The sequence below is a fragment of the Geotrypetes seraphini genome, chromosome 2 (genome assembly GCF_902459505.1).
Source record: "Geotrypetes seraphini chromosome 2, aGeoSer1.1, whole genome shotgun sequence".
NCBI classification, from domain to species: domain Eukaryota; kingdom Metazoa; phylum Chordata; class Amphibia; order Gymnophiona; family Dermophiidae; genus Geotrypetes; species Geotrypetes seraphini.
Genome location: NC_047085.1, coordinates 357,064,644 through 358,214,834, shown reverse-complemented (window position 1 = coordinate 358,214,834; position 1,150,191 = coordinate 357,064,644). Strand labels below are relative to the sequence as shown.

The window sequence follows — 1,150,191 nt, the reverse complement described above, 5'->3', positions numbered from 1 at the left end:
ACTGCGCTAGCAGTTTCTAGCACGGAGAGCTGCACTGAATGGCCCGTGCTGCTCCCGACGCTCATTGAGTTCCTATGAGCGTCGGGAGCAGCACGGGTCATTCAGCGCGGCTCCCTGCGCTAGAAACTGCTAGCACAGTTTCGTAGAAGAGGGAGGGGGGTAAATGCTCCAGTGCTCATAGAATTTTTAAAAGTGTCGGAGCATTTAGGGCTCTTTTTATCAAGGTGCGCTACAGGGGTTAGCGCGTCGGGCATTTCATCACACGCTAACCCCCTGCGGCAAGCCAAAATACTAACGCCTCATCAATGGAGGCGTTAGCGGCTAGCGCGGCAGGCGGTTTAACACGCGGTATTCTGCACATTAAACCCCTACCACGCCTTGATAAAAGGACCCCTTAGTGTCCCGGGCTATGGTAGAAACTTCTACCAAGGCTTAGTAAAAGAGAGGGGGGTCATTTCTGTCATCTGACCTAACTTAGTTATCAGATTTTATCCTAAAAAAGAGGGTATGTGGCCCCACCCTGTCCTGCCCCCAGCTCACCCCATTTCACCCACAGCCCTGCTTGTTCCACCTCCCCCAACCTTAGCCCCACACAATTCCCATCTCTTCAGGGTCGTGTCTGGAGGGCATCTTCACATGCGCGGATGCAATGCAAGCTCAATGGTTTTCAAAATCCGGACAAAGTGCCGGGTTTTGAAAACCCATCTGAACGCCTGGACAGTCATCTAAAAAGAGGACATGTTCAGGTAAATCTGGAAGCTGGATAACCCTAATCTAACCATAACTCCATCCACTGAGTTTGAGGATGGCTAAATATATCCATTTGTTGTTTGTAGTCAGTAATTAAATTTCTATCAAAATGCATACCTAAAGTCTATCACTGGAAGCTCATGTTAATTTACTGAAAAAAAAAAAGTCTTTTGGGTTGTTCTGGAAGTTGAGGAGAATTAGAAAGTATTTTGATCATGATTATTTTTGATTGTTAGTTCAATCTATGTTTTTGTCTTTAATAAATTATTGTAACATCATTTATTTAAATTGCCCAAATCAGTGTTACATAAATTGCAAACTGCAATTCAGCAGATTTTTGAGTTTAAAATAAAGGAGATATAATTATGCCCTATTTGACAAAGCTTCATTGGCTTCCAGTAGAAGCCGGAATACAGTTTACATTTTTTTTTTTGTATGCTGTGTAAAATATACCAAGGAAAAGCATCATCCCTTGTATGTGTTTTTGCCATGCTATTCTGAGGTAGGATTGCATAACTTATGACAAAATTCTCCATTACGATTTCCAGAGGTGAGGGGAATAAAGTATATTAGATTGTTCACTTCCATAATTGCATATCAAGTTGCTAAATTGTGGAAAAATTTTTTCTAGGTCATGTAACTTCAGTGAGCAATTATAAAAGTTTTAAAAGGGCTTTGAAAACGCATTTGTTTAGTGAATGTACATTAAAGAAGTATACTTCCCCCTCCATATTCGCAAATTCCATATCTACGGATTCGGCTATTTGCGATTTTTGACCAGAAAATTTTTTTTTCCATTTTTCAGGCTATTTTTAGCCCTGTAAGCCCCCCCTTAAGCTCACAGGAAATGGCTCGAGAGACTACGGGAGCTCAAGGCAGCCATTTCCTGTGAGCGATCTGCACGGAGCAGGAGCGTGATAAGATTGCTCCTGCCTGAAAACCCACTAGACCACCAAGTAAGGCTTAAGGCGGGGCTTACAGGGCTAAAAATAGCCGGGGGAAGCGGGGGATAAGGGCAGAATCGGCCCGAATATTATTCACGGTTTTTCCATATTCGCGGGCCAGTTCTGCCCCTAACCCCTGCAAATACGGAGGGGAAAGTGTAATTATTGATACTGTCTCCACTTCTTATTTGTAAACCGCAATGAACATTGTTAAGGTACTTGTGGTATATAAATAAATGTTGTATTGTATGGTATTACACTGCAGGGTGAAAATCCCACCTCTCTGGGATATAGAAGCAGGGGCTTCCATGCATTCCAATTTCTCTTTCCATAGTATACATTTGTTAAGAGAGAACAAACAGTACATTGTTTCCCTCACCCCCTTTTTACTTGACACGTGAGAAGACAGCAATAATACTTCAAGAAGGCATAAGAATATAAGAATAGCCATACTGGGGCTGACCGATGGTCCATACTGGCCCAGTATCCTGCTTCCAACAGTGACCAATCTGGGTCACAAGTATTTGGCAGATTCCCAAATAGCAGCAAGATTCCAATCTCAGGGAGAGCACAGTTCCTAACATCAACTTCAGCTTCATAGGATTGGTCCCTAAATTTGCATTATCCTACCAAATGCACGACACACGACACACTTTGGGCTCCTTTTACAAAGATGCTCTAGCGTTTTTAGAACACGCACCGGATTAGTGCGTGCTATAGCGCGTGTTAGCCGAAAAATTACCCCCTGCTCAAGAGGAGGCGGCTAGCATGCGCGGCAATTTAGCGCGCACTATTCCGCACGTTAAGGCCCTAACACGCCTTCGTAAAAGGAGCCCTTTGTAACTGCAAAGTATGAATTCAGGAAGAGAAAGCAGATGGAGCATGTTCAGACCATGATGTTAGCACAAAACTGAGTACAGAAAGCCAAAAAATGATCCATTCTGTCTCATTTGCTTACTCGCGGAAAAATTTATTTGTACCAACCTCATAACAATTTTACACATGTTCAGATTTATTTCTTATTGCTCCCAAGACCTTTGACAGTGGCTATGCAGCTGGTTGGCATACACAGTCTGCATGTGCTACCATGTAAAAAATCTTCCTTTTCCTTATCTACATTATCTTTACTCTTTATCATAAAATGACCGCTGTCATGCCTTTCACTATACAGCACTGGCAATATCTTGGTGACATACACTTTTCTTTTTCACTTGCCATTCAATAGCTGACATGCTCAATTTGATTGTACATTAGCTGCCAAAAACTCATTTCCGAAAGTGTACATTGGTAGGATTGGTTTCTAGCATTTACAAGTGGGTGTTACGGTAATTCATTTTGGTTGCACAATTGACACTTGACTAGTTTTTATTTGAATTCTGAAAAGTATAGTAGATGTGGAGGTGCATTTTCAATATGACATCTAAATAAGAGTTTGAACATTTTGGCCCAGATTCTGTATAGGACGCCCAGCCTCAGAAGACAACGGGCGTCCTATACAGAATCGTGCCTAAGCCCGCCTAAAATGAACCCAATTCTCTAACCGATGTTCATTTTACAGATGCCGGTTAGAGAATTAGGTTGCCACTGAGCTTATCACAGCAAGGGATCTCCCTACCGTGATGTTTAGTGGCAACCCATCCCCACTCCCTGCAAAGACTACCGGTAGGAGGGATGCCCAATCCCTCCGGCTGGAACTCCCCCCCTCCCCGTAGATCGCCAGCAGGAAGAATGCCCAATCCCTCCTGCTGGAACACCCCCCCTCCCCCGAATGATTGCGGCAGGAGGGATGCCCAATCCCTCCTGCCTGGCAATCCCCCCCCCCAATAGATCGGGCCAGGGCTACTCCATGGACTCTCCCTCCACCCCCACCCGGACCCACAAACACACTAAAACTCCTCCTAACTCCCCCCCAAGACCCCTCTCTAACCTTTTTTGGTGGCCAGATGGATAGGTCCTCAACAAATCAAACTGCATCAAGCAAAAAGTAAACAGTGCTGGAGATTCACTGAATCCCCTGAAAGCCTTCACTGCATGAAATGTGGATGTCTAGTAAATGCTGTTTCACAGGATGGAAGTCTGTTTCAGTCTTGATCAATGGACTCCTCATCCACAACCCACTATGGAGATGCCCCTGGCAGTGCTGGCATGAGCACTGTACAAAGATGGTGCAAGAATGAACATAAGCAGTGCCTCTGCTGTGTCAGACCAGAGGTCCATCGCTCCCAGCAGTCCACTCACGTGGCGGCCCATCAGGTCCAGGACCTGTATAGTAATCCTCTATCTATACCCTTCTATCCCCTTTTCCTTCAGGAAATTGTCCAATCCCTTTTTGAACCCCAATACCGTACTCTGTGTTATCACACCTTCTGGAAGTGCATTCCAGGTGTCCACCACCCTTTGGGTGAAGAAGAACTTCCTAGCATTGGTTCTGAATCTGTCCCCTCTTAATTTTTCTGAATGTCCTCTCATCCTTTTAGTTTCGAAAGTTTGAAGAATCTGTCCCTCTCCACTTTCTCTATGCCCTTCATGATCTTGTAAGTCTCTATCATGTCCCCTCTAAGCCTCCGCTTTTCCAGGGAAAAGAGCCCCAGTTTCTCTAATCTTTCAGCATATAAAAGGTTTTCCATACCTTTTATCAATCTCGTTGCTCTTTTCTGAACCCTCTCGAGTAATGCCATATCCTTCTTAAGGTACGGCGACCAAAATTGTACGCAGTACTCCAGATGTGGGCGCACCATCGCCCGATACAATGGCAGGATAACTTCTTTCGTTCTGGTTGTAATACCTTTCTTGATCATACCTAGCATTCTATTTGCCTTCTTAGAGGCTGCTGCGCACTGTGCCGACGGCTTCATTGTCTTGTCCACTATTACTCCCAAGTCCTTTTCTAGGGTACTTTCACACATTACCAGCCTTCCCATCGTATAGCTGTACTTCGGGTTCCTGTTTCCTACATGCAAGACTTTATATTTCTCTACATTAAACTTCATCTTCCATCTTGTCACCCACTCTTCTAGTTTGTTCAGGTCAAGTTTCAAGTTTAATCTTTATTTGATGAATCGCTTATAACAATATCTAAGCAATGTACAGTATAAAAACCATCAGAATGTGGTAGTACATTTAGTTTACAAAAGTCAATTAAAAGACAGACAATATTGGACAAACAGGAAGGGGTGGGAAGGAAGGGGAAAAGTTACAATTTTGTTATATGTTAGAAATTGACATCAAAAGGAAAGCACATTGGGTAGTAATGGGTTAAGATAATATAAGAAGAATGTGAAAACCTAAAATGTTATGTTTTATGAATCGAAAGCGTCTTGAAATAGATATGTTTTTAAAATTTTCTTAAATGTGACGAGGTCTGTTTCGTTTTTAATATAATTAGGAAGGGAGTTCCACAATGTAGGGGCTTTCACAGAGAACATATCATTTCGTCTTGTGCCTATGATTCTTAGCGAAGGGATTGAGAGCAATTGTAATGAAGAGGATCTTAAAGAATGAGAGGATTTGTATGGGACAATCATTTTTGCAATATATTGGGGTTCGTTGAAGCTCAATGTTTTGTAAACCAAAAATAAAATTTTAAAGGTAATTCGATGAGTTATGGGAAGCCAATGTGATTTGATTAATAAAGGGGTAACATGGTCAAATTTCTTTGCATTGTGAATTAATTTGACTGATGTATTTTGGATGATTTGGAGACGTCTATTTTCTTTTTGAGTTATGTTGATTAGGAGAGAATTACAATAGTCCAATTTAGAGATGATAAGAGAGTGAACTAAAATATTGAGTGATTTAGCATCTAAAAAAGTAGAAATTGAACGTAAGAGCCGTAATCTGTAAAAGCATGATTTAACTATTTCGCTGATATGGTCATGAAATGATAGATCTACATCTATTATTACACCGAGGATTTTCAGCTTAGATACCGATTCTATAGGAGTGTTATCAAGTGTGAATGGTATGTTTTGAAATATATCTCCCTTCCAAGTGAAAAGCATAGTTTTTGTTTTTTGGGTGTTCAAGGCCAGTTTGTTATTGTTTAACCAGTTTTTCATTTTTTCTAATTTATCATTGATAATTTTTATTTCTTCTGCGTTTTCTGGGTTGAAAGGGTGCATGAGCTGAATGTCATCAGCGTATGAAAAGGTTGTAAATCCTAGTGACTGTGACATGGTGATAAGCGGGGATAGAAAAATGTTAAATAGAAGAGGAGATAATATTGATCCTTGTGGAACTCCAGAAGATGAAGAGAAGTTTTGAGAATAGGAATCATTGAATTTGACTCGCGAGATACGATCCGACAGAAAAGATGTTAACCATTGTAAGACTTGACCTTCTATCCCTAATGATTGCAGACGATTGAGAAGAATTTCATGATCTATGGTATCGAAAGCTGCGGATAGGTCTAGAGAAAAGAGTGCTACAGATTTATGATAGTCAAGAAAGTAGTGAATATTTGTAACGAGACCGATCATAGAATATTCAGTGCTATGATGTTTTCGAAAGCCTGTTTGGTTGGGATGTAACGCGTTAGAGGATTCGATGAATTCTGAAAGCTGTTCAAAAACTAGTTTTTCAGTCAGTTTCATTAGGAATGGTAAGTTTGAAATGGGGCGGTAATTGGATGAGTCATCTTGACTGGATTTGAAGTTTTTTAATATTGGTGTGACAATAGAGGTTTTCCAAATGGTAGGGACAGTAGCAGAAGAGAAACTTTTTTGTATGATCGATAGAATAAAAGGACCAAAATAAGAGAAATATTTCTTTAGATAGAACGGCGGAATAAGTTCTGTAGAAGAACCTTTTAAGTTGATAGTTTTAAGATGTCTTTCGATGTCGTTTATGGTTGGAATTCTGAAGTTTGTACATTTGGCTGTTGGAATAAAGTTGTTTGTGGTTGAGATTTCAAAAGCCGATGAGATAGATGTGTTAATTGAGAATTTTTGTCTTATTTTGGCTATCTTTTGGCAGAAAAAATCTGCTAGATCTTGTGATTTTAATAATGATTTTTGCTTAGATGTATTTTTATTTTTTTCCGGATTTACCGATTTTAGAATATTAAAGAGGACGGCAGTATTTTTGGCCTTTTGGATTTTGTTATTATAGTAAGATTTTTTTGCCTGAGTAATTTCCTTTTTATAGTAGAGAGAAGTATCCTTAAATTTTTGGAGATTGGTGGGGGTTTTGGAAGAGCGCCATTTTCTTTCTGCAGCTCGGAGTTGAGTTTTTATTAGAGATAGTTTTTTAGAATACCACGGATTTTTTAGTTTTCTGGTGATTATTGTTTTAGTGATTAATGGTATTTTAGTATTTAATATGGATTCTAGGTTTGAGTTCCAATATTGAAGTTGATCGTCGATAGTTTCAAATGATGGAACAATGATAGAAGGGCTGAATTTAGACGAAATATCAGAACTTTCTAGTTGACAAAAATCCCTGTATGAGAATGTTTTAGTTTTGGAAGAATGGTTTGATATCAGTTGCTGGGAGAAATGAAGATTTAATGAGATCAGACAATGATCAGACCAAGGAACTGAGAGAATATTCGGGGTAGAGTGGGATATCGATTGAGAGGAAGGAATTAGAATCATATCTAGTATATGTTTGGCTTGGTGAGTAGGTTCATGTATCAATATTTGCAGGTCTAGATCGTTGAAAAGCTTGATAGTATCTAAGGTTTGTGGGTTATTGTGATTATCAAAATGGATATTAAAATCACCCAGTATGATTGGACAATTGGCGGTTGAGCAAAATTCGAAGAGTAAGTTATGAAATAATGATAATTTTGAGTAGTCTATTGGAGGGGGGATATATAGTAGAAGAAAATCAGTTTTATTTGTAGAATTTATTTTGAAATGGAGGTATTCAATAGTGGAATTAATAACAGATTGATCCTGAGGTTTAATTAGATCTTTAAGAAAGATAATGGCTAGTCCACCGCCTTTACGTTTATGGCGGTGGTTCCATATGAAATCATAATTAGGGGGACAGCAAAAAGAAAGATAGGCTTCCTCTCCGTCAGATAACCATGTTTCAGTAATACAAAGAATCTGTAAGTTTTGTTGGAGAATGGCATCTTTAATGAGGTGATATTTGGATTTGAGTGATCTTGTGTTGATTAAGCCTAATTTTAAATTTAAGGATTTGGTATGGTTGAATGTTTGAGGAGATAGGATAGTTTTTAGCGTTAAATCAGTTGAAAGAGGAAGGAGGGTAGGAATAGGTAGCAGTGTACATGGGATTGATCTGGGGGGTTTATAAAAAGTAGGTCTATTATTTAATTGAACTTGAATTTGTTGATGATCCATATTTATGAGTTCTTTTGTTTGAATGAGAAGCTTTAAAACATGAAAAGAGAGGAAAAGAAATATCAGAGCTGTGTGAATCATACGTGTAACATTAAGAGTTGGCCGTATTGAAGAGATACTAGAACGATGGCTTTTGAAGGCGCCCTCGGGAGGCGACCGAAGGAGCGAACAAAGGAGCAGGCCCTGATTGGGGGGAGGAGTCCGGCGGGCCGCCGCTTTGCGGCGGCAGAGGTGAGCAGTGCAAACAAACTACAAAGAACAAATTAAAACAATGAATAAAAGCTTAAAAGAGGTAAAACAGATAAAGCAAATACAATTAAAATAGTTTTTCGTGCAGCCAGGAGGTGAAGTGGGTAGCAGTGAACAAAATCAGGCGTGCGCCGCAAAGGGTCTTGTTAAATAGCACATGCGCTGACCTGATTGGGGGGAGGAGTCCGGCGGCAGAGGTGAGCAGAGCAAACAAACTACAAAGAACAAATTAAAACAATGAATAAAAGCTTAAAAGAGGTAAAACAGATAAAGCAAATACAATTAAAATAGTTTTTCGTGCAGCCAGGAGCTGAAGTGGGTAGCAGTGAACAAAATCCCCTTGTAAGTCCTCACAATCCTCTCTTGTACCAACTTCACTAAATTGTTTGGTGTCGTCTGTGAATTTTATTACTTTTAGATCGTTTATAAATACATTGAACAACAGCAGTCCGAGTACCGACCCCTGCGGAACACCACTCGTGACCTTCCTCCAGTCCGAGTACTGGCCCTATACTCCTACCTTTTGCTTTCTACCCACTAGCCAATTTTTGATCCATCTATGTACGTCTCCTTCTACCCCATGGCTCTTCAGTTTCCGTAGTAGGCGTTCATGGGGTACCTTGTCAAAGGCTTTTTTGGAAATCTAATTATACGATATCTATGGGGGTCCCCTTTGTCCATTTGTTTGTTAATTCCTTCGAAAAAGTGCAATAAGTTCGTTAGGCACGATCTTCTCTTGCAGAATTCATGTTGGCTTGTTTTCATCAGTTTATTCTTTTCTAGATGCTCATCGATGCTTTCTTTTATCAGCGCTTCTGCCATCTTCCCCGGAACCAAAGTCAAGCTTACTGGTCTGTAGTTCCCCGGTCACCTCTCGATCCTTTTTTAAAGATGGGCGTAACATTAGCTATCTTCCAATCCTCCAGGATCACGCCTGTTTTTAGGGATAGATTACAAATCCACTACTTCCTCCTTTAATTCTTTTAATATCCTAGGGTGGATTCCGTCCGGGCCCAGAGATTTGTCAGTTTTTAATCTATCTATCTGCTCATATACATCTTCAAGACTTATCTCTATGGATGTTAATTTTTCTGCTTGATTTCCTTTGAAGATTTTTTCAGGTTCCAGCACATTGGATGTGTCCTCTTTTGTAAATACTGACGAAAAGAACATGTTTAATCTATCCGCCACTTCTTTTTCCTCCTTCACTACTCATTTCCTATCTCTGTCATCCAACAGTCCCACCTCCTCCCTTGCCGGCTGCTTCCCTTTAACATATCTGAAGAACGGTTTGAAATTTCATGCTTCCCTGGCTAGCCTCTTTTCATAGTTTCTTTTTGCTCTTTTAACCACGCGGTGACATTCCTTTTGATGCTTCCTGTGTTCTTTCCAATTTTCCCTGTTTTTGTCCTCTTTCCATTGCCGGAATGAATTTTTCTTATCTCCTATCGTTTTCTTCACTTCTTTAGTTATCCACGCCGGGTCTTTTGTTCAGCTCTTTTTGCATCCTTTTCTAAATCTGGGGATATACAGATTTTGCGCCTCGCTCACCATGTCCTTGAATAAAGACCAGGCTTGCTCTACAGTCTGCAATTTCTTTGAGCTGTTCCTAAGTTTCTTCCTCACCATTTTTCTCATCGCTTCGTAGTTTCCTTTCTTGAAGTTAAAAGTTCTCGCTGTGGTTCTCTTTCCCTTCGATATTCCTACTTCAACTTTGAACTTGATCATATTGTGATCGCTATTTCCCAACGGTCCCATTACTTCCACTTCCTTTCCAGATCCTCTTAGCCCATTAAGGATTAGATCCAGAGTGGCGTTCCCTCTCGTCGGTTCTCTGACAAGCTGCTCCATGAAGCTGTATAGCCTCCAGAAATCCGGTCTCCATAGCGCATTGTGAGTTTCTAAGACTCCAGTCTATCCCGGGATAGTTTAAGTCTCCCATAACAATCGTGTTATTGTTTTTGCATTCTCGCTTCAACTCGGCTTTCATGTCTTCATCGTTTGCTTCGGTTTGCCCAGGTGGACGATAGTACAGGCCCATCTTTATCTCAGTCCCTTTCCTTCCTGGAATTTTAACCCATAGTGATTCCAATTTGTTGGTCGTCGCTGCTGTGTCCACTGTGGTCGAGTGTATGTTTTCCTTTATGTATAGGGCTATTCCTCCTCCTTTCGGGGTTGACCTGTCTTCACGATAGAGTTTGTACCCCTGCAGTGCTATGTCCTGTTTGTTTTCTTCATTCCACTATGTTTCAGAGACCCCAATGATATCTAGGTTCTCTTTTTTGGCCATGACTTCTAATTCTCCCATTTTATTCCTTAGGCTCCTTGCATTAGTATACATGCAATTTAAGTCCTGGTATTTTTCTGTCTTCCTTTTCTTTTCCTGCGCTACGATCATCTTGTCATCCTCTTGTTCTGTCAGCTCTTGTTTTTTGCCCATTGTGTCTTCCCAGCATATTTCCCACTCAGTTCCCTCAGTTTCAGTTTCAGAGGGAGCACTACTATAGGATGTTTTGTGACCTCTCCTTTGCAAGAAAGAGCTACAAGCGTAACTGAAGCTGGAATGGAAGCAAAGGATCCTGTGGATACAAAGTCATTGAGTGAGGCTTTGATTGGGCCAGTAATTTTATCTTTGGCTTCTCATGAAGACTCTTCTGGAAATCCAGGTCTGTTTGTTACTGGCGTTTCATAAGAATTCTCTCTGGTACAGCCTCAGACATTTGCACTAGAGGAAACACGGAGGGAAATTTTGGATTTGGGCCAGGCTTTAGGTCCTCAAATTAAAGCCATATCTGCAAGAGCTCAGGAACACAAGTCTAAGATTAAAAGTGTAGGAGGGTCCTTTCCCCCTGTTTCTATAATTTATTATCTCCCTGTGTGCTGCCAGTGGTCACATAAGCTTCAGAACCGCTAGGCTGGCATGGGGTTATTCTCCCCAATGAACCTCTCCAGTACAATTCAATCAGGAAACACAGAATGTTGTCAGAATGGTCCAAGGCAAAGGTTTAAACAATTCCTTTTATTTTAACACCCCCCCCTTAAATCTTCAAAATAGGACCTGAGCAAGTCAGTGGGTGACCAGTGTGAATTAAAGTCCAAAACCACTTTTAAATCCTCAGTACAGTGGCAAAAAGAAAACAATATTCTTCAGTTTACAAAACAGGAAAGATTTGCACAGTTTCCTCTTAGGGACAGATTCTCAAAAACTTTAACGCGGTCGCTAAACTGGTTGCAGACGGTTTAGCCTGCATGCAGCAGCAGATTATCAAAACAGGCTCTTGAATATTGAAAATTAATTAAATTTTATTTTATAGTGTTATTTTAGTGAATTATTTTGCCTTTTTTTGTTTTTCCAACTTCCTTTTGTATTTTCCCTGTATGTTCTTTCTTTACTATAAAAAATGTATTTCATCCCCTCTTACCTTTTGTTTATATTATAATTAATTCAGTGTATGTAATGTTTTTGTTTCCTAATGAATGTATATTTTACTGTACATCGCTTAGAAATCCGATTAAGCGATTAAACAAGCCAACTAATAAACTTGAAACTTGAAACACGCACCCTGGTGGATTCTTAAAAATCGCCGAGTCATTCTCCAAGAGCGGCATTGGCGACAAAAATCAGTGACTGGTCTGGGGATGCCGGTACAGTGATAGCACTGTTAAAAGTGCATCTTGTGATGTATGTTTTCACTGTGGCTAATGAAAAAAATAAAAAGTTACAGGAAGAATCATAAATTGTCTATTTTTTTTGTGAGAGTAGTAAAAGCACGCTTCTTGAGTGCGTGTATAATAGCCCCCCTTGGCAGTGGGAGAGATGCCCAATCTCTCTCATCACCAAGAAACACTCACCGGCAGCGGAAGTGATGCCCAATATCTCCTGCTGCCAACCAACAACCTCCCTCCGGTAGCGAGAGAGATGCCCAATCTCTCTCACTGCCAACTGACATACTCCTCTGGCAGCAGGAGAGATGCCCAATCTCTCGCCACCAACTGACACATCCAGCATCAGGAGAAATGCCCAATCTCTGCCACCGCTAACTGATACACCTCCCAACCCCCCTTGGTAGCGGGAGAGATGCCCACACTCTCCTGCCACCACTCAACCCCCCCCCCCCATGGCTCCGACGATCCCCACCCTCTCCCCCTTACCTTACTTTCAGATAACTGGCTGGACTGATGCCTACTCCCTCCGGCCAGCTGGCCCGCCTCTTCAAAATGGCATGCCTTCCCCTCCCTGGTGCATGCTGGGATGCACCAGGGAGGTGCCTGAGGCTCTGATTGTCCCAGGTTGTTTAAGGCCTCTCTTATGGGTGGGGTGTTATGCATCTAGGCCAATCAGAGCCTTAGGCCCCTCCCCAGATGCATGCATCCTGGTGTTCTCTCCTAAGTCCTCCCCCCTGAAAGCATTAGGCTTACATTTAAGTTCCCTTTCAAGGATGTAACGGAGCATTGCCCAAAAAGGCTTACCTTTTCTCTCATCAGTCTCAACTGTGAATCTTGCTTTGCTGTTCACCTCTATGGGCTCAGCTGTTGCTCCTTTTATCTTCCCCTGGGAAACTGCAGTCCAAGGGCTGGTTCGGCAGCTAGCCTCTTTTCTGTTCCTTTGAGAACCTTTATTTTTGCCCATCTGATTCCCTCTGTGTGGGTCTGAGATGTCATGATATCTGGGCAAAGAATACAGGTCCATTGTGGGGTTGTGCCAGGGGTTACGGCCCTGTGCTACTCTGCCCTTGACACCTGACAATAAGAGATCTGGAGAATCTTATCAGAATGCAACACAAGTTATGGACACTTTCGATGTGACTGCAATTTAGAAAATTTATAAGCTGAGTTGGTTGTTCCTGCAACTTTGTTAGTGATTATGGTTTTAAACTCTGATAAAGATTGGCTGTTACATTTACTTTTCAAATATCATACCATTTCCTTTTTGAATTGTGCTGTGTGGATTTTTCCCAATATAACTAGGGAGATTCAGGAAAGATGGAAGCAATTTTTTTTTCTTGAGACAAAGAGTGTGTCAGCAGGGTGCTTTATCTTTCCTCAAATATCCATGCAAATGTCTTGTTAAAAGTTATTTGGTTAAAATAAATAAATAAATAAAAGGTTTTCTGTGGTCCTGTCCAGTTTATCAACCTTCATTAATAGCAAGAAGGCCTTTTGATCCACAAATGGATCCTATTTAACTGCTGTTTCTCTGAATTTTTGAAGCTTTGAGTACAGCTTGTCTTTTCTTTTTTTTTTTTCCAAATAGTTATGCTTTCCTCTCAATTTCTGGACCTTGATTCCTTAATGATGGTGTGCCTTTGAATTCCTTTTTAAATATATATATATATATTAGTCTTTAAGCCTGTTACATTAACGGGTGCTAGAATAGATGTCTGTGTCTGTCTTTTTTTCGCTTTCTGTCTGTCTGTCTTTCTGTCTCTTTCTTTCCTCGGCTGTCCACCACCACCCCTTGCCTGCTCCCCCCTGTCCAGCAACAGCCCTTCTCCCTTTGTTTTACATCTCCCCTGTCCAGTAGCATCCCTCCACGGCTCCCCATATCCAGCAGTAGCCCTTCTCCCTTCCTTTTACCTCCCCTGTGTTCAGCAGCACCCCTTCACTGCTCCCCCTGTCCAACAGCACCCCTTACCTGCTCCCCCTGTCTAGCATGCGGCTTCCTAGTCGTTTGCGTCTGCCCTCCTCTTCTTTAAAGCAGCCTGCTGAGGATCCCGGCCGGCTGTAGCGAACCTCACAGGCCGCTCTGCACCTCAGTAGCACGTTCCCTCTGACGCGATCACGTACGTTAGAGGGAACATGCTACAGAGGTGCAGAGCGGCCTGCGAGGTTCGCTACAGCCGGCCGCGAACCTCAGCAGGCTGCTTTGAAGAGGAGCAGTGGCATCGGCAGTGGTTGGTGAGTGAGGGCAGGAGGTAAGAGTCGCCAGCGTGTTCCCTGCCTTCATGTTCGAAAATGGAATTCGGCACGGAGAGACACAGCAAGGCGGCAGCGATCACAAAACCCTAAGTGCGCATGCGCGCTTAGGGTTTTATTATAGAGGATATACAGTATATATATTTCCCCTTTGTAATGTCTTGATTTTGTTAAGGATACACTTCTGTATCACTTGATTATAAATTGTAAAACATATAAAGATAAAATAAAAACAAAACGCTACCACAAAATCATGGTAAATTCTTGGGAGTCCATGGGCAGTATAGCATGAGACATTATATTGGCTGTAAATGCTGTCTTATTTTGGTTCCATTGTACACACCTAAAGTTGTATGTTGTTTATTGGTTTCTTAAACTCAATAATTTAAGATGGTGAACCGTGGCGTAGAAAGGGGGGAGTGCGGTCCTCCCTAGGCGCAGTTTTCCTAAGGGCATGGTGGCATTGCTCCTCCTCTGTCCCCCTCCCCCGCTCACCTACCTGCTCGCTTCCTGCTCACTCCCCGCTTCTCTCCTTGCCTTCCCCCATACCCTTTTGGTGCTCTCTCATGTCACTTCCGGGACCTGCACCTAGAAAGTGACATCAAAGGGGATATGGGAAAAGGGTAGGCGGTGTGTGTATGGGGGAGGGGCACCACCGCTCCGGGCACCCCTCACCTTTACTACGCCACTGATGGTGAAGTAAAAACAATGCTTAGAATCAACTCCTGGTTTTTAATTCTCAAACATTCAAAAATGTATTTTCAAGAAAACAGAATGAATTATCCTCAATGGCCATAAGGTGGAGGTATCACTACATATAGTACTACCGTTTAAGAGGTTTCCATTGAGAACTTGTTTATAGATTTTCATTCATTCCTTTTAGTATTATTTCACATTCGTCTTTCTTGTGATAGAAAAACAGAATCACATATTGTCGACTAGAGAAAGCCTCAAGCTTGGGTGAAATGTTTAAGATTAGTACGAGGGGCTGCTGAAAAGTTATCAGCCCAACCAACAAAGCTGGGGCAGTTTCCATTGAGGAGCATACACTTAAAATCTCTTCTGTCAAACTGCGCTAGCAAGTTTTAGCAATGAGAGCCACGCTGAATGGCCCGCGCTGCTCCTGACGCTCTTAGGAACTCTATGAGCATCGGGAGCAGCGTGGGCCATTCAGCGCAGTTTGATAGAAGAGGCCCTTAGTCCAGCAATTTTCCACTTTTTTGTTTCCGTATTTTAGCGACGGAATGAAAAAAGTGGAAAATCACTTGACCATGTATATAGTCCTTGATGGAGACTGTCCCAACTTTGTCGGTTGGGCTGAGAGCTTTACAGTGGCTCCCTCGTATAAAGGGAAATTTAGGAAAATTATATTCTGCATCCCAAATCCATGCTAATAGGTTGCAGTGGTGCTTTTTATAGCTTTATAAAGCTGTGAAATGTTTTAAAGCTGCAAGATTTCACTCACAGTAAGTTTAATCTATTTGTTTAAAATATTTCGTAGTGTGCATAATCCACTATTCTAGCAGAGAACAAATGAACATACTTTACAAATTACGTTAAAATATGCCACAGACATACTCTCATAAAGATTGTTTCACCCTTATTTTGTGGACTTTAATAATGGAAAGTAGAATATTGCAATTTTATTCATAATTATGCTACATTTTGTAATTTTTCTTTCTGTTTTTCCCTTTTCTTGATATTTGATATTTAGATGTATGTTAATTTAAAACTCCAAAAACTGAGGCGTGGAGGAAAAATTAAATAGTGCTGCAACTAACACCCTACTTGCTATATACACCAGTGTGTTGTTTCTGCCAGATGCCCGCTTAGACGAAAGAAAAAGCCTCAGGTTATAGTTGAGCCACTATATACTGTATGTGGCTCTGTACCTGCTAGACATCCTTGGCATAAAAAACGTTCGCCTAATGAATGAGTCCAAACAACAGGGCGAACATAACCACCAAACAGAAATAACTTAAACATGGGTGTCCCCTCCCCCTCCTCCCCATTCCCACCAATGCGGAATGAGTGGAGAAGATGAAACCACAGAACTGTCAATTTAAGAACCAAAGAGGTCAAACAACTCTGAAGAACTGGTGTGATATCTACGAAACATTAGCGTTGGTGGGAATGAGAGGGAATGGTGCATTATCTATGTTCTGTTAGGGGTCCTTTTACTAAGGTGTGCTAGCTGTTTTAGCATGTGCCAATTATAGTCTATGGATGCGTTAGCGTTTAGCGTACGCTAATATTTAGCGCACCTTAGTAAAAGAACCCCCTAGTCTTCTGCGACTGGCCTCTTGATTGTTGCAGATGTCTGGGTCTTGCCGCGTCTGAGTAAGAGAAACCGATGTTTCAGCCATCGTGCTGTGGCTGTCTTCACAGTTAGTGTGGCAGGCATGCAAACTGCCAAATCTGTAATTGCTCCCAGAATAACAAAACCACACTAGACTTTGGTGCGATTTTTAATTGCCTTTATAATAATAATAATAATAATAACGGTTTATATACCGCAGGTCCGTGAAATTCTATGCGGTTTACAATGATTATCAAAAAATGTTACAAATTGAGTAGAATTGACATAGTTAATATCTATTGTTTAGCAGTTCTAGAGATCTGGTATTGAGAGAGAGATTGTGCAAATCAATTTCCTTTGTACTTTAGGAACAGATTTGTTTTCAGTTGTCTCCTAAATTCCCTATATGTATTGGCAAGCGTAAGTAGTTGTTTCAGATCGTTGCCCCATAATGCTGCTTGATAAGAGAGAAGATGTTGGTGATGAATTTTGAATTTACATCCTCTAACCGGGGGGGGAACAAAATTCAAGTTTGAGCTTCTTTTATGTCTATTGGTTGAAAAGGAGAATAGGTCGATTATGTATTTAGGGGCTAGACCGAATAGAACCTTGAAGCAAAAGCAGCCGAACTTAAACCTCACACGCGCCTCCATTGGCAACCAATGCAGGAGTCGGTAGGAGGGACTTATGTGATCCAACTTCTTCAACCCGAAGATCAGCCTGACTGCTGCATTCTGCACCAGTTGCAATCGCCGCATATTCTTCTGGGAAATTGCCAATAGGCGATGTTGCAGTAATCCAGTTGGCTCAGTATGAGGGATTGTACCAGGATTGTAAATGATGGTGCATCAAAATATGCTCTAATGGACCGAAGCTTCCAGAGAGTAAAAAAAACCTTTTTTGACCAAAGAGTCTACCCTGACTATTCCTATAACCTACCTAGAGGTAGGTTATAGGAATAGTCAGGGACCACTTTACAGGTCATAGGCCTGATGGGCCGCTGCGGGAACGGACCGCTGGACGCGATGGACCTCTGGTCTGACCCAGTGGAGGCAACTTCTTATGTTCTTATGGTTTTTCATGGTTAGCCCTGGTCCAGCGTTACGCTTCAGAGTGTGTTGAATGGGGTAACTAAGATTGTTGATGCATAGTGGAGTTTTACTATCTAATGGGTGTGGCGAAGCTATGAAGAATTAATTTTTTTCTGAATTGAGCTTCAGTCTAAATTCAGTCATCCATTGTTCCATTGAGTTTAGTGCTTCTGTTGCCGTGGGAGTAACTTCTGAGAGAGAGGTGGCGAATGGGATGATAATCATAAAGTCGTCTGCATAACTGAATAATTTTATTCCTAGTTGGGACAGTTGTGCATCTAATGTTGACATGTAAACATTGAAAAGTAATGGGGATAGTGGTGACCCCTGTGGGACGCCAGATAGGTTACTCCAGGTGTCTGAGAGATTGCAATCAAAATGAACTTGATAGGTGAGGCATATAAGGAAGCCTCGGAACCAGTTTAACACCTCTCCTCTGATACCAATTGCATCTAAGCATTGTAGCAATTTCCCATGGTCTACTAAGTCAAAGGCGGAACTCATATCAAATTGCATAATCAGGGCATTGAGGCCTCTACTAAACAAGGAGCGTAAGTTATCTAATATGGCTGCAATTACTGTCTCAGTGCTAAATAAAGGTCTGAAACCAGATTGGGTTTCATGTAGGAGAGAGAACTGGTCAAGATATTCTATCAATTGGGTGTGCACTAATCCTTCCATGATTTTTAGAAAAAATGGAATGGAAGCTATTAGTCTGTAGTTGGTTACTAATGCTAGTGATTCTTTACGATTTTTTGGAATTGGGGTTATTATAATGTGACCATTATTAATAGGGAATTTTCCATTTTTTAAATTTTCGGACAAATAATTCAACAATGTTAATTTAAAGTCTACTGGGGCTGTTTTCATAATTTCTGGGGGACAGGAGTCCAAAACGCAGTATGATTTTGTGTACTTCTTGTATAATTTGATGTAATTATTCCATTCTAAATTTTGAAAGGAGCTCCAGATCATATCCACTGGTATTTCATTTCCTTGTCTGTTAACTATTTGATATTCATGTATGTCGTTTGCTGAGCAGTTATTCCTTAAGTTTTTAATTTTTGAGTCAAAGTGTTGTGCTAGATCGTTTGCTGAAGGTAACTTAATGTTATGCAAGGGTTGAGTGTGGCGTGTGATATCAAATCAATTTGTAACCAAGTTGAACAATTCTTTTGTATTGGTTCCTGTCGAGCTAGTATTAGATGGGTCAATTTTGGATGAGTAGAATGCTTTGCGTTTATCTTTTATCAATTGTTTGTAACTTTTTATGTTGGATCTCCAGATATTCCGGTCTAACAGTTTTCCCGATTTTTTTTCCAGATCCTTTCAAGGCATCTTACTACTTGTTTCATTTTTAAAAGTTCAGCATCGAACCATTTATTATGTTTATTTGAGCAGCATTTACTATTACGTTTAGGGGCAATATTGTCTAGGATGGCTGTGCTCGTTTTCATCCAGTGATCCCAGAAATCAACCCCCTCTTCTATCTCTGCTCGTAGTTCATATTGAGATCAATATTCTATTCCTTGAGAGATGTTCTTTTTTTATCTTTGGTTGTGTTTTAGAATTTAGATGAGTCCAGGATAGGGTAAAATAGTAAGTGAAATGATCAGACCAGATATCACGACGCCAGGTGCCCTCCGGTAGAGAGATGGAAGGATCCAGAGTCTCCTTTGTGGACATAGCTACTACATCTAAATGATGGCCTTTTTCATGTGTTTGTGTGGTTAGAGGGAGGTTATAATTAAGCAAAGATAGGAAGTTATAGTGCTAAATCTTCACATTCCAGCTTAGGGCTGGGGTAAAGATGCAATGCGGGACCAAAGGATCATCTGAGCTGAAATGCATTTCTTAACTTTCTGACCCCACAAACATATTACTGGTGGCAGAAATAAGCTCAAGCCCTTCCCCTACACACAGTCTACATCCATTTTATGGTCAGGAGGCAGAAATGATACTTGCTGCTATCTATGTTGCCCCTCTGGCCGATTTATCACAATGTTGATACCAGTCATCTCTTTTACTACGGAAATGAAAGATCAGATCACCTTTATCCTAAATCAGATTGAACAATGGACTATTGAATTTAAGTTGAAATTAAATACTGAAAAAACTAGATTTTTTTCTTGCTAGTTCTAATGATAAAATCATGGATAAAACTCTTTGCTTAAGAGGACAAGACTATCCAATAGTTCCCTCTCTTAAAGTTTTGGGAATTACATTAGAACTTCATTTAACTTTGGTAGAACACACTGATATACTTGCTAAGAAATGTTTTTTCGCTTTATGGAAATTGCGTACCATTAAAAAATATTTTGACCCTATTTCTTTCAAACTATTTGTTCAGGCATTAATCTTGTCTATTCTCGATTACTGCAATATAATTTATGTGGGAGCCTATAAAACAATCCTAGGAAGACTAAGGGCTCCTTTTACGAAGCCGCATTAGCGGCTTTATCGCACACACCTTTTTAGCTAACACTAACCCCTGCGCTAGCCGAAAAACTACCGCCTGCTCAAGAAGAGGCGGTAGCGGCTAGCGCAGCCGGCAAATTAGCACACGCTATTACGTGCGTTAACACAGCTTCGTAAAAGGAGCCCTAAGGCTAATTCAAAATACAGCTGTCCATTTAATCTTCAGCTTAAAAAAACAGGAACACAGCCCTTACTACCGTCAACTGCACTGGTTACCAATAGACGCTAGAATACTTTTCAAATTTGCTGGAATTTGTTATAAATTGCTATCTGGATTATCTTCATCTTACCTTTTTTCTCATTTTGAATTGTATAGTCCGACAGTCTATTCGGCACTCTGGTTTATTTGCTTTTCCTAATCCCAAAAATTGCTGTTATAAAAAGTTTTTTGATAGAACCTTGGCCTATCAAGCAGGTAAAGTTCAAGTTTGATTAGATGATATGATTCAACAGACTGCATCTTATGACTCTTTCAGGAAATTAGTTAAGTCTTATTTGTTTAAAAAATTTGTTACTTGATCGATGATTATATCGTAGTATTCTTAATATAGTTTTATAAAATGGTATATTGTACTGTGGCTTCTTATGTGTTTTGTTTCATCACTGAATTGTTCAGTCTTCTTCCTTTGTGAACCTCCTAGAACTCTTTGGGTGTTGGCGGTATAGAAAAATAAAGTTGTTATTATTACTATCTTGCAAAATGGGGATACCTGATTCCTAGCAGTGTGTTGGGATTCAGAATGCCAAGCAAAGGAAGGAGAAAAAAAGTCCTCCCCCATCCTATCCCGGAGATTTCTGGTCCAGGACGCTTCTAGCCCAGGTACTCCAGGTCAGGGAAGCCTGGGTCAAGGCATCAGTGGCTTGGCACCTGGCACAGGAAGACATTTCTGTATTTACCTGTTCCACCTTAATCATGACTTTAGGAATATCTCTTTTCTGTCATCTAAGCTGAGGCATGCTAACCTGAAGAGCATTTCTTTATAGAGTTGTTTCATCCTCTTTATCATTTTGCTTGCTCTCTTCCATAGCTTTTCTAGTTTTCCTACTACTTACAGTATTTAACATGAATGGAGAGTCATTATAACATTCATACCATACTCCTTCCCGAATCATTCCCTAGAATTGTATTTCCTTTTTTTTTTTTTTTTTTTTGGCACTGCAATCCATCGAGGTGACTCCGAATTTGGAGCCCAGTATCATTACAATTACAATTTTATTTATAGAATGCAGTACCTTGCAGTTCATTGTGATTTACAATAATCAGATAAGTGACAATATCAGTGAATTACACACAAAAATGATATAAACCTATTCCAATAAAAATTTAGATAGGATTATATTTCCCTAAATGCACCATTTTGCACTTGCTCAGTCTCCAAATCCTTGAAAGACCCTCAAGTAAATGCCTCACAGTCTTTAATATTTGCAAAATTAATTATATCAGTCATTGCTTCCTTTTTTAGGTCGTTGGTATGTAAATATATTTTAAACCATGTACAGATTCCTGAGGCATGCCTCTCTCTTTGCCTTTATCCATTAAGAAACATACCATTTAGTCTTAATTCCTGTTTCCTAATTTGTAACCAGTTGATTCAACAGTAGGGCAGACTCTCACCTGATGACTTTTTAATTTTCTCGGGAGTCTTTCCTGGGAGATTATGTCAAATGCCTTCTGAAAATCTAAACTTAAATATAAAGAGTGAGTGAAAAGCTCACGAGGTGGGGTGTCAGATATGACCAGTCCAAGCAATAGTGCTTTCAAAGGTCTAGCAGTTCTTCATTCATCCCCCTCTGTCTTCTTATATATAGTAATTTTTTAATTTTTTTAATTTTTTATATATTCATGTTTATATTCAAAAGGCTTATCTTATAAGAACTTATCTTCAATTCATTATAGGCATTGATAGAACATGTCTTATGTTCCGACATTCACTTAGTACTCCCCTCTGCCGACGCGTTTCGCGGAGCTTTGTCAAGGCAGGGGCACTTGTCAAGAGGGGCTTCAGAAGCCGCTCTTCAAGACATTTAGGATATTTTCAATTATGCAGTGCCCCTGCCTTGACAAAGCTCCGCGAAACGCGTCGGCAGAGGGGAGTACTAAGTGAATGTCGGAACATAAGACATGTTCTATCAATGCCTATAATGAATTGAAGATAAGTTCTTATAAGATAAGCCTTTTGAATATAAACATGAATATATAAAAAATTAAAAAATTACTATATATAAGAAGACAGAGGGGGATGAATGAAGAACTGCTAGACCTTTGAAAGCACTATTGCTTGGACTGGTCATATCTGACACCCCACCTCGTGAGCTTTTCACTCACTCTTTATATTTAAGTTTAGATTTTCACTTTTTGCTTATTCACGAAACGTATTTAAAGGATGGTTCTGAAAATCTAGACATACACCATCCACATACATATGATCAAAACATTCAAGGTACTGAAGGGGATAGACTTAGTAGATAATGACAGGTTGTTCACCCTCTCCAAGGTAGGGAAAACGAGAGGGAACTCTCTAAATATGAAAGGGGATAGATTCCGTACAAATGTAAGGAAGTTCTTCTTCACCCAGAGAGTGGTAGAAAATTGGAACGCTCTTCCGGAGACTGTCATAGGGGAAAACACCCTCCAGGGATTCAAGACAAAGACAAGTTCCTGCTGAAGCAGAACGTACGCAGGTAGAGCTAGTCTCAGTTAGGGTGCTAGTCTTTGACCAGAGGGCCGCCACGCGAGCGGACTGCTGGGCATGATGGACTACTGGTCTGACCCAGCAGCGGCAATTCTTATGTTCTTATATTAACACCTATTCATATATTTCACAAAAGATATAGGACCCCTGTTACAAAACCATGGTAGAAATGTCTACTGCGAGCCAGCAAGGTAAATACTCCAACGCTCATAGGAATTCTATGAGCTTCAGAGCATTTATCTCGCCGACCCATGGTAGAAACCTTTTCCGCAACTTTGTGAAAGCCAGCGATAGACTTCTGATCCAAAAATACATCCTTATCATGGTGGATAGCAATGTTTATTAACACATTCAACAAATCTATTAAAGTACTTTGCTGCTTGGAAAGAATGTCTAATGAAGAATATATGAACAGAGTCCTTTAAATATGCTTAATTCTATATTTCACGGAACACTTGAGAATCACAAGAAACATCTGAAGACAGTCTAAGCACAGAGGTTTAAGGCAGCAAATTTTGACTCCCATTCTAATTCATGAGGAAATTAATCCCTATTCAACAGGCTTTAAGTGTTCCAAAAATAGAAGCTCTTTGCCTGTGTGGTAATTATTCCCATAACTATTTGCAGCTCAGTGCCCTCCTCCTTCCACTTAGTGGCACAGCTGTGGTTTGAGTAAGAATATCGTGCCTAGAATTCTGCTTTCTCCCTGTTAACCCACTGTGTCTTATTCCAAAATAATAGATACAAAGCTTCTGCAAAATGCCAGGAATATGGCAGTAATGTGTCATCGCCCCCTCTCAGTCTTTCATTTTATTATTTATTTATTTCTAACTTTCTATACCGCCTTTAACTGACAGGGCAGGACACGGCAGTGCACAGTCTAATAAACCAAAAAATAGAAATGGAAAGGAACTACAAATAATTGATAGGAAAGTATTTCAGTCATAACCGCTTACCAAGATGCAGCGAATGCAACATACAGTATAGGATCCAGTGGCTGATAGCCCCAACGCCCCACCAAATTGGTCCTAGTAAGACTGGTTAAAAAGTCCATTTTTAATGTTTTTGACTCAAAATCTTTCAAGGCTCTTCCGAATTGTCAAGGGTAATGAAGTCAAGGAGAATGGATAGGTCTGCAAACTGCTGCTCTTTTTTTATTTGAATGTGCAGGGCTATACATGCTGGGGCCCAGTGCAAAAAACATAGGAGGGGGCCCCACAGCCCACCGACAGATTGCATCTCCATCTCCCAGTTCTGTGAATGTGCCTTGTGTGTGCTGTTACTACTGACTGTCCCTCTCCCTTTTCCAGCCTTTGCTCCCTCCACTCCCCCAGCTGCTCAGTGCATCAAGCTCAGTTTTGTTATGTGAAGGGTACACTCCTCTTCTACAAAACAAAAAAAATTGACCCGGAGAATCCACATAGAAAAAAGTCCAAGAGAAACCAAAGAAACACTGTGGAGAGACGATGTTCTTGAAATGGACTTTATTCAATATGCATAAATGTATAGCAATCCACATAAACAGCTTAAGGACCTAGTCCGCTGGGAGCACTGGACTCAACACGGTTCGTATTTTGACAAACATGTCTTCTGCAGGGGCCCTGCTAGTCCTAGGGTGGAGGATAGGTGGAAAGGCAATTGCACAGAAGTTCCACATGAAACGTGCTTCAATATCACTTCTCTTCTACACCATCATATGGATGCCTGGTCCCTTTGCCTGGTGTTTGCAGGTTGAGAGGGAGAGGCATAGTTTGATACAGGAGTCTGAAATCCCAGCTTTGTTTTTTTTTTTTAGAGGGCTCGATATACATCCCGTGATTTGGGGCTTTGGAGTGACAAATATCTCCAGATATCTGCTAGAGTATCTTTGTTCCCATAAATATGGATAGCTCATGTAATAGTGGCTATTCTTTTGCATTAGTTAATGCTCGATCAGTTAAGAAGAAAACTACAATTATTTTTTTATTTAATTTTAGATTATAAGTTGGATTTCATTTGTACAACTGAGTCATGACTTTGCTAATTTGATATTGCTGTAGCTAACCAACTTAATTCACCAGGTCCCAGTAGGACAAGGGGAGGACAAGCTTCAAGATCCTACATTCAGTTGATGCTTTTATTTGGAGAGAGTGTTTCATTCTTACAACACTTCTTTTTTCAATCATTAACACCAAATTCTATAAATGACATCCCGATTGTAGGCAGCAAACTGCTGCCTAACCAGCCAATTGGGACGCATGTTTAAAAAAGAAATCCAGAGGCAGGCCGCCTATACTGTAGACACCTCTAGGAGCCTAGGGAGGCATGTAGGCCCACCTAAGCTCATCTAAGGCTAGGCATGGGTGTGCCTTCACCTGGACGTAACCTTAGGCAGGCCTAGGCGGCCCTACATGCCTCCCTAGGCCCGTGGTAGGTGCCTACAATGGGCTGGGGGGGGGGGGTGACTTTACGGGGTGGAGAGATGTTGGCGATGTTCAGGGGGGTTGTTCCGGCAGGAGGGACTGGGCATCCCTCCTGTTGGTGATGTTCAGGAGGGGTTCCGGCAGGAAGGACTGGGCATCCCTCCTGCCGGTAGTCTTCGTGGGTGGGGAGGGAGGGAACAGGTCTCCACTAAGGGCTAAGCTCAGCAGCCACCTGATTCTCTAACCAGCGCCTGTGACATGGACGCCAGTTAGAGAATCATGGTATTAGGCAGGCTTAGGCATCTGTCCGTGAGGACAGACGCAATTCTATATAGGACACCCATGTGTGAATCTCAAAAGCCGCTTATGCGGCTTCTGAGACTGGGCGTCCTATACAGAACCCCACCCTTAGAGTCTCCTTTGATCTCAGATCCTGATGAAGCCTAGATAGTAAGGCCTAGATTGTGTTGAGCTGAATGAGCTGGATAATTACAAGTGAACTGAAACATTTATTTTACCACCAGTGGATTTTAGAAACAAGACAGCCAGCATTCAATGACAACATTTTACAGCAAACAAGATAATTGCATTTAAAAAGATATACAGAAGAAGATTGTAGTTTGAAACACAGTGAGAACTGAACATTTTATAGGACATTTATCTTAGTCATTACAATTAGGAAGGGGACTCTAATTCTTTAGAAAAGTATTTATAAATAATTGCATTATATTACATTAGTGACTTCTATTCTGCCAATAACTTGCAGTTCTAGGCAGATTACAAAAGAGGAGAACTGGATATTTCTGGGAGAATTACAGGATAGGGTACTAATTACATGATTGAATCTTAGCTGGGAAATATACAAGATTGGGAATAGTTAAGGTGAGGTATTAGTTTGTCTTGATAAATGTTCTGAATAGCAGGGTTTTAAAGTTAAAAAAAATAATGTTAAGATGATATTTGAGTTATTTATAGAGTATGAAGCAATGATTATGTATAAAGATTTGTTAAATAAATGAAAATATTTTCTACACAGCTTTTTTTAGTAAGATTTAGTAATATATAGAGAGCTGATTTGAATTGATTTTCCCAATAGTTTGTTGTATTGATTCTACAATACTTGAGGATCTTCCTTGCTCCAGCTATCAGGAAATTTCTCCTTCTTAGCTCCACTCTCATAGAATAATAATAATTTATTTCTTATATACCGCTATACCGTGAAGTTCGAAGCGGTTTACAATAAAGATACATTTGACAGTACATGGGATAGAAACGGTTTACAATAAAGATTCATTTTGTCAGTACATGGGATACAAGTTACAGTAAAGATATATTTTGTCAGTGCATGGGATACAAGTGGGTTACAGTAAAGATATATTTTGTCAGTACATGGGATGCAAGTGGGTTACAATACAAGTGGTTTACTATCAAGGTGCATTTTGTCAGTGTAAGGGATAAAGGTGGGTTACCATAAAGATACATTTAGTCAGTACATGGGTTACAATAAAGATATGTTTTGTCAGTACATGAGATTCAAGGTGGAAAGTATAATTCGTTTCGGGCCTTGGAATTAGGGGGTGAGGTGGAAAGGTCATGGCGAGGAAGAGTTGGGTATGGGAATTTAGAATTTGTTAAACAGTCGAGTTTTCAGGGATTTTCTAAAGTCTGCTTATGTAGTGGCCTCAAGTATGGGCTTTCCAAGCCATGTGTTCAGCCTAGCTGCCTGGAATGATAACATTCTATCTAGAAACTTTTTGTATTGGTAAAATTTCAAGGAGGGGTAATTAAATAGGTTTGTTCTGCGAGTGCTCTTGTTGGACTCGTTGGGGGAGAACTGGGAGATTAGGTAAGCTGGAAGAATCCCAAAGACAGCTTTGTAGCAAAAACAAGCAAACTTGAAGAGGACTCTGGATTCTGCGGGTAACCAGTGGAGTTTCTGATAATAAGGAGAAATGTGTTCCCATTTTTTTAAACCATGGATTAGTCGGATCGCGGTGTTCTGAATTAATCTCAGCTTGTTGAGGTTCTTTTTATAAGCTCCTAGGTATATGATGTTACAGTAATCTAGGGTGCTTAAGATGGATGATTGTACTAGTAAAAGGAAAGACTTTTCATCGAATAATTTTTTAATAGTGCGAACTTTCCAGAGGACCGAAATACATTTTTTAAACAGTAGGTTTGTGTGGTTTTCCAGGGTTAGGTGTTTATCAAGTGTTACCCCCAGAATCTACTAACCTGCAAACATATTTCAACCACTTTCTGTCTATCCTCTTGCATTCATGACTTCATTCCTCTGGTCTGTATGATACCATAGACCAGGGGTAGGGAACTCCGGTCCTCAAGAGCCGTATTCCAGTCGGGTTTTCAGGATTTCCCCAATGAATATGCATTGAAAGCAGTGCATGCAAATAGATCTCATGCATATTCATTGGGGAAATCCTGAAAAACCGACTGGAATACGCTCTCGAGGACCGGCGTTCCCTACCCCTGCCATAGACCATCTCCTTATGGCCTCACAAGGCTCCTTCATTCCAAGGTATAACTCTGAACAGGAATCTTTCCCAACTCCTGTTTCACTTGGTTATGGTTTCCTGAGCCTCTAGGAATAATACATTTAAGCCCAGTAAGTCTGGTTCCTCCAGACTCCAGCCCTTGATTTCTGAATCCTGGGATTTCTGTCCTGATACCCCAGCCTTGGATGAAGAAATTCTATTCCACTCACAGCTCATGAGACTTTGTCCCTCTGGGTCTCTCTACTACAGCTGGTGGACTATTCCTTCTCTTTTTTTTCCCTCCAAAAACTAGATTGGTACTTCAGGGAACATCTCTTACAGAGCCTGAGACTCCAGACTTTTGTGTTCTCAACTTGCTTCTAAGTGGCTGAAAAGGTACTGGCAAATCTTCTTTTTGTTGACCAGCACTGTTGGCAGACAGGGCCCAATTCCACAAGGCCTAGGGCTCAGGACCAGCCTACCAGACATAGGAAGATAGAAAACTGTTGAAAACTCCCAAATCAGGGCTCTTATCCTCTGGCATCATTATGTTTCTATTTCTCCACTCATGGCTCTTTTCCAGTGCAGAGGGATTTTGCAGACTTCTATGGCTGGTGAAATTGCTCACATGAATTTGATTTATTAGGCTAGCATTCTAAAAAGCAAAGTAGGCATCTACCGTATTTTCACATAGATAACGCGCACCTGTGTAAAACGCGCACACGGGTATAGCACGCGAAAAACACAAATTTATGTACAGAAATTTTTATATACCGCGCACACCCGTATACCGCGCATGCTGCCCGACTCCTTTCGCCCGCCCCAACTCTCCTCTGGCCACCCCGACTCTCCTTTCGCCCGCCCCGACTCTCCTCTTCCCCTTGAAGTCCTGTCCCCACCCTGAAAGCCTGATGCCCACCCCGACATCCGATTCACCCCCCCCCCCGCAGGACCGCTCGCACCCCCACCCCGAAGGACCGATCGCACGCACTCCCACCCGCACCCGCACCCCCACCCTGAAGGACCGCTCGCACCCCCACAGCCTCCCGACCCCCCCATCATGTAGAAGCTCCTACCGGTGTCCTGCTGCTTCCTCTTGGCGGTCCCGACTCCCCGACACGATCGGGGCAAGAAGGAGCTCCCTCTTGCCCCAGCCAACCGCGGCACCCCCAACACGATCGGGGCAAGAGGGAGCTCAAGCCCTCTTGCCCCAGCCAACCGCGGCACCCCCAACACGATCGGGGCAAGAGGGAGCTCAAGCCCTCTTGCCCCAGCCAACCGCGGCACCCCCGACACGATTGGGGCAAAAGGGAGCCCAAGCCCTCTTGCCCCGCCGACTCCCCAACTCCCCGACAATATCGGGCCAGGAGGGAGCCCAAGTCCTCCTGGCCCTGTCGACCCCCCCCTGCTAGTTGTTCGGGCCAGGAGGGAGCCCAAACCCTCCTGGCCACGGCGACCCCCTATCCCCACCCCGCACTATATTACGGGCAGGAGGGATCCCAGGCCCTCCTGCCCTCGACGCAAACCCCCCTCCCCCCAATGACCGCCCCCCCCAAGAACCTCCGACCACCCCCCCAGCCGACCCGCGACCCCCCTGGCCGACCCCCACGACACCCTCACCCCCCTTCCCCGTACCTTTGTGTAGTTGGCCGGACAGACGGGAGCCAAACCCGCCTGTCCGGCAGGCAGCCAACGAGGAATGAGGCCGGATTGGCCCATCCGTCCCAAAGCTCCGCCTACTGGTGGGGCCTAAGGCGCCTGGGCCAATCAGAATAGGCCCGGGAGCCTTAGGTCCCTCCTGGGGGTGGGGCCTTGGGCACATGGTCGGGTTGGGCCCATGTGCCTCAGGCCCCGCCCCCAGGTGGGACCTAAGGCTCCCGGGCCTATTCTGATTGGCCCAGGCGCCTTAGGCCCCACCAGTAGGCGGAGCTTTGGGACGGATGGGCCAATCCGGCCTCATTCCGTCATTGGCTGCCTGCCGGACAGGCGAGTTTGACTCCCGTCTGTCCGGCCAACTACACAAAGGTATGGGGAAGGGGGGTGGGGGTGTCGTGGGGGTCGGCCAGGGGGGTTGCGGGTTGGCTGGGGGGGCGGTCGGAGGTTCTTGGGGGGGGCGGTCGTTGGAGGGAGGGGGGTTTGCGTCGAGGGCAGGAGGGCCTGGGATCCCTCCTGCCCGTAATGTAGTGCGGGGTGGTGGTAGGGGGGCGCCGTGGCCAGGAGGGTTTGGGCTCCCTCCTGGCCCGAACAACTAGCGGGGGGGGGGTCGCCAGGGCCAGGAGGACTTGGGCTCCCTCCTGGCCCGATATTGTCGGGGAGTTGGGGAGTCGGCGGGGCAAGAGGGCTTGGGCTCCCTTTTGCCCCGATCGTGTCGGGGAGTTGGGGGGGCAAGAGGGCTTGAGCTCCCTCTTGCCCCGATCGTGTCGGGGGTGCCGCGGTTGGCTGGGGCAAGAGGGCTTGAGCTCCCTCTTGCCCCGATCGTGTCGGGTGTCGGGACCGCTAAGAGGAAGCAGCAGGACACCGGTAGGAGCTTCTACATGATGGGGGGGGGTCGGGAGGCTGTGGGGGTGCGAGCGGTCCTTCAGGGTGGGGGTGCGGGTGCGGGTGGGAGTGCGTGCGAGCGGTCCTTCGGGGTGGGGGGTGCGTGCGAGCGGTCCTGCGGGGGGGGGGGGTGAATCGGACGTCGGGGGGGAACTATGTAAAAAAAATTTTGTACAACGCGCTCACACGTATAACGTGCAAGGGTATATGCGGTACGTAAAAACCACGTATAACGTGCGCGTTATATGCGAGAAAATACGGTACTTTTCTTTATAGAAGAGGCCCTAAATAGGTATATTCTTGGTAGGGCTGGTGCAAGAGTATTAAGTGCCCTAGGCAAAACTTTGTTTTGAGTCCCTCCCCCCTTTCCCCCCCCCAATTACATTTAAAATTCATCGGCATCTCCCTGAGATTTTGATAACTCAATGCCACCTTTTCCAGAACAATCCTGTAAAAATGCCTAACTGGACATCACCCCAATTAGCTGACTCACCATTCAATAAATAAATCTTTCCCCACTTTAAACTCCACACTCAACCAAATACTGTTGAATGGACTGGTACTTTATCAATGGACATTCAGAATCCACCTTTTCATAACAGAATTGGTGGTGTTATGTGGTACTCTTCATCATTCCATTTTTTTATATAAAACTTTTTATTATAAATTAAAATAACTTATCTTTTTATCTTTTATCATCGGTTCCCCTTCCCGACGTGTTTCGCATTTCTTTTTCAAGGTCGGGGGAACTGCAAGACAAAATACACCCACATTCAAACTGCCATACTGTATTACAATATCCTTATATATTATATTATATATTAAGAGCAGCTTCACTCACCAAAGGTTAAGAGTAAACTTTTTCCATTTCACTACTGCCGCTTGCTATCAAAAGATGGCTGCAGCGTTCTTCCTGAGTGTTAAATACCACCCCTCCCATGACGTCAATCTCCCTAGCAACCATTCTTACAACCTCACGTCCCAGCTGATTTAAAAAACCCCTTACGAGTCCACTTGGGCCATCCAATCTGAAACTTCATTCAGACCGGTGGGAGCCATAGTATTTAGCTGAAACATCCATCGGAGCTCCCTTAAGTTTAGCGTGCGCTCGATGTTTCCTCCCTCTCACCCTCCTATAATCCTATCCAGGACTCTCCACCTTAAATCTGAGAGACCATGCTTACATAGCCTCCAATGCCTAACCAAAGGGGAGACTTCACTACTTGTGTTCACCCGTGATGTATGCTCCGTTAGGCGCACCTTAATGGCCCTAGTAGTTCTACCCACATATAGTTTAGGGCAGGGACACTGGACAAGATATATAACATGATCAGAGTTGCAATCTGTATTGTGTTTAGCCATATATTTCATGCCCATAATAGGATGGATCCAACTCTCTCCAGCCATCACAAAGGGGCACCATTGGCACTGCCCACAAGGGGTATGGCTCCCCTGAACTATATTTGTGACTTCCCTCTGAATATGATGTCCCACACTTTCACCTAGATTTTTCCCCCGTCGGTAGGAACAAATAGGGATTTCACTTAAATTTGGGATAGCCAATTGGGCAACATGCCAATGATTCCACACAATACGTGCAATCTCTTGGGCTTGGGTCGAGAAGTTTTGCACAAACGCTACAGTTTCAGTATCACTCGTTGCCTCCTTTGGCCTGGGTTTTAATAGTAATTCTCTTTGGGCATATTTCGCCCTCTTATATGCTTTTTGGATAACCTCCAGAGGGTAACCCCGCTCTTGGAACCGCTTTTTCATAAGTTTTGCTTGAATTCTATATTCATCCAAGGAGTAACATATTCTTTGCAGTCGTAAGAACTGACTCACCGGAAGATTTTGTTTTAACCCCTTCGGGTGAAAGCTATGAAATCTAAGGAGGCTATTTCGATCAGTTTCCTTTCGGTAGATAGATGTTATTAGTTTCCCCCTTGATTTCATAATTTTCAAGTCCAGAAAAGCTATTTCAGACTGATGGACTGTCATCGTGAATTTTATATTCGTGTTCAATTGGTTCAACCACTCCACAAAAGATAGTAATTCCTCCATGGTATCAGACCAAACACAAAAGATGTCATCTAAAAACTTCTTCCAGATTTTTATATTCTTATAATGGACGCTCCTATATATATGTTCTTCTTCCAGCATAGCCATATATAGGGTAGCCAGCGATCAATCGTATTTGTCGGCCTGCTGCTCTAAATAGCTCACCATGTGGTTTTCTGTGCGGTCCTATATTCTTCACTTCTGGCATGCAAATGAGGTCAATAATATTAAAACCAGGCATCCGATCAATACCCTAACCTTGCATGCCAGGAAAATCCGACAGGTCAGTCAAGCCAATCAGGCTCCTTCTTCTCAGAGGGAGGAGCCTAAGGCCCTAATTGGCTCAGATGGCCTCTTATTTTGTTTTTTTTCCATAGAATAGAAAAGTTTCTGGTGAGTTTAAAGATGTTCTACTCACAAAGCTGGGTTATACTTTCTCTTAGGGATTCCACAACTGGCATTATGTTTGTTTCAGGTTTCTGGGTATCACTGCGTCTGGTCAGGTAGAAACTGAAGTTTCAGCCATCATGATGTGGCTTTCTTCAAGCTATACTGTGAGATCTGCAGTTTTTCTAAAACGTCAGTTTAGTAGCTATCCTCTGGACTGACTCAATCATGAATAACTACATAAGTCTTTGCTCCAACCTGACTCTGTTGCTGCACCACTCCAGTGGAACCATGCAACACTTGTGAAACAGTAAGGAATAGGGTGGCTACAATTGTAGCTATAAAAATTGCTCCAGATGAAACCTGTCCCTTGGATTCTGTATAGGCTGCCCACATTTGACTATAAGAATTGCCATACTGGGACAGACTGAAGGTCCATCGAGCATAATATCCTTTTCCAACAGTGGCAAATCCAGGTCACAAGTTCTTGGCAAGATCCCAAAGAGTAAAACAGATTTTATGCTGCTTATCCTATGGATTTCCCCCAAGTCCATCTTAATAATGGTTTATGGACTTTTGGGGAAATTATCCAAACCTTTTTTAAACCTTACTAAACTAACTGCTTTCACCACCTTCACTAGCAACAAATTCCAGACTTTAATTACATTTTGAGTGAAGAAATATTTTCTTCATTTTGTTTTAAATCTACTACTTAGTAGCTTCATCACATACTCCCTGATCCTAGTATTTTTGGAAAGAGGATACAATCGATTCATATGTACCCATTCCACTCCGCTCAGTATTTTATAGACCTCTATAATATCTCCTCTAAGCCATCTCTTCTTCAGGCTGGAAGATCCCTAGCTGCTTTAGCGTTTCCTCTGTACCTTTACTAATTCTGCTATATCTTTTTTGAGACGCGGTGACCAGAACTGCACACAAAATCCGAGGTGCGGCTACACCATGAAGCGATACAAGCGTATTATAACATTCTTTGAATAAAAATTTTAAAAAATTAATACGATAAAAGAATTAATTGAATTCCATCTTGAACTGTTTATACTTTGCCAAATGTCTTTTGAAAATCCAAATACACATGCTCATTCACCCCATCAAAGAAATACAGTAGATCGGTGAGGCAAGATTTATTTAAGCAGTACATTTGCATCCAGGCTACAGCCCTTTTCCAGCCAAAGGACTGGTTATATCTAAGGCAGAGGGGAATTTCATTTACTGTTCCAGCAAAGCTAAATGCAGGTATCAGATCATGTACATCTGATTATTAAGAGTTATCATCAAGCTGGCTGTGTGCGTTTTCTATCAAGATACTACAATATAGAACTGTAACATCTGTAACTAAAAGAACAGCCTTATTTTATAACTTATTTTAAAAAGTATTTATGTACTGGAGAAGAGAACTGGTGTAAATTTGCTTCATTATTTATTTATTGAACTTCTATTCCGCCTAAAGTTGCGTTTGGGTTCAAGATTTTAAAAAAAAAACTGGTATGGACTACTTTATGTCCTCTCAGGACAATCTTGATCCTGGCCTTGGTCTCAACAAATAACATCCTTTGTGTCCCCTTCATCCTACCGTCCAGGGCAGTGACCAGGATGTTGCCTTAGCCCACTTTATAAAAAGGTTTTGGGTTTTTTTGTTTTGATTTTTTTACCATCATAAAGGGAGCTAGACATTATGAAGAACAGAGTCTGTCCCAAATGCAGAAAGTGATTAATGATTTTGAGATGAAATATTGCATAGATGTAACCATGGTTACCTTGCTTTTTCATTGTCAAGAATATGTCAGAGCTATCACTTTGCTAGGCATGCTTCTAGCATGTTATGACAGTACTTTCAGTGAATTTCACCAGAAACGCTTCATTTGGGAAACTGATGTGTATTTAGTTTAATGAATTGGCAGCTTGGAAAAAATGTGCTTCCCTAAAAATAACATTTTAACCCAAATTAGCATATTTTCAATCAAGGCTGCTGCTTATTCCAGTGGATGAAGATGAGCATTAACTGTCAGTGGTCTACTGTGGAAAAAATACAATATACAAATCAGAAGCCACCATAGTTACTACAACGACTGAACTGAATCATAGGCAAAAAAAAAAAGGCTCTTAGGGAATGAAAAAGAACTTGAATGATTACACTGGAACAAATGTCCTAGAATACGAAAGTTCAATAACAGAAGACTGTGTTAAACTTAAGGGACCACCAAAGAAAAAAAGAGCTAAGAACAGTAAGATAAGTAAGAAATTAATGGTCAAAATCCTCCCATTTTAATGCAGGAAACAGCAAGATTTCATTTGGAAGAGAGGAGAAGAAGCTGAGTGATAGCAACAGAAGATGAGGTAACGGCAACGTTCAAGGAATATTTATATTGTATTGTATTATGTTTATTTATTATTAACCTTATACAAAGCGAAGTACAATTAATAAACATAATAAATATCATTGCAAACATAAAACCATACAAAAATAAAATCGAAAAGAAACACATAAAAACATAAAACAATTAACAGCAATCCTCCTCACAGCCTCAAATGCCAGTCACCCATTTTTCAACCGTATTTCATTTTGCAAAATAGATGGCGTTTCAGCAGTCTTTTAAAAGTCTTCAGATTCCCCTGTTGCTGTATATATTGTGGAAGCCTGTTCCATTCCTCTGGATCAACGCAGGAGAACACTCCTGCCCTTGATGTTTGCAATCTTAACTCATTTCTAGTTAGGATCTTCAAATCCCAGTTGTCAGAGGAATGCAACTTAGGAAGCGCAATATGATATGTAATATACATGTGCATGAGTCGAGTCTCTTTTATTTGAAAGGAAACTCTGCAATGAGAGGGCATAGGATGAAGTTAAGAGGTGATAGGCTCTGGAGTAATCTGAGAAAATACTTTTTTATGGAAAGGATGGTAGATATGTGGAACAGTCTCCCGGAAGAGGTAGTGGAAACAGAGACTGTGTCTAAATTCAGGAAGGCATGGGAAAGATACGTGGGATCTCTCATGGTTACTGTGGATGGGCAGACTAGAGGGCCATTTCTATGTTTCTATGACAGACAATCAATTAGGTATTTCAGCAATCAGGTTCTAAATGATATTGCACCACTGAAAGTTTTAGTATATAACCTAAAACTAATCACCCAGCAGTATATAAATATATAATGAAAAACAAACCTAAATACTGCAAATAACTAGCAGTGCACGTTAGTGTTAATAGCCCAGAGGATTGAAAGGGCTATGGCCTCAGAATCGGAGCCTACGCACTGCCATAACAGTCACAAACTGGGAATAGTCTGCGTAGTATAATCGCTCCTGCTCCAATCATCGGCCCACACATCTGCAATTTTTTTAAAGAATTTTCAAAAGCATTTAAATGAAGCTACCACCTCTATGGGGTTATATGGAAATAAGTGCAAGCCAGGATGTAAAAAAGACCAAAAAAGCAACTTAGCTTTATAGCTGATTTGTCTTTACAGAGAAGAACAGTCACTAGTGTTCATATGCCGACGCGGCCAGCGTTTCGCGGAACTTTACTGATTTAAGTCGTCCGCTGCGTCAGGGCCACCAGGACATTCAAAGAATCAAGGCTTCACTTTAAGCTGCAGCCTGCATTGCTCAAAACCACTCCATGAGTTCTGGCCCCATTTCAGCCTTCCACTCACTGGGTTCCTGCTGCATTGGCTCCCCTTGGAAGTTCAGGTCAGAAACCAGCATAATTTCCTCTGGTAGCTCTTCTGAAAGTTTGCAAGAAAAGATATCGTGTAACAGCCTGTTGGTACGATGCCGACCTACTGGCACTAAAAAAGAAGTACATAAACTGGAAAGAATATGGTGTAAACCAGGAAAAGATCAGGATAGATTCACCTGGCGACTAAAAGTTAAAGTTAAACAAATGATTAGTCCATTCCTTCCTTACTTGGAATGATTGAGAAATTTGGAAAATTTTCAGGTTACAAGATAAATTGGAGTAAATCAGAAATTCTTCCACTTAATGTCCATTGTACAAAAGGTTTGTTTGTTTCATTTCCCTTTCTTTGGAAGGAGGATGGAATAAAGTATTTAGGCATTTGGATTAAAAATACGATGGAAGAAACAATGAAAATAAATGAAAAATCATTAATACAGAAAGTTACGGAATTGTTTGAGCAATGGAATCTTTTACATATTTCGTGGTGGGGGAGAGTCCAAACTATTAAGATGATGATTTTGCCTGTGGTTTGTTATCAGATGGGTATGTTGCCGGTTTATTTTCAGGGGTCCTTTTATAAAAAATTAAATAGCATTCTTATAAAATTTATTTGGCTGGGTAAAACTCCTAGAGTGGCCTTGGTATCTTTACAAAGGACAATTTCAAAGGGAGGTGTAAATTTTCCCAATTTTTATAGGTATCATCAAGCCTATATTTTGCGCCATAGTATGTATTGGGTCCTCCCAGAGCTCATGAAAAAACTCCCAGATTGGCTGTGGCTAGAATGGCAACTCATGTCTCCATTACGCCTTTGTCATGTGCTCAGTATCAAATTGCCTAGTTATAGTAAAGATAACAGAATATTAGCTGATACATGGGAAAACATTGCATTATGTAAGTAATTTTACAACTATTCCAATTCACAAATCTACAAATCAATTTATATGGCTGAACTCTAAGATTCAAATTGGCGAAGAAAGGCTCGCCTGGAAGCATTGGATGATTGCAGAAATACGTTTATTAGATGATATCTTTTTTTTTTAAATCATTTTTATTAGTGAGTCAACAAGAGAAACAAGCAGAACACAGGATAAAAATAAGCAAACAATGGCAGTCAGAGGAAGAAAACAACAAGCATCTCCAAGAAAACAAAATACAACATAACACTGCAGGACTGTCCAAAAACAAAGACATCCAGTCTCTCATATCGGCTCCACAATTTGTAAAATGCTTGAATTTTCACAGTTGCAACATAAATATGGCCTTAATAAATCAGAAAGTTTTAGATGGTTGCAACTGAAACAGGCCATTCAGGCGGGGTTCCCTGACTGGAAAAACCTTAATAATCAATATAATATGGAGTTCTTATGCTTTCAGGCGGACTTCTTGGGTCACCAAGCCGCCCAGTGGTATAAATGGTTGACTGGATTTATTAAAAAGAAACCAAACACTGGTCTGAGAGACATTTGGAGCATTGAGATTAAGCATCAAATTACTGCATCTCAATGGCCACGAATTTGGACTTGGAGGATGAAATGTACAGTGTCGGCATCTATGAGACAAACTTGGTTTTTTCTGTTACATACAGCATTATGGATCCCTGTTCGGTTACAAAAATTGGATAGCTCTAAGTCTAATAAATGTTGGCACTGTCATCTCGAAGCAGGGACTTTAGATCATTTATTATTCTATTGTCCATTTATTATGAATTTTTGGAAGTCAATTTGGGACCAAATTAATTGATTATTAGACAACCCAGTGGCATTATCATATGATACTATGCAGTTTGGTATGGCAATGAGAGCAAAAAGTCAGATTTCTGCAAACAATAATAAATTATTACTTATAATAACTGGGATTGCCATTCAACAAATTACATATAATTGGAAAAATTGGAGTAGATTAAATTATAATTTCTGGTGAAATTCCTTGTCATGTTTATAAAATGGAGAGATTTATTGCAATACAGCGGGGATGTTTCAGGAAATTTCAAGATGTGTGGGAGCCATTAACAAAGTATTGTACTGATTAGATGACATTTTTTCCCTTAAATTTACAAGTTCAATTGTAAGGGGGGAGGGGGGTAATTTTATTGTTACATATTGTATAAAGTATTGATTATATGCTAGGAAAGGGTGGGAAGGTTGGGAGATAAGAACATATCATTTGTTTCATTTATGATTATTAAGTGATATATTTTATTGTTAATTTGTTTGGATATATTGTAATACTTATTGTAAGTTTGAAAATGAATAATTATAAAAAAAACAACCCAAATGATTAGAGAAAAGTGCTGTAAACATTATTCCCAATCAATTAACTCTCCTTCGCTGAATACCAAAGAACTCTTCAGAATTGTCAACTCATTATTTGATATTGAGCTACACAAACGTTCTCTGACAGATCTCCCACCCTCTGCTTCTAGCCTAGCCGACCACTTCGCTTCAAAAATTTGTAATCTGGAAACGTCCCTCACAGCAACAAGCTTAGACCTATCAATTTATGACATACTTAGAGAAGTTCAACATTCTACACGACTCTCAATCAGGATTTCGCACAAATTACAGCACGGAAACAGTCCTAGCCTCACTGACAGATTACCTCCTCCATCTATTCTCCCTGGGAAAAAGCGCACTGGTACTTCAATTCGACTTGAGCAGTGCCTTTGACCTTGTCGACCATGACATTCTGCTCAGATGCCTCGATTCTATTGGCATCCCTGGACAGGTCCTAACCAGGTTTACAGGCTTTTTAAAAAACCACACTTACCAGGTCCACAGCGAAGGAACCTTTTCCCATTCCTGGTGTAACCCCTGTGGAGTCCCATAGGGCTCCCCTCTCTCCCCTTCTCTCTTCAATGTCTACATGGCACCAATGGGACATATGTTATCTGATTTAAAACTGAAATCGTACATATATGCAGATGACATTACAATCATCATTCCTATAACCTCACTAACACAAGAGACAGAACAATTCACCTCATCTATCCTTACCAGGGTAGAACAATGGACTACACAATTCAAACTAAAACTGAACCAAGAAAAAACCAAGCTTTTCCTGGCAAATCCCAACCACAAACTAGCAAACACCTCCTTGAAATTAAACGGGTTAACTTACCCAATCAACTCTACCATCAAATCCTTAGAGTCATCCTAGACTGATGCCTGTCTTTTGAAGACCATACTAACGCTCAAGTTAAAAAAATGCTTTGGCACCCTCTGGAAACTTCGTACCATCAAACACTATTTCGACTTCCTCCCTTTTTGATTGCTGGTTCAATCCCTAATCTTAAGGACCTTAGATTATTGCAATATCATATACTTGGGTTCCTTTAAGAAAACCATCAAACGACTGAGAATCATTCAGAATACAGCCGTCTGTCTCATCTATGGTCTCAAAAAATCTGATCATGTAAGCCCGTATTACAGAAAACTACACTGGCTGCCGATGGAGGCAAGGGTCATCTTCAAGTTCGCCTGCCTCTGCTTCAAAATCATAACCGGTTTATCCCCTATCTACCTCTCGCATCATTTTGAATTCCAGGCATTACTTGCACACGTAATGCCTATCTGTTCACCTTCCCCTCCCCGAAGGGCTGTATCTATAAGAAATTCCTTAACAGATCACTGCCATTTCAAGCAGGCAAATGGAATAAATGTCTAACCACCCTCATTTCCAACTCACCCTCCTACCAATCCTTCAGGAAATCAATAAAAACCTATCTCTTTGACAAATTCCTCTAACTCCTTCCTACCTTATAACATCTCTGAAACACTTCCGGATTTACCTATCTACTCCCGACTTACCAATGTAATTTGAAATTTTCTCTGTAACATCGCTGTCTGTGTACAGTCTCTTCCTCTGTAAACCGCACTGAACAGCTTGTGGTAATGCGGTATACAAAAATAAAGTTATTATTATTATTATTTGGAGGCCAACCCATGCAGACTTTGATAAACTGCCAACAACAACTTATACCTGAATTGAAAATTCATCTTAAGCCAATATAGCTTGATGTAATAGTCAGATACATGTTCACCTTTTGTTAATCTAAACAATGTCCTTATGATGGAATTTTGAACCACCTGCAACGCATGAAGAACAGTAGAAGGCACTCCAAGTAGAAAGTAGAAATTGTAACTCCAATGTTACAATAATCAAGGCTAGACATCACAACTGTCTGAAGGACATGTTTGTAATCTCCCCAAGAAAGGTAAGCACACAGATTGCACAGTACCCTCAACTTAAAGTATGTCTTCTTCACTACCACAGACACATGTTGTCTGAACAATATCACTGTGGCATGATAACATCCATCAACAGAAAAATATCAAACTGAAATGTAGTACAGAAGAGCATCAGGAAGCAAGTCAATATAAATTCCAAGATGAGTGTGAATTAGCTATAAGACTTCTGTGACATGTTATGTTTAATCAGAAATATAAATTACTCTTTCTTTTTCATGAAAGGTCTTCATCTTGGTGAAATTTTGAATGACAATATAGAAACTTAGGGGCTTTTTTTTTTTTTTTTTTTTACTGGACTGCAGTAAATGCTAGTGTACATTTAGGTCCAGATTCTGAAAAATATCGCCGAAAGTTAGGTCACAAAATCTACTGCAAGCAAAAAAGTTTGTGTGTCTCAATTGCTGTTGCCAAAAGTTAGGTGTCAGCAAGCACCTAACTTAAGAGTTTTAATTGGTTTTATGCAGCGTGATAATTGATCATGCCATTAAAAACCAATTAAAAACTCATTTAAAAAATAGACGCTGCTAAGCAGCCTCTGGAACCAGTGCCTGGGTCCATTGCACCTAGTGGCACCGAAGCCTGGAAGTGAGCATGTTTGGGGGCAATTCCAAACTTCAGCGTCCCTAGGTGCCTCTTGCCGCAATTTTGCAATGACCCTAGTCACCAGAAATGTAGGTCTGTAAAACTCTGGGCTACATTTTCAGTGCCTAAGGTCCTTACTAGCTGTGATTCTGTAAGTGGTACCTGTCCATGGTTGTCAAGTGGTAGGCGCCCATCTTCTAGGTGCCTGTCACTGCCCCTTATTGCATATTAAAAAGGCTTACTGAGGAACATGCACTGGCGTACCTTGGTAAAATGGCCAATTCGAGTATGCACATTGCACGTTAAAAAAATATTTTTAATTTTCTGGGAAGGGGATGTGATAGAGAGGGAGAGGGGGCATGACAGAGCTAATCAGTTAGCACATGAGGCATTGCCATGTGCTAATTGATTAACAAAGGGTTAGCACAGGGGCCCTTACTGCCTACAAAATAGGCGGTTGTAGGGGCAGTAAGTTTTTTTTTTTAATGTCCATGCATTAATGACAAAATTACCGTGTGGCCATTAATTAGGAAAATCAACCTATTTCTGGCTGCAGCAAAAGTGGCCTTGGTGAGTGGCAAAGGCCTGTAGTAAGGGCGCACTAAGGCCTCTTTTGCGGTGGCTTTATTAAAAGGCCACAAACATTAGGGCTTGTCAAACTTAGGGGTAGATTTTTAATTTTTCAAACTTTACAACTAGTGAACAAAATATGCAGTTTTGCATGCTGAATCTAAAGTTGTCTTCTTCTTTTTTATTAAATCTTTATTAATTTTCATATCAGATACAAAGTGCAAACAATATACAATCAAATAATACATTAAACAGCACTTATAGCCAAACAAATATTAATACATAATGTATTCCCCCCCCCCACCTCCCTCCCTCTCTCTCTGGATGTGTGTAGAATTTGACTAGGAATTAAAGGTTTATTTGTTTAATCAGTTTTAACAAATGCCTCTAAAGGACCCCATGTTTCTTTTAACTTTTTATTATGTCCCAATTGTTCAGCATTCATTCTTTCATTTATATAATATTGACAAAGAGTTTCCCACCAAAAAATAAAGTTCAATCTGTCTCAGTTCTTCCAATTTCTCGTTATTAACTGCATGGCCACCCCGTTATAATAATAAGAAGTCTGGGGTGTTTTTTTTGTTTGTTTGTTTTTTGTTTTTGTTTTGTTTTTTTGCATCAATTGGACTCGTGGGTTTCAATAAAGTCCCACATAAAACAATGTCATAAGACAGTGGAATAGAAGCCTCCAATATCCTTTTAATTTTACCCCAAATTGATTTCCAAAAGTTGAGTATCAACGAACAATAGGATAACAAGTGATCCAGTATCCCTACATCAAGATGACAGTGCCAGCATCTATTAGACTTTGAACTATCCAACTTTTGTAAATGAACTGGGGTCCAAAAAATTCTATATAACAAAAAAAAACAAACAAGTTTGTCTCATAGATACTGACACTGTACATCTCATTCTCCAAGTCCAAACCCGTGGCCATTGCGCAGCAGAAATATGCTGCTTTGTTTCAATGCTCCAAATGTCTTTTAGGCTTGTTTTAGAATTTTTAGTCAAATATTCAGATACTAGTGTTTTAGCCCGTTACATTAGCGGGTGCTAGAATATATGTCTGTGTGTCTTTATTTCTGTCTCTCTCCCTCCTGCTGTCTGTCTCTCTCCCTTGCCCCCTTTGTCTGTCTGTCTTTCTGTGTCTCTCCCTGCCCCTGTGGCTTTCTTTTTTCCTTCTATCTATCTATCTGTCTCTCTCCCTGCCTCCTATGCAGCACCATTTCTCTCCCACCACTTCCCTGTGTGTGTGCATGTGCCCAGGCTGTAAGTAATGGACAGGCTGATCGGGTTAAGTTGCATAGTTTTTTGAATCAGTAGGGATTGGTCATTCATAGTAACATAGTAACATAGTAACATAGTAGATGACGGCAGATAAAGACCCGAATGGTCCATCCAGTCTGCCCAACCTGATTCAATTTAAAATTTTTTTTTTTTTTTTTTTTTCTTCTTAGCTATTTCTGGGCGAGAATCCAAAGCTTTACCCGGTACTGTGCTTGGGTTCCAACTGCTGAAATCTCTGTTAAGACTTACTCCAGCCCATCTACACCCTCCCAGCCATTGAAGCCCTCCCCTGCCCATCCTCCTCCAAACGGCCATACACAGACACAGACCGTACAAGTCTGCCCAGTAACTGGCCTAGTTCAATCTTTAATATTATTTTCTGATTCTAAATCTTCTGTGTTCATCCCACGCTTCTTTGAACTCAGTCACAGTTTTACTCTCCACCACCTCTCTCGGGAGCGCATTCCAGGCATCCACCACCCTCTCCGTAAAGTAGAATTTCTTAACATTGCCCCTGAATCTACCACCCCTCAACCTCAAATTATGTCCTCTGGTTTTACCATTTTCCTTTCTCTGGAAAAGATTTTGTTCTACGTTAATACCCTTTAAGTATTTGAACGTCTGAATCATATCTCCCCTGTCTCTCCTTTCCTCTAGGGTATACATATTCAGGGCTTCCAGTCTCTCCTCATATGTCTTCTGGTGCAAGCCTCCTATCATTTTCGTCGCCCTCCTCTGGACCGCCTCAAGTCTTCTTACGTCTTTCGCCAGATACGGTCTCCAAAACTGAACACAATACTCCAAGTGGGGCCTCACCAATGACCTGTACAGGGGCATCAACACCTTCTTTCTTCTACTGACTACGCCTCTCTTTATACAGCCCAGAATCCTTCTGGCAGCAGCCACTGCCTTGTCACACTGTTTTTTCGCCTTTAGATCTTCGGACACTATCACCCCAAGGTCCCTCTCCCCGTCCGTGCATATCAGCTTCTCTCCTCCCAGCATATACGGTTCCTTCCTATTATTAATCCCCAAATGCATTACTCTGCATTTCTTTGCATTGAATTTTAGTTGCCAGGCATTAGACCATTCCTCTAACTTTTGCAGATCCTTTTTCATATTTTCCACTCCCTCTTCGGTGTCTACTCTGTTACAAATCTTGGTATCATCTGCAAAAAGGCACACTTTTCCTTCTAACCCTTCAGCAATGTCACTTACATACATATTGAACAGGATTGGCCCCAGCACCGAACCCTGAGGGACTCCACTAGTCACCTTTCCTTCCTTCGAGCGACTTCCATTAACCACCACCCTCTGGCGTCTGTCCGACAGCCAGTTTCTGACCCAGTTCACCACTTTGGGTCCTAACTTCAGCCCTTCAAGTTTGGTCAACAGCCTCCTATGAGGAACTGTATCAAAGGCTTTGCTGAAATCCAAATAAATTACATCTAGCATATGTCCTCGATCCAGCTCTCTGGTCACCCAATCAAAAAATTCAATCAGGTTCGTTTGGCACGATTTACCTTTTGTAAAGCCATGTTGCCTCGGATCCTGTAACCCATTAGATTCAAGGAAATACACTATCCTTTCTTTCAGCAACACTTCCATTATTTTTCCAACAACTGAAGTGAGGCTCACCGGCCTGTAGTTTCCTGCTTCATCCCTGTGACCACTTTTATGAATAGGGACCACATCCGCTCTCCTCCAATCCCCAGGAATCACTCCCGTCTCCAGAGATTTGTTGAACAAGTCTTTAATAGGACTCGCCAGAACCTCTCTGAGTTCCCTTAGTATCCTGGGATGGATCCCGTCTGGTCCCATCGCTTTGTCCACCTTCAGTTTTTCAAGTTGCTCATAAACACCCTCCTCCGTGAACGGCGCAGAATCTACTCCATTTTCTCGTGTAACTTTGCCGGACAATCTCGGTCCTTCTCCAGGATTTTCTTCTGTGAACACAGAACAGAAGTATTTGTTTAGCACATTTGCTTTCTCCTCATCACTCTCCACATATTTGTTCCCAGCATCTTTTAGCCTAGCAATTCCATTTTTTATCTTCCTCCTTTCACTAATATATCTGAAAAAATTTTTATCTCCCTTTTTTACATTTTTAGCCATTTGTTCTTCCGCCTGTGCCTTCGCCAAGCGTATCTCTCTCTTGGCTTCTTTCAGTTTCACCCTGTAGTCTTTTCTGCTCTCCTCTTCTTGGGTTTTTTTATATTTCATGAACGCCAACTCTTTCGCCTTTATTTTCTCAGCCACTAGGTTGGAGAACCATATCGGCTTCCTTTTTCTTTTGTTTTTATTGATTTTCTTCACATAAAGGTCCGTAGCCATTTTTATCACTCCTTTCAGCTTAGACCACTGTCTTTCCACTTCTCTTATGTCCTCCCATCCTAACAGCTCTTTCTTCAGGTACTTTCCCATTGCATTAAAGTCCGTACGTTTGAAATCTAGGACTTTAAGTATCGTGCGGCCGCTCTCCACTTTAGCCGTTATATCAAACCAAACCGTTTGATGATCGCTACTACCCAGGTGAGCACCCACTCGAACATTAGAGATACTCTCTCCATTTGTGAGGACCAGATCCAATATCGCTTTTTCCCTTGTGGGTTCCGTCACCATTTGTCTGAGCAGAGCCTCTTGAAAGGCATCCACAATCTCCCTACTTCTTTCCGATTCCGCAGACGGAACATTCCAGTCCGCATCCAGCAGGTTGAAATCTCCCAACAGCAGAACCTCCTCTTTCCTTCCAAACTTTTGGATATCCACAATCAGATCCTTATCAATTTGCTGCGATTGAGTCGGAGGTCTGTAGACTACACCCACGTAGATAGAAGTTCCATCTTCTCTTTTCAGAGCAATCCATATCGCTTCTTCCTCTCCCCAGGTCCCTTGCATTTCGGTCGCTTGGATATTGATCTTTACATAGAGAGCTACTCCTCCACCTTTATGACCATCTCTGTCCTTCCTAAAAAGATTATATCCCGGTATGTTTGCATCCCATCCATGTGATTCACTGAACCATGTCTCTGTGATAGCAACAATATCTAGATCTGCCTCTAATATCAGGGCTTGCAGATCATGAACTTTGTTGCTTAGACTGCGAGCATTTGTGGTCATCGCTTTCCAGCTATTTTTCAGCAATAATCTCCTTTTTCGTATGGATTTTTGTGTCGTTTCACTTTCCGTTGCAATACTAAGAAATGAGTTGCTGATATTGCTTATGTTGCAGCCTTTACTACTATCACATCTTTTCTTTTGCCGGGGGTGGTCTCTATAATTGTCCTTCGTACATACACCACCCCCACCTTCTAGTTTAAATGCCTGGAAAAATATTGTCTAAATTTCTCTGCAAGGTTTCTTTTTCCTGCTGTAGTAATATGTAGCCCATCAGTGCAATATAGCTTCTTGTCCTTCCATGTATTTCCCCATCCTCCTATGTACCTGAAGCCTTCTTGATGACACCAGGCTCTGAGCCATCTATTAAAGTCCTCTGTGTTTTTCATTCTTTGCTCTCCTTTTCCATATGCAGGCAGTATTTCAGAAAAAGCTAAAGTCTTTACAAAAGGTTTCACGCCCTCACCAAGCTCCCGAAAAGCTTTCTGTGCTGCAAGTGTGGAGTTGTTGGCCAGGTCATTTGTTCCCAGATGGATAACAACATCAGTGTTAAAATCCTTAGTTTCTTCCTTAATTATAGTCAGTATTTGCCTGGAACTCCTGGTAGCTGAGGATCCTGGAAGACATTTCACTATTTTGGACTCCTCGCCCTGTGTTCCAAGGTTAATGCCTCTGATGATGGAATCCCCCAACAGTAATAGTTTTCTGTTTTTGGCTTTTTTATTTGTACTTAGGGTGCTCTTGTTCTCTTGAGTTTCCTTCATTGGTTCCAGTCCCACCTCCCTTCTGTTTTCCTGAGTATCGCAGTGCACTAGTGGAGCGAAGGAATTCTGTAGAGGTAATATTAGTGAAGGTGGATGTTTCTGTGTTACATGTCGCAGTCTTCCTGAGCCTACTGTGACCCATTTATTCCTGGGCTGTTTTATTCTTTGAGGTAGAGGTGGTAAGTTGGTATGATTTTGTGGAGTGATGGAAGCTGCTTTAATTGTATTCAATTCCTGTTTAAGTTTGCAGAGCTCCTCCTTAATACTGGCAAGTTGAAGACAGATGGGGCAAGCCTTAAGCCTCCAAATAGTATGTCTTGGAATTAAAGCACCACAGTGATTGCATAGAATAAAGGTCATCTTGATTGGTTGTGAAGTCCTGATTATATGGGTCTCTATATATGAATAGTGGTCCCTGGGGTTGGTGGGACTATAAGTAAGACTACTAGTAAGGCAGAAATATAGGCTCTATACCACCTAAAACACAGTATTTTAAACAAAACTGCAGGAAGAAGAAATAAGATTTAACAGAGGAAAGAGAAGGATTTTTTTGTGCTTTTTTATATTTTTTTTTAGTAAGAAACAGGGAGGAGAAGAGAAATTAAGCAGATATAATGCTGAAAACCAGTGAAAAGAGCAGAATATGAAATGGTGAGTAACTTAGCTTTTAGAAGTTCACAGGGCAGCCTTGTTTCAGCAATGTCCCAAAGATAATGCAATTAACCTTAGAAGTAAAACAGAACCCCTCCCTTCTCCACCTAATCAGCAGAAAACAATGGCTGAATACTGGTAAGACAGAAATATAGGCTCTATACCACCTAAAACACAGTATTTTAAACAAAAATGCAGGTTCTATCAGTGCTACCCTAAAACACAGGATTTATAACAGATTTTCCCTACTTTAGTCACCCCACAGGCACCAGAAATATAGGCTCTATACCACCTAAAACTCAGTATTTTAAACAAAACTGCAGGTTCTATCAGTGCTACCCTAAAACACAGGATTTATAACAGATTTTCCCTACTTTAGTCACCCTGAGCCACAGGCACCAGAAATATAGGCTCTATACCACCTAAAACACAGTATTTTAAACAAAACTGCAGGTTCTATCAGTGCTACCCTAAAACACAGGATTTATAACAGGATTTTCCCTACTTTAGTCACCCTGAGCCACAGGCACCAGAAATATCAGCTCTATACCACCTAAAACACAGTATTTTAAACAAAACTGCAGGAAGAGGAAATAAGATTTAACAGAGGAAAGAGAAGGATTTTTTTGTGCTTTTTTATATTTTTTTTTAGTAAGAAACAGGGAGGAGAAGAGAAATTAAGCAGATATAATGCTGAAAACCAGTGAAAAGAGCAGAATATGAAATGGTGAGTAACTTAGCTTTTAGAAGTTCACAGGGCAGCCTTGTTTCAGCAATGTCCCAAAGATAATGCAGTAGCATGTGTTACATCCAGATCTTAAGGACTTCACTTATCATTCTTCTAAACAGTTGTTTGGCATTTTTGGGGCAGGTGTTGGAGGTTTGTATTCAAGCTGACACATGGTGGGATTGTGTCTCCCTTTTTTTTAGTTTTATCCTGTGATTCTCGGGTTTGAGGTCTTAGAAGTTGGCACTTAATTATTTTTACTGTAGCTCTTGTCCGCCGTGGCCTGCTGCCGCCGCGCCGACATCCGCCGACGACAGCCACCGCGGCTGACATCTGCCACCAACAGCCGCCGACATCCGCCTAGGGGGGGGATTCTGGCACATGCGCACTCCTACCTGCAGTGCCCTACAGCGCACGGAAAACGGTACACGCAGATGGAAGTGCGCATGCGTGAGTAGCCTTTTATTATATTAGATTAGTTTGTACCACTTGGCGGCCTGGTGCCCTTGCAAATCTATCTGGAAACAAAGGCCCGGCAAGCTATACTGATTTTTTAAGTTACGCCAATCAGGACACCCTTTCTGAATGGTCTGTTTCAACTGCAACCATTTATAACCTTGAGATTTTGAAATGCCAAATGATTGTTGCAATTGTAATAAATTTACCATTCTCCCATTTGAAATTACTTCTTCTAGAGTATGTATGCCTGCCTGCAACCAATGCTTCCAGAGAATTGTAGACTCGCCGATTTGTATCTTGGAATTTAACCATAAAGACTGACACGTAGATTGTTGTATTGGAGCCATCTACCCATTGGATCAGCCTGAAAGTTATCAAATTTAGCAGAGATCTTCTTATTAATCAGGATTGCCATATCTGTTTTTTTTCCCTATTGCAGGAGCAAAATAACAATGTTTTACCCAACCACCTTCCAATTTGGCTGCCTCCACTGCTGATAAATGGGTTTCTTGTATAAAATAAATATCTGCCCACAGAGTAATTAGATTTGGCCCGTGGACTACAATGTATTTTGGCCCGCGCAGTACAATGTATTTTTTGCTTGTTTCCTACTATGATTACTGTAGGAACAGCCGTGCGGTGCTGGCGGCTCAGACAATCACAAGGCACCATTTCTCTCGTGCGTTCCATATCACGGGATGGCACGTGAGCATCTCGTCTTGCCTCAGCAACGTTCACACACCAACCATGTACCATCAACCTTATTGCTCTGCTAAAAAAGCACTCCACCATAGGCTGGGCTAATTCGCACTCATCCTCAAGGGTTAAAAGGTGATAGAAGCGGTAGAATGGGAACGGATTAAACTCTGATCATCAGTTTAGCACAGGCAGTTACTACTGCACAAAATAAATGTGCCCATTAAGGTGCTCAAGCATGAGGATAGTGTTTGTGCTGTGAAATATCCAACTCCTGTAGACTTGATTTAGCACGCGCTAATTTGATTCTGAACGACTAACAGGATCAAAAGAAAATAAAAAGGCTAGTAAGCTTTAGGTTGCTAATTTAATTTGGGAAGAGCACTCAGAAGCACCTCTGGACCATCATCACCCAGGGCCGAAGCTTGGCAATGAAATGGTTAATATTGGGAATCAGATGAACAAGATCTGGGTCAACCTCGAATAATATGAAAATATCATTGGCGTACATTGATAAAGTTTCTCGAATATTAAAATCATAGTATTTCAATGTACTCATATAGATGTCTAGGTTTTAGATTTTGGTCCCTTATGTGATTGAGTTTGACACCCTTGATCAAGGACATCAACTCTCCACAGAGTCTTTGGCTTTTATTTATTATGTATTAACAGTTTTATACCTAACTATTTAAGACCCTTTATTTTCCACTGAAAAGAGAAGGATGTAAACATAGTTTTAGCTGGGCTCATCATTGTCAATAATCATCAAGCCTCTGGCTTGAGAGCTGGTTTTGATTTCTGAGCTACAGATCTGTTTTATTCTCTGTGATTCTGCAGAATGGTCCTACAATATCCTTTTGCTTCTCATTGTGTTAAGAATTAGGCCTCATTTCCTGTGTCACAGTGAGACTAACTGAATTTCAGTACAAGTGGTAATGTACCCTAGTTCTATCAAAACAATGCATGGAATGGTTTGATTTGTTGGACTGTAAAAATACTTGGTGATTTCAGAGTTTCTAGCTTGAGAACCTGAGGTAATGCTACACATTTAGAAATGTACAAACCTTCCACTCTAGGTTTTTGTTTTTTTTTTCTATCTTTTGTAAGGAATGGCACAGAGTTCGCAAGCAAGATGGGAGGCTTTCTATTCTGATTTAGCATTTCATTTGCTAGAATGAAAATAGTTATGACTGCCACTGTGTATTCTGTGCAGGAGACCACATTGCCTCATTTTCAGCTATCGTATTTCAATAACCACTTTACGGTGTAAAACAAAACAAATCTAATGTGAAGCCCTAGTACTTCTATTTCAGAAATGGAAATAAATATATAAAAGCTGCGATTGCATTTTTCTGGGCACACCCTCTCATGTTTTCTCCTACCTGGCATAAGATGCCCTTCTCTTGTTTGTTTATCCCTTTGAATAATGCAAATTCAGAGCCTTTTCATTGTGATGGGGGCAGGTTAAAATGAACAGATTCCCCAGATCATTTTCAGATTACACATTAAGCTGATTTCAGGAATCTTTGTAAGTTGTTAAACATTTTGGTAGATCACCTTAAAAATGGCCTAAACGTGAGCTTTCCAGACTACATATCTCCTTTCTTCAATTATATCTCTAGGGCAGGCATGGTTACTGGTTTTGCAACCTAATCGTTAGAGTAGTGAGAACCAGGGAAACTTGGTTCAAATACCAGTGCAGCTCCTTGTGATTTGGGGCAAGTCACTTAACCCTCCATTGCTACCGGTACCCTCTACCTATCCAAATCAATCTTCAACCCTGCAGCCAGTGGCAGTCCTATTGAAAGGCTGTCTGGGGTCTGCACCAGGCCTTCCCTTTGACCTGGTCTGCACCTTACGTTAGATAGATTGTGAGCCCACCGGGACAGAGAGGGAAAATGCTTGAGTACCTGATTGTAAAAAAAAACCACGCTTAGATAACCTTGATAGGCGGTATATAAAATCCTAATAAACTTGAAACTTAAACTTGAAACCTTCAGAAGTAACTTCCTGTTTTGAGAAGTGGGTGGGCAAAAGATTGATTTGGAAAGGTAAAGGGTGCTGGAACAGGGAAGGGAAGGTCAGGATCAGCAGTCAGGTTCATAGAAACAGAGAAACATGATAGCAGATAAAGGCCAAATGGCCAAACTAGTCTTCCCATCCACAGTAACCATTATCTCTTTCTCTCACTGAGAGATCCCATGTGCCTATCCCAGGCCCTCTTGAATTCAGACACAGTCTCTGTCTCCACCACCTGTTTCGAGAGACTGTTCCACGAATCTACCACCCTTTCTGTAAAAAAAGTATTTCCTTAGATTATTCCGGAGCCTATCACATCTTAACTTCATCCTATACCCTCTCATTGCAGAGTTTCCTTTCAAATGAAAGAGACTCGACTCATGCGCATTTACATTATGTAGGTATTTAAAATGTCTTTATCATATCTCCTCTCTCCCACCTTTCCTCAAAAGTATACAGATTGAGATCTTTAAGTCTGTCCCCATATGCCTTATGATGAAGACCACATACCATTTTAGTAGCCTTCCTCTGGACCGACTCCATCCTTTTTATATCTTTTTGTCAGTTCGGGTCTGGGAGGAAGAAAGATCGGATTGTATGAGAGAAAGGGAGCAGAAAAAGGCAGGCAGGGAGCAGAAAAATGCAAGCAGGCAGGCAGACAGAAAGGCTGCGTTCAATTATTAATTGCAATTAAATTTGTGTAATCATGATTAATAATTAACACATTAAGCATGACATTAATTATAATTAACATGCAGCACCAATTTTTAGCCATCGCCTCACACTCTTTTTGCCAGTGCTGCTGAGAATAATGGAGCTCTTCATCAACCTTGGCTACCATTTGAACCTAGTCCTATTGCAATTTGACAGGTATATCAAGCATCTCTTGCTTCTGGGATACCTTCTACTTAACTATTTGGTTTCCACATTGCTCTCTGGTCTCTTTTAGAGTGTCTTCTAGTTGGTACAGTTCTATTTCCATCTACAGTTCTATTTCCATATGCTTTTGCTCTGTGAGAAGCTCCATCCTAACAGGAACTAACAGCTTTTCACAGACCTCATTTTGATGAAGAGAATCAGCTTGCTTAATCTCCAAAGCCTGCACTGAAGCAGCCAATTCCTTCCTCCAGCTTGGCCCACTTCTTCCTAAACTCCAGAAGATGGTATTTCTTTCTCTTTATGGGATATCTCCTGCTGCCCTACCAAGGATTACATTAACCCCATATTGAGATCCAGAACTTTATTTATTTATTCAATTTTCTATACCATTCTCCCAGGGGAACTCAGAACAGTTTACATGAATTTATTGCCATGGGGAGATTAAGTGACTTGCCCAGGGATTTGAAACTGACTTCCCATGTTCTCAGCCCTGCTGCTCTAACCATTACAATTGGCTGTCATATACAAGGCGGACCAATCCAGCATTGGTGAGTAGGGGGGGATTACTCCTAGCATTTTTCCCTGTCTGTCCTGGTGAGCTCACAATGTGTCTAAAGTACCTGGGGCAATGGGGGAGGGGGAAGAGACTTGCCCCGGTCTTCATTCACAAGCTTCTTATTCCATATGAATCTTTAAGAGTCCTAAGATCTTCCTCTCAACATCTTCTTCGTACACCGTCTTGAAAATCATTTGAAAACATTTTACAGGTATGGGGGTGGGATTAGCGGTGGGGGGGTCATGGGGTCATCGGGGGGTCGCAGGTTGGTGGGGGGGTCGATCAGGAGTTCGGGGGGGCAGTCATTGGGGAGGGTTGTGTCGAGGGCAGGAGGACCTGGGATCCCTCCTGCCCGTATTGTAGTGGGGGTGGGGGTAGGGGGTCTGCCTGGGAAGGAGGGATTGGGCTCCCTCCTGCCCGATCGTGTAGGGGAGTGGGGGGCAAGAGGCCAGGAGGGCTTGGGCTCCCTCCTGGCCTGATCATAATCGGGGGGTGCTGCAGGTGCCCGGGGCAAGAGGGCTTGGGCTCCCTCTTGCCCCGAATGTAATCGGGGGGGGGGGTCGGTGCCGCGGGGCAAGAAGGCTTGGGCTCCCTCTTGCCCCGATGTCGGGGAGGTCGGGGATGCCGCGGGGCAAGAGGGCTTGGACTCCCTCTTGCCCCAATGTCGTCGGGGAGATCGGGGATGCCGCGGGGCAAGAGGGCTTGGACTCCCTCTTGCCCCGATGTCGTCGGGGGGGGGGGGGGGGATTCTGTAATCGGTGTTGTTTATGACAGACACCGGTTACAGAATCCAGCTTTTAGGCGAAGGACTGGCTCCTCCCTCGCCTAAAAGCCCTTGTGTTGGACGTTTGGAGCTTAGGCGTTTTTTTGGTTCATTATGGAGTATAAGTATAGACGTCGTGGGGGTATAAATGTAGACGTAGTGGTGGTCTGGGCGTTTAAACAGCTGAATGTAGAGGCAGGCAATTATTTTAAAAAAACCTTCTTCTGGACTTTTTTTTGATTATGGACATTTTCCCTGCTTCTACTTTCAACGTTTAAGGCCTTAGGCCAAAAAGGGACTTAGACGGGTTTTTTTTTATTATGCCCCTCCACGACTCCAGCTCTGCCTCCAGTTGTCATTACTGGCATGAATTTTTTTTAGAAAATGTCTCTATCAGCTTTAGAACATCCTCCAACACATATATAAGTGACAGTAAAATGCCTGTCTTTGGCCAGGATTTAATAAAAAGCAATTGAGGGAGGTGATTGTATTTAGCCCTCTAGTATTTTAAATAACCTTTATAAATGTAAAAATTTACCCTTACGAGTTTGGCTCCTTAATTAGCTGCTCTTGCACCTTGTAATTTTCTGAGATACAGTTCTTACACACGTAGGTACCAGCACACATATATAGCAAACATTGAATATTTACAGTAGGAGAAATAGGAAGGAACTACAACATAGGGTTAGAGGTAGAAGTGTGAAGAAAATTTATTTGGCTCGGTAGAAAACTAGATCACCTACCCACCTCCATCCCACTACCCTCTGGCTCCTCTCTGCAGCTTGAGTTCTCGAGCAAGGTCTTGGGCATCATCATTGATTCCACATTGTCCTTCAATGACCACCTCCAATCCTTGGTAAAAAAAAATGCTTTTTCAGCCTTCATATGCTGAGGAAAGTTAGATCCTGCTTCCATCAAAAACATTTTACCCTTCTTGTCCAATCCATCATCCTCTCCAGATTGGACTATTCCAACTCTATCTACTTAAGCCTAAGAAAAACCTCTACAGACTCCAACGGATTCAGAATGCCGCGGCCAAGCTCATCTTCGCTAAAAGTAAATTTGACCATGTCTCCCCGCTCCTGGCCAAACTCCACTGGCTTCCGATAATCGCCAAGGTCCACTATACATGCGCCTGTTTAACTTTCAAAATCCTATATGGTATCCTCCCTCCCTTTATCCCTCTTTCTTGGAATTCCTCAAACCCTAATACCACCAGATCCTCCCACAAATTAAAACTATCCTTCCCTCGCTAAAAGGCATTTCCCACACAGGAAAGCTAGGGACCTCCCTCCACTTCAAAATCACTGAGCTCTGGAACAACCTTACCTCCCCTCTTCGGAACTTGAGCTCTCTCCAAGTTTTCCGCAAACATCTGAAACCTGGCTTTTCTCAAAAAATCTCCCTCCAACTTAGGAATCAAGGAAACTCTTATATCTTGGCATCCCAAGTCCTCTAAATTTTCTTCACACTTCTACCTCTAACCCTATGTTGTAGTTCCTTCCTATTTCTCCTACTGTAAACCGCGTCGAGCTGTACGAACGTGGAGATGATGCGGTATACAAACCTAAGGATTAGATTAGATTAGATTTGAGGTAATGAGTGACATGCTCATTTTGTGAAAGTGCATTTCCATAAAATGTTATGCTTATTACATATTTAGGGAAATATGCTTATATTTCTTGTGAACTATACTTTTACACAAGGTTCCATTTATTGGGGAGAGGGGCTGGATGGGCATGGGCTAATTTACTTTAGGCTCAGGCCCATCCAGCACTGGCATACATTATCTGTATAGCTTGAGGAGATCCTCAAGCCCTACAAGCTGAAAAGGTCCTTCACTGCCACCTCTGGACAATCTGAGCATTGTGACAGTCAGTAGCCACACTCCTAGCCGCCAATGCTAGCACCCCCTGTGAATGCTCAGTTCTCATTCATGCTCAGTTGATGTGCGAGAACTGAGCGTGTGCAAGGAGGTCAGCATTGGCAGCTGGGAGTACGTGACGTCCACTCACCTCCAAGGTACTTGGATAGCTTAGGAATCCCAGCAAAGGAGGTCTTCAGCTGGAGAGGTAGGGGATTCCTACTAGGCAAGGTATTAATTTTTAATATTTTCTGAGGGGTGAGGAGTGGGGATGGAGAGGAAATGTGTGGACCCAGCCATTCTACTTTGGTCCCATCTAGAAATTGCCTTCTGTTATGCCACTGCCAAATTCAGTGGGCTTTGTGAAAGCTGTAAATGGTTTGTCTTGGGCCTCTCATTTCTTATCTAAATGCCATAAGTCAAATAGGGCTTCCTACCTACCAAAATTTAATTATAAAATATTGTCTTATTTATTTTTGAATTGGTTTAGTGTTCTGACCACAGCTAGTTCTTTAAACTTCCTCATTCACACCTCTTGGATGGGAGGCAACCTGACATAAAATTACCCTCCACATGCAGGCCAAGTGGAAATATTTCTGCTTAAGTTGAACAAACTGCATTTCTTTTTAAAGAAACTATTTCATTTTGATTCTATTCTGCCTTTAGGAATAGCCATTCTATTAATAAATCAAAGTGTGCTGCCTGAAAAAAAAAAGGTGAAAGTGATGTATCGTGCAATGGTGCGTCCACATCTGGAGTACTGTGTCCAGTACTGGTTGCCGTACCTCAAGAAGGACATGGCAGTACTTGAGGGGGGTCCAGAGAAGAGCGACTAAACTGATAAAAGGTATGGAAAACTTTTCATAAGCTGACAGGTTGAAAATGCTGGGGCTGTTCTCCCTGGAAAAGCGGAGACTTAGAGGAGACATGATAGAAACCTTCAACATCCTGAGGGGCATAGAGAAGGTAGACAGGGACAGATTCTTCAGACTGTGGGGAACCACAAGTACAAGGGGTCACTCGGAGAAACTGAGAGGGGACAGGTTTAGAACAAATGCTAGGAAGTTCTTTTTTACCCAGAGGGTGGTTGACACATGGAACGCGCTTCCGGAGGTTGTGATAGGCCAGAGCACATTACAGGGGTTCAAGGAAGGTTTAGATAGGTTCCTAAAGGATAAGGGGATTGAGGGGTACAGATAGAAGTAGAGGTAGGTTAGAGAAATGGTCAGGAACCACTTCACAGGTCATAAACCTGATGGGCCGCCGCAGGAGCGGACCGCTGGGTGCGATGGACCTCTGGTCTGACCCAGTGGAGGCAACTTCTTATGTTCTTATGTTTATGACAATGTCGTGACAGTATTAATTATTTCCATGTTGGTATGCAATGAAACACAGGTATGGGGAATTGATATGCTGGGTAAATTATAGCATTTGCTATAAGGCTTCTCTTTTCAACTGAGATTTTAATTTATTCTGTACTTCAGCCTCTTGCTTCTTGATTAAGATGTGAATTCATCTCTTCTATCATCTCAGCCCAACACATATGAGACGAATCACTATTATAATTAGGAATCATCTTACTTGGGAATGTGTAATTTAAGTGGCCATCTAAGACATAAAAACATTTTGCACTGCTCTTTTAAGTTGATCTAAAATTAAAGTATTAAGGGGCAATGCTACAGCTGGTAGTTGGGTTATAGGCAGGGGGATCCCCCTTCTGTTAACAGCAGCTGGGTATCCAGGACCCCTTAAAGCATTGGTCTCAAACTCAAGGCCCGGGGACAACATGCGGACCGCCAGGTACTATTTTGAGGCCCTCAGTATGTTTATCATAATCACAAAAGTAAAATAAAACAGTTTCTTGTTCATATGTCTCGTTAGCTATAAATTACAATATTATTATTAAGACAGCTAAAAGCAAAGATTTATAAACTATAAAGAGTTTTACCTCATGCAAAATTGTCATTTCTTTAATAAGACATTAACTATTTTTTTCTGAGGCCCTCCAAGTCCCTACAAATCCAAAATGTGGCCCTGCAAAGGGTTTGAGTTTGAGACCACTGCCTTAAATAATACTGGCATAAACTGATATCAGCATGCATAAAATGTAAACACTTTCAGTTACACCAGCCAAAGAGCTTCAGAATCATGCTGCTAGGTTGAATTTTAGAAGGCATACTTTTTTTTTTTAATTCATCTTTATTCATTTTTAAAGCTCCCAATAAGTGTAACATATAATACAATCATTTATACTTAATTAACACTTAATATGTCATCAAATTCTAAACTACATCAAATAATCCCTCCCCCTTGTATCCTATAGTTAATCATAAGTAAAAGAAATCATAAAATATTCTCATCCCCCCACCCCACTCTGGACATATATGAACCAAAGGAAAAAAAATAAATGTTTATTCTATACAATGCTTTCAATCTTTGCAATAATTTATTTAAAATTTTGATCATATTTTGCCCTTCTTGGTTACCACTCAGTGCAGCAAGAATAGATTTGAAATGAAATTGTCTTGGTTTTAAAGTTTTGTATGTACAGGATAGCTCCTGAATACCTGTGTCACCTGATTTTCTTAATTCGAGCTATTAGAACCCTCAGCCTATAGAATCACTTAGATTTAAATTTTCAGTCGTTTAAAAGAATTCACTACAAAATAAATATTTGAACAATCTTTTTTATCATCAAGCCATCAAAATATGAAATTCATTGCCTTATTAAAGAAAAAAGACACAATGAAATAAAGGGGGGGGGGCAGGAAAATATCCTCCTTCTGACAAAGGACTTGAAGACCTGCCTAAACAATCTTGAATTTAGGGTGAAAAGTAATGGATTTCAAATCCGGGGTGGGGGGAGGGGATTGTCCCAAAACGACAGGGTATACCAGCAAAATGCCCAGAGTCATAATGTGCTGCAGTGGGAATTGAACCCAGTTCCCCTAGTTCTTAGGGTACTGCGCTAACCATTCACTCAACTCCACTCCTAGAAGAAACCCTGCAAAATTTGTGGGTGAAATGTACCCACGCACATTTATAGCAGACTGGGAACAGGTATAGGACTATGCATTAGAGAGCTGCACGGGAACGGGGACGACGGGAATCCCGCGGGACCCGCGGGCATCCCGCGGGTTCCCCCTTTGGGTCACGGGGATCCCGTGGGGACGCCCCTAGGGTCGCGGGGATCCCGTGGGGACGCCTCCGAGGGTCGCGGGGTTCCTGCGGGGCTGGATGTACTCAGTCGCGCGGCTCTTCTCCCTACCTTCTCTGCTTGCAGCACAGAGCCGAACGGAAGTCTTCCCGACGTCAGCGCTGACGTCGGAGGGGAGGGAGGGCTTAAACAAAGCTGGATGTACTCAGTCGCGCGGCTCTTCTCCCTACCTTCTCTGCTTGCAGCACAGAGCCGAACGGAAGTCTTCCTGACGTCAGCGCTGACGTCGGAGGGGAGGGAGGGCTTAAACAAAGCCCTCCCACCCTCCGACGTCAGCGCTGACGTCGGGAAGACTTCCGTTTGGCTCTGTGCTGCAGGCAGTGCAGGTAAGGAGGAGAGTAGCCTCGCGGTTCGAGTGGCTACCAAGGGAGGGGGCGGTCCGCCCCGCCACACCCCGCCCCGGTTGCAGCACAGCCGGCCAGGTCCCCTTACTTTTGTGGCACTTCCCCGACCGACCGACCGACAACAGCCCCGGTCCGACAATCCTCCCTGCCCTGTAGCCGCGAATCTAAATTATCTTCTTACAGCAGCTGTAATAAGGTAATTTAGATTCGCAGTTAAGGGCAGGGAGGTTTGTCGGACCGGGGCTGTTGTCAGTCGGTCGGGGAAGTGCCACAAAAGTAAGGGGACCTGGCCGGCTGTACTGCACCCGGGGCGGTAGAGAAGGAGTGGGGAGAAGGACGCTGAAAGGCCATGGGGAAGACGGGAGGAGGGGGGGGAAGGACTCTGAAAGCACTTGAAGACAGAGGAGGGAGAAGGACGCTGAAAGCACATGGGGAATACAAAGGGGTGGAGAAGGACGCTGAAAGGCCATGGGAAGGGCGGGGGGGGGTGAAGGAATCTGAAAGCACTTGTGGAAGACAGAGGGGGGAGAAGGATCCTGAAAGCACATGGGGAAGACAAAGGGGTGGAGAAGGACGCTGAAAGGACATGGGGAAGACAAAGGGGTGGAGAAGGACGCTGAAAGGCCATGGGAAGGGCGGGGGGGGGGGAAGGACTCTGAAAGCACTTGTGGAAGACAGAGGGGGGAGAAGGATGCTGAAAGCACATGGGGAAGACAAAGGGGTGGAGAAGGACGCTGAAAGGACATGGGGAAGACGGGGGGTGGGTGGAGAAGGACGCTGAAAGGCCATGGGGAAGACAGAGAGGGAGAAGGACGCTGAAAGGACATGGGGAAGCAGAGGGGGGAGAAGGACACTGAAAGCACATGTGGAAGACAGAGGGGGGAGAAGGACGCTGACAGGACATGGGGAAGATGGGGGGGAGAAGGACGCTGAAAGGAAATGGGGAAGAGAGAGTAGGGAGAAGACACTGGCAGGGAAGAAGACAGATGCCAGACTATGGGGGAGCGGAGAGAAGAAGATGGGTGCCAGACCAATTTGGAAGGGGGAAGAAAGGGAGAGGCACAGTAACAGAGCAAATGGAAGATGCAGAAGGAAGAGAGACAGTGGATGGAAGGAATTGAATGAGAACATGAGGAAAGCAGAAACCAGGCAACAAAGGTAGGAAAAGAATTATATTTCTTTTTTTTTATTTTGCTTCAGGATAAAGTAGTATATTAGTTGTGTTGATAAAAATTTATAAACATTAGAGGCTCTGGTAGAAACCCATTTGCAAAGTATGTATTCTTCTCAATTAATATTTTCAAATTAATAAAGTCTTTTTGCTTATTTGTAAATGGGTTTCTACCAGAGCCTTTAATTCAGTAGCATAATTAAATAAAATAACTATTTCTGAAGTTTATATGGACGGGCGGGGACGGAGGGGATTCCTCGCGGGGACGGGTGGGGACGGAGGGGATTCCTCGCGGGGACGGGTGGGGATGGAGGGATTCCTCACGGGGACGGGTGGGGACGGAGGGATTCCTCACGGGGACGGGTGGGGACGGGTGGGACTTTGGCGGGGACGGGTGGGGACGGGTGGGATTTCTGTCCCCGCGCAACTCTCTACTATGCATGTACAATTATAAATATCTTATCAAATACAAACATCAATTATGACTGCACAAAATCTACTCAAGGGGTATCACTCAAAGGATTCAACCTATTATATATGCATAAACATACCACTTTTTAGGGACAGTGCATCCACTATCATCACCTTTTATAGTGTCTTATAAGAGATAGACTCAGGAAAAGGCCTCAGAATCAGAGCCTACGCACAGTCCTGATCACAGACTGAGACTATCAGCGTAGTTTTTTTAGCTCCTTAGCTCCAGTCATTGGCCAGAAAAACCTGAGAATATATTTTAATATTTTTAAATAATTTTTAATAAATACTTTTAAATATTTTAAGTGACTAAATCTTCTTCTAGTAGATGCAACTACTAGAAGAAGATTTAGTCACTTAAAATATTTAAAAGTATTTATTAAAAATTATTTAAAAGTATTTAAAAATATTTATAAAAATTATTTAAAAATATTAAAATATATTCTCAGGTTTTTCTGGCCAATGACTGGAGCTAAGGAGCTAAAAAAACTACGCTGATAGTCTCAGTCTGTGATCAGGACTGTGCGTAGGCTCCGATTCTGATGCCTTTTCCTGAGTCTATCTCTTATAAGACACTATAAAAGGTGATGATAGTGGATGCACTATCCCTAAAAAGTGGTATGTTTATGCATATATAATATGCACAAAATCTACCCCAGAACACACACAAAACATGTGATTTTACCATCATGCATATTTGTACATGTGGATTAATTTTATAACAGGCATTTCGCACACATGTATTGGCATTAACACACAAAAATGACTTTGCAAAATTGTCCCCGAGCCATTCTTTAGAATTCCAATTAGAGTTAGCAGATTTTTGTCCAGAGAAACCCAGACACATGAACCAACCCCATTCAGCCTCTAGCCCTGCCCTGTTCTACTTCTAGCCCCACCCCCGCAAAACCTCATCTTTGTTTTTCAACCTCCAGCCAATGTCTAGAGGGTCTCCGAGCATGCATGGATGCATGTGACATTATCCACGCATGCTCAGAGGCTCTCCAGACACAGCCAGGAGATCAGAGCTTTCCAAAACCCAGACAAACTGCCAGATTTTGGAAAGCCCTTCCGGGCGCCCAGACAGTCCTCTAAAAAGAGGACATATCCAGGTTTTCCCAGACGTCTGGTAACCCTAACTTCAATGCCTTCCATCCTAGTATCAGTTTATTGTGGAACAGAGCTGGATCCTCTCAGCAAGGTACAGAATAAATTCTCTCACAACCCTTCACAGTGTCTTTTTGTCTTTAGTCCTCTACTTGTATTTCCCTTGGGGTTTATTTATATAACAATGAAAATGCACCTGTTTTCTTTTATATATATATGTGTATATATATATATATCTTTATTAGATTTTCAAACCACAATTGTGCAACAAGTAATTCATATACATAAAATATCACAAGACAAGCACAATAAACTTTCAGACATTAACATACAATTAAATTTTCCCCCACCCTCCCAGGAGGGTGGGTTGGGGGGATGGGGAAAGGGAGTTGAATGCATCTATTTTCAAAAAGTATTTAACACAGGCCATTCAACTGTTTTGCTCTTGTTAAGAGGTCATGATAATATGCTCCCTCTATTTTTCCCTCTCTTATTTATTCAAGGGATTTTTTTTTTTAATATACTGTATGTGTATAGTAGGGTTACCATATGGCTCCAGGAAAAGGAGGACAGATTGAGACATCCGTATTTTACTTCCACTGTGGAATTAAAACTCGGATGTCTCAATCCATCCTCCTTTTTCTGTAGTGTATAGGGTGAACAATCTTTCACATATATCCTCTCCTAGTTATGTTGTGTTGTGCTGTGATGTTTTATGTGTTATGTGTTATATTCTGTTAAATCCTCTTTAGAGTTCAAAGTGGATTGCATTTTAAGAAGCAAATCATAACTGGGAGGAAACATCATAACTATCAGCCTTCAATCTGTTCCTAAATATTCTATAAAGAGTTAAGTTTTTAGCTCTTTCCGAGAGGTGCCTAATTTGAGAAAAATCTCACAGCAACTGGTAGATGATTCCATTCAGCTGCACTGGGGCAGAGAGGAGGAGGGGGGCCACGCCCTCAGCAAAATGGCACCTGGGGCAGCCCGCTCCCCATTGAGGGTTGGGAGGGGGGTGAAAAGGCCCATCCAAGTTAAATGTGGACCCATCCAAAATAACTGGGTCTAGCTATGCCACTGGTGTGCAGAGCACATCTATGTAGGTACCAAGTAAAATACTGTAATGAATGTGCATTCTGCAACAATTTAGGTGCAAGCATTTACTCCCTCCCTATAACTAAATATATACCTAATACAAGCACATTTCTGACCTATTACCCTGACATTTTAGGAAGGCAAGTAGGCATCTACTTTTCTGTATAGAATAGATAGATATGTTCTTGGTGTCTGAAATCAGGCACCCCTTCATAGGACCACCCTCCTCATTTGATTATCACTCGGTTATGATTCATACTTACTTTGCCTGGTGGGGATGAAGGCAGACTGAGTTGACAATGCTGGGATTCTGAGCCCTTTAACTGTGGGTTTGCACAGATGTTGGAAGCAGGCACATTAGACAGCTGCGCCAGTCCTCTGACCTTTAAATAACTGCACTGTCAACACGCACTGACCTCATTACAGCAAGCAAATTGACTATAGCAAACAAGTTTTCCTTTTTGGCCCCCCTCTGTGCTGGAATGTCGCCATGGCTCTGGAATTAGCATGCCTCTTGTAATAAGAACAAATGCCAATGGAGTAGCATTCTGCAAAACCAGGACGCTAAACATGGCAACACCCCAGCTAAATCATCTCAGCATGGTTTTGGGTGCACTTGAGATCCAGCTGACTGATTTGTAAAGGGATAGCCAAAATCTACAAAAATAATGACAGATAGTGGAGCAGGACAATAGATAATGTGGCATCTGCAATATTTTATTTTAATGTTGTGGAACAAGAAGTCTTTAGCCAGTGGTAAAAATTAGCTGAGCAGTAGACTAGAGATTTATTTATTTCATTTTCTATACCGTTCTCCCAGGAGAGCTCAAAATAGTTAACATAAGTTTATTCAGGTACTCAAGCATTTTTCTCTGTCTATCCCGGCAGGCTCACAATGTACCTGGGGAGTAGTGTGGATTTGAACCCACAACCTCAGGGTGCTGAGACAGTAGCTTTAACCACTGCACCACACTCTCCCCATGATTTGGGATGGAGTTGTTTGGGGATTTGTTAATTGTGCTCTGAATTTCATTTTATTTGGGTTTTAATGTATTCTGCAATGATGCACCTCGGGAACAGCAAAATGTCAAATTAGTAATTTAAGCTAAACCAAAACCAGTGTTATTTTATGTACAGAGCTGATAAGTACCTTATTAATAGGGCTCTCCCACAACACATATCACAAGTAAACGGCACCTCATAAAACAAACTCACACATTTTAAAGTTGCTAAAAATGTTTGCTAGAGTCATGCCAGCAAGATCTTATTTACACTCAATTAAACAAGTCTATTTTAAGGACTGTGAATCTGTTTCTAGATGCAAACAGTATTTTTGCCACTTAATTAGTTTCAAAGCCACAGTGACATCTAAATCTGATTTTAAAACATCAAGAGTTGGATTAAAGTTTTGGGTAAAAGTAGGGCAAAAAGTGCACAAACCTCAAGCCAGTTTGCTTCCATAACTTTCCTGCAATTTCAAAAGGGGAAATAATATTTACAATACAAACACTAAAATATAAAAACTTCTATATACCATCAATACTAAAAACTCTAAATGGTTTACAACTTTTAAAGAAAAAGTAGACCAGTTCTCTGCTGAACACAATTCATATAACTTGTAAAAGTTGCATTCCTTTGGTTAAACCTAATTTGCATATTTTTGACAGGTGACTGTGCCCACTTCCAGTCATGGCAGTCAATCAGAAGTGACAAAACAACAAAAGAACCAGAGGTCCAACGTGTTGGGTCCCCCGTCTGGTAAAAGGTTTTTAGTTAAGATTTATTTGTCAAAATAAAATTTGCCTGCACCGTGTACAAGTCTGCAGTTTTGGTTTGTTTGCTCTAGTCAATCAGAAGTGAGCATCTGCATAATCTCCACCCACTCTCCACCCAAGTCCCACCCCTCCATAACCCCTTTGATAATATCACCAATTATGATGTCGTGGCCTACCCAAACCCCACCTCTATTGTTTAACTCCATCCCTAATCCCACCATTTTGTTGATGTTACCGAAAGTGATTTCATAATTCTGCCCTCTTTTCAAGATGATGGCTTGCAGTGTAGATCCCTATGTCATATCCTGTTTCACAGTACTCGCTGCCATCTTGGATGAATCACGTGACAAGAAGTGACATGGATTACCTGACACTGCCCGCTGTAGTCCTGGAGAAGCATGCACGTTTTGCTTTTCCCCGTCCTTAAATCACTTTTTTTGGGGGGTGTCCGTTCACCCCTCCCAGCTTGTTTATAGTCCTCTGGTTTTTGGTTTTTTTTTTTACAACACGTAAAATATTGATACACTGCCAATCTAGGAGATGGAGGAAGATTTTATAAAAAGGGCTCTATCACAGAAAAAACTGTTCTCTGTATCAACACTAACCACACCATCTAAGCAGAAGGAACACACGTTAGTCTTGTCTAATTAGTATCTTGGTTAAGTAAGTCAGAAAGCCATGCAGTAAAGTGGAAAAAATCTTACACACAATCCATTAAGTTATTATCAAACTGGGAAATCTGCGCCCTAGGACCATAATAAGCCAACAGTATAGCCATATTTTACAGTAACTGCAATGCTCTTAGGCAATGAAATGTGATTGAATTAAAGAAAACTATCTTAGAGTTTGGATATTCATAAGGAACAAAACTTAAGTGGACATATCCAAAAAACTGGTCCTGATATACAGATGGACCAGACCCAACACGGTCCGTGTTTTGAAGAAACACTCCTTCCTCAGGGGTCCCTACTGATGGCACGTGATATGTCAGAAAACTAAACTGGAACAAACGAACACAAAGAAGGAACAGGTTTGCGATCTCCTGTCTAAATCGCTGCAATGTGAGCCACAAAGTGCGGAGTTAAAAACACATCTTTGGGGGTGGGGATGGAGGGGTGGGAGAGGATCAATGACCATTGGGAGATTATAAGGGGAGGGTCATTCCTTGCATCTTCCATTGGTTTTCTGGTCAGTTAGAGCAGTGTTTCTGAACTCGGTCCTGGAGTACCCCCTTGGCAGTCAGGTTTTCAGGATATCCACAATGAATTTGCATAAACTGGATTTACATGCACTGCCTCCTTTATATGCAAATTTCTTTCTGTCTTAACTGTGATTGAAACAGTTTAGCCAAAAATGATTTAGGTCTCCTCTGAGCATCCGAGCATTTACCTCACCGGACCACACTAAAATCCTCTAGGGCAATTTAGTAAAACCCAGTGTTAATTTTTGGCCTGGACATTTTTTGTTTGTTTAAAACTTTTTCCATTATATCTGAAAAGCATCCAGATTTTGGGTCCACTATGATCCCGCCCTAATCCCATCCAAAACATGCCCCCTTGAGATTTTGGCAAACTGCAGAGAAAAACATCTCAAATATGAGTTTCAAAAACTATGATTTGGACTTTTTTTGAGAAAAAAATGTCCATCTGGTACTTTAAAAGATACAAAAAAGGAGGCAAAAAATGTCAATAAGGACTCTATGAGTGGGTCTGTCAGCCAATCACTCCCAACAAACCAAACCACACAGGTGCCAAATATCAATTGATGAATAGGGGCGCTCTCAGTGTGAGGTTGTTAGCGACGGGAGAACAAACTCCAGCGCTTCCACTTACAAAGACGGAGGTGAATTACCCCGCCTGCACACCATCATCGAGCGTCCCTAGTGTGCAAAATCAACTGTGCAGAAATACTAACAATAAATAAGTCACAACTTAGTGAACTAGTGAGAGAGTGAATCAAACTGAAAACCCACTCATAGAGTCCTCCCCAGCCTAATCCCCAAGATACAAAATGAAACCACAGCCAACTTAGCTTTTAAAGCGAGCCAAATGAAGTCAATGAGCATTGCTGGAAACCAAGATAGTCATAGGATCACCGGTTTCGGGTGAAACCCTTCATCAGGATCTTAAGGCTGGAGCAGAACCGGCTGGGAGGGAAGCAGGAGAGCCCGCAGAGGCAACTAACTGGGCTTAAAAGCAGATCCAAAATGACATCAGCCACTTTCAACCAATCAAACACAACTAAGGAGAAAACAAGGAGGAGTCATCACTAGCTCAAACTATAGTGTTCCACTCCACACTTTCATTCAGACCCCCCGGAATGACCGTGTTGAGCTTAAAAATCCAATGTTGTTCTCTCAATTGGAGTTGTGTCATTCTGTCTCCTCTATAGGTATCAGGAATTTGTTCCAGCACCATCCAAGTTAAGTGTTGGAATTCATGGCCCAATTGTAAACAATGGGAAACCATAGGAGCCGACTCGACAGCCTGGTGGAATCTACTCTTGTGTTCCGTCAACCTGGTTTTGATCATTCTACATGTGCAACCTATGTAGGATAACCCACAGGGGCAGTTGATGACATACACAACCCACCGTGATTCACAAGTGGTGTGACTCCTTAACTGAAATTCCCTGTGGGTATGAAGATCATGCCAACTAGATGCAGTGATAGTATTTGCACACATAGAACAACGTCCACAAGGGAGATGAGAGCCAGGACTGTTGTTGATGACCCGAGTAGACAACAAATTCTTTAGATTCCTAGGGCACGAGAATGCAATGAGAGGGGGTTCCTGAAAGATGGAGTGGAAACTCAAAACCTGCCAGTGTTGTCTAATAAAGGCAGCCATTTGTTGAGCCCGAGGGGAATATGTAACCACACATACTTGACGTTCAGGATCAGAACGCTGAACATGATGAAGCAATAGTTCAGGATTAGCATGCCGGGCGCGTAAATAAGCTCGTCTGATAGTCCACTCCGGGTATCCTCTTTCCAAAAAGCGTTGGGATAAATCCCTGGCTTGAATTTTGAATTCAGCCAGGGAAGAACAAATCCGGCGAATTCTCAAAAATTGACCGACCGGAATAGCCTGTTTAAGTCTCGAAGGATGACAACTAGTGAAATGTAAATAGGTATTCCGGTCGGTCGCTTTTCTAAACACTGACGTTGTCAGTTTCCCCGCGCTCTTAGTCACCACAGTATCTAAATAAGTCACTGAAAGAGCACTTATAGTAGCAGTGAACTTCAGATGAATGTCCACTGAGTTGAGCCAGTCCAGAAACACATGAAAACGAGCCAAGGAATCCGTCCATATTAAAAACACATCATCGATGAAGTGAAACCACACCGAGATGGCAGACATCCAAGAGGACTGATAAAGGAAACACTCCTCAAAATTAGACACATACAGATTGGCAACACTGGGGGCCATGGCAGTACCCATCGCCACCCCGTGCGTCTGTAAATAAAAATCTCCTTGAGCTTCAAAAAAATTCCGTTGCAGAACAAAAGTGGATAAAGTCTGCAAAAAAGAAGCAGGGATTCTGTTGTCAATGGGCAAAGCGGACAAATTCTTCTCCACTATCTTAAGATGTGGTTGTAACCCCCCACATTTTACTGAAAACTTCACTTTTTCCCTGTTTTTAGGGAAAAAGTTAAGTTTACAGTAAAATGTGGAGGGTTACAACCCCCCCAAACCCCCCACAACGCCGGCGCGATCTCTTTTAAGTAAACTGGGGGGGCTCCCCAACAAAACCCCCCGTCGGACCCCCTAAAAACTGTAATTTTCTTCGGCGCGCGCCTCTGTCTTGCGCTCAGTTGTCAGTGCGCACCTTTGTCTTTCGCGGGGTTGTCTATGAACCTAATTCAGTCCCTCCATGGTTCATAATAAGGAACGCCAGCAAATATGTTTCAATTTTACTGCAAATATTACAGAAGAGGGTGATTTATTTTTTTCCAGCTATTTACAATGTAATCATAATAGATTAGTCCAGGCAAATGGGCTCGTGATCAGGAACAACAAAAGGTTTTAAACAATAAATGCTGTTTTCTATGATCAGAGAAGGGAGATGTGACTCACCTTGATTGTCATTTGGATCAGAGGCAGGCAATCACAATAGATCAAAGGCTATTCAATGTTTCATGCAGCATTTCGTAAAAATGTCAGTTGCTGGAGCTAAGTCCGTTTTCAACAGTAAACCTTTGTTAATTCATATAAGAAACAGAAGATGAAGAATTGGGTTAGGTATAAGATTGGGACTTCTTTTTTTTTAAAAAAAAAATCTTTATTCATTTTTAAAACTTATAATAAGTGTGACAGCAATAATAACATTTTAACTTAAATACAACACTTAATATTCTTCAATAATCCACCTTAAAACGTATCTTCCCCCCTCCCATTCCATAACAATTGTTAACTCACATAAAAGCATACAATAAATTCCCTTCTTGTAATTATACAAAAAACAAAATTTACTCTTCCCCCCTCCCCCAACCTTGGACATAAACAACTAAAGGGAAAAAAGGTTTTTACTCATTACAATAATTTGTTAAAGGCTCCCAAACATCCGGAAATTTTTTTAAATATCCCTGCTGCGTAGCTATTATCCTTTCCTTTTTATATATATGACACAGAGAATTCCACCAGAAACTATGGGGTCCTTTTATCAAGCTGCGGTAGGAGTTTACGCGCATAATACCGTGCGTTAAACTGCCTACTGCGCTAGCTGCTAATGCCTTCATTGAGTAGGCGTTAGTTTTGTAGCCGGCCGCCAGGGTTAGCGCATGATGAAATGTCCGGCGCGCTAACCCCGCTAGCACGGCTTGATAAAAGGACCCCTATAGTTTAGTCTATTCCAATTCTTCATAATTTGTTGTATGGCAACCCCTGTCATAATAAGTAAAAGCTATAAGATTAGGACTTCTGATTTTAGATTTTATCCAATGAACCCTGATAAAACACTCCTGATGCAATAATAATAATAATAATAGCAGCCCCAAGTGTGGCGGCATTGTAAAAAAAAGTATCCTGAGAACCCTTGAAAAAGCCATGGTAGCGGCGAAACGGGTCCCCGTTGGACTTGTCAATACCCTGCACACTTTGAAGATAAGTGCTGATTTGCTGTGAATAAAAAGAAAAAGTAAAAGAATAATGAATTTATGATACAGTAAAAATTGGTTACACAAAAAAGGAGGTGGAGGTAATTTGGTCAGTGATGGTAATCTTAAAACCTGAATAACTTGGCATTGGATGGAAATATCCTGGGATTGAATTATCCCTATCCAAGTGGGTTACTGAGACCATTTTACTCCATGATCGCTTTTGAATACCCTTTAATGGGATTTAGGGCTACTTTTACTAAGCTGCGTTAGTGTTTTTAGCGCACGCAGCATTTTAGCGTGCGTTAAACCTGCGCTATATGGCTAGAACTAACACCAGCTCAATGCATGCAGCAATATAGCGCGTGCTATTCCGCGCATTAAAGCCCTAACGCGGCTTAGTAAATGGAGCCCTTAGTTGGTACTGAGGTTATTCCTAAAGAATCCCACTTTTCATCTTCTGTATTTTATCCAATGAACTCTGATAAAACACTCCTGATGCAATAATAATAAAAAAAAATTTTTTTAAGTATTTATTGGATAAGCATTGGAAAAACACCATTTCCCCTAGTACTCTTTCACCCCTTGTATGGCTTGTTTTGTGTCCTGCAATCTTTTTTTTTTTTTTTTTTTTTTTTACCTTTTCTGCACTATAATTCCTAAGAGATACGAGTATTGATTCTACTGGAAAAGATACCCAGCAATAGTTCTTATGGCAAATACCCTGTTGTTTTGCATTTTGAGCTACTTTTCGAGTCCTATATGCGTATACAAGTTCTGTTTTGAAAGTTTGTATTACCAGCACTGGAGTGACACCCAGTGGACCTTAACACACCCCTGAGACAGGCCTCCACCTGGATGCTGAAATACGGACTGTGTCGGGTCATTTACTGGATGCTTTCACAATAAGGTCATCACCTTTATAGGGCTTTTTAGTTATGTGTTTCTACATGTAATTTGTTTTACATTTATAGCAATAAACATTATTTGTCTCAAGATTGACGTGTTCTATCCCATTCCCCACTTGTTCTCTTTCTGTTGGATTTTACTTGGGGTTTCTGTTCCCTTTCTTTTATTCCACATGAATATACTGCTAAACACCAATTTTTTTTGTAATAGCAAAGAAACCCTAAATAACTGGAAAATGAACATCTACATTTACTATTTCTAAACATCTAATAACTGAAGCCCTGGCAATAATAATAGGGGAGGGGAATTATTCAGAACCACAAGTCATTTTTATTGTATCATATCTCAGAGGGCCACACAATTGTCTCCATTGTATTCAAATAAACCTTATGCATATTCATTGTGGAAATCCTAAAAACATGACTAAGCTGTAGCCCTTAGGAATCAGATTTGGGGACTAAACTAAATGAAAACTTAGTTTTATAAACCGGATCATCAACCAATTTAGAGCTCAACTCGGTTAACATTAAGGAAAGGAAATATACAAAAGAACTAGAACAGGAGAGGTAGAAGTAGTTAATTTCCAAAGTGCTTGGCAAACAGAATTGTCTTCAAAGTCTTCCTGAATGATAACGAGAGCAGCAAGTTATTCCAGAGCTCTGTCAATTTGAAGGAGAAAGAATGACTCAATGGCTTATTAAATTTATTTTTGTCCCTTAAAGAGGGAAAGGAGCGTTTTTAATTTCTGAGAACTTCTGGCCAGGTGAGATCTACACACATTCCAGTCCAAAGGAACAAGAGTAGTAAAGAGGCCAAATAAAATCTTAAATGCAATACAGATGCATTTAAATTGAATTCTCAAGTGAACTGGAGCCAGTGTTGTTCTCTGAGCAATGGGGGCACATGGTCAAACTTATTCTTGCCAAAAATGAATCTGGCAGCGGTATTCTGTACCTCTTCTATACTGAATCACTCCCTTCCTGAGCCTAGAAAACATGGAGAAGGAAAGAACAATATGCTTCATGTTTGAGGGTAAGAGGTATCACCATCTGGAAAAGTGTATTTGATAAAGTCTAACCAGTAATAATTTGAATACAGAGGTAAAGTAAATAATCATGAGAAAATCAGAAAACTGGAGATGCATGTATATGTTTATATGCATACACTGCTTCCCTTCCCCCATACCTCTGTAACATTCCTGGTGCAAGTAGGAACCCCCAACTTGCTGTTGCGCCAGCATCGGCTCTTCATCTGATGTAACTTCCTAGACGAAGGCCCAGGAAGTGACATCAGATGAAGAGCCAATGCCGGCGTGACATCTGGTTTGGGGTTGCTGCTCTCGCCAGGACCATTACAGAGGTATGGGGGCAGGGAAGTGGCTCCAAAGGGGGGAGGAGGGGGGACGGGTGTCTGCGCCCTCACCAAGATGGCACCTGAGGCAGACCGCCCCTCCCCCTTACTACACCACTGGTTGTTAAATACATCTCTCGTTTATTTGTCATGCAGTTAATGCATGATAGCAACCTTTTCTTTCTATTAGACCTCTCAGTTAACTCAAAAGTTTTACAATTGTTGTGCATTAATTTTGGCAATTACCATGTGGTAACTACAAAATCATAACTCACCTTCATTAAATAGGCCCATCTATAAAGCATGCAAGTCTCAAGGCACTCACAAAAGGGTGATAGTTTAATTTTTACAAAATAACTCTAATCATAGTATGAGCACTTGTTGCATGCCATTTGTTTTCTTTTTTCTCTCATAATTGTGAGGTATATTTTTAATACCTGAATAAGTTAATGGTCTCCACATTGCTATTAATTGTAGAGGAACAACTGAATCTTGATCTTTTATTTATAAACCTAACATCTAACAATGGTTGGCTTTACTGAGGACAACATGGTCAAACACAGTGTTATTCATACACCAGTACGAAAAGAAGCCAGGTGAAAAACAGCATAGAGAAAAGCTGGAGGTAAATAAACAGTCATCAGCTCTTTATTAAGAACAGGTAGTGAGGCATGAGGCAATTTGACTAGACTGCAAAGGCCAGAGGAAGTGCCTTTTTATCAGATATAAACTTAAATATTATCAATATGACCCTAGAAGCTACCACAAACCTTGGTCTAGCTGTGCCAATAAGGCTTATTGTAATCAAAAGATTTAATAAATGCTAAATGTAGTCAGAGATATGCTAACTGGCTGCTAACACTGGTGCTTCTTCCACTAAATGTATGAGGGGATGCTGAAAAGTTCTCAGCCCAACCAAAAAGACAATGACGTGGATATGGTTCAATCAATGATCTGAAACAATGTCAAAATACAGAATTTTGTTTCTGCAAATTAGTGCTTAATGAAATAAGATAACGCTCTTTTCAGCTACAGCAGAACATGGAAACATAGAAACATGATGGCAGATAAAATAAAAGTAGCCAGATAAAGTAGCAACATAAAACTCAGAATTTAGGAAGTTGATTGGTTGGGCTGAGAACCTTTCGGTACCCCCCTAGTATAACCTAAGTGGCTAGTGGGATATTGCAGTGTTTTCCAGCTTCTTCAACTCCTAAGTCCAACAAATTTCAACTGAGAACTTTCAAGCTCTGATCAGCTCTGGCAAATGAACATTCAAAAAAAAAAAAATGGGCATGTTCTAATCACGAAATTGACATTTCGTCTCTTTCCATGTCCATTTTCGAATTCCCTTTTCTGTGTCCCTCTCATTCCCCATGTTCCTCATCTCCCCTCTCTGTGTGTCTCTCCCCTCAGCTAAGTAGCATCTTCTCTACCCCCCCACCCCCACCCCACAGCATTTGTCTTTCCCCCCAACTCCCAAGCAGCATCTCTTCTGTTTTTTTCCCTCGTATGATCAAAGGGGCAGGATCAGCAAGATCCATCAGCAGCATGTACAGAGGTATGGTTCCGCACCTGCTTTCAGTTATCTTGCTGCTACAGAGTTTAGGAGAGCACAAAAAAACTGGAGTCAAACCACACGAATGAAAAGCCCAAGTAAAAAAAGTGGAGATAGGTCTATCAATCGCCAACTCAGGGTGGGTTGAAAACAAACTTGGTAAAAGTACATGAAATTCTCAAGAGCCTTTATTAGTTCATAATAACAGGACATTGATTTTTCTGTCTTGCTCTGAATGCCATGCATTATGCAGGAATGTTTTTATTTATTTGGGTTTTGTTGGTTTTTTTTTTTAATCTCTGTAGGAATACCCAACAGAAAACACACACACACAGTTTTAGAGTCGAGAAGGAGGCGCTCCAAATGAATGGTCTCTCCCCCTTTTTATTGAGAATCATAGCTCCATTAATTACTTAGTTAATGAACTACATGGTTATCATTTCATAATGCATTTACAGTGAGGATTAGACCAAGGCAATTCATTGTTTACATATTTCATGTGCTTCTCAAAGTTACTATCTCACGTGACATCTGAATATATATAATGGTTAATAATAAAGTGATTCCCAATGTGTACATTTCTGATATGTCTCAAATCTTACTATAGCATGTGACAGTCCAAAGGTTATAATGCATGCTTCTTAAGCTTTCTTGATTAGCCTTATAGCCTTAAGTCAAGGGCTGCTCAGGCAAAGTCTGATTGTTGCCCATATAAGGGATGCTTAAACAAGATAAGGAATAAGGGTAAATGTGTGTCAGGTTAATATGTGACAGGAAGGGAGGGAAATGCCTCAGCATTCTGTCACAAGGTGCAAACCTTGTCCTTGCTTAGAATGTATACGTGGCAGGAGGGAGAGGGAATGAGAAACAGGGCCTCAGATCCAAACACAGGCCTAGATCCGCACACAGAGCCTGTATCATCTTGTATCATCTTTAAAAATACTCAGTGTTATTATTGACAATAAACTTTCCTATCATGATCACATAAATAATACTGTTAAATCATGTTTCTTTAGACTTTGTTTAATTCGATCAATCTCTAAGTTTCTAGAGCCAAAATCTTTAAACATTCTACTCCATTCATTAATCATTACCAAACTACTGCAACTCCCTATTCTTAAATATTACACAAAAAGAAAAGAGACGCTTACAAATTATCGAAAATACTGCCGTTAAACTCATCTACAAAGGTAAAAAATATGATCATGTTATTCCTTTCCTGATTAATTACACTGGCTTCCCATTAATCATCGCATTACTTATAAAATCTTACTATTAACATTCAAAACTCTCGATACCAATGAACCTCAATTCATTAGTAAAGTACTTATTCCATATAGTGCCTCACGTTCTCTTCGGTCAACTAACCAAAAACTTTTAGTAATTCCTTCCTTGAAAATTATTGGAATCCGTCGACAAGATATGTTTTCAGTAATAGCGCCACAACTCTGGAATTCTTTACCTCTACAATTAAGAGATGAAAGTAATTTAAGCCAATTTAAAAAGAACTTAAAAAGCTTCTTATTTAAGGATGCTTTTAACCTGTAAACAGCATTTCTAGACCTTCTTCCTTCTGCATTTTTCCTTAACCTTCTTCCCCTCAACGTTTGTCTTTTTTTTACCTAGTGTATCAGTCCGTAAGTTTGCCAGTTGTATTCATTGTTTAAACATTTTTTTATAAAATGTATCTACTGTTTAAACTATTTCTGTTTTTTTTTGTTTATTTTTAATACTATGTTAAACTATATTTTGCTTTTACATATTGTAACTCGCTTAGAAAAAATTCTAATTAAGCGATTAATCAAATATAAATAAAACTTGAAACTTGTCAATGTGCCGACCTGGCCTGCTTCAGTTCAGAACTGCCTGTGTGCTGACCTTGCCTGTGTTCTGATGCCCTGGATCAGAACTTATCAGATCTCCATCCCTACAAATCTCACCTTTCAATACTTTAGTTCTTGGCCTCAATTTCTTCATTTTACTCCTTTCATCAGTTTGTACGTGTTGGCTGTGTACTCTTTTTTGGTACATATTACATTTATATTTTTACCTCACAGATATTTATTTTCTTTATTTACATTACCTGCCCATAATTTTACACAAGCTTTGATAGTTGGAGCCATACCTACAGTATGTTGTTGATTTATATATATTAAATTATTTCCTCATGGCTTGTTGAGAAGCATGGCAATGTAGGCATGTGTACATTTCCAAGAAATGACTCTAATATAAACAGATTTTGCTTTTGGCAATTACATTTTATGTTCTTTTCTGTCTGCATTTTGTCTACTCTTTTACCCTTTTTTTTTTTTTTACAAGGCACTGTTTAGACTCATTACATTTTTCCATTTCTTTACCATTAGTTATATTTGCATATTCACATTCTTTTGGGTTGTGTATATTATTTTCCATCTTTTTGCTATTTATATTCATATAACACACAGTTTTTCATCATGGAACATCAGGTTTCATTAGCGCAGAGTTCTTTTTTTGATTCATTGTGGCTCACGGCTCACAGCTCTCTTACATCTTCTTCCGTAAAGACCGAAGCAAAGAATTCATTCAGTCTTTCGACTGTGGCCTTATCCTCCCTGCGCACCCCCTTTTGTTCCTTGATCATCCAACGGTCCCACGGATTCCCTCACATGTTTTCTGCTTCTGCTGTACCTAAAAAAAAGTTATGACTATGAGTTTTTGCCTCCTTGGCAAGTTTCTCTTCATATTCCTTCTTAGCTTTCTTTATCAATGCTTTGCATCTAACTTACCAGTGCTTATGTCTCTTCTTATTTTCTTCATTTGGATCCTTATTCCATTCTTTAAAGAATGGTTTTGGTTTTTTTTTTTACTCTAGTAGCTTTTTTCACATCATCTTTTAACCATGCTGGTTCTCAGCTACCTGATTCTCAGCCCACTACACTAACCATTGAGCCACTCCTCCACTGTACAGCGCTGACTATCCAGGGATTGTGCGCTGAATGGGATTTATGTAAGCAGGAGCCTTTCCTGCTCACTTAAAATCCCAATGAATATCAGCCCCTTTTGCCTAATTCATGTAATGATCTATTATAGGATCCAAAAAAAGCTTTAGCAACTTTTCAATTCTCTTGACTCTCATTTGAAGCTAGAAAACCATTCTAAAACAACAATAACAATGCTTTAATCACTGAAATGATAAAAAATAAAAAATAAATTAGTGCTATAGACTTGACAGAGTAAATGGAGCTGAGGTGGAAGTCTGGTACCTGGCAGACAAGCTTATTAATGGTAAAGGTTCCTTTATCATTTCTGTGGAAGCCAAACCTCTGTCAGTGCTTATGTCCGCTGGGATTCATTAGGACTCTGAAAGCCAGCGAGAAAGCTCTAATTAGTGACACCTAGAGACCAGTTCTGTAGCAGAATATGCAACGTAAAATAATTTTAAACATTTTTGCTTTCACAGTGTGTGCTGGTAGACATGCATGACACCAGGTTTCAGATGGACTGCTTATTACCCTTACTTCATTCAGAAAAAAAAAGCATTAATGCATACGTTGGTTTTTTTAAAGCACAGATTAAAAAATAGAAACATCTGCTAGTATTAATTCTGCTTCTGTAGCTCTTCCGTCTGCTTCTGTTCTAAAGTCTTACATATGATACAAGATAATAGTATTCAATAAACAACAACAGTCAATTCTCCACTCATATGAAGAGGTCTATGCTCCTTCTATCGTACTCCACTCTTATAAATTTATTATTTAATCATACTTGAAACATGGTATTCATACAGGAAAAGGCCTCAGAGGTAGGGAGTACTATGCTTCAGGTTTCTTTAGTGATTATTACCAGCATAAGTGTCTTTCAGACACATACTCCGTGCTGCAGTCATTGGCCAAAAACCTGCTTGGTGCAATACCACTGTGCCCGAAATTGGCCCTGAAGCAGCGGACAAACTAACAGTCTGCGAAACGCCGGCCGCGTCAGCTCCGGCTCTAGTCCCGTAGGTGCTGTATGCCCCGGTTCTGGTCCCGACAGCACGAGACGGCACAGAACTAATGAAGCGCAGGAACAAAATAGAATAACTTAAAGACTAAAGCTAAGTAACATTCTGTTAGTCTTTTCAAATACTGAAGTAGTCTGCACTCAAACAAGCACTATAATACACATTAGCTATATATGAATAAGATTTTATAGATATAAAGCATACCACGAGAAAAAAATTGCCCAAGCAGGTTTTTGGCCAATGACTGCAGCACGGAATACATGTCTGAAAGACACCTACGCTGGTAATAATCACTAAAGAAACCTGAAGCATAGTACTCCCTACCTCTGAGGCCTTTTCCTGTATGAATACCTTGTTTCAAGTATGATTAAATAATAAATTTATAAGAGTGGAGTACGATAGAAGGAGTATAGACTTCTTCATATGAGTGGAGAATTGACTGTTGTTGTTTATTGAATATTTACACCACTCAGCTAGATTCTCTTATAGTTTGGACAAGATGATAGTACTCATACGGATAATCTTCCGGTTTCTTGCTCTGTTTTTTCAGGTTCTCAACTGCTGACATGGTGCCCCCGCTGGGAGACCCCCCCATCTCACCCCTTCCGGGTTCGTGTGCCTCTCCTTCCAATGCCCCGGACACAGAGGGCTAATGGTATCCGGAGGCAACAACGATATTTCATACCTCTCTGCAGGGTCCACTGCTCCGGATATTGCCAAAGGGACAACCGCGAAGAAGTGGTCAACAGTCTGCTGCATGGGGGTTAAAGAGAGGGCCGGCAGAGGTAAGAACCTAACCACCCACTTTCTCTTTGTATGCGGCATATCGTACAAGGAAAAAGGTAATTTTTGCAGCAATCATTCCAATACTCTTCGGAGCTGCCTCACACCGCCGCCATCTTGGCCACTCTCACTATTTTCAATATAAGATGTCTAAAAGAAAAATGTGCACAAACAATTCATTGGGATGTAGGAAGGATATGTGTGTGTGTGTGTGTGTATGTGTGTGTGTGCTGTTTTGATCAGATACATTTTAATATTATATATATATATATAAATAAATAAAATCTGATCAAATCAGCATATATATATATATATATATATATATATATATATATATATATATACATACACACAGTATTCATAGTTCCATAAAATATCTCAATATTATATAAAACTGTTCAAAAATACCGTGGCATAATCAGTGATATTCCTGTAATCTTCATATAGTTCATTACACCCCACACATTCACTCATAATGTTTTTCATTATCTAAAAATCACAATGCATGTATAAATAGGAATAAGTAAAAGTGCTTCACTCCACTTATTAACTAAAAAGCACACATTCTGACTTCCTAACTTGTCCAAGTTTTGGCAATGTATTTGTACATCAGAAAGTTTCATGCCAGATACAAGTGCCACCCTTTCCCAGAAATGATCGCCTCTGTCCACTACCATGCAAATGATAGATCAGTCTCATTTTACTACCCCACCCCAGCACAACAGGGAGAAATAACTCATTCAGGAGACAATGTACTAACACAATGGATTTAAGGAGCTTGCAAAAATGGGACAGATATTTAAAAGGATTTATCCAGAGCATATATTCAGTATCACTTAACTAGCTAGTACCAATGAATATGTCTGCTGTAGCAATATCTGGCTAGTGCCACGGTAGTCTGTGGGTGGCATTGAGGTGAAGCTGGGACTCACCTGGTTAGTAGCAATTTTTGGTCTGCCTTCTGAGTATGTGTCCAGATAAGTTGGGACAGTTAAAAATCTCTGACCAGTAATCCAGAAATCACTCAGAGTATCATCTGGGAGCCAGATAACTTCTGGCAGCTGCCTATTGCCAGGAAATTCAGTGCCGATGTCCAGTTCATGCTCAGCATTGAATATTGTCACAGGGCTGCCCATGTTCCTAGTCAGGAAGCCTGGCCGAAAGAGGAAGGTAAAGTTAAAAACATTAAAAGTATTCCTAAACCTGCTAATTTAACTTCCAAAGCAGCCCCTAGGAATATTCAAAAGTCAAGCCTTCCCATAGTTAAACCTCCTCAAGCTATGCCTAAGGCATCCAGAACTGGTTTAGCTTTTCCCAAACCAGTTGTAAGAAAGCAACCAGAGAAACTTCATGTCCCAGCAGCCACGGGGCTAGTGAAGGGGGAAAGCAGGGCTGGAATACAAGCCACACCCAATCAGGCTGATACTGGTTCAGACCAGATTAGAAGGCTTCAGAGGGCAGGCTACTCTAACACACCTGCAGTAAGGGCTAATCAGCACACTGCAGTGAAAGAAAAGGGAGTAACTTTCACACAGAAACAGTTCCAGCTCCAGCACCAGCAACCCAAAGCAGTGGCATACCTAGCCTATGTGACACCCGGGGACCATCATTTTTTGACACCCCCCCCTCCCATCTATATGAAAAATATGATTTTTAGTAACAATCCACATATCGCACAAGAGTGTACCTAGGAAAAGGCAGCATCTTAAACACTGCAGTGAGCACTAGAACACCAACACATACATTGTAAAACTAAACAAACCAGATCCTGCACAGTCAATTGATCCTGTACAGTCGATGCTATCAGAAAGCCATGTCCCTTTCATACACACAGACAGATACACCCTCGCCCAATATGGAATAATCGCAAACTAAAAATAGAAATATGTAGACAAAAGTTAAACTGAACTGCCAAGAAACCAGACTCTGCATACAATGCAACACCACAACACCACAAAAACAGTAATACATGTCCTCTAATACTGTGCAAAATATAAAGACAGTAGATGTAAATTTGAAAAAACTGATATATAACAATCACCACTTTACAAATTAACAAATAAATATAAAACAAATAATGAGAAATAAGAAAATACCATTTTATTGGACTAATCCCTGCAAGCTCGGTCCCCATCCCTGCATACCACCTGATTCCATCCACACAAGACTTGAATTGTTTTATATTGAACTTATTATATTAAAGCAGTGGTTCCCAAACCCTGTCCTGGGGACCCCCAGCCAGTCGGGTTTTCAAGATTTCCCTAATGAATATGCATGAGAGAGATTTGCATACCTGTCACTTCCATTATATGCAAATCTCTCTCATGCATATTCATTAGGGATATCTTGAAAATCCGACTGGCTGGGGGTCCCCCAGGACAGGGTTTGGGAACCACTGTATTAAAGTATAAAAAGAAACAATATTCTGTACAATTGTCAATTTATAAATCAGCGTCTTCTCCCCACTCTCTCTTCTCCATTTCCCTTCAGTGTCCTCAGCCCACACTCTTTCCACTTTCCTTCAGCGCACGCACATAAAAACAAGCAAGTAATTTTATATCATTTTCATTCTATTCAAGTCTAAATAATGCCAATCACATAACAAAACATGATTTTACATAAATAAATCCCTGCACAGTCAAGCCTGCAAGGATTACTAGATGTCTTTCAGCAGCTCCCCTCCCTCCCTCCCTCCCTCCCCCTTACCTTCGTGGCCAAGTCAAAATGATCTACCAAAAATAAAATTTTAAAAACACAAAGCACACTGTACGCAGAGAAAATGTTAATTATCATTTATATTCCGCGGGTTTTCAAAGAGGTCAAGGCAGATGACTTTATGCAATGTCACCTCAGTAACAACTATACAAAAATAGACAAATATACCCCCTCCCTTTTTACTAAACCGCGATAGCGGTTTTTAGCGCAGGGAGCTGTGCTGAATGCCCCACGCTGCTCTTGACCCTCATAGGCTCCCTGCGCTAAAAACCACTATTGCGGTTTAGTAAAAGGGGGCCATAGTGCAAAATATAGACAGCATATATAAATTCTCAAAACGGACACATTTTGATACTAAATTGAAAATAAAATCATTTTTCCTACCTTCGTTTGGTAATTTCATCAGTTTCTGGTTGTACTTTATTCTTCTGACTGTGCATCCAATATTTCTTCCCTTCTTTCAGCCTCCTGTATGCTTACTCTCCTCCAGACCTCATTCCCTCCCAAAACTTTTTCTTTATTTCACCCTGCCCCCTTCTTTCTTTCTCTCTCCATGCCCCCTTTCTTTCTGTATGTCTGTCTTTCTCTCTCTCTCTCTTCGTGCCCCATTTCTTTCTTTCTTTCACCCTGCCCCCTTCTTTCTTTCTCTCTCCATGCCCCCTTTCTTTCTCTATGTCTGTCTGTCTCTCTGTGCCCCATTTCTTTCTTTCTTTCACCCTGTCCCCTTCTTTCTTTCACTCTCCATGCCCCATTTCTTTCTATATGTCTGTCTTTCTCTCTCTCTCCCTGTCCCATTTCTTTCTTTCTTTCACCCTGTTCCCTTCTTTCTTTCTCTTTCCATGCCCCCTTTCTTTCTCTATGTCTGTCTCTCTCTCTATGCCCCATTTCTTTCTTTCTTTCTTTCACCCTGCCCCCTTCTTTCTTTCTCTCTCTTTCCATGCCCCCTTTCTTTCTCTCTGTCTGTCTTTCTCTCTCTCTCTCCGTGCCCCATTTTTTTCTTTTTCTTTGTTTCACCCTGCCCCCTTTCTTTCTGGCTCTCTGGCCCCCCTTTCTTTCTTTCTCCCTCCCCTCCCACATGCCACCACCATTGGAGAAAATGCTGCCACCGCTGCTGGGAAAAAGGCTGCCACTACCGCCATCAGGAACAGGCCGGCGCCGAGTTCGCCCTGCTTCTCTTCCTCGTGGGACCAACCAACTCTCGCCGCCCAACGTCAATTCTAATGTCAGAGAGGACGTTCCAGGCCAGCCAGGCAGCGATTGGCTGGCCCAGAATGTCCTCTCCGATGTCAGAATTGATGTCGGGCAGCGAGAGTTGGTCGGCCCCGCAGGGAAGAAAAGAAGGGAGAACTCGGCCGGCTTGTTCCCAATGGCGGCAGTGGAAGCCTTTCCCCGGCAGCAGCCTATTCCCCGGTGGGTGGCTAGCTGTGCACCCCTTTGGGGCGTGCACCTGGGGCGGACCGCCCCTCCTTGGTATGCCACTGACCCAAAGCCATACAGCAGAAGGAAGGCAGCAAGTCTCACCATGATAGCAACCTAAGGTAGAAGTTTGTGAGGAAGGGGATAATACTAATGATGCTGTTACTGCTTTTGAGACGGATTTTGAAATGGCTGCTAATGAAAGTTCCTGTGACATGGAAATAGAAGGAACTGATTTGCCTAGCCCAGAAGTCATGGAAATAATGTAAATTCCCGAGCATTAAAATGAAAAATCTGCCATATATCCTTTAAGCCACATGTGTGTATAAGATTATCCAGGCCTAATGATTTTAATTGTCTACTCGGTTGCTTATCCACTATTGGGTCTGACCCAGTAAGGCTATTCTTATGTTTCTATGTTCTTATTTTTAGAAAGTATTCTTCATAGAATACTAGCTTAACTCTGTATACAGATTCTATATGTATATAGATACTGATTCAATATGTATATATATATGGTGCCCAGATTTGTATATGCAATTTGCTGATTGTCCTGCCCTCTTCGAGTCATCCGACTATGGCGGTATAGAAGAATAAATTTATTATTATTATTATTATATGCAATTTAAGCATTGTTCCCTCAAAGCTGAGTAGAAGTCCTCCAACTGCAGGAGTCCACCCCCACCCCCCAATAGGGGATGGTGCTTCAATATTGTGTTTTGAATCACTAGAGACTGGTAGGTTCTCTGAAGTCATGCAGAGTTTGCCTGTCCCTCATGATTGAAAATGTGATAATGAAACAGCCCCCCCCCCCCCCCCGACACACACTGTGGCAGAATTATAGGAGGACTCTTGCTCAGCTTAGAGGGAACAGTGGTAATAAACCCTTAACTGTTAATATGTGTTAACAACCAATTATTGAAATTAATTGGCACTTATTGAAACTTTCGCATAATAAGAGGACATGTCTGGTAATCCTAGTGTGTCTGCAGTGGTCTGAAAAGTTGCATGTTATAGAGTACGGCCTCAGGACATCTAACTTGGGTGCTAGTATTTTCACCAAGTTTCAGCAAGTTTCAGCAAGTGTAAGTCTGGCACCTAAAGTTAGGTGTGGGAATCAGCACATTCTTTACAAAATCATACTAAGGGACAATTTTTTTTCAGTGCCAATTTTGAGTGACATTTATAGAATTCCCTCCAAAATGCACATAGCATTGAAGTGCAAACAGTTTTTCCAACCATAGATCTGGTATAAATGCTCGCACCTAGATTCTGGAAATAGGCATGTAACTTATGTTACGCATAGTCTATATCTGTGTTTCGCAACACGCAGTACGCATACCCCTAGGGGTACCCGAGTCGCTTGTGGAGGGTACAAGGTGCGGGTTTCCCCCTCCCTTCCTCCAGCAGCATGCCCTCCTCCACCAAAGAGCCTTCTCATCCTCATACTTGGGAAGGTCCTATCGGCTCCACCCACTTTGACATGTTTGCGTCAGAGGGGCGGTACCAACAGGGACTCGCAAGCGGATAGAGTCAAAGGCTCTTCATCAGTTAAGATAGCACAAGTGTCGGGCCTTGTATAGACTCTGGACTCCCTGACAAGCAGCAGGAGGGTGGCAGAAGACAGAGGGCTCTTCATCGCTGGAGTTAGCTTGGTGTTGCCATCCATTGTTTTGCCAGCCTTGTGAGCAGGTGCATTGTCTTTCAAAAAGAGAACTCTTTTCCACAGTTTCCCTCTCCCTTTTTTTCTTTCAAAGCATTAACTGTTTGGCACCTTGGAAGATAGTCATTCTTTAAAACATCTTCCTGATCCCAAAGCACTGTGGCCCTGACCTTTCCTGCTAGCATTTGGGTCTTGAATTTCCTTGAACTTGGAGAACCTGAGTGCCATCATTGCAAGGACTGTTTTAATTTATTTATTTTTTGTCTTAGGATCATAGTGGTGTAACCATGTTTCATCAACAGTAACTAGTTGTTCCAAAAAGTTGGCACCAGCTCACTGAAAATGCTGAAAAAAACAACTTAGAAACATCCATTCAATGTTGTTTCTTGTCAGAATTCAAACATTTGGGCACTCGCTTGGCAGACTGCTTCTGCATACTATACCCAGCTGCTCGTGGATTATACACTCAACATGTTCCCTGGATATCTGTAGTGTCTCAACAACTATTTTAGCCGATATTTGCCAATCTGCCAAAATCAAGATATGGTTAACAGTTCAGGAATTGACACCATTTGAGGCCTCCCAGACCTTGCTGCCTCTTCGGTCTCAATCTCCACACTGAAAGTTTGGACACCACTTCTTGACTGTGGAATATGATGGACATTTGTCATTCAATGTTTGCATCATACATCCATGGATTTACTTTGGATTTTTCTTCTGCAGGAATAGGAACTTCATGACGGCTTGGAGTGCCACATTTGAAAATTCAACACTTTTCATTGTCATGGTTCAATCAATGATCTGAAACCATGACAAAACAAAGCATTACAATTCTGCAAATTGGAAATTTGCAAAATAAAATAAAACTTTTTACTCAGAATTTAGGAAGTTGGAACTTTTTAGCCCCTCCCCTCATAGATGGACCATTGGTCTGACCCCTTAGTGCTCTTATGTTCTTATTTTTCTGATACACTAATTGCCAAACTAACACCTTTGTTTTTAAGGGCTTTTTTCTTTTTGGGTTCTTGCAGGCATTTCTAGTGCACCAAACCTATAAAAAGTAAAAGCTTTAAAACCTAATGCCTATTTTTTTTTAGTGTGTCTTAGTTAAGATATACTAGTATAGTATGCTCAGACAGGGGGTGTATGCAGTTTGTAAATTCAGATTATAATGTATTCTTTATAAGTGTGAAAATATTGTATGTATTCCCTCAGTAGCCATTCTATCATTTGATTCTATCCTTTCTTCAAGAGTTCTGCACAGATAACTAATCCTGGAGATTTTGCATTCCTATGTCCCTTAATAGCTTTGATTATCTCATCCACCATGAATGGCATGGTATCTATCTGCTGTTCTGTTGATATTTCAGCAATTGACAGGTCTAATGTTTCAAGCTTTTGGCATACCGAATAACAATTTACATACCGCATATGACCTACATACATACATAAAAAATTGACGATACAACATAATTGTTAAAACAATTCCTAGGTATCATAAAATAACATCAAAAGGCATAAATCAGATCCTTTCCTTGACTATGCACACAGCTGCCCATCTTGATCACATTCGCACTCTATTACATAAAAGCATCGACAAACAAATGGGTTTTCAGTGGTTTCTTAAAACTCAATCTGGGTACAGAAAACCGCAAGATTCCAGTCAAGCTATTCCAAAGCTTGACATCCCTCCCTCCGCTACCGACATCATAGCATCCTGGATCTTGGAATGAATAATAGACTGACTTTTTTTTATTGGAGTTTAATTGCATGCTTTTTTCATATCTCAAACTTCTTTGCGGGTGGTAGATTACAAACCACTCTTTCAAGTTTCAAGAATAAGTTAATCTCTTTACACATCTTTGAGATCTCAGAGTTCCTCTCAAGGAGCATCACTACCCTCATCAAAAGATATTACATGATGTGATACCTGCCAGCGAGCCTTCTCAGGAGTAGCCCCCACGCACTAAAACACTTAGGCCCTGATTCTATAAAGTCCACTTAAGTTGAGCAGTTGGCTTAATCAGTGCCTATATTGGCACTCAACACCTCACAATGAGCTTTAATTGCAGTTAATTGAAAGCTAGGCACCTAACTCGAAAAACTCTATTCTATAAAATGTAGGCAACTAGCCCAAAGCGCCTACAATAACAATAATAATAACTTTATTTTTCTATACTGCCAACACCTAAAGAGCTCTAGGCGGCTCACAAAGTAAGAGGACTGAACAATTCAGTGATGAAACAGAACACATAAGAAGCACAGTACAATATATACCGTTTTATAAAATTATAGTATGAATACTATGATATAATCATCTATCAGGTAACAGGTGTGGTTAGAGGTGGACGGACTATAAGCGTGTTTTTGAGTTAGGCGCCTCTTTGTGATTCAGGTGCTGTTAGGCTCTGTTATCGATGCCTAACTTTAGGCATAGAAAACCCTGACATAAATTGGGGGACACCTATATGTTAGGATGCTGACGTTAAGTGTGATTCTATAACGGGTGCCTAAGTTTTATAGAATTGGTGCCTGCATCAGCGCCTAACTTTATGTGGACTTTATAGAATCAGGGCGCTAGTGTCTACTTTTATGTGATGTGAACATAGGCATTCCTAGGGGGTGCAGTTTGGGTGGAGTTATGAATTATACATCTACAGATACAGAAGGTCATTTATGAAATATATTTTTTTTAATGTGTAAAGGTTATTTTACATGCTTAAAATGACTTTTATAAAGCTACCATAGTTATTATATGGGGGTGTCTATCAAGCAAGACACATTGCAATAGCATCTTGGTTGGGATGGGACAGGGCTATAGGCAAGGATAAAAACTGCCAAGTTTGGGGACACTAGTCAAAACTTTTGCGTGCACCAAGATATGACACTCAGCCAGACAACATGACATTCAAAGGAAAGCGAGTAATTGCATGGACAATGCTAGTTCTCAAAGTTCCACCTTCACTTGCCTGCAACAGAGTCCAGGAATGCCTCCGAGAGCCTGTAATGTGGTCTGCAATAGGGAAACGTAGCATTTTAAATTTCCATGAGGTTTGACAATGGTTGTGACATCTGTGTGCACAGGGAATCCATCTGTTTCCAGGTTGGCCTGAACATAAAAAGAAAATAGAAATGGGTTAAAGCCATATGGACTTGTGTAGAAACCTAATTTGCAATGCTGATCGCATGGGACAGGTGATGAAACACCAGTTAATATCGTTTGGCAGGCTTGGACATCATTTGAGCACATCCACAAAGCAGTAAGAATGGGTAGGGATACGCTACCTTGTAAATATTTGTTCTATAACAATCAAGATGTAGATCTGAAAAGGAAGTGGAGGAAACTGCAGCTTGATGCATAAGCTTAGGTCACTGAAAGGCCACATCAGGCGCAGTGGTGGTGCAGTGGTTAAAGCTACAGCCTCAGCACCATGAGGTTGTGGGTTCAAACCCACGCTGCTTTTAATATATCCAATTGTGATTCTTTTTAATTGAATAGTATCCAATAAGGTAGCCCTCTTAGTAATCAAATCTTATGAAGATCCTAGAAATTTAGAAACACCCAGTCTCTTAGAAGAATGAATCAAATCCATAGCTCCTTCTATAGTCAACATCTTTGAGTGTCCAGGTAAATAACGTATAATAACTACAGCTACAGATTCTGGCTGGAGAAGCTGCAAAATGTCCTTTAAATACATCCAAAACAACTCAAGGTTAGCAAGGTAATGAAGCATAAGATGAAAATGTAAAATTATCAAATTCTAAGCCTTAGAAGTACTTTCATTGCTTTCACCTGCATATATAATAACAATCTATCTTTTGTAAGGGATGTAAATACAGTCAGCAAAAGGGAACCTGGGTTTCAGTCTTTGTCATATGTTTTTCTACAGTCACAAAATGCTTCTCCTGCTCTGAATTTTTGCAGAGACTTTCTCACATAACTGGTGCCTTTTAACACTTTCTCCATTCTCAAAACTGCAGCCCAAACATCTTTTAAAGGCAGCGCTGGAACCATAGAGGATGATAACTCAAGCAAAATTTTAACAGAGGCAGTCAAAGGTATTAAATTATTAGCAAAAAGTATGAAGGATTCTGTAAGATATTGCTTCCCCGGAGTTCAAATTACTTTCATTCACAGAGGAAAAAACACCTCTCCCTTATCATAATGGGTTGGGGGGGAGGGAGACAGGGTTTCTTCACCCAATGATAAGGAAGCTTTAGAAGGAGAAAACAAACTTACAGAACTTGAAGCAATGATCCCACTCGCTAAGTGCACTTGTTGATCCATGGGGCCTTCTCTGGTATCTCATCTCCCCATCTGTATGAGTAAGGCCATATAGAGTCTCCTGCTCCAAGCTCCTCAGGTGGCTCTAAAGGGGCCCCAAAGGAACCAGACCTTCCCCTTTAGCTGCATACTTTCAGGTACCTGCCCGTGGTATGTTCTATGGTAGACAACACACTACAAAAAATCGAATATAAAAGTCCACAAACATAAAATCAAAGATTAAGAACAAAAGTGGAATTCAAAAATTCTTAAATAATGCTTCTTCTCTTTGTTAATACACCCAGAAAACACAATAGTGTATGATATTCTCTGCTGACAATGTCAGAATTGCATAAGTCTTCACCACAAAACCATGTCTGGAGTGTCTCAATAAGAAGGAAGAGGACTTCAGATTAATTACTTCTTGTTACAAGCCAGCCGAATGGCTGTTCGGTTGGATTAGAGAGTACTGTAATCATTGATCTTCAACCCTTGTAAATTCTTAAATAGACTTGTGCTAATATGCTCTTAAAAGTACATATAAATTAACTGCTGGAATAATGTATGGTTAGGAAATCATAAATTCAAAGCGCTGAACCCCATGGTAGGTTCTATGGTAGAGCCAGAGTTTATAAAAGGAATATGTTATCAAAATGATGTCACTGACTTGGCTCATGCCCACTGAGGTGACTGCAGCCTGAATCTGAAGAACAACGTTAAGAACACCAAAATGGTAGGCCTTCCCCTTCCCGATGCATCCTGGGATACACTAGGAGGGACCTAAGGCACTGAATGGCTCTGGCAACTAAGGACCCTCTCTCTGGCTGTTTTTCAGTGTTAAGGTATGGGGGTTTGGGGGACCCTGACGGCTTGCCAGCCAGAAGAAATGGGCATCCCTCCGGCCGTTCTTCAACGTTAAGGGGGGCGGGGTTGTCATGGGACTCCAGCAGCCTGCCGTTAGGAGGAAGTAGACATCCCTCCTGCTGTCCTTTTTTCTTAAGCTATGGGGAGTGCAGGGCTTGTTGGGGGTGATGGAATCCAGTGGCAGGAGGGAATGAGCATCCCTCCTGCCAGCCCTGGGGAGGCGGTCATCGAATGGCCCTGGGGGAGGGATCAATGGGAGGGAGGGAGTAATCGGAGTTATTTTTTTCTTATTTGTGGACTTTTTTGTGGTGGGGTCTGAGCTTTCAAGCCTTATTTTCCTGTCAGTGCCTGAGCCAATGCAAATGTGGTGCAATGAGGTAGAGAGTCGCCAGCAGTTTAGAGAATCGCCAGCAGTGCTTGATGTATTGTTAATGACCTCATTGTACTACCATAAGGGGGTGTTCCCAAGGTTGGCATCATGGTCCAGGAACTTCACTCTGCTCTGCTGGTGTCAGGCCTTCCTCTCTGCCAGGTCCTGCTAAGGCCCAATGCCAACAGATCAGCGAGTTAAGGCTGCTGGCAATGAGAGAACACTCTACTTCTTGTAGCTCATCGGGGCCTTCCCTCTGCCGTGTCACTGATGACTCGGCAGAGAGAAGCCCTGGAGGAGCAGGCTGCAAAAAAAATCTCATGGGGGGGGTCAAATGGGTCCAGAAGTGCTACACAGGGGTATGGGAGCAGGGCTGCATTAGGGCCCTGTGGCTCTAGGGAGGGGCCCTGTGGGTCGGCTTGCCTTTCCCTTTCTTTCTGCATCGGCCCAATGTTGCCCTGACTTCTCCGTCCAGCTGACAAACTGATCAAACAGCTCCCCATAACTCCTCCGTGCTTTCTTTCTGCTGCTGTCTGAGTCCAAGAGGAAATAAGAAGTTGCGACATCATTGGGGGTGGAGCGCAACAGAAGGAACACTTGGAGGAGGCCGCAGGCAGCACTTTGGTCAGTTTGTCAGCAGGATGGGGAAGACAGGGTGACGTCAGACCGGCACCGAGAGAAGGGGAAAGGCAAGGCAAGCCGGCCGAGGCAGCCCTCTGGACCAGCTAGCTTTTATTTTGTTTTGTAGAATGGCGGAGAGGTTTAAAGAAGTTCCAGACTGGGGGGTGACATGAAGGGGATGAATTTGTGGGGCCCAGAAACAGGAGATTTAGAAAGATGATGGGCAAAGGTCTGGAGGTAGACAAGAGGAGAGAAGTTGGACGCGGGGCGGTGTGGATGGAGAGAGAAAGAACCACTTGAAGGGAGGACAGTTGGGAAGAGAAAGGGAGAGATGGTGGACCTGAGGGAAGGAGGGAAAGATGGGATGGGAGGGTAGAGTAGCTGGGAAGAGAAAGGGGAAGATAGTGAACCAGGTAGGGAGGGAGAGAGATGGGAGGGCAGTTGGGAAGAGAAAGCTGAGCCTTGGGATGGAAGGGAGAAATGTTAGGTCTGGGGAAGGAAGGGAGAGAGAAATGTTAGTTCCAGGGGTGGAAAGGAAAATAGATGCAGCATCTCTTTTATTTCTTCCATCTTATTCAGCATCAAGAGGGTAGGGAAGAAGAACAGAAAAGAGAGGGAGAAATGTTGAACCATGTGAAGGGGGGAGAGAGAGAGAGATGAATAAGGGTAGGAAGGAAGAGAGGTGGGATAAAAAAAATGCTAGGGGATGAGGAGAAAGGGACAGAGAGATATGGTCTGACAAGAGTGGAGAGAGGGAGGGGGATTCTGGAAATGGAGCCATGTGGAAGAGGTCAAAAGGAGGATGTCAAGAAGATGAATGAGACAACAGTGAGAGAGAAGTGAGAACAGTGATATAAATGTAATGGGGAGTAGATGGAAGGAACAGGAGGCTGGGAAAGGAGTTAGACAGGATGGGAGAGCTAAAGCATGAGAAATGGAGATGGAAAGTTGGTAGGTAGCTGAAAAGTAAAAAGAAGGGTGAAATCTGAGTGGATGGAGAGGCAGAATAGAAAAAAAGATGGGAAGAGCTAAAAAGGAAAGATCAATATATCAAAATATCAAAGACAGGTGTAGAGAGGGAATGAAATAAGACAGGAGAGAGGAGAAAAGGCATATGGACAGCAACCACGAGAAAGAGAATTATCAGAAGACACAGGAAAGTAGAAGTGACAAAATGGGGCCAACATGATGGAAAAAAAAAATGTCCATACAACAAAGGTAGTAAAAGTGTTTTATTTTAAAAGTATTAACCGGAATATATAAGCTTTGGGATATGTTTATCACAGATCTTTGTTTTGTGTTCAGTGGTTTAGCAGGCAGATGATGAGGGAGAGGGGCAGTGGCCCTGCAACCAAAATGGAAGAGCATCAAATTTTCTCCCTGCCCTTCCCCATGCCCTTTGCCCAAATGCAGAATATAAATAAGTAATCAGATGGAGTATCCCCAAACCCTGGTAGCTGAAGACCTCTTCCTTCAGTCCATTAGCCAGAACTCTCCAAGTTCTGCAGCTGGTGGCAGCTTGAGGAGACCCTGCTAGCTGAAGAGCTTTGAGATTTCTGACTGCCAGACCAGAGGAGGTGGTCTTCAATTGGTAGTGCTTTGGCATCTCCACTAACAAGTGAAGTGGCTAATTTTAGGAGATTCTGGGCCCAGGACCCCTGTGTGTTCAGTACAAAAATTACATATCTGATTTTCTTTTTCTTGCTGAGTTTAATTTCTTGGGGTTCCCAGTTTTATAAGGTCTGTGTTTTGTGTGTGAAGAAATTAATATAAAGTTGTTTTTATGTGTGGTAGTAATGGCAGGAGAGATTAGAGGGAGGAGGCAAGGAGGAGAGAGGATCAAGAGTAGGGTTACCATATAGCTCCAGAAAAAGGACAGATTGAGGCATCTGGGTTTTACTCCATTGGTTTCAATAGAAGTAAAACCCAGATGTCTCAATCCGTCCTCCTTTTTCTGGACCCATATGGTAACCCTAAAAGAGTCTTCTCCTTAAATTCTGCCCTGGGCCCCAGCATGTCTAAAACCGGCCTTGGATGGGAGAGAGAGAAATGAAAAACTGCTACACAGGGGAATAGGAGGGAGGGATGGAAAGCTGCTGTACAGAGGGGAGAGGAATGAAGAATTGTTGCACATGGGCTGGAGAAGAGGAAGGGAGATGCAACAAAGAGGGAGAAAGGTGTAAGAGGGAGAAATCATACATATGGTGGGGGGAGGGAGACACGCATGGAGAAGAGAGAAGGAGAAATGTTGGACATGGGGAGGACAGCAGGGAGAGATGGTGCATGGGGAGAGGGAAAGTTTGCTATGCGCTAAGCAGCCTGATTTCAGCTTCATCTGCAACTTCTCCACCAAAGGTTTTCCTCTTTTTTTAATGCATGTTTCACTGCTGATGACAGCCAGCCACCCGCCCCGCCCATGCACAGAGGAGTTTTTCCAAAACCCCCTCCCCCCCCAAAAAAAAAGAAAAAAAACAAAAACCCTATGCATGAGCTGCTCGGGCTAGCTCCCATTCTTTTTGCCTGGAGTGACAGCTACTGAGCTCTTTCTTTCTCTCTCTCTCTCCTTCAAGGATTCTTCATTCCCCCTTTCCTTGATCCTTCCAGCAGGACGCGGGGAGACGCTCTCTCAGCACCCCCCCCCTCCCTCCGGGAATATGCAAGAAGAGAGGCAGCGAATGCACAGCGGTACAACCTGGCCACAGCGAAGCGCCAGGAAAGGAAGACGAATTCAATAAAATAAAGGCGAGGGAGCTGTAACTTGAACTCTAACATCTCGAAGCGCTTTAAGAGCGAGGGGGGGGGGGGGGGGAAGAATGATTCCTCCGAACAGCGCGACTGAAGGCGACGCGGAAAGGGAGAAAGAAAACAACCTGGGGAGCCTGAGCCAACCTGCCTCGCCGGCGTCTCTCGCGAGCCAGCAGTCAAAGGTATTTCATTTGCTCAGAAACGTGGGGGGTTCTTTTCTCCTGATCGCTAAAGTTTTGCGCCGGGGCAGAGCTCTTGCATTGGGGGAGGCAAAAAGGCGACTGACGAGACTGTTCTCCGGTTCCGTTAATATAATGTCATCAACTGCACCTCGTGTTCCTGGCATTTGGCGTTCAGCACTGACACACCCACCCCTTTTTTTTAAGTTTACTTCAGTGGAGAAAGCGGAAGTCCGTCAGTGGCGTAGTGGTTAGAGCAACAGCCTCAGCACCCTGAGGTTGTGGGTTCGAATCCCATGCTGCTCCATGTTGTGACCCCCTGGGCAAGTCGCTCCTGAATCCTCCATTGCCCCAGGCATGCTAGAGAAAATATTTGAGGATTGGACAACCGCATAGATAGCTTTTTGACAGCAGGTATTTAAATGCCTAAAATAAATGTATGTATAAGGGGGAAGAGCCACGGCATCATTGTAAAAGTGTCTGATCCACCTTGAGAAATTAATGCGCGATAACCAAAGGGAGCCTGTCCTCTCCCTAAGAGATGCCAGGTCCGCGCATCTATACCTATATGGATAAGTATCATGATCATTTGGGACGGCTGGGACCTTCTCTCTATATTCATGGAGAGTTAATTTTTTTTTTTTTAATATTGTATGGAAAGGAGCATTTAAAGAGATCTTTAAACAGCAGATTATATTAAGACACACAACCCCTTAACGAGAGAGATGCATAATTTAAGAAACTGCATTTCATTCCCTTGATAGCAATCAGCTACAAAACTTCCTTTCCAGAAGGCTAGCTTTAAAATAACTATCCTTCATAATATTTCGGACAGGTGGGCCCTCATGTTCAGCTAGCTGATGTTATTGCTATTGAATGTTTGGTTCTATAGATCATTGGTTTGCCCTGCTACCTGGTATCCTCTAGTGGTCATCAGCAAGGTAATGGTCGGGCTGACCCCTGCTTAGGCAAATATTCATGGGGCACATGATCAGAATTCTGATCCAAAAGCTTCCTGCTTCTTTCATAATAGGATTTTTTTGGTCTAGAATTCAGCTGGCTTACATCCTCTGCCTTTGATGTGGTGTGATGTAGAAATGATTATGACATCACAACTCAGCTTTCTTCATCTTTGCTGGGGACAAAGTGTGAGGTCAAAATGGATTTCAAGTGACAAGGATCTTCCTCGTTTTGATTTTGCTAAAAGATACCTGGAAAAAATATTTTCAGAGTCTGCATTACAAAGCATATGTTGAGTTACCCTTAATTATTTTTAGAGAATGAGAGAGCTTTATATTTTCAGATTAAATTAACTGATAATTCTAATACCCATGCGTTGTTGCCCAAGAGAGTTCTGCAGTATACACTTCTCCCTCCATATTCGCGGTTTCAGCATTTGCGGTTTCATTTATTCAGTTTTTAGCTTGCTGGCTCCTCCCCCCAAATTACATCAGCTTGCATAGAGAAATCGCTGATTCCAAGTTTTTATAGAGAAAATCACTGATTCCCAGCACTTTCTTCACCGTGTTTTGCCTCTCCTTCAGGAATAGACCAGGTCTCCCACCATGTTATTCACGGTTTTACTATATTCACAATGATTTTTAATAGAAAACAGCGAATAGCATGTGAAAAAGTTATTCACGTTTTTTCTGTATTTGCGGTTCTGTTAATCCCCTATCACAGTGAATACGGAAGGAGAAGTGTAAATATTATTTTATGTAAATTTCTGGACTGCATTCTTTATCTTGCATCCTGTGCATTTCAAAAGTGGGTGATGTCCTTATCGCCAAATATTTCTTTCCACTTTCTTTATAATATTTCCTATCCCTATCCATCGCTCTTCTTTATTCTTCTGCACACACCATTCTCACCACATACACAGAGGGATAAATTCAGGAGTAATCTGTATGGAATGACCTCCTGGTGGAAGTTCCAAAAAAAGAAAGATGTCCCCCCAAATCTCATAAACTAAAATGTCCAAGTTCCGATTCTCGAAACTGACTTCTTAAACCTCATGCTAGGCTTTTTGTCTGCAGTGCATCCAGAGTTCAAGGGGACAGATTGGAGGTGTGTTTCGGGTGGGATTTGATAGTACTTAGCGCTTGGACACAGGGCAGGATTAATTCGTTGAGGGCCCCTAGGCACACAAATAAACTGGGCCCCTGCCCCGCCCCACCCCACCATGCGCCCACGCGGAAACAGGAAGCTACATCAGAGGGAAGCTTTGGGCAAGCAGCACCGCTTGCACAATTACAGTTCCCGTTGCCTTTCTTACCCACATTGCTTGCTTGTTTTACTTTCCGTCGATGGGGGGGGGGTGTGTGTTGCTGATCTGGGGGGGAGGGGCGCATTGGCGATCAATGCTGGAGGGGCCCATCACCGTTTGGAAAAAAACAATGTTGATGCCCTCCTTCATCGGGCCCCCTGACCATTTTGGGCCCTAGGCATGTGCCTACTTGACCTATTGGTTAATTCTGCCCTGCTTGGACATCTTGTGGCAATAAACATTTTCCAAGACATCCAGAATACCATTTGGACATTCTGAGTAGAGAATGACACAGGGACAAATTTTTCCCCGTCCCCGCGTGAACTCGTTTTCTCTTTTCCTGCCCCACCCCTGCAAGCTCTGTCCTCGTTTGCACAAGCCTCAAACACTTTAAAATCAAAGGTGTTTGAGGCATGTGCAGTTAAAGCAGAGCTGACAGGAATGGGACAGGGACAGCAACAAAAATCGCGGGGATGGGATGAGGAAATTGAGTTCCTGCGGGGATGGGGAAAAATTTGTCCCCGTGTCACTCTAATTCTGAGCTAGACCTGTTTTAAAAGCATCTTAAGTGCCACAAAGGTACCCAAATTGACTAGATAACCACTGTAGGTATTAAATCATGACCTCCCCCCACAGTGGTCAATGACTTCCTCTCATCCTCAATGATGTGAAAGAAATTGTACATACCTATCTCTATAACAGCAGCATCTGGTATAGGGAATCGTAGTACAGAAGCAAGCAGGTGTCTGGCGTAACCTGGTGGGTGGTGTAGTGAACCATAAAGAGGGTGACTCAGGCCCATATCCCCCCCCCCCTACATTTATGGTGGAAAATGTGAGCCTACCAAAATCCTACTATACTGCCATATAGGTGACACCTGCAGTCATAAGAGTTATGGTGTGGTAGACTAGCGGATGTGGTAGGTTTGGGGGGGGGGTGTGTTGGAGGGCCCATTATAAGGAAGTTCTGGTGAGATGTACACCTGACACCCTTTATGTGAAGTTCATAGCAGTGCCCCCTAATGCACACACTGCTCTGCTCGCATCCCTGTGTGACCAGTGTAGTCTAAATGGTAGCCCAGTATGTCCAAATGGCTTGTTTTTGAATATGGACGTTTTTCTTTTTGAAAATAGCTAAAAAGGTTGGACATCCTAAGGGCCAAGATGTCTATTTAGGCAATATTCTAAAAAAGAAAAAAGATAGATAGATGTCTAGTGGTTTCGAAAATGGATGTTTTTGCCTCAAAATTTTTGGATACATTTCTCAAGATGTCCAAATCGGACTTAGACACAGTGACATAGTAAAGGAGGGGTGAGGGGGCTGGTCTGCCCCAGGCGCCTGCACCCCTCTTCCTCCCGCCTCTTCCCATTCCTCCCCTCCACATGTGCGCTCCCTTCCCTTTCCCCATATGTCTAGTTGAAGTTGTTTGTTGCGGTCAACAGCACGCTTTTTGTGACCCTGTTGGCTCTCCCACTGATGTCACTTCCGGGTGCCGCGCATAGGAAGTGACATCAGCGGGAGAGCCGACGGGGTCGCGAGGAGCATGTTGTTGACCATTGCGATCAACAACTTCAGCTAGAGCAGGGATCTCAAAGTCCCTCCTTGAGTGCCGCAATCCAGTCGGGTTTTCAGGATTTCCCCAATGAATATGCATTGAAAGCAGTGCATGCACATAGATCTCATGCATATTCATTGGGGAAAACCCGACTGGAATGTGGCCCTCAAGGAGGGACTTTGAGACCCCTGAACTAGAGGAATGGGGGTGCGTGCGGCAGGTGGGATTGGGGAAGGATTGGGGGGTGGATGAAGATGAGGGTGGGGAGGGGCACCACTGCTTAGACACACTATTGAAAATGGCCCTCCATGTCTAACTTCAAGAAAGTGTGATCTGTAAGAAAGAGGAAGGGATAGTAGATGAAGAGAAAACTGTACATTTTCTCCCCTCCTCAAAACCAGCTACCTGTTCCTCTGATCTGATTCCCACCCACCTACTCAGCGCTTTCTCTCCCTCTGACATCCCTCCTATCTGTCACATCCTCAACCTATCACTCTCAACTGCAACTGTTCCCGATGTCTTCAAACATGCCCTAGTTACAACTCTCCTCAAAAAACCCACGCTAGACCCTACATGCCCTTCCAACTATCGCCCTATCTCCCTCCTTCCTTCTTATTTAGGCTACTAGAACGTACTGCTCATCGCCATTGCATGGACTTCCTTTCATCCCAAGCTATTCTTAACCCACTTCAATTGGGCTTTTGCCCACTCCATTCCACGGAAACTGCCCTTGCTAAAGACTCTAATGACCTGTTTCTGGCTAGATCCAATGGCTTCTTCTCCATTCTCATCCTCCTCAATCTATCTGCTGCCTCAGCCCTAATATGCTGTCCTCACTGGGAATCCAGGGTTCTGTTCTCTCCTGGTTTTCATCCTATCTCTCCCGTCGCACTATCAGTGTATGCAATGGGGGATCCTCCTCCACTGCTATCCCACTGTCGATCAGTGTACCTCAAGGCTCTGTCTAGGGACTTCTCCTTTTCTCCATTTATGCCCATTTGGTGCATTTAGTAGGTTGGTAAATAGGCCCCTCAGCAATTACCGGTAATTTCTTGCAAATTATGCTCAAAGTACAGTTTTTGTCTAACAAACTAGCCCCCTCTTTTACGAACGCATGGTGCGAGTTTTAGCGCCGGCAGCGGTGGTAACTGCTCCGACACTCTTAGGAATTCCTATGAGTGGCAGAGCAGTTATCGCTAAAACCCATGCTATGCGTTCGTAAAAGAGGGGGTAGGAGCCTATTTGCAAATATGTGGTAACTCACACTTTTTAAAGAGAGATTCCATTCTATCCAAAGGGGCCTAGTCACAAAATGATACATGTGTTACCCTCATTAATCTCACCATGGATCATCATATCTTAGGCCTAGATTCACTAAACTTACCATTCGTGTACCGATGGTTTTGCGATCGTTTCCGACCTGATTGTTCCCCGTCCTGATTCACTAAACAGCTGTGCGATCAATCTCCGATATGATCCGATCTGCACATGCAAATGAGGGGAAATTGCCTGCATAAGTAGGAAGGCAGTGATTCACTAAACCAGGGGTGTCAAAGTCCCTCCTCGAGGGCCGCAATCCAGTCGGGTTTTCAGGATTTCCCCAATGAATATGCCTGAGATCTATTAGCATACAATGAAAGCAGTGCATGCAAGTAGATCTCATGCATATTCATTGGGGAAATCCTGAAAACCCGACTGCATTGAGGCCCTCGAGGAGGGACTTTGACACTCGTGCACTAAACAGAAAAAGGAACACCGATTGGGCTTGCCAATCCAAAAAGAAGCGACTGCTGAGGACCAGTCGCACTGGTCCTTGCCGACTGTCGTGCTCTCTGCTGCCCTGAAATCCCAGTATCAAAAATGAAACCATCAAAATAAAACATCTCCCTTATGCAAAAAGTGCCCTGCTCTCTGCCACCCTGCCTCTCTGCGAGCCCGTGATTTTAAAGTGGGGCTGCATTACGGTGTGTTCTGTTCCAGTCTGTCTGCAAAGCATGTTCTGTTCCATTGAAATGATTCTTGTGGGGCCAGCAAGTGCAGCTACCCCTCCTCCTTTCGTTTTGACCTCAAGCTTGTGCGGAGAGCAGGCGCGGATCACATCTACAGGCAGAGAGGATGGTCTGCGCACGCGTCTGGATCGCTCTGCAGCGATCCGTGGGGGGTCGCTGTGGGGCGTGCGTCCAATCACTTCATTTGCATGAGGACTCTGTAGTGAACCGATCGCCCTGTAAGACTTGGCCATGGATCGCCCACGGATCGCCCAGATCGGTGAGTTTAGTGAATCTAGGCCTTTAGTGTACTGAGCCTTCTGTTAGACTATTACTTTGTAGCTCCAAAGGGTTAAAAAAGGGAGTATATCTGTTTGTGTGCCCTGAGGGGTGCGGGAAGAAAACTCCTTGAAGATCCTAGTCTCACTTTCAGCAGTCCGCTTATTACTGGAATGACTTGTTTCTTTATAGTTGTTAAAAAATGCTAATTTATTGAGTTAAAACATTTAGGTTATATGTTACTTCAGAAACACAAATCAGAAGGAAATGGCATCGAGGAGTGACTTAGAAATGCTACCTTAGCACCCTGAGGTTGCAGGTTCAATCCCAGCACTGTTCCTTATGACATTGGGCAAGTCGCCTCACCCTCCATTACAAGGACAGATAGGGAAAATTAGATTGAGAACCAAATTAGATTACGAACTCTTGTGAGCTGCTCAAATGATTGTGTTGATGGATGATATATCAAATGAGGAATAAACTGGAAATCCCAAATGAAAAGAAGCAAAATAGACCTGGTGTAGTATGATGTGTTCCTGTTCTATTTATCTCTTGGGTGATCTGATAGGTTCTCTCCCCCTTTCTTTCTCACTGGGGATCTGCAAAAATATTCAACCCCATCACTCTGAATCCAAGGGAACGCATTTTTTGGTACTTTTTCCCACAGATTAAGGCAAAACATCCTGACCTTAGAATCTGATAGGGATGTGCTTTGTTAAAAAACAAAATAAAGGAAATGTCAATGTCATCTCATTCAGTGGCATAGTAAGGTGGGGTGGGGGGTGGTCCACCCCGGGTGATGTCTTGCTCGAGACACTGACACCCCTCCTCTCTGCCCCTTCCTTCCCCTGCCATGCTCGTGCCCCATCCCTTTTTAACTGGCTGCCCATGTTGGCTTCGACTCATCTTCTGACATCACTTCCGGGACCTGCACCTAGGAAGTGACGTCACAGAGAGCGCCAAAGCCAACACAGGCAGCCAGTTGGTGGCTGCTCATGCCAAACTTAAAAAGGTATGAGGAGGGGTGCACGTGCGTGGCTGGAGGGGGTGCCACCGCCCCGTTCGCTGTGCCACTGATCTCATATAACTGGCAAATGAAAACAAGCAGAAACCGTGACGTTTCCATCTCTTTTCTTTCAGAGCGCAAGCTCCCTTACGATAGAAAAGATTCACTATATTTAATGTGTACTAAGGGCTGGATTTTACGAATGGATTTCAAAAGTGGGCACTGGAAAAGTTTGACGCTGAGCCCTTTATGGAATTTTTGCTTAGTGCCAATTCTCATGCCATATTCTTTGGGCACCAGGCTTATACCTGCTAAAACATGGTGCAAATGCTGGCACCCAACTGGGCGTGCTGACCTTCAGTTCTATAACAAGGTCCGCAATATTTTGAAATGCCCCGACACGCCCATCCCCCCCTCCCATAGCCACACCCCCTTTTGAGTTGCACGCTTTAGGAGCTGGGTGCCATAGAATAGTGTGTAGTCAGATGTGCCTGCAAACTTTAATGGGTGCCAATTAATTTGCATGCACAAATTAGGAGCATGCCCAAATTTGGGAACACAAATCTAGGTGTCATATATAGAATCCAAGGGTAAGTGATTCTAACTGCCTGGTTGTGTTTCAGTCTGACATAAGGATCAATCACAGAAGCACACTTGCTGTAATCACTGCACTGGGTGATCTTCATTGCCACTTAGATAAGGGAGATTCAGCCCTGTTGATCTTCCTCATGGAGCAGTCACATCTCTTCCATTTTTTAATCAAGGTGGCCATCTTGACGGAAGAATCGAAGAGAGGTGACTGCTACAATTATTCCATTGCAAATTGAAATTGAAGGGGTAATTCCCTTGAAACAGCCAGCTGGGTGAAACATGAATTCATGTTATGTTCCTGCTTTTTACCACCGCTTCCTTTGGAAAGTGAATCTCTGCACAAGACAAATTGGATTCTTTTTGAATAATGAATGATTTCATATTTAAAAGGAAAAAAAGGATCAGTGAAGAGTATTACAATATAACCTAATGGTCTGAGAGAAAGATTTGAAAGGCAATATGTCTCTGACGATACTATGATGTGTTTGTTATAAGATCATTTTTGGTTTAGTTCCTTCTTACTTATATGCTCATCTTTTATTTTCTTTCCCAAAACAATCTTTGCGAAATCTTACTTATTTTACTTTTCCGTCAGTAAAGGAATACAAGTATAAAAGATATGTAACCAATCGACTTTCCTACCAAGTGGCCAAATGGGAGTTTATAATTTGACTGTTAATTTCACTATCCTTCTCTTTACACACATTTTAGAAGATTAATGAAAACTGATTGATTTAGTAAATTCAGAAAATGTTTATTGTATGGTTTTGATTGTAAATTTAACAGCTAGGGCTCCTTTTACTAAGGTGCTCTAGCGTTTTTAGCGCACGCAGCAGATTAGTGCGTGCGCTATTCCACGCGTTAATGCCCTAACGCAGCTTACTAAAAGGAGCCCTTAATGTGCTGGGATTTTCTTTTGTGAACCACATAGGACCAAGAGGTATCTGTGATTCCTAAATAAAGAGAGAGGAAACAGAGAGGTACATCTGTGGTCTGCATAGAATGACCTCAGGTGCTACTTACATATTTAGAATATGCTGAAGGGCTATCTTATTAGATTAAAATTCAGCATGAGTATGCTAGAGAGAAGTCATACTGAAGTGCTTTCATACACTAGGTATGCTCTGAGGCTTTTCCTCCTTCAGTTTATTTCAGAATTCAATTTTAATGCGCTTGCATTTTTTTTTTTAATTCTACATAGTATCTTTAATCCTCTTATTCTTTTATTTTGGAATGTTTACCAATTCTCCTTTGCAAAAGGTATCCAACAATTTAAACTCTCCCTTCCTTCTAAAAAAGGGATTAAAGGAATCAAGATCTTCAATCAATCTCTTGCCCCACGATCTCCCCCCCCCCCACACGATTTGACCAGGAGGGAGCCCAAGCCCTCCTTGCCCGTGACACCCTCTAACCCCCACCCTCCACTAAAACCCGACTAGATTCGGCCCTCAAGGAGGGACTTTGGGGACCCCTGCGCTAAAGGGACAGTATGTTAGCTGTACCCTGGCATTGGGAGTGAAATTTTGACAGCGCTGGAGTTCTATGCAGTTTCATACGTTGGGATTGATAACAGCTGTACTTGTTAGTATATTCTGATGTGATTTTGCCATAGAATATTTTACAATTATTTATCATATTTTTCGGTCCATGAGATGCACTTTTTCCACCCCTAAAAAGGGGGTGGAAAAGTGGGTGCATCTTATGGAGTGAAGATGACCCCCCTCTCTCCCGGTACCCTTTAATAGCACGGCCCGCCCACCGGCCCTTCCTTTTAAAACACCCCCCTCCCGCAGTACCTTTTTAAACGCCCCCTGAAGCCTAGTGGTCCAGCGGTATAGGGGCCGGCAGGAGCACGCTTTTCTGCGCTGCTGCCTGGGCCCGCCTTGCTTTCTGAAGGGCCACAACCTTTCTTCCAGGAACTTGTCCCAAACTTTTAAAACCAGCTACATTAACCACTCTTTACCACATCCTCTGGCAACACATTCCAGAGCTTAACTATTCTCTGAGCTCGACCTCTCACCAACTGGGAGATAATCAAACATCTGACACTCAGTGCAAAAGACTGGAGAGTGGTGCCTAATGCCTAAGTGTGCGTGCTTTGGGGCAGAGACAGACATAGGCTCTGCTAGGCATGATTCGCTAAAGAACTTGGGCGCCTGCAGTGCATTACTGGTGCCTAAGGGCTCCTTTTACAAAGGTGCGTTAGGGCCTTAACGTGCGATAAAATGCCACGGGCGCTAGCCGCTACCGCCTCCTCCTGAGCAGGCGGTAGTTTTTCGGGTAGCGCGCGCTATAAGATAATCTGGTGCATGGGCTAAAAACGCTAGCGCAACTTTGTAAAAGGAGCCCTAAGTTTTTTGTTAGGTGCAATTCTGCAAATGACACCTCCACATAATTCACCCAGATATGCTAATGATCACATGGTATTGAGTTCATCCATAATTACCCAAAAGTGCTCAGAACCGTGTGGTAGAGCCCCTAAATGCAGCCCCTTTGGTCAATCACAGCACTCAATCAGTAATATATATTGGAATTGTTATAATATTATGCAGTTAAGTAAAGTACAAACTCTTTTTTAACTTGAACTTTTGCTGCACGGCACAAGCGCACCCGCTAGCAGTTTTACCACAGTCACTGTTCGCTATTGTTTCAATCTCGTAGTTTTGCTATTTTGTTTTAAGTTCTGTTGTTTTACTTCTGTTACATTTTCTTTTAGATCTTTAGCCTCAACTTGATCCGCTGCAGCAAAGCAGCTGTGCGCTAGACCACAGTTCTTCAACCGCCGGTCCGCAAATAAAATCTTGCCGGTCCGCGAAGGATTCGGTCCCCGCCGCAACGAAAGGCCGGCGTCAGCTGACTTGCAACTTTCTGTTGCAGTCGCTGTGCCGGGACTCCTGCCTTTGCCGGGACTCCTGCCTTGTCTCCGCACCTCCAGACCAGCAGCGGCAGCTCTGTATGCTTTTAATTTCAGCACAGAGCGGCCCCTAATCAATAGTTTAGCACGGTTTCATAAGGCAGCCTCGGGGCCTTTGCTAGGCCGGCCCACATCGCATCATCGAAGCGGGCCGGCTATCAAAGGCCCCGAGGCTGCCTCATGAAACCGCGCTAAACTATTGATTAGGGGCAGCTCTGTGCCGAAGTTAGAAGTACACAGAGCTGCTGCTGTTGGTCTGGACTCTTGGGCCGCTGAAGGAGGGCAAAGAGCAGCTGTCCTGGAGGTTTCTCTTCCTCTCGCCTTTGCAGGTCCCTTTTTTTTTTCCTTCAAACGGCAACGGGCCCCAGCATCGACATCAATCAAGTAAGTTCCACTGTTCCTTGCAAGCGGTTCTGCTCGGCCAAAGCTTCCCCTCTGACATGAGCCACCCTCAGGGGAAAGAAAGTGACCCACAAAGGTGAGGGGAAGGGGGGCAGATGATGGAAGTTGTGGGGGAGAGAGAGAGAGAGAGAAGGAGCAGATGATGGAATGGAGGAGATGAGAGAGAGAGAAGGGGACAGATGATGGAAGGGAGAGAGAGAGCAGAAGGCAGATGGATGTCAGTTGAGAGGGGAGAGCAGATGCTGAATGGAAGTGGGGAAAGAACACATACTGGATGGAAGGAGGAGATAAATAAAGGGGGAAGAAAATAGTAAGATAATGGAGAGGTGAGGGAAAGGGGTGACAAGCTGTGTGTAGACACAGTGAAAAGAGGGAAACTGGACTAAATAGTAAGAAAGAATTTAATTTAGATGGAGGCAGAAAATAGAGAAGGAAGACCAGAGAAGAAAAGGGAAGAGAGAGCAGAGAATGATATCCGATCTGAGTGGAGGAAATGAGAAGAGAGATATGCTAAAAACCACAGGGGGGAGGGAAGGATAGAGATGCCAGACCATGAGGGGAACAGAAGGAAGATGATGGATGCCAGACCAAATTGGGGGGGGGGGGGGGCAGGAGGAGAGATGGCAGGGAAAGACAGACAGTGAATGGAAGGGGCAGATGCTGGACTGAAGAGACAGAGAAGGTTATCAAGCTGCTGTACCGGGCCATGGTACGCCCTCACCTGGAGTACTGCGTCCAGCACTGGTACATGAAGAAGGACACGGTACTACTCAAAAGGGTCCAGAGAAGAGCAACTAAAATGGTTAAGGGGCTGGAGGAGTTGCCGTACAGCAAAAGATTAGAGAAACTGGGCCTCTTCTCCCTTGAGCAGAGGAGATTGAGAGGGGACATGATAGAAACATTCAAGGTACTGAAGGGAATAGACTTAGTAGCTAAGGACAGATTGTTCACCCTCTGCAAGGCAGGGAGAACGAGAGGGCACTCTCTAAAGTTGAAAGGGGATAGATTCCGTACAAACGTAAGGAAGTTCTGTGGTAGAAAGCTGGAACGCTCTTCCAGAGGCTGTTATAGGGGAAAACACCCTCCAAGGATTCAAGACAAAGTTAGACAAGTTCCTGCTGAACAAGAACGTGCGCTGGGATGGCTAGTCTCCGTTAGGGTGCTGGTCTTAGACCAGAGGGCTGCCGCGTGAGCGGACTGCTGGTCATGATGGACCTCTGGTCTGACCCAGCAGTGGCAATTCTTATGTTCTTATGTTCTTAGGGCAGACACTGGCTGGAAGTGAGTGAAAAGGCAATGAAAGCAGAAACCAGAGACGACAAAAGGTAGAAAAAAATAATTTTATTTCTATCTTGTGATTCAAATATATCAGATTTGAAATATGCATCTTGCTAGACATAATTGGGGAGTGCAAAGCCCAGGCAGTGCTTCTTTAGCTTCCATCTGGCTTAGGGCTCTCTCTGACCAGGGGGCAGTTGCCCTAGTTCCACTCCCCTAACACCATTCCTGTCATGTGTGACTGTGGTATTCTGTTACTTGATATTTGTGTAGCATTCTGTAATAATTTGGCTTATTCAGTTTTCTTGATAGTAGAGGGGATATACGTGAAGGGGAGGGGAGACAGGGGTTTTGTTGATCTTTGCCCTGTATTATTTGTATTTATAAAATGACAATTGTATAGAATATTGTTTCTTTTTATACTTTAATAAAATATGTTCAATATAAAATTATAACTATTTGAGGCTTGTGCGGATGGGATCAGATGGTTTGTGGGACCGAGCTCGCGGGGACGGGGCGGCGATGGTTTTTTAAAAAAAAATTTCAGTCTTAGTAGTTTGCCGGTCCATGAAATAATTATTTTATTTCCGCCGGTCCATAGGTGTAAAAAGGTTGAAGAACACTGCGCTAGACTACACCTCATCTCAGGCCCCGATACATGACTTATTTAAACCAGCCTCTTGTGATGCACACTGAAGGAGCGCGCTTAAGGAGCAGGTTATGCTCCATAGTATGCTCCTTCATGCGTACCCTTTGTGCACACAAAAGCCAATAATATTGCTTCCTTGAATGAGCCGGACTTTAATCTCTGTTTTAATATCCATTATACGAGCTCTCTTTACAACTTTTCTTTCAGATAACAGTTCCACAATGATTCCCCCCCCCCCCCCTCAGGCATAGAACCCTGTTCTCTGGGGAAACAAACCAACCAACAACACCAGGTGCGTCCTTCCTTCTGGCTCCCACTAGCATCATAATATTCAACTGATATCAACCTGAAAATCTAATCGTTTCGTTGCTCCTATTTGCTTAAATATCGGATTTATCAATTCTAGATCCATAAAAAGTAAACACCACATCATCAAAGATACCATCATCTAACACTCGGACATTCTCTGTATTACCAAAACTTGGATGTCCGAGGGGGATAAGGCCTATCTCAACTACGCATCCTGCCATCAGACAGGAAAGGAAAGGGGGGAGGTTTGCAGTGATTTATAAACATGCTACCATTAAAGACTTCAGTATTTCACCACCAAGATCAATGATCGAGTACCTCCAATTTACAAAAAATACTAAACCGCAACTTGAATTTCTATTTCTTTAAGCCCCTCCCCAATTAACCGAGATGTACTTACACTTCTTTAGTCGACATTATTTGATTTTTGCACATCTACGAAAAGTTCATTGATACTTGGTGATTTTAATGTTCACTTTGAACAAGATAATTTAATCTCATTGGATCTACTAAATTTCGTTTTAGATCTAAACTTTGCCCAGATGATACCTAAACCTACTCATATCACTGGTCATACCTTAGATATGATCTTCACTTCAAATTCTCTAAGTGCAAATTTTTCAGTACCAAAAATTTCATCTCGTTCCTTGGTCCGATCATAGCTTAATTTCTATAAAATACCATCAAAAACCATCCATAGACTACGGTTCACCTACAACAATATCATTCCGAGATTATAGCAAACTAGATATCTCTTCCATCACTTCATCTATTAAGTTAAAAACCGAAGATCTTGATAACTTTTCTCCAGAAGACCAATTAATTAAATGGGAAAATATATGTTAAAATCTCATGGAAGAACTAGTGCCTACCGTGTCCAGAATGATTTCAGTTAAAAGGCAAAAAAATCCATGGCATACAGTAGAATTATCATTAATTAAAAACCAATTGTGTTCCATGGAATGAAAATGGTGTCAGATAAAAATGCCTGAAAATTTATCCAAATATCTGGAACAGGCAAATTACTATAGGATTAAAATAAAAGCAGCAAAGAAGGATTATTACAAAAACCAGATTACAAAAGCTAAAAACTTCTCAATGCTTTTTTCAATATTAAAATCTCTAACGACATTTAAACCTCAAAAAACCCTGGATTCAAATATTTTGCTCACTGCCCAGGATTTGGCTAACTATTTCAAGGAGAAAATAATCAATATTCGAGGACAATTTCATTCAACTATAAATACAGACACTGATACCATATACCACGATACTATCTTGCCACTTTCAAAATGTGTACGGTTAACTATACCGAAAATAAGAGAATTGACCGAATGATCTCCAGAGACAAATCCAAGAAGAAACAAAAACAAAGGAAGATCTTGCTTGACAAACTTACTGCATTTCTTCGAGGGAGTAACAGGCAGATAGACAAGGGTGACCCGGTCGACATTGTATATCTGGATTTTCAGAAGGCGTTTAACAAGGTCCTGCATAAACGAATACTTCGAAAAATTGCGAGCCATGGAATCGAGGGTTGGCGGATAGAAAACAGAGAGTGGGGGTAAGTGGACAATACTCGGACTGGAAAAGTGCTTGGACCTGTGCTCTTCAACATATTTATAAATGACCTGGAAATTGGTTACGACGAGCGAGGTGATTAAATTTGCAGACAATACAAAGTTATTCACAGTAGTGAAGACACAGAAGGATTGTGAAGACCTGCAATGTGACATAAACACGCTTGAGAAATGGGCTGCTTCATGGCAAATGAGGTTTAATGTGGATAAGTGTAAGGTGATGCATGTCGGTAACAAAAATTTTACACACGAATACAGGATGTTCGGTGCAGTACTTGGAGAGACCCCCCATGAAAGAGACTTGGGAGTACTAGTAGACAAGTCAATGAAGCCATCCGCTCAATGCGCGGTGGCGGCGGAAAGGGTGAACAGAATGCTAGGAATGATTAAGAAGGGGGATCACAAACAGATCGGAGAAGGTTATCATGCCGCTGTACCGGGCCATGGTACGCCTCCACTTGGAATACTGCATCCAGCACTAGTCACCGTACATGAAGAAGGACATAGTACTACTCGAAAGGGTCCAGAGAAGAGTGACTAAAATGGTTAAGGGGCTGGAGGAGTTGTCGTACAGTGAGAGATTAGAGAAACTGGGCCTCTTCTCCCTTGAAAAGAGGAGACTGAGAGGGGACATGATAGAAACATTCAAGATAATGAAGGGAATAGACTTAGTAGATAAAGACAGGTTGCTCACCCTCTCCAAGGCAGAGAGAACGAGAGGGCACTCTCTAAAGTTAAAAGGAGATAGTAAGGAAGTTCTTCTTCACCCAGAGAGTGGTAGAAATCTGAAGCATTCTTCCGGAGGCTGTTATAGGGAAAAACACCCTTCAGGGATTCAAGACAAAGTTAGACAAGTTCCTGCTGAACCAGGACATACGCAGGTAAGGCTAGACTCAGGGCACTGGTCTTTGACCTAAGGGCCACCGTGGGTAGAGTGGGTGGGGGTTCTTGGAGCAGTCACAGGGCTGAGGTCCACATGCTCATGGCCATCGGATCTGCCGGTCCCCTGATACTAGAACGGGAAATTTATGTCAGTGGGGGCAAGGAGAGCCAACGGCCATGCATATGAGATCTGCAGCCCTGTGATGACTCCATGCACTCCTCCTCACTGCCTGCACTCAGGGCGGATTGCCACACCATATTGTTCTTAATGCGCTAGAGTTAATCACACTGAGCAGGTGAGGAAGGCATATTCAATGACACCCATGCAGTGCCACTAAGTATCACTTCTAACTGCCAGGGCATTTCTCAATTAGTGTGGGACAGTCCAGGGTGGAGTTGAGCAGAGCTAGATGTTATGTGGGCACTGGTAATATTCAATAGCCATGCCTGTATAGCTCGGGTAATATTCAGTAACCATGCCTGTATAACTCACGAGGCAAGTAGGACTGCTTAACAGTCCTAACTTTGCTTGATTAGTTATGTGTGTAGAGCAATCAGTATTGGCTGTACCCACATAACTTCCAAGAACTGCCAAAGACTGAAATATTCAGTGCTGGTGCCCAGATCTTGCTGAATATTGACCTGAACATGGCCAAAGTCAAGGCTGCCATGCTCAGTATATCAGATGTTCCCATGTTTATGGACCCAAAGTCCAAGACAGCGAGAATGTGCAAATCAAGAGTATCAAGTGGTTCTTTGGAATTCATGTAACAGCTTGGAAACTGTCCACTTCTGCTAGTGAAGAATGTTGAGGTCTTCTGCCAAATTAGGACAGCTCTAGGACCTGATGGAGATTTTCCTGATCTGAATACAATTTCTACTGTGTGGGTAAGGCAGGGTGTTGCAGGTGTAAACTGTAGAGTAGAGAGCTGCACGGGAACGGGGACGACGGGAATCCCGCGGGACCCACAGGGATCCCGCGGGTTCCCCCTTCGGGTCACGGGGATCCCATGGGGATGCCTCCTAGGATTGCAGGGATCCCGTAGGGACGCCCCCTAGGGTCGTGGGGTTCCTGCGGGGTTGGATGTACTCGCGAAGCTCATCTTCTCCCTACCTGCCCTGCTGCAGCACACAGCCGATCGGATGTCTTCCACGATGTCAGCGCTGACGTCAGAGGGAGGGCTTAAGCAAAGCCCTCCCTTCCTCCGATGTCAGCGCCGACATCGGGAAGACTTCCGGTCGGCTGTGTGCTGTGGCAGGGCAGGTAGGGAAAGGCAGTGGCATACCAAGGGGGAGAAGGACGCTGAAAGGACATGGGGAAGACAGAGGGGGGGAGAAGGACACTGAAAGCACAAATACACCAGAAGCAAGAAAACCAGCGTCCAGCGATATCCAAAAACAAAAGGTAAAGGGCAAGAGGGTCAGATTAATGGTGCTAGTGAGTTGCTCCTCACCTAGCGTCTGACCTCAACGTCATCTTGGATCATCTTTTTAATTTTTGATGGAGTAAAAAAATCGATCCACTTGTACCCATTCTACACCACTCAGAATTTTGTAGACCTCAATCATATCTCCCCTCAGCCATTTCTTTTCCAAGACCTATAAACTCTTTAATCTTTCCTCATACGAGAAGCATTCTATCGTTTTTATCATATGCATTAGTGTATGTGTTAACAACTGTGCTAACAAATTTATAACATGGCCATTATGGGACCCTTTTACTAAAGTTTAGCATGTGCTAATGGAATTATTGTGTGCTAAATGCTAATAATCCCATTTTGTACCTATGGGCTTCTTAGCATTTAGCGCTAATTCCATTAGTACTAGGGTGATCAGGTTACCCATTCCAGAAAAGAGACCTTTTGGCCAGTCCTGGATTTCTGCCAACCTCATCCTGGTACATTATGGGACCTGCACCACTGATTTCAATGGCTAGAATCATGGACTACAAATGCTACACTGCTTTGGGATGTAATTTTAAAATCATGACTAGCCAAAAAGTCTCCCTTCTGGAATGGGCAACCTGGTCACCCTAATTAGCACACTCTAAGCTTTAGTAAAAGGTCCCATAAGGTTAATGCCCATTAGTACATAGCACCCTGTATTTGGAATTGTTAAGCCAGTCCAGTGAATAAGTATCTGTCACAGCAGTAAGAGGAACATTTTCCTTCCTTAATTATGCATTTAAATGTCATTTGGAATAGCCTCATTATCTGTACACTAATTTATTAATGAGAATCAGCTTGGAGTCAACTAACCTGAATGTAAAACAACTCTCTCCCACATTATTAGAATTTAGACTTCAGTCAGATGTAACATCATGGGAGAAATATCATACCCTGACACTGTTCAGACCTATAAAGTGCTTCTGAGAAACCTGTCCTTTGTATTTTTGATATTGCTGGGCAATGATAAGTGGAACAATGTACAATATAAGCACTGGTCTATTTCAGTAGGCAAAAGGGAGCAAGCCTGACACAGGTTGCTACAGTAAGCAATTTGGCATATGGTTTTTGTTTCATTCTGGTTTATAACCTGCAAGAGAAACAGACTACGACTAATGTTCTTTTTTCAGGAAAATGCTTTTTTTTTTATCTCCCAAATGTAGCACTAACCTTATGTTTGTGGTCTGCCAGATGGCAGATTGAAGTTTTTTTCAGCAGATCTGTCAACTTACAAATATGCATCTGGGAATTTCTAATAGGTTCATGGAAATCATTGCACTTCATTCTTCAGCCCATAGAGCAGATGGAAATATAATTGGACGTAAGAAGGGATAGCCAGAACCCATGCTTTGAAAGCATGCCAGAAAAGAATGCCCTATAACCAAACATAGCAAGAGAGCTGTTAACACACTGTACAACTCTATATCCAAAAGAGTTACGTATGTGTGCAAACCTCTAGCAATGGTAAACCTCACTGCTAAGTGCATGCCTCGCCACATGTTCAAATGGCTTTAATTAAGAGCTCACCTAAAAATACATTCCTAATGCACCAGGTGGTGAAATACAGCACTCGCTACCCATCCATTTGATGCCCTTTAATATCTGGCAACTATGCTTAACGTTATAGATTAATCTATTTGAAATTCTTTTATACTGCCTGCAAGCTTCTAAAGAAGAAATTGAAATGGTGTACAAAAGCATAAAAATAAATCTTGTAAAAAAAACACAAAGCTTCAACCCTCCTCCCCTTATAAACCTCCACCACCAAGAGCAGATAAGTAAAATGATTCCCTGAATAACATTGGAATTAAGGAATTCATGCCTTTCCTTTTTTTTTTTTTCTGTTATCTGCTAATGATCTTTATGATGGATTCCTGAAGGATAGGGGGATTGAGGGATACAGATAAGGGTAGATAAGAGCATGGAAAGAGTATAGATAAAAACAAGGGGGCGTTAGGGCTAAATCACGATAACATGACAGGTCATGGACCTGATGAGCCGCCGCGGGTGCGGACTGCTGGGCGCGATGGACCTCTGGTCTGACCCAGCGGAGGCAAATTCTTATGTTCTTATGAAATTCTAACTCACTAATTCTGGGTTTTACTAAATGGCGCTAAAGGTTTTTTTAGCGCGGGCCGATGAGGTAAATGCTCCAATGCTCATAGGAATTCTATGAGTGTTGGAGCATTTACCTTGCCGGCCTGCACTAAAAATCCTCTAGCTCCGTTTAGTAAAAGAGGCCCTAAATGAAAAAAAAAAAGAGAAATCTTTCATGGACAAAAGCGGTACTGTCTGAATTAAAGATTCTAACGTAGCTGTTCAGAATTATAGAAGCCCTTGTATGGATAGATTAAAAGAAAGAAAACAGAGAGCAGGGTTAAATGCACGATTCTCTCAATGAAGGAGAGTGAATGCCTACATTACTGTGTGGTAACTGCAAAGCCTCTGCATTAATTGTTGGAGGTATGTCTAGACGCTCTGCTGTAACTACCATAACTGGTACTAATCTTACTCTAGACAGCACCGAATCCTTTTTCTTTGCAGTCTCATAGCCTTAAGAAGGATATGGCGATACTCGAGAGGGTTCAGAAGAGAGCGATACGTTTGATAAAAGGTATGGAAAACCTTTCATATGCTGAAAGATTAGAGAAACCGGGGCTCTTTTCCCTGGAAAAGCAGAGACTTAGAGGGGACATGATAGAGACTTACAAGATCATGAAGGGCATAGAGAAAGTGGAGAGGGACAGATTCTTGCATGTAATTGGATGGTAGGCACCTAAACCAAGGCATGGTTAGGGGAAGAATCATGGGCGTGTTTTTCATGTAGGCGCCAGTTTTGGACTTAGACATACTCACATAGGCCAAGAAAACCCTGGTATAAATAGAGTGTGCCTATGGTTAGGATATCTATTGACAGCTAAGTCCACTTTAGGCATCTTTAAGTGGGATTCTATAAAGTGTGTCCAGCTTTTATAGAATTGTGCTTAAGCGCCACATTCCAGGCCAGATTCTCTAATATTGCTGGTAAAATCCGTGGGGTTTCAGTACTACCGGCAAATTGTCCAATTTCAAAATGGTGATCGATGTTAAAACAGTTTTGCAGGCAAATGAGTTTCATGGAGATCTGCCATAATTCCATCTGATCAGTTGTTAGAAAAGTGATTTGACACTTGTGCAGAGCCGGCAGGAGAAGCTCCGAAGCAACTTCCTGCTACTCAGCCATTTGACACCCAAAATAACCCGATAGCTGTTTGAGGCAGGAAGACTATTTTTCTTTTTTTTTATGGGCACAGATGTTGTGCACAATATCTGTCCCTTTAAAAAAAAAAAAGAAGAGTCATGCCAGCACCCACAGACGTCGGCCCCCGACCAAAAACCAAAAATCAGCAGGCCACCTGGACCCTCCCAAACACCCACCCTCTCCCTTCGGTAAATATCAGCTGGAGGGATGCCCATTCCCTCCTGCCTTGGCAGCCACCTGGACTCCCCCCTTGCTCTGCCCCCCCCCCTATGAAAATTGGCACAGTTTTAAGCTTTGGCCATGGTGGTAACAGCTCTGATGCTCATAGAATTCCTATGAGTATTGGAGCTGTTACCGCTGCGGCTAGTGCTAAAAACCGCAGTACGGTTTTGTAAAAGAGGGGGTTAATGTGGTGTCTTTTATACTGCTATATTTCCCAAAGGATTCAAAGCGGTTTACAAATCAATTAAATTGACTTAAGTAAGGGCCAAAAATCTAATCAGGTACTTTGAATTTCCCTGTATGTCCCAACGGGCTGACAATCTAACTATCGTATCTATAAAAGAAATAATTGCTTATAAACAGAAGGAAGAGGGAAAAGATAATACTATAAATTCAGTACTATAGGTGCGTAAAAGGCACAACAGAAGGGAAAACTTCAATGTCAAAGAACCACAAAGAAAAATCCTAAAAATAAAAGCAGGGAAAAAATAGCAAAATTAAACAAGCCCAACAAAAATAAAACAAAATTAAAAATAATCCCCCGTCATTCCCACCACCCTCAGTCAGCTTCTAATTCCATGTCCTCAATCGAGCCAGGCCGGCCTGGGCTGGTACCACAAAAGCAACTCCTCCACTTCAATGTCCCTGCTCCTGAAAGGCTGGAACCAAACACTGCAGCTCTGCCAACCCACTCTGAGATGGCAGAATGAAGAGAGGTGGGCCATCCTTCCGTGGGACTGCAGAAGAAGTCGTGGGCTGGGAGCTGGATGCAAGCAGAGGCTCTAGGCTGAAAGCTGGTGTGTAAGAGGCATTCTCCATGCCATTAGGGCAGCGCCGCTGCAGCACCAGCCATAAATGCTGGTTCATTTTAGATGGTTTGTTAGATGATCCCTTTGTAGATTACACATCTGAGTCCCTCCATGCTGATAGAATCCTCAGGAAGAGCAGCAGTTAGGAGAGATGAAAGAAAACACAGTTCCCTCAGACAAGAAGTCACTTTTAGAAAAAACGTAGACACCTGAAATAAAATAATGTACCTAGAAGGTTAAAGGGATCTTGGATTTGCTATACTGTCTTTTTGTACAACCAAAGCAGTTTGTATTTATTATATACTTGTACTTTCACTGTCCCTAGTGGGTTCACAGTCTAAGATTTTATACCTGGGGCAATGGAGGATTCATGTCTTGCTCAGGATCACAAGAAGCCACAGTGGAAATCAAACCCAGTTCCCCAGGTTCTTAGCTCACTGCTACTTCTAGAAGTCTCATCCTCCGCGTAATCACAAGAATTACATCTATTGTAAATCAAAAGACATATATATTGGAAGTGGACATTAAAAGACTTAACAAAACAAGCTAACATGCTGAAATGGAATAGTAGATTAACAAGGCAAAGAATTGTGGCCTTTAAACAGAAATAAATGATGGAGATTATGAGCAGGATGATGCAGATAAATGTATCCAGAATGTGAGCTAAATGAAGAGGAATGATCATATTGGTCACCATAGTGATGTTTATTTATCAACAAGCTTCGATGAACTTCTGATGTCATCACACTGCCACCAGCTTGGAACAGTGGGCATCAATGTCACAAAGTAGGATCCAAAAGATTCTGGTTCTCAAGGCAGTAAAACAATGTGAGATGGCGGAGACTGTTTCACAAAGGATGCTAGACAGCGGCATAACCAGCAGAAGAAAGGAGGTGTTGATGTTCCTGTACAAGTCATTGGCGAGGCCCCACATGGAGTACTTTGTTCAGTTTGGGAAGCTGTATCTCTTCAAGGACATAAAAAGATGAGGCGGTTCAGAGGAAGGTAACAAAACTGGTACAGGGTTTGTGCCATGAGACATATGAGAAGAGGCTGGAGGACTTAAATATGTATACATATTTAAAGGAGAGAGAGAGGTGATAAGATACTGACATCCAGAGATAGTACAACTAGAGGACATGAATGGAAGTTGCCATTTAAGAGTAACTTCAGAAAATACTTTTTCACAGAGAGGGTAGTGGATGTTGGGATACCCTCCTGAGAGAGATGGTAGAGTCAAAAATGCTTGGGATAGACACAGGGGATGCCAAAACAGAAAGAGGATAAAACACAACATGGCTGTTGAGGTGTTATCTTGGGCAAGAGTAGTGGAAACTGGTAGACTTCTATGGTCTGTATATCAGAAATGGCAAAAGACTGAAAGAAGATTAGCCAAATCCAGCAAGAGGTAACTGAGGCCAATGCTTGACATACTTCTATGGCCTGTGTCCCACAAGTGGCAAAAGATAAATGTAGCTCCTGCATTGTAGATCATTTTATTTTCACATACTGTGAGTAGGGGTGCTTGGCAGCTCAGGGAGGAGGGGGAGATCTTGACTGTTAAGTTGAATATTGTCAGCAATACTTGGAGTCTTGGTTATTATAACGCATCATGTTTGACTGCCGATTGGTTGGCATGGGTGTCTGGAGCTCATGCAGAATGGTAGGCGGGGAGCAGTTCTGGTTGGGCAGGCTAGATGGGCTGTGTGGGTCTTCTGCTTTTATTTACTGTGTAAATACACTGGTACTGTATTCTGTAAAAGAAAGTAGAACATAAGAACATAAGCAATGCCTCCGCTGGGTCAGACCTGAGGTCCATTGTGCCCAGCAGTCCGCTCACGCGGCAGCCCAACAGGTCCAGGACCTATGCAGTAATCCTCTATCTATACTCCTCTATCCCCTTTTCCAGCAGGAAATTGTCCAATCCTTTCTTAAACCCCAGTACCGTACTCTGCCCTATTACGTCCTCTGGAAGCGTATTCCAGGTGTACACCACATGTTGGGTAAAGAAGAACTTCCTAGCATTTGTTTTGAATCTGTCCCCTTTCAACTTTTCCGAATGCCCTCTTGTTCTTTTATTATTTGAAAGTTTGAAGAATCTGTCCCTCTCTACTCTCTCTATGCTCTTCATGATCTTGTAAGTCTCTATCATATCCCCTCTAAGTCTCCTCTTCTTCAGGGAAAAGAGACGTTTCTCCAATCTCTCAGCATATGAAAGGTTTTCCATCTCTTTTACCAGATGTGTCGCTCTCCTCTGAACCCTCTCGAGTAACGCCGTATCCTTCTTAAGGTACGGCGACCAATATTGGACACTGTACTCCAGATGCGGACGCACCATTGCCCGATACAACGGCAGGATAACTTCCTTTATAGAATAGGTATGCAGTTATAAAATTACTCCTTGATTAGTTCATTATTGATATTGTGTGTAATAACTGAGAAAAAATAGAAATAAGAAAATATTATCCCTCTGATAATGCTTGTAGAATCTTATTCTTCTGCTAATACTTGAATATGGGGCTCATAATTGAAACAAAGGTACATCTAAAAATCCGCCCAAGTCGGTACTTGGACGATCTAAAAGACAGGTCGTCCAAGTGCCGATAATAGAAACGAGTTTGTAGATGTATCCAGAGATCTTTTAGGCCTCTGAATCCTGCTGGGTGCCCAGAACTGAAAGGGGCATTTTTGGAGGAGTGGTTAGGGTGGGATGTGGGCAGGTCTAGCTTGCTGCAAAATGTCCAATGACTCTTTAAGAAGTGGTCTTTTCAAAACTGTATTGAACATGACAAATGTAAGATTAATGAGAAGAAACCCAAAAAGGGCAAAGGGGAAACCCCTACGCAGAAACCAAAAACAAAAAGTAGGGGTTTTCCAACCAACAGAAAAGAAGTATTAACTCTTTGACATGGTGCCGTGTTTTGACAGAAATCTGCCTGCCTCAGAAGTCAAAATGTCTTATACAATGTGGTAATTCAGCTCTAAATAAAACCAAAATTCTTGATAAGACTCCAACAAAGAAATCCAGCTTATCAGCTTCAGACATCTGTCAGTCCTTTATGTTATAACTTTGAGTTTTATCAAGAAACTTGGTTTGAGTAGATCTGAATTGCCACATTGTGTAAGACATTTTGACTCCTGACTGTGAAACACGGCACCGTTTAAAATGTAAGATTAGATATCGGGCTTAGCTAGATTCAAGAAGGAGTACTACTGGAATGACTAGGCTGAATTGAGAGAGGAGGGGATAAAAAAAAATGTAAGGAAGAAATGTTCAGATAGTTGTGAATGATGGCTCAGAAATAGAAACCCAAAGGAACAAAAAAAAAAAAAATGTACTGAGCCAAAAGCATATCATAGTTATGCATGAAAAATTGTTTACAGTTGTTTATCCATAAAGGTGTGAGGCACAGATGGAGCAAAAAAGTTGTTTATGACAATTCAAGGATAGATTTTAAAAGTAGTGACAGGAACAACTATATTCAACTCATAAAACTTGTGAAATGGCTCAAGTTGTTCATATGCACTTGGATGAATCAGACTTAGGACATAAGTCTGTGGGCAGAACTGAGGGAATCAATGAATTGCATCTATTCCTTTAGGTGTGCCATGACAAATATGTTTGGCTCAAATACTTAAGTTTACTACAGTCAAATTTCAGCATAACCAAAATATCTCCCACAAATTTGCCCCTTGCAGTGTAATATGAATGTGAGTAATCATCCTTAATTGTTCCATGATGTACTGGCTGTTAAACCATGTTCCACACACGTGGAGGGGCATAATAATAATTTTTTAAAAAACATCTAAGTCCCCTTTTGGCCTAAGGCCCTTAAACGCTGAAAGTAGCTGCAAGGAAAATGTCCATTCTCAAAAAAACACCTGTCCAAAATGAGGGTTTTATTGAGAATGGCCTACCTCTACATTCAGCTGTTTAAATGCCCAGACAACCACTACATCTAAACTTACAACACATTATGAACCAAAAAATAGCCTAAGTCCCAAACATCCAAAACAAGACCTTTTAGGTGAAGGAGGGGCCAGTCCTTCACCTATAAGCTGAATTCTGTAACCGGCGTCTGTCAAAAACAACACCGGTTACAGAATCCCCCACCCCCGCAACGATTGCAACAGGAGAGATGGCTCATCTCCCCTGCCGCGATTGCCCCTCCACCCTGAACTGCCGTGACCCGCGGCAGGAGAGATGCCCAATCTCTCCTACTGTGATCCACCCTTAACCCTCTAACCAATGCCGGCAGGAGGCAGCCAATCCCTCCTGCCGAGGCGCGAGCCCCGTGACCTCCCCACCCCCTTAAAATACGGGCAGGAGGGATCCCAACCCTTTCTGCCCTTGGTAATCCCCCCTTAAAATATGAGCAGGAGGGAGCCCCCCCTTAAAATATGGCCAGGAGGGAGCCCAACCCCTCCTGCCCATGGCAAGCCCCCCCATCCCCCCCTTAAAATACGGACAGGAGGGAGCCCAACCCCTCCTGCCCATGACACCCCCCCTTAAAATATGGGCAGGAGGGATCCCAGGCCCTCCTTCCCATGATGCCCCCCCAATGACTGCCCCTCTGAACCCACAATCACCCCCCTGACCACCCCCCTACCCCAACACCCTTCTTGACTTACAAGAAGTTGGCCAGACGGACGGGTCCCAAGCTCGGCCACCCGGCAGGCCCGCCATACTCTGAATGGCGGGCCTGATTGGGCCAGGTGCCTAAGGCCCCGCCCACAGGAGGGGCCTTAGGTGCCTGGGCCAACCGGAATTGACCCAGTTGCCTTAGGCAGGAGAGATTGGGCATCTCTCCTGCTGCGGGTCGCAGCAGTTCGGGGGTGGGGGATCGCGATCACAGCAGGGGTGGGCAGGTTGTCGGGACCACTGAGCTGATTTCGGTAGCCACGATCAGCTCAGCGACCCCTTTTCAGAACTTATACTTGTTTTGACTTGGTTTAAGTCAAAACGTATAAGTTCCGACTGGGTAACCTGCTCAAGTTTTTGGTTATACTTGCTGTATAACTCAGTCTAGGTCAGCCCACCTCCCGCCATTTTCCCTCCTCTAAAAACGTCTCTTTTCGCTCTAGGTGTTTAGAGGTAGGGGAAAGGCCTAAGATGGTTTTAGATACGTCTAAAACCAGCTTTGATTATCGGTACTTGGACGATCTGGCTTTTTGATCATCCAAGTACCGATTTAGGCCCCTTTTTGGACATTTTTTTAAAATTATGAGCCCCATAGGTGCCAGCTCTGTGCATTCCTGTGCACCCACAATATTTTTGGGACCTCACATGACCATGGTCACATTACTACTAGCATAGTGGCATACCAAGGGGGGGGGGGGGAAGCAGTCTGCCCTGGGTGCAGATCATCGAAGGTGCTCCAGTCCAGTCTCTCCATGCTGCAGCCTGTAAGCTTTGGGCCACCGGCAGTGCTAATGAACTGAACATGCTGCCTTGAGTGGCCCCAGACTCACCTTTATCCATATGTTAATTCACCCCTTCAAAGAAATGTAGTAGATTGGTGAGGCAAGAATTCCCTTGACTAAATCCTTGGCTTTGTTTCAATAATCCATGCTTACTTAAGTGTTCTGTCATTTTATTCTTTATAATAATCTCTATCCCAGCACCAATGTCAGACTCACCAGTCTATAATTTCCCAAGTCACCTCTGGAACCCTTATTAAAAATCAGCGTTACGTTAGCCACCCTCCAGTCTTCCGGTCCCATGCTGGATTTTAAAGATAAATTACTAATTACTAACAATAGCTCTGCAAGTTCATTTTTCAGTTCTATTAGCACCCTGGGATGTATACCATCAGGTCCAGGTGATTTGCTATTGTTCAGTTTGTCAAATTGTCCCTTTATCTCTTCCAGTGATACAAATATATGTTTCAGTTTCTCTGGCTCATCAGCATTAAATACCATTTCTGGCACTGGTATCTCCTTAGTGAAGACCAAAGAAAAGAATTCATTTAATCTCTCCGCTATGGCCTTGTGTTTCCTGAGCGCCCCTTCATCTAATGGTCCAACTGATTCTTTTCCTGGTGTCAGGTCAAAAGCGCGCCGGGACAAAGGTGCGCCCAGACAATTGAGTGCAGTGCGCACCGCCGCGCCACTCTAAATTACTGTTTTTAGCGCTCCGACGGGGGGACATGGGGGGGGAACCCCCCCACTTTACTTAATAGACATTGCGCCGCGTTGTGGTGGGTGTGGGGGGTTGTAACCCCCCACATTTTACTGAAAACTTCACTTTTTCTCTGTTTTTAGGGAAAAAGTTATGTTTACAGTAAAATGCGGAGGGTTACAACCCCCCAAACCCCCCATAACGCCGGCACGATGTCTATTAAGTAAACTGGGGGGGTTCCCCAACAAAAACCCCCGTCGGAGCCCCTTAAAACTGTAATTTAGAGTGGCATGGCGGCACGCGCTGCACTCAATTGTCGGCACGCACTTTTGTCTTTTGCGCCGTTGTCTATGAATCCTTTTCCTGACTTCTTGCCTTTAATATACCAAAAAAGTTATTACTATAGTTTTTGCTTCCAGTGCAATTTTCTTTTCAAGGTCTTTCTTTGCCTTTCTTATCAGTGCCTTGCATTTGACTTGCCATTTCTTGTGTTGTTTACTATTATTTTCAGTCGCATCCTTCCACTTTCTGAAAGATTTTCTTTTAGCTCTAATAGCTTCCTTCACCTTACTTATTAACTGCACTGGTTGCTGTTTGGTCCTTTTTTTAAAACATGGAATATATCTGGTCTAGGCTTCCAGGATGGTCTTTCAGAATAACATCCATGCTTGAGGAAATTTTAGACTTTTGCAGCTGCTCCTCTTTCTTTATCACCATTCTCCTCATGTTATCATAGCCTCCTTTATGAACATTTAATGCTATCATATTGGATTTCCTATGTGTTCTTACTCCAGAGATTATATCAAATCTGATCATGTTATGATCACTGTTATCAAGCGGCACCAGCATCATTACCTCCTTCACCAATTCATGTGCTCCACTAAGAACTAGGTCTAGAATTGCTTCACCTCTTGTCGCTTCCTGAACCAACTGCTCCATAAAGCAGTCCTTGATTTCATCAAGGAATTTTATCTCCCTGGCATATCTTGATGTTACATTTACCCAGTCAATATTGGGGTAATTGAAATCAAAATTTATATGAGAAAGTACAATAAATCACTGAATAATTAACCACACATGCTCTATATATTCACTGGAACCCCTCTCCCAAGCCCATTATTATTGTGTTACCCAGTTTGTTAGCCTCCCTAATTTCTGGTAACATTTCAGCATCTCTGTGTTCATCCTAGTCAGGCGGACGGTAGTACACTCCTATCACTATCCTTTTCCCCTTTACACATGGAATTCCTATTCATAGGGATTCCAAGGTGTGTTTTGGCTCCTGTAGAATTTTCAGTCCATTGAATTATGTTTAGCCCTCCTTAACATATAATGCCATGCCTCCACCAATTTGATGCACCCTATCACTGTGATATAATTTGTATCCTGGTGACATAGTGTCCCACTGGTTATCTTCACCATCTCTCAGATCTACCATCTCTCAGATCTACTTTTTCATAATAATAATAGTTTATATGCCGCAGAACCGTGATGTTCTATGCGGTTTACAATGATTAAAAGATGCTACAAAATGAGTAGAATTGACAAAGCTAAAAGCTAGTGATTAACAGCTCTTGAGATCAGTTATTGTGGAATAAGATTGTACAGGTCAGTTGCCTAAATACTTCAGGAACAGATATGTTTTTAGGTGTTTCCTAAATTCCCCATAAGTAGTAGGTATGTACTGCAATATATTCTGTCGCTTCCATCTTGTTTCATAGTCTTCTGGCATTTACATGCAAACATTGAAAACAATGTTTGTCATTCCTATTTACAATTTGCTCAGCAGTTGGTAGTAGCTGTCTTTTATCAACCCCCTGATAAGTCCTTCTCTCCCTTTCTCACTAACGATGGCTCCTGGATTTCCTTCTTTCTTGAACCAACCCCCCTCCCCTTTTCCCTCATTCTTGGAGACTTTAATATTCATGTTGATGTTCCCTCTGACTCTTATGCCTCTAGGTTTCTTGCTTTATCCTCCTTATTGTCTTCAGCTATGCTCCACTATTCCTAGGCATCAGTATGGCCACTTCCCTGATCACGTCTTCTTCTCCAATTGCTCAGATTTAAAACATTTTAAGTTCTTTCTTATCTCTGACCATCATCTACAATGGCCAGAATAGGAAAGGAAGTAGTGGTTGTTGGGGGGAGAATCTCTGGGTGGTACTGATTGAAACACATAATGACAAGATTCCAGATCTGGTTCCAACTCAACTGGAGGACCAAGTAAACATAAAGAAAGTTTCAAGTCAGAAAATAGGTAGGTACTTTCAACATTGCTTTGCCAAGTACTGTGCATTAAAGTGACATTTTGCAGTTCTGGTCATGTTTCATTATTACCTTTAGGCAAAGTCACTGTAAATATATCAAACTGAGAAAACAAAAATACAGCATTCCAGTCCGGGCCAATAGCCAAAAACTGACCATCTTTGCTCTGTCCTTGTCTTACAGCTGCAAAAACTGAAGAGATCCCTTTCATTTAAGACCAAAAGCATGCGGAGTAAAAGTGTTGACAACTTCTTTCAGAGGACCAACAGTGAGGTGAAACTGCAAGTAGATTTGCTGCCAGAGGTGAGCACCAACACTGCCCCGCCCACCAGCTCAGAGAGTCAAAGTTCCACCCCAACCAAAGCTGAGCAGCAACCTGATACCAAGACTCACATTTTCCAGGAATACATCTTCAAAAAGCCCATGTTTTGTGACATATGCAACCACATGATTGTTGGTAAGATACAGATCATTTCTTTTCATTGGCATCTAATATTTTGAAATATATTTGTTTTGGGATTTGAATTGATGAATTAATATAATAATAATAATAACTTTATTCTTCTATACCGCCACAATTGTGCGACTTCTAGGCGGTTTACAACTGAAGAGAGCTGGACAATCAGCGAGTTACAATATGCAGATAATTAATGAAATTACAGTATACAGAATCATGGAAAAGCAGCAGTTACAATATACAGTTTGTTTAGAAATTCAGAGGGGTCCTTTTAGATAAAGTGGCGAAATACATAGTACAGTTTGTTTAGAATTTTTTCAGGGGGACATATTAGGAAAAAGAAAAGGAAATAGTGACTGGATAGGAGTAGCTTCTGGCTGATTAAATAGCACTGGCTGGTCCAAATGCTGAAATTCAGTGGCATAACTGCCCAGTTAAATTATTTTGAATATTAGCCCCATAAAATATAATATATCTAATCTAATCTTCTATTTGTGAGTCGCACAAACCTGTACAAGCTCTAAGCAACTGATAAAGAAAACAGGAAGGAAAGGGGGAGGGAAGCATGGGAGGGACAGGGGAAAGGTAGGGGACGATGGAATGAGAGGGCAGATAACATTAGTTGTCAAAATCTAGCCCTAAAACAAATTGTTGGTGAGGTCCCCATTTGGGGTATTGTGTTCGGTTTGGGAGGCCATATCTTGCTAAGAACATAAAAAGACTTGAAACGGTTCAAAGAAAAGAAACAAAAATGATATAAGAACGTAAGAATTGCCATACTGGGACAGAGCAAAGGTTCATCAAGCCCAGTATCTGGTTTCCAACAATGGCCAACCCAGGTGTCTGCTTTAAAGTTTTTATATGCTCTCATTGTCATTATTTGCTATTCCTTTCTAACATTTTGTACGCTTGCCATTGCATGATGACATTATTATAGTTGTTTTTAGAGTTTGATTATGGTTTCATCATTATCATTGTCATTCTTTCTTAGTATGTTGTAAGGTTTGCCACTGTATCCATGGGCATTGAATAATCCCTATTGACTCATACCTGGTATTGTATTTGTATTTTTTTTTTTTCATTTTATTTAATCATTATGCTTCAATATTTCATTACGATTTCAATTTATTACTTTCATTATGCATGTTTTAGGACTACTGATGCAGGCATAATTGTCAAAATACAATCCATTTCGAGTTCCATGTATGTGTGCTGTATATAATGCATTGGTTGCTATTAAAGTATGGCGTGTTTGAAGACCAGGCTCACTCTGCTTCTTTATTGATCCCTTGGATTTGTGCAGAGCGGACTGTCTCTTTTTCTTAGTTCATTTCTGGTGTAAACCATGCCTAGGTGCTCATAGGTGCCTCTATAGATGTGATTACGATGCCTTTTTTTGTAGGCGCCTATGGGCAGCTACATTTTCTAAAAATGTCTTTTTAATTGGTTTAAAATGATGTGGTCAATTACCACACCAATTAAAACAATTAAGTTAGATAGCAGTAGGGCACTTACCACCGCCTAACTTATGGCGCTATTTATCGAATATGGCCCAAAGGGTTCTTAAATGGAAAGACAATGAAATCAAAACAACTTAGCTGTGCGGAAACGGCAAATCCAGTAACTGGGAAGTAAGACTAGTGTCGGGCAGGCTTCTATAGTCTGTGTCCTGATTATGGATAGATAAGATTTGGTTGGATTGGAGGGGGCAACTCCAACTCCAGTAACTGAAATCTAAGCCAGTGCTGGGCAGACCTCTAAGGTCTGTGTGCTGAAAACAGCAAGAACAACTCAAAGACTAATGCCTGGATTCTGTATAATGTGGCCAAAGCTGCATTGCAGATTTGCATGTGCAATTTAATTGCTTAATTAGCTAATCAAGGCCAATAATCTGCAAGTAATAATAGAATCTAATTAGCACTAATTAGAAATTATATGCTGAATTTTTTAATCATATTCTGTAATGTGATATGCATAAATTCTAGTGTGTGAATCTCAAAAGGGGGTGTGACCAGAGAAAGAGCATGGATGAGTCTTGAGTGTTCCTAATAGAATCACACTCAGGGCTGTCCTTTTTGGCACTGATTTTGCAGGCGTCATAGGGAGACTCCCATGGAAGGTGGCCTAAGATATCTGGCCAATCAGAGTGTGTTTTTTAAAAAAAAAAAAATAAACAAATCAATAACACAAACAAAACATATGTATGTGTGAATTTAAACCAAGCATATAAAAAACAAAGAGAAAAGCAACACTTATCTTAGATGGTAAAATTGGTTCTGGCAGGAGGCACTGGGCATCCCTCCTGCCGGCGCTGGTTCATTGGGTTATTGATTTGTTTATTTTTTAAAAAAGCATATTTTTGTCAAACACATATTTGCATATGCGATCTCACAGATATTATACACACAATCAGGGAGGTAGGTGAGGTGGGACAGGCGTAGGTGATTATAGGAGGGCCTATGATCTGTTCACCTTTGTTTATGATACACCTGTCCTAAACCCAAAGTAAGTTGTTTGTTTAGAAAATAGAAAAGTTTTATATACTCATTAACAACTTATAATGGAAATAGATTTTCTTTAAGATAGGAACACCAAAGTTAGCCTAAGTTAGGCATTCAAGAAAGTTTCTTAGTGGTTTATTGAAACATCCATAATATACCCTTTGCGGCTGGGGAGTTTCCAGCTAAGGCCGCTGAGCTGATCACAGCAGAGATATTCTCTTGCTGCAATCAGCTCAGCAGCAACACGAATTTCAAACTGGCACCTGTGACATGGACGTCGGTTAGAGACTTGGGTGGTTAGGCAGGGTTAGGTGTCTGTCCATTAGGACAAACACAATTCTATATAGGACGTCCATGTGATTCTCAAAAGCTGCTTAGGCGGCTGCTGAGAAAAGGGTGTTCGATATAGAATCTGGCCCTTAGGGCCTTATGATATCTAAGCACACCTCCAGCCAGCCTGTAAGAAATAGGTATGGGGGAGGGGTCCAGGTAGGCTTGGAGGTGTCGGAGTAGGGGCATGTTTTCAGGGAGGTTCCAGCTGGAGGGACTGGGCATCCCTCCTGCCGGTGATGTTTGGGGGGTGGCAGCAGGAGGAATTGGGCACTCCTCTTGATGTGGATATTCAGGGGGGGCTTTGGGGTTTCCGGCAGGAGGGACTAGGCATCCCTCCTGCCAGCAGACTTCACGGTTGGAGAGGTTTCATGCCATGGTCGCTGAGCTGGTCATGGCAGGGAGATTCCCTTGCCATGTTCAGCTCAGCGGCAACATGATTCTCTAACGGCTCCTGTGACATGGTTCTGGCAGGAGGCACTGGGCATCCCTCCTGCCTGTGATCTTCGGGGGGTGGTAGCAGGAGGAATTGTGCATTCTTCCTGCCATGTACATTCAGGTTGGGGCTTTGGGGGTTCTGGCAGGAGGAACTCAGCATCCCTCCTGCTGGGGGGGGATGCCTCAGGGGTGGCGGCAGGAGGAAAGGGGCACTCCTCCTGACGCATCTGTGTTGGGAGGGTTTGCCGTTGTGGCAGAAGGAATTGGGCACTCCTCCTGCCATGGACATTTGGAGGGGCTTCAGGGGTTCTAGCAGGAGGGAGTGGGCCTCTCTCCTGCCATCCAACTTCACAGGGGTGACAGGTTCCTTGCCCTGGCTGCTAAACTGATTGCGGCAGGAAGATTCTCTTGCTGCGATCAGCTTAGCGGCTGCATCTATTTGAAATGTAGACAGCATTTTGCTGGCCTTCATTTCAGGCACCTGTCATGGCCCTAGGTAGACAACTAGGACCACCTAAGCTCACCTAAGGCCAATTCAGGGTGAAACCACGCCCACGCCTAGCCTTGGGTGAGCTTAGGCAGCCCTAAGCATCTCTCTAGGCTTGCTAAAATGCCTACAATGTAGGCCTTCTGCTTCGGGGTTTGTTTGTTTTTTTAACTTGCATCCCGATTGGCTAGACAGCTGTAGGATGCCTACCACTGCTTACAATCAGGACGTCGTTTATAGAATTTGCCCGTACTTGTTGGATGGACTGGATGAACCATGCAGGTTCTACTATGTTAGCTCTGACTGCCACAGCACCCTGATAGCTTCTGATCAATGCCAAAAACCTGGATGTTCAGTGCTGTTACCTAGATAGGGGCCAGCACTGAACATCCAGGAAAAGAAATCCATTATAAAACAAGAATGAATGACTTCATTCATATTAGGTACAAACATCACTTAAACAAGTGTGATTCAGCTGGCAGAGACCAGCTTTTAATAAAACACGGTCTGCCGGTGGCTGAATATTCACTGCTATGTTTTTAATACTGTGGAAGTTATAAATGTACACCGCTTAGATGTGTAATGATAGGTGGTATCCAAGTGCAATAAATGAAATGAAATGCAACAAATAATCTGTTGGAAGCAAGCAAAGAAAGAAAATGCACCTAGCTCAGGTGGTTTCCATTTATACTGCCTCATTTAATACAGTGATAATATGCTCTTAGCCTATAAGTGTAAGGTTTGCCAAATGCCTATATAAAATATCCAGGTTTTGATTGACAGTCTTCTAAAATGTGCTCTGTAAGTGATGCACTCACAGCGAGAGATATGCATTTGCGCTGTAGTGGAGAGACAGAGAGATTAAGAAAATGTCAGTGGGGTATAGCTGCCACTTTTGCTCTCATTAAGTTCCGGGGAAATGCATCACCATGGGGATTACTCACAGAATTTTGTGATGGTTCTACCTGATGTGTCTGCAATGGGATGTAATAATTTGTGTTCTATTTTTGCCAGTTTATCTGTCTGCCTGCTGCAGACTCAGGGTAGGCTGTCTGCTTTTCAAATGTCGTTACCTTCTATGAATGAATGCACTTTACATCTGTGGCCCATACAGCATTCTTGCAGAGACTTAGGTAATAAGATGTTGCCTGTTATCGCACTGGGAGCGGTATCAGGCAGAAGGGAAACAGCTGGGTTTGTTAATGGTATAGGAAGAGAAGGGCAGTGTAGCAAATATATCTGGAATGGCTTTTCAAAAAAGATTTAGATACTAGTCAAGTAGTCTAAGTGGTAAACTTACTTGTTAAAGGGAATTTTACAGTTCTAAGGGCTAGATTCACTAAGCCCACCGATCGTGTTTGCGATCGTGTACTGACCCGATTTTCCTCCGACCCGATTCACTAACCTCTGTGACGATCATCCTCCGATCCAATCCAATCTGCGCATGCAAATGAGGGGAAACGGCATGCAAAGTAGGAAGGCAGCGATTCACTAACCAAAATATGGAACACCGACTGGGCTGGCCGATCAATAAAAAAGCGACTGCTGGGGATCAGTCGCTCACATCCTTTCTGACTACCGCCCTACAAAAGTTTCTTTAATACTGACCAATAGCGCTGTTTCCTGTGCATCAAAAATCTCAAAGCACAAGCAACAAATATGCTTTTGTCTTTCAAGCTGCAGCTATAGCGTCTTCCTTTTATATCTGTGATCAATATTTTCTTGCCCCTGTAGCACACTTCCTGACTGCCGCCCTGCTCTCTGCCCCGACTCTCCTCTTGCAGCCCCCGCTCTCTGGCCTGACTCTCCTGCTCACCCTTCCCCGCAGTGTGAGCCCATGGTTTTAACCCACGGGTTTAAAGCGGGTTAAAACCACGGGCTCGCGAAGTAGTAAAAAAAAGTTTCCAGATCTGTAAGCATGTGCAGACCATCTACAGCAGGGGTCTCAAAGTCCCTCGAGGGCCGCAATCCAGTCGGGTTTTCAGGATTTCCCCAATGAATATGCATGAGATCTATGTGCATGCCCCGCTTTCAATGCATATTCATTGGGGAAATCCTGAAAACCTGACTGGATTGCGGCCCTCAAGGAGGGACTTTGAGATCCCTGATCTACAGGCATAGAAGATGGTCTGTGCATGCGTTAGGATGGGGGGGAGGGTGTGCCTCCAATCAGATGAGATCTGTGGGCTTAGTGAATCTAGCCTAAAACAGTAATATATGTTACCTCTGTTGTTCAAATGGGCTGTTTCCCCAAAACTTTTTGCACTTTTGAGAAACAAATAGTGGGCGAAAATATTTCTAAAAGTGACCAATTGTTTAAAAAAACAACAAAAAAACAATTGAAAAAGCATTGCTCTTGGAATTCTTTCAAACTCCTCTCCATGTCTGTATTAGGAACTTAGCCACAGATTATCCTGGAAGGGCAAAGATCTATCCACTTTCGCCCCAGGCCCACTTAGCAGTAGGTGGCCTGACTAGTTCTCATAGGGGGAAACCTGTGGCCAGCAGAACACAAAAACTGGCTACTGTGCGTGCCAATTTTCTGCTGATCACCAAACTCAGGGGCAATCTCTCTCAATTTCCTCCCTCCTCCTCTGCTGCTGTGGCTTGCACCAGGCTGCCCAAAGACATGAAGCAGTGATGTCAAGATCGGAAGGCAGCACAGGAACTCCCAGCCACATGTGCACTGATGGATCTGCAGCATCCTGCCCCCTAGGACACAGGCTTCCTGTTTCTGTGAAGGTGAGATGTTGCAGAAACACAGGTGAGGAACATAAAAACATAAGAATAGCCTTACTGGGTCAGAACAATGGTCCATCAAGCCCAGTAGGATGGGATATAAGGAAAGGAGCTGCTGTGAGAAACAGAGAGATTTGAAGGAGAGATGGAGTAGGGACAGGAAATACGGGCCCAGAAGAAAGATGCTAGAACACTGGAGAATAAGGACAATAGCGCATAAACAGAACAAGAAAACATACCCCTCCTTTTTTTTTTTACAAAACTGCACAAGAGGTTTTTAGCGCCGTCTGGCACGCTAAATGCTCTGTGCTGCTCTGACGGTCATAGAGTTCCTATGAACGTAGGAGCAGCGGAGATCATTCAGTATGCCAGCCAGTGCTAAAAACCTCTTGCGCAGTTTTGTAAAAGGGAGGAATAATCACATACCTTATATTTTTCATTTAAGCTGAGGTGCCCCCGGCCTGGGGCACCTCAGCCAATCAGGGCATTAGGCCCCTCCCCGCGCATCAGATGATGCATAGGGGCATGGCCTAAGGCTGCACTCGTCGGTGGAGGAGGCGTGGAGCAGGAGGGACTGCTCCCAACAATATTAAGGTACGGGGAGGGAGTGGGCCTTGCCCGGTCATCCTGCCGGCCTCAGAGGAAGCCTGGAGCAGGAGGGAATGAGCACCCCTCCTGCTCCCAATGATTCTTAAAGGTAGGTGGGAGGGGGGAGGGGGTTGGCCCGGCCCGGCCTGGCCTGCCTAGGTAGAGCTATAGGCAGGCAGGCAGGGAGGAAGGGAGGTGGGCTGGGCTGAGGTTTCACATGGCAGGAGGGAGTTAGCATCCCTCCTGACTTTTGTGGGGCATCGGCGGGGCCGCGTTTGGGAGGTAGCATTTTGTAAGGGTTTGGGGAGGGAGGAAGCAGTTCCGGAGGGGGATTTATTTTTTTTTTTTAACCGAGCAGATATTTTGCTGCTTCTCCTGTCACTCCTGTCAGGGTCTGCGCATGAGTAGGGATTGCACATTTTCAATCCCTGCTCGCAAACGGGGGCATCCCTCTGATCGCCCCCATTTGAATATGACTGATTTGTGAATCAGTCAGACCTGCCTGAATCAATTTGGGCAGGTTAGTAAATCTAGCCCTTAGTACACATGATCTGGATCATCTTTCACAGCCTAGAACTCATTCAGTGCCAAATGCAGTATGACATGCTAAGGAGGAAATATTGTCAGCACATATTCCAAACAACGTGCTCTTTACCTTAGCAGACATTTGCAAACAGGAGTTGTGTTAAAAAAAACAAAAAAAAGCTGTGTTCCACAGAACAATATCACTTTGGGCCAGATTCTGTATACTGCAACCAAAGTTGCCCACGCAAATCTGTGCATTTTGCCAATATGCGTGCACAACTTAAATAGTTTAACAAGCCAATCAGCACCGATAATTGCCAATTAACAAGCAATTATTGGCACTGATTGACACTAATTAGAATTTATGTGCATAACTTTCTAAGTGTATTCTAAAGTGGTGTGTGTAAATTCTAGTGTGCAGATCTCCAAAGGGGGCGTCGCCAGGGGGAGGAGCATGGGCGGTTGTAGGCATTCCTAAAATCTAGGTGCAATGTTATAGGATATGCCCAATCCACGCACATATTGTGTGGATGGCCACTATGGATAATTCTATAAAGCATGCCTAACTCCAAAGGCAATTTATGGAAATAACTTTTCGGAACCAATATTTTTTTGGGTGACATATATGTAGAATTTAAAACCCTTTCTAAGTTTTGCAATCACTCCTCCTGATATTCAAAGCTATTTAACAAGCCAGAAATGATGGTTGACCAGTTATATAACATTTTGGTGCCTAACAGTGAATATTCAGTGTGAGATAATCGGCTCTTTCTACTGAATATTCGCAGCCAGCGCCAAAATGTTAACTGGCTATATCGCACAATAATTGGCAATACTCAGCACTATTTTTGCCCTCTATTAACCAGCCAGTACTGAATATTCGCTTAACCGCAGGGAGATTATGCAGATACTAGAGCGATGACTTTCTGTACTGCTGGTGTTAAAATATGGAATGCTCTGGTGGCCAATTTCAACTGTGTGAAAACCGGCTTCAAGTTAAGAAACAGTTAAAAACTCAGTTGTTTGTTACTGCATTTTTGTGATTTATTATTAATTGGCATTTGAAGAAAAAAAAAATCTGCTTAACCATGTTTGCTTTTGTATTTTTGTGATTTATCAGTTGACATTTGCAGAGAAGAAATTGTTTAATTAGGTAGATTTTATGACATGGTTTGTTTTTATCTTACGTATGTTTAATTGATGTAAACCATTTAAGTTTTTTTGTAAACGGTATAAAAAAGTTTTAAATAAATAAAGTTAGTGCTTGTCCACAAAAAACCCAGGTATTTAATGCCAGTCACTAAAAAAGGCCTAATATTCAATATCTGGAGGCCATTCTGACTAAGGCACTTTTCCGGGAGGCCTTCCACTGACTGAATATCGACTCTGCTGAGCTTTAAGCCAAAGTTTCTGTGTGATTTTTCTGTACTCCCAAGCTAGTCTGGTTTTCAAGAAAACTGCTACTATATATAAAGCGCTACCAGATGCTTGTACGCTGTACAACAAACACACAACAGTTCCTGCTCGAGAGAGCTTACAATATAATTAAGACAAGACACAGGTGAGGAAATATAAAGGACTACAATGAATATTCATGATGAATTTGCATGTGCTGCCTAATTCTAGAAATTTGCATGCCCACATTTGCGACTAGCCTGCAAATTTGCATGTTCAAGTTATACGATCTGTTGCACACATAATTTAATAATGAGCTGATAATTGATGTAAATGTGCAATAACGGGCTACAATTGGCCTTAACTGGACTACTTGCTACCAATTAGTAGTTACATGACTAACTGCTTTTAGTTGCTATTCTATAAGTTCTATGCTCAAATTCCAAAGTATGTGGACCTGGGAGGGACATAGACAGATCAGGGGCATGTCAGGCAGTTTTGCATGCAGATATAGGATACTAACATTTACGTGTGAGCACTTACACCATCCATTGAGCTATGAGTAGCTTACACCTAAAGTTTAGCATGAAAATGCATACCTATGCTGGCATTCTAGGCCTTTGAGGGTTAGGGGCCTCTTTGCTTACCCTTCTATTAGAGGGATACAGAGATTGCAATTAATGGAAAGTTTGTTGACTTATCAGTCGGCTAAGTTGGTAATGGAGATTACTCAGCTGTTGCATTGTGCAAATGATTATTGGGATTTGGAGGGCAGAATTAAGATGTATTTATTTCAAAAATATGTGTGTAATCAGTAAATAACGATGCTGGGGGGGGGGGGGGTTGCAAATTGTTATATTTCCTGGAAATGTCCAGTTTCATTTGTGTAGTCCGTCTTGAACTGTGAGTTTCTGGCAGCCTATTAATCAATAAATATAGGGGTCCTTTTATCAAGCCGCGCTAGAGGGGTTAGCGTGTCGGACATTTCAACACGCGCTAACCCCCGCGGGCGGCTAAAAAACTAACGCCTGCTCAATGCAGGCATTAGCGGCAAGCGCGGCAGGCGGTTTATCAGGCGGTATTACGCGCGTTAAACCCCCTACCGCAGCTTGATAAAAGGACCCTGTAGTGTTTTCCCTAAAGGCAGTTGCATGCATAACTGCGGTTTATAAGAATTGCACTTTGCACGCACCATTCCAGCACTTAAATTTTGGTGCCCTTTTGAGATGTACCCCTAAATATATCTCATGCATATTCATTAAGGTTATTTGTGGAGCAGGTTAAGAACCACTGCTGTAAGCAAATTCTGGCTTCACCTCTCTGCCCATAGACGTATCTCATGATGCGCTTCTTTGTGACTTCAGAGTGTTATTCATAGGAGTGGGCTTGTCGAGAATTGAGCTGTGGGTGTGCGATTTTAATTTTATTTTGTTCTCATCTTATAAGATAAATGTTAGTTTGAATGATTTGTTTGACGTTCTTGTGATGGACAACTATTCTATAATCCTTTGCATAACTTATTGCCCACTACGGATGCTTCAAACAGACTATTTTATTACATTTTATAACTTCTTTACTTATTGATGCATCATGATTGTACGTTTTAGGGGATTTTAATTTACATTTTGAGCCCCTTGATATTTGGGATCATGCACTATTTGATGCCCTAGATCACGGGTAAACAATTCCGGTCCTCGAGAGTTGGAGCCATGTCAGGTTTTCAGGATATCCACAATAAATATGCATGAGATAGATTTGCATCTCAATGAGGCAGTGCATGCAAATCCATCTCATGCATATTCATTGTGGATATCCTGAAAACCTGACCTGGCTCTGGCTCTCGAGGAACGGAATTGCCTACCCCTGCCCTAGATGCACTGGATTTTAAGCAAGTCCTTTCAACATCTTTACATGTGGCAGTTAATATATTGGACTTTGTTTTTGCTCCTGAGCCAGTAATGAATTTTGATTTCTCTCTTACAATAGAGCCAGTGCCTTGGACAGACCATTTCTTTAGTGGCTATAATATACAAATCTATGATTTGGGGTCTCCAGAGTCCCTCCTCGAGGGCCGAATCCAGTCAGGTTTTCGGGATTTCCCCAATGAATATGCATGAGATCTATGTGCATGTACTGCTTTTAATGCATATTCATTGGGGAAATCCTGAAAACCCGACTGGGATTCGGCCCTCGAGGAGGGACTTTGGAGACCTCTGATTAGACAAAACTCTCTGTTGCGAGCTGTGAAGTAGATGTGCCCAGTTGTTAATGTGGGTTAGTTAGTTAGTTAGTTGGGAAATGGGGCCTTTAATAAAGGATATTTCCCATGGGGATAGTATTGTGACTGTATCTTTCTGGAATAACTCACTGCATTCTGTGATTGAAGCAATTGCTCTAATTACGGTAAACAGCCACAATATATAGAAATGGCTCCAAACTCACTGTTTTTGGCCAGAAGCTAGCACGTCTTAAAAAAAGAAATATGTGAACATTTCATAATGCCTCATTTTTTTCTTTAGGACATATATTTACATGATTTACTTGATTATGAATCTCAGCTACTTTCAAAATGTTCAGTGGCATTACAATGTGCTCAAATTTCCCAGAAATTACAACTGAACTGATTTGGGAGGGGGGAATTCATCAATGTGTGCTACTGTTAAAACAGATTAGTTTACCACAAGTGGTGTTATTTTAGCACAAGGTCTCACTGGATAAAATGGGAATCTGTGCCAAAATAGCACACCTTGAGTAAAATAACCCATTTTAACACTAGCACACATTGATGAAGTCCCCTCCCCCCTACATTTCTTATGGAGTACTCAAATAAGAAAGACAGGAAGTTGTAAGTGCCTGGAATAATGAATGCTCTACTTTCTGACAAATATTTCAGTGTCAACAGAGAAATACTTCAAAGATCTGTAAAAAGAAATACACTTGCAAAGGACAATCACACAAACAGTGACTGTGTAAAACTACTTTTCTTATACTAAATAAAGCTAAAAAGTTAATTTTGAAAAAAGTGCAGATTCTGAGTTAACCAATAAACTAGCTAAATACTGAGAAAACTTAGTTGATGATGTTTCCGCTTGGATTAAAGAACAACAACAAAAAAATCATGATGTACAATTGCAACTGTAAATCCCACACATAATCTCTGTGTTAACCTGGGATTAAGGTTCACAAAATTGTGGTTCCAGTAGTTTTTAAAAGCCCTAGGATTCAGGAAATATGAGGGGCCGCTGAAAAGTTCTCAGCCAAATCAACAAAGTTTGGGCGGTCTCCATCTAGGGCTATATACTTAGTCCAGTGATTTTTCCACTTTTTTCGTTCCATTGGAAAAAGACACGAAACAAAAAAAGTTGGAAAATTGGTGGACTAAGTGTATATCTCTCGTTGGAAACTGCCCCAACTTTGCTTCTTGGGCTGAGAACTTTTCAGCAGCCCCTCATAACAGTCAGTTATGATGAGCTGTTTTCTGACTAAAATGTCTAAGAAATTAACCATGTTGCTTCTTTTACTCAGCTTCCTGTCTCTCTATCAGGGAAGAAATAAAGAAGCATCTGGTACAATTCTGCAGATAACAAACACCGGGTTCAAAGTACATGGACACCTTTAATCCGTATGCTTGGCGCATGCTAATTTTCAAATAAACATAGAAACATGATGGCAGATAAAGGCCAAATGGCCCATCCACAGTAACCATTATCTCTTCCTCTCACTAAGAGATCCCATGTGCCTATCCCACGCTTTCTTGAAATCACAGTCTCAGTCTCCACCACCTCTTCCGGAACAATATTCCATGCATCTACCACGCTTTCTGTTAAAAAGTATTTTCTTAGATTACGCCGGAGCCTATCACCTCTTAACTTCATCCTATGCCGTCTCATTCCAGAGCGTCCTTTCAAATGAAAGAGACTCAACTTATGCGCATTTACATCATGTAGGTATTTAAACATCTCTATGATATCTCCCCTCTCCTGCCTTTCCTCCAAAGTATACAGATTGAGTTCTTTAGGTCTGTCCCCATACGCCTTATGACAAAGACCATACACCATTTTAGTAGCCTTCTAGACCAACTTCATCCAGTTGGCCCAGGCGCCTCAGGCCCCACCTGTGGGTGGGATTTGAGGCGCCTGGGCCAATCAGGCCCTAAGGCCCACCATTCGACGGATGGTGGGCCGGACAGATGGACAGGCTTGGGACCCGTTCGTCCGGCCAACTCTTTTGAAGTACGGGGGGTGTTGAGTGTGGGGGGTGGTGTCAAGGGGTCGGCGGTGGTGTCACGGGTGTGGCGAATGGGAGGCCAATCAGGGGTTCGGGGGCGGCAATCATGGGGATGATGCATCGAGGGCAGGAGGGCTTGGGATCCCTCCTGCCCGTATCTTAGTGGGAGTGGGGGGTAGGGGGTTTTGCTGGGGCAGGAGAGCTTGGGCTCCCTCCTTCCCCGATCGTTGTTGGGTGGGGTGGTTTGCTGGGGTAGGAGGGCTTGGGCTCCCTCCTGCCCAATCATGTCGGGAGGGAGGGGTGGGTCGCGGCAGGAGAGATGGCTCATCCCTCCTGCCGCAATAACAATCCCAAGTGGTATCGCTATTGCGGCAGGGGAGATGAGCCATCTCTCCTGCCGTGATCGTTGCTGGGAGGGGGGTAGCTTCTATAACCGGTGTTGTTTCTCACAGACACCAGTTACAGAATCCAGCTTTTAGGCGAAGGACTGGCTCCTCCTTTGCCTAAAAGGCCTGGCTTTGGGCGTTTGGGACTTAGGCTTTTTCTTTGTTTATTATATGTCTTAAGTGTAGAAGAACTCTACTTTATTGAAACAGATGAGAAAGAATTACATTCACAATCCGCTTCTATACTCATTTGTGATTCTTTCTGGATTTAGTGCCTCGTTAACATTTTGTTAATATCTCCATACACGTTTCCTGCCTGCCTTATGTGGCTCTGACATTTAAAAGTACTTGAAGGTTAATGACTTAAATTCTACATTGATAAGGTTTAAGAGAAAGGCTACAAAGACTGGTAAAGGTCAGAGGGGCTCCCAGGTAAAATCCCAGTGCAGCTCTAAAAATTATATTTATTTACTGTCAGATGATTTCAGATTCCCCTGTCTGAAGCAGCTTTGGATTACCGTATATTTATGAGTTCAACATCTTTGTCTTCTTGCAGTTCTAGAGAGATGCTAGAGAAGTTATATCATATTTCAGTACATTATATTACAGTATATTTCAAAGTCAATGGTGAATAAAAATGGTGAATTTTAATACTCATGACATGGCCTACTTTTCTTTTCAAAGAATTCCTTTACATGTAGCAAATTTAAATTATGATAGCAAAGGAACAAACCAACTAAGCAAGACATTTCTCACACCAAATTAAATTTTTTAAACTTTTTGGTGCCCTTTTACTAAGATGTGCTAACAGATTTAGGGCCCCTTATACTAAGGGCCTCTTTTACTAAACCTCGCTAGCGATTTTAGTGCCGGGAGCTGCGCTGAATGACCCGCGCTGCTCCCAACACTCATAAGAACTCTATGAGCGTCGGAAGCAGCGCGGGCCATTTAGCACGGCTCCCCGTGCTAAAACCGCTAGCGCGGTTTACTAGAAGAGGGGGTGAGTCGTCGTTGTGATTCTCACATGGCAAATGTGATGCAGCCCACTCAGTGGGTGAGAGATACCCGGGGTGGCGCCTGCCCCCCACTCCTTCCCTGCCCCCTCTACTGTGTCCGTCTGCATGCCCCTTCCCCATATCTCTTTAACTTTCTCGGCATGAGCAGCAACTCCAACTTGCTGCCCGCGTTGGCATCGGCTCTCCCTCTGACATCACTTCCTAGGCACAGAACTCAGAAGTGACGTCAGAGGAAGAGCCAAAGCTGGCACAAGCATCAGGTTGGAGTTGCTGTTTGCGCCAGCAAAAAGCTAGAGCTATGGTGTGGGGGAAGGCACGTGCACGGTGGTGGGAGGAGTGGGACGAAGCAGGGGGTATTAAGCAAGGGCAGTAGTGCACTGATACTTCAATTCGGTCTTAGTAGTGCCTTTGATCTTGTAGACCACACTAATCTATTAACTTGCTTGGATGCTCTGGGTATTCTGTTTATTTATGGTTCAGAGGATTTTTGGAAACCAGACTTTATCAAGTAAGGTTTAGAACTCGGCTTTCTTCTACCTGGAAAAACCCATGTGGTGTCCCTCAAGGATCTCCACTGTCACCTACATGGTTTAATGTCTACCTTTCATCGCTAGGCTCATGTCTGAGTAACCTAGATATAGGACTGTTTAATTACACTGATGACATTACAATTGTCATACCCTACAACTCAGTCTTGTCCCAGGCCATCATCAAAATTGAGACCGTAATGAAACAGATGAAAATTCCTGGATGCAGCAATTCAAACTCAATTCTGATAAAACAAAGTTTTTCGTGGCGTCCCCTAGTAAAATTGTTCCTGAACCTTCCATTAGTATAAATTTGACATCATATATAATCCATCCAACGATTAAAATATTAGGAGTCGTTTTAGATCAGCATCTTACCATGAAAACTCAGATAGATGCAATAGTACGTAAAAGCTATTTTACCTTGTGGAGACTATGAACTATCAGATCTTACTTTGAATTTGCAGCCTTCAGATTACTGGTTCAGTCATTACTACTGAGTATTCTTGACTATTGTAACATTGCCTATTTGACAATCACTAAGAAAGAACTAGCGAGACTTGTATTAATACAGAACACAACGGTTAGACTGATCTATGGTTTGAAGAAATATGACCATGTCACAATGTTCAATACATTAACATATAATATATCAATATCAAATCTTTTAAGCAACTATTAATCAGGTAGGCAGGTAGGAGGGTGCAATGATGGAAAGATAAAATATCATTGTTATACAACACTGCTGTGTTTGAATGATATCACAAACTGAGCATTCATTTAATAATAATATATGGTTTATTATTTTTTGAATTTTTAACTTGGTTAATAATTGATTGAATTTTTTATTTTAAACACAGAAATTTAACATACTTCGCTATTAGCTAAACACATATACTTTGGTGTAGTCATCTACCAATGGTGTTCCAAACACTCAAGCATTCAATGTCTTCATGAGATAGGATGCTGTTCAACTCCTTGCGGCGAGCCTCACGCTGCATTGGGTCTGTGATGATGCCAGTGGCAAAGTCAGTTATCAATTTAACACTTAACGCTTGGCTGTGTCAGTAACCACCTTCGCTGCCACCAGAACCTCTCTAAGCTTCCTCAATATCCTGATATAGATTCTGTCCGATCCCATGGCTTTGTCCACCTTCAATTTTTCAAGTTGTTCATAAACACTTTCTTCTGTGAGCAGCGCAGCATCCACTCACATGTAACTTTGCCAGTCAATCGTGGTCCTTCTCCAGGATTTTCTTCCATGAACACAGAAGTATTTGTTTAGCACATTTGCTTTTTCCTCATCACTCACCACATAGCGGTTCATAGCTTCTTTCAGTCTCGCAATTCCATTTTTTGTCTTTCTCCTTTTACTATTATACCTGCAAAAATTTTTGTCTCCCTCTCTTGTATTTCTAACCAGTTTCTCTTCTGCTTGCACTTTCACCAGATGAATCTCTCTTGGCTTCTTTTAGTTTCATCCGGTATTCCTTTCTGTATTCTACTTCATGCGTTTATTTATATTTCACAAATGCCAATTGCCCCTAAAATATACTCCTCAGTGAAGGTGAGAGATTTTAATATGGAAGGAAATGAAGTAAATAAATGTGAAGAAAAAGTAAGGAGAAAATTAAAGAAATAATAGACTAAGGCCCAAATTCTGTAACTAGTGCCTAAAGTTAGGCACCTATTTCGGAGGCGCCCAACTAGATAGGCACCTATCTAAATTGAATAACAAGCTCAATTAAGCTTTTTAATCAGCACTGACTGAAACATAGGTGCCTATCAAGAAAGCGTGATTCTGTAACAAGGCGCTTCTAAAAAAATAGGCGCTCTCCATGTTAGGCGTGGGCATGACTACGTGTTAGACGCCTTTTAGCAGAATCACTGCTCTTAAGCGAACTTAAGCACTCGCATGGACGCCTAACTTTTAGTTGTGCTTAGAGCTGGTCTATTTAATCGGCACCTCAAAAATAGGTGCCACTCAGTGCAATTCACTAAATAGTACCCAATTTTACTTATTGCGCTGAAAGGTGCCTATATCGGTGCCGAACGTTTGGCGCTTTTTATAGAATTTGCCCTTTAGTGCTAAACAGATAATTAGCTAGCTGCAGCTGCAGTCTTCCACACACAGAGTGATGGAAGAAGCAATTGTATTCAATATATTTGTTAAAAATGGTGGAAGTGGGTAAATAAATATTAATAAATAAGAATGCTCCATAGGACGCTGGTAAGAGCAAGAAAGCAAGCGACACCACGTATTTGGGGAAGTGAAAAGTTGATAAAGCCCTGAAGAAACGGTTGTATACCGTGAAACGTTGGCGAATATATTGTATCACTTATACCTTCACAACATAAAAAGGCAGCTAGTGATCTCAGTCCTACACGATAGAGGGGTCCTTTTATCAAGCTGCGGTAGGGGTTTAATGCGCATAATACCGGGCGTTAAACTGCCTGCCGCGCTAGCCGCTAACGCCTGCATTGAGCAGGTGTTAGTTTTTTAGCCGGCCACGGGGGTTAGCGCGTGATGAAATGTCCGACGCGCTAACCCCGCTAGCGCGGCTTGATAAAAGGAGCCCAGAGTAGTGGTAAAAGCACATCCTCTCCGGAAGTTTTTTGCTGATGATGTGGGTGGAGGAGGTTTGAGCATTTATGCTCTGCCATGACAATACCTGAGGCTTTTTCTTCCGTCGAGATAGTGCTCTTAGACTAAGTGGAGCATTCGTATTTATTAATATTCAATATATTTGTGCATTTACCTAAGGAAAACAGAAACAGGTACTCAGGCATAATTTGATGCTTATACTCTGAAGGTTCTAGCAGGGAGCTCACGCCTCTGTTACCATTTACCCCCTCTTTTACAAAGAGGCTTAGCCGTTTTAGCGCACGCAAAATATTAGCACACGCTAACGCGTCCATAGACTTATAATGGGTGCATTAGCGTTTAGCACGCACGTATATTTAGCGCATGCTAAAATGCGTAGTGCTCCATAGTAAAAGGAACTCTTAATTTGGGATTACTTGAATAAATAAAACCTCATTATTTTGAACTTCAGCCTGAGAAAGAGCACCTTCAGATATGTAAAATTAAGAGCCCTGGAAGTTTGCTGCTTTTTATTTCTCTGTGGGTGAGAAAATCCCAAAGGGGAACAAACTATAAATTTTGTTTTCTGACTGTTCCTATTTGGAGTTTCTTGAACTTCTGCAAGGCAAATGTATTTTTGTTCATTTACCCTATGGGGAAATCATCTCATTTCAATAACTGCTTCTCTGTTTCTGGGCAAGTGTTGAGACAAAACAGCAAACATTGATTTCTCCACTAATTGAAATATGGAACTTAACACCTTCTTTTGCCTCTGCTTTGCCTAAATACAGCAGACGCGTGCTTGATAATTCTAAATACCTCAGAACATTAAACATTTTGTCTGAAAAGGAAGGTGATGGACTTGCCTCTTCCTAAAGCTGATGTTATTTAACTCATGTTGATTGAAACTTATTAAACCTGACTTATGTAAAACTGTGGTAAATCTTTTAAAAAGGTGCGCTATGCTTTTTAGCACACGGTGAATATCATGCACTAAACACGTGCTAAACGCTAACACGTGCATGTTATCCTATGGACGCATTAGCGGTTAGCGCATGCGTTGATTCAGCTTGCGTTAAACACACTCTAAAATGCTTAGCGCACCTTTGTAAAAGGAGCCCTGAGTTACGTCAAATGAAATATAAAATAGCAGATGTCGTAGCCACAAGATAGTTGGGTTTTGTTTTGTGGGAGGTTGTGAGTGACCTTAAAGGAGAGATGAGATGATTTGCAAAATAGCACAGATCTAGCATTAGAATCACTAAACTGCTTCAGTCTGAAAAGAATGAAAATACTGTATTCACTCTAGTCAAATTTATTTATTATTAATATTACTTTCAAAGAAAACTAGTTGTGCCAGTTTACAAACTAAAAGTTAGATTCTATACTGTATATGGCACCCAAAAAAATTGGTGCTGAAAAAAGTGCTATTCGTTAAGCAGTGCTTAAAGTTCAGTATTTTATGTGAGGGGCGTGGTACGGACAGAGAGTAGGAATAAATGGAATTTGGCAGTTAGTGGTCCCACATTAACTCTGTATTAGGCGATTAACACACAGTATATTCAGCATAGAGAATGACACGGGGACAAATTTTTTCCCCACCCCCGTGGGAACTCATTTTCCTGTCCCTACCCCCATTCCTGCACGCTCTGTCCTCATCTGCACAAGCCTCAAACACTTTAAAATCATAGGTGTTCGAGGCTTGTGGAGTTAAGGCAGAGCTTATGGGAATGGGTCAGTGACAGCGACAAAACTCACGGGGAGGGGACAGGGAAATTGAGTACCTGCAGGGACGGGGACATATTTGTCCCCGTGTCATTCTCTAATTCAGCACTTTAACTGCCAAACTCCATTTATTTCTACTCTCTGTCCAAACCACATCCCTGACATAAAAAGCACTTAGGCCACGATTCTATAAACGATGTCTAAAACATAGGCACTGAAAAATGCGGCACTTAGCGCATGTCAGTCGTAAGTTTGTGCTGCTTATAGAATCATGCTTAGCAGTGCCTAAAGTGAACTTAGGTACCAGTAGGTGTCCTAACCTTAGTTGTACCCTATTTATGTCAGGGTTTTCTTGGCCTATATACCAAAAACAGACACCTACATAGAAAACACACCATTGATCCGCCCATAACTATGCCTACTTTCTGGTAGGCTCCTTGGACTAGGTGTCTACCTGAAAGTGGTAGGCACCTACTATCCAATTAATATCAATTTAAGCCAATTATGAGGTGCTAATTACTTATTGCCAGCAGCAAAGAAGACATGTTGTATCTACTGAGAAAAGTCAAAGACGAACATAAACAAGGTAAAGATCACAAATATGGAAAATTCTGAAGATTTTGAGCTTGAAGGTGATTGAAATCCTTTACAACTTCTATTCTATTGCCTGGGCCCTTTTGTAAACAAAGAAGCAACTAGCAAGGAAGAAATCCTCCGCAGAATAGCATCTGGTCACTCTTCAATAAAGGCTCTTGACAAAGTGTTCAAAGGCAAGGAAATAGCACCCCAAATGAAGGTCAGACTTGTCCAAGCACTCATTTTCTCAGTGGTCCATTATGGATGCGAAAGCTGGACACTACGGAAACAAGACATAAAGAAGATTGATTCATTTGAGCTTTGGTGCTGGAGAAGGATTTTGTGCATGCTGTGGACCACCAGAAGAATTAACAAATCAATTCTGGAAGAGATCAAACTGGCTATGTCACTCGAATCCCACTGATGAAGTTACAACTGTCTTATTTTGGTCATACCATCAGAAGAGAAAGATCATTGGAGAAGGACATCATGTTTGAGAAGATCGAAGGAAGCAGGCGAAGAGGGTGACCCGCAATCAGATGGCTGGACACATTGAAAATAACCATGGGGATGGCACTGGAGGACCTTACCACACTAGCACAAAAACTGATTTCTTTTTAAATCTGTAATTCATCAAGTTGCTAGGACTCGAACATGAGTCGATGGCACCTAACTTAATTGCTTATCAGCACTGATTAATAATTTTAAATAATTAAGTTAGGCACCTTGATTAGCTAGGCTCACTGATATAGACACCTAACTTTAGGCATCTTTTTAGAATTTGGGCCTTAATGTCTTGTTTACCATGCATTAAATGTGAAAATACCACCACAAAGTCCCTTAATGTGGCTCGGCGCTAGCAGTTCATGTGGCATAAACTGTGAATTAAACCCCCCACCCCCCCACAATTCTATAAAGTTGTTCACAAGCAAGCTAAAGAATGATGTCATTTGTGGTGTGCAGATTAATTTAATAATAATAATAATAATTTATTCTTATATACCGCCAAAGCCATGAAGTTCGAGGTGGTTTACAACAAGAAGCGCTGGACAATCATCGAAGAGGTCACAATTCAGTCATCAATACAATCTTACATAATGAAAGAAGTGGAAAGCTATATAATTCTTAAGGTTACTGGTTGGAATAGCAGAGCTATAAAAATTCTTAGTTTACAAATCGATTGAACAAACTCGTTTTGACCAATTTTCTGAATAATGAGCAATAAGAGGCCATAAATGGCCTTAATTGGGGCCTATTGGCACCCATAAGCAGTTACATGCACAACTGCTGATAGTCACTATTCTAGACGTTACATGCACAAAATCAAACTTCTGAGGAGGCGTGGATATGGGCAGGTTAGGGGCATACCCAGGATAAGTGCTCACAAGTTATAGAATACTATCCCTTATGAGCAGGACTTTTAATTTGTAGATAAAAAGGAAATGGAACTGTGGAGCTGGGAGAGGCTTGGGTAGGCCAGGAGCAATAAAAGAGGGCCTGGATTAGGACTAGTTATTGTTCCTTGCTCTGTTCCAGACTCACCACTGCCCTTCCACTTCTCTGCAGGCTGCTTGGAAGGGAGGGAGATAGATCAGAATGCCCTTGCTGCGCTGGAGTCTGAAAATAAGTGATAGAATGACCTTCCAGACCACTCCCCCTCCAAATTAAGCTCTGCATATGTGCATAACTGATATCAATTAGGTGTGAGCTCTTATGCCAGCCAGTGCTGGCGTAAGTGCTCATGCCTAAAGTTATGCTTGCAAATGGACACTTATACTAGCATTCTATATTAACAATTATGTGTGTAATCACTGTTGTAGTATTTATGCTTAGCACATTCTATTGAAACATCAAACCTTTTGTGCCCTTTCTTGAATGTACCCCTAAGTATTTAAATCACTTTAGTCAAAGGACCCATAGAGCAGTGATTCCCAACCCTGTCCCGGAGGACCACCAGGCCAGTTGGGCTTTCAGGATAGCCCTAATGAATATGCATGGAGCAGATATTCATGCCTGGCACCTCCATTATTTGCAGATCTCTCTCATGCATATTCATTAGGTCTATCCTGAAAACCCGATTGGCCTGGTGGTTCTCCAGGACAGGGTTGGGAACCACTGCCCTAGAGCATTTATTAGCAAAAAGGAAGTGCAGTGAACTGGACGAGATACGTGGAAACAAAAGTGGGAGAAAGGAGAGGGGATTATCTGACCACTACTTAATGACGTTTTATTGTAATTATCCAGTGTCCTGGAAAGCTTGGTTGAAATCTATACTTAGGATGTTGTACAGATTGAGGCAGGGTCATAACCGTAAATCTGTTCTGCTCTACGCTCTACTTCCCAGACAAGACAGAAGTTTTCTCACCATGTTTTCAGCTATCCCCCCCCCCCCCCTTTTTGAAACTGGTTCCATATGTCAGTCAGCATGTGGATGGTACACTGGCTTGCTAAGCAATAACAATGCACAACACTCTCACAGAACAATATACTACAACACTTTATTTTAAATTACTGCCATAGGCTTAACCAATTAAGTCATGATTGACACAAAGGAAAGTCTCCCAGCATGCACAGTGAGAGCCCATAGATGCGGCATGGGCTGCTTGCATTTTCCATTTGCTTCAAATGAAAGCACTTTCCTACTGTCTGGTGACACCAGGGGGAGAAGAGATAGTAATTTTATAAACTCACTGTTTGCAAATTTCTGTAGATAGGAGATTATCTTCTAGCAGTAGAAGGTATTATTGTTTCATGACATCCTGAGAAAGAACAGTTTTTTTTTTTGTAGAGAAAATGATTTAAGAAATTATCTGTCAAGTCCATTCTATCAAGTTCAATGACAAAGAGACAAATACCAGTAGGAGGCTTTTGCTGTGAATAGTGTATACAAGTGTTTCATGTCATTTTAGCAAGATATACTGTTTGTAGAAGGTTAGTTATTGCAGCTTTTCACCGTAGTTTTACTTATTCTTGTTAATTTTTGTACACTGGAATCTGTTATCAAGTTTCAAGTTTTAATTAAAATTTGATTGAGTCGCTTATCTAATATCTAAGCGAGATACAAATTGATATATAATAAAGAAAACAAAAACATAACTAAAATAAAAACAACGCTAATAACAAGATATTTTAAAGAGTTTAAATAAAACATCAAATAAATGGCGTACTAATGGTTGACATTTTAACAGACAAACATGAGACAAAAGGGAAGCTGGGTTGGAACTACAAGTTATATAGGAAAGAAAGATGAATAAGGAACAAACAAAAGTAATATGGGACTTTAAAACTAATTAAGCAGAAGAGTTATTTTCTAATGTATTTTAGTTACTTTTTTTGTAAATTTGGTGATTGTCTTGATCATACACTTTACAAGAAATTATTCTTGATAATTAGTTCAATAATTTAAATAAATAATTTTAAAAAAGTAACAAACAAAAGGAAGGGGAACATTGCTACTTGGTTTGGGTTGTTTTTGTTTGAGGAAATTGAGAAATGAAAAGATAGAAAAAAATCAAATGTTGTAGGCTTCTTTAAATAGGTGGCTCTTGAGTAGGCCTTTGAAATGGACAAGGTTATTCTCCTCCCATATGGGCTGGAAAGGTATTCCAAAGTTGTGGAGTCACTACTGAAAAAATATCACACCTTTTTGTTCCTATTATTCGGAGGGAGGAGACTGTAAGCAATTTACGATCAGATGCTCTGAGAATCCGGGATGGCTCATATGGAACAAGATACTTATCGATGAATTGAAGTGATTTGGAATGTACGTTTTAAACGTTATTAATGAAATTTTATAAGAAATTCTTAGACTGATTGGTAACCAATGGGCATTCCGAAGTAATGGGGTTGCATGGTCATATTTCCAGCGTTTTGAATTATTTGAAGGCGTCTTAGTTCCTTCTGAGTTATTCCTATCAATAGGCTGTTGCAATAGTCCAGTTTTGCAATGATTAATGAGTGTACTAATATGTTCAAAGATTTAGGTTCTAGGAATTTAAAGATTGACCGAATCATCCTGAGCTTAAAAAAACATGATTTAATTACAGAACTTATGTGATTGTGAAATGTCAATTTTTTTTAAAATCAAAGATAACTCCTAAAATTTTTATAGATATAACACAATCAAGGGGAAAATTATCCAGAAGACTTGGAGCATTTAGTGAAATTCCTTCTCTCCAGGGGAGAGTTTTTGAGTTGTTTGAGTTTTTGACGTGTTTAAAGCTAACATATTGTCCTACAACCAGAGTCTGATTTGGTTAAGTTTGTTGTTAATCTCCATAATTTCAAGAGTTTTTTCTGGATTTAGTGGATGTAATAATTGAATATCATCAGCGTAAGCAAATGCTGAAAATCTAATGGATTGACATAAGGTAAGCAGAGGAGACAGAAAAATGTTAAACAGTAAAGGAGAGAGAATAGAGTCTTGTGGTACCCCACTTTGACTAGCAAAAGGATCTGATGAAGTATTATTGAAAACAACTTTAGATTGACAATCTATATAATAAAATGCTAGCCCGCGCATGCGCACTCGCGACAAGCGTGTTCCCTGATCCCTTTTCTGTCGGGATGTGGCCGCACGAGTGCGCATGCGCGCGTATTACCTCACAACAGCCTCCCTACTCTCCACCTAGCGCTGCTTTCAAAGGACCCGGTGAAGGTCGGAGAAGGCGGCGAGCTCTGACACCAACAGCAGCACCACTGCGATCGGCAAAGCACAGCACAGCCGGCGACTCCCCCCTCCCGCCCTCACTCACTGCCTAAACCACCACCTCCTCCTTCTCGCCGGCTCACCCGCTTTTAAATGAAGAGAACGCTGGCTTTGCTGTCTTCTGTCCACTGCGGGCCGCCCTCTCTGACTACTTCCTCTTTCCGCTAGGGTTGGCCGCATTGGATAGAAGACGCCGAAGCCAGCGGCTGTAACCGCCGATATTCGTTCCTCCAGCGGAGGGGGGGGTGTCTGGGAGGAGAGGGATCGCGGCCACTCAGCGCCCCCACCGAGGAGCCCAGCAACTTTCCGCTGCCCGGGACCCAACTCATTTGCGGCCCCCTCCTTCCCTTACCGCGGGCCCAACTGGCGATTTAAGCAGCGTGTCCAGCAGTCTTCACACGCTGCTTCGGGCCCTTCTACTGCCCTTATTTGCTCTGGACGTGCCAGAATAAATCAGGGCAGTAGAAGCACCTGAAGCAGCATGTGAAGACTGCTGCCCTTGCTGCTTGAATTGCCATGTGTAGTCGGGCCTGCGGGAAGGGAAGGGGGGGGCAAAGGACTCGGGCCCGCGTTTGTAGTCGCGACTGTGGGAAGGGAAAGGGGGTAGAGGAAACGCTAATGCAGGCACAGGGAACTGGTGTGGGGGGAGGGAATACTGCTTTGGACAGACAAACAGAGGGAGGAAGGGAGACAGAAAGAAAAGAAGAAAGACACAGGGGCAGGTGCACAGAGAACTGGTGTGGGGGGAGGGAAATGGAGGGGGAGGGAATGCTGCTTCGGACAGACAGACAGAGGGAGGAAGGGAGAAAGAAAAGAAGACACAGGGGCAGGTGCACAGGGAACTGGTGTGGGGGAAGGGAAATGGAGGGTGAGGGAATGCTGCTTCGGACAGACAGACAGAGGGAGGAAGGGAGACAGAAAGAAAAGAAGAAAGACACAGGGGCAGGGAGATATACAGAAAAACAAACAGACAAAGGGGGCCAGGGACAGAGACAGACAGAAAGAAAGACAGCGGGAGTCGTGTCAGGAGGAGTGCGGGATGCGGCAGAAGGAACTTTTCCAATGAGTGCAACTGGGCGACTGTCGGGAACCTCTGATCAGGGGCAGAGCAAGGTAAGTGTATCATAGGGATAAGAAGGAGGAGGGTGGGAGAAAAAGGAAGGGACGCCTACTGCTGGACAGGGGGAGAAAGAAAGAGGTGCTGATGGACAGGGGGGAGGTAAAACAAAGGGAGAAGGGCTGCTGCAGCATAAGGAGAGCAGTGAAGGGGTGGTGGTGGACACAGGGGAGGTAAAAGGAAGGGAGAATGGACAGGGGGAGCAGGCAAGGGGTGGTGATGGACAGCCAAGGAAAAAGAAAGACAGAAAGAAAGAAAGCGGCTAAGGAGAGAGAGAGAAAGAAATAAAGAGAGACACACACACATATATTCTAGCACCCGTTAATGTAACGGGCTATAAGACTAGTTTGTTATAAAGTCTTATATGGTCAGGCACCTGAATACCTTGTTCAAAGCAAATCGCCTATTATGTATTACCTCTCTATTTGGCTTTCCTCTGGTTCGAGGTTGTACTCATATAAAGTTCCAACAATGCTAGCTTGCTTACCAGGTGGTGAGCTGGGATAAGGAACTAAGTTCCTTATTCATAAGGTCTTGTTATTACATTCATTTCAGAAAATTACTAAAAATGATATTATTCACAAGATTTCTAGAAAATTAAAAAGGGTTAATGTCTAATCTGTAGATTGCTGGGATTGTCCAGTATTTTTACTTTTTGTGAACCGCTTTGATCCGAGAAGTTTTGCGGTCTAGAAATGTAATATAGGGCTCCTTTTACAAAGGTGCGTTAGGGCCTTAATGCACGGAATAGCGCACGCTAAAATGCCACACGCGCAAGCCGCTATCGCCTCTTCTTGAGCAGGCGGTAGTTTTTTGGTTAGCGCACGCTAATCTGGTGCGTGCGCTAAAAACGCTAGCACACCTTTGTAAAAGGAGCCCATAATATAATGTAATATCACGCTACGAAAGAACCTTTCTAAAATCTCTGTGTAATTGAATACAAATTAGAAACAACGGCAACATGGTTTTCAGGTGACCTATCAAATATTCATCACAAGAGAAACCATTTGTCTTTTAACATAAAACTATAGTTGTTGTGCTTGATATGAAAACTAAAAAGACTAATAAATTATTTTCTTTGAAATTTCAAAAAATACCCAGCGGGGGTGAAAAAATAAAATGCATCATGTTACCTTTCATTTTAAAAGTGATGTTTTCCGCTGCAACTGCTTATTATAGTTGATATAGCAGAAGAAGGAGTGACAGCATTAATTATGGCCAGCAGGGTCCCATTCTCAGTCTGTGCTGTTTTCAACATTGTTGTTTTGTCTGAAAACAAGAACTGACAGGGGAAGTATTCTGACAGCACTTCAGCACAGCAGGCATCTAAAAGTCTTAGAAAGACAAAATACGTGTCATTTTTCAAAATAGGTGTGAATCTATAGGGAATTGTGAATCTTCACAATCCAAAAATTATCATGGAGGGCAGAGCGTGAAATAAATATTCAAGCCTGGGACAGATTAGGTTATGTTCAAAACACCGTTCTAGCTAAAAATGTCCCTGATTATATTGGCCACTCAGCCTTCTGAGCCTAAGTCAAATCGCCACCAGCTTTGTAAACGGCTCGCAACAGGGGATTTGGGCCATGCAACTCTCTTTCTGTTTGGCAGGGGTGGAGGCAAGGAAGGAGCAAAGCAGAGCAGCAAGCAGTGAAAAAGGTAACCTGTCAAAGGAAAAAAAAAAAAAAGCGAAAGATAAAGTAAGCTGGGTGAAAGATGCAGTAGGAAGCATTCCTCACACATGCATTATCACAGTGGTCTTGATACTCCCCAACTGCTTTGGTATTTTGAGGGTGAATAGTAGGATATAATTTGTTCTCTGACAATAGCTTAGCAAATGCTTAAAAATATATTTGGAGCAAACAACTACTACTACTACTACTTATATAGCGCTGACATGATAGAAACCTTCAAGATCATGAAGGGCATAGAAAAAATAGACAGGGACAGATTATTCAAATTAAGGGGACAAATAAGTACAAGGGGGCACTCAGAGAAATTGAAAGGGGAGAGGTTTAGAACAAACGCCAGGAAGTTCCTTTTCACACAGAGGGTGGTGGATACATGGAACGCGCTACCAGAGGATGTGATAAACAGGAGCACGCTACAGGGGTTCAAAGAAGCTTTGGATAGGTACTTGGAAGACAAAGGGATTGAGGGGTACAGATAAGAGTAGAGGTAGATTATAGGGATGGGATTAGAGGTAAGTTACAAAATAAATCAGGGACCACTGTTCAGGCACTAGGCCTGATGGGCCGCCGTGGGAGCGGACCGCTGAGCAGGATGGACCTCTGACTCAGCGGGGGCAATTTCTTATGTTCTTATGAACGGCGTATGCAGCATTGTACATTTTGACATTTATAGATGGTCCCTGCTTGGAAGAGCTTACAAACTAATTTGGACAAATAGACATGACATATAGGGTTGGGGATGCAGAATCCAAGGTGAGAAGAGTTAGGAGTCAAAATCAGTCTCAAAGAGGTGACCTTTTAACTGGGCCTTGAACACTGCCAGAGACGGAGCCCGCCATAGGGATTCGGGCAGTTTGTTCCAAGCATACAGCGCAGCAAGGCAGAAGGGTCAGAGTCTGGAGTTGGCAGTTGAAGAGAGAGGCACAGATAGGAAGGACTTACCAGCTGAGCGGAGCTCACAGGGTGGATCATAGGGGGAGATAAGTGAAGAGAGATAGTGAGGGGCAGCTGAGTGAGTGCATTTGTAGGTCAGTGAGAAGAGTTTGAATTGTATTCGGAAACAGTATCAGCAGCAGGACAAAAGGGGCAATAGTGCCTTTTTAGAGGCCATTCATCAAAACATTTCACATGGGTAAATGTGCACCCCACCCCCTCTAAAACTGAGTTCTGGTTATTGTTCCCTTCAATGTGGGTGTATGTGTGTAAATTGCTCAAAGTGCACCTGTAAAGTCCCAGTTAGGAAAAAAACATGTGAGAACAAAGATGTCTGTGTGTTCAGCTATATGTGTTATATGTGGAGCCTGGAGACATCATTTTACAAAGCAGTAGTGAACATGGGGAAAAAAAAGACTTGGAGTAGCAACATCAATGTGTAAATATTTTGAGATGGCAGAAAAATACATGTAACGCCAATTTTTAAAAAGGGTTCCTGGGGTGATCTGGGAAATTACAGATGGTAAGTCTGACTTCAGTGCTGGGCAAGATAGTGAAAATTACAGAATATATAGACCAGTGTATCGCAAACTGTGTTCCTCCTGAGATTTCAGGTGTGCCGCGACACACTGGCGAGGAGGAGAGTCGTCCACGCCAGCTGACTGCTTACAGGATGTGCATCTCACGGTGAGAGGCATGTCCTGTAGCAAGTCAGCCGGCGCAGATGACTCTCCTCCTGGCCGGCGTCTTTTCTCTCCACGCAAGTCCTGGATCACTCCGCCGAAACGGGTCATGGACAGATGGGCCTCCACACATGCACAGACGTCGACACAATGATGTCATACCTGCGTGTGATGTCTGTACACTTCCGGATGCCTTCCGGCCGGGGCACTAGATTTAATGTGCCACTGGCAGGAAAGTTTGTGAGACAAACCTGGTTTAATGGGACACAGTCAGCATGGCTTCAACCAAGGGAAATCTTACTTCAACAATTTACTTCATTTCTTTGAAGGTGTGAATAAATAATGTGGTTAAAGGTGAACCTGTTGATGTAATTTATATAGATTTTCAGAAAGCTTTCAACAAAGTTCCTCATGAGAGACTCCTCAGAAAATTAAAAAGTAATGGGATAGGAAGTAATGTTCTGTTAGGGACTAGAATTGGGTTATTGGATAAAAAACGGAAAGTTTTCTTCATAGAAGTGGGTGAATAATGGAGTGCCGCAGGGATCTGTACTGGGATCAGTGCTATTTAACATAAAAGATCTAGAAATTGGAATGACAATTTGAGGTGATTAAATTTGTAGATGATAAAAAAGAATATTCAAAGTTGTTAAAATGCATGTGAACTGTGAAAAATTGCAGGAAGACCTTAGTAAAGTAGAAGACTGGGCATCCAAATGGCAGATGAAATTTAATGTGGACAAATGCAAAGTGATGCACTTTGGGAAGAATACTCCAAATCATAGTTACCCATTAAGCAAGAACAAGATCTAGGTGTCATTGTAGTCAATACATTAAAATCTTCTATCCAGTATACTACTATTTATCTCTTATATAATGCTGAAAGGCGAATGCAGTGCTGTACATTTTGACATTTATAGACGGTTCCTGCTCAGAAGAGCTTACAATCTAACTTGGACAGACAAGACATGACATAGAGGGTAGGGGATGCAGGACCCAAAGTAAGAGGAGTTAGGAGTTGAAAGCATTCTCAAAGAGGTGGGCAGTGTACAGCGATGACAGTGTACAGTGATGGCCAAAAAAGCTAGGAACTACTAGGAACTATTAGGAAAGACATGGTAAATAAGACCAAGTATATTATAATGCCTCTGAATCACTCTATGGTGTGACCTTATCTTGAGTATTGTGTTCAGTTCTGGTTGCCGTATCTAGTTTCAAGTTTATTATGGTTTGATATACCGCTTTAATATACAAAAAGTTATTGCAGAATTAGAAAAGGTTCAAAGAGGAGCAACCAAAATAACAAAGGAGATGGAACACCTCTCGTATGAAGAAAGGCTAAAGAGGTAGGGCTGTTCAGCATGGACAATCATTGGCTAAGGGAAGATATGATTGAGGCCTACAAAATTCTGTGTGGTGTAGAATGGGCAAAAGTGAATTGATTTTTCAATCTCAAAAATTACAAAGACTAGTGGGCATTTAATGAAACAACATGGAAATATCTTTAAAACAAATAGAAGGAAATATTTTTTTCACTCAATGAATAGTTAAGCTCTAGGACTCATTACCAGAGGATATGGAAACAGGGGTTAGCATTGCTGGATTTAAAAAAATGTTTGGACAAATTTCTGGAGAAAAAGTCCACAGTCTGCTATTGAGACAGAGATGGTGGAAGTCACCACTTGCCCTGAGATTGGTAGCATGGTATGTTGCTACTATTTGGGTTTCTGCCATATACATGTGATCTAGATTGGCCACTGACAGAAATAGGATTCTGGGCTAGATGGACCATTGGTCTAACCCAGTAGAGTTATTTTTATGTTCTTATATACATGTGTATAGTACCCATATTCAGTAGGGTGGCAGCATATGCAAACCATCAGAAGATCAATATACATGTGGATAACCAGGATAATGCTGTTTTGCATGTGACAGAATAGCTGGGGGCCATGGTAGCATCCATGTGCAAGTGGCAGTATTTTATGTTGGATTCCTCCCACCCCTCCATTATAATAGCACTGTGCCTATCGCTTGCCCATGCCTTTCCTTCACTCCTGCTCCTGCCCCACAAATCTAAGATGATATATTTCTGGCCTCACATTGCATAGCAATATTAGGAATATTCAATGTCTCTGGGAGTGCTCTGAATGAAGGACTAGGAGGAAACATATGCCTTTTTTGCAGATGACACAAAGATTTGCAAGGGTGGACACTATGGGGATATCCCCCCCCCCCCCTCCCGTGTTATTTTCATTGTAAAATGAAGAATATATGTGTTTATTTTTGTCCTGGCCAAGCCATGGCCATACCTCATCCCCTTGAAATCTCTATGCATCTGAATGTGTAAACAGCTGCTTTACAAAATCAACATTTACACGTGTATATGGTACCCGCATGTATATGCCGCTATTTACACATGGAGATGGTTCTAAAATAACCCTCATAGGTACATACATGTCTTTATAACATAGACTTAGAATAGACTGCCTGAATGACCTCCTACATCTCAGCAATTGGTTTTAAAATTAGTTTCCACTTACATAGTAATTCCTGCATTACATTACATTACATTAATGACTTCTATTCCGCCTGTACCTTGCAGTTCTAAGCGGATTACATCAAAAGATAACTGGACATTTCCAGGATGAGGGATACAATTAAAGATATTGGGCCTAATACATCAAGAAGATAGCTAGACGTTTCCAGGAAGATGAATACAATTAAGAGCGTTAGGTCTGAAACAATTTTGAAGGGAGGATACTGGGAGGGGGAGAGAGGGGAAAAGAAAAAGGGGTTAGTACATTTGGATGAATTTCTTAAATAGCATGGTTTTGATTTCTTTTCGGAAAGCTTTGATGTCAGTTGATGCTGTCAGTAAGTTGGTGATTGAGGGGTCCAATTTAGCTGCATGTTTTGCTAGTAGGTTGTCGTATATCTTTTTGCGCTTTGTTCCTTTAAAAGGGGGGTGGGAGAAAGGGGATTGGGAGAGGCATTCTATAAATGGCACCCAAGGTTCAGCACTGGGAAGATCTGCACTAAACTAGTATTTATTTATTTCTAACATTTCTAAACCGCCTATACCGAAGCGGTTAACAATTAAAACATTCACAGTAGTTCAAAGGACAGTACATTTACAAAATGCATTCAGTTACCTTCAATCACATAATAATTTAACCCACTTAGAATAATATTAAAAACTCGATGAGTTTACGTTATCCATCCCCACCAATTAAAGTGCAACAGTCACATTCCAGAGTTCTTATTAAATTATGCCTATCAACACAATTTCTGCAAAAGGCACTCTACATGGAACACCTTTTATAGAATACTGGTTAAGCGTGGTTCTCGTGCCTGTGAGCGCGGCACTTGCGCCTGCTGTAAATGCTGGCGTGCAGCTAATGGGAGCTGAGCACATCAGTGACCCCTATTCTAGAACTTTGCACCTAATTTCTGAGAATGCTCCTGACCCGCCCATACCCCTCTCAGGGCCACGCCCCCATATGGGTTGCATTCCATGTGAGTAAAACGTAGGTGCACTTTGTACAGAATAAGGTGCAGAGCAGATATGTGTGTAAACCCAATTATTGATTTTAATGGCTCATTGACTACTTTGTGCGTGGATCTGGGATCCGCACCCAAATGTTGATGACCTATATAGAATCCAGCGATAAATGTATGGTGTGGAATGGAGAGTTGAATGGGCTGGGACAGGACAGCACCTTGCAGTTAATGCACTGCACGTTTGCTGTTAACACCCAGCTAGCATGGAGCAGTTAATGCCACCTCAGTGGGTGGTATTAAGAACATCTGGGTCATTTGCAATACAGTTAGCATACCTTAAGTGAATTGTCTCTGCATTATTTATTGTACAGTGCTGTGTACATCTAGCGGCACTGTAGAAATGATAAGTAGAAGTAGTAACTATATGGGAAGATGCTGGGCACACCCCGAAGAGTTAAAGTTACAGCACATTAACATTTACAGCAAAATTGTAGTGTAGCTTGGTTAAAAAAACAAACAAAAAAAAAAAGGCCCCCTTAATCTTTAATGACAGTGCTTAAAACAGCAGTGTGCCCACCCTCAGTGTTTTAACTCTTGGTTCCGGTTTCCCATCCTGAATGTGTGCTGGTAGGTATTGTATCTTTTTCTTTGCAACAGCACTAATTTATCCTTTAATCCCTGTACTAGAAGGAAGGAAAACTAGTAATTTGTCTTAAAAGTAAAAAAGGTGGCTGCACCGGGAGTGATTGAACTGTTTCATGGTGAAGATGAGTGACTCATAAGTGAATCACTGGCAGCTATTGAAGAAATGTTTTTCTTGGTGAAGAACGTAATAGTCATCAAGCATTCTTATCAACTTAACTGCTACGTGGCTTGTCATGAAATTTTATTTGCCCACCATTAGTAATATGGGAAATACTCAGGAGCACATTTTATGGTCAAAATATACTACGATATTATCCAATTGACATGCAAAGAGACATTTTGTTTAAAAGTAATTTTATCATCAGCTTACATTGTGCCTTTCTGTAACATAAGAAGAAAATAAATGTCTTTCAGCATTCAGATCCAAAATATAACAAGATACCTTAAAATAAAATCAAAAGTCCCAATATTCAAAATGATTTAAGTTGGTAGGAGAAGCTCCCGCCTGCTTAAATCAGGAGGGGATTTGCAGTAGCACTTAACTGGGCATGCTGCTCAATATCTTCCCTGACTGCCATGGCACTTCCCAGTTAGTGCTGGAGCAGTCTGCGGGCAGAGTCTGAATAGAGCCAGGAGTTATGTGAATGTGTAGAGTTACCTGGTAGGTGGGCTAGTGAACCATAGACAGGAGGACCTAGGTTCATAAGGCACTCTAAGTACATCTATAATATTAAGTATGAGCTAATCAAAATCAACCCAAATCCTGCTATACTGCTATATAGGTATCACCTGCAGCCATAAGGGCTATTGGGGTGGTACACAGGTGGGTATAGTAGGTTTTGGGGGGGATCACCTTCAATTATAAGAAGTTATGGTGAGATATACATCTGACACCCTTTATGTCAAGTTCACAGCAATGCCCTCTAAGGTGCCCCACTGCTCTGTTCGGATGTGTATGCTGCCCATCCGTTATAATGCTGGCCCTTCCCACATCCAAATGGGCTTGATTTGGCTGTTTTGAAGACGTTTTTGTATTTGAAAATGACCAAAAAAATTGGACGTCCTAAAGACCAAGACGTCCAAGTAGGTCATTTTCAAAAAAAATTTTGGACCTCTTGCAGTTTCGAAAATGGCTGTTTCCCCACCACGATAGGTGGATGTGTTGTGAGATATGTCCAAATTTGGACTTAGATGCACTATTGAAAATGCCCCTCCACGTGAATGGCTTAGCAGATGAAATGCCCATACTGTATGCCCCCAAATCTTTTGCATTTATAAATCAATTGGCCATTTCTTAATTCATAGGTATACATATCTACAAGTGTTTTGCATAACTGAAGCTATGCTCTGAGAATATTGGTATCCTCGCCTCTTTTTCTTGCAAATGAGTTGACCAAATAATTTATTTAGTCAGCATGGCAGTTGAAAGGAGAAAGTTTAAAGTTACTCCTGAAGATTTCTAGACAATTTCTTTGAATGTCAGTCCTAAGATATATAATGCCATAATCAGTCCTAATAGTTTATAAATGGTGTTAAGAAAATGCTGCTTTTGACACTGTAGACCACCACCTTGATACTCTTGTCCTCACTTGGATTGCAAGGCCCTGTTCTTTTTTAGTTCTCTTCTTATCTCTCACATCGCACCTTTAGTGTATTGTGCAGTGCTCTAAAACTATCCCTAAACCTACCCTACGAAGCAGGCAGGTTAGGGAAACTGCCCTGCAGAATTTATCCCCAGTGAAAGATAACCCAAAAGTGACCCGATTATACATGCCTGGTTCTAATGTTGGGAGTGCTAAAAGCAAAGAACTTCAAGGACCAGCATGCACCAGGCAGGTAATAGCAAAACTCAAAACCCTGCAATCAGCTCTGCTGGGGGCAGGGTTAATGAGCAGGGAAGCAATCCAGGCTCATTAGCAAAGCACCAGAGAACCACATGTGTTGTGAGGGGCAATCAGCCCATGCTAGGAAAAATGGTGTGTTCTCTAGGCCAAGGGAGGCAGAGGGAGCCACAAGCTTACAGGATACCTGAATCCTTGGAGAGAAGCTGACCTGTGCTATTCAGGATTCAGAAGTCAGTATTTCCCACAGAAAGCAAGGAGTAAACCTCAGGAATGAAACTTCTAATCATTCTTCTGAAGGTAATAAGGAATTTGATACAGAAATGTCAGAAGAAATGCTTACAAATGATGTTGAAATGGAACCTGAGGAGTCATGCTTGTTTGAGAGCATGATTACAGAGTAAAGTTTGGGGAAAGTAAAAATGCTGTTTCTGATAAGGTAGTGTTGCCTTACAAACCTAAGACTGCCAGAAGAGTAAAGAATTACTGCTTCTGATGTAATTAAGAATAACAGAAGAGATAAGAATCACTGTTCTTTCTGAATTTGCATAATCACAGGAGAACTGTGGGGAACCTGTTCAAGAAGTGCAAAGCAGGTTGCAGGTTCCAGGACTTAAAACTGAAAAGTTATTTTTGTGTTTTCATGAACTTTAATAGTCAATAAAGCATGGTGGGCTAACAGGCTGTTTAGCCACCAATGAGAGTTTTTGTTTGTATGTTTTGGAATTGCACTACAATATAAAACCAGAAAATAAAGTCATATTAAAATTCACACTAAACACCTGGACCTTTTCATTTTGATGCAGATACCCCTCTACCCCTCCATGTCTCATTCAACCATTAGGCTGAGGCTTGGATGACCCAGATCAGGGCTCGGGCTACTCCAGTCCAGGTCTTACCCGATCACATTATGCAGTGGGGGATCCTCTTCCACTGCTATCCCATCAGTCAGGGTACCCCAAGGCTCTGTCCTGGGACCTCTTCTTTTCTCCATTGATGCTCATTCCCTTTGTGCTCTGATCTCCCATGGTTTTCAATATCACCTCTGTGCTGACAATTCTCATATCTAATAGTGGTTGGGCATGATCACTGGAGGCGACATCTAACTTGGCTGACTTTTCCAACAGCCTTGATCTCTGCAAACAATCTGAAAATAACAGCAGAAATCTATCATCAAAGAGTCATTTTTCTTCATCTTCTCCATGCAGATCTTAATAGCCTCATTTGGGAAAAAAAATATGTTCACGTTATCTGCTCTTCCTCTCTTACACAGGATTAGTGTAAATCTCTTCCTTGTTCGTGCAACTATTTCTTATACAGGAATGAGGATACTGGCAGTTCTCCTTAATTGCAATAGATGGGATAATAAACAAGGTAGTTTTGGATGACCAATGACAAATAGTGACCCTCTCTGAGTCACTGTATAAACAGCCCCATCATTCAGCTACAAAAGATTCATTGAATTCTGATGCTTTCACTAGCATTATTCTTCTTGTATTACTTAAGCATGCTAACTATAATTCTTTCACTAACATAGTAGATGACGGCAGATAAAGACCCGAATGGTCCATCCAGTCTGCCCAATCTGGGGGGAATGATTTTGATATACCACCTTTCTATGGTTACAATTAAAGCAGCTTGCATGTTGGCAGCATAGCTTTGTATATGCCTGCTTTAGTGAGAAAAAACATGAAAGACTAAACCTCATAAGCATAGACTATAAGAACTCCTCCTGCTTCCACTGGTTCATGTATCTTCTCGGTATTCTCTTCACTGGTTATGTTTAGGATTTGGGAAACAGCTGCTATTGAGGGATTAGAAGAGGGTGTCCCTGTGTCTTGTGTTCCCTCCTCCCCCCCTCCCCGATGCCAAACTGTGACAGTGCTGGGAAAACACACATTTATTTTTCCAAAATGGCAAGTGTACATTATTAGTCTACAGCATAAGTGTGTATGCAGGCAGAGGTACTGAATATCAACCCGTTGACATTTTCATCATTTTATTTCCAAAATAGATGTTTATGCCTCTCCCCCTCAGTGTATAAATGTTCTTTTCTCCTTTATTTTACCACAGTCTAAACCTGGACAACTCAGTTCCGATTTCTATATTGTTTCTAAAATGGGGCTGCCTACATTGCATGTGTTCTGTTGATCGTGGAACTACAAATATATCAGTTTAGGCGGTTTCATTAATCTGTGAGATTATTCATATTTCAAATTCTATAAAATTATGGCACAAAAACTGTATGCATCATTACCGATAAAACTGCATGCATGCACATGTGTTTCTCAATATTCTCTTCACTGGTTATGTTGCAGGGTCCTCCATTGCACAGCTTCCAGTAAATGCTTCTCCAAAGGACAAAATCTTGGAGCCATGTCACCGTGATACATGCGTGCTTGATGAGTCTTCTCTTAACGCCAAAGGTAGGACAATGTGGCCCTTCTTTTACAAGCCCTGTTTGTATATGATAAACATTAAAATTAAGCCAAAATCAATATCAAAATAACAAAAGAATATACTTCCAGTGAGTGTGAAAAATCCCGATGTGGGGTGTCAGATATGACCAATAAAAGCAAGACGCTTCAACGGTCTGTCAATTCTTCATTCGTCCCCAATAGTTATGACATCGTGATATCTTTATATATTTTTATAAAAGTTTTTCTTTATGCTTTTTATGCTCTTTATATGTTTTTCAGTGCATCTATCTTAGAAATAAGTTAATTATTAAGAACTTATCTTCGTTCCATTGTGGGTGATAATTATGATTATCTTATGAGGGGAGCATTGATTTGAACGCTGGAACATAAGATAATCATAATTATCACCCACAATGGAACGAAGATAAGTTCTTAATAATTAACTTATTTCTAAGATAGATGCACTGAAAAACGTATAAAGAGCATAAAAAGCATAAAGAAAAACTTTTATAAAAAATATATAAAGATATCACGATGTCATAACTATTGGGGACGAATGAAGAATTGACAGACCGTTGAAGCGTCTTGCTTTTATTGGTCATATCTGACACCCCACATCGGGATTTTTCACACTCACTGGAAGTATATTCTTTTGTTATTTTGATATTGTATATGATAAAAAAGCATAAACTGGCACTTAAACATCTGTCTTGCATACACATTTAAGTCTGTATTTTAGAAAGCCAGGACTGGCATAGGCGTCGGAACTGGGCCCAAAAAATTGCCACTTCATCATCCCTGGTGGTCCAGAGGTGCAGCAGGCAGGAGCGAGCTTTCCGGCTCCTGTCCCACTGCTAACCCGGCCGGGTGGGGTTGGTTTCTTCAGCTGCTGAGCAGCAATGAGCGGGAGCGTGCTTTGACGCTCCCGCTCGGTGCTCAGCGGCTTCTTTGACTGGCTCCAAAGGTAGGGGAAATTACTTTATCCCAGGACAAGCAGGCAGCATATTCTTAACACATGGGTGACGTCACCGACGGAGCCCTCGGTACGGACCTTTTAACTAGAAGTTTCTAGTTGGCCGCACCGCGCGTGCGCGAGTGCCTTCCCGCCCGACGGAGGAGTGCGTGGTCCCCAGTTTCTTCGTTTCCGCGGAGCGAAGAAGACGCGTGTATTTTTTCAACGGCCGTTGAAATCACTTTTTGCCTTCCCGCTCGCGCTTTTGTTATATTTTTTTCTTCCTCTACCTCCGGGTTTCCTTTTTCTTTCAATTACAAAAAAAAAAAAAAAAAAAAAACTTTGATTTTTATTGTTTCTTTCGTTTTTGCCCCGGCGGGGCCTGTTGCCATTATACAGGCCTCGGACTTCGATTTTGCGGAGGCTATCTTCCCCTTCATGCCCCCGCAGGTCGGTTTTAAGAAGTGCCAGCGGTGTGCACGCCCGATCTCCGTTTCTGACCCACACAATTGGTGTTTGCAGTGCCTGGGTCCGGAGCATCGGGCAGATTCTTGCACCCGCTGTGCCACTTTACAAAAACGTACTCTTAAAAACCGAAGAATCCAGCAAACCCTGCTCTTCGGCTCCGAGTCGGCGATGGATTCATCACCCTCAGCGGCGGTACCGCAGAAATCGGCACCGTCCAGCTCGACACCGACCGATCCCGCATCGGCGCCACTGGCGCCAGGTAAGCCGGCTAAGAAGCCTTCCTCTTCCCTCGAGCGCCCTCCAGCTACGGTGACGACACCGTCCATACCGGCATCGCACCGGTCCCGTAAACGCTCCGCCCCGATAACGGTGAGTGCCTCGTCATCGGCCTCCTCATCGCCGGGGCGTGGAGCGGCATCCAAGGAACCGAAGAAAAAGAAAGCGGTTCCGATGCCACCCCTGGATGACCGTATCTCGGCCATCCTACAAACTCAGCTTCAGGAGCAGTTGAAGAAACAGCTTGAACAACTGCTACCCTCTATCCTGGCACCGCTCCTTCCGGTACCAGACCGGCCCGAGCCCCGCACCGAGCCCCCGGTGTCCACTCCTTCGGTACCGGTAAACACCTCGATGCCGATCCTTTCGGCACAACAACTTCCTGATGATCCTGTGGTTCATTCTCGAACCACAGTGGATCCTGCTCGGCACCAGGCGGTACGGCACTCTTCTCGGGACCGAGAACGACGCCGATCGTCCTCCCCTGGTGCCGTTTCGGTGCGCTCTGGTAAATCTTTGTCCAAAACTCACCACACCGCACCCTCCACCCCGGTGTCCCGACACGCACCAGAGGTCAGGGATCCGGATTTATGGGAGGAGACTCCTCTCGGTACCGAGGAGGATCCCTCCTCATCTGATGAGGAACCATCGGCGCCTGATGCCTCCTCTAAACCTGAGCAGTCTTCTTTTTCTAAATTTCTGAGGGAAATGTCTGCTGCTCTGTCACTTCCCCTTGAATCTGACTCCAAAAAGTCTCAAGCCTTTTTAGAAGCCTTAGACTTTGAGCAACCTCCTAAAGAGTTCCTCAAACTTCCCGTACATGACATCTTACGGGAGACATTCTACAAAAATTTGGAAAATCCCCTCACGGTACCGGGAGCTCCCCGTAAACTGGACAACCTTTACCGTGTCATCCCTATTCCAGGATTCGACAAATCTCAATTGCCCCATGAGTCCCTTCTGGTGGAATCCACCTTAAAAAAGACTCAGGGCTCCAGTGTCTATGCCTCTACCCCTCCTGGCAGAGAAGGTAAGACCATGGACAAGTTTGGCAAGAGGCTTTACCAAAATGCCATGCTTGCCAACAGGGCAAACAACTATTCCTTCCATTTTTCCTTTTATCTCAAACACTTGGTCCAACAGCTGTCTGCCCTCCAGAAGTACCTTCCTGAGCGCAAGGTCCCGCTATTCCAGCAGCACATATCTGGCCTTCTCCAAATGCGCAAGTATATGGTCCGCTCGATCTACGACTCCTTCGAGCTCACCTCTCGGGCCTCTGCTATGGCTGTAGCCATGCGTCGCTTGGCCTGGCTCAGAGTCTCCGACCTGGACATCAACCACCAGGACCGCCTGGCCAACGCCCCCTGTCTCGGGGATGAGCTTTTTGGAGAGTCACTGGATTCCACCACCCAGAAACTCTCCGCCCATGAGACTAGGTGGGACACCCTAATCAAGCCGAAAAAGAAGGCTCCGCCTGCTCGACCCTATCGGCCTCAATCATCCTACCAGCGGAGGTTCTCAGCCAGGCCACTCAATCCGCCTCCCCAACAATCTCGGCGACCCCGTCAACAGCAGCACCATGCCCAGGCTCGGTCTCAGGCCACCCAACCCTCCAAGCCTCCTCAGCCTGCTAAACAATCTCAGCCCTTTTGACTCTTCTCTCCAGGGCATAGCCAGTCATCCACCCTCGCTGCCTCTTCCACAGCCTATCGGGGGTCGTCTCACCATTTTCTCAAGCCGTTGGGAAGTCATCACGTCGGACCAGTGGGTCCTCAACATCATCCGCCACGGCTACTCTCTCAACTTCCAGACTCTGCCCCCGGACAACCTTCCCGTAGAGTCTGCTTCAAACTCATCCCAAACCCCCCTCCTCCTGAGGGAGGTTCAATCCCTCCTCCTTCTCAATGCCATCGAAGAAGTACCTCCAGATCAAAGGGGGCAGGGATTCTACTCCCGCTACTTCCTGGTACCCAAAAAGACGGGAGACCTCCGTCCCATTCTCGATCTCAGGGACCTCAACAAGTGTCTGGTCAAGGAGAAGTTCAGAATGCTCTCCCTTGCCACGCTCTATCCTCTTCTTTCTCAACACGACTGGCTATGTTCCCTGGACCTCAAAGAGGCCTACACTCACATCTCCATCAATCAACATTCTCGCCGCTACCTGCGATTCCAGGTACTGCACCACCACTATCAGTACAAGGTGCTACCGTTCGGCCTCGCCTCCTCACCCAGGGTCTTCACCAAGTGCCTTATAGTGGTAGCAGCCTTCCTCAGGTCTCACAACCTCCAGGTGTTCCCCTATTTGGACGATTGGTTGGTGAAAGCACCTACGTCTCCACTTGTGCTACAGGCTACTCATCACACCATCTCTCTCCTCCACCTCCTGGGGTTCGAGATCAACTACCCCAAGTCGCATCTGCTTCCCACCCAGCGACTTCAATTCATTGGAGCAGTTCTGGACACCACGCTAATGAGGGCTTTTCTCCCCTCCGATCGCAAGCAGACCCTGCTCCATCTCTGCCGTCAGGTACTCATGCATCCCTCCATTCCTGCTCGACAGATGATGGTCCTCCTGGGTCACATGGCCTCGACAGTGCATGTCCTTCCTCTGGCTCGTCTCCACCTTCGTACACCTCAGTGGACGCTCGCCAACCAGTGGTCACAGACTACGGATCTTCTTTCTCATCCCATCTCTGTGACATCATCTCTTCAGCAATCTCTCCAATGGTGGTTGAACTCCTCAAATCTTTCCAGGGGTCTACTTTTCCATCTGCCCCCCCACTCTATGATCATCACCACAGATGCGTCCCCCTACGCGTGGGGAGCTCACCTGGGAGATCTACGCACCCAGGGACTTTGGACCCCACAGGAGCGTCGTCATCACATCAATTTCCTGGAACTCAGAGCCATATTCTACGCCCTCAAGGCTTTCCAGCATCTTCTCTGTCCTCAAGTCCTCCTCCTGTGCACAGACAATCAAGTCGCCATGTTCTACATAAACAAGCAGGGCGGCACCGGATCTCGCCCCCTTTGTCTGGAGGCTCTGCGCATCTGGACCTGGGCCACGGACCGCAATCTCTTTCTCAGGGCGGTCTATATCCAGGGCGAACAGAACTCTCTGGCCGACAATCTCAGCCGCATCCTTCAACCTCACGAGTGGACGTTGGACCCTCCGACTCTACTCTCCATCTTTGCTCGATGGGGCACTCCGCAGGTGGACCTCTTTGCAGCACCTCACAACCATCAGCTGCCCCAATTCTGTTCCAGACTCTTCTCTCCTCACCGTCTGGCCCCGGATGCATTCCTGCTCGACTGGAGGGATCGGTTCCTCTATGCCTTCCCTCCACTTCCTTTGATGTTGCGGACCTTGTCCAAACTCCGCAAGGACAATGCCACCATGATCCTCATCGCCCCTCGGTGGCCTCGTCAACACTGGTTCTCCCTTCTGCTTCAACTCAGCTCCAGGGAGCCCATTCCTCTTCCTGTGTTTCCTACTCTACTTACACAGCAGAATCAGTCTCTACTACATCCCAACCTGTCTTCCCTCCACCTGACAGCTTGGTTTCTCTCGGGCTGACCTCTCCGGAGAATCTATCTCAACCGGTCCGCCTCATTTTGGACGCCTCCAGGAAACCGGCCACTCTTCAATGTTACCATCAGAAGTGGACCAGATTCTCCTCGTGGTGTCTCCGGCATCATCAAGAACCCACCTCTTTGGCGGTGGAAACTGTCTTGGACTATTTGCTCTCGCTGTCCAACGCTGGCCTCAAAACCACTTCCATCAGAGTCCACCTCAGTGCCATCACTGCGTTTCACGAGCCTATTCTCGGGAAACCCCTCACGGCTCATCCTCTGGTTTCAAGATTTATGAGAGGGCTCTTCAACATCAAACCGCCTCTCAAGCCTCCTCCCGTCGTCTGGGACCTGAATGTGGTTCTCTCTGCCCTTATGAAACCTCCGTTTGAGCCTCTTGCCACAACTTCATTCAGGCTTCTTACCTGGAAGGTGCTTTTCCTAATTGCCATCACCTCTGCCAGGAGGGTTAGCGAACTGCATGCACTGGTTGCCGACCCACCGTTCACTGTTTTTCACCATGACAAGGTTGTTCTGCGTACCCACCCTAAATTCCTTCCCAAGGTGGTCTCAGCTTTTCACCTCAACCAGTCCATTGTGCTTCCCGTCTTCTTCCCTAAGCCTCACTCGCATCCTGGAGAACAGGCGTTGCACACGCTGGATTGTAAGCGTGCCCTTGCTTACTACCTTGATCGTACCAGAGCTCACCGAACATCCCCTCAGCTCTTTTTGTCTTTCGATCCCAACCGTTTGGGCCGTCCTGTCTCCAAACGGACACTTTCAAATTGGCTTGCTGCCTGTATTGCCTTCTGTTATGCTCGGGCCGGTCTCTCACTGGAAGGATCTGTCACGGCCCACAGAGTCCGAGCTATGGCTGCTTCTGTGGCTTTCCTCCGTTCCACGCCCATCGAGGAAATCTGCAAGGCGGCCACTTGGTCCTCAGTTCACACGTTCACTACTCACTACTGTCTGGATGCATTCTCCAGACGGGATGGACACTTCGGCCAATCTGTGTTACAAAATTTATTTTCCTAATGGCCAACCATCCCTCCTCCCTCTTTGTTAGCTTGGAGGTCACCCATGTGTTAAGAATATGCTGCCTGCTTGTCCTGGGATAAAGCACAGTTACTTACCGTAACAGGTGTTATCCAGGGACAGCAGGCAGATATTCTTAAGTCCCACCCACCTCCCCGGGTTGGCTTCTTAGCTGGCTTATCCTAACTGGGGACCACGCACTCCTCCGTCGGGCGGGAAGGCACTCGCGCACGCGCGGTGCGGCCAACTAGAAACTTCTAGTTAAAAGGTCCGTACCGAGGGCTCCGTCGGTGACGTCACCCATGTGTTAAGAATATCTGCCTGCTGTCCCTGGATAACACCTGTTACGGTAAGTAACTGTGCTTTATTTTCAATTTAGTGATTGAATTGTGTCAGTTTTGAAAAATGACATCTGCTGTCTATATTTTGCACTGTTAGGAAGAAATGCATTTGTTTCTATTTCTCTGGGGGTTGTATTGCATTCAGAGTCTTGAATCTTAGGGTTTGGTTTGTATATATTAGTACTTTAGTTTCTGGTCCTGTATTTTCATGGGGTTATCTGTGTTCTTCATGTGTGACCAAGGCCAGGTGTTCTGGTAGAAATGAATATTGAGAAACATACGGTGTGTTTTGCGTAGTTTAATTTTCTGGTTAACCATTATGTATTAATAAAATTATATTGTGTGTACATATGGAAAATGAATGGAAAAAATGGTATTACAATTAGTACTATTATAGGGGCGGGGTCTGGGGTGGAGCTCCGCTGCCTATGAGCCAGGGTACATAAGTCTCAAAGCCAAGTGAGTACAAATGGCAAGAGGTGTGGTCTTGGGGTGTTTCAGGCAGGACAAAGGTATGGCAAGTTGATAGACATTTAGCCCTATTTCAGAAGGGGACTTCATGGAGCAGCATATGGGTTTAATGCCCCTTAATGCGAGCGAGGGAATTAGCTTACGTTAAACTCTGAAAACTCATAGATATAATATGAGCTTTAGAATTTAGTATGCGGTAATTCCCCTAACATAGATTAAAGGTATGGTAAGCCCTAATTCTGCTGGAGGAATTCCCTCCAAATGCCTATGTCTTAAAAGTAGGGTTCTCAAAACAAAAGAAAGGCAGGCCGATGTCACAGTATAACACAAGGGATTTTATTGAAAGTAGGGTTACCAGATGTCCGGATTTTTCCGGATATGTCCTCCTTTCCGAGGACATCTCCCGGACTCTGGATGGCTTTTCAAAACCCGGCAGTTTGTCTGGGTTTTGAAAAGCTTCCTATCAAAATTGCATCAGAAAGGGGCATCCATGCATGGATGCCATCTGAGGGGAAGAGATGGGAGACAGAATGGGGTGTGACACAGGCAAAAGGGGGCAGGCCTAGGGGCATGGCCATGGGTCTGGATTTTCCTTCGGGGAAAATCTGGTAATCCTACTAAAAGATCAACATCGGGAGTTACACCTGCTACCAAGCACATTTAGGAGGGATTAGAGGAGGATGCCCCTTTAATCTCCTGGTGTCTTTTGTTCCCGCCCCCTCCAAATGCCAAACTCGCACAGGAAGCCATTCTCATTGACAGTGCTGGGATAGTACTTTGAAGCTTGTTTTCAAAACTTAGCTCTTTTCTGAGGCCTTCCCCTCCTCCCCTTCCTAATGTAAAACATCTTTTCCTTTATTTTTTAAAATATATACAAGTATATAGAATACCTGTTCTGTTAACCACATAGTTGCCATTGTGGTTCCTGTTGCGGTATATCAAATGCTGTGGGAGGGGTATGTCCAGTAGGAAAAAGGAGGTATTGATGCCTCTGTATCAGACTCTGGTGAGACCTCATTTAGAATATTGTGTACAATTCTGCAGGCCGCACCTTCAAAAAGATATAAAAAGGATGGAGTCGGTCCAGAGGACGGCTACGAAAATGGTGTGTGGTTTTCGTGATAAAGTGTATGGGGACAGACTTAAAGATCTCAATCTGTATACTCTGGAGGAAAGGTGGGAAAGGGGAGATATGATAGAGACGTTTAAATACCTATGTAATGTAAATGCGCATGAGTCGAGTCTTTCATTTGAAAGGAAACTCTGCAATGAGAGGGCATAGGATGAAGTTAAGAGATGATAGGCTCTGGAGAAATCTAATGAAATACTTTTTTACAGAAAGGGTGGTAGATGCGTGGAACAGTCTCCTGGAAGAGGTGGTGGAGAAAGACTGTGTCTGAATTCAAAAGGGCCTAGGATAGGCACGAGGGATCTCTCGGAGAGAGAAAGGGATAATGGTTACTGCGGATGGGCAGACTAGATGGGCCATTTGGCCTTTATCTGCCGTCATGTTTCTAGATAAATAAATAAAATATGTTTATTTTTCTAAAATGGTTTCTGCCAGGTACTTGTGACCTAGATTGGCCACTGTGGAAATAGGTTACTGGGCTAGATGTACCATTGGTCTGACCAGTATGGTTATTCTTATGTTCTATAAAAATACATGTGTACATGAATGTGTACATGTTGGCACAAACATGTTTATGTGCTGGTTTTTAAACCCATTGAAATTTTCTACATTTTTTTCTAAAATGGATGTTTTTGCCTCCCGCAATCGGGCCTGGATTCTATAAACGGCATCCCGATTGTAGGCAGCGGTAGGTGTCCTACCGCTGTCTAACCAGCCAATCAGGATACACGTTTTTTTTTTTAAACCTCTCGTGGCAGGCCGCCTACATTGGTGGCGCCTCCGGGAGGTGTGCAAGCCCACCTAAGCTCACTTAAGGCTAGGTGAGGGTGTGATTTGGCCCAGAAATAGCCTTAGACGGACCTAGGTGGCACCGCGGGACATGCAAACAATGTAGGCCAGTAAAATGCTAGTCTACATTGTAAGTACCGTATTTTCACGTAGATAACGCGCACCCATGTAAAACGTGCACACGGGTATAGCGCGTGAAAAACACAAATTTATGTACAGAAATTTTTATATACCGCGCACACCCGTATACCGCGCATGCTGCCCGACCCTCCTTTCGCCCGCCCCGACTCTCCTCTGGCCACCCCGACTCTTCTTTCGCCCGCCCCGACTCTCCTCTCCCCCTTGAAGTCCTGTCCCCACCCTGAAAGCCTGATGCCCCCCCCCGACGTCCGATTCACCCCCCCCCCCCGCAGGACCGCTCGCACCCCCACCCCGAAGGACCACTCGCACGCACACGCACCCCGAAGGACTGCTCGCACCCCCACAGCCTCCCAACCCCCCCCATCATGTACAAGCTCCTACCGGTGTCCTGCTGCTTCCTCTTGGCGGTCCCGACTCCCCGACATGATCGGGGCAAGAGGGAGCTCAAGCCCTCTTGCCCCAGCCAACTGCGGCACCCCCGACACGATAGGGGCAAGAGGGAGCTCAAGCCCTCTTTCCCCCCCGACTCCTCGACACGATCGGGGCAAAAGGGAGCCCAAGCCCTCTTGCCCCGCCGACTCCCCGACAATATCGGGCCAGGAGGGAGCCCAAGTCCTCCTGGCCCTGGCGACCCCCCCACCCCCCGCTAGTTGTTCGGGCCAGGAGGGAGCCCAAACCCTCCTGGCCACGGCGACCCCCTACACCCACCCCGCACTACATTACGGGCAGGAGGGATCCCAGGCCCTCCTGCCCTCGACACAAACCCCCCTCCCCCCAACGACCGCCCCCCCCCCCAAGAACATTACATTACATTACATTACATTACATTAGGGATTTCTATTCCGCCATTACCTTGCGGTTCAAGGCGGATTACAAAAGGTTAAATTAAAAACAGAGTTACAATGATTAGCTAGTGAGGTAGGTTGTAGATCTTATAGACATTTAGCGGGTTGTTGAGGGTGAGGTGGTTTGTAGTAGAGTTGATAGGTGGTCAAAGTGGAGGTTCTTTTGTTATTATTAGTGAGTAATGGTTAGATTGATCGTCAGTTTTGGTGTTACTAAGAGGTCGTGATGTTATTGCTGTTTCAGGAATTTCTTGAAAAGTGTGGTCTTTATTTCCTTTCTGAATGTCCTATAGTCTCCGACCGCCCCCCCAGCCGACCCGCGACCCCCATGGCTGACCCCCACGACACCCCCACCCCCTTCCCCGTACCTTTCTGTAGTTGGCCGGACAGACGGGAGCCAAACCCGCCTGTCCGGCAGGCAGCCAACGACGGAATGAGGCCGGATTGGCCCATCCGTCCCAAAGCTCCGCCTACTGGTGGGGCCTAAGGCGCCTGGGCCAATCAGAATAGGCCCGGGAGCCTTAGGTCCCACCTGGGGGCGGGGCCTGAGGCACATGGACCCAACCCGACCATGTGCCCAAGGCCCCGCCCCCATGAGGGACCTAAGGCTCCCGGGCCTATTCTGATTGGCCCAGGCGCCTTAGGCCCCACCAGTAGGTGGAGCTTTGGGACGGATGGGCCAATCCGGCCTCATTCCGTCGTTGGCTGCCTGCCGGACAGGCGGGTTTGGCTCCCGTCTGTCCGGCCAACTACAGAAAGGTACGGGGAAGGGGGGTGGGGTGTCGTGGGGGTCGGCCAGGGGGGTCGCGGGTCAGCTGGGGGGCGGTCAGAGGTTCTTGGGGGGGGCAGTCATTGGGGGTAGGGGGGTTTGCGTCGAGGGCAGGAGGGCCTGGGATCCCTCCTGCCCGTAATGTAGTGCGGGGTGGGGGTAGGGGGTCGCCGTGGCCAGGAGGGTTTGGGCTCCCTCCTGGCCCGAACAACTAGCGGGGGGTGGGGGGTCGCCAGGGCCAGGAGGACTTGGGCTCCCTCCTGGCCCGATATTGTCGGGGAGTCGGCGGGGCAAGAGGGCTTGGGCTCCCTTTTGCCCCGATCATGTCGGGGAGTCGGGGGGGAAAGAGGGCTTGAGCTCCCTCTTGCCCCTATCGTGTCGGGGGTGCCGCAGTTGGCTGGGGCAAGAGGGCTTGAGCTCCCTCTTGCCCCGATCGTGTCGGGGAGTCGGGGGGGCAAGAGGAAGCAGCAGGACACCGGTAGGAGCTTCTACATGATGGAGGGGGCGGTCGGGAGGCTGTGGGGATGCGAGCGGTCCTTCAGGGTGGGGGTGCGGGTGCGGGTGGGAGTGCGTACGAGCGGTCCTTCGGGGTGGGGATGCGGGTGCAGGTGCGTGCGAGCGGTCCTTCGGGGTGGGGGTGCGAGCGGTCCTGCGGGGGGGGTGAATCGGACGTCGGGGGGGAACTATGTAAAAAAAATTTTGTACAACGCGCTCACAGGTATAACGCGCAAAGGTATGCGCGGTATGTAAAAACCACGTATAACGTGCACGTTATATGCGAGAAAATACGGTAGATGCGGCTGCTGAGCTTATCGTGGCAAGGGACCTCCCTGCTGTGATGCAAATGCGGCTGTCTGTCCCCCCCCCTAAACAAACGCAGCAGGAGGGATGCACCTGCAAATTAATTAGCTAACAAGACATTCATTTGTAGTAAATTGAGGTTGTTAGGTGCCATCGATTCATATTCAAGTCCTAGTGACTTGATGATGATATCAAGTTTTGTGGCAGAATGCAGAAGTAGAATGCCGGGCCTTTCTTCTGCGCAGGATAAATTTGATGCTGTTGCCGTTGCCTCATCAAATACGATCCTCTGCCTCCAACACTGTCCATCTGCCAGCATAGGTTAACAATCAATTATTGCAGTTAATTGTTAATAATTGGAGTTTTCTCACTCAGTTTTCTGCGTTGTTATTCGACAACAATGAGCTCTCAAATCCATAGCGCACAACTCAGAAATAGAGAGTTGCACGGGGACAGAAATCCCACCCGTCCCCGCCAAAGTCTCACCCGTCCCCACCCGTCCCCATGAGGAATCCCACCCGTCCCCACCTGTCCCCGCGAGGAATCTCCTCCATCCCCGCCCGTCCCCATGAGGAATCCCCTCCATCTCCGCCCTTCCCTATAAACTTCAGAAATAGTTATTTCATTTAATTATGCTACTGAATTAAAGGCTCTGGTAGAAACCCATTTACAAATAAGCAAAAAGACTTTATTAATTTGGAAATATTAATTGGGAAGAATACATACTTTGTAAACGGGTTTCTACCAGAGCCTCTTTTGTTTATAAATTTTTATCAACACAACTAATATACTACTTTATCCTGAAGCAAAAAAAAAAGAAAAAAAAAGAAATATAATTATTTTCCTACCTTTGTTGCCTGGTTTCTGCTTTCCTCATGTTTTCATTCAGTTCCTTCCATCCACTGTCTCTCTTCCTTCTGCGTCTTCCATTTGCTCTGTTACTGTGCCTCTCCCTTTCTCCCCCCTTCCAAATTGGTCTGGCACCCATCTTCTTCCCTCCGCTCCCCCCATAGTCTGGCATCTCTGTCTTCTTCCCTGCCAGCATCTTCTCCCCACTCTCTCTTCCCCATTTCCTTTCAGCATCCTTCTCCCCCCCACATCTTCCCCATGTCCTGTCAGCGTCCTTCTCCCCCCTCTGTCTTCCCCATGTCCTTTCAGTGTCCTTCTCCCTCCTCTGTCTTCCCCATGTCCTTTCAGTGTCCTCCCCCCTCTGTCTTCCCCATGTCCTTTCAGCGTCCTTCTCCCTCTCTGTCTTCCCCATGGCCTTTCAGCGTCCTTCTCCACCCCCCCGTCTTCCCCATGCCTTTCAGCGTCCTTCTCCACCCCCCCGTCTTCCCCATGTCCTTTCAGCGTCCTTCTCCACCCCTTTGTCTTCCCCATGTGCTTTCAGCGTCCTTCTCCCCCTTCTGTCTTCCACAAATGCTTTCAGTGTCCTTCCCCCACCCGTCTTCCCCATGGCCTTTCAGCGTCCTTCTGCACCCCTTTGTCTTCCCCAGTGCTTTCAGCGTCCTTCTCCCCCTCCTTCTCTCCCGCCCCGGGTGCAGCACAGCCGGCCAGGTCCCCTTACTTTTGTGGTACTTCCCCGACCGACCGACCGACAACAGCCCCGGTCTGACAAACCTCCCTGCCCTTAACCGCGAATCTAAATTTCCTTCTTACAGCTGCTGTAAGAAGGTAATTTAGATTCGCGGTTAAGGGCAGGGAGGTTTGTCGGACCAGGGCTGTTGTCGGTTGGTCAGGGAAGCGCCACAAAAGTAAGGGGACCTGGCCGGCTGTGCTGCACCCGGGGCAGGGCGGACCGCCCCCCTCCCTTGGTAACCACTCGAGCCGCGAGGCTACTCCTCCTTACCTATCCTGCCTGCAGCACAGAGCCGAACGGAAGTCTTCCCGACGTCAGCACTGACATCGGAGGGAGGGAGGGCTTTGTTTAAGCCCTCCCTCCCCTCCGATGTCAGCGCTGACTTCGGGAAGACTTCCGTTCGGCTCTGTGCTGCAAGCAGAGCAGGTAGGGAGAAAATCCGCGCGACTTAGTACATCCAGCCCCGCAGGAACACCGCTACCCTCGGAGGCATCCCCACGGGATTCCCGCAACCCTAGGGGGTGTCCCCACGGGATCCCCGTGACCCGAAGGGGGGTCCCGCGCGATTCCCGTCATCCCTGTTCCCGTGCAGCTCTCTACTCAGAAAGGGGCATGGCCAGGGGCAAGACAGGAGCATTCCAAAAGATTGTGCGTGTGTCCTAGGGCTGATACTGAGACCGTGGGAAGGAGGCCAGTTATCTCCAGCGGTTGGTGCTGACTGCCAATATTCAGTGCAAAGCCGTTTCTGGTGACTAGCATTGAATATCCGGCCTATCTTTGGCCATAGTATAGTGCCATTCCTGTTCTCAAATTCCAAGAGTTGGGTGCCGACACTTACACCAGCTTTCAGCTGACGTAAATACTGGCCACAGGAATTGGCTTTAAGTGCTATTTTATAAATGACGCTCAACTGGAAGTGCTGTTCGTAAATTGCTGATTTTTCAGCTCCAATTATAAAATTTGCCCCTTTAATGTGTGGATTAGCACATTCTGTGTATCGTAAACTATGTGCCGCGGCGAGATTCCCAGTGTGCTGCAAGACACCAGCGAGTAGAGGCACTGGCTGACTGCCTAGAGGAAATGCATCTCTCGGTGAGAGGCATGTTCTGTAGTCAGTCAGCCGGCGCTTCTCCTCCTCATTGGCACCTCTCCATGCCTTTCCTCTTCCAACCCCCCCCCCCCCCAATTGGCAGCTCATGACCCATCTGGAGAGCCTCCTCATATGCGTGGATGTTGATGTAATGATATCACACGTGCACGTGACATCATCATGTCCACGTAAGCGCATGTCTGGATGCCCTCCAGCTGCGGCCCCGAGTTTACTGTACCGCAGCTCCGGAAAGTTTGCGAGACACTGTTCTAACCACTAAACCACTCTGCTGATAGTTGGTGCAGTGGCAATTAACTTGCTCTAAACCACACATTAAGGCCCTGATTCTATAAATGGTACCTAACTGATAGGCGCTGAGGAGTGCACGTGTCAATCATGCGCTAGGCTCCGGTAGATGTTAAAACCTTACGCACACTCCAGTTATGTCAGGGTCTTCCTGGCCTAAATGAGAGCACCTAAGTCAAACCATGCCCAAGAGCCACCGAAAATCTGCCCCCTAATCACGCCTACTTTCTGGTTAGCACCTTGGAATAGACACCTACCTCAAAAGAGTAGATGCCTACCAAGTTAAGCACCTGCTGTCTAATTAATTGCAATGTAATTGTTTTTAATAGTAATTTTCAATTAACGGTGCCAATTAAGGCTTAAGTAATTAAGTTGGGCACCTAGATCGGCTATGCGTGCCGATCTAGGCACCTAACTTTAGGCATCTTTTATAGAATCGGGGCCTAAGGGAGTGTGTGGCACAGTGATTAAAGCTACAGCCTCAACACCCTGGGGTTGTGGGTTCAAACCCACACTGCTCCTTGTGACCCTGTGCAAGTCACTTAATCCCCCCCCCATTGCCCCAGGTACATTAGATAGAGTGTGAGTCCCCCTGGGACAGACAAGGAAAAATGCTTGAGTACCTGAATAAATTCATGTAAACTGTTCTGGTCTCCCTTGGGAAAACGGTCTAGAAAAATAAATAAATTAATGCATCTTAGTAAGAGAACATAAGAAATGCCTTCTCCGGATCAGACCTAGGTCCATCTAGTCCGGCGATCCGCACACGTGGAGGCCCATTTAGGTACTCCTTTATGGAGACCCGGTTTTCCCATATCCCTCAATATGATTAGCAAGAAGGTATGCATCCAACTTGCGTTTGAAACCCAGAACAGTAGTCTCCATCACAACCTCTTCCGGGAGAGCATTCCAAGTGCCCACCACTCGTTGTACAAAACAGAACTTTCCGATGTTAGTCCTGAACCTGCTGCCGCTCAGTTTCAGGCTATGACCTCTTGTCCATGTCACATCTGAAAATGTTAGTAATGCTGGTTACTGATCTATTTTATCGAATCCTTTTAATATTTTAAAAGTCTCTATCATATCTCCTCGCAGTCTTCTCTTCTCAAGGGTGAACAGTCCCTGTTTCTTGAGGCGTTCTCTGTAGCTCAAATTCTCCATACCTTTGACTAGTTTCGTGGCTCGCCTCTGCACCCTCTCCAGCAGAGCTATATCCTTCTTAAGGTATGGAGACCAGTGTTGGACACAGTATTCTAAGTGTGGTCTAACCATAGCTCTATAAAGTGGCATTATAACTTCTTCCGATCTATTCGTGATCCCCTTCTTAATCATACCCAACATCCTGTTTGCCTTTTTCGCCGTCACCGCACTTTGAGCCGAAGGTTTAAGGGTTCTATAAATCACTACCCCCAGATCCTTTTCTTGTTCGCATTTGGTTAAAGTTCGCATTTGGTTAGAGACTCCCTAAATCGTTTTAAATAGCTTTTCATGTATTTTTACCTGATATTAAGACACCCAATCTCCTTTTAATACTCTTGGCTTTATATTCAGTTTAATGATTTGCTCATAAAAAAAACTTACGAATGTTTGTTTGTTTTTTAATCGCCATTTGAGGTTTTTCAAGCTTTTTGCAACACTGTATCTAGTCTTCAGTGTTCAAAGTCATAAAAATACTGTGTTGAATATATTCTTAGCTTGAACTATAGAGGGTAATGTGCACTAGTGAGGATTGCTAGTGGTAATTGGATTCAAATTCATCTTTTGTTGTCTTTGTATTTTTGTGAGTTAATTATTCATGTGGTTGCTAATTTATTTATTCCGCTAGCTTCTTTGTACCTCACAGTGTTTAGATGAACAGAGTAAGAAGGAAAATTATTTCATGAAGAATGCTTCTAATGTTTGGGTCACGAAACTGGCTGGCTGGATATGGGCAGAATTTTTAGGAAAAAAAAAACTAACCAAGTGGTTCTTGCCTCTTTCTGATGTATTTAAAATGTGCTCCTTTATCTATATATAGATTAACTGTAGGAAACAGTATCAGTGTCAAATTGTAATCCATGTTTGATGGCAGTCATTCTCATGATCTGGAATAAAACAACATATAGAAAATTTAGGGGCCCTTTTACTAAAGTGTGTTAAGCTTTTAGGCCCAAAATCAGTAAAAAAAAAATTGCAGTTGAAGTGTTTTTAAACTAAATTTCAAGGTGCCTACCGGCACCTAAAAATCAGCATCAGAACTGAGTTTCCATAGGTGTTTTAGGCTGCCTAACGCCACTGTAGGTGTGGCTAACACCGGAAGTGGCATTAGGCGGCCTAAAGCACCTACGTAGGTGTGATTCACATCATAGGTAGGCACCGGAAATGTAAGCCAGGAAAACCTTGGCTTACGTTTCCTGCGCTTACCTTTTTCCGATGGCTCAGTCTGTACCCAGCGCTGTCACGTGATTGACACTCAATAGGCGGCTGCTTTTAAGGCCGCTGCTGACCGTGGCGCCAGTTACAGAATCCAGGCCTTAATGAACAGTTAGCACATGCTAACAGGGTACCGCAAAAACATCTTAATAAGGCATTTTGCAGAATTTTGCCCGTTTTATCATGCTAACCTGCCTGTTTCTAATTGTGTAAAAATATTTGTGGGAGGGGCATGTCGTGGGCAGAGAGTGGGTGTTCTGATGAGTTCACACTAACTAGATAACACAGTCAATGCAAGAGTACTTAGGACCCATTTCTATATGTCGCCTAAGAAATTGGCGCCAACTAGTGCAGCGCCAAGTATGATTAGACGCACTGTATGGAATCACGCTTAGTGTTGCCTAAGCGGCATTAGGTATCATTCACGTGCACTAACTGCTAGGCACACCCTATTTATGCCAGGGTTTTCTTGCCCTAAATGCACATCTTATTCCATGGACTTTACAGTTCTGTTGCAGCAGAGATGCAACCATCTACCTCAGTATATTTCAAAAGAAATACCATACCATATTATATTATATAGGTTCTTATATCCTACAAATTTCAGCAAGGATTTATTACAGTTTACAATAAGATTCTGAGGCATACATTATAGTTATAGTGGGAGTCCTAGATTATGAATGAAAGGTGGGTCTTTAGCAATTTCCTGAGAGGGCTGTCGTTAACATATTAGTAAGCTATTCCAAACTTTGTGGCCTTGGAATGCAAATGTAGACTTGAATAGCTTCGGCGAATTTGTGGTGAAGGAAAGGGCAGTTAAAACCGTTGAGCTTGATATCTTTAGAAAATATCTGAAGACTTTTCTTTTTCAAACAATTGTTACTTTTTTAGTACAAATATTTTATTGAATTTAGAAGAAAAGTAAAAAAAACAGAAAATACACAAATGATAACCAAGAAGTGATAAGTAATTCTGTTTGAAGAAACTATTACAACCTCTTATTGTGTTAACCGAATCGAGCCTCTGTTGTCTGGAGGATGATCCGGTCTATAAACCGAAAGATTGGATTGGACCGTAATGTCAGAAACTAGTCCATTTGAGTTCTGTCCATAAAAGCAATTTTAAACTGTGTGATACACCCACACAGTTTCACAAATAAATAAAAAAATATTTATCATCCCTCTGAAAATTAGCAATGATTTCAATTTTTAAAAAAATTTGGAAAAAATAGCCAAAGATGGGCTGTTTTCATTTCCATTTCTCTTCAATGTGTCCTGGCAACATTAAGCTATTGCTTTGCCAGCTCAGATGTACTGTACTAGTAAACAATTTCTAAGCACAAGTCATTGTTAGCAATTATCAAAACTGTATCAAATTAGTGAGTTTTAAAGGATCAGGCTGCTTGGGGAAACCACAGTGGAGCCATTATTCAGCTGTGGTGGCTGCCATGTGAAAAATAATACATATATTTAGTGCCATTATATGTGGAATCAACTGTGCTCAGTTGCCAATTCAATGTAGAACTGATTACAAAATTTTGATGGTTGTTCACCAAGCAATCTATGGGGTAACACCGTGGTATTTAAGGCAGGTATTGAAACATTATATACCTTCTAGAACGTTAAGATCAGAATCTGCCATGAGGCTATCAATAGAGGCGCTTGGTGAAACTCATTACAAAAAGACACAAGCAACAGCCATTTTTCTGTGGTGGGTCCTTTGACATGGAATGCTTTACCAGGATATTTGAGGCTATGTAAAGATGAGATGCCTTTTTTAAAAAATAAATCTTTATTAATTTTCCATACCAAAAACAGTGCATTGAAATATATATACAATTGACTTCAAGACAGCAAAAGCCCCGAGGCTGCCTTCGTGAATCGCTGCGCTGGGAAGTAAAGGAGTGCTGCAGATAGGGGAGAAAGCCACTGTTGGAGGCTCCCCAAGATCTCTCCGGCCCAGTGCAGACTTCAGCTGTTGATCTTGCTGGCTCTGCGCGGACCGGCAGGAAATTGACTTTGGCACGTCACTGATGAGGGAAGGAGGGAGAGATAGGAGGGTCGGATCGGGTTGGGGGTCGCCCGGGATGATGATGAGGCTGCTGCTGCTGCTGCCAGCGAATCCAGCAAGGGTGAGGCCCCAAAGCACAGCACTGGCAGGCCCCCCCTGACTATTTCGGGCCCTAGGGCTTTTGCTGAGTCGCGGCTGCCTCTGATGATACAACTTCCTCTTTCCTCAGAGGCGGCGCAACCCAACAAAGGACCCGAGACTGCCTTCCTGAATCTCTGCGCTGGGAAGTAAGGAGAGCTGCTGGGAGGGGAGAAAGCCACTACTGGAGTCTGGGAAGCTGCTGGGCAAGGGGAAACAGGGACAGCTGCTACTGGAGAGGGAGAAGGAAAGATGCTGCTGGGAGGGAAGGAGGGAAAGGAATCTGGGAAGCTGCTGGGCAAGGGAAAAAAAGGGACAGTTGCTACTGGACCTGGAGGGAAGCTTGTGGGCAAGGGAAAAAAAAGGAACAGCTGCTACTGGAGAGGGAGAAGGAGAGATGCTGCTGGGAGGGGAGGAAGGAAAGAGAGTTACTGCTGGACAGGAGGAGGAGGGAAGGGAGAATGAAAAAAGGAAGGAAACAGCTGGCAGAAAGATTAGAGGAGGGGAAGGGGAGACACAGGCATGAGAAAGTAGAGAGATTGATGATAGGAAGGGGTCAGCAGAAAAATAAGCAGAGAGGGACAATGATGATAGATCTGGTGTAGGAGAGATAAAAATGAAGAGAGCAGTGAAGCTGGAATGAATCATGTAAAAAGGAGAGAGGGGGCACAAGCTGGATGGAAAGGGGAGAGAGGCATAGAAAGAAGACAGATACCATATGGAAGGGGGAGAGGACAGACAGTGGATGGAAGGGGCAGATGCTGGATTGAAGAGACAGAGAGGGCAGGCGCTGGAAGGAAGAGAGAGAAAAGAAGATTGAAAGCAGAAACCAGAGACGACAAAAGGTAGAAAAAAATAATTTTTATTTCTATTTTGTGATTAGAATATATCAGATTTGAAATATATATCCTGCTAGAGCTGGTGTTAGACATAACTGGGGACTGCAAAACCCAGGCAGTGCTTCTTTAGCTCCCAGCTGGCTTAGTGCGCTCTCTGACCAGGGGGCAGTTGCCCTAGTTGCACTCCCCTAAAACTATTCCTGTCATGTGTGACTGCAGTATTCTGTTAGCGTGATATTTCTGTGTAGCATTCTGTAATAATTTGGCTTGTTCAGTTTTCTTGATAGTAGAGAGGATATATGTGAAGGGGAGGGGAGACAGGGGTTTTGTTGATCCTTGCTCTGAATTATTTGTATTTATAAAATGACAATTGTACAGAATATTGTTTCTTTTTATACTTTAATAAAATACATTCAATATAAAATCATAACTGAGGCTTGTGTGGATGAGATAATCCATTGTTGTGTGACAAGGTTTGCATTAGCAAAGTCCTGTTTTGGGTTTTGCTTTGCTGTTTAATTTGCGAGGAATCATTATTTATATCTTTCTTTTTTTTAAAAAAAAAAATCTTTATTTATTGGATTATTCATTACAATACCTTAGTAACAAACATTCATGAATGTGGACTAGGATATGGTTGATCAGTTTCCTTATATATTTTGTTGTTCCTTGTTGGGAATTTACATTTGCATTTTTTGTGTTCATTCATTCATTCATGAATGTTTGTTACTAAGGTATTGTAATGAATAATCCAATAAATAAAGATTTAAAAAAAGAAAAGCTTATCTAAAATATATCTAAAAGAGTTGCAAGCAGCGTTGAAGTCCCTAAGAGTTGGATCTGCTCCAGGTGGTGATGGTTTCACAGCAGAGTTTTATAAATCATTTCAAAATACCCTATTACCGTATCTGTTAAATTTTATATCAGGTTCAACTAATAAATGGTTACATCATAGGTACTATGGCAGAATCTGTTACTATAGTTTTGCCGAAGCCAAATAAAGATCCCACATTGGTTTCAAATTACAGGCCTATTTTTTTAATTAATGTGGATGGCAAACTTCTAGCTAAAACATTGGCTTTACGCTTGGCCAAGGCTCTTCCTTTTATTATTGGTATGCACCAAACAGGATTTGTTGCTCAGAGACATTCCTCTAATAACACCAGATTGGCTTTTTTTTTTTTTCAATTTTCTATACCGTTCTCCCAGGGGAGCTCAGAATGGTTTACATGCATTTATTCAGGTACTCACACATTTTCCCCTGTCTGTCCCGGTGGGCTCACAATCTATCTAATGTACCTGGGGGCAATGGGGGATTAAGTGACTTGCCCAGTCACAAGGAGCAGCATGGGTTTGAACCCACAACCTCAGGGTGCTGAGGCTGTAGCTTTAACCACTGTGCCATGAATGATCCAGCCTTTTCTGTATCCTTTGATCGGATAGAATGGGCCTTCATGTATCAAGCAATGGAATGGTTTGGTATAGGTTCAGGATTTATACAAATGATCCAAACATTGTATAGCTCTCCTGCTGCTAGATTATATATTAATAATAACTTATCAGAGCGTTTTAGTCTGCAGAGGGGGGTTAGACAAGGCTGTCCTTTGTCTCCTTTGCTTTTTGATATTGTATTAGAACCCTTGTTATTAGCTATTCAGCAAGCGAAGGAGATACAGGGTATTCCTTATTCAGATCGGGAAGATAGGGCTCCTTTTATCAAGGTGCGCTACGGGGGTTAGCGCATCAGATATTTCATCACGCACTAACCCCCGCAGCACACCAAAAAACTAACGCCTCGTTAATGGAGGCGTTGGCAACTAGCGTGGCAGGTGGCTGAATGCGCGGTATTCCACGCGTTAACTGCCTACCACAGCTTGATAAAAGGAGCCCATAAAATTTCTGCTTATTCAGATGATATATTGCTTCATTTGAGAAATCCTGAAACAACCATTCCAAGCTTACTAGAATTGATAGAAAAATTTGAAAAATTCTCAGGGTACAAGATAAATTGGAGTAAATCAGAAGTTCTTCCACTTAATGTCCATTGTACAAAAGGTTTATTTGAAACATTCCCCTTTCTATGGAAAGAGGACGGAATAAAATATTTAGGCATTTGGATAAAAAACACATTGGAAGAAACAATGAAAGTGAATGAAAAATTTGTATTACAGAAGGTAACAGAAATGTGTGAGCAATGGAATCCTTTACATCTTTCTTGGTGGGGGAGAATTCAAATTATTAAAATGATGATTGTGCCTGTGGTTTGTTATCAAATGAGTATGTTACCAGTTTTTTTTTCAGGGGTCTTTTTATAAAAAGTTAAATAATATTCTCACAAAATGTATTTGGCTGAGCAAAAAGGGTAGAATTGCTTTAGTATCTCTACAAAAACTGATTACAGAGGGAGGGCTAAATTTTCCCAACTTTTATAGGTATCATCAATCCTATATTATGCGCCAGGGTATGTATTGGATCCTCCCAGAGCCTGTTGATAATATCCCAGATTGGTTATGGTTGGAATGGCGCCTTATGTTTCCTCTGCGATTATGCCATGTACTTAGTATCAAAATGCCTAGATTATATAAAGAAAATAGATTATGTATACACATGGAAAACAATAAGATATGTGAGTAATTTGTCACCTATTCCAATTCACAAATCAACAAATCACACTATGTGGCTGAACTCCAAGATTCAAATTGGCGGATTTAAGGTCATCTGGAAGCATTGGATGATTGCAGGAATACGTGTATTAGAAGATGTTATTTCTAATGGTAAACTGCTTGAGTTTTCACAGTTGCAACATAAATATGGCCTTGATAAATCACAAAATTTTAGATGGATGCAACTGAAGCAGGCCATTCAGGTGGGGTTCCCTGAATGGAAAAATCTTAATAATCAATATAGTTTAGAGTTCTTATACTTTCAGGTGGATTTCCTGGGACACCAGGCCACTCAGTGGTACAAATTAATATCTGGATTTATGAATAAAAACCAAAGACTGGTCTCCGGGGCATTTGGAGCATTGAGATTAAGCATCAAATTACTGCGTCTCAATGGCCACGAATTTGGTCTTGGAGGATGAGATGTACGATGTCTGCATCTATGAGATAAACATGGTTTTTCCTGTTACAGAGAGCATTCTGGACCCCTGTTCGTTTAAAAAAATTAGATTGCTGTAAGTCGGATAGATGTTAGCATTGTCATCTTGAAGCAGGGACTTTAGATCATTTATTGTTCTATTGTCCATTTATTATGGCTTTCTGGAAATCAATTTGGGGCCAAATTAATAGCTTGTTAGAAAATTATGTGGCATTATCGTATGATACAGTATTATTTAGCATGTCTATGAGGGCTAAGAGCCAAATATCTTCCAAAAATAATAAACTCTTACTTATTTTAACAGGAGTCACCATACAACAAATAACATGCAATTGGAAAAATTGGAGTAGATTAAACTATAGTTTTTGGTGGAATTCAGTGTGTTATATATTTATAAAATGGAAAGAACATTAGCTCTTCAGAAAGGAAATTTTAATAAAGTTCAAGATGTGGGGGGGCCATTAACAAATTATTACAATGAATAAATATCATTTCCCTGATTAGTACAAATGAAATAATGGGGAGGGGGGTAATTTTTTGAATTTTCACTAGGTGCTTTGAATGAAAGGAAAGTCTTTATTATATGATATATGTGTTATGATATATTGAAGAGTTGGGAGGGAATGGGATAAAATATATTAAGTATGATTAATTATAGAATTTCAAGTGATATATTTAAGTTAAAATGATGTTACTTTTTGTTACACTTGATGTAAGTTATAAAAATGAATAAAGAAATTAAAAATGTAAAAAAATGTAAAAGTGCCTTAAGACAATGTAATTTACATAAACTGCAATCTGCTTGGCTTATAAGTGGAATAGAAATGTTAAACATAAATATTTGCAGTCATGACAACCACAAAAAAAAAATAAAGTTGCAGCTCGGACAGGCCTCTAGACGCATGCGCAGACCATCTACAGATGGTTTGCACATGCATCAGGATCGCACACCAGCGATCCATGCCAGCAGACAGGGGCATTCCTCCGATCGCTCCCATCTGCATATCTAACTTTGCAGAATCCATCGGACCTGTCCGGATCGGGTACAGGTTGGTCCCGATTGGGCAGGTTTGTGAATCTAGCCCATACTCCATATGCTGTTATACTCAAAGATTCATTCACTTTGTTTCACAGGTGTTAAGTGTATTTGTTTTGTCACATTACTGTTTGATCTGTCTATTGAAGCTAATACATGAGAAATGAGTTGCCCACATTGTCTGTTCTTGATGTGCAAGGTAATTTCTTGATAAGACTACCACACTTTTTGAAAAATATAAGAACTGCCACTGCTGGGTCAGACCAGTGGTCCATTGTGCCCAGCAGTCCGCTCATGCGGTGGCCCTCTGGTCAAAGACCAGTGCCCTAACTGAGACTAGCCCTACCTGAGTACGTTCCGGCTCAGAATCCCAATACACCATTATTTTATTTTACGAGGGGCACTGAAAAGTTCTGAGGTTAACAATGAAGAGAATTATGTGGAGTCGTGAAACATACAAGTTATTCCACACTTTTCTTGACACTTCATTTCAATGAGGCAAATGCATCAAGTAAATGGGCCCAAGTATAGAGAAACAGGGAAAGCAAGCCATTGTGACATCACCGATGAGGTTGGCTCTTACGCATTGGTGGAATGAGATATTATGACATCACAATGCAAGGGACCGCTGAAAAGTTCTCAGCCCAACCAGGAAGAGATTGATGTGGAGCCATGAAATTTACAAGTTATTTCATGCTTTTCTTGATGCTTTTTGTTTTATTTTATATCATTGAAACAAAAAGTGTTAAGAAAAGTGTGGAATAACTTGTAAATTTCATTTAGAGAGATTAATGCATATTACTGAACATTTGTCAGGAGCTATAGTTGAAGTCAACTATTCTTTGCTAACATCATCCAGCCCCTTCAAAATCATCTCTCAGATAGCATACACAAACAGAATCAGCATTGCTTTTCTTCCAGACATCAACATTAAACACAAGTGATGAATTAGAAGTAATAATCTCAACTGGGCAGTGCCACCAACTATTGGTTCTGACTGCCACTGCACTCCCCAGATTGTGCTGAGGTAGTTCATGGGTGGAATCATGGAGGAGCTGACCCTGTGCCAATGATGCATAGCTGGGACCAAAAAATGGACAGTCCTTTCTTTGTCCACTTACCTATGCATGAGCCAGCTCAGAATATAGACTGGCATCCAACTTCTGATCCTGGATATTCAATTCCAGTGAAAGAGTCAAATTTATCTTTCACTACTGGTATCGTTTTCACTAGAAAATGAGGTGCTACTCGGAATGGTCAGTGGTAAAGGGAAGCAAGGGAGATCATCAAGAATGGTTGGATGCCATTAAGAATGGCATGGGAATGAACATTAAGCAATTGAAAAAAGCCGTGAAAAACAGGGAAGCATGGCAAGACTGGCCTACAGATTATCCAAGGGTCAACACAACTAAATGGATAGTAACATAACATCCAAACAAGAAAGGATGTCCAAAAAACTGTATACACCTAAACTACATCCAGATATCTACCCAGCATTCATACATCAAAAAATGGAGAAAAGACCTCAGTGTCTAAGGGTGCAAAAAAAATCACTGCCCATATAGACAAGCCTCTCTCAAAATACCAACTTTGAGATGGGCAGACACATCCTTGGTCAAAAACTGCAAGATAAGATAAGTGGAAAAATATTATTAAATATCATTAACTTCTATAGTCTATCACAATCACATCACACTTATCTTTGAAAACGTAGTGTTCATAGTAATCTTCTTAGTAGTACTGGGATGTAGAAGCAGGAAAAAACCCACACAGTGGAGCATGAGCCAAAGGCAAAACTCCTTACTGCTTGCAGTATATCTTCACAATCTCCAACAGGGCTCCCTGTTTCGCAACCAAGCTTCATCAGGGAATTGCGCGTAAGAAAATCCACTGCTTACTCCTGGGATAAAGAGCAAGGAATCTATTTACTCTTTTGGGATCCTGCCAGGTACTTGTGCCTCAATTGGTCACTGTTGGAAACAGGTAGTGGTACCTCTGGTCACAACCATAATTTGTTCCAAATCTCTGGTCGCGACCTGATTTGGTCATGACCCAAACCTAATTTCCCCATTGAATTGTATGTAAATACGATTAGTCTGTTCAAGACCCTACGAACTATATGTAAACATTGGTTTTTTAAAATATTTTTAAGCACAAAAATAATTATACCTAGAACGCACAGTGTAATAGTAAACTAAATGTAATAACCTTGAATAACACTGAGAAAACCTTGAACAGAGAAAACTAACATTGCATGAGTCCGTACTAGACCTCTACCAACAAACCGTTCGCTGTAAACATTTTTTTTAAATGAGTTGTTAGCATACAAAAAAAAAAAAAATCAAAGTTTGGGAAAATCCTTAATTATACAAAAACTTACCATAGACAACCAAGAAAACTAACCTTGCATGAGTCAACTTCTGGCGAGAAGGAAGTACATATACGTAAACAACAGAAAATGGGAAACATTGGCGCATACGAGATGGAAGGGGAAAATGGCCGGGGCTATGTTTGTTTGGCACCCAATTGTGTGATTGTGACCAGGTGCAAGATTTTGGCAAATTTTGTGGTCAGGAACCGATTTGTTCATGTACGAAAGCATTCGTGACCAGAGGTTCTACTGTACTGGGCTTGATAGACCTTCAGTCCATGTGCTTATGTATGCTCTGGAATTTATTGCCAGAGAACTTGGTAAAAGCAGTTAGCCTAGCAGAGTTTTAAAAAAGCTTTGGACAATCTTTGAGTTTATCTTCTTCTGGTCCCCTAACCAGTGTCAAGCACTATATCAAAATAATGGACAAGTCCTAAATAACCACAGCAAACACAACAAGGACTTAATACGTTGTCAATAGAGAAGATTATAAGGAATCTCTTAGGCTCTCAGATGCCTGCGTTAGCATTAGCATAGTGTTATAAGCTAACTTTTGCAGGAAGTGTGGTATCTTTCATCGAGCTCTAGAGTTCTTAATTCAAAAATATTTTTTAAAAGTTTTTAAATGCAAGTTAAAACATATAAAAGCAAAAAACCGGCACTTAGCTTTAAGCGTGTGTTTTCATTGCCGGTGCTATGTTATTGAACCAGACCCATGGGCCCCGTTTCACCCAACTTGGGGCTTCCTCAGGGGTCAAAACGGTATTGAGCTGTTAAAGGCCAAACATTCAATTTGAAAAAATGTGCTTATGTATGCTCTGGAATTTATTGCCAGAGAACTTGGTAAAAGCAGTTAGCCTAGCAAAGTTTAAAAAAGCTTTGGACAATCTTTGAGTTTATCTTCTTCTGGTCCCCTAACTAGTTCCAGCGTCTTTGCATAAGCATGAGTCTTTGTTTTCCCACACCCTTGCCTCCAGTATCTGCCTCCTGTCTCTTTCTTCCTTTTCCTCAGCATCCATTGCCCTTCCTTTTCCCCATGGGAGCATAATCTATAATAATAAAACCATAGCCGCGCATGCGCACTGAAACGCCATGCCTCCGCATGCCCAGTAGAAGAGAAGGAGCCTGTGGCGGTTTCCCCCTTCACTCTCCCTCAGCGACTCTGCAAGCCCGGAGCCAGTGCGGTTTTCCCATCGCCCTCCCTCGGCAATGCTACCCCCTCCCACCCTCTCCCTGTCTTCCAAAAAAAAAAAACCCCAGGCAACACCAAAAGAAAAAATAAAAACAATCGCTGGCACTTAGGGGGAAAAGGGCACTTCCGGTTGCAGCAGGGAAGGGCGGGGCTTCTCCCTCCTCCCCCCCAAGCAACAACAAAAACTCTCGATGCCTGCGGCTGTGACTCCGCCCCTAAAGTAAACTCCCCTGGAACAAGATTGGATGCCTGAAAAAGGGGGAGGGGGAGATCACTCCCAACTGTCCGAGGATCTAAGCAAAGGGCCAAGAAAGAGTTTAGAAAAAATAAAACAAAACCAGAAAGGAATATAAGAGAAGGGAAGGGGAGACATGCCTCCACATGCACAGTAGAAGAACCACCGAACAGGGAAGCATCTCAGCGCAGAGGACCCGCCGAGCAGTGAAGCATCTTAGTGCAGTGGCAGCAGTCGTGACCTGCCAACCCCCCATTTCTTACCCAAAGCAGCAGTGGCAGCGCTGTAAACAGGCTGTTCGTGGCAAGCCCTGGCAGGGCCTTTCCTCTGCCACATCACTTCGGATGCAGTAGAGGAATGGCCCTGTTGGGGCTGGCCGCGAACACCCTGTTTACACTGCTGCCATTGCTGCTTTGGGTAAGGAATAGGGGTGTGGTGGATCAGGACTGCTGCTGCTACTACTAATATTTGGGTAGGGGGAGGAAACAGATGCCTGATTGGGAGAGAGAGAGGCTTTCAGTGGGTGAGAGAAGCAGGCATTTGGAGGGCAGGTAGGAGAAAGAGAGTACACGGATGGGGTGGGCCACCACCACCTCGGCGAGCGAGGGCTAAAGGAGCCCTCCCCCACCCCAGAGAAAGTGAAAGTGTGGAGGAGTGCGGAAGTGCGTGCTGGGGCTCGGTTTGGCTTGCCATGGCCCAACAGTTTGCGAGCTTCCTACGGAACAACATCAGGCGGTGATCCAGCACCAAGGGTGAGCAAACGGGGTTCGGAGGAGAGGCGGGACACATTTGCCCATTGTGTAGCTGGGCAGGTGTGTGTTGGCAGCTAGCCACAGCTGGATTGAGGAAAGGGCAAGGGATCCCTTTACTGGCACAGCTGGAAGGCGGCTTCAGTGAGGGTCTGGGCAGGGAGAGAGACAGAAAGAAAGATAGACAGAAAGAAAAAAGATAGGGCAGGGAGAGAGAAAAAAGATAGACGGGGCAGGAAGAGAGAGAGAGAGAAAGAAAGTCAGACAGACAGACCTCTATTCTAGCACCTGTTAATGTAATGGGCTTAAACACTAGTAATAACATAAGAGTTGCCATACTGGGACAGACCAAAAGTCCATTAAGCCCAATATCCTGTTTTCAACTGTGGCCAACCCAGGTTAAAAGTACCTGGGCAAGATCCCAGAGAATAAAATATTTATGCTGCTTGTGTTTCATTTAGAATTCTTAACTGAAAAGAGAATGAATTCTACAATACTGGACCCTTTCAAGAAAAGGGTTGTTTATGAGTGGAAACAAGCCTGGTCCCAGCTGGGATTTCCAGCAGTTGAGGCTGGGCAGGTTTCAGATCATCCTGCAATATGTTTACTAGTAATAGAACTTTGCTATCCTATGTCACCATGCTTTTGGTATTGGAATTGGTACTGGAGATTGATGGAACTTCATTTTGTAAATCATCAGGGGTAATTTAAAATCTACATGCTGAGTTACCAGCAATGAGTGGATGGATTTAAGTAGCAGTTTAATACGATCAGATGGTTTTGAATGAGTAATGAGAAGTGCTGCTGCGTTTTGCATTAATTGAAGTGTCTGAATTAGTTTTCTTTTTTTTTAGTAGTAGTAATTTTCAGCAATCTAATATAAGATACTGAAAGAAATTCTTCACCCCTTAAATAGGGCGCAAGACATTGAATCTTCCATTGTAGAAAAAAAAAAGCCAATACTTTACTGTTGCCATTGTCTCCTGACATGGATAGTTTGAAAATTCCTTCCTAAATGATCTGGAAATGGGAACAGTAAGCAAGGTGACTATATCTGTAGATTACACCGAATTATTCAAATATATGTTTGTTCTCAAAGATCCAGGAAATAACTGGTTTTAGCATGTCCAGATCAAATATATTGTATACTAGACATATATAGGGGTCCTTTTATTAAAACTGCAGCAAAAGTGGCCTTAGTGTGCCTCTTAAGTACATCTTTCCAACATGCTAAGACCACTTGTGCCATGGTCAGAAAATGGCTGACATTTCTATTTTTCCAATTAATGACCATGCGCTGATCTCACCATTGGAACGCATCCATTAAACAAAAGTTACCACGGGATCCCTTACCAAGACCTATTGTATAGGCAGTGAGGGCTGGATTCTGTGATCGGCATCCAAGTTGGTGGCTACCTTAAAAGCAGCCGCCGATCGCTTGTCATTCATTTGGGAGCGCTAGTTATAGAATCACGCCTATTGAGTCAAGATTGGCGGCTGAAATGTAGGTCCAGAAAATCCTGACATACATTTCATCCACTTAACTTTGCCACTAGACCACAGCAGCTGATTACGGCAGAGGAATTCCCACTCTCCCCCATCAGCTGAGCGGACTCCCCAAAGCCATGATTCTGTAACCAGCACCCAAGTCAAATTGCCTGTCAATCATTCAAGGGTGATGGTTACAGAATTGCAGCTTTGGGAAATCCCTGCCGCTCAACTGATTGGGGGGGGGGGAATTCCTCTGCCGCAATTGACTGAGCAGCAGTGGCAGGGAACCCATGAACCCCACCACAAGTTGGCTGGCAGGAGAGATGCCCACTCTCTCCTGCCAGCACCCCCCCCCCCCCGCTAACATCCTCAGCAGGAAGGATGCCCAATCTCTCCTGCTGGCATCCCCGCTAACATCTCTGGCAGGAGGGATGACCAATCCCTCCTGCCGCCCCTTCCCCCTCAAACACAGAACAAATCTTTCACACCTATTTTTTTGTGCATATAAAGCTATACATGCAATGGAGTACACACAGTTTTAAACATGCATTGCCGCTAAATGTCTATGTGGCATTTGAAAATTGATCTCTGAGCATGTGAAATGCATGTGCTAACCTATGAATCAACATGTGTACAATAAAATTGTTTGCATTTTTAAAAAAAGTTCTCAATGAGTGTTAAAAAGAATTAATTAAAATGAATGCCTGGAACAAAATTTTTAAAAAACACAAAACATAAAAATCAGAAAACAATCTAAAAATGAACCAAAAGTTATTTGCCTATTTATGTCTCCATTAGGAATATAATGCAAGTAAAATGCCTCATCCAAACAAACACTAGGATTACCAATTAAAAGACACCTTTAATCACAATAGCAGCTGATTGTGCCTTCATATTCTAAGCTTGGCCTGTTACTTGGATAAACATTGCAGTTAATTAGAATAAGATGCATTTAATATCTTCTGGTTTTTCACCATGTTGTAATAAAAATATAATTTAGACCACAAGAAGCCATTATGTTGGCAGGAGAGTTATGAGGCTAATATATCCCTTTTCATGCTCTGACCCAGGTCATGAATTCATTATCTGCCCTTCTACAAATGATTTGTCTTTCTCTCTGCAGGTAGCAACTATGTCTTGATTTGCTGGAGTCACTGGAGTTATCATTGGGCAAATTCATTCAGATATCCATGCTTTTCTTTTTGGTTTGGTAGACAAGGAGTCAACAAGGGCAAGATACTTGCATTTACTATCAACTGACGACATGCCCAAGTGCATTTCATCAATTGATCTGCATTGTGACCTGATTATGTCTCACTGTGTTACTTGATTTTAATTATACGTAGCCGCTCAGTGTACTAGAAAGCTGCTATTTCTGTAGTCTTTTTGCACAGGGAAAATCAATAATAACGACATCTGTTCTAAAGTGACAAAACTGTTGCCAAGTTTTTAAGGATAGATTTCTGCCTTTCCAGTTTCTTATTAAGTAATGCTTGCCTTGTTGATTTGGATCTTCGATATCAACCCTTTTGTAAAGTACAGGAAAAATTAAAACGCTGGCATTTCAGAAGATTTTAATTGGTAAATAAAAGGGCAAAGCAAATTTTGTCATTTTAATTAAATGTTTGGTACCAGGTAATATGAGGCAGCTAATGTTTAGCAGTTGGGTTTAATCAGTCTGTGATTAACATGCTGTACCACCAAGTGGTAAATGATACTATTTCTATTAAATGTTAAGAAATTGATGGAAATTACTCATTAGGCCCCACAGTACCAACCTACATAATTAAACATGAAGTAAAGTTACTAGGTTGGCAACTATTACTTTTTAGAACAAATAAAAGAGCAAAGTGAGTCAGCTTGATGACTGAACAAAAGTGCTATGTGTTAGGTAGTGGGAGGTCTGGGTTAACTTCTCTGAGCTTTCCCCACTCGCTGGGAGGCATAGAGGTTGGAGTGCTTAAGCGAAAGAAGTTGCACGTGTTTATTAAGCTTGAGTAATCTGAGTTTATATGTGACTTTGCCTTTCATCAATTATTTCTTGGATATCCATTTGTAATATGAACTTTATTTTTTCACGGTGCAGTATATGGGGAGGGTTCATGAGAGCAGAAAAGTTCATAAGTCATGCTTTAAGAATATGCTTCAGCCTCACACCCCACCATCATTTTCTTCCATGACCTCATTGAAAGTCAAATAAAGAATGGAGCTGAAACAGATCTACTAAGTCTGAATGATGGCAATGAGGCCTTTGAATGAGAAGTAGAATCTATATATATATAAAATCGGAGGTATGTATGTATGTGCCGCGATCATGCAAAAACGGCTTGACCGATTTGAACGAAACTTGGTATGCAGATCCCTCACTACCTGGGATGATATGTTCTGGGGGTCTCGCAGCCCTCCTGCACACGTGGGCGGAGCTACAAACAGAAAATCAGATTTCTCCCATTCATGTCAATGGAAAAAATGTAAAAAGCTGCCATTCTCACAGTAATTCAAAAACGGCTTGACCGATTTGAACGAAACTTGGTATGCAGATCCCTCACTACCTGGGGTGATATGTTCTGGGGGTCTCGCGGCCCACCTGCACACATGGGCGGAGCTACAAACAGAAAATCTGATTTCACCCATTCATGTCAATGGAAAAAATGTAAAAAGCTGCCATTCTCACAGTAATTCAAAAACGGCTTGACCGATTTGAACGAAACTTGGTATGCAGATCCCTCACTACCTGGGGTGATATGTTCTGGGGGTCTCGCGGCCCACCTGCACACGTGGGCGGAGCTACAAACAGAAAATCAGATTTCACCCATTCATGTCAATGGAAAAAATGTAAAAAGTTGCCATTCTCACTGTAATTCAAAAACGGCTTTACCGATTTGGACGAAACTTGGTATGCAGATCCCTCACTACCTGGGGTGATATGTTCTGGGGGTCTCGCGGCCCACCTGCACACGTGGGCGGAGCTACAAACAGAACATCAGATTTCACCCATTCATGTCAATGGAAAATATGTAAAAAGCTGCCATTCTCACAGTAATTCAAAAACGGCTTGACCGATTTGCACGAAACTTGGTATGCAGATCCCTCACTACCTGGGGTGATATGTTCTGGGGGTCTCGCGGCCCACAACTCTATGTTGCTTGCTCAAGGGTGGGTTCACCCAAGAATTTATATGTTCTTGCTCCAGGAGGTGAAACTAAAATTGTTGTTTATAATCACGTTTTGCGTTAGTTGTATTGTATTCAGTTTGTCAAATATTTCACATTATAATTTGAATATTGTACTTTTTATTAAGCTGTAAAAAAATTATTTCATTCACCACTATAAAGTATCTTTATTTGAATCCATTTACAGTGTTATTGCTATAATTAAATACCCGTGCAACGCCGGGGCATCAGCTAGTTAAAAAAAAAAAAAGAGTAAAACTAGAATTATCATGGTGCTCCAGAAAAAGGAAGACAGAGTGAGACATCCGGGTTTTACTTCCGTGGCCCACACCCCCTAAACTTTAAAAACAAAAAATCAGCAGGAGGGAAGCCAACTCCCTTTTGCTTTGGCCACCTGGACCCCCCCCCCCCCTTTTGAAATTTATTTATTTATTTATTCATTCAGTTTTTTTAACCCGTCCTCCCAAAGGAGCTCAGAACGGGTTACAAAGTACATCTATAATAATCGAGACAGGACAGAGATGACATAATTTACATAAATTACAATATAGACACTAAGGCCCTGATTCTGTATAGGACGCCCAGGAGAGGTGTCCTATACAGAATCGGTCCTACACTAAACCCCGATTCTGTAACCGGTGTCCATGGTACAGACGCCGGTTAGAGAATCGGGTTAAATTAGACGCGGCCGCTATACTTATGGCAGCAAGGGATCTCCCTGCTGCAATATGTATAGCGGCCACAGTCGCGGACGCCTGTCCCATCGCCGACAGGAGGATGCCCAATCCTCCTGCCGGAACCCCCCTGGAACCTCCCTCCCCCCCCAAACTGGTAATCGCCGGCAGGAGGATGCCATATCCTCCTGCCGGAAAGCCCGACGACCCCCCCCAAAACTAACCTCCCTCCCCCAACTAACCTTTACATGTTGGTCGGCTGGACGGGTCTTGCTGCCGTCCAGCCCGCCTCGTGGAAATGAGACGGGCCTGCCCCTTCCCAGCCCATCCCCGCTAAATCTAAGGCCTGATTGGCCCAGGCTCTAGAAGCCTGGACCAATCAGGCCTTAGGCATAGCGTGTCCGCCCATCCCCACTAATCCTAAGGCCTGATTGGCCCAGGTGCCATTTAGGGCCTTAGGCAAAAAGGGGACTTAGACCTTTTTTTATTATGCCCCTCTATGTGTTTTTGAGTATATTCCATGTTCATTCTTGGTAGCTGCAGTTGTAGGGTTAGAAGCAAATAGCTTGCCGGGCCTATGCTTCCAGATAGATTTGCTAGGGCAACAGGCCGCCAAGTGGTATAAATTAATATCTGATTATATGAATAAGAAACCAAAAACAAGCCTAAGGGACATTTGGAGCATTGAGCCAAAGCAACAGATTTCTGCTACTCAGTGGCCACGGATTTGGTCTTGGAGGATGAGATGTATAACGTCAGCATCTATGAGACAAACCTGTTTTTTTCTGTTATATAAGATTTTTTGAACCCCTGTTCGTTTGCAAAAATTAGATAGTTCAAAGTCTAATAGATGCTGGCATTGTAATCTTGATACAGGGACACTGGATTAATATGGGTTGCAATTAATAGGATACTGGAAACTTCCATTCCAATGTCATATGATATTGTTCTATTTGGAACTATATTACAATCCAAACCTCCAATTTCTGTAGCTAAGAATAGACTACTGGTACTTCTTGTTATGACTGGGATTGCTATACAGATGATCACAAAAAATTGGAAAAATTACGATAGACTGAATCATACCTTTTGGTGGGTATCCCTATGCTTATTCTATCGATATGGACGTATGAATTTGGAACTAATTGGTCTTTGTAAAAACTTTAATGAGATCTGGGGCCCGTTAGCCAATTTTGTAACCACCAATTAATAGTATAAGCCAATTTTATAGAGTTTTATACACATCCGGGATGGGTGGGAGGGTGGGGAGGGAGGAGGGGAAAAGATATTTCTATTACTATTTGTTAGTTATAAGTGCTGTATCAATTGTAATTTTTGGATGCACTTTGTGTATGTTTTAAAATGAATAAAGATTAAAAATAAAAAAGGCATGCAGCTTACAGTCTCCCAGCAGATCTAGAGTTTGGGGATTACGCTGGATTTCACTTTTACTATGAAAGCCCAAGTTAAGGCTGTTGTGCAATCATCTTTCTTTCACTTACGGCTGCTAAGCAAACTGAAGCCCATGCTGCACCATGAGGCTTTTAGAACTGTCATCTAAAGTATGATTTTGTTAAGACTCAATTACTGTAACTCTATTTGAGAATCTCATAATTACATCTGAAGGCCCTGAAGCACACCAACAGGGCCGCCATCAGAAATTTCTGGGCCCCTTACTGAGCAATCCTATTGGGCCCCCCACACACCCCTTCCCCCCCCGATCCCCCCTTCTTCCATGGGCCAAATACACACATACTTTTCTCTGTCGCCGCACTCTTTGACCAAAAGATTTGTAAGCCTGCAACCACGTCAAGGTAGACTCTTTCAGCAGGGCCCTAACCTAACTTAAACTAAACTAATCTATACCTATCTATTCTAAACTAACATATGTCTAATACTGAACTAATAACAAACTAACAAACATCTGCATAATAAATAACTAATAAATAACAGTGCTAGTAGCTATAATTCACTTTTGAATGTAAAACATCTGCATAATAAATAACTAATAAATAACAGTGCTAGTAGCTATAATTCACTTTTGAATGTAAAATTTCAGTTAAGGATTGCTTTTGACCTTTGTAGGCCAGAAGTAGATCACAATTGCACAATATTTTTTATAACAAGTATTAAATGTGTTTTTATAAATACTGTAAGCTTAATAAATATATCAGAAAAAACTACACATCTGAGTGCATATCTGAACATACACATCTGTATGATCCCATCCTCCTCAGCTTGCCTATAGCTGCATCATGCATGTTAAAAATGTACGATATGTTGATATGTGCACCTTCCTTCCTTCCCATCCATTCTCCTCAGCCTGTCCTTACACATCCAGAGCTGCATGTTAATGATGATGTATATGTTATGATGATAAATAAGTGCATATGAGCACGTCATTAACATGCAGCTATGGATGAATATAAAAAAGAAACAATATTCTGTACAATTGTCAATTTATAAATCAGCGTCTTCTCCCCACTCTCTCGTCCCCATTTCCCTTCAGCGTCCTCAGCCCACTCTCTCTCCACTTTCCTTCAGCGCACACAAATAAAAACATGCAAGTAATTTATATCATTTTCATTCTATTCATTCATAGAAATTAAAGTCTAAATAATGCCAGTCACATAACAAAACATGATTTTACAAAAATAATTCCCTGCACAGTCAAGCCTGCAAGGATTACTAGATGTCTTTCAGCAGCTCCCCTCCCTCCCTCCCCCTTACCTTTGTGGCCAAGTCAAAATGATCTACCAACAATAAAATTTTAAAAACACAAAGCACGCTGTACGCAGAGAAAATGTTAATTATCATTTATATTCCACGGGTTTTCAAAGAGGTCAAGGCAGATGACTTTATGCAATGTCACCTCAGTAACAACTATACAAAAATAGACAAATATTCCCCCTCCCTTTTTACTAAAACGCGATAGCGGTTTTTAGCGCAGGGAGCTGCACTGAATGCCCCACTCTGCTCTCAACGCTCATAGGCTCCCTACGCTAAAAAACGCTACTGCGGTTTAGTAAAAGGGGGCCATAGTGCAAAATATAGACAGCATATATAAATTCTCAAAGCAGACACATTTTGATCACTAAATTGAAAATAAAATCATTTTTCCTACCTTTGGTAATTTCATCAGTCTCTGGTTGCACTTTATTCTTCTGACTGTGCATCCAATATTTCTTCCCTTCTTTCAGCCTCCTGTATGCTTCCTCTTCTCAAGACCTCATTCCCTCCCCAAACTTTTTATTTGTTTCACCCTGCCCCTTCTTTCTTTTTCTCTCTCTCCATACCCCCTTTCTTTCTGTATGTCTGTTTTTCTCTCTCTCTCACCCTGCCCCCTTCTTTCTTTCTCTCCCCACACCCTCTTTCGTTCTGTATGTCTGTCTTTCTCTCTCTCCGTGCCCCATTTTTCTTTGTTTCACCCTGCCTCCTTTCTTTCTTTCTCCCTGCCCTCCCCTATGCCACCACCATTGGGAAAATGCTGCCACCGCCACTGGGGAATAGGCTGCCACTGCCGCCATCGGGAACAGGTCGGCGCTGAGTTCGCCCTGCTTCTCTTCCCCGCGGGGCCGACCAACTCTCGCCACCTGACGTCAATTCTAACATCAGAGAGGACGTTCTAGGCCAGCCAGGCAGCGATTGGTTGGCCCAGAACGTCTTCTCTGACGTCAGAATTGACGCGAGTGGCGAGAGTTGGTCTGCCCCACAGGGAAAAACAGGGAGAACTTGGCGCCATCCTGTTCCCGATGGCGGTGTGTAACCGGGACTGTGGTCTGAGCAAGACTCCACAGCGCCACACAGTGGCTACACAAACGAGAACACCAGCGTGTGACCCGGACTGGAGTCACCCTGTAGGCATGGACTGACACCAAGAGTAAAACAACAAAATAAACCACAATTTGCTCAGAAAAAAAGAAGTAAATCAAAACTCAGGATTTATTTTCTTTTAGGTAGTAAAGTCAGGATTATTAGTAGCACTACCAGCAATAGGTGAGTAGAAGGTCTTCAGTTCAAATTCAAAACGGCAGAATAATGAACAGACAAAACATAAATTCAAACACCAAAAAAATATATATATATTTTCCTTTTCTTCACCTCACTGGGCTTTATGCTTTCTTTAGCATTCAATTAAACCTGCTCCTAAGCAGGGCAATCAGTTCCTTACAAACACTGAAAACTCAATAGGGCAAAAGGCACTGGGTACCCTATTGTTAATGCTTCAAAAAGGAAGCCTCTGGCAGCCAAGCATTGCACTGCCAGGAAAAGGAGAGTGCCTCAGGTTTGCTTTATTTTTTTCAGCCTATAATAGCTTCAAATTTCCCTCCCAGATTATAGCAAACCTCTCCCTCAGTTCAGGCACCCTCAGCTTCTTAACAAAAAAAAAACAAAAATGCAGAACAGTAAAGAAAACTAACAAGTCCTTAAAGGTTCAGCTTTGTTCCAAACAGTCTCTCCAATAAAGAAAGCTGAAAAAAAATGCACTCAGTTTCTTCACTGCTCCTTTCAGTTAACAGGTACAGCTGGTGGACAAACCAACTTCCATGGCTTCCTCAGCCAAGCTCATTTCCTCTGGCAAGAGGTCAGTCTCCATTGGGAGTTCCAGCTCAGGCACGGTTTCTTCAAGAATATCTCCAGCTTCTTGTACCTCCATGGGTGAGACTGGTTCGCTCTTGCCTGGCCCAAGGAGACTCTCAGGGAGGAAAGGTCCCAACCTTCTCCCTAACCTGCTTCCTTGCTCGTACACAGCTGCTGGTTTTATACTGATTGGGCTACGCCCTAGCCTGGCTGATTCAGCAGTCCTCAAGGCAGCTCTAGAGCTCCTCCTGTGGTGCCCTGGATATTGCTGGTCTAGGGAACTATCAGGAATTTCCGGCTCCCTCTGGTGGTCAGCCTGAGAATCAGCCAGATCCTCACTAGGACAGCTTTTACCTACTCTCTTCCGGGTTTTGCTGGGAGTCTTAGTAGAAACACTAACTGGAACCAGGTCAGGCACGAAGTCTATCTGGTTACAGGTGGTAGCACTCAAGTGGCTAAAGAGCCGCAATTTGCCGGCCTAGGGAGAACACTGGAGGGTGGCCAGCTGTGCACCCCCTTGGGACGTAAATTCGGGGTGGGGCGAACCACCCTCCCTCTCACCTTGGTATGCCACTATCTGTACCTCACTCCCTCCCTATGACCAAAAATTCTCCTTTCTTCTATTCCCCGTATACACAACCATCTCTTTTTTCTTCCCTTCCTCTCTCCCAAGTCCATGCCTTCTGTGTCCAAAAACCCATTCCCTCCCCCACCTCAGCATCTCTTTCCCTCCCTTCCTCTCTCCCAAGTCCATGCCTTCTGTGTCCAAAAACCCATTCTCTCCCCCACCTCAGCATTTCTTTCCCTCCCTTCCTCTCTCCCAAGTCCATGCCTTCTGTGTCCAAAAACCCATTCTCTCCCCCACCTCAGCATTTCTTTCCCTCCCTTCCTCTCTCCCAAGTCCATGTCTTCTGTGTCCAAGAACCCATTCCCTCCCCCACCTCAGCATCTTTCCCTCCCTTCCTCTCTCCCAAGTTCATGCCTTGTGTCCAAAACGCACTCCCTCTCCCCTTTTGTGTTCCGCGTTTGCCTCCCAGCCCATCTTTACAACTTTCTCAGCAAAACGGAGCTCGAGCCGAGAGGCTTGTCTTCTGTTTCCTGCCGCGCACAAATAGCCGACCGGAAGTATTCTCCGACGTCAGCGCTTACGTCGGAGGGCAGGCTTTGCTTAAGCCCTCCCTCCGACGTCAGCGCTGACATCGGGGAACACTTCCAATCGGCTAAATGTGAGCGGCAGGCAGGTAGGAACACAAGACGAGCCTCGCGGCTCGAGATGTATTTAACTCCGCGGGTTCACCGTCCAGCTCTCTCCTGTGCAGTGGGGCGGACCGCCCCCTCCCTAGACTGTGGCCTAGGACCCTGGGGGAGACCGGGCCCCCTGTCAGCTCCGGGCCCCTGAATGCAGGACTGGTAGTACTGCCCTGATGGCGGCCCTGCACACCAAGGCATCATCGTATTACACCCCATCTTAGAGCTCTGCATTGGTTGCCTGTACAATTTTTGGGGTAAGTTCCGAGGGAATGCATCCCTTGACTACGCCATCATTAATCAAAGTACACTTTATTGAAACAAAATGCTGGCTCTTCTCTGTCACTTGTCCTTATGAATAGAATAAACTTCCAGATGATCACAGACTTTTATCCGACACTGCTGAATTCAAGAAACAGAATAAGATACTCTCTTTGCACAAGCATTTGGAGATTGATGTTAAATTTTATTTCTAAAGGTCAGACTGCAAAAAACTCTGTCTCCTGCTGGGTCTCAGTAACAGGGCCAGCAAGAGGCTGTAGGCCCCTCTACTCTTTGAAGCTACAGATATACAATATTTTTTTTAAAAATGGAGAAAGCAGACAGAGAACAGAACTAACAGAATAGGGCAGAGGGGGATGGACAAGGAACTGGTACCACCAGCTATATCCCAAGCAGACACCCAGCATGTCTGATCCCCACGCTCAACTGAATTAGAGAACTAAAACAGGAGAACGCCCAGGCCAACTGCCATCATGCAATGTCCAAAATCAGAAGCAAAAAAACTGCCATTTTCAAAAGCTGAACTGCTAGACATCCAAAAAATATGTTTTTTAAAAACCATCTACTTAGACGTCCAGAATACCAAAACATCCAGGCCTCCAAAATGTCCAAAGTTATACTCCATTTTTCATGTCCAAAGTTATACTTCCTAAGGAAGTCCCTGATTGGCTAAACAAATGGCCAGTCAGGGATTTCCTTAGGTTCAACCCTAAGGAAGTCCCTGATTGGCTCAGGTGCCTAAGGCCCCTCCCAAGGGAGTAGCCAGAGGTGCCTGAGCCAATCAGGGCCTTAGGCCCCTCCCCATGTATCACATGATGCACCAGGGCGGGGCCTAAGGCCGGCATTGCATCGTGGCCGGGCAAGGAGCAGAAGGCCTTTGCATTTCCTCCTACTCCCGAAGATCGCTTGAGGCCTACGGAGCAGGAGGGACTGAGCACCCCTCTTTCTCCCAAAGTTTAAAGATATGGGGAGGGGGGTAGGCATGGGTTGATTGCGGTGGGGGGAGTCCGACAGGAGGGAGTTGGCATTCCTCCTGCCATATTCGCACGGATGGGGAGGGGGGCAGCATTGGGTAAGTTTGGAGGAGTTCCCGACGGCAGGAGGAAGTTGGCAATCCTCCTGCCATATTCGCGTGGGCGGGGAAGGCAGCCTTGTGTGTAGCGGCTGGTGGCAGGAGGGAGTGGGCATCCCTCCTGCCATTTTTATGGGGTTGGGAGCACTGTCGGGGGGGAGATTTATTTTTTTTTTCATTATTTTATTGGCAAGATATTTTGAGTGTATAGTATATACAAAATATCTCTGCCATTACAACAAAAAAAAAAACCTCGACAGAAGCCCTGACAGCAGTGACAGGAGGCTGCTTCTCCTATCACTACTGTCAGGGCTGCCCCAACTCAATTGCTCACTGAGCGACTGAGTCGGAGAGTTTGCATGCAAAAAAGATAGTGAATCAATCGCTGTTTCAAAATCGGCCAGGAATTGGCCAACAGCGACTGAATCGCTATCTTTAGTGAATCTAGCTCTGAGGTTGATTCTGTAAACGGGCATCCCAGTTGTAGACAATGGTAGGCATCCTACCACTGTCTGGCAGCAAATCAGGACGCACGTTAAAAAAAGAAACCTCCCCGAGACAGCGCCTACACTGTAGGCATATGTCATGGGTCTAGAGAGATGTGTAAGGACATTTAAGCTCACCCAAGGCTATGCGTGGGTGTAGGTTTGCCCGGAAGTGGCCTTGGGTGAGTTTAAGCATCCCTACACCACGATAGATGCCTGAAATGTAGGCCTCCAAAATGCTGGCCTACATTTCATCCTAAAAATATATGCTGCTGCTGGCTCAGCTGATCAGTGGGAAAATACCCCTGCTGCGATCAGATGAGTTAGCTGCAACAGAGGACCTCCCCGACACTCACATCTGTGCGGCAGGAGGAATGCCTACTCCCTCCTGCCTAACACCCCAGACACTCCCCTCCTGCTGCATGGATGTGTGTGTGTGTGTGGTGGGGGGGGGTTGCGAGGGTTAGGGGTGTTAGGCAGGAGGCATCTCTCCTGCCACGTGAATGGAAAAGGGTGTCTGGGGGGGGGGGGGGGTTCTGCTGCTGCCGGCTCAGCTGATCACAGCAGTGGGGAGTCCTGCCAGCTCAGCTGATCAGGGATTCCCTTGCCACGATCAACTGATGGCAAGGGATCCCTCACCAAAGATAGGTGGCTGAACCGCCTTTCTTTGGGATTAAGCAGGCGCAATTCTTTAACTGGCCCCTGTGACACAGGTGCCGGTTAGAGAATCGGGGGAGTAGAGCGTCTGTTCTTTAAGACAGATGTGATTCTCAGCCACTTCTTAGGTGGCCACCGAGACCGGCAGCATATACAGAATCAGCCCCAACTTTGGGTCAGCAAAACATCCAAATGCCAACTTAGGCAGTTTTTTTGAACATTTTGCAATTTTGATTATGCCCTAAAAATTTGCAATAGTGACATTTGTGCCTAGCAGGAGACTTACATATTTCAGTTGCATGTTTAATCATTCTTTAATTTCACAAGTACTATGTACAAGTACAAGGACTTCGATAGGAAGGCAGGACTTAAATGGGAAACCAAGGTGGCAAGGGAGCCCCTTCTGATGATGTTTGGGCCGCCGCGGGAGCGGATTGCTGGGCAGGATGGACCTGTGGTCTGACCCGGCAGAGGCACTGCTTATGTTCTTATGTTCTTATGTATTGATGATCTAATTTTGGCTGTTGTGTTTGGCTGTTGTGTTGTGTTTGGCTGTTGGATGTTGTGTTTCTACTTTAATATTATTTAGTTATCTGTGCTTAATATGCGATGTTTACAATTAATGCAAAATGCAGCAGTCAGACTAATCCTCGGGCTAAAGAAATTTGATCACGTGACATCTTACTACCGACAGCTGCACTGGTTACCGATGGAGGCACGCGTAAAGTTTAAGTTCGCCTGCTTCTGCTTTAAAGTACTATACGGACTAGCCCCTAAATACATAACTGACCTTTTCTCCTTCTCAGCCAACAGACACAGGAGAAGCTCACATTCGAACTTCGTTTCCCCCCTAGTTAAAGGATGTAAACTGAAAAAACAGCAAGAACACCTTCTCTCACATCAGGCAGCATTATGGGGTAAAGATCTAGAACAATTGCTTTCGCCCACTACTTATGAAGAATTCAGGAAGCGCCTAAAAACACATCTATTCCTGAAGTATTTAGACAGCTGACCGGTACATCTCTTTCTCCTCAATAACGGTTCCCTTGATCTATCAACCACTTGCTTTCACCTCTTTTAAGTTCAATCAATTTGTACCTTCTTTTATTATTTTGTAAACCACATAGAACTTCACGGTACTGCGGTATATAAACTGTTATTATTATTATTATTATTATTAATATGTGACCCAATTCATCACAGGTGGAATATAAATAAAATAAACCTTAAAATCTGCAAGGCTGACCTTAACATTTGGAAGGACAGAGATTATTAGAAGAAATCAAGATTTGTCACCGTCATCCAAAGCTTACATATCAAGCAAGCCCAATAATGAAATAAAAATAATAAGAAAAAAAGGCCAAATCTGAAAATGTATTGACAGCGTGTTTCATGTGAATCACCTACAGTCTTACTTACGGGTTAAAATTGGTTTTATAATACATCAATGGGAACATAATCTTAATCAAAGTATCCTGCTGAATACTCACATTGTGTCTGTGACGGAGGACTCCATCATTATCTGAAGATGTCTTGAAAAAACTAGTCCTTAATTCTTTTTGAGAACTGTCATCAATAACTTCTTTCAACCAGCCACTGAATACGAAGACCCAGATCATACTTTCATTCAGGCATTCTATAGATGGAGGTTTCTGAAAAAAAGATTTTGTCCAATGTCTAATACAATGGAGGTGACTTCATGAAAGCCTGAATCAAAGGAGGCCAAAGAGCCAAAAATAAAAATGACCTTAAGCCTCCTTTAGAAAGTATGCGCCTGGTATTCAGTGGATTTATGCTCTTAATTTTGAGAGTTATGCTCATGAATTGGCAACTTGGAAAGTTTCCTAGTATACAGCTTTATATTCACAAATTTCACAAAACTTCAAAATTTAGGCACATGAAATGTGTTTGGCAACAGGGGCTGATTTAGTGGGGGGAGAATAAAATTACAGGTCATTATTCAACTGAAGGAGGTGAGAGTGGTTTTTTTTGTTTGTTTTGGGGGTTTGGGGTTTTTTTTTTTTTGGGGGGGGGTTTAATGCTCACCGTTGCTGGCCAAATTAGGTCCACATTGTTCAATGAGAAACGAACAAACCACAGTGGAGATATTCAGGAATGTTGGTGTGCAGTTTATTCAGCAATACAGTAATTGAAATCTGTACAATGGCTCGACACGCACGTGTTTCGGCCAATAAGACCTGCCTCAGGGAGGATGCCATGTAGGATCTTAAAAACTAGGCAGGTGCATTTAAAATGAATCCTGGAAATTACTGGAAGCCAGTGAAGTTTGGACAGAAGTGGGGAAACATGATCAAATTTGCTTTTTGCAAAGATCAGCTTGACCGCAATGTTCTGAATTCGCTGAAGTCTTTGGAGACTTTATTTGGTTAGACTTAAATAGATGGAATTACAGTAGTCTAGTTTGGAGAGGATGATAGATTGTACAAGGATGGCAAACCTCCTAAACAGGAGCTGCTAAGTGCCTCCGCATTAACTACTGGCAGGTATTATGTGCTAATGGGAACATTAATATGGGATCTAAATAAGAAAATGCTGGTTACGCCTCCCTAGGTGCTGCATTAAATGTGCTGCTACTGTGCAGTAAAATCTCATGTTTTGCTACTGTAATTGCAAATTTTACCCCAGCTTAGTAAAAGAGCCCCTTAGACTCTATATTTTTATTTAAAAAAATCTGCAACAAAAGAGCCTTTTTTGAAAACTTCTGCAGAAAACATGGGTCCCATAAGCAAGAGACAAGGGATGAACCCGTGAGATCACTCACAGTACTAATTGAGTTTGAGTACAAAGAGACTCATTTAATTTCACTGATTCGCCGATAGCAAATACCTTAAGCCAGGAGTTAATTTTTTAAAACAGGAAACTTGAAGGCTAAGCAAAGAGTTTGTATGAAATAAGTGCCATGGGGTAATAAAAGCCCATTATCTACTATTCAGCATGATGCATCCTTGTTTGATGACTTTGAATGAGGTCGCTTGCCAGCTGCCTAGAAGGTATTGATTTTGTTTAATTGAATTTTCCATTTTTGCTCAGCAGGGACTAATGCCAAACATGGACTGCGCTGTAAAGCTTGTAAGATGAGCATCCACCACAGATGTGCCGAAAGCACAGGACAACAGCACTGCATGGGCAAGCTGGTAAGTAGGGAGTGCACATCAAAGTTAGGAACGCTGCAGTATTTTGGTATTTGTCTCCCACATCAAAGCCTTTCTTTGTGAATTCTGTTTGCAAATATTTTTGCATGATGTTTTGGGTTCGGGTTCACATTAGAGAATGACATGGGACAAATTTTCCGCCTTCCCCGCGGGAACTCATTTTCCCGTCCCGGTGAGTTCTTTTCCTGTCCCTGCCTCATTCCTGCAAGCTCCGTCCTCATCTGCACAAGCCTCAAACACTTTAAAATCATAAGTGTATGAGTCTTGTGCAGTTAAGGCAGAGCTTACAGAAATGGGGCAGGGACAGGGACAAAACTCATGGGGACGGAGAAATTGAGTTCCTATGGGGCACTGTCTAAAGTTAAAAGGGGATAGACTCTGTACAAACGTAAGGAAGTTCTTCTTCACCCATAGAGTGATAGAAATCTAGAACGCTCTTCCAGAGGCTGTTATAGGGGAAAGCACCCTACAGGGATTCCTGCTGTCCATGGAGAACCTACGTTACAGGTAAGTAACTACACTTTCCTGCTGGAACAGAACATACACAGGTAAGGCTAGACTCTAGTAGGGCACTGGTCTTTTACCTAAGGGCTGCCGTGTGAGCGGACCGCTGGGCACGATGGACCACTGGTCTGACCCAGCAGCGGCAAATCTTCTGTTCTTATGTGTCATTCTCTAGTTCACATTATTCAAAGGCCACATTACATTTAACTGCAAGGGGGTGACTTTCTCCTAACTTAAATTATTTCTGTTCTCCCACCATGCGACCTCCCTGGAGGATTCTAGATCTCAGTGTTGGGCAGGCGACCAGGGGTCTGTGACAGCCCTAGAACATGGAGAGGACACGTTACTGTGCAGGCTATTTAAGCCGACAGATTTAACTGAGGTTATTAATTGGGCTAGATCCTTGAAACAGTCACTTTAGGAAAACGCTAATGACATACCTCTTCCCTTTGTAATGCTTTTTGAATACTTCCTCCCCAACCCATCAATGTTACCTCAAACCTGAGCTATCCATGCTAGATTTGCTTATCTCTATCCTAGAGTCACCAACGAAAAACCCTCTTGCTGTGAGCCGCATAGATTCCATGTAGAAAATTGCAGCATACAAGAAGTTGTATTGTAAGCCGCACTGAATCCTTCTGGAAATGTGCGGGATATGAGAAATTGTAAAGTTTGGTAGTTCTGGTGCATTTTTGCATCATGTCCTTTTAAGGACTCTGACCTTTTTGAAGGTCATGTCTTTCCTGTTGCTGTAGTTCAGTATTCCATTGTATAATATATTCATCCTTCTGGTCTCGTGTCTCTCCTATCTAGGGTTACCATATGTCCGGATTTACCCAGATATTTCCTCTTTCTAGAGGACTGTCCGGATGTCCAAGCAGTTTTTCAAAAAGCTGGCAGTTTGTCCGGGTTTAGGAGCTCAGGGCCGCATCTGGATGGCATCCACACATGCGTGTGTGATGTCATCACATCAAGTCCGTGCATGCTCAGAGGTGCACCAGATGTGCCCCAAGCACAGGGAAGGAGAGAAGAGGTTTGTGTGGGATCAGGGCTGGGGCATGGCTGGGGGGGGGGGGGGGGCCGAGGCTATGTGCCCTCTTTATTGCAGGAAGAAATATGGTAACCCTACTCCTATCACCTGTGAGAAACATATAGTAATACAGTTAAACAAAATGCTTTTAGGAATTAAGATAAAGGTTCTGTTCTTGGAGTGGAGGAGTAGCCTAACAGTTAGTGTCACTTCATGCTCCATTGCCCCAGGTACAAAATAAGTGTGTGTGTATGCCTTTGAGTTAACCACTGACCCATGGCTAGGTTTGCCAGATTTCCTCTTTGCAAAAAAGAGGACGCCTGGCCCCACCCTGTTCCTCCCCCAGCCCTGCCCCCACATGAACCTCCCTGAACTGCATGCGTGGATGTCAACGCAATGACTTCACATGATGACGGCCGCGCATGCGCACAGGCTTCCAGACACGGCCTCCGAGCTCAGAAAACCCGGACAAACTGCTGGGTTTTGGCTGCTTGCACAGTGAGGAATCCTCCCTGTGATGTTTCAAGGCAGAGTACAGGAGTGGTATGCCATTGCTTTCTTCAGTGCGGTGTGTAGCTCCACTATGTTGCTGCCGCCCAACATAGAGCCCTGCAGACTATACAGCACCTGATATTCCCCAGTGGTCCCCCCATCCAGGTACTAGCCAGGCCTAGGGTTACCAGATTTTCCATCGGGTAAAAGAGGATCCATGACCTCGCCCTGTTCCGCCTTTCAGTCTATTAGTAGACCACACTCGTTTGTGCTCAGTATTTTGTTGAGTTTTTGGCAAAGGTCTCAGTTTGTAGCTCAAAGCAGACCCCTGAAGAAGATTGTTTTACAACCGAAACACGGCCCGTGTCGGTTCTATGCCACAATTGATATACTTTGTTTTTTTGTATTATTGAACAATTCATTTTGTCAATTTCTGCATCTTATTCAAATTAAAGTTTTTGCCAAGATCATCAGTTCCACATTTTTTTGTGTTCTGTTCTGGTTTTGGCTTTGTGGAACTTATTTGGTGGACATTTTTTTTGTTTCTTCCCAGCAGCTACAGTTTAACATAAAACTTACAATTTTGCTAACAGCATAACAATAGTAAAATGACCAAATATATGCATAAATGCAATCCACAAGGTAAAACTGAAAATAAGCAAATTGAAACCTAATAATGGGACTACCATGAAACAGTATAAAAAAGCACACTCATTTAACAGCACTGAAATTCAAATAACACATCAGCATACCTATGAATCACCTAATAAGCAAACATTAAAACATTCAGATAACATTACCCCCCTCCTATACAAAGCCGCGCTAGCGTTTTTAGCGCTGGCCACGGCAGTAGCACCTCAAATGCTCATAGGAATTCTATGAGCGTCAGAGCCATTACTGCGGCGGCCGGCGCTAAAAACGCTAGCACAGCTTTGTAAAGGAGGGGGACAGATATGATGCTAATGCTTTTCAACCATGTAGATGAGGGGCCAGGCGCAGATCTAGAAATGGGAACAAGAAGGGTGGCACAGAGTGAGCTAGGATAAATAAATGAGCTGCTAAACTCAAAGCAAGTTCTTTGTACAGTTAAACAAGATATAAGGAACTGATTTACGAGGGGTGCCGAAACGTTCTCAGCCCAATCAAGGCAGGAAGGACGTGGACCCATGAAACTTCCAAGTTATCCCACATATTCGCCCCTAACTTCAACACACTGTTTGCTGTCAGGCCGGTTCAGAGACTTTTCTATCTTTTAAATTTGTTTTATTTTATTTTAAATTTTTTTTATCTTCTTTCATTATTTCTTTTTCTTTGATTTTTGATCTTGGAAATGTATTATATGTTGTTATCACATATTTTTAGTTTATCTAAACTAAACCTCACGTTTATATACCGCATCATCTCCACGGATGTGGAGCTCGGCATGGTTTACAAGAACTTAAAATATAGGAAGAGAAGGTTTACATGAACTTATATATAGAAGAGAAGAGTAAGGGGGGGATAGAATTACATTTTAGTGAAAAGCCAGGTTTTCAGTTGCTTGCGGAATAATTGGAGGGAGCCTGGTTCTGCAGCAGGGTAATAAGGTCGTTCCAAAGACCTGTGATTTTGAAGAGAAGAGATTTTCCCAGTTTGCCTGCATAGCGAATACCGTGTAGAGAGGGGAAGGATAATTTATACCTTTGGGTGGGTCTGGTAGAGTCAGGACTCGAGGAGTTATAAGATAGTGGGATTAAGGGTACTTTAGCTTTATTGTGTGCCTTCAGGACAGATAGGGAAAATGCTTTGAGTACCTGATTGTAAAACTGCTTAGATATCCTTGATAGGCAGTATATAAACACCTAATAAACTTGAAACTTGAAGTTGGTTGGACTGAGAACTTTTCAGCACCCCCTCATAAGTCACAATGTATGTAGCAAGTTAGTTCAGGTGCAGAATGAGTGTACCCTGGGTACTAAAGGCTTGGGAGAAGTGCCAGGTTTCCACCTGACAAGGGCATGCGTATCACATAATATTCTGTAAGTTATATGCACAAATGGGAGCCCTGCCTATGACCTACTCATGCTCTGTCCTTGTGAAAGACCATTTGACTTTGATTGTGCTCTTATAGAATAGCACTTGTGTATCCTAATAGCACCTAATAAATTTAACTGTACACTTACCCGTGAAAGTGCTAGCCTTATGTAAATTTGAGTGCACAAGGCACGTATAAATGTGGGCACCCAGTTAAAGAAGCACCCCCTTACTGTCACATAAGAATTGCCGCTGCTGGGTCAGACCAGTGGCTCACGCGGCGGCCCTTAGGTCAAAGACCAGTGCTCTAAATGACTCCAGCCTCACCTACGTACGTTCCAGTTTAGCAGGAACTTGTCCAACTTTGTCTTGAATCCTTGGAAGGACAGGGCTGGTATTAAACATTCTGAAGTTCAGGCCAGAAGTTTGAAGGAGGGACCTCAAAGAATGCCAGCAAGTTGTGCCTTCTTCAATTTTGAGAACCCCTGTAGCATGGGGGCCCAGGGCAATTTCCCTGTTTTCATTCTCACCCAATAGCCTTGGATAGGAGCCATCCTATATAATAAAACGCTAGCCGCGCATGCGCACTCATACCTGCGTGATCCATGATCCGTAAGCCCGTGGCTAACGCTCCCTCTCTCACAGACCGCAAGGTGATGTGCGGTTTTGCCAGCTCTGGCTCCCTTATTTTAAAGTTCACAGCGGCGGCAGTGGCTCCTCTCCCAGCTCCCTTACACTTAGAGCGCCTCCTGCCCCCCCCCCCCCCTCCACACTCCGGGACGAACCGAGAAATGGAACCGGGCCGGCTTCCGCGACAGACCAGTGGAGTCCGAGTCATTTGCCGCCCCCCCCCTTCCCTTCCCTTCCTGCGGACCCGACTACGAACCTGGCGATTCAAGCAGCGTGTGCAGCAGTCTTCACACGCTGCTTCGGGCCCTTCTACAGCCCTGATTTGCTCTGCCGCGTCTCTGGCATTAGGCTCCTTAAAGTACCTACGGAGATGTTAAAACAGCATTTAAATGGTATTTTTCACTGAGCTTGGGCACCTAAAAAAAGCGCTGTTTAAAGAATCTGGTCCCAAGTTCTGTGGGTGATTTTCAGGGGCAATAACCAACGCAACAGAGGGAAGAGTGCAGCGCAGCGGTTAAAGCTACAGCCTCAGCACCCTGAGGTTGTGGGTTCAAAACCCACCCTGCTCCTTGTGACCCTGGGCAAGTCACTCAATCCCCTCATTGTTCCAGGTACATTAGATAGATTATGAACCTGTCAGGATAAACAGGGAAAAAGCTTGAGTGCCTGAATAAATTCAGGTAAACTGTTCTGAGCTCACAGTATAGAAAATTGAATAAATAAACAAAAATATTGCTTCTACAACAGATAAGGTAAAGATATTTTCAGGAGAGCTGAGGAGAACAGAGAATAGTTGCTAATAAACTTCTTAAGTAAATTTATCAACACACAACCCCAAATGGCTGGATCTTGATGTGATAATGATACCCTGTATTTATCAAGTAAGCACTGTAAGATATGACAGTTTGTTATTACTGTATGGCAATTCAACCTACATGACTTCAGAAGTTTACTAGGCTGAAATGCTAACCTGGGGAGCTCTAAGTAGTAACGAGAGCTGCTTAACTGTTGTTTTGCTTTCCAAAGCAGAAGAATACAATAATTGCCAGCATGTTTTTTGTAACATGATCATTACCAGCTAGATTAGCAGGGGCGCATTTTTCACAGCGTGTGTTAACATGCGAGGTCCTCATGAAAATGCACTGTTGCTTTGCACAGATGCCTTAATTTTTTTGTTTAGACAACTCATTGCACATTGGAGCTTCTTTGTTGTATTTTTTATATTTTTGTTTGAGCTGCTACATTGGATACAACGAAGTAAAATAAAGACTTTCTTCGGAGATATTCAGTGACCACCTTAGAAGCATTAAAGATAATGCTGGCAAATGTGGCATGATAATGTAAGCACCAGCTTAATAGCAGTTGAAAGGGAGAAATAAGGATGTGCTACTAGGTTAAGGGGCCACTTTTAAGTCGTGCTGTTGCGTATTGCTGCATTGTATGGCACAATTTTTAACCTTAAAGTTTCTTTCTCTATAGCCCAAAGGGTTTCGGCGTTACTACAGCTCTCCTCTGCTCATTCACGAACAGTTCAGTTGCATCAAAGAAGTGATGCCTATTGGTAAGTCTGGAATTAGAACTGAATGTTCCATTGATTCCTATCTTCATTTAGTACATACACGAGATAAGAGACAATCATTGCAGTAATCTGAAACATAGGCACCGGCGTGCTGTGGATGCTTCGGCATCCCCAATATTTTTATGATATATGTCATTAAATTTGGAACTGAAACCTCAGAAGGTAGGAAGGGAATGTTTTTGTATTCCAGTAATTGTTCCCACCTCTCCTTGTAGGCGCAATGGTTAAAGCTACAGCCTCAGCACCCTGAGGTTGTGGGTTCAAACCCATGCTGCTCCTTGTGACACTGGGCAAGTCACTTAATCCCCCCATTGCCCCAAGTACATTAGGCGTTGGCTTGTGCAAATCTTGGGAGGGAATCCAATGGTTACCAATCTCTTGCCTTTGCAAGGTAATCCAGCCTTTCTTCCGGGACGGGATTCTAGAGAGTATAGACTATGGGGAGCGAGAGGAGTTTTTAGTTTAGAACATGTTTTGGGGGCTGAAGGGGAATTGCTGACCCATGCAGAATTATTAGCTAAGCTAGGGGTGACCTGGGGTGCGCAGTTTGCATGTTTTCAAGTGGAACATTATGTGAAATCCCTTGACAGAGCACAATTGAGTAGGCATTTGGGGGTTAGATTGCGAGAGATGTTTACTAGGGATGAGGGGGTGTCTCTTTCAGTGTCTAATACTCATTCTAGCTTACAAAGATTACAACCAGAAAAAGACTACCAGTATATTCGGGATAAATGGGAGAAAGAATTACAGCTTAATTTGGAACAATGGAATGTGGCACGTACTTTAAGGGCGAACCTAGGGTGACATCATGTGCATAGTTAAGAGAAACGTATTATAGGGTAATTTTACGTGCCTATTTTACTCGTGTACAGTTGTTTTATAGTGGAGGTCTTTCAACTCCACTGTGTCATAAATGTGGGATAGGAAGTCATACTTTGGGACATGTATTTTAGTTTTGTCCCTTTATTCAGCACTTTTGGAAGCGAATAATATCTTATATATCAGAAATAATTGGAAGATCCTTGCGATGTTCTCTGACTCATTTTATTTTGGATTTACCTGAGGCTTTTGGACACTTATCCAAGGGGCATAAAGCGCTGTGTAGGAAGATGAGTTTATTGGCAAAAAAATGTATTCTTCAATATTGGACGATCCCTGATCCGCCAAGGTTTTGGCATTGGAGAAACCAGTTACTTCAGTTGGCCATCTGGGAAGTTAGAGATGCTGGAAGGGCTAGGAAGCGAAAAATGTTGTTTTTGCAGATCTGGGATCCATTGCAAACATTACATCCTAAAGGTCGAAGTGCGGTTTTAAGTTGGGTATCCTAATTGGGTTTTTATTTATTTAATAGGATTGGTGTTTTGATGAGATGGGGTAGAGAGTACCATTGGGTGGTGAGGGGAAGGGGGGGTTTGGGGAGGGGATATAGAAAGTATTTATATGTGTTTGTTATATTATTGTATTTGATGCATCATTATTGTAAACATTCGTGTCTTCAACTGTATTTGATGTTGTTTGCATCAATAAAAATTGTTTAAACCTAGATAGATTGTGAGCTCACCGGGACAGACAGGAAAAAATGCTTGAGTACCTGAATAAATGCATGTAAACCGTTCTGAGCTCCCCTGGGAGAACGGTATAGAAAATTGAATAAATAAATAAAATTAATTAATTAATTAATTAATTAAATATTGGCTAAAATATCTGACCAATGAACTACAAGAGGAACAGACAGCTATTTTATAACCTATTGGTTGGCTGTGTCTGAGTGATGGGTGCCAGGAGGAGGAGAGAATGCTGTTGTAACCAAGGTTGGAGGCATTGCCTGCTTTCAGCTGCCAATGGGAAGGCAGGAGCAACAGATAGATACTGACATCACTGTATTGGCATGCCAAATTTACCTGTGTTGCCACAATAATATGTTTAGCCACTAGCGTAGCAAGGGGCGCGGGGTGCTGACACCTCTCCTCTTCCCCCAGCCTTCCCCATACATCTTCAAATCTTTGCCAGTTGTGAGCAGCATCTCTTGCTTTCTGCATGCACTGGCCTCATCCTTCCCTCTGACATCATTTCCTGTTTGTGAGGACCAGGAAGTAACATCAAAGGGAAGTATGAAGCCAGCGTGAGCAGCATGTGAGAGATACTGCTCACAGCTGGCAAAGATTTGAAAAGATATGGTGGAATGGCCAAGGGGAAGGGTGTATCGCAGGGTATGTACATAGCACGGGGAAGAGTATATTAGGGGGTGCATGGCGTGGTGATGCTGGGGTGGAGCACAAGGGTGTACGGTGTGGCTTGCTGGATGCCTCCGCCCCGGGTACAGACTTCCTTTACTATGCCACTGTGTTTAGCAACTAAAATATAAAAGACAGAGAAACACTAAGAGAGGAATAGAGGAGCTAGGAAGGGGTGAAGGAGTTTGAAAAGGGTCATTGACTGGGAGAAAGAATGCAGCTGTGAAAGGCTGGAGGTAGCAAAAAGCAGCTGCAGGGAAGGGAAGCTTGGTGATGGGGATATGTGCTAGGAGTGCAGCTGTGGAGAAAGTGAATTGAAAGTGTTTATTGACTAGGAGAGAGAATTCTGCTATCAATGGTTGGGAATAAAAACCAGGAGATGAAAGGGTGAAAGGGCCAGGTAATGGGGGATATGTATGGGAAATGGAGCTGTAAGGAGAGGAATAGAGAGGTCTAGGAAGGGATGAAGGTGATTGAAAGGAATTACTGGCAAGGAGAGAGAATTCTGCTGTGAAGGGCTGAAAGAGGCAGAAAGGATCTGTATGGGAGAAGCTGGGTGGTGAGAATGCTGCTGAAAAAAAAAATGCTGTAGAAGAAATATAAAGGGAACTGTATGAGGAAGAAGGATCGGGTGATCAGGGTAGCCACTGATAGTGGAACTGTAGAATAGAGAGGGCTAGGAAGGGGTCAAGGCACCCTTAGGCTACACATTTCCTCTCAGGTCTCCCCTCCCTCTCTTCTTAATGAGTCCTACCTTTGCTGGTGGGAATGCCCATGCTCCACCAGCTGAAGAGGTCCACGGTCCAAGCTCCATGCCGCCTGCCCACTCATTCCCTCCTTCTTTTCCCTTCCATCCAGTGTCTGCTCCCCTTCTTTTCCTCCTTCCATCCAGCCACTTCCTTCCTTCTCTTCCCCTCTGCCCTTCTTCTTCCATCCAGCCTCTGTCCTCCTTCTCTCCCCACTTCCATTTGAGGTCTCTCCTCTTTTTCTCCCCCCTTCCATCCAGCCACGGCCTTCCTTCTCTTCCCTCTTCCATCTAGCCTCTGCCTTCTCTTGCCCTTCCATATAACCTCTGCCCTCCTTTTCCCCCTTCTAGCCAGCCTCTGTTCTCCTTCCCTCCCCCACCCCTTCCATCCAGGATCTGCTCTCTTTCTCTTCCTCCCATCCAGCCACTGCCCTCTTTCTCTTCACTGTTCCATCTACCCATTCACTGTCCTCCTTCTCTACCCTCTTTCATCCAGCTTGTGCCTTCCTTTTTCCCCCTTCAATCCAGTTTCTGTGCTCTTCTCCCTTCTTCCATCCAGCATATTCCTTCTCCCTGTCTCCCCTTGCCCCCCCCTTTACCCCCTCCCCCCCACACACACACACTTCTGCCACTTCTCTAAACCAGTAGCAGTGGGAAAGCAGTCATTGTGAGGCAGGACTCTTCATTCACATGGCTGTTGGCTGTGCCCTGGAACAGGAAGTGACGTCTGAGGGGGGCAGGGCCATCAATTACGCATATGGAGAATCTAGCCCCACAGTAGCTACAGTTCGTTTTGCTGCTGCTGCTGGGAGAAAAGGTAGGGAAAATATGTTGTGGCACCCCTGTGAGTTTGTTGCAGTGCCCCAAGGCCTAGGCACACAGTTTGGGAACTGTTAGGTTATTGGTTGGGAGAGAAAATATTGCTGGAAATGTCTGACAGCTCCAAAGGGAAAAAGGTCCAAAAGAGGTGTCAAAAATTTCCACAGCAAGAAAAAACATGGAATGAAGAGTGAATCACAGGTCTAGTAAAAGTAGTTCTTTATTTCAAACAATCTTAAAAATACTCGATATGGGCCACATTTTGCCCCAAACAGGACTGCATCAAGGGCAAAGCTCTAAAACACATATATCAAAACATAATATTAGTATTAATTTAAAGGGATCCAAAAGATAACATAAATGTCACAATACCAAAACATCAAAAATGACTATATAAAAGAAAAACATTAAAATACCATTCAAAGAACCTTACATACCAGTTCGTAGAGTGTCACAATCACACACTCTGACACAGCAGTTTGTCTCCTATGCTTATTTTTTGAGTAAATTTAGTTGCTAAGAGGTTAATATAAAAGAATCCATATGCTCACATAACAGCATACAATATGTAGTTATGGTTTGCTGGAGCAGTTCTTAGTGTGAGTACGTCTGATAGCACTCAAGAAATAATTAATAGTAGTAGTAGAGTTGGTTGCAGACAGTAATGAATTAGTGAGTAAGCCCGTATCTAATTAGCAATGAGGCACTCTCTGCCAGTTTAACCCTTTAATTGGCAGTCGGTGAAACGGCTGCTTTTCGTAACTTGATGCTGAACGAGAGCAACAGTGCCAAGTTACAGGCATTTGGAGACGCAGATCTCCCATTACAGGTGTAGGCCATTCCTGTCCTCGAGAGCCACAGTTAGGCCAGGTTTACAGGATATCCACAATGAATAGATACGAGATGGATTTGCCTCCTTGAGATGCAAATCTATCTCATTCATATTTATTGTGGATATCCTGAAAATCTGACCTGCCTGTGGCCCTCGAGGACCGGAATGGCCTACCCCTGTCCCATAAGAGCCATAGAAACACTTGCTGCTTCTGAGCAACAATGGCAAATAAAGGGTTAAATTGGTTGGAAGACCAGCTGCACATTAAACTACAGTTATTTTAAGAAGTTGACGACAGATGAAAGCTTAGTTTAGTTTAGTTTAAGAATAGATTTGGTTAAGAACTCATATGAAGATACATAATATGCCATTTTGATTTGCTGGAGATAGTTCACTCTCCCCCTCCTTTACAGAGCCACACTAGTGTTTTTTTTTAGTGCCGGCTGCTGCGGTATCAGCTTGGATGCTCATAGGAATCCTATGAGCGTCGGAGCTGTTACTGCGGCGCCTAGTGCTAAAAAACGCTAATGCGGCTTTGTAAAGGAGGGGATATGTGTGATGTAAGCAGCCAGTGTCATTGGATTAAGTGAGCAAGTCAGCATTTAATTGGCAATGAGACATTATTGGGTTTTTTTTGCTTTGTTGTTTTTTAAGAATGCATTTTTGAAGAATGTCTCTAAAGTGTATTCTTAGCAGCCATTGCAATCAATTAGTGATTAAGTCTATAATTAATCACCCTTTGGATATACAGTATAATTTTTTTTTATTAAATGTAGGTTTGTAATTGATTTTTTAAAGCTGTGCTGAGCATTAGCGTGCTTTGTCAGAGTGTGTGATTGTGACACTCTACGAACTGGTGTGTAAGGTTCTTTGAATGGTATTTTAATGTTTTTCTTTTATATAATCATTTTTTATGTTATGGTATTGAGACATTTTTGTTATCTTTTAGAGAGTGTGGCGCAGTGGTTAAAGCTACAGCCTCAGCACCCTGGGGTTCTGGGTTCAAACCCACGCTGCTCCTTGTGACCCTGGGCAAGTCACTTAATCCCCCCCCATTGTCCCAGGTACATTAGATAGACTGTGGGCCCACCGGGACAGACAGGGAAAAATGCTTGAGTACCTGAATAAATGCATGTGAACCGTTCTGAGCTCCCTTGGGAGAACAGTATAGAAAATTGAATAAATAAATAATGCTAATATTATGTTTTGATATATGTGTTTTAGAATTTTGCCCCGATTCAGTCTTGTATTGGGCAAAACATAGCCCATGTCAGATATTTTTAAGATTGTCTGAAATAAAGAACTACTTCTTCGACACCTGGGATCCGCTCGTCATTCCAAACTCCAAAGGGAAAAAAAGCTGAGTGATGGGGCAACAACTGGGTGTGTAGCTGTATGACTGGAGAAGAAATAGCCATGAGTCCTTCCAATGTGTATACTATCCGCTGTGCTCTGTATGTAAATATGGCCTTGCCAGTTGTGTCCATGACCCTGCTGTACTTTGTCGTCCTTTTTACAGACATGGTAATGTGTGCAAAATTAAGCACTTGCAATCATTTTGAAAAGTTGGCTCCTATGAGTGTCAGGAGCAGCACGGGCCATTCAGCGCGGCTCTCTGCGCTAAAAAAAGGCTAGCGCAGTGCAGGGCCGCCATCAGAAATTTCTGGGCCCCTTACTGAGCAATCCTATTGGGCCCCCCACGCACCTCTTCCCCCCCCCCCCGACCCCCTCTTCTTCCATGGGCCGAATACACACATACTTTTCTCTGTCGCCGCACTCTTTGACCAAAAGATTTGTAAGCCTGCAACCACATCAAGGTAGACTCTTTCAGCAGGGCCCTAACCTAACCTAAACTAATCTATACCTATCTATTCTAAACTAACATATGTCTAATACTGAACTAATAACAAACTAACAAACATCTGCATAATAAATAACTAATAAATAATAGTGCTAGTAGCTTTAATTCACTTTTGAATGTAAAATCTCAGTTAAGGATTTCTTTTGACCTTTGTAGGCCAGAAGTAGATCACAATTGCACAATATTTTTTGTAACAAGTATTAAATGTGTTTTTATAAATACTGTAAGCTTAATAAATATATCAGAAAAAACTACACATCTGAGCGCATATCTGAACATACACATCTGTATGATCCCGTCCTCAGCTTGCCTATAGCTGCATCATGCATGTTAAAAATGTACGATATGTTGATATGTGCACCTTCCTTCCTTCCCATCCATCCTCCTCAGCCTGTCCTTACAAATCCACAGCTGCATGTTAATGATGATGTATATGTTATGATGATAAATAAGTGCATATGAGCACATCATTAACATGCAGCTATGGATGAATATATAATGATGTTATGAATGTGCACCTCTTCCTTCTCATCCTCCTCAGCATGTCACATACAGCATGTTACATTACACAGACTTTGTGTAATGTAACATGCTGTATGTGACATGCTAAGGAGGATGGGAAGGAAGAGGTGCACACTCATAACATCATTATATATTCATGAATCAATCTGATAATCATCACCACCAGGCTGTGTGTGTTATGGGATGGAGGAAGAAAGGTGCATGGGATGGAGGAAGAAAGGTGCATGTTTAAATTGCGCGGGGACAGAAATCCCACCCATCCCTGCCAAAGTCCCACCCGTCCCCGTGAGGACTCCCACCCATCCCCTCCCGTCCCCGTGAGGAATCTCTCCGTCCCCACGAGGAATCCCCTCCGTCCCTGCCCGTCCCGCGAGGAATCCCCTCCGTCCCCGCCCGTCCCTATAAACTACTGAAATAGTTATTTCATTTAATTATGCTACTGAATTAAAGGCTCTGGTAGAAACCCATTTAAAAATAAGCAAAAAGACTTTATTAATTTGGAAATATTAATTGGGAAGAATACATACTTTGTAAACGGGTTTCTACCAGAGCCTCTAATGTTTATAAATTTTTATCAACACAACTAATATACTACTTTATCCTGAAGCAAAAAAAAAAAGAATTTTTTTCCTACCTTTGTTGCCTGGTTTCTGCTTTCTTCATGTTCTCATTTAATTCCTTCCATCCACTGTCTCTCTTCTTTCTGCGTCTTCTATTTGCTCTGTTACTGTGCCTCTCCCTTTCTCCCCCTCCCAAATTGGTCTGGCACCCATCTTCTTCCCTCCGCTCCCCCCATAGTCTGGCATCTCTGTCTTCTTCCCTGCCAGTGTCTTCTCCCCACTCTCTCTTCCCCCTTTCCTTTCAGCATCCTTCTCCCCCCCCCCCATTCTTCCCCATGTCCTGTCAGCATCCTTCTCCCCCCTCTGTCTTCCACATTTGCTTTCAGTGTCCTTCTCCCCCCTGTCTTCCCCATGTCCTTTCAGCGTCCTTCTCCCCCTCTGTCTTCCCCATGTCCTTTCAGCGTCCTTCTCCCCCCTCTGTCTTCCCCATGTGCTTTCAGCGTCCTTCTCCCCCCCTCTGTCTTCCCCATGTGCTTTCAGCGTCCTTCTCCCCCCCTCTGTCTTCCCCATGTGCTTTCAGCGTCCTTCTCCCCCCCTGTCTTCCCCATGCCCTTTCAGCGTCCTTATCCCCCCACTTCCCATGTCCTTTCAGTGTCCTTCTCTACCCCTTTGTCTTCCCCATGTCCTTTCAGGGTCCTTCTCCCCCTCTGTCTTCCCCATGTGCTTTCAGCGTCCTTCTCCCCCCTCTGTCTTCCCCATGTGCTTTCAGCGTCCTTCTCCACCCCTATTGTCTTCCCCATATCCTTTCAGGGTCCTTCTCCCCCCTCTGTCTTCCCCATGTGCTTTCAGCATCCTTCTCCCCCCCCTGTCTTCTCCATGCCCTTTCAGCGTCCTTATCCCCCCATCTTCCCATGTCCTTTCAGCGTCCTTCTCCACCCCTTTGTCTTCCCCATGTCCTTTCAGGGTCCTTCTCCCCCCTCTGTCTTCCCCATGTGCTTTCAGCGTCCTTCTCCACCCCCCCCTCCCGTCTTCCCCATGTCCTTTCAGCGGCCTTCTCCACCCCTTTGTCTTCCCCAGTGCTTTTAGCGGCCTTCTCCCCCCTCAGTTTTACCCATTTCCCTTAAGCGTCTTTTCTTCTCCACTCCACCTTTCCTTGCTTTCTCCCTCCCTGCCCCTTACCTTTGTGGCGCTTCCCCACCCGACCGACAACAGAACAGGCCCGGTCGGACAAACCTCCCTGCCCTGTAGCCGCAAATCTAAATTACCTTCTTACAGCAGCTGGAGTATTGAAGCTGCTGTAAAAAGGTAATTTAGATTCGCTGCTACAGGGCAGGGAGGTTTGTCGGCCGGGCCTGTTGTCAGTCGGTCGGGGGAAGCGCCACAAGGCTAAGGGGACCTGACCGGCTGTGCACATCCCCCCCATGGCTGCACCCGGGGCGGACCGCCCCCCCCCCCCCCCCTTCGGTACAAGACTGCCTTTTCCCTACCTGCCCTGCCACAAGCAGCCGACCGGAAGTCTTCCCGATGTCAGCGCTGACGTCGGAGGAAGGGAGGGCTTTGCTTAAGCCCTCCCTCCGACGTCAGCGCTGACATTGGGAAGACTTCCGTTCGGCTGTGTGCTGCGGCAGGGCAGGTAAGGAGAAGGAGAGGAGACTATGCTTGCGATCCTGGGGGAGCCCGGGCCCCCTGTCAGCTCTGGGCCCCTGAATGCAGGATTGGTAGTACTGCCCTGATGGCAGCCCTGGCACAGTGTAATAGAAGAGGGGGACAGTTTGAAAGGGGGCGAGGAGGGGAAATGCATAGCACCAATTAAATTAGATTGCAGCAACCAGATAGGTACCATAGATAAAGAAAAGGAAATTGTACTGAATTTTAAAAAAAATTACAGCTATCAATTAAAAGGTTGATTCTTCCCTCCACCCTCTAAGACTACTTCTGGTGGCTAATGGTGGATCAGAGAAAGAGGGAAAGGAAACGTTACTCAGATCTTACACTCATGTTTCTCTTTTTGTACTTGTTGCAGCCTGTGGTAATAAAGTTGACCCCATCTATGAAACCCTTCGCTTTGGAACTTCCTTAGCACAGAAGAACAAGAAGGGAAGTTCAGGAAGTGGATCTGATTCTCCCAACAAGAACTCTGTAATAGTTTTATATTTCTATGTCTTTCCTCTTTTTCTGTTTGAATTGTGTTTTTGTACTCTCTTTTTATTTAACTCTGTGTTGTAGGACTTTTATCAGCAGATTAGATTATAGGAAAGAGACACAAAAAGTTGAATATCATCCACAAGTGTATGCCTCTAACATCCAGTAAAGTTGACGAACAATATGATATTAGTCCGCCCGTGCAAAAAGCCTTAATTAATTAGACTTTTTATTACAGGAATTGACTTAACATCATTAAATCCAATCTTGCAATTTAATACCAAAGAAAACAATTCATGACCATCATGTTGTTACTCTCAATGCTTCTCTTCCAGTCCCCAGATCTTGAGTACCTGATTGTAAAACTGCTTAGATATTAACTTTGATAGGCAGTACAGTTCCCCCTCCGAATCTGCGGTTTCAGTACCTGCGGATTCAGTTATTCTAGTTTTTTGTTCTTTTTTTAAACAAAATTCTGCATTGGACCTTCCCCAGACCTTACCTGGTGGTCTAGCAGTGACGTGGGGCAGGATCGATCGTCCTATGCTCCTGCCCCGTGCAGAGCCGTCATCAAAATGGTTGCCGTGAGTTTCCATTGTAGAGATTATGACGGGAACTCATGGCAGCCATTTTGATGACGGCTTTGCACAGGGCAGGAGTGTAGGACAATCGATCCTGCCCCGCATCATCACTAGACCACCAGGTAAGGTCTGGGGAAGATCCGGGACACAGGAGGGAGGCGGGGGTGGGTCAGAGCCAGCCCCTAAATATTATCCACAATTTTTCAATATTTGCGGGCAAGCTCTGCCCCTAACCCCCGCGAATATTGAAGTTCTGCTATATATAGATACCTAAATAAAATAATTAATTAATTAATTACTAGGGACAAAGAGAAAGGGAAGGAAGTTGAGAGAGACTGAGTACAGGAAGGAAAGGAGACAGCTGGAGACAGGAAGAAGGGAGAAAGGGAGGTAGAATAGAAAGATCTGGGAACTGGAAGAGGGAAGGAATGCTAAGTAAAAGAGATTTTGGGGTTCCTAATAAGGATGGAGCTGTTGAAAGGGTACAGATTTTCAGGATAAAAGAGATGGGACTAAATTGAGAGGAAGTGATACTTGTAAAAGAGGCAAGGAGAATCAGTGAATTTCACCAGGTATCGGCTAGCATATCCTGGACCAAATGAGGGTGTTTTCCAAAAGCCATTTACCCAAGTAAATGGACTGCTTTAAATCTGCTCAGCGTGTGTTTTGGGTAAAGTATGGGTTTTAAAGTTATTGGATTTTGTGTAGCTGTTAGAATCTGTACATTGCTTTGAATGCAGTTGCCCTTTACCACTTCCCTTAAAACTCTGTCCTAGGCAGCCACCTAGTAATGACGAAGTCAGCCTTGACCACACTGGTCTCCAAGGCATGCCACTTCTCCCCAAATTTTTTTTTTTAATTTCTTTATTGATTTTTAAACTTTCAACAAGTAATTCATTATACAATCATATACAATGTAATAATACTTATTAATCATGCATTCAATGAAATCAGACTATAACTTCACCCTCCCATCCTTCCAATATAATCATATAATTTTATAAATATAAAATCATCACCCTCCCCCCCTTATACTTCAATAAACAAAAAGAGAGAAATAAATTATTAAATAATCAATTATAATCATTCCTTACAATAATTTGATAATGGCTCCCAGATCTCCATAAACTTTTTATAATTTCCCCTTTGGATAGCTAATATTTTCTCCATTTTAAAAATATGGCACAATGAATTCCACCAAAAACTATAACTTAATCTATCATAATTTTTCCAATTTCTCGTAATTTGCTGAATAGCAACCCCTGTCATTATGAGTAAAAACGTGGAGGGGCATAATCAAAAAAAGCGTCTAAGTCCCCTTTTGGCCTAAGTCCCTAAACGTTCAACCCAGAAGTAGGGAAAGTGTCCATAACCAAAACAAACGTTCATGTTTTGATTATGGCCTTCCTCTGCCTAAACGCCCAATCTAAATGCCCAATCTCCACTACGTCTACAAGTACCCCCACAGCACGTCTATACTTTTTAGCCATAATGAAACAAAAACACGCCTATGCCACAAACGTCCAACAGAAGGGCTTTTAGGCGAAGGAGGAGCCAGTCCTTTGCCTAAAAGCTGGATTCTGTAACCGGTGTCTGTCAAAAACAACACCGGTTACAGAATCCCCCCCCCCCCAAAACGATCCAGGCAGGAGGGTACCCAAGCCCTCCTGCCATGTCAAACCACGACCCCCCCTCCCGACAACATCGGGGCAAGAGTGAGCTCAAGCCCTCTTGCCCCGCCGACTCCCCGACTCCCCAACACAATCGGGGCAAGAGGGAGCTCAAGTCCTCTTGCCCCCCCCCCCCCGACTCCCCGACATGATCGGGGCAAGAGGGAGCTCAAGCCCTCTTGTCCCAGCCAACCGCGGCACCCCCGACACGATCGGGGCAAGAGGGAGCCCAAGCCCTCTTGCCCCGCCGACTCCCCAACTCCCCGACAATATCGGGCCAGGAAGGAGCCCAAACCCTCCTGGCCCTGGCGACCCCCCCCCCCCCCCCCCCCGGCTAGTTGTTCGGGCCAGGAGGGAGCCCAAACCATCCTGCCCCAGCCGATCCTGCCCCCCCCCCCCTCCGACAACATCGGGCCAGGAGGGATCCCAAACCCTCCTGGCCACGGCGAACCCCTACCCCCACCCCGCACTACATTACGGGCAGGAGGGATCCCAGGCCCTCTTGCCCTCAACGCAAACCCCCCCTCCCCACAACAACCGCCCCCCCAAGAACCTCCGACCGCCCCCCCCAACCGACCCGCGACCCCCCTGGCCGACCCCCATGACACCCCCACCCCCCTTCCCTGTACCTTTGTTTAGTTGGCCGGACAGACGGGAGCCAAACCCGCCTGTCCGGCAGGCAGCCAAAGACAGAATGAGGCCGGATTGGCCCATCCATCCCAAAGCCCCACCTACTGATGGGGCCTAAGGCGCCTGGGCCCATCAGAGTAGGCCCGGGAGGGGCCTTGGGCACATGGTCGGGTTGGGCCCATGTGCCCAAACTGACAAAATGACCACTTGAGGGATGAAGGCATCACCTCTTCGCCCCCACCTCTCCCCCCCAACACACATACACACATACTCCCCCAGTAGTCACTGACCCTCTCCCAACCCATAAAGATGTGAATGAAACATTATATCCCTGTCTGTATGATAGCTTCAGATTAGAGAATGGCACGGGGACAAATTTTTCCCCGTCCCCGCAGGAACACATTTTCCTGTCCCGGTGAGTTCTTTTCCTGTCCCTACCCCCATCCCTGCAAGCTCTGTTCTCATCTGTACAAGCCTCAGACACTTTAAAATCATAAGTGTTCAAGACGGTTCATAGACAAAAGTGCGTGCCGACAAAGGCGCGCCGAAACAACTGAGCGCAAGGCAGAAGCCGCACCAAAGAAAAACAGTGTTTTAAGGGGCTCCGACGGGGGGTGTTCATTGAGAACCCCCCACTTTACTGAATACAGATTGCGCCGGCGTTGTGGGGGGGTTGGGGGTTGTAACCCCCCTCATTATACGGGAAACTTCAGTTTTTCCCTATTTTTTAGGGAAAGGGGGATGGGAGAAGGACTAGAAGGAAGGGAATGAAAGGGATGACTCAATCACTGTACTTATTCAAATATAGGTGCCCGCTTCCCAATCATGCTTTGCAGTTCAAATACATGAACTAAAACTTAACAGAAGTGCCGGCATCAGTCGCTAGAACATCCTGCCAACGTCCTTCTGGTTAAGCATCATGGGCTGGGCTCCGGCAGAGAAATTCTTAGGCTGGCAGGGCTTGAGCAGCCCCACCAGCCATGTAGTGGCTGCCACGATGTTGGAAGGGGCTTGAGCCTGAAGTAGAGGAAGGGAGCCCCAAGCCCTAGGGTACCTATTCTATAATGGCATCTGGGCAAAATACCTATAGTAGCATGCTTAAATGTAGGTGCAGCCAGTTATGCCAGATCTATGGGAGGCATTTCCACACACTCATTTTCTCAATGGTCAGTTATGGATGTGAAAGCTGGACACAAAGAAGATTGGCTCACTTGAGCTTTAATGCTGGAGAAGGAGTTTAGGTGTGCCATGGACCGCCAGAAGAGTTAACAAATCAATTCTGGAAGAGATCAACCTGGCTATGTCTCTGAAAGCCCAAATGATGAAGTTACAACTGTCTTATTTTGTTCACACTGTCAGAAGCGAGAGAACATTGGAGAAGGACCTCATGTTTGGGAAAATTGAAGGAACCAGGCAAAGAGAGTGACCTGCAATCAGATGGCTAGACACATTGAAAACAACCATGAGGATGACACTCAAGGACCATACTGGACTAGAACAACTGATCTCTTTTTAGATCTGTAATTCATCAATTCGCTAGGACTCAAACATGAGTCGATGGCACCTAACTATGGGAGGCATAACTGACCGAGTCTAAATGCAGAAGGCTCCACCCACACCCTGCCCATGTGTTCTCCCCATTGCATTTGTACATCATGGGGATAGGCATATGTAGAAAATCTGTGTAACAGTAAATCTTTTCATGGAATTACCATGGATTCAGAAGAAAAACTTCAAACTGCTGCACAGGAATGGTAAAAGATATTTTTCTTGTGGTAAATTCACTAGGTGGATTACCATCTAACCCCATTCCCCTGACATGGCTATTGTTTCCAAATAATATCAAACTACCACTTTCTTTATATCAGATAGACAAACTAGAAGGTGAGGACAGGCATGTATACCCAAACCTAATCTGCAATTGGCCACAACATCTGAAATATCACTTCCTATTTCTCTATGATATCCACAGCCAGCTTCCTCCCACTAATCCCTGTTCTCTTCCTCATCTACTAACCAATGCAAAGTGGCAGTGGAAGTTATCAGGGCAAGATTCAGAGCTCAGGATATGTTGTCTTGCTCTTTGCTTTTCTGTAACATTAGTACGGTGATTTGATTTTGACATTTCTGCTTCTGCTGGTTATTAGCTGCTCTTTAATGGTGACTTTGAGACATTGAGGAAGTGGGGGCAAAGAATAAATTGTCCCAAGATGATGAGAAGGAGATGATGGAGACCTCTGATGGTGGATTCAGCTCAAAGTCCTGGGAATAGTCTTGGACCATAGTTTGGCCCTTTGTGATTGTATGTGAAGGAAGGATGGAAGATTTCAAGAGTGTTTTCTGACCTGAAACTATTTGAAATACAATAAAGCATTTCACTCTCTAGAGCAGGGGTCCCCAAAGTCCCTCCTTGAGGGCCAAATCCAGTCGGGTTTTCAGAAGTTCCCCTATAAATATGCATGAGATCTATATGCATGCACTGCTTTCAATGCATATTCATTGGGGAAATCCTGAAAATCCGACTGGATTCGGCCCTCAAGGAGGGACTTTGGGGACCCCTGCTCTAGAGCAGTGTTCTTCAATGCAAAGCCCGGAGGCCAATGGCAGCCCCATGTCTTTCTGTTTTGGTTTGGGTTGGTTTTTTTTTTTTTGGGGGGGGGAGGTTCTGCTATTGTACCTCTATACCTAGGCTCAGGACAAAAAGAGGAAAGCAGATGAGGGAGGGAGAGAAGCCTGCTTGAAGAGGGGAGACATGATCGAGACGTTCAAATATGTCACGGGACGTATCGAGGTGGAAGAGGATCTCTTTTTCCTTAAAGGACCCAAGGCAACAAGAGGGCATCCGTTGAAAATCAGGGGTAGGAAATTTCATGGCTACACCAGAAAATATTTCTTCACCGAAAGGGTGGTTGACCGCTGGAATAATCTTCCACAGCAGGTCATTGAGGCCAGCAGTGTGCCAGATTTTAAGAAAAGATGGGATTGGCATGTGGGATCTCTTCATGGAGGTAGTTAGGGGATGGGCCATTAGTGTGGGCAGACTAGATGGGCCATGGCTCTTTTCTGCATTTCTGTGAAGTTTTCTACGTTTCTGTTTCTGTGTTTCTATGAAGGACAAGACTTTTCTCAATAGATGAGAATGCATTTGGAAATGCTCACAGGTAGTGGGTGTTTTTTTGACATATAGTGGCCAGCAGTGGCATGGCCCTGCGTGGGAAGTTATTGGTGGCTTTCCTTCAGCTCATTAGAATCCAAAATGGCCCCAGTTTAAAAATGAATGAAGAGCACTGCTCTAAAAGCAAAGAAGCCACATTAGTAGTGTCAAAGATTTGAGCCGAGGAAGGTCTAGTGGAGAATAACACTGATTTTGTGCAGCTGTTCAAGGCATCTGGAGTTACACTCAAAGCTGGAGACGAGCAGAATGAATTAGGTATGTAGCTCTGTATTATGATTATACACTCAAAATAAACAGGAATGCAAGTATAAATATCAGTATTACAATTTTTGAAAAGTTAAATTTATGTATTGAGATAAATTGTTTTCTTTTCACGTGAGTAAGAAAAAGACACTATTATGTAAAAACTGAAAATGATGAACACAAGCCCCATTTGTAATATGTAGGTTCTCCTTGGTTTCATTCGGTATGATTGCATTGATCTGATGATCCCTGAAAAATATGGCTGGGAGTTTCAAGTTTCAAGTTTATTAAATTTTAATATACCGACCATCAAACTAATATCTGGCCGGTTTACACAATTTATAAAAATAATTAAAAAATACAAGTAAATTAAATAAATATTAGATAATTTAGAATGTGTAGTAAAACATTAATGACTTTAACAAAACAAACTTGAGTATGAGGATAAAAGGGGATGGGTGGGTAAAGTTACACTTTAGAAAGAAAAGGAGAAAGAGGGGTAGGGGTTGAAACATATAGGATGGGGAAAAATGTAAAATGTAGAGAAATATATATAGCTTTGATAATAGTGAAGTAATTAAGTAGAAGAAAAAGCATCACGAAATAAGAATGTCTTTAAGTTTTTCTTAAATTTTTCAAGATTTTGTTCTTCTCGGAGAAGTTGTGGAAGAAAATTCCACAATGTCGGAGCAGTTACCGCGAAGTTTATTTTACGTGTGTAGTAAAATTCTTTTATAGACGGAATCGATAAGAGATTTTGATTTGTAGATCTCAGGATTCGAGAAGAGTGATGAGGAATGAGAAGTTTATGAAGAAATAATGGTAGGTGTGAGGATTTTATTTTGAAAGTAAGTAAAATGATTTTATAGGTAATACGATATGATACAGGAAGCCAGTGGGCATCTTTTAAGGCTGGAGAATAAGAGAGGATATAAAACTGTTGCACAGTTGAATGTCATATTCTGGGATTTTGGATTTAACTTACATCTGTTTCAGTGCGTAGTAGCATAAGACTAATTATAACATAACATAACTTTATTCTTCTATACCGCCATAACCGACTGATTTCTAGGTGGTTTATAGCAAAGAAGACTGGACAATCAGTAAAATACAAGATAGTGGGAAGGTACAAAATAATTCTTATAAATACAAATATTCTTTAAGAAAATACTGTATAAACTTTTAGTTAGAATAACAGTTCATAATGACTAGGTATGTGCCTGTCCCCAAGGACTTACAGGGACTGGAACTTGGTAGTGCAGTTTTATTTATTCATTGGGATTTATTAACCGACTTTTTCATGAAGAGATTCACCCAAAGCAGTTGTATTATTTTCTAATTTGAAACATGATTTAAAAAGAGCCCAGAGAACTAGAAATAAAGGCTAACGAGCTGAAAAGTCCCAGGATTCCTTGAGGCTTCTTTTTATGCCCATGATTCAATGCCTACCCACTATACAGTATATTGGAGATTTTTAAATCCTGGTTTGCGTGCTGTCAGTGGTCCTATAAGGCCCTACATAAGTTGTAAGCAGCCCGGACTCACAGCTCTCACCTCCTCCTCCTACCAACCCATCTCTCTCAGCCACAGTCAGAGTTTACATAAAGACATGTGCCTTTATATCCATGTTTTACCATGTGCTTAGGACAACAAAAAAGAAGCAAAACCTCCAAAGCAATTAATATTAATCTAAATTTTTATAAATGTGGCAAAGGTAATTAGGAAAACTTATTTATTATACAGTCATGTAAACTCTGGTTTTTTTAAAAAAAAGGTTTAGACAGGTTCCTGGAGGAAAAGTCCATAGTCTACTGTTGAGACAGACATGAGGGAAGCCACTCCTTGCCCTGGACCAGTGGCATGGAATGCTGCTACTATTGGTTTTTTGCCAGGTACTTGTGACTTGGATTGGCCTCCATGAAGACGGGCTACTGGGCTCGATGGACCATTGGTCTGACCCAGTAAGGCTATTCTTATGTTCTTATAACAGAAATTTAAGTGTGGGTACCATTTATGATGTTTAGTTTTGTTTTTAGTGGATTTCAAGTTTAAGGTCTGCCCAGATGTCAGTCAAATACAAGCTGCAGGAAACCATGGTTTTATGTGATTTTTTTAAGCCTTTTATATATCATAAGAGATTAAAGGGAAGTGCAGAGCTGGCTTTGCTATTGAAAATCAAACTGGTGAGTGATCTCCCCTCTATGCTTTTATATCTGGCACAATCAGTAAGCTCATGGTGCATCTGTGGTTTTGATGTTGCGGCATTCTGTTTTTCTTAGCTCATACAATGATTTTTTTTAAGTTAAAAGCTCATTTTTTTAAAGTTTAATGAGACAGACTCCCTTCCCTGCTGTGCTACAGAAAAATGCTGTTTTTCATAGGCTGCAGGTGTCCAAAGGTAATTTTTTTCTTTAATACTATATCAATGAGTAATTTATATACATTCATGTTCTGTTCATATTGTCATATTTTTAAATTGGTTTTCTTAATGTAATATGTTAATGATTCCTATTATAGTTTCAATTTCCCATTCAAGACTTTAAATTGCTGAGGTATTTCTAATAATTGAACAATGGGTGAAAAACCTCAGAAAAAACTAGATTATTTTTTGCAACGACACACCAGAATTGCTCTGAGACCTCTTTGATTGTGAATGATATAACTTATCCTATTCACTCTACCATTAAAATATTGGGAGTGATTCTGGACCAGAATCTAACCATGAAAAATCAGGTGGATGCTTTGGTACGGAAGGGCTTCCATATCCTATGGAAATTGCGCACTATCCTATATAATAAAATGCTAGTCACGCATGCGCACTCCTACCTGCGTGTTCCGTGATCCGTAGGTCCGTGGCAGGCAGGAGAGCGGATGCGCGGTTAGGGCCCACACTCGAGCGCTGTGGCTGACTCAGGATCGTGGGAGGATGCGCCGCGCAAAGTGCTGCACAGGTACTGGAGGGGGAGGGACATACCGCTTCTGCACATACCAGCACAAACCTCCCTCCAGTGTTGGCAGCCGCAGCACGTTAAACAGGCTGCTTCGCAGCTTTCTCCTGCAGTTGAGTCCCTCTGCCGCGTCACTGATTACGTCATCAATGACGCGACAGAGGGACTCAACGGCAGAAGAAAGCCGCGCAGCAGCCTATTTAACGTGTTATTAAAGTCATCTCGCTGGGAGGGTCGCAGAGTCAGCGGGGGTTGGGCTGGGAGGGGAGAGAAGCGTCTGTTAAAGGAAAGATTTATAAACTATGAAGAGTTTTACCTCATGGAAAGTTGTCATTTCTTTAATAAGACATTAACTATTTTTTCCTGCGGCCCTCCAAATACTACAAATCCAAAATGTGGCCCCACTAAGAGTTCGAGTTTGAGACCACTGCTCTATAGGCTGCCAGAGGATGTGAGGAATGAAGCTGTGTTACATTGCTGTCTGTTTCTCTCTATGAACAGAGTTTAAGTGTATGCAAGAGAGATATGGGGGAGGGGCAGGGAATAGCTATGGAAGGTGCATATGTGGAGGTGACTGTGAAAAGAACTGAGGGTGCATAGACAAGAAGGTGTATGTGATGTGATGTCTGGAGCAGTGGCATATTTAAGAAGTAGTAAAAACTTGGGGGACAGTATTTAGGGCACACTTTTCCCAGCACCTCTGCTTCTCCCTATGTCCAGCAATACCTCTTCTCCCTATCCAGCAGTACTTCTCCTTTCCTTAGCGGCAGCTCACTGCATGCTTTTAACTTCCCCACACAGCTGCCGCTACGATTAGTTTAGCCGCGGTTCCATCACGCAGCCTCGGGGCCTTTGCTAGGCCGGACTGCCTCTGATGATGCAACTTCCTTTTTCGTCGGAGGCAGTCCTGCCTAGCAAAGGCCCTGAGGCTGCCTGATGGACCCGCAGCTAAACTAACGCTAGCGGCAGCTGCGTGGGGAAGTTAAAAGCATGCAGTGAGCTGCCGCTACGAGAGGAGGGGACTGCTGAGCCAGCGATTCCATCAGGCAGCCTCGGGGCCTTTGCTAGACCAGCTCACCTCTGATGCTGCAACTTCCTCTTTTGCCGGAGGCGGGATGGCCTAGCAAACGTCACTTTAGCAGCAAATATTTACTGTACCTTGAATGAATAAAATCATATTACTCCTTTCACTTATCAATTCTAAATATTAAGGGATCCTTCCACAATGCTACGCTACTGATTAGCAGTGCACTGAATGCGAAGAGGCCCATGGAAATAAAATGGGCTTCCTCACGTTCATCATATTGCTCATCAACAGTGCAGCATTATAAAAGGAACCCTAAGGATCATTAGAATTATACCAAATTTACATTAAAAATCGTAAAATAAAATCATTGTACAGAAAAGTGAAAATGTGAATATGGGGCTCCTTTTACGAAACCGCATTAGGCTTTTATATCGCCAGCCACGGCGGTATTAGTCCAACGTTCATAGGAATTCTATGAGCTTCGGAACTAATACTGCCACAGCTGGTGATAAAAATGTCTAATGCGGCTTCGTGAAAGGTTGTGGGGGGAGGGGTAATTTATTTTATTTATTTAAAACATTTCTAGCCCATTATGTCCAAAATTTCAAATTTATTTATTTATTTATTTAGATTTATATCCCGTTCTCCCAGTAGCTCAGAACGGTCTACAAGTAAACATACACAGTAGAAGTAATTAGGCAAATAAGATGTACAATAGGTTTAGATGCTTGGACATACAAGATTGTGCAGTATTTATCAGGGTACAAACAATTTTTCAGAGTACAGACAATTTATCAGAGTACAGACTAAGAGAGGACTATACTGAAATTTAGGAGAAGTTAAATAGGGGAGAGAAGAGAGAGGTGGGGTTTAAGGGGGGGTGTAGACTGAGGGAGACCTTTAGTTGAAGAGGAGGGTCTTTACCATTTTACGAAATGTCAATAAAGAGTTCTGTTGCCTGAGTTGGGGGGGGAGTTTATTCCAGAGATGTGGGATGAAGTGGCTGTAGGATCGTTTGCGGGCAGTTTCTGAGAGGAGGGACCTTCCAGGGGGAATGCATAGGCGTATTTCCGATTTTGAGCGGAGGGTGCGAGTGGGGGTGTAGATGGGAAGCTTAGCTTTTATGTAGGAGTGGGTGGTGGCATAAATTCTCTTGTGGGCTACTGCTAGGGCCTTGAAAGCACAGCGCTGGCTAATTGGGAGCCAGTGTTCAGCGCGGAGTGCTGGGGAGACGGGATCATGGTAGTTGAGGTTGTGTAGGAGGCGGATAGCTGCATTTTGGACACGTTGGAGGCGTTTGAGATTATTTTTGGTTAGTCCATTAAATAGGGAGTTACAGTAATCCATTCTGGAGAGGACATATGCGTAGAGGAGTTGGGCGAGGTCAGGTGTGGAGATGTAGGGTTTGATCCTTTTCAGTTGGCGGAGGTAGTAGAAGGAGGTGGAGATTACTTGGGATATGTGGGCAGATAGGGATAGGTGTCCATCTAAGGTTACTCCTAGGCTGCGTACCTGATCTGTTGCCGTTAGTAGAGTGGAGTCCCATGCTAGGGTAGGACGTGTGAATTTGGTGCTTTTTTTCCTGATCCATAAGAGTTCTGTTTTAGTGGCGTTTAGTTGAAGTTTGTTGTTTGACATCCAAGTTTTCATATCAGAGAGGCAATGTTGGAGGTTAGTAATTTGGGACGATCGGTTCTCGCCTAGTGGGAGGAGCAGCTGGATGTCATCTGCATAAGAGTGGATTTTAATGCTATATTTCTGCGCTATATCAATGACAGGCCTGATGTAGAGGTTGAATAGGAGGGGGATAGAAGGGCGCCTTGAGGAACACCATATTTGATAGGCTTGGGGCGAGATTTGTGTGTTCCTAGTAGGACAGTCTGGGTCCTTTGATGGAGGAAGGAGGTGATCCATTGGAGGGCTGTGTCCTTGATTCCGAGGTCATAGAGTCTGGATGTGAGGAGGTGGTGGTCGACTGTGTCAAAGGCAGCGCTGAGGTCAAGTAGGACTAGTAGGGCATCACTGCCTTTGTCGAGTATTGCCCAGCTGTCATCAATGATGTCAAGGAGTACTGACTCTGTGCTGTGGCCTTTTCGGAAGCCGGACTGGGCAGGGGATAGAGCAGCTTGTTCTTCAATGAAGGGGTGAAGTCGGTGGAGCACAATTCGTTCAAGGAGTTTGGAGACAAATGGGAGGTTGGAGACTGGGCGATAGTTGCCGGGTTCGTTAGGATCAAGGGTGGGTTTTTTGAGAGTGGGCTTGATAATAGCTGACTTCCAGCTGAGGGGCACAGTCCCAGTGGTTAGGGAGGTGTTAATGATGGGGAGGATGGATTCTGCCATGGCGTCTTCTGTGGACAGCAGGAGGCTGGATGGGCAGGGATCGAGGATGGTGTTGGAGGGTTTGAGTTCTCTCAGGGTTTCGAGAACCTCGACATGAGTGGCCATATGAAATTGGGAGAGAGTGGCGGAGGGTGGGGTATTTGGAATCGGTTGGGGCTGAATAGGAGTGCGTTTGGTGTTGGTGTCAAGATTATCTCGGATGCAAGTAACAACCAACTTAAGAACATAAGAGTTGCCATTCTGGGACAGATCAAAGGTCCATCATGGCCAGTATCCTGTGTCCAAGAGTGGCCAATCCAAATCACAAGTAGCTGGCAAGATCCCAATCTACGATATATTTTAAAAGAATGTATGACGGGCGATTTTTTTTAGCTGGGCACCTGCATTGATACACCTCATGTGTGTGTAAATGTAGAGAAGTCTAGCACTTACACACATATGTGCACACTTGTGTGTAAAAGTGCCTGCGAGGCTCCTACATGTAATTTAGAGAGGGATGTGATATGGGAAGAGCATGGGTGGGCCATGGGCGGGACTTTCACGCATGCAACTTACAGAATACTGTAAATTACAATCGCCCCTGCTGCATTTGGTTGACTCAAGTTATTCCAGGTCTATGGCTGGTGTAACTGTGGGTGCATATCAATACCAGGTTTGTATTGTATTATATTGTGTGTTTATTTTTTTGTCTTATACAAAGCAAAGTACAAATTAACAAACATAATAAATGCCATTACAAACATAAAACCATACAGAAGTACAGTCTAAAAAACATAAAAGCATGAAACGGTTAGCAGTGATTAGGCATCAATATTCAATGCACATCTTTACGTAGCCACAAACATAGACCCTCATTCTTCACCCATATTTCATTTTGCAGAACAGGTGCGTTTCAGCAATCTTTTAAATGTTTTCAAATTCCCCTGTTGCCGTATATATTGCGGAAGCCGGTTCCATTGCCCCCATAAGGTTAGGTTTCCTAAAGCGTACTATTTCATTTAGCACATGCTAACACCGTTAATATGTGCTATTAGTAAACAGGTCTTATTGCATAAAATGGAACCTTTTCTTGAGAGTGTCACTACTGCTTAGGATTTCACAAATTTTGCAGACGTATTTGCTTTTCATACAATTGGATTTATTCACTTGGTGGCTCATCCATATCTAAATAGTACTGCCATCAAATACATTGGATCCCCGAGGAAGGCTATTCTTAGCTGAAACACAGACCGTGTCGGGTCCGCATGATTTATACAATTTTTGGGGATAGCAGCTTCATTGGATTGGTTTTATTACACATCAGAATGTTTGTTTTGTACATGTGAGCTTTGAAAGCACAGTTATTTCAAAGTATTTCCGAGATAAGCTAAAAAACCAAAATAGCAATTACTTCAGCTTATACAGTAATATTCTAATAGATAATAAATAGATTAAAGAATCTTGGAACTTCAGAGGTGACACTCATAGGACCAGGTTAGGTTGTGAGAGAACTTCCACCATTTCTCTCCACTAGTTGTGTTTGTGTTGTTGTTTTTCTCTTATTTTTTGTATTTTGTTTTGCTGGATAGATCTTCTACAAGTTGTGATAAGTATAGGGGGAGTGTGCCTTGAAACAGTCTACCCGGCGAAACATGATCAAATCGGCGGCATCGTCTTCCCTCCCCGACGCAACTAAAAGCTAAGTCGCTGATATATAAAGATTTTCTGGATTTGAAGTCCTAAGGGGCTCATAATCGAAAGAGAAAAACATCCAAAAACCGGCCTAAGTCGGCACTTGGACGAACATTTCTCAAAAACGTCCAAACACCGATAATAAAACCGGGTTTTGGACATATTTAAAAACGACCTAGGCCTTCATAGTGCCGCTCAACGTCCAAAGCTAAATGGGGCATTTCAAGAGGTGTGTCGAGGGCGAGAGTTGGGCAGAACGTGGGCCGGCTTAGACTTAGTCGTACAGCATGTATAACCGAAAGTTATACAGCCCAGGATCGACGGAACTTGGACGTTGTGACTTAGACCATTTAAAACATGGTCTAAGTCACAAAAACCCACCTAAACTCACCAGATAAGCACTGAAAACACATAACACAGACCCCCACACACTACCCCAGTGATCACCAACCTCCCCACCCCCATAAAAATTTTATTCACAACTTTAAATTTCAGTCTCCAGACCATCATCACCTGGCCGCCTGGCATAGGAAAGCCTAGTCATCCAGCCCAGATGCAGCTTAAGTCGTCTTGAGGGTGGGTTAGGGACCAATAGAGAGGAGACTTATGATACTTAAACATGTGCACTCCCCTATACATCCCTAAAACCCTTTTTTACTGGCATATAAGTGGCTCCTGCAGCCATAAGGGCTATTGGGGTGGTAGATAAGTGGGTCTAGGGGATTCTGGAGGTGGTTTGGGGGGCTCACCGTTACCTATAAGGGAGCTGTATTGAGGAGAAGCCATGGCACCCTTTTTGTGAAGTTCACAGCAGTGCCCTGTAAGGTACCCCACTATTTAGTTGGCATGTCTGGGTGTGCAGTCCATCACTTTGCAGACGCCTCCCACGTCCAACAGGGCTTGTTCTAGGCGTTTTGGACTTGGACGGAAATGTGGATGATTTTGCGGCTTGGACGATCAGATCGGCAGGACGTATAATTAGACGATTTTCGAAAGTAAAAAAAAGTTGGATGTATCTTTTGAAAATGAGTCTTAGGCTCTTTTTATCTTTGGACGACTTGCGAGATGGACATAAACGGACTTAGATGCCCCTTTTGATTATGCCCCTCTAAGTATTTATATACTACTGTGGAAACTGCAATATCTTTTGAAAATACTATATATTTTTTATGCACTTTAAAAAACAAAATGCAAAAAATAAGAGACAAACAACAAAACAAACGGAACTAGTGGAGAGAAATGGTGGAAGTTCTCTCACAACCTAATCTGGTCCTATGAGTGTCACCTCTGAAGTTCCAAGATTCTTTAATCTATTTATTATCTACTAGAATATTATTGTATAAACTGAAGTAATTGCTGTTTCATATATGTGTACATTTGGATTATACATGTTTGTACAAAGCAGCTGATTGTTTTTATTATTGATTTATATTTTTATATATTTTATAATAAACTTTGTCATCAAGAACATCGGTTCTACAGTTCCATTTTTTTGCTTTGAAGCAGCAGCACCTTTGAGTATTCCTAGCCCTTACATGTGGAAAGGAAAACATCCTGCACCAAAAAATAAGTTTGCCAAAAAATAATAATGAATCTATCATCCTGGTTCCGGATCCAGCGCAAGGAAATTATTGTGCCTGACACAAAATATTTCAAGAGAAGAAAGCTTTGATTGGATCAGACATTACTACTACTGTTCCCAGCATCGGTGAGTCTGATCAGTGTAATTAAATGTGGCACACCAATTTATACCTGCTTTTCCTGGGAACCAGACTGGCAGTGACTATCTGTTCTGACTTATCAGTTCACAATATCCTGTATAATCTGTCAAGCATTTAACAAGGGTATACTGTGTATATCTGAATGGAGGGGCATCAACCCCACCATACTGCTGTACTGTTCTATACAACACTGTGGGCATTTTCACTATTCAGCCCCCGAAGGGGAACATCACCTAATCTATAAATATAGGACTATTCCCTGTTGTCACCATATCTCTTTTTCCAAATAACTTCAATGACCATAAATCATTATAAAGGATATAGGATGATTAGATTTGTTCAGGAAAGGAGATAAATCAATTCCCACAGTCACACACTTTAAAGTGCTCTAATGCTCTAAAATCTGTATTTTCAATTTTCTATTTGTTTTCCCCATGTAGCCAAGATTGCATGGGTACTTATGAATATAAATGACAAATGTCAAATCAACGCTTTTGACTGAATAACTCCTTCCTGTCTCAAGGACTGTAAATGAATGGCATTACAGGGTGTGCAAAGCATTTTAAACAGTTCTTTCCTTATGCTACTAAACCAGTCCAGACCTACTGATTCTGTCCCCTTAGCAGCAGATAGAGGCAAAGAACTTGAAGATTCTGATAACATCGTTACTATAAGGATAAGTAGAGCCAGGAACCTTCCAATAGTTCTCTGCCTCAGGCATAGGGTGCAGATAGACTAAGGTTCTAGGCTAGTTCAGGTTTAGATGGGGGACTCCCTCCCAGGGACTTGCCACAGCCAGACTCTTGATCGATGTGGAGGAGAATCTTTGTCTCTTACGTCAATTTACAGTTTTGACCTATGCCGTGCTATATTTTACTTCCGTCCCATAAGTAGTGGTTTGATAGTTTAACTGTTGTTTTGCTCCATTCATTTTAATGTTTATGTTTATTAAAATTTGATATTCCGCTAAATCTCTCACAAGTTCCCAGCAGATCACATAAAATACAAATTACACAATAAAATATAAAAAGAACTCCATCATATATAGAAAAGACCTAAACGCACACTCATTCGAGATACAGTCATACTTACTCACACACAAAAATAAAAAAAATACTACGGGTCAGTTACCTATTCACACTTCAGATTCATGAATATGTTCATCTGGGATAGAATTGATATCAAAAGCTTCTTGAAAGAAATACATTTTCAATAATTTTTTAACGTCTTATGTTTTAATTCTGTACGAATCTCTTGTGGAAGTTGATTCCACTGACTAGGGGCTAAATAGAAGAAGGCTTTATTATGTGTCGATTCCCATTTTGTTCTAGATACGGATGGAATAACTAATCTATTGTCTTGTAAAGATCTTAGTGACCTTCTTGGTGTATAAGGATCAATGATTGCAAATAACAGGTTCTGAAGTATCTAATGTCTTGTGTGTTAATAGCAATACCTTGAATCTAATTCTATAAATGACCGGTAACCAATGGTATTTTAAGAAAAGGGGAGTAACTCTATCAAATTTACTTTTATGCCCCAACAACTTAAGTGCTGCATTCTATAATGTTTGCAAAGATCATAAATGGAATTTGGGTAATCCAGCACAAACAATATTACAGTAATCTAGTCTTGATACAAAGAACGCATGAATTAAAGTATGAAAATCTTCATTCTCGAATAGCCCCCTGATGCTTCTGTGACCTTGCAGCATACCAACATAGTAACATAGTAACATAGTAGATGACGGCAGATAAAGACCCGAATGGTCCATCCAGACTGCCCAACCTGATTCAATTTAAATTTTTTAAATTGTACAAATAAATAAAACTCAAACACATAAATACAGTAGTAAGTTGTTCAATTCTGGTCACTGACCGGCATTACATTTCAAACCCGGGTTGCAAAATTTTTAAGAGGAAGAAAAAAGCCGCATTCTCACATAGCATCATACAACAAACTATTAATTCATACTGCTTTCAGTATTATCATCGGCATTAAAAAGAACTCCCTCACACCAAACCCGAGCTTAGAAATGAAGACTTCCGGTCAGGTGCACAAAACCAGGACTTATCTCAGAAACGGAACTTTTTCCACAACACTCAGTCCATCACTTGGTCACCATCTCATAGCTCCCAACAAAAGACCTGTTTCAGCAACTTCTTTGGCTGCTTCACAAATCTTCTGTGCACTCCACCACAATTGAACAACATATTACTGTGTTTGTTTTGAGTCTATTCAGTTGCTATCCTGCAATAATTGTGTTTGACAAATAAATAAATATAGTTGAAGGATGTCCAAGTCTAATCATGCCCAAAACCTGCCCATAACACGCCTCCCGACATGCCTCCTGGATCTTTGGATGCACAGGTGCTAAAACGCCTTGCAAGACATCCAGAAAGATGGTTTTGAAGATCATCACTTGGAAATCCCGGTGATTAGGACATCCAATTGCCGAATTGCCGACTTATGATGGCTTTTGGAGGTCTTTACGAGCCTCATAGGGATCCTTTTACGAAGCCGCGTTAGCGGCTTTATCGCACGTGACTTTTTATCACACTAGCCGAAAAACTACTGCCTGCTCAAAAGGAGGCGGTAGCGGCTAGCACGGCCAGCAGTTTAGCGCACTCTATTACGTGCGTTAAACCACTAACGCGGCTTCATAAAAGGAGCCCTTAGTGTTATAGAGGTTTAAAATACCCTCAGATTCTATAAAGGTCACCCAAATTTGGGCATGGATCCCAGATTGGCACCCCAAATCATTAGTTAGTAGGATTATTAGAGTTAACAAGCACTTAATTGGCACTACTTATAATTTTAATTATAATTAGGGTGCCAATCTAGCTGCACGCTATTATGTAACACTGGGTGCCTAAATTGGATCGTGTGTAACTCAATAGGAGATGTGGCCCTGGGAGGGGCATGGGTAGGTGAGGGACAGTCACAAAAAAAGCGTGCAGTGTCACAGAATAGCAGGGATCCACTCCCTTCTTGCATGCCAGGGTTTAGACAGGTTTTAGCTGGCGTAAGTCCTTGCACCCAAGGTTGAGAGCAGAATCTGGAACTCAACGCTATTCTATAAAGAGCATTCATCCCCGGGTGTCCTTAATAAAATAGTGTTGAGCACTGAATTTTTATCAGCACCTAATTTTCAGCGACATTTATAAAATTTTCTTCTTGCAGTGTTTATTTAGTGTGATAACAACGTGCTTCTTTTGCATCTGCAAGAGAAGCAATAACAAGAGGAAGAAAAGATGAGGACCTATTGTCATACACTAGTAAAGTTTTAAAGGCCTATAGTCATACATATTACCTTAGAGAATGACACAGAGACATATTTTCCCCGTCCCCGCCGGAACTCATTTTCCTGTCCCGGCGAGTTCTTTTCCTGTCCCTGTCCCATTTCTGAAAACTCTGTCCTCATCTGCACAAGCCTCAAACACTTTAAAATCATGTGTCCGAGGTATATGCAGTAAAGGCAGAGCTTCCATGAATGGGGCAGGGACGGGGACTGTGATAAAACTCAAGGGGACAGAACGGGGAAATTGAGTTTCTGCGGGGATGGGGACAAATTTGCCCCCGTGCCATTCTCTATATTATCTTCAACACCATCTCCTTTGCCTACAAAGAGGGCTGATGGTGTAATTAACATTTTGTGTGCCGCCTTCTATACATATATAGGTCAGTATTCAGCGAAACGTATGTGGGAGGGAGTAGCTCCCTAGCTGGGTCATTGCTGCTCACCAGGACCCTACTCAGATTCTTACGGCTGTTGCTGAAAATCTTTTCCAACTGCCCTGACACTATGTGTGTGTGTGGTAGGGGGGGGGGGGGGGAGTAATTCTGAAAAGGTGGCACCAACACTGAGGTACCAAGAATTCGTACATGAGTACACATAAGCAGGTAAATGCTAATAGACCAGCGATGAACTATTCTATGAAACGGCACCTTAATGCAATGGGGTGTAATTTCCAGATGGACGAACACATGGGCAGAGTCTGGGTGGAGCTTGGCCGGGGGCCCCAGGCACATGCGTACTGTAATTTACACGGGCTTTTTTTTTTTTTAAACAGTCTTGGCATGATCATTTGCACAAGCCCTATGGCTAGTGTAAGTGTTTCTGCCTAAATTATAGGTGAATATTTTAACTATAAAGTGCCGGCCACTACAAGGTGATGAATACGGACCACAGTGGCTGAATATTGACCCATTCATTTATGGATTATTCATAATTTGAAACTATATCTATCCAGTGATAACAGCATTCATGGAGTAGTATAAACACATAAATTGTCTGTTATAAAATGACCCTCATGTACACATATAGACTATGACAAATGCATAAATACATAATTATATGAAATCCGTGAGTTGTTGACCTTTTGGGAGATGAACATGGGCAGAGATTTGGCCATGGACATTATATACATGCTTTTATGGCTGCATTGTAGCCACAATGTCATCAGATTTTTGTGCTGATGTTTTATAAACATACATGGCCTCCCAGTTGAGGTGAATTGTTATAAAATAACCCTCCACATGGGCTTCCAAAAGAAACAGATGCTCAGATTTTAATTTGCTAATCTCCTTCCAATAGTAAGTCATAGACTAATATCCTTAATGTGTATGGACTTTTGCTGGATCGAGTTGGTTAATGTTATTCTTTATTGCCGTAATATTTTATTTTGTTTAATTAAACTTTATTTTAGTGCACTAACAGATGTTTATTATGGGGAAAAAAGACCTCAAGCACCCGGAAATGACACGGACATAGTTTTAAAATTAGAGCAGGAGCTCGAACTTCTTTTCCGCCGTCCACTGTGACCTTGTTCACTGCTAGCGAACACTGTATGAAGCTCTACAGTTTGGCAATATAGGACAGCCTGCTTCCTGAAGAAGCTCTTGTGAAAATAAGAAGAGTGAAACATGGATGCTCCATCAAGCACCTATCAAACTAGGCATTAAAAATCCCAAGCAAAGTGTAAGTTTATTTGGTTAAGGGCTCCTATAGAGAATATACTTCAATAAATGAACACAAAGGCATTTAGATAAACAAAAAACAGAAAAAAAATTAGAGAAAAAAGCATATAAAACAGTAAAATATTAAAAAAGGGGGTTTTGGACTAGTGATAGCCCGCATACAGTTGACCTTCCAAGAGAAGTTCTAAGGTCAGGCAGCTGCGGGCTCATGAGATCAACTCAATCCAGCAAAAGTCCATACACATTAAGGATACAAATTTTAATTCATTCAGAAAACGTTGTAGTGCTTTTACTACTAGGACTAGAAATGTGGAAAGTCTTTACTGGTGTCTGACAACATGTAGGGCCTATTTTGAAATGATTTTGCTAGTTTTTAAGGTACTAAACAACTCAGATCCACAATATTGAGTGTTGTACAGTAACTAAGTAAACGTGACTAGTTACTGTACTTAAGTAAATGTTTTGTTACTTTTACTTAAAAAAATTATGGGATAACATTTGTTACTTTTACTGAAGCAATATTTTCACCAATTCTTACTACTTTTACTCAGTTGCATCTGATGCTTGCAGAAAAGGCGGAAGCAAAACGTAAATGACAATCCCACAGTAAACCAAATGAAACAGCATAACGCAAAATAGGATCTTGCTTTTAGAAGCTTTGTCACTCAAATGGTGTAAAATCTCATCTTAAATTTTTCTGTTCAGTGAATATACTGCCTCTTTTACAAAGCCGCACAGCAACAGCCCTGAAGCCCTTTAAATCTCTATGGGCTTCGGGGCCATTAGCGCAGCACAGCCGCTAGCGCAGCATTGTAAAAGAAGCCGATAGTCTATGACAGTGTTCTTCAACCACCGGTCCGCAGAAATTTTCTGCCGGTGCACATCCATTGGGCCCAAGACAGCATTCTTCAGCCGCCAGTCCACGATGCGATCAACGCGGCGTCTTCGAGCCGGCTCCCTGAGTGTTGCAGTGCACAAAGCCGTGGGAAGAGGCTCCTCACCACGTCCTACGCCTGAACCAGAAGCCTTCTCTCTGACGTTGCAACGTCAGAGAGAAGGCTTCCAGATCAGGCTCGGGACTCACGCTACCCACAGCTTTGTGCAAAGCAGCTCTCTGGGAGCCGGCCCGAAGATGCCGCGTTGATCGCACCATGGACCGGCCCAAAGATAACATTGAACAACAGGGGACAGGCCAGAAGGCAAGGCACATGGAGAGAGATAGACAACAACAGTAGGGGAAATGCTTTTATTATTTTTATTTAGTGATTGATTTGTCTATTCAGGAAGAAATGTTTATGTTTCTTTTCCTCTGGGGTTGTACTGCTTGCAGAGTTTTGCATCTTAGGGTTTGTTTGTAAATATTAGTACTTTTAGTTTTTGGTCCATAGAAAGATAGAAAGATGACGGCAGATAAGGGCTATAGCCCATCAAGTCTGCCCACACTATTTACCCATCCTCTTAAGTCTACTGACCCCCTAAAGTATAATTGTAATTATACTGTCACTCTACTGACCCGCTCATTCAAGTCCTAGTGACCCTATCCCTTGGCATGACCTCGTAGGGATCCCACATAGGTATCCCATTTGTTCTTGAAATCTGGGATGCTGCGTGCCTCGACCACCTGCACTGGAAGCTTGTTCCAATGCTCAATCACTCTCTCCGTGAAGAAGTACTTCCTGGCGTCTCCACAAAACTTCCCTCCCCTGAGCTTGAGCGGATGTCCTCTTGTGGTCGAGGGTCCCTTGAGAAGAAAGATATCATCTTCCACCTCGACCCGTCCCGTGATGTACTTAAATGTCTCAATCATGTCTCCCCTCTCCCTACGCTCTTCGAGAGTGTAGAGCTGCAATTTGCTCAGTCTTTCTTCGTACGGGAGACCCTTTAGCCCCGAGACCATCCTGGTGGCCATCCGCTGAACCGATTCAATTCTGAGCACATCCTTACAGTAATGTGGCCTTCAGAATTGCACACAGTATTCCAGATGAGGTCTCACCATGGCTCTGTACAATGGCATCATGACTTCAGGTTTCCTGTTGACGAAGCTTCTCTTGATACAACCTATCATCTGCCGTGCTTTAGATGAAGCCTTCTCCACTTGAGTGGCTGCTTTCATGTCAGCACTGATGATTACTCCTAAGTCTCGTTCTGCCGTAGTCCTGGTTAAAGTTTCTCCATTCAGGGTGTAAGTTCTGCAAGGATTTCCGTTACCGAGATGCATGACCTTACATTTCTTGGCGTTGAAGCCCAGCTGCCAGATCAAGGACCAACTTTCTAAAGTATGCAGGTCTTGCTCCATAGCATCCTGTAGATTATAGCCGTTTACTATATTGCATAGTTTGGCGTCATCAGCGAATAAGGTTACCTTGCCTTTAAGCCCTTGAGTCAGATCCCCAATGAATATGTTGAAGAGGAGTGGGCCCAGGACCGAACCCTGTGGCACTCCGCTAGTCACCTCCGACATTTTAGAGAGGGTACCGTTAACCACCACCCTCTGAAGTCTGCCACTAAGCCAATCTTTAACCCATGCAGTTAGAGTCTCTCCTAATCCCATCAATTTCATCTTGTTCAGCAGCCTGCGGTGTGGGACGCTGTCAAACGCTTTGCTGAAGTCCAGGTACACGATGTCCAAGGACTCTCCTGAGTCCAGTCTTCTTGTTACCCAGTCAAAGAAGCTGATTAGATTGGACTGGCATGACCTACCCTTGGTGAATCCATGTTAGCTGGGATCCCGGAGATTTCCCTCGTTCAGGATCGTATCTAATTTATACTTAATTAGTGTTTCCATGAGTTTACACACTATTGAGGTGAGGCTTACCGGTCTATAGTTCGCAGCCTCAGCCTTGCAACCTTTTTATGTAGAGGAACGACGTTGGCTGTTTTCCAGTCCAACGGAACTTTCACCGTACTTAGTGAGAGATTGAAGATCACTGCCAACGGTTCCGCCAGAACATCTCTCAATTCTCTAAGCACTCTTGGGTGTAAATTGTCCGGTCCCATGGCCTTGTTTACCTTTAGCCTTGCCAGTTCGTTGTAGACGTCCCCAGGTGTGAACTCTAAATTCTGAAACGGGTCATCCACGTCTTGTTTTATTATCAACTGTGGTCCGTGTCCCGGTGCTTCACAGGTGAAGACTGAGCAGAAATATTCATTTAGTAGTTCTGCTTTTTCTGAATCCGCCACCGCGTAGTTTCCGTCCGGTTGTCTAAGGCGTACTATACCGTCTGTGTTCCTTTTCCTATCACTGATATACCTAAAGAAGGATTTGTCCCCTTTTTTAATGTTTTTTCCCAGAGTTTCTTCCACTCGAAGTTTGGCCTCCCTAACTGCTGTTTTGACCGCTGCAGATCTTATATTCTACTTTAGTTTCTCTTCTCTGCGTACGTTTGTAGGAAAGAAATGCTTTTTTCTTCTCCTTAATGAGGTGTGAGATCTCTTCAGTGAACCATTGGGGTTTGTTGTTTCTTTGCCGTTTATCTACTGATTTTATGTAGCGATTAGTTGCTTCGTGTATGGATGATTTCAGGTACGACCACATAGTTTTCACATTGCCGGTCTCTGCTTGGTCCTGCAGCGTCTGATGAACGAAATCTCCCATGCGTGCGAAGTCGGTGCCCCGGAATTTGAGCACCTTTGTTTTTGTAATTGGTTTTAGGGGATCCTTTCCCAAGGTTGAACCATACCATGTTATGGTCGCTGGAGGCTAGCGTATCTCCTACCGAGACCTCTGAGACGCTTTCCCCGTTGGTGAGTACCAGGTCTAGGATCGCCTGGGCCCTAGTGGGCTCCGTTACCATCTGTCTGAGATGTACTCCTTTTATGGAGGTCAAAAGCCTCCTGCTGCTGCTGGTTGTTGCTAAATGTGTTCCAGTCTGCATCAGGCCTGTTGAAGTCCCCTAGCAGTACAGTGTCGCCCCGTAGAGTTATATTCTCTATGTCTTCAATTAATTCTGCGTCCATGTCTTCCGGTTGTCTTGGAGGTCTGTATACCACACCAAGATACAGGCATTTTTTGCCACCTCTTGCCAGGTTTACCCAGAGGGACTCCCCGGTATACTTGACATCAGTGATCGTGGTGGTTTTGATGTCCTCTTTAATGTATAGTGCTACCCCTCCACCTAACCTGCCCTCTCTGTCCTGACGAAGTAGATTGTACCCCGGTATAGCCATATCCCACCCATGTGCGTCCGTGAACCAAGTCTCGGATATTGCCACCACGTCCAGGTTGGCATCCCTTATTTCAGTTTCCAGTTCTAGAATTTTATTGCCTAAACTGTGTGCATTAACATACATGGCCCTCCACACTTTGTGTTTGTGTTTGCTGAGTTCCTGTAAGGCTATTCCTGACTGAGTCTGTGTGGCTCCTAGAGAACTGTTTGCAAATTGGGTCCTTACCTCGGAAACAGAGTGTCGACTTGTCCCATCAGGATAGTTCCTTTCCACACCAGTATATGAGTAGGTCCCCTCCCCCAACTTACCTAGTTTAAAGCCCTGCGAAGCAGGCGGGCTAGTCGGTGTCCGAAGATGTTCTTACCTCTGCTGGTCAAATGGAGTCCGTCTGGTCCCTGTAGTCCCTGCAGCGCCTCTCTATGATCCAGGAATCCGAAGTTCATATCTCGACACCATCCTTGTAGCCATTCGTTCGTTCTCAGGATGCATTCATCTCTGGCTCTTCCCTTGCCTCTAACTGGGAGGATTGATGAGAAGACTACCTGCGCACTTGTCTGCTTCAGCCTCTCACCCAAGGCTCCGAAGTCTCTGGTGATGGTCTCTGGGGTGTTCCTGGCAGTGTCATTCGTACCTATATGGATAAGAAGCATAGGAAAATGGTCATGAGGTATAAGTAGTTTCCCCAGGCTGGTGGTGACGTCCCGTATTTTGGCTCCAGGCAGACAGCAAACCTCTCTTGAGTGTGCATCCGGTCTGCAGATTGGTCCCTCGGTGCCCCTCAGCATGGAGTCCCCAATGACTGTAACTCTGCGCTTCTTCCATTGTGGAGGGGGAAGTCGGTCAGCAGATGGGGTTGCGTGTTGAGCCTGCTCCTGTTCTTCGAGTTCTTCGTGCTGGGTCTGCTCCTGTACCTTGTCGGCAGCTTCTTCCTGAAGAATCTGGAATCTATTCTTCAGGACGAGTTGAGGGGTTGATGTAGGGTTGGCCTGTTGGGAAGAAAAAGAAGAGGATGAAGAGATTGAAAAAGGGGGGGGGGGATCTCCTATGTTTACCTGTGGAAGAGGTCACCAACTGCCAGGTGTCATTGCCACCAGCCATTTCCTGTATCCCAAATGTTGGCTTCAAAGCTGATGATTTGGGTGTCTCGAGAATGGACTTGTCGTGGGTCTGCTCTGTAATTTGGGACAACTCCTGAACGACTCCGTCGATATAGGCTTCATCCTCTCGGATGCTTCTTAGGCGAACCACCTCCTCCCTGAGGCTCCACAGTTCCTGCATGAGGGCTCCATCCAGCTGAGCAGCCTCCTCTGTCTGCGTGGAGACTGTAGTGTAGTGTCGGGGGGTGGATTCAGTCTGCACGGAGACCTCTGTCCACCGTCCTGAGTCCTCCTCCCTTCGTACGCCGTCCGTGATCTCCTCCAGGGTCCCCATGGTGGCTGGAATGCTGGATTTGATTGTAGCCTTGGCGCTTCTAGTCCTCCCTGTCATTTCCAAGTTGTGAATTAGGTCTGCCTGTCAGTAAATTAGAAAAAGAAAAGAGAGTTAGAAAAAATCCTACTGAGAGCTAGTGCGAGATTATGAAAGATTTGGGTGTCTGAGAGAATAAGAAGTTAAGAGCTAGGGTATCTGAAAGGGTTAGCTGAGTGTGAGTTAGCTCGGCGTGCAGCTAGCTGAAAGAATAGAGAGAGAAGAGAAGAATGGGAACAGAAGAAAAAGTTGTTTTTTTGGGTTTTTTTTTAGTTAGAAGTTTAGGATTCGCTGCTGGGCTGCCTGGGCTCCTTCCAAGGCTCCTTCGCAAAGGCGCTCTCGCTAAGGCGAGCGCCTTTGCCGCTCGCCTTCGCTGCGCGCCGAACGGCCGCGCGCCGTTGGCACCCCCCCTCTTAAGGGGGAGTCCGGGCGCTGATCTTGTTGGTGTCGCGGCTGGTGACGCGGGTGGGCGGAGCTAACTCTCGCCGCTACCTGCTCCTCACCGCCGCTCTTTTCCTCTCCCGGCTCCCTGCCTTGAAGCCGCTGCTTCCTCCTTCTGCCACGCGGCTGCTGTATTTGAATGGGATTATCTGTTGTCTGGTAAGAATGAATGTTGAGAAGCATACAGTGTGCTTTGTGTATTTTAATTTTGTGGTTAACCATTATGTGTTGTTAATACGATTATATTGTATGTGTGTATATATGAAAAATGAATGGAAAAAATGGTGTTACAATTAGTATTATTATGGGGCGGGGTCTGGGATGGAGATTGAGTGGAGATGGGCACAACTTAGCCCAGTGATCTTCAACTGCCGGTCCGCGGACTGGTGCCGGTCGACAAAATATTTTATTTCCGACGGTCCATAGGTGTCAAAAGGTTGAAGAACACTGGTCTATGAGAACAGTAGAGCGCCCTCTGTGTGTTGAATTGGTTACTGGTCTCCAGCCAAACAGAACAGTGATGAGTTGGGTCACTTTGAAGTTGATTGCAATTCTTGGTGAACAGATATGTCTTTATCACAACAGACTGCCGATTAACCCATAGAAAACTTTGCATTGGGGTGACTACACTGGATGGAGACTTTAGAGAGGAAGTTTGCTTTCCTGGCCTTAAGACTTAAGACATTTGACTTGGAAGTGTGTGGTGCAGTGATTAGAGCAGGGGTGTCCAATGTTGGTCCTCGAGGGCCGCAATCCAGTCGGGTTTTCAGGATTTCCCCAATGAATATGCATTGAAAGCAGTGCATGCAAATAGATCTCATGCATATTCATTGGGGAAATCCTGAAAACCCGACTGGATTGCGGCCCTCGAGGACCGACATTGGACACCCCTGGATTAGAGCTACATCCCCAGCACCCTGGGGTTGTGCGTTCAAATCCCACACTGCTCCTTGTGACTCTGGGCAAGTCACTTAATTCAATCAAAGAATATATAGGATGCAGAGAGATCAGTCAATAATCTCAAAAATACCTCTCTGTCACACTTTAAATGACTTCAAAAATGGAAACAGCGAGAAGTATTATTTTGTTAGACTTATCTCAAACAATCTTAGTCTGTAAAGAATAATCTATGCAGAGGAGGAGCCTCAGATCCCTGTGCGTTGTCGGTAAGTTATCTCAACAACTGTACTGGACAGGGAAATAACCTCATCGGCCCCTATCCCCCTCCTGCCTAGCAATTCACCAATGCTGTTTAACTAAATGTTCAAAGAAGTAACATGTAGAACTTAACTTAGGCAGGGAACATTTTCATGATGAAATTCCTGCTGGTCCGCTCCTGCCAACGTGAATCTAGCTGCGTCATGGCGGTGGACTCCTGTACAAAGAGAACAGAACATAGAAGCGTCAGGGTAAGAATAACAAGAGGATACCTGTCTCTGTATCCAAACTTACTCGGCGAGTCTGTTCACGCTCAGATCGGCAAAGATGGCCGCTGCTGAAAACTGCTCTTATTTATTGACGTCTGACGCCTGACATCCTCTCCCACTGTGTGGGGCTACCCCCAGCCGATATACTAATGTCAATCATTTCTTCGGTACAAGGGGGATAGGGGCCGATGAGGTTATTTCTCTATCCAGTGCAGTTGTTGAGATATCTTACCGACAACACACGGGGATCTGAGGCCCCTCCTCTGCATAGAGTATTCTTTACGGACTAAGATTGTCTGAGATAAGTCTAACGAAAGAATACTTCTCGCTGTTTCCATTTTTGAAGCCATTTAAAGTGTGACAAGTCACTTAATTCCCCAGTGTCCCAGGTATATTAGATAGAGTGTGAGCCTGCCAGGACAGATAGGGAATAATGCTTGAGTACCTGAATAATTTGTAATCTGCGTAGAATTGTAAGATATGCGGAATATAAATAATTAAATTTTTAAAAAAATTGTTAGAACAACAATAGACAATTCCATCTTTGTGAAAGCCTTCTTGTAATTAGATAGTATGACAATAATGATAAAGACGGAAATAAAGATGCAAGTAATGAATTAGACAGCACTATTTCTAATGCTGATGATAACGACAATAATGATGATGGCAAACTGCTCTTTGCTATGTGGAAGTCAAGTGTTTCAGAGATTCACTTAATCAATACCTGCAGACCCTGTTAGAACATATAAAGAAACTTTTCATTAGACTTCTAGTGCAGTTGTTGAACACTTTTTTAGCTGTGTTGGGACTAATGAGTCACAAGTGCACTCAAACGAGTGACATTCATTTTCAAACTTAAATTTTACGAAAAGCATGAAGTGTATTGAATTGTTGAGCAATAAAATTGTTGGGATAACAATGTTAACAATAGTTGCATTCATTGTAATTGTAATACTTTTTACTGAAAAATGTATTATATTAGGCAATAACATTTGTAAGAGATCAGTTGGTGCTGTAGGTACCAAAGAAAATCCATTCCATCCGAGACTCTTCTTTCTACACCTTCTCCAATACAATTACACTAAGGGCTCCTTTTATCAAGCCGCGCTATCAGCTTAATGTGCGTAATACCGTGCGCTAAACCACCAGCTGCGCTAGCCGCTAACGCCTCCCTTGAGCAGGTGTTAGTTTTGAGGCCAGCGCGGGGGTTAACGCGTGATGAAATGTCAAGTGTGTTAACCCCTCTAGTGCGGCTTGATAAAAGGAGCCCTAAGATGGAATTCTATATGGGGGCATATACTTTATGCAATAAAGCACGTGACCATTTTGAGGTATATTACATTACATTACATTACATTAGTGACTTCTATTCCGCCTGTACCTTGCAGTTCTAGGCGGATTACAAAAGAGCTAACTGGACATTTCCAGGAAAGTTACATTTTTGGGTTACAAATGAGATGAGATAGCTGGATATTTCCAGGAGATATTGCAAATTAGATAACAAGTAAAACAACTGGACATTTCTAAGCAATATTACAAATAAGATAACAAATAAGATAGCTAGTCATTTATGTGCAAATATGACTAGTGGAAAAGTAAATGCCCTATCATGTATATTACCAGTGGGCATGCATGGAGGTGGAGTATATAAGTATGCACGATGTTCAGCTACAAAATGGGGGGGATCAGTGCTAGGGGTGAGCAACCTTGAAAGAGACCTGGGGGTGATGGTGGACTCAACATTGAAAACATCGGCACAGTGTGCGACAGCCTCAAAGAAAGCAAACAAAATGTTGGGTATCATTAAAAAGGGTATCGCAACCAGGACGAAGGAAGTCATCATGCCGCTGTATCGTGCAATGGTGCGCCCACATCTGGAGTACTGTGTCCAGTAATGGTCGCCGCACCTCAAGAAGGACATGGCAGTACTTGAGGGGGTCCAGAGAAGAGCGACTAAACTGATAAAAGGTATGGAAAACTTTTCATACGCTGACAGATTGAAAATGCTGGGATGGTTCTCCCTGGAAAAGCGGAGACTTAGAGGAGACATGATAGAAACCTTCAAAATCCTAAAGGGCATAGAGAGGGTAGACAGGGATAGATTCTTCAGACTGTGGGGAACCACAAGTACTAGGGGTCACTCGGAGAAATTGAAAGGGGACAGGTTTAGAACAAATGTTAGGAAGTTCTTTTTTACCCAGAGGGTGGTGGACACATGGAACGCGCTTCCGGAGGTTATGATAGGCCAGAGCACATTACAGGGGTTCAAGGAAGGTTTGGATAAGTTCCTGGAGGATAAGGGGATTGAGGGATACAGATAGAACTAGAGGTAGGTTATAGAAGTGGTCAGAAACCACTTCACAGGTCACAGACCTGATGGGCCGCCGTGGGAGCGGACCGCTGGGCGCGATGGACCTCTGGTCTGACCCAGTGGAGGCAACTTCTTATGTTCTTATGTGTACTTGGACAGATACTAGAAGTGATATAAAGGTCTGCCCCTGTGACTTATGCTAACATTTTATAAAGACAGGTTGCCACCTACTTCTTTTTTAAAACTAGGCCCAACACAGGTACCTTAATTAAGTACTCCTTAGAAATTTACCCTCCAAAAACCTATTTTATACAGGTGACATAGTTGACCTATGTGCCTTTTTAAAATGGGTTCCTAGATCTGGCCTCAATAGTGCACAAAATGCCACTGAACATACTTACACCAGCCCTGAAAAAGGTGTCTTGTATGTATATCACCACTATGTCCCCAGGGATGCCTTTCACAGATTGCATAAAAGTAGGTACACACTTTCTATGTGCATACTTTTACCCACATATGTAGTCATACAATCTTATAAAAGCTTTTTCCTGCGTGTAATATGGGCCTTACATATGGAAGACGTTTTCCTCAGCACATGCTGAGAAAATTCTCTTGCTAGAGGCTTATGACTAAAGATGGTCTTTCTTTTAGGAAGTCACTTAAAGCCTGGCTGCTCACTATTCTGCCGGTGTCAGGCCACGCTTTTAATATCCACTGCTGGCGTTAAAGCTGGATATTCAGTACTGAGTCATATCCAGCCACCGCCACTGAATATCTGGTTTTATCTTTGGCTGCTAAAACTTACCTGGTTAAGGCAATATTCAGCACCTGACTCTAAAGTTAAACTGGTCAAAGATGGGACTGCTAGTTATGAGACTCAATTTAGCCAGTGACCTTCTGTAGTCAGGTGCTGGATATCGGCACCTAACCGCATATGTCCCCCAAGTTAGGTAGTTTCGTAGTAGACACTAATAGAGAATGACACGGTGACAAAATTCATCACTTCCCGTCCCCGCGGATAACCGCGGGAAACCATCTTCATGTCATTCTTTAAGGAGAGAGGAAAGAATCAGAGTATAATTGGGCACAACCACTGACCCTCAAGCTTTGCTTTAAAGAATGCTGGTGTAGAAGGACTGAGGTTGAAACAGACACTACAGAATGACAGTCTCTGGTATCCAGAGCAGATATTGTGATGTCATAATGCCTCATTCCACCAGTGCCTAAGAGCCAATCACATCAGTGAGGTCACAATGGCTTCATTATCCTTGGCTCACATAAGAATCAGAGTATGAATGGCCACAACCACTGACCCGCAAGCTTTGCTTTGAAGAATGCTGGTGTAGAAGGACTGAGGTTGAAATAGACACTAGAAAATGACATGGGATTATTTCCCGTGGTTATCCACGGGGATGGGGACGGTGATGAATTTTGTCACCGTGTCATTCTCTAGACGCTAACTGCAAATATTCGATGGATATAATTGGTTAAGTTCCACTCAATATTTGTGGTTAGCTGCAAACAAGCTATTTAACCAGACAGTAGCTATTTCAGGCCAGTTAAAGAGCTTTGAATAACAACTGGTGAATATTTAGCTCTGTCTTTAAATAATTTTAGGTGCTTGGGATTTAATTTGATAATCGATGTTTATGCCAGCGAGCAGCTTAAATGTAGTTGTATATATCATGCTTTGTCTTGTATATTCTCATGTGATTGTTTTATAATATTTTAGGTTATATGTGTATTATTGTATGATTTTAGTAAATGTTTTATATACCACTTTGACTGTTTTGGACAGGTAGCTTTAAGTGGGAGTAGTACATAAATGATAAACCTCAGTTCAATAGCTTAATACAACTACATTGGATAACCTGTTATCACAAACCCCTCTCTCTGCACAGACACTGGATCTGGCTGAAGTTCCTGAAGAAAGCGACAGACCAAATACATCGGAAATGAACAGGCAACCCAGTGATAGTGGTAAGTTTAAAATAGAAAAGCAAAACAAACAGAGAACCAACAAGACCTGCGGTACAGGTGCACAACAAGAAAACACAACAAAACTGCAGGAAAATGTACAGGGTGCAGGAATTTTTATTCAGCAAAAATCTTAAACCAAACACAGAAAAATGCATAAAATCGTATCCAAAGTTCTGGTCCTAATATTCGTGTGGACCGGACCCGACATGGTCCGTGTTTCAAAGATACACTCCTTCCTCAGGGGTCCCAAATGTTGGTACATCGAATATGAGAAAACCTGACAGGATGAGATAAACAAAATCTATATAAATCTAGAATAAACAGGCGTGAAGGTATCCTGCGTAAAGCGCTGCACTACAAAGCTATAACATATCGAAACTAAAAAAAAAAAAAATTAAGGGGCATATTTACTAAGGTGGCAGTTCTATAAATTGGTGCCAAGATTTAGGTGCCCCAATGCCATGCATGTAGATCCATTTCTATAACAACATCTTGGTACCAAGAATCCATTATAGGATACTAGCGTAAGTCAGCATTGGCATGCCCAAGTTAGATGCCAACAGTTATGTCAAGTCAATGGCATCTAATTGTGTCCTGAAGTACTCATAACTTATAGTATGCTATGCTACACATGTATCTCAGTCCATTCAATTGGCACCTCAGATTCTTAGGGCTTCTTTTACTAAGCCGCGTTAGGGCATTAACGCGTGGAATAGCGTGCGCTAAATTGCCCCGCACGCTAGACGCTAATGCCAGCATTGAGCTGGTGCTAGTTCTAGCCGCATAGCGTGGGTTTGGCACATGCTAAAATGCCGCGTGCGCTAAAAACGCTAACACAGCTTAGTAAAAGGAGCCCTTAGTAGCACTATGTAATATATATGAGCATATCCACACTGTGCAACCATCTTTTTAATTAATTAACTTTTTAATCAAACGAAGATTTATTAAAATTGATTCTTTCTCTCATCCGAGTTATAAATGAGGCTGGATCTTCAAAAGTACATCAAACTGTTCTTTTTCTCCGTGTTTGAAAGTTTGCACTAACTTCATAACTGCAGCTCCAGTGAGGGAAAGCCCCTGAATCTTCCACAGCTCAATCCTAGTAGGTTGAGCACCTGTTACTGTATGGGGCCCCGTCTTGCAGGGTAAAGGGTAAGACCCTCCTGGGGCACCTAGGATTCTGACCACTACTATGGGAGTAGCCATGGACATGGGCATGTTAGGGTCATTCTGAAAAGTTGCATGCACTGTTACAGAATAATGGGTCAGTGCGCCAAACATGGGTGTCAGCATTTACACCAGGTTTCAGCAGGTCTAAAGTAAAAGGAGAGTAGAGGTAATTTTTTTTTTAACACAGCACTGTGTCTCTGGTTCAGATATACAGCTGTCTCCCCCTAGCACTTCTATTAATGGTGTTATGCACACTGAATATATTCTAGGGAATTATGTGACAAAAAAAAAATTCAAAATAATGCATACCAAAATAACACAGGTAAAGGGATAAAGGGTCATGGATTACACAGGATGTAGCTTAAATTAGCTATAGAAAAGTTAATCATCTACTCCTGCTCCTTATTCCAACCAGTCTAGACTACTAGGCAGCAATCTAAAATCATCTGAAGCATGACCTCTGTCTTTCCCAACACTCCTCCCCCCCTCTTTTTTCCTCTGTTCTCAGTGCTGTGGTCACTTCTGTACGTGCTGGCCATCACTTAGCCCTTCCACCTTGCTGGGCAGTAGCAGTACTATAACTGTGTTTCCATGCAACAGCTTATAGCAGTGGTCTCAAACACGTGGCCCGGGGGCCACATGCGGCCCACCAGGTACTAGTTTGAGGCCCTCAGTATGTTTATCACAATCACAAAAGTAAAATAAAACAGTTTCTTGATCATATGTCTCTTTAGCTATAAATTACAATATTATTATTGGAGGCTTGGCCAAAAGGAAAAATTTATAAACTATGAAGAGTTTTACCTCATGCAAAATTGTCATTTCTTTAATAAGACATTAACTATTTTTTCTGCGGCCCTCCAAGTATCTACAAATCCAAAATGTGGCCCTGCAGAGGGTTTGAGTTTGAGACCACTTGCTTATAGCAACTTCTGCTTTCTGTGTGCTTGTTTCACTCTCCTATCTTGATGTTCAGCCCATGCCTGTCTGTAGAAATGTTGCAGTGCACTTGCTCAGAAATTGCCACATAATTCAGATATGGAAATCAAAAAGAATCACTCCAAGAGATACAGTAACAAATTTTATACTCATGAAACATCAACATTTTGAAGTCAAAAATATGCTCAGAGACACGGAGGCAAAAAGAAGGAGCCGAGGCCTCAAGAATATCGTCTCCCCACCCAATCATCGCATATTGTGAAGTCAAGTGAAAAACAAAAGGTATTGCTGCAGTCTAGCATAAAAGATTTTTTTTTTTTTGCTTATACTTTAAACAGTGGAGGAGGCTCGTGCGTTGGAATTTCACTTAAATTTTTGAGACGCCACCACCTTTAAGAGTTTACTGAGTGCTCCATTTGGTTCCCTGACGCAGAATCGACACGGACCCCGTCGGAACCTTCGATCAAGCTAAGTGTTATGCTTGAAACAGTTTAAGTCTAAGCAAAAAAATCTTGGATGCTAGACTGCAGCAATGACTTTTGTTTTTCACTTGACTTCACAATATGCGATGATTGGGTGGTGAGGCGATATTCTTGGGGCCTCGGCTCCTTGTTTTTGCCTCTGTTTCTGAGCATATTTTTTACTTCAAAGTGTTGATGTTTCATGAGTGTAAAATTTGTTACTACACCTCTTGGAGTGATTCTTTTTTTTTTTTTTCAAAATTCTTTATTCATTTTCAAAATTACATTAAGTGTTAAATATATTCATTCACATTGACAATAAATATATCACTTACAAACAATCACTGGTACATTACATAAATTCTTATCTCTTCCCCTTTCCCATCCCTCCCACCCATATATTCCATTATCATATAAAACATGTAATAATAAAATTCCCCCCTCCCTACACCTTAAATTGATAAATATAAGGGAAACAATTTCAATTAATCTTTACAATATTTTGTTAATGGTTTCCACACATCCTGAAATTTCTTAAAATATCCCCATTGTAATACAATAAATCTTTCCATTTTATAGATATGGCATAAAGAGTTCCACCAAAACTAAAAAAAAGTTATAATTTAAACTCCTCCAATCCTTCCAATTATATGTAATTTGCTGAATGGCAACACCAGTCATTATAAGTAATAATTTATTGTTATTCGCAGAAATCTGACTTTTTGCTCTCATTTCCATACCAAATATCACAGTATCATAGGATAATGCCACTGGGTGATTCTTTTTGATTTTCACATGCTCTCCTTTAATCACTCTTTTTAGTGGAGTACCAACTTTTTTTTTTGTTTTTCCCTATATATAATTGGACTTAGTATGCACATAATTCAGATAAACAGCATCTGAACTTTAAGTTTCACAGTACATGAGAGAAAGTCTGTTAAAGTTGAAGCTAAACAACATCCATTTCAGTGCTTGGCCTGTTTTTCTCTGTCCTTTGACCCTATGCCAGGGCCTGATGATGTGGGGGGTCTCACAGGGGTCTTCCTCAATTCCTATGAGCGTCAGAGATGTTACCGCCACAGCCGGTGTTAAATACCACACTACAGTTTTGTAAAAAAAAAAAAAAAAAAAAGGGGGGGGGAGGGTAAGTTTATAGCGGACAAAAAGAAATCAAATATTCAAGGCCAGTCACAGGAAATGGACCGATATTGAATATCCAGGCTCAGCACCAAATGTGGGGACTCAGTCTGGCTAACTTCCACAGTCGGAATATTGGCCCCAGTAAGGCTTTGCATCATAAGCATGAAAATTTGGAGAATGTTATTCATAGGAGAATGTTATGTTTTATTAATTTTCCAAAAATTCTATCAGCAGCTGTTTCGTTTACTTTAAAAAGATAATTTTGTTGGGGAAGAAAGTAATTCTCTCGGTTTGGATCAGTGATACTTTGCCCTCCTTTTGGGCTTGGAGAAACCGACTGTATGCTCTGCTTCTGATGGAACGGAGGGCGGCCTGTCGCAGTCCTCGATGAAAGAGGAAGTTTCTCCAAATTTGGGATCCCTATATTCAGTTTTTGTCCCCAAGAGTCCGGAGTGACATTTTGAACTCCTTTTAACCTCACTCCAAGCAGGTGCATTGGTGAGCGATGGGTGCGGGGGGTCCTGGGCACGTGAGGGGCCAATTTCTTTCTTTCTTTTATTTTCCAACTTATTCCCATTTTTTTAATTTTTATTTTTCTTCTTCTTTTTTTCTTCTCTTCTTGTTCTTCTCTTCTGGTCTGTGGTTTCGGGGGACTGTGGAGATTGCAGTTTCTTTCCTTGGCAGTGGGCTATCTCAGTCCAAATCTACTGCATTGTAGATTCTGCTTTGAGTCTAGTTCTGGAGGGGGGGGGGGAGAAGGGTTGGAGTGTTGGATCTGTATCGTTTATATCATGGTTGTAGTTAGTTGTATTCTATGGTTGATTGTATTTGTATGCTGGATTTTATTTATTTATTTTTTTTAATTGATTATGCATAAAAGATATATTTTGGGAAATATTGAAAATTCCAGAGCAATCTTGTCCTCCATTAGCTAGAGTGTATTGAATCCTACCGTATGCAAAGAGAGAAGGAGGAGCTTTGGAATTTGAGATTTCTTCTAATTCTTTAAATGTTACTCAGCTTTTAGAAAAAGATGATGCAGATGCTATACTTGCTACTCTAATAGCTAATTTTATATTGGAACTAGACAGAGATTGGGTGTTAAAGCTTTTCTTTTGAAATAGAGGAACTCTTTTTAAAACTGTAAAGTTCAAGTCTTTCACATCCTACACAGAAAAGAAGACAATTCCTTTTTTAAAACCTTATGTCCTACAGCTGGGAGCTTTGTTTTGGCTAAATTACCCTTGCACTGTAAATGTGTTATTAAATGCCAAGCTATAAAATACATCTTTTTTTATCCAGATCAGTTGTTTATTTTTTTAAACTCCAAGAGTAGAGAGTGTCCACCATTATCATCTGAACCAGCAAGAACTACTACTCCATAGGAATAATATACCGCCTATTTACTTCCATTTAGGCTATTTTGTTTTATATAAAAACACAGAAATATGGCGACAGGCCCTTTCTAACTCTGATGGCACACGGGTAAGGACAGGGCCGGTCGGTAGATGGGGAGGAGACGATCGTGAAGGGAAGGAGCAGCGCTGGTGGCCTCGGAGGGAGCAATACTGTTGGTTCCCGCGGTCGGGTCGGGTTGGGTGGGGGCTCGCAAATCGAGTCAATGCTCGGTTTGCAAGTCAAAAGGTTTGACTGTATTTTACCACAAGTCTAGCACAGGGTCCCATTTTAAACAATGAGATACTGTGGTAAAATAACCCAATGTAACAGTAGCCCATGTTGATAACTTCCTTCAAAATAGAGGTGTGGCCTAATGGTTATGAAAAATATGACCCATAAATTATCAAAATACTATCATATACCTTCATATGTATACACATATTCTGAGAATATACTATTCTATAGAATGGCATCTAAAAGTGATGGAGCGTAATTTCAAGATGGATATATAGTACATATGGGAGGAGTCTGGGTGATATGTGGTCAGGGCACACAGTTATGCACACAGCTTAAAACAATTTTTAAATAATGTAAGTATGAACATTTATACGAGCTCTATGGTTGTGTCTAAATTATGTGCATATACGTATGCTTCCTGTTAGCCTATAGTTCTATAAAGGAAAGTAGGTGTCTATTTTCCTATATAGAACAGACTGCATTGGGCACCTCAAGCATATATGTGCGTGTGTGTATATAAGTCACAATTTTTGCCTACGCCATATTCTGCAAATACATACCAATCTTGCATAGCACGTATCTGTAAAGGGGTGTACCCATGAGAAGAGCCTGGATGCATACTTATGCATGTGCTATATAAAATGCCATAAAGTATTTGCATGTTTTCACGGCTGAGGCACCTGTAGTTACCCCAGTTCTAGGGCTGTGTCAGTGCCCATGCCTAAACTGTAGGTGCTTTTATACATGGTTAGTCTAGTATTCTATGCTATTCTAGAATATTCTTTCCTTACATTCCTTTATAGAATAGGCTCCTGCCAGCCATTTTCTGAGTGCCTAAGTGTAAGGATCCTGTTGTAAGAAATGCCTTTAAAATGACATATAGTAAAGTCACAAATAACTCATTGATCTATTCTCTCTTTTCTTAGTATTTAGCAATTTGGAAAATGGCTCAGAAAACTTCAGAGAAGAGCAAGAACCGAAGAACATAAATTCTCCAACAAAGGCAAGAATTTACGCAAGCCAGTACTTAATTTTATAGTACAATACAAAACAATTTTTACAGTACACACTCCCACTTAGCATATGCATAACGTGACCATTTATTTTTTTCCTCGGAACGGGACAGGACCCCCCCCTACCTCCCCCCTCCCCCCCGGTAACTTTTTTAATCCCAGCACCTCTTTTTACTGGAAAAGAATTTATAATATACAACTGTAAGCCATTTCAGCAAGATATGTACTTTTTTTTTTACTATAGTCCTTATTAAAATCCCACCTTCCTCAACCTACCCCCCTCTCCCCATCAAGAGTCAGCCAAAATCTAGCAAAACTACCCATTCAGCCATTCAGTGAGCGGCGCAGGACCAGGCAGGCACGCACCCTGCCACTGCCAGGAGCCATCCACCAGGATTTTAAAAAGATGGCGGGGTTAACAGGTGCCGGGATTTAAAAAAGGTACTGGGGGGGTGTCTAGGGTCCTGGGGGGGGAGGTTCTGTCCCATTCCGAGGAAAAAAAATGGTCACATTATGTATATTGTCACAACCCACGAGCTCCTGATCACTGCAGCGAGCTGTGTTCCATGTGACCTTAGCGGCTCCCAGCGCATTCTCCACTATCAGGGAATCCTCCAGGCCTTCTAGGCAATCGCCTAGGGTGAAAACCACAGGATCAATGTCCACAGTGAGATCAGGCAAAGGGAAAAAGAAAATCACACACCCACGAGATTGTCAGGAAAAATAAAGATGTATTTTATTTTTATACTTCCAATTAATTCGCCCTGGTATTGATAGCAAATTGCAGCATTTTCAATACAGTTTACATCACACCTCAAACATAGAGCTCCGGATCAACCTGGCCACCCTGGCTTCACAAACCCAAGCCTGGCTCTAATTCAAAATATTCAATCAAACAAGGCTGGACTCTAGCCTTTACATCTCAGTCCTCTTCACTAGCCTTCCGTGTTTAGGACAGTCCAAACAATACTCCCTCACTAGGAGAGAGCAGGAGAGAGGGGCAAACAACCCTCCTTTTCTCAGTTTGTGTCCATTGTCTCAAAACCCTCATTAGACAGAGTTGGCACACCAATGTCCATCGGTTCATAGCTTTGCAGGTCTCTTTCAGCTATGGTCTCAAACATTTCTGACATGTCCACCATGTCCCAATCGTGGCTCAGTTCCTCAGGATTCAGTTCAGGAGATGTGAGCTTCCTCTCGAGCTCACCCTGAAGCCTCCTCGGCTCCCCCCTTTTGTGACTCAGCTGCCCTGCTTTAACAAACTCGCCCCTCCCTGCTCTGAAGAGGGGAAAGGGAGAAAACTCTTCCTGCAGCTGTGTCTGCTTATGTGACCACTTCCTGTTCTGACCCGGGCCTTTTGGGAGTTGAAGTTTCTTAACTCCAGGGTTCCTTTGAGCCCTAACTGCAGGCTTTGGAGCGTAACCTGACTCCGGACTGAACTTCCCCTGGAAGTCACTATTTGGCTCCTCAAGGTAAGTCCCAGGAAGTCAGTTCTTACATAATCCTCTGGGCCGACCTGGTCAGCTCTTCTACATAGGGATTTACTAATCTTCTTATCAGACCTTGTGCCAAAGCTAGGAGGAGAGCTAGATTTGTCACAATATGCTAAATGGGAGTGTGTGGTGCAGTGGTTAGAGCTACAGTCTCAGCACCTTGAGGTTATGTGTGCAAATCCCATGCTGCTCCTTGTGACCTTGGCCAAGTCACATAATTCCCCATTGTCCCAAGTACATTAGACAGAGTGTGAGCCCACTGAGACAGAGAGGGAAAAATGCTTGAGTACCTGAATGTAAACCACGTAAACCTTAAGGTATATAAATACTACAAATAAATAAATAAGTTGGTAAATTTAGGACAGCTTAAAAGCAGTCTTACATTCACCTTCTTAGCTTATTTGGGCCCTTGCCGAATATCAAAACACGACCCACATATACTTTTTTTTTTACAAGTTGTGAGCCCCCTCCAAGCCCCTGATGAAGTGTTGTACCACGAGCTGTCACAAGAGGTCATGACAGCCATTTTAGACCAGCAGGGGCAGGAGTGAGAAGGTTCTACTCCTGTCCCAACAACCATCACTGGACCACTAGGCATCAAGGTAGGCCATAGGGGCCTACCTGACCTACTGAAGGGGAGGAGGGAGGATGAGAGAAAGATGCCTTGAGAGCTCAAGGTGTGGAGAGGTGGTGGGGGGAATCATATTTTTAAAAACAGTTTATGCAGGTTCAGACCCAGTATTCAACTAGGGCCTGCATAACTGTCTTACGTTGGCCCACCTGAATATCAGTCAGGCCACCCAGAATTATCTCGCTGTATTCAGTGCCAGCTCCCAAATTTGGCCTGGCACTGAATATCGCGGGATAATATAGCCAGCGCCGATTAACGTTTAAAAAAATTCTGACATCCACCGGCTGAGTGTCGTAGGGATGATATCCCAGTTTAGCAGTAGAATATGCATCTGGATGAGAGGGTTATAATGATGAAAACTACTGTTTAAGTATCAAATCTTTGGTATTAAATATGAGTCAAAATTAAAAATAAAAAAATGATAGGGCTTAGCCAGCCTGCTGGCAGAGTGGCAATACTGTGAACTGCCATGCAGTACCTCCCCAGTTTAATTCCCAAATCATGCCACACCATAATATAGTTGGGCTAAGGTTGGGGATGGTGAAGATGCAGGTGCACAGCCGCTAGGAAGGGGAAGAAATGGTTATTGTTAAAGGAAGCACCTTGGGCTCAATTCTAAAAATGGCGCCCTAAGTTGAGCTGCCTAACTTAATTGGTTTAATTTGTGCATTAATTGGCTGCGCTGATTAAAAACCAATTTGCCATTAGAAAAAAAAGAGGTGCCTCCAAAAGGCGCGCCATTATCACGCCTACGGAAGCTACTTATGATGACTAACACCACTGTAGGCGTGGTTAACGCTGGAAGTGGTGTTTAGCATCGTAAGATGCCTGTGTGGACACGATTCTCATGAAAGGTAGGCACCGGAAACCCTGGCCTCCATTTCTGGCGCCTACCTTTTATGTAGCTGAGATTCTGTAAATGGTGCCATTGCTGCGTGTCGAGGCTCGTGTGAAATTCAAGTTTGGATGAATTTGTTTTAAGGTGTTATCGGGACAAATACCCAACTATCTTGTAGATTCATTCACTTTTGCAAATTCTTTGTGCTCCCAATACACACGTGCTTTATTCGTTTTTCCATCTGTCAAAGGTTGCCAATATAAATAATATCATCAACATCTTTTTTTCTTATCAAGCAGCATTATGGGATAAGGATTTTAAATCTATAATATTGACCTCTAATTCTTATCAACATTTTAGGAAACAATTGACCAGGACCAGTATTTAGACATTGACTTTAAAAATTAGATTTCACATCCACATATGCTTGGAGAAATTCATTAAATCATCATCTAAATTTCATTCAATTTAATCAAATCCAACAAATTCATCAAGGTGTATCCAGCTGTTGATGTGTTCTAGACTCTTGAAACCTAAAAAAAAAAAACCAACAACCCTTTTCAATGAAAAACAAAACAGGAGCAGTGTGAAAACAACTGAAACTCCGATACTGATAAAGGTCAAACCAAAACAGTTCAAAAACTTTGAACCTTGTGTTTAGGTCCTGAGTACATACTTGCAGTATTTCTCGTGAAATTTCAAGAGGATTTAGAGAAAGTAATTATATTTAGACCTGATTAATGAAATATCACTTTCCAAGCTCCTGAGATGAGTTGTTTTTCACCATAAGGCTGCTTCAGGGAAAATCATTTTGAGTCCTCTCCTGCCTGCCCAATTTGATAAAATATGATATTCAAACCACTCTCAGTTTCACAAAATATATAATAAAAAAGCTAACTCAGTCAGAGAAACTATAAGTATATTCTATTATCTATAACAAGCACAGTACTGGGTAGAACTTTGGATTCTTGCCCAGAAATAACTAAGAAAAAAAATTTAAAAAAATTTAAATTGAATCAGGTTGGGCAGACTGGATGGACCATTCGGGTCTTTACCTGCTGTCATCTACTATGTTATGTTATTTCACGCAGGGGGTCCCTGATTGCCAGCTTCCTTCCCTTCCACTCCCTCACTGCCCTCTCGCCTGCAGTATTAGAGCCCCGTGGCCTGGGTTTAGTTTGCTTGCGAACGAGAGGGCAGTGAGAGAGTAGAAGAAAACTGGCAGTCAGGGGCCCCCTGCGCTAATCAGGTGGAGGGGCATAATAAAAAAAAAACATCTAAGTCCCCTTTTGGCCTAAGGCCTTAAACGTTGAAAGTAGAAGCAGGGAAAATGTCCATTATCAAAAAAAAATGTCCAAAAGGAGGGTTTTTTTTGATAATGGCCTGCCTCTACATTCAGCTGTTTAAACGTCCAGACCACCACTATGTCTAAACTTACACCATATAATCAACCAAAAAAAAGCCTAAGCCCCAAACTTCCAAAACAAGAGCTTTTAGGCGAAGGAGTAGCCAGTCTTTCGCCTAACCGGTGTCTGTCAAAAACAACACCGGTTACAGAATCGACCCCCCTCCCATACAACAATCCGGGCAGGAGGGAGCCCAAGCCCTCCTGCCCCATCGAACCGCAACACCCCCCCCCCCCCCGCCAACATCGGGGCAAGAGGGAGTCCAAGCCCTCTTGCCCCGCGATCCCCCCCCCACCGAGTCCAATGGGGCCAGGAGGGAGTCTAATCCCTCCTGGCCCGGCGATCTCCAACCCCCCTCCCCCCCACGATCCAGCCAGGAGGGATCCCAAGCCCTCCTGGCCCGGCGATACCCTCTAACCTCCTACACCTAGGCATACAACACCTAGGCGTTCATCTCTCCTGCCGCAGGTCGCAGCAGTTCGGGTTGAGGGGTGATCGCATCACGGTAGGGGAGTTGAGGCATCTCTCCTGCCGCGATGGTTGCGGTGGAGGGGTGGGTAGGTTGCCGCACCGCTGAACTGATCATGCCAGCCGCTATCAGCTGAGCGGCCCCTTTTTCAGCACTTATACCTGTTTTGACTTGGTCTAAGTCAAAACGTATAAGTGCCGACTAGGCAACCTGTCAAAATCTTTGGTTATACGCAGTGGCGTACCTAGGGGAGGGCGGGGGGGGCGGGCCGCCCGGGTACCAGCCCTGAGGGGGTGTTCCCGGCCTTGCCGCTCAGTCCCCCCCCACGCCCGAAGGACCGCTCGCCCCACTGACCTTCCAGCACACCTATGAAGCAGCCCGCAGCAGGATCGCGACGTCAGCAATCCCTCAGCTGCTTGGGTGCTGCTTCCTGCGCCGCGGTCCCGTCCCTCCTCTGACGTCAGAGGAGGGGGCGGGACCGCGGCGCAGGAAGAAGCTCCTAAGCAGCGCAAAGATAGCTGACGTCGCGATCATGCTGCGGCTGCTTCATAGGTAGTGCGGGGAGGCCAGGGGGGCGAATGGTCCTTCGGGGTGGGTCGGGGCATCAGGCCTTCAGGGTGGGGCGGGCGGGCGGGCAGGCAGACTTTCAAGGGGGAGGGTGGTGACAGGCAGGCAGGCAGGCCTTCAAGGGGGGGTGCAGGTCTTCGGGGGGGTGCAGACCTTCAAGGGGGTGCAGGCCTTCAAGGGGGGACAGGCAGGCAGGCCTTCAAGGGGGGGACAGGCCTACAAGGGGGTGGGACAGGCCTTCAAGGGGGTGCAGGCCTTTGGGGGGGGTGCCAACCTTCAAGGGGGGGTGCAGGCCTTCAAGGGGGGGGGACAGGCCTTCAAGGGGGGACAAGCAGGCAGGCCTTCAAGGGGGGGACAGGCCTACAAGGGGGTGGGACAGGCCTTCAAGGGGGTGCAGGCCTTTGGAGGGGTGCCAACCTTCAAGGGGGGGTGCAGGCCTTCAAGGGGGGGGACAGGCCTTCAAGGGGGGCCAAGCAGGCAGGCCTTCAAGGGGGGGACAGGCCTACAAGGGGGTGGGACAGGCCTTCAAGGGGGTGCAGGCCTTTGGGGGGGGTGCCAACCTTCAAGGGGGGGTGCAGGCCTTCAAGGGGGGGGGACAGGCCTTCAAGGGGGGACAAGCAGGCAGGCCTTCAAGGTGGGGACAGGCCTACAAGGGGGTGGGACAGGCCTTCAAGGGGGTGCAGGCCTTTGGGGGGGGGCCAACCTTCAAGGGGGGGGGCAGGCCTTCAAGGGGGGACAAGCAGGCAGGCCTTCAAGGGGGGGTCAGGCCTTCAAGGGGGGGACAGGCCTACAAGGGGGTGGGACAGGCAGACCTTTAAGGGGGGACAGGCCTACAAGGGGGTGGGACAGGCTGACCTTTAAGGGGGGATAGGCCTTCAAGGGGGGACAAGCAGGCAGGCCTTCAAGGGGGGGTCAGGCCTTCAAGGGGGGGAACAGGCCTTCGGGGGTGCAGGCCTTCGGGGTGGGTGCAGGCATTCGGGGTGGGTGCAGGCCTTCGGGATGGGTGCAGGCCTTCAGGGGGGGACAGACCTTTGGGTGGGGGGTACAATCCTTCGGGGCGGGTGCAGGCCTTCAGGGGTGGGGTTTAGGCCTTCAGAGGGGGACAGACCTTCGGGTGGGAGGTAAAGTCCTTCGGGGGGGTGCAGGTCTTCAGGGGTGGGGTGTAGCCCTTCGGAGGGGGGACAGACCTTCGGGGGAGGGGGGGTCCTGGTGTAAAAGTACACAGAGGGAGAGAGGGAAGGGGGGGTTCAAAGATACGTGCATATGCCAGACTTTGGGGGTTAGAAATAATGGGTCTAAAAACAGAGGAGTGGGAGAGAGATGGTGCATAATGGGATTTAGGGAGGGAAGGAACAGAAAGGGAGAGAACTTGGAAACAGGGGATGGTGTGGAGGGGGGATAGAGATACTGGATAGGAGGATAGTTGGGAACAGAAAGGGAGAGATGGTGGATCCTGGGGTGGTGGGGAGTTGAGAAAAGGTGAATCTGTGGATGGAGACAAAAAAAAGGAAAGATGCCAGATCTCCGGGAGAGGGAAGGGAAACGGAAGGGGAGAACAGAGATGGCAGACGGATGGTTAGCACGGAGAAAGGAGACCCTGGCAAGCAAGACAACAAGAGCCTGGGACCAACAAGATTTGAATATTGATCAGAGAACAAAAGGTAGAAAAAATAATTTTATTTTCTGTTTTGTGATTACAATATGTTAGATTTGAAAAGTGTACATGAGACAGCTTGAAATGGGAACTTTTCTATTTTTGTGAATGGCAAGGCTGAGTTCAGTTAAAATATATGCTTTATAAGAAAATATAATAATGTGTTTTATAAAGTTTATAAGCATTGCTGGCATACTCGGTGAGGTGTTCCTAGTGTTGGTGGTGGTGGTAGCATGTCAGTGTGTTGAGAGGAAGAGGTAGTCTGGGAAATTCTGCTGAGCAAACTCTGGGCCCATTTCCACCCCCAGTTAGTCCACTCCACTCAACTGGTTCACACACTGAGTGGGTCTTTGGGTGTTATTTCTGGGTAGTTGTTTTAGAATCTCTTCCAGTGGTTTGTCAGTATCTCCTTCTGGTCCAAGGAAGGAAACTTTGTCAACCTTAGCATTGACCTTCAGAATATGTTTGTAACAGCGCTGCTTGTGTGGCATTAGGCTATGTAGTGATCGAAAGAAAAAAACAGACCTTTGCACATTTTTGCACTATATGGTGGGTGTATGAGGAGATTCATTTCCTGCACAGTTAAGTCCATGTGAAGTTACCTTGTGCTGTATTTGACATCTAGCAAGGTCTCTGTTTGGAAGGAAAGATCTAAGCTTAAAAATGAAGTGGCCAGAAGTTATGTTAAAAGTAGATAGCGTAGCTGGTTTTAAGAAAGGTTTGGACAAATTCCTGGAGGAAAAGTCCATTGTCTGTTATTAAGACATGGGGGAAGCGTCTGCTTGCCCTGGATTGGTGCACTCAGCAGCAACAAATACTAGTTTTGGCTGGCTCTTTCCCCGCATTTCTCCTCTCTTCCCCACGATTTAATATCCAGTTCAGGCAGTAAGTAAATGCATCGGCAGGGGGGGTCTGGTAAGTCTTGGGGGCTGGGGATGGAAGGTGAGAATCAGTTCTGTAGGCTATCAGAAATTTGCTTAATTATCTACTCACACAGAAAAGCAGTAAAGTCAATAGGTTCTCTGAGTGGGAACAACCTGTTTGATCTTGCACTCTTGTGATTGACCAATTGTTTATCACTGTTTAATTTATCACATTGATTAATTTGAGCACACCTGAGGTGTCCTATGATGGTGTGCACTGCAGGCAGAGGAGCCTTATTGTGTAAAGCACTGGAGAATTCTCTCCTCTCGCTTACCTCTCACGCTGAGGACACCCTGCTTCAGTATAATCATTTATATGATTTATCTTATAAACATTATTACGTGGTCTTTTCCTCAAGTGCTGAGACATCAGGTTGTTCCCACTTGGAGAACCTATTGACTTTTACTGCTTTTCTGTGTGGCTTTAACATTTTTGCTATTCAGTATACCTAAACTATTATTCAGTAGAAAAAATTTGGTTTGTTCAATCAAATCCTGTGTGGACATTGGACTTCTATGAGTGAATGTTCTGCTTGATTGAACAAACTAAATTTTTTCTACTGAATAATAGTCTAGGTACAATGAAAGTAAATAGCAAAAATGTTTGAGTAGATAATTAAGGAAATCTTTTTCATATTGCTTGCTTATGGACTGGGAAAAAAGACTGTTCAAGCAAATGTCTCCAGAACTGCTTTAATGGAAAAATGTGATTTTTTTTTTTTTTAAGTACTTTGTGAAATTTATTGTTGTGAAATTTATTGTTATACTTTGTTTAAACTTAAAAAGCGGTGTCATTAACAGTGAATCTAATCGAAAAATCGATTCAACAGGGTGAATCGAATCGAATGAAATATTTTTCTCTGAATCGGGCAGCACTATTGGCTACCATGAGAATGGGCTACTGGGCATGATGGACCATTGGTGTGACCCAGTTAGGCTATTCTTATGTTACTAGTATTTAAGCCCGTTACATTAACGGGTGCTAGAAAGCAGCCCCCTTTCCCTCTCCCCCTCCAGTTCCTCCCTGTCTCTCCGTAGCCCCCCTTCTGTCTTCCCCCCCTAAGCAAAATGATCTTCCCCCTCGAAGCAGCTCCCTTTCCCTCTACCCTGCCAATTCCTCCCTGACAGTGTCTCCGTGGTCCCCCTTCTGTCTCCCCTCCCAAGCAAAGCTGTCTGCCTCCCAGCACACCCCTCCCCCCCAAAGCAGACCCCTTTCCCTCTCCCCCTCCAATTCCTCCCTGACTGTCTCTCCGTGGCCCCCCATTTTTTTCCCCCCCAAGCAAAGCTATCTACCTCCCAGCACACCCCTCCCCCAAAACAGACCCCTTTCCCTCTGGCCCTCCAGTTCCTCCCTGACTGTGTCTCCGTGGCCCCCCCTTCTGTCTCCCCCCAAAGCAAAGCTGTCTGCCTCCAAGCACAGCCCTTCCCCAAAGCAGGCCCCTTTCCCTCTCCAGCTCCAGTTCCTCCCTGTCTCTCCGTGGCCCCCTTCTGTCTCCCCCCCAAGCAAAGCTGTGTGCCTCCAAGCACACCCTTACCCCAAAGCAGGCCCCTTTCCCTCTTCCTTCTTCCCAGTTCCTCCTTGTCTCTTCGTGGCCCACGCGATTTTCTCTTCTCGCGGTCTGGCCAGCTCCCCTAGTCCCTTGCCACCGCCGCCACCCCCTTCCTTTCCCGCGGTCGACAAACCTCTTGCCTCCAGCAGCCGCTGCAGCACTGTAAACACGTTGTTTCGCGGCCTCTACTGCCCCGATTTGCTCTTCTATGTCCCTGATGACGTCATCAGAGAAACGGAAGAGCAAATGAAGGCAGTAGAGTCCGCCAAGCAGCGTGTTTAAAGTGCTGCGTCGGCTGCTGGAGGCAAGAGTTTTGTCGACCGCGGGTAGGGAAGGGAAGGGGGTGGCGGCGGCGGCAAAGGACTAAGGTAGCCGGCCAGACCGCGAGAAGGGTAGGCTTAGAGGAACCCGGGACCGTGGCAGAAGTTGCTCAGTGTGAGGCTTCCTTCGCTCTTCCGGGTCTGCATTCCGACTCCTCAACGCGCCAGCCTGAGCCGGCATAGGCGGTTGAGGGTGGAAGGTTGTGGTCGGAGTTGCTAGGCTGCAGCGGATGTGTGAGTTGCGAGTGTGGGGCCTGCAGCGGCGCGAGGTGGAGACGGAGAGCAGGCTGTGGTGACGTTGTAGGCGCGCATGCGCACTCGTATTTTCGGGACATCTCAGGGAACACGTTTTTTTTAGTGCGCATGCGCGCTTAGCATTTTATTATTATAGATGTTCTCATCTGTAGGGGCCTTTGTTTTCACTTCTTATTTTAATGTATTTTTTTCCTGGGAACTTATCAGTGTTTTTTTATAATGGGAACAAAAATGGAAGAGAATTAATGTGTGTGGAATGGGGGGGTAACTAATTTCTTCAGCTAAATAATTCAATCCACTTCAAACAGACATAGGAGAACTCACGCACCATTCACACACCCTCCAACCAAAAACGTCAAAAGAAAAAAACTGTTCGACAACCTCCTAGCCATTCGAGCTGCAACACTTGACCCCCAACTCTACAACCTATTGACCTCGACCACAAACTACAAAACCTTAAAAAAAGAAATAAAAACCCTTCTATTCAAAAAACACATAAAACCAAACTAACATAATCAGAACTGTCCCAAGCATCACCTGCAACTACTCCATATGTACTTCTGATGTCATGACAATTCAGACATAATTTATGTTATGTTATGTTTGGAATAATGGTTACATAAATGAGGTTCAATAAAAGAAAATTTTCACTGCCTGTTTCTATTCTGACCATTTATTCCATTTCATGGTTATTGCAAAAAAAAAAAAAAAAAAAAATTTTACATGGGGGGGGGGTGTCAAAAAATGATGGGCCCCGGGTGCCACATACCCTAGGTACGCCACTGGTTATACGTGTTGTACGCCTAGGTGTAGGTCGGCCCACCTCCTCTCCTCTAAAAATGCCTCTTTTCCCTCTGTGCGTTTAGAGCCAGGGGAAAGGCCTAAGCTGGTTTTAGATACGTCTAAAACTTGCTTTGATTATGGGTACTTGGACGATCAGGCTTTTTGATCGTCCAAGTACCCATTTAGGCCACTTTTTAGATGTTTTTTTTCTTATTATGAGCCCCATAGCATGCAGTAATGTAGACATGCTGATCAGTGCAGACACACCCACTCTCCACCACCAGACACACCCCTCAACAACAAATTAGCACACAGGTAGCACATGCCAATTTGGAATTTACAGCAGGACACCGGAGCTCATCCCATGGTAAGCTATTTTAAGCTGCAGTAAATGCCTGCTGGTGCTTACAGCGGCTTTGTAAAAGGACCCCTAAGTATACTGTATTCAATAACGTTTGATTTATGTTTTTAATGATTTTGATTGCTTAAGTACTGAATTGCTAACCGGTTTTCAGTAAACTATCCTGAGCTAAAGGTCGAGAGCCCATAAAAGTCCTCTGTTTATTATTATTATATTATTATTATCTCAGCTGCATTCCATAAGCCTGAATTCACTGAGGCAAAACCCAGTTCTATAACCTAAGCCAGGTATCAGAAAACGGATTCAGTATGATTTTTTTCCCCCTAAAAATGGTCAGTCTTTGAAATCTGAGGCATTTTTCCTTTTTTGATTCAAGTTTCCAAGTTTTATTAAAAATTTGATACAATCGCTTATCTGGACTTCTAAGCAAGTTACAAGTAAAAACAAAGGGAGTAAACATACAGTCAAAATATTACAAAATTTAAAAATAGTCATAGATAAAAACAAATGGACTAACATGACATAAAAGGAATAAGGGTAGAAATACAATTTGAGAGAGGAAAGAAGAACAATCAAAGGGAAAAACCAAAATTAGATATTTCTTTTAGACTGGTAGACAAATGAATTGCTGCAATAAATTATTTCAAGACCTCCAATACCTGGTCTACTTTCTGCTATTTTACACATACTAAATAGCAGCATTGTAAAGATAAGGTCTCCTCTGAGAAATATAAGCAGATGCAGCACACCAGACTGGAAGGATGACAGACTGGAAGGTTCATTTACAAGCTAAGGGAAAACACTTTCTGGAGTGTGCTAATGAAAATCAGTCTGGCCACCAGGTTAGGTCAATGTATTCAGCAAGCTATGTTATCCTATTGCTGTTTTTGGAAATTAATTAAGACCACTTTGTGCGATAAGTTTATTACTTAGTGAGTTTTATTACTGAAATTATATTTTACAAATATTTGTATTTTTTTACTGTATTATTGTATTTCTCTGATTGTCCAGCTCTTCTTAGTGTAAACTGCCTAGAACTTTTTGTTATGGCGGTATAAAAGAATAAAGTTATTATTATTCTGTACCCCCCTGTACTTAACAGATGCAAAGCAAACAAGGGAAAAGAACAGGAAAAAGCACATGAGAATTTCAAAATGAAATCTCAGTGTGTTCCTTTGGGGGACCCTTTCTGACCTGAGCCCTAATGGTGTCTCTTTCCCTGACAGTTTGCAAAGGATTCAGGCAAATACCCATTTACTCATGGAAATCCCTTTGAAAATCACCCCTTTAATTGAATGGAACATTGACTTTAGATAAATAGCAAATGATGAGTGGCTGACTTTTTTTTTTTTTTTTAACTTTGTTTTGATTGTTTTCCAAAGTGAACTTGCTTATTAATTTAAAAAAAAACCAAAAACCCCATAAAGAAAAGAAACATATACATGATTATTGCACTTCTCACACTGACACATATCAGGTACATGCAGTCAGTAAATTATTCATGTTATATTTCTCATTATAATTAGTAACGGACACACTGCTCAGGCTACAGGAATTGAGCAGACATCTAGCAAAGGTTGCCCTTTCAGTTTTAATCAACCAGCAATGTTTTAACAGACCAAGTAACTACGAGTAGTTTGTCAACCACACCACGACTGACACCAGCTGCATCTTCTGGAATAGGACTCGTACATCCAATTCTGCTCTAGCTGAGATCATTTTCATGCACCTTTTCTGATTTCAAGTGCAATTCTTAAGTTAATCACCCTTATTTTCTAACTCCTGCTACTCATTTATTTATTTTTAAAATTTCTATACCGTTTTTATCCAAAACGGTTTACAGGGAGTTACATACATAAAAAGCTAATAATCCATACAAAATAAGAAAATAAAACAGACATATTCAGTCTAACATAAAATCATTTGCTCAAAAAAAAAAAATGCTTCAACAAATAGTTGGGTCTTCAACATTTTCCTAAAGGAATTCCTCTCTCCACATTGTCTAATCTGGCCAACAAGGCCATTCCATAACTTGACTCCTGCACACGTAAAAGTCATAGCATTTGTATCTACATGTTTCGAGTTGGCCTTTGCTGCACCACCACCTATCCCTGTGCTTTCTATTAAAGTGTTTTAATGTGTACTGTGTTGACATAATAAGTAGTATACTATGCCATTATATATGCCGCTTGACCATTTTTAGTGTCGTAATTGTCTGTTGCCTATGTCTGGCTTTTTCTTGCTGTACACCTTGGGCAAATTTCTTCAATAAGTGGATAAATAATTCTTAACAATAAATAGAGATGAGAAGCAAAATAAAAAAAAATATTTATGTTATGTTTGCAACTAGCTAACACTAATATTTAGGGCTCCTTTTACTAAGCTGCGCTAGCGTTTTTAGCACGCGCTAACCCCCGCGCTACACGAAAAATACTAATGCCAGCTCTATAGAGGCGTTAGCGTGTAGCACACATGTAGAGCGTGTTAAGCGTGCGCTAAAACTGCTAGCACAGCTTAGCAAAAGGAGCCCTTAGTCTTCATTTATTTATTGAAATTTTCAATACAGACAAGTCATACAAAAATTGAAACATACTTATCGGTATCTCATAATACTGAGCTAACATTAATATTTAAACAGTTTTAAGTAGAGAGTATGAACCTTTCAGCAGATCCCCTCTTGAATGGCTAACTGCTGAGGATGTCTACGAGGGGCCACTGAAAAGTTCTCAGCCCAACCAAGAAAAGAATTGTGTGGAGCCATGAAACTTATTAGCTATTCCACAATTTTCTTGACACTTTATTTAAATGAAGCAAATGTATCTAGTAAATGGGTACAAGTATAGGGAAACAAGGAAGCCAAGCCATTGTGACATCACTGATGAAGTTGGCTCTTATGCATTGGTAGAATGAAACATTATGACATCACAATACAAGGGGCCACTGAAAAGTTCTCAGCCCAACCAAAAAGAGAATGATATGGAGCCATGAAACTTACAAGTTATTCCACACTTTTCTTGACACTTTTCATTTCAATGATATGAAATGAAAAAATGTCAAGAAAAGTGTGGAATAACTTAACATAGTAACATAGTAGATGACAGCAGAATAATCTATCCAGTCTGCCCAACCTGATTCAATAAAAAAAAAAAAAAAAAAATTCTGCTTCTTCTTCTTAGCTACTTCTGGGCAAGAATCCAAAGCTCTGCCCAGTACTGTGCTTAGGTTTCATGGCTCCACATCATTCTCTTCTTGGTTGAGCTGAGAACTTTTCAGCGACCCCTCATATAAAGGTGTGATCCATCTGACCTCAGACAGTTCTGAGTTATCAGACAGGCCAAGGGCTATAAAAGAGCTATTCCCTCTACATATGATATAACATCATACTGTATATACTCGTAATGCTATCTGTAAAACAAGAAAACAAGTGGAATAAAGTGGAGAGCATAGTGAATTAGAGATTAAAATGGCTTTGATTAACCTGAACTACAGATTAATTCAATTAAGAATCTCGTAAAAGGATACTCGTATGTCTTTTATTACAGGTCCCTCCTTGTACAGATTCCCTGGACACATATGTTGCCTTGTATAAATTCGTACCACAAGAGAGTGAAGACTTGGAGATGAGGTAATTGTGTAACTATTAAAGAGTTATTTAAATGATCTTGTAAAATCATACAAAATTTATTTCATGTAGTATAAATGGATTAAAGGGTACTGTTAGCTCAGTAGTTACCGTATTTTTTGGACCATAAGACCCACTTTTTCCATCTCCCAAAAGAGAGTGCGTCTTATGGACCGAATACTTTGTGCGCGCCCCCCCGGTACCTTTTATAGTGGCGGTGGTCCAACACAGTCTCTTGGATGGCTGCCTTTGTCTTAGAAGAGCGACGCACAATGCAGGAGTGCAACCTTTGCGCTTCCTGCCTGGTTGCGCCGCTCTGTGATTGGCTGGAACCAGGCAGGAAGCACAAAGGTCACGCTCCTGCATTGTGCGTCACTCTTCTAAGACAAAGGCAGCCGTCCAGGAGACCACATTGGACCACCACTAAAAAAGGTATTGGGGGCTTTGGGCGGCTTCAGGCGGTGGGCGGCTTCTGGCAGCTTCGAGCTTTGGGCAGCTGTGGGAAGCTTCGGGCTGCAGACTTCCAAGCACCAGATGCACCAGACCACCAGACGCACCTACGAATAAAGGAGGAAGAGCCAAGAAGAAAAAAAATTCTGAACCAAATTTTTTTTTCTTGGTTTTTTTCTCCTCTACAGGTGGGTGTGTCTTATGGTCCGAAAAATACGGTATATATCCTAATAACTGCAGTAACTTGAAATGCACAAAATAATAAAATGCTAATATTGCAGAACAGAAATCTGCATTAACTGCCAAATTCTATATATTGGACCAAAAATTTGTCACCACACAAAATTGTGCTTAGCATGATTCTATAAAAGGCTCCCACTATATATAGAATCATACTTAGCAGCTATATGTGGGATAACATTTAGGTGATCCCATTTAGGCCAAGGAAAACTAGGCCTAAATGCCTGTGCCTAAGTTGTACACAGATCAGGTGTATTCTATAACAGTGTACCTAACTTTTAGGGATGCCTATGATCCGCCCATGCTCCTCCCCTGGCCACGCCTCCTTTTGAGATTTACACATTGGACATGACATGCACCATTTTATAGAATGTGTTTAAAAGGTGGTGCCCATAAATTCTAATTAGTGCCAATTAGCATTAGTTATTAGGTGTTAATTGCCATTGCATGTGCAAATCAGATGTGTGCACTGATATGCATGTGCAACTTATGGCACCATATACAGAATACGAGGGCAAGGGGGTAATTCTATAAGGAGCTACCTAGCTTTAGATTGCAAGAGAGTGCATAAATATCAGTATTCCAGTCATTTACATGCATATATGAACACATACATGTGTGAATGAGCAGTTTCCAGTTAAATGGCATTCTGTCAGTACGAGTCTAGATGTGATGGCCCATGCTTTGTGGGTGAACTTGCACATAGGAAGGGTGCATACTTACAATTCTAGATCAGTGGTTCTTAAACCTGTTCTTCCACTCAGTTGGGTTTACAAAATATCCCTAATGAAAATGCATGAGGCAGATTTGCATGTCTGTCACCTCTATTACATGCAAATCTGCCTCATACATATTCATTAGGGATATCTTGAAAACTGAACTGGCTGGGCCCCCCCCCCCCTCTTCCAGGACAGGTTTAAGAACCACAGCTCTAGATTATAAAATCTAATAATCTACACAGTCTTTGTTAATCTAGATACAAGTACCAGTACCGGTTCTTTAGCTGGTGTAAGCATTTGCATCTTAAATATAGGTACATTTTCAGCCACTTACAATGGAGACCTCTCTGAGGAAAGGGAGGTTACAGTGGTGTGCCTCAAGTTTTGGTTCTTGGGCATGTTCTTTTTGACATTTTTGTAAGCAATATTGCGGAAGGGCTGACTGGCAAGATTTGCCTGTTTGCAGATAATACCAAGCTCTGCAACAGAGTAGATGCTAGTGCTGCCCGATTCAGGGAAAAAAATTTTGATTTGATTCATCCTATTGAATCGATTTTTCGATTCGATTCAACTCGATTTTCCTGCCCAATTGAGTGGTTTTTTTCCAAATATCCTAGTGGGTTTATTTTATAGCCTCTTTACCCCTTTGCCCTCTCCAACCCACACTGGTCCTATGATATAAACAAAATACACAAACAAAGAGTACTTTTTCTCTCTCTGTTAAATCCTAGCTCACATTCACGGTCTAACACCAGCTCTGGAAGGATACACATTTCAAATCTGACATATTTTAATCACAAAACAGAAAATAAAATTATTTTTCCTACCTTATGTTGTCTGGTCATTTTTCAAATCATGTTGGTCTCATGTTGGTCTGGTTGTCTTCTGATCAGTCTTTCCTTCTTCTTTCTCCATGCTAACCATCCATCTTCCATCTCTGTCCTCCCCTTTTGTTTCCCTTTCCTCCCCCAGGTCTGGCATCTTTCCTTTTGTTCATCTCCATCCCCCCACAGCTACAGCAATGGACTCCACCATCCACAGATCCACCATCTCTCCTTTTCTCAACTACCCTTTCATCCAGCATCTCTCTTCTGTGTTCCTGTCCCTATTCTCTTCCCCAGTACTGACCCCCTTGTGTCCCTGTTCCTATGCTCCCTCCATGCCCAGCATCTTATCTCTCCCCATATCCAGCTTCTTCTTCCTCTCTTCTTTACCTCCTGTATCCCCCTCCCCAGGTACAGGCTTTCTCCTACTATCTCTCCTGCCATCCTGCACCCTGCCCACCTACATTGGAGCAGTATCTGTCCCTCTTGTACCCTTCCCCTTGTGGTCTTGCATTTCTCTCTCCCTCTCTTCATTAGTCCAGCACCTCTCCTCTGCTTTCCTCCCCCTCTTTTTGGTTTGGTTTCTCTCTTTCCTTCAACCCAGATCTGGCATCTCCCTTCCCCTCTCTTACTCCTTCCTCCTCCTCCCTCTGCATAGGCCTGCCTCCTGCTGTGAAGGCACTCTTCCTCCTCCTCCCTCTGCACAGGCCTGCCTCCTACCGTGAAGGCACTCTTCCTCCTCCTCCCTCTGCACAGGCCTGCCTCCCCGACGCGAAGGCCTGCTCTCCTGCCGCCAAGGTCTGCTCCCCTCCCCACTGGAAAAGGCCTGCTCCCCCGCTGCAAAGGCCTGCTCCCCCCAGCTTCCCCGCATTTACATTAAGCTAATACGGCAGCATGCAGGATCGCTGGTGCTATAGCGATCCCTGCAGCTGCCGTCATCTTCAGCGGCACATTTCCTCTGCCGCGATCCTGACCCTGACATCATACGAGGGACAGGACCGTTGCAGAAAGAACATTCCGCTGAGGACGACGGGCAGCTGCAGGGATCGCTATAGCACCAGCGATCCTGCAGGTTACCATATTTGCTTAAGCTGATAAGAGAAAGGAAGCTGGGGAAACATTCAGGTCTTTCTGACTGACCCTCCCCCCTCAAGCAGGAGCGGCAGCGGACGGCCAACAAGAGGCAGCGCTGTTGCTCCTTCTTTAGGAAGGCACGAGGGAAAGGGTTGGCCATCGAATCGGGAGGCCGATTTTTCGTAAAATTGAATTGATTCAAATCAGTGAATTGATTCGAATCGTGAATCAGGCAGCACTACTCCATAGTATCATTACCTTCAGATATTTCATTACAAATTGAGTTTACATCCAAAATCCTAGGTTTTATCCTGGACTCTACACTTTCTTTTTCATCTCAAGTTAGCAATGTGACAAAAAAAATGCTTCTTTAGTCTCAGATTACTTAGATGGGTTCGCCATTTATTTTTTCCACAGCATTTTGCTGTGTTGGTTCAGGGGATTATTTTATCACAGTTAAATTATGCTAATTTCCTATGTCTGTTTGAACAAATGCAATCTGAAAAGCTTGCAACTTATTCAGAATACTGTGGCAATATTGATATTTGGTAAGCACAAATATGATCATGTGGCCCCTTTACTTAGGGCACTTCATTGGCTACTAGTGTTTTGGAGAATTCAATTCAAATGTATTTGTGTGATTTTTAAAATTTTGTATGAGATTTTCTCCCTCTTAATTCCTGTCCTTTTCAATTCTTGTTTGCCATCTCATTCAAGAAATACTCAGAAATATAAACTTGGCTTTCCATCAGTTAAGAGTATTAAAACTAAATCCAATTTTTGCAAATCTTTTAGTTTTCTATCTGCAAAAATGTGGAATGAGCTTCCTTCAGACATCAGGTTACTTCCTCAAGTAACAATTTTTTGGAAAATGTAAAAAAATTATCTATTTCAAAAATCTCTGGTTGATTCTTCTGAGATAATTTGGAGTAGAATTATCTCATTCCCTAGCTGAACTTAGGAAATTTTGTTAACCAAGTCAAGACCTTTTTGTAAGGGTTGAATCGATATATAAAACCAAGGATTGGATTGGAAAATAAACAAAAAAGAAAGACTTTTCCTCTCTCTGTTAGGTCCTAGCTCACGCTCGCTGTCTACCAGCTCTGTCAGGATACATATTTCAAATCTGACATATTGTAATCACAAAACAGAAAATAAAATTATTTTTCCTAAAATAAAATTATTTTTATTGTCTGGTCATTATTCAAATCATGGTAGTCCCAGGCTCTGGTTTCTGTTTGTCTTCTGTTAACTCACTTGCCAGGGTCTCCTGGCGAGAGCTTGCCCAGGACCAGCCGGTATACTGGCTGTAGTAGCCAAAAATCACCACCATACAAAACAGACAGTATAAAGGAAAAATAGTTTTTATTCAACCCTTTTACTGGGCTTAAGTCAGAACGGCCAGGCTGGCAATTATAAAACACAAAGAAAATCCAAGCCACAACTTTCATGAAAAATAAAGAAAAAATACTTTTCAAACAGGAATAGTCTGCTAGGACAGTTCTTTTCAAAGACTAGCAATGTAATATATTCAAGTAGAGAGAAGGCACACATTAAACTTCACCAGTGAGTTGTAATTGCTTGCAATTGCTTGCGCTGCAGGTGATCTCTGAAGTTTAATCAGGCCTTGTGATGGCTTTATGCTGGTAAGTACTTCAAAAAAGGAAGTTGTCCCTTTTCTCCTTGTTGAAGTGGTGAGTGTGGTCTGGCTTACACAAATGAGAGAAAGTTTACACAATAGCATTCAAGAAAAACAATCTGGCTTTCTCTGTATCCTTGGATACAGAGAAGGCCTTTGATCAGGTGGAATGGACCTTTATGTATCAAGCAATGGATTGGTTTGGGATTGGTTCCGCATTCATTCAAATGATTCAAACCTTGTATAGCTCCCCCTTTGCTAGATTACATATTAATAATAATTTGTCAGAGCTTTTTTGTTTAGAGAGGGGAGTTAGACAAGGGTGCCCATTATCTCCTTTGTTGTTCGATATTGTACTGGAACCCTTGTTATTGGCTATTCAACAATCAAAGGAGGTTCAGGGTATTCCTTATACAGATCGGTAATATAAAGTCTCTGCATATGCAGATGATATTTTGCTTCATTTGAGGAATCCTGAAACTACCATTCCACATTTACTGGATTTGATTGATAAATTTGGAAAATTTTCAGGTTATAAAATAAATTGGAGTAAATCTGAGATTCTTCCGTTAAATGTCCATTGTCAAAAAGGATTATTTGATTTGTTCCCTTATCTATGGAAAGAGGGTATTAAATATTTAGGCATTTGGATCCATAAAATGCTAGAAGAGACGATGAAAGTAAATGAAAAATCTTTGTTGCTAAAGGTCACAGAAATGTGTGAGCAATGGAACCCATTACATCTTTCTTGGTGGAGGAGAGTTCAAACTGTTAAAATAATGATATTGCCTGTGATTTTCTATTGAATGGGTATGTTACCAGTTTATTTTCCAGGGTTCTTTTATAAGAAATTAAATGGTATACTGACTAAATTTATTTGGCTGGGTAAAATTGCTAGAATTGCTTTAGTATCACTACAAAAGCCAATTGCGGAGGGTGAGGTAAATTTCCCAAATTTGTATAGGTACCATCAAGCCTATATTATGCATCAAGGTATGTATTGGATCCTTCCGGAGCTCATGGACACTCTTATGGATTGGTTATGGTTGGAATGGCAAATCACGTCACCTTTGAGACTGTGTCATGTTCTAAGTATCAAGTTACCTAGGTTGTATAAGGACAGTAGAATTTTAGCAGACATTAAAATATGGCAGACATTAAAATATGTGAATAATTTAACACCTATTCCAATCCATAAATCAACCTCTCAATCCCTTTGGCTGAACTCCAAGATCCAAGTTGGAGGATTTAAGGTCATCTGGAAACATTGGATGAAGGCAGGTATACGTATTTTGGGTGATGTTGTATCGGATGGCAAGCTGCTTGACTTTTCACGATTGCAACACAAATTTGGTCTTCATAAGTCACAAAATTATAGATGGTTGCAGTTGGAGCAGGCCATTCAGGAGGGGTTCCCTGAATGGAAAATTCTTGAAAGTCAGTATAGCTTGCCAGTTTTATGTTTCCAGGCGGATTTCCTGGGTCACCAGACTGCTCAGTGGTATAAATTGGATTTTTAAATAAGAAACCAAAGAATAGTCTTTGCGATATATGGAGCATTGAGATAAAACATCAAATTACTGCATCTCAGTGGCCATGAATTTGGGCTTGGAGAATGAGATGTACAGCGTCAGCATCTATTAGACAAACTTAGTTTTTCTTATTACATAGAGGATTTTGGACCCCAGTTCGTTTACAGAAATTAGATAGCTCTAAGTTGAATAGATGCTGGCACTGTCATCTTGAAGCTGGGACATTGGATCATTTACTATTCTATTGTCCATTGATACTTAGCTTTTGGAAATCCATTTGGGGCCAAGTAAATAACTTATTGGGAAAATCCGGTGGCATTATCATATGACACGGTGATATTCGGTACATCAATGAGGGCTAAGAGCCAATATCTTATAGTAATAATAAATTGTTGCTTATAATGACAGGGGATGCCATACAACAAATTATGAAACATTGGAAAAATTGGGATCGATTAAATTAAAATTTTTGGTGGAATTCATTATGCCATACAGTGGGGGCATTTCCAGAAATTTAAGGATGTTTGGGAGCCATTAACAACTTATTGTGCAGAATGAATAATATTTTCCCATTCATCACACATGTCCAGGGTAGGGAGGGTGGGTGGAGATATTTGCTATTTTCTTATGTTCAAGAACAATTGTTGTGTATAAAGGGGGGAGGGATATAGAATGTGAAGTATACTTTGATGGAAATATTAAGTGATGGTAAAGTATAAAGTTATTGTATTGTATTTTACACTTATTGAAAGTTTTAAAATGAATAAAGATATATATTGTGACCAGGCCAGGCCCCAGGTGAGTGGGAAACCCTGGCGCGGACCACAGGTAAGATTTTCAATGCACCTTTTATATGGCTGGTGTAAGGAAAACCCGGACAATGGATTTCTTACAAACAAAACTTCACCGAGTTTATTAAGACAAAAGAAAAAAGTTCCAAAACAGACAATTGTTTTTCATAGGCACCAATTATGCAGTTCCTTCCACTTAAGTCCAGTGCACTCTGTCTGTGCTCAAGTTCAGGGACTAGACAGTCCTTATCAGCAAAAAAACATAAACCAAAATCAAACAAGCTTTTCAGCCTCTCAGATGTCCCAATTCTCCCTCCTTAGGGCAGCTGGCTTCTACTACTCAGTTCTGGCCAGCACTGGCTGAGCACTGCAGGTGCCAGCCCTTCTTCCAAGTACTTTTCAGACAAAGAGGAAAAAAAACATTTTCTCTGCCACTGCTTTTCCTCTCTAGCACTTTGTCCCCTCCAAAGACTTTCACAGCCCTGCTTTGCAGGCTATGTGGCGCAAGCCTCCCTTTTCACCAAGGTCTTCAGACCCTCCCAATTGTTACCACAGTCCTAGAGCAGCTTATAATTTCTAAATCAGGTTTCCATACATTCTTCTGGCACACTTCATTCTGCCTCAGCCTTACTGCACCACCCCCATCCTGTGTCACTGGGGCTATAGTCATTTTCTGTCTCCATGAATTCCCCTTCTTCACTCTCCACCTCCCATCCCCCTCTCTGGGTGTTTGGGAAAGTTTCCTGGCCAGGTTCCTCTCTCTCTGAGAGAACCTCTAGCCCTACCCCCTTAGGCTCCCCTGGGAAATCACAGTACCTAGCTGGCTGCTGGATTCCTCTCTCTGCTTGTTGGCCTGGGGCAATCCTATGTTCCTGGTAGTTTGCACAGAGCGTTGGGCTGCTTCCAGGGTGCTCCGTTCTGCTTCTCCAATTAGAGTCAGCTGAGGCTCCCTGATCTCCCTGCAGTCTTCCTACTTGAGGCTTAGGTGACTGCAGAACTGGGTGGCTAACTCCACCCCCTTCTGGGTTGATCTCACGTTTCTCCCTAGCTCTGGGAAAAGAGTAATAGGGGATAGACTGTGGTTTCTGTGCCCTCCCTACCTGAATTTCTGGCTGTGACATCACCTGCCTTTTCTCCCTTCTTTCTTGCTGTACTAAACTAGTGCTTTTAGCAGGGTGTACAGGCTTTATTTTAGGGATTGCAGGTTTGAGGGCTGTACTTTTGACTGGACTAGCAGTCTTTTTAACCGTGACAGGAGCTTCCCTGTCACAATATATAAGCATTCAAGAAAACCAAAATAAATGCCAATCTTCTTGGTCTTATTTTATGTCTCTTGAAACTTCTCCATAGATATACATTCCCTAATAGCCCACACCTGGCTGAGGTTACTGCCAATCCAAGCAGTAGGGGGGGAAAAAACCTTTCACAAAAAGAACCTCACAGCCAAAAGAAATGTGTTGAAAGGAAAACTTCACACACTGATAGGGGAAAAGAAGAAAAACAAAACTTCCCCCCCAAAAAACCCAGCTTCTTACTTCCTCCTGTAGAAACTTCTGCTTCCCAGCCCAGCTTAAACAAATAGGCAAAGGGGAAAAAACCCCAATCCATCTCTGCCCTCCTCTTCCGTTTCCCTTCCTTCCCTCAGAGGTCTGGCATCTTTCCTTTTTTCGTCTCCATTCCTGCAGTCCAGCATTTCTCTAATGACCATTCCCCCCCTCCCCCCCCCCATTCCTCTCCTCCATGGGATCCAATAAGGCAGTAAACTTGTGCTCTTCGGACCACCAGCAGCGTGAGTGAAGCTTTCCCTCTGCTACTGCTTTGCGCCTAAGCGGGACCAGGAAGCAGTAGCAGAGGGAAAGCTTCCAGCCTAAATTTATGCATTTAACACTTAATTTATTCAAATTATTTTCAGTAGTTGCTTATTAAAAAGCCAATTATCATCACTAATTAGTTTGTTATTCAATTACATTGCATGTGAAACATCTGGCGTTTTTTAAAAATAGAATTAGGGGGGTAAAGACCTACATACAGTATATCTGAGGGTATAGACCAGGGGTAGGCAATTCCGGTCCTCGAGAGCCGGAGCCAGGTCAGGTTTTCAGGATATCCACAATGAATATGTATGAGATGGATTGCATGTACTGCCTCCTTGAGATGCAAATCTATCTCATGCATATTTATTGTGGATATCCTGAAAACCTGATGTGGCTCCAGCTCTTGAGGACCGGAATTGCCTACCCCTGGTATAGACCCATAAGTATTTCACAGTTCAGCACCTAGATAGCTCCATAATTATAAGCAATTCAAGGATATTGCTGAGTCTGCATTTAATTATTCCAAGTTTCTTTCTGAAGCATTTACCAAACACTGAGTAATTGTATGTTTCTTTTGTAAATGCAGCTTCAATAAACTCCATGAGAGCTGCAGCACTGCCAGTGTAGCACAGTCCATGAAATCTGTCATCTATCATCATTCGCTTTGATTTAACCACAGCCCAGGTGCTAACACTGTGATCCAGATGAGATACTGTGTCATTGTTGGACTCCCTTTTCCAACACATCTCTGTTTAAAAACCTATTTGGCAGTTGCCAGATGGGTCCTTTCCTAAATGTGCATGTGTTAAGTGAAATGTCATCTTGTGTAAAGTGATAAGTCTCACTGCTGAGTAAAATATTATTTAGTGCTATTATTTGCTTCATAAAAAAAACAAGCAATTGCAGAAGCTTATTCACATAAGGCAGGGGCGTTCTTGCGGGAAGTTTAAAATCGATCACATAAAATGTATTTCTGGGGGAAAAAAAATTACAGGAGGCAGAAATGAGACTAAATTTCAATTTCATTTCCACAGAATTCAGGTTTTTAAAGTAGCAAACCAGAAGTATGATTAGGATAAAAGGTTATGGATTTGATGTACCACTTTTCAGTGGAAACAAAAACTGTGGATACAGATGTTCTGGAGATAATTTATTAAACACTGACATATAAAACCATGAAAATTCAATTAAAAAGTACAATGAAAAAAAAATACAGTGATAAAAATCCAACTGGACCCCGGTATTTTTTATCATTGTACTTTTTAAATTGAATTTTCATGGTTTTATATGTCAGTGTTTAATAAATTATCTCCAGAACATCTGTATCCACAGTTTTTGTTTTTGTTTTCATTGGTGGATTGTTTTCACTGTGGATCATTGGGTCTCCCCATTTTTCTTTGTTGTTCTCCACTTTTCAGTGGTACAACCAAAATGGTTAACATATTTCATGCAAGTAATTTCTCTGTCCCTAATAGGCTCACAATCTAAGGCCCTCTTATACTAAGCCATGATAGAAGTTTCTACCACGGCCCAGGGCGCTAAATGCTCTGACACTGCTCCGATGCTCAAAGGAATTCTATGAGCGTCAGACCATTTAGCACTGTGGGCCCCAGTAGAAATCTCTATTGTGGCTTAGTAAAGGGGAGGGGTTAAGTTTTATACCTGGGTTAAATAACTTGGCCTGAGTCACAAAGAGCTTGATTGCTGCCAATAATTGAAAAGTGCTATTATAAAGTAATTAAAAAATAATTAGTTGGTGGGCGCCTAACTGAGTAGGCACCTACCATTTCTTATAAGCTGAGGGGGGACAAGTCCAGGACAAATATGTTCTGCTTCACGCAGTGAGTGGTAGACACCTGGAATGCCCTCCCAGAGAAGGTTATTGCGGAATCCACCGTCCTAGGATTTAAAAGCAAACTAGATGCACATCTCCTTACGAGAGGCATAGAAGGATATGGATGACTAAAATTACGCCAGGTGTACACCTGGCTGGGCCTCCACATGTGCGGATCGCCAGACTTGATGGACTTGATGGATCCAGAGATGGCAGTTCTTATGTTCTTATGTAGGCATCTACCCCAAGGGGCTTTCCAGAAAGTAGGCATGTCTGGGGACAGATTCTAGGTGGATTTGGGGCTTGCTTTGACTTAGGCACCGGCACCGATAGGTGCCTAACTTGAGCATACTCATTTAATCTAAAAAGAAATTTTAAACCCTGGCCTAAATGGGAGTGCGCCTAGTTTCAACACCTACTGGCATCTAAGACTGCTTAGATACTACTAGGCACAATTCTATGAATGGGGCCTAGTGGATGATTGATAATTGTGCTCAACAGCGCCTACAAGTTAGGCACCATTTATAGAATCAGGCCTAAGTCCCTTGGAATATAGGCCTAATAATAGGAGTGCATTGAATACTTTAATCTTGCAGAAGTTAATGTCATAACACCAGTGTTGTGATCAGTGATGTATTATTTATATTGATTGCAGACCAGGTGATAAAATCACTATTCTTGATGATTCAAATGAAGACTGGTGGAAGGTATGTACTTATTGTCTTCAATGTAAAAGTACTAACACTTTTATTTATAAATAGTGTTGACAGTTGCCATTTAAATGTGTTGTTTGTCCTTATTTTGATTGTTTATATAGTAAATTATAAGATGATAAAAATGAGAACAGCTGATAAATCCTGCTTTAATAAAGATGCAGCATTTCTCTGCTTTCTATTGCTGGGAAAGTGCTGTCAAGAGTAATACTTGATGAAGCAACATATGAGAGGCCGCTTGTTAGCTTGGACACCGAAAAAGCCTTTGGCAAAGTCAACTGGAATTATCTTTTTAATCTGCTGAAGCACTTAAGTTTCTTGGGCTGGTTTTGGTAGGCCCTTCAAGCTTTGAATGCCCGACCGCTAGCAGTGGTGATAGTTAATGGCTATATCACTTCCTCATTTTTTATTCACCATGGTACCTGTCAAGGTTGCCCCATGTCCTCTTTGCTCTTTTTATTGTATCTGGAACATCTCCTGTGCACGCTTTTGAAAGACCCCGAAGTGGCAGGTGTACCTCTGCGAGGACAGGTAGTGAAAGTTCTGGCTTTTGCAGATGATATTCTTTTGGTCCTCTCTCAAGTAGCTACTTCAATTGCAGCATTGTTGGGTGTCTTGGATGAGTTTTCCTTTTAGTCTAGTTTTCAACTTAATAGAACAAAATCTGAGGTTCTTCCTCTGGACTCTGTTGTTCCTGGCCAGTGGGTGGGGAAGTTTCTCTTTCTGTGGGCCATTGATGCTATCAAGTACTTAGTGGTGTAGATTCCATCTGACCTATCCCAACTCTGCTCGTTGGATATTGATGCATGGATGCATGAGTTGGAAAGTAAATTGTCTATCTGGCAATGTTACCCACTAATGCTTATGGGCAGAATAGCACTTTATTTATTTGTTTTATTTTATTATTTATATACCACTTATATCCTAAGTGGTTTACATTCAGATGCTTTATCATATTTCCCTATCTGTCCCAGTGGGCTCAAACTCTATCTAGTGTATCTGGGGCAATTAGGGGATTAAGTGACTTGACCAGGGTCATAAGAAGCAGCAAGGGATTTGAACCCACAGCCTCAGGGTGCTGAAGCTGTAGTTCTAATTCCTGCACCACACACTCCCAGTTTGGCTATATATGTTTCAAATGTTGCCCTTGTTACTTTTAGTGAAATCCCATAGGTGGCTAGTTCGAGCCATTAATAAATTTTTGTGGAATGGGAAAAGACTTAGGGGTCCTTTTACAAAGGCGCGGTAGCGGTTTAACGCGCGAATACCGTGCTTTAAACTGCCTGCCGCGCTAGTACCTAACACCTCCATTGATGAGGTGTTAGGATTTTAGGCTGCCGCGGGGGTTAGCGCGTGATGAAATGTCCGACGCGCTAACCCCCGTTGCGCGCCTTGATAAAAGGAGTCCTTAGCGTGCCTAGATGCCGCTAAGCATGATTCTATAAACGGAGCCTAGCGGTTGAATGACAATTGCACCAACTGGGGCCTACAAGTTAGGCCTGGTTAGGCGCCATTTATAGAATCAGACCCAAGTGCTATCTATAAAGAGCACTCAACTTGGAGCATTCCTCATTGATTTTTTACGGGACCCAAATATGCACACCATTTACTGAATCTGGCATTTATGTGCAATTGCCCAAATTCTATATATGGTGGCTAAAAATTTGGCGCTGATCAGAACGGTGCTTAATACAGTTCTATAAAAGGCACGCCAAATATAGGATCTCACTTAGCAGCCATATATGCCACTAACATTTTAGGTGCACCTACTTAAACCAATGCAAAACAAGACCTAAATACCTTACATAGGTCGGGCGTATTCTATAATAGTGCACATAACTTTTAGGAATGCCCACAATCCATCCTTGCTCCTCCTCTGGCCCACAATCCACCCCTTTTGAGATTCACTTAGTCGAATTGACATCCACCACTTTATAGAATGCGCTTAAAAAGTTGTGCACATAAAGTTGTGTGCTTAAAAAGTTGTGCTTAAATTTTAATTAGTGCCAATTAGGGTCAATTTTATTATTAGGTGTTTTACATTACCATGGAATGAAGTTGAATACTTATGTAATTTAGATTCAATGTACTCTTCACTTTTCAGTTCTTTATATTATAATCTTACAAATGATTTCTTTTATTGTAGGGAAAAATTGAAGATAGAATTGGATTTTTCCCATCCAGCTTTGTGCAGAGAGTGCAACAAGATGAAAGAATTTTTAAGTGCATCAGAGCGTTTATTGGATGTAAGGAACAGGGACAAATAACTCTGAAAGTGAACCAGGTAAGCAGAATATAAATATAGGTATAGTAAGATGAGGAGGTCCCTTTTCGATATGGAGTCCAAATATAAGATTGGACATTAGGTGGAAGATGCACAAAAACCGGTATCAAGCATGCCCATTTTCAAAACTGCAAAACATCTATTTTGTTTTTTCCCAAAAACGGCCATTTTCAGATGTGCATCTATCTCTTTGAATCAATTTTCAAAAAAACATGTCCAAAAGAAAACCACACAGAATAAGCCATTGGGATGTAGAAAGGGCCAGCATTCATAGTAGACTGGCCACACAGACATCCCAGCAGAGCAATCTATGGCATTCAACCAGATGGATTTATTAAATCAATATGATTCATGTTTCGGCCACTAGGTCTACATCAGGAGTCTGGTATTTTGCTGAAAAAAGTTGTCTTAACTAGAAACACCAACACCTTATTTTTTAAAAAAAAACACCAATGGAACTCTGTTAACAACCACTCCAAAGGAAAGTTGATCAACAGAAAATGCAACTACTGAATTTTGAAAAAGTTACATATCTCACCAAAACCCCCTTATAATGTATGGTGAGCCCTCCAATACCCACCAAAAACCTATAGTACTGAACTATATACCACCCCAATAGATCTTATGCCTGCAGGTGTCACCTACATGTTCATATAGTTGGGTTTGGGTGGATTTTGGAAAGCTCACACATTCTATCATAAGTGTAGTAGTTGGAGTGGGATATGGGCCCGAGTCCCCATCTCTGTGGTTGACTACACTGCCCACTAGGCTACAGCAGGTTCCTGCTGCTGCTGTACAAGGACTGGCCATAAAATGTGAAGCTATCATACAGGCAAATATGTACTGTTTTATTCTCATCTTTGGGGGTGGGAGGAGATCAGTGACACGAGGAGAGTATGAGATTCAGGTTTACAAGCCTCCGGTGGTCATCTGGTCAGTTAGGGTACCTTTTTGACACATATTCGTTATTAAAACGGGTCTAGTCCCAAATGTCTAAACTGTGCACTGGACGTATTCTTAAATGTTCTGCATCCTCTGTCAGAAAGACACAATGACGCCAGGCCAAGGGATGCCCCTCTGCGGATAGAGGGCTGGCTCTCAGCGTTTCTTCCTGCCTGGATGCGCATCACGTCAGACCAGTAGGTCTTGGACATTTTTTGGTTGGACTACAAGTTGGAATTTGTACAGCTTCTGTCAGATTGGTTCGTGGATTCTCCTTCAGGACGCCCGGACAAGGCGCAGCGCTTACTGGATATTCAAGCTATAAATCCAGTACTACCCAACCTCTCGGGCTCAGGCAGATACTCTGTATACTTTATCTTGCTCAGAAGATTTGAGGCCTATTCTGGATCTTTAGCATGTGAATGCGGCTCTCAAGATTCCCCACTTCTGAATGGAGATCATGCGTTCGGTAATTGCAGTTGTAGCTCCAGGGGAGTTTCTTGCCTCGCTGGACCTCAGAGGCGTACTTGCACATTCCTATTTTTTTCCAGCCCACTGCAAATTTCTGTGGTTTCATGTTCTGGAACAGCATTAACAGTTCTCGATCCTGCCCTTTGGGCTGGCAACAGTGCCTCAGACCTTCACCAAAGTGATGTGGCAGTGGTGGCTTATCTGCGAAAGATGGGCCTACAGGTTCACTCTTACTTAGATGAATGGCTGAACAGAGCTCCCTCGTTGGCCGAGGGACGACATACAGTGGAGCAGGTGCTCCAGGTGCTGGAAGACCTGGGCTGGATTGTCAACTTCAGGAAGAGCCATCTGATGCCCACACAATTGCTGGAATACCTAGGAGTCCTCTTCAATATGGCTGCAGATTGTGTCTATTTGCCAGAAGCTTGCAGAAGCTGTGTGCCCAGCTGTGTGCCCAGATTTCTTCTCCTCTGGAGCAGCTGGCTCCTTCAGTATGCGATTATCATCAGGTTCTAGGATCCATGGTTGCTACACTGGATGTAGTTCCTTGGGCAAGGGTGCACATGCGTCCTCTTTAGCATTCCTTACCATCTCACTGGCTCCACACCAAGATGCCTTGCAGACTTGCCTGCCGTGAACTCAAGGCTCAAGCAAGCATGGACTGGTGGCTTCGCCCGCAATTGCTCTGCAGGGGCATACCACTCTACATTGCCTCCTGGATCATGATGATGACAGATGCCAGCCTTTGGGGTTGGGGAGCCCATTGCAATCATTGTCCTGTTCAGGGGTGTTGGACACCCTCTCAGAGAAAATGGGCCATCAACTAGTTGGAGCTCAGGCCATTCATCTGGCTCTGATGAGATTATAGAAGACTCTGGAGGGCCAAGCAGTCACTAATGAGTCACTAATGAGGTCACTAATGAGTTTTGCCTCTTTGACCATCTGTTTTTGCTGGCGCATTCTGTTAAGGGAGGCGCTCCAGCTTCTAAGGCCACGATTTCCAGATGGATCCTTGGGGCCATTTCATCAGCCTACATTCTTTCTGGGAAACAGTCCCGTTTCCATCAAGGTGCATTCTACTAGGAGTTTGAATTTTTCATGGGCCAAAGCTAGATTTGTCTCTCCTGAGGAGATCTGCAGGGCAGGAACTTGTTCTTCTCTTCACACATTTGTCAAGTTCTACAGAGTGGATGTAGCTGCAAGACAGAGCTCGGCTTTCGGGTCCTTGGTTCTAAGGGCCGGTGCAGCAAGTCAACCCTAGATTTTGGGGGGACTGCTTTTGTATGTCCCAGCTGTCTAGAATGTCTCACATATTGCACTGGAAAAGGAGATTATGTACTTACTCTCATAAGCTCTTTTCAAGTAGATAGGTGAGACATTCTAGACTCCCCGCCCTGTCCTTCCTACACCTGCTTTCAGTTTTCAGTCTGTTTATGTTTCTCCAAGCTGATTCTTGGATGCCTGTTAGCTCTTGAGGACTGGGAAGAATTTGTATATATGTTCCATTTATTGGGTAGCAGTGGCGTACCTAGCATATGTGACACCCGGAGCCCATCATTTTTTGGCACCCCCCCCTCCCATCTGTACAAAAAACATGATTTTTAGTAACAAGCCACATGTCACACATGAGTACCTAGGAAAAGGCAGCATCTTACATACTGCAGTGAGCAGTACAACATCAATACACCCATTGTAAAACTAAACAAGCCAGACTAGTACAGATCAATCCTACACCTTCAATCCTAACAGAAAACCATGTCTTTCGAACACACTGAATACAGAAAACACCTTCGCCAAATATGGAATATGTCATCACAAACTAACCCCTCCCCCTTTTTACAAAACTGTAGTGTGAATTTTAGCCACGGTGGTAAAAGCTCCAACACTCATAGAATTCTGAGCATCAGAGCTGCTACCACCATGGCTGGCGCTAAAAAACGCTCCACAGTTTTGTAAAAGGGGGGATAAAATAGAAATACATAGACAAAGGTTAAATTGAACCAGTAAGAAGCTGGACTCTGCATACAATGCAACACCACAGAAACAGTGAGACAGGTCTCCTAAAGCAATAAATAAATAGAAATTTTTTGTTCTACCTTTGTCTTCTCTGGTTTCTGCTTTCCTCATCTTCTTGTTACTCTCTTCCTTCCATCCACTGTCCCTCTTCTCTCTGCATCTTCCATTTGCTCTGTTACTGTGCCTCGCCCTTTCTCCCTCCTTCCAAGTTGGTCTGGCATCCATCTTCTTCCCTCCGCTCCTCCCATAGTCTGGCATCTCTGTCTTCTTCCCTGCCAGCGTCTTCTTCTAACTCTCTCTTCCCCATTTCCCTTCAGCGTCTTCTCCCCACTCTCTCTTCCTCATTTTCCTGCAGCATCTTCTCCCCACTCTTTGTTCCTCATTTCCCTTAAGCATCTTCTCCCCACTCTCTGTTCCCCATTTCCATTCAGCATCTTCTTCCCACTCTGTCTTCCCCATTTTCTTTCAGCATACTTCTCCCCCCTCTGTCTTCCCCCATGTGCTTTCAGCGTCCTTCTCCCCCTTCTGTTTTACCCTGTTTTCCTCTCCACCCCACCTTTTCTTCCTTTCTCCCTCCCTGTCCCTTACCTTCGTGGCACTTTCTCCCCCCCCCCGGCCCGGACAATAGGCCCGGTCTGACAAACCTCCCTGCCCTGTGGCCGGCGATGTCTAAACTGCCTTCTTACAGCAGCCGGAGCGTTGTAGTTGCATATGGCTGCTGTAAAGGTTGTCTCTGATGCAACTTCCGGTTGCATCAGAGATGACCTTTACGGCAGAAACACACAACTTCAATGCTCTAGCTCAGGGGTGCCCACACTTTTTGGGCTTGCGAGCTACATTTAAAATGACCAAGTCAAAATGATCTATCAGCAATAAAATTTAAAAAAAAAACACAAAGCACACTGTACACTGAGAAAATGTTAATTATCATTCCTATTCTGGGGTTTTTTCAAAGAGGTCAAGGCAGATGTCACCTCAGTAACAACCATACAAAAATAGACAAATACCCCCCTCCCTTTTTACTAAAGCACAATAGCAGTTTTTAGCGCAGGGAGCTGCGCTGAATGCCCAGGGCTGCTCTTGATGCTCATAGGCTCCCTGCGCTAAAAACCACTATTGTAGTTTAGTAAAAGGGGGGCCATAGTGCAAAATAAAGAGAGCAGATATAAATTCAGACACATTTTGATCACTAAATTTAAAATAAAATCATTTTTTCTACCTTGTTGTCTGGTGATTTCATGAGTCTCTGGTTGCACTTTCTTCTGACTGTGCATCCAATCTTTTTTCCCCCCTTTCCTTCCTCCCTCCCGTGGTCTGGCATCTCTATCAGCCCCTTCCCTTGGATGTCTGGCATCTTTTCTCCCCATCCCCGCGTTCCAGCATCTCTCTTACCCTCCCCATGCTATTTCTCCCCCCCCCCCCCATGGGCAGGATCCAGTGCTTGCTCATTGTTCTTCCCAGCAGCACTGCTGCAACTCTTCGGGCCACCGGCAGCATGAATGAAGTAAACATGCTGCCTTCAGTGACCCAGTTCTGGCCTCCTTTTTTTTTTCAGTGACACCTTCTAAAGCCGCCGCCACCCCAAGCTCGTCTTCCCTGCTTCGGGCCAACCAGCCTTCCTCTCCCCGACGTCAGTTCTGCCTTTGGAGAGGAAATTCCGCCCAGCTAGGCAGCTATTGGCTGGCCCAAACTTCCTCTCCGATGGAAGAATTGATGTCGGGGAGAGGCAGGCTGATCAGCCCGGTACAGTTTTCCGGACCTGGCCGGCTGTTCACCCCCCCTAAGGCTGTACCTGGGGCGGACCCCCACCCTGCCCCCCCCCCCTTAGTACGCCACTGTTGGGTAGTCTTTTCTGAGCTCCTTTGAAGCCTGTGTTGGTGGTTAATAGTACTATTTCGTTACTTTTGAGCAGAACAATTTGTTTCGCCTGTTGCTACAGGTGCCACTACATCATGTATATTAGGTGCTTCTCGGTGTTTGGGTATTAACTGTAGAGGGTGCTAAACTCCACAGTGAAGTACACCAGAGGCAAAGTGAAAAATCCAGAGTGGATTCCTTCTGCAGCATGCGGGTATGGGGAAATAACCCAACTGTCTAGAATCTCTCACCTATCTACTGGAAAAGAGCTTACCAGATTAAGTACATAATCTCTTTTTAAGAGGCAAATATCTTGCATTATTCCCCTAATGCACATTAGATACCTTACTTAAATGTTGACTCAAGAACCGATATTTTAATCATTGAAACATGATTAATGAATGTTAAGATATTCATTTTGTTCCTGCTTTGTCCTCAAGGATATGAAATAGAACATTTTCCAAGATTAGATAAAAGGGGAGGGGGCAGCTGTAATTTATAGGCAGCCATTTGTCATAAAACACACTAAAAGCCCACAAGCAACTGGAAGTGATTATTACTCAAAATAGGTTCAGTCCATTACTTATCAAAGCTTCTTATGTATTAGACTCCAGAAGGTTCTGTCTGCAAGTTGGAACAGCTATTATTGCTAATTGCAGGCTTTCCCTGGATTTTTTTGTATTTTTATAGTCCTGGGTGATTGTAACCTCCATTTTGACAAACTCCTCTAAATTTCAACATATTTTATCATTGCACATTCTGGATCTTTTATCCATTGAGAACTTGGATGTTACAATATCTGATGCTTTGGATCTAACTCATGCATTAAAATAGAGGCAGCAACAGCCTGATTTTCCCATGAATTGAAAACCTAGAATGTTACAGACTCTTGAGCCAAAGAGGACAGAATCCTCCATGGAATTTTAAGGTCCATAAAATATGGACTTTTTTTTTTTTTTTTTTTACTGCATCTATAGTGATGCTTAACATGAATTTCAAAGAAATATTTGTGATTAACTGATATCTGAACTTTATGTGGTAAAGTTTTGCTCTTACCATTCCATAAATCAGTAGCATACCAAGGGCGAGGCGGTCCGCCATGGGTACACGCTCTAAGGCACAGGTGTCAAAGTCGGTCCTCGAGGGCCGGAATCCAGTCGGGTTTTCAGGATTTCCCCAATGAATATGCATGAGATCTATGTGCATGCACTGCTTTCAATGCATATTCATTGGGGAAATCCTGAAAACCCGACTGGATTACGGCCCTCGAGGAGGGACTTTGACACCCCTGCTCTAAGGGGATGCACAGCCAGCACACTAAGTACGGAACCTCCCGCTGCACTCTGCCGCTTTCCTGAACCAGCAGCAGTGACAGTAAACTTTAAAATCATTCATCGCAGGACCTTCCTGTATCTTCCTGCGGCTGCCGGTTCATCCCCTCAAACATCACTGTCTTGTTCTAGAACAGAGCAGCAGCCGCGAGAAGATGCAGGAAGGTCCTGTAATGACTGAATTTAAGTTTACAGTTACTGTTGCTGAGGTGCACAGCTGGCACACCAGATCCCGAACCTCCCGCCCTACTCTGCTGCTGCTGCATTCCTGAACCAGCAGTAAACTTTAAATTCAGTAATTACGGGACCTTCCTGCACCTCCCCGTAGCTGCTGGTCCACCTCCTCCATCACTTCCTTGTTCTGGAGCAGAACCGGCAGCTGAAAGAAGGTGCAGGAATGTACCGCAATGACTGAATTTAACTTTACAGCCGCTGCTGCTGGTTCAGGAAAGCAGCAGTGGCAGAGTAGGGCGGGAGGTTCTGTACTTAGTGTGCTGGCTGTGCATCCCCTTAGAGGTGCACCCGGGGCAGACCGCCTCGCCCTTGGTACGCTACTGATTTATGGAATGGTAAGAGCAAAACTTTACCACATACAGCAGCGGTGGGAAGGTGTGAGGGCAAAATACTGGATGGCATTGGGGTGGAGGGAGGGAGAAGGGAGCAGGAGACTGGTATGGAAGAGTGGTGGAGAGAGAGAAAGGGGGAAGATGCTGATGGAAGTGGGGTGGATGGAGAGAGAGAGAGAAAGGGCAGACATTGGATGTTAGTGGAGAGGGGGAGCTTATGCCGGATGAAAGTGGGGAGGACAGTATACCGTAACAGCAGTATACTTTACTGACCTAAAAAAAGAGGTTTTGGCCTCTGAAAGCTAATTGAAAAATGTATTAGGTCAATAAAATGGTTTTATCTTATTTTCCATTTTTGTTGTATTCCCACCCCCACCCCACCCCACTCCAAGAGGGAAGGCTTCCGGGTCAGCAGGCCGTGTGCATGAGCTGCCAATTATGGCTTTGTGAAGACCAGGGGACCACGTACAGAAACTTTGACCTGAGAACTGTGGCTGGGAGAAGGCAGCCAGCCAGAGGTGGTAAACAACCATGGGAGGCACAAATTTGAGACGAGGAGAGGAGGGTCGTGTTTGGACAGGAAGGGAGGAAAAAGCGGTGGGTTGGCACAGGAAGGAAGAGGCAGTACCCCGGTTCGTAAGTACGAGTTTGACGTAAGTCGAGCGTTCTTAAACCAGGGACTGCCTGTATTGTGTTTTCATTTGAGAAAGGCAGCAGATTCCCTGGATTCTTGAAGAGCTTGCATGTCCCTCACTATTGAAAATGTGATAGTGAAATAGCACCACCCACTGGCAGGACTGTAGGAGGAGGACTACCACTCAGCTTAGAGCAGTGGTCTCAAACTCAAACCCTTCGCAGGGCCACATTTTGGATTTGTAGGTACTTGGAGGGCTTCAGAAAAATAGTTAATATCGTATTAAAGAAATGAGAATTTTGCATGAGGTGAAACTCTTTATAGTTTACAAATCTTTCCTTTTGACTAAGTCTTAATAATATTGTAATTTATAGCTAAAGAGACATATGATCAAGAAATTGTTTTATTTTACTTTTGTGATTATGATAAACATACCGAGGGTCTCAATATAGTACCTGGCAGACCGCATGTGGCCCCCAGGTCACGAGTTTGAGACCACTGACTTAGAGGGAACAGTGGTCCCAGGACTTAATATCCAGGCCTAATTAGCCAAAGATAGTTGGAATTTAAAGAAATGCTAATTGCCTCCAGCTGAATGTCGATCAACAGACGGTTAAATTCAATTGCCCTCTCAGTCATTTATATAAAGACTTGGCGAAAACAGGCAGGTTGCTTTTCTTATTTATGTCTCAGAGAAGGTGCAAAAGTTAAGGATTTAAAAAAAAAAAAAAAAAAAATAATGTGTGTGTTCTTGTGCAAACTTAGGAATATATAATTTATTGAGAGGCCACCAAAACACATACAGAACCTTTCCTCTAGAAGCCTGTGCATATTCAGTTTCCTAATCTTCCCTTGTCCTGGGGATAAGCCCTGGCTAGTTGTGGAAACATATCCTCAGTTCTGTTTTCATATTTTTGCAAACCTTTCTAGAATACATTAGAGCATTTCTGCTTCTTCATGTGGTTGCTATGGCTACAGTTTTTTCCATGCATCCAACCAAGTTAATAAGGTTTTATACCCCTCATTCCATCCAACCTTGTCTTCTTTCTCGCTCTTTTTTTTAAAATTTCATATCTCTCATACAAACTCTTCCATTCTGTTTTCATTCTTTAATCCTTTCTTAAAATGTCCAAGGCAAATATTAAACTTCTCATTAACACCCCCTTTTATAAAACCGCGCAAGAGGTTTTTAGCGCCATACATTCAAGGTGGAAATTATGAATTGCAAAATTGTATGATACTTTTTGCAGGAGCAATTGGTAACCAACTCTGAGCTGGTGTAAGTATGATGAGTGCCCAAGGCAAACCTTCAGCATTATACTCCCCATTCACTTTCAGGCCCCAAGTCTGCAACTCCCTTTGCCACCAAGAATTTGATAAACTCAACAATCATGACCGTCACAGAAACTTCCTCAAAATGATTAAATGGTTCTTTGCATTTGTGTGGCTGCAGCTACTCTTTGCTACTTCCAAGAAGCTATTGCCCCAGGCAACCACCTATTTTTGACTAATTGTTTGGCCTGCCGACTGGGATCTGATACTTGTCTCTAACTGGGGAACTTCTCCTTGCTCCTGGAACACAGGTTTTATTTCTTCCCTTTGGCTATGTTTCCTCTATGATTTCTGTGCTCTTGTTCAAGAGAAGAGATAGGCAGAGCGATAGGGAGGTGAACCTCTGACTCTTTTCGGAAAGATAAAATTAGAAAACAGATCAACAGGGAAATATATCCTAATGTTCAGATCTGAATAGAGAAATGATGGTTAGACAATTACATATTTTCATGAATAAGGGCAACTATACTGATGTATTTTACTAAGATAAACTAATTGCCAAATTAGTACACTCTCCCCCCCTTTTATAAACCCATGGTAGAGGTTGCCTCAAAACAAATGTTCCGACACCTATTAAATCTCTATGGATATTGGAGCAATTACCACAGCAACAGCTGCTACTGTGGCTTTGTAAAATGAGCCCTTAGTTTTTAAGGCTTTTTTTCTTTTTGGGTGTTTTGCACTAATAATGCCTTAAAGAACCTAGGGCTAGATTCACAAAGCAAACTGATCGTGTACCGATCGGTTTGTGACCCCTTAGCAATCCCGGCCCGATTCACTTACCTGTCTTCCGACCATCCTCTGAACCGCGCATTCAAATGAGGGCAACGGCATGCAAAGTAGGCAGGGACGCGATTCACTAAACAAAACCCTGCAACACCGACTGGGCTGGCCGATCAAAAAAAAGCGACTTCTAAGGACCAGTCGCTGAAGCCATTTGCGACTGCCCTGCCTTCTGCAGCCCTGCTCTCTGCCCTGTCAGCCCCGATCTCCTGCTGCCCCAAATGCCTCCTGCAGCCCCGAACACGCCTGCCTTCCAGCCCCGAACCCGAACACCCTGCCTGCCTGCCCCAACTCTCCCACCCTTCCCCGCACTGCATCGCTCCTGCCGGTAGTCTTTGTGGGGGGTGGGGACAGGTTGCCGCTAAACTTATTGCGGCAGGGAGATCCCTTGCTGCGATAAGCTCAGTAGCAACCTGATTCTCTAACTGCTAGCTGTGACCAGTTTCCTGCTACAATTTGGAATTCTTTGGCAAGAGTTCTGACGCCTGATAGATATCATGATTGTTTCCTAAGATTAGAAGCAAAAATCAGTTTAATCCCTTGACATAGCTTTTTTTAAAAACTTAATTTCTTGCAGGGATTTGATGTAAATAGCGTATTTTATTATCTAATATCAAGAACAACACAAAGGAATCCAACGAAAACTGCAGTATCACCAGCCAAAGCAAAAACAAAAAACAAACTATGTACCAGATGCAGGCAATGTTTATTATATTAAATATTTTATACAGTTGAAAATACCACCTTATAACAAACCAAGGGACCTGACATGGTCCGTGTTTCAGAAAACACTCCTTCCTCAGAGGTCCATGGTTGCTAAGATATAAAGTAAACCGCAATAATAGGTATAAAACAGCCGTCTGTATGGTATGTTTCTCCACTTAGAGTGTGCGATGCAAAACTAGTAAAAGAAAAGCAATATCTAATATCAAAACATTAGGTATACAGTTGTTTGGAATCGTTATATATTTGATATGATTTACCAAACTCTTGTTCCTGGGCTTTCATTTGGAAGAAATCTTGGGTACCACTAGATTTGGGGGGAGTCCAAAAGTGATTGCGATGTTGAAGTTTCAAGCTGTTCGAAGCACACAGATCTGACTGGAATAACAACAATGTAACTACAAATTCTACATTAAGGGATCCTTTTACTAAGGGGCGCTAACTGATTTAGCGCGCACTAAATGCTAACGCGCCCATTATATTCATAAAAGAGGGGGGGGGAGGTTTTCTGATACCAAACATATACCACGACAAAGCCAAGTTGCAAACTACTGATTCTTCTAAATACTGTTGTTGTTCTTTGCCACCTTAGACAGCATGGTCACACTTGGTACTTCTCTAATTCTTCTTATCTTGTGGTCAAGGTCAGTTATCAATCTTGTGGTCTTGGAACTTCTGTCATTCTTTTTATCTTGTGGTCAAGGTCAGTCATCAAATTTGCATGCATACGGTTGGCATCACAGTCACCTTCATGTCATTTTTACTTCTCATTTATCTTTGTTATTTCATTTCATTATATCTTATCCCCTTTAGGACCCCTGAGAAAGGCGGTCTCGCTGAAACACGGACCGTGTAGGGTCCATCAGGACAATCATACGTGTATTACTAGTTCAGACTTTTATTTGTAATTATATTGTGAAGAGCAAATAAAAATCATCTTTCAGAATATCCACAGTCTGTTGTTTTTATCCCTAAATATTGAACACCATTTTGAAATACAATTAGAGTTTACCATGATAAATTATGCCAACGTTTTGGCACCCAAATTGTGCAGAGTTTAAATGGCTCTGTTTTGAAAATGAAAGCTCAAACCACTAACAATGCCAACCTTTGTTTTGGCCTCAAATTAATTGGAATGGATTAGGTGTTCAAGAGGTAAAGAATGAAATTAGCAAATGAACTGCAGACAGACTATTCTTTCATTGTGCTTATTCATGCAATATCAATGCTTTTCAATAAAGCTGGTAGCAGCTCCAGAATACTGAAAATAATATGACAGAATTTCCCAGTTCCATGGTTTGCAGGAGTATTTTGAAATTGCATCTCAAACAAGAGACACTGAAATTATCCTCAGTGATGAAACATGAGTCCCATTACTTTTTTTTTCCATTTTAAATTGATATTGCCAAAACTAGAAAAACTAGAAAAAAAAAAGGATAACTTTCTTTTTGTCCTTATAGCAGTGTACTTACTGTATTTTCACGCATATAACGCGCGCGTTATACACAATTTTACAAACCGTGCATAACCATGCGCGTTATACGTGTGAGCGCGTTTTACAATTTTTTTTTACATTCTGATCCAGCATTCCCCCTGCGAACCGGCATCCTCCCCCCCCCCGCTCGCGTCATCCCCCCTCCCCGCGACCCTACATCCCCCCCAGCACTGCAAATACAACTCTTACCCGATTGGGCACCGGCACCAGCACCAATGCACAGCATGTGCCAGTGCCAGTGCCCGAAGATCCTCCCTCGTTGGTTTGGGCTGGGCTGGGCTGTGCTGGGCCGGGCGGTGCGAGAGAGATCATCCTTCTTCCTCTGCCGGGCTGGACTAGGCTTTGAGCATGCGCAAATGCTCAAAGCCTAGTCCAGCCCGGCAGAGGAAGAAGGAGGATCTCTCTCGCACCGCCCGGCCCAGCCCAGCCCAGCCCAGCCCAAACCAACGAGGGAGGATCTTCGGGCACTGGCACATGCTGTGCATTGGTGCTGGTGCCGGTGCCCAATCGGATAAGAGTTGTATTTGCGGTGCTGGGGGGGATGTAGGATCGTGGGGGAGGGGGGTGATGCGAGCGGGGGGGGGGAGAGGATGCCGGTTCGCAGGGGGGATGCCGGGTCAGATTATCTTGGATCAGAGGGGGGGGGGGGTGACGCGAGCGGGGGGGGGGGAGGATGCCGGTTCAGAGTAGGCGGGAGGAGGTTTTAGCATGCGCTATATTAACATTTTATTACATAAATTTGTGTTCCCCGCGCGCTATACCCGTGTGCACGTTTTACACGGGTGCGCGTTATCTACGTGAAAATACGGTATATATCTAAAGTTCTAAGATGACTTTACCACCTTAGAACTTTAGATATATAAGTACACTGCTATATTTTTTTTTTATTTGTGGTATAGGGGGATGGGATTTTATGAATAATCTATATGAATAATTCGATACTATATTCATGTGGTATATTTTTGTTGTTGTTGTTGTTGAAAATGGAAGTGGGAGGGGGTGGGGGTTAAATCTTTTTGTTGTAATATTGAAGATTTTCAAGTGATCTTGTATTTTAAATGCTTGATATTTACTGTACACTTGTAAATTATAAATGAATAAAGAATTTAAAAAAATAAAATAAAGTTCTAAGATGACTCAGTTTTGTATGAAAAGAATCTTAGGGCTCCTTTTACAAAGCCGCGCTAAAGCCTTAATGTGCGGAATGGCACGCGCTAAATTGCCCCGCGCTAGCCACTACCGCCTCCATTTGAGCAGGTGGTAGATTTTCGGATAGCACGCGTTATACCGTGCGCTAATCCGGTGCATGCGTTAAAAGCGCTAGCACACGTTTGTAAAAGGAGCCCTTAAAGTTAGAACTGCCATCAATGTGAAATATTTTGCAATATCTATAAAGACAACTACAGTATATGAGTATCTAAATGAACGTTGACATAGTCTGGTCATTTTAACCTGGCAAGTGCCCACTGTGGAAACGCCTTTTATGTCTGGTCACCAGTTTCCTGAATACTAACTTTCAAAGCAAAAAAAAATAAGTAAATTAAAATGACCCTGATATTCAGTCCCCAAGAAAACCCTAAGATTTGCCAAAATATTTATAATAATCCAAAAAACAAATGGCGAATGAATTTCAGTCCTACTCAGTGGCACTTGTCCGACCTGGATAAGTGCTTACTGTGGCCTTACCTGCAATCATCCATAGCATTATTCGCATATCGCTGCTTAAAATCACCTCTGACCGTCTCAGCACTATCTGAGTAACGCTGGGGCAGTTTAGAGATGGAGCCATAGCAGCTGGTATCTGGCATTTATTTACCCATTTTCCAGCTTTGGTCTTTTTTTTCTGGACAACCCTACTATGCAGTGTTTCTGGCTAGGGACCAAGCAGGAGTGCTTAGGGGAAAAGACATCCAGGTAGGAGAAACAGGAGCAGGGATGCCTCACTTCTGGCAGGACATTCATCCCTTTGTACTTCCCTTCATGAGCAACATATATTGATTCGCCCTTTGTCCTGTGTGTCTGTCATAACTTAGATTGTAAGCTCTTTTGTACAGGGACCATCTCTTGTGTGTTTAATGTACAGCGCTGTAGGCATCTAGTAGCGCTATAGAAATAATAAATAGTGGTACAGTGGACTCCACCTAAGTGCACGTTGGTTAAGCGCATGCTTTGGTTATCCGCAGCCTACCACCACGGTCCTGGTTTTGTTTTGTTTTTACATTAAAATCAATGTTTAAATACTACTCTGTAAGTATGTAATAGCAAAATACCTGCCTAGATAGTTATACAATACGATATAATACAATTTTTATTTATATACCACCAATACCTCCATGAAGTTCACTGCATTCTACATAAATAATTATTAAGATACAAATTATTAAATAGTATTACAATATTTAGGTATTATTAATAACATATTCTTGAAATAGATAGCTCTAAAGGTCTTTTTTTTGAAAATCTTAAAAATTAGATTGCTGGTTAATATTAATCAGTAAAGTTTCCTGCTTATTAAGCCCATGTGGAGTTAAAAGATCTATTGTATCTAATATTCTTAATGACTCGATACTGAAAAGTAGTGCTGCCCGATTCAGGAAAAAAAAAATTTGATTCGATTCAATTTAGCCTATTGAATCGATTATTCGATTCGATTTTCCTGCCCAATTGGGTGTTTTTTTTCCAAACATCCTGGTGGGTTTATTTTATAGCCTCTTCACCCCCTTTGCCTTCTCTTAACCACACTGGCACTTTGGTGTAAACAGAATAAACAAACAAAAAAGACTTTTCCTCTCTCTGTTAAATCCTAGCTCACGTTTGCGGTCTAACACCAGCTCTGGCAGGATACACATTTCAAATCTGACATATTGTAATCACAAAACAGAAAATATAATTATTTTTTCTACCTTTTGTTATCTAGTCATTATTCAAATCTTGTTGGTCCCCGGCTCTGGATGTCTTCTGATAACTTGCTTGCCAGGGTCTCCTCCTTTCTTCTTTCTCTGTGCTATCCATCCATCTTCTATCTCTATCCTCCTCTTCCGTTTCCCTTCCCTCCCCCAGAGGTCTGGCATCTTTCCTTTTTTTTTCATCTCCATTCACAGATCCACCTTTCATCCAGCATTTCTCCCTCCTTCCTCACCACTCCAGGGTCCACCATATCTCCCTTTCTTTTCCCAACTACCCTCCTATCCAGTATCTCTATCCCTCCCTTCACACCATCCCTTGTGTCCAACTTCTCTCCCTTTCTGTTCCTTCCCTCCCTAAATCCCATTCTCTACCATCTCTCTCCCTCTCCACTGTTTTTAGCCCCATTATTTATTCCCCCCTGAAGTCCAACATATGCATATCTCTTTGAACCCTCCTTCCCTCCCTCCCTCCATGTACTTCTACACCAGCTCCCCCCTCCCCTGAAGGTCTGTCCCCCCTGAAGGACTGCACCCCCCTGAAAGCCTGTACTACCACACCTGAAGGCCTGCAGCACCCCACCCCTGAAGGCTTCTCCCCCCCGAAGGACTGTGCCCCCTGAAGGCCTGTACCACCACCCCCGAAGGCCTACACCCCATCCCGAAGGCCTGTCCCCCCTGGACCTCCCGCGCATCCCTTTACCTAATTCCAGCAGGGAGCAGCCTGCAGAAAGGATTGCGGGTACTTTAGCGATCCTTGCAGGTTGCCATAGGCCTCAGGAGTTGTCATCCCTCTGCCGCGGTCCCGCCCCTCCTCTGACATCAGAGGCAGGATCGCGGCAGAGGGACGACAGCTCCTGAGGCCTATGGCAACCTGCAAAGATCGCTAAAGTACCCACGATTCTTTCTGCAGGCTGCTCCCTGCTTGAATTAGGTAAAGGGATGCGCAGGGGGTAGGGGGGGAAGCCGGACCCTGTAGCACTTCCTGACTGACCCTCCCCCCTATCCCTCTAAAGCAGGAGCGGCAGCGGCCGGCAAGAAGCAGCGTTGCCAATCCTGCTTTAGAGTCGAAGGGGGAGGGTCAGTCACAAATCGGGAGGCCGTTTTTGTTTTTGAATCGATTTGAACCGATTCACCTGAAATGAATCGGTGAATCGTGAATCGGACAGCACTACTGAAAAGTGTCATTATTTCTCAATTTCAAAGATGGATTACTGGAAAAATTAAAAGTTGAGGCATATAGGGGTTGTTTTACTAAGGCACGCTAGCCGTTTTAGCACGTGCTAAATATTAGTGTGCGTTAAATACTAACACATCCATTATAGTCTATGGATGCATTAGTGTTTAGCACGTGCTAATATTTAGTGCACGCTAAAACGGCTAGTGCAGCTTAATAAAAGGACCCCTTAATCTGGAGTTTCTCCAAAACTTATTTTAAATAGTATACAATAGAATTTATAAAGTATTCACCCTTCTATAGGTAGCCAGTGCAGGTCACATAGTTAAGGTGTAATCTTATCACTTTTCTTCAATCTGAAGATTAATCTAATGGCTGTATTCTGTAGAGTTTGGAGGGCTTTTTTATTATAAATTTCGGGCAATCTAAGAAGGTGACATTGTAATAGTTCAACTGAGACAAAACTAAAGATTGTACTAATAGTCGGAATTGATAATTATCTAAATACTTTCTAATCCTGAGTTTCCAGAAAAGACCAAAGACTGAGGTAATAGTGAAAATAATGAAAAATTGTAATCAAAATGAACTCCTAATATTCTTATTACATTAGTCAGTGGAAAATCAATCTTATTTATGGTTAAAACAAATATATTAGTGTGCTATCTATTATCTTTCAGTTCTTTTTTCTCTCTTTCTTTTACTCTATTTGGCCTCTAGGGACTCCCTCTTTTTTCCCTTTATCTTGCCTTCGGACTTTCCCTTTCCTCCTACCCTCCCCCTCCCTTTTTTCTTTCTTTTTTTTTTACACCCCTCACCCTCTGACATATGATCTTTCCCTTTGCATTTATTGGATGTAAAGAACTATTAGAGAAACTTTTGATTGTCTCCCTGTATGTCCATAATATATAATGCGGATATCTTTTATCTTTTGGATTATTGTCAAGACATATTGTTCTTTTTGATTTGTATATTTTTTCTGTTTTGATAAAAATTCAATAAAATTTCATGAAAAAAAACAACTTTAGTATCAGAATTCATATTAGGATGGTCAGTTGTTCAGTTTTAATTTAATATGATCTAACGAGCATGAAAAAGGAATAAGAACAGTAATATCATCTGTATACATGTATATAAATGACATAAATTTAGCTTTTCCAAAATAAAACCTAAAGAATGCATAAAGATATTAAGCAGGGTAGGTGAAAGAGGAGAACATTGGGGGACACCGTAAGGAAGAGACCATTCATTGGATATAATTTCAGACATTTTTACTTTATAAGTTCTATTTAAGAAGTTTTTAAACCACCTTAAAGTATTTCCAGATAAGCCAATATCATCTAATAATCTTAGTAATATCTAAGTACTGGTGCTGAATATGGGTGGTACATGGATAACTTGCAGACAGTATTGGCCAATGCTGAATACCTGGGTATGGATATAAAAGCCAGGGTCGGCATTTAAATCCAGCTCTGACAGAGGTGCTTAAATATCAGGAGTTATGATTTTAGATTGAGATACATTTGAAAATCCCAAATAACCAGCTCATGGAAATTCTGATGAGGTGCATAACTGTTACTGCTTTCTATTTTATTAAAGGAAATGCAATTTCTCCACTGAGACATGTAATGCCAGTAATCCAAGTCTACACAATTTATTGACCCATTGTGCAGATTCTTCTGACCAAATATGGTAGTTTTATGCCTGTATGAAAGGTCATTTCATATACAGAATAATTTATCTTTTTATTATTTCCCCCCCCCCCCTCTTTTTTTGTTTAGATATGTGCAACATCTGAAGAGGAGCATGAAGGTTTTATCAAAGTATACAGCGGAAAGAAGAAAGGTTTTGTTCCTTTAGACGCTTTAGAAAACATTTGACTTCCACGCTGCTGGTACTGATGTAAGGAGTGGTGGCAATACCAGTAAGCCTCATCTTACACTGCGCTGCCTAGATGAGCTGTCTTGCACCAGGGAATGACAAGACAGCAGTTTAGAAAGAAAAAACACTTTCTGACTGCTAGAACATTGGGTTTATTAAATGAGAAAATTGCTAACCGCTACAGGAGGAGTGGGGGGAAATTGCCCTATGTGACAAAGGTGAAAGGCCAAACCTGACGACATGTTCTGGATCATCTGTATTCCAGTATATCGTGGGAAGAAGCTGGAATTTAAACACGTGTTACAAAGGAGTAAACTCTCATCCGACCTCGTGTTAGTAGACAGCTTCTGAGACGTGCTCTTATTTGAGGTGTAATGCAAGGAAAAATATTCAACTTCCTATGTGTCCCAGTCTGATGCTTGTATTAAATGTGATTTATGATCTAGCTGTTTGTCAACAGTATTGGCAGATTGACTTAAGGATTATCTGATATTTTAGGGTCTTTAAAATATGTAGTTTAATACATCATGAAGAACTGATACATGCAAATAGTTCATTCTAGATTTTAACATTTTCACTTTGGGGTCTATACCAGGTTTGGGTTGGGGTAAAGGATGAGCAGTATGGTACCTACTGAAGAAGTAGGCTCATGATTGTTTTAGCTTTGTCATCTAGCTCATGTACTTTTTCCAATTCTGGCCATTTTGGGACAAGATTTTCTGTCAAAGTGGAAAGAATCTTCCTGATATGTTGACCCAATAGCAGCTTCAAGCTCAGTATTGGAAGTAAGATCATAAGAATTGCCGCTGCCGGGTCAGACCAGTGGTCCATTGTGCCCCAACAGTCCGCTCATGCGGCGGCCCCTAGGTCAAAGACCAGTGCTCTAAATGAGTCCAGCCTTACCTGTATACATTCCAGTTTAGCAGGAACTTGTCCAACTTTGTCTTGAATCCTTGGGTTGTTCTATACGTTATCAATGGTTGCAGTGGGTCTATAAGATGTGTTTGGCTAATTGAACTGCTCATTCCACTTGGCTATTGGCTTAGGGAAAGTGACAGCTTATCACAAAATATCAATGTTATATCTTGGCACAAATGCATTGTTATTGAGTTAAAGTCCATTATCAGTCACAAGATCTCCAAAAGTACCAAAATGACTACAATGACCTTCATTCCATCACTATTTGCTTACTTGTGGTTATTCATCCCGTTACGGGGGACTACCAGCCAGCTGGGTTTCAGGATATCCACAATGAATTTGCATGCCTATTACCCCCATGATGAGCAAATCTTCTCATGCATATTCATCATGAATGTCTGAAAACCTAGGTGGTACTCTAGGATAGGTGTAAGAACCACTGAAATAGAGGACCTCCAAGAACCTTGAAAAATAGTTTATAATGACAGAGTATGTATGTCCCTCTTTCACTGAACTCTGCTGCAATACGTACCATGATCTGTCATGAGAGTGCTGTTGCTAGTAATGGTTATTTCTTTGTGATCTTATAAAATATACCAAGCTCACCTTTAGTTTTTATGTCAAAGCTGCTCCCTGGCTACCATATTGCAGGCCTTGCTCTCTCCTTGGTTCTAGTAAGTCCTAGGTGGCCTTCATTTATTCAACTTAGAATTGCATCCTCATGGAATGTCAAACAACAATGCGCTGGCTAACTAGTCCCACATCAGGTAAAGGTTTCTAATGTTTATGACCTCATCTGTGTACATCGGTGATTCCCAAACCTGTCTGGTGGAAACCCTAGCCAGTTAGGTTTTCAGAATATCCATAATGAATACTGATTTAAAAACAAAACAAAACACAAGTCCACTGCTCATTCAAAATAATATCTTGAAAAAAAATATCTTTTTTTAAAAATATGATATGCTCAGACCCACAACCAAAATATCACAGGGTAGGCAAGGTGTACAAGTACGGGATCATCATAACCACATCAATGTACTTATCTTTAAAGTATGACTTCACAGCATACCTTGCCACCTGGACATTAACACCTTTTTTAAACTTGCAACACACAAACTCAAGAACTCCCCCTGACTCGATTTTTGCTATTTTTGGCTTCTTCAGGAGGGGACGCCCACTACAATACACAAACACACCAATGTTAAAATCAAATATTAAATAACCCTTTAAAACCCCTATCAAACTCCATACTGCTTAATAATCAATTCTATCTAACACAATATATTTAAATACTACTGATCTAGTTATTAACCTTAAGAGAATAATCCAAATCCACTCTAAATGCTACATTGCAGGTGGCTAATTGGGCCAAATTCCCAGATCTGTTTAAACCTGCCAGCATAATCCAGCCCCGCCCTATGAGGCTTTTGCTGGCAGCAAAAGCCATCGCCTTCCTGCTGTCAGTCAGCTTGAAACATCCAAATCCCGATTTTACAAAGGTAGAATAAGAATGTACAGCACTGCAGTATGTCCAAATAGTAAGGGAGGTGTGTTTTGGACAGGCCTAGAGACTAACAGTGATTGCCAAAGGAGAAGAAACGTCCATGTCAAAAAGAATGATGGCCTTATTTAGACCTGTTTCAGAAATGTCCAGGTTACAGAAAGGTACTCTGATTGAGCAGCTGTCCACTGAAGGGATTACGGCATGACAACTAGAGGTCTGCCCAGGAACGGGGATTATGGGAATCCCACATGTCCCACGGGAACCCTGCTGGAATCCCCCCTAGGTCCTCAGGACTCCCACAGGGATCCCCCTAGGTCCACAGGACTCCCGCGGGGATTCCCCCTAGGTCCATGAGACTTCCGTGGGGATGGATGCTGGTTCTCCAGGGTTCCCACGGAAATGCCAGCCTACTTTTGTTCCAATGTTCCCTCTGAGCTTCTTTGATCCCTCAGTGCATCAGTTGCTGATTGCCACTCACATGGGAGAGCTCTGTACATCCACCAATTGGGAGACAGAGCTGGAGCTTGATGGCCAATCATGAGCACTTCTTTGTAGAAGTGCTCCCAGATTGTTGGATGTGCAGAGCTCTCCCAGTACTGAGCCTTGGTGTGAGACCTCCCCTCAAGAATCTCATTGGCTCAAGCCTGCCTCCACTCAAGCCTGGCACCAAGCCTGTGGCAGACTAACTGTGCAGCTCCAGAGCCAGACTACACTGCATTAAATTGCATCAGCCCAGCAGGTACCAACATTAAAAAGAGCAGAGGGGGAGAGAATTGCTGCACCAGGCATCTTCTTTCTGTTCAAATTCTTCTTTAAATCTACTTCTTTGGGATGGCATTTTGTTGATATGCCAACCCCACCCAACTGGGGAGAAGGGGTATTGGTTTTATGCCTGTTCTGGCAGATGTCTGACTTTGTTTTGAATTTTCTGTAAAACTCAATTAAAACTAAAATCAAAACTGTCAGAAGTAATTGTTGCTTTTTATGGGGACATTTTATTTTATGGGGGATGGAGGGGATTCTGGTGGGAACGGGCAGGGATGGGCAGAATTCTGGCGCGGATGGGTGTGATTTCTGTCCCTGCGCAACTCTCTGACAACTCTTTAATCCCCCAGTGTTTGCTGTCTTCTTCCCTCTCCTCTGAAAGTGAAACCAGAAGGGGATAGCAGGCTCTAGGACCATTTTGGGTATTATAACCATTCTTAATAGAAAAGAAAGCATGTAGCATTACAGTTAGTGTAGTGGATTGTGAATCAAGTTACCCAAGTTCAAATCCCATATCAGCTTTTTTTTTTGTGAGCCTTCCAGAAATAGAACAATACCTTCTATACCTACATATATATAAGACATCTGCAAACCTAGAGAGCTCATAATTACAAAAACAAAGAAGTAACGTGGAATTTAAACCTGGGTCCCTTGGTTTACAGTCCATTGCATTAATTACTAGGTTGACTTTCTGCTCTGCATGAAGGTCTGTGTGGCCATTTTCTAAAAATGCTGCCATATAGACATCATGCCCTTAATTTTCCTCATTCAAAATTTGGATGTTTCAGTTTGTAAAATGGATGTTCAAGGCTCGATATTCCCAGTGCATGGATGTCTATCTGTATCCTGTTCAAAAATACATGCGAGATGGACATCCATTTGGGATGTTCTGACTTGAATGTCATTTCAAATTTGCCCCTCCACATCTTCTAATGTAGGACATACCATTACCTATCTCCTATTCTTCTTTGAGTTTTTTTTTCAAATTTGCCCAAAATCAATTTTGACTGCTCTTCAGAATTGGAACCATTGGAGTGCACTTTGCTATACTGTAGATTCTAGAATTTCTCTGTAATTCCTTTGATCCATTGTTTCTGTTCCTCCTGTACCTTTATGAGTGAGACTGAGACTCTGTGTACTTTACTGACTGCAAAGGGTACCATTCTGTCTTTTAGGGAAATTTTTATTGTACCTCCCCCCCACACCACCCCATATAGTTAACATTTTTTCTATTGAACTCCATCTTTATAGCACATATTTTGCTAGCAGGCATACATTATGCCACCAAACACTAGAAGATAAACTCGCAGAGTTTCTCCAGTTGGTTAGAATTGTCTGGTTTTTTTGAAGTATATTATTTATTATCAAAATTTCTCTTATGTTCTTATTTGAGGATTAGGTGCTGTCATACATCTTGGCTAATTTATTGTTTTAAGTGTTTTCATTTTATATTGCGGTTATTAGCGCAGGGAGCCATGCTGAATGCTCCACACAGTTCCCGACACCCAGAACTGAAGTCAGGCTTACCAGTCTGTAATTTCCCAAATAACCTTGAAATCCTTTTAAAAATTCATCATTACATTGGCCAACCTCCAATCTTCAGGTACTACAGATAATTTTAACAACAGGCTACAGATCACTAACACCAGATCAGCTTTTTCATGTTTGAGTTATTTCAGAACCTTGGGATGTATGCCATCTGGACCAGGTGATTTATAAGTTTTTAACTTGTCAATTTGACTCGGTACATCTTCCATGTTCACCATGATTTCTTTGTGTTCCTCCACATCATCACTCTTGAAAAATATTTCTTGTTCAGGTAGATCTCTTACGTCTCCTTCCATAAAGACCGAAGCAATGATTTCAATAAGTCTCTGCTATGGCCTTATCTTCCTTCAGTGCCCATTTTGCTCATTCATGATCTAATTCCTCACAGGCTTTCTGCTTCTGGTGTACCTGATTAGAAAATGATGATTCTCTTTGCAGATCTGATAATTATAAGTAAGAATGAACTAAACCAATTTGGATTTGTTGAAATTTATAAATAAAATGGGATAGATTTATCAAGTAACACTCTAGATGTGCAGGGCTCCTGATATTTGTATGCATAATCCCTCTCTGAGATATTTTCATCACAGATGTGAATTGTCATCACAAACTACAGGACTGAAGAATCAAATCCCTAAAATAGTAACCTTATTAGGATCCATTTCTTAGAATTTTTTTTATTAAAAATTGTTTTTGTTTCTATGTATACTTCTAGAATATTACACTAATTTATATATTAACACCAAGGATGTAGTTACTATTGAGCAAGCCTGGCAACATGTCCAAAACTGCTCAATGGTAGGGGACACTTGAAGTTGCACACTCCCTCCCAACCTCCATCCCCATGCCTGGGTCCTGTCAGTCCTCCAGAGACTGCAACAACATCACCAGCAGAGGCCATACTGAAAGTTGCTTCTATCTGGCCAGCAAAGCCTTTCCTCTGTGTGTCCTCCATCAATTGTGCAATTTCCAGTGGATGGGAAGCTCAGAGAAAAGGCCCGCCAGCTAGATAGAGCCTACTTTCACTGTGGCCTCTTTTGGCGATATACTATAGTGTCTGAAGGACCAACAAGGGTAGGGGAGCTAGACAGATGCCGAAACTGGGTTTGGGAGGATGGAGAGAGAGACAGACCTGGAGCAAACAGCAGGGGAAAAGAGGGGGAGAGATACTAGATCATGGGCAAGGAAAGAAAGCAAAGGGAATAAAGAGAGAGACCTGGGCCAAAGGGGAGGAGGCAGATGCTGGATGAGGAGATCAGAGAGAAGAGAGAGATTGAGACACTGGACATACGGGGGGGGGGGGGGGGAGATGGAGATGCCAGACTAAGGAGGGTAAGAGGGTCAGGACTGGGAGTATACAAGGAAGGGAAGAGAGAGGAGAGAATCTGGACATGTGATGGGACAGGGATACAGAAAAAATGTTGGCAGTGTATGAAGTATAAGGACAGCGTTGCAGAGGGGAATGCTGGACAGATTAAAATAGGTACACATAGGAGAGATGCTGAACATGGGGGGAGGAGATATAGAGGGGAGATACTGGACAGGATGGCGAGGGACACATAAGAAATATGGATGGTGTACATAGAGAAATGTCAAAAGGACAGGCGACCCTGGAGAGTTGAGAAAAGCAGAAGAGAGACACTAGGACCAAAGCAATGTTCAGACAAAGGTAGGAAAAAAGTATATTTTTCTAATTGTAATGTTAGCTTGGGAAAAGTGCTTCCCTCCCCACCCCTATCCCCATAAGTTTTTTCAAGTTTCAAGTTTTTATTAAAATTTGATATACCACCAAATCAGCTTACAAGGCAGTTTACAAAGATAAAATAGGGTAACGTTTATTAATATAAAAATCCCCCCAAAACCCAAAAGACGGGTAACAATAGACCAAAATAAATCATGATAGGATGAGGGAAGAACTACAATATTTTATAAGAAAAGAAGGTAAAAGGGTAAAACAAAAGGAGAGAGGAAACAGAACAGCTGAGAGTGAAGCAAGAATAAAATGCATCTAAAAAGAATGAGATACCCTTAAAAGGACGATCACAGTTCAAAGGCATCTTTGAACAGAAAGGTTTTCAAATTACTCATAAAGGAGTTTAGAGACATTTCCTATCTTAGGAAATTGGGTGCAGAATGTTACAGAAAAGATACCCTGGGAACTATGGTGGATAGGCGAGTTATAAATAATTTTAAATAAATATTTCCACCTAGCTACTCACTGATTAACACATTTCAGTTTAAGGAGGCCCTTTTTGGAAGATTTTCCAAGTAATGTAATCTAATCTTTGGTTCATATACCAGGTCATCTCCCAATAGAGCTCGACTCGGTTCACATACAATTAAGACTGGAGTACATAGCAGAAAACATAGAAGAAGGAAGAACTAATGAAAAACTAAAGTACATAAGAAAAGCATAAGAAAAATAACTATAATATTATCATTTCGTTGAGGCTGTAGTTAAACCATTTAAAAACTGCGAGAACAACAAAGTTTTCAGGAATTTACAAAATAATTGCAGCTGGCCTAAAAGCCTAATGGAATCAGGAAGTTCATTCCAGATCTCTACAAACTTGAAACAAAAGATTGACTGAGCTTCCCAGCAGATTTAATGCCCTTAAAGGACTGGTGCCGTTGCCTTCCATGAGAAACTCACAATGCTTTCCATCAAGTTTTATGTGATCAATAAAGGTAGGAGATCTTCCATGATTTATAGAAACATTGGAGAAAAGAAACTGACTGGATCTGTTCCGAGTCAGGCCAACTTCAGGACAATTGCACAGGTGGTCTTGCTCTCTTACTTAAAGAACTGCAATTCCTTGTACTGTGGTATCACCAACAAAGAATGTGGGAGATTGCAACTACTCCAAAATTTGGCAGCCAGGCTAATCTACCAGTGGAGCAAATTTGAGAGAGGTAGCCTGCTTGTAAGATACTTACACTGGCTGCCCATAAGGAAAAGGATTCAATGCAAAAATGGTGTATCTGGGGATTTATTTATTTATGGGGATAATTCCAAAGACCTAGTCTCAGACATCATTGTTATAAACTCTTTTCTCAACTTGAGATTGTCCTTCCTTTCACCTCTGAACTTATTCCGAAAAAATTCACTGTCACATTCCAAGGGCCCAAAGTTTGGAATGGTCTACTTCAGCACCTGTGTCAACTGGACGTCTATTACAACTTTAGGAAATGCTAAAGACCCATTTCTTCTCTTCAAACCAATAATTCAAAAGCATAGACATTTTTACCATTAATCTATATCTCACAGTTCACGATCACTGATTAGAAATCTTACTATAAACTGATTTGAATCCTAGTGGAAACTTGCAGTATAGAAGAAAATGTACGGCATGGAATATTATGTTATGGTTTACAAAATACAGTCACTGAAAAGTGAATGGCAAATTGTTATCTGGCCAGGGAAAAGATGGCAAAGGATGTGTATTGCTCTGTACTTACTTACTGTATGTATGCTGTTTATATTAAGCACAATTTGATTCTTTGTTTACTCCATGTTTATTTAAATGTACTGAACGTCATAAAAATCTCATAGGTAGATTGAATAACTACTGCTTACAATGGCCTTTCATCCCTGTCATTTTCATTTATTTTGATACCAAGCAATAAAAATCTTAAAGAAAATTTTAATGCTGGCTTGCTTGCCATGTTAATGAATATTTTGGCTTATCCAAATGAAAATTTGTATTGTGTCTTTTCCAGCAACAATAAGAATGTAAAAACAGTTGTTTACATAGGTTGTCTTAGTCTTTATTCCTAGTCCTCAAGGGCTGTCAACAGGTACGTTTTCAGGATACCCCTCATAAATAAGAAATGAGAGAGATTTGCATACAATAGACGTAAGCATGGAAATTCATGAAAGATAGCCCATAAACCTGACCCTTAGTAGCCTTCTAGGACTGAGAGTGAAGATCAAGGCTTTATTGCAAGTCTAAACAGAAAGGAAGTGCAGTAGGCCCTTAGGAGATAATGGAGACAAAATTCATAACCAGGAACCTGACCTGGCCAGTGTTTCAGCAAAAAATTGCCTGCCTCAGGGATTTAAAAACATAAAAATTACCATTTACTTATCAAATTAACCCCCACCCCTCTTTTTATGAAGCCACGTTAGGCTTTTTTTTATCGCCAGCCACAGCAGTATTAGCTCTGATGTTTATAGGAATTCTATAGGATATAACTTTGCTGGAGAGGGTGCAGAGGCGAGCCACGAAACTAGTCAAAGGTTTGGAAAATTTGAGCTACAAAGAACGCCTCAGAAATTGGGACTGTTCACCCTCGAAAAGAGAAGACTGCGAGGGGATTTGATAGAGACTTTTAAAATATTAAAAGGATTTGACAAAATAGACCAGGAAGCAGCATTACTAACGTTTTCAGATGTGACACGGACAAGAGGTCATAGCCTGAAACTGAGTGGCAGCAGGTTCAGAACAAATGTCAGGAAGTTCTGTTTCACACAGCGAGTGGTGGGCGCTTGGAATGCTCTCCCGGAGGAGGTTGTAGCGGAGACTACCGTATTTTCACGCATATTGTAACCCCACTGTAGTCCAGACCAGGGCTTTACAGCACTCCTAGTGGTTACACCAAAATAGAATACCAGCATGTGACCCGAAATGGAGTCACCCTGCAGGACTGAACTGTTCTTAGACAGGAACCAAAAAAAAATCAAACCACCACAATTAAAGTTCATAGGTAAATAATCCAATTTTACTCATTCCTTCCTGAAGGTAAGTAGTTCATCATAACAGATGCAAAATATGTCAGGATTTCAAAACAGCATCAAAACAAGAATGCCAAAAGAAGCAAGAAAATAACCAGCACAAAATAAAGTTCAATTCTTGCTCTCAGTACTAATTTTAGTCCCAGCTGCACCTGAGGTTTCAGCTCTCCTCAGAGCTAGCACTGCCTGCTCCCAGGCAGGTAGTTTCACCAACAAAAATTAAAGTTCAGGGCACTTGTTCTCCAAGCTACAGTGCTCAAAGTGAAAGCCTCCGGCAGCCTAAACTATCACTGCCGGGTAAAGGAGAGTGTCACAGATTTTGCAATACAAAAGCACAACTAGCTGCTTTCAAAATTCCCTCCCTGGGTGTTAGCAAAACCTCTCCCCACAAATAACACTCTTAGCTTTGCAAAAACATAAAAAAACAAAAAAACAAAGCCAGCAAACAGTTACTTGAAAACCAAAAACTCACTGTTTGCAGCTTGAGGCCCAGTCCACCTGCATGGCCTCAGGAAAGCCAGGAGCACACTCTGTATGACTTTCTTCACACTCCATGGGTTGTTCCTCCTCTGGAATCAGCAGCTCCTCAGCTTGCCCAGCTTCTAACAGCTCCATGGGAATAGGTTTGTTGCTCCTGCTTGGCCCAGGGGACTCCCTAAGGAAAAAAGGTTTAAACCTTCTCCCTAGCTGTCCTGCCTGTCTGCTCTCAACTGCTGGTTTAAATACTCTAGGGCGACGCCTTACTCTGTCTGAGTCAGCAGTGTTCCAGGGGCCTCTTGGGCTCCCCCGGTGGTGACTTGGGTATAGATCACCTAACTCCTCCTCAGGCAATTCTGGCTCCCTCTGGTGGTCAAAGGAGATATTGTCAGACTCAGGAACCGGAGGGACCTTGGAATTTCCCTTCCTGGTTTTCCTTTTTACTTTTCCACCTGCCCTAACTGGGACCTTGGCAGGCCTCGTGTCTGACTGGTCACAATATAATGCGCGCGTTATACACGATTTTTACAAACCGTGCATAACCTTGCGCGTTATACGCGTGAGCGCGTTTTACAAGTTTTTTTTTACATAGTTCCCCCCCAATGTCCGATTCATCCCCCCCCCCCGCAGGACCGCTCGCACCCCCACCCCGAAGGACCGCTTGCACGCACACGTACCCGCACCCACACCCACACCCCGAAGGACTGCTCGCACGCACTCCCACCTGCACCCTCACCCCGAAGGACCACTCGCACCCCCACAGCCTCCCGACCCCCCCCCATCATGTAGAAGCTCCTACCGTTGTCCTGCTGCTTCCTCTTGGTGGTCCCGGCCCTTCTGTGAGCCCTGCATCTGCGCTGCTTCCTCTTCCGGCGGTCCCACCCTTTCTCTGATGTCATAGAAAGGGCAGGACCGCCAGAAGAGGAAGCAGCGCAGACACAGGGCTCACAGAAGAGCCGGCACCACCAAGAGGAAGCAGCAGGACAATGGTAGGAGCTTCTACATGATGGGGGAGGTCGGGAGGCTGTGGGGGTGCGAGCGGTCCTTCGGGGTGGGGGTGCGGGTGCAGGTGGGAGTGCGTGCGAGCGATCCTTCGGGGTGGGGGTGTGGGTGCGAGTGCGTGCGAGCGGTCCTTCGGGGTGGGGGTGCGAGCGGTCCTGCGGGGGGGATGAATCAGACGTCGGGGTGGGGATCAGGCTTTCAGGGTGAGGACAGGACTTCAAGGGGGAGAGGAGAGTCGGGGCGGGCGAAAGTAGAGTCGGGGTGGCCAGAGGAGAGTCGGGGTGGGCGAAAGGAGAGTCGGGCGGCGACGGGAGAGTCGGGGGGCATGCGCGGTATACGGGTGTGCGTGGTATATAAAAATGTATTTACATAAATTACAGTTTCCCGCACGCTATACCCATGTGCGCGTTTTACATGGGTGCGCAGTATATGAGTGAAAATACGGTACTGTTCTGGGTTTCAAGCACAAGTTGGATGCACACCTTCTTGCAAATCATATTGAGGGATACGGGAAATCCGGGTCTCCAAAAAGGAGTACCTAAATGGGCCTCCGTGTGTGTGGATCGCCGGACTAGATGGACCTAGGTCTGATCTGGTGAAGGCGTTTCTTATGTTCTTATGTTCTATGAGCATCGGAGCTAATACCACCACAGCTGGCTATAAAAAAGCCTAACGCGGCTTCATAAAAGGGGGCCCACGTAGTCATACATAATCAAAATATTGTGAATAAGGAAAAAATAAATTTAAAAGTATATACATATAAAACATATTAATGAACATATAAAGTTCAGAATTACCATTCTGTTATTACATTTTGAAATGTTTACTTCACTGTAAAATTGAAGCAAAAGATAACTTTAATCGTAAATTCTAATGTATGATATTTTTTGTATTCTTTAAATTAATTTACAGTTATAATTGGACACAGAATAATCTAATTTTCATCATCTCTGGCTGTTTATGAGGTCTCTGCTTAATGCTACTTTATGCTGTATAAGAATAGCCCTATTGGGTCAGACTAATGACCATCTACTCTAGTATACCATCTTCACGGTAGCCAAACCAGGTCACAAGTACCTGGCAAAAACCCAAATAGTAGCAACATTACATGCTACAGATCCCAAGGCAAGCAGTGGCTTCCCCCATGTCTGTCTCAATAGCTTTTCCTCCAGGAATTTGTCCAAACCTTTTTTTTTAACTAGCTACATTAACAGCTATTACCACATCTTCTAGCAATGCATTCCAGAGCTTAACTATTCTGAGTGAAAATCTATTTCCTCCTATTGGTTTTAAAAGTATCTCTCTGTAACTTCATTGAATGTCCCCTATTCTTTGTAATTTCTGATGGAGTGACAAATTGATCCACTTGTACCCGCTCTACTCCACTCAAGATTTTGTAGGCTTCAATCATATCTCCCCTCAGCCTTCTCTTTTCCAAGCTGAAAAGCCCTAACCTTTTAGTCCGTCCTCATACGAGAGGCGTTCCATCCCCCTTTATCATCTTGGACGCTCTTCTTTGAACCTTTTCTAGTGCCGCTATATCTTTCTTGAGATAAAATACTCCAGATGAGGTTGCACCATGGAGCAGTACAGAGGCATTATAATATCTTTAGTCTTGTTAACCATCCCTTTTTAAATAATTCCTAGAATCTTGTTAGCTTTATTGGCTGCTGCCACACATTGGGCAGAAAGTTTCATTGTATTGTCTACAATGACACCCAGATCCCTTTCTTGGGCGCTAACCCCCAAGGTGGATCCTAGCATCTGGTAACTGTGATTTGGGTTATTCTCCTCAATATTCATCACTTTGCATTTGTCCACATTAAATTTCATCTGCCACTTGGATGCCCAGCCTTCCAATTTCCTAAGATCTGCCTGCAATGTTTCACACCATTCAGGATTTTGTAGGCTTCAATCATATCTCCCCTCAGCCATCTCTTTTCCAACCTAAAGAGCCCTAACCTTTTTAGTCTTTCCTCATATGAGAAGAGTTCTATCCCCTTTATCATCTTGGTCACACTGCATATATGGTTTAGGCCAGTGGTCACCCATTTTTAAGTCAGAGCCACTTTAGATCCAAATGGCTGAAGGAGAGCCAACTAATATCTTCCTATGCAAGGCCTCAACACTGTTGATCAGTATTTGTCGATGATGTCCACTCTGCCAGCCTGCCTTCAAACTTTTTATTATGTGTATATTCAAGGAGGTGGGCATTTCCAAAAACATTTCTTCATCTATTGAGAAATGTCTTTTCCTTCAAATATACAACTCTTCCTCCCATCCATTTCCCCCTTTCTGTCATGCATTTAGATAAAGAGGCAGGGAGTAGCAGAAAAACAAAAGCCACCCCAGAGGTCTCCAGAGGAAGCTGCCATTAGCCCCCAGCCCTTGCATTGAAGAATATTGGTTTAGGTAGTTTGTCAATTACTGCTGACATGCCTATAACTATTCTAATTTACAATAATCTATAGAAGAACATCTATGCTGTGCCAGAAATCCACTCTACTAACACATGGTCTGCAATATGCTTAAAATGTGTCCAATTCTCCAACCTTTAATTTTTGACAGCTGAGCAACAGGATGGAGGTCAAGTGCTCTGAGCCTTCATACTGCAAGTCTGCGCTGGGAGAGTTTCACAGCTGCAGCATACAAACAGAATGTTTTTTTATATCTCTAGAATATTTTACCTAAAATAGATCCTTTCAAGAATACTGTCATTGTTGCTGGAGGATGTTCTTTCTTTCTTTCTTTCTTTTTTGCAGAAATGCAAGAGAACTTTTTTACTCAGTCTTCTGAGACAAATTTTCTAAATCAGATAAAGATCTTTGAAAATACTTGCAGGTATGCTATATAGTTCAGTGCTCCTCAGCTCAGTCCCTAAAAACTGCAAGGCAAAAACCCCTGGTCGTGACGATAGGTGCAGGAAATACAGCTTTGTGATCCATAGAGGATAACTATGCCAGATATGCAGAATTGAAGTGCTGGAAAAATAAATTAAGGTAACTAGCTATCTACAGTGAAAGTGCATGAGAGAAATCTGCAAACATGGAGAGCAATGCCTGGAAATCCACAACAGAGACCCAATTTTAAAATGCCCACCACTCGTCTTGTCCCACCCCTTTCCCCTCCCTTTGGCTCCACCACTTCCTTCTGGTCTGTCCTGACCCATGAGGCCCCTCCTTTTGTGGCAGGCGTCACAAGTTGCTCCGGCCAGCTTCTTTCTCATTGTAGATTTCCTGAAAACCAGGCAGGCTAGGTGGCCCCCACAGACCAAGTTGAAGACTACTGTGGCAAATACAATAATATATATTTCTATTTAAGAAATATATACATATCAAAATAACAAGCCCAGCTGTATATGTATATATTTGGTCGCTATCTCCTTTTGTTCTTTCTTTCTTGTTTATGCTTTCCTATCCTCCATTGCTGTTTCACCGTCTCCTCCTCTTCCACCTTTGGTTTTCTCTTTCCTCCTCTGCCTGACCTTCTTTCCTCTATTGTGGCTTGAAAATAGCAACAATTTCATTGTCTCTGTTACTATGCTCTACTGTACTAATTATATCTATTATAAATAAATCTATCTGATGTTGAACAATAGCCCTAGTAGTTAAAACAGGAGCCTATAAGCCTATCTGCATCTCTATTGCTCATCTCTGGATTGTGTCTTTTGTATTGGAGTAAGGAGTTCCTTGCCCCATCAAATGCATGTTTTCAGCTCTCCATATTGCTCCATTGTTTTCAATAGGGCTGACTTTAAGAAGGTTAACAAGGACTCTCACACAGGGCCCCCATGCTTCTAAAGACCCCAAGCTTTTTTTAAGTTCAAAAATGTTTTATTAAATTTTACATAACCACAAGAAGTCAGCTTTGCAGCTGGTGGCTGACCAAGTGTTAAGGCTTCTTTACCCTATCCATCTCCTTTTCTTTATCCTTCTCTTTTCCTCCCCCTTCCTCTTGGTAATCATTCTCCTTAGTACTAACGCTCTATTCTCCTCTCACTGCACCATCTTCATGGTGGCCAATCCAGATCACAAGCACCTGGCAAAAACCCAAATAGTAGCAACATTCCATGCTACCGATCCCAAGGCAAGCAGTGGTTTCACCCATGCAGCTTTATCTCCTCACACTGGGCAGGGAAGGGGGAAGCCAGTTAGTCTGCATAGTGCCCCATAATTACTTAGGCCCAGCCCTGATTTGCCAGACTTTCAACCACCACCTTTTCATCAAGGGGTGTTGTTTTCTTTCCATGGACTGCAATGACCATTCTGGTGACTAGGAGAAGGAAGTGTAATCTTTTATGTCTAAGATAACCCTGTCTGACTTTATGATGTATCCTTAAGGTGACCATATATCCCATTTTCAACGGGACCATCCCATTATTGGACTGATTGGCCCGCTGTCCCAACCCACCGCTTCGGGATGCCAAAATGTCCTGTTTTCAGGGACAGCGTCCCGAAGCTGTGCGCGGGGACAACAGACCGGTGATTGCTTCCCTTCCCTGCCACACTAAACCCTCCCTCCCGCCCTCTAGCGCCGATTCAGCACCCCCCAGTCTGCCGCAGGCGCTGCTTCTTGATGCCCAGAGCCTTCTTCCTGACATCAGTTCTGATGTTGGAGAGGAAGTTCTGGGCGATTGGCTAACCCGGAACTTCCTCCCTGACGTCAGAATTGACATCGGGAAGAAGGTTTCTGGGCGGCAAGAAGCTGCGACGGACCCGGGGGGGGGGGGGGGTTGAATTGGCGCGTCAGAGAGGAAGGCAGGCTTTAGCACAGCAGGGAGGGAGGGAGGTAGGGAGGCTTTGGCTTTGGCACGGCAGACAGGAGGAGGGGTGGGGTGGAACAAAGGCTGAAAGGCAGTGAGGGAGACATAGGAAGGAGGCACTGAGGGCATTTAGTACATGGGAAGGAGGCACTAGAGGAACTAAGGACATGGGAAGGAGCACTAAGAACACAGGAGGGGCACTAAGTACAAAGGAAGGAGGCACTGAGGACACTACGGACATGGGAAGGGGCACCAAGGACATAGGAAGGAGGCACTGGGGGCATTTAGTACATGGGAAGGAGGCACTAGAGGCACTAAGGACATGGGAAGGGGCACTAAGGACATAGGAAAGAGGCACTTGGGGCAATAAGGACATGGGAAGGAGCACTAAGGACATAGAAAGGAGGCACTGGGGGCACTAAGGACACAGGAGGGGCATTAAGGACAAAGGAAGGAGGCTCTTGGAACGCAGAAGACACAGTGCCTGGTGTGGCTCCCAGTCCGCGGTACCTTTTTGTCCAAATTTCTTTATAGAAATCTAACTAAGCTGCCTATCAAACTGGAGTCAATCCAACAGCCAGGAACTTTTAAACTCAAGGTAGCTTTTATTACTGTCCCATACTTTAAACAACATAAAACGAAATCATAGAACTTGATTTATCAAGGGATTTCATTCACACCAATGAGGTAATTAGTAGGAAAAACCCAGACATGTCCTCTTTTAATTTTTTAGAAAAGCGCTACGGCCCCTGCGCCTGCTCTTCACTGTGGCCCGCCCTCTCTGACAACTTCCTGTTTCCGCTAGGGCTGGCTACAGTGGAGAGCAGACGCCGGGGCTGCAGCGCTTTTCTATGAAATTAAAGATAGACAAGAGGTGGCCGGGAGGAGTGAATGCTGGTGAAAGAGCACAGCAGAGACTGCCGACCAGCAGGTACGCAAGGTGCCGCTCCCAGCCTTGCAAAAATTTTTGAGGCCATGGCTCCTGTGCCCCCCCTCTTCCGAAACCTATGGTCCCGAGTTCTAGTTTCTGTTTGTCTTCTGTTAACTTGATCACCAGGGCTTCCTAACCATTTGATGTTTTCTTCTTTCTCCGTGCTCACCATTCATCTTCCATCTCTGTACCTTCCCTTCCACTGCCATATCCAACATTTCTTTGTCTTTCCAACTGTCTACCATCTCTCTCTCTTCCCCCTTCCTTGTGTCCTGGTCAAACCTCTCTATTCTTCTGCATGCAGCATCTCTCCCTTCTTTCCCTTCATTAGTACAACATTTCTTTCTCTCTCCTCATGTACCATCTCTCCCCGTCCTCCATCCTATGTTCCACAATTCCCTCTTTCTCTTCTCTATTCATGTCTCCCCTCCACCATATGTAGGATTACCCCCCCCTACACACACACACACACCCCTTCTACCTCTTTGTTGCATCTCTCCCTTCATTTCCACCCCAAGTCCCAACAATTCTTCCTTTCTCCTCTTCCCCCCCGTACAGCAGCTTTCCACACCTCCCTCCCATCCCCTTGTGCAGCAGCTTTCCATCCCTCCTTCCTATCCTTCGATGCAACAGCTTTCCATCTCCCTGTGCAGCACTTCCCGATCGATTGACTGTAAATCTATATTTGTAGTTTGAATCCCACTGCCATAATGGGACTTCAGCAGTGGAATTCAAACTTGCAATAACACGGACTTCCCTTTCCTCTAGGGCATCAGAATCTCCCAGAAGCCATGTGATCCAAAGCTCAGGGAGTGCATGGAGGTTGTTGTCTGCGTGACCTGCATGTGTGGTAGAGCAGGAGGAGCTGCAAAACAGAGCCCTGTGGCCTACAGGGGAGGCCTCCTAAGGCAGCAGCAGTGGTGGCGGAGGCCAGCGAGCAGAAACAGGTGGTGAACAGGCTTCTCATGGCCTATCTGCCAGCACTTCCTTCTGCCATGTCATCAGTGATGACATCAGTGATGCAGCAGAGGGAAGGCCCTGGTGAGGCAGGCCAGGAGCAGCCTGCCGGCCTCCACCATCACTTCTGCTTTAGGAGACCCGGATGTGTCAGGAGACTCAGGACTCAGTAAATCAGCGATTCCGATTTTTTTTATTTTTTATTTTTTTAATGAAACGATTTGAAATGATTCACTGAAGTGAATTGGTAAATCAATTTGAATCGGTGAATCGGACAGCATTTATTACCACCAGCTGGGGAACTCTTGTTCACTGTCCATCCTCAAGGCGGCTTCAGAACAGGGCTGAAAAGCCTATCTCCTATTCAATATTGCTGGTTAGCCGGTTAAGTGCTATTTAACTGGCCAGGAGTTGTTCCTGGCTGGTTGCATGGTTTTAAATATTGGACAGTTAGTGTTTTATTTATTTATTGGTGACTTTTGCACTTCAGCTCAATATGTTATGGATGTTGAAAATGTTCTTTTAACCTTTTCCTATCGTGTGTCCCGGATGACGGGACATTCCAAAAATGACATAGACAGTGGATAAACAGTCTGTATGGACTAATAAAGAGCCAGGAACACAAAATATTTGAATTTACAGACTTATGACTTATTTACACTATGTTTACAATAGCTGTAAATGATAACGGTGAATAATACAAAATTTTGCTAAACTAATTATGATTGGAACCAGCGTAACATAAAATTTATTACGATAGGAAAAGGTTAAGTGAGTTTCTTTGGACTAGAAAATATATGTATTTCCTGATGTTTTTATGATGCATACTTATAGGATAGTAGTCATTCACACATGATTGATACCATTAATAATTGGCAGTTCTGTGAGGAACAGTGCACCTAAATTGCTTAGTATCTTTCAGGGGAGGGCATACACATGGGCTTCTCATGTATGTGTCTGTGTTTTGTGTGTGAAGAAGTCATTTACCTGCGGTATTACAGGTCACGCTCTTACCTGGTTTATATCTTACTTTCATGAACGCAGTTCTAAAGTTCACGTAAAAAACGAAACTTCCTCAACCATATCACAAACTTTTGGAGTACCTCAAGGTTCTGTTCTATCTCCGTTATTATTTAATATCTTCCTATCTCCTCTTCTTACTTTAGCCCAATCAATAGGATTTACAATTTTCGCCTATGCAGACGATATACAACTTCTCCATCCAATCAATACTACTAACATCTCAGACGTAAAAGAAATAAACAATAAATTGGATATTATAAGCGACTGGCTCTTCTTAAATAAACTTTCACTCAATATCAATAAATCCTGTGGACTCCTTCTTCCTATCAAAACATCCGAATCACTATTAGGAACAATTTCTATTAAATCTCAACCACTACAAATGGAAACTAAAATTAAACTACTCGGCGTTATCTTCGATAGAGAGCTTACCTTCCACGATCACATAAGTTCAGTCGTAAAAATTTGTTTCTTTAAACTACGCATTATTCGTTCACTCAGCTCTATTCTGGATACCGACTCAATCAATATTCTGATTCACTCCTTAGTTATCTCCCATTTAGACTACTGCAACTCTCTCTTTAATGGACTACCCCAAAAAGAACTACGACGATTACAACTTATACAAAACACGGCAATAAAACTTATCCACAAAAAAGGCAAATTCGAGCACGTCACTCCTCTTCTCAAAGAGGCTCATTGGCTCCCTATCACCCACCGCATCATCTACAAAACTATCCTACTCTCCTTTAAAATCAAACTCTCTCACCTGCCTTCATTTCTCGATAAACTTTTAATACCACAATGTTCCCCCCGCACTCTAAGATCAACGGACCAAAAACTTCTTTTCATTCCATCCCTAAAAGAATCCTATTATACTCGGAAAACTAACTTTGCAATAACTGCACCCACATTATGGAACTCTCTTCCACAATATCTCCGTGACGAACAACAATTACCCAAATTTAAGACTAGCCTTAAAACTTTCTTATTTCAAGATGCCTTCGATAGGTCCTAATATTAATTTTTTTTTTTTCTTCTTGAACAAATATTTACCTCAACAATGCGTCCCTGCCCTTCTCGTCCTATCCCTACCCCTCTTCCTCATTTCATCTAAATTATGTAACTTTTCCCTCCCTCCCCTTCTTATCCTCACTTTCTAGTTTGTCAGTCTATGTCATTTATGTTCACTTCATACATTTCTATGCACTTACTATCATTTTCTTTCTATTTTTAAAATTTATTGTTAACCGGTCAGACATTTGTTTTATGATCGGGATATTAAAAACTAATAAACTTGGAAACTTGGTTTTATTTGTGGTAGTAATGACAAGTAGGGAGACTGGAGGAGGAGCAAGGAAAAGAGGGGATCTATGGAGGTTTGGAGGGAGCATAGCTAAAACTGGCCCTGAAAGCAGGTACAATTTTGAGTGGTTTGCAGTGATTAATCCAACAAACCTTGTGGACATAAGCTACATTTGGAGTTTTCTGACATATATCCAGTTTGATTATTTACCTCTAACTATTCAGCAGAATCACAGTGGATCATCCTGTATCAGAGGATGACATAGGAAACAGCTTATTCCTGATTTGCATAAAGCAGTACAAAAATAATGAATCCTATTCCTGGGGCTGAATTAATGGCTATGGGGTGAGGAGAGGGAACACAGACTGACATTTTCCTAATCAACCATGTGAGAGCAACAGCTATGCCGTATATCACTTCGGTCACAATGGCACCTGTGTGAAAAAGTCTAGGTGAAGGCAACATAATACACTCTGACAAGGCTCAATGAAACATGAAGAATAAAGACTGACAGTTCATTCTTCAGCACAGCACATAAGGAGCAGCGTTTTCTCAATCTACAATTACACGAGAAATCACAAATAGGCTAGCTACATTTTTTTTTTTTTTAAATCTTGTGGGTGTGCTTGCATTTGCTGTATTTCTCTGTGTGTATATATATCTATATACATATACACACTTTTTCTGTTATTTGTTCTATTATCTCAGCCTTTCTACTAGATTCTGTCACTCTGTAATGAAAATGCTGTTTCTAATCCATTATTTTAAAAGCCTATGGGCTCCTTTTAATAAACAGCACTAGAGGTTTTTAGAGGTAAATGCTCTGGCACTCATATCATTTTTATAAGTGTTGGAGCATTTACTTTGTCAGCTCACGCTAAAAACCTCTAGTGCCATATGTTAGGAATTTAGACTGATTTTCTTATTTTAAGAACATATGAATAGCCTTACTGGATCAGACCAATGATCCATCTAGCCCAGTATCCCGTCTTCACGGAGGCTAATCTAAGTCACAAGTACCTGGAAAACCCCCCCAAATAATAGCAGCATTCCATGCCACTGATCCAGGGCAAGCAGCGGCTTGCCCTGTCTCAACAGCAGTTTATGAACTTTTCCAAACCTTTTTTAAAACCAGCTACATTAACCACTCTTACCACATCCTCTGGCAATGCATTCCAGAGCTTGACTATTCTCTGAGTGAAAAATGATTTCCTCCGATTGGTTAAAAGTATTACTCTGTAACTTCATCAAGTGACCCCCTAGTCTTTGTCATTTTTGACAAAGTGAAAAATCAATCCACTTGTACCCGTTCTACACCACTCAGGATTTTGTAGACTTCAATCATATCTCCCCTCAGCTGTCTCTCTTTCAAGCTGAAGAGCCCTAACCTTTTTAGTCTTTCCTCATATGAGAGGAGATCCATCTCCTTTATCATCTTGGTTGTTCTTCTTTGAACCTTTTCTAGTGCCGCTGTATCTTTTTTGAGAAAAGGAGACCAGAACTGAATGCAATACTCAATGTGAGGTTGCACCATTGAGTGATACAGAGGCATTATAACATTCTTAGTCTTGTTTATCATCCCTTTTCTAATAATTCCTAGCATCTTGTTTGCTTTCTTGGCTGCCGCCACACATTGGGCAGAAAGTTTCAGCGTATTGTCCACGATGACACCCAGATCTTTTTCTTGAGCGCTGACCCCCAAAGGTGGACCCTAGCATCTGGTAACTATGGTTTGGATTATTCTTCCCAATGTGCATCACTTTGCATTTGTCCACATTAAATTTCATCTATGATTTGGACGCTCGGTCTTCCTGCAGTTTTTCACAGTCTGCATGCGTTTTAACAACTTTGAACAGTTTAGTGTCATCTGCAAATTTAATCACCTCACTCATAGTTCCAATTTCCTGTTAATTTATAAATAAGTTAAATAGCACCGGTCCCAGTACAAATCCCTGCGAAACACCACTATTTACCCTTCTCCATTGAGAAAAATGACCATTTAACTATACCCTTTGTTTTCTGTCCAATAATTCTTAATCTATAATTGAACATTGAATCCTATCCCATGATTCTTTAATTTGCTCAAGAGCCTCGCATGAGGAACTTTATCAAAAGCTTTCTGGAAATCTAGATACACTATATCAACTGGCTTGCTTTATCCACATGTTTATTCACAACTTCAAAGAAGTCAAGCAAATTGGGGAGGCAAGACTTTCCTCAGCTGAATCAATGCTGATTCAGTCTCATTAAATCATGCTTGTCTATATGTTCCAATTTTATTTTTTATAATTGTTTCCACTATTGCGCCTGGCACTGAGGTCAGGCTTACCAGTATGTAATTCCACTGATCTCCCCTGGAACCCATTTTATAAATCTGTGTAACATTGGCCACCCTCCAATCTTCAAGTACTACAAATGATTTTAGTGACAGGTTACAGATCTCTAACAACAGATCAGCAATTTCATGTTTGAGTTCTTTCAGTACTCTGGGATGTATGTCATCCAGTCCAAGTGATTTATCACTCTTTAACTTATCAATTCGGCTTAGTGCATCTTCAAGGTTCACCGAGATTTGTTTCAATTCCTCTACCTTATCACCCTTTGAAAACCATTTCTGGTTCTGAAAGATGACGCCCGACTCCTTCCTGTTTTTTGAACGAGTCGGGCGCATGTCTCGGTCTGAGGTCCATTTTGAGAGAAGCAGGCCTCCCGCTATGCAGCTGAGAGCGTGGAGATAACCTTGTTTAAACGGATCCCCTGAAGTAGCCTGCTTTCAGGCGAAATAGAAGATCTTTTCTATCGGGACGAAGATTCTACCTTCAGATGAGTGTTTAACTCTCTTATATATGCTATCATGCAGGTTTTATAGCCACGCTATTAAATCCTGTTTTGAATTTGTCTACAGCTGAAGCTAATTGCCATAAATATAGTTAGTTTGGGACTGTTTCACCTGATTATAGAAAATTTATGGACGTTGAAATTCAAATCCTTTGAGAACTTTTGAATATTATTCCTCTAAAGAGATGTTGAAGTGTGAAAGTAATCTATAATTGTACGGAGTTTTTTTATAAACCCGTGATGAGGTGGGGAGCTTAGGGTACTTGTGTAGTCCCGGCGACCCACAATTGAGGTTTATTTTTCTCCGTTTATTTATGATTTTGTCAACTGTCCTGTACTTGTTATTATTTTTTTGGTGTGAATGAATCCCTACTATAACTATTTACAACGTTTATATTTACAATTTTTTCTTCTCTGAAAGATATCTTACATCTTCTTCCATAAAGACCATAGTAAAGAATTCATTCAGTCTCTCCACCTTATCCTCCCTGGGCATACCTTTTACTCTTTGATCATCCAACGGTCCCACAGATTCCCTCACAGGTTACTGAGTTTTTGCGTCTTTGGCAAATTGTTCTTCATATTCTTGTTTATCTTTCTTTATCAATGCTTTGCATCTAACTTGCCAGTGCTTATGTCTCTTCTTATTTTCTTCGTTGGGATAATTTTTCCATTCTTAAGGATGTTTGGTTTACACTTCTGACCTTTGCTACAGACCCTTTTAGCTTCTTTTTAACCATTTTTTCTCATTTTATTGTAGTCACCCTTGTGAAAATAAAATGTCACTACAATAGATTTCTTTAGCAACGTCACTCCAGTTATCAGCTCAAATTTGATCATGTTAAGATCATCGTTTCCCAGAGGACCCAACACAGTTACCTCCCGTACTATGTCCTGTACTCCATTAAGGACCAAATCTAAAAAAGCTCCCTCTCTTGTCGGTTCCTGGACCAGGTGCTCCAAAAAGCAGTCATTTATGATGTCTAGGAATTTTACCTCCCTAGTACTCCGCGATGTAACATTTATCCAGTCATTGTTAGCATAGCCTCGTTATAAATTCCTCTCTCTGGGTGTCAGAGCACCATGATTGTTACCTTCCACTACTGGATCTGCAGGTCTTAGCAGATTGTTAGAAATATTGAATCACCCCCTGATGCAGCAGTAATGTGAAACCGTGATTTTCCCTGTCAGGGACTTCTGGTTTCTTGTGTTTTGGGATGAAGGGAAGAGAGTATTTGATGACTGAGAGCTCAGCCGGAAAACAGATAAGTCCCCGGTTTAAGTTATTTCTTCTTTTTTCACAGTGGTGTATATTTTTGTGCTATAATAGAAGTGGTTTCTCCCATGTTTCAAGTCACAGGTATTGTATTGTATTGAGATTTACATATGTATGAATTTTTTTCTTTAAATACCAATAAAAATTATTGAAATCAAAATCAATCTATCCCAGCTTTTTCAATTTCTTAAAATAAGCTGTATCACAACCCCTTCATTACTAATAGAAGCTTGTTATTTCTCATTGATAATTGGCTCTTAGCTCTCATAAGTGTACCAAATAAAATCGTATCATAAGATAAAGCCACTGGATTCTCTAAAGGTCCCAAATAGACCTCCAAAACTGCAGTATCAAGGGACAATAGTAAAGTAAATGATCCAAAGTCCTAGCTTCAAGATGACAATGCCAGCATCTATTAGACTTGGAACTATCTAATTTATGTAAATGAACAGGGATCCAGAAAGCTCTATGTAATAAGAAAAATCAAGTTTGTCTCATATATGCTGACACCGTACATTTCATCCTCCAAGTCCAAATTCGTGGCCATTGAGACGCAGTAATCTAATGCTTAATCTCAATGCTCCAAATGGCATAAAGACCAGTTTTTGGTTTCTTATTCAAAAATCCAGATATTAATTTATACCACTGAGCGGCCTGGTGCCCCAGAAAGTCCACTTGAAAACATAAGACCGGCAAACTATGCTGATTATTAAGATTTTTCCATTCAGGGAACCCCTCCTGAATGGCCTGCTTCAACTGCAAAAGAGGTTAATCAAAAGAGCAAAAAGTCATCAAAATAAATGACCTGCATAACTACATCAACATGAAGGAAAAAGATCTCAGAGTTGCCACTCCTGCGGATTATAGTGTTATAGCCCACATATGGAATTGTGGCGTGGTTGTCTTTCATTGATCTAAAAAACCTTCATGATGAGTATGTGACTTAATTCGTCAAAATTTAAATATATCACTTTACTACTCTTTATAATTTAAAGTGTATATCCTATATTTTAATAGTTTAAATAATTTTTTAAAATAATTTTTTGAATTTTTCTTTTCTTTTTAATATATAGAAACTGTGCAAATTTACAAAAATATAAAATGACAACTGCCTAACAGTAACTTGGAATGTGCAAACAAGCAATGATTTTACTGTGCAAATAAGCAACAATTAAACTGTGCAAATATACAAGGCACAGAAAATAGCAGCAAAACTGGTGCAAATAGGCAAATTATAGCAAAGACATATCAAAAAAGCCAAAAAGGCACTTATCTTGTGATGTTGTATTACAAGATAGAGAGCTTAGTTCCCATAACTAATATCCAACGGGAACACCTAAAAGACAAACGCTTTAACCCTTTGAGAGCTTATGGGACTATAAAGGAGTGGAGGTTTTTTTAACCATATGAAGCCTAACTGAGGTTTTTCTCCACTCCTTTATTTTTGTCTTCTTTTTGACATTTATAGCTCATTTTACTATGCTGCCCTAGCGTTTCAGTGAGCGCCAACCTCGTGCTACACAAAAAAAAACTAACGCCCGCTCTATGGAGGTGTTAGCATGTAGCACAAGGGAAAATATAGCACGCGCTAAGCACGCGCCAAAACCACTAGTGAAGATTAATAAAAGGAGCCTTTAGTCTTGTTACATGCTTTTGTTTTTTGTGCTGTGCTGTGAGTGTGTATGTGACTGATAGGAGCCCTTCAATTCATTATAGAGTTTGGAGCAGACTTTTTTCCTCTGGTAGTTGAAATCACCCATTATTATACTGTTGCTCGATTTGCCAGCTTTCCTAATCTCTGAAAACATTTCATCATCTGCTCATTCTGTCTCATTGGACGGTAGTATAACCCTACCTTTATATTCCTTTCCTTCACACATGGAATTTCTATCCATATGGATTCCACAGTGCTACCTCTGTCATTCAGAATGTTTATTTTGGTTGATTCAATTCCCTCTTTAACATATAGTGTGCCTCCCCCCTCCAATTTGATCTACTGTACCACTGCAATATAATTTGTACCCAGGTAACACAGTGTCCCATTGATTGTCCTCCTTCCACCAGGTCTCTGAGATGCCTACTATATCTATCTCATCATTCAGTGCTATATACTCTAACTCTCCTACTTTATTTTTTAGATTTCTAGTATTTGTATACACACACTTCAAATTGTGGTTTTTTCTTTGTATCTACAGGCTGCTGAGAAGATGATAGGGATAACTTGACATCTTTACTCTGCTTCCCTCTTAAGCACTCTTGGCTTTCTTTCACCATTTTTGAAACCTCTCTATTGGAGCTCCCTAAATGGCCGAAACAGAAATGAAAGAAATGAGAGGATGACTAGAAAAGAATTCAGAAAATATAAAAAACAACAAAATTACATGGAAATACTTCTAAAACAAATAGGAGGAATTTTTATTTTTATTTTACGGAAAGAGTAATAAAATTCTGGAACTCATTGCTAGAGGAGGGGGTAGCAATTAGCATAGCTAGGTTTAAGAAAGATTTGGATAAGTTCCTGGAGGAAAAGTCCATAGACTGCTAATGACACAGACAAGAGGGAAGTCACTGTTTGCCCTAGGATTAGTAGCATGGAAGGGCATAATCAAAAGAAATGTCTAAGTCTGTTTTGGACCTAAGTCGCTAATCGTCCAAAGTCAGCAATGTCTAAAGTCCATTCCGAAAAATACGTCCAAAATATTTCTTTTTTTTCAAAAATCGTCTACATCCAGCTGTTTAGTTGGCCAGACTGCTAAGTCGTCTATCTTTATACCCTATTCTCATCCAAAAATTTTTCCAAGTCAAAAACACCTAGAACAAGACCTTTTGGATGAGGGAGGGGCCAGCAAAGTAATGGAGTGGACACTCCTCCTAAAACGCCCCTTTTAGCTCTGGGCGTACAGCAGCACAGAAAAGGCCTAAGTCATTTTAAGATACGTCTAAAACCCAGTTTGATTATCAGCACTTGGACAACTTGTCTTACTGATAGTCTAAGTACCGATTTGGGCCGGTATTTCCGTTTTGATTATGAGCCCCATAGAATTTAGCTGCGATTGGCCATTTTTGGAAACAGGAAACTGGGCTAGATGGATTATTGGTCTGATCCGGTATAGCTATTCTTATGTTCAGCTGTTGTAGAAATACCACAACAGAAAATATTTATTAAAACATATACTGTAAATGTGTTTGTATAGTTATACATATTTTAGTCTTCTGAGAGCTGAGTTACATGGAGTGACTAGATGAGCCATTTGGCCTTTATCTGCCGTCATGTTTCTATGTTTCTATTTTCACACTAGCATTGAACTACCGGTACATGCATTCTGAAAGTTGTTCCCTACTTGATAGGTAGTATCTTTCAAAGTATACATTATTCTCATTTAGAAATTTGAAAACTGTACCTAATCAGAATAATGTGGCAGCATTCTGACAACCGTTTATTGCAGATGACATTTTTATAGAAAGATTACAATATTCTACTTTTGCTAGTAGTTCAATAAATTGGTTCTACGAATGCACTTAACAAACAGGTGTATAATAAGATTTGTTTTTCCTGGATGATTCATGCTAGTTACAAAAAAAAAAAAAAAAGATACATATGCTGATTTTATTTCCATGATAGCTAATTGCCTTTGACAAAAGAAATACAAGGGTGGTTTGAAAAGTTTGTAAAAAAAGCAAGTTAAACATTATAGTCTCCATCGAGGGCTATACACTTAGTCCAGTGAGTTTCTAGTTTTTTCATAAGCTATTTTTCCTATGATACGAAAAATCTGGAAACTCGCTGGACTAAGGGCTCCTTTACCAAGCTGCAATAGCTTTTTTAGCGTGTACTTAGCGTGCACTAAATTGCCACACGCACTAGACGCTAATGCCAGCATTGAGCTGGTATTAGTTCTAGTCGTGTAGCGCGGGTTTAGCACACGCTAAAATTCTGCGCATGCTAAAAATACTATCGCAGCTTAGTAAAAGGAGCCTTAAGTGTATAGCCCTTAAGAAGAAGATAAGCACTGTAAAAACGCTAGAGCAAGCATGGACCCTTTTTAAGGACATAGTCACCGAGGCACAAAATCAATATTTACCACGTATCAACAAGGGATCCAAGAGGAAAAAGAACAAGGAACAGGTGTGGTTCACTCTAGCGGTGAAGGAAGTGATCAGAGACAAGAAGACTTTGTTTAAGGAATGAAAAAGGTCAAAAACAGACAAAAACTGGAAAAAGCACAAACAACATCAAAGCAGGTGCCATAAGGTGGTAAGAGGGTCCAAAAGAGACTACGAGGAAAAAATAGCCAAGGAGGCAAAACACCTCAAGCCGTTCTTTCGATATATTAAGGGGAAACGACCCGCGAAGGAAGTGGTGGGGCCGTTGGATGACCATGGAATAAAGGGAGTGCTAAAGAAGGACAAAGCCATTGCCGACAAACTGAACACATTTTTTGCATCTTTATTTACTGAAGAGGATATACGCAACATACTGGAAGCCGAAAGGCTATACGCAGGAAATGCAGACGGGAAACTGACAGGGTTGACAGTCAGTCTAGAAGAGGTATGCACTAAGCAGTCATATTGATAGGCTTAAAAATGATAAATCCCTGGGACTGGATGGCATCCATCCGAAGGTAATCAAGGAACTGAAAAGGGTAATAGCTGAACTGCTTCAATAAACAGCCAATTTGTCGATCAAATCAGGAAGGATTCCAGAAGACTGAAAAATGGCGAATGTTACGCCAATCTTCAAGAAAGGTTTGAGGGGAGATCCGGGAAACTATAGACTGGTGAGTCTGATCTCGGTACCAGGAAAGATGGTAGAGGTGCTGCTAAAGGACCGCATCATTGATCACCTTGACAGACACAATCTGATAAGGACCAGCCAGCCCGGCTTCAGAAAAGGAAGATTTTGCTTGACAAACTTACTGCACTTCTTCGAGGGCGTAAATAGGCAGATAGACAACGGTGACCCGGTCAACATTGTATATCTGGATTTTCAGAAGGCGTTCGACAAGGTCCAGCATGAACAACTATTCTACAGTCTAAAACACTAATCATAAAATGTTCTGTTCAGAGGATTTTTCACACTTCCCATGACCTTTAGCAGCCCAGCTCTCTAGTCTGGGTTGCTTGAGTAAAAAATAAGAATTTCCCAACTTGTGTACCCAACACCATTAATGTTCCAAATCTGTGCATTGGACAGAAATGAGGCCTCCAACATGAACTATACCCAGTTTGTAAAATACAGTTACTGTGGGAATAGAAATTGAATGCAAGGGGCTTAATTTTCAGACCACAGGAGGCAGCCCAGCTACCTTCTGTTTTCGGCGACAAACCTGGAAATTCAATGCTGGGGCTGTATCCGGCAACTAGCATTGAATTTCTGGTCTATTTTTCTCTACACTTAACATAGCTGGCCAAGCCAATATTCATCAGATGACTAGCTAAGTCATAGCCGCTAAAGATAGACCTGCTATTTGGGCAGGTCTATCTATGAGGGGGTGCTGAAAAGTTCTCAGCCCAAACAACCTAAATTCTAAGTGTTATTTTGCCACTGTAGCTGAAAAGAATGTTATATCATTAAGTGCTGATTTGCAGAAACAAAATTCTATGTTTTGACATTGTTTCAGATCATTGATTGAACCATATCCATGTCATTCTCTTCTTAGCTGGGCTGAGAATTTTTCAGCACTCCTTCGTAGTCAGTAAACTTAGCAGATCAGACTGGCTGTGTCATTCAACAGAGCCAACTATCCCCCATTGAATATCCCGGTCAGCAGTTAGCCTAGGGGTGGGCAACAAGGGCTGGAATCCAGTTGGGTTTTCAGGATTTCCTCAATGAATATGAATGAGATCTATTTGCATGCACTGCCTCCATTGTATGCAAATGAATTTCATGCATATTCAATAGGGAAATCCTAAATACCCGACTGGAATGTGGCTCTCGTTGCCTACCCCTGGCCTAGTCACTGGCTATCTCACACTGAATATTAGCGGTTAGCTGGCTTAGCACTATTTAGCTAGCCGGGAGCCATTCCTGGCCAGCTAAATAGTGAAGGGGTAAGGGGGTCGTGGGTTTGATATACTACCTTTTTGTGGGTACAATCAAAGCAGTTTACATATACTTCTTCTGTTCCTAGTGGGCTCACAATCTACGTTATGTACCTGGGACATAAGAGGGTTAAGTGACATGCCCAGGGTCACAAGGAGCCGCAGTGGGAATCGAACCCAGTTCCTCAGGTTCTCAGCCTACTGTACTAACTCCTCCATTCAATATTGGGCAGAAGAGGTCTAAACTTAATCTAGGTCCAAGTATTGGCTCTGAAATAGGCTATAGGGGAATATGAATTTATAATGTACGATCCTTGCATCACAAATTCCTCATTTTCAACTACTTACAAGAGCATAATTGGTATAAATGTAAGCCTAGCCCTGCTCCTCAATGGTCTGGTAAAGTTAAAAAGGCATTTGAAATGTTCTTTTTATATTTAAGTTGTCACATGAGTCTTATTTCCAAACATTATGACATACTAAATGGAAGCTTAAATATCAATGTAAACATGTTATAAATGGCTTTCCAGGCAACAGTCAATCATGTTTATTACATTAATTCAGCCTTTTATTTCCTAAACTCCCTTCTTCCTGTGCCAGATTTATTCTTTCTATTTAATTCTATTCAGTCTTGAAAGACAATGGAGAAAAATACCCTGTTTTGTTTTTATGTTGATTAGCATGCTGTTCTGAGTCCTTGCCATTATTAAAAGCTAATTAATTTCTCATTGACTGCACTTAGTTTGCACTTCTTAAACCATTATATATAGCATCCATATTTAACCTATTAGTTTTCAGCCTGTGCTCTAAATAATTTAAGCGAAGTTTGAGTCAAGGTATCATACTGCCTTTCTGACTTTCTCATCTGCCAAAATCTCACCTTTTTTTTTTTTACACACCATCTATATTTGTGAGAAAAAGTCTCTTGGTGTTAGAAAGGTCCACATTTGATCAGCTTATTTCTATTTCAAGAATATTAAGAAATATTTTATGGGACTTTTTATAAGGGGGCAGCAGAACGTCACCTATTTAAACATATTGTACTTAAAAGATTAAAGACAGTTTATAGTACAAGGGGGTGCTGAAAAGTTCTCATCTCTATTGAGAAGAGAATGACTTGGATATAGTCGATTACACAAGGCAACAACAAAAAAGTTTTCGGAACCATCTGACAAGACAGCACATTTTTCTAAATTAGTTTTTCACGCTGATTTCAGATCTGTTATTAGTTGGGGTTTTTTTAGTCACGTAAACTTTATGACTAATATTAGTTTATAGTGTTTTAGCATATAGGGTTTTAAGAATTGTAGCATCAACTTAAAGAAATGTTGCAGTATCCTCAGTCCAAAGTCAAATAAGCACACAGCATAGCATAATTAACATAAAAAAATAAGCAATACCTCCGCTGGGTCAGACTTGAGGTCCATTGTGCCCAGCAGTCCGCTCACGCGGCGGCCCAACAGGTCCAGGACCTGTGCAGTAATCCTCTATCTATACCCCTCTATCTCCTTTTCCAGCAGGAAATTGTCCAATCCATTCTTGAACCCCAGTACCGTTCTCTGCCCTATTATGTCCTCTGGAAGTGCATTCCAGGTGTCCACCACACGTTGGGTAAAGAAGAACTTCCTAGCATTCATTTTGAATCTGTCCCCTTTTAACTTTTCCGAATGCCCTCTTGTTCTTTTATTTTTTGAAAGTTTGAAGAATCTGTCCCTCTCTACTCTCTCTATGCCCTTCATGAACTTGTAAGTCTCTATCATATCCCCTCTAAGTCTCCTCTTCTCCAGGGAAAAGAGACCCAGTTTCTCCAATCTCTCAGCGTATGAAAGGTTTTCCATCCCTTTTATCAGACGTGTCGCTCTCCTCTGAACCCTCTCGAGTAACACCATATCCTTCTTAAGGTAAAGCAACCAATATTGGGTGCAGTACTCCAGATGCAGATGCACCATCACCCGATAAAATGGCAGGATAACTTCTGGTTGTAATACCCTTCTTGATTATACCTAGCTTTCTATTCACTCTTAGCGGCCACTGCGCACTGTGCTGTCGGCTTCATTGTCATGTCCACCATTACCCCCAAGTCTCTTTCTTGGGTACTCTCATTCAATAACATCCCTCCCATCGTATAGTTGTACCTCGGGTTTCTGCTTCCCACATGTAATACTTTACATTTCTCAACGTTGAACTTCATCTGCCATCTCATCGCCCATTCCCCTAGTTAGTTCAAGTCCCTTTGCAATTCTTTGCAGTCCTCTTTAGTCTGAGCTCCACTAAATAGTTTGGTGTCGTCCACAAATTTTATTATCTCACACTTCGTCCCTGTTTCTAGATCATTTATGAATATATTAAATAGCAGCGGCCCGAGCACCGAGCCCTGCGGAACACCACTCGTGACCCTCCTCCAGTCCGAGTAGTGGCCCTTCACTCCTACCCTCTGTTTCCTACCCGCCAACCAGTTTCTGATCCATCTATGTACGTCTCCTTCCACCTGTAGGGGTGTTTCCGTATTTACACCTGAAGATTAGGCCTCTCTGACCTCATCAAAGCCTGAACAATTCTGCAAGAAATCTTTCTGAACCATTCTGCAAGAAATCTTTCCAGCATGAATTGCAAGAAGAAAAAAGACACATCTTTACTGTTTCTGCCTGATGCATTATGGATATGTACCACAATGTTATTCTACTCAAGGACATCCATCTGTGCCTTCATAATGGGACTGTGTGATTCTGGGGGAAGTTCTCCTGTTCTTATCTGTCTAACGGCCCTGGGTCTACCAGCCTATATGATACTTTACACAGAAAGGCTATTCATCTAAGTTCTGTTTCTGGATTGGTCCGAGAAAGTCATCTGATGAGATCCAAGTGAGAAGGTGCTAATTAATTAATTAGTCTGTGTTGGGATGCGAGGAAGCTCACATCTTCCCACAGGTGTTTTGCATGCAACCTTTTCTTTTAATAATTAGACCTGTGAAGTTACCTCGGGTGACTCTCTGCCTCAGAGAGAGAGATTCGGACTTTAAACAGCTCTGAATTCAGCACTAAAAGGAAGCTTGTCTGCTGATGAATTATAGCCTTACCCAGGACTGACTAACATATGTGCCTGTTACAAGGAATTTCTTGCATCACCTGAAGCCAACAAGAAAGTTTTCCATTTTACCTAATTTGTGCCGGAGGCCTGATCAAGGGTGAGCATACGGAATTTACTGTCTTATCAGCTTGGGGTTAGATAAGGATCCAATTGTGATATGGGACAAGGTTTGTAAAGTTACCTTGGTGATACGGTAATCATTTGCTAATCAGGGATTATTATTATTATAAGGAATTGTGTAGTGTGTTTGTAACAATTAGTTTTACTTAGTTGCTAACAAGTGTATTGTGATAATTATGTACTGAGTTTCATTTGTGTAATCAGATATTTTGTGAACAATATTTAGATATTGCAGCTGGCTTGTGAATTATATTTTTCTATTTTCATAATAAAAATATTTCTCATTAGCCTGGGTTTTGTGTCGTATAAATAGACCAAGAAATTTGGACCTGGATCAGAGTTTATGGTTTTCCCTAGACAACATTATCAGAGACGTAATTGTTTATATAACTGATTAGTATCTACCATAAATCTTCCTACACACCCCATGGTTCTTCAGTTTCCGGAGTAGATGTTCATGAGGCACCTTGTCAAAGGCTTTTTGGAAATCTAGGTATATGATGTCTATGGGGTCTCCTCTGTCCATCCGTTTGTTAATTCCTTCGAAAAAGTACAATAAGTTAGTTAGGCACGATCTCTCCTTGCAGAAACCATGTTGGCTGGTTATCAGAAGTTTGTTTCTTTCAAAATGTTCATCGATGTTTTCTTTTATCAGTGCTTCCGCCATTTTCCCCAGAACCAAGGTCAGACTCACCGGTCTGTAGTTTCCCAGGTCACTTAGCAACCAATATTTCTTCAAAAATGTTTAGAGTATGATTTATTTTTGTGGATTGTGTCTGGATTCTCATGGTACAACAGTAGTTGGCCATCATACTCTCATTCCAGAAACCTTGGTAGTAATGCTCCATTAACTGAATGTACTGGTGAAACTATTCTCCTCACTCGTCACTCACCATAAGATGTGAGTGCAAAAAGTGTATTTAATGACATATGACAGCCAAGTTTCTGATACAAGGAGATTCTGAACTCCTTCCTTGTATGAAGGAGACTTATGGTTGCCCAGAAAGTTTTCCACTAACCATTTGAATGCCTCCCAAATTTCAAACTCAGCTGCTGAGAGTGATTGCTTAAAATATTCATCCTGCATAACGGACTTGATCTGTGGGCCTATAAATATCCCTTCCTTCAATTTTGTAGTGCTGATTTTTGTAAATTTCTTAATAAGATATTGAAAACCTGGCGAGTTTGCTTTACCCATTGCCTTTATCAGGTTCTTCATCAACCCCAGCTTGATATGAAGAGGTGGAAGAAATATTTTATGAGGATCCACCAATGGCATAAATTTCACAGTGCTTGTCCCTGGGTTATAGGCATCCCTCAGCTGCCAGACACACTTGATATAATGTTCAGCTATAGATCTGCTATCTTACAAGCACAGGAAACAGCAGTATTTAGTAAATCCCCCTTGCATTCCCATTAGCATGCCAATGACCTTCAGATCACCACAGATGTTCCACTGGTATGTTTTATAACTGATTGCTTCTAGTAAATTCTTCATATTCTCATGGGTAATTGGTATACTTGGTTTGGAATTTCTATTGTGCAGTAACACTGCCTTCAAGCTTCTCTGTGAAGAATCAATGAAGAGACACCATGCACTTGTGACAAACTGTTGAAGAGCCCGTTGATGTCATGACAAAAGCACAATGAGCCATTTACAGTGAAAAATGTTATGATTCCTTTTTCTTTAATGATTATATTAGCATCTTTTGCAAGCAAGTGCTTTTGCTTAAGCCTTGAAGCAAGAAGTTCTGCCTTTTCTTTTGAAAGATTTAGATCACAAATAAGATCATTGAGCTCAGCATGTGTAAAAGTCTCTGGTTCTGAATCTTCATCATTCAAATAATCAGGATCAGATAACTCTGGATTGTGACCAGCTGCTGCATCATCATCACATTCCTCATCATGTTCCACAGAAGCAAGTCAATCTTTTGGAGGTAGAGGGACAGGTAGTGAGTCATCATGAGGAACAGGCCTAATAGCATGCCTAAAATCTAATTAGTGGCAATAAGTGCTTGTTTGAGGCCAATTATCAGCAATGATTAGCTTCCTCTCCCACTCCATGCCAGCCTGTCATCTCTCTACCCCCCCACCCCATTCTTCCAATACACTCAGATTACCAGCATAAGAACATAAGATTTGCCGCTGCTGGATCAGACCAGTGGTCCATCGTGCTCAGCAGTCCGCTCTCGCGGTGGCCCTTAGGTCAAAGACCAGTGCCCCATATGAAGTCTAGCCTTACCTGCATATGTTCTGTTCCAATAGGAATTTATCCAACCTTTTCTTGAATCCCTGAAGGGTGCTTTCCCCTATAGCAGCCTCTGGAAGAGCATTCCAGATTTCTACTACTCTCTGGGTGAAGAACTTCCTTACTTTTGTACAGAATCTATTCCCTTCTAACTTTAGCAAGTGCCCTCTTGTTCTCTTCACCTTGGAGAGGGTGAACAATCTCTCTTTCTCTGCTAAATCAATTCCCTTCAATATCTTGAATGTTTCTATCATGTCCCCTCTCAGTCTTCTCTTTTCATGGGAGAAGAGGCCCAGTTTCTCTAGCCTCTCATTGTACGGCAGAGGTAGCACTGAAAACTAACTATATCCAGACCTGCCTCATCAGGGCCTTCCCTCTGTGGCATCCTATCTGCAGGAAGTTACATCAGAAGGGCTAGTTTCCAGTACTTCCTGGCCGGTGACCCACCTCCATTAGAAGGACTGGGGGGAAGAGGGGGGCCAAGAGAAATGACTGACCAACAGTGGGGAGTCAGAGAGATGAAAGATCTATGGGGTGGGGGACACAGAGAGGGTTGTTAGAACTGCAGAAGTTAGTTTCAACTGGAAGCAACCCCTAACACTGGCAGCCCTGGGTTCACTCAATGGTAAGTATGCCCATGCATGAACATTTACAACCAGTCTATGGCTTGCATAAATGTTAGCATCTAAGGGTCAGAATCCCGTCAGGATGCTGAAAGTTAGGCGATGGTAGGCTTAATTGTTTCAATTGGTGCTACATGACTCGGTAATTGACATTGACATTTAAAACCAATTAAATGTGATTACAAAAAAATGTGCCAATACGTGGCCTCTGAGACTAGCACTTCAGTGTCACTATGCGCCACTGGTCACAATACTGATAGGACCCTAGGCACTGGAAATGTAGGTTTGTGAAACCCTGGCTTACATTTCCAGTGCCTAGAGTCCTGTCAAGCTGCAATTATGAAAACTGTGCCTGTGGCGGGAGACACCACTTCCAGAATCAGCCCCTAAATGCCTAATTTAAGCACATACCAAAGTATTCTCTAAGTTACGCACTTAGGGCCAAATTCTATATATGGTGCCAAAGAAATCGGCACCAATCAGAAAGGAGCTCAGCACAATTCTGTGAAAGGCTCCCCCCCCATGTATATAATCACACTTAGCAGTCATACGTGTGAACATTTAGGTGAACCTATTTACTGTAGGCCAAAGAACACCAGGCCTAAGAACCTGTGCCTAAATTATGCATAGATCAGATATGTTCTATAACAATGAACCTAAATTTTAGGCATGCCAACAATCCACCCATGCTCCTCACCTGGCCACATCCCCTTTAGAAATTCACACACTAGAAGTTATGCACACCACGTTATAGAATACGCCTACAAAGTTCCGCACATAACTTCTATTTAGTGCCAGTTAGCATCAATTATTAGGTGTTAATTGCCAATTATCAGTGCCAGTTGGCTTGTTAAACAACTAAGCTGCACATGAAAATCAGTTGTGCACACAGATTTGCATGCATAGCTAAAGACGACATAAATAGAATTTGGGCCTAAACCATTTTAGTGCGTAATTATAGAATAGCAGTTAGACGTGCTACTGCCATTTATGTGCATAAGGAGGGAATCTATCAATGAAGGCTACTGTGTTAGTCCATTCTAATCTCATTAACACACATTAAACACTAAAGATAACCATAGGAATATAATGGGTGTCTTTAGTGTTTAGCGCACATATGCTAATATGATTAGAACGCACTGATGCGGTTAGCTCCCGTTGATAAATTCCCCACTAAGTAATCTAATCAAATCAGAATTTCTGTATCGCAGTTATCCGGTACAGGTTCAAGGCGATTTACAGGTTAAGAGGTCCATAAGGAAGTTAGGGAATAAGGGCTAGATTCACAAAGCAAACCGATCGTGTACCAATCGGTTTGTGACCCCTTAGCGACCCCAGCCCGATTCACTTACCTCTCTGCCGACCATCCTCCAATCCGCGCATGCAAATGAGGGCAACGGCATGCAAAGTAGGCCAGGACCCGATTCACAAACCAAAACCCTGCAACACTGAGTGGACTAGCCGATCACTCCCAAGCGACTGCTGAGGATCTGTCACTCAAGCCCTTTCCTGCTGCCCTGCCTTCTGCCGCCCTGCTCTCTGCCCTGTCACCCCCGACTCTCCCACTGCCCCGAATGCCTGCCTGCTCTGAACACAAACACGTCTGCCTGCCCTGACTCTCCCACCATTCCCTGCAATGCAAGCCTGTGGTTTTAACCCGCTGGCTTGAAGCGGGTTAAAACCACAGGTTCCAATGCCTGTAAACTCCTGGTTTTGTTTATTTTCACAGTGCTTATCAGTCAGTTTTGCAAACGCAAAGCTTACAGCTGACACAAAAGAATGTTTCAATAAATTAACCTCACCAGCGCTCTTTTTGTCCCCCCCCCCCTCTTGCGAGACAATTCCTCGTGGCTTCTTGTTACCACCCACTGCAGGCTCTCTCTCCTGTAGCTGAGGTGTTTCTTTACAAACTTACATCCATTTGTTTTATTAATTATTACACAATGACTGAAATAGTCAAAATTAGGGGAGACTAAAGAGAGCTTTTCTCTTGCTGCTGAAAGATTTGTCAAAGAAGCCCTGCAACAAAGCACTGGTCTCCAGAAATTCTGTCAAGATATGGAAGTAGTTAAAGAAAAAAAAATCTCTGCTGGGCCCAGAGGTCCAGCGCATGCGCAGACCATCTACAGATGGTCTGCGTATGCACTAAGATCCGGGCAGGCAGATGAGGGCATTCCTCCGATCGCCCCCATCTGCATATTGGCTTTTTGAGAATTCAACGGACCTTCTCGGATTGAGCCCTAAGTGGTTACATCACATCAATGAGTGTCAAGATACTAAGTTGCAGGTAGATGGGGTGATGGGGGTGGGGGGAATGTTATATTAGCACAGAGGTTAGGGATGATGAATATTCTTTTGTATTTCACTCCTCTAAATGAGGGGATGATCAGTTGGTGGGTGTTTCTGGATGATGTGAAGGAGGAGTCGGAAAACAAGTGAATTATTTGTTCTTTTAGGCTTCCATGGCTGGCATCATGGCTGGCATGAAGAAAGAAATATCAGTTCTACCTATCCAGATGTGGCAAGACTCGGACAACAGCAATGATCGAGTTAATTATTTGTTCAGGAGAGCTGGAGTTGAGGACGTGGCAGGTGGTGCAGGATAGCTTGAACAAAATCCGACCATTTACGGGTAGCCAGTGAAGTTTGCTATAATAAGCAGAAACGGGGTCATATTTCTTTAAGCCGAAGATCAATCTGATTGCAGCATATTAGAAGAGGTTATGCCTGCACAGAGGGAATTGAAATAGTCGAGTTGGATTAGGACAAGCATTTAGACTAATACAGCAAAGTGGTGGTTGCAGAAGTATAATTACCCATGTGAATGGCAGTATTCTATAAATTTAAGCAGGAAAAGATGCTTAAATTTAACCAATCTGTTACAGAATAAGGGGGTTAATTTATAAACATGCACTACATTACAACTTCAATTCCACTCTGCCCAATGTACATCCCTGGAAATACCTCTGCATGCACTTTCTAATCACGTATATCCTGATGTAATTTTATAAGAGCCATTTTTCCACAGATAAAATAGGTTTTAAATGCACAAAATGCTTCAGGACGAGCAAAAGATCATTTTCGAATGTAATACTTTTTGTCTCAATGAAGCTTTTGGTCTCAATGAAGAAATTGACCTATCGGTGAGGTCTGTTTAATGTGTGAGGGGGGATACAGTGATTCAATCTGTTTTTGATGTCTTGATCCATTTTTACCTGTAATGTATAGTATATTTGGTCTCTGTACTGAATTGTTTTATAAGAATATCTTTATTATGAATGCATTATTTATTGATTGATGATTTCCTGTGTTAAATGTATATGATGCATTTGATATTTCTTTCCCACAAATTTCTTAAAGCATTCATTCAGCAGTTTTGGTACTCTGAATTTCTGATCTATATTTAGAAACTCACATTTTAAATGAAAACAGACTTTTTTTTAAAATGCCACATCAATTAAAAGACAAATGATGCTTTATTAAAAGTGAATGAGTGTCAGTTCTTGAACTAAAGCATGCTAATTTCCAAATCTTGCTTCTATTCCTCTACATTGACAGCATGCCATGTCGTCTGTGCTTCTCTTCCATTTAGCTGAAACAGGTGCTGAAGCCAGAAATAAATAGCTTGCTTTTCAACATCTTAGGAAGTTACCCAAGACAAAAATAAACTCCAATTACAGCTCGGTGTTACTTAAGGAGGTTTGTTAACTATTACATTGCTATAGAGTCACAGAAAATTATGAGAACGGTTTTCAAATCCATTTGCTCAGTAGCAATTTGCCTGGGTAAAATGGCTCTTCTCCCCCTGGCTAAAAATGTGTGCTGGCCTCCATAATGGGGAAGAGGAATTTCATAACAGGGCACTTACAAGCGGTGTACAAAAGGCCTGCATCATATGGTGAAATTTCAGAATTTACTCATTTTGAGACTTAGGGCTCCTTTTACAAAGCCGTGTTAGCAGCTTTATCGCACGGGACTTTTCATCACGCGCTAGCCCCCGCTCTAGCCGAAAAACTACCACCTGCTCAAGAGGAGGCGGTAGCGGCTAGCACAGCCGGCAGTTTAGCGCACGCTATAATGCGTGTTAAACCGCTAACACGGCTTCATAAAAGGAGCCCTTAGTTAACGTAATTTAAGCTACTAACTGAACATAATTTTGTCTGAAAAGTATAATTCCATGAAATTTCTGGCAATTCCTTGATAACTTGACTATTCAGTTACATCAGATTGATCAGAATGATTTTGATAACAGGCATAAGAGTTGTGTGAAAATTGAATCACAATTCACCAATCAGCAGTATAGCATTTGCAGCAAATCAGAAGTGATATTTTTGCAGCCAATCAGCATTAAGCTATACATCCCCACAAGGACAATCAGAAATCGCAACCTCTTTGCCTATCCGAAGATCACTGATTGCAAATACAGGACCTTTCTGGACAGAACTTTTAAGTTTCAAGCTGGTAGACAGCAAACCTGGCTAGGCAATTTAATTGATAGAGCCAGGTCGACCTACGGCACTTTTCGGAAAGAAATTAAGACCACTCTGTTCAATAGATTTATTTCCTAAGACAACTCCCCCCCCCCTTTTTTTTTTTTTAAACTATTACTCAACATGTTGATACTGCGTATTCTCACTAATTGTATTCTGTATTCACTGACTGTTCAGTGACTTCTTCACCATTTGTATTCTGAAATTCGCTGGCTATCCTGCCCCCTTCACTGTAACATATTAATATTATATTGTAACATATTAATATTATATTTCTTACTAATTTGTACTCTGTAATCACTGACTGCTCAGTGACATCTTCCCTATTTGTACGCTGTAATTCGCTGATTGCACAGCTCTCTTCACTGTGAACCGCCTAGAAGTCGCAAAATTATGGCGGTATAGAAAAAATAAAGTTATTATTATTAGTTACTAGCTGATGCCCCGGCATTGCACGGGTATTTACTTATAGCAATAACACTGTAAATGGATTCAAATAAAGATACTTTATAGTGGTGAATGAAATTATTTTTTTACAGCTTTATAAAAAGTACAATATTCAAATTATAATGTGAAATATTTGACAAAATGAATACAATACAACTAACGCAAAACGTGATTATAAACAACAATTTTAGTTTCACCTCCTGGAGCAAGAACATATAAATTGTTGGGTGAACCCACCCTTGAGCAAGCAACATAGAGTTGTGGGCCGAGAGACCCCCAGAACATATCATCCCAGGTAGTTGGAATTACAGTGAGAATGGCAGCTTTTTACATTTTTTCCATTGACATGAATGGGTGAAATCTGATTTTCTGTTTGTAGCTCCGCACACGTGTGCAGGTTGGCCGCTAGACCCCCATAACATATCACCCCAGGTAGTGAGGGATCAGCATACCAAGTTTTGTTCAAATCGGGCAAGCCGGTTTTGCGTTGGCAGCTTTTTACATTTTTTCCATTGACATGAATGGGTGAAATCTGATTTTCTGTTTGTAGCTCCGCCCACTTGTGCAGGTGGGCCGCGAGACCCCCAGAACATATCATCCCAGGTAGTGAGGGATTTGCATACCAAGTTTCGTTCAAATCGGTCAAGCCGTTTTTGCGTGATCGTGGCACATACATACATACACACATACATACCTCCGATTTTATATATAGAGAAGATTACATGGCAGGAAGTATAAGTTTCTGTGATTCCTGCAAACTGATTCACCAGTGATATCAATAGCATTATGAAGTGGTCGGAGCTGCAGCCTCAGCACCCTGGGGTTGTGGGTTCAAACCCCGCGCTGCTCCTTGTGACCCTGGGCAGGTCACTCAGTCCTCCATAGCCTCAGGTACGTTAGATAGATTGTGAGCCCACCGGGACAGATAGGGAAAATGCTTGAGCACCTGATTGTAAAAACCGCTTAGATAGGTGGTATATAAAATCCTAATAAACTTAAAACTTGAACTTGAAGTCCAAATTTCAGTTCTTGTTAGAGGAAAACCGGGTTCGAATAGTGGTTCTTGGTGAAGAAGGGTAATCCAGCAAGCAGATTGGACAGAGAGTGGGATGCAATCAAAGTACAGTGATCAGGGTGCTTCAGAAGAAGAAGACAGGAGGAACACAGGATAGACAGCATTCAGGACAGGATAGACAGCATTCAGGTCGACCAAGACGAGTGTTGAGATGCACATCTCTTGGAAATAGGACGTTGTCATCACCTCAGTTGCTGAGAGAGTGGAAGGACAAGTGCTCAGCCATGGTTAGTACAAGCACAATGAGGCGTAGGTGCCTGGAATTTGGTTTGAGAGGGTGTAAAGCTAGGAAAAAATCCCACTACTGACTGTGCAGCAAAGAAAGCGAAGAATGGCATGGGCTGCAGTGCTCCCTCTAAGCGGGCGGGTGTTGTGAGCAAACTTTTTTCGCTGTGAGCTAAAAATATTGGGCGCCAGCAAGTTATGAGCCAACTCGCCCGATTCTCCTCTCGCCGCCCTGCCATCTGCCGTACGCCGTGCGCTGTGACGAGAAACTTGTGCGCTGCGATGTAATATTTTGTGCGCCAGCGCACGCCAGCGCAGCTTAGCGGGAACACTGATGGGCTGTACAATATGGCAAGTAGACATAGGAAATGTGGGGGAAGGTGTTATTTAGTGATGAAAGTACTTTCTGCATCTTGGGTGATCAGTGCAGAACATATGTATACACATATGTCAGTTAAGCATCCTACAAAGGTCATGGTATGGGGATGTATGGCGGGAAGTGGTATTGGTTGGCTTCACATTGTGAAGGGCATGGTGAATGCAGTGAAGTACATTAAAATCATGCAGAAGCGCATGTTGCCTTCAGCCGAGAACTTGTTTCCTGGTAATTACTTCTTTCAAGATGATAAAATGCACCAAGTCATCGAGCAAAAACTGTACTCAAATGGATGAGAAAGAAGGGAATGAAGGCAATTGATTGGCCTGCTCAGTCACCAGATCTCAATCCAATTGAGAACACACGCTGTCATTGGAAATATCATAAAAATAGCCAACAATGAAGCAAGAGCTGATTGTGTCATTGATTGAAGCTTGGAATAAGATTATCACCCACGAGCATCTGGTAAAGCTAGTCCACTCTATGCCCGAAAGGTGTTGGCTTATCCGCAAGAGGAAAGGCTGGCCAATCAAATATTGAAAGTCATAGACAGGACAAAACAGCCCTATTCAGGCTAACTATAGAAATAAAAGTAAAACTAATAATATAACAGAATCTGTTACTACAATTTAATATCATACAGCCATACAAGCATAATGCATTAAAACTGCAAATGTTCAACAACATTTCTCTGGACTGAAAATTTATTTAAAGGCACATCTTTATCAAATATACATGTACACTGACCATATGATAGTAGAATGGAAACTTAAATAAGATAATACATAACAAATGGTTACACAGCTTAAAATGCATCAACCAAATTAAGTGATGCAGGACTTTTACACACCACTGTACATAATAAGGGGCTCATAATCGAAATGGAAATACATCTAAAAATCCACCCAAGTTGGCACTTGGATGACATAAAAGATAAGGTTGTCCAGGTGCCGATAATCAAAATGGTTTTTTAGACATATCCAGGGACATTTTAGGCCTCTGAATGCTTCTGTGTGCCCAGAGCTGAAAGGGGCGTTTTTGGAGGAATAGTGAGGGTGGGATTTGGGTGGGACGTGGGCCGACCTAGACTTAGTCATACTGCAGGGATAATCGAAAGTTTTATGAAGCTGCCTAGACAGAACTTATAGGTTGTGACTTAGGAGATCTAAAACCAGGTCTAAGTGCCCAGAAGGTATCCAAAGTGAACAGATACCACTGCAGACACAAAATACAGACCCACACACACTCCCTCCGTGATCACTGATCCCCTCTTACCGCCATAAAAATCGGAATAAAAATGTACATACCTGTCTACGGAACATCAGCACCTGCTATAGGAAAGCCTAGTAGAACTGCCCAGAGATGGCTTAAGTAGTCTGGGGAGTGGGCTAGTGAACCATAGAGAGGAGGGCACAAGTCTACAAGCCACTCTAACCACTACATTCATGGTGGAAAATGTGTGCGAGTCCACCAAAAAAATACCCAAACCCTATTGTATTGCCATATAGATGCCGCCTGCAGCCATAAGGGCTATTGGGGAGCTCAACATTACTTATATAGGAGTTCTGGTGAGATGTTTATGTGGCACCCTTTTTGAGAAGTTCACAACAGTGCCCTGTAAGGTGCTCCACTGCTCTGTTGCCATGTCTGGTGGCCAGTCCATCACATTGCTGGCCCCTACCACGTCCAAAAGGTCTTGCTCTGGATGTGTGGGACTTTGACAAATATTTAGACGAGAATGTGGTATAAAGATAGACGTACTAGCGGTCTGAACGAACAAATGCTTGGACACACAGATGGAAGATCTTCGAAAAAAAGTAAACTTTAGATGTATTTTTCGAGAATGGACATTTGTGCCCTGCTAACTTTGGGCGACTAGCACCCTATGTCCAAATCGGGCTTAGACGTATGTTTTGATTATGCCCCTCCACATGTCCAAAATCGTACATGTTTTGTAAAGGCTTGAACAGTGGATAACAATAGGATCAAATATATTATCAAGCATAATTGTCAACAAACAGAAAAATTATTTTAATAAAAACTCAATGCGCCACTACAACTGGCAGAAAATCAAAACCTAATTTCGTTTCATTTTTAGATAGCCTTCATATAAAGGAGAGTACAGCAGGCAAGAAGTCTTATAACATGACTGTCACAAAGTATATTCATTGGTCCCAAAAGTGGCAAAACAACCAAACAAACCTCGGAGCTCCTTTTACAAAGTTGCACTAGCAATTCCAGTGCGGCAAATGTGATTAAACCTATAATTAAAGCTATAGGAATTGATTGGGCTTCGTCACACTTGCTATTATATTATTAGTTTTACTTTTATTTCTATAGTTAGTCTGAACAGGGCTGTTTTATCCTGTCTATTGCTTTCAATATTTGATTGGCCAGCCTTTCCTCTTGCAGCTTTGTAAAAGAAGCCCTCAGTCTTAATCTTCTCTCTTCTTAAACAATTTATTTTAAAAAAAATTCACAGTTAAGCAAAAACGTCTGAATTCAAAATGAATCAGCTTCTCATCCTTTGTAACAAATGCAACACAAATCCGTTTTGAGTAATAATTCTGCATCTGGACATTGAGGGGTTTTTGTCAGTTTTGGTTATTCTACAAAGACAACATAGACACCTTTGTGCCCCTATAAAATAAGCTTTACAATGACCACCGGTAGTATACAAATGCTCTCACAGAAATATTTATCTGCACCATTTTACAAAAAAAACAAAAAATAAAACAAACATGTGTACAAGGGGGTGCTGAAAAGTTCTCAGCCCAACCAAGAAGAGAATGTCACGGATATGGTTCAATCAATGATCTGAAACAATGTCAAAACTCTTCATCTACAGTAGCAAAATAACACTCAGAATTTAGGAAGTTGGTTGGTTAGACTGAGAACTTTTCAGCACCTCCTTGTACACTGCAGGTCTACCCAGCTCTGCCAAAACTACCGTATTACCCCAAAAATAAAGCATTGTTTTATATTAATTTGGGGTTCAAAAAACACATTAGGGTTTATTTTCGGGGATATCTTTTTTTTTTTTCATATACAACAATCTTAACTTTTTCAGATATTTTTGCCTGTCTTCCTCTTTCTGCGATCTTTTGTATTAGTCCAATAAAATGGTATTAGGTTCTAGACCACACATGTCAAGCACAAGGCCCACGGGCCGTATCCGGCTCATCTGGCTGGTTTATGTGGCCCGCGGTGACTGTGCCGCATCCAAGCACCTGACCACACTGCCCCAGTCCCAATGACGCTCCAAGCACCTGAACACGCTGCCTCAGAACCCATTTGCAGGCAGAAGGACCCAGTCCTAAGCTAGGGGTGCTCCACTCAAGTGCCTGACATGATTAATACACGAGGATGGCGTGTGATATGGTGTCTCAAGATGAGGAAGGATCTATACTTCTACTAAGACTAAGTATCTTAATTAAAAATTCAGCCCGCAACTTAGCCTGTGTTTTAGATTTCGGCCCCTTATGTGATTGAGTTTGACACCCCTGTTTTAGACTTTTAAAAAACTAACTTTGTTCAGATGGAGGTTTACGTCAAGGAATTGTTGTCTGGGTGGGAATGTCTGGAAGGAGCAAATGTAAGGTCGACAAACCTTTTTGTTAGGCAAGTAAGTAAAAGTAAGAGAAAAAGAAGGCCCGCTTTGGTTCTCATAAGTAGTAGTTAAGAAGGAATAAGAGGTTAGTTTTCAAAAACTACAAAAGATAACAGAAAGAGGAAGACAGGCAAAAATATCTGGAAAAGTTAAGAAAGGCTGGTCGTGTAGTCAGGAAAGCAAAGATGCAAATGGAAGAAAAAAAATAGCTGACATAGTAAAACAGGGATACAAGACATTTTTTAGAAATACTGTATTAGTGATAGGAAGAAGTGCAAAAGTGGCATTGTGAAACTCGAAGATGAAAGGGAGGAATATGTAGAAGCTGATAAAGAAAAGGCTGAATTGCTTAACAAATATTTCTGTTCTGTGTTCACGGCTGAAGTGGCGGAAGCGGGACTGCAGAAGACAAACGTGAATAGGGATGGAAGAGTAATAGACCCTGATTGATTTTCAGAGGGTTGTGTTCATGAGGAGCTAGCTAAAATAAAGGTAGACAAAGCGATGGGGTCGGATGGTGTACATCCGAGGGTGCTGAAGGAACTTAGGGAAGTTCTGCTAGCTCCACTGACTGACCTTGTCAACAAGTCTCTAGTCAGGAGTGGTACCGGAGGACTGGAGAAGGGCGGATGTGGTCCCTCTCCACAAAAGTGGAAGTAAAAAAGAAGTAGGGAATTATAGGCTGGTAAGTAAATTAATGGAAACACTTTTAAAACAGAGAATGGTCAAGTTTCTGGAATCCTGTGGATTACAGAACCGGAGGCAACATGGATTCACTAGAGGTAGGTCTTGTCAGACAAATCTGATAAATTTCATTGACTGGGTGACCAGAGAATTAGATGTGCACCAGATGTGAACTCTTAAAGCCTTATCCCTTTATTCTACTTACATGTACTCGATGTCCCTACATTGTGACTTTTACTCTGTCTCCCTCCCTCCCTACAAATATTCATGTATTCAAAGACTTCATTGTTATTTTTTGCTGACTGTCCAGCTCTTCTTTTAGCAAACCGCCTCAAACTACTAAGGCTTTGGCGGTATATAAAAATAAAATTATTATTATTATTTAGATTTTAGCAAAGTCTTTGACAGTGTTCCACACAGACGTCTAATAAATAAACTGAGTGCCCTTGGGAAGGGTCCCAAAGTGATGGGCTAGGTCAGGAACTGGTTGGAGTGGAAGGCAACAGAGGGTAGTGATCAATGGAGATCAATCTGAGGAAAGGGTTGTTACCAGTGGTGTGCCTTAAGGTTCTGTTCTTGGGCCTGTTCTTTTTAACATTTTTATAAATGATATTGCTGAAGGGTTGTCGGGTAAGATTTGCCTCTTTGCGGATACCAAAATCTGCAATAGAGTAGAAATGCCAGATGGTGTGAATAACATGAAGAATGACCTGGCGAAGCTTGAAGAATGGTCTGAAATTTGGCAGCTAAAATTTAATGCTAAGAAATGCAAGGTCATGCATTTGGGCTGCAAAAACCAGAGGGAACGGTACAGTTTAGGGGGTGAAGAACTTATGTGCACGACAGAAGAGCAGGACTTGGGTGTGATTGTATGTGATGATCTTAAGGTGGCCAAACAGGTTGAAAAGGTGACGGTGAAAGCTAGAAGGATGCTAGGTTGCATAGGAAGAGGTATGGCTAGTAGGAAAAAGGAGGTATTGATGCCTCTATATAAGACTCTAGTGAGACCTGATTTAGAATATTGTGTACAATTCTGGGGGCCACAACTTCAAAAAGATATATAAAGGATAGAGTCAGTCCAGAGGAAGGCTACTAAAATGGTGTGTGGTCTTCGTGATAAGGCGTATGAGGACAGACTTAAAGAACTCAATCTGTATACTTTGGAGGAAAGGCGGGAGAGGGGAGATATGATAGAGACGTTTAAATACCTATGTAATATAAATGTGCATGAGTCGAGTCTCTTTCATTTGAAAGGAAACTGAGAGGGCATAGGATGAAGTTAAGGGTGATGTGTCAAAACCGTGGAAGACAACAGCGCTCCGACAATCCCGTGCCGACATTTGAGCTTAGGACAAATGCACGCCGCCGCTTCCACTGCTTTGAGGCCTTCCCTTTTGCACTCTAAGGGGTGTGTGGGGGGGGAACCCCCCACTACATTTAGAAGTCCTCGCGCTCCCGTTGGGGGGGAAACCCCCCCCCCACTACAATGAAAACTCCCAAAGTGAAAAGAACAGGAGTTTTCAGTGTAGTGGGAGGGGTTGCCCTTCCCCCAATGGGAGCGCACAGTTATAAGTGTAGTCGCGGGGTTCCCCCTCACACCCCCCCCACACAGTGTAAAATGGAAGGCTTCAAAGCGGCGGAAATGGTGATGCACATTTCTCCTGCACTCAAATGTTGGTGCGGGATTGTCAGCACACTGTTGTCCTCTGCACTTTTGATGGTGTACCGAAGTTAAGAGGTGATAGGCTCCAGAGTAATCTGAGGAAATACTTTTTTACAGAAAGGATGGTAGATGTGTGTGACAGTCTCCCGGAAGAGGTGGTGGGAACAGAGACTGTGTTTGAATTCAAGAGGGCCTGGGATAGATATGTGGGATCTCTCAGAGAGAGAAGGAGATAATGGTTTCTGCGGATGGACAATCTAGATGGGCCATTTGGTCTTTATCTGCCATCATGTTTCTATGTTTCTATGTGATGAGGGCAAATTCATTAGAAAAGGAGGTGCTACTTGGATTGGTCAGTGGTAAAAGGAAGCAGGGAAGACCAAAGGCCCGTTGGCTGGATACCATCAAGAATGACACAGGAATGAACGTCAAGCAATTAAAGGAAGCCTTGGAAAACAGGGAAGCATGGTGAGGACTGGCCTACAGAGTATCCAAGGGTTGGACACGACTGAATGATAGTAGTAGTAGTAGTAGTATGTCACAACGCTTATATTTTTCTTTCTTGGTTGACAGTTCTGTAAAGTGCCACCTAATGTTAAGCAATAACTCATAAATTGTTTATGGTCTGGATCTTAACTCAATCTTTGCAATATTATATTGTTTTTCAAGACGCCTCAGCCCCACCACTCCACCGCAGAAAGTTATATTCAAATCGCGGGAAGCTTCTGGTGGAACTTCATCATTGGCTGTCTTTGATTTGCCACAAAAATATTTTTTTAAAAAACTTTTTAATTTTTCATTTACTCTTAATTATTATTATATATAGATAATAAATATCTCAATTGCATTGGATTAGAAAGTGAAATCCTCCACGGATAATACTTATCTCAGCCAACCAAGGGAGCCAGACCCGACATGTTTCGCACGTATATCGTGCTTTTTCAAGGGTCTCCCAAGGTGCGCCGCCGTCATCCGACTCCAAAAATTTAAAGAGCAAAAGATCATTTGCATCTTTGCTTTCCTGACTACACGACCAGCCTCTCTTAACTTTTCCAGATATTTTTGCCTGTCTTCCTCTTTCTGTTATCTTTTGTAGTTTTTGAAAACTAACCTCTTATTCCTTCTCGACTACTACTTTTGAGAACCAAAGTGGGCCTTCTTTTTCAAGGGTCTCCCAAGGTGCGCCGCCGTCATCCGACTCCAAAAATTTAAAGAGCAAATGATCATTTGCATCTTTGCTTTCCTGACTACACGACCAGCCTCTCTTAACTTTTCCAGATATTTTTGCCTGTCTTCCTCTTTCTGTTATCTTTTGTAGTTTTTGAAAACTAACCTCTTATTCCTTCTCGACTACTACTTTTGAGAACCAAAGTGGGCCTTCTTTTTCAAGGGTCTCCCAAGGTGCGCCGCCGTCATCCGACTCCAAAAATTTAAAGAGCAAATGATCATTTGCTCTTTAAATTTTTGGAGTCGGATGACGGCGGCGCACCTTGGGAGACCCTTGAAAAAGCACGATATACGTGCGAAACATGTCGGGTCTGGCTCCCTTGGTTGGCTGAGATAAGTATTATCCGTGGAGGATTTCACTTTCTAATCCAATGCAATTGAGATATTTATTATCTATATATAATAATAATTAAGAGTAAATGAAAAATTAAAAAGTTTTTAAAAAAAATATTTTTGTGGCAAATCAAAGACAGCCAATGATGAAGTTCCACCAGAAGCTTCCCGCGATTTGAATATAACTTTCTGCGGTGGAGTGGTGGGGCTGAGGCGTCTTGAAAAACAATATAATATTGCAAAGATTGAGTTAAGATCCAGACCATAAACAATTTATGAGTTATTGTTCATTGGTGTTGGCTGGATGAATTTATTTGTTAAGGCCAAATATAATAGAGACCTAATGTTAAGCAGCACAAAGGGGCGCACTTACAGACCTAGCACCAGTGGATGTAGGTATACATTCCCCGTGGCTTGCTATTGAGGTGAGAGATGCCCCCTTTTGGAGCTAGAATTCTATGTGTTGCCCTTTCTTGATTGTTGCTTTCTGTGTTTCAGGATGAGTCATCTTGAGCATCCATTTTTCTCTTTCAGCCTCTTTGGGATATGTTGTTCTCCTAAGGCAGCAGCAGGGAGGAACCATCAATCCCACCCACCCATTCTACCATCCATGCCTACTGCTCCCTCTCCCCTCCCCCAACACACACACACTTTTCTTTGTTCTACACTACTTTTTGCTTTATCTCTAATTGCTGCTATTCTAGCCTCTCCATATGGCAGTATATTTAGTTCTGAATAAACTGCAAACTTTAAAAATGTTAGATAAAATTTATGTTTGAAGTATTCAATCGTGCACTTGCTACTAAATTCTAATTGTTCACCTATTAACACCTTTGTTGAATGTATTTTTAGGGGGAAAAATTTTTCTTAAAATGAAAGTATATATTAGACTCTTCACCTCAAAAAAGATCAAAGCTGCATTTATATCTGCAAATTTGTTTCTAATTTAATACATGGTTGCATAATTCTTATTCTTGATGGCTTAAAGATTCAGATCAATTCAATTAGTCATCCATTAACAACTTTATTTTTAGAGCATCTGGATTCATTTGCCTTAATTTGAAATGTTAATTCACTGACACATACAAAAGGCCATGGGTCTTGTTACAATTACTTCAGTGTTATTTTAGCTAATTTTACACCCACACAACCATTGTTTTTCTTCTCTTAATATGACTTACCTGTTTCACATTTCTCTTCCATGTTCTTTACAGCTGTTAAATATTTTCTGTTTCGTTATCTTGGCCTTTCTAGATTATTGCAATCTTTCAATTAGTTGCCAGTGAAGATTGGATCAATTAAAAAATAACATACATACAAACTTCCTTTCATTTAGGTCCTCAATCCAGTCCTCAAGACATACCTAGTCAGTCAGGTTTTCGGGATAGTCGCAATCCAAAATGAAAGTGCATGACAGAGATTTCCTTACCAAGGAGGCAGCATAGGAGTCAGCTTTGTGGGCGCTCGAGTACCCCCAATATTGAACAAATTCAACAACTGTGTCCAGGGAGAGGTCATTTCTATTGGATTTAGCACCCCCAATAATTTTGAAAAGTTGGTTCCTATGGGAGGCAGTGCATGCAAATTTTTTTCATGAGTATTTCTTATGGGTACAGTATTTTAAATTCAAATTATACACTTAATTGGCTATATAGTTACTCAACAATATAGTTACTCAACAAAACTTGTGCATCCTTTCTAGTTCCCGGTAACACAGACCTCGTTATACTGCATATCTTGCATTGGCTCCTGGTTTCCGCATTACACCAAGGTTTCTGTGTCCTTTGTATGTGGGTATAAGTGTCTTGTCTCTTCCTTAAGAGTATACAGGTGCCTAAGGGAACTATCCTGACCTTTTTCTTGGCCAGATACTTGTTCAGGACGCTCAGGTCTAAGACGGGTCACAATCTGTTCCTTCTAAGTGGACCGCATGAGCAATTGCTCATACATTCTAGGAGTGTCACTTGCAGATTTTACATGGTCATTCACAAAACTACTTGCAAATCTGTTTTTTTAGAACTTCTTGTTCATATGAAAAAATAATTTGTATACATGTGACCAAATCCTTAGAGGGAGCATTGGTCAAAATCCCTCAATTATTTGTGATGAGGAAGTTCTTGCAATAACAACCCTTCTCTTTTTTCCTTGCTGAAATGTGTTCAGTAACATTGCCCTGTATGAAGGAAGAAAGTTCCTTGTTAGTAATTCCTCCTTAACTTTGAGGCTTTGGGTGGGCAACTTGGTGACATGCCTTCTAACTGTAGACTGTACCTACCTGGACAATTTTTAGAATCCACCAGTCTAAGGTTGTAAGGCATCACTTTACTTGGAAAAAATTCAGCCTCCCTCCTTCCAGAAGGTCATCCAGGACAGCCACCGAGGTTGAGATTATGTTGGGGCCAGTCAAAACTCATCTCTGGTTTTGACATTTGATATTGGATGAAAGCAAGGTATCTGACCTGCTTTGGAGGGGCGTGAGAGGGTGGATACCTACAACTGTGAGAGTAGTAGGATTTCTGTTACCCTCTGCTAAAATACCACCTGGAAGAGAAGGCTGAGCCAGGCATGGGCTCTGAAATGGTTTTAAGCATGTCTGAGAATAGCAGCCTTTTGCATGTTTTCTTATGAAGAGATGCTCTCCACAGCAACATTATACATCCACCAGCTTCTCCTGCACTAGTGACTTGAGGTCTGACATCTGGAGCCATGCAAGTCTGTGGACACCATTGCACCATATTGAAAATCCACACGTGCATGAACAGTTGGTAAGAATATAAAAGGTTCTGTAACTTTCCTAATCCAAACTCTATGCATAGAGTCAATCTCTTATTAACTTGCTGTATAGAGAAGGGAATCTCACACATCTTCATCCGTACTTGTATCCAGATTCTATGAACAGGCAATGTCACAGCTTCTTGGGGGGGGATGGGGGGGGGCAGGGAGATAATCAAATAGGGAGAATATCTAAAGTTTCTGCCCTAGGCTCATCTTCTGTCTCCAAAGGAAATAGTACAGACCTAGCTAACTCCCTAACAAAATCAATAAATAAGAATTCCTTCGGGAAGATTTACATCTCTCATGTGATGGGAAGGAATGTGAAGGTAGACCAGTGCGCCCCCCCCCCCCCCCAGTCCCTTGGAGATATCCAGGAGCACTTAGTCTAAAGTACTCTACCTTGACTGACTGACATCTTGGTTGGGTCTGGGCCTGTGGCATCAAGGCACTGAGGATCTTCTTTACATCTTCTTGACACTGAAGATTGACACTGGTGTGGTCAGCACTGAATACAGTGCTCTTTCAGGCCTCAGTATTGCAGGCAGTCATTGGGCTTTGAAAACCAGTTGCACTGCTTTGAGCGTCAGCATCAATGCTCTCGAAGCCATTGTTTTATGCCTGGCAAAGGAGGTTCCCCCATACCATCATTGAATTTCATGAGCTATTCTTCAAAAGCTACCATCAAGAAAGACCGGGGCAATGCAATTGGGAGTAATCATGTCCCCTTGAGACACTTGAAGTATTTTAGTAGGTATGTCTCAGCTACTTTGGAGGCTGTCACACTCCCTCCAATGTCGAAGAGGATAAGTGGTGCTTTAAGGATACCAAATGTTGAAGTGGTGTTTTAAGGATACCAATGATCTTGAAGCCTCATACTCTCAGCATCATGCTTCAAAGGGGACCAATGTTGATGCACTTTGGTTACTACCTGAAGTCCTGCATCCTTATTCCTCAGCACCAATAAGGATGAGGCTGAATCATTTCTCTTTCTCAGAAGGAGAACTCGATGGCTTCTATCAACACTCGGTTTTGAAGACGATCAAAGCACTCTTTATGCTGGTGTATCCCCAGTGTCCAAAACAGCTACTGATGCCAATGGACTGGATTTATTTGTGCCAAAAAGCAATTTGTGCTGTTTCTTTCGACCTTGGCTTCTTCTTTTTGACATCTATAAATCACAAGACACAAGAAGATGAAGCATGATCAGGTCTCAGTTATTACAGGCACCAGTTACAGGTATCCACAATGGATATAATCCTGATTTTTGAAACCACTGCAAGCTGCTTCAAAATCAAATGGCAAAATTACCTGACTGGGTGCCCAAGGCCTAAATATGACCTAACAGGCCTGCAGAAAATATAGGAAACTTAAAAATGATGAAAAACCTTTTGAGGAAAAATAAAATGGGTTTGCAGGCAGTCCCTACTTGACAAATAACTGGACTTACACACTGTTTAGAAGAAAAAACCCTGCAATATCAGAAACCAAATTTTGACATGAGCAGAAAGGAACATGGGGCATGCAATTGTCTTGCTCTGCAGAAAACATAGAAATATGATGGCAAATAAAGGCTAAATGTCCCATCCAGTCTGCCCATCCGCAGTAACCACATGACAGCAGCAGGTGGGAAAACACATGCACATACACAGTTGAATGTTCTAAAAAGTTGTAAATAAGCTAGAGAACACTCCTGCTTGGGCACTGTCAGATGATGTCACCCACATGTATGGCCACTATAGTCTCTTTGCCTTGGAGAATCACCTGCAGGTTTCTGCGCCTGATTTTTGGCCCACCACACCTACTCCTCCTGACTTCCACTATTGGAATTTACCATAGCTCCAATTATATTTTATGGGAGGAATCTTGTTATAATTGTATTCCTTTCATTCCATGAGTGTTAGGCAGACTTTCTTTTAGTTCTTTCATATTCCATTCACATGGAACATGAAAAGTGTAATCGATACAAGATTAACTTTGTGAAACAATTCCTCAATGCTGTTGAAGAGATTATGGCAGTCATCTGTAAGAGCACTTTTCCAGATTCAAGGCTAGGAGTACAACTACTTTCACCTGCCACTTCCTATCATTCTTACTTCAGAATTGCATATTCTCTCTGGGCATGTAATACCTGGGCCTCTTCTGCTTGTATACTCATCAATCATGCTCACACAGTATTAAACAAAAGACTAATACATATAAACAGTTTTTTCTCTAAGAGTACTAAGTCTTTTGTTGATGTTGTAGGTGCTGTTGTAAAGAGCTAGCTTGTGATCATTTTAACACTGCATGAAAACATCAATGAAATTAGGTGTTGTTTCTCATCCAAAACATAAAAAACTAATATCATTTTAGTTGATTATAGGCTGAAACCGGGGGAATACCCAAAGGAGGCCGGGGTGGGGTGGGGGAGCAATGCATTCCCTCCCTCATCTTTTCTCCCCGCCGCATTAAAATTACTACCCTTGTTAACGGGAATGCCAAAGCCCTGCCAGTCAAAGCAGGAAGAAGGAAACCTCTAAACTAGCCATGCTACCGGTCCAGGACAAACAGATGCTTCCCCCATGGTCTTAATAACAGACTATGGACTTTTCCTCCAGGAATTTGTCCAAACCTTTCTTAAAACCAGCTACGCTATCTGCTTTTACCATAACTTCTGGCCATTTCATTTTTAAGCTTAGATCTTTCTTTCCAAACAGAGACCTTGCTAGATGTCAAATACAGCACAAGGTAACTTCACATGTTAGCTGTGCAGGAAATGTGAATCTCCTCATACACCCACCATATAGTGCAAAAATGTGCAAAGGTCTGTTTTTTTCTTTCGATCACTACATAGCCTAATGCCACACAAGCAGCGCTGTTACAAACATATTCTGTAGGTCAATGCTAAGGATAACAAAGTTTCCTTCCTTGGACCACAAGGAGATACTGACAAACCACTGGAAGAGATCCCAAAACAACTACCCAGGCACAACACCCAAAGTCCCACTCAATGTGTGAACCAGTTGAGTGGAGTGGACTAACTGGGGGGTGGAAATGGGCCCAGAGTTTGCTCAGCAGAATTTCCCAGACTACCTCTTCCTCTCAACACATTGACACACTGCCACCACCACCACCACTAGGAACACCTCACCGGGTAGGCCAGCAATGCTTATAAACTTTATAAAACACATTATTATATTTTCTTATAAAGCACATATTTTAACTGAACTCTCCAACATTCTCAGCCTTGCCATTCACAAAAACAGAAGGAAGAAAAGTTCCCATTTCCTGCTGTCTCATGTCTCTAGCCTATACAATATTTTTCTTCTGCAGACCCTTCAAAAGTCTGAACAAATCCTCGTTTCACTTGCATTATAAAGTACTGAGGATGCTATCTCTCCCCATTCCCAGGTCCTAAAGTCTAAGATAGTAGCGCAAACTAGTGCTGTCCGATTCAGGAAAAAAAAATTTCGATTTGATTCAGCCCAATTGGGTGTTTCTTTTTCAAATATCCTGGTGGGTTTATTTTATTGCTTTTTCACCCCCTTTGGCTTCTCCTAACCACACTGGTGCTATGGTGTAAACAAAATAAAGAAACAAAAAGGACTTTTCCTCTCTCTGTTAAATCCTAGCTCACGTTTGCGGTCTAACACCAGCTCTGGCAGGATACACTTTTCAAATCTGACATATTGTAATCACAAAACAGAAAATAAAATTATTTTTTCTACCTTTTGTTGTCTGGTCAATATTCAAATCTTGTTGGTCCCAGGCTCTGGTTGTCTTGCTTGCCAGGGTCTCCTTCTTTCTTCTTTCTCCGTGCTAACCATCCATCTGCCATTTCTGTCCTCCACTTCCGTTTCCCTTTCCTCCCCCAGAGGTCTGGCATCTTTCCTTTTTTTTTCGTCTCCATCCACAGATTCACCTTTTCTCAACTACCCTTTCATCCAGTATCTCTCTCTCCTTCCCCACCACCCCAGGGTCCACCATCTCTCCCTTTCTCTTCCCAACTATCCTCCTATCCAGTATCTCTATCCCCCTCCACACCACGCCTTGTGTCCAACTTCTCTCCATTTCTGTTCCTTCCCTCTCTTAATCCCATTATCCACCATCTTTCTCCCACTACTCTGTTTTTAGACCCATTATTTCTTCCCTCCAAAGTCCGGCATATGCACGTATCTTTGAACCCTCCCTTCCCTCCCTCTCTCCGTGTACTTCTACACCAGGACCCTCTCCCCTGGAGGTCTGTCCCCCCCGAAGGACTGCACCTTTCCCCCCGAAGGTCTGTCTCCCCTGAAGGCCTGCACCCGCCCTGAAAGCCTACATCCCATTCCTGAAGGCCTGTCCCCCCCGAAAGACTGCACCTACCCCTCGAAGGCTTGTCCCCCCTGAAGACCTGCACCCGTCCTGAAGGCCTACACCCCACCACTGAAGGCCTGCACCCTCCTGAAGGACTGCACTTCCCCCCCGAAGGTCTGTCCCCCCTGAAGGCCTGCACCCACACTGAAAGCCTGAACATCACCCCTGAAGGCCTGCACCCCCCGAAGGACTGTACCTCCCCCCAAAGGTCTGTCCCCCCTGAAGGCCTGCAGATAAATGATAAATGGTAAATGAATAAATGGTAAATGGTAAATAAATGGTAAATGAATTTAAAAACCACACATATAGACCCCCTTTTATCACGTTGCATTAAGGTTTTTATTGCCTGCTGCTATGGTAAAAGCTCCAATGCTCATAGAATTCCTATAAGTGTCAGAGCTTTTACCGCAGTTGCCGGTGATTTAAAAAAAAAAAAAAACCCTAACACAGCTTGATAAAAGGGGGCCATAGTGAATGAATGGATAAATCGTCGTCAAATTGAAAACTTATATACATGCATGTACTTAAAAATATATATTAAAAGTAAATAGAGTGATGAATATGATATGGATATAAATATGTAAGAAAAATATATCTGATGTGTGTGTATAAAAAACCACAAATGATGGACAATGGGGTTGAATAAATAAACATTGTAAAACAATGTGAAATTGATTCTATAATAGTGATATGTTGAGATATGAACAATTACACCTCCAGTGATATATGAGCTATCCTTAAAGTTATGAAAAAATTAATATGATAAGCTGAACTGTTTAGAATTTTAATAACAGTAGCAATCACAATCTTATACCGTATGAAATTTTATTGCAATGTGAGATCTTATGAAGGGTGGTATAATAGAACAGTTATAAAGTCTTCTCGGGTAGGATGGGGGTGGGGGATTCTTGTATTGCTATAAAACTTGTTCTCTTTTTTTGAGCCATGTTCTGTTGGCTGTCCCCTCTGAAGGCCTGCACCCACCCTAAAAGCCTGCACACCACCCCTGAAGGCCTGCACTCCCGAAGGACTGTACCTCCCCCCAAAGGTCTGTCCCCCTGAAGGCCTACACCCCATCCCTGAAGGCCTGCACCCCCACCTGAAGGCCTGTCCCCCCCCGAAGGTCTGTGCCCCCTGAAGGCCTGCACCCGCCCTGAAGGCCTACACCCCCCCCTGAAAGTCTGCATCTGAAGGACTGTTCCCCCCCCCGGGAAGGCCTGTGTGTTCCCCTCTGGCCTCCCGCACCTCCCTTTAACTGATTGCAGCAGAAAGCAACCTGCAGAAAGGATCGCGGGTACTTTAGCGATCCTTGAAGGTTGCCATAGGCCTCCGGAGTTGTCATCCCTGTGCCGCAGTCCCACCCCTCCTCTGATGTCAGAGGCAGGATCATGGCAGAGGGACAACAACTCCGGAGGCCTATGGCAACCTGCAAGGATCGCTAAAGTACCCGTGATCCTTTCTGCAGGTTGCTTTCTGCTGCAATCAGGTAAAGGGAGGTACGAAAGCCTTGGGGGTCGGGCCATGAGAAGGGAAGTTCCTGGGCCATGATTCCAAGGCCGGGAGCACCCCCCTCATGGCTTGCACCCGGGGTGGACCTCCCCCCCCCCCCGCTCCCCCTTGGTACGCCACTGACTGGATCTAACAAGCTACATTCCTTGCAAAAGAGGGAGTGCAAAACCAGACCCCCTGAGAAGACTTTATGTTTAAATTATTTTTATTGAGCCAAAGGCAAATTACAAAAACAAAGCAGACAGCCAACAGAACATGGCTCAAAAAAGAGAACAAGTTTTACAGCAATACAAGAATCCCCCACCCCCCATCCTACCCGAGAAGACTTTATAACTGTTCTATTATACCACCCTTCATAAGATCTCACATTGCAATAAAATTTCATACGGTATAAGATTGTGATTGCTACTGTTATTAAAATTCTAAACAGTTCAGCTTATCATATTAATTTTTTCATAACTTTAAGGATAGCTCATATATCACTGGAGGTGTAATTGTTCATATCTCAACATATCACTATTATAGAATCAATTTCACATTGTTTTACAATGTTTATTTATTCAACCCCATTGTCCATCATTTGTGGTTTTTTATACACACACATCAGATATATTTTTCTTACATATTTATATCCATATCATATTCATCACTCTATTTACTTTTAATATATATTTTTAAGTATATGCACGTATATAAGTTTTCAATTTGACGACGATTTATCCATTCATTCACTATGGCCCCCTTTTATCAAGCTGTGTTAGGGTTTGTTTGTTTTTTTAAAATCACCGGCAACTGCGGTAAAAGCTCTGACACTTATAGGAATTCTATGAGCATTGGAGCTTTTACCATAGCAGCAGGCAATAAAAACCTTAATGCAACGTGATAAAAGGGGGTCTATATGTGTGGTTTTTAAATTCATTTACCAAGCACTTCCAAAGATATGCATGCTGTATATGGTCGCTATTCTATTCATGTGTTTCTTATGATTATCCTTTTCATGCCCTGGATCGGTGGCATGGAATGCTACTACTATTTGGGTTTTTGCCAGGTACTTGTGACTTGGATTAGCCTCCAAGAAGATGGGATACTAGGCTAGATGGACCATTGGTCTGACCCAGTAAGGTTGTTCTTAGGTTCTTATTTTACTTATTGATGTATTATACATATTATGCTCTGAATATTATGTACAGATATTTAATAGGGCTTTTTCAATTGATAGCAAGGTGTTTTCAAGTTAGATCTGTTTTTTGATTATCCACCCCCCCCCCCCCCACACACACTTTTACAAAATTTCAGTGTAGTTTTTAGCGCAGGCCACGGCAGTAACAGCACAGACACTCATACAAATCCTATGAGTGTCGGAGTAGAGAATGACACGGTGACGGTTTACCCGCGGCCACCGCATTTAAGCCGCGGGTCACCGCCGAAAACGGGGAAGAAAACTAGCAGTCGCTGCGGTGACGGGGACAAGGCCATTCACCGACCGCGGAAACGGTGAACAGGTTTGTCCCCACGGGCCAATGTACCCCCTTCTAGGAACCGCTATTTACCGCCCGACGCCCGATTCACCCCCCCAGCAGGACCGCTCGCACCCCCACCCCGAACGACCGCTCGCACGCGCTCCCACCCGCACCCGCGATCGGAGCAAGAGGGAGCCCAAGCCCTCTTGCCCGGCCGACTCCCCGACGTCCGATACATCCCCCCCCCCCGGCAGGACCACTCGCACCCCCACCCCGAAGGACCGCCGACTTCCCGACAATATCGGGCCAGAAGGGAGCCCAAACCCTCCTGGCCACGGCGACCCCCTAACCCCACCCCGCACTACATTACGGGCAGGAGGGATCCCAGGCCCTCCTGCCCTCGACGCAAACCCCCCCCCCCCCCCAACGACCGCCCCCCCCAAGAACCTCCGACCGCCCCCCCCAGCCGACCCGCGACCCCCCTGGCGACCCCCACGACCCCCCCACCCCCCTTCCCCGTACCTTTGGTAGTTGGCCGGACAGACGGGAGCCAAACCCGCCTGTCCGGCAGGCAGCCAACGAAGGAATGAGGCCGGATTGGCCCATCCATCCTAAAGCTCCGCCTACTGGTGGGGCCTAAGGCGCGTGGGCCAATCAGAATAGGCCCTGGAGCCTTAGGTCCCACCTGGGGGCGCGGCCTGAGGCACATGGGCCCAACCCGACCATGTGCCTCAGGCCGCGCCCCCAGGTGGGACCTAAGGCTCCAGGGCCTATTCTGATTGGCCCACGCGCCTTAGGCCCCACCAGTAGGCGGAGCTTTAGGATGGATGGGCCAATCTGGCCTCATTCCTTCGTTGGCTGCCTGCCGGACAGGCGGGTTTGGCTCCCGTCTGTCCGGCCAACTACCAAAGGTACGGGGAAGGGGGGTGGGGGGGTCGTGGGGGTCGCCAGGGGGGTCGCGGGTCGGCTGGGGGGGGCGGTCGTTGGGGGGAGGGGGGTTTGCGTCGAGGGCAGGAGGGCTGCAGTGCAAACATAAGCCTTTCATTAAGACAATCCTGGTTCGCTTTTCCAAGTTAAAACAATTAGAAAAATATTTCTGGAGTGCTGTAATAAATTAAAATTAATAGTGCTCAGAACCCCCAAGGTAACTTCAGGCATCATTTTGAAGCTGGGGGGGGCGGTCGTTGGGGGGAGGGGGGTTTGCGTCGAGGGCAGGAGGGCCTGGGATCCCTCCTGCCCGTAATGTAGTGCGGTCCTTCGGGGGGAGGGATGTATTGGACGTCGGGGGGGGGGGGGCATCAGGCTTTCAGGATGGGGACAGACCTTCAAGGGGGGACAGTGCAGGGAAGTCAGGGAATTTATATTAATTAATTTTTTCTCTGCGTGTTTTGTTTTTGTATAGTTATTAACTAATATTTAACTAAGTTTTAAAGAATGTTTCCTTTATACGTAAATAAAGAAAAGTGAATGGGATTGCAGTGGCGGTGACGGGGCGGTGAATGGGGTGGCAGTGGCGGTGACGGGGCGGTGAAGAGGATGGTGAGACGGGGACGGGGCGGTGACGGGGATGGTGAGACGGGGACGGGGCGGTGACGGGGATGGTGAGACGGGGACGGGGCGGTGACGGGGACCAATTTTTTCACCGTGTCATTCTCTATGTCGGAGCTGTTATCATCACGGCTGGCACAAAAAAAACCAAGCTACATTTTTGTAAACAGGGGGATATATACTGTATGTTCTACATTTCCCCTTTTCTACATTCTTTCTTTCCTTTTCATTATTTATTATTTTCTATTACTATTTTTCCACATCTTCTTTTCTATTCTTATAATTTTAATATTTTTATTTTATTCCTCATCTTTACTGCACATTTTTTAATATATTTAGTATTTTATTTTTTCATCCTTAATGCATTTTTTCTGTATTTAGCAGCAACACTAGTTCTTCATTTTTGTTTTTTAGTTTGATCTTACGACGTCATTCCACACACACACTCACTATCATTATTTACCTTACTCGGAATTTCATGCACTCACATCCTTATATGATCCCACTACTAGGAGTCTCATGCTCCCATGTCTTTCTACATTCCCACGTCATATTACATAGTCCTTTTCGTTTATCCTACTTATCACGCACCCATGTCTCTCTATGTTTCCACATCATTGCATGTACTCCCACCAAGTTTTCAAATTTTCATGGAATTGGGATTGTACCTTTTCTAACAGCTAACTTAGGCACCTGGATAATTTTTGGTGAAAATACAGTAAGTTGTTCATCCAAATACTGTTTTTCAATGTTTTGTGCACTACATAGCATTAGTCATTAATTTCACAGTCTTTGACACAGGCACTGTTGTCATATTTGGTGAAAAAACAGACAGCTAGTATTTTACTCAATTCAGTTTCATTACATCATATTGTAAATAATGGCACTTTTTAGAGTTTCACACAAAAACTTCCAAAAGTTGAGCTACATCTCACAGTCACACAAAATACTATAGTAGGTCACACAGTGGGCCTGCTTACTCGTGGTTAATTAGAAATCACTAGTTAAAGTGGAGCAAAAAGCCTCAAAAGCATTCACTGCAGCAGTTTACATACAGTAAAATATAGCTACCAAATTCTTATCATAGGCAAAAAAAACTCCACATTTGACTTTAAACATTTCAGATAAACCACAGAGATAAGACAGATCCCGGCCATGTGTGCATGACAGTCACTTATCTGAGCTCATTTGAAGATATTCTCTGGTTTCTTAAATGTGGAGTTTTTTTTGCCTATGATAATTTGGCAACTATATTTTACTGTACGTAAACTGCTGCAGTGAATACTTTTGAGGTTTTTTTCTGCACTTTAACTATGTGACTTTTTACAGTTTATCATGTTGTCATTGGCATTTCTCAGTCTGACGATTTTGTGTTCCTATCTATTTACTTGGTTTGTAAGTAATGTGTACAGCAGTCCTTTGTACTGTTATGCTATCACTCGTGTTCTCCACAAACAGTACTTCATAACATATTCATTTATAATTTTTACTTATTCATTGGTCTTCAGTATTAGCCAATTGGTTTGAGTGGCCAAATATTATGTGGCACTAGCCTCCTCATCAGACCGTTATGTTTTATATAAAGTGCATTAGTGCTTCTATACTTCAGTGCTTGAATAAATAAGTAAATAATTAATCTTTCAACTTATCTTTTTTCTGCATTTTCTGAGTTTTCCCTTTGTCAGTAGTTATCGGGAAGGGACCTGTCATTCCGACATGTTTCGCCCGAAGGCTGTATCAAGAAAAAGTCCCCTGAAGGGGACTGAAGGGGGGACTTTTTCTTGATACAGCCTTCAGGCAAAACATGTCGGAATGACAGGTCCCTTCCCGATAACTACTGACAAAGGGAAAACTCAGAAAATACAGAAAAAAAGATAAGTTGAAAGATTAATTATTTACTTATTTATTCAAGCACTGAAGTATAGAAGCACTAATGCACTGAAGCACTTTATATAAAACATAGCGGTCTGATGAGGAGGCTAGTGCCACATAGTATTTGGCCAATCAAACCAATTGGCTAATACTGAAGACCAATGAATAAGTAAAAATTATAAATGAACATGTTATGAAGTACTGTTTACTTGGTTTGTGGCACGAATTTAAGAATTTCTGTTAGCTCAATTTTGTTGTTCATCCTTTTCCATGTAATACACAACATTTATGTTCGAGTCCAATTTTTACCTGGTATTTCTTGAGAACAACATCAAGGTTCGAACCTTCAATCTTTTTTTCACGTGTATACCATTTTCAATATGCATCATTTACCGCATGATTTCACACCACTCACTGTCCATTATGAACACTTGCATCCCACATATGCTCACAATTTCTTTTTATGGCTCTCACACATTTTAGATCACTTTTTTTACACTATGGATTATTTATCCCACCCAATATCTTTTTATGGCTTTCATACTTATTTTGGGTCGTCTCATCTCTTTCACAGCTCATCATAATTATTTAAGGTGGTCTCATCCAGTCTTAGTGTATCATTTCCTCACTTTCTCTCCCTTTTAGAAAACCGCAGTGTGGTTTTTAGCGCCAGCTACTGCGGTAACAGCTCCAACACTCATAGAATTCCTATGAGCGTCAGAGCTCTTATCGCCGTGATTGGCGCTAAAAACCACACTACGGTTTTGTAAAAGGGGGTTTCTTCTATCTTCTAACATCAAACTCATTTCGCCACTTTTATTTTTAAAGAACCCCCGATGAAGGCACAGTTCTGCCAAACCACAGCCCTTGTTGGGTCCAAACCACATTTTCACCTGATCGCAGATGCCATTTCAGAAATTTTCATATTGCAGAGCAGACAACTTGTTTTCACCGCAAGCAGACTGGTTTTATGAACCATATGATTTATCACATTGTCGAACTGATGACTTGTTTTAACCACAAGCTGTAACACTTTGGGCTCCTTTTACAAAGGTGCGTTAGAGCCTTAACACGCGGAATAGCGCACGCTAAAATGCCGTGCGTGCTAGCCGCTACCGCCTCCTCTTGAGCAGGTGGTAGTTTTTCGGGTACCGCGCACTAATCCGGTGTGTGCACTAAAAACGCTAGGGCACCTTTGTAAAAGGAGCCCTTTGTTTTAATTTTTTTACATATTTTTATATTCATATTATTCTAATAAACATATCCTGTGTTATCCAGAAACCATTGTTCCACTTCTTTTTCTCTTTTTTGGTTTCCCCATATAATAAGAAAGGAACATCAACATCAAAAAATTCAATCGTACATCAGAGACTACAACTGAGAGAAAATTCCTGGACAGTAAAAACAGGTCACTGAGCCCCACCACTATTGAGTTTTCGGTTTTTAAACTTTTGGCACAGTCTTTGTTATTGAGTTTTTTGGATTACTATAATATTGTATATTTAACAATTCCCAAGAAAGATATGGCTAGACTTATACTGATCCAGAACACAGCGGTTAGAATGATCTATGGTCTCAAAAAGTATGATCATGTATCTCTTTTTTTGTGTGAGTTGCACTGGCTGCCAATGGAGGTGTGCATTCTGTTTAAGTTAGGCTGCTTTTGTTATCAGGTTATATATGGAACTGCTCCAGCTTACATGGCTAATAGATTTTCTATAGCATCACATAAATATAGTAGGAAATCTCAAGCCTTGTTCATTTCTCCATCAGTACAAAGCTGTAAAAGTAAGAGATTTCTTGATCATACCTTGGCATTCCATGCAGCCTCACATGATAAAGAATTTCAACTATTATTGCTTGGAACCCATTCATATAAATACTTTAGAACTCAATTGAAAACATATCTATTTTCTAAATATTTGATCAATTAATTTTCCTTCAGTCATCCTTAACTTGTTCTTATTTTTAATCTTTTGTAAACCGCGTAGAACTTATGGTTACGCGGTTAAGAAGTACAATGTTATGTATCGCCAAATGCTCTTCTAAACAGATGTCTTGAGTGCAGTATGGGACTTGAGATAAGAAAGTTCTAGGTCAAGGGTGTCAAAGTCCCTCCTTGAAGGCCGCAATCCAGTCGGGTTTTCAGGATTTCCCCAATGAATATGCATGAGGTCTATTCGTATAAAATGAAAGCAGTGCATGCAAATAGATCTCATGCATATTCATTGGGGAAATCCTGAAAACCCGACTGGATTGCGGCCCTCAAGGAGGGACTTTGACACCCCTGTTCTAGGTGAACCTATGGAAGGAGAGCATTCCACAAAGATGGGGCAATAAAGAAAAATGCACTGTACCTTATGGATTCTACGGTAGCATATCTAGGAGAGGGAATATGCAGTCCAGGGCTGTAGCAAGCTATGTGTAGGCAGTGTGGCTGCACAGGGCATAAGGGAGGCAGGGGCTCCAAAATGGAGTCCTGTTCACTGCTTTCCTGTGACTCAGAAGATAAGACAGAAGTTCAAGGGGGCGTGTTGTACGAGGGTGCATTTCCATCTCAGGACAGTCCTGATGCAGACTTTGATTATTTAAGAATCAAGGTAGTCTAACCAGTAAAAATTTTGAGTACTGGTATATTTTTTTATTTATTTTAAAAATTTCTATACCATTTAAAATTAAGCAGTTTACAAGAATTATACAGTAGTACCTTGGTTTACGAGCATAATTCGTACCAGAAGCATGCTTGTAAACCAAAATACTCGTACATCAAAGCAAGTTTCCCCATAGGAAATAATGGAAACTTGCTTTGATACATTTCCACCCTGAGGCCAGCGGCGCTACTCTATCCCCCCCATGAGAACTGGAATTGCTCCCCCCGAAGGCTCCCCCGCGATCTGGCACCCTCTCCCCCGTGATCCGGCACACCCCCCGCCGCGACCTGAAGTCCCCCAGACCCACCCGAACCCGCTTCTTACTTTCAGCTCGGCCTCGGCACCGGCATGTCCTGTGCGTTGGTGCCGGTGCCCGAAGATCAGCCTCCTCTTCTGTGCTGGGTCTTGAGCATCTGCTCTCTCCGAGATTCTCAGAGAGAATGTGAACTCGCTGGCCTTGAGCATGCGCAGATGCCACTTGTAGCCACCTTTTTTGTTTTTTTAACTTAAAACTTTAGTTTTTAGCCCTGCGAGCCTGTGGTTAAAACCACAGGCTCGCAGGGCTAAAAACTAAAGTTTTAAGTTAAAAAAAACAAAAAAGGTTGCGTCTCAGACGGGCATGCGCAGACCATCTACAGATGGTCTGCGCATGTGCAGGGATCGCTATAGAGCTATCCATGCAGGCAGATGGGGGCGTTCCTCCAATCACCCTCATCTGCATATTTTTCGTTCCTGCATTCATCGGACCTGCCCAGATCGGACTCGGATCATATCTGATCGGGCAGGTTAGTGAATCCAGGCCTAAGTGCTATTCTATAAAGATCTGCAGGCAAATCTTATGGCACAGAACTCAAACGAGGGAATGGGTGTGTCGGGGGTGTTCATTAAGGACGTGCACAGGATTATAGCATTCAGGTGATCTGTGCTTAACTTACGTGCTAAGATTTATACCAGGTTTCAGTTGGTAGATATCCTTGCATCTAAAGTTGGGCATGGATTCTGGTGTTATGCCATTTTCTTTTTTTTTTTAATCTTTATTGATTTTCCAAACTATCAACAGTGCATTAACAATTAGATGTACATATAATAAATCCAGATAAAACACTTTCAACTTTCAAAAACCATGAGCAATCACTTTTACCCCTCCCCCTCCCACCCAAATGACTAAATATAGATTCCATCAATAACCTTCCTCATGTTAACATCTGTAAAAGTCAAAGAAACCCCCATCCCTCCCACCCACCCCATGGATGTATAAGTTATAATCAGTCAATTATTATTGATAAAGTAGTCAACGGACTCCATGTTAATTGAAATAACTTAATATTTCCCATTTTCTAAATGATATCCAACTCAGATAGCTGTTTATAAAGTAGTACTCAGGACACTTTTTAAAAAAAATTTAAATCTAGTCCTTTATGTCCGAGAAGATACATATCTCACTAATAAGGGACAGGACATAGTTTGGGTGGCCCTGCGGTACAAATGCAATGTATGCATTTTAATAAAATATATCCATTCACACATTGCCGATATAACGTCTTAGCTTGCATAAATTTATGTGAAAGCATGTGTACTATTGAGTCTATGTTGCCTTTATAGAACATGCATAGTAGAGATGCATTTTCCAAATTTGACACAGGTGTCTTGTTATAAACTTAGCCTTAAAGAGCATGGCAATAGAAAATGTGCAATATACATTCATTCACTAGTTGTAGCTATCTTAAAGCTAGTCTTTTCTTAAAGGGGGAGGTGGAGTGATAAAGGGAGCAAACCACCAAATCTGCCATAACTTAAAGGCTCACTCTCAATTGCTAAAATATGGATGTCCATGTTAAACCAAATCCAAAATAAATGCCAAGCTTCTTGCATAAATTTTAAGAATACTTGAAACTTCAGCCATGGGAAGTGTTTTCCAGTCTAGCATAATCATAGTCCCTATCAATAAAATCGCTGGTCATAGCAATGTACGGTAACCTGTTAATTAAACTGGAAGCCCAAAGGATTTGAAGGAAACTGCAAATAGGAGCAAGCAATAGCTGAACACATTAACAAAACTCTTTCATCTTAAATTCTCATTGAATTTATATGTACTCGTATTTTAAATTCATAGTTCCAATAAAAACACTTTGCTGCCACCTAGAGGATTTATATATATATATATATTATACAAACCACATTGTCAAAGCAAAATGAACAAATTAGGGATAATCCTGGAAACCATGAGCAATTTGGAAAAGGTACAAGAGCACTTTTGTAATACAGTAACATTATTATTATTAGGATTAGGATTCATTAACTGCCTTTAAGATATTCAATTATAAAAAGTGTATACAGTACTAGATAAGAATCTTAACCTTGCAGACTCATGAGAGGATAAATGAAAAAGCCTCAGCCCCACCACTCCACCGCTGTAATATCTTGTTACTGCGGGAAGAAATTACGTGGTGCAATCATCACTGGCTATTTCATTCATTTATAAGTGCTTTTTGTTTAAATAGTGTGTATAAATAAATAATTTATTAGGTAATAGTAAGAAATACTGAGGTTCAGTGTACTTATCTTACGCCAGCTAAACCCTGGGAACATGACCCGACATGTTTCGCACCATCTGCACTGTATCAAGGGTCCCCCGGGTTGCCTTTGTCATCCGACTCCGACTATGTTTGTAAAAGAGCAAGATTTTCTTACTATTACCTAATAAATTATTTATTTAAACACACTATTTAAACAAAAAGCACTTATAAATGAATGAAATAGCCAGTGATGATTGCACCACGTAATTTCTTCCCGCAGTAACAAGATATTACAGCAGTGGAGTGGTGGGGCTGAGGCTTTTTCATTTATCCACTCATGAGTCTGCAAGGTTAAGATTCTTATCCAGTATACACTTTTTATAATAGTTCTGGACTTATACTGGAATAAGGACTACTGAAACTAGTTCCATAGTTCTAGTGAGCTTTAAGATATTCAAGGCAGTGTACAGTATAAAGTTTGCCATAAAACTTACAATTTTGTTAATGCATTATTTTAATTGCCGACAATAGTTTTAATGGCAATTAACAGTGCTAAACCCCCCATCCACCCACAAAAAAATTAAAGACAGTATGTACAAACAAAAGAAAGTGAATGACAGCTGATAAATATATATGGTAATGTAGATCTCTCCGTTTCTCTGATTCTGCTCTGCTTATCTCATCAATGTCAAAGTGAAGGGGAAAAAGTTTTGATGTCTGCTCATCAGGCTTCTGCTCTCCAGGTTAAGTAATCTTCCTTTGTACTCAATCAGCGACTTCAGCTGCTCAAGACAAGAAAACAAGCTCAAGCTTTGGGAGAGAACTATCACTCAGTCTGGCTGAAATTGCCTCTTCCCCTGCACCAAAGTGAGACGCTGACGGCGAGCCATCTGCTATGGTGAAGCAATTGCAAAGAGCTAAGAGCGGGATGCCAATGAAAATTAGCCACTAGGATTTCCAGCAATTAGGGCAGCCATTCCCAACCCAGTCCTTGTGGCACACTTAGTCCCATTGGGTTTTCAGGATTTCCTCAATGAATATGCATGAGATTTGAAGAAAACTGTATGACAACCTACTGGCCATCAGAGCAGCAAAACTGGACAGACAAATCACCAATCTGCTGTCTTCGACCACAGATTACAAAACCTTCAAAAGAGAAACAAAAACCCTACTCTTCAAAAAATACATAAAACCTATATAACACATCCAGATCCGTCCCAAGCTTCACCTACAATGCTATCTACTCCTTAGCAAACCTAAAATGTTCAAACTAACCCTTTGTATTTCCTAATACCACAACAATTCTAATGTAATCCGCCTTGAACCACAAGGTAATGGCGGAATAGAAATCACGAATGTAATTGAGGCAGTGCATGCAAATCTAATTCATATATATCCATTGTGATCCCCAAAACAGGGGGGAGGGGGTCATAGATTGAATATCTTTGAAGGTTGAGACTACCTCTAGGATTCTAGGGTTGCTTCTTGATTCCAGGAAACCTCAGATCAACATCATATTGCAAAAGTTTCTTTATAAACTTAGGCATTAATATCAGTCCATTTTTATTTTCTTCAAGCCCATGTCAGGCTGATGATGTAATGATGATTTTGTCTTCTTTAAATTATTGTAACTCCTTATTTTCAGAAATTTCTCTTAAATTGCAAAAGAGGTTATAGAAAACAGCTACAAAACTGATATTGAGTACAATGAAATTTGATCATGCTACACCTCTGTTAATAAAGCTTCTTGGCATCCTGTGATAGCACATGCTGAGTTCAAGATTTGTTCTTTGATATATAAATCTGTATTTGGCCAGGCTCCAGAGGTTTTTTTGCTTCTTGGGAGTCATCATTAGAAATTTATCAGACAAATGAGGTAGGCACGTCCAATTAATATAGAATCTGAGTCAAAGCCTTGAGCAGAGCTCATGGATGCTCTTGACTACAAAGAGTGGCCTAAAGACTGTATAAAGGTACCTCTGCCTTATTGAAAAACTGGGAAGCTCTATTTTCTGTCCCACTAGATCCATACTCTCTACAGAATCCAATTGTGCCCAGGCTTTGACAAACCAGACCTTGATTGTGGAATTTGCCTTAAAGGGAGCTAATACAGTAGTTCTAAAACTTATACAAGTGCTCCACCAGGCAAAGAAGGCAGATCACTAGATAAATTTGGGTGCAAATGTTCCCTGGAGTCCTGCAGAACTTGCCTGTCCCTCACAATTGAAAATGTGACAATAAAACAACACCCTCTGTTGGTGAGACTGTGGGTGGAGGACTCCTGCTCAGCTTAGAGGGAACACTCACTGCAAAGTATTCTACATCTCCATGCTAACAAATATTAAATTACAATTTCTACATGACATTTTATATGAAATCACTCATTCAAAAAATGTTATCTTTTCATCGATATATACCATCAGAATATCTGAATGATTACCAATATATAACCAGTGATCTCCTAGAGACTAGAAAGTACAGGACTTGGGGATATTGGTAGACAAGACAATGAAACCGTCGGCACAGTGCGCAGCGGCCTCTAAGAAGGCGAACAGAATGCTAGGTATTATCAAGAAGGGTATTACAACCAGAACGAAGGAAGTTATCCTGCCGTTGTATCGGGCGATGGTGCGCCCGCATCTGGAGTACTACATCCAATATTGGTCGCCATACCTTAAGAAGGATATGGTGATACACAAGAGGGTTCATAAAAGAGCGACGAGATTGATAAAAGGTATGGAAAATCTTTTATATGCTGAAAGATTAGAGAAACTGGGGCTCTTTTCCCTGGAAAAGCAGAGGCTTAGAGGAGACATGAAAGAGACTTACAAGATCATGAAGGGCACAGAGAAAGTGGAGAGGGACAGATTCTTCAAACTTTCAAAGACTACCAGAACGAGAGAGCATTCAGATAAATTGAGAGGAGACAGATTCAGAACCAATGCTAGGAAGTTCTTCTTCACCCAGAGGGTGGTGGACACCTGGAATGCGCTTCCAGAGGGTGTGGTAGGACAGAGTACGGTATTGGTGGATTAGATGTTTTCCTGAAGGAAAAGGGGATTGAAGGGTATAGATAGAAGATTAATATGCAGGTCCTGGACCTGATGGGCCGCCACGTGAGCGGACTGCTGGGCATGATGGACTTCTGGTCTGACCCAGCAGAGGCACTGCTTATGTTCTTATGATGTGATCCACCTTTAATGCTTTTGACATAGTCTTTCATAACTCAGCAATCTCTATTGCCAAACACAGACAAGCTTGGCTGCGAATTTCAGACCTAGATGTCAACGTACAAGATCGATTCTCCAACATACCCTGTATAGATAATCCTTTTGGAGACTGTAAAGAGAGATGTGGGAAAAGAAGTATAAAAACAATATCATAGGTTCCAAGCCTACTCTAATTTTTCACAGAAACATCTGCTACAACTATTTTTTTTTACTCTATGGTAGAAGAACCAGGCACAGATCTGATACCTCTTGGCTACTGAAGCTGAGCTAATTGAGGATGGGAATGTGTTACTTGCTCTAAAAGGACTGAGCATTGAACCAAGACTGTGAGAAAGAAACACATGCCTTTCTCTTGTTTGCTCTTTGAAGCTTGGTCTTGACTCTATTTTTATTTATAATTAGCTGCTGATAATAAATATGACGACCTTCGACTTTACCTCTCTTTCATTTCTCACTATAAACCAGTATCATTAACTGGCAGGATACTTGGCCTCATTCTGCATGTTTCTCAACATTTGGTTTCACATCAAGTAGGTTCACGAGTAGGGTAAAACTAGACATCTGGAGCATAATAGGCCAGAAATCTTTAGTGCTCAAACTCTAATAAGCCACTACTGTATTAGCTTGTGAGGAGCCCAGTTTAACTCCCTAAAATGTTCCAGCATCTTATTTCTGTTTGTGTTTCTTCCCAATAAAGACACATCACATGTGGGAGGCTGAGACTACCTTCAGTAAGAAAGACAGAACTGTGTGTAAGGAGAACCCTGCTTCCGTGAACCTAAGGAACCCTAACTCAGAAATCCATCTTGCCGACCTAATTGCCACCAGGAACAGTCTTGACTGTAAGATCTAAGAAGGAAGCTCATACGAAGCAGTATCAAGATCTTGCAAAACGATGTTAAGATTCCAGGAAGGGAAAGAGGAACGCACTGGAGGGCACAACTGCAGAGCCCCTTTAATGAACCGGGGGACATCTGGGTGACAGGCCAAGGATCCTCGTTTCCCTCGAGCTTGGAAATAGGAAAGACCTGCTACCTGCACTTTCAGAGAACTACCAAGATCCCCTTCTTTTTTTTTTAATTCTTTATTTATAATTTGTAAATCAGTACAAGTAAAACACTTGCATTAGTAAATCGAAAAGGTAACAACAAATAAGTAAAATATAATGAAACAAAATCACTTTTATATTCTCCTTAGACCCCAATTAAAGACATTAGGGGGAGCAGCTCACATGTGGGACCTCATTATTATAGAGGAAAAAGAAAAAAATTATAATTAAACAGGCATTTATGGCTTCACTCCTTCTATTTAATTCTTAAATCCATTAAACCCTAGAGATCTTCTTCAAGTCCAGGAAGCTCCTGAGATGTTCTAGGACAAAGAATGTATATTTTATTCTTCAATATTTAATGAGGCACTTGCATGGATAAACCAATTGAAAAGTGTCACCTAAATCTTTTGTCTCTTGCCTCATTACAAGAAAAAGTCTTCTCCTTTCTTTGGTTTCTTTGTTAACGTCAGGAAAAAATCCATACTCTCTGCCCCATGAAAGGGGTCTATGCCTTAAGAAAGATGAGTTTCAAAACTGCATTATAATCTTGTTGGAATACAAATGAGATAAGCAGGGTGGCTCTCTCTGTAATTATTGTGATTGATGTTTCCAAAATTTCTGATATGTTTTCCAAATCAATTGCTTGATTTTGAGGATCCTGTATGTTCTGGATTGTTGATAGTATTTCGCTCCCTTGGCGTTTATTTAAGCCAGGTAAATAGTAGATTTTATTCAATAGAGGAATAACTTCAGGAGCAGAACCCAGTATTTGAGTCATGTATTTCCTAAATAATTCTACTGAAAAATATTCCGATGTTTTAGGAAAATTCAGAATCTTCAGGTTTACTCTTCTGTTAAAGTTTTTTAACTGCTCTATCTTCTTATGAACCATTAATTTGTCTTTAATCAAAGTCTCTGTAACAGTTTTTAGAGCAGTTATATCTTCAGTAACTTTGGTAAACTTCAAATCATTATCAGTTTTCATATCAGATACTGTTTTTGTAAGAGAGTCAACTTTGCTTACCAAAGAAGTTGTTTCTTCGGCTGTTTTTTGAATCGTCCCATTCATTCCTTGGAGAACTTTCCAGACATCTGCTAGAGTCACCTCCGAGGGAGTCAAACTAATTCTTTCAACCCCTTGATGTAAGTTTCTCTCCGCGGCTCTTCCTCTAGTCTTGCTCCCCTCTATAGAGAGGTCTCCCGCAAACCGTTCTGGTATTAGGACCCTTCTGAAGCAGAGACGATTCTGCCGCGGGACATGGAGGTGTTATTGGGTCTGACGACGAGAGGGAGACTTCCGGCTCAGACACAGGAGCCTTGTCTCAAGTCGCCTGTGTAAACGAGCCTCATGTGCTAGATCAGTGGTTCCCAACCCTGTCCTGGAGGAACACCAGGCCAATTGGGTTTTCAGGCTAGCCCTAATGAATATGCATGAAGCAAATTTGCATGCCTATCACTTCCATCATATGCAAATCTCTCTCATGCATATTCATTAGGGCTAGCCTGAAAACCCGATTGGCCTGGTGTTCCTCCAGGACAGGGTTGGGAATCACTGTGCTAGATAATGAAGGAGCTCTTGGAGCAAAGTTGAGTGTAGTCTGTCTCATCGGCGTGAAAAAGTCTGCCAGCGAGGGTCCCGTTCGGACAGTGCCTTTGCGCTTTGTGCGAGGCATTTTTCACAGGGGTAAGTTCAGAGCTGCTCGGCGTTATTCCAACCCTGCCACCATCTTGGCCACTCTCCCCTTCTGAAGTCCCTCCTGCAAAAAGTCTAGGACTACTGAAATCAGAGCTTGTCAGGGCTCTACATCCTTCGACTGCCACCGTGGATGGCTTCTTCACTTTAAGCAATGTGGTAACAACCATGTCCAAATAACCTTTGCTTCTCGGTCGATTGTTCAAGAGCTATGCCATAAGTCCAAAGTGTTCCGGATTCTTGATAGGGACCGGTCCCTGTGTGAGAAGATCCACTTGGACCGGAAGTCTGAAGTCCCTTCTGCTAGAGTAGAACCCCTTAATGGTGATATGTTCCAGTAGGTTTCCCCTACAATTCACACCAACACAGAGGTTAAACATTTAAATTTATTTGTTGCAACTTAATAAAAAAACAATAGCAATTGAGGGTGAAAGAAAACTAAACAGGTATGTCAAAATTTTTTTATCGGATGTTGTTTAAACAAGGCAATTAAATATAATGAATATCAAAGTTAATTTTCCATTTGTGTGTGATCAAATTTACATTGATTACACCATTTTAGTTAGTAATAATATTCAAATCTTAAACAAACATGTCATGCCTTTCAGCTTAATACCAACTTTGTTCCAGGATTTCTAGAACCACAGGTAAGTATTTGACTAGGTGACTCTTAAAACCAGATAGTGTTTCTCAGTCTCAAAGTTCAATAAAATACAAAAAATGTATATATATATGCACATAAAAATAAAGGGCTCCTTTTACTAAGCTGCGAAAGCATTTTTAGCGCGCGCTAAACCCATGCTACATGGCTAGAACTAACGCCAGCTCAATGCTGGTGTTAGCGTCTAACGCACGTGGCAATTCTGTGTGCGCTAAAACCGCTATCGCAGCTTAGTAAAAGGAGCCCAAAGTATTAAAAAAAAAAAAAAAACCTGTTTTCACCAGTATTACCGCTTTCTTGGATTGGGTACTGCTAAGTTGTTGTCCAGCAGCTCCTCTGAAGGTCTGGATGTTTGCTATTAACCTATCTATAAACAAATGAAAGGAAGCAAAATCCTAACCTATAAAGGTACCTCTGGATGAATGCAGGATAAAGTCAGTGTCTTCTTAGGCTAATAGCATGTATTTCTAAATAAATGTGCAAAAGAACATATAACTGTTTGTAGTACTTTCGGTATACAAAAATAAAGTTATTATTATTAATTATTTTATCATTATGCTTACCCTCCCAATGAAAACCACAAAAATGTTTCTGATCTGAAATTGGCCCACAGTTTGAATACAATATCTGAGCAACTTCAGCTTTATCTGTATGTCCAAGTATTTTTGATTCAGAAATAATGAAACTCCTCAATAATTATCTCACAATCTCACAGCCTTTTCACACAGAGTTGTAGTTCCTTCCTATTTCTCCTACTGTAAACCACGTCGAGCTCTACGAACGTGGAGATGATGCGGTATTCAAACCTAAGGATTAGATTAGATTAGATTAGTATATCAGGAATGCTGACTGGAAACAGCTGTATACTACAGAACTTCTTAGAATTCTAAGACAAGAGATCACTCTTCAGGTTTTACACTTTCAGTTCTCAAAAGAACATTTAGCTTTCAAAAATAGTTTCAGATTTTCCAAGCTTCACACAACTGTGTATATTGGTTAAGGTCTCAGCAGATTAGTAATCAGAAAAGGCTGCAGGGATTCATTCCAGTAATGCAGCAGAAAAACAGCTGAATACTAAAATGCAAAACATTTGCTTTAAACACCAATAATATTAGGCAATCTGAGTTGAATCAGTGGTCTTACAAAGTGAAAGGATTAAAATTCTATATCTTCCAGTACAGGCTATTCTCATTATTCGCACATTCCCAATGCATAATTTTGCATATCCACGGTTGCATTAATTGCTACTAATATTCCCCATTTGCACCACTGTGTTCATTTATTTACAGACTGGCTCTTTAAAAAACAGCTTTCTTTGCTTTCACTTCACAGTCGGGCGTTTGCATCCAGATATAGCCCCCAAGCGTCCAAAGAGTGAATTACAGGTTCTCCAAGTTCTGTCCCATGCAGGAACCTAACCCTATTTCCCAATAGGATCCATTGTTTGCTTTCAATGGTTTTGAGGCACGTGTACTACAGGACCCTAACCTCTATTTTCCCCTAGACTTGAGTTTCATTATTTGTGATTTCACAGTTCGTGAACATTTTTGGGAACAATACTACCGTGAATAATGAGAACGAACGGTACTTAATACTTCTTTTTAGCAACAGGAGTCACAAAAATTCAGTTTAAATTCTGAAATACACTTTTAAAAATTCTTATCAATTTTCCTTTGAAATATAACTCCAAACAATTTAGAAATTTTAATAAATCATGAGAACCAGCAAGTATCAGATAAGTTCTTGACCTATAACTCACAGAAACTCATAGTCACTCTTTCCACATACAAACTCCAGAACTGATATACAAATTTTCACTCGGCAGCCACACATCATTTCTTCACCAACTCCTTGTGCTGCCTTAAGCTCTGCTCTCATAACAACAGTCTTGGGGCTTTTAATGAGACAGCTGCTATTAAGTGCAGCTTCTTTCTCAGATGATAAGAGGGCCAAAAGAGACTACGAGTAAAAAATAGCAAAGGAGGCAAAAAAACTTCAAGCTGTTCTTTCGATATATCAAGGGGAAATGACCCGCGAAGGAAGCGGTGGGGCCGTTGGATGACCATGGAATAAAGGGAGTATTAAAGGAGGACAAGGCCATCGCCAACAAACTGAACACATTTTTGGCGTCTGTATTTACCGAAAAGGATATATACAACATACCAGAAGCCAACAGGCTATACGCAGGAAGCAAAGACGGGAAACTAACAGGGTTGACGGTCAGTCTAGAAGAGGTATACAGGCAGATTGATAAGCTTAAAAACGATAAATCCCCAGGACTGGACGGCATCCATCCAAGGGTAATCAAGGAACTGAAAGGGGTTATAGCTGAACTGCTCCAACTAATAGCCAATCTGTCGATCAAATAAGGAAGGATTCCAGAAGACCGAAAAGTGGCAAATGTTATGCCGATCTTCAAGAAAGGTTTGAGGGGAGATCCGGGAAACTACAGACCGGTGAGTCTGACCTCGGTACCGGGAAAGATGGTAGAGGCGCTGATAAAGGACCGCATCATTGATCACCTTGACGGATACAATCTGATGAGGTGTTATGCCTATGACCAGGGGGTAACTGGAACTCAGCATACTACGTGACATGTCTCCTCAAGTCTGCTTATTTGCTAGCATCCTGACCAATCTGAACTTTGTTACCAAGAACATACTGAGGGTGCTGTTTCCTGTCTGCCCTCGATCTGGCTAAAACCATAAGCCAGGAGCACCCATCTGCTAAACTGCTGTCCTCAACCTTGTTTACCCTGAGCCAACTTACTTCAGCATCTTGGTGTGTGTACTGTGATAAGAGCTACCTGTATGTAACAACTTAAACATCAGGAATAAAGGTCAAACAGCGGTTAACCTCCCAGCTGGAAGATAAGAGGGACACGTGTTGTTTTTTGCAGAGACAGAGACAGGGCAAAGGTAGTGTGGGGAAAAGGTATATAAGAAACACTGGGACAGTACCAAAATGAATCTTGCTGTAGCCATGGGAGGGCCGTGGACTGCACCTTTCCCTTGATCGTCTCAGATTCCCGATCAGTATTGGAGAGGGGCGTGGCAGACACAGATAAGTATTCTATTTGGTGTATATAGATATTCTTTGCTTATATCTTGTATATTATCTGATGTCTATCTGCATTATTTGGTATTACCTGATGTTTATGCAATAAAGAATCATATTACTCTGAAGCTTTGTTGGGAGTGACTTCTACATACCCTTGTTAGATAAATATGTGGCAGTACATGAGGACTAGCCAGCATGGCTTCAGCAAAGGAAGATCTTGCTTGACAAACTTACTGCACTTCTTCGAGGGAGTAAACAAGCAGATAGACAAGGGTGACCCAGTCGACATTGTATATGTGGATTTTCAGAAAGCCATGGAACCGAGGGTGAAATACTCACGTGGATTAAAAACTGATCGGCAGATAGGAAACAGAGAGTGGGGGTAAATGGACAATACCTGGACTGGAAAAACGTCACGAGTGGAGTGCTGCAGGGTTCGGTGCTTGGACCCATGCTCTTCAACATATTTATAAACGACCTGGAAATTGGTACAACGAGCAAGGTAATTAAATTTGCAGACGATACAAAGTTATTTAGAGTAGTGAAGATGCAGAAGGATTGTGAAGACCTGCAACGTGACATAAACACGCTCGAGAAATGGGCCATGATATGGCAAATGAGGTTTAACGTGTATAAGTATAAGGTGATGCATGTCAGTAACAAAAATCTTATACATGAATACAGGATGTATGGTGCAGTACTCGGAGAGACCCCCCAGAAAAGAGACTTAGGAGTACTGGTCGACAAGTCAATGAAGCCATCCATGCAATGCGCGGCAGAGGCAAAAAGGGCAAACAGAATGCTAGGAATGATTAAGAAGGGGATCACAAACAGATCGGCTAAGGTTATCATGCCACTGTACCGGGCCATGGTAAGCCCCCACCTGGAATACTGCGTCCAGCACTGGTCGCCGTACATGAAGAAGGGCATAGTACTACTCGAAAGGGTCCAGAGAAGAGCGACTAAAATGGTTAAAGGGCTGGAGGAGTTGCCGTACAGTGATAGATTAGGGAAACTGGGCCTCTTCTCCCTTGAAAAGAGGAGACAGAGGGGACATGATCGAAACATTCAAGATAATGAAGGGAATAGACTTAGTAGATAAGTTGTGTTAAGGCCACACTTCCTACCCATGCACTAAAAAGGCACTTTCACCAGGCATTAGCGTAGAAACTCATGATCTCAATGCACCTTCATTACAATGTTACTAAATGCACCTTCATTACACTAAGTCTGTCTAGAGAAGGATTGCTTTTGGACACTTTTTATTATTGGTGCAACATGGTAGAATGAGTTTCCTTTAGAGTTTTGGCATTGCTGTCCATTAGGAAACAACTTAAAAACTCTCTCTTTCAAAGGGTCTATTATTAAGATGTAATGCAAATATACTGCTTATTTGTATGAGGTGAAGCTGGTTGACTGATTTAAACCTGCCTGGCTCCCACCATACCACAATCAAATTCTGAAACACACAGAAAGACTTAGGTGGAGATGCCAGAATAAGACTTGAAATCAGATGGTAAAAACTTTTCCAGCCCAATTCATATCAAAAGTAGCCCGACACAAAAAGCAAACAACATGGTACATAGCTTATCACCATAGTGATAATAAATCAACTTCCTTATTGTTCTGTATCCTGTTTACATCATATTAACAACTTTTGGCAGGTAATAGGCATGTGTCAAAGTGGCCCAGGAGCTGCATGCAGTAGGGTTTCAAGCTGTCATCTCCAAGCAGTGTATGATGTTGGAAAGCTGCTCAGGAACAGTCTGCTGGTAGTGGGGCTTTTAAAAAAAATAAAAATAAATAAATATATATATATCTATATATCTAACAGAAAGAGAGAGCTTTGACCAGTGTTAGGATTGTGTTAGAAAGCAGTGTGATAACAAAATTGTAAGTTGTATAATCAAGCTGTACACTGCCTTGGGAGAATCTCTTTCATAAGATGGTCTTTTTTTACTAAGGCGTAATAACAGATTTACCGTAACCTGTGCTAAATGCTGTACAGCCCATGGTTTACCTTTAGGCTGCATGACACACACGAATTCGTTGGTGCACCATAGTAAAAGGACCTCCAAAAGCAATTAATACATTCCCAATAAATAAATGTCACCGTTATAAGAAGTGAAATAGACCCCACCCCACCCCCCAATAATTACTGTCTGAAATTCACACTGGCACCCTTTGATCAGCTAAACATTTAACATCACCTTGTCACATTAAAACAAAATGCATTTGAATGTACTGTACTCTCGGACAGAAACATGGTGTACTTTCATTACTCGACATAAAATGGGCAATCAAAAAGGTCTTGTTATTATTTCAGACCAACCCAAAAGCTGTCGCCGTTTTTCATCCGCATCTGCACCCACACCCAAGCCCAGATATTTGTGTCTTTAAAAATGAACCCCTGTGTTACAAAACAACACTTCCATCGCGGCGATCACAGGGCATTACCCTCTCCCGACGCCTTCCTCCTAACTGAGGAGAGAAGGCAGAACACCCTGAAAAACTGTGAGAGTGAGACTCGTTTAGATCCCAACAAGAAAAGCTATTGAAGCTCTAGAATGAGGCTTGGAAGGCAACTAGAGAAGCTATTGGTGACCTTGAATGAGGCTTGAAACACAAAGAGAAAAGCTATTGGAGACCTTGAATGAGGCTTGAAAAATAACGCGAGAAGCTATTTGAGCTCCAGAATGAGGCTTGAAATGCATAGCGGGGACAGTTGTGATTGTGAGAAACACAGCCACTCAAATTGTGTTGCTTTCTTTCCATGTTCCCCCGCCCCTTCTGGTAGTCATGGAAACCAAATGCTGGAGTAAGGCGGGAGAAAGGATATGGTTTACTGTCAGCGGCAGTGAGGTTATAAGAGCCCAACTCGGTAAGAAAACTGCTCGCTTGCTAACACCTTACATCTTCATGGTACTCTCCCATCAGGGCCAAAGTATAGCTATCGGAGTGGTGCTGCAACTACTTGTCAGCTTTTTGATTAGCGGGGAGGGAGAGTAGCTGAAAAGTTGATTAGGCCAGAGGTCTGGGTGGCTTATCCCACGACACTTATGGTAGCATTGGATGCTATCAAAACTAGTCGTAAAAAATGAACACAGAAATTGGTAATATTTCTATTTCGTAGCTCGCTTAGGAGACTAGAGGTGCTAGGTGGTGGATAGTGTACCTCTTTAAAGTGGGGTAGGCTCCACTTCAACCCAAATGTTTGGTATTTTCAAAGGTTTTTTTAGAGTAAGGTAAAATTATGTCCTTACCTGATAATTTTCTTTCCTTTAATCACAGCAGATGAATCCAGAGCCTCACCCTGGTGCGGGGTTTGTCGCTCTCAGGAGTGGTTGGGCTTGCCTTTAGACGGAAGTTGCAGTCTCTATTTTGATATATCAATGATTTGAGTAGCGTATGTAACAGAAGAAGTTCTATAGTGGTCCTATGTCTCATAGGTTTAATGCGGTTGATTTGTTTTATGTGATTTACTTGATTTATTTCTTTTTTTAATATGATTTATTTCTTTTTGGTTTTTTTTAAAATTCTGTATTCATTTTTTAAACTTACAACAAATGTACAAATAATAAAACACTTTTTATTTCAACTGCTATGGGAAGATCTATATTGATTGGCCAGGAGGATGTGCATCCAAGATATACCCGAGGTCAATTCAGTGCGCTCTATTTCCCCCTGCTGGTTGGTGGACGCAATCCCACTAGTTGCTGGATTCATCTGCTGTTGATGACAAGAAATATTATTTGATGGCCTAATCTAAATCTGCTATAAGAATCTTGAGAGTGGAGTGAAGGGAGAAAAATTAAGGGGCCCTTTACTAAAAGATGTTAAAATGTTGGTTAATCCGTTTTAACATGAGACTTTCTCAATGTGTTAAGACCAGAATTTCCTTGGAAGTATTTAGGGCTTGTTAAAAAATTGTTTTTGCAGGACCTGTGCTAATTTTACCATTAGAGTGCAGGAGAATTTACTACCTCCTATTCAGGAGGCTCCAAGGGCTTAATTCTGTATAAGATGCCGCTTAAGATAGAATAGATGCCTGAGCAGCAGCTGAGAATCAGACACCAGCGTCCTGTACAGAATCGCGTCTGCTTAATGGATAGACACCTAACCCCACCATACCTGCCCAATTGTGTATCCGGCATCCATGTCACAGGCACTGGTTAGAGAATCGCGTTGCCACTTAGCTGATTGCAGCAAGGGAATCCCCCTGCTGTGATCAGCTCAGTGGCTGCAGCAAGAAAACCTGTCCCCGCAAACAATCCTGGCAGGAGGGATGCCCAAGCCCTCCTGCCACCACCTCCAAAACAATCCCAGGCAGGAGGGATGCACAATCCCTCCTGCTGCCACCCCTGAAACAGTCCCCAGCAGGAGGGATGCCCATTCCCTCCTGATGGCACTCCCCTCCATCCACCCAAACCCCGACACTCCACCCCCCACCCCCATACCTATTTTAGCAAAATCGGTCTGATGCACCGGGAAGGGGAAGGCCGTCATTCTGAAGAGGTGGGCCTGCCAACTAGAGGGATTAGGCATTCCTCCAACTGGCCTTGCTGAAAAAGGCATAGGGAGGGGTTGGGGTTTGCACGGGGTGGAGGGGCTTGGGGGTCATGTGTTCAAGGAGGTGCCGGCAGGAGAGTGGGCATACCTCCTGTCGGGGATGTTGGGTGGGGGGGAGGAGGTGCTGGCAGTAGGGATTGGACATCCCTCCTGCTGGGGGTTGTTTTGGGGGTTCTGGAAGGAGGGAGTGGGCATACTTTCTGCTGGGGGACTTTGAGGAGGGGCTTGAGGGTGGAGGGAGTGAGCATCCTTCCTGCTGCGGACAGTGTCAGGGGGAGGGTTGTTCGGGGGTGGTGGCAGGAGGGAGTGGGCATCTCTCCTGCTGGCCAACTTGCAGTGGGGTTCGGTGGTTCTCTGCAATGGCTGTTCAGCTGATCGCTGTAGGGAGATTTCCTTTCTGTGATCAGTTTAGCAGCAGTGTCTATTTGAAATGTAGGTCAGCATTTCAAAGGCCTACATTTCAGGTGCCTATCGTGGCCTTAGGAAGATGCTTAAGGTTGCCCAAGGCCACTTCTGGGTGAAACCACGCCCACATCCAGCCTTGGGCGAGTTTAATCGCCTCTAGGTGCCTCCCTGCACCCGAGACAGACACATACAGGGTAGGTGGCCTCCCTCAGGTTTTTTGGTTTTGGTTTTTTTTTTTTTTTTAGAATTCCTGCATTCTGAATAGCTGGTTAGACAGTGGTAGGACTCCTGTTTATAGAATTTTCCCTGAAGTGTGCCCCTATTCAGGTAGTACCTGTGTAAATTCTCTTATGGAGGCAATTTTATATGTGGCTACTAAGCTTGCTAATCTGGTAGTTTTATGTGATTTTAATTTGATTAGTATTGCAGGCAATTGCAATCATTTGTATTTTTTTAGAATTCATGAGCAATTTAGGATTTAAACCAGTGTAATGCAAACTGTGTGCCGCAGCAGATTCCAGGTGTGCCCCAAGATGCTGGCAAAGAGGAGAGGCGCTGGCTGCTGCTTACAGGATGTGCCTCTCGCTGCAAGAGGCATGTTCTGTAGGCAGTCAGCTGGTGCTGACAACTCTCTTCCTCACCATCGTTTCTCTTCCTTTCCCTGCACCTCCCCTCCTCTAGGATCCCCACTGGCAAAGTGACAGGTTCAGGGTCACGGCCAGCGGGCCTCTGCGCATGCGCAGAAATCATTGTGTTGACGTCCGCACACTTCCGGATGCCTTCTGGCCAGGGTACCGGGTTTAGTTTGCCACTGTGCTGAAAACCAGTGCGGGACACTGGTTTAAATAATTGGTAATGAGAAAAGTAATATTTTAGACCTGGTGTTTGTCTCTCAGGCTTAGATTCTCTAAAGTCACTGTGCATTTAATGATGGCGCTAAACTATCGTTAAATGCAAGTATTTTACCTTCCAATTCTCAAAACTGCTCACTGTGGTCTTTTTTGTGCTGTTTAGCAGCCTTTAATTGTACTATGCAAATGTAGTACAATGAGGTCATTAATATTAAAATGAGCTCTCCTTACAATTCTCAAAAAGGAACGCCCCTCCATTTACAAGGAATCGAGGCCGATATTTACTGGTGTAGCTTTACTTTCCTGTGAATGCCTGAGTACTGATTAGCTCAGGCACTGACAGGAAAATAAAGCAGCTCAGACCCGAAAACAAATTGCCCCAATTCCCTCCCCTTCAGCAGAACCCAAAAACAAGGCTAGTGGTCTAGTGGCCCCCTGCCGATGCCTACTCCCAATGCGGAATATCATCAGGAGGGATGCCCACTCCCTCCTGCTGGCGAGTCCCTTCCCCCACAAAGATTCCCTTTGCTGGCGAGTCCCTTCCTGTATCAAAGATTGGCAGGAGGGATGCCTACTCCCTCCTGCCAAAAAGGTCTCCCAAGTCCCTTTCCTGGGAGGTCTCTCCAAGTACCGCCCCAGATATCCTGTATTTGTGCATGAGATTTTTGTTACCGATATGCATCACTTTACACTTGTCCATGTTGAACCTCATCTGCCATGGTGATGTCCATTCCTCAAGCCTGATTTTGTCACGTTGCAGATCTTTGCAGTCCCCCCTGCGTCTTCACTACTCTGAATAAATTTGTATCGTCCGCAAATTTAATCACCTCGCTTGTTATACCTATGTCCAGATCGTTTATAAAGATGTTGAAGAGCACGGGTCCAAGTACCGAGCCCTGCGGCACTCTACTGGTGACGCTTCTCCAGTCCGAGTATTGTCCATTTACCCCCACTCTCTGTTTCCTATACTCCAGCCAGTTTTTAATCCACATGAGTATTTCACCCTCGATTACAAAGTAGTCGTTCATGCGGAAACTTATCAAATGACTTCTGAAAGTCCAGATATATAATGTCGACTGGGTCGCCTTGTCTATCTGCCTGTTCACTCCCTCAAAGAAGTGCAGCAAGTTTGTCAGACAAGATCTGCCTTTGCTGAAACAGTGCTGGCTGGTCCTCATCAGACTGTGTCTTTCAATGATGCGGTCCTTTATCAGCGCCTCTACTATTTTTCCCGGTACAGAGGTCATTCACTGGTCTGTAGTTTCCCAGGTCTCCCCACAAACCTTTTTTGAAGATCAGCGTAACATTCGCCACTTTCCAGTCCTCTGGAATCTTTCCCGTTTTGATCGACAGATTGGCTATTAGTTGAAGCAGTTCAGCTATGGTCCCTTTCAGTTCCTTGATGACCCTCAGATGGATGCCATCCGGTCTCGGGGATTTATCGCTCTTGAGCCTATCAATCTGCCTGCATACCTCTTCTAAACTGACTGTTAACCCTGTCAGTTTCCTGTTTTTACTTCTAGCATGTAGTCTAAAGGGTTCTGGTATGCTGTTACATCCTCTTTGGTAAATACAGACGAAAATAACATGTTCAGTCTGTCGGCGATTGCCTTGTCCTCCTTTAGCGCGCCCTTTATTCCTTGGTCATCCAACGGTCCCACCGCTTCCTTTGTGGGTCGTTTCCCTTTAATATATCGAAAGAACGGCTTGAAGTTTTTCTTCTCCTTGGCTATTTTTTCCTCATAGTCTCTTTTGGCCTCTTTTACCACCTTGTGGCACCTGCGTTGATGTTGTTTGTGCTTATTCCAGTTTTCGTCCGTTTTTTATCTTTTCCATTCCTTAAACAAGGTTTTTTTTGTCTCTGATCACTTCCTTAACCTCTACAGTGAGCCAAGCCGGTTCTTTATTCTTTTTTCTTTTTGATCCCTTGTTGATACGTGGTGTATATATAGATTTTGTGCCTCGGTGACCGTATCCTTAAAAAGAGACCAAGCTTGCTCTAGCGTCTTTACAGTGTTTATCCTCTTCTTAATCTTCTTCCCCACCATGCGTCTCATCCCTTCATAATTCCCTTTTCGGAAGTTTAGCGCCATGGCCGTCGTTCTGGACCAATGTTTCGCCCCTGTTTCCAGGTTGAAGCGGATCATATTGTGATCATTGTTTCCCAGCGTCCCTTCTACATCTTGTGCCGGTCCTCGCAGCCCATTTAGAATTAAGTCCAGAATTGCATTTCCTCTCGTGTTTTCCTTGACAAGTTGTTCCAGGAAGCAATTGCCTACAGTTTCCAGGAACTTGGTCTCTCTAGCACAGCTGGCGGTGCCGAGGTTCCATTCTATCCCCAGATAGTTGAAGTCGCCCATGATAACTGCATTGCCTCCCTTGCAATTGCATTTAATCTCATCTGTCATTTCTCCATCAATTTCTTCGGACTGCCCTAGGGGTCGGTAGTAGATGCCTATCCTCGTTTCTGGTCCATTTGTTCCTGGAATTTTGACCCATAGAGACTCTAACTTATCCGTCTGTTTTGCATGTTCTCTCCAGTAGATTCAATTCCCTCTTTGACGTATATGGCAATGCCTCCTCCTTTTTGTGTCACTCTGTCTCTGCGGTATAGTTTGTATCCCAGTAGCACCGTGTCCCATTTTCATCAGTCCACCATGTTTCCGTGATGCCGATGATGTCAACGTTATCCTTTTGTGCCACAGCTTCTAATTCACCCATCTTATTTCTAAGGCTCCTTGCATTCATGTTCATACTCTTGAGTTTGCAGCCTGTTCCCTTCTTATGTGTCCTTTCCTTTTATGTCCCTTTCGGTCTATCTTGTCTGTGATCTGGTGAGTCTTCCCCTCCATCTTCCTGCACGGTATCCTTTGGGTATACTGGTTCCCGAATCATCGATTCTGTCTCTCGGTCAACTGTCAGCTTTCCCCTTCTTCCTAGATTAAAAGCTTCTCATCTTCTCTCTTGATATTGCTTGCAAGTAGCCTCGTTCCGTCTCTGCCGAGGTGGAGTCCGTCCTTCATGTATCGCTTGCTCTTCCCCCAGAACGTCGTCCAGTTGCGCACGAAGTGGAATCCTTCTTCTTCACACCAGCGCCACATCCATGCATTGACTGCTTGCAGCTCCATCTGTCTCTTTTCATCTGCCCTGGATACCGGCAGGATCTCCAAGAATGCTATCCTCTGCGTTCTGGTCTTCATCTTCCTTCCTAGCATCCGGAACTGGTCCTTCAGTACTTCTCTGTTGTAGTTCCTGTTGCTCACGTTGTTCGTCCCCACATGGATCACCACTGCGGTATCTTTTTCCATGCTGTCGACGATCCTGTCTTTGTTGGCTAAACAATTGAGAAATTTGTCTTGGTGGAATGACTGATCTTTTTGAAGGAAAATAAAATTTTGCACCCTAACTAGTAGGGATATCGAAAAAATCATAATACTGATGACCTCTTTTACAAAGCCGCGCTAGAGGCTGCTGTGCGGCAACAGCCCCAAAGCCCTTTAAATCTCTATGGGCTTCGGGACCGTTAGCGCAGCACGGCTTTGTGAAAGAGGCCGTAAGTCTTTTATTGCTAGAAATCACAGATAACGTCTTGAGTAAGGGTCTTGATTCTCTCTGGGTTCAACTGGATTTAACAGCAGCATTTGATTCCCTTTCTCATTGCAAGTTAGTGCAAAGGTTGCATGACATAGGGTTAATAAGATCACAAGTCCTTAAATGGTTTTTTCCTAGTTTTCAAATCAATCATATTTAGTCAGACTCTATTGGAAGCGTAATTATTTGTCTTCTAGAAATTCCCTAAAATCAGGAGTCCCACAGGGATTGTTGTTGTCCCCAGTTCTTTTTAATCTTTATTTGGAATGTTTGGCGAGACTCCTAGTCTTGGGAAATTGATTTCACTTTGCAGATGGCATTCAGCTAGTTGTGTTTTTGTGACAATTATGAAGCAGTAATATCTGATTTCAGTGTTAAACTGAGTTATCTGTTTGGTTGTCTAATCACAATCTTCTAAATACACAAAAATCTTCTGCAATGTTGATTTCTAAAAGTTTTGCCTTTTTAAAATGGCCAGCAGATGTCTCTTTCTTCACATTTAACCACTTTAGGAGTTTGGTGTGAAAGTAATCTGTTTTAAACCACAGATAGGGAATATGGTAAAATAATGTTATTTTCATTTGCATATGTTGCATCATGTAAAACCTTTGCTGTCTAAAGATAATTTGACAAAACTGATACATAGAAACATAGAAACATAGAAACATAGAAAGGTGACGGCAGAAAAGGGCCATAGCCCACCAAGTCTGCCCACTCTACTGACCCGCCCTATCAAGTCTGAGTGTCTTACTAGGCCTCTGTAGGGATCCCACGTAGATGTCCCATTTATTCTTAAAGTCAAGCACGCTATTGGCCTTGGCCACCTGCTCTGGAAGTTTATTCCAGTGCCCTACCACTCTTTCCGTGAAGAAATACTTCCTAATGTCACCCCTCCTCTGAGTTTGAGCGGATGTCCTCTTGTGGCTGAGGGTCCCCTGAGTAGAAAGATGTCATCTTCTACCTCGACACGACCCGTGATGTATTTAAACGTTTCAATCATGTCTCCCCTCTCCCTGCGTTCCTCCAGAGTGTAGAGCTGCAGTTTGTTCAGTCTCTCCTCATACGAGAGACCCTTGAGCCCCGAAATATTCCTAGTGGCCATCCGCTGAACCGACTCGACTCTAAGCACATCTTTGCGGTAATGTGGCCTCCAGAATTGCACACAGTACTCCAGGTGAGGTCTTACCATGGTTTTGTACAGTGGCAATATGACCTCAGGTTTCCTGCTAACGAAGCTTCTATTGATACATCCAATCATTTGTCTTGCCTTGGATGATGCTTTTTCCACCTGATTTGCAACCTTCATGTCTGCACTGATGATCACTCCCAAGTCTCGCTCAACTATCGTCCTGGTCAACGTTTCTCCATTTAAGGTGTAGGTTTTGCATGGATTCCTGCTACCGAGGTGCATGACCTTACATTTCTTGGCGTTGAAGCCCAGCTGCCATGTTGAGGACCAGTTCTCCAATGTAAGCAGGTCCTGCGTCATACAATCCTGCAAATCATTTTCCCTTACTATATTGCATATTTTGGCGTCATCAGCGAATAATGTTACTTTACCCTGAAGCCCTCGTGTCAAGTCCCCTATGAATATGTTAAAAAGGAGTGGACCCAGGACTGAGCCCTGTGGGACTCCGCTGGTCACTTCCGATGTTTCAGAGAAGGTGCCATTGACCATCACCATTTGAAGTCTACCACTCAGCCAATCTTGGACCCAAGTAGTTAGCGTCTCACCTATCCCCATTGATTTCATCTTGCTTAAAAGCCTGCGGTGTGGTACACTGTCAAAAGCTTTACTAAAATCCAAGTATACTATGTCCAGAGACTCCCCGGAGTCCAGCTTCGTTGTTACCCAATCAAAGAAGCCGATGAGATTAGATTGACATGACCTACCCCTAGTGAATCCATGTTGATTGGGATCCCTCATATTCCCATCCTCCAAGATCATGTCTAACTTGCGTTTAAGTAGTGTTTCCATGAGTTTACACACTATCGATGTGAGACTCACCGGTCTGTAATTCGCAGCCTCTGCTCTGCAACCCTTTTTGTGCAGAGGAACGACGTTAGCTGTTTTCCAGTCTAGTGGGACTCTCCCCGTCCTTAGGGAAAGATTGAAGAGTATGGCTAATGGCTCTGCCAGGACTCCGCACAGCTCTCTGAGCACTCTCGGGTGCACTTTGTCTGGTCCCATGGCTTTGTTCACCTTGAGCCTTGCCAGTTCTCTGTAAACGTCAGCCGGTGTGAACTCAAAGTTCTGAAATGGGTCTTCCATGCTTGAATTTGATACCAGCTGAGGTCCGTGTCCAGGTGCCTCGCAGGTAAAGACTGAGCAGAAGTATTCATTCAGTAGTTTGGCTTTGTCAGAGTCTGCTTCTGCGTAATTCCCATCCGGGGTTCTAAGGCGTACTATTCCGCTGGTGTTCTTTTTCCTATCATTAATATACCTGAAGAAGGATTTGTCCCCTTTTTTAATGTTCTTTGCTAGGTTTTCTTCCACTCGTAGTTTGGCCTCCCTAACTGCTGTTTTGACCTCTGCAGACCTGGCCCTGTATTGACTGTTAGCTTCTCCTTTCCCCGTACGTTTGTAAGAAAGAAATGCTCTTTTTTTCTCCTTGATGAGATACGAGATTTCATCCGTGAACCATTGAGGTTTCTTGTTTCTTTGTTTTTTATTTACCGATTTTATGTAACGGACAGTTGCCTCCTGTAGGGTCAGTTTCAGGATTGACCACATAGCTTCCACATTATCAGTTTCCTCCTGAACCTGTAGCGTTTGCTGGACGAAATCTCCCATGCGTGCGAAGTCCACGCCCCGGAATTTGAGTATCCTCGTTTTTGTTTGTGATTTAGGGAAGCCCTTCCTAAGGTTGAACCATACCATGTTATGGTCACTGGAGGCTAGCGTTTCTCCCACCGAGACCTCCGAGACGCTTTCTCCGTTTGTAAGTACTAGATCTAGGATGGCCTGGGCCCTAGTGGGCTCATGTATCATTTGTTTAAGCCGTACTCCCTTCATGGATGATAATATCCTCCTACTCCCACAAGTTGTTGCTGAGAGTGTATTCCAGTCTACATCAGGCATGTTGAAGTCCCCTAACAGAACGGCGTCCCCCCTTAAAGTGATATTCTCAATGTCTTCAATTAATTCTGCGTCCTTGTCCTCCGATTGTCTTGGAGGTCTGTATACCACCCCAAGGTATAAACATTTTTCTCTGCCTCTGGCCAGGTTTACCCAGATGGATTCCCCGGTGTACTTGACATCGGTGATCCTGGTTGTTTTGATGTTTTCTTTGATGTAAAGTGCAACCCCCCCTCCTAACTTACCCTCTCTGTCTTTGCGAAGCAGGTTGTACCCTGGAATAGTTATATCCCACCCATGAGAGTCTGTGAACCATGTTTCGGATATTGCCACCACGTCCAGGTCTGCATCTACTATTTCTGTTTCCAGTTCTAGAAATTTATTCCCTAAACTGTGTGCGTTAACATACATAGCTCTCCACTGTTTGTGTTTGCTAAACCCATGTAGAGAGCTACCCCTCTGTATCAAAGAGTCTCCTAGCGAATCTTTAGCAGTGAGCGTACTTATCTCGTACCTAGAAGCGGAGTTTTGGATCATCACATCAGGGTTGATACTTACTGCTCCTGTATATAAGTGGGTACCCTCCCCCAACTTACCTAGTTTAAAGCCCTTCTAAGTAGGCGGGCTAGACGATGTCCGAAGACATTCTTACCTCTGCTGGTCAGGTGTAGTCCGTCTGGTCCCTGGAGTCCCTGCAGCGTCTCTCCATGGTTCAGGAATCCGAAGTTCATTTCCCGGCACCACCGTTGTAGCCACTCATTCGTCTTCAGGATACGTTCGTCCCTCTCTCTTCCCTTGCCCCTAACAGGAAGAATTGAAGAGAATACTACCTGTGCATCTGTCCGCTTCAGCCTCTTCCCCAGATCTCTGAAGTCTCTAGCTATGTCCTCCGCGCTGTTCTTGGCTGTGTCATTCGTTCCAACGTGGATGAGCAGCATGGGGAAGTGGTCCTGGGGCCTAAGAAGTCTGTCAAGGCAGGCGGTCACATCACGTATTCTGGCTCCAGGCAGACAGCAGATCTCCCTTGACTGTATATCTGGCCTGCATACTGGTCCCTTGGTGCCTCTCAGCATGGAGTCCCCAATGGTTATTACTCTCCGCTTCTTTTGGGGGGGTCGATCTGCTGTCCCTGGGGATGATGACACGTGTTGAACCTGGTCCTGCTTCACATCGGCAGTCTCTTCTTGCAGTACGTGAAATCTGTTCTCCAGATTAAGTTGTGGAGTCGATGTGGAGTTGCCCTGGTGAGAGAAAGAATAGGAAGGTGAAGAGTTTGTAGATGGGGGGGGCCTCCTACGTTTACCTGTGGAGGAAGTCACTAACTTCCAGGAGTCAGTGTCTCCAGCCATCTCCTGGATTCCAACTGTTGGTTCCAGCGTCGACAGCCCTGGTGTCTCAACAAGGGATCTGCCACAGGTGTGTTCGGTTATAAGGGACAGTTCCTGCACTATTCCATCGATGTAAGCCTCATCCTCTCTGATGCCTCTCAGGCGTTTCACCTCCTCCCTGAGGCTCTTTAGTTCCTGTATGATACTTGTCTTGCTGGCCGACCTCTTCTGTCTGAGTAGAGGTCGTAATGTACTGCAGTGGGATGGTCTCGGTCTGCACTGAGACTTCCTTAGTGCAGGGAGTGCCGATCTTGCTTGTAGGCTTCACGCTTCTTGTTCGTCCTGCCATACTTGGAAATATATGTGGTCTGCCTGTTAACGAGAAGATGAGAGATGAGAGATGAGGGAGAGTATATGAGAGGGAATAAAAGAGAAAGAGAGATAGTATGAGAGTATGTTGGTTAGTGTGTCTGAAGGGTAGTGAATGAAAAAGGTGTCAGAAGGGATAGTATGAGAGGGTGTCTGAAGAGTAGCGTTTGAAAAGTTAGTGGGTCAGAGAAATCTAAGCAGCAGGATGTGTGAATGTAAGATTGAGCTTAAGCTAGGATGAGCTTAAGCTAGATGTCCTGCAGTGTCTTGTTTCTCTAGATTTGGTTCCTCTTGAGGCTCCTCGCAAAGGCGCTCTCGCTAAGGCGAGCGCCTTTGCCGCTCGCCTTCGCCGCGCGCCGAACGGCTGCGCGCCGTTGGCTTGCCTCCTTTAATGGAGGAGCCCGGTCGCTGTTTGCTTACGTCGTGGGGTGGGCGGAGCTACTCACGCCGCGACCCCAGCAAGTCCCCTCGTGCTCTGTGCTGCAAGCACCTCTCTCTGCCTCCTGCCTCCTAGTCCTCCTTCTCCTCTGTTCTGTTCGGAACCTTCTCCCTGCCTGCCTCGGTCCGATCAGGTGCAGCGCCCGTTGGCTTGCCTCCTTTAATGCCTCCTTTAATGCCTTCATAACAAGTTGCTTAGACTATTACAACAGTTTGTTTCTTGGATCTAGTCAAATTAATTTACATCATTTGCAGTTAGTTCAGAACACTGCTGCTAGATTGCTTATGGGTGTTAACAAAACTGAACATATTATTCCAGTTTTGTACAATCTGCATTGGCTACCTGTTGTTAAACGTATGGAATTCAAATTGCTCTGTTTGATATTTTAAGCTTGGAATTTGAATCATCCAGTATATGTGCAGAATAAGCTTTTTAAATTATTCATCAACAAGGCTTTTGCGCTCTTCTCTCTCTCTCTCTCTGTCCCTCCATAAGTCAACATTTCTCCCTCATCTCTTCTTAAGTATTTATGCTTAAATTCATTAGGACCCCTGAGGAAGGTGTGTCATCCGAAACACGGACCGTGTCGGGTCCCTTGGTTGGCTATAAGGTTGTATATGTTACTGCATTTACTAATAAACAACGCCTGCATCTTGTACATTGTCTGCAGTCTGTTTGTTGTTTTCTCCCTCTCTCATCCCCCAGATCATGTGCAGCATTTTTCACCACTGTTTCACCACATGCCCATTTCTCTTTCTATCACCCCTCTCCAGCACCATGCCCACATCTCTCCCTCCATCACTATGTCCAATATTCCTCCCCCTTGCATCCCCTTCAATCTGTCCCTCTATTAAAGGGCTTTGGGGCCATTGCCGCACGGCTTTGAAAAAAAGGGAGGATGTCTTATGGACCTGTGCCAGTTAAGCTTTTCAGCAGACTGTTTGCATTGATATGTGGGTTCAGTATTGCTATTCTATCCAATTTTGGAACAGTTGTATAAGGACCTTTCTTGGTCTTCAGATCTTGCTTCAGCTTTAACAGTTCGTGTTTCAGACTATTTGTTGTATCATGGAATTGCCTTTATTTGGCTAATCGAAGGCCTAATTTTAACTTTTTGTCCATATTAGTAACTTAAAATGAACGGAGGAAGGCTGTCAAAGTTTTTGCACTTGTGTTTGTCATTTTATTACTTTCAATCTGTTAAAACCAGCCACCGACTATAAATGATTTTAAATACATTTTATTTAAGTTTGCATAAAAAATTGCAATAAGATGCTTTATTTAGCTTTGCCTCCTAGAGATTGTGTTAGTTCATTAGGGATTCATTGACAATCGGGTCTTAACTTTATATACAACTGTATTTATTTGTTAAAGTACATTTTTCCAATCTTGTTTTAAATGCTTAATGTTTTTCCTCCCCTTTTTATGAAGTGTTGCTGATGAAGACACCTGGACAGTTCATCTCGTGTTCAAACTTAAATTAACTTTGAAGATGGAAAACTTTATTTTGTATGAAGAAATTGGAAGAGGAAGCAAGTCTGTTGTTTATAAAGGCAGAAGAAAAGGCACTATTAATTTTGTTGCAATTCTTTGCATTGATAAAAGCAAAAAGCCAGAAATTACTAACTGGGTAAGAACACATGCTTAAACTAAAAACTTGTACTTAGGGCTGGCTTGACATTTTTTTTCATCATATAATTGCCCTTAGCTTTCAAAAGAAAATGCACAACCCAGAGAATGGTTTTTATATGGCCCTTGTTTGCTGTTTCTTCCACTAATTTGTAATCAAAACTTCTTTAGTGGCATTCTAGACCGGCACAGACTAATGGTTTACGCATCTCTGCCAGCAGGTGGAGACTGAGAATAGATAACTTCTGAGATAAAGTATAAGTGAGCTGTGCAGTACCCCTAAAGCCAGTCTCTTCTCAGTCTCCAGCAGGCGGACGTAGCAAGTCTGTTCTTGGTCCGTCCCCTGATTTAGGACTAGATTCTCTAAGCTCCGACACCATGGTATGTGTGCGGAAAACCAACGTTAAAGGAGGGGGAGAAGCTGGGCTCAGAAGCAAATTCGCTAATTCAGCTCCTGCCTATCTGCCTTTCAAAAAACATGTCATGCCTTTCAACTTAATACCAACTTTATTCCAGGATATCCAGAACCACAGGTAAGTATTTGACTAGGTGACTCTTTTAAAACCAGAGTATTTCTCAGTCCCAAAGTTCAATAAAATACAAAAAATGTATATATGTATGCACACAAAAATAAAGTATATATAAAAAAAACCTAACATGTTTCACCAGTATTGCTACTTTTTTGCACTGGGTACCACTGAATTGTTGTCCTAAAACCTGTCTGGAGCCAGCAGCTCCTTTGAAGATCTGGATGTTTGCTACTATCCTATCTGTAAACAAATGAAAGGAAGCAAAACTCTAACCTCCCTGGATAAATGCAGGCTAAAGTCAGTGGCGTCTTAAGCTAAGGCCATGTATTTCTAGATGTGCAAAAGAACAGAAAATTCTTTAATCCCTAAGCTGACTCTCCCTTGAAAACAACAACAAAAAATGTTTTTGATATTAAATCAACTCACAGAGTTTCAACACACACATTCATACAATATATGAGCAACCTCAAGTTTATCTGTATATCCAAGTATCTTTGATTCAGAAATAATGAAACTCCTTGGTAATTATATCACAGACTGCAGGAATGCACTCTGGCAGAAAAACAGCTTTATTAAGTCACCTTGATTGTACCTGATGTTGACCTTGCCCTGCTACTAAGCTGTTTGTACATGTACCCTCACTGCTTATGTACGGTCTTTTAGTTAATACTTATTAACCATATCCATCTTCATAGTGTATCATGGTATACAAATAAAATTTTATTTTATGTTACTAAATTAAATACAAAACATTTGCCTTAAACACTAATATTAGGCAATCTGGGCCGGATTCTGTATAGGACGCCTGGTCTCAGAAGCCTCCTAGGTGGCTTTTGAGAATCGCATACGGGCTTCCTATATAGAATCGCATCTGTCCTCACGGACAGGCGCTTAAGCCTGTCTAACAACACAATTCTCTAACCGGCGTCTGTCACATGTATGCCGGTTAGAGAATCATGTTGCTGCCAAGCTGATCACGGCAAGGGAATCTTCCTGCCGTGATCATTTTAGCAGCAGGGAACTTGTTCTCCCCCCTCCCTCCGCGAAGACTACCGGCAGTCCCCCACCTCCAAATGCCTATGGCAGGAGGGATGCCCATTCCTCCTGATGGAAACCCCCCACCCTGACACATCCCCCGGCAGGAGAGATCCCCAGTCCCTCCTGCCGGAACCCCCCTCCAAGACATCAAACCCCCCCACCTTTCTGACACATACCCCAGCAGGAGGGATGCCCAGTCCCTCCTGATGGATACCCCCCACTCCAAGCTCACCCGGACCCACCCAAGTACCTTATTGAGTTGGCCAGCCAGAAGGATGCTTACTCCCTTCGGCCACTGGGCCAACCGGAATCTTAGGCCTCTTGCAGTGTATTCTGGGATGCACTGGGAGTGGCCTAACATTCCTATTGGTCATATCCCTTAGGCCACCCCCCATGAGAGTGGGCATACCTCCTATCTGGGGGATATGTTAGAGAGGTGGGGTGTTTCGATGTCTCAGAGGGTTGGGGGGGGGGTTCTGGTAGGAGGGACTGGGCATCCCTCCTGCCAGGGGATGTGTTGGGGGGGGTTGATGTCCCAGGGGGTTTGGGGGGTCTGGCAGGAGGGACTGGGCATCCCTTTTGCAAGTAGTCTTTGCGGGGGGAGAGGAGGGGGGTGCACGGGTTCTTTGCCCGGCTGCTAGTCTGATTGCCCCACAACTCAGCTGTATTCTGCTTTACAGTTTTCTCAGTACACATCTCAGCCCAACAGCCAATAAGCAAGTATAATTTGCATCATTTCTTATGAAATCAAACATTTACAGGAAATATTATTTCAAAAATATCCACTCTTTCCACACACACACATACTCCAGAGCAGTTATACAAAATTTCACTTAGCAGCGACATACCATTTCCTTACCAATTCCATGTGTTGCCTTAAACTCTGTTCTCTAGTGCACACATCCCCTGAGCACCCCTCAGAAATTCCTCACCAATTTCTCTGTAAGTGCTTTATTTATTTTTTCTTTCTGGTTCACAAGGATTTCAGCAAGTGTGATGCATGCCAACTGTGGTTTCTGAATTATAAGTGCTTATTTTCTGCTTTCCTGTCATCTAATTTGTAGTTTCTCTCTTCTAATTTGTTGTACACTTTGATTGTTCTATTGAAAGGCGGTATATAAACCTTTTATTAAACATTTTGAAGCCCTAAACACGATTTGTAGTGCAGAGATTGTAGCTGCTAATAAAACATGGTGCAAAATCCATGAGTATAAAGTACCCACAACATCCAAGTCCCAACACTGGTGTGTTTTGTTAGACACAAGGATACACACTACCTGCAGGCTTGCATATTTTCCCTTGGGTTTAAAATGCATTCTTACAGGGGAAATGTTTTAAGTTTACTATTGTAATTAAATTACTTTAAAGAATTGTCCTCCCCCAATTTATGCTGTCTGTTCTGTGTATGATGCACAAGCAAGGTATATGAGGTAAAACATACAGTACCTTTGGCCCTCCCATGACTGATTCACTAGTTCAAGTGAGAGTAATTGTGGTCTTGGCAGCAGTTGATTACAGCTGCCTGAAAAGTTGAGGAATGCTCTGTGCTTTTATGAACAGAAGGAATGATTAACTCTCTACAGAGTACTTCCAAACATACGTTGATTGTTTAACTCTACAAGGAACTCTCTTTGATAGTGCAAGTTTTAAGAAGAGCACTAGCAGTAAACCCCGGTTTAAAATATGCTGCATATTTTTGGCTCGCTGCTTCTTAGAATCTTTTGTAATATTTCCTGTTGGTAGAATTTATTAGGGGTACTTGTCAAGGTCTCGCCTTTGATGTTGTAGTTATTTATGGGTTGAACACATGGGGCGTGCTAAGCACTGACCACAGATCTTTGGCCAGTGGTATTGGAAGCAGGCAGGAGTGTGGTATCATACTCCTCTCTTTACTTAAAGCTGTGAGGTGGAAGAATTAGTGCATCAAGCAGAAGAGGGGAGTAGAGAGTACAGTGGTGCCTCGCATAACGAACGCCTCGCACAGCGAACGCTGCGCACAACGAACTTCTTGTCTTGATCCGTACAACGGACTTCGTTTCACACAACGAAGTCGCCCGAGCTGCATCCGCGCCTACTGCTGATGCGTTGGGGGGGGGCGGAGCTACTCTCGCCGCTTCCCCGATGCTAAAAAAAAAGAAAAGAAAAGTGGACGGTTTGCTCGTTAGGGAGCTTCGTTGCGTTTTAGACATAAAAGGCAGCCCTTCCACTCCCCGAGCAGGAAGTGAAGGGAGGAGCCCGGAGCTCGCGCCGCTCAGCTGATCCCACGCTCGCGCTCCGCTCTAGCCGGTGCAGCCCAGGGCCATTGGAAGAGAAGCAGCAGCCGCTGGCCGTCATGGAAGTGCAACTGGCTCCCTTCCGGGCCTGGGCCGACTTCTTCCCGGGCTCCGATCGCTTCGCCAAGCCCGATTTCAAGGACATCAACAAATGGAACAACCGAGTGGTCAGCAACCTGCTCTACTACCAGACCAACTACCTGGCGGTGGCGGCGCTGACGGTCCTGGTGGTGGGGTGAGTCTGATGGGCCCCGCCCTTTCGGACCCTCTCGAGCCACCGTTTGCTTTCTTCCCGGAAGGGTTTGGGGCTAACTTCAGCTTCTGTGTCTGGAGGTTTTCCAGTTCTAGCCCTATTTTACAGGGATGCTTAAATTAAGAACTAGGACTTCCAATAATGATTTAAAAAAATGGACGTTTAACTGCAGTATTGGGTCCCTTCCTTTTACTTTGCTGAACAGCAGAAGGTGGTAGATGCTGGATTTGGCAAGGCCTTAACGCATGGCACTGCCTGCTCACTCCATTAGGAAACATACAGTGAAGATGTGCAAGATTCGATAGACTCTACTTAGTCTGTCTTTAAATTTAAAAAATGTGTGTTTTTAGATGTATCTAAATGAAAATAATAACAAAAAATTTATCTTTTTTATGTCATCTTACGAATTATTTTGTTTTACATGTATTGTTATGGGAAAACGCGTTTCACATAACGAACTTTTCGCATAACAAACTTGCTCCTGGAACGAATTAAGTTCGTTGTGTGAGGCACCACTGTATTTGAGAAATTTTGTGGTGGTGGTGGGTTGAAGTAAGAAAGTGCATGGGAAAGGGTTTTAGGGGATAACTGAAGGATGTATATGTAAGAGAGGAAGTGATATTGATTTTTATGTAGGCGCCCACATTTGGAAGTGGTAGGGTTACCAGACGTCTAGGAAAAAACGAACATGTTCTCTTTTTAGAAGACTGTCTGGGTGCCTGGGTGAACTTTCCAAAATCCAGCAGTTGTCCTGGTTTTGGAAAGCTCTGGTCTCTCTGAGCATGTGCAGATGATGTTGCATGTGTCCATGCATGCTCGGAGGTCATGGCCCAGAGGTCAGGAATAATGAGATGAGGCTTTTGGTGGTGGGGCTTGGGGCGGGCTGAAGGTGGAACAGGGTGGAGTGGGGCCAGGTGTCCAGGATTTCACCGAGAAAAATATGGTAACCCTAGGAAGTGGCTCCTAGGTTTGGACCATATTTGTTCAGGTCTGATGATAGGGCCAAATTAAATAGTAATTTTTATGGCATGGAATTACATATCAGTGATGTGTACACAGAACAAAAGGGGTTAATTGAGGCACACCCCAGACATGAAGTTGTCCAAACAGAAAAAATGGCACATGGACTTTGAACGTCTTTTATATTTAAAAGTAACATTTTTTTTTAGTTAGAATTTTAAATGCTGTTACTGAAATGAAAAATAAAAGAATCTGAAATAACTTGTGCACTATATTGTTGCAGGTTCGCCTTACCCATGATATTAGACATAAGAATGTGGTCACCTTTCATGAATGGTATGAAACAAGTAATCATCTATGGCTTGTAGTGGAGCTATGCACAGGTAAAAGAAGAGAAATGAACTGTTTTATTGTACCTCATCTAGGCAATAGGCAGGTTAGAAATGTTAAAAAATAAACATTTGTAGTGACTGCCATTTGTTAAAATTTTATAAGATAAAGCAATGTGTTGAAAATTTATATATGTTGTACACTGGCTTGGTTAAATATAAGACCCTAGGAACATAAGTGTTGCCATACTGGGACAGACTGAATGTCCATCAAGCCCAGTATCCTGTTTCCAACAGTGGACATTGTAGCGTGGCCGGCCCTCAAGACTAGCGGTAACCGGCACACGCTTACAAAATTCCTTCAGCGTGCTTCCCCAAGAGGGAGGAAGACCCTGTTGTGGATATACTAATCCTGTGTTCAAAAACAATATGGCTTCACACAGGTAGGTAATAAAGCAAAGCAATCAAATTTATTCATTCCTCAGTGAGGGCAAAAACAAAAAATGCATAATAATAAAAGTCCCAGTAATAATAATCATAGAAACAAAACAATGTTACTCATACCAGCCTGGTCTGGTTATATTCTTGAAACTCATGTCCTATGTCCCAGGAAAGTCTTAGTTCATAATGGGAGTAATGGCATAGCATTCAATTCAGTCTCTCAAAAAATCTTCAGTGCAAACCAACCAAAACAAAGCATAACACGCTGCAATATTATAGTACTTCCCTTCCGAGTGCAGTGGCAGAAGGTTGGTGGATTTGCCAAAACGGCTCCTTGTAGAAAAGAGAAAAATAACCAGCAATCCCTCCACTAAGATGTTGGGCAAATCCTGCCCCAGCTTTCAGGATATTCCCACTCTATGAGAGATATTGCTTAAGTTGTTTCAATGCAGCCTAGTCATGGCTTGCTAAAGCCATCTTGAGAAAAATACTTCCAAACAAACAAAACACTTTGTAGCACACCTTCCTTGACTAGCATGCTCAGGACAAGTCCTTATTGTTCCAGAGAAAATGGCAATATTCAAAAATAAACCCAGAAAGAAAAAATCACCTCCAAGCCAGCTATGCCAAACACACGTTCAAAATTAACTCACATCCATTTCCTCAGTCAGTCCCACCTTTGGTAAAGCATCCACTCCATTGCTTCATGTTCTGGGTTTACCAGGGTTGTTCCTTCTGGCTCTGTGTCCAGCATTTCCACATCCCTTGGCTCTGGAGGAATTGGAGGCTCCTTCCACCTGAGACCGTCTCCTGTTTCTCCCCTTCTCTTGGACAGCCAGCTCTCCAAATGCTCCAAGACTGCTGTGTCCCACCCAGTCTTACTCAGGGGCCGGGCTTCCTTCAACTGAGGCTGCCTTCTGCCCTGTTTAGCCAGCCTCTTACAAAATGGAGGATTTAAAGGGGCCCTGCCAGTTTTCACCAGGCTATGTTCTAAAGCAGGTCTGAACACAGCCTGTGCTTCCTGGTCCTGTTTCTGCCTAACGGGGACAAAGTGGTTAGCCCGGACTAGTTTCAGGGGATGTTTTTTACGATTCTTCCCTGGCACAAGGCCAGCATTGGGCTCAGGTTTGTGACAACATCCAGGTCACAAGTATCTAGCAAAATCGTAAAACATGTTATGAAGCTTATCCTGGAAATAAGCAGTGAATATTCCCAAGTTCATCTTAATAATGACATATGGACTTTTGTTTTAGGAAATTATTAGAATCTTTTTTTAAACCCTGCTAAGCTAACTGCTTTTCTAGTGCATTAGATGTATCATTCTGGACTGTAGGATATGCTTGCTATGCCTGCGAGCTGTGCAGAAGGAATCCATTCCAGGCTTTCAACTCCTCCACATTCAGAAGGCTCTTCTGCCCCCTTCAGTTTTTCCTTCTGAATGCGAGCTGGAAGGCGTCTTTCTGATCTGCTCATCATATTTTATTTTATTTTTTTGTGGTTTTTATGGCTTTTGGTGCACCAGAGCTCCCCGGTGCAGGGGAAAGCTCTGCCTTTGAGGAGAAGAAGTAGACTTGGGTCTTCAGTCAGCAGGTTGCTTCCTTGGGGATCTGATCTCTTTGGGAAGGACTGATATAAATCTAAATGAATAAATAAATAAATATTTGGCAAGCCTGCAGAAAACTGTGGAGCTCGGGGTCCATATCCCTGGTAGTTTAGCTTGCCTACTAAATTGCAGGGGCTTGAGCGCAGGTTTTGAGACATCCACAGGGGGCTCTTTAGGATATCGGCTGTGAGTCTGCCTCCCCTGTTTGCATGCATGGTTCTGTGGGGATTGAGGATCAGTCCGACTTTGATCAAACTGACAGCCCGAGTTCTACCCTTTGGCCTGGCCTTGTCTCCCAGAGTGTTCACCAAGTACCTGGTAGTGGTAGCGGCAGCTCTATGGAATTATGGTCTTCAGGTATTTCCCTACCTCGACGACTGGCTCATCAAAGATTCCACATCTCAAGGGGTTATTATAGCGACCCAACAGACTACCTGGTTCCTAAAAAAGTTTGGGATTCGAAATCAACTTTCCCAAATCTCAACTTCAGCCCTCTCAGAATCTACAATTCATTGGAGCTGTTCTGGATACTGTCCAACTCAGAGCATTCCTTCCACAGCAACGTCTGGAAGCTCTTCTTCAACTCTGTCACACAATGTCTTCCCGCTCTTTCATCTCAGCGAGACACATGATGGTACTTCTGGGTCACATGGCCTCCACAGTACACGTGACTCCTTTTGCCAGACTTCACCTCAGAATTCCTCAGTGGACCCTGGCAACTCAATGGATGTAGGTTTGCGATCCTCTTTCTCGACACATCACAGTCACTCCTTCTTTGAAGAAGTCTCTCCGTTGGTGGATGCTCTCTTCCAATCTTTCCAGAGGCTTACTTTTTCAAACGCCCCCTCATCAGAAGGTCCTCACGACAGACTCTTCCACCTACGCTTAGGGCGCTCATCTTGATGGTCTCCGTACTCAAGGCCTCTGGACCAGTACGGATTGTCAGTGTCATATCAATCAGTTGGAACTCAGAGCGATCCTCAAAGGTCTCCATGCTTTTCAATATCTCTTTCACGACACAGTAGTCCTCATTCGCACGGACAACCAAGTCGCCATGTATTATGTCAACAAACAGGGCGGGACAGGGTCTGCCTGCCTTTGTCAGGAAGCTCTGGAAGTTTGGGACTGGGCAATCCATCACAACACCTTCCTCAAAGCTGTCTACATTCAAGGGGCACAAAATTGCTTGGCGGACAACTTGAGTCGTCTCCTGCAACCTCACGAATGGACTCTCCATTCCTCGCCTCTTCATCACATTTTCTCACACTGGGGAACGCCTCAGATAGACCTCATTGCAGCTCCCCACAACTACAAACTGCCTCAGTTCTGCTCCAGGATATACTCTCCTCACCGCCTCGAGGCAGATGCTTTTCTTCTGGAATGGACGAATCTTTTCCTCTACGCATTTCCTCTATTCCCTCTCATTCTCAAGACTGTGGTCAAGCTGAAGAACGATCATGCCACCATGATTCTAATCGCTCCTCGGTGGCTGAGACAACCATGGTACTCCTTCTACTTCAACTCAGCAGCAGGGAGCCTTATCTTATACCAGTTTTTCCTTCTCTGCTTACACAGAGTCAGGGATCTCTACTTCATCCTAACCTGCAGTCTCTACACCTGACAGCCTGATACCTCTCAACATAACTCCTCTTCAGTTTTCTCAATCTGTAAGAGACATTTTAGAAGCTTCTAGAAAGCTTACAACTAGACAATGCTATCACCAAAAATGGACTAGATTTTCTACATGGTGTTTTTCTCATCATAAGGAGCCTCAGCATTCCTCCTTATCTTCTGTTTTGGACTATCTTTTGCACTTATCCAATTCTGGGCTTAAATCTACATCCATATGAGTCCATCTCAGTGCAATTGCGGCTTTTCATCAGCCTATTGAAGGGAAACCCCTCTCTGCTCATCCAGTGGTTTCCAGATTCATGAAAGGACTTTTCAATGTCCAACCTCCTCTCAAACCGCTTCCCGTGGTTTGGGACCTCAATGTTGTCCTTGCTCAACTCATGAAGCCTCCATTTGAACCAATTGATAAGGCTCATCTAAAGTATCTCACTTGGAAAGTTGTGTTTCTTGTTGTCCTCACTTCTGCTCGATGAGTCAGTGAGCTGCAAGCTTTAATTACCGACCCACCATTCACTGTGTTCCATCATGACAAGGTGGTTCTTCGTACTCATCCGAAATTCCTACCTAAAGTGGTCTCAGAATTTCATCTCAACCAATCCATCGTACTTCCAGTGTTTTTTCCAAAGCCTCATTCTCACCCTGGAGAATCAGCTCTTCATACTCTGGACTGTAAACGTGCTTTGGCCTTCTATTTGGAGCGCACCAAACCACACAGAACTGCTCCTCAACTTTTTGTCTCCTTCGATCCAAATAAGTTGGGACATCCTATTTCTAAGCATACCATCTCCAACAGGATGGCGGCTTGTATCTCATTCTGCTATGCCCAGGCTGGATTACTGCCCATAAAGTCAGAGCAATGGCAGCTTCAGTTGCTTTCCTCAGATCTACACCTATTGAGGAAATTTGTAAGGCTGCTACATGGTCCTCGGTTCATACCTTCACTTCTCACTATTGTCTGGATACTTTCTCCAGACGGGATGGACAGTTTGGCCAAACAGTATTACAAAATTTATTCTCCTAAATTGCCAACACTCCCACCATCCCATTCTGGTTAGCTTGGAGGTCACCCATATGTGAGAATACCTTCCTGCTTGTCCTGGGATAAGGCACAGTTACTTACCATAACAGGTGTTATCCAGGGACAGCAGGCAGCTATTCTCACAACCCACCCACCTCCCCTGGTTGGCTTCTCTGCTAGCTATCTGAACTGAGGAGAAGTGCCCTGTGCTGGGCGGGAAGGCACTCTCGCATACGCGGTGTGGGCAACTCAAAACTTCTAGTTTCTTCAAGCAAGTCTGCTTGTGAGGCATCCGCATCGGGGCTCTGTCGGATGACGTCACATATATGTGAGAATAGCTGCCTGTTGTCCCTAACGGTAAGTAACTGTGCTTTACTGCTCATCCTTTGGTCTCCAGATTCAAGAAAGGACTTTTTAATGTTAAACCACCTCTCAAACCTCCTCCTATAGTCTGGGACCTTACTGTAGTTCTTTCCAGTTTAATGAAGCCTCCATTTGAACCAATGGCCATGGCTCATCTCAAGTTTCTTAATGGAAAGTTGTCCTCAGGTCATACATTCACCTCGCATTATTGTCTGGAGTCTTTCTCCAGATGGAATGGACACTTTGGCCTGTCAGTATTACAAAATTTATTTTCTTAAAGGCCAACTCTCCTACCATCCCATTCTAGTTAGCTTGGCGGTCACCCATGTGTTAGAATATGCTGCCTGCTTGTCCTGGGATAACCTCACAAACGTTAAATTTAGACCAAACTCAAAATAACAAAATAACTTGACAGCACAACTAGGAAGTCATAACCATGCAGTGCCCCCAGCCTTGATAAAGATCAGCGAAACGCGTTGGCAGAGGGGAGCGTTGATTTGAACGCTGGAACATAAGATAATCACAACTATCATCCATAATGGAACGAAGATAAGTTCTTTATAATTAACTTATTTCTAAGACAAATGCACTGAAAAACATAAAAAAAATTTTAAAAAAGCATAAAGAGATTTAAAGCATAAAGAAAAACTTTTTAAAAAATATATAAAGATATCACGATGTCATAACGATTGGGGACGTATGAAGAGTTGACAGACCGTTGAAGCGATTTGCTTTTATTGGTCATATCTGACACCCCACATCGGGATTTTCACACTCACTGGAAGTATGTCCTGGGATAAAGCACAGTTACTTACTGTAACAGGTGTTATCCAGGGACAGCAGGCAGATATTCTCACAACCCACCCACCTCCCTGGTTGGCTTATCTTAACTGAGGGACCACGCGCCTATATCAAGCAGGAAGGCACTCGCGCATGCGCGGTGTGGGATGATCGCGAACTTTCTAAAACTTAAAGTTGCGATTCATGTTTCAAGTGTCCATACCGGGGTTCCGTTGGTGATGTCACCCATATGTGAGAATATCTGCCTGCTGTCCCTGGATAACACCTGTTACAGTAAGTAACTGTGCTTTTTAGTCATGGATCATTGGAATGCTTCTAAGGGCTCTTTAGCTACATTTAAGCAATGGCGAAGCTGTATCCTATGGCACAGGAGTGACAGCAGATGTTCACTTAACCTAGGGTGGATTCCTTGGTGGCTCAGGTGACTAAGCACTCATCCATGCAAAGTGAGGAAGGTGTAGTAGTGAAGGATATACAAGATCTCAGAGTGGATGTGGATCTAAGAAGGCAATTCGAACTTTTGGCCTAGGGATCAAAGCAGCTAAAGCAGCCTCTTTTATGGCACGCTCTTGTCATACTAAGATGCATATGCTCACCCTGGTACATAATACATCCCAGCTTCTGCTAGCATGGGTGTATTATATGGCCAATGTGCTCTACGACATCAGAGTAGTGAGCAAAGTTTCGGCTTTTTCAATTTCAGCCTGCAGAATGTTCTGGATCAGGCAATGGGTGGGAGTTTCCACCTCCAAGGCTACTCTCAAAGGGCAGATTTTGTTCAGAAAAGGTCTGGATGATCTGATAGCCAGCATGGCAGATCACTGGCCAAAGTCTCTGCCCGACGATCTAATTTTCGTGGGAGTGGTTACTGTCCCAAAAGACATTGGACTGCATAGTAGGGCACTGGGGGCATTCAGTGATGGATCTCATGGCATTGGCAGATAAGAAGAAAGCAGATCAATTTTTTTTTTTTAGCAGAAGATTCAAAATAGGGATGCAAGAGCCTAGATGTGGCCAGCGCAGGATCTGATGTACATATTCCCCCCCATGGCCTGTGATAGACCAAGTCATTCATCAGATAGTGAGCATCAAGGACTGGTAATCTTGGTGACTCTGGATTGGCCACATCAGCCATGGTACGGGACTTGATATGCCTTCAAAAGGACAAATGTCTTAGGCTACAGGTGCACATGGATTTCCTGACTCAGGGTCCAGTTCCCCTAGAAAATCCAGAATTCTTTTGATTTACGGTGTGGCTTTTGAGCGCGAAGCCCTAGTGTGGAAGGGCTTTTCGGAGGTTGTTATCGGTATTCTCATCAGGGCAAAGAATTCATCAACCATCGAAGGATATGCTACGGCCTGGTAATTGTTTCAATAGTGGTGTGCTAGTGCTAGCTTTTCTGCGGGCTGGTCTGGAAAAGGGGCTGGCAGTGGGATCCCTTAAAGTACAGGTGGTAGGTCTCTCATGTTTTAGGGCCCTTATGGTAAGGGAATCCTTGGCTTTGCATCCAGATATTGGCGGATTCCTAATGGGAGCACTCAGATTGAGACCCCCAATAAGGCAGTTTTTTGTAGCCATCATCTCTTCAAGATGGGTCTCAGAATACAGGCACTGTCTAATCCGTTTCTCAGAATTACGGAAGGGGGCTTCACACTTTGAATCATACCTTTTGTTTTTATCCAAGGTGGTTTTGGCATTTCATATCAACCAAGAGGACAGGTTACCAGTTATGCAGAAATGTTTTCATAAGCTTAGGCTCATCCGTTCTATCTCTTCTTTTCTTGATCTCCCCTCTATCAATATCCTGATTCACTCTCTTGTAATTTCAACCATAAACTACTACAATGCCCTTTATCAAGGTATAACCCAAAAAGAAATTCGCCGTTTAAAAACTATTGCAAAACACTGCTGTCAAATTAATCTATCATGCAAAAAATTTGACCATGTCACTCCTCTTCTCCGCAAAGCACATTGGCTACTCATCACTCATCGCCTCACCTATAAAATACTCCTCCTCACCTTTAAAACAAAAAACTCTAACCAACCAGCATTGAGGGGTACAGATAGGAGTAGAGATAGGTTATAGGGATAGGATTAGAGGTAAGTTATAAAGTTAGTCAGGGACCACTGTTCAGGCAATAAGCCTGATGGGCTGCCGCGGGAGCGGACTGCTGGGCAAGATGGACCTCTGGTCTGCCTCAGCAGAGGCAACTTCTTATGTTCTTATGTTCTTATAAATAAACTTTTGATCTCATACTCATCACCCAGGGCCCTCCAATCTAACAATCAAAACCTACTTTCCATACCGTCAATACGCAAATCCATTTTTTCAGTCTCTGTGGAATGCCCTCCCATTAGATCTTCGATTAGAGAACTCTCTTGAAAAATTTTAAGCCAAACTTAAAACTTTTCTATTTAAAAATGCCTTTACTTTCTAGTTCCAGCTTCCGCTTCTCAAACCTTTAATTATTTTGAAGCCTTGAAACATCTAACGCTTCTTCTGAAGCAATCCCCATCTTAATGTTTTACCACTCCCCATTTACCTTCCTTTTTTACTAATTTTACTTCGATGCATTTTAAACATTCCCTCCCCAACTTCCTTTTTGTTCCATGTACGTCAATGTGAATTCGTCTAGTATTTTTAATGTTTGATAAAATATTGCTTTTATTTACCTATTTTAATTGTTTTCTACAATCTTTTTATATTTTTTGAAATTTCAAATAATGTTTACAAAGAAACATAACAAATCATTTTACATAATTATATCATTACAAAATCAGAAATTCCATCTAGCCCCCATTAAAAGAAAAGGTGCACTATTTAAAAACAGAAATCTATTTCAAAGGAAAATTAATGGAAGAAAGCATCTTCCACAATCTTTTTATATTGTACACCATTTAGACACTTGTTTTTGAATGATGGTATATCGAAAATAAAGAAACTTGAAACTTTCAGTTTACAGGTTCCCAGAAGAGGAACGAAGTGTTGAAATTACTGGATGTAAGCAAAGCTCTTCCTCAATACCTAGAAGTGATGAATGACTTTCATCTTTCTAATCATCTTTTTATTTTGACAAATGCTGCGAGGCAGGCATGCTTCTAAGGTGACCATTTCTAAATGGATCCATATGGCTATATCGTCCATGTACATTGGCTGTGGGAAACAACCTCCAATAGCTTTGAGAGCGCACTCTACTAAAGGTGTAGCATCTTCATGGGCAGTTTCTGCTGAAGAAATTTTGTAGAGCAGCTAAGTGGTCCACTCTCCACACATTTACAATTTTATAGGGTGGATGTAGCAGCAAGGGGGATGTCTATTTTGGATCCTCAGTAATAAATGCAGGCTCATAAGTCCTGACCTAGACCCCGAAGACTGCTTTGGTATGTCACCTATTGTCAGGACTCGTATGCTTTATGTAACAGAAGGAAAGATTAGGTTCTTACTTCGATAATATTCTTTCTGTTAACAGCATATGAGTTCTGACACCCCACCCTATCTGGGATTTGCCTGTGTATTTTCTGGATCAGTGTCCACAGCTAAAGATTTTCTATTGTCAGTCAGATATAAAAAAAAATATAAAAGGAAGAGAGATGCTTCAGTGGGAAAGACATTCCAAGCTCTATAATGTTAATGCATGTTTTTGATGGATGGTTTTGATTCGTTCACCATAAGTTATTTAAGGTGTTGTTTAAGCTTGTTTTAATACCAAAAGAAAATCACACCCCAACCAAGCCATTGGGATGTAGGAGGGGGTCAGCATTTGTTTGTTTGTTTATTTCTCACTTGCCCTTATCCAGGAGGATTAACACATTAACATACAAAATAAGACATTTATTTTTATCATACAAAAAACACTTCAAGGACTTCAAGCATTTTTAGTAGACTGGCCACACAGACATCCCAGCAGAGCAGTAGGGTACTCCAGGGGGCACTGCAATGAACTTCACATAAAAAGGCACAGGCATACATCTCACCATAACCTTCAAAACCCACCCAAAACCTACTGGACCTAACTGTATACAGTACCAATAATCCTTATGCCTGCAGGTGTCACCTATATGTAGGTACAGTGGGATTAGGGTGGGGTTTGGAAGGGTCACATATTCCACAATGTGTAGTAGTTAGAGTAGAGTGTAGGTCTGATTCCCTATCTCTATGATTCACTACACAGCTCACTAAGCTACTCTAGGAACCTGCTTGCTGCTTTAGTAGAATTGGCCATAACATAGCAGGTTTGTACTGTTTCATTCACATCTTTGGGAGGATGGGAGGGGTCTGTGACCACTGGGGCAGTGTGGGAATATCATGTTTACATCTGCCCAGTGGTCTGGCTAGTTTGGGCACATTTTTGGCACTTATTCGTTGTTAAAACCAAGTCTATACCCAAATGTCCAAATTGTACCTTGGATGTATTCTAAAATGTTTTGATTATTGCGGAAAAACATCCAGATCATAAGCCCATCCTAGTCCTTGCCAAACCACACCTCTAACATGCCTACTTGAGATTTAGATGCAATGCAGTTGAACAGCATAAAAATCCCTCTAGAAAATGGGTTTCGAAAATAGCAAAATTGGAAGGGTTTGAAGAGAAAAACGCTTATCTGCGTCTTTATGCTACTTTTTGGATGTTTTTCTTTTTTTTAAAAATGAGCCCCACAATGATTCTGTTTATATTGATTGCAGGTGGTTCCCTAGAGATGGTTATTTCTCAGGATGAGCAATTACCTGAAGAAGTGGTGAGAGAATTTGGTATTGATTTGGCTACTGGATTATATCATATTCATGAGCTTGGAATTATTTTCTGTGAACTCACTCCTGCAAAGGTATTGAACAAATTTTTATTATATTTAATTCATCAGGGCAATGAGTTAAATTTTCTGCAAAAATATTTTAAACTGCTGATACATTACCTAAATAAACAGATCATCTTTAAAATCATAAATCTTTGAACAGACTATTGCTAAGTTATTTCTTTGAACATTTCAAATTTGTAAATAGGAAACATTTACTTAATGTACAATTCTTTGACTTTCTATCAGTGAAGGGATGTGTTTGTAAATGATGAGTGCGCCCAAGGCAGGAGCAAACGCCTTATTTGAGGTATGAGAATCTAAGAACCTGCCTTATTTGAGTTATGGGAATCTGCATGCTTGTGAGCGCTCTGTGGATGATGTCAATCACAGCTTTTCAGCTCTGCCTCCTTTTCCCTGGTCTCTGCTGCCCTCTTCAGTTTTTCCTTTTGCAGGCAAGCATAAAGGTATTGTGCTGATTGTGCTGATTGTGCTGATCTGCTCTCTTTATTTCTTTATTATTTTGTGGTGTATTTCAATTTTTGGCAGTTATTTGTGGTTTTTACGCATCTCAAGGAACTGCTACTATGCCTGCTTGGAGAGGAGCAGAATTTAGTCTGCAGCTGACAGGTGAATCCTTTGGTAACCTGTACAGCCAGCCTAATAAAGATTTGTGGAGCTCAGGATTCTGGGCCCTCAGCATTTGCTCATTTCCATGTCTTGGTCAGGAACTTGAGCACAGACTGTTAAGCATCAATAGCATCCTTTGGGGCATTCAAGGTGCCGGCTGCAGTTTCGCCTCCCCCCCACCCAATTTTCTGTGTCTATCACGGCCTGGGGGGAGGGTAAGAGGATCAGTCTGACTATGGTCTGACTGGCAGCCCAAAGATCTCAGTATGGCAGCTGACTAGAAGCTTGAGACAGAATCTCTCCAGATCCAGCTACTCTCTTATGGAGCTGATGCAGGCTGCAGCACCATTTCCCCAGCACAATAGTTCTTGTACACAAGAATGGCCTAGGCGCCCATTGTATGCGGATCTCGTATGACTACAAAAGGAGTCAAGTCTCAGACTCCAAGTGCATCCAGATTACTCTTGCAGGGGCCAATTGCATTAGAAGATCTGGGACGCTTCGGTCTTACGGCATGGCTCTTGCGCATGCAGCACTAGTCTAAAAAAGATACTTAGAAATAGTCATTGCTACTCTCCTTAGAGCCTAAATGTCAATGACTGTTTCAGCATATGCTAAGTCATAGGAGTTGATTCAGCATTGGTACAGCAAAGAAAAGATCTCTGTACTGGCATTCCTGTAGGAGGGCCTTCACAAGGGAATGGCAATATCGTCCCTTAGAGTTCAAGTGGCAGGAGTCTCCTGTTTCCGGGGCTGAGAGAAGAGAACTTCACTAGTGGCCCACCCAGTCGTAGGTTCCTGAAGGATGCCCTGAGACTACGGCCTCCGATTTGAGAACCGTTTCCATCCTGGAACCTTAATATAGTCTTACAGGGAATCAGCAGAGCCCTGTATGAGCCCTTACATGAAGCTTCCCTCATGGATCTGATGATTGAAGCAGTCTTCTTGGTGGCAATTACTTCTGCCAGGAGAGTATCAGAATTACAGGAATGTCATAAAGAGAGCCATTTCTCTGGCTTATGGAAGCAGGAATGACTTTTTGTATGGCTTCCTCCTTTCTGCTGAAGGTTGTTTCAGTGTTTCATGTTAACCAAGAAGTTAGACTGCCAGCATTTCACCCCACAGGGTCCAAGAAAAAAGACAAGGCCTTAAAGGTTTTGGACATCAGAAGAGTACTGTTGTGTTACCTGGAGGTGCCCAATGAGTTTCATATTTATTTGTGCTAACCAATCAGGCAAGACAAGCCAGACCTGCTTCCAAAACTACCATCTCCAAATGGATTCATAGAGCTATCTCCTCTGCATACATCGGTTGTGGCAAATAGCTGCCTATTTCATTGAAGACACATTCAACAAGAAGAGTGGCCTCTTGTGCAGAAGCTAGGGCGATTCTTCCTCAAGAGATTTGTAGGTCACTGACCAGGTCTTCCCTTCATACTTTTCACCAAGTTCTACAGGGTGGATATAACAGCACAGGAGGATGCCAGTTTTGGGTCTTCAGTACTAAATGCAGGCCCATCTCTCCCACCTTTGGGACTGCTTAGGTACATCCCTTTGGTTCAGTATACCATCACCTTTGCACTGAAAAAAGTGATTAGGTTCTTACCTTGATAATATCTTTTCCAGTAGATAAGGATGGTATGCTGAAGCCCCCACCCCCAAAAAGCAATTATCTGATGTGCCTGCTTTCTGCCTTAAGATTAATGGTTATCTGCACAGCTAAGTTTTTCTTTGTCTGTCAGACTATGGGATTATGAAGAGTCTGAATATAATTATAAGGGAGGAATGCTTGAGCTCCATAAATGTTCAGGCTGTTATGTTCTTGTTTAACTTGTACTTTTCTTATGTTCATCATTTCTTTCAGAGACATGTTAATGTTTTCACTACGTTATTATTCGTTCAGTGATTGTTTTAAAATTAATCTTAGCAGATCAGATATTTAGTTTCAGGGAGCTCACTGTACCCCTCCTTCTCCTGTCTTCTTCCTTAAGGCTGTCGCCGGCTTTGGTACAAACTGAAGTGGGCAGCAGAGACCGAGGAGAAGAAAGAGGAGGAGCTGAAATGCTGTGATTGACATATGCAGAATGCTCACAAGCAGGCATGGACAACCCTGTGGTTCAGTATTCCATCCCTATCTACTGGAAAAGATATTATCAAGGTAAGAACCTAATCTGTTTTTTACTTTAATTAAGTTAATAGACACACACATATATTGGGAATAGTGAAATAACAAATCTAGGGCTGCTTTTACTAAGGTGAGCTAATAGATTTAGTGCACATGCTAAATGCTAAGAAGCCCATAGGAATAAAATGGGCTTTTTAGCATTTAGTGTATGCTAATTAAATCACACTGAGTATAATGAGAAATTGACTTTAACTTACAAAGCAAAAGTAACATAATAATTGTTGAAGCCAGAGATATATCCTTATTACATTGACTGTCTGAAATAGCGTGGAACATTTTAATGGTGATATTCTGGAACTGACATCAAACAGTGTTTATAAAGATGAACAGTTTAGCTCCTGCCTTATACACATTGAGAGCAGAGCTGCTAATGATCTTTATTTCTTTTTCATATCAGCATATACCAGAAATGAAAGTAAAGCCTTTTTATGTGAGCAGGATAATAGATGGAGAATTATGCATAATGACACTTTGAATCCACTCGAACAAGGACTGTGCTAGAAATGTGGGCAAGCTGATTCTGTTTGAGATTTTTTTTGTAACCCATTTTGCTCTCCCTACTACAGATTCTGCTGGATGGACCTGGGACCCTGAAGTTCAGCAATTTTAGTTTGGCAAAAGCAGAAGGAGAAAATTTGGAGGAATTCTTTGCTTTGGTTGGATCAGAAGAGGGTACAAATGAAGGTGGAGAAAGCACACCATGCAGAAACGTAATAAACAGAGTGAAAGGTATTATATTTGTAGCTGGCCAAACATACCAAAGGTAATTGGATCAGTTTGTAGGTGTGTGCCTCTGCACTGTAGTAAGCTTGCGGCTATAATAATAGAGATAAAATCAGAAGCTATAGCAATGTCTTCTTGAGACTTTATAATTCTATTCTATTCTGTTCTTATTTATTTATATTCCACACTATTCTCACAATAGATTCTAAGCAGATTAAAAAATATACAAAATTATTCATTTAACAATCATTAAAAATAAAAATGTTTTAACAATTTTCTAAGGATTTATCCCCCTCCTTTATAAAGCTGCGCTAGCATTTTTAGCACCGGTTGCTGCAGTAACAGCTCCCACGCTCATAGGAATTCTATGAGTGTCAGAGCTGTTACCGCAGCAACTGGCTCTAGAAACGCTAGCACAGCTTTGTAAAGGAGGGCCTTAATAAGAAGAAACTTTTCTTAGTTCAGTTGGAAGATCATTCCAAAGCTTTATTCCTCTAAACTCAAAAGATTTGTTCAAAGATTTCAAAAGACCATATGAACTTAAAGAATAGCCAAGCCTCAATGACTGTTTATACTGGGAGGCAGCTCTATTTCATGGAAAAGTTATATACTTCATTAAACCTTCTGGTTCCATTCCCTGCAACAATTTTATATATAAATATAACCAATTTAAAGTTGACTCTTTTCTCAATCTTTAACCAATGTAATTGATTCCAAAGAGGAGTAACCCCGTCATATTTATTTGCTCTAAAAATCAATCGCACAGCCGTATTTTGAAGCAATTGCAGCCTATTTTTAAAAATTCAATATGTAACACCACAATATAAAGAATTACAGTAATCTAACTGAGGCAGCACAATAGCTCTTACTACCGTTTGAAAACTCTCTAAAGATAAAAAATGAACAAATTGCTCGTAATTGGCGCAAACAAAAAATGACTCTCTTTACCAATCCATTTATTTGATTCTCAAATGTGAAACCACAATCCAAAATAATTCCCTAGATTTTTCTTCTATTGTAAGAATTTCTCCAGTACTCGGTACTATTTTCTGATCAATAAATCTACTTGGATTACCAAAACAAACTAATTTAGTTTTTTGTTTATTCAGCTATAAAAAATTATTAACTGCCCAATTGTCCACTAATATAAATTACCTTTTGAATAAATCTCAAAGCCTCCTCCAGATTATCCAATGCTGGACCTAAGATAAAAATATTATCAACATATAAAATAAAAATGCCTAAATTTGTCAACCATTCACCCAAAGAACTCATATACAAATTAAAAAGCAAAGAAGACACTGGTAACCCTTGAGTAACATCACAATTTGCATTCCCATACTCTGAATTTACATCAATTCCTTTAAGATATCTTCTTGTCCTTAAAAAACCTGAAAACCAATTCAACACCTTTCCACCCAATCCAATCTACACAGCATAACATTATGATCTATTGAATCAAATGCTGCAGATATATGAAAATGAAGCAATAATGTTCATTTTCCAAAACTCATAATCTTTCTTTTTTTTTCTTAATAAATGTTTATTAACGTTTTTCTTAACAAAGAGAAAAGAAGAAAAAGAAAAAGTTGTACACAGTCTCCATACAAAACCATACAGATCAGAAATTACAAAGCCTTATAATCTCTACCTAATACCCAAAATATCCTCTCTAATTCGTAGTCAGAAAGTTACATCAAATCCCTTAGATCAATCCCCCAAACTTATGCTATCATAACAGCACAATCTTCCCTCCCTCCCACACAAGACAATAAACCCCTGAGAGTAAGCACCCAGTGTGTCCTTCAGAGTGACCCTCTTTCCTCCACACCAACTGTGGTATGCAGATCTGGTTTGTCTGCTCGTGGTAGATCCTCTCCTGCCCCTCTCACCCGATCTTCTGACTCAGGGTCACATTCCAATGTTCGATCCTGGTCCATTTTGTCTTGGCTCTTGAAAGGGAACGCTTAAGTAAGAGGTTATTCAGAGAAGGTGATCTCCACCCTCTTGGGTTCTTGGAGACTTTCCACCTCTCGGGCTTATGTGCGTGTTTAGCATCTTTTTGAGGAGTGGTGTTTCGCACATGGCGTGGTTTCCTTCATGCTTCTTTGCCTCATGTCTTGGAGTTTCTGCAGGATGGCCTGGAGCACGGCCTTGCCTGGTCCTCTTTAGGGTGCAGATTGCAGCACTTTCTTCTTTTTGCGGTCTGTTGCATGGTTGGCGTTTGGACTTTTCTCCGGATATGATTCATTTCTTGAGGTCGGCAAAATTGCTCCGCCCTCCGGTTCATCCATCTGTACCGGCTTGGGATCTCGCTTTGGTTCTTTCTGTGCTTGTTCGTCTGCCTTTTGAGTCTCTCGGTTCTTGCACGTTGAAGGACTTTACTCTTAAGGCGGTCTTCCTGTAGCCATTACTTCCGCAAGATGTGTTTATGAACTGAAGGCCTTCTCTTGTAGGCTGCCATTCCTGGAGTTTTTAAAGGAGCAGGTTGTGTTGCAGCCGGTTCCCTCCTTTCTTCTAAAGGTGGTTTCGCCTTTTCTTGTCAACCAGTCTATGATCCTTTTGGTCTTGGGTAATCAGGAGAGCTCTTTGGAGCAGAGACAATTGTGCAAATTGGATATCTTTAGGGTCCTTCATTCTTATGTTCAGCGGATCCAGAAATTCCGTCAGTCGGATCATCTTTTTGTTCTTCTCGTGGGTCCTTGTAAGAGGGACGGTGCTTCCAAGGCTACCATTTTGTGTTGGATCAAGGGAGGCTATCACTTTGGTGTATCTACTTCAAAAGAAACCTGTTCTAGATTTTCTCAAAGCTCATTCTACTTTGAGTCAGGCGGGCTGAGAGTTCACTTGTGCCTCCAGTGGATATTTGTAAAGCTGTGGTTTGGACTTCTCTCTTTTCCTTTGTTCGCCACTACCGTGTGGACTTTCAGGCACATCGGGATGCGGTGTTCGGTGAGCGTGTTCTTGTGGCGGCACTTCAGGGTCCCATCCATGATGGATACTGCTTTGGTATATCCCATCCATTCTGTGCTGGTCTGGAGGGATGATAAAGCAGGAGAAATTAGGTTTTTACCTGCTAATTTTCTTTCTTTTAGTCTCTCCAGACCGGCATAGACCTCACCCTGTCTTTTTGTTCGGTGTTTTCTCGCGAAAAGTTACGTTTTTTTCTGCGAGTTTTTGTTGTCTTGATTGTTGGGGAGTATATTAAGAGCAGCGGCACTTGGTTCAGCTGGTTTAGCTGGCGAACTGAGGGGGGGGGTTGCTGGAAGGTTCTTGTTCTAATCAGTATCCAACAGTGTGCTCCAGTTTGATTTGGACATTTTCCGAGTGTGGAGTATTAATCATTTTGTTATTTTTCAGCCTAGTGAGTTTCAGCTTGGCTGTTCGTCAGACTGAATGTAGATGGGACTGCACAGCCCACTTGTACTGTAGCCAAAATTCAATATCTCTGTCTCCACCTGCTGGCAGAGGAGCATAAACCCATCCATTCTGTGCGAGTCTGGAGGGCTGGAGGGACTAAAAGAAAGAAAATTAACAGGTAAGAACCTAATTTCTCCTTGCTGAATATTTACTAACATTTAAAATGCTGATGCCTATTATTGTATGGTTCCCTAGTAGCATTGTACTTTCTGTTATGCCCCTTCCGGAATCAATACTGAAGGTGTTTCACCTCAACCCACGAACCAGGTCTTGCAAAAATCCACTATTCCTCCTACTTGGCTAAGGACTACAGAGCCCCCTGTAGTTTTTATTTTCTGCAAGAAAACCATGCAGAAGTCTTTCTGATCTGCTAATAGCCTCTTTCACTTCACCTTTTAGCCATGCCAGCTCTTGTTTCCAGCTTTGTTAATGCATGGAATATATCTGGTCTGGGCTTTCATAATGGTATTTTTAAATTACAGTTCTTGTCTTTCCCACTGATCCTTTTAGCTTCTTTTGATCATTTTATCATAGTCACTCTTTCGAAAAATAAGTGTCTCTATAGTAGATTTCTTTAGTGACGTTGCTCTAGATATCAGCTCAAACTTGATCACATTATGGTAACTGTTTTCCAGCAGATCCAACACAGTTACCTCCTGTGCTTTGCCCTGCATTCCACTAAGGACCAAATATAAAATAGCTCCCCTCTTGTCAGTTCCTGGACCAGTTGCTCTAAGAAGCAGTAATTTATGACGACTAGGAATTCTATCTCCCGAGCACTCCCTGATGTAACACTGTGAGTAGTTTTCTAAGAAATGCAAATTTTTGGAGATACAAAACTACATGCATTGGTTTTTCCCCTGCAACAATCTGTGTAAAAGTACTCATTTTACTCAGAAAATAGTCCTCTGTGGTAGTGCTTTGGAATAAAGAGGATATGATGATATAAATATTCTTTTATTCTGTATATAAAAAGTGTGTGCACATATCTATATAAATAGAGAATTAGAAATGTGGTTATTTTTATAGTAGCATACTATATCTTTAAATGTATGTTTTATTGCAGGAACTCCACTATACACAGCTCCAGAAGTCATCCAGGGAGCAGACTTCTCTGTAGCCAGTGATCTGTGGTCACTGGGCTGTGTGCTGTATGAAATGTATTCAGGTTGTATTTTCTTACATTTTTTATTCATGTAGTTATGCTAAAGTTAAGTGAAAGTCTGCTTAGATTATTTTCAGTTCTTTATGAAGACATGAGGCTGTAGCTGATGCATCAGACCAATGGGTCTACTTACTAAAGTGCATTAGCTATTAACACAATGATTAATACACATGAATATTTAATATCACCTTGGCAGTTAATATAAAGTACAATCCCACTCTATTCCTGGACAAGTAGGTTATGCGCCTCTCGTCATCAGACTGCTTGTAGGAAGGTTCATTTACATACTTTTCTGTCCCTTCTGCTTACCTCAAGCACTGCCCTCAAGAATCCAGTTGCTTTCCTACAAGCCAGACTGTAGGAGTTTGTCTTTTCTGCTCATGTTTCTCTTTTTCTTAACTTGATGTTCTTTGTGCCGTATCGAATCCTTGTACTGCAGATGTCCCTTGTGGGGATAGCTCTGGCTGCAGGAGATCACAGACTCAGTCGGTTCAGTCTGCTTCCAGGGGAATGGCTGCTGGACAGCCTGCTTTAATGGATTGGTGCCCTTGAGACCATAGCTCACCCCAGGTTCGTCCGCTAGTGGGTTTGAGCGCAGGCTGTGTGTCTCCATGGAGGTTAATCCGGGATCAGGGCCAGCTGTGTCCTCCCCCAACCCCTTCCCCCCCCCCAGAGTCCGTGAAGGAGGTTTCTGGTTGAATGTGGAGTAGTGTTGATCCGGAGACACAATCAGAAGACCAGCAGTCCCACACAGCACTGCATTGCACAGTGAGTATAGGGCTGACAGCCTATGAGATCGATTTTGGGGGAGTCTTGAAAAGTAGGTTTTCTATGGAAATATGGTTAGGCAAAAATTCCTCCCACCTCCCAAATCCTAAAATTGAGGGCATCAAGAAATCAGATCATGTAAGCCCGTATTACAAAAAACTACACTGGCTGCCTGTGGAAGCAAGAGTCATCTTTAAGTTTGCTTGCCTTTGCTTCAAAACCATGACAGGTTCATACCCAAACTATCTGTCTCACCAATTCGAATTCCCAGGCACAACTAATACACGCAGCGCATACTTGTTCGTTTTTCCATCCCTAAAGGGCTGTACCTACAAGAGATACCTCGATAGAACATTAGCATTCCAAGCAGGCAAATGGAACAAATGTTTAACTAACTTCATCTCAAACTCACTTTTGTTCCAAATGTTTATGAAGTTAATCAAAACTTATCTCTTTGACAAATTTCTCTGACCCCACTTCAACCTTGATGTACTTCCAATATACTTCCAGATAAACTTGATTAAACTTAACATGCCAATGTTATTTCAAAAGTTCTCTGTAATGTCGCTGTCTGTATTGTGACCTGGCCAAGCTGGGCTCAGCAAATGGCCTTACCCATTGCACACAAAACCTCAGCCGAGCGGTTACATGAGGTTCTATTGGTAGTTTGGTAATGAAATAATAAAAAACAGGTCCAATGACAGAGGTGCAATTTCCTGGTATACTTTATTGATCAAAAATCAAAACAAACTTTCAAATAGGCTTCTTCAGGTTTGTATCACCTGGTATATCATTGCAGCATTCAAAATACAAACAATTGTCAGTTCCAAACCCAATATCTCAAAAGAGAAAAAAAACTTGTCCCAACTGTAAAGTTTTCTTCAAACAAAAATTTCAGCCTTCTCTTAATCTAGTACACAGTCCAAATTTTAACCCAGCTCTTTAACAGGAAAAGATTAGCTTGTTTCCATTCCTTCTATACTGGGCAACTCTGTTTCTTCTATCTCCATATTATAAGCAAGGTCCTCATCAGCCATCTCATAGTCTTGCCCAAACACAGATTCACTGTTCTCTGTGGCTTCTATCTCACCAACCTCTGCCTGTGCTGGTAGCCAGGAGGTGACTGTAGCTTCCTGATTCTCTGGGCTTGCAACCTGCTGACTGGCTCTGGCTTGCTGGGTCGGGAGCAGGTGTGTACTCTGAGGCTGGCTCTCCAACTGCTTCTGGAGCTGACTCCCCTCCTTTGAGAAAACTACTCCCTTTTCTTTCCTTGCAGGAAGCTGATTAATCCTCCCTGCAGGTGTGTTAGTGTAACTTCCTCTCAGAGAGCTTACCTGGCTTAAACTAGTTTAAGCCTGATTGGGAGTGGCTTGTATTCATTCCAGCTCTGCTCTTTCCTTTCCCTGGCTCTGCCTGCTGGGTGATGTAGTCTTTCCATGTGTTTTCCCCTAACTGGCTTAGGTAAAGCTAAACCAGATCTGCCTGCTTTAGGTAGGGCTTTAGGAGGTTTCATTGCTGGAAGGCTTGGCTTGTAGGTATTCCTAGGGGCTGCTTTGGGACTCTCCTTAGCAGGCTTAGGAATACTTTTATGGGGTCATTTCCCTTTTCTGGCAAGGCTTCCTCACTAGGAACAGGGGCAGCTCTGTGACAGTATACAGTCTTTTCCCCTGTAAACCACTTTGAACTGTTTGTGGTATGGCGGTATATAAAAATAAAGTTATTATTATTATTTCCCAGGCCGTTTTATTCATAAAATCGCTCCTGCAGTGGCCATCTTCAATTTTCCTAATTTGGACTTAAAGGGGTTATTTGCATTTGCAAGCTTCTTTTTGGCCATAAAACCTATCAGATGGACTCCCCAGGCTGGATTCATCGGATTCATGTTTCATTTGTGGCAGGTGACTGACCAACGAGCAGCTGCATTCCCTGTGCCACATGGCACTTTCAGGGAGGTGTAATGACTTCAGAATTCATCTTCTTTGGGGGATTCTGCAACCATGTCTAGCTGGGGCTGTCCAAAAGAAGTGGAAAAGGGCCTAGGGGAGAGTGCCAGCATGTCCCCAGAGAAACACAGCCATACATCACCGGAAAGAACTAGAAAAGACATTAGATCATTTAACTGTAGGGTCGACCATTTCTTGTTAAAAGAGTTGGATTTTTTGGCAATATAAAGCTCATATTTGTAGAGCAAACAAATCTGGTTCCACAATCTGGCATAGGTAACTTGTAAGAGGTCCCCTCAATATCCACAAATGGTTTTTAATGCAGCAGTGAGTAAAGAATCAGACAATACAGCATCAAAATCATTTACAGCAGAATTGAGACAGGCACTTTTCAGGACAAGGTTTGCATAAGAAAAATGTTCCAAAACTGAACTGGAAACTCCAAAACAAACTCAGCAAGTACTTCATTTTATACTAAACACAATTGGTGGCCATTAGAGGGGGCTGGGCCTCCCACTTTGAGCTTAGTCCCCCTCAAAATGAACATCTCCCTTGCTGTAGCTGGTGGAACATTTTGTTCTTCCATCATCTTGATCCCAGTTTCTGCTTTTATGTATCTTCTACTAATTCTCTTTCCAGGCCTTGGGAACCCCGGTTCCATCCCTGCAGGAGTCCCGTGAGCCTGGGGGGATCCCCGCGGGATTCCCGTAAACCTGGGGGGATTCCCGCAGGAATCCCGTAGACCTGGGGGGGATCCCCGTTCCTGTGCAGACCTCTAATCTTGACCTGGGTGAGGCCCAGGATCTTGGGGAAAATTCTATTGTGCAACATCTTTTTAAGCCCTCAGACACTGTTGGTGTTATTTCTGATTCTCTCCAGGAGTTGAAGCTGGGAGCTAGCCAGCCTGCGGCAGTGGCCTTCACCCTCATGAGTAGTTGTAAGCCACGGTCCATCTTCTCTCTGGATCGCCTGGACATGGCAGAAATGCTTATGAATCGCTAGGAGGCACCGGAAAGGCCTCAGTGAGTGGCAAGAACCATGTCTAAACACTACCCCATGGCTGAAGAATTTACCCAGCGCTTTGTTTTCTCCACAGGTGAATTCCTTGATGGCACAGGTCACTGATCGTATTTCTCTTCCTAGCAAAGGTGGAGTTGTGTTGATGGGTACTCAAGCTTCATCCTTAAATGGATTTGCGACTCAACAGCCCCTGGTCTGAAGGTGGCCCTTGCAGCTCCCTTTGTGATCAGAGCTTTTCACTCCAAGTTGCGCTACGATCCTGACACTATGATACTTCTGAATCTCCCATTCTTGCTTTTGGGTGTGGACTATGTGGCTGTTGCCTCATATAACCTGTTTATATTGGTCAGCAAGCTCTCGTCACAGGTCTAGTGTGCAGGACTGGAGACCACAGTCCTTGCCTGTCTACAAACCCCAGCCTTTTTTGGGAACCGGGACGGTCTAGCTTTCGTTCCTCCAGGTGCTACCGTCCATACTCGAGGCAGTCCATACTCGAGGCAGCACTCCTTTCAGGCCATGGGATAGTGATTTGGTGGGACGCATCATTCTCAGTCTTCTGGGCCCCGGTCCACTCTGAGAAACAATTATGGTGGCCAGACCTCCGAGGATTGGAGGACAGCTCTGGGGCTTACTGCCTGCACAGAGGTCCATCACTTCAGATTGCTGGGTGCTGGACATTCTGCTGGATGGTTCCAGACTTGAATTCTTCCAGCCTCTCATGGTTTTCTTTATGGATTCTCCTGTGGGTTGATCAGGCAAAAAGTGCAGGGTCAGAACCAAGGTACAGAAGTTGTTCGATGTGTTGGCTCTAGAGCCCATTCCAGAGGAAGACTCGGGCTCCGGCAGATACTCGATAGACTTCCCTGTTCCAAAGAGAGGCTTGGAGGACTGGAGACAAATCCTGGTTCTCGAAGTGGTTAATGCAGCCCTCAAATTTCCACGCTTCAGAAGGGAAATAGTGAGTTCAGTAGTCGCTTCTGTGGCACTCTTGGGGAGGCTCATCTTCTTATTCCTATCTTTTAGAAGCATAGGAAATATCTGCAGCCCCACATTCTGCAGCAGCATTTCCAGTTTGCGGTCTTGCCCTTCGAGTTGGCGATGGCCCCTCTGATTGTCACCAGGTTGATGGTGGTTGCTGCGACTCGCCTGAGACTGCTAGGGACCCAGTGGTTTCTTTCCCTGGCCGACTTATCAGGGCTCCGTCTGAGTCCAAGGGGCAACAGGCGGTTCTCATACTGGTCCAATAGCTTTGAAGTCTGGTTGGTCACCTTTTAGAAGAGTCAGCTCAATGTCTTGTAGGACCTGAAGTTTCTGAGACTCCATTTTGCCACAGCTGTTCCCTAACTTTTGCTTCCCGTTTCTTGCCAGGAGAAGCTTTATCAGCTGGTTCGTGTCTTCCTGGACATCCCTATCCTCATGGCCTGGCAGTATCTGCAGGTCCTGGGCTCCATTGTTATGACCATAATCATGGTTCCCTGGGCGAGGACCCATCTTTGCTCATTCCTGGCTGCTCTCATCTCCCATTGGCGCCCTCGGAAAGTTCTAATCCATGTTTGTCTCCCTTTGACAGTTTGGCATGGTGGTTAAATCCTCTGTTTTTGTCCAGGGGGCTTCCTCTTCGGATCACCACTTGGGTGATTCTGTCAATGAGTGCCTGTCCGTACAACTGGGGTGCTCTTTGCAAGGACTACCCAGTTTGGGGATGGTGATCCCCTTCTCATATGGAGTGTTCAGTCAATCACCTGGAACTTCTAGCGATGTGGCTGGCTCTCCAGCACTTTGAAAGCTTGATGAAGAGAAGGGTGGTTTGGGTATTCTCAGACATTGCCATGACGGTTGCTTGTGTCATTCACCTGCAAGGTACCAGATTTGTGTCCCTGGGCCAAGAGGCCCATCTGCTTTTTCTCTGGGCTGTGTGTCTTCTAGTCCTGTCAGCGGCGCAAGTATCTGGAGTGGATAGTGTGCAGGTTGATTTTCTCAGCTGCCAATTTCTGGACCCCGGAGAATGGTTCCTGTCCCAATAAACCTTCCAGAGCTTAGGGGCCAGAGGGAGTTTACCGACTTTCTAAATGATAGCTATGGCATCCTACAATACGGCAGACCAGCTCTTCAGCCGTTGTGGCAAACCAGGAAGCGCAGGGCTGGACACTTTGGTTTAGCCTTAGTCACATGAGGGTTTCCTCTATGTCTTTCTCCCTGGCCTATGGTAGGCCATCTGTCTCAGAGGATCGTATCACCTCGGGGTCGGGTGCTTCTGGTGGCACCAGATTGGCTGCGTCACCTGTGATATTTCGACCTCATTCATCTTCGGCTGGGCCAGGGATTCAGACGTCTCTGCACTCTTGTCTGCTCTTCTGCGGCCTATGGTGCTGTGGGATCCAGACCTCTTTGGCCTTATGGCCTGACTGTTAAACATGCAGAACTAGTTTGTCGTGGCTATTCGTCGAGAGTTATTGCTAATATCCTTTGCAGCAAGAAGAAGTCCATAGTGGCTGTGTATGGTAAGGCCTGCCTTTGTTTTTGGTCCTGGCGCATCCAGAATAATGAGACACGACCTCTCCAATTTCACTCAATTGTGCCTTTCTCCATGAAGATCGTGTGAAGGGGGTTGGCTGTCGATTCCTTAAGAGTACAGGTTGCTGGTCTCCTAAAGGGCCTATGCCCCTGTGGGGCACCTTAGATTCTCATCCAGATGTTGTTTGATTCTTGAAGGGCACACTATGGCTTTGCCCTCCTTTTTGTCACCTGCCTTAGCATCTTATTTTTTCTTTAGGGTACTTGCTGGTCCTCCTTGCGAACTGTTGGACCAGACATCTTTGATGGATCTCACAGTCAAGTCTTTCTTTCTAGGACCCATTATTTCGGATCTCAGAGTCTATGAACTTCAGGTGCTGTCCTGTCATGATCCTTTTCCTCACATCGCACACTCCAGTGTTCTCCTGTAGGTGGTCTCTAGTTTCTACATCAACTAGGAGGATTGCTTGTCTGCTTTTATGCCTTTGTGCTCTTCCAAGTGAGATGTCGTTTTGCAGTTCCTGGAAGCGCACTGATTTTTTTCCAAAGTACCTAGAGGTTCCCAATAGGTTTCATCTGTCTGATCTTCTGTTCTTACTGGTTGGCCAGGTCTATGTGAGCAGGATGGTGTTTCAGACCTCCATTTCTAGATGGATCCATATGGTTATTTCCTCGGCTTATGGGTCGGCCAGGAAGCAGCCTCCCCTTTCGGTGGAAGCCCTTTCCACTCGAGGCGTCACCTCTCACCTCTCCGTGGGCAGAATCCTCAGCGGTATCCCCAGATGAGATTTGTAGGGCTGCCACGTGGTCCTCTTTTGCATACCTTTACAAAGTTTTACAGAATTGATGTGATGGCCCAACAGGATTCTGTTTTTGGGTTCTTCTGTTTTGGCTACAGGCTAATCTGTCCCACCCTGACTTTACGGGACTGCTTTGTTAGTTCCACTTGTCCAGAAATAGAACAGGATTGTACAAGAATAAAAGATTAGATTCTTATCTTTGCTAATCTTCTTTCTTGTAAATCCACGCTATGTTCCTGGAACCTGCCATGGAAGTTGCTGATTCGCCGATTGTCTGCCTTAATGAGTACTGGTGAGATGGACTTCTGGTTTCCTGATCAGCCTTTCTAAGTGTACCATCTCAATATGTTTCACACTTTGCCTTGGAGGTCCCTAGTTGTAGCACCCTCTTTAGTTAGTGCAGGCTGTGTCTCCTTTTAGCACAGTTTATTTCAGGTTTATACTGTTTAATAATTACTGTTTCAATTGTTTATGATTGTTATGATTTTTCATGTTATGAGCAAATTTGACTGATTTGTCGGGGAGTTTCCCTATACCCCTCCTTCTTTAGCACTCTCCAGACCAGTAGAGGTTAATCTTTACAAATGGGTATATATCCAATCATGACCAGCAGGTGGAGACTGAAAACAAAACTTTGGGACAGTATATACTATCCTCCCTTCTCTATTTCCCTCAGTCTTCTTTCAGTCTCCAGCAGGTGTTGATGTGATCTGTACCCATCTCCCTTGGTAGGGCTGTTGGAATTTGTTTAGGGAGTTTATTGTCCCTGTTTTTGGCCGGACGGAGCTTGGGCGGACCCTGTTTGGGGGTTCGTCCGACCTCGGGGGTGTCAAACCCGGCGGGTCTCGAGCGGGGTCCCTCCCCCCACTTCCTCCACCTCCCCACATTTTTTTAGAGGAGCCTCAGCAGTAAGCCTTGCCCCCTAAATCAAGCAAGGCATATTGCTTCGAGAGCCTGTGGAGTCTGTTCTGTAAAAAAAAAAAAAAAATCCTGAGGTAGTGCTGGTCTGGAGGGTTGTTTCCCTTTAAGAAAACTGTATTTTACTGTATTTTTTCAACTAACCGGCACTTTTTTACAGCTAGGTCGCGTATGGAGCAATGAGCACTTCTAAAGGGAAAAAGTGCTCATTGTGCTCCAGACGCGAGGCCGGCCTGTGCAAGCGGTGTTCAGGCTGGTGCGGTGGAGGAGCTCCGTCGGCAGCGGCTGCAGGCGCCCAGAGCTCCCCGCCGATGGTGCCTCGCGAGTCGGCAGGGAGCAGTGGAGAAGCCCGGTCTTCTCCAACCGCCCACGGAGGGATTCCCCTAGCCGCCGACGGTCGGGTTTTTGAGGATTCCCTCTCAGCTGATTTTTTGACAGCTGATGCCGGCTTGCCTGCTTTAGCGGCTGAGACTGTTCAGGTCTCTCAGCCGCTACTTCCAGAAAGCATTTGACAAAGTTCCACACAAAAGACTTCTTAGGAAACTACAAAGCCATGGCATAGAGGGAGATATACAAAGATGGATAGGCAAATGGCTGGAAAACAGGAAGCAGAGAGTGGGCATAAATGGGAAGTTCTCCGACTGGGAGAAAGTGACTAGTGGTGTACCCCAAGGCTCGGTACTTGGGCCGATCCTTTTTAATATTTATATCAATGACCTGGAAAACGGAACATCCAGTGAGATCATCAAGTTTGCAGACGACACAAAACTCTGCCGGGCAATCAGATCGCAGGAGGACAGTGAGGAACTCCAGAGCGACTTGTGTCGGTTAGAAAAATGGGCGGAGAAATGGCAGATGAAGTTCAACGTGGAGAAATGCAAGGTAATGCATTTAGGCAGTAAAAATAAGGAATACGAGTACAGAATGTCAGGTGCAACTCTGGGAAAAAGTGAACAAGAAAGGGATCTGGGTGTACTGATAGATAGGACCCTGAAGCCATCGGCACAATGCGCGGCAGCGGCAAATAAGGCAAATAGAATGTTGGGCATGATAAAGAAAGGAATCTCGAGTAGATCGGAGAAAGTTATAATGCCGCTTTATAGGGCAATGGTCAGACCCCACTTGGAATACTGCGTCCAACATTGGTCTCCCTACTTAAAGAAGGATATAAAACTGCTGGAGAGGGTGCAGAGACGAGCAACTAAACTAGTGAAGGGTATGGAGAAACTGGAATATGAGGATCGACTTAAAACACTGGGATTGTTCTCCCTTGAGAAAAGGAGACTGCGTGGGGATATGATCGAAACCTTCAAAATACTGAAAGGAATCGACAAAATAGAGCAGAAAAAAACTATTTACATTGTCCAATTTGACACGGACAAGAGGACATGAAATGAAGCTAAGGGGAGGCAAGTTCAGGACTAATATCAGGAAGTTCTGCTTCACACAGAGAGTGGTTGACATCTGGAATACTCTCCCAGGGGAGATTATTGCGGAATCGACAGTCCTAGGCTTCAAAAGCAAACTAGATGCATATCTCCTTGAGAGAGGCATATAAAGATATGGTTGGCTATAAAATAAGCCAGGTGTATACCTAGCAGGGCCTCCGCGTGTGCGGATCGCCGGACTTGATGGACCGAAGGTCTGATCCGGAGATGGCGCTTCTTATGTTCTTATGTTCTTATGTTCTTACAGGCTATGGAGGGAGCTTTTTTGGCGGGAAAGTCGCCATCTTCTCTGTCTGGCCCCTCCATTTTGTCTTCCACCTCAGGTGACCTTCCCCCTGTTTTGTCTATGCAGGGGCAGGTTTCTGCTGGGTCCCCTGCTGTGGCAGGGAGTCCCTTGGGACCCTCGGGGGGTTTTTCTCCTGATTTATTTTTTTCCTTATGCAGAGCCTATTTTCAGGCGGCTGGGGGTCCCGGTTGCGCCCAGGGGGTTTCGGGGGGTGGGGTTTCCTCCGCGCTCCCTGCGGCTTTGCCTCTCTCGTCTGGTGTGGCGTCCCCTCCGCCGCCTCCCTTGTCCAAGCATCCGCGGGTTTCGTGGGACGAGGATTTGTGGTCGGAGGAACGTGTCGGTCTGGAGGAGGACCTGGACCCTTCTGAGGAATTCCAGGACCCTCTGGAGGGGACGGAAGCTGGCGGCGGGTTGTCGGGTTTACCGTTCGTCGGTGAAGAGGCGTCCGTGGTGCGCCTTTTTCAGAGAGATGAGCTGCCTGGCCTTATTCAACAGGTTTCTTCGGTTTTGCGTTTTGAGGACGCGCCGCCGGAGACTCCGCGTGTGGGGGACCCTCTGTTACGGGGGATCCGTTCCGTTTCCCGCTCTTTTCCTATGCATCAGGATATTCGGGATATTATTCTGGAGCAGTGGAAAACGCCGGAGACGCCGTTTCGGCTGGCGCGCAGCATGGCTCGCCTGTATCCCATTCCAGAAGGGGATCGGGCTACGTTAGCTTCGCCAGTTGTTGATGCGGTGGTCTCGGCAATTTCCAAGCGGCATACCGTGCCTGTTGAGGGCGGTTCTGCCTTGCGGGACTCCGAGGAGCGCAAGTTGGAGAACATACTTAAGCAAAATTTTCAGGTCTCTGCCTTTGGGGTCCAGGCGGCTATTTGTGGGGGACTGGTCGCTCGCGCCGTGTTTCGGTGGGCGGAGCGTGTCTTGGATCGGGAGTCTGATGACTGGTCTCTGGTGGATCAGGAGGTAGCGAAGATTGAGATGGCTGCCTCATTCCTCTCAGATGCTCTATATGACTTGGTGCGGATCTCGGCTAAGTCTATGGCTTTTGGCGTGGCCGCAAGGCGTGTGTTGTGGCTGCGCGCTTGAGCGGCGGATGCTGCGTCCAAAGCTAAGCTTACTAAATTTCCCTTTCGGGGGTCGTTTTTATTTGGAGAGGACTTGGATAAGTTGATTCAGACTCTGTCGGACTCGAAAGTTCCCCGTCTACTGGAGGACCGTGCCCGCCCTGCGTCTCGGGGTGGTGCGGCCCGGGGGCGTTTGCGGGAATTTCGCAAGTATCGCCCTGGGCGTGGGGCTGCTTCTTTCCAGTCTCCGGGGTTTTCCCGGGGTCGGTTCTTCCAGCGCATGCAGCCCTTTCGGGGGGCCCGTCGGGGGGCAGGGAATCCCTCCGCCGGTTCCCCCGCTTCCCGTCCTGCACAATGACGCCTTGCCGGCGCCCCCTTTGGTTCCGGTGGGGGCCCGGCTGCGCGACTTTTTCCCCAAATGGGCCGAGATCACGTCCGATCAGTGGGTCCTGGAGGTGGTGCCGGACGGTTATGCCCTGGAGTTCGCCCGCTCTCTGCCGGACTTTTTCCTCGCTTCTCCATGTCAGACTCCTGGGAAGACGCAGGCTTTTCGCCAGACCCTTCAGCGCTTGCTAGATCTCAGGGCAGTTGTTCCAGTGCCCCCTTCGGAGTGGGGCACGGGCAGGTACTCCATTTACTTTGTGGTGCCCAAGAAGGAGGGGACCTTTCGGCCCATCCTCGATTTGAAAGGGGTCAACAGGCTCTCAAGATTCCCTCTTTCCGTATGGAAACTCTGCGGTCGGTCATTCTGGCGGTTCAGCCGGGGGAGTTTCTCACTTCTCTCGATCTGACGGAGGCCTACTTACATGTTCCCATTCGGGCCTCTCATCAGCGTTTCCTGCGCTTTGCGATCTTGGGTCGGCACTATCAGTTCTGTGCGCTTCCCTTTGGGCTGGCCACGGCTCCCCGGACGTTCACCAAGGTGATGGTGGTCGTCGCGGCAGCCTTGCGGTCGGAGGGCATCCTGGTACACCCCTACCTGGACGACTGGTTAATTCGGGCAAAGTCGTTGCAGGAAAGCTCCCGGGTTACGGCTCGGGTGGTGGAGTTTCTCCGGTCGCTGGGCTGGGTGGTCAACCTTTCCAAGAGCCGGTTGGTCCCGGCTCAGCGTCTGGAGTACCTTGGGGTGCTGTTCGACACCTTCTTGGGGAAGGTCTTCCTCCCAGAGGCCCGGGTGAGCAAATTGCAATCTCAGATTCGCCTGCTTTTGGCGTCCCGGTGTCCTCGGGCGCGAGATTTCCTCCAGGTCTTGGGGTCGATGGCGGCGTCCCTGGACGTGGTGAGGTGGGCGCGGGCCCACATGCGTCCTCTCCAGTATGCTCTGCTCCGGAGGTGGTCTCCCCAGAGGCACGGGATGGATGTTCCGGTTCCCCTGCGAGGCTTGGCGCGCTGCAGTCTGCGTTGGTGGCTCCAGACCCCTCACCTAGTTCAGGGGGTGGGTCTGGATCTTCCGCAGTGGACGGTGCTCCTTACGGATGCGAGTCTCCTGGGTTGGGGGGCTCAGTGTCTGGGTCACTCAGCTCAGGGTACCTGGTCCGCGGAGGAGGTCTCCTGGTCGATCAACGTGTTGGAGACCAGAGCGGTCCGGCTGGCGCTGTTGGCTTTCCACTCCCTTTTGTTGGGCAAGTCGGTCAGAGTCCTGTCGGACAATGCCACGGCGGTGGCTTATGTCAATCGTCAGGGGGGCACCAAGAGCACTCAGGTGGCGCAGGAGGCAGCTCGGCTCATGGTTTGGGCGGAGTCACATCTTCTGGACCTCTCGGCCTCTCACATTGCCGGGGTAGAAAATGTTCAGGCGGACTTCCTCAGTCGTCACTTCTTAGATCCAGGAGAGTGGTGTCTCGGCGCCGTGGCGTTTAGTTGATAGTGCAGGCTTGGGGGCAGCCCCTGATGGATCTGATGGCCACAAGTGGCAACGCCAAAGTGCCCCGCTTCTTCAGTCATCGCAGGAACGGTCTGGCCGAGGGTCTGGATGCTCTGGTCCAACCGTGGCCAACGGAGGGGCTGTTGTATGTGTTCCCTCCTTGGCCATTAGTGGGCAGAGTACTGCTTCGCATTGTTCGCCATCCGGGGCTGGTGGTTTTGGTGGCTCCGGATTGGCCTCGTCGTCCGTGGTATGCGGATCTGGTGAGGCATCTGGTGGCGGATCCTCTTCCTCTGCCTCTCGTGTGCGATCTTCTGACGCAGGGTCCCATTCCCATGTTCGACCCGTCTCCCTTTTGTCTTACGGCTTGGCTCTTGAAAGGGGCCGCCTTAGTAAGAAGGGATATTCAGATAAGGTGATCTCTACACTTTTGGGGTCCCGGAGGCTTTCTACCTCTCGGGCTTATGTGCGGGTTTGGCGTCTTTTTGAGGAATGGTGCCGGGCGCGGGGAGTGGTCTCTTTTCGCGCTTCCCTGCCTAACATTCTAGAGTTCTTGCAGGATGGCCTGGATAGAGGCCTGGCTTGGTCTTCTCTCCGGGTTCAACTGGCGGCACTGTCGGCTTTTCGGGGGCTGGTGACAGGTCAGCGTTTGTCGGCCATTCCTAATGTAATTCGCTTTCTTCGGGCGGCCAAGTTGCTCAGGCCTCCCATTCGGCCCTCGATTCCCTCTTGGGATCTCAATCTGGTTCTCTCGGTTTTGGTGCGCCCGCCTTTCGAGCCGTTGGATGGCTGTTCTTTGAAGGATCTTACGCTGAAGTCGGTCTTTTTGGTGGCCATTACTTCCGCTAGGTGGGTTTCTGAGCTACAGGCTTTCTCTTGTAGGGCTCCCTTCTTGGAATTTTCGAGGGAGCGGGTTGTTTTGCGGCCTGTTCCTTCTTTTCTGCCGAAAGTAGTTTCTCCTTTTCATGTCAATCATTCGGTGGTCCTCCCGGTCTTGGGTAGTCGGGAGGGCTCTTCTGAGCAACGGCAGCTGCGCAAGTTGGATGTCGGTCGGGTCCTCCGCGCTTATGTGCAGCGGACCCGGGAATTTCGGAGCTCCGATCATCTCTTTGTTCTTCTGGCGGGTCCTTGTCGGGGGGCTGGCGCTTCTAAGGCTACTATTGCGCGCTGGATCAAGGAGACGATTGCTTCCGCTTATCTTCTGAGTCAGAAACCGGTTCCGGAGTTTCTCAAGGCTCATTCCACTCGGGGTCAGGCGGCTTCTTGGGCTGAGTCGTCGCTTGTGCCTCCGGTGGATATTTGTAAGGCTGCGGTTTGGTCCTCCTTGCATTCATTTGTTAGACATTATCGGGTAGATGTTCAGGCGCGTCGGGACGTGGTGTTCGGTGAGCATGTTCTGGTATCGGCCCTTCGGGGGTCCCGCCCGTGAGAGGGACTGCTTTGGTACATCCCATTTGTAAAGATTAACCTCTACTGGTCTGGAGAGTGCTAAAGAAGGAGAAATTAGGTTCTTACCTGCTAATTTACTTTCTTTTAGCTTCTCCAGACCAGTAGAGGTCCCCACCCTGTCTGTTGTTGTTGTTGTTGGGGCTGTTTCGCGGGCAGTTTTTGTTTTTTTGCTGCGGGTTCTAGTATTTTTCTAGGGCCGGGGAGAATTAAAGAACAGCGGCTGTGGTTTGGCTGGCTTAGCTGGCGAGCTGTGGGGACATTTTCCTTTGGGTATTTCTCCTCTGCATTTTCCAACAGCATTTGGGTATGTTATTTGTTACTCCTGTTCGGAGTATTGTTTTCTTTCTGTTTTCCAGTTCTTGGTTCTGCTTGGCTATTCGGCAGACTGAGGGAAATAGAGAAGGGAGGATAGTATATACTGTCCCAAAGTTTTGTTTTCAGTCTCCACCTGCTGGTCATGATTGGATATATACCCATTTGTAAAGATTAACCTCTACTGGTCTGGAGAAGCTAAAAGAAAGTAAATTAGCAGGTAAGAACCTAATTTCTCCCTATTGTCTATGTACTTTACAAGTGTCTGTTTGCTTTTATATGAATTGGCTTCCCGAGTGCAGCCATTGAGGTAAGAGGGAGGCTCAGAAAAGTATGTAAATGAAGCTTCCTACAAGCAGTCTGGCGATGAGAAGTGCATAACCCACTTTGTCCAAGAATAGTGTGGATTTGCAATAAAGAAGATTAGCAAAGGTAAGAACCTAATCTTTCGTTCTGCGATAACAGCTAATGCAGATTGGGGCAAAGGAGGTGTCACAGGGGTAGGCAACATGCAGTAATTTGTTTGCACCATTTTTAGTTACTTTTTATCACAGAAGATCTGTGGAGCTCTGTGTATTACCAGTTTTAACATTATGTAATGTTATGGCCTGCTAGGAATAGTACTGATGTGCATGCGGCCCTCTGTATATAAAGGTTTCCCACTTCTGGACTATCATATATTAAATGTGAAAGCACTGAAAATAGATAAGCCCTTATTGTAATAAATAAGACCCATGTCTTGGCTGGTACATTTTCATTTCTGTTGTGCAAAAGGCAAATGAAGTACAAACTGTTCAAATAAATCCTTTCATAGAAACATCATAAAATTAAATAGCCCTTCAAATGAATACATCATAGCATAGTTATATCAGCAATCGATGGAATCAAATGAAAAGAACTATTCTTTAGTGAGCGTACTTCTAGCCATCATTCAAAATTGCATTTCAGCAGTAAGCGTGCTTCAGCATGGCAATGTAGTTACCCTTTTCCTCAGAGAATTCCTGAAAAGTGGAGGAGTAGCCTAATGATTAGTATAATGGACTGAGAATATAGGGAATTGGGTCTGATTCCCACTGGGATCCTTCTGACCCTGGCCAAATCACTTAACCTTCTGTTGCCCCAGGTAGAAAATCAGATTGTTAGCTCACTTGGGACAGAGTATCTGCATAACAAAGGTAAACCTCTTTGGTTATATTACAGGGGGTGAAGGTTATATCAAATCCATGACCTGGTTTAGATGTATTCTCTTGTTAGGGGAATAAAGGTAATTGAATTTTTTAAAAAAGTCTGCTTGTAGCCTTCCAAAAAAAAACTAAATACAAGGGCCCCCCCAAAAGAAAAAATACTTGGAGTACACTTTAGTGAGTGAGGAGGATGGTAGAAATGCTGGAGCCCCAGGCCAAGGAACCCTAGGCTGAAGTTGACCTGAGTTGTCAGAGAGGCCTGCACATGTCAACCATGTAGATAGCCATGCATGCTAGTAGGAACTCCTCTGCCTACAAGAGCCAACAGCTAATCACAGAGATTCGTGAGAAAATTAAATATCCATGGGATAAGATACAATGTTTTGTTGTGAATTAGGAACTGGTTAATGGATAGAAAACAGAGGGTAGGGTTAAGTGGCCATTTTTCTCAGTGAAGAAGGTTGAATAGTGGAGTTCCATAGGTATCACTTCTATTTAAAATATTTATAAATGATCTGGAAATCAGAACAAGTGAGATGATTAAATTTTCAGCTGACACAAAACTCTTAAGGCCCCTCCCACTTAATATTGGGCATCTTCTAATTGTCCCTTTAAACTGGAGGAAGAGCTACATGGCACCACTGAACTCAAGCCCCAGCAGGGAGAAGAGGAAGGAGCCAGTTCAACATTCCTCCTCTCCCCACCGGAGCAGCTGACCATGCAGCTCAATGAAGCCCCTCCCACCCAACATCGAGCCTCTTCTAATCGACCCTTTAAAACTGGAGGAAGGATTGCAGGGCACCACTGAACTGAAGCCCCAGCAGGGAGAGGAGGTAGGAGTTGGCTCAACATTCCTTCTCGCCTCACTGGAACAGCTGACCACACGGCTGAACGATGCCCCTCCCACCCAATATCAGCTATAGACACATATACCTAAAGCTATAAACCTTGACCTGACCCAAGTAGAAAACTTCATGCCGGTAGCAGGGATTCCATGGCCTGCCAAACTACTTGAATTCTGTGTAAGTATGCAACTAGTTAAATTCATAGACAAAACAGATGGATTCCACAAATCACAACATGGTTTTAGATCAAGGTACAGCACTGAATCCCTGTTATTTGAACTAACATCTAAAATAAGATATCAACTCTACAATTTGACATCTCTGCAAATGTTCTATATGATATTTCAGAGTATTGAGCAAAGTTTCTACTTATATTATATCTGCCCATAGAATGCTGTAGATCAGCCAGTGGGCGGGGGACTCATCCTCAAGGCATATGTGTCAAATACAAGGCCTGCGGGCTGAATCTGGCCCGCCTGGCCATTTTATGCGGCCTGCATTAACTGTGTGCCAGCTTGAGAGCAATGTGGCGTTTTCCTCATTGCTGCCCCCAGGTGTTTTACCTTCTGGCTGGCTCCCTTTTCCTCACTGCTGCAATCATTTCCATGCACAAAGCTGCGGGCGGCGGCTCCTATATACATTCCGCACCTGAACTGGAAGCTTTCTTTCTGACGTCGCAATGTCAGAGGGAACGTTTTTGGATTAGGCGCGAGTCGTGCGAGGAGCTCCCGCCACCCACGGCTTTGTGCACAGAAATGACTCATCTAAAATACCTCACTTGTCTTTTGTCCCTGTATAAATGCTTTCTGGAAAATAATTTGGCCCCAAATTAATAATTTATTAGAAAATCATGTTGGACTCTCATACGATACAATATTATTTGGAACAGCAATGAGAACTCAAAGTCTGATTTCTGCAAACAATAATAAACTTTTATTGATATTGACAGGGGTCGCCATACAGCAAATTACTCAAAACTGGAAAGATTACACTAAATTAAATTACACTTTTTGGTGGAACTCAATTTGTCATATCTACAAAATGGAAAAAGTGATGGCGTTACAACAGGGGTATATTCATAAGTTTAATAAAATTTGGGGACCATTGGCTAATTTCTGTAATGATCAGATATCATAGCACATGGATAGAACATATAGGGGGGTTGGGGAGGGTAAACTATTATAAGGGTATTCTGAATTAAAATTCTGATAAAAGGGGTTTCTTTACTTTACAATATAAGAGTAATTGTTTGAAATTTCAAGTGTTTTTTTAAAAAATTGTATGTAATACATATATTTCACTTGATGTAAGAAATTAAAAAGAATAAAGAAATTAAAAAAAAAAAATACCTCACTTGGAAAGTGGTTTTTCTCATCTCCCTTACCTCTACTCAAAGGGTAAGTGAATTTCAAGCACTGGTGGTGGATCCACCATTCCCGGTGTTTCATCATGACAAAGTTGTGCTTCGCATCCATCCGAAGTTCCTTAAAAAGTAGTCACTGAATTTCATCTCAATCAATCTATCGTACTTCCAGTGTTCTTTCCTAAGCCTGGTTCTCATCTTGGAGAAACTGCTCTTCATAATCTGGACTGCAAACGAGCCTTGGGAAAAAGCACAGTTACTGTAACAGTTGTTATCCAGGGACAGCAGGCAGATATTCTCACAACCCACCCACCTCCCCTGGTTGGCTTCTTAGCTTGCTTATGGAACTGAGGAGCCGCGAGCCTACGTCGGGTGGGAGGGAACTCATGCATGCGTGGTGCAGGCAGTTTGCAAACTTTCTTAAGTTCTTAAAGTGGCAATGCACTTTTAAAGCTGTCTGTACTGGGTGATGACATCACCCACATGTGAGAATATCTGTCTGCTATTATCCCTGGATAACACCTGTTACGATATGTAACTGTGCTTTTCCAGCAGTGGCCAATCCAAGTCACAATTATCTTGGAAGATACCAAAAAACTAAAACAGATTTTATGCTGTTTATCCTAGAAAAAAGAAGTGGATTTTCCTAAGTTTTTGTAGACTGGCTCACTAGGATCACCCAAATTAGAGAATGACACGGTGGCGGTTTACCTGCGGCCACCGCATTTTAGCCGCGGGTCACCCGCCGAAAACGGGGACGGTGAATGGTCTTGTCCCCGCAGTGAGGCATGAAGGATCGCGCGGTCCCCGCAGCTCACACCCGCCTGCCCAATCGATTCTAGTGTTTAGCCAGCTCTCTCCCTTCTCCTCACCTTAGTTTGTAGATTTTCTTTTTCGGCGACCCGCACGCTATCAGAGAGCCGCGCACGCGCGGCTGCTCAGTGTTCAATCTTCTGCTCTGACGCAACCGGAAACAGGAAGTTGCAGCAGAGCAGAAGATTGAACACTGAGCAGCCGCGCGTGCGCGGCTCTCTGATAGCGTGCGGGTCGCCGAAAAAGAAAATCTACAAACTAAGGTGAGGAGAAGGGAGAGAGCTGGCTAAACACTAGAATCGATTGGGCAGGCGGGTGTGAGCTGCGGGGACCGTGCGATCGCTAGTGTTCCCGGCTCAAATTGGAAGGAGGGAGTGAAAGGGAAAGAGATTCTGGGCCAAGGGGATGAAGTCGGAAAGAAAAACCCACAGCAGGAAAGAAAGGGAAGGACTGGCAGGTGAGCCAGATGCTAGAAGCAGGGGGGGGGGGGGAAGAAAGGGGGAAAAAAGCTAGATGGGGTTGAAAAGAAGAGACACACTGGTATGGAAGAGGAAGATAGGGGAAATCTGGACACAGGAAGGTAACAGAAAGAGGGGAAATTATGTGCATGGGGCATAGGGACAGAGACATAAAGGGGACATGCCATGGGGATGGTATATGGACACAGGGGGGGCAATGACAGATACATAGGGGAGATATTAGAAATGGAGAAAATAGGAGCACAGAAGCGAGATGGTTTGTGGGGATGGGACAGGGACCGAGCTTGCAGGCTCCAGTGGCTTGCACAAATTACATTGTAACGTGCCATGAAAATAAGAGGAAGGAAGGTAGATAGGCCACGCGAGAGGAGCTGAAGGGTAGTAGAAAGGAACAGATGGTAAAGGAGGGAGGGAAGGGTGGTGGTGGAAAGGAATAGAACAGACATTGAAGGAGGGTGGAGAGGAACAGACCCCTAAGGGAAATGTGGAAGACAGAGTGGGAAGAAGACAGATGCCAGACTATGCGGGAGCGGAGGGAAGAAGATGGGTGCTAGACCAATTGGGGGGGGGGGTTAAGGGAGAGGCACAGTAACAGCAAATGGAAGATGCAGAGAGAAGACACACAGTGGATGGAAGGAATTCAATGAGAAGATGTGGAAAGCAGAAACCAGACAACAAAGGTAGAAAAAAAAAATTATATTTATTTATTTATTTTTTGCTTTAGGATAAAATAGTATATTAGTTGTGTTGATAAAAATTTATAAACAAAGCCCTGCCAGCTGAACATCTCTTTCTCTAGTTCAGCAGCAGGAACTTTGATTTATAAGAAAGGAATAAGCTAAATATTACAGTACTAAGGCTTATATGGATGCAGCGGGGACGGTGACGGGGCGGTGAATGGGATGGCAGTGGCAGTGACGGGGCGGTGAAGGGAACGGCGGTGACGGGGCGGTGCAGAGGATGGTGGGCCAGTGACGGGGCGGTGACGGGGACAGATTTTTTCCCCGTGTCATTCTCTAACCCAAATTTCTAATCTCGGTTTATATTCAAGTCAACCTTTTTTACAAGGTCACCTCGATTTATATTCGGATCGGTTTATATTCAAGTATATAAGATAATATATCTTAATATGAATTAATGTTCATTAACATGTGAACACATGATAGTAAATGAGAGTTTTAGATAATAAGCCTTCTGAGGATAGGGAAATGCCCACTGTACCTAAATGCCACTTGCTTTGAGCTACCACTGAAGAAATAATAGCTTAAGGGCCCCTTTTACAAAGCTATAGTAGCAATTCCTGCGTGGCACAGCCCATTCAATTCCTATGGGCTGTATTGCATTGCTGCACTGGAATTTGCTACCATAGCTTTATAAAAGGGGTCCTATATGAATCAATACTATATATTTAATAAATCATGTTGTTGTTTTTTTAAATAGGAAAAGCACCATTCTTTTCTGAAAGTTTTTCTGAACTAATTGAACGGATTTTAAATGAAGATCCTCTACCACCTAGATCTAAAGGTAATCCAGTAGCAATAGTTAATTTTGGTTAGATTATATTTTCTATTATTTGTCTCTTTTTGGAAAAGGATGCAATTCCAGGCTCAAGATTCAGAGTTCTTTAATGTACATAATTTTCTGTCACTAAAGGTGCTCTGAATGATAATTAAACTGCTGACAAAATTCAGACTTCTCTTTTAGATAGGAAGTTGACTAGCTTTTCCAGAATAGAGCTGTTATCCTTACTAAATATTGTTGCTAAATTTTAGGACATTTCATTTGTTTGTCTATCAAAAGAATAAGAACATAATAATAATTAGACTCAGACCAGTGCTCCATATAGCCCAGTATCCTATTTCCACAGTGGTCAATCCAAGTCACAAGTACTTGGCCAAAATCATAATATTAGCAACATTCCATGCTATCGATCCCAGGCAAGCATTGACTTTCCCCATGGACTTTTTCTCCAGGAACTTGTCCAAACCTTTTTTAAACCTTAAACCTGGCTATGCTAACTGCTGTTACTACATCCTCTGGCAACAGGTTCCAAAGCTTGAGTGAAAAAATATATCCTATTTGTTATAAAAGTATTTCCCTATAACTTTGAGTGTCTTCTAGTCTTTGTAATTTTTGAAAGAATAAAAATTGAATCACATTTACCCATTCTACACCACTCGGGATTTTGTAGACCTCAGAAATTAGGAGGCTTCAGATAATAAAAAACACAGCAGTAAAATTAATCTTCAAGGCAAAAAAGTACAACCATGTACAACTAACAGTCACCACAGGCCTCATCTAGGGCAGTCTAATTGGAGCATCCGTTCAGGGTAGCGGCTGGAGCACGGGCAGTGTATCGTGGGGAGGATTGCAAGGAGGAGACCATCGCAGAGGAGGAGACGTGGGCATCCTGGGACTATCAACCAAACCTCTTCCCTGAAGAAGTCCTTTCTCTGGGAACGTCATCGTTCCTCCAAAACTTACTTGCTCCACTTCATCACCGAACCTGAAACAGTGGATTGAAGATAATGTTTTATTTTTTTCCAGTTTATGAATTATTTTCAATCTTATTCATTGTTTTGCCACTTGTTTTTGTTTTGTTCTATTTCTATCATTTAAATTTCTCCAGAATTCTTTTGTTCAACGGTTCCTCCTTCTGCATCTACCGGTATTCCTTTCTCTCCTCTCTTCTACCTTCCAAAGTACTTAGTTCAATACAGTCTTGTTAGAAAGTTTATTTTTATTTTTCCTCTATCTCTACTTTTCACTTCTTTATTATTCTCTAGGTACTTTAGTTAGATTGTGAGCCTTCGGGACAGTAAGGGAATTTCTAAGTACCTTTCTTACTTATAATTTTAATGTATATTTTCTGTAAACTGCTTAGAACTTAACGGATGTAGCGGTATATAATAAATAAATTACATTACATTACATTACATGTTACTCCACTTCTGAAAAATACTCATTGATTACCTATTACACACAGACTCAATTTCAAGATTCTCCTCCTTTCCTTTAAAGTTAAGCTAGATCACTCACCTGCTGTCATAGACAGATTGTTAATTCTATACACAACTTCCAGGGTTCTTCAATCGTCCCAACAAAACCTTCTGGCAACTTCATCCATCCGCCAGATTTTTTACAATACAACCCATAAAACATTTTTTTTCTGTAATACCTCTGACATTGTGGAACTCTCTCTCTTCAAATATGAGGCAAGAAACCAATGGAGGGTGGGGTGGGGGGGCTATCTCTTTGCTTTGTCTTAATCATTGATGAAATGTAATGGAAGGAAAGTGGGGGATTTATTCTTTATGCATTGTTATTGATTATGATTATAAGTGTTTAACCTGCTGATTAATGTATATATACGATTCTGCACTTTTGTTGACCTTAAAAATCAATAAAGATTTATTTAAAAAAAAAGAAACCAAGATGGCCAAATTCAAAGCAAGTCTAAGAACCTTTCTTAATAAAGATGCATTTGGAGTATGAATCAGGTGTTTTGAATTATCTTATGCCCATCCCAATTCGTTCTTTCCCACCCCTTCCTTTTTAAAATTTTTATTTTATGAAATGATGTATCCCAAAAGTTCTCCTTTCGTTTCATGTTGTCTATTTTACCCTATCTTATTATTATTATTATTATTATTATTAATAATAATAATAATAATAATAATAATCCACTATATCTTTTTTAAGATATGGTGATCAGAACACAATACTCAAGGTGAAGTTGCACCATGGAGCCATACAGATAAATTATAATATTCTTTGTCTTATTTACTAAACTGAACTAAACTAAACCTTAGGTTTATATACCGCACCATCTCCACAATCGTAGAGCTCGGCACGGTTTACAGAAGTTGTGATGGAAAGGAACTCCAATGGAGGGTTAAAGGATTAAGTGTAAAGAAGGTTAGATGGGTGTAAGATGCCGGAGAAGGAGGAAGTGTTACATTTTTGAGAATAGTTTCTGGGTCAGGATTCAGGTCTCCCACCTCCCCAAATCGCTATTTTTATTTTCGGATTTTGTTTATTTTTGCTATTTTTGCTGTGAATTTGCTGGCAGCGGCCATCTTTGATTTTTATTGATCTTTTTTTCTCAGTTTTATTTTTGCCTCAAAACCCCCTCGATTTGATTAAAAATCATTTGGGATGGACTCCCCAGCTCTAATCTATCAAATGTGTGCATTGATTGCACCGAATTGGTGCCGGATCAGCGACCATATGTCACAGCATTCTGGGGGAGGGGGCAGGAGTTTCTGGATTCACCTCCTTTGGGTCCACAAAAGCTGGGGAGCTGGCCAGGGTCTGTGATGTCAGAAAAAAATCCTGCCCAGAGGCCGTTCTGGAGTCTGACGCCAAACGCCGGTTTTACAAGTCTGGGAACTCTTTTGGTGTGGAGCGAGTACCTTAGCAGGGTCCTATATTGGACAAGATGTGAATTTTCACTGGACTGTATTTCAGCTCCTCTAGAAAGTTTATTCTTCAGAATCAGCTGAGACGCAGCTGGCAGGCGCATTGGTTTCTTCTGAACTAGTTGCACCAGGTCATACTGCAGGCCCAGTGGAGACCTGCAGGACATCGGGAGAGAGGGGGGACGGGGCAGGGAGGGAAGCTGGGTGCAGTGCCTGGCAGGGAGGGAGGGGAGGACAGGGTGGAGCGCATGGCAGAGCAGAAAGGGAGGGGGGCTAGGTGCACAGCCTGGCAGGGAGGAAGGACAGGGTGGAGAGCATAGTAGGAAGGGAAGACAAGGTGGAGAGCCTGGTAGGGCAGGAAGAGAGAAGTGCTAGGTGCAGAGCCTGGCAGGGATTGGGAATGGGTGGTGCCACCACAGTTGACTGTCTTGTTGAAAGTTAATGAATGTGAACTGCATTAGCCTGGGCCTTCTGCACTATCAATCAGATCTTGGGTTGGCCCAGGCTGCACTTATTGCATATTAATTTTTGCTGTTAACACACATTAAGTGCAAAACTCTATTGCATTTGAATTTTAAAAAACCCATAGTTTTCGTATTGTAACACACTTAAATAAAATTTTCTCTGATAAACAATTTCAATGGCATCTCAAACATGGATCACATCACTTTTTTCACATGAATCACCTGAGGAGTGCCTGGAGTTCCTATGCATGCTTGGTTAAACTCTTCATGACAATAGATTGAACTTTTAACTCATTTTTATCATGTTGGATCCTTACTCTTTTTTAGGGCACTAAGTTCAAAACTAGATCCTGAGATATGCAATAATTTATAGTATTTTAAAAGTTAAGCATGTAAATGCGAGTCCCATCTTTTTCTCTCTCATTTTCTCACTCTGTTGTATTACTTTTATCATTGTTCCTCGACAGCTTCATAGTTGTCACTATTATTGTGAAAGACTCACTGCTTGCTCTAATTTTAGCTGTCTGCTGATACTTATCAAAAGACCAATTTCTTTTCAGTTGCTGTGATTATTTTCTGTCTGAAGAATATCCATGAAACAGGCCAGTTGTGTCAATAATGTTCTTAAAAAATAGGCAGCTTTATAAAATGACATTTTTTTTTATCAACACTTACAAGTGTATGTTCTGAAATACCAACCTAGGCAGATGATACAATGCTCATCACCGCAAAGAAGACATGCTGTATCTACTGAGAAAAGTCAAAGCCAAAAGTCATAAATGGGATTAGAATTGAACATAAACAAGACGAAGATCATGAGCTTGAAGGCGATAAAATAGAAATTGTAAAGGATTTTAATCTCCTGGGCTCTTTTGTAAACAAAGAAGCTACTAGCAGGGAAGAAATGCTCTGCAGAATAGCACTTGGTCGCTGTTCAATGAAGTCTCTCAACAAAGTATTCAAAGGCAAAGAAACTCCAAACAAAGATCAGACTTGTCCACACACTCATTTTCTCAGTGATCAATTATACACACGAAGGCTGGACATTATGGAAACAAGACAGAAAGAAGATTGACTAATTTGAGCTTTAGTGCTAGAGAAGGATTTTATGTGTGCTGTTGACCACCAGAAGAACTAACAAATCGTTCCTGGAAGAGATCAAACCGGCTATTCCACTTGAAGCCCAAATGATAAAGTTAATGACTGTCTTATTATGGTCACACTGTCAGAAGAGAAAGATAATTGGAGAAGGACATCATGTTTGGGAAGATCGAAGAAGCCAGGCGAAGAGGGCGACCTGCAATCAGATGGCTGGACATGTTGAAAACAACCATGGGGATGACGCTGGAGGACTTTACCGAATAGCACAAAACCAATTTCTTTTTAGATCTTTAATTCATCAAATCATTAGGACTTGAACACGAGTCAATGGCACCTAATATACATCAGTGTGTTTTGCTCAATTTTTGCACTGTTCTGCAAGACAAATACTGGCTTTTATTAAACCACAGTAGAACTTTTTACTGCAGGCCAGTAAGGTAAATGCTCCAACGCTCATACAGTAGGAAGTCAATGAGCATTGGCGCATTTACCTCGCTATCTGCAGTAAAAATCTCTACTGTGTTTTAATAAAAGGAGTCCAAAGCTTGTGAACAATTCATTACCCTTGGTCGGTGGCATAGAATTCTGCTACTATTTGGGTTTTTGCCAGGTACTTGTGACTTGGATTGGCCTCCGTGAAGACGGGATCCTGGGCAAGATGGACCATTGGTCTGACCCATTAAGGTTATTCTTATGTTTTCTTAAAGATGCTTAACTATCCTTTACTTATAAGTAGGGATTTGCTTTTTTTTTGTTTCTCCCTGATGCTTTAACAGGATACGAGCGCAATTTACTGCTTTACATTTTGAAATTTATTAATATGGTTATTAGATCTATTTAAAAATGTCTTAAGACTTGGCTATTGTGCAAGGAGTTGGTTACTCCAGTTGATGTGATTATCCATTGTTTGTGCATTTTTATTATATTATACCATGCTCTGAAATTTTTGGTAAATATGTAATAAATATTGTGGTAAATGATGTCCAAGGAAACTAAAGTTATTGTTCAATTCCAATTAGTAAAAATGATTGGATTTTAGCTGTATATGAACTGTCAGGGTGTTTTGTTTTGTTTTTTCCTTTCTGAAGTAGAAGCATATTGGAATAGTAGAATTTGTTGATCAAGCATATCTATTTTGTAAGAACCTTGGTTGGGTGGTTGTCAGATTTGTTCTACACTACAGTTATAAACAAATGATACCCATTCTCATTTTACTAACTTCAAGTGTGTAATTATGTGGTCCTTTTACTAAGGCGTGCTAGCCGTTTTGGCGCACGCGAAATGCTAATGCGTCCATAGACTATAATGGGCGTGTTAGGTGCGCGCTAAAATGGCTAGCGCGCCTTAGTAAAAGGACCCCTATCTAATCCATGGAAATTTTTTTTTTTGGGGGGGGGGGGGAAGCTGTTTGTATGGTTTTTGATGATTTCATGTAGACACAAATCTGGAGAAATCTAAACCTGCCCCATCACTGACTAACTTTCAGCTAATGGTGATTTTTCAGTATTCAGATTTAATTATTTGTTATATTGTGTACTTTGACTTGCAGAATCCAGTGCAGCCAAACCGTCCCCAGACTTTCTTAATCTGCTTGATGGACTTTTTCAAAAAGATGTCCAAAAGAGGTAAAGTAGTTTCACATAATATCTTTAGAGCTGTCACTCCGAATCTGTGGCTCTTTTTATATTTCTCTTTGGTTGCAAGTTTTAAAACATTACAGCTCTAGTAAGAGCTTGATGGTAAAGAAATTACTCTTGAAAATTTGACAGTAGAAATGCAGAGTAATGTTCTATTTAATATAGCACCTTGAGCTTTTTTGGTTACAGCAAGACCATACATTTATTTTGACTGGCAGTTTCCTCCTACTCATTTGAGCTTCTATCTTTAATTAAAACTGGCCTCTTCTGGTCTACTGCACCATGAGCCTTCATTCACAGCTACTTAAGGACTTATTTTTTTAGATCCTTTTCCCAGTTCTGCCCTGTTATCTCAGCAAGTGTCCTTGGCCTGGAATCACAAAAATACAACCTTTTTCCTGGTGGCTCCTGGTGACGGAGAGTATATACCGTCACACCCACCTATAAGTTACATGCTGTGTTATATGTGCACCTAGTGCTTAGGCAGCATATTGGTGTTTATGGTATATGTACAGTATATGCTAGCATTCTTAACATTTACATGCATAAATATTAGTATCTATTTTATAAAATGCCCTTTAAGACAATAGATTTAAAGGCATTTTTGTAGGTGTCTTATCTATGGACATGTCTTTTTACAAGACTACCTTCCGGACATAAGACTAAAAATACACAAGGAATCCTTGTATGGGCATACATTTATCCACAATTGGGAGATGTGTTCCAGAATCTGGGTATGCTGGTGTTTAGGTCAATACTTGTAGTTATTAAAAATAAAAAAGCATGGCAGGATGGTCATTAACCCCCTCTTCTATTAAACCCCTCTTCTATTAAACTGCATTAGCAGTTTGTAGCACAGAGAGCTGTGCTGCTCCCGACGCTCATAGGAACTCTGAGCGTCGGAAGCAGCGGGGGCCATTCAGCGTGGCTCACCGCATTAAAAACTGCTATCGCAGTTTCGTAGAACAGGGGGTAAATGTTATAGATATCTACAGTATATGTTTAGATACAAATATAAGTGTATTAATTTTTTTAATTTTATTTATTTTTAGTATTTAAATACCACTTATAGTCTAAGTGGTTTATATTAGGGTACTCAAGCATTTTTCCCTATCTGTCCTGATGGACTCATACTCTACCTAATGTCAGTGTTCTCCCCAGAAATTTTTTCCAGCCAGGTGACATGATAAAGTAGCTGGGTGGGGCGGGACAGGGAAATTTGGTGGTTAAAATAGGGTCTCAACTAACTGGCACTTTCTTTACAGCTAGGGCGGTTTTCAGCACAATGAGCTCTTTTAAAGGGAAAAAGTGCTCCTTGTGCTCCAGGCATGAGGTGGCTGGCCTGTGCAAGTGTAGTGTAGGCCGGAGCAGTGGGGAAGTCTCGTCGGCAGCGGATGCCAGCGGCCAGGGCACCCCACTGCATCTTCCTCGCGGTTTGACTTCGGATCGTGGGGAAACTTGGGCTTCTCCCGACACCCACGTGGGGGGGTGGGGGGGTTCCCCAGCTGCTGACAGTCAGGGAGCACAGAATTCCCTTGCCGCCGGTTCAGCTGGGGATTCCCTTTTCATGTCGGTCGGTTCCTCAGCCTCAGCATCAGGAAAGTCCCAGGTTTTTCAGACAAGACAGGCCGTAGGAGCTCCGATTTTGGCAGTTTCAGGTCCAGTTTCGGCGGAACCTCCTCATTCATTTCAGTTACCTCAGGTGACCTTCTCTCTGTTCTGGAAATACAGGGGCAAGGTATGTCAGGGTCCCCTGCTGGGGCAGGGAGTCCCTTGGGGCTGCCAGGGGTCTTTCCCTCTGAATTTATGTTAGCACTTTGTAAAGCTTATGTGCTGGCAACAGGAGATTCCGTATCCACTTGGGGGAGGGGGGAGTTACCCTCAACGTCTTCCCCGGAGCAGCCCCACACAGTGGCGGTTTTGCCCCCCATTATTCCTCTCTCATCCAAATGCCCAAGGGTCTCTTGGGATGAGGATTTTTTCCCAGACCTGGACCCTTGGGGAGAATTCCAGGATCCTCTTGGGGGACCAGATTCCGTCAGTGAGGAGTTCTAGCACCCCCAAGCCGGTGAAGATGCGTCTGTGGTGCGTATTTTTCAGCGGGAAGAGCTCCATGAGTTTATCCTTCAGGTCTCCTGGGTTTTGCACTTTGAGGACCCCATGTTGGAGCCCCTGCTATGGTGGACCCTTTTCTTAAGGGGATTCGCTCTGTTTCACGCTCTTTTCCTTTACATCAGGATATTCGGGACATCATGCTTGCACAGTGGTAGGTGCTGGAAGCCCCTTTTCGCTTGGCACGCTCCATAGCCCACCTGTATCCCATTCCAGAAGGGGATAGGGATACTCTGAAGTCACCTATAGTGGATACGGTGTTCTTGGCCATCTCTAAGCGGCATACCGTGCCTGTTAAGGGTAGTGCAGCCTGAAGGGGTTTAGTTCCAAAAATTTGCCTTATTTCCATTTCCTATTTATAAACTTTTATCAATACAGTTACAATACTACTTGATTCTACGTAAAGCAACAAAAACATTTCTTTCTATCTTTTGTTGTTTCTGCTTCAGTCATCTTCTCTTCACTCTCTTCTTTCTATACAGCGTTTGTCCTCTCTCCCTTCCATGCAACATCTGCCTGCTCTCTTTGCCCCTTCCATCCAGCCTCTGCCCTCTCTCTCTACCCACCCCTTCCATCTACTGTCCACCCTCTCTCTTCCCCTTCCATCCACTGTCTATCCTCTCTGCCCTTTCAATCCAATGTCTGCCCTCTCTCTCTTCCATATGGCATCTTCCCTCTTTTTATGTCCTTCAATAAACTGTATATCCTGTGCCCTTTCTCTCCTTTGTACATTATTCATTTCAGTTTCACCCCTCTCCATTTTTCTGTCTCCACCCCTCCCCTATGCTCTGGCATCTCTCTTCTCCTTTCCTTCCTTCCTTCCCACTCCACCCCATGATCTGGCATCTTTATCTCCTTCCCTTCCCTCCCCCCATGCCCTGGCATCTCTCTCCTCTCCTTCCATCTCCCTCTCCATTATTTGGCATCTCGTCTCCTTCCTTTATCTCCATCCTTCCTTCCTTTCCCCTGGTCTGGCATCTGGCTCTTCCTCCCCCCCATATGCCCTAATATCTCTCCCTCCCCCCTCCATGGTCTGCTATCTCCTTTCCTTTCCCTCCCATGGTCTTGGCATCTCTCTCCTTCCCTCTCTCTCCACAATTGGGTGTAGCAGTAGCATTTCTCTTCCCCCCTCCCATTGGGTGCAGCAGCAGCATTTTTCTTCCTTCCCCTCCCCTCCAATTGGCCACAGTGCAGCATTTCTCATCCCGCCCCCCGCAGTGCAGCATTCACAATTTGCTACAGGTTAAGGCAGGAGATAGGGAGCAACCAGGGAAGCTTACAACTAGCTGCTCTTGCTTGCTTTGGGTCTTCCTCGCTGCCGGGTCCTGCCTTCGCAGAAACAGAAAGTAGGCAGTTCCCGGCAGCAAGGAAGGCCAGAAGCAAGCAAGAGCAGCTAGTTGTAATCTTTCCTCGTCACTTCCCTATATCCTGCCTTAACCTGTAGCGAATTAAACCCATGCTGCAGGCTCTAAAGGTAACTGTGCGTGCCGGCTTCCTATGTCTTCCCTTCCTCCCTCAGGACGTAACTTCCGGTTTCGGAGAGGAATAAGGGAAGCCGGCACGCACAGCATTACTGTTAGAACCCTGAAGCATGGGTTCAAGTCGCTTGCTGGCGCTTTAAAAGAAAAAAAAGTCAGACAGAGGCGAGAGTCAAACGTTCAACTTCCGGCGGCTCTTCAGGCTGTGCCGATTCAGACCGGGAATCCCCAAGCCGATGAGAGGGTGTTTTTTTTAAAAAAATGTTTGAGCAGCGGTGGCAGCAGCAGCAGGATTCGCGACCAAGATGACAGCTGGGCGGTCATCTAAATTAGCCGGGCGGAGCGCCTAACTATGTATATATATGTATATACCGTATTTTCACGCAAATAACACGCACCCGTATAAAACGCGCACACGAATATAGCGCGCAGAAATCACGATGATTTGCACAAAAACTTTGATATACCGCGCTCACGGGTATACCGCGCATGCTGCCCGACGCTCCTTTCGCCCGCCCTGACTTTCCGTGCGCTGTCCCGACTCTCCGTTCACCCCCCCTGACTTCCGTGCACTGTCCCCCCTTGAAGGTCTGTCCCCATCCTGAAAGCCTGATGCCCCCCCCGACGTCCGATACATCCCTCCCCCCCCCCGAAGGACCGCCGACTCCCCAACAATATCGGGCCAGGAGGGAGCCCAAATCCTCCTGGCCACGGCGACCCCCTAACCCCACCCCGCACTACATTACGGGCAGGAGGGATCCCAGGCCCTCCTGCCCTCGACGCAAACCCCCCTCCCCCCCAAGAACCTCCGACCGCCCCCCAGCCGACCCGCGATCCCCCTGGCGACCCCCACGACCCCCCCACCCCCCTTCCCCGTACCTTTGGTAGTTGGGCCAGAAGGGAGCCCAAACCCTCCTGGCCACGGCGACCCCCTAACCCCACCCCGCACTACATTACGGGCAGGAGGGATCCCAGGCCCTCCTGCCCTCGACGCAAACCCCCCTCCCCCCCAAGAACCTCCGACCGCCCCCCAGCCGACCCGCGATCCCCCTGGCGACCCCCACGACCCCCCCACCCCCCTTCCCCGTACCTTTAGTAGTTGGCCGGACAGACGGGAGCCAAACCCGCCTGTCCGGCAGGCAGCCAACGAAGGAATGAGGCCGGATTGGCCCATCCATCCTAAAGCTCCGCCTACTGGTGGGGCCTAAGGCGCGTGGGCCAATCAGAATAGGCCCTGGAGCCTTAGGTCCCACCTGGGGGCGCGGCCTGAGGCACATGGTCGGGTTGGGCCCATGTGCCTCAGGCCGCGCCCCCAGGTGGGACCTAAGGCTCCAGGGCCTATTCTGATTGGCCCACGCGCCTTAGGCCCCACCAGTAGGCGGAGCTTTAGGATGGATGGGCCAATCCGGCCTCATTCCTTCGTTGGCTGCCTGCCGGACAGGCGGGTTTGGCTCCCGTCTGTCCGGCCAACTACTAAAGGTACGGGGAAGGGGGGTGGGGGGGTCGTGGGGGTCGCCAGGGGGATCGCGGGTCGGCTGGGGGGCGGTCGGAGGTTCTTGGGGGGGAGGGGGGTTTGCGTCGAGGGCAGGAGGGCCTGGGATCCCTCCTGCCCGTAATGTAGTGCGGGGTGGGGTTAGGGGGTCGCCGTGGCCAGGAGGGTTTGGGCTCCCTTCTGGCCCAACTACCAAAGGTACGGGGAAGGGGGGTGGGGGGGTCGTGGGGGTCGCCAGGGGGATCGCGGGTCGGCTGGGGGGCGGTCGGAGGTTCTTGGGGGGGAGGGGGGGTTGCGTCGAGGGCAGGAGGGCCTGGGATCCCTCCTGCCCGTAATGTAGTGCGGGGTGGGGTTAGGGGGTCGCCGTGGCCAGGAGGGTTTGGGCTCCCTTCTGGCCCGATATTGTCGGGAAGTCGGCGGTCGTTCGGGGTGGGGGTGCGAGTGGTCCTGCCGGGGGGGGGGGATGTATCGGACGTCGGGGAGTCGGCCGGGCAAGAGGGCTTGGGCTCCCTCTTGCTCCGATCGTGGATGCGGGTGCGGGTGGGAGCGCGTGCGAGCGGTCGTTCGGGGTGGGGGTGCGAGCGGTCCTGCTGGGGGGGTGAATCGGGCGTCGGGCGGGGTGGGAACTATGTTTTAAAACTTTGGTATACCGCGCTCACGCATATAACGCGCGAGGGGTATGCGCGGTAGGTAAAAACGCGTATAACGCGCGCGTTATATGCGTGAAAATACGGTATATGAATGTATATGTATGAATATAAATATAAGTGTCTATTCCAGGATTGTCCATTTACTTAGGTCATCTATTTGGCAGGCCCAAATTAAAAGGATAGTTTATATATTTAACATAACTGCTAGAACGATAATTATTGGCTCTGCCTTTCCTCCTTTCTGAAGCCAGCCTCTTATGCAGAAAAAATGTAACCATTTAGTGAGTTAAATGGATAGACTTTATTCGTAAAATAACTGTAAATGTGCAGATAAGCGATGTTTGCTGCTTGTCAGCAGATGGATAACTTGCTATATATCAGCCTGTAGATGAACATAAGACTGTATGTAAGAGTTGTCTTGCTGGGTAAGACCAAGAATCATTCTGGTCCAATATTCTGTTTCTAACAGTGGCTAATTCAGGTAACGAGTACCTGGCAGAATTACAAAAAGTAGCAAGATTCAATGTTACTTATCCCCTTGGATAAGGAGTGGCTTTCCCCCAAGTCTGTCTTAATAATGGTTTATTGACTTTTTCTCCAGGAATTTTTTCCAAACTTTTTATAAATGCAGTTATATTAACTGCTCTTACTACTTGTTCCGTGTATTTTAACTTTGATTAAAATGTACTACTTCTTGGTGTTTCCTAGGCTTTGTACTTTTTGAAAGAATAAACAATTGATTTGCATTTATTTGTTCCATCTCACTCAAGATTTTTAGACCTCTGTATTATCAAAAACTCTAACCTCAATAGCCTTTCCTCATATGAGAATCATTTCATCCCCTTAATCATTTTGTTCATCCTACTTTGTACCTGTTCTCATTCCAATTTATATTTTTGGGAAATGTGGTGACCAGACTTGCACACAGTGCTCAAATTGTGTTCTCACCACCATGGAGCAATATAGAGGCATTATGAGGCTTTGTTTTATTCTCTATTCATTACCTAATATTCTAGGGTTTGGGTTTTCTTTTGGGGTTTTTTTGGGGGGAGGGGGGCTGCTGCCACACATTGAGCAAAATATTTTAACATATTATCTACATTAACCCTGAAATCCTTTTCCTGTGTGGTGATTCCTAATTTGAAACCTAGCATTGTGTAGATATAATTTGGGTAATTTGTCCCAATGTCCATCACTTTGCACTTGTTCATGTTAAATTTTATTTGTCATTTGGATGTCCAGTGTTCTGGCCTCCCAAGAACCTCCTGCAGTTTCTCACCTTCTTCATGCAGTTTATTAACTTTGAATAGTCTCTTGGCTTTTAATCTATGGTTTGGTTTTTTTTCTGCTTTTCTACTTGCTTTTTATTACGCTTCTCTATGACTCCTTTTACTAAGCTGCAATAGCGTTTTTAGCGCACACAGAATTTTAGCGTGTGCTAAACCCACGCTGCGTGGCTAGAACTAACACCATCTCAATCCTGGCATTAGGGTCTAGCGTGTGCGGCAGTTCAGCGCGCGCTAAAACCGCTATCGCAGCTTAGTAAAACGAGCCCTATATGTCCTGCTGTTTGTTTGTATTATGATTAAATATTGTGCTACTGCTCTTTTTTCTTCCCTCTTGTTTATCATGTTTAAATGTTATGTTGACCCTTTTTTTGTTCACTGTCATGATGTTCTTCGAATGTTGGTATATCAAATCAGTACAACCAAACACGTAATTTTGTTTCATCTGCAAATTTGATCACTTGCCATCCTTTCCCATTTCCACATCATTTATAAATGTTAAAAGCACCTGTGCATTTTCATGGCCATATTACCCAAAGGAAATAGCAGATTTGTGCAAGGGTAGTGTTTTGGGGGCAATTTCAAAGCGACTTACATATATGCAAGTTCACTTTGGAAATTGGTGTTCTTTATTTGTGTAATATTTTATAAATTTATGTGGGGTTAACTTTAAAACAGGACACTTAGGCTAAATGAACAGGAAGGCTCCTGTTTTTGCACTGTTTTATAAAGCCTGGCATCATCAGCAGAAGGAAGAATTGAGAAGATTGGAAACGGAAGTATAAAGGCTGTAAAGCAAGATTTTCTATTTCTTCCAATTTGAATAGAATAAATCAGAATGTTTTTTAGCACAATATCAGAAAGGAAGAGGAAACAGAATACAGGTTCAAGGTATAATTAAACTGGAGAAGCTGTTATTCAAGACATAGATATTAGAAGAATTTCAGTAATTCTATAAAACGTTACATTCATCTGATAACATTGCCTCATTTAATAAAAATTATTCACATCCCACTCTAACAAATTCCCAGAGAGATTTATTAGAGATCGTCTGAAGTAGAGATTCAGTCGTTTATTCTCCAAGGAAAAGTCTCTTAAACAAATTCCTAAAGGTGTTTATATTCTAAAGAAATGTTAAATTAGATGCTAATATGTGAGTTAATCAAGTGTGTATCTTTAAGTTTTATATGAGTTTATTTGATACACTTGTTGTAACATACAAAAATGAATAAAGAATTATAAAACAAACAAAAAAATATTCTTATAACTTAAAGCATGAAGAATTGAAAGCATCATGAAGACATAGTAAAGCTTCGGTTAGAACCAAGCTTATTCAAAAATGCTGACCTAAATTCCTGCACTCTTGTTGCTATTACAATAATTCAACCCAGCTCTAGTTCAAGCAGGACTTGTAGCGCAATAAAATTAAGAATTTTAAATGAGATGAGAATGATAATGCAAAGAAATCTGTATAGATCTGTGGTTAGTTCCATCCAGTAGAATACAAGAAAAGAAGACTACTTGTCACTCCTCAGATTCTTCTTCTGACCGTAAGTCTGATTCTGGGGATAATTTTTTTTTAGAAGAATGGCTCCAAAGGAAGCCCCAAAGAAGCAGAGAGAGATTGCAAGGAGGAAGAGGTGCGCAGAGTCGACTGACTAAAAGATCCCAGTGAGCAAGAATCAGTAGTTATTAATATGTCTAGACAACCAATATTTTTAGAGGTGATGCATAATTTAAGAAAAGGATTTACTTTTGTGCCAACTAGTCCAATAAAATTTTTTTAAATGATGGTTGATTTTTTTTTTTTTTTTTGCATATTGCATTTGAAGACTTATTTTGAGAAAACATGAGTTTTCTAGCAGTTCTTCATCATTGGTTCACCATTGATGTATAATGATTTGGGGGAAGATTCTCAAAACCCACTGTGCCTTTAATAATGGTCATTAAACTGGTCCCAGACAGTTTAACATGGAAGTATTCTACAGGCCAATTCTCAAAAGGGCTCATCATGGTCTTTTACAACTTTCCTGGCAGACTCCGACTCTGCCATGTAAATGTATTACAACGAGGTCACTAATATTTAAATGAGTACTCTGGGCGATTGCCTAACCTCGCTAGCCTACATTTGCAGGCAAAATTTTCCAGCAGGTCTGACCTGTCATAGCCTTACTTTCTGGTCAGTGCCTGAGCGTTTATTGGCTGAGGCATTGACAAGAAAGTAAAGCTTGACAGCTCAGACCTGCCAGAAAATTTTGCCCCCGACACCCCACCCCGATGCCCACTCCCTCCCTTTGCCACCGTCAAGCAACCCACCCAGCAATTGGAGGGATACCCACTCTCTCCTCCTGCCACCTTCAAGCAACCTCCCCCCCCAACACAGGTGCGCATTCCCCCTGGCAGCAGAAAGGATTCCCACTCCTCATGCCCCCCCCACTGCAGTCATGCCCATCTTGTTCACAAAGGCTGGCCGGAGGTCTGCCTACTCTGTTCATCCAGCAGGCCTGCCTCTTCAAATGGTGGGCCTTCCCCTCCCCGGTGCATCCTGGCATCTGGTCCAATCAGAGCCTTAGTATAGAATTTGTATTTGCATTTTCTCTTGGTCATTTTATAAACTTTGTCCTAGTATTTCTGAATGAATTCTAGCAAAATCATTCTGATATATGAGCCCTATTGAATTTAGATTGAGCTGCAGATTGTTTTTCATAGACCCAGTAGCTGATTCAGCATAAAAACAAATGAATTCTTGTTGTGGCTAAATACTGCTGACAAAGTTCTGGTTCTTCTATTAGCTCTCTATTCTGACCGCCACTGCATTATTCCTCTGATTGATTCCCTCTGGAATCCAGTGATTATGTACAGGAAGTCCTAGCACTGAACACCAAAAGTTGAATGAAGCATGTAATGGTTTGGGAAGTCAATTACATGCTTTGTGATTTTTATAGTAATATTCCTGTTACTATACTATTTATGTATCCATAATTGATTAAAAAAAAAAAAAAAAGATTTTTAGTCCTGAAGACTTATTTCTGTCCACTCATTTGTCTCCTAGTCTGATAGTGTCCTTGCTTTTCAGACTTATGAAGTGCTTTCTTCCATTTTTTTTCTTCCTAAATCTGGTTGTCTGTTGATAAATGGCCTGTGCATTATTACTTACAGAGCTTCAGTTTATGAATATAAATTATAAATACATAAATTATAAATAAATAAAATCACTCCCATCAAGTACTTATTTTTCTTTTTTGACAAACGAGACAAATCAGCCACTCAAATTAGTAAAGTCATCCAATATTAACTCTACTAGAGTACAGCTACTAAGGTCTGTGAGGTGTTTGATACCTCATCCAGGACATTATCACTTCACATTGGAGTGAAAAGAATGGCCTGGATCTGGGCATCTGACATTTTAGATTATGTCCATAAGAAGCTTGCTGATGTCTCCTGCAGAGGAGAAATCTTACTTAGGGAAAAATTGAAGGAAATAATCAACCTTATTAACTACCACTGTTTCAGCCTTCAAACAGTGTCATTTGCTACATGAGAACAGTTACTCACTTTCATGAGGCAGTCTTACCTTTATAAAAACTTCTCTACTATCAAAGAGCAGATTTCAGACAGTGTCCCATTAAAGGGAACCAATATTTTAATACCAGTGACCTCAAATAGCCTGAAGGAAAAATATGAGGAAGTCCAAAGCTATATTCTATTTTTTTTTCATCCTTGTATTAAAACGGATGCAAATAAGATCAAATGACAGCTGGCATGGTTAAAAGCTAAGTTGAAAGAGGTCATTCTAGCCTAAAGACCATTTTTCAGAAAATGGAAAAAAGATGTGAATAAAGAAAACAGGAAGCAGTAATAAAGAAAACAGGAAGCAGTAATAGCACTGGCAAGTTAAATGAAGACAAGGAAGTCAAAAAGACAATTTGAAAAGAAGGCAAATAGTCTTAATAAAAGCTGCAGAGGCAATTAGTCTTAATAAAGAGTTTCAGGTATATTAGAAGCAGGAAGCCTTGAGTGAGTTAGTTGAGTTATTAGTTGAGGGGCATTCAGGAGGACAAGATCACAGTGGAGAGAATGAATTCTTTGCTTTGATGTTAATGAAGAAGAGGTAAGAAACCAGAAATGGTATTTAATGATGACAGTTCAGAAGAAAGTTGACTAGCTAAAGAGTAGTAAACGACCTGAACTCAATGGCATATACTACAGAATACTGAAAGAACTCAAAAAATGAAATTGCAGATCTGTTACCTGTAACCTATATTTAAGATTTTGTTATCTGAAGATTCAAGGGTGGGCAGTTCTTGTTGAAGTTTTCTGCTGGACCTAGTGGGTGACCTATGAACAGCAATCTTTTGTCTGTTGCCCACAGTATAACCTACCCGAGGACACCAATTCTATTTTATGAAATAAATAAATAAAAATAACTGTATTTGTGGACCAATTACATAAGAAAAAAGGATATAAACATCACAATCCCTTCACTTCTGAATAATTTTATTTACCTTCATACTGCTAAAATAACTCCAACAGAAATGTATGTTTGATGTAAAACTTGATGGAAGGAAGCTCTGGCCTGTATGTTTTGTACAATGGCATGCTTCAGATTTTCTAAAGTGTTTTTTTCTGGCATGAACACGCATATTTTTGGAAAGAAACAGAATTTTCTTATTTTATGTTAAATCTGGTTTTTTTCAGTTTTCAATAAATATGAACAGAAAAACCAATTCTCATATCTGACTACAACATGTGAAGTCTAGTTTATTATAACCCTACATGAATAATTATACTACCCAAATCCTTCTCTCAAACCCCCACCCCCCATACATGAATGCTGGAACGTTCAAGTCCAATTCTCTACTTCAAATGTTCAGATCATTTGACACCATACTTATGACTTGATGTGCCAGAGATTGAATGTAGGGAGTCCATACTTTCAAAAATGTCTGTTTGCACTTGGGAATATAACTGGCATCTCTTGCCTCCAGTCGCATCAACTGATGAATCTGGTTTCTCCAATGCCAAAATCCTGGTGGACTTTCTTGCAGCCAATATTGCATAATATATTTGTTTTACTATACAAGCGTTCTGAAACAATAACCCCAAAACCAGTGAGCTTGAAATAGTGGCACCCAGTAGTCTGCTTAAGTAACACAATATCCTAGCTCTGAACTGTTGTATCTGTAGACAGGACCATAGAGCATGTTTCATAGAGGTGTTTAGAACAGTACCACATTTCCCACATATAACAAACATTGCCTGTTTCAAGTGAAAGGCCCATATTTGGGTAAAATAGGCCCTAGAAATAATCCTATAAGTACAGTCCTGCCAAATATGCCCCTATACTACTTTTAAGATATGAATCAAAACTTGACTGATATTTATTACCTTCAGATTCATTTCCAATTTCTCATTCCACTTAGTTGCCAAAAAGTCAAATGATTTAGTAGGTGAGATATCCTTGATTGCTTTGTGAAGTTGCAAGATAGACATAGGATTTTGTTTGTCATCTGCAAAAACAAAAATGTGCAAAGTTTCCTAACTGCTCCTACTGATATTACGCAAGTACATAGGGCCTGATTCTGTATAGGATGCCTGGTCTCAGCAGCCATCTAACCCTGCCTAAACACCCCAATTCTCTAACCGGCATCCTTGTCACAGGCTCGTGTTGCTGCTGAGCTGATCGTGGCAAGGAAATCTGCCTGCTGCGTTCAGCTCAGCAGCAGCGGTAGGGAGCCCCAACACTGTCTGCAGCAGGAGGAGTGGCCAGTTCCTTATTTCACCACCCCTGAACCCCCCCCCCGAACATCTTCCAACCACAATAGCCGGGAGTGATGCCCACTCCCTCCTGCCAGCAGCCCCTCCCCCAAGAACAGAGCTCCAACACCGGCACCCCAATCCCCTGTACCTTTTGGAGTACCACCGGCCAAAGGAATGCCTACACATCTGGCCGGAAGGTCCGCCTCTTCAGAATGGCAGGTCTTCCAGGATGCACCGGGGAAGGGCCTAAGGCCCTGATTGGCCCAGGCACCTAAGGTCTCGCCCAAAGGAGGAGCTTTAGGCACCTGGGCCAATCGGAGTCTTAGGCCTCTTTCCCAGTGCATTCTGGGATGCACTGGGAGTGGCCAAAGACTAAGATTGGCCAGCTCCCTAAGGCCACACCCAATGGAGTGGCTTTAGGTATCTGGGGGGGCATCCCTCCTGCTGGGTATTGTTTTGAGGTTTGTGACAGGAGGGATTGGGAATTTCTCCTGCTGGGGGTTGTTTCAGGGTTTGCGGCAGGAGAAATTCCTGCTGTGGACAGTGTGGGGGGTTTTGGGGTAGCAGTGGGAGTGAGTATGCATCCCTCCTGCTGTCTGACTTGTGGTGGGGTTCGGGGGTTCCATGCCCCGGCTGCTTTGCTGATCGCAGCAGGGAGATTTCCTTGCCACGATCAGTTTAGTTGCCTCTTAAATTTTGCTGGCCTACATTTCAGTCGCCTATCACAGCTCTAGGGAGATGAAGGATATATACCGTAAAGTCTGGCCAGTAACATCCTCATGTTCCAAGTTAGTGCAGTTCCCACTGATGCCCACCCCACCCTATCCTACACTGAATCATCATATATAGGACACAGACTGTGCAAGTCTGTCCAATACCGGTTTTAGTTCTTTAATTTTCATCCTTCATTTTCTATGTTTATCCCATGCTTTTTTAAATTCCATCACCGTATTCCTCTCCCCCACTTCCCTTGGAAGTGCATTCCAGGCATCTACCATCCTCTTCATGAAGAAGAATTTCCTAATATTGCTCCTAAGTCTTCCTGTAACCTCAAATTATGCCCTCTAGTTTTACCATTTTCTCTTCTCTGGAAAATATTTGGTTCTATATTAATACTTTTCAAGTATTTAAATGTCTGTATCATATCTCCCCTGTCCCTCCTCTCCTCCAAAGTATACATATTTACGTCTTTTAGTCTTTTCTCATACTTCTTTTTGTTCTCATATGGTGAAACCTTACACCCAATGTGCAGCGGAGGTGGCGGCGGCCAAAAAAGCAAACAGGATGCTAGGAATTATTAGGAAAGGTATGGTAAATAAGACAAAGAATATTATAATTTATCTGTATGACTCCATGGTGCAACCTCATCTTGAGTTTTGTGTTCAGTTCTGATCACCATATCTCAAAAAAGATATAGCGGAATTAAAAAACGTTGAAAGAATGATAAAGAGGATGGAACTGATAAAAACTCTTGCTATTTATGTTATGCTTTATAAATACTAGATATTTGAAAATAACATTTGTGTTTATATAACAGTTTTCAGTTGAGATTTTGCAGATCTAGAGTGCTGAATTCATGTGGATATTAACGTCATTTCACCATAACATTGGTCTTGTTTTTTTTTGCTGTTTTCCATATACAGATTAAACTGGTCAGGACTGCTACAGCATCCTTTCTGGAAAGAAACTTTCAATGGCAATAATTTGGGGGGTGTAGGTGTCCCTGATCTGAGGTAAATGCTTAGTGAAAAATATCTTTTCAAATAATGTAGTTTACAATTTTGATAAAGTAATTTTTTCATTTTTGTCAAATGATTTTAGATAGAAACATAGAAACATGATGGCAGATAAAGGCCAAATGGACCATCTAGTCTGCCCATCCGCGGTGACCATTATCTCTTCCTCTCTCTAAGATAACCCACATGTTTATCCGAAGCTCTCTTGAATTCAGACACAGTCTCCGTCTCTACCACCTCTTCCAGGAGACTGTTCCACGCATCTAATACCCTTTCAGTAAAAAGTATTTCCTTAGATTACTCCTGAGCCCAGTGGCATACCTAGCATATGTAAAGCAACACTTTCAATTGGTGACTACTATAATTGTAGGACAATGTAGTAATAAAGTTTTGCAGAAAACTATGTGAGACAAGTATCGACTCTAAATTCACTCAAAAAGAAGGAAAAAGCCTCAGAAAAAGGCCCTCCCACCGCCACAAAAGTGGATATCAAGGTGGTTAGACGGTAACCTCACAGGCAAAACCTTCGTTAAAATGAGTGTTTGAGCAGAAAAACTTGTGCTTCACATATACAAATTTGTAGATAGAGGAAAAACCACTTATCTTCAACTGATCGGCACACCGACGGAGGCCAGTGTTTCACCGACAAGCTGCATCAGGGTGTGACCCGACCGATCAGTCTTGAAAGAACGGAAACGACCGCTTCAGAAGAGTCTTATTCGGCTTATCTTAATAAACAAAATAGAAAACAATATTCTAACTTAGAAAAAGAAATTAAAAATTTAGAATTAAAACTTATAGGAAAATGGGAATATTCTATACAACAAGAACTGTTAAAACTTAAAGGTAAATACAATGAAATATCATCAAAAATGATAAGAAAAGATTTATTTTCTCAGCAGGCACTGTATTATGGAAACTCAAATAAGTCGGGAAGAATACTAGCAAATTACCTAAAAGTGAAAAAAAAGAAAACAAAAATAATTGCTATAAAAGATGAAAAAGGTGATACACTAACAAAAATAGAACCAATCTTAAAACAATTCCTAAAATTTTATAAATCTCTTTATTCTTCCGAGACTTATTTAAATAAAGAAAAAGAAGGTTTAGAATTCTTGAAACTATTAAAGGGTCCAAAAATTCCTGAACATATAAAGCGAAGTTTAGAAGAACAAATATCACTAAAAGAATTAGGAACAGCTTTGAAATCCCTTAGAGTTGGATCCGCTCCAGGTGGTGATGGTTATACAGTAGAATTTTATAAAACATTTCAAAATTTTTTATTACCCTATTTATTAAATCTTTTTCAATATCAACTAAATCAAGGTTGTACTAAAGGCACTATGGCAGAATCATTAACAATAGTTTTACCAAAGCCAAATAAAGATCCCACTTTGGTATCAAACTACAGACCAATTTCTTTAATAAATGTAGATGGAAAATTATTAGCAAAAATACTTGCGTTAAGATTGGCTAAAGCTCTTCCCCATATTATAAGTATGTCTCAAACAGGATTTGTTGCTCAAAGACATTCATCTCATAATACTAGATTAGCTTTCCATATGTTATACCTAACAAAGAAAATGAACGAGCCAACTTTTGCTGTTTCTTTAGATGCAGAAAAGGCTTTTGATAGAATAGAATGGACATTTATGTATCAGACATTGGATTGGTTTGGAATAGGTCCTGGATTCACACAAATGATACAAACACTATATAACTCCCCTTCTGCTAGATTATACATTAATAATACGTTTTCAGAAAAATTTAATCTACAAAGAGGAGTTAGACAAGGATGTCCTTTGTCTCCTTTATTGTTTGATATTGTTTTAGAACCCTTAATATTAGCAATCCAACAAGTAAAGGAGATACAAGGTATACCTCATTCGGATAAAGAATATAAAATATCAGCTTATGCTGATGATTTATTATTATATTTGAGGAACCCAAAATCTACCATTCCACATTTACTTGAACTGATTGAAAAATTTGGAAAATTTTCAGGATATAAGATAAACTGGAACAAATCAGAAGTACTTCCATTAAATATACATTGTACAAAAGGTTTATTTAAATCATTCTCTTTTGTTTGGAAAGAGGATGCAATTAAATATCTTGGAATTTGGATTACAAAAAATTTAGATGACACAATGAAAATTAATGAAAAAAATTTATTACAAAAAGTAACAGAGATGTGTGAGCAATGGAACCCTTTACACTTATCTTGGTGGGGAAGAATACAAACTGTTAAAATGATGATATTACCTGTAGTCTGTTACCAAATGGGAATGATACCAGTTTTCTTCCAAAATTCTTTTTATAAAAAATTAAATAAAATATTGACAAAATTTATTTGGCTTGGGAAAAATCCCAGAATTGCTTTAGTGTCATTACAAAGATCAATTGCGGAGGGAGGGGTAAATTTTCCCAACTTTTATAGGTATCATCAAGCCTATATCTTACGTCATGGTATGTATTGGATCCTCCCAGAACCCACTATAAATATACCAGATTGGTTTTGGCTAGAATGGAGACTTATGTTTCCATTACGTCTTAGTCATGTAGTTAGTATCACGATGCCAAGGCTATACAAAGAACATAAAATATTCATGGATACATGGAAAACTTTAAGATACATAAGTAATCTAACTCCTATTCCAATTAGTAAATCAACAACTCAAACAATTTGGTTAAACCCCAAGATCAAAATAGGCGGTTTCAAAATAATCTGGAAAAACTGGATGACAGCAGGTATTCGTATTTTAGACGACATAATAAAAAATGGTAAAATGCTGGAGTTTTCACAATTGCAACATAAATTTGATCTTAATAAAACACAATATTTTAGATGGTTGCAATTGAAGCAATCCATTCAGGTAGGGTTCCCTGAATGGAAAAATCTTACTAATTATCACAGCTTGGAATTCTTGTGTTTCCAGATAAACTCAATAGGACATGAAGCTGCACAATGGTATAAATTAATATCCGGATATATAAATAAAAAACCAAAAAATGGTCTTAGAGACATTTGGAGCATTGAGATAAAGCACCAAATTAGTGCATCTCAATGGCCACGACTTTGGTCTTGGAGGTTAAAATGTACGGTATCAGCATCTATGAGACAAACTTGGTTTTTTCTTTTACATAGAGCTTTATGGACCCCTACACGTTTACATAGAATTGATAGCTCTAAATCTAATAGATGCTGGCACTGTCATGTTGAAATTGGGACATTAGACCATCTTTTATTCTTCTGTCCATTCATCTTAACATTCTGGAAATCAATTTGGCCTCAAATTAATAGGATGTTAGAAAACCCAGTAGCCTTGACATATGATACTATATTATTTGGAACAACAATGAGAACAAAAAGTCAAATATCATCAAGTAATAACAAACTTTTATTTATTTTAACTGGAATAGCAATACAACAAATCACATTTAATTGGAAAAGACCTGACAGGTTAAATTACACTTTCTGGTGGAATTCTGTTTGTCACATATATAAAATGGAGCTTACCATAGCAACACAAAAAGGATATATTAATAAATTTCAAAAGATATGGAGACCATTAACAGATTTTTGTAATGAATGATTAACTTTTCCCAAGATAGAAATTTGATTAGAAGGGAATGGGGTGGGATTTTATTTTTGGTTTTTACACACTATATTAATGTTGAATGAATTTACAATAAAGATGTTTTTAAATATTATTGATTGAATGGGAGGGAGGGAGGGGGGATTAACACATTCAAAAGAAATTATATAAATTTAGATCTACTGCATAATATTATAAATTTTGTATAAAATTAATTTTCTAAAAAATGTTAAACTTGATAATAATAAGTGTGTTTATCAAGTGTATATGTTTAAGATTCTAATAAGTATATTTAAAACACTTGTTGTAACAAAAGAAAATGAATAAAGATTATAAACAACATGAAATTTAAAAAAACACATTTCCGCTCTGTCTCCGCAAGCTCAGTCCCCACAAACCATCTGATCCCATCCGCACAAGTCTCAGTTATGATTTTATATTGAACATATTTTATTAAAGTATAAAAAGAAACAATATTCTGTACAATTGTCATTTTATAAATATAAATATACAGAGCAAGGACCAACAAAACCCCTGCCTCCCCTCCCCTTCACATATATCCCCCTCTACTATCAAGAAAACTGAACAAGCCAAATTATTATAGAATGCTACACAGAAATATCATGCTATCAGAATATTGCAGTCACACATGACAGGAATAGTGTTAGGGGAGTGCAACTAGGGCAACTGCCCCCTGGTCCGAGAGAGCCCTAAGCCAGCTAGAAGCTAAAAAAAGCACTGCCTGGGCTTTGCAGTCCCCAGTTATGTCTCTAGCAGGCTATATATTTCAATTCTGATATATTCTAATGACAAAATAGAAATAAAATGATTTTTTTCTACCTTTTGTTGTCTCTGGTTTCTGCTTTTATCTTCTTTTCACTCTTTTCCTTCCAGCGTCTGTCCTTTCTCTTCAGTCCGGCATCTGCCCAATCCATCCACTGTCTGCCCCTTCCAGAAACTGTCTGTCTCCCCCTGCCATCTCTCCTCTAGACCCCCCCTTTGGTCTGGCATCCATCATCTTCCCTCTGTTCCCTCATGGTCTGGCATCTTTCTCCTTTCATCTCTTTTTCCCTCCCCCCTGTGGTTTTTAGCATCTCTCTCTTCTCATTTCCTCCGCTCAGATCTGATATCTTTGTCTCCTTCCCCGTTCTCTGGCATCTCTCTCTCTCTTCTCTTCTCTGGTCTTCCTTCTTTATTTTCTGCCTCCGTCTAAATTAAATTCTTTCTTACTATGCAGTCCTCAGTTTCCCTCTTTTCACTATGTCTACCCACAGCATGCCACCCCTTTCCTTCACCCCTCCACTATCTCACTAACTCTATCTTTTTCCCCCATCCAGCATATGTCCTTTTTCTTTATCCCTCTTTCCATCCAGTATATGTTCTCTTTCTCCACTTCCATTCAGCATTTGCTCTCCCTTCTCCCCACTTCCATCATCTGCCCTCTTCTCGCTCCTCACTTCTATCATCTGTCCCTTCTTCCTCCCCCTTCTCTCCACTTCCATCATCTGCCCCTTCTCCCCACTTCCATCATCTGCCCTCTTCTCTCTTCCCTTTCTCCCCACTTCCATCATCTACCCCCTTCTCTCAATCTCTCCATCCACCACAGGCCCATCTTTCTCCCTTCCTCACCTTTCCGATTTTGGCAACAAGATCGGCAACGCCCCCCCTTCCCACGATGACACTTAGGATCGGCAGCGGGCCTCCTTCTACCCCTGGCATCAACAGAACTTCAGATCGGCAACGCGGTGCTCAGTCAAAAGCAGAAACAGGAAGCTGAGTCAGAGGGAAGCTTTTGACGTGAGCACTAGAGAATGACACGGGGAAAAACTCTGTCCCCATCACTGCACCATTCCCTTCACCGCTCCATCACCGTCCCCGCAGCATCCATAGAAGCATCAGTACTGCAATATTTAGCTTATTCCTTCCTTATAAATCAAAGTTCTGGCTACTGAACTGGAGAAAGAGATGTTGAGCTGGCAGGGCTTTGTTTATAAATTTTTATCAATACAACTAATATACTACTTTATCCTGAAGCAAAAAAAAAAAGAAAAATAAATAGAATTTTTTTTCTACCTTTGTTGTCTGGTTTCTGCTTTCCTCATCTTCTCATTCAATTCCTTCCATCCACTGTGTCTCTTCTCTCTGCGTCTTCCATTTGTTCTCTTACTGTGCCTCTCTCTTTCTCCCCCCTTCCAAATTGGTCTGGCACCCATTTTCTTCCCTCCTCTCCCCCCCCCATAGTCTGGCATCTCTGTCTTCTTCCCTTCCAGCATCTTCTCCCCACTCTCTGTTCCCCATTTCTCTTCAGCATCTTCTCCCCCTCTGTCTTCCCCATGTTCTTTCAGCGTCCTTCTCCCCCTCTGTTTTCCCTATGTGCTTTAAGTGTCCTCCCTCCCTGTCTTCCCCATGTGCTTTCAGCGTCCTTCTCCCCCCTCTGTCTTCCCCATGTGCTTTCAGCGTCCTTCTCCCCCCTCTGTCTTCCCCATGTGCTTTCAGCATTCTTCTCCCCCCTCTGTCTTCCCCATGTGCTTTCAGCGTCCTTCTCCCCCCTCTGTTTTACCCATTTCCCTTCAGCATCTTTTCCTCTCCACCCCACCTTTCCTCCTTTTCTCCCTCCCTGCCCCTTACCTTCGTGGCGCTTTCACCCCCCCCCCCCCCCCAACAGGTATGGGCTGACAAACCTCCCTGCCCTGTGGCCGGCAGTCTAAACTGTCTTCTTACAGCAGCCGCAGAGTTGTAGCTGCATATGGCTGCCGTAAAGGTAATTTCTGATGCAACTTCTGTTTTCGACAGAGACAACCTTTACGGCAGCCATATGCAACTACAACACTGCGGCTGCCGTAAGAAGAAAGTTTAGACAGCTGGCCACAGGACAGGGAGGTTTGTCAGACCGGACCGGACCGGAGGGGGGTGAAAGCGCCACAAAGGTAAGGGGGGTTGAAAGCGCCACGAAGGAGGGCGGCAGTAAGAAGGGAGAGAGCGCGATAGGGACCGGGCCGTCTGTGCACCCCCCCTAAGGCTGCACCCCGGGAGGACCGCTCCCCCCCCCCCCCTTGGTACGCCACTGCCTGAGCCTATCACCTCTTAACTTTATCCTGTGCCCTGCTGATACTTTAGGGGACGTAAAACCCTAGAAGACAAGACAGCAGGGACTATCTGATAAATGAAAGGGGGTAGGGACTAAATAAGCAATTTTCCTAGACCCAATGTAGTTTAAAAGCAATTATGTGGGAGTTGCTGAGTGTGAGACACAAAGAAAGCTAATATCAGAGTTCACAGATTGGATTTCATTTATAAGCGCGTAAGTCTGCCAGCAAGATATGTGACCTTGGGGTTTTGCATAATGGGGCAGTAATTTAGATAGAAGCTTTTCATGGAGTGATCTTTGAAGAGCATGGTTGTAATGCCAGCCTTAACAAGATATGAGTTGCTAATGCAGAAAACTACAATTGACAGCAGCGCATAGTTAATGAGAGGTGCCAGTGGATAAACAATGCAGAAATGGGTTTGGTGCAGGAGTTAGCTTGCACAGTAGACATCAGTGCATTTGCTCTTCCATCCTGATAAAAAGAAGTTTAAAGGGAGCACAATACAAGAAAATTACTGCCAGGTATGAGGTGCCATAGAATGGTTACCTTGCCTTCTGCAATGGAGCAGAAAAGCTAATTAGCCCTCCCTGGGCCTTCCAAAACACCAATTTTTCCCTCTCCAAAATGACCACAGATCCTCCAGTTACTCAGCTTCTAACCCCTTGATTCCCCCCTTTCTTCCCCACACAAAGCCATGAAGAAGAGAATGCTACAGATCTTTGTGGTGTGGCAAACTGTGCAAGCACATCTCAAAGGATCCCATGGTCACTCATATAGAAAAAACATTCTACATATGCACATTCAAAAAGTACAAAGATGTATGTTACATTGGTGAAACAGGCCAGATGTTAAAGACCAGAATCAACTTACATAGATATCATATTTAAAATTGCTATACCAACCAAGATGTCACCTCTTGTTGGACAACACTTTGGAAAAACTGACCGCTGCACCAATGAGTTTATGGTAAGAATACTGAAAGGGAACTTTTAAGACAATCCAAGAACGTATGACCTTTGAAATTAAAATGATGAAATATTTTGAAACTCACCAGACAGGACTTAACAAAGTTGTAGGCTTTCTTTCCCATTACAAATATATTTAAAATTGCTTTTGTCCCTTCTCTGTCTCCTGCCCACCCACTCACCCCCTCCCTCTTTCTTCCTATCCTCGAAATGCTTTCATGTTTTCCTTATATATAGTGATATTTGTCAACATTTGCTTTTTTCTGATCTGAAGAAGGGTTACCTAATAAAAAAGGTATTACCTTATTTCCTTTGCTTTTTGTTTTATTTTGATATATTATCTTTTCCTTCCAAATAGCCCTGGTATCTAGTGGCACCCTCCACCCCATCCTGACCCCCAAACCAATAGCCTTGGTATTGTGTGGACACCCCTCTCTCTCTCCCTCTGCCTTCAATATTAAATAATCCCTGATAGTCTTAACAACTCCACAACATGAACCTCTACCCTAGTGTTTTAACAGAACTGCCACCTCCAGGCCTCCCATTCTGTGCTACCATCTTAGAAATTGATAGCGCCTAATCACATACAATGCATTCTGGAATTGTAAACTGCTTAGATTTTGACTGTTTTATATTTGAATACACCGAGTGGGGTCACTCTGCTAAAGAAGGGTACTTTTCTCTTATTTGATAGTCTATCCAGAGACTTCCCTTATTTAGCAGACTCCCTGTGTATCCCAGGATAAATTACATGAGATAATCTGCTGCCATTTTCCAAGATGGTGGTGTGGAAGAAGGAGTGAATGAGCATTGCTTTTGCTTTTTTGCATGCCCTGGGGGAAGTTGGGGGTGGGGTGCTGATAGTCAACAAGGAATTTTTTGAAATTTTGGAGGTAGGGAAGCTATATTGGAGGGGAAGGGTGCCATTAGACACCAGGGTTTTTTTTTTAAGTTTGGGGCAGGGGGTTGATTTGGGTCTGGGGGATGAAGGGGGCTGCTAGACTACCAGGGATGTGGAATAGGGAAGATTTCTTAATGGGGAAAGGTTGTACATGCTCAGAACTTTACAATAGTTGAGATCTGAACGAGTCATTATCCCAGGACAAGCAGGCCTCACATGTGGGTGACATCACAGTTGGAGCCCCGGTGCGGACACTTTAAAAGTGCATCGCCACTTTAAGACTTCAAAAAGTTTGCGATAGCCCGCACCGCGTATGTATGAGCGCCTTGTTGCTCAATGTAGGCGCACGGTCCCTCAGTTTCTTAGTTTCCGTGGAGCTAAGTCACGTTTCAATGGCCATTGAAATTTTTTCTGCCTTCCCGCTCTCACAATTTTCTGACGTTTTTCACATTCCTTTCTTTTTCTTCTTTTCTTTTTTCTATATAAAAAGCTAAAAAAAAAAACTTTTAGTTTAACCTCTCTTCAGGTTTTGGCCCGGCGGGGCCTATTGTCCATCTCAGCCATCGAGTTTGTTTGACTGAGGCGATCTTTCCATCGATGTCACACCTGCTGATGGGATTTTAAAAGTGCGGTCGCTGTGCTCGGGCTATTTCGGTAACCAACCCTTACATCTGTAGTCTCCAGTATATGGGGCTCGAGCACCGTTCCGAGAATTGTAAGCGCTGCTCTTCTTTACAAAAAAGAACTCTGAAGAATCGTAGTTTGCAGCATCAGAAACTCTTCAGTGTCATCATAGAGGGAGAGCCGACATTGTCTCCGACACCAGCCGCACTAACTAAACCGACACCGAAGATTACAGCATCGAAGGATTTACCGACGCTGACTCCAGTCACTCAGTATTCTAACCCATTGGGTAAGCCAGCTAAGAAACCCTTCCATTCACTCTCTGGGATTCAGGTCAAAGCTGCATTGAGTCAAGTCATGCTGACCTGGCAAAAGTCCCATAAGCGCACGGTTCCCATATCGCTGGACCGTGACGCTGCCTCTTCGGTACTGGCAAAAATGTTACAGCCTTCTGTACCAGTGCTAACTCTTAAGCAAAAAATTGATGCCTTGCTCAAATGTTGGTTCCAACACATCTTCTCCCGGTGTCGACACCGACTCTTCTGGTGTAGGTCAAATCTGATCATATCACGACACCGACCACCGCACTGTCAATGCAGAGCACAGCATCACTCCAGATCATAATGCTCTAGGTCTTCCTCCAGGACATCGAAGCATCGATCATCTTGGCCCCAGACTCTGTTGACCCAGTCGAGAGCTCAAACACCAATAAAGTCTGGTAAGGCGTCTCACAAATGCAAGCATGTTGACACCCTGACACCAGACCGGCACTGATCCCATCTTCGGTCCCCATTGATACTTCATGATTCTGATCTGTTGGGAGACTCGGACCCTGCCACTCCATCTACCACTGAGGCTGAGGGATCTTCTGTATCAGAATCTCCACGTCGATCGCCCACCAGAGCTTCTTCACCAACTGAAAAAAATCTCCTCCAAATTTATTTGTCGGCTGGACAATGATTTATCTATTCCTTTGGAAGCTGATTCCAAATATAGTAAAGAGTTTCTGGAAACCCTTGATTATGATCAGTCTCCTAGGGAGATGTTTAAACTGCCCTTGCAAGGCATTTTAAGAGAGACTTTCTATAAGAATTTTGAGACTCCACTATCTATCCCAATTGCACCAAAAAAACTTGAGTCTCTATATAAAGTGGTTCCTCTCCTGGGATTTGATAAACCACAGCTCCCCCATCAATCCCTGGTTGTAGAGTCCACTTTAATGAAATCATCTTCAGCCAGTGTCTATGCCTCTGTCCCTCCTGGTAGAGAGGGGCGTACAATGGATAAATTTGGGTGCCGCCTCTTTCAGAACTCCATGCTGGCAAATCGGTCAGGAAACTATAATTTTTATTTTTCCTGCTACCTAAAACATCTCCTCATGCAGTTTTCTTCTTACCAGAAATATGTACCATCTCATAAGTCAAAGGATTTCCAGCAACTCCTCTCCTCTGCTTTTCAGTTGCATAAATATATGGTTCACTCAGCCTATGACACTTTTGAGCTAACCTCTAGAACAGCAGCCATGTTGGTGGTCATGCGCAGACTTACCTAGTTAAAAGTCTCTGATTTAGATTTCAATAATCAGGACTGTCTCGCCAATGCTCCATGTCTCGGTGATGAGCTCTTCGGACCCTCCACCGATACTGCCACACAAAGCTATCTTCCCATAAGACACATTGGGATATTTTGGTCAAGCCAAAAAAGAAACCACCTGCCTCTGCACCCTTCAAGCCTGCTTCTTCATACCAATGCAGGTTTTCTGCCAAAGTTGCTGCTCCTGCCTGTTCTTCACCAAAAAAGCAGAGACAGCAAACTTGTCAACAAAAAAATCAAGACAACTCAACCAAAACCATCTGTCTTTTTGACATGTTCCTACAGAGCATAGCCATTGTTCCACTACTTCATCAACTTCCTCTGCCGATTGGCGGGCATCTTCAATCCTTTATTCATTGTTGGGAGCTCATCATCTCCGATCTCTGGATATTGAACATCATTCAGGAAGGTTACTCTCTACACTTCATGACTCTTCCTCCAGATCATCCTCCAAGAGAGTCTGCTTCAAATCATTCACAGGCCTCTCTCCTTCTTCAGGAGATTCAATCCCTACTTCTCCTCAATGCCATCGAGGAAGTTCCTGTGTCTCAATACAACCAGGGATTTTACTCCCGCTACTTCTTAATACCCAAGAAGATGGGAGGGCTGCGTCCGATTCTAGATCTCAGAGCTCTCAACAAATTTTTGGTCAAGGAAAGATTTTGAATGCTACCTCTAGCCACTCTATATCCTCTTTTGGCTCACAACGACTAGCTGGATTTCAAAAAAGCCTACACCATATAATAATTCATCAGGCTTCCAGGAAATATCTACAATTTCAACTCAATCATTGTCATTGCCAATACAAAGTTCTTCCTTTTGGCCTGGCATCTTCTCGAGAGTCTTCACGAAGTGCCTGGATGTGGTGGCAGCTGCCCTGAGGTCTCACGGTCTCCAAGTCTTCCCCTATCTCGATGACTGGCTGATCAAGGATCATTCATCTTAGGCTGTTGCTCTGGTGATGAATCACACCATTTCTTTTCTTTAAACACTAGGGTTCGAGATCAACTCCCCAAATCGAATCTCCATCCATCTCAAAGTCTAAAGTTCATTGGGGCCATTCTCGACACCACTCTCATGAGAGATTTTCTACTGCTGGACCGTCTCCACACTCTTCTGCAACTGTGTCAGTGAGTGCTTCTCTTACAGACCATGTCTGCACGTCACATGATGGTTCTCCTAGGTCACATGGCCTCCACAGTTCATGTTACACCTTTGGCCAGGCTTCATCTTTGCAGTCCTCAATGGATCCTCGCTTCTCAGTGGTCTCAAGTGACAGATTAGTTATCACAGCATATTTCTGTGCCCTCATCTCTTCGACAGTCGCTTCAATGGTGAATGGTTTCCTCCAATTTGTCCAGAGGTCTCCTTTTTCACTTACCCCTTCATCACAAGGTTCTCACCACGGACGCTTCGACTTATGCTTGGAGGGGGAGGGGGTGCATCTGGATGGTCTTCAGACTCAAGGTCATTGGTACTCCAGGGAGCGGAAATTCCACATCAGTCTTTTGGAGCTCAGAGCAATTTATTATTCTCTCAAAGCTTTCCAACATCTTGACAATCAAGTCCTTCTCTTGTAATGGATACAAACCCTACTAACTGACGGCCTTTTCCCACAAGACCTCAGCGAAATCATCATCACTCTAATCCTGAAAGACCCCAAAGGAGAAACAGACCAATTATCCAACTACAGACCCATAGCCTCAATACCACTGTATGCCAAGCTAATGGAAGGCCTCATAGCCAAATTCCTAAACTCATACCTAGAGAACCACAACCTACTCCACCCAACACAATCAGGCTTCAGAACCAACCACAGCACTGAGACCCTACTAGGATCACTCATGGACACCGCCAGACAACATCTCAGCACAGGCAAAAAAAATGCTAATTATCCAACTAGATCTCTCTACAGCTTTTGACCTGGTAGACCATAACATCCTTCTACAGATACTGGACTCAATAGGAATCAGTGGTAAGACACTATCATGGTTTAAAGGATTCCTACAATCCAGAACATTCAGAGTTAAAACAAACAAACAAAAATCCGAGCCATGGTATAACCCCTGCGGAGTACCCCAAGGATCACCTCTTTCTCCCACACTCTTCAACCTATACATTGCCTCCCTCTGCTCCTACCTAGACAAACAAAGTCTAACCTCATACAGCTATGCAGACGACATCACCATTCTCCTTCCGTTTGAACAACCAGCACCATCCATGGCAGACACAATACACAGAACACTTGAAACAATAGCAACATGGATGAAAGGCCACAAACTAAAACTAAATCCGGATAAAACAAACTTCATCCTACTCGAAAATAACAAAACCCCAACAATAACAAACCTTGTCATAAACTCTACAAAATACCACATCCAACCTATGTTAAAACTCCTGAGAGTGTTAATAGACAGAGGCTATACAATGCAGCCACAAATCAACAAAACAATAAACAAATCATTCACAGTCATGAGAAACCTGAGGCAAATCAGAAAATTCTTCAACAATAAACAATTCCAACTCTTGGTACAATCCCTAATCCTAGGCCTGATAGACTACTGCAACATACTATATCTCCCATGCACAACAACCATGATAAAACAACTACAAACAATACAAAACACAGCCCTAAGACTGGTCTACTCGCTGAAGAAATTTGACCACATCACAGAGGCTCCCAATACAAGCGAGAATACACTTCAAATTTTACTGCCTATTATTTAAAGCAATAAATGGAGACAGCCCAGCCTATTGGAACAATCGACTAATTCAATCCACCTCAACCAGACAAAGGAGAATCCACGCACCATTCACACACCATCCAACCAAAAATGTCAAAAGGAAAAAACTGTAAGACAACCTCCTAGCCACTCGAGCTGCAAAACGCGACCCACAACTCTGCAACCTTTTGACCACGACCACAGACTACAAAACTTTCAAAAAAGAAATAAAAACCCTTCAATTCATAACACATAAAACTGAACTAACACAATCAGAAATGTCCCAAGCATCACCTGCATCATCTACAACTACTACATATGAACTTCCAATATCATGACAACTCAGATGTAATCCTTAACAACTCAAAGAAATGTACAAATTACTGCCTAAATACTTCTAATCTCCGGATAATCCATTTGTAATCCACCTTGAACCTCAAGGTAATGGCGGAATAGAAATCCCTAATTTAATCTAAGGAGAGTCAGTGAGTTCCAATCATTAGTAGCAGATCCACCTTTTACAGTTTTAAATCATGACAAGGTGGTTCTTCGCAATCATCCAAAGTTTCTGCCGAAAGCTGTCTCTGAATTTCATCTAAATCAGTCATTGTACTTCCGGTTTTTTTTCCTAAGCCTCATTCTCATGCAGGAGAAATGGCGCTTCATACTCTCGACTGTAAGCGTGCTTTGGCCTATTACATCGACAGAACAAAGCTGCATAGATCATCTCCACAACTTTTCATCCCATTTGATCCTAACAAGTTAGGGCATCCTGTTTCCAAGAGAACGATTTCCAACTGGGTGGCTGCTTGTATAATGTTCTGTTATGCTCAGATTGGACTGCAACTGGAGAGTGGTGTCACAGCCCACTAGGTCTGAGCTATTGCGGCTTCTGTGGCTTTCCTCTGATCTACTCCTATTGAGGAAATCTGTAAAGCTACCACCTTGTCCTCGGTTCATATATTCACATCACATTATTGTCTGGAATCTTTTTCCAGATGAGATGGGCACTTCTGGCAGTCAGTATTACAAAATTTTTTTCTTGAAGGCCAACACTCCCACCATCCCATTCTGGTTAGCTTGGAGGTCACCCACATGTGAGAATATGTTGCCTACTTGTCCTGGGTTAAAGCACAGTTACTTATCGTAATGGGTGTATCCAGGGACAGCAGGCAGATATTCTCACAAACCACCCACCTCCCCCAGTTGGCTTCTTAGCTGAGAGACCGCATGCCTATGTTGGGCAGGAAGGCACTTGCGCATGCGCGGTGTGGGCTATCGTGAACTTTCTGAAGTCTTAAAGTGATGATGCACTTTTAAAGTGATCGTACTGGGGCTCCATCGGTGATGTCACCCACATGTGAGAATATCTGCCTGCTGTCCCTGGATAACACCCGTTACGGTAAGTAACTGTGCTCTCTGTTCTGATGCTGTCTGCCCATGTCATCTACTTGGGTACATGATAATCGTCCTGTCTACTGAAAGACCAGTTATGCTGAATAAAGCCATCCTGCCAGGACTAAGAAAAGCAGATATCTCAATATACCATGGATTGAATTTAAGAAAGCTTACAATAATAAATATGCTTGGATAATGAATTACCTTGAAATATACAAAATAAACTCTGGATTGCTTCTTTGCACAAAATACTCCTTTTGGAAGCATGTACTTATTAGCCACACCATTAGTAATACTACGTTTGATTATAACATCCTTATAAAATAGTGCTAAATGCTAGATCTACATTATACAGTATGTGTCCTTTATAAAATTCCTCCATGAGGAATAATTTTCTAATTTCTATAAAGGTACAAAGTTCACACATACTTCTGTAGATTTTCTAAGTGTTAAAGTGCGTTCTTGATTTTTGAAAATTACTGAACTCATGGAAAAATTGTAAAGTGTTTGTATCTACTATATATATGCATTGCCTTTTATGAATTAAAATATTCATATACTGTTTTTTTTTTTTTCCATTATTTTTTATTTTCAAATTTTACATAAAGTGTACAAAATATTAAAATACAATTGATAAATACATAGTATCACTTTTATATCTAATACATTATATATCTAAATTTGATTTTCCCCCTCCCCCTCCCCCCACCCTTTTATTACTTTAATATATAATATTTTTAATTTTCAAATTTTATAGAAAGTGTACAACATGTTAGAATACAATTGATGAATATTCAATAACATTTTTATATCTAATACAATATATTCTAAATAAATTTTATCCCCTCTCCCTCCCCCCACCCTTCTATTACTTTTCATTCATACATTGCATATTGTATAATATATTATAATGTATTATGTAGAAATTATTTTCTTTACCCCCCCTCTATGTGTGTCATAAAAAAGATCCCTAAAAGAAGAAAAGAAGAAGAAAAATCCTACTATTTATTCATTACAGTATTTTGCCAATGGCCCCCATATTTTTATAAATTTAGTATATGTCCCCCTTTGTATTGCTATTGTTCTTTCCATTTTGAATATATGACATATTGTATTCCACCAAAATGTATAATTTAGGTTGTTGTAATTCTTCCAGTTATTAGTTATATGCTGAATGGCAACCCCTGTCATAATTAATAAAAGCTTGTTATTTTCTGGTGAAATTTGACTTTTTTTCCTCATCATCATTCCAAATAATATTGTGTCATATGATATTGCAATATGATTTTCCATCAATTTATTAATTTGTGGCCAAATTGAATTCCAAAAAGTTTTAATATAGGGACAATGATACAATAAATGATCTAATGTCCCTGGTTCTAGATTACAGTGCCAGCATTTATTGGACTTAGAACTGTCTAATTTTTGCAAACGTGTAGGGGTCCAAAAAGCTCTATGTAATAAGAAGAACCAAGTTTGTCTCATAGATGCTGACACTGTACATCCCATTCTCCAAGACCAAATTAGTGGCCATTGAGATGCATTAATCTGATGTCCAATCTCAATGCTCCAAATGTCTCTTAGACCATTTTTTGGTTTTTTATTCAAATATCCAGATATTAATTTATACCACAATGCGGCTTGATGTCCTAGGAAGTCTGCTTGAAAACATAAGAACTTTAAACTATATTGATTATTTAATGTTTTCCATTCAGGGAACCCAACCTGAATGGCCTGCTTCAATTGCAACCATTTAAAACTTTGTGTTTTATTAAGACCAAATCTATGTTGCAATTGTGAAAAATCCAGCAGTTTACCTTCTGAAATAACATCGTCTAGAGATCTAATGCCTGCAATAATCCAGTTCTTCCAAAGGATTTGAGCTCCGCCAATTTTGATCTTGGAGTTTATCCATATAGATTGATTAGTTGATTTGTTTATTGGGATAGGTGTTAATTTATCAATAAATCTCAACGTTTTCCAAGTATCCATTAATATTTTATTTTCTCTGTATCTTCTAGGTATGTTAATACTTGGCAGATGAACTAAATTTAGGGGAAACATAAGGCGCCATTCCAAATATAACCAATCCGGTGCATTATCCATAAGTTCTGGGAGGATCCAATACATACCCTGACGTAGAATATAGGCTTGATGGTACCTATAGAAATTTGGAAAATTTACCCCTCCCTCCTTAATTGATTTTTGCAAAGTTACTAAAGCTATTCTAGGTGTTTTACCAAGCCAAAGAAATTTTGTTAAAATGCTATTAAGCTTTTTATAAAAGGACCCCTGAAAATACATAGGTATCATACTCATTTGGTAGCAAACTACAGGTAATATCATCATTTTAATAGTTTGAACTCTTCCCCACCAAGAAATATGTAATGGGTTCCATTGTTCACATAACTCCGTAACTTTTTTTAATACATATTTTTCATTCTCTTTTACAGTATCTTCAATTGTATTTTTAACTTGAATGCCAAGATATTTAAATCCTTCTTCTTTCCATATGAATGGAAAAGTATCAAATAATCTTTTTACACAATGAACATTCAAGGGTATAATTTCAGATTTATTCCAATTAATTTTATAACCTGAGAATTTACCAAACTTATCAATTAATTCCAATAAAGAAGATAAGGTTGACTCTGGATTTCTCAAATAAAGTAAAATATCATCAGCATAAGCCGAAATTTTATATTCCATATCTGAATATGGAATACCTTGTATCTCCCTCGTTTGCTGTATTGCTAACAATAAGGGTTCTAATACAACATCAAATAACAAAGGAGATAAAGGACAGCCTTGTCTAACTCCCCTCTGCAATTGAAAACCATCAGATATCTTATTATTAATATTTAGTCTTGCAATCGGGAAGCTATACAATGTTTTTACCATTTGTATAAATCCGGAACCTATACCAAACCATTCTAAAGCCTGATACATAAAATTCCATTCTACCCTATCAAATGCTTTTTCAGCATCTAATGAAACTGTAAAAGCCGGTTCATCCATTTTTTTTTATAAGTTTAGCATGTGAAATAATAGTCTAGAGTTATTAGAAGAATGTCTTTTAGCAACGAAACCCGTTTGATGCATGTCTATAATATGTGGGAGAGCTTTGGCTAATCTCAAAGCCAAAATTTTCGCCAAAAGTTTATTATCAACATTTATCAAAGATATAGGCCTGTAGTTTGAAACCAAAGTAGGATCTTTATTTGGCTTAGGCAAAACAATTATTATTGATTCAGCCATAGTACCTTTAATATTACCTTTTATAAGTTGTGTCTGATATAAATTTAGTAAATGTGGGGAAAGGATATTTTGAAATGTTTTATAAAATTCTACTGTATAACCATCACCACCTGGAGCAGATCCAACTCTAAGAGATCTTAATGCTGTTTCTAATTCTTTTAATGATATAGGTTCATCTAAACTCCGTTTTATATGATCAGGAACCTTAGGTCCATTAATTAAATCTAAAAAATTTTTCCCATCTTTTTGTCTCTCCAAATAAGGCTCGGAAGAATACAGGTCCTTATAAAATTTTAAAAATTGTTTTAATATTATATTTGTTTGATTTGTTATTATACCATTATCATCTTTTATTCCATTAATATTAGTTCTTCTTTTTTTTGCTTTAAGATAATTTGCCAATAATCTCCCCGCCTTATTAGAATTTCCATAATACACTGTTTGTTTGGAAAACAAATCTCTTCTTATCATTTTTGAAGTTAATTCATTATATTTACCTTTTGCTTTCAAAAGAGCTTGCAAAACTTCATATTCCCATTTACTTACCAATTTAGCTTCTAATATTTTTATTTCTTTTTCTAATTCTATATATTGTATTTTAATCTGTTTCCTAATAAAAGCTGAATATGATATAATATTACCCCTCATAGTTGCTTTAAATGCATCCCATACGTTCTCTATAGATGTATCCTCCACTAAATTTATTTGAAAGAAATCGTTAATTTGTGTTTTAAAATTTTCCAAAAATTTGTCATCCACAAGCAATGCATTATCAAATCTCCAAAGAGGTCTACCATTCTCTAATTGATCTAATTGTAATTCTATCCATACTCCCGCATGATCCGAAATAATAATAGGATCTATGGAAGCTTTAATCACCTGTTGCACTTTATTTGTTGAAACAAAAATATAATCTATTCTTGAAAATGATTTATGAACCTGTGAACAAAATGAAAATTCCTGATCATTAAAATGAAGAATACGCCATATATCTTTCAAATCACATGATTGAACCAAATTATCTAGACCTAAAGATTTTATACTTTTACCTGGTTTTTTATCCAATAATGGATCCATTACAGCATTAAAATCTCCAGCCACCACTAAATTAGAAGCAGCCAGTGGTAACAACATATTCTGTAATTTTTTAAAAAATTCTGATTGATTCGAATTAGGGGCATATATATTGAACAACGTCAGGGTATCATTTCCCATACCTATATCAATATGTATCCATCTTCCATGTGGATCTGAATTTTTTACCTTAATCTTGGCCATACATTTTTTATTTATAAGAATTGCTACCCCTGCTTTTTTACCCTCTGCTGGAGCAAAAAAACATTCTTTTACCCACCCTCCCGATAGTTTCTGTGATTCCTTTATACTAAGATGGGTCTCCTGTAGACAGTAAATATCCGCATTTTGCTTTTTTAGAAATGTTAATACTTTTTTCCTTTTGATTACGTGATTCAGGCCATTGACATTAATAGAATATATCTTAAAAGACATTATACATTTTAATACTTCTCATTATAATCTTTTTCTCCTCTTCTTTCATACTTTGAATCCAAAAAATGTTTTTCATGACACACATATTTACCCCTAAAGTATCTAATCCCTTGTTTATTTTTTTCTTAATCATTCTAATAAATACTCTCCTTTTCCCTCCCTTTCCCACCCAATACAATGGCTGCTTAAGGATACACATTGGAACTGTAATCCAAACATTCTCCTCCCCTCTAGGCATTTAATATTCAATCAAATTCCCCTTCTATCTATTTATATTAACCTTATCTTTTCATTAATGTATCTTTATCCATTTAACAGTTTTTAATTTATATTTCCTTGGTATTATTATTTACATCTTAAAATTTCATCTTAAACATATATTTAGTATGTTATTAATGTTTTTCCTATGTCTTGCTCTTTCTTTCTTATAAATTTTTATTGTCTTTTCTTTGTATCATTTTTTTCTTTCCTCAGATATTTCAATATTTCATACTTTTATAATTATTTCATAAAGTCATCAAAACCCATCTTAAAATTTTATATTAAAATATCATAGGTTCTGGTTTAGAAAGAAAAGCTTTCAGTTTTTCTGGATCCTCGAAATATAAGGATTTATCTCCAGATGATACTCTCATTTTCGCCGGATAATATAGACCATATTTAAAACCTTTTTCTTTTAGTTGAGGTCTCATGTCTAATAGTCTCTTTCTTTTATTTGCTGTGTTTTTGGCAAAGTCTGGTAGGAACCATATTCTAGATCCTTTATAATTTAGATTTTTGTCTTTCTTTGCAGCATTTAATATTTCTAATGCTTGTTGGTATCTAAGCATTTTGAAAATTATTGGTCTTGGTCTGCCTTTATTTTCTGTATTTTTAATTGGGATCCTATGCGCCCTTTCTATTTCTAGAGGTTGTTTCAAGTCCAGTTGTATTATTTTTGGAATTAAATTTTCTAGAAAAAGAATAGTATTTTTTCCCTCTAAGTTTTCTTGTATTCCAAAAAGTTTAATGTTTTTCCTTCTTCCTCTATTCTCATAGTCTTCCAGTTGATCTTTCAATTTGTTTAATTCCAGACTATCATTTTTGCATCTGTTTGTTTCGCTTTCTATGACCTTATTCATATACTGTTGAAAATGCCAAAGTATGATGTAGTTCCAACCTTGACCCTAGGAACACCTTCTCCAAAAGCAAATAAAAGCACATGTGAAATGGCGCTACACTTTTATCCATATAGAAGACTGGTTCAATAATCTTGTGAAAAGCCTATTTGAGTGGGTAGTGCTCTCTCTAACTGGTAGAATGGCAAATCATTTCTTAGTATCAGTTCAAAATATGGTTCCATTTGTTGCATGCATCTAATAAAGTAAATTTTAACATTTCTGGTTTTTTGAAGACACCTGTTCAATAGTTTTAGAGTTAAGATTCTGCAGTCTTAATGTTGGTCTTTCCATATATGGTAAACTGTACTTGGTTGTAAGACAGTTATTAAAATCACTTTAAACAGTCTTTTAAACAAATCTACTTTGTTTTCTCACAGTTATAGCAGGAACATTATTATTTTCACAGATAATAGTACTTAACCTGCATCTTTTATTGGTAACTTAGGGCTCCTTTTACTAAGGTGCATTAGGGCCTTAACGCGCGGAATAGCGTGCGCGCTAGATTTTAACACCAGCATTGAGCTGGCGTTATTCTAGAAGTGTACCACATGGTAATTTTGTGCGTGCGCTAAAAACGCTTGCACACTTTAGTTTTTTTTTATTTATTAAATCTTTATTCATTTTCATATCTTACATCAAGTGTAAAATTTTATCACAAAAAATTTTTAACAAATCACTTGACAATCTTACTTATAATCCTTAAAGTATAAAAGAAACCCTTCCACCCCCATTAACAATAAATCAATTAGCAAATATCATATTTACAAATCCCACCCCACCTATATCTTATATAATAACAAGGTGCTTAAAGTGTCTGATCATTAGAATATGTAATCAATGGCCCCCAAATCTTTTTAAAATTATGATAATTCCCTTGCTGTATAGCAAGCAACCTCTCCATTTTATAAATATGACAGACTGAATTCCACCAAAAAGTATAATTAAGTTTAGTATAATCTTTCCAATTTCCAGTAATATGTTGCACGGCGACCCCTGTCAGTATCAATAATAGTTTATTATTATTTGCTGAAATCGGACTCTTAAATCTCATAGATGTACCAAATAATATAGTGTCATATGAAAGTGCAACATGATTTTCTAACAATGTATTAATTTGGGACCAAATTAACTTCCAAAAGGCATTTATATAGGGACAGAAAAAAATTAAATAGCGCACCTTAGTTAAAGGAGCCCTTAGTGCATGTATTTGCTTTTTGATGGAAAGGAGGCATATGTACAGCAGTGTTCCCTCTAAGCGGGCGGGTGTTGTGAGCAAACTTTTTTCACCGTGAGCCAAAAATATCGGGCGCCAGCAAGTTATGAGCCAACTCGCCCGATTCTCCTCTCGCCGCCCTGCCATCTGCCGTACGCCTCTTCCGATCGTGCGCTGTGACGAGAAACGTGTGCGCTGCGATGTAATATTTTGTGCGCCAGCGCACGCCAGCACAGCTTAGCGGGAACACTGGTTCAAATGGTTTTATTTATTTCCCCAAATTTATTTTTGTTATACGCATTGAAAATATTTGATATTGCGTTTAAATCAAAATCTCAATAAACTTGAAACGAGTGCCCGTGAGATTGTGGGAGGGTTAAATACTCAAAACTTAGAAGTTTTTGCTACGCCAGCTTTCTGGTATCTTTACATACAGTGGCGTACCTAGCATATGTAACATCCGGGGCCCATCATTTTTTGGCACCCCCCCCCATCTGTAAGAAAAACATGATTTTTAGTAACAAACCACACGTCACACATGAGTACCTAGGAAAAGGCAGCATCTTACATATTGCAGTGAGCAGTACATCAATACACCCATTGTAAAACTAAACAAGCCAGACCAGCACAGATCAATCCTACACCGTCAATCCTAACAGAAAACCATGTCTTTCGAACACACAGAACACAGAAAACACCTTCGCCTAGTAAGGAATATGTAATCACAAACTAACCCCTCCCTCTTTTACAAAACTGTAGTGTGGATTTTAGCTACGGAGGTAACAGCTCTGATGCTCATAAAATTCTGAGCATCAGAGCTGCTACCACCAAGGCTGGTGCTAAAAACGCTTCACAGTTTTGTAAAAGGGGGGATAAAATAAAAATACATAGACAAAGGTTAAATTGAACCAGCAAGAAGCTGGACTCTGCATACAATGCTTCACAGAAACAGTGACACATGTCTCCTAAAGCAATAAATAAATAGAAATTTTTTTCTACCTTTGTCTTCTGTGGTTTCTCCTTTCCTCATCTTCTTGTAACTCTCTTCCTTCCATTCACTGTCTGCCGTCTCTCTTCCCCTATATGGCATCTTCTCTCCTTCTATGCCCCTTCCAGAAACTGTATGCCTCCCCCTTCCATCTCTCCTTTCACCCCATTGGTCTGGCATCTCTCTCCTCGCCTTCCCTCTCCCACACCTCTCCTCATAGTCTGGTATCTCCCCTTCCCTGATTCTCTGGCATCTCTCTCCTTTCCTTTTCTTCCATCTTTCGTTCCCCCTCCATGCTCTCACATCTCCCCATTCCTTTTCCCTTAGACTGGCATACCTTCCTCCTATGCTCCAAGCCCTGGCATCTCCTTTAATTCCCTCCCTCATCTTCCTTCTCCCTCCAGCTGGGTACCGCAACACTCTTCCCTGCAGCTCTGCACTTCCCCACAATTGCCATGCTTCGGTTCCTCTTCTTCCTTCCTTCCTCCCCCCCCCCCCCCCCCGCGGGACCCTGCGGCACCATCAACTCTTACTCCCTCTAATGTCGGCCCTGCAGCTCCAGACTTCCTCGCACCTTCTCCCCTCCCCCTTTGGATCGCTATTATTTTAAATGTTATAGCCGCGGAGCTGTATCCATCAGTGGAGATGTCTAACCTCGGCCTGCCCCGGAACTCTTACTGCAGCAGCCGCCCGTCTAGGCAGGAACAGGAAGTCACTGTTGCAGTAAGAGTTCCGGGGCAGGCCGAGGTTAGACATCTCCACTGATGGATACAGCTCCGCGGCTATAACATTTAAAATAATAGCGATCCAAAGGGGGAGGGGAGAAGGTGCGAGGAAGTCTGGAGCTGCAGGGCCGACATTAGAGGGAGTAAGAGTTGATGGTGCCGCAGGGTCCCGCGGGGGGGGGGGGGGGGGGAGGAAGGAAGGAAGAAGAGGAACCGAAGCATGGCAATTGTGGGGAAGTGCAATCCCCCCAATGCGTCCCCTTACCTTACCTCCCCTTACCTTTGCGACGCGTGTGTGCGCTGTGAAGAGAAACTTTGCGCTGCGATGTAATATTTTGTGCGCGCGCGCAGGCCAACGCACCTTAGCGGGAACACTGATGTACAGTATAAGTAGTAAATTCATGGTAGTGTTGGTAAATTATTTGAAATCTAATAATATTTATTGTTGAAATAGTAGGGAGAACAAAGAAATTGGAAATACTGAAGAGGTGCTTAAAAGTGATACAGACTTAGCAGTCATATCTGCTGAAGGAGCTGATAAGAGTCAACATCAAAGCAAATCATTCAAACTAGGTAAAATTCTGTAGTAGATAATCAATAAAGTTGTAAAACTGTAAATTAAAATCAGAAAATTGCCCACTTGAAGAGCAATATCATCTATGTGTTGGCTGTCTGGTTAACTTTAGGCCTACTTATTAGCAGATCAGAGTTTATTGGGTAAAACTGGCTATATTTTTTAGACCAATAGTACAAGGGTACAGTTGTATATATCAGGCACAGACTCAAAAAAACAACGTACTATATGATGATTTTAGCAGTGAAACCACATTCACACTATACCATCAAAAATAAATGGAAAAAGACAGTAAACTAATAATAGATACAAAAAGAACAGAGAAAACAGACCTCATACATGGGCAGCTGGGACTATACAGTATCCTAAGCTATCTGTATTGCTGTATAGTCCCGGCTGCCCATGTATAAGGTCTGTTTTCTCTGTTCTTTTTGTATCTATTATTAGTTTTCTGTCTTTTTCCATTTATTTTTGATGGTATAGTGTGAATGTGGTTTCTCTGCTAAAATCATCATACAGTATATTTTTTGGACCCCATATCACGCAGATTCATTTATAATGCGGCCAAATATTTTGGACCCCAGCATCAGTGTTGTATGGGGTCTATGATGTATCCTCAGATTGAACTACATTTTTCACTACCTATTGTTACCTTCAACTCAACTAATTTCCAACCCAGTCATTCACTTCAGGGTCCATACTGAGGGCACTCAGTTTATTTATATTACCTATAAGGAACTATGTTAAAGCCTTTTGCTAAAATTCAAGTACACCACATCTAATATTCTCCTTTGATCCAACTTTCTGGTCATCCAATCAAAGAAATGAATCAGATTCATCTGGCAAGACCCACCTCTAGTAAAACTATGCTGCCTTCAGTCTTCCAAACCACTGGATTCCAAAAATTACACTATCCTTTCTTTTGGAAGCATTTCCATTCATTTACTCATTACAGAGGTCTGATTAACTGGCCTATAGTTCTCAAACTCTTCCTTCTACTTTTGCAGAGAGGGATCATAAGCGCCCTGTATAAGAGACTTGGGGAGGCCAAGCCTCACTATTCTGAACCACAACCTTCATTGCCTACTAGACATACTGCTTCTTTCCTTCCATGCATCCCAGCCCTGCAGCAGTTTTCCTTCCTTCCCATTGCACCTGCAATGGTCTCACACTAATAAACAAGCATAGAAGACTGTGAGACCTGGCTCTCTGCAGCACTGTTAGTGCTTCCTGTGCCTGTCCCACCTCCTGTGATGTAAAATTCCTGAACTAGCACAAGAAACACTAGTGGTGCCTCAGAGAGCTGGGTCCTGCAGTCTTCTATGCTTGTTTATTAGTATGGGTCTGACACAGATTCAATGGGAGGGAAGAAAACTGTTACAGGACAGGGGTGCATGGGAGGAGGGAGAGAGAGAAACAAAATAGAAATTGGATGGGGAAGGATGAAACAAATGAGGCAAAACTTGGGGGGGGCTAGTGATAGAGAGATGGGGCAATACTAGGTTTAGGAAGAGAGACATTGGAGAGGGGAAATACTGGATAAGAGGGAGGTGAGAGAGAGGGGGTTAATGCTGGATGGTGGGGGAGAGAAAAAGGCAGGGACAATGCAGAATAGTGTAGGGAGCTGAGGCAAGATAAAGAGAGAGAGATGGGTACTGCTGAATGCCAGAGGGTGAAGGAGGCGGAAAAAGTTTGGTGATGCTTCCTCTGATCTATGACTTGCACAGTTTAATCCAACAAGTTCCACTGCTTGAGCCTAGATGTCAAAAGATTGGCATTGGACTTGGTGAGACCAAGATCTCTGATCAAGTCATTGAGGTCTTTTTGGTTTGGATAGTACGAGTTTCTCTTAGCTGCATTGCTTATATTATAAATTGGATCTACATCTCCCTCACTCTGACTTGCTGCTGTCTTCTGAAGACAGCTGCTCTCTCTAGGGGAGTGGGTATGAGGAGTTTAGGGCAATGTGACATCAAGGCAATGGATGAAGGAATGTCTGAATGTGCTTGCAGATGCATACTTGCCAGTTCAGCATTTGGAAAGGTTCATCATGCAGACATAGCAATTGCTTGAGTAAGTGAATGGGCTCTCACCAAATTCATGGGATAGCAAACTTCATGGCTCTCTTTTCCCCTCTGTAGAAGAACAAAATAAAATTGTGATGAAACAAAACATTTTTCACCTATGACTAATGTGTATGAAACTCTCACATTGAAAATTTAAAAATTTAAATATTTTTAAAAATTAACCCCTCCCCCTTTTATGAAATCGCATTTGAGTTTTTAAAAAAAAATTTCTGGCCGCAGTGGTAAAATCTCCGAAGCTCATAGAATTCCTGTGAGTGTCGAAGCTTTTACTGTCACGGCCAGCGATAAAAAACCCTAGCACAGCTTATAATAAGGGGGGTGGTAATCATTCTATGAGATTTTATAGCAGAAAATTCTGCCATCCAGAGTTTTTTGGCAGTGCTCCCAAATGAAGTGAGGTGCCCAAGGTTTGTCTTGATCTACTACTACTGTTTATCAGGAGCAGATGGTTCGGTATGGAGTATCCTTGAAGGATACTGTTGAATCAGAACATTTAGGGAGTCCCAATAGAGAGGTTTCAAAAATGGTGAAAGAAAGCCAAGAGTACTTAAGAGGGAAGCAGAGTAAAGATGTGAAGTTATCCCTGTCATCTTCTCAGCAGCCTGTAGATACAAGGAAAAAACACAATGAAGTCTAAAAAATAAAGTATGGGAGTTAGATCCTCGGAGAAGTCAACTTAATCATCTCCGGAAGGGCTGTTAAGCTACCCAAGCCAACCCTGCAGGAATCACAGGCCATTTCAACAATGACTCCGGTGGACCAGGTCGCTTTGAGACTTCCCAGGAAGCGTGTCTCAAAATTGAGGCAACATTCTTCCTCGAGGTCGTCTTCCTCAGATTCCATAGCCACACCAATTGTGCCAGCTCCAATGGTCTTGGTACCGGCTTTGCAGAATATGTTGGAAACTATTCTGCATCAGGAGTTTGGTAACATACTTGCCAAATTGTATCCTGCCTTGACTATGCTTCCTGCAGTCCAGCTTGAGCACTCAGCAGTCTTACAAGGAGTTGAGTCCATGAGAGTGCCTCGACTTCAACCTGACCATTCTATTCAAGGAGTTGAGTCCTTGAGAGTGCCTCGAGATCAATCTACACACTCTATACAAGGAGTTGAGTCTTTGAGAGTACCTCAAGATACATCTGCACAAGGAGCTGATCAGTGTCTCGACTTCGATCTCCAACTTGCAGTACTGTCTCTACACATAAGGCATTGCCTTCTTTGAGGCACAGGGTGAGGACTCCTCGACATTCCTCATCGAGGCTGGATTCGACTTGATCACGGGCCTGTGATTCAAGGCATAGTTCCTCTTCACATCATTTATCGAGGCCCAGGTCTTCTTGAGACATACCTCGTTTATCGAAGCATCAAGACTCTTCGAGACCACCAACTCCTTTGTCAAGGAAACCTATTGTGGAGGCTCAGAATTCTGGTCAGTCGAGTTCTTCTCCTGCGGGGTTTTCTTCACCAGCTGGTTCTTCAAAACAAAAATGTTCTGCTGCATCTACACATTCCAGAAGTGGGTGTTCATCTACATCTTTACCTATGGATTCAGATCTTTGGTATCAATATTCCAGAGAGGCTTCACCTTCTTTCTCTGTTGTAAAAGTTACCTCAAGGGGCTCTCGTTCACCTTTACCTCAACAGGGCCATCCCTCTTCAGATCCGGTGTCAAATGAGTAAAGATCTCAACATTATTTTGGAGTCTGATTCAAAATACTCTAAGAATTATTTGGAAGAACTGGGTATGCTTAATCTTCCTAGGGATTCTTTAAAATTACCCATGAATGGCATTCATTCTCAAACTTTCAAAAGGAATCTTGATACACCATACTCCATTCCTGCTGTATCAGCAAACCTGGAATCTCGATATAAAATGGTTCATTGTAAGGGATTATCGATTTTTAAACTATAACTTTATCTTCACATCTTAACTGAAGCATTGGGTCAACGCCATGCCTACTTTCTTCAAGTATCTTCCTCAACATCGACTTCCAGAGTTTCAACACATGCATCACACTCTGGGTCAACTTCACATGCATATGGTTCAGGCTACATGTGATGCGTTTGAAATGTCCTCTAGAGTCACTGCATTCTCAATGGTGATGTGCCGTCTAGCCTGGCTCCGCACCATAGATATGGATCTGAATCTGAAAGACCGACTGGCCAACATCCCATGTCAGGGAAATGAGTTGTTTGATGACTCTATTGAGGCAGCTACAAAGCGTATGTCTGAGCATGAGAAATTGTTTACCTCCATAGTCAGGCCCAGCCTTCCACTGCTAAGAGTTATAGGCCTCCTCCATCTTATCAGAGGCACTATCCTCAGAAGTCAGCACCTTATTCAAGGCCGCCTCCTAAGAAACATCAACAGCAACAACAAAGGCAGCATAAACCTCAGACTCTTGCTGCACCCAAGTCAACTCAGCCTTTTTGACCATCTAACACAGAGCATAACCTCAATCATTATGACTATCCTTTCCTCTTCCCATTGGAGGTCATCTCCATCATTTTTACTAACGATGGGAACTAATTACATCCGACCTTTGGGTACTCACGATAATCATAGAAGGTCACTTCCTTCAGGTTCCACCAGATCTTCCCCCAAGAAAGTATCCTTCCAATCCATCCCAGACCATCCTTCTTCTTCAGGAACCTCAAGCTCTGCTTCATCTCCGTGTCATTGAGACAGTTCCTGTGGAACAGCAGAGCACGGGATTTTACTCCCATTACTTCCTTGTCCCGAAGAAGACGGGAGATCTATGACCTATATTGGATCTCGGAGCTCTTAACAAATTTCTTGTCAAAGAAAAATTTTGGATGATTGGTTATGTTCTTTGGATCTCTAAGAGGTTTACACTCACATTCCCATTCATCCAGCATCTCGCAAGTTTCTCAGATTTCGGGTGGGAAATCATCATTTTCAATACAGAGTGCTACCTTTCGGCCTGGCATCATCTCCCAGAGTTTTCACCAAGTGTCTCGTGGTAGTAGCAGCAGCTCTACGCAGCCATGGTCTTCGGGTTTTCCCGTACCTGGACAACTGGCTCATCAAAGATTCAACATCTCAGGGGGTTATTGTAGCGACCCCAACAGACTATTTGGTTCCTCCAAAGTTTGGGGTTTGAAGTAAACTTTCCAAAATCCCAGCTACAACTCTCTCAAACTCTACAGTTCATTGGAGCTGTACTGGACACTGTGCAACTCAGATCATTCCTTCCTCAACAATGTCAGGATACTCTCATTCAACTTTGTCACAAAGTGTTGCCCCTCACTTTGCTTTCAGCGAGACACATGATGGTTCTCCTTGGTCACATGGCCTTTACTGTTCATGTGATTCCTTTTGCCAGACTTCACCTCAGAATTCCTTAGTGGACCTTGGCCTCTCAATGGGCACAGGCTTCCGCTCCTCTCTCTCAGCACATTGCACTGACTTCTTCGTTCAAATAGTCTCTCCACTGGTGGATGCTTTCTTCCAATCTCTCCAGAGGTTTACTGTTTCAAACGCCCCCTCATCAGAAGGTCCTCACAACAGATTCCTCAACCTACGCTTGGGGGGCTCATTTTGATGGTCTCCGTACTCAGGGTCTATCACAGATCGTCGGTGTCACATAAATCTGTTGAAACTCAGAGCGATTTTCAATGCTCTCAAAGCTTTTCAGCATCTTCTTCATGATCAAGTAGTCCTCATTCATACAGACAATCAAGTAGCCATGTACTGTGTCAACAAGTAGGGAGGAACAGGATCTCTTCCCCTGTGCGAAGAAGCTCAGAAAGTTTGGAATTGGGTAATTTTTCACAACATCTTTCTGAAAGCCGTCTACATTCAAGGAGAGAAAAACTTCTTGGCGGACAATTTGAGTCGCCTTCTATAGCCTCATGAATGGACATTCAATTCCTCACCTCTCCATCACATTTTTTCTCAGGGGGAGACTCCTAAATTAGATCTTTTTGTGTCTCCCCACAATAACAAGCTGCCTCAGTTATGTTCCAGGATATACTCTCCTCACCGCATAGAGGCAGATGCTTTTCTTCTGGACTGGACAAACAAATTTCTGTATGCTTTTCCTCCATTCCCTTTAATTCTCAAGACACTCATCAAACTCAAACACGAACATTCCACCATGATTCTGATAGCTCCTCGGTGGCTCAGACAACATTGGTTCTCCCTTCTACTTCAACTCAGCAGCAGGGAGCCACTACTTCTACCAGTTTTTCCATTCTGCTTACACAGAGTCAGGGTTCTTTACTTCATTCCAACCTGCAGTCTCTGCATCTGACAGCTTGGTACTTTTCAACATAACTGCCAATCTACAGTTCTCTCACTATCAAGGACATTTTAGAGGCTTCCAGGAAGCCTACCATTAGGCAATGTTACAATCAGAAAATGGACTAGGTTTTCTGCTTGATGCGCTCCTTGTCTTCAGTTCTGGATTACCTGTTTCGTTTATCTCAATCAGGCCTCAAATCAACATCCATTAGAGTCCATCTCAGCGTGCGGCATTTCATCAGCCGTTAGAGGGGAAACCTTTATCTGCTCATCCTGTGGTTTCCAGATTTATGAAAGGACTTTTCAATGCCAAACCACCTATCAAACCGCCTCCATTGGTTTGGGATCTCAATGTGGTTCTTGCTAGATTGATGAAGCCTCCATTTGAACCAATGTCTTCGGCTCATCTGAAATATCTCACTTGGAAAGTGGTCTTCCATATTGCTCTAACGTCTGCTCGCAGAGTCAGTGAACTACAAGCTTTAGTAGCGGACCCACCTTTCACAGTATTCCATCACAACAAGGTGGTACTCCATACTAGAGAATGACACGGTGAAAAAATTGGTCCCCGTCACCGCCCCGTCCCCGTCTCACCATCCCCGTCACCGCCCCGTCCCCGTCTCACCAACCCCGTCACCGCCCCGTCCCCGTCTCACCATCCTCTTCACCGCCCCGTCACCGCCACTGCCACCCCATTCACCGCCCCGTCACCGCCACTGCAATCCCATTCACTTTTCTTTATTTACGTATAAAGGAAACATTCTTTAAAACTTTAAAACTTTAAAACTTAGTTAAATATTAGTTAATAACTATACAAAAACAAAACACGCAGAGAAAAAATTAATTAATAAAAATTCTCAAAACTGACACATTTTGATCACTAAATTTAAAATAGTTATTTTTCATACAGTTTTTCAATCACTAATCTTCCACCACCCCTGGGGCTAGCAATGCAAAAACAAACACGACATGTACTTTAAATGCTGCCGTGATTAGCATAGTGACCGCGGCTACGGCTGCAAGTCTCCCCTCCCCCCAGCGATCACGGCAGGAGGGCACCCAACCCCTCCTGTAGACCCCCCCAACGGCCCTCCCGACAATCGCAGCAGAAGGGTACCCAACCCCTCCTGCCGGTCCTCCCAATGGCCTCCCCTAAGATCGCCGGCAGGAGGGTACCCAACCCCTCCTGCTGGACCCCCTCCCAACGAACCCTCCCACCCCGGAACCCCCTTAGTCTTACTTTTCAAGTTGGACCGGACAGCTCCTCGCTCGTCTGGCCAGCAGGCCTGCCTCCGTCCAAATGAGGCGGGCCCGCCCCTCCCCTCCCCTGCCTCCCAATGGCCTCCCCTAAGATCGCCGGCAGGAGGGTACCCAACCCCTCCTGCTGGACCCCCCCCAACGAACCCTCCCACCCCGGAACCCCCTTAGTCTTACTTTCAAAGTTGGACCGGACAGCTCCTCGCTCGTCTGGTCAGCAGGCCTGCCTCCGTCCAAATGAGGCGGGCCCGCCCCTACCCTGCCCAACCCACAGGATCCTAGGGCCTGATTGGTCTAGGCACCTAAAGCCACTCCCGCTATAGGAGGGGCCTTAGGTGCTTGGGCCAATCAGGCCCTAGGATCCTGTGGGTTAGGCAGGGGAGGGGAGGGGCGGGCCCGCCTCATTTGGACGGAGGCAGGCCTGCTGGCCAGACGAGCGAGGAGCTGTCCGGTCCAACTTGAAAAGTAAGACTAAGGGGGTTCCGGGGTGGGAGGGTTCGTTGGGGGGGGTCCAGCAGGAGGGGTTGGGTACCCTCCTGCCGGCGATCTTAGGGGAGGCCATTGGGAGGCAGGGGAGGGGAGGGGAGGGGAGGGGCGGGCCCGCCTCATTTGGACGGAGGCAGGCCTGCTGGCCAGACGAGCGAGGAGCTGTCCGGTCCAACTTGAAAAGTAAGACTAAGGGGGTTCCGGGGTGGGAGGGTTCGTTGGGGGGGGGGTCCAGCAGGAGGGGTTGGGTACCCTCCTGCCGGCGATCTTAGGGGAGGCCATTGGGAGGACCGGCAGGAGGGGTTGGGTACCCTCCTGCCGGCGATCTTAGGGGAGGCCATTGGGAGGACCGGCAGGAGGGGTTGGGTACCCTTCTGCTGCGATTGGCAGGAAGGGTTGAAATGACAAATGAGGAGCACGGTGAAATAGCGGTTCCTAGAAGGGGGTACATTGGCCCGCGGGGACAAACCTGTTCACCGTTTCCGCGGTCGGTGAATGGCCTTGTCCCCGTCACCGCAGCGACTGCTAGTTTTCTTCCCCGTTTTCGGCGGTGACCCGCGGCTTAAATGCGGTGGCCGCGGGTAAACCGTCACCGTGTCATTCTCTACTCCATACTCATCCTAAATTCTTACCAAAAATTGTTTTAAGAATTTCATTTCAATCAATCCATTGTACTTCCAGTGTTTTCATTTACGGCTATTGTAAACACAATGTAAATAAGTCATAAGTCTGTAAATTCAAATATTTTGTGTTCCTGGCTCTTTATTAGTCCATACAGACTGTTTATCCACTGTCTATGTCATTTTTGGAATGTCCCATCATCCGGGACACACGATAGGAAAAGGTTAATGTAAATTAAAAAATATATATATATTTCTGTGCGGCCTGGTTTAGCACAGCCCACTGCCTGGTACTGGTCCATGGCCCAGTGGTTGGGAACCCCTTTCTATACTTTTGTGGCATAGGCAATTAAGAAAGAACACTTATTAAAAATTTGTTTCAGAATGATTTCTCATTATTTTATTTGGGATTCACAAACTTCTTAGCATTATGTGTGAAAATGTACAGAAAGAGCATATTGTGAACATGTCCTCATAGTTTGCAGCTATGTGGGCTGCTTTAAAATTGTTCCTGAAGTATCCAAATGCTATCTATTAATCTGTTTTTATCCTGTCTAGAATATTCAGCAGAGCTGCGCCCTAAAAACATGCTTGATGGTGAATCTAATGAAGCTATGTTTCTGCTCAGGTAAATAAAAATAAAATGCGAGGGATCTTCAAAAAGTTTCTACACTTTTATTTTTTTAAACACTATTTATTAAATATCTCAAAAGCAAATGACATCACTTTTCCACATAATCACCCTGTTTTGCAATACAGTTTTCCCAGCGTCCTACCCCACCACTTCTCCCGTCCAAGTCATTTCCTACGAAAATATGAAAGTGTGGAAACATTTTGTAGAATCCGTGAAACATTTAGATTTTGATTAAGCATTTTAGTTCTTAATGCATCCTATATGCAGGGATGTTTTTCATATGAAAAGCTGATTAGATAACCTATTATTGCAGCTATTACGAACCATAAATTTGTGGATAAATTATTACTTTATACTTTATATAGGCATTAGTTTAAAGCCTTAAATTCTGTGACAACAAGATCCATTTACATAATAATAATAATAACTTTATTTTTTCTATACCGCCATAATCTTGCGACTTCTAGGCGGTTCACAGTGAAGAGAGCTGTGCAATTAGCGAATTACAGCCGTACAAATAGGGAAGATGTCACTGAGCAGTCAGAGATTACAGAGTACAAATTAGTAAGAAATATTCTATTAATATGTTACAATATAATATTAACATGTTACAGTGAAGGGGGCAGGATAGCCAGCGAATTTCAGAATATAAATGGTGAAGAAGTCACTGAACAGTCAGTGAATACAGAATACAATTAGTGAGAATATGCAGTATCAACATGTTGAATAATAGTTTTTTAAAAGGGAGGAGTTGTCTTAGGAAATAAACCTATTGAACAGAGCGGTCTTAATTTCTTTCCGAAAAGCACAGTAGGTCGACCTGGCTCTATCGATGAAATTGCCTAGCCAGGTTTGCTGTCTACCAGCTTGAAACTTAAAAGTTCTGTCCAAAAAGGTCCTGTATTTGCAATCAGTGATCTTCGGATAAGCAAAGAGGTTGCGATTTCTGGTTGTTCTTGTGAAAGTGTATAGTTCGAAGTGAGGTAAGAGATAGGTGGGGGCCATTCCCCACACCAGTTTATAGCAGAAGCAAGAGATCTTGAATAAAATTTGTGCCTCTATTGCAACCAGTGTAGCAGTTTGTAATAGGGACTAATGTGATTGCTTTTCTTTAGTCCGAATATTAAGCGGACGGCTGTGTTTTGCACTATTCTTAATTTTCTCACAGTTTTTTTAGGTATACCTACATAAATGATGTTGCAGTAGTCTAGGGTGGATAGAATCAATGACTGTACCAGTAGTCTGAAAGATAGAGGGTCAAAATATTTTTTGATGGTTTTTAATTTCCAAAGTGTGGAGAAGCACTTTTTTGTCACCAAGTTCGTGTGTTCAATCAAGGTCAAGTGAGTGTCTAAGGTGACTCCTAATATTTTTATAGTTTTTGATATTGGGTGATCGTGACCATTTAGGTGTATTGATGTTATGGAGATTTTGTCCTTTGGGCTTGCCAAGAAAATTTTTGTTTTTTCTGTGTTTAGTTTCAATTTAAAATTGATAGTCCATTGTTCAATTTCAGTCATGATATGGGAAATGTGCTTTAAAGTTTCATTGGTCACATTGGTCAGAGGAATTAGGATAGAGAGTCATCAGCATATATATAGTATTTTAGGTTTAGCTTTTGTAATAGGTGACCTAAAGATGAGGTGTAGATATTAAACAAGGTGGGAGATAGAGGGGAACCCTGAGGTACTCCCTAAGGGCTTTTCCAAGAATTAGAGTATTTCCCGCCATAGACCACTTGATAAGATCATTTGGTTAAAAAGCCCTGGAACCAATTCCAAACTCTTCCCGAGAACCCATTGCGTCTAGGCAATTCAGCATTATTTCATGATCCACTAGGTCAAATGCGCTGCTAAAATCTTGTTGTAAGATCAGAGCACTGGTACCTTTGCTAAAGAGATCGTATAAGTGGTTGAGGATAGAGCCTAAGACTGTCTCTGTGCTGAATCCTTTTCTGAAGCCTGATTGGTGTTCGTTGAGGAGGTTGAATTTGTCTAGGTGATTTACTAGTTCCATGTTGACCAACCCTTCCAGTAGTTTGGTGAAAAGGGGGTACTCGCTATGGGTCTATAATTGGACATCAGTGCGATTGAGTTCTTCTGGTCTTTGGGGATGGGTGTGATCAGTATGTGTTCCATTTCCTCATGGTATGTCCCACTTATGAGAGTGGTTGTTATCCAGTTAAATAGATCCCTTTTAAATTCAGGTACTGCAACTTTCATGATCTTAGATAGGCATTCGTCTAGTAAGCAATTCGATTTGGCGTATTTGTTAAACAAAGTGAGGAATTGGTTCCAATTGGGGGACTCAAAATGATCCCAGAGCATGTCAACACTGGGCATCCTTTCCTGCGGTCTAAATTGGAGTTCGAAATCGGGTAAGGGTGTTGGTATTATAGCTCTTAAGTCTAAAATTTTTTTGCTGAAGTAGCTGGCAAGGGTGTCAACCGATGGTATTTGTTCATTGTTATTTTTCAGGACCCGTGTAGTGTCTGTTAGTCTGTTCACTAATTTAAACAGTTCTCTGCTATTTGTTTTGACTGCTCCTATTTTTTGTGCGTAGTGTTTAGAACGTTTTTCTCTTATCGGGGTTTTGTATTTTTTCATTTTTTGTTTCCAGTTTCTTTTATCTTCCTCTTTGTCTGTTTTGAGCCATATTCTTTCTAGTTTTCTGAGTTCCTGTTTAAGAGCTAGTAGTTCAGCATCATACTACTCTTTTGATACCCTCTCATTCTTTATGTATGTTTGAAGTGGTGCTATTTGGTTTAACACTTCTTTGGTGAACTTGCCCCATCTGGTAGGGAAATCCTGTTTTTCCTCAATTTTGGGATATAATTCGTAATGCATCCAGAATTCGGATGGATTTATGATGCTTCTGCAGGTGACTGTTATTTTCTTTCTGGTTTTGCTTATGTGTTTTGCAAATGATTGTTTCTTTTGCCAGCATAATTCAGAGTTGCAAATGTAATGATCTGACCATATGCATTTCTCCCAAGCTCCTGTGCAATAATGGATCTTAGGTTCAGGGATGTCTTTATGTGAAAAAGTGACTATATCTAATTGGTGCCCCTTTTCATGTGTTTCCTCCTTGTCTGGAGGAAAACAAGAAAAAACATTCTGAATCAAATTCTCCCTGCCAGGCTCTGCACCCAACCCACACTCCTTGCCAGGCTCTGTACCCTGTACCCCCTCTGGTGGTCTAGTGGTAGGCAGGCCTAGTGGCTTAGTGACAGACAGGCAGGCTTAGTGGCCTAATGACAGGCAGGCAGGCTTAGTGGCCTAGTGGCAGACAGGCAAGCAGGGCCCCCCACCCTGAGGCAAGCTGTTTTTCAATAGTGTATTCAATTTCTTAGCAAGATATGTTAAGTGCAAGTCATGTTATTCCCCTTAAAATGTGGAATTTGCTGCAGTGTAATCTGTAAATTTTTATACAGTACAATGCATAATCTTTATTATGATTTTGAGGGAAATCTTTGTTACTTTAAAATGTAATTACATAGAAAAAATGTCTTGGTTATTTAGTTTGCTTGCCAACATGGAATTAGAAAACGCTATTCAGTTAATAATCATGTTTTGGAAGTATATGAATAACTTGTAAAAATTTCTTTCAGCTCCTGCCCCTCTCCTAGAACTAACAATGTAATAGGGCTGAATGACAAAACCTCTGCTGTGAGTCAGGATCCTCTACAGAGGGCTTCTGGTGTGGCCAAGGTAAGTGTATAAAAAACTAATAGACTAATGAATAATTAAAAATTAAATAATTTCAAGGGTATTCCTTTAAATCAGGGGTGCCCAGTACATCGATTGCAATCGACCGGTAGATCGGGAAGGCAATGTGAGTTGATCGCGGAGCCCATCCCGGGCTCCGTGGTAGACTCGTATTGTCGTCCCGATCTACCGGGCCGATTAGCCTTCCTCTCCCCGATGTCCCTCACCACTGCCCCAAGCTCTCCCTGCAGAAGCGTCGGACCAACCAGCATTCTTCTCCCCGACATCAATTCTTTTTTTTTTTTAGTTCAAAGAGTTTTATTGATTTTATAAAGTATAGAATACAATTCCAACAATGTGGTTGTTCCTAAAGAGGAACACATAATAACAATAAACATTAACAAATGTGAAGTGCATCCACAATTAAATAACATTCGTGCACCGGTAAATGCATAAGCAAAAGAAAAGACAAAATGGTTCGGGTCAATAAAAGAGATAAGATATAAATTATGAGAATTGTTATACATATGTACCAGGAACATCAGCATAAAGCATCCAAATAGAAAGGAAAATAATATATGTTACAGTCTCAAAAATACAATAAGTAGCTTCACCAAATAGGTGAGGTGTGACAGAAATTATAACAATAAAGGAAAAGTCAAAGATCTGACTTGCAATACTCAAGTAGTGGGGACCAGGTTTTTGTATATGAGGTCAAGGAATTGCGACGTTCAGCAAAATGACATTCAAATTTTACTAACAGGCAAATTGAGTTCCACCATTGATTAAAGTGTAGTTTGGAAGTATCCTTCCAGTGCTGAAGAATAATGGAAAGAGCGTTAAATAGGAGTATAATCAACAGGCGTTCATGATGGGTGGGTAATGGGGAGGAGAGTGTCAAGGAGCCAGTAAACAGTAAATCTAAGGAGAAAGGGTCAGTAATATGAAAAATGCGAGTAATTGTAGACCATACATTCGACCAGAAAGAGGAGACATGTGTGCAAGCATAAAGCATATGGAATAAGAAACCATCAGGAGACTTACAGGTCCAACAGCATCCATCATAAGCCCTGTTTAGTTTGGCCGATTTAGCCGGGCTCCAAAAAGCCCTGTGGTATAAGAAGACAGCAATTTGTAGATGTGATGCTGATCTGAGTGATTTTAGTAGTTTAGGCCACATAAGTAGCCATATGTGTTCGGTAAATGGAGTATGTAGTGAAGCATCCCATTTAGCTATAGTGTCGGAAGGAGGTGTATTGGTATGAGATTGAATGTATTTATACCATTTGGATGTCTGACCTTTCGTGACAAAATAAGAAAGAATCAGATTAGGTAAATCTGGAGGGTCACTAAAGGAGGTAGGGGATGGAAAGGCAGATTTGAGACAGTGATGCCTGACTGTCCCAGAACTTCCTCTCTGACGTCAGAATTGACGTTGGGGAGCGGAATGCTGGTCAGCACAACGCTTCTGCAGGGAGAGCTTGGAGCGGCGGTGGCTTAAGGGCCTGTTCCCCAATGATGGCGGCAGGGGAGGGCAGGGAGAAAGAAAGAAAGGGGGCAGGCAGGGAGACAGAAAGACGGGGGGTAGGGAGACAAAGAAAGAAGGGAAACAGAAAGAAAGGGGGAACAGGGAGACAGAAAGAAAGAAGGGGGCAGGGAGAAAGAAAGAAAAAGTTGGGGGAGAGAATGAGGTCTGGAGGAGAAGAGGCATAAGGAGGCTGAAAGAAGGGAAGAAATATTGGATGCACAGTCAGAAGAAGAAAATGCAACCAGAGACTCATGAAATCACCAGACAACAAAGGTAGGAAAAATGATTTTATTTTCAATTTAGTGATCAAAATGTATCCGTTTTGAGAATTTATATCTGCTGTCTATATTTTGCACTAGGGCTCCCTTTTACTAAACCGCAATAACGTTTTTTAGCGCAAGGAGCCTATGAGTGTCGAGAGCAGTGAGGGGCATTCAGCGCAGCTCCCTGCATTAAAAACTGCTATTGCGGTTTAGTAAAAAGGGAGGTGGTATATTTGTCTATTTTTGTATGGTTGTTACTGAGGTGACATTGCATAGAGTCATCTGCCTTGACCTCTTTGACAAAACCCCGGAATATGAATGATAATTAACATTTTCTAGTTTCAAGTTTCAAGTTTATTAGGTGTCTTGATTAATCGCTTAATCAAACTTCTAAGCCTTTCAGTGTGCTTTGTGGGGAGGGGGGTTATTTTATTGTTGGTAGATCATTTTTGTCTTGGCCATTTTAAAACTAGCTCGCAAGCCCCAAAAGAGTGGGCACCCCTGCTTTAAATGATCTTTTACACAGTAACCCTATATAAGAATTCAGATCATTGTATCTCAAAGCTCTACTAATTGCCAAATATAACTAAGTTCTCGTAAGTGAAATATGCTCAGGGGGAAATTCTACAAAAGGTGCCTTAACTTAGGCGCCAATGGGCTCCCTACTGGCGTCTAAACAAAAGGTATTGGAATTGTGTCTCTGGAAACACCTACCAGTGCCTAACGCCACTATAGATGTAGCTAATGCCGGAAGTGGCATTAAACGCCGGTAGACACCTCCCCTTGATGTATGTTAAATACCATACAGAAGAACCTGAAATGAATCCTAGCTTCTACAGGGTGCCAGTGGAGCTTTTACATAAATGGTGTAATTCTGTCACTTTTTTCAATCCAAATATCAGCCTAATAGCTGTATTTTGTAACATTTGCAATTTGCACAGTATTATTTTAGGACAATCCAAAAAATAATATTGCAGTAATCTATTAATGATAAAAACAAAGATTGAACTAATAGACAAAATTGATAATCAAAATAATTCCTAATTCTCCTCAATTTTCAAAATAACCCAAAAGATTTTTTTATCAACTTAGTAACATGTGGAGCCAATGACAAGTTAATTTAATGCAGAGTTTATATACTGCTAAATTATCACACTGGCTTCAAAGTGGTTTACAAGGAAATAAATAAAAACTAAACTTATAAAGGCGAAAGAGTTGGCGTTTGTGAAATATAAAAAAACCCAAGAAGAGGAGAGCAGAAAGGACTACAGAGTGAAACTGAAAGAAGTCAAGAGAGAGATAGAAACATAGAAACATAGAAAGATGACAGCAGAAAAGGGCTATAGCCCATCAAGTCTGCCCACTCTACTGACCCACCCCAATAAGTCTGAATGCTAATGACATAGTTCCTTAACTCGACTTCGTAGGGATCCCACGTAGATGTCCCATTTATTCTTGAAGTCAAGCACGCTGGTGGCCTCGACCACCTGCACCGGAAGCTTGTTCCAGTGATCCACCACTCTTTCCGTGAAGAAATACTTCCTGGTGTCACTACTAAATTTCCCCCCTCTAAGTTTAAGCGGATGCCCTCTTGTGGCCGAGGGTCCTTTGAGAAAAAGGATGTCATCTTCCACCTCGACACGTCCTGTGATGTATTTAAATGTCTCAATCATGTCCCCCCTCTCCCTGCGTTCCTCTAGAGTGTAGAGCTGCAATCTGTTCAGTCTCTCTTCGTACGAGAGACCCTTGAGCCCCGAGATCATCCTAGTGGCCATCCGCTGAACCGACTCGACTCGACTCTAAGCACGTCTTTACGGTAATGTGGCCTCCAGAATTGCACACAGTACTCCAGATGAGGTCTCACCATGGTCCTGTACAGTGGCATTATGACTTCTGGTTTCCGGCTGACGAAACTTCTATTGATACATCCCATCATTTGTCTTGCCTTGGATGAGGCCTTTTCTACTTGTTTGGCAGCCTTCATGTCTGCACTGATGATTACTCCCAAATCTCGTTCTGCTGAGGTCTTAGCCAATGTTTCTCCATTTAAGGTGTAAGTTCTGCATGGATTTCCGCTACCAAGGTGCATGACCTTACATTTCTTAGCATTGAATCCCAGCTGCCATGTTGAGGACCAGTTTTCCAACGCAAGAAGGTCCTGTGTCATATTATCCTGCAAACAGCCTTCACTTACTATGTTGCATAGTTTGGCGTCATCGGCGAATAATGTTACCTTACCCTGCAGCCCTTGTGTCAAGTCCCTTATGAATATGTTAAAAAGGAGTGGACCCAGGACTGAGCCCTGCGGCACTCCGCTGGTCACTTTCGATGTTTCAGTGAGGGTGCCGTTGACCACCACCCTCTGATGTCTATCACTAAGCCAATCATTGACCCATGCAGTTATTGTTTCGCCCAACCCCATCGATTTCATCTTGTTTAGAAGCCTGCGGTGTGGGACGCTGTCAAAAGCCTTGCTGAAATCCAAGTACACTATGTCCAGAGACTCTCCCGAGTCTAGCTTCCCTGTTACCCAATCAAAGAATCTGATGAGATTGGATTGGCATGACCTACCCTCAGTGAATCCATGCTGATTAGGATCCCTTAGATTTCCTTCATCCAAGATCGTGTCTAATTTACGTTTAATTAGTGTTTCCATGATTTTACACACTATCGATGTGAGACTCACTGGTCTGTAGTTCGCAGCCTCTGCTCTGCAACCCTTTTTGTGCAGAGGAACGACATTAGCTTTTTTCCAGTCCAGGGGGACTCTCCCCGTATTTAAGGAAAGATTGAAGAGCATGGCTAATGGTTCCGCCAGGACATTGCACAGCTCTCTGAGCACTCTCGGGTGCAATTCGTCTGGACCCATGGCTTTGCACACCTTGAGCCTTGACAGTTCGCTGTAGACGTCAGATGATGTGAACTCAAAATTCTGAAATGGGTCTTCCGTGCTTGACATTGCTTCCAGATGTGGTCCGTGCCCTGGTGCCTCGTAGGTAAAGACCGAGCAGTATTCGTTCATTAGTTTGGCTTTATCGGAATCAGTTTCCACGTAGTTCCCGTCCGGTGTTCTAAGGCGTACTATCCCGTTTGTGTTTTTTTTCCTGTCACTAATATACCTGAAGAAGGATTTGTCCCCTTTCTTAATGTTCTTTGCTAGAGTTTCTTCCACTGCAAGTTTGGCCTCTCTGACTGCTGTTTTGACTGCTGCAGACCTAGTCCTATATTCAATGTTAGCTTCTCCTTTCCCCATACGTTTGTATAAAAGAAATGCTCTTTTTTTTTCCTTGACGAGGTGCGAAACCTCATCAGTGAACCATTGGGGTTTTTTGTTCCTTTGTTGTTTATTTACCGATTTTATGTAGCGGTTAGTTGCCTCGTGTAGGATCAATTTCATGGTTGACCACATTGCTTCCACATTATCAGTTGCTTCTTGATCCTGCAGCGTCTGATGGACGAAATCTCCCATGCGTGCGAAGTCAGTGCCCCGGAAATTGAGTACCCTCGTTTTTGTTTGTGATTTAGGGAAGCCTTTCCTAAGGTTGAACCATACTATGTTATGGTCACTTGTGGCTAGTGTTTCTCCCACCGAGACCTCCGAGACGCTCTCCCCATTTGTGAGTACGAGGTCTAGGATGGCCTTGGCCCTAGTGGGCTCTAGTACCATTTGTTTGAGCCGTACTCCCTTCATGGCCGTTAATATCCTCCCGCTACCACAAGATGTCGCTGAGAGTGTGTTCCAGTCAACATCAGGCATGTTGAAGTCCCCTAGCAGAACAGCATCCCCCCGCAGAGTGATATTCTCAATGTCTTCAATTAATTCTGTGTCCTTGTCCTCCGTTTGTCTTGGAGGTCTGTATACCACACCAAGGTACAGGCATTTTTCTCCGCCTCTGGCCAGGTTTACCCAGATGGATTCCCCGGTGTACTTGACATCTGTGATCCTGGCTGTTTTGATGTTCTCTTTGATGTAAAGTGCTACCCCTCCTCTTAACTTACTCTTCCTGTCTTGACGAAGTAGGTTGTACCCTGGTATATTTATATCCCACCCATGAGAGTCTGTGAACCTTGTTTCGGATATTGCCACCATGTCTAGGTCGGCATTCACTATTTCTGTTTCCAGTTCTAGAGTTTTGTTCCCTAAACTATGTGCGTTAACATACATAGCTCTCCACTCTTTGTGCTTGTTAAACCCCTGTAGAGAGTCCCCTATCTGAGACAAAGTGTTTCCTAATGAACCTTCTGCCGTGAGGGTACTTACCTTGGACTTAGAAGCGGAGTTTTGGATCACCACATCAGAATTGTTACTTACTGCACTGGTATATAAGTGGGTACCCTCCCCCAATTTACCTAGTATAAAGCCCTTCGAAGCAGGCGGGCTAATCGGTGTCCGAAGACGTTCTTACCTCTGCTGGTCAGGTGAAATCCGTCTGGTCCCTGTAGTGCCTCTCCATGATTCAGGAATCCGAAGTTCAATTCCCGGCACCATCGTTGCAGCCATTCGTTTGTCTTCAGGATACGTTCGTCTCTATCCCTTCCCTTACCCCTAACAGGAAGAATAGAAGAGAATACTACCTGTGCTCCTGTCCGCTTCAGCTTTTCCCCCAGAGCTCCGAAGTCTCTAGCTATGTCCTCCGGGGCGTTCTTGGCAGTGTCATTTGTTCCGACATGGATGAGCAGCATGGGAAAGTGGTCCTGGGGCCTGAGAAGTCTATCAAGACAGGCGGTCACATCTCGTATTCTGGCTCCCGGCAGACAGCAGATCTCTCTCGACTCCATATCCGGTCTGCATATTGGTCCCTCGGTGCCTCTCAGCATGGAGTCCCCAATGACTATGACTCTGAGCTTCTTTTGGGGGGGTCGATCCGTTGTGCCCAGAGATGGAGACGTGTGTTGAACCTGGTCCTGCTTCACGTCGGTAGTCTCTTCCTGCAAGACCTGGAATCTGTTCCTCAGGTTAAGTTGTGGAGTCAATGTGGAGCTGCCCTGGTAAGAGAAAGAATAAGAAGGTGAAGAGATTGTAAATGGGGGGGCGGGGGGGGTCTCCTACGTTTACCTGTGGAGGAGGTCACTAACTGCCAGGAGTCAGTGTCTCCAGCCATCTCCTGGACTCCAACAGTTGGTTTCAGCGTCGACGGCCCTGGTGTCTCAATGAGGGACCTGTCACGGGCCTGTTCGGTGATTTGGGACAGCTCCTGTACTAGTCCATCGATATAGGCCTCATCCTCTCTAATGCCTCTCAGGCGTTTTACCTCCTCCCTGAGGCTCCTTAGTTCCTGCATGATGTCGTCATCCTGCTGGACGACCTCCTCCGTCTGTGTAGAGGCCGTATTGTACTGCTGCGGCATGGCCTCGGTCTGCACGGAGACCTCCTTCCCTGGTGTTGTGTTCTCCTCCGTCTGTGCGTAGGCTGAGGTCATCTCTCGGATCACCTCCGTGTAGGGAATGCCAATCTTGTTTGTAGACTTCACACTTCTTGTTCGCCCTGCCATACTCAGGTACTGTATGAGATCTGCCTGTTACGAGTAAATGAGAGAGAGTAAAAGAGAGGGAGATAGTGTGAGAGAATGTAAAGGTAGAGCGTCTGAAGGATAGAGTTGAAAGTTAGGATGTCAGAGAGATCTAAGCAGTAGGGTGCTTAGAGTGAATGCTAGTTGCCCCTGTGTCCTGTTGTTCTAGATTTGGCTCTTCTTTAAGGCTCTTCGCAAAGGCGCTCTCGCTAAGGCGAGCGCCTTTGCCGCTCGCCTTCGCCACGCGCTGAACGGCTGCGCACCATTGGCTCGCCTCCTTTAATGGAGGAGCCCGGTCGCTGCCTGCTGACGCGGAGGGGTGGGCGGAGCTTACTCTCGCCGCGACCCCACAAGCCTCCTTCTGTTTCTGGTGCTGCTAGCACCTTGCTCTGCCTCCTGCCGCTTTTACCACCTCCTCTTCTCTCCCTCGCCGATCCTCACAAGTCCTGCACGCCACGATCAGTGCAGCGCCCGTTGGCTCGCCTCCTTTAATGGAGGAGCCCGGTCGCTGCCTGCTGATGCGGAGGGGTGGGCGGCGCTTACTCTCGCCGCGACCCCACAAGAGATACGTCTGGCGAAAGCACAGGCGGAAGAACAAATGGCTAAAAATGTAAAAAAGGGAGACAAAAATTTTTTCAGATATATTAGTGAAAGGAGGAAGATGAAAAATGGAATTGCTAGGCTAAAAGATGCTGGGAACCAATATGTGGAAAGTGATGAGGAGAAAGCAAATGTGCTAAACAAATACTTCTGTTCTGTGTTCACAGAAGAAAATCCTGGAGAAGGACTGAGATTGTCTAGCAAAGTTACACGAGAAAATGGAGTAGATTCTGCGCCATTCACGGAGGAGGGTGTTTATGAGCAACTTGAAAAACTGAAGGTGGACAAAGCGATGGGACCAGACGGGATCCATCCCAGGATACTAAGGGAGCTCAGAGAGGTTCTGGCGAGTCCTATTAAAGACTTGTTCAACAAATCTCTGGAGACGGGAGTGATTCCTGGGGATTGGAGGAGAGCAGATGTGGTCCCTATTCATAAAAGTGGTCACAGGGATGAAGCAGGAAACTACAGGCCGGTGAGCCTCACTTCAGTTGTTGGTAAAATAATGGATGTTTTGCTGAAAGAAAGGATAGTGTACTTCCTTGAATCTAATGGGTTACTGGATCCGAGGCAACATGGCTTTACAAAAGGTAAATCGTGCCAAACGAACCTGATTGAATTTTTTGATTGGGTGACCAGAGAGCTGGATCGAGGACATATGCTAGATGTAATTTACTTGGATTTCAGCAAAGCCTTTGATACAGTTCCTCATAGGAGGCTGTTGACCAAACTTGAAGGGCTGAAGTTAGGACCCAAAGTGGTGAACTGGGTCAGAAACTGGCTGTTGGACAGACGCCAGAGGGTGGTGGTTAATGAAAGTCGCTCGAAGGAAGGAAAGGTGAGTAGTGGAGTCCCTCAGGGATCAGTGCTGGGGCCAATCCTGTTCAATATGTTTATGAGTGACATTGCTGAAGGGTTAGAAGGAAAAGTGTGTCTTTTTGCAGATGATACCAAGATTTGTAACAGAGTAGACACCGAAGAGGGAGTGGAAAATATGAAAAAGGATCTGCAAAAGTTAGAGGAATGGTCTAATGCCTGGCAACTAAAATTCAATGCAAAGAAATGCAGAGTAATGCATTTGGGGATTAATAATAGGAAGGAACCGTATATGCTGGGAGGAGAGAAGCTGATATGCACGGACGGGGAGAGGGACCTTGGGGTGATAGTGTCCGAAGATCTAAAGGCGAAAAAACAGTGTGACAAGGCAGTGGCTGCTGCCAGAAGGATGCTGGGCTGTATAAAGAGAGGTGTAGTCAGTAGAAGGAAGAAGGTGTTGATGCCCCTGTACAGGTCATTGGTAAGGCCCCACTTGGAGTATTGTGTTCAGTTTTGGAGACCATATCTGGTGAAGGACGTAAGAAGACTTGAGGCGGTCCAGAGGAGGGCGACGAAAATGATAGGAGGCTTGCGCCAGAAGACGTATGAGGAGAGACTGGGAGCCCTGAATATGTATACCCTAGAGGAAAGGAGAGACAGGGGAGATATGATTCAGACGTTCAAATACTTGAAGAGTATTAATGTAGAACAAAATCTTTTCCAGAGAAAGGAAAATGGTAAAACCAGAGGACATAATTTGAGGTTGAGGGGTGGTAGATTCAGGGGCAATGTTAGGAAATTCTACTTTACGGAGAGGGTAGTGGATGGCTGGAATGCACTCCCGAGAGAGGCGGTAGAGAGTAAAACTGTGACTGAGTTCAAAGAAGCGTGGGATGAACACAGAGGATTTAGAATCAGAAAATAATATTAAATATTGAACTAAGGCCAGTACTGGGCAGACTTGCACGGTCTGTGTCTGTATATGGCCGTTTTGTGGAGGATGGTCTGGGGAGGGATTTAATGGCTGGGAGGGTGTAGATGGGCTGGAGTAAGTCTTAACAGAGATGTCGGCAGTTGGAACCCAAGCACAGTACAGGGTAAAGCTTTGGATTCTTGCCCAGAAATAGCTAAGAAGAAAAAATTTAAAAATTTAAATTGAATCAGGTTGGGCAGACTGGATGGACCATTCGGGTCTCTATCTGCCGTCATCAACTATGTTACTATGTTAGTCAAAAATCTAATCAAGTACTTTAAGTACAAGTAGTTTCTGGATTAAGAACGAGTTACATTGTTAAAGTTATTTTTAAGTTGGATTTGTATGTAACTCAGAATTTGTAGATTTTAAGATTCTTGCTGCTTACCTCTGCTTCCAGTTGACAAAAGGGCCAACTGTCCCTACCAATGTTCCCTCTAAGGTACAGTATGCACAGCCACACACTGTTCTTAATGTGGCCATGAGTCATTCCTGAATCTGCTGCAGGAGAAGTGTAGGAGTCTATGCCACTGGAAATACTGCTCAGTGAAATCAAATGAAGCCACATCTGCATTCTTAAGTACAAGTTATACTTAAGTTGGGCGTCTGTAACTCGGTGACTACCTGTAATTTCTTTCTCTGTCTCAATGGGCTCACAGTTTAACTGCAGTACCTATGAAAAGGAATGAACAAACAATTCTTTAGCGTCCCTCCAGCTGGCACAAAAACGGACCATTGAGTCCTTTGATCTTGCATCTGCATTCTTCCCCTCCATGTCAAAGCCTTACAGTAGCATTAAACAGAGCACTCGGTGCAACAGGACCATATCTCTCAATGACAAATACAACTGGTATCTTCAGTGCCTTGACCATGCTCACTATCTAGACTCTTGTCAGCACTGCTCTACACTTCAAAAAAGGTCACTGATGGCAAGGCAGCTCCAGTTCGAAAATTTTATTGGATCGTCACCAGGAGCATCGAGGATGTCCACTACCTCTGATACCAAGTCACAAAGATCATCTTCAACACAGAAGCCAGTACTGACATTGACACCTTGGTAAAAAGGCTAAGAAACATAAGCATGCATCTCTTTCCAGGCATGCATTGGCCTCTTCTCAAGTGTCCACACCATCAGTATTCTAAGCATCAGCGCACAGAGACAAGTTCACCTTCTTTACAAGTGGTGTCTCCTCAAAGGCATGCCTCATCATCGAGGTCACCAGTTCCTAGACACCCTTTGGCACCTTCTGTACCGATGACATCTACGGTACTGGTGCCCTCTCTTCAAGAGCAGATACAAGAGTTCATACAAAGGGAGTTGGCTATCTTGCTGCAAACCTAGGCAGTTCATGCCCCTGATGTGACACAACTGGTACTGGCCCAATCTGATCAGCATTCTAAGTGTTCCTCAAGAGCCAGGTCTCACACTCCCCGCCGCCTTCCTCGAGGTTCAGGAGAGAACCATCATTTTGACGTTGAAGTTCTTCTCATTCTACGCTGGGGTGGATCATAGAACATCCAGAAGTACCTCTCAAAGTTCTTCTTGTCATCATAGTTGATACACATCCCTACCTCGACATCCGTCTTGATGTCACCTGTCTCGACTTTCTCCTTCTCCATGACAGGGCATCAAATAATATGACTGTGACTTGTCTAGTCAATTTCCTCTGAATGTCTAGAACTCTCAGCTGAGGAATCATATGGGATCTCTTCAAACCCATCTCCTCCACCACCTCGCAGGAAATCACTGCTAGAGAGTCTCTCATTTATAAAATCTATCCAGCAGATGGGTCAAGCTCTACTAATCAAGATGAAGTCAGAATCAAAACCTGCCATTCAAGATGGAGTCAGAGTCTAAACCCAGGGCAGAATTCTTTGATGCATTAGACTACAAAGAGATGCCAAAAGATTGTCTAAAGCTCTCCTTTTTACAGCTTGGTGAAGGATACCCTGTTTAAAAATTGGGAAACACCACTATTCATTCCAAGGAAGTTGGATTCTTTACACAAGGTTCAATCATGCTTGGGATTTGACAAGCCGCAGCTCCAGCATCAATCACTCCTCATAGAGTGTGCATTGAAAAAAGTATCAGCTCCAGATTCTATGCTAACACCCCTCTAGGCAGAGAAGGAAGGACATTGGACAGATTTGGTCATAGACTGTTTCAAAACTCAATGCTCACCAGCAGAATTTTGAGTTACAATTTTTATATGACTTTTTACATGAAGAAATTAGTTCAACAACTAACCCAATATAAACAATATCTTCCAGTTGACCAACTTAATAATTTCCAGCATATTACCAATGACCTTCAAGAAATGAGAAATTATATGGCCAGATCAGTATTTGACTCTTTTGATATCACCTCAAAAGCATCAGCATTATCTATAGTCATGAGGTGGCAAGTGTGGCTAAGAGTGTCGAATTTGGACGCCAATATACAAGAACGCTTGGCCAACATTCCTTGCTTGGGTGATGAGCTCTTTGGGGAGAAAATAGAAGAGGCCATCTATAATCCCAGTGCTCTTATTATTATTCCAGATGAAGATACGTCCCATCATCTACTTCATCCAGAGCTCCTACGCAAAGATGCCTTAGGCAGCAGAGGCCTTGGAAGAACCAATCCCAACCTCAACAAAAATCTCAATAGTCCTTTTGACTTTCAACTAGAGAGCCTAGCCAGCATCCTATAGCCTCTTCCCATCGGGGGTCATCTCACTCATTTCCATCAGTGTTGGACCCTCATTATGTCAGACTACTGGGTCCTACAAATTGTGAGACAAGGTTATGCTGTTCACCTCCTCAAGACACCTGCAAACCATCCTCCAAAAGAGTCTTCTTTCAATTCACATCAAACTACACTTCTTCACCAAGAGCTCTCAGCCCTCCTCCAGCATAAAGCCATTGAACAAGTACTTCTGCAGGAGAGGGACCAAGGGATCTACTCCTAGTATTTCCTCATACCAAAAAAAGACTGGAGGTCTCCATCTTGACCTCCATACTCTCAGCAAATACTTGGTGTAGGAGAAATTCAGAATGGTCTCTCTGTTACCACTGTTAGAGAAAAACGATTGGTTTTTCTCTCTAGATCTGAAAGAAACCTACACACACATTCTAAAGATTCCAGCCCACAGGAAATATCTTCGCTTTCAAGTAGGCACATGCCACTTACAATACAAGGTGCTTCCATTTGGCCTGGTGTCAGCACCCAGGGTAGTCATAAAAGGGCTGATTCTGTGTAGGAAGCCGGTCTCAGTAGCCACCAAAGAAGCGGCTGAGAATTGCAAACTGGCATCCTAAGCAGAATCACATCTGTCTTAAAAAAAAAAAAAAGCATAATCCAAATGGGTTTGTAATGAAGCACAATCAAAACAAAGAAAGTAAAAATTGCAGACAAGGGTACATGATGCAGGCTGGGTTTATTAAATATATATTGTGGCTAATGTCACCCCCTTGATATACAAACCAGGGGACCCAACACGGTCCGTGTTTCAGTTAAAATTCATTCATCATTTATGTGTTTCAGTTAAAACTCATTCATCATTTATGTGAAGTTCACTGCAGTGCCCCCTAGGGTGTTCCGCTGCTCTGATGGGATGCCTGTGTGGGCAGTCTATTAAAAATGCTGGCCCCTCCTACATTCCAGTGGCTTGTTTTCTACGTTTTTCTTTGGGGTATATTTTTGTTTGGGGGTTGATTTTTTTTTTTTGAAAATGGTTCAAAAAAATAAATTGTGGAACAGAAGATCGGATGCACCAGTTTGTAGTTTAATAAGTGTCCAAATAATTTAAAAACAGTAATCTTAAGAACAATCCACAAAGAGTGTATACAGTCACAAGTAACCCACAAGATAAAAACCAAATAATGTATAAAATACAAATGACCCAACACGGGCCGTGTTTCGGCAAAATAAAATGCCTTCTTCAGGGATCTTATGGAGTCCTTGGCTGTCTGGAATATAAAAAATAAAACTCACAAAAAAATTCAAATAGTTAAGAGGCTGCAAACAAACAGCACATCACACAAGCTTCCAGCCTACATTGAAAGCTTGTGTGCTTTGCTGTTTGTATCCTCATAACTACTTGGATTTTTTTGTGACTTATATTTTATAAATTTAAGACAGGTAAAGACCCCCCGAGGAAGGCATTTTTATTTTGCCGAAACACAGCTTGTGTTGGGTCATTTTTAATTTATACATTATTTGGTTTTTATCTTGTGGGTAACTTGTGACTGTATACACCAGGGGGGCAACTCCAGTCCTCGAGGGCCGGAATCCAGATGGTTTTTCAGCATTTCCCCAATGAATATGCATTGAAAGCAATGCATGCAAATAGATCTCAAGCTTATTCATTGGGGAAATCCTGAAAACCCGATTGGATTCGGGCCCTTGAGGACCAGAGTTGGCCATGTCTGGTATACACCCTTTGTGGATTGTTCTTAAGATTATAGTTTTTAAGTTATTTGGACACTTATTAAACTATAAACTAGTACATCTGATCTTCTGTTCCACAATCTATTTGTTATTTTGCTGCTTCATTTCCTCTGTGGGACCTTTTGGTGCTATTTGAATTTTGTTGTTTTGTCAAAAAAAATACACATTGAGGACAAGCACATCTGAGAAATGTCCATTTTTGAAACAAAAAGATAGACGTTTCTTCTGTTTCAAAAATTGTCATTTTCACTACTGGATTTTTGTACATAATCTGCAAAATGTCCAAAATTGGATTTGAATGTCAAGTTGAAAGTGCCCCTCCACATGTATAGTTGCTTGCACTTATACATGGTGGTATTAAAAAGTGGTTCTTCCACATTTTTATATTTCCTCATAAACAGAAAAAAATGTTTTAAAATATTGGTTGCTTTATTTAGCCCTTCTTAAAGTTATACAGCACAGTAGTTGAGCCAAATCATTTTTTGATGAAAAACTAAAGATTGCTTATTTTTCCACAGGTTGAAAGAGTCTGTTTCAGTCGTCAGGACATAGAATCTAAAATTAAAGAACTGATTTTTACTGATTCTGATTTGATTGTGACCTCTATCATTGACAATCACAAGGTAAATTAATTGCGATTTTAAAAACTTACACAGGCTTTACAAAGCCACGGTAGAGGTTTTTACTGTGGGCCTCTGTACCCACCTAAAGGGAAAAAGATGCTGCTAAGTGTGATTCTATAATTGGCACTGTTTTTTTGATTGACAACTGCGCCGAGCAACGCTGTTTATAGAATCTGACCTTAATTGCCTCCATCTTTCTCATGTTTCCTTTAAACCCAGATACTTTAGAAAAGGCCTCTATTTATGCTATTAAATTCAGAAGAATAGTTATGGGGAATGACAATGCTAACAAAGCATAATTCCTTTGGTCAATGGTTTTTTCCTGACTGATAAAGAAATACAATTAATTAGCCACTCATGTTAGTCAAGGGAAGGCTTCCGGCTCAGCCACGGTTTGCGCGTAGAAGCCGCCGCTCATGGCTTTGTGCATAGAAATGATTGGGGCTGGAAGGAGGAGGGAGCTGGCCAGAAGGTAAACACCCACTGGAGGGAAGCACGTACTTGGGGCACAGAATGGAGGGAGAGGCGCGTTGGAATTCGGGAGGGAAAGGAAGGAGAGTGGCAAGTTGGGACTCGGGAGGGAGGGAGCACAAACTTCAGACAAAGGACGGATGGATGGAGGGAAGGGGCATGAATCTGGGACACAGAATAGAGGGAAGGAAGGGAGTATGAGCCATAGGATGGAAGAATGGAGGGAGAGAGAGAAAGAGATGCTCAGGTGGGGAAGGAAATAGAAAGGGAGAATTGGGTGTCTGAGTGAGAGGGAAAGAGAGTTGGTGCACATGGGGAGATGAAGAAAGAGGAAAATTGTTGGGCATAGGGAGGGAGAGAGAATTATTGGACATGGTGATGGGAGAGGAGTGAGGTAGAGATGCATGGGGAAGAAAGAGATGAGAAGGAGTAATGTTGGATGTGGTGGTGGAGTTGGAACAGTGGGATGGATGGAAAGGAATTTAAGAGGGGCTTCAAGGATGTAGAGAAGGTTGGAAGAATATTAGGATCCGAGTTACATACAAATTCAACTTAAGAATGGTTTAAAAAATGGAACCTGTTCTTAACCAGGGGACTGCCAATGAGTTTATTAAAGCTCATAATTGAAGCCATTACAGTAATTAATTATTTTGCTCACACCATCAGAAGAGAGAGATCACTGGAGAAGGACATTATGTTTGAGAAGATCAAAAGAACCAAGCAAAGAGGGCGACTTGCAATCAGATGGCTGGACACGTTGAAAACAACCATGGGGATGATGATGATGGAGGACCTTTCCGGACTAGCACAAAATGGATTTCTTTTTAGATCCGCAATTCATCAAGTTGCTATGAATCGAGCTTGAGTCGATGGCACCTAACAGCAACAACAATACTAATTAAATAGGCACCTAAGTACTGTAAAATTCTATAAATGCGCCTAAAGATAGGTGTTAAATAGGTGCCTTTTAAAGAATTTCCCTCTAATTACTTTTGAAAATGGATGGATGCACCAACTCATGGTAACATGCCATTGACTCATGGTAACATGCACAGTGAGGAATCCATTCTGTGATGTTTCACAGCAGTGTACAGGAATGGTTTTCCATTGCCTTCTCCTGTGTAGTGTGTGAACATAAGAACATAAGAATTGCCATCTCCGGATCAAACCTTAGGTCCATCAAGTCCAGCGATCCGCACACGCGGAGGCCCCGCCAGGAGTACCCTGGCATAGTTTTGGTCCCCATATCACTCTATGCTTCTCATAGAGAGATGTGCATCCAGCTTACCCATACCCATATCACTCTGTGCCACTCTTAAGGAGATGTGCATCTAGTTTACCCTTAAATCCTAGAACGGTGGATTCCTCAATATTGTGGCCCTTACCCATCTGGTCCTGGGGTCTTTAATTACTTTTAGATTTTTATTACCTCCTACTACTTCCCTCTAGTGCACATGTAATATATTGAGTTGAGCTTCATTTAGTTTTGGTACTATAATATTTTGAAAACATGCACTAATATTGTATAAATTATGTTCCTATATGGTGCTCATTAGTACAAATATTTCCCTTTGTGGCTCCACTATGTTGCTGCAGCCAAACATAGGGCCCCTCAGCCTATAGCACCTGGTCACCCATCCAGGTACTAGCCAGGCCTGACCCTGCTTAGCTTCCAATAGTAAGAGCAGGCCTATTCATGATACCCAGGACATAGGCACTTTTGAAAATAAATTGCCCTTAACCATTAAGTAATCTATTATGGGTATCAAGAGGCCAGGATATGTGTTTGAATTCTTTTTCCAGAAGATGAAAGATACACAAAACATCCAAAAGGCCTAGACCACTATCTAAAATGTGACACCCCCCCCCCCCCCCCCCCCCCCCCGACATAGCCCTCCACTCCATTAAAATCACTCCATTAAAATCCTATTATGTGTCCCAAAAGTGATTTGATAACATTTTTACTAGGATTTTTAAATGCATATAAGGCCTCCAGGATCAACTGCTACCCAAAACATTGTCCTGGTACAGTAACCCATTTTCCATTCTTATCTGCCAATACTTTTCTTTTAATGAATGAGATTGCTTTATGATAAGTATCATTTCTACTGCTCTTCTGCTCACTGGACAGGTGGAGTAATAGCATTTCCCAATCCATTCAATAACCAAAATTTAGGTTCAGCTTTTATTAGATGAGTTCCTTATAATAAAGCAATCCCTGCAGCTAACACATTTTTGTATTTAATGGGAGATCTCATTCCACCTACATTCCAAATGATGATTATATTTGGTCTCATTAACAAAACATTGTAAAGTACGCCCTCTATACACAAAACCCCTCTTCTCAAGCAGTATCATCCAACCCCCCCAATTTTCCCTCCCCTCCTCTCCCCAAGTTTGTAATATGAAAAATGAACTTCCAATCCCCCATTACTGAGCTAACAAATCATCAGACCTCTGGGATTAGATTCCCATGGATCTCATGTCCACACAATGAAGTCACATCCCCCCATTCTTACATGCGACACAGTCTCATGCAGACCCCTTTCCTCATGATTGTCAGATAAGAGGAAGAAGAGAAAGGGCTATACAAAAGCCATTTCAAACTTTCATATATATTACAGTGCTCTCTCTCTCTCTAGCAGTCTTACTACTTTCATTCCTGAAATTTCAGCAATTCACATTCACAGCTACATATGATCCATATTATATCAGACCCTATAGCCAAAAATTAATCTCCCATGGATTATCTTCTGAGTTCCCTGCTCTTTGCAGGAACATGTTGCCATTGTGACATGTGCTTGCATAGGCTTAGGCCCTTGCACCAGATCTGTGGGGTCTTCAAGTATTCATCCGGTTTTGATTCAAGCACATTTTCCTTCCTCCAGCGTTTCAATTTGTAGATGGTGGCTCATATATTAACTTGTAGTCCAAATGGCAATAGCCACTTATCTCACCTTCTCTTTTCACAAGCACTGTGTCTGTTAAAGCAGATATGTCATTGAAAATTTCTATAGGCACACCTTGCCATTTAATTTGCCTTAGCTTATGAGCCTTTTGTGTAATCATGTCTTTTATGGTAAAAGTATGCAAAAAGTCCAATACATCAGGTAGAAAATTATTCCTCCTGGGACGTAGTGTGTGATAAGTACACTCCATTTTAATTACTCGATAATTTCCTAAAGGAGAAGTCCATAGGCCTTTATTGAGATGGGTTGGGAAAATCCACTTCTTATTCCTAGGATAAGTAGCATAGAATCTGTTTTGCTACTAGGTGCTTGGGACTTGGGTTGGCCACTGTTGGAAACAGGATACTGGGCTTGATGGACCTTCAGTCTGTCCCAGGATGGCAATTCTTATGTTCTTATGCAACTAGTAGCTTATCAGGTCAGTGGGCCAATATAGAAATACAAATCAGCTGGACTAGTTCCTTACAATTTTCATCTTCCTCTTCCTCAGGGACATCTCCTAATACACAATTATTTTGTCAGGATTGGTTTTCCAGAATCTCCAGGTGTTCCAAAGGTTCTTAATTTGTGTCAATAGTCCACTCGGGTTATTAGAGTTTCTATATCTGTCTGTTTTTCATCTAGATCAGTAGTCTTCATTAATTATTAAGCTAGGGTCACTTGGGATTCTAATGAGCTGAAAGAGAGCTGCCAAATATCTTCTCATGTGGAGCCATGACACTGCTGGACCAGTGTGTGTCAATGATATCCATCCCCACAGCCAACCTTCAAACTTTATCCAGGCATATCCTCGATGGTTGAGAGCATTTTCAGATGCATTCTCTTTTGTCTATTCAGAAATGCCATGTCCTTCAAGCATGCAGTCCTCCCCACATCTACTTTCTCTTTCTGTCCTGAGCCTGGATAGAGAGGTAGAATAGCAGAAAAAAAACCTCAGAAAGACAATGAGGGCCGCCAAAAAGGTCTCTGGAGGCTGCCATTGGCCCCGGGTCTTGCACTGAAGAACACTAATCTAGATGGTACTCATCCACCTCCACTCGATGAATCACATCAATCAAGTCTGCATGCATTTCCTTAAGCAAATCTTTACGTTCCCACACATTGGCTGTCACTCCATCATTTTTGAGATCAGAAAACACACTCTATGTACAAATTTAGTTTTACCATACCATACATTTTTCTTCTATACCTCAAATTTCCACTAGGATTCAATGTAGTTACAATAAAATTATTGATCAGAGATCATGAACAATGAATGATAGATTAATGAGAGAGGGTGTTGAGGGTTGACAATCCCAAGCCCACAAGCTTATCTGTGACTCATCATCTTGTCACTATGTAGTTCCTATGTCTTATCACATATTGAATCCGGAAAGTAAGTTTTAATGTTGGTGTTTATTTTTCCAGGCATTAGGATCTCATGGAGCAGATTATCTACTGCAGGAATCAGTTGATTTATAAGAAATATAGCTTGCTAATTCAGGGGTATGTGACACAATTAACTATGATCCACAGGAGCTTTGCCATATATTACATTACATTAGAGATTTATATTCCGCCATTATCTTGCGGTTCAAGGCGGATTATAAAAGAGTTATAGAAGGTGGGTTACAAAAGAAGAACACTGGTCATTTCTAGTAAAGGTAAAGAGTAGATCAGGTAGTATCGGTGAGTCGGGAAGAGGAAGGTATTTGTGGTGTTAAGACTTTTTCAGGGATTTCTTGAAGAGTATAGTCTTTATTTCTTTTGTGAACATATTGTAGTCTGGGGTTGTTATCAGTAGATTGGAGATTTGGTTATCTAGTTTTGCTGCTTGAGTGGCCAGGAGGCCATCGTATAGTTTTTTCCGTTTAACTTCTTTGATTGGAGGATGAGTGAAGGGAGTATGTATTTTTCTATGTCTGGTTCAGGTAAATTGGATACCCTGGCTGTCACTTTCATGTGTTTAAATGTCTCTCCTATTTTCCACATCTCTCTTTCCCTTCATTCTCATCTCATAGGCTTTTGATGTTGAACCTTTATTTTGTTTGCTTTTTGCTGAACCATTATAAGAATATAAGAATTACCAGACCAAAGGCCAGTCTAGCCCAGCATCCAACAGTATCCAAAAAATCCCCCCAAAATATGCAGATCTGGGGGTGGTCTGGGTGGGGGTACAGTCCGCCTGGTCTTCAAATGAACCACATTTTAATAGCAGCCAATGGTAAAACACATGCAGAAAAACATCTGACCATGTTAGACTTGACACAGGCCATGTTTCGGCTAAAGAGCCTGCATCTAGAGTCCTTGTGAATGACAAACCAGATAAAAACCAATATTCATAAAAGGAATGCCAGATCATAAAAAGTAGTTAAAAGGATAAAATTTGATACTGTGGTCCTGCTCAAAAGGAAAATCACAGAACAGGTCTACCTTAATGGACTTTTACCTTAATGGACCTTATGGACTTTTCTTGTAGAAATTTGTTCAAACTCTCCTGCTTTTTTTTTTAACCCAGCTACTTTTAACTGCTTTTAACCACATCCTTTTACTTCACTTTGATTTCCCATGGGATTTAGAAGCCTATGTGTATATTCATGACTCTTATGTGTATATGTATTTCACTGATTGCAAGCAGCCTCACAAGCAGTTTTATGCTACTGTCCTGGATGCATTGGGAAGGGGCTTAAGGCACTGATTGGCCAAGGTGCCCAAGGCCCCTCTCACAGGAAGAGAATCAAGGATCTCCTTGCTGGTTCAGCTGATCGTAGTAGAGGAATCCCCAATCAGCTGAGACAGCAGGACTCCCTGAAGCCACGGTTTCGAGGAGTCCTGTCGGTTCAGCAGATCAGTGATTTCTCTCCCGCAATTAGCTAATGGCAAGCTGTGGACTCTTTTCAGGATCCCTGGCAAAGATAGGTGCCAGAAATGTATGCCAGGGGTTTTCGGGCCTACATTTCCGGCGCCTATCTTTATGTGAATCATACCTACGTAGGCGCTTTAGGTTGCCTAATACCACTTCCGGTGTTGGTCATGCCTACATTGGTGTTAAGCAGCCTAAAGCGCCTATGTAGATGCAATTCTGGTGCCTTTTATTTAAGCGTCAGTAGGGGCTTCAAGCTCGTCATTCTTCAATTAACTCAGGCGTAGGTAGGGCGCCTACCAGCACCTAAGGTTAGGCACAGGTTTTAGAATTCCCCCTTGATTGTCTTTGTAATTTCTGATGGAGTAAAAAGTTTTTTAATGGATTTTCTAAGTAATTTTTGATGAAGTTAGGTGCAAGTTCCAGTATAAGTATTATTCTATAAACTGGACCTAACTTCCCCCCCCCCCTTTTTACAAAAGTGCGCTAGTATTTTTAGCGCCGGCCACGGTGGTAACAGCACTGATGCTCATAGAATTCCTCTGAGTATCGGAGCTGTTATTGCTGCAGCTGGTGTTTTTGTAAAAGGTGTGTGTGTGTTTGGGGGGGGGTTAAGCGGTGTTTATAGAGTAGTGCTACGCACCATTTTTTAAGGTACTATTTATAGAATTTAGTCCATTATATATTCCTGTAAAACAGAACTTTTGCCATCCTTGATTGTTAAAGAATATATATATATATACATTTTTTTCCAGATTCTGAAACAAACACCTGTTAGATTTGATGCGAAAACTTTGAATATAATTGCATATTCAGGTAAAAGACTTCTTGCTTTCTGGTATAGCACATGTTTTTGTTGTACAGAAAAATTCCTAAGTCACAGTGATAAGGAGTTAATATTCAGAATATATTTTGAAAGATAACTATGTATATTTTATGTTAATAATTGATTTCTATGATTAATATTGGAATTGATCTTTAAAGCGAACTATGGGCTCCTTTTACAAAGGTGCACTAGCCTTTTTAGCACCCGCACTGGATTAGCATACGCTATAGCGTGCGCTACCCGAAAAACTACCACCTGCTCAAGAGGAGGCGGTAGCGGCTAGCGCACGCGGCAATTTAGCGCGTGCTATTCCATGCGTTAAGGCCCTAATGCACCTTTGTAAAAGGAGCCCTATGTGTTTGCTGGTAGGTGGTGAATGCTTAGCTCACTTGTCTATATATTTTAAGTTACAGATGAAATCTGATCATTTAAATTGCTAAATGGTCAGCTTTTATTGCTATGATTAGGGATCAGCTTTGGAGCCAATTCTGAGGCTTCAAAGAACTAGTAACATTTATTCATGACTCTAACTCCTTAAAAAATTTTGCATTATTTGCGCATCTTGTATTTACTATTTCTTGTTCCTTTGGGGAGTTGACTTTGGGGACTTCATGCACTTTCTTCTTATTTGTTAACATGGTTAATGTATTTAAATGAAGATATTTTAGTAATAATGATTGTATGAGATATATATATTGTAGCCCTAAACTTTTGCCTATAGTGCTCGCTGGTAAAACCAAGATAATCCAAAATATGGGCTTTTACAGTGGGGTAGTTGTTAGCATGCTCAGGGCCTAGGGTCTGGAATGCTGCTAGGGATTCCCCGGCCAAACAGGGCAACAACCTAAATACCCATTGCTCCTGGGGCCACCCTGCAGCCACCACTATCCGCTCAAAAGAGCAAAGAAAATCGTCCGGGGCATCTCCGGGCGCAATTTTGCACAAGTTCACATTTGTCAAAGGATTCAATCCTACCGGTGCAGGAGATGTTATGCTTGGTATTTCTGGCCTCGTTGGTTGTGCAGTCGTCTGCTGTAGAATCTGAGCGAATATTTTGGCCTGCTCCTGCATGGTTACCATCAGTTCCCCATGCTGCCGCAACATAGTGTCCTGGCTGGCTTGCCACCGTTCCTCACTGGACCTCAGAATGCCTTTAAGTTCCTCGGCCTGTCTTTGCCGCTCGCCGGCCAGTGCTGCCAAAATCTGGGCCTGCTCCATAACACGGACCTAGAAACAAACCACAAGAGAAGAAACCCAAGTGTAGCTGTATTATGCGAGTTCCCCTTTTAATAACCTTCCCCAGCCTCCAGTCCTCCCCAACCAGCACTACCTAATCCTCACCAGCTACCCCGGGTACCCTTACCGGAGGCACTGATGAGTCTTCGCCTTTGTGCTGATTGGGTGCACCGCCCGTGCTGTCACCGGTCTGGAACTGGGTTTCGGTCTGGATCCACCGGTCCCTCTGGATCTTGGGTCCTCCTGGAACTCGGTTCACGACCTGGAACTGGCTTCCACACGGTCCTTCCTCAGCCCTGGAACTCAGCTTCTGCTCGCACCACGTCCGGAACTGGAATACCGCTCCTTATGGATCTGTCCTCCTTCCGGTTCTCGCTTCCTGGGGCTCCGCCCACCGGATAAGTCACAGGACAAGTTTGCACAGGTCCACAGGATTCAATCAACAGTTTTTTTTGTTTTTTTTAATTCTTTATTTTCATTTTATAATATTGACATAATATTAGTCAAAACAAGAAAATAATACAACTCAGTACATACATTAAAATGAGACAATAGGTAATAATAAAAATATACAATTAAAATACAAAAACAGAACAAGTTTTTTCTTTCTCATGCGGCAAAATCATTAAACCCAAATGTGAATTATTACTGGTTTGTATCTTTAGACCTCAATTAAGGGGGGAGAAAGCTTTACAATGGCTGAAATCTTTATCAAATAATACAAGAAATTAAAGATGGTAGCAGGAGAGAACAAAAACCAAAAAGCTTATGCTTGAGCAGGTTGAGACTGAACTTCTCTCAGGAGTTTTAAGTTTGCTCTTTAGCAGAAATAAATTTTATCAACTGCTGAGGTTCAAAGAAAATAAATCTATTCCCTTGATAGGTCATTACACATTTACAGGGGAATCTGAGTACAAACGTCGCACCTAATTGCAGAACCCTTGGTCTCAAAATTAGAAATTGTTTTCTTCTCTTTTGGGTTATTCGTGACACGTCTGGATACATTCTCACTATTTTAGTCATAAATGGTACATCTTTAAACTTAAAAAACATTTTAAGCATCCATTCCCTATCAGCATCTATAGCAAATTGTACAAGTAGCGTAGCAGTTGCCGGTATCTCTTCACCTGACCTCTCAAGGAAATTTGTCAAATCCAAACTATCAGCAGACAAATTCTGCTGGTTTGGTTTTTGAACAGATGCTCTGGTTGGTAAATAATATATTTTAATGAGAGGCGGATAGGAGGTTTTGGGAACTTTCAAAACTTCTTTCAAATACTTTTTAAATGTATCCTGCGCTGAGATAAGTGGTAATTTTGGAAAATGAATAATCCGAAGATTACTTCTTCTAGTCATATTTTCCAACATTTCTACCTTAAAATTAAGGTTTCCACTATCTCTTACCCAGACCGAAGCCTGGGACTCCACTGTTTTTATTCTTGTTTCATGTCCATCCACTTTATTTTCAACGCTGGATATCCTGTTTTTCATTTCCAAATTTTCAGACACAACAGAGGTATAACGTGTGGTAAGTTGCTGCATTTGGGTTCCCAAAGAGATTTGCAAACTAGATATTGCTTCCCAAATTGACTCCATATTGAAAACCTTGGGCCTCTGCAATGGTATCAGTTCAACACCCAGACTCTCTGATGAAAAAGTACCTGGAACTTCAGCAGGCAATGAAGTCAGTGTCAGGAAATCCTGAGGCAGTTTCTGTCCCAGCTCCTCCGAATGCACAGATGGTTGATTTGGCTTCACCCCTCCTCCTGCTGGGCCGATTCCCGATCTCAGCAGGTCTGGAGAGTAAACACCCCAGGGCATTTCCTCCACCTTCGCCTGGTCAAACGCCCCCAAACAATTCGGAGGACTTAGTTCTTCCATTGACCGGTCAAACGCCCCCGGGCGACTCGGAGGACTCCGCTCTTCCGGAGTTATGGATGTTGCCTCGAGGGAGAGCTGTAACGCTTCAGCCAGCGTGTCTCTCCCAGCCGAGAAAGCCTCCGGCTGCGTTGGCGTCCCTCGCTGAAGAAAGGCGTCCATCGGGCCCGTTGCTGTTGGCAAAGATTCGTCGGAAAAAACCCGAAGTTTGGACTTTTGTTTCACCATTACAAGGTAACAGCAGTCCGGGAACATCCGTGGCGTCTAGCTTCAGCCACCCGCGGCCATCTTCCTTAAGCAACTCCCCCCCCACCTCCACATCCAATCAACAGTTAATCTCAATCCCAACAGTTCAATATTTGCATTATGAAACACACAAAAAAAACCCAACAAAGTCCAAAAAAAAAAAACCTTTTTTTTTTTTTTCCAATTGCAGTTCCTTGGGTGTCCTGCAGGAGGTGCAATATCCCACTCCTGATACCAAATTATGTAGCCCACTGTAGCCCAGGACAGGGCTCAATAGCACTTCCAGTGGTTACCACAAAATAGCACCCTGACGTGTGACCCAAAATGGAGTCACCCTGCAGGACTAGACTTTAAACAGGAACAAAAATCACAAAGCACCACAATCAAAGTTCATGGAAAAATGATTCAACTTTACTCATTCCTTTCTTGAAAGTAAGTAGTTCATCATTATAACTTGTACACTTGTCAGAATTCTCCCACAGCAGCAAGAAACCAAAATATCAAAAGAAACAAGTGAAAACAGCACAAAATAAAGTTCTGGGCTTGTTCCCAGCCTTAACTCAATCCTCGCTGCAGGTGAGGGTTTAGCTCTCCCTAGAGCTAATACTGCCTGTGCCCAAGCAGGCAGTTTCAAAGAAAACACAAACACAGTTCAAGGCATTTGTTCAATAGCTCTAGTGTCCAAAGTTCCATTAAAGCCTCTGGCCAGTTCAGCTCACTGCCAGGATAGGAGAGTGTCAGGTTTTGCAAAAGAAAGGCCTCAATACAGGCTTTCAAAATTCCCGCCCAGGATGATAGCAAAACCTCTCCCAAACAATACACACTCCCAGCTTACCAAAACAAAAATAGTCCCAAACAGTCCAGAGCAAAAAATCACAACTCACTTATTTGCTGGTAGAGACCCAGTCTACCTGCATGGCTTCAGAAAAATCAGGAGCGTACTCTGACAGACTTTCCTCACACTCCATGGGCTGTTCTTCTGGAAATAGCAGCTCCTCAGCTTGTCCAGCCTCTAACAGCTCCATGGGAATAGGACGGTTGCTCCTGCTTGGCCCCGGGGACTCCCTAGGGAGAAAAGGTTTAAACCTTCTCCCTAGCTGACCTCCCTGTCTGTTCTCAACTGCAGGCTTAAATACTTTGGGGCAATGCCCTACTCTAGTTGAGTCAGCAGAGTAGCTGGGACCTCTTGGGCTCCCCCGGTGGTGGCTCGGGGATGAATCACCCAATTCTTCATCAAATAAATCAGGCTCCCTCTGGTGGTCACAGGATAAATTATCAGTCTCAGGATTTACATGCACCTTCCTGATTCCACCTCGGATTTTCATTTTTACTTTTTTTCCTGAACTAACAGGGACCCTGGCAGGCATCGTGTCTGCCTGGTCACAATATATATATAAAGTAAAATAAGCAAAAAAAAAGTTTAAGTAAACCCGCTAAATGTTCATAAGACCTACAACTTACCTCTCTAGCTAATCATTGTAACTGTTTTTAAATTAACCTTTTGTAATCCGCCTTGAACCGCAAGGTAATGGCGGAATAGAAATCCCTAATGTAATGTAATGTAATGTAATATTTAGCTTCATTATTTATGAATTATTCCCCCACTCAACAAATAAGTTATTCATTTAATTTAGACTTGCTAAGTAATAGTCCTAAATTACAGAATTGCTGCTGTGGTCATCAATTACAGTGGTACCTTGGATTACGAGCATAATCCGTTCCAGGAGCATGCTCGTAATCCAAAATGCTCGTTTATCAAAGTGAGTTTCCCCATAGGAAATAATGGAAACTCGCTTTGATGCGTTCCCCCCCCCGAGAACCGGCATTGTTCCCCTTGAAGGCCCCCCCCCTGCGATCAGGCCCCCCCCTGCGATCCGGCACCCCCCCTGCCTCGAACCGGCACCCCCCCGCCACGATCCGACCCCCCCTGACACGATTGGGCACCACGATCTGACCCCCCCCCCGACATGATTGGGCCCCCCTCCGCCACGATCCGACATCCCCCCGACACAATTGGGCATCCCCCCGCCGCTTCTTACCCTCATCTGGGCACTCTTGAAAATCGGCCTACTCGTCTGCTGGGCCTTGAGCATCTGAGCATGCTCAAGGCCTGCGAATTCACGTTCACGTTCAGAATGTGAACTCGCAGACCTTGAGCATGTTCAGATGCTCAAGGCCCAGCAGACAAGTAGGCCGATTTTCAAGAGTGCCCAGATGAGGGTAAGAAGCGGCGTGGGGGTGCCCAATCGTGTCGGGGGGATGTCGGTTCGTGTCGGGGGGGTGCCCAATTGTGTCGGGGGGGATGTCGGATCGTGTCGGGGGGGGTGCCCAATCGTGGCGGGGGGGGTCGGATCGTGGCGGGGGGGTGCCCAATCGTGGCGGGGTGGGGGGTCGGATCGTGGCGGGGGGGTGCCGGTTCGAGGCAGGGGGGTGCCGAATTGCGGGGGGGGTGCTCATAAATTGAGCCATGCTCGGTTTCCGAGGCACCGATTTTGCAAATGTTTTGCTCGTCTTGCAAAACACTCGCAAACCGGTGCACTCGTAATCCGAGGTACCACTGTATATGTTTATCCAATAGCACTACCTAGGATAATACTGCTGAATGTGCATATTAAGTGCCTTTTTACATAAAAGTAGTGCAGTCTACTGATGCATTGCTGGTACTACTCTACCCTAGCACTATACCTTAGTCAATCCTTAACTCCCTTATCTTGAATTTAGGAAAGAAGGATGAATAGTATAATGCATAAACAACCAGTTGGCGCTAACAAAGGGGTGCTTCTTTGGTGGTCCTTTTGGTGGATTTTTCATAGCTTTGGGTTCTGCTTATTTGTTTTTCCTGTTTCTTTTGAAAATTTCTGTTCTAACAGGACAGGGCTATTAAGGCTACTTTGTTCATATTGTCTATTTCCAATGGTTGGTTTTCGTAAGCCTTCTATTTTGACAAGGACATTATGTGATATCCTGATTTATCCATCATAAAAGCAACACATTTCACTTTTTTATTTTTGAAGGTTGCACTGTTGAATTCTTATTCTGTTGATTCATGATCGTATTCTAACATGTCATTTTGTGTATTACAGAATCATGGTTGTGTATGCCAGATGTCATTCTTGTTAAACAATGTTGTCTAATGATTTTTCATGGGACTGGGCCCACCACGATGTCAAACAAGGAAGTGTAGTTCTTCTGTTTAGATCTTCACTTATGTCATGTTGATGGTGCTGGTGCTGGGAGAGAAAGGAGGGAACAACTATCAGTTAGGGAATCAAAGAGCCTCAGACTTAGAGAGTTTCGCAATCAACTTATGATTTGAAAGCCAAGATCCAAAAAAAAGAAAGGAAGTAGGGTAGAACAATGACAAATCCACAAATCTGTGTAGATTTCTGTCACCCCTGAGACAGACAATCTTCTCCTGAACATGGCTCCTTGTCGAGCTTGTTCAATTGTGGTCCTTTATCAATAAACTTCCTGCTTTGGACCTTCCTTTTGGCTCTTTGTGGATTTGCCATAGTCCTACCCTGCTTCCTATGTTTTTGGATCTCTGTTTATGTAGTGATTCTCTATGGTTCTGACTGGCATTTGAAAGTCAAGATGCAATTGGAGAAAGAGAACTGTTAAAGCTATGTTTGGAAAACCTTGGTATGAATGTGTTCTTTTCTATCTATTATGGAGCTCTTTTCATTTTCTGATTGTTGGACTTTGACTTTTACTGTGCCATAATCTTACATGCTAAGTGCTTTATCAAATTTGGAATAAACTAAATGATTAATAACTGAAAGTCCTGAATAAGAGCTGCCAGGGGAGTGATGAAAATGTTGAATAATAAAGTCGTAAGGATTGAACCTTCTGCTGAACTAGAACGTACACAGATAGGGCTAGTCTCAGATAGGGCAGAACGTACACAGTTAGGGCTAGTCTCAGATAGGGCAGAACGTACACAGATAGGGCTAGTCTCAGTTAGGGCACTGGTCTTTGACCAGAGGGTCGCCGTGTGAGCGGACTGCTGGGCACAATGGCAATTCTTATGTTCTTATGTTCTTACCTGACAAGATAGAGGTATCATTGGAGAAGAGAAGGTATTATCTATAAAAAGTTCAGAGGCTAAGGGAATGGAAGATTACCATATTTGTTTTTATGAGTTTGGTTGATTTTGATTTCCCTCTTCTCTATTGAGTGGTTGAATTAGGTCTGTCCTATACAAACTATGGAGTTCTTTTTCTTCTTTATCTCATTGTATTTTACTGTAAACAGCCTAAATCTGCGCTGACTTGGCAGTATATCATGTTTTAATGAACTATAAACTATCTATTGTAACTTGATAAGCATGAAATGAGAAGCAGCTGCAAAACCAACTTAAGATGATGTTCTGCAGGCCAGTATTATATAGACACTGAAGAAGAGTAGGCTCTTATCATATCAAATGTGGAGCTAAATTCTAACTGAATAAAGAGAACATTATTTCTACCATCCAGGAGACAAGTGATGCCATTAAATATGGATAGGAGTGCTTTTTCAACACTGCCTAGTTTGAAATTTATTTTTAGAAGACTGATTAAACCAAAACTGATTAAACTTGTTTATCTGGTTTTGTTTTTTTTTAACTCTTTTTCATTAGCTTAGTCAGAAATAGAAGGTTGGCAATAGGGTGAAAACTTGAGGGAGATGTTTCCAGTATGTGTGTGTTTTGGGGGGGAGGGGAACCATAAAGTCAAGGAAAATTGATGAAGAACAGACCAGCAGTCCTTCAAAAGTGGCCTGGAAGTCTTAACAGCGCATATTATTTTAAGCTATCTAAGAAAGAGGAAGAAATTTAGAAAAAGTACTACCGTTCTTAGGTGATGGAAACAAAAACCTATTGAGCTCTGAGGGGCGGTAATGAAAAGAGGAAAAATGGATAGATAAACATACGTACACAAGGGCCCTGAAGATAAATCAGTAAAAAATCTGCATATGCTGAAGTGAAAAAAGATGGAAGATAATCTTGACTAGCTTGAGAACAGAGGTGATTTACAATGATATATAATTGCTATGGGTAGTTGTATGCAGAGATGATAGATTCATTAATGTAAAGAGATTTAAGTTTTTGAACAGTAACTTTATTCTGTGATTATAGTGATTTACAATGTATTAGGAGAGTGTGGTGCATTGGTTAGAGCTACAGCCCCAGCACCCAGAGGTTGTGGGTTCAAACCCCACGTTGCTCCTTGTGACCCTGGGCAAGTCACAATCCTCCACTGCCCCAGGTACATTAGATACATTGTGAGCCCACTGGGACAGATAGGGAAAATGCTTGAAGTACCTGTATGTAAACCACTTTGATGCCCAGTCCCTTCTGCCGTTCCCCCCCCCCCCCCCCCCCGAAGCATGCCCCCCCTCCATGAGAGTGGCCTAAGGGGTCTGGCCAATCGGAATCTTAGGCTACTCCCACTGCATTCCAGAATGCACTGGGAGAGAAGCCTAAGCCATGTTGCATCGGGGAGGGGAAGGCCCACCATTCTTTGGAGGCAGACCTGCTGGCCGGAGGGAGTAAATATCCCAACGGCTAGCAACAAAAATAGGTACTGGTGGGGTCCAGATGAGCTTGGGGAGGGTCATGGGGGCATGCTTCAGAGGGGGGTTTTCCAGCAGGAGGGACTGGGCATCCCTCCTGCCAGTGATATTTAGGGGAGGATTCTGGCAGGAGGGACTGGACATCCCTCCTGCTGGACCCCCCCCCCACAAGACATCCCCTAGCAGGAGGGATGTCCAGTCCCTCCTGCCAGAATCCTCCCCTAAATATCACTGGCAGGAGGGATGCCCAGTCCCTCCTGCTGGAACACCCCCCTCTGAAGCATGCCCCCATGACCCTCCCCAAGCTCATCTGGACCCCACCAGTACCTATTTTTGTTGCTAGCCGTTGGGATATCCCTCCTGCTAGGGGATGTCTCGTGGGGGGGGGGGTCCAGCAGGAGGGATTGGGTATCCCTCTTTCTGGGTGATGTATCGAAATGTTAGCAGCAGGAGGAATTCAGCACGCTTTTTGCTGCGGACATTGGGGGGGCTTCAGGGGTTCCGCCAGGAGGGAGTGGGCATCCCTCCTGCCAGTCATCTTAGTTGGGGGTATGGGTTCTCTGCTATGGCTGCTGAGCTGGTCATGACAGGGAGATTTCCCTTGCCGTTATCAGCTCAGCAGCAATGCGATTCTCTAACCGGCGCCTGTGACGTGGACGCTGGTTAGAGAATTGGAGTGGGTAGGTGGGGTTAGGCATCTGTCTGTCAGGACAGACGCGATTCTATGTAGGATACCCATGTGCGATTACAGAATCCGGGCCTTTGTGTCTACCCATTCCACTCCACTTGGGATTTTATATACCTGTTTCATATCTTCCCTGAGCAATCTCTTTGCCTAATCTTTTTAACTTTGCTCATGAGAGGAGTTCTGTCCTCTTTATCATTTTGGTTGCCATTCTCTATATCTTTTCTAATTCTACTATATCTTTTTTGAGATGCATTAACCAGAATTGTGCACAAATTCTCAAGGTGCAGTCTCACCATAGAATGATAGACGCATTATGATATTCTTTGTTTTATTTTCTGTTCCTTTCCTACTTATTCCTAACATTTTGGTTGCTTTTTACCTGCTGCCACACACTGAGGAGAAAATGTCAATGTACTGTCCATGATAACATTTGGGGGCCCCTTTTGTAAAGATATGCATGTGCTCACAGACAATAGCATGCACCAAGTGCCATGTGGATAAAATAGAACAGTGATTCCCAACCCTGTCCTGGAGGAACACCAGGCCAATCGGGTTTTCAGGCTAGCCCTAATGAATATGCATGAGAGAGATTTGCATATGATGGAAGTGATAGGCATGCAAATTTGCTTCATGCATATTCATTAGGGCTAGCCTGAAAACCCAATTGGCCTGGTGTTCCTCCAGGACAGGGTTGGGAACCACTGAAATAGTACACACAGGATTTAGCATGTACTAATGTCCCTTGGATCCTTTTCCTCAGTGGTGACTCCTACTGTGGAACCTAGCATTGTGAAGTAATTTGGGTATTCTTCCCAATGAGCATCACTTTATACTTATCCATATTAAATTTCATCTGCCATATGGATGATCAGTCTGCCAGTCTCCCTCCTGCAATTTCTTACAGTCTGCATTCAATTTTTAACATCTTTCAATAATTTTGTGTCATCTGGAAATTTGATCATTCCACTCATTATTCTCATATCTAGATAATTTATAAATAGGCCAAAAAACACTGGTTCTAGTACAAATTTAATTTAATTTGGACAGTTATATTTTGTTTTACCCTCAGTTGTATTGTGTTGTATTTATTTTATTTGATATACCGCTTGTAGAATATTAAGCAGTTTATAAAACTAAATACATTAGGCACTTTGGACTTCACACTCTGTCCTGAATGGGCTCACAATCTAAACTAAAGCACCTAAGAGAAAAAGAACATCATTCATATATTCAAAGATAAAAATAGAAAGAAGATGATAATGAAGAAGGAGCACCAGAGAGATGTAGAGAACCAGGGAAAAGTGAAGCAGAGCGGTTACATTCTAGAGAAAAAGATAGAATAGTAAATCTAACAAGATAAATATAAATTACTATATCAGGCAGGAGAAAAGAAATAGAAAAAATAAAAGATAAATTCAGCAAAATAAAAATGAAATAAGGTATGAATAGTCGGAGGGAGAAATTGCAGTTAGTGGGAGACGCTCATTTGCAGATTATAGAGAGTATTGCAAAGAGTTCCATAGTGTTGATGAAATAGAATTGATTTCAGTAGTTTTCGGAAGGAGAAGTAGGACGTTTTCTCAAGGAAGCCGCGAAGCATGGAGTTCCAAAGGTTAGGACCTCCATATGAGAAAGCTCTCTTTCTAGTTGTTTGTGGTTTTATTAATCTTGGTCCAGGGACTTCAAATTGATCGTGATGTAATGATCTCGGAGTTCCTATTAGGTTGATATCTGGCCAGTTTCTTGTACAGATAATCAGGAAGATGAAGATGCCATGCTTTGAAGACTAGACAAAGTGGCTTGAATTTGATCTGTTTAGTTATTGGCAGCCAGTGCAGATCAAATAGAATCAGCATAATGTGGTCATTAATGGGCACACCTGTTGAGAGTGTAGCTGCATCGTTTTGGATAAACTGCAGGAGGGACAGGTTGGCTAAGTTTGACCCTAGGAGTAATGTGTTAACAGTACCTACACGTCTAGTAATAAATGCTTGAATTTGTTTAGTTAGATTATTTGTGGTCAGGATAGGTTTAAGTTGGTGCAGTAGTCTTAGGTGGTAGAAACACATTTTTACAATGTGGCTTATTTGTAGTTTGTAGCTTAGATCAGAGTTGCAGTGCATTACTACTACTACTAATTATTTCTATAGCGCTACAAGATGCAAGTAGTGCTGTACAGAGTCACAAAGACTAAGAAAGCAGTCCCTGATCGAAAGAGCTTACAATCTAAACAGGCAAGACAGACAAACAGGATGTCATGGATACAGTTAAGGGGAACGGTTAGTCAGTGGGCTGGGTTGGAGGGCAGAGCAGTAGGTTTAAGGACTGAAAGCTATATCAAAAAGGTGGGTTTTCAGTCTGCTTTTAAACAAGGGAAGGGAAGGAGCTTGACGGACAAACTTGGGCAGCTAGATGAAAGGAATGAAGTCTGGAACTGGCAGTGGAGGAGAAGGGTAACGCTAAGAGTGACTTATCTGAGGAACGGAGTTCTCTGGGAGGTGTGCGAGGAGAGATATTGAGTCAATATTTCAGGCTTGATTTGGATGGTTTTGCCAACGAGTTCAGGAAGTTTACTTAGGACAGATTGGCTGCATGATAGCCACATGATGAGTAATTTGTCTGCATTAACAGCTAGAATGTTGTCAGCTAGCCAGATGTTAAGGTCTGTCAGTTTGCTATTAAAGTCAGAGAAAATTTCTTCTTGGTTGTTTCCCACAAATATTAGCAGTTGAATATTATCTGCAAAGATGTGAAATTTGATTTCTAAGACTCTAATAATTTCGCTAAAGAGACCAGATACAAGTTGAAAAGAGTTGGTGATGGTAAGGATCCCTGTGGATCCCCTGATATAACAGGTATGTTTTTAGACCTTTCAATGTTCCAATAAACTGAACAGGAATGATTAGAGAAGTAAGAGGAAAACCAATGTAGGACAGTGGAATTCAAATCAATCTCCCCAAGTCTATGTAGAAGTTTTAGGTGAGAGATTGTACCAGAAACTGCAGTCAAGTCAAGTTGGATCCATAAGGCATTAAAGCCCAATTCAGCCCTGCATAGAATTTCATCATTAAGGTCTAACAATAGAGATTCTATATTATGATGACTTCTGAAGCTGGATTGCTGAGGGTAGAGTATTTTATTATTTTCTAGTTACTCTGTGAGTTGATTGAGGACTATTTTCTCCAGAATTTTAGCCAGTAGAGATAGATTTGAGATGGGTCGGAAATTGGCATAGCCTCCATCGGTTGTACTACCTTTTTTGATAATAAGTGCTATAGATGCTACCTTGGTGCAGTTTGGAGCTGTGCCTGTAAGCAAAAATAGATTGATTATGTGGCAAATGATGGGAGCAATTTCTTTCCTATGATAGCAGAGATATTTAAATGGAACTTTGTCCAGATGGATAGCAGAGGAGTTTAGAGAATTTATTATTTGTTCCACAACTGGTAGTGACTGATTGAAAATGGTTCTATATATTGTTGCGTTTCAGATTTTGCACATGATCGAAATCGGAACTCACCTCTATAGTTCAAGATGGATTAATAAAATTCATACATTACATCAACAAAAAATTATATGCATAAAATTAATCTTATTAAGAGGCATTTGAAATAAATTTCTGAAACAACCAAGTCATTAGTGAGACTTTATAAGATATCAAAAGCCTCAGCTCCACAGGTAGGGAATTCCAGATCCATGTTTTACTCTACTATTCACCTTCCTCCATTGAGAGAATACTGCTATATAGTAGTTTATACCCTCGAGATAGCTATTAGTTTCCAAATTTTAAAATGATTTTTGAAAGAATTAGACTTAGGGCTCCTTTTACGAAGCCGCGTTAGCGGCTTTATCGCACGCAACTTTTTATCATGCGCTAACCCCTGCGCTAGCCGAAAAACTACCGCCTGCTCAAGTGGAGGCGGTAGCGGCTAGCATGGCCGGCAGTTTAGCATGCGCTATTACGTGCGTTAAAACGCTAACGCGGCTTTGTAAAAGGATGCTTAAAGTTGTAATGCTGTAATATTTTCCATTCGTCTTGACTTCACTGACCAGATACTGCTTCTGTCTATTTGTCTATGAATTAATATTTATTTTCAACTTTACTGTATGGACTTCATGTCCAAGATGAAACACAGTATTATACTTGGTTCCTGAGTTCATAATTGTATATCACTCTATAAGTTATTAAATTAGGAGCATCCAAGTTAGATTCTACAAACAGCTGAATTTTTTTTTTTTTTTTTTTTTTTTAATCTGCAGCTGAAAAACTTGCATACCTGCAAGAGCTGGACTGGAATAGCTTTTTGCAGCAAATCTGCTCACTGATTGATTCCACTGAAAAGACAACAGGGGCACCTCGGATGAAGCTAAATTTGTTCTGCTATCTGTGTACTGTGGCTAGCCACAAAGAAGTGGCAACTAAATTAATCAACTCACAGTTGGTAAGTAAGAAATTCCAGAAACAGATGACCCTGTTCGCCTTCTTGATATTGCAACTGAAGTCAGTATACAGCTATCATGGCCTCCTCTTTTAAGCTTTTGCTGACTGGAGAATGAAAACATGGGAATCTGTCTTTATATTGAGGCATTCAGTCCATTTCAACTTTTTTTAAAATTCTTTTGCTGGAATTGAGGTACAGACTTATGAAATTCACTATACAGTAATTAAAATTGAATTTATATGCAAGAAATCAGTAAAGGTTACAGGGAAAGCCTTATTATCTTGTTCTTTTCTAGAACATTGCTTCTCAAGTTAGTCTTAAAGTTCCCAATTGCCAGTCAGGTTTTCAGGATATCCACAAGGAATATGCTTAAAAGAGATTTGCATAAAATGGAGGCAGTGTGTGTAGCTCCATCCACATCCATATTCATTGTTAATATCCTGAAAATGTGACTGGCAAGGGGATACTCCAGGATTGATTTGGGAAACACTGTTATTCTAGGACAAGCAGGTAGCATGTTCTCATATGTGGATAACATCATCCATTGAGCCGGTATGGACAATGCAAAAATGTACTATCACTTTACAAGACTGAAAAGTCTCGAGACCGTCCTTACCACACAGGCGCCAGTATTTTTCTGCCTGATGTCGGCTCACGGGACCATCAGTTCTCAGTTTTCTGAGGAACTGAGAAGCTGTGTTTTCTCTAGCACGTCAAACTTTGATAGTTCTAGTGCCTTCCCTTTTGTATTTTTCTTTTCATTTCTTTATTATTTCTTTTTCCTTTATTTCAGTGAATTTTTTTGGCTTTTTCCTGAGTTTTCTTTTTTGGGCTTTCAGTCTCATCTCAAATTGTTTTCAGGCTGGGAGCATCAAGCTTTTGTCAGTTTCATATCTACTTGACTTCTCCAGATTATTGAGTCCTTTGATTTCACCTCTGCGGTCTTCCCCTCAATGCCAAAGCCTTCCAATGGCTTCAAACAGTGCACTCGGACTATTTCAGTTACTGATCCACATTACTGGTGTGTCCAGTGCCTAGGCCCTGAACACTGTCCTGATTCTTGCCTGCGCTGCTCTAGACTGCAAAATAGGTCACTTAAGCTCGTCAGCTCCAGTTTGAAAATCTTTTCGGGGCAACTTCAGACACATCAAGGATGTCTGCCGAGTCTGATGTCGATGCCCTTTCGTACCTGTTCAAGCATCAACACTAACGGCCTCTTCTATCAAACTGCGCTAGCAGTTTTTATTGCTGAATGGCCCGTGCTGTTCCCGACGCTCATAGGAACTCTATGAGCATTGGGAGCAGCGCGGGCCATTCATCGTGGCTCTCCGCACTACAAACTACTAGCGCAGTTTGATAGAAGAAGCCCTAAGATCAACCTTTACATTGTCAGTGCTGCTATCATTGGGGAATTAAGCTAAAAATGCTAAGAAACATAAATGCTGTTCTTCATCAAACATACATTGGTGTTGTCATCAATGCATCTCGAGCATAGACGCCAAAGACAAGATCGCCGTCCTTACAAGTGGTGTCCTCTCAGAGGTGTGCCTGATCATCAAGGTCACCAGCATCTCAACACAAAATACATCCTGCACCATCTGTACCTATGATTAATACAGTACAGGTGCCATCCCTATAAGAAAAATCAGAGCATTCATACTAGGGAGTTAGTTGGCATGTTACAGTCCTATGCAGTGCAAGTCCCTGCCACAACACATCTGGTACTAGCCCAGTTCAAGCAGTGCTCCAAGCTACCACTGAGAGCTAAATCTTGGACTCCACACCATCAACTTTTGCGGACCAGGAGAGTTACATCATCGAGACATCGAAGTTCTTCTTACTGGTCTAGACATTCATCAGATTGGCATCATAGGTTATCTCAAAGTGTTTCTTGACATATTATTTGATAACAGTAAACACTCTCCTGCATGGTCACCTCAACTGAGGTGTTTCGATACTCCCCTTGGTGTCCATCATATTACTCTCCATCTCCGAGACAGGGTATCAAACAATATGATTTATCTCACCATTTCTCCTCTAATTACCCAGAGCTCTCTGCTGAGGAGTCTTATGGGATTCCATCAGATCCATCTCCACCTCCTTGCAGAAGATCACCAATAGAGAATCTCTCATTTACCAAGTTCATCAAGCAGAAGGGACAATCTCTGCATATAAAATGGAATCTGAGCCTGAGACTATAAAGAATGGCCAAAAAATTATTTAAAGCTTCCCTTCCATAATTTGATGAAAGATACTATACTAAAAAATTGGGGAGCACCCCTTTTCGTCCCAGTGGCTCCACGCAAACTAGACACGTACAGAGTCCAATCTTGCCTGGGATTTAAGCCTCAGTTGCAACACCAATCGCTCCTTGTAGAGTGCATTGAAGAAGGAAAGCAGTTCAAGAACCTATGCCAGCACCCCTCTGGCAGGGAGGGCAGAATCTTAGATAAATTTGGTCGTAAATCTTTTCAAAACATAATGTTAACCACAGAATACTTAATTATAACTTTTACATGACATTCTATATGAAATCTCTGGTATAGAAATTATCACATTATGAGCAATTCATATCTAAAGAACAACTGAATACTTTTCAGCATATCTCCAATGATCTTGAAACAACGAAGTATTTGACACACTCTGTCTTTGATGCCACTTCATGAGCATCAGCATTATCCATTGCCATGAGGAGACGAGTGTGGCTCTCTTCTCTTTACAAGACATTCCAGAGCTCTCAAGCAGCCCCCTGGCAGAACTGTTCATATATGACTTAATCTTCAGTCAGTCTTTCTTTTCAGTTCTCTTCTTCTATGCATAGTACGGAATTTATCTGTTTCCATTCTTTTGTTTTGGGTTTCATCCTACAACATTAGTCTATTCAAAGGGAACTACCCTTTCTTTTTGTTTTTCCAATTTTGTTTTTCCCTTTCTTTTCCTGTCTTCTCAAGAGGAAACTAATGGTTTTCTGGGATCTTTTCATCTGGCACTCCTATATGTGCCCTTTTTTCTATTGCCCATTCTACTTTTCTCCTTGAGTCCTTCTGGTGTCTCCCTTGCCTATATTCGGACTCACCTGCCATTCTGAGGTCGTCTCCTTTTTTAGAGCCTCCCTGCACGTTCTTTCATGGTTACCCTTTCCTCTTTTGGAGGACGGGTTGTATGCCTCTTATTATTCTCTTTTCTTTTTCTTTCCTTGCTCCACCTGCTCGAATAGGACAATATATCTACTTTTTGAGCGGAGAACTTCATTTTGTGTTTTATTTAGAGACCAGCACTCCCTCCATCCCATTTCGTAAGCTAGGGTGTCCCACATGTGAGAATATGTTGCATGATTTTCCTGGGATAAAGCACAGTTACTTACCATAATAGGCGTTATCCAGGGACAGCAGGCAAATATTCTCACATCCCACTTCACTAGGTCATAGAACTGATGACCTCGCAAGCTAGTGCTGGGCAGGAAGGCACTCACGCATGTGCGGTGCGGACAGTCTTAAAGCTTTCTAAAGCTTAAAGTGACAGTATACTTTTACACTGTCCGTACTGGGCTCTGAGGATGACCTCACCCACATGTGAGAATATCTGCCTGCTGTCCCCAGATAACATCTGTTACGGTAAGTAACTGTGCTTTTTAGAGCTATCACGAACATAATATAGCAATACTGGGAAATGCTTGATTCATCAGTGAAATAATAAAATTACACACACACATTTTATGAAATGTACATGTACATTTTATCTCTGCTTCTGCCCCAACCAAAACTACTCCCCCTGGAATGCCTACATGCAACACATAGAAATATGTACCATTTTGTTGACATGCGTATGTACAACATATGAATGTACAGTATTGTGCCTTGTAGTTTTGCAAAATACATTTTCTAGAAATATCAAAGAAGAGACAAGTTGATTTAATCATGTGTTTTTAAAGGATATAACTAATGGACAGTCTGGATGGACCGTTCAGGTCTTTATCTGCCATCATTTACTATGTTATGTTATGAGTAAAACAGGCTTTAAAAACAGACAAAACCATTTATAAAATTGCCCCTAAAACTTTAACTGGGTATTTTCAGCAGCAAAACTTAACTGGCTAAGTCTGCTGAGTATCTAATATAATAAAATGGTAGGATGCGCATGCGCACTAAAAAAATCGTGTTCCCTGATCCCGTCGCGGAAACACGAGTGCGCAAGCGCGCCTACTACGTCACCACAGCCTGCTCTCCACCTCGCGCCGCTACAGGCCCCACACTCGCAACTCACACATCCGCTGCAGCTAGCAACTCCGACCACAACCTTCCCCCCTCAACCGCCTAGGAGCTGCGGCGGGGGCTTTCAGAACAGAATATGATTACCATCTTTCTTTAGGCAGCCCCGGTTGTTTACTTGGATTCAATGTCAGCATTAGGGTTCGCCGGCCGCCAGCCATGAGAGCTGGGTGAGGAAGGCCGCCGCAGCCTCGCGGCTAGGTAGGGGGACAACAATCGCGCTTATGCTCAAGCCGCCGCCACAACTCCTCTCTCGAACCACACCAGGATCGAGAGAGGAGCTGTGGCGGGGGCTTGAGCATAAGCGCCATTGTTGTCCACCTACCTAGCCGCGAGGCTGCGGCGGCCTTCCTCACCCGGCTCACATTGAATCCAAGTAAACAACCGAGGCTGCCTAAAGAAACCGGTGCTTGGCCCGCCAAACAATTCCTGCCGTTGCCGAAATTTGCCCCACTGTTCCTTCCCTTCCTCCATCACGTCAGTTCAGCTCCGTCTATGTTAAAAGCAGCTGCTTTGAAATTGGAGCCCTGCCACCACCGTAACACGTTCCCTCTGCCGCGGTCCCATATGTCAGAGAAGGGGCGGGACCAAGGCAGAGGGGAACGTGCTACGGCAGTGGCAGGCCTCCGATTTCGACGCGGCTCCTTTTAACATTGGTGGATTCACTGCACCTGATGGAGGGAGGGAAGGAAAGGTGGTTGGGCGCTGTTGAGCCCCTCTTTGCCCTCAGACCCTCTCCTAACTGCTCCCTCCTGTCTCAGACCACTGGGGGGAGGTGCCTGTCTTTAGCTGCAGGGATGGAGGGAGGGAAGAAGAAAGAAGGGACCCTGGCAAGTGAGTTATCAAAAGCCAACCATAGCCTGGGACCCCTACATGATATGAATAATGACCAGACAACAAAAGGTAAGAAAAATAATTTTATTTTCTGTTTTGTGATTACAATATGTCAGATTTGAAATGTGTTTTGAGGGAGGCTGCCGCGGCGGCTTTGGACAGAGGGGTACAATTTTCGTGGGAGCCGGCCTTCGGAGAGGCTTGGGACGTGGGGACGGATGCGGGAGGGGCTGCCACTGCGAAGGGCTTTGGTGGGGGAGCCAGCCAGACCGCGAGTGTGGGGACGTTATAAGCACGGATTGGTCAAGGAGCCGCCGCTTCCGAGGCTTTGAAATTGCTCTCCCACCGTCACTCCCTCCCGCCCCGGCTCTGCCTCTGCCCCTGCCCATGCCCCTGCCCAGGTTCAAAAGCAGGAGAGGCGGTCATCTAGCACCCGTTAATCTAACGGGCTTAACCACTAGTTCTTTTATAGTTGTCAAAATGAACAACTAATCTGGATAACTTTTAACTTGTTACTGGCTTACTCAGTATTGTCCTCAGGGTTTTTTCCATTGGCTCATCAATTCCCTTCTTTCTGTCAGTTATATTATTCATTGTTTTTAAATTATTTTAAGCTTCTTATTCAGTCAGCAGATTACTGCATTTACATAAATATGAATGTCTATCCAAGCAGTCTGCTATATCAGAGATTGTTGGAGTTTAAAATCCTTAATAATAATACATTTTTATTTTATTATGATGTTAATATTTGAGGTATTATAATGTTAATATTGAAAGTGAGATATTTGCTAGTTAATCAGGATCACCTTGGATGTCTGTCAGTATCTCCAATGTACCTGTGTTAATGAACCTAGAGAAAAATTGGTGAATATAGGGAATTTGTAACTCTCAGATGTTGTATGCATGTTTTATACCATGAGTCAGTAGAAATGTGGATTTATCTTGAATGTCAGGGTCACTTTTATTCAGCCTTTAAATATGCTAGGATGACAGGTACGCCATTTATGTAACACTTTTTTTTTTTTAAATCTGTGCCAGTAAACTCTAAAGAGTATGTAGACTGATTTTTGAGGCAGAAAGTTCTGAAGTAGACACCAAAATCCCAAGTTTGTGCTTTATACATGCTAGGGTAATTTTGTAAAGGGTTTCTTTTTTGTTGTTGTTTACAGGTAAAGCCTGTTTTACATGTGAAAAAGGGCTTTAATAAAATTGTGCCATTGCATCTGTGCAAGTGTCCCTTTGGTCATAGTTTAAATGCATCTGTGCATTTATATTGACATGATTTGGGTATAGGTGTCCCTATGGTCATAGTTTAAATGAAGCAAAGAGTTGCAATGTTGGTACATATTTTTAACACCTGCAGGTACACGTGTAGAACACACATTTATACCCTTTTCAGAGCAGGTATAAATAGATGCTACTTGTGGTGGTTCTGGGAGCCTAATATTTTTTAAATTCTTTATTTATAAATTATATCATTTACAAGCCCCACTTGCATAAGAAACTCAAGAGTATAACCAAATGTTACAAGGCAAATTATTAAAGGTAAATTAACTCTTCCTCAGACCACAAAAATGAGGAGAAGAGGTTGACATGATAAGGTGATCAGCAAAGGAAAAAGAAATGCAATCTACCACAAGTAGAAAAAAAACCCATAAGTCTGTACAATTCCCTCAAATACTTCTGCAGATCAGTGACATCTCAAGGGCAGGGCAGGAGGGTGGTCCACCCCGGGTGCAGGAAGCTTGGGGATTCTGGAATGGTTTGTGATCCGCCTGCATGTGGCCGTTGGCTCTGAAAGCTCCCATCCCCTCTTCCGTCAACTTCCTGTTCTGTGGCAGGGGACCAACCAATTCATGCACCTTCTCACTACCTGGAGGAGGGGGTGCTCTGCCCAGGGTTCCTGTCCTGCCAGGTACACCACTGCTGCAGATGCTAATTAGATGTAATTATAGTGCCACTAGAGATAGTCTTCATATTCAAAAAAGCCCTTAGTTGTCCTGGTGAAAAGAGAACATTTTTGTCCCAAATATTTAACCATACATTTACATATTTATGCTAACAGATACTGTATGTTGCACCTAAAACATTAGTTTTTTTCTTTTAAGGCCAAAAACCTTTTGCATTTTTTCTTGAGTCACCTTAGCAACATTTGGATATATCCAAATTTTTGGGCCACAGAATAGTATAAAGGAATTCTTTTTTTTTTTTTTTCCCATTATATTTTTATTTTCAAATTTTACAAAAAGTGTACATAATAATAAAATACATTTGATAAATGCATGGTATCACTTTTATATCTAACACAATGTATGTCTGAATTTGATTTTCCCCTTCACCCTCCCCCCACCCTTTTATTGCTTTAATATAATATTTTCAAATTTTATAAAAGTATACAACATATTAGAATACAATTGATAATTATTCAATAACATATTTATATCTAATACAATATATTCTGGATAAATTTTATTCATTTTCCCTCCCCCCACCCTTCTATTATTTTTTTATCATTTGTTACATTTTGTATCATATATTATAATATATATATATAAATTGTTTTCCTTACCCCCCCTATATGTGTGTCATAAAAAAAAAAAATCTCTAAAAGAAGAAAAGAAGAAAAAGTATTCTATTATTTAATCATTACAGTATTTTGTCAATGGCCCCCATATTTTTATAAATTTATTATATGTCCCCTTTTGTATTGCTATTGTTCTTTCCATTTTAAAAACATGGCATATTGTATTCCACCAGAAGGGAATAAAATTTTTTATAATCTGTGCCTGGATGAAGAGGAGCTCTGCAATTACACTTCCATTCGTGTTCGCGTTAAGCCACGCCCCCCCATAAAGGAATTCTTTAAAAAAAAAAAAAAAAAAAAATGATCTCATAACTATGCTCCTATCCAGCTTGAAGTCAAATGAAACGAATAGCATTGTACAATCAGTAACATTAGTTAGAGTCTTCAAGAATATTAGTCAAATTCTGGTAACACTTTCTTCTTGTATGTATGACTGAATTCCATGTTCAGAGGATGCCCCCCTGTATCTTTAGTGGAAAATATTCAAGTACTATCTGTGAGCCTAATTTATAAAGGCACTTAAATGCTTCTGTTGCCTTTTCCATCTAGGCATTCTGTTATAAAATAAGCCCCTTATATAAAGCCATGGAATCTAGTGCTGCTGCCGGAAACATGCTATTATCTGTGATGTTTTTTTAAATGACCGCAGTGATCTTAGTGTTGCTGTAGCCTAGGCTATTTTATTTTATCACAAATATAAAATGTTCCTTTCAGTATTAAGAGTTAAAGAAACTTTATATATTTAATTGATTAATTAATTAATTAATTTTGGTTTTCTCCCTGTATTATATTAATGCCTTATATTTGTCCAATTTTTACCCTAGTTCCCATTGCTAATTCAGCAGTTGCGTGCAGCTCCAAACTGGGATGTGTAAGTAGTACCTATAAAACACATAAAAATACTGCAATGCACCTGAAAGGTGGCCAAATAAATGTAAGCACTGTGCTTATATATAGTGTATGTTAGGGCTGCACATTAATTGTGATCAAACACTTTAATTGTCAATTGCAATTTAAAAAATTGTGATTAATATTTGATTGTTCCATGCTGCATTTACCTCCTGCCCTCTGTACATGGTCTGACATGTCTCCCTTCCTTTTCCAGCCCCACAAAGCTTTGCAATTCTCTCCCCCCCTACTTTAAAATCACCTCCATATTTTGCCAGGGCAACACCAGTGATTCTCATAGGCTGCCTGCAGTCTGTACTGGAGCTTTCTCTCTAATCTGTCCTGCCCCTTATGATACAACTTCCTGTTTTTTTGAAGGGTGGGACAATTCAGAGAGAAAGCCCTGATACAGGCTTCAGGCAGCCTATGGGTGCCACTTTTACTGTTGTTGCCCAGATGAAGACAGGAGATGATTTTTAGGTATGGGAGGAGCTGGGTAGGAAAAGAATTGCGAGAGCTTTGTGGGCCAGGAAGGAAAGGGAAAGATGACAGAGTGTTACTGGGAAGGGGGGGAGGGAGGTCACTAGGGAAGAAAATATGAAAGCTTTGCAGGCTGGGAAGGAAAGGGAGAGGTATATGACTGTAAACTGTGTATGGAGGTCAGGGAGGAAATTGTGAGAGCTGTGTGGTTGGGAAGGGAGAGATAACAGACCCTAAATGTAAGGGGAGTGTTGGGGGAAGAGAAGGAAAAAGGAGAGATACAGAACTGAGGAAAGAAGAAAAGAAGGAGAGAGGGAAGAGAAGGAGATTTAATCAGTGGTGCAGCCTTGAGGAAGGATAGCCTTGGGGATCTGGGCCCCCTCCTATGGGATCAGGCCCCCTCCAAAGCTGCAATACCTTTTCAGTGGCTGGTGATGTAGCTGAAACCCTGCTAGCTGAAGAAATCCACTGCCTCAGTTGCTCCATTCCTTCATGCACTGCCTCAGGAGCAAGGAAGTTAGTGGCATGCCTCCAGGCATCAATGCTAACACTCCCTGAACATTCTCAGTTCATGTATGAACTAAGGATGCTCAATGAGTGCTGGCATTAACTGCTGGAGGCATGCTGCTGACTTTGTTACCCTTGAGGCTGTACAAGGAGAAAGGGGGTGGCTTAGGAAAGCCTAGTAGAGCTGCACAGAGGCGGAGAGAATGAGAGAGAGAGAGAGAGAGAATGAATGTGAGTGGACTACTGTGCACAATGGACCACTGGTCTGACCCAGCATCGGCAATTCTTAAGTCCAAAGCAATCTCTCCGCTATGGCCTTGTCTTCCCTGAGGGCCCCTTTTATCCTTCGGTCCAACCGATTCTCTTCCAGGCTTCTTGATTTTAATATACCTGAAAAAGGTTTTACTGTGTGTTTTTGCTTCCAGCGCAGTCTTCATTTCAAGGTCTCTCTTCGCTTTCCCTTTTTTTTTTACTTTGTAAAACTTTAAACTTTTTTTTTTAAATTAAATATTTTTGTTTTTGTCATATACAAAAGCAGTACAAAAATACAAGATATAGCTTCACCTCAGTCTAATGTGGACTACGATCTTGATATTAGTAATAGGAGTGAAGGTTTCACCCCTTTTCTTGTGTTTTGATAATAATTTCTTCAATGTATATTTAATTTCCTGTATCAAAGTGTTTTTGTTCTTTGATGTGAAAATCAATAAATTAAAAAAAAAAAAATACAACAAGGTGATAACAACTCTCAACCATGAAGAACAAAGTGATAAAAGAGTCTACTGCGTGGTTTCTTCGCGGAGACATCAAGAACCAAACAATGGCAACCACAACTAACCAGACTCCACTCCCCACCTCCCTCCACCCTCCCCAGCATTCGCCTTCCTTATTAACATCTTGCATTTAACTTGACATTCCTTGTGCTATTTACAAATATTTTCAGTCGGATCCTTCTTCCACTGTTCCTATCAACACCCCTCTTCCTCTCTCCCTCCTTCATTTACCTGAAGCAGCAGAACCAGTCCAGCAAACCCCCTTCCCCTTCCTCCTTCCCTCTCTCCCTCACCTGAAGCAGCAGAGCCGGCCTAACAACCTCCCTCCCTCCCTTACTTACCTGAAGCAGCAAAGGTAGTACTGACATCCCACCCCCTTCCCTCCCTTACCCGAAGTAGCAGAGCCGGTCCATAAAACTACCCTCTTTCCCTCACTCACTTACCTGAAGCAGTAGTGGCAGCCAGTATGCAGAGGCAGCGCTGTAAATAAGTTGCTTCTGGACAGCCCCGGCAGGGCCTTTTCTCTGCTACGTTGGAAATTATACATTTTGGTGGAATTCAGTTTGCCACATATATAAGATGGAAAAGATGATAGCGTTACAACAAGGCATATTTAAAAAAATATGGGGACCATTGACTAGTTACTCTAATGATCAGATATCTTAGCACATGGATAGTTTATATTAGGGGTTAGGGAGGGTAATGTATATCATATGGAAATAGGAATATTGATAAAAAGGGGGGGGTATTTATTTTATCTTATAAGAATATCTGATTGTAATTCAAGTGATATGTGAAAATTGTCTTTTATTTGTAAATTCACTTGATGTAAGAATTTAAAAATGAATAAAGATTTATAAAAAAAAAAAAAAGAAAAGACCCTGCAGGTCTGGCCACAAACAGCCTGTTTATGGCGCTGCAATGCTCACCAGCCCCACTACTGCTTTGGATAAGTGAGGGAGGGAAGGGGGTTGTCAGGACCAGCTCTTCTGCTTCAGGTAAGGGAGGGAGGGAATTTGTCAGGACCGGCTCTACTACTTTGGGTAAGGGAAGGAGGGAGGGGAGAGAGAACACCTATAGTTCAGCAAAGCAGCTTATGGATAGCTCTTTTAAATGTACCCTTTAACTGCATGGAAGAATAGTAATTACGTTTCTTTGCTTTTCTAGAAAGCATGGCTTCCAACTGCACAGAAATTATGCAATGTTTTCAATAAAATTATACTGTTGGTTGAGATTTGTTTCAAATATAAAGCCAGACGTAGTAAGCATGTTTCCTGTAAACTCAAAATGGAGGAAAAATAAATTTGATAGTACAAATATGGGACAAATAATGTATGCAATTCTGCAGGTATGTAATGCCTGGTTGAAAACAAGTTTAGTTTCTGTACACATTGCATTTTTAAAATCAGTTTTTAAACCCAGAGGAACTAATGAAAATTACTTAAATTACAGACGTGCCAAAGTAGTCAGAGTGATCGGTCTGTTGGCTTTACATACAGTTGAGCTGAAAGAAAATGTTCCCGTCTCTGAGGTAACATGGATTTTTCTTTTTTCTATCCTAAAGTACAAAAAGTTAACATACCATATATCTGCTCCTCCACCCCTTGTTTCCTAGTTAGCTTTTCTGACCACATTGATCAACCCCACTTCTGGTACCAATTTGTTCCGCCACTTATTTCTGTCAAATGGGATGATCAGTGACACTCAGAAAAGCACACAGACAATATAAAGCATAAACAATAACACTTTATTATACATATATAAGAATTAAATATAAAATAGCATTACCTTGACCCCATATAACGACCATCTTCACCATTGGGAATCCGTGCAATAGATAGATGGGTGGACCAAAGGACTGTCCCTTTAGACATCGTGGCTTCTCCCTACAGACATCGTGGATTCTTTCTGTCAGGGTCAGAATCCTGGTTTTATATAGGAGGCAAACTGCGGAGTTCATAGTAAAAGCATAAACAGCTGGTCCTGAATACAGCTGGTCCTGCTCCTTTGTTCTCTGTTTTGACAACACCTAGGCCAAGGAGGTGTGGCAGAGACCGGACCATCTGCTTTATTGTCCTTTTGATGTTATTGTGGAGGTGTTTGCAGAGATTGTTTTCCCATGAGACTGGTTTCACTGTCCCTTTGGAGATCAAGGAGGTCAGGATGTTAGATACTTGTCACTGTCCCTTTGATGCTGTTTGGGCAACTCCTAGGTCAAAAAGGTCAAGTTAGCAGATACTTGTCACTGTCCCCTTCCTTTTGATGTAGTTTCCCATCTGTCTTTACTGATGTTATTTGAGCAGCTTGCCTGCAAAGGAAGTCAGGCTCTCAAATGAGCAAACTTTACTGCCCTTTTGAGATCAAGGTAACGCTCATGACACGGAGGTCAGATAAGCAGACTTGAGGAGACATGTCACGTATTATGCTGATTACCCCCTGGGTATAACACTTTCCTACATTCAGTGTTAGAGCACATTGACTTTGGCCCTAATTTCCGAAGCTGGATAGCAGCACTATATAGTGCACCAAATGAGTGAATGGGGTGTACTCAAACTCTTTCCCCTATCTAGGGGGACCTAACAGGGATGTGTTCTCTAACCACTATTATTCATCTTAGTAGTGGAACTACTAGCAGCCTGTATTAGACTATACAAAGAAATCCAGGGGGTACAAGTACTGTAAGAAGAATTAAAGCTATCTTTATTTGCAGATTTTTTTTTGTTATTCAATTTTCTATACCGTTCTCCCAGGGAAACTTAGAATGGTTTACATGAATTTATTCAGGTACTCAAGCATTTTTCCCTGTCTGTCCCGGTGGGCTCACAATCTATCTAATGTACCTGGGGCAATGGGGGGATTAAGTGACTTGCCCAGGGTCACAAGGAGCAGTGTGGGTTTGAACCTTTAACCTCAGGGTGCTGAGGCTTTATTTTTAACCACTGCGCCACACTCTCCCCCTATAAGTCATCCCACATTAAATCACCTACCCTACTTTTCATTTCTATTGCCCATAGGATGGCTTTCATATAGGTTTCACCGTACCGTGTTGAGTTCCATGATTACTCACACCAAGTTGGTTGCATTGCATTATATCATAGAGTCTTCATGTTGTGAAGCATTTGGGTTTTAATAAAGCAAGCTCATCCAGATCATCAGTTCCAGTTGCCTGTTGTTTTCTATCAGTCTGGAAAAATGCAGACAGCTTTGGGTAAGGACTGTTGTTTGTGCAGCCCCCAGACGTTTAAATACCTACATAATGTAAATGCTCATGAGTCGAGTCTCTTTCATTTGAAAGGAAACTCTGCAATGAAAGGGCATAGGATGAAGTTAAGAGATGATAGGCTCTGGAGTAATCTAAGGAAATACTTTTTTTTTACATAAAATGTCGTAGATGCATGGAACAGTCTCCCAGTAGAGGTGATGGAGACAGAGACTGTGTCTGAATTCAGAAGGGCCTGGGATAGGCACGTGGGATCTCTCAGAGAGAGAAAGAGATAATGGTTACTGCAGATGGATAGACTAGATAGGCCATTTGGCCTTTTTCTGTCATCATGTTTCTATGTTTCTATGATATCCAGAGAAAACATGAGAAGCATTTCTGTATTTGGGCTTAGCCATAACAAATGGGTTCCAGCCAATTACCTGATACAATGCTATCGAGATGTGAAGGACATTACTGATAAAACTGTATAAAGGAAGGGTACAGGTTCAGTATCATCATTACCAACAACTTAAAGAACTTCAACAACATAAGATCACCTATGAGATCATCACCTCCTGTATTGCTAAAACCTGCTGCTGCCATTGTGGAGCAGATGACTCTAATACCATACATAGGTCATATAGTTTAAGTTCATTGATCACTATTACAACTAGGCTGACAGATGGTTTTTTTCCAATAAAGAGTTTGTGTTAACCTAGTAAATGACAGCCAATAAAGACCTGCGTAGTCCATCCATTCTTCCCAGTATTCACATTCATTATCGAGGCTATGTTAAACCAACAATCCAGTATATTTTAGTTGTTAAGTTCTACTATAAGATGTTTCCCCATTCCTTGAGATATGCAAGACCTATATACTCAGATGATATGAATGTGGTATAAAATACACATACGGTACTTACTCCTGATCCATTTTTAGGGCTTAGACCATAAAGAAGTATGCCCTGTACTAGCCCTACTTCACAACTACTGAGATGCCATCAAAGCATATTGAAATTAATTGTATTTGTTCACATTTTGCAGATAACCTTTGTTTCCTAAAATATTCAAGTTCAAGTTTCAAGTTTAATTACATTTGATGAATCGCTTATTACAATATCTAAGCGATGTAGTTTAAAAACCAACAGACTGTGGTAATACATATAGTTTATTTTTTTTTTTCCATTATATTTTTATTTTCAAATTTTACAAAAAGTGTACATAATAATAAAATACATTTGATAAATGCATGGTATCACTTTTATATCTAACACAATGTATGTCTGAATTTGATTTTCCCCTTCACCCTCCCCCCACCCTTTTATTGCTTTAATATAATATTTTTAATTTTCAAATTTTATAAAAGTATACAACAGGGGGCGTGGCTTGGACGCGAATGAGGACGGTTGGGTGAAGAAAAAGCTCCGTACAAACAGGCTTACTTTTCAGAAAAAAACTACATTTTACATTCTTGATGTTATAATAACTTAAAGTTTACCTCTTTAATCGAGTCGGAGAGATAGAGGTGCCGTTTTGAGTGAGAGTCGGGAGATAAAAGTGCCGTTTTTATTTCTGAGAAGCGAGGTGTGGAAGGCTGAATCCGTCTCAGCAACTCTTAGATATTGCCAGAGGAGACTAATTCGGGACGCCGTGAGGCTCCCTTTCCCCTCCTCTTTGGCACGGTCAAAGTTCTGCGGCGTAAAACGCCAGAAGAAAAGTTTCCCGAAGGTAGGGTCTTGCAGGCGGTTGCTCGGTGCACCACGATCGAGGCCATCTTGGATCGGAAAAAAAATTGACAAAGTCTGGGACTGCCGGTGAGCTGCTTAGTGACAGGAATAAAAGTTTTGAAATGCCTGATGCCTGTCATACTAAGGAAATAAGCTGTTTTAAAGTAACTGTCCTCTGCTGAAGATAAAGCAAGGTCTGCAGTAAAATCTACTGGGCAACGGTTTTTTTTTTAACTATTTCCTTGCTGCTAACTTCGAAAAAAAAAAAAAAATTGTGAAGGATAAATATAAATATCAATATAAATATCAATCTCTGCTGTTGTACTTGAAAAGATTCAGATATAGGAGATTGTAGGTTTTTTTTTTCTTTTTTTTTTCTCAACGTTTAGGCTGTGAAAAAAGGACAAATAAAAGGATTAATGATCTCTGTAACCTAAAAAAAAAAAAGTGACATTGAGGCAATTGAGAGACGCTGAAATAAATATATTGGATGGAATATTGCTCTCCTTGGTAAAGGCTGCGATTGGGCTTATAAGAGGAGAGCAAGAAAAGAAGGTTACAAATTTTTTCAGCGCTGAAGCTAGATGTAAACAACGAGTTTGGTAAATTAATTCTATAAAAGAATAATCAGCCATATCTAAAAAAGATCTGCTACTTTGAATGTTATTGCCTTCATAGAGACTGAGATAGGGCTTGAAGGAGAAGAAAAAAAGAAAAAGAAAGAAAGACTACTGACAATTTTTCTCACAGCAATAGAACCTAAGACAAATAACTTACAGTTGCTTTAAGAATACTAAAAAAAAAAAAAAAAAAAAGGGGCGTGGCTTGGACGGATGGTTGGATAAACGAATAGCTCCTATATACAAATATATTAAAAAGAATTACTACCAAATATTTTAAATTTTAATTTTAAAGAAACTAAAATATATATTGAAATATGACTTCAACTAAACAAAATAAAGCTGACTTGGGAGCTGGAACATCGGGAAGCAATAAGAGGTCGAAACCTGAGCCAGGTACACCCTCTAAAATCCCATTACCAACAGAAAAAAATCTGGATGTTATGGAAGAACTAAGACAAATAAAAGAAATTGTCTTAGATAGTAACAAAAAACTACAAAAAGCAATGGAAGATGCTGCAATCCTAACTAAAAGAGTGGACATTACAGAAAATAGAATTTCAACATTAGAAGATATTACAGAACAATTAAATACAGATATGAATCACAGCAAAATCATATGGAAAGAAATAACAGAGATAAAAAAAAATCTTGAAGACAGCCGGAATCGTGAAAGACGGAATAATTTAAGAATAATCGGATTACCTGAAGGAGTGGAAAAGAATGATCCGATTGCATTTCTTGAAAAATTTCTACCTAAAATACTACCACTGAAATTTAAAACGGAACTGGAAATTGAAAGAGCTCATAGGATTCCAACACAAAGAAATAACACTCAAACAGGTCCAAGAACTTTAATTTTCAAACTTTTAAGACATCAACAAGCAATTGAAATATGCCAAATAGCCAAGGAAATCAAAAATCTTAAATGCCAAGATTCAAAAATATACATTGTCCCGGACTTTGCAAAAGAAACAGCAACAAGAAGAAAACAATTCTTAGACATGAGACCACAACTAAGATCTCTAGGAGCTAGATTTGGGCTCCTCTATCCGGCGATTATGAAGGTTACCATTGCTAACAAAACACAAAACTTTACAGATCCAAAAAAACTACAGGAATTTATAAATCAACTGGAGCAACCTATGACAATCTAAAGAACATCTAATGGGTTCATACTAAAGACTATTGACCAATTTGTGAAAACTTTGACTTATATGATAATGAATTTCAATAAAAGAACATTGGTTAAAGATAGATTGGAACGGAAAGCAATGGAAAAAGAACACACAAGGATCGAATTAAAGACTTAAACAACTTGCAACATTCTCCATGGAAAATAAGAAAACTGAAAAAATACAAAAATTCTAGAATTCTACTCAGAATAAATAGAATAAACTTACTGGCAGGAACGAAAATGAATTGAAACACATCTTCGAACTCAAATAACGACGAAGAAAGTTTTTTCAACAAACTTAAAGATGTACTGATTGGATGAGAAATTTTGAAGGCGGAGTAATGGAGAGAAGGGAATCATCCTTCAACCACAGAGAAGATTATAAAAAAGACGAAGTGATTGGTTTGTTATATTTCCGGTTGAAGGTGGTACTTCAGGTTTAATTTTGCGTTTCAAATACATTAAAATGCGTTTCAAATACGATATATATGAAAAGAATATATCTGAAACGCAAAAATTGCCTGAAAAGTTTTTTAAATATATATATCTCAAATTTCATGTTTCATCTTTATAGATAATTGTTCTTTTATTTATTAAGTTGACTTTTAGTACCCACAATTGTTCAACCTGGCAATCCTCTATGGGAGATAAAGGGAGAGTTTTTGGCACAGGACTCCACTCTCGTCTGCACAGGCCCCAGATACTTTAAAATCATAGATGTCTGGAGAGTATGCTATTGAGACAGAGCTAACGAGAACACTGATGGGATTGTTGGCTTCTCTTAATTGACAACTCTCTCGTGAATCATAGGAAAATAATGAGCATAAGAGATGGGGGGATTCCTGTGCTGAAGACTCTTGTTACAGTTCTGAGGAAAGAGGCTAAATTGGAATGCTCTTAACATGATAAACTTATTATACCCAGATATGAAAGCTTTTTAAAGTAAAAATAATATACCACCTGAAAAGAAATGAATTTTAATTGAAATGTTCTAAGATATAGGTAATGTAATATATTCATTCTTATGGATTTAAAGACATACAAATATAGAAAATAATCTTTCAATACATAAGAATGAAAAACTTTTTACTTATTCTTATAATTAATAATAAAATAAGAGAAAATATACAGAAATAGAGAAAAATGGTAGTACTTTAGATAATTATTAATAGCTTGTCGGAGTTATCTAAATCTAACCTCAACCTGCGTATCCAAGTTTTCGTAATTAATGAGGGGGGGGAAGGGAGGGATAAGAGGGATGGGAGGGAATAAAGGGGAAATATATAAGGTAATCATGGGTGTAAAGGAAAAAAGAGAAATGAAATACTTAAAACATTGGGAAAATATACATAATTTAATACCTGAAAATTTAAAAATAAATGGATATTAAAATTATGTCTTTAAATGTTAATGGTCTAAATCATATGATAAAAAGGAAAAAAGCATTATCATTTTTAAAAAGGCAAGATGCAGATATATGCCTTATACAAGAGACCCACCTCTCACATATAGAATCTAAAAAGCTAGAAGGAGGATGGGTCAAACAATGTTTTTTCTCACCAGCTATAGGGAAAAAAGCAGGTGTTGCTATTTTAATTAATAAAAAATGCTCTGCTTCATTTAAACTAAAAGCTTCAGATATTCATGGAAGATGGATAATGGTGGAAATGAATATGGGAAATACTACCATGACGTTAATCAATATATACGCCCCTAATTCGAACCAAAATGAATTCTTTAAAACTCTTCAACAAATGATCATACCACTGGCTACTTCAAATCTTATAGTAGCAGGGGACTTCAATGCTGTAATGGATCCTTTATTAGATAAAAACCCAAGTAGAGTTATGAAATCTATGGGACTAGATAATTTGATTCAATCTTGTGATTTAATAGATATATGGAGAATACTTCATTTTGATGGTCGGGAATTTTCTTTCTGTTCTCATGTTCATAATTCCTTTTCAAGAATAGATTATATCTTTACTTCAAATCATCTTGCACATCAAGTGACACAAGCTGCCATTGATCCAATTATTCTATCTGACCATGGTGGAGTGTGGATCAAAATTAAAACTACAGATCAAAATAATAACAGACCAATTTGGAAAATGGATAATACACTGTTGGTTGACCAAAACTTTTGTGAAAATCTTCTAACAAAAATGAAAGAATTTTTTCAAATAAATGATAATGATGATATTAACAGAGAAACTTTATGGGATGCTTTTAAGGCATCAATTAGAGGACAAATAATTTCTTATTCGGTTTTTCTAAAAAAACAAATTAAAAAACAATTTTTATTTTTAGAAAAAGAGATAAAAAATTTAGAATCAAAACTTATAGAAAAATGGGAATATTCTATTCAACAAGAATTATTAAAATTAAAAGGTAAATATAATGAGATCTCATCTAAAATGATTAGGAAAGATTTATTTTCTCAACAAACATTGTACTATGGTAATTCAAACAAATCAGGAAGAATACTGGCAAACTATCTTAAAGCGAAAAAAAGAAAAACAAAATTAATAGCAATAAAAGATGAAAATGGAAATACATATACACAAATTGAACCTATTTTAAAACAATTCTTGAAATTTTATAAATCTCTTTATTCTTCCGAAAATTATCCAAATAAAGAAAAAGATGGTTTTGAATTTTTAAAAATGTTAGAGGGTCCAAAAATTCCTGAACATATAAAACGAAGTTTGGAAGAACCAATATCACTAAAAGAATTAGGAACAGCTTTGAAGTCCCTTAGAGTTGGATCCGCTCCAGGTGGTGATGGATATACAGTGGAATTTTATAAAACATTTCAAAATTTTTTACTACCCTATTTATTAAATCTCTATCAATATCAGCTCAATAAAGGTTGTATTAAAGGCACTATAGCAGAATCTTTGACTATTGTTTTGCCAAAGTCCAATAAAGATCCCACTTTGGTCTCAAACTATAGACCAATATCTTTAATAAATGTAGATGGAAAATTATTAGCAAAAATACTTGCGCTAAGATTAGCTAAAGCTCTCCCCCATATAATAGGTATGCATCAAACAGGATTCGTTGCTCAAAGACATTCATCTCACAATACCAGATTAACATTCCATATGTTATATTTAACAAAGAAAATGAATGAACCTACTTTTGCAATTTCATTAGACGCAGAAAAGGCCTTTGATAGAGTAGAATGGCCTTTTATGTATCAAGCAATGGAATGGTTTGGTATAGGTCCTGGATTTATACAAATGATACAAACAATGTATAGCTCCCCTTCTGCTAGACTATATATTAATAATACGTTTTCAGAAAAATTTAGTCTACAGAGAGGAGTTAGACAAGGATGTCCCTTATCCCCTTTGCTGTTTGATATTGTTTTAGAACCCTTAATATTAGCCATCCAACAAGCTAAGGAGATACAGGGTATACCTCATTCAGATAAAGAATATAAGATATCTGCTTATGCAGATGATTTATTACTATATCTGAAAAATCCAGAATCCACCATTCCACATCTACTTGAATTGATTGAGAAATTTGGAAATTTTTCAGGATATAAAATTAATTGGAATAAATCAGAGATTCTTCCACTAAATATACATTGTACAAAAGGTTTATTTGATACATTTCCTTTTGTTTGGAAGGAAGAATATATTAAATACCTTGGAATTTTGATAACAAAAACAGTAGATGAAACAATGAAAATTAATGAAAAATGCTTATTACAAAAAGTAATAGAAATGTGTGAGCAATGGAATCCTTTGCATTTATCTTGGTGGGGAAGAGTACAAACTGTAAAAATGATGATTTTACCTGTAGTATGTTACCAAATGGGGATGATACCAGTTTTCTTTCAAGATTCGTTTTATACAAAAATAAATAGGACTTTGACAAAATTTATATGGCTTAATAAAAAACCAAGAATTGCTCTAGCGTCATTACAAAAACCAATTAAGGAGGGAGGGGTAAATTTTCCCAACTTTTATAGGTATCATCAAGCCTATATCTTACGTCATGGTATGTATTGGATCCTCCCAGAACCCACAGATAATATTCCAGACTGGTTTTGGCTAGAATGGAGGCTTATATTTCCATTACGTCTTAATCATGTAATTAGTATCAAAATGCCAAGGTTATACAAAGATCATAAAATATTTATGGATACCTGGAAAACTCTAAAATACATAAGTAATCTTACTCAAATTCCAATTAGTAAATCAACCAACCAAACTATATGGCTAAACCCCAAGATCAAAATTGGCGGTTTCAAAGTCATCTGGAAACATTGGATGATAGCAGGCATTCGCACTTTGGATGATGTAATTAAAAATGATAAATTGCTGGAGTTTTCACAATTGCAACAAAAATTTGGTCTCAATAAAACACAATATTTTAAATGGTTGCAATTGAAGCAATCTATTCAGGAAGGGTTCCCTGAATGGAAAGATCTCGCTAAATATCACAGTTTGGAATTCTTATGTTTCCAGATGGACTCAATAGGTCACAAAGCCGCGCAGTGGTATAAATTAATATCCGGATATATAAATAAAAAACCAAAAAATGGTCTTAGAGACATTTGGAGCATTGAGATAAAACACCAAATTAGTGCATCTCAATGGCCACGACTTTGGTCTTGGAGGCTAAAATGTACGGTGTCAGCATCTATGAGACAAACTTGGTTTTTTCTTCTTCATAGAGCTTTTTGGACCCCTACTCGTTTACAAAAAATAGATAGTTCAAGATCTAATAGATGCTGGCACTGTCATATTGAAATTGGGACACTAGATCATCTTTTATTCTTTTGTCCATTTATCCTATCATTCTGGAAATCAATTTGGCCCCAAATTAACAGATTGTTAGAAAATCCGGTAGCCTTGACATATGATACTATATTATTTGGAACAACCATGAGAGCAAAAAGCCAAATTTCATCTAGTAATAACAAACTTTTATTTATTTTAACTGGAATTGCAATACAACAAATTACATCCAATTGGAAACAACATGATAGATTGAATTATATGTTCTGGTGGAATTCGGTATGCCACATATACAAAATGGAACTCGCAATTGCAACACACAAAGGATACATGAATAAATTTCAAAAAATATGGGGACCATTAACTGATTTTTGTAAAGAAGAATAATTTTTCCTATAAATAAAACTTGGAAATATCTGAAGACCGTTAACATGATTTCTCTAATGAAAAATCAACTTTTCCCATGATAAGATAATTGTAAAGAGGGGAACGGGGTGGGCTTTTCAATTTTGATTATTACATACTAAATTAATATTTAAAGAATGTACAATAAAATTGATTTATGTATTATTGGTTGGGAAGGAGGGTGGGACAGGGGATTATTATATTAATGTTAAACTTGATATTAATATATGAGTTAGTCAAGTGTGTATTTAAGTTTCTATTGAGTTTATTTGTAACACTTGCTGTAACATAAAAAAAATGAATAAAGATTTAAAACACACAAAAAAAAAAAAGTATACAACATATTAGAATACAATTATTCAATAACATATTTATATCTAATACAATATATTCTGGATAAATTTATTCATTTTCCCTCCCCCCACCCTTCTATTATTTTTTAATCATATGTTACATTTTGTATCATATATTATAATATATTATATATAAATTGTTTTCCTTACCCCCCCTATATGTGTGTCATAAAAAAAAAAAAAAAAAAAAAATCTCTAAAAGAAGAAAAGAAGAAAAAGTATTCTATTATTTATTCATTACAGTATTTTGTCAATGGCCCCCATATTTTTATAAATTTATTATATGTCCCCTTTTGTATTGCTATTATTCTTTCCATTTTAAAAATGTGGCATATTGTATTCCACCAAAATGTGTAATTTAGGTTGTTGTAATTTTTCCAATTATTAGTTATATGTTGAATGGCAACCCCTGTCATAATTAATAAAAGCTTATTATTTTCTGGTGAAATTTGACTTTTTTTTCTCATCATTGTTCCAAATAAAATTGTATCATATGATATTGCAATATGATTTTCCATTAATTTATTAATTTGTGGCCAAATTGAATTCCAAAAAATTTTAATATAAGGACAATGATATAATAAATGATCTAATGTCCCTGGTTCTAGATTACAGTGCCAGCATCTATTAGACTTAGAACTGTCTAGTTTTTGCAAACGAGTAGGGGTCCAAAAAGCTCTATGTAATAAAAAGAACCATGTTTGTCTCATAGACGCTGACACTGTACATCCCATTCTCCAAGACCAAATTAGTGGCCATTGAGATGCATTAATTTGATGTCCAATCTCAATGCTCCAAATGTCTCTTAGACCATTTTTTGGTTTTTTAATTAAATATCCAGATATTAATTTATACCACAATGCGGCTTGATGTCCTAGGAAGTCTGCTTTAAAGCATAAGAACTTTAAACTATATTGATTGTTTAATGATTTCCATTCAGGGAACCCAACCTGAATGGCCTGCTTCAATTGCAACCATTTAAAACTTTGTGTTTTATTAAGACCAAATCTATGTTGCAATTGTGAAAAATCCAGCAGTTTACCTTCTGAAATAACATCGTCTAGAGATCTAATGCCTGCAATAATCCAGTTCTTCCAAAGGATTTGAGTTCCGCCAATTTTGATCTTGGAGTTTATCCATATGGATTGATTAGTTGATTTGTATATTGGGATGGGTGTTAATTTATCAATAAATCTCAATGTTTTCCAAGTATCCATTATTATTTTATTTTCTTTGTATCTTTTAGGTATATTAATACTTGGTATATGAACTAAATTTAGGGGAAACATAAGGCGCCATTCCAAATATAACCAATCTGGTGCATTATCTATAAGTTCTGGGAGGATCCAATACATACCCTGACGTAGAATATAGGCTTGATGGTACCTATAGAAATTTGGAAAATTTACCCCTCCCTCCTTAATTGATTTTTGTAAGGTTACTAAAGCTATTCTAGGTGTTTTACCAAGCCAAAGAAATTTTGTTAAAATTCTATTAAGCTTTTTATAAAAGGACCCCTGAAAATAAATAGGTATCATACTCATTTGGTAGCAAACTACAGGCAACATCATCATTTTAATAGTTTGAACTCTTCCCCACCAAGAAATATGTAATGGGTTCCATTGCTCACATAACTCCGTAACTTTTTTTAATACATATTTTTCATTTTCTTTTACAGTATCTTCAATTGTTTTTTTTAACTTGAATGCCTAGATATTTAAATCCTTCTTCTTTCCATATGAATGGAAAAATATCAAATAATCCTTTTACACAGTAAACATTCAAGGGTATAATTTCAGATTTATTCCAATTAATTTTATAACCTGAAAATTTGCCAAACTTATCAATTAATTCCAATAAAGAAGATAAGGTAGACTCTGGGTTTCTCAAATAAAGCAAAATATCATCCGCATAAGCCGAAATTTTATATTCCATATCTGAATATGGAATACCTTGTATCTCCCTCGTTTGCTGTATTGCTAACAATAAGGGTTCTAATACAACATCAAATAACAAAGGAGATAACGGACATCCTTGTCTAACTCCCCTCTGCAATTGAAAACCATCAGATATCTTATTATTAATATTTAATCTTGCAATTGGGAAGCTATACAAAGTTTTTACCATTTGTATAAATCCAGAACCTATACCAAACCATTCTAAAGCCTGATACATAAAATTCCATTCTACTCTATCAAATGCTTTTTCAGCATCTAATGAAACTGTAAAAGCCGGTTCATCCATTTTTTTTGACAAGTTTAGCATGTGAAATAATAGTCTAGAGTTATTGGAGGAATGTCTTTTAGCAACGAAACCCGTTTGATGTATATCTATAATATGTGGGAGAGCTTTGGCTAATCTCAAAGCCAAAATTTTCGCCAAAATTTTATTATCAACATTTATCAAAGATATAGGCCTGTAGTTCGAAACCAAAGTAGGATCTTTATTTGGCTTAGGCAAAACAATTATTATTGATTCAGCCATAGTACCTTTTATATTACCTTTTATAAGTTGTGTCTGATATAATTTTAATAAATGTGGGGAGAGGATATTTTGAAATGTTTTATAAAATTCTACTGTGTAACCATCACCACCTGGAGCGGATCCAACTCTAAGAGATCTCAATGCTGTTTCTAATTCTTTTAATGATATAGGTTCTTCTAAACTTCGTTTTATATGATCAGGAATCTTAGGTCCATTTATTAAATCTAAAAATTTTTTTCCATCTTTTTGTTTCTCCAAATAAGGTTCGGAAGAATATAGATCCTTATAAAAATTTAAAAATTGTTTTAATATTATATTTGTTTGATTTGTTATTATACCATTATCATCTTTTATTCCATTAATATTAGTTCTCCTTTTTTTTGCCTTAAGATAATTTGCTAATAATTTTCCCGCCTTATTAGAATTTCCATAATACACTGCTTGTTTGGAAAACAAATCTTTTCTTATCATTTTTGAAGTTAATTCATTATATTTACCTTTTACTTTCAAAAGAGCTTGCAAAATTTCATATTCCCATTTACTTATCAATTTAGCTTCTAATATTTTTATTTCTTTTTCTAATTCTATATATTGTTTTTTAATTTGTTTCCTAATAAAAGCTGAATATGATATGATATTACCCCTCATAGTTGCTTTAAATGCATCCCATACATTCTCTATAGATGTATCTTCCACTAAATTTATTTGAAAAAATTCATTAATTTGTGTTTTGAAATTTTTCAAAAATTTGTCATCCACAAGCAATGCATTATCAAATCTCCAAAGAGGTCTATTATTTTCTAATTGATCTAATTGTAATTCTATCCATATTCCCGCATGATCCGAAATGATAATAGGATCAATGGAGGCTTTAATCACTTGTTGCACTTTATTTGTTGAAACAAAAATATAATCTATTCTTGAAAATGATTTATGAACCTGTGAACAAAAGGAATATTCCTGATCATTAAAATGAAGAATACGCCATATATCTTTCAAATCACATGATCGAACTAAATTATCTAGACCTAAAGATTTAATATTTTTACCTGGTTTTTTATCCAATAATGGATCCATTACAGCATTAAAATCTCCAGCCACCACTAAATTAGAGGCAGCCAGTGGTAATAACATATTTTGTAGCTTTTTGAAAAATTCTGATTGATTCGAATTAGGGGCATATATATTAAATAACGTCAGGGTATCATTTCCCATACCTATATCGATATGTATCCATCTTCCATGTGGATCTGAATTTTTTACCTTTATATTGGCCATACATTTTTTATTAATAAGGATTGCAACCCCTGCTTTTTTACCCACTGCTGGAGCAAAAAAACATTCTTTTATCCATCCACCTGATAATTTCTGTGATTCCTTCATATTAAGATGGGTCTCTTGCAGACAGTAAATATCTGCATTTTGTTTTTTTAAAAATGTTAATATTTTTTTCCTTTTAATTACGTGATTCAGGCCATTGACATTAATAGAATATATTTTAAAAGACATTATATATTTTAATACTTTTCATTATCTTATTCTTCCTCTCCTCTTTCATATTTAATATCCAAAAAATTTTCTTCATGACACACATATTTAACCCTAATGTATCTCCCTTAATTATTCTAATAAATATTCTCCTTATCCCTCCCTTTCCCTCCCAATACATTGGCTGCTTAAGGATACACATTGGAACTGTAATCCTAACATTCTCCCCATTCCAGGCAATCAATATTCAATTGTTTAAACAAATTTCCCTTCTATCTATCTATATTGATCTTTTATATTTATTTAATCATTTTCCATAACATTTTATTAATGTATCATTATCCATTTAACAATATGTTAATTTGTATTTCCTTAGTATTATGATTTCAACATATAATTATTTTAAACATATATGCAGTGTATTATTTAATAATTTTCCTATATTCTGTTCTTTCTTTCATATAATTATTATTGTCTTTTCTTTGTATTGTATTTCCTCCATTTCTTCAAATATTTCGATATGTTATATTTTCTAATTTTTCATAGAGTCTTCAAAACCATCTTAATGTATTATGTTAATATATCATAGGTTCTGGTTTAGAGAGAAAATCTTTTAGTTTTTCGGGATCCTCGAAATATAAGGACTTGTCTCCAGATGACACTCTCATTTTCGCCGGGTAGTATAGACCATATTTAAATCCTTTTTCTTTTAGTAGAGGTCTCATGTCTAGTAGTCTTTTTCTTTTAGTTGCTGTGTTTTTGGCGAAGTCTGGTAAAAACCATAATCTTGATCCTTTATAATTTAGGTTTTTATCTTTTTTTGCTGCATTTAGTATCTCTAGTGCTTGTTGGTATCTCAGCATTTTGAAAATTATTGGTCTTGGTCTGTTTTTGTTTTCTAAATTTTTAATTGGGATTCTATGCGCCCTTTCAATTTCAATTGGTTGTTTCAAGTCTAACTGTAGTATTTTTGGAATTAAATTCTCAAGGAAAAGGATAGTATTTTTTCCCTCTAAATTTTCTTGTATTCCAAAAAGTTTGATGTTTTTCCTTCTTCCTCTATTCTCGTAGTCCTCCAGTTGATCTTTTAATTTATTTAATTCCAAGTTGTCGTTTTTACATCTTTTTGATTCACATTCTATAGTTTCCATTTTTGATTCTAGTTCAGTTGTTCTTTTGTTGTTAACTTCCATTTGTCTATGAATATTTAAAATTTCTTCTTTCATTTCCGACATATTAGTTATAGTTTCCTTGAGCATTTGTTTGATTTGTTTTAGTTCTTCCATAACTTCTGTTTTGCTTAATGTGTCTGATTCTTCGATAGGAAGTGGTATCTTGCTTGGAGTTATTTGTTCTTGTTTTTGTCTTTTTGCAGATGTACCAGCCTCATTTTTGTTTTGTCTGGTACTTGCCATGTTATTGTTTTATTTTTCTTGGTTATTATTATTATTTCTTGTATTTAGTCTTTTAGATTTGGTATTCTTAGGTTTTTAATCTCTTTTCTTCCAAGATTTTGTTCTATCTTTTGAAGTAGAAATTTTTCTTTTTAAGCTCTTTTCTTTTCCTTTACCTATGTCAGTTTGAAAATTCTTTTCTCACTTTCACTTTTTCAATGAAGTAGGGGAACTTTTTTTCTCCTCTCACAAGCCCAATCGCAGCCCTGATTAAGGAGAGCAACACTTTTTTTAGAGTTATTTTTCCTATTTTGACCAACTTTAAGCAATTTTCTTCTGTTTTTTCTCAGCGTCTCTCAATTTCCTCAATGTCTTGCTGTTTCAGTTTTTTAAAGTTCCGTTGAACCTTTTCTCTGTCTCCTCTCTCACAAGCCCAATCGCAGCTTTGTCAGAGGAAAATAATATTCAATTCAGTATTTATTTTAGTAAGCTGATATTTATTTGTCTTCAGCGCTTCGGCACTTAATTATTGAGAGAAAATGCAAGTATTCCTCTCTCTCAATTTTTTTTTTTTTTAATCCCCTTTTTTATCAAAGAATAATCTTTTTCCTTTTTTGGTTTTAATATATCTGGTCAGAATACAAATTCTTTCACAATTTCTCCAATCAAATTGTTTGATCTCTCACTTGTACTTCGCGGTTTCAGTGCTGCATTCAAGTTTAATGAAACCGCCAAAAATACAATTGGTTCTCTGCCTTCCCGTTTCTTGTCTGCACTTATCTCACTTCAACTGTAGTAATTCAGGTTTTTTTTTTTTGTTTTTTTTTTTGGTTATATCTGATCGGAACACAATCTTTCTTCACAATTTCCCAATCAGATTATCTGGTCATTCACATTCATCTCGCTGTATCAGTATTGCTTTCAAGCCTCTTGAAACTGTTGAAAACACAGACAGCTCTCAGCTTTCCTGACTCTTACCAGCTTTTTTCTGTTTCTGTTATATTTGTTCAGAATATAAACTTTTTTTCCTTTTTTTTTTTTCCACAATTTCGCCAAACTGTTTGATCACTCACATCTACTTCGCGGTTTCAGCGCTGAATTCAAACTTCATAAGACCGCCATTACAAACGGTTCTCTGTCTTCCCGACTCTTATCAGCACATATCACGCTTCAAATGTAGCAATTCAGCTTTTTTTTTTCTACAGTTATATCTTGTCAGAACACAACCTTTCTTTATTTCTTTACAATTTCTCAATTAAACATACATCTCGCAGTCTCTTGAAATCGCCGAAAACACAGACAACTCTCTATTTCCCGACTCTTATCAGCTTTTTTTTTTTTCAGTTCACATTCATCTCGCAGTCTCAGCACTGCTTTAAAGCCTCTTAAAACCTCCGAAAACACAGACTGCTTTCCCGATTCTTATCAGCTATTTTTTTTTTTTGTATCTGGTCGGAATATAAACATGTACTTCAGCGCTGTATTCAATTTTATGTAACCGCCAACACAAACGGCTCTCTGCTTTCCCGACTCTTGTCAGCACATACCTCTCTTTAAATGCCGCAATTTAGGATTTTATCTTGTATCTTTTGTTCAGCTTTTTATATATATATTTTCTATATAATTATTTTGAAGGAAAAATAATTTTTTTTTTATTTCATTGCCTGGATGGTGAGGAGCTTCACGATCACACCTCCATCCGTGCTCGCGTTAAGCCACGCCCCCCCAATACATATAGTTTAAATGGGCTAGACAATAGACAGACAATTTGGATAGACATGAATGAGTAGGAAGGAGGGGGAAAGTTACAATTATGATATTTGTTAAAATTTACATAAAAAGGAAAACACATTAGGTAAAAATGGGGTGAGGTAAGGTAGAAATTTTATTAATTAATAGAAGAATGTGAAAGTTTAGAATAGATCTATCATAAATCAAATGCGTCTTGAAATAAATATGTTTTTTAAAATTTTTTTAAAAGAAATAAGGTCTTTTTCATTTTTAATAAAATTTGGAAGGGAGTTCCACAATGAAGGGGCCACCACGGAGAACATATCATTTCGTCTTGTGCCGATAATTCTTAACAAGGGGATTGAAAGCAAGTTTGACGAGGATGATCTTAGAGAGCGAGAAGCGTTGTATGGGACAATCATTTTTGATATAAATTGGGGTTCGTTAAAGATTAATGTTTTATAAACCAGAAATATAACTTTCAAGTTGTTCCAGGGATCTAATTGCCAAAGAGTTTTGCCATAGCTACTGAAACAGAAAAAAAGGAAGTAATTAAACAGAGCTTTTTGCTAGCATGTGCCATCTGCTGCAGGACTTTATCCTATTCCCTTAGCATGCTAGCTGATTGATAAATGACTCTGTATTATATACAATGAAGATATCATTTCAGTATATATTTTATTTTCTATAGATATAGAAATTTTTCCATATGAATTACTGAGTCACTTAATAGTATGGTTTAATCTCAGAAGTAATAAGATTTTCCCAATTCAATTGCTCTAGCTTTGCTTTAGCTAGATGGAACAACTGACCTTGTGATAATAGTGAACAGAAGGTTGCATTGCTCCTGTACTCATGTTTAGAAGGCAGCTTCTTTCAAGGATCTCTATGTTTTTGATAGAGTGCTATGTTCTGTGCAGAGAGCATTTTCAGCTTCCCGGCAGTGTTTCAGGGGAGCCAGACATTCAGGGCACTGTGTCACATCCATCAGTGGCCCTAAGAAGTCCCAATGACACCAGGGTGAAGCCACTCTACCCCAGAGTGGGGGGCAGCTTTCAACCCACTGGGAGACCTAGGCTGTGATTTACTCAGACCAGTGGATGTTGGACATTATCTGGGAAGGCAACAAGCTGGAAATTTCCTCCCTGCTATCATCTCTTTGTGGATGCTCCCACTGGATGCCCCGAGAAAGCAGAAAAAGTTTGGGCAACAGTAATGTGGCTCTTAGCTATAGAGGCCATGGAAGATGTGCCATCCACTGAATCAGGCTTGGGCAGATACTCTATATACTTCACTATGCCCAAGAAAGACTCAGTCAAGGCCCATTCTGGATCTCAAAGTGGTCACTGCTGCTCTCAGGGTGCCTCAATTCTGCATGGAAATGGTGTACTTGGTCACCAGGGGAGTTTTAGACTTCGCTGGATCTCACGGAGGCCTATTTGCATATCCCCATCTTTCCAGCACAGATGGTACCTGTGGTATCACGTGCTAGGGCAGCACTTCCAGTTCACAGCCCTTCTCTTTGAGCTGGCAAACCTTCAGCAAGGTGATGGTAGTGATAGCAGCACATTTTCGCAAAGTGGAGGTACAGGTCCATCCGTACCTAGAGAATTGGTTGATCCCCTCCAGGGTGACTGCAAGCCAGCAATGACGAGGGTCATCCAACTCTTGCAAGACCTGGATTGTGTGATCAACTTCCAGAAGAGTAATCTAGTACCTTCACAGTCCCTGGAGTATCTAGGAGTTCACTTCAACATGGCAAAAGGCCGTGTTTTTCTTCTGTAGACATGCAAACTGAAGTTGTGGCATCAGATTCAGGAGATCCTTGCTCTCAAAGCTTTGTCAGCTTGATTCTATCTGCAAGTGCTGGGGTCTATGGTGGCCTCCATAGAGATTGTTTCTTAGGCGAGAACTCACCTTAAGTCCCTCCAAGATTCTCTGCTGTCTCACTGGTCTCCACAGACAAATTAATTCTGCCCTGGAAGCTCGAAGCTCGCTGCAGCATGCAGTGATGGCTCAAACTAGAGTCTCTGACAAAGGACGTGCCCCTCCGCGTTTCTTCCTGGGTGATTCCGACGACTGGAGAAGGCATTGCAATGACTATCCAATTCAGGGTCAGTGGCATTGTCCCTGATTGTACAGTGCTGGGGAATTCTGACATTCAATGTGATGGCATCAGTGGCCAATAAGAAGGTTCCTCGCTTTTTCAGCCACAGATGCAAGTCAGGAAGAAATGGAGTGGATGCTCTAGTTCAGTCCTGATCTCAAACTGGACAGTTATATGTCTTTCCTCCATAACCCATAATAGGCAGGGTCATCCGGAGGATAGTGGCTCATTTGGAGTTGGTGATTTTGGTTGCTCCGGATTGGCCGCTTTATCCCTGGTATGCGGATCTGATCAGGCTGCAGAGGGATCAGCGATTCTGATCAGGCTGCATCTGGGTCTTCTTTCTCAGGGTCCAGTATCTCTAGAGCAGGGATCTGAAAGTCCCTCCTTGAGGGCCGCAATCCAGTCAGGTTTTCCCCAATGAATATGCATTGAAAGCAGTGCATGCACATAGATCTCATGCATATTCATTGGGGAAATCCTGAAAACCCGACTGGATTGCGGCCCTCAAGGAGGGACTTTGAGACCCCTACTCTAGAGGATCCGGAACATTTTTGACTTATGGCATGGCTCCTAGCATGCGAGTTTAGTGTGCAAATGGTATTTGGATGTGATTGCTACTCTTCATAATACCAAGAAACCTGCAACAGTGACAGCATATACCAAGGCTTTGAGGTCTTTTCAGAGTTGGTGTGCTAGACAGGGAGTTGAGCCGTGTCAGGCTCCTCTCTCGGTTATTCTAGCTTTTCTGCAGGATGAACTAGCAAAAGACTTGGTGGTCAGTTCTCTTAGGGTTCAAATGGCAGGTCTGCCATGCTTCAGAGGTCATATGGAGAATGCTACACAGGTAAAATTCTTTCTGGCATATAAAAAAAAAAATTGGAATACATGAACAAGAGTTTATATGCTCAATACATATAGGGGTACATACATAGGGGTATAGTTGTTATTTCTATGTTAATGCCTGTTGTGCTGTGGTATGGATTGTTATATGAGCAAACAAACCAAAACTGCAGACTTGTACACGGTGCAGGCAAATTTTATTTTGACAAATAAATCTTAACTAAAAACCTTTTACCAGACGGGGGACCCAACACGGTCCGTGTTTCGGACAACCTTCATCAGGGGTCCATGGTAATAAAGGTAAAAAGAAAAATATCACAAAAAGAAGCCTGGAAAAATAGCGTTTGGTAGCACACCAGTGACGAACTTGTAGTGCATTTCGGAGATTCACTGGTGTGCTACCAAACGCTATTTTTCCAGGCTTCTTTTTGTGATATTTTTCTTTTTACCTTTATTACCATGGACCCCTGATGAAGGTTGTCCGAAATTAATTAATTTTCTTTAAGGTCAGAGTAAACTTAGGGGCTGGTTGGGGAGTTCCTCGTACCCCTCCTCTTTCTTTCTTGTAGTGCTTCTTGACTGCTTTGGTACGAACTGAGGATCACGGATCAGTGTCAGAGGAGGCGGAGCTGAAAAATGTAGATGATGCCTTGTAGGGCCACATAACCTACTGGTTAAGAGTCATATGCCTTTCTACTAGAATGATGATTATCTTCCTGAGGACTCTTCCTGAGGACTGGGTTGAGAAATATTGGGATAAACAGTTTCATCAGGGTCACAGCCTGATTCTGGTTCATTTTACTATCTTAGATTTCTGTCATAGGATTCTTAGAATTGTCTTGGAAGATTTTTTCTGTTTGCTGAATAAACTTTAAAACAAATATTTTTCTGACAGTCTGTTCCTCTCAGTAGATAGGGGTGAAATGTGGGAGCTATTTTGATGTGACTTATTCCTTGACATAATTTATTTATCTTTTTACACTAAGCTGTGTTCCTACACAGGTGCATAGGGAGAGGAATGTCTAGCAGGTTATTGTGCCTCAGTAGAAGTCTCTCATTTAATCCATTTAGAGTAATATGTATAATATGAGTAATATGGAGACTGCACCTTCAAAAAATAGAAACAGAATGGAGTTAGTCTAGATCAGGGGTCTCAAAGTCCCTCCTTGAGAGCCACAATCCAGTCGGGTTTTCAGGATTTCCCCAATGAATATGCATGAGATCTATGTGCATGCACTGCTTTCGATGCATGTTCATTAGAGAAATCCTGAAAACCCGACTGGATTGCGGCCCTCAAGGAGGGACTTTAAGATCCCTGGTCTAGATGGTGGCTACTAAAATGGTGAGTGGTCCCTGTCATAAAACTTATGGGGGCAGACTTAAAAATCTTAATATGAAAATTTTCAAAAAAAATAGGTGGGATAAGGGGGGGATATGTTAGTGATATTTAAATACTTCTGTGGCATAAATGCACAGGAAGTAGGCTTTTTTCAATTGAAAAGAAGCTCTGAAATGAAGGGAGCATAGGATGAAAAGTGAATGGTGATAGACTCAGAAATAATCTGAGGAGAAGTTTCTTTATGGAAAGTTAGTGAATGCATGGAACAATCTCCCAGCAAAACTGGAAAATACGAGCATGAGACAAGTACAGAGATTCTCTAAGGAAGAAAAAAAAACCTCCAGAGCTTAGTAATTGGTATAGATGGGTAAACTGGATAGGTCATATACTATAGTCTTTATCTGCTGTGATTTCCTATGTTTGGCTTCCAGAATGTAAATAGTTACTGACTCTTGGGGGTTTTTTTGTTTGTTTTTAACAAATATCTACTGACATTAAATAGGATGCTTGACTTCTATACTTTCAAACTTCCCTGAAAATAGCTACCATAATTGTATACTGAAGAGAGCGCAGAATAATGTGCTGCAGAACACAAGACAAGCACTTCAGATCCCAGTCATATTTTAGAAGTAATCTACTTTTGAAAGTGCTATTCATGATGGATTTTTATGTGCTGAATTCAAATATGACAAAACAGATGATTGCCTCCTGTTTCTAAAGATGATTATTTTTTTCTTTAGCACTCTCCAAACCGGTATAGGAAATCTTACAAGCGGGTATATATCTCATCATGACCAGCAGGTGGAGACTGAAACAAAACTGTGGCTTTTAACTTTTTTAGTTCTATTCAACTTCTTTTATTGTTGTTTTTTTTTTAAAAAACTATTGTAAACCGCATAGAACTTTACGTCCTTGCGGTATATAACCTGATTATTATTATTATAGGAGGTATCTTCCCCTATTCCTATCAGTTTTCTTTCAGTCTCAGCAGGTGTGAGGAGCTGTACCATCTCCCTTGATAGGGCTGTTGGAATTTGTTTAGGGATCCTAGTCAACCATTTTTGTGCCAGATTGAGCTTGGGTGGGCTCTGTTTGGGGGTCCAATCTACCTCGGTGGTGTCAAACCTGGCGGGTCTCGTGCTGGGTCCCTCCCCCCATTTCCTTCACCTCCCTAACATTTTTATAGAGGTGCCTCAGCAGTAAACCTTGCCCCCTAATTCAAGCAAGGCATATTGCTTTGAGAGCCTGTGGAGTCTGTTCTGAAAAAAAAAAAATCCTGGGGTAGTGCCAGTCTGAAGGGTTGCTTTCCCTCTAAATACGCTATAATTTACTGTATTTGAGCACTTCTCAGGGGAAGTGGTGCACAATTTGGTCCAGATGCGAGGAACTTGTGGCTGGCCTGAACTTGGCAGTTGCAGGAGTCCAGAGCTCCCTGCTGCTAGTGCCTCGTGAGTCGGCAGGGAGCAGTGGGGCAGCCCAGTCTTCCCCACCGCCCACGGAGGGATTTCCTCAGCTGCCGATGGTAAGGGTAAAAAGGATTCCCTTACCGCCGTTTCGACTCGGGACTCCCTCTCGGCTGATTTTTTAACAGCTGATGCCGGCTTGCCCACAGTTCATGCTTCCCAGCCGCTACAGGCCCTGGAGGGGTTATTTTTGGCGGGTGATCTTCCCCCTGTAGCAGGGAGTCCTATGGCACCCCCGGGGTTTTTTTCCCCTGATTTAATTTTTGCTTTGTGCAGAGCCGCTTTTCAGGTGGCTGGGGGTCCCATGTGCACCCCTGGAGTTTTGGGTGGGTTCCCTCCGCACCTCCTGTGGCTTTGCCTCCTTTTTCTCTTTTGGCGTCCCCTTTTTCTCCTCCCTTGTCTAAGCGCCCGCGGGTGGCTTGGGATGCGGATTGGTGATCAGAGGAGCGTGTTGGCCTGGATGAGGACCTGGACCCTTTTGAGGAATTCCAGGATCCTCTTGGGATGGCTGCTGGCAGCGGGGTGTCGAGTTTCCCGCCTTCCAGCGAAGAGGCGTCTGGTGCGCCTTTTTCAGAAGGATGAGCTACCAGACCTGATTCAGCAGGTCTCCTCGGTGCTGCATTTTGAAGAAATGCCACTGGAGAACCCACATGCGGGGAACCCTCTTAGGGGGATCTGCGCTGTTTCCCGCTCTTTTCCCATGCATTAGGATTTTCGGGATCTTGTACTGGTGCAGTGGAATACGCTGGAGGTACCATTTCGGTTGGCTCATTTGTATCCCATCCCGGAGGGGGATAGGGCTACTTTGAAATTGCCAGTGGTGGACACGGTGGTCTCAGTGATTGCTAGGCGGCATACCGTGCCTGTTGAGGGTGGTTCTGCCTTACGGGACTCTGAGCAGCGTAAGTTGGAGACCATTCTTAAACAGAATTTTAATGTCTCTGCCTTGGGAGTCCAGGCATCTATTTGGAGGGGGCTGGTGGCTTGCGCCGTGTTTCAGTGGGCCGAGTGTGTCCTGGATCGTGAGTCTGATGTCTGGTCCTTAGTGGATCAGGAGGTGGCAAAAATTGAGATGGCTGCCTCATTCCTCTCAGATGCTCTATGACTTGGTGCGGACATCTGCCCAGTCTATGGCTTTTGGAGTGGCTGTGTGACATACCATGTAGCTTTGCGCTTGGTCGGCGGATGCCGTGTCCAAAACTAAGCTTGCTAAATTTCCCTTTTTGTTTGGAGAGGATTTAGATAAGTTAGTTCAGACTCTGATGGACTCTAAGGTGCCTCGCCTGCCTGAAGACCGTGTCCGCCCGATGTTTCGGGGTGGCACTGCCCGTGGGCGTCTGTGGGAATTCCGCAAAGACCGCCCTGGGTTTGGGGCTGCTACTTTCCAGGCTTCGAGGTTTGTTTTTAACAGCGCATACAGTTCTTTCGGGGGGGGGGGGCCGTTGGGGGGCTGGGAATCCCTCTGTTGGTTCCCCCACTGCCCGTCCTACCCAATGACTCTTTGCTGGTGCCCCCTTTGGTTCCGGTGGGTGCCCGGCCGCGTGAGTTTTTCCTCAAGTGGGCCAAGATCACGTCCGATCAGTGGGTCCTGGAGGTGGTATGGGACGGTTATTCTCTGGAGTTTGCCCGCTCTCTGCCAGATTATTTTCTAGCCTGGAAGACGCAGGCATTTAGTCAGACCCTTCAACGCTTGCTCGATCTCAAAGCAGTTGTTCCAGTACTCCCTCAGGAGTGTGGCAGTGGCAGGTACTCAATTTACTTTGTGGTGTCCAAGCAGGAGGGGACCTTTCTGCCCATCTTATATTTAATAGGGGTCAACAGGGATCTCAATATTCCCTCTTTTCGCATGGAAACACTGCGGTCTGTCATTCTGGCAGTTCAGCTGGGGGAGTTCCTGACTTCTCTCGATCTGAGGGAGGCCTAATTGCATGTTCAAATTCGGGCCTCCCATCAGCGATTCCTTCGATTTGCAATCTTAGGTCAGCGCTATCAGTTCTGTGTACTTCCTTTTGGTCTGGCCACAGCTCCCTGGACGTTCATCAAGGTTATGGTAGTCGTCGCGGCGGCCTTGAGGACAGAGGGCATTCTGGTGCATCTCTCCTGGACAAAATAATTTCAGGAGAGCACCGGGTTATGGCTCGGGTGGTGGAGTTTCTGCAGTTACTGGGATGGGTGGTCAACCTTTCCAAGAGTCGGCTGGCCCCATCTCAGCGTCTTGAGTACCTTGGGTTCTGTTCGACACCTCCTTGGGGAAGGTCTTCCTTCCAGAGGCCCGGGTAAGCAAATTGCAGTCTCAGATTCACCTGCTTATGGCGTCCCAGTGTCCTCGGTCACAGGATTACCTCCAAGTCTTGGGGTCGATGGCGCCTTCTCTAGCCGTAGTAAGGTGGGCGCGGGCCTGTTCAGCATGCTCTGCTTCAGAGGTGGTCACCCCTGAGGCACAGTTTGGATCTCCCTGTTCCTCTGAGATGCATGACACGCTGCAGTCTTCGTTGGCTGGATCACCCTCAGTGAACGGTGCTGCTCACAGATGCCCGTCTCCTCGGTTGGGGAGCTCAGTGTCTAGGTCATTCAGCTCAGGGCACCTGGTCCACAGAGGAGGCGTCCTGGTCGATCAATGTGCTGGAGATCAAAGTCATCCGTCTGGCGCTGTTAACCTTCCATTCCTTGTTGGGAAAGTCAGTTAGAGTTCTGTCGGATAATGCCATGGCGGTGGCCTATGTCAATCGTCAGGGGGCACCAAGAGCACTCAGGTAGCGTAAGAGGCGGCTCTGCTCATGGTCTGGGCAGAGTCCCATCTTCAGGACATCTCGGCCTCTCATATAGCCGGAGTGGAGCATGTTCAGGTGGACTTCCTCAGTCGTCCCATGCTTTATCTCGGAGAGTGGTATCTAAGACACATGGCCTTTCAGTTGATAGTGCAGTCTTGGGATCAGCCCCTCATGGACATGATGGCCATGAGTGTCAACTCCACAACACCCCACTTCTTCAGTCGTCGCAGAGACAGTCATGCCGAAGGTCTGGATGCTCTGGTTCAACCATGGCCAACGGAGGGGCTGTTGTATATGTTTCCGCCGTGGCCATTAATGGACAGAGTTCTTCTCTGCATTGTTCGTCACCCGGGCCTGGTGGTTCTTGTGGCTCCGGATTGGCCCCGACATCCGTGGATCGGGTGCGGCATCTGGTGTTGGATCCTCTTCATCTGCCTCTTTTGCCTGATCTGCTAACTCAGGGCCCTTTCCCATGTTCGATCCGAGTCCCTTTTGTCTTACAGCTGAGCTCTTGCAGGGACTACCTAGGTAAGAAGGGGTATTCATATGAAGTTATCTTCACCCTCTTGGGGTCTCGGAGACTTGACACATCTCGGGCTTATGTGCAGGTGTGGTGTATCTTTGAGGACTGATGTGGGATGCGTGGAGTGGTCTCTTTTCGCACTTCTCTGCCTAACATCTTCGAGTTCTTCAGGATGGCCTGGTCAGGGGCCTGGCTTGATTTTTTTCTCCGGGTTCTGCTGGTGGACTTGTCAGTCTTTCGTGGGGGGGGGGGTGTCAGCAGTTGTCTGCCATTCCTGATGCCATTCGCTTCTTGCAGGCGGTCAAATTGCTCAAGCCTCCCGTGCGGCCGTCTGTTCCCTCTTTCAATCTGATCCTGTCAGGGCTGGTGCACCCTCCCTTTAGAGCAGGGGTGTCCAACCTTTTGGCTTCCCTGGGCCACATTGGCTGAAAAAATTTTTTCTGGGGCTGCACAAACACTAACACTAGCCGATGAGCAAAAAAAGGTTGAGCAGGTCCCAAATTTGCAATCACTAATATAGAAGATGTATATATCTAATAATAAACGTTCATTAAAGGGACACTGTGGAGAGGAACCCAAAAAAGCAGTAATACTTACCCTGACTGAGTGATCCCTCCATGTGCACCGCTGACAGTGGGAGCAGCCACAGGCTTCCGCATCCCATTCTGGTGAGCAGGGATACGCGCTCATGGTTCTCCCATTCACTTCTATTACAGCTACGGTGAGCCTCATTAGAACGGGGAGGCTGAATCAGCTATCAGCGCACGTGGAGGATCGTTTAATCAAGGTAAATATTACTGCTTTTTAGGGCCTCCCACTTTGAATGAATATCTCCCCTGCTGTAGCTAGTAGGGATCCCCAAGCCTCACCAACTGACAGCCACCTCCTCCCCCTCCAACTTCCCAAGTTCTGCAGCTGGCAGCAATATTGCAGAGCTGCTGCCTTCCCTCCTCCCTTCTCCACCCCTTTGGCTTTCATGCATGCATGAAATCTGGAGCAGCTTGAGGATATTGCCATTGGCTGCAAAGCTTGGAGAGTTTGAGTTGACAGACTGGAGGAAGATGTCTTCAGTTGGCAGGGCTTGGGAAACCCCACTAACTCAAATATTTATAAATTGCACTCAGGCGGGGAGAAACTTTGGTGCCCATCCACTAATTTTGGGCTCCAGTCCCTCCCCCTAATCAGCTGTATAAGACTACAACACTGAATACAAAAATAATTGTGATGTACATATCCCAAAGCTAACATATTCCAGTTAATAAATTGAAAATAAAACAATTTTTTCTACCTTGTTGTCTAGATGTTTTGTTTTTCTATCATTTTGGTCCCAGTTTCTGTTTCTGCTTTTTTGTCTGTCTTCAATTAATTCTCTTTCCAGTGTCTGCTGTCCATTTTTTTCTCCTCTTCTCTCGTTCCATTTCCTTCTTATGCCTATCTCCAAAGTATTGATTTTTCCCTTTCAGCTTTCTTAACTTTTTTTTTTCTGCTTCTGTCCACTCAAATCTTGCCTTCTTTCTCACTCTTCTTCTTTTTAAATGTTCAGCTATCTCTCAATTCTCCATCTTCTCTCAGTCCCTAGCTCTCCCATTTCCCATCTCACTCCTTTCCCAGCCTCCTATTCCCTTCTATCCCCATTACCACATTTCTACCACTATACTCACTGCTCTCTCACTCGTCATCTCTCTTTTGACCTCATCCACATGACTCACCACTTTCAGAATCCCCCTCCCTCTCTCCACTGGTCAGGCTATAATTCGCTGTCCCTTTCTTTCCATCCCCTAGCATCATCTTATCCCAGCTCTCTTTCCTCCTGCCCTTCCATGGTTCAATCTCTCCTCCTCTATCTCCATGGTCCAACATTTTGCTCCCTCTCTTTTCTGTTTTTCTTCTTCCCTCCCCCCCTCGATGCTGAACAATGAAATGGAGAAAAAAAAGAGAGATGCTGCATCTCTCTGCCTTCCATCCACAGGCCTAACATTTCTTTCTCCCTCCCATTCCTAGATCCAACTTCTCTCCCTTTGTCTTCCCAACTGTCCCCCATCCCATTTCTTCCCCTGTCTGCCTGCCTCCCTTCCCCAGGTCCACCATTTCTTCCTTTCTCTTGCCAACAGTTCTCCCTTCAAGTATCTCTGTCCCTCTTCCTCCACACCACCCCAGGTCCAACTTCTCTCCCTTCAGACTATTTCCCACCATCTCTCTCTCTGCCCTCTGTTTCTGGCCCCATAAGCTCTCCCCCCAGGCCCAATCTGACACTTATTTTAATACCCTCCCCCCAAAATAAAAACCCAACATCCAGGAGGCTTCCTCTGCCCAGTGGCGTACCTAGGGGGGGGGCGGGGGGGGCGGGCCGCCCCGGGTACCAGCCCTAAGGGGGTGTTCCCGGCCTTGCCGTTCAGTCCCCCGCCACCCCCGAAGGACCGCTCGCCCCCCTGGCCTCCCCGCACCACCTATGAACAGCCGCAGCAGGATCGCGAAGTCAGCGTCAGCATCCCTGCGCTGCTTCCTACGACGCGATCCCGCCCCTCCTCTGACGTCAGAGGAGGGGCGGGACCGTGGCGCAGGAAGCAGCAGGGATCGCTGACGCTGACTTCGCGATCCTGCTGCGGCTGTTCATAGGTGGTGCGGGGAGGCCAGGGGGGCGAGCGGTCCTTCGGGGGTGGCGGGGGACTGAACGGCAAGGCCGGGAACACCCCCTTAGGGCTGGTACCCGACGCTGACTTCGCGATCCTGCTGCGGCTGTTCATAGGTGGTGCGGGGAGGCCAGGGGGGCGAGCGGTCCTTCGGGGTGGGTCGGGGCATCAGGCCTTCAGGGTGGGGCGGGCGGGCAGGCAAGCAGGCTTTCAAGGGGGAGGGGGTGACAGGCAGGCAGGCAGGCCTTCAAGGGGGGACAGGCCTTCGGGGGAGGGGGTGCAGACATTCAAGGGGTGCAGGCCTTCAAGGGGGGCAGGCAGGCCTTCAGGGGGGTGCAGACCTTCGGGGGGGGGGGGTGTAGGCCTTTGGGGGGGTGCAGACCTTCAAGGGGGTGCAGGCCTTCAAGGGGGGAAAGGCAGGCAGGCCTTCAAGGGGGGGTGCAGGCCTTCAAGGGGGGGTGCAGGCCTTCAAGGGGGGTGCAGGCCTTCAAGGGGGGAAAGGCAGGCAGGCCTTCAAGGGGGGGACAGGCCTACAAGGGGGGGGGGACAGGCCTACAAGGGGGGGGACAGGCCTACAAGGGGGGGGGACAGGCCTTCAAGGGGGGGTGCAGGCCTTCAAGGGGGGGTGCAGGCCTTCAAGGGGGGTGCAGGCCTTCAAGGGGGAGACAGGCCTTCAAAGGGGGGAAAGGCAGGCAGGCAGGCCTTAAAGGGGGGACAGGCCTACAAGGGGGTGGGACAGGCCTTCAAGGGGGGGACAGGCCTTCGGGGGGGTGCAGACCTTCAAGGGAGTGCAGGCCTTCGGGGAGGGGTGCAGTCCTTCAGGGGTGGGGTTTAGGCCTTCAGAGGGGGACAGACCTTCGGGTGGGAGGTAAAGTCCTTCGGGGGGTGCAGGTCTTCAGGGGTGGGGTGTAGCCCTTCGGAGGGGGGACAGACCTTCGGGGGAGGGGGGTCCTGGTGTAAAAGTACACAGAGGGAGAGAGGGAAGGGGGGGTTCAAAGATACATGCATATGCCAGACTTTGGGGGTTAGAAATAATGGGTCTAAAAACAGAGGAGTGGGAGAGAGATGGTGCATAATGGGATTTAGGGAGGGAAGGAACAGAAAGGGAGAGAACTTGGAAACAGGGGATGGTGTGGAGGGGGGATAGAGATACTGGATAGGAGGATAGTTGGGAACAGAAAGGGAGAGATGGTGGATCCTGGGGTGGTGGGGAGTTGAGAAAAGGTGAATCTGTGGATGGAGACAAAAAAAAGGAAAGATGCCAGATCTCCGGGAGAGGGAAGGGAAACGGAAGGGGAGAACAGAGATAGCAGACGGATGGTTAGCACGGAGAAAGGAGACCCTGGCAAGCAAGACAACAAGAGCCTGGGACCAACAAGATTTGAATATTGATCAGAGAACAAAAGGTAGAAAAAAATAATTTTATTTTCTGTTTTGTGATTACAATATGTTAGATTTGAAAAGTGTACATGAGACAGCTTGAAATGGGAACTTTTCTATTTTTGTGAATGGCAAGGCTGAGTTCAGTTAAAATATATGCTTTATAAGAAAATATAATAATGTGTTTTATAAAGTTTATAAGCATTGCTGGCATACTCGGTGAGGTGTTCCTAGTGTTGGTGGTGGTGGTAGCATGTCAGTGTGTTGAGAGGAAGAGGTAGTCTGGGAAATTCTGCTGAGCAAACTCTGGGCCCATTTCCACCCCCAGTTAGTCCACTCCACTCAACTGGTTCACACACTGAGTGGGTCTTTGGGTGTTATTTCTGGGTAGTTGTTTTAGAATCTCTTCCAGTGGTTTGTCAGTATCTCCTTCTGGTCCAAGGAAGGAAACTTTGTCAACCTTAGCATTGACCTTCAGAATATGTTTGTAACAGCGCTGCTTGTGTGGCATTAGGCTATGTAGTGATCGAAAGAAAAAAACAGACCTTTGCACATTTTTGCACTATATGGTGGGTGTATGAGGAGATTCATTTCCTGCACAGTTAAGTCCATTTTTTCTACTGAATAATAGTATAGGTACAATGAAAGTAAATAGCAAAAATGTTTGAGTAGATAATTAAGGAAATCTTTTTCATATTGCTTGCTTATGGACTGGGAAAAAAGACTGTTCAAGCAAATGTCTCCAGAACTGCTTTAATGGAAAAATGTGATTTTTTTTTTTTTAAGTACTTTGTGAAATTTATTGTTGTTGTGAAATTTATTGTTATACTTTGTTTAAACTTAAAAAGCGGTGTCATTAACAGTGAATCTAATCGAAAAAATCGATTCAACAGGGTGAATCGGATCGAATGAAATATTTTTCTCTGAATCGGGCAGCACTATTGGCTACCATGAGAATGGGCTACTGGGCATGATGGACCATTGGTGTGACCCAGTTAGGCTATTCTTATGTTATGTTCTCATCTGTAGGGGCCTTTGTTTTCACTTCTTATTTTAATGTATTTTTTTCCTGGGAACTTATCAGTGTTTTTTTATAATGGGAACAAAAATGGAAGAGAATTAATGTGTGTGGAATGGGGGGGGGTAACTAATTTCTTCAGCTAAATAATTCAATCCACTTCAAACAGACATAGGAGAACTCACGCACCATTCACACACCCTCCAACCAAAAACGTCAAAAGAAAAAAACTGTTCGACAACCTCCTAGCCATTCGAGCTGCAACACTTGACCCCCAACTCTACAACCTATTGACCTCGACCACAAACTACAAAACCTTAAAAAAAGAAATAAAAACCCTTCTATTAAAAAAACACATAAAACCAAACTAACATAATCAGAACTGTCCCAAGCATCACCTGCAACTACTCCATATGTACTTCTGATGTCATGACAATTCAGACATAATTTATGTTATGTTATGTTTGGAATAATGGTTACATAAATGAGGTTCAATAAAAGAAAATTTTCTGTGGGAGCATTTGTTGGAACTTCTGTTATCCTGATTTCTTCTATCTGTGGGCTTTCTTTAGCTAACCTACTTATCTGGGGCTTTCCACTTCTGCAGCTGCCCTTTTCACGGTCCACTTTGCGCTTGCACTCTCTGGGGAGGGGGGGTTGGGTCTGGGCTTGGTGGGGTAGGTGTGTCTGGTAGTTTTGTCTGGGTGGTGGCTGGGTGTTTCTTGGGTGCTTGTTGTGCGGATTGGTGTGTCTGGTGAGCGGTCTGGGTGTTGTTGCTTGTGGGGGTTTTTTTCATTATAAAATATGGCTGAGGGTCTAGTCCGGCTTATTATTCTTGTGGGTTCTGGGGTGGGATTTGTTTGCTTGCCCCAAGTTTTGGCCTTTTGTTGTGTATTGCTATGCCTCTCATTGGCAATTTTCTCTTGGGAGAGGCTTGTTCATGCTTGTTGTTGCTGTTACTCTCATTCTGTGTTCTTTTTGATAATGTATAAGTTTCTGTACAGACCATGGTTGCTTGTCTGGACCTTTTGCCATTCTCAATAAAAATACTTTGGAAAAAAAAAAAAAAAAAAAAAAGAAAATTTTCACTGCCTGTTTCTATTCTGACCATTTATTCCATTTCATGGTTATTGCAAAAAAAAAAAAAAAAAAAATTTTACATGAGGGGGGGGGGGGGGGTGTCAAAAAATGATGGGCCCCGGGTGCCACATACCCTAGGTACGCCACTGCCTCTGCCCAGAATGTTCTCCCCCTTCTCTCTGTACCCATGCATCTCTACCTCACTCCTCTCCCACCACCATTAATTTATTATATTAAGTTTCAAGTTTATTATGGATTTGATTAATCACTAATTCAAAATTCTAAATGATGTACAAAGGAGTAAAATAATGAATTACAATTAACAAGGGGAAACCAACCAGATAAATATGACTGACTTGTCAAAGCATATGGTACAAAAGGAAAAAATAGGGAAAGAAATACAAGTTAATGATAGTAAGACGAGTAAGGGAAAAAATAATAGGAAGGGGGAAAACGGTGAGCTTCAAAGAAATTAAGAACTAAGGTTCAGTTGATGCCCAATAATTCTCTCTCTCTCTCTGCCCAACAGTTCTCCTCTTTCTTTATCTCCCCAATTGCACCATCCCTTTCCCTCTCTCAGAAACCCAATTCTCCCTTTCTATTATCTTCCTCATCTCTGAATCTCTTTCCCTTACTCCCTCCATTCTTCCATCTTGTGGCTCATGCTCCCCTCTTATCTTTCAATTCATTCTGTGTCCTAGGTTCATGCCCCTCCCTCCTTCCTTCCATCATTTTTCCTAAGTTTGTGCTCCCTCCCTCTCAAGCCTTCTCAAGTCTCACGCCCTTCTCCCTTCTGTGCCGCAGGTGTTTACCTTTTTCCTGCTCCCTCCTCCGGCTTACAGTATTCGCTCAAAGCCGCAGGCAGCGGCTCCCATAAGCCCCCCACGGCTGATCTGGAAGCGTTCCCTCAACACGCCTGTCTCCCTTCTGGGCTGCGGGTTTTTACCTTTATCCTGCTCCCTCCTCCGTCTTGCAGTGTTCGCTCAAAGCCGCGGGCAGACATCAGAGGGAATGCTTCCAGGTCAGCCACAGGAGGCACGTAGGAGCCTCTACCCGTGGCTTTGAGTGAACGCTGCAGCAAGACGGAGGAGGGAGCCAGAGAGATGTTAAACAGCTGGGGGCAGCAGAGGAAAACACCGCATTGTTTTTGAGTGCGAGTGGGGCCGCACAAAATTCTTCACGGGGCTGCGGGTTGGACATCCCTGCTTTAGAGCCTTTGGGTGCCTGCTCATTGAGGGACCTTACTCTTATGGCGGTCTTCTTGGTGGCTATTAGTTCTGCTAGACATGTTTTGGAGCTGCAGGCTCTCTCTTGTAGGTCTCCCTTCCTGGAGTTTTCTAGGGAGCGGGTAGTGTTGAGGCCTGATCCTTCTTTTCTGCCAAAGATAGTTTCTTCTTTTCATGTCAATCAGGCAGTGGTCCTCCCGGTGTTGAGTAGTCGGGACGGATCTTCTGAGCAGAAGCACTTGCGCAAGTTAGAGGTCTGTCAGATTCTTTGCTCTTCTGTGCAGAGGACACAGGACTTCAGGAGATCAGATAATTTCTTCTTGCGGGTCCTCATCAGGGGATGGCGCTTCTAGGGCTTCCATTATGCGTTGGATCAAAGAGACTATTGCATCCGCTTTTCTTCTTCTGAACTAGACTGTTCCGAAATTTCTCAAGGCTCTTTCCACTCGGGGTCCAGAGGCATCTTGGACTGAGTCTTCGCGGGTGCCTCCAGTGGACATTTGTAAGACTGCTGTTTGGTTTTCCTTGTATTCCTTTGTCAGATACTACCGTGTGGACGTTCAGGCGCATTGGGACACGGTGTTTGGTGAGTGTGTTCTGGTGTCGGCCCTTCGGGGGTCCCACCCATGATGGGGACTGCTTTGGTACGTCGCGCTTGTAAGATTTCCTATACCGGTCTGGTGAGTGCTAAAGAAGGAGAAATTAGATTCTTACCTGCTAATTTACTTTCTTTTAGCTTCTCCAGACCGGTATAGGACCTCACTCTGTCTATTGTCATGTTGTTCTTATGGCTGTTGCGTGGGCAGATTTTGTTTTTTTCTGCGGGTTCTAGTATTTTTCTAGAGCCATGGAGAATTGAAGAACAGCGGCTGTGGCTCGGCTGGCTTAGCTGGCGAGCTGTGGGGACATTTTCTTTCTGGGATCTTTCCTCTGCATTTTCCAACAGCATTTGGGTATATTAGTTATTACTCATGTTCGGAGTATTGTTTATTTCTGTTTCAAGTTCTTAGTTCTGCTTGGCTATTCGGCAGACTGTTAGGAATAGAGGAAGGTACATCTTATGTACTATTCCACAATTTTGTTTCAGTCTCCACCTGCTGGTCATGAGATATATTCCTGCTTGTAAGAACCTAATTTTTCCTTATGTTTTACATGTTACTCATTAGATAGTATAATTTTAATAAATTGCAATCCTTAGTCTTTACATATTTGTATGGTTGTTTTCTCATGAATATATTTTATCTGTCGTTTTTAAAAAGTATTAGAGTGGTTATAGAAATAAAACTTAGGGTTCCTTTTACTAAGGCGCGTTAGCTAAATAATTTGATTTTATAATGAGATAATCTATTGCCTAAAGAGACTAAATAGATGTTAAAGAGCAGTGGAGGCAAAGGATCCTTGTGGGTACTCCACAAGGATTGCTCCAGCTTTTTGAGAACTCATTGTTAAGCTTTACTTGGTATGTTCTAGATTTTAGAAAGCCTTCAGACCATTTCAAAACCTGACCATGTATGCCTATAGCATCCAGACATTCCAATAATTTATTATGATCAACTAGGTCAAATGCACTACTTAGGCCCACATCAACCATGGTTCCTTCTCCTTCTATAGCTCTCAAGTCGTGAACCCTACAAATTGCATCTGTTTCCAATGCTACTCACACAGAACAGTGGCTGTCTCTTACATTCCAACCCTTGCTCATTAACACTCATGGTGTATCTCTTACTGAGCACATAAATGCCTACACACTTTCCGTTCCTGTCTCAACTGTTACTGAAGCATCCAGAAAACCCTACACTTAACAGTGTTACCACTTCAAATGGTCCAGATTCTTTGCCTAGTGTGCCCCTCTCTCGAATGTGTCATACGTCCACTGCCATCTGTTTTGGACTACCTTCTTTATCAATTTCAGGCCTAAATAACTCAGTTTGAGTTCATCTTTGTGCTATCAGGGCAGGTTTCATTCTTCATTAGATAAAAGTCACTTTCTGTTCATGCCTTTGTATGCAGGTTCATGAAAGGACTTTAATATTCTAAACCATCTATCAATCCCCAACCTGTAGCCTGAGATCTTACTGAGATACTCTCTGCTCTTATGAAGTCTCCCTTTGAACCACTCACAACTTGCTTACTCAAACAATTTAGTTGGAAAGTAGTTTTTCTCATAGCCCTAACGCCTGCATGCTGGGTTAGTGAACTTAAAGCACTTGTTTCAGATCCACCCTATACAAGATTCTACCAGGATAGAGAAGTCCTCCATATGCATGCCAAGTTACTTCCTAAGGTTGTCTTGCAATTCCATCTCAACCAGTTTTCTTCCTAAAACCACATCCCTATCCAGGTATAGCAGCTCTCCACACTTTAGTCCAAAAACATGCTCTAGAAATTCTTCTCAACTCTTTGTGGCTTTTGATCCTAACAGAATTGGAACTCCTGTTATCAAGAGAACCCTCTTTATTTGGCTAGCGGATTGTATTTCCTATGCATATACTTAGGCTGGGCTGATGCTACAGGGCCCTGTAACAGCTCACAATGTAAGGGCTATGGCAGTTTCAGTGGCCCATTTCTGCTGTACATCTATTATCCCAGAACAAGCAGGTAGCATATTCTCACATGTGGGTGACATCATCCATGGAGCCCAGTTCGGACAGCTACCAAAGTGTACATGCACTTTAAGAATTTTTGGAAGTTTATGACTGCCCGCAATGCGCATTAGTAAGTATCTTCCCACCCAACGTAGGTGTGCGTCTCCTCAGTTCAATGTTTTCCATGGCCACTTGGTTCGATTATACCTTCACTTCATACTACTGTTTAGAGCAAAACTCTAGAAGAGACAGTTGTTGGGCAAGCTGCTCTGTAAAATCTGTTTACTTTCTGAGTGCCAACTTTCCTGCCAACTCTTTTTGAGTTTCACAAGAATCATGTCCTCTTTACTTCTCCAGTCATGATCCTGGCAACTTGGGAGTCCCACATATGAAAATCTGCTTGTCTTCAGAGAAAGCAAAGTTACTTACCTATGGCATGTGTTCTACGAGGACAGAAGGTATATATTCTTACAATCCAGCTACCTCCCCTAGTTGGTTTATTAGTTTTGTTACTGAACTGCAGGGCCCACGAGCCAACGTTGGGCAAAAAGGCACCAGCACTGCCTAAAAAAATTTCACTGACTTGGTATGTATCCATGCCGGATTCTATGGATGTCACTCACATATGAGAATATATACCTGCTGTCTTTGGAGAACACCTACTACAGGTAAGCATCTTTGGTTTCCACCAACCATAGACTTTGTGTAGCTGTGGGTGTCTAAATGCAGCAAAAGTGCATATAATTTACAGTATTCTGTAAATGGCATGCATAAGTAGCAGCATTGCCCTTGTTCCTCCCATGACATGCCCATGTGAGCTCTCCCTTTGCATTTATGCACTATGCCACTTAATGCTCAACCTAATAGAATAGTGCTTAAAATATTTTGCGCATAAATGTACGCATAAATGTACACTTACCCATGAGTATTTAGTATTTTGTACTTTCACATGCCCAAGTGGCGCTAAAATATGAGCACCCAGTTAGAGAATAACCTCCTAGATTTCCTGTCTAGTGAAATTGAACCAAATCAGATAAGATTCAGTGTCAGAAATGTATTCAGTATTTGAGACATTTTGCAAGTAGTATGCAAACACTGAGATGAAATACTGTAATTGAAGGCTTTTAAAATGATGGTGGTATAATGTTCATGCCTTAGAGCCATTGAGTAGAAAGGTGATGTCTATTGAGCAATAAACACTAATCTTTGTTTTAAATTTTTTGTTTTTTTGTTTTGTTTTTTTCATTTTGTGAGTGATGTTTAAGGCCTCGCTGGCTTTGGTAGTCCTTTGTATGATTTCCATGATAATTACGCCAGTGCTTTGTGTACCTCAATTTTTTTTTCTTTTTTTCAGGCAGTTACTTTGTTAACCGAACTAATTAGAGAGAACTTCAGGAACAGCAAATTAAAACAATGCCTTTTACCTGCTTTAGGAGAGCTTCTGTACTTGATAGCTGATCAGGTGAGAATAAATTCAAATAGGGTAAGGGCTACCATCAACAAGCATATACTCTAATTGGCTAGCAAACTGCATTTTGCTCCAGAGCATTTGATATACTGCCTTCTGTGGTACAGCCAAAGCAGTTTACATATATAATATGCAGGTACTTTTTCTGTTACCAGTGGGCTCACAGTCTAAGTTTTTGTACTAAGGACAATGGAGGATATAGTGAATTGTCTACTGTCATAGGAGATGCAGTGAGAATCAAACCTAGTTCCCTAGGTTCTCAACCCACTGCACTAACCATTAGGCTTCTCTTTCACTCATGTAACAGCTCATAATGCAAGAGCTTTGAAATTTAAATGGACATCTATTCATACATTCAGGGAGAAATTCTGTATAGGATGCCGATTTCTGCAGCCGCCTAAGAAGCAGCTGAGAATCACACACTGGTGTCCTATACAGAAAAGATGTGATAGTAGTAAAGACTGCAACATAAACAATATCGGCAACTCATTTCTTAGTATTGCAACGGAAAGTGAAATGAAACAAAAATCCATACGAAAAAGGTGATTATCGCTGAAAAATAGCTGGAAAGCGATAACCACAAATGCTCGCAGTCTAAGCAACAAAGTTCATTATCTGCAAGCCCTGATGTTAGAGGCAGATCTAGATATTGTCGCTATCGCAGAGTCATGGTTCAGTGAATCACATGGATGGGATGCAAACATACCGGGATATAATCTTTTTAGGAAGGACAGAGATGGTCAAAAAGGTGGAGGAATAGCTCTCTATGTAAAGATCAATATCCAAGCGACTGAAATGCAAGGGACCTGGGGAGAGGAAGAAGCGATATGGATCGCTCTGAAAAGAGAAGATGGAACTTCTATCTACATGGGTGTACTTGTGGATATCCAAAAGTTTGGAAGGAAAGAGGAGGTTCTGCTGTTGGGAGATTTCAACCTTCCGGATGCGGACTGGAATGTTTCGTCTGCGGAATTGGAAAGAAGTAGGGAGATTGTGGATGCCTTTCAAGAGGCTCTGCTCAGACAAATGGTGACGGAACCCACAAGGGAAAAAGCGATATTGGATCAGGTCCTCACAAATGGAGAGAGTATCTCTAATCTTCGAGTGGGTGCTTACCTGGGAAGTAGCGATCATCAAACGGTTTGGTTTGATATAACGGCTAAAGTGGAGAGCGGCCGCACGATACTTAAAGTCCTAGATTTCAAACGTATGGACTTTAATGCAATGGGAGAGTACCTGAAGAAAGAGCTGTTAGGATGGGAGGACATAAGAGAAGTGGAAAGACAGTGGTCTAAGCTGAAAGGAGCGATAAAAATGGCTACGGACCTTTATGTGAAGAAAATCAATAAAAACAAGAGAAAAAGGAAGCCGATATGGTTCTCCAACATAGTGGCTGGAAAATAAAGGCGAAAGAGTTGGTGTTCGTGAAATATAAAAAAAACCCAAGAAGAGGAGAGCAGAAAGGACTACAGGGTGAAACTGAAAGAAGCCAAGAGAGAGATACGTCTGGCGAAAGCACAGGCGGAAGAACAAATGGCTAAAAATGTAAAAAAGGGAGACAAAAATTTTTTCAGATATATTAGTGAAAGGAGGAAGATGAAAAATGGAATTGCTAGGCTAAAAGATGCTGGGAACCAATATGTGGAGAGTGATGAGGAGAAAGCAAATGTGCTAAACAAATACTTCTGTTCTGTGTTCACAGAAGAAAATCCTGGAGAAGGACCGAGATTGTCTGGCAAAATTACACGAGAAAATGGAGTAGATTCTGCGCCGTTCACGGAGGAGGGGTTTATGAGCAACTTGAAAAACTGAAGGTGGACAAAGCGATGGGACCAGACGGGATCCATCCCAGATACTAAGGGCGCTCAAAGAGGTTCTGGTGAGTCCTATTAAAGACTTGATCAACAAATCTCTGGAAACGGGAGTGATTCCTGGGGATTGGAGGAGAGCGGATGTGGTCCCTATTCATAAAAGTGGTCACAGGGATGAAGCAGGAAACTACAGGCCGGTGAGCCTCACTTCAATTGTTGGAAAAATAATGGAAGTGTTGCTGAAAGAAAGGATAATGTACTTCCTTGAATCTAATGGGTTATAGGATCCGAGGCAACATGGCTTTACAAAAGGTAAATCATGCCAAACGAACCTGATTGAATTTTTTGATTGGGTGACCAGAGAGCTGGATCGAGGACATATGCTAGATGTAATTTACTTGGATTTCAGCAAAGCCTTTGATACAGTTCCTCATAGGAGGCTGTTGACCAAACTTGAAGGGCTGAAGTTAGGACCCAAAGTGGTGTACTGGGTCAGAAATTGGCTGTCGGACAGACGCCAGAGGGTGGTGGTTAATGAAAGTCGCTCGAAGGAAGGAAAGGTGACTAGTGGAGTCCCTCAGGGTTCGGTGCTGGGGCCAATCCTGTTCAATATGTTTGTGAGTGACATTGCTGAAAGGTTAGAAGGAAAAGTGTGCCTTTTTGCAGATGATACCAAGATTTGTAACAGAGTAGACACCGAAGAGGGAGTGGAAAATATGAAAAAGGATCTGCAAAAGTTAGAGGAATGGTCTAATGCCTGGCAACTAAAATTGAATGCAAATAAATGCAGAGTAATGCATTTGGGGATTAATAATAGGAAGGAACCGTATATGCTGGGAGGAGAGAAGCTGATATGCACGGACGGGGAGAGGGACCTTGGGGTGATAGTGTCCGAAGATCTAAAGGGCGAAAATACAGTGTGACAAGGCAGTGGCTGCTGCCAAAAGGATGCTGGGCTGTATAAAGAGAGGTGTAGTCAGTAGAAGGAAGAAGGTGTTGATGCCCCACTTGGAGTATTGTGTTCAGTTTTGGAGACCGTATCTGGCGAAGGACGTAAGAAGACTTGAGACAGTCCAGAGGAGGGCGACGAAAATGATAGGAGGCTTGCGCCAGAAGACTTATGAGGAGAGACTGGAAGCCCTGAATATGTATACCCTAGAGGAAAGGAGAGACAGGGGAGATATGATTCAGACATTCAAATACTTGAAGGGTATTAACGTAGAACAAAATCTTTTCCAGAGAAAGGAAAATGTTAAAATCAGAGGACATAATTTGAGGTTGAGGAGTGGTAGATTCAGGGGCAATGTTAGGAAATTCTACTCTACGGAGATGCCTGGAATGCGCTCCGAGAGAGGTGGTGGAGAGTAAAACTGTGATTGAGTTCAAAGAAGCGTGGGATGAACACAGAGGATTTAGAATCAGAAAATAATATTAAATATTGAACTAAGGCCAGTACTGGGCAGACTTGCACGGTCTGTGTCTGTATATGGCCGTTTGGTGAAGGATGGGCTGGGGAGGGCTTCAATGGCTGGGAGGGTGTAGATGGGCTGGAGTAAGTCTTAACAGAAATTTCGGCAGTTGGAACCCAAGCACAGTACCGGGTAAAGCTTTGGATTCTTGCCCAGAAATAGCTAAGAAGAAAAAATTAAAAAATTGAAATTGAATCAGGTTGGGCAAACTGGATGGACCATTCGGGTCTTTATCTGCCGTCATCTACTATGTTACTATGAATCGCGTCTGCCCTAAAGGACAGATTCCTAACCCCGCCTAACCACCCCGATTCTTTAACCGGTACCCATGTCACAGGCGCCAGTTAGAGAATTGTGTTGCCTGAACTGATTGTGGCAGCACCCCCTTCCCTCCAACACTGTCTGTGGCAGAAGGGATGCCCAATTCCTCCTGCTGCCACTCCCGAACCCCCACCCAACACTATCCACTGCAGGAGGGATGCCCAATTCCTCCCACTGCCACCCTCAAACCCCCACCTTACACTGTCAGTGGCAGGAGGGATGCCCAATTTCTCTCACTTCCATCCCCTGACACTGTCTGGCAGGAGAACATAAGAATTGCCGCTGCAGGGTCAGACCAGTGGTCCATCATGCCCAGCAGTCCACTCACGCGGTGGCCCTTTGGTCAAAGACCAGCACCCTAACCGAGACTAGCCCTAACAGCGCACGTTCTTGTTCAGCAGGAACTTGTCTGACTTTGTCTTGAATCCCTGGAGGGTGTTTTCCCCTATAACAGCCTCCGGAAGAGCGTTCCAGCTTTCTACCAATCCCTCCTGCCGCCACCCCTTTCCTTGAAGTCCCCCGGCAGGAGGAATGCCCCACTCCGTCCTGCTGAAACCAACAAAACAACCTCCCTAACCGCAATAGGCAGGAGGGTTGCCTACTCCCCTGCCAGCAGCCCTCCCCCCAAAACCAATGATGTCAATCCCCTAGACCCTCAACCCCCAGTACCTTTTGTAGTTCAGCCAACCGGAGAGATGCCTACTCCCTCTGGCCGGCAGACCCACCTCTTTTATAAGTGATATTGCTGAAGGGCTGTCAGGTAAGATTTCCCTCTTTGCAGATGATACCAAAATCTGCAATAGAGTAGACACCCTGGGTAGTGTGGATAACATGAAGAAAGAACTAATGAAACTTGAAGAATGATCTGAAATTTGGCAGCTAAAATTTTAGCTAAGAAATACAAGGCCATGCATTTGGGTTGCAAAAATCCGAAGAAATGGTACAGTTTAAGGAGTGAAGAACTTATGTTCATGACAGACGAGTGAGACTTGGGTGTGATTGTATGTGATGATCTTAAGATGGCCAAAAAGGTTAAAAAGATGACGGTGAAAGCTAGAAGGATGCTAGGGTGCATAGGAAGAGGTATGGCCATTAAGAAAAAGGAGGTATTGATGCCCCTGTATAAGACTCTGTGGAGACCTCGCTTTCAAAAAGTTATAAAAAGGATGGAGTCGGTCCAGAGGAAGGCTACTAAACTGGTGCGTGGCCTTCATCATAAGACATATAGGGACAGACTTAAAGATCTCAATATGTATACTTTAGACGAAAGGCGGTAGACTGGAGATATGATAGAGACGTTTAAATACCTACGTGGTGTAAATGCGCATGAGTTGAGTCTTTCATTTGAAAGGAAGCTCTGGAATGAGAGGGCATTGGATGAAATTAAAAGGCAATAGGATTGGGAGAGGGGGGGTTTATTTTATTTATATTGGTCATACATATTAAATGAATTACATATTATTTAGAACATTATAAAATATGTATATAAATATGATATGTTGTACTTTAAGTGGTCATGAAGGTAAATCAAGTGTGTATTTATAAGATCATATAAATTTTTCTGATACACTTGTTGTAATATGAAAAAATGATTAAAGAAATTATATATATATAAAAGGTAATAGGCTCAGGAGTAATCTAAGGAAATACTTTTTTACAAAAAGGATGGTAGATGCGTGGAACAGGCTCCTGGAAGAGGTGGTGGACACAGAGATTGAATTCAAAAAGGCGTGGGAAGAGATGAAGAGATAATGGTTACTGCAGATGGGCAGACTAGATGGACCATTTGGCCTTTATTTGCCATCATGTTTCTATGTTTTATAATGGGATTAGATAATTTAATACAAACTTGTGATTTGATAGATATTTGGCGAATACTTCATTTTGATGGACGGGAATTTTCATTCTGTTCTCATGTTCACAATTCTTTTTCAAGAATAGATTATATTTTTATATCAAAACATCTAGCACATCAAGTGACAAAAGCTGCCATTGATCCAATCATTTTATCTGATCATGGTGGGGTATGGATTGAAATTAAGATCACGGATCAAAATACAAATAGACCAATATGGAAGTTTGATAATACATTGCTTACTGATCCAATATTTTGTGAAAATTTTCAAATAAAAATGAAAGATTTTTTTCAAATAAATGATAAAGATGAGATCTCTAGAGAAATATTATGGGATGCTTTTAAAGCATCAATAAGAGGACAAATTATTTCTTATTCGGCTTATCTTAATAAACAAAATAGAAAACAATATTCTAACTTAGAAAAAGAAATTAAAAATTTAGAATTAAAACTTATAGGAAAATGGGAATATTCTATACAACAAGAACTGTTAAAACTTAAAGGTAAATACAATGAAATATCATCAAAGATGATAAGGAAAGATTTATTTTCTCAGCAAACATTGTATTATGGAAACTCAAATAAGTCGGGAAGAATACTGGCAAATTATCTAAAGGTGAAAAAAAAGAAAACAAAAATAATTGCTATAAAAAATGAAAAAGGTGATACATTAACACAAATTGAACCAATCTTAAAACAATTCCTAAAATTTTATAAATCTCTTTATTCTTCTGAGACTTATTTAAATAAAGAAAAGGAAGGTTTAGAATTCTTGAAACTATTAGAGGGTCCAAAAATTCCTGAACATATAAAACGAAGTTTGGAAGAGCCAATATCACTAAAAGAATTAGGAACAGCTTTGAAATCCCTTAGAGTTGGATCCGCTCCAGGTGGTGATGGTTATACAGTGGAGTTTTATAAAACATTTCAAAACTTTTTATTACCCTATTTGTTAAATCTTTTTCAATATCAACTTAATAAAGGTTGTACAAATAGCACTATGGCAGAATCATTAACAATAGTTTTGCCAAAGCCAAATAAAGATCCCACTTTGGTGTCAAACTATAGACCAATATCTTTAATAAATGTAGATGGAAAATTATTAGCAAAAATACTTGCGTTAAGATTGGCTAAAGCTCTCCCCCATATTATAAGTATGTCTCAAACAGGATTTGTTGCTCAAAGACATTCATCTCATAACACTAGATTAGCATTCCATATGTTATACTTAACAAAGAAATTGAATGAGCCTACTTTTGCAGTTTCTTTAGGTGCAGAAAAGGCTTTTGATAGAATAGAATGGACATTTATGTATCAGACAATGGAATAGTTTGGTATAGGTCCTGGATTCACACAAATGATACAAACATTATATAGCTCCCCTTCTGCTAGATTATACATTAATAATACGTTTTCAGAAAAATTTCATCTACAAAGAGGAGTTAGACAAGGTTGTCCTTTGTCTCCTTTACTGTTTGATATAGTTTTAGAACCCTTAATATTAGCAATCCAACAAGTAAAGGAGATACAAGGTATACCTCATTCAGATAAAGAATACAAAATATCAGCTTACGCTGATGATTTATTATTATATTTGAGGAATCCAGAATCTACCATTCCACATTTACTTGAACTGATTGAAAAATTCGGAAAATTTTCAGGATATAAGATAAACTGGAACAAATCAGAAATACTTCCATTAAATATACATTGTACAAAAGGTTTATTTGATTCATTCTCTTTTGTTTGGAAAGAGGATGCTATTAAATATCTTGGAATTTGGATTACAAAAAATTTGGAAGATACAATGAAAATTAATGAAAAAAGTTTATTATAAAAAGTGACAGAGATGTGTGAGCAATGGAACCCTTTACACTTATCTTGGTGGGGAAGAGTACAAACTGTTAAAATGATGATATTGCCTGTAGTCTGTTACCAAATGGGAATGATACCAGTTTTCTTCCAAAATTCTTTTTATAAAAAGTTAAATAAGATATTGACAAAATTTATTTGGCTTGGGAAAAATCCCAGAATTGCTTTAGTGTCATTGCAAAGACCAATTGCGGAGGGAGGGGTAAATTTTCCCAACTTCTATAGGTATCATCAAGCCTATATTTTACGTCAAGGTATGTATTGGATCCTCCCAGAGCCCACTGACAATATTCCAGACTGGTTCTGGCTAGAATGGAGACTTATGTTTCCTTTACGTCTTAGTCATGTAGTTAGTATCAAAATGCCAAGGCTATACAAAGAACATAAAATATTCATGGATACATGGAAAACTTTAAGATACATAAGTAATCTAACTCCTATTCCAATTAGTAAATCAACAACTCAAACGATTTGGTTAAACCCCAAGATCAAAATAGGCGGTTTCAAAATAATCTGGAAAAACTGGATGACAGCAGGTATTCGTATTTTAGATGATATAATAAAAAATGGTAAAATGCTAGAGTTTTCACAATTGCAACATAAATTTGATCTTAATAAAACACAATATTTTAGATGGTTGCAATTGAAGCAATCCATTCAGGTAGGGTTCCCTGAATGGAAAAATCTTACTAATTATCACAGTTTGGAATTCTTGTGTTTCCAGATAAACTCAATAGGACATGAAGCCGCACAATGGTATAAATTAATATCCGGATATATAAATAAAAAACCAAAAAATGGACTTAGAGACATTTGGAGCATTGAGATAAAACATCATATTAATGCATCTCAATGGCCACGATTTTGGTCTTGGAGGTTAAAATGTACGGTGTCAGCATCTATGAGACAAACTTGGTTTTTTCTTTTGCATAGAGCTTTATGGACCCCTACACGTTTACATAGAATTGATAGCTCTAAATCTAATAGATGCTGGCACTGTCATATTGAAATTGGGACATTAGACCATCTTTTATTCTTTTGTCCATTCATCTTAACATTCTGGAAATCAATTTGGCCCCAAATTAATAGGATGTTAGAAAATCCAGTAGCCTTGACATATGATACTATATTATTTGGAACAACAATGAGAGCAAGAAGTCAAATCTCATCAAGTAATAACAAACTTCTATTTATTTTAACTGGAATAGCAATACAACAAATCACATTCAATTGGAAAAGGCATGACAGGTTAAATTACACTTTCTGGTGGAATTCTGTTTGCCATATATACAAAATGGAGCTCACCATAGCAACACAAAAAGGATATATTAATAAATTTCAAAAAATATGGAGACCATTAACAGAATTTTGTAAAGAACAATAATTTTCCCATGTTTAGAATTTGATTAGAAGGGAAAGGGGGGAACATATTTTTGAATAATATACAATATATAAAAAATTTAAATGTATAATATAAATAATGGAATATTGAATGAAAGGGAGGGGGAGGGATGGGATATTATTATTATAATTAATAAGAAATATGTAATTTTAGAATTCTGATATATTAATTGCATCTATTTTTAAAAAAAAGTTTTAAATAATTTATCAATATATAAGCTTATCAAGTGTGTATATATAAGTTTGTATAAAGAATATGTAATTCACTTGTTGTAACATAAGAAAATGAATTAAAAAAAAAAATCAATCCTAAATCTATGTTTTATAATGGTGGGCCTTCCCCAAAGTATAAATATCCTGGGGTAATTTACAAAATAAAAGTATACCCATACTTTCATTTTTTAAATTCTCTGGCACCAATACAGGGAAATTATGTGCATACTATTTGTTTCCACAGAGATATAAATTACCTATTTTAGCTGTATGAATTTTAAAACCTGTTTTTCTCATATTTGAGAACTTCAGTGGTGCTGTGGTTATCTGTATGGTCAATACATTTAGCAATCTTTAAAAGAAAAAAAAATTGTGTGATATTTTTTGACAGCTTTTGCATCTTATTAGAAAAAGGTTAACATCATTTGTACTATTTATCTCGTTGCTCATTTTTCCATTTCATTATAGGAAGAAAAAAAAGATCACCCAGGAGAATGCTGGGTTATTCCCTCTACTGCTTACACTGTGTTGATGAGGTGTCTTCGAGAAGGGGTAAGACTTGTTGCCCTTAATAGAAATTCTTACTTATAATAACCCTTCAGGTATCTTTGCAGTGCTGTAATATCTTGTCACCAACAACCAAATCTATGAGTGAAACTCCTAAGATCACAAAAAAAACCTTGATTGTTTTATATAGATGTAGATACAGAAGAGTCAGTAGTATCAGAAAAAGCTACTTTCTTCTGCCCACTAACCGTGCTAGCTGTCGTGGTTGTGGAGGTAGATTTCTTTCTCCAAGTGTAAACCAGCTGAGCCTGATAGTCTTCCTCGTCACATTTAAAATTTTTAATTTGGTTCTTTGAATATCTACTTGAAATTGTTGTAATTTCTTCCTCATATTCTGAAGCTGCTGATCAAAAGCCTCTTTTCCTAGTTCTTCACGTAATGTTTACTCACTAATTTAAGAATATAAGAATAGCCTTACTGGGTCAGACCAATGGTCCATCAAGCTCAGTAGCCTGTCCTCACGGTGACCAATCCAGGTCACTAGTACCTGGCCAAAACCCAAAGTAGCAATATTCCATGCTACCAATACAGGGCAAGCAGTGGCTTCCCCCATGTCTTTCTCAATAACAGACTATAGACTTTTCCTCCAGGAACTTGTCCAAACATTTCTTAAAACCAGCTATGCTATCCGCTCTTACCACATCCTCTGGCAACACTCTCCAGAGCTTAACCATTCTCTGAGTGAAAAAAAATTTCCTCCTACTGGTTTTAAGAGTATTTCCCTGTAACTTCATCGAGTGTCCCCTAGTCTTTGTCATTTTTGACGGAGTGAAAAATCGATCCACTTGTACCCATTCTACTCCACTCAGGATTTTGTAGACTTCAATCATATCTCCCCTCAGCCGTCTCTTTTCCAAGCTGAAGAGCCCTAACCGTTTTAGTCTTTCCTCATACAAGAGGTGTTCCATCCCCTTTACCATCTTGGTCTCTCTTCTTTGAACCATTTCTAAGAACACAAGATTATAAGAATTGCTGCTGCTGGGTCAGACCAGTGGTCCATCCTGCCCAGCAGTCCGCTCACGTGGCAGCCCTTAGTCAAAGACCAGTGCTCTAAATGAGTCCAACCTCACCTGTGTACGTTCCAGTTTAGCAGGAACCTGTCCAACTTTGTCTTGAATCCCTGGAGGATGTTTTCTCCTATAACAGACTCCAAAAGTGCATTCCAGTTTGCAACCACTCTCTGGGTGAAGAAGAACTTCCTTATGTTTGTACGGAATCTATCCCCTTTCAGCTTTAGAGAGTGCCTTCTCGTTCTCCCTACCTTTATCCACTATTCCCTTCAGTATCTTGAATGTTTCGATCATGTGCCCTCTCAGTCTCCTCTTTTCAAGGGAGAAGAGGCCCTGTTTCTCCAATCTCTCACTGTACGGCAACTCTTCCAGCCCCTTAACCATTTTAATTGCTCTTTTCTGGGCCCTTTCGAGAAGTACTGTGTGCTTCTTCATGCACGGTGACCAGTGCTGGACGCAGTACTCCAGGTGAGGGTGCACCATGGCCCGGTACAGCGGCATGATAATCTTTTCCAATCTGTTTGTGATCTCCTTTTTTATCATTCCTAACATTCTGTTCGCCCTTTTCGCCACCACCACAAATTGTGCGTACGGCTTTATTGACTCGTCGATCAGAACTCCCAAGTCTCTTTCTTAGTCTCCACTAGTGCCACTATATTTTTCTTGAGATAAGGAGACCAAAATTGAACGCAATACTCCAAATGAGGTCGCACCATGGAGCGATACAGGGGCATTATGACATTCTTAGTCTTGTTAACCATCCCTTTTTTAATAATTCCCAGCATCCTGTTTGCTTTTTGGCCGCCTTCGCACATTGGGCGGAAGGTTTCATTGTATTGTCTACAGTGACACCCAGATCCTTTTCTTGGGCGCTAACCCCCAAGGTGGACCCTAGCATTCGGTAACTGTGATTCAGGTTATTCTTCCCAATGTGCATTTGTCCACATTAAATTTCATCTTACATTTGGACACCCAGTCTTCCAATTTCCTAAAGTCTGCCTGCAATTTTTCACAATCCGCATGTGTTTTAACAGCTTTGAACAGTTTAGTGTCATTGCAAATTTAATCACCTCACTCGTCATTCCATAGGGCCTACCACAAAATAGTTTTGTCTGCAAGTATGTTCAAAGTGTACTTTCTCAATGAATGATAAAAATCCTACAGACGTCCAAATCAATAAGCGTGGTAAATTGTCTTTATTGTGGAAGTGACAAAAACAAAAATGCTGCGGTTCAGTCAAGGAGCTTCCAAGTCTCTAGAGCGAATCGTCTTGTATATCAGCACTTGCAATATCAGTCGCATAAACTAGTATTTTATAATGAAAAGTAGGAAACTACCATATTTTCACGCATATAACGCGGGCGTTATACGTGTTTTTACAAACCGTGCATTACCTTGCGCGGTATACGCGTGAGCGCGTCGTACAAAATTTTTTTTACATAGTTTCCCCCCCCGACGTCCGATTCCTCCCCCCCCGCTGTAGGACCGCTCGCACCCCCACCCCGAAGGACCGCTCGCACGCACCGCACCCCACCCCGAAGGATCGCTCGCACGCGCTCCCACCCGCACCCCCACCCTGAAGGACCGCTCGCACGCACTCCCACCCGCACCCCCACCCTGAAGGACCACTCGCACGCACTCCCGCCCTCTTGCCCCAGCCAACCGCGGCACCCCCGACATGATCTGGGCAAGAGGGAGCTCAAGCCCTCTTGCCCCAGCCAACCGCGGCACCCCTGACACGATTGGGGCAAGAGGGAGCTCAAGCCCTCTTGCCCCCCCCCGACACGATTGGGGCAAAAGGGAGCCCAAGCCCTCTTGCCCCGCCCCAACTCCCCGACAATATCGGGCCAGGAGGGAGCCCAAACCCTCCTGGCCACGGCAACCCCCTACCCCCACCCCGCACTACATTACGGGCAGGAGGGATCCCAGGCCCTCCTGCCCTTGACGCAAACCCCCCTCCCCCCAACGACCGCCCCCCCCCAAGAACCTCCGACCGTCCCTCCATCCGACCCGTGACCCCCCTGGCCGACCCCCACGAAACCCCCACCCTCCTTCCCTGTACCTTTGTGTAGTTGGCCGGACAGACGGGAGCCAAACCCGCCTGTCCGGCAGGCAGCCAACGAAGGAATGAGGCCGGATTGGCCCATCCGTCCCAAAGTTCCGCCTGTTGGTGGGGCCTAAGGCACCTGGGCCAATCAGAATAGGCCCGGGAGCCTTAGGTCCCTCCTGGGGGCGGGACCTTGGGCACATGGTCGGGTTGGGGCCATGTGCCTCAGGCCCCGCCCCCAGGAGGGACCTAAGGTTCCCAGGCCTATTCTGATTGGCCCAGGCTCCTTAGGCCCCACCAGTAGGCGGAGCTTTGGGACGGATGGGCCAATCCGGCCTCATTCCGTCGTTGGCTGCCTGCCGGACAGGCGGGTTTGGCTCCCGTCTGTCCGGCCAACTACACAAAGGTACGGGGAAGGGGGGTGGGGGTCGGCCAGGGGGGTCGCGGGTCGGCTGGGGAGGCGGTCGGAGGTTCTTGGGGGGGGGCAGTCATTGGGGGGAGGTGGGTTTGCGTCGAGGGCAGGAGGGCCTGGGATCCCTCCTGCCCGTAATGTAGTGCGGGGTGGGGGTAGGGGGTCGCTGTGGCCAGGAGGGTTTGGGCTCCCTCCTGGCCCGATATTGTCGGGGAGTTGGGGAGTCGGCGGGGCAAGAGGGCTTGGGCTCCCTTTTGCCCCAATCGTGTCGGGGGGGCAAGAGGGCTTGAGCTCCCTCTTGCCCCGATCGTGTCAGGGGTGCCACGGTTGGCTGGGGCAAGAGGGCTTGAGATCCCTCTTGCCCCGATTGTGTCGGGGAGTCGGCAGGGCAAGAGGGCTTGACGTTAGAGAAAGGGCGAACCGCTGGAAGAGGAAGCAGCGCAGGCGCAGGGCTCACGGAAGGGCCGGGACCGCCAAGAGAAAGCAGCAGGACACCGGTAGGAGCTTCTACATGATGGGGGGGGGGGTCGGGAGGCTGTGGGGGTGCGAGCGGTCCTTCAGGGTGTGGGTGTGGATGGGAGTGCGTGCGAGCGGTCCTTCGGGGTGGGGGTGCGAGCGGTCCTGCATTGGGGTGAATCGGACGTTGGGGGGGGGCATCAGGTTTTCAGGGTGGGGACAGGACTTCAAGGGGGAGAAGAGAGTTGGGGCGGGTGAAAGGAGAGTCGGGATGGCTAGAGGAGAGTCGGGGCGGGCGAAAGGAGAGTCGGGCGGCGACGGGAGAGTCGGGCAGCATGCGCGGTATACGGGTGTGCGCGGTATATAAAAATTTCTGTACATAAATTTGTGTTTTCCGCGCGCTATACCCGTGTGCGCGTTTTACACGGGTGCGCGTTATCTACGTGAAAATACGGTACTTTTCTTTTTATTATAGCACTTACCCAGGCACCTCAGATATAAAATTTAACTTCATAAATTAAATAGAAGAGCTGGCCTGTGATAGTGTAGTAGATTTTTCTGCATGGTCAGAAATATTTTACCAATTCTTTAAATAAGCTCTAGAAAGTGTCTATCAGTTTTAAATGCAATGACATCGCCTTCATGTGTGACTACATGTTTCACTATCTTTAAGATACCTCTCGTAACAGGTAAGCATCTACATTTTTAGTTGCCCTGATTGCCAGGAATCCCTTAATTGTTATCAGAACAGCATTGCATGTAATAATGTGTAGGAATATGTATGTAAAGTTGTTACCTGCTTAGAATTGTGGGATATGCAGGTTAGAAATATGTAAATAAAATTAAATAAATAAATATGAGGAAAATGCCATTTAGTCATATCTGCATTGTTCCATAGTTTTGAAAAATAAATTTCTGTTACAATTAAAGGAAGTGAGAACTATGTTTAATGTAAAGCATATAACACTTTTTTATGTAGGAGGAGCCAGTAATTCACCATATGACTGCAAAGATTGTTGAAAATGTCTGCACTACTATCTCTTTTCACGTACAAGGCTTCATTACAGGAGAGATTGGACCAGCGCTGTGGTATATTTTTACACATTCAACCATAGATGCCCTCAGAATAACTGCTATATCGGTATGGATTTTTCAAAATCATAGAACATAAAAAGGGGGAATTTTGGCAAACTATGGAATATATTTGCTTAATGTTCAGACTGGAAAATTTATTTTTGTATATACGTTTTGTATCACCTGCTGTAATTCTTGAAAGTGCACAATAGCCTTAGATGATGTCATATGTATTGGAGAATGTCAGAAGGTGAACCTAGATGTATGCAGTTACATGTCTAAGGACCTAGTGTTAATCCATATGCAGCATTATATATACATTTTCAGGTGACTGATAGGGCCATTATGTATGAGGTCAAATTAATTTTTATTATTATAAGCCACTTTAGTGCAGTCCTACATATAGATAAGTTCACATGCAATTTGTGTGTTATCAAATAATTTTCTTAGACTACTGTACAGAAAACAAAATGCTTTTGAGAATGGATGGGAATGCCAGAATTGGTGCCAGTTTAGCTTTTCCTTGCCATCTTTGGAAGAGTGTCTATTGGAACCTCTGTGGGCTTTTTTTCTGTTTTGCTTTGTGCTATGTTTATAAGTGAATTATGTGAAACATATTTATTTATATTTTTTGTCTGTCTATATTTTTTATTCTGATATCATTGACAAGGATTAGTAATTGGCAAGTGGGTAAGTTTTGTGAAGGAGAAACTGCAGCTGAAGAGGAAAAGAGGTCACTGGCTGAGAAAGGATAGGAGAAAGCACAAAATAGGCCAGAACTCTGAGGTGTACTAGTGCTCCTGTAAGGTTTATGGACAAAACACTAAAGGAAGAGAGTAGGAGGAGGACAGGAAGTTGGTTGTTGAAAGGGAAGCATGGAGCAACTCAGAGATATGAGTCTTTTAAGGGGTTGTTCCCAAATTTCTGAGGAATATGCGTTTTGCCAAGAAACACAATAAGAAGGGTTGAAGAAAATGCAAGCAAACATGGCTAAGCAGGCTAAATTATAGATCAACAGCACCAAGAGCAACTAAAAAACAATACAACAAGTACTCATAGATACATACAAAACACACCAAAAATATAGGGCTCCTTTTACTAAAGTGCACTAGCATTTTTAGTGCACTCATGAAATTACCATGCGCTACACTGCGTGCTACGCTTCTAGAATAACTCCAGCTCAATGCTGGCGTTAAAGTCTAGCGCGTGCAGCAATTTAACGCTTCACTGGCTGTGCTTCAGGTAAGGAAGGGAGGGGGGAGCAAGCAAGGAGGTTCACGACTCAGGACCTACCACCTGCTTTTGCAACTTCGGGGCTTGAGGGAAGGAGGAGGGCTCTGCAGCTCAGGACTGCTGGTGCTTCGGTGCGCGACAGAGGGGGGTTCTGTCTCGGCTGCTTCGGGGCTTGGGAGCTTGAGAGAAGGGAGATGTATGATTCAGGACGCTGCTGTTCTGGTGCTTTGGGTCAGGGGGCGGCAGTCCTGAGTTCATGACTCAGGACTGCCGCCAGTTGTAGTACTTCCGGACTCGATGGAGGGAGGGAGGGAGATTTTGCAACTCAGGACCACTGCGACTGGTGCTTCAAGGGACATTTTTTTTGCCGGTTGGATGAGAGTAACAGTTAACCAAGAACAAGTTAACTGAGATTCTACTGTAATTTTCCACCCAGTTTCTGCCACTTTGGGGCATGGTTGCTGTCATCTTTATTTACATTTGATGTACCACTATCAAGGCCTAAAAAGATATCAAGGAAGTTTATATATAATATGTATAAAAAGCAATGTACATTAGATACAATAAGAAATATTTAAAAGGAGAGAACAAACAGAAAATGAAAGTAAGAAAAATACTTGTAAATAGAAAATAGCGAGACAAATTGAAATAAATTGCCATAACAGATAAGTCGTAAAGATTATACAATAACTTGTTTTTTATGATTATTGAGTACCAAATGTTTGTGTAAACAGATGTGAAGTGGCATTTTCCTTTCTTAAGGATTGCCAATATCCTGTTTCCAGTATTGCAAATCTAGATCACAGATACACAGATAGATTCCTTGCTAATTACCCCCAGGGATAGGCAGTGGTTTTCCCTGGGTCTACTTTAATATTTCTGGACTTTTTGTCCCCAGAAATTTATCCAAGCCTTTTTCAACCCAGCTCTGCTAAATGCTTTCACTGTTATCGTTTGGTGAGATCCAGAGCTTAACTGTGCACTGATGAAAAAATTATTCTTCGAGGACATTGTTGGTTGACTTCATCAAGTGGAGCCCGGTGCAAATACTACCCAGCATTCTAAACTTTTGGCTGTATCCCACTGTATAAGTACAATTGTGTTACATTCACTCCGGAGTTATTACAGCAGGTGTTTCATCCCAACCCACGAATTGGGTGTTGCAGAAATCCAACACACTTTTCTCTTCTGCTCCTCCCACTTGGCTGAGGAGCACAGAACCCCCTGAATATTTTCTGATCTGCTAAGCTTCCGTTCTTATTTTTTTCACTTAAAGTTAATTTCTTGGTGGCCCTGGTGCTTGGAAATCCTTTGGAGGGTTCTCTGCCTGGGAAAGGACGCAGTTCCATGGAGCCAGACTGCTGCTCCGCAGGGCAAGCTTTGGGTGGACTTGTGGAGCCAGCCTGCAGTGTACCACATTCGGAGCATGAAGTCCAACATGCTTACCTTCTGATCATGTCAGAGGTTTAAGTGCAGGCTGAATGCACCTTGTGTAACAGCCCTCGGGATATCAGGGCACAAATTCCATTTTCCTGCCCCCAGTCACATGAAGAGGTTTCGTTGGGGGTGATGGAGGTTTCGTTCAAGGTCCATCCGATTGGCAGCCTGAACAGCTTGAAGATCCTGAAGATTGGAGTTGTTTGGTGAAAATCTGAGGCAGAAAATCTTTTCCCTTCACTTCAGCTGCACAGAGCTGACAGGCAGGCACTGTGGAGACTGTAAGTACAGCCTCATTATTTCCTATGGGAGAATCGGAGGGGGTGGAGTTTGAAAACAGCCCTTGTCTGGGTCTCAGAAGGAGCAGATAGCCCTGATCTGTGGCTTTTCCCTGGAATTTGTTCAGCTTATGTGGAAAGCATATCTCACAGACCGACCCACGTGGTGTGGACAATGGGCACTGCACCAACTTCTCTGTCAGGGCCTTCCCTTGTGGGGGTTCCTGTTCTGGCCCCAGTACCCCTATCATCACAGATCCGGACGGCCTAAGCTGGCACACTGATACTATGGATACTGCGTCCATCCTGGATGACCTGGATTCTGTTTATGATACGGTTAGCCAGCCGACCTCTGATAGTCCTGATATGGGTGATGACCCTTCCGTTCGTCAGCTATTTAAGTCAGCCTCTGTCCATCATTTTAATATGAACACCATAAAGGAACTGAATTAGCAAGGTCTCAGCTTATGCAGTGTCTACGTGCCAGACTCTTTGGATCTGTAATTGGGCAGGGGATGCCTCCTCCAAGGCCACGCTAAGCAGACTTCCTTTCAAGGGCCAGCTTCTCTTTTGTAAAGGCCTGGATGACCGTATGTCCAGTGTGGCTGAATGCTACCCTAAGTCTCTTCCTGTGATCAGGTCTCGTTGGCCAGCAAGCAGGGATCGTAATAATTTTTGTTCCTCTTGCAGATTTCATCAGATCTCCACAGGATCTTCCTCTCAGAAATATTCCCAGAGCTACTGCTCTCATTACAACAGTTCCAATTCCAGTCAGCTTCAGGCTTCAAGCTTTTGAGCAATGGCTGCTCCTAAGAAGTTTTACTAATATCTATAGACCTTTCTGCTGCCTTTGACACCATAGACCATCATATTTTATTAGAAAGACTGCAATCAATCGGCATTACCGATCAGGTATTATCATGGTTTAAATCTTACTTTACAGATCGTACATCCACAGTTGCTTTCAATAATGTTAATTCTGAAAGCTCATTATCCTCCTATGGTATTCCTCAAGGATCTATTTTGTCCCCACTACTTTTTAATATTTTTCTCGCACCTTTAATGACAGTCTGTCAATCTATAGGATTTCATGTTTATGCATATGCAGACGATATTCAACTTCTGCATCCTTTAGATCCCAATAAAACATCAGACATCATATTAATTAATAATAAACTTGAACAAATCCATCAATGGCTAGATACAAATAGGTTAGCTCTTAATATTGAAAAAACAAAAACATTACTTTTTCCATGGAAAGAAACTCCTAAAATCAGTGCACCCATCACAATAAAAAATATTCCTTTACAAGTAGTCAATAGTATTAAGATCCTAGGAGTTATATTTGACAGCAAATTAACCTTTCATGAGCATATAGGCAGTATTGTCAAATCTTCATTCTATAGACTCCGCCAAATCCGTTCCTTGTCGCAATATCTTTGTTCTAAATCATTAAATATTCTTATACATTCATTAATAATTTCCAAATTGGATTATTGCAATGCACTTTTTAAGGGAATTGCATAAAATGAAATAAGACGGTTACAAATAATACAAAATACTGCCATTAAATTAATAACAAAAAAAAAAAATTTGATCACGTAACACCGCTTCTTAAGAACGCCCACTGGCTTCCAGTAACCCATAGAATAACATATAAAATATGCCTATTGACTTTTAAAGCAATGTTGTTTAAAACTCCTGCTTTTATCTATAAAACCCTGATTCCCTATTCCACAAATAGAGTTTTGCGATCTAACAAACAGCATTTACTGACAATTCCATCTCTTAAAATTATAAATACTAGAAGACAATTCATCTTTTCTGTTACTGCTCCACAAACGTGGAACTCCTTGCCAATCTTCCTAAGAAAAGAGCACGATATTGATAAATTTAAGATTAATTTAAAAACGTTCCTTTTCAAAGACGCTTTTGATTATTGTTTATTGTTTATTGTTTATTGTTTAATTAGTTTCTTGATTGAACGCTTTATCGATTCTGCAAAGCGTTGTACAAAGCACTTGATAAAATAACATTGTAACAAACAGAATTACCATTAAAACAAACTTATTTAAAAAAAACGAAAATACAAAATTATTAGACGAACTACAACACGTACTAGGTTAAATAAGGACGCACTAACAAACGATACATGAAGGAAGAAGGGAGGAAATACAATAATTATAGTAAATGAGAGAGACATTAAGGGAAAAAAACAAAAGGGCAGGACTTAATGGAGAAAAAAGAAGAAGAGAAAAGAAAAGAAGAGAAAGAAAAAAAAAAAAAAATGAAATAATAACTTCAATTAAAAGCATCTTTAAAAAGGAAACATTTTAAGCTACTTTTAAACGTTTTTAAATTATTTTCTGTTTTTAGATAAAGCGGAAGAGCATTCCAAATAGTAGGAGCTGTTACAGAGAAAATAGAGGTTCGACGTGTACCGATTATTTTTAAGGAGGGGATATTTAAATTGGATTGGGTTATGGATCTTAAAGATCTTGGTGGATCATAGGGAATTAATATTCGATCAATAAAAGCTGGGGAATTAGTCTGCATAGTTTTAAATGTCAAAAGGGCAATTTTGTAAGTTATCCTGTGTGAGATAGGTAACCAGTGGGCATCTTTTAACAGAGGAGTAACGTGGTCATACTTTGTTGCTCTGTAGATTAACTTAATTGCCGTATTTTGAATTAGTTGCAGACGTTTCAAATCTTTGTGATATATACCTTTTAAAAGCGAATTGCAATAATCTATTTTTGAAATTATGAGTGAATGGATCAAAATGTTGAGAGAACTGGTTTCAAGAAAAGGGGTCAATGATCGAATCATTCTTAGTTTGTAAAAACAGTTTTTAACCAGAGCACTTATTTGCGGTCGGAAAGTAAGCTTGTTATCTATAAGGACCCCTAAGATTTTTATAGTTGAAGTTGTTATGAGTGGTATGTTGTCAATGATAATTGGGGAAATTAATTTAGCTCCCTCTTTACCGGGGAACAGAAGAGTATTAGTTTTTGAGATGCTTAATGAAAGTTTATTGGAATTTAGCCAATCGTGAACTTTACTTAATTTGTTATTGATTTCCTGAATTTCAGAATGAATTGTTGATTCGATTGGGTGTAGCAGTTGGAGATCGTCAGCGTAAGCATAGACTGTGAACCCGATTGATTGGCAGAGAGTCAGAAGTGGGGATAAATAAATATTAAATAATAATGGGGATAAGATAGAACCTTGCGGGATACCAAAGTTTGAATAATAAGGTTTTGATTTTGTATTATTAAATTGAACTGTTACGGCTCGATTGGAAAAATAGGATTGAAACCATTCTAGGGCTTGATCAGCTATACCTATAGAGGAAAGACGTTGTAGTAAAAGATCATGATCAATGGTATCGAATGCTGAAGCCAGATCTAATGAGACGAGTAGAACGGATTTGTGGTGATCAAGATAGTAATTTATGGATGTTGTGAGACCTAGTAATGAGTATTCTGTTGAATGGTTTATGCGAAAACCGGTTTGATTCGGATGAAGTACATGAGTTTTTTCGACAAAATCAGTTAATTGTTGAAATACTATTTTTTCCGTTAATTTACACAGAAAAGGGAGATTTGCTATTGGTCTGTAATTAGCACAATTGTCTATACTATTTTTAGGGTCTTTGATGATTGGAAATACGATTGAATGTTTCCAATCAAGAGGAATGCTAGCTGTATTTAGACTAGTATGAATAATTTGTAAGATATAAGGCCCGAAAACAGTAAATTGATGTTTCAGAAAATATGGAGGAATGGGTTCTAATTTGGAGCCTTTAATGTTGATACCTTGCAAAATGTTTTCTAAGGCTTTCAGAGTTGGGGGCAGAAATTTGGATAATGTGGTATGAAATGTATGTGACTCAATTAATGTATTGTCGTTTTTGGAAGGACTAGATGGATTAGTAATGGTGGATGTTTTATTAGAGATTTTTGATCTGATCAAGGTAATTTTTTCCTGAAAATAATTGGCTAGGGCTTGAGCTGTTGGAGTGTTCTCAGTTAAAGTTATTTTTTTATTTTTGAAGGTAGTAAGTTGTTTAAGGATTTTAAACAGAGCCGTTGAGTTTTTGGTTGCAGAAATTTTCCTTGTGTAAAATTGTTTTTTAGTGCTGTTAATTGATTGCCGATAGTATTGTGATTTTTTATTATAGATCTCTAAATTTTCGTTCGTAGGATTAGTTCGCCATTTACGTTCAGCTGATCTCAGTTGTTTTTTAACTTTTAATCTGGAACACGATTCAATATTTAAAGAAAATAAATTCCTACCTTATGTTTTTGCCCAACCTCCTTTTAATTATATTTTGTAGTTCTTATCCCTTTTTTCCCTAAATTCATGTCATGTCATGTTTTTTTGTCTCTTTTACATTTATTTTTACTATTATGTATAATTAATGTTTTAATTTTTGTTTTTAAGATTGTAATATTAACTAATTCTATTTATATATATGTATGTTCATCGCTTTGAAAAATGACAAAGCGATTAATCAAAAATTTTAATAAACTTGAAACTTGAACTTGACCCAATGACGCCAGGAGTCAGTCAGAGCTTCCTCGCATTGGAGGTCACCTTTCTCAGTTTTATCAGGAGTGGACTTGGGTTTCATTGGATCAGTGGGTGCTGGGCATCATTCGGGAGGGGCATAAGATAGACTTCTCAAGTCAGTCAACTGCTTCTTGTGGATTCCTCATTTCCATATGGAAACAATGCGTTCAGTCATAGCAGCTGTCTTTCCAGGAGGGTTTCTAGCGTCCTTGGATCTCATAGAGGCTTACTTCCATATTTCAATCTACCTGGCACATCGAAGGTTTCTGCATTTCCATGTTCTGCAACAGCATTTCTAGTTCACTGCTCTACCCTTCAGCCTTGCAATAGCGCCCTGCACTTTCACCAAGGTAATGGTAGTTGTATTGGCTTTTCTCTGCCGGCAGGAGATCCAGGTCCATCCTTACCTGGACATCTGGTTGATTCGACCTCCATCTCATTCGGAGTGCAAAAGTGCGGTGGAGGCAGTAGTGTCTCAGTTGCAGGTGTTGGGTGGATTGTCAAATTCAAGAAGAGCAACTTGAAGCTCTCCCAGTCCTTGGAGTATCTGGGGCTTCTCTTCAATACCAAGAAAGTTTGGGTGTTTCTTCCAGAGACACTTAGACAGAAACTTCAACAGCAGATAGAACTCTTCTGGACTGTCCGGCTTCCACGGCCTGGCTGTATCTTCAGGTTCTGGGGTTCATGGCAGCCTCTTTGAGGCAGTTCCCTGGGCCTTAGCACACATGTGCCTGTTAAAGGAGTCCCTTCTCTTTCTGTGGTCTCCACAGCATTATTCTCTTCAGATTCCGTTCCCCTGGACGGAACCAGCTCACAGCAGCCTCAGCTGGTGGCTTCAGGGGGAAGCTGTCCATCAGGGCAGGCTTCTTTGGATATCAGAGTGGATGACGGATGCTAGCCTGACAGGTTGGGGTGCTCACTGCGGGAAACAATCCATTCAGGGGCAGTGGACTCTTCGTCAGAAATGGTCGATTGATTGTTTGGAGCTTTGGGCAATTCGGCTGGTTCTACACTCTCTCCAGGTCCTTCTGGAAAGAAAGGTGGTTTGAGTCTTTTCCGACAGTGCCACGGTGGTGACATATATAAATCATCAAGGGGGCACGAGAAGCGCTCCATTGGGTCAAGAAGCTCGTATGCTGTTTCATTGGGCGGAAGCTCATTTTCTATCACTCTCAGCGGCCCATGTGGCCGGCATCAACAACGGGCAGGTAGATTTCCTCAGCCAACAGATTCTGGACCTGGGAGAATGGTCTCTCTCGCAGAAGGCATTTCATCTGATTGTTCAGCGCTGGGGTCAGCTTCAGCTGGACTTGATAACTTCAAGAATTCGAAGGCCAGAACACTTTTTCAGTCAAAGAACACTACGCAGAAGTCTAGGGCTGGACACCTTGATCCAGTCCTATGTGTTCCCTCTGTGGCCTCTGGTTGGTCTGGTCATCTGCCGGATAGTGACGCATCTGGGCCTAGTGATACTGGTGGCTCTGGATTGGCCTTGCTACCCTTAATATGTGTATCTCGCATGTCTTCAGCAGGACGAGAAGCTCTGGCTCAGTCAGGGTCCAGTGCCCATGGAGAGCCCACTGCACTTTGGTCTTACGGCATGGTTCTTAAGCATTCAGCCTTGATGAAGCATGGATATTCAAAAATAGTTATCTTAACTCTTTTGGGTTTCGAAGAAACCCTCTACTATGGCTTCTTATGCCAAGGCTTGGAAGGCTTTCCAACAGTAGTGTGCTAGCCTGAAAAGGTCCCCATTTCGGTAGTCCTGGCATTTCTTCAGGAGGGTTTAGACAAAGATCTGGCAGTGGCTTCCCTGTAAGTTCAAGTTGCAGGCTTTTCGTGTTTTCGAGCGCACAAAGGTGCTAGTTCGCTTATTGCTCATCCAGATGTGACCAGATTTGTGAAGGGGCACTTCAACTGCGTTCTCCATTGCATCTTCCTTTCCCTTCGTGGAATCTTAACATCGTTTTACAGGGCCTTGGTGAGGCGCCTTTCGAACCACTGAAGGATGCTTCTCTTCTGGACCTAACAATCAAGATTGGTTTTCTGGTCACAATTGCCTTGGCATGGCATATTTCGGAACTTCAAGCTCTTTTGTGAAGAGAACCCTTTCTCTGTGTTATGGATGCAGGTGTTTTCCTCTGTACTGTACCTTCCTTCTTGCCAAAAGTGGTTCCAGCCTTTCACGTCAACTAGAATGTTAGATTGCCTGCTTTTTATCCAACGTGTTTGGAGTGCAAAGATCAGATCTTACACAAATTGGATGTCCGGTGGGTCTTGCTCCACTATTTAGAGAGGACTAATGAGTTCAGGCTGTCTGATCACCTGTTTGTTCTAACTGTGGCACCTCACCGTGATAGGCCGGTGTCCAAGTCTTCAATCGCTCGATGGATTTGAATGGCCATTTCCACGACTTATATCTCCCGTGGCAAGCAGCTGTCGATCTCACTTAAAGCACATTCGACGAGAGGTGTAGCTGCATTGTGGGTGGAATCTCATGTGATTCATCCTGATGAAATTTGTAGTGCGGCTACTTGGTTCTCTCGTCATACTTTTACCCAGTTTTACCGAATGGATGTGGCTGTGCGTTCTTATGCCACTTTTGGGATCTTGGTTTTGAGGGCAGGCTCTTCTGTCCCTCCCTAGCTCTCATTTCTTTGGTACGTCACCTAGAAACATAGAAACATGATGGCAGATAAAGGCCAAATGGCCTAAATACTCTGCTCATTCACAGTAACCATTATCTCTGTCTCTCTCTGTGAGAGATCCCACGTGCCTTTCCGAGGCCCTTTTGAATTCAGATACAGTCTCTGTATCCACCACCTCTTCCAGGAGACTGTTCCATGCATCTACCATCCTTTCTGTAAAAAAGTATTTTCTTAGATTACTCCTGAGCCTATCACTTTTTAACGTCATCCTATGCCATCATTGCAGAGTTCCCTTTCAAATGAAAGAGACTCGACTCATGCGCATTTACATTACCTAGGTATTTAAACGTCTCTATCATATCTCCCCTCTCCCGCCTCCAAAGTATACAGATTGAGATCTTTAAGTCTGTCCCCATACACCTTATGATGAAGACCACATACCATTTTAGTAGCCTTCCTCTGGACCGACTCCATCCTTTTTATATCTTTTTGAAGGTGTGGCCTCCAGTGACATAACAGAATGGAAGATTAGGTTTATATTTTTGATAATCTGTTTTCTGTTAGTCCCTGGAGGATTCCATATGACTTGCCCTCTCAGTGTACACTCAGTTTTGGTGTAGCCTGCTCCTTTCTGCCTTGGTTACTCTCTTTACAGGCTTGAAGACTTTCCAACCAGTTGGCAGAACCTGTAGGAAGTTTCTGTGAGTATGCACATTACCGAAGGCTTTTCTTGGGGTGATTGATGCACATAGCAGGTTAGTTCTACATTTTTTTCAATGTTTTTCTGAGTTGCCTTTTTGCCTGTTTATCATGTACTAATATTTTGCAGAATAAGCCAGTTTATGATTTACTTGTGTTGATGGGGATTCTCCCTCATATCCCCTTGTCATGAATTTGTTCAGGAATGTTGCTTGGCTTTGGGACTTAACTAGATATGTTTACTAGCTCTCAGGGTAAGGGGGTGGAGCAAAGGCTCAGAAAAGTTTTGGATTTCTGCAACACCCGGACTGCGTGTTGTGATTGAACACCTAGCGTATTAAATCCTCCAGGGACTAACAGAAACAAAATTATCAAAGGTATAAACCTAATCTTTGAATGTTGAAATTAACATGTATCAACTGTTAACTTCTGTTAATTCCCATGCTGAACAACTCATGTGAAAACATTAATTTGGGGCATGGAACAGATCAGGAATGTGCCCTCTGATTAACACATAGTTCACATGTGTGAACTGTTAACGTGGTATATAAAACAGAACAGTTAATGCCACCACAAGAAATATAGTTGATGGTTTCACAATTTGTCTGCCGTGCTGTTAATGGAATCTTAACAACAGCCTTCCTAGAAATGCTGAGAATTTCCCCAGTAGTTATCAATGCATTAATTTTGTTAAATTACTGTATGATAACTGCAAAATGTTACTGTTCTTTAGCAAATAGGTGCTAAAAGAAATATTTGTAAGAATATTGGTGTTATAATAGCTTAGTTTTTATATTTCTATATTTAATAGGAATCTTTCCTTCCTTTTTTAGGCTCTTTGTAGGATTACTCGCCACTCACCCAGTGCTTTTCAGAGTGTTATTGAAAAAGTGGGGCTCACAGCTGTGATAAATTCATTGACAGCTGGAATTTGTAAAGTACAGCAGTATATAGTGACCATGTTCAATGTTATGTTATCATCAGGAATTCATCTTCAGAGACTGGCTCAAGAAAAGGTTTGATTTGATTTTTTTTTATATTAAATAATTAATCTTTAATACTGTAAACATCATATATCAAAAATGGTGTTTTAGAAATAGGAAAAAAAAGTCATACATTTGTTATGCAATAATAACATTTTTTCAAAACATTTCTATTTTCTTATCTTCTGTATGGAGTAAGTAAGATATCAAGGGTTACATTATTATTTTTATATGCAATAAATTTTTATGTTCAGGAAGAACTGGATATTGAGGTACTTTTATCAGATCAATAAAAATTTCTAAAATGTACAGCTATGGATTATTATACATTAGATTTTGGTTTCTAGTAACAATATCGTAGATTAAAGATCAATCATCAGCAGTCAGAATCCTTATGGATTAACAGCCAGGGTTTTTATTTAATTGTTCTGTCCAAGCTATGTGGAAGGTGTATTTCTCCAAATAACAATGTTGGAAGCCTTGGGGTGGTTTTTAATTCATAGCTATCTTTTTCTAGCCAAGTGTCTGGTAGCAGGCAGCTACTAAAATGCTCAAAGGTCATAAAGATTATGGGGACATTAGAGTGGTTGTGAGCCCACCGGGACAGACAGGAAAAAATGCTTGAGTTCCTGAATAAATTAATATAAACCGTTCTGATCTCCCTTGGGAGAACAATATAGAAAATTGAATAAAGAAAGAAAGAAAGAGAACATAATGCAAGGGTTGATTCATAAGTCATGGCACCTTTTTTTTTTTTTTCTTGAAAATGAACTAACACTGGAAATCTAATATATACATTTGAAAGTGTGTGACATGTGCTACTTAATGTTGCCACCAGATGAGAGATGAGTGCAGGCATCTCTGGTAGGGGAGGAGCAAAAAACATGACATTTGAAATCATCATTTTATTATGGCATACGGTGTACAAAGTGTTTAATTGTTAACATCCTTCAAAGTAGTCTCCTAGGTTGTCCATGTTTCGTTGCCATTGATGGGGAAGGCGGTCAATACTATCAGCTGCATTTGCAGTTAAACAGTTTGTATTTGTACTTTGTTCTTCGTATTGTATACTAACCAGGGTTAAAATCTAAGCGGTTTACAATATCATAAAAGAAAGGAGGAGGGGAACTAAATGCAGACCATTGACAAATACAAACTCATCTGGAAGAACATAAGGAAAAAGACAAATGGGTTAATTATAATAAAATCTGAGGTATGAGAATGAGGAAAAAGTATAAAACATTAAAGTATGGGATAAAAATAAAATCTCACAATTTTATGTATTCTTTTTAACTCGACGGCTCATGGGACCATCCGTTCTTAGTTTTCTGCGGCACTAAGAATAATCCTGGTGGAATTTTGCAGGCTTCCAAAAGAAGCAGTAGTGGTGGCAGCCGGCTGGTAGAGGCAGCGCTGTGAATGGGCTACTTGTGGCTAGCCCCGCCAGTGCCTTCCCTCTGCCAAATCATATCCTTGATAGATGATATAGCAGAGGAAAGGTCCTGGTGGGGCCTTCCACAAGCAGCCTGTTCACAGGGCTGCCCCTGCCAACTGACTGCCACCGGACCATCACATCATTAACTGAATGGTGCAGGTGTTGTTAGTGCTGATATTCAGCAACACTGTCCATTTAAATGTCACTGAATATCAGCAGTTAGGTAGGCGCAAACAATTTAACTGGGCTGGGGGCTCTCCTGCTCAATTAATTCACTTTGAATATTGACCAGTTAAACAACTGTGCCATTGACTATTTGATTGTTTTCTTTGTTCTTACATTTGTTTTACAGGATTTTCTTACTAGGATCATTCGCTTACTGGAAAGTCCTTCAGCTTTCATCCGAGCCAAAGCTTTCCTGGTTCTTTTACAAATTTTAATTAATAACAAAGAGATGTTGTTGCTCTGCTGCCAAACAAGGTACAATAATAAAGGGATGTAATTAAATGTGAGATGCCAATTTTATTTTTAAACCTTGTAAGACCTATACATTGTAGGATCGCTGACTTCCTGTTTATGAAACATGAACCAATTTTTTATAGATATAATTCTTTTGTATTTTACTTTTAGTTAAGTTAATTTTTCATTAAGGGGCTTTAACTGCAGTGTCCAGTACAACTTCTATAGTTGAAAGACTGCACAGAACAATTATTGAGATTGTTGTGGTTCTCTGGGTTTTCCAGTATTCAGGTAAATAGAACTGACATTTAAACCATTGTGCTGTGGCTTTCTTCAGGGTATGCTTTGAAGTCTGCAGTTTGTCTTTATCTAGTGGGTTCCTCTAACCTGATGGGTTGGCTTTGAGGTAGTTCAGGTTGAAAATTGGGCAGGAAGGGTTTGTTGGTCACAAATTTGAATTTTGGCAGTAAAATTCATTGGTCACAAATGGATTCCCCCCAGGGCAGGATTAATTCATTGTGGGCCCCTAGACACCCAAGTACACTGGGCCCCCTGCCCCACCCCACCATGTGCCCAGGCGGAAACAGGAAGCTGCGTCAGAGGGAAGCTTTGGGCAAGCAGCACCGCTTGCACAATTACAGTTCCCGTTGCCTTTCTTACCCGCGTTGCTTGCTTGTTTTACTTTCCGTCAATGGGGGAGGGGCCACATTGCCGATCGGGGTGAGGCCCACGTTGCCAATCGGGGGGGAGGGCCCGCATTGGCAATCGATGCTGGAGGGGCCCATCGCTGTTTGGAAAGAACACTGTTGATGCCCTCCTTCATTGGGGGGTGGATCTGTGGAGTGGGCAGACTTGATGGGCTATGGCCATTATCTGTCGTCATTTTTCTATGTTTCATCGGGCCCCCTGACCATTTTGGGCCCTAGGCACGTGCTTACTTGGCCTATTGGTTAATCTTGCCCTGATTCCCCCTTTTCCTTGGTAGTAGCCAATATATTTATTTAACAAATTTCTCAACCGCCTATTACTAGGCGGCTTACAGATAGCAAAATTCATAAAATAACTAAAAACATACAGAAAATAGAATTTAAACAGTCAGTAAACATTTCAAGTCCTTCAATAAGAACAATTTATCCACAGTGTTCTGTTATACATCAATCAAAACCAGAGTAAACAAGAATCATCATTCATTAAAATGCTTCTACAAAGAGTATAGTCTTAAGCATTTTCTTGAACTTCTGAATATCGATGAGAGCTCTTTGTGGTCCAGTTAACTTATTCTACAGAGTTACTCCTATGATGGAGAAAGCAGAAGTTCTCATATTTTTATAGTGCATTTTTGAGAAGTCTATCACCCTCAGATCTCAAAGTTCTAAGAGGTCGATAGATTGCCATATTCATGGAGTCACTTGAATGTACCCTCCTGGACAGTACCAAATCCAAATTGTGGATCCTCTATGTAGGCAACACATTTGTCATTTGGCCCCATGGATGGGAAAACCTCTGATTTTGTGAATCATCTGAATAGCAGACACCCCAATATAAGTCAACATGTAGATTGAGATCAACAGATGTCTTCCCTTTCTGGATGTAATGATAAAAAACAGACAGATCGAAGCCTGGATCACACTGTATGCAGAAAATCCACCTGTACCCATACCAGCTGTTATCTACATGCGGAATCCTACTGCCATTTGGCCATAAAACAAGGTCTTCTACATGCACTAATGAACTGTGCATATTCTCCCATACCTCATATAGGGAAGACTTTGCTGAAACTCAAGCAAGGCTAGGGAACCATGATTCTCATTGTGCCATATTGGGTCAGACAGATCTGGTTCACTTCTATTCTTCTGGAACTTTCATCTGAAGAGCCATAGAAACTGGAATGTTTTCTAACTCTTATCACTAAGGATGAGGGATCTCGTCTACATTTTTATTTATTTGTTTATTTATTTCATTTTCTATCCCGTTGTCCCCAAAGAGCTCAGAATAGACTACAGGTTAAACATACGTAATATACAGTTAACAGATTACAATTTGCACTGGATTTGCCATAATTTCATTACAAGTTTACGATACAAGCTTTTATCCTACATAGACAGTTTACAGGTTAGATTTGCCATAGTTATAGTGCAAGATTTTTCAGTACAAGTTTTCCTTTTGTGACACATATTGGGATCTGGTACCAATATACATTTATTTGTAATCCATTGGTCAAGGGCAGGGGAGTTAGGTGAAGAGGTTTGTTTTATTGCTTTTCTAAAGTTGAGGAGTCCTTCAAGGGATCTGATGTGTTGGAGCAGTCAAATCCAACCTCCAGACTCTGGCCCTCACAGCCTGAATGTTGAACGCTTAGAATTTGCTTCCTTGTGCCTATCAGAGGGTGTTTCCAAGTTTCTGCTGGTTTCCAGGAAAGATTCCAATAAGAGGTATTATTCTTTCAAATGGAGGAGGTTTGCCATCTGCCAAAACCCTAGATTCATTTTCATATCCTACACAGAATTTGCATGAATACCTTCTGCACTTGTCTGATTCTGGTCTCAAGCCCAATTTTGTAAGGGCTCACCTAAGCACATCTAGTGCTTATCATTCTCATGTAGAAGGTAAGCCCATCTCTGGTCAGCCTCTAATTGTTCAATTCATGTGAGGTTTACTACTGATAGAGCCCCCTATCATACCTCCATCAGTGTCATAAGACCTCAACATCATCCTCACCCTACTGATGAAAGTTCCTTTTGAGCCACTGGATTCCTGTGCACTTGAAGTACTTGACTTGGAAGGTTGTATTTTTGGTGGCAGTTACTTCAGCTTGTTGGACCTAGTAATGGACCCTTCTTACTCTGCATTCCTTTACAACAGAGTAGTTGTCCACACACACCCTAAGCTTCTTTCTAAGGTAATGTCAGAGTTCCATCTGAATCAGTCGATTGTCCTGACATTTTTTCCCAAACATCATGCCCATCCTGATGAAAGTGCCTTGCACACATTGGACTGAAAGCGAGCATTAGCCTTTTACATAGGGCAGACTAAGCCCCACAGACAGTCCCTTGGATCCCAACAGAATTGGGTCCACCATCAGTAAATTCACCCTTTCCAATTGGCTAGCAGATTGCATCTGTTTTGCTTATGCCCTTGCTGGGCTGTTTCTTCAGGATTATGTCATGGTTGCATTGAAAGCCCGCTTGAGGTCAGCCTATGCAAAGCTGCAACATGATCTCTGTCCACATATTCATATCTCACTACTGTCTAGAATGAGATATCCAGTGTGGCAATCCTGCAAAGTTTATTTGGGGTCTAGAATCCAACTCCACCCCCCTAGACCTGTCTAAGGTTTTTGATTATGCCCCTGTTAGTGTTTATTATTTAATTATTTATTTAGTGTGTTTTATGTTTTAAGTATATTATTTGACATTCATTCATTTATTTATTTATGCATATTGTTATTCATGCTATCCTTCCCCCCCCCCCTTTAGAATAAGAAGAAAGCTGCTGCTTCTTAAATCTGAGAATCTTCTGGACTTTATACATAGTCAACCTTCTCAGTGATAGGTGATAGGTGATGCAGAGAGTGGGGTCTCCCACATTCTCATTTGCATATTCTCGATAAATCTCTGAACAGGCACTGTCATAGCTTCTTTGTCATGGGGAAGGGAGTTGAAGGATGTCCAGTGTTTCTGTCCTTGGTTTTGACCCCTACCTCTGGAATAGTTTTCCCCTACCTCTTTGCTCAGAGCAACTTTACAAAGCTTTTTGGAAATTACTGAAAATCTATTACTTTGGATTGGTGTTTGGTGAGGGTCTTGGCAAATAACTAGGACTCTGCTGAATGTTTCATATATAGTGTTTGACTGCATGTGTCTACTTGATTGAATTCTTCGTTTTCTATAATTTTATGGAGTTCCTTTCCTTTTACTAAATATTTAGATTGTAAATCACCATGACTTGCTTTGCAATAAGATGGAATTGCAAGTTTCTTGATAAATCATAAAAAGGATTCCCTCTTCATCTCATCTCAGAAAATGGCATTAAGTACACCTGCATTATCTGCAATACAGTTATTGCACGCTGAGTATGTTTTCCAAGTGGTAAATGAATGTGTAGATGCTGGAAAGCCCCAAATAGTTAATACAGAGGTTTTGCAGTTACTTAAGGCAATTTTGTTAATTATCTTACATTAACTTCCAAATTTTACCACACTTTATTAAAAGACCTCTCTAAGACCCTCTTTTACTCAGCTATGGTAGAGGTTTCTACTACGACCTGAGGCGTTAAATGCTCTAATGCTGCTCCGATGCTCATAGGAATTCTATGAGTGTTGGAGCAGCATCACAGCATTTAGCACTCCAGGCTGTGGTAGAAACCTTTACCGTGTCTTAGTAAAAAAATAAAATAAAATAAATGGGGGGACAATATTGCCCTTTCTTATATTCTTTTCCATTTTAAAAAGGAACCAATAATAATCCTGTAATAATAATAATATGGGTTTCTGCTCTTTCATATTCTCCTATAGTGCAATGCCAAACAAATTGACGCATTGATCTATAGAAACATAGAAGATGACGGCAGATAAGGGCCATAGCCCATCAGGTCTGCCCACTCTACTGACCCACCCCCAATTCTACTATCCTAGGGATCCCACTCCTGGTGACAGGTTCCCTTGGCTTAACCCTCTAAGGAATCCCACTTTTGCATTACACACAAGCAGACAATATGCCTTTGCAAATTAAGTTAAAGCATCATGGAAATATCATCTCTCTTGCATAATTTTCCTCACTAGTAACTTTGGGATCAATGGCATTTTAGAGATGGGTATCCTTATGTAAAGGGGTAATTATTTGTATCCTTATGTAAAGGTATCCTTATATAAAGGGGGTAATTATTTGTATTTCCTTGCTTACAGACTGGTGATGTACATTGAAAGAGACAGCAGAAAAGCTGTGCCAGGAAAGGAGCAGCAAACTGGCAATGAATACCTGTCAAAATGCCTAGATCTCCTCATTTATCATACTGTACAGGAACTGCCAGGAATTTTAGGTAAATTGAGCAGAAAGAGTATAAACAGGAACCTTTTTCTTACTTTATTTCCTTATTATAACCCTCCCCCGCCTTTTTACATGAGTGTTGGGAGCAGCGCATAGCATTCAGCACGCAAGCCTGCACTAAAAATCACTATTATGGTTTTGTTAAAGGGGGGAGATAATATATGAAAAGAGAATCTAGATTTACACTGACTTTCTTTTAGCACTCAAAACAATTTTCAAGCTGTCTTCATTGGGCCATACTATGGAAGTATATATACGTATAATTAAATATACAGTGGTACCTTGGATTACGAGCATAATCCGTTCCAGGAGCATGCTCGTAATCCAAAATGCTCGTTTATCAAAGCGAGTTTCCCATAGGAAATAATGGAAACTCGCTTTGATAGGTTCCCCCCCTCCCCCCCGCGAACCAGCACCCTCCCCCCCACGATCCGCACCCCCCCATGCCGCCATCGGGCACCCCCCCGCCACGACCTGAGGTCCCCTTAACCCACCTGAACCCTCTTCTTACTTTGTTGTAGCCTCCGCAGCGGCACCGGCACCAGCATGTCCTGTGCGTGGTGCCGGTGCCTGAAGATCTGCTTCTTGTGCTGGGCCTTGAGAGTTCACGTTCGACGTGAACTCTCAGGCCTTGAGCATGCGCACATGCTGAAGGGCCAGCACAGGAAGTAGATCTTCAGGCACCGGCACCACACACAGGACATTCTGGTGCCGGTGCCGCTGCGGAGGCTACAACAAAGTAAGAAGAGGATTCGGGTGGGTTGGGGGGACCTCAGGTCGCGGCGGGGGGGGGCCCGATGGTGGCGGGGGGTGCCGGATCGCAGGGGGAGGGTGCCGGTTCGCAGGGGGTGGCGCTCGCAAATCGAAGCGCGCTCGGTTTCCAAGACGCCGATTTTGCGAATGTTTTGCTCGTCTTGCAAAACACTCGCAAACCGGTGCACTCGTAAACCGAGGTACCACTGTATATTTTTTAACCAGCTTTGCACAAGTTTTCAAAGAGAAGGTACATTAATTTCTTTTTAGATTTGCTGTGGATACAAAATAACAATAGACAATTGCATCTGGATTTTATTTTCAAGTATATTTTCTGTGGAAAAATATACTGTATGTATAAGGCCCGATATTTAAAGTGATTTAAGCATGCAGGAGCAGTGCAGTGCTAGGGTCAAATTCTATAAACAGCGTACCCCTGTCTAACCAGCTAATCAGGACGTACACTTATTGTTGCCAGCTAAATTAGTCCCCAATATTCCCAGAATATTGGGGGCTAAATGGTAGTACTTTGTATAGTACCATGAGCTGCAATGAGAGGTTGTGGCAGCCATTTTGAAAAAATACCCGAAGGAGCAGGAGTGACCACCACCAGACCACCAGGGATATAAGTAGGCCTCAGGGAGGGGCTACCTGGATGGCTGGGGGGGGTCTAGGGCATTCCAGGGGGCCTTCTTATTCCTGCATGCTGGGGAGAGGGGAAAGAAGGAAGGGGCATTATTGGCAGGGAGGTGAGGGGGCTCAGAGAAGCTTATTAAAAAAAATGAGGGTGTTGGCCTGATATTCAGTGTCATCACATGCATAGCTAAACCTCCTTTTTTTTCCAAAGTCTTTATTCATACATCAATTGTACTTACACACATCACTTGAATTTCATTCAGTTATTATCTTAAATACATGTAATTTATTCCCTCCCCACCCACCCACCCTTCCCACAAATATTTAAACATAAATTTTGTATAAATATTACATTCTTATCTAATGATTAAACCTTAAATAGAACTTTATACCACCCCCGCCTTCCCCATATTATAAATGTACTTTCAGTGGAAAATGGCGTCTAATCATTGCAATAAGTTGTCAATGACCCCCATATCTTTTTAAAATTATTATCATTTCCTTTCTGTATGGCAATTGAGCAATTGTTCTTTCCATTTTGTAAATATGGCACAACGAATTCCACCAAAAAGTATAATTAAGTCTACTATAATTTTTCCAATTCTTGGTGATATGTTGTATGGCGACTCCTGTCATAATTAATAAAAGTTTATTATTGCTTGATGAAATTTGACTTTTTATTCTCATTGAAGTACCGAATAGAATAGAATTGTATCATATGATAATGCTACATGATTCTCTAATAAACGATTTGAGACCAAATTGATTTCCAAAAGGCCATGATACAGGGACAATAGAATATTAAATGATCCAAAGTCCCTGCTTCCAAATTACAGTGCCAGCATCTATTAGACTTAGAGCTATCCAACTTTTGTAATCTAACCGGGGTCCAAATTCTCTATGCAACAAAAAGAACCAAGTTTGTCTCATAGATGCAGACACTGTACATCTCATTCTCCAAGACCAAATTCGTGGCCATTGAGATGCAGAAATTTGAGGCTTAATCTCAATGCTCCAAATGTCTCTAAGACCAGTCTTTGGTTTTTTTATTCATATATCCAGATATCAATTTATACCACTGTGCGGCTTGGTGTCCCAAGAAATCCGCCTGAAAGCATAAGAACTCCAGATTATACTGATTATTAAGAATTTTCCATTCAGGGAACCCCTCCTGAATAGCCTGCTTCAGCTGCAACCATTTAAAACTTTGTGATTTGTTAAGACCATATTTATGTTGCAACTGTGAAAAATAAAGCAGTTTACCATTTAAAATAACATCATCTAAAATCCGTATACCTGCAATAATCCAATGCTTCCATACGATTTTAAATCCGCCAATTTGAATCTTGGAGTTTAGCCATAAAGATTGATTTGTTGATTTATGTATTGGGTTAGGTGTTAAATTACTGACATAACGCAATGTTTTCCATGTATCCATCAATATTCTGTTCTCTTTATATATTCTAGACATCTTTACACTGAGAACATGAGATAAATGTAAAGGAAACATGAGTCGCCATTCCAAATACAACCAATCTGGGGTGTTTTCCATGAACTCTGGGAGGACCCAATACATACCCTGGCATAAAATATAGGCTTGATGGTACCTATAGAAGTTTGGAAAATTTACCTCACCCTCCGCAATTGGCTTTTGTAAAGATACTAAAGCAATTCTAGGCATTTTACCCAGCCAAACAAATTTTGTAAAAATACCATTTAACTTTTTATAAAAGGACCCTTGAAAACAAACTTAGGACGGGTGATCGAGGGTTTGGGGGGCCGGACGTGGGGGGCTGCATTGGGGCAGGAGGTCCTGGGATCCCTCCTGCCTGTATTTTAGTGGAGGTGGGGAGGTAGGGGGGTCGCTGGGGCAGGAGTAGCGTTTTAGCATTTCCCAAGGAGTTGATGTTGTAACTCTAGGAAAATTAATCAATCTAAGGTTATTACTCTGGGCAAAATTTTCAAATGTCTATCTTCCTTCTTAACTTAGCATTATCTTTCATTAGTGTTTCTTGTATCTGTCTGGAAGATTTTAATTCATGTTTTATATTCTGCAAAGAGTCTTAGAATCACCAATTTCTGTTTTATTTGAGTAATTTCTTTTTCATGTTCTTTTATTTTCCCATCCATCTGCACAAGCTGAGAATTCACAGTTTTTACTAAATTGGCAACCAGATCCCACAAAGTGTCCAGTGTAACTTCTTGGGGTTTTATAATAATAGGACATTGCAAGTCTATTTTTGTAATATTCTGCTCACCAGCTGGCATCTCACCTCCTCGTCCACTCTCCCGGGCAGGTCCAGTCCCTGATGTTGCTGTATCCTCATCCATACTCAGGACCCCTTGTAAAACCTGGGAGCCTGAATTGACACTCGCCACACCATTCCCCATAGCCTCCAGGGGAGATTGCAGTCCGACTTCTGATAACTCCTCAACCCCCGGGGAGCTGGTGGCTCAAGGATGTTGGGGAGGTGCTCTCACGTCAGGACTCAATGTGGTCTCAAAACCCTGTAGAGACGCCTCCACCCCGTTTCCCTGCAGTGTCTCTGGCGGGGGTGTCACTGACAAAACTGAGACACCCTGCATTTGCCTCAGCAATTCCTCGATGTTGCCGAAGGTTGCTGTACCGGAGAACCACGAGGCATTCTTACCCCTTCTCTTCGGCATTTCCAGGTATTTATTCAAAGAATAGCACCAAAAGGTTAAGTCGAAGGAAAACTTTCACTGGCGACTTGCTCAGTTAAGCGTGTCAGCGGCCATCTTGGATCTCGGGTCCTTCCTCAGGGGTCTTATAGGGTCTTTGGCTGTCTTAAATATAAAAACATAAAATTCACAAAAAAATCCAAGTAGTTAAGAGGATACAAACAAATAGCACAGCTCACAAGACTACAATGTAGGCATGACACCAAAGAAGGGATTCAAGCAATGTTCCCTCCAAGTTGTGTGACTGCACAGAGCTGCGCAGTAGTTGCTGATTGCTGCTCATCAAAGCTTCTGAGGAGCCAGAGGAGGGGAAGGTGGATGGGGCTGGCTTATAAGCTGCACTCCATTTCTCTCCTGATCAAGATAAAAGGTACTATGAAGTAGGGGGGAGGGGAACAACGGGCAGGCCAGCTTGTAAACTGTACCCTACTCCTCTTCTCTCGGTTGACCTTTGAAGTTCTGGAGGATTTCCCTACAATTGCACACATGCAATTCGGGATTGTGCCCAATTGAAGGGACTGTAGCTCCAGATTCCACCCTTCACTCCCCTCTCCTGGCTGTCCCTGCTGGTGCTGTGATCCAGATAGGCTTCACATCTCTGTGCCGGAAGTCTGGCTTCTCCCTTCGGCAGCACGTTTCTGCATTTCCATCCTCTGCTCCAGAATGGGCTTTGTGCCCTCACCTTTAGTACTGAGCAATCGTTTTTCCCTGTAGGAGCTATATCACAACTGCTTGCCCTGGATTGGTGGCATGAAATGCTGCTATTATTTGGGGTTTTGCCAGGTACTTGTGACTTGGATTGGCCTCCGTGAAGATGGGATACTGGGCTAGATGGACCATTGGTCTGACCCAGTAAGGCTATTCTTATGTTCTTAAGGAGGTGGGGGTTGCAACTTTACATTAATCAGGAGGCTTAATGAATAAGCTCCATTTTTAAATTCAAACATTTTATTGAGATAATTTTTATAAAGTCCATGCTTGTAATATGAACTCAGAGCCCTTCAAATAATCGCTTAAGAGGAAGAAACTGCTAGTTGTTTCTTGGGGGTCTCTCTCTCCCCTCCCTCTAGTTTGTTAATTCCTTGGAGTTTTTCTCATCTGCTCCCTCCCCCCCCATCTTTTGTTTCTCTCTTTCTCCTCCTCCCCCCAGTCTCTTTCCAGTTTAAAATAAAACCTCCCTTATATATCTGCATTAAAAACAAAGTGCTTGGCGTTGTTCTCATCTAGACATAAGATTGGGTTTTTTTCCCCTTGATCATGCGCTAAAAATATGTGACAAATTTATTGAGGAAAAATACAAGTGAATATGACCATGTTTTCATTGGGTAAACTATGATGAACAATGTACAGTGAAAGAAAAGCAGTCAATATCATGTTAGTTATGTGTGCAATTCTTCATCTTTTTATTTTGCCCTGTACGTTTTTTTTCTCTTACATTGTACTAAGATTCTTCAACAGCAATGTGAAAGACTAATGTCAAATTATAGGAAGCATTTGATTGCAATTATTCCTGCTAAAAAGTGGTGCAACCAATTATTAAGTTTAATGAGGCAGTAACTCGTTAATGGGGGTGATATAGGTGTTTGGATAATTTTATTCCTTAAAAAGTGCATTATGTGTTTACTCAGCTTCCCTTTGTCTAATATTGTACTTTTTTGTAAAGATCAAAAAAACATTCAGTTCAGTGTGACATATTTTATGTACAGTTTTTTAAAAATATTTTCTTTTCAATTCAATAGAAATAATTTAACTTCTCAATTTTTTTATATAATTTGCCATAATTTCAAAAATTGCTTGTCTTTGCACCCCCTCCCACCACATCCCAGCCCAAACCAACCGCTGCTCAGAACCCATCATGACTTGAACATCTGCTTCCCTGGCTTAGAGGGAACATTGGATTCAAGTTCACCCTTACTTAGATGATTGGCTTATCCTAACCAATTCCGATTCTTGGGAGGCCATGGCCAGAATAGCCTCTTTCTTGCAGCACATTGTTTGGATTGTGAATTTCACTAATAGTTGTATAGTTCTGCCCCAAGTAATTGAGAGTCCACTTTGATACTCATTTGGGAGTACTATTTCTCACTCAATAGAGAGTATACAAGATTCTGGATCAATTAAGTGCCCTTTGTGCAGTGCTAGCACTAAGGGGCCAATTCTATAAATAGTAGCAGTAAGCAGCGGTAGGCATCCTACCACTGTGTAACCAGCTAATCGGGAGACACGTTCAAAAAAAAAATGCACTCCCAAGAGGGTTGCCTACATTGTAGGCTTTTTGCGAGCCTAGCGAGGCGCATAGGGCTGCCTAAGCTCGCCCAAGGCTAGGCGTGGGCATGGTTTTGCCCAGAAGTGGCCTTAGGCAAGCATAGGCAGCCCTAGGCACCTCACTAGGGCCATGATAGGCGCCTGAAATGTAGGACAGAAAAATGCTGGTCTACATTTCAAATAGATGCGGCCATTGAGCTGATCGCGGCATGGGAATCTCCCTGCCGTGATCAATTTAGCGGCCACAGCAGGAAACCTGTCCCATCCCCCCCCGAAGATGATTGGTAGGAGAGATGCCCAGTCCCTCCTTCCAGAACCCCCCGATGTCACCCCATCCATCCTCAAATGTTTGCAGCAGGAAGAGTGCCCAATTACTCCTGCTACCTTCCCCCCAGAAATTCCCCAACAGGAAGGATGCCCAGTCTCTCCTGTCAGACCCCCCCCCCCCACCCCGAGAGTGAATCTCGGATTTGTAATGCACATGGCGAGAAAATCACAGATTAACACTGTGCTCTCCTTGCGCATTGTACATTTCATATATCAATGTCAAATTTAAAAAAAAAAATAAAAAATAACTTATAAGGGCCAGCTATCCCTCCCCCTCCCCTTCCTTCCAGCTAGATTATCGCATGCATCTGATGTCATGGGGTCACCTTTGGTTGCTTCATGGCAGGAAGAGCCGCACAGCCTCCTGGGATTCGTAGGCTGTATATAACAGCACGTGATCCCAGCGCATTCAACTGCTGTTAACTGTTGTGCTTTCTAACAACTTAACAGTTCTTTTTCTGAGAGAAATGTTAAGCTGTTTGGAAGCGCGCAATAAACTTCGAGATCAATCTGTAAAAAAAAGGACGAATTTGAAGAATTCCACTGCTCACTCACAAACCACCGATGCTATTTCTCCTTAAACCTTTCCAACAAATTTTTCAAAAAGTTATGGTCACAGCTTATACAGCTTGCAACAGCACTTAAGAAAAAAAGAGAGGTTGGTAAAAACTACAGTTCTTAAATTGCATTTTTTACAACAACAATGCTTTACGGTAGGCACATTCGGAGCCCGCCAATGACGTCCGCAATTAATATCCCCCCCCCCCCTCATTTCTATGCAGTGAAGTCCTAAAGGGCTAGCACATGTGTTATGTGCTTCAAAACCAACAAGGAGACAGTGCACAAGCGCGTCGATTGATGTTACAGTGAGACACGGGGGCATGTTTACAATTTGATCATTTGCATGGACAAGCTTTACTGAATCGATCGGCCAGAATGACTCGGAAACGGATAGGACATGAATAGGATAGATTTGTGGACTTTAGTGAATCTGAAAGATGACTCTGTCAGTTTTCACCTGTGGAGCTCCCTAACCTGATGAACAGCCCATTCCAATGTGGCAAAAGAGATACCTTTCCAAATCCCCAAATTCAAGCAACTCTAATGACAGATGTATTCAAATTGACTGGGAAGTCGTAAATTGATTTCATATGCAGGGTGTGTGGTTTGCTCAGCAACAATGTCATCAGATAAAGTTTCAAAGCTAAGGGAAGGGAATGGAGGGACTTGTATACCGTCTTTTTGTCACTATGGCATTTCAAAGCTGACAGTCAAAGCAGTGGGTACTGGAGGATTAAGTGACTTGCCCAGGGTCACAAGGAACAGCACCAGGATTTGATCTCACAACCTCTGGGTGCATAGGCAGAAGCTCAACCAACAAGTTTATTCTGATTCAAATAGACAACCAGGTGGCCATGTACTATATGAACAAGCAGGGAGGGACAGGATCCTTTCTCCTGTGCTAGGAGACCATCAGAATGTGGAAATGGGCCATTTTGTACAGAATGCTTCTCAAAGCAACATACCTGGTGGGAAAGGAGAACATCCTGCAGACAAATCATCCATGGATGGTGATCACCACAAGATTAGTCAATCAATTTTTTGGCACTCTGTGTAGTAAGAGTGCCTTAGTTCTTTCCAGGATAAGTATGCATGGGAAACTAGCCTCAAATGCCTTTTTCCTGCAATGTGAATAAGGTAGTAGGGACTCTTCTGAAGCTCAGTTAAGACCAGGGAACCATGACCTCATAGGTCATTGAGTTCCTAGTGCTCACAGCATGGATATTAAATGTCACTGAAGTATGACAGACTATATATATATTTTTTTAAATAAAAGATGTTTACAGGCATAAGGATTTATTAAATAGAAGCTGTTTTCTAGCTGATGCAAAGCAGTAGAAACATAGTTAAAATGAAGCTACAGCCGTCTGTGCCTTTCTCAGTAGCAGGTTCAAGTATTATTCCCATATAAAATAAGTGCTAATGCCCATATATTATAAAATACCATACCATACATTTTTCTTCTATACCGCAAATTTCAGCTAGGATTCAATGCGGTATACAACAAGATTAAGAACTGAGGACATGAACATTGAATGAAGGATAAAAGATAGGCTCCTGAGATTTTGTTATAGGTCCAAGGAGAAAGGTGGGTCTTAAGTTACTTTCTGAAAATGTAATACTGGCATGTCTAAGATATGATTCCATTCAAATCTGCCCCAATATGCTCATACCCACATCATAAAGTTGTATATGTTCTTGGCATCATGCTTTTTAAATGTGAAGCTTTATAACTAGAGGCCGACCGAATTTTGCATTCAGTTTCAGCTTCAGTACCAAAAACAGCCTGAAATTCTAACTTGGGTATGTTTCAGTTTCGTCTGAAAATGCCAGTGCATTTTTGACTAAAACCAAAACTCCCTCTCTCCCCCAACCAAAAGAGCCATTCTCCTATCAGCCCTAGGCCCTTCTCAGGCCTGTCTTAGAAGTCCTAGTGGTATAGTGGACTAACTGGGGCAGGAGCAATCCCCAGTTGTTCTGCCCCTGCTATCTCCAATCAAAATTACTTCCGCTGATGGTTTCGGCAATCATTTTGATGGTGTTTAATGTTAATAAAACTTTTTATACCAACTAATCTAAAAGTAGGTCTAGGTGGTTTATACTTCTAAAAACACTACTGACATAAAAGAAAAGAGCACCATTACATAATAGGAAAGTAACAGCCATACAAGCTCATACAGACAACACCATTCATATTTTAATTTAAAAACAATAAAGCTAGCAGGAGATAGATTAGGTCCCTAACTCACTACAGCCAAATGCCTGAACAAAAAAGTGTGTCTTAAGTAAAATTTTGACTTTTTAATAAGATAACTCTCCTCAGATAATCGAAGGGAGATTATTCCACAATCTTGAGGCAAGAAAATAAAAAGCAGAATGCCTTGTAGACTCTAGATGAGCCAATTTGGGGGCAGGTAGAACCAAGTGATGAGAATCCATTGAACGAAAAGTTCTAGAGGGGGTATATGTGGAAAGCATGGTGTGCCAAGAATGATGCAAGGCCTGAATCATAGGCCTTAAATGCAAGACAAAGAATTTTAAATTGTGATCAAACACAGCCAATATAAGTATTTAAATAAAGGAGTAATATGATTGGATGGAGATGGCAGGGGCAGGAGCAACTAGAAAGTGTTCATTCTCTGATTAGGCCACTAGATCACTAGGCTGAGGATGAGAGACTCTTGTCTGGTCATAGAGGGAGTTAGTCGGTGCTGTTTAGGAGGAAGGGCCAGGTGGTTTCTGCTTTGGTTTGAACTGAAGCCAAGCAGCAAATTTTGGCTGCAGATTTGGCTTCAGCTGAAGCTGGAAAACCTAGTTTTGTTTAGCCTCTATATAAAATTCCCCTCAGAGATAATGGTAAAAAGAGCACACAGCATTTAATTAAGTGAATATATGAGCAATTTGAAGTATTGGCTTTTTAAACATCTGTGTATTCTTTTCAGGTGACATTCTTAATGCATTAGCTATTGTGTCTGGGCGTAAGCATCCTTCAACAATTCAAGCTAAACATCTAAAGATATGGCTTCCTATGATGCCTGTAGTACTCCATCTTGTGACATCTCAGGTAACCATATTAAGGTTCTGGCAAAGATCTGATCTCTTATTAAGATTTCCTTCAGTCTCTTCCTCTGTTGTTAAATAAAGCTACTGTATTTTACTCATGCATACTGGTCATAGATATCTGGGGGCAGCATGAAGAAGGAGCCCTGGAAACTCTCTTTTGGAGGGAGGGGGTACAGATTTAGTTCATACCTTTTAAGGTAAGTTACATTCTGGTACATAAAGTATTTCCCTGTGCCCAGAGAGCTTACATTTTAAGTCTCAATGAGGTACATTTTCAATAGGACGTCTAAGTCCGACTTTAGGCGTTTCCTGTAAGATGTCCAAAAATCGTGGCATGGAAACAGCCATTTTTGAAACCAGTAGAAATCCAATTTTATTTTGAAAATGACCTATTTTGGACGTCTTGGTCGTCAGTATGTCCAACCTTGGATGCCTATTTTTTTTTGCTATTTTTGAGCACAAAAACATCCAAGTTCAGAATGTCCATATCTAGATCATTTGGACATGGGAGGGGCCAGTATTGTAATGGACTGGCCACAGAGATTTGCCCAAAGAACAGTGGGACACCTTAGAACGCACTGCTGTGAACATCACATAAAGGGTACCAGATGCACATCTCACCATAACCCCCTTATAATTTATTGTGGGCCCTCTAAAACTCCCCCAAAACCTACTGAACCTATCTGTCTGCCACCCCAATGGCCCTTATGGCTGCAGGTGGCACCTATATGGCAGTATATTAGGGTTTGGTGGCCTCATGGCTTATGGACCTGGGTCCTCCTCTCTATGATTCACTAGCTCACCCTCTAGACTACTTAAAACATCTATGGCTGCTGTATTAGGCTTTCCCATACCAGGTACTGCTGTTCTAGAGACAGGTATGTACTATTTCATTCAGATCTTTGTGGGGTGTGGGAAGAAGGTCAGTGACCACTGGGGGAGTGTGTGTGTGTGGGGGTGTCATTTCTTAATCCCTTCAGTGGTCATCTAGTCAGTTTGGGTTCTTTTTGACACTTAGACACTTTTTAAACAGGTCTAGCTCCGGACATTTAAGTTCCATCCTGAACATCTTGGGAAATGTTCTATTATCACTGCTAGACGTCCAAGTTCTAAGCACGCCCAAAGTTCACCCATAACATGCATCCAACATTTGGAAAAATTTGTTGTCCAGTGTAGCCTCAGTCATACATGGACATGTCAGATGGATCTGGTATATTCAAACATGCATCTGCATAGGATGGAGAGTTTGTAAATTAAGGGAAAAAAAATCAATTCCTGTTCCTTCTTCAAAAGAACCATCAAAGGCACCATGACATCCAGGTATTATCGATAATAGAAAAGCCGGAATCTTCTACCATATGTTGATCAGTCTGTACAGGAGAAATAAAAATTTCAATAATGTAAGTCTTAACTGAGGCATGCTGTCACATAAACCACTTAAGAAGTGCAATTACACTTCTTCCTCCGTATTCGCAGTTTCAGCATTCACGGTTTCAATTATTCACGGGTTTTTAGCTTGCTGGCTCCTCTCTCCAAATTACATCAGCTTGCATAGAGAAATTGCTGATTCCAAGCTTTTACAGAGAAAATCTCTGATTCCCAGCAACTTTCCCGTGTTTTGCCTCTCCTTCAGGAACAGGTCAGGTCTCCCACCATGTTATTCGTGGTTTCACCATATTCACGCTGGTTTATAATAGAAAACAGCGAATAACATATGAAAAAGTTATTTGCGGTTTTTTTTGTATTTGCGGTTCTGTTAATCCCCTATCACAGCGAATATGGAGGGAGAAGTGTAGATTAAATTATAACAATCAAGAAGAGTGGGCGACAAGATGGCAGATGAAGTTTAATGTAGAGAAATGTAAAGTCTTGCATATAGGAAACAGGAACCCGAAGTACAGCTATACGATGGGAGGGCTGGTAATGGGTGAAAGTACCCTAGAAAAAGACTTGGGGGTAATAGTGGACAAGACAATGAAGCCGTCGGCACAGTGCGCAGCGGCTTCTAAGAAGGCGAATAGAATACTAGGTATTATCAAGAAAGGTATTACAACCAGAACGAAATAAGTTATTCTGCCATTGTATCAGGCGATGGTGCACCCGCATCTGGAGTACTGCGTCCAATATTGGACTCCGTACCTTAAGAAGGATATGGCATTACTTGAGAGGGTTCAGAAAAGAGCGACGAGATTGATAAAGGGTATGGAAAACCTTTCATATGCTGAAAGATTAGAGAAACTGGGGCTCTTTTCCCTGGAAAAGCGGAGGATTAGAGGGGACATGATAGAGACTTACAAGATCATGAAGGGCATAGAGAAAGTGGAGAGGGACAGATTCTTCAAACTTTCAAAAACTAAAAGAATGAGAGGGCATTCGGAAAAAGTAAGAGGGGACAGATTCAGAACCAATGCTAGGAAGTTCTTCTTCACCCAAAGGGTGGTGGACACCTGGAACGCGCATCCAGAGGGTGTGATAGGACAGATTACAGTTTTGGAGTTCAAGAAGGGATTGGATGATTTCCTGAAGGAAAAGGGGATAGAAGGGTATAGATAGAGGATTACTATACAGGTCCTGGACCTGATGGGCCACTGCGTGAGCAGACTGCTGGGCGCGATGGACCTCTGGTCTGACACAGCAGAGGCACTGCTTATGTTCTTATGTTTTTTCAAAACTGGATTAATGTCGGGGAGAAAGGGCAGTACCCTGATGGCTGTTGGCTCCTAGTGGAGGTACTAAATAAACTGATTGTATTAATATGTGTCTCAAATTGTGGCCTGATGAAAACCAGTGGCCTAATGTCTAGAGTAGTGGACTGAGACCCAGGAGAAACCAGGTTAAAATTCCACTACTTCTCCTTGTGAGCTTGGGTAAATCACTATCCCTCCATTTCCTCAGTTGTAGACGATTGTAAGCCCTCTGTGGAAAGGGAAATACCTGGACAATAATATACCTACTGCATCTGGATATTTCTCACCTTCAGTTTCTACTGAAAAATGTGTGAGCTAAATTCAAAACCACCTAAATCCTAATTTTCAATGATGCTAAGGTACAAAATATGTTTCCAGAATGCATCAGTGATGTTGGATGATTTGTCAGACATCCTGTAGCATATGGGAGGTTGGTAGAACACATGTGAGATGATTAGTGTTCTTGTCCAAAATAGTTCATGAATCAGACAGCTATATATCTCAATTTGTAGACTTGTTTAACTGTTTTAGTTTTTTTGGTTCAGAAAATCTAAAGCCAAATATTTGGCCTGAATCTAAAATCTGATCTTTCTATGTATAAATGATAGAGTCTAAAAATATTTCATGCTAAATTGTTGCCCTGCACATGCCAAATGTAATTGCTTGAAAAATGCAAAAACTATTTTATTATTACTATTAGCTATTTTTATATAACTTCTATCAGTGGAGGTTGTCTAAGTCAGTGGTTCCCAACCCTGTCCTGGAGGAACACCAGGCCAGTTGGGTTTTCAGGCTAGCCCTAATGAATATGCATGAAGCAAATTTGCATGCCTATCACTTCCATCATATGGAAATCTCTCTCATGCATATTCATTAGGGCTAGCCTGAAAACCCGATTGGCCTGGTGTTCCTCCAGGACAGGGTTGGGAATCACCAGTCTAAGTGATTTACATTCAGGTACTCAAGTATTTTTCCCTAACTGTCCTGGCAGGCTCACGTACTAAATGGTGAGACCTTGGTTAGGACCACGGCGGAACGCGACCTAGGGGTGATCATTAGTGAGGACATGAAGGTTGCCAATCAAGTGGAGAAGGCTTCCTCCAGGGCAAGACAAATGATGGGGTGTATCCGCAGAGGTTTCGTCAGCAGGAGACCTGAAGTTATGATGCCGTTGTACAGAGCCATGATGAGGCCTCACTTGGAGTACTGTGTTCAGTTTTGGAGACCACACTACCGAAAGGACGTGCTGAGGATCGAGTCGGTTCAGCGAACGGCAACCAGGATGGTCTTGGGGCTCAAGGATCTCACGTATGAAGAAAGATTTAAAAAATTGCGGCTGTATTCACTTGAGGAAAGAAGAGAACGGGGAGATATGATTGAAACATATAAGTACATCACGGGACGCATCGAGTCAGAAGATGATATCTTCTGGCTCAAGGGACCCTCGACCACCAGAGGGCATCCGCTGAAAATCAGGGGAGGGAAGTTTCATGGCGACTCCAGGAAGTACTTCTTCACCAAAAGAGTAGTGGATCATTGGAATAGACTCCCACTCCAGGTGATAAAGGCCAGCAGCGTGACGGATTTTAAGAGAAAATGGGATACTCACGTGGGATCTTTAAGGGAGTAAATTATAGTTTATAGTTTATAGTTTATTCAATTTTTGATTAAACGCCTTTTCGTTACTACAAAGCGTTGTACAGAATAAAAAATATTTACATTTAACAAAAATGACGAAAAGTATTTACATTTATCTAAAATGACAATTAAACATACTTTCTTATAGTAAAAATACAAGACAACAGACCGTACAAACTGGGTAAATGTTGACCCTTAGGCCATTAAACAAGGAAAAGGGGGAAGAAATACACTTGAAATAGAAAAGTGAGAAACATATAAGGGAAGAACACTTAGGAACTGGGGAGCAGTAAAATTAATAGTTAAGAAAAAGAAGTTCAATTAAAAGCATCATTAAAAAGAAAGCACTTTAAGTTGCTTTTAAAATTTTTTAAGTTTTTTTCCATTTTTATATACAAAGGGAGAGCGTTCCAAATTGTAGGGGCTGTAACAGAAATCGTAGAGGTGCGACGCGTGCCAATGATTTTTAAAGAGGGAACGTTAAGGTTGTATTGAGAGATGGATCTTAAGGTTCTTGGGGGGTCGTAAGGAATCAGAAGTCTATCTATGAAAGCTGGTGTGTTGGTCTGTGTTGTTTTAAATGCCAGAAGTGCGATTTTATAAGTTACCCTATGAGAAACTGGCAACCAGTGGGCCTTTTGAAGCAGAGGGGTAACATGATCGTATTTTTTTGCTCCCGAGATTATTTTAATGGCCGTATTTTGAATAAGTTGCAAGCGTTTTAAATCTTTATGAAAGATACCATTTAGTAAAGAGTTACAATAATCCATTTTTGAAATTACTAGTGGGAGGGGATACTTGGAATGGGCAGACTTGGTGGGCTATAGCCCTTTTCTGCTGCTTTTTTCTATGTTTTATCTTAACGTACCTGGGGCAATGCAGGATTGAGTGAATTGCCAGGGTCACAAGGAGCAGCATGGGGTTTGAACCCACAACCTCAGGATGCTGAGGCTGTAGCTCTAACCCAGACATGGGCAACTCTGGTCCTCGAGGGCCGGAATCCAATCGGATTTTCAGGATTTCCCCAATGAATATGCTTGAGATCTATTTGCATGCACTGCTTTCAATTCATATTCATTGAGGAAATCCTGAAAACCTGATTGGATTCCAGCCCTCGAGGACCGAAGTTGCCCACCCCTGCTCTAATCACCAGTAAAAAATCTTAGAGAGTAAACTTATATAGTGTTAAACCTAACTTAGGACCTCATACACCCAAGACACTAATCGAAAATTGTTTCGTGCCCTTACTGGGGTGGTGTATTTATCATTGGTCCATTAATAAAATATTTTCAAATTTGGCTAATATACACCAACTCGTATGTGCATCTAAAAGAAGAAAAAAACAAAGGAGGAAGCACTTAACTTTAGCCCGACAGTTACTCAAACGTTTCACGCCTTGGTTTTTTTCAGGGGCTGTGCTACTTCTACTATAGATGTACTCCACTATACAACATTATAGCCAAATCTTTAGTTTTCAGGTTAAAAATATATATATGGACTCCTGCTTCTTCTGCAGGTCGGAGCTGGTATATTGATGTATGCAAAATGTCTTCATTTTGCTATATCTATAGAGGATATTTCTTGTGCATGAATATCATAAGATAGGAGCCACTTTAGCAAAAGAAAACCTTCAATGAAAAGCACTATAAGATGCTGCTAGCTATGAAGTCATAGGCAATAATCAAAACCAAAATATTTGTTCTGCTCTAATTTTTAAAATTTGTGAACTAAAGCATGGTGTTCACTTTATTGTTTCTAAACAGGTATTCCGTTCCCAGATTGTAACAGAAGAGTTTCTTTTTAACTATGGAACTTTGCTTGTAAGTAATAGATTACTTCTATAACTATTGTGTGTAGCAAAACACAATATAATTACATCAGTATCCAGTGGAATATAGTTAAATCATTAAATACAAGATGGCTGTATCAATTCATGTCTATCATAGTTTCTTAGAATAAAATTGAAAGCCATTTTTATGATTTTGAACACTCCAAATTAGGGATGGAAAGTCAAATTTAGTTCACTGGAAAAATTAGGATTATATTACACAAGTCTGAAAACTGGAAATGTGGTTAACTAATTTCAGAGAACGAGTCTTCCTCAAAAAGCCCCGTTGTTTTCATATTGGGAGCAGTTAGAGGGTTACAGAATGTTGACAAACAAGGGGAAAAAAACAGCATCAAAGGGTGACATCATGTGCAAGTTTTCTTTGTATGGTTTTGGTGGAAAAGAAGAAACTGAGGATGCCCAGTGGCTAGTCACTTGCTTATGTGGTAACACCCCCCCCTCCCACATGCATGAGATATACCTACACGTGTGACTGGACAATGACCCTGACAAAACAGGCTGTCTTAGACAGCCATTTAAATGCCACCAGAGTAAATAAAGTAAGAAAGGACACTCTACCAGGAAACCTAGTTGCCACTTCTTTGTTATCTCTTGAGCTTGTATAGGTTTGTGCCACTCACAAATAGAAGATTAGATTAGATTAGGTACTGCTTTTCTGTGGTTACTGGGAAAGCAGTTTACATATGTACAGGTACTCATTTAAGTGACTTGCCCAGAGTCGCAAGTTGCTGCAGTGGAAATTGAACTGGGCTTCCTTAGTTCTCAGCCCACTACACTAACCAATAGGCTACTTCTCCACTTTATATTTTGTAGTAATTATGGATTTTCTTTGCCAGTCCATAAATAGGAAATATATTTATGGGATATTTTGCTTTATTTGAGGGTTTTCAATGCATTTATTTTTCATTTCAGAGACAAAGACTTCAGTAGTATACACTAATGAGCAATAAAGTTCTAGTGTGCACTATTCTTCAATACTGCACCTTATGATAATAATGCACATTATTTATAGAAACATAGAATCACGATGGCAGATAAAGGCCAAGTGGCCCATCTAGTCTGCCCCTCCACAGTAACTATTTTTTCTTCCTCTCTCTAAAAGATCCCACGTGCCTATCCCATGCCTTCTTGAATTCAGACACAATCTTTGTCTCCACCACTTCCTCCAGGAGACTGTTCCACACATCTACCACCTTTTTTAGCCTTATCATGTTACAGTCTGAATCAAAATACCCCTCATGAATGCTTTCACATTTTCCTATAACCCTCCACCAGAGACCTCACCATTATTGTATAATAGGTACTCTTTTCAATTGTTCATTACCAGTGGCTGAAACTCTTAATAAATTTGGGATAACCAGATATTACCATAAAGCAGTGATGGCTCTCTCTTTTGACATTAAAGCAATGATTTGAACAAATATAAGTTTGTCAGAAGCATTTAGAGTACAATGGAGAATGCAAAAGGGATGTCAGTGGAGGATTAGCCTAGTGGCTAGTACAGCAACCTGAGAACCTGGGGAACTAGGTTCAGTTCCCACTGTAGCTCTAGGTGACTCTGTATATAATACAAGTATGTAAACTGCTTTGATTGTTACCACATAAAAGCAGTATATCAAGTCCCATCCCCTTTTTCTATTGCTTTTGTTGTTTATTTTGTGATTGGATCCATCACGATGAGTAATACAAAATGATCCAGCAATACTGGCATAAGGTCGGGGAAAAGGAGGTCCTTGCGGGGGAATTGTGATTTTGGGGAGTAGTATGATTAGGGGGTGAAGAGTTGTGATTCAGAGAGAGTGTAATCAGGGGTGGCCCCTTTAAGCTTCAACCCAAAAGCATCAGGATGCAGCTTTGAGGCCTAGTGCTCCCAGACCTCCAGAATAACACTGCTTGTAAGGTGGTTCATTTACTGAAATGCCACAAGCTGCTGACTCCCATGGTAAATCAAGGTTCAATAAAAGCATACTATTTACCACAGCTTGATAACTTCCCTCCCAAGTGCAATTACACATGTAACTGCAAATTAATGCCAGGCAATACCAATTATCACCAATAATTGGCGGCTAGTGCCAGTTAGCAGTTGAAGCATAAAACTGCATGCAAAATTATAGGATGAGGGGGCAAGTGTTCAACAAATTTTGCTATTTTGTCTCAAAATTCTTTTTTGTTTTATTAATTATTGCATTTTAATATTGATTACATAATTGGTTTTAATTTTCATTAAAGTCCTTTTATTTTTATTTTATTTTTATTTCTTTATTCATTTTTTCATATTACAACAAGTGTATCAGAAAAATACATATAATCTTATAAACACACACTTGATTTTCCTTCATGAATATTTTAAGTACAATATATCATATTTATATATATATTTTTATAATGTTTTAGATAATATGTAAATCATTTAATATTTAAGTAAAGGCTGCTTTGTTTACCTCATTGGAATAACTACAAGACGGCATTGTATCTTCCAAAACAGACAATATTCGTTTATTGTTAGTATAAAAACTTACAGTATTACAGCAGCAGAGACATATCAGAAAAAATATATTGTCCGTTCAGAATATGCAATGGAGAGAAGAACTTGCACCCATATGCTTAGCAGGGGGCTAGCAGATCCCCGTAGCATAAGTAAGTGAATCTCTCTGGCTCTACCTAAAATACACGTGTTTTTTATACAGAGAAATTCTTCCTTTGTTCCAAAAAATACATCCCCGAATTCTGGTTATGTAATTCCCTATTGGTACATAAAATAATGTAAATCTAACTCCTCCTCTCAGTCCACGCCTCTCTCACCTCCACCCCCCCTCCCCAGTAGGGGGGGGGGCCTTGCAGAAACAGAGAACTCTTGGTGAACTTTCTTTCCCAAGCGCTGAGATCACTTTATCACTTTGTAGATGTTAATTAGTGGGTTTACAATTCTGTGCATCTTCGGGATGGTGTCCTTGTATGCTGAAAGTTGGCAAAGGTGACCTTTCGACAATCCAGCTGCTTGGTTCTCATAACTTGGTTCAGAGACAGGGAGCAAATGTTTTGGTACCAAGTTCTCTCATCTCGCTACACCCACATCGTCCTGCAGGGATCCTTGCTCATTATAAAAGTTTTATGGCTTTCCAGGGTGCCTGGCATATGAAGTCATACAGCACTGATAACAGTTCAGCAGAACCTTAGAGAAATATCCTCCCAGCAGGGAATGGAGAAAAAATATTAGCATTGCAAAGGCTGCAGGTGTTTACAGACAGCAAGGTACAGGCTGGGCCTGGCTATGGGAAAATATAGGTCTGTAGTGTCCAGCATACACAAGTGAAAATAAAGGTCTGTAGTGTCCAGCATACACAAGTGAGGCCAGTATGTCCAGTTGAATCACCTGTATGTCCAGGCTATCCATGTCAATATGTATGACAAATATAAATAAAATAACCCCCCCACCAAGCCCTCCCTTCCTATTTCAGAAACTCTAACCTAATACTTCAAAATGCATTAATTAATTCATACATATTGTAAGGTAAATAAAATAATACCCACCCACATCCCCACTTAACAAATCTCTTATTATGGGAAAATGTTTTTCCCGAGCCGCATTAAAGTCCTTTTAAAGTTTTCTGCATTTATATCATTTTTAAAATATTTATGATTTTATGTTCTCATTTATGTATTTTAAGTAGATTTTAATGTGCATTTGTTTCTTTCATTTCTTGCTATTTGAAAATTGTAGGCCCCAGACATAGACTAGTAGTTGAAACATGGTCCTTGGGTTCTTTAAATAAAGCTGATTTGAACTCTACTAGTAAACTTCCATTTCTTAAAGCCAGGTTCACTAATTTTATGGCTACAGGAAGCAAAATAAATTGGAATCAGCTGTTCCTGTAGTGTCTGGTGCAAAACAGCTGAAGAAGGAGCCACTTTTGCTGTCCAAAATGGCATCATTAGATCATGTGATAGTTACTGTGCTAGTGACAGAAATTAATGTTGAAAACCTTTGTTGAATCTATGAACAAATCCACATAGTATCAAAGCAGAGTTAATTTCAATGCCTGAATTTGATGATTGACTTTCTTCTTTGGAAGATTGAGTTGCCCTTCACCGAGAAATTGAGAAGGCGAGCAGTTGCAGCAGATGGAATAATGTGCAGCTCAGAGGCTTCCCCAAGGGCATGGAAGGCACTATTTTAAATCTAGATATAATACAACTGGTACCAATTTTATTAGACTTACATTTTAAAATGGCCTTTAAACTTGAGAGGGTATTCTGAATTACTGTGAAGTCATTTCTACAGGCAGGTTGTGTGAGGCCATTAATCTTTAAAATTCTCCATTATCAACATGCCCAATAAATTTGAGACCGAAAACTAAAGCTCCACTGATATGGCAAGGCCAATGCCTGGTAAATCCTCCTCAACCTTTTGGGTACAACAACAACCAGATGTAAGCAGCTACTGCAGTTTTGACCATAACTCAATGCTCTTGGAGATTGATGTGACCTATTCTACCTTCCTGATTAAGAGTCACACTTAATAATGTATTGAGGGATGTTGAGGACCTGAAAGATCTGGCTATTTCTCCACAAGCAGATAGATAGAGGTGAATGTAAGCAATAAGGGGCCGATTCTAGAAATGTCGCTGTAAGTTAGGCGGTGGTAGGCGTCCTAATGCCACCTAACTTAATCAGTTTAATTGGATTTAAAGGGCACATTAATTGACTGCATCCTTTAAAAACAATTAAAACCTCATAAAAAATGTAGGAACCTACAAAAAGGGATTTGGAATTGCGTCTACAGAGGTGCTTAGCAGCGCCTAATTTCAAAGTAAGCATGGTTTGGGCCAGAAATGACCTAAGGCGCTCCTAGGTGCCTCTTAGAGAATGACACGGTGGCGGTTACTCGCGGCTAGCCGCGTTTAGCCGCGGGTAACCCGCCGGAACGGGGAAAGAAAAATGGCAGTCGCTACGGGGACAAGGCCATTCACCACCCCGTGGAGCGGTGAATGGTCTTGTCTCCGCAGTGAGGCATCAAGGATCGCGCGGTCCCCGCAGCCACCGCCCGCCCGCCCATAGCGTTTAGCCAGTTCCCTCCCTCCACCTCATCTTATATTCCAAGTTTGCCTGCTTCCTTTTTCCCGAGCCGCACGCGTTCAAAAAGCCGTGCATGCACGGCTGCGCGAGTCGATCAATCTTCTCCTCTGACGCAACCGGAAACAGGAAGTTGCAGGAGAGGAGAAGTTTGATCGACTTGCGCAACCGCGCGTGCGTGTCTTTTTGAATGCGTGCAGCTCGGGGAAAAAGAAAGCCGGCAGAATATAAGGTGAGGTGGAGGGAGGGTGGGGGCTGCTGGACCGCGCGATCGCGTGTTTTCCCTGCTCAAAATAGGAAGGAAGGAGTGAAAGGAAAATAAATTCTGGGCCAAGGGGATGAAGAGCGAAAGAAAGAAACCCACAGCAGGAAAGAAAGGGGAAGACAGGAAGATGAACCAGATGCTGGAAGCAGGGGGGGGGAAGAAAGAGGGAAATAAGCTAGATGGGGTTGAAAAGAAGAGACACACTGGTATGGAAGAGGAAGATAGGGGAAATCTGGACAGAGGAAAGTAACAGAAAGAGGGGAAATTATGTGCATGGGGCATAGGGACAGAGACATAAAGGCGACATGCCATGGGGATGGTATATTGACACTGGGGGGGGCAATGCCAGATACATAGGGAAGATATTAGAAATGGGGAAAAGAGGAACACAGAAACGAGATGGTTTGTGGGGATGGGACAGGGACCGAGCTCGCAGGCTCCAGCGGCTTGCACAAGTTACATTGTAACGTGCCACGAAAATAAGAGGGAGGGAGGGAGGTAGATAGATAGGCCACGCGAGAGGAGCTGAAGGGTGGTAGAAAGGAACAGATGGTAAAGGAGGGAGGGAAGGGTGGTGGAGGAGAGGAATAGAACAGACATTGAAAGAGGGTAGAGAGGAACAGACCCTGAAGGGAAATGTGGAAGACAGAGTGGGGAGAAGATGCTGGAAGGGAAGAAGACAGATGCCAGACTATGGGGGAGCGGAGGGAAGAAGATGGGTGCTAGACCAATTGGGGGGAGGGCGAAGGGAGAGGCACAGTAACAGCAAATAGAAGACGCAGAGAGAAGACACACAGTGGATGGAAGTAATTGAATGAGAAGATGTGGAAAGCAGAAACCAGACAACAAAGGTAGAAAAAAAATTCTATTTATTTATTTATTTTTTGCTTTAGGATAAAGTAGTATATTAGTTGTGTTGATAAAAATTTATAAACAAAGCCCTGCCAACTGAACATCTCTTTCTCTAGTTCAGCAGCAGGAACTTTGATTTATAAGAACAGAATAAGCTAAATATTAGAGTACTAAGGCTTATATGGATGCTGCGTGGACGGTGACGGGGCGGTGAATGGGATGGCAGTGGCGGTGACGGGGCGGTGAAAGGGATGGCGGTGACGGTGACAGGGCGGTGCAGAGAATGGTGGGCTGGGGACGGGGCGGTGACGGGGACAGATTTTTTCCCCGTGTCATTCTCTAGTGCCTCTATAGACACGATTCACATCAAATATAGGTGCCCTTAATGTAGGAATTCAAAACATTATCAGCACCTATGTTTAACTGTAGCCACAATTCTGACAATGGCACCTATGCATGATTGACACGCGGATGGAGCCATTTTTGTAGGCACTGGCCAGTGTAGGCACCATTTCCAGAATCCAGCCCTCATGGTTTATGGCTAAATCATACTTTAAGATCAGTAATGATGCTAGAGCTTGTACAAGGGCTTGGTTTAGATAAACTTAGCAGTTTTTGTAAACTCTGACTCTGGCTACTTCTGATGAAGACTGATTCCATACTAATATGGGTCCTAAGCTGGCTGCATGCTGACTTTCTCTTTCCTCATTAATTTATTGTTTAGGCTTCCTTAAATTCTGTATGTTTCTCATCATTTCTCCTCTCGTTTTCAGGCCACCCCTATTCTTGCACTTTCCCCTCCCTCCTGTTTCTATACAATACAGTATAAAATGTTATATACCACCATTTCCCAAAATACTGGTTCAATACTGTTTACAATAATACAATAATATGCTACAGTAGTACAAAACTAGGAATAATACTATTAATGATACTTATTTCAGTGCAATAGAAATGGTATGCTGAACAGTAGGGTAATCTTCCTAAACCTGTGAACCTTTCCAGAAGATGCCAGTCAGACTTCTGAAATTCCTCCTCCTCCTTCATATGCTGCACTACCCCCTTCAGTTCTATCTTTTGCAACTGAACCAGAAGGTGCTTTTCTGTTCTGCTCGGAGTTCCCTTTATTATTTTGTGTTTTTTTGCGGTCTCTTCAGGTTTTTTGCCATTGTTTCAGAGACCCCTGTTAACAGGAAATGCTGGGCCTGTGTGGAGATTGAGCAGGCACTATGGTCTGCAGCTGGTAGGTGCATCCTACGGGGACCTGCTGTGCCAATCTGCTGAATATTTCTGGAGCTCAGGGCTCGTACCCCACCATTTGCCCACTTGACATTGTCAGGAGCTTGAGTGCTGTCTGTTAGGCACCAATAGTGTACCTAAGGTGTGCTCACAATACCAGCTGTGTTTCTTCCTTCCCCCTTTTTCTGAGTGGTACATGGTCTGGAGGGTTGAGGTCCGGTCCAACCCAGGTCCACTATTCTATTATCTAGAGAGCAGCTAAATTTGGCACCCTTTGTATAACTTTTAGCATGGTCCCAGACTGCCCCAAATCTCACTCCAATTTAAAATAGATAATTTTGGACATTTGATGATTTCAATAATTAATAATTATTCATATAATCACTGGAAATTTTCAGGAAAAAATACACTGGTGTGGTTGGCACCTTCCATTGACAACATAAGTGCTTTTGAATATGGTTTCTTATCATCTATAATATACAGTATGAACATTTTACAGTTCTAAATATGTATCATTTTAGACATGTATTACAATTATATTGTAACTAATATTTGAGTTTAGCTGTTTACTATGTGTTTTTTTCTTAATATATCAATATTTATTTCTAGAATCACATCATATCAGTAGACTCTGGTGAGACCAACTTAGAAGGAGCAGTGGGTAAGTACATCTCAGGGCATTCTCATTTCTTGTATGAAAGTCAGCTTAACATAGAAGTTAATTGTGTCACTGAGGGGAAGATTCTTTAATGTTAGCAGTAAAATCCGACGGGCCGCTATCGCAGCCACTATTGTAAAAATTTCAAAAAGACGAGTCATTCTTTTAAAAACCACGCATGCAAATGAGGTTCATGGAGGGTTGCTAAATTTGCATGGGATGAGTCGCTGGTGATAGCAATTGGCACACTCGCAGAATACGCCCGCAAGTTTTAAAAAAAATCCCAAAGATCAGTAGGATGCCCACTCCCTCTCGCCTCCACTGTCAAGCAACCCCCTGCCCCGACAGCGGGAGGGATGCCCACTCCCTCCCACTGCTGCCATAAAGCAACCCTCCCCTGACAATGAGAGGGATGCCCACTCCTTCCTGCCATCGCCATCGTACCCCCGATGACCCCCCGCCCCCCTCCCCACTTTCTTCAAGAAGGCCAGCCAGAGAGATGCCTATTCCCTTTGGCCGGCAGGTCTGCCTTTTCAAAATGATGGGCCTTCCCCTTCTCAGAGCATCCTCCTATAGGAGGGGGCCTTAGGCACCTGGGACGATCAGAGTCTTAGGCCCCTCCCTGGTGCATCTCAGATGCACCAGGAAGTAGAAGCACCACCATTTTGAAGAGGCGGGTCTACCAGCTAGAGGGAGTAGGCATCCCTCTGGCCAACCTTCCTGAAGAAGGTTGGGGTCATCGGGTGCACGATGGTGGGAGGTAGTGGGCAACCTTACTTTCCTGTCAGTGCCTGAGCCAATCCACACTCAGGCACTGATAGGAAAGTAAGACAATGACAGCTCAGACCCTTTCTGAAAAATTTGCCACATATATACTACAACGAGGTTAGGGAATCACCCAACAATGATGGAGAATTGCCTGGAGTGCTCATTTTAATATTAATGACCTCATTGTACTACATTTGCATGGCAGAGTCGGAGACTGCTAGAAAGCTTGGAAAAGTCCGCAGTGAGCCGTTTGATAATCAGCCACTAAAACACATGCACTCTAAACCGGCTGAAGCAGGTTTAGTAAACACTGTTAGAGGCACAGTAAGTTTTGAGAATCTTTCTCTGAATGCCCTAATGTAATACAATTATTTTTTCTTATGCTCAGGTCAAGCTGCATCAGATGAATTGATCAGAACAGCTTTATCAGTATTTGAAGCTATAATACAGCATCCAGTCTTGTTGACACTACACCACGTGACAGTAAGCTTTGGCAGCGTATGAAACAATGTTCTCATACTTATTGACAGCATTCCCACTTATAGAGTGCTGCAAAGTAGTAATTTTCATGACCTTAAATAATTTACGATAGTAAAAAATGATTTCAGCTATTCAGTTTAGAATAAAGAATTTTGCTTAGTGTGGGAGAAAAGTCAAATGGCAATCTGGAACATTTAAACATAAAGGTGATAATTTTATAAAAATGTTATCACACATAAAGTGTTCAAGCCAAGGCTGAAGACTTGAATAGTGGGGGCAGAAAGAAATCCCAGAATGAGTCTCCTCTCCCAAAATGGAGGAAGGTTTCCAGTCTGCAATTTCAAATAAGTCAGACACAAAGGCTTTATAACCGTCAGATTCAGATTTATTAATATCACTTATGTCTGGGGAAAGAAATATGCCTTTTGTCCTCCTATCTTTCTCTCCAAAGGAAAGCTCTAAAATTTTAACATTTATACTTCATGTGACATCATTTGGAATACAATTGCATAGCTGATCACATGGCCTGTTCTTTCTGGGAATACATTGCTGGGACATTGCATAAACAATCTCTTTGCACTTGCACCTTCTGTGCCTGGCACACTTAAAAACAAAAATTTGCCAATACTCAATAATACAGAATAATACTCAGATACAGAATAATGATGTCACTGATCACAAATAAATTTTTATTATTTGTAATCATGAACATGATTGCTCGCCACTTGCCTCGCTGCCAGGAATTGTCAACAATATTTTTAGAACAATGCTCAAATTTGGGAATGGGAGGTTGTTTGAACAAATTTGAGAGTTTCATAAGGATTATGAAATTGGCACTATATAGATTTTAACATCTGTGAAGGCTCATAGTTCATCATATAGGACAGTTCCATTTATATCCTTATTATCACTGATAAATGAAGCTGCAAACCATTGCATTGCTGTTGGAGCTGATCATGGTCCATTTAAGCAAGTTTATTGATGTTGTATAACAAGTTGAACTGATTGTAGTGTTGTTCTAACTGCTCAAATCTTTCATTGAGGGGTTTCTTTGCAACCTTCAAACTCTTAAAAAAAATTTAGATGGAATTTATCCTCAGGTGATTTGAGGTGGTTTATCATCTTGTTCTGCAAACAACAAAGGGGAGAACCAACAAGGGTCTGCAGTCAGGAATACGAAGGCAAAACCAAAACAAAGAAAACTGCAGATGGGCGTACAATGATGCAAGCAAAGTTTATTATAACAATAGATAAAATGCGGTTAAAAACATCACCTAAAAGCAAACAAGTGGGCCCGACACGGTCCATGTTTCGGAAAACACGCCTTCATCAAGGGTCCTATTAAATCAAATAAAACATACAGAATAAAATTCTGTCAATACATATATATATATATATATATATATATATATATATATATATAAATGCATCAGCGTATATAAATAAAGAAGTGCACAAATCGAAAATTGAACCATGAAGTGTAAACCTTAAAACCATGAAAGACACAGGCATATAGGTGAAAAACCTAAAAATAAGTTGTAATAGATAAATGATGAATATAAGAAGAAACATCCAAAACAAAACAAAAACATTTTTTAAAAAGCAAATGTAACATGCAGATGTGCATCAACACCAATGGTGATGAAGCAAATGAATAGTGTAAGGAGCAAGCCAAAAAAGGTTGAAAAGGAAGTGAATTTGAACTAATGAATGCCATCAATGAGTAAAACTAATGAGGCTAAAAAGGGGTACCACCGATAAGTGAAACCAGTAAGAAAAAGAACAAGAAAATGAAAAAAATATCATGATGATATATTGAAACATACCCAAATGAAGAAAGAATGAGTTAAAACTGCAAACAAGCTGTGAAAATAAATTATACTGATAAAGAGGCATAAAGGGAATTACATAAGTATTATGCATTAAGGGACGGAAGAGAAAGTTTGTCATTATACTAAAACAAGGGGGAGATATGTGGGTCTAGACTTCATTAATGAGAAGATTAGACCTGAAATGATGAATCGGGACACAGGGACATCATAAGCTGCTAACAAAGGCACAAAAAGTTTTAAAATAATTTATGGTAAAAAAAAAACCTTCGTCTGCATATCACTGTGAGGTTAAAAGTAAGCACTGATAGCAAAAAACGTTTTAAAATAATAATTCCTCTAGTCCATCAGTACGTACTTTTAACCTCACAGTGATATGCAGACAAAGTTGTTTTTTTTTTACCATAAATTCTTTTAAAATTTTTTGTGTCCCTATTCATCATTTCAGGTCTAATCTTCTCATTAATGCAGTCTAGACCCACATATCTCCCCCTTGTTTTAGTATACTGACAAACTTTCTCTTCTGTCCCTTAGTGCATAATACTACCAGCTTTCTTCATTTATCATGCGCGTATACCAATATTATGTCTGTCAGAAAGAAAGCCAACTTCATAAGGGATTGGATCATGGAGGACAACTTGGATTATATGTTCCTCACTGAAACTTGGCTTCCTTCGCCTGAGGACCCTATTATCAAAGACGTCTATCCATCAGGCTATACAATACTTTCACTATGCAGAGAGAACAAGCAAGGAGGTGGCCTAGCTCTCATAGTAAAAGACTTCCTCCATATCAATCTACTAGAGTTTGAACAGCACAACAACATTGAAATTTTGGCACGTCAATTGTCTAGCCCTATTTTAAATATAGAAAAATAATGACAGATAAAGCAGACCAAATGGCCTATCTAGTCTGTCCAACCATGGCATCTTAATCTAACCCATACTTGTTGAATGTTCTTTTTTAGATTGTGGACTGCATTCTCCCACAATTAGTTTCATTGGTCCGCAGTCAGAATGGTAAGAATAACTGCATTGAAATTTCCATGAATTCTATGTTTAGATTTGGTTAGATGTGATTGTGATCAATTTTTTACATTTTGTTTTTCAAGTGGAATGGAGACTCTTCAGCTTGCGAGTGCTTGCAGAAACCACATCATTACTTCTTAACCATGAGATCATGGCTGGAGACAAAGAAGAGAGTGTTGATTTAAACAGCAAGTTTTTGTCTCTCATTAGAGATTCTTTGCTTCCCCAGTAAGTGTTTTATACTTCTGTTGTTAAAAAGAGAGAAAGGTAAAGAAATAAAAAAATGGGAAACTAGAAGAATGAATTGCAACTGTATATGCATAGGACAATTTGCAAATAAAGTTATATATTTAATGGTGATCAACAACAAGATAATTCTATAAAGTGGATACTAATTTTATGCACTGAATATATTCATCTATGTTAATATGTTGCCTAAGTGATGTTGTATAATCAGGTGCACATTTCTTTTAAGTTCAGTTTTTTTCTTGAAATTTGGAAGCAAACATAAAACACAATATTCTTGTACAATCCCATTTTATTCCGGAACCAGTAGGTTATTTCTTTCTACCCACCAGGACTTTGTAGGAAGCCTCAAACTTCAGAAACTTAAATCCCTCCCTCTCTTACCTTATCACTGACCCTGTTAGCATCAATTTTCCTTCCTACAAGCCAGGCTGTAGGAGGTTGTCTTTTCTGCTCATGTTTTATTTTGTGTATTTTCAGTCTTTCCATTTGCGATTTTCGCCCTCATGCTGCGGAAGTTTCCTGCAGGCCTAAGCAGCAGAAGACTTTTGTGTTTGGGGGGTCCCAAAAGCTGCTCCCTAGACCCTGCCCTATATCTGCCCAAGCTCTGCCCCAGACCCCGCCTCCATAATAATAGTACTAATTATAAATGCCATTTCATCCATTCATTTTTCATATACACACAATATAATCTTATTAACACACAATGGTAACCACAAAATTAAACTACACAAAGCACACTCTTTTCCCCCTCCCCACCACTGCACAGCATTTCTTCCTCTCTCCTCTACACCCCATGTGCAACGTCTTCCTCTCTCTCACTGTCTACCATCTCTCACTCCCTCCCTTGCTGCAAAGGGAATGGGGAAAGAAAGAGATGGATCCAGGGTGCCTCTCTCCCACCCCCTCTACTGCCACATCCAGTATTTTTTCCTCTCTTATCCTCTGGACTGTGTGCAGCATCTTTCGCTCTGCCCACCAGCCCCAAGTCCAACATTTCTGCTTCTATCACCCTTCTCCAGCTCCATGCCACATCTCTTCCTCCATTCCCGCCACCAGCATGTCCAACATTCCTCCCTCTTGCATCCATTTCCACCTGTCCCACTGTTTCCTCTCTACCACCACATCCAACATTTCTCCCTTTCATCTCTCTCTTCCACATTCCTTTCCCATCACCATGTCCAATAATTCTCTCACTCACTATGCCCAACAATTCTTTTCTTTCTTTCCCCATGTACACCATCTCTTTCCCTCTCACTCACACCCATGCTTAACAATTCTCCCTTTGGATTCCCTCCCCACCTCAGCATCTCTTTCCCCCATCCTTCCATCCCCATGTCCTTCCAAGTTCATGCTCCCTCCCTCCCTTCTGTGTCTCAAGTTAGTGCCCTCTCCCTCCTTCTTTCCAGTCTTTGTCCCAAGTTTGTGCCCCCTATCTCGCTTCTGTGTCTCAACATGTTCCCTCTCCATTCTGTATCCCAAATTCATTCCCCCTCCCTCATTTGTCCCAAGTTCACACTCCCTTCCTTCCTTGTCTCAATGTGCCCCTCCCTCCCATGTTCCAACGTGCCCCTCTCCCTCCCTCCTGTGACTCAGTGTGCCTCTCCCTCCCTCCCTTCTGTGACACAAGTTCATGCCCCTCATGCCTCCTCCTTCTTTCCAGCTACACCTCCTTCTTCACAAAGCCACAGACAGCAGCAGCAGATTATGGCTAGAGGTCCTGGTGTGCTGGCTGCGTGGCCTGCTACCTAAAGGTATGTGGCCACGCAGCTTACATGTTTTCTTTCTCTTTACTTATTGTAGTTCTAGCCCTTCTTTCCCTTTTGTTCCCGTTTGTCAATGTTTTTATACGTCTCTGAAAAGTTGTCATTACTCCTGGTATGTTTTGTCTTTTTAAACTGTATTTTAACCAAAAATGGTTTTAACATTTTTGTACACTGCCTAGAAGGCTTGATTAGGCGGTATATGAAATTTTAAATAAACTTGAAGCATTGCTTTATACCTTTTCACTTTTTATCTAAACAACTTTCTATCTCTACTATTACAATTACTATTATTTCTGTAGCACTACCAGACATGTGCAGTGCTATACTAAAAAGACAGTCTCTGCTTGAAAGAGCTTACAACCTAAACAGACAAGACAGACACACAAGATCTCCTTCTTTCACCTCCTAGCTTTCACATTTCTTATTCCCCTATTCTCTTTTATCTGCTTCCCATTACCACATTTCTACCCTTGTATACTCATTATTCTGCTCATTCATCTCCTTGACAACTCTCTCACATGGATCCACCACTTCTAGTATCTCCCTTCCTTGTTGCTTACCCCACCCTTGTAATCCAGCATTTCCTTCCTCTCTTTCTTTCTCTCTCCCTCCAAGAAGTCCAACATCTCTCCTTTCTGCCCTACCACTACGTCCTCCCTAGTATGACATCTCTCACTCTCCTGGCCCCCTGTCCTTATCCCCTCCACCTTTTCATAGCTATATCTTCTCTGCTTTCCCCATTGTCCATCTCTCCCTCCTCCTTCTGTTCCCTCCCCTGAATCTCTTTCCCTTTCCCCATCTTGTCCTCTCCACCAAATCTATCTCTCCCTCTCCTCATTTTGCCCCCTCCACATCCATTTCTCCCGTTTCTCCTTAGACAAACAGGGGAAATGCAGGCACACTTGTAGGTGAAGTCATTTCCTCCCTCCCTTATTCCATTCCACACATATCTCCCTCCTTCCCTCATCTGAGTCCCACATCTCTCCCATCCCCGAAGTCCTATATGATCCCTCTCTACCAGTATTCTACTTCTCCCCGAATCTGAAATGTCTCGGGTGGGGCCTTATTTCTAGGGCACTCTGGTGGAAGAGGCACCTTGCTACCGGCCAGCATGCCTGCCTGTCCCTTCACTGGCATTTACTCCTCCCCCCTACTCCCTTCCTCCCACCTGCTGCGTGTCTTCCTGGTTGGCACTCTCTGCTGCACTCCTTCACCTGCATCTACTCATCCCCCTTCCTCCCTCCCACCCACCACGTGTCTATCTTTAATTTCTTATAAAAGCGCTGCGCTGCCCTGCCGCCAGCCCCGGCGTCTTCTCTCCACTGCGACCAGTCCTAGCAGAAAAAGGAAGTTGTCAGAGATGTCAGGCTACAGTGGAGAGAAGACGCTGGGGCCAGTGGCAGGGAAGCACAGCACTTTAATAAGAAATTAAAGATAGACACGCGGTGGATGGGAGGGAGGAAGGGGGATGAGTAGATGCAGGCGAAGGAGTGCAGCAGAGAATGCCAACCAGCAAGCATGCTGGTCGGTACCAAGATGCCACTCCCAGCCTTGCAAGAAATGTTTTTCCCCCACAGAATCCCTGTTGGGCCCTGTTATAGCACTACGGACAATTTTTGGGGAGGTCAGGGCCCCTTTGCCCCCCGTTCTGACATCTATGCCTCCAGGGACAACTCTGACTGTGAGAGATCACAGACCTTTGGGGAAGGTCTGCTTCTGGAGGGTTCCCTGTTTGTCAGTAAGCCCTCTGGATAGCCTGTACATCAGATTGGAACTCAGGGACCATTCCTTTGGGAGCTTGCTCACCCCAGGTTGGTCCGCTAGTGGGTCTAGCGCAGGCTGAGTGGTTCCATGGAGGCACACCCGGGATTGGAGCCAGACTGCGTTCCTCCTCCAGGTGTTTTGCATAGTGTGGCCAAGGGTGGTGGAGGTACCCGGCCATGGATGTTCAGCCGATGGGGCTGTCAGAAGATTCAAAATCCAGCTTTCCAGTAATTTGAGGCAGAGGATCTTCCTGTGAGCTTTGTCTGCAATGTTTTCCTATCAGCACATGTTTCTGTGTGTAAAAGCTGACAGCCTGAATCAGTGATTTTGGGGGGTCATTATAAGGGGTTTTTAGGTGGTTTCCATGCATGCTCCCCCCCTAAAATTGCTTTTTTTTTGAGGGTTATATAAATATATTGAAACAATTAGGAATTTAAAGAAGCAAATTTTTCAAACAGTGCCCAGATTTTGATATGCTTATTTATATGATTAAGTTTCTCAGCAATTTTACATTCATACTTGTAAATTAAGCAAATAAAATTCCACCAAAATGCAAAATGTACAGTACAATTATTTTTCCATCGATTAACATAGTAAGTGGCTGCAAATAAAGACCTGAACGGTCCATCCAGTCTACCCATTAGTTATATCCATTAAAAATTAATGATTAAATTAACTTGTCTCTTCTTTGATATTTGATTATAATCTTTAAAGCAATAACAAACAAAATGTTAAATAACTCTTAGGGCTCCTTTTATCAAGCCGCGCTAGCGGTTTAACGCGCGTAATAACGCGCACTAAACCATGGGACATGCTAGCCACTACCGCCTCCTCTTGAGCAAGTGGTAGTTTTTGGCCAGCACGGGGGTTAACGTGTGATGAAAAGTCACACGAGTTATCCCCGCTAGCGCGGCTTGATAAAAGGAGCCCTTAGTCTCATCCAAAAGATAATCAGATAGATATAAAGAAGGAAAAAGAATTAATTTGTATGACAATAGTAATTTGATATTTAAAATTGCATTAATTCTGTCCTACACTGTGGACCAAAAGAATGTATATTAACACAAGAAAGACATGCTCAAATGTACCAGTTTTGCTTTAAAGAACCAACATAGGTTAGACAGTTCCTTGTTTGATTTATTCTGTTAACAGGAGTCCATAAACCTTTATGTATCATAAAAAGTAGTATGGGAGCAGATGCTAAAGCTCTAATCACTTCAGACCAAAATAATAATCATTGAGCCTCTGAGACCATATTTTGTGCAAAACATATAAAGTAAAGGGTATGGGATCTCATATACCACTTTTTCTGTATGGTTTACGCAATCAAAGTGGTTTACATATTTTTAGATACTTACCATATTTTTTGCTCCATAAGACACACCTGGCCATAAGACGCACCCTAGATTTAGAGTAGGAAAACAAGAAAAAAACATTCTGAACCAAATTCTCCCTACCAGGCTCTGCACCCTGTCTCCCTCCCTCTGGTGATCTAGTGGTAAGCCAGGACAGGGCACAGGGTGGGCAGGGAAAGTGCACAGAGCAGGCAGGCCTAGTGGTAGGCCCCATACCCCCCACGTACTCCCCAGTACCTTAAATCATCCCCCCATACTCCTAAGTGGCCCCCATGTACCTGTAATCATCCCTCCATACCCCCATGTACCTTAAATCATCCCCTCATACAACCACGTGCTCCCCAGTACCTTAAATCATCCCCCATACCTTCCATGTACCTTAAATCATCCCTGTATACCCCCACATGCCTCCTAGTACATGAAATCATCCCCCTAGAAAACCACATGCCCCCCAGTACCTTAAATTGTCCCCCCACATACCCCCAGTACCTTTTTTAATTATACCCCCTGTACCTTTAATCATACCCCCTCAGTACCTTTTTAAATTCCTCCCTCCTTAGATGGCTCTCATCTTTCCCAGCCAGCGGCGCACAGGCCAGAAGCACAGAGATCAGGAGCAAGTCCTCCGCTCTCCTGCCTGGGCTCACGCCTGGCGAGTCCCGTGAGAGCTGACTGCATCCATTCGGAGATCAGCATGGGCCCAGGCGGAAGTGCAAGTGCGGAGGGCTTGCTCCTGATCTCTGCACATCTGGCCTGTGCACTGCTGGCCAGGAAATACACTGGACCACCAGGTACGATGGCAGCGAGCGAGCAGGTGGGTGGGTTTTAAAGATGCAGCAGTGGTGGAGGGATTTATAAAAATATGCGGTAGTGGGTGGATTAAAAATATGCAGCAGTGGTGGGGGGGTAAAATATGCAGCAGTGGGGGAATTTAAAAGATGCGGCAGCAGCAGGCTTAACAAATTTGTATTTTCGTTTCATAAGACGCACATACATTTCCACCCCTTTTTGGGAATGGAAAAAGTGCATCTTATGGAGAGAAAAATACGGTATTTTGTACCTGGGGCAATGAAGTGTTAAGCGACTTGCCCAGAGTCACAAGGAGCTGCAGTAAGAATCAAACTCGCAAACTCAGGGTTCTGAGGCAGCTGCTCTAACCACTAGGCCACTCTTCAACTTCCTATTTAAGCAGTAGCTTATAGAATCAAGAAGCAGTTATTGAAAAATAATTCTGGTTCAAAGAATTTGCAATAAGAAAAGAAGAGAATACACAAGAACAAAGTTGAATGTTTTTAAAAATCTGTGAAGAAGGTAAAGAATATCTTTCTTATAATGGAGCCAATGTAATAATAGAAGTCCCGTGTAATATTTCTTTCTAAAGATAAATATCACAGTTTGCCCAGAGTGACCCAAAGAAATGCTTATGATTAAACAAATAAAATAATTACACCATAGAATGGCATCAGCTATGGCAAAATCAACAAAGATAGGGAGCAGTCTAAAAAATCAGTTACCAGAACTGTATCCTGAAGGATTTTATCTCCCAATAAATTTGAAATGGGCACAGAACCAAATATTTTCACTAAAGGAATAGAATGGGCCAGTTAATGCTCAGTTAATAGGCAAACAAGAGAACCATCATATTTAGAATCCATGACCCAGCATGAAGCAAAAATGTTTTATCAACTAAATATAGGAAAACCTACACCTCTGGCATATTTTAGTTATTTTTTATTTCTGCACTGCTATTTAAGGAGGTTTATTATACCATAAAAAGCAAGAAAGGATTTTAAAAAACTTTTTAAGAAGCATAATTTACTTGGAGTGTTATCACCATTTTAATTGAATCCAGTCTGTCCTACCATGTGAGATATAATGGAGACCATTTACTACACCTATCTTTTACCTGAATTGTAATTTTGTTAACGTTAGTCTCTCTGGGACATTATAGGTACTGCTCTGCATGGTTGTCAATCATCCACTAGGCATCCTTTATAGAATCCCGCCTGATGGCGCCTAAGTGTTCTTAGGTGCCACTAGGCACCCTTGAGGTAAGCACTGGTACATTAGGCCAAGTTTTACTTGGCCTAATATACTGGTGCCTAACTTGGATGCCTTGCGATGCCTAAGTCAACCATGCCTATTCTCCACCCCTAACCACGCCTATTTTTAAGGTAGATGTCATTATGCGTTAGAGGGTGTCTTAACATAGGTATCACTAGGCACTGCTTTGAATTCTGTGTGGAACTCTTAATTTTTTTGTTCTAATTTATCAATTAACCTCAATGGCACAGTCAATTACCACAAGAGTGCAAAAGAGGTGTCAAAAAATTTGCATGGAACGTTTTGCACCCGGTGGGTCTCATGCTGGGTCCCTCCCCCCATTACATCTACCTCCCCACATTTTTTTAGAGGAGCCTCAGCAGTAAGCCTTGCCCCCTAATTCAAGCAAGGCATATTGCTTTGAGAGCCTGTGGAGTCTGTTCTGTAAAAAAAAAAAATCCTGAGGTAGTGCCGGGGGATCCATACTTTTCCTGCTCTTTTCCTATGCATCAGGATATTCAGGATATTGAACTGGCGCAGTGGAATACACCGGAGGCGCCGTTTCAGTTAGCGCGCGCCATGGCTCGTTTGTATCCCATTCCAGAGGGGGATAGGGCTACTTTAAAGTCGCCAGTAGTGGACGCAGTGGTCTCAGCGATTTCTAAGCAACATACCATGCCTGTTGAGGGTGGTTCTGCCTTATGGGACTCTGAGGAGTGTAAGTTGGAGACCATTCTTAAGCAGAATTTTGATGTCTCTGCCTTGTGGGTCCAGGTGGCTATTTGGAGGGGGCTGGTGGTTCGTGCCATGTTTCGGTGGGCCGAGCGTGTCCTGGATCGTGAGTCTGATGACTGGTCCTTAGTGGATCAGGAGGTCGCAAAAATTGAGATCAAGTTTCAAGTTTCAAGTTTATTATTTTTTCTTGATTAATCGCTTTCTCTAATTCAAAGCGATGTACAAATCAAATTTAATTAAAAGAAAACAAACAAACAAACAAAACAAACTGTTGGGAATCACAATGCTTACAAAGGTTAAAACTTATTATACTACATTGGGTAAAAATAGGGTTATGAAATACATTCGTTATATAAAAGATTAAACATAGGAAAACACATTAGGAGAAACAAAAAATAAAAATCAAGAGTTAAAAGCGTCATTAAAAAGAAATGTTTTTAATAGTGATTTAAATTTTACCAAATCTTGATCGTTCCGTATAAAAATTGGAAGAGCATTCCAGGTTTGAGGGGCTGTTACGGAAAATATAATGCCGTCTAGTATTAATCAATTTCAATGAAGGTATTGTTAATAGGTTTTGATCAATTGATCTTAATGTTCTAATTGGATGGTAAGGTATTAAAAGTTTATGAATAAAAGCAGGTGTCTTATATAGTAGTGTTTTAAATGTAAGTAAACAGATTTTATAAGTTATTCTATGGATGACAGGGAGCCAATGTGCCTTTTCTAGTAGGGGAGTGACATGATCAAATTTTTTAGATTTAGTAATAAGTTTTATAGAGACATTCTGTATAATTTGTAAACGTTTAATTTCATTTAATGCAATACCTCTAAAAAGAGAATTACAATAATCTATTTTTGATATGACTAATGAGTGGATAAGGATATTTAAAGATTGTGCATTCAGAAATTTTGAGATGGATCTAATTTGTCGTAATCTATAGAATGAAGTTTTAACAATATGACTTATATGGTCATGAAAGTTTAATTTAGAATCAATAATTACTCCTAATATTTTCGTTTTGTTAACTATCTGTAAAGGAATATTTCTTATGGTAATAGGGGTGATAAGTGTGGGATTTTCCTTCCATGGAAAGATCATCAAATTTGTTTTTTTTATATTAAGGGCCAGTTTATTAGTGTTTAGCCAATGTTGAATTTGATCGAGTTTCTTACTGATCTCATGTATTTCTGATATATTATCAGTATCTACAGGATGTAAAAGCTGAATATCGTCTGCGTATCCGAAAACTTGAAAACCTATAGATTGACACAGTGTAAGCAGTGGTGCTAGAAAGATATTAAATAGTAATGGAGAAAGAATGGACCCTTGGGGAACACCGAAGGTGGTTGAAGTGGAATTAGATATAGATTCTTTAAAGAAAACAGAAGAAGAACGGTCTGTAAAGTAAGAATTAAACCAAGAAAGAATTTGATCCGTGATCCCAATAGATTGAAGTCTGTTTATGAGAAGTATATGATCAATTGTATCAAAAGCTGCGGAAAGATCTAGTGAAATTAATAAAGTAGTTTTGTGATGATCAAGAAAATAATGGATGGAAGTAGTTAAGCCAACTAGTGATAATTCCGTACTGTGGTGTTCTCTAAAACCTGTTTGATTAGGGTGGAGGACGTTAGTTTTTTCCACAAAATCTAATATTTGATTAAAAACTATCTTTTCCGTTAACTTGGCCAAAAAAGGAATATTAGATATGGGCCTGTAATTTGTTGGATCTGAATTACTTGCATTTTTATCTTTAATAATTGGGCGAATTATTGATTTTTTCCATTCTTTTGGTACTTTACTTTGGGTCAGACTTTCTGTAATTAAGGTATGAATAAATGGTCCAAAAATTTGAAAATATTGCTTCAGAATGAACGGAGGAAGAAGATCTGCCTTTGAGCTCTTAATATTGATAGATTTAATAGTCGTCTCAATTTCTTTTTGACTTGGAAGTTTAAATTTGGAGCATTTTGAGGTTGAGAGATCATTTTTTAACTGATCAGGATCAATATTACCTTGTTGATTTATTACAAAAGAATTTCTTATTATTTTAATTTTTTCTGTAAAGTGATCTGCCAATTTTTGTGCTGTAAGTGTGTTATTATTTTCATTTGATTTCTCCTTACTAGTTGAGATTGATATTCTTTTTAATATTTTATATAGTAATGATGGATTTTTAGCCTTTGTTATTTTCTCAGAATAATATTGCATTTTTGCTTGATTTATTTTTGATTTGTAATATAAAATTTGTTCCTTGAATAATTGTAAATTTGTTGAGGTTTTATTTTTTTTCCATGCACGTTCTAGAGATCGGACTTGTTGTTTTATTAGATTCAATTCTGATGAGAACCAGGGATTTTGAATTTTACGTTTAGAAATTGTCTTTGTTTGAAGAGGGACCACTTTTTCTAAGAATTTTAAAAGAGCTACATTCCATAAGTTTACTAATTCATCTAGAGAATTTGATTTTGTTAAATCAATTTCAAATGAAGAGAGAATAGATTCTATGTTAACATTATTATAGTTTCTAAAATTTATTATTTGATGTTTTGAATTATTTGTACAATGAATGGAGTTATATGTTAATGAAATTAAATAGTGGTCGGACCATGGAACTGCAGAACAATTATTTAAAGACAAAATATTGTTTGTGGTTTTTGATATTAGGGCCATATCCAAAGTGTGACCTACCTGATGAGTGGGTTGAGAAATTACAGGATAGAGATCCAGTTGTTTTATGTGTGTTAGAATGGTTCTTGTATAATTATTATTTGGTTCGTCAAAATGTATATTAAAATCTCCCAAGACTATAGGATTTAAAGTAGAGCTACAAAAATCAAAGAGTAAAGATTGCAGCTGGGTTATAATATCAGCTGAAATAGGAGGTGGTAAATATATTAATAATATTTCAGTCCTAGGTTTTGTCAATAGTGAACATTGTAAGAATTCAATTACGGAATTTTTTGGTGAATAGTCAATTTGTATTAATAATGAATCTCGAAAAATAATCGCTAATCCACCTCCTCTTTTATTGCTACGATGGTTAAAAAAAAATGAATAGCCTTGTGGACAAGCATAGGATAGATATGCCTCTTCACCAGTGGAGAGCCAAGTTTCTGTTAGGCAGAGTATGTCGATATTTTGTTGTACGACGATGGCTGCCTTGTTCCTCTCGGATTCTCTCTATGACTTGGTGCGGATGTCAGCTAAGTCTATGGCTTTTGAGTGGCCGCGCGCTGTACTTTGTAGCGTCGCGCTTGGTCGGCGGATGCCACGTCCAAAAATAAGCTTACCAAATTTCCCTTTCGGGGGTCTTTTTTGTTTGGAGATGACTTAGATAAGTTGGTTTAGACTCTGACGGACTCTAAGATGCTAGAAGGATGGAGAAGATGAAGGAGTGAGACAAACTGGAAACAACCACAGCAACCGCACACCTCACTGATTCAGGTTCAATTACAGGATGGCAAGAGGGCCTTCAAAACCATTTACATCAATACACAAAATATGTGTGAATGTCCAGCTTTGGCTCGTCTAATTGCCTTCTTTTAAAATATAGCTTGTTCGCTTACTGCTGTGTTTCTTTCTGTTATTATTCAAAAATGAAAACTAAACAACAGCACATGTTTCTTTTTTACTAATCCTTTTAATGCAGTATCTCTAGCATGCCCCGAAGGGACCTATTTTGCCCACAAGGGCTTTTTCAATGGTTCATAAAGGAGCTCTTTTTCAGTGTCCTTCCTCATTTGGGGCTAGAGTTAATCTGCACCTCCATGTCTTAGGGTCGATGGCGGCTTCCCTAGATGTAGTGAGGTGGGTGCGGGCCCACATGCATCCTCTTCAGTTTGCTCTGCTCCAGAGGTGGTCGCCCCAGAGGCACAGTTTGGATCTCCTGTTCCTCTGCGAGGCTTGGCGCGCTGCAGTCTTCGGTCTCATCTTGTTCAGGGGACGAGTCTGGATCAACCACAGTGGACGGTGCTTCTCACGGATGCCAGTCTCCTCGGTTGGGAGGCTCAGTGTCTAGGTCACTCAGCTCAGGGCACCTGATCCACAGAGGAGGCATCCTGTTCGATCAGTGTGTTGGAGACCAGAGCCGTCCTTCTGGCGCTGTTAGCCTTCCGCTCCTTCTTGTCAGGCAAGTCAGTCAGAGGTCTGTCGGACAATGCCACGGCAGTGGCTTATATCAATCGCTACTCATCCGGGCCACATCATTCTGGTGGCTTTAGAATGGCCTCGCAAATCTGATGCACTTACACAAAGGTCGCAGTTTTTGTCTGAGTGCATTTCCGGACCTTCTCACGCATGGTCCGGTTTCCATGGAAGATCTGGGTCACTTTGCTCTTATGGCATAGCTCTTGAGCGCGCAGCATTAGAGCATAAAGGATATTTTACCCTGGTGGTTGATACTCTTCTGAAGTCTAAGAAGTCATCCATGGTGTCAGCCTTCACTAAGGCATGGAAGGCCTTCCAACATTGGTGTGCCCAGGACCATGTGGACCCTTTTTCAGCTCCAATCTCAATATTTCTTGCCTTTTTTCAGGCTGGTTTGGATAAAGGCCTCATGGTGGCTTCTCTTCGGGTTCAAGTGGCCAGGCTGTCCTATTGTAGATCCTAGGATTGTTCGTCCTCCTTGGCGTCTCATCCTGATATTGCTAGATTCTTGAAGGGAGCTCTGTATGTCAGACCACTGGTTAAGCACTCTTTCTCTTCCTGGGACCTTAACTTGATATTCTCTTCTAGCCTTAACAAGGCTCCTTTTGAGCCTCTTTGAGATGCTTCCCTCTTGGACTTGACGCTCAAAACTATTTTTCGTGTCGTCATTACTTCGGCATGTCGTGTGTCAGAACTGTAGGCTTATTTAGAAGCAGTCCAGTTGAGGTTTTTTACACCAATGAGATAACACTTACCCTGGTAAGATATTTTCACACTTGATTCATTTGGTTGGTGTGGGAAGAGTTCTGAGGCTTTTTCCTACCTCCTGAATGTTATTTTGCTCTAATGACTGTGCACTGACAGAGACCTGGATCTAACAGTTGTTTCATATTAGCAATGCATTCTAGCTAATTTTGTCTCTCTAGAGCAGCGATGGCGAACCTATGTGCCAGCTGTGGCACGCGAAGGCCTTGCAGCTGGCACGTGGGAAGGTCCGCAATAGAGAGCTACACGGGACACCCCCTAGGGTCGCGGGGATCCCGTGGGGATGCCTCCGAGGGTCGCGGGGTTCCTGCGGGGCTGGATGTACTAAGTCGCGCGGCTTTTCTTCCTACCTGCTCTGCTTGCAGCACAGAGCCAAATGGAAGTCTTCCCAACGTCAGCGCTGACATCAGAGGGGAGGGAGGGCTTAAACAAAGCCCTCCCTCCGACGTCAGTGCTGACGCCGAGAAGACTTCCGTTCGGCTCTGTACTGCAGGCAGGGTAGGTAAGGAGGAGTAGCCTCGCGGCTCGAGTGGCTACCAAGGGAGGGGGGCGGTCCGCCCCGCCCCGTGTGCAGCACAGCCGGCCAGGTCCCCTTACTTTTGTGGCGCTAACCCGAACGACCGACAACAGCCCTGGTCCGACAAACCTCCCTGCCCTTAACCGCGAATCTAAATTACCTTCTTACAGCAGCTGTAAGAAGGAAATTTAGATTCGCGGTTAAGGGCAGGGAGGTTGTCAGACCGGTCGGTCTGTTGGTTGGGGAAGCGCCACAAAAGTAAGGGGACCTGGCCGGCTGTGCTGCACCCGGGGCGGGAGAGAAGGAGGGGGGAGAATGACGCTGAAAGCACTGGGGAAGACAAAGGGGTGGAGAAGGACGCTGAAAGGACATGGGGAAGATGGGGGGGTGGGGAAGATGGGGGGGAGAAGGACGCTGAAAGCACATGGGGAAGACAAAGGGGTGGAGAAGGACGCTGAAAGGACATGGGGAATATGGGGGGGATGGAGAAGGATGCTGAAAGGCCATGGGGAAGACGGGGGGGTGGAGAAGGACGCTGAAAGGCCATGGGGAAGACAGAGGGGGGAGAAGGATGCTGACAGGACATGGGGAAGATGTGGGGGGGGAGAAGGACGCTGAAAGGAAATGGGGAAGAGAGAGTGGGGAGAAGACGCTGGCAGGGAAGAAGACAGAGATGCCAGACTATGGGGGGAGCGGAGGGAAGAAGATGGGTGCCAGACCAATTTGGAAGGTGGGGAGAAAGGGAGAGGCACAGTAACAGAGCAAATGGAAGACGCAGAAGGAAGAGAGACAGTGGATGGAAGGAACTGAATGAGAATACGAGGAAAGCAGAAACCAGGCAACAAAGGTAGGAAAAGAATTCTATTTCTTTTTTTCTTTTTTTTTTTGCTTCAGGATAAAGTAGTATATTAGTTGTGTTGATAAAAATTTATAAACAAAAGAGGCTCTGGTAGAAACCCGTTTACAAAGTGTGTATTCTTCCCAATTAATATTTCCAAATTAATAAAGTCTTTTTGCTTATTTGTAAATGGGTTTCTACCAGAGCCTTTAATTCAGTAGCATAATTAAATGAAATAATTATTTCTGAAGTTTATAGGGACGGGCGGGGACGGAGGGGATTCCTCACGGGGACGGGCGGGGACGGAGGACATTCCTCGCGGGGACAGGTGGGGACGGAGGGATTCCTCACGGGGACGGGTAGGGACGGGTGGGATTCCTCACGGGGACAGGTGGGGACGGGTGAGACTTTGGCGGGGACAGGTGGGATTTCTGTCCCCGCGCAACTCTCTAGTCCGCAATTAAGATATGCGGCGCGGTGGGAGGCGAGTGTGCCGGTTTCTGCTTTGCAGCTTACCTGGCAACAGGGCCAGACTGGTCATTGGGAGGACCGGGCATTGTCCCGGTGGGCCGCGGCCCATCCTCCTGTGCTGGCTGCAGTCCTGTGAGTGGATGTTTAGCCTGCCTGTCTTCCCCTTAGTATCCTATGAGCCAGGCAGTGTGTGAGGGGGAAGTGGGGGAGGAAGAGAAGCTTCACACTGAGTCTGTCACAGGAACTCAGTGAGGCTGTAGTGTGACTCCACATGTGACATCTGTAATCAGGAGCAGTTCCTAGTGCTCCCATGCTAGAGAGGTGAGGATATGGGGGGATGTTAATGTGTCTAATAATGTGCTCCTCTGTAAAAACCTCTGTATCTTCCATGGGGGACATGCTAAATTCGAGGAAATAAAAAAGCTGCTTATGATGATTGCATAGAGAAGTTTAGTAAGCTGAGAGGAGGGCTGGGCTCTCTGTGAACAACCAACACACTAATCCTCTGTGCTGTTGTACCTTATGGAAAACTCAATATAGCAAAAAACAGTAAAGTGTGTATATGTGGCCCTTCACAGTGCTTTTGTAAACATCATAATAAAATAACCAAGGCTCCAATAATGAAAAATAAAAGTCCTTTTCCCATACACTCAGGTTGCACAAGTCCGGTTTTCACCCGGACAGTATATTTTTTGACCAAAACGGATGTCTACAATTAGTAAAATTCCCCAATCACATATTTTTTTATGGGGAAGGATTTGTATACAGCACTTCATTAGATTTTTTTTATTATACAAATTTTATCTTTTTGTAGACTTGAAGTCTTGAACAAAGAAAATGAGTACAGCAAAAAAAGCAAAAACAGATAGTGGAAGACCATTCCAAGAGGCCTGGACAGAGACATATGGAGTGATTGAACGCAGTGGGAAAGCATTGTGTATTATGTGTAATGAAAGTGTTGTGTCTCGCACATCAAGTGTCAAACGTCACTTTGAGACCAACCATAACAGTGTTGCTGAACTTGGTTTAGCTCAAAGAAAAGAGTTCCTTGTAGGAAAATTAAAGAAATATCACTCCCAGTCTCTTAGTTTTAGCAACTATCTTTCAAAAACTAATCATCTTACAGTTGCCAGCTTTCAAATTTCACTGTGCATGGCAAAACATGGTAAGCCCCTCTCTGATGGAGATTTTATCAAAAAGGCAATTTTGGCTGGGAGTAATTCACTCTTCCATGATTTCCAAAACAAGGATAAAATTGTGCAGCGCATCTCTGAGATGGCGCTAAGCAGAAATACTGCAAAAGATAGGGTTCTGCGAATAGCTGCTGATGTTAGTCAACAGCTTACTTGCGACTTACAAAAAGCACCCTTCTACTCCATGTGCTTGGATGAAAGTACAGATATTACTAACCATGCAAGACTAGCACTCATTTTGTGTTATGCTACTGGTGACATCATGAGAGAAGAGCTGGTAAAACTGCTGTCTTTGCCTGGAAGAACACAAGGGATAGATATCCACAATGCTGTGATGGAGGCTTTTTCATCACTAGACATAAGTCCAGAAAAAGTGGTTTCAGTTACTAGCGATGGAGCACCTAGCATGGTGGGGACAACATCAGGATTCATTCATTTCTTTGCTAAGGAAGCAAAACATCCACTGATTCAATTTCACTGCATAATACATCAAGAGGCTCTCTGCGCCAAAGAAAGCAGCAAAAAACTTGACGATGTCCTCAAAGATGTAACAAAAATGGTGAACTTCATCATGGCGCGTGCTCTTAATTTTCGACAATTTCAAGCCCTTCTTGATGAGGTTCAGGCACAATATAACACTTTACTGATGTACAATAATGTCCGGTGGCTGAGCAGAGGACGAGTGTTAGAGAGATTTGTGGCCTGCTTGGAAGAAGTTAGGCTATTTATGAACGAAAAGGGGGAAGACTCAACTCACCAACATGGCCTGGCTTACCAACCTCATGTTCTTTACAGATTTTACTAACCACTTTAATGTACTAAACAAAAAATTACAAGGCATGGGAAAAACAGCAGAAAGCATGTTTAGTGACATCAAAGCTTTTGAGAGAAAATTGCATGTTTTTGAAAAAGACCTTGAGAGTGGACAGCTAAAATATTTTCCCAACCTAAAAATACATTTGGATAATTCTACAACATTTGTGGACAGTCATAAAAAACACCAGGAAATCCACAAAGCATATTCCACCATTGTAGCCGAAGCAAAGGAGAATTTTAGTAAAAGATTTTCTCAGTTCCGTAAGATGGAGACAACCCTTTCATTTATAACTTCCCCAGAAAAGTCCACATTTGAAGATCTTGATCTTTCCTGCTTACAGTGGTTGGATATTCAAAATTTGGAAATGGAGCTACTGGAATTTCAAGAAAGCTCTATCTGGAAAAGTAAATTCAATGACCTGCGTGCGGCTCTTGAACGTATTGAGTGTGAAAGGGTGACAAATGAAATCACTGCTAGCAGTTCTGAAAATGAAATCCTAAAAGCGTGGAATTCTCTGCCAGACAATTTTAAGTCCATGAAAGCACTTGGAATTGCTCTTCTTACTTTGTTTGGGTCATCCTATGCTTGTGAGCAGCTGTTTTCGGCTTTGAATCATATAAAATCTGATGCTAGAAACAGATTAACGGATGACATGAGTGCTGCATGTGTTGCTCTGAAATTAACGCACTATGAGCCAAGGATTGACAAGTTATCAGCATGCATGCAACAACAAAAATCACATTAATTTTTTTCAGAGCATGCCCAATGCATATGTTTACATGAAGCAGTGTTTTCAGTTTGCAGTTAAGACACTTTCTAAGTTATTTAAATATTATTTAAAGATGTTATTTAAAAAAGGGACTTTACATGACCCTGTTGTATTCCAATCTGGAATTTCCAATAAAAACGGTTGGTTTAATTGAAAGCTCTTTTGTTTTCTTTACATCATATTATTAGAAATGTAATGATTTAACTATTTTCTAATTTGATTGTAAATTTTACAAAAAAACATGTATAGACTCTTTGGGAATACACACCGAGTCTTGACACAATTAACAGTTTTAAGAAGTTTATCTTTTTTTTTACTCAGGATACATTTGACATGTTATGTGAATAATACATTTAAAATATATTGTGTAACTGAATCAAATTCTTCCTAAATTCATTAAATTGAATGAAATCTGTCTATCATCACCCCAAGAAGTTTTGGGGCGGGTTGCACGGGGTATATGATAGTTTATTTCTCTTTCTTTTATGATTGGGGTTTTGTCCTTTTCGAGCAGCAAGAATTTTGTTTTGTCTGTGTTAAGAACATAAGAACATAAGAACATAAGCAGTGCCTCCGCTGGGTCAGACCTCAGGTCCATCCTGCCCAGCAGTCCGCTCCCGCGGCGGCCCGAACAGGTCACGGCCTGTCTGAGACACCAGAAGGGGCCCCCTTGCCACCTTGGTTTCCCATTGAGTTTTATCTTCCCATCGAAGTCCTAACCCTCCGGTCTTGCACATGCACGACCTGGTCGGATTTCTATACTTATTACTTGGTTTGCTTTCTATACCTGTGTTACATCCCCTCCCACTTGATCTGAGAGATCAAGTTGTACGATCAGCATCTTCTTGCTTTTGCTCAGGTGCTGTCGGGCTGTGTCCAGGAGAGATCCTAGTAGTGTCTCTGTGCTATGGCTGATCCTAAATCCAAATTTTGAGGGATGAAGTATGCAATGGTCTTCTAGGTAATTTGTGAGGTATCGTGCCACTATACCTTCCATTAGCTTAACGTACATTGGTATTGAGTCTATGGGTCTATAGTTGGAAGGTAGAGCAATTGCGCCCTTTGGATCTTTCACAATTGGGGGGGTGATAATCTCACTGAACTTCTGTGGGAACTGGTCCTCTATGAGCAGTGATTGTTCCTATTGCATGAAATGGGTTTGGAATTTTGGAATGCAGGTTTTTAACAGGTATGGGGGACAATGGTTGAGCTCGCTTGCTGCTTGGCTATATTTTTTATAGAGTCTGTTCAGGTCAGACCATTGTATTGTTGGAAAGTCAGTCCATGTCCTGTCTACTACAGAGGCCTCTCCTTCTGTGGGGTGTAAGGTGACCTCATCCAGTAGGCTTGGGATGCCAGCAAAAGTGGGCCTGGCAGTTGTGATCTTGATTTTGAAGAATTCTTCCAGTTGGGTGGAACAAATTTGGGTGGCTGGCCGGGGGGAGGGGGAGAGAGAGGTTTCCATGGGTGGCCAGGTAGGTTTTGGTGTCTGTGAACTCTCTTACTAGCTTGAATAGTTATGGTTATTAATTTCATGATTCCTGGTAGACTTTCCAAAGACCAAAGTACAACGTCCACACTTTATCCTTTTTTTAAAACACAGTTTTCTCAATACACACCTATGTATATAGTATTGTCCAATATCTTTAAGGCTTGTTTGAATTTCACTATATTTACCAGTGTGATTTATCATGTTAGCATTAAGATTTGTCACTTTTTCCATCATATACGGCATACACGGCATTCTCCTCCCCTTATCCCACTATCTTTCAACTCCTCCAGTCCTGACTCCTCCAGAACTGCCCAAAGGTATAAACTAGCCTTCCCCTCTCTACGCAGCATCCACTATGCAGGCAAACTGGGAAAATCCCTTCTCTTCAAAATCACAGGTCTTTGGAACGACCTCACCATCCCGTTACGGAACCTGGGCTCCCTTCAATTATTCCGCAAACGACTGAAAACTTGGCTTTTCACCAAATAGTAACTCTATCCTCCCCCCCTTTTTCTCCTCCCTTCTACACATAAGTTCATGTAAACCTTTTTCTTCTTCTCTACCTATTATTTAAGTTCTTGTAAACCGTGTCGAGTTCCATACTCATGGAGATGATGCGGTATATAAACTTAAGGTTTAGATTAGATTAGATATACTGTTTTTATACTTGTGATTCTTCATTTCAATATTAATTTTAATATTGTCTCTTACAATCAAGAGGGGAATATTTAGCATGAAATGATTAATTTTACTGGATTTTAAGTATAAATTTATTATCTGATCCAAGATATGGTTGATTTTTGCTGGATTCAGCAATTATAGAATCATAAAATTATTGCTTGAAATAAAATGTATTTCCCAACCTAGAACTCTTAAGAAACCCTAAGCCATCTGCTTTGAGCTTGAACCCAGAAGGTGTTAAATGTCTCTATTCAGTGACTTAGGTGTAGCCCAGTATCTCCCTAGTTTATACTTTATAAAGGTCACTTAGCAATATCTCTACTTTTCTATGAATTCTGGGAAATTGAAATCTGGTAGGCAGGAACTCCAAAGCAGTGTTCAATCCCTGAGGCTGGCATAGTATTGTCCAATCCCAGAGCAGAATTTCAATTCAAAACTTTTTCCTGTTCCTGAATGTAGGGTCATCTGATTGAATTTTAACTGAGGTTATCTGGCTTGCTTTGTCCTTGATTGCTGGCAGGGCAGTGGCTAATTGAATTATAATAGTGTCTTTGCTAAGTTAAAGACAGTCATTGTTATTAAACAGCAGGTGAATAGTCATCCCTTCAGTCTTGAGTGGTTTAGGCTCTGCTATGTATTGTGGCTGGGTAGAGAGCCTGATTAGATTTTAATAGTATCTTTTCAGTCCTGAGTGGTTTAAGGCCTGTATCCTTTTGTTCTGCTCCAGCCTCTGTTTACTAAACATTGTCCATATGTTACCCCAGATGTGAAATATGTTGCCTCCAGACTCAAAAAAAGGCCCAAGTCTGTTTTTTGTTTTTTTTACTTTGGGGAGAAGGGAAGTTTACAATTTTCTGTTTAACTTTCTCTATCACCTCTCGGCATCCTTTTGCCCACTTTCTGCTGTAATCTTGTGATAGAAAGTGGGACTATCTAAGTATTTTTGTGGTAGTCTGGTATATGTATATTGCATCCCTTGCCAAGTGAATGCAAATTGTTCTGGACATTGCTCCACTATAGGAATAGTAAAAATGCATTGGTTCATGTTTACAATTTTTGTGGAGATCGGTACTACTATTGGTTTCCCCACCACTACTGATCTCATAGGAATGTCTGGCAATTTACCAAAACTATAGATTCCATCGGAAAGCTGTAATGTTAACCCCTTTTTGGATATCTAGCCCTATTATATTTTAAGGAATCCCATAGATTAATACAGTATATTCCCAAATTGGTAATTGTCCAATTTTAAAATTTGGAAAAAAAATTTTTTTTTTTTGTCTTCCTGCTTGTATAATTTTCCCCCCAATCCTGATATTTATATTCCTCCACCCCAGTGTCCACTACAGCTTGTACCTTTTGCTCCCCAGATTTCTACTAAATATTTATCTGTACCTGCGGACGCTGTTCTAATTTGTTCCAGGCAAACACTGAGGCTCGGCATTCACATTATTGATCCTCCCAACACTTCCACCCTTTTAAATCAGGATAAAGAATGGAAGCAGTTTCCTCAGGGGGAGCCGTTGGCACCAAAATATCCTCCCTCTCTCCTTTGTTCATTTGTGCTTGAGATATAGATTTCTTTCCCAGTCCTCTATTTTTGTACATTTCCCCTAATGTCCTTGTATTCTTCCCATCTACTTCTCCCCCTCTACACCATCTTTTATTAATTTCAAAAACATATTCCTCCGAGACACCCGATTAGCCCTGTTTGAATTGGATTGTCCTTTTTTTTTCAAAAGTATTTTGAGGTCCCCAGTCCCCCCAATCTCCTAACTGTCGGACTACTTCTAAGGCTTCCAAAATAGTCCTGTCTATTTGATTGATCAACAAAGGTATCATTACCTGTTTGTATGCCGGTGCAGCATACTTAATAATTTTATTTCTAATGGACACTGTAAAAGGTAATGACATATATGTGTCAGCGTGACCTATTACTAAGGCTACCTTCATAGTCTCCTTAATTCTCATTTGAGCATCTTTTAATGTATACCAAATTTTATCATTTGAGGCATTTTTTTCAGGATAAAGATCCTCCCATAACGCCTTTTGTACTGCTACTTCTTGACTAATTTGAACAAATTTAGGGGCATCTGTGGCATCCAACATAATCCCTGCTGCGCTCAGCTTCTGCACCCGAATTACCCATTGTATTAGTGGTTCCCCAGGCTGCAGTGTAAAACGTGCCATCGTATCCATGATTTCATGTGGAGTAACATCCTCCATAACATTATTTCTAGTTAGATTTTCTCCTGTTTGTAGACTTCCCTGTAATCTTTGTTTCCTCACAGGCTTTGCTTCTAAACTTTCTGCCTGTTCTCCTTCAACACCTATATCCTCCTCACTGTTATTAGAATTTGAATCCCAAATATTCCCATCCCGTTTGTTTGGATTCCAATCATTCGGCAGATGATAAATTAAGATTTTAACTTTTCTGTAACTCACTTTCCACCTCCGTTTCTTGTATTTATATCGTGCATATCGCATAGCTGACTTTTCTGTTACATTTTGATAGGTTTCTACCTTATCCATTAACAACTTATTCTGACCGTGTAGCATTGTAGTGGCATGCTGTTGATTATACCTTTTCTTTTCCAGCTCTTCTAATTTCAATTGTAATTCCTGTTTAGCTTCATGTAAATTCCTCCAGTCTGACAAAATCATCCTTCCTTGTCTAGAAATTCCTTCTTGCTTTTCTCCTTTTGAGATTTGCACCTTTTGTAAGGAGGCACATAATTCATGTGGATCCCCACTTCCAAAAGTACAGGATTCACTTAATCCTGCTTCTACAGACCATTCAGTGGCCATTAATTTACCTATACTGTCATTCCCATTTGGAATGGAGGGATTGAGAGCCTGCTCCTCCACCCCTTGTTTCCTAGTTAGCTTTTCTGACCACATTGATCAACCCCACTTCTGGTACCAATTTGTTCCGCCACTTATTTCTGTCAAATGGGATGATCAGTGACACTCAGAAAAGCACACAGACAATATAAAGCATAAACAATAACACTTTATTATACATATATAAGAATTAAATATAAAATAGCATCACCTTGACCCCATATAACGACCATCTTCACCATTGGGAATCCGTGCAATAGATAGATGGGTGGACCAAAGGACTGTCCCTTTAGACATCGTGGCTTCTCCCTACAGACATCGTGGATTCTGTCTGTCAGGGTCAGAATCCCGGTTTTATATAGGAGGCAAACTGCGGAGTTCATAGTAAAAGCATAAACAGCTGGTCCTGAATACAGCTGGTCCTGCTCCTTTGTTCTCTGTTTTGACAACACCTAGGCCAAGGAGGTGTGGCAGAGACCGGACCATCTGGCTTTATTGTCCTTTTGATGTTATTGTAGAGGTGTTTGCAGAGATTGTTTTCCCATGAGACTGGTTTCACTGTCCCTTTGGAGATCAAGGAGGTCAGGATGTTAGATACTTGTCACTGTCCCTTTAATGCTGTTTGGGCAACTCCTAGGTCAAAAAGGTTTCCAAGTTTCCAAGTTTATTAGTTTTTGATATCCCGACCATAAAACAAATATCTGGCCGGTTAACAATATAATTTAAAAGAGGGAGTAAAAAGAGAAAAATGTATAAAATATTTAAGTGGGACATAAATGACAAACACCAGACAAACTTGACTGTGAGGATAGTAAGGAAGGAGGGGAAAAAGTTACATTTAATAAGAAGAAAAGGGAAGAGTGGGTAGGGAAAAAACGTGAAGGTGAGGGCATGTTGTAGTAGTAATTGCTTGCAAGAGGAGAGAAAATAGAAATAAAAGAGAAGAGGAAGAAGATAGATAGTAAAAGATCTAGGTTAGGTTGAAAGCGTCATGAAATAAGAAAGTCTTTAGACAGGATTTAAATTTAACAAGTTGTTGTTCGTCACGGAGGTATTGTGGCATGGAGTTCCATAATGTAGGGGCAGTTACAGCAAAATTTGTTTTACGAGTATAATAGAAATCTTTTAGAGGGGGGATGAAAAGAAGTTTTTGATCAGAGGATCTTAGAGTGCGGGAGGAGCATTGAGGTATCAGGAGTTTGTCAAGGAATGAAGGTTGATGAAGGTCAAGTTAGCAGATACTTGTCACTGTCCCCTTCCTTTTGATGTAGTTTCCCATCTGTCTTTACTGATGTTATTTGAGCAGCTTGCCTGCAAAGGAAGTCAGGCTCTCAAATGAGCAAACTTTACTGCCCTTTTGAGATCAAGGTAACGCTCATGACACGGAGGTCAGATAAGAAGACTTGAGGAGACATGTCACGTATTATGCTGATTACCCCCTGGGTATAACACCTTCCTACATTCAGTGTTAGAGTACATTGACTTTGGCCCTAATTTCTGAAGCTGGATAGCAGCACTATATAGTGCACCAAATGAGTGAATGGGGTGTACTCAAACTCTTTCCCCTATCTAGGGGGACCTAACAGGGATGTGTTCTCTAACCACTATTATTCATCTTAGTAGTGGAACTACTAGCAGCCTGTATTAGACTATACAAAGAAATCCAGGGGGTATAAGTACTGTAAGAAGAATTAAAGCTATCTTTATTTGCAGATTTTTTTTATTTATTCAATTTTCTATACCGTTCTCCCAGGGGAGCTCAGAACGGTTTACATGCATTTATTCAGGTACTCAAACAGTTTTCCCTGTCTGTCCTGGCGGGCTCACAATCTAGCTAACATACCTGGGGCAATGGGGGGATTAAGTGACTTACCAAGCATCACAAGGAGCAGTGTGGGTTTGAACCTGCAACCTCAGGGTGCTGAGGCTGTAGCTTTAACCACTGCGCCACACTCTCCCCAGATGACTTCTTACTTACACTTAGTAGCCTATAAAAATCATTACTAACCTTAATGAAAATACTGAGGGTTGGATTCTCAAAAATTACCATGCCTTTAACGATGGATGCTAAATTGTTTTCAGCCGGTTTAGTGTGTCAGTGTTTTACTGGCCGATTATCAAAACGGCTCACCGTGGTCTTTTCTGAATTTCCTAGCAGTCTCTGACTCTTGCCATGCAAATGTAGTACAATAAGGTCATTAATATTAAAATGGTATTAAAATGGTCTAATTAATATTTAAAGAAGCATTCCGGGTAATTCTCTATCATTGCCAGGTGATTCCCTACACTCATGCCATATTTGCATGCAAAATTTCAGGCAGGGTCTGAGCTGTCATACCCTTATTTTCCAGTCAGTGCCTGAGTACTGATTGACTCATACCCCTCCCCCTAATCCCCCCTCCCCCCACAAATAACAAAAAAAACCTTGATTCCTCCCTCCAACCTATCCCTCCCGCCCCAGGGCCATTTGAGTCCACCTATGATGTCTGCATCCCACACCCCCCATGACAGCCCCCTTCTCCCTCCCCACACCTTTAAATTGAAGGACAGCAGGAGGGATGACCACTCCTTCCCACTGCCGTGGTCCTCTCCCCTCCTGAGACAACCCCCTAACATTCCCGACAACTTATGCTGCCAGATTTTCATTTCAAATTGATTCACCGATTTGAAGCGGTTCGATTTTTAAAAAAATCGGCCTCCCAGTTCGATGACCGACCCTCCCCCCCTCCCCCCCGTGCCTTCCTAAAGCAGGAGCGGCGGCACTGCCTCTTGCTGGCCATCTACTGCTGCTCCTGCTTGAGGGGGGAGGGTCAGTCAGAAAGGCCTGCATGTTCCTCCAGCTTCCCCGCTCTTACCTTAAGCTAATACAGCAGCCTGCAGGATCGCCGGTGCTGTAGTAATCCTTGCAGCTGCCCGTCGTCCTCAGCAGCACATTCTCTCTGCTAAGGTCCCGCACCTCCTCTGACATCAGGGGTAGGATCGTGGCAGAGGGAACGTGCCGCTGAGGACGACGGTCAGCTGCAGGGATCGCTATAGCACCGGCAAACCTGCAGGCTGCTATATTAGCTTAAGGTAAAAGCGGGGAAGCTGGGGAAACATGCAGGCTTGGGTGGGGAGGGGAGCAGCCCTTCGCAGCGGAAGGCAGACCTTTGCGGGGGGAGTAGGCCTTTGTGGCAGGGGGCAGTATAACACATTTGCTACACTTGTATTTTGAAGACTGAGAGATGCCTGCCAGGCCTGTGCAGAGGGAGGAGGAGGAATGGGCAAGAGAGAGTAGGAGAGGAGAGATGCTAGACCTGGGGCGAAGTGAAGGGGGTGTGTGGGATGTTGACATCGTCGGTGGAATCAAATGGCCCTGGGGCGGGAAGGGGAGGGGATTGGTGGGAGGGAGGGAGGGATCAAGGTCTTTTTATGTTATTTGTGGGGGGAGGGGGTATGAGCTGTCAGCACTAAAGGGGTATGAGCCAATCAGCACTCAGGCACTGACTGGAAAGTAAGGATATGACCAAATCAAAAAGGGGGGAAGGAAAGCAGAGGAGAGGTGCTGGACTAATGGAGAGAGGGAGAGAGAAATGCAAGACCACAGGGGGAAGGGGAAGGGTACAAGAGGGACAGATACTGCTCCAAAGTAGGTGGGCAGGGTGCAGGACGGCAAAAGAGATAGTCGGAGAAAGCCTATACCTGGAGAAGGGGAAACAGGAGGTAAGGAAGAGAGAAGGAAGAAGCTGGATATGGGGAGAGACATGAAATAGAGAAAAGATGCTGGATATGGACGGACAGGGACACAGAAGAGAGATGCTGGATATGATAGATAAGGGATTCAGAGGGAGGATGGGTGGTGGACAGGGGAAGCTGGGGGAACATGCAGGCCTTCGGGGGGTGGGGCCTGATGTAGAAGTACACGGAGGGAGGGAAGGGGGGTTCAAAGAGACGTGCATATACTGGACTAGGGAGGGGGAATAAATAATGGGTCTAAAAACAGAGGAGAGGGAGAGAGATGGACAATGGGATTTAGGGAGAGAAGTTGGACACAAGGGATGGTGTGGAGGGGAGGTGGGGATAGAGATACTGGATAGGAGGGTAGTTGGGAAGAGAAAGGGAGAGCTGGTGCATCATGGGGTGGTGGGGAAGGAGGGAGATATGCTGGATGAAAGTGTAGATGAGAAAAGGATAGATGGTGGTTCTGGGGATGGTGGAGTCCATCACTGCAGCTGCAGGGGGATGGAGATGAAGAAAAAAAGGAAAGCTGCCAGACCTCTGGCAGAGAGAAGGGAAACAGAAGGGGAGGACAGAGATGGAAGATGGATGGTTAGCACCAAGAAAGAAGGAACCCTGGCAAGTGAGTTATCAGAAGACAACCAGAGCCTGGAACCAACATGATTTGAAAAATGACCAGACAACAAAAGGTAGAAAAAATAATTTTATTTACTGTTTTGTGATTACAATATGTCAGATTTGAAATGTGTATCCTGCCAGAGCTGGTGTTAGACCACGAACGTGAGCTAGAATTTAACAGAGGAAAAGTATTTTTTGTTTGTTTATTTTGTTTACACCACAGGACCAGAGTGAGTAGGAGAGGGCAAAGGGGGTGAAGAGACTATAAAAGGGGTGAAGAGTCTATAAAATAAACCTACCAGGATGTTTGGAAAAAAAACACTCAATTTGGCAAGAAAATCTAATCAAAAAATCGATTCAATAGGCTGAATCGAATAAAAAATTTGTTTCCTGAATCGGGCAGCACTACCGACAACCCCATGCACCTTTAAATTGAAGTACAGCAAAAGGGATGCCCACTCCCTTCGCTGCCAGGGTCCCCCACTCCCCTGATAAACCCCCGACATCCCACGTTCCTTTAAATTGAAGTACAGCAGGTGGGATGTCCACTCCTGCCGCCAGTTTCCCCCTCCCCACATCTTTAAGTTGAAGGGCAGCAGGAGGGATACCTACTCCCTCCAGCCAGCATGCCCACCTCTTCAAAATGGTGGGGGCTCCCCTTTCCTGGTGTATCCTGGGATGCACCGGGAAGGGGTCTATGGCCTATGGAGAGGGAGTTGTCAGGGTGTGGGGGACCCTGACAGCAGGAGGGAGTGGACATTCCTCCAGCCATCTTTCAATTTAAAGGTATGGGGAGTTCGGAGGCTATCGGGGGGTTGTCGGCTGGCAGCGGATCCCCCAACGGCAGGAGTAAATGGGCATCCCTCCTGCCGATCTTGTACAGGGTTTGGGGAGGGGCCGGGCAGCAGCAGAGGAGAGGGTTGTTGACTGGAGGAAAGAACATTTCCCTCTGCTGCTCTCCCTGACGGTCAATCAGTGAGTCAGCAGGACTCAGGGAGACCTGCAGCTCAAATGATCAGGGTAGAGAGAGCAGCTTTGATGGAAGGGAGGAGCTGTGCTTAGCGACTGCTCTTTTGAGCAAGCACCAGGCATAGTTCCTCCTGCTTTTTACTGGTGATTCTCTGCACAGATAGCATGCATATAATTTGCATGCTTTTATGCTAAGAATCGCTCGTAAAATAAAAATTTGTTCCCACTACAGCCACTACATCGCCAGATTTTACCGGCGAGTTTTGAGAATCCCCTGAATGATTAAGGATAACGATCAGGTTTTAAAATGAATGCCTCTAAATTTGAACTTATAAATGTTAACCTATCTTCTGGGTTAGTGAGGAACTTGAAAAGTCACTTTCCATTTTGCTGGGCCTCAAATTACATTCAATATCTGGGAGTGAAGATACCAAAACATAAATATAACTACATGCCCATACACTTACACCCAAATAAATACATACCCATACATATAACACGCATAAGTACACTACAAAAATGACATGTACTATTCACACCCAACCCACATAAAACTTATAAGCTATAAGAAAGACATTTTGTCTTAGTGATGTATTGATATTGCAGAAGTGTTGTATATATCATTGTGATTTGATATATTTCCAAATACCCAAATGACAAGTTTTATACCATAACCATTTTTTCTGATATATTACAGATATCATCATATTCTGATAGAGGCGGATCCTGTACCTGTTTACGCACTAAAATTGTTAGCTGCCCTGACTGAATATAGCCCAGTTTTTACCAGGTAAAATATAAAATTTTTCATCTAGACAACTGTTTTATACTTCCTGAATTATTTTACATGAAACTTAAGAGTTCTTATATGGCAGTATTCAAGTATTGGCACAAAGAGTATCTAAAGGTGCCCAGGTTTTACAAAAATGTGAATAAAAATTGAATTTGATAGCTAAAATGTCCTTGTATTTCTAATTGAACACAAATAGTTCTGCCACTCTGATAAATTGTTGAGAATTATCTTTCCAGTGAGAAACTTGTCATATGAAGGGCCAAAGCAATCATTATATGCCCACTCCCTCCTGCCACCCGAGGGGCACCTAGTGCTGGGGTGGGCCTTCGGTGGCAGGAGGAAGTGGGCATCCCTTCTGCCGTTTCGCTGCCGCGGAGAGAAGTGGTTTGCATGGCAGGAGGGACTGGGCATCCCTCCTTCTGATTTTTGCTAACATGGGGGTTGGGGAGGAATCCTGGTGCCTCGTTCATTGGAGATTGATGGGGAGGGCTGTCATTGACCCGGGGGAGGGGGATTTTTTCATTCTTTTTATAGGACAGATATTTTGCATGTGTAACACATGCAAAATATCTATGCCATTAAAAAAAAAAAAAAATAGAAAAAACCCCAGGTAGACCTGTTGGGTTTTTCAGATTGTGAAAACCCTTGTTTTTTTTGTACATAGCCAAGTGATGTTAGGTCATCAATCCCTTGGCTAGTTTGCATGGGGATTTAGCTAATTTGCATGGCTGGATCGGAAAATGGGCAATCGAGGGGAAAAACATGGTGAACTGTTTTGTGCATCAGGTTGGCAAATACGATTGTTGATAAAGTTGTCAAAACAGATAATCACTGACTTTAGTGCATCTCAGCCTAAATTCAAGCAGAGAGGATGAGTAAACTGGCTCCAACTGCTTGTACAGGAGAAGTAACCACCAATGGCTGCAGCGGTATCCAGTCAGGCTGAGCAAGACACATTCCTCAAGGTGTGCCAGCTCTTCCCAGCTCTCCCAAAACTAGCACACTAACAAGGATACCTCCTGCACATACCTGCATGGTCACACCATACTACTTCAAAGTAGCTTGATCAGGCAAAGTTTCCCTTTCCATTTCAGCATTGCCAGTAACACAAAAATAGACAACCAAATTCTATGCTGAATCAGCCATCTTGGATCACTCTATGTCGTGCTATTCCACTTTGTTTATGGAGAATTATCCACAACTGGTCTGCCTTTTACAGAATGATTTGTAAAGGCAGAGCCTGTTACCTTTTTCTTAGTTTGGAAGAATTACTACAGCCCATATGTTTGCCTAGATTGCTATATTTGTTTCAGGTGATTCTGGTTAATTTGCCTAAAAATTTCTTGAAGTGTCTGCAAAACACCGAAAGAGTGGTTGATCGCTGGAATAAATTTCCACTTCAGGTGATCGAAGCAAGCAGCGTGCCTGATTTTAAGAAAAAATGGGATCGTCACGTGGGATCTCTGCACAGAGTTAAATAGGGGAGGGTCATTAGGGTGGGCAGACTAGATGGGCCACGGCCCTTATCTGCCGTCTTTTTCTATGTTTCTATGGAAGTTCATTTGGCATCATTAACCTCCTTGGATATCTAAGTGGGAGGTGTTTCGAACTTATAAAATGGGGGAGCAGTTGAGGATTCCCAATTTGTATTGGTACTATCAAGCTGCCCAAGCCCAAGATGCCATAGATTTTTTTCAGAATTCTGCCTTTAGGACTTGGATTCTGTTACTGATGGGGCCTTGTTTGTCTTTCCTACTTTATGTGGCTTCCTTCTTAAAATGTCAGTCTTTTATGAAAATTATAATAAAGAAAAAAAATAAAATAAAATGTCAGTCTTTGAGGGTAGATGTGTCCAGCTACAAAACATACTTTTATTATGTGAAATGTCCTTGGTAGGGAGCCTAACTTGCAAAGATTACACTATACACCTTTAAATAATAATCCTCTGTTTTTCATCAGTTCTGGGCCTTGGTACTTTTCGGAGATGGATGGCCTTGGGGTTAGAATGGTGGGGACAGTTGTTTCAAGAAGATACTCTTCCCAACTTTGAGAGTGAGCCAAACTTACCAGCTCCTGCAGTGGGCATGGCCATGGGGGAGCTTGGGTAGGTAAGGGGCATTCACTAAAAATGCACATAGCATTATAGAATTTGGCAGATCTGTGGCATCATTTCCTATATTATGCATATCAATAATTCAAGTATTTATTGATTTCTAAGCAGTTCAAAGGCCGGAGAGGGGAGATATGATAGAGATGTTTAAATACTTACGTAATGTAAATGCGCAAGAGTTGAGTCTCTTTCATTTGAAAGGAAACTCTGCAATGAGAGGGCATAGGATGAAGTTAAGAGGTGATATGCTCCAGAGTAATCTTAAGGAAATACTATTTTGCAGAAAGGGTGGTAGATGCATGGAACAGTCTCCCAGAAGAGATGGTGGAGGCAGAGACTGTGTCTGAATTCAAAAGGGCCTGGGATAGGCATGTGAGATCTCTTGGAGAAAGAAAGAGATAATGGTTACTGCAGATGGGCAGACTAGATGGGCCATTTGGCCTTTATCTGCCATGATGTTTTTATGTCCAGGGCAGCGGCATCTGAAGGGGATAATGCTGCAGAGACCACCGAGAGAGGAGAGACTCCTGTAAAGGGTGCATATGCGCTCTGGCCAAGGGAACCGCCTCCAAGGAGGCTGACAGGCCATAGGAGCCGGATGATCCAGGAGATCTCTGATCTGTTGCTGAAGTTTCTGTCTACATGCTTCAAGAAGAAACCCATGGCTGTCTGGTGTCGAAGAAAAGGCCCAGATACTCCAGGGACTGGGAGGATGTCAAGTCGTTCTTCCTGAAGTTGACAATGCAACCCAGTGTCTGGAATAGAGACACCACCGCACTTTTACACTCATGATTCGACGGGACCCGGATCAATCAGTCGTCCAAGTAAGAATGGACCTGGAGAAATGCCACCACAACTACAGTCACCTTGGAGAAAGAGTAGGGCATCATCGCGAGTCCAAAGAGCAGAGTGGCGAACTGGAAATGCTGTTGCAGAATATGGAAGTGCAAAAACCTGCAAAGCAGTATCCACACCAGAAGGTATCAGCAGCTCAAGGCTCACCCCAACTCTGCCCTGCAAATATGGGGGCCTCACAAAAGCAGACCACCTCGCTCCGGTTCCAGGTTGACATCCTGGACCTCTAACCCACATGTCTCAAGTTGGCCACAGTTTTACAGAGCTAAAGATTCATACCACCTCACAACCTACAGGCCTATGTTGGGCAATCCCTCCCTCAGCCCTCTTGCCAGCTGTCACAGATCCTGTGAAAAGCATTGTCAAGTTTTCCAAGTTTATTTAAAATTTGATAATCCACTTATCAGATTTCTAAGCGGCATACATTACTAAAAAAAATCTGGGACAGGGACGTTCAAGAAACAAAAGGAAAAAGGGGAAGAATTACATCACAAGATGGCATAGGGAGACAATAAGGGTTGAAACACAAGGAGGGGGCCCATCTGTAATAAAGGTTAAAAAGCAAAAATTATTTATAGAGTGAATGCGTCTTTGAATTAAAATGTTTTTAATTTTGATTTAAATCAGTCTAACATTGATTCCTCACGTAATTGGGTGGGCATGAAATTCAAAAGCATGGGGAACTGTTCCATGCATCTACCACCCTTTCTGTAAAAAAGTATTTCCTTAGATTACTCCGGAGTCTATCACCTCTTAACTTCATCCTATGCCCTCTCATTGCAGATGAAAGAGACTCAACTTATGCGCATTTACATTACGTAGGTATTTAAACATCTCTATCATATCTCCCCTCTCCAGCCTTTGAACTGCTTAGAAATCAATAAATGCACCAATTATTGATATGCATAACATAGGAAATGATGTCACAGATCTGCCAAATTCTATAATGCTACTGAAAAAATATTTGAATGTGTTGTGATAATGTGTCTCATTGAGAGAATGGAGAGTAGATGCTGGTTGTTTGAACGAAGGGTTCTCGCTGAAGCATACGGAATTAGGAGTCTGTCAATGAATTCGGGGAAATTTGAAGCCAGTGTTTTGAAAGTTAATAACAAGATTTTATAAGTGACTCGATGGGAAATTGGGAGCCAGTGGGCCTTAATCAACAGTGGTGTAACATCATCAAATTTTCTTGCATTTGCAATAAGTTTTATCGCTGTTTTGCACTATTTGCAGACGTCTGAGCTATTTTTGGTTATATAGGGCATTGCAATAATCATGTTGGGAGATAACGAGAATGTACCAATATATTTAATGAAGAGGGTTCAAGCAATTTTGTGAGTGAGCGTATCATACGTAATCTATAGAGGCTCTTTTGTACAGCTGCACTGATTTGCTGCTGATATGTTAATTTACAATCAAGGATGACTCTCAGTTTTATGCATGACACTATTTGAAATGCGTAAGAGTTGAAACAAATGAGGGGTTTTAAAGAGATTCTATCCTTGCATGGGAAAATCATTGTTGTAGATTTTGTGATATTTAATGCTAGCATATTTACGTTTAACCAGTTGCCTATTTTTTTCACTTTTTGGTTGATGTTATTTATATCGTTTTGTTCATTAGGATCTAATGGGTGAAGAAGTTGGATGTCGTCGGCATACGCATATGATGTAAATCCAATCGATTGTGCAAGTGTTAGGAGTGGAGCCAAGAAGATATTGAATAATAGTGGAGATTGAATAGATCCATATTTGTTAAGATAACTCTCGGATGTTGTTTTATGAAAGATTAAGAAGTGGTCAGAGAAGTAGGATTGGAACCAATCTACCACTTGATCAGTAATTCCTATTGATCAGAGTCTTTGAAGTAGCAGAACGTGATCTATGGTGTCAAATACTGCTGATAGATCAAGTGAAATGAGTAGCACTGATTTGTAATGGTCTATGTAGTAAAGAACGGTGGTAGTTAATCCTATTAGTGAATATTCTGTGGCATGATTTTTCCTAAAGCCCATGTGATTTGGATGAAGGACCATTGTTTTTTCAACAAATTCAGACAACTGATTAAAAACTATTTTTTCAACTATCTTTGCAAGAAAAGGAATGTTAGATATCAGACAGTAGTTGGATATCTACATGTGGCCTCCCCCCGTCCGTCCGTCCGTCCCCCACTCAGGACCTGTTGTACAACCACCCTCACTGCTGTAATCCCCAATACCTAGCATGAGGCCCCTACACAGACATGTGCCCACACCAATAATCCCACCCTCACATCACTACCTCTCCTTCCCCCCCCCCCCCACTTCAGGGTTGGTTCTCATGCCATCTCATTTGCCAACCCCCTGACCTTCCTCCTTGCTCCCATCACAAGTCTCCCCATGTGCACCCATCTCTGCCTCTTCACTCTCAGCTGTACCACAATTCAGCCCGTTTATCATGCATGAACCCTAATGGTAAACCTCTCATACACACAGGCCTACTTGAACAGAAACAGCAGCAGCAGCTCCTCAGTTACCTGAGGAAGAGGAGGTGGCAGAAGCCAATCCTTGTGGCTACCTGAGGAAGAGGAGATGGCAGAAGAAATGCTGCAAGTGGAGGAGGAGGAGCAACAAATGGGGGAGTCACTTCCAGGGGCTGGGTCCTGAGGTGGGTAGGGAAGGAGGGTAGGTGTCATGATCTCTGAATGGCAGTGTAGCATGGCACCTGTGTAATGGGTGCAAAAGAGGGTGGGAAGCTGTGGTAGCTGATAGGTCCCATGCCAACGCTACTGCTGTGGCCCTGTCTTCCCCCTTCCACAACCACTGTGCACACCTTTACCCCACACCTTTGGGTTTCTAGCAGTTCTACCACCTTCCTTCAATCTTTCTTTACCTTGTGTTGCTGTCAGGCACCTTGGCTTCTGAGGTACACTGTTCACCATCACATGGAGCTGCAGCAGGTGGCCTTAGGGTGCATGACATTGGTACTGCTTCTCACCTGGGGACTGAAAGGGCAAAGATAAGAATGGCAGTGAGCTGTGGAAGGTGACAGAGGGGTCTAGGACCCACATTCCCTCCCTTCTGTCCATGCTGTTGTTGCCAACTTAGAGGTACTGCCAGGAACAAGTGGCCCACAGGTGGCAAGGGCAGAAGGCCAAACCATAACAGAGGAGCCACTTATAGACCCTACCCCACCAACTGCAGCCAGCCCAGTCACAGAAGAGTGACAGGTAGCAGGACCTGCTGCAGCTGTGAAACCAGAGGAAATCATGGGGGAGGACATCCTGCATGAGGAGGATAGCACTGTTCCCCCACCTCAGGAGTTCACTGATGCTGGTAGGGATACAGATGAGGGCAGTGAGTGAGCCTACCCTTACCAGAGGGTTGCACAGCAACAAAGGTGCCAGAAATTCCTGGAGTCAACAGAGTAGATGAGGGAGGCAGGAGGCAGGTCAGCTCGGCCACTAGCTGCAGGGACTCCACACAGATGTGCAGAAACTTGTGTCAGCAGTGGGGGCCAGCCAGCGCCCTACTCATGAGCCTACCACAACCTCCCACTCAAGCACTGCTGCACCAGCTAAAAGGTCCTGAGTGGCAAGGTCACCAATCCTGGGACTGGTACCACAGCAGACAGCAACTGAGCCCATCAAATGGCCAAGTTTCACCAAGGCAGGCCACTCTGTAGCATCAAGAAGCCATCACACAAGCAGTGACACCTCAACTGGAGAGGATAGAGAATGTGAAATCTGAGGCTAGAGAGGCTGCCTTCTCAGCCTCTGCAGCTACTAAGGGGAGTTCAGGTAAATCTCCCAAGGGATGTGGGAGAGAGTAGGGCCAAGGCAGGGGGAGGGGGAAGTAGGTAGGAAGGTCCCAGATGTGGGTTACTGTGTATAGAGATGGAGAATGGGGGTATGTGTGAGGGAGAAGAGGGGGAGCGAGGAGTATTTATGGGTCTAGGGTGGGGATGGTGATGTGTTGGGGAGAAGAGGGCAGGGAGGGACATTTATGAGTGTGTCATGGTGAGGCTGTGGTGGTAGGATTGCCATTTATGAGAGCTATTTATGCACCTTTATATGGTTGGCTTGTATGAGGCATTCCTTGGCACGGATCCTCTGATGGTATGCACCCTGGTCAGTTTTGTGTGGAAGGGGGTAGTGGGGGCTCCTTATCTTTGGCATCTGGTGTCTCCTGCTTTTGGGCCTGGGGGGGAGGGTCTGGCAGGGGCTGCCTCTCCCCATTAGAACAATCTAGACAGTGGAATCTGTTTTTACCTGACCAAAGGTAAAAACACCTGACCAAAGGTGTTCAATGATGGCTCTGGTGCTTCTGTGCCGCCTATTGTAGTCCTCTGCAGGATTTTGTGGGTGGATGATGGAGGTCATGAATCAGGTTTGCTGAGGATAGCCTCTGTCACCTATGGGGAGAAGCAGAGACGGAGAAGAGATGGGGGAGTTTTAGTTGTAGTTAAGCTCATGAGAGCAAAGGTTTGACCAAGCTGGCAAGTCGGAGGAGTGTTGGGGGGATGGTGGGGAAGAGAGGGGTATGGGATTGGTATATCTGTGTGCTGCTTACCTAGCAGCCAGCCACTAGGGAATTCCCCTCAGGTAATTCTGTTGTGGATGCCAGAGTGCTGTAGGATGTAGGCATCGTGTGTGGATCCTGGGTACCTGGCACATACATCCACTGTCTTCCCCTAGATGTCAGTAAAAGCTAGTAGGATGCTTGGGTGCATGAGAAGAATGGCCAGTAGGAAAATGGGGAGGTATTGATACCCTGTATAACATTCTGTTGAGACCTCATTTAAAATATTGTGTACAATTCTGGAGACCGCACTTTCAAAAAGATATAAACAAGATGGAATCAGTTCAGAGGAAGGCAACTAAAATGGTTTGTGATCTACATCATAAGGCGTACGGGGACAGACTTAAAGATCTCAATATGTATACGTTGGAGGAAATGCGGGAGATAGATAGAGACGTTTAAATATCTATGTGACATAAATACACATAAGGCAAGTCTCTTTCAATTGAAAAGAGACTCCAGAGTGAGAGGGCATAGAATGAGATTAAGAGGTGATAAGGCTCAGGTGTAATCTAAGGAAATACATTTTTACAGAAAGGGTGGTAGATGCATGGAATAGCCTCCGAGTATAGGTGGGGGGAGACAAATATTGTGTCTGAATTCAAGAAAGTGTGGAACAGGCACGTGGGATCTCTTAGGGAGAAGAGGAGATAGTGGATGCTATGGATGAGCAGACTGGATGGGCTATTTGACCTTTATCTGCTGTCATGTTTCTGTGTTTCTATCTTTTCTGCTTTGTAGTTGAAAACTATCATGCTGCTTTGTCAAATTTTTCTACTATCTTGCTGCCATCTCTTTTTGCCTGTTTCTAGAAATAAGTATATTTAAAACTCTTTAAGAAGCATTTTGGAAAATGTTCTCAATAAAAAGACTTTAAAAAACTGCAAAGACCTCAATCAGTAACTTCATTGTGGCAAAGAGAACAAAATATATTGCCTAACATATGGCTGTGTTTTTTTTCATTTGTAGAAAATGATTTCCGATTGGAGGGCCATTAACATTTCTGCTTTAGCATCTTCATCAAATTGTGACATTCTGATCATATTGGAAATGCAGGAAAGTTAATGATGCTTTAATATGTTAGCATGATCTAAAAATAAAATGAGCAGTCAGCAGTAATAAGACAAGCATTTGACTATTTTATCATAGTTAGATGTTGCCTATAGCTGGATGATTTTTTAATGTACTAGAATGTATAGAAAGGGCAGTAGGAATGTATGTTAATGTGAATTTCTACTCTAATACAGTGGTACCTTGGTTTAAGAGCATAATTCGTTCCAGAAGTATGCTCTTAAACCAAAACACTCGTATATCAAAGCAACTTTCCCCATAGAAGATAATGGAAACTTGAATAATTCGTTCCACCAACCCCCCCCCCGCCCCCGAGGCTACCGGCTCTGCTCCATCACCCCCTCCCCCCACTCTAACCGACATCGCACCCCCCGAACCGGCATCGCAACCCCCCCCCCGCGAACGCTTCCCCCCCCCCCCCGCGAGAACCGCAAAGCACCCCGTGCTGAAAGCGGCACCTACCCGCCCTTCCTCCCAAGCATGGTCCTTACCCCTTCTGCTCGAGAGAACGAGAGCCAGAAGGCCTTGAGCATGCGCAGATGCTCAAAGCCTAGCCCAGGCAAGATGCGGGAGCTCGCATTCACCCTTACAACGAGCAGAAGGGGTAAGGACCGTGCTTGGGAGGAAGGGCGGGCGGATGCCGCTTTCAGCACAGGGGTGCTTTGCGGTTCTCGCGGGGGGGGCGTTCTCGTGGGTGGGGGGTGCGATGCCTGTTCGGGGGGGGGGTGCGATGCCAGTTAGAGCAGGGGGGAGGTGCTCGTACACCAGAACATGCTCGGTTTGCGAGGCAAAAGTTTGCTGAGTGTTTTGCTCATCTTGCAAAACACTCGCAAACCGGGTTACTCGCAAACCGAGGTTCCACTGTACTGGCTAGCAATTGGCATTTAATTGACAATGTCATATTTATGACTGAACCAGATATGCTGTTTCCAGGTATGGCTTATCACATATATAGTTATATGAACTTGGCATAAATAAAGTTAATTTATCTAAGATTAGGGCATAGAGAAAATACAAGTAAAAAGTTGTTTCGTTCAGCAATAAAACACTCATTCTGTGAACAGAAAACTGCAGCTTAAGAATGCCACGTAATTCTCCTAAGTCAACTCAAAAAAGCAGGGTACTGAGTAATTCAAAAATGAGAGAAAACAAAGTATTTTCTATAAACTTACACCGAAAAAATCTCTCTTACATGAAATGCATATATTCAATGGTGCTTTCTGTTCCCCTATGCTCAGAGATATGAAGCTCTGAAAGGATAAACCCCATCTCGGAGCTTATCATCCAGTCATTGCGTTATGGCAGGAGTGCCTACACTTTTTTGGCTTGTGAGCTACTTTTAAAATGACCAAGTCAAAATGATCTACCAACAGTAAAATTTTAAAAAACACAAAGCACACTGTACGCAGAGAAAATGTTAATTATCATTTATATTCTGGGGTTTTTTTTTCAAAGAGATCAAGGCAGATGACTTTATGCAATGTCACTTCAATAACAAATAGACAAAAATAGACAAATATACCCCCTCCCTTTTTACTAAACCACGATAGCGGTTTTTAGTGCAGGGAGCTGCGCTGAATGCCCTGCGCATCTCTCGATGCTCATAGGCTCCCTGCGTTAAAACCCGCTATTACGGTTTAGTAAAAGGGAGCCATAGTGCAAAATATAGACAGCAGATATAAATTCTAAAAACGGCCACATTTTGATCACTAAATCGAAAATAAAATCATTTTTCCTACCTTTGTTGTCTGGTCATTATTCAAATCTTGTTGGTCCCAGGCTCTGGTTGTCTTCTGATAACTTGCTTGCCAAGGTCTCCTTCTTTCTTCTTTCTCCGTGCTAACCATCCATCTTCTATTTCTGTCCTCCCCTTCGGTTTCCTTCCCTCCCCTGGAAATATGGCATCTTTCCTTTTTTTTGTCTCTATCCACAGATCCATTTTTTCTCAACTACCCTTTCATCTAGCATCTCTCCCTCCTTCCTCACCACCTCAGGGTCCACCATCTCTCCCTTTCTTTTCCCAACTACCTTCCTATCCAGTATCTCTTCCCCACCCCTCCACACCATCCCTTGTGTCCATCTACTCTCCCTTTCTGTTCCTTCCCTCCCTAAATCCACCATCTCTCTCCCACTCCTCTGTATTTAGACCCATTATTTCTTCCCCAAAAGTCTTGCATATGCACGTCTCTTTAAACCCCCCTTCCCTCCCTCCCTCCGTGTACTTCTACACCAGGGCCCCCCTCCCCCGAAGGCTTGCACCCCACCCCTGAAGGCCTGCACTACCCCTTGAAGGCCTGCACATTTCCCCCTGAAGGCCTGCCCCTGCCCCCCCCAGAAGGCCTGCCCCCCCCCCCCCGGAAGGCCTGCTTGTTCCTCCTTGCCCTCCCACATCCATCTAATTCCTGCAGTGAGCATCCTGCAGAGAGGATTGCTGGTACTTTAGCGATCCTTGCAGGTTGTCATAGGCCTCAGGAGCTGTCTTCCCTCTGCCCTGATCCTGCCTCTGACTCAGAGGAGGGGCGGGACCATGGCAGAGGGAAGATAGCTTCTGAGGCCTATGGCAACCTGCAAGAATTGCTAAAGTACCGGGAGGCCAGGGAGAAAGCCAGATGTCACCCAGCGGCAGCTGCTCACCCGACGGGCTATGGCAAGATGTGGACCAACGGGGCCAACCTGAAACTCTCCGTGGAGAGCAACGAGGGCAAGCTGCCCTGAACCGACTACATCAACACGTCCCAGCACCCCTCCCGATTGCTATCTAAACCCAACTGACAACCTGCACAAGCCCGTCTACTCCTACTTCTTCCTTCCTCGCTCCTTCAAGCACGCCACCGCCAGAAGGACGAGAGCGCGTTACGCCCCTCCACCGCCTTCTCCATCCGCCTGCTGTACGCCGAGGACTCCTCGTCCTCCTCCACCAGCAGCAACAGCCTGGGGGGCCCGGAGGGCGGTGGGGTGCACCGGGGACTGAACGAGCTGACTTCCCGACTGAACCTCCCCCCTCGCCCTCTAGAGCAGGAGTGGTGGCGGCTAGCCAGCAAGAGGCAGCGCTGCCAATCCTGCTTTAGGGGGCAAGGGGGGGAGGGTCAATCACAGAATTGGGAGGCCAGTTTTTGGTTTTTTTTAAAAAATCGTATCGATTCACCCAATGTGAATCGATTCGAATCGGGCAGCACTAAGAAGTCCTCGGCTCTTACTTCAACAGGTGTCTTTCTTCTGTAGTGTGCTAAGCTTCATCCCCCACCGCCCTGCCAGCGCTCTGATTGGCCGGCATTCTTCAAGAGGGGAAGGGAACCTGGCTTTGCGATCGACTGGGGTTGCTTGAGCGATCAACGTATTGGGCACCCCTACGTTATGGTAACATGTAATTATTAATTGTTATGCTTTTATATATTTGTTTAAACTTATGAGTACTTTATATTTTTGCTTCACTTGAAGTTTAAATGCAGCAAAATAGCAAGCCACAACTTGAAGATAACAAGCCACATAAATTGAAAATAGATCAGCCACTTATCTTTACTTTAAGTTTGGAGGTCTCGACTCAGCCCCATTTTAGTGACATACTTAGGAGACCTGGATTGAAAAGGTTCAAACGATATAGGCTTAAGTTTTAACGCACCCTACAAAGGGGCTAGCAATGAACTTGCTCAATGGCGTGGCTGTTGGATTTAATAGTGTTACTTCCCTGCAAATGACAAACGTGAATTTAACTTTTGTAGTTTCAAACATATACAGTTTTAACTGGATTTAAAAGTAAAGGTTTTGCAAGTAGGGGGAACTCAAGATTCCCCTGTAAATGTTTGATATCTTGACAAGGGAATTAATTTATTTTTTGACCCTTAGAGAGTCTTCTGTTAACCAAAAATATATATATATCCCTTCTTCTACGAAACTGTGCTAGCAGTTTCTAGCAAGGGGAGCACGCATTGCTCCCGACGCTCACAGAAACTCAGTGTGCGTCAGGAGCAGCGTGGGACATTCAGTGTGGCTCCCTGCGCTAGAAACGGCTAGCGCAGTTTCAAAGAAGAGGCAGATAGTATAGCTTTTCTATTTAGCATAGAAAATTAGATAGGTCCAAAATATGAATGTACCACCAGATAGATTTGTTGTGAATCGTGTAGATTTCCTTTTATTATTTTACTGTATTATGGCTTTCTCCCTTCCCTGTGATGGGGGCTAAGTACATCAAATTGTTATTATAGAAATTGATGTTTATATTTATTTTTTACTCATATATTGTTATGGGTGTTGATTTCTTGATTCTATTTGGTATTGAAACTATAAAATCTTAAAAAATAAAATAAAACAAATCAGAGAAAATATTTCTTCACTCAATGTGTAGTTAAACTCTGGAATTCATTGCCAGAGAATATAGTAAAAACTGCTTAGCTGGGTTTAAAAAAGGGTTTTGCGTTCCTAAAAGAAAAGTCCATAAGCCATTATTAATATGGACTTGGGAAAATCCATTGCTTTTTCCTGGAATAAGCAACATAAAATCTGTTTTGTTCTTTTGGGATATTGCAAGGTACTTGTGAATAAAAACAAGATCCTGGGCATTTGATCTGTCCTGGTATAGTAATGTTTATGTTTTCATTCATACTGTATACGCATACTGTTATGCCTTTTACTAGGGTTGTTGATATACACTGATTTTTATTAAACCACAGTAGAGCTTACTGTGAGCCGGCGAGGTAAATGCTCCGACGCTCATAGGAATTGAATGAGTATCAGAGCATTTACCTTGCCAGCCTGTGGTAAAAAGCTCTACCGTGGTTTATTTGAAATTTTTTTATACTGTTTACAAAAACACTAAGGGCTCCTTTTACAAAGGTACGCTAGCGGTTTTAACGCATACTTAGCGCGCATTAAAATGCCGCGTGCTAGCCCCTACCGCCTTCTTTTAATCAGGTGGTAATTTTTCGGCTAGCGTGTACTAATCTTGTGCATGCGCTAAAAACGCTAGCGCACCTTAGTAAAAGGAGCCCTAAATGGTTTACATCAATTGAAATATACATAAGATAAAAACAAACCATATCATAAAATCTATGTAATTAAACAATTTCTTTTCAGCAAATGTCAACTAATAAATTGCAAGAATACAATAGCAAACATGGTTTAGCTGATTTGTTTCTTCAAATGCCAACTAATAAATCACAAAAATGCAGTAACAAAACAACTGAATTTTTAACTGTTTCTTAAATTGAAGCCGGTTTACACACACATTAAAAGGAGCCCATAAAGAATTACTTGGAGGCTAAAGGTCTGTTTCGTAGACTTCTGCTTATCACCATCATTAGTACACATTTAATTCTGAAACATAATTTTTTTACAGGCTTTTGGAGGATCACCAACTTGTTCCAGTTCTCTTTCAAGTGGTTGTGGTAAGTATACATTTTCTGAAAATTAAAACAGCTTCTACATTTTCTCTAATACTACAACAAAGTGTCACATTTCCCAGTTTACGTTTATGTGATTAAGGTTCAGGATGAAGAGCAACCCAGCTGGGGTCTTCTCTGCTTACTAGCTAGTCCATGCATTTCTTGAATTGAATGTGCAAGCCTATTGTCAAATTCTTGAGATAATATTAATTAAAGCTAGGTGTTACTAAACTGCAGAAGAGCTTTTTACTGTGTGCCAGCGAGGTAAATGCTCTGACGCTCATAGAAATTGAATGAGTGTTGGAACATTTACCACACCAGCTCTTCCACAGTTTAGTAAAAGGAGCCATAAAAATATAAATCATTATCCCATATATATTGTATTATGTACTTGGATAGTCTAAAAGTTAATCAACAGAGTGTGGCGCAGTGGTTAAAGCTACAGCCTCAGCACCCTGAGGTTGTGGGTTCAAACCCATGCTGCTCCTTGTGACCCTGGGCAAGTCACTTAATCCCCCCATTGCCCCAGGTACATTAGATAGAATATGAGCCCACCGGGACAGAGAGGGAAAACTGCTTGTGTACCTGAATAAATGCATGTAAACCATTCTGAGCTTCCCTGGGAGAACGGTATAGAAAATTAAATAAATAAACAGTGTTGTTTTATATCATTAATCTAAATCAACTACCATACTGGTTTTAAGTGAAGCCCCATCTTTACATGTGACATCTAGATCCAAAATGTGATATTCAAGTTGGGATTTTAAAGATTTCCTGCATATTTTAAAATAGACTTGTTGAATGCATAGACTTCCGTAGAATACATATAAGAATGTGCAGGAGTACATGCATATTTGCCCACATGTACACAGGGAACAGTTTTTCACAAGAAATCATGCTCAATAAAAGAGCAGCTTCACTTACATGTGTAAGGTGTCAATTTGGTACCTTACAAATGTAATTGCTAGGTTTTCTAAAACTACATGGACAAAAAGAGCCAATTAAGGAACTTCCTTACGTTTGTACGGAATCTTTTCCCTTCTAACTTTAGCGAGTGCCCTCTCGTTCTCTTCACCTTGGAGAGGGTGAACAATCTCTCTTTCTCTACTAAGTCAATTCCCTTCAATATCTTGAATGTTTCGATCATGTCCCTTCTCAGTCTTCTCTTTTCAAGGGAGAAGTGGCCCAGTTTCTCTAGCCTCTCGTTGTACGGCAACTCCCCCAGTCCCTTAACCATTTTTGTTGCTCTTCTCTGGACCCTTTCATGTCCTTTTTCATGTACGACAACCAGTGTTGGATGCAGTATTCCAGGTGGGGGCGTACCATGCCACGGTATAACAGTATGACAACCTTTTCAGATCTGTTTATGATCCCCTTCTTAATCATTCCTAGCATTCTGTTCGCCCTTTTCACTGCCGCTGCCGCAGATTGCGTGGACGGTTTCATTGACTTGTCTACAAGTACTCCCAAGTCTCTTTCCTGGGGGCTCTCTCCAAGTATAGCATCGGACATCCTGTATTCATGCATACGATTTTTATTACCGACATGCATCACCTTGCACTTATCCACGTTAAACCTCATTTGCCATTTCTCAAGCGTATTTATGTCTCTTTGTAGGTCTTCGCAATCCTTCTGTGTCCTCACTACTCTGAATAACTTTGTATCATCTGCAAATTTAATCACCTCACTCGTCGTGCCAATTTCTACGTCATTTATAAATATGTTGAAGAGCTCAGGCCCGAGCACAGAACCCTGCGGCGTTTTTCCAGTCCGAGTATTGTCCATTCAACCCCACTCTCTGTTTCCTATACGCCAACTAATTTTTAATCCATGTGAGTATATCACCCTCAATTCCATGGCTCGCAATTTTTTGAAGTAGACGTTCATGTGGAACCTTGTCGAATGTCTTATGAAAATCTAGATATGTCGACTGGGTCACCCTTGTCTATCTGCCCATTTACTCTTTCAAAGAAGTGTAACTTTGTAAAGCAAGAACTTCCTTTGCTGAAGCTGTGTTGGCTGGTCCTCATCAGTTTGTGTCCTTCAAGGTGATCAATGATGCGGTTCTTTATCAGCGCCTCTACCATCTTTCCCGGTACTGAAGTCAGACTCACTGGTCTGTGGTTTCCCGGATCTCCCTTCGAACCTTTCTTGAAGATCGGAACAGCAAGTATCCATGTTATTAAGCCAAATTCATCAGTACAGATTGCAAAAGCTGAATAACTTCCAGAAGATTGTGATAGAAGAGGTGAAGATTCTTGAAAAGGAATTTCAGGAATTTGTAGACCTGGAGAAGAACACATTAGTTGAAAAGCATGAGGTCTCATATGGAGGAAACTCTGAACACTTTTGAAGAGACAGTGCAGCAAATTGCCATGGATGAAGAAGTCTTGGAACACATGGAAGAAAATCTTGAAGCATCAGCCACTTCTAATGAAGCAGCATAGCCCAATATACTAGAAATTTATTTTTTAATGTTTTGCAAAGAGAAGTTTCTGTCTGCTGATTGTGTGAAGCCAGAAGTAATACTGTGCATACACCAATTTCAATATTTTTCTACTGCACTAAAGCTCCTGGCCTGCTATCGTACAAGAACTTCTCCAGCCACAGCAGCATGCCATTTTGCACTCAGAATTTTGAAGAAATATTTAGGTTTTCCACTTTTGATCAGAAAATAGTTATGTTTAAGGGGGGGGGAAGAGGATGGGCAATTCACTGTAGTTTTAGAGTACTATGAAATCATCCAAACTCTAATGATCAAGAATGGATTTCAATTAACAATATTTGAAATAAAACTGCTGAACAAATTTTTTAAAAAAAAATAGTTTGTGGTTGCTGTCAGTGTACCAGGATACGAGTAGGCACAATTGGAGCTGGGAAGGAGATGCTGATCCGTAGTGGAAGATGTTGCCTGCCACTATCGCTGTACCTGGGGAGGGAGGGTGCTGGCTGGCTCCAAACCTGAAGCTCAAGGATGGTGCTGGATCTGGGCTGGGGAGAAGAGATGTGTTGGACTCATGGGGGGGTTGGGGCTGGAGAGAAAGGAGAGATGTACTGGACTTATGTGGAGGGGAGACTGAAATTGAAGGGAAGAAAGAAGTGCCAGACCTAAAGCTGGGAGATGGAGGGAAGGGAGAAGTATCAGATTCACGGCTCAGAGCTGGAGCTAGAGGGAAGAAAGAGAGATATTGGATCCATGGGAGGGAGGGCTTAAGGGAAGGGAGAGAGGTGCTGGATCCTTGGGGAGTGTTGAGAAGGGAGAGAGGTACTGAACCGCAGGGTAGGCTGGAGGGAAGGGTAAGCTAGATGTTCAATCCATGGGAGAAGTGATGAGGGAAGGGAGAAAGGTGCTGGACCTGCGGGGAGGAAGAGAGGGAAGGGAAAGAGAAATGCTGAACCAAGTGGATGAAGGGAGTGAAATATTTAACACAGTGGAGGAAGGGAGAAAAGAGAGAGTGAGAGAGTGAGAGATACATTGGTGTAAGGGAGTAAGAGGTGAGAAGCTGGACACAGGGAGATATAAGAAAAGAGGGGAAATGGTGGGCATGGATGGGAGCATAGGGACAGGGACACACAGGGAAATGCTGCATGGGGGTGGTATTTGGACATAGTCAATGGGGCAATGCCAGACATAGGAGGGTATATGGACACAGAAAGAAGATGGCTAGACATGAGGGAGAAGAACACAGAAGAGAGAAGTTGGACTTGGGAGAGTAGGGACACAGAGGATTGATACTGGGAATGGAGGGGTTAGGGACACAGAATAGTGTTGATGATGAAGGCAAGGAGATGGGCACAAGGGAAATACTAGAAAAGGAAGTATAGGAGACAGAGAAGGGAGATGCTGAGCATGGGAAAAAACTTACACAGAGATGGAAGATGAATGATGAGCATGGGGAAAGAAGACATGTCAAATAGTCAGGAGACCCTGGCGAGTGAGTTAAGAGTAGACAGAAGGAAACAGAAACCAGAGCCTAAGACTAATGTGATCAAGTTCAAGTTTCAAGTTTATTAAAAATTTTGATAAAATCGCAATCTCAAAAATTCAAAGCGATGTACAATAAAATATGGGAATGACAAGTAAAACAAATACTAACAAAGACATGGACTAACTAGATGCAAAAGGTTAAAGGGAGAACTACAGTTGTGATAGGAAAGAAACAATTAAAAGCTAGGAAAAAAAATATGAGAGCCTCTTAGAAATTTTAACCATCGAAGGTGCTTTAAAAAGAAAGGTTTTTAATAATCCTTTAAATTTGTCTAATGATTTTTCTTCCCTCAGTTATTTTGGGAATGAATTCCAAGTGTGAGGGGCTACAACTGAAAAGATAGTATCCCTTCGGGTATTAAATCATCTTTTTTTTTAAATTATTTATTCATTTTATCTCTTACATCAAGTGCATAAATAATTGACATATTGAATTGTATACATCACTTGAATTTCTTATCATTTCAACTTTAATACATAAGATTTAATCCCTTCCCTTCCACCCCTCCCACATTATATCCATTCAAATATATCATATAAAAATACTTGTCCAATGAACTAAAATTTAATCAAATTCAGACACCCCTGCCCCCCACCCTCCATCCGCACTTGTACTTATAATGGAAAAATGGTATTTATTCATTGCAATATTTTGTCAATTGTCCCCAGATCTCTTTAAATTTATTATAATTTCCTTTTTGTATCGCAATTGTTCTTTCCATTTTATAAATTTGACACGAGTTACACCAGAAACAGTAATTGAGTCTACTCCAATTCTTCCAATTAGATGTTATATGTTGAATGGCGACCCCTGCCATAATCAATAAAAGTTTGTTATTTTTTTTATGAAATTTGGCTCTGTGCCGTCATTGACATACCAAATAGAATTGTATCATATGATAGAGCCACAGGATTCTCCAATAAACAATTTATTTGTCCCCAAATTGATTTCCAAAAGGCTAAAATAAAGGGACAATAGAATAATAAATGATCTAGAGTCCCTACTTCGAGATTACAATGCCAGCATCTATTAGACTTAGAGCTATTCAACTTTTGTAATCTAACTGGGGTCCAAAAAGCTCTATGTAGAAGAAAAAACCAAGTTTGTCTCATAGATGCAGACACTGTACATCTCATCCTCCAAGACCAAATTCGTGGCCATTGAGACGCAGTAATTTGATGCTTAATCTCAATGCTCCAAATATCTCTAAGACCAGTTTTAGGCTTCTTTTTAACTACAGTAATCCATTTATCAATTTATACCACTGTGCGGCCTGGTGTCCCAGGAAGTCTACCTGAAAGCATAAGAACTCCAAACTATATTGATTGTTAAAAGTTTTCCATTTAGGGAACCCCACCTGAATAGCCTGCTTCAGTTGCATCCATCTAAAACTTTGCAATTTATTAAGGCCATATTTATATTGCAACTGTGAAAAATCAAGCAGTTTACCATTAGAAATAACATCATCCAAAATACGTATCCCTGCAATCATCCAATGCTTCCAGATGACCTTAAACCGCCAATTTGAATCTTGGAGTTTAGCCATATAGTCTGATTCATTGATTTATGTATTGGAACAGGTATTAAATTACTAACATATCGTAATGTTTTCCATGTATCCATTAATATTCTGTTTTCCTTATATTCTAGGCATTTTAATACTGAGAACATGACATAAACGCAGAGGAAACATGAGTCGCCATTCCAAACATAGCCAGTCTGGGGTTTTGTCTATGAGCTCTGGGAGGACATAAAATATAGGCATAAAATATAGGCTTGATGATACCTATAAAAATTGGAAAAATTTACCCCACCCTCTGTAATTGGTTTTTGTAAAGATACTAAAGCGATCCTAGGAGTTTTACCTAGCCAAATAAATGTTGTAAGAATACTGTGTAACTTTTTATAAAAGGACCCCTTAAAAAAATTGGTATCATACCCATTTGATAGCAAACAGGCAATATCATCTTTTTAATCATTTGGACTCTCCCCCACCAAGAAAGATGTAAAGGATTCCATTACTCGCACATTTCTGTTACCTTCTGTAATAAAGATTTTTCATTCTCCTTCATTGTGTCTTCCAGCGTATTTTTTATCCAAATGCCTAAATATTTTAATCCATCCTCCTTCCATACAAAAGGAAATGAATCAAACAAACCTTTTGTACAATGTACATTTAGTGGAAGAATTTCTGATTTGCTCCAATTTATCTTATAACCTGAAAATTTTCCAAATGTCTTAATCAATTCAAGTAAGCATGGAATGGTTGTTTCCGGATTTCTCAAATGAAGCAGTATATCATCTGCATATGCAGAGACTTTATATTCCCGATCTGAATAAGGAATACCCTGTATCTCCTTTACTTGCTGAATAGCTAATAACAAGGGTTCCAAATCAATATTGAAAAGTAAAGGAGATAGGGGACAACCTTGTCTAAACCCCCTCTGCAAACTAAAGCGTTCTGAAAAATTATTATTAATATACAATCTAGCAGCAGGGGAGCTATACAATGTTCATTTGTATAAATCCTGAATCTATTCCAAACCATTCCATAGATTGATACATGAAGGTCCATTCCTCCAGATCAAAGGCCTTATCCCAGGACAAGCAGGCATGATATTCTCACATGTGGGTGACGTCATCTACAGAGCCCCAGCGCGGACAGCTTTTCAAGCAAACTTGCTAGAAGTTTCAAGTTTGCACACTGCACCACGCATGTGTCTGCTTCCTCGCCCACTAGAGGGCGCGTTCCACCTCGTGGTCCTTAGTTCATTTTTTTCCGCGGAGCCAGTAAGCCCTGTGGATTGTGAGCTCCTAATCTTTTTTGTGTCGCTGCTTCCTGACACCGCGTCTGATTTTTTCGGTCGCTGTGCTTTTTGATTTCTGTTCTTTTCTGTTCTTTTCCTTTTCAAAAAAAAAAAAAACAAAATTTTTGTCTTCTCGTTGGGCTCCGGGGGCTCCCGGCAGCCGTGGCCGCGGGACGTCGATCGTTCCCGGCCAGTTTCGTCGTTGATGTCCCGTCCTGTAACGGGTTTCAAAAAGTGCAGCCGGTGCGAGAGGCTGCTCTCTATTACAGACCCCCACCGGTGGTGCATCGTTTGTCTGGGCCCGGAACACCCTACCACCTCGTGCGATCGCTGTTCCACGTTTCAACCCAGGGCTCTCCGTCGCAGGAGGGCCAGAATGGCGGAGTTGTTTAAGGCGGACCCCGTGGTAAAGGCCTCGACGTCGGCCTCGGCTTCGGCCCCGGCCTCGACCTCGGCCTCGGCGTCCTCGGGGCCCTCGGCCTCTCCTCGCCCTTCGACTTCCAAGTCGACCTCGGGAACGAAGGCTACCTCGGGTAAGTCCTCCTTTCCATCCCCTACAGGGTCTGCAAAGAAGCCGTCCTCTGCTTCGACCAAGGCGGGTGGGTCGTCCTCGGCCCCGCCTCGGGCCCCGCCCGTGCAAGCCCCGAGGGAACACTCGAGACCGAGGTCGCCCTCCAGGGAGCATGCCCCGGATTCGGATCTCCCGACTTTCGTCGGGATCCCGGCTTTCCAGGAGCTCCTCAGAGAGCTCATATCAACTGAGCTGTCGGGGGCCCTGGAACAGCTGCAACGGGCTTCGACCCCGGCGGCTGTTGCCTCGGCGGCCTCGGCGGCCTCGGCCTCGGGTGCCGGGGCTCCCTCGACCTCGGAGACCGGGGCTCCTCCGACCTCGGTCTCGGCTGTCGAGGCTCCGCCCGCCTCGGCCTCGGTCTCGGCCTCGGTTTCGGTCTTACCATCGACCGCGGGGGATCAGCCGGAGCGTAGCGTGCGGCCCCGGGACAAGGTGCGTCGGGTCCGCCGCATTTCCTCCTCCTCGTCCTCGAGGTCCTCCCGGGGGTCTTCGCCCTCGCCTCGGACTCGGTCGAGGCGCCGGCCGAGGAAGCCGAAGCGCTCACGGGGTTCGCCTCGAGGGCGCGGTCGGTCTTCCCCGATCGGGGGCGAGGCGTTGCGGGTGTCGGAGTTGCGCATTGACAATCCGAAGCTTCTCCGCTCCCCGGCGCGTCGGGTGTCCCGTTCTTCCTCGCCGAGGAAACGGGAGGGGGCCCTCGTCCCCCGGACCCCGGGGTCTTCGCCCCGGGCCTCGTCGAGGCGGACTCGTTCTCCTACCCCCTCGAGGCCTGTGGAGAGGACATCGTGGGGCTCGGGGTCAGGGAGAGATCCCTTGTATTATTCGCACGAGGCCTCTCCGGTTTCCTCGGCGAAAAAGTCGAGATCTCCTTCCCCACCTGCTAAACCGTCCTCATTCTCGGTTTTTGTGCAGGACATGGCCAAGGCCCTCGGGCTGGACCTTTCGGTCGGATCCCAGTATTCTAAGGAGTTCCTTGAGGAGCAGGACCTTCCAACTCCACCTCGGGAGGCTCCTCGGCTCCCATACAATAAGGTCCTCCTGCAGACTTGGTTAAAAAATTTGTCAAACCCTCTTACGGTCACGTCAGTCCCGTCCAAGATGGAGGGCAAATACAGGACGGTGCCGGCTAAGGGGTTCGACAAGGCGCAGCTCTCCCACCAGTCTTTGCTGGTGGAATCTGCCCTTAAAAAGTCTCAGCCTTCCAGGGTTTCTGCGGCGGTTCCACCTGGTAGGGAGGGCCGAACCCTGGACAAGTTTGGCCGTCGCCTTTATTCCAATTCCCTGATGGCCACCAGGGTGCTAAATTATGCATTCACTTTTTCCTCCTATCTTCGAGGTATGGTGAAGGACCTCCCTCAGTTTCGTGACTCCATACCGGACTCCCAGAAGGCAGGTTTTGATACATTCATGTCCAACCTGTCTCAACTGCGGTTGTACCTATTTCACGCCTTGTACGACGCTTTTGAGCTGGTTTCGAGGGTGTCGGCCCTCGCGGTGGCCATGCGCCGTCTGGCCTGGCTTCGCACCCTCGACATGGACCCAAACATGCAGGATCGCCTGGCAGATTTGCCTTGTGTGGGGTCCGAACTTTTTGACGAGTCATTAGAGGCGGCGACCAAGAGGTTGTCTGAGCAGGAGCGCTCGTTGGCCTCTTTGGTCCGGCCCAAGCCTAGACCCCCGCCGCAGAAACCCTTCCGCCCTCCCCCGAGGCGGTACCCCCAAAAATCTACTCCCGCCTTTTCCAGACCGCCACCTAGACGCCAGGCTCAGAGGGGCAGAGGGGGACAAACGCAAGCTCCGGCGCAGGGCCCTTCCAAGCCCGCGCCTTCTTTTTGACGGGCTGAGCGGATGGGGCGGGTTCCCCTCCGCGACCGCTCAGAATTCCCTGCCTATAGGGGGGCGTCTTCGGTCCTTTTACCCAGCCTGGACCGAAATTACATCAGACGCCTGGGTGCTCCGGACCGTCTCCGAGGGCTACTCTCTCAATTTCTTGTCTGTGCCACAGGATATGCCCCCGGGACCTTCCTCTTTCAATCGGAGCCAGCTTCCCATCTTGCTGGCCGAGGCCCGGGCCCTGTTGAAGCTTCGGGCGGTCGAACCAGTTCCCGCAGATCAGCGGGGGACCGGGTTTTACTCCCGCTACTTTCTGGTCCCGAAAAAGACCGGGGACCTGCGCCCTATACTGGACCTCAGGAAGCTCAACAAATTCCTGGTCCGGGAGAAGTTTCGAATGCTGTCTCTCCCGGTTCTATACCCTCTCTTGGAGGAAGGGGACTGGATGTGCTCCCTCGATCTGAAGGAGGCATATACTCATGTTCCCGTGCATCCTGCCTTCCGGAGGTTCTTGAGGTTCCAGGTGGGGGACTTGCACCTTCAGTACAGGGTCCTGCCTTTTGGCCTAGCTTCGTCCCCTCGAGTCTTTACGAAGTGCATGGTCGTGGTCGCGGCGGCCCTGAGAAATCGGGGCCTTCAGGTTTTCCCCTACCTGGACGATTGGCTGATCAAAAGCACGACCAGGGAGGGGGTTATCTCAGCGACCCGACAGTCTATCGCCTTCCTTCAACGACTGGGGTTCGAGGTGAATTTCCCCAAGTCGCAGTTGCAGCCGGCCCAGTCCCTTCAATTTATAGGCGCAGTGCTGGACACTGTGAGCCGACGTGCATACCTCCCGCAGCCTCGCTTGGCGGCCTTGGTTCGGCTGGGGCGGTGGGTCTCGCAGCTGCGGGTGGTCTCGGCCCAGCGCATGATGATGCTTCTGGGCCACATGGCATCGACGGTCCACGTCACCCCGTTTGCCAGACTGCACCTGAGAATCTCTCAGTGGACCCTGGCCTCCCAGTGGCGTCAGGATTGCGATCCGGTGTCCCGCCTCATTACGGTCACTCCTTCTTTGAAACGGTCGCTCCGTTGGTGGACCGATTGTTCCAATTTTTCCGGGGGGTTGCTGTTTCTGGCCCCTCCCTTTCGCAGGGTCCTGACCACGGACTCTTCGGAGTATGCGTGGGGGGCCCATCTAGACGGGCTGCGGACCCAGGGTCTGTGGTCGTCGGAGGACCGTCGATGTCACATCAATGTGCTGGAACTTCGAGCCATTTACATGGCGGTTCGTGCGTTCGACCACCTTCTTCGCGATCAGGTAGTCCTAGTTCGCACGGACAACCAGGTAGCGATGTACTATGTCAACAAGCAAGGTGGGACGGGCTCTTGGCCCCTCTGCAGGGAGGCGCTTCGCCTTTGGGAGTGGGCGATCTCCCGAAACATCTTCCTGCAGGCGGTATATATTCAGGGAGACCAAAACTGCTTGGCAGACAAGCTCAGTCGGCTTCTTCAACCGCACGAATGGTCTCTCCACTCCAGAGTCCTGCGCGAGGTCTTCGACCGCTGGGGGACTCCGCAGGTGGACCTGTTTGCCTCCTCGGAGACTCACAAACTGCCCCTATATTGTTCGAGGATGTATTCCCCGGACCGTCTGGAGGCGGATGCCTTCCTTCTGGACTGGGAGGGGAGGTTCCTGTATGCGTTTCCTCCTTTTCCCTTGATCATGAGAACGTTGGTACGTCTCAAGTCATCCACCGCCACGATGATTCTCATTGCGCCTCGGTGGCCTCGTCAGCATTGGTTCTCCCTGCTTCTTCAACTGAGTGTCAGGGAACCTCTGCTTCTGCCTGTGTTTCCCTCTCTGCTATCTCAGAGTCGGGGTTCGCTGTTGCATCCCAATCTGCAGTCCTTGCACCTGACTGCTTGGTTCCTTTCCCCTTCACTTCAATCCAGGTCTCTCAGTCAGTGAGGGAGGTTTTGGAAGCCTCACGCAAGGTCTCGACCAGGCTTTGTTATTCACAGAAGTGGACCAGATTTTCATCTTGGTGTTCCTCGCGACATCTGAATCCTGATTCTGTCCCGGTGGCTTCGGTTTTAGACTACTTGTTACATTTGTCTAAATCAGGCCTGAAGACGACATCTGTCCGGGTACATCTCAGTGCCATTTCAGCTTTTCACCGGCACTTAGATGGTCGTGCTCTTTCGCTTCACCCTATGGTGCAACGGTTCATGAAGGGGCTAATCAATGTTTGTCCCCCTCTGAAGCCTCCTCCTGTTGTTTGGGATTTGAATGTTGTCCTGGCTCAACTGATGAAACCTCCCTTTGAGCCTATGGACGTATCCCTTCTCAAATTCCTTACTTGGAAGGTGGTTTTTCTGATTGCTCTCACATCGGCTCGAAGGGTTAGTGAGTTGCAAGCTTTGGTTGCGGATCCACCTTTCACGGTGTTCCACCATGACAAGGTGGTTTTGCGCACGCATCCGAAATTTTTGCCAAAGATTGTATCGGATTTCCACTTGAATCAGTCCGTTGTCCTTCCTGTGTTTTTTCCTAAGCCCCACTCCCATCCTGGCGAGACGGCGCTCCATTCTCTTGACTGTAAGAGGGCGTTGGCATTTTATCTCCAACGTACCAAGTCTCATCGGAAGGTTCCTCAATTGTTTTTGTCCTTTGATCCTAATCGTCTGGGACATCCGGTTTCCAAACGCACCTTGTCCAACTGGTTGGCTGCTTGCATTTCTTTTTGCTACGCTCAGGCTGGTCTCCCGCTCTCGGGGCGTGTCACGGGGCATAAGGTCCGAGCGATGGCAGCTTCGGTTGCTTTCCTCCGATCTACTCCCATGGAGGACATTTGTAAAGCTGCCACTTGGTCTTCGGTTCATACGTTCACCTCCCACTATTGCCTGGACACTTTGTCCAGAAGCGATGGCCGGTTTGGCCAGTCGGTGTTACGTAATCTGTTTTCATAAATTGCCATCCTCCCACCTGCCCTTTTTTTTTGGTTGGCTTGGAGGTCACCCACATGTGAGAATATCATGCCTGCTTGTCCTGGGATAAAGCACAGTTACTTACCGTAACAGGTGTTATCCAGGGACAGCAGGCATATATTCTCACAACCCACCCGCCTCCCCGGGGATGGCTTCTTTGCTAGTGATGGAACTGAGGACCACGAGGTGGAACGCGCCCTCTAGTGGGCGAGGAAGCAGACACATGCGTGGTGCAGTGTGCAAACTTGAAACTTCTAGCAAGTTTGCTTGAAAAGCTGTCCGCGCTGGGGCTCCGTAGATGACGTCACCCACATGTGAGAATATATGCCTGCTGTCCCTGGATAACACCTGTTACGGTAAGTAACTGTGCTTTCTCTGCATCCAAGGACACAGAAAAAGCCGAATCACTCATGGCCTTTGTTAAGTTCAACATATGAAAAGCCATTCTAGTGTTATTAGATGAATGTCTCTTAGCAACAAACCCAGTTTGGTGCATATCAATAATAAAAGGGAGAGCCTTAGCTAAGCGTAAAGCCAATATCTTAGCCAAAAGTTTTCCATCTACATTGATTAGTGAGATAGGCCTGTAATTTGAAACCAAAGTGGGATCCTTATTTGGCTTTGGCAAAACTATAGTTAATGATTCTGGCATAGTACCTATAACGCAACCTTTAGTTAGTTGAGATTGATATAATTTTAATAAATGAGGTAACAAAGTAATTTGAAATGATTTATAAAATTCTACCATGAAACCATCACCACCTGGAGTGGATCCAACTCTAAGAGACCTTAATGCTGTTTCTAATTCTTTTAATGATATAGGCGCATCTAACCTTCTTTTAATATGTTCGGGAATCTTTGGTCCATTAATTAACTTCAAAAATTCTAATCTATCCTTTTCTCTATTGTCATAAGGCTCAGAAGAATATAAGTTTTTATAAAAATTTAGGAATTGATTTAATATAGCTCCAATTTGAGTATGTGTAAAACCTTTATCATCCTTAATTGCAATAATTTTGGTCTTCTTTTCTTTGCTTTAAGATAATTTGCCAATAATCTTCCCGCCTTATTTGAGTTTCCATAATACAGAGTCTGCTGATAAAACAAATCTTTCCTTACCAATTTTGAAGATATTTCATTATATTTGCCTTTTGCTTTTAATAGAGCCTGTAGAGTGCTTTGCTCCCATTTATCTATCAATTTAGACTCTAGATTTTTAATTTCTTTTTCCAAATTAGAAAATTGTTTTTTAAGTTGTTTTCTAATAAATGCAGAATATGAAATAATATTACCTCTCATGGTAGCCTTAAAGGCATTCCATAAACTTTCTATGGAGATTTCTTCCGATGTATTAATTTGAAAGAAATCATTAATTTTTAATTGAAATTCTTCAAAGAATTTTGTATCAGCAAGCAATGTATTATCGAATCTCCATACAAATCTATTATTTTCTTGTTCAGCAAATTTAAATTCAGTCCATACACCACCGTGATCAGACAAAATGATTGGATCTATGGAGGCTTGTGTCACCTGCTGAACTATTCGATTTGAGACAAAAATATAATCAATTCTTGAAAAAGATTTATGAACATGTGAACAAAAGGAAAATTCCCGATCATTAAAATGAAGTATTCGCCATATATCTTTCAAATCACAAGAATGCACCAAATTATCTAATCCTAATGATTTCATACATTTGCTCGGTTTTTATCCATCAATAGATCCATAACAGCGTTAAAATCTCCAGTTACTACTACCTTAGAAGCAGTCAGTGGGAGTATCAATTGCTGCAATTTTTATAAAAATTCATTTTGGTTTGAATTGGGTGCATACACGTTAAATAATGCTAGGGTATTTCCCATGCTCATATCTAGGGGGATCTGAGTCAATTAATTGAAAATTAGCTGTACATTTTTTATTTATATGAATAGCTACCCCTGCTTTTTTCCCTATTTCAGGGGTGAACAAACATTATTTCACCCAACCCCCTTCTAATTTTTTTTACTCTACCAAAGATAGATGAGTCTCCTGTATATAATAAACATTGGCATTCTATTGTTTCAAATAGGTGAGTGTTTTTTTTTCCTTTTAATCTGATGGTTGAGGCCATTAATGTTCAATGAAAAAAATTTTAAACGCCATCATAAGCTGTATATTCAAAACATCTAACCAAAATCAAGTATTTAATATTATTTAGAGTCTCCTGAATATATACCATTTTCCCAATTCTAAAACTTTGAACATAAAATTTCCCCCTCCTAACCATCCCAAACCCTCCCTTTCACCCACCCTACCTCCCCATATTATTATTGAAAGTGAAAACTTGAAAACACACATATTAGAACAGGTAATGAGAAACCCCTGACAGACTATCCGAAAAACCTTTTCCAGAAATAAGTCTCTTAAATAATCATAATAATTCATCTAATATCCTATTCATTTCAAAAATAACAATACTAATCAATAACTTAAAGTTTATCCTCAAGAATCATTATGTTATTATCACAAAATAGAATAAACAATATATATTGATATAATAAGTAATGTATCCCTACCCTTTATTCAATTGCATATCTAATCATGTTTTTCCCCCTCTAGCCTTGTAAAAATTAATGCATTGTTCATAAAAGCAACATTTCCCCCTTAAACATTAATAATAAATTAATTTTATCTTAATTCATATCTTAAAATTAATTACCCATCCTTATTAAAAATTTAAATAATAAGTATTCTCACTTTTTATTATTAAATCTTTTGTTATATATATGTGATCTCTCATATTAAATAAATAATGAATGATGAAATTAATATATCAACCGAATATCTACCTTATAAGTTAATAAAATAGACATTTATCTAAACAAATTAATTGTTAACTTTTCAATTTAGTATGTATTTACCAATGTTTCAATATCATTTCACTTTAACTATTATATCAGTCCTCAATATACTTTCCCCATCTTCAAAGTTATAACCATAAACCTGTAAAATAAACAGTTGAATTCATCTCTATTAATGTTGCATTTTATAACAAGTCTGTCTATTAACATATGCTCTAAAATCTTACAGTAGATCCATTCTTTAGAAACTTTATAAGTCAAAAGATTTTCCCCTTCAGCTTCTTAACCATTTATAAAATTACGTCTCAGTTTTCTGACTATTAAAATTTATTCAACTTATCAACCTCAATTGACCTCCCATTTTATAATGCTGATGTTATTTAAATGAATCGTAGGATGGTCAGGTAGGGGAGACAATAAGAAATAGATGAAATAGTTTTACCGAGATGAACACAGGACTAGTAGCAGGAGGAAATATTTGTCTTGAAATGTTTCTCTGATATCGCATTGATTGCTCATTATATATCCTTCTTTCTACTTTCACTGTTCTTTTATTATTTATTTGCCTTCCATATTCTTCAATACACAGTCACTCTAGTACTGCAAGTTTGTCTTTCGTGTGATCTCTTCCATAATAATGTTCTCACCTGCTTTTATCTCAGAAATCAAATCTTACAATGACGTTTCAATACAGATGCAGACTCTGGCATTGTACCTTCAAAGTCTCGTGTCATGAGCCGTTAAGGATTCAATTTCAAAACAGCAACCATTTCTCCTATCGTCATTTAGTGGCAGTCTCCAAAAGCCCATACTCAGACACCAAAACCATCACATCCAAATTCCCCAAGCAAACCCAACAAAATCACACTGACCAAATCCTCTCACAACCACATCAACCAATAAATTCCAATATCTATAGAGAAACCAGGAGGGCTTATGATGACATTGGTTCCTCCAGTTGTAAAAATTCCTGCAATTTTTCCGGCTCCTCGAAACTTGTTGTTTTAATTCTGTATGTCACCTTCATAATCACAGGATAAATTAGCCCGTATTTGGCCCCAATACTCCTCAATTGTGGCCTTAAGTGTAGAAATCTCTTTCTTTTAGTCGTGGTTGCTCGTGCAAAGTCTGGCACAATATGAATACGGGTATCTTGAAACTTTAAGTTTTTGTTCTCTTTTGCAAGGTGACATATCTCCAATGCCTGTTGGTATCTTAAAAGTTTGAAAATTAATGGACGCAGGCCCCTTTGATTGTCCATTCTTTTTGTAGGTGTCCTATGAGCTCTTTCTATCTCTAGGGGAAACTTCGTTTTAATTGGCAGGATTTTAGGGAGGAGGTTCTCCAAAAAGGAAGTCGGGTTATTTTTCTCTGCCCCTTCAGGTAACCCTAAGATCCTTAGGTTACTCCTCTCCCTATTACTACAGTCCTCCAACTCCTGCGTAAGTATTTCAATCTTATTATGATCAAGCTTAAATTGAAGTATTTCTGCTTCAGTAGCCTCAATCCTTTTCTCTAGATTCTCCATTTTGTTTTCATCCATTTCTATCTTTTTATTAAGAATTGCAATTTCCTCTTTCACTTCCTGTATGTTCCTTGAGTTGTCCAAAACAATATCGTTATCATCCGTATTGTCCTTCAGCAACGGCTTTTTTGAGGGGGTTGCTGGTTCAGGCTTTGACCTTTTAGCGCTTCCCACCACTGTAAAAGCTGAATCAGCCTTTACCTTCTTCCCGGATGCCATATTTTACCAATGTCACGGTTTTGAAATGAAACTAAGAAATTTTTGTGACTTTTTTAGCTTTTAAAAGGTCTTCCAGTATGGAGCTCGACGATTACCCGACCGTACTCATGCGCCTTCAAGCCACGCCCCATGTTAAATCATCTTAAGGATGGGACGGACAGGAGGTTTTTGTCTTCAGATCTTAATGCTCTTGACGGAGCATAGAGAATAAGCATTCCATCCAGGAATAGAGGAAATTTACTGATTAATACTTTGAGTCAATAAGCATATTTTAAATGTAATTCTATGGTTTATCGGTAGCCAATGAGCTTGCTTTAGGAGGGGTGTAATGTGATCAAACTTTCTGGATTTGATGATAATTTTTATTGCAGTATTTTGAATGATTTGTAACCATCTTAGTTCTTTAAATGATACCCTTTATAGAGGGAATTGGAATAATCTATTTTGGCTATTATTAAGTAGTGTATTAGAGTGTTTAAAGAAGATATATTGAGAAAGTTCGCCAGAGCTCTGATGAGTTGGAGTCTGTGAAAGCAATTATTTGTTTGTGATAAATGAGTTTTTTTAATCTATGACAATACCTAGAATTATAATCTTATCAACTTCCTGAAGGGGAACGTCCTCAATATTAATTGGTAGGGGGGCCTTAAGGTTACTTTTCCTAAGAAAAAACATGGTTTTGCTAACATTTAAGGGCAACATGTTCTCATTCAGCCATTGACAAACTTTTAGTTAGTTTTTGATTGACACTGGGAAGATGTGAAGAATAAAATGACCAGACAACAAAAAGTAGAAAAAAATAATTTTATTTTCTATTTTTGATTAGAATATATGAGATTTGAAATATGTTTCCTGCTAGAACTGATGTTAGACATAACTGGGGACCACAAAGCCCAGGAAATGCTTCTTTAGCTTCCAGCTGGCTTAGGGATCTCTGACCCTAGTTGCACTCCCCTAACACTATTCCTACCATGTGTGACTGAAGTATTCTGTTAGCTTGATTTTTCTATATAACATTCTGTAGTAATTTGACCAGTTTTCTTGATAGAGGGGAGACAGGGATTTTGTTGATACTTGCTCTGTATTATTTGTGATTTATAGAATGACAATTGTACAGAATATTGTTTCTTTTTATAGTTTACTAAAATAAAATCAATATAAAATCATAACTATTCAAGGCTTGTGCAAATGGGATCAGATGGTTTGTGGGGACGGGGACCAAGCTTGCGGGCACGGGGACAAATTTTCATGTTAGCTTAGGGTACAGTGACCTGTTCCCTGTTCTAGGACTTAGGTCAGATTGCCCAATCTTACAAGAAGAAGCAACTGGGACAAAACACTATTTAAAAGCTTTAAATAACAGCTTGCCAGTAATGCTAACCAAGCAATATTCTTTTAACTGTAACTCTAAAGCAATTCTATATCATTCAGCTTCATCTGCTATTTATCTATATTGGCGTCTTTCTTAAGGTATCATAGGCAAGGGGTCTGGGCTCCCCCTTATATCCCTCTTAATACTATTATTGCCTTCAACCTGACACCTTCCCCTTTCCCCAGCTACCCCCATGATCTGACATCTTCCTCTTTCCCCAGCCGCCCCCATGATCTGAAGTTTTCCTCTTTCTCCAGCTGCTTCCATGATCTGAAGTCTTCCCCTCTCCCCAGCCACCCCATGATCTGAAGTCTTCTTCTTTCTCCAGCTGCCCCATGATCTGAAGTCTTCCCCTCTCCCCAGCCGCCCCTATGATCTGAAGTCTTCCCCTCTCCCCAGCTGTCCCCATGATATGAAGTTTTCCTCTTTCTCCAGCTGCCCCCATTGTCTTAAACCTCCCCCTCTCCTTAACCTCCAGTCTCCTAGTTCCTGCACACTTAAATCATTTTGAAAATTGGCCAGATTGTGTCTGTTTATAATTTCATCTTGGACAATAGCTTTAATGAATTCTTACTAAACAAACAAAAAAAGATTATTAATGTCTAAACTAGGAATTGAAATATTGACAACATCTTTCATTAGTCTTGACAACTGAGGGTAATTCAGCAAGATAACCCAATTCACATGTTATATCAGTATTCTGATATTCTTCATCTGTTAATCTTGTGACAAGTTCTTAAATGAAATTTTAAATTCACTACACATGTGTTCAGGATTCACATCTGCATGGCAGCACAGGAGCATATTACTGAAAACAAGTAAAACAGCATTTTTGATCAAAACCAGTTGAGTTAATGAAAATATCAGGAGGCTTAAATAGAATTGATGTGTCTTTTATAGGAAAAAAAAAAAAAAAGAGTGAAAGAATAGAAATTTAATTTGGACCATTTAATGTGGAGCTCTCTAGACAATGAAGTGGGCATTCTGCCTGTTCCCTTCTTTAGAGCAACTTTTACAAAACCGTGGTAGTGATTCTTCCCTGGCAAATGCACAGAAGCCCATAGGAATTGAATGGGCTTCCATGCATTTGCCATGGGAGAATTGCTGCTGTGACTTTGTAAAAGGGGCCCTTAGTAAACAAAAATAACAAAATATGTTACAAAAAAGTATCCCGACAGAGTGAGTGGCACATTCACAACAAAAACTATCTTCTATTGAATGGATTTATTTGTCTTAATGATCTCAGCAACAAATATAAAAACAAAACCTTCATCTGTACAAATGGTTACATTGGTTGTTGCAGGATTAGTTAAAAGCAGAATAACCACTTCTGTTAATCTCGGGTGTTTTTTTTGTGAAAATGCAATTTGTTTATAGCAAGGAATTACATTGTTATAAAAGGTTATTTCAGCTGAAGGGAAATCATAATAATTTACTAAAAATGGGAACCAAAGTATGCTTAATGGAACATGATTAGATTTAATTTCCTTACCATTACAGTATCGAAAGGTGCATTATCCAAATTTAGGCTCACTGTCAAAGACCTTTTCAGAAGCACTTTCAAATAAACCACATTGAAATGCATTGCATGTTCCATTAGGAACTAGGTTTTAGGATCAGTCAAAATTACTGATAATGCACTACATACTTCCATTTTTAACTGTTGGGTACCAGCATCAAGGAACAGAACTTAAGCAGTATCAACAGGCTGGAGGAAATATGAACAGTTTTCTAAGGGAGAAAAGAAAGTTGAGAAGAGCCTTTCATTTATGTGGAGGTAGATTTTAGACAGAACACAGAGAGGGGAATCCAAACATCCAATTAGGATATATAGATGGGAATTCTCATACTAGTTTATACTAGGTTTTGCTTACGTAGAAGCTCTTGTAAAATAGGAATAGAGTTGCATGTCCCAGCTATCCTACTCCAGAGGGAGCAGTAATTTCAGAAAGCTTACACATGCAGGGAAAATAAATATCTCCACATAGACATCGAGACGATCAGTGTTCCCTCTGCAAACAGTCCAAATTCCAGCATTGGGCCCCACAACATGGGCATTACCCCAGTAGATGTGTTCCCTCTGCTGGCACCAACACCCCCTTCCCCCAGCCACTGCAGCCCCCTAAGTAGAACCCAATCTATTCGCAGTAACTATGGTCTCCTTAGGGTACAACCAGTCCCATGAAGTGATTTCAGATGGTAGCCAGGCTGGCACGAGCAGCAGAGCAGAGAAGTTGCTTGCATTGCGAGATACAGAGAGGGAAAGGGGGCGAGGGAGGGCACAAGCGTGGTTTAGCTGGGTAGAGAGAAGCCGGTGTTCCCACCAAGACGGCACCTGGGGTGGTCTGCCCTCTCTGCCCCCACCTTGAAATCAGCCTTGAATTGTGCTGCAACTAAGGCGGTATATCAAGTTTAATAAACAATAAATTCCAGCAACTGCAGTCTTCCCCATGGCACTCTAACAACTTATGTGTGATATTACTACTAAAGGTTTTGATGATCATTATAAAGAGCTGGAAACATGAAGTGGGAGTGAGTGAGCATCAATCCCATCACTCTAGACAACAGGGACCCACAATAAGCCTAGGGACTGGGTCAAGGAGGTAGGGGATAAGGGACCTACTAGAGGATATAAATTAAAAGTACCCGGACCTTTGAGGGGGGCGTTAACTTGAGGAAGGCTGCTATATTTCAAGTTCTTACCTGCATTTGAGGGTGTAGAGTGCCACCCAGGTGGGAGTCGGTTGTTTTGAGATTTGGGTGTCCTGGAGGAAGATCTTATTTGCTGGGGGCTCAGGGTGGTTGTTTGCCACCAGGAGGGGGGAAGCTGGCATTGAGATGGGGGCTTGATTGGGGCAAGAGCTGGTTAACATTCTAGTCGTGCGCAAACGGGGGTGCAGGCATGGGTGCGGGTGTTCCTCTGGCTTGGGAGGGAGGGAGGAAGAGAGAGAACAGTAACTGATATTCTGGTGAGGTTGGGGCATGGGCAGGAGTGTGGGCATTACTCTTGGAAGGGAGCACTAGCTGACATTCTAGTGGAGACTGGGGAGGGGTACGGGCATGTGCTGATTGTGGCAGTTCAGGGGGGTCGCTGCAGTGAAGGAGGGGGAAGACTCTAATGTTAAATTGGTCCAAAAATTTCAGTTTATATTTGAATATATACAATAAGCAGTGAATTTCCCCAAGCCATCTTAATAATTGCTTATGGACTTCTCTTTTAGGAAATTAGCCAAACCTTTTTTAAACCATGCTAAAATAACTGATTTTTGCAAAGCAACAAAACCAGAGAAAACAAAGGGTCCAACTTCGTCTGCAGTAAAAAAACAGACCAGAGCAAACAAATCAAAACTGCAGGCTTGTACACGATGCAGGCAAATTTTATTGTGACAAATAAATCGTATCTAAAAACCTTTTACCAAGCGAGGGACCCAACACAGTCCGTGTTTCGGACAACCTTCATCAGGGGTCCTATTAAGTACAAATACAATATTAAAACAATCATATGAAAATTAAAATAATAATAATAGTTCTATATATAGATATTGTGTAATATGATGATCCCATTTGTGCTTAAAATAGATGTATAGAGAGAAAGAAAGAAAAGATTTCATGCAATAATATTAAAAAACATTAAAAGACCATATTTAATGTACATAAGCAAACTAAATAAATCAGGTGAGAAACGGTTAGGGTTAAAAGTGAATAATTCTAATAAACCAAGAGAGCCAAATATAAGAAAAAAAGGGGGTAAATATCACCGTTAGGGGAATGAAAGATAGATTGATGTGAATGTCCTAAAATGTGATAAAAGCAAGAATAATAAGAGAGATACAAAAAGTAAAAAATCAGAGAAAACAGATATAAATAAATAAACAATACATACCATGGTGATAAAGGAAAAAAGAAAAAATGTCACAAAAGAAAGCTGGAAGAATAACTATCATGGGACATAAAGAAAAAGACAAGAGATAAGCATATAAACATAAAATGATAATCTAAAACATGTGTCATAAACAGAAAACTTGAGCAAAATATGGTACATTGCAAATAAAATAGCATATATAACATAAAAAGTAAGCAAAAATATATCAATTAGTAATGAGTAAACAACCATCATAAATTGTCCTATGGATTAAAAAATAAACCTATACTAATAATTGGTCACACTGCTTAGGTAGTCGGCAATAAGCCTAAAATGAATAACAATATGTCAAACAGTTTTAGAACCAACGTTATGTATCAATGAATATCTATCATATCATATATGGCCAAATATAATATATAATTATATAAATATATAAATCAACCGGTATACCATACACTAGTGCTAGATGCAATATGTTAAAAGATATATATAAAAAACAACTAAAAAATATAAAATATAAAAAAACAGAAGGTTGTAGCATAATAATATTTTAATACAGCAAAGAAAGAAAATATGAAAAGAAAATAAAATATCCATATGGAGGTGCAATTTTAAAAGCAAGCTGCAAAAAATTCAAACACACGATCATAGATAAAAATGAGTGCCGCTTGACATTAGGCAGAGAATCGCTAAACATTAACCGGAAAGTGTTAGAGCAATAAGCCGAGATTGTGAAGAGTTTAATTACACGTTGTGTGAAGAAATATTTTCCTTATACTGTATAAAGGCATTATCCCAGGACAAGCAGGCAGCCTATTCTCATATATGGGTGCCACCATCCATGGAGCCCGGATGCGGACAGCCTCGCAAGCAGACTTGCTTGTAGAAATGTAGAAGTTTCGAGTCAGCCGCACAGTGCATGCGTGAGTGCCTTCCCACCCAGCGCAGGGCGAGTCTCCTCAGTTCTCGATTTTCCGCGGAGCCAAGAAGTCCATCTTTGACACTCTGCGCCAAACTTTTCTAATTTGTGCCTTCTCTCACCGTGGTTTGTGTTACTTTTCATCGCGAATTGCTGTGTTATTTCTTTTCTTTCAGTTTAAAAAAAAAACTAAAAACTAAAGACTATTTTTCTTCATTCGACTTCGCTACGGCCATTTTTCCTCCTATGTCCCGGCCAGCAACAGGCTTCTAGAAGTGTAGCCAGTGCCAGCGTGCGGACCACACCGTTGGTGCCTCAAGTGCCTCGAACCTGACCATAATCTTAAGTCGTGCGAGCGCTGTGCTACTCTTCAACCTCAGGCCCTTAAACGTTCGGGTTGGACTCTTCAGTTACACCTTCGACCTCGAGCGCAGCCTCTGTCCCATCTTCCAACGAGAGTCCTCCTGCTTCCACGACTCCAACCTTGAGCCTCATCAGACCTTCCTCGTTTGGGACGTCTCTGACCTCGAGTAAACCTGCTGTCTCTTCCCCTAAGCTTCCCTCAGGTCAGATACCTAAGCAGAAGGTTCCGGCGGTGGTCCTAAAGCTTTCCAAGACTTCTAAGTCAAAGCACATCTCCACTGCCACTTTGGAGTCTATAGCCGCAGCAAGTGGTCCGGTTTCAGACGTGGATCCATCTTTGCTGGCTTCCCTCCAGACCATGTTAGAGCAGCAGTTTGTTCAGTTACTGACCAAATTTGGGCCAACGCTGTCTTCTCTAATCCAGCCTGGGCAATCAGCAGTCTCCCACGAGATCGAGCCTCTGCCTATGCCTCGAGCTGAATCTTTATACTCTATGCAAGGAGCAGAGTCTTTGCGAGTGTCTGGTCTGGCATCTACGCACTCTATGCAAGGAGTAGATTCTTTGCGAGTGCCTCAACAGGAATCCTCACACTCCATACAAAGAGCAGAGTCTTTGGGAGTGCTTCGAGATTCCTCCATCAAACCTCCTGAGTTTCGATCTACTGCTTCTAGCCCTATCCATTCACCTGTAGCATTGCCTACTTCCATCTCTAGGGCGAAGTCTCCTTGATCCTCGAGACCTGCTTCTACACACCACTCTCGTCGTCGATTGAGGCCTTCATAGAGGCATCCATCCAGGCATAGGTCTCCTTCCAAAGAGCAACCTTCTTCGTCTAAGCCTCATTCCAGACCTTCCAGACCACCAACTCCTCAATCGAGGTCTCCGCGTCGAGACCTCAAGGACTCATCTGCTTCCATTGCCTCGTCCAAGTCTCCATATTCTTTTGATGGTCATTACTCCAGAGAGGCTTCGCCTCCGACCCAGGCCGCCTCGAGGTCATCGAGTCCCTCTCGGGGCAAGGCCTTGGCGGATCAGCTGTCTTTCTCTGCTTTTCTTCGCCAGATGGCTGATGACCTAGAACAATTTGATGCTGGTTCTAAGTACTCTAAGGAATATCTCGAGGTCATGCATCTCCCTCAACCTCCTGCAGAGTCACCTAAGCTTCCTCTTCACAAGCTTTTGTCTCAGACTTTCACACGCTGCCTGGAGACTCATTATACCATTCCTGCTGTTCCAGGCAAATTGGACTCCAGGTATAGAACTCTGCATTGTAAAGGATTTGAGAATTCGCAGTTTTCTCACCAATCCCTTCTTGTGGAGTCCTCCTTCAAGAGATCCCATCCTTCCAGAGTCTATGCTAGTGTTCCTCCTGGAAGGGAGGGGAAAGCTATGGACAAGTTTGGACTACATCTTTATCAAAATGCTATGATGTCCTCCAAAGTCCTTAATTATAATTTTAACTTCATTACTTATCTCAAGTTCCTCATTGACCTACTTCCAAAATTTCTCAATTTCCTGGATACACAGAAGCACTTTGAATTCCAAGAAGTTATTGCTACTCTGTCACAACTCAGATTGCATCTTCTTCAGTCCTTTTATGATGCCTTTGAATTTCAGCCAGGGCCATTGCTTTCTCTGTAGCAATGCGCCGCTTGGCCTGGCTTTGTACCATTCACATGAACCCTAATCTTCAGGACCGCCTTGTAGAAAGATTTATGGATGACTAATCAGTTACATAAACAAATACGTGCCTGTTAGTTTTCTAGGGGAAACCATAATCTCCTTACCTAAGGTTCATTATTTTGCCAATTCATACTAAGAATAGAGACCAAGGCTATGGGAAGAATTTTATTATGAAAATAGAAAAATATAATTCACAAGCCAGCAGCAATAACTAATTATTGTTCACAATGTCTCTGTACATACATATTTATTTACAGTACACAATTATTACAACACACTTGCTAGATAAATAAGTAAAACTAATTCTTACACTCTATAATTCTTTATAATAATAATTCCTGATTAGCAGCAAACTATTACAGATTATCACCAAGGTGCTTCACTTCTCCTTATCCCGAACCACAATAGGATTCATTTATCTAACCCCAGCTGATAAGATAATAGAATTCCGTATTCTCACCATCCAATTAGGCCTTGGCACAAAATCAGGTGAAAGGAAAGACATAAGAACATAAGCAGTGCCTCCGCTGGGTCAGACCTCAGGTCCATCCTGCCCAGCAGTCCGCTCCCGCGGCGGCCCGAACAGGTCACGGCCTGTCTGAGACACCAGAAGGGGCCCCCTTGCCACCTTGGTTTCCCATTGAGTTTTATCTTCCCATCGAAGTCCTAACCCTCCGGTCTTGCACATGCACGACCTGGTCAGATTTCTATACTTATTACTTGGTTTGCTTTCATCTACTCAGCACTGAAGATAAAAAAATTTTTTGGTACCAGAACAAGAGTTCGTCAGCCAGTGGAGAAGCTATAACTTAGGTTGGCAGGAAAGGTTTCCTTTATGTGATGGAATCCATATCTGTTTAAAGTCCAGTTCCTCTCTCTCTCAGGCAAAGTCACAAGAGGTAACTTTTCAGGTCTTAATTATTATAAGATGTGCTGGAAACACCTATGATAAGATGCGAGCTTCCTCACATCATGGCACAGACTAATTATAATTAGCACGTTTCACTTGGATCTCATCAGATGACCTCTCCGGACCAATCCAGAAACAGAACTTAGATGAATAGCCTTTCTGTATAGAGACTCGTACAGGCTGAAACAGAGGCGCCTTCGTTAGATAAGACCAGCACAGGAGCATAACTCCCCCAAGATTCACATAGGCAGATCATGTAGACATAGCTGGATGTCCTTGACTAGAATACAGTTCTGGTACATACCCAGAATGCAACAGGCAGAAACAGTAAAGATGTGTTCTTTTTTCTCTTCTTGCTAGGTTTAGGCTGGAATGATTTCTTGCAAATAATGGTTCAGGCTTGATGATGTCAGAGAGGCCTAACCTACAGGTGCAAATAAGGAAACACCCCTACAGCCTGGCTAACATCCCTTGTGCAGGCAATAACCTCCATAGAGGCAGCCACCAAGAAATTGTCTGAATATGAAAAATCTTTTCCTTCCATTGTCAGACCAAAGCCTAAGCCAGCTCCTGTCAAACCTTCATGCCCTCCTCCAATTTTCCAGAGGCGTTATACTCCGAGGGCGGCTCCTTACAATCGAGCGCCTCCCAAGAAACAACAGCAACAGAAACCTCAGCCTTCTGCTGCACCTAAGGCTGCGCAGCCTTTTTGACTGTTTAAAACAGAGCATAACCTCCATCGTTCTGTCTCTGTCCTCTCTTCGTCTCCAGCATTTTTATCACCAATGGGAGACAATTACATCTGACCTCTGGGTGCTGTCAATCATCAGGAAAGGATACTCTTCATTTCACTCAGGTTCCACCAGAGCTTCCAGTCCATCCCAGACCACCCTTCTTCAGGAAGCTCAAGCTCTGCTTCGTCTCCGTGCCATCAAACCAGTTCCTTTGGAATAGCAGAACAGGGGGTTTTACTCCCGTTACTTCCTAGTTCCGAAGAAGACGGGCAATCTGCGACCCATTCTGGATCTCAGGGCTCTCAACAAATTTTTAGTCAAAGAAAAATTTTGCATGTTGTCCCTGGCGTCCCTTTACCCCCTTCTATATCAGAATGACTGGTTATGCTCTCTGGATCTCAAGGAGGCTTATACTCATATTCCCATTCATCCGGCCTTCCGTCAATATCTCAGATTTCGAGTGGTGAATCTGCATTACCAATACAGAGTGCTACCCTTTGGCCTGGCTTCATCTCCCAGAATGTTCACCAAGTGCCTGGTGGTGGTAGCAGCAGCAGTTGTAAGGAACCATTGTCTTCAGGTGTTCCCCTACCTAGACGATTGGCTCATCAAGGATTCAACATCTCAGGGGGTTATTGTAGCAACCCAACGGACTTCGTGGTTCCTACAAAGTTTGGAATTCGAAATCAACTTTCCCAAATCCCAACTTCAGTCCTCTCAGAATCTACAGTTCATTGGAGCTGTTCTGGACACTATCCAACTCGGAGCATTCCTTCTGCAACAACGTCTGGAGGCTCTTCTTCAACTCTTGTCATTCAGTGTCTTCCCGCTCTTCAATCTCAGCGAGACACATGATGGTACTCCTAGGTCACTTGGCCTCCACAGTACACGTGACTCCTTTTGCCAGACTTCACCTCAGAATTCCTCAGTGGACCCTGACATCTCAGTGGACGCAGACTTGCGACCCACTCTCTCGACACATTACAGACACTCCTTCATTGAGAGAGTCTCTCCGCTGGTGGATGCTCTCTTCCAATCTCTCCAGAGGCTTGCTGTTTCAAACGCCCCCTCATCAAAAGGTCCTTACAACAGATTCCTCGACCTACGCTTGGGGGGCTCATCTCGATGGTCTCCGTATTCAAGGCCACTGGACCAGTATGGATCGTCAGTGTTACATCAATCTGTTGGAACTCAGAGTGATCTTCAGTGCTCTCAAAGCTTTTCAACATCTTCACGACCAGGTAGTCCTCATTCGGACGGACAACCAAATCGCCATGTACTATGTCAACAAACAGGGGGGAATGGGATCTCCCTCCCTTTGTCAAGAAGCTCTAAAGGTTTGGGAGTGGGCAATCCTCTACAACACCTTCCTCAAAGCTGTCTACATCCAAGTGTGAAAAACTGTTTGGCGGACAACTTGAGTCGTCTTCTGCAATCTCACGAATGGATACTCAATTCCTCGCCTCTTTATCACATTTTTTCGCATTGGGGAACGCCTCAGGTAGATCTCTTTGCAGCTTCCCACAACCACAAACTGCCCCAGTTCTGCTCCAAGATATATTCTCCTCATCACCTCGAGGCAGATGCTTTCCTACTGGAATGGACAAATCTTTTTCTATATGCATTCCCTCCATTCCCTCTCATTCTCAAGACTCTTGTCAAGTTGAGAAACGATCATGCTACCATGATTCTGATAGCTCCTCGGTGGACGAGACAACCTTGGTACTCCCTTCTACTTCAACTCAGCAGCAGGGCGCCATACCCTCTACCAGTTTTTCCGTCTCTGCTTACACAGAGTCAAAGATCTCTACTTTATCCCAATCTGCAGTCTCTGCACCTGACAGCTTGGTACCTCTCAGCATAACTCCTCTTCAGTTTTCTCAACCTGTAAGAGACATTTTAGATGCTTCTAGAAATCCTACCACTAGACAATGCTACCACTAAAAATGGACTAGATTTTCTGCGTGGTGCATCTCTCATGATAAGGAGCTTCAAGATTCCTCCTTATCTTCTGTTCTAGATTATCTTTTGCACTTATCCACCTCTGACCTCAAGTCTACATCAATCCGAGTCCATCTCAGTGCAATTGCTGCTTTCCATCAGCCTACTGAAGGGAAACCCCTCTCTGCTCATCTGGTGGTTTCCAGATTTATGAAAGGACTTTTCAATGTCAAACCTGCTCTCAAACCACCTCCAGTGGTTTGGGACCTCAATATTGTTCTTGCTCAATTGATGAAGCCTCCATTTGAACCAATGTCTACAGCTCATCTTAAGTTAGTGGTTTTTCTCATTGCCCTCACATCTGCTTGAAGAGTCAGTGAGCTGCAAGCATTAGTTGCTGATCTACCTTTCACTGTGTTCCATCATGACAAGGTGATCCTCCGTACTAATCCTAAATTCTTACCTAAAGTGGTTTCAGAATTTCATCTCAACCAGTCTATTGTACTTCCAGTGTTTTTTCCAAGACCTCATTCTCATCCTGGAGAATCAGCTCTTCATACTCTGGACTGCAAGCGTGCTTTGGCCTTCTACTTGGAATGCACCAAACCACTCAGAACTGCTCTTCAACTTTTTGTCTCCTTCGATCCAAACAAGTTGGGACAACCAATCTCTAAGCGTATCATCTCCAACTGGATGGCTGCTTGTATCTCTTTCTGCTATGCCCAGGCTGGATTACAACTACAGAGTCGAGTCACAGCCCACAAAGTCAGAGCAATGGCAGCTTCAGTGGCTTTCCTCAGATCCACACCTATTGAGGAAATTTGCAAAGCTGCTACCTAATCCTCGGTTCATACTTTCACTTCTCACTATTGTCTGGATGTTTTCTCCAGACGGGATGGCCATTTTGGCCAGAGAGTATTGCAAAATTTATTCTCCTAAGTTGGCAACGCTCCCACCATCCCATTCTGGTTAGCTCGGAGATCACCCATATGAGAGAATAGGCTGCCTGCTTGTCCTGGGATAAAGCACAGTTACTTACCATAACAGTTGTTATCCAAGGACAGCAGACAGCTATTCTCACAACCCACCCACCTCCTCTGGTTGGCATCTCTGCTAGCTATCTGAACTGAGGAGACTCGCCCTGCGCTGGGTGGGAAGGCACTCTCGCATGCGCTGTGCGGCTGACTCAAAACTTCTACGTTTCTACAAGCAAGTCTGCTTGCGAGGCTGTCTGCATCCGGGCTCCGTGGATGACATCACCCATATGAGAGAATAGCTACCTGCTGTTCCTGGATAACATCTGTTACGGTAAGTAACTGTGCTTTAGGGTCAAAGAATGCAAACAATTGCAACTCATCCAAAACACAGCCATTAAACTCCTCACCAGCCACTATAAATTCAGCCATATTACCCCTTGCTAAAATCAGCATTCAGTGGCGTAGTAAGTTGGGGACGGAGAGGGTGGATCACCCTGGGTGCTGTCTTAGTGGGAGCGCTGGCTTCTCTCCGCCCACCTATGCCACACTCACGCCCTCCTCCCCTCTTTTCTTTCCCCTACCTCTTTAGATTTTCCACAGTTCAAGCAACTTCACCCTACTGCTCGGGGTGGCTAGGTTCCCCTCTGAAATCACCTCCTGGTTGTGGGGCCAGGGAGTAACATCAGAGGGAAAGACAACGCCGGCACGAGCAGCAGACTCCCGCTGGTTGAAGATTTAAAGAGGTACAGGGAGGTGAAGACCCTTTAATTAGACACTGTGGAAATTTGCCAGCATAAGTTTTTAGATTTGAAGTGTGTGGTATTGAGATCTTTAATCAATGGAGATTGTAATGGAGATTTAAAAACTAAATTATGGCAAATTGAACAACGTTTGATTTACTCTTTCGACAAAGTATGGCCAAGTGGACTCAATGCTAGAATTTATAAGATTAATTTTTGTGAGACCATGAAAGCTTTGATCTTTGGAAGATCTTTGGATCCGTGAGTCGAAGTGCCCTTTCATGTGGCGTTCCTATTTGAGTGGGCACCATGATATAATTTATTCAGTGCAGGAAATGTGATGTGATTTTTCCCCAAAGAAGCCAGGGTGACTAGCGAAACAGAATTTTCTGTTGGGTTCTTCTGCTGGATCTATATTGTGCCTGTATGATCTTGAAAGGAGCAGCATTTGAAGACTGTGGTGATGATTTTGATGGAGCAGTTCAGATAAGTCCCTCACTATGTTTTCTACAGGTTATGAGTTGCCTATGTATATCTGTGTTAAGTGGATATTTCCAGGTTATCCTTGACGTCAGGTAACCCTGTTCAGACAGGCAAATTTTCAGTGCTCTGGAAGTCTGACAAATATACTAGTACATAAGCTGATAAGAACAGCTGAGCGCATAAATGACAAAATTAGATTGACATATAGTCTGATGAAATGGTAAAGGTCTTTAGGAAAGGACCCCATTATGCACTGTTCAGTGACATCACAGAAATACTCACAGGTAAATTTTTCTCACTTTGACCAACTCATTTTGCAAATATACTGTATAACCTCTAAATTACTTTGCTATTCAGGATGTATCTAAGAAATATTCAGTTTAGAAAATGGAGAAAAAATATACATATATGATCAATGGTAACTAAAATGCGGTTTTGGATATTACTTTTGCACTATATCTCACTTTTGAATTCAGACAATTATGGTAGATCCATTACTGATACCATCTGCTCTTACTGCTTTAAAGCAGATGTGAATTAATAGGTTATTCCAAGACATAAAAGATAAACCAATGCCAACAACATTAAAATAAAGAACATTCTCAAATTACAGTCTGGTCCCTCCAATCTGTGATCTTCCTGTTTACTTTTAGTATTTTAATTGACTTCAATTCACTACTTTTTCAGTGCGTCTACCTGCTGATAAAAGTTTCTGTATACCTTCCTATTTTTTTGAGCTTACATAGTAAATAACAGCAAATAAAGACCCGAATGGTCCATCCAGTCTGCCCAACCATACCTTCTCTTTAAATTACTGCTTTAATTTAAATTGTCCTTTTTCCTAGATATTTCTGTGTCAGAACCCCAGAGCTCTGCCCGGTAATGTGCTTAGGTTCCATCTACTGAAGTCTCCGTCAAAGCTCACTGCAGCCCATCTAAACCATCCCAGGCATCAAAGCCCTTCCCAGCCCATCCTCAACCAAAAGGCCATATACAGGACACAGACCATGTAAGTCTGCCCAGTACTGTCCTTAGTTCTTCAATATATACCATTATTTTCTGATTGGAGATCCTCTGTGTTCATCCCACTCTTTTTTTTAAACTCTGTCACCGTTTTCCTCTCCACCACTTTCATCAGAAATGCATTCCAGGCATCAACCACCTTCTCCGTAAAGAAGAATTTTCAAACATTACTCTTGAGTCTACCACCCTTCAACCTCAAATTTTGCCCACCAAAAAGGAAAATTAAGGCGATCGCAAGTTTTCCAATTGCGAGTTCCAATTTGCATGGCTATCCCTATCATAATTAGGAAAAGCCTGCATTTATAGTGGTTCATGGGGGGCTTAATATGCAGTAATGTTCCACATATGACTACCTCATATGTCAATGGAATTGTTGATTCCAATATGAGATTAATCTGTCCCCATATTGACTTCCAAAAGTTGAGTATCAAAGGACAATAGAACAACAGATGATCCAGTGTCCCAATGTCTAGATGACAGTGCCAGCATCTATTAGTTTTAGAACTGTCTAACCTGTGTAGCCTAAAAGGGGTCCAAAAAGATCTATGTAACAGAAAAAAACCATGTTTGCCTCATAGATGCTGACGCTGTACATCTCATCCTCCAAGTCCAAATTCGTGGCCATCGAGATGCAGAAATATACTGCTTTATCTCAATGCTCCAAATGTCTCTAAGACTATTTTTTGTTTTTTTATTCAAGAATTCAGAAATTAATTTATACCACCGGGAGGCCTGATGTTCTAAAAAAATCTGTCTGGAAGCATAGGACCTGCAAACTATAATGATTTTTTAGATTTCGCCAATCAGGGAACTCACTCTGAATGGCCTGCTTCAACTGCAACCATCTATAATTTTTAGATTTTGAAATACCGAATGATTGTTGCAGTCGTGAAAAATCAAGCAGTTTTCCATTAGATATAACATCATCAAGTGTATGAATGCCTGCCTGCATCCAATGCTTCCAGAAGATCCCAGACTCACCTATTTGATTTACCATTATATTTTAGATTCCTGCTCCTGCAAGACGGTTTATCTTCTCAGAAAACATCAAGTTGTCAGTTGCTTCTTATGTACCCAATAAAAGGGAGTCAACAGCAGCAACATTCTTCCTCATCCAACTTTTTGGTGCCGCAGGGGTCTGTACTGGGACCGGTGCTATTTAACATATTTATAAATGATCTGGAAATTGGAACGATGAGTGAGATGATTAAATTTGCAGATGACACTAAACTGTTCAAAGTTGTTAAAATGCATGCAGACTGTGAAAAATTGCAGGCAGACCTTAGGAAATTGGAGGACTGGGCAGATGAAATTTAATGTGTACAAATGCAAAGTGATGCACATTAGGAAGAATAACCTGAATCACAGTTACCAGATGCTAGGGTCCACCTTAGGGGTTAGCGTCCAAGAAAAGGATCTGGGTATCATTGTAGACAATACGATGAATCCTTCCGCCCAATGTGCGGCAGCGGCCAAAAAAGCAAACAGGATGCTGGGAATTAATAAAAAAGGGATGGTTAACAAGACTAAGAATGTCATAATGCCCCTGTATCGCTCTATGGTGCGACATCATTTGTAGTATTGCGTTCAATTCTAGTCTCCTTATCCCAAGAAAGATATAGTGGCGCTAGAAAAGGTTCAAAGAAGAGCGACCACGATAGTAAAGGGGATGAAACTCCTCTCGTATGAGGAAAGACTAAAACGGTTAGGGCTCTTCAGCTTGGAAAAGAGACGGCTGAGGGGAGATATGATTGAAGTCTACAAAATCCTGAGTGGAATAGAATGGGTACAAGTGGATCAATTTTTCACTCCGTCAAAAATTACAAAGACTAGGGGACACTCGAAGAAGTTACACAGAAATACTTTTAAAACCAATAGGAGGAATTTTTTTTTCACTCAGAGAATAGTTAAGTTCTGGAACGTGTTGCCAGAGGATGTGGTAAGAGCGGATAGCGTAGCTGGTTTTAAGAAAGGTTTGGACAAGTTCCTGGAGGAAAAGTCCATAGTCTATTATTAAGAAAGACATAGGGGAAGCCACTGCTTGCCCTGTATTGATAGAATTGAATATTGCTACCCCTTCAGTTTTGGCCAGGTACTAGTGACCTGGATTGGCCACTATTAGAACGGGCTACTGGGCTTAATGGGCCATTGGTCTGACCCAGTAAGGCTATTCTTATGTTCTTGTGTTATTTTTTTATATAGAAACATGGTGGCAATTAAAGGCCAAATGTCTCATCCAGTCTGCCTAAGAGATCCCACATGTCTGTCCCATGCTTTCTTGAATTCAAACACAGTCTTTGTCTCCACCACCTCTACCGGGAGACTATTCCACGTATCTACCAACCTATCACCTCTTAACGTCATCCTATGCCCTCTCATTCCGGAGCTACCTTTCAGCTGAAAGAGACTCACCTCATGCACATTGATGCCATGTAGATATTTAAACATTTCTATCGTATCTCCCTTCCTTTCCTCCAGAGTATACATATTGAGACCTTTAAGTCTGCCCTCATATGTCTTATTATGAAAACCATCAACCTTTTTAGTAGCCTTCCTTTGCACCGACTCCATCCTGTTTATATCTTTTGAAGGAACGGTCTCCAGAACTGTACACTATTCTAAATGAGATCAAACCAGAGTCTTATACAGGGGCATCAGTACCTCCTTTTTCCTACTGGCCATTCCTCTCCCTTGCACCCTAGCATCCTTCTAGCTTTCACCATCTCCTTTTCAACCTGTTTGGCCAAATCCCGCTCCTCTTTCGTGCACAAAGGTTTTTCACCTCCTAAACTATACCGTTATCTTGGTTTTGGAGCCCAAATGCTTAACCTTGCATTTCTTAGCAGTAAATTTTAGTGTGACCCTTCTTCCTTGAATCTAACAAGGTAGATTTGATTTTTAACCCAGTTGATAAAGACTCATTAATGTGCTATCTGCTTATATAAATGACTGTTATTCAGTTTCCTTTCATGTTTGTCCTTCTGCTCTGTTCTTACTGTTGTCCTCTTTAGCACGTTCTTCATCATAAACAATGGAAGTCTCCATATACTTATTTATTTATCTTATCCATAAATCCCTAATTCTCCCGAATACATCTCATCTTCATGACTTTCTCCTTACCTATTTCCTGGAGGAATTCATAGGCATTATCCTTATTTACTACCTCTCTCTGCCTATTGTTATACTGAGTGGCTGTTTATTATATGTTACTTTTTGCATGTGCTTAGAAGTTTTATCTTGAAAACTGTCCAGACATTTCTCTGATAGTCTCTTCAGCTGTTTCTGTATAAAGAGCAATATATAAAGTAACTTAATAAACATAAACATAATTACTTTTGCTCTTCCAAAAAATCTTGTGGAAAGCAGTCTTCCTTATATTGCATTTTAAAAAAACCCTAACAACACAAGAATGTATATACTCGAATATAGGATGAGATTTTTGGGCCCAAAAAGGCCCAAAAATGGAGGTCTCATCCTATATTCGGATCATCACCCAGTGACCACCCAACACCCTCCCGGACTTCCTGTAGGCCTGTCGTTAGGCCGGGACAGGAGGGATCCCTCCCGTCTCCTGTCCTGGCCGACACTAACAATTACCACACCCTCCCTCCGTCCGTCATGTACCTTTTCCCTGGTGGTCCAGCGGTGTATCCTGTGCTGAACCCCTTTTGCTGATCTCACATTCAATGGTGCATCCGGGCCGGCACGCAGGAGCAAGCTTTTCGAACTCCCGGCTGGCCCTGCACCGCTCCTTGATAGGCTGCCGCCAGTTCTTGCGGGACTCACAGCTCTCACGGCAGCTATTCAGGGAGCCATATAGGAGCTCGAAAAGCTCGTTCTTGTGTGCTGGCCTAGATGCGCCGCTGGCTGCTAGTTGCAAAATCAGCAGGAGGGGATCACGCAGGATACACCGCTGGACCACCAGGGAAAAGGTATGCGACAGAGGGAGGGAGAGAGAGGGAAGGTGGTAATTGTTAGTATTGGCTGGGACAGGAGATTGGAGGGATCCCTCCTGTTCCAGCCTACCACTAGGTGTTTTCATTAAAAATAAATAATCATCTGCCGTTAAGTGCCAATGAATATCATCAGTTAAGGGGAACGGTTAATCTGCTGGCTGGGTTGGAGGGCAGAGAGGAGAACAGGACAATCAAGCCATTGTGACATTACTGATACGGTTGGCTCTTTTTGGTGGGAAGAGGGTACAGGGAAGGAAGGTGGGACAGGGTGCAGAGCATGGCAGGGAGGTTGGACAGGGTATAGAGCCTGGAAGGGAGTGAGGGGGGGCTGTGTTCAGAGCCTGGCAGGGAAGGGGGCTGGGTGCAGAACCTGGCAGGGGGAGGGCATGAGGGAGGGGACACTGGGTGAAAATCCTGGCAGGACATGGCACTTGAATATTAAATCCCTGTCATATTCAAGTCAACCATTTTTCCTCCTTTTTGAGGGGAATAATGGGGGTCTCGACTTATATTCAAATCAACTTATATTCGAGTATATACGGTAACCCACATTGCACAGCAGATAACAATCCTAACAAGCTTCCTGGGCAGACAATAAATATATTGGGCTTTCTCTATCATCATTTACTATGTTACTTTGGCTTACATGTGTGACTCTGTTTAGTTACTGTCATCAGAGAATGAACATTGCTTACTGCTTTCTATATTACGGTGCAAACACCTAGTAGGTGAGCTTTCCGCTGGACTCTGATGAAAAATTCTGACTAATGCTTTTCATTAAACACATAACCTTTCTTACTTAGTGTAGAAAGTCAAATGTTCTATATACCATGTAGCACTTCTTGAAAAGTAAATTTATTTCTTCCAGCCATATTTCTTTGTTATACCCATGGTATTCATAGCTATCCTGTTTAAGCACTGAAGCAATTAGTTTTGAGAAGGTTGATTCTTCAGGGTCCAGTGCTTTCCTGCCTTTCATGTGCAGATGCTATACATTTTAATGGGTTTGTTTTTTTCTTAATGCCAAACACTAGAATGTTGTGGCTTCAGTTCTAATTATCTCTGCTGGCGATTGCTGTGCTTGTACTGTTCATTAAATGTCTGTAGTCTTTGGTATTGCACACAAAATTAGATCAGCTCAGCTCACTGATGGATTGTGTAGAATTAAATATTTTCTCCATCCACTTTAAAAATCAGTGAACTCCTAGGGTCAATAATAGAGACACACTTGTGCTATAGTCAGGTGTAACAGCCTGTTGCAGACCCTAGCACATTTTTCATTTTATTTGTCTATGATGTGATAACAAGTGCAGTGGATTTTGAAAAGATAAATTCATGCGTGTTTTTTGCTGACACATGTGATCAGTTCTATAGATGAATGTTTGATGAATTATAAAACAGCTGGTGGTAGACTTTTATGGCAAGCTTCCAAAAATGAATGCGATATTCTGCAAACTAGTTGTCATATGAATTGCACTCTTTGAAATTATTTTGCTTTACATTAGTAGTGTATTGTAGAACATTCTCGAAGCAGAGTAGCTTGTACCTGAATTTGAGCTGTTTGTGTAGCATGATGGATCACAAAATTGAAAAATCAAGGTTTCTGTTCTTGTGATCTATCAGTCATTCAAGTCACTTTGGGGTCCTTTTACAAAGCTGTGATAATGTATGCTTACTGCAGCAAAAAAATGTCTTACCATGGGGCACACTGAGGCATCCCATGGTACCCACACACTAAAAATTAAAATGTATTTTATTAGTGCTGCGGGTAGAAAATGGGTATGTTCTGTGCTAATTTGTTAGCGCAGCTACATTGCTGTGTAATAGTTAATTAGCGCATGCCTAGTGTGAGAACCTTTATTGCCTACGTAATGGGTAGTGAAAGTGGCTCATGTGCTAATGAGAAAATTAGCATGTGACCATTAATATCGGAAAATCAGCCCTGGCGGGTAAATGGCCCTAATACAAAATAATTGGTAAATTATTTTCTTCGTTGAACCACTGCCGGAAAGAAAGTTGCACTTCAGGCTCAGTCAATACATACACTCAAAAATTAAATAAGGGGTTTCAGTACGGGCTCAATTATCCCCACGAGTAACCAAAAGCCCGGGGCAGGTATTCATGAGTGACTAGCACTTAGACAGAAGTCTAAATAAATCCTGCCCCGTACATCATAATACCCTCAATTTTATACTCTTAACCTTGATGAATAAATATAAATATAAAGTGCAAACGTGCATCCGGTGTGGGAACAAAGAAAAATATAAGGGTGTTTCAAAAAACCTCAAAAAAACAATAAAGAAACAAAATATCAATAACATCCTCAAATCCAAAACCACATACATTCAAAAATCCCAAGAAATCATATGAAAATGCAACGGACTATTTCAGCAATTCATATTAAAGTCCATCTCAAAATACCATATTATGTTTCCAGTTTGATGAATAAATAGATAAATAAATAAGTAAATAAATAGTTTGTCCAGTTGGGTTAGCTAAATTATCAGTTCATATAATACAGTTCAAGTCAGTATTAAATCTCCATGCGTAATCAAAAATAAATGGAAAAACAAAACAGACAAAAATTCCACAAAAATCAAATAAATAACTTAGCTCAGACAGCTGGAATCTCCGCTCGACAGGCCCTGTTTCGATATTCTTCGTCAGGAGGGAGAAACGGAAAGAGCAGTAAATTCTCTGGTCCAGGGGCAAAAAACGCAATATCGTTGTGCAGTAAACCCCACTCCATATGCAGCGGCTCAATCACGCTGAAACTCTTAACACGAACAACGTGCTGGGAGGATTCTTTTAAAACAACCAATGACCTCGCCCACAGCAATACAGTGTTCATATGAATTGTGCACAGGACACAGAGATTCCAGCTGTCTGAGCTAAGTTATTTATTTGATTTTTGTGAGTGGAGATACAGTTGAATTTTTGTCTATTTTGTTTTTCCATTTATTTTTGATTACGCATGGAGATTTAATACTGACTTGAACTGTATTATATGAACTGATAATTTAGCTAACCCAACTGGACAAACTATTTATTTACTTATTTATTTATCTATTTATTCATCAAATTGGAAACACAATATGGTATTTTGAAATGGACTTTAATATGAATTGCTGAAAAGGTCCGTTGCAATTTCATATAATTTCTTGGGATTTTTGAATGTATGTGGTTTTGGATTTGGGGATGTTATTGATATTTTGTTTCTTTATTTTTTTTTTTTTGGTTTTTTGAAACACCCTTATATTTTTCTTTGTTCCCACACCGGATGCACGTTTGCACTTTATATTTATATTTATTCATCAAGGTTAAGAGTATAAAATTGAGGGTATTATTTTTTTTATTATTTTATTTCTATTATTCAACAAAATTTTACAAGAATACATCTTGTTACAATAAACACAGGAAAGAAAAACAATACAGAAGTATTACAGATTCATACTTATAAAAATAAATAAATTTTCCTTTCTTAGAGCACTATAATAGTGGGATGGTCAATCGAAACTTTTTTGAGAGAAATTTAAAGAGGAATTTAATTAAATGATTAGGCTTTATGTTCTAAACACCAGCTATTTAATTTCTATTTTCCCTCAGTCCTTGATGATTTTCTTTACATCCAAGAATTCCTTCAGATGATTAGGAGAGAAAAATGTATATTTAACTCCCAAATACCTAACTAAGCATTTGCAGGGGTATGCTAACAAGAAAGTTGCTCCCAATTTTATATCTTGACGCATAGAAAGAAATTCTTTCCTCCGTTCTTGTGTAGTCTTTGCGACATCAGGATATATCCAAACTTTTAGCTCCCCAAATAGTTTCTGTGAGTTTTTAAAGAATAATTTCATAATCATGTTCACGTCTTGCTCGAAAACAAATGATACTAAGAGCGTAGCTCTAGCAGTATCAGTGGTAATTGTTTGTTCAAGAAGAGCAGTCACATTAGCAAATTCCATTTCATTATTTTTTCTCCTTATCTCTTTCTCAATCTCTTTTTCTCCTTCTTCTCTTCCAGGTATCTTCTTATTTGGTAAATAGTAGATTTTATTTATAGGGGGAATACAATTTGACGAAATCTTTAAATTTTCAGTCAGGTATCTTTTCAATAAGTCAAAAGGCAATATACCCGGAATTTGAGGAAAATTTAAAATACGGAGGTTCAGACGCCTATTGAAATTTTCAAATTGCTCCAATTTCTTGTTTATAAGGAAACTATCTTTAATTGAAACCACCTTGAATTGTTGTAAATGCAATATATCCTCCTGCATCTGCTTAGTTTGAGCACTAGAATCCCTTTTCATTGTTTCCACAGTTTTAGTCAATGAGTCCAAGTTTTCCACTATTTTTGTTACCTCTTCAGATGATTTTTCCACTTTTGTCTCCATCCGCTGAAGTAAAGACCAGATGCTTTGAAGGGAAACCTCCGTCAGAGAGGACAAATCCCCCTCTCTCTTGTTGGCTTCTATCAGCTGACTAGCTCCAGACGCTGTGCCCTCGTCGGGAAACCCCGCGCCTCCACTTCCAAAATTGAGGGTATTATGATGTACGGGGCAGGATTTATTTAGACTTCTGTCTAAGTGCTAGTCACTCATGAATACCTGCCTGGGGCTTTTGGTTACTTGTGGGGATAATTGAGCCCGTACTGAAACCCCTTATTTAATTTTTCAGTGTATGTATTGACTGAGCCCGAAGTGCAACTTTTTTTCCGGCAGTGGTTCAACGAAGAAAATAATTTACCAATTATTTTGTACTTGAGTTATATATTTTTATTGGTAAATCCTTTGGTTTTTTGAAGCCTATTGGATAAATGGCCCTAACATGCAAAAATGACCTGCATAAGGACTTTCTAAGACCACTTCAATGTTCTCCCTAGTGTGATCTATAAGCAGCTCCGCTCATCCCACCACTAGCATCGAAGGGAGGCAAGACTTTTTTGATATATTAGTAATAGGAAGAAGTGCAAAAGTGGCATTATGAGACTCAAAGGTGAAGGGGAGAAATATGTAGAAGCTGATAAAGAAAAGGCTGAATTCCTTAAATATTTCTGTTCCGTGTTCACAGTTGAAGTGCCGTGAGCAGGACCACAGAAGACAAACGTGAATAAGGATGGAGGAGTGGTAGATCCTGATCGATTATCAGAGGGTTGTGTTCGTGAGGAGCTAGCTAAAATAAACATAGAAACGTAGAAACACGATAGCAGATAAAGGCCAAAGGGCTCATCAAGTCTGCCCATCCGCAGTAACCATTATCTCTTCCTCTCTCTCTCTCTCTCTCTGAGAGATCCCATGTGCCTATGTGTTTTGTCGATTCCTTTCAGTATTTTGAAGGTTTCGATCATATCCCCTCGCAGTCTCCTTTTCTCAAGGGAGAACAATCCCAATCTCTTAAGTCGTTCCTCGTATTCCAGTTTCTCCATACCTTTTACTAGCTTTGTTGCTCGTCTCTGCACTCTCTCCAGCAGTTTTATATCCTTTAGGTTGGGAGACCAATGTTGGACACAGTATTATTCCAAGTGTGGTCTGACCATTGCTCTATAAAGCGGCATTATAACCCTCTCCAGTCTACTCGTGATTCCCTTCTTAATCATGCCCAACATTCTATTTGCTTTCTTTGCTGCCACCGCACATTGTGCTGACGGTTTCAGGGCCCTATCTATCAGTACGCCCAGGTCCTTTTCTTGTTCGCTCTTACCCAGAGTTGCTCCTGACATTCTATACTCGTGTTCCTTGTTCTTTCTGCCTAAATGCATTACTTTGCACTTTTCCACATTAAACTTCATCTGCCATTTCTCTGCCCATTTCTCTAACTGACACAAGTCGCTCTGGAGTTCCTCGCTATCCTTCTGCGATCTGATTGCCCGGCATAGCTTTCTGGTTGCTGAGTTACTCTAAAAGTAGTTTTGTCTTGTCTCCCTTTCCTTCTTCCCCCCTCATACACACTTATGGGTCCAGCATCCATCCAACTCCCCTCCCCTGTTCTTCACCCTGCTGGACTTGCTAGACCCTCACCCCACACACACTTCTGGTGCACCTCCCTCCCTACATGTGGAACTGACCTCCTGGACACCCCCTCTCACTTACCCGAAGCAGCAGTGGCAGCTGGTCAGCAGTGGCTACACTGTAAACAGGCTGCTCGTGGCCAGCCCCTGCATGGCCTTTCCTCTGCCATGTTGGAAGTGACGCAGCACAGATCTACTTCCCAAAGCAACCACTGAGATCCCAAGGAGAGAAATGGCTGACCATGCTGCCTGGTCGTTCCCTCAAGACCGAAACAGCCTGCAAATGCTCCTATTTGTATTTTATACTCAAACTATGGCACATCATCCCCCCCCATTAGTTGGAACACTAGATGAACTATGAAGCTTCAGGAAGGCCGTAAAAACCTTCCTGTTTAGAAACCCAGCGCCTTAATGACATACACCCAGAAATACCATCCAGAGTTCAACGTAACTGTGCCACCTACTCTCATCCAGATGCTGCATATGTTGTCATGTCTTTATTTAAATTATGTCATCTCTGTCCTGTCTCAACCTTATTATGAATGTACCTTGTAACCCATTCTGGGCTCCTTTGGGAGGATGGGCTAAATAAATGAGAAAATAAATAAATAAATATAGCAAATCCCTATAAATATCACCTTATTAATAGAGCTGAATAACTCTAATATTCGTATGAATGTTAAATCGGTATAATATTTAAATAATTATTTAGCAGTTTAAGATTTGGATCATCTCCTAACGTTTGCAACTACAGTGAATGGAATTATTTCTCAATAGTGATTAATTATGCAAGAAATGATCAAAACTTTGTATACATTTCTTTCATTGCAAAGTTGCAAAACATTATATTGTCTTTTAAAAGAAAAAAAAAATACTATCTTAATTATTTTTATTGCAGGATCACCAAGACAATGTACTGGGTAATGCCATGCAGAGCGTTGTAATTGTATTAAACAATTTAGTTACCCACAAAGATACAGATATGAAGTTACTTTACAAGCAAGGTATGTGTTTGTCCTACTGTATTACCTTCTAAATGCAAGCACTGAGTGTATTTGTAAGAATAAATGCAATAAATAGCAACAGTCAAATAACACAAGACTTTAAGATGGTTATTTTATAACAGTGCGCCTAATGTAGGAAGATGCCCACTTTTGCATGTCTTTTTATAAAATACTAGCAGACTGTGAGTACTTGACATTCTCGCCTGCTGAAGGACAATCCTAAATATTAGCACATAAAATAAGTGCATATTTTAAAAATTTCCAGATGCTGAATGGATCATTTTGGACATATAAATCATTATACAGCCAAAGTTATCCATCTTAAAGGGAGCCAGATGTGAAGGCCAAGGATCTGTGCCACTTATGTTTAAATGATGATATTCGATCGAGTGGGTTTGTTTGTTTATTTATTTGTATTAACTGTCTTTAGGAAGAGATTCATCTAAGGCAGTGTACAGCAAGTACGAGTCAACATAAAACTTAACAGTAGTAAAAAGACCAAGTTTGTTGGGCATCTGACCATTGGGTTCCTGTTTTGTGACTCCTTTGCTGTCATGGGTTTCTAGAGTTGGTATCTATGCCTGATCTGTTTGTTCTGCTTGTTGTGATCCTGGTTGTATGTTCCCTTTGCAATTGCTAATAAAGATAATATATAAAAGATCCTGGTTTTATATTCCCTTTGCAATTGCTAATAAAGATAATATATATAAAAAAAAAAAAGACCAAGTATAAAAAAATAACTGTGAGTGAGGTAAACTCAAAATCAGCAAACTGACTACGTATAGCTTGAAAACTCTATATTGGAAGGTTCAATTTAGGTGCAGATATTCAGCAGTGTTGAATATAGATATAATTTGAAAGAATCTAGGTTAGGTGTTTCAAATTATATTTTCACCACATAGCTGAATCTTGACTTTGATTTGTGGAGAAGGTTGTGCAGTAGGTAGAGATTGTTAGTGCTACTTTTAACAGCCAAGGTATCTTCTAATAGCAAAAAACAGAACCTTCTTTTTTGCTAAGCCGTTTTTCTGCTTACATGACAATGAATTTGGATAGGGAAAAATAAATAGTGTTGCATAGGTCAGCTCACATGATTTTCCATAGGATGAAAAAATGATTTTAAAACCATTTTTTCTCATGTAGAAAATAATAGAAGTTACATGAGCTTCCCAGACTTACTCTTGTGCTGACTTAAATATATATTAAGGTAGAGGCTTCAGGTAGGTGAATAAGAGTTGTAATAGGATTTATTAGTTTCATTTTTATTTAGTTTTTAATAGTAGTAATTGAACAGTCATTTGAGGGAAAGAGTGGAAGCAAAGTAGAACATTTCAAATATTTTTGTTAGGTCTTTGTTTATAGCTTTCTGGAGGGGTTTTAAAAACAGACCCAAAAGCAGATAAATATCTTGGAATACATCAGTAAATATAGTGATAAACTGGCATTTGTCTATTTGCCTTCTGGCAGCCCCAACAACAGGAGTGAATTTCTCCATTTTTGTAGTGTCACTGGTGCTACTTTCTCTGTTCTTAGTGTTTTCTGAGCTCCATTACTGGCACTCTTTTAACTTCCCCTCTGAAATCACCCAACCCTGCTATTGATGAACCGCTAGCATAAGGTTCTCAAAGAATATGCAAGACATAAGAACATAAGAACATAAGAACTGCCTTCTCCGGATCAGACCTTCGGTCCATCAAGTCCGGCGATCCGCACACGCGGAGGCCCTGCCAGGTGTACACCTGGCGTAATTTATAGTCCATCAAATCCTTATATGCCTCTCTTAAGGAGATATGCATCTAGTTTGCTCTTGAAGCCTAGGATGGTCGATTCTGTCATAATCTCCTCTGGGAGGGCATTCCAGGTGTCAACCACTCTCTGAGTAAAGCAGAACTTCCTGACATTAGTCCTGAACCTGTCCCCCCTCAGCTTCATTACATGTCCTCTAGTCCGTGTCAAATTGGACAATGTAAATAATCTTCTCTGCTCTATTTTGTCGATTCCTTTCAGTATTTTGAAGGTCTCGATCATATCCCCACGCAGTCTCCTTTTCTCAAGGGAGAACAATCCTAGTGTTATAAGTCTGTCCTCGTATTCCAGTTTCTCCATACCCTTCACCAGTTTTGTTGCTCGTCTCTGCACCCTCTCCAGCAGCTTTATATCCTTCTTTAGGTAGGGGGACCAATGTTGGACACAGTATTCCAAGTGTGGTCTGACCATTGCCCTATAAAGCGGCATTATAACTTTCTCTGATCTACTCGAGATTCCTTTCTTTATCATGCCCAACATTCTATTTGCCTTCTTTGCCGCTGCCGCGCATTGTGCCGACGGCTTCAGGGTCCTATCTATCAGTACACCCAGGTCCTTTTCTTGTTCACTCTTCCCCAGAGTTGCACCTGACATTGTATACTCGTATTCCTTATTTTTATTGCCTAAATGCATTACCTTGCATTTCTCCACATTGAACTTCATCTGCCATTTCTCCGCCCATGTTTCTAACCGACACAAGTCGCTCTGGAGTTTCTCTCTATCCTCCTGCGATCTGATTGCCCGGCATAGTTTTGTATCGTCTGCAAACTTGATGATCTCACTGGATGTTCCTTCCTCCAGGTCATTGATATAAATATTAAAAAGGATCGGCCCAAGTACCGAGCCCTGGGGTACACCACTAGTCACTTTCTCCCAGTCGGAGAACTTCCCATTTATGCCCACTCTCTGCTTTCGGTTTTCCAGCCATTTGCCTATCCATCTTTGTATATCCCCCTCTATGCCATGACTTTGTAGTTTCCTGAGAAGTCTTTCGTGTGGAACTTTGTCGAACGCTTTCTGGAAGTCCAAGTATATTATGTCCACCGGCTTCCCACTATCAATTTGCTCGTTCACGGTCTCGAAAAATTGGAGTAAATTAGTCAAACATGATTTCCCTTTCCTGAATCCATGTTGACTGGGTTTCATCAAGTCGTATGCGTCCAAGTGCCGGACTATGCTATCCTTGATCAGTGCTTCAACCATCTTGCCAGGGACAGACGTAAGACTAACAGGTCTATAGTTGCCCGGTTCCCCTCTCGATCCTTTTTTGAAAATTGGGGTGACGTTCGCTATCCTCCAGTCGTCCGGTATCTGTCCAGTTCTGATTGTCAGGTTTGCAAGTTTTTGCAATAACTCTCCGATTTCAAACTTCAATTCCTTTAAGACTCTCGGATGAATCCCATCCGGTCCAGGGGATTTGTCACTTTTAAGTTTGTCGATCTGATAGTATATCTGGTCTAAGTCCACCTCAACTGTGGTGAGGCTGTCTTCTATTTCTCCTGCAAACACTTTCTCCGCTTCAGGTATTGTTGAGGTGTCCTCCTTCGTAAAGACGGACGCAAAGAAGGAATTTAGTTTGTCTGCGATTTGTTTATCTTCCTTGATGTACCCTTTTCTTCCCTGGTCGTCCAGGGGTCCCACTGCCTCTTTTGCAGGTTTTTTCCCTTTCACGTATCTAAAGAAGGGCTTGAAGTTTTTGGCCTCCTGGGCTATTTTTTCCTCATATTCCTGTTTTGCATCCCTCACCGCCTTGTGACATTTCTTCTGATCATCTTTATGTTTGTTCCAGGCTTCGGTTGTCTTTATGCATTTCCATTTTTTGAAAGAGTCCTTCTTTTCTTTTATGGCTTCCTTCACCTGTATGGTAAGCCATGCCGGTTCTCTTTTGCTCTTTGTTCTCCGATCTTTGGAAATCCTCGGAATGTAGAGATCTTGTGCTTCTGTGATAGTATTTTTCAGTAGGGTCCATGCCTGATCAACCGTTTCAAGTTTGTCCACCATCTTCTCGAGTCGTTTTTTTACCATGGCTCTCATGCTATCGTATTTACCCTTTTTAAAGTTCAAGGTGGTGGTTAAGGTTTTGGCATGTTTCCCTTTCCCGATGTCAAGTTTAAAGTTGATTACATTGTGATCACTCGTTCCCAGTGGAACTATGACTTCCACTTCTGTTATCGGTCCCGTGAGGCCATTTAGGACCAAGTCCAAGGTGGCGTTGATGTTGTCAATGTAGCCCAGCATGGATGCTTCCCAGCTTCTAGAAAAACATAGAAGCCTTTGGTAGCTCCATACCACGCATGCGTGGGTATCTTCATGTCCACTCCGAATCACCCTCTTAGGACCAGTAGTCCTTTGTTTTCCACAGAGCAGAGCATCACAAGTATTTTTGCTCTTCTCAGCACAGTCTATTTTTCCTTTGTGTACTTTCCAGGCCTGATTTGCAAGTTTTCCCCATATGTATGCAGGACCTTAATTTGTTTCTTCTCCTGTTTTGGCTGTTCCCTAGTATTTACAACCTTTTTAAAGTTTTCTTTCATTTTGGTGCAGCTCCATTGGCCCTCTTAGGCCCGAGCTCCTAGTCAGGACATTGGGTTTCTTTTTAAAAAAATTTTTGAGCCATTTGATTTCACAGTGAATATTTTTCTCCTAATGTCCCTTAAAACTCCCAGTGGTTTTAAGAATGTTCTTAGTGTGCCAAAGTCACGTTGGTGACTGACCCTCACAGCATGCCATGCCTAGGACCAGACCATAATACCTCTAATTGTAAACTAGGTCTTAAAATGCAGACGTGGACCCTAAAGTGTTGAAAGGTTACACACGAGAGTCTGACCCATTAGCATCAGAGGCATAAGTCTTCATGGCTGGAAGAGCTGCATCAGACACTGAGGTTACTCCAGCCTGACTCTGCAGCAAGGCATCAATAGGGATTCAACACTGGCAGCAAGATATCCTTATGCCATTCATCAAGTGGAGGTGAAGAAGAACTGAAATCAGATTTCTTTAATGCACAGTGTCAGGAGCTCCAGGACACCAGAATTTGCTTGTACCTGAGAAGTAAAGGCACCAGGAGGAACACTTCCTCTCCATGGAGCTGGTGCTAATGCTGTTCAAAATTTCAGTGATGTGTGGAGCCTCCTTATCAGGTTGCACGCTGCAGATAACGATAGTGTAGTCTGCAGCGTGCAACCCAACTTTATGCCCTGATAAATCCCTATATTTGAGGAGAAACAGGTCCCATCGAACTTTGAACCTTGGAATCCTTTAGACAAGGAGGCTCCACACATCATTGAAATTTTGAACAATGATATTATTTAAGATAAGTGAATTGAACAGTGCGTCTTTTGCACTATGTCTAAATTGATGGCAGCCTTAATGACCTTTTTTCCTAAAGTCAAAGGTTTTTAAAAGTTATACTAAAATATTTAAAAATATTTAAAATATCTGAAAAGAGAAATTATTTCAAAAAAAGTAGAGTTAGAAGTTAAAACTAAAAAATAGCAAGTCAATACATTGTGAAGTTTTTGATCAATGAAAGATACCCTCAACCACAACAAGCCAGAGGAGAAACTTATGATCCTTGGCGTGGTGTTCTGTGATCTTTTCCTTCACTTTATTACATATATAGCTAATCACCCTTTGTGAGGATCTGAGAGTTTAAGTGGTTGGTTTAATTCATCAAAATATTTTTTAAGGTTCAGACCCCCACCTCCCCAGATCCTAAATCACTATTTTATATTTTGGGGTTTTGTTTATTTTTGTCAATTTTGGTGCAAATTCATCTTGGATTTTAAATTTTATCTTTTTTTGAAACCTTTATTTCTGCCTCAAAAAACCCTCGATTTGACTCAAAATCATTTGGGATGGGTTCCCCAGCCCCTAATCTTTTGAATGTGCCTAAATTACAGATACGAGGAGAGGCTGGCTGGGGAAGCAACCGACGAGGGAGGAAGTAGGACCGTTGGATGATGGAGACAGAAAGGGGGTGGTAAAGGAGGAAAAAAGAGGTAGCTGACAGGTTAAACAAGTTCTTCTCGTCGGTTTTCACGAGCGAGGACACATCAAATGTACCAGAACCCGAAGAGATCATAAGTGGAGATCAAGAAGAAAAATTGGCGCATATAGAGATAAGCCAAGAAGAGGTCCTCCAACAGGTAGACAGACTGAAAAGCGACAAATCACCGGGCCCAGACGGAATCCACCTAAAAGAGGGTTCTAAAAGAGCTAAGAAACGAAATAGCAGAAATTCTCTGACAAATTTGTAACTTGTCCTTGAAAACTGGGGAGATCCCAGAGGACTGGAAAATAGCAAATGTCACACCTATCTTTAAAAAGGGATCGAGGGGTGACCCAGGGAACTACAGGCCAGTAAGCCTGACTTCAGTCCCAGGCAAGATGATGGAGGCACTGATAAAGGACAGCATCTGTGAGCACATAGAAAAGAATGGACAACTGAAAGTTTCATGTTTCAAGTTTTATTACATTTGATGGTTCGCTTAATATTTCTAAGCGAATTACATAAAATGTACAATTGGGGTAAAACATTTAAAATATTAATAAAGCGAGCCAGCATGGCTTCTGCAAGGGAAGATCGTGCCAAACAAACCTACTGCATTTCTTTGAAGGGATAAACAGCCAGATGGACAAAGGAGAACCCGTAGACATCATCTATCTCGACTTCCAAAAAGCCTTTGACAAGGTACCCCATGAGCAGCTTCTTAGGAAACTGTGGAACCACGGGGTGGAAGGGGACATACACAGATGGATTAAACACTGGTTGGCAGGCAGAAAACAAAGGGTTGGAGTGAAGGGCCACTACTCGGACTGGCGGAAGGTCACGAGCGGTGTTCCCCAGGGGTCGGTACTCGGACCGCTGCTGTTCAATGTATTTATAAACGACCTAGAAGCGGGGACGAAGTGTGAAGTTATAAAATTTGCGGATGACACCAAACTCAGCAGCAGGTTTAGAACCACAGAAGAATGTGAAGACCTACAAAGGGACCTAAACAAACTGGAAGAGTGGGCAATTAAATAGCAAATGCGCTTTAATATAGAGAATTGCAATGTCATGCATTTAGGGGGGAAAAAAACGATGTTCAGCTACAAAATGGGGGGATCAGTGCTAGGGGATAGTAACCTTGAAAAAGACTTGGGTGTGCTGGTAGATACAACAATGAAATCAACGGCACAATGTGCAGCAGCCTCAAAGAAGCAAACAGAATGTTGGGTATTATTAAGAAGGGCATTACAACCAGGACGAAGGAAGTCATCATGCCGCAGTATCGTGCGATGGTGCGTCCGCATCTGGAGTACTGTGTCCAGTATTGATCACTGTACCTCAAGAAGGACAGGGCGATACTTGAAAGGGTTCAGAGAAGAGCGACGAAAATGATAAAAGGTATGGAAAACCTTTCATACGCAGACAGGTTGGAAAGGCTGGGGCTCTTCTCCCTTGAAAAGCGGAGACTCAGAGGAGACATGATAGAGACTTTCAAGATCATGAAAGGCATAGAGAAGGTAGAAAGGGTCAGATTCTTCAGACTATTGGGAACCACAAGCACAAGGGGGCACTCGGAGAAACTGAAAGGGGACAATTTTAGAATCAATGCTAGGAAGTTCTTTTTTACTCAGAGAGTGGTGGACACCTGGAATGCGCTTCTGGAGGTTATGATAGGACAGAGTACACTACGGGGGTTCAAAGAAGGATTGGATAAATTCCTGAAGGATAGGGGGATTGAGGGATACAGATAGTGGTAGAGATAGGTTATAGAAAGAGTATAGATAGAATGATAAGAGGGATTAAAGGGCTTAGAAAAGGATCACCTTACAGGTCATGGGCCTGATGGGCTGCCGCGGGTGCGGACTGCTGGGCGCGATGGACCTCTGGTCTGACCCAGCAGAGGCAACTTCTTATGTTCTTACCTATGATGTTAATATTCTATAAAGGAAAGTAAGTATCACATACAAGATGCACTTTATGCTCCTAAATATAGGCACTCTGTTAGAAAATTGCTCTCCATGTGCAGCCACACTACACTCTCCAGAAAGTATCCCTTCATATTCAAACCCTGCACCCCCACTGAAACCCTCCCAAGATCAACACCTCTGCCCCTAGGACAAGGAAGGGAATTCCCTTATATTCTGGACCAGTATAGAAGCCAGTATAGGGATTCCCTTGTATTCTGGGCCAGGCTGAGGAAGATGCATTGCAGAGGTTGGGTTCACTTTGCCACTGCAACACCTTAGATCTATAAGTTTGTTTGCCAGATCTTGGGTTACATGTCCTGGCAGTGCAGGTGCACCTGCATTAACTGCCAGCATGTAATATGGCCTCATGTAGTATATATCTGCCCTGTTCAGAACATCCAAGGCAGATGCTTGCCACACTGCATTTACCATGCAAGCTCTGCACTTATTGTACCTTTTGTTTTGCATACAGAATAAAATTCACATGGAATGAAAGTGTGAAAATTAAAAGCCCAAAAGCAATGTATCATTTCTAAAACAACTTAGATTAGTGACTCATCAATCATAAGCAAAGGGCACTTATGTCCACTTATGACATTAACATATTTCTGAATCTTTCTCATTTTTAAATTTTACACTACATTTATTAATAGAATGCAGTGACATTTCCAGGAGAACACACCAGTTTCAGTTCTGCCTGCCTGTTCAATATACCCACTGGCAAAGTTACACAAACTGTTTCTGTAGCATTATATGATTAATTTTATGGGGTATTGAATCTAAGGAAATTATAGCTAAGGATTATATAAATTATTTCTCAAGATGACCTCTGAAATAGTACCATTGCAAGCCTGAAACAAAGAAGTTAAATAGTACTTTCAGTGAATACAAAAGATAACTGGGTTTGGTGTCAGTGTTAAACAGAACTTTACTCTGCAAGATATGCATCATAATAGAAGTTGCAGCAGTGTCAAACAGAACTCTATTCTCCAAGCTATAAACTGGGACCCTGGGGACTACAAGGCAAGTGCTCTGACTGCTGAGCCACGACAGGGGTCTCTGTAGACCTAGCACTTCCAACAGACTTTATCTTTGCTGAGATTCGGAGGCGATCCTTTTATTTATTTTTTATTCATAGTAAGAAAACATTGCATTGGATTGGAGGAGCTGGGGTTTCAACCAGCTCCAGCCTGGGAATCTGTGTACTACAAGATGGGTGCTCTGACTGTTGAGCCACAACAGGTTTCCCTGTAGACCTAGCACTTCCAATAGACTTTATCTTGGCCGATGCTCGGAGACGATCGTTTTATTTTTTTTCCTCATAATAAGAAAACATTGGATTGGAGGAACTGAGGTTTGAACCGGCTCCAGCCTGGAACCTTGGGGACTTCAAGGCAGGCACTCTGACTGCTGAGCCACAATAGGGGTCTTTGTAAACCTACCACTTCCAACAGACTTTATCTTGGCCAAGGCTTGGAGGCGATCCTTTTATTTTTTTCTTCACAATAAGAAAACATTGGAATGCATTGTATTGGAGAAGCTAGGTTTAGAACTGGTTTCAGCCTGGGACTTTGGGGACTACTACAAGGCGGGTGCTCTGATTGCTGAACCACAACAGGGATCCCTGTAGACCTAGCCCTTCCAACAGACTTTATCTTGGCTGAGACTTGCTGGGATTTGAACCAGCTCTTGCCTGGGACCCTAGGGACTACAAGGTAGGCACTGTGACTGATGAGCCATGACAGCAGTCCCTGTAGACTTAGCACTTCCAACAGACTTTAGCTTGGCTGAGGCTCAGAGGTGATCATTTTATTTTTTTCTTCATAATAAGAAAACATTGCATTGAATGAGCTGGGGTTTGAACTAGCTCCAGCCTGGGACCCTGTGGGCTACAAGGCAGGCACTTTGACTGCTGAGCCACGACAGGGGTCACTGTAGACTTAGCATTTCCAACAGACTTTATCTTGGCAGAGGCTCAGAGGCGATCTTTTTATTTTTTTTCTTCACACTAAGAAAACATTGCTCTGGATTGGAGGAGCTGGGATTTGAACCTGCTCCAGCCTGGGACCCTGGGGACATTAAGGCAGGTGCTCTGACTGCTAAGCCACACCAGGGGTCCTTGTAGATCTAGCACTTCCAACAGACTTTATTTTTGCTGAAGCTTGCCAGGGTTTGAACTGGCTCCAGTTCAAACCCCAGCTCCACCTATGCATTGCAATGCAATGTCTTCTTATTGTGAAGAAAAAAAAAACAAACACCTTATGTTTCTATATATCAAACCCATTATTTTTATTTTAACTTGATTTTGGCCACTATAAAAGGATATAAAATTTTAAAATAAAAGTTTAAATCTAAACTATTCTACTAATTGTATTAATTACTAGTTAGCGCTCTGACTTGAGATCACTGATTTTATAAAAATGAAATATGTTTCATAATTACTATATAAAAAGAATCTGAAAATGATATATTTTTAATGATCAGCAGTAATTACATTCTGGATCTTCAGAGATATGGCTTTACTTTGGAGCTACAAAGTAATACTTTTATATATCACTGTGTGCTGTTTGTATCCTACATATACTTATGTGGTATTATAATTGCTATCCGTTTAAAATGTTATAATAATGACATATGGTGGGGGATCCAAGATGGCTGCGGTCGCGGTTTACTGAGCAGTCGCCCGTAAAAGATTGTCCTTAAAAATTTCACTTTGACGCTGTTTCGTCAATTACATACCTCAATATGCCGAAGAGGAGAGGAAAGAGCGCCGCTGGAACCTCGCAACGCTCCAGAGCAGCTGCCCTCGGCAATATTGAAGATTTCCTGAGGCGGATGCAAGGTGCCTCAGTTTCGTCGGGGACGTTTTTGCCCGAGACGCTTCCAGGGAACGGAGTGGAGGGGTCTTTGCGGGCCTTTGAGACCACTCTTAGTCCCGATGTTCGAGCACCTCCCCCTAATCCTCGGGCCACCAGTTCCCCTGGGGTTGAGAGGCAGCCGGAAGTTGGCTTGCGGTCTCCCCCGGAGGTTGCCGGGGATGGTGTGGCAGACACCGATTCAGGCTCCCAAGGTTTCCATCAGAGCCTGAATATGGATGAGGATGGAGCAATATCGGGGACAGTTCCGACCCAGGAGAGAGGAAGAGAAGGGGAACCTTCGGTTGGTGAGCAGAACCTTACAGCACTAGACTTGCAATCTTTTAACATAGTAAAGCCCCAAGAAGTAACTTTGGACGCCTTGTGGGATCTGGTTGCCAATTTAACTAAAATAGTGAATATTAATCATCTTCAAATTGAAGGAAAGATAAAAATGCAAGAGAAGGAAATTGTCAAAATAAAACAAGATCTTGGCGAATCCAAAATAAATATTCAGAATATTAAAGATGAACTCAAATCTTCCAAACTAATTCAAAAAACATTAATGAAGGACAATGTTAACTTAAGAAGGAAGATAGAGACATTTGAGAATTTCTCTAGGGGTAACAATCTTAGATTGATTAATTTTCCTCGAATTACAACAGTTACCCCACGTTACCTGCTGGAGATATTAGAAGTACCTGAAAACTCAATGCCGCCATTTACGCAGGTTTATTACTTGCCAAACAAAAATCAGAATCAACAACAGGAAAGAAACCAAGGTCCAATCAATCTATCAGCTTTACTTGAGTTATCTGATACGGAAAGTGTTATACCAGCAACATTAATAGTGACTTTAGCTCTTACTTTGGACAAAAATTGGCTTTTGAGACTTTTCTTCAAAAACAAAGAAAAAAGTTTTTGGACTTAAAGATACAAATGTTTCCGGATTTGGCAAGAGATACACAAAAGCGTAGGAAAGAATTTATTTTATTAAAACCTGGAGTTTTAGCTCTTGGGGCGACTTTTTATCTTCGTCACCCATGCAAGTGTATAATACAGTATAATTTCCAGAAATATGTTTTCTTTGAGCCATATCAGCTGACGGCTTTTCTCTCTTTATCCCGCCTAGAGAAGAATAAGAAATGAGGGCTTAAATGCATTGGACGCCTGAACAGTTTATCGTGTTCTACGCTTCTTATGTTAATTTTATTTTTTCTATTATTCCGTTTATACTACATCCTGGATCCTATTGTGGACTTGAGTCGATTAAGCAATACTTTACTTTATTGTATATTCAGGGGAAAAACTTTTTCTTTGTTTTAAATCGCTTTCTGTACAAATTTAATCTTGAACTGTAAATTTGAAAACTTATAAATAATAATAAAATTTTTTAAAAAATGTTATAATAATGATTTATTGAAGCCATCAAACATTTCCATCAAAATCCAAAAGAAAAACCTAAGTTCTTCTTCCTATAATTTCTCTGAGTAAGTTATAAAGTACTATAGGCCTCCCTTTATCAAGCTGCGTAAGGGATTTTTATTGCAGACCTCTGCGGTAAAAGCTCCAAAGCTGATAGGAATTCTATGAGCATCAGAGCTTTTATCGCAGCGGTCTTCAATATAAAAAAACTCTAACGCAGCTTGAGAAAAGGGAGCCTTAATGAATATGCACACACACAAAAACTAAAACAAAATAGCTACCTATAGGGTTACAAACAGTTGAGAGAAATAAATTTGATAAACGTAATCACCTCAGAAGCATTGATGAGAAAAAAATTGTTTAGTCTGCCTTTTAGTAAAGGAAAGGCACAGGAACGATGGTTATTGTAGACTGTGACTCATAAAGGAAGCCTGTAGATGCAGGTGCATAGTTGTATTGACATTGAAATTAGATACTGGAAATTGTAAACCACTTGTAAATTAACCTCCTTTGAAATTTCTAATTAACAACAGCATTGAAACTGATGCAGTTATACATTAACAGTAAGAAGCTACACTTTTAATGAAACTTTAAAAATAGCAACAGAATATTAACATTTTATCAAAGCTGCATGAGTGTTACTAATTACTAAGAAGTCCATTTACGGAGCTGCATTATGGTAATTACCATCTTTTTTAAGAAATATGATTTTAATTCCAAATCAGGACAAGAACAATTTGTCAATAATAAGTATAAATAATTTCTTCTAACAATTAACTTCCACTGCCCTCTCCAAACCACTTAACCCTCTCCATACCCCTGCATAAATTCTCAATTCCCTCAGGCCTAGTGTATTCTTAACCACACCTTGGTAAAAGTACTGTCATGAGTGAGTTCCAAAAATCATGTTCAGCAATTTAAGATCCAACTTCATGCCCTTTGTGGCATGGCACTCCAAAGTGCTCCGAAATCTGTTGGAATCTTCTCCCCTTGCATGAAGAGTCCATCCCACTTTGTAGTGTTCTAAGACCATCTAATATAATAAAATGCTAGGCCGCGCATGCGCACTCCCATCTGCGTGCATCCGTTTTCCGTGAGATGTAGGGCACCTTAGGTAGGAGTGCACATGCGCGCTTATGTCACCAGCCGCCGATGCCTCCACAAGCCGGGACCGCAGCCAGCCGCTGATCTCTGTTCCTCCAGCGGGCGGGGGGGTGACTCGGAGGAGAGGGATCGCGGCCGCTCAGCGCCCCCACCGAGGAGCCCAGCAACTTTTCGCCCCGGATCGGGACCCGAGTCCTTTGCCCCCCCCCCTTCCCTTCCCGCGGATCCGACTACCTTGGCGATTCAAGCAGCGTGTGCAGCAGTCTTCACACGCTGCTTCAGGCCCTTCTACTGCCCTGATTTGCTCTGCCGCGTCTCTGATGATGTCATCAGTGACGTGCCAGAGTAAATCAGGCCAGTAGAAGGGCCCGAAGCAGCGTGTGAAGACTGCTGCACAAGCTGGAATCGCCAGGTTCGTAGTCTGTACCGCGGGAAGGGAAAGGGGGGTAGAGGAAACACTAATGCTGCTGCAGGGAACTGGTGTGGGGGGAGGGAAATGGAGGGGGAGGGAATGCTGCTTTGGACAGACAGACAGAGGGAGGAAGGGAGATAGAAAGAAAAGAAGAAAGACACAGGGGCAGGGAGATACACAGAAAGACAGAAAGACAAAGGCGACCAGGGACAGAGACAGACAGAAAGAAAGACAGCGGGAGTCGCGTCAGGAGGGGTGCGGGATGCGGCAGAGGGAACTTTTCCAATGGGTGCAACTGGGCGGCTGTCGGGAACCTCTGATCAGGGGCAGAGCAAGGTAAGTGTATCATAGGGATAAGAAGGAGGGGGGGAGAAAAAGGAAGGGTCGCCTACTGCTGGACAGGGGGAGAAGGAAAGAGGTGCTGATGGACAGGGGGGCTGAAGAAAAAGGAACGGAGGCCTAATATTGGATAGGGGGAGAAGGAAAGAGGTGCTGCTGGACAGGGGGGAGGTAAAACAAAGGGAGAAGGGCTGCTGCTGCATAAGGAGAGCACTGAAGGGGTGGTGGTGGACACAGGGGAGGTAAAAGGAAGGGAGAATGGACAGGGGGAGCAGGCAAGGGGTGGTGATGGACAGTCAAGGAAAAAGAAAGACAGAAAGAAAGAAAGCGGCTAAGGAGAGAGAGAAAGAAATAAAGACAGACACACACACATATATTCTAGCACCTGTTAATGTAACGGGCTATAAGACTAGTAACAGCATAATTCATTAAGCCACTGTGTTACATTAGGTGGTACATTTCTCAACCACTGAAACATAGAAATAGAAACATAGAAATAGACGGCAGATAAGGGCCCACGGCCCATCTAGTCTGCCCACCTTAATGTCCCTCCCCTACCTTTGCCCTGTGAAGAGATCCCATGTGCCGATCCCATTTGGCCTTAAAATCAGGCACGCTGCTGGCCTCAATCACCTGTAGTGGAAGACTATTCCAGCGATCAACCACTCTTTCAGTGAAAAAGAATTTCCTGGTGTCACCTCGTAGTTTCCCGCCCCTGATTTTCAACGGATGCCCTCTTGTTGTCATGGGACCCTTGAAAAAGAAGATATCTTCCTCCGCCTCGATGCGGCGCGTAAGATACTTGAACGTCTCGATCATGTCCCCCCTCTCTCTGCGCTCCTCGAGCGAGTATAGCTGTAATTTGTCAAGCCGTTTTTCGTATGGTAGATCCTTGAGTCCCGAGACCATCCGGGTGGCCATTCTTTGCACCGACTCCAGTCTCAGCACATCCTTGCGATAATGCGGCCTCCAGAATTGCACACAGTATTCCAGGTGGGGCCTCACCATGGATCTATACAATGGCATAATGACTTCCGCCTTACGACTGACGAAACCCCTTCGTATGCAGCCCATGATTTGTCTTGCCTTGGACGAAGCCTGCTCCACTTGATTGGCAGACTTCATGTCCTTACTGACGATTACCCCCAAGTCTCGTTCTGCTACCGTTTTTGCTAGATCTCGCCATTAAGGGTATAAGACTTGCATGGATTCTGGCTTCCCAGGTGCATAACTTTGCATTTTTTGGCATTGAAGTTGAGTTGCCATGTCCTAGACCATCGCTCCAGTAGGAGTAGGTCGTGCATCATGTTGTCAGGCACTGAATCTTCGTCTGTTTTGCATTTGCCCACTACATTACTCAGTTTGGCGTCATCGGCGAATAATGTTATTTTACCTCGAAGCCCTTCTGCCAAGTCTCTTATAAAGATGTTGAATAGGATTGGGCCCAAGACTGAGCCCTGTGGTACTCCACTAATCACCTCCGTCATTTCGGAAGGAGTGCCGTTCACCACCACCCTTTGGAGCCTACCTCCAAGCCAGCTCCCAACCCATTTCGTCAATGTGTTACCTAATCCTATAGAACTCATCTATCCCTAGGCATAACCCTAGACGCCCTAAACACAGTATCATTCAGCTACGCGGATGACATAACTATCCTCCTCCCCTTTAACATTCAAGACCCATTATCCACAAACCACCTGAAAATAATAATGGAAACGGTAGAAAAATGGATGTCAAGTCATAAACTAAAACTGAACTCGGAAAAAACTAAATTCCTACTACTAGAGAAGGAAAAAAAACCATCTCTCACAGAACTAGTACTAAATACAATCAAGTACCCAATGCAAAGTACACTCAAGATCCTGGGAATACAACTAGACAGAAACTGCACAATGCAGTCTCAAATCCACAAAATCATCCAAAGAGCTTTCTTCACAATACGTAACCTAAGAAAAATAAGAAAATTCTTCAACAAAGATCAATACAAGATAGTAGTACAATCCCTAGTACTAAGTATTGTAGATTACTGTAACAGCCTATACCTATCATGCCCAAACTACATGATAAAACAATTACAGACAGTTCAGAACACAGCCCTCAAAATCATCTACTCACTCGGCAAATATGACCACATCACCAAAGCATACCTAGACTCACACTGGCTACCAATAAAAGCAAGATCCCAGTTCAAATTCTATTGTCTACTATACAAAGTAATACATGGAACAGCCCCCAGCTACCTAAATAACAGACTACACCGTAACCTCTCACACAGACTAAGGAGAACTCAGAGCCTATTCACTCACCCCCCTCTCAAAGGAACACGACGAAAGAAACTATACGACAGCCTTTTAGCGACACAGGCAGCAAAGATCGATACTACCATCACCAATCTACTGACCAAATCTACAGACATTAAAGTATTCCGAAAAGAAATCAAAACTCATCTCTTCAAAAAACACTTCCCATCATCATAACCTCACAAAAGTATTAGAAAATGTTCTCACGACCACCTCCATCACCACCACCAGCAACACCCTGAATCCGAACAGTATTATCTCTATTCGTCTAAACAACCTATCACTATCTACTACCTGCTATCAATTTCTCCTGGAAAAGTCCAGACTAACAATTGTAACTGGACACACTCTTGATTACATGTACTGCAATGCTACTGGAAATGTCCAGTCCTCTAACTTGTAATCCGCTTAGAACCGCAAGGCACAAGCGGAATAGAAATCACTAATGTAATGTAATGTAATGTAACCTGCGGTGTGGTACGCTATCGAATGCTTTGCTAAAGTCCAGGTACACGATGTCCAGGGACTCCCCAATATCCAGCTTCCCCGTTACCCAGTCAAAGAAGCTGATCAGGTTGGATTGGCAGGATCTCCCCTTAGTAAATCCATGTTGTCGGGGATCCCGTAGATTCTCTTCATCCAGGATCTTATCTAATTGGTGTTTGATTAGAGTTTCCATTAGTTTGCTCACTATCGATGTTTAACTCACTGGTCTGTAGTTTGCTGTCTCCATCTTTGAGCCTTTCTTGTGGAGTGGAATGACGTTAGCCGTCCTCCAGTCCAACGGGACGCTGCCTGTACTAAGGGAGAGGTTGAAGAGCGCGGACAGTGGCTCCGCCAAGACATCACTCAGCTCCCTAAGCACCCTGGGGTGCAGGTTGTCCGGCCCCATTGCTTTGTTAACCTTGAGCTTTGACAGCTCACCGTAGACACTGCTGGGCGTAAACTCAAAGTTACTAAACGGGTCAACTGAGCTAACCCTTGTCTGTAGCTGAGGGCCGAGCCCTGGCGCTTCTCGGGTGAAGACTGAGCAGAAGTATTCATTTAATAGTTGGGCTTTTTCCGAATCCTTTTCCACATAGTCTCCGTCTGGTTTCCTAAGACGTACAATCCCGCCTGAGTTTTTTCTTCTATCACTGATATACCTGAAGAAGGATTTATCTCCCTTCTGGATGTTCTTTGCTAGAGACTCCTCCATGAGGAATTTAGCCTCCCTGACTGCTGTTTTGACGGCTTTTGATTTGGCCAGGTAGTCTGCTCTAGAGTCCTGCTTCCCTGATTGTTTGTAAGAGATGAATGCTTTTTTCTTCTCCTTGATCAGGTCTGAGATCTCCGCAGTAAACCACTGTGGCTTATTGTTCCTTCGCCGTTTACTTACTGATTTTACATAGCGGTTTGTTACTTCTTGTATGGTTGCTTTCAAAGTCGACCACATGTCTTCCACATTATCGGTTTCTTCTTGGCTTTGTAGCGCCTGGTGAACGAAGTCTCCCATTTCTTTGAAATTTGTGTCCTTGAATTTGAGGACTTTGGTTAGTGTAGTAGATTTAGTGAAACCTTTCCTGATATTGAACCATACCATGTTGTGGTCACTGGAGGCCAATGTGTCGCCCACCGAGACCTCTGTGACACTTTCTCCATTGGTAAGTATCAGGTCCAGTATTGCCTGATCCCTTGTCGGTTCCAACACCAGTTGCCTGAGGCTTGCTCCTTTCATAGAGTTTAATAGCCTCCTGCTGCTGCCGGAAGCAGAGGTAAGTGTAACCCAATCCACATCAGGCATGTTGAAGTCACCTAGCAATACTGTGTCCCCACGCAAGGTGATATTTTCTATATCTTCAATTATTTCCATATCCAGGTCATCCTGTTGTCTTGGGGGTCTGTAAATTACTGATGTAATGTTATCCTTTGACCTCCAGACACCTGAAGTGTTTCGGACTAACTGAGCTCCTTATACCAAATGTTTGGTTGGAAATTATAAACAGTGTTACATCAGTAAGTGGGAACTCATGTGGAAGGTTTTATCCGAGTTCACCAGGGTTCAACACCACCAAATGCACCAAAGTGCTTGGCAGATATTACCCACTCACATCATTTTAAAACACTCTGTAGGCTAATCTAAAAATCTATAATTCATAGTGCAAAAGTCCAGAATTACGGTTTGCCAACTTATAATAGAAACATAGAAACATAGAACATGACGGCAAAAAAGGGCCACGGCCCATCTAGTCTGCCCACACTAATGGCCCACCCCCTAACTACCTCCATGAAGAGATCCCACATGCCAATCCCATCTTTTCTTAAAATCTGGCACGCTGCTTGCCTCAATTACCTGTTGTGGAAGATTATTCCAGCGATCAACCACCCTTTCGGTGAAGAAATATTTTCTGGTGTCGCCATGAAATTTCCCACTCCTGATTTTCAACGGATGCCCTCTTATTGCTGTGGGTCCTTTAAGGAAAAAGAGATTCTCTTCCACTCGATACGGCCTGTAACATATTTGAACATCTCGATCATGTCTCCCCAAGCAAATGACTACAGTCTCCACAGTTAAGCGATACATTAACATTGAACTCTTTTAGGCTTTTGGATTTTGGACCACAACATGTATCACATTTATAGGGGTTTTCTTTTAGCATAGGAATATACTAACAACATCTCCTCAATCATGAAAAACTTTCCATGATTAATCTTCTAGTCTCCTGTAGCTGAGATTTATAGATAGATATAGAGATACATATACACATCTCAAAATCCATATAAGGGCGCTCCAGTAATTTCTGGTTTTTTCATTTAGAAAATCAGAATGTTTTTCCCCCTATGGAGCTTTGAGTTGAGCCGGTCCACTAGGGGGTAGAGTGTGTCTCCCTTTGCTGTAGGATTGAGCCAGCATTGGAGAGACAATCTATGATGATAGAAGGGCGGACTTACTGGGAATAGGAGGATTAATTTCAACTGGAGTGAGGGGGCTGGGGAGTGTTCCATAAGGTTTAAATATTCTTGATTTTATTTGCACTGTAATTGCACCGCGGTGAACCATCTTTTGATCCGTACTGCTTTGGGAGATGCCCCTGAGGTTGCCCCTGATGAAGGATACGAAACGGGGCTCTGTAGGGCAATCAGCTGGCACCCCGCATGATATAATAAACAGCAGTTTGCAGATAAGTTCCTGTTTTTCAGCCATTTTATTAAGGGTTTAAAATTCACCAGGCTTTATATTTCTCAGGAGCTTTTTCACCAATGTCATTTAAAAGCACTGTTGAATTGTTGATTTATTTATTTCAATCCTATTTAAATTTAATTCTCCACACTATATAGACACCAGGGTTTTTGGGCGATTGATAACAATTTTTGCATTCATTTATAGTCTAAACAGAAAAAGAAAAAAAGCAGTTTAAAAAAACTTTTGCACTATGAATTATAGATTTTTAGATTAGCCCATAGAGTGTTTTAAAATGATGTGAGTGGGTAATATCTGCCAAGCACGTTGGTGCATTTGGTGGTATTGAACCCTGGTGAACTCGGATAAAACCTTCCACATGAGTTCCCACTTTCTGATGTAACACTCTGTTTATAATTTCCAACTAAACATTTGGTATAAGGGGCTCAGTTAGCCCGAAACCCTTCAGGTGTCTGGAGAATAGAGAGCAAGTCTGGTTTTTGGAGTTTCAAGTCATTTTGACCCCTCTCATTAGAGTAAGGCTCTTATTTCTAATGTTATCCTTTGTACCACTAGCAGCATCATTTTCTTATTCATTGTTGACTTAGGCGCAGGAACAACATAATGATTGAACAGAAAAATCTGCAGATTCAACAGGAGACAAAATTTGAAAACCTAAAAGCCAATGTCAGTTTCTAGTGAGACATAGAAACATAGAAAATGACGGCAGAAAAGGGCTATAGCCCATCAAGCCTGCCCACTCTATTAACCCTCCCTAACTACCCTCCTAGAGATCACACTCAGGTGGCAATACCTTTACATTTCCCTAGTAGAGATCCGACGTGGGCATCCCACTTATTCTTGAAATCAGGCATGCTGTTGGCCATGATCACCTGCTCTGGGAGCTTGTTCCAATGGTCAACCACTCTCTCTGTGAAGAAATACTTCCTGGTGTCGCCATGAAATTTCCCGCCCCTGAGTTTCAGCGGATGCCCTCTTGTGGCTGAGGTTCCTTTAAGAATGAAAATATTTATCCTGAATCTCTGGGTAGTAAATCCATTCCTGTGAGAATTAATGTAGAGAGCCTTATTTGAATTTTTTTGCTCTGCCTCGCAAATCTCTGGGCTGTCCTCCAAATCCCCAGTTGTCTTTCTACAAGCAAGATGTTAGGAGCCTCTCTTTTTTTCAGCTTGTATTTATTTTTCTTTAATTTCAGTTTTTGCTTACCATTTGCAAGTCTTTTCAGTGCTGCAGAGGATCCCAATCTTGGGGCATTTCTGACTGTGGGAGAGCATGGACTCTGAAGTCAGAGGTCTGCATTCAAGGGGCAGACTGCCTTGCAGTGCACCGACTTGGATAGCTTGCACTACCGATCTTTTGGGAGCAAGGTTTGCCCCAGATTCTGTTTCCAGTGGGTTTGAGAGAAGGTTGCTTGGTGGCAGATTTTCCAGGAACAAGGCTGACTGTATTTCCTTCCCCCAACTGCATAATAACAGAATAACTTCAGAATTTTTGCCTGGGATGGAAAGTTCCTGCTACAATCATTGGGCACAGGAGGGGCTTAAATGGATTGCTGATTTGGTGGTTGATGATGATGCTCAATTGTTTAATATTTTGAAAACTACCTATGTGTTATGTTCCAGTAGTATCCCTATTTGCAGTTCTCTGTTACCCTCTTATTATACTGATTTCTTGGACTCAGATTTTGATGACTGTTGGCCCCTTCCAGCAGTCACCAAGGAGTTAGCAGTAGAGAATGACACCGGGAAAAAATTTGTCCCCATCACCACCCCATCCCCGCGACCACCGGCCCTGTCACCGCCCCATCCCCATCCCCATGACAACTGTCCCCGCCCAATCCCAACCCCACAACATCCATACAAGCCTCAGTTCTGCAATATTTAGCTTATTTCTCCCTTATAAATCAAAGTTCTGGCTGCTGAACTAGAGAAAGATGTTCAGCTGGCAGGGCTTTGTTTATAAATTTTTATCAACACAACTAATATACTACTTTATCCTAAAGCAAAAAAGAAAAGAAATATAATTTTTTTTTTCTACCTATGTTGTCTGGTTTCTGCTTTCCTAATATCCTCATTCAATTCCTTCCATCCACTGTCTGCCTTCTCTCTGCATCTTCCATTTGTTCTGTTTCTGTGCCTCTCCCTTCCATCTCTCCCTTCACCACCCCCAATTGGTCTGGCACCCATCTTCTTCCCTCCACTCCCCCCTATAGTCTGGCATCTCTCTCTTCCCTTCCAGCGTCTTCTCCCCACTCTCTCTTCCCCATTTCCCTTTAGCGTCTTCGCCCCACTCTCTCTTCCCCATTTCCCTTCAGCGTCTTCTCTCTACTCTCTGTTCCCCATTTCCCTTCAGTGTCTTCTCCCCACTCTCTGTTCCCTATTTCCTTTCAGCGTCTTCTCCCTACTCTCTCTTCCACATTTCCCTTCAGCGTCTTCTCCCAACTCTCTCTTCCCCATTTCCTTTCAGCGTCTGTTCCTTTCCAACATCACCCTTCCCTCTCCCCACCCCCCTTCAGTGTCTGTTCCTTTCCACTGCCCTTCAGGACCTCACGTGGTCCGAGCATCTCCCTCCCCCTTACCTTCGCGGCATGTTTTAACTTTACAGAGTAATTTGTTCAATCTACCAGAGCCTGCCTGAAGTCGCATGCGTCTGTGGGTGGAAGCTTCTTCTGGGTGTTTCAGAGGAGAAGCATCCACCCACAGACGCACACAACTTCAGGCAAGCTCTGGCAGCTTGAACAAGTTACTCTGTAAAGTTAAAATGGGCCTGAAGGGAAGGGGGAGGGAAGGAGATAGATAGATGCAGCCGGTAGGTAGGAAGGAGGGAGTGGGGCCACGCACGAAAGGTGGCTGCGCGTGTTCCCTCCTTAACTTCAGAGACAAGGCCATTAATCACTCCACAGGGGTGTAGATGGCCTTGTCCCCGTACCCACAGTGAGCACTTCCCCCCACCCACCATTTTGGTGGGTTACCTGCGGCTATCCACAAATAATAGCTACCGTGTTATTCTCTAGTTAGCATGTCGTTATTAAAAAAAGTGTTTAGTAGAACACCCCTTACAAAAATAGTTGGGCATTGGACTCATGACTTTGGGAACTATACTTTCAAAATCTTTTGTATTGTCTGAAGGACAGCCCCATATAGTTGAAAGTGTACAATTGTAGCAATTGTATTATAAATTTCTTTTAAGAATGTATATTTACCCACCTCAAGCTTTAAAAATGCTCCTCCCTACTGATGGAAAATATGTGAAATGTGGTGCAGTGGAAGCCTCTTACAAGCACTGCATTTGGGATTGTCTTGCTATCTTATCTTTTTGGTGATCCATCTGGCCCAGTTTGGGAGGCTGTTCCTTATCACTGTTTGTTGGATATGATGGATGATACTGTGGAAGGCAGTGTTAACAATGAGAATGCACTCTGCTTTCTTGAATGACTTGAATTTGGATTGATTATTTGGTCTGGGAATGGTGGCTTGATGTTAGACATTTGGGTTTGGAGGGTGGGGTTAAGGAAGCTTTTATAGAAGGAAACTTATATTTTGCTTACATATGCTCTTTATTTTTGTTTAAATCTGATGCGTGTTTCTCTCTGTTCATTGTTATTTTGCTTTCAATGAAAATATTTTACTATAAAAATTGGAGTGGCAGGAATCAGACTTGACTGTGCATTTAATTTTCATTATTTAGGGCTGGTCAATTTAGTCTGTAACATCCTGATTGAAATAGCAATACTGTACCTGGAATCAGATGACAAAGGTTGCCTGAAAACAGCCAATGCACAGCTGCTTTCACTGCTTGATATTTTGCACTCTATGTTGAATTACACAGCTACACTGGTACGACAGACTTTACAGGTATGGAACCATTTTCCATTATAGGTTGATTTGCCAGAAATATGTTTTGTTTTGTTTTCATTAACTTCATCCCTTAATTCCCAATAAAGCATAACATTGACACCAGGTGCTTAGTTTATTAAACTATTGACATTTATGCCTCCCAACTCCCTGAACAGACATAGGAATGGAAATGTGGTAGATCTTGAATAATTTTCAGCAGAGTATGTTTATGAGGATCTAGCTAAACTAAAGATAGATAAAGTTATGGGGCCAGATGGGATACATCCAAGGGTATTGAAGAAACCTAGCGAAGTTCTGGTGGCTCTGCTTTTTTTAGAGGCTGAAGTGATCCCAGAGGACTGGAGAAGGACAGATAAGTGTTCATTTCCACAAAAGCAGGAGGAGGTTGGGAGCTACAGGCATTTAGTCTGACCTCTGTGATAAGTAAATTAATGGAAACACCTCTATTTAGAGCAGGGGTCTCAAAGTTCCTTCTTGAGGGCCGCAATCCAGTTGGGTTTTTAGGATTTCCCCAATGAATATGCATGAGATCTATGTGCAAGCATTGCTTTCAATGCATATTCATTGGGGAAATCCTGAAAACCCGACTGGATTGCGGCCCTCAAGGAGGGACTTTGAGATCCATGATTTAGAGGATAGTGAGGTTTCTGAAATCCAGTGGGTCAGTGGATTGTGGTACCAAAAGCAGTATAGTTTTACTAGAGGTCGGTCTTGCCAGACAAATCTGATTAATTTCTTTGACTGAGTGACCAGAGAGCTGGATCAAGGGAGAGCACTAAATGACGTAGATTATAACAAAGCCTTTGACACAGTTCTGCATAGGTAAGTTATAAATATATTGAAGTGACAGACTGGGTTAGAAACTGGAGGAAGTGATAAAGGCTAGTGGTGAATGGAGTTCACTCTGAAGAATATTACTAGTGGGGTACCGCAAGGATCAGTTCTTGGTCTGATTTTTTTTAACATTTTTGCAAGCAAGGTTTGCCTCTTTGTGGATGATTCAAAAATCTGCAGTAGCATAGACACACCTGATGGTATGGAGAGCATGCGGAGGAATCTATAATTTGGCAGCTAAGGTTTAATGGTTAAAAAAAAATGCAGTGTATTCACTTGGACTGCCAAAAACCTGAGGAAACAGTACAGTATAAGGAGTGAAGCACTTCTGTGCATGAAAGAAGAGCAGGACTTGGGGTAACAGTATCTGATTATCTTAAGGTGTCCAAACAAGTAGAAAATGTGATAGCAAAATCCAGAAGGATGCTAGTGTATAAATTCAGAAGAATGACAAGAAGGAAAAAGTAAATGATTGTGCAATATTTTGGAGACTGCACCATCATAACGATATAAACAGGATGGAGTCAGTCAAGAGGGTGACTTCTAAAATATTCAGTAGTCATTGTCATAAAGTGTATGAATGCTTCAATAAATCTGCTATTATCCCAGGACAAGCAGGCAGCCTATTCTCACATATGGGTGGCGTCATCCACGGAGCCCGGATGCGGACAACCTCGCAAGCAGACTTGCTTGTAGAAATGTAGAAGTTTCAAGTCAGCTGCATAGCGCATGCGTGAGTGCCTTCCCGCCCAGCGCTGGGCGAGTCTCCTCATTTCTCAGTTTTCCGCAGAGCCGAGAAGTCCGTCTTTGACACTATGCGTTTAACTTTGTTATTTCGTGCCTTCTCTCACCGTGGTTTGTGTTTCTTTTCTTCACGAATCACTGTGTTAATTTCTTTATTTTCAGTTTTTTTTAAAAAAGGACTTTATTTTTTTCTCTGTTCGACTGGCGGGGCAGGCCACTCAGCCGCAGCCTGCGGGCTTCAACTTTGCTGCCGCTATCTTCCCTCCTATGTCCCGGCCAGCAACGGACTTCAAGAAGTGTAGCCAGTACCAGCATGCGATTTCCCTCACGGACCCATACCGTTGGTGCCTCAAGTGCCTTGGGCCTGACCATAATCTGAAGTCGTGCGAATGCTGTGCTACTCTTCAACGTCGAGCCCTTAAACGTTGTCGGATTTTAGTGGAGAAACTGTTCGGGATGGACTCTTCAGTCACACCCTCGACTTCAAATGCGACCTCAGTTCCACCTTCCACCGAGGGTCCTCCTGCTTCCAAGACTCCGACCTTGAGCCTCATCAGACCTTCCTCGTTTGGAACGTCTATTACCGCAAGTAAACCTGCTGTATCTTCCCTTGAACCCTCAGGTCAGATAGCTCAGCAGAAAGTTCCGGCAGTGGTCCTCAAGCTTTCCAAGACTTCTAAGTCAAAGCACATTTCCACTGCCACTTTGGAGCCTATAGCCGCAGCAAGTGGTCCCGTTTCAGACGCGGATCCATCTTTGCCGGCTTCTTTCCAGACTATGTTAGAGAAGCAATTTGTTCAGTTACTGACCAAATTTGGGCCAATGCTGTCTTCTCTAATCCAGCCTGGGCAACCTGCAGACTCTTGCGAGGTCGAGCCTCTACCCATGCCTTGAGCTGAACCTTTACACTCTATGCAGGGAGCAGAGTCTTTGCGAGTGTCTGGTCTGGCATCTATGCACGCTATGCAAGGATTAGATTCTTTGTGAGTGCCTCGACAGGAATCCTCACACTCCATACAAGGAGCAGAGTCTTTGGGAATGCTTCGAGATTCCTCCATCAAATCTCCTGAGCTTTGATCTACAGCTTCTAGCCCTATCCATTCACTGGTAGCAATGTCTACTTCCATCTCTAGGGCGAAGTCTCCTCGATCCTCGAGACCTGCTTCTACGCACCACTCTCGTCATCGATCGAGACTTTTATCGAGGCATACCTCCAGGCATAGCTCTTCTTCCAAAGAGCGTCCTTCTTCATCTAAGCCTCATTACACACCTTCCAGCTCTTCTAGACCACCGATTCCTATATCGAGGTCTCCACTTCCAGGCCTCGAGGACTCGGCTGCTTCCATTGCCTCGTCCAAGTCTCCATATTCTTTTGAAGATCATTTTCCCAGTGAGACTTCACCTATGACACCAGCCGCCTCGAGGTCATCCAGTCCCTCTCGAGGCAAGGCATTGGTAGATCAGCTGTCTTTTTCTTCTTTTCTTCGCCAGATGGCTGATGACCTGGAACTTCAATTAGATGCTGGTTCTAAATACTCTAAGGAGTATCTTGAAGTCATGCATCTTCCTCAACCTCCTGCAGAGTCACTTAAGCTTCCTCTTCACAAGCTTTTGTCTCAGACTTTCACACGATGCTTGGAGACTCCTTATACCATTCCTGCTGTTCCAGGCAAATTGGACTCCAGGTATAGAACTTTACATTGCAAAGGGTTCGAGAATTCGCAGTTGTCTCACCAATCCTTGCTTGTGGAGTACTCCTTAAAAAGATCTCATCCTTCCAGAGTTTATGCTACAGTTCCACTTGGAAGGGAAGGGAAAACTATGGACAAGTTCGGATGTTGCCTTTACCAAAATGCTATGCTGTCCTCAAAAGTCCTCAATTATAATTTTAATTTTGTTACTTATCTCAAGTTCCTCATTGATCTTCTTCCCAAGTTCCTCAGCTATTTGGATACACAGAAGCACTTCGAATTCCAAGAACTCATCGCTACTCTGTCACAACTCAGATTGCATCTTCTTCAGTCTTCTTATGATGCCTTTGAATTGTTGGCCAGAGCCTGGTCTGGCTTCGCACCATTGACATGGACCCTAATCTTCAGGACCACTTGGCTAACATTCCTTGTGCAGGCAATGACCTCTTTGATGAATCTATCGAGGCAGCCACAAAGAAATTGTCTGAACATGAAAAATATTTTGCTTCCATTGTCAGACCAAAGCCTAAGCCAGCTCCTAAGCCTAAGCCTTCATGCTCTCCAATTTTCCAGAGGCGTTATACTCCAAGGGCGGCTTCTTACAATCGACCACCTCCCAAGAAGCAGCAACAACAGAAGCAGCAGAAACCTCTGCCTTCTGCTGCACCTAAGGCTGCACAGCCTTTTTGACTGTTTAAAACAGAGCATAACCTCCATCGTTCTGTCTCTGTTCTCTCTTCCCCCCATAGGAGGCCGTCTCCATCACTTTTATCACCGATGGGAGGCAATTACATCAGACCTCTGGGTGCTCTCAATCATCAGGGAAGGATACTCTCTTCATTTCACTCAGGTTCCACCAGAGCTTCCTCCAAGAGATTATCCTTCCAGTCCATCCCAGACCGCCCTTCTTCAGGAAGCTCAAGTTCTGCTTTGTCTCCGTGCCATCGAACCAGTTCCTTTGGAACAGCAGAACAGGGGGTTTTACTCCCGTTACTTCCTAGTTCCGAAGAAGTCGAGCGATCTGTGACCCATTCTGGATCTCAACAAATTTTTAGTCAAAGAAAAATTTTGCATATTGTCCCTGCCATCCCTTTACCTCCTTCTATATCAAAACGACTGGTTATGCTCTCTGGATCTCAAGGAGGCTTATACTCATATTCCCATTCATCTGGCCTCCCATCAATATCTCAGATTTCGGGTGGGGAATCTGCATTACCAATACAGAGTGCTACCCTTTGGCCTGGCTTCCTCTCCCAGAGTATTCACGAAATGCCTGGTGGTGGTAGCAGCAGCTCTAAAGAACCATGGTCTTCAGGTGTTCCCCTACCTAGATGACTGGCTCATCAAGGATTCCACATCTCAGGGGGTTATTGTAGTGACCCAACGGACTACGTGGTTCCTACAAAGTTTGGGATTCAAAATCAACTTTCACAAATCCCAACTTCAGTCCTCTCAGAATCTACAGTTCATCGGACCTGTTCTGGACACTATCCAACTCAGAGCATTCCTTCCGCAACAACGTCTGGAAGCTCTCCTTCAACTCTGTCATGCAGTGTCTTCCCACTCTTTAATCTCAGCGAGATACATGATGGTACTCCTAGGTCACATGGCCTCCACAGTACACGTGATTCCTGAAGAAGGCCTGGTTTAATACGTGTGAGTATTTCACCCTCGATTCCATGGCTTGCAATTTTTCGAAGTACTCGTTCATGCCGGACCTTGTCGAATGCCCTCTGAAAATCCAGATGTACAATGTCCACCGGAGCACCCTTGTCTATCTGCCTGTTAACTCCCTCAAAGAAGTACAGCAAGTTCGTCAAGCAAGATCTTCCTTTGCTGAAGCTGTGCTAGCTGGTCCTCATCAGATTGTGTCCGTCAAGGTGGTCAATGATGCAATCCTTTATCAGCGCCTCTACCATCTTTCCCAGTAATGAAGTCAGACTCACTGGTCTGTAGTTTCCTGGATCTCCCCTCAAACCTTTCTTGAAGATCGGCGTAAAATTCGCCACTTTCCAGTCTTCCGGAATCCTTCCTATTTGATCGACAGATTGGTTATTAGTTGAAGCAGTTCAGCTATAACCCCTTTGAGTTCCTTGATTACCCTTGGATGGATGCCATCCGGTCCAGGGGATTTATCATTTTTAAGCCTATCAATCTGCCTGTGTACATCTTCTAGACTGACCGTCAACCCAGTCAGTTTCCCGTCTTCATTTCCTGTGTATAGCTTGTTGGCTTCCGGTATGTTGTGTATATCCTCTTCGGTAAATACAGACGCAAAAAATGTGTTCAGTTTGTCATCGATAGCTTTGTCCTCCTTTAGCACTCCCTTTATTCCATGGTCCTCCAACGGCACCACCGCTTCCTTCGCGGGTCGTTTCCTCTTAATGTATCGAAAGAATGGCTTGAAGTTTTTTGCCTCCTTTGCTATTTTTTCCTCATAGTCTCTTTTGGCCCCTCTTACCACCTTATGGCACCTGCTTTGATGTTGTTTGTGCTTTATCCAGTTTTCATCCATTTTTTACTTTTTCCATTCCTTAAACGAAGTCTTCTTGTCTCTGATCACTTCTTTCACCACTGCAGTGAGCCACACAGGTTCCTTGTCCTTTTTCCTCTTGGATCCCTTGTTGATATGTGGTATATATAGATTTTGTGCTTCAGTGACTGTGTCCTTAGAAAGGGACCATGCTTGCTCTAGCATTTTTACAGCGCTTATCCTGTTCTTAATCTTCTTCCCCACCCTGAGTCTCATCCCTTCATAATTCCCGTTTTGGATCGATGTTTTGCCCCTGTGTCCAGGTTGAAGCGGATCATATTGTGATCACTGTTTCCCAGCATCCCTTCTTGTTCTACACCTTGCGTCGGTCCTAGTAGTCCGATATGAGTTATTTTTCCCAATGTGCATCACTTTGCATTTGTCCACATTAAATTTCATCTGCCATTTGTACGCCCAATCTTCCAATTTCCTAAGGTCTGCCTGCAATGTTTCACAATCCGCATGCATTTTAACAACTTTGAACAGTTTAGTGTCATCTGCAAATTTAATCATCTCACTTGTCGTTCCAATTTCCAGATCATTTATAAATAAGTTAAATAGGACAGATCCCTGCGGCACTCCACTGTTTATTCTCCTCCATTGAGAAATATGACCATTTAACCCTACCTTCTGTTTTCTATCCAGTAGCCAATTCCTAATCCACAACTGAACTTTGCCACCTATCACATGACTCTTTTAATTTTCCCAGGAGGAACTTTAATTTTTCTCATGAGGAACTTTGTCAAAAGCTTTCTGAAAATCTAGTACACTATTCCAACCGGCTCACTTTTATCCACATGTTTATTCACACCTTCAAAGAAATCAGGCAAATTGGTGAGGCAAGATCTCCCTCAGCTGAACCCATGCTGATTCTGACTCATTAAATCAAGATACTACGTTTCTACACACAAACGTCAATCACTTCCTCCAAGGTACTGGGGAAATTTCTCGCCTCGCTGGATTTAACAGAAGCCTACTTGCATTTCTCCATTTTTACGGATCAGGAAATTTCTGAGGTTCCACTTGCTGGAGCAGCACTTCCAGTTCTCAGCCCTTCCGTTTGGGCTGGCCACGGCACCACGCACCTTCAGCAAGATGATGGTTGTAGTAGCAGTGCACCTCTGCAAGGAAGGGGACACAAGTACATCTATATGAGCACCATCCCAATCTGAAGGAAGGACGGCAGTGGAGTGCATGGTCCAGCTGCTGCAGAGCGTGGGCTGGGTCATAAATTTTTTTAAAAATCTGCCTGGAGCCTACACAGTCCCTAGATTATTTGGGAGTCTGTTTTAACATGAAGGACAACAAAGTCTTTCTCCCAAAAACCCACAGAGTGAGCCATCCACCTCGCACTGCAGGACAAAGCAGTATGAGTTTTTTTGCACAATGCAAAAGCAGTGGCCTAAGTCAGTTGTCAAGGAGGCACCAAGTGTGCTCCACTATGGCTGGATACCCAAATGCTGTTTCAGTGGGCGGAGATCTACCTGTTAGCCCTCTCGATATCACATGAGGTGGAAGTAGACAACATGCAAACGGATTTCCTCAACTGGCAGACTCTGGATCCTGGAGAATGGGCTCTATCTCAGGAAGCGTTCAACACTATTGTGTGTCGGTGGGGGCATTTGATATTCAATCTCATGGCATCAGTAAAGAACATGATAATGACTTGGTTTTTCAGTCAAAGACACGAACCAGGAAGCACAGGCCTGAACACCCTGGTGCAGCCGTAGCCACAGATAGGGCTGCTCTATTTGTTCCCACCATGGCTTATAATAGGCAGAGTCCTGCAAAGAATAATGTTGCATCCAGGGCTGATAGTTCTCATCCCACCAGATTGGCCGAGGCATCCATGGTATGCATATCTAGTCCATCTAAAGAGGGACCAGGGCCTCAGACTTCCTTGTCATTTGGTTTGCCCAGTCACCCTGGAAGATCCAGAGTGCTTTGATTTTATGGCATGGCTCTTGAATGCACAGCTTTAGTGCCAAAAAGTCTATTCAGAGATAGTTATTGCCACTCTCCTAAAGTGCAGGAAGTGATCAATCTTGGCACCTATGCAAAGGTATGGGGTTGCTTCCAGGACTGCTGTGCCCAGAAGAGTGATGACACAGTCACAGCACCAGTGATGCTGGTTCTAGCTTTCCTTCAAGAAGGGCTTGAGGAAGGACTAGTGGTTGGCTCCCTCAAAGTACAGATAGTGGGTCTCTCATGCTTTAGATTCCAGACTAATAGAAGGACATTGGCCTCTCACACAGATGTGTCCAGATTTTAGAAGGGAGCATTACATCTGTATCCCCCAGTACATAAACCTTTTCCAATGTTTTAATCTCATTCTGTGGGCTCTTACTAGAGCTCCATATGAGTCTTTGAGCGTCAATGATGAACCTGGCAGTTAAAACACTGTTTTTAGTAGCATTTGCATCAGCAAGACGGGTCTCTGAGCTACAGGCCTTATCCTGCAGAGAATCCTTTCTCAGGGATTCAGAGACGGAGATGTCACTGAGGACCGTCCCCTCTTTCTTGCCTAAAGTAAACTCCAGTTTTCACATCAACCAGGAAGTACGGTTGCCAGCCTTCAAGCCCTCGGGGTTGAAGAAAAGTGACAAGGCTCTGAAATTCCTGGATGTTCGCAGAGTGTTGCTTCGTTATCTGGAAGTGACGAAAGAGTTTCGACTGTCAGATCATCTTCAAAAGTGACCATTTCTAGATGGATTCGTATGGCCATTTCTTAAGCTTATATAAGCAACAGAAAGCAACCTCCAGTAGAGGTAAAGGCCCATTCCACTAGGAGTGTAACTTCTTCCTGGGAGGCGTTCAGAGCAGTTTCCCCAGTATAAATTTGTAGAGTGGCCACATGATCTTCCCTCCATACTTCCATTAAATTTTTTAGGGTGGATGTAGCGGCCAAATTGGATTTCAGTTCTGATCTTCAGTACTTCCAGCAGGCTTTTCTGTCCCACCCTAGATTATGGGGGACTGCTTTGATATGCCCCACAGGTTCCAGAATGATATGCCTATTGCAATAGAAGAGAAGATTAGGTACTTACCTTGATAGTCTTCTTTCTAGTACTGTAAATAGACACATTATTCTAGAAGCCCACCCTGTCAGATGTTCATTGTCCTGCTTGATGTCTCAGACATGTCCATATTACCGGATGCCTTGTTTCTTTTCACCTATCCAGCACTGTCAAAGATAGGGGAAACCACTACTATTTTGAAGAGACTGAGGGTATCTTTCAGAACTCCAAGACAGGTTGCACCCAAGTAGGTGGCCTGTTTATTCCACCTCATTGTATGGTTAAATGTTTTAATGTATCATGATTATTTTGTGTTAAATGTTGTGATATGGGCAGAACAGACTTGTTTTTCGGGAAGCCTCCCTGTACCCCTCTCTGTTATGTTTCTTCTCTGGGGCTGACCATCTGTTTTGATACGAGTGATGGGAGGCGGAGCAGAAAAATTTAAATAAGGCTCTCTGCACAGGATCTTGCAACCAGGGGGTGACAACCCACAGGTTCCAGAATGAGGTGCCTAACTTATGGCGCCGTTATTAAAATCAGGCCCTAGTGGTCTCTACTAAGCTGTTTGCAGCAGGCAGAATCTAAATGCTTTCTATACATGATATGATTTATGCAGACATAATATTGTTTAATAGAAATTTGGACATAAACTTTTTATAGCTTGGAAAAAATGGATGTGACAGCATGCATATTCTCCTTTGTACATATTTATTCTTACTTGCACTGCCAAAATATAAAGGCTAACTCAGGGTCTTAGATTAAGTGAGTATCCCCTTTTTTTCTTATTTGATTCACATATCCAGGGAGGGGGGAATTATATTTTGTTGTATTCATTGACCAAATGAAAGTGCTGTTTATGATTTTAATTGTATGTATGAAGTAATGTACTTTGTTTTTATTCTTGAATTAGGGTGGGAGGGGGGAAATGTTTTTTAGTATTTCTTTGATCAATTGTGAGTGCTGTCTTGAAGTCAGTTGTATGTATATTTTAATGCATTGTTTTCAAATGTAAAATTAATAAAGATTTTTTTTAAAAAAGATTAAGTATGAAAAGGGTTGCAAACATTATCTGCTTCCATCTTTCATTCAGAATTCAGGTATTTAAAGATGAGATGATTATATATCAAAACATAACCCTCAATAAGAAACCTTTTTTTCCCTCTCTCAATAAGGCTCAGATAACTGGCACAGGAGGGGACACTCAGGCTGCTGAGGACCTTCTGCTTATCAATAAACCCTTGACAGATCTAATTAGCCTGCTTATTCAGCTGGTAAGAACTAGCTTATTTGGAAGTCTGTTGGAATGTTCAGTTTGAATTTAGCATTTCAGTTCTCTACCCACCCCCCCATCCACCCCCATCCTTATCAAGCCATGCTAGAGGTTTTAGCGAGCCAGCATGGTAACTGCTCCGACACATAGAAATTCTATGAGTATTGGTGCATTTGCCACACTAGCCCACACTAAAAACTCTAGCACAGCTTAAAAAAGGGGGGGGGGGGGGTAAATTTCATTTTCTCATTATTTGTAGAGGTTTTGATTAAAGAAATTTTTAAATTTCTTTGTTGTGAGAACATGGAAACACAAAAATGTTTTTATTTATTGGGATTTATTAACTGCTTTTCTTGTGCAATAACCTCTGGAAGCTTCACCATAGGGTCTTGGATCCTTTCCAGCCTTAGCTGCAGGGCTCAATTAAATTTTGTCTCCTCCCTTTAAGGACACCTTCCCTGGATACTTCCCGTGATGCTCAGTTTGTTCCTGCAGCCTTGCTGCTAGGTTTATTGTTTCTTCTGCTCGTGATTTATTTTCAATTTCTAGTCTTTTAATTTGTTCTGTAATGCGGGAATTGCCCAAGTGCTGCGGATTCACTCTATGCTTAAATATTGTCTGCTACTGGGGGATGTCCTGTTAGCTGAAACTGCAGTAAGCCTCCTAGACAGCCAAGATCGGATCGTGTTTCCAGATCGGGAGCCATCTCACCTCAGGTTCGTCCGCTAAGGGGTAGAGCGCAAGCTACTGCGGTTCCGTGGAGGTGCGCCGGGATCAGAACTGGACCGCATTTCTTCCCTAATTTCCCTGAGGGGTCCTGGTGGTCATTATCTGAGGTGACAGGGAAGGTGAGGTGGTCAGAAGATCTGAAAATCCAGTATTATCAGCTTCTGAGGTACTGATCTCCCTTGCTTGCACTGTGTATTTGTGGCTGCCATTGAAATGCATTGCATCACATGTCTCTGAGGTGTCTGTGTGCCCCTGAGTTTGGCGATTTTGGGGAGTGCTGAAATCAGGGTTTTGGATGGTTTCCCTGCATGTCCTGGTCCCCCCCAACACACCTGTAAAATCATACAATTGCCGTTTTTCCCAGGCCGTTTTAGAGCAAAATCGGTACCCGCGGTGGCCATCTTGGATTTTCATTAACGTTTTTAAGAGTGTATATTGTGGACTTAGAAGCGTTTCAGAGCACCTTCAAGACCTCGCTTTGGAGGTCCAGTGCACCAACAGTCTTCCAACTCCCATCCTTCTGCCCCTCCCAAGAGAAAATTATGATGCCATATCTCTTGTGGTTCCCCTCCCCCCCCCTCCCCGGATCGGGGCAGCTTTCTGCCTTCCTTCCGGAATGGCAGAAGATAACTTTGGACCAGTGGTTCTTCGAAGTTCTCAGGGAGGGCTTTCGACTGCAGTTTTTCATTCCTCCGCCAGACTTCTTCCTGTCTTCTCCTGTGGGAAACCCGGGCAGAGTCGGCAAGGTGTGAGCCACGGTATGCAGGTTGCTGGATCTGGCGGCCATAGAGCCCATTCCAAGCGGAGACTTGGGCTCCTGGAGATACTCGATAGACTTCATCATGCCAAAGAAAGACTCTGAAGATTGCAGGCCTATTCTGGATTTGAAGGCGGTGAATGCCTTCCTGCGGGTTCTGAGTTTCCAGATGGAAATGGTGCATTCCGTTGTGGCAGCAATGGAGCTGGGGGAGTTTTTGGCTTCCTTGGATCTCATGGAAGCATACCTACGCATCCCAATTTTTCTGGACCACAGGAGGATCCTGAGATTTCACATTATAGGGAGACACTTCCAGTTTGCCTGGGCGGAGAGGAATCTGACGGCCTTGTCCATGGCTCATGTGGCTGGAGTGAACAACGTACAAGTAGACTTCCTAAGTCATCAGATTCTGGACCCAGGAGAATGGTCCCTGTCCTGGCTTGCATTTGATGCCATAGTGCGCCAGTGAGGTCGTCCCACCTTCAATCTGATGGCATCCTCGGGGAACTGGAAGGCGGATAGATTCTTCAGCCACCGACGGGAGGTCAGCAGTGAAGGGCTTGATGCTGTGGTTCAACCTTGGCCCAAAGAGGAACTTCTGTATATCTTTCCCCCGTGGCCTATAATAGGGTGCATTCTGCACCAGGTGGCCTCTCACAAAGGTCTGGTAATCCTAGTAGCTTTGGACTGGCCCAGAAGACCTTGGTACGCAGACCTGATGTGGTTGAGCTTGGAGAGGGGTCTGCGTCTTCCTTGACATCTGAGGTTGCTCACACAGGGCCCGATAGCACTTCAAGATCCAGCTTTGGTCTTATGGCCTGGTGCTTGAACGTGCGGCCTTGAAGTATAGGGGTTACTCTTTTGCGGTCATCACTACACTCCTTCAAAGCAAGAGGAAATCAACTGTGTTGGCCTACGCGAAAGCCTGGAGGTGCTTTCAGGCTTGCTGTGCGGGGGTTCAAGTGGACCCTTTGGCTCCATCGGTGGCACATGTTCTGGATTTCCTGCAGGCTGGCCTCAGGAAGAGTCTGGTGGTTTCTTCTCTCCATGTCCAGATTGTGGGACTGTCGTGTTTGGGTCCCTTTTCTCTCAGGGGTTCTCTGGCGTCTCACCCAGACGTTGTGCGCTTCTTGCGATGAGGCTGCGGCCTCCCTTGAGACTGCCTTGTCCTATGTGGAATCTTAATCTGGTTCTCCACTCACTGGCTCGTCTGCCCTATGAACCCCTGGATGAGATTTCTTTCAGAGATCTTACCATCAAGACCGTTTTTCTCATTGTGGTCACTTCTGCACGGAGAGTGTCGGAGCTTCAGGCTCTATCGTGTGAGTCCCTTTTCTCCGCATCAAGGAGTCTGCGGTTATCTTGAGAACAATGCCTTCCTTTCTTTCAAAAGTGGTTTCTGCATTCTACGTCAACCAGGAAATTCGGCTGCCCACCTTTGTTTAGTGGGGCTCCAAATCTAAAGACCATGTTTTGCAGTCTCTGGATGTGCGGCGTCTCCTTTTGAGATACCTGGAGGCCATGAATGACTTTCATCTTTCAGACCTTCTGTTTGTTTTGGTGGGCTTCCAAGGCTACCATCTCTCGATGGATCGGTGTGGCTATTTCCACTGCTTATGTGTCAGCGGGGAAGAAGCCTCCCCTTGGCTCACTCTACCAGAGGAATGGCTTCCTCATGAGCTGAATCCCCTGTGGTCTCGCCTAAAGAAATTTTAGGGTGACCACTTGGGCCTCTCTTCATACCTTTACCAAGTTTTACCAACTTGATATGGCAGCTAAGCATGATGCAGCTTTTGGAGCTTCAGTCCTAACAGTGGGTGCATCGAGACCCCCCTAATGTGTTGGGACTTCTTTGATATGTCCCTATAGTGAAGCTTCCAGAGGTTATTGTACAATAACGAAAGATTAGGTTACTGACCTCTGCTAATCTTCTTTCTTGTAAATAGCCTCTGGAAGTTTCATGCCTGCTCGTCTATTCTGTCCGATTCGCAGGTCGCCTGCCAGTAACTGTAAGCTGGATTTCTGTCCTTTTATGTAAGGTTAAGGGGTTAGAAGGGTCCCTGGGCGGTGATTTTCAGGCTGTGTTTCAATTAGTGAAATGTTACTCAGTTTTGCAGTTTATAAATGTTCAAATTTATTGTTCAGCTAACTTTGCCTTTTTTTGGCATTCATAGATTATGTATTTGTTTATCATGAGCAGAATTGACTTGTAGCGGTGAATCCCCGCATCCCTCTTTCTATGCTTATGTTTCCTGTTTGTGCTAGATCTACCTGGCTTTGCTACCAACTGAGCATCATGGAAAGTATCCAGGGAAGGTGTCCTTAGAGGGAGGAGACAAAATTTAATTGAGCCCTATAGCTAAAACTGGAAAGGATGCAAGATACTATGGTGAACTTCCAGAGGCTATTTACAAGAAAGAAGATTAGCAGAGATGAGTAACCTAATCTTTCGTTATAAAGAGATTCATCCAAGGCGGTGTAAAACAGATACGTATAATTCAACATATAACTTACAGTTTTGTTAACAGTATAAAAAGTCTAAATGTAAACATAAATACACTGAATGAGGTAAACTCTAAATAAGCAAATTGAAACTTAATAATAGGACTGCCATGAAACTTTCAAAAATAAACTTATTAACAGCACTGAAATTCAAATAAGAGATACAATACAATGTCAGCTGCATACTTATGAAACACCTAATCAGAACATTCAAATGACATAGATATGATACTAATGCTTTTATACAATACAGCTTATCGTATAGCCGAGGGACCAAGTGCAGATATTAGATAGGGACAAGATAGGTGCTACAGAGTTCGTTGGGATAAACAGATGGAAGGCTAAACTCAAGGCAAGTTGTTTATACAGTTAAACAAGGTATAGGGAACTGATTTAGTTAGTGTGTGTGGCAAGCTAGTCCTGGCCGAATGACTGTATATATTAAAGGCTTGGTTGAAGAGCCAGGCTTTGACCTGCTTCCTGAAGTAAGGATAGTCTGGAGTTTGATGTAGCCCCTGTGGGAGTAAATTCCAGAGGGTAGGGGCTACTCCTGACAAGGCTCACTGATGGGTATAAATCGTATGATTTATTTTGATGAGGGTACAGATAGTGATACTCTTTGAGAGGACCTCAGAGATCTCAAAGGTGTATAAAGGGCTAGCCCATTTGTCTGAGGACCTTGAAAATCAAACAGAGATTTAATTTTGGCCCTCTGAGGTACTGGTAGCCAGTGTAGATTTTGCAGGAAAGATGTGATGCGGTCACACCTCTTGCAGACTTCTATCTTTGGTGCTACAGCATTCTGACAGTTTCAGCTGACACAGACTTTTTTGGGTTGTGTTGGAATCATTGTATAACAGAAACCTATTTTGTTATTACTTCCAAGATGAACATAGATCATGATACAGATACTGAGAGCCAGATTCTGTATAGGACACCCGGTCTCAGCAGCTGCCTAAGCAGCTTTTGAGAATTGCATCTGTCCTGACAGACAGACGCCTAACCATCCCAATTCTCTAAACAGCGTTCATATCACAAGCACCAGTTAGAGAATCGCATTGCCGCTGAGCTGATCGCCACAAGGGAATCTCCCTGCAGTGATCAGTTTAGTGGCCGCAGCAGGGAATACATCCCCCCGTGAAGTCAGCCGGTAGGAGGGATGCCCACTCCCTCCTGCCAGAACCCCCAAAAACCCCCACTCCCGAATGTCTGTGGCAGGAGGAGTGTCCAGTTCCTCCTGCCAGCCCCCCCAAGACATTCCCTAGCAGGAGGGATGCCCACTCCATCCTGCCACCACCCCACCCTCCCAAATAATCACCGGTCCCTGCCCAGTCCCTTCTCTTGGAAACCCACCAACCCCCTGAATATCACCAGCAGGAGGGATGCCCAGTCCCTCCTGCCAGAACCCCCCTCTGAAGACATGCCCCCCGACCCCTCCCAAGCACACCCAGACCCCACCAGTACCTATTTTTCATAGGCCGGCCAGAGGGATGCTTACTCCCACTGAATGGCGGGCCTGCCGTTTCCCGGTGCATCCTGATTTGCCCAGGCGCTTAAGGCCTCTCCCATAGGAGGGGCCTTCGGCACCTGAGCCAACCAGAATCATAGGCACATCTCCCAATGCATTCTGGGATGTACTGGGAGTGACCTAAGATTTTGATTGTCCAGATCCCTTAGGTCAGTGTTTCTCAACCTGCGGTTCGCATTACAATTAGTACTATTATTATGGGGGTGGAATTAGGGGCGGAGTTTGGGCAGGTCTTGGGCAGAGTTTGGGCTGGGTGGGGCGGAGCTTGGGCGGGGGTACTCAGTTAGTATTTGTTAGGCTTAAGGGGTACTTGGCTTGAAAAGGTTGAGAAACACTGCCTTAGGTCACCCCCCATAGGAGGGCCTTGTGAGACTGGACTACTGAGCATCAAAATGGCAGATAATGTTTAATGTGAGAAAGTGCAAAGTGATGCATGTGAGAGAGGAACCCAAACTATAGCTATGTGATGCAGGGTTCCACATTAGGAGTCACTGCCCAGAAAAAAGATCTAGGTGTCATTGTGAAACCCACAGCTCAATGTGCAGCTATGGCTAACAAAGCAAATAGAATGTTAGGAATGATCAAGAAAGGAATGGAAAACAAAGATGAAAATGTTACAATGCCCTTGTATCGCTCTATGGCATGGCCACACTTTGAATACTGTGTGCAAGTCTGTATCTCAAAAAAGATACAGCGGAATTAGAAAAGGTACAGGGAAGGGCAACAAAAATGATAAAATGGATGGGACGACTTCTCTATGAAAAAATGCTAAAGCAGTTAGGGCTATTAAGCTTGGAGAAGAGACAGCTCAGGGGTGCTGTGATAGAGGTCTATAAAATACTGAGTGGAGTGAAAAGGGTAAAAGTGAATCACTTGTTCACTCTTTCCAAAAATACTAGGAGGCATGAAATGAAGCTACTAAGTAGTAGATTTAAAACAAACCAGAGAAAATATTTCTTCACTCAATGTGTAATTAAACTACGGAATTCATTGCCAGAGAATGTGGTGAAATCAGTTAGCTTAGCAGGGTTTAAAAAAGGTTTAGTTAATTTCCTAAAAGAGAAATTCATAGGCCATTATTGAGATGGCTTGGGGAAAATCACCTGTTTATTCTTAGGATAATTAGCATAAGATCTGTTTTACTACTTGGGGCCTAGCTAGGCGGAGGGTGCGTCCCAAGGGCATACATAATCATTTTCTTCTTGCGAGCGTAGCGGTTGACTTGGGGCGTAGATTAGTAATTTGTTAGCTATATAGGCCGTACCATGTCATGGAAGAGTTTGTAGGTCATTATTAGGCCTTTGAATATACATAATTTGTTGATCGGCTGCCAGTGGGCAGCGCCAGGGAGATTGAGTCTCGTATGTGAAGGTTCTTCAAGAGTCGGATGGCGGCATTTTGTATTCATTGTAGTCGACAGGTGTTTTTTTGTAGTAAGCCCATTTATGAGCTTACTACTGTATGTCAGTTTTGAGAATTTACATCTGCTTTCTAATGAATGTTGAGAAGTGTTATTGGCATCATGGCCCCAAGTAGGAAGATATTTGCTGGCTCTCTTTCAGCCCTTTTTGAACCCAAAACAGCCCTCACTTAAAAATTAATGAAGACCACTGGTCTTGGTACATATATCTTTCACTTGTAGCCGACCCTTGATCTTTGATTCTTTTCTAGCCTCTTTGTCAGTGAATACTGTGCAAAAAATATTTGCATCCTTGCTCTCTGTGTTGCCTTCCTTGCATTATTCTTACTTTTCACATATCTTTCCCTGTCCTCCTCATTCTAGTTTGCTTATGAATTCTTAAAGTCAACCTTTTTGCCCTTACCTTTTCAACCATCTAGCTGATTTATGCAAGCAAAGCACTTTTGCTGCTTGGTATTTCTATCCTCTGTTGCTTCAATATATTGTAATTTGAGCTTGGAATTTTTAAAAGATCACACATCACTATTTTATTCATCAGCCTCTGATCTAGATTTCAAGATTGCTGCCATCAGCATGAATGCCTCTGTGAAAACTTAAATGCAAAGATTCCATGTTGAGAGAGTGAATCAATGTACTTTTTCTACATGCTGTAATTTAAAAGTTTAGAGTTCACTTTTGAAATATAGAGACAGAAACCCAGTATTCATGTTGCTTTTCTCAATAAAATCAATAGTTTCTGCAGAGTGCCTGCTTAAAATAATTATCTTAGCTTGATCTGCATGCCATAGAAATATAAACACTTTTGAAGCAAAATAACTGAATAAGTGCAGTCAGTAAGCATGCCACCATATCTTGTGCTGTTGTTATATTCATAGATGACAATGTTCAGCTGGTTTGAAATATGCAAAGCTATCCTGGCTTATATTTTAATGTCATTAGGCCGAATATACACATTTAACTTTATATGGATAGCTTATCTGTATAAAGTTATACCTGTTATTAAAGCAGCCAAACTTAAACATTCTGTAGAGAGCAGCTAAATTTGCTGCTCTCCAAATCACCAGAAATATTGTCTCCAAAATATCTCTAGCCTTTCCTCCATCTATTTGCATAAATTCTAGCAGTATACTAAGTCAGAATTTATGTGATCCATGGCCTGGCAAATTCTTAAAAAACACTTAACATAGGAACCACTGTCATCTGTGTAAATGGTTTAAATATAATCCCCATTATTCTTATAGGTGTACATTTTTAAACCATATGCCTTATTTAGAAAAAGTATAGACAAGATGGTGGAAGAGTATCTGGTTAGCTTAACCAAAAAATGTTTTTATTTCCTACCATTAAATCAATAAAATACAACAGTCCAATTATAAGCAAGGTCTTTAACCATATAATCAGGACAATTCTTTAAAGGATGCTCACTTTAATTGGGCTGCATCTAAATGGCAACATCAGAACATATGTATGTAGTCTATAAAGAGGATGTTGGAAGGCATGGCCTTTATAGAATAGGTATGGTAGGCTGTCCAACGATCAGTGCTGTTGCATGTGTACATATGCATGTTCACAACATAAGAGCTAACGTCACAGGAATGGTTGCCAATGCCATCACTAGGCTACCTAATGGTCCTACTCCCAGCCAAGCTGTTTTTGGGACAGGAATACATATTGTTCCCTGTGCCTGGCCAGAGATATGTTAACCTGTGAATGAGGAAAGCCTGGACCTGCAAAAAAAAAAAAAAGGTTGAACAGGTGAGCATCTGTCCCTAGAGAAATAAGGGGCAGAGCTGGTAAGAGAGCACTAGATAGGATATGTAGATATTTCTGAAACTGAATCACAGGAAAAAATCCTGGCACACAAGGGTTTTATTGTCAGATGGGCCAATGGCATACCACTAGAACATACTCCAAGCAGGATAGTATTGGAGCTGAAAAAGACATAGAAAGAAGATATCACATGTACACAGGGCACATATGACTCAGCAGCACTAACAAGGGCACATTCCACCCCACTTGCCCAAACACAAGTTCCCCACATGCAGTCACTGGTATATATGTGGCACAGTCTGACAACATATGTAATCCTTTGCAAGGGAAGAGCAAGGGCCCAGTTGGCACCGCTCCAAGTGAACAAATAATAGGAAGCACAGCACTGGTTCATTTCCACACAGAAGTGACAAATAAAGGTGACAAAGTGGGAGTCTGAAAAAGACCAAAAACTTGCACAACAAAGATGCAGTGAGTAGCAAAACCTTGTTCTATGGGCAGAAACAGCTGTCTGTATCTTTGAGATGAAATGGAGGATAGGTAAAAGTGTATTTATTAATTTTTTTTACTCAGTTTTTTATCCTGTTCTCCCAAAAGAACCCAGAACACTTTACAAATCTACAAACACAGTGTAAATCAACAGTAAGATAATGCAAATGACATACTTTTACATTTATTAAATTTAGTTTCTACAGATTCAAGATATTTAAGCTAACCAAATAACAAGGTGAGAAATTCAGGGTCCACATTTATAGACATTTTTTTATCTAAAAAGATAAGTCTTTACAGCTTTTCTAAATCAGCATCCCTTCCAATGCTCTGACAAATGATGGGACTTGATTCCACATTTTAGGCATGAAATGGGAATAAACTTGATTGTGGGCATTTTCTAAATGGAGGGATCATCCTGAAGGCATATTCAACTCTCTCTATTCTTCTGACCGCAGGGATCATCCAGCAATATAGATTGATAGTTTGACATATAAATTGGAACCATATTGTAAAAGAAAAGGCCCAAACCAGTCTTCAAAAGTATACTAGACAGGGTTGCCCACTATTTCCTCTCCTGTTTCTGTTGGCTATAGAGACTTTAGCCATAAAATTTAGAACACATGACTAGCTCAGAAGAATAGAATTTGGGGGGAGGAGTTGGAAGTCATGTAAGTCTTTTTGCCACAACACTTATATGGTCCTGCTTATAGTTCAGGAATTTGGGAAAATTTCAGGGCTCAGAGTCAATTGTGATATCTGAACTGATGCCACTGACTGGAGGAAGAGTGAGCCATGGCTATCCCAATTATTTTGCCAGTTAAGAAACCAAAGAGGTACCTTGGTATCTACCGTATTTTCACGAAGATAACGCGCACCCGTGTAAAATGCGCGGGAAACCGACATATATGTAAAAAAAAAATTTATATACCGCGCGCACCCGTATACCACACATGCTGCCCCGACTCTCCCGTCGCCACCCGACTCTCCTTTCGCCCGCCCCGACTCTCCTCTGGCCACCCCGACTCTCCTTTCCCCCACCCCGACTCTCCTCTCCCCCTTGAAGTCCTGTACCCACCCTGAAAGCCTGATGCCCCCCCCGACGTCCGATTTACCCCCCCCGCAGGATCGCTCGCACCCCCACCCCGAAGGACCGCTCGCACGCACCCGCACCCCCACCCCGAAGGACTGCTCGCACGCACTCCCACCCGCACCCCCACCCTGAAGGACCGCTCACACCCCCACAGCCTCCCGACCCCCTCCCCTCATCACATAGAAGCTCCTACCGGTGTCCTGCTGCTTCCTCTTGGCGGTCCCGGCCCTTCTGTGAGCCCTGTGTCTGCGCTGCTTCGTCTTCCGGCAGTCCCGCCCTTTCTCTGATGTCAGAGGGTGCGAGCGGTCCTTCAGGGTGGGGGTGCGGGTGGGAGTGCGTGCGAGCGGTCCTTCGGGGTGGGGGTGCGAGCGGTCCTGCGGGGGGGTGAATCGGATGTCGAGGGGGGGAACTATGTAAAAAAAAATTTGTAAAACGCGCTCACGCGTATAACACGCAAGGTTATGCACGATTTGTAAAAACTGTGTATAACGCGCGCGTTATATGCGTGAAAATACGGTATTTACATATTCACCCAAAGGTAATATATAAATGCAATATTTTGGACCACTTAGACAAAATTTATTTTCTTTGTAAGCAGTGGAAGGATTTGCTCTTTTCACTTATGACCTAGGTGACTTTGGTTAAAATAATCATGTTGCCTCAACTGCTGTATCCTCTATAAACTATTCCAAGTTTCCAAGTTTATTATACAATTTGATTAATCGCCTAATCTATATTCTAGGCCAGTGGTTCCCAACCCTGTCCTGGAGGAACACCAGGCCAATTGCGTTTTCAGGCTAGCCCTAATGAATATGCATGAAGCAAATTTGCATGCCTATCACTTCCATCATATGCAAATCTCTCTCATGCATATTCATTAAGGCTAGCCTGAAAACCCGATTGGCCTGGTGTTCCTCCAGGACAGGGTTGGGAATCACTGTTCTAGGCGATGTACAAAATAGTACAAATATATAAAAACATAGGTAAATTATTACATAGACAAAAAATATTTCAATATTTCAAACACAAACAATATAGAAACAATAGGAAAGTTCTTTAAAGGTTACAATCTGTATCAAATTCAAGATATAAGGATAACTACATTAGGAGGGGAGACGAACATAAGGAAAAGGAAATATAAAATAAAGAGAGATAGTAGAATCATTTATTCACTAAAAGCATCATTAAAAAGGAAACTTTTAAGCTTGGTCTTGAATTTGTCTAAGTTCTTTTCTTCTCTTATATAGAGAGGGAGATCATTCCAAGACTGGGGGGCAGTCACTGAAAAGATAGTAAGACGTCTCGTATTAATGACTCTCAATGAGGGAATGGCCAATAAATGTTGATCCTGAGATCTCAGTGTTCTAGAAGTAATGTAAGGAATTAAAACTCTAAAAATGAAAGCGGGGGTTTGAAATATTAATGATTTAAAAGTAAGCAGACATATTTTATATAAGATGCAGTGTCCAACCGGAAGCCAGTGTGATTCTTTAAGTAAGGGTGTGACGTCAAATTTTTTTGCTTTATTAATTATTTTAATAGAGGCGTTCTGTATAATTTGCAGACGTCTGATTTCTTTTTGGGACAAGCCCTTGAATAGGGCATTACAGTAATCTAGTTTGGAGATAACTAGAGAATGTATTAGAATATTTAATGATTTTGCGCATAAGAACTTGGCGACAGAACGAATTTGTCGCAATCTAAAGAAAGTAGATTTAACCACATTGCTTATGTGATCGTGGTATGATAATTTATTGTCAAATGTTATTCCTAGGATCTTAATGTTTTGGTGCAACTGCAATGGAGTGCCATCAATGGAAATTGGAATGAGCAGTGTGCTACAGTCCTTCCATGGAAAGAGCATCACACTGATTTTATGAATATTTAATGATAATTTATTAACATCCAGCCAATGATGTATTTGATCCAGTTTGTCGTTTATTGCTGTTATATCCTGTATGTTATTGGGATCAATTGGGTGTACTATTTGTATGTCATCGGCGTAGGCAAATACCGAAAATCCAATAGACTGACATAAGGTCAAAAGTGGAGCGAGAAAGATGTTAAATAAAATTGGAGACAGTATAGATCCTTGCGGTATACCATAAGGTACTGAGAAGCTGTTAGAAGAGGAATTATTAAAGAAAACATTGGAGGAACGGTTTTGGAAGTAAGATTTAAACCAGCCCAAAACTTGATCCGTCACACCGATGGACTGAAGCCTATGAATTAAAAGAGTATGGTCGATAGTATCAAAGGCAGATGACAGATCCAGTGAAATCAGTACGACCGAAGAATGGTGATCTAAACGGTAAAGTATTGTTGTAGTCATACCAATCAAAGAGTGTTCTGTTGAATGATTTGGTCTAAATCCGGTTTGATTTGGGTGTAATACGTTAGTTTTTTCAATGTATTCTGATAATTGATTATACACAATTTTTTCCGTTATTTTTGCTAAATATGGGATATTGGCAATTGGCCTGTAATTAGTTTTTATATCAGGGCCGATTTTTTGATCCTTAAGAACTGGGCGTATGGTCGATTTTTTCCAAGCTATAGGAACATTACTTTGTTGTAAACTAATATTAATTAAGGTGTGTATGTAGGGACCAAAAATAGAAAAATATTTTTTAATAGTAATAGGTGGAATGGATTCCGTAAAGGATCCTTTAAGGTTAACTGATTTAATGATTAATTCTAAGTCCTTGAGACTAGGCAAATTGAAATGAGAACATTTCGAAGTTAATAATGAAGACTTATCTAGATCCAGTGTAGAAATGGTTTGTTGATTTGGGTTTATAAGAAAGATGAGACAGTTTAGGTTGATTAACAGATCTTTTATTTGGAGGAATAAAGCAGCGAGAATTTAGCTTTAAAAAATAATAGAGGGGAATTAGGTTTACCAGATCTTATATTTTACAGCATAGTGGCTTTAATGAGGCTTATATATGAAAAGATCAAAGGGAAAGCTCAATTTAGTCCACTAGGGTGGATGTTCTGGAGTGCTCCTTAGTGGAGCACATGATTTGGTGCATGAGGTAATGGTGCTGGGACCCCTTGATAACAGTGATCATAACATGATCAGATTTGATAGACTGTCTGGATTAAGTACAATACCCAAAATGTAATTAGCTAACACCTTTTTTTCCTTTGGTGAAAACATTTGAACTTTACTATATACTGGAAGAAAAAAAAATCAATGTAATGGACATCAGTATGGGCACAACTCACTTTATAAGAGTGAAATTTGTGCCTGGGCAGTAACTCATAGATGACAAGCACCGACAATAAGTCTAAATAAGAACTGCCCCATACATCAAATAGTCCAATCTTGTGGAATTAATTAACTCAAAACACTGTATAAATCTTGAACAAACATTCAAACCAAGTGAGAAAAGAGGAGTAAAGATGTAATAAACTCCCAAAAACAAAAATCTACATCAAAACTGTAAAAGTGCAATGTGGGAACCTGTTCTAAAACACACCATTTAAGTTGAGAAAAATCATGATGATGTGCCATATTGTGGGCAACCATAGTGCCGTTTGCCCGTTCTCAAGCAACTATTTTAATAGTTCGTGTTTTGCTGGATAACTATTTAATCTTTCTTTTCTAGAGGCCATTGTGGACTAACAACATACTTTTTCTTTATGATTTAACTTGTTTATCAGCACTTATATTGAATTTATTTCTTCGCTTGGTGTCAGGGGGTCCCAGTTTTGGGGCCCTCTGCTAGCAGGGCTGCGTTTTTTGTTTTTTTTTATGCTGTTGTGCCTGTATTGCACAACGCATGCACAACAGTTACCGGCAGCTCCAGAGCTGCCAGTAATTAGCGACTGGAAATGAGGGGGATTCCTTTTTGTGCATTACTAGGAGAATTTATTTAAATACTTATGAGCTCCTAGTGATATATTTGCAGAGGGTTCTGGGGGTTTGAGAAGAAGGGGGCGCGTGCAGCAGGGGGAGGGCCTGCGTGCAGCAAGGAGATGGGGCGCATGCGCAGCATGGAGGGTCGCAAAAGTGTGCTTCCGCCCTGGGAGTCCCCTATCCTCGCTACGCCACTGAAGTATAGGTCTATTAAACAAAAAGCAGGATCCCAAGAAGTCACCTTATACATAAAATACATTTTATTCTTTTTTTTTACCCTGCATTATCCTTATTGGTTTTCTCTCTTTTTAAAAAATATTTTCTCTGATTAAATTTTAGCTTCTTAGCGAGGATTTGGAGATATTTGAAAATGCATCTCAGTGCTTATCCCTGTTGGTTCAGCTCTATGGACGGGACAACCAAGATAGTATGTCTCCAGAAAACATGGACTGCTTTGCTGAAGTTCTGACATCCAAAAAGGACCCCAAATACCAAAAGTTGTGGTTACGAATAATCAAAAAATTGGTGAGTTTATAAAGTACTATTTCTTTATTATCTAAGCATAATAATTAAAAACTTCCTCTTTCATTAAATTTTTTTAAGATTTTTATGTTTTTTTCTTCAAAGAACTATATGATATTAAAAATAAGGATTTCAAAGAAAGGCACCAGAACATAAAGGCCCCCTTTATCTAAAGTGTGTCAAACATTAATGAGGAAATTAGCGTGGACTGTTGACACATGCCCATACCAATAGCTAAACACAATGGTTTGATGCTTAGCACATACTAATTTCCACATTAACTGACAAACATGGAACAGAGCAAGGAACAGGAAATCTGGGTAGAGACAGTACCTTACAGTTTATACTTAGCATAGTACTACATGCTAAATTTTAACACAGGAGTTAGTATAGATACTGTGTTTCCCCGAAAATAAGACAGGGTCTTATATTAATTTGTGCTCCAAAAAACGCACTAGGGCTTATTTTTGGGGAATGTCTTCTTTTTTTCATGTAAAACAATCATCTCTCCCTTCCTCCCCACCCCAATTTGTCCTCTTTCCTTCCTCCCCACCCCCCATGTTCAGCATCTTTCCTCACCTCTCACCCATCTCCTTGTGCAGCAGCTCTGATGCCTCCCAAAACAGCAGCAGTGCTCTGAACAGGTTGCTTTGCAGCCTTCTGGGCTGGGCCTTCCTGCTGCAGCATCTTTCTATCCCTCCTTCCCTCCCTTTCCTCTGTGCAGCAGAACCCCACCGACCCTCCCACCATGAGCCTGACATACTTCTACTCCGAAGCCTCCAAAACAGCAGTGGTGGCAGCGCTCTGAACGGGCTGTTTCATGGCCCTCCCCACTGGGGCCTTCCCTCTGCCGCATCACTGATGGGTGTGAGGTGAGATGGGGATGGGTAAGAGGCGAGGAAGATGCTGCACAGGGGGGAAAGAAAGGAAAGAGGAAGAATTGGGGTGGAGAAGAGGAAGGGAGAGATGATTGGCAAATCAGGCAGCACTAGTGTCACCATCTCTCCCTGTCCTCCATCCTATGTCCAACATTTCTCCCTCTCTCTTCTCCATGCATGTCTCCCTTCCCCTCCACCATATGAAGGATTTCTCCCTCTCACACCTTTTTACCTCTTTGTTTTATCTCTCCCTTCCTCTCCTCTACCCCAACAATTCTTCCTCTGTCCTTTATCCCCCTAAGTGCAACATCTTTCCTCCCCTTCCATCCTCCTGAGCAGCAGCTTTCCTCCTTTCCCACCCATCCCCCTGTGCAGCAGCACCCCACCGATCCTCCCACCATGAAATCTGACATACCTCCAAGGCCTCCTAATTTTGTGGCAGCACTCTGAATGGGCTGCCTCCACGACCTGCCCCACTAGGGCTTCCCTCTGCTGCATCACCGATGATGTCATCAGTGATGTGGCAGAGGGAAGGCTCTGGCGGGGACGACCACAAAGCAGCCTGTCCAGAATACCACTGCCACAGCTGTTTTAGGAGGCCTCGGAGATATGTCAGGTCTCACCAAGATGGGGGTCGCTGAATCGGTGAGTTTGATTTTCTTGGCAAATCGGGCAGCACTAATATATACCTGGTCTTTCTAGTATTTCATAAAGTAAAGTATTTTCCTTTATATAACAGGCTCCTATTAGGTACCCCTATATAAAACTGCCCTCTTAACTCTGTATTATTGTTTAATTTTGTTTTTATAAATTGTTTCATGCTTAGAGTTGTTTGGCAAAGAAGCCAATGAATGAAATGAAATGAAAGCCAATGAATGAAATTGGTTTTGTGGTTTTTTCATTCAAGCGACTTGCAGGTTTTAATTTAGTGTATGTTGAAAATGATTTCCTGATGATTTAGAAAGCTTATATTTTGCACTTGATGATGTCAGCTTGTTTGCTCTATTGTGGTAAACAGAAAACATGTTGACATCACTGTGGTGTTGACACAAAATGAGCATTCTTGCTTGCATCAAGGAGCTCTCTTCAAAATAAGCTTACTTATGGCCTTGTAGATACATTAGTTGCTCTCTATTCAGCTATTTTCACTAGAATGGGCAGCATGATTATTTGGGCAGCCTGTTTTTGATACATGAATTGCATGACAGCTTCCAAGAGGGTTCAGAAAGAAGGAATGTTATTTTTTTGGGCTAGCATATATGAGTAGATTAAGAGGCCTTTTTACTAAAATGGGTTAAAATCTGGACTTAACATGTTTTACCAAGGGAGTTTCCCACACACTAAGGCCCCGATTCTATAAACTGCGCCTAACTTTAGGCGTGGTTTAGGCATCCGATTTAAGTGGTTAACAAGCGATTTAAGGGTCTTAACAAGCGTTAATTGGGACTTAGACGGAATGAGGCTTCAAGTAGGCGTTGTCAGAATATAGACGCTGGGTAGATGCGAGTTTTTGGAAAAGTCGCGTCTAAGTATGTAGACGTGGGCGTAACGAGGGCGTAACATGGGCATGGTTAAGGATAGGTACCACATAGATGCTAGTTGGGCAGCAGACCGCGTCTAAACATGTCTACTTTATAATGCTATCCCCAAAGTACTTGCTGCTAAACAGATACATGCTTTGGTTTGGAATATACTGTTCACTGTTTGTTTATGTTCACTTTTAGCACCAAACTTTCTCATATCTCAATTCTAATTTATTGATTATGCTAGGTAAAATACATTTTAACATAGGGATCTGTTACTAGACTTTTCCTTATTCCAAAATATTTTCAATTAAATACAATCTATGTTGAAAAGGAAACGTAGTCTTTTTGGGTAGTGCTGTCCTATCATGTGTTTGTTTTTTTTTTTAGTGAGTCTGTGAATCAGAGACTCATTTACCAGTATCTATAATGTTTTCAAGAAACAAAATGATAGAGCTTCTAATTGCAGTTAGATTGTCATAGTGATAGACTATCAGGAATTATGTGAAGGGGCTCTCGTTGAGAAGCAAGTGCATTAGCTATGATGTGCTTCTGATGGCAACCGAGAGGGCTTGCAGAATTCAAAAAGATAAACAATGTGAAGAGCTTGCTCTTTTTCCTTTTCCGTTTTCCGTATTGGCCACAAATGTATCTGGTCACGTAACACTTAGAAGTTTTATCTTGAATATGTTTTTGAACTTAAAAGGGGCAACAAAGGGGAGGGAGAAAATTGCTTTGTATAAAAAAGGCTCTTGGCAATTGTTTTGGTGATCTAATTGATAAAAAGTAGTAGAAATTGTTGCAGCCAGGCATTTTTAGAACTAAATTGCAGTTTAGTTAATAATTAACCCCCTTTTTTCACTAAGGTGCGCTAATCGATTTAGCACGCGCTAAACGCTAACGCGTCCATTATAGTCTATCGACGCATTTAGCGCACGCTAATCGGTTAGCGCACCTTAGTAAAAGAGGGGGTTAGTTCTAGAATCCACACTGAAGACTTGTTCAGGTTCATTTGCAAAACAGAACCACATTTCATATTATCAGAATCAACATTTTCTAAATTCACAGAGAGGAAAATACACCTAAGTGTGGGTTTATGCATGTATGTTGTAAGATACACATATCTTCCACTTCCAAGTATATACCCAGTCTTTAAATCACAATTTTTTTATACTTGGGAAGTGGAAGATATGTGTTATGAGTATCATTCCTGAGTAGAGTTTGAAGAAAAGCAGCATCTTTAATATCCGAGCCTGTGTGTTATAAGATACAAGCATAAGTGCTGTTATCCCAGGACAAGCAGGCAGCATATTCCCACACATGGGTGACGTCACCGACGGAGCCCCGCAGCGGACAGCCTCGAAAGCATCTTGCTTGAAGATCTCGAGCTTTCGATTGCTGCATCGCGCATGCGCGCGTGCCTTCCCGCCCAAACTAGGGGGCGCATCTCCTGAGAGGATCCTCAGTTCAACGTTTTCCGCGGAGCCGAGAAGACTTGTCGACTTGGTTCCCGTAGCGTTGTGCCTTCTCTTCACCGCGGCTGAGTACTCTTTATTGTTTTCGGTCGCTGTGTTCGTAATTCTATTTCTACTTATATTTTATTTAAAAAAAAAAAAAAAAAAAAGATACATCTTTTGGTTTTTCTTTAGCGTCGGGTTAGAAGATTGAGGCCTAGGCCTCTCTTCTCCGTTCTCGACACGGACTTTGTCCTATCTATGTCCCGGCCTGTTACCGGGTTTAAAAGGTGTTATCAGTGTGGTAGAACTATTTCCATCACTGATCCACATAGTCGGTGTATGATCTGTCTTGGGTCGACTCATCGCCCCGAAGATTGTATTCGCTGCCTCACTCTTCAACCTCGTGCTTTTAAACGTCGCTGCGACAGATTTTTGGAGCTTTTTCCTCGTATGGAGCCTGAAAAAGCTGTGGCCTCGGTCGAGGCATCTGTTAAATCCTCGACTCCGGGACCAACCTCGAGTACTAAAACCTCGACCTCGCCTCCTCGACAGGCCTCGGCCTCGAAGACCTCCGGGTCCTCGGCCTCGAAGGCCTCGACGATGTCCTCGAAGCCTGGATTGGGGGGTAAGTCTCCTGCTTCCTTTTCAGGTACCATCTCTAAGAAGCCGACAGAGTCTACCTCCATTCAGCCTGGGGCCCCAGGTTTGACTCCGTCTTCCAGACCTTCAAAACGTGCTTCCAAGTCCAGGGAATACTCTCGATCGAGGTCGCCCTCCTTGGAACGCACGAGACCTCCTGTGACTCCGAGTCCTTTGGTCTCCGTCCCCATGTTTGAGGATATGCTGAAGTCAATTCTGACTACGCAAATTTCCTCAATAGTGGCTCAGTTGGTACCGGTCTCGACTCTGTCTGCGCAACACCAGCCTGAGCATAAATCGGCACCCTCTCGGCGATCTCCTCGTCGCAGGTCTCGATCCAGGGTTTCCTCGTCAGACTCCTCGTCTGAACATGGAGCTAAACAAGCATTACCTCGATCGAAGCACAGGTCTCGATCTTCGAAGCTTACCTCTACAAAGAGCTCGAAGCATTCTGATATTACTTCTAAAGCTCATACTACCATTGCCTCTTCAATATCGTCGAGGCATTCGAGGTCGAGGACACCACCTTCGAGGCATTTGTCTCGAGAAAAATCTCCTCTTACTAAACCTCGTACTCCGCGCACTTCTCCGACTCGGAGCCTTAAGCGGAAACATTCAGCCACTCCTCCTCTGACAGGCAGTGGAACATCTTCCATCACTTTACATCTTGAATCTGAGCCTCTATCTCAGTATTCACGCGAGGCTTCTCCATCTTTTTCAGTGACACATCGTTCTCGTTCTCTTTCTCCTGAGGAAGCCTCGACCTCGAAGTCTGCTTTTTTTGCTAAATTTGTCTTCGACATGGGACAGGCTCTTAATATTGATTTACATTCTGATTCAAAATACACGCCTGAATACCTTGCGGATATGGAACTTTCTCATCCTCCTAAGGAGACTTTACGTCTACCCATGACACCGGTGCTGAAGCAGACGTTTCTACGTAACATGGAGACTCCTTATTCTGTGACAGCTATTCCATCGAAGCTGGAGTCTAGGTATCGTACTGTTCCATGTAAAGGGTTTGAGAAATCCCAACTTTCTCATCAATCCCTAGTGGTGGAATCTTCCCTGAAGAAGGCTCACCCATCTAAGGTGTCTGCAACAGTTCCACCAGGACGCGAAGGGCGTACTATGGACAAGTTTGGGCGCAGACTTTATCAAAATTCTATGATGACAAATAGAATTTTGAATTATAACTATGTCTTTACTTCATATTTTAATCATTTTTTGAAGCAGTTGTCATCTTTTTGCCCAGACTGGCCCAAAGAACGCCTTTCTGAATATAAAAACATTATTCAATCTCTGTCTCAGTTACGTCTATTCATGTTGCAAGCATCTTATGATGCTTTTGAGCTATCCTCCAGAGTCTCGGCATTTGCAGTGGCTATGAGACGTCTTGCATGGCTCAGGATTGTAGATATGGATCCCAACTTACAAGATCGTTTAGCAAACCTGCCGTGTCAAGGTTCTGAGCTCTTTGATGACTCTATTGAAGCAGCTACTAAAAGGCTTTCTGAGCATGAGCGTTCCTTCGCCTCTTTGATTCGTCCGAAACCAAAACCTTCTCTGACTAGAGCTTACAGACCTCCAGCTCGTCGTTACCCCATGAAGTCCACACCGGCTTTTTCTAGGCCTCCACCTAGACGGCCACAACAACAACGTCCTCAAAAGCCTCAGACACCTGCTCCAACCAAAACAGCTCCGTCTTTTTGACGGTCCAGTGATGAGCATTCCAACCTCTTTGCATCCAAATTCCTCCCTACCAATCGGAGGTCGTCTTTCCCTTTTTTCATCTGTCTGGGAAACCATTACATCGGACCTTTGGGTCCTTACGATCATCCGAGAGGGATACTCTCTGCGCCTGCTTCAGGTGCCTCCAGATCACCCTCCAAGAGAGTGTCTTTCCAGTTCCTCGCAACTCCCTCTTCTTCTTCGGGAGGCTCGAGCTCTTCTTCACCTTCGAGCAGTGGAGGAAATTCCTCCTCCCGAACGCAACCAGGGGTTTTATTCCAGATATTTCCTGGTTCCAAAGAAGACGGGGGATTTGCGACCCATTCTGGATCTACGAGCTCTCAACAAATTTCTAGTCAAAGAAAAATTTTGCATGCTTTCTCTCCCGATCCTGTACTCCCTCATGGATCAAGGGGATTGGATGTGCTCACTGGATCTCAAAGAGGCTTATACTCACATTCCTATTCATCCAAATTTTCGCAAATATCTCAGGTTCAAGGTGGGGAACCTTCACCTTCAATACAAGGTTCTTCCATTTGGCCTAGCAACCTCTCCTCGGGTCTTCACCAAGTGTCTGGTTGTGGTAGCCGCGGCTCTTCGAGCCCAGGGATTGCAAGTTTTTCCTTACCTCGACGATTGGCTTATAAAAGCCCCTTCTCGTTCAGGGGTTACGCAAGCGACCCTTCAGACTATTTCTTTTCTTCAAAGTCTGGGGTTTCATATCAACTTCCCAAAATCTCACTTAGTTCCAACTCAATCGATTCAATTTATTGGGGCGGTGTTGGATTCCATCCGCATGAGAGCTTTTCTTCCTCTCAATCGACAGAATACTCTCTTAAACCTTTGTCATCATGTAACTTCCCTATCAACTATCAGAGCGCGTCAAATGATGGTCCTTCTCGGTCACATGGCATCTACAGTACATGTGACTCCTTTAGCAAGACTACATCTTCGCATCCCTCAGTGGACTCTGGCATCCCAATGGCAGCAAGCTCTAGATCCTCCTTCTCGCCATATAACGGTGACGCCTTCTTTAAAGAAGTCTCTCCGCTGGTGGATGCTCTCTTCAAATCTTTCCAGAGGTTTGCTGTTTCACCATCTTCCTCATCAGAAAGTTCTCACAACAGATTCGTCCGAGTACGCATGGGGAGCCCACGTAGATGGTCTCCGTACGCAAGGATTATGGACGGCCACAGATCGTCGATGTCATATCAATCTGTTGGAACTCAGAGCGATATTTCTGGCTCTCAAAGCTTTTCTTCACATCCTTCACGACCAAGTAGTCCTTGTTCGGACGGACAATCAAGTAGCAATGTATTATGTCAACAAACAGGGGGGAACGGGTTCCCATCCTCTGTGTCAGGAAGCTCTGAAGTTGTGGCATTGGGCGATTTCACACAACATCTTTCTTCGAGCCGTTTATATTCAGGGTATTCAGAATTGCCTTGCAGACAAATTGAGTCGTCTGCTTCAACCTCACGAATGGACGATCAACTCCCCCACACTTCGTCAAGTATTCAACCGATGGGGGACTCCTCGGGTGGATCTTTTTGCGTCACCCAACAACTTCAAACTTCCTCTGTTTTGTTCCCGCATCTTCTCCCCTCTTCGTCTCGAGGCGGATGCGTTTCTACTAGACTGGAGGAATCAGTTCCTTTACGCCTTTCCTCCTTTTCCTCTGATTCTCAAAACTCTTGTCAAATTGAAGTCGGATCATGCCACAATGATTCTCATAGCTCCTCGGTGGCCCCGACAACATTGGTTCTCTCTTCTTCTGCAACTCAGCATCAAGGAACCTCTTCTTCTGCCAGTTTTTCCTTCTCTGCTCACTCAGAGTCAGGGATCCTTACTTCATCCAAACCTGCAGTCTCTTCATTTGACAGCATGGTTCCTTTCCACCTGATGGATTCTGCTGAATTTTCTCAGTCTGTTCAGGATGTTTTTCTGGCTTCCAGAAAACCGTCAACTCGTCAATGTTATAGTCAAAAGTGGACCAGATTTTCTTCTTGGTGTTCCACTCATAATCTTCAGCCAACTTCTTCTTCTTTGGCTTCTGTTTTGGATTATTTACTTCATCTATCCCAGTCGGGTCTCCAATCCACATCTATTAGAGTTCATCTTAGTGCAATTGCTGCTTTTCATCAGCCTTTAGAGGGGAAATCACTCTCGGCACATCCTCTAGTTTCTCGTTTTATGAAAGGTCTTTTTAATCTCCATCCACCGATCAAACCTCCCCCTGTGGTATGGGATCTTAATGTGGTCTTGGCTCAACTGATGAAACCTCCTTTTGAACCTATTGACTTGGCTCATTTTCGATATCTTACTTGGAAAACTGTTTTCTTGATTGCTCTCACTTCAGCTCGTCGAGTTAGTGAGTTACAAGCTTTGGTTTCGGATCCACCTTTTACTGTTTTTCACCATGACAAGGTGGTACTCCGTACACATCCCAAATTCTTACCTAAGGTAGTTTCTGATTTTCATATCAATCAGTCTATTGTTCTACCCGTATTTTTTCCTAAGCCACATTCTCACCCTGGTGAGGCGGCTTTGCATACTTTGGATTGTAAACGTACGTTGGCTTTCTATCTTCAACGTACTCAACCTCACAGAAGTTCTCCTCAACTTTTTATTTCTTTTGATCCAAATAGATTGGGTCATCCCGTTTCGAAGCGTACTATCTCCAACTGGTTGGCTGCGTGTATTTCTTTCTGTTATGCTCAGGCTGGTCTTCCTCTACAGAGTCGAGTAACGGGCCATAAAGTCAGGGCTATGGCGGCTTCGGTTGCTTTCCTCAGATCAACTCCTATTGAGGAAATTTGTAAAGCTGCCACTTGGTCCTCGGTTCACACTTTTACTTCTCATTATTGTCTGGATACTTTATCCAGGAGGGATGGCCATTTTGGCCAATCTGTGTTACAGAATCTTTTTTCTTAAATTGCCAACTTCCCTCCTCCCTTTTGATTTAGCTTGGAGGTCACCCATGTGTGGGAATATGCTGCCTGCTTGTCCTGGGATAAAGCACAGTTACTTACCGTAACAGGTGTTATCCAGGGACAGCAGGCAGATATTCCCACAACCCTCCCACCTCCCCTGGTTGGCTTCTTAGCTTGGTATCTGAACTGAGGATCCTCTCAGGAGATGCGCCCCCTAGTTTGGGCGGGAAGGCACGCGCGCATGCGCGATGCAGCAATCGAAAGCTCGAGATCTTCAAGCAAGATGCTTTCGAGGCTGTCCGCTGCGGGGCTCCGTCGGTGACGTCACCCATGTGTGGGAATATCTGCCTGCTGTCCCTGGATAACACCTGTTACGGTAAGTAACTGTGCTATCCTGCCCTTGCTTTACCCATTCTCCACCCTCAGGATCACCTATACATATATCACATATGAGCAAGCTGAGTAACTACAGAGTGCTAAAATAATATGTGTGATTCTCATGGTTTCAATGCACATTGTCTTACTTTTTAATGTGTGCTGCATTATTTTGTCACAAGCCAGCAGAGGGCATGTTCAGTGCTTCCCACGTCCAGATTAAAACAATTAGTGCAGGTGTTCAAAGTAGTTAGTACTGAACTCAAGCATAGAGGTAGAGGGAGGAGAACGGATCTATTTCTAGTTTTGATATCTGTTTGGAGTGTCTTCTTCTCAGAATGATCTAATAGTCTCCCATTTCCTTTGTCTCTTTGTTCCCTTGTAGAATAATGTGCCTATTTGTTTTGGTCCACTGTTTGCCAGTTTTTTTGAGATTGGCAGAGGGTAGGATGTGAGAGAATATGCGTGGAAGGAATGAGGATAGCCATGGCAGGCTGGGGCGTGGTGGTTGGGAAGATCATAGTCAGGAGGATCAAGAAGTGGAGGGGGAAAGAGGAAAAGGAATTTGTAGCAAGGGCTGAATGAGGGAGCCAAAAAGATAGTGGTAATAGTAGAGGTGGGGATGGGAGTTGAGGTGAGTGGGGAGGAAGGTCAGCAAGGAAGGCAAGGTACAGCAGGAATTGCAAGCATAAGTGTAGTGAGGAGGAAGGAGGAGAAGCTAGAATTAATGGGGAGCTACAGGCAGGGGGGGGGACTCCAATGCTTCCAGCTAGGTGTATCATTCTGTGCTCTTACATCAGTTATGCTTCTTGCCCCCACCATAGTCTAGAAGCATTCTTCTATGTACAGCAAAGTTAATGATCTTTTTTCAGTATAATTTCTATATTGATGTTCTTGTTCAGGTATGTTTAAGTTATTTTCAGTCTTCTCTATGCAGGTTTTTACTTTTCTAGTAAGAACTTGGAATATAGGAATCAAACTCCTATTATCTTTTCATTTTTCTTTTTTTATTTGAGTTTGAAATTTAAAAACCTTTTATTAGTGTAGTAATCAAACACTGGAATTAGCATGTTCCCTCAGTAACAGTTTGGGTATAGCTTAAAGTTTGGGGATCATTTTATAAAGATTTTTTTCAAGTATACACACCTAAAATGATGCTTTGGCAGGGTGGCTGGCAGATCAGAAGCCCCACATATACAGTCGGGGTTCAGTATAAATCAAAAAGAAACTATTCCTGGACAAATAAAATAACAGTCTGTTTCTGCCACAGACTCAAGGCTTAACATTGCAGCAAACATGTTAACAATGGTTTCTTCTTTCTTCAGCAGTCCTATCTTGTCAGGCTTCTACTGCATAGTTCAAGTCACTCATGCATAAATCCGGGACTGGCTCTAATTAGGACACTCAGGTCTGAGCCCTCACAAATTCTCACAAATGCACTCTTTACATTTGCAGTCTTCTGTCCCTCCTCTTTACCCCAAATGCAGAATTTGGAAACAGGGCCATTTCTTGCTTCCCTGAGTCTTCCCCATACATATGGCAAGCCAACCAACACCTTCTTAAGGATTCCTTCACTCCCAGTCCTGGACCTGATGGGCCGCCACGTGAGCGGACTACTGGGCATGATGGACCTCTAGTCTGACCCAGCAGAGGCACTGCTTATGTTCTTATGTTCAGTCCTCCTCCAAGAGATCTCTGTTCTGGGCTCTTGCTCATGGAGACTTCTTTCCTTGGGGCCTTCCTGATTTCCTCTGGTCCAGGGCATTTAACCACCTCCTGGCCTGAGCCCCTGCCCCTCTAACTCAGCCTCTGACATAGCAGGTTAGTACCACCTGCCGTAAGGTGACTTAATTGCAGCATCAGTGAGGGAGTGTTCTCAGGACACTTGCTGCTACATCACTCCCTCCCTCACAGAAACATAGAAATAGACGGCAGATAAGGGCCACAGCCCATCTAGTCTGCCCACCCCAATGATCCTCCCCTACCTTTCTCTGTGAAGAGATCCCACGTGTCTATCCCATTTGGCCTTAAAATCAGGCACGCTGCTGGCTTCAATAACCTGAGGTGGAAGACTATTCCAGCGATCAGCCACCCTTTCAGTGAAAAAGAATTTCCTGGTGTCCCCGTGCAGTCCCCCGTGCAAATGACTATAAAATTACCCCCTTCATAAAATTATGCATACTTTTATGCAACTCATGTGTGGGTGTGTTTGGGGGTGGACATACTTTACATGGAGTCATTTACACTTGGTCCCAAACAGATGTAAATTTATTTGTTTATTTAAAACTTTTTTTTATACCTTTTAAAAAAATCTAAATGGTTTACATCAATTGAAACATACATAAGATAAAAACAAATACTCTGCTTTGCTACAATTTCTACAGCTTTTGTGAGGCAATTTTATAAAGACATCAAAGCAGTTATGTAAAAAAAAAAAAAAAAAGACCTACAATAGGCACCAAAGAAACCCATAGAAGCCTCGTAATATGGAATTCCAAAAGTCAAAGAACAGCATTTACCACAGATAATCAGGTTCCTTGAATGATATACGGGTATTTCTATATTAAAAACCCAGTGTAGCCATGTTTCACCCTCAGGCTGCATTAGGAGTACAAAGATACAGCAAATCCCAGTGTCACTCACACGTTTTTTTCATATCATACTGTGATGCTGTTTGAGTTTTACTATGAGAGCAGTTTGATACTGCTTTTTTATTCCATTATTAAAATAATCAAGGGAATGGGCAGGAATTGTGTTTCACATTTAACATGTGATATGGCACCATGCATTAACTGCTAACCCAATAGATATTGCAGTGGCCAGTGCTTCTTCAGTAGGCAGCATTAAGCGTATCCACGTTACTTGCAATGCATAAACTGCATGGGAGGATGCTTGGTAGGCCTCAGTGCAGAGGCTTTGCTGTCAATTGCGGTCTGTAATGCAAGGTAACTGCAAAATTTGTACACATATGCTAGCACACATTTGTGTTAAAGAAGACATTTCAGATCCACCGTTAGCACATACACATAAGAATTCTGTGAAAGAAAATGTTAATGATTTGCTTGACCTGCAGATGTTTGCAAAACAGCTCTATAATGAAATGGATAAACTTCATCAATTCAACTACATCTTAAATGATGAGTAGACTTTTCTGAGCACATCAGGAAGATAACCCTCACCCACCACAGACACTGCTTAAAGAGCCATCTGCACCCCAATATCAAATGCCATTACTCCATTTGTCCCCTCAGTAGAGCAGATACATCCCCTTGAGGTAGCAAGGGGCTGCAAGCCAAGATGCTCCTCTTCCCCTCCTGAGTGTTTTGAGGGGGTTTCAATCCCCCCTTCCTCAGGTTCTCTACCTTCATCCAAAGTCAGGAAAGGCTTTTTTGGGGCGGGAGCAATCCCTAATAAATGAATCAAGCCAGTCATGACATTTGACACCTCAGAAAAAAACAGGTTAACTACAAATAAAGGGCTGTGGATTTGATCTCGTACTGCCTGTTTGTGGTAGCAATCATAGCAGTTTATATTTATTATATGCAGGAACTTTCATGTCCCTAGTGGGCTCTCAATCTAAGTTTGTACCTGGGGCAATGGAGGGTTAAGTGACTTGCTCAGAACCACAAAGAGCCATAGCGGGAATCAAACCCAGTTCCCTAGGTTCTCAGCCTACTGGGCTAATAAGGCAGCTACTCCTGTTTCCCTATACACCCTTCCAAAACTTTGGATAGTATAGAAGGCATTTAGGAGCTCAGAACTTCTTTTGAAGCTCTCTGGTAGGGAAGCTGTGTATAGGGTCTTGAATCTACTTACCTCTGGAGAAATGCTGGACCATAGACAACTCTTAACCCTTTCAGGACCATAAGGATCATAGGCCAATTTTTGTGGTTTTGACGACATTTTTATGGTAAAAAGGGCTTGCAGATGCCAAAAAATTGATTTTTTTTGTGACATATCATTATTTTTATTTAAAAAAATCACACTTCTGGCTTATGGACAGTGTGGCAAGTGAATCTTCTCGTCAATCTGGCAACGACGCTAATGAATGAATGTCGGAACCAGTTTGTTTACATAAAGGCAGTATCATATGGAATCCGTACATATCAAATTTAGACTATCCCAATCAAAATTTATAGGATTTTAAAGTTATGGGACAAATATGTCCCTTGGTCCTGAAAGGGTTAAAGGATAATTTAAGAGGTCCTGCTGGCATTAAAGTGACCTGTAAGGTCTGTGTATTATTAGTTGTTCTTACTACTGTACTGTATGTTCTGTATTTTGGAGCCTATTTATTAAGCTGTGTTTAGTGTGAAAATTGCAGCATGCTATTTGTTGGTTTTAACAGCTAATATGGAAAGCAGGACAGGATTAATTCGTCGAGGGCCCCTAGGCACACAAGTACACTGGGCCCCCTGCTCCCCCCACCCCACCATGCACCCAGACAGAAACAGGAAGCTGCGTCAGAGGGAAGCTTTGGGCAAGTAGTACCACTTGCACAATTACAGTTCCCGTTGCCTTTCTTACCCGCATTGCTTGCTTGTCTTACTTTCCGTTGATGGGGGGGGGGGGGCCGCGTTGCCGATTGGGGGGGGGGCCCATGTTGCCGATCGATGCTGGAGGGGTCCATCGCCGTTTGGAAAAAGCAATGTTGATGCCCTCCTTCATCGGGCCCCCCAGACCATTTTGGGCTCTAGGCACGTGCCTACTTGGCCTATTGGTTAATCCTGCCCTGATGGAAAGCGCATTTTCTGGGGATGGGATTAGGTGGGGAGCATATCTTGCAGTTATTGCAGACTTGTTACCCCCCATTAACTGCTAATGTGGCAAATGCTAATGTGGTTAACACTACCTCAAGAGGTGTAGCTATTTGCAACAAATTATTGACCAGTAGCAATTTTTTCACTACCGTATTTGCTGGCGTATAAGACGACTTTTCAGTACCTTAAAATCCTCCCCAAAGTCGGGGGTCGTCTTATACGCCGGGTACTGTTTACATGCAGTGGCGTACCAAGGGGGGGGCGGAGGGGGCGGTGCGCCCCGGGTGCCAGCCCTAAGGGGGTGTTCCCGGCCTTGCCTTTCAGTCCCCCGCCACCCCAGAAGGACCGCTCGCCCCACTGACCTTCCTGCACCACCTGTGAAGCAGCCCGCAGCAGGATCGCGAAGTCAGCGTCAGCGATCCCTGCGCTGCTTCCTGCGCCGCGATCCCGCCCCTTCTCTGACGTCAGAGGAGGGGCAGGACCGTGGCGCAGGAAGCAGCGCAGGGATCGCTGACGCTGACTTCGCGATCCTGCTGCGGCTGCTTCATAGGTGGTGCGGGGAGGCCAGGGGGGCGAGCGGTCCTTCGGGGTGGGTCGGGGCATCAGGCCTTCAGGGTGGGGCGGGCGGGCAGGCAGGCAGGCTTTCAAGGGGGAGGGGGTGACAGGCAGGCAGGCAGGCCTTCAAGGGGGGACAGGCCTTCAAGGGGGGAAAGGCAGGCAGCCTTCAAGGGGGAGACAGGCCTATAAGGGGGGGACAGGCCTACAAGGGGGGGGACAGGCCTTCGGGGGGGTGCAGGCCTTCGGGGGGTGCAGACCTTCAAGGGGGGGACAGGCAGGCAGAAGGTTGTGCAGAAGGTGTGCGGAAGAAGGGGTAGTCTTATACGGCGAGTATATAACAAACTCTATATTTTAACTGTAAAAGTTGGGGGGTCGTCTTATACGCCCAGTCGTCTTATACGCCGGCAAATACGGTACTTGTCTGGCTTCCCCAAATGTGGAGAATGCCCTCAATAATTAGTGCAGAAGTTTGGCACTTAAAAAGGGTTAATTTTGGCTGTTAAAACAAGGTAAGTCAAAATCTTAGTGCATCATAATAAATAGTGAATTGTAATGAATTTTAGTGGTAATTTTAATGAATTTTAGTGGTAATCATATTAAATAACATGAGTGAAAAAAACACATTAATGCATAGTTTGAAGGCAGTTTAGTAAATTGACTTCTATGCCCTTGTTTCTCATCTTACTGTCCCAAGATAAACTAAGGCCTCCTTTTACAAAGCCGCGCTAGCGGTTTTATCGCACGCACCAGATTAGCGCACGCTAGCTGGAAATCTACCGCCTGCTCAAAAGGAGGCAGTAGCGGCTAGCACGTGCGGCAATTTAGCACGTGCTATTCCGTGCATTAAGGCCCTAGCGCGGCTTTGTAAAAGGAGCCCTAAATCTTCATACTTTCTACATGAATATTATTGCGTTGCTACCTACTATTGATTTATGAGTACTTCTACATCTTGAAGAAGTCACAAGGGGGAGATCTTGTTGCATAAACATAATTGAGCTCTTTGATGAGGTGAAGAAATTAGTGGATCAGAGAGCTGAAGAAGATATTGCCTATTGTTTTGAATTCCTAAGGCTTTTCTTATTACTCCAAACAAAAGATCAGCAAGCAAACTAGCCAATGTGGCAGGACAGAAAGCTGATAATTGGGTAAGCAAAACTCCGAGCAGCACTGCTTTAGTTCACTCTAGGGAATAACAAATACTGGCAGATAAAGATCTGGATGGTCCATCCACTCTGCCCAATAGCTACACTCACCATAAATTCATGATTAAATTGATTAGTGCTTTTTCTTTGATATTACTAATAGAACATAAAATTCCACCCAGCACTATCCCTAGAATCCAATCACTAGAGTTACTGTTGAAACTCGGCACCTTAGGTTCCAACTACTGGAGTTGTGTCAAAGCTCACTTTAGCCCAGTGGTCTCAAACTTGCGGCCCGGGGACCACATGCGGTCCGCCAGGTACTATTTTGAGGCCCTCGGTATGTTTATCAATCACAAAAGTAAAATAAAACAGTTTCTTGGTCATATGTCTCTTTAGCTATAAATGACAATAGTATTATTAAGACTTAGCCAAAAGGAAAGATTTATAAACTATAAAGAGCTTTACCCCATGCAAAATTGTCATTTCTTTAATAAGACATTAACTATTTTTTCTGAGGCCCTCCAAGTACCGACAAATCCAAAATGTGGCCCTGCTAAGGGTTTGAGTTTGAGACCACTGCTCTAGCCTTTCTGAACCATTTCATCATTTGTGGTATACAGACCTTAAAAGTCTGCCCAGTACTGTCCTCCCATTCCAAATTACTGGACTTCCCATTAAATCTCTTTCCAGCCCATCCTAAACCGAATTGCTTACACGGGGCACAGACTGTGTAAGTCTGCCTAATACTGGCCATAGTTCTCCCTGTAGTTCATGCTAGGGAATATAAAATAACCATTGATTTAATTTAGGTCTTCTTGTACTTCTAGGACCAGAAGTTTTCAATATATTTAGTAACAAGATTACAGAGAAATTTGAGGAAAAATATTCCATTGTTGATACAAAATCTTGAAGAAAAAAATAGAGCTATAAAAAATTAAAGATACTTTAAAAAATGATTAAAAGTTTGAAAGCAATGTTTTGATCAAAAAAGTTTAAAATTGTACAATCAAAATGCAAAAATCAATTAATTAGTCATCAGGTAGGACAAGTAGGTAGGATGGGGCCCAAAGTGACGCACTGGGTCAGGAACTGATTGAGTGGTAGACGACAGAGGGTAGTGGTCAATGGAGATCACTTTGAGGAAATGGATGTTACCAGTGGTGTGCCTCAAGGTTCTGTTCTTGGGCCTGTTCTTTTTAATCTGCAAGAGTAGACACCCTGGATAGTGTGAATAACATGAAGAAAGACCTAGCAAAGATTGAAGAATAGTCTGAAATTTGGCAGCTAAAATTTAATGCTAAGAAATGCAAGGTCATTCATTTGGGCTGCAAAAACCCGAAGAAACGGTCCAGTTTAGGGGGTGAAGAACATACGTTCATGACAGAAGAGAGGGACAGGTGTGATTGCATGTGATGATTTTAAGGTAGCCAAACAGGTTGAAAAGGTGACTGTGAAAGCTAGGGTGCTTAGGGAGAGGTATGGCCAGTAGGAAAAGGAGGTATTGATGCCCCTGTATAAGACTCTGGTGAGACCTCATTTAGAATATTGTGTTAAATAGAATTGTGTTAAATATTGTGTTAGAATAGAATTAAAAAAATAAAAAGGATGGCGTTGGACCAGAGGAAGGCTACTGAAATGGTGCATGGTCTTCATCATAAGGCGTATGGGAACAGACTTAAAGATCTCAATATGTGTACTTTGGAGGAAAGGAAGGAGAGAGGAGATATGATAGAGACTTTTAAATACCTACATTGAGTAAATGTGCATGAGTCGAGTCTCTTTCATTTGAAAGGAAGCTTTGAAATGAGAAGGCATAGGATGAAGTTAAGAGGTGATAGGCTCCGGATGGAGTAATCTGAGGAAATGCTTTTTTACAGAAAGGGTTGTTGATGTGTGGAACAGTCCCCCAGAAGAGGTGGTAGAGAGACAAAGACTGTGTCTGGATTCAAGAAAGTGTGGGATAGGATCTCTTAGAGAGAGGCGGAGATAATGATTACTGAGGATGGTTCATTTGTCCTTTATCTGCCGTCATGTTTCTATGTAATGTTTAAAAGCACTTCATACCAAGCCACAGATTAGATCCCTTGAATGACTCCTCAATTTTAGGAAAGCAATAAAAGCATACCTGTTCACTTAACTTCCCTGCCCACAACCGATAGATTACAAAGAAATGTATATTGATACAAGATCCTCAGTATGTGTCATCTTAGGATAAAAACTTGTATTGAAAAATCTTGCACTGTAACTATGGCAAATTTAACCTGTGAACTGTATATCCTCTATAATAAAATCCTAAGCGTGTCTGCGCACTTACAATGGCGTGATCCCTGCCTCCATGTTCGATTTGCGGCACGTGCAGCAGTTTGCGGCGCACACAGCGGTTTGAGCAGCAGTTTGTCTCCTGCGGTGTGGCGGCGGAGATAGGTGGCAGCAAGGGCAACAGCAGGAGGGTGTCCTTCAGCCTGGATGAGGCAGACAGGATGCAGGTGCTGCAAGGCGTCCAGCTGTCAGAAGAGGTTGAATGAATGAGTCCTCCCATGCTGGTAAGAATTCCATGATGTAAAGGAAGCGTAAAAATGCTGCACAGGGAAGAGGAGGGGAAGAGGGAAAGGGGGCTGCTTTGGGAGAGGGGTGTGCTGGGGGGCAAACAGCAATCTTGGTTTGCTCTGGGGGGGGAGACAGAAGGGGCCCATGGAGAGACAGGCAGGCATGGCGCAACAGAGAGAGACAGGCAGGAAGGGGGCCAGGAAGAGAGACAGATAGAAAGAAAGACAGACACGGGGCCAGGGAGAGACACAGATAGAAAGAATGACAAACAGACAGGGGGCCAGAGAGACAGAAAGACAGCCAGCAGCCAAAGAGAGAGAGACAAAGAAAAAAAATAGACAGACAGTGGCCAAGGAGAGAGAGAGAGGGAAAGACAGACAGGGGGCCAGGGAGAGATACAGACAGAAAGAATGACAGACAGGGGGGCCAGAGAGACAGATAGAAAGAAAGACAGACATACAGACAGCGGCCAAGGAGAGAGAGACAAAGGAAAAAAGACAGACAGACAGCGGCCAAGGAGAGAGAGAGACAGAAAGAAAGAAAGACAGATAGACAGCGGCCAAGGAGAGAGAGAGACAGAAAGACAGACAGACAGTGGCCAAGGAGAGAGAGAGAGAAAGAAAAATGACAGACACAGGGGCCAAGGAGAGAGAGAGAGACAGAAAGAAAGAAAGAAACAATGACAGACAGCAACCAAGGAGAAAGAGAGACAGAAAGAAAGCGCTACTGCTGGACAGGGGGAGCAGGCAAGGGGTGGTGGTGGACAGCCGAGAAGAGAGAGAGACAGACAGACAGTAGCCAAGGAGAGAGAGAGAGACAGAAAGAAAGACAGACAGATAGAAAGCGGCCAAGGAGAGAGAGAAAGAAAGAAAGAAAGACAGACAGACACATCTATTCTAGCACCCGTTAATGTAAAGGGCTTAAAGACCAGCTATGTATATTGGTATTAGATCTCTAATATGTGTCGAGTTAAGATAAAAACTTGTATTGAAAACATGTACTGTAGCTATGGCAAATTGTAACCTGTTAACTGTATATTATGTATGTTAACCTGTAACCCGTTCTGAGCTCTTTGGGGAGAACAGGATAGAAAACGAATTAAATAAATAAATAAATATCTGTCCGGATAAGTACTGCTGACCAGGATATTCAGAGGCACTATGGGTCAGATTCTATAAATGTTGCCCTAACTGAGGCTGCCTAACGATGCCTAACTAAAATCTGCGCTTTATTTTTTTTTTGAATTCTTTATTTATTGGATTATTCATTACAATATCTTTGTAATAAACATACATGAATGAACACAAATAAAATACAAAATACAAAATGTAAATTCCCAAATGGGAATTAACATAATATATAAGGAAACTAATTCAACCGTATCCTAGTCCACATTAATGCTGATCGCCAGTACAAATAAAACATCAAAGCAAATCTTTCTATCTACTATCTAGGAACAGGCAAATGGCTATTATATATATTATACATCATCCTCCAAAAGTAAACCAAATAAGGAATTAAACTTTCAACAAAGGTTTCTCTTTGATAAAATCTTCCACCTGGGCTGGATCAAAAAACACATATTTATCATTTCCATATGATATCAGGCATTTACATGGAAATTTTAAGAAGAAAGTAGCTCCGACTGCCAAAACCTTAGGCTTTAGCTGAAGGAACTGTTTCCTCTTAAACTGAGTTTGTCTAGAGACATCTGGAAAAATTATCACCCGTTGACCACAAAACATCTCTTGCTTTTTCAGGAAATATAATTTCAAAATATCTTGTTTCTCAAGTTCTGTCTTGAAGGTCACGAGAAGAGTTGCTCGTTTCTCAATTATGTCTTTAGATGACTCCAAAAACTGTGATACATTCAAACTCTCAGGTGATACTATTCTATCCATTCCACCTTCCTCTACCTTTTCTTTGGAATCTCTTGAAATGTAATATAAATTATCGACCTCAAAGGTCTCCACTTTGTTATAATGTAATATCTCCCTCAAATACATTTTCAAGAGTTCCATTGGAGAAAGGTAATGTGTGGTAGGAAAATTTAACAAACGAAGATTCTTAACTCTAATAGCATTTTCCATTTTCCTTTTAAGGAAGGAATAACTTCTTCTTCCCCTCAATCATTGTTATTATCTGGTCTGGAGGTTTCAGGACAATCCTTGGGGCAAGCTAAAGAACTAACCCCAGTGCAGATGATTACTGGGCCAAGCTCGGACGTTCTCCCCAAGGATAAAGTGATCACTTTAAATGATGTTTGGCTTAGCATTAACAGAATAGAGTCATCTTTACAAAAAACCGTTTTGAACTTATGTCAATTTTCATCTGATGTAACTGTGAAAATTAAAGAACAAAATAATAAAATTGGAGAAACAGCTGTAAAGGTTGAAAAGTTAGATCAGGCAGTAGGTAATTTACAAGCTAGTGCTGTTTCTAATATAAAGGATAGTATGATGTTACATGCTAAATTAGATAAAATCTGCGCTTTAACCTAAATTACCGTATTTTTCACTTCATAAGACGCACTTTTTCCACCCCTAAAAAGGAGGTGGAAATAAGGGTGCATCTTTTGGAGCGAATATACCCAGACGCAAAGAGAATTACACCCTCCTGGGTCCCTGGACACTGACCTCATGCGTTGCAGCTCTGCAGATGTCTGGGTGATGAGGCCGGGATGGTAGTGCTGAGCCCTTGAAGCTAACTTCATCCTCTGTCCGCATGAGCTTGGAGGAGATCACAGACGCAACAGTCGAAGTGAGGAGGCTGGGATAGCAGCACATAGCCCTCACAGCTGACCTCGTTCTCCATCTGCGATGAGCTTGGAGGAGAGCGCAGGCACCGCCGCAGATTGCAACCGTCGGGGTGAGGAGGCCGGGATGATGACGCTGAGCTCTCGCAGCTGACCCCGTCCTCCATCTGCGATGAGCTCGGAGGAGAGCACAGACACTGCCGAAGACTCAACCGCTGGCCTAAGAATTTCTGGGGCAGCAAACTGGGACCACGGCTGTTCCCCTGCTTGGGGAGGAGGCGGAGCCCAAGAACAAAGAACCACCAGTGCCTGCAGCTAACGGAGTCGGAGACAGGGGCAGCAGCATTCCCCAGCCAAAGCAGCATACCAATGCCAGAGCCCCCAAAGCTGACTCGGGCTCTGTCTGCAGTAGTGACTATATCAGTCTGACCCCAATGTGTAAGATTTGCTTCCAGGGAGCTGAGCAGGTACCGGAGCGTACTCATACACAACCCCTCTGCTGTTTCTGCTTCCCGGGATATTTTTCCTATTTAGAAAGAGAATGGTGGGTTTGTTGGTCTCTTCTGAGTTAGGGATGGGTCGCAGGATGGGTTGTGTATTCTTTTGGGTATTTTGGTTGGTTGGTTGTTGGGGGGCTATTACCCCTGAATGTCGAGCTAGCCTGGCTGTCACTGTTGGGGGGGATTGTCTATGGTTGATCTCTGGGCCAGTGTACTGTATGGGTGGGGGGAAGGGGATTGTTGTGGGGATGGGCTGGTTTTGTGATGTATTTGTTACTTGTTTGTTGGATTTTTGTGTGCTATATTAAATTCAATAAAATGTTTCAACAGAGAGAGAGAATGGGTGCCTGGAGTATGTGTAACAAGCTGTGCATTAAAGATAAAATTATCCTTTATTTTACCAATTGCTAACTCTGCAGCATATACATGTGTCTGTGGGCACAATGCAGGGAAGTGTGTTGTACAATGTTAAGTTCACAGTTAACCTCACCAAGATTTCAGTGTGGCTATGTACTATTAAACATAGAAACATAGAAATAGACGGCAGATAAGGGCCCACGGCCCATCTAGTCTGCCCACCTTAATGTCCCTCTCCTACCTTTGCCCTGTGAATAGATCCCATGTGCCGATCCCATTTGGCCTTAAAATCAGGCACGCTGCTGGCCTCAATCACCTGTAGTGGAAGACTATTCCAGCGATCAACCACTCTTTCAGTGAAAAAGAATTTCCTGGTGTCACCTCGTAGTTTCCCGCCCCTGATTTTCAACGGATGCCCTCTTGTTGTCGTGGGACCCTTGAAAAAGAAGATATCTTCCTCCGCCTCGATGCGGCCCGTAAGATACTTGAACGTCTCGATCATGTCCCCCCTCTCTCTGCGCTCCTCGAGCGAGTATAGCTGTAGTTTGTCAAGCCGTTTTTCGTATGGTAGATCCTTGAGTCCCGAGACCATCCGGGTGGCCATTCTTTGCACCGACTCCAGTCTCAGCACATCCTTGCGATAATGCGGCCTCCAGAATTGCACACAGTATTCCAGGTGGGGCCTCACCATGGATCTATACAATGGCATAATGACTTCCGCCTTACGACTGACGAAACCCCTTCGTATGCAGCCCATGATTTGTCTTGCCTTGGACGAAGCCTGCTCTACTTGATTGGCAGACTTCATGTCCTCACTGACGATTACCCCCAAGTCTCGTTCTGCTACCTTTTTTGCTAGGATCTCGCCATTAAGGGTATAAGACTTGCATGGATTCTGGCTGTTTAATTGGATGAGATCTCAAGAAGATTCCTTAGAAGAAAGTTGTTGTGATGAGGGTAACTTAAGTATGAAGAATATTTTTTTTCTCATTTTCCTCCTCTAAATCTAGGGTGCATCTTATGGTCAGGTGTGTCTTATGGAGCGAAAAAACGGTACTTCAATTAGCTTAAATATCATGATAATTGACCGTGCCATTGAAGTTAATTGAATCATTAATTTAAAAAAAATATTAAATTAAAATTTAGGTATGGAATTCCACATGACACCTAAGTGGAGGCACCTTCTGACACCTACCTGAAAAGTAGGCATGGTTAAGGGACAGAGAATAGGCATGGTTGAATTAGGTATCACTAGGCATCCAAGTGAGGTGCTGGTGAATTAGACCCGGTAAAACCTGGCCTAATATAGCGTGCCTAGCAGCACCTAAGCATATCTAGGTGCCGTTAGGCAGAATTCTATAAATAGCACCTAGCGGTTCATTAACAACCACGCTGAGTGGCGTTGTTTATAGAATCCCAGCCCTATTTGCAAAGTCACTCTGAATATCCTTATAGATTGCCTCGACACTGTGACGTTCGTGCAGGGCAGAGTGTGGGCAGAACCAGGTTTGTCCTGGAACTTACCTGCATAGTGTCAGTGTTTTTGGGGGGGAGTTACAAATAATTATTATAAATATGCAGTGTTTTGGGGGGTATACAAATAATTATTATAAATATGCAAATACAGTATACATATATACAAATGTACAAAAGATAACTTAAACATGAAACACGTGATTGTTAATACGTGATTAGTGGCTAGGTTTCATTGCATAAAATGGAACCTGTTATAAAATAGCACTATTTTTGGCAAAATAACCCGTCTTAATAAAGCCTCCATGTTAATTTCCCTCCTTAATATTTCCACTATCCAGATAAGCTCCAGCACTGTCTGCTTTATCTGAATATTCAGGATCTGCCACTATCTAGGTACTGGCACTTCTACTACGGATCATTTCTATAGCACTACTAGACGTACGCTGCACTGTACATATTATATTCAGTTACTTTGTCTCTAATGGTACTGAATACTCAAGATATTTTTTTTTTGTAAAATCTTTATTGATTTTCAAACTTAAATAGTACAATACAATTGGTTAATCATAAATACTACATAAATGCACTATTAACTATACAATTAATTATTTAAACAGACATTTTCTCCCATCTTCATCTTAATTATTATTACAATAATACATATTATATGATTACAATATTATAAGTAAATAATTTAACTCCTCAAAGCACATTTCCCTCCCCCCACCCACCCATCCCCCCTGGATGTGTAAGGAAATCTAATGAAAAAAGAAACAAAAAATACGACCCTTACTGTAATATAACAAAAGTAGTCAATGGACTCCATACCTCATTAAAGGACTTACTGGTCCCCAAACTTTCCCCAAACATTCTTTCATTTTTATATGTGGTACATACATTTACCCACCAAAAAGTATAATTAATCCTGTCATGGTTCTTCCAATTATGTGTGATTAGTTGAACAGCTATACCCGTCATGATCAGGAAAAGGCAACTTTTATACTTATCTAAAGTAGGCTTGACGTGAAGTAACGTACCACAAATTACCGCTTCATAAGACAAGATATTTTTTTGATTACCATATCCAGTATTTGGAAAAAACACTGCAGCTGAAAACATTGGACAACATGGATTTGCTTTCATAATGAGATTGGATGTTTCCTATATGTCTTTGGATGTTGATCACAGAAGTGACTTGAAAATATTTCTATAACGTATGGTTTTCCAGCAACATGTTACGACACATGCGCTAATATGTCATCACTAATAAATGAATGCTGTTCAGTTTAAATATATGGTATTATGACATTATTTAGCTATATTTTTATATATTGCTTCTAGAAGTTGATAAAAGCTAGTTATTGCATGATCTGTGAGTTAAAATGAAAATGTTGCAGAAATGTATTAATCAAGCTGACCTTTCTGTTACATTTGTAATGAGTTCTGTCGGTGCAAAGAAGAGCCATGACTCCACTGGTGAGAGAGCCTATCAGTTATATTTTGGATGTAGCGTTGGTAATCAAAACAAAGGCAGGGCTCCCCATATTTGTTGTGCATCATGTGCAGTTAACTTTTTTTTGTTGTTTCTTTAGTTCAGTTTCAGTATATATTAATACAACTTAATTGCCTGCCATTTGTTATGAAAATCATAGTTGGGTACTGTAAAATATTATAATAAAATAACCTATTTTGCCTCCCAAATATAATAACCCAGAAAAAACATTGTAACTGCATGAGTCACCTCATCCCAATCACCAGCATCCCATAACTCAATGGCTTAGTATAGGGGTGCCCAAAACGTCGATTGCGATCGACTGGTCAATCACTCAGGCAACCCCAGTCGATCGCAGAGCCGGGTTCCCTTCTCTTTTTTTCCTCTCCTGACTGGCCCGCCTCTTGGAGAACGCCGGCCAATCAGAGTGCTGGCATGGCGGGGTGAAGGTCGGTAGCACACTAGAGGAGGAAGAAGCCTGTTGAGGTAAGGGCTGAGGACTTCTTAATGCTGCCTGATTTGAATCGATTCACATCGGGTGAATCAATACGATTTTAAACCCCCCCCCCAAAAAAAAAAATCAGCCTCCCAATTCTGTGATTGACCTTCCCCCCCTCGCCCCCTAAAACAGGATCGGCAACGCTGCCTCTTGCTGGCTGGCCGCCGCTGCTCCTGCTCTAGAGGGCATGGGGGGAGGGTCAGTTGGGAAGTCTGCTGTGGTGTCTGGCTTTCTCCCTGGCCTCCCAGTATTTTAGCAATTCTTGCAGGTTACCATAGGCTTTAGGAACTGTCTTCCCTCTGCCCTGGTCCTACTCCTCCTCTGAGTCAGCGGCAGGATCGGGGCAGAGGGAAGATAGCTCCTGAAGCCTATGGCAACCTGCAAGAATTGCTAAAGTACCAGCGATTCTCTCTGCAGGCTGCTCCCTGCAGGAATTAGGTAAATGGATGTGGGAGGGCAGGGAGGAACAAGCAAACCTTCCGGGGGGGGGGGTTCAGGCCTTCAGGAGGGGAAAGAGGGCCCTGGTGTAGAAGGGAGGGAGGGAAGGGGGTTCAAAGAGATGTGCATATGTAGGACTTTTGGGGGGAAGAAATAATGGGTCTAAAAACAGAGGAGTGGGAGAGAGATGGTGAACAATGGGATATAGGGAGGGAAGGAACAGAAAGGGAGACAAGTTGGACACAAGGGATGGTGTGGAGGGGGGATAGAGATACTGGATAGGAAGGTAGTTGGGAAAAGAAAGGGAGAGATGGTGGACCCTGGGATGGTGGGTAAAGAGGGAGAGATGCTGGATGAAAGGGTAGTAGAGAAAAGGTGGATCTGTGGATGGAGATGAAAAAAAGGAAAGATGCCAGACCTCCAGGGGAGGGAAGGGAAATGGAAGGGGAGGACAGAGATAGAAGATAGATGGTTAGCACGGAGAAAGAAGAAAGAAGGAGACCCTGGCAAGCAAGTTATCAGAAGACAACCAGAGCCGGGGACCAACAAGATTTGAATAATGACCAGGCAACAAAGGTAGGAAAAATGATTTTAATTTCAATTTAGTGATTAAAATGTGGCCATTTTGAGAATTTATATTTGCTGTCTATATTTTGCACTATGGGCCCCTTTTACTAAACTGCAATAGCGTTTTTTAGCGCTGGGAGTCTATGAGCATCGAGGGCAGCGCGAGGCATTCAGCGCAGCTCCCTGTACTAAAAACCGCTATCGTGGTTTAGTAAAAAGGAGGGGGTATATTTGTCTATTTTTGTATAGTTGTTACTGAAGTGACATTGCATAAAGTCATCTGCCTTGATCTTTGAAAAAATACCCCAGGATATAAATGATAATTAACATACAGTATGCTTTGTGTTTTTTTAAATTTTATTGTTGGTAGATCATTTTGACTTGGTCATTTTAAAAGTAGCTCGCAAGCCCAAAAAGTGTGGGCACCCCTGGCTTAGTACATATAACCAAATGAACAGTTATTCAGTCAGGATTGCTGAAAGCTTGAAAAAAATTAAGCTTTAATCTTCTTTTCAAAGATCAAGTAATTTAACTGACTCTGAAGTTCCAGTGGGACTGCATTCCATAATGCAGGGCTAAAATAGATGAATGTGATGTAATTAGCAAAAGAAAAGGCACACTACTGATAATGAAGAGGTAGCTAGTAGCCCTTGCTGAGAAGATCATAAAGCTCTGAAGAGCTCATTGCCTCCTGAGAGATCAATCAGATTGTTCCCTGATATAGGTATTTATAAATCGGGGGAATGACCTTACATTTTTGTTTAGTTTTGTGTGAAGATATGGTTAGCCTAGCTTTTCAGCTACATAATCATTTGTTTCCTTAAATATCACTGGCCCTTCTGTAATACCATTCTGTATATGTCTGCTGAAGTGAGACATGCATCTTTTGAGTAATACATTATTTGTGATGGTAGTTTTCATGATAAATATGCTTACTTCCATAGCAAAGCAGCAGATGAATCCAGACTAGTGGGTATAGCTCACATCGACCAGCAGGTGGAGATAGAGAACTGATTAACAGTTGGCCTTAAAGCCTGGTGTTCCTCTTGTTACTTCAGTTTTGCTCTATCTCCCAGCAGGAATGGAGCTTACTCTACTAGCTCCTGGATTCTGGCTGGGGCCGGTTTGGTGGTGTTCCTGTGGCTTCCTCTGTTGAGACTCGGTCTCTTCAGTAGGACAGGGGTGCCTGGCTGAGCGGTGCCGGCTTTGGGAGCTACACCTGGGCCCTCCCAGGTCCCTTCTCCACCCTCCCCTCCATTGGTTTGAGTGGGTTCTTGGGCCACTGCAGGAAGTTCGTCTTGGAGTTCTTCATTCCAATACAAAAAAAAAAAAAAAAAAAAAACAGCGTCTTCCTGCTTGTGCTGAGCCATGCTGTGTGGCTTGCAGTGCGATTACCAGCTGTAACCCGACTGCAGTTAGAACGGGGACCGGTTGGTGAGTTACTGTGTTTGCTGTCTGCCTCCTCTTTAGTCAGTCGGTCGTTCGTGTTCGTTCCGGCGGTCGCGGGGGGGGGGGCGGAGTCAGCGGTCGGCGGCGTGGGGCCGCGCGTGTGAAAAAAAAAAAAAAAAGTTTTTTTTGAAGCGCCGGTTTTAGCGATGGCAGCAGTGGCGGCTCAGCGGTGCTCGCGCTGTGGGAAGCGTAGAGCACTGTCAGGCTTCTGCTCTGCAGGGTGTGGGGACACACCGGCAGAAGATGCCTTCCTGCAAGAGGGTGAAGTAGCCATCTCCCGTGTCAGTGAGGCACGGTCTACGTCCCCGGGCCTCGAGGGTGACTCGGGGGGACTGCAAGGCTCTTCCGCGGCTGAGGGGAGGTCAGCGGAGGTCGGGGAGCCGGGGTCGCTAGGGGACAGCGCGGCTGCGCGCCCTAGCATTGATCAGGCTGGTTCACCTTTACTGGGGGTGAGTTCCTTCTCCCCGGAATTTGTTATGTTATTGCACCAAGCATTTCTGCTACAGGGCTCGCAGTCGGCCCAGTCGGTGCAGGCGACCTGTCCGTCCCTCCCGGGGCCTTCCACCTCCACGGGTTTAACCGGGGCTAAGGCCGGCCCGTCTGCGGGTCCTGTACTGTTGCCTGGGCGGTCGCAGGGGGCGAAGAAACGCAGACTCGCGACCGTGGACGCTGAAGGTCATCTTCCCTTTTCACCTTTCTCCCTTCCTGAATCATTAGAGGAAGGAGAGGTCTTAGATTGGGAGGTAGAGGATCCCCCGGGCAGGGAAGTTGATGATCCTTCCGCGCTCCGGCTGTTTCATAGAGAGGAGCTGGCGTCCTTGATTTCCAAGGCTTTGCAGGGTTTAAATATCTCTCAGGAGGATGCTAAGGTGTCGGGTAACCCCCTGATGGCAGGTACGCGTAAGCCACCTAGGTCCTTTCCGGTGCATGAAGCCATGCAGGAGCTGATCTCGGCGCAATGGGATACGCCGGAGGCCAGTTTACGAGTGGCAAAGGCCATGCGGCTCCTGTATCCGGTTGACCCGACCGAACTTGAAAAGTTTAGGTTACCTAGGGTGGACGCTTTGGTGGCAGCGGTAACGAAAAAGACTACCTTGCCGGTGGAAGGGGGGGTGACACTAAAGGATGCGCAGGATAGGAAGATTGAATCTTCCCTAAAAATGTCCTTTGAAGTAGCGGCGGTTACCTTACAGGCCGCTATTTGCAGCTCGTATGCGGCGAGGGCATGTTTGCAGTGGTCACAATGGATGACCGATAATTTAATGGAGTCCGGGGGTTCTGTCCCTTCGGAACTGGCTGATTTGGAGTCAGGCTTGGCCTATTTGGCAGACTCCTTATATGACATTATTCGAGCATCTGCGAAACAGATGTCTCTGTCAGTGGTATCGCGCAGATCCTTATGGCTCCGACATTGGGCAGCAGATGCTGCATCCAAGCTTAGGCTGGTGAGACTCCCTTTTAAAGGAGGTTTATTATTTGGAGAGGACTTAGAGAAATTGGTGAAAGATTTTGGGGATACCAAAACACAGCGTCTGCCGGAGGATAGGGCTAGGCCCCCGGTGAGGTCCTCCTCGTCTAGACCGCGCTTCAGAGATGTGAGGCGGTCCAGGCCTGGTAAACCAGTCTTCAGATCAGCATGTGGTTCTTTCTCTGCGTCGAGGCCTAGGTTTCAGCAGAGGAGTTCCTTTCGTACGACGAAACCCTCTTCAGGTCAGCCAACACGTACCCCACCAAGTCGCACTCCGCAATGACGGTGGCTTGGCTCCCTCCGCCCTTCCCTTAGGGGGCCGGCTTTCGGCGTTCCGGGCGGAGTGGGCCACAATCACGTCGGATCAGTGGGTGTTGGACATTGTTCGAGAAGGGTACAAGTTGAAGTTCGCCTCTCCCGTCGAAGATTCTTTCTTGGTGTCCCCGTGCCATGGGGCGGCCAAGGGAGAGGCGGTCCGCATGACTCTTCAGGGGCTGCTCGATCTGGGGGCGGTGGTACCGGTACCCCCGGAAGAGGTAGGCCGCGGGATATATTCCCTTTACTTCATTGTTCCAAAGAAGGGGGGGTCGTTCAGACCGGTGCTGGACCTCAAAGTGGTCAACAGATTTCTCAGTGTTCGCCATTTCCGGATGGAGACGGTACGCTCGGTCATTGCGGCAGTTCGACCGGGAGAGTTCCTCACGTCCCTAGATCTCAAGGAGGCGTACCTACATATCCCGATCTGGCCTCCGCATCAGCGGTATCTAAGGTTTGCGATTCTTGGCCAGCACTATCAGTTTCGGGCAATGCCCTTTGGCCTGGCGACGGCTCCCCGCACCTTTTCCAAGGTCATGGTCGTGGTAGCAGCCTCGCTTCGCAAGGAAGGGATTCGGGTACACCCCTACTTAGACGACTGGCTGATCCGCGCCTCGTCCAGACAGGAGAGTTTGTCGGTTACTCAGAGGGTAATATCTCTCCTTCAGTCGTTAGGGTGGATCGTCAATTTTCCCAAGAGTTCTCTGTCCCCGTCGCAGTCTTTGGTACATCTGGGGGTCAGATTCGACACTGCTCTGGGGAGAGTATTTCTACCCCGAGACCGGGGAGAGAAATTGCAGGCTCAGATTCGCCTACTTCTCGGGTCGCCCAGACCTCGGGTTTGGGATTATGTGCAGGTTTTGGGCTCCATGGTAGCGACTCTGGAGGTGGTCCCCTGGGCTCGGGGCCACATGAGACCCTTACAACAGTCGCTTCTCTCTCGCTGGTCCCCAGCTTCTCTGGACTACAATGTGCGTCTCCGATGGAGTCCTCGGGCGGCTCGCAGCATGCAATGGTGGCTACACGAGTTGCACCTGTGGCGGGGCATGCCGTTAGCCACACCGGAGTGGGTGGTGGTGACGACGGATGCCAGTCTGAGGGGCTGGGGGGCCCAGTGCCTGCAAGCGTCGGTGCAGGGAGTGTGGTCCTTAGAGGAAGCACAGTGGCCCATCAATTTGTTGGAGTTAAAAGCGATCAGATTGGCGCTGAGGGCTTTTCAGTCCCTGATTCAGGACAGGCCGATCAGAATCTTTTCGGACAGTGTCACGGCGGTCGCATATGTCAATCGTCAGGGGGGCACTCGGAGTCCGCAGTTGGCCGAAGAGGCAAGGAGATTGTTTCAGTGGGCAGAAGGGCATGTTCCGCTTCTGTCGGCGGCATACATTGCAGGTCACGAAAACGTGCAAGCGGACTTCCTCAGCAGAAATCTTCTAGATCCGGACGAGTGGGAATTGTCGGCTCGAGCGTTCGACCTGCTAGTCCGTCGGTGGGGGTTGCCAGAGTTGGATCTCATGGCTTCGTCCCGCAATGCGAAGTTGCCTCGCTTCTTCAGCAGGCGCACGGAGAAGGGCTCGGAGGGGGTGGACGCGTTGGCCCTCCCATGGCCTCCAAATTCCCTTCTGTATGTGTTCCCGCCTTGGCCCATGATAGGGCGGGTATTACAACGCATCGCTCTCTTTCACGGCAGGGTGATCCTGGTGGCTCCGGATTGGCCGCGTCGACCGTGGTACGCAGATCTCGTTCAGCTTTCAGTAGGCGATCGGGTGACGTTCCAGGTAACTCCGGACTTACTAACTCAGGGCCCAATCTGGATGGAAGATCCGGCCCGCTTTGGTCTTACGGCCTGGCTCTTGAGCGGTCAAGGCTAATGAAGAAGGGCTATTCGGAGCAGGTGATTGCCACGCTTCTTAAAGCTAAGAAGATTTCGACTTCGACCTCCTATGCGAGAGTCTGGAAGATTTTTGATGCTTGGTGCGGTCGACAGGGAATCGCGCCCTTCCATGCATCTCTGGCGGCTATTCTTGCCTTTCTGCAGGAAGGCGTAGAGAAAGGATTAGCCTATAACTCTTTAAGGGTTCAGGTGGCGGCCCTTGCCTGTTACAGGGGCCGGGTGGCTGGCGCGTCGCTGACGTCGCAGCCGGACGTGGTCCGTTTCCTCAAAGGGGTTCACCATATCCGCCCGCCGGTAAGGCGAATTTGTCCTTCCTGGAATCTTAAACTCGTCCTGGGGAGGTTGCAGGGGGCACCTTTTGAACCCCTGTCAGCGGCCACTTTGAAGGATGTCACGCTGAAAACAGTGTTCTTGGTGGCAATGGCTTCGGCGAGGCGAGTATCGGAGCTTCAGGCGCTTTCTTGCAGAGAACCCTTTTTACGTTTTTCTGAGACGGGGGTGTCAGTGCGGCCGGTGCCGTCCTTCCTGCCTAAGGTGATTTCTTCATTTCATGTGAACCAGAGTGTATTCCTCCCGTCCTTCCGGAAGGAGGATTGGGGTAAACGATTTTTGTCGTTGCGTCGACTGGATGTGCGGCGTATGCTTCTCCATTATTTGGGGGTGACGAATGATTTTCGTAGGTCGGACCATCTCTTTGTATTGTTCGCGGGTAAGAACAAGGGGATGGCGGCGTCTAAAGCGTCCATTGCGCGTTGGGTCAAGGAGACGATTGCTTCGGCTTATGTGTTGACAGGTAAGAAAGTACCGGAGCACCTTCATGCTCATTCCACTCGGGCATTGGCTACGTCTTGGGCGGAGTCCGGGGGGATGTCTTTGGAGGAAATTTGCCGAGCGGCCACTTGGTCGTCGGGTAATACCTTTTCGAAGCATTATCGCTTAGACGTAGCAGCCAGTGCGGAGGCAAGTTTTGGCACTGCGGTACTGGCGGAGGCGGCGTTGGCGTCCCACCCGGTTTGAGTTTGCTTTGCTACATCCCACTAGTCTGGATTCATCTGCTGCTTTGCTATGGAAGGTAAAATTATGGTCTTACCTGTTAATTTTCTTTCCTTTAGAAGCAGCAGATGAATCCAGAGCCCCTCCCCAAGTGCACTGTATGTGTGTAGGGTGTTTGTTTATGGTTTCAGTTGGGATATGGTTGGTAATTGTATTATTTAGGGGCACATTTTCTACTGGAATGAAGTTTTGTGGATGCTCATGCTCCTTTCGGGCTGCTTGGGCAAAAGGCATAACTGAAGTAACAAGAGGAACACCAGGCTTTAAGGCCAACTGTTAATCAGTTCTCTATCTCCACCTGCTGGTCGATGTGAGCTATACCCACTAGTCTGGATTCATCTGCTGCTTCTAAAGGAAAGAAAATTAACAGGTAAGACCATAATTTTACCTTCTGAAATCAGAATAGGTAATGCAAATCCCCAGTTTTACTAAGCTGCACTATGCGTTTTAGCATGCGTTTAGCGTGCGTTAAACACTAACGCATCCACAAACTTACATACACGTTAGCGTGTGGATAGCACATGCATATATTTAGCTTGCGCTAAAATGCGCTAAAATGCTTTGGCCCCCTTAATAGAAGGGGCCCAAAGTGTCTATTGAGAATAAAATATTTCTTCATTGATACTTGCTTTCTGGAAATCAATATGGGGTCAAATAAATAATTTGTTAGATAATCCGGTGGCATTATCCTATGACACCATATTGTTTGGCATGTCAATGAGGGCTAAAAGCCAAATATCCTCTAATAACAATAAGCTTCTACTTATTATGATAGGGGTTGCCATACAACAGATTACGAATAATTGGGAAAATTGGGGTAGGCTGAATTATAGCTTTTGGTAGAACTCTTTGTGTCACATATTCAAAATGGAAAGGATAATTGCCTTGCAGCAGGGAAATTTTAAGAAATTTTGGGTTATTAGGGAGCCATTAACAAGATACTGTAAAGATTGAAATTACTGCATAGAATAAATATTAATTTTTTCCCTTTTTTTTGTTCATACACGTCCAGGGTGGGGTGGGGGGGTGGGAATATTTCATGATTTATTTTGCTTATGAATAGTTGTTGGGTATAAGGGAGGGGGAATATTTGATGAGAGTTCGAATTTGATGATATATTAAGTAATGTCAAAGTATAAAATGATTGTAATTTATGTTACACTTATTGTGAGTTTTAAAAATAAATAAAGATTTATTTTTAAAAAAGAGAATAAAATATTAATTAGCCTTTTCTTTCTTTTCTAAAAATATGTTGACATAGCAACATACTCCTAAACCAAGCTGTGCTACTGGGCATTTCTAAAACTATGATTTATGGTGTGGAGAATAATTTATTTCTAATTTATTGCTTGTCTAAAACCTGCATTTTGAAAGGCCAAAATACAGCATATTTGGAGTGTGGGCAAGTATTCTTAATTCATGCCTTTCTTCTGCAGAATAGAGTCAGGCTGATATGCTTTTCAAATAAAGAGCTATTTCTAGTAGCCATGTAAAGAAAGCTTATGTTTTATGTATTTATGTATTTTTTAATACAGTACTTTTAACCTACCCATCCAGCTGATATGCTTTTCAAATAAAGAGCTATTTCTAGTTTCTATGTAAAGAGAGCTTATGTTTTATGTATTTATATATTTTTAAATACTTTCAACCTACCCATCCACAGATCTAGACAGGGTACAAAGAAACATATGAAATATTCAAATAAAACAAAATTCAATCAAAGCAATCGTAAAACAATCAAAATGCCTATCCACTCATACGAGTATATCTTAGACATCCTTCAGAATCTCAGAAAAACAGAATGTCACATGATAGGATCGATTAAAGCCAACCTAAACAAATGAGCCTTGACTAGCATCCTAAAATGCAACATGTTCTTCTCCAGCCTAATATCTTCTGGAAGGCCCATAAAAGAGGACCATCTATTGACAAAGAATGCTTCCATGTTCCATGAATGCTTCCATGTTCCATGAATGCTTCCATGTTCCATGAATGCTTCCATGTTCCATGAATGCTTCCATGTTCATTCCAGATAGATTGACTGTGTTGAAGGAACTACAAAGATCAAATATGAATTTACCAAAGACAGAGTATCACCATTATAGAGACTTAAATACTAGGAACAAGATCTTAAACTAGATATGCTAGAACTGTGTTCTTCAACCTTTTGACACCTATGGACTGGCAGAAATAAAATATTTATTTTGTAGACCGGCACCGGTCCACGGACCGGCAGTTGAATAACAATGGGCTAAGTCATGGGCCAGATCTCGCCCATCTACACCCAATCTCCGCCCCAGACCCCGCCCCCATAATAGTACTAATTGTAACACCATTTTTCCATTCATTTTTCATATATACTGTCACCACCTAGTCTCTGGCCGAGCGGTTTTCCTAGCTAGGCAGTGACACAAACCTGACACCTTGGCGTGAGCCCCTTTAAAGTAGGGCTACCTTGCAGGCGGGATACCCCTGGAACAGCTGAAGGGTGCTTCGCTGAAAACAGTCCAGTAGTCAGAAGGGCTTAAATAAAAGCTGAAAACTTTATTTAGACACACAACCTCAGCAACACAAAATAACACTGCTTCAGTGGTGGCAAAAGGTTGCACAAAACAAAGATTCTTCATAAATCAAAATGCCATTCTTCCGGCTCTGGACTTTTTCCCACATGCCACACAGTCCATGCGTTTCTCTTCACCAGAGCTTGTGTTTAAACAGGCAATTTGCTCTCACCGCCCAAAGAGTTTCAATTCAAAACAGACTTGTTAAAAAGAAAGTCATATGCTACACTTCTTTAAGCTAGCATTGCAGATAACCAGAATGGCAAACAGAGCAGTCCTTAAGTTAACTATACCCAGTTCCTAAGGCACACGGAGTGAGTGGTGCTTCACAGTTTGCTTAAGGTAATTAGTTAACAGTTACAAGCAGGCACGGAGGTTTGTAACATGAAACTAGAGGCTTCCAGCTGCTTCCTCACCCAGGCTTGAATGGGCTGAGCTACGATTGCAGCAACATGCATAAACTGTTGTGATTTATACAGGCATACCTTCAGGAATCAACTTCTGTCTTTTAACATTCACAGTTCCTGACATAAGGTAGGAAAAGGTAAGTTGGAAAGATATCTTCTTATCACACTCCCCAAGGCTAGGAAATCTCCATTCTTTCAGGTTGAGATTCAGGGAGATTATAACTGTCCTCTATCACCATAGGTTCAGGCATACACGGATCAACAGGAAGGTTCCTAACCTGGTCCTCTTCCATGACCTAGTCATTCACTGCCAGTGGTTCTGACTGCCTCCCAGTCAGTACAGACTCCCACAGGGCTCCTTCCTCCGTCCTGGGGCTCCTCCCCGATCTGGTTTCCGTTCCTCTGCCTGCTTCTCCTCCTGCTCTCCTTAGCTCATTACAGAGTCTCCATTTAAGCTGAGGGAAGAAACCACTCCCCTTTTGCTGCAGGGGAGGAAGTTTTCTTCCCGTAGCTCGAACTGTTCTCAAGGCACCCTGCTGTGCTGCCTTCTGCTTCACAGAATCTGTAAACCAATAAGGCCAATCTTTACTGTTTGACCTCAGGACATTATCAGAGAAGTCCCAGCTTTCTGGACCTGCTTCCCTTTCTCCCTCTGAGTCCACAGGATAGTCAGCTGACTTACTCCCCCCCGGCTCTGACTTGGTTCACCCTTCTGCATCTGGGCTTGTAACTCTTACCAAATCTCTGTGACAAACCTCAGGGTTGCAGGATTGTCACAATACACAAACACAATATAATCATATTAACAACACATAATGATTAACCACAAAATTAAACTACACAAAGCACACTGTATGCTTCTCAATATTCTTTCCTACCAGAACACAAATATCCCCATACAAATACGGGAACAAAAACTAAAAGTACTAATATATACAAACAAACCCTAAGATGCAAGACTCTGCATGCAGTACAACCCCAAAGGAAAAGAAACAAATGCATTTCTTCAGCAGATGTAAATCAATCACTAAATTAAAAAAATAAAATCATTCCCCCTACTGTTGTCTCCCTCCCTTCATGCCGTGCCTTGCCTTCTGGCATGCCCCCGCCATCCCCCCGGTGTTATCTTCAGGCCGACTCCTTCTTCCTTAGTGCTGCAGTGCACAAAGCCGTGAGCAGTGATTCCTCGCACATACCGTGCCTCATCTGGAAGCCTTCCCTCTGACGTTGCAACGTCAGAGAGAAGACTTCCGGTTCAGGCGCAGGACGTGCGTAGGAGCCTCTGCCCAAGGCTTTGTGCACTGCAGCCACTCATTCTATTCTTATGGGCAGCTCAGCATTTAGCTCGCACTGCTCAGCAATGCATCTTGATAAAAAGGGGGTTAATGCAAACATCATTACCCCACATTAACTCTAAAGGTGTCACATAATAGCACCTTAATAGGTTTAACTAATTGCAACACATATCTACAATTCAGTTAATGTACACTAAAGACATTTCCTCTGTGTTAACTGTATGGAAAGATGTTAGTGGTTTAACTGCAACACTACTACTAGGGGTCGACAGCATCATTTTTAACCCAGTGCTGGCAAGGGAAGGAATGACGGGGGTTATTTTTCCAGCTACATGAGATGCTGAAAAGCTCTCATCGTAATGCTACGTTTTGACATTTCAAGTGTGGAACTCCGAGGATCATGAAGTTTCTATTCCTGCAGAAGAAAATTCCAAAGAAAATCCATGAATGTATGATGCAAACATTGAGTGACAAATACCCATCATACTCTACAGTGAAGAAGTGGTGTACAAACTTTCAGCATGGAGATTTTGAGATTGAAGATGCAGCAAGGTCTGAGAGGCTTCAAACGGTATCTAGTCCTGAAATTGTTGACCTGATTTTGGCAGATTGGCGAATATCAACTAAAACAATTGCTGAGACGCTGCAGATATCCAGGGAACATATTGGGTGTATAATCCACGAGCAGCTGGGTATGTAGAAGCTGTCAGCCATGTGGGTGCCCAAATGTTTGAATATTGATGAGAAACAACTTTGAGTGAATACTTCCAAGTTAATTTTGCAGCATTTTCAGTGAGCTGGTGCCAACCTTTTGGAACGACTAGTTACTGTTGTTGAAACATGGTTACACCACTATGATTCTGAGACAAAACAGTCCATGCAATGGCGGAACTCAGGTTCTCCAAGGCCAGGGAAATTCAAGACCCAACAGTTAGCAGTAAAGGTCATGACCACAGTGTTTTGGTATCAGGAAGGTGTTGTAATGATTGACTATCTTCCAAGGAACCAAACAGTTAATGCAAAATACTACTGTAACTTACTGTGCTGATTAAAGGAGGTATTGAAAGAAAAAAGGAGAGGAAAGTTGCAGAAAGGAGTTCTCTTTTTGCAAGACAATGCACCTGCTCACATGGCTGGCAGAAAGGAAGGGTGTTTTGAAGCAGTTGGAGTTTCAGTGTAACCTACTCGCCAGATCTTGCTCCATCTGACTATTTTCTGTTTCCAAACCTTAAAAAAGAGTTTGAAAGGGTGACAATTTTCAACTGATTTGGAAGTGATTGTAACAGCGGCGCAGTATTTCAGTGATCAGACATCAGAATATTTTTTTGGAAGGGTTACAGAAACTTCAGACATGATGTGCCAAGTATGTTGAATTTAGGGATGAATATGTGGAATAACTTCTAAGTTTCATGGTTCCACATCATTCCTTTCTTAGTTGGGCTGAGAACTTTTCATAACCCTCTCGTACTACTAATAATTTCTATAGTGCTACTAGACATAACACAGTGCTGTACATCAAAACACAGAAGAGACAGTCACTGCTCAAAAGAGCTTACAGTCTAGTCAAGACAGACAAACTGGGCAAGAAGATGCATCAATACACTGTGCTCAGGTGGAATTACACAGGAAATGATAAGAGAGATATTGGTGCTTAGAAAGTGGGTTGGAGATTGGAATTGAAAGCCTCTTCAAATATTTGAATACCGCCAGAGACGGAGCCTGATGTATTGAGTCAGGCAGTTTGTTCTAGGCATACAGTGTAGCAAGGTAGAAGGGACAGAGTCTGGAATTGGCTGTAGAGCAGAAGGTTACAGATAAGAGAGACTTATCCGATGAGCGGAGTGCCCGGAGGGAGTGAGAAGAGAGATACTGAAGAGCTGCAGAGCGAATACATTTGTAGGTCAGTAAGAGGAGTTTAAATTGTATGCAGAAACGAATAGGGAGCCAATGAAGTGACTTGAGGAGAGGGGTAATGTAGGCATAGCGACACTGACAGAATATGAGTCATGCAGCAGAATTCAGAACAGTTTGAAGAGGAGAGAGATGGTTTAGTGGAAGGCCAGTGAGAAGCAGGTTGCAGTAGTCTAGGCGAGAAGTGATGAGGGTATGGATGAGGGTCTTGGCAGTGCACTCAGAATGGAAAGGTCTGATTTTAGCAGTATTGTAGAGAAAGAAATGACAGGTTTTGGAAGTCTGTTGGATATTTGAAGAGGAGAGAGATGAGTTGAAGATTACTCCAAGATTGTGAGCTGACAAGACAGGGAGGATGAGGGTGTTGTTCACAGAAATGTATTTATTTGCAACATTTGATCACTTGGCTCTTGTCATAAACACCAAGGAGAGGTAGAAGATTCATCACCACTGTGGTGTAAAGAATCTAATTTGTTTCAGTGCTATTCTGATCCACAGGGGTCTTGAAGCCCTTCCTCTATTCCAGAAGAATTCTGAACAGATTGAAGGGGAGAAAGATGGCTTAGCAGAAGACTTGTGAGAAGGAGATTGCAGTAATCCAGGCAAGAGGTGACAAGAGCGTGGATGAGGGTCTTGGCAGTATGCTCAGAAAGGAGGTTGAATTTTTAGCAATGTTGTAGAGAAAGAAACAGCAAGTTTTGGCAATCTCTTGGATATGTGATCAGAAGGAAAGAGACGAATGAAAAATGAGTCCAAGGTTTCGAGTCGATGGGACAGGGTGGATGAGAGTGTTATCTACTAACAGAGAGAATGGGGGAAGGGGAGAGGCATATTTAGGAGGAAAGATAAGGAGTTTAGTCTTGACCATGTTTAATTTTAAATGGCGATGTCGAGATTCGGGGTCAGAGGAGAAGAGAGAAATACAGGACAATGGGGGGGGGGGAGATTTTTGGAAGGGCCCACTCATGTAATAATCTCTATGCCTTCCCAAAATGGCAAGTCAGTTGCTGGTTGCTTCTATTATTAATACTACCTTCTGATCTCCCATTACCATAGGCCTGATGAGCTAAATAATTCAGAACTACTTCACAAATCTGGATTGCTTCTAAAATTTGACTTAATCAAAATAACCCCACTCACAGGAGCAACTTCACTGCCTGTTAATTTCCTGACATGTAGTCGGCACCTTCTGTTGTAAATAAACTTGAGAGCTTAATTTTCTTTTATTACAGGTTTTTACAGTTTTATGGAAACTGCAATTTTTTGTATACGAATAATCTGAATGAAATTGGTATTTTGGGAATCAGTGCAAATCTGTTCCTGCAATTTCATTAACCAGTTCATTCTACAGGATCACAAAGACCTTATAGTTATCTGATTACTAAATGAGCAACCTTGTTGATGACATTTAAAACAGAAATTAAAAAACAACTTATACTTAAATTGTACTTTGTGAACAAACAAGCATTGTTTTGTGGACAACTAATGATTTTTCCTGATGTGTCCAGACTGATACAACATAGGAGGAAACAGTTTCTAAAGCTTAAACTAGGACTCCTACCGCACCTTGATAAAAGGAGCCCTTAGTGCGAAGCCATATTCTTCTCTCAATGATTCAAAAGGGACAATTTCCCCATCTTCCAACAATTGGCCTAATGTTTTAAGACCTTTCTTTCCCCAAAGATGAAAGGCCACATCAACTTCTCCTGGAGTAAAATTAGGCATATATATAATAGCATCCCCCATAAAATAATTTTTATTCCCATAACATCGCCTACGTATCTGAATCCACAAATCAAGAGTATGTCATATTACAGGGTTAGACTTCTGAGCTATTACAGAGAGTTGGAGCCAGGGTCCACAGTGGAGGTACTCCCAATATCTCCTGTTCCATACATACCCAAGATTTTCCACTATCCCATTTCCAGTTAACTAAATATCGTAATTGAGCTGCTTGATAATAATATTGAAAATGTGGTACTGCCATTCCTCCCAGTTTCCTGGGTTGATACATCATAACTCAAGAAACTCTTGAGGTCTTATGGTGCCAAATAAAAGCGAATATCTTCCGCTCTAATTGCTTGAGTACCTGATTGTAAAAAAACCGCTTAGATAACCTTGATAGGCGGTATATAAAAATCCTAATAAAACTTGAAACTTGAAAACTTGAAACTTGAAAATAATTTTTTAGGTAAAGGGATTGGTAATGCTGAGAATAGATATAACAACCTCGGGAGAACCACCATCTTTATTGTTTATACTCTACCCAGCCAGGAAATATTTAAATGTTTTCACCTTTCGATATCCTGCCAGATCAATTTCAAAAGGAGGGATAGTTAGCACTTGCAGGGGTCTCAAAGTCCCTCCTTGAGGGCCGCAAACCAGTAGGGTTTTCAGGATTTCCCCTATGAATATGCATGAGATCTATGTGCATGCACTGCTTTCAGTGCATATTCATTGGGGAAATCCTGAAAACCTGACTGGATTGCGGCCCTCAAGGAGGGACTTTGAGATCCCTGGTTAGCAGCACATAACAATAATACATATTTTGTTAAATTGATCCACAGATATCATAATGATTGTTGTGCCCATTTGAAGGAATAATTACTAGAAATCCATCCGCGATCTAAATCTGACAAGGTAAAATCCAGAATTTCTGACTTTTAGACATATTTATCCAAAATCCTGACATCCGTCCAAAAGCTGTAAGAACTTTTACTACAGCTTTCAGCGAGGTATAGAGATCTCATATTGTAAAAAGAATGTCATCTGCAAATAGTAGTATTTTAGTTTCCAATCCACCACAGCTTATACCTGAGATATTTGAAGTTTGTCGCACCAGTTGTGCAAGGGGCTCTATAACTAGTGCAAAAAGAACAGGTAACAAAGCACATCCTTGGCGAGTCCCTCTCCCCAAATTAAAACATTCAGTATATCCTCCATTGATATTGATTGAAGCCAGAGGGGCCATATCATATATAATAAAATGTTAGAGCGCGCATGCGCTCTCGAAAATTTGTGCGGTGTGGCGCCGTGAGGTGTGCTTCTGTGGCAACATTCTAACCTCACGGCGCATGCGGGGGCTGAAGGCGCGCGACTGTGCTCTCTCTCTCCTAACCTCCCGGCTCCAGCGGCGTAGGCAGCACCAGTGGCAGCAACCGAGTGGTGGACAGCAGCCCCGCTCCGGCCGTTGACCCTCCACAAACCTCCCGGCTCCAGCGGCGTAGGCAGCACTATAAACACGCTGCTTCGCGCCCTTCTACTGCCGATTTCCTCTGCCGTGTCTCTGATGACATCATCGGAGACAGACGTGGCAGAGGAAATCGGCAGTAGAGGGCCACGAAGCAGCGTGTTTAAAGTGCTGCCTACGCAGCTGGAGCCCGGAGGTTTGTCGGCGGTGGGAGGGTCAGGAGCAGGCCAGATCGGGCAGTAAAAGAAGGGGGAGGGGCCGAACAAAGCAGGGAAGAGAAGGGAAGGGGGTGGGGGAAAATGCTGCTACTGCTTCTGCACAGGAAAGGGGGGATAGGAGGGAAATGGGGAAAAATGACAGACAGACAGCGGGAGGGAGGGAGACAGAAAGAAAGACACAGGGGCAGGGAGAGGAACAGAAAGACAGACAGAGAAAGGGGGCCAGAGAGAGAGTCAGCGGGAGAGGGAAAGGGGGCTGCTTTAGGGGGAGGGGTGTGCTTGGGGCAAACAGCTTTGCTCTGGGGGGAAGACAGAAGGGGCCATGGAGAGACAGGGAGAGGGAAAGGGGGCTGCTTTGGGGGGAGGGGTGTGCTGGGGGGAGACAAAAGGGGCCATGGAGAGATAGGGAAAGGGGGTTGCTTTGGGGGGAGGTGTGCTGGGGACAGACAGCTTTGCTCTGGGGTGGGAAGACAGAAGAGGGCCATGGAGAGACATTTGGGGGGGAGGTGGGTGCTTGTGACAGACAGCTTTGCTCGGGGAGGAGGGGGAGACAGAAGGATACAGATAGCAGCCAAGGAGAGAGAGATAAAGAAACACTGACAGACAGACATCTATTCTAGCACCCGTTAATGTAACGGGCTTAAAGACAAGTATAATAATCGAAGCCAATGTAGGAAAGTTTGTTTCATATTTTCTTGACTGTCATTAATAAGAATTCCTAGGTTTCCATACACAGAAATTTTATATGTGTGTCCTTGATACTAATGATTTGCATATTCATATATATTAGAGGACAATTTCCAGTATTGTAAAGGAAAACTTAAAAATAACTTTTGAGATTTATTTTCTATTGTAACAATAATAGTTTCTGTCTATATAGACCTTTATATTATTATTATTATTGAGATGACTTTGGGAAATCCACTGCTTTTTCATAAGAACATAAGAATTGCTGCTGCTGGGTCAGACCAGTGGTCCATCGTGCCCAGCAGTCCGCTCCCACGGCAGCCCTTAGGTCAAAGACCAACACCCTAACTGAGACTAGCCTTACCTGCGTACGTTCTGGTTCAGCAGGAACTTGTCTAACTTGGTCTTGAATCCCTGGAGGGTGTTTTTCCCTCTAACAGACTCTGGAACAGCGTTTCAGTTTTCCACGGCATAAAATCTGTTTTACTACTTGAGATCTAGCTAGGTACTTGGGACCTGGGTTGGCCACCGTTGGAAACAGAATACTTGGCTTGATGAACCTTCGGTCTGTCCCAGTATGGCAATTCTTATCTTCTTATGATTATATCTCAAACCTATATTCTTATGCATTATAATATTTATGATGATAATACTGTAAGCCATTTCAGGGGATAAAATAATGTTGTATGCATAGAAATAGGTGTTTATAATGCCCAAAATATGTGAATAAAATTATATGGTAACAGCTTTTATAAAAGATGCCTAAAGTTAAGTGTCTAGATAGGCTAGGCATGCCAATCTAGGCACCTTACTTACCCCCCACCCCCTTTACTAAGAATTCTATAAGTGGTAGAGCATTTAGCACTCTGGGCCACGGTAGAAACCTCTACCGCAGCTTAGTAAAAGGGGGGTTTAATTATTTTTAAAAGACTTAATTAGTGCCATTAATTGAGAATTGCAATTAAATCACAATTAATTAAGGCTGCAGGAAGATTTAAAATTTTGTGATTAGTAATGATTAATATGTACTATTTTAAAAGAAAATACAACAAACACATGATTCCTGAAATCAAGCATAAACCAGCATTAACTTAGAAAACAAGGAGCCTACTTATTAAAATACAGTGCCCTAAATATTACAATGGAACCCTAATATATCAAAATATCTATAGTGAAAACTGAACAAGCCAAATTACTAGAATGCTACATTAAAAAAATTCATGCTAACAGAATACCTCATTCACACACACAAAGAACACTAATGCCAAATATAGAATAACTGATCACAAACTATAAACATAAATTAAACTGAAACCCCTTGCATGACCTTGCATGTAGTACAGTATCGGAGAACCAAGATAGACATTTCTTCCTATGCAAAATATAAAATATAGCAAATGTCAGGGATGGATTTAGGAGAGTGTGACTAGGGCAATTGACTCCCTAGCCAGAGAGAGCCCCAAGCCTGCCGGAAGCTGAAGACGGCTCAGCCAGCCTAGTGATAGACTTTGGGGTCCTTTCCCAGTTTTCTGTCCTAGGCCCCAGCCATGTCTAACATCAGCTCTCAGATACCTGTGCTACTTAATATAAATTACAGCAGTTCATTACAGGTCGGCACTTTGTCTTTCATTGGGCTTCAATTTATATTAAGCAGCACAGGTATCTGAGGGCTTCATTCCACAACCAAGTGTGCACAAGTCCGGTGTTTGCTTACTTTCCATATCTAAGGGACTTGAGACCATTGTTTCTCAGTAGTGAATCACTTCAAATCACAATGGTTGAGTAGTGGAAAAGCGCTCATAGCTTTTCAGTGGATATCATGGGATCTTTATTAAATGTCCCTTCTCAATTTGACATTACTCAAATCACAACTTCAAACACTTCACCTTGGAATGAAGTTACCAAGCTATTCAAGTCCATTATTAGTATGGAAATCAACAGCAGTATGTTGATAGAATACTGTAAGATAGAGAGAATCCCGAGAGGCCTTCGTATGAACAAAGCCCCTCAAATTTTTAAGGAAGATGTTAGCTTTGTAGAAGTTTGGAATAAGATATTAAATAAATGTTCGTTAGATTTAATGTTGTTAATCATTCAACATAGCAACAAGACTATTAATGACCTTAAATCTAAACTCGATGCAGATTTAGTAAATTTGAAATCCTCTCTAATTAGTGAAGATTTTGACATTCATTTCAAGAATCTGGAAGAGAACATGTCTAAATTCAAGGAGTCCATCAAAAAAAACAAGTTCCGTAAGTTTAAGAGAGATGAACACGATTATTCCACCAACAGAATTTATTCTTGGATGTTCAAGAAAGACATGCAAAAAACAGATGATATTTCTGAATCTGTTAGTTCTGACGGCGGTTCCACATCTTCTTCCACAAGCAGCCATTCATCTTCTTCTTTTTTATCAAGAGGTCAACCGTCAAGGAGAGGTCGAGTAAGAGGCCGAAGAGGGGTACAATGCAACAGACTGGATACCAGGTCGCAGACCAGACAAGGCCAGTGGTAATCAATCTGTCCAAAAGGGATTTAAATGAACATGAATTTTCACTACTTTCTCACGGTCTGTCTTTTGTTCCATCTACTAATTTTAATTTTTTTCAATTCAATCTGGATTTTGAGAAATTCCTAAGAAAGCTACAAATAAAAGTCTTTTTTAGTAACACTGTAGCCTCGAATGATAGAACAATTGTTAGTCCAACTTCTACGTGGTCCCCCCCGAACCCGTTAGATCCAGTAATCAATGCCTTCAAACAATGTGTCTTGCGTGATATTGCATTATGGTGTGACACAAATCCTCGCCATCAAGCCAATCTCACTGTTGCAGAACGAAACGCTTTAGTTGAACTTAAAAAAGATAGTTCAATTATCATAAAAAAGGCAGACAAGGGAGGGGCCATCGTAGTTATTGACCGAAAAGATTATTTTCAGGAAGTATTCAGACAACTCAATGACCATGAAACCTATGAGAAGTTAGCTTTAAATCCTACAAAGCGTTTACAGAGAAAAATTCTGACAGAAACTGATAAAGGACTAAGAGAGGGTTACTTAACCTACAAAGACCACAAGTTTTTGAACACCGGATCTCCAACAGTGCCGGTTTTATACACACTTCCAAAAATACATAAAAGTCTATCTAATCCCCCGGGCAGGCCAATCATGTCTTCCCGCGGCTCTCTTCTTGAACCTCTCTCAATCTTTGTTGACCATTTCTTGAAGCCAGAAGTGGGTAAGATGAGTTCTTATATCAAAGATTCGAAAGATGTCATTAACAAACTCGATTCCATATCAACTGAGCATTTTCCTTTCATGTTAGTGTCTTTTGATGTTGTTTCTCTATATACATCAATCCCCCAAGATGAGGCTCTCACTGTCATTAAGAACACTTTGGAAACCCGTAGTCGTCCTCATTCTATCCCCACCGATTTTCTATGTCTCCTCACGAGGATAGCAATGAATGAAAATTTTTTCCTGTTTGATAACTGCTTCTACAAACAGAAGAAAGGAGTCGCTATGGGTGCTACGTTTGCCCCTTCCATAGCAAACCTTTTTATGGACGCTTTTGAAACAACATGGATCAAGCATTCCCCTTTTGATGCTTACATCTTCAAATGGTACCGTTACATCGATGATGTATTAATGCTATTGACTAGAAATGAACAAGATCTTTTACAGTTCAAGATTTGGCTTAATAGCTGTGATACCAACATACTATGACATATGCTATGAATGAGATCATTTTTTTAGACTTGATCATAACGCAGGATGTTGATCATTTTGAGTTTAATGTCCATTTTAAATCAACAGACAGGAACACCATGTTAGATTTCAAAAGCTGCCATCCAATGGCTTTAAGAAGGAACTTGCCATTCTCTCAGTTTCTTAGATTGAGAAGAAACTGTTCCTCTGTTAGAAACTTCAAATCACAAGCAAGAAAACTGAAGACAAAATTAAGTCAACGAGGATATCCACAGGCAGTTCTAAAACAAGCTTACAAAAGAGCTAGATATTACAACAGAGATGCTCTTTTGGAGAACCGTGATAAAACAAATAGTGGCCAACACGAAGAAATGCAAACGTGTGTCATGCGCTATTCAGCTAGAGGTAATGTTCCTGCAACTATAATCAAAGAAAATTGGAAGATCATGCAATCACATCCCCTATTTCAGGAAGATCAACTTAGAATAGCCTTTTCTCGTGAAAAGAATTTAAAAGATCTGCTAAGTCCAGCACTTTCCACACAAGCTTCCACTCGTACTGCCAGCTTGCTCCCTAATGGGTTTTTCAAATGCGGCAAGTGTTTGTTTTGTGAAGTGGTCGTTCCCACTAAGTTTTTTGTTAACCCAAAAAACGGGAGAAAATTCACTATAGGACATTTCTTTACCTGTTCTTCTGACCTCATTATTTATGCAATCATTTGCCCTTGCAACCTGTGGTACATCAGTATGTCTACTCGACCTTTTAAACAGAGACTTGCAGAACATAAATCTAATTTAAAACATGCAAAAACATCTGCTCCTCTAGTTGAACATTGCCTAGAAAAAGGGCACCAGTTTAAAGATCTGAAATGCTTTTGTTTTGACACCATCGCACAAACAAAATAGGTAATAGGCAAAAGAAACTCCATCAAAAAGAATGTAAATGGATTTTCTCTCTCAATACATTAAAGCCAAACGGCTTGAATAGCTCTATAGACTGGTATGCTTTCCTCTAAAAACATTTTTAATAGTTTTCAAAAAATACCAAATGTATAAATGAACAGGCTCATGACGTCATAGCCGACTTGAATAAAGAGCATGCGCACCTTCGGGTGTTTGCCGACGCCATTTTTTGATCTGCAAGGGAAGGTCACGCTGTGAGCGGTGAGTACCGATATTGTTTATAACTTGGTTAAAAGTATTTTTAAAATTAGATTGATCACAAAAACTCACATTATTCATATCTATTACTATTGCAGCTCGAACACACCGACCCCAGAAGAAGCCTTAGTGGCGAAACGGGTCCCGTAAAAAAATGGTTTGAAGCCCAATGAAAGACAAAGTGCCGACCTGTAATGAACTGCTGTAATTTATATTAAGCAGCACAGGTATCTGAGGGCTTCATTCCACAACCAAGTGTGCACAAGTCCAGTGTTTGCTTACTTTCCGTATCTAAGGGACTTGAGACCATTGTTTCTCAGTAGTGAATAACATCAGCTCTGCCAAGATGTGCATTCCAATATATTCTATTCATAAAATAGAAAATAAAAAAAGGGTGGTTGATCGATGGAATGATCTTCCACTTCAGGTAGTAGAGGCCAACAACGTGCTCGATTTTAAGAATAAATGGGATAAACATATGGGTTCACTTCAAGGAAGTGCTTAGGGGGGTGGGTTATTCGAGTAGGCAGACTTGTTGGGCCGACGGCCCTTTTCTGCCGTCATACTCTGTTTCTATCACTATCTTTTTATTATCGGTCATTTTATTTTTCAAATCATATTGGTCCTAGTCTCTGTCTTCCGTTTCCCTCTGTCTTCTTAACTCATTTGCCAGGGTGTTTTATCCATCTGACATTTCTTCCCTATCCATTTTCCATCTATGTCCCTTTATTTCCTTGTTCAGTATCTCCCATGTACATATTCCTATATCCATCATCACCCCTCTGTGTCACTATGCCCCCCAGGTCTGGCATCTCCCTTCTGTGCTATTTTCCCCCATGTCCAGTATCTCTTTTCTGTGTCCAGCATTGCCTCTCTATGCCCATATTTTTCCTACCCTACCCCTACCCTCCATGTAAGGTATTGATGTATGGGGATGTCTTTCTTAGTCGCCACCGCACATTGAGCTGAGGGTTTCAACATATCCTCAACGATGACACCTAGATCCTTTTCCTGGGCAGTGACTCCTAAAGTGGAACCCTGTTTCACATAGCTATAGTTAGGGTTCCTCTTTCCCACATGCATCACTTTGCACTTGCTCACACTAAACATCAGCTGTCATTTTGATGCCTAGTCTCCTAGTCTCACAAGGTCCTTTTGTAATTTTTCACAATCATTAGTGCAGTAATTGGGTAATGGGATTTTGCCATCTTTGACAATGAACAAATCTTTAACCCAGGTTATTAAAAACCACTACAGTAAAGCCAAAGTTGAAAAGAGCTAACCTGGATGAGACCATATTGGTGAATTATAGACCCATAGCGGCATTGCCTTTCATGGGGAAAATCATAGAAAAAATAGTTCTAAAGCAAAGGAATTTGTGGAAAGAGAAAAATTACTTGATTGTCATCAATTTGGTTTTCATGTGGGGCACAATGTTGAATCATTGTTGGTAACCCATGGTGGATAAGTTAAGGCAGTTTGTCGTAAACCTTTTAAGCAGCAGCACACTAATCTTGGGGCTGCAGCAGGAGGGCACCTGGAAATGCATGGACGTCGATGCAATGACATCATGCGCGTGCACTGATGTCCTCTAGACGTGGCCCTGATCTTCTTATTACCGCTGGTAGGGGGGGGATGCTTGCTGCAGGAGAATAGGTGAGGAGAAGGAGCAGAGGTAAGCAGTCAGCCGGCTCCAGCAACTCTCCTCCGCACCTGGAATCTGCTGTGGTACACTGAGTTAAGGAAAAGTATGGACAAAAATAAAATGTTTTGTATGGTTTCCTTAGATGTATCATCAGTGTTTGATACAGTGGATACTGACATTTTGTTATGTAAATTGATGGAGATTGGAATAGGAGGTGCTATATATGATTGGTGTGTATTGTACTTTCAGGATCGATCAAGTTGAGCAAAGAGTAAAAGAAATGTATCTAGTACAGTGTCCATGCCCAAGGGCATTCCATAAGGATCTGTGCTCTTGGCATTGCTCTTCAATATCTATATAGCTTCCCATGTATTTCAGTAATTGAATATAATTTTTATACCAATGATGTTCAGTGTTTCTTCTCAATGATAATTGGAAAAATGAAATGAAGAAGAAACTGACAATGTGTTTACAAGCTGTAGATACTTGAATATCTGATCATAAATTAGTGCTGAATCTTGCTAAAACAGATGTGATGCTGGTTGGCAGAATTGAAGATCCATTGTGGCCTGAAACTATTGAGATTAACAATATGAGACTTATAGTACATCAGAAATTAAAGATTTTAGGAGCTAGATTCAGCATTAAGTACGAAAGATCAAGTGTTGGCAGTGGTCAAACCTGCTTTCTTCCACATGTGATTGTTGAGTAGACTAGTCTATGCTGTCTGTTTATGATTTTCGTTTGTTAATACAAACCATAGTAATCCAGAGATTGGACTACTGCAATGCTCTTTATCTGGGAATAGTTTCTTCATGGTGTAAAGCACTGCAGGTGGTTCAAAATGCGGCGGCACATTTGATATACAATGGAGGCAGATTTGAACATGTAACGCCATTGTTGAAACAGCTTCATTAGTTACCTGTTAAATTCCGTATTTTTCTAGTATTGATCTTTAAAGTCATTCTTTATAAGATCCTGAAATTGAACCCAGATAAAACGAAATTCATCCTCCTAGAAAACAACAAAATACCAACCATAACCAACATTGAAATCAACGCAATCAACTACCCCATACAAACCACCCTAAAAATGCTAGGAATAACTATCGACAGATGCTGCACCATGCAACTGCAAATCAATAAAATAATACAAAAGTCATTCTTAGTCATGAGAAACTTAAGACAAGTTCGGAAATTCTTCAAGAAAACTCAATTCCAGCTCATAGTTCAGTCCTTAATATTAGGCCTACTTGACTACTGTAATATCCTTTACCTCCCATGCCCTACAACCATAACAAAACAACTACAAACTATCCAAAACACAGCACTAAGACACATCTACTCATTAAAGAAACATGATCACATTACAGAAGCATATCTCCAATCGCACTGCTTCCGATCCCAGCAAGAATACAATTTAAATTCTACTGCCTACTATTTAAGACTTTATATGGAGACAGTCCAAACTACCTGAATAACCGCCTCATCCACAACACCGCAACCAGACATAGGAAAACTTACACCCCATTCTCATACCCCCCCAATTAAGGAGGTCAAATGGAAAAAACTATATGATGGCCTCCTGGCCACTCAAGCAGCCAAACTAGACAACCAAATCGCCAATCTACTGACGGCATCCCTCGACTACAAGACTTTTAGAAAAGAAATAAAGACCATACTCTTCAAGAAAACTCTGAAAAAAGAAATAATACCGCAAGTCTCAAACTCCACCTCTCACTAAAGCCAACTACCCCAAACAAATAACCTTACCCATTTCTTACTCTTTTTGAAAATGACCAATTTTTTTTTTTTGGGTAAGTTCTTGTTGTAATACATCTTGGATAATTCTTTTGTAATCCGCCTTGAACTGCAAGATAATGGCGGAATAGAAATCCCTAATGTAATGTAATTTGAAGCAAATGATGAGCTATATCAGCCAACTAGAACTTTAAGGTAAGAGGGAGCGTTGCAACTGGTAACAAATGAGCTACTACATGTACACTATGTAAATACAAGAGCATTTTTGGCCTAGAAATCCCAGTTTATATTCTAGTTAGTATATACGGTATGTGATAAAATTCCAGCATAGACAGCATTGAAACAGTCAATGTTTGAAGTAAAACATTTGAATGTCTATCTGCCAATCTTCACGACTTTAAACACTGCAAAATACTGCCAATAAATTGTTAGGACATAAAAGTAAATTTGATCACATAACGCCACTTTATTTACATTATTATTGGTTACCATTCTTATATCATATTCAATTCAAATTCTTGATGTTGACTTATAAAGCATTTCATGCTCTAGAACAGTGTCTCTCAAACTGTGTGCCCCAGAGATTCCGGGCGTGCCAAGAGAGATTCCAGAACTTTACTTTATACATTAGAATAGATGACATGTACGTCGCATACGCAAGAGTTTGTCAGTGTTATGAGTGTCTGTGTGTGTGAGGAAACAGTTGTATCATTCTTTGGCATGATTGGTCCTTGAAAAGTAAGGGCAAGTAATTTTATTTTTATTTTTTATGCAGTAGTTATCCTAATTTGAGCAACAAAACAATCAAGGCTTTGTTACAGTTTGGATCTTCCAATTTTTGCAAACTTGGATTTTCAGCTCTGACAAAAATTAAATCAAAAAAAGAGAACTGCAGATGGTGAATGATTAAATGCATGTTTGTTTGTCGACTATCGAGCTTCATTTTGAGTTAATTTGCACTCAATAACAAGCTCATCCATCGCACTGATTAGCAATTTTATCTACTTTAGTTACAATTACTCATACATAGCATTCAAGAAGGCATGGGATAGGCAGGGGGGAATCTCTTAGAGAAAGGAAGAGATAGTGGTTATTACAGATGGGCAGATTAGATGGGTCATTTGGCCTTTATCTGCCCCTTGTTTCTGTGTTTCTATAGCTTAAAGAACTTTAAATAAATAACTCTCAAATTTAGGCCAGCTTTTATCGAGGTGCGCTAAATATTGTTAGCACAGGTCAGCACGGGAAATGCTCTGATACTCATAGAATTTCTATGAGTATTGGAGCACTTACCTCGCCGGCCTCCACTAAAAACCTCTAGCGTAGCTTAATAAGAGGGGGTTAATTTTTTGTTGGTGTTGAGCGAAATGGTGTGGCAGCCATGTTAGTGATAATATGTAATAATAATGATAATATGTAATAAAAAGAAATAAAGCAAAAATAATCCAAAAATGACCTTTTTTTATTGGACTAACTAGTGCATCGTTAGATTGGCTTTCAAAGGTAATCTTCCTTCTTCAGATCAAAGGTAATGAAGACAGTTATCAGTATATAAGAGTAAAACATCAAAGTATTCAAATGCCAGTCTTACAGGGAGGGGAGGGGAAGGTGAGAGACAAGGATATAAGAAAGGGTGACATGAAGGTGTCAGAGCAGTAGAAGTTATGTTTTGTAATGGGAAAGAAAACTAATATCTTTGTTAAGTCCTGTCTGGTGGGTTTCAAAATGTTTTAGCATTTTGATCTCAAGGGTCTTACATTCCTGAATTGTCTTAAAATTTCCTTTTAATATTCTCACCATGAAATCACTGATGCAATGTTCTGGTTTTCTGAAATGTTATCCCATGGATATGAAATCCTGGCTGGTATTGCAATTTTTAATATGATATCTATGTAAATTAATTCTAGTCTTTAGCATCTTGTTGGAGTTGCAATTTTATAATTTCAATTATAATATGCCATGAAAAACATTTGCTCTGTTTAGTGTGCCAGAGCTAAAAAAAAGTTTGAGACACTGCTCTAGAACTTAGGGCAAGATTCTCAAAAGTTTAACTCCATCGCTAAACTGTTTTCCAGTGGTTTAGCCTGTATGCAGCTTAGTGGCAGATATTAAAAGATATTATCTCCATCTTTAGTGAGGTTTCTAGCATTCTCCGACACTGACATGCAAATGGGCTCATCAAAATTGAAATGAACCCTCCGGTGGATTCTTAAAAAATACCGAGCCATTTTGAAAAAGCGGCATCCAGGGGTGCTGGTCAGTGTCAGAGACTGCTAGAAATCCCTATCTTGTAATGCAGCGGGAGAGATGCCCATTCTCTCCGCTGCATCACAACACCCCTTCCCTGCAGCGGCAGTGAACAAAACACCTCCCTTCCCAGAACTACACCCCCCTCCCCACAGCAGGAGAGATGTCCACTCTCTCCTGCTACCCTAAAATCCCCGCCGCGACCAGCCCTTGCAGCAGGAGAGATGCCCACTCTCTCCTGCTGCACTAAAAATCCCGAGGCAACCACCCCGCCATGACCTGACCACCCCCCTTACCTCAATATATTTTTATTTTCATCTTGATGTATTTATTAATCTCTCCTTCCCATCGTCTCCTAATGTATCATGTACGTCTATGCGTAAATGTACCCCATTTTTTTAGTTTAAATAAGTTGTTTTGTTTTAATACATATATATATATATATATATTAATATTACATTTTATTGTAAACTGTTTAGATACCTATATGATAAACGGTATATCAAAAATAAAGAAACTTGAATTCCCCTCCAACATATATCTTGGGATGCACCAGGGAGGGGCCTAATGCTCTGATTGGCCCAGGGTTGCACTGGAGAGGGGAATTCCCAGCAGTTGGGAGGAGGATGTCCACGTCCCTCCGGCTCGTCTATATTGAGGTAAGGGGGAGGGGGCTGGCAGAGATGGGGGAGGTGGGTCATTTGAAAGCAGGGGAGAGTGTGCATCTTTCCCGCTGCAGTGGGGGACGGTCAGGTTGCGGCGGGGTGGTTACGTTGGGATTTTTAGTGCAGCAGGAGAGAGTGGGCATCTCTCCTGCTGCAGGGGAGGTAAATGGGTCGTGGCGTGGTGGTCGTGTTGGGATTTTTAGTGCAGGAGGAGAAAGTGGGCATTTTAACGCAGACCGTTGCTTTTTAACGTGGGTTTTTGAGAATCCTGGCATTAGTTATTTGAATTCATTAACCATTCCCTACACTGCATCACAAGTGCTAAGATCTCTCCAAGACAATAAATAGGTACTAGCAGCAGTCAATGGAACCAACTGGGAATCTACTCGACGTAAACCTTTTTTATTTTTATCACCCTGTTTTTGGAATAAACTTCCAAACTATATTCATCTTGAATTTAATTTTAAAGCTTTTCAGAGTCTTTTAAAATCTTCTTATTTCAGTTAGCCTTCAACTCAGATATTCTCCAAAATGATCACATATATTAACAAAGCATGCAGACATCTTTGTATATAGTAGGTACCTAAGAAGGTATGCAGGCTCACTTTTTCTTCTTTCTTTTTCTTCCTGTATGATTGAATAGGTCTTTCCTTATATTAAGGAGTTTCTTTCTTTTTATTATGTATTTGTTTTTAATATTAGCTGCTGAGAGTTGTTATAAGCTTCAGCGGGATATCGAATTTTAATATTTTTTTTATTTATTTTTATTTTATTCAATTTTCTATACCGTTTTACCAGGGGAGATCAGAACGGTTTTTACATGCATTTATTCAGGTACTCAAGCAGTTTTCCCTCTCTCACAATCTATCTATCGTACCTGGGGTAATGGGGGGATTAAGTGACTTGCCTAGGGTCACAAGGAGCAGCGTGGGTTTGAACCCACAACCTCAGGGTGCTGAGGCTGTAGCTTTAACCACTGCGCCACACTCTGTTGATTAACTTTTAGACTATCAAAGTACATAATACAATATATATGGGATAATTATTTATATTTTTATGGCTCCTTTTACTAAACTGTGGAAGAGCTGGTGCGCCACATAAACTTCATAGTGTCCAGAAAAAAGGCACTGAAGACCATTTCTGGATCTGAAATCTGTAAATGCAGCTCTGAAAGTCCCGCACTTCCACATGGAGACGGTCCAGTCAGTAATGTTACTAATTTTTAAAAATGAACTCAATGGAAGGAAAATTTCAGAAGCAGCAATATCACTAAGATAGATCATTAACCTTGTGAGTGTGCCTGAGAAAAAGCAACATTTTCAAAGCTTTCTTCAATTTAACCAAAGAAGTTTCAGGTCTAATGTCCTTTGGCAATAAATTCCACAGCCAGAGTGTCCCTTAAGAAAAAGTAGTCCACCTTGTATCTTCTAGCCTAATCTTAATCTTCAATTTAAAGCTAGTAGCTTTTCCTGAGATCTAAAAAAATAAAAAAACCTTAAAAGACAATAAGGCAAAATCACAGACACTGGATAATGTGATAACCCAGTTTAGTGAACTTTGTGGAAGTCATTTTATAAAATCTTTCCCGCGCATAGTGACCACACACACACACAAATGCCTTCTTATAAAATACCAAATGATATAAGCATACTTTGATGGTGGATGTGCACAGAGATGCAGTTTAGAAGGAGCTTGCCTGAGTTTATCATGTACTCATGTAGGGGTTAATATTAAAAATGAGTTAACCAATCAAGGGCTTCTTTTATCAAGCAGCAATAGAGCATTTTACCATGGGCCAGCGAGGTAAATGCTCCAGCATTCATTCAATTCCTATGAGTGTTGGCGCATTTACCTTGTTGGCCTGCAGTAAAACGCTCTACCGCTGCTTGATAAAAGAAGCCCTAAGAGACACTCTTCTCCATTTAATTCATACTGACCATGCCCCAAGGGAATATTCTGTCCAGACAGTACCGCTGAATATCCCTTCTAACATTAAAGCCAAAACTGGCTATTGTGTAGGCACCTAACCAGATTAGTACTGATATTTAGCCTTTAATTTGTTAAATTAACCAGCAAAATAGAACCGCACAAATATCAGTTCTATCTTTGGCCCATTTAACTTACCCCTCCCCCCAACTCCTTTTACAAAAATGCACAAGAGTTCCAGAGCAGCGCAGAGCGTGCCATCTGGCACTAAAAACCTCTTGTGCAGTTTTGTAAAAAAGGGGGGGGGTTAATTGGTTAAGGGCTAAATTTCAACACTTACATGGTTAAGTGCCATCTGTCTGCACATATATGAATATTTAATGGAATAGCCTGACAGTGAATATCCATACATACGTGACAGTGGTGATATAGACCTTCCTGAAAACCACTTAGATTATAATTTTGTAGAATAAGATTGAATTGCTACAAATCCAGCCAAGAGCAACCACTCAAAAACAACAATCTAACCTACAAGAGTTTTCTGCTTCGAGCAAATCCTAGAAATAAATCAGCTGTACATCATCTATATAAATATACAGTGATCTATCCTCAAACATAATCAAATTTATAATGAAACTTCAATCTTGGGCCCTTTCTGTTTAAATGAAGTTAAATGAAACAAAAACAAAATTGTTATAGTTTGGCCCAAAGTTGGACCATCTTCCTGCTTCTATCTTATTAGCATCGGGGATGTCTTTGAAAATTAATTTTTCAAGCAAAGTTTTGGGCTTTATTATTGATTCATCACTTTCATTCAATGAACATTTAACTCGGTTAAAAAAAAAATGCTTTTTTAGCTCCACATGCTAAGAAAAGTTAGGCCTTGTTTCCATCAACAACATTTTGCTGCTCTTGTACAATTATTCTCTCGCAGTTAGACTACTTTAATTCTATCTGTCTAAGCATGTGTCAAAAAAGTCTACAAAGACTTCAGTTGATCCAAAATACCGCTGCTAGGTTGATCTTTGGAAAAAGCTAATTCGAGCATGTATCTCCACTCTTGTCTAAACTTCATTGGCTTCTGATAATTTCTAGGGTTTATTTTAAATGTGCCTGTATAACATAAGAACATAAGCATCGCCTCTGCCGAGTCAGACCACAGGTCCATCATGCCCAGCAGTCCGCTCCCGCAGCAGCCCCCCAGGTCAATGACCTGTAAGTTATCTATTATTTAAGACATTTTGCCTGTATAGTATCCCTCTAATTATATCCTTCAATCCCCTTTTCCTTCAAGAACTCGTCCAATCCCATTTTGAAAACCAAAATCGTACTCTGCTCTACCACCTCTTCTGGAAGCGAGTTCCAGGTGTCCACCACCCTCTGAGTGAAGAAGAACTTCCTAGCATTTGTTCTGAATCTGTCTCCCTTCAATTTTTTTGAATGCCCTCTAGTTTTTGTTGCCCCCGCCAGTCTGAAGAATCTGTCCCTCTCTACCTTCTCTATACCCTTCATAATCTTGTAAGTTTCTATCATATCCCCTCTTAAGTCTCCGCTTTTCCAGGGAAAAGAACCCCAGCTTCTCCAGCCTCTCAGCATATGGAAGGTTCTCCATGCCCTTTATCATTTTTGTTGCTCTTCTCTGGACCCTCTCGAGTATCACCATATCCTTCTTAAGGGACGGTACCAGTATTGAACGCAGTACTCCAGATGCGGTCGCACCATTGCCCTATACAGTGGGAGGATAACCTCCTTGGTTCTGGTAGTGATACCTTTTTTGATAATGCCCAACATTCTGTTCACCTTTTTTGAGGCCGCTGCACATTGTGCCGCTGGTTTCATTGTTTTATCCACCAAAACCCCCAAGTCTTTTTCTAGGTTGCCTTCCCCCAATATCGTCCCCCACCCCCCCCACCCCCATCGTGTAGTTGTACATCAGGTTTCTTTTCCCTATGTGCATGACTTTACATTTCTCTACATTGAAGCTCATCTGCCATTTATTTGCCCACTCACTCAGTTTGTTCAGGTCCCTTTGAAGTTCTTTACATTTCTCAACAGATCTAACCGTATTAGGTCTAATTGGTGGCCTTTGTGGTGGGTTTTTTCAGGGATCAGTATGAAAAAGTCAAGATAGGAGATGAGGGATAGTAAATCTTTAGTGTCACTCTGTTCAACCTGTTCTAGGTGAATATTCAGGTCCCCGATCAGTAGGTTGTAGGGACCTGTAATAGAGTTAGTGAGAAGGAATTCTGAGAAGATGTCTTTAGTGGCAGACCATTTCTTGGGAGGGATGTAGAATAATGTGATAATTAAGCCATCTTCTAGTTGGTCTGACTGGAGTTTACAAGAAAGAATTTCGAGTTCTGTTGAGGATTTTGAGGCTAAGATGATGGACTCAAATGAATCTCTTGTTATGATGGCTAGCCCTCCCCCTCTTCCCTTGGTTCTAGGAATGGATGTGATTTTAAACCCGGGTGGAAGACAATCACGAATTATGATATCGTTGTCGGAGATCATCCACGTTTCAGTTAGGAGGACAAAGTCGGGGTTGGCCTCTTCTAGCCAGTCTTTAACAAGATGAGTTTTGTTCCTGATAGATCGGATGTTTAAGTAGAAGCCTTGTATCTTTTGGTAGTGGGGGGCGTCTACAGGAACTGAGTGGGGAATTTTCCTCAATGATCGGTGTTTTTTACTGTGAGGTTTCTTTGGTTTGCTTGAGAGGAGAACAATCGGAATTTGGAAAGGGCCCTGTTCGGAACAATCAAGAATGAAGCAATGAGCTGGTCTATGGGGGTCTGGTTAGGTGGGACGGGGTCTTATGAGGATAGGAATCGGGGAGGAGAGTAGTGCCTTGGCTAGCCAGTTTTTGTAACAAGCCCAATAAAACATGAGGAATAATGTGAGATAGTTGTGCATAGGAGCCATCATGTCTTAATATATAATCTTTTAAAATACTTAATTGCCTTTTTAGTCTCTCCATAACTCTTAAGGGCCTGTTTTACAAAGCCACGCAGCTGCAGCGCAGTAACGGCCCCGAAGCCCATAGAGATTTAAAGGGCTTCGGGGCTGCTGCCGCACAGCTTTGTAAAACAGTCCCTAAATATCTTAAAGAATAAATAGAGACAACAGAATCACTTATCTTTCAGATATTCTGTCAATCAGCCAGGGGGGAATACATCTGACATGTTTCGCCAAAACAAAGAAGACGGCTTTTTCAAGGACTTCCCCACTTTCTGCCGTGTTCCACTGAATGCCCCTGGTATGTCCAGAATTGCGGGGACATTCAGTGGAACATGGCAGAAAGTGGGGAAGTCCTTGAAAAAGCCGTCTTCTTTGTTTTGGCGAAACATGTTGGACGTATTCCTCCTGCCTGATGGACATTTAGAGTTATGGGGAGACTAAAAAAGCAATTTAGTATTTAAAAAGATTATATATTAAGACTAATGATGAGGTGGGTGTGTAAATCTCATAGCAATGAGAGACTATCTGAATTTTGAGTGGCACTTCTGAAGTCTATTTGGAGTGATTTAAGCTTATTTGATTAAACTATGCAAAGATACTAGCTGATATCCTGGGAATTGGAATTGGTATTGTATTATATCTCTTGGGATAAAGATATCAGAGCAGCTATTTTTGTAATTTATATATTTTATAAAAATCACATTTCTTTATTTCAGAACTCCCCCCTGTTCTGCTTAAACTCCACCCAAAAACACATCTAAAATTGAGCCATTTCGAAGTACTATGGACAATTTTAGCGACAGATTGGCAATTTCATGTTTTGAGTTCTTTCAATATCCTGGGAAATATAACATCTGGTCCTGGTGATTTATCACTTTTTAACTTATTGATTTGGCTCAGTACGTCTTCCAGGTTCACCAAGATTTCTTTCAATTCCTCCAAATCATCACTTTTGAAAATCATTTCCGATTTAGGTAGATCTCTGAGGGCAATAAGTTGTTTTTATGCTTTTGGGTTTTTTTTAAATATTTTTTCATTGAAGGCTGATCAGAGAATGAGTGAAATAAATAACTCTTTTGAATTGGGTTATACCAGTTCTGCTTGTGAAAATGAACTTCAAAGTGTTTTTTAAACATGAAACATGAGATATAGTAAGCTTGCCCATTAAAAATGCTTTGTACTAACAGTTTCCACAAAAGAAAGATGACTAGAAGGTAGAAAAAAAAGTAGAGACATCACTCTGTTAGGTTCAAAAACTGTTTGTGTAAACTCTCTGAAGCAGACCTGTTTTCAAAAATACCTACCTGTCCTTACTTGTGTGAGATCTGAAGGCCATAAAGCCTATATTATACTTTTGTGTGAAATATGTCTTTAATGATGTATGCCAAGGAACATCTGAAACATTCATGCTTTTGTAATTTTCCGATCTTGTTTTCACAGTCCATTAACTTTGCCTAGACTTGTTCCTAGCAGCTAAAAATTGGCAACATAAAGTCAGCTTGTTTTCGTCTTACCACATGCACGCAAACATAGAGTTTCTAAAACTAGGCAGATAGATTTTTAAACAGAAATTGTCTTCAAATTTCAGTTACTAATATTGCTAAAATCTGCCCAATGTACTTGATTTGATTCAAGTGAGCAGGGCAGATGTGAAGGGAGCACACAAAAATTTACCATTGCATTTATAAGTTTCCTAAAAGATGTCAGGTAACAAGTATAGAAAATCTTTTACAATTAGAAGCCAAGATAACACCAGAGGTCAAAGAGGGAACTTAGACACTGGCAGTTAGACCTGTTTGAGTTGTGTCTAAGTTCCACAAAGGTGCCCGAACTGACAAGAAGACCACTGGAGGATTTAAGGCATGACCCCCCCCCTTTACTCCCCCAGTGGTCACGACCCCCTCCCACCACACAAAGAGCGTCCCCCCCAAAAAAAAAACCCCATAGGCTTCCCATCAGCTGATCGTGGCAGAGGAAAACCCATCAGCTGAGCTGGTTTTGGGGATTCATGGCAGCTCAGCTGATGGGGATTCCCCCTGCCAGGATCAGTTGAGCTGCGGAGCCCTACATCCCTCCCCCTGACATCCCCGACCCACCCCTGATTTCCCCCATATCCCCCCTTACATTCTGACATCCCCTGATATCCTGTACCTCCCCCCCAACATTCCTGGGCCCCTCCCACATCCCCAGAACCCTCCCTTCCTTTGGAAGAGCAAATGGTAGGAGGAAAGTTCATGTCCTCCTGCATATAGGGCTGTGTGCTGCAATGAAAGGGTTTCCCCCTCCCAATGCATTTTGAGATGCAATGGGAGGGGCTGAAGACCCTGATTGGCTCAAAATTGTGATTTTTAGCCAATCAGGGCCTCTGGTCCCTTCCACTGCATCTGGATGCATTGGGAGGGGAAAATCTTGTCATTGCAGCATGCGGCCCTATGAGCAGGAGGGCATGAGCTTCCGTCAGTGCCATTTGCTCTCCAAAGGTAGGGGGTTCTGGGGATGTTGGAGAGGGCCCAGGAATGTGGGGGGACGGAGATGTCGGTGGAGGTTTGGGATATCATAGGGATGTCGGGATGTCAGGGGGAGGGGTGTATGGGTTAGGCTCAGCTGATCTTGGCAGGGGGAATCCCCATCAGCTGAACCACCAGGAATCCCCTCCCCCTCCCGAAACTGGCTCAGCTGATGGGGATTCCTTCTACCGCAATCAGATAAGGTAGTTGGTGGGTATGTCTACAAAACTTGCTTTTTATAAGTTTTCACATGGATGTTTTTATTTTTGAAAATGGGCAAAAAAGGTAGACATCCTTTTTTTTTTTTTAAAACATCATTTTTATTAGAGTCAACAAGAGAAACAAGCATGGTTCCATAATGAAATAGGAAATATGCAAACACTGACAATCAGTACAAGGGCATAGTAGTCAGCAACAAAAGTTCAAAATATACCAAGAAAACACAGGACTATCCGAGAATAAACAGCCCGCCTCTCTTTTTGGCCTCATAAAGTTTTTAATATGTCTCATCCCTCCCCAGGAATTCCCTACGCATGGGACAACACACATACCAACCAACACATAGCAAGCAAACAACCAGACCCCGTTCACACTCCCCAGTCATTCTCCCCCTCCCTTCCCCCCCCAAGCCAGAAGACCAGAGGTAACCGAAGAAACACCCTCCAAAGGGCCAAATAGGCCAACATCTCAGGGTTGGAGGAGCATTTATGATAGCAGAGTTCAAAACGTGGCAACTCAATCATCTGAGTGAACCAACTGTCAAAGGGAATAGACTCTGCCTGGACCCAATATTGTAAGATCGTTCGTTTAACCATCAACAAAGTCAGATAAATAAAGCGCTGCTGCGGTACCGTAAAGCCCTGCTCATCTAATAAGGCCTGGTCGCCGAGGAGCAGTGTTAGGTAGATGTCCTAAGGACCAAAACTTATATACCTTGCTCATTTTCAAAAATAAAAGATAGACGTTTGGCAGCTTTGAAATGGACATTTTTCCTGCTGGGTTTGTGCAACCTCAGACTTAAGCACATTTTTTATTATGCTCCTCTACATGTTTTACTTTTCTTTCTACAACATGAACTCACATTACCAAAAACTACCCTAAACCACAAAGGTTTCTCAAAGTTAGGTTTTCAGGACTTTTTGCTATTCCTAAAACTTGAATTCTTCAAAGACAATGAGATGTAGCTTCTCAGCATCAATCTACAGACAGCAGTAGGAAAATAATTTCCAACACTTAGAGCAAAGGCATTAGAAAGCTTCTTTATGTGGGGAGGCCAAGCTTTTCCCCCATCTTTGTCCCCAGCTCCATCCCCAGTTCCAACTGCAATTTACACTTACAATTCTCCCTCTGTATTCGCTGTGATAGGGGATTAACAGAACCGCAAATACTGAAACACCGCAAATAACTTTTTTATGTTATTTGATGTTTTCTATTAAAATACTGTATGTTGAAACCGCGAATAACATGGTGGGAGACCTGGCCTGTTTCTGAAGGAGAGGCAAAACACAGTGAACAAAGTGCTGGGAATCAGCAATTTTCTCTGGAAACGATCGGAATCGGCGATTTCTCTATGCAAGCTGATGTAATTTGGGGGGGAGGAGCCGGCAAGCTAAAAACCGTGAATAATCGAAACCGCGAATACAGAGGGAGAAGTGTACTCACTGCTATGCAAATCATACAAAGGGCAATTTGATAAATTGGAGCCTAAAGATAAGCACCAGTTGTGTGTATAAGTTACAGAATAATAGCACTTGCGTTTCTGATTAGTGCCACTAATTGACAATTATGTGTATAAATACTAGGCACTATTCTATAACATATGAGGCATCACTTAGCACATAAGCAAGGGGGCATAAACACAGGGCAGAGTATGGGTAAGTTATGGGTGTGTCTCTGAAATCCACATGTAACACAGAATATTATAAATTGTGCGCACTTCAGAGCACAGTTAGTCCCCAACAGTTTCAACTGCCATTGACTTGGTATAACTGTTAGTACCTAACTTTTGCTAGTATTCTATAACATTATCTTGTTGCATCTTGTAGCCACGCCGCTGTTCTGGTCCGGAACTCAATGGCACCTCTAGTGGCTAAACCTAGTAAGTACAGCAGCGTGTGACATGGCCTGGAGTCACCCTGCAGGAATGGATTGACACACCAGTGGAACTCACAATAATCAAAAATCAAACACCAAGAAAGGATAAATGTAAAATACTTACATTACATTACATTAGGGATTTCTATTCCGCCTGTGCCTTGCGGTTCTAGGCGGATTACAATAAAGATGATATCTGGGCATTTCCAGTAGAATTACATTACAGGAGAAGAGTAGATTACAAGTAACAGTGAAGAGTTACAATACATTCAATATCGCAGCAGATGTAACATGGCCACGGATTACAATAAAGAAGATATCTGGGCGTTTCCAGTAGAATTACATTACAGGAGAAGAGATAATTACAGATTATATTGAAGAATTATAGTACATTCAATATCACAGGAGATGTTACATAGCAACTGAGTCAATTTACTACTGGTGGAGAATAAGGAATTACAATATGTTCTAGATTACAAGAGATGTTACATGAGCTGAGTCAAGTTTCTTCGGATGGAGAGTAGCATCATATGCCTATAAGCGGAGGTGTATTTATTGTTTTGATGATACTTCACTTTTACTTGGTAAATAAAAATATGTCAGGATGCTTCAAATAAGGATAATAATGCTTCAGGCAAAACTCACAAGCAGGCAAAGAAATAATGTAGACAAAAAAAAAATCCCAACTTTCCTTATCTTTAAACACAGTCAGTATTATTTGAGTCAAGGCTCTCCCCAGAGCCAGCACAGCCTGTATTCTAAATCAGGTTCAAAATCAAACTCCAGTCCTGTGTATCACTTTCAAACAGTTCACACTTTCACAGGTAAAGCCTCTAGCAGCAATTTGCAGTTCTGCTAGGATTAGGAGAGTGTCTTAGGTTTGCAAGAAAAAGCTTTTCAAAGGCTTTCAAAATTCCCTCCCTGGGTGACAGCAAACCTCTCCCCAGAGACACTTCCAGCTTTACAAAGAAAAAACCAAAATAGTAAAGCTCAAACAAAACAGTCCCAAAAACAGTTACAAAACAAAACTCACTGTTTGTAGTTTACTGCTGTGGCTGGTAGATAAACCAACCTCCATGGCTTCAACAGAATGCTCCAAATCTGTAGGCAAAGATTCTTGTATCTCCATAGGAAGCTCTATGTCAGACAAAGATTCATTCAGGGCATCTCCAGCTTCCTCTGCCTCCATAGGTGTGGCTTGGTCGCTCCTGTTTGGCCCAGGGAGATCCTCAGGGAGAAAAGGCCTAAATCTTCTCCCTAGCTTGCCTCCTTGTTTGTTCCCAACTGCTGGCTTTTCTATCCTAGGGACATGCCCTAACCTGGCTGAGTCAGCAGAGAACAAGGTAGCTCTTGGGCTCCTCTGGTGGTGACCCAAATACTCACTACCTACTACATTCTCAGCAAGCTCAGGCTCCCCCTGGTGGTTGCCGGGGAAATTATCATCATCAGGGCCAGGACAGATCTTGTAAACTCCCTTCCTGGGTTTCCCCTTTACTTTACCTTCTGACTTAATTGGGACGCTGGCAGGCGCAGAGCCTGTCTGGTCACAATCTGTACACTGTTTACTGTTTCACCAGGCGGGTCAGGCGGTTCATATTTTCTTAGAGCTTGTATCTCACCCAGCAGCTTTAAAAATGGGGATAGTGGCAACAATCATTATTTAAAATGTGACAGTGATGATGGCTTGTTGGGGCACTTATTTTGGTTTAGCATCCCCATTAAACATTATTGGATAGCAGTCTCAGTTTATCAAATGTTAGGTGTCATCGACTTGTGTTTGAGTCCTAGCGACTTGATGAATTACAGATCTAAAAGAAATTGGTTTTGTGCTAGTCCGGTAAGGTCCTCCAGTGTCAACCCCATAGTTGTTTTCAATGTGTTCAGCCTTCTGTTTGCAGGTTACTCTCTTCGCCTGGTTCCTTCAATCTTTCCAAATATGATGTCCTTCTCAAATACTCAATATTAATTTGCCCCTATGGTCCAGCTTTTCTTTTTGTAGGTTTTTCTGTCTGTGATATGCCTAACATGACCATACGTCGCATTTTGAACAAAATCATTCCATTTTTAATTACCTTGTCCTGTTGTCCCAAAGCACACCCGAAATGTCCCGTTTTCGGAGCCCAGGATTTCTGCTTGCTTCTCCCTGTTTCCCTGACGCAACAACAGGCCAAGCACTGCAGTGACTGCACTGCACAAGTACTGGGCCTACAAGCCTCTCCCTCGCCCCCCCACCCCCGGAACTGGCCCGGAACTTCCTTTCTGATGTCAGAATTGAAATACTTTACAAGCCTGGGGCTTATGCAGTGCAGTCGCTGCATGCGCCTTGGTGTTGCATCGGGGAAGCAGGGAGCTTGGCTTGTGGGGGGGGGGGGGGGCAGGGGAAGCAGGCTGCGTCAGAGAAGCATGGTGGTTTGGGGGAGGCAGGGAGAAAGAAAGAAAGAAAGAAAGGGGGCAGGGAGAGAGAAAGAAAGAAAGAAAGAAATGCAACCAGAGACTCATGAAATCAATCACCAGATAACAAAGGTAGGAAAAATGATTTTATTTTAAATCTAGTGCTTAAGTTTTGAGAATTTATATCTGCTGTCTATATTTTGCACTATATTTAATGGGATCCTGTTCCGTTTTGTGTAAAAAAAATAAATGGTCATGTTAGATATGCCAATACTTAAAAAATAAAAACAGCTTCTCTATTTTATGTTCATGTTGGCCTGCTGGGAATTTTTTGATCAATTGGAGAGACCTGGAGCCCCCCTATTTGTCTCAATGGCACAATTTGTTATATACTTTGAGGGGCCGCTGAAAAATTCTCAGCCCAATTAAGAACAGAATGAAGTAGAGCCATGAAATTTAAAAGTTATTCCACACCTTTCTTGACACTTTTTATTTCAATAATATGAAATGAAGGTTCAGTTAAAAAAAAAAAAGGAAATAATTTATATTTTTATTTCTCCAGTGTTATAGCACATGCTCAGTTTATCTTCATGAGGTTCCCAGCTGAATTTTTTGTTACATATTATTTCTAATTTGTAATCCCTTGTTTGGTATTCTGGTAAGGGTCTGTCAGTGTGGTAGTAATTGCAAGTGGGGAGATTGGAGGGACAGGGAAGAGAGGAGGAACCTAACAAAAATGATATCTACTGAGCAAAGTCAAAGCCGAAAATCATAACATGGGATTAGAACTGAACATAAACAAGACAAAGATCATGAACATGGAAAATGATGAAGATTCTGAGCTTGAAGGTGATAGAATAGAAGTTGTAAAGTATTTCAATCTCCTGTGCTCTTTTATAAAAGAGAAGCAACTAGCAGGGAAGAAATACTCCGTAAAATAGCACTTAGTCACTCTTCAATTAAGGCTCTCGACATAGTATTCAAAGGCAATGAAATAACCCTCCAAACGAAGATCAGACGTCCACACACTCATTTTCTCAGTGGTCAATTACGGATGTGAAAGCTGGACACTATGGAAACAAGACAGAAAGACGATTGACTCATTTGAGCTTTGGTGTTGGAGGAGGATTTTATGTGTGCCGTGGACTGCCAGAAGAACTAACAAATTGATTCTGGAAGATATCAAACCAGCTATGTCACTCGCAGCCCAAATGATGAAGTTATGACTGTCTTATTTTGGTCATACTGTCAAAAGAGAAATATCATTGGAGAAGGACCTCATGTTTGGGAAGGCAAAGAGGGTAACCTGCAATCAAATGGCTGGACAAGTTGAAAACAACCATGGGGATGACGTTGGAGGACTGTACCAATTTCTTTTTAGTTCAAAAACCAATTTCTTTTTAGTTCAGTAAATCATCAAGTCATTAGGACTTGAATACGAGTTGATGACACCTAACTAACTAACAAAAATGGTGTAAACCAAGCAAGAACACTGTCTTTGGAACTACAAGATCACATGATTCAGAAGGATCCCATTATCAGTGGTGAATGGCATCTTAAGTAATTAACACAATGCTATGTTTTCTCTGAACATTTTTATCTCTAGTTTATCCCTTTGTTATACCCCCCCTCCCTGCCTCAGAAAACAGGCTTGAGCTAGATCAGAGGTTCTTAATGCAGTTCTCGGGGCATACCCCACCATTCTAATTTTTAAGATATCCACAATAAATATTCATGAGATAAATGTGCATGTAATACCCTTCGTTTTATTCAAATTTACCCTGAAAACCTCATTGGCTAGGTATCCTGAGGACTGAGTTGATAGGAAAGTCTCCTCCAAGATTATCCCTAGCACCAGCCCAACAGACCTCACCCACTTTTTCTTATTCACTTGTATAGAATGTCAAACTCCTGCTGGCTCCATCAGACAGGAAACTTGCATTCAATTAATCTTTTCGGACTGAGTTACAAAACAGGCCAGTTCATGAATAGGCAAACCCCCAGTCTTTATTGCGGTGCCTGGGGTGCTGACAGCCTGAGCTGTGACAGGACAGCTCTCATGAAAGGCTTTCCACATCAAATTGATGAATTCCAGAAAAAATGCTGAACCAGGCAAAGTTGTCTCCAGAAGAGGACTCCAACTTGTGTCTCTTGGGCGCAGGCACTTTCTGCACAGAATGGCTGCTGTTTTGGGACCCAGAAAAGAAAATGATACCAACCAATGGGCTTGCCACCTGTTCTACGGCCTGAGAGCGCAAAGGGGAGGCTGAGATAGATACTCCTGCCTCCCTCTGCCATGCGGCATTCCACGTGGCGCAAGGACGCTCCTCTGGCACACATTTTACACAATCCTGGCATGTACTATGGGTAAAAGAGCCAGAGTACTCCATCCCCGCCTTTTTTGAGGCCAAATGAGAAGATTTGAAGTTGCAGGAGACTTTGAAAAAAAGATTGCTAGAATCCAAAATGCAAAAAAACAAACACAAACTTGAGAAGTCAAAAATGTATTTACTAAATAGGAGAAAATACCTCAAATGCCCCATGCCCAAAGCTCATTGCTTAATTCAAGGGCACTATGGGGACAAAGGTTATTATCATAGGTCTTAAAAACTCCTCTAATTTTGTGAAAGTGCAAAAAATATATTTTTTCTTTTTAATATTTATAATCAATAGCTTAATAGCTGCTTAATAGCTGCTGGCCTCAAATTTAAAGGGCCAGAATGGTCTCTATAGAACACTCTCTATAGAGAATCTCTCAAGAAAGCCCCATGTCAAAAAGCAAATAGGCCCACTATCTTCAAAGAACCAGCTTGAATCAAAATCCAGTAAAATTGGATTTAAAGTCACTTATCTTTGAATCCCAATGGTGGTGATGCCCATTTCACCAGGTGATTATCTCAGTTCTTTCATTCGTGGCAAATGCTGGCTGTTCCAAGGTTTGGGCAGCTCATGGACCAGAAAAGTTTTTCAAAACATTGCTTATAATGAGAGAGAGAACCCATCAGACTTCATTTAAAATTTCTAAAGATAAGAAACGAACAGGCACAGAATCAAACATAAGTATATAATTACCCATAGAAGATGTTTATTCCGTTTATACAACGTATTGCAGAAACAGTCATATTGTCAGTCTGTCCCCATCAGCGTGTGCACTGGTACCAAACTCATTTTAAATTCACAAGCACACCGCTGAATGAATAATGAGGCAATAACGTCATAACAGCGAACCTGCCCCTAATTGCAAGTCAACCATTAATCTAGCGTTAATTTTAACATCTTCAACTCACGTTATCTATTGGCTGCAAATCGCTTTTCCCAGTGATGTAATGTATAATCTAATAAAAACGTCGAATACATAGAATGTTGAATTGAGCCCCAATCCTACCTTTGCGGATTATCAAACTAGATTGCATACAACACCTAATGAACCCTCAATTATTTATCAACTGATAATAAGTCTCTAGAAACTGATAATTTGGTCTCTAGAAAATATCGATAATTACTCTATGTCGATATGGTGAATCATAATGCTTCATACTAAAAGTGGAAGGAAGATCCATAACACGATCTCACAAGAAAACCTTCCACTCTATTGCTTGATTCAACCCCCTTGGCTCTAAACAAGCTTGAAGATCCACTGTTGTTCTTTTTGTAGCAGAAGCTTCTATCACCACCCCTTCTGGATTTGCATATCCTGTCAATCACCAAGCATCTAAGTTGTTCAAAACAGTATCCCTTTTCTATACAATGCTGCACCAATGGTGCCTCTGTTTTCTGCCTTTTAATAATTGACCGATGTTCATTCATAGTAGCTTTATTGGTCTCACAGTCTTACCTACATATAATAGATGGCAAGGACACTCAATGATGTAGACTACAAAATCACTATTGCAGTTGCTGAACTGTGTCGGGCGATAACTAGACTGATCTATGGGATTGATAAAATATTTTTCTCCATCATAATCTCACAATTCTTACATGTATCACATTTAAAATGCCCTTTAACATCTAGATTGCTTGTATATTTGTCTAATTGTATACAGATCAAATCAACACAACCATCACTTTAACCAAAATACACACATACATATAAAGTATAAAAATACAAATAACATACAAATTGCTTCAACAGCATCGATATACATCAGAATATAAAAATGCCTATGATATACAAGTCACTAGCATGATGCATATCATTAAAACCAGTAAACAAAATAGACCATGGAATACATCAGTGACCTGCACTTTGCATTCAACAGTCACCACTATTCCTCTCTCAAGCACTCATACCCCATATTTCATCATACAGAACAAATGTCTTTTCAATATTTTCTTCTGATTAACTTCTAAATTCTGACTCTTCACTACAAATACGTTTAAACTGCAAAAACTATGAATACAGTAATCCCTGTTTGAGATGTAAAGGGTGGCAGCTGGATGAATGCAGAAGAGTATTCCTATTGGTGCTTTTTTTAAACCTGGGTAACCCGCAGGAATGCGGGGAGAAATCGATTGGTTGCCCCAGGTACAGGAACAAGGTCATTCACCGCCCCCTTAGAGCGGTGAATGGCCTTGTCCCTGCAGTAAAGGATCTGCCATGAGTTTCCTCCCTTCCCACCCCTCCCGGTCAGCATCCCCCCTCGTGATCACAGCAGCCCCCTACCTCCCTCCCTCTCGTGGATCCAACAGCCCTCACACCCACCCTCCCTGGCTTCAGCCTCCTGGAGCAACCTACCAGCCAGTTGGAAGCTTCCTGCACGCAGCACTACTCCGGGAACCTTCTTGCTACAGAGTCCCTCCTTCCAATGTATCCTGCTAGAGCTGGTGTTAGACATAACTGAGGACTGCAAAGCCCAGGTTGTGCTTCTTTAGCTTCCAGCTGGCTTAGGGCTCCCTCTGCCTAGCTCTCTCTACCTAGTTGCAGTCCCCTAACACTATTCCTGCCATGTGTGATTGAAGTATTCTGTTAGCTTGATTTTTCTATGTAGCATTCTGTAGTAATTTGACTTCAGTTTTCTCGATAGAGGAGGGGATATTTGTGAAGGGGTGAGAGGGGAGACAGGGGTTTTGTTGATCCTTACTCTGTATTATTTGTGATTTATAAAATGACAATTGTACAGAATATTGATTATTTTTATACTTTAATATAAAATAAGTTCAGTATAAAATCATAACTATTTGAGGTTTGTGCGGACAGGATCAGATGGTTTGCGAGGACCGAGCTCATGTGGACAGGGACTGAGCTGGCGGGGAAGGGGACAAATGTTTTTCCTGCGTCATTCTCTATTGTGGATATCTTGAAAATCTTACTGTCTGTATTTGTCCTGAAGAGTGACTTGAGAAACACTACATTAGAGATATCCTGAACACCTGGATGGATTTGTGTCCATGAAAACTGAAGATTACCTATCCCTGGGCCTCGATGGACTTCTGTTTTATTCCTCATGCACAGTAAATAAATGCAGTTGTCTAGAGCAGGACCATATTACTTAAACTGCTATCCTACAGTTTGGAGAATAATAGCATTTACATATCAATTATGGTGACTCACCTTTCCTTAATATAATTTAACAGAACAAAAATGTTGTGTGGTTAAGCTTCATAAAGGAAAAGTCATTTGGAAATTCATATTCCATTGTAATGAATATACAATTACCACAAAATTTAATTATATTTTATAATTAAAGGAACATCTACTGATTATAAGTCATTGAACTTGTGCTGTAATAACCTAGCATAATAAATTTAAATATTATAAAAGAAGATTTGCAAATCATTCCCTTGCGATTTAATAGGTCTCTAAAAATAATGCATAAAAATCAGACAGGGAGAACAATGTTTGAAGAAAATGCACAATATTACTGCCGCAATTTGTCTGAAAGAAAGAGCAGTGTGTTTGATGTACAGCTTGTTGCAAATTGCAGTGTTTTGGTTTTCATTTGAATAATCAGTCATTAGTGGGGAAGAGTTGCTTTTCATGCAATTTATTTTGTTCAGTGCCATCATTTAAGGGGCTGAATATATCACTCCTCCTTTTACTGCTGTATCAAATTTTTCTAGATGTTGCCGTCTTGCCATTCATAATAATGCTGTGAAAATATGCTTTGGTTGTCACAATATTCTTTGGCACTGAAAAAAGGTATAAAACCCATAGTTTTATGATGATATTTGCTTCTTCTCATTTTTTTTTTTTTCCTTTTCCAGTATTTTATTATCCCAAACTGTGTTATCTCAGCTCATTATTGTGCAAAATGAAGTATGCTATTTGCATGCAATCTTGCCAATAGTAGTAGTGACTGCTGGCTTCTTAATTCCCCTTTCTTCCTCCAGTACTTACTGGGTCACCCCTAGGGACAATGACAGAGAGAGGAACAATCCCTGGTCAGTTCTACCTTTGCAGTTTCTTTAGGCAAAAATGTGCTCTTGATGGCACTAACATATGCTTATGGTGATCACCCCTCCCTCGAATCATTAAGCCAGCATGTGGTGGTGTTGCCCATATTAAAGTAGTTCCACTAGTATCTCTATCATCCCACTGGAGTCTTTAGCCCTTGAAATAAAATAACAATCAATTATTGGAGTTAATTGGAGTTGATGGACACTTAATTGACAGTAATTAGGAGTTATACAAACATCTGCCCTACACCCTGAGCTGTAACACACATGCCTAGATTTCATAGCATGCAACTCAAAAAGGGGTATGACCATGGGAGGGGGATGGGTAGGTCAGGGGCATTCCCAGAAATTAGGCACAGGGTTATTGAATACTTGGATTGACACCCAACTGCCATCAGTTGAGGGTGAGGACTTAAACCAGATTTCCAATGCCATAGTTGTGTCATTCTGGATATGCGGGTAATCTCCCCATGCTCACGAGCCTTTGCAGAAGGAACCCTTCCAGATTTTTTTCTGTAGCCTTCCTACTTCATAGAGAACTCTACTGCCTCCTACAGTTTTTCCCTTCTGCACGCGAGCTTGAAGGAGTACTTCTGTTCTGCTCTGCTCTTTATTTTATTCAAGTTATTTTCAGATTTTCTTCAGTTTTTTGATGCTTGGAGTTTCCCTGTTTGTGGGTTCAGCTGACAGGCCAATCCCTTGTGGTACCTGTTAGCCAGTCTGCAGAAGCATTTTTGGAACTTGGGGCTGTTCCTAGTAGTGTTGCTCACCTACTGCTTGGCAGGGGTTTCTGAGCAGGCTATCAGGCATCTTTAGGAGGTTTAGCGGTGTCTCACAGGGTGCCGGCTGTGTTTTTGTCCGTCCCCCCTTTTAGCTTTACGCATCCATCAGTCCGCAGGGTGGGGGATTCAGTCAAACACCGAATCCGACTGGCAGCCCAAAGATTTAGCATTGGAGAGTCATTCTGGATGAGGCAGTGATTTCTTCTCCTTTTCTGTCTACCTTAGGGAGCTGAAGCAGGCTGTAGCACATTGCCAGCATAGGTCACAGTGAACTTGGGAGCGGGGCCTTTAACACTATATTACAAGTGTGCCCAGTGAAGTTTACATCCATGTCTTCTTGGGCAGTTCTTGGATAATCTCTAGCAAAGTGTTGTCAGGACCCACATGTAAAGCAAACTGGTGGTGTGGTTTCTGTTCCCTGTCCATTTCATGGCTGTAGCATTTGCGAGCTTTCCAACCTTCCTGGAGCTGTTCTCAGGGAAGCTGGTGAAATTTGGGTGGAGTCGGCCCCCCCCCCCTTTGTCTGAACTCTGGCTTCCAAGGGCTAGTGCTGGAGCCTGGGGTTTGGAACCTTTGCCGTCCCATTAATCCAAAATTTTGCTTTATTCTGTGATTCCCGGAGGTTCAGAATGTTGGGTATTATTAAGAAGGGTATTACGACCGAACAAAAGAAGTCATTCTGCCGTTGTATCGGGCAATGGTGCACCCGCACCTGGAGTACTGGGTTCAGTATTGGTCACTGTACCTTAAGAAGGATATGGCAATACTTGAGAGGGTCCAGAGGAGAGCGACACGAATGATTAAGGGCATGGAAAACCTTTCATACACTGAAAGATTGGAGAGATTGGGGCTCTTCTCCCTGGAAAAGCGGAGAATCAGAGGAGACATGATAGAGACCTACAAGATCATGAAGGGCATAGAGAGAGTAGAGAGGGACAGATTTTTCAAACTTTCAAAACCATGAGTTCCTTCGGGGTCCAGCTGTGCTTGATAATAAGCTTTGTCTTCCCTTACAACACTCTCTGGGTACCGCCAGACCCATTGTTGCATAGGTTGAGGCAGAGCCTTCAGGAACTGTTCCAGGAGAATCTCCTGGGCCACTTTCAGTCCAGTCTTCTCTTCAAGCTGAAGCCATCTCCACCCAAGCTCTTTGAGTCTAAAAAAGAAATTGGCAGTTCTCATTCCCTTGTAAGCAGGCTTTCCTGAACCTCTGCCGGTATACTTCTGCCATACATCCCGCTTGGATTAATATCGCCTCTTTCACTTGGGCATAGGTGGCTAAACCCATGGAGTTGACATCCTGGAACACTGTTTGGCTGCTGCCGGTTAACAAGTTTACTAAATAAGCAGTTAAGGTGTTTTCTGGTTATGAAATATCTTAGATCAGGGGTGTCCAACCTGCGGCCCAAGGGCCGCATGTGGCCCCGTGAAGTATTTTGTGCGGCCCCGGTCAAGGGCGATGCAGTGTTTTCCTCTGCTGCCCCCGGGTGTTTACTTTCTTGCTGGCTCCCTCCTCTATCTTGCAGCAGCATTTGCATGTTTGTGCGGCCCCAGAAAAAATTTTTGTGGCCAATGCGACCCAGGGAAGCCAAAAGGTTGGACACCCCTGTCTTAGATTTTCTTCTGGCACCATTTTCTTTACAACTGTGGCTGGAGGACTTAATTGGGGGCCAACTTGCTCCAGCACTGGGGCGTGTGCCCCTTGGGCCTTTATGGCCTGGGGTAACCCTTTGAGGGTTTGAAGTAACTGTTGCTGGCCCAAGTAGGACCACATAAATTGCTGCCATTGTTGCTGGCTTTCCAGTACCGTCTGCACAAGCTGTTCCATGCTTCCCATTCTTTTTGCCTAGGGCTGATGCTGGACTCAGCAAACCCAAAATAAAGACCTGCCAGTTAGGCACTTGCTAGTGTTATGAAATCCCTCTCTAACTCCAACCAGAGCTCTTAGGCTGTGCCACGAAAGAAAAACAAAAAATCCTTTTCCTGTCTTAAGGACTCCAGAGCCTTGAGTAATACCGGGGCCAGTCTCTCTGCAACAGAAACCCTTCTCCCAGTGCTGCCTCAACTTTGTAACAGCCATAGCCTGGTTACCCAAACAAGAGTCACACAAATGCTAACAAGCAGTCTAGGGAGGTAGGAGAAAAAGCTTTTATTTACACAGAATTAGGGGTCTGTTTCCCTCACAGATCTCCCCTCACAGAAACCAGTTGCTTTCCCAAAATATACTGCCCCTCTCAATTTAGTTTAGTTAGTCCAGAGTTCTGGGTGACAGTCCTTCGTGTCCAGCCAGGAGCACAGTTCATGCAACCCTGCCTCTGAGAGAGTTTTAACATCCAGCCTTTTTACTTATTTTTATGGAAGGAAAAAAAAAACAACAACCCAAAAAAAACCTTCAGTTCAGCGGGTTCCTACCTTATTGGGAATAAGTTACAGTTCTCTCCTGGTCCTCCACATCCTTCCTTCACTCTGGGCTCTACCTTTAAAACTCTCCTCCTCTATTTCCTGGTTTGGCACTTTCCTCCCCTCTCCCTCTCCTGAAGCTGTTCCCCTTCTGAACTGTCATTGGCTTTTTTCCAGCTGGCCAGGAGGGGGAGTGCTGGAGGTTCCTCCAGGAAATCTTCTGTCTGAGTAGCTGAGCTAACCTGAGGAAGGGACAAGGTTGCATAGCCTCTGTCACAATAACATATATAAAAATTATTTTGTGGCAGAGGCTATGCAACTTTGCCCCTTCCTCGGGTTAGTTCAGAAAAAGTAGTATAAAATAAAATTACAAAAGGGAAATTTGGTCTTGTGAGCTAAACAGTTTCTGTGAAAGAGAAACACATTTGAGATAGCATTCAGGAACTGAGTAAATGTATAAAGAGCTGTGTTTTGAGATTTAATTATTTTTAATTCCTGAAGAGTGTGCATGTTCCTAATATCCACAGGAAGGTCATTCCACAGCTTTGGGCCCACGTACTGGAACGTGCAGAGTCTTGAAATTGTCAGTCGTATTTCAGAGAGGGGTGGAAGTGCAAGTAGGTTTTTCTTGGCGGATCAGAGTGGGCAGAAAGGGAGATAAGGTATGATCAGTCTGCTAAAGTAGCGAGGGGATGAAGAGGAGCGGGATTTGTTTGCCAGTGTTAAAATTTTGAAGGTGATGCGGCCCGAGAGTAGAAGTCAATGTTGTTGTCTGAATAAGGGTGTAATGTGATCAAAGCAGCAAGCAGAATAAAGAAGTTTAACAGCGGTTGATTGGATAAGTTGCAATTACTTAAGAGATGTGATTGGGAGTCCTGCGTATAGTGAATTTACAATAGTCTAACTGTGAGATCACAAGCAAGAGAATTAGTGTGTGTAGGAGAGCTTGTGTCAAATAGTGTTTCACTGTTCTAATACAGTGAAGTGCAAAGAATGAAGAGTGAATAATAGCATTGATTTGGTTTTTAAATGAAAGGTCCCTGACCCAGATAACATCCAATATTTTGACTGTGTCCAAAACTTTTATTGGTTGACCATCAATCAGTGATGGAGAGGACTGTTGAATAATTTTTGGAGCAATATGGATTCACATTTATAGGTGTTTAGTATTAGAAGGTTGTTTTTAAGCCATCTGAAGACATTGGTAAGGCAGTCATTTAATTTCAGTGTGCAGTGCAGTGAGGGCCAATTCTACAATGGCACGTCATAGACCTGGCAAAACTGTGGTTGTGTAAATGCAGCAGGGGAGTGCCTAACTGACAGTATTCGGTAGCTTACATGCATAAGTGGAAGCTTTGCTTTGCCTCCCTCCCCCTCTCCTCAACTTGCATTTATGTGCTATGCCACTTCTGGAGGGAGTAGAAGCATCATTGAACTGAAAGATTTGGATATCATCAGCATAAGAGAAGGCTGTACCTCCGTGGTCTTGTATCATGCTAAGTAGTGGGGCTAGGAAGATGTTAAATAAGCATAGTACAAGAATAGATCTCTGAGGAACTCCCGAGATGATGCTCTTTGTATCGGTGGTGTTAGTATTGAAAGTGACTTGATATGTTCTGTTTGAGAGGTAACTTGGAAATCAGGATAGTGCGTGGCCTGAGACACCAATGTTCTCCTATCTGTTATAATGTATGATCAACTAGGTCAAAGGCTGAGGAGAATTATAGAGATACTAGAATGACTATAGTGTAGGCATCCAAAGAAATGCAAATAGGGTCATTTAGGATAGTTTCCGTGCTATGGTGTCTGTGAAATGCAGCTTGAAATGGGTGAAGTGTGCTCATTGCTTTGCTAAAACTGGTAAATTGTTTAAAATCATTTTTTTTTCCAAAATCTTGCTGAAAAAACATGGAAACATGATGGCAGATAAAGGCCTACCTTGTCTGCCCATCCACAGTAACCATTATCTCTTTCTCTCTCTGAGAGATCCCACGTGCCTATCCTAAGCCCTTTTGAATTCAGACACAGTCTTTCTCCACCACCTCTTGCGGGAGACTGTTCCACGCATCTACCACCCTTTCTGTAAAAAAGTATTTCCTCAGATTATGCCTGAGCCTATCACCTCTTAACTTCATCCTATGCCCTCTCATTGCAGAGTTTCCTTTCAAATTAAATAGACTTGACTCATGCGCATTTACATTTCGTAGGTATTTAAACTTCTCTATCATATCTCCCCTCTTCCGCATTTTCTCCAAAGTATACAGAGATCTTTAAGTGTGTCCCCCATAAGCCTTATTATGAAGACCACACACACCATATTAGTAGCCTTCCTCTGGACCGAATCCATCCTTTTTACATTTTTTTGAAGGTGCGGCCTCCAGAATTGTACACAATATTCTAAATGAGGTCTCACCAGAGTCTTATACAGAGACATCAATACCTCCTTTTTCCTACAGGCCATACCTCTCCCTAGGCAACCTAGCATCCTTCTAGCTTTCGCCGTCACCTTTTCAACCTGTTTGGCTGCCTTAAGATCATCACATTCAATCACACCCAAGACCTGCTCTTCCGTCGTGCACATAAGTTCTTCACCCCTAAACTGTACCATTCCCTCTGTTTTTTGCAGCCCAAATGCATGACCTTGCATTTCTTAGCATTAAATTTTAGCTGCCAAATTTCAGACCATTCTGCAAGCTTCACCAGGTCTTTCTTCATGTTATTCACACCATCTGGCGTGTCTACTCTATTGCAGATTGTGCACTATGTGAGTTGTATACTAAAGCTTGTAGAATACCGCTTAGTGCCTAACCAGCACTTATGTGTAAAAGTGCTACATTCATGTGCAAAAATGCTAGTATTCTTTAATCTTAGTGTGCAAAATGCACTTACATTTAGGCACTAAAATTATATATAGAATTAGGGGGCTAGGGGAAACTTTGTACCTGTTTTCATTAGTAAAACAAATATGTCTTTTACACTAGAGAATAACACGGGGACAAATTTGTCCCCCATCTCCGCAGGAACTCATTTTCCTATCCCGTCCCGGTGAGTTCTTTTCCTGTCCCTGCCCCATTCCTGCAAGCTCCGTCCTCATCTGCACAAGCCTCAAACACTGTAAAAGCATAAGTGTTTGGGGCTTGTGTAGTTAAGGCAGAGCTTACAGGAATGGGGCAGAGACGGAGACAAAACTCGTGGGGACGGGACGGGAAAAAATTTGTCCCCGTGTCGTTCTCTATTTTACACTATGCAAACTCTGCCAGATTTTCAAAGTGAGACTCCTTATAGGCACCACATGCTGTGCAGTGAGGGCCTGTTCTACAATGGCATCTGGATGCCCAGATTCCATTTCAGAATACTATCATAAGGTGGCATTGGCATGCCTGCAGTTAAACACCAGTCATAGATCTGGCATAACTGTGGTTGTGTAAATGCAGCAGGGGAGTGCCTAACTGACATGCTTAAGTGGAAGCCTTGCTTTGCCTCCACCCCCTCCAATTGCATTTATGTGCTATGCCACTTCTATGCACCATTCCAGAATAGTGCTTAGGCACCCTGCTGCCTCATGCAAGTATATACATTTATTTATTGGGATTTAGTAACTGCTTTTATCAAGTGTTTCACCCGAGGTGGTGTACAGCAGGTACAGTTTAACATAAAACTTACAGTAAAATGACCAAATACAGCATAAACATAAATACAACCAATATGGTAAACTTGGAAACGTCAAATTGTAAACCTAATAATAGGACTAATATGAAACAGTATCAGAAATATACACATTTTAACAGTACTGCAGAACAATCATATAATAGAAATATAAATGTCAGTACATTGCAAATAATATAATAGCAAGGAAGAATATTCAAATAATATAGATACGATGTTAATGCTTTTTCTATATTATACCATATATACTTGAATAAACTGAGATTTGTGGGCCTAAAATGGGGGTCTCGGTTTATATTTGGGTCGGTGCCCACCCCTCTCCCGGACCCTGTTGCAGGCATCCACCAGGCCTGCCATAAGATCTGGTGGGCCAGAATAGGAGGGATCTCTTCCACCTCCTGTCCCAGCAACTCTCACCTCCCTCCCGCCTCCCTGATTAGTAAAAAAATGTACCTTCAAAATCCCTGGTGGTCCAGCGGTGAACCGGGGCAGGAGCAATCTTCCTATGTTCCTGCCCCATGCCCAGAACCACTATTTGAATGACTAGTGCAAGTTCCCACGGTCTTGTGAGGGTGCTGCAAGAACTCGCGGCAGCCATTCAGATAGCGGCTCTGCACAGGAGTGTAGTAAGATCGTTCCTGTCCTGTTTCACCACTGGACCACCAGGGATTTTAAAGATACACTTTTTTACTAATCAGGGAGGCAGAAGGGAGGTGAGAGTTGTTAGCGTCAGCCGGGACTGGAGGCGGAAGGATCCTTCCTGTCCCGGACCACCAGGGATTTTAAAGATACACTTTTTACTAATCAGGGAGGCAGGAGGGAAGTGAGAGTTGTTAGCATCAGCCGGGACTGGAGGCGGAAGGGATCCCTCATGTCCCGGCCCACCGCTGGACCATCAGGGCTTAAGGCAGACCTGGTGGAAACCTACTAAGCATCAGGAGAGAGGGAGGACAGGGTACAGAGCCAGGGAGGGAGGGGGGCTGGAGGCAGAGCAGGGGACTTGAATATATAAACTCCATGGTTTATATTTGAATCAATCTTTTTTTTCCTTCTTTTTTTTGGGGGGGAAGGTTACCTTGGTTTATATTCGGTTCAGTTTATATTCAAGTAGCTTACTTTGAAGTTGGAGGGCCAAATGCAGATATAAATGTGGACAAAATGGGCAGTATAGGCTCATTTTGGAATAAATAGATGAGTGGCTAAACTCAAGGCTAGTTCTTTGTAGAGTTAAACAAGATATATGGAACTGGTCTAAGGTTCAGGGTGTACAGCAAGCTAGCCCAAGTGTGGAATGAGTACATGATCAGTTACCATATGTATTAAAGGCTTGGGAGTAAAGCAAGGCTTTCACCTGCAGGTAGTCTGGAGTTAGAAAGTGCTAGAATTCTGTACATTTACATGCTCAAGGGGTACATAAATGCGAGCCAGTTTTTAAGAGTAGTTCTTTTTTTTTTTTTGTAAATCATTTTTTATTGGCAAACAAGATGCAGTTAACAGAACAGGTAGCCATGCAAAACAGCAAATAGACATTCTATAGCAGGGTGCCAAAGATAAGTACTAGCACAAGTAGCCAAAAATGGTATAAATGTCCATGCCTTGATGTTAGCCAGGACACGTATGAATTGTAGAATGCCATAATTCACACACATATTTGCATGCTCTGCTCAAACCCCACTTGCAAAGTATGCAACATCAAAACCTACTTTTGCACTAGTTAATATTTTATAAAAGGTCATTTATGCAAATAAGTGGCCACTTCCATTTATAAATGACTGGAATACTGCCACTTTCCTTCTACCTAAACTTGGCAGCTCCTTACAAAGTTATCCCTTGAGGGATTTGTAACAACACACATAGTTTTGACTGAAAACCCCGCCCATAGAAAAGGATGTTCAAAGGGGAAATATGCGTGTACCTTTATCTTAAATCTGTAGGTATTAAGTACCCACATGCTTTGTAATTGTGGGTGGTATTAAAATTGCCTTTATAGTAGATGCTAGGAGCATCCACAGATATCTTTATAACTATGGAAAAGATGGACTCTTATCAAGCAGCATATTAGCTCTTTACACATAATTCTTTCATTAAACAGCTGTTTCCAGGCAGGGGATGGGCAGGACCTGCACCTTTCAGTTAACACATAGGTAGCTACTATCTATTCATTAATAGAGCACAAATATCTCAAAAGTTGAGCAAACTGCATTTTGCACTTCTGTGCAGTTAATGTGCAACAGTTTTATCTGCATGAACTGCCTGGATAAAATGTTGACAATAAGCTCCCATTCTCACCCTTCAACAGTTATGTAACATAAAGGTTTCCAGTTACCACATATTAATTGTGGCCATTAGGGGATAGGGATTGGGACTTGTATACCGCCTTTTGGCAGTTCTACAACCACACTCAAAGCAGTTTCCATACAGGCACTTCAAGCATGTTCCCTATCTGTCCTGGTGGGCTCACAATCTGTCTAATGTACATGGGGCAGTGGAGGATTAGTGCTATGTGGTAACTACAAAACTTTAGTACACAGGGGTCGTAACATTTATTACATTAGTGATTTTTATTCCGCCATTACCTTGCAGTTCAAGGCGGATTACAAAAGAGGATTTCTGGACATGTCCAGAGGTGTTACAGAGTAGAGCGGGTTGCTTCAGAGGATTGTAATGTTTCGTACGGTGTGAGTTAGTCTTCATGGATTTCTTGAATAGCAGGGTTTTTTCCAAGACAAATCTTAAAGCAAGAAATATTAATGCATAAACATAATTATGTATAAAATTGAAGACCCCCCCCCCCCCCCCAAAAAAAAAAAAGGCGAAGGTTCCAAGAGCACAAGTTTTTAGAGACAAATTACAAAACACAACTAATGTAGCTTTTCTCCCAAAGTCTTTGATAGCTGATCTTTCTTTTCATTGCAGATAACTTCCAATGTGAAACACTTAGAGAACCTAAAGAATGATGGTGATGCTCTTATCCACACATTGGAGACACTGGCCCAAACTGCCAGGTAAGTTCCCCCAGGCTTTCAGGAATTTCCAAGGCTGTGAGCACCTCCCTCCCTTTCTTCTGACAATCACTTCAACTCAGTGCACTACAAGCGTCTCATATTACCTCCCTTCTTCAAAAACTCTGCTGTGCTCAGAACTCCTTTTATTCAAAGCTTGCTTTTTTTTCTTTCTTCTATAGTTGCGGTATACTTTGATGCTGATATGTGGGAGGCCACAACTAGGTTGTTCACCCAGTCTTTTCTCTGTTTTATTTCCTTTCATATCTCTTCATTTTAATCAAATACTGGTGTATTGTTCACTGGAATGCTGGCAGCCAAAACAGATTTTTTTTCCCTCCCTCTCTGTGTTTTCTGAATAGTAGTTACTGGAGAAGATCTTATAATGCAGTCATAGAGCAAATTATATATAATACTCCTTGAACACTTCCTGGTATGTGATTTGAAACTGATTTTCTTAAGACAAGCAGTTGACAGAGTCACACAGATAGTTCACTGAACCATACTCAGTGCCCAATGAAGAATTTTTGGATTTTCCTCTGCCTAATCATAATAGTTGCCGTGCTGATGAAGCCTTGTGACTTCTCTCAGCTGGTTTTTAACTGACATGCTCATTGAACACATTTTCCTTTCTGTGATCTTTTAGAGCTTAAATAAGCTGTTTTGTTTTTTTACTTCATGCCCTTTGTCTCCAGAGATGTGGAGGGGCATTTTCAATGCGATGTCTAAGTCTGAGTTTGGACATCTTGAGAAAGACTTCCAGAAATCCAGTAGAGAAAATGTTCATTTTCAAAACTACAAGATGTCTATTTTTTTTGTTTGAAAATATGTTATTGTTGAAAATGTGAGCCCTCAATACGTTTTATCTTTTTTGGCCATTCTTGACTATAAAGACGTCCACATGAAAAACGCACAAAAGCAATCTTTTTGGACATCTAAACAGCCATCTTAGCAAACTGTTCACAGACAGCTGAACATTCCTGAATAAAGCAGAGGGGATTACTGCAGTGAATGTCATATTAAAAGTACCAGGTACAGATGTCACTATAATTTGCATATAGTGTATGAAAACCCATTCAAAACTTACTGCCGCCTGTACACCACAGCAGTAACCCTTATGCCTGCAGGTATCATCTTTATGTAGATATAGTAGGTTTTGGAGGGCTCACCATATCATAAAATCAAGTTATAGTGACTTCTATACCTGGGACTTTTAATATGACATTCACTGCAGTAAGCCTTAGAGTGCTCTGTTGTGCCGATATAATTGAGCCATGAGAATCTATTATATAGGCTGGACAGTACTGGTTTTTTTCACATTTTTGGGTGATGGGAGGGGGTCAGAGACCACTGGGGGGAGTAAGGGGGGATCCAGTGGTCATCTGGTTAGTTTGGGCACCATTTTAGCATTTAGACGCTTTTAAAACAAGTCTAGTTCCAAATGTCAAAAAAAAAAAAGCCCTGGATGATTTTTTAAAGGTTTGATTATCCCTGCCGAGCATCCAAGTTCTAAGCCCACTGCAAATACACCTCTAACATGCCCCCTTAAGATTTAGACACACTGGAGACAAAGCAACCAGAAAGACTGTTTTGAGAATGCCCACTTTTTGTACAATCTCTCTGGAGGCTGAACTGACAGGGATCTTCCATCTCTGATAGCTTCAGCTGCAGATGATCTCTGCCCTTTGGGCTACTTGCCCGGGAGCTTCCTGACATGCCCAGTTTGTTCTTGCAGCTTCACTGCATGGTTGAAATTAATTCTGCTTGTGATTTGTTTTCAATTCCTAGTCCTTTTTTATTTATTTTGCTTGTTTGCCCACATGCTGCGGATCAACTCTGTACGAGTGATCCTTCAGTGGGAGATCGCAGACATTTTAAAGTTTGTATGCTTCTGGAGGGTGCTCTGTAAGCCTGAAACTGCAGTAAGCCCTGTCGACAGCCTGCAGATCTCTCCCCTGGTTCGTCCACAAAGGGGTAGAGTGCAGGCTGCTGCGGTCCCGAGGAGGTACGCCGGGATCAGATCTGCGCCGTATGTCTTCCCTGATTTCCCTGAGGAGTCCTGGTGGTCGTGATCTGAGGTGACAGGGAAGTTGAGGCAGCCAGAAGATCTGAAAAATCCAGTTTAATCAATTCCTGAGGTAATGATCTCCCTATGCTTGCATTGTGTATTGCTGGCTGCCATTGAAATGCATTGCAGCACATGTCTCTGTGGTGTCTGTGAGTCACAGAGTTTGCCGATTTGGGGGGGTCCTCAAATTGGGTTTTGGTGTGTGTGTCCCCCACACCTATAAAATCCTAAAATTGCCGTTTTTAGCATTTTCCTGAGTTTTTAAAGGCCGTTTTTCTGTCAAAATCAGCACCTGCGGCGGCCTCTTGGATTTTCTTTAAAGTTTTTTAAACTATATTTTGGGGATTTAGAAGCTTCATTTTTGCTCCAAACTTCACAGATGGCCACCTCAGGACAGGATGGCATGGATTCATGCTGTAAATACAGCAGATGGCTTGCGGTTTTGGAGTTGTGTAGTCTGTGCGCTGCAGCCCATAAGGGTGGATTCCACACTATCCTCCTCCAGAGAGGACCTGCTTTCCTCTGTTTCGTTCAGAGACGCGATTCCAACATCCGGGATGCCGAAATTGAGCGAGGAGGGCATTTTCGCAAAACGCAAGCGCAGTTCTGGGGAAAGTCTCATCAGTTTTTAAACCATTTCAAATCTGAGTCCCGCTGATCGGCTCTGGCTGCCGGAATTTGTTGATATGATGTATCAGGCTTTCATGAGAAAGCGGTCTATGCCTGTGTCTCCTTATCAGACTACAGTGCAGCAGTCTGTGCAGCCTTTGGATTCCAGCATGTTTCCCTTGCTGGTATGCCTGAAAGTCAGTTGCAATTTCCCGCTATTGTCTCGGTGCCTGCGTCACTTTCTTTGCCGTTGCAGTCGCATGGCGCTTCGGCGGGCCCCGCTGAAATGACTAGCCTAGCGGATCTCGTGGATTCCCAGATCGCTGATTCTCACAATGTGGGAGAGTATCAGATGGTGCACAGGCTAAGTCCAGTTGCCTTCCTGATCTTATCTCTGAATCCCTGTGGACACTGAAACTTGACTCAGACTCTGCAGTTCAGGCGGAGTGTTCTATCATGTGTCCTATGCACCCGCTCTCCACTGCATTTCAAGCTCAGGTGGACTTGGCGGAAATGCTCTTGGAGGTTGGGGGCCCCAGAGGGTCCCCTAAAGTGCGCTAGGGCAGAATTTTTCAGAATTTTCCAAGCACCTAGTCTCGCTGAGGTGGATTTGGCGGTGGCTCAGGTCACTAAACATACCGCCTTGTCCTCAGCTGGAGGGGTTGTCCTGAAGGATGTCCAGGACCGAAGACTAGATTTTGTTATGCAACATCTTTTGATTCTGCTGCGATGGGAGTGCGAGCTGCAGCGGCCACTTCCTCTGTGGCCCGAGCATATCATACTAAACTTCATCAGGTTCCTGAGGAGGTTGTCCTTCGGGACCTCGGCTTCTTGGTTTCTGGTGTGAATTATTTGGCAGCCACACTCTGTGATATTTTGACAGTGTTTGCTATGCTGGGTGCTTATTCAAGAGAATGTTATGGACTCACCAGTGGTCGGGTGATTCTTCATCCAAGTCTGTGCTGAGCGACTTAACCTTCAACGGTTTGCCCTTATTTGGCCAGGGTTTGGATGTCCTGATGGCAAGTGTGCAGGACCTCGTCCATCCAGCGGAACGGAACGGCCAATTTTTCGGCCCTCCTGGCAAACCTCAGTATGCCAGACCCCCTATGGCGGGGCAGTGTTTCGGAGCGTCCTATAGACCTCCCTTTGGAGGTGCAGCGCGCCAACAGCCTTCCATCTCTTGATCTTCTGTCCATTCTAAGAGAACCTTATGACACCAGGGCTCTGGTGAGGCCCCCCTGAATCTTGGAGGGTTGCTTTCAGCCTTCCTTTCAGAATGGCTAAAGCTACCCTAGGACCAGTGGGTCCTAGAGGTTTTAAAGATTGGTTTTCGACTGCAGTTCTTCTGGATGCCGCCAGACTTCTTCTGGTCCTCTTCCAAGGGGAATCCAGACAGGGCAGGTAAGCTGCGTGCTACAGTGTGTCGGTTACTGGATTTAGAGGACATGGTGTCCGTCCCACAGGATGCCTTGGGCTCCGAGAGATATCTGATTTTCTTCATCGTGCCACAGAAGGACTCCGATTGCAGACCAATTCTGGACCTGTAAGCAGTGCACGCATTCTGGCGAGTTCCGCATTACAGATGGACCCGGGGTATGCTGTCATAGCAGAGGTAGCACCCGGGGAGTTTTTGGTTTCCTTGGATCTCACGGAAGCCAATCTCCATTTCTCGATATTCCCAGATCAGAGGTTCCTGAGGTTTCATGTTCTCGGGAGGCATTTCCAGTTTGTGGTGCTCCCTTTCAGTTTGGCATCGGCGACCAGAACCCTTCCCAAGATCATGGTGGTGGTGGCTGTCCATCTGCGATCTCTGGGTGTCCTAGTGCATCCGTACCTCGACGACTGGCTGATCAGAGCTCCTTCGTGGAAGCAGGGTTGCTTGGCTCTTTGGTCAGAGTACTGGATCTGAAGAAATCTCCTCCCCCTGCTGGAATGGAGACAAGCCTCTCAGTGCTCAAGCATGGAGCCAATGATTAATTGAGGAGAAACTGAAATATCAACCATTTTACTCAATGCACAGTTTTCAAAGCCAGACAGTGTGGGAGATTCCACTCCCTCCCAAATGACCATATCTACAAGTGAGATCTGCCTAATAAACTCAAATGATGCAACAGTCTGCAGAGATTTGGACCCAAGCCTTCAATATTGATCTCCTGATATTTCTTATAAATACAGCCTCCGTCTCCTGCTGCAACAGTTGGAAAATCATATGGCAAAGATTCTAAAATTCTTTGCCAGTTATATGGCATATTTGTATGTTCCTTACCAGATAAGTCCAGAACCTGAGAGTTATATCCATCAACCAGCAGATGAAAATAGAAAAACAAAATACTTCTGTGTGATTCACCAGGCACCATGCAGCCTTAAAGTGCCCAGTATTTCTTTGTCTTCAGGGGTGTCTTATTCTGGTTCCAGACTTTTCCAGCCTATGGATTTATTTCTTCCCTCATTGTGATATTCATGGACCCAGTATATCTCTGTCTATAGTGAATGGTTCCCACACACCCCAAGAGATTTGGGAAGAAGTCAAACAAGATGCAGAGAGAGGTTTTCAGGCAATTTATTAAAACTTTCTAGACAGTTATCAGTACTCATAGTAAACTGTGTAGTACTGTAATTTTAGCAGCATATTAGCAGTGAGCATTATTAATAGCTAAAAGCTATATGTGCCACTAGTGATCACATGGTTTAAGAAGGGGTTGGGAGTTTCTTTTATCAGTTAAGGGGGTGCAGAGCCAAAAAAAAGTTAAGAAACCCTGACATAAATGAATAGAGCCATTGAATATCAGGTATTGATGTAAGCTGATAAGCTACCCACTTACGGTATCTTATGTAGCAGCATGTTATTGAATATTTCATCCACTGTTTATATAGAACTGACCAGATGTGACTTCTCTAGTTAGTTATTAATGACAAACGTGAATTTTTAATGTTTAGATGTTAGGAGGATAATATTCAGCCGTCGGCAGTCAATGTTTAATGCTGGGCCATATCCAAATACTGACATTAAATATCCAGGATATAAGCAGACAGACAGCACTTAACTGGATAAGTGCTGATATTCAGCCTGTATTCGGTTAAGTTAAACAGGCCAAAGATAGGATTGGTATCTATGCAGACCTATTTGGCTGATTAGCTTAGCTGGTTAAGAGCTGAATATCAGCACTGATCCAAGTCAGTGTATGATCAACTAGTTCAAAGTTGGCAGCAAATAATGTATGTTCAACTAGGTCAAGGGCTGAGGAGATTAATGACTGTAGTGTAGGCATCCAAAGAAATACAAATGGGATCATTTAGGGCCAGTAAAATAGTTTTCGTGCTATGGTATCTGTGAAATCCGGCTTGAAATGGGTGAAGTGTGCTCGTTGCTTTGATAAATACTAGGCCTTTGACCTAGTTGATCATACATTATTTGGTGCCAACTTTGTCCTGACTCCGCCCACACAATAATCAATTTTGGCTTTAGTTGTTGGAGGGATTATTCAGCAGCACCATCTGGGTAGGCACTTCTTTTTTTAAACTTTCATCAAGTGTACAAAAATTCATAATAAACACTATTAATTAGACCACTTGAACATCTTATCATTGTATCCTATAAATATAAATGCAACCCTTCCCCCACCCTCCCTCTAAGCCCATTATTCATTATAAGATCATAAACCCTCCAATTGAAACCCTCCCCCCACCCAACACTAAGTGGTGTATAATTAATAGAAAAATGGCATTTAATCATGACAAAAAGATGTTAATGGCTCCCATATTTTTATAAAATTTTTATAATTTCCATTCTGTACCGCCAGTGATCTTTCCATTCTATACATGTGACATAACAAATTCCACCAGAAATTAAAATTAAGCCTACTGTGGTCTTTCCAGTTATTAGTAATATGTTGGATGGCAACTCCAGTCATGATCAATAAAAGTTTATTATTACACCATGATATCTGACTCTTTTTTCTCATAGACATTCCAAATATCACAGTATCATAAGATAACGCTACATGGTTTTCCAATAAACAATTTATTTGATCCCAGATTGAATTCCAAAAGGCTAAGATATGGGGACACTAATACAAAAGATGGGTGGGCACTTCTGAATATTCCTTCAGGTCTCGCTCAACAGCAGTTAACTGGGCGAGAAGCTCTTTTAGCTTGGCTTTAAATGTTGACCCCTAGATTTACTATATTGTGAATTGTACCCTCTTGTCAGTAAGCCCAGTTACCTAATTAATTTTGATTTGTTTTTTTTTAACATACAGCTCTCATGCTGATGTAGTTGTTGCCTCCTTGGCTTTTGAGATTCTCAGAGCAGTTGGACATTAAAGAAAAGGATTACCGGACCAAGGAATTTTCAGCGCAATGCAAGCTAATGGCTTATGTCCTTAACCAATGATATGGTTCTTTTATAAGAAATATATAAACTGCAGCAGAGGTGCATCCTGGAAAATATCACCTGTATGAAAGTAAATACTGGGTGACAGAGGGTTTTATAATGCAAGGCAATATTTGCTCACTCTGTAACAAGTAAGCATGGCAAGTCTGCTTTACAATAGAATTCCAAAAATGTAAGACAAGGAAAGTTTACTATGTAATAATATTGTGAATTAATGACTAGTTGGTGGTTCATGCTATTTTGCATTATGTGATTTCGGGTGAACCAATAGGAACTACTATGTAAGTGTCATTTTAAAATGTGTGTGGTCTTATTAACATAGGAGATTATAACAATTGTAATTTTATATTCGATTAAATTTGTTAAAATAAACATATTTTCCATTGTGAAATTATTGCTTATGTGTATCATGTGACACTGGTATTGGTCTCTCATAAACTTTGTATAAAAGGTTTTCTAACAAACTTGCTAAAATGTACACAAATCGTAACAAGATTAGAAATGTGTATACCCCCCCCCCCCCAATATATTGACTTTTCAAAGATGTTCTTTACATAAGGCACAAATTTCGAAACAGTATGTGAGAGCCATGCAATAATGGGTAATATGAGACAGTTTTTTTAAATATATGGGTATGACATAAAGAGAGAGAGAGTGGGCTTTTTTGTGCATAGAATGACGGAGACAAAAGCAGGTGTTCTGTGTAAATGAAATTGTCATTGTGTGTATACACTGCCATGCAAAAATCTTCACACTCATACATTTTTCCACATTCTGCTGTTTAAATATAAAATTTAAAAATGAATTAAAAATTTGTTTCACTGGTCTACACAGCATTTGCATTGTGAAAGAGCAATTATGGAAATATTCAAAAAGTAATTAAGAACAAGATTCAAAAGAAGTGTTTATTATTGCATAAGTCTTCACACCTCTTCACTCAACACCTAATGCAAACTCTTTGCAGCAATAATAGCCTTGAATTATTTAGGATAAGGAGCAACTTCGCACAGCAGGATGCTGCAGCTAGTGCCCATTTTTCTCAGCTGAATAGCTCAAGCTCTATTGGTTTGGTCTTTGATGGGGCCACTTGAAGACATTCCCTTTCTTCATTCTGAATTACTACATTGTTGCCTTTGCTTTGTATATAGGATCATTTTCCTGATGAAAGTTGAATCTTTTCCTCCACCCCAGACCTATAGCTAACTAGAACAGGTTTTCTTCCAGAGTCCAGAAAAATAAAGAGAAGAATTTGTCCACAAGGTAGACAAAGAACAGTTTATATTTAAAAGGAACATAAAAAGACTTGACACTGCCATTTTTCGAAGAATAACTTCATCAGGGTTCATATACATTCTCAATTTTTAAACCACCATTGGACAAAGCAATATCACAACTATAAATTAATAATGTCAAATAGTTTTTACTATTTTACAATATTCAAAAATTCCATTATAAAATTAAAGTGCATATATATATATGAGGACTGACAATTACCCCCTCTTCTATTAAACTGTGCTAGCGGTTTTTAGTGCAGATAGCTGCGCTGAATGGCCCACACTGCTCCCCGATGCTCATAGGAACTCTATGAGCATCGGGAGCAGTGTGGGCCATTCAGAAGGGCTCCCCGCGCTAGAAACTGCTAGCGCAGATTCATGAAAGAAGGCCTTAGTTTCAGTTTTTAATAAAAATTTGATATATAAGAACATAAGAATTGCTGCTGCTGGGTCAGACCAGTGGTCCATCGTGCCCAGCAGTCCGCTCAGATGGCGGCCCTTAGGTCAAAGACCAGTGCCCTAACTGAGACTAGCCTTACCTGCATACGTTCTGGTTCAGCAGGAACTTGTCTGACTTTGTCTTGAATCCCTGGAGGGTGTTTTCCCCTATAACAGCCTCTGGAAGAGCGTTCCAATTTTCTACCACTCTCTAGGTAAAGAAGAACTTCCTTACATTTGTACGGAATCTGTCCCCTTTCAACTTTAGAGAGTGCCCTCTTGTTCTCCCTACCTTTAAAAGGGTGAACAACCTGTCTTTATCTACTAAGTCTATTCCCTTCATTATCTTGAATGTTTCACTCATGTCCCCTCTCAGTTTCCTCTTTTCAAGGGAGAAGAGGCCCAGTTTCTCTAATCTCTCACTGTACAGCAAGGGTAGGGAACTCCGGTCCTCAAGAGCCGTATTCCAGTCGGGTTTTCAGGATTTCCCCAATGAATATGCATTGAAAGCAGTGCATGCAATTTGATTTCATGCATATTCATTGGGGAAATCCTGAAAACCCGACTGGAATACGGCTCTCGAGGACCGGAGTTCCCTACCCCTGCTGTACGGCAACTCCTCCAGCCCCTTAACCATTTTAATCGCTCTTCTCTGGACCCTTTCAAGTAATACTGTGTCCTTCTTCATGTACGGCGACCATTCCTGGACGCAGTATTCCAGGTGAGGGTGTACCATGGCCCAGTACAGCAGCATGATAACCTTCTCCGATCTGTTTGTGATCCCCTTCTTAATCATTCCAAAACATCAAAAGATATTGACAACAGATACACTTCTCCCTCCATATTCGCTGTGCTAGGGTATTAACAGAACCGCAAATACAGAAAAACCATGAATAACTTTTTCATATGTTATTCACTGTTTTCTATTAAAACCATTGTGAATATGGTGAAACTGTGAATAACATGGTTGGAGACCTGGCCTGTCCCTGAAGGAGAGGCAAAACATGATGAATAAAGTGCTGGGAATCATCGATTTTCTCTGTAAACACTTGGAATCAGCAATTTCTCTATGCAAGCTGATGTAATTTGGGGGGGAGGAGCCAGCAAGCTAAAAACCATGAATAATTGAAACCGCGAATGCTGAAACCGCGAATACGGAGGGAGAAGTGTACTTCTGATCTAGGTTGGGGAGCTCATCTCGATGGTCTCCATACTCAAGGCAGTTGGAATCACCAAGAGAAATCTCTCCATATCATTCTTTTTGAACTTCGAGCAATTCGAAATTCCCCATCATGTTCCGGGATTGCCTCCTCAATCAGGTAGTACTTATTCAGATGGACAACCAAGTGGTGATGTACTATATAAACAAACAAGGGAGGGCATGGGATCTCACCGTCTCTATCAGAAAGTGATGAAGATTTGGTCCTGGGCAATCCCACACAACATATTCCTCAAAGCTGTTTATCTTGCAAGGAAACAGAATGATCTAGTGCAGTGTTTCTCAACTCAGTCCTGGAATACCCCCTTGCCAGTCAGGTTTTCAGGATATCCACAATGAATATTCATAAACTTGATTTGCATACACTGCCTCCATTATATGCAAATTTCTTTCATGCATATTCAATGTGGATATTCTGAAAACCTGACTGGCAAAGGGGGACTCCAGGACCAAGTTGAGAAACACTGCCCTAGTGGACAGGTTAAGCAGGCTCCTATAACCTCACAAATGGTCACTCAACTCAGCTGTGTTGTGACAAATATTTGTACATTGTGGACCCCAGAAGTGGACCTTTTTGCTTCCCTCCACAATTACAAGCTCCCAAACTTCTGTTCCAGGATCTACAATCCCATTTGCCTGGAGTCTGATACCTTTCTCTTCAACAGAACAAACAAATTTCTGTATGCTTTCCCTCCACTAGCTCTGATCAGGAAAACTCTACTAAAACTTCACTAGGAACATGCCACCCTGATCCTCATAGTGCCTCAGTGGCCACAACTATTGTTTCCTTTTCTACAATTCAGAATATCTATAATAATAAAATGCTAAGCGCGTATGCGCACTCACATGTTCCCTGAGATCTGATTTGTCGGGATGTGGCTGGTAGGAGTGCGCATGCGCGCCAGACAAGCCTCCCTGCTCTCCACCTCATGCCACTGAAAGGATTCCGAGGAAGGCGGCGATGGTGAGGGGAGCCGCCGTGGCACATTCAAAATTTAACTTCTGCCCCACACTTGCGACTCGGAAAATTTAACTTCGGCCCCACACTCACGGCTCAGAAAATTTAACTTCGGCCCCACACTCGCGGCTCAGCTTGAAAGAAATCTCGCCGGCGCTCGCAGGTGGCTGAGGCTCGCAGCTGGTCTTGGAGAAGGGGGCGGAGCTCCTCTGCCAAGTCTGTCCCGGCAGGAACCTAACACCATGCCATGCACAGAAGGGGGGGTGCGCAAGCTCCTACAGAGCTAGTGAGAGAATGTCTTATCCCCCCGAGCAGGAAAGGAAAAGAAGTGAAGAGGTGGATTTTTCTTCCAGGTCCCTCCCGGCAAATGGTGGAGCGAGCGAAGAAGGGGGAGCGGCGAATGGAGGGTTAAAATCCGCCCCTTCTACCGATCGGACGTCTCTTCCCGGGGCTTGGAGGACGCCTCTGAGGGTGGTCGGGGCCCGGGCTGCTCGGTCCATGCATCCGGCTGGTTCTCCCACCAAAGCCCCCCATGGTGGTTGCTCCTCCCGTATCCGGCCCCGCATCCAAAGCCTCCCCGAAGGCTGACTCCCATGAAAATGCTACCCTTCCGTTCAAAGACACGGCGGCAGCTCCCCTCCAAGAGCCGCACCAGTGTCGGAAACCCCTCCGACGTCACAACGTCAGAGACAAGGCTTCTGACGCCGGTGTGCCTCCGGAGAGAAGCCGCCGCAGCGGTCCCGAACAGCAACACAACATTTTCATGGGAGCCAGCCCTCGGAGAAACCCAAGAGGAGACAACACCGCGAAAAGCTCCAGCAAGGGAGCCAACCAGACCGCGAGTGCGGGGACGCTGTAAGCAGGGATCGGGTGAGGAGCCGCCGCTGCCTGCGGCTTTGAAATTTGGCAAGGGAGCTGGCCAGAATGGGGTGGGGGACTTCTAAAATGTAAGGCTGCATGATTTACAGATAAGGGAGAAGGGTTCCTAATGGACAGTGGGAAACGTACAAGTAAGGGAGAAGGGCTACTGCTGGACAGGGGGGAGCAGGAAGTAAAGGAAAAGAGCTACTGCTGGACAGGGGGGGAGCAGGAAGTAAAGGAAAAGAGCTACTGCTGGACAGGGGGAGCAGGGAATGGGGGGGTGATGCTGGACAGGGGGAGATAAAAGGAGAAGGGCTACTGCTATATAGGGGGAACAGGGAATAGGGGGGTGCTGCTGGGCAGGGAGGAGGTAAAAGTAAGGGAGAAGGGATGCTACCACCCATTAATGTAACGGGCTAAACAATTAGTGAGATTATATTCTACTTCAAATCTTTCCAATGCTCCTGGCACAGAACGAGGCCTCCCTTCTTCATCCCAATCTACACTCAATTCTCACAGCATAGTATCTCTCTCCCGACTAGATGCTTTTGCATTCTTGGCTCCAGTATCAGCCATAATTGAGGCTTCTAGAAAATGCTTTACACACTGCTGCTATCACTTTAAGTGGACTTGCTTCACAGTATTGTTTATATTTATGCTTTATTAATTGATATCCCGCTTAAGCATATTACAGATATAAGCGGTTTACAATAAAATAAAATTAAGTACCTAGAACTTCCCTATCTGTCCCGAAGGCTCACAATCTAGCTAAAAATGGTGTCACCTCAACTCTTTGATCCAAAATCTTTTCCTCTCCCATCAGTTCTAGATTACTTATTACACCTCTTAGATTCTGGTCTCAAAACTTCTTCAGTCAGAATTCACCCTCAGTGCTAGTATGGCTTTTCATACATTTTTGGATAAAAAGCCATTGTCAGTGCATCCTCTAGTTTCTAGAGTCATGAAAGGCCTTTTACATACTAAGCCACCAAGCAAGCCTCCTCCAGTTGATTGGGATCTTAATGTTATAGTTTCAACCCTAATGAAGCCTCCCTTTGAACCACTTGCGACTTCATCCCTCAAGCATCTCACTTGGAAAGTGATCTTTTTAATCTGCATCATATCTGAACACTGAGTCAGTGCGCTTCAAGCACTTGTTTTGGACTCACCTTACACATTCTGTCTATTTCATTGAATGGAAGAACAAAAACAGAAATTGCAGTGATGATGTACAAGACGCCAAGTCTTTAATAAACAATCATAAAAAAGAACATAAGACAGTTTGTTTCCAAAAGGATTGATAAGACCGGACCTGACATGGTCCGTGTTTCGAAAAAACACTCCTTGCTCAGGGGTCCTAATGTATATCAAAACAAGAGAACCTGATGGATAACATTGCAGTTGTCCCACTGCAGTTGTTTAGGATTTTTTTGTTTATTTCATTGAATGTCCTCTAGTTCTAGTACAATTTAAGGCATAAGTAACTGTTCTCTACTTACTTCTTCTACCTCATTCATTATTCTGTAAATCCTTATCATATCCTCTCTTAATTATCTTTCTCCATGATGAACAGTCATAATCTGTTTAATCTGTTTTCATAAGAGAGCCTCTTTATCATTTTTGTTGACTTTCTCTGTACTTTTTCCAATTCCTCTGTGGCACCCATTTTTAAAGCTGAATTGGACATTCATGTGCTTGAAGCATCCAAATCTCAATTTTGCAAAGGCAGAATATAGACTTCCAACACTTCAGTATGTCCAAATAGCAAGGGGGCATTTTTTGGGTGGACTGGGGAGGGACTGAAATCTAGATGTTCAACAGCAATTACTAATGGGGGAAAAATATCTTATGTCTATAAAAATGGATGTCCTTATGTAGACCTGGTACTAGGAACATCAAGTTACTGAAAGGTGCTTTGGTATAGCAGCTGTCCATTGGAGGGATTAAGGCATAATACCTCCTTATTCCTTCAGTGGTTATTGCCCGCCCCCTCTGCCCTGAAAGTGAAACCAGAAGGGGATACCAGACTCTGAGGCTTAAATTCACTAACCTGCCCGATCCTGTCCGCTCCGTGGCCAATCTGGGGGTGATGCAAATGAGGGCGATTGAAGGCAGGCCCCCCACCAACCACACAGATCGCTGGAGAGCGATCCTTGAGCATGCGCAGACTATCTTTGCCTGTAGATGATCTGCGCATGCTCACCACAAAGGAAGAGCTGGAACCCCTTTTTTTTTTTTAGAGCTTTAAACTTTCGCGAGCCCATGATTTTAACTCGCAAGTTGAAAGCATGTTAAAACCACGAAGTCGGGGCAGAGAACAGGAGAAGCAGAATTGGGGCAGAGAGCAGGAGAATCAGGGCAGGGTTTTTGCACAAGTGACTGATCCTCAGCAGTCACTTGTTTTTTGATCGAACAGCCCAGTCGTTCCTGAAATTGTTTTGCGAATCACTGCCTTCCTACTTTTGGATGCCCTTCCCCTCATTTGCATGCGTGGATCAGGAGGAAGGTTAGTGAATTGGGTCGGGGTCAGAAAGGAGTCACTAAGTGATTGGGACTTGATTGGTGGGCTTAGTAAATCTAACCATATGACAGCTTCAGTCAGGTATTATAGGCATTCATAACAGAGGAGTAGCCTAGTGATTAGTGCAGTGGACTGGAAATCATGGGACCCAGATTCAAATCCAGAAACAGAAAAATATCTGTAGTGCCTAAATTTATGACACCTGTATGCCTGAAGGCTATTGGAATGGTGTGTACATTCAGGTACAATAAGATTATTATATTTTTTCCTTTTCCTGGAGAGCTCACAATTATAAAAACTGTTAAAGTGGCATTTGAACCTGGGTCCCTTGCTTTACAGTCTACTGCAGTAACCATGAAGCTGACCCGCTGCTAAGAATGCTGCTATACCGACATTCATGTCCCTTATTTTCCCCCATTCAAAATTTGGGCATTTCAGTTTGTAAAATGAATGTTCATGCTGGATGTTTCCAGTGCAGAAATGTCCCATCTCACGTATTTGTGAATAAGCTATATCCTATTCAAATTGACATGTCAAATGTTCTTTCATTTGGCACATTCTGACTTGGACATCCTTTTGAAAATGACCCTTGATACCTTTTTTGAGTTAGGGTAATCACATGGATCTATAAGGAAGCATTATAATTAAGAATGTGCAGGAATAAAAAATATTTTGTTTAGTTTGTGTCATTTGCTGGTTATTTTATTTCATTCTTGGTTTTATAAATGTTCCTTTTGTTTCATTTCTGTTTTATGAATTTTTATTTTGGGGCAATTTTGTTAATTGTCTTGGCTGCTGACTAAACAAAAAGGGAAAACCACTCATGACAAACAACCTCAATTGCCCAATCACAACCCAAATCCTCAGACAACCTGTACCCCCTTAAGAGCATCACCTAGTCCACCTCTGACCCCCCTCCAGTGTCCTCTGGTCCAGCATTAGGCAATGTATCTCCCCTCTCCCCACAGAGGCAAATGATCCCCCCTAACATCAGGTCTATAATGTCAGGGCAGGTGTGATCTTCCTTTGGTCCCAGCCCCACTGTACAGAAGTGAAGGTAGCTGAAGTCACTGAAAAGGAATACCAGGAGTTGAAACATGGCTTAAAGCCATAGACTGTGAGGGTACCCCAGACCTGAAGGACAATACACATATCTACAATGATTTTAGAAAATCACTATATGTGATGATCCACACCATCCCACGCTTTCAAGAGGGCATAGTTTGGAAGTTAATTCACATTTCACAAAGGAAATTATACATCTGTAAGGCAAAATATCTCCATCAGTCAGGCACAGATTTTTACCAAGTGCTTGTTTTAGCTAGGATTTTACACAAGGAACTCATTCTTCCTAATCCCCTATTTATTTCCACATCCTAAAGGAAAACAAATTTAAAATTGAAGCCTCGGTACCTAATGGGTGGCACTTACACATATAGGATTTTAAGATGGGGCAGGTACACAATAAGGCAGCCAAATTCATGTCATTTTATCCAAATGTACAAGGATTCTTCAAAAAGTTTTAGCACTTTCATATTTTCACAGGAAATGGTTGGGGAAAAGTGTTAAGGGCATGTTGTAGAATGTCATATGACTAATCATTCAGGCATGTAATTTGCTTTTGAGATATTTTATAAATAGTGTTTAAAAAATAAAAGTGCTGAAACTTTTTGAATATCCCTTCTCTATTTCTACAATGGCTACTCCCACGCTATGTGCTGGCAAATACACATGCACTCCTGCAGGTATTTTAGAACAGGCTCTGCATAAGATACTTTAAAATATCTGAAACCACACCAAAGATCGATCCAATAGCAGAGATTCTGCCATGAGTGGGTGGCCCATTTCTACAATGTTGAGAACCTATAAATCTGTGATCTGTTCCCATAGCTGAAGCAAGAAGACCAACCACCTACAGGTAGGATAGGGAATGCATGGTTGAGCTCAAGCTGTGACTGTAGAGGACAGTCACAGCTTGTATAAGGATGCTTCAGTTGCACAGGAGAAACCTACTTCACTTGGCCTCTTTTTTTTCTACGAGGTTTAGCAAAAGTAAACACTGAGTATGTTGTAGTGATATGGTGGAGGGAACAAAGGATCTTCTACAGTAGAAGAAACTATCCTATTAGGATGCACTTGTTTCTCTAGAGCACGTGTGTCAAATCCGGCCCGCCTAGCCTTTCTACGTGGCCCACGGCAATGCTCCCGAACTTCCCCTTCTCACAGCACAGCATGTCCTCCCTCCTGTGCCAGTCCGATGTCGCTGTCATGCCAGAAAGTCTGCTGGATTTGGCAGTGTTATCTGTGGCTCCCCCTCCTGCCGTGGTCCATCCGGGCGGAAACAGGAAGTTATGCTTCATTGGAGACACCGCAGCAGGCAAAAAGCAGGAGGGGGAGCCATGTACGAGACTGCCAAATTGCTGAGGCTGGCAGATTCCTCGGCAGCGACATCGGACCGGCGCCAGAGGGAAAGACACGCCGGGCTGTGAGGAGAGAGGGATCGACGCTGGAGGGAAAGGCATGCTGGGCTGTGAAGAGAACAAAATGAAGGGAGAGAGGTTGGACCTGGGGTAGTGTGGAGAAAGAGGGAAAAAGATACTTGAAGGAAGAACCGTTGGGAAGAGAGAGAGAAGTTGGATCTGGAGATGGAAAATAGATAGGTAGCTGAAAATTTAAAAAGGAGAAGGATGAGAAAGGGCGAGATTTGAGTAGACAGGCAGAAAAGAAAAAAGGAGAAAAGTTGAAAGGGATAAATCAATATGTTGGAGACAGGGACTGGAGCAAGAGAGAAGAGGAGAAAAAAATGGACAACAGACACTGGAAAGAGAATTAGAAGAGAGACAAAATCAGAAAGAGAAACTGGGACTAAAAGCAAAATGACCAGACAACAAAATGTAGAAAAAACAATTTTATTTTCTATTTTGTGATTACAATATGTCAGATTTGAAATGTGTATCCTGCCAGAGCTGGTGTTAGATTGCAAGCATGAACTAGGACCTAAAAGAAAAAGTCTTTTTTATTTATTTTGTAGCCGGCATGGGGTTGGAGCGGTTGTATCCCTATAGTTCTACTAAGACTAACCCCCTCCTTTGCTGGTGCACAGCGAAGGTTTTGGTGCCAGTGGAAGTGATTGTTCCAATGCTCACAGAAGTCCTGCGAGTGTCGGAGCAGCCGGCGCTGGGGCTCATGATGTGCATCAGCAAAGGAGGGGGTAAGTATCATAATAAAAATCCAGCCCACGACTTAGCCTGTGTTTTAGATTTTGGCCCCTTATGTGATTTGAGTTTGACATCCATGCTCTAGAGCACAGTTCTTCAACCGCCGGTCCGCGGACCGGTGCCGGTCCGCAGAAAATTTCTGCCAGTCCGCGCAGGGCCGGCGAGATCAAGTCAGCAGTTAAATTTCCTGCCGACTGTGGTTCCTCCCGACTGCGGTTCCTGCTGACTAATGTTCCTCCCAGCCTCAGGTGATCAAGACAGGCTGCCAACATCGGGGCTTTCTCTCTCTGAGTCTCACCTGTTACGAAACAGGAAGTTGAAACAAAATAGGCAGGACTCAGAGATTGAAGGTCCCGATGTCGGCAGCCTGTCTTGATCGCCGCCCCTGCCGAGTTGCTGAAGAGGGCCGCGGGGAAGTCGCGAGTAGAATGGAGAGAGCTGCAGATACAGGTGCAGGTGGAGGGAGATGTCAGCGTGTGCGAGCAAGATCCTGGGGAGCCTTCACTGTGGCTGTCTCCCCTCCAACCAGCTCTCCTACTTGCCAGGGCAGTGATTTACCAGCAAGTTCCTGCAGGCAAGTACTGAGAGCTGCTGGAAGGGGAGGAAGCCACTGTAGGAGGCAGGGAAGCTAGTGGATAAAGGGAGAGCTGTTACTGGACTTGGAGAGAGTTAGGAGAGATGCTGCTGGGAGGGGAGGAGGGAAAGGGATGGGAAGAGAAGAGTTAATGTTGGATAGAGGGAGGAGGGAAGGGAGAAGGAGAGATGCTGCTGGAAGGGGAGGAGGGAAAGGGAAGAGAAGAGAGTTAATGTTGGATAGAGGGAGGAGGGAAGGGAGAAGAAGGAGAGATGCTGCTGGGAGGGGAGGAGGGAAAGGGATGGGAAGAGAGTTAATGTTGGATAGAGGGAGGAGGGAAGGGAGAAGGGAAAAAAAGGAAGGAGGGAAGGGAGAAAGAAAAAAGGAAGGAAACAGCTGGCAGGGAGATTACAGGAGGGGAAGGGGTCAGGGTGGAATGGAGAGATCAGATGAGGGAAAGGGGAGAGAGAGGAATGAGAAAGTAGAGAGACATTGATGCTGGAAAGGGGGTCAGCAGAGAAATGAGAGAGGGATAAAGATGCTAGATCTGGTGTAGGAGAGATAAAAATGAAGAAGGCAGTGAAGCTGGAATGAATGATGTAAAAAGGAGAGAGGAGGAACAGGCTGGATGGACAGGGAAGAGGGGCATAGAAAGAAGTCAGATACATATGGAAGGGGGAGAGGGCAGACATTGGATGGAATGGGCAGATGCTGGAAGGAAAAGAGTGAAAAGAAGATGAAAGCAGAAACCAGACACAACAAAAGGTAGAAAAAAATAATTTTATTTCTATTTTGTCATTAGAATATATCAGATTTGAAATATATATCCTGCTAGAGACATAACTGGGGACTGCAGTATTCTGTTAGCATGATATTTCTATGTAGCATTCTATAATAACTTGGCTTGTTCAGTTTTCTTGATAGTAGAGGGGATATATGTGAAGGGGAGGGGAGACAGGGGTTTTGTTGGTCCGTGCTCTGTATATTTGTATTTATAAAATCACAATTGTTCAGAATATTGTTTCTTTTTATACTTTAATAAAATACGTTCAATATAAAATCATAATTGCGGCTTGTACAGATGGGATCAGATGGTTTGCGGGGACCGAGCTCGCGGAGATGGGGCGTAAACGGGGTTTTTAAATTTTAGCCCTAGTAGTTTGCCGGTCCACAAAATAATTATTTTATTTCTGCCAGTCCATGGGTGTAAAAAGGTTGAAGAACACTGCTCTAGAGCAGTGGTCTCAAACTCAAACCCTTTGCAGAGCCACCTTTTGGATTTGTAAATACTTGGAGGACATCAGAAAAAATAGTTAATGTCTTATTAAAGAAATTACAATTTTGCATGAGGTAAAACTTTATAGTTTATAACTCTTTCCTTTTGGCTAAGACTTAATAATAATATTGTAATTTATAGCTAAAGAGACATATGATCAAGAAACTTATTTTACCTTTGTGATTATGATCAACATACCGAAGGCCTCAAAATAGTACCTGGCAGGCCGCGAGTTTGAGACCACTGCTCTAGAGCAGTGTTCTTCAACCACCGGTCCATGGACCAGTGCTGGTCCACAGAAATTTCCTGCCGGTCCACAGGGCCAGCACATGCATCAGGCCCAAAACAGTGTTCTTCAACCGCCGGTCCACAGTGCGATCAATGCAGCGTTATCTTCGAGCCAGCTCCCTCTTCCTAACTGATTCAGTGCACAAAGCCACGGGCAGTGGCTCCTACGAGCCACTGCACCTGAACCGAAGGACTTAGGGAAGGCTTCCAGATGAGGCAAGGGACATGCAAGGTGCAATTGGTTCTATTATGGGGGCATGCTCTGGGGTGGACATTGGGTATAGATGGGCGGGGTCTAGTCCATGACTTAGCCCAGTGTTCTTCAACCGCAGGTCCACGGACCGATGCCAGTCCACAGAATAGTTTTTTTATTTCTGCCAGTCCATAGGTGTAAAAAGGTTGAAAAACACTGCTCTAGAGGATGATATAGAGGACAGCAGCACAACCCAGAGACATTATAAAGTAGAGCAGTAGTCTCTGTATCCACAGCAGAGAATGACACGGGGACAAATTTTTCACCGTCCCTGCAGGAGCTCATTTTCCCATCCTGGCAAGTTCTTTTCCTATCCCATCCTGCAAGCTCTGTCCTCATCTGCACAAGCCTCAAACACTTTAAAATCATAAGTGTTCAAGGCTTGTGCGGTTAAGGCAGCGCTTACAGGAATGGGGCAGGGATGGGGAAATTGAGTTCCTGCGGGGGCAGGGAAAAAATTTGTCCATGTCATTCTCTAATCCACGGTCTCTTTTACATTAACATAACATTGTACTTATTAACTGTGTAACCATAAGTTCAATACGGTTTACAAAAGATTATTAACAGTAAACATGATCCATGGAATAGAGTGAATTAATTAGTCAGGTATTTAGAAAAAAAGATAAGTCTTCAATTGTATTCTGAAGTGTTTATAAGAATGAGCTGTGAGCAACAACGAACGAAATTCTTTGTCATGAGGAGCTGCCTGAAACGCTAAAGTATGATTAAGAAATTTCTTGCTTTTGCAGCCTTGTACAGATGGGAAATTAAACAGAGCATGAGTTTTTCTGCTATGTTTGTATGTAGCTATGGAAAATTTATTAACCAGGTAGATAGAGGCTGTACCATATAGAGCCTTATAACAGAGACAGCCCAGCTTGAACAGTACCTGCATCTCCATAGGCAGCTCACAAAAAAAATAACGTAACAGAATGATACTTCTTCAAACCGTAGACCAGTCTAACAGATGTATTTTGTATCAGTAATAATCTTGCCAGTTCTTTCTTGGTAATTGTCAGATAGACAATGTTACAATAATCAAGACGACTCAGTAATAATGACTGAACCAGTAGTTTAAAGGCAGAAAAATCAAAATAAGGTCTAATTGTTCGTAATCTCCATCAAGTAAAATAACTTTTACATACCACTGTATCTATCTGAGTTTTCATAGTGAGATGTTGATCCAAAACAATTCCTAGTATTTTAATCATTGGATGAATTACGTATGATGTTGAATGTAGGTTAATGGAGAGTTCGTGGGAAATTTTACTAGGTGACATTACAAAAAACTTTGTTTTATCAGAATTGAGTTTGAATTGCTGCATCCAGAAATTCATCCTTTCCAATACAGTCTCAATTTTGACAGTAATCTGGGACAGAACTGAGTTACAGGGTATAATTGTGATGTCGGCAGCATAGCTGAACAATTTTATATCCAGTTTACTCAAACACAAGTCTAACGATGAAAGATAAACATTAAATAATTTGGGTGACAGTGGAGATCCCTGGGGAACACCACATAGGTTTTTCCAGCTAGAAGAGAGTTTAGTCCTTTATCCTAACTTGATAAGAGTCTGGTTTCCAAAAATCCCTTGAACCATGAGTAAACATTGCCTTGTAAACCTAAGGCATCCAAGCAAATTAGTAGATTATTGTGGTCTACCAGGTCAAAGGCGCTACTAAGATCAAATTGGAGCACCAATGCACTACTACCCTTTCTTAATTTTTACTACATTGCCACACAAGTCTTCAGTACATAGACCATATACTAGGTCTTATTAGAGGACTATAAATACTTTATACGCTGAGCATATAAGATGGGTTAAATACTTATATTCTTTGGCAGAACAGCTGTCAGATCAAACTATGACTTTGCAGACAAGAAACTGCACCCTTTGGAAAATGGTATGCACATGAGTTTAAGTTTAATAACAATCTTACACCACAGATCTACAATTCTCTGTGGTTTATAATCTACATACATAAAATACGTTTACAGACAACATATTTCTTTAAAACATAAAATACAAGCCAGAAGGCTATTGAAGTATACATTCAGGTACAGTAAGTGCTTTTTCCTGTTCCTGGAGAGCTCACAATTATAAAACCAGAGTTAAAGTGACATTTGAACCTGGGTCCCTTGGTTTACCTTCTACTTCACTTTAAACTCAATTCTTGCCTCAATTGGCAACCAATGCAGTTCTTATAGTAACAGGGTAACATGATCGAATCTGTTTTCCCCAATATAAGTTTTAGCAGCAACATTTTGTAAAGTTTGTAATCATTTCATCTGTTTGGCAGGGAGACCTTGCAGACAGTTTATGACACAAACTTTAGTCATTCAACACATGAGAAGCTCCTTTTGTAAGACTTCAGAGAGTGGGATCTGCCAAGACAATCCCGCATAAGATTCCAACATGTGCCATCATGTGTGCATCCCATCTTCCTAGGTATCTTGCTTCCATTGTTTTTATGTTTTAGTGAAATCTTGCACCTTGCTCTTCGCTTAAGTCACAAAGGTTCTCTGGAAAGCAATATAAGTGACAATATAAGCAGATAATGGACTTTTAACACTCATGTTAAAGCCAAACCTGTTGAAAGACCATATCCTCTTACTGTGTGTAGTTGTCTGCCTTGTTACTAAGTGTTTCACAACAATAACAAATGAAGACCAGGCACATGATTCAATTTCATTCATTGATGCTATGAAATGTGGGTCATTTATAAGTTGTCTAATCTATGGATCATCAAAAATTCCTGCCTTCAGTTTTTCCATGGTAAGTCCAGGTAACTAAGCCATCTTTTTCATTCAAAAGTGATTGAAAATAGAATTTTTTGGTTCCCTGACACGGGATCAAAATGTGCCATGTTGGAACCCTGAATCAGATAAGTGGAATACTATCTTTTGTAAGTTTATACGAAAACAAACTGACTGTTTTATACAGCGAAGCTATCAACTATGGAAGTATATGCAATGATTGGGTGGTGAGGTGAGGTGATATTCGGGGGGTTTGAATCTAACCCCCTCTTCTATGAAACTGCACTAGCGGTTTTTAGTGCGGAGAGCCATGGAGAATGGCCTATGCTGCTCCCGACACTCATAGGAACTCAATGAACATCAGGAGCAGCGCGGATCAATCAGCGCGGCTCTGTGCTAAAAATTGCTAGCGTGGTTTTATAGAAGAGGGGGTAGTAGGTCTTCGAGTATATACTTTTTCACTTGAAATTGAGAAATATTCAGTATTTGAATTTATCTATCATCTCAAAAACATAAATTCAACCATATCTAAGAAACTAGAGCTGATGCGGTCTATCCAAAGCAATTTTCTGAATCAGCGCCCCAAATAGCCCAAGGCACCAAGAAAATGGTTTGGGTTTTTTGTTGGCCTGTGTAATCCAATGAGGTATTAAGGACTGAACTATAACCTGCAGAAAAAAAACTTCTCTCTAAACAAAAACTTCATTCTATGCAGCAATTTTAATTTAAATCATAATTTTTTGATCATATTATTGACCTGAACTTACTTAACTAAGCCTACATCCAACAAAACCTGCAGGAGTTTAATTTCAGTTTTGAATTTAACATTTGAATCTTGGAGTTTCACCTCTTCTACCATATCAACTTGATTTTCTTTCCCCCAATATTGCATTAAATGTAGGGTTGTGTTGGAGTATTTTTTAAAAAAACTTTTAATTTATTACAAAATTGTTACTAGTAACACTTGCTACAGAAAAACAGACAGCAATATTTTCTTTCAAGAAACAGAAACTTTTAAGAATGAAGTCTTACTTAAACCACAAAAATAGGAGGGGGGTCTAACTAGGAGAGATATAAGAAAGGAAATAAGCAAAAAGGCTGATAATGGCAGCTCTGAAATCTGCTTCTGGAGCTTCAGACTGGATTAAACAAGACACCCAAAGTACTCCAGGTACTGAGTCAGTTCCAGCTGACTTTTCTTAAAGTGGACTATCTAGCCCAGTCTTGGAGGAATTCCACTACTCTTGAAACTACCAGCTTGCCTTCAAATTATGGGTACACCTGAATCCCAGCTTTGCGAAGGTGTGCTGGCACCACCACCATTGCCTTGGCAAAGGTGCAAGGAGTACCTGCCAAAGCTTAATTCTGCATCTGGGACCGGCACTATGGTGCAAGGAGCTAGTACCCTTTTTACCATAGCCTGAACTTTGAGGGCTTTCTCCAGCTGGCTGGTTGAAGAATTTACAAAGCAGTCTGGTAGGGGGACACAGAATTCAATTATGTACCCCTCTCAAAGTCCAGAACCTTATGTCTGCCGCAATCTGATACCAGACCAACCAAAAAGCCAATAGTCTGCCCCCTATCAGATGGGGACAAGCCTGGAGTCATTGTGCTTTCTTAGGGGCTGGTGAGGAGTGAAAGCCTGAGGCTTGCCATCTTGTGCCTCTGCTGAATCTGACATGGTCTCTGAAAGGATCTCTGCATCCTTTGACCTCCCAAATGCACACAATCTTCAGGAGCTTTGAAAATTGCCCCATCCCAAACTCCAGACTGCTCGCGATCTGTCTGGTAAGGACTTGGGGTGATGGTCCACCACACTGGCCATCAGGTCATCTAGGCCCATGCCAAATAGCATCTGCCCCTGTAAGAGAAGCCTGCTCAGCGCAGCTTTAGAGGTAGAATCTCCTGCCCACAGCATCCATTAGGTGGAGTTAGCATAGCCTGAAACTTTGCTCACAACTCTGATACATACAGAGCATCCACAATATAGTTCAACCAAGAGAGGAGAATCTAGGAATCTTCATCATCTATCTGGCCTGAGGACCGAGATAGGTGAGTGAGACAAGCATATGCCACAAAGTAAGAGGCAGCTGCCACCTTAATTGCTAGGGTGAAATCTTCAAATTGCCATTTGAGAAATAAGTCCACTTTATGGTCCTGAGTATCCTTTAACGGAGTGTCCTGTGTCCTGCATCAACAACACATCCAGTTTTGGCTGAACAGCTGCTGGAAATCTGGCAACATCGGATATAGCTTGACCATAGTTTAGCAACTCAAAGAGAGTCCTCTCGTGATTCCAAGTGGCAACCTGCTTATTGATGCCCGGACACAAGGGGGAAAAAAACCAAGGTCAGAGCCACAGAACTGCTCATAACTGAGCATTGAGAAGAAGCTGGAGCAACTTCCAGCTTTAACTCTTGCATTGAAGTGTAGAGGCCTTGAACAGCTGGTGGATAGTGGTGTCTTCTCCCTGTTCTAAGGTCACTACCACCTCTTGCCCACTATCCTCCAGCAAAGAAGCACTCTGCCAGAGAAATTTCATCCAATTTTATCCTGGGATAAAAGTGGCATGTAATCAGACTTTCCATCCTCCCAGTCAATGAGGGAAAACCTCCTAGGCCAAATCTGTGTCCTTGTTTGGTCAGGATGTATAGAGAGGAGAACCCCTGAACCTCCACCACTGTTGTGCTGCTAACAGATACAGAGGATATTCAGCAGTTCAAACAGGCATTCCTCATAAGGCTCACAAAATCTGGGGTGAAGCCTTGCACTGGGTATCTGAAAGACCCCGCAGTGTCCTCCATAGCACCCACGCATCTGCACTTGGCCAAGACATTTTCAGAGGGTCCTGGAAAAATTATCTTCCCATGTTAATGCATCTCCTGTGGATTCCCAACTCGGGAGGCAGCTAAACCCTAGGCTCCTGCCCCTCCCCTGCATGCTGTGTCATACATGGGATTTGGATGTTCCTCAGCTGGCCAGCCAGCGCAAACCTGGTATGATACAGGGATAAAAAGGCCCAAGTCCATCCCTGTCAATTTTAAGCAAAATAGAGGGGTTTAGAAGTGAGGTGAGGTGAGTTGCGTGTCCCCCCCCCCCCCCGATTTTCCCCACAGGCTACAATAGCCTTACGCATTGTGCTATGTGGTGCCTGCCTGCTTCAACATAGGATTTCAATTGGAATGGAGAATAAATCTGCTTCACAGATTCATTGGATCAACCTGATCTTCTGGCTGCCAGTCCAATCAAGTTTGGACTGAACCTCCCCTGAAAAGCCACACGGCAAAAGAGGGGAGGATCATGCAGCTGGCCCACTGTTAGTGCCAGCCAAACTGGGAAGGAGCCAAACAGCCTGCTCTCAAGCTCCTGAGTAAATCAGGGATGTGAGCAACTATGCAGGTGATGGTCCCTGAGCACAAAAAAAATATAAAAGCAGGCTGTTCCTGCTAGCAGCACACCTCTGCCCCACAGGCTGCCAAAGTCGCAAAAAGGCAGTATACAAATCCCCATTCCCTTTCTCCCAGGCAGAGGTCCCGACAAGTGGGAACCTCTGGTCACCGAGCCTCCAAACATTGAGAAAAATACCCCAAAATAATAAAACCACAGAGATCAGAAGCACTTCTGAGCAACTTGCTTGCAGAAAACAAAGTGATGGGGCAGGAATAGCTGGGAAGGGGGTGGAGTTGAAAACATGATTGACTGTTTTCTAAAAGCAACTCAGAAGTTGAGATGCCTGCAGAACCCTATTTTGTCACATGCAAAGCTAGAACAAGTTATACCACACATCCATTACTTTATATATTTCTAATATTGCTGAAACATGCCTTATTATTGTTAATAGCAACCACAAAAAGCAGTAAGAAAGTCTAATGGACTTTCTGAGTGACCCAGTCTGTCTAAAACACTCGTAAATAATTATAATAATAAATGTGTAAAAGGGATTCTAAGTGAAGGAAAAGCTGGAGAATATTCTCCAGCGCTTACACATACGGGTGAAGATATAATAACCTCCACCTGCACACCATCACTGAATCCCTCTTGTGTGCTCAACTCAATAATAAGTGAGAAAACTAATACAGTGATAAAGCAAATCACAAATTTAAAGTGCTGAAATAAAGACAGAGTGGGACACTCCGCTTAATGATACAGGTTCCTGAGGAAGGGACCGAGTCTCCAAAACCGGGCTTGGTAGAACCTGATGTGGCAGTGGGTTTTGTAGCCATGCCCTTGTCTTCCGGACCATGCCTTCAAGCTAAGTCTGTCTTTTTGATCTAGGAGTCAGCTGGGGGACTTTCAGAGTGTCCCACTCTGACTTTATTTCAGCACTTTAAATTTGTGATTTGCTTTATCACTGTATTAGTTTTCTCACTTATTAATGAGTTGAGCACCTAAGAGGGATTCAGTGATGGTGTGCAGGTGGAGGTTATTATATCTTCACCCGTATGTGTAAGCGCTGGAGAATATTCTCCCCTCGCTTTTCCTTCACACTGAGAATCCCTTTTACACATTTTATTATTATAATTATTTACAAGTGCTTTAGACAGACTGGGTCACTAGGAAAGTCCATTAGACTTACTGCTTTTTGTGGTTGCTATTTAGTATATTTTGCAGTATTTTTTTTTTTGAGGTATTTTTGACTTATTGTTAATGTCATATTAACCTTTAGCATTTCTTCAGTGATTATGTAATACGATTCACTTTCTTTGTTGTTAATGATGCATAATTTCTCCTTTAGAATCCATTATGTATTATTTATGCTCAGATTTGGGACATATTTGTGGCAGCGGCACATTATTTTTATTATTATATTTTGAGGGTTAAATGAAAAGTAATGCATTCACCTCCATAACTGTTTAAAGGAAAAATATGACTTATTACATGTATTTCCTTTTCTTTTTTTAATCTTTATTCATTTTTAAAATACTTTCAACAAGTGTAACATAAGATACAATCATTTTATACTTTAACATAGAAACATAAAAGATGACGGCAGAAAAGGGCTACAGCCCATCAAGTCTGCCCACTCTGCTTACCCACCCCCTGTCTATGCCCTAATGACCCAATTTCCTTATCTTGACCCTCGTAGGGATCCCACATGGGTATCCCATTTATTCTTAAAGTCTGGCACGCTGTCTGCCTCGATCACCTGCACTGGAAGCTTGTTCCAATGATCAACCACTCTCTCTGTGAAGAAATACTTTCTGGTGTCACCATGAAATTTTCTGCCCCTGAGTTTGAGCGGGTGCTCTCTTGTGGCCGAGGGTCCCTTGAGAAAGAAAATATCATCTTCCACTTCGACACGTCCCGTGAGGTACTTAAATGTTTCGATCATGTCTCCCCTCTCCCTACGTTCCTCGAGAGTGTAGAGCTGCAATTTGTTCAGTCTCTCTTCGTACGAGAGACCCTTGGGCCCTGAATCATCCTGGTGGCCATCCGCTGAACCGATTCAATTCTGCGCACATCTTTACTGTAATGTGGCCTCCAGAATTGCACACAGTACTCCAGATGAGATCTCACCATGGCCCTATACAACGGCATTATGACTTCAGGCTTTCGGCTGACGAAACTTCTATTGATACAACCCAATATCTGCCTTGCCTTAGATGAAGCCTTCTCCACTTGATTGGCAGTTTTCATGTCTGCACTGATGATTACTCCTAAATCTCGTTCTGCTGAAATCCTAGTTAAAGTTTCTCCGTTCAAGAAGTACGTCCTGCATGGATTTCCGCTTCTGAGGTGCATGACCTTACATTTCTTAGCATTGAAGCCTAGCTGCCAGGTTGAGGACCAACTTTCCAATGTAAGCAGGTCCTGCGCCATATAATTCTGTAAACTGCATTCACTTACTATATTACATAGTTTGGCGTCATCGGTGAATAGTGTTATTTTACCTTGAAGCCCTTGAGTCAGATCCCCTATGAATATGTTGAAAAGGAGTGGACCCAGGACCGAGCCCTGCTGCACTCCACTAGTCACCTCCAATGTTTTAGAGAAGGTACCATTAACCACCACCCTCTGAAGTCTGCCACTCAGCCAATCATTGACCCATGCAGTTAGTGTCTCTCCTAACCCCATCGATTCCATCTTGCTTAGCAGCCTGCGGTGTGGGACACTGTCAAAAGCTTTACTGAAGTCCAGGTATACGACGTCCAAAGACTCTCCCAAGTCTAACTTTCTTGTTACCCAGTCAAAGAAGCTGATGAGATTGGATTGGCAGGACCTACCCTTGGTGAATCCATGCTGACTGGGATCCCGAAGATTCCCTTCATTCAAGATCGTGTCCAATTTGCTTTTAATTAGTGTTTCCATGAGTTTGCACACTATTGATGTGAGACTCACCAGTCTATAATTCACAGTCTCTGCCCTGCAACCCTTTTTATGCAGAGGAACGACATTAGCTAATTTCCAGTCCAGGGGAACTTTCCCCTTACTTAGGGAGAGAATAAATAGCTCAGCAAACATCACTTAATATACCATCAAAATATAACTCACATCAAATATCCACCCTCCCTTATATCCAATTGTACTTAAGCATAATAAATCAGAAAATATTCCCTCCCTCCCCCACCCGGACGTGTATGAACAAAGGGAAAGAAGTATTTCCTTTTCTACATAGTCATCACCATTCACCACACATTCCAGCCAACGATGGATGGGTTTTTGAAAGCCATTGCAAAGCAACGGCACATATTGTCACTTCAGTCAGAAATAGATGGAAATCACATGGCACTAACTCTAGGCTGCATGAGACCATCTTTGCAATTACTGTTGCTGTTTCATGCTGTGTGAAGCCTAGACTTACACTGCAACAATTTTCCTTCTTGTGCTTCCAAGTTCTTTAATAGTTTGTCAAATGCCAAGTGTGTCAGTAATTTCCCATTCCTCACATTGTCTTTTACAAGTTCAGCCTTTAATATCTGTTGCTGTCATGGGTTATCCTCTTCATTTTTGATCATACAAATCAGTCATTCGTGGCCCATAATCTTTACATTTTTTGGGCCCAATGCTGCACAGTATTCACATCAACATATTTTTGGTGATGACATAGTAGATTTCAATTGGAGGGACTCCCCAACATTCAGAAATTGTATCATAGTATGTTTACATTGCACTCAGTATTTACAGCTTGTTTCAATTTCATACCCAATAGCAAAACAGCTTCTTTACACAGACACTTCTCATGAACTGAGGTAATGTCAAAGAACAAGTAAACATATCAGTATGTAATGTAATGTAATTTATTTCTTATATACCGCTATATCCTTTAGGTTCTAAGCAGTTTGAAGAAAATATACATTAAGATTATAAATGAGAAGTAAGAAGGTACTTAAAAAATTCCCTTACTGTCCCGAAGGCTCACAATCTAACTAAAGTACCTGGAAATTAATAAAGAAGAGAAAATAAAGATGGTTGAAAAAAGAAAAATTCTATGTGAACTTATATATATATATATATATATATTATATATGTGAAAAATCCTATGTTGATTAAATAACTTTTCACAGATAGTTATAGCAACTAACCAATTTAATTATTATTAAAAAATCTTCTCTAAGTTGTCCGTTTATTTATTTGCAAAAGGTAAGGAGATGGAAGGGAAAGGTACTGGAAGCACAGAGCTGGAATATTTACATGTTCTTAGCTTAGGTCTTTAAGAGCTTGTGCCTGCTGGTTTTTTCTAGCCATTTAAAGAGTTTTAACGCAGAGTAGTTGACCTCTGGGCACTGTCAGAACTATCATCTATTGACAAATTGAGTTGGAGACATTTCTTTTCATTTAACCCTCATACTTTTTTTTAGATGTTTTACTCTTGATGCAAGTGGTTGCTAAAACATGGCTGCATCTGGCTTTATTTACAACTTTTGCCATATTAGTTGGTCTTATGGTAGGATAGCCTATTGGATGTTGCATGTAGGTTTTTTTGCTTGCAAGATCTTATGACCTAGCTAAGGGTGGTTTCCCTTCTTCCACTTGTGAGTGTATTTACAAGGCTCTGCACTTCTATCATATTTACACTTACCATATATAGTCAAATACTGTATAAACCTATCTGAATATAAATGAAAAATAACCTTCCTCCCCCCTCCAAGAAAAGGGGGGGGGGGAGTTGACTCAAATATAAACAGAGAACAGAAATCTAGGTGATTATGAGCCAATTTGTCATTAGTATATCAGCTGGTTACAAATTTACCCCTCTTACAAACGCATAGCACGGGTTTTAGCGCCAGCAGCAGAGGTAACTGCTCCGACGCTCATAGGAATTCTATGAGCTTTGGAGCAGTTACCGCCACTGCTGGCGCTAAAACCCACGCTATGCATTTGTAAAAGAGGGAGTTAATGAGAAAAATGTCAACTTACTAGAGAATGACACGGGGACCTTTTACTGCAGTAAACCGTGGTCACCGCAGTAAATCCGCAGGAATGGAGACATTGGCAACTGGTTTACCGAAGGAATCAGAACAAGACCTTTTACCGCCCCGTGGGAGCGGTGAAGTCTTGCTTCTGTGGTAAAAAAAAGTTGTGCCTGTGTCAGCCTCAGCATCTCCTCCCCAGCTCCTCTTGCGCCTATTTTACTGTCAGGAGCCAGCCATGCCACAATGAAAACAGAAGAAACCCAAAACCAAAGCCTGAGACCAATGTGATTTGAAGAATAAAATTACCAAACAAAAGGTATTAAAAAATAAATTTTATATTTTGTGATTAGAATATTTCAGATTTGAAATATGTATCCTGCTAGAGCTGGTATTAGACATAACTGGGAACTGCAAAGTCCAGGCTGTGCGTCTATAACTTCCAGCTGGCTTAGGGCTCTCTCTCTCTGACCAGGGGGCAGTTGCCCTAGATGCACTCCCCTAACACTATTCCTGCCATGTGTGACTGAAGTATTCTATTCTGTTAGCTTGATTTTTCTGTTACATTCTGTAGTAATTTGGTTTGTTCAGTTTTCACAATAGTGTAGGAGATATTTGTGAGAGGGGAGACGGATTTTGTTGATCCTTGCTCTGTATTATTAAATGACAATTGTACAGAATATTGTCTCTCTTTATACTTTAATAAAATAAGTTCAGTATAAAATCATAACTATTCAAGGCTTGTGCAGATGGGATCTGAGAGTTTGCAGGGTGGGGATGGGAACCGAGCTTGTGGGACGGGACGGGGGCAGGAACTGAGTTCACAGGGACAGGGCGGGAACAGTGATAAATTCTTTCCCCAAGTCATTCTCTGTCAACTATACCTATAATTCTGTAGCTCTTCACTGGGCCATGAATTTGACTCAGGATTTCCACTTCTTGGGTTGGCAGGAAGAGTGAGTGACTGAAGATTTGAGGGCTCATGACCACAAAATTCTAGCAGGAAACCTGGTGCATGACCCACTATGCTAAAGTAAACCGCTTATTGTGAATGAAAGCTCTTGATATCTGTTTCCAGGGTTTTTAGCATTGGCCCTGTAAAACTGAAATTGGAACTCCTCTCCACAGCTGGTGCTCCTGCTACTACTTTTCCCCTCCTCCTACAGCTACTGCCACCACCACCTTTAATGCCCCCCCCCCCTTCCAAACAGCATTGCTCTGTTACTGGTCAGACACCAGTGCTGTAAATGATCAAGCCCCAACAGCCTAGCACACAGCACTGGTATCAAGCTCAGCCAGCAAATCAGTAAGAGCAATGATAGTTGGGAGTGGGGGAGAGGACAGAAGCACTGGTTGTCAGTAAATGGTGGACAATGCAGAGAAGAGTGAAATGCCAATAACTACAGCGAAGAAATCAGACATACAAAACCACCTCTTTCCCCCAGTATGACTATGTCTATAGTTGGAGATGGAGACACTGGGGCATAGGAGTGGCTAGCACATGCTTATAAGGCTTTCCGGGCTTTACTGAGATATAGGAGTGTTCATTCATAGTGTTTTTGGATGAAGTCACCAAGTGACTGCCTTATCCTGCTGTTCATAGACACCTCTATCATAGGTTAAGTAACTTCACTATACAATCTGTCACAGCTTGGCCTGAGAAAAAGGGAGAATTAGGTAGTCAGTGGTGAATGAAATGAGGAGCAGGCAAACGTCCTATGTTGAATTTTACTAGATATGAACTAGTTAATCCATGTTTAATGTGTATTACCGTAAACATTTTAACACTGAATGGGCAAATGCCATCTGCTTTTAGCAGTATTTTGATTTCAATATTGAACTAATCAACTTTATTACCATTACAAATCATGCCTGTGTGTCAGAACACAGAAAGGTTTGCTTTATGGCTACATATTAAAAGCCTCTGCATAGAAAATGATTCAAATTTACTCAAGATACTGTTTAAACATTTGTCCAAAGAATGCTGTGTAAAGCCTAGACAAAGTGCAAAACCACCTATTCATAGAAACTTACCATAAAGGGATTAACATCTTGTAAATCAACACAGCTACACTGGAGCTAGCTTAAATACATTTGAATTTACTATAGAACTACAAATACAAGTTGAATATTTACTGATTGCTTATAGCTGCCCATATTAACTTTTTTTTTTAAAGGGTGGAAGAGTAAAGTAGAATATTTCCTACTTAAAAACCTTTCAAAATTAGGTTTGTAAAAATCGGACCAAGTTCAATACAGTTCAGTCTCAGAAAATACTGTCAATTTTCATCTGTAATCATGTTTTTACCACACTACTGGTCACCTGCGACAAGTGTCTTCCTTAGAAAGCACAATCAAGTAAACAAATAAGTGATGTGATATCCCTTTGGCACTAGGACAAATTGTTTTCCCAGAGCTCAGAACTCAGTGGTTCTGTGCACTTATCTCTTCAGCTTTGTGTTTTCTGCTCAACAAAAGTCCTTGGATAATTTTCTTCACATCATTTTTTTTGTAAAATGGCAATTTTCAGATCCTCTTATATCAAATTTTATGCTTTTGACCCATTTAAAATCAGGATCAGATCTTGCCTACAAGGTAGCAGAAAACCCCAAGAATGCCAAGAGAGATCCTGGCAGCCATTTTGAGATTGGAAGTAGCATAAGCAGGAGTAAGACCAAGATGGCAGTGAAACCAGTAAGGGCAAAAGTGACTGGCAATCACTCTTGCCCTGAAGACAGGTCCAAGGAGGCCCTTCAGATGGTGTGAGGAAAAGAGGGGACAATGAGAATGATAGCGGTGGTAGTGGGGAGAAAGGGTTTGGGGTTCAGTTTCAGCCAAAAACAAGCTTCAAATTTCAATTGTTGGTTCAGTTTCAGTCAAAACTGGAGAATCACGGTTGCAATTGGCCTCTTAAAGAAGTTTGATTCTTTTTGTGTCTGTCTCTGGCATACTAATCAGAAATAATAGGTTATCCTCAGACAAGCAGGCAGCATACTCACAAATGGGTGATGTCATCCATGGAGCCCCAGTACAGACAATGAAAAGTATAGTATCACTAAGCTTTAGCAAGCTTTTTAGACTGCCTACACCGCGCATGCGTGCATGCCTTCTTGCCCATCGCCAGCTTGCAAGGCCATCAGTTTTTCATTTTCCACAGAGTTGCCTTTCCGCTTATTTTTTTATAAACTTTTTCAAGTTCTTTCTATACTTTTCTTTTGGAAAAATAAGTAGAAAAGTTTAAAAAAAAGTAACTTTGGATTTTCTTCAAACTTTAAGTTCAATGACCTTCACAATTCCATCCTTACTTCCTGCGGTGATCAATGGATTTTTGGCTTTGTTTCAGCTCTACCCCAGCTCTCCCTCTTTGACTGTATCTCTCTGGGGCTATTGATTAATGTCAAAGTTTTTCTTCTTTTGTTTCTCTCTTCTGACATATACAGTCATGTGAAAAAATTAGGTCACCCCATGAAATATTCAGTTCTTTAAGAAATAGTCACTTATCGATGCCAAAATCTTTTTTTAAGTTTATCTCTGGAAAAGAAAGTGATGTAATTGCAGGTAAACAACCAAAACTTTCCTTGATTTACTCATGAAACAAAAGATATCCACAAAAATGTGTATTCTGAACACCCTAATAACTAGTGTTACCCCCTTTGGCTGAAATAACTGCAGCGAGATGCTTTTTGTAGCCATCTACATCGGTCTAAGGAAAGTTTGGCCCACTCCTCAATGAAGAATTTTTTCAGCTGTGAGATGTTTTGAGGGGTTTCTTGCATGTACAGTCCATTTCAAATCACCCCACAGCATCTCAATGGTATTAAGATCAGGGCTTTGACTCAGCCACTCCAGGACTCTCCATTTCTTAGTTTTCAGCTAGTCCTTGGTGGATATACTGGTATATTTTGGGTCATTGTCATGTTGCAGGGTCCAATTCAGCTTCAGCTTTAATTTTCTTACAGATGGTCTCACATGTTCCTCAAGCACCCTCTGATACACAGAATTCATGGTGGCTTCGATAATGGTGATCTGGCCAGGTTCTGTTGCAGCAAAGCATCTCCAAACATGACACTTCCACCTCCATGCTTCACAGTTGGTATGAAGTTCTTTTCCTGGAATGCTGTATTTGGTGTACGCAAAACAGGCCTATTTTCTGGTGTCCAAATAATTCAATTTTAGACTTATCTGGATCATAGAACACTATTCCAGAAGTCCTGGTGTTTGTCTATGTTTTCTCTGGCAAACTTCAGTCTAGCCTTGATGTTTCTCTTAGCGAGCAAAGGTTTCCCCGTGGCACACCACCCATGCAAGTTAAATTTGTGCAGTCTCTTTCTGATTGTAGAGGCATATACTTTCACATCAACAGTAGCAAGAGTCTGGCTGTAGGTTCCGTGATGACATTTTAGGGTTTTTGGAGATTTCTTTTAGCATCTTGCGATCTGCTCTGGGGGTCAACTTGCTTGGACGGCCAGATCTGTTGGCAGTTGTTTGGAAAGTCTTCCACTTGTACACTTTTTTCCAGACCATGGAATGGCTAATGTCAAATTCTTTCGAGAACTTTTAAAATCCTTACCAGACTTATAAGCTGCTAAATCTTCTTTCTGAAGGCCTCATATGGATCTTTTACATAAGAACATAAGAACTGCCATCTCCGGGTCAGACCTTCGGTCCATCAAGTCCAGCAATCCGCACACGCGGAGGCTCAGCCAGGTGTACACCTGGCGTAATTTTAGTCACCCATATCCCTCTCATAAGGAGATGTGCATCTAGCTTGCTTTTAAATCCTAGAACGGTGGATTCCGCAATAACCTCCTCTGGGAGAACATTCCAGGTGTCCACCACTCATTGCGTGATGCAGAACTTCTTGATATTTGTCCTGGACTTGTCCCCCCTTATCTTCAGTCCATGTCACATTGGACATTGTAAATAATTTTTTGTCCTGCTCTATTTTGTTGATTTCTTTCAGTATTTTGAAAGTCTCGATTATATCCCCTCGCAGTCTCCTTTTCTCAAGGGAGAACAATCCCAGTCTCTTAAGTCGTTTCTCGTATTCCAAATTCTCCATACATTTTATTAGTTTTGTTGCTCGTCTCTGCACTCTCTCCAGCAGTTTTATATCCTTCTTTAGGTTGGGAGACCAATGTTGGACACAGTATTCCAAGTGTGGTCTGACCATTGCTCTATAAAGCGGCATTATAACTTTCTCCGATCTACTCGTGATTCCTTTCTTTATCATGCCTAACGTTCTATTTTGATCTCACCATGGTGTTCACTCTCACTGCAGCAGTTATGAGCCCACCAACCTAACGTCTGAGGTTTAAGTAGGGCAAACCTCCTTCAAAATGTTGAGTAAATATGTTCTAATCATGTGCATCTAATGTGATACATCTGTGTGTGATTTGAGCTACTTTAAGTGGGAGGATATGTGGGGATGTCCTAATTTATTCCTCAGTTAGAATATACATTTTTGTGGATATCTTGTTTCATGATTAAATCAAGGAAAGCTTTTGTTGTTTACCTGACAATTACATCACTTTCTTTTCCAGAAATTAAAAAAAAATTTGACATCGATATGTGAACATTTCTTAAGGAAACTGAATATTTCATGGGGCGTCCTAATTTTTTCACATGACTGTAGGTCTGAAGTCTGACTTCCAGTGACTGGGACTTGCCTTTACCGGTAGATCGACACCTCCCATCAACTTGCATCAGTAGTATATTAGCATCGACTCCGGTTAATGCATGCCTTTATGTACCTATGTTTTTTCCATACCCTCATCGGTGGCAAATTAGCATTGAGTCTACTTGATGCATGCCTTTTGGTATTGTTTTAACCACGTCAACACAGATACATTAAAATGGATACTACCCTGCCAATTAAGCATCAAGTCCATTTAATGCATGGCTTTCTGGCCGAAACAGGTTATCATTTCTGAAGCACATCACCTTTTTAGGCACTCATGCTTCAACACCTGTGGCACCTTCGTTACCACTTGATGGTCATGGTGCTTCTTCATTGATGAACATCAGTGCAGGTTGTTGATTGAAGTACAGAACCTCCACGTTATACATAGACCTGAATTGGTACCGATCCATACTAAGCAACAAAGGTATTTTCTACAGTTCTTCTTACGTTGTAGCATCAATGATCCTGTATGCAGTATTGCCTTGCATCTAGCAGATTTTCTTCAATACTACATGTCTACATCGGTGGTACCTCCCCAGGATACATCATCAAGGATTAACTCCACATTGCTACCGCTGTATCTTCCTATGCAGGATATATCTTCTTTTGGGTGTACATTCTCGTTGAGGTCTTCTACCCCTCAACACCCTGCAGCACCACTGCTACCAGCTCAGTCTCAGGTATCGGTGCAGGATATCCCTATGGCACCATTAATACCTGCTTAGTCTTAGGTATTGGTGCCAGACAGATTCCTGTGTCGATGACTATGCACTGGACAGAGCATTCATCGGTGGTGTTCTGAAGATATTGGTTCCATTTCAGCTTCAGGTCATCGTTGCCGTTCACCTTCAGAACATCCAAACATCAGCAATCATCTTCATCGGAGCATCATTGGAGCCTTATCTGTTTATTCATGGTTTAAAGGATTTCTGGAAACTAGACTTTACCAGATTAAGTTTAGGACTCAGCTCTTTTCTATCTGGAAAAACCCGTGTGGTGTTCCCCAGGGATTTCCACTTTTGCCCACATTACTTAATGCTTATCTTTCTTCATTAGGCTCTTGTTCGAGTAATCTAGATGTAAGTTTGTTCAGTTACACTGACGATATTACAATTGTCATACCTTGTAATTCAGTTCTGTCCCGGATTACCATCGAAATTGAGTCTGTACTGAAACAGATGAATTCCTGGATTTAAACTTAAATTCAATTCTGATAAAACAAAGTTCTTTGTGGCGTCACCATGTAAAATTTCTCACAAACCCTCCATTAGTATAAACTCAACATCGTATGTAATTCACCCTACGATTAAAATACTAGGAGTCATTCTGGATCAGCATCTCACCATGAAAAATCAGATAGATGCAGTGGTACATAAAAGTTATTATACTCTACGGAAGCTACGAACAATTAGCCCATATTTTGAATTTTCTGCTTTTAAGATATCTGATCATTAGAGTAAATAATCAATGGTCCCCATATTTTTTTTAAATTATGAAAATTCCCTTGTTGTAACGCTATCATCTTTTCCATCTTATATATGTGGCAGACTGAATTCCACCAAAATGTATAATTTAACTTGGTATAATCTTTACAATTTTGAGTAATTTGTTGCATGGTGACCCCTGTCAATATTAATAATAACTTATTATTTGCAGAAATCGGACTCTGAACTCTCATTGCTGTACCAAATAATATAGTGTCATAAGAGAGTCCTACATGATTTTCTAATAATTTATTAATTTGGGGCCAAATTAGTTTCCAAAAAGCAATTACACAGGGACAGAAAAAAATTAAATGATCTAACGTCCCAACTTCTAATCTACAATGCCAGCATCTATTGGATCTAGTGTTATCTAACTTTGTAAACGTGTAGGGGTAGTTTATATTTGGGTTGGGACGAGGAATATGTATCATATGGAAATGGGAATATTGATAAAAAGGGGGGTATTTATTTTATCTTATAAGAATATTTGATTGTAAATACAAGTGATTTGTGAAAATTGTTTTATTATTTATAATTCACTTGATGTAAGAATCAAAAATGAATAAAGATTTATAAAAAAAAAAAATAATTTTCTGCTTTTAGACTTTTGATTCAATCGTTACTGCTCAGCCTTCTTGATTACTGACAATCACTAAGAAAAAGATGGCGAGATTACGACTGATAGAGAACACAGCGGTCAGACTGATCTATGGCCTGAAGTACAACCATGTTACGCCATTTTATTGTGAGCTACACTGGCTGCCAATGGAGGCTCGGGTATTGTGTAAGCTGGGTTGTTTTTGTTATAAGGTTTTATATGGCACAGCTCCACTCTATCTGGTTAACAAACTTTCCATAGCATCAAACATAGCAGAAAATCCCATGCTTTGTTTAATTTTCCCTCTGTACGAGGCTGTAAAAGTAAGAAATTTCTCGATCACACTTTGGCGTTTCAGGCAGCTTCCCACGACAAAGAATTCTGATCATTTTTTCTTACAGCTTATTCTTACAAACATTTCAGAACAATTGAAAGTATTTGGTTAATTAAGTTATTCTTTAGACTATGTTTATAATCTTTTGTAAACCGCGTTGAACTTACAGTTATGCGGTTAATAAGCACAATGTTGTTATTTGTCTGCACTTCAGAAATGTTCAGGTTCACAATAAATCTGACTGCGCATCCTCTTGTTTCCTGGTTTAACAGAGGACTTTTCAATATCAACCCACCTCTCCAACCGCTTCCAGTGGTTTGGGATATTACTAATGTTCTTATCAGTCTGGTTTTTACTCATCTTAATGATCTATCTTGGAAAGTGGTATTTTTCATCTCCATCACTTTTGCACCTTGTGAGTGATCTCAAGTTTCTTAATTTCCAGGAGTTTTGCACTTATCTTCCTATCTGCTGTGCAAACTTGCATGAGAACAGAAATTCATGTTAATCACATTTAGCATTGCTGTTATTAGAGAATGACACGGTGACAAAATTCGTCACCGTCCCCGTGGATAATAATCCCATGTCATTTTCTAGTGTCTATTTCAACATCAGTCCTTCTACACCAGCATTCTTCAAAGCAAAGCTTGCGGGTCAGTGGCTGTGACCAATTATACTCAGGTTCTTTCCTCTCTCCTTAAAGAATGTCATGAAGGTGGTTTCCCACGGTTATCCGCGGGGACGGGAACGGTGATGAATTTTGTCACCGTGTCATTCTCTAGCTGTTATCTTGGAGCATCAGTATAGATCCAAAAGAGGATGTGAAAATGCAAAGACTAGTGGGAGAATAACATGGGTGTAGAGCCTATTCAATTAGATTCCTTACCATGGTTTTAAACTAACAATATAATGGACACTAATTTTCTGTTTTATACTCTGACCAAGATTAACCAGCATCGATCCATGTTGAAACTACCTTTCCATACTGCTCAGGAATCCACCATGGGGGTAGAGCATAAGGTGTTTTTTTCCCCAGTTGCCTGGATACAAACATGCAAGGACAAATGGCAACATCTAACATGGGTGTGGAGATTCTTTACCATGTGATTTTTTTTTAAACAAGCAGTAAGCAGACAAGCAATTTACTTTTGTACTTCTGCATTCTCAATGGACATTCTCTATACTAACCATAGAAGTGGCATGGTTCTCTGCTTTATCTTCTAAGCAGGATCAACCAGGTTTTTCTACTGAAATGTGCCTTCCACTATACCAATGTTCAGTACTTTTCAGGAGGCTCAAATTTGCTCGGAAAGCACACTTACCATAACAGGTGTTATCCAGGGACTGCAGGCAGATATTCACACACAGTGATGTTACCAACAGAGCCCCAGTATGGACACTTGAAAAGTGAATTGCAACTTGAAGTTTTAGAAAGTTCACGATCAGCCTGCACCACGCATGCATGAGTGCCTTCCTGCCCGGAGGTGCACAGTCCTTCAGTTAAGAGAAGCCAGCTAAGAAGCCAACCAGGGGAAGAGGGTGGGTTGTGAGAATATCTGCCTCCTGTCCCTGGATAACAACTGTTACGGTAAGTAAATGTGCTTTATCCCAGGACAAGCAGGCAGCATATTCTCACACATGGGTACCTCTAAGCTAACTAGAATGGGATGGATGGGAGAGTTGGCCTTTAAGAAAATAAACTTTGTAATACTGACTGGGCAAAATGCCCATCCGGTCTGGAGAAAGACTCCAGCCAATAATGCGAGGTGAATGTATGAACTGAAGACCAGATAGCAGCTTTACAGATTTCCTCAATAGGAGTAGATCTAAGGAAAACTACAGAAGCTGCCATAGCTCAGACTTTGTGAGCTGTGACACGACTTTCCAGGCGCAGTCCAGTCTGAGCATAGCAGAACGATATACAGGCCGCTACCCAGTTGGAAATTGTTCTCTTGGAAACAGGATGCCCCAACTTATTAGGATCAAATGAGATGAAAGTTGAGATGTTCTATGTGGCTTTGTCCTGTCGATGTAACAGGCCAAAGCATGTTTATAGTCCAGAGTGTGCAGTATCGTTTCTCCAGCATGAGAATGAGGCTTAGGGAAAAAACTGGAAGAACAATCTACTGATTGAGATGAAATTGTGACCACTTTTGGTAGAAACTTAGGATGCGTGCGTAGAACTACTTTATCATGGTGAAAAACTGAAGGGTGGATCTGCCACCGTTTGCAACTCACTGACCCTCCTGGAAGAGGTAAGAGAAATGAGAGACAACTTTCCAGGTGAGAAACTTGAGATGAGCCGTGGCCATTGGTTCAAATGGTTCAATGTCACTCAAACATATTGAATATGATCGACCTGCATCACCGACCCTGAGGGACTCACCTTTCCTTCCTCCGAGCGACTTCCATTAACCACCCTCTGGCGTCTGTCCGTCAACCAGTTTCTAATCTAGTTCTCCACTTTGGTTCCTAACTTCAGCCCTTCAAGTTTGTTCAAGAGCCTCCTATGAGGAACCGTGTCAAAGGCTTTGCTGAAATCAAAGTAAATTACATGTAGCATATGTCGATCCAGTTCTCTGGTTACCCAATCAAAAAATTCAATCAGGTTCGTTTGGCACAATTTACCTTTAGCAAAGCCATGTTGCCTCAGATCCTGTAACCCATTAGATTCTAGGGCGTTCACTATTCTTTCATTCAGCAACACTTCTATTATTTTTCCAACAACCGAAGTGAGGATTACCGGCCTGTAGTTCCCTGCTTCATCCCTGTGACCACTTTGGTGAATAGGGACCACATCTGCTCTTCCCAAGTCCCCAGGAATCACTCCTTTCTCCAGAGATTTGTTGAACAAGTCTTTAATAGGACCCGCCAGAACCTCTCTGAGCTCCCTCAGTATCCTGGGATGGATCCCATCCGGTCCCATCACTTTGTCCACCTTCAGTTTTTCAAGTTGTTCATAAACACTTTCCTCCGTGAATGGCACAGAATCTACTTCAATCTCGGTCCTTCTCCAGGTTTTTCTTCCGTGAACACAGAGCAGAAGTATTTAACATGTTTGCATTTTCCTCATCGCTCTCCACATATCAGTTCCTAGCATCTTTTAGTTTCAATTTTCATCTTCCTCCTTTCATTGATCTCAAGAAAAATTTGTCTCCCTTTTTTACATTTTTAGCCACTTGCTCTTCCGCCTGTGCTTTCGCCAGGCGTATCTTCCTCTTGGCTTCTTTTAGTTTCACCTGGTAGTTCTTTTTGTACTCATCTTCTTGGGGTTTTTTTATAATTCAGGAACGCCAACTCTTTTGCCTTTATTTTCTCCGCCACTAGTTTAGAGAACCACGGCAGTTTTATTTTTCTCTTGTTTTTATTTTCTTTACAAAAGTTCCATAGCCATTTTTATAGCTCCTTTCAGCTTAGACCACCGTTTTTCCACTTCTCTTATGTCCTCCCATCCTAACAGCTCTTTCTTCAGGTACTCTCCCATTTTATTAAAGTCCGTACGTTTGAAATCTAGGACTTTTAGTATCGCGCAGCCGCCCTCCACTTTAGCAGTTATATCAAACCAAACCGTTTGATGATCACTACTTCCCAGGTGAGCACTCACTCGTACATTAGATACACTCTCTCCATTTGTGAGGACCAGATCCAATATTGTCTTTTCCCTCGTGTGTTCCGTCATCATTTGTCTGAGCAGAGCCTCTTGAAAGGCATCCACAATCTCTTTACTTCTTTCCGATTCCGCAGATGGAACTTTCCAGTCCGCATCCAGCAGGTTGAAATCTCCCAACAGCAGCATCTCCTCTTTCCTTCAAACTTTTGGATATCCACAATCAGATCTTTATCAGAGGTCTGTAGACTACACCCACGTAGATAGACATTCCATCTTCTCTTTTCAGAGCAATCCATATCATTTCTTCCTCTCCCCAGATCCCTTGCATTTCAGTTGCTTGGATATCAATCCTTACATAGAGAGCTACTCCTCCACCTTTTTGACCATCTCTGTCCTTTCTAAAAAGATTATATTATATTTGCATCCCATCAATGGGATTCACTGAACCACATCACTGTGATAGCAACAATATCCAGGTCTCCCTCTAACATCAGGGCTTACAGATCATGAATTTTATTGCTTAGACTGCGAGCATTTGTGGTCATTGCTTTCCAACTATTTTTCAGCGGTGATCTTTTTGTATCGCTTTTTTTTGTTTTGTTTCGCTTACCTCTGCAATGCTAAGAAGTGAGTTGCTAATATTGTTTGTGTTGCAATCTTTACTACTATCACATCTTGTCTTTGGCCAGGGGTGGTCTCTATAATTTTCCTTCATATATACACCACCTTCTAGTTTAAATGCCTAGAAACATATTGTCTAAATTTCTCTGCAAGTATTCTTTTACCTGCTGTAGTAATATGTAGCCAGTCAGTACAATATAGCTTCTTGTCCTTTGATGTATTTCCCCATCCTCTTATGTACTTAAAGCCTTCTTGATGACACCAGGCTTTGAGCCACTTATTGAAGTCCTCTGTGCTTTTAACTCTTTGCTCTCCCTTTCCATATGCTGGCAGTACTTCGGAAAAAGCTACAGTCTTTACAAAAGGTTTCAAGCCCTCACCAAGCTCCCGAAAGGCTTTCCGAGCTGCAAGTGTGGAGTTGTTGGCTAGGTCATTTATTCCCAAATGGATAACATCAGCTTTAGACTTTTTAGTTTCTTCCTTAGATAGTATTTGTTGGGTACTCCTAGTAGCCGAGGATCCTGAGAGACACTTCACTATTTTAGGCTCCTTGTCTTGCATTTCAATGTTAATGCCTCTAATGATAGAATCCCCTAAAAGCAGTAATTTATTGGCTTGAGGTTTCTTACTCTTCCTTTGTGGAATCTTCCGCCCATTGTCTCATCCAGAGCATTCTTCAGGCTGAGATAGAATATGCCAAGACTTTGCACATGACCCTGATGATAGAGAGCACTGGCCAAATTTGCAGGATACAAGAATCATTATGGTATAATACACTCGTTACTAAAAGCTAGGGTAAAGGGCTCGCTCTCCTCCAGTGTGTGCCCATGAAACCTGGTATGACACAAGGCCATTGCAGCTGCTCTGATTCCCAAGGTCAGCACTTCAAAATGTCTTGCAAGGATCACATCCACTCTGCGATCCTTTATATCTTTTAATATCACACCTCCCTCATTTGCAAGGGATGTGCATTTGGTTACCTGCACTAGTAAGGAATCCACCTTAGGCTGAACGAACAGCTGCTTACGCTCCTGTGACAAGGATATATCCTAGCCATTGTCTTGGTTACCTTTAATGAACCTTTAGCAGCATCCCAATGCTGCGTGACTAAAATATCAGGATGCCAGGGGAAAGACTGGGCTATCACTCTACTCGGGATAGAGCATGAAGCAGATGGAGCCTGTTGAGAGTCCAGATGCAACTCCTGTAGGGAGTCAGTAATGCACTCTACAAGAGCTGAGGGCTTAAACTGTGTGAACATCCCCTGGTTGATGGCCACCTACGTACCTTGTGTACTTGATCCTGCTTGCAAACCTGTTACTAACAGCAGAGAGAGCTTGCTCCGCGATGGCAAAGGCATAAAGATAGACCCTTTGTTCGCCAAGACTCTGTCTGAATGAAAGGTCCACCGGATCCTGGCCAGCCTGATACTGAGACAAATGCACCCTGGAAGCCCAACCCACCTTGTACACCTCCTGGTTCGTTGCCAAACCTCTGATGGGAATCCTGGCCACCCAAATAAGCCCTTTACATAAGATAACAAAATTAGGAGAGAATGCTGTACCAGGCAGCACAGAGTGCCCGATAGGTGACTCCATCTTGCATATCTCTTGGGCACTGCAGGAAAGCTGTTCTGGGGCTCCAGAAGAGATTTTCTTCTGGCAGACAGCCCTCCAATGTCTCCTTAGCCCTCGAGACCTGAGGGGAGACTAATTCCAAAGCTCCCCCCACCCCACCCCCACCATACACCACACATGACTCAAGGGTAGTGTTCTGGTGTCCATCCTACGCAAAATTGGCATGAAATAAGGGTAAATGTCTGGGGATTCCATTTCTGGGCAAAATGAGGTGATTTGAATGTTATGGAAAACACTGAAAAAATAAATTGGGAAATCAAAGATGGCTGTAGCAACAGCATATTGGTGCCAAAAAACAGCTCCAAAACAGCTTAATAGAGAATAAAAAGCACAGGAAATAAGATTTTAGAAGTTGGGGAAGTGGCAGAAACGTGAAAAAAAAAAAAAAAGGATTCTCAAACACCCCCCCCCCCCCCCAATTTTGCCCAGCCTTACACACTTGTGCTGTGGATGTGCTGCAGCCTTCCTTAGCTCTGAAAAGTAGCTGGATGGTGAACAAAGCTTCCAGGGGTCTGGACCCCAAGCTCCAGAAAAGTTTCTGTAGGCTGGCTAACAGATACCACAGTGGGATTGGCCGCTTTTCTATGCAGGCAGAGCTTCCCCCCTCGACCTGCTAGAGTACCAAAAGCTACCAAAACCTCCAATAAAACCCCACCAAAAATAATTTTACAAATATATATATACAGAGCAGAACAGAAATATTCCTTACAGCTGGTGTACAGAAGGAAAAACTTAAGGGGGAGCAGAGTCCTCTGGTGAAGGAGGAGGAATTGAAAACCAGGAGTGGATTCCTTTCTGCATGGCTCACGAACATGGGGAGAATACCCTATCATCCAGAATGACACACCTATGGCACTAGAATGAAAAATTGGGTTATTAACTGGATAATCATCTTTATATTAATCTTAGGAATTTGTACGTACGGAGATCAATCCATTCTCGCAAACCGGACCTGCAAAAGAATGAAAACTTACAGTTTTGAGAATCCTCCCAAATAGAAGCAAAGAACAGCACCCCCTTCCAGTTACAACCCAAAGCAATCTAATGCCAATGGAAAGAAAACAGAGGGATGTGAACGGGGAATGTCCTCCCAATTCTGTTTTCCTTTGAAACTTTAAAAGTAATAGTAGAACAAATCAGAATTTTTTTTAACAACCTTAGAGAACCAACATGCTGTGTACAACTAGAACTAACAGGGAGCAAGATTCATTTATACAGCCATATATGACTGACAAGAGAAGGGCTCCAGGTCTGGAATCTAGAAATATCCGAGGCAGAAAAGCAGGCAAAACAGTACATACAGACTCCAGAGAAGATTAACTGGAAGATTAGGTTTTCAATTTCGATAATCTTCCAAGTTATTAAAAATTTGTTATACCATCTTATCAGAGATTTCAAGGTGGTTGTACAATAAAATCAAGGGGGAAGCAAACAAAGGAAACATCATCTATTAAAACAACAAATAAGACCAAAGGACATACTGAAACGAGTGTTATTCAGTACGCTAGGTGTTCAATCCCTTCCTGCAATCCAGGGGTTGCAGAAATCCAAACACTTTTCTGAGCACATGCTTCTTCCACCTTGAGAGTTAGAGCCCCCTGCAGTTCAGTCCCAAAGCCAAGGGGGTATTGGGGAAGCTTCCCAACAACATTTGTGAACTGCTCCAAAAAACATGAAAATAAGCAATAAACATGCACAAAGGCAACACATATATGTTGTGTGCAACACCCACACACATGAGACAGCCTTCAGTAATGCATACTCACAGAAGAGGAAAACTTCCCACAGGATCAGTCAACTGGCTGGAAGATCCTGAAGCCTGGGAGGAGAATAAGTGAGGTAGAAAGCAGGAGATTCATATTAAGTAAGAGGGTAGTCTGTACTGAATCCTCCAGGGACTAACAAAAAATTATTGAAGGTGAAAAATCTAATCTTCCATCTGTTAAGTCCCTTCCGAATTCAGTACGCTGGATGACGTACCAAAGCAATGACAGCATCCAAGGAGGGACAGAAGAGCCTGCCTGCAACACCAAGAACCCAAAAGTGGCATAAGAGTGAACCACCACATCCACCCAGAAAAAAATGGTAGGAAGAGAACCAAGAACCCACCCTTCAAATTTCATCTGGAGAAAATGTGCAAGTCTCTGCCCATGAAGCAGCAACACTTCTAATAGAGTGGACCTGGGAAATCAGCAGCTTGCCACGGGCAACATAAATCGTGGAAATGACCATACACATCCATTGGGTAATCGAGGTCACAGATATCGGCCGACTATGCCAAGGTAGAGCAGTCAGGGCAAAGAGGGTATCAGATAGCAAAAAAATCAGTAGTCCTCTCCAAAAGTGGAGCAAGACTGACATCCAACTTGAATAAGATCTGATCCTGAGGAATTAAATGTAGGCAAACGAACCTCCTGGGAGACATGAAAAGCAGAAACCACCGTCAGTAGAAAGGAAGGTACAGTACAGAGAACTCCTCTAATGTCTAATATGTAGAAAGGGTTCTCCGCATGAAAAAACTTGAAGCTCTGAAATATGTCACGCCGAGACAAGGATGACCAGAAAGACAGTCTGAGCGTCAGATCCAGAAGAGTATCAGCTTCAGTGGCTTGAATGGGCTTCCACAAGCCTTGTAGAATAAGAGTCCACAAAGGGAAAGGATGATGCAAGGGAGGCTGCAAATGAAGTGACCCTCTCAGAAACCTTGTCACATCCAGATGAGCAGGAAGCAAACTAGAACCCCTGTGTGCTCAAGCATGAAAAGCCTGCTGCTGAAACTGTAAGGGAGGCAACCGCTAAATCCTTATCTAAGCCTGCCTGAAGAAAAGCCAGGACCATCAAAATGAGCTCCCGCTCAGGCTCCACCCGGTCCTTGGCACACCACTGTTGAGAAGCCTTTCAGGCTGAGGCATAAGAAGCCATTGTTTAGGGATTTGTGGACTTCAAGAGCGTCACGAGGACTTCCTCCGAATAATCTTGCCTTATCAAGGCTGAACGTTCAAGAGTCACGCCTCAAGACCAAAGCTCTTTGGATCGCCATGGGCACCTGACCTTGACCAAGAAGGTTGCAAGGAAGAGGGAGTTTGAGCTTCCTGTCCTGCCAGCCCAGAGCAACTAGTATCTTGAAGCTGGGATGCGTGGCTATCTGGTGGATGACCCGACCAACCAGAGGCCACAGAGGAACACAAAGGAGCTCGTGAGCGTCCAAGCCCTAAGCTTTTGCACTCTGTTCTTCGACTGAAGAAATTTTGGTTCTCTGCTGAAGCCATCAAGTCCATCTGGGGCTGGCCCCAGCGCTATACGATCAGATGGAAACGCTTTCCGCAAGAGGGGCCATTTTCCTGAGTCCATGACTTGCCAGCTGAGAACGTTTTGTCTGTATATTGTCAACCCTGGCTATGTGTGCCGCAGAGACAAACAGAAAACGTAACTGCCCAGTGTGTGTGGTTCAAGAGGAAACATACGACCCTGCCGGGTATAGAGAAGGCCCAAATACACCAAGGTCTGAGACGGCGTCAACGGGCTCTTTTTGAAGTTGACAATCCAGCCCAAGCTCTGTAGCAGAGAGACCACCATCTCCACTGTACAGGTGCACTCATGTCGAGATGGAGCCCGGATCAACCAGACATCCAAGAAAGGATGGACTTGGACACCTTGACTCACTGTGGAGAAAAACCGCTACAACTAATATCACCTTGGTGAAAGTGCGGGGAGTTGTTGCGAGTCCAAAGGGAAGAGCTACAAACTAGAAATGCTGTTGCAGAACATGGAAACACAGAAACCTGCGATGCTCCAGAAAAGCACAGTTACTTACCGTAACAGGTGTTATCCAGGGACAGCAGGCAGATATTCTTAACGCATGGGTGACGTCACCGACGGAGCCCCGGTACGGACACTTTTAACTAGAAAGTTCTAGTTGACCGCACCGCGCATGCGCGAGTGCCTTCCCGCCCGACAGAGGAGTGCGTGGTCCCCAGTTAAGATAAGCCAGCTAAGAAGCCAACCCGGGGAGGTGGGTGGGACGTAAGAATATCTGCCTGCTGTCCCTGGATAACACCTGTTACGGTAAGTAACTGTGCTTTATCCCAGGACAAGCAGGCAGCATATTCTTAACGCATGGGTGACCTCCAAGCTAACAGAGAGGGAGGAGGGATGGTTGTCCATTAGGAAAATAAATTATGTAACACAGATTGGCCGAAGTGTCCATCCCGTCTGGAGAAGGTATCCAGACAGTAGTGAGTAGTGAACGTGTGAACTGAGGACCAAGTGGCAGCCTTGCAGATTTCCTTGATGGGCGTGGAACGGAGGAAAGCCACAGAAGCAGCCATAGCTCTGACCCTGTGAGCCATGACAGCACCTTCCAGTGAGAGACCGGCCCGAGCATAACAGAATGCAATGCAGGCAGCAAGCCAGTTGGAAAGCGTCCGTTTAGAGACAGGACGACCTAGACGGTTAGGGTCGAAGGACAAAAAGAGCTGAGGTGACGAGCGGTGGGCCCTGGTACGGTCAAGGTAGTATGCAAGGGCGCGCTTACAGTCTAGCGTGTGTAACGCCTGCTCCCCAGGATGAGAATGGGGCTTAGGGAAAAAGACAGGCAACACAATGGACTGGTTGAGGTGGAAGTCCGAGACCACCTTGGGAAGGAATTTAGGATGGGTACGCAGAACCACCTTGTCATGGTGAAAAACAGTGAAAGGTGGGTCGGCAACCAGTGCATGCAGCTCACTAACCCTCCTGGCAGAGGTGATGGCAATGAGGAAAAGCACCTTCCATGTCAGAAATTTGAGAGACGTAGAGGCAAGAGGCTCAAATGGAGGTTTCATGAGGGCTGATAAAACCACATTCAGGTCCCAGACGACTGGAGGAGGCTTCAGAGGTGGTTTGACATTGAAGAGGCCTCTCATGAACCGGGAAACCAGGGGATGAGCCGTAAGTGGTTTTCCGAGGATAGGCTCATGAAACGCAGTGATGCACTGAGGTGGACTCTGATTGAGGTGGACTTGAGGCCAGCATCGGATAGAGAGAGCAAATAGTCCAGTACAGTTTCCACCGCCAATGAGGTGGGATCGTGGTGATGCAATAGACACCAAGAGGAGAACCTGGTCCACTTCTGATGGTAACATTGGAGGGTGGCTGTTTTCCTGGAGGCATCCAAAATGCGACGGACAGGCTGAGACAGATTCTCTGGAGAGGTCAGCCCGAGAGAAATCAAGCTGTCAGGTGGAGCGCGAATAGATTGGGATGTAGTAGAGACTGATGCTGCTGTGTAAGTAGAGTAGGAAACACAGGAAGAGGAATGGGCTCCCTGGAGCTGAGCTGGAGCAGGAGGGAGAACCAGTGTTGGCGAGGCCACCGAGGAGCGATGAGAATCACGGTGGCTCTGTCCCTGCGGAGTTTGAATAACGTCCGCAACATCAGAGGTAGTGGAGGAAAGGCATAGAGGAACCGATCCGTCCAGTTGAGCAGGAATGCATCCGGGGCCAGACGATGAGGAGAGAAGAGTCTGGAACAGAACTGGGGCAGCTGATGGTTGTGAGGAGCTGCAAAGAGGTCCACCTGAGGAGTGCCCCAGCAAGCAAAGATGGAGCGGAGTGTGGGAGGATCCAGAGTCCACTCGTGAGGTTGAAGGATGCGGCTGAGATTGTCAGCCAGGGAGTTCTGTTCGCCCTGGATATAGACAGCCTTGAGGAAGAGACTGTGGGTCGTGGCCCAGGTCCAGATGCGGATGGCCTCCTGACAGAGGAGGGGAGATCCGGTGCCGCCTTGCTTGTTTATGTAGTACATGGCGACTTGGTTGTCTGTGCACAGGAGAAGAACCTGAGGGTAGAGAAGATGCTGGAAGGCCTTGAGAGCATAGAACATGGCCCTGAGTTCCAGGAAATTGATGTGATGTTGACGCTCCTGATGGGTCCAGAGTCCCTGAGTGCGAAGATCTCCCAGGTGAGCTCCCCATGCATAGGGGGAGGCATCTGTGGTTATGATCATGGAGTGAGGGGGTAGATGAAAGAGAAGACCCCTGGAAAGATTGGAGGAGTTCAACCACCATTGAAGAGATTGCTGAAGAGACGATGTCACAGAGATGGGATGAGAAAGAGGATCCGTGGTCTGTGACCATTGGTTGGCTAGAGTCCACTGAGGTGTCCTGAGGTGGAGTCGTGCCAGAGGAAGTACATGAACCGTTGAGGCCATGTGGCCCAGGAGGACCATCATCTGCCGAGCTGGGATGGTTTGATGAAGGAATACCTGACGACAGAGGTGGAGCAGGGTCCGTTGTCGGTCGGAGGGGAGAAACGCCTTCATCAGAGTGGTGTCGAGAACTGCGCCAATGAACTGAAGTTGCTGTGTGGGAAGTAGGTGCGACTTGGGGTAGTTGATCTCGAACCCCAGTAGATGGAGGAGCGAGATGGTGTGATGAGTGGCTTGTAGCACAAGCGGAGATGTAGGCGCTTTCACCAACCAATTGTCCAAGTAGGGGAATACCTGGAGGTCGTGAGACATGAGCAAGGCCGCCACCACAATAAGGCACTTGGTGAACACCCTGGGTGATGATGCGAGGCCAAAGGGTAGCACTTTGTACTGATAGTGACGGTGCTGTATCTGAAACCGTAGGTAGCGACGTGAAGTCGGATTGATTGGGATGTGAGTGTAGGCTTCTTTGAGGTCCAGGGAACATAGCCAGTCGTGTTGAGAGAGAAGATGGTAAAGCGTGGCAAGGGAGAGCATTCTGAACTTCTCCTTGACCAGACACTTGTTGAGGTCCCTGAGATCGAGGATGGGCCGGAGGTCTCCTGTCTTCTTGGGAACCAGGAAGTAGCGGGAGTAGAATCCCTGACCCCTTTGGTCCGGAGGCACCTCTTCGATGGCATTGAGAAGAAGGAGGGATTGGACCTCCCTCAGGAGGAGGTGGGTTTGGGAGGAGTGAGAAGCAGACTCTACGGGAGGATTGTCTGGAGGAAGAGTCTGGAAGTTGAGAGAGTAGCCGTGGCGAATGATGTCGAGGACCCATTGGTCTGAAGTGATGACCTCCCAACGGCTGAGGAAGATTTGGAGGCGACTTCCGATAGGCTGAGGAAGAGGCAATGATGATGGGAGACTGGCTATGCCCTGGAGGAAAAGGTCAAAAGGGCTGAGATGGTTTTGACGGAGGGAGAGGCTTAGCAGGCTGGTGAGACTGTGAGCGAGCCTGAGTTTGATGCTGTTGACGAGGTCGGCGAGGCTGCTGTTGAGGCGGGTTGAGAGGTCTGGCCGAGAACCTGCGCTGGTAGGAAGACTGCTGTCTATAGGGGCGAGCAGGCGGAGTCCTCTTTTTAGGTTTCACCAGGGTGTCCCACCTGGTCTCGTGAGCCAAGAGTTTCTGGGTTGTTGAGTCCAGGGACTCCCCGAAGAGTTCATCACCAAGACAAGGTGCATTAGCCAGGCGGTCTTGGTGGTTAATGTCGAGGTCAGAAACTCTCAGCCAGGCCAGACGCCGCATGGCAACAGCCATGGCAGACGCTTGAGAGGTCAGCTCAAATGAGTCATAAATGGAGCGCACCATGAATTTCCAGAGTTGGAGTAGACTGGAAATTTGTTGTTGAAAAAGAGGTACCTTACGTTCAGGGATGTATTTTTGTAAGGCGGAGAGTTGTTGCACCAGATGCTTCATGTAGAAGGAGAAGTGAAAGGTGTAATTATTTGCCCTGTTGGCCAGCATTGCATTCTGGAAAAGGCGCTTGCCAAACTTATCCATAGTTTTTCCCTCTCTGTCAGGAGGGGTGGAGGCATAGACACTGGAGCCCTGAGTTTTCTTTAAGGTGGATTCCACCAGGAGAGATTCATGGGGCAATTGAGGCTTGTCAAACCCTGGGATGGGAATGACCCGATACAAGCTATCCAATTTGCGAGGAGCCCCAGGGACAGTGAGGGGGTTCTCCCAGTTCTTATAAAAAGTTTCCCGTAGGATGTCATGTACGGGTAACTTGAGGAATTCCTTGGGAGGTTGCTCAAAGTCTAGGGCATCGAGAAAGGCCTGTGACTTTTTAGAGTCGGACTCTAAGGGAATGGAAAGAGCAGCAGACATCTCCCTGAGGAATTTGGTGAACGAGGACTGTTCAGGTTTTGAAACGGTATCAGTCACTGAAGGTTCCTCGTCCGTGGAGGAAGCGTCTTCCTCGGTACCGTGTGGGGATTCTTCCCATAAGTCTGGGTCCCTGATGTCAGGTTGCACACAGCGGGACATCGGTGTGGAGGGCTCAGCATGGCGGGTTTTGGAGAGAGACTTGCCAGAGCGGACCAAGGCGGTACCGGGTGAGGAAGACCGGTGCCGTACCTGGTACAGAGAAGGATCGGCATCAGAGCGGGTCTGTACCGTAGGTTGGGAAAGATGTGGCTCAGCCGAAAGGACCGGCATGGAAGTGTTGAGAGGTACCGAGGGGGTCGACACCGATGGAACGGTGCGAGGCTCGGATCGGTCCCGTACCGGAAGGTGCGGTGCCAGTAACGCCGGCAACAGTTGTTGGAGTTGTTGCTGCAGCTGCTCCTGTAACTGGGTTTGGAGTATGGCCGCAATGCGGTTGTCCAGGGGGGGCACCAGTACCGCTTTTTTTCTTTTTCGGTACCATAGGTGCCGCTCTACGCTCCGGCGATGAGGAGGCCGATGACGAGGCACTCACCGATATCGGAGCGGAGCGTTTGCGGGGTCGATGCGGTGCCGGGGTTGCCGGTGTCGCAACCGTGGCAGGAGGGCGCTCAAGGGAAGTGGAAGGCTTCTTAGCCGGCTTACCTGGGGCCAGCGACCCCGAAGAAGGATCCGGTGGAATCGAAGTAGTCGGTGTCGACTTTTGCGGTGCCGTCGACGTCGCGGCAGATTCCATGGCAGATCCGGTACCGAATAGAATATTTTGCTGGATCTGCCTATTTTTTAATGTGCGCTTTTTAAGCGTAGCACAGCGGGTGCAGGTGTCCGCCCGATGCTCTGGACCCAAGCACTGCAGGCACCAATTGTGCGGGTCGGTAAGAGAGATCGGGCGTGCACACCGCTGGCACTTCTTAAAGCCCAGTTGAGGAGGCATGAAGAGAAACACGGCCTCCGCAAAATCAAAGCCGGAGGCCTGTATGGTGGCAAAAGGCCCCGCCGGGGCCGGCCCGAAACAATAAAGAAAACTCAATGAGTTTTTTTTTTTTGGAAAGTAAACGTAAAGGAATCCGAAGGGAAAAAATAGAAGAAAAATGAAAAATTACGCGAGCAGGAAGGCAGAAACTAGTTTTTCAACGGCCGTTGAAAACACATGCGTCTTCTTCGCTCCGCGGAAACGAAGAAACTGGGGACCACGCACTCCTCCGTCGGGCGGGAAGGCACTCGCGCATGCGAGGTGCGGCCAACTAGAACTTTCTAGTCGGTGACGTCACCCATGCGTTAAGAATATGCTGCCTGCTTGTCCTGGGATAATATTAGAATACTAGTCTTTAAGCCCGTTACATTAACGGGTGCTAGAACATATGTGTGTGTGTCTGTCTTTATTTCTCTCTCTCTCTCTCATTAGCCGCTTTCTTTCTGCCTTTCTTTTTCCTTGGCTGTCCATCACCACCCCTTCCCTGCTCCCCCTGTCCATTTTCCCTTCCTTTTACCTCCCCTGTGTCCACCACCACCCCTTCACTGCTCTCCTTATGCAGCAGCAGCCCTTCTCCCTTTGTTTTACCTCCCCCCTGACCAGCAGCACCTCTTTCCTTCTCCTCCTGTCCAACATCAGCATCTCTTTCCTTCTCCCCCTGTCCAGCAGTAGGCATCCCTTCCTTTTTTATCCCCCCTCTGGCACGTCCCTGATGACATCATCAGAGGCGGCAGAGCAAATCAGGGCAGTAGAAGGGCCCGAAGCAGCATGTGAAGACTGATGCACACGCTGCTGGAATCGCCATTCGGGCCCGTGGGAAGAGAAGGGGGTGGGTGTCAAAGGAGGAACGGAGATCGGCGGCGGGTGGCAGAAGGAACGGAGAACGTCGTCTGGCTGTGGTCTGGCTTGTGGAGAGCAGGGAGGCTGTGGGGAAGAGAAGGGGGTGGGTGGCAAAGGAGGAACTGAGATCGGCGGCGGCGGCAGGAGAAACGGAGATCGTCGTCTGGCTGCGGTCGAGCTTGTGTAGAGCAGGGAGGCTGTGACGTACTAAGCGAGCAGGTGGTGACGCATGCGCAATCGTGTTTCCGCGACGGATCAGGGAACACGATTTTTTTAGTGCGCATGCACGGCCTATCATTTTATTATATTAGATGGAGATAAACCTCCGTGAGATACAAGGACATTAGAAACTCCCCAGGAAGAGACAGCAGCAATGACTGTGCCTCAGATGCTTCCAAATCCAACTCCAGACCAAAAAATCTTCGGGCTGACAATCAAGACTGACCCTGTCGAAGACCTCCACCCCAATGGATCCTTGCAGCACAATGGGGGTGGGCAAACTACACAGCTGGCACCATGATATCTTATACAGGGCACCCACACACAGCCTGTGCTCAAGCCACTGAAAAAGTTAGAAGGCAAGCCAGCTCCCAGAGGAATAGACCCCGAGCCCATAAGTCTCACAACAGGCTGGTTCCCCAGGTCCACTCAAACGCTTGCCCTGCAGACCTGCAATCTAGTTCAGCAGAACCTGTTTCTTTCCTAGGCAGAGGATCTCCAAAAGGGTCTCAGGGCTTCAAAGCTTTAGAAAAATGAACTTAAGGAAAAGTAAGCAGAGCAGAACCTCTGTACAGTACAGTTCACTTACAGAAGAAAAACTGGAAGGGGGCCTATGTAGGAGGTGCTCAAAACTGTAAGCATTCACACTGCTGCAAGTCCAGTTCACAGGAATGAATTGATCACCATATGTACAGACTCTTGAGTAGATGTAACAAATGTTACAGGCTACATTTCATGTGCATTACTTTAAATAAATCGACACAGGGAAGGAAATTAAAAGTCCACTTTAATTCTGTCAAATTGTTTTTATGTTGGATATTTTCCATGAAGCATTTGTAACACAGCAGGCTACAATAACTTTGGGATAAAAGGCAACTGGTAAACTGTCCAATACAAGATTCCAAACAGTTTCTACTGGCCCCTACCCAGACATATCCCAGATAAAGTCTTTGATCAAAAAGATTGATAAATCAGCCTGCTTATTTTATGCATATTAAAAGGAAACTAAATGGACCTTTTCTATTTGTCTATTTTTGTTTTATACAAAAAGGCTACACAATGTTACACTTTATCCAGAATACAATTAAGTGTGATTATGAATTAGTGTTCTACACCATTACTTGATCCTTAAAAATTAGAAAATGCTGTAGCAATATTCACTATAACTTAACACTACGAGAGACTTAAAACAATTACTGCAAAAAAGTATCTAAATACTATCAAAAGCAAGCTAGATCAGTACCATTACAGAGATAAAATTAAACAAGCAAGGCCAGGGTTTGATAAATTCCATCTTGCCATTCATTCTTGTGCATTCTTTAAAAAGTCACTTCCAAATTCATTTGTATTGTTACTCCTCAAACAAAAAGGACCAGAACAAAGCATTCTTTCACTGTTCCCACAGGAAACTCAACTTGGTTAGTGTCAGGCACTTTCTGAGGTACTGGCCCATCCCCCAAGCCCTCTCAGCAACTCTACAGGCCAATCACAATGCAAACTCAGACGAGACAGCTGCAAAGAGAGAAAGAGAACATTTACCTGCTTATTTCCAATTCTGAAAAAATATAAAGCTCATTTTGTTAAAAACAGTACATTTTTTTGTTTGCAACATATGCATACTAACCAAACAGCTTTACAAGTAACATTTTAAGTTACTTGAGAATACACAGACTACTCTGCTCAATGTGAATTTTATTCTTGAAACTTACCTTAAAAAAGTGATAATGTATTTACAGGTCAGTATCAAACCACGCCAACTGATTACTGTCACCAGGTGGTAGCCCATCCATAAGGTCCTGAGCATGTCCCAAATCTGGCAGGCCATCCACTGGGTATTCAGCACCAGGGTGGTGGCTGCCCATTTCATGCTCCATCATTGGGTCCATACCCATGGCATCTTGACCATATCCACCAGAATGGAAGGAACGGTAATTAGGATCTAGAAGAGTTAACAACAGCAGAAAAAGGGACAAAAAAAATCATGTTAACGGACATTAGATTCATCAAAAAACAGCAAATAGTATTTGAGAACACTGACTGATTGTAGTTCAGCCAAGATGAATACAGAGTAATCATAGTAGCCAACTTTTCAAAACGACTGGAAGTGCTCAACTTGGCACAAATTAATTACAAAGTCCATATAAAAGAAATTAAAGCATGGTAGATCATGAACACAACTGATCAGGCTGTCCTTAAATGAAGAGCACAGCAGGTAGAGCCACACAGGGAAAACTTGTGGCTAAAAGAAATGCTGGTCCCACCACTCTCTCCCTTCTCAACCCCAACTCATCGCCAGTTTGCCATTTACACCCAGCTCATCTCCCAGCCAGTCCTCAATATTCTCTCCTCATATTTTCTTCTCTCAAACCATCCCCACTTCTTTCTCTGTCTTGATGTCATCTTTCTCCTATCATCTTATTCTGTTTTTCTCTCACTTCTTTCTCCCAATTGAACTTTGGCTTTTGTTTTGAGGGTTACAGAAGATAAAAAGGGGGGGGGGGGAAGAGGAACGGGACAACAGAGAAGGAAGACTGTTTCAATTTCAGAACCAGAAATAAATGAGGAAACACTGGTTGTTAAACTATCTTCTTAAAATCTGACTGCAGCTGAAATAAATGTTTTATCACTTGGGTTATCGTTTGTTCCTTCTCAATATTTCAACGAGTTCCAATTCCAGAAGGATTTTGAAAAATTCATTAGATCCCTCCAATTAAAAATCTTTAAGAGATCCTCCGCTTCAGATTGCTCTTTGATTTTCAATAAATCAAATTGGAGTCCACCAGGGGCCATTGATCCGGTTTTGTCTGTATTTAAACAAGCTGTTCTACAAGTTGGATGTTCGAAATTTACTCATTTCAATAATTTAAATAAAATTGAAAGATGCCAAATTACAATTAAAGAACAATTCTGAAATAGTCATCAAAAAGGTAGATAAAGGTGTGCATCTCTGAAGCTCATAAGCAATTGCATGATACCACAGTATATAAAAAAATTTCTTTAGACCCCACTGCAAGGTTGAAATCACAGATATTGAAAATCACTGAACTGGGTCTTGCAAGTGGATCTTTAACAAAACGTGAATTCAAAATTTTGAATTTAACTTATCCTGTTACGCCAGTATTTTATATGCTACCAAAAACACACAATGATCCAGTGGCTATATTTCAGAACCTTTGTTAATATATGTTGATGCCTTTTTAAGAGAATTTATGGTTATCATCCAATATATAAAACACACTTTTTGACCATTTTACAGGATGTTGTTTTCAAGAGAAACATTTGATTGTTACATCAGATGTTAAAGTTCTATACATTTTGATTCCCCAAGATGATGTATTAAGTTTGATATGTAAGTTTTGGAGAGTTGAATTAGACCTCAACTGGTGCCCACATATTTCATAGTTCATTTAGCTTTTATTTTTTGGAGAATCTTTATGTACAACTTCCAAGGGAAACTACATAAAAACCTCTTTTAAAGATCCCCCAAAATCGTAGATGTAAGTTGGTCAGCTTGTACTCTCAGAAACATGCGATGACAGGAAAACATTGCAGACAGAGGTGAAACTGCTTACAGGGAGATTAGATTCGGTGTTTCAATTTGCTGGAAACCTGGACTTTGAATCTTCTGACTGACCCACCAGCCTGACATCCATCCTTGGAGATGCCGCATAACATGCCTGGCAGAGGAATGCAGTCTGGCCCCGATCCTAGGCTCGCCTCCACAGAACCACACAGCCTGCACTCGACCCACTAAAAGACGAACTTGGGGTGAACTAGCTCCCAAGGGAATGGTCCCTGAGCCCTGATCTGATGTGCAGGTTGTCCAGAGGGCTTACTAACAAGCAAGAAACTCTCCAGAAGCAGACTTTTCCTAACGGTCTGCGATCTCCCGCAGTTGGAGCCTACACAGCACGAGGGCAAAAAACGCGAGCACAAAGACTGAAATTACAAAAAATACCTTACATGAACTTACAGCCTGGCTTGTAGGAAGGAAAACTGATGTTCACAGGAGTGATGAGGTAAGAGGGGGAGGGGTTTAAGCATTTGAAGTTTGAGGCTTCCAATAAAGTCCTGGTGAGTAGATGAAAATGACCCACTGGTCCTGGATTAAAGTGGGATTGTAAAGCACAGTTACTTACCGTAACAGGTGTTATCCAGGGACAGCAGGCAGATATTCTCACATGTGGGTGACGTCATCCACGGAGCCCCAGCGCGGACAGCTTTTCAAGCAAACTTGATTGAAGTTTCAAGTTTGCACACTGCACCACGCATGTGTGTGCCTTCCTGATCCACTAGAGGGCGCATACCCTCCTCATGGTCCTCAGTTCAGATAGCTAGCAAAGAAGCCAACCTCGGGGAGGCGGGCGGGTTGTGAGAATATCTGCCTGCTGTCCCTGGATAACACCTGTTACGGTAAGTAACTGTGCTTTATCCCAGGACAAGCAGGCAGCATATTCTCACATGTGGGTGACCTCCAAGCTAACCAAAAAAGGGATGGAGGGAAGTTGGCAATTCAAGAAAACAGATTACTCAAAACCGACTGGCCAAACCGGCCATCGCTCCTGGACAGAGTATCCAGGCAGTAGTGGGAGGTGAAAATATGAACCGAAGACCAAGGGGCAGCCTTGCAAATCTCCTCGATAGGCGTCGACCTGAGGAAAGCTACAGAAGCCGCCATCGCTCGGACATATGTCCCGCAACTTGACCATGCAGCTCGAGACCAGCCTGAGCGTAGCAAAAGGAAATACAAGCAGCCAACCAGTAGGACAAGTTGCGCTTGGAACTGGGCGTCCCAACCGATTAGGGTCGAGGGACAAAAACAATTGAGGAACCGTCTGAGGAGACTGAGCGCGTTGAAGATAAAAAGACAACGCCCTCTTACAGTCAAGTGTGTAAAGCGCCACCTCGCCCGGAGGCGAGTGGGGCTACAGGAAAGAGACCAGAAGAACAATGAAATGAGGGAGCGGAAAGTCCGAAACCACCTTGGGCAAGAACTGGGGTTGAGTACACAGAACCACCGTGCATGAAAAAATACAGGAAAAGACGGGTCCGCAAGCAAAGCTTGTAGCTCACTGACTCGCGAGCAGACGTGAGAGCAACCAGGAATACCACCTGCCTGGTGAAATAATTCAAAGAGCTCTAGCAATGGAATCAATAGAGGTAGCACCCATTAAGTCAGGACACACAAAGATCCCAAACCACCGGAGCGGAGCGGAGGATGTACATTGAAGAGATCCTTCATAAAGCGGGGAACCGTCGGATGGACGGAGAGCAGCGTCCCATCAAGCGGCCGATGACCGGCAGCAAAAGCACAGAGGTGGGCTCGAATAGATGTCAATTCGAGACCAGACCGAGACAAGAGAAACAGATAAACCAGCACTGAAGGCAAGGAGACAGAGAGCGGATCCATGCGGTGCTCAGCACACCACGCAGCAAATCAGGACCATTTCTGGGAATAGCATTGCCGAGTGGAGATCTTTCGAGAGGCCTCGAAAACACCCCCACCGACTTGAAACAGAAGGAGGGAGGCACGTTGCGAGGAACGAAGCTGATAAGAGTAGAGACTGCAGAATGGAATGCAATAGAAACCTCAACTCTGAGACAGCAGAGAAGTGAGCAGAGGTAGGAACAGAGGCTCCCTGACATGCTGGAGGAGCCGGGAGAACCGCAGCTGCCAGGGCCACCGAGGAGCCATCAAGATCATGGTGGCGCAGACCGACAGGAGGAGTAACAAAGTAAGGGAAGGGAACCCATAGAGGAACCTGCCCATCCAATCGAGAAGGAAAGCATCCACCTCGATGCGAACCCTGGGAGAACATCCTCGAGCAAGATCGAGGCAACCAGTGAGTGAGGGGCAAAGCGAACAGAACTACCTGTGGGGTTCCCCACCAGGCAACCACATGCCGCAGAGTCTGAGAATGGAGCGACCATTCATGCGGCTAAAAAGGGGTGACGCAACGTGTCCACCAGACAATGCTGCACGCCCCGAAAACACACCGCCCAAAGAAAGAAGTAGCGGGGTGACGCCCCCTGCCAAAGACGAAGGGCTCGCCTGCAAAGTAACAGGGAACCTTGTCCACCCTGGCTTGGTCACAGGATACATTGCCCCCGGGATGACGGGACTCACCAGGACCCCGCAATCCATCGACCAATAACGAAAATCCTTCCCGGCATTGAAAATGGCCCGGAGCTGCAGCAGATTGATGCGGCTGCGACGGTCCGCACCCGACCAAAGAATCCGATCCAAGCGCTGGGAAGCGGGATCCCTATCCTGCCATCACTGAAATGCTCGGGTGCAGTGGGGAACACGAAGAGGAAACCAGGCGAACATCGGGACATGAACCGTGGAGACCCAAGATCCCAAAGCATCAGCTCGGCCGAGGTCGAAAACCGCTGAGTCACCAGCTGACTCAGGCGCAGACAGGCGGCCTGCCGAGGCAGCGGCCGAAAAGACCGGAGGCGGACCGAGGACAGAGGGACCATCGTCCGGTATAAACAGACAAGACCCTCTCCATGAGGTCGAGACAAGAAGGAGCGCAGACAAACTGGGTCCAGGTCCGCCCAGACGGACTCCTGACCGGGGCGGACAGAGACTGAAACGCTCCCAGATCAGAAACTAGTGCAGGTCCCGAAGGGCCCGGACCAGACGTAGCCCGGAGGATGGGAAAGCCCAACCGACAGAGGCGAGGCTAAACTCCCAGTGCGGAGACACGGTGACACCCCTCCCGAAGGGAGGGGAGGAATCCCCAGAAGAGAGCAGCCCGGAGGCTATGCGAGAATAGTCCAAAAGACGGCCAGGAGTCGCCGAAGCCGGCTGGACCCCAACCCGAAGCCGCTGCAGCTATAGCGACTGCCTCGCAGGAGGCCGAGATAACCCAAGAAAGGTATCCGGAGGGCCCCTCCGGAGAAAGAGTCAAAACCACCAAGGAAGAAGGGATTCAGCTGAAGGCGTCCCGATAGGCGAAGGACCGGTCGCGGTCTGAAAGGTGGTTAGTGGCTTCGGCAAGAGAGGCCTCAAGGAACGCAGTACTCACGCAAGGAAGGGTGGTGAGACGAACCTGGAGGGTCCACAGCTCCACTCTGCCCCAAGCGAGATGACGCATGGCGGGAGCAATAGAGCGGGAGCAGGGAGAGAGTCTCCACCCGGAAACCAAACTCCGCACCACAACCAAATAGGAGCCGGAGACGCCGAGGGACAGAGCCACAGACGAAGTCGAGGCACGAAGCCCCTGTCGAAACCGGGGCGCAACCCCGCAGTCGACGCCGAGGCCCAAAACCCCAGTCGACTCCGAGGCACAAGGCCACAGTCAACCCAAGGCACAAAGCCCCAAGCGACGCCCAGTCACAAAGCTTCAGTTAACGGCGAGGCACGAAGCCTCGGTCGCCAGCCGACGATGAGGCCCCCCAGCCTCAGTCGACGCCGAAGCACAAGCATCAGGCGACGCGGAGCAATCGGCTCAGCCGACGTCGAAGGTACAAAGCATCCATCGATGCCGAGACACCAAGCCCCGGTTGACATCGAGGCAGCAAACCTCAGCCGCAGTCGACATCAAGGCACAAAGCCTCAGACGATGTCGAGGCACAAGTCTCAGGAGACGTCGCGCCGGCGCCCAAGCCTCCGACGCCGCCGAGATACAAAGCCTCAGACGATATCGAGGCCCCAAGCCTCAGACGACTTCGAGGCACCAAGCCTCAGTCGACGCCGAGGCACCAAGCCTCAGTCGACGCCGAGGCACCAAGCCTCAGTCGACGCCGAGGCACCCAGCCTCAGACGACGTCGAGGCACCCAGCCTCAGACGACTTCGAGGCACCAAGCCTCCGACGACGCCGAGGCACCCAGCCTCAGTCGACGTCGTCGAGGCACCCAGCCTCAGTCGACGGTGAGGCACAAGCCTCAGGCAACGTCGAGGCAGAAAGCCTCAGTCGACGGCGAGGCACAAAGCCTCAGTCGACCTCGAGGCACAAGCCTCAGGCGACGACGAGGCACAAAGCCTCAGGCGACGACGAGGCACAAAGCCTCAGTCGACGGCGAGGCACAAAGCCTCAGTCGACCTCGAGGCACAAGCCTCAGGCGACGACGAGGCACAAAGCCTCAGTCGACCTCGAGGCACAAGCCTCAGGCGACGTCGAGGCAGAAAGCCTCAGTCGACGGCGAGGCACAAAGCCTCAGTCGACCTCGAGGCACAAGCCTCAGGCAACGACGAGGCACAAGCCTCCGGCGACGTCAAGGCAGAAAGCCTCAGTCGACGTCGAGGCACAAAGCCTCAGACGACGTCGAGGCACAAAGCCTCAGTCGACGTCGAGGCAGAAGACTCAGCCGATGTCGAGGCACAAAGCCCCGGTCGACGTCGCGGCACAAAGCCTCCGTCGACGTCGAGGCACAAAGCCCCCGTCGACATCCAGGCACAAAGCCGCCGTCGACGTCCAGGCACAAAGCCTCAGATGACGTCGAGGCACAAAGCCTCAGTCGACGTCGAGGCAGAAAGACTCAGTCGGCGTCGAGGCACAAAGCCCCCGTCGACGTCGAGGCACAAAGCCCCAGTCGACGTCGAGGCAAAAAACCTCAGCCGACGCCGAGGCACGAAGCTTCAGCCGACGTCGAGGCACGAAGCCTCCGTCGACGTCGAGGCACGAAGCCTCCGTCGACGTCGAGGCACGAAGCCTCCGTCGACGTCGAGGCACGAAGCCTCCGTCGACGTCGAGGCACGAAGCCTCCGTCGACGTCGAGGCACGAAGCCTCCGTCGACGTCGAGGCACGAAGCCTCCGTCGACGTCGAGGCACGAAGCCTCCGTCGACGTCGAGGCACGAAGCCTCCGTCGACGTCGAGGCACGAAGCCTCCGTCGACGTCGACGCACCAAGCCTCCGTCGACGCACCAAGCCTCCGTCGACGTCGAGGCACGAAGCCTCCGTCGACGTCGAGGCACCAAGCCTCCGTCGACGTCGAGGCACCAAGCCTCCGTCGACGTCGAGGCACAAAGCCTCCGTCGACGTCGAGGCACCAAGCCTCGGTCGACGTCGAGGCACCAAACCTCAGTCGACGTCGAGGCACAAAGCCTCCGTCGACGAACGCAGCCTCAGTCGACGTCGAGGCACGAAGCCCCAGTCGACGTCGAGGCACACCGAAGTCGAGGTTCAGAAGTCGGCACCGTACCAATGAAACTGGTAAGAAAGGTGCAGCAGTACGCTCCATAAGGGCAACCTCGTGAAGAGTATTCCCATGAAAGGAGGCACGCATCGGAGGTCTCGTCGAGGCGGGCACGATCGCACTCGATGCCTGGAATGCCTGAGACTCAGCCGGTGGCGTTACCAAGGTAACGCACCTAGAAGAAGGAAAGAAAGAAAAACTTACCGGGGATCGAAGCTGCACAGTCCGATTCCAATGAAGGAAGAGGGTCCCGGCCATTCTGCTCACACAAGGTGAGCCCAGAGAGAGGCCAGGGAAGAAGAAAATACAGCTGCAGGCAAATGAGGCCTAGCCGCATGGCTGAGGCCCCAGAAAGGCCTGCCGGAGGAAAAACACAATAAAAAGTCCTTTTTTTTTTTTTTTTTTTTTTTTGAAACAAAGAAATACACGATCAATTAACAAACGCACAGCGACTCCTTAACAAAATAAAGAAGCCGCGGTGCCAGAAAGGCACTTAGAAGAACGCAGAGAAGAGAGACAGGGTCTTTCTGGCTCAGCGGAAAACTAAGAACTGAGGAGGGTATGCGCCCTCTAGTGGATCAGGAAGGCACACACATGCGTGGTGCAGTGTGCAAACTTGAAACTTCAATCAAGTTTGCTTGAAAAGCTGTCCGCGCTGGGGCTCCGTGGATGACGTCACCCACATGTGAGAATATGCTGCCTGCTTGTCCTGGGATAAAAGTATTATACTTACATAGTATTGATATCTGTTTGAAGCACTTTTGGTGAAGGCAGAATTATGAGGTTTTTTGACCAATAATAGTACATTTTGCCCCAATGAATGTGTCTTCAAAATACTAACACACTGGGGTATTTGAGGTCTTTCCACATTATTATAAATTTGATGTCTGTAAAAAATTATACTGTTCAATTTTTGTTTTTTCTTCCTCCTATCATCTTATTCTGTTTTTCTCTCACTTTCTTCAAATGCTTTTTGACTTTTGTTTTGAAAGTAGAATGCTTAGTGCCCCCTTCGGTTATCTACACTACTCCCCTATGGTTACTCTCCAGCCCACTCCGAAAGGAAAAATGGTGCGCATGTTCTCCGACAATACTATATGGTGGTGGCGTATGTTGTTCATCAAGGGGGCAGAAGAAGCACTCTCTTGGGCCAGGAGGCTCGCATGCTGCTCCGCTGGGCACTTCAGCAGATATCAGAGATCTGAACCTTCCAGCTCCCATGCCCTGGCATTCTCTGCAGGTGCTGGGGTCCATGGCAGTCTCCTTGGAAGCGGTCCCCTGGGCCAGTGCGCACATGTGCCCTCTACAGGAATCACTCCTTTTTCGGTGGTCTCCATAACCTCATTCCCTTTAGATGCCGCTCCCCTGGGTGGAACCAGTATGCAGAAGTCTGCACTGGTGGCTTCAGGAGGAGGCTCTCCACCAGGGCAAGCTTTTTCGGATCTTAGAGTGGTTAAATCTTATGATGGAAGTCAGCCTGTTGGGTTGAGGGGCTTACTGCAGGGACTGCTCTATTCAGGGGCCGTGGGATCCTTGTCAGAGGTGGTGTTTGATCAATCGTTTGGAGCTTCAGGCAATTCGATGTTACAACAGCGGTACAACATCGCAGGAAAGCTGCTTGAATTTTAATCATAAAACGTTGCATGGAGCAAGGAATCTTGCTTCTACTGGAATGGCAAATGTTATGGCTCTACAAAAGCTGTTTAACAGTAGACCACTTATCTGAAAAGGTCAGTTCACGGCTCCAACACAGTCTGTGTTTCGCTAAGCTACATCAGGAAGCCGGAAGGATAAGCTTTTTATATTGATTTTATTTGCAGTGTGCAGTTCCTAAGAAGAACAAAAATGTGCTATGAAAATTGTTTAAATATATGGTTGTTACATATTTATAATGAATTTTGTTTCTTAACTATGAGCACAATTTTCATAGCACGAATCAAGCGAATTTCCCTTACTTTCTATGTGGAAACTCGCTTTGATATATGAGTAACTTGGTTTACAAGCATGCTTTTGGAACAAATTATGCTCGTAAACCAAGGTTCCACTGTACTATCTTATTAATTTAAAAAAAAAACAAACTCGTGTTCAGAACTGTCAAACATGGCATTAGCTTGCCTAGTTCAACAACTTTTTAAATGAACAGTTTGTATCAAGGTAATAAATATTTTAACACAATTGAAGCTGTACCACCATCCTGACGATATCCAAGTGGCTCGCCCTGGGCACCAATGTCCAGTCCAAGATCCCCGGTCTATAAGGAAACAAAATGAAACACAACATTGACATCTGCAATTACAGCTCTATTCTAAATATTTTCACAATTCACTGTTCAAAAATCAGTTCTGATATGATGGAATATGCAATGTTAGTTTAAGCATATCCCATCATATCAAAATCCAGATGTATTCCCAAGGAGTTCTGCCTCATGTGCTGTGTGCTAACTCCAAGGGTAGGAGTAAATTAAAACTGATCCAACTGAAAACGACTAATTTTCAAATTACATTAATCTCACAATTAAGAGTACAATGGCTGATTAAATAAAACTATAGTAATCATCATAAAAAGTAAGGACCTACCTCATTCCAAGCCATTGGTTCGGTTCTGAAAAGAGAGCTAGTCAGTTCTACTGAGAGACGCTTCTTATAGTCTTGTGGCTTGTCTTCGGACATACGAAACAGTACTGCAGCTGCATACGTTGCTATAAAGTAAGAAAAGATGATTTCAGGGATAGCATATGTAGCTCTCTCAAAAAAATTAGTGTGGAACTAAGTAAAAACTCCATATAGTGATGGAATTTGAGCTCAAATGTTGCAAAAGTATTACAGATTTCATTGGACAGTTAAAAATCTTTTAGCAGATAGCCTCAAACTCATGTTTAAAGCAGCATTTTGAAGCTGAAAAATATTTTGAAAAAACTAAAGAGGAAAGTGGTTATCTTGAACAGTCATACTCCAATAAAGAGATTATATGTACCCTGGTAAACTCCTTCCCAGTAGATAGGCGAGACATTCTAAACAGATGGGTTATGTCAGTGTTCTCCCCAGAAATTTTTTCCAGCCGGGTGGCATGAAAAAGTAGCCGGGCGGGGTGGGAAAATTTGGTAGTGGGGAAAATGAAGGGCTCCTTTTACAAAGGTGTGTTAGGGCCTTAATGCACGGAATAGCGTGCGCTAAAATGCCCCGTGTGCTAGTCGCTACCACCTCCTCTTGAGCAGGTGGTAGTTTTTCAGGTAGCGCGCGCTAATCCGGTGCGTGCGCTAAAAACGCTAGCGTACCTTTGTAAAATGAGCCCTAAATATGTACTATTTTTATTAGTTAATTATTGTTTTCCGATGCTCAATATGACTTCCTTTAAGGTTTGACACTTGTGCCAGAATATTTTTACTAAATTTAAGAAGTATCCAATTCTAGAAATGAATAATTAGATATGCACCCTCTTTCAAATGGTATAGAGCAGGGGTGCCCACACTTTTTGGGCTTGCGAGCTACTTTTTAAATGACCAAGTCAAAATGATCTACCAACAATAAAATAAAAAAAACCCACAAAGCACACTGTATGCATAGAAAATGTTAATCATCATTCCTATTCCAGGGTTTTTCAAAGAGGTCAAAGCAGATGACTCTAAGCACTATCACCTCAGTAACAACCATACAAAAATAGACAAATATACCCCCTCTCTTTTTACTAAACCACGATAGCAGTTTTTAGCGCAGGGAGCTGCGCTGAATGCCCAGCGCTGCTCTCGACACTCATAGGCTCCCTGCGCTAAAAACCTCTATTGCGGTTTAGTAAAAAGGGACCTTAGTGTAAAATATAGACAGCAGATATAAATTCAGACACATTTTGATCACTAAATTTAAAATAAAATCATTTTCCCTACCTTGTCTGGTGATTTCATGAGTCTCTGGTTGCACTTTCTTCTTCTGACTGTGCATACAATCTTTCTTCCCTTCTTTTAGCCTGTATGCTTCTTCTCCTCCAGACCTCATTCCTTCCCCCCAACTTTTCCTTCCTCTTCCCTGCCCTTTCTTTCTCTCTGCCTCCCTTTCTTTTTTTTCTGTTTCTCTTCTTTCCTTCTTTCTCCCTGCCCTCCCCCAAGCCACTGCCACTGCCATTACCATCGGGGACCAGGACCCAAACGCCACCAATAACAGGCCCCAAGCTCTCCCTGCTTCGGCCAACCAGCATTCCTCTTCCCGACGTCAATTCTGCCGTGGGGAAGAGGAAGGCTGATCAACCCAAGATCGTGATCAACCTATTGGGGGAAATGCTGCCGGGTCCTGCCTTCGCGGAAACAGAAAGTAGGCAGGACCCGGCAGGAAGAAGAACAAATGCTTCACTAACCTGTCTCCCGCATTAGCCCGTAGCGAACGCTTGCTTCAGGGCTCTCAACATGTGCGTGCAGGCTTCCCTTCTCCCCCCCTCCCCCGGACATAACTTCCGGTTTCGGAGGGAAGAGAAGAGAAGCCTGCACGCACACGTTAGAGCCCGGAGCATAATTTCGCTAGGGGCTGAAATTTCCAAGCCGGTTTTTTGGGGGGGGGTTTTAACGTTGAGCAGCGGCAGATGACAGCTGGGCGGACCGCCCAGCTAAAAGGCCCTAGGGAGAACACTGGAGAGGAAGGCTGATCGGCCGGTAGATCAGGACGGCAACACGAGTGCGATCGACTCGAGTTGCCTTCCTGAGCTACTGGTCGATCGCGATCGACGCGTTGGGCACCCCTGGTATAGAGTTTAAAAAAGGGAAATGCGTTAATGAAGTCATTGGGTTCAATCTAGCCATTTATTTCTGCATGAATTTAAACAACTAATAAAAAAAGATAAATATAGCTCATCCAGTCATACAAGAAACGGCTCTACAGCACCTCTAACGTTTTGATCACTAGGTTCCTTCCTGAGGTCTCACTGAGGATATAAAATAGATGCAATCCCCACTTACAGACCTCTTCCACATAATTTATGGAGAGGTGTTACTGAGCCTTGAAGGAGACCTGTGTGATTGCACTACAGCAAAATAATAAAGTAGCTGATTAAGATCAAAGTGAAAGGTAGGGCAAAACAGTTTAGGTAAAGATGCGTATTAAAACTATTTTATTTTTATTTGCTTATGTCATTTGAAGCTGCTTGATGTTAATACAACTTTAATTTAATTCTTTATAGTGGATGTGGTGGTAGTGGGGGGACAACGCCTATGTCAACAGTAAAGTAAGAATAGGGTCATTAAATCCTGTGGCGTACCTAGTATATATGACAGCCAGTGCTGATCATTTTTTTTAAACCCTCCTCTATATAAAAAAAAAAAGAAGATATTTTTAGTAATAATCCACGAGTCACACAACAAGGGTGCACCTAGGAAAAGGCATCATCTTAAACACTGTAGTGAGCACTAGAACACCAACACACGCATTGTAAAACTAAAGCCAGATCATGCACAGTCAATTGATCCTGTACAGTCATTGCTAACAGAAAGCCATGTCGTTTTTATACACACATAAGATACACCCTCACCCAATATGAAATAATCGCAAACTAAAAATAGAAATATGTAGACAAAAGTTAAACTGAACCAAGAAACCAGACTGCATACAATGCAACACCACAGAAACAGAGACACATGTCCCCTATTACTGTGCAAAATACAAAGGACAGTAGATGTAAATTTGAAAAAAACTGATATATACAACAATCACTACTTTACAAATTAACAAATAGAAATAAAACAAATAATGAGAAATAAGAAAATACCATTTTATTGGACTAATTCATTTTTCAATTAGTTTTCAGAGGCCAAATCTTTCTTTAAGGTTGTACAGTATACAGCTGTTATGGTATCCTGTTATGACCAGAGGAAAGGGGTTTAGTCCCAATAAACTGCCTTATTTCCATTTCCTACTTTAATCAATAGTTACAATACTACTTGATTCTATGTAAAGCAACAAATTTTTTTTTCTACCTTTTGTCATTTCTGCTTTAATCATCTTCTCTTCACTCTCTTCTTTCTATTCAGTGTTTGTTCTCACTCCTTCCATGCAACATCTATCATATCTCTTTGCCCCTTCCACCCAGCCTCTGCCCTCTCGCTCTCTGACCCTTGCATCCACTGTCCACCCTCTCTCTGACCCTTGCATCCACTGTCCACCCTCTCTCTGACCCTTGCATCCACTGTCCACCCTCTCTCTGACCCTTGCATCCACTGTCCACCCTCTCTCTGACCCTTGCATCCACTGTCCATCCTCTCTGCCCTTTCTTTCCTATGACAGTCCATCCCTGGTGTTTCCATCTAGGGCAAGAACATGTACAGGAAAAAGATCCTTAAGGAACAACTTTGTTTGATACCAAAAAGAGATCCAAGAAAAGTATAATTAGTCACTCGTGTCCCACAAAACACCACAAAAAAATATGTATTTTGTGCATGACATGCATAGTGACAACACACAAACCTAGAGGACTGGGTAAAACGAGGATCTTGCAGGCCCCCATGAACCTCGCGGATCTCTACCTCACATCCTTAAAAATTTGCTTACCTCAAGGGTGAGCGGGAACCATGAGGTCTGCGGGTGTTAAATGCCCTGCAGACCCCATGCCACAAAGATGTGCGAGGTCTGTGGGTTCCGGGCAATCCTAATTTTACCCAGTCCCCAAATTTAGGAAAGTCTATGCATTGAGAGCAATTTTTTAAGCTATTTACCCAGATGTTGTTTCCAGAAAAGGAAGGTTTAAATCCATGGGAATACTTATTTTCTTGGATGACTTTTTCAAAGAGAAAGTGCTCAGTGCTCTTAGTTTCATGATAAATGTGGTGTACCAGTTATCAAAGAGAAAGCATCCACAAACTTTTCATTGGCCTGAAGTTTTGAAAATAGCCCAGAGAAAACGCGATTTCTGTCATAGAACTCTACCTTCTTGCAGGACTTGGAAACAGCAGCCGTGCACATAGCCCCGGTTGCGCGATCATTAACTCATACCAACATCTGTGCACAATGCACAGCATGAAAATCCCTGCACTTCAAAATCATACCATGTAGGAACTTCAAGTAGCAGCTCTCATCTGATGATTTGCCAAGATTTTTTCCCTGTATTGTAAGGGATAGGATTTCTTTTTTCTAAACAGACAAAAAACACACCTCTCTTCTGAGCTGCACACGTTAAGCACTGCAGTTCAAATAGCAAACAGCACTGGAACCCAGTGAGTAAACTCTCTTTGCTACCCATAGATGCATACAACTGATTAATAATGACTTGTCGTCCTGCCTCTTTTGGGAGTCAATGGGCATTTGCTGTGACTTAGGAAAGATCAGAGCAACTGACCCCCTTCCTTCGCCAGGAAATTCAAGTGACAGAGGCACAACTCGGATTCTGCTCCCTTTCAAGAAAAAAATGACGTTACAAACCGAGTAACAATCCAAGAGACCAAAAACTAAACTTTCCCGAGGCAGAAACCCCCCACATGGTCTTGAAACACTTTTTTTTTCTCCCAGAGGAGTCCCAGACTCACTGCAGCCACACGATCTGATCTGACGAGCAGAGGCATTATCAGCAGCTTTGTGGGAGGTGTTTACACTCAATGCAACAGGATTATTCTGCTTTCTGGAGACAGGGAACATACCCAATCGGAGGACAGAGCCTGGTTAAAGAAACAGCAAAATAGCTCAGTAACCCTACCGAACAAAACTGGAGGCAACCTGAGGACTGCCCTTCAGATCGGCTTCTGATGTGCAGTTCTGTGCTTATAAATTGGCAGTGATTTGTATTTATTTCACAGACAGCTGCCTTAGCCCATAGCGAACTCATGCTTCTGGGCTCTAAGGTGTGCGTGCCGGCTTCCCTTCTCTTTCCCCCCCCCCCCCCCCCCCGGGATGTAACTTCCAGTTTCGGAGGGAAGAGAAGGGAAGCCGGCATGCACACCTTAGAGCCCCGAAGCATGAGTTCGCTACGGGCTAAGGCAGCTGCCTGTGAAATAAATGCAAATCACTCCCGCGTCTCCAATAAATACAAATAAATACAAATCACTGAGTTCGAGTCTCCAAGCTGGCGAGAGGTGGTTTTTTTTTTTGTTTTGTTATGTTGAGCGGTGGCGACAGCAGCAGGATTTGCGATAGATGACAGCCGGGCGGTTATCTAAATTAGTTGGGCGAAGCGACCGGCTGAAAGGCCCTGGGAAGAACACTGTATGTGTTTATTGTTCATTTCCCTAACTGTCCCAGAAGGGCCCACAATCTAAGCTAAGGTGCCCAAGAAACAAACATAGTAAAAACAAAACAAAACATAGCTGTCCGAGAAGGGCCCATAGCAGCAGGGAGGTAAGCAGAGCAGCAGCGGCAGACCGGGGGGGGGGGGAGAGGGGAGGAAGGCGTTTTTTCTTTTGCGCAGCAGGGTGGGAAAAAGGTAGGCAGGCAAGCAGGCTGGCTTCGGGGATGGGGGTGCGACAAAGTCTGGAAAATAATGAGGGGGACATAGGAAGGAAGGAGGAAATAGAAAGGGACAATTGTTGGGCCTGACTGCAGAAAGAAAGAAAGGATACAGTCAGAAGGAAATGCAAGCAGAGACTCATGAAATCACCAGACAGCAAAGGTATGAAAAATTATTTTAATTTCAATTTAGTGATCAAAATGTGTCAGTTTTGAGAATTTATATATGCTGTCTATATTTTGCACTATGGACCCCTTTTACTAAACTGCAATAGCGGTTTTTAGCGCAGGGAGCCTATGAGCATCGAGAGCAGCGCAGGACATTCAGCGCAGCTCCCTGTGCTAAAAACCGCTATCGCGGTTTCGTAAAAAGGGAGGGGGTGTATTTGTCTATTTTTGTATAGTTGTTACTGAGGTGACATTGCATAAAGTAATCTGCCTTGACCTCTCTGAAAATCCGCGGAATATAAATGATAACATTTTCTCTGCGTACAGTGTGCTTCGTGTTTTTAAAAATTTAATTTTTTTTTTTTTTTTTTTTAAAGTTCTTTATTCATTTTAAATTTCTTACATCAAGTGATAAATATATAATACATATAATTTTCAATATACACTTGAATATCCATCAATATATATTTTAATACAAACATATATAAAAACCCCTTTTGCAATAAATTATATATCATCTGTTATTATAATATTGTACCCACCCTAACCCCTATTATATGATCTATCATTGTGCTATGATATCTGATCTTTAGAAAAAAGAGCCAATGGTCCCCAGATTTTATTAAATTTTTTAATATAACCATGTTGTAACGCTATTGCTTTTTCCATCTTATATATATGGCAAATAGAATTCCACCAAAAAGTGAAATTTAATTTTGTATGATCTTTCCAGTTTTGAGTAATTTGTTGTATGGCGACCCCTGTTAATATCAATAAAAGTTTATTATTGTTTGCTGATATTGGACTCTGTGTTCTCATTGCTGTTCCAAATAAAATTGTGTCATATGTAAGTCCAACATGATTTTCTAATAATATATTAATTTGGGGCCAAATTGTTTTTCAAAAGGCATTTATACAGGGACAAAAATAGATTAAATGATCTAATGTCCCAATTTCTACCTTACAATGCCAGCATCTATTAGATTTAGAACTATCTATTTTTTGTAACCGAGTAGGGGTCCATAAAACTCTATGTAATAAAAATAACCATGTTTGACTCATAGATGCTGACATTGTAGTATGTATTCTCCAGGACCAAAATTTTTGCCATTGAGTTGCAGAAATTGTCTGTCCTATCTCAATACTCCAAATGTCCCTAAGTCCTGTTCTTTTTTTTTTATTTAAAAATCCATATAATAATTTATACCATTTTGCGGCTTGGTGTCCCAAAAAATCTGCCTGAAAGCAAAGGATTTGCAAACTATATTGAGTATTAAGATTTTTCCATTCAGGGAACCCTTCCTGGATGGCTTGCTTCAATTGCATCCATTTAAAATATTGTGTTATGTTCAATCCAAATTTTTGTTGCAATTGTGAAAAACTAAGCATGGATCCATTTACTATAACATCATTTAAAGACCGTATACCTGCAATTATCCATTGCTTCCATATTATTTTGAATCCACCAATTTTGATCCTGGAGTTTACCCAAATGGATTGATGTAACGATTTAGTTATTGGATCTGTTGTAATATTACTAATAAATCTTATTGTTTTCCATGTATCTAATAAAATTCTGTGATCTTTATATCTCTTGGGCATTGTTATACTTATAAGATGTTCCGGATATAATGGAAACAGGAGTCGCCATTCTAAATATAACCAGTCTGGTACATTCTCCATGAGGTCTGGGAGGATCCAATACATACCCTGTCTTAAAATATAGGCTTGATGATACCTATAAAAATTTGGAAAATTTACCCCTCCCTCTCTAATTGTTTTTTGTAATGTTGCTAAAGCGATTCTTGGCCTTTTCCCAAACCAAACAAATTTTGTAAGTATTCTATTTAATTTTTTATAAAATGACCCCTGAAAAAATATCGGAATCATACTCATTTGATAACAAACCACAGGTAAGATCATCATTTTTATTGTTTGAACTCTTCCCCACCATGAAAGATGTAAAGGATTCCATTGCTCGCACATTTCTGTTATTTTTTTTAATAAAATTTTTTCATTTTCTGTTACTGTATCATCAATTGTATTTTTAATAACAATTCCTAAATATTTTATTCCTTCCTCTTTCCATTGGAATGAATATGAATCAAATAATCCTTTGGTACAATGGACATTAATTGGAAGAACTTCAGATTTTTCCCAATTTATTTTGTATCCAGAAAATTTACCAAATTTATCTAATAAATTTAATAAACATGGAATGGTATCTTCCGGTTTCCTCAAATATAAAAGAATATCATCTGCATATGCAGATAATTTATATTCCCAATTTGAAAATGTGATCCCTTTTATTCCCTTAGTTTGATTTATTGCAATTAATAAGGGTTCAAGAACAATATCAAAAAGTAAGGGAGATAAAGGACAACCTTGTCTAACCCCCCGTAACAAGTTAAATCTTTCTGAAATGTTATTATTTATATTTAATCTTGCTCCAGGAGTGCTATACAATGTTTGAATCATTTTAATAAAAAAGGGACCTATTCCAAACCATTTTAAAGCTTGATACATAAATTTCCACTCCACTCTATCAAATGCTTTCTCTGCATCTAACGATATTAAGAAAGCTGGTTCATTCATAGTTTTCGCTAAGTTTAAAGAATGAAGTGCCAGTCTGGTATTATGTGAGGAATGTCTTTTAGCAACGAATCCTGTTTGGTGTACATCTATAATAAAAGGAAGAGCTTTTGCCAATCTTAATGCTAATACTTTAGCAAGCAATTTTTCATCTACATTCAACAATGATATGGGCCTGTAGTTTGAAACCAATGTAGGATCCCTGTTTGGTTTTGGTAAGACAATAATTACAGAATCTGCCATAGTACCTGATATATTTTCATTATGTATCTGATATTGATATAAATTTAATAAATAAGGCAATATAATATTTTGAAATGTTTTATAAAATTCAACAGTATATCCATCTCCACCTGGAGCGGATCCAACTCTAAGAGATTTCAATGCTAGTTCTATTTCTTTTAATGATATATGTTCTTCTAAACTTCCTTTTATATGTTCTGGAATATTTGGTCCAATAATTGAATTTAAAAACTCTAAGCCATCTTGTTCTTTATTTTTACAAGAATCTGAAGTATATAGACTCTTATAAAAATCAAGAAATTGTTTTACAATATCTTTAGTGCTGGTGTGTGTATTACCTTTTGTATCTTTTATTGCAATAATTTTAGTTTTTCTTTTTTTTGCTTTAAGAAAATTTGCCAACATTTTTCCAGCTTTATTTGAGTTTCCATAATATCTAAATTGCTGACAGAACATTTCTTTTCTAACAAATTGTGAAGAGAGTTCATTATATTTAGTTTTAACTTTTAATAGTTTTTGTAATACTACATTTTCCCATTTAATAATTTATTTTTTTTCTAATGATTTAATTTCTTCCTCTAATTCCATAAATTGTTTTTTAAGCTGTTTTTTCATAAAAGCCGAATATGATATAATGTTTCCTCTCATTGTAGCTTTACAAGCATCCCATATAATTTCAATATTCATATTGTCTGTGCTATTAATTTGAAAAAACTCTTTCATCTTTACTTTTAGGTCTGTTACAAAATTTTCATCAGCAAGTAAGGCATTATCAAATTTCCAAATTGATGTAAAATTTGTTTTTATATCATTTTTTAGATCAATCCACACACCAGCATGATCAGAAATTATAATAGGATCAATAACTGCTTTCATAACTTTTTGTGCTAAATTACTAGAAACAAATATATAATCAATTCTTGAAAATGATTTATGGACCTGAGAACAAAAAGAATATTCCTGATCATTAAAATGAAGAATACGCCATATATCTACCAAATCACAAGATTGTATCAAATTTTCTAGCCCTAATGATTTTATAATTTTACTAGGTTTCTTATCCAAAATAGGATCCATAACAGCATTGAAATCTCCAGCTACTATCAAATTTGAAGTAGCCAATGGTAGTAATATCTGTTGAATTTTTTTAAAAAACTCCATTTGATTTGAATTAGGAGCATATAAATTAAATAAGTCCAGGGTTGTATTTCCCATTATCATTTTGATATGTACCCATCTTCCTAATGGATCAATTTTTATAAGTTTAAAATCAGCAGTACATTTCTTATTAATAAGTATGGCTACTCCTGCCTTTTTCCCTAAGGCAGGAGCAAAAAAACATTTAGATACCCATCCCCCAATTAGTTTATTAGATTCATTCCCTGTAAGATGTGTCTCTTGCATGAAATAGATATCCGCATTTTGCTTGTGAAGGAAACCTAACATTTTTTTTCTTTTTACTGGGTGATTCAGACCATTGACGTTAATAGAAAAAATTTTAATTGTCATTTAATAATTTGAGTAAAATAAAATATCTTCTTAATAATAAAATTTTGATCAGATATCTGCACTTTTCTTTAATTATTCTAGATTTAATTATTAATTTTCCCCTCTTCCTATTCCCATCCCCCACCCCACCCTCCCTTTTAATTAAAAATTGTGTATACTTGGTAACACGCATCCTAAGTCGATAATAAAGCACTCCATAAGACCTGTTCTTATTGTATTCTATAAATTAAAACATTTGTTATTTAAATGAAATATAATATAATTTAGCCATGTTACACACACATATATATATATATATATATATATATATATATATAATATTCAAAGCATATTATATTGTTAATTTATCTAAATTGTTATTTTTGTAATAAATATATATCAATAAATAATCCCTTATTTGTTTTATTTTAAATAATATGGGAATTCAATGATATATAATTAAGTATTTTATGATCAAAAAATTCCCCTCCTATGGAGGAACCCACCGTAAAAGCACATCTCGATTTCACATATATATTTCTTTTACTTTTATGTTAGTTGAATCCAGAAGAGAGAATAATTTCAATACAAACTCATTTCCTTCAAGTATATCTCAGTCCATCTTTATTCTTGATTGTAGTTTTCTATTCCGTTTTGAATTTTCATTTTCTCTTCTTTTCTTCTTTTTCCAATGTATGTAGTTCTTCTCTTTATATGATCAATACAATGCAACAACAAGATCTGTCCATAAGTTCAACGGTTATACAAAAGTCTTTCTTTATAGTTCCGGTGTCTGCTCTGTCCATCACATGTAGTTCCCTCGCTTTGACATCTGGGAATCTGAGTCTTTATTCTCTCCTCTGTATCTAGTGTTATATATGTTCGAGATGCACCCTCACTGCGCATCCCCCCATGGAGGAAGATCTTTACTTTATATTGTATTAAATTAATTAAAATTATAAAATTATAAAGTAGTCTTTCAAATATTTTCTATTTTTCTAAAAATGAAAATCATTTATCTGAAAATTATTAATTAATATTGAATGTTCCTAAACATCTTTCCTTATAAATTCATTCTTTAATATTATATTATATTTTCCTTTAATACATTCATATCTTCCTTTAATAAACTTAGTTCATGTTTAAAACATTCACTTATTCCCTTAATAGAAGTTTTTTTTTTTTTTTTTTTTTTTTGGAATTTTGATTTCATTTGAATTCCATTTTTGAATATCGTTAGTGTAGAATATTTGAATTGATTTGAATATATTACATTCTATATAGTTTTTCCAAATCAATTTAAAATACCTTTTTATCAAATTAGTTATTTAACTATATTCAGTTATCTATATATAGGAACTAAAATATGATAAACAATTTAAGAAGACATTGGTACTTCCTGGTTTTGAATAAATTTTTCTAATTTCTCTGGATCACTGAAAGATAAAGTTTTGTTTCCAATTGTCACTTTCATAGTAGCAGGGTATACCAATCCAAACTTCGCTCCTAATTCTCTCAGCTTTGGTCTTAAATCCAATAACTTCTTTCTTTTTACAGCTGTATTTTTTGCGAAATCCGGCACTAGATGTATAAAAGCATCCTGATACTTCAAACCTTTATTTTTCTTGGCCAGTTGTAATATTTCTATGGCCTGTTGGTGTCGCAATAGTTTAAAAATAAAAGGTCTTGGTCCTTGCTGGTTTACTGCTCTTTTTAAAGGCACTCTATGTGCTCTTTCTATTTCTATGGGAAATTTCGTTTGCAAAGGAAGTAGCTTGGGAAGTAATTTTTCAATGAAGGTGACAGGATTTCCTAATTCTGCTCCTTCCGGCAAGCCAATCAGACGGATGTTACTTCTTCGTTCACGATTCGAAAAATCTTCCAGGTCTTTAATAAGTATTTCAATTTTTTTCCTGTCTGCTTGGCTATAACAGATTTCCTCTTCAACTGTCAGCATTCTTTCTTCTAAGTTGTTAGATTTCAATTCAAGCACATCCATCTTCTTATTTATATTTGAAACCTCTTCTGTTAAATCGGTAACTTTTTTAGTAATAATAGAAAGCATTTCTTTAATTTCTTTTAACTCTTTCATAACTTCTGTGTCTGTCAGTTTTAAACTGCTCTCCTGCTCCGGTTTTGCCCTTTTGCTACTTCCTGATACAGCGAAGTCGTTTTTATTCTGTTTACCAGTTGCCATCCTTTTTTCTTCTTTATTATTCATAGGACCAGTGAAATTTTAATATTTCTTCCGTTTTCATTCAATTTATTTAATCTTTCAAGGTCTTTTTAATGGAGCTCTTCAATTACACGACTTTCTTCATGCGTGTCCAAGCCACGCCCCAAAAAAAAAAAAAAAAAAAAAAAAATTTTATTGTTGGTAGATCATTTTGACGTGGCCACGAAGGTAAGGGGGAGGGAGGGAGGGGACATCTAGTAATCCTTGCAGGCTTGACTGTGCAGGAAATTATTTTTGTAAAATCATGTTTTGTTATGTGACAGGCATTATTTAGACTTTAATTTCTATGAATGAATAGAATGAAAATGATATAAAATTGCTTGCTTGATTTTATGTGCATGTGCTGAAGGGAAGTGGAGATAGACTGGGCTGAGGACGCTGAAGGGAAATGGGGAAGAGAGAGTGGGGAAAAGACGCTAATTTATAAATTGACAATTGTACAGAATAGTTTATTTTTATACTTTAATATAATTTCAGTTTAAAACTATTCGAGGCCTGTGTGGATGGGATCAGATAGTTTGCGGAGAGGGGGACTGAGCTCACGGGGACAGAGACAAATTTTTTCCCCATGTCATTCTCTAGGCTCTGCCACGAATCAATTTTGACTACGTGCAGGTGTCAGTCGGGTTGACGTAGCTATCGTAGCACAAGCGGGCGTAGGGTATCTCTCAAAAGAAATCTTAATTGTTGTACTGCTGATCTTTGGCTCTTTTGACTAATGAGTTTGCCTACCACTGCCCTAGAGAAAAGGAAGGACAGAGGAGATACGATTCACACGTTTAAGTACTTGAAAGGTATTAACGTAGAACAAAATCTTTAAGAGAAAGGAAAATGGTAAAACCAGAGGGCATAATTTGAGGCTGAGGGGTGGAAGACTCAAGAGCAATGTAAGGAAATTCTTCTTTACGGAGAGGGTGGTGGATGCCTGGAATGCGCTCCTTAGAGAGGTGGTGGAGAGGAAAATGGTGACAAGAGTTTAAAAAAATGTGGGATGAACACAGATGATCTAGAATCAGAAAATAGTAGTAAATATTGAAAAACTACTGGGCAGACTTGCACGGTCTGTGTCTGTATATGGCCTTTTGGTTGAGGATGGACTGGGGAGGGCTTCGATGGCTGGGATGGTGTAGATGGGCTAGAGTGAGCTTTGACGGAGATTTAAGTAGTTGGAATCTAAGCCTAGTACCTGGAAGAGCTTTGGATTCTTGCCTAGAAATAGCTAAGAAGAAGGAGAAGAAAAAAAAAATTAAACTGAATCAGGTTGGGCAGACTGGATGGACCATTCGGCTCGTTATCTGCCGTCATCTACTATGCTACTATGTTACTCCTGCAAAGACTCAGAAATAAGGTCCGGCAGAGACGCAAACTTTTAAATAAGTGCAGGACAGTGGAATCATCCCCAGAGGGATCAACAGATCCAGCACATAGCCCCCATCTCCCACTCCAGAAAGCGCGTTACCTGCAAACAAGGGATCAGCAAGCGAAACATCAGCATCGGGGTCTGGCAATGTGAAAGCAGCATCAGGCTGAAGCGAAGACAAACCCAAAGGCATAATGTCACTAAGAAGCCACAGAGGCAGATTGGGACTGCTCAGGAGAGAACACCTGCTCTGAAACTCAGATCATAAAAATTTCATAAAGTTGGAAAAAAAGTGTCCGTCTCCTAGGTTGTAGTCACCCTTAGATGACTTAAATTTGCATTTCTTAGGCTGTGGGGAGTCCACAGCCAGGCAAACAGAACTACCAGCCTTGCCAAACCTCGAAAGCAACAAAGGTTGCCCTGCTGGGCTAACTGAGCATTTGGTCACCTGCTTCAGCATGGGAGAGGCTAAGCTGGAAAATGCCACTTCCCCTGGTAATGGCACGAGGCGCAAGGATGCTCTAACAGGGACCGAAATCTAAAACACAGCCTAAGTAACAGGCCAAATTTTTAGGGGTCCTTTTATTGAAGTACGCTAACCGATTTGGCGCGCATTAAATGCGCACCTTAATAAAGACTTTTACTCTCTCTTTTAGGTCCTAGTTCACGCTTGCTGTCAGCGCTGGCAGGATACACATTTCAAATCTGACATATTGTAATCACAAAAAAATAAATGCTATAAAGAACTCCTACAAGAATGTTGTTGAATAAATATAAGAAATTCTTATCACATACACTCAAATGTGTAATCCAGCCAAGAGCCGAAGCTCCTTTAGCCGAACCCACCGCCCCATCACTGTGTATGGAATTTTTGAAAAAGTGCTGATAAGTGCTATTCAAATAAATACTGCAATAATTTTCAATGGCAAAAAGGAGAGAAAAATAACTCCCACTAATCTCTGAAGTTGGACCATGGATAAGGTGACCATACGTCCCGTTTTCAACAGGACAGTCCCGTTTTTTCAATTCCCTGTTCCGTTGTCCCCACACACAGCTTCAGGACGCACAGCTTCAGGACGTTTTCAGGGACAGAGAGGACGTCAGAGAGGATGTTCCGGGCCAGTCAGGCAGTGATTGGCTGGCCCGAATTTCCTCTTGATGTCAGAATTCACGTAGGGAAGAAGGATTCTGCCTAATCTTCTGAACCGCTTCCTTAATTTGCCCCTTGACTCCAGCCACCTCTCACTGCAGATCAGCTTTCGTTATTGCAGCCGAGTTAGGAGACAGGGAGGCAGCCGCGGTTCATCCTGACCCGACTCAAGCTGGGAATCGCTATCACCCGAACCATTTCAGAACCGCTCCCATGCGGTGCAGGGCTCTATACTCCGATCCTCCCAACGGCACATTGTCAATCATCAGTTTCTTTATGGCGGCATCACTCTGCTCCCCCACTCTTCCGATTGCAGGAACGCATTGGTAAGGGCCGGGAAAAGGGGTACTAGCGCTAAGTCGGGAGGTTTTAAGTCTCAAACAAGTCGGAGCTTCAGCTCTAACAGGCCATACTATCGGACGATGTCACCTGAAGCCAGGGAAGAAGGATTTTGGACTGCAAGCAGTGGCAGCGGATCGGGGGGGGGGGTGGAATTGGGCGCGGTAGGGAGGAAGGTAAGCAGGCTGGCTATGGGGGAAGGGCTTGGACAAAGGCTGGAAGGCAGTGAGGGGGACATAGGAAGGAGGGAGGAAGGAAGGAGAGAAAGAGGCAAGGATTGTAAGTAGAAGAAATACTAGAGAGATAAAGGCCTGGACCAAAGGAGAAAGACAGGAGGCAGAAGCAGGACTATGGGAGGTGCAGAAGGGGAGAGACCCTGAGGAAGAGCAGAGAGAGGCAAGATCATAACAGAGGAGGGAGAGAGAGGGCAACCTGGAACAAAGTACAAAGGAGAACTGAGACTGGATCTGGAGGCACTAAGGACATAGGAAGGAGGCACTGAGGGCACCCAAGGACATAGGAAGGAGGGAGGGAATAGAAAGGAATAATTGTTGGGCCTGAGTGCAGAAAGAAAGAAATTAAAGAAAGGATGCACAGTCAGAAAAAAATGGCAGAGAATCATGAAATCACCAGACAGCAAAGGTAGGAAAAATGATTTTATTTTCAATTTAGTGATCAAAATGTGTCCGTTTTGAGAATTTATATCTGCTGTCTATATTTTGCACTATATTTGTCTATTTTTCTCTAGTTACTGAGGTGACAACTTTGAAACCCCCCAAATATAAATAACATTTTCTTTGCGTATAGGGTGCTTTGTGGTTTTTTTTTTTTAATTTTATGGTTACTGTTATGAAATAAGATATTGTGTGTACATGAAAAATGAATGGAAGAAATTGGGGGTGGGGCTAGGGCAAGATTGGGGGGTGGGGCTAGGGTGGGAATGTGGGCGGGACTGAGTATTAATAGATGTCCCGTTTTGATGAAAAAAATAAATGGTCACGTTAACCATGGACCGTGTTTCGAAATTCTGTTTCAAGGAACTCGAAAAAAGGTCTTAACGGTTCAGATGCCAAAAGGCTGGTGATAGCCAGAATTAGAGAAGCTTCTTCCACTCATTTATATATGAATATGAGAATTAACCCAATTGCACTATCACCAGCCTTTTGGCATCTGAACTGTTAAGACCTTTTTTCAGGTTCCAGAGTATGAAAAGCTGTTTCTCCAGGATGAGGCTTGGGAAAAAAGACTGGAAGTACAAATGACTGAGATTAAATTCTGTAACAACTTTAAGCAAGAATTTTGGATGAGTGCGGAGTACCACCTTATCATGATGGAATATTGTAAAAGGTGGGTCCGTTATCAAAGCTTGTAGCTCACTGACTCTGCAAGCAGACGTGAGAGTGTTGAGGAAGACCATTTTCCAAGTGAGATATTTCAGATGAGCCATAGATATTGGTTCAAATGGAGGCTTCATCAATTTAGCAAGAATAACATTGAGATCCCAAACCACTGGAGGTGGTTTGAGCAGTGGTTTCATATATCTGGAAACCACTGGATGAGCAGATAGGTTTCCCCTCTAGTAGTTGATAAAAAGCAGCAATTGTACTGAGATGGACTAACAGAGGTGGGTAGATTTGAGGCCAGATTGAGATAGATGAAATAGATAATCCAGAACTGAAGACAAGGAGATAGACTGAGGCTCCTTGTGGTGAAGATCGCACCAAGAAGAAAACCTAGTCCATTTCTGTGTGTAACATTGCCTGGGGGCAGATTTTCTAGAAGCATCTGACAGATTGAGAAAACTGAAGGTGTGAAGTTATGTTGAAAGGAACCAGGCTGTCAGGTGTAGAGATTGCAGGTTGGGATGAAGAAGAGAACTGTGACTTGTGTAAGCAGAGATGGAAAAACTGGTAGTGGTGGCTCCCTGCTGCTAAGTTGAAGTAGAGGGGAGAACCAAGGTTGTCTGGGCCACCTAGGAAATATCAGAATCATGGTGTCAGGTTCTTGTTTGAGTTTGACAAGTGGCTTGAGAATAAGAGGAAATGGATGCATAGAGGGGGGACGCATAGAGGAAATTGTTCATCTACTCCAGGAGAAAAACATCTGCTTCCAGGTGATGAGGAGAGTAGGGTCTGGAGAAAAACTGGGGCAGTTTATTGTTTTGGGGGAGACGCAGAAAGCACAGTTACTTACCGTAACAGGTGTTATCCAGGGACAGCAGGCAGATATTCTTAACACATGGGTGACGTCACCGACGGAGCCCTCAGTACGGACCTTTTTAACTAGAAGTTTCTAGTTGGCCGCACCGCGCGTGCGCGAGTGCCTTCCCGCCCGACGGAGGAGTGCGTGGTCCCCAGTTAGTATAAGCCAGCTAAGAAGCCAACCCGGGGAGGTGGGTGGGACGTAAGAATATCTGCCTGCTGTCCCTGGATAACACCTGTTACGGTAAGTAACTGTGCTTTATCCCAGGACAAGCAGGCAGCATATTCTTAACACATGGGTGACCTCAAAGCTAACAAAGAGGGAGGTGGGATGGTTGGCCATTAGGAAAATAAATTTTGTAACACAGATTGGAGAACGCATCCAGACAGTAGTGAGTAGTGAACGTGTGAACTGAGGACCAAGTGGCCGCCTTGCAGATTTCCTCGATGGGCGTGGAGCGGAGGAAAGCCACAGAAGCAGCCATAGCTCGGACTCTGTGGGCCGTGACAGTTCCTTCCAGTGAGAGACCGGCCCGAGCGTAGCAGAAAGCAATACAGGCAGCAAGCCAATTTGAAAGTGTCCGTTTGGAGACAGGACGACCCAAACGGTTGGGGTCGAAAGACAAAAAGAGCTGAGGGGCTGTTCGGTGAGCTCTGGTACGATCAAGATAGTAAGCAAGGGCACGCTTACAATCCAGCGTGTGCAACGCCTGTTCCCCAGGATGCGAGTGAGGCTTAGGGAAGAAGACGGGCAGCACAATGGACTGGTTGAGGTGAAAAGCTGAGACCACCTTGGGAAGGAATTTAGGGTGGGTACGCAGAACAACCTTGTCATGGTGAAAAACAGTGAAAGGTGGGTCGGCAACCAGTGCATGCAGTTCGCTAACCCTCCTGGCAGAGGTGATGGCAATTAGGAAAAGCACCTTCCAGGTAAGAAGCCTGAGAGAAGTTGTGGCAAGAGGCTCAAACGGAGGTTTCATGAGAGCTGAGAGAACCACATTCAGGTCCCAGACGACAGGAGGAGGCTTGAGAGGCGGTTTGATGTTGAAGAGTCCTCTCATGAATCTGGAAACCAGAGGATGAGCCGTGAGGGGTTTTCCGAGAATAGGCTCATGAAACGCAGTGATGGCACTGAGGTGGACTCTGATGGAGGTAGTTTTGAGGCCAGCGTTGGACAGTGAAAGCAAATATTCCAAGACAGTTTCCACCGCTAAGGAGGTGGGTTCTTGATGATGCCGGAGACACCAGGAGGAAAATCTGGTCCACTTCTGATGGTAACATTGGAGAGTGGCCGGTTTCCTGGAAGCGTCCAAAATGAGGCGGACCGGTTGAGATAGATTCTCCGGAGAGGTCAGCCCGAGAGAAACCAAGCTGTCAGGTGGAGCGAAGACAGATTGGGATGTAGCAGAGACTGATGCTGTTGCGTAAGTAGAGTAGGAAACACAGGAAGTAGAATAGGTTCCCTGGAGCTGAGCTGGAGCAGGAGTGAGAACCAGTGTTGGCGAGGCCACCGAGGCGCGATAAGAATCATGGTGGCGTGGTCTTTGCGGAGTTTGGACAAGGTCCGCAACATCAGAGGAAGTGGAGGGAAGGCATACAGGAACCGATCCCTCCAATCGAGCAGGAATGCATCCGGGGCCAGACGGTGAGGAGAGAAGAGTCTGGAGCAGAATTGGGGCAGCTGATGATTGTGAGGTGCTGCAAAGAGGTCCACCTGCGGAGTGCCCCATCGAGCAAAGACGGAGAGCAGAGTCGGAGGGTCCAACGTCCACTCCTGGGGTTGAAGGATGCGACTGAGATTGTCGGCCAGAGAGTTCTGTTCGCCCTGGATATAGACCGCCCTGAGAAAAAGATTGCGGTCCGTGGCCCAGGTCCAGATGCGCAGAGCCTCCAAACAAAGGGGGCGAGATCCGGTGCCGCCTTGCTTGTTTATGTAGTACATGGCGACTTGATTGTCCGTGCAAAGGAGGAGGACTTGAGGGCAGAGGAGATGTTGGAAAGCCTTGAGGGCATAGAACATGGCTCTGAGTTCCAGGAAATTGATGTGATGACGACGCTCCTGTGGGGTCCAAAGTCCCTGGGTGCGCAGATCTCCTAGGTGAGCTCCCCACGCGTAGGGGGACGCATCTGTGGTGATGATCATAGAGTGGGGGGGCAGATGAAAAAGCAGACCCCTGGAAAGATTTGAGGAGTTCAACCACCATTGGAGAGATTGCTGAAGAGATGATGTCACAGAGATGGGATGAGAAAGAAGGTCCGTAGTCTGTGACCATTGGTTGGCGAGAGTCCACTGAGGCGTACGAAGGTGGAGGCGTGCCAGAGGAAGGACATGCACCGTCGAGGCCATGTGACCCAGTAGGACCATCATCTGTCGGGCAGGGATGGAGGGGTGCATGAGTACCTGACGGCAGAGATGGAGCAGGGTCCGCTGGCGATCGGAGGGGAGAAAGGCCCTCATTAGCGTGGTGTCCAGAACTGCTCCAATGAATTGAAGTCGCTGGGTGGGAAGCAAGTGCGACTTGGGGTAGTTGATCTCGAACCCCAGGAGGTGGAGGAGAGAGATGGTGTGATGAGTGGCTTGTAGCACGAGTTGAGATGAAGGTGCTTTCACCAACCAATCGTCCAAGTAGGGGAACACCTGGAGGTTGTGAGACCTGAGGAAGGCCGCTACCACTATAAGGCACTTGGTGAAGACCCTGGGTGAGGAAGCTAGGCCGAACGGTAGCACCTTGTACTGATAGTGGTGGTGCAGTACCTGGAACCGTAGGTAGCGGCGAGAATTCTGGTTGATGGAGATGTGAGTGTAGGCCTCTTTGAGGTCCAGGGAACATAGCCAGTCGTGTTGAGAAAGAAGAGGGTAAAGCGTGGCAAGGGAGAGCATTCTGAACTTCTCCTTGACTAGACACTTGTTGAGGTCCCTTAGATCGAGAATGGGACGGAGGTCTCCCGTCTTTTTGGGGACCAGGAAGTAGCGGGAGTAGAATCCCTGACCCCTTTGATCTGGAGGTACTTCTTCGATGGCATTGAGAAGGAGGAGGGATTGAACCTCCCTCAGGAGGAGGGGGGTTTGAGATGAGTGTGAAGCAGACTCTACGGGAAGGTTGTCCGGAGGTAGAGTCTGGAAGTTGAGAGAGTAGCCGTGGCGGATGATGTTGAGGACCCACTGGTCCGACGTGATGACTTCCCAACGGCTGGAGAAAATGGTGAGACGACCTCCGATGGGTTGTGGAAGAGGTAGCAAGGGTGGATGACTGGCTATGCCCTGGAGAGAAGAGTCAAAAGGGCTGAGTTTGCTTAGCAGGCTGAGAAGGCTTAGAGGGTTGAGTGGCCTGAGATCGAGCCTGAGCATGATGTTGCTGTTGACGGGGTCGCCGAGATTGCTGGGGAGGCGGGTTGAGTGGCCTGGCTGAGAATCTCCGTTGATAAGATGTTTGTGGCCGATAAGGTCGGGTAGGCGGTGCCTTCTTTTTCGGCTTGATCAGGGTGTCCCACCTGGTCTCATGGGCAGAGAGTTTCTGGGTGGTGGAATCCAGTGACTCTCCAAAAAGCTCATCCCCGAGACAGGGGGCGTTGGCCAGACGATCCTGGTGGTTGATGTCCAGGTCGGAGACTCTGAGCCAGGCCAAGCGACGCATGGCTACGGCCATGGCAGAGGCCCGAGAGGTGAGCTCGAAGGAGTCGTATATCGAGCGGACCATATACTTGCGCATTTGGAGAAGGCCAGAGATGTGCTGTTGGAATAGCGGGACCTTGCGCTCAGGAAGGTACTTTTGGAGGGCAGACAGTTGTTGGACCAAATGTTTGAGATAGAAGGAAAAATGGAAGGAATAGTTGTTTGCCCTGTTTGCAAGCATGGCATTCTGGTAAAGCCTCTTGCCAAACTTGTCCATGGTTCTACCTTCTCTGCCAGGAGGGGTAGAGGCATAGACACTGGAGCCCTGAGTCTTTTTTAAGGTGGATTCAACCAGAAGGGACTCATGGGGCAATTGAGATTTGTCGAATCCAGGAATGGGAATGACACGGTAAAGGTTGTCCAGTTTACGGGGGGCTCCCGGTACCGTGAGGGGATTTTCCCAGTTTTTGTAGAACGTTTCCCGTAGAATGTCATGCACGGGAAGCTTGAGGAACTCCTTAGGAGGTTGCTCAAAGTCTAGAGCCTCTAGAAAGGCTTGAGACTTTTTTGAGTCCGATTCCAGAGGAAGGGATAGGGCAGCAGACATTTCTCTCAAAAATTTAGAAAATGAGGACTGCTCTGGTTTAGAGGTGGCATCGGGTGCCGCTGGTTCCTCATCAGATGAGGAGGGATCCTCCTCGGTACCGAGAGGAGTTTCCTCCCATAAGTCAGGGTCCCTGACTTCTGGTCGAGACACCGGGGTGGAGGGCGCGGTATGTCGAGTTTTGGACAAGGACTTTCCAGAGCGCACCGAAACGGTACCAGGGGAGGACGACCGGCGTCTATCTCGGTCCCGAGAAGAATGCCGTACCGCCTGGTGCCGAGGAGGATCCAATGTGGCCTGAGAATGAACCACCGGATCGCCTTGAAGTTGTTGGGCCGAAAGGATCGGCATGGATGTGTTCACCGGTACCGAAGGGGTGGACACCGGGGGCTCGGTACGGGGCTCGGGCCGGTCTGGTACCGGAAGGAGCGGTGCCAGGATAGTGGGCAACAGTTGTTCAAGTTGTTTCTTCAACTGTTCTTGGAGTTGAGCCTTTAAGATGGCCGAGATACGGTCATCTAGGGGTGGCATCGGAACCGCTTTCTTTTTCTTCGGTTCCTTAGATGCCGCTCCACGCCCCGGCGATGAGGAGGCCGATGACGAGGCACTCACCGAGATCGGGGCGGAGCGTTTGCGGGACCGGTGCGATGCCGGTAGGGACGGTGTCGCCACCGTAGCCGGAGGGCGCTCGAGGGAAGAGGAAGGCTTCTTAGCCGGCTTACCTGGCGCCAGTGACGCCGATGCGGGGTCGGTCGGTGTCGAGGACGACGGTGCCGATTTTTGAGGTACCGCTGTTGAAGGTGAGGAGTCCATCGCCGACTCGGTGCCGAAGAGGAGAGTTTGCTGAATTCTTCGGTTTTTAAGGGTTCTTTTTTGAAGAGTAGCACAGCGGGTGCAGGAGTCCGCCCGATGCTCCGGACCCAGACACTGCAAACACCAATTGTGTGGGTCAGTGATGGAGATCGGGCGTGCACACCGCTGGCACTTCTTAAAACCGACCTGCGGGGGCATGAAGGGGAAGATAGCCTCCGCAAAATCGAAGCCCGAGGCCTGTATACTGGCAACAGGCCCCGCCGGGGCAAAAACGAAAGAAAAAGGGAAAAAAAGCAAAGTTTTTTTTTTTTTTGCAAATCAAAGAAAAATAAACCCGAAGGTAAAGGAAGAAAAAATAAGGAAAAAAGCGCGAGCGGGAAGGCAAAAAAGTGGTTTCAACGGCCGTTGAAAAAAACACACGCGTCTTCTTCGCTCCGCGGAAACGAAGAAACTGGGGACCACGCACTCCTCCGTCGGGCGGGAAGGCACTCGCGCACGCGCGGTGCGGCCAACTAGAAACTTCTAGTTAAAAAGGTCCGTACCGAGGGCTCCGTCGGTGACGTCACCCATGTGTTAAGAATATGCTGCCTGCTTGTCCTGGGATAAAGTTCTATCTGAGGAGTCCCCATTGAGAAAAAATGTGATGGAGAGATGGAGAATTAATATCCATTCGTGAGGTTGCAGGAGATGACTCAATTTGCCCGCTAGTGAATTTTTCTCTCCTTGCATGTAGACAGCTCTCACAAAAATGTTGAGGGATTGCCCAATTCCAAATCTTCTGAGCTTCCTTGCAAAGAGGAAGATATTCTATTCCTCTCTGCCTGTTCACATAGTACATGGCTACTTGGTTGTCTGTACGAATGAGAGCCACCTGATCTTGAAGAATATGCTGAAAAGCCTTGAGAGCATTGAAGCTCGCTCTGAGTTCCAACAGATTGATGTGATTTCGACGATCTGTGACGGACCAATTCCCTTGAGTACGGAGGCCGTCTAGATGAGCCCCCAAAGCGTAGGTTGAAGAATCTATGGTGAGAACCTTCTGGTGAGGGGGCGTTTGGAACAGCAAACCTCTGGAAAGATTGGAAGAGAGCATCCACCATTGAAGAGCTTGCCGTAGAGAAGATGTCACTGAAATGCGTTGAAAAAATGGGTCGTATGCCTGCGATCACTTAGAAGCCAGGGTCCACTGAGGAATTCTTAGGTGAAGTCTGGCAAAATGTGTCACGTGAACTGTAGACGCCATGTGACCTAGGAGAACCATCACGTGCCTCGCTGAGAGTAAAGTGAGGGTAAACACTTGTTGGCAAAGTTGTACAAGAGCATCCTGATGTTATTGGGGAAGGAATGCTCCAAGTTGCAGTGTCTAGAAGAGCTCCAATAAATTGCAGAGTCTAAGAGACTGCAGTTGAGATTTTGGAAAGTTGATTTCAAAACCCAAATTCTGTAAACATGGCTGAGTTGCTACAGCAGGGCTGCCCAATTCCGGTCCTCAAAATCTACTGGCAGGCCAGGTGTTCAGAATATCCACAATGAATATGCATGAGAGAGATTTGTCTGTACTGCCTTCTTGGTATGCAAATCTCTCTCATGAATGTTCATTGTGGATATCCAGAAAACCTAGCCTGCCAGTAGATCTCGAGGACTGGAATTGGGCAGCCCTGCGCTACAGTAACCCCCTGAGACGAGGGATCTTTGATGAGCCAATTGTCCAGTTATAGAAAAATTTGAGAGTCCGTGACTTCGTAAAGCTGCTGCTACCACTACCAGGCACTTGGTGAAAACTCTGTGAGATGCCAGGCCGAAAGGTAGCACTTTCTATTGGTAATGATGATTTCCCACCCGAAATGTGAGGAACTTGTGAGAGGCTGGATGAATGTGAATGTAAGCCTCCTTGAGATCCAGAGAGCATAACCAATCATTGTGATCCAGAAAGTGATTACAAAAATGCCAGAGACAGCATCCAAAACTTTTGTACGACGCGAAATTGGTTGAGAGTTCTGAGATCCAATATTGGTTGGAGATCACCAGTCTTCTTCGGGACAAGGAAGTAGCGGGAATAAAATTCTGCTGATACAAAGGAACCTTCTCGATGGCACTGAGAACGATAAGAGCTTCGACTTGCAGAAGAAGTATGTTGGAAGGAAACTAATTAGTTATATTTACTTAGTTACTATACAACACTGGCTATAGGACATGAGAATAGGACCTTGGTTTTGTGATGAGATTGAATGCTGTCTTGGACAACTCTCCTGACTCTAGTATGTGCCTGCTAACAAAATCCACTTGAAGATTTTGAGAATTAGCAATGTGTATTGCCTTCATGATCAATATACGTTTTTCTGCCCAACTGAGAATCAAGCCTCCAGTTCAAGAAGAACATGCTGGATGCCTTCCTGCCGTTTGATATACACTGCTGAGGAGTTGTTGAACACTTGGAATACTTTCCATTGCAGAAGATTGGAAAGGCCAGCAGCACTTTGCATAGTCCTCAGTTCTACACACCTGCCTTAAGCCACATGGTATAAGCAATGAGCTCCCCATTCAAATAGATTGGATGGTGGTTACAAAATGCCAATGTAGGGTCCATAAGGGTATTCCCTACTGCAGGACTGCAGCCACTAGGCCATGTTGGATTTCACATGTTTGATCTAAGGGAGATAAAATTCATTAAGAGTGAAAACCAATGGCTGAATAGGGACTCCTGCAGAAACCTAATGTGAGCCCTTGCACAAAGACTATCTCAAAGCAGCCTCCATTGATCACAGCACTCACAAAGAGTCCTGTACACAGGGAATCTGTCCCCATCTGTGATTGGAGTTTCAGCATTTGGAGCTCTGGAAGAAATCCACCCCTTGATGGGTATTAAATCAGAGTTCCAGATACTGAGATGCCTCTTATTGAAACTTATCAACCAACTAAGGCCCTGATGCACAAAAGGTTTCCTTACAAGTAAGACTTATTTTAACCAGTCTTATTTCAAGGAAACTCTCCTCCTGATGTTCAAAAGGGTTCTCCGCGGCTGCTACTGACAGACATAGCAGCCACTAAGAACCTATGCAAATGCATTACAAGGAGCTCATCTGTATTATAATGAGCACTCCGTGTAATGTCTTAAACCTTTTGCACACTTTACAGTTAAAATTTTCTGGCAAGGTCTGAGCTGTCATGGCCTTACTTTCCTGTCAGTGCCCGAGGCCGATTGGTTCAGGCACTGACAAGAAAGGAGAAATTAGGTTCTTACCTGCTAATTTTCTTTCTTTCTGTTAGCCTGTAGACTGGTATAGTCCTTACGAATGGGTTATATGCCTCACTGCTATCAGCAGGTGGAGACCAAGAACAAACTTGTATATCAGGATAGATTCCCTCCTAGTAATCCAGGCTACCGAATAGCCAAGCAGAACCTAGGAAAGACTTCAACTGAAAACAGTATAACACATTCCGAACAGGAGTGTAAAAACAACAAATACATATAAACTACTGTTGGAACATGTGTAAAACTTAATCATGGTATAGAAAACATCCCCACAGCTCACCAGCTAAGCCAACTGAGCCATAGCTGCTGTTCTTACTTCTCCCCGGCCTGGCCCTAGAAAAATACTAGAACCCGCAGAAAAACACAAAATCTGCACAAGAGCAAAACAAAAACCTGCAATCATCCAAGTTTCCAAGTTTATTAGTTTTTAATATCCCGACCATAAAACAAATATCTGGCCGGTTAATAATATAATTTAAAAGAGTGAGTAAAAAGGGAAGAATGTATAAAATATTTAAGTGGGACATAAATGACAAAAACCAGACAGACTTGACTGTGAGGATAGTGAGGGAGGAGGGGAAAAAGTTACATTTAATAAGAAGAAAAGGGAAGAGTGGGTAGGGAAAAAACGTGAAGGTGAGGGCATATTGTAGTAGTAATTGCTTGTAAGAGGAGAGAAAATAGAAATAAAAGAGAAGAGAGAGAAGATAGGTAGTAAAAAATCTAGATTAGGTTAAAAGCGTCATGAAATAAAAAAGTCTTTAGACAAGATTTAAATTTAACAAGTTCATCACACCAAGACAGATAGGGTAGGGGACTGTGCCAGTTTACAGACTAACAGAAAGAAAATTAACAGGTAAGAACCTAATTTCTCCTTCTTTATCACCTGGTAGACTGGTATAGTCCTTACGAATGGGATGTACCAAAACAGTACCCATCAAGGGTGGGACCCCTGAAGGGCCAACACCAGCACAGTTCACCGAATACCGCGTCCTGATGCGCTTGAACATGCAGAGAAGAGCAAACTGCAGCCTTGCAAATATCCACTGGTTGCCCTAGAGAAGACTCAGCCCAAGAAGCTGCCTGACCCCTAATGGAATAAGCCTTGAGAAATTCTGGAACAGATTTCTTCTTCAGAAGATAAGCTGAAGCAATAGTCTCCTTAATCCAGCGTGCAATAGTAGCCTTAGAAGTTCCATCCCCCTTACGAGGACCTGCTAGAAGGACAAAGATGATCTGATTTCCTGGGTCCTCTGCACATAAGAGCCAAGGACCCCACTGACATCCAACTTGCGCAACTGTCTCTGCTCGGGAAGAGTCCGCCCGGCTACCCAACACCAGGAGGACCACTACCTGACTGACATGAAAAGGAGAAACTACCTTTGGCAGAAAGGAAGAAACAGGCTTCAAGACAACCCACTCCCTAGAAAACTCCAAGAAGGGAGCCCTACAAGAGAAAGCCTGCAGCTCAGAAACATGTCTAGCTGAAGTAATGGCCACCAAGAAGACCGCTTTATTAAATTAAATTATTTTAATTTAATTCATTGTTTTGCCCCTTATTTTGTTTCATTTTATCATTTAAATTTTATCAGAATTCTATTGTGTAACGGTTCCTCCCTACTGCTTCTATTCCTATCTCTCCTCTTTTCAACCTTTCAAAGTCCTTAGATTAATGTAATCTTGGTAGAATGTTTATAATCTTATTTTTTTCCACCATCTCTATTTTTACTTTTTTATCATTCTACTAATTGTTATTTTTTCCCAAGGTACTTTAGTTAGATTGTGAGCCTTCGGGACAGTAAGGGAATTTCTAAGTACCTATCTTATTTATAATTTTATTAGACCTAATGTATTTTATGTAAACCGCTTCGAACCTAACGGATTAGCGGTATATAAGAAATAAATTACATTACATTTAAGAGTAAGATCCTTCAAAGAACAGTCACCCAATGGTTCAAAAGGAAGGTGCACTAGAACTGACAGAACCAGATTTAGATCCCAAGAAGGAACAGAGTTTCATACGGGAGGCTTGAGCAATTTGGCCATCCGCAAGAAGCGAATCACATCAGGAATGGCAGTCAAACGCTGACAAGGCCGCCAGCTGAACCCGGAGAGAAGACCAAGCCAGTCCCCTGTACAGGCCATCTTGCAAGAACTCTAAGAAGGTAGGCAGGGAAGTGCAAAAAGAGACCACGCCTCAAATAGACGCCAAATCCTCACATAAGCCCGAAAGGTAGAAAGCCTCTGTGACCCCAAGAGAGTAGAGATCACTTTATCTGAATATCCCTTCTTACCTAGGTGATCCCTTTCAAGAGCCAAGACAGAAGGGACCCAGATCGAACATTGGAATGGGACCCTGAATCAGGTGATCATCAAGAAACGCAGAGGAAGAGGATCCGCCACCAGATTCCTCACCAGATCCGAGTACCACTGCCGCCTGGGCCAGTCCGGAGCCACCAGAACTACCAGGCCCGGATGCGGAGAAGAACTCTGCCCACTAATGGCCACAGAGGGAACACATACAACAGCACCTCCGTTGGCCATGGTTGAACCAGAGCATCTAGGCCCTCGGCCTGACCATCTCTGCGATGACTGAAGAAGCGGGGTGCTTTGGCGTTGACAGTTGTGGCCATCGGGACTTAGACACCACTCTCCGGGATCTAGGACGTGACGACTTAGTAAGTCTGCTTGAACATTCTCCACTCCGGCAATGTGGGATGCTGATATTTCTTGAAGGTGCGACTCCGCCCAGACCATGAGCAGAGTCGCCTCCTGAGCCGTGTGCTCCGGGTGCCCCCCTGATGATTGACATAGGCCAACGCCATGGCATTGTCCGAAAGAACCCTGCCTGATTTGCCCATCAGAAAAGACTGGAAGGCTAATAACAGACGGATGGCTCTGCTCTCCAAGACATTGATAGACCAAGAAGCCTCCTCCATGGACCAGGTGCCCTGAGCCAAGTGACCTAGACACTGAGCTCCCCAACCGAGAAGACTGGCATCCATGAGCAGCACCGTCCACTGCAGCTGGTCGAGACTCGCCCCTTGAACAAGATGGGGTCCAGAGCCACCAACGAATACTGCCCCAACCCAAGCCCAGAAGCAGAACAGGGTGATCCAGACTGTGCCTCTGAGGCGACCAACTCCGAAGAAGAGCATACTGAAGAGGACGCATGTGGGCCCACGACCACCTCACTATATCGAAGGAAGCCGCGATCGACTAAGACTTGGAGGAAATCCTGCGCTCGAGAACACCGGGAAACCATAAGCGGCGAATCAGACTGCAATTTGCTTACCCGGGCCTCAGGAAGAAGACCTTCCCCAAGGAGGTGTCGAACAGATACTCCTAGATACTCCCTGCGCTGAGATGGAGACAATCGGCTCTTGGAAAGGTTGACTACCCATCCTAGCGACTTCAGAAACTCCACCACCCGAGTCGTGACCCGGGTGCTCTCCTGAATGACTTCACACGAATCAACCAGTCGTCCAGGTAGGGATGAACTAGAATGCCCTCTTTTCACAGTACCGCCGCAACGACCACCATCACCTGGCGAATGTCCATGGAACCGTGGCCAGACCAAAGGGAAGTGCACAGAACTGATAGTGTTGCTTCAAGATCGCAAAGCGCAGGAATCGATGATGGGAGGCCTGAATAGGAATGTGCAAGTAGGCCTCAGTCAGATCCAGAAAAATCAGAAACTCCCCCGGCTGAACTGTCAGAATCACAGACTGCAGAGTTTCCATGCAGAAGGAAGGCACGTGAAGAGCTATGTTGACCCCCTTCAAATCCAGGACCGGCCGAGAGGTATCTTTTTTTCATTGGCACCACAAAGTAAATAGAGTACCAACCTGTGCCCCACTCCTGCGGGGGAACTGGAACCACCGTGTGGAGATCTAACAATCTTTGAAGGGTCTGGCGAAAGGCCTGGGGGTATTGGTGGATACAACAATGAAGCCAGCGGCGCAATGTGCAGCGGCCTCAAAGAAAGCAAACAGGATGCTGGGCATTATCAAAAAAGGTATCACTACCAGAACGAAGGAAGTTATCCTGCCATTGTATCGAGCAATGGTGCGACCACATCTGGAATACTGTGTCCAATACTGGCCACCGTACCTTAAGAAAGACATGGCGATGCTTGAGAAGGTCCAGAGGAGAGCAACTAGGATGATAAAAGGAATGGAGAACCTTTCATATTCCGAAAGGTTAGACAAACTGGGGCTCTTTACCCTGGAAAAGCGGAGACATGATACAGACGTATAAAATCATGAAAGGCATAGAGAAGGTGGAGAGGGGCAGATTCTTCAGACTAGCGGGGACAACAAAAACAAGAGGTCATTCAGAAAAACTGAGAGGGGACAGATTCAAAACGAATGCAAGGAAGTTTTTCTTCACTCAGAGGGTGGTGGACACCTGGAACACGCTTCCAAATGAGGTAATAGGACAGAGTACAATACTGGGTTTCAAAATGGGACTGGATGACTTCCTGGAAGCAAAGGGGATTACAGGGTATAGATAAAAGGTTACTCTACAGGACATAAGCGAAAAGCGTATGACAGTTTTAGGGTATGAGCACTATCAGGTCCTGGACCTGAGGGGCAGACGCATGAGTGGACTGCCGGGCACAATGGACCTCCGGTCTGACCCGACAGGGGCAATTCTTATGTTCTTATGTTCCACGCCACCTGCAAGGGAAAAGCGAGAAAATGATCTGGCAAGGAATGGGCAAACGATCGGACGTGATGTCTGCCCACTTTGGATAAAAATCTCTCAGACGGGCGCCAGCAAGGAGTCATTGGGCAGGATGGGCAGCAAGGGACCCGGTGGGGGCACTACCTGCACCCCTTCGGGCCCCACAAAAGGATTGCTTGCACTGGAAGAACCTGCCTCTAAAGAGCACAGGAGACTGAAGAGAGGCAACCCCTTGATCAGGGCGGAAGTGGTGGAAATCACGCCCACGAGCACCACCTTGAGTCAGCGGCCTAGGCTTATTCTTGGGTAAACGAGACACTTTAGAATCAGTGAGAGTCTGAACCAACCTGTCCAGGTCTTCACCAAACAAGAAAGGTGCTTTAAAAGGAAACTGTCAACTTAGCTTTGGACGCCAAATCTGCCGACCAAACGCGAAACCACAAGGTACAACGAGCAGCCACTGCAAATGCCAACCACTTGGCAGAAGCTCGCAAGAGATCATACATGGCATCTGAAAGATAACAAACACCCAATTCAATCTTTTCCACCTCACGCTTGAGCAATTCCCAATCATCAGTTTTACAATCAAGCAAATGCTCGGCCCAGCAAAAACACACCTGGGTTACCAGCCCGCCACATATCGCCGCTTGGACCACCAGCGCTGTCATATCAAAACTCTGTTTAAGGAGAGACTCGAACTTACGCTCCTCCGGCTCCTCAACAGGCACTGTATGCCTCTTAGAGATGGCCAAGACCACCGCGTCCACAACAGGCAACTTCAGAGTGGTTTCACGGTTTATTAAAAATTTGTTATACCGCTTAATCTAAAATTCAAAGCAGTGTACAATACAATTCATTATCAGCATACAATGGCACAAAAACAAATGATTAAAAACAGAACATGTCATTACAGGGGATTTGTCAGTAGAAACAAAAATACATACACTAAACAGAAGTAAAACAAGAGGAAAAAAGGGAGAACTACAATCAGTAAAGGAAAGAACAAATAAGGGATGAATAAGGAGAGGGTAGACCTGAAAAACAATGATAAGATTGTTGCCCTAACGAGGGCAGTTATGTATTAAAAGCATCTATGAACAGGAAAAGTCTTCAACTTAATCTTGAAAGGGCCTACGGAAGTTTATTCCCTTATATAATTGGGAATGTAATTCCAAAGGGAAGGTGCTGTCACTGCAAAATTATTGGATCTTAGAGTGTTAATATATTTTAAAGATGGAATGTTAAGGAGATTGTGAGCAGCAGAACAGAGAGATCTGGATAGGTTATATGGAATAAGTAGTTTATCAATAAATTCTGGTCAATTACATAATTGGGTTTTGAAGGTTAAAAAGGAGAAGCTTGTAACTAATTCGGTGCTCAATAGGTAGCCAAATATGTCTTATGCAGAAGAGGGATACAAGCGGGCCATGGAGTGCGCAAAACGAAAGGGAGCTTCCGTCACCTGCCACTGTTCGAGCATAATATCTTGATGCATAGGAAAAGAGCGGGAAGCAGAGTGGATCCCCTTAAGCAAGGGGACAACCGTATGCGGGGGCTCCAACACGGTGTCCTCAAAGTGCAAAACCGAGGACACCTGAAGAATTAGCTTATGAAGCTCTTCCTGCTGAAAAATGCACACACCAGACACATCTTCACCAGCTGGGGGGTGCTCGAACCCCTCGCTGGTGGTATCTGTTCTCCCAAGATGATCCTGGAAATCTCCCCACGGGTCCAGGTCCTTATCCATTACATCTTGCTCCTCTGGGCAAAAATCCTCATCCCAAGAGACCCTCGAGCGTTTGGATAAGAGAGGAGGGGGCAAAACCATCACTGTATGGGGCCACACTGGGGAAGACGTTGAGGGCAACCCCCCCTCCCTCCGAGACCCCCGGAGTGGACACAGTGCTAACAAATTCAGGGAGAAAGACCCCCGGCAGCCCCAAGGGACTCCCTGCCCCAGCAGGGGATCCCGTCATACCTTGCCCCTGTATTTCCAGAACAGGGGGAAGGTCACCTGAGGTAACTTAAATGAAGGAGGAGGTTCCCACCAAAATTGGACCTGAAACCGCCAAAAATCGGAGTTCCTATGGCCTGCCTTGTCTGAAAAGCCTGGGACTGTCCCAACACTGAGCCGAGGAACCGACCGACGTGAAAAGGGAATCCCCAGCCCTTCCGGCAGCAAGGGAATTCTGTTCTCCTCCTGACTGTCGGTGGCTGGGGAACCCTCTGCATGGGCGTCAGGGGAAGCCTGGGCTTCCCCACGATCTGAAGCTGACTCGTGAGGTACATGCGGCAGGGTGCCCTGGCTGCCGGCATCCACTGCTGACAAGGCTACCCCACTGCTCCTGCCTGCACTACGCTTGCACAGGCTGGCTGTAAGTACCTCGCATCTGGAGCACAATGAGCACTTTTTCTCTTTATAAAAGTACTCATTGCGCTGAAAATAACAATAATAACTTTATTTTTCTATACCGCCATAGTCAAACTGACTTCTAGGCGGTTCACATAGAAAGAAGGCTGGACAATCAGTGAATTACAAAATGCAAGAAGAAGGATGTTACATAATAAATTGGAGAAGCATGGGGAAAGAATACATGAGAGAAGAAAGATGTTACATAATACATTGGGGTTATAAGGGGAAAGAATACCTGAGAGAGGCAAGGAATGTGTCAAATAGAGCGGTTTTAATTGATTTTCGGAATGTGATGTAGGTCTGTCTGGCTTTATTTATGTGGTTTCCCAGCCAGGATTGCTGTCTGCTTGCTTGGAACATGAAGGTTCTGTCTAGGAAGGATTAAAATTAAGCCTGTGATCTTTGGGTATTCAAAGATGTTTTTATTTCTGGTTGTACATGTGGGGTGTGTAGAGTGAAGTGTGTTTGCAGGTAGGAAGGTGCTAAGCCCCAGACTTGTTTGAAGCAGATACATGCAAATTTGAACAGTATTCACGCCTCCACTGGTAGCCAGTGTAATTTTTTGTAATAGGGGCTGATGTGGTCTTTTTTTCTCAGTCTGAAGATCAAGTGAACTGCAGTGTTTTGCACTAATCTTAATTTTTGTACTGTTTTTTTTGGGGATACCCAGGTAGGCGATGTTGCAGTAATCTAGGGTAGATAGGATCAGCGACTGCACCAGTAATCCTTCATAGTCCTTAGCTTCCACAGAGTGTAAAAGCATTTCTTCGCCAGTAGGTTTGTGTGGTCAGCCATGGTTAAGTGAGTATCTAGAGTGATACCCAGTATTTTTATGGTTTTGGCGATTGGATATTCATGGTCGTTTATTTTTAACGATGTTTTCGTTATTTTGTTGTTGGGGCTTGCCAAAAAGACTAGTTTTCTGTGTGTTTAGCTTTAGTTTGAAGCTGGTGGTCCACTTTTCGATTTCTATCATTGTATGTGAGAGGTTATCTATAGTTTCATTTGTGATGTCATTTAAGGGGATTAGGATGGATATATTGTCTGCGTATATATAGTGTTTTAAGTTTAATTTTTGTAGTAGGTGACCTAAGGATGCGAGGTAGATGTTGAATAATGTGGATGATAGAGGGGAGATTGGGAAAAACCCCTGATGGGTTTTTCCATGGGTTGGAGTAATTTCCGTTGCTGGTTACTCAGTAGGATCCGTTTGTTAGGAATTCTTGGAACCATTTCATTACCTTTCCCGAGATTACTATTGCGTCAAGGCACAGTAGCATGATTTCGTGGTCTACTAGGTCGAACGCACCGCTAAGGTCAAGTTACAGAATCAATGCGCTTTTGCCTTTGCTGAAAAGATCATAGAGGTGGTTTAGTACATTACATTACATTACATTAGTGATTTTTATTCCGCTTGTACCTTGCGGTTCAAAGCGGATTACATAAGAAGAGAACTGGACATTTCCAGGATGGTACATGACAATAGAGAATACAGTTTGAGGATAGAGACTTAATAACAGAATGATAGTAAAGACTTAATAACATCGGAAGATGTTTTGGACGGCAGTGTTTTGGTTTCTTGGGGGATAGGGTGAGGGAGGTTAGGTAGATTGTATATGCTTTTTGAACAGCAGTGTTTTGATTTCTTTACGGAATGTCTTGAGGTCTGATGTTGTGGTTAACAATCTGGTGATGGAAGGTTCGAGTTTTGCAGCATGTGTTGCCAGGAGGCTATCATAAAGCTTTTTGCGGTGAGTACCCTTGAGTGATGGGTATGTGAATGATGTCAGTTTTCTTCTTGTTCTGGTTGGAAGGTTACGGTTTAGGCGGTCATTTAGGTAGGTGGGTGCAGTACCGTTAATTACTTTGAAGAGTAGACAGTATAGTTTGAATTGAATTCTGGCTCGAATCGGTAGCCAGTGTGAGTCTAGGTAGGCATTGGTGATGTGGTCAAATTTTCCGAGTGAGTAAATTAGTCTAAGGGCTGTGTTCTGAACAGTTTGAAGTTTTTTGATCATGTTTGTGGGGCATGGTAGATAAAGGATATTGCAGTAGTCCACGAGACCTAGTACCAGGGATTGTACAATTATCCTGTAGTGTTCTTTGTCAAAGAATTTCCTTATTTTTCTTAAGTTGCGCATTGTGAAGTATGCTTTTTGGGTAGTTTTGTTGATTTGGGTCTGCATAGTGCAGCATCTGTCTATCTGCACTCCCAAGATTCTGAGTGAGGTCTGGATTGGGTATTTGGTTGCTTTAATTTCTAGGTCTGTTATGGATGGGTTTTTGTCCGTTTCAAGCATTAGGAATTTGGTTTTGTCCGAGTTTAGTTTCAGTTTGTGGTTTGTCATCCATTTTTCTACTTCATCCAGAATTATTTCCAGGTGTCCTGTTGAGGTGTGGTCTTGGATTTCAAAGGGGAGGAGAATAGTTATGTCATCTGCGTAGCTGAATGATGTTACATTTAGGTTGTCTAAAGTGGTGCCGAGGGAGGAGATGAAGAGATTGAATAGAATGGGCGATAGTGGTGACCCCTGCGGGACTCCGCATGGATTTGACCATGTGTTAGATTTCGTGTTGTTTGTCTTAACTCTGTACGTTCTTGTTTTGAGGAATCCTTGGAACCAATTGTAAACCACCCCTGAGATCCCGATTGCATCAAGTATCTGGAGTAATATGGTGTGATCGACTAGATCGAAGGCGGCGGAAAGATCTAGTTGGATAATTAGGATCCTGTGTCCTTTACTGAGGTGTTGTCGGGCTATGTCTAGTAGTGTTGCTAGTAGTGTTTCCGTGCTGTGGTGAGATCTAAATCCTGATTGAGAGGAGTGAAGTATATTATGGTCAAATAGGTAGTTGGTGAGGTATTGAGCCACAAGTCCTTCAATCAGTTTGACGTATAATGGGATCGAAGCGATAGGTCTGAAGTTGGTAGGAGCGTCTATAGGGCCTTTTTGATCTTTCAGTAGGGGTGTGATTATGATCTCTCCAAGATCTTGTGGGAATTGACCTTCTATGAGAGTGCTTTGAATCCATTGCATGAGGTTGGTTTTGAATTTAAGGGAGGCATTTGTAAGCAGATACGATGGGCAGTAGTTCAAGTCGCATGAGGTGTGGCTGTATTTTTTGTATAGTCGGTTCAAATCAGACCATTGTAGGGTTGGGAATGTGGTCCATGTTCTGTCTGCAGATATGGCTTCTTCCGTTGTGGGGGTTATTATCTCGTAGAGTTTGGTGGTTGAGTTGTTGAAGGTATTTCTGATTGTAGTGATCTTGTGTTTGAAGTGGTCTGCTAGTTGAGAAGCTGTTGGTGGTTTATTGCCTTGAGTGGCAAGGAATGGGTTTGTGTCCGTAAGTTTTTTTACTAAGTTGAAGAGTGTTTTTGTGTCAGAGGTGTTTGTGCCAATTAGTTTAGAGTAGTATGTTTTGCGCTTTTCTTTAAGTTTGATATTGTATAGTTTGATTTGGGTTCTCCAAGCGGATTTGGTTTGATCATTTTTCTTTTTTCTCCAAGATCTTTCAAGTTGTCTGCAATGCCTTTTTTGTAGGAGGAGTTCGGAGTCGAACCACTTGTCTGAGGATCTGCAGGTTCTATGTTTGGTTTTTTCAGGGGCTAGCTCGTTCAAGGTTGTTTCACTTAGGATGCGCCAGTGATTTACGAAGTCAGTTGGGTCGATGGGGGCGATTATAGGGTCAACTTTATCCCAGAATGTGGCAGGCTCAATTTTCTGTCTAGATTTGAAGGTTGTTTTTTGTGGCTTGGGTTTTGTGTTATTTTGAGGCCAGTTGATGGTGAAAGTGTATTTGTGGTGGTCTGACCAAAGAGAGGGATGCCAGGTACCATTGGTGATATGAATTTTTGGGGTGTGGAGGTTATGAGACGTGAATGCTGCTATATCAAGTTGGTGGCCTTTTTCGTGCGTGGGTTCAGGATTGAGGATCTGGTAGGATAGGGCGTCGAGGTATGAGAGTATATCGTCTACTTGTTTGGATGTGTGGTCCTCGAGGTGGAGATTGATGTCTCCTAGGAGCAAATTGTATGTGGAGGTTAGAGAGTTCTGGAATATGAATTCTTCGAGTTCAAGTTTTGAAGTGTTCCATTTTCCTGGAGTGATGTAGCATAATAGACAGTTCAAGGTGTCTGTGAGTGTATTGTCGGAGAGTTGGCATGCAAGAAGGTCTAAGTGAGGGGTTGAGTGTTTGTGTAGAACTTTTAGGTTGAGGTTGTTTTGTACTAGAATAGCTAGTCCTCCCCCTCGTTTGTTTTCTCGACAAACCAGCTCTAATTTGTACCCTTTGGGGCAGAATTCGGTTATGCATGGGTCCGAATTGGATGTTAGCCAGGTTTCGGCTAGGAAGAGACAGCTTAGTTGTTCTTCAGTCAGCCAGTCTTTAATTAGGTTTGCTTTTGGGCTAATTGATCTTATATTCATGTAGGCACAGGTTAACGAGGTATATTTTGTGTTGGAATTAGGATTGCAATTAAGGTAGAGGATATTTTTTGGTGGTGTGAGTTGTTTTTGAGTAGTAGTCTTGTGCTTTGGTGGAGGTCTTTTATAGAAGCTATGACTGTTTCTGTGCTGTATCCTTTCCTGAAGCTTGATTGGTGTTCACTGAGGGTGTTAAATTTGTCTAGGTAGTCTGTTAGTTGTAGGTTGACCAATCCTTCCTGTAGCTTTAGATCTGTAATTGGATGTTAGTGCTGTTGAGGTTTTTTGATCTTTGGGGATCGGAGTAATTAGTATGTGTCCCATATCCTTGTTTAATGTTCCGTTTGTAAGGGCAGTTATTAACCATGTGAATAGTTCCATTTTGAAGTCGGGGGGAGGGGGGAACTGTCATGATTTTAGGGGAGCATTCGTCGAGAAGGCACTTAGATTTGGTGTAGTTGTTGAATAAACTTAGGAACTGGTGCCAGTTTGGGAATTCGAAATGATCCCAATTCATATCTGCTCTGAGAACCTGATCATGGGGTTCAAGGTATTGAAATGTATTGGTTGTGGGTGTAGGTAGAGTAGTTCTTAGGTCAGTGATTTTATTTAAAAAAAAAAGTTAGCTAGGGTTTGAGCTGATGGGGTGCTCTCATTGTCCATTTTCAGGATTCGTGTTGTGTCTGTTAACGTTTTTACTAGTTTGAATAATTCTTTACTGTTTATTTTTGTTGAAACAATTTTTGTGCGTAGTGCTTTGTGCGTTTTTCTTTGATATTATTGTATATTTTCATTTTTTGTTTCCAGTTTGTCTCATCTATTTCTTTGTTTGTTTTTTGCCAGATTCTTTCCAATTTTCTTAGTTCCTGTTTGTTAGTTCTGAGTCGAACCATTCGTTTGGTGGTCTATCTTTCTTTTTGTATGTTTGGTATGGGGCTATTTGGTCTAAGAAGTCTTTACTGAACTTTTCCCATCTTGTTGGGAATTCCTGCATTTTGTTGGTTGTGGGACGTAACTCATAGTGAGCCCAGAATTCTGTTGGGTTTATGGTACCACGACTGGTTTTTGGTTTTGTGTTTTTACTTTTGTATTTCGGTTGTGAACTCTTTTTTTTACCAATGTAGGTTGAAATTGGCAATATAGTGGTCTGACCAGATGCATTTTTTCAGGTCCCTGTGTAGTATTGTATTTTTGGATCAAGGGTTTCTTTTTGAGAGAAAGTAACTATGTCTAGTTTGTGTCCTTTTTCATAGGTTATCTCTGTGTCTGGAATTGGGAAATCGAGTGACATTAGGAATTTAGCAATTTCGGTTACTTCTGGCTTTCCCTTTTTTTCTAGGTGTATGTTTATGTCCCCCAGAAGTAGATTGTATGATCCTTTTAGTGTATTTACGGTTAGGAATTCTAAGAATTCATCTCTGGTGTTTGACCCTAGCTGCAAGGAAAAGTGCTGGTTAGTTGAGAAAACACAGAAATAAAGGCAATTTTAAAGGGAAATGAGGCACACCTCCGGATTTTCTTCTTTTTTTTCCACTTAAACAGAACAGACTCCACGGAAGAGAACTGCACGGGAACGGGGACGACGGGAATCTCGCGGGACCCGCGGGTTCCCCCTTCGGGTCGCGGGGATCCTGCGGGGCTGGATGTACTATGTCGCGCGGCTTTTCTCCCTACCTGCTCTGCTTGCAGCACAGAGCCGAACGGAAGTCTTCCCGACGTCAGCGCTGACGTCGGAGGGGAGGGAGGGCTTAAACAAAGCCCTCCCTCCCTTCGACGTCAGCGCAGACGTCGGGAAGACTTCCGTTCGGCTCTGTGCTGCAGGCAGGGTAGGTAAGGAGGAGTAGCCTCGCGGCTCGAGTGGCTACCAAGGGAGGAGGGCGGTCCGCCCCGCCCCGGTTGTAGCACAGCCGGCCAGGTCCCCTTACTTTTATGGCGCTTCCCCGACCGACCGACAACAGCCCTGGTCCGACAAACCTCCCTGCCCTTAACCGCAAATCTAAATTACCTTCTTACAGCAGACGGGGGGGGGGGGGGAGCAAGGACACTGAAAGCATTTGTGGAAGACAGAAGGGGGAGAAGGACGCTGACAGGACATGGGGAAGACGGGGGGGGGGGAAGGACACTGAAAGCATTTGTGGAAGACAGAAGGGGGAGAAGGACGCTAACAGGACATGGGGAAGACAAAGGGGTGGAGAAGGACGCTGAAAGGACATGGGGAAGATGGGGGGGTGGAGAAGGACGCTGAAAGGACATGGGGAAGATGGGGGGGTGGAGAAGGACGCTGAAAGGACATGGGGAAGATGGGGGGGTGGAGAAGGACGCTGAAAGGACATGGGGAAGATGGGGGGGTGGAGAAGGACGCTGAAAGGACATGGGGAAGATGGGGAGGTGGAGAAGGACGCTGAAAGGACATGGGGAAGACGGGGGGTGGAGAAGGACGCTGAAAGGACATGGGGAAGACGGGGGTGGTGGAGAAGGACGCTGAAAGGACATGGGGAAGACGGGGGGGTGGAGAAGGACGCTGAAAGGACATGGGGAAGACGGGGGGGTGGAGAAGGACGCTGAAAGGACATGGGGAAGACGGGGGGGGTGGAGAAGGACGCTGAAAGGACATGGGGAAGACGGGGGGGGGTGGAGAAGGACGCTGAAAGGACATGGGGAAGACAGAGGGGGTGGAGAAGGACACTGAATGAAAGGACATGGGGGAAGACAGAGGGGGAGAAGGACACTGAATGAAAGGACATGGGGAAGACAGAGGGGGGAGAAGGACACTGAATGAAAGGACATGGGGAAGACAGAGGGGGGAGAAGGACACTGAATGAAAGGACATGGGGAAGACAGAGGAGGGAGAAGGACACTGAATGAAAGGACATGGGGAAGACAGAGGGGGGAGAAGGACACTGAATGAAAGGACATGGGGAAGACAGAGGGGGGGGAGAAGGACACTGAATGAAAGGACATGGGGAAGACAGAGGGGGGGGAGAAGGACACTAAAAGGACATGGGGAAGACAGAGGGGGGGGGAGAAGGACACTAAAAGGACATGGGGAAGACAGAGGGGGGGAGAATGACACTAAAAGGACATGGGGAAGACAGAGGGGGGAGAAGGACACTAAAAGGACATGGGGAAGACAGAGGGGGGAGAAGGACACTGAAAGGACATGGGGAAGACAGAGGGGGGAGAAGGACACTGAAAGGACATGGGGAAGACAGAGGGGGGAGAAGGACACTGAAAGGACATGGGGAAGACAGAGGGGGGAGAAGGACGCTGACAGGACATGGGGAAGACAGACGGGGGAGAAGGACTCTGACAGGACATGGGGAAGACAGAGGGGGGAGAAGGACGCTGACAGGACATGGGGAAGACAGAGGGGGGAGAAGGACGCTGACAGGACATGGGGAAGACAGAGGGGGGAGAAGGACGCTGACAGGACATGGGGAAGATGGGGGGGAGAAAGACGGTGAAAGGAAATGGGGAAGAGAGAGTGGGGAGAAGACGCTGGCAGGGAAGAAGACAGATATGCCAGACTATGGGGGGAGTGGAGGGAAGAAGATGTGTGCCAGACCAATTTGGAAGGGGGGAGAAAGGCACAGTAACAGAGCAAATGGAAGACGCAGAAGGAAGAGAGACAGTGGATGGAAGGAACTGAATGAGAATGAGGAAAGCAGAAACCAGGCAACAAAGGTAGGAAAAGAATTCTATTTCTTATTTTTTTTTTTTTTTTGCTTCAGGATAAAGTAGTATATTAGTTGTGTTGATAAAAATTTATAAACAAAAGAGGCTCTGGTAGAAACCTGTTTACAAAGTATGTATTCTTCCCAATTAATATTTCCAAATTAATAAAGTCTTTTTGCTTATTTGTAAATGGGTTTCTACCAGAGTCTTTAATTCAGTAGCATAATTAAATGAAATAACTATTTCTGAAGTTTATAGGGACGGGTGGGGACGGAGGGGATTCCTCACGGGGATGGGCGGGGACGGAGGGGATTCCTCGCGGGGACGGGTGGGATTCCTCACGGGGACGGGTGAGACTTTGGCGGGGACGGGTGGGATTTCTGTCCCTGCGCAACTCTCTACTCCACGGCTCTCAAAGCTGGAGGGCTGATAAACCAGGGGGTCAGGCCGCCGGCTGAGGCACCTCTACAAAAATATGAGAAAGTGGAGGAAGGTGGGGGGAAGGACCCACCTGGTTTAACATTCCCGTGGTCGGACGGAACCCCAAACAGGACCCGTCCAAGCTTTATCCAGCATAAAAGGGGAATCCAGGAGTCCAAAACAAAGTTCCAACAGTACTAAGAGGGGAGCCGAATTAGTCTTACCACTTGCTACGGAGACAGACAGACTGGAATGCTAGGGGGAATCTATCCTGATATACAAGTTTGTTCTTACTCTCCACCTGCTGGTAGCAGTGAGGCATATAACCCATTCATAAGGATTATACTAGTCTATCAGGTGATATAAGAAGGCTTAACAGCTCATAAACCTCCTACCCCCAAAATTTTTTTAAAAGACCTTGACTTCCCTCTCTCTGACCCCACCCACAGCCATCCATGCCCCCCCCATCGTGCACCCCTCCCCGAGCCCCTACATTAAAAATCAAATCAGAAGGGATGCTCACTCCCTCCTGCCACATGGCCGGGGACACTCCCCACCCTAACCTGTACCTTTTTTATTTTTTTTAATGCTTGGAAGGAGGGTTGACAACTCCCTCAGGCCGGCAAGTTCGTCTCTTCTAAACGGCGGGCCTTCCACTTCCCAGTGTATCAGGCCATCCCCTGGGAGGGGCAATAGGTGCCTGAGCCAATCAGGGCCTTAGGCCTTTCCCAATGCATCCCAGGATGCACTGGGAAGGCCTGCCATTTTGAAGAAGTGGGCCTGATGTCAGGAGGGAATGGGCATCCCTCCTGCTGAACTTAAAAAAAAAAAAGGTACGGAAAGTCAAAGTGATTGCCCATTAGGTCTTCAATTTAAAGTTAGGGAGAGGGTGAGTATGGAAGGGGCTCCTGGCATTGGAGAGGGGGCTGACATCCCCCCCCCCCTTCCGGAGCAGAAGGTGTGGGCATTCCTCTTGCCCTTTTTTTTTTAAAGGTCCAGGGGTCGGGAAAGCAAGGTGCCGGTACAGTTTCGTAAATGGTTTTTTTAAATGGCCATAGATGAACACATGAACAGCTGCACCCGTTAATATTTTTTTTTTTTTTTTAAAGCAGCCCCTGGTTCTCTGCCTGCCAGGTCAGCTGATCAGGGCAGGGAAATCCCCAAATCAGCTGAGATGGCAGTCGTCCCAATCAGCTGAACCAGCAGGCAGGGAGACCAGGGGCTACTTTTTTTTTTTTTTTTTTACAGGGCAGGCAGGAGCTGTGCTAGCAAATTGCTCTTCTGGGTAAGTGCAAGGCACAGTTCCTCCCTCCTTTTACCGGCAATTCTCCGCACAAACATGCAAATAAGTTTGCATGCTAATGCTGAGCACCACTAGTAAAAGAAAAATTACTTTCATCATGGTAATTTTTTACCGTGATGTCAGAGTTTTGTGCATCTGGGCCCTGGCCTAGTCTGTAGAAACTGCTACACCTTTGCAGTGGACTGAACAATCTCCCCAAAGAAGCTCTGATCAACCATTGTCCAAATATGGGCAAACCCTGATTCCTTTGCCATCAGAGAAGTGCTGTGACAACTACCATGATCTCTGAAGTGGTCCTGGTAACATATCCAAACTGAATGGCATAGCCTGAACAGAAAATGCTGACCTAGAACTGAAAGCATCAAAAACCTTAGATGTGAAGATATGAAAGGAGGAACATAAGAATAGCCATACTAGATCAGACCAATAGTCCATCAAGCCCAGTAGCCCGTTCTCACGGTGGCCAATCCAGGTCACTAATACCTGGCCAAAACCCAAGAAGTAGCAATATTCCATGCTACTGATTCAGGGTAAGCAGTGGCTTCCCCCATGTCTCTCTCAATAACAGACTAAGGACTTTTCCTCTGGGAAGATATGGAATGAGGGAAGGGTAAGGGAGGAGAGATCCAGACTCCTCTTGGTATGCCTCTTTACCCTATAGACACTTAATATAGCATCACTTTGCTCTACTGGGAGTCAATTAAATTGGCTAGTCCAGAATCAGTCATCAAACCAGCCCAGAAGTTGAACAGAGCCATCTTTCACCTGCTGGAGATAGAATTCACCCAATTGTTACACAGCTGCACAATTCCCTTACACAGCAGAGCTCACAATTCTGTAGGCTCTATCTCAGCCTGCTGCCTGGTGGACATAACATCCACAAATTCTGGATTGGCCTTTTGTATTTCTGAAGTCAATAGGACAAGTTTAAGTACTGCTGGTAGAGATACCCAATTGTCCAGGTAGGCTTGACTGGGGAAAGGAGATGGCAGGAAGATAATGTGCTCAAAAAGTTCTTATACCAGCAACTGGCACTACACCTTTCTTGACTAGTATGATATGGCATACAATAAAACAAGTTCAAGGCATTCAAATATTTAAAAAGGCAATTTAATTTAATGCATAATTTTAATCTCACCAACACCCTCATTCCTGGAATGAAGAAGTTCTGTAAGTGGAGCAGTGGCACCTTCCGCTTCAATGGCTTCTGCAGCCTCCTTATCTTGAGCCAGTTCACAAAGCACTCCTGCAGCTACTCTCTGGATGTTCTCAATTGGAGAATACAGCAGCTACAAAAGATGATAAGCTAACTGTAAAATTAACAGTACTGAAGACATGAATTTTGAGGCAGCAAATGTGCATGTTTCATGTGTCCATGTATTTTCCTAATAATGGGATAACTCTTAGCACTACCACTCTGTTTCATTACTGCAGAACATTAATTTCATTCCAAATTCAAAGATAAATTAGGTTCTTACCTGCTAATTTTCTTTCTTTTAGTACCTCCAGACCAGCATAGCTCACTGATGAGTAATAGCTCACCATGACCAGCAGGTGGAGACAGACAAACTTTTGGCTGTAGTACAAGTGGGTTGTGCATTCCCCAGTACACAGTCTGTGAACTAAAATAGCAATAAGAATCCAAACAAGGAGCAATCTACTGACCACAACTCCAGACTACAAAACTTTCAGAAAAGAAATAAAAACTCAGTGGTCTCAAAATCGCGGCCCGCCTGATACTATTTTGAGGCCCTCGGTATGTTCATCATAATCACAACAGTAAAATAAGTTTCTTGATCATAATGTCTCTTTAGCTATAAATTACAATATTATTAAGACTTAGCCAAAAGGAAAGATTTATAAACTATAAAGAGTTTTATCTCATGCAAAATTGTCATTTCTTTAATAAGACATTAACTATTTTTTCTAAGGCCCTCCAAGTACCTACAAATCCAAAATGTGGCCCTGCAAAGGGTTTGAGTTTGAGACCACTGGTCCAGAAGATGAAGATGAGCCTCTGCCCAAGAAATGAGCAATCACCTCCTACACCACCAGACGACTCCTGGTTCCCCCGCTCCCAATTGACGTAAGGCACCGCAGTGGCATTGTCCGAGAGAACTCGAACAGACTTGCCCGTCAACAAGGTCTGGAATGCTAGCTGTGCTAACCGGATGACTCTGGTCTCTAGAACACTGATTGACCAAGACACCTCTTCCAGAGACCAGCTGCCCTGAGCCATGCAACCAACACACTAAGCTCCTTAATTGAGGAGATTGGTATTGTGAACAGCACAATTCATTGAGGTTGATCCATTCACTTCTAGTATCAGATTGGAAGACTGAAGCCACCAACGGAGACTGTGACGAACTAACCCCTGAAGAGAAACAGGAGAGTCCACAGACTACATCTGAGACGACCACCGCTGAAGAGCATACTGAAGCGGCCGCATACGAGCCCAAAGCACATCTAGGGAGGCCGCCATTGACCCCAAGACCAGGAGAAAATCCTGTGCCCGAGACACCGGTACTCCAGCAGAAAGCAAATCTGCAACTAACTTGCCCACTCGGGCCTCTGGGAGGAACACCTTTCCCAATCTGGTGTCAAAGAGAACCCTGAGGAACTCCAGGTGCCGAGAAGGAATCAATCAGCTTTTGGACAGGTTGACCATCCATCCCAGCAACTGCAGAAACTCCACAACCCGAGCCGTAACCCCTGAGCTCTCCTGAAACCCCTGAGCTCTCCTGAAAAGACTGCCTGGATCGTCCAGTCGTCCAGATAGTGATAAGCCAGAATGCCCTCCTTGCGCAAAGCCACCGCCATGACCACCATAATCTTGGTGAACGTCCACAGAGCCATGGCCAGACCAAAAGGAAGCACAGGCCGGCTGATGCTACCTCGCATCTGGAGCACAATGAGCACTTTTTCCCTTTAAAAGTGTTCATTACTCCAGCTAAAAGATAAAGTGCCGGTTATCAATTAAGGGTAATTGAAAGCTTCCCTTCAGACTGGCACTGCCTTAGGATTTTTTTTAATTTTAAATTTCAATTCAACATAATTGAATTGGAACAGACCCCACATGGCTCTCAAAGCTATAGGCTTTATCGGTAATGGTGGTAAGGATTACAGCTAAGGCACCTCTAACCAAAAAAATTTCAGGGAGGTGGAGGGAAGGGACTCAACCCGTTGAGTGTGATACCTCAGAGGTCGGATAGACCCCCAAAAGGGTCTCCCAAGCTCAATCCAGCACCAGATGGGAAAAGGTCTAAACAAAATCCAACAGGCCTACACTAAACCAGGGAAGACTACACAAGCTTACCACCTCCAACTGCTGGAGACAGAGCAGACTGAGTGTACTGGGGAATGCACAACTCACTTGTATTAAAGCCAAAAGTTTATGTCTCAGTCTCCACCTGCTGGTCATGGTGAGTTATATCAGTAAGCTGTGCCAGACTGGAGAGATGCTGAAAGAAAGTGAGTTACTCACCTGTTTTTGAGGAAAGTAGGACATATATTCTCATATTTGGATGAGGTCATTGATGAAGCCAGTGCAGGACTTTTCTCCCAGCTAAATTTCTAGAAGCCTTCAGAAGCATGCCACCAATTTTGAGAAAAGTGCGGAAATCTAACACCTCCTTCAGAAGGATGCATGTAGAAAACCATTCTTATGATGAAACTGCATAAGGTGAATCTACTACTAGGGCCTGAACTCACTTGAATACTGAAGTGACTACCAAAACCAAAACTTTTTAAGTATTTCATTTGGTAAGTATCAAGCATCTCTGGCGAAGAGGAGGAGAGTCCATGTCAACTGCCTGCCTACAGGACACGCCTCTTGCAGCAAGAAGCACGTCCTGTAGGAAGTCAGCTAGCGCAGATGAGACTCCTCCTGGCCGGTGTCTCTCCTCCTCTCTCCGCACCTCCCGGATCCCTCCACAGGCAGGTTGCAGCCAGATGGACTTCCGCGCATTTCCAGGTGCCTTCTGGATTTAGTATGCCACCGGCTGCAGAGTTTGCAAGACACTGATGTAGACGTTCCATGACACAGGAGGAGGTTTGATAGGGGGTTTTGTCAAAAGCAAATTTAGCATAAATCTAATGAGAAGCAGTACAGAGATAGGTTTCCCTTCCATAGTGATAAGCACCAAATGAACAGAGGTGAACCCATATGGAGTTGCTTTTGAGAGCAGACTCAAAGGTGCAGAAGGTACTGAAGCAGATGAAGGCTAGGAAGTATATGATAATAGGATACAAATGTCTTAAATATCAAGGGTTAATGTGATAGAAAGAAGAAAAAATATATATTTTGGCCTCCTGGGAGGCAGCTTCTCAAGAACAGATGCACAAGCGCATGCTCCACTGGAGTGGAGGAATAGTCTAGTGCAGAGGTGTCAAACTCAATCACATCAAGGGGCCGAAATCCCAAACACAGGCTAAGTCGCGGGCCAGACCCCACCCAATCTCCGCCCAGACCCCACCCAATCTCCGCCCCAGACCCCATCCCCATAATACTAATTTAACACCATTTTTTCCATTCATTTTTCATACACACACACACACACACAATATAATCTTATTAACACATAATGGTAATGGTTAACCACAAAATTAAACTACACAAAACACTGTATACTTCAACATTCATTCCTACCAGAACACAGATAACCCCTATGAAAATAGAAGACCAAAAACTAAAAGCACTAATATATTAAAAAAGAACACCCTAAGATTCAAGATTCTGCATGCAGTACAACCCCCAGAGAAAAAGAAACAAAATGTCTTTCTTCCTGAGCAGTGCAAAAGATAGACAGCAGATTCAAATGTTCAAGATTGACAATTCAAACACTAACTTGAAAATAAAATAATTCCCCCTACTATAAAAAGATCTTAGCCCCATTGTTGTTTTGCAAATCGATGTACACTTCCCTCTTAGTATTCGTGGTTTCGTTAACCATGGTGATTATTTGCGGTTTTTCGTTCTCTAGCTGCGCCCCCATATGTACATCACAGGAAATCGCTGCACCCAGTGTTGAACAGAGGAAATTGCTTCTCCCGGAACAAATCAGGTTAAGTTATTCGCAGGTTTTTAAATCTTTTTTAGGGGTTTGTTACCGAAAAACTGCAAACATATGAAAAGTTATTAATGGTTTTTTGGTATTTGCTGCTATGCTTTTCCCCCTATCACTGCGAATGAGGAGGGGGAAGTGTAGACCAAATCAACTCCTTACCTCTTAGTGCTAAGTTTATTTATCTGCGCAAGGAGATAAATGCTAGGGGGGGCAAGCAGTAAAATGAAAGTGAAACCTTGAGCAGAATACTCCAGGTGCGCAATGGAAGCTTTATAAGCCTTTTCCCTTACAACTGCCTACCAACAGGGCAAAGAAGATCTGACTTCTGAAACTTAAGTTCTTTTCAGATAGGCATGGAGAACTCTGCGGACATCCAACTTGTGCAACTGCCTCCACGATCACCCAAGATGGTAAGGGAAACTGTCTGATTCACATGAAAAGGGAAAACAACTTTCGGGAGAAAGGATGGAACAAGCCATAGACCACCATGCTCCCTAGAAAACTCCAAGAAGGGAGCCTGACCAGAGAAGGCTCACAACTCCAACACATATCTCATCATTGAGCCCAAGACCTGAAGAAATTCCTGTGCCTGGGGACAGTGAGAGCCCAGAGATAGAATTTGCAACTGCAATTTCTACACCTGTGCTTTGGGAAGTAATACATTCCCCAGACCAGTGTCAAAGAGAACTTCTAGATACTCCAAGTGTTGAGATGGGTTCAACTCACTTTGCAAGAATGAATACCCAGCCCAACGACTGCAGCAACTCCACTACAAGGGCCATGACCTCAAATAAAGCACAGTTACTTACCGTAACAGGTGTTATCCAGGGACAGCAGGCAGATATTCTCACATGTGGGTGACGTCATCTACGGAGCCCCAGCGCGGACAGCTTTTCAAGCAAACTTGATTGAAGTTTCAAGTTTGCTACACTGCACCACGCATGTGCATGCCTTCTTGCCCACTAGAGGGCGCATCCCACCTCGTGGTCCTCAGTTCCATAACTAGCAAAGAAGCCATCCCCGGGGAGGCGGGCGGGTTGTGAGAATATCTGCCTGCTGTCCCTGGATAACACCTGTTACGGTAAGTAACTGTGCTTTATCCCAGGACAAGCAGGCAGCATATTCTCACATGTGGGTGACCTCCAAGCCAACCAAAAAAGGGCAGGTGGGAGGATGGCAATTTAGGAAAACAGATTACGTAACACCAACTGGCCAAACCGGCCGTCGCTTCTGGACAGAGTGTCCAGACAATAGTGGGAGGTGAACGTATGCACCGAAGACCAAGTGGCAGCTTTACATATGTCCTCCATAGGAGTGGAACGGAGGAAAGCAACCGAAGCTGCCATCGCCCGGACCTTATGCCCCGTGACTCGACCCGGGGGCGGAAGACCAGCCTGAGCGTAGCAAAAAGAAATACAAGCAGCCAACCAGTTGGACAAGGTGCGCTTGGAAACAGGATGTCCTAAACGATTAGGATCAAAGGACAAAAACAATTGAGGAACCTTCCGAAGAGACCTGGTACGTTGGAGATAAAATGCCAACGCCCTCTTACAGTCAAGCGTGTGGAGCGCCGTCTCGCCAGAATGGGAGTGGGGCTTAGGAAAAAACACAGGAAGGACAATGGACTGATTGAGGTGGAAATCAGACACAACTTTAGGTAAAAATTTAGGATGGGTGCGGAGAACCACCTTGTCATGATGAAACAGTAAAAGGCGGGTCCGCAACCAAAGCTTGCAGCTCACTAATCCGTTGAGCAGATGTGAGGGCAATCAGAAATAACACCTTCCAAGTAAGGAATTTCAGGAGAGACTTGTCGATAGGCTCAAAGGGAGGTTTCATCAGTTGAGCTAAGACAACATTCAAATCCCAAACGACAGGAGGGGGCTTCAGAGGGGGACAAACATTGATCAGACCCTTCATGAAACGCGTCACCAGAGGATGAAGCGAAAGAGAACGTCCATCCAAGTGCCGATGGAAAGCAGAAATGGCACTGAGATATACCCAGACAGATGTCGTCTTCAGGCCGGAATTAGACAAATGTAACAAATAGTCCAGTACCGAAGACACCGGGACCGAATCCGGATCCAGATGACGCGAGGAACACCAGGAGGAAAACCTGGTCCACTTCTGGGAATAACAAAGCCTGGTCGAGACCTTGCGCGAGGCTTCCAAAACTTCCCTCACCGACTGTGAAACCGGAACCGAAGTCAAGAGGAAAGGAACCAAGCGGTCAGGTGTAACGACTGAAGATTGGGATGCAACAGCGAACCCCGACTCTGAGATAGCAGAGAGGGAAACACAGGCAGAAGCAGAGGCTACCTGACACTGAGTTGAAGAAGCAGGGAGAACCAGTGTTGACGAGGCCACCGAGGTGCAATGAGAATCATAGTGGCTCTGGATGACTTGAGACGAACCAACGTCTTCAAGATCAGGGGAAAAGGAGGAAACGCATAAAGGAACCTCCCTCCCCAGTCGAGAAGAAAGGCGTCCGCTTCAAGACGGTCCGGGGAGTACATCCGAGAACAATACAGGGGTAGTTTGCAAGTCTCCGGGGAGGCAAACAGATCCACTTGTGGAGTCCCCCAGCGGTCGAAGACCTCGCGCAGGACTCTGGAGTTGAGTGACCACTCGTGCGGCTGGAGAAGCCGACTGAGTTTGTCTGCCAAGCAGTTCTGTTCCCCCTGTATATAGACCGCCTGTAGGAAGATGTTCTAGGAGATCGCCCATTCCCAAAGGCGCAGAGCTTCCCGGCAAAGGGACCAAGAGCCTGTCCCACCCTGCTTGTTCACATAATACATGGCCACCTGGTTGTCCGTTCGCACGAGGACTACCTGATCGCGGAGCAGGTGGCAGAAAGCTCGAGCCGCCAGAAAGATGGCGCGAAGCTCCAACACATTGATGTGACAGCGTCGGTCCTCCACCGACCACAGGCCTTGGGTCCGCAGACTGTCGAGATGGGCCCCCCACGCGTACTCCGAGGATCCGTGGTCAGAACCTTGCGGTGCGGAGGGACAAGAAAGAGCAAACCCCCGGAAAGATTCGAAGAGTCGGTCCACCAACGGAGCGAGCGTCTCAAAGAAGGAGTCACCGTTATGCGAGAAGAGACAGGATCGCACTCCTGGCGCCACTGAGAGGCCAGAGTCCACTGAGGAATTCTCATGTGCAGTCTGGCGAACGGTGTGACGTGGACCGTAGAGGCCATGTGGCCCAGAAGCATCATCATTCGCTCAGCCGACACCATCGGCAGCTGAAGGATCAGACGACCCAACCGAACCAAAGCTCCAACCGCGGAGGAGGGAGGAATGAACGGAGGCGAACAGTGTCCAGCACTGCGCCTATAAACTGAAGCGATTGGGTCAGGCATAATTGGGACTTGGGAAAGTTCACTTCGAACCCAAGTCGTTGAAGGAAGGCGATAGACTTTAGGGTCGCTGAGATAACTCCTTCCCTGGTCGGGGCCTTGATCAGCCAATCGTCCAGGTAAGGGAAGACCTGAAACCCCCAAGACCTTAGTGCTGCAGCGACTACCACCATACACTTCGTGAAAACTCGAGGGGACGAGGCCAGGCCGAAGGGGAGGTCTCTGTACTGCAGGTGCAGCTCGCCCACCTGGAACCGTAAGAATTTGCGGAAAGCGGGATGCACCGGAACATGGGTGTACGCTTCCTTCAGGTCCAGGGAGCACATCCAGTCCCCTTCCTCCAAGAGAGGATATAATACCGGAAGTGACAACATCCGGAACCTCTCCCGGACCAGGAACTTGTTGAGCTTCCTGAGGTCTAGAATGGGGCGCAAGTCCCCGGTCTTCTTTGGGACCAAAAAGTAACGGGAGTAAAACCCCCGCCCCCGCTGGTCGGAGGGAACAGGTTCTACCGCCCGAAGCCTCAACAAGGCCCTGGCCTCGGCCATGAGGATGGGGAGCTGGGTCCAGTTGTATGGGCAAGCCCCCGGTGGATGTTCCGGCGGCGCAGAGCAAAAGTTGAGAGAGTAGCCCTCGGAGACGGTCTGGAGCACCCAAGCGTCGGATGTTATCTCGGTCCAGGCCGCGTAAAAGGACCGGAGTCGACCCCCTATGGGAAGGGGGTCCGGCGCGATGGCGGAGGGGGGCCGGCCCCATCCGCCAATCCCGTCAAAAGGACGGCGCTGGCTTGGCAGGACCCTGCGCTGGAGATTTGGTTTGTCCCCCTCTGCCCTGTCGAGGGGGGCGCCGAGGCGGTGGCCTTGAAAAAGCCGGGGTCGACTTTTGGGGGTACCTCCTCGGGGAAGGCCGGAAGGGTTTCTGCGGCGTGGCTCGAGGTTTTGGACGGACCAAGGAGGCTAACGAGCGCTCCTGTTCCGAGAGCCGTTTGGTCGCCACCTCCAGGGATTCATCGAATAATTCGGACCCCACGCAAGGCAAGTCCGCAAGTCGTTCCTGCAGGTTTGGGTCCATATCGAGGGTGCATAGCCACGCCAACCGGTGCATAGCTACCGCAAAGGCCGACACCCTCGATACCAGCTCAAATGTATCGTACACCGCATGAAAAAGGTACAAACGCAATTGAGACAGGTTGGACATAAACCTGTCGAACCCTTCCTTGCGGGAGTCCGGCAAGGCCTCACGATATTGGGGCAGATCCTTTACCATGCCACGCAGATAGGAGGAAAAGGTAAAGGCATAATTCAACGCCCTGGTTGCCATGAAAGAATTGGCATAGAGGCGACGACCAAACTTGTCAAGGGTCCTACCCTCCCTGCCGGGCGGAACCGCCGCAGAAACCCGGGAGGGTTGCGTCTTTTTGAGCGCAGACTCGACCAGTAGAGACTGGTGGGAGAGTTGAGCCTTCTCAAACCCCTTGGGTGGTATCGTCCTGTACTTTGACTCCATCTTGGACGGCACCGCTGCGACTGTAAGAGGTGAAGTCAGGTTCTTAAGCAAGGTCTGATGAAGGACCTTATTCAGGGGCAGCCGAGGGGATTCCCTTGGGGGAGCAGGGAGGTCCTGCTCCTCGAGGAACTCCTTAGTATATTGCGACCCAGCCATGAGGTCCAGGCCCAAGGCACGGGCCATGTCCTGCACAAAGCTGGAGAAGGAGGACGGCCTGGCAGGCGGGGAGGGAGTTCGACCTCTCCGCCGAACAAAAGGGGGACGCCTCGTGAGAATAACGTGGCTCCCCACCGGACCCCGAGCCCCATGAGGCCAGATCTAATGGTCTCGAGGGGGTTGGGGAACGTCTCCGCCTCGAAGAACCCCTGGGAGACGTCCCAGGCGTCCGAGGGACTGAGGCACGCAGCACAGTTACTTACCGTAACAGGTGTTATCCAGGGACAGCAGGCATATATTCTCACACATGGGTGACGTCATCTACGGAGCCCCAGCGCGGACAGCTTTTTAAGCAAACTTGCTAGAAGTTTCAAGTTTGCACACTGCACCACGCATGTGCTAGCCTTCTCGCCACTAGAGGGCGCATCCCCACCTCGTGGTCCTCAGTTCCATATCCAGCAAAGAAGCCATCCCCGGGGAGGTGGGCGGGTTGTGAGAATATATGCCTGCTGTCCCTGGATAACACCTGTTACGGTAAGTAACTGTGCTTTATCCCAGGACAAGCAGGCATGATATTCTCACACATGGGTGACCTCCAAGCCAACCAGAAAGAGGGTAGGTGGGAGGATGGCAATTTAGGAAAACAGGTTACGTAACACCGACTGGCCAAACCGGCCGTCACTCCTGGACAAGGAGTCCAGACAGTAATGGGAGGTGAACGTATGAACCGAAGACCAGGTGGCAGCTTTACATATGTCCTCCATAGGAGTAGAACGGAGGAAAGCAACCGAAGCTGCCATCGCCCTGACCTTGTGCCCCGTAACTCGACCCGAGAGCGGGAGACCAGCCTGAGCGTAGCAAAAAGAGATACAAGCAGCTAACCAGTTGGATAAGGTACGCTTGGAAACCGGATGTCCTACCCGATTAGGATCAAAGGACAAAAACAATTGAGGAACCTTCCGATGAGACTTAGTACGTTGGAGATAAAAAGCCAACGCCCTCTTACAGTCAAGCGTGTGAAGCGCCGTTTCACCAGGATGAGAATGGGGCTTCGGAAAAAATACCGGAAGAACAATGGACTGATTGAGGTGGAAATCAGACACAACCTTAGGCAAAAATTTGGGATGGGTGCGAAGAACCACCTTGTCATGATGAAATACAGTAAAAGGAGGGTCCGCAACCAAAGCCTGTAGCTCGCTAATCCGACGAGCGGACGTGAGCGCAATCAAAAAGACTACTTTCCAAGTAAGAAACTTAAGGAGAGCTTTATCGATCGGCTCAAAAGGCGGTTTCATCAGTTGAGCTAAGACCACATTAAGATCCCATACGACAGGAGGAGGCTTGAGAGGAGGATGAACATTCACAAGACCCCTCATGAAACGAGAAACCAGAGGATGCAGAGAGAGGGAACGACCCTCGAGATGTTGATGGAATGCAGCAATGGCACTAAGATGCACTCGAATGGAAGTCGTCTTCAGACCAGAATTCGACAGATGTAACAGATATTCCAGCACCGAAGGCACTGGAACAGAACCCGGTTCAAGGTGGTTGGTGGAGCACCAGGAAGAAAATCTGGTCCACTTCTGGGAATAGCAAAGCCTAGTCGAGACCTTGCGAGAGGCCTCTAAGATTTCCCGCACTGAGTGAGAAACTGGAATCGAAGTCAAGGGGAAAGGAACCAAGCGGTCAGATGTAACGACTGAAGATTGGGATGCAACAGCGAACCCCGACTCTGAGACAGCAGAGAGGGAAAGACAGGCAGAAGCAGAGGCTCCCTGACACTGAGTTGAAGAAGCAGGGAGAACCAGTGTTGTCTTGGCCAGCGAGGCGCAATGAGAATCATAGTGGCCTTGGTCGATTTCAGATGAACCAACGTTCTCAAAATCAGAGGGAAAGGAGGGAACGCATAAAGGAACCTCCCCTCCCAGTCGAGAAGAAAAGCATCGGCCTCGAGACGGTCCCGGGAGTACATCCGAGAACAGTAGAGGGGTAGTTTGCAAGTCTCGGGCGAAGCAAACAGATCCACCTGAGGAGTCCCCCAGCGGTCGAAGACTTCGCGTAGGACTCGGGAGTTCAGCGACCACTCGTGTGGCTGGAGGAGACGACTGAGTTTGTCTGCTAGACAATTCAGCTCCCCCTGAATGTAAACCGCCCGCAAGAAAACGTTCTGAGAGACGGCCCATGTCCAAAGCCGCAGGGCTTCCTGGCATAGAGGCCAAGAGCCCGTCCCTCCTTGCTTGTTGACGTAATACATTGCCACCTGGTTGTCTGTCCGAACGAGAACCACTCGATCGTGCAGGAGGTGACAGAAGGCCCGAGCGGCCAGATAAATGGCCCGAAGCTCCAACACGTTGATGTGACACCGACGGTCCGCGGCCGACCATAGGCCTTGCGTTCGCAAACCGTCCAGATGAGCTCCCCACGCATACTCCGAAGAGTCCGTGGTCAGGACCTTGCAATGCGGAGGAACGCGAAAAAGCAAACCTCCGGACAGATTTGTAGAGTTGGTCCACCAACGGAGCGAGCGTCTGAAGGACGGAGTCACAGTCAAACGTCGAGATAGCGGGTCGCGGTCCTGACGCCATTGCGAGGCCAAGGTCCACTGAGGAATCCTCAGGTGCAACCGAGCAAATGGGGTCACTTGGACCGTCGACGCCATGTGCCCCAAAAGCACCATCATGCGTTGAGCCGACACTACCTGCAGTTGCGCAACCTGCCGGCCCAGGCGAAGCAGGGCCTCCAGTCGCGGAGAAGGAAGGAAGGCACGGAGGAGAACCGTGTCCAGCACGGCCCCTATAAACTGGAGGGATTGAGTCGGCTGCAAGTGAGACTTGGGAAAGTTCACCTCGAACCCGAGACCCTGAAGAAGCGTGATAGTCTGTTGGGTCGCTGAAATAACTCCTTCCCTTGTCGGGGCCTTGATCAGCCAATCGTCCAGATAGGGAAAGACCTGCAACCCCCGGGAACGCAGAGCAGCCGCGACCACCACCATGCATTTCGTGAATACCCGAGGAGACGAAGCCAGGCCGAAGGGTAGTACACGGTATTGTAGGTGCAAGTCCCCGACCTGAAATCTTAAAAACTTCCGAAAGTCGGGATGCACCGGAACATGGGTGTACGCTTCCTTCAAATCGAGGGAGCACATCCAGTCCCCCTCGTCCAACAGAGGATATAGAATCGGAAGCGATAACATACGGAACTTCTCCCTGACCAGGAACTTGTTGAGCTTCCGGAGGTCCAAAATGGGGCGCAAGTCCCCAGTCTTCTTTGGGACCAAAAAGTAACGGGAATAAAATCCCTGGCCCTGCTGGTCGAGAGGCACCACTTCGACCGCCCGGAGGCTCAACAGGGCCCTGGCTTCCTCTCGGAGAAGGGCCAACTGGCTCCGATTGGGCGGGCACGCCCCGGGGGGCATGTCGGTAGGCTGTCTTGAGAAGTTTAATGAATAGCCCTCTGAGATGGTCCGGAGCACCCATGCGTCCGACGTTATCCCTGACCAGACCCTGGCAAAAGCCGAGAGCCGACCCCCGATGGGGAGGGGGTTGGATGCCGAAGCGGCGGGGGCCAGCCCCCTGCCGCTCATCCCGTCAAAAGGACGGTGCCGGCTTAGATGTCCCCTGCGCAGCGGGCTTGGGGGGCCCCCCTCTCCCCTGGGGTGGACGTCGAGGCGGAGGTCTCGAAAAGGCCGGCGTCGTTTTTTGAGGATACCGCCTAGGTGGTTGCTTGAATGGCCTCTGAGGCAACGGCTTAGGCTTCGGGCGAACGAGAGCCGCCAAAGAGCGCTCCTGTTCAGACAGCTTCTTGGTAGCCGCATCCAGGGAGTCGTCGAACAACTCCGACCCGACACAGGGTAGATTGGCTAAGCGCTCCTGTAGGTTGGGGTCCATCTCGAGGGTCCGCAGCCAGGCCAGCCGGCGCATGGCAACCGCACAAGCCGAGACCCTCGAGGCGAGCTCAAAGGCGTCATACACCGCATGGAACAGATAAAATCTGAGCTGGGATAGGTTGGACGCAAAAGAGGCAAATTTCTCCCTATGTGACTCCGGGATCAGCCCCTGAAATTCCGGCAGATCCTTGACCATGGACCTGAGATAGGAAGAGTAGGCGAAAGCATAGTTGAGGACCCTCGTGGCCATCTGGGAATTCGCGTACAGGCGACGGCCAAATTTATCTAGGGTCCGTCCCTCTCTCCCCGGGGGGACAGCAGCCGAGACTCTCGAGGGCTGCGAGCGCTTAAGAGCCGACTCAACCAAGAGTGACTGATGGGAAAGTTGTCCTTTTTCAAACCCCTTAGGGGGAAGTGTCCGATACTTGGATTCCATCTTGGTGGGCACTACCGCCACTGTAAGAGGGGCCTCAAGGTTCCGCAGCAAGGTTTGAAGGAGGACCTTGTTAAGCGGGAGGCGGGGGGATTCCCGTTGAGGGGCAGGGGAATCCTGCTCTTCCAAAAATTCCTTAGTATAGATGGACCCCGCCGCCAGGTCCACCCCCAAAGCCTTCGCCATGTCATGGACGAATTTCGAAAAAGAAGTAGTCCGTGCCGGTGGGGAGGGCGACCGAGACTTCTCAGCGGAGTCAAAGGGAGATGCCTGGCGAGAATAGCCAAACTGCCCCCCAGACCCCGAACCCCAAGAAGCACGATCCCGTGACCTCGAAGGGGTCGGGGAGACAGCCCGCCGAAGAGACCCCCTCGGGGAACCCCCCAGGGTACGGGGCCTGGAGGTCCGTCCCTTCCGCCTCGGTGAGGAGGCACGGGAACCCTCCAGTGTTAGTACCAGATTGGGGTTGTCGAGGCGAAGATCCTCGACACACAGTGCCTCGGTCTCGGGCGGGGTCGAGCGACGACTCCTTCGGGGCGAGGCTCGAGCCCGCTTGGCTTTTTTGAGGCGGTGCTTCGGCCGGGGCTTGCTCGAGGGTGAAGAACCCCGTGAAGACCTCGGGGAGGAGGACGAGGAAATCCGGCGAACCCGGCGCTGCTTGTCTCGGGGTCGCACACTGACCTCAGGCTGTGTCATCGAGGTCGGAGCCGAGGGAAGCATCGTAGTCGAGGCCGAGGGAGCTTCGGCCGCTGAAAGGCCGGTGCCCGAGGCCACCAACTGCGGGGCCACCGAGACCGAAGTCGAGGCCGAAGCCTGCTGCAAAGTCTCAATGGCCCCGGAGAGCTCCGAGGAGATTAAAGCACGAAGCAACTCCTGGAATACCGGGATAGTAAGACCCTGGGGCAATACCTGGGGGCGCTCCGCAGAGGGCGACCTCGGTCTCGAGTATTCCCTCGGGGCGCCCCCCTTCGATCCCTTGGCCTGGGTCGAGGCCGACGGTCCCGCCGACGAAGAGCCCGAGGATGGCTTCCTGACAGATGGAGCTGAGGAAGGAAGTGGAGACTTACCCGAGGCTTGCTTCTGCGAAGCGACCAGCTTCGAGGGAACCGAGGGGTCCGAGGTCGAGGCCGAGGTCGAGGCCGGGGCCGAAGCCGAGGCCGAGCTCGAGGCCTTCCCCGCCGGGGTATCAACGGCGAAGAGATCAGCCATACGGGCCTTTCGACGGTTAAGAGCCCGTTTCTGGAAGGTGGCACACTTAGGGCACGATGCTGTCGGGTGATGGGGCCCCAAACACCTCAGGCAGCACCTGTGAGGATCAGTGATGGACAAAAGTCGATCACACCTACCACACTTCTTAAATCCCGTTACGGGCCGGGACATGGGCCCAAAACAAGGCCGGGAACAAGCGAGGTTCCTCGGCCACGGCTACCGGGAGCCCCCGGAGCGCGGAAAACAAAAAAAATTTTTTTTTTTTTTTTTTTAGAGAAAGAAAGAAAGAAGTGAAAGAAATAAACCAAAAACGCAGCGACCGCGTCAAAAATGCAACACAGCCGCGGCGACAGAAGGCAATATTAGCACAGATAATCCACAGGGCTTCTGGCTCCGCGGATGAAAACGAACTGAGGACCACGAGGTGGGGATGCGCCCTCTAGTGGCGAGAAGGCTAGCACATGCGTGGTGCAGTGTGCAAACTTGAAACTTCTAGCAAGTTTGCTTAAAAAGCTGTCCGCGCTGGGGCTCCGTAGATGACGTCACCCATGTGTGAGAATATCATGCCTGCTTGTCCTGGGATAACCCCTTTTCCTCGGCGAGGAGTCACGAGAACCCCCTCTCTCAGGGGAACGGAGAAGCCTCGGGTTATCGAGACGAAGCTCCGAAACCCGCAAGGCCTCGCCCCCGAGCGGCGAGGAGCGACCACATCGCCGAGGAGAGCTTCGCGAACGCTTCGGCTTCCTCGGGCGACGCCTCGCCCGAGGCCGGCCCGAGGGCGAGGAACCCCGGGAGGACCTCGAGGAGGAGGAGGAGGAAATCCGTCTCACTCTGCGTACCTTGTCCCGGGGCCGAACGCTGCTCTCAGGCGGGGCCCCCGAGGTCGAGGTCGAGAGTAAGGTCGAGGCCGAGGTCGATGGTGCCCCGGTAGCCGAGACCGAGGGGGTCGAGACCGAGGTCGCCGAGGTCGGCGCCCCCGAGGTCAAAGCAGTCGAGGTCGCAGCCCGCTGCAGTTGTTCAAGGGCGCCAGACAGTTCCGAGGAAATCAATGCTCGGAGCAGGTCCTGGAACGCCGGGATCCCGACCATGGTAGGCAGGTCCGAGGCTGGGGGATGCTCCCTGGAGGGCGACCTCGGTCTCGAGTATTCCCTCGGGGCATTAGTGGCCGGAGTCCTGGGCGGGGCCGAGGATGACCCACCCGCCGCAGAGGAGCTCGAGGATGGCTTCTTCGATGACCCTGGAGTCGGGGATGGAAAAGAGGACTTACCCGAGGCAGGTTTGGTCGCAGGCGTCGGCTTCGAGGTCGAAGGACGCGGCAAAGCCGAAGGCGCCGAGGTCAAGGCCAGGGCCGACGTCGAGGCCTTCCCGGGCGCGGAGTCAACCGTGAAAAGCTCCGCCATCCTGGTGCGGCGTCGACGGAGCGCTCTGGCCTGAAGAGTGGAACACCGATCGCAGGAATTAGTCGGATGCTCGGGTCCAAGGCAGAGCAAGCACCACCGGTGGGGGTCAGTGATGGATAGTAACCGCTCACACCGGGTGCATTTCTTAAAGCCCGTCGAGGGACGGGACATGAAAAAGAAAGAGGCCGGGAACCAACGATGTCCCGCGGCCGCGGCTCCCGGGAGCCCCTGGAGCCGAACGGAAGAAATAAACCTTTTTTTTTTTTTCGACGATAAACGACGGCCAAGAAGGAAAAACAACAAATAAAGCACAGCGACCAAGCTAAATAACCCAGACGCGGTGTCAGAAGGCAGAAAAATAGGACCTCAATTTCCACAGGGCTTCTGGCTCCGCGGAAAAAACTGAACTGAGGACCACGAGGTGGGATGCGCCCTCTAGTGGGCAAGAAGGCATGCACATGCGTGGTGCAGTGTAGCAAACTTGAAACTTCAATCAAGTTTGCTTGAAAAGCTGCCGCGCTGGGGCTCCGTAGATGACGTCACCCACATGTGAGAATATGCTGCCTGCTTGTCCTGGGATATACAATCTTCCAGCCAACAGTGATATTTTATCATAAAACAATTGGTGAGACCTGTTGCTGTGAACACTAAGGGATTGGAATAAAAATTCATATAGTCACTGTAAACATGACTAACACTTAGAACACATGCTGTGGCGGAGCACCTGTACTCTACCTTGCCAGGGTCCTTTTTTTGGAGCAGCACTTGCTGAAGCCAGCTCAGTATGGCAGGAGACAGCATCTGACATTATCCATCACTGCTGGAAGATCTAAAAAGTAGCTCTGGGACTGCAGAAAGTATCCAAAGAGCCCCTTAGGAGCTCTGGAGTAACTGAGGACCCCACCCATTTCAACATTTTAAAGTCCTTGAATTATTTGTATTGCTTTTGTAATACTATGGTGAAGCACAAAGTTAAGGTTAAAGATTCCAGAATGCTGAAGCTTAGAAATCCAATTGATAAGACATCTGCTGCCTAAAGAGTTCTCCCACCCTTTATGGGTCATTTACCTCTGGTGCTTCTGAGAAATGGAGCAACCACCAACACATCCTTTCCTTGTATAGGATCTTCCCTAACTGGTGTTCCCTCCCAGAGTGTGATATCTACATATGCTATACTAACTAAGACATCTTGGTCCTATCTCCGTCTTTCCCTATGCTTCCTAACCTAATGGACAGATCCTAATCTTCACATGAGAATGAGATTACTTTATAGGACATCTGGAAAGTGGTAATTAAGACTGATGGGGTGGATTAAGTCAACTGCACAGCAATTATATCTTTCTTAGCAGACTAGATAAATTTTCTGAATTGGATAATGGTAGCCACTATAGATTCAAAATTGCAAATTAGACCCTACAAGTTGGGTCTTAAGAAAAATTAAAGCAATATCCTTTATTAAGGTCAGACAGTCTTGTGTAAGAATCAATTACAAGCTAAAACTAGTCATATTTTGAATTTTTCTATTTTTTGCCTTCTATTTCTGGGTATTTTGTTGTGTAGATATTTGAAGATGATGCTGCTATTTGATAAAGTTGATAAAGAGATAAGCTGGTAAGCTCTTTACCAGTAGATGGGTAAGACATTCTAGACAACAGGGTTATTTCCCCATACTCACGTGGACGGCAGAAGGAATCCACACTGGATATTTCGCTCAGCCTCCAGAGTACTTCACAGATCAGCTTAGCACCCTCTAGCAGTCAGTACCCAATCACAGAAAGGCACTTACACATGTGAAATAGAAGCACCAGTAACTACAGGCTAAACTGTTGTTCTGCTCATAAACAACTAAACAGTACTGTTAACTGCCAACACAGACTTCAAAGGAGCTCAGAAACTACTTCCGAACAAGTTGAATACAGTATATGTAGAGATTCTTCACAACCCCGAAGGGCTGGCTGGTCACCAAGAATCAGCTTGGAGAAACAAAGTAGACTGAAAACTAAAAGCAGGCACAGGAAGGACAGGGCAGGGAGTCTAGAATGTCTCACCTATCTACTGGAAAAGAGCTTACCATGGTTAGTACATAACCTCTTTTTCCAGTGCAATAGGCGAGACATTCTAGACAACAAAGACATACAAATGCAGACCCCCTTAAAAAAGCTAGGGTGGGCTTGCTGTGCCGGCCCTTAAGACCGAGGACCTGAAGGCCAAGTCCTGCCTGGCAGCAACATCCACTCTGTACAACTTGGCAAATGTGTGAAGTGAAGACCACATGACCTCCCTACAAACTTCAGGAGGAACAGCTCGAGCTTCAGTCCACAACGAAGCCACACTTCTGGTAGAATGTGCCCTGACGGAAATAGGAGACTGTTTCCCTGCCAGAATATAAGATGATGAAATGGCTTTACGAATCCATCTGGATATCATGGCCTTAAAAGCGGGAGCACCCTGCTTAAATGAATGAGTCACACAAACAGATGGTCAGAGATCCGAAACTAGTCAGTGACCTCCAAATAACTTAGGAGCACCCTGCACACATCCAATTTTTTCAGCAGGCGATCCTGAGTTCTGGAACCTGCCAGCTGAAAAGCAGGCAAACATGTCCTTATTGACATGGAAAGCTAAGACAAGCTTTGGCAAAAAGGAAGGACCTGTCTGCAAACAAATCCCCAGCTGGAAGGCTGACCAACCAGGGGGCCAGGCTACTGGCTGAGGCACCTCTACAAAAATGTGGGGTGGAGGAAGGTGGGAGGAGGGACCCAGCACGAGACCCGCCGAGTTTAACACCCCCGAAGTTTGACAGATCCCCAAACAGGATCTGTCCAAGCTCTATCCGACACAAAAGGGGAACCCAGAAGTCCTAAACAAAATTCCAACAGTAATAAGAGGGGAGCCAAATTAATCTTCCTACCTGCTTTAATGGAGACTGAGGAAGACTGGATTGGATTGCAAGAAGGGAAGATATCCTGATATACAAGTTTTTCTCAGTCTCCACCTGCTGGTAGCATTCATAAGGACTATACCAGTCTACCAAGCGATACAGAATGAGCTTTGATAGCAACTCCAGTAGTTAGAACCCAAGGACAGTACTGGGCAGACTTTTATGGTCTGTATACAAGAAAAAAATAGAATTTAATCATGAATTTATAGTGCGTGTGATTGAGCAGACAGGATAGGGTGTTTAGATCTTTATCTGCTGTCATTTATTATGTTAGAGCTTTATTTCCCTAGGAAAGATGCAGTTTTATGGTCACTGTCCAGATTTTTCCAGATGCGATAAGTCAATTCAATTGCAGTGTAAGGAATTTCTTAAACTGAAAGCCAAAGTAACTGCAATTGGAGGTACTTTCTTTTTGCAGTTCCCCTGTAAATGTCTGGTATCCTAAGGATGTTTATTATGTATATTTTGATCCTAGGCAGCTTCATAGATTTTTACCCTTTAATTCATAAAGTTATTACTGAGGAATAATTTGGAATCCTCCCAATGATTTTTGGCAAGTCTTATGATGGATTATCTAAATTCTGATTTTCTATTTACTTGTATTTACTATTGGCTCCTCATTAACGTGGACTATGTCTCTTTCTGGATGGAAATATACAATATTCTAAAATAAAAATAAAAGGATCTCATGCTGCATGCAAGATCATGCACTAAAAAGGGGAGGGGGGAGAGAAACATTACCTGCACAAATAATGGAATGGTATTTAGACCCCTGATTACTATTCGATTGTGAACATCACGTGCCAGGATATGAAGGGCTCCCGTGCAGCCTTCTACTATTTCTTCCATGCGAACTCCTTCCTGAAGGCAATATTAAACAAAACACTGAGAAACTTTCAAGCCTACAGTAAACATTAACCTCCCAGCATTTTTAGAAGGTCAACTAAATGTACATACCACAAATTGCTGCTGTGTCCCACCCATGGAAGTGCGTCGCTGAGTGTCTTGGTGCGCTCGGACCAGTAGCTGAACCAGCCTGGGAATTGCCCCTTGTTCACGTAAAGGCGCATGATTAGCAGGACAAAGGGCAAGGTTACGGATCAGACCAACAGTAGCCTAAAAGTTATAAATTAAACTTTACCACAAAATTAAAACTTCCAAAATAAAATTTTATAATGAAGCATTTCAGGTTGAAAAACCACCTTTGGATACATGAAGATCTATGTTATACAGCAACACCTTGGAGTGCAAGTAACTTAGTTTGCAAGTGTTTTGCAAGACAAGCAAAACATTTGATTAAATTTTAACTTGATATACAAGCAATATCTTGCAATACAAGTAGATACAGTATACACATCACAACTGAGCCGATGGTTCTTCTCTCTCTGACACTGCAAGAGTACAGTGACTGTTCTTAACAAGCAAGTCTTGCAATACGAGTACATACAGTATACACGTGCCACATCATCACAACTGAGCCGATGGTTCTTCTCTCTGACGCTGCAGGAGTGTAGTGACTGTTCTAAACGAGCAAGGTCTTGCAATACGAGTATGTATAGTATTTTGTATTAAAGTTTTTGGGTTGTGGAACGAATCATCTGAGTTTCCATTATTTCCTATAGGGAAATTCACTTTGATATATAAGTGCTTTGGATTACAAACATGCTTCTGGAACGAATTATGCTCGCAAAGCCAAGGTTTTACTGTACTACTCTGTTTATATCATTGCCATAGAGAACAGAAAGTATTTAAGAAGCAGTATAGTTTATGAAGGATTTCAACCTAATAGAACAGAGTAAGCAACTTTCATCCTCAAGCTAGCTGTGTTTCAAGATATCCACACTGAATATGCTTGAGTTGCATATGATTGAAATGCATTTGCATGCACTGGCTATACTATACAACACAACTGCTTGGGGTTTTTGAGGACTGGTGCTGCCTACTCTTGCTTATAGAATGAAAGATTAGGTTTCTTACCTCTGCTAATCTTCCTTCTTGTAAATCTCCTCTGGAGGCTGAACTTGAGGGATCTTGTATTCTCTTTAGCCCTGGCTACAAGGCACATAAACCAAACTTGTCCCCTCCTCTTCAGGATATCTCCCTGTGTACTTCCCATGATGCTCAGTAAGTAGCAAAGCTAGGTCGATCTAGCACAATCAGGAAACAAAAGAAGAGGAGTGCGGGAACTCCCACTACAAGTAATTTCATAGAAACATAGAAAATGATGGCAGAAAAGGGCCACGGCCCACCAAGTCTGCCCACCCTGACCCACACCCCTAATTTCTTCCATGAAGAGATCCCACATGCTTATCCCATTTTTTTCTTAAAATCTGGCACGTTGCTGGCCTCGATTACCTGCAGTGGAAGATCATTCCAATGATCAACCACCCTTTCGGTGAAGAAATACTTCCTTAGTGTTGCCATGAAGTTTCCCACCCCTGATTTTCAACGAATGCCCTCTTGTTGCCATGGGTCCTTTACGAAAAAAGATATCTTCTTCCACCTCGATACGGCCCGTGACATATTTGAACGTCTCAATCATGTCTCCCCTCTCTCTGAGCTCCTCGAGATGAGTATAGCTGTAACTTACCCAGCCGTTCCTCATACGGGAGATTCTTGAGTCCTGAGACCATCCTGGTTGCCATTCACTGAACCGACTCAACTCTCAGCACACATCTTTTTGGTAATGTGGTCTCCAGAACTGTACACAATATTCCAGATGGATCTGTACAATGGCATTATGACTTCTGGCTGATGAAACTTCTACAGATACAACCCATCATTTGTCTAGCCTTGGATGAAGCTTTCTCCACTTGATTGGCCGTCTTCATGTCTTCACTAATGATTACCCCCAAGTCTCGTTCTGCTGTAGTCCTTGCTAAGGTCTCACCATTTAGGGTGTAAGATCTGCATGGATTTCTGCTGCCAAGGTGCATGACCTTACACTTTTTGGCATTGAAACTTAGTTGCCAAGTCGTGGACCAATGTTCCAGTAAGAGTAGGTCCTGTGTCATACTGTCTGGCACTGTGCTTTCGCCCACCATGTTGCATAGTTTGGCATCATCAACGAATAATGTAATTTTACCTCAAAGCCCCTGAGCCAGGTCCCTTACGAAGATGTTAAATAGGATCAGGCCCAAGACTGAGCCCTGTGGCACTCCACTGATCACCTCCAACATTTCGGAGAGGGTACTGTTCACCACCACCTTCTGAAGTCTAAGACAGTCTTTAACCCATGCAGTTAGTGTTTCACCTAATCCCATCAAACTCACTTTGCTCAATAACCTGCTGTGTGGGACGCTATCAAAAGCTTTACTGAAGTCCAAGTACACGACGTCCAGGGACTCCCCCATATCCAGCTTTCTTGTTACCCAATCAAAGAAACTGATTAGATTGGATTGGCAGGACCTTCCCTTTGTAAATCCATGTTGATGGGGATCTCGCAGATTCTCCTCGTTCAGGATCGTATCTAACTTGTGTTTGATTAGTGTTTCCATAAGTTTACTCACTATCGAGGTGAAACTCACCGGTCTATAATTCGCAGCCTCCGTCCTGCATCCCTTTTTGTGGAGTGGAATGATGTTAGCTGTTTTCCAGTCCAACGGGACTCTTGCTGTACTTAGGGAGAGATTGAAGAGCGTGGATAACGGTTCCGCCAGGACATCACTCAACTCCCTAAGCACCCTGGGGTGTTGATTGTCTGGTCCCATGGCTTTGTTCACTTTGAGTCTAGATAGTTCACAGTAGACGCTGCTGGGCGTAAACTCAAAATTTCGAAACGGGTCTTCCGAGCTTTCCCTTGTCTGCAACTGTGGATCGGACCCCGGCGCCTTGCAGGTAAAGACTGAGCAGAAGTATTTATTTAGTAGTTCTGCTTTATCGGGATCCGATTCTATATAATTCCTGTCTGGTTTCCTAAGGCGTACTATCCCATCTGTGTTTCTTTTTCTGTCACTAATATACCTGAAAAAGGATTTATCCCCCTTCTTAATGTTCTTTGCCAGATTCTCTTCCATTTGGAGTTTGGCCTCTCTGACTGCTGTTTTGACAGCTTTAGACTTGGCCAGATATTCTTCCTTAATCTCTCGTTTTCCTGATTGTTTGCAGGAGATAAATGCTCTTTTCTTCTTTTTTACAAGGTCCGAGATCTCCACAGAGAACCACTGAGGTTTATTATTTCTCTGCCGTTTACTTACTGTTTTTATATAGCGGTTGGTTGCTTCGTGTAGGGTAGATTTCAGAGTTGACCACATTACCTTTACATTATCTGTTGCGGCTTGATTTTGTAGCGCCTGATGGACAAAATCTCTCATGCTTTTGAAGTTAGTGCCCTTAAAGTTGAGGACCTTTGTTGATGTTTGATCTAGTGAAACCTTTCCTGAAGTTGAACCATACCATGTTGTGGTCACTGGAGGCCAACGTATTGCCTAATGAAACCTCTGACACTTTCTCCGTTGGTGAGTACCAGGTCCAGTATTGTCTGATCCCTAGTGGGCTCCAAAACCATTTGTTTGAGGCATGCTCCCTTTATGGAGGTTAATAGCCTTCTGCTGCCACTGGTCGTGGCGGAAAGTTTGTTCCAATCTGCATCAGGCATATTGAAGTCCCCAAATAATACTGTGTCCCCACGCAAAGTGATGTTCTCTGTCTTCGATTAATTCTATATCCTTGTCTTCCTGTTGTCTTGGAGGTCTGTATACTACACCAAGATACAGACATTTGTCATGTCCCCTGGCCAGGTTCACTCAGAGGGATTCCCCGGTGTACTTGACATCTGCGATTCTGGTAACTTTGATGTCTTCTTTAGTGTATAGTACTACCCCTCCTCCTAATTTGCCCTCTCTGTCTCAACGAAGTAAGTTGTATCCGGTATTGCCATATCCCACCTATGTGAATCCGTGAACCAAGTCTCGGATATTGCCACCATGTCCAGGTCGGCGTTCCTTATTTCCATCTCTAATTCCAGAATTTTATTGCCTAAATTAATGTCAAGAAGGCCAACTTCAATCAAACAATAAATTTGAACATTTATAAACTTAAAAACTGAGTAATTTTACACAAAAAGAGACACAGTCTGAAGATAAGATGGAGCCCCACCCAGGACTACCCACAAACCCTTTAACCTTACAGAAAGGGACACTCAAGCAATTCTTAGTGAGGCTGGTCAAAGACAGTAATCCAGCTTACCAGTCACTGAAGAGGCAATTCTTAGTGAGGCTGGTCAAAGACAGTAATCCAGCTTACCAGACACTGAAGAGGCGACCTATGAATCGGACAAAACAGATGGGCGGGAGTTCAGCCTCCAGAGGAGATTTTACAAGAAGGAAGATTAGCATTCTTGTACAATCCCTCTGGAAGCTGAACTCGAGGGACGTATCAAAGCAGTCACCAATTCTCAGAGGGGCCTGATGAGCCCGCCACCAGAATGGAAGCGCCAAAGGCCGCATTCACCCTTAGTCGTCAAATCAAGCCAGTAAAACCTGGTAAAGGTATGAAGCAAAACCCACATGGCCACCCTACAAATCTCCTCAGGCGAGACCACATGAGATTCAGCCCACAAGGAAGCCATTTCTCTAGTAGAATGAGCCTTCACCCCAAGGGAGGCTTCTTCCCCGCCACCACATAGGCCATGGAAATGGCCGCATGTATCCAATGTGAGATGGTAACCTTGGAAGCAGGCAGACCACGGCGCACAGGGCCCGCCATGACAGAGATGGTCCGACAGGTATCTCAAAAGGAGATGCCGCACATCCAGAGACCACAAAACATGGTCCTTAGACTAGGAACCCGAAGGAACAAAGACAGGCAGCCGAACTTCCTGGTTGACATGGAACGAGAAAACCACTTTTGGAAGAAAGGAAGGCACTTTCCTCAAAATCACTGCAGACTGATGCAAAGAAAAGGATCGCTGCACGACAGAGCCTGCACCTCCGATACCCTCCGCACTGAACTGACCGCCAAGAGGAAGATGGTCTTAAATGGTAAGATCTTTCAGAGATCCCATCCAGGGGTTCATCGGGCAGATGAGCCAGAGAGCGGAGAATCAAAGCTCCCAAGAATCAGACAGCATACGGGTGAGGCGGCAGAGAACGAAGAGGGACCCAAACATAAAAGTCACGCAATCTGGACATGGAGAGAAGAAACCGCCACACTCCTTCAGAGCAAGCGGAAATCAACTGTCGGCCGACACAAAAACCTGGAGGTACTTTCAGGCTTGGGGTGTGGGGGTTCAGGTAGACCTTTTGGCACCATCTGTGGCCCATGTTCTGGACTTCCTGCAGGCTGCCTGCAGGAAGTCCAGAACATGGGCCACAGATGGTGCCAAAAGGTCTACCTGAACCCCCACACCCCAAGCCTGAAAGCACCTCCAGGTTTTTGTGTCGGCCGACAGTTGATTTCCGCTTGCTCTGAAGGAGTGTGGCGATGACCGCATAAGAGTAATCCCTGGCTGTCAAGGCAGCGCATTCAAGTTCTAGGCCGTAAGACCAAAGCGGTCCGGATCTTGAAGTGCAATCGGGCCTTGCGTGAGCAAACTCCGATGGCAAGGAAGAAGCAGACCCCTCCCTGTGCTCAACCGCACTAGATCTGCGGACCAGGGTCTTCTGGGCCAGTCCGGGGTGAGCAGTAATGGCACTCGTGGACTCTACGGGGTGCTATGGAATGGATAATGAATAAGATGTGTTTGTGGAGTATTTTGTGGAGTTTTTCTACAAAAATGCCTGCTTTTCGTATGGTTCTGGGTAACTCTAGTTAGATACAAGCATGTGTGTTAGTTAAGGCCACGCTCAATAGAAGCGTACGAAAAGTTGGCGAGTAAAAATCTGAATATGGATGTAGCCAAGGCCAGAAAAACACACTACAGATTAATATTAAGGAAAAGCATAATATTCTCTTTATGTACTTTGCTATTAAGCCAGATCATAGAGGAAATCAGATAATGTGTAGCACATAGAAATATTAATAACTCCATTTTGTTCTCTGTCTTTTTATAAGTATCTTCTGCTTGGCTTTAGTCCATTTTGCGTTCAGCCTATGTCCCTTCTGTGTCTTTGTTCAGCTTCCCTCATGGTCTAATTGATAACAGATGTGCTTGAGCTGGGTAGCTTGATTTCACATTCCAATACTGGGCATAGAAGAAAAGCTTTCTTGCATTAAATATGAATGAAATATATTGTGTGGATCTATGAATGAAAGGGGCCCTGAATGAATGATGGATGCTATGAATGATGTGAGAAAATGATTTGTACTTATATTTAAAGGTTTTATATAGATATATATAAGATGCAAGAAACTTTAAGGAGATATCCTGAGGCAACATCTGGAAATGGTTAAGTTAGAATCAGAGACACTGTACTAGCCACCAGCATCGGAAAGGGGTCTGGGTTTTCTGTGTGTGTGTCAATGAAACTTGAAATTGTCAGTTTTCGAAAGCAAGTTTTGTCTGACAGAGAAAGTATTTTTGGATTCAAAGTTTCTTTGGATATGTAATAATGCATATTCAGAAATGAATGTAAACAAAAATATTATTTTTGAAACTTATTTCATGTTAAAATGAAGTTCTTTGTCCAAATTTAAGGACAGCCTCTGTTAATGGATTGGCTGACAAGTAATAATGTCATGCAGGACAAAAGGTACATATTGGGGAGCAACAAATTATCAGGTTGAGATCTCTGACAGGAAGGCCAGCGTTTGGCATCTGTAAAGATCTCCCGGTGATGTAAATCTTTTGAGAATTAATATGAATAATTAATAAAAAATAATGTTTTGGAACCTTTTACATCATGTGCCATTTGTCATGTACTTTTTACACACCTAGAGCAAAGCTAGCAGCTTAATTGGCACCCACACAGGGACTGCTGCATTAGAGTGCGCTTGTGTCCAATTACCCTGCTTAGGGGCCACAAGGATTACCGGACTCCTGTGAGAGGACACCCAGTGCAGAACACACCCTATCATGGGCCAAGGGGGAAAGACATACAGAAAGTTCCCTTTCAGCCCAAGGTTGAACCAAAGCGTCGAGCACTTTGCTGCTGACCTCCCGCTGGCAGCTGAAGAACCTGGCCGCCTTCCGGTTCCCTAATGATGCCATCAGATTGAAGGTGGGGCGACTCCACCGGCACACTATCGCTTCGAATGCCAGTCTGGACAGGGACCATTCTCCTGGGTCCAGAGTCTTGACGACTGAGGAAGTCTGCCTGTATGTTGTCTACGCTGGCCAAATGAGCCGTGGCCAAAGCCAACAGATGCTTCTCCACCCAGGCAAAGAGCATCCGAGCCTCCAAGCCCAGCAGGGGATTCCTCGTGCCTGACAGTTGACATAGGCAACAGCTGTCGCATTGTCTGAGAACATATGAACGGCCTTCCGGTGGAGACTCCCTTGAAATCTCAGCAGAGCCAGATGGATTGCTCACAGCTCCAGTTGACTGATCGACCATCTGTTCTCCAGCGCAGTCCACCGGCCCTGGACCGGCACAGACTTGCAAACTGCTCCCCAACCAGAGAGACTCGCGTCTGTAGTTAGTCACCCAGTCCAGGACTCAAAGAGGGAGCCCTCTGTTCAGAGTAACCGGGTTCAATCACCACAGCATACTACTGCGCGTAGCCACCAACCAAGGCAATTTCACCCCCAGTGCATCCCGCTGAGGATTCCACCGAGTCAGAAGGGACAACTGAAGAGGATGTAGGCGAGCTCTTGTCCAAGGAATCACATCTATGGTCGCCACCATGAGGCCCAATAACTGCAGATATTGCCAGGCCGTCGGGGCTGAAATTGCCAACATGTCATGTCCTGAAATGTACTTCGATGCTTGAGCTTCCGGCTCATGTAGAATTGGACTCCCAGGTACTCAAGTCCTGTGTCAGCTTGAGGTGACTCTTCTTGAGATTGATCACCCAGCCAAGACTCTCCAGCAAAGTCACCACCTGGCGATCTGCCAAGCAGCCTTCCTCCAGCGAGAGTGCTCTGATCAGCCAGTCGTCGAGGTAAGGATGTACAAGCACACCCAGCGATCGCAGATGGGCAGCCACCACCACCATGACATTGGTGAATGATCAGGGTGTCAATGCCAACCCGAAGGGCAGCGCCGCGAAATGGAAATGTCTCCAGAAAACATGAAACCTCAGGAAACTTCAATGATCTGGAAATATCAGGATGTGGAGGTACGTTTCCGTGAGATCCAAAGAAGCCAAAAACTCCCCAGGCGCCACTGCCACCATGACCGAAAGCACAATTTCCATCTGGAAGCGCGGAACCCAAAGGAAGGCGTTCACTGCCTTCAGGTCCAGAATAGGTCTGCAATCCTTGGAGTCTTTCTTTGGCACGATGAAGTAAATCAAGTATCTCCCAGAGCCCAATTCTGCCTTTGGAATTATCTCTATAGCCGCCAGATCCAGCAACCTGTACACCGTAGCTCACACCTTGCTGGCTCTGTCCGGATTTCCCACGGGAGAGGACAAGAAGTCTGGCGGAGGCCGGAAAAACTGTAGTCGAAGGCCCTCCCTGAGCAGCTTGAGGACCCACTAGTCCGAGGTTACCTTTTGACATTCTGGAAGGAAGACTGAAAGTCACCTCCCCCCCCCAATTTGGGGGGGCCCTGCCAGAGATCTGGCATCAATTTTCTCTTGGGAGGGGCAGAAGGCCAGGAGTTGAAAGACTGTTGGCATGCTGCACTCCCAAAGCAAGGTCTGGAGGGAGCTCCGAAATGCTAACCCGCCGCCAAGGGTCTGGCAAACTGAGAAGTATGCCGGAAGGGATGAAAATTTGGCTGTCCCGCACACCTGGATGGACGAGATCTAAAGCCAGGGAGCACCTTAGGCTTATGGGCCTGAACACTGGTCATAAGGTCATCTAAACCCTGGCCAAACAAGAGCGAACTTTTAAAAGTTAACTTGCTCAACGTAGCCTTAGATGAATCACCCGACCACTGGTGAAATCAATAACATTCACTGCGCAGAAACTGAACAAGCTCCCAGCTTAGCAAAAACTCAAAACATCATAGAGCATCCGCCAAGTAATTCACCCCGGACACCAGAAGTCAAGGTCTCGAAGGACAACCTCCTCAGGATCCTAATGGAGTTTGGTATGACAAGCCTGGGCCACAAAGGAAGTGGCTGCTGCAGCTCGCACTCCCACTGCAGAATAATAAAAAAACAACAAAATCCACAAATCCGAGGGCAAAGAGGTACATTTAGTAACCTGAGCCACAGCAGAATCCACCTTCGGTGGGACTAAGCGCTTGGAAAACTCCGATGCCATGGGATACAACTTTGTCATGGCCCTACCGCACTTCAGGAGACCCTCCAGGGCCTCCCAGACCTCTAAGAGCATTTGTACCCAATCTGCATGGTCTGGAAATGCAGCAGATAGCGGGGGCTTAGAACTCATGATTGAACACTCACCCTGAATCACCAATTCTGAATCCAATTTCAACGTCCGTAGTGACACTGAAATAAGAACAGGAAGAAGACTAGATTTGAAGAGCCGGCGCACTGTCTGATCCTCACAAGATTGCGGAACTTACTATTGTGGGAATCTCCCAGATCCGAAAAGTTAGCCACATCCGCTGACCCCACTGAGGAATCATGCGACAGCAAAGGCATAGAAACTGTCACAGGAACAGATGCAATGGCGGGGAGCTGCCGCCTGCTTTCTGGTGCTCCAAAGGAACAAATAGACATGCTGGAATCCAAAGGCTGAACAGACTGCAGCACCAGAGTCTGAGTGGGAGAGACAGTCATAGCTTTTTATCTCATGAATGCCTGGTACATTATATCTACAAATTCCGGTAGAAAATAGTCACCGGCGACAAGAGCCATTCTGCGGGACTCCGATTTGGAATGTTTAGATTTATGAGACTTTCCCCGGAACTACGCTTATGTTTGCGGAAGCGCCCTCCTCACACAAATTAGGCATCCCGGACGCCGGAATCACGTCTCTGGCAGAATGGGAAGAAAGCAGGGCTTCTCCGGAGGGTAGTGCGAAATCCATTCACAGTTCACACCCCTCGTGGGCCACAGAGGTTGCGAATCCGCCAGCCATCCGCCACATTTACGGCATGAATCCATGCCATCCTGTCCTGAGGAGGCTATAAATGAAGTTTGAAGCAAAAACGAAGCTTCTAAGTCTAAAAAATATACTTTTGAAAATGATAAAGAAAATCCAAGATGGCCATCGCAGGTGCAGATTTTGCCCTAAAACAGCCCGAACACAGAGAACCTGGAAAAATGGCAATTTTACTTGTGGGGGGGACAAGGGCATGCAGAGAAACCACCCAAAACCAATTTCAGCACCCCATAAAATCGCCAAACTGACTCAGAGATGTGCTGCAATAGAAATTAAAGGCAGCCTGCAATAAACAGTACAAGCAAGGTCAGTACTTCAGGAGCTGAATAAATTGGATTTTTCAGATCTGCTGAACGCCTCACCTTCCCTGTCACCACAGATAACGACCACCAGGAACCCTCAGGGGAAATAGGGAAGACACAAGGTCCGGATCTGATCCCGGCATGCCTCCACGGAACCGCAGCAGCCTGAGCTCTACCCCTTAGCAGAGGAACCGGGGGAGAGATGGCTCCCAATCCCAGAGACCCAATCCAATTTGCAGGCTGTCTAGAGGGCTTACTGTGGGTTAAGCTTATAGAGCACCATCCAAAAGCAGACAAAATTTAAGATGTCTGTTCTCCCGCCGAAGGATCACTCCCACAGAGTTAATCCGCAGCATGTAGGCAAAACCCACGATACAAATCAAATAAAAATAAATCATGAGCAGAAGAGACCATCACCCATGCAGTAGGGCTGCAGGAACAAACAGAGCATCGTGGGAAGTACACGAGGAGATATCCTGAAGGGGAGGGGATAAGTTTGGTTTGTGTGCCCTGCAGCCAGGGCTAAAGAGGATGCAAGATCCCTTAAGTTGAGTTCAGCTTCCAGAGGGATTGTACAAGAATGTGCGTTAAGAAAATGTCCATCAAACTTTTGTATTCAATGAAAACTACCTCTTTTCACCTAGCTTAATTCCCCTTTTAATTACACTGTAGATCATGGGTGCCCACACTTTTTGGGCTTGCGAGCTACTTTTAAAATGACCAAAATCAAAATGATCTACCAACAATAAAATTTTTAAAAACACAAAACACATTGTATGCAGAGAAAATGTTAATCATTTATATTCCGGGGTTTTTTCAAAGAGGTCAAGGAAGATGACTTTATGCAATGTCACCTCAGTAACAACTATACAAAAATAGACAAAATATACCCCCTCCCTTTTTACTAAACCATGATAGCAGTTTTTAGCGCAGGGAGCTGAGCTGAATGCCCCGCGCTGCTCTCGACACTCATAGGCTCCCTGTGCTAAAAAATGCTATTGCGGTTTAGTAAAAGGGGGCCATAGTGCAAAATATAGACGGCAGATATAAATTCTCAAAAAACGCACACATTTTGATCACTAAATTGAAAATAAAATCATTTTTCCTACCTTTGTTGTCTGGTGATTTCACAAGTCTCTGGTTGCACTTTCTTCTTCTGACTGTGCATCCAATATTTCTTCCCTTCTTTCAGCCTCCTGTATGCTTCCTCTCCTCCAGACCTCTCTCCTTACCTATTTCTTTCTGCCTGTCTTTCTCTCTCCCTGCCCCTTTCTTTCTTTGTTTCCCTTCTTTCTTTCTGTCTCCCTGCCTGCCCCCTTTCTTTCTTTCTCCCTGCCCCCCCCCAAAGCCACTGCTGCCATCGGGGAATAGGCCCCCAAGCCACTGCTGCCGAGTTCTGAGCTCTCCCTGCTTCCTGACGCCACAAACAGGCCAGCAGAAGTGCCAGACCCACCAGCGTACCCCCTGAACATCGGAGAGGAAGTTCCAGGCCAGCCAGGCAGTGATTGGCTGGCCCGGAACTTCCTCTCTGACCTCAGAATTGGGGGGGGGGGGGGGGAGGCTGGTGGGCCGTTTCTACTGTCCTGTTTATGGCGTCGGGAAGCAGGGAGAATGCAAAATCATCGCCTGGAATTGGCTCCACGATTGACTTGCGTTGCCTTCGCCTTTTGGGAACCCCTGCTGTAGATCATTGATGATGAAATAGAAAAACAAGAACTTGGTAGCAAATTTTACTCTGATCAGCATGCCATGATAATTACTTGCCATTTCTCATTATGGCTTTAGCACCATAGTTTTTTTTATGGAAAAACATAACCCAACTGTCCAATAAATTCTTCAAAAAGTTAAGTGACATCCCTACCCCACTTTCTAATTTTCCCCTATTATTGCATATGCCACATTCTTTAAACAAAATATTATACAAAAGCGAACCAGAGTAAACAGTTTGAGTATATATTTTATATTACATGTACAGCACACAGAAAGGGATCAAAATACACAGAAAAGTCAACGACATCCACAAAGAGTATATACACTCCAATACTAGGCACACATAACTTCTTCATTCTGCAGAAAACGAAGAACTGAGATACTGCGAGCCCTTGTCAGCCGGGAAGGCATCTGCACATGTGCAGTGTGGGCAGTCTAAAAGCCTATGAACTCTTAAAGTGCCGGTGCACTTTTCACTGTCCATACTGGGCTCTGTGGATGATGTCACCTACATGTGAGAATATGCTGCCTGCTTGTCCTATGATAATATATATATTATATAAACATACACACATATACAAGAGTAAAGCAAAAAGTAAAAGCAAATTACTTCTATTATAGACATTAAATGTAGCTGAGCAAATGGCCATATCACTTTTCCACATAGTCCCTATTCAAGACTCATTTGTTTTGTCATTCAACTAGCTTCTGCATTCCTGCAGAGTACCGTATTTTCACGCATATAACGCGCACCCGTGTAAAACGCGCACACGGATATAGCACGCGGGAAAACAACATTTATGTAAAAAAATTCCCGCATAGCGCGCATTGAATTACCGGTAAAACCTCCTCCTGCCTTGCCGCCCGACTCCACTCTTGCCGCTCTGCCCCGAATCGCTGCCCTGCTCCTGCCTTGCCGCCTGACTCTCCTCTTGCTGCTCTGGCCCGAATCGCTGCCCTGCTCCTGCCTTGCCGCCCAACTCTCCTCTTGCCGCTCTGGCCCGACTCGCTGCCCTGCTCCTGCCTTGCCGCTCTGGCCCGAATCGCTGCCCTGCTCCTGCCTTGCCGCCCGACTCTCCTCTCGCTGCCCTGCTCTCAGCTCTGTAAGCTTGCGCAGACCAAAGAAGATGGTCTGAGCATGCTTGTGCTCAGTTTTCTGCTGCCAGGTTGTCAGCGTGCCTTTGTCGGGGCGCGCTTTTGATCACTGTGGCCGTGTCCCCCTTCATCTCAATCTGTTGTATATCTGGCCTTGTAATTTGCCCAGTGACCCATTGAATAGGATTTTGCCTATACAACAGCATCCCAGCCTTTGGGTAAGCCTATAAAAAATCATTAATGCTGCATGTAGAGCCCAAATTTTAATTTGATCTCTTCAGATTGGTATTCTGCATTTATCTAGTAGAGTTTATCAATTAAATTTAAATTTACCGCCATAATGCCAGGAATGAGACGAAAGTCATATACAGCGGACTTTAAGCTTAAAGTCGTTGCGAAAGCTGAGGAAATAGGCAACCGGGACGCAGCGAGAGAGTTCGATGTTGGAGAAACATCGGTGCGTGAATGGAGAAAAGATAAGGAACTGGAGAAATGCAATCCGCGAAAACGGGCACGTCGTGGGGCCAAACCAAAATGGCCTCAGCTGGAGGATGACTTGAAGCAGTGGATTCTGGGAAGAAGGGAGCAAAATCAATCAGTCTTTACCGTTGCAATTCAGATGAAAGCAAAACTACTTGCCAATGGAAGAGGAATACCCAACTTCAAAGCTGGCTTCACATGGATCTCAAAATTTATGAAAAGGAACGGACTATCTGTTCGAATGAGAACTGTTGGCCAGCGACTTCCGGATGACTGGCAGCAAAAATTGATCGATTTCCGTGACTTTGTCGCCAAAGAAATATCTGAACTTGGCATCACTGCAAAGGACATCATCAACATGGATGAAATTCCAATGGCATTCGACATTCCAGCGACAAGAACCGTAGCCCACACAGGTACTAAATCTGTTGCCATCACCACAACTGGGCATGAAAGAACGTGTTTTACAGTAGTTCTTGGTTACTCAGCTAGCGGGGTTAAGTTAAAGCCCATGGTCATTTTCAAAAGGGTCACTATGCCCCGTGAAAAACTGCCCACCAGTGTGGTTGTGCACTGCAACAAGAAGGGATGGATGGACTGCGACGTAATGAGATTGTTGATAGATAAATGCTTTAGGGCAAGACAGGGTGGATTTTTTTCAAAAAAATCTTTGTTAATTTTTGATGCCATGGCTGCCCACAAAAGAAAAAATGTTCAGGCCTACATTAATTCTACTGGTGCCCACATCGCTGTAATAGCTGGAGGCCTGACGTGTAAGCTGCAGCCACTTGACATCGCAGTGAATCATTCATTCAAGACTTTTTTTTAGAAAGGAGTGGGAGGAGTGGATGCAGAGCGGCACGCACGAGTACACACCCGCGGCTGAAGCGGGCAACTTTCACAGAAGTCTGCAAGTGGGTGGCTTCAGCATGGGATAAAATAACACCAGATACTATTCGAAACGGATTTAGAAAAGCGGGCATTGTTTATGAAACCAATGACACTACTACCGGTAATCATGCAGCGGAAGGAGGCAACAACACGGATATCAGCGATGATGATGACGACGATGACGATATCACTTCGGAAATAAACGAGGATCGTCTGCAGGCCGTGCTCACTTTATTTAATGACGATGATGACAATTTGGATTTTGATGGATTCAACGATTCAGACGACTGTGATGATGATGACTGAATAAACCAGTAAACTTTGTTTATTTACAACTTTACTGTAATTACGGTAACTGTATTTAGATTATTTTGTCCTCGATACTTCGTTTGATCTAGATTACCGGTAAATGTTATAGTTTATAAGAATGAACATGTGATTTCTGTTCTTGTTGCTGAATTCATACTCACTAACTCTAGATTAAAAGTTATACGGTAGTTTATAAGAATGAACAGTTTTTTTTTCTTTTGACGTTTTTGATTGGAGGGTGTGTGAATGGTGCGTGAGTTCTATGTCTGGTTGAGGTGGATTGAATTATTTAGCTGAAGAAATTACGGTAGTTAACCCCCCCCCATTCCACCCACATTACGGTAATTCTCTTCCATTTTTGTTCCCATTATAAGAACACTGATAAATTCCCAGAAAAAATACATTAAAATAAGAAGTGAAAAAAAAGGCCCCTACAGATAAGAACATAAGAATAGCCTAACTGGGTCAGACCAATGGTCCATCATGCCCAGTAGCCCATTCTCATGGTAGTCTATCCAGGTCACTACCTAGTCAAAACCCAAAGAATAGCAACATTCCATGCTACCGATCCAGGGCAAGCAGATGCTCCCCCCATGTCTTAATAACTGATTATGGACTTTTCCTCCAGGAATTTGTCCAAACCTTTTTAAAACCAGCAACGCTATCTGCTTTTACCATAACTTAGATCTTTCCTTCCAAACAGAGACCTTGCTAGATGTGAAGTTACCTTGTTCTTTCTGTATTTGACAAGGACTTAGCTGTGCAGGAAATGTGAATCTCCTCATACACCCACCATATAGTGCAAAAATGTGCAAAGGTCTGGTTTTTTCTTTCGATCACTACATAGCCTAATGCCACACAAGCAGCGCTGTTACAAACATATTCTGAAGGTCAATGCTAAGGTTAACAAAGTTTCTTCCTTGGACCACAAGGAGATACTGACAAACCACTGGAAGAGATCCCAAAACAACTACCCAGGCACAACACCCAAAGACCCACTCAGTGTGTGAGGGTTATTCCATGTCAAGTGATCAAGGGCTCCCTGCATGACCATCACGGATTTTAATAAAACTTTATGCACAAAGTCCCACATGTATCAAACGAACTTTGGTAAAGTTTTAGCTTCGCCTGTGGAATATTTGTGGAGATATAGCCATTTGTTTGACCCCATACTGCAATGACATACAGTACGACAGTGACATTCTGACAACTTTGAGACACAATATCTCACGAGCTATGTTTCCAAAAAAACTGAAACTTAGCTACCCTGCACAACTTTTGGAGCTCTATTCAGTGCTACCAATAATAATTTTTGTCGAGCACTGAGTGAATGGCTGAATTGCAATAAACTTGGCCGAAAAAAATTAGTGCTCCAAAAAAGTCAAAGTTTGATATTACTTAGCTCCCACAATAATTGAGTAATAAATGCGAAATTTGGCGCATAATGTCTCAGTACGTTGTTTTCAAAAGTACAATTTCAACCTCCAAGCTCTTTCCATTAAGTGTAAAGTTGCTAATTTGTGTAAAAAGGCCAAAAATAGGGTATTTTCAGCCTGCTTTTACAGAAAAATACCTTTCAGAAACTCTTTCAAATCAGTCTCATTAGAAAGAGCATATTTCAAACCCCCTAGAAAAGTGGGCCTCATTTTTCAACGCAGGTTAACAATGCCCGAAAAAGGGGGACAAAGTTGGGAGATGTCACCATGGCAACTGCCTACGTTTCAACTTACAATTATGTCACTTTTCACACTGTTTTTCCCTGTTTATTTTTACTCAAGCTTTGGGTACAATTATAGTGTTCTTTCCTAACTAGAAATTGAGGTGATAATTTTGTTGCATGCAGATCACAAATTACAACTTGTTTTCTTTTTCAGATCCACATTATTATTAATTCAGTTTAAAATGGATGCCAACAAATCGACTAATAATAATCCTTTTCTGCCAGACTGCCATTGGGCAAAAATTGTTGTCAAAGTGTTATGACGGCACATTTTATTCTAAAAAATGTGGGCTCATTTTTTTACATAATTTGTCAACCGATGAAAAATTGCTTATCACTTGGCGCTCTGAAGTTGAACTGATGGATAAAGACCAAATCTGCCTACACCACAAAGCAAAGTATCTCGACAAATACGAATTAAAGCAAACATCGTGTTGTAATCCATTTGAAAAGAAAAATCACGTTGTTCAAAGTGGATTAAGTTAAGTTGATCTTGCCATGTCTAATGATTTTAGAAAAGTGGCAAAAATAAATATCAAGCCAGGTCAGAAACTTTGCAGTAGGTGCAAAGCCCAATACGTTTCAATGAGTGAAGCTACTGCAGCATCTTCATCTTCAGACGATTTTGATATCAGCATCTCCGATGCAGTTGATCAAAGCTTGACTGCTTTAGGAACCTCTCCATTGAAAATTCGAAGGTTAGCTAGTAGAGATAAAGCCGGCTATGTGATACGAAAAATTGAACATGTGCAGAATGTGATAGCCAAGAAGATTACATCTGCTGCTGGAGTTTCAGCTGAAGAAGTTGGGCCGTCTCGTCAGTCTGTAGAATGCAAGTTATGTGAAGATTACACTGACCTCATTGAAGAAATGAAAACGAAAATTGCAATATCCAACAGGTCAATGAAAGTTCAATTATAGACGATGGCCCCAAAAAGTTGGTCAATAAAGGAAACAGCAATGAAGTTTGGCGTTTCAGAGCGCATGGTCAGAACAGCCCAAAAAGTAAAGAAAGAGAAAGGCATTTGTTCTATACCTGATGCAAAAATTGGCAAGTCCCTTCCAAAAGAAATTGCAAATAGAGTTCAAGATTTTTACGAAGACGATGAATTCAGCAGAATATGTCCTGGCAAAAAAGATTGCATTTCAGTCCGCCTCAATGGTTTAAAAGTACAAAAGCAAAAGCGGCTGCTGTTGTGTAATTTAAAAGAGCTGTACGTGGCGTACTGTAACAAATACGAAACTGAAATTGGTTTTTCCAAATTCTGTGAGCTCAGGCCAAAGTGGTGTGTAACGTTGGTGCATCAGGTGCACACTCCGTGTGTGTCTGCACGACATCAAAATGTAAAGCTCATGCTACAAGGCGCCAATGTCAAAGAGAACTACAAAGTTCTTATGGAAAAAACTGTGTGCGACCTAAATGTCAAGGACTGTATGCTACAACGATGTCAAAACTGCCCTGGTGAAGAAGCACTAACAGCATACCTGGAAGAAATATTCAAGGATTTAGATCCAGAAGAATCAATAGAATTTAAGCAATGTGTTCACGCTGACCGTGAAACATTAGAAACAAGCGTACTAACCATGGACAACTTTATTGAAAGACTTGCAAGCAAGATTTGGAAGTTGACAAGCCACCATTTCATTTCAAAACATCAAAGTGAATATTTGAAGATGTTGAAGACAGGCTTAAAAGAAACGGAAATGATCGTTTTGATGGATTTCGCTGAAAATTACTCATTTGTTGTACAGGATGCCGCCCAAGGCTTTCACTGGGAAAATTCACAAGCTACGGTACATCCTTTTGTTGCATATTACCTCAATGAAGTGGGCACATTGCAAGTTGTAAACTGTTGCATTATTTCTGATCATATGCAACATGATACGATATCTGTACACGTGTTTATTCAAAAGTTGATCAAATTTTTGGTAACTCAAACAAACATTACCAAAATATACTACTTCATTGACGGCTCAGCTGCACAATATAAAAACTACAAGAACTTTGTGAATTTGTGCAATCACAGAAATGATTTCAACATTGAAGCTGAATGGAATTTTTTTGGAACTAGCCACGGAAAATCATCCTGCGATGGAGTTGGTGGAACAACTAAACGACTGGCTGCCCGGGCTAGCCTCCAAAGACCATCAACGGATCAAATATTGACGCCAAAGGATCTATTTAACTTTTGTGACCAAAATATACATGGAGTTAAATACATTTATGTTCCAAAAGAAGAAATTGAAGAAAGCAAAAAGTTTCAAGAAGAAAGATGGCATGAAAGCAGCACAGTAGCCGGTACCAGAGAGCACCACCAATTTGTACCAGTCGACTCAAACTCGGTTCGTGTCAGCAAAGTTTCAAATGACACAATAAATTTTGTTGCCAAAATTTCTGATACTGCCATTCCAAATTTGAAAGTGTCCGAAATCTTTCCTGGTTGCTACGTTGCCTGTACTTACGATAATCAATGGTGGATAGGCAACGTTGTTGAAGTCTCAATTGAACAAAATGATGCATTGATAAAATTTATGCATCCTCACGGTCCAGCTCATTCGTTTTATTGGCCAGAAAGGCAAGACGTTTGTTGGGTTCCAGAGCAACACCTCATCTGCATGCTTTGTGCCCCTTCAGTTACATCATCCGGCCGCCAATATCAATTTCCAGAAACTGCACTGAAGAAAGTGGCTCAAAAATTTAACAGAATGTTATAAAGATTGCTGGCAGTTAAAATCAAAGTGGACTTCACTTCGGCTTGGGAACCATATAAGATACCCAATTTAGGCTTGGGAACCTAGGATAAGACACCCTAATCATTGGCTTTGGAACCAGAAAGATACCAACAAAAGGCTTTGGAACCTTGACAAAGAAACCAAATGCGAGGCTTGGGAACCTGGACGAAGTGGCCCACCCGTGGCTGGTATTGCACAGCTATCGGGCGTGACCCCTATGGCGATGGGGTTGCCAGTTCAAACTCTTGAACTGGTAGTGACAATGTCACCATGGACCAACACAATAGAGTAGTAGTAATACTACGTCAATACAAAACTAACTTTAAAAATGACAGAACTATGTTGAAATAGAGGTTGTTGCCGTGGCAACGTCTCCCAACTTTGTCCCCCTTTTTCAGCCATTGTTAACCTGCGTTGAAAAATGAAGTCCACTTTTCTAGGGGGTTTGAAATATGCTCTTTCTAATGAGACTGATTTGAAAGAGTTTCTAAAAGGTATTTTTCTGTAAAAGCAGGCTGAAAATACCCTATTTTTTGGCCTTTTTACACAAATTAGCAACTTTACACTTAATTTGTAAACTAATGGAAAGAGCTTGGAGGTTGAAATTGTACTTTTGAAAACAACGTTGTACTGAGACATTATGCGCCAAATTTCGCATTTATTACTCAATTATTGTGGGAGCTAAGTAAGTATTGTGGGAGCTAAGTAAAAACTTTGACTTTTTTTGGAGCACTAATTTTTTCGGACAAGTTTACTGTAATTCAGGTATTCAATCAGTGCTCGGCAAAAATTGTTATTGGTAGCAATGAACAGAGCTCAAAAAGTTGTGCAGGGTAGCTAAGTTTGTTTTTTTGGAAACACAGCTCGGGAGATATTGTGTCTCAAAGTTGTCAGAATGTCATTGTCGTACTGTATTTCATTGTGGTATGGGGTCAAACAAATGGCTATATCTCCACAAATATTCCACAGGCGAAACTAAAACTTTATCAAAGTTCGTTTGAGACATGGTGGAATCTGCATATGAAGTTTCATCAAAATCCATGATGGTCATGCAGGGCACTTTCCAAGAATCTGATCACTTGACATGGAATGACCCGTGAACCAGTTGAGTGGAGTGGACAAACTGGGGGGTGGAAATGGGCCCAGAGTTTGCTCAGCAGAATTTCCCAGACCACCTCTTCCTCTCAACACATTGACATGCTGGTGGGTTTATTTTATAGCTTTTTCATCCCCTTTGGCTTCTCCTAACCACACTGGGGCCCCCCCACCCCTTGAAGTCCTGTCCCCCCTTAAAGGTCTGCCTGTCCCCCCTTGAAGTCCTGTCCCCCCTTAAAGGTCTGCCTGTCCCCCTTGACGACAGAGAAAGGGCGGGACCGCGGCAGAGGAAGCAGCACAGGGCTCAGAGAAGGGGCGGGACCATTAGCAGAGGAAGCAGCAGGGCTCACTGGCATCGCGAACCCACGGTAGGCTGCTTCTCCGTGCTGGGGGATGAATCGGACGTCGGGGGGGGAGGTGCGAGCGGTCCTTCAGGGTGGGGCATCAGGCTTTCAGTGCTGGAGGAAAGGAATCGGACGTTGTGGGGGGGGGGGGGAACCATGTAAAAAAAAAAATTGTACAACGTGCATGGTTATGCTCGGTTTGTAAAATCGTGTATAACGCGCACGTTATATGCATGAAAATAAGGTAGTTGTTTTTTGGTTGCTCCCGGTTGCTTCGGTGATCACTGCTTCCCCTTTACTTCATCATGCTTTGTCTTTTGCTTTCCAGGTCGCAGTGATGCACCCATGTCACTGGTGACATTTCTTTCCAGAATACTTGTTTCTTCTTCATACTGTCTCAGGAAATGGGTCGCAACCTCCACACCCGTTTGTGCAGTAAGCTATTTCAGAACCTGTGTGCAGACTTTCCTGTAACCCAAGTCAACATACATTATGGCAAATGCAGATCCATAGCTGATATCCAAATTTGCAGCCACCTGAGGCACTATTATCTGTCAGTCTTCTCTAATCAAGGCATCTACTCTGTCAATGTGCTCTTGTATGAGCAATGTTGATGGATGACCAGAATAAACTTTGTCATGGATGACCGGAATAAACTTCGTCGGTTACACCTTTTCTTCCTGCTTTAAACTTTTTTATCCACTCATAAACCTTTCGTTGATTCATGATGCTATGTCCATACTGAGTCAATATCCGATGGTGAATTTCCACAGGTTTCACTCTCTCTGCCCAAGAAAGCGCACTACCACACGTTCTTCGATGGTGCAGTCTTACAATGGAGCATCCATGTTTCTGACCTTGTGGCTGCCATATGACTAAGGGCTTAGCGTTACACTGTGTGTGGACGAACGATCCAATAGGCAATGTACAAGTACATATGTTGCATTTCGCTAGCTCTGTTCTGGTTATCACAATTTAACAATTGCCTTTAATTTTTGATTCACCATTTATATATATATTTTTTATATATATTCATATGGGTGTGGGTATATGTGCATACATACACCCCCCAAAAAAACACATGTGTATGCAATAGGCAAGAATCAGGAGGGGAAGAACCTTTCATATCAGTAGTTCAAGCAGTGCGACAAAAAAAAAAATTTGGTGTGAAAAACAAGCCTATGCTTTTTTATAACCATCAGTGCCTGAAAACTAGGAAGACCAGCCATCAGGTTCTTGAAATCCCCACAACTGGTCCCAATTTCTGCTTCTCCACTACACCCAATAACTGCTGCTTTCAGCCCCAACTGAAAATACTACAGGTCTGCTGTCCATAAAATCTGTTTGCCATATAGTTTCTGAGTAGCCTACTTCCAGGTTTCTGTGTTGCTTCACAGTATATGGCAACAGAGGGATTTTGTGTTGCTGTTACTGAGGTGACACAAGAATTTGAATATATATTTGTTTTGTTGTATAACAAGTGAGAAATTTGGGACCCATGGGTTGCATACAGCTTTTGATATGGACCTGAACAAAGCACGCCAAAATATTTCATGCTCAGTATGTCACAAATGAACCTTGTATGTCAGGTGCGTCACAACAGAAGATTAAGAACCACTGCTGTAAACTATGGTTGAGTTTTAAGATTTAGGAGTAAAAAGAAAGTTAATTCCCAAGAATAAGCACACATCACAAGTAGAAACAAATACATTAATATGACTACCTACTTTAATGAGAGGCCAGTGAGAAGGAGGGTGTAAGAGTTTAACCACAACTGGCAGTCCATAGTGAAGACGTACTGCATTTTGAGCCATCTCTGCTTCTTGATGTCTGCTGGTCAAGTGTCGAAGTGCACAAATTGCTGGTTCAGTGATGTCTTCCCTGTCCCCAGCACGAAGAACTGTGCGCACAAGCGCCTCAATACCGCCTACTTGGCAAACCATCATCTTATTTTTGTAGTTGTTGCAAGTAAGATTTGACAGTATTCCTGCTGCACAGGTTACTACATTAATGTCATCAGAACCAAGCAGCTGAACAAGAGTTCCTAGGAGCCCCTCCATGCCTTCCTGAGAAAAAGCAAACACACAGTTTAGACAGTAGCTTACTTCAAGGGTACAAGATATTTCAATATTGACTGTGCTTAAGAATGTTATTTTTTCTATAAATACCTGCTTTGTTGCAGCATCAGAGAGATTTCTAAGAGTCCAAAGACAGTTTTGCACAAGACGTTGACTTTGATCTGTAAGATGAAGTCCCAATGCCTGCATCCCGCCTAAAACAAAAGTAGTTTCACTTTTAAGCAGATTACCCCCTAGTATTTATGGCTTTATTAACTGCTTCCAGTAGATAACACAATTAGTACAAATGAAAGGATAAAGAAAGGTTAAACTTGTCCTTGTGAAATTTTGGAATATTTGGTTACATGTTGAATATGTAGCTTTCCTACATTCCTATCAAGGGAAGATTAGGTTCTTACCTCAACAATATTCTTTATGGTAACAGGGCATACGAGTCCTGATCATTAGGTTACTTTCCCCAAAATGCAAGGCTTTGTTGAAGATGTTGTCTATATTTTTTCAGTTCTGCCTCCTTCTCCAGTAGGCTCTAATGCATCTCTTCTGTTTGAACCAAAGCAGCCAATAACCACTACAATAAGAGACATAAGGAGGGTATGGGGAACGTCCCTGACAAGACACTTCTGTACAATGAACAATGTTAATCAAAACATATATAAAATAAAATGGAACAACCAATCCACCATCTGAGTGAAACCGGCACTAACATTTATGTATCTGTAAGATTTAACAGGCCTCTGGGGGGAAGAAGCAATGGGCACCACACAGCTAAAGGAGTGGTACAACCACTTCAGATATGGCCACACATCAGTGGAGAGTGAAGCATGTTCTGGGAGGCCTTCAACATCCAGAAATGAGATCGTCATTGGTCAAGTGAGGACCCTGGTGATGCAGGATAGTCAAATCACAATCAGAGAACTTGCAGACGAGGCAAGCATCAGCATTGGATCTGTTTATTCCATTTTGACTGAGGATTTGGGCTTCAGGAGAATTTCAGCGAAGTTCAAGCCAAAGCTGCTAACGATCGAGCAGAAGTAACTCCGTTTGGAGATCGCACAGGCCATGCTGGAGACTGAGCAGTGATCCCAACTTCCTCAGCATAGTGATCACTGGCGATGAATCCTGGGTTTAAGGGTACAACCCAGAAACCAAGTTGATGTCATCACAATGGAAGCATTCAACATTCCTGAGGCCCAAAAAAAAAAAAAGGAAGGTCCGCAGCAATGTCAAAGTCATGCTGACCATCTTCGACTCCAGCAGCATGATTCATCATAAGTACTCACAACACGACACAACCATCACCAAGGGGTACTACCAAGAGTTTCTGCGTCGCCTTCGTAACAGAGATGCAAACGGCCGGACCTGTAGGCAGCGGGCAATTAGCAGCTCCATCACGAAAACGCACCTGCCCATTCTTCATATTTGATTCGGGCTTTCCTGGCCAAACACAACACACCTGTGATTCCTCAGGCTCCCTACTCTCCTGACATGGCTCCATGTGACTTCTGGCTTTTCCCCAAGCTGAAAATGCACCTGAAAGGGACCAGATTTCAGTCAAGAGAAGACATCATGCAGAATGCAAAGGACCAGTTGCGAGCAATCTCAAAAGAGGTGTTCCAGCGCTGCTTCCGACAGTGGCAGAACCGTTGGAAGAAGTGTAAGGCAGCCCAAGGAGACTACTTTGAAGGAGATTAGCATAAGATTGTTTATGTGAATACGAGTGTTTTTTATGAATGAAGGTCTGATACTTTTTGAACAACCCTCATATGTTGAATCGCCTTGTGAATCCATCTGGAAATAGATGCCTTAGATGCTGGCCTGCCCAGCTGTACTAGTTAGGATAAAAAGATGGTCAGATAGCCAAAAGTAATTAGTCACTTCTAGATAACCAAGAACTCTCAGCAAATCCAGCAACTTCAGCCTTTTATCTTGTTTCTTCAAACCTGTGGACTGGAATGCAGGCAGTCAGACCTCTCAATTGACATGAAAAGCCAAAACTACCTTCGTCAAAAAGGAACCATCTGCAGAGAGACCCTAGCTTATGTAACCTAGAGGAACAATTCTGCATGAAAGTGCCTGCAACTCCGAAACTCGTCTCACCAAGGCGATAGCCACCAGAGATCGTCTTAATTAAGATCTAGCAGTGATGCTTCCTGCAAAGGCTCATATGGAGCTTTACAGAGTCCCTGTAAAACAATGTTAAGATTGCATGACAGAAAAGGTAGTCTTACAGGAAGGTGCAAACCAGAGCACCCCTTCAGGAACCTAGCTACATCTGGATGAGAATCCAGAGAAACCTTTTCCACTCGGGATCTAAAGCATGACAGGCCTATCACTTGTGCTCTGGAGGATCCAAACGATAGACCGTTCCAAGTCCAGCTTGCAGAAACACTAAGATTATCGAAATCGGGCCCTTAAGGGCTCTATATTGTCTTTAGCACACCAGTGCTGAAACCTCTTCCAGGCCTCAGTAGTCTGCAACCATTACTGTCTCTTTAGCTCTCAGGAGAGTAGCAATAACCATCTCACAGTAACCTTTGCACACTCAAGAGTCATGTTGCAAGACTAAAGCATTCCAGATTCTCTATGGGAGCTAGACCCTGTGACAGTAGATCCAGAAGAACTGGCAATTTGAGACCCTTGTCCCTCTATAGGCACACTAAATCCATGTACCACGGATGATACAGCAAATCAGGGGTCACCAGGATAACCAACCCCTGGTGATTCGCTATTCTGTGGATGACTTGGCCTATCATGGGCCACAGGGGAATCATGTGCAACAGTCCTTTCTCCAGCCATGGTTGAACTAAAGCATCCAAACTGGCCCTTCCAGGTTTGAATCTTCAGCTGAAGAAAATCTAGTTTCTTGTTTATTGCCAATGCCATCAGATCGACTGTCAGTCATTTCCAATAATAGACAATGCAGTGAAAGACCACCACCAAAATTCTCCCCTTCCTCTCTGAACACACTACCCACTACACTTGTCCACTCATAATCTCACGCTTAGATTACTGCAATCTATTTCTAACTGGTCTACCGCAGTGTCATCTCTCTCCCTTGAAATCTGTGCAAAACTCTGCTGCACAACTCTTCTACCAACCTCGCTACACTCATGTCATCCCTCTCCTTAAATCGCTTCACTGGCTCCCTATCAACCTTCGCATACACAGTTCAAGCTCCTATCGCTGACCTATAAGTGTGTTCATTCTGCTGCCCCTCAATATCTCTCTCCTTCTACACCTCCCAGAGAACTCCATTCCTCAGATAAGCCGCTCTTAGCTGTAACCTTCTCCTCCACTGCCAGTTCCAGACTTTGTTCCTTATCTAGCTGCCCCTATGCCTGGAATAAATTACCCGAGTTTGTCCACCAAGCCCCTTCCTTTACCTTGTTTAAAAAGACTGAACGCCAACCTTTTTGATATAGCCTTCAATCCATAACACTACTCCTCTGCCCACCAAACCAGCCAGCTGATTAACTGTTCCCCTTAACTGTATCCATGACATCCTGTTTGTCTGTCATCTGCGCTTTCGAGCAGGGACTGTCTTTTGTGACCCTGTACAGAGTTGCAACATCTGGTGGTGGTGGTAGTAGTAGTAGTATTCTGCGACATGACTTTCCAGCAGCAGCCCAGCACAAGCAAAGCAAAAGCAATACAGTCTTCCAGCCATGAAGAGATGGTGCCAGGTAGAGATGGTTCTCTTATCAACAGGAGCTCCCAGAACAGTTGAGTGGAAGTTCTGTGAGGCTTGGTTTGATCCAGGTAGTACGCTAGTGTGTGTTTGCTGTTCAACGTGTGGAATGTGATCTCACCCAGGTGAGAATGTGGTCTGTTTTGTTTTCTTTACACAAGTACAAGACTGGCTGAGGTGAAATTCTGAGACTACTTTTGGGAGGAACTTGTGTCTGGAAAACAATCCTGTCATGGTAGAAAATTGTGTAAGGCAGGTCAGATACGAGTGTCTGAAGTTCACTGCAGATATGATGCAGATTAAGAATTCTACCTTCCAAGTGAGATACATTAGGAAGACAAGAGAGGTTCAAAAGATGGCTTCATCAGTAAGGCAAGTATGATGTTAAGATCCCAGCCACTGGTGGAGGTTTGATTGGCGGGGTGTGGTGTGCAAAAGCCCTTTAATGAACCTGGAAATCAAAGGATGTACTGCAGTGAGCCTTTTATGCAGAGGTGCATGAAAAGCACCACACTAAGATGTTCTCTAATTGAAGTGGTTTTAAGACCAGAGTCAGAAAGTTGGAGGTATTCCAGAACTGACTGCAAATGACATATTTCTGGACATAGTGAATGTCGAGTATACCAGAGCAGGGGTGGGCAACCTTTTCATGTTGGAAGGCCATATTAATTTAGCTGTAATCAAATAAGGCCACATTCAAGAAACCTCAATTAAAAATATACATTATTTTGCCAAAATGTACTTAATTTCAAAAAAATGAAAAAACTTTTAATTCTAAAGTTAACTAACCTTTTAATGACTTGTGCCTGGTTTTTTGTTGGAAAGCATTTGAATATTTGCTTGCAGCATGGAGGTCTGCAGTTTCAGTTGATCCTCTAGATGGGTATAAAGAAATTATGTACTTACCCTTGTAAGCTATTTTCCAGTAGGCAGGTGAGATTCTAGACCAGGGGTGTCAAACTCAATCACATAAGGGGCCGAAATCTATAACACAGGCTAAGTCGTGGGCCAAATTTCTTAAGATACGTGTCTCAGTAGAAGTATAGATCCTTCCACACCCTCAGACACCTATGGTGTGGTCCGGCACTTGTGTGGAGCGCCGTGATCCAACCTAGCTTTTACACTGGAATTGGGTCCTTCTGCCTGCAAATGATACTGAGGCAACATGATGAGGAGCTTGGAGCACCGCTGGGAGTGGGGCAGCACATTCAGACGCTTGGGAGCGCCACTGGGACTGGGGCTGCACAGTCAGGCGCTTAGATGTGGTACAGTCACCAACCACGGGCCACATAAAACGGCCAGGCGGGCCGGATTTGCCCCTGCCTCTTATGTTTGACATATGTGTTCTAGACAGATGGGTTATATCCCCATAGCCGCAAGTCCACTCTGGATTTTTCCTCTTGCCTTTGCTATACTTCACTGACCTCCTTAGTTCCACCTACAGTTAGTACCCAAGCACTGAGAGCCACCCAATACATGTGAAGTAAAGACACCTGTAGCAACAGGCTTAGCAACAAACTGTTCTGCTTAAGTAAATCAAACACAGAAAGGCAACCAGCAATAAAGGCTTCAAAGGAGCACAGAACTGCTTCGCTATAAAATGGAAACTTATACAAAATGCTTCCCAGCACCCCCTCCCTCAAGGGCTGACAGACATCCAAGAATCAGCTTGGAGAAGCATAAATAGACTGAAACAGTAGACAGGTGCAGGAAAGACTGGGCGAGAATTTAGAATATCTCGCCTATCTACTGGAAAAGAGCTTAACCAGGGTAAGTTCATAATCTCTCTTTCCAGTGCAATAGGTGAATTATTCTAGACAGATGGGATATACAAAAGCAGTCCCCACAAAGCTAGGGCAGGCTTGCTGCACCGACCCCGAAAACCAAGGACCCAAAGACAGAGTCCTGTTATGCCGCCACATCTGTAAAACTTGGCCATGTTGCCACCCTGCAAAAACTTCTCATGGGAGACAGTTAAAGCTATGGCCCACAAAGAAGCCACACTCCTGAAAGAATGTGCCTCGACGGAAACAAGAAGGAAATGTAGGCTGATGAAATGGCTCTACAGAGCCATCTGGAAATCATGGCCTCGGAAGCAGGAGCGCCCTGCCAAACCAAACATATCAGCATAAACAAATGGTCAGACAAAACTAGTTAGTGACCTCCAGATAAAGCAGAAGCACTCTGCACACATCCAGTTTCATCAACAGGTGATCTAGTATCCTGGAACCAGTAGGCTGAAAGGTATGCAAATGCACTTCCTGATTAACAAGCCAAAGCCACCTTCGATCAGGAGAAGAAAACCATACAGAGGGAAATCCCAGACTCTGAGATGTGTAGGAACAGTTCTGACAGAAAGAACCTGTAGTTCCGACACGCATACTACCGAAGTAATGACAACCAGAAAAACGGTCTTGAGCATCAAGTCCAAGAGGGAAGCCTCTTGAAGGGGCTCAAACAGAGCCTTGGTAAGGATTAACATCACCAGGTTAAGATCCCAGAAATGCTTAACCGGGGTTCTGACACAAAGAGCCCCCATCAGAAATCTAGCGACAACAGGATGAGACGCCAATGAGGACAAACGATCCCAGGATCTAAAAGAGAGCCCGGCCACCTGAACCCTAAGAGACACTACAGTGACGCCTTCATCAAGGTCAGCCTGAAGAAAGGCGAGAATCAGTAAGATCAGAACTGAATAAGGGTCCATATGGACCTGGGTGCACCTATGTTGGAAGGCCTTCCACTCCTCAGCGTAAACAAACTGTGGACGATTTCTTAGACTTGAGTGGCAATAACTGTGTCAGAATAATCCTTGTTTTCTAAGGCTGCACCCTCAAAGAGTCATGCTAAGAGAAAAGCGACCTGAATCCTTTATGGAGAGCGGACCCTGCACAGAAGCATCAGATTTACGTACCGTGGTCTGCAAGGCCAATCTGGAGCCACCAGAATGAAGCTGCCCAGAAGGACCATGAGCCATCCAATGACCCAGCCTATCATCAGCCAAAAAGGAAAGACATACAGGAGAATCTCCTGAGGCCATAGCTGCACCAGAGCATAGAGCCCTCGCTTCCAGGCTCAGGAAGATTTGAGCCCGGAAACAAGGGGCTCTACATTCTTGACTAAAGAAAATATCCGCTTTGTTTCTCAACATGGCCGACCCCATCGATGCATTATGTTAGCCAGAGGAGTGCTTTTGGCGACCAATGTAGGCTACTGCCGTTACAATGTTGGAGAAGACCCTGACTGCTTGGCCCTCCAGAGTTTTTTGCAATCACATCAGAGATAGCCGAATGGCTCTGAGCTCTAACCGACTGATTGACCATTTCTGCTGAGAGGGCGTCCAACACCCCTGAACAGGACAATGATTGCAGTGAGCTCCCAAGCCCCAAAGGCTGGCATCTGACATCACCACGATCCAGGAGGCAATGTGTACAGGTACGCCCTTGTGGACCAATTACGGAAGAAGCCACCAGTCCATGCATACTCAAGCTTCCAGAGTCCAGGGAAGACAGGCCTGCAAGGCATCCTTGTGCGGAGCACAGCGAGAAAGCAAAGCAATGTGGCAACCAAAGATCCCAGAACTAGAAGATAATCCCATGCCAAAGGAGCCGGCAGCTCTAGAAGGGAATATTCTCAAAAAATGTGTTTAAAAAAACATAAGACTGCTATTACAGTCGTTTTGGTAGCAATTTAAAAAATAGAGTGAGTCATTCTCCAAAAAACGCTCATGCAAATGAGGTTGGCAGAGAGTAGCGAAGACTTGCTAAATTTACTTTAGCATGTATCCATTGCTAGTGATAGCAATGGGCATATGCGCAGAATAAATGAAAAAACAAAAAAACCCAAACTCCCCCGTCCCCTTCCCCACTCTCTCCTGCTGCCAAGTCCAAAAAACCCCCACAAAAACCTGCAGCGGGAGATATGCCCACTCTCTCCCACTGCCATACATCCCCTCCCCCCCAATGCCTGGCACCCTTTTCCCCTTACCTTGATTTAGATGGCTGACCAAAGGGATGCCTACTCCCTCAGACCAGCTGGCCCTCCTCTTCAAAATGGGTCTTCTCCTCCCTGATGCATCTTGGGATGCACCGGGGAGGGGCCTGAGGCTCTGATTGGCCCAGGTTGTTTAAGACACCTCCTATGGGAGGAAGCCTTATGTGTCTGGATCAATTAGGGCCTTAGGCCCCTCCCCAGATGCATAGGCGAGGGGCCTAAGGCTCCGAATGGCCCGAGGGGAAGGCCCATTTTGAAGAGGCAGGCCAGCTGGCCGGACGGAGTAGGCATCCGTCTGTTGAGCCATCTAAAATCAAAGTAAGGGGGACAGGGTGCCAGGTATCGGAGATGAGGGGGGGGGGGGGAAGTTGTGTGGCAGTGGGAGAGAGTGGGCATCTCTCCCACTACAGGGAGGGTTTGTTTGGTAGCAGCCGAGGATCTGGCATCAGAACTGTTTCTTAGGGGTAGACACAGGGTGACTCCCCGTAGACTGTGGACACCAGATCTACCAAGCCGCTATTTGGAGGACTGATAGGACCTCTGACCTGAGGAGCCTCCATAGAACTGATGGGAAGATCTGGAGGGATGAAAGCTACAACATCCAAGTCCTCAAGATTACTAGGGCCCGCTATCTGGCAAAGACTTGGGTTTACAATCCTGCACACTAGCCATAAGGTTGTCTAGGTCTTTACCAAACAATAATTGCCCTATAAAAGGTAATTTACTCAGGGTCACCTTAGAGGATGAGTCACTGTTGGATTTACAACATCCTACACGCCAAAATACAGTACACCCAGAGCTTGTTCACCACTCTGAAAAGATCATACAAAGTGTCCAACACATAACCCACACCTGAAACCAAGAAGGGAAGATCCTGGAGCACTATAGGATCAGGATCATGGCGTAGTTTTTGAGTGGCACAATCTGGCCATTTGAGGACAAAATCAATCCTATGGTCCTGTGTATCCTTCAGCACAACTCTTCCATCACTAGGGAGAGAAGTGCACTTGGAAACCTGCAACACCCAGGAATCCACTTTCGGGGACACAAAACATTGATTAAACGCATCTGCCATAGGGTAGAGCTTGGACATGGCTCTAGCGACTGAGGACCCTCCGGTGCCTCTCAGTGGTCCAAGCATTTTCAAAATGTCTGATCAGGAAAGGATGAAGACTGCAGCTTCGTGCTGCTTATAAGGGAGCATTCTGCAGTTGCTGACTGCTCAATGTCCAATTTCAACTCCTGGAGGGATTCAGAAATTAGACCAACCAAAGCTGAGCGCTTAAAGAATCTCCACACCGTGGGGTCCTCACCCAGATCTGGAGCCTCTCCCATATTCGATCTTGGAGATCTGCTAGCACCGCTACATCCTCCGCAGTGATAGTGCCCACCTGCATAAGGGATCATTTTGATCATCTGTTCATCAGCCAGCGAATCATTCCCAGGTAACTCTGGGTGTCTGGACTTAAGACCCATGTTCTGAGAAGAGGGGATTCCCGAAGCCAGCAAGGATGCCAAAGGATGCACACTTGGTGCCTTTTTCTTGGCTAGATAAGCCTGGAAGAGCATGTTAAATTCCAAGGGGAACCCTGATTTGAAGTAGCAGCTGGAAACTAGCACTTTTGGAGGATTTTTCACCTTCGGTGCCAAATCACGACCAAAAGCATGTTTTCCCTGGGGAGCCAATTTTGACTTTTTGGACTGGCCACAGCTGGAGTGGGCAATAGGATCCACTAAAGGAGTTGAGGGACCCAGGGCCAACAAACCTCACCCCCTCCTGCATGGCACAGTACGTGAAATACAAATGTTTACCAGACAGCCATCTACCGCAAACAGGGCATGAATCTGAAGTATTCTACCTTAAGGAGTCCATCTGTGGTTTTCTTGCAAAAACAAAGATTGTAAAGGCAAAAAACTTTAAATTCAAACTGGAAAATCCAAGATGGCCACTGTGGTTGTAATTTTCAAAGAAAACCAACCTGGAAAAAGCACAAGAACCCCCAAAACACAGCAATTTTAGGATTTTAGTTGGGGGAGGGGTGACTAAGGCTAATGCACAAACTGGCCAGAAATATTTTAAGACCCTTCAAAATCGCTGTGACAGGCTGTCAGCACTGTATTCACTGTGCCATGTGGTGCTGGGAGCTGCAGTAAAGGAAGCTGAAACAGCTTATAGGGAGATCCTCTGTCTCAACAAGACTTGAAACCTGGACTGCTTGTCTTCTGACTGCCCCTCCGGCCTGACACCAACAACTGGAGACCTCCACCACCCTTGGGAAACATCATGCACTTAATCTGGCAGAGGGACGCAGTCAACTCTAATCCCAGACTAGTGCTGCCTGATTCAGAGAAAAATATTTCTATTCAATTCGATTCACTGTTAATGACACAGTTTTTTAAGTTTAAACAAAAGTACAATAAATTTCACAATAATAAATTTCAAAGTACTGAAAAAAAAACAAAAAAAAAAACAAATTTTTCCATTAAAGCAGTTTTGGAGACATTTGCTTGAACAGTCTTTTTTCCCAGTCCATAAGCAAGCAATATGAAAAAGATTTCCTTAATTATCTACTCAAACATTTTTGCTATTTACTTTCATTGTACCTAGACGATTAAGTAGAAAACATTCACTCATAGAAGTTCAATCAAGCAGAACATTCACTCATAGAAGTTCAATCAAGCAGAACATTCACTCATAGAAGTCCAATGTCCAGACAGGATTTGATTTGAACAAACTAAATTTTTTCTACTGAATAATAGTTTAGGTATAATGAATAGCAAAAATGTTAAAGCCACACAGAAAAGCAGTAAAAGTCAATAGGTTCTCCGAGTGGGAACAACCTGATGTCTCAGCACTTGAGGAAAAGACCACGTAAGGAGAAATTAGGTTCTTACCTGCTAATTTACTTTCTTTTAGCTTCTCCAGACCAGTAGAGGTTAACTTTACGAATGGGTATATATCTAATCATGACCAGCAGGTGGAGACTGAAAACAAAACTTTGGGACAGTATATCCTAGCCCCTCCTCTCTATTTCCCTCAGTCTGCCGAATAGCCAAGCAGAACCAAGAACTGGAAAACAACAGAGAGAAAAAACAATACTCCGAAAGGAGTAACAAATAACATACCCAAAATGCTGTTGGAAAATGCAGAGGAGAAATTCCCGAAGGAAGAATGTCCCCACAGCTCGCCAGCTAAGCCAGCCGAGCCACAGCCGCTGTTCTTCAATTCTCCCCGGCCCTAGAAAAATACTAGAACCCGCAGCAAAAACCAAAAACTGCCCGCGCAACAGCCCCAACAACAACAACAACAGACAGGGTGGGGACCTCTACTGGTCTGGAGAAGCTAAAAGAAAGTAAAATAGCAGGTAAGAACCTAATTTCTCCTTCTTTAGCACTCTCCAGACCAGTAGAGGTTAACTTTACGAATGGGACGTACCAAAGCAGTCCCTCTCACGGGCGGGACCCCCGAAGGGCCGATACCAATACACGCTCACCGAACACCGCGTCCCGACGCGCCTGCACATCAACCCGATAATGACGAACAAAGGAATGCAAGGAAGACCAAACCGCAGCCTTACAAATATCCACTGGAGGCACGAGCGACGACTCAGCCCAAGAAGCCGCCTGACCCCGAGTGGAATGAGCCTTGAGAAACTCCGGAACAGGCTGCTGTTTCAGAAGATAAGCGGAAGCAATCGTCTCCTTGATCCAGCGCGCAATAGTAGCCTTAGAAGCGCCAGCTCCCCGACGAGGACCCGCCAGGAGGACAAAGAGATGATCGGACTTCCGGAATTCCTGGGTCCGCTGCACATAAGAGCGAAGGACCCGACCGACATCCAACTTGCGCAGCTGCCGTTGCTCAGAAGAGCCCTCCCGACCACCCAAGACCGGGAGAACCACCGATTGATTGACATGAAAAGGAGAAACAACCTTCGGCAGAAAGGAAGGAACAGGCCGCAAGACGACCCGCTCCCTAGAAAACTCCAAGAAGGGAGCCCTACAAGAGAAACCCTGCAGCTCAGAAACACGCCTAGCAGAAGTAATGGCCACCAAAAAGACCGCCTTCAAAGTAAGGTCCTTCAAAGAACAGACGTCCAAGGGCTCGAAAGGCGGACGCACCAAAACAGAGAGAACCAGATTAAGATCCCAAGAGGGAACCGAGGGCCGTAGGGGAGGCCTAAGCAACTTGGCCGCCCGCAAAAACCGAATCACATCAGGAAGAGCCGATAAACGCTGACCTGACACCAACCCTCGAAAAGCCGACAGGGCCGCAAGATGAACCCGGAGAGAAGACCAAGCCAGGCCTCTATCCAGGCCATCCTGCAAGAACTCTAGAATGTTAGGCAGAGAAGCGCGAAAAGAGGTCACTCCCCGCGCCCGACACCATTCCTCAAAGAGACGCCAAACCCGCACATAAGCCCGAGAGGTAGAAAGCCTCCGGGACCCCAACAGTGTAGAGATCACCTTGTCTGAATATCCCTTCTTGCTAAGGCGACCCCTTTCAAGAGCCACGCCGTAAGACAGAAGGGAGACGGGTCGAACATGGGAATGGGACCCTGCATCAGAAGGTCGTCCGAGAGAGGCAGAGGAAGAGGATCCGCTACCAGGTGCCTCACCAGATCCGCATACCATGGACGGCGAGGCCAATCCGGCGCCACCAGCACCACCAAACCCGGATGGTGAACAATGCGAAGAAGCACTCTGCCCACCAGCGGCCAAGGAGGGAACACATACAACAGCCCCCTCCGTTGGCCACTGCTGGACCAGAGCATCCAGACCCTCGGCCAGACCGTCCCTGCGACGACTGAAGAAGCGGGGCACTTTGGCGTTGCACCCGTGGCCATCAGGTCCATCAGGGGCTGCCCCCAAGCCTGCACTATCAACTGAAACGCCTCGGCGCCGAGACACCACTCTCCTGGATCTAGGAAGTGACGACTGAGGAAGTCTGCCTGAACATTTTCTACTCCGGCTATATGAGAGGCCGAGAGGTCCAGCAGATGGGATTCCGCCCAAACCATGAGCAGAGCCGCCTCCTGCGCCACCTGAGTGCTCTTGGTGCCCCCCCTGACGATTGACATAAGCCACCGCCGTGGCATTGTCCGACAGCACTCTGACCGACTTGCCCATCAACAGGGAGTGGAAAGCCAACAGCGCCAGACGGACCGCTCTGGTCCTCCAACACGTTGATCGACCAGGCGGCCTCCTCCGCGGACCAGGTGCCCTGAGCCGAGTGACCCAAACACTGAGCCCCCCAACCCAAGAGACTCGCATCCGTCAGGAGCACCGTCCACTGCGGGAGATCCAGACCCACCCCCTGAACAAGGTGAGGGGTCTGGAGCCACCAACGCAGACTGCAGCGCGCCAAGCCTCGCAGGGGAACCGGAACATCCATCCCGTGCCTCTGGGGAGACCACCTCCGGAGCAGAGCATACTGGAGAGGACGCATGTGGGCCCGCGCCCACCTCACCACGTCCAGGGACGCCGCCATCGACCCCAAGACCTGGAGGAAATCTCGCGCCCGAGGACACCGGGACGCCAAAAGCAGGCGAATCTGAGATTGCAATTTGCTCACCCGGCCCTCTGGGAGGAAGACCCTCCCCAAGGAGGTGTCGAACAGCACCCCTAGGTACTCCAGACGCTGAGCCGGGACCAACCGACTCTTGGAAAGGTTGACCACCCAGCCCAGCGACCGGAGAAACTCCACCACCCGAGCAGTAACCCGGGAGCTTTCCTGCAACGACTTTGCCCGAATTAACCAGTCGTCCAGGTAGGGGTGTACCAGGATGCCCTCCGACCGCAAGGCTGCCGCGACGACCACCATCACCTTGGTGAACGTCCGAGGAGCCGTGGCCAGCCCAAAGGGAAGCGCACAGAACTGAAAGTGCCGACCCAAGATCGCAAAGCGCAGGAAACGCTGATGAGAGGCCCGAATGGGAACATGCAAGTAGGGCCTCCGTCAGATCGAGAGAAGTGAGAAACTCCCCCGGCTGAACCGCCAGAATGACCCGACCGCAGAGTTTCCATACGGAAAGAGGGAATCTTGAGAGCCCTGTTGACCCCTTTTAAATCGAGGATGGGCCGAAAGGTCCCCTCCTTTTTGGTCACCACAAAGTAAATGGAGTACCTGCCCGTGCCCCACTCCGGAGGGGGCACCGGAACAACTGCCCTGAGATCTAGCAAGCGCTGAAGGGTCTGGCAAAAAGCCTGCGTCTTCCCCGGAGTCTGACACGGAGAAGCCGAGGAAAAAAATCCGGCAGAGAGCGGGCGAACTCCAGGGCATAACCGTCCCGCACCACCTCCAGGACCCACCGATCGGACGTGATCTCGGCCCATTTGGGGAAAAATTCGCGCAGCTGAGCCCCCACCGGAACCAAAGGGGGCGCCGGCAAGGCGTCATTGTGCAGGACGGGAAGCGGGGGAACCGGCGGAGGGATTCCCTGCCCCCCGACGGGCCCCCCGAAAGGGGCTGCATGCGCTGGAAGAACCGACCCCGGGAAAATCCCGGAGACTGGAAAAGAAGCAGCCCCACGCCCAGGGCGATACTTGCGAAAAATCCCGCAAACGCCCCCTGGCCGCACCCCCCCGAGACGCCGGGCGGGCACGGTCCTCCGGCAGACGGGGAACTTTCGAGTCCGACAGAGTCTGAATCAACTTATCCAAGTCCTCTCCAAACAAAAACGACCCCCGAAAGGGAAATTTAGTAAACTTAGCTTTGGACGCAGCATCCGCCGCCCAAGCGCGCAGCCACAACACACGCCTTGCGGCCACGCCAAAAGCCATAGACTTAGCCGATATCCGCACCAAGTCATATAGAGCATATGAGAGGAATGAGGCCGCCATCTCAATCTTCGCAACCTCCTGATCCACCAGAGACCAGTCGTCAGACTCTCGATCCAAGACCCGCTCCGCCCACCGAAAAATTGGCGCGAGCGACCAGTCCCCCACAAATAGCCGCCTGGACCCCAAAGGCAGAGACCTGAAAATTTTGCTTAAGGATGCTCTCCAATTTGCGCTCCTCAGGGTCCCGCAAGGCAGAACCGCCCTCAACAGGCACGGTTATGCCGCTTGGAAATTGCCGAGACCACCGCATCCACGACTGGCGAAGCTAACGTAGCCGATCCCCTTCAGGAATGGGATACAGGCGAGCCATGCTGCGCGCCAGCCGAAACGGCGTACTCCGGCGTTTTCCACTGCATCCAGAATAATATCCCGAATATCCTGATGCATAGGAAAAGAGCGGGAAACGGACGGATCCCCCGTAACAGGGGGTCCCCCACACGCGGAGTCTCCGGCGGCGCGTCCTCAAAACGCAAAACCGAAGAAACCTGTTGAATAAGGTCAGGCAGCTCATCTTTCTGAAAAAGGCGCACCACGGACGCCTCGTCACTGGAGAACGGGAAATCCGACAACCCGCCGCCAGCTTCCGTCCCCTCCAGAGAGTCCTGGAACTCCTCAGAAGGGTCCCAGGTCCTCCTCCAGACGACCCGTTCCTCCGACCACAAATTCTCGTCCCACGACACCCCGCGGACGCTTGGACAAGGGAGGCGGCGGAGGGGACGTCACGCCAGACGAAAGAGGCAAAGCCGCAGGAGCGCGGAGGAAAACCCCACCCCCCGAAACCCCCTGGGCGCAACCGGGACCCCCAGCCGCCTGAAAATAGGCTCTGCATAAAGAAAAGAAAATTCAGGAGAAAAACCCCCCGAGGGTCCCAAGGGACTCCCTGCCACAGCAGGGGACCCAGCAGAACCTTGCCCCTGCATAGTCAAAACAGGGGGAAGGTCACCTGAAGGTGGAAGACAAAATGGAGGGGCCAGACAGAGAAGATGGCGGTTTTCCCGCCAAAAAAGCTCCCTCCATAGCCTGAAGCGGCTGAGAAACCTGAATAGTCCTCAGCCGCTAAAGCAGGCAAGCCGGCATCAGCTGTCAAAAAAATCAGCTGAGAGGGAATCCTTCGGGGAATCCCTCCGTGGGCGGTTGTGGAAGACCGGGCTTCCCCACTGCTCCAAGCCGACTCGCGAGGCACCATCGGCGGGGGAGCTCTGGGCGCCTGCAGCCGCTGCCGACGGAGCTCCACCACCTCACCGACCCAAACCGCCGAGTTCAGGCCGGCCGCGAGTGCCTCGCGGCTGGACTAAAATTGTGTCCTACTCCCCCGGAGAAGGGCACAATTGCTCCATACGCGACCTAGCTATAAAAAAGTGCTGGTTACATGAAAAAAATACAGTAAAAATACAGTTTTCTTAAAGGGAAACAACCCTTCAGACCAGCACTACCTCAGGATTTTTTTTTTTTTTACAGAACAGACTCCACAGGCTCTCGAAGCAATATGCCTTGCTTGACTTAGGGGGCAAGGCTTACTGCTGAGGCTCCTCTAAAAAAATGTGGGGAGGTGGAGGAAGTGGGGGGAGGGACCCCGCTCGTGACCCGCCGGGTTTGACACCCCCGAGGTCGGACGAACCCCCAAACAGAGTCCGTCCAAGCTCCGTCCGGCTAAAAACAGGGACAATAAACCCCCTAAACAAATTCCAACAGCCTACCAAGGGAGATGGGGTACAGATCACTCAACACCTGCTGGAGACTGAAAGAAGACTGAGGGAAATAGAGAGGAGGGGCTAGGATATACTGTCCCAAAGTTTATGTTTTCAGTCTCCACCTGCTGGTCATGAATTAGATATATACCCATTCGTAAAGTTAACCTCTACTGGTCTGGAGAGTGCTAAAGAATAATGTTTATAAAAGAAATCATATAAATGATTATATTGAAGCAGGTGTCCTTAGCGTGAGAGGTAAGCGAGGGGAAAAAATTATCCAGCGCTTTACACAATAAGGCACAGCTTAATCACCCTCTGCCTGCACACCATCATAGGACACCTCACATGTGCTCAAATTAATCAATGTGATAAATTAAACAGTGATATACAATTGGTCAATCGCACGATTGCAAAATCAAACAGGATGTTCCAACTCAGAGAACCTATTGACTTTTACTGCTTTTCTGTGGTGAGTAGATAATTAAATAAATTTGATAGCCTACAGAAATGATTCTCAGCTTCCATCCCCAGGCCCCCCTGCCGATTCTGAGCTTCCATCCCCAGCCCCCAAGACTCACCAGCCCCCCTGCTGATTCTCAGCTTCCATCCCAGGTCCCCCCATACCAATTCCCAACTTCCATCCCCAGCCACCAAGACTCACTAGCCCCCCTGCCAATTCCCATGCTTCCATCCCCAGGCCCCCTGCCGATTCTGAGCTTCCATCCCCAGCCGCCAGACTCACCAGCCCCCCTGCCGATTCTGAGCTTCATCCCCAGCCCCCAAGACTCACCAGCCCCCCTGCCAATTCTCAGCTTCCATCCCCAGCCCACAAGACTCACCAGCCCCTCTGCCGATTCCCAGCTTCCATCTCCATCCCCCAAGACTCACCAGCCCCCCTGCTGATTTCAGCTTCCAGCCCCCCTGCTGATTCTCAGCTTCCATCCCCAGCCCCCAAGACTCACCAGCCCCCCTGCCAATTCTCAGCTTCCATCCCCAGCCCCCAAGACTCACCAGCCCCCCCTGCCGATTCTCAGCTTCCATCCCCAGCCCCCAAGACTCCCCAGCCCCTCTGCCGATTCCCAGCTTCCATACCCATCCCCATCCCCCAAGACTCACCAGCCCCCCTGCCGATTTCAGCTTCCATCCCCAGCCCCCCTGCCAATTTCAGCTTCCATCCCCAGCCCCCCTGCCAATTTCAGCTTCCATCCCCAGCCCCCCTGCCAATTTCAGCTTCCATCCCCAGCCCCCCTGCCAATTTCAGCTTCCATCCCCAGCCCCCAAGACTCACCAGCCCCCCTGCCAATTCTCAGCTTCCATCCCCAGCCCCCAAGACTCACCAGCCCCCCTGCCGATTCTCAGCTTCCATCCCCAGCCCCCAAGACTCACCAGCCCCTCTGCCGATTCCCAGCTTCCATACCCATCCCCATCCCCCAAGACTCACCAGCCCCCCTGCCCATTTCAGCTTCCATCCCCAGCCCCCCCTGCCAATTTCAGCTTCCATCCCCAGCCCCCAAGACTCACCAGCCCCTCTGCCGATTTCAGCCCCCAGACTCACCAGCCCCCTGCCGATTTCAGCTTCCATCCCCAGCCCCCAAAACTCAGCAGCCCCCCTGCCAATTTCAGCCCCCAAGACTTACACTTTCTTTAGCTGGGATCAAAGGTGAACATGAGGTGCTTTCTAGTAGTTAGCACTCTGCCGATGTATTTACTTACTGCCTGAACTGGATATAAGATCATGAGGGGCATAGAGAGAGTAGAGAGGGACAGATTCTTCAAACTTTCAAAAAATAAAAGAACAAGAGGGCATTCGGAAAAGTTGAAAGGGGACAGATTCAATACAAAATGCCAGGAAGTTCTTCTTTACCCGTGTGGTGGGACACTTGGAATGCACTTCCAGAGGATGTTATAGGGCAGAATACAGTACTGGATTTAAGAGAGATGGACATTTTTCCTGCTGGAAAAGGGAATAGAAGGGTATAAATAGAGGATTACTGCTCAGGTCCCTGGACCTGTTGGGCCGCCGCATGAACGGACTGCTGGGCAAGATGGACCTCATGTCTGACCCAGCAGAGGCATTGCTTATGCTCTTATGAAAGAGCCAGCCAAAAACTAGTATTTGTTGCTCGCCGAGTGCCGAGGTCCTGCTGCACGAGGTCCGCTCACTCGCCGCTTGACTCTCCCACTCCTTTCGTTTCTTCCGATGTAACATCTGGTTTCGCAAAAACCGGAAGTTACATTAGATAGGAATGAGTCCTGGCGGCCGGCAGCATAAAATAGCCCGAACTCGTCTTGCAGCTGAATCGGTGAGTCCGGTTTTTAATAAAAACGAACCGATTCTAATCAATTCACCTGATTTGAATCGGTGAACCTATTCGAATCGTGAATCAGGCAGCACTATCACAGGACATACCTCCATGGAGCCCACGTAGCCTGCAGACAAACCTGAGGTGGGCCAGTTTCCCAAGGGAACGGTCCATGAGCTCCTGATCTGAAAGTGCAGGATGTCCAGGAGGTGCACAGCAAAGCAGCCAAACCCCCTGGAAGCAGCCAACCTGCTAAGTCTGCGATCTCACGCAACCGGAGCTGTCTCTGGGGAATCTCTGCAGCACAAGTACACATAAGCGCGTAAAAATACTAAGCAGAAGGAAAAAACAAACATGAGCAGAAGAGACTAGCTCCTACTGTCTCGCTTATAGAAAGCAACTTGTGACCAGAGGGCAGTCATGAGGTAAGAGGGGAGGATCAGAAAAAATTATGTAAATGAGGCTTCCTACAAAGCAGTTTAACATGGTATGCATAACCTACTTGTCCAGGAATAGAATGGGATTGTTACAAGAAATTTTTCTGCATGAATGAGAAATGTTTGTTTAATTTTTTTTTGGAGAGGGAGACAATAAAGGGCCGAGGTCCACCTTTGGGGCCAAAGGGTTGCTGGTGCTGGTTAATCAGGCTCACCAGCTCCTGCTCTCAGCATTGCTCTAGAATGACTAGATCAATCCTAATATTAGATATCTCAATATTGGATGCATTATCTAAATCCAGCTTTGCAAGTCTGCTTGCTATCATCTACTAGAAACATACAGACATGTTGAGGCTACACAGGATTTTATTTATAGTGTGATGCTGGCAAAGCAGTAATGCTGTCCACCTGCAGGTTGGAGAGAATGAACCCAGGCATTTGAACTGGTTGGAGAAGAGGAATTAGTTTACTACCTTCATCTGAGTCGTTTTCAGGAAGTTTACTTATAAACATGGTTTTAGTAAAATAACAGTGGTAAATATAACACAAAATTTTTATGACTTAATATGCCTTCCAAGCCTCACAAAATCACTTAATAAAAAAGCAATACAATGAAACAACTTATCAGGTGTATGCTAGTTCTCTCTATTATACTAAGTACTATGGTATGGCTTTATCAATCAGGGGAAGTTTTTGCAAATAACAATATTCACCAGCTTAACAGTCGGGGAACGTGATGTGAAAGAGTGCTAACTACTAGAAAGCATCCTCATGTTCACCTTTGATCCCAGCTAAAGAAATTGTCCTGCTGTTCCTGCTATTTCTGCCTGGAACCAAAAAGCTAAAGAAAACTAAAGAAATTTTGTGACCTAAACATGTGACATATTAAAAAGTTAGTATCAAACTCTTGCAGGATTTCTTATGGTATATATAGTACCCTACCAGCTTCAACAATGGCCGGTTTGTTGCTTGAGCAGACTGACAGCACTTTCAGTACACGACTTGTGGTCCACAGCAGCTTTACATAGGTGTAAGTCCTCATTATATTTACTAAAGCTTGGGGCCCACCACTGGCCAGAATAATCAGCTAAAATAAACAAGCGCACACTATGTAGCATATGTGATCATCAATATACTAAAGCATTACATGCTAAACAGTTCTTGAAACAATTTGTTCCCACTGTGCACCAGGCCTATTTATATTACAAATTCAGGCAATCCCTGTTTTACGAACATCCAACTTGCGGACTTGTACTTATTAACAGGGGTCTTGTTCTACCTTCAGTGTCCCATTGCACCCTTCTCCCTCTCCTTCCAAAGTCCCAATACGCCCCTCCCTTCATTCTGTTCCTCAAGTATGTAGCACCCTCCGGCGGGTGTTTACCTTCTGGCTGGCTCCCTCCTCCTTCCTACCGCAGTCATTTCTTTGCACAAAGCCATGGGCGGCGGCTGAGCCGGAAGCCTTTCCCTCCGACGCTGGAGGAAGCTTCGTTAACGTCAGAGGGAAGGCTTCCAGCTCAGTCACAGGACGCGCATAGGAGCTGCCGTTCATGGGTGTTTACCTTCTGGCCAGCTCCCTCCTCCTTCCAGCTGCAGTTGTTCTCTGCACAAAGTCTTAGGAGGCAGCTCCTACGTGCATCCTGCAGCTGAGACATAAGTCTTTCCTCTGATGTCAGAGGGAAGGCTTCTTGTTCAGCAGCAGATTGTGCCTAGGAGTAGCCACCCAAGGCTTTGTTCAGAGAAATGACTGCAGCAGGAAGGAGGGAGCCGGCCAGAAGGTAAACACCTGCCAGAGGGAGGCACGTACTTGAGACAAAGAATAGAGGCACGTTGGGACTCAGGAGGGACAGAGCACAAACTTCGGACAAATGATGGAAGGAAGAAGGGAGATGGCATGAACTTGGGACACAGAATGAAGGGAAGGAGAGAGGGGTGCATGAGCCATTGGGTGGAAGAATGGAGGGAGTGAGGAAAAGATATACTGAGGTGGGAGAGGGAATAGGAAGTGAGAATTGGGGTGTCAGAGAGGGAAAGAAATGGTGCACATGGGGAGATGAAGAAAGAATTGTTGGACATGGTGGTGGGAGAGCAGTGAGAGGTAGAGATTGCATGGGAGTAATGTTGGATGTGGTGGAGAGGAAACAGATGGGATGGACGAAAAGGAGGTGAAGGTGGGGCCTCAAGGAGGTGAAGGTGAGAAGAATACTAGGATCCGAGTTACATACAATTTCAACTTAACGGTTAAAAACAAAAACCGAACCCATTCTTAACCCAGGGACTACCTAACTAAAAACCTGGCAAACTAAACCACAATCACATTAAAGTTTACAAGCCCAATCTTTAAATTCAGTACATAGGGTCCATTAGTGCATTGTCTGGGACAAAAAATGTTCATTGTTCTGCTACTTACTATCTATAGTGTAAATGACTGCCACAGGTAATTGGTAAAGTACCATATTTTCATGCATATAACGTACGCGTTATACACGATTTTACAAACCGTGCATAACCTTGCGCGTCATACGCGTGAGCGCGCTATATAAAAATTTTTTTTACAAAGTTCCCACCCCGCCCGACGCCCGATTCATCATCCGGAAGGACCGCTCGCACCCCCACCGCTCGCACTCCCACCCCGATGGACCGCTCACACTCCCACCTGAAGAACCGCTCGCACCCCCACAGCCTCCCCCCTCCCACCATGGAGAAACTGTCTACCTTGTTTCCGGATGCCAGTGAGCCCAGCTGCTTCCTCTGCCGGCGGTCCTGCCCCTTCTCTGAGCCCTGCTGCGCTGCTTCCTCTTCAGGCGGTCCCGCCCTTTCTCTGATGTCAGAGAAAGGGCGGACTGCCGGAAGAGGAAGCAGCGTAGCGCAGGGCTCAGAGAAGGGGCAGGAGCGCCGGCAGAGGAAGCAGCTGGGCTCACTGGCATCCGGAAACCAAGGTAGACAGTTTCTCCATGGGGGAGGGGGGGGAGGCTGTGGGGGGTGCGAGCGGTTCTATCGGGTGGGAATGCGAGCGGTTCCATCGGGGTAGAGTGCGAGCGGTGGGGGTGCGAGCGTTCCTTCCAGATGATGAATCGGGCGTCGGAGGGGGGGCATTCAGGCTTTCAGGATGGGGGACAGGACTTCAAGGGGGGACAGGCAGACCTTCAAGGGGGGGACAGGACTTCAAAAAGGGGCAGCCAGAGGAGAGTCGGGGGCAGCGAACGGAGAGTCGGGGCAGCGAACGGAGAGTCGGGGGCGGCGAACGGAGAGTCGGGGCGGGTGAACGGAGAGTCGGGGCGGGTGAACGGAGAGTCGGGGGCGGGTGAACGGAGAGTCGGGGCGGGTGAACGGAGAGTCGGGGCGGGTGAACGGAGAGTCGGGGCGGGTGAAAGGAGAGTCGGGGCGGGTGAAAGGAGAGTCGGGGGCGGGTGAAAGGAGAGTCGGGGCGCCATGCGCGGTATATAAAAATTTCTTTACATAAATGTGTGTTTCCCGCGCGCTATACCCATGTGCGCGTTTTACACGGGTGCGCGTTATCTATGTGAAAATACGGTAATTGTGGAGTTAAATAGGCTAAACTAAATTAAACCTTAAATTTATAGAACGTGTCTTCTCTATACAGATAGCTTGACTCTGTTTACAATAAGATTAATAATGATAAAGATAAAATGGAAAGATTGGGATTTACAATTTTGAAAATAGCCAGGTTTTCAAATGTTTGCAAAATATTTGAAAAAGAGCCTAGGACTCAACTCAAGATTATTATTCCATAAAATCAGTTATTTGAAAAGTAGAGATTTCCTCAGTTTGCCAGTAGAGGTGATGCCTTTCAGAGAAGGGAAGGAAAGTTTTAAGTTTTTGTATGGTTCAGGTTATACCAAGTCTGTTTGAATTCCAAGACAAAGGGATTAGTAAAGGCTGAATGTGCTTGGAGATTTTAAGCAGTAATTTACTTGGTCAAGGTACTTAAGTGGTCTTTAATACTTGTGTAAAGTACAGTAAAAAAACACATTAAAACATTTACTAAAGTAAAAAAGTAATTGCCCAATACTTTGAGTAGAAAGCAAAAGTATCATACTACAATGAATGCAACTATTAACTTCTCCCCAAAAACTTTTATTGCTCTACAATTCAATCCACATTGGTTTTAGGCAAACTAAATTTCTATTTATTTATTGCTTTAGGAGACATGTGTCACTGTTTCTGTGAAGCATTGTATGCAGAGTCCAGCTTCTTGCTGTTCAATTTAACCTTTGTCTATGTATTTTTATTTTTATCCCCCCTTTTACAAAACTGTGAAGCGTTTTTTAGCACCAGCCGTGGTGGTAGCGGCTCTGATGCTCAGAATTTTATGAGAATCAGAGCTGTTACCTCCGTAGCTAAAATCCACACTACAGTTTTGTAAAAGAGGGAGGGGTTAGTTTGTGATTACATATTCCATACTAGGCGAAGGTGTGTTCTGTGTTCTGTGTGTTCGAAGACATAGTTTTCTGTTAGGATTGACGGTGTAGGATTGATCTGTGCTGGTCTGGCTTGTTTAGTTTTACAATGGGTGTATTGATGTACTGTTCACTGCAATATGTAAGATGCTGCCTTTTCCTAGGTACTCATGTGTGACGTGTGGCTTGTTACTAAAAATCATGTTTTTCGTACAGATGGGGGGGGGGTGCCAAAAAATGATGGGCCCTGGGTGTTACATATGCTAGGTACACCACTGCATTATGTAAAGATACCAGAAAGCTGGCGAAGCAAAAACTTTAAGTAAATTGTTATTCTTCTAAGTTTTGAGTATTTAACCCTCCCACAATCTCATGGGCACTCGTTTCAAGTTTATTGAGATTTTGATTTAAACGCAATATCAAATATTTTCAATGTGTATAACAAAAATAAATTTTGGGAAATAAATAAAAACCATTTGAACAATAAACATACAAACATATCCATAGATGATTAAAAATACATAAGGAAGTACAAGGATAAACTACATTTGTTTAAAAATGCGTCCTCCGTGCCTGCTCATAAATTTGTGGACTATGTAACTTGTCGTTCATGCATATTTTTTTTTGCACATCACCTCATCAATCCTTAAAGGGAACATTGGTCCTGCCTACTTTCTGTTTCCGTGAAGGCAGGACCCGGCAATGAGGAAGGCCCGAAGGCAAGCGAGAGCAGCGAGTTGTAAGCTTCCCTCCGTTGCTGACTTATGGAAGTTAGGTCAGCGATAGAAGGAAGCTTACAACTTGCCTTAGTCCAGCCCTGCACAACATGCGGCCCAAAACGGATCTCACTGCCGATATGGCTCTCACTCCGCTCTCCTTTGAAGATCAGCTCAGGAGGCAAGATTTAGCACGAGATCAAATGAACATTAAAGGGCATCTGAGCAGATTGAGGAGAACATGTCCTGTTTTTCCATGCCTAAAAATACTACCTTGTCTAATGTAATCTCTGATCAGATCCTTAAGAGCGATGCAACTATGTATGCTGGACAGTCTCCTCCAGTAAACAGAGCTTTAAAGCCTGCAGCCATACAGAACCAGATGGTCAAAGGGCTCCGAAGTGTAGTATTGCCAAGGGATCTGTCTCGCAAGTTTCTGCTGCTGGCAGATGTAAACACATCTGAAGAAATAGAGACTTGTGGCATTCTGTGTGGAAAGCTGATGCATAATGAATTTACTATTACCCATGTAATAGTGCCAAAGCAGTCTGCTGGACCAGACTACAGTACAGTGATATGGAGAATGTGGAAGAATTATTCAGTGTTCAAGATCAATATGATCTCCTCACAGAAGAAAGACGGAGAGAAAGAGAGAAGCCTGGACCAAATGGGAAAGACAGGAGGCAGATACTGGAGAGGGGGGAGAGAAGGGAAGGAGATAGAGATGTCAGACCATGGGGTGGAGTGGGAAGGAAGGAAAGGAGAAGAGAGAGATGCCAGAGCATAGGGGAAGGGTGTAGACAAAAAATGGAGAGGGGTTGAAGCTGAAATAAATCATGTACAAAGGAGAGAAAGGGCACAGGATATAGAGTTTATTGAAGGGACATAGAAAGAGGGAAGATACCATATGGAACAGAGAGAGGGCAGACACTGGATGGAAAAGGCAGAAAGGGTGGACAGTGGATGCAAGGGGCAGAGATAGGGTGGACAGTAGATGGAAGGGGTAGAGAGATGAGAGAGGGCAGAGGCAGGGTGGAAGAGGCAAAGAGAGAGGACAGATGTTGCATGGAAGGGAGCGAGGACAAATGCTAAATAGAAAGAAGAGAGTGAAGAGAAGATGACTAAAGCAGAAACGACAAAAGGTAGAAAAAAAATATTTTTGTTGCTTTACGTAGAATCAAGTAGTATTGTAACTGTATTGATTAAAATTTATCAATAGGAAATGGAAATAAGGCAATTTGGGGGGGAATAAACCCCTTTCCTCAGGTCAGGACAGGATACCATAACAGCTGTATACTGTACTGTCTTGAAGAAAGATTTGGCCTCTGAAAGCTAATTGAAAAATGGATTAGTCCAATAAAATGGTATTTTCATATTTCTCATTATTTTATTTCTATTTGTTAATTTGTAAAGTGGTGACTTATGTAGAAGTTTTTTTCAAATTTACATCTACTGTCTTTATATTTTGCACAGTATTAGGGGACATGTGTCACTGTTTCTATGGTGTTGCATTGTATGCAGAGTCTGGTTTCTTGGTTCAGTTTAACTTTTGTCTACATATTTCTATTTTTAGTTTGTGATTATTCCATATTGGGCGAGGGGTGTATCTGTGTTCTGTGTGTATGAAAAGGACATGGTTTTCTGTTAGCATCGACTACGGGATCAATTGACTGTGTAGGATCCTGGTTTGTTTAGTTTTACAATGCGTGTGTTGGTGCTATCGTGCTCACTGCAGTGTTTAAGATGCTGCATTTTCCTAGATGCACCCTTAATTGTGTGACTCATGGATTATACTAAAAAATATCTTTTTTTAATATAGAGAGGGTTTGTTAAAAAAATGATTAGCACTGGCTGTCATATATACTAGGTACACCACTGGATTTAATGACCCTATTCTAACTTTATTGTTGACATAGGTGTTGTCCCTCCCAACACACAGGACACACCCATTATAAAGAATTAAATTAAAGTTGTATTATCATCAAGCAGCTTTCAAATGACATTATAAGCAAATAAAAATAAAATATTTTTATACATTGCTAATTATTACCTGCATCTTTACCTATACTGTTTATGCCCTAGCTCTTACTTTGCAGTATAGCAAAATAAAAAAGAAGCAGATAAAGATCAATCACACAGGTGCCCTTCAAGGCTCAGTAACACCTCTGCATAAATTATGTGGAAGAGGTCTGGAAGTGGGGATAGCATCTATTTCATATCCTCAGTGAGACCTCAGGAAGGAACCTAGTGATCAAAACATTATTAGAGGTGTTGTACAGCCATTTCTTGTATGATTGGATGAGCTATATTTATCTTTTTTTTTTTTAGTTGTTTTAAATTCATGCAGAAATAAATGGTTAGAGTGAACCTAATGACTTCATTAACGCATTTCCCTTTTATAAACCTCTATACTATTTGAAAGAGGATGAATATCTAATTATTCACGTCTAGAATTGGATTACTTCTTAAATTTAGTAAGTGTCAAACCTTAAAAAAGGAAGTCATATCGAGCATTGGAAAATAATAATAATTAACTAATAAAAATAGTATACATTTAATTTTCCCCACTACCTAATTTCCCCACCCCCCCCCCCCCCGGCTGGAAAAAATTTCTGGGGAGAACACTGAGGCAGCATATTCCCACACTTGGGTGACCTCCAAGCTAATTAAAAAGGGATGGAGGAAAGTTGGCAATTTACGAAAAAAGATTTTGCAAAACAGATTGGCCAAAATGGTCATCCCTCCTGGATAAAGTATCCAGACAGTAATGAGAAGTGAAAGTATGAACCGAGGACCAAGTGGCACGCCTTACAGATTTCACCAATAGGTGTTGATCGGAGGAAAGCTACAGAAGCTGCCATAGCTCTAACTTTGTGGCCCGTCACTCGACCTTGCAGAGGAAGACCAGCCTGAGCATAGCAGAAAGAAATGCAAGCAGCCATCCAGTTGGAGATGGTGCACTTTGAGATAGGATGTCCCAACCTGTTCAGATCAAAGGAGATGAAAAGTTGAGATGTTCTGTGAAGTTGAGTGCGTTGGCGGTAGAAAGCCAAGGCATGTTTACAGTCCAAGGTATGAAGGGCCGCTTCTCCAGGATGAGAATCGAGGTTTTGGAAAAAACACAGATAGGACAATGGACTGATTGATGTGAAATTCTGAAACAACTTTAGGTAAGAATTAGGATGAGTATGGAGGACCACTTTGTCATGGTGAAAAACTGTGAAGGGTGGATCCGCCACCAAAGCTTGTAACTCACTGACTCTCCAAGCAGATGTGAGGGCGATAAGGAACACAGCTTTCCAAGTACAATATTGAGATCCCAAACCACTGGAGGTGGTTTAAGCGGTGGATGGAGATTCAGAAGTCCTTTCATGAAGCAAGAAACTATAGGATGTGCAGGAAAGAGGCTTTCCATCCAGAGGCTGATGAAAGCAGCTATAGCACTAAGATGGACTCGAATAGATGTAGTTTGAAGTACCAGAATGTGACAAATGAAGCAAGTAATCCAGAAACTGATTGCTAATTGAGGACAATATGGGTTGCAATTGACGTGTAGAACACCAAGCAGAAAATCTAGTCCACTTCTGGCCATAACATTGTCTAGTTGATGGCTTTCTGGAAGCAAGTAATATATCTTGAACAGACTGAGAAAATTGAGGAAGTCTGTTATGCAGAAAGGGTACCAAGATGTTAAGTGTAGAGATTGCAGATTGGGATGAAGCAAGGATCCTTGACTCTGCGTGAGTAGAGAAGGAAATATTGGCAGAAGGAGAGGCTCCCTGGTGCTGAGTTGAAGTAGAAGGGAGAACCAAGGTTGCCTGGCCATCGAGGAGCTACCAGAATCAATGGTGGCATGTTCTGACTTCAGTTTGACTAGAGTCCTGAGAATCAGAGGGAAACGGAGGAAAGGCATAAAGGAACTGATTCCTCCAATCCAGTAGAAACGCATCTGCTTCGAGACGTTGAGGAGTGTAAATGCGGGAGCAAAATTGAGGCAGTTTGAAGTTTGAGAGGTGATGCAAACAGATCTATCTGCGGAGTTTCCCCAACAAGCAAAGATTTGGCGAAGAGTAGGAGAATTGAGCGTCCATTCGTGAGGCTGTAGAAGACGACTCAATTTGTCCGCCAAATAATTGTGCTGACCTTGAATGTAAACAGCATCTGAGGTAGAGGTTGTGAAGAATTGCCCAATGCCCACAATTTCAGAGCTTCTTGACATAGGGAATGAGATCCCGTCCCTCCCTGTTTGTTTACATAATACATGGCTACCTGGTTGTCTGTACGTACAAGAATCACCATGTCGTGAAGGAGATGTTGAAAGCTTTGAGAGCATAGAATATTGCTCTGAGTTCCAACAGATTGATTATGACACCTACGGTCCTGCTGGAGTCCATAGACCTTGAGTGCGGAGACCGTCCACATGAGCTCCCCATGCGTAAGTTTGACGAGTCGGTTGTGAGGACTTTTCTGATGAGGAAAGAGGGTGGAACAGTAAGCCTCTTGAAAGATTCAAAGAGAGCATCCACCAACGGAGAGACTTCCGCAATGAAGGAGTTATGGAAATCAGTCGAGATGGCGGATCTACAGTTTGCTGCCATTGGGATGCCAGTGTCCATTGAGGAATACGAAGGTGAAGTCTGGCAAAAGGAATCACATGAACTGTAGAAGCCATGTGACAAGCAGAACCATATCTTTCGTGCTGGAACAGATGGAAGTGATGGGAAATCTGAAGAAGTGCGGCCTGACGTGGTTGTGAAGGTAGGCTCTCAGATTGATAGTGTCCAGAGTTGCTCCTATGAACTGGAGAGACAGAGAGGGAGTCAACTGAGATTTGGAAAAGTTTATGTGAAATCCCAAACTTTGAAGAAAAAGAATAGTCCTGTTGTGGTCGCTGCAATAACCCCTGAAAAAGAGGGAGCTTTGATGAGCCAGTCGTCGAGGTATGGAAATACTTGGAGACCCTGGTTGCGAAGAGCTGCAGCCACCACCACCAGACATTTTGTGAAAACTCTGGAAAAGAAGCCAGCCCGAAGGGGAGAACTCCGGTACTGCAGATGAAGGCTTCCTACTTGAAATCTGAGGTACATTGCGAAATGCTGGATGAATAGGGATATGAGTATACGCCTCTTTGAGATCGAGGGAACACATCCAATCCCCTTGATCCATCAGTGAATATAAAGTACGGCAGAGTGAGCATTCGAAATTTCTTTGACAAGGTATTTGTTTAGAGCTCTGAGATCCAGGATAGGTCGCAAATCCCTCCGTCTTCTTTGGAACTAGGAAATAACGGGAGTAGAATCCCAAGTTCCGTTGAGTGAGAGGAATTTCCTCTACAGCTCGAAGACGAAAGAAGAGCCTGAGCTTCTTGAAGAAGAAGGGGAAGGTGCAACTGATTGGAAGGACACTCTCTTGGATGGCGATCTGGCGGCACCTGGAGGAACCAAAGAGAGTATCCCTCTCATAGGATGGTAAGCACCCAAAGATCTGATGTAATGAGCTCCCACTGGTGATAAAACTTGGAAAGGCGACCCCCTATGGGGAGGGGAGAATTTGGAAACAGAGAAATTGGAATGCTCAGGCTGAGACTGTCAAAAAAGACTGAGCTGGTTTGGTGGCAGCGGAGTCTGAGATTTTTGCTGACGCTGTTGTTGCGGAGGACGAGGAGGAGGAGGTCTGGAAAAAGCAGGATGTCGTTTCCTGAGGATAACGACGTGGAGTTTGTTTAAAACCTCTAGTTGGTGTAGGTTTAGGTTTTGATCGGATGAAGGAAGCAAAAGAGCGTTCATGTTCTGAAAGACGCTTAGTAGCTGCTTCAATAGAATCATCAAACAGTTCGTTCCCCCTGACAAGGTAGATTCGCCAATCGATCTTGAAGATTGGGATCCATATCAACAATGCGTAACCATGCCAAATGACGCATGGCCACAGCAAAGGCAGAGACACGAGAAGAGAGTTCAAAGGCATCATAGGAAGCTTGTAACATGAAGGAGTCTTAATTGAGAAAGAGTCTTGAGAATGAGTTTGAATTCAGAAAGACGAGTTGTGGAGATATCCGGGTAAAAAGATGGTAATATCTTCAGAAAGTGGTTGAAGTAAGATGTAAATATGTAGCTATAATTAAGGAACTCTATTTGCCATCATGGAGGTTCTGGTATAAACGGCGACCAAACCTTATCCATGGTACGACCTTCTCTGCCTGGAAGAACTGAAGCGTAGATTTTAGAAGGATGTGCTTTCTTCTTCAAAGCACTACCACTACCAGGGATTGATGAAACAGTTGAGACTTTTCATAACCTTTACATGGAACTGTTCCATGGGATTCCAATTTAGATGGAATGGCAGGTGATGGAAATAAGGAGTCTCCATGTTACGAACAAAGGTTTGTTTGAGAACAGGAGTCATTGGTAAATGTAGTGACTCTTTAGGTGGATGAGGAAGCTCCATATCTGCTAAATATTCAGGGAGTAATATTTAGAATCAGAATGAAGATCTAGTTTGAGAGCTTGTCCCATATCAAAGATTAATTTGGCAAATGAAATGGATTTGGAATCAGAGATGCTTTCTCAGGAGACACACTGCGATATTTAGGAAGTGCTGAGTATGAAGGAGAAGCCTCTCTGGAATATGTTGACAGTGGTTCTGAGTCAAGACGTAGAGTCACAGAAGAAGCTGCACTGTGTGGTGGAGTAAGAGAATGTTTTTCTCTATAAGACTCCTAGATGGAGAAGTACCAGGTGTACGTAGGTACCGAATGGGTTGAAGTCGGAGGAGGAAGTGTCTCAACGAGGTGGTCTTCGACGGTGGAGTCTTCGGTCGAGAAGGACTTCGAGTCGATGCTCGGTGGTGTCGAGAATCCTTGCTTCGATTTCGAAGAACGAGGCAGAAAAGTACTCGGTATCGAAAGCAGAAGACTCCCTTCGAAGCTTGGAAGCAAGATGTCTCGAATGCTTCGACAGAGGCTTCGGAGGAGGTGAATCCGGAGAAGAATCTGAGGGAAGGTGTTCAGCTTCGGAGTCCGGGATCGGCCTCAAGACACTGGAAGCTCTGGTGTGGGTAGACAGGCTGATCCACCCGAGGCAAGGTCAAGGACGGGACTAATTGAGCCACCAAGTGAGGAAATCTGAGTGGTCAAGATAGATTTTAGCATGTCCTCCAGCTCGGCACCAAGACAGAAGGTTCTGATCTCGTAGGTGCAAGCTAGTACGCTCCGAAGAGGGCGACCTCGAAGATGAGTATTCCTTACTTGGAGGTACGCTTGGAAGATGGGCGTGAAGCTGGTGGCATTCTTAGGTACGGCACCTGAAATAGAACCAGGAGACTTACACCCTATGGAAGATATTCACGGATGGCACCGTCTTCGAGGGCACCAAAGGAGGCAAGGTCGAGCCGTTCGAGACTGAAGCTCCAGCCGGAACCAGGGTCGAAGCCTTTGAGACCGTGGGCGTCGATGTTGTCGGAGTCCGAAGCCTTCGAGACCAGGGCAGCCGCCGCGGTCGAGAGCCGGATCCCGAAGATTGCTCCCATGTCGCCAAAAAGTTGAAAAAATTGGGCGCACCGGCATCGAAAGGCCCGTGGAGTGAGAGTGAAACAACGATGACAATCTTCAGGTGGAATGGGTCAGACCCAGGCACTTGAAGCAGCGGCAGTGGGGGATCGATGATCGAAAATCACACGATTGCACCTGACGACAATGTTTAAACCCGTAAGGGGCCGGGGACATAGAAAAAATAAAGTCCATGTCGATCGGAAAGAGCAATTGGGCCTAGGCCCAAGGGCTCACCGGCCGGAACAAGAAAGAAAAGAAACAAAAAATTTTTTTTAAATGGAAGGAAAAAAGAAACGAAATAGAAGAGCACAGCGACTGAACTTATCTGAAAAAAAAAGAAACAGCCGCGGTGAAGAGAAGGCAAATTGCTGCAGAGATGAAGAGAAACGTGTCTTCTTGTCTCCGCGGAATTAAACGAACTGAGGATCCTCACAGGAGATGCGCCCCCTAGTTCGGGGCAGGAAAGCACACGCGCTGCTAACAGCACTCAAAAGATCGAGATCTTCAAGCAAGTTTGCTTTCCAAGGCTGTTCGCTTGCGGGGCTCCGTCGGTGACGTCACCCATGTGTGGGAATATGCTGCCTGCTTGTCCTTGGGATAACCAGTTTATACACACAGGCCACTCCACTATTCACAGGCTATATTCCCTGAACAAAATTTAAGATGAAATGATCCAGTTGAATGATGGTGTGTAATAGCAAAATCCTGTTCAGGTTTTGCTGTTTCATTTGGTTACTCTTACTTTTTATTTTTAACTGCACCTAGACACCTAACTGAAAGGATAAACAACTGATGGGTCAGACTTATACTGCCATTTTCAGTAATCAAGTCAATTCAAACTTCTCATTCCCCATCTGAAAGATGAACATAAAATTCAGTATGTTACCCCATGTTCATTTCCCCTTCATCTTTTGCATGAAGTCCAAATCCAACTGCAAAACATGTTGAGAGCAGAGGCTCATCAGAATGGACTTTAACATCAGTAATTGTATAGTAACTAAGGGGCTCATTTTCAAAGCATTTATACCAGAGGTGTATATGGTAATTTGTCAAGTACTTTGAAAAATGAGCCTCTAAGTAAACAAAACAAATTTACTGTACTTAAGTAAATATTATATTACTTATAAAAAAAAGTACAAGATATTTGTTACTTTTACTGAAGTAGTAATTTCAACCAATTTCACTACTTTTTTCTAGTAAAATCTGATGTTTGCAGTTAAAAAGCAAAAAGCAGCAAGATGTAAATGATTTCTCAGTAAATCAAATGAAACGGCAAAACTGTCAGTATTCTCTAATCAAAGCATCCGCCCTATCAATGTGTGAGCAATGTTGATGGGCGACAAGAATGACTTTTGTCAGTTACACCTGTTCTTCCCACTTTAAAACTTTTTTACCCACTCATAAACCTTTCATTGATTCACAATGCTATGTCCATACCGAGTCAATATCCTATTGTGAATTTCCACAAGTTTCACTCCCTCTGCTCAAAGAAAGTGCACTACTGAACGTTGTTCTTGATGGTACAATCTTGGAATGAAGCATCCATGTGTCTGACCTCGTGGCTGCCACACGACTAAAGACCAAATGTTGCACTGTGCATGTACAAATTATCTAACAGGCAATGTACGAGAACATATGTTGCATCACTAGCTCTGCTCTGGTTATCGCATAATTTAATAGTTGCCTTTATGTCCGATTCACCCTCGTATCTTTCTCTCCAGGCACCATGGTGATTGTATGCATTTCTTGGTAAGGCATAAAAAGCTGGGTATTCTTACAGAGAGACTTGAAGACTCATTTGTTTAAGTATATTTAAGAAGGGAGGGTGAGTTGGAATGTATTATCTCCATAAATAATTACTAATGATGCTGATTTTGCTCCTTTTGAACACTGCAGAGGACAGTTTCAGATTAAACACAGTAGCTAAATGTAAATAGAATGTAAAGCAATTTTAGGATCAACACCACCTCCCCTTACAATTTTAAATGTTCATTTTGGATCTGGCCCAATAGCTCAATGTGATGCAGAGGACCTAGTTCAATAACCAAGTGACATTTTCAATATTCTAGACTAACTAGGATTGGGGCTAGGATGTTGTAGAGGCAGCATTCATAGTCACAATTCTAAGTGGCTGCAAATCAAAGTTCGTAGTGTTGAAAGCTAGGAAAACAGGAGTTAAATTGCTAGTTCCAAAAAAAAAAAAAAATAAAATAAACCCCCCCCCAAACAAACCCATACAGACCTTAAATCCAAAATACTAATAAGATAGTGTGACACATTATCACAGCCTACATATTTATGATGCAGAGACAACGCCTCTGGAATTCTACTTAAAAGAATGGTTCAATAAACCCCAATCACTTTCATGCATTTCTTACCTTACTTTCTTGATTGCCATATGCTAAAATCTGAAGGCAATCTGTTGTAATGGCTAAAAACTTGACATTTGTCTTGTTCAACAAAGCAACCATTTTCTGCAAGCCACCTGCTAGGCGGACAGCCATTTTGGCTCCTTCTTGATGCAACAGAAGATTATGCAGGGTAGTAATGGCATAGAAGAGCACAGAATCCACAGGGGAACTGTAAAAAGATAAAATTAAAGATATTGACAACACATCATCATATATGCTTCTGGCACACCTATCTGGATTCTCTCCCAATTCTGAATATATCTATGTTCTTGAAATCTTCCCAAGGAAATCTATTCCAGTCCAGAAGGTACTACATGTTGAAGCTTACACGTATACACTTCTATACACTTAAAATTTTCATTTCAAGAAGGTTTGCTAGCACTTATAACACAAATATGAACAGGCAAAAATAAGATACAAAGGAAAAGTAGTGTCTAGCCTCCCCCTCACCACAAAAAAATGAGAAGACAACTACCATATATATTATGTATGTACGAAATGCATCAAAAGGCAACAACAACGAATCCAACAAAACTGCAGTGAAAGATCAAGTCAGAAAACAAAGCAAAAACTGCAGTGGTGATGCACAAGATGCCAAGTCTTTAATGGACAATCATAAGAAATAAATATCAATATAGTCATAACAGTTTGTATCCAAAAGGATTGATTAACCCGGACCCAACATGGTCCATGTTTTGAAGAAACACTCCTTCCTCAGGGGTCCTAAATAGTATCATGTACAAAAAGCTTTTGTCCTGCACTGCGTAGGGGCTTTCACAGTTTGTTAGCTGTTTATCCATCAGGTTATTTTGTACATGATACTATTTAGGACCTCTGAGGAAGGAGTGTTTCTCCAAAACACTGACCATGTCGGGTCGGGGTTCATCAAACCTTTTGGATAAAAACAGTTTTATGACTATATTGATATTTATTTCTTATGATTGTCCATTAAAAAGACTTGGCATCTTGTACATCACTACTGCAGTTTTTGCTTTTGTTTTTTGAGATGCATCAAACACAGGAAGAAAACTTCAAATCACCCTCAACTTAACCAGTCCAAATGACAAACTGAACCTTTAATTTCAAAGGAAAGTTATTCGTCTCTTAGTTTCTCAACTGAAGGCTCTAAAAAGTCATGCCTATTCCTAACCAAGGTAAAGGAGAAATTAGGTTTTTACCTGTTAATTTTCTCTATTTTAGACTCTCCAGACCAATACAGACTTCACTGATGGGTAATACTTCACCAGCAGGTGGAGACAGACCAAACTCTTGGTTGTGGTGCTTAATAGCTGACCTTCTCCCTAACTAACAGTCTGCCGAATAGCTAAGTAGAAACTAAGAAAAAGTATATACATGAACTAACCTCCAAACAGAAGTTAACAACTAATATATAGGTATGCTATTAGAAAGTGCATAGAACAGGCCACTGCAGCAAATGTCCCCCAGCTTCACCAGTCGAGCCACAGCCGTTGTTCTTTGATCTCCCCGACCCTAGAAAAATAATAGAACCCGCAGAAAAAGCAAAATCTTCACGTGAAAACCCCCCATAAGAACAGACAGAGTGGGGTCCTATATCGGTCTGGAGAGTCTAAAAGAAAGAAAGTTAGCAGGTAAGAACCTAATTTCTCCTTCTTTGTCATCTCTCCAGACCGATACAGACTTCACTGATGGGACATACCAAAGCAATATCTATCATGGGTGGGACCCCCGAAGGGCCGTCACTAGAACACGTTCATCGAATACCACGTCCCGACGTACCTAAATGCCACATGGTGAACAAAGGAATGCAGAGAAGACCAACCGCAGCCTTACAGATGTCCAATGGAGGCACAAGAGAAGACTCCGCCCAAAAAGCTGCTTGATCCCTAGTGGAACGAGCCTTGAGAAATTCCGGAACAGGCTTATTCTGAAGAAGATACATGGAAGAGATAGTCTCCTTAATCCAGCGCGCAATGGTAGCCTTGGAAGCGCTGTCCCCCTTACGAGGTCCTGCTAGGACGACAAAAAGATGATCCGACTTCCGGAATTCCTAGGTTGGGTCCGCTGAACATAAGAGCGAAGGACCCGACAGATATCCACCTTGCACAACTGCCTCTGCTCCAAAGAGCCCTTCCACCGCCCAAAACCAGGAGGACCATAGACTGACATGAAAAGGCAAAACCACCTTTGGTAGAAAAGAACAGGCCGAAGCACAACACGTGCTCTAGAAAACTCCAAGAAGGAAGGCCTACAAGAGAAAGCATGCAGTGCAGAAACGTGTCTCGCAGAAGAAATAGCCACCAAAAAGACCATTAAGAGTAAGGTCCCTCAACGAGCAGGAACCCAGAGGCTCAAAGGGAGGGCGCACAAGCACGGACAGGACCAGATAGATACCAAGCCAGAACAGAAGGCCACAGCGGAGGCCAAAGCTATTTGGCCACCCTTAAAAAGCAAACCATGTCCGGAATAAATGTTGTGTCTACCCTGCAGCAGCCCACGAAAAATGGACAAAGCCGCAAGCTGAAGCCGGAGAGAAAGCCTGGCCAGGCTGCAAGACCTACAAGATGTGAGGCAAAGAGGCGCAAAAGGAAACACTCCTTAAAAAATACATCAAACACACACAAGCCCGATAAGAGGAAAAACCTCCTGGACCCCAAGAGAGTGGAGATCACTATCTGAAAAGTGGAGGGAATCCACGTCCTTCCGGTCATACATCTACACAGAGGTAAGTGGGGGGGAAGCGTTGAAGGCAGGGAAGGAGTGAGCATCTCTCCCGCTGCAAGGGGGTTCACCGCCGCTTTAGTGGGGGGGTTGTTTGTGGTGGAAAACAGTGGGCATCTCTCCCGCTGCATCACAACATGGCTTTCTAGCAGCCTCTGTCACTGCCATGCCTGCACCAGCACCCCTAGACCAATTGCTAATGGCGTTGCCCCAAACCATAAGACAAAAGGGACCCGGATTGAACATTGGAAAGGGGCCCCGAGTCAGAAGGTAGGGCGAGAGGGACAGAGAAAGCAGATCTGCCACGAGAAGATGAATCAGATCCGCATACCACAGGTGCTTGGGCCAGTCCAGGGCCACCAGGATGCAGAGCAATTTAAAGAACTCCGCCCAACATCGGCCACAGAGGAAACACATACTGGATGCCTGCCGTCGGCCAAGGCCATAGCAGAGCAACCAGCCCCTCACCCTGAACATCCCTGAAGAACCTGGGCACTTTGGTGTTAACACTCATGGCCATCAGGGCCATGATCGGCCGACCTCAAGTCTGCACAACCAACTCGACAGCTGCGGGACCGAGACACCACTCTCTGGCATCTAACACTTAACAACTGAGGAAGTCCACCTGAACAATCTCCACTCCTGCTATGGGATAAGCCGAGATGTCCCGAAGATGAGACTCTGTCCAGGTCATGAGCAGAGCCACCTCCTGCGTCACCAGACTCCTGGTTCCTCCCCGACGATTGACATTGGCCACCACCGTGACATTCTCCAAGAGGATCCGGACAGACTTGCCTATCAACAGGGTCTAGAATGCTAGAAATGCCAGATGGATGGTTCTGGCCTCCATCTGCAGACCAGCTGCCCTGAGCAGAGCGACCGAGACACTGAGCTCCCCCAGCCAAGGAGACTGGCGTCCGAGAGAAGCACTGTCCACTGGGGCTGAATCAGACTCACTCTCTGCACCAGGAGAGAAGACTGCAGACACCAACAGAGACTGCGACAAACCAACCCCCAAAGAGGAATGGGAGAGTAGAAAGCATGCACCTGGGCGGCCATCACTGAAGCAGATCATACTAAAGCGGACGCAAGCATCCTTCTCAATTTTGGTACTTCCTGCTCCACCAAGGACCAGGCATCAGATTCACAGTCAAGGACACTCTTGGCCCACTGAAAACAAGTCAGAGCGACCAGACCACCAGACATCGCAGCTTCGACCGCAAGGGTAGAAACATCAAAATTCTGTTTTAAGGAGGGGTTCTAACTTATGCCCTCAACAGGCACTGTATGCCGCTTTGTGATGGCCGAAAACACCGTGTCCACCACCGGTGACTTCAAGATATCCGAGATCGGATACAGGCGAGCCATAGAACACGCAAAATGAAAGGGTACCCCAGGAACTATCCACTGCGCAAGCACAATCTTTCGAATATTGTGATGCATATGAAAAGAGCAGGATGCCAAGTGGATCCCCCGAAGCAAGGGGGTCTACCACATGTGGGGGCTCCTTCTCATCTTCCCCGAAAAACACCACTGAGGAGACCTGAAGAATAAGCTCCTGTAGTTCTTCCCACTGAAAGATGCGCACCACCGCCACATCCTCGCCAGCTGGCAGAACCGAAAAACCTCCAACAGCAACATCTGTTCCCCCAAGAGGATCCTGGAGGTCTCCCAAAAGGTCCATCTCCTCATCAAGAGAAAACTGTTCCTCAGAGCCAAAAATTATCATCCCACAAAATCTTTGGCCGCTTGGACGATAGAGGGCGGAGACTGGAACGAAACTGGTGCTGGGGGGGGGATCAAATCAGAGTAGATTTGGAGGGACACCCCACCCCCCCCAAGATAGAAGCAGGACCCCAAGCCCCTGGCGGCCAAATGGGACTCACTGCCAAAGCAGAGGTCCCAGTAGAAACCTTCCCCTGTTTCTCCAGTACACCTGAGGCTGCAGACAAAATGGAGGTGCTTCCCACCAAAATCGGAGCAAGCTCACCGAAAAAAATCACCCCCGAGGCCTGTAGTGGCTGAGAGGACTGACCCGCCCCAGCCGCTAAAAAAGGCAAGCCGGCAGCAAATGATAGGGAGTCCCCAGCAGCTTCGGCAGTAAGCAAAACTTTATTTCCTTGACCGGCATGGGTGAGGGAAGCCCGGAATTCCCCTCCTTCAGCTGCCTTGTGAGATACTTGAAGGGGATCCCTGGACACTGACACCTGAAGCCGATAAAGGAACACCACAAGCACTAGCCACCCGAATTGACTTCATGTCTGGAGCACAATTAGCACTTTTTCCCTTTTAAAATGCTCATTGCGAAATATGCGACCTAGCTAAGGGAAAAAAAGTGCTGGTTAGCAATAAAACAGCAGTACAATACACTGAAGGCTCCCTTCAGACCGGCACTGCCTCAGGATTTTTTTTTTTTTTTCTGTCAGAACAGACTCCACTGGCTCTCTAAGCATATGCCTTGCCGGTATCAGTGGCAAGGTTTACAGCTGAGGCACCTCTAGAAAAAATATGGGGAGATAGAGGAAGGAGGGCAGGGACTTAACTCATGACCCATCAACGTGACACCCCCAAGTCGGGCAGACCCCCAAACAGGGTTTCTTCCCCCCCCCCCCCCATGCTCTGTCCGGCACCAGAAAGGGACAGGGCGGCCACTATGCAAATTCCAACAGGCCTACACTAACTCAGGGAAGCCAGCAATATCTTACCACCTGCTGCAACAGAGAAGACTGGTCAGATTAGGGGGGGAAGCACAGATACTTGTATTACAACCAAAAGTTTTTTGTCTCAGTTTCCATCTGCTGGTCATTATGAGGTATTACCCAACAGTGAAGCTGAAGAATGTAGGCAATGTGCCCCCCCATCCCATTAGACTCGCATCCGTGGTGACCACTATCCCGTTTAGGGACTCAAGAGGCATCCCTGGAGCATGTTGCGACTGCAGCCACCAAGACATTAAGTGGTAGGCCTGTCGATCATAATCCTGAGAAACTGGAGATCACCGGGATAAAAGCAATTGCTGTAATTGTCTCATGTGAAAGCGAGCCCAAGATACCACTTCCAAGGTCACCACCATGATGGACCCTAGGACTTATACGTAATACCATACTCTCGGGATGGGAAACTGGAGGATGTGATGAATATGACACTACAACTTCTTGCACTTGCTCCTTGGCAGGAAGACTTTCCCCAGCGCAATATCGAAATGGACTCCTAGATGTTCCAAAGACATACGGGCTCAGGTGCGCAGCACGGGTAGGTTAAGAACGATTCATCTGGGAGACAGATCCTTTGTTAGGATGAAAGGATGTTTTCTGGGAGAATTTTGGTTTCTGATTGAAAGAGGTTAAACCCAGTCTATTAATGCTTTGTCTCTCTGAAGCAAGTGCAGGGCGTGGGAGCCTTAAAGGACCCCTTCAATCTATCGTTCAGAAACCGTTGGGATTTTAAGTCTCTGTAGTATTTAACCAACTTCTCCAAGTCCTCACCAAATAACAAACAGCTTTTGAAAGGAAGTCTAACCAGGTATTGTTTAGACGCCCAATGATGGAGCCATAAGGACCTCCTAGAGACGACTCCTACGGACATTTGCTTAGCCAAGGTCCTAATGACAACGTATAATGCATCCATCAGATAAACCAAACTGTCTCAATATCCGGGAATTCTGGAGCACCGGAGCACCTGCATCAACCATTCTGTCAGTAATGAGCTTGTCAGCTCGAGCTGCGTAGGAGCTGCACAGCCACCTGCAAAGTCAGGGCAAATACCTCGAAAAATAGTTTCAATGATGTCTCCAATTTCCTATCCCGAGTATCCTTAAGTGTCATTCCTCTTTCAACCAGTAGAGTGACTGCCGCCACCAGGGCATCTACTCTTGGCAGATTAAACTCATCAATTCTTCCTGTGCCAGTGGATAAAGCTGCACCATAGCCTTCACCACCCAGAGTCCTGCCTCCAGCATGGACCACTGCGCTGTAATCAACTCCTGCATGGCCTCATGTAAAGGGAAAGTTATGGGTAGTTTCCTCGTGCCAGCCATGAGAGATTAAGCCCTGGAGAGCTTTATAATTAAACCCGCTAGTTTCTCTCTATGGAATAGCCTAAGAGCCATGGGGTCATCCGGCTCACCCACTGGTATATCCCCCAGGTCCAAATCCTACAAACCTAAATAAAAGGACCCAGGCAAGGCAGAAATAGAGGGAAACTGTGCCTGAGAAAATAATGGTTCCACCTCAGGTCACCAAGACCAACCTGCGGTGTTTTGAAGCCTGCTGATCTTGAAGTAAACCGAGAAACCTGATCTGCACTGAAGTGGGAAGATTCCCCTAAAGTAGGCAAAAGCTGATCAGGCTTAGAGCTGTGCAGTAAAAGGCCTTGTGCAGCAATAAAATAAACTCAGGGGGAGACAGCATAGCCGGGCCTGAAGGCTGGCCTAATCCCAGAGTTGTCTCCCTTTGAGTAAAAGGAACCCCCGAATTAATAGCTAAATCAGCGAAAAGGAGTTGCAATGTCAAAATGGCCACCGAGAGAGGAGAATATGACCGTCCCTCCTCTACGCGGGAAAATGTCCAATGACATTATGGCCTCATCAACTGTCACACTAGCACAGCCAGTCGAACAAACTCCCAAAGGTGTTTGCTGCTTACCACAGCACGAACAGTTTAACCACTTCTGCCACCACTGTAATGAGAACAGCGACTACAAATAAACCAGATAGTAATAAAAAATTTAAAGGGATATGCACCCAATTTAGTAGTAAACCTCCGGGAGCCAAGGGAAGACTGTTCCTGTTAACAGTCAGCAGCCAAAGAGGCCCTGGCAATAAATAGTCTCAAGTTTCCCTATAGATATAGATATAAAGATAGATATAGAGATAGAGATAGAGATAGATATAGATATAGAGATATAGATATGGAAAAGACGAACACCAGACACTAAAACCCCTTCAAATGGAGGGGAGGGTGGGGAAGGGACCTGGGGGGACCTAGGTATAACCCCCAAAGCCAGCATCGCTCAACCAGACACCCCTAAGCTCAACCGAAGCAAGCAACAGGAGCACAGCGATAAATAAGCTAGAAGCAAAAGCCAGGAGCTAGAAGATAGTATGCCCTTTATGTTCTATCTCCAGCAGGCAGATGGATGACAAATTGGCCAGGAGGCTTTCCATCCAATAAGAGGACCTACAAATCAGTTCTCTCTAGCTCCACCTACTGGTAGATGGGCACAATCCCACTAGTCTCTGGATTCATCTGCTGCTGGCGCTAAGGAATGGAACCCTCCATTGAGGGTCTTCTTGAGAGATAAAAAGGAAGCTCTCTTCGGGAAAACAGTCTTTTCCATTGCAAAGAAATTCAAGTCTTTAGGCAGTAATTTTGGTCTTGGAGACACGAGCATGATGCTCAATGTATAGGAACTAGAAAAATTAACACATTGTCATTTCTAAAAAATTAATCACAGAAAAAAATGAATCCCTGGTCCGACTGCATTATAATAATAACAACTTTATTCTTCTATACCGCCATAGTCGAGAGACTTCTAGGCAGTTCACATTCGAAGAAGGCTGGACAATCAGCGAATTACAGGAGGCATAGATAGAGGATATCAAATTACATCGTGAAAGATAGAGAATATAGCCTTGAGAGTGGAGAGGCTTCTGTTTAGGAGATGAATTTGTCAAACAGAGCGGTTTTAATTGATTTTCGGAATGTGCCGTAGGTCAGACTGGCTCTATTTATGTAGTTATTCAGCCAGGTAGTATCACCAACACTGACTAACAAAAAAACAGAACAGACAGTACAATAAAACTTGCATTGAATTTACTGTTGATATTAAAAGCATAAAACTCTCTAAAAGCCCAACATGGCCATATTTCACTGCTTCAGGGACTGAATAAAACACAGCAGATACAGTATCAGACTTTTACCCGTCTGACAAACATAAAAAGACTCAGAGTCAAAGATTCAGCTCACAGCAGGCAATTCTTTCTGTGATTTTAAACAAATGACATAGAATATTGGAAAAATGCAGAGGTAAACACTCTCAAAAATGCAAAAGTTTTGTTTTTCAATCTGTTCAGCAGAGCAGGACAAAAAAATAAGACTGTGGAGCTGAGTAGACAGCTGTGCCTGAGAACAATGTATTATCAGAACTTTACATTAAGTTCTAAGCTCTGGAAGAGCTGAACCATCCTTGCACTGCAGGATGTAGTCACCCCATTTGTGTAATAACTCAATCCTAGTTGCTGACCCAAAAAAATCATAACCAAGTAAAAAAAAATTTAAAAACCCCCACACAAGTTGCCTTTAAGTTGTAATTGAAAATCAAGACAACTGGTCATAAAATTATCACAAGGCATGTTATGAGCTTGATTAGTTTGCTTACCCAAGCATTTTCACAAGAGCAGGAATGCCTCCAGATTTAAATATGGCCAGTAAGCCTTCACGATGATGGGACAGGTTATGCAGAGTTCCAGCTGTGCAGCGAGCAGTTTCAACATCATTTGTGTTCTGCATGGTGCGTACAATTGCTGAAACCATCTGAGGAGAGCGCATGATGGCATGACGAGAAGCCTCTTTCTTAGATAGCTGATGAACCATAACTGCAGCTTTGTTCACCACCACCTGAAAAAGGACAGAACTGTTACAGATCATAAATGCCAAACGGTTCCACTCAGCTTCCTAGTTGTACAAGATGTAGTAGTCACCTTTAATGCTAAAAATAGAGGTACAAAGGACCAACTTAAGAAACTGATGGAGACTCCTAAAAGCAGATAAGCCTCTCATATTAAACTACAACCACTCTTGGGAGAAATAAGAATGTGCTAAACATGATAGAGAAGGAACAATGTTCTGCCCAATTAAATAGTGAAGCCTACTGGTGTCAATAGATATTTTTACTGGCTTTAAAGGCAAGTAATTCACATCTGGCAGGGATGAAACCAAGAGTCAACACTATAAATAGTGGTCTAGACGACCTGTCGGTCTGCATGTTTTTTTCATTTTTTTCTATAGGCACAGATGTGTGTATATATAACACACAATATACAGCACCCCCTTCAACGAACCCACCACCACCACCTTCCAAACCATAATGGAGGCAGGAGGAATACTCACTCCCTCCTACCACCGAATGCCCCCTGGCCTGCCCACGAACCCCCTCTTGTTTTGAGATATCAGTTATGGGAAGCCAAGGAGATAAAGAATGGAACAGACAGCCCTCCTGTAGGGTTGTGGAGTGAAGTACGAACTTTTGAAAACAGAGGAATCAATCTTGCGAGTGAATGACATCGTTGATTCCAATGTAGCCTGAGATGCCACTGCAGGGTCACATGTGGAATCTTGCATTGGGAAGGCTGCTGATGGTCTGATGTGTGTCTTGAAGAAGATAGGCTCTTGCAGAGATTGTGTCCAAGTGTGCTCCAATGAACATGAAGGAATGCATTGGAGTCAGAGCGGACTTCTGAAAGTTGATGAATCTTAGAGTTTGTAAAGTTTGTTGAAGAAGTAAACGCACCCTGGAGTGTGCTACTAGAACCCAATCATCCAGGTAGGTAAATATCACATGATGCTGTCTGCGCAGGTGTGTTGCTAGTACTGCTAGGCATTTTGTGAAAACTTGTGGGCCGATGAAAGGCTGAGGGAAGAACTTTGTATTGGAAATGCCTGTTAACTTGAAGCAAAAGAAATGCCAGTGGGACAGATGAATTGAGATATGCTTGTAAGCATCTTTGAGGTCTAGGGTGGCTAACCAATCATTGTAGTTCAGTAAAGCACAGTTATCCAGGGACAGTAGACAGATATTCTCAACATGTGGGTGACGTCACTGACGGAGACCCCTAGCAGACATTTTCGCAAGCAGACTTGCTTGAAGACCTTCACGCTTGCGATTGGCCCACGAATGCGCACGTGCCCCTCCCGTCCGGTCTAGGGCATGTGTCTCTTCAGTTCAGATAGCAAGCAAAGAAGCCAACCATGGGGAGGAGGGTGGGTTGCGAAAATATCTGCCTGCTGTCCCTGGATAAAACCTGTTACAGTAAGTAACTGTGCTTTATCCCAGGACAAGCAGGCAGCATATTCTCAACATGTGGGAGACCTCCAAGCTAAACAGAATGGGATAGAGGGAGAGTTGGCAAATTAGGAGAACAGATTTTGCAAAACTGACTGGCCAAAATGGCCATCACACCTGGAAAAAGCATCCAGACAGTAGTGCGAGGTAAACGTATGAACAGAGGACCAAGTGGCAGCCTTACAAATTTCCTCAATCTGAGTCGAGCGGAGGAAAGCAACAGACGCCGCCATTGCTCTGACCTTGTGGCCCGTGACTCGACCCAACAGGGAGAGACCAGCCTGAGCATAACAGAAAGAGATACAAGCGGCCAACCAGTTAGAAATGGTCCACTTAGAAACAGAGCAACCCAAGCGATTAGGATCGAAAGAGAGGAACAGCTGGGGAGCAGAACGATGAGTAGCAGTGCGCTACAAGTAGAAGGCCAGCGCACGCTTACAATCAAGATAATTCAGAGCCACTTCTCCAGGCTGAGAATGGGACTTCAGAAAAAACAGGAAGAACGATGGATTGGTTGATATGAAAATCAGAAACAACCTTAGGCAAGAACTTAGGATGGGTACGGAGAACCACCTTATCATGATGGAAGACAGTGAAAGGTGGATCCGCAACCGAGGCTTGAAGCTCACTGACCCAACGGGAAGAAGTGAGAGCAATAAAAAACACAACCTTCCAAGTAAGAAGCTTCAAGTGAGCCCATACAAGCGGTTCGAATGGGGGTTTCATCAATTGAGCGAGGACCACGTTAAAATCTCAAACCACAGGAGGAGGTTTAAGGGGCGGATGAATGTGGAAAAGGCCTTTCATGAAGCAGGAAATCACAGGATGAACAGAGATAGGCTTCCCGTCAATTGGCTAATGAAAAGCAGCAATGGCACTGAGGTGGACTCGAACCGAAGAGGACTTGAGTCCAGTGCCAGACAAGTGTAAAAGATAATCCAGGACAGCAGATAAGGGGGCAGACAGCGGCTCCTGCTGTCGAATGCCACACCAGGAAGCAAAGCGAGTCCACTTCTGATGGTAACATTGGCGAGTGGACTCCTTCCGAGACGCCTCCAGGACATCCAGCACAGGTTGTGAGAATTGGAATGAGGGCATTAAGTCTCGAGGAACCAAGCCGTCAAGTGCAGAGACTTTAGATTGGGATGAAGAAGAGAACCTTGACTCTGTGTAAGCAGAAAAGGAAAAACAGGCAGAAGAAGAGGCTCCCTGGAACTGAGTTGCAAAAGAAGGGAGAACCATGGCTGCCGGGGCCACCGAGGAGCTATCAAAATCATGGTGGCATGTGAGGACTTGAGTCTGAAGAGAGTTTTCAGAATCAGAAGGAATGCATACAGAAATAGGTTCATCCAATCCAGCAGGAAAGCATCCGCCTCGAGTCTGAGAGGGGTGTAAACCCTGGAGCAGAAGCGGGGCAACTTGTGATTGAGGGGTGACGCGAACAGATCGACATCCGGAGTCCCCCAATGAGCAAACACCCGACGCAGGGTCAAGGAATGGATGGACCACTTGAGGCTGCAGAAGACGTCTCAACTTGTCCGCCAGACAATTGTGCTGGCCCTGAATGTAGACCGCTCGAAGGAATATGTTGTGGCGGACGGCCCAATCCCAGAGCCTCATTGCCTCCTGGCACAGGAACCAGGACACCGTTCCCCCCTGTTTGTTGATATAATAAATGGTGACCTGGTTGTCCTTGCGGACCAGCACCACTCGGTCGCAAAGCAGGTGACAAAAAGCTTTCAGGCGAGGAAAATCGCTCGAAGCTCCAGTAGATTGATGTGACAAAGGCAGTCAGCACTGGACCAAAGACTCTGGAGTGCGAAGACTGTCCAGATGAGTCCCCCCCAAGCATAGGTCGACGAATCCGTCGTGAGGACCTTCTGCGGAGGAGGAGCACAAAAAAGAAAACCTCTGGAAAGATTGGAAGAGAGCATCCACCAACGAAGAGACTGCTTCAACAAAGGAGTCACACCAATGAGTCGAGAGACAGGATCCCGATCCTGGTTCCACTGGGACGCTAAGAGTCCATTGAGGAATACGGAGGTGAAGTCTGGCAAAAGGAGTCACGTGAACCATGGAGGCCATGTGATCTAGGAGGACCATCATGAGCTGAGCCGGGGGCGAGGACAGATGGACAACCCTCTGGTATAAGCGAACAAGAGCCTCCTGTCGAGGCCGAGGCAAGAAGGAGCGGAGATGAGCCGTGTCCAGGACCACTCCGATAAATTCCAGAGACTGGGACAGGCAGAACTGAGACTTGGGAAAGTTCACCTCGAAGCCGAGGCTCTGAAGGAGCAAGATGATTTGATTTGTCACTTGCAGCACTTCGTGGTGAGAGGACACCTTGATCAACCAGTCGTCAAGGTAGGGAAACACTTGCAGGCCGCGGAGAAGCAGGGCCACAGCAACCATAACTAGACATTTCATTAAGACCCTTGGTGAGGCCGCTAGGCTGAAGGGAAGAACACGATACTGGAGATGGAGATCCCCCACCCGGAATCTCAGATACTGGCGAGAGGCCAGGTGTATAGAAATGTGCATGTATGCCTCTTTGAGGTTCAGCGAGCACAGCCAGTCTCCCTCGTCCAAGAGGGGGTACAATGTAGGAAGGGTGAGCATTCTGAACTGTTCCCTGACCAGAAATTTGTTCGGAGCACGGAGGTCCAGGATCGGATGCATCTTCTTGGGTACCAGAAAGTACCAGGAATAAAATCAGGTGTTCCACTGATCCAGGGGAACCTCTTCGACCGCCCGAAGGCGAAGAAGGGCCTGAGCTTCCTGCAGAAAAAGAGGCAGCTGAAGCCGAGCAGAAGGAAACTCTCTTGGAGGCAGGTCCAGGGGTATGTGACTGAAGTGAAGGAAGTACCCTTCCCGGATGATAGAAAGCAACCAACTGTCGGTGGTAAGACTTTCCCACTGGGCATGGGAAGGGGGGAAGGCTCCAGTAGGAAGGGAGCCCGAAGGCTCGAACCGGAATTGTCAAAAAAATGGCCCAGTCCTTAGTTTGACGCTGCTGCTGTTGCTGCGGCCACTTCGAAGAAGGCCGAGAGAAGGCAGGAGTAGATTTCTGTGGGTACCTCCACAGAGGAATTTTGTATTGCCGAGCCGGAGGGGCTTTCGGTTTAAGTTTCACCAGGGAGCCGAAGGACCGTTCATGGTCCGAGAGGCACTTGGTAGCCGCTTCGATGGAATCATCGAAAATCTCATGACCCACACACGGGAGATTGGCAAGACGATCCTGTAGATTCAGATCCATATCCACAATCCGGAGCCAAGTGAGGTGACGCATGGCGATCGAAAGGCCGTGACCCTCGATGACAACTCGAAGGCGACGTAGGTCGCCTGAAACATATAAAGGCAGAGCTGGGAGAGGGTCTCTCCTTGAGGAGACTAAACTCCTAACGCCGAGAATCCGGCACAGCTTCCCAGAATGAGCAGAGGGCATCCACACAGAACCAGAGGTAGGACGTGAAGTTAAAATTATTGTTGAGGACACAATTCGCCATCATTGAGTTTTGATAAAGACGGCGACCAAATTTGTCCATCATACGGCCCTCCCTGCCTGGAGGGACGGCAGCGTAAACCTTCGAGGGGTTAGACTTCAAGGAAGACTCAACCACCAAGGATTGGTGAGAAAGCTGAGAACTTTCAAACCCCTTAACCAGGATCATCCGGTAACGGGACTCCAACTTGGAGAGAATGGCTGTGACTGCACATGTGGTCTTCAGGTTCCGGAGAAAAGTCTGCCGGAGAACCTGGTGCAAAAGGCAATCTTAGCACCTCACGGGGCGGATGATCAACACCCATTTCCGCCAGGTATTCCTGGGTATAACGGGATTCAGACTGGAGGTCCATGTTCAAGGCCCTACCCATGTCAGAGATGAAACGAGTAAAGGAGGAGTTTCGAGAAGAAGACACATCCTCCTGATGAGGCCCCGAGCGAGATCTGGGGGCAGCCAAAAAAAAGGGAGAAATTTCCCTCGAATAGTAAGCCGGTGCCTCGGAGTCTCACGAATGGGAGACCGAAGAGGCTCAACTAAAGTGTTTGGGGGTGTCGAGGAACGACCCCGTGCAAGATGGACCGGGGAAGACCCCAGGGTCCGAGGAAACAGCTGGCAAAGCCTCGGAGAAGACGGAGCAAAAGGAAAATTCCTCCACCGGTTTCGAAAAAGACCCCTCAGAGGCTGGCAGCCGCCTCGACGGGGAACACACACTGGAGTCCAATTCGAGGACAAGCATGTGCCTGGAAGGTTTCGCGGTCGGAGACCTGCCTCGAAGGGGCGGAGAAGACCGGGGTTTTTTTAGAAGGAGCAAGCCGCGACATAGCAGCAGGGGAAAAACGAGCCCCTGGCCTGGACCCCCCGAAAAGTCACAGGTGACTCGGGGAATGAAGAATCACTTGAGGGAACCTGGCGAGTCTTGCGGGCATGGCCTCGAGGACGCTCAGACTGGTCAGACCGAGACTGGGTCAAGACCGAGATCAGAGGCATCGAAGTTGGGACCAGTTGGCTCACCACCGAGGAAAGCTGCGTGGTAAGTATAGCCTTAAGCATGTCCTCGAACATAGGCACCGAGACCAAAGGTAGTTGGGTCTTAGGTTCAGCAATGTGCTCCTTTGAGGGTGACCTCGAGGAATAGTATTCCCTATGTAAGGAGGCACGCTTAGAGTGATGTCTTGAAGATGCCGAGGAGACGGCACTGACATGAGACTCCTGGGTAGGCTTCTTTGCCGGCACACCTGAGGAGGAAAGAAGAGACTTACCCGAGGCAGGAGCCTTCGAGGCCAACGGGGACTTTGAGGCCGAGGCACCCAATGAGGGCGCCAAGGCCCAGCTCGAGGCCTGTCCTGCAGGATCCATGGGGCCAAAGAGTTGGAGAATCTTGGCCACCCTCCTACGAAGAGTCTACGGTTGCAAAGTCGCACAACAGGGACACGACTCAGCACGGTTCTCTTCAACCAGGCACTCCACACACCAACGATGAGGGTCGGTGATGGAGATAACCCGGTTGCTCTTAGTACAGTTGTGAAACCCGGAACGAGGCCGGGACATGAAGAAAATACGGCCACGGCCCCATGAGGCCAGGCGGCCAGAGTAAGACCGGGAAACCGGTCAAAAATATACAAACTGAAAAAACGAAAAAGAAAGGAAAACAAAGACGCGGCCACAAGAGGGACAACGATATCGCGCGAACAAGGGAGCAGTGCTTCTGGCTCCGCAGAAAACAGAGAACTGAGGCCACACTGAGGAGACGCATGCCCTAGACCGGGCAGGAGGGCTCGCACGCATGTGCGGGCCAATCGCAAGCTTGAAGGTCTTCAAGCAAGTCTGCTTGCGAAAACGTCCGCCACATGTTGAGAATATGCTGCCTGCTTGTCCTGGGATAATGAAAGAATTGCTAGAAGATAAATCATTCTGAACTTTCCCTTTTTGAGGCAGGTATTGAATGGTCTGAAGTCGAGAATTGGGTGGAGAACTTGTTTCTTTTCTGGAATTAGGAAGAAGATGGAGTAAAAACAAAATCTCATGCATGAATACAGGATGTCTGGGGCGGTATTTGGAGAGACCTCCCAGGAAAGGGACTTGGGAGTTCTGATTGACAAGTTGATGAAGCCGTCCACGCAATGTGCGGCGGCAGCAAAAAGGGCAAACAGAATGCTAGGAATGATAAAGAAGGGGATCAAGAACAGATCAGAGGTTATCATGCCGCTGTACCAAGCCATGGTGCACCCTCACCTGGAGTACTGCATCCAGCACTGGTCACTGTACATGAAGAAGGACACGATATTACTCGAAAGGGTCCAGAGAAGAGCGACTAAGATGGTTAAGGGGTTGGAGGAGCTGCCGTACAGCGAAAGACTAGAGAAACTGGGCCTCTTCTCCCTTGAACAGAGGAGATTGAGAGGGGACATGATCGAAACATTCAAGGTACTGAAGGGAATAGACTTAGTAGATAAGGACAGGTTGTTCACCCTCTCCAAGGTAGGGAGAACGAGAGGGCACTCTCTAAAGTTGAAAGGGGATAGATTCTGTACAAAGTTCTTCTTCACCCAGAAAGTGGTAGAAAGCTGGAATGCTCTTCTGGAGGCTGTTATAGGGGAAAACACTCTCCAGGGATTCAAGACAAAGTTAGACAAGTTCCTGCTGAACAAGAATGGGCGCTGGTAGGGCCAGTCTTGGTTAGGGTGCTGGTCTTTGACCAGAGGGCCGCTGCATAAGCGGACTGCTGGGCATGATGGACCACTGCTCTGATCCAGAAGCGGCAATTCTTATGTTCTTACTTGGTGATGGGGAACTTTCTCAATGGTGTTGCTCTGTAAGAGAAGGGATAGCTCCACTGCAAGCTGCAGAATGTGCTAATGAGAGACCTTCAAAGGTAGGGATGGTTGAGATGGTAGAACATGGGTCAAGAAGTTGAGAAAATATCCATGCGAGATTATGCTGGAACACTGTTGCGAAATCCTGCCAAGCTGAAACAAAAGTTGTTAGCCGCCCTCCCACTGGCAAATGGTCAAAAATTAGAGATAGGCTTAAGAGGTAGTAGCTGAGATGCAGAGGATTGCTTACGGTCCCCTTGGACACTATTTTTGGGTAAGAAGACACTGGCCCTTGGAGATTGGATCTGCTATAAGGAGTGAATCTAATGAGGATAATACTGTTGAAAAAATTGTTGATATGCTTTACGATAAGAGAATGTAGAGGGAGGGTGACAATATTGCTGAGGCTGATCAGAAGGATGTGCCGAGTTCCCTACTAATTGAAGAATCTTCTTTAAGCTGGGAAACCGTTGTTGCAATGCAGGTGCCATAAGGCAGTAAAGGGGACAAAAGAGACTACGAGGAAAAAATAGCCAAGGAGGCCAAAAACTTCAAACCATTCTTTCGATACATTACGGGGAAACGACCCACGAAGGAAGCGGTGGGACCATTGGATGACCATGGAATAAAGGGAGCGCTAAAGGAAGATAAAGAAATCACGACAAACTGAACACATTTTTTTCGTCTGTATTTACCGAAAAGGATATACGCAGCATACCGGAACCCACCAGGCTATATGCTGGAAATACTGGCAGGGTTGTCGGTCAGTCTAGAAGAGGTATGCAGGCAGATTGATAGGCTAAAGAGCGATAAATCCCCGGGACCAGATGGCATCCATCCGAGAGTCATCAAGGAACTATAGCTGAACTGCTTCAACTAATAGCCAACCTGTTGATCAAATTGGGAAAGATTCCAGAAGACTGGAAGGTGGCAAATGTTATGCCGATCTTCAAAAAGGGTTCGAGGGGAGATCTGGGAAACTACAGACCGGTGAGTCTGACCTTGGTACCGAGAAAGATGGTAGAAGCGCTGATAAAAGGACCGCATCATTGATTACCTTGACGGACACGGTCTGATGAGGACCAGACAGCATGGTTTCGGCAAAGGCAGATCTTGTCTGACAAACTGCTGCACTTCTTCGAGGGAGTAAACAGGAGGATAGACAAGGGCGATCGGGTTGAGATTGTATATCTGGATTTCCAGAAGGCGTTCGACAAAGTTCCACATGAACGACTACTTCAGAAATTTGCGAGCCATTGAATCGAGGGTGAAATACTCACGTGGATTAAAAACTGGCTGTAGCATAGGAAACAGAGAGTGGGGGTACATGGACAATACTCAGAATGGAAGAGCGTCACCGGTGGAGTGCCGCAGGGCTCGGTGCTTGGACCCGTGCTCTTCAACATCTTTATAAACAATCTGGACATTGGTACAAGTGAGGTGATTAAATTTGCGGACGATACAAAGTTATTTAGAGTAGTGAAGACACAGGGGAATTGTGAAGATGTGCAACGTGACATAATCAAGCTTGGGAAATGGGTATAGACATGGCAGATGAGGTTCAACGAGGATAAGTGTAAAGTGATGTCGGTAACAAAAATCTCATGCACGAATACAGGATGTCCAGGGCAGTACTTGGAGAGACCTCCCAGGAAAGGGACTTGGGAGTTCTGATCAACAAGTCAATGAAGCCATCTGCACAATGTGCTGCGGCGGCAAAAAGGGCGAACAGAATGCTAGGAATGTTTAAGAAGGGGATCACAAACAGATCAGAGAGGGTTATCCTGCCGCTGTACTGGGCCATGGTGCGCCCTCACCTGGAGTACTGCGTCCAGCACTGGTCACCGTACATGAAGGAGAACACAGTATTACTCGAAAGGATCCAGAGAAGAGCTACTAAAATGGTTAAGGGGCTGAAGGAGTTGCTGTACAGTGAGAGATTGGAGAAACTGGGCCTCTTCTCCCTTGAAAAGAGGAGACAGAGGGGACTTGATCGAAACATTCAAAATACTGAAAGAATAGACTTAGTAGATAAAGAGACTGTTCACCCTTCTCCAAGGTAGGGAGAACGAGAGGGCACTCTCTAAAGTTGAAAGGGGATAGATTCCGTACAAACGTAAGGAAGTTCTTCTTCACCCAGAGTGTGGTGGAAAACTGGAACACTTTTCCAGAGTCTGTTATAGGGGAAAACACCCTCCAGGGTTTCAAGACAAAGTTGGACAAGTTCCTGCTAAACTGGAACATACGCAGGTGAGGCTGGACTCTTTTAGAGTACTGGTCTTTGACCTTAGGGCCAACGCTGAGCGGACTGCTGAGCAGGATGGACCACTGGTCTGACTCAGCAGCAGCAATTCTTATGTTCACCAAAGAGACTGTCATCCAAACAAGGGGCATCTGCAAATCTGTCATGGAGATTCTCCCTAAGGTCCGATGCCCAAAGCCATGCTGAGCATCTAGCAGCTATTGCTACCACTGCCGTTCTAGACATCATATAGACATCAATTGTTTTTTATTAAATGGTACGTGGATTCATGCAATGCAATATAGAGACTCTGTATTGCCTCCGGAGAAGCAGCGTCAAACTGTTGAAGAACAGAATGCTGAAAATGCAGGATTTGAAGCTGGTGGGCTATGATCTTGAAGGACAGCATAGAACCTTGAAAGATCTTGTGTCCTATAGAATCAATCAGGCGATAATCTTTCCCTGGAGGAGAAGCAGAGGGAGATTTTATTATCTTGGCTTTAATAGCAGACTCAGATACCATTGAGTGGTACGGGAGTTGCTACAAGTCAAGACCAGGTGCTTTTTGTACCTTGTATTTTAACTCTAAACGTTTGGAGACTGTAGATACTGATAAGGGTTTCTGCCAATTAGTAAGTTGTTAAGTCCTGTAATACCTGATGCACAGGAAGTCCAACTAGCTCTTTCAATTGAGTCTTACAGGATTGGAGGGCAACTTGGAAAGCCTTACTGCCTGTAGGTGTTTTAGCCTGATTAAGACTCAAGAGATAAGAAACCTTTTGTAAAAAATTTGAGCAACAGTATTCCTCTGTTGGAACCGGTTTCAGAAGGGGCTGAGCAAGCTGGTCAGTATTAGAAAGGATAACGTCTTCCTGATCTGCTCAGTCATGAGGAGAAATTGTACCTTGAGCTGGAGTAGAACAGATAAGGAGTGCAGGGACCCAAATTCATATCTTGACTTCCAACAGAGTGGCCAGTGGCGTGCCCTCTAAAGGGCTCTGCTCTACACATTAAGGACATTGCTGGGCCACTAAAAATGGCATTGAAGGAGCAGGAGGAGAAAGTTGTAATAAAGTGATACTATCCTGCATAAACCTTAGTAAAAGTAAGAAAAAATTAGAAACTGTTTGAATGGAGTCTAAACTGTGGGTAGGTAGCTCTGAGAGGAGACCTGAGAGAGAGGGTCACTTTGGAGGTACTGGGTCTTGACCAGTAGGTGGTGGAGAGGCTGCTTGTTTAGATTTAGACAGACTCTACATTTTTAGAGGTACCTGGATTTAAAGCCAGGAGAGGACCGTGAAGCCGAGACTGAGCCCATGGGAGCTTTCAATGAAGCTTAATAACGTACAATAGCCACCCCAGGTTTCTTGAGAGAGCTCTGTACTGTCAAGGTGGCCACCGATGGAGAAGGGGTATTACATCTGTCCAGCGTTGGGAGCATCTTTTTATGGCCTGCCGAGACTGCTGACTTTTTCATGTTGACAGCATTGGCAGCAAATTGCTTCCCTCCCCTTGCAGTACCGAGACAGGGCCCAGGGGGGGAGGAGCAAGGAGCAAGCAGTGAATTTGCTGGTGTAGAAGCCTTCTTTGAAATTCTGGCGCAGAGGAGCTGTGAGAGAAGCGCCGTCCACTGCGATAAACAAGAGGGAAAAAGGCACCTTCACAGTCCAAATGCCAGCAGCTAATATAGCTGCTGGTGTGGAGAAAGCTACTTATCTTTTCCTCTTCACTGCTTTATTGTGTGTGGGGGGGTGGTTGGCAGGGGTGTCTCCTCTTGCCCCTTTTGAAGAATTAAAAAGAAAAGGCTCTTTTCTGGGTGGGTTTGTTTTTTTTTTTAAATCTCTTTCTAATCTAGATTCTCTCTTATTTATCCCTATTTTCCTTTTTTTGTGAGGAAGACGGGAGAGCTGTGACCTTTCAGGAACACCTGAAAAAAAAAAAATAACTGACAGGCTGAAGGGAGGGGTTCTTGGAATAGGGTCCCCTTGTACATGCCCAGTAAGCTCAAAGCTTACCATAAGCTAAGGCACTCAGGCTCAGTCAGAGGACTTCAAGTGTGCCTGCATATCCCCTGCTTGTTCTGGAGAACTCCTGAACTAGTCTAAACTTTTCAGATTTTGTAAAAAGAGCAATTTTCTGAAAAAAATATGCTATGTACATTCTTACATGAAGCACAGCATCAGATCTGCTAAAATTACTACAAACAGTCACAGGAGACGATTATGGCACAGAGGTTAGAGCTACATTCTCAGTACCCTGAGGTTGTGGGTTCAAACCCCATGTTGCTCCTTGTGACCCTGGACAAGTCACTTAATCCTCCACTGCCCCAGGTACATTAGACTGTAAGCCCACTGGGACAGATAGGGAAAATGCTTGAGTACATGATTTGTAAACTATTCTGAGCACCTTTGGGAGGACAGGCTAAAAAATAAAAAAATCAAATATATACATACAAAAATTCACATGATGTTGATTAATTCTTAAATTAGATTATGTAGAACTTAGGATTTCTAACATTTGCCTACCTGGTCCTCATCGTTCAGAAGTTTAGTCAACTCAGGGATGGCACGAGTTGCCAGTTCTGCATCATCTTGATAGTTTATCAAGTTGACAACAGCATGTTTCAGCATCTGGGAAGGTTCTGCCAGGCGCTGTACATTAGTAGGATGAGCTGCATCAAACTGTGTAGATGGAATTTGCATGCCCTCATCCAGAGTTTCAGGAAACATAGCAGCACGCACTCGTTGTGCTCTGGTCATTGCAAACTGCCCATCAATGTCTAGAAATGGGGGAATCAGCAAAATTAGCCCTTTCAAATTCTACATGGCTAACACAATCAGGGTAATGAGCTAAGAATATTTTTTAACCTTTTATAGTGTGCTTAATCACAATGCCTTTCTTTCCTCCTTCACTCCTAGTATGTCCCCTGGCATAATTTTCCAACCTCCCCCCTCCGAAAAAAAAATATTGACAAGCGTAAACCCCTTCCACATCCTTATCCACTCAATGTCCACCACCTCAGGATCATTTTCCAACTGTCAAAGCTCCTTGCTGATGTGTCCTCCGTCAGTTCTGCTCAACTGGAACCTGAGGGGTCTCATACCTCGTAAGATTCTTCTTGTGCACCAGGGAGAAGCCAACAGAGATAAGGCAGAAAATAGGACATGCTGCTCACCCACTACCCCTGGCAGCATCAGCTCTGACCTATCACTGCACTATCTCCATCTTTTGCCAGTAGCAGAAATTTCAGAACACCTGAAGTCCTTTATGACATTATACCCTAGCTTCTATGCACTGCTGCAGTTCCATTCACACAACCTTTTCTCTTACACCCAATGCATCAAATAAGACGTACAAATCAAACACATATTTTGCTCCCTTACCTGCCACTTGTTCCTGTGAGAAGGACTGTGAAAACCCTTGTTCCCACTCATATATTGCCTGTGTAGCATCCACATCCTCCTCTTCAGGATTGCCCTTACCACTCAGGGAAGGAGCTGTAGTTGTGGCACCAGAATGAATACCAGAATCCAGATAAGATTGTTGCTGCCAGTGGCTAACAGCAGCTTTTCGATCTGGCTCCATTGCCATGTCCAACTCCATCAAATCTGCTACAAGAAAAAAAAAGCAGGCTTAAGTGGTTCAGCTCAACCTCAGAATCATTCTATTGTGCAATAGGTGCCTAGACTGTAGAGCACTACACAGGAATAGGGATCACAGGAATCCTGCAGAATTTGCATTTTTGTGGGATGTAATAAATTGCCATAAAGTTCCTATCGGGTGTAGTCAAAACTCTGACGATGCCATAATAAAGCAACTGGTGTACCAGAATGAGGCTTGGAATGCTCAGAGATGCAGCTGGAACACCAGACAAGCTCAGAACATGAATTGGTTGATTTATCATCATATAAAAAAAATTTCAGGAAGCTGTTGGGGTCAAGAGGAAATGGAAGGCTACGAGTAATGGCATCAACTCCTGTGGGTACAAGCGGGGGATGGAAAAATTATGTTCTTACCTGTTAATTTTCTCTCTTTTACACGCAGCAGATGAAACCAGAGACTAATGGGATAATACACATCTACCAGCAGGTGGAGATAGAGAACTGAATAACAGGTAGTCCCATTGGTTGGCACACTCTCTGTATCCTCAGTATTGCTCCTTGCCCAAGCATCCGGAACCAGAAACAAGGTCCATACGTAAAAATTTCTTTCCCACAACAAATATCACAAACAGTAAATGAGAACACAACTACCAACTCAAACAAACCGCGGAAAACCCGCAACCAACACACAGTGAGCTAAGAACCAATAAAGAATCAGGGTGGGGCTCTGGATTCATCTGCTGCGTCTAAAGGAAAGAAAATTAACAGGTAAGAACATAATTTTCCTTCCTTTTCAACAGCAGCAGATGAATCCAGAGACTAGTGGGATGTAGCAAAGCAGTCCTCAAGTCGGGTGGGAAGCGAATGCCGCCTCCGCAATAACCGAAGCCCCAAAGGCAGATTCCGCACGAACCGCCACATCCAACCGATAATGTTTCGAAAACGTATTCCGAGAAGACCAAGTAGCCGCACCACAAATCTCCTCCAAAGAAAACCCCCTGGACTCCACCCAAGAGGTAGACATCGCCCTAGTGGAATGAGCACGGAGCTTGTCCAGCAACCGCTTACCCGATGTCAAGTAAGCAGACGCAATGGCCTCCCGGACCCAATGAGCAATAGAAGCCTAATGTACACACCGGAACTCGAAATTCTCAAAAAAGGATCTCTGCAAGATAACGCCTGCAACTCAGACACCTGCCTGGCTGAAGCCAGAGCAACCAGAAAAACCACTTCCAATGTGACATCTTTTAGAGTAGCGCTCGTCAAAGGTTCAAACGGTGGCTTTTGCAACTCCCCAAGGACCACCTTCATACTCCACTCCGGACAGACCTTCTTAATAGGAGGCCGAATATGCTGAACCCCTTTGAGAAAGCGAACGATATCCGGTTGGGATGCAAGGGAAGAACCAGACAACCGGCCCCTATAGCAAGCAATAGCGGCCACCTGAACTTTGAGAGAATTAGAAGCCAATCCCTTGGTCACCTCCTCTTGAAGAAAGGAAAGAATGGTAGAGAGAGAAGCCTAGAAGGGCGACCGACCCTGAGCCGCACACCAAGAATCGAAAACTCACCAGACACGAGCATAAGAGGCAGAGGTGGACCTCTTTTTTGCGCGCAGCAGAGTCGAAATAACCTGTTCGGAATAACCCTTACGTCTCAGCCGCGACCCTTTCAAGAGCCAGGCCATAAGACCAAGTGGGACGGGTTTTCCATCAGGATTGGGCCCTGAGAGAGCAAGTCCGGAGTCACCGGAAACAACAACCGATCGCCCGCAGACAGAAGCATCAGGTCCGCATACCACGGACGACGTGGCCAATCAGGAGCCACCAGGATCACCGTGTCGGAAAACTGAGATATGCGATGTAAAACCCGACCTATCATCGGCCACGGAGGAAACACGAACAGCAGAGAACTCGGAGGCCAAGCAAGAGTCAGCCGTCTATTCCTTCCGACGCCTGTTCCCGGCGTCTGCTGAAGAAGCGAGGAAGCTTTGCATTGCTTGACGAGGTCATGAGGTCCATGTCCGGGAGACCCCACCTTTGCACTATGAGGGCGAACGCCTGATCGGAGAGCTCCCATTCTCCGGGATCCAGAAGATTTCTGCTCAGGAAGTCCGCCTGAACATTTTCCTGACTCGCAATGTGAGCTGCCGACAGCAGAGGAAGATGAAGTTCCGCCCACTGAAGGAGCAGTATTGCTTCGTGTGCCAGCTGACAACTTCGGGTACCGCCTTGCTTGTTGATGTACGCCACCGCTGTGACACTGTCTGAAAAAACCCTCGTCGGGCGGTCCCGAATCATGGGCAGGAACGCTTGGAGCGTGAGCCTGGCCGCTCTCAGTTCCAGAAGACTGATGGGCCTCCTCCGGAGACCAGACTCCCTGCACCGAGGATTGAAGGCAGAAAGCTCCCCAACCCAACAGACTGGCATCCGTGGTAACTATCATCCACACCGGAGTCGCCATAGGCATGCCCCTGAACAGATTGAAATCGCTGAGCCACCAAGCCATGCTGAAGGACGCCTGCGGCGTCCACTGCAGACGACGATTGTAATCCTGAGACACCAGGGACCATCGAGAGAGCAGAGACTGCTGCAGCGCTCTCATGTGAAAGCGCGCCCAAGGCACAACTTCCAGGGTGGCCACCATGGAGCCCAGAACCTGAACATAATCCCACACTCTCGGTCTGGGTGACCGGAGAAGCATGCGAACCTGAGACTGCAACTTCTCTCCCCGGTCTTTGGGAAGAAACACTTTCCCTACCGTCGTGTCGAACAGCACTCCCAGGTGTTCCAACGACTGAGACGGGAGAAGAGAACTCTTTGGAAAATTGATGACCCACCCCAAGGATTGAAGAAGGGAGATCACTCTGCGGGTAGCCACCAAACTGTCCTGCCTGGAAGACGCTCTGATCAACCAGTCGTCCAAGTAAGGGTGCACCCGAATCCCTTCCTGGCGAAGGAAGGCTGCCACCACAACCATGACCTTGGAGAACGTCCGCGGAGCCGTGGCGAGGCCAAACGGTAGGGCCCGAAACTGATAGTGCTGGCCCAGGATCGCAAAACAAAGAAATTTCTGATGTGGCGGCCAGATGGGAATGTGCAGATAAGCCTCCTTGAGGTCGAGAGCCGTAAGGAATTCCCCCGGTTGAACAGCCGCTATCACCGACCGCACCGTTTCCATCCTAAAATGCCTGACTCGAAGGAAGCGGTTGACCCTCTTGAGATCCAAGACTGGTCTGACTGAGCCCCCCTTTTTGGGCACAAAGAAGTAAATGGAGTATCGACTCTGTCCCCGCTCCACCGGAGGCACTGGCACGACGGCCCCAATTTCCACAAGGACCTGAAGAGTGCTCTGCACCAAATCTCTTTTGGCCCCAGAACAAGGGGAGACCAAGAAAGAATCTGTGACGGGAAAGGAAAATTCTAACTTGTAACCGTCTCAAATAACGTCCAAAACCCACTGATCGGACGTGATCTTGGCCCACTCCGCCAGAAAGGAAGACAGCCGACCCCCCAATGGCCACTACGGAGAGAGCCGACCTCCCGTCATTGGGGATTACGCAATGCCGGGGTCCGGGCGGGCTGGGTAGACTAGGGTTTGGAAAGACGAAAGGAAATCCTTTGTGGAAAGCGAGGTCTAGAAGGAAAAGAAGCACCATAAGCCGGTGGAAAAGACGGCTTCCCAGGCCTATATCGTTTAACATTCTAGAAACGATTCCTGGCCGCCAAAGACTTCAATGGAGCTCTAGGCTTATCTTCCGGCAATTGCTGGGTCTTGGAATCACCAAAATTCTTCACCAACCTATCCAAATCATCCCCAAACAACAAACGACCCTTAAAAGGGTAGCCTCACCAGGCGAAGCTTGGAAGCCGCATCCGCCGCCCAGTGACGGAGCCACAAGGATCTTCGAGACACCACAGAAAGAGACATTTGCTTAGCCGAAGCACGAACATCATAGAGTGCATCCGCTACATACGCAAGACCCGTCCTCCAAATCCGGGAAGTCAGTCGGAACAGAAACCCCCGACTCCATCATTTTATCCGCCATACCTTGCGCCCATTGAAGACAGGCTCGTGCCGCATAGGAACCACACACCACCGCCTGCAAGGTAACCGCCGCGACATCAAAGGACATCTTAAGAGAAGATTCAATCTTCCTATCCTGGATGTCTTTGAGCGCTATACCGCCCTCGACCGGCAAAGTAGTCTTTTTAGTAACCGCCGCTACCAAAGCGTCCACCTTTGGGTTCGTAAACTTGTCCAGCTCGTCCTGCGAAATGGGATACAACTGGCGCATAGCCCTTGCCACGCGGAGACCAGCCTCCGGAGTGACCCACTGAGCTGAAATCAGCTCATGCATCGCTTCGTGGACAGGGAAAGCCTTAGCAGGCTTCTTCGTGCCAGCCATGAGAGGATTAGCCGAGCCCGCCGCCTGTGGATCCGGCTGCGAGATATGAAGGCCCTGGAGCGCCTTAGAAATAAAAGCTGGCAATTCCTCTCTATGAAATAGATGGAGCGCTGTAGGATCATCCACTTCCCTAGTCAGCGCATCCTCAAGCTCTAAATCCGCAACTTCCCCGTCCTCCAAAACTTCTAGAAGATCCAGCGACAAGGCTGAGCCAGACGGAGGGTCATCCCCGTCCATAGCCGCCACTCTGCGCCGTTTTGCCTCATGAGACTCCAAAGGAGGTCCACCGGCAGGCAGCACAGGAGACAGGTCAATAGAATTCCCCCGTGGCAGCGCAGGCTGTGAGTTTTGAAGCAAAAAAGCCTGATGTAGTAACATCACGAACTCCGGGGAAAAAGCCACCTGATTAACAGGAGCCGCGAATGGAACAACATTCCCTTGCCCAGAAACCGGCCCCGCACAAGAAGAAGCCGAAAAAAACGCTGACCGCCGGCAAAACCGCCGAAGTGCGCTGAATCGGAATGTCGGCGGCCGCGCAAGCAGGAGAAGCAGGCCGGAGTTCAAATGTGCGGGAAACTTCAGGCGCGACCTGCACCTCCTCCCCCACGGTGTCGGAGCAGCCCGTCGAACAGAGGCCCGAAGGCGTTCTCCGCTTGCCACAGCGGGAACACCTTTTCACAGCCTCTGCCGCCATAACCCACAGACAAACCGCCGAACAAAAGCAAATCAGGCAGGCAACTCAAACACACCACGAGGCAGCTAAACACCTGCGAGCAGACCGGCAGACCCAACACCATGCAAAAACAAGCTCTTACCCGAGGTGACTGTTGTTCAAGCTGGTAGCTGCAGAGAGGAACTGACATAAACAAAACCGACTAGCAACAATACTCTGGTCCCTTTTTTTTTTTTTTTTTTTAAGTTTGAGGGGGAAAGAAGAAAAATTACAGGACCAGGAAAGAAAGCCTCAATCCAAGGAGAGGAGGGTGGAGCAGGGACCTGGGGGGGCCCAGGTGTAACTCCCAAAGATGGCATCGCACAGCCAATCACCCCAATCTTACTGAAAAGAAAAATCTCAACAGAAGAAAAAGCAACCAGCCAGAATCCAGGAGCTACTGGAAAAGCGACTACCCCTGCTGGGAGATAGAGAATACTGAGGATACAGAGAGTGTGCCAACCAATGGGACTACCTGTTATTCAGTTCTCTATCGCCACCTGCTGGTAGATGTGTATTATCCCACTAGTCTCTGGATTCATCTGCTGCTGTTGAAAAGGAAGGATGAGATTAATTGTGGAGGTGGGTGGGGATGAATAGATCTTAGTGGGTACAGGAGACTGTTGGTGACTGGCACACATACCTTGTGTTGTCATGTTTCACGTTGTGTGTCCAGATCTGAAGAACCTACAAAGATAGAGACTTTTTTTTACTGGATAAGTTTAAAATTCTAGTTAGCAGGCAAAGCAGAAATATGCAAAAGTTATCAGAATCAACATTTAGTAGTTTGCAGTATAGCCTAACAAATCCCAAACATCTGACTTATCTTAAATTCAGAAGTCCTGTGCAACTAGAATATTGCCGATTTTCAAACCAACATTCTTATAACTAAAAGTGATCTACAACCCAATATTAAAAGTGCTAAGTGAAAGCCAATTACTTTACAGTGGTATAAACAAAAGCAAATAGCAGCCTAGCCCAATTCAAGATTTCTACAACCATTCCGTTAGAAGGTAACCCAAATTTATTTTTTTAAGTTTTGGCTAAAAAACTACTACCTAAATTACCTGAAAAATATTGGTTGCAATTTCAGTTTTTCCAAAGCCAAAACCAAACACTCAAGTTTGGTTCTATAAATATCGCTGGGGATTACCAGATCTTGCAGGCTGTATCCATCTACTTAACCCAAAGTATCTAAGCCAGAATATAATAATTTATCCTATATAATACCCTTAGCGCGCATGCGCACTTCAATCTTTGTTGCTCCGTGAGTCTGTAGCTCTGTGGCCGGCAGAGAAATTGGAGAGTGTGGCGTATGCGCGCTCTGCACATGCGCACGTTGGGAGTGTGTGCGGCGTGTGCGTGGCGTGTGCGCATGTTCTGAGCTGACATCGGGGAGAGGAGGTGGCGGCGACCGAGCTACAGAGCTAGGGGAGGGAAGGCCACAACCACAGCCGCTCCCTGGTCGCACAGCCTTCTTCTCTGCCTCCACTCTCCCCTCTGGGTGAATTTCAGTTCATTGGGCGGGTCGAGGATGAGGATTTGTTGGAGGCTGTTGGCACTGCTGCAGAGGGGGTGGGGTGGGCTGGGGGGGGCGACCAAAGGAAGGGGAGTGGGGCGCAGGTGGGTAACGGGAGAGAGGGAAAGACACAGACAGATAGTGGCCAGGGACAGAAAGACACAGACAGCGGCCAAGGACAGAGGGAGAGACAGAAAGACAGCAGCCAAGGAGAGAGAAAGACAGAAAGACAGACACACAGAGAGCAACAGAGGGAGACAGAAAGACAGGCAGACAGCGGCCAAGGAGAGAGGGAGAGAGAGAGAGAGAGAGAGAGAGACAAAAAGACACACAGACAGTGGTCAACGAGAGACACAGAAAGAATGACGGAAAATTATGTTCTTACCTGTTAATTTTCTTTCCCTTAGACGCTGCAGATGAATCCAGAGACCAATGGGATAGCCCACATCTACCAGCAGGCGGAGATAGAGAAACTGATTAACAGGTGGTCCTATTGGCTGGCACTCCTGTCTCATCAGTATAGCTCCTTGCCCAAGCACATGTAACCAGCAATAGGCATAGCATGTAAAAAACTTCTTTCCCATAACAAATCTCAAAATGCAATAATACAGAAAACAACGTGCCATAAAGCAATGTTACTTACCGTAACAGTTGTTATCCAGGGACAGCAGGCAGCTATTCTCACTAGTGGGTGATGTCATCAGACAGAGCCCCGGTACGGACGTCTCACAAGCACGTGTTGCTTGTAGAAACTTAAAAGTTTCTAGATGCCCGCACCGCGCATGCGCCGGTGCCTTCCCGCCCGGAGGTCCGGGCGTGTCTCCTCAGTTCAGGTAGCTAGCCTGAGAAGCCAACCCAGGGGAGGTGGGTGGGACGTGAGAATAGCTGCCTGCTGTCCCTGGATAACAACTGTTACGGTAAGTAACATTGCTTTATCCCAGGACAAGCAGGCAGGTATTCTCACTAGTGGGTGACCTCCAAGCTAACCTCAGTGGGATGGAGGGGGAGTTGGCGACTTAAGAGAATAAATTTTTCAATACTGTTTGGCCAAACTGTCCATCCCGTCTGGAGAGAGTATCCAGACAATAATGTGAGGTGAATGTGTGAACCGAGGACCAGGTGGCAGCCTTACAAATTTCCTCGATTGGTGTTGATCTGAGGAATGCTACTGAGGCTGCCATTGCTCTGACCTTATGGGCTGTGACCTTACAAGGAAGTGATAATCCAGCCTGGGCATAGCAGAAAGAGATACAAGCCGCCATCCAATTAGAGATGGTGCGCTTTGATACGGGTCTTCCCAACTTATTAGGGTCGAAGGAGACAAAAAGTTGAGGAGTGGTTCTGTGTGGCTTGGTGCGATCCAGGTAGAAAGCCAAAGCACGTTTACAGTCTAGAGTGTGAAGGGCCGATTCTCCGTGGTGAGAATGGGGCTTAGGGAAGAATACTGGAAGTACAATGGATTGGTTGAGATGAAATTCGGAGACCACCTTAGGCAGGAATTTCGGGTGAGTGCGGAGGACCACCTTGTCATGATGGAATACTGTGAATGGTGGATCCGCCACAAATGCCTGGAGTTCGCTGACTCTGCGAGCGGACGTAAGGGCTACAAGGAAAAGCACTTTCCAGGTGAGATACTTAAGAGGGGCCCTGTTGAGTGGTTCAAACGGGGGCTTCATGAGACGGGAAAGGACTACATTGAGGTCCCAAACTACTGGGGGTGGTTTGAGAGGAGGGTTAACATGGAAGAGTCCTTTCATAAATCTGGCGACCACCGGATGGGCCGAGAGGGGTTTCCCTTGTAGGGGCTGGTGGAACGCCGCAATAGCGCTCAGGTGGACTCGTATGGATGTAGACTTGAGCCCAGATTGAGATAGGTGTAGGAGATAGTCCAGCACGGAGGATAAGGAAGCTCGCTGAGGTTCCTTTGATTTAGAAACACACCATGAGGAGAATCTAGTCCATTTCTGGGAGTAGCATTGTCGAGTGGCGGGCTTCCTGGAAGCTTCCAAGACCTCCCTCACTTCTTGTGAGAATTGGTGAGGGGTTACGTTGAGAGGAACCAAGCTGTCAGGTGGAGAGACTGCAGGTTGGGATGAAGCAGTGATCCTTGATGTTGAGTAAGTAGTGAAGGAAACACTGGGAGTGGTACTGGTTCCCTGCTGCTGAGTTGAAGTAGGAGGGAGAACCAAGGTTGTCTGGGCCACCGAGGAGCTATTAGAATCATGGTGGCCTGTTCGAGTTTCAGCTTGACCAGAGTCTTCTGGATCAGCGGGAATGGTGGGAACGCATATAGAAATCGTTTCCCCTAGTTCAGTAGAAAAGCATCTGCCTCGAGGCGATGAGGAGTGTAGATCCTGGAGCAGAACTGAGGCAGTTTGGAGTTGTTGGGAGCCGCAAAGAGGTCTATCTGAGGCGTCCCCCACTGTGTGAAGATTTGGTGAAGGGGGCTGGAATGGAGAGTCCATTCGTGCGGTTGTAGTAGACGACTTAGTTTGTCTGCTAAGACGTTGTTCTCCCCTGAATGTAGACAGCTCTGAGGAAGGCGTTGTGGCGCACCGCCCAGTCCCAGACTCGTAGAGCTTCCTGGCAAAGGAGGGCCGAGCCCGTGCCTCCTTGCTTGTTGATATAATACATGGCAGCCTGATTGTCTGTGCGAATGAGGATCACCATGTCGTGAAGTAGGTGTTGGAAAGCTTGGAGCGCATTGAAGATGGCTCTGAGCTCCAGTAGATTGATTTGGTGTAGTCTTTCCGCACTGGTCCAGAATCCTTGGGTGCGGAGACCATCCAGGTGGGCCCCCCATGCATAATTCGACGAATCGGTTGTGAGAACTTTCTGATGGGGGGGAGAGTGCAACAGCAAACCTCTGGATAGATTCGAAGAGGTCATCCACCAAAGTAGAGACTGCCGAAGAGCAGGTGTGACTACGATGTGTTTGGATAGTGGATCGGACGTCTGATTCCACTGTGATGCCAGGGTCCACTGGGGGATCCTGAGATGGAGTCTGGCAAAGGGTGTCACATGTACTGTGGAGGCCATATGGCCCAGGAGCACCATCAGTTGTCTCGCCGGTAGGGTTTGGCAAGTAGACACCGACTGGCAGAGATGAAGAAGAGACTCCATGCGTTGCAGAGGCAGGAATGCTCGGAGTCGAGTGGTGTCCAGGACCGCTCCGATGAAGGGGAGGGACTGGGTGGGTTGTAGATGAGACTTGGAAAAGTTGATCTCGAAGCCCAAATTCTGGAGGAAGTAGGTTGTAGCCAAGACCGCCGAAGTGACCTCTGGGGCTGACGGGGCCTTGATGAGCCAGTCGTCGAGGTATGGGAACACCTGTAGACCCCTGTCTCGGAGTGCCGCGGCCACTACCACCAGGCACTTTGTGAAGACTCTGGGGGACGAAGAGAGGCCGAATGGTAGCACTCGATACTGTAGGTGCAGATTTCCCACCCGAAATCTGAGGAACTTTCGGGAGGCCGGGTGAATGGGGATGTGAGTGTAGGCCTCCTTGAGATCCAGGGAGCATAACCAGTCGTTCTGCTCGAGGAGGGGGTATAGAGAAGCCAAAGTCAACATGCGAAACTTCTCTTTGACCAGAAACTTGTTGAGGGCCCGAAGGTCTAAAATGGGTCGCAGGTCGCCCGTTTTCTTCGGGACGAGGAAGTACCGGGAGTAGAACCCTCGGTTCAATTGGTCTGACGGGACCGGCTCGACAGCCCGAAGCTGAAGTAAGGTTTGGACTTCCTGAAGAAGAAGGGCGGTCTGTGTCGAGCTTGAAGGATACTCTCTTGGAGGATGGTCCGGGGGGACCCGATGGAATTGAAGAGAGTATCCTTCTCTTATGATGGTAAGGACCCATAGGTCCGTGGTTATGGCCTCCCATCGATGGTAAAAAAGATGGAGGCGGCCCCCTATGGGAGAGGCTGAGTGCAGAACGGTGTCGGTTATGCTCCCAGGGGGGGAGTCAAAAGGGCTGGGGAGCCTTAGGTGCAGCCGGTGGCTGAGGTTTTTGCTGAGACTTCTGGGGAGGTTGTCTCTTCGCAGGTTGTCTCGCAGCAGGCGTTTGTCTGGGCATGTAACGCCGCTGGTAAATCAGGGGTGGCCTGGAAGGTCGAGACTGTTGAGGTTTGGGTTTGGGCCGCAGGATGGATTGAAAAGATTTTTCGTGATCCGACAGCTTCTTGGTAACAGTTTCGATAGACTCATCGAACAGGTCAGCTCCCGCACATGGTACGTTGGCGAATCTGTCCTGGAGGTTGGGATCCATATCGATTGTACGGAGCCATGCCAGGCGACGCATGGCTACCGCGCTTGCGGCAGCACGTGCCGAGAGTTCGAATGCATCGAAGGAGGATTGCATCAGCTGGAGGCGTAATTGGGAGAGGGAGGCTACCACTTCCTCGAACTCGAATCGAGCTTGGGTGTCTATGAATGGAGTGAACTTGCGGAGCACCGGCAAGAAGAACTCCAGATAGGAAGAGAAAAAGAAATTGTAGGTCAGCACCCGTGACGCCATCATGGAGTTTTGATAGAATTTTCTACCAAATTTGTCCATCGTTCTCCCCTCTCGGCCCGGCGGTACAGAGGCATAGACCTGAGAGGCATGAGAGCGTTTAAGAGAGGACTCGACCAGTAGGGATTGGTGGGAGAGTTGAGGGCCCTCAAACCCTTTATGGTGCACGATGCGGTATCGAGCATCGAGTTTGCTGGGAATCGCCGGTATGGAGTACGGTGTTTCGAAACACTGCATGAAGGTCTGATCCAGCAATTTATGCAGGGGGAGCCGAAGCGACTCCGTTGGAGGGTTAGGTAAATGCATGGTGTCCAGATACTCTTTGGAGTATCGGGAGCCCGTGTCAAGGGTCACATCCAGATCATCCGCCATTTGTCGGAGGAATGATGAGAAAGACAATTGATCCGCCAGCGTCGGTCTGTGGGACGGGCTGGAGGAGGAAGAGGCCTCCGGGTCCATGGACATCGGGGAGTGGCAAGGAGAGTCGGGTAAGGGTGTCTCCTCGTACTCCGGTCCCTCCGGAGGGGACACCTCTGATGAGGAATATCCCATACGTTGCAGTTTTTTCTGCGGTGACACCTCCGAATGGCGTGAAGAGTGCCAGGATGAGTGTCTTGATCGGTGCCCGTCTCGGTGGCGGGACGGGGATCGGGATCGTCTGTGCATCGCATGGTCTCCCGAGGCCCCCAAGTGGTGGATAGGGCTGGAAGCGGTGGATCGCAACTGGGGTTGCGATGCGGATTCTTGCGATGCTACCCAAGTCTGGTAAGGAGTACGGAAGAACTCTTCCTGACTGTGCCCAGGGCTTTGAGTATCGATCGGAGGTCTGGTCCCATGTTGGCGCGGAGGCGTAATGGGCTCTAATGGCGGCATATCGGTAAGCGAGGCTTGCCGCATGGGCATCGCCGCCCTCCCCCGTTCGTCCTCGTCGGTTTTCGAGGTCGAACGGCGTGGAGGAGGGGGAGGGGGCGGACCGCCCCTTTGGACCGGTACCGGGAGGTCACCCTGTATGGCAGCGATGAGCCCGGGTCCGATGGTCTGCATGAGCTCGACGAATTGAGCTTCCAGCATGGACCGTAGCGAAGCCGATAAGGAGGGATCCGCACCGAAAGGGGGTCCTCCTGCACGGTCATCGCGCTCCTTCGAGGTCGAGTGCTTCTGCTTAGTAGCTTTCGGCACTTTGATGACCACTGGTGGCACTGTGGAAGGAAGAGGTACCTGAACCGAGGAGACCGGGGCAGGCACCGACGTCGAGCTCGTGGATGGTGTCGGGATGAACGATGCCGGTTTCACCACACTCGATGCAGGAGGGGTCGATACCGGTTTCGCCCGAACCGGGGAGGTATCAGATGAAGTGGAGGCTGAGGGATCCTTAGCTGCGTCCATCTTGAACATCGATTCCCACAATAGGCAACGCCGTTTGAATGAGCGTGCCGTAAGGGTAGAGCAAGGCCTGCACGATTTCGGAATGTGGTCAGGGCCCAAACACTGCAAACAGCGCCGGTGAGGGTCCGTAAGTGAAATCGCGCGTTGGCACTTGCTGCACTTTTTAAACCCGGTGATTGGCCGGGACATAGGCCGGAAAATCTCCGCCGCGAGGTCGAAGCCAGTGGGCCTGAGCCACGTGGCCGGCCCGTTCGACCCGCCGGAGGAAATAATCTTCTTTTTTTTTTTTTTTTTTAAACTGAAAAAGAAAAGTACTGTTAACTGTAATTAAAAGAAAGCGAAAACGCGGACAAGGAAGGCAAATTTAACTGAATTCAGCTAGCGCATGATGAAGTTGAACTTCTCAGCTCCGCGGAAAGAAAAGAACTGAGGAGACACGCCCGGACCTCCGGGCGGGAAGGCACCGGCGCATGCGCGGTGCGGGCATCTAGAAACTTTTAAGTTTCTACAAGCAACACGTGCTTGTGAGACGTCCGTACCGGGGCTCTGTCTGATGACATCACCCACTAGTGAGAATACCTGCCTGCTTGTCCTGGGATAATAACAAACTGCGAAAGTTGCAAAAGAAAAAAACCGAGAGACAATATCCAGAAAGGGTGGGGCTCTGGATTCATCTGCTGCGTCTAAGAGAAAGAAAATTAACAGGTAAGAACATAATTTTTCCTTCCCTAGCAACAGCAGCAGATGAATCCAGAGACCAATGGGATGTAGCAAAGCAATCCTCAATCTGGGTGGGAAGCAAACGCCGCCTCTGCAACAACCGAAGCACAAAACGCCCCTACCGCATGCGCCCCCACATCCAAGCAGAAATGCGGAGAGAAAGCACTCTCGGAAGACCAATTAGCCGTGAGACAAATCTCCTCCAAGGAAAAAACCTCTGGGCCGAGCCCAAGAAGTAGCCATCGCTCCAGCGGAATAGTCATGAAGTTCTTTCGCCAACCGCTTCCCTGCCAGCAAGCAAGCATAAAGAATGTCCTCCTGGACCCATTGAGCGATGGAGGCTTCGGACGCCGCCAAACATTTGAGGCGTCCCTTGAAGAATACAAAAAGGAGATATAAACAACTAAAAGTCGTTAGAAACCGAGCTCACAGAAAACGCTACGTACATATCAAAAAAATGCAGTGAATAAAAGCACTGCTCCCAATTTCTCCTCCCAGGAAGAAGGAAGGAAAAGCGAGCATGACATAAAAGAAAGGATGACACCCCCCTAGAAAGAAATAATGGTACCATCCGAACTGATACCCCATATTTCAGAAATCAGAAATAGGAATCCCCGTTGAACAAGGCCTGCAACATAGAAAACTGCAGAGCTGAAGCCATGGCCACAAGAAACCCCATGTTCAATGGCACAGCCCTTTAGAGTCTCAAAAGACAAGGATGAAATGAAGCCTTCGGTAAACTGAGAAGAAGTACGTGAAGATTGTACTCCAAACCGGGCTTTCTAAGAGGCGCATGAATATACCGCACTCTGTTTAGGACCTGAACTACATGAAGCTGAGAAGTAAGCGAAGAGCAATATACCTAGCCCTTGTAACAAGCCAAGAATGGCACTAGAAGCTGAAGGGAATTGAACGCTAAGCCCTCAGCAATACACCTGTGCCAAAAAGGAACTCTGGAGTGGTTCAAACGTTAAGAAGCACCCAAGAAAGGAAAAACCTCCAAAAGGAAGCAGAAGCCACAGGAGAAGACGTCCGTAGCACCTGAATAAGAGAAGAAACAACCTGCTTCACATAACCCTTACACATTAGCCAAGATTTTTCAAAAATCTAGGTCGTAATACTAAAGTAGTACAAATATCCATGTTGAACGGACCCTAGGCGAGCAAAGCCGGAGATACCAGGAAACTTCTTAGTCCGGCTGTCGAATGTCAAAAGACTCATCAAATCCGCAAAGTAAGGATGGCGCCGCCAATCCAGGGATTCTACAAATACTGTGCCCGGAAAGCGAGCTCGAGGTAGCAAATCCAAGCCATCATCAGACAGCGGAAAACACTGAAAAAGAGAAGGCATAAGCGAGAAAGGAACCATGCAGCTACCCCCGCTAACTCCCACTCCCTGGGCCCGCCGAAGAAGCTAGGAAGCTTAGAATTGAGAGACGAGGCCATGAGGTCTAGGTCAAGCAGATCTCACGTCCATAAAAAGAGCTAGAACGCTTGAGCCACAAATCTCAATATCCAGGATGTAGAAGATTACACTATTACTAACATGCACACTTTCCAGAGCGTACACAGCACTGTACACTGTAACATACAAGAAATGGGCCATGCTCAGATTCTGCGGAGAGAGTCTATCCAAACTCTTATCCTGATCCATAAAAGGATCTGCCAACAGAAGACGAAGATGAGAGTCCACCCATTGAAGCAGAACAACTTCACCTGCCAATGAGTACAACACCTACTGCCCAAGCAGTAGAGAAATACCCCCATCCTAATACTGACCAAAAGGACCCTCAGCGGCAATTCGGAAGAATGATCTGAAGCTCCAGAAAGGTAGCCTGACCCTGCTCAAGAGCAGAAGAATGAACAAGTACTGAGTCGCCTCTGAAGACCAGACTCCAGGAGCTGAGGATGGAAGCCACGGAGCCCCCCAACCCGACAGCTCGGGATGGTCGGTGGTCATGAGATAGTCCAGCAAAGACCGAGGCATGCCTTGAAAAGAGAAATCGCGCTGAGCCACCAAATCATACAGAGTGATGCAGGAGGAGCATACCAAATAATTGGTGCCCTGAGATACCGGGAACCACCGGAACAAAAGCGACTGCTGTAGCGTAAGAAGGGGAAAGCAAGCCGAAGTCCCCAGTGGAGTCAGCAATATGGATCCCAGAAACTGTACAGAATCCCATACTCTTGGTCATGGTAAGCGAAGAAGAATACCAATCTGAGACCGAGACCCCACGCCCAAGTCTCCGGAAAGAAACACATGTCTCTCCTCTGGACCTCTCTGGACCTATTACTTACCAACAGAGAAAGTGTCACAGAGGTCTCGGTGGGCGACACATTGGCCTCCAGTGACCACAACATGGTATGGTTCAAACTTAGGAAAGGTTTCACTAAATCTAACACGCTGACCAAGGTACTCAAATTCAAGGACACAAACTTCCAAGACATGGGTTCCTTTGTTCACCAGGCACTACAAAGACAAGCAAAAACCGATAGCGTGGAAGAAATGTGGTCGACTTTGAAAGCCACCATACAAGAAGTGACAAACCGCTATGTTAAATTAGTAAGTAAGCGGCGAAGAAACAACAAGCCGCAATGGTTCACTGCGGAGATCTCAGACCTCATCAAGGAGAAGAAAAAAGCATTCATCTCTTACAAACAATCGGGGAAACAGGACTCTAGAGCAGACTACCTGACCAAGTCAAAAGCAGTCAAAACAGCAGTCAGGGAGGCTAAATTCCACATGGAGGAGTCTCTGGCAAAGAACATCCAGAAGAGAGATAAATCCTTCTTCAGGTATATCAGTGATAGAAGTAAAAACTCTGGCGGGATTGTACGTCTTAGGAAACCAAACGGAGACTATGTGGAAAAGGATTCCGAAAAAGCCCAACTATTAAATGAATACTTCAGCTCAGTCTTCACCCGTGAAGCGCCGGGGCTTGGCCCTCAACTACAGACAAAGGCTGACTCAGTTGACCCGTTTAGTAACTTCGAGTTTACGCCCAGCAGTGTCTACGATGAGCTGTCAAAACTCAAGATTAATAAGGCAATGGGGCCTGACAACCTACACCCCAGGGTGCTTAGGGAGTTGAGTGATGTCTTGGCAGAGCCACTGTCAGCGCTCTTCAACCTCTCCCTTAGTACAGGAAGCGTCCCGTTGGACTGGAGGACGGCTAACATCATTCCACTCCACAAGAAAGGCTCAAAGAGATGTCTTGGCAGAGCCACTGTCGGCGCTCTTCAACCTCTCCCTTAGTACAGGAAGCGTCCCGTTGGACTGGAGGATGGCTAACGTCATTCCACTCCACAAGAAAGGCTCAAAGATGGAGACAGCAAACTACAGACCAGTGAGTCTAACATCAATAGTGAGCAAACTAATGGAAACTCTGATCAAACGCCAATTGGATAAGATCCTGGATGAGGAAAATCTACAGGACCCCCGTCAACATGGATTTACTAAGGGGAGATCATGCCAATCCAACATGATCAGCTTCTTTGACTGGGTGACGGGGAAGCTGGATGTTGGGGAGCCCCTGGACATCGTGTACCTGGACTTTAGCAAAGCATTCGATAGTGTACCACACCGCAGGTTGCTGAGCAAGATGAGTTCTATAGGATTAGGTGACACATTGACGAAATGGGTTAGGAACTGGCTTGGTGGTAGGCTTCAAAGGGTAGTGGTGAACGGCACCCCCTCAGAAATGACAGAGGTGATCAGTGGAGTGCCACAGGGCTCTGTCTTGGGACCGACCCTATTCAACATCTTTATAAGAGACTTGGCAGAAGGGCTTCGAGGTAAAATAGCATTATTCGCCGATGACGCCAAACTAAGTAATGTAGTGGGCAAATGCACAATGGACGAAGATTCAATGCCCAACAACATGATGCACGACCTACTCCTACTGGAGCGCTGGTCTAGGACCTGGCAACTTAGCTTCAATGCCAAAAAATGCAAAGTCATGCACCTAGGCAACCATAATCCATACAAGACTTATACCCTTAACGGTGAGATCCTAACAAGAACGGTAGCAGAATGGGACTTGGGGGTGATCGTCAGTGAGGACATGAAGGCTGCCAGTCAGGTAGAGCAGGCCTCATCCAAGGCAAGACAGATCCTAGGTTGCATATGCAGGGGTTTCGTAAGCCGGAAGTCATTATGCCATTGTATAGATCCATGGTGAGGCCCCACCTGGAATACTGTGTGCAATTCTGGAGGCCACATTATCGCAAAGATGTGCTGAGATTGGAGTCGGTTCAGAGAATGGCCACCCGAATGGTCTCGGGACTCAAAGATCTCCCGTACGAAGAACGGTTAGACAAACTGCAGCTATACTCGCTCGAGGAGCGCAGAGAGAGGGGGGACATGATCGAGACGTTCAAGTATCTCACGGGCCGCATCGAAGCGGAAGAAGATATCTTCTTTTTCAAGGGACCCACGGCAATAAGAGGGCATCCGTGGAAAATCAGAGGCGGGAAACTAAGAGGTGACACCAGGAAATTCTTTTTCACTGAAAGGGTGGTTGATCGTTGGAATAGTCTTCCACTGCAGGTGATTGAGGCCAGCAGCGTGCCTGATTTTAAGGCCAAATGGGATCGACACGTGGGCTCTATTCACTAGGCAAAGGTAGGGGAGGGTCATTAGGGTGGGCAGACTAGATGGGCCGTGGCCCTTATCTGCCGTCTATTTCTATGTTTCTCCTATTTATTTATTTATTTGGATTTCTATCCCGTCCTCCCAGTAGCTCAGAACGGTCTACAAATGAAACATACACAGTGGAGAGTAAATAGACATATAAGTAATACAACAGGTTTAGTCATTGGATTTATAGAATTTGGAGAGAATTAAGTACAGGGAGAGTATAGCAGAAAGAGAGAAGGGGGAAATACAGTAGTTTAGTTTAAGGAAAGTTATATGCGTTTAGATACAATTTGTTGGTGGAGAGAGTAAGAGAGGGTTATATTGGAGTTTTGGGGGGAGATAGGAGAGTGGAGGGGGGTGTAAGGGGGGGAATAAAAACATCACCCCGATATACCTATAAATAGTACAGGAGAAAAGAGCGCTGTGCAAATTCAAAAATGCACGTGTAAAGAACTGAGGAAAAGATATCACCCTTTTCGTGTCAGTCAAATGGGCCGACTGGAAGTCGTCCGAATCAAGCAGGCCGTCAAGAAGAAATTAGATGAATCGCCTGGTAGCGCCAAAACGGTACCACCGCCCACATCACCTAAAACGTTCGTGAAGCCTTGGGTAGGCGAATTGGCATGTGCCAAAACCGAAAGCGCCGCTCCAAGAGAGGCAGGCAAACCAAGTGCCGATTCGGAGTCCATAGAGAAAATGTAAATATACTCCCAGGTTGTCTGCAGAAATGTGTAACCCCGAGAAACTAATTCAGCAGAATGGTATCCAGCCTGCCCAATGGCCCCGTCTCGGGCACCTTGCAGTAAGTGGAACAACGTCCTTTAATTCATGAAGAACTACAAGAACTGTCCTGAGGACCAGTAACACTGAAAAGGGAAACACAAAACATAGAGACTCCAAGAACGAACTGGAAACCTGAGGAGGATGCAAAGATGCAAGCATCCTGAAAAATCTTCACAGCCCCCTGACCTGACATTATAGCGTCTTCTCCCTCATGAGAAAGCCTGAAGAGTCATTGGAAGTCAAGATCCCCTCAGAATGAAGTGCAGAAGGTCAGGGAATGGCAGGATGAGACTGCAGGATCTGCAAGAAGAGTCTCCTAGGAAAAATCAAGTGTCACAATGTAAAGAGGAATATACTGGAACCATGAAAACAGTACTAACCCCATGCAACATGAGCGAAATACGTATGTCCTTTAAAGTGAATACGTACTAGACTCAATCAAGGTGTTGCATCTACCGCCCTGTGGAAAACAACAGCATCCTTACAGGTAGCAGACAAAGCTCACATCGCTAATGAGAGCTTCAGGGATGAGGCTAACAGCCACATAGCGCATGATCCTATGCGGGTTTGATAGAATAGGTAAATGGCTCCTGGTTAAAAGGAGCTGTACAGCCCTTCCTGTCTGTTCGGGGGGGGGGGGGGCGTCTAGCATGTGCCATGAGAAAATGGTGACAGGAGAAACCAGCGTGATAAGCATGGAAATCTGAAGTCCAGGCCCCCTCAGAAATAGAGAAAGAGAGTCCTGGCCGCAGGAAGATGCGCAGTGTCATTATGCCCACAGAGACAGCCCGAACTTGGAAACTGTTTATACTACCTTTAGGCATATATATCCTGTGCCACTACTAGACACATGCAGCTCAGCACAGAGGCACAAATAAGGACAGTTACCAACAGACAAAGGCTCAATCTGCAGGGACCCCAAGAGAGACAATGAGATACCTGTGTGAAATACAAGGCACTATCTTCCTAAGGATGTTGTGGCAGAGAATACTCTACGGGATTTCAAGCACAAGTTGGATATACACCTTCTTGCAAATCATACTGAGGGATACGGTAATTTCAGGTTTTCATAATAGAGAACCTAAATGGGCCGCCGCGTGAGCGGATCGCTGGACTTGATGGACCTCGGTCTGATCCGGTGAAGGCATTTCTTATGTTATGTTCTTATGTTATGTTATCTTACTGCTGATCTCACCGTGCCGTGAGTTGCCGTATGTCGCCCCAGTCCGAAGACAAACCGAGACTGGGTGACCTAGCACAGGTCAGAGTCTCTCTGGTAAACCCCTTGAGTGCTAACCCCAGAGTCCGATTAAACAAGCAGCTTCCTTCAAGGGAGTACAGCAGGAACACAGACGTAGACATATAAAGCTGCCCAAGCTTGTCCCAAAGCTGGTGAAAAACATACAACTTGTCTGAACCGGAAAGGAGAGAAGCCTCGGCATACCCTGACCAAAGTCAGCTGGAAATAAACTACCGGAACGCTGCAGCTCTCCGCCATCGCTGGAGACCCAAGTGCACGCCTGATTCTGACACGTGGCCGCTGCATCAACGCTCCTAGAAACATAGTCGGCTTCAAGCCCCGCAAAATTTACCCTGCCGCGGCTTGCATAGAAATAAAATCAGACTCAGGGAATAACCAGAAGAACGGCCCACAGCGCCGGAAAAAACATGTCCCATCTCATGCTGCTATAAACTGGCACCTGCACAATCAGCTGCACATGGCTGTGACAAACACCGATGAAAGAGAGCCTCAGAATAAACAGGACTACTATTGCTGCACTGAAACTCAACAATGAGAACAAGTGTGAGCATGAAATTGCACTGCTACTGCCGCGCTGTAACCAACAAGGAAACCAAGCGCGTGCATGCAAAGGGCGGGAAGTCCTGGCTCCCTCCACGGATTTCTAGTCATAAAACTTAGCCTCAATAAAATATCCATGCCTTAAACGTACGTTGACGAACCCACATTACTAAGATTCCCAAACAGAACCTGAAGTTCAACAGACATACTCACAAACTTGTTGTTAGGGCAGGTTGAAGCCAGTTAAATCTGGTTGATCAGCAGTAACCAGGCAGAATTGAGGAACTGTGGTCTCTTTTTTTTTTTTTTTTTTTTTTACAGAGAAGGGAAAGAAGAAAAATATTGAGACCCAGTCAGACCCTCTATCACTGGAGGGAGGGTGAGGCAGGGACCTGGGGGGGCCAGGTGTAACCCCTAAAGCCGGCACCGTTCAGCCGGACACCCCTGTCTCACTGAAGAGAAAATCTCAACAGGAGAAACAGAATGGCAGTCTCACTGAAGAGAAACCTCAACAGGAGAAACAGAATGGCAGTCTCACTGAAGAGAAACCTCAACAGGAGAAACAGAATGGCAGTCTCACTGAAGAGAAACCTCAACAGGAGAAACAGAATGGCAGTCTCACTGAAGAGAAACCTCAACAGGAGAAACAGAATGGCAGTCTCACTGAAGAGAAACCTCAACAGGAGAAACAGAATGGCAGTCTCACTGAAGAGAAACCTCAACAGGAGAAACAGAATGGCAGTCTCACTGAAGAGAAACCTCAACAGGAGAAACAGAATGGCAGTCTCACTGAAGAGAAACCTCAACAGGAGAAACAGAATGGCAGTCTCACTGAAGAGAAACCTCAACAGGAGAAAATAAAGTTCCAGCCACAGCCAGAATTCAGGAACTAGTTGAATAGCGACCTTTTCCTGCTGGGAGATAGAGATTACTGATGAGACAGGAGAAGTGCCAGCCAATAGGACCACCTGTTAATCGGTTTCTCTATCTCCGCCTGCTGGTAGATGTGGCCTATCCCATTGGTCTCTGGATTCATCTGCTGCTGTTGCTAGGGAATACCTCTATGATTATGAGCGTAAAATTTAGTAACAAGTTATGAACCACTAATACAGCGAATTTATAAATAGTACCAAGAGTGATTTTTTTTGCATTTCAAATACTCTCCTTTATCACTCAACTTGTGAATAACTAAAGTGTATTGTCCCTATGTGTGTGTATTTGACGAAGTCTGCACTTATTCAGAATGGCACAGGACCAAATAGAAAAGAAACTAGTTTGGACAAAAAATAATCTCCCACAGGCAGTCACATCTATAAGGCTGACAGCTGGGAGACACCCTTAGCTAGAGCAGTGCACAAGAAACAACCAAACTGGATGAGTGGTTTCTCTGCCATCATCTACTGTGCTATCAAAATGGCCATGGCTTGTTCCCGTCTCACTCAAACACACCCACCCAGCCCGGACCAATGATAACGACGCCACCACAGGGGTGGCACCAACATACAGAACAGGGAAGAGAAAACCAACTAGAAAACCCAGTTACAAAATGCTATGTTATGCCCTCCATAAAAGCTTACCCCAGGATATTGAAGACCTGAGTTATTGTAACACAAGGCTCACCCGGCTGAAAACATAAACGTCGATGCTATATCATAGGATTCTGGAAACTATCGAGATCACCATCCTCCCTATTCTAAATTCAGAGTAATCTGTCCAGGATAGTATTTCAGTCATATCATACATAACATATCCACAGTATATCACCTAAATGGAAGAAAAAAAATCTGAACACCCTGGAACCAGCATAAATAAGTTTGTGATAAAAACAAGCAGGTTAGAAAAAGTAATAATGAAAAAATTGCCCAATTTATGTGACAAACTCTTTTATCCGTCTGACTGAAAACCCCATAGTTCATTAATATGGTTCAGTCAGTAAGACCAGGATACAGTCCATCCAGCAGGGAAACTGCTGAATAAAGTATGTGACAGAGAAATGGAACAATGTGCAACAGGTCTAGAAGGTAAAATTATTAACCTAAGTCTTGATGGGTGGAGTAATATTCATAATGATCCTGTTTTATGTGCTTACATAACAAAAGAAGGGAAAGTCTTTCTTGCAGATGCCTCATGAACTGCACATAAAGTAGAATACTTACAAAGTAGCAACAAAAGCTATAATAAACTAAACAAAAAATTAAATGTCTAGTACACAGTTTAGTCAAAGACAATGTTGCAAATGTATCCAAGATGAGAAGAAATTTAGAAGAGCATGAAGAGAATACCAAGCTAATAACTGTGGTGCTCATTTGCTGCACCTCTTAGCCAAATACTTTAGTGTCCCAGAGATAAAGACTAATGTTGAACTTGTTAAAATACTTCCATATAATTTTGCTGCAGCAGAGCAGCTCTGAAAAGAATGGGTGGAAACAAGCTAATGCTCCCAAGGAATGTTAGATAGAACTTTGTAGTGGACCGTTTTAAACAGTATATCAAGAACTGGCCTATTCTGATAATTTGTGAACAAAATTGTAAGAAAACAGATGGTACTGTTATGGCCAAAATCCTGAACACTGGGATTAAGAGAAATGTTGAAGATATGCTGAGAATCCCAAAATCCATTTCTGAGGTTTTAAAACAAACAAAACAGAAAAAAAAACCTGTTTTATTGATGATGTTGAAATTTGGAAGGAGCCGAGTTAGTACTTAAAACACAGAACTACACAATGGCAGAATTAAATTAGAAGTATTAAAAGAACAAAAACAAAATGGGACAAGCACCGTCTCTAGCTCATTTTCTTCCAGATATCGTCAATATTGGATACCAGGGTCAAGTGAAGAGGCGTTAGCTATGACATGAGTATCCAGGAATAATTCATCTGTAATGCCAACTATAATAATGTGCTTGTCAATGTTTTAAAGAAAGTCACACCAGTGAATTGTTGGGCATGAATGTGTGAATTGGGCATAGAGAGAGGAAGACATGCATGGAAAAGAAAAGGATCAGAGTGAGAAATGTTGGATTTGTGGTGGAGAGGGAACAGATTGAAGGGGATTGCAAGGGGGTGGGCAGTGGTGAAAAATGTTGCAAATGATCCGGGGGATGAGCGAGAGAGTGTGAGATTAGTTTGGAAGGGAATGAGGTCCAGAGGAGAGGAAGCATGCATGAGGCAGAAAAAAGAAATATTGGATGCACAGTCAGAAGGAACTGCAACCAGAGACTCACGAAATCACCAGCCAAAGGTAGGAAAAATGATTTTATTTTCAATTTAGTGATCAAATTGTGTCCATTTTGAGAATTTATATGTCTATATTTTGCACTGTACTTTTCTGTTTTTCTATAGTTTTAACTGAGATGACATTGCATATTTTAAAGTCATCTGCCTTGACTTATTTGAAAAAAAGAAAAAAAAATCCTGAATATAAATTAACATTTTCTCTACATACAATGTACTTTGGGGATTTTTTTCAATTTAGTGGTTACCATTATGTATTAAGATTATATTGTGTGTATATGAAAAATGGATGGAAGAACTTGCATTACAATTAGTACTACCGTGCTTCCCCCAAAATAAGACAGTGTCATATTCATTTGGGGCCCAAAAAAGGCACTAGGTCTTATTTTCGGGTAGGGCTTATTTTTTTCATGTACATGATCATCTCTCCCTTCCTCTCCTTCACCTCAATTCTTCCTCTTTGCTTTCCCCGACATGAGCAACATCTTTCCTCCCCTCTCACCCATCCCTTTGTGCCTTCATTCTGCAGCATCTTTCTATCCCTCCCATCCTCCTGTACAGCAGAACCCTTGCCCAGCTTCCAGCCTTCCCTCTCTCGTGCAGAACCCGAACATAAGAACATAAGAATTGCAGCTGCTAGGTCAGACCAGTGGTCCATCATGCCCAGCAGTCCACTCATGCAGCGGCCCTCTGGTCAAACACCAGCACCCTAACTGAGATTAGCTCTACCAGCGCCCGTTCTTGTTCAGCAGGAACTTGTCCAACTTTGTCTTTAATCCCTGGAGGGTGTTTTCCCCTATAATAGCCTCCAGAAGAGTGTTCCAGCTTTCTACCACTCTCTGGGTGAAGAAGAACTTCCTTACGTCTGTACGGAATCTATCCCCTTACAACTTTAGAGAGTGCCCTCTTGTTCTCCCTACCTTGGAAAGGGTGAACAACCTGTCCTTATCTACTAAGTCTATCCCCTTCAGTACCTTGAATGTTTCGATCATATCTCCTCTCAATTTCCTCTGTTTGAGGGAGAAGAGGCCCAGTTTCTCTAATCTTTCGCTGTACAGCAGCTCCTCCAAACCCATAACCATCTTAGTTGCTCTTCTCTGGACTCTTTCGAGTAGTACTGTGTCCTTCTTCCAGTGTTGGACGCAGTACTCCAGGTAAGGGTGCACCATCTTTATAAATGATCTGGACATAGGTACGACGAGCGAGGTGATTAAATTTGCGGATGATACGAAGTTATTCAGAGTAGTAAAGACGCAGGGGGATTGCGAAGATCTGCAATGTGACATAATCAAGCTCGAGGAATGGGCATCGACATGGCAGATAAGGTTCAACGTGGATAAGTGTAAAGTGATGCATCTCGGTAACAAAAATCTAATGCACGAATACAGGATGTCCAGGGCGGTACTTGGAGAGATCTCCCAGGAAAGGGACTTGGGAGTTCTGATCGACAAGTCGATGAAGCCGTCCACACAATGTGCGGCAGCAGCAAAAAGGGCAAACAGAATGCTAGGAATGATAAAGAAGGGGATCACGAACAGATCAGAGAAGGTTATCATGCCGCTGTCCCAGGCCATGGTACGCCCTCACCTGGAGTACTGCGTCCAGCACTGGTCGCCGTACATGAAGAACAACACCGTACTACTCAAAAGGGTCCAGAGAAGTGCGACTAAGATGGTTAAGGGGCTGGAGGTAGAGAATGACACGGTGACAAAATTCATCACCATCCCCGCGGGAAATAATCCCATATCATTTTTTAGTGTCTATTTCAGCCTCAGTCCTTCTACCCAGCATTCTTCAAAGCAAAGCTTGAGGGTCAGTGGTTGTGGCCATTCATACTCTGATTCTTCCCTCTCTCCTTAAAGAATGACATGAAGATGGTTTACCGCGGTTATCCGCGGGGACGGGAACGGTGTCAATGAATTTTGTCACCGTGTCATTCTCTAGCTAGAGGAGCTGCCGTATAGCAAAAGATTAGAGAAACTGGATCTCTTCTCCCTCGAACAGAGAAGATTGAGAGGGGACAGGATCGAAACATTCAAGGTACTGAAGGGGATAGACTTAGTAGATAAGGACAGATTGTTCACCCTTTCCAAGGTAGGGAGAATAAGAGGGCACTCTCTAAAGTTGAAAGGGGATAGATTCCGTACAAACGTAAGGAAGTTCTTCTTCACCCAGAGAGTGGTAGAAAGCTGGAACGCTGTTCCAGAGGCTGTTATAGGGGAAAACACCCTCCAAGGATTCAAGACAAAGTTAGACAAGTTTCTGCTGAACAAGAACGTGCGCTTGTAGGGCTAGTCTCAGTTAGAGTGCTGGTCTTAGACCAGAGGGCCACCGCGTGAGCGGACTGCTGGGCATGATGGACCACTGGTCTGACTCAGCAGTGGCAATTCTTATGTTCTTATGAGTGTTGAGAGAAGGGAGAGAGGCACTTGACCTGCAGGGAGGTGGAGAAGAAAGGGAAAGATGCTCAACCAAGGGGATGAATGGAGTAAAAATATTTAACAGTGGAGGGAGGGAGGAAAGAGGGTGAGACACTTTGGTGTGAAGGAGTAAGAGAGGAAAAGCTGGACACAGGAAGATATACATAAAGAGGGGAGATGAGGGCATGGATGGGAGCATAGGAACAGGGAAACAAAGGGGAACACTTTAGGGGATAGTATATGGATACAGTTAGTGAGGCAATGCCAGACAGGAAGGTATACGAACACAGAAGATGGATAGACATGGGGAAGAAGAGGAACGCAAAGGAGAGATGTTGTACTTGGGGGGGGGGGGAGGCATAGGGACACAGAGGATATTGACACTGGGCTCAGAGGAGATAGAGGCACAGAATAGTGTTGATGAAGGCAGGGAGATGGGAACAGGGGAAATATTAGAAAGGGAAGTATAGCAGACAGAGAAGGGAGATACTTGCTGAACATGGGGAGAAAACATACACAAAGATGGAAGATAAATGGTGAGCATGGAGAAAGAAGAAATGTCAAATTGTCAGGAGACCCTGGCAAGCGAGTTAAGAGTAGACAGACGGAAACCAGAGCCTGGATCAATGTGATGTGAGGAATAAAATGACCAGACAACAAAAAGTAGAAAAAAATTATTTTTTATTTTGTGATTAGAATATATCAGATTTTAAATATGTATCCTACTAGAGCTGGTGCTACACATAACTGGAGCCTACAAAGCCTAAGCTGTACTTTTTTAGCTTCCCGCTGGCTTAGGGCTATCTGAACAGGGGATAGTTGCCCTAGTTGCACTCCCCTAACACTATTGCTGCCATATGTGACTGAAATGGAAAAATTATGTTCTTACCTGTTAATTTTCTTTCCTTTAGAAGCAGCAGATGAATCCAGAGACTAGTGGGATAGCCCACATCGACCAGCAGGTGGAGATAGAGAAACTGATTAACAGGTAGTCTTATAGACTGGCATTCCTCCTGTCCATTCAGTATCGCTCCTTGCCCAAGCATCCAGAATCAGAAAAATTGATCAGCCAAAAAACTTCTTTCCAGGAACTTAATACAAATAGTAAAGAACAGAATACAACTACCAACAATAACTCAACTGACTAACTCAACACAGAGAACTGACAGAGCGCAGAAAGGATGGGGCTCTGGATTCATCTGCTGCTTCTAAAGGAAAGAAAATTAACAGGTAAGAACATAATTTTTCCTTCCTTAGCACAGCAGCAGATGAATCCAGAGACTAGTGGGATGTAGCAAAGCAACTCAAACTGGGTGGAAAGCCAACGCCACCTCCGCAATCACCGAAGCGCCAAAATTAGCCTCCACACGGGCAGCCACATCCAACCGGTAATGTTTTGAAAACGTATTCCCAGAAGACCAAGTAGCCGCCCGACAAATCTCCTCTAAAGCCAGACCTCCGGACTCCGCCCAAGACGCAGCCATCCCACGAGTCGAATGGGCACGAAGATGGTCCGGCAACTGCTTCCCCGCCATCAAGTACGTGGAAGCAATCGTTTCTTTGACCCAACGAGCAATGGAAGCCTTAGATGCAGCCATACCTCTGTTTCGGCCCGCGAACAACACAAAGAGGTGGTCTGACCGACGAAAATAGTTAGTAACCCTCAAATAATGAAGAAGAACTCTGCGCACATCAAGGAAATGCAAGGAAGAGAAGCGCTCCCCCCAATCCTCCCGCCGAAAGGCCGAGAGGAACAAACACTGGTTCACATGAAAGGACGAAACTACCTTCGGCAGAAAGGAGGGGACCGTCCGAACCGACACACCAGCATCCGAAATGCGCAAAAAAGGATCTCTGCAAGACAACGCCTGCAACTCCGACACCCGTCTGGCCGACGCCATAGCTACCAAAAACACCGTTTTCAACGCGACATCCTTCAGAGTAGCATTAGACAAAGGCTCAAAGGGTGCTGCTTGCAACCCCCCCAAGGACAAGCTTAAGACTCCACTCTGGACAGATCCTCTTAATAGGAGGCCGAATATGGTGAACCCCTTTCAGTAATCTCACTACATCAGGTTGAGACGCAAGCGCCGAATGAGATACCCGGCCCCTGTAACAGGCAATGGCCGCCACCTGTACCTTCAGAGAATTATAGGCCAATCCTTTGGCAACGCCCTCCTGCAGAAAGGAAAGAATATCCAACAGAGACGCCCGGAAGGGTGAAAGACCCTGAGCAGTACACCAAGACTCGAAAACCCTCCAGACTCTAGCATAGGAGGCCGAGGTAGAAATCTTTTTGGCCTGAAGAAGCGTGGAAATAACCTGTTCCGAATAGCCCCTACGCCTCAGCCGTGACCGTTCAAGAGCCAAAACCAAAGTGGGACGGATTTTCCACGGAGATCAGACCCTGAGTCAGCAAGTCCGGAGTCACCGGAAATGTCAACCGATCGCCTGACGACAGCTGAATCAGATCCGCGTACCACGGACGACGCGGCCAATCCAGAGCCACTAGAATCACCCTGCCCAGAAGCAAGCAATGCGGTGCAACACCCGACCGATCATCGGCCAAGGAAGAAACACATAAAGAAGACAACCCGGAGGCCACGGAAGAGCCAAAGCGTATACCCCCTCCGACTCCCGATCCTTGTGTCGGCTGAAGAACCGAGGAAGCTTCGCATTTCGAGATGAGGCCATGAGATCCATCTCCGGAAGACCCCCACCATTGGACCAGGAGGTCAAACGCCCTAGCGGACAGTTTCCATTCGCCTGGATCTAGCAGATTTCTGCTGAGGAAGTCCGCCTGAACATTGTCCTGATCCGCAATGTGCGCTGCCGAGAGAAGAGGAACATGAACTTCTGCCCATTGAAACAGGACCATCGCCTCGCCGGCCAACTGAAAACTTTGGGTACCCCCCCTGCCGGTTGATATATGCCACCGCCGTGTCACTGTCCGAAAAGACCCATGTCGGTCAGTCCTGAACCATGGACTGAAACGTTAGAAGCGCAAGCCTGATCGCTCTCAACTCCAGCATATTGATCAACCACTGCGCTTCCTCCTGAGACCAGACTCCCTGCGCCGAGGCCTGAAGGCACTGGGCTCCCCAGCCCAGAAGACTGGCATCGGTCGTAACCACGACCCACTCCGGCGTCGCAGCGGCATGCCTCTGAACAGATTGCCCTCGCTTAGCCACCACTGCATGCTGAGGGAAGCTGGAGAACTCCACTGAAGGCGCCGCTCGTAGTCCTGAGACACCGGGGACCACCAGGAAAGAAGAGACTTCTGTAACGGCCTCATGTGGAACCGAGCCCATGGGACCACCTCTAGAGCCGCCACCATCGAGCCCAGAACCTGAACATAATCCCAAATCCGAGGTCTGGGCGACTGGAGAAGTAGACGAACCTGAGACTAACGTCTCTCCCCGGTCCCGGGGCAGGAACACCTTCCCATGACAAAATGTTCCAACGACTGGGACGGGGTCAGAGAGCTCTTGGGACAGTTTATGACCCACCCCAAAGTCTGAAGGAGAGATATCACTTTCTGGGTAACTGCCAAACTCTCCTGCCTGGAAGAGGCGCGGATCAACCAGTCGTCCAAGTAAGGGTGCACTCGAATCCCCTCTTGGCGTAGAAAAGCCGCCACTACCACCATCACCTTCGAAAAAGTGCGTGGAGCTGTGGCCAGAACAAAAGGAATCGCCCAAAACTGAAAATGTTGGCCCAGGATCGTAAACCAAAGAAATCTCTGATGCAGAGGCCATATCGGTATATGGAGGTAAGCCTCTGAGATCGAGGGACGTAAGGAACTCTCCCGGTTGAACTGCTGCAATGACCGATCGCACCGTCTCCATCCTGAAATGTCGGACCCTGAGAAACCTGTTGACCCCCTTGAGATCCAGCACCGGTCTTATCGACCCCCCCCCCCTTCTTGGGTACAATGAAGTAAACTGAATACTTGCCGAGCCCCACCTCCTCTGGGGGAACCGGCACCACAGCCCCCAGATCTAGAAGCACCCGAAGAGTGTGACTTACCGAGTCCCGTTTGGCCGCCCCATGGCACGGGGACACCAAGAAAGAATCGGCGACGGGAGAGGAAAACTCTAACTTGTAACCGTCTCGAATAATGTCCAAAACCCACTGATCTGACATTATCTTGGCCCACTCCGCTAGGAAGGCAGACAGCCGCCCCCCAAGGGAAAGGCGGAGGGAGCTGAGACCCCGTCATTGTGGATTGTGAGTTGCTGGAGCACGGGCTGGCTGACTTGTCGGAGGTTTTGCCGTACGAAAGGAATTCCTTTGTTGAAATCTAGGTCTCGAATTAGCGAAGGAACCGAAAGAGGGCTGAAAGGACGGCTTACCCGGCCTATATCTCTTAACATCCCGGAAGCGAGGTCTGGCAGCCGAGCTTTTCAAAGGCGGTCTAGGCCTGTCCTCCGGCAAACACTGCGTTTTGGTATCCCCAAAATCCTTCACCAACCTATCCAAATCCTCCCCAAATAACAGACGACCTTTAAAAGGGAGTTTCACAAGCCGAAGCTTGGACGCCGCATCCGCCGCCCAATTACGGAGCCACAAAGACCTGCGAGAAACCACGGAAAGAGACATTTGTTTTGCAGAAGCACGAATGATATCATACAAGGCATCCACCAAATACGCCAGACCAGACTCCAGATCTGCCAATTCTGCGGGAACCAAACCACACCCCCCCCCCGACTCCATCACGTTATCCGCCATCAGTTGAGACCATTGCAGACATGCACGCGCCGCATAAGAACTGCAAACCGCGGCTTGCAAGGTGATCGCCGCCACGTCAAAGGACATTTTAAGCGAAGATTCAATCTTCCTATCCTGGACGTCCTTCAGCGCAACACCCCCCTCAACAGGCAAGGTAGTCTTCTTTGAGACAGCGGTTGCCAACGCGTCAACACTAGGCTGTTTTAACTTCTCCAGTTCATTCAGAGCAATAGGATACAACTGCTGCATGGCTTTCGACACCCGCAGACTGGCCTCAGGCGTGTCCCATTGCGCCGCAATAAGCTCCTGCATGGCTTCATGAACCGGAAAGGATCTAGGCGGTTTCCGCGTCCCAGCCATAAGGGGGTTCGCGGACCCAGGAACCTGTGGATCCTCCTGCGAGATGTGCAAGCCTTGTAAAGCCTTAGAAATCAAGGAGGAAAGTTCTTCCCTGCGGAAGGATCATCCACGTCCCTACCAAGCGGCTCCTCCTCATACAAGTCCGTCACCTCACCTTCCTCCAACGACTCTGGAAGAGTCAGAGACAAGGGAGAGACCGAGGCAGGGTCCCCCTCATCCTCAACTGCCAGTCTGCGACGCTTCGCCGCCTGAGACTGCAACGGAGGGGAAACAATAGCAGTAGTAGGAGCATTAGGAGCAGGAGTAGGCAGCCAAGGAACATTTAAAGGGTCCGCCTGAGAATGTTGAGAGTTTTGCAAGACAAAGGCCTGGTGCATTAACATTATAAATTCTGGCGAAAAAGAGCCCTGCACCAGGCCCACCGGCCCGGTCTGCACCATGCAGTGTAGCAAGACCGCATCTTCCCCCAGCGCTCCCGATGCTCCAACAGCCGTCGAACTGCCGTCAGACGCAGACACGCCCTGACACGTGGCCGACTCAGCCGCTAAGGAAGAGGAGCCCGGCCACGCTTCCCCAGTGCGGGAAAACTCAAAATCACTGGCCGGCATTAATGAATCTTCGGCCATCGCGTCGGCACAGCCTGTGGAGCACAGCCCCGACGGTGTTCTGCGCTTCCCACAGCGCGAACACCGTTTAACTGACTCAGCCGCCATAGTATTTTTTTTTTTTTTGCAAATCGGAGGAAGCCCGCAAAACAACCGACGCTTCACCCAAAAAAAACACCAGGGAGTTAGCAGGCCGCCCCAGACACACGCAAACAAGGAACTACTACTCACCCAAACACAGCAACCTAGCACAACAGCAGATCAGTTAAGGCTGGCAGTTGTAAGCTGGAAGCTGACCAGAAGGCACAGCACAGCACTGAGAGACTCTGTTCACAGAGCTCAATGAAAACCCCTCAATCCAGTGGAGGGGAGGGTGGAGAAGGGACCTGGGGGGCCCAGGTGTAGCTCCCAAAGCTGGCACCGCTCAGCCAGACACCCCTTTCTCTCTGAAGAGAAATATTCTCAACAGAAGAAATGAAATTTACAGAAATTCACCCTGCACAGCCAGAATCCATGAGCTAGATAGCTACGTTCCCCTGCTGGGAGATAGAGCATACTGAATGGACAGGAGGAATGCCAGTCTATAAGACCACCTGTTAATCAGTTTCTCTATCTCCACCTGCTGGTTGATGTGGGCTATCCCACTAGTCTCTGGATTCATCTGCTGCTGTGCTAAGGAAATTCTGTTAGCTTGATTTTTCTATGTAGCATTCTGTAGTACCAATTTGACATCAGTTTTCTCAATAGTGAAGGGGACATTTGTGAGGGGAGACAGGGATTTTTTTGATCCTTGTGCATTATTTGTGATTTTAAAAATGACAATTGTAAAGAATATTGCTTTTTATACTTTAATAAAAATAAGTTCAGTATAAAATCATAACTATTCAAGGCTTTTGCAAATGGGATTAGACTGTTTGCGCGAGTGCCTTCCCGCTAAACGTAGATCATGTCTCCTATGAGGTACCTCAGTTCAGATAGTTAGGTAAGAAGCCAACCAGGGGAGGTGGGTGGGTTGTGAGAATATCTGCCTGCTGTCCCTGGATAACAACTGTTACGGTAAATAACTGTGCTTTATCCCAGGACAAACAGGAAGCATATTCTCAACACGTGGGTGACCTCCAAGCTAACCAGAATGGGATGGTGGGAGTGCTGGCAATTTAGGAGAATAAATGTTGTAAAACTGCCTGGCCGAAATGGCCATCCCATCTGGAGAAAGTATCCAGGCAATAATGAGAAGTGAATGTATGAACCGAGGACCAAATGGCAGCCTTGCAGATTCTCAATAGGAGTTGATCTGAGGAAAGCTACAGACGCCACCATAGCTCTAACTTTATGGCCTGTGACTCGACCCTGCAGAGGGAGACCAGCCTGAGCATAGCAGAAAGTGATACAAGCAGCCATCCAGTTGGAGATGGTTCGCTTGGAAACAGGATGCCAACTTATTTGGATCGAAGGAGAGAAAAAGTTGAGGAGCAGTTCTGTGGGGAGGCAGAAAAGAAGGGGGGAGATGTTGGACTTGGGTGTGTATAGAGGGAAGAGCGAGAGAGACTACTGAGAGGTGGAAAGATCTCTGCATATTGTAACTCGCTGACTGTCCAGCTCTCTTCAATGTAAACCGCCTAGAAGTCTCACGACTATGGCGGTATAGAAGAATAAAGTTGTTATTATTATTATTATTATTATTCTGGACCAGGGAGGGAGGAAGGAAGGAGGGAGAGAGAAAGAAGCAGAGGAAGATCTGGAAGAAAGGAAACAAATGCTGGACATGGAGATGGGATGGGGGGTTGTAAACAGAAGAAAGACAAAGATATAGAGACCCTGGACCCAAATGAGATGGGGCTGGATTGTGAAAGAAATGTTGGATGCAGAGTCAGAAGGAAGTCTAACCAGAAACTAATTAAACCACCAGACAACAAAGGTAGGAAAAATTATTTTATATTCAATTTAGTGATTGAAATGTTTCAGTTTTGAGAATTTATGTCTGCTGTGTGTATATGAAAAATGAAAGGAAAAAATTGCATTACAATTAGTAGGGGAGACAGGGTGCAGAGCCTGACAAGGAGTGTGGGGTTGGATGCAGAGCCTGGCAGGGAGTGAGGGGGCTGGGTGCAGAGACTGGTATATGTCAGTACACAATTTGGTCCAGAATGTTTTTTTCTTGTTTTCCTACTCTAACAGCCTCTTTTACAAAGCCGCGCTAGAAGATTTTTTAAACATTAAATCATAACTATTTGAAGCTTATGTAGATGAGATCAGAGTTTGCGCAGATGGGACGAAGATGCAATGTTTAATACAATACTGGGGGAACTGACAAAATGCAGAATTATTAAATCACTTTTTATAAGTTATTTAAATTCAAAAATCAAGAATATTCAAAAATGTAATGTTGAAGCTTTCAAGCATGTCTGGAGCCTCCTGAACCCCCCATATCTCATTTAGAAGCTTGACTGCACAGCTTCACCCTCTCTCTAGCATCAACCTTTCAATTCTCACTCGACCCAGATTTTTCCCATAGATTCCACCCCTCCCAAAGTTCTGCCACCAGACTCAAAGCTTCCCTCATTTTCTTCACCTCTTCCCCCATCACCTTCAACTCCTTCCCCATCCTCTCCATGCTCCACCCCACTGTGGCCCATATGCTCAATACTCACAGTGCTTTTAATTGATTGATGCTAAAGCACAGTTACTTACCGTAACAGGTGTTATCCAGGGACAGCAGGCATATATTCTCACATGTGGGTGACGTCATCTACGGAGCCCCAGCGCGGACAGCTTTTCAAGCAAACTTGATTGAAGTTTCAAGTTTGCACACTGCACCACGCATGTGCTAGCCTTCTTGCCCACTAGAGGGCGCATCCCCACCTCGTGGTCCTCAGTTCCATATCATAGCAAAGAAGCCATCCCCGGGGAGGTGGGCGGGTTGTGAGAATATATGCCTGCTGTCCCTGGATAACACCTGTTACGGTAAGTAACTGTGCTTTATCCCAGGACAAGCAGGCATGATATTCTCACATGTGGGTGACCTCCAAGCCAACCAAAAAAGGGCAGGTGGGAGGATGGCAAATTATGAAAACAGGTTACGTAACACCGACTGGCCAAACCGGCCGTCGCTTCTGGACAAAGTGTCTAGACAGTAGTGGGAGGTGAACGTATGAACCGAAGACCAAGTGGCAGCTTTACAAATGTCCTCCATAGGCGTGGATCGGAGGAAAGCCACGGAAGCTGCCATCGCTCGGACTTTATGACCCGTAACTCGACCCGAAAGCGGGAGATCAGCCTGAGCGTAGCAAAAGGAAATACAAGCAGCTAACCAGTTTGACAAGGTGCGCTTCGAAACCGGGTGTCCTAAACGATTAGGATCAAAGGACAAAAACAATTGAGGAACCTTCCGATAAGACTTGGAGCGTTGAAGATAAAAAGCCAACGCCCTCTTACAGTCAAGCGTATGAAGCGCCGCCTCACCAGGATGAGAATGGGGCTTCGGAAAAAACACCGGAAGGACAATAGACTGATTGAGGTGGAAATCAGACACAACTTTAGGTAAGAATTTTGGATGGGTGCGAAGAACCACCTTATCATGATGAAACACCGTGAAAGGAGGATCCGCCACCAAGGATTGCAGTTCACTAATCCGACGAGCAGACGTGAGCGCAATCAAAAATATCACTTTCCAGGTGAGAAACTTAAGATGCGACTTGTCGATGGGCTCAAAGGGAGGCTTCATCAGCTGAGCCAAGACCACATTAAGATCCCACACCACCGGAGGAGGTTTCAGAGGAGGATGGACATTCACTAAACCCTTCATGAAACGAGTCACCAGAGGATGAAGAGAGAGAGAACGACCCTCAAGGTGTCGATGGAATGCAGCAATGGCACTGAGATGTACCCGAATAGAAGTCGTCTTCAGACCAGATTCAGATAAATGCAATAGATAATCCAGAACCGAAGCCACAGGCACCGAACTCGGTTCCAGACGATTCAAAGAACACCAGGATGTAAACCTGGTCCACTTCTGGGCATAACAAAGCCGAGTCGAGACCTTGCGCGAGGCCTCCAAAATGTCCCCCACGGCCCGAGACACCGGAATCGAAGTCAGGGGGAGAGAAACCAAGCAGTCAGATGTAAAGACTGAAGATTGGGATGTAACAGCGAACCCCGACTCTGAGACAGCAGAGAGGGAAACACCGGCAGAAGCAGAGGTTCCCTGGCACTGAGTTGAAGAAGCAGGGAGAACCAGGGCTGCCTGGGCCAACGAGGCGCAATGAGGATCATGGAGGCTCCGGTCGATCTGAGATGAACCAGCGTTCTCAAAATTAGAGGAAACGGCGGAAACGCATAAAGGAACCTCCCCTCCCATTCGAGGAGGAAGGCATCCGCCTCGAGACGATCCTGAGAGTAAATCCGAGAGCAAAAGAGGGGCAGTTTGCGAGTCTCCGGAGAGGCAAACAGATCCACCTGAGGAGTTCCCCAGCGGTTGAAGACCTCGCGAAGTACTCGGGAGTTCAGAGACCATTCGTGCGGCTGGAGAAGACGACTGAGTTTGTCTGCCAGCTGGTTCTGCTCTCCCTGAATGTACACCGCCCGCAGGAATATGTTCTGGGAGATCGCCCATTCCCAAAGGCGAAGAGACTCCTGACACAGAGGCCAAGAGCCCGTACCCCCTTGTTTGTTGACATAGTACATCGCCACTTGGTTGTCGGTCCGCACGAGCACCACCTGGTCGTGCAGCAGGTGGACAAAAGCTCGTGCGGCCAGAAAAATGGCGCGAAGCTCCAGCACATTGATGTGACATCGGCGGTCCTCTGCCGACCACAGACCCTGCGTCCTCAGGCCGTCCAGATGAGCTCCCCACGCGTCCTCGGAGGAGTCCGTGGTCAGGACCTTGCTGTGAGGTGGAACGAGAAACAGCAAACCCCCGGACAGATTGGAAGAGCCGGTCCACCAACGGAGCGATCGACGTAAACAAGGAGTCACTGATATCCGGGAAGACACCAGATCACGATCCTGCCGCCACTGCGACGCCAGAGTCCACTGCGCGAGCCGCAGGTGCAAGCGAGCGAAAGGCGTGACGTGAACCGTCGACGCCATGTGACCCAGCAAAATCATCATGCTCTGGGCCGACACCTCCGACTGCCCTTGACAGTGGCGGCTCCACCGAAGCAGAGCCTCCCGCCGAAGCGGGGGGAGAAAAGCGCGGAGGCGAACCGTGTCCAGCACGGCTCCAATGAATTGGAGAGACTGCGCCGGGCACAATTGAGACTTGGGAAAGTTCACTTCGAACCCCAGGTCCTGCAGAAGACTGATAGTCTGTTGGGTCGCTAAGATAACCCCCTCCCTGGACGAGGCCTTGATCAGCCAATCGTCCAGGTAGGGAAAGACCTGTAGACCCCGCGAGCGCAGGGCCGCCGCAACGACTACCATACACTTGGTGAATACCCGAGGGGACGACGCCAAACCGAAGGGAAGAACCCGATACTGCAGGTGCAAATCCCCGACTTGAAAACGCAAGAACCTGCGGCAAGCGGGATGCACCGGAACATGGGTGTACGCTTCCTTCAAGTCCAGGGAGCACATCCAATCCCCCTCCTCCAATAGCGGATAGAGAACCGGAAGCGATAACATACGGAACTTCTCCCGGACCAGGAACTTGTTGAGCTTCCGGAGGTCCAAGATGGGGCGCAAGTCCCCGGTCTTTTTTGGGACTAAAAAGTAACGGGAGTAAAACCCCTGACCCATCTGCTCGCGAGGTACCACCTCGACCGCCCGGAGGCTCAACAGGGCCCTGGCTTCTTCCATGAGAAGGGCCAACTGGTTCCGATTGGGAGGACAAGCTCCGGGAGGCAAGTCCGGAGGCGGACTGGAGAAGTTGAGCGAATAGCCCTCTGAGATTGTCCGGAGCACCCATGCGTCTGACGTAATCGTAGACCAGGCCCCGGCAAAAGCCGTCAGCCGACCCCCGATGGGGAGGGGGTGGCACGATGTCGCGGTGGGGGGCCCGCCCCTGACCGCCCACCCCGTCAAAAGGACGGCGCGGCCTTGGCCGCCCCCTGCGCAACGGGCTTAGAGGGGCCACCTCTATTCTGTTGGGGTGGACGCCCGTGGCGGCGGTCTGGAAAAGGCCGGCGTAGACTTCTGAGGGTACCTTCTCGGGGGCTGCCGGAAGGGACGCTGGTGCAGGGGCTTAGGCTTCGGTCGCACCAGAGATGCCAGAGAGCGCTCCTGTTCGGAAAGCCGCTTGGTCGCCGCATCCAAAGATTCGTCGAACAATTCCGACCCAACGCAAGGCAAGTTTAGCCAGGCGTTCCTGCAAATGCGCCTCCATCTCGAGGGTACGGTAGCCACGCCAGCCGGCGCATGGCCACCGCACAGGCCGATACCCTCGAGGCAAGTTCAAAACGCATCGTAAACTGCGTGGAACAAATATAGGCGCATGCTGGGCCAGATTAGAGCTGAAGGTGGGGCAAACCTGTCCCTATGCGACTCTGGTATCACCTCACACGAAAAGAGGGGAGGTCCTTCACCATCGTACGTAGGAAGGACGAATACGAAAAAGGCGTAGTTCAGGACCCTCGTTGCCATGAGAGAGTTCGCATAGAGACGACGCCCGAATTTGTCTAAGGTCCGGCCCTCCCTACTCGGCGGGACCGCGGCTGAGACCCTGGAGGGCTGCGATTTCTTAACCGCCGATTCCACTAGGAGCGGAATTGTGAGAAAGTTGGCCCTTCTCGAAACCCCTTGATGGGGAGGGTGCGATAATTCGACTCCATTTTTTGAGGGGACCACAGCGACCGTCAAGGGAGCCTCAAGATTCCTCAGGAAGGATCTGGCAGAGGACCTTGTTAATCGGAAGGCGCGGGGCTTCCCCGAGGTGGGGCAGGAAGATCTGCTCCTCTAAAAACTCCTTGGTGTAAGTGGACCCTTCAGACAAGTCTACACCCAAAGCCGCCGCCATATCCTGCACGAACCTCGTAAAATAGGAAGGTTTTAGCAGGAGGAGAGGGAGACCGAGACTTGCCGGCGGAGCCGAAGGGAGAGGCCTCGTGAGAATATCTGGGCTCCCTACCGGACCCCGACCCCATCGAGGCACAGTCCTGCGACCCTCGACGGAGTCGGAGACCGGGTGCGTCTATAGGAACCCCTCGGGGATCCCCCGGGGTCCGAGGCACCGAAGCCCGACCTTCGGTCCGGCGAGGAGGCCCGGGAGCCTCTCCCTGGCCGGAGACCGGAACAAGACAGGATTATCTACCCGCAGGTCCCCTCACCTGCAAGGCCTCGGGCCCCGGCCGGCGACGAGCAAAACCGCGCCGCCGAGGCGAGGCCCGAGACCGCATTGGCCTTCCTCCGGCCGGCGCCTCGCCCGAGACCTGCCGAGGGCGATGAACCCCGCGAGGACTCCGAGGACGAAGACGAGATTCCTCCGCACCTCGGCGCACCCTTGTCTTTTTGGGCGCGCGCTACGCTCGGCGGATTCCCGCGAAGCCGGGTCCGAGGGTACCTGCCGAGGTCGAGGCCGTGGGCGCCTCGGGAGCCGAAGCCCCGGTACCCGAGGCCGAGGTCGTCAACTGCGGGGCCACCGAGGCCGGAGCAGCCGAGGCCGAAGCCTGCTGCAGATGTTCAATGGCCCCGGTGAGCTCCGAGGCGATTAACGCCCGGAGCAAGTCTTGGAACACGGGGATTGACATTCCCTGTGGCAAGACCTGCCGCTGCTCCTCAGAGGGCGACCTCGGTCTCGAGTATTCCCTCGGGGCGGCGGACGCGGGCATCTTGGGTTTAACAGAGGTGGACCCTCCCGCCGAAGAGCCCGAGGATGGCTTTTTGGACGAACCTGGAGCTGAGGAGGGAAGTGGAGACTTACCCGAGGCCTTGGATGAGGCCGGCTGCTTCGATGGCAACGAGGCCCGAGGCGAAGCCGATGGTCCCGAAGCTGAGGTCGAGGCCGATGTCGAGGCCGAGGTCAAGGCCGGGGCCGAAGCCGAACTCGAGGCCTTCCCGGGCGGGGACTCGACCGAGAAAAGTTCTGCCATGCGGGCTTTGCGGCGTTTGAGTGCCCGCTTCTGGAAGGTGGCACACTTCTCGCAGGACGCTGTCGGGTGTTGGGGCCCCAAGCACCTCAAACAGCACCTGTGTGGATCAGTGATCGATAGCAGCCGTTCACAGCGCCCGCACTTTTTAAAGCCCGTTACGGGCCGGGACATGGGCCCAAAAGAGGCCGGGAACAAGCGAGGTTCCTCGGCCACGGCTACCGGGAGCCCCCGGTAGCGATGAAATTCAAATTTTTTTTTTTTTTTTTTTTTGAAAAGAAAGGAAAAAAAGAATAACAAGACAAAAAAACGCAGCGACCGCGCGAAATACCCTACACAGCCGCGGCGACAGAAGGCACAAGAGCACAATTTTTTCCACAGGGCTTCTGGCTCCGCGGATGAAATTGAACTGAGGACCACGAGGTGGGGATGCGCCCTCTAGTGGGCAAGAAGGCTAGCACATGCATGGTGCAGTGTGCAAACTTGAAACTTCAATCAAGTTTGCTTGAAAAGCTGTCCGCGCTGGGGCTCCGTAGATGACGTCACCCACATGTGAGAATATCATGCCTGCTTGTCCTGGGATAAACCAGTTTTTTTAGTCTTAGTTTATTTATTAAAAGTATAAACAATCACATTCAAAACATAATATTGTGAATACAACATTTACAAATATCAACAGGTAACAGTATAATGTATATGGGTACATAAAGAATTAGTATAAAAAACAAGATAAAATAAGATATTGAGAAAAAAATAAACAGTCAAAAATAGACAGTTTTAACCTGTTTATCGATGCTCAAAATGACTAATCATGGTTTTTTCTGTGGTTTGTAGCAGCCTCAGATAATTGTAACTAAACAGATTACGAGCTCATTAATATTAAAATGAGCATTCCAATGCCCAGATGATGCACTAAATCAGTGTATAGCAAACTGTGTGCCTCAACACACTGGCGAGGAGGAGCCATCTGCGCCGGCTGGCTGCCTAAAGATGTGCCTCTCTCAGCAAGAGGCATGTCCTGTAGGAAGTAGCCAGTGCAGATGACTCCTCCTGGTCGGAGTCTCTCCTTCTCTCCCCACACCTCCCGGATCCCTCCACTGAAGCGAGTTGTGGCACGTCGATGCAATGATGTCTTGCATGCGCATGATGTCATCGCACACTTCTGGGTGCCTTCTGGCCGGTACACTGGGATGCACTGGGAGAAGCCCAAGATTCTGATTGGCCCAGGTGCCTAATGCCTAACACCTGGGCCAGAGTCTTAGGTCCCTCCCAGTGCATCCCAAGATGCACCAGGAAGGAGAAGGCCCATCATTTTGAAGAGATGGGCCTGCCAGCAGAAGGAGTGGACATCACCTCCTGCCAATTTTCAAAATTAAGGGGAAGATGGGGGAGTCTGCAGCAGGGGGTGCCTGGCGGCAGTAGGCATCACTCCTCCCAATCTTCAATTTAAAGGTGGGGAAGTCTGGGTGACTGAGGCAAGAGGGAGTGGGCTTCAGGTTTTTTTGGTTTTGTTTTTATTTTAAGTTCAGGAATGAGTAAGGAGGGCATCATTAAGAGAGGTCCCAACAACTTTTTTTTATTTTTAAATAGGCACAGATGTTGTGAAGGTGTGTAACACATCTATGCCCATTAAAAAAAAAAAAAGCCTACTCATCCTGCCCTGAACAGCTGAGTGGCAGGAGGCTACTTCAGGGCTTCCCTTGCCAGTTTATGTGTCAGTCTCTTTCCTCCAACAACAGATAGGTTGATATTATGGCAAACCTCCATGAAACTCATTTGCATGCAAAATTGTCAACATTGATTGTTGTTTTCAAATCAGACTATTTACTGGCATCACATTGATCCACATAATTTTAAGGGCAATTTTAGAGCACCCGGCTCTGTATGCCTCCACTATTTCCTTTTGATCCGGCATCACATTGATCCACAGAATTTTAAGGGCAATTTTAGAGCACCCGGCTCTGTATGCCTCCACTATTTCCTTTTGATCCTGCAACTGGCCCGCTGTCCTATTGCTACCACAGGTCTCCCTCCATATTCATGGGGGTTATGGGGTGCAGCCCCTCATGAATACCATAATTCACTAATAAGTTTAGCTCTTCTCCAGATCTTCCTATCTTCTACAGGAGCTCCCCCAAACTAGCAGCAGACTGCCAGTCTCTCTCCATCCTCTATTGCCACTAAACTATTTACATTAAAACATTTTGTACTATGTATGTAGGCACATACACATAAAAAAGCAGCTCCTGAAAAAAGCATTCAAGAAAAACAAAAATCGCTACAAAAGTACAACATGCCCTCCTTAAACTAATGGAACAAAACAGAATCTAACCTAACCTTTCTTCTTTACTACATCTATTATTCAGGGAGGAAAGCCCTCCCACGTGCCTGTTTCTCACCAATAGCCCCCCTTTATGGGGAATTTCACATTTATTTTTAATACATAAGCTAACGCTGTGTTTGTGCACCAGTAAAATAATCCGATCAAATATTTTTGCAAGATAAATCTAAATCGTATAATTTACCCCAGACTAATTTAGAGATTTGAAGAGAGGAGACCTACAGAGAAGTTGAACAAATATCCTGCCTGCAGATAAGGTGACTATTTATGTTATATATTTTCCTTCTATATGTGTTATTTTACAGGTGCTCATCCACTGGGTAATAGCAGTAGTCCTAATAATGTGGACTAGAAATAGTTAATGTATGATTTTGTTTCCTGGAACTGATTTGTATTTGCTTATAGTTTTTATTTGTTGTAATAAATGAATAATCTTATAAATAAAATAAAATAAAAATAATAATCCAATCAAAGCTCATTGTAACCCCCATAAAGACCAATTATTTCATAAGGATTGTAGCAATATATTTATTTAAAAAGTAGATATGACAAATTTTTAGGCGTTTATTTCCAGTTGTTTTTAACAGCACGCTGTTGGATTGGCGAGTTGGAGTGAGATATATGGTCACGGTTAATGGAATAGAACATTATCCTGTTTTGGATGCACTCGCTTGTGAATGGATCAGCCTGATCCTTGATGAAAATGTTTAATATTTCTTACCCCAAAAAAGTTATTTGCTATTTCACACACATCTCCATGGATAAGTATTTTTTTTAAGTAGGCTGCTTTAAAATGGTGACATTTCAGAGAAAACCTGGCAGCTCATACAGTAGTGGCAATAGAGGAGAAAGTGACACTGGCATTCTGCTGCTTGTCTCAGGGAGCTGCTGCAGGGGACAGGAAGATCTTAAAAACAAGTGTTCACGAATAACGAAATCATAAACCGCCGAACTGCAAATATACAGTTAAGATCCTACTCTACCTGCTATGGTACTGAGCAGACCTACAGCCTCCTTCCCTCTGGTGCAATCATGCAAATTGTGCATCATATCAATTTAAGTGACAAGAATTCTGCAAATGTGTGCACAGTGCTTAAGTTTGTAAGAGTATATTTGTACACTACTAGCTACATAATAACCTGAGAGATCCTGCTCCAAAAGTGGATCCTGCCTCCAAAAGTGGATTGTCTAATTTTAAATGCATTAAAACTGATGGATAAATACTTATGGTGCTTTAATGTTTTATATAAAAACGATCCAAACCATCTTTTTGCTCTTGAGTATATAATAAACACACTACAGAGAACTCTAGCTACAGTTACGACTTATATGGAAAACCACAAACTGAAACTCAACCCAGACAAAACTAAATTCATCCTCCTAGAAAATAACAAAATCTCAACCATAGCCAACTTAGAAATCAACTCTATCAACTACCCTTTGCAAACCACCCTAAAACTTCTAGGTATGACTATTGACAAAGGCTGCACCATGCAAAAACAAATTAACAAAACAATACAGAAATCTTTCGCAGTTATGAGACAAGTCCGAAAATTCTTCGAAAAAATACAATTTCAGCTCCTAGTACAATCTCTAATCCTAAGTATCCTAGACCAGTGTTCTTCAACCTTTTTACACCCGTGGACCGGCAGAAATAAAAGAATTATTTTGTGGACCGGCAAACTAATAGGACTAAAATTTTAAAACCCCATTTACACCCCATCTCCGCGAGCTCGGTCCCCGCAAACCATCTGATCCCATCTGCACAAGCCGCAATTATGATTTTATATTGAACGTATTTTATTAAAGTATAAAAAGAAACAATATTCTGAACAATTGTGATTTTATAATACAAATATACAGAGCATGGACCAACAAACCCCTGTCTCCCCTCCCCTTACATATATCCCCTCTACTATAAGAAACTGAACAAGCCAAGTTATTATAGAATGCTACATAGAAATATCATGCTAACAGAATACTGCAGTCCCCAGTTATGTCTCTAGCAGGATATATAATTCAATCTGATATATTCTAATGACAAAATAGAAATAAAATTATTCTTTTCTACCTTTTGTTGTCTCTGGTTTCTGCTTTCATCTTCTTTTCACTCTTTTCCTTCAAGCATCTGCCCGTTCCATCCAATGTCTGCCCTCTCCCCCTTCCATATGTATCTGACTTCTTTCTATGCCCTCTTCCTTGTCCATCCTCCTCTCTCCTTTTTACATCATTCATTCCAGCTTCACTGACTTCTTCATTTTTATCTCTCTACACCAGATCTAGCATCTTTATACCCTCTCTCATTTCTCTTGCTGACCCCTTTCCAGCATCAATGTCTCTCTACTTTCTCATTCCTCTCTCTCCCCTTTTCTCTCATCTGATCTCTCCCATTCCACCCTGACCCCCTTCCCTTCCTGTAATCTCCCTGCCAGCTGTTTACCTTCCTTTTTTCTTTATCCTACCTCCTTCCTTTTTTTTCCTTCTCCCTTCCCTCTCCCTCTATCCAACATTAACTCTCTTCCATCCCTTTCCCTCCTCACTCCCAGCATGCATCTCTCCTTCTTCTCCTTCCCTCCTCCCTCTATCACAACAGTAACTCTCTTCCCATCTCTTTCCCCTCCTCCTTCCCAGCAGCATCTACTCCTTCTTCTCCCTTCCCTCTATCCCAACCATTAACTCTCTTCCCAATACCTTTCCCTCCTCTCCCTCCCAGCAGCATCTCTCCTTCTAACTCCCTTGAAGTCTAGTAACAGCTCTCCTTTTCCAGACCTTCCCAGCCTCCTACAGCTGGCTTCCTCCCCTTCCAGCAGCTCTCGGTACTTGCCTGCAGGAAGTTGCCGGTAAATCACTTCCCTGGCAAATTGGAGAGCTGGTGGGAGGGGAGACAGCCACTGTGAAGGCTCCCCAGGATCTTGTTCGCACATGCTGACCATCTCCCTCCACTTGCACCTGAATCTGCAGCTCTCTCCGGTCTAATCGCAACTTCCCCGCGGCCCTCTTCAGCAACTCGGCAGGGGTGGCGATCAAGACACGCTGCCGACGTCGGGACCTTCACTCTCTGAGTCCCGCCTATTTTGTTTCAACTTCCTGTTTCCGAACAGGCGAGACTCAGAGAGGGAAGGCCCCGACGTTGGCAGCCCTATCTTGATCGCTGAGGCTGGGAGGAATATTAGTCTGGAGGAACCGCAGTCGGCAGGAAATTTAACTGCCGTTTTGATCTCGCCGGCCCTGCGCGGACCGGCAGAAATTTTCTGCGGACCGACACCGGTCCGCGGACCGGCGGTTTGAAGAACTGTGTCCTAGACTATTGCAACATCCTTACCTCCCCTGCCCTGCAATAAAGCACAGTTACTTTACCGTAACAGGTGTTATCCAGGGACCAGCAGGCAGATATTCTTACGTATGGGTGACGTCACGACGGAACCCCGGTATGGACACTTTTAACATAGAAAGTTCTAGTTGACCGCACCGCGCATGCGCGGGTGCCTTCCCGCTCAACGGAGGAGAGCGTGGTCCCAGTTAAGATAAGCCAACTAAGAAGCCAAACCCGGGGAGTGAGGGCGGGTCCTAAGAATATCTGCCTGCTGTCCTGGATAACACCTGTTACGGTAAGTAACTGTGCTTTATCCCAGGACAAGCAGGCAGCATATTTCTTAACGTATGGGTGACCTCCAAGCTAACAGAGAGGGAGGAGGGATGGTTGGCCATTAGGAAAATAAATTTTGTAACACAGATTGGCCGAAGTGTCCATTCCCGTCTGGAGTAGGCATCTAGACAGTAGTGAGTAGTGAACATGTGAACTGAGGACCATGTGGCAGCCTTGCAGATTTCCTCGATGGGCGTGGAGCGGTAGGAAAGCTACAGAAGCAGCCATAGCTCTGACCCTGTGGGCCGTGACAGCACCTTCCAGTGAGAGGAGCCGGCCCGAGCATTAACAGTAACGCAAATGCAGGCAGCAAGCCAGTTGGACAGCGTCCGTTTAGAGATCAGGGCGATCCTAGACGGTTAGGGTCGAAGGACAGAAAGAGCTGAGGTGACGAGCGGTGAGCCCTGGTACGGTCAAGGTAGTATGCAAGGGCACGCTTACAGTCCAGCGTGTGCAACGCCTGTTCCCCAGGATGAGAATGGGGCTTAGGGAAAAAGACAGGCAACACAATGGACTGGTTTGAGGTGGAAGTCCGAGACCACCTTGGGAAGGAATTTAGGATGGATACGCAGAACCACCTTGTCATGGTGAAAAACTGTGAAAGGTGGGTCGGCAACCCAGTGCATGCAGCTCTCTAACCCTCCCTGGCAGAGGTGATAGGCAATGAGGAAAAGCACCTTCCATGTGAGAAATTTGAGTGAAGTTGTGGCAAGAGGCTCAAACGGAGGTTTCATGAGGGCTGATAAAACCACATTCAGGTCCCAGACGACTGGAGGAGGCTTCAGAGGTGGTTTGACATTGAAGAGGCCTCTCATGAACCGGGAAACCATGGGATGAGCCGTAAGAGGTTTTCCGAGGATAGGCTCATGAAACGCAGTGATGGCACTGAGGTGGACTCTGATTGAGGTAGACTTGAGGCCAGCGTCGGAGAGAGAGAGCAAATAGTCCAGTACAGTTTCCACCGCCAATGAGGTGGGATCGTGATGATGTAGTAGACACCAAGAGGAGAACCGGGTCCACTTCTGATGGTAACATTGGAGGGTGGCCGGTTTCCTGGAGGCATCCAAAATACGACGAACAGGCTGAGACAGATTCTCTGGAGAGGTCAGCCCGAGAGAAACCAAGCTGTCAGGTGGAGGGAGGACAGATTGGGATGAAGTAGAGACTGATGCTGCTGCGTAAGTAGAGTAGGAAACACAGGAAGAGGAATGGGCTCCCTGGAGCTGAGCTGGAGCAGGAGGGAGAACCAGTGTTGGCGAGGCCACCGAGGAGCGATGAGAATCATGGTGGCTCTGTCCCTGCGGAGTTTGGATAACGTCCGCAACATCAGAGGCAGTGGAGGAAAGGCATAGAGGAACTGATCCGTCCAGTCGAGCAGGAAAGCATCCGGGGTCAGACGATGAGGGGAGAAGAGTCTGGAACAGAACTGTGGCAGCTGATGGTTGTGAGGAGCTGCAAAGAGGTCCACCTGTGGAGTGCCCCAGCGAGCAAAGATGGAGCGGAGCGTGGGAGGATCCAGGGTCCACTCGTGAGGTTGAAGAATGCGGCTGAGATTGTCGGCCAGGGAGTTCTGTTCGCCCTGGATATAGACAGCCCTGAGGAAGAGACTGTGTGCCGTGGCCCAGGTCCAGATATGGATGGCCTCCTGACAGAGGAGGGGAGATCCGGTGCCGCCTTGCTTGTTTATGTAATACATGGCAACTTGGTTGTCTGTGCACAGGAGAAGGACCTGAGGGTAGAGAAGGTACTGGAAGGCTTTGAGAGCATAGAACATGGCTCTTAGTTCCAGGAAATTGATGTGATGTTGACGTTCCTGAAGGGTCCAGAGGCCCTGGGTGCGAAGATCTCCCATGTGAGCTCCCCACGCATAGGGGGAGGCATCCGTGGTGATGATCATGGAGTGAGGGGGCAGATGAAAGAGTAGACCCCTGGAAAGATTTGAGGAGTTCAACCACCATTGAAGAGTTTGCTGAAGAGACGATGTCACAGAGATGGGATGAGAAAGAGGATCCGTGGTCTGTGACCATTGGGTGGCCAGAGTCCATTGAGGTGTTCTGAGGTGGAGGCGTGCCAGAGGAAGCACATGGACCATCGAGGCCATGTGGCCCAAGAGGACCATCATTTGCCGAGCAGGAATAGAGCGACAAAGGAGCACCTGATGGCAGAGGCGGAGCAGAGTCCGTTGGCGGTCTGAGGGGAGAAATGTTCTCATCAGAGTGGTGTCGAGGACGGCTCCAATGAACTGAAGTCGCTGTGTGGGAAGCAGATGCGACTTGGGGTAGTTGATCTCGAACCCCAGGAGATGGAGGAAAGAGATGGTGTGATGAGTGGCCTGTAGCACAAGTGGAGACGTAGGAGCTTTCACCAACCAATCGTCCAAGTATGGGAACACCTGGAGGTTGTGAGACCTGAGGAAGGCCGCCACTACAATAAGGCACTTGGTGAACACCCTGGGCAATGATGCGAGGCCAAAGGGTAGCACTTTGTACTGGTAGTGGCGGTGCTGAATCTGAAATCGGAGGTAGCGACGTGAAGTCAGATGGATTGGAATGTGAGTGTAGGCCTCTTTGAGGTCTAGGGAACATAGCCAGTCGTGTTGAGAGAGAAGAGGGTAAAGCGTGGCAAGGGAGAGCATTCTGAACTTTTCCTTGACCAAACACTTGTTGAGGTCCCTGAGATCGAGGATGGGACGGAGGTCTCCTGTCTTCTTGGGTACCAGGAAGTAGCGGGAGTAGAATCCCTGACCCCTTTGGTCTTGGGGGACTTCTTCGATGGCATTGAGAAGAAGGAGGGATTGGACCTCCTGAAGGAGGAGGAGGGTTTGAGAAGAGTGAGAAGCAGACTCTACGGGAGGATTGTCTGGTGGAAGAGTCTGGAAGTTGAGAGAGTAGCCGTGGCGAATGATGTTGAGGACCCACTGGTCTGATGTGATGACCTCCCAACGGCTGAGAAAAAGTTGCAGGCGTCCTCCGATAGATTGAGGAAGAGGTAACGCCGGTGAGAGGCTGGCTATGCCCTGGAGAAAGGAGTCAAAAGGGCTAAGCAGGTTTTGACTGAGGGAGAGGTTTGTCAGGTTGATGAGATGATGGAGCGAGCCTGAGTTTGATGTTGCTGACGAGGTCGGCGAGGTTGTTGCGGAGGTGGCTGAAGAGGTCCTGGCGGAGAACCTACGTTGGTAGGAAGACTGCTGTCTGTAAGGGCGAGCAGGCGGAGTCTTTTTCTTCGGTTTGATGAGAGTATCCACCTCCTCTCATGAGCTGAGAGTTTCTGGGTGGTGGAATCAGGGACTCTCCAAAAAGTTTGTCACCAAGACAAGGTGCGTATAGCCATGGCGGTCTTGGTGGTTAATATCGAGGTCGGAAACTCTCAGTCAGTCTAGACGTCTCATGGCAACAGCCATAGCAGATGCTCGAGAGGTCAGCTCAATGAATCATAGATGGAGCGCACCATGAATTTCTGGAGTTGGAGCAGACCGGAAATTTGTTGTTGAAAGAGAGGGACCTTACGTTCAGGCAGATATTTCTGTAGAGAAAAAAGTTGATTCACTAGGTGCTTCATGTAGAAGGAGAATGCGAAAGGGTAATTATTGGCTCTGTTTGCAAGCATGGCATTTTGATAAAGGCGCTTGGCCAAATTTATCCATCGTTTTCCCCTCTTTGCCAGGAGGGGTGGAAGCATATACACTGGAGCCAGTGGTTTTCTTCAAAGTGGCTCCACCAGAAGGGATTCATGGGTAGTTGGGGTTTGTCAAACCCGGGATAGGAATGACCCTATAGAGACTTGTCCAGTTTTCTAGGGGCGCCCGGTACCGTGAGAGGGTTTTTCCCAATTCTTATAGAAAGTTTCCTGTAAGATGTCGTGGACGGGTAACTTGAGAAATTCTTTGGGGGGTTGCTCGAAGTCTAGGGCATCTAGGAAAGACTGACTTCTTAAGAGTCAGATTCCAAAGGTATAGAGAGAGCCGCTGACATCTCTCGAAGAAATTTGGTGAACGAGGATTGTTCAGGCTTGGAAACCGGTATCAAGTGTGGAAGGTTCCTCATCGGATGAGGAAGGCTCCTCATCGGTTACCGGTTTGGGATTCCTCCCATAGGTCCGGGTCCCTGACGTCGGGGTGCGTGGGACGGGACGGCGGTGCGGATGGTTCTGCGTGGCGAGTCTTTGAGAGAGATTTGCAGAACGCATGGAGACGGTACCGGGGAAGAAACGGTGTCGGTCTTGGTCTCGGGGAGCCTGGTGCCGTTCCCGATGTCGGGGGAGGATCGGCGTCAGATCGTAGTTGAATGAGAGGATTAATGGGTTCCGCCGAGAGTAACCGGCATGGATGTGTTCAATGGCACCGATGGAGTGGACTCCGGTGGTATGGAGCGATGCTCGGGACCGGTACCGGAAGTAGCAGGGCCAACATTGCGGCAACAGATGTTGGAGCTGTTGCTGTAGTTGCTCCTGCAATTGGGTTTGGGAGTATGGCCGCTATGCGGTCGGTCAGAAGGAGGCACCGGTACCGCTTTTTTTCTTTTTCGAGTACCATAGGTGCCGCTTCAACGCCCCGGCGATGAGGAGGCCGATGACGAGGCACTCACCGATATCAGGGCGGAGCGTTTGCGGGGTCGGCGCGATGCGGGAGAACCGGGTCGCCGTTGTGGCAGGAGGACGCTCGAGGGAAGTGGAACAGGTCCTTCTTAGCGGCTTACCTGGCGCTATCGTACCCGAGGAAGGATCAGGCGGTGTCGATGTAGTCGGTGCCGATTTCGGTGGCGCCGTCGATGGTGTGGCAGATTCCATGGCAGAACCAGTACCGAAAAGAATATTCTGCTGGATCTGCCGATTTTTTAACGTACGTTTTTTTTAAGAGTGGCACAGCGGGTGCAGGTGTCAGCCCGATGCTCTGGACTAGAGAGTTGCGCGGGGACAGAAATCCCACCCGTCCCCGCCAAAGTCCCACCCGTCCCCGTGAGGACTCCCACCCGTCCCCACCTGTCCCCGCGAGGAATCCCTCCGTCCCCACCTGTCCCCGCGAGGAATCCCCTACGTCCCCGCCTGTCCCTATAAACTACAGAAATAGTTATTTCATTTAATTATGCTACTGAATTAAAGGCTCTGGTAGAAACCCATTTAAAAATAAGCAAAAAGACTTTATTAATTTGGAAATATTAATTGGGAAGAATACATACTTTGTAAACGGGTTTCTACCAGAGCCTCTAATGTTTATAAATTTTTATCAACACAACTAATATACTACTTATCCTTAAGAAAAAAAAAAGAATTTTTTTCCTACCTTTATTGCCTGGTTTCTACTTTCTTTCATGTTCTCATTCAATTCCTTCCATCCACTGCCTCTCTTCTCTCTGTGTCTTCCATTTGCTCTGTTACTGTGCCTCTCCCTTTCTCCCCCCTCCCAAATTGGTCTGGCACCCATCTTTTTCCCTCCGCTCCCCCCATAGTCTGGCACCTCTGTCTTCTCCCTGCCAGCGTCTTCTTCCCATTCCCTCTTCCCCATTTCCTTTCAGTGTCCTTCTCCCCACCATCTTCCCATGTCCTGTCAGGCAGCATCCTTCTCCCCCCTCTGCCTTCCCCATGTCCTTTCAGCGTCCTTCTCCCCCCTCTGTCTTCCCCATGTCCTTTCAGCGGCATTCTCCCCCCTCTGTCTTCCCCATGTCCTTTCAGCGGCCTTCTCCACCCCTGTTTTCCCCATGTTCTTTCAGTGGCATTCTCCACCCCTTTGTCTTCCCCAGTGCTTTCATGGTCCTTCCCCTCCCCCCCCCTTCCTCCCATTTACCCATGTCCTTTCAGCGTTCTTTTCCACCCCTTTGTCTTCCCCAGTGCTTTCAGCAGCCTTCTCCCCCCTTAAGCGTCCTTTTCTTCTCCACTCCACCTTTTCTCCCTCCCTGCTTCCACCTTTGTGGCGCTTTTAGCACCCGACCGACAACAGAACAGACCCGGTAGGACAAAATCTCCCTGTCCTGTAGCCGCGAATCTAAATTACCCTTCTTACAGCAGTGGAGTAGTGAAGCTGCTGTAAGAGGTAATTTAGATTCGCGGCTACAGGGCAGGGAGATTTGTCGGCCGGCCCTGTTGTCGGTCGATCGGGGGACCTGACCGGCTGTGCACAATTTCTCCGGGGCGGACCGCCCCCTCCCCCCTCTTTCGTCGCCATTGCCTTCTCTCTACCTGCCCTGCCGCACACAGCCAACCGGAAGTCTTCCTGATGTCAGCGCTGACGGTCGGAGGAAGGGAGGGCTTTGCTTAAGCCCTCCCTCCGACGTCAGCGCTGACATCGGGAAGATTTCCGTTCGGCTGTGTGCTGCGATAGGGCAGGTAAGTAGAAGGAGACTACCCTCACGGCTCGAGTGCACTGCGATCCAACCCCGCAGGAACCCCGCGACCCTCGGAATCCCCTCGACCCTAGGAGGCGTTCCCCACGGGATTCCCCGTGACCCAAAGGGGGAACCCGCGGGATCCCCGCGGGGTCCCGCGGGATTCCGTCATCCCCGTTCCCGTGCAGCTCTCTACTCTGGACCCAGGCACTGTAAACACCAATTGTGTGGGTCAGTGAGAGAGATTCGGGCAGTTGCACACCGCTGGCACTTCTTAAAGCCTGGCTGAGGGGGCATGAATGGAAATACGGCCTCCGCAAAATCAAACCCGGAGGCCTGTATGTTGGCAACAGGCCCCGCCGGGGCGGCCAGAAAAATAAAGAAAAAACTAATTAATAATGTTTGCTGGTTTTTTTTTTTGAACGAAACAAAAAAAAAAAAAAAACCGAAGGGAAAAGTAAAAGAAAAGAAAATACGCGAGCGGGAAGGCAAGGAAGGAGATTTCAACAAGCCGTTGAAAGCACATGCGTCCTTCTTCGCTCCGCAGAAACGAAGAAACTGGGGACCACGCTCTCCTCCGTCGAGCGGGAAGGCACCCGCGCATGCGCGGTGCGGGTCAACTAGAACTTTCTAGTTAAGTGTCCATACCGGGGTTCCGTCGGTGACGTCACCCATACGTTAAGAATATGCTGCCTGCTTGTCCTGGGATAATGATTAAACAACTACAGATAATTCAGAATACAGCTCTGAGACTCGTCTATTCATTGAAAAAAACATGATCACATTACTGAGGCATTCATCAATTCTCATTGGCTTCCAATCCAAGAAAGAATACAATTTTAAATTCTACTGTATACTATTTAAAAACTATAAATGGAGACAGCCTAACCTACCTAAACGACCGCCTCATCCAAACCACCTCTACCAGGCATAGAAACACACAACACCCCATTCACTTACCCCCCAATCAAAGAAGTAAAAAGGAAAAAATAACTATTACAATGGACTACTGGCCACTCAGGCAGCGAAGATAGACAACCAAGTCTCCAACCTATTGACAACTCCCTCCAGGACTACAAGATGTTCAGAAAGGAATAAAAACTATACTCTTCAAGAAATCCCTTAATAAAGCTTAATACATGATAAAGCTTAACCCCCTCTTACCATCCCCTCCCTAACCCCAGATCTACTTTTCCTCTCTTGGAAACCTTCTCTGATCTAACGTTGTAACCCTTCTTCCATAACTCTTTTTGTAATCTGCTTTGAACCGAAAGGTAATGGTGGAATAGAAATCTGTAATGTAATGTAATATAATAATCAGTTATAGGATCTAAACATTTTTATTAAGTTTTAAGGATCCTTGATAAAAAAAAATGCACCTCCACCACTTTCCAGCATTAGAATTCCTCCCCTCCTAATTTTTTCTTCAAAACATAAGAATTCAAATACAGGACGTAATAATTTCAGGCACCCATCTAGAAACTATAGCCAAAAAGATAGAATTCCTTAAGGAAACAATTCTCTTTAAACTGGAATAGTGCAGATACACCTTTGAGGTCCAGCCTAAAGCCATGAGCAATTTCTTCTCCGACTACAATGAATGGAACATAAGATTTCCATATAGATACAGAATCTTGCATAGTGCTCAGTTCATGCCCTTGAAATCTAGAATCAGATAAAAAGAACCATCCTTTTTTGGAATCACAAAAGAAGATGGAGTTCTGGCCATGCTCCCTGTCTTTCCGAGTAGCAGGACCAGATGGCCCCTAAATTCCAGGAGAAAAGTGCTTTGCTTGCCAGAGGCACTGCAGGAAGAGGACACATAAGGATCTACAAGTAAGCAGGAAGAAAGCCTAGCATGAAGCCCCTCCCTGCCCTTATCACATCCAGGTCCCACTGGTCTAATGTGATTTGGATCCATTCTTCAAGGCTGGAGGGGCTTAGTTTCCTATCTGGTCAGTTAAGGACAGAACCACCATATAGGGTTGATTATTTACCGCATTTTATGCAATTAATGCTGCAATGTTCAAGTTCTCTTGCATTTGCTTTAAAACTGGTTTGGGGAATGGCCCCTACCTATCTCTTACCACATTTCGAGCTACACATCCCCAGACAACCAGAAATGTAATCTTTTTGCTTATCCAAGGATCACTAATTGCAAATACAGGTCCTTATCTGGACAGAACTTTTAAGTTTCAAAGCTAAGTAACAGCAATTACATCAACAGGCAATTACATCAACACAGCCAGGTTGTCCTAAGGGCGCATTTCAGAAATAAATTAAGGCAGCACTGTTCGACAGATTTATCTCCTAATCAGATACCATTTTAAATACTATTAACACCATACTGATAACATTTGAGAAATGTGTATTTTTTACTATTTGTATTCTGTATTCGCTGACTGTCCAGTGATATTTTCGCTATTTTGTATTCTGTAATTCACTGATTGTCCAGCTCTCTTCAGTGTAAACTGCCTAGAAGTCGTAAGATTAGTGGCGGTATAGTTATTATTAAATTTACTACAAGTTAGGATGTTAATCACATGCTCCCTGCTCACTACCTTTTTACCTGTATCTGACTCACGCTTTATTCACTTTGCTTCTTGATATTTTTCCTTCCTCTGTCCCTCCTACACAAGCATACGTGTTCACTCAGCCTCCTCCTTCCCCCTTATACCACTGGATACTAGTGCTACCTGATTCAGGAAAAAAAATTTGATTCGATTCAATTTTCCTGCCCAATTGGGTGTTTTTTTTTCAAACATCCTGATGGATTTATTTTATAGCCCCTTCACCCCCTTTGCCCTCTCCTACCCACACTGGCGTTGTGATGTAAACAAAATAAACAAACAAACAAGACTTCCTCTCTGTTAAATCCTAGCTCACATTTGCGGTCTAACACCAGCTCCGGCAGGATACACATTTCAAATCTGACATATTGTAATCACAAAACAGAAAATAAAAATTTTTCTCTACCTTTTCTTGTCTGGTCATTATTCAAATCATGTTGGTCCCACACTTTGGTTGTCTTCTGATCAGGGTCTCCTCCTTTCTTCTTGCCAACCATCCATCTTCCCCTTTAGTTTCTCTTCCCTCTCCTGGAGGTCTGGCATCTTTCATTTTTTTCATCTCCATCCCCCCGCAGCTACAGCGATGGACCCTACCATCTCTCCACTATCCTTCATCCAGCATTTCTCCCTCCTTCACCACCACCCCAGAGTCCACCAGCTCTCCCTTTCTCTTCCCAACTACCCTCCTATCCAGTATCTCTACACCCCACCCTCTTCCACACCATCCCTTGTGTCCAACTTACCTCCCTTTCTGTTCCTTCCTTCCCTAAATCCTATTGTCCACCATCTCTCTCCCTCTCCTGTTTTTAGAGGCATTATTTCTCCCCCCCCCATTATATGCACATTTCTTTGAACCCCCTCCTCCCTCCCTCCGTGTAATTCTACACCAGACCAAATGTTCCCTCTAAGCTGAGTGCATGAGCGATCGCTCACTATTTTCATTGGCATCGCTCAATTTTTCTTGTGTCGCACACTAAAATATGCAGTGGGCGCGACTGGAATTGAGCGCGGCGGTAGGTGAGAGGAAGCGGCGGCGGCTCAGGCCAAGCGCCGGCGTGGTAACCTGTGAAAGGGGGACGGAAGCGGCACAAGTCCGGGGCTTGTCATTCTCCTCGGGCGATGCCGTGCCTGCGCGTCTCCTCAGAACCTTGTTTTTTTCATCCGCCGCCCTGCACCACCACCTGAAATATGGCGTACCAAGGGGAGGGCGGGGGGCGGTCCGACGGTGGGAAGGCAGAGAGAGCTTGGGCAAGCCGCGGTGGTGGCTTTGGGGCCTGTTTCCCCCTATGGTGGCAGCAGTGGCTTTGTGGAGGGTAGGGAGAAAGAAAGAAAGGGGGCAGGCAGGGAAACAGAAAAAAAAAGAAAGGGGGCATCAAGAGAGAAAAAAGAAAGAAAGGGCAGGGAGAGAGGAAGAAAAAGTTAGGGGAGGGAATGAGATAATAATTTTATTCTTATATACCGCCAAAGCCAGGAAAGTTCGAGGCGGTTTACAACAAGAAGCACTGGACAATCAGTGAAGAGGTCACAATTCAAAGTCGTCAATACAATCTTACATAATGGAAGAAGTGGAAAGCTATATAGATCTTAAGATTACTATTTACTAGTTGAATAGCAGAGGTATAAAAAATTTCTTAGTTTACAAAACCGATTGAACATTTGGTGTAGGATCGGGCTGGGAAGGGCATCAATGGGAACTCCACTAACTTGTAGATATAGTAGATGAAGGAATGGCCTAGTGGTTAGAGCTACAGCCTCAGAGCCCTGAGGTTGTGGGTTCAAGTCTCATGCTGCTCCTCATGACCTTGGGCAAGTCATTTAATCCTCCACTGCCCCAGGTACATTAGATAGATTGTGAGCCCGCAGGGACAGATACGGCAAAATACTTGAGTATCTGAATGTAAACCACTTAGACCAGGGGTGTCCAATGTCGGTCCTCGAGGGCCACAGTCAAGTCGGGTTTTCTGGATTTCCCCAATGAATATGCATGAGATCTATTTGCATGCACTGCTTTCAATGCATATTCATTGAGGAAATCCTGAAAACCCGACTGGATTGCGGCCCTCGAGGACCGACATTGGACACCCCTGACTTAGACAATCTCCATTGATAGGTGGTATATAAATAACTTAAATTAAAAAAATTAAAATAAAAATAAAAAATCAATCAGGGAGGCACAAGAAGCCATCCAGAAGCAGAAGCCTCAAGCTTCTTGGACTGAGAGGAGGTTCATCTTTCACACCTCTCAACAGCCCATGATGTGGACATTGACAGCATACAAGTAGACTTCCTGAGCAGATATATGTTGATCCCAGGGAAGAGCTCTGACCCAGGAGGCCTTTATTTTGTTGCTGGGGTTGACCAGTGAGTCTTGATGGCAATGGTGGCCAATGCACATGCCCCAATTTTTCAGTCACTGGAGGGAGGCCATGTCAGAGGGCCTCAACATATTGATTCTTCCCTGGCCAAAGGACACCCTGTTGTATGCACTTCCCCATGGACATTGGTGAGTCAGATCATTAAGCAAAGAGTTGCCTCCTGGCTTAGTGATTCTAGTACCACTGGATTGTCCCTGCAGACCTTGGTACAGGGACCTGATCATGTTGTTAAATGTTTCCATTCTTGCTTACAGTAGGATTCTTGAGAGAGCACGTCTAAGAAAGAGAAGGTACTCTCCCAAGGTAATTGTAACTATGCTAAAATCATGTAAATGTTCTACATCCTCAGCTACGTGAGGGTCTAGCATAATCTTTCAGGCTTGGTGTCATTAGCTGCCTTTCTGTGCTTCGGTAGCAGATATTTGGAATTCCTCCAGGACGGTTTGGATAGAAGTTTAATGTTGGCTTCCCTGAAGGTGCAGGTGGTGGTTTTGGCCTACTTCTACAGCACGGTAGGTATAAATCCTTGGCATGTTTTCCAGATGTGGTGCATCTTCTTAGAGGAGTGAAGCTTATGCAACTGCCTCAGTGACTTTTGGTTCCTCTGTAGGACCTGAACCTTGTACTGGTGGCCTTGGTGGTCTCTCCTTTTGAACCATTGGCAGATTCTATGCTTAAGGATTTGATGCTAAAGTGAGGTGGTTTTTTTAGTCGTAAAATCTTTGGAGCATAGGATCTTGTCATACCAGGAATTTTCCAAAGAAAAAGTTACTTTGCAGTTAGTCTCTTTTTTTTGAAGGAAAGGAAGCATACAGGCTGAAAGAAGGGAAGAAAGATTGGATGCAGTCAGAAGATGAAAGTGCAACCAGAGACTCATGAATCACCAGACAAGGTAGGAAAAATGATTTTCATTTTAAATTTAATGATCAAAATGTTGTCTGAATTTATATATGCTGTCTATATTTTGCGCTATGGCCCCCTTTTACTAAAACACAATAGTGTTTTTTAGCCTATGAGCATCGAGAGCAGCGCTGGGCATTTAGCGCAGTTCCCTGCGCTAAAAACTGCTATTGTGGTTTAATAAAAAGGAAGGAGGGTATATTTATCTATTTTTGTATGGTTGTTACTGAAGTGACAATGCATAGAGTCATCTGCCTTGACCTCTTTGAAAAAAAAACCAGAATAGGAATGATAATTAACATTTTCTCAGCGTATAGTGTGCTTTGTGTTTTTTAATTTTATTGTTGGTAGATCATTTTGACTTGGTCATTTTAAAGTAGCTCATAATCCCAAAAAGTTTCTATTTATTTATTGCTTTAGGAGACATACGTCACTGTTTCTGTGGTGTTGCATTTTATGCAGAGTCCAGCTTCTTGCTGGTTCAATTTAACCTTTGTCTGAGTATTTCTATTTTATCCCCCCTTTTACAAAACTGTGGAGCGTTTTTTAGCACCAGCCGTGGTGGTAGCAGCTCTGATGCTCAGAATTCTATAAGCGTGAGAGCTGTTACCACCGTGGCTAAAATCCACACTACAGTTTTGTAAAAGGGGGAGGGGTTAGTTTGTGATGACATATTCCATATTAGGCAAAGGTATTTCTGTGTTCTGTGTGTTCGAAAGACATGGTTTTCTGTTAGGATTGACGGTGTAGGATTGATCTGTGCTGGTCTGGCTTGTTTAGTTTTACAATGGGTGTATTGATGTACTGCTCACTGCAATATGTAAGATGCTGCCTTTTCCTAGGTACTCATGTGTGACGTGTGGCTTGTTACTAAAAATCATGTTTTTCTTACAGATAGGGGGGTGCCAAAAAATGATGGGCCCCGGTGTTACATATGCTAGGTACGCCACATGTATGTAAAGATAACCAGAAAGCTGGCGAAGCAAAAACTTTAAGTAAATTGTTATTCTTCTAAGTTTTGAGTATTTAACCCTCCCACAATCTCATCGGCCACTCGTCCTCCACGCCTGCTCATAAATTTATGGAGTATGTAACTTGTCGCTCATGCATATTTTTTTTTTTTGCACACACTTCATCAATCCTTAGAGGGAACACTGACCAGGACCATCCTCCCCAGAAAGCCTGCCCCCCCTCCGAAGGCCTGCATATTCCCCCAGCATCTCCTGAAGGCCTGCCCCACCCTCCCCCTCCGAAGGCCTGCATGTTCAGCCAGCTTCTCCGCTCTTACCTTAACATAATACGGCAGACTGCAGGATCACATGTGCTGTAGCGAACCTTGCAGCTGCTATCATTATCAGCAGCACGTTCCCTCAGCTGCGGTCCCGCCCCTCCTCCTAATATCAAGGGCAGGATTGCGGCAGAGGCAACATGCCACTGACGACAGCACCAGCGATCCTGCAGGTTGCCGTATTATGTTAAGGTAAGAGCAGGAAAGCTGGCCGAACATGCAGGTCTTCAGAGGAGGATGCAGGCCTTCGAAGCAGGAGGGGGATGCAGGCCTTCCTGACTGATCCTCCCCCTTTGCCCCCTAAAGTGGAAGTGGACAGCCAGCAAGAGACAGCGCTGCCGCTCCTACTTTAGGAAAGCATGGGGAGGAGGGTCGGTCACCGAATTGGGAGGCTGATTTTTTATAAAAGCAAATAGATTCGAATCGGAAATCGGGCAGCACTATTGAATACATACAGCCTTCTCTAAAGTTGCAATCTCTATAGATTCCACCATCCTCTGAACAGAGCTTCCTATTTCCTGCAGGCAGGACAATGCAGAGACAGTTTGCAGCTCAAGAGAAACTGTGTATCCAGTACTGCAGACTGTAAAGGCAAGTTAGAAGGGCCAGCGATGAATGTGTGTACGTGGTGTAAGCATTTTATTTTGGTGGGGTGGGGAGTTGTAGCAGGGGTCTAAACAGCAAGCACCTGCATGCAGGGGTGGGGAAACACACAGATCTGGGACCTGCAGGAAAGATCGATCGAAACTGTGGAGTGATAGAGTGCAGGTAAAGGAAAGGGAAGAGATGTGCCCTTTGAGAAAAAAAGCAGCCAACCCTCTTGCTCATGCCTCCTCATGGCTACCGCCTAAAATTGTTGCAGCAACCTCTCACAGCTGCTCATGGTTTTTTCTGTAGTACCACGAGCTTCTGCGAAAGGTTGCAGCAGTCATTTTAGAAGGCAGCCATGAGGAGGAAGGAGCGAGAGGGCCATACTCCTGCCACAAAGACCGCTGCTGCACCACCAGGTATCTCAGTAGGCCTGGGAGGGAATTGTGGAGTTGGGAGGGAGATTAAAGGGTTGGGGCCTGGACAGAAGAGAGAACCTTGGCCATGAGTTAGGGGAAGAGAGGAATAAGGCTGATTCAGGGAAAAAAAATTTTGATTCAATTCAGGCCTATTGAATCTATTTTTCGATTCGATTTTCCTGCCCAATTGGGTGGGTTTTTTAAAACCTCTTCACCCCCTTGCCCTCTCCCTACCCACACTGGCACTGTGATGTAAACAAAATAAACAAACAAAAAAGATTTTCCTCTCTGTTAAATCCTAGCTCATTTTCACAGTCTACGCCAGCTCTGGCAGGATGCACATTTCAAATTCTGACATATTGTAATCACAAAGCAGAAAATTAAATTTTTTCTTACCTTTTCTTGTCTGGTCATTATTCAAATTCATGTTGGCCCCACACTTTGGTTGTCTTCTGATAACTTCCTTGCCAGGGTCTCCTGCCCATTTGTCGTTTTCTTCTCTCTCAGTGCTAACCATCCATCTTCCATCTCTGTCCTCCCCTTCCGTTTCCCTTCCCTCTCTCGGAGATCTGGCATCTTTTCCTTTTTTTGTCTCTATCCTCGCAACTGCAGCGATGGGACCCCACCATCCCCAGATTCACCATCTCTTCTTTTCTTTACTACCCTTTCATCCATCATCTCTCCCTCCTTCCCCACCACCCTAGGGTCCACCAGCTCTCACTTTCTCTTCCCAACTACCCTCCTATCCAGTATCTCCATCCCCACCCCACCCCTCCGCACCATTCCTTGTGTTCAACTTCTCTCCCTTTCTGTTCCTTCCCTCCCTAAATCCCATTGTCCACCAACTCTCTCCCTCTCCTCTGTTTTTAGGCCCATTATTTCTCCGCCCCCACCCGTCTGATATATACACGTCTTTTTGAACCCCCCTTCCCTCCCTCCATTTACTTCAACACCAGGGCCCCCCTCCTCCGAAGGCCAGTCATCCCTGAAGGCCTACATGTTCCCCCCCCCCCCGAAGGCCTGCATGTTTCCCCCCCTGGCCTCCCGCTCTTACCTAAAGATAATCGGCAGCCTGCAGAGAGGATCGTTGTGTTGTAGCAATCTTTGCAGGCTGCCGTCTTCCTCAGCACCACGTTCGCTCTACCGCGTTCCCAACCCTCCTCTGACATCAGGGGCAGGATCGTAGCAGAGCCAATGCAGTGCCGAGGACAACGGTAGCCTGCAAAGATCACTACAGCACCACGATCCTCTCTGCAGGTTGCCGATTATCTTAAAAGCGGAAGGCCAGGGGGGAAGCAGGATGACGCTGAAAAGGCCTATGCAGCACTTCCCAACTGACCCTCTCCCCTCGCCTCCTAAAGCAGAAGCGGCAGCGGCAAGCCAGCTAGAGGCAGTGCTGCCACTCCTGCTTTAGGGGGGCAAGGGTTGGTATCTGAATCGGCGAGGCCAATTTTTTTAAAAAACAAATCAATTTGAATCGGAAATCGGGCAGCATTAGCAGAGACCGGCAAGGGGTTGGAGCAGAGAGAGATGGTAGACCATGGAAACAATGAAGGAAGGGGAGAGAGCGAGAGATAATGCCAGACCATGGGAGAGGAAAGATAGGAAGGGAAGGGAAGGCATGGAAAAGCAAAAAAAAAGAAAGAAAAAGTTGAATGTTAAAAGTTAATGTCAAAGAAGGATCCAGAGCAGAAAATGAAGAGGAAAAAACAATCAATGAGTGCACAGTCAGAAGGAAACTGGGAAAGGATGATTAGAAAAATAAAATTACCAAAGGTAGGGGAAATGATTTTATTTTAAATTTAGGGATTGAAATGCGTCAGTTTTTGAGAATTTATATCTGCTGTCTATATTATTGCACTATATATTATTTTATTTTCTGCATCTATCACTGAGATGACATTTGCATATTTAAAGTCATCAGCCTTGACCTCTTTGAAAAAACACAATATAAAATAATTAACATTTTCTCTGTTGTACAGTGTGCTTTGTGTAGTTTAATTTTGTGGTTACCATTATGTATTGTTAATAAGACTGTATAGTATGTATATGAAATAATGAATGGAAGAAATTGCATTACAATTAGTACTATTATGGGGGTAGGGTCAGAGGCGGAGCTTAGGCAGGGGTACTCTGTTGATATTTGATAGACTTAGGGGTACTTGGCTTGAAGAAATTGAGAAAACACTGGCCTACAATGACCTGTTGAACTGGAAAGTGCTGGTTTTATGCATACCTTCCATAACAGGATCCTCTAATAGATTCCTTCAGTCTTGGGTTCTCAGTAATGCTACTATTATTTATTTCTATAGTGCTGAAAGGCGTATGCAGCTTTGTACATTCTAACACAGTCCCTGCTCATTAGGAGCTTACAATCTAATTTAGACTGAGTTCTCATGACTGGCAGCTTCTTGTGAAGCAACAGAGGGGTTATCCGTCTCTCTCTGATAGGAAGCTCTTCCTACTCCAGCGACTCCATGGCTGAATCACTCTAGTTGGCCACTGGCTGCTAAACTACCTCCCAAGTCCTCCGACAGGTCTAAAATGGGTCTCTTGGAAGGCTGTGCTTCCCTGATCATGCATACCAATACATTCTATATCCTGTGCTACTATGGGTGCCTTGGTGTAGCACAGCATATATGCCTGATAAATTCTAGAGATAATTCGGCTCTTGTCTAGATCTTATGGGAAATCCCCAATGGATTATAAATTAATTGCCCCCACCCCCAGGATCAGAGCTGGGAGCTCAAAGAAGTGCAGTAGTGAAACGGCTATTTCTAAAATGTTAGGTGTTACCATGTCTCAGCATCCCATTGAGGTAAAGAGTAAGCAGGTCTCGACTGCTTCAGTTCCTTCAATTAACCTACGGACCACAATATCAAAAAGGCAGCTCTCTCAGGCTGGGTAGTCACGTATTCCAACATAGCCAGAGCCACAAACACCCAGGTTAGCCTGTTGCCTAATGGTTAGTATAGTGGACCAAGAACCTAGGGAGCTGGGTTCGATTTCCACTGCAACCTGGAGAACTGTGTTCAATTCCCACAGCAGCTCCCTGTTAGAGAATAACATGGTGACCGTTTACCACGGTAAACCGTAGTCACTGCAGTAAATCTGCAGGAATGGAGAAATTTGAAACTGGTTTACCGCAGGAATGGGGACAAGACTTTCACCACCCCCCGCAGGAGCAGTGAAAATTCTTGCTCTGTGATATATAAAATTGCGCCCGTGTCAGACTCAGCATCTCCTCCCCAGTCCCTCTGGAGCCAGCCATGCCACGACAGAAGGAACCCAAAACCAAAGCTTGAGACCAATGTGATTTGAAGAATAAAATTACCAGACAACAAAAGTTAGAAAAAAATTAATTTATATTTTGCGATTAGAATATTTAAGATTTGAAATACAGTATGTATCCTGCTAGAGCTGGTATTAGACGTAACTGGTGACCGCAAAGCCCAGGCTGTGCTTCTATAGCTTCCAGCTGGTTTAGGACTCCTCTCTCTTACCAGGGAGCAGTTGCCCTAGTTGCACTCCCTAACACTAACATGTGTAACTGAAATATTCTGTTAGCTTGATTTTTTTTAATGTAGCATTCTATAGTAATTTGGTTTGTTCAGTTTTCACAATAGTGGAGGGGATATTTGTGAAAGGGAGGTGAGACAGGGGTTTTGTTGATCCTTGCTCTGCATTATTTGTGTTTATAAAATGACAACTGTATAGAATATTGTCTCTTTTTATACTTAAATAAAATAAGTTCAATATAAAATCGTAACTATTCGAGGCTTGTGTGGATGGGATCTGATAGTTTACAGCAGGGGTGTCCAACCTGCAGCCCCGTGAAGTATTGTGTGGCCCCGGTCGAGGGCGATGCAGTGTTTCCTCTGCTGCTCCCGGGTGTTTACCGTCTTGCTAGCTCCCTCCTCTGTCTTGCTGCAGCATTTGGGCGTTTGTGCGGCCCCAGAAACATTTTTTTCGGCCAGTGCAGCCCAGGGAAGCCAAAAGTTTGGACACCACTGGGTTTACAGGATGGGGATGGAGACTGAGATCGCAGGGACTGAGCTCGCTGGGATGGGGCAGGGACGAGGATGAGCTCATGGGGATGGGGCGGGAACGGTGATAATTTTTTTCCCTATCATTCTCTACTCCCTGTGACATGAATAAGTCATCTAACTCTCCTCTGCCCCAGGTGTACAAGTTAGATTGTGAGCCCACTAAAGACAGAAAGCAGTACCTGCATATAGTAAACTGCTTTGATTGTGCGCACAGATAAGGCCACTTAAGACTTATCATGCCACATAGTCCAAACCTTTTTACAAAATTAGCTATGCCTTATATCTATGACTACATTTTGGCCTTGTAAGGAAAACTGTTGACTATTACAGTAAGTGATGCTACACTGGCTCTGAATTGTCATCCTTTGATAGCTTTTTTAGTTAGCAACTTATGTGCAAGTTAAACATCAGTTCCTGCACTTAACTGGCATGCACTGTAGTTTAGTCTAAAATTGATGAAAATTATTCAATTCTGTTTTGAATAAGCCACATTATTTTAATAAGGAAGATTAGCCTGCAAAGGGGCCCAGTGTTTCTTCAAGGGTTGGAAAGTTAATTAAAAAGCTCAAACTACTTATAAAGCTAGGAATAACCCTTATCTGATCTCTAGTATATGTAAACACCCATCTAAGATTCTTTATTTTCTGTAGAAGATTATGATGCCAATGCTTTCACCATATTCAAAATATTAAGTGCTCCGATACTGTATATAAAAGGGACACTACCACCATATCCTGGTGTACCAGATGCACCTAGAGAATGACATGGTGACAAAATTCATCACGGTCCCCACGGATAACCGCAGGAAACTATCTCCAAGTCATTCTTTAAGGAGAGAGGGTAAAATCTGAGTATAACCCTCAAGCCTTGCATTGAAGAATGCTGGTGTAGAAGGACATACTATGCCCATACCTAATACAGAATGCCAGTTTGAAATGGTACAATTGGTACAAACAAAATGCAAGTCACTGAGTTGGCATACAAATAAGATAAGAGGATCCTACATGACCATGGTTAAATCTCTTTATAAAGGTAATTAATAAATCCCAATAAAAATTTTCCCCTCAACATAATAGGATTTTATTAGAGTATGTTCATTAAAAAAAAAAAAAAAAAAACCACCAGAGAAAGCTAATTGCATTCTAAAAAGTTTGAGAATTAAGCAAAATATCTATATGGCTTTCCTAGAAACACACAGTTTAAAGACACTTAAAAATATCACCAACAGTAAGAAATGAGATGAGTGATTAGAGGACACCAAGATAAGAAAAAATGCCATCCCCTCATTTCTGCATCTTAACATACTGTTTGCGTGATACACTAAAGAGAAATGTTACTGAGCCATGCAGTCTCAAATCTCTTGCACCTTCTTCTTCCTGCATATGGAATTCATCTACACTTAAAAAAAACAGCTTCCAAGTCTCACCTAAAAACCAACCCACAATTATAATCAGATTGCATGGCAAAAGCAGCTCCTAAAAGAAGAAAGAATTTGCAATGAAAAGTCTGCAATCATCCCAGGAATACAAAATAGTTATACTATAAATACCTCAGAACAAATTATATGCTGCTTTTTCAGTATAACATAGCATATATATATGTATATATATTCTAGCAACAGAACCATTCCAACATTAGAAAAAAAATGGCCATGGCAAATCAAAACTATTAAAGTGCTAGCTTACAATACAATCTACATATCCCGACAGCTTTTGAACATGCAGTGAAACATTACAAATTTAAGTGCCACAGGACTTGTAATCTACGGTAAAATAGAAGAAACAAGACACTGGTTAGTTGCTCACCAAAATACCATGAAAATTAGTAGATTATACACACTTCCCTAATCATATTTTGCTTACTGAAGACAAATAACTGAATCCCCTAAATATAGTACTACAGCAACTCAACAGGTAAGAACATTAGTACAAAGTAGAAAAATTTCAAATCAAATAGAAAAATATTCCTATTTATGATTACTTCAAACACAATGGGACATAACTGAATGGATAACGGCCTCCCTATCTGGCACTATTTAAAACAAAGTATATTATACTCTTTCAAGCATGGCATTTACACAGCTCTATATGCTATAATTAAGCTTACAATGAATCAAAACATCGGTACACATGCTCAGAATTTATACATTTTTTTTTTATTCCAAAATGTCCAAAAGATCATCTAGTATACATTTAGCATTAAAATGTTTTCCCCACTATCAGTTGTCAAGTTTTGTTCAAGCACAAAACAAGTCAATCTAACCGACCTGCACAGTAATGCATCTCTAGTTTTTCCTGCTGAGATGAGAACATTTTTGGAATGCATTTCCTCCAGTTTTAATTAAACCACTAAGGTACAACACTATATACCAGATCGAGCAATTACAGAAAATAAAATCTTTCCAAATTTCTATTCTGATTTCATTACACAGGGTAAGAGAAAAAAAAATTGTATTTTTCACAGCTGTTTCCAAATCTTATATGGCTTCAGAACAATTTCTGCTACAGAAAATTCACATCTGCTTATATTAGGTATTATACTGCCTTTTAGCTACAGTAATATTAAATACATTTCCCTTAATGTTAATGCTCATTTTTGCAAAAGCCATCTTACTAAAATTCGCAAACTCAGATTACACTTCCAATACCTTTCTTGCATATTATCTATTTAAGAAGTTGTTTGACTTTGATCCAACCAGCCTTTTGTTTCATTTCAAAAGTTTACAGAACAGTTTACTCTGGAAGTGGGGGGAAAAAAGCTTTGAGTTCCAGGCACCCTCTTCCAATGGTGGGCGTGTAAACAGAGATGACCCAATACACACAACCACTGAATGAATCAATGTATAGTTAAAGATACTATGAATTTTATAAAATCAACTGCTGCCTCAACCAGAAGCCTAGTTATAATTTGCACATAACCTTGAAATAGTTTTGTTTTTAACCTTTCCAAAACAAAATTATATTTGCCAAGTTGTTGAATTGTAGGGCACCTGATCGGTGTAATAAACTAGAAAATAAAGTTCCCATTTTATTCTACTTTACAGCTTTTATGAGCTCATGGCCAAGGCATTTTAGTTATAATACACAGATTAATGCTGAACTTAAATACAATATGATTTATGTTAAAAGCCAAATTTCATAACTTCATCCCACCTAAGTTCAAGAGAAAAAGGAAGATATGTAGTACAAAATAATTGACAGATTACCTAACTCGCTACTGGATGAAAAAATAGTCCCAAAAAGTGTCCCAAAGAGGTGATAACAATTACATTAGATTACAACATCAATAACAGCTATAAAGGGTATTAATTGCAATCTTGAAAATGCTTCTATAAATTTTACACGCTTTCAAGCCAGAAAAGTCCATTAAGGCAACTCGAAATATTTTCAATCATTTAGCAAAATTACTCCTCAACCAAACACGTATAAGAGCAACAAGTTGGCCTTACGCTGGAGTAACCATTTCACTCCGGCTTTGCTAGGAGAGCAACGTCGAATTACTCGGCTGGATTGACAGCCCAGAGACTACAACGTTGCCACATACACAAAAGCTCTCGTCCTCGGCGATGAAGCACACCAGCCCCGACCCCCCGCATATCTCGCGGTGAGGCAGAGGCCACAGACGCCGCTAAAATCGTCCACCGGGGAAGGGGCTGCAGCAGTGGAAACCAGGATGGCTATTCGGGATTCTGTGTGCATAAAGGAAAAAAAAAATATATTTTTAATTCATTACCTCTACCCCGGAAAGGACCTAGAAGGCAAGGCGAGGAGCGCACTGGTAGTAATAATACTGTACTTCCAGCAAGAGCAAGACCGCGGAAGAGTCACAACCTCACCCACACACAAGACGCTGGGAATCGCCCTCCCTACTTTTCAGGCGGGACAGTACCTCCGCCCTAAACAAAACAAAACAAAAAAGCAAAGCCATTTAAAGAGGAAAAAAAACGCTGCTAGACTTTCTCCGGAGGGTGAAGCAGATCAAGTTACAACGCAAGTCGAAACTTTAATGGAAAGGAATAGTGTACAGAAGCACCCACTACGAACAGAAAAAGAAAAGCCACACGTTTCCTCCTCCTCCTCCCGGGTATCCGCTCCTCAGCGCAAGGACAAAAACTAAAAAAAGGAAGAAAAAAAAAAAAAAAGAGAGAGAAAATCAAGGATTTCCTTCAGATTGGTTCCACATAGGATTTGTGCAACAGAACTAAGAAACTAGATTAGTAGGGGAAATGCTACTACCAATGCCCGGCTGTAATGGGACGAGCGAGCTCCGGGAAGTAAAAGAACAAAAAGTTTCGCCGGGGTGGGGCAAGAGAAACTCGCAAAACCCCCCCCCCCCCCAACCAGACTGTCTCTCTCTCCCCCCACTTCCGCCTCGCTCTCACAAAACGTCCAACAGCACTGATTTTGATTTAAAAAAAAAAAAATCGTTTTAGGAGAAACAGCACAAAAGACCCTTTAAAAAAAAGCGCAGCCCAACAGAATGCCCCCCTTAAATCAAGTACAGACACATAAATCCACACGGGGGGTGGGGGGTGTCAGGTAATAAGCCCACAAGGGGGGTGGGAGGTGTCGGGCAATTACCCTTGTTGCTTCCCACCCTCGATTCACACAGCTCCTCTCTCCACCCGGACCCTGGGCTCCCCCGCTCCCCTTCCCAATACCGTCTTAGGATACTTACCACCCAGACACTAAGTGATCGCTGATCTCCGCCTCCTCCTCCAATAACCACCGCTTCGGACCCAAGGTGTGTGGGGTGGGGTGTTATTTATTTTTTAATACGGAAGTAGTTGAGGTTAGGGGGCAATAGAGGGGGAAGGGGGGGGAGGGAAAAAAAGGCAGGAGATACGGTCCCTCCTCGGCTCCAGGGTTTTCCCGAGCTTAGGAATTGCAGATTCTTTTCTTTTTCCTTCACCTCCACGTCAGTCGTATGCCACTTTTTTTTTTCCCAGGGATTGTTAAAATTTATTTTTTTTGGTCTCCGGTGATCCGCGAGACCACCCTTCCTCGCCACACCAAGAGACTTAAAATGGCGCCGCACACGGCACTCTTATAGGGACACAGTACTCCCCCGGTGTCCTGCCGCCGACCACAGCGCGCCGATCTCCGGGAATTCGACGAGGGGAAAGGGCGGCAGCAAGAGGAGAATGGAGCATAAGAAATAGTGCCCTCTTTCCCTATGTTGAAGAGATGGGGAGGGGCGGGGAAGCAGAAAACAACTCACTGCCAATAGCTTCTTATTTTCCCGACGCCGGCAAGGCCTGACGTCTATCCTGTTTGCTGTAAGGTTCCCTAATTTCCCCGCTCCTCACCGGCCGCTCCTTTTCATTGTACTGTATAACATGAGTGTATGGATATACAGGGAGTGATGCGGTTTTGAGAGCCACCTATTCCCGGGAAGGGAGCGTATCTTTTAAAGGGATAGTGGCAATGGCCTGGGAAGCTGGAGGTTCAAAGAACACCATTACAAAATAATGATGATAACTGAGAAAAGTTAAGAAGTGTATTCCCTTTCTTGAAAAGCATCCTTAAAACATGACAGTATCCTAAGACAGTTGAATCTGTCTTTCAGCCAGGAGTAATCACTGAAGGTTTCATTTGCAGTCAAGCTCG

At 43.4% G+C, this 1,150,191-nt stretch overlaps 3 protein-coding genes and 2 long non-coding RNA genes across 15 annotated transcripts; 2 read left to right on the top strand and 3 right to left on the bottom strand.

The window, feature by feature from the left end:
- Positions 1–87,141: 87,141 nt before the first annotated feature.
- Positions 87,142–93,293, bottom strand: LOC117353917. Its single transcript, XR_004538069.1, has 3 exons — positions 93,155–93,293; positions 88,387–88,605; positions 87,142–87,255 (listed from the first exon to the last, which is right to left on the bottom strand). It is a non-coding gene; the product is annotated as an uncharacterized LOC117353917 (long non-coding RNA).
- On the top strand, positions 92,792–308,957 carry STAC (SH3 and cysteine rich domain). Of its 4 annotated transcripts, none has more exons than XM_033930457.1 (12): positions 92,792–93,192; positions 123,175–123,448; positions 160,930–161,037; positions 206,398–206,498; positions 212,665–212,746; positions 222,361–222,476; positions 255,182–255,260; positions 261,532–261,608; positions 276,411–276,493; positions 288,063–288,114; positions 290,267–290,404; positions 308,413–308,957. In XM_033930457.1, the coding sequence occupies exons 1-12, from the start codon at positions 93,079–93,081 to the stop codon at positions 308,509–308,511; spliced, it is 1,323 nt and encodes a 440-aa protein (XP_033786348.1). In that variant the 5' UTR covers positions 92,792–93,078; the 3' UTR covers positions 308,512–308,957. The 4 variants fall into 4 exon arrangements, with proteins under 4 accessions (XP_033786348.1, XP_033786347.1, XP_033786350.1 ...); XM_033930456.1 differs by having other exon boundaries at positions 206,395–206,498; XM_033930458.1 differs by lacking the exon at positions 92,792–93,192 and adding an exon at positions 93,440–93,603 and having other exon boundaries at positions 206,395–206,498.
- Positions 308,958–383,291: 74,334 nt separating this feature from the next.
- On the bottom strand, positions 383,292–389,674 carry LOC117353915. Its single transcript, XR_004538068.1, has 3 exons — positions 389,498–389,674; positions 384,396–384,911; positions 383,292–383,792 (listed from the first exon to the last, which is right to left on the bottom strand). It is a non-coding gene; the product is annotated as an uncharacterized LOC117353915 (long non-coding RNA).
- A 199-nt stretch (positions 389,675–389,873) lies between these two features.
- ULK4 (unc-51 like kinase 4) lies at positions 389,874–877,238 on the top strand. Of its 5 annotated transcripts, none has more exons than XM_033930453.1 (37): positions 389,874–390,046; positions 403,228–403,426; positions 408,763–408,862; positions 419,352–419,491; positions 422,839–423,001; positions 427,482–427,583; positions 448,091–448,174; positions 454,186–454,261; positions 468,695–468,784; positions 492,987–493,105; positions 502,382–502,451; positions 506,068–506,167; positions 520,805–520,909; positions 527,947–528,007; positions 541,879–542,060; positions 550,571–550,617; positions 553,847–553,925; positions 592,051–592,158; positions 601,575–601,658; positions 606,578–606,739; positions 618,376–618,558; positions 620,313–620,440; positions 625,323–625,456; positions 635,652–635,773; positions 641,861–641,917; positions 649,985–650,036; positions 651,190–651,284; positions 654,078–654,129; positions 654,222–654,366; positions 682,589–682,681; positions 696,614–696,662; positions 739,286–739,391; positions 762,462–762,628; positions 772,626–772,724; positions 787,216–787,401; positions 869,695–869,783; positions 876,720–877,238. In XM_033930453.1, exons 2-37 carry the CDS (start codon positions 403,289–403,291, stop codon positions 876,781–876,783), a joined length of 3,831 nt encoding a protein of 1,276 aa, XP_033786344.1. In that variant the 5' UTR covers positions 389,874–390,046; positions 403,228–403,288; the 3' UTR covers positions 876,784–877,238. The 5 variants fall into 5 exon arrangements, with proteins under 5 accessions (XP_033786344.1, XP_033786345.1, XP_033786341.1 ...); XM_033930450.1 differs by lacking the exon at positions 389,874–390,046 and adding an exon at positions 390,145–390,278; XM_033930452.1 differs by lacking the exons at positions 389,874–390,046; positions 468,695–468,784 and adding an exon at positions 390,145–390,278.
- Positions 877,239–925,726: 48,488 nt separating this feature from the next.
- Positions 925,727–1,149,824, bottom strand: CTNNB1 (catenin beta 1). Of its 4 annotated transcripts, none has more exons than XM_033930447.1 (16): positions 1,149,803–1,149,824; positions 1,086,006–1,086,049; positions 1,080,025–1,080,252; positions 1,079,167–1,079,420; positions 1,066,401–1,066,639; positions 1,057,290–1,057,491; positions 1,043,171–1,043,315; positions 1,023,367–1,023,470; positions 1,022,926–1,023,264; positions 1,000,415–1,000,573; positions 1,000,199–1,000,318; positions 980,638–980,788; positions 936,681–936,802; positions 936,292–936,355; positions 926,667–926,896; positions 925,727–926,469 (listed from the first exon to the last, which is right to left on the bottom strand). In XM_033930447.1, the coding sequence occupies exons 2-15, from the start codon at positions 1,086,016–1,086,018 to the stop codon at positions 926,688–926,690; spliced, it is 2,349 nt and encodes a 782-aa protein (XP_033786338.1). In that variant the 5' UTR covers positions 1,086,019–1,086,049; positions 1,149,803–1,149,824; the 3' UTR covers positions 925,727–926,469; positions 926,667–926,687. The 4 variants fall into 4 exon arrangements, with proteins under 4 accessions (XP_033786338.1, XP_033786339.1, XP_033786337.1 ...); XM_033930448.1 differs by lacking the exon at positions 1,149,803–1,149,824 and adding an exon at positions 1,149,260–1,149,607 and having other exon boundaries at positions 1,080,025–1,080,249; XM_033930446.1 differs by lacking the exon at positions 1,149,803–1,149,824 and adding an exon at positions 1,149,260–1,149,606.
- Between the last annotated feature and the right edge of the window lie 367 nt (positions 1,149,825–1,150,191).

What these genes read in the sequence shown, in the direction of transcription:
- STAC (XM_033930456.1), top strand. Translation starts at nt 93,079, where the DNA reads ATGATTCCTCCGAACAGCGCGACTGAAGGCGACGCGGAAAGGGAGAAA. An exon ending in AGCACTGCATGGGCAAGCTG is followed by an intron (nt 206,499 to 212,664) that starts GTAAGTAGGGAG and finishes CTTTCTCTATAG; the next exon opens with CCCAAAGGGTTTCGGCGTTA. An exon ending in ATTCTCCCAACAAGAACTCT is followed by an intron (nt 222,477 to 255,181) that starts GTAATAGTTTTA and finishes CTCTCTGCACAG; the next exon opens with ACACTGGATCTGGCTGAAGT.
- ULK4 (XM_033930450.1), top strand. Translation starts at nt 390,238, where the DNA reads ATGCTATCAAAACTAGTCGTAAAAAATGAACACAGAAATTG. An exon ending in TGTACTTGATAGCTGATCAG is followed by an intron (nt 592,159 to 601,574) that starts GTGAGAATAAAT and finishes ATTTCATTATAG; the next exon opens with GAAGAAAAAAAAGATCACCC. An exon ending in TACGAATAATCAAAAAATTG is followed by an intron (nt 787,402 to 869,694) that starts GTGAGTTTATAA and finishes TTTTCATTGCAG; the next exon opens with ATAACTTCCAATGTGAAACA.
- CTNNB1 (XM_033930447.1), bottom strand. An exon ending in CTCACAGGAACAAGTGGCAG is followed by an intron (nt 1,079,421 to 1,080,024) that starts GTAAGGGAGCAA and finishes CCCCATTTCTAG; the next exon opens with ACATTGATGGGCAGTTTGCA. An exon ending in CTGATGCTGCAACAAAGCAG is followed by an intron (nt 1,023,265 to 1,023,366) that starts GTATTTATAGAA and finishes GCTTTTTCTCAG; the next exon opens with GAAGGCATGGAGGGGCTCCT.